The 1,050,076-nt window shown below is 41.4% G+C and overlaps 11 protein-coding genes, 7 long non-coding RNA genes, 1 other non-coding gene and 4 pseudogenes across 36 annotated transcripts; 14 read left to right on the top strand and 9 right to left on the bottom strand.

The window, feature by feature from the left end:
• The first annotated feature begins 7,756 nt into the window (after positions 1 to 7,756).
• On the top strand, positions 7,757 to 55,639 carry RHBDL3 (rhomboid like 3). The gene is made up of 8 exons (XM_077165219.1): positions 7,757 to 7,867; positions 23,318 to 23,476; positions 27,699 to 27,923; positions 30,232 to 30,380; positions 32,986 to 33,098; positions 38,367 to 38,467; positions 45,575 to 45,635; positions 50,958 to 55,639. Exons 1-8 carry the CDS (start codon positions 7,757 to 7,759, stop codon positions 51,227 to 51,229), a joined length of 1,191 nt encoding a protein of 396 aa, XP_077021334.1. The 3' UTR covers positions 51,230 to 55,639.
• LOC143686013 (ras-related protein Rab-2B pseudogene) lies at positions 48,063 to 49,190 on the bottom strand (annotated as a pseudogene).
• A 1,284-nt stretch (positions 55,640 to 56,923) lies between the features above and the next one.
• On the bottom strand, positions 56,924 to 68,816 carry C6H17orf75 (chromosome 6 C17orf75 homolog). Its single transcript, XM_077165218.1, has 10 exons — positions 68,611 to 68,816; positions 67,771 to 67,860; positions 64,425 to 64,550; positions 63,565 to 63,708; positions 63,270 to 63,327; positions 61,815 to 61,934; positions 61,134 to 61,198; positions 60,855 to 60,991; positions 59,876 to 59,979; positions 56,924 to 59,128 (listed from the first exon to the last, which is right to left on the bottom strand). The coding sequence occupies exons 1-10, from the start codon at positions 68,748 to 68,750 to the stop codon at positions 58,922 to 58,924; spliced, it is 1,191 nt and encodes a 396-aa protein (XP_077021333.1). The 5' UTR covers positions 68,751 to 68,816; the 3' UTR covers positions 56,924 to 58,921.
• A 5,819-nt stretch (positions 68,817 to 74,635) lies between these two features.
• ZNF207 (zinc finger protein 207) lies at positions 74,636 to 89,201 on the top strand. Of its 6 annotated transcripts, none has more exons than XM_077165212.1 (12): positions 74,636 to 74,825; positions 76,225 to 76,351; positions 80,528 to 80,666; positions 81,316 to 81,483; positions 81,619 to 81,694; positions 82,189 to 82,236; positions 83,309 to 83,379; positions 84,820 to 84,977; positions 86,072 to 86,164; positions 87,246 to 87,488; positions 88,023 to 88,182; positions 88,354 to 89,201. In XM_077165212.1, exons 1-12 carry the CDS (start codon positions 74,785 to 74,787, stop codon positions 88,512 to 88,514), a joined length of 1,485 nt encoding a protein of 494 aa, XP_077021327.1. In that variant the 5' UTR covers positions 74,636 to 74,784; the 3' UTR covers positions 88,515 to 89,201. The 6 variants fall into 6 exon arrangements, with proteins under 6 accessions (XP_077021327.1, XP_077021326.1, XP_077021329.1 ...); XM_077165211.1 differs by having other exon boundaries at positions 81,313 to 81,483; XM_077165214.1 differs by lacking the exon at positions 82,189 to 82,236.
• A 27,328-nt stretch (positions 89,202 to 116,529) lies between these two features.
• Positions 116,530 to 119,409, top strand: LOC143686646 (acyl-coenzyme A diphosphatase NUDT19-like). The gene has a single exon (XM_077163273.1). The coding sequence runs from the start codon at positions 116,530 to 116,532 to the stop codon at positions 117,271 to 117,273; it is 744 nt and encodes a 247-aa protein (XP_077019388.1). The 3' UTR covers positions 117,274 to 119,409.
• Positions 119,410 to 141,633: 22,224 nt separating this feature from the next.
• Positions 141,634 to 160,310, top strand: LOC143686012 (uncharacterized). The gene is made up of 3 exons (XR_013176855.1): positions 141,634 to 141,714; positions 142,502 to 142,614; positions 160,247 to 160,310. It is a non-coding gene; the product is annotated as an uncharacterized LOC143686012 (long non-coding RNA).
• A 417-nt stretch (positions 160,311 to 160,727) lies between these two features.
• Positions 160,728 to 160,842, bottom strand: LOC143689244 (U6 spliceosomal RNA; annotated as a pseudogene).
• Positions 160,843 to 205,160: 44,318 nt separating this feature from the next.
• On the top strand, positions 205,161 to 206,990 carry LOC143686011 (tRNA (guanine(6)-N(2))-methyltransferase THUMP3 pseudogene; annotated as a pseudogene).
• An 18,654-nt stretch (positions 206,991 to 225,644) lies between these two features.
• Positions 225,645 to 260,510, top strand: PSMD11 (proteasome 26S subunit, non-ATPase 11). Its single transcript, XM_077165210.1, has 14 exons — positions 225,645 to 225,781; positions 228,153 to 228,254; positions 232,760 to 232,884; positions 241,371 to 241,442; positions 241,783 to 241,840; positions 246,248 to 246,442; positions 251,715 to 251,859; positions 252,658 to 252,718; positions 255,028 to 255,090; positions 257,472 to 257,597; positions 258,076 to 258,111; positions 258,363 to 258,414; positions 258,683 to 258,825; positions 258,948 to 260,510. The coding sequence occupies exons 1-13, from the start codon at positions 225,691 to 225,693 to the stop codon at positions 258,823 to 258,825; spliced, it is 1,269 nt and encodes a 422-aa protein (XP_077021325.1). The 5' UTR covers positions 225,645 to 225,690; the 3' UTR covers positions 258,948 to 260,510.
• LOC143687846 (uncharacterized) lies at positions 255,760 to 264,026 on the bottom strand. Its single transcript, XR_013177705.1, has 3 exons — positions 263,839 to 264,026; positions 258,657 to 259,153; positions 255,760 to 258,554 (listed from the first exon to the last, which is right to left on the bottom strand). It is a non-coding gene; the product is annotated as an uncharacterized LOC143687846 (long non-coding RNA).
• Positions 264,027 to 264,811: 785 nt separating this feature from the next.
• CDK5R1 (cyclin dependent kinase 5 regulatory subunit 1) lies at positions 264,812 to 268,742 on the top strand. Its single transcript, XM_077165209.1, has one exon. The coding sequence runs from the start codon at positions 265,098 to 265,100 to the stop codon at positions 266,019 to 266,021; it is 924 nt and encodes a 307-aa protein (XP_077021324.1). The 5' UTR covers positions 264,812 to 265,097; the 3' UTR covers positions 266,022 to 268,742.
• Positions 268,743 to 270,083: 1,341 nt separating this feature from the next.
• MYO1D (myosin ID) lies at positions 270,084 to 659,878 on the bottom strand. 3 transcript variants are annotated; one of them, XM_077165206.1, is made up of 22 exons: positions 659,706 to 659,878; positions 563,932 to 564,140; positions 562,143 to 562,236; positions 559,184 to 559,349; positions 557,768 to 557,821; positions 556,057 to 556,152; positions 550,528 to 550,644; positions 548,604 to 548,807; positions 544,542 to 544,687; positions 544,349 to 544,463; positions 539,112 to 539,282; positions 534,465 to 534,535; positions 532,543 to 532,617; positions 526,558 to 526,690; positions 509,420 to 509,586; positions 499,518 to 499,725; positions 447,482 to 447,705; positions 440,248 to 440,392; positions 439,656 to 439,760; positions 420,124 to 420,237; positions 380,496 to 380,650; positions 270,084 to 272,163 (listed from the first exon to the last, which is right to left on the bottom strand). In XM_077165206.1, exons 1-22 carry the CDS (start codon positions 659,798 to 659,800, stop codon positions 272,007 to 272,009), a joined length of 3,021 nt encoding a protein of 1,006 aa, XP_077021321.1. In that variant the 5' UTR covers positions 659,801 to 659,878; the 3' UTR covers positions 270,084 to 272,006. The 3 variants fall into 3 exon arrangements, with proteins under 3 accessions (XP_077021321.1, XP_077021320.1, XP_077021322.1); XM_077165205.1 differs by lacking the exon at positions 659,706 to 659,878 and adding an exon at positions 576,094 to 576,209; XM_077165207.1 differs by lacking the exon at positions 659,706 to 659,878 and adding an exon at positions 566,777 to 566,867.
• Positions 503,292 to 504,997, bottom strand: LOC143687841 (tubulin beta chain pseudogene; annotated as a pseudogene).
• LOC143687843 (uncharacterized) lies at positions 528,280 to 535,003 on the top strand. The gene is made up of 3 exons (XR_013177704.1): positions 528,280 to 528,527; positions 534,740 to 534,802; positions 534,895 to 535,003. It is a non-coding gene; the product is annotated as an uncharacterized LOC143687843 (long non-coding RNA).
• Positions 659,657 to 675,210, top strand: LOC143687842 (uncharacterized). Of its 2 annotated transcripts, none has more exons than XR_013177703.1 (3): positions 659,657 to 659,813; positions 661,551 to 661,628; positions 675,088 to 675,210. It is a non-coding gene; the product is annotated as an uncharacterized LOC143687842 (long non-coding RNA). The 2 variants fall into 2 exon arrangements; XR_013177702.1 differs by lacking the exon at positions 675,088 to 675,210 and adding an exon at positions 663,890 to 663,999.
• On the top strand, positions 669,231 to 672,231 carry H2BN1 (H2B.N variant histone 1; the record flags this gene model as incomplete). Its single annotated transcript, XM_077162965.1, has 3 exons — positions 669,231 to 669,322; positions 669,530 to 669,671; positions 671,849 to 672,231. Coding segments are annotated over 3 exons (414 nt in total), but the record flags the coding sequence as incomplete, so codon positions are not given.
• A 7,338-nt stretch (positions 675,211 to 682,548) lies between the features above and the next one.
• TMEM98 (transmembrane protein 98) lies at positions 682,549 to 698,254 on the top strand. Of its 3 annotated transcripts, none has more exons than XM_077165202.1 (7): positions 682,549 to 682,644; positions 685,026 to 685,233; positions 686,435 to 686,566; positions 687,562 to 687,595; positions 689,505 to 689,620; positions 692,486 to 692,545; positions 693,943 to 698,254. In XM_077165202.1, exons 2-7 carry the CDS (start codon positions 685,103 to 685,105, stop codon positions 694,148 to 694,150), a joined length of 681 nt encoding a protein of 226 aa, XP_077021317.1. In that variant the 5' UTR covers positions 682,549 to 682,644; positions 685,026 to 685,102; the 3' UTR covers positions 694,151 to 698,254. The 3 variants fall into 3 exon arrangements, with proteins under 3 accessions (XP_077021317.1, XP_077021319.1, XP_077021318.1); XM_077165204.1 differs by having other exon boundaries at positions 682,558 to 682,644; positions 685,052 to 685,233; XM_077165203.1 differs by lacking the exon at positions 682,549 to 682,644 and adding an exon at positions 682,826 to 682,905.
• Positions 684,289 to 724,084, bottom strand: LOC143687838 (uncharacterized). 4 transcript variants are annotated; one of them, XR_013177698.1, is made up of 6 exons: positions 723,980 to 724,084; positions 722,976 to 723,204; positions 715,451 to 715,581; positions 702,396 to 702,565; positions 684,961 to 685,285; positions 684,289 to 684,484 (listed from the first exon to the last, which is right to left on the bottom strand). It is a non-coding gene; the product is annotated as an uncharacterized LOC143687838 (long non-coding RNA). The 4 variants fall into 4 exon arrangements; XR_013177699.1 differs by lacking the exon at positions 684,961 to 685,285; XR_013177701.1 differs by lacking the exon at positions 715,451 to 715,581.
• On the top strand, positions 722,273 to 722,460 carry LOC143689328 (U2 spliceosomal RNA). The gene has a single exon (XR_013178769.1). It is a non-coding gene; the product is annotated as a U2 spliceosomal RNA (small nuclear RNA).
• A 4,522-nt stretch (positions 724,085 to 728,606) lies between the features above and the next one.
• Positions 728,607 to 736,571, top strand: SPACA3 (sperm acrosome associated 3). Of its 5 annotated transcripts, none has more exons than XM_077165200.1 (6): positions 728,607 to 728,746; positions 730,315 to 730,355; positions 732,388 to 732,676; positions 733,510 to 733,668; positions 734,109 to 734,187; positions 736,396 to 736,571. In XM_077165200.1, the coding sequence occupies exons 3-6, from the start codon at positions 732,490 to 732,492 to the stop codon at positions 736,460 to 736,462; spliced, it is 492 nt and encodes a 163-aa protein (XP_077021315.1). In that variant the 5' UTR covers positions 728,607 to 728,746; positions 730,315 to 730,355; positions 732,388 to 732,489; the 3' UTR covers positions 736,463 to 736,571. The 5 variants fall into 5 exon arrangements, with proteins under 5 accessions (XP_077021315.1, XP_077021314.1, XP_077021316.1 ...); XM_077165199.1 differs by having other exon boundaries at positions 732,354 to 732,676; XM_077165201.1 differs by having other exon boundaries at positions 730,281 to 730,355; positions 732,354 to 732,676.
• A 16,857-nt stretch (positions 736,572 to 753,428) lies between these two features.
• On the bottom strand, positions 753,429 to 1,022,795 carry LOC143687832 (acid-sensing ion channel 2-like). Its single transcript, XM_077165195.1, has 10 exons — positions 1,022,082 to 1,022,795; positions 852,222 to 852,372; positions 823,047 to 823,174; positions 767,393 to 767,543; positions 765,267 to 765,323; positions 763,557 to 763,710; positions 761,672 to 761,763; positions 757,615 to 757,694; positions 755,924 to 755,992; positions 753,429 to 754,541 (listed from the first exon to the last, which is right to left on the bottom strand). The coding sequence occupies exons 1-10, from the start codon at positions 1,022,793 to 1,022,795 to the stop codon at positions 754,440 to 754,442; spliced, it is 1,698 nt and encodes a 565-aa protein (XP_077021310.1). The 3' UTR covers positions 753,429 to 754,439.
• Positions 985,056 to 985,902, top strand: LOC143686010 (uncharacterized). The gene is made up of 3 exons (XR_013176853.1): positions 985,056 to 985,163; positions 985,613 to 985,700; positions 985,810 to 985,902. It is a non-coding gene; the product is annotated as an uncharacterized LOC143686010 (long non-coding RNA).
• Positions 1,022,796 to 1,043,788: 20,993 nt separating the features above from the next.
• Positions 1,043,789 to 1,048,674, bottom strand: LOC143686009 (uncharacterized). The gene is made up of 3 exons (XR_013176852.1): positions 1,048,574 to 1,048,674; positions 1,047,764 to 1,047,888; positions 1,043,789 to 1,044,084 (listed from the first exon to the last, which is right to left on the bottom strand). It is a non-coding gene; the product is annotated as an uncharacterized LOC143686009 (long non-coding RNA).
• Between the last annotated feature and the right edge of the window lie 1,402 nt (positions 1,048,675 to 1,050,076).

The raw sequence follows: 1,050,076 nt of genomic DNA, 5'->3' as shown, positions 1-1,050,076 counted from the left end.
ACTGGCATGCTCAGGAGAATTGTGAGTTCACCTTCCAACCCAGAAAGACCGATGGCCAAGCCCTCCCCTCCAGCTGCCATCCGAGGGGCAGGTCCCTGGAGACCTTGACTCTTCTAGGCTTTTCTTTCCCTCTCCTGGTGGCACAGCACTTATGTAGGGTGCGTTCTGCATAAATAATAAAGAATGCCTCCCTTCCAGGGAGGGAGGCCGCGTCTGGGCAGGCAGTGTGACAGATGGTATTTACAATGTGCACTGAGTTCTCACACAGCCTCACTTCGGCTGTGTGGAGGGAACAAATCTGAGTGCCCACCGTCTCACTCCTCTGTCTGATGATCCCAGGCAGCTACTGCTGCAGCTCTGTCCAAGGCAGCTCCCCTAGTGCCTCCTGCTACACTAAATATGGAGCTCCGGGATGTCTTGTTCTTGCTCCAGCTTCCTCACCATCAGGGAGCCTGTCCTGGGGAGCCCAACTTATTCTCCAAGGTAACTTCCCTTCACCGGAGTAAGTGCTGAGTTGAATTAATATTCGTCCCCAAAGAAGACTAAAGAGGTCCCATGCGGCCAGGATTCTAGGCAGACTTCCCAGCACTTCTGACCTCTAGGAGGCCTTCCTTAGGTCTGGAAAAAAACATAGCTAGGACAGGGTCATCCATTTGGCAAATATTCTTTATGAACCTTCTGTGTGCCAGGAATCATTCTAGGAGTCATAAAGATTAGAGAGAGCAAAGAAAACCAAGTGCTTGCCCTCATGGAGCCTCCACTCCAGTGTAAAGGTTTACCGCAGGCCTTGTACCAGATTGCGCAATGCCCTCCCCCACTCTCTGTTTCTTTCACTCTGCAGAACTTGCTGAATACCACATGCCTGGCCCCATGCAGTGGTGAAGGAAAGCCGACCATTCCCTTTCCTTCTGGGGACACCGATTGCACAATTAGCTTCAGAGACACAAAACAGATAAACGGACCAATGGGAGCTTCTGATCCAAAGCCAGAGACACCCCCAAAGTTTCTGACTCATACCAGCCTGCAGCTCCACAAGCCCATTTGGGAGCATGGCTTTGGCCCCGCCTGCTCGCCTTGAGACAACAGTTCCTGCAGGCTGGGTCAGGGGCACTCACCACCACCAGGGGCTTTTGTACTTCACCTTTAAAACAGAAATTTGGTGAGAAGAGTAGAGAATCAAACCTCCTCTGGACTCAGGGACTTTAGTGTCCCCATTCGTAAAATGGAGGCGATTGTACCTGTGCTTCCTTCATAGGCTGACTTTTTGTGGATGAAATAAAATGGAACTGCTTTGAAATAAGGACAGAAGGCATACAAGCTTATTATTATTGTGCAGAAGAGTCTTCTCTCTGTGATATAAAATTTGTCTCTTGTTGGGGGTTGAAATTAATCACTATCTAATTAGACTTTGTGTCATAATGGGAGACATGTCACCGTTTTTCACTAAACAGACATTTATCCAGCTCCAATGGTGCACAATATTGTGTATTGTGATGGATAAAAAATTGAATAAGCCATGCTCTCCTTCAAGGAACTTACGTTCTGGAAAAAGGAAGATAAGACTTACAGAATATAATGTAAGGCCAAATGCAAAATGTGACTCAGAGGCATAAGTTGGTTCCATTCGGTCTGGAGAGTTCGGGCAGCTTCATGGAAGAGAGCATTCCATCAGAGAATTATACAAAACTGAATAGACTGTTCACCGAGAGGATAGGACCTACCTGTAGCATAACTGAAGGACATGCAGGAGTGTTGAGGGCCCAAAAAGAATCCAGAAATGGAACCTTAGGGCCCCAAAAGCCCCACGGAGATGGTAGGGAAGGAAGTCAAGCCCTGCAAAGCAGCTGATAGTTTTTCTGAATGTGTGAGTGGCTAAAGCCAGGCATTAGGGAAGTTTCCTCTCTGTCTTTCTGAGCTGAACTTTTGGATGCCTACGCTTCTCTTTGAAAAGGGTTTGGTGTCTGTGAATCTAGACATCTTTCAGTAACGATTTAACTTACTCAGGAAAACGGGGTCCCTGGAGTGAGAAAGGAAGAGACTAAAGGAAAGGGGAAAAAAACTCCGTTTAGCTGTCTTGTTCTATTTGATCTCTCAGACAGTGGGTAATAATGGAAGAATGCTGGAGACGGGGATGCAGGGTGGTTGGATTCCAAGTGGCGGTTCTCCTCCAGCCGCAGGTCTGCTGTTCTGACTTGCAAACTTCAAACATGACCGGGGGATTCCTGAATGACAAAAGAATCCAGGGCCGGGGCTTGGATCTTAGTCAAAAATAACTCACGTCTTCATCTCAGGCAGGCAAACGGCAGCAGCTTGGGGCTGGTTTGGCAGTTTCTCAAAAGATGGGAGTTTCAGGTAGGGAGACAAGGCTGCAAGGGTGGGCTTAGTTTGCTTTAGGGAGAGAAGGGGCCTTGAAGGGTGTGAGCTGGGGAAGATGTCAGGATGGGAAACTTGCGTTGTTGAAAAAGAGGCCCAGTGGGAGAGGTTCTGTTGAAAAAATCATCCCCTTTACCCCCTCTTGGTGCCCCATTTTGCTTTGAGCAGCAATTACAGCCCTCGATGTTTCCTCCCTGGCTTCTTCTCCTTAGCTCAAGTCAGCTCCCCTCACCCCTCCCCTGCCCTCCCCAGTGGCTTCTCTGGGCTTTCCTTTTCCTGATTCACTAATGGCAGCCCTCCTTGTTTGAGTCCACCCCCCTTACCTCACCCCGGTTAACACATCAGATCTTTAAAACAAAAATCCTCTCTTGGTGGATACATCCTAGAGACTCAGGCCCCAGATGCTCTTCCTTCTCCCCTCCTCCTTATCCCCTTATCCCACTGGGCTGTAATTAGAGGATTATCTCATTTTATCCCAAGAGGCCAGAGCCTGGCCTTTATTCCCTTTTGTATTCTCAACACCTCAGCCAAGGTCTAGCAAATAATGGACAGTCACAAGGTGTCAGTTGAATTGTACCCTTGAGCTGCTTCCTAAAATGCTGTTTTGGTTAGAAGCCCATCTCCACTTCCCCAGCACCCACTGGACGAAAGCCAGCCTCCTCGGCCGGCAATTGAGGACTCTTGCGATGCGGTCCTCGCCCAACTGGCCACCCTCTCCTCGTGCTCAACCACTTAGTACTTCCCAACGTGGCCAATGGTTTTCCTATCTCCGCGCCTTTGCTGGAGCAGGTCCCCCCACTCAGAAACCCTTCTACACTTTCTACCCCAAAGCTGCCTCATTTTTCAAGGCTCATCTCAGCGCATGCGTTCCTGCCTCTCAGAACTGAGTTTGAACCTTTGGAGTCTGAACCGCTCTTCCTAGCCACAGCAGTGACTTAGCGTGCCTTCCTAGGAGCAGTGGGTGCGAGAGCACCGATAAAATGAAGAGCAGAATATAAATGTCAATCAACCCTTGTTTGCTGTCATCTCCCACTAGACTCTGGGCTCTCTGAGGGCAGGGCGCATGTACAGTACACCCCAAGGCACCGATGAGTGCTCGGACCCAGTGAAAGTAAGCACCGAGCCCATTCCATCCTCTACCCCCAGTAGGGCACAGAATGCGCCACAGTTTTTAATGCCTTCTTTGGCTCGAGTAGTACAAAAGCTAACAGGTAGCCTGGCCGCTCACACCCCTGTGAGGTTTCTGGGCCTTGTGGGGCGCGGCTCTGCTGACCATTCAGGCCTTGGGCCCTCGGCACCATTTCCCGCTGCCCGCCGGGGATGTGGGTTGTTGCAGATTTGCCTGGAGCTGAGAGGAGGCATGGACTGGCCAGGCTGAGGCAACCCTGAGGATAAAAGCTCAGGGTGCTATTTCCTAATATAACTTATGTAGATAGCTTGGTTGAGCAACATAAGTACATAGAACCTTGGGTAAGACATGAGATTTTGTTAGTTTGTCCAGAGGGATGCCCCAAGGAATCCCAGCGTGATTTGATCAGTGGGCCAAAAGTATTTGCAAAGTCCCCTTTGGGGAATGGTGAGAATGGGGGAAAATTCAACCTCCCCAAGTTGAATTGTTGATATTCTCACAAGCAGTGTGGACAACCAAAGTTATAGGCTGAGCCCCCAGTCTTGGGGTTTGTTCATATGAAACTTAACCCCACAAAGGATAGGTCAAGCCTACTTAAAATGAGGCCTAAGAGTCACCCCCAAGAAAACCTCTTTTGTTGCTCAGATGTGGCCTCTCTCTCCAGCCAACACAACAAGCAAACTCACCACCCTCCCCTTGTCTATGTGGGACATGACTCCCAGGGGTGTGGACCTTCCTGGCAATGTGGGACAGAAATCCGAGAATGAACTCGGACTCAGCAGCAAGGGACTGAGAAAAACCCCAGAATGAGCTGAGAATTAACATCAAGGGATTGAGAAAACCTTCTCGACCAAAAGGGGGAAGAGTGAAATGAGACAAAGTGTCAATGGCTGAGAGATTCCAAACAGAGTCGAGAGGTTATCCTGGAGGTTATTCTTATGCATTAAGTAGATATCACCTTGTTATCCAAGAGGAAATGGAGAGGCTGGAGGGAACTGCCTGAAAATGTAGAGCTGTGTTCCAGTAGCCATGTTTCTTGATGATGATTGTATAATGGTGTAGCTTTCACAGTGTGTCTGTGTGATTGTGAAAACCTTGGGTCTGATGCTCCTTTTATCTACCTTGTCAACAGATGAGTAGAACATATGGAATAAAAATAAATAATAGGGGGAACAAATGTTAAAATAAATTTAGTTTGAAATGCTAGTGATCAATGAAAGGGAGGAGTAAGGGGTATGGTGTATATGGCTTTTTTTTCTATTTTTGTTTTATTTTTCTGTTGTCTTTTTGTTTCTTTTTCTGAATTGATGCAAATATTCTAAGAAATGATCATGACGATGAATCTGCAGCTATGTGATGATATTGTGAATTACTGATTATATATGTAGAATGTAATGATCACATATTGGGAATGTTTGTGTTTCTTTTCTGTAATTTTTTTAAATGAATAAAAAAATTAAAAAAATATATATATACAAAAAAAAAAAAGATCAGGGCACTGGCTAGGGGACCACAGAGGATGTTGGATACCACAACTTGTCCTAATAGTCTCCAAGGCCAAATGGCCATTCTGTTTCCAGCAGGAGACAGGGAGGGGGAAGTGGCCTCTTGAAAGGAGGGTTTTGGATAGAGGTTGGGAATTTTTTTTCCTAGGAAACTTTTGAGAACACTCTCTGCCAAGGTGTGGTGAAATGTTTTCAGGGGCAGAAAGAAGAACAAAATGCCGTTCCGATGCTTCTCAACTGCTGCTGGCCTTGTGACCACCTCCTCAGACAGCACCTCCCACCTTCCTGTGCTCAGGCCAACCTCTCTCCTGTCCATCCTCCTCGCTGCAGCCAGAGGAACTTTTAAAGTATTACTCTCCTGCTTATAATCCTTCAATGGCTCCCACTGCCTCTAGAGTAAAGTTCAAGCTCCTTTCTCATGAAACTCACAGCTCTTCACCACCCTTCTCTCCAGAGTGTGCATCTGACATTGAGTATCATGCTCCAACGTCCAGCCATGCCAAATTGTTTGTAGTTCCCCTTTGCCCATGATGGTCCCTCTGCTTGGAATGCCTCCTTTTCACCTTCCCCACTCTGCCTGGTTAAAGTTTTTATGACTCAGCTCTGTTGTCACATCTGTAGGTAGCCTTCCTGGACCCACAGACCTCCTCTTTTGGGTTTCTATACCCCTGGGCTTACCTTGAACTCAGGACTTAGCCTTGCGTTGAGCACGATTAAAGGCAGGATCTGGGTACTGTCCATCTTTGTATTCCCAAAGCTCTGTTACCAGCACTTAGTCGGTACTCAACAAATATTCACAGAACTGAACTGAGCCTGCTGAGATCCATACCACTTGAGAGGAATTGGATATGACACAACTGGATATGCTGAGATATGTTTTCCCTGGCCTGGGGGAGAGGCAGAAACCAAGGGGCAGCTGGAGTCAGGACCCTGCCTAGGACCCTGCCTAGGGCCGCTGAGTATCTAGGCAGAAGGGTCAACCTCTCTGAACCCTTCTCCCACCAGTTGCCCTGGAGCCAGGCTTAGGTATTAAAGAATAAGCAACCATGTGGGCCATGCAAATGATGGCAAGGGGTGGGGAGGCACAGTGACCCTGTCCTTAGGGCCCCCAGCACCCTCTTGTCTTTCTGGGCTTCTTTCTCCAAAGAATAAGCCTTCTGTCCCCTGAAGGCTGTTGTCAAAATCACACCCTATGTAGACAGTTTTATTTACAAGGAAATCTTGGCAGGATCTTGACTTGTTAGTAGAGTATGGTTGGGGAAGTGGGGTGGTGAGAAACAAAAATAGTCGAAATGATCACACTTTCTGAAACTGAGATGAAAATTGGTGTCTGTAGCAAACTCACTTAATTAGAACGGAGTTAATTTCCTTCTCCGTATTTAAGGGGAAGAGTTATTGCCCAGTGAGATGGTCACAGGTTAGATCCTGGGGCTGGTGGTGTTGTGCTGGCTTTGTGAAGATGAGACCATTAGTGGCAACTTTCACTATTGGAAAAGAGCCTTGGTTTCTGAGAGGGAAGGAGATAGGGAGTGGTGGCTGTGGGAAGAGAAAGGAAAGAAGAGTAGAAGGGGTCAACCTTGGTGTGGGTTGGGGACTAACTGCAGAGATGGCACCAGGCATGAGCCAGTGAGCCTCCTGGGGACACAGGGGTCCCTGTCCCAGCCAGCCACTGGCATGGTTTAGACAAGAGCCTCTGCTTGGGGGAGATGGTCTCTCCTGGGAACTCCTTCCTACATGGAAAGTTACCAATTTTTTTTTCTTCAAAAGAAGGCCTATTCCTTGGCTCTAATTCTTTCCTGTTTGCTTAGTTTCTTTACCTCCCCTCTCCCCTTCAGGTTTACCTTTGTCGACCTCGTTGAATGAAACCAAGGCACTGTCTTTTAGTCCTGAGGGTAGGCAGGGCAAATTTAGGATTTGGGGTCCTACATCCTCCCCATCTGACTTCTCCCATCCCTAAACCATTGGGTCTACCAGGGTCTCCAAATCTGAGAACTGAGTAAATAGAAATGGGAGGGTAGTGGGGGGTATCCCATCCTCACCAAATCCGCCGCCAATTCTCTCTCACTTAACCCCGACTTTGCCAACTGAGTGCAAGCCTCCCCTCGGCACCCGCCGCCTCCAAGTGGTCAGTAACCCGGTAAGTCTTGGGAAGTGGGCACTGCTCCCTCCAGCCGTGTGCGGCAGAGAGTCTGGGCCAGGGGTGGCGGCTGCGGGTGGTGATGGACAGTGCAGTCGCTTCCCCCCTTCCCCGCCGCAGCCCTCCGCCCTCCCCGGGCCGCGCAGCTCTGACCCATTCGGCCCGGGTGGTGGCGCCCGGGGCTGCGGGCGGGGGACGGCGGTCCCCGGGAGCAGCCCCGCCCCCGCCCGCGCGCCGCTCGGGAGGAGTCCGAGGGGGAGGAGGAGACTCGGGCGCAGAGCCGGGGCCGCGGGAGGCGGGAAGGGAGCGCGGGGGAGCGGCGGGGCCGAGGCCGGCCCAAGGGCGCCCTAGCCTGCGACCCGGGCTCGGAAGCCGGCGGGGCCCGGAGCGCGGAGAAGTTTGGCGGCGGCTGGGTCCCCGCGACCCAGGGTCGCCAGGCGGCGGCGACGCGGAGCCGGGGCCATGGGGGCGGGCGCGGACGGCGGGGCTGGCGCGGGGGCGGCGCGGCGCACACCGAGTCCCCCGAGCCGCGTGGCCGCCGCGGCGCAAAGTTAGCCCGGCGCCCCGGGACGAGCCCCGCAGCCGCCGGCCGCCCCGGAGCCCGCCTTGGCCATGGGCGAGCACCCCAGCCCGGGCCCCGCAGTGGCCGCCTGCGCCGAGGCGGAGCGCATCGAGGAGCTGGAACCCGAGGCTGAGGAGCCGCTGCCCGCCGCGCCCGAGGACGTGAGTGCCCCTTCCCCCGCCCGGGCAAACTTTCTGCGGGGGGGCGGGCGGGAGGGGAAGGGCTGCCCCCGTCTCGGCACCCCGCGGGGCAACTTGGAGGTCTCAAGGTGATGCGGGAGCGCCCGGTATTGGCCGGGTCCCCGCGGGCGGGAGGGGGCGGAGGGACGGGGCTCCCCGAAATGCCCGCGCGCGCCACCCCCCACTAGGGCTCCCGCGGCTTCCCTGCGGGACGCAGCTCTGGGACCCGCAGCTCCCGCCGCTGCGCCGGGGACCGGTCGGCCGCCGGGGCTCCCTCCCCGCGGCTGGCGCAGTGCCCGGGACGCGGCGTTTTCCCGCAGAGGCGGCCGCGTCAGAGCCGTGACTCCCCCTCCCCTCCCACTCGCGACCTGCGGGCCCTCGGAGCCCCGGGAGGGGGCGGGCCCCGCAGAGTCCCCGGCCCCCTGCAGCGCAGACCGGTCTAGTGACCCCCAGCTCGGCTCCCGGATTGACTGCCGCCCCGGTACCTGCCCTGTCGCGACGCTGACTGAAATTCAAACTGACCCCTGGCCCTGAACCCGGCCACAGGAGGGGGACTGGGGCGGTTTTGTTCCCAGAGGGTGCTCAGGAGTCTGAGACCTCGTCGTCGGTGCCAGGGATGTCCCCTGGGCAAGTTTAGGCAGCGACTGCCCCAGAGGTCTCCTCTGCCATCTGCCGCCTGGGTCTCCCCCTGGTCCTGAGAACCATCGACTCCACCAACACTGGGGAGTCCTGGGAACTGGAGTTTCCTAAGCGTCTCCCTTCCGGGGTTAACCTGCAAATAGAGGTGAAAAGAAAATGACAGCCGCCCTGCTCTGCCCCATCCCCCCCGTCACGGTGGAGAGAGAAGCCAGCCCCCCCCCCCCCCGCCCCCACCCCACACCCGTACAAAATCGAAGCTGAAAAGTCTGAATGTAGAGGGAAGGGGGACTTAAGATCTTCTCTCCCCTTGCCATTCTATCACTTCCTCTAGCCCCAAACTCCTGGTAGAATCTCACTTCTCACTGCTTAGACACAGCTTTGAAAAAGACTGGGTGGGTTTCTGAAACCTCCCCCAAACTGCAAAAATATTCGTGCTTAATGTAGGAGTCAGTTTTCCTGTTGGGGGTCTCTAGCCCCAGGGCCTCATGGCAATACACGACACTTGCATTCCCAGGGCTGGGTCATAGATGTGGACATATAAGCTGTGGGCAGCAGAAGTTAGTACAACCACTTAGAGTTGGGTGCCTTGTCCTGCTCATCTCTCCACATGCCTGTCCCAGAACTAAGGAGCACCTTCCCGCCCCCACCGTGAGTTCCCTCCTATGCTCAGCGCAGGCTCATTGCAGGGACCTCTTCCCAGGTTTTCCCTGGTCTCTTGTGGTGGGTTCTTGAGTCTGATGGTGTCTCCCTGGCAGCAGCTGGGAGACTATGTCAGAAACATCAGAGGGCTACAGAGGCCTTGCTGATAAGTGTGTTTCTTTCTTTTTCTCCTCTTCTCCTTCTCCTGCATGGCCTCACTCTCTGCCAGCACTGGAAAGTCCTGTTTGATCAGGTATGTGAGCAGTTAAATCCCCCTTTCCTTCCAGCCCTCCCTGCAACCAGTCTCCCTGCTTGCGTGGGCTTCCCTAGCTCTGCACTCCAGAGACGGTGACGTGGGATGGGGGTGTGGCTTAGTGCATCTCGGGCTGAAAGACTCTGCTCTCCACTGCTCTTCAGGTATTGGTAGGCAGTGGGCTCCCCTGAGATTATTCCTCCTTTCCTCCTCCTCCCAAGTCTACATGGTTTATACCAGGTAGAAACTGGATAATGTTTATTGAGTGCCTGAAAAATTCTCCATATGCCAGGGGATTGCAGTAGGGAGGCTGGTGAGTTGGAAGAAAGACTTAGCTCAACATCCCTCTTCCACCATTAGAGGTCCATGACCACCGCTGAGATAACATCTCTGCCATCCTTGGGTGACTCACAATGCATGCTCTTTTGAAGCCTAGTCAATTTCTTTGTTTCTGCAGTAGGGACGGGAAGTATTGGGGGGTTGCAGATGGAAAATAGCTTGTTGTTATTTGCAATGCCTAGAGGCTAACTGTGGGGAGTGGAGCTGAGAGTGCAATGTGTTGGCTTTCACGTTTGGAGACGGACATTGGACCATCAGCAAGGGAATGGCTGTCTTCTTTGCCTGGTACTCATGTTGGGTGCTGTTGTGTCTCCTAAGATTTCCCTGCCTCCCCCTCCCTGAGTGTTTCATAATGCTGATGTATGAGATGTCCCAGTGTGGGGAAATAGTGTGAGCTGTGGTCCTGGGTGAGAGTGATTGTGCCATGAAGTTTGAGCAAGTAAGAGATCAGTGTGGTTGGGCCAGAAAGAGTATGATATGAAGCTGGGTTAGAGTGGGATATGGAGCTGAAAAAGTAGCTTGGAGCAAACTGTATCCTGTATACAAACTTTGAAAGCTTTTAGCAGATTGTTTTGTAATCCATGTTATGCTTTGGAAAGATGTGCGATAGTGGGATAGAGGTAAGAGGGATTGCAGGGATGTGAGAATCCAGCTCCTGAGAGAGCCTACTGCAGTGAATGGAGAGGAATACCTTGGCTTCGAAGATGACAGTGAGTATGGAAAGGAAGAGGAACATGGGGCTTAGAGAATTGGAGGATCTTAATGAATGATATGCATAACCTCAAGATTCTGAACCTGAAAATGAAACATAGGAAAGTTGGCAAAAATGACAACTTTGGTTTCAGACAAGTTCAACTTGAAGAGCCATCTAAGTGCAGATGTTTAAGTGGACTGAAGATACAAAATGCAGCTTAATGGCATGGCAGACCTGGGGTGAGGAGTTGGGGGGGTGTCATCCAATTACCATGGAGGCCTGGCTGTGGTTCGTGGGGCATCCACTGGCTTCTGTTGTGATGGGGTGGAACGTCCTTGCCTTGGCTCCCAAGTGCCACCCACTCTCCCTCTGGCTCGTAAGAGCATGGCAACGGCTGGCCTGATACCCTGAGGCAGAAGGTAACTGGCACTGCTGCCACCACCACCACGACCAGCAAGCTGCCAGCCTTTCACACCTCTGATTTAGAATCAGAACCTAGAACAAAGTGTACCATTTCTTTTTTTCTCTGTCTGTGGCTCTCTTTCTCACTTGGTTAATTTCCTTTGCCAGTCCTTGCCTGTGTTTACATTTTTTAAATGAACCATTTGGGTGAATGGAGGGAAATTTTAGTCAGGGAAATTTGGAACTTGAGGGAGCAGAGAAAATGCATAGCACCTAATATTTGCAGGTTGCTATGAAATCCAATTTCTACAACTGAGTGGTCTGGGTGTCACGAGAGCATCCCCCTGCTTCTGAGAAGGCCCATGCAGAAACCATTTTGGATGGACAAAATTAATTCTAGGAAAGAAACTACTAAAACTTAACTCTAGGAAAGCAGTTTGTCTCACTGTATGTTCTGCCTTAAGTCTGCTGCCATCCCTACTTCCTCCTGCAGAATTAGAAGCCCATTTCTACTTTCTCTCCTTCTCTTGGTGCTTGGTGTTTAAGGAGAACTGCTCATGAGCAGGGCTTTGACCACATGTCCAGCCTCTCTGCGCTCATTTTCCTACTTTGTGAAGCCATAGCTGGACTACTCCCCGATGGGGACAAATGAGCACTATGTATGTAGTGTCACAAAAGGACACCAACCTCAGAAGGATTCCAAATTGTTCAGAAAGCTGAAGTGTTTTACCCTGTCTGCCTCCCCCTCTGGGTCTTGTCCGTGAAGGTAGGGCTTGGCGATTGGTGAGCTTGGTGTGTTTAGGAAAGAAAGTTTGGCTGGGGGTTACAGGCAGCCTCCGTGCTGTTTTATACAGAGATTAACAGCACTCATCCGTCAAACTGTGGCAATGGGACAGTGATTCCCATGATACCTGTCAAATCCTTTCAAACAAATATGGCTAGGGAGTTCACCTGGCAGAGGGCAGTGGGATGGGAGGCCTCAGGGAGGCATGTCCTCCTCCCCTTCTAGGGAGGGGAAAGAACCCTGGATGTGGAATCAAACAGACCTGGGTTCAAGTCTTACCGACTTTTTGGCTGGGGTCAAGTTGCTTTAGCTTTTTTTTTTTTTTTTTTTTTTAAAGAGGGAGGAAGGGAAGGAAAGACAGAGAGAAGGAAGGAAGGAAGGAAGAAAGGGAAACATCTTTAAACATTTTCTTGTTTTTATTGTATTTTGTTTGTTTGTTTGTTTTTTACATGGGCTGGGGCCGGGAATCGAACCGAGGTCCTCCGGCATGGCAGGCAAGCACTTTGCCCGCTGAGCCACCGCGGCCCGCCCCTGCTTTAGCTTTTTGAGCCTCAGTTTCCTCATCTGTAAAATGGGGAGCTATTTAACTTGAGGGGTAACTGTGAGATTAAATAGAAGCAGAAACTCCCTCAGCAATGCCCAATAACCAGTGGATGCTTATAAACAGTGTCTCTTGACTGGGAATCAGAATTTGCTGGGAAGCCGCACAAGGACCACCTCTGAGCTTAGGCCCCCATAGCGGCTCGAAATCGGCTCCTTCCCCTTCTGGCCTCCTGGAAAGAGAGATCAACTTCTGAACCCAGAGGATTTTTCTACTTCCTTTCCCCAAGTGTCTCTCCTCCCCAGACCTCTTCCCCAGCCTGTGGCCTTCTCTTGGCCTGACCCTGTCGCCCATCTCATTTGCAGTCTTCCTGCAAGCTTTCCTAAGGGGGTCCGAGAGCTGAAAAGAGGTTCAGATAAGAGCACTGAATGGGTTAGCAAAGAGCTGCAGAGAAAGCACCTGCCCCACAGACTGCAGCAGCCCCTGGAACACACAATTAACCAACAGAGGATTCCCAGAGAGATGCGATGCCATGGGTTTAACTGGAGCCTCACTAGGACTCTGCACCCCCAGCCCCTATCAGGTTGCCTCCAGTACTCTGGAGGCTGCAGACTTCCCTCCGCCACAAAGCCAAGTTCAGAACCTACCCCTGCCCCAGTGACCCCATCAGCCATGCTGGTGTTAATTGTTTTATCTCTGACCAGTCACAAAAAAATGACAGCACTTGAGCAATAGGGCCAAAGGATCTGAGATAGTGTGTTGCCTGCCTGACACATAATAGATACACGAGTGCTTGAGTGAGCAAGTTGAACTACAGCCCTGCAGGCAGTGACTTGGGTTAAAATACCCTCTCAAAAAAAAAAAAAAAAAAAAAAGAAAACCAAAATCCTCTGAGAGAGTAGCCCCTGACTGTAGAGCTACCTCACCTACTGGGGTTCCCCCTGCCTATGCTGCCAACTTGAAGATTGGTAGAAGCATCTCGTCTGAGCTTCCCATTTTGCAAATGAGGAAACTGAGTCAGTGACCTTCTGTGGCCGCTTGGTGCATTAATGTGAGACCCTGGATAGAACTCAGTTCTTGTTTCCCTCTGACCCATGAACCTGGGCAGGCCTTGCAGACGTCCATCTGCTAACCTGGCGCCCTGGAGGTCCTAAGGTGGGGAGTCCTTTACTGGGGGGACACAGGGGCAGGTCTCGGTCAAGTCCCAGCCGGGCTCCTGCTATCTGTGGGATAAGGGGCAGGCCAGGTAACCTTCCTAAGCCTCATCTTTCTCGTCTGTAATCTGCCTGGAATAATACCTTCCCCGCAGCATGGTCGTGGAGTCTAATGAAATCGTGTGTGTGTAGTACTTGGCATGGGCTGCAGTGAGCTCCTGATAAATATTAATGTTGTTATGTTCCCGGGATTTAAAGAAATAAACACTATTTTCAAAATAAACTCTGACAGTTCATAGATGTGGGTCTTGAGTCAAAGTGGCATGATCCCCAATCTTGGGTTCCTCCCACCCTCTTCCTTGGGCGGAAGCTGGAAGATCACGTTTTCCTCTGAGCATTCCAGGAAGAAAAGAGAGAAGTTTTTGGACAAAAACTGCCTGGGGGAGTGTTGGTAAGGGTTTCCCACCTTGACTCCCTGCATGGTAGGGAAGTGGGATGGGGGAGGAGAGGGGCTGAAGAGTGAGAACAAGGCATCTAGCCGCTGGGTGGGCTGGCACAGGCCTGTCTCTTTCCTGTATTCCAATCTGCCAGTTCCTTCCGGACCTTTGGTTGGTAGTCACTTGGGAGATGGGGACATCAGTCTCATTTCTTGTGTTATAGAAACAAGTCAATACAACTGGAGGTAGCCCCCACTCCCCTTCCTCAAGCTTTTTTGGAGCTGGGTGCAGGTTGGAGTTGGTAAACATTTCTCTGAGGCAGCAAACACTGAGTGTCTACTTCATGCACATATGTCTGTCATCTGGTTTTATTCTCTGTGAGGTGAGTGGTGCTGTCCCCTCTTTGCAGAAGGGGAAACTGAGGCCCCAGGAGGCAGGGCTAGCCCAAAGACACAGAGCAAATGAGGACCCTCTGCAGGGGTCGGGGTGTGTGTTTGTACCCTGAGCTTCTGGATGGCTTCTGAAACAGGGCTTCCCTTGGCCTCCACATCCTTTAGGCTCAGTGCTGTTGGCAGAAGGGCCACAGGAGGCAAAGGAGCATTTGGATGCCCCAGTGTCCTGCCTGCTCTGCTCTATGTGTCAGCATCCTGCCCTCTGCCTCCCCAGGTTCTCTGTGCTTTCTCTCTCTCTCCCCCAGGGGCTTGGAGGGACCCTTTCAAGATTGCCAGGAGATGCAGCAGTAAGAAAGGGGTTGGGGCTCCCTGGGGAGAGATGGAACAGGTGTAAGACCCTCTACCTGCTCATACCCCCCACATACACACCTCCCCATCTCAGGGCTGCTCCCCTGAGACTCCTGGGGGACTGCGGCTCTAACACTACTTGACTTTAGTCCCCAGGAGGCTGTGACAGGCTGGGCCTGGATGAGTCAGCACAGCCATTACCTCTGCTCTTGGGTACCCAAGGGGCCTGCCTCTGAGTCACAGCCCCCTCCCACCTCCTCAGAGTCCAAGGCTGTGGCAAAGGCAAGAGTCTTTCCTGGAACGGAGCCATCGGTGCACCCTGGGGCCTGGGGCAAGGGGAGAAGCAGGGTCTTCCAGGACCGGAAGGAACTGGGTGGGATGGAAAGCAGCAGCCCCCATGCCTCGCTGTCCACCCAGCCCCAGCTTCCTGCATTCCAAGGAAAGTCTGAGGCCTCTTCTCTGTTCTCACTGCCTGGGTGTGCAGAGAGCTGGATGGTTTTCTGGAAACGTGCCGATTGTCCAGTAGCTCAGCCTGGGCGCTGGCCAGGGCATGGGTGGGGAGGGGCAGTGGGGATGTGGGTCTCTCTGCTGAGGTGAGGGTGTTCGTTCTAGCTCCCTAACCAGCCTGCCAGTCCTGGACCCTGGGATTCAGCTGACTTAAGAGGACAGGGTGCTCAGAAGCCTGGCTTCGGAGAAGTCTCTGTGAGAAGGGTGAGCTGCCCGACCCCAGCCCCCTGCAGGGGCAGCTGAAGGAACAGAAAGAACCCACGTGGGCCTCCTGGAATCACTGAAGCTCCCCCAGCGGTCAGAGGTCTGGCCTGGCCAGAATTACGGGGTAGAGCCACAGGGCCTGCCTGCCTCCATCTGTGTTCCCCAGGACAGATGGGTTAGGAACTGGTCTCTCCTTCCCAGGGAGGCCTGAAGTCTTTAAAACTTCAATCCCAGCCCCAGCTTGGAGCAGGCAAGATGGCCCTGTTCCACTCACCCGAGCGCCCCTGGACAGGTTGTTACTTCTCTGAACCTCCGTTTCCTTTTCTGTTAAATGGGACTAATAATACCCACTCTAGGGTTGGTGTGAGAATAAAAATAATAAAATATATGTAAAAATCAGCATTTTAAAGAGTATGGGGGGGTGGGAAGCCTAGGGAAGGGTGTGAGATGGTTTTCTTTCCGAGGTGAATTAGCATCCTCATTTGCAAGGAAGAGGAACTGAAGGAGACCATTCGGACTCCCATAACCTCACCTCTTGACCTCAGCAGCTGCAGGCCTGGACCTAATTTATGGGGCTGTAAATATCCATGAATGGGCCAGAAGCCCCTGGTGGGCTTTGGCTGTTGGGTGGGGAAAGCTCTGCTGAGCCATAACCCCTGGGCCACCTCGTTAATTCTGCTGTGCTCAGAAGCAGGGGGGTGGTGTGCCGTGGTAACCACCCCCCAAGTGGGGAGGGGCAGTGCCCGTACCTCCCGCCCTGCCCTGCCCCAGTGTCTAGGCCCTGTGCTCCTTCCCCAGGGCTCCTTCTGCCCTGGTAGACAGGGAGGAGGAGACAGTGGGGAGGGGTTTGGGGAGCCCTCCCCAGATCCCAGATCCATAACTTCTAGATCCGGGAAGGCTTCCCTGGGATGGCAGCTGGTTCATTTGCCCCAGGTGCAGGCTTTGGGGTCCTTGAAAGTGCCTGTACCCCCTACTGATGCCTCTGTAGATTAAGGATGGCGAGAGGGTCCCCACGGGAGAAGAGAATCAGAAAGGAGCATTCAAGCTCTGGATGCAGGTTCCGAACATGCAGCAGTCCTGGAAATGCGGCTAGTGCAAGTCACACATACATAATAGATACAAGGTAGAAGTGTTTTCTTCTTCCTCCATACTTGGTTGCTGCTGGATAAATCGGGACGCCTCGTTCTAGTTTGCTGGCCTGTGGCAGGGGTGGGGGAGCGTAGAGGTGCTGCCGCTCTGGGTGCTGAGCAGGCAAATCCCAGCCCTGGCGAGGTTTGTTCCCTGAGCGCTCAGACCCTGCGGCCCCATTAGGCCAGTCACTGACTCCTCAGCCTCTCCTGGGACCTGGCGGTCCCAGTCAGCCCTCCTGCTGGGGCCTGGATCCCACACACTCCTTGCTTTGCTGGGAGACTCTGGGCAGTGTCAGCTGCCTTGAGGGCCTGTGGAAGGGAGAGGCTGCTTGGGAGCCATCAACAAAGGGCATGGATTTCACAAAGGGAAAAATGGATTCTATTGTGCACTTATGCATTCTTCCCAAAGAGTGTTCCATGAAGTGTTACTATGAAAAAAAACACTATGATGAAAGATCAAGTAAGTTTTGGAAATGGTGGGCTGGACAAAATCAGATTTCTCTACTGCAAGACTCTCTGGGACCCCCTAATATGGTTCAGTGCCTCATGAAACCATGAAAAGAGGGTTTCTCAAGCTTACTGGACCACAGAACCTCTATTCCATCCCCTGTCTTGGGCCTGGTGTTCCACAAACAGTGCAGGGAGAAATCTTGAGTTAGGAACTGTATTTCGTGCAACTGAACAGGCAGAAAAATGGGGACGGCAAGGCTGGAGCCAGCTAGTGCCAACAGAGGACCCCTGCTCTGCTCCCAGCACTGACTTGCTGGGTGTGGTAGTTCGGTTCTGGTGTTGGTTTGGTGAGGTGATGAGGCCCACTTGTCTGGTCCGGCTAGGCCTGGCCTAACCATTGCTGCAAGGCTATTTCGGGGCTGGTTAGTAAACCAGAAGGCTGGTGTATTAAATCATCAGTCAGAAGGCTGGTGTATTAAATCATCAGTCAGAAGGCTGGTGTATTAAATCATCAGTCAGTTGATTGCAGCTGTGGCTGATTACATCTGTGATCAACTGAAGGGCTGTCTCCCACAAATAAGATAATCCAGTCAGTTGCGGATTTTTTTTTTAAGGAAGAAGAGAGACTTTTCACTGCTTCTTTAGCCAGCGAGCCTCTTGTGTGCAGTGTGTCCAGACCTTTCATTAGAGCTGCCAGCATCACAGCCTGCCCTGTAGATTTTGCACTCTTCCATTCCCACGGTTGTGTGAGACACCTTTGTAAATCTCGTATTTACAGATCTGTCCTGTTGGTTCTGTTTCTCTAGAGAACCCTGACGAAAACACTCTGACTTTGAGTTGGCTTCTTTTGTTCTCTACCTCTCTCTGTCTCCAAGATGAAAGAGTGTGATGCCTGGCACAGTTGATCCTTAATAAATGTCTGTTATGGATGGACAAGAGGATTGGAGAAGGGCTTCTCAAACTCTTTTAGCCTCAGCATCATCTGATGGGAGAGAGTGCGGGCTCTGGGATTCCTGGATGTGAATCCATTGTGCCAATGATCAGCTATTCAAACTTGTGCAAATCAGCTCTCCATGTCTCAGTTTTCTCCCCTGTAAAATGGAACTAATAGTAGTATCTGTCTCATAGGTTGTTGTCAGGTTTAAATAGGGGGACCATATACTTTATCAACTGAACTGAAACACTTTTGAGAATGAAAGGGGCATTATTAGCAGTAAATGTCAGACAATAAACCAGGACTGTCCCAGGCAAACCAGGACATACGGTGACTCCAGGTTTCCATGAGGTGGTGCCCGATGCATAATAAACATTTTACATAGATTAGTTTGCATTGTGTTGCTGTTCAATAGTATGCAGAAGAGCAGTTTATAAAACAGTTCAGAGTGGAGTTGCTCTGGTTGAGGAGAGAGAGGGGCCATTCGGCAATCCCCTCTCTAGCCTCCCTCGGCCTTGGGGATCCTGCAGACCCTAGGAGAGTAGTGTCGAAACCACTGAGGTTGCTTTTAGCTCTCCTGTGCTGATCCATGCTTCCCTGACCTGTTGTCCCTCCATCCGGTGCCACCAGGTCCCTCTGACAGCATAGACCTGAGCAGTCCTAGGCCCCACCTCAGCCTGATCTCGAATTTCCCATCAGCCTCTTGACGACCCAAAGATTCAGAATAGAAGAGCAGCAGTCCCCATGGGCCCTAGGCGTGTGGATTTCCCTTTCCCCAACCCTCCTTTGTATATAGGGATGGACTCCCTTACTCCCTGAGAAGAGAAGGAAGAGTTCCTACACTTGATTGTTGGGGAAACTGAGGCATAGTGGTGAAATGATCTGCCCAGGACGTCACAGCTCCTGGGGTCAGCCTTTTCTTCTGGAACTCTCCCCCCCGACCCTTTGTCCTGGAGCGAGGGAACAGGTGCCAACATTACAGAGAGTATTCGGTGGGTTATGTTCCCAGCCTCAGTTTGTAAGTGCCCCAGGAAGGGATTTGGTGGGATATGGGAGATTCTCCTGAGTGTGTGTGAGGCCCTCGGCTGGGAGCACTGGCGACCTAGAGGATTAAGGGGCCAGAGGGCTGGTCGCTGATGGGATTAAAGTCCGTGTGGAGCCTCTCGCAGCTCTTTTCAAGGCCGAGGCAGGTGGGCAGGAGCTGTGGGAAGGAGCTGTCTTTCCCCTCCCTCTGCTGCTAGCGTCCTCCATTCAGGCTGAATATGGACGTGACTGCCCTCCCCTCCGCAGCCCCAGGCCCTATTCAGGAGGCAGCTGCCAGGAGGATGCTCCCCGGCTCCTGCCCCCCCGCCCTCGCCCCATCGTTCATAGCTCTGGCTGCCCCCGGCCGCCCTTGTCAGGCTGCACTTAGACCCAGACCAGACCTCATCCCCAGAGCGTCCCACTGCCAGCGTGGGCACCTCGAAGGCTGGAAGCATGGTGATGGGGTGGGGTGGGGGGGCTTCGGGACCCTCCACATTATTTACTAGGACATGGCACTGAAAGGGCCTGCTCCCCGAAAGCTCCAAACCACGGTGCGATGTGGCCTCATTCCCATCGCAGACCATGGAGGAGACCCAAAGGGCAGAACAAGTGCCCGGAGCGGGTGAGCCCTAGCTGTGCAGGACTTTGCTCCCTTGGTTAGGGCAGTGAGTGACACCGGTCTCGTGGAGCCCACCCCGGTGACCTGGCAGAGCTGCTCGAGGGGAAGCTGGACTCGCTTTACAGATGAGGCCGTCTGCAGTGACACCCTCAATTAGTGAGATGAGAATGTACTTCTGCCTTGTTCGGTGCTCCAATCACTCTCCGTTTCCTTCTGGCATGATGGGACCTACCCCTCTCCCTCCTTCTGCACACTTTCACTGCAGGCTTGCGCTCTCTTTGTTTCCCCTCTCCCTTTCTTTGCCTCCTCCCTGCCCCATGCCACATGCCCTGGGTCAGCCTCTGTGCTTGCTCCCACCTTACCTCTGGCCTGCCCTTCCTTGTGTTGGGGGCGGTGGTTGGAGTGACCTGTGTACATTTGTGGGGCACAGGCAGCTTGCCCTATCCCTGTCCCTCCCTCACCCTAGTCCTCCCCCATGTCCCTGCCGCCTCATTGTTAGGGTAGCTGTGACCCCTCCTTGTCTGGCCCATCTGGCACTAAAGGTAGAGTTTTGGCAGAGAATGGAGGCTCGGCCTGGTTCCAGCTTGCTCTCCGCGGTATGGAGCCTCCCGTGTGCTTGGGGTGGGGTGGGCAGGCTGTGGTGGGGGCTGGGGGTTCAGGGAGCCACGGACAGCCCTGCCACTGGGAGAGCAGCAGGGGGCCCTGGAGGGGGAGGGGGAGGGGAGCAGGTGGTTCTTTGTCTGGAGCTGGAATGACAGAGAGGGGGCATTACCCCCGCCTCCCACTGCCCTCCTAAGTCTCCAAGACAGGCCCCTGGGAGAGGATTGGCGTCCCTGCTCCCAGCACATGCAGGACCACTCAGCCCCCGCCTCCTGAGCCAAACCCCTCTAGGCCGTGGGGCAGGCCACTGTCCATCCCAGCCTGCTCCCAGCTGCAGAGCTCACCGGGGGTCTTCCCAGGACTCAGGGCTGCATTTCAGCCAGTACCTGGTCCCACGATAGTGAGTTCCTGGGATGGAGCAGGGGTTGCCGGCCTGAGGGGAGTGGGAGCTGGAGACACTCAGGGTGGGATGGGTCTCAAGCACCAAGGAAGGAGACTCCCCCTGCCTGCCATGCCACCTTCCCTCTTGAGGTTTCAGTTTCCTCATCTGAGCAATAAAGCTATCAGAATGACTGACGTTTGGGTGTCTTTCCTGCTTTACAAACGGGTTTGCGTTGGGGCTAGGAAACCCCTAGAGCCTCTGCTTCTCCCGGGTCACTCACTTCTCAGGTCCCTGAATTTTGCCTCTGAGCAGCAGAGCAGTCCCTGGAGGCCAAAGGTCAGCGGTGCCCAGCAGTGGTTTAGAGGCAGGGCCAAGCTGCTGGTGGGAGGCGGGGGGGGGGGGGGGGGGGTGGGGGTGCAAATCCTGGCTCTGCGGCTTGGTTGGACAAGTTACTTAGCCTCTCTGTGCTCACTTTTCCATGCCCCCATTTTCTCATCTGTAATATGGAGATAATAAGAGGACCTATTTCATAAGACTGTTGTGGAAGTTCACAGAACTTAAATGCATAAAGTGCTTAGAACGGTATCTGGCCCCAAGAAAACGATCAGCGAATACTAGATGTCATTATTCTTTCAGACCTTCATGGAACAAGGGGTGGGTGAATTTCCTGAAATACTTGATGATGTGAACTGAGATGCTGTCACGCCTAAAACCTGGTATTTGGGGGAAGAGATATGCATATTTTAAAGCAGACCTCATCAGAGATGTCCTTTCCTGTTAGACATGGGGAGACCTGGAGCTGCCTGGACCTTGTGACTCTTTCTCCTGGATGGTGGAAACGCCACACGCAGAATCGTTTTCCTAAAATAGTCTTCGTCGACCTTATTTATAAAAGGGGGAGACGTGGGCTTGGTCTTCGAACTCCGAGAGAAAACTCAGGGGCACATGAGGTCATTCCCGAGGTCAGGGTTTCATTTTGTTTTTTTAAATTTTTGTGGAGGTGAAATTCACATAACCTAAAATTCCCCATTTGATACTGTATGGTCCCACTGATGTGAACCGACATTAGAGAATAAACTTGGAATATGTCATTGGTAACAGAGACCATCAGGAGTTAGAAACAGGGTAAGATAATGGGTAATTGGAGCTGAAGGGATACAGACTGTGCAACAGGACTAGATACAAAAACTCAAAAATGGACAGCACAGTACTACCTAATTGTAAAGTAATCATGTTAAAACACTGAATGAAGCTGCATCTGAGCTATAGTTTTTTGTTTGTTTTTTTATATATATTTTTTGTATTTTTTCTCTATATTATCATTTTATTTCTTTTTCTGTTGTCTTGCTATTTCTTTTTCTAAATCGATGCAAATGTACTAAGAAATGATGAGCATACATCTATGTGATGATATTAAGAATTACTGATTGCATATGTAGAATGGAATGATTTCTAAATGTTGTGTTAGTTAATTTTTTTTTAAATTAATAAAAAAAATTCCCCATTTGAAAGAATACAATCCCAAGGCACTTGGTGTATCCACAGCGGTGTGCAGCCACCACTTCTGTCTAGTTCTAAAACATTTTCATCAGCCCGAAAGGAGACTCTGTACCCATTTAGCAGCTGCTCCCCGTTCCCTTCCTTCCCAAAGTCTGTTGTCTTTTAAAATCTAAATAAGGATTCATTCAAGCCTTGTGAAAAGGGAAACCCTTGGTGTTCCTGCTTCTGGCACATGCAGGGCCACTGGGCTTCCTACCCCGGGCTGAGGCGGCTACTGATACTTTCCTACAGGGTGTGTGTGAGGGGAGGGGCGCAGGGTGGGCTTGGGGAGGGGCGCTGGGTGGGCTTGGGGAGGGGCGCTGGGTGGGCTTGGGGAGGGGCGCTGGGTGGGCTTGGGGAGGGGCTACGAAGAGGGCTGGAGAGCCACGGTTTGCTCTTGGAAAGATGAGTAAAATCTTGTTATTCTTCACTGTTGAGACTTTCTGTAGGAATCGAGAACCTATCTGTCCCTTGGAACATCCACTCCCTATTCAGCATCCAGCACACCTTCCCCAGGTGCCTGGCTCTGTGTTGAGCTCCAGGGATAAGCCGAGAGGCCAGCCTTCAAGGAGCCCGCAGTCCTGGGAGGAGGCCGAGGGCAACATGGGGACTGGGGACGGAGGAGTGGAGGGGCAGAGGTTTGTTAAAGTGCAGGGGGTCTGCGGGAACTGACCACATCTGAGGGAGCCTGCCCTGAGAAATGACATCCGAGTGATCGGCAGAATGAGGAAGAGTTTCCCAGGGAGGCAGGGAAGGCATGGAGCTCTGGGCACAGGGCGCCGTGTGTGCCGAGCCACAGGGGATCAGAGAGCACGGCGTCTTGGGGGCTGGGGGGCCCTGTACAGTCCATTGTGCATGGGCTGTGTGTGCCAGGCGGGGGTGGCAGAGGGGCCAGCAGCCAGATGCTGAAGGTCTTTCAAGGTTGTTTCCTGCCCCCTGGGACCCTCCAGCATTCCCACTGGCGTCCCTGTGGCCCAGCCTTCCTCTACCTGTCACCCTCGGAGGGCTTTCTGCTGAGACGTCTTTCTCCTCTTTCCGTCCTCTCCCCCTTTTCCAGGTGCCAGAAGCTCCTGCTCTTTCTCCACTCCCATCTTCTTACTCCTGCTTTTCCTTCTGTCCAGGACCAGGCGTAAGGGCTGAGGGGAAGGAATTGATCCTCTCTGAGCACCTCGCTTTCCTCTCCCACACTTTCCTCTCCCAGTTGGATTGGACGATCTCAAAAGTCTCCAGGGTCTTCTGGGATGTTCAGTGGTTATCCAGGGGGGGCTTGAAGACATCCCAGGAACTGCCTGGGTCTCTGTTGGCCCAGGGCTGGGGACAGGAGCTGGGGAGCGGTGGTGGTGGAGATTGGGCACCTACATCTGTGCTGAGAGGAGGGTGGTGCCCCTGCTGACCCTATTGCTGTCTGTGCTTCTCCCCCAGTGTGACCCTGGGAACACGGGCTACATCAGCACAGGCAAGTTCCGGAGCCTCCTGGAGAGCCACAGCTCCAAGCTGGACCCACACAAAAGGGAGGTGCTCCTGGCTCTTGCCGACAGCCATGCAGATGGACAGATCTGCTACCAGGATTTTGTCAACCTGGTGAGTGCTCTGGGCTGAGAGGGGCCTGTATGGGTTTGTAGCTTAATTAAAGATACCTATTGACCCACAGCATTGAAAAAAGTCCAGGCTTCAGCAAGTGAAAGGATGCCAGCAATGGGCCGGGGTTTTTTTTGTCTCTCAGACTTCCTTCTGCAATGTCAGCCTATCCTGAAAGCAGCCTCTGGCAATTCTAGACCCCTTCCCTTGTGGCAGCAAAGTGGCTGCAGCTGTTCCAGCCCTTACACCCTGAGGCTTCTTGCCCACAAGGTCTGGGGTTCCTCCCTCCCATTGGCCTGGATTGGGTCAAGTGGTATGTATTGATTGACTCAAGCCTATGAGTATTGATTGTCTCAAGCCTATTAGTACCCACCACCAGAGCTGGGAGTAGGGTCAGTCCCACCAAACTGAAGGACTGGGATTGGGGAGGATATTGTTGGCAGGAGAATGGGATGGGGAGTGGAGGCTAGGAGGGTAGAGCCAGAAGTCCCTGGAGTGTTGGGGCACGTGGCTGGAGGCCAGAGCTCATCAGATCTGCTGGCACGGCCTGGCTATCAGAGGGGCTGTAGATGGGAGGCCCACAAATCCTACCCAATGGCTTGGTGTCCGAGTGGGGACTTCCTCCTCCTCGGGGATTACTGCCAGCTGTCACAGTGGCTATTGTGGTAGAATTGGAGTGAGATTCAGTGGGGTTAAGGAGGCAGCACTTTACACACCGTGGAGTGGCTGGGATATCAGTAGAAGTAGTATGAATTAAAAAGATGAATACAAGGCCAGTAGTAGTCACTCAGTTTCCCAATTGGTGAAATGGATACAGCTGCCACTCTGAGTATCACAAATGGAGGTGGGGGAGGGAAATGACTTGTGTGAAGTTCCCTAGGCTTTTAGGATTCAAAGGCATCTGTGGTGGGGCAGCCCATACCACTCCTCCTGTATGATGCCATGTGAGATCTCATCTCCCGGTTTTAATATCTTCTTGGCTGGGGTGGGGGGTGCCTTTGCTCAGGGGTTAGCACGATTGCAGGGAGCAGTTATGGAGCTTTTAGGGGCAGAGGATCTGATGCTGGGAGGAGACTTGGTGGGGTACAGGGGTGGGCAGGCCTGGGCCGATGGGCTGAGTTGAGCTGAGTGTTCGGTTGAGGTCACAGGGATGTGTGGGTCGGGCCGTGGAGGTGAGCTCTGTGAGCGGGAGCCTGGCAGTGCCCCCGGGCACTAAGCCGCGGGGTGGAGCCTGCACCGGCCCTTTGGCAGCCCCAGCAGCAGTGTGTGGCTGAAACTAGGTGTCCTTGCTGGTCTCAGGGCAGAGCGAGGGCGTGGCTGTGCCTGTGAGATGCTTCTCTGCAGCCAGGCTCAGTGGGGTGCTCTGTGTGAACACCTGACAGCAGGTTATGTATTACTGAGGGGTGCACTGTTGACATTTCTCTCTTAAAGTTCTGAGATGGGGTAGACAGCCGTGCCTGGGTTTGTGTGAGCCGGGCTGTCCTGGAGACGGGGACCAAGAAGTGGGGAAGCCCTGGGTAGGGTAGAAAGCTCCGAGACTGGTTCTGGTCCCACTCCACCTTTGCCATTTCTGGGCTAAGACCCTCGGAACTGAGGTTTTCCCACTTATAAAATGAGGCTAAAGAATACCCTCTTCAGGGTTGTTGCAAGGATTAAATAAGATGAAGTACTGAAAGTTTTTATTGTCTCTTAATGTTCTTCTACCAGGGACACTCCTCTGCTTCCTTTGTGTGCCCTTCCCTGCCCCAGTCCAGCAATAACAGATCCCCCTTACCCAGCGCCCCTCTTTTAGTGACGCCGCACTGCATTCCAGCTGCATGGCCAGGGGTGTCATGTATGGGTGTGCAGCGTTATTCAGTATAAGGGTGCCTGACTGAGGGATGGGTAGGGAAAAAATCTGACCTGGACTTTGCTTACCCAGGCCTAGTATGGGTACAACCCTGGAAGAAGAGGCACAAAGGAGCCGTGGGGGCCAGCATGGACTCTGGAATCAGGCAGATCTGGATTTGAATTGTGACTCTGATTTACTACGTCAGGGTCCATGGGGAAAATTACTCACCCTCTCCAAATGTCATTCCTCATCTTTATTGGGTGGGGATAATACTACCCACCAAATAAATGCAAGGTGCCTTTCTTTGCTGCTATTTCCCCATCTCTCTCCCCTTGTGAGCTCTGTGAGGCCCGAGACCATGATTGCCACGTGGTTCCTATTGTGCCCCGCACTATCCTAGGCACCTTGGGGACAGGGGGCGAACGGTGAACGTGTGTGTGCACACACCTTTTCTCCCATCTCCTGCTGAGCTGTTCCCCACCACAGGTCTTCGCGGCCTCCCACAGTCCCCACCCCAGCTCCCATGGGAGAGCTCCGATTGGGAGAGCTGTGTCTTTAGGACACCCCTCCATCAGAAGGGGCTAGAGTGTGGCTGTGGAGGGTAGGTAGGAGGTGAAGGGGGCCCGGATGTCTGAAGCCAGCGAGGCAGGCCGACCGCTGGGTGAAGGAGTGGAGCTCTCCTGAGGATGTGTCCGAGCAGCTTCTGGCAGTTGAGGGCAGGGCTGGTCCTCGGGTTCTGCAGATGCCCTGATGGTCCGACCAGTCCCCTGGCGGGCCAGAGGTTTCGGGTTCCGCGAAGGCACCCGGGGGGTGGTGACCTTCCTCAGGCGCTGGCGGCCTCTCACCTGTGGTGCTGGGCACAGGCCTCCCCACTCTGGGTCCCCTTTACCCTTGGAGCCCTAAAAAAACTCTCAACTTTTTTTTTTGAGGAAGTTTGTCCTCAATTTCCAGAGATAAGCGGGAGGCTCGGAAAGCCCTGCTGCAACTCTGCAGCCTCCTGGGAAATGCTGGCTGGGGTGGGGAAGGCACAGAGAGGGAAAGGAGTGGGAAGCTGTCTTTGAACACTTACCCAAATACTTCCCGCCTCCCCTAACTCCTTTCTCCTCCTGAGAGGAGAGTTAGCAGCTTTTATCCCATAAGATGACACAAAAGTCTGGAAACAGAGACAACATCATCTGGCCATGTATGTAAGGCACAGTAAACCATTTACCATTTATTTGTCCATGTTTCACACTTGACGGCCATACTATTGAAGCAGACAGCCCAGGTTCATACTCTGTTAAAATTTAGGTGTCCCCCAGTCCAGGAGTTAGACTCTCCACCTTTGGCCATGACTTCTGGAGCTCCAGCCTCCGAGAGGGGCAGGGGACAAGCCACCGTGGCTCAGTGTGGGTGGTGGAGGGGCCCAGACTCACCGACTGAATTTCCTGGCTCTGGAAAGAGGGGTGTGTGTTTCCTCTGGAGACTCTCCACGGCCCGGACTAAGGCAGGGATGAAGGAGCCGGCCTGCCGGAGCTCCGGGACCTTCGTGACCCGTGAAGCTCAGGGTGTTTGGGGGCACGTGCTGGTTTGTGGCACGAAGCAGGTGAGAATCCTGATTTAAGCTAGAAAGGAGAGTAGAGACCAATCTAGACCAGCGTTTTCAAAGATGAGGGAAACTGAGGCCCAAGGAGATGCATTGCCCAACATCACTTAGTTGTGTAGTAGAAGCCCAGGACTAGACCCCAGATCTCCTGGTCCAATGCTGATTTCTTTTCTTTGCAATCTTGTCCATCTAGCAAAGGATTGCAGCTTAACCAGGGCTGCCCATCTCTTTCCAAGCTAGTGGAGGAGGTCGCTCACTCCTACCCATCCTTTAGTTCTCACTCAGATATCACCTCCTCTGGGAAGCCCTCCCTGATCACTGAGGAATAGGGTTGTTCTTCCTCTGTGCTCCCAGAACAGGCATCATTCTGAACTGTGATTGCTGGAAACGTAACTGTCTTGAGCAATACCATGTCACCTGTGTCTGGCAACGTGCCTAACCCTCAATAAGTTGTGACGGATGGGTGATGGATGGGTGGGTGGAAGAAAAGTATGGTGAATAAGAATACAGGCTCTCGAGCCTTACTGGATTGGAACCTGATGGGTTACTAAAATTCTGTGCCTCCATTTCCTCATTGGGCAGAATGGGGATATTCTTAGCCCGTATCCAATAGGTAGACTAATTGTATCAAATGGGCCAAAACATGGGAAGTGCCTAGAATAACCTCTGACACATAATAAGATCTCAGTGAATGCGCCTTCTTATTATGTATTATAGAAGAAAAAGAAAGGTGGGATTAGGCCTGGCTCAAGCTGCTGCTGGCTGACATCCTGGCTGTGGTTCTCTCCCCCACCCGGTTTCCTGAATAGATGAGCAACAAGCGGTCCAACAGCTTCCGCCAGGCCATCCTGCAGGGGAACCGCAGGCTCTGCAGCAAGGCCCTGCTGGAGGAAAAGGGGCTCAACCTCTCACAGCGACTGATCCGCCACGTGGCCTACGAGACCCTGCCCCGAGAGATTGACCGCAAGTGGTACTACGACAGCTACACCTGCTGCCCCCCGCCCTGGTTCATGATCACGGTCACACTGCTGGAGGCAAGGGCGCGGCAGGGAAGGGGGCTGCGTGGCCTCGGGGGAGGGGCGCATGGGGTGAGGAGCAGAGAGAGTGTCTGCGATTGAAGGGGGGTGGTTCTCTCCACTGATGGGAGTAGGTTGAGGGTCGACTAGCAGTGGCCATCCCAAGGCAGGCCACGGTGAATACATTGTTCTAATCCCTGGACCACAAAGAGATATTCCAGAGATGATTATTACTTCAAACAGTATTCAATGCAGCAAAGTCCCCACCCAAATAGCAGAAACCAAAACAATGTAGTAAGTTTATCGATTTGCAGGATTTAGCCAGGCTAGCGCATTAAAACCTATTTATTTTAGTTCCTCCCTGGGTGGATAACTGTGGACAAGTCACTCGCTCTCCTGGGACCCCAATTTCCCACCTTTAACCGGGAATAACAGACCTGCCCTCCCCTCCCCTATTGAGACTGAGAGAATGGCCGTTGGTGCTTTCTGAACACAAAAGCATCCCACAAACACCTATGAGAGGAGGTATTTAAGTGCTTAATGAACAGGTACATATGAGCTTATATAGTTTAGAGAACAGTCTCCCCTTAGAGAGTCATCTGTGCCTGTTGTTATATAAAAAGTCTCCTGTTTATGCAACCAAATCCAAAGGCACCCCTATCCGAACTGGTGCCTGCACATGATGAGCTCTGAATGCTTTTAGCTGTTCCACCCAAGTGCCTGAAGCCCCAGCACCACTGCCCCAGTGCCCCAACTCCTGAATGGATATTTGACTCTCCTTTGGTGGTTTATAATCTCCTGTTTCTCTTCCAGAGCCACGGGCCTAATTACTGCCTCTGCATATATTCTTATAAAGTTCCTGCCTGATCAAACTACAGGATGGTTAAACTCCATGGTGCCCTTCTTCTTTTTTTAGTTATCAGAATATCTTATCTGTGGGCCAGAGCTCCTCTGTTCGTTGTTATGGCTTCATCCAAGCACATGTTGAAGCTGTGGTTTTCTGAGATATTCTTGGATTCGTCTTAAAGGACTTACTGTGTTGATCTATTTATTAACTTCTATTTGAGAACCAAAATAACAAGATGCTGTGGAAGCTGTGTTTGCTGCCAGGCCACCTGCCTGGTATTGGATGGACAGAACAGCTCCCCAGAGAGCCCAGGGGGTGCGGCCTCCACGGGGCCTAAACCTTTCCCAGGCTTAGCACAGGGAGGTTTTAGACTGCCACTAATTATAGCTGAGCATGTGCTGAGCATGGGGCTGGCTCTTTGTGTACTTTGTCACTTGTAAACCTCATGAAAGCCCTGGAAGTATTGGTATTGGCATCCCCATCTCCAGATGAGGAAACCGAGGGCCAGAGAATTCAAATAATTTGCCCAAAGTTATTCAGAGGAGGCAGCTGTGTCCAGGTGGTCCATTTCCAGAGTGCTTTCAAATTTCTGAAAATCTCAGCAATGTAAACTCAAACCACCCATCTAGAAGAAATGGAAAAATGCTCAAATAGCTGAAATAACTATTTCGAAGCCCTTGTACTAAAGCCCAAGGCTTTTGCCTTGCGTACAAGTTCTGATGACCTGTTTTTTTCATTCCATAATTGTAAATTTAAGTGGCATAGGGCAAGCTACTAGAAGGCACTACCAACATGCAACTAGAAGTTGCAGCTGACAATAAGGGGAAGGAAAAGCAGATCTAAGGGCAGGCCACGGTGGCTCACCAGGCAGAGTTCTCACCTGCCATGCCAGAAACCCGGGTTCGTTTCCTGGTGCCTGCCCGTGCGAAAAAAAAAAAAAAAAAGCAGACCTAAGTCTTTGGGGTCATTTAGTGTAGGAGCAAAACCCCATATACTTTGATTGCTGGAGAGGATCACACTCATAGGCCAGATCAATACAAATACCCTGATTAAGAATATAGGGGCATGCATGATACATGTGAGACAAATGCAAAAAAATAGTTAAAACAAATACTTTTTTATGCCTTAAACAAGTATCTACAGTCATTTGCAAACTCTACTTATATGGAATGCCGTATCCCCCAAGAAGATGAGGGAGTCGTTCCTGCAGAAAGGTGAGGGAGCTGTACCCTCCCAGCTCTTCCTGCCTAGCATCAAGGAAGTGTGCCACAAAAGACCACGTGACCATCGTGAGAATATTTAATAGTGAGCCAGAAATGGGCAGCGGGTGGGTGAAAGCTCAGTTGGGCGCTGCCGTGGGGGCGTCTCTCATTCTCTGGAAAGGACAGATGATGACAGCTTCCTCTAGTAAGCGCAAGAGGTGGTGCCTGGGCAGTGTTACACCTAGTAACACGCCCCCTCTTCTGTACTTTCATCCAGGTTGCGTTTTTCCTCTATAATGGGGTATCCCTGGATCAGTTTGTACTGCAGGTAACCCATCCACGTTACCTGAAGAATTCACTGGTTTACCACCCGCAGCTCCGAGCCCAGGCTTGGCGCTACCTGACATACATTTTCATGCATGCAGGGTGAGTACTTCTTTTTTTTCCTGTGTATCAAGAGCCCCTTTAGAAAAATAAGTGTCCAGATAACACAGGGTGAAATACAGTTTTTTAGTTTATTCGTATCTACTGAGGCACAGGTTTTGATGTGGCTTTTTGAAACTCATGCAGTACCAAAATATACAAATAAATTATTGAGAGCATCTGGGAGAAGGGAAAATATGGGGAGGAAAATGCAGCAAGATTGGTACATACATACACAGCATGTGATTCTTATTAGATGTATGTTGCAAAAATTTGTTCTGAGCTTCCTCGTGACTAAAGCAAAGAGGAAAATGTGTTCAGCTACCAAATTGATTGTGCATAAACTGTGTGGCGAGTGCCCCCAAGAAATAAAGGATCAATTTGTTGAAATGACCTTCCTCCAAGGTGGTTTCCACATATGGTGAGGGTCCTCTGAGGAACTCTAGGAATACTTACAGTTTCTCTTTGCGGAACCTCTTTAGGGGTTGGAACAAGTTCTCACTGGTGTTTCCTACCTCATAACCATTATAAGGATTCACCGGCTGGCCGGGTGATCACCCAGATCCAGTCTCCTTAAAGAGTAGCCCCTTGGCTGGAGACCATTTTTATGTAGTAGAGATGCTGAGTTTGGAAAGCAGTATCCCAGGACACCAGGCCTCCATGGGTCTTCTGCAGCATGTCTAGAGAAGTGAAGGAATTCCCTGTTAGTCTAGTAAATGCCCTGGGGGTGCCTGACCCTGGGGTTGGAAATGGGAAACAGAACTCCAGTGGCTCCAGCATGCCCATTCCTCAGCAGAAGTGTTCATAGTGGCCAAGAGCGAGCCCTACAGTGAGGGTCCCTTCCAGATGAGCCTCCAAAGTTGGCCTAAGAGCCAACCCCAATTGGCTGCATCTGCTGGAGAAGGTGCTTTGGGATGAGGAGACCTCTCTGTGGTTGCCAATGAATGTCTACCATCTGGGCCCAAGGAGACAGTACGGGCTGTTTACCTTGCCTGATGTGTCCCAGGCTTCTCATGGGCCTAAGGAGCAGAGTGGAGGAAGTATGTCACTCTTCGGTCTCCTCATGAACCATGATGCTGGAGGCAGCAGAAACTGGGGGCTTCTCTGCCCCGGCTGCTCAGCACTGTGGCTGTGCCTGGGGTGGGGCTGCCTGCTTTACTTCCAGACTGCCTTTGACCCTTGACCCATCAGGGTGGGAAAGGATGATGCCTAAAGCCTCCTTGCTCCATTCTCTGCCTCCTGGAGCTAAAAGCTGGAGAGTGGATAAGGCGCAGATGGTGACCTTAGTCCTTTCTCTCACAGTTGCTCCTATGGGGCGGTGCCTAACAGGGGGGACCTCGAGGAGATTCTCCAGGTCCGTGGAGTTTGAGGGAGGGGCTCTTGTCTGGTGCAATAAAATGGGCAGGAGGCAGGAGCAGCTGGCCAACATCTAGGGAGGACTGACACAAAAATGTGACCTATTATTCTGAGACACACTCTGGGCCTGGGAATCCAGTAACCACTGTGAGGGGGAAGAGCTCAGAATTGGGAGGTGGGAGCCCTGGGCTCCCCTCACCTGGCCTCCTCTACTCTCAGGTTCTGAGGCTATAAAACAAGCGGATGGGACCAGAAAACCTCTGAGGTCCCTCATAGAATCTGATGCCATCACCCATCTCCTTTCCAGTGAATTTTTCTGACGCTTCTAATAGCCATGGAATCAGAATCATTCAGCTGGCACAGTCGGAGGAGGGTGGAGGATTCTGGGCATGCCGTTTGGCTCTCCCAGAGCACGGCCTGCAAACCAGGGGCAGGGAGGGGTACTGGACCAGCGCCCAGCCCCTTAGTCCCTGTTCTGTTGTCCCACAACTTAAACCAGCTTAGGAAGCCACCCAGCTGTAAGCTCAGTTTAAATGAGATAAAGGATGCTAAAGTGCTTTGTAAACTTGGAGTGTTACCATCTTTTCTGGTGACACTTGCACCCCACGCATTTAGCAAGATCTGCTCACAGGTCTGTAATGATATAAAAAGGAAGGCAGTCACAGGGTAACGAAACTGGGGTCCCATATCCCAGTCCTGAGAATTTGGGGCAGAACAAGCTCTTTCTCACTTCAGGATGGAGAAGTTAAGGGATAACCATGAGTTATGAAGTTACAGAAGACATCTTTAATGTGCTCAAACATCTCTCTAAATACCAGTTGTGTGGCCTGGTGAAAGGAGCAGGCAGGCAGATCGGAGACCTGGCCACTGGCCAACCATAGGACCTGAACTCAGTCATACCCGTCTTGGAGCCTCAGCTTCTCGTGTCGGCTGCTAGAGTTCCTGGGTCTTGACCATGGCTGTCCCCTCTCACTGTGGCAAGTGCTGACTCTGCCACTCACTGCCCAGGCCCTGCCTGTGCATTACTGTCCCAGCTGGCAGAGGAGGTGCGGACAGGAGGCTCTGTCCAAGATCTCCCTCTCCATCGCAGCTGCCTGTTTCTGGGCCCGTGTTCTCCCTCCAGCAGACCGTGAGTTCCTCAAAGACAGGGATGGAGTCTTGTGGCCTGCTAGATCCTCAGCCTGCTTGGCGTACAGTGTCTGTTGAATGAATGGATGACTATAGATGAATGAATGTGGTCTCTCTGTCACAGGGTGGAACACCTGGGACTCAACGTGGTGCTGCAGCTGCTGGTAGGGGTGCCCCTGGAGATGGTGCATGGAGCCACCCGCATCGGGCTTGTCTATGTGGCTGGCGTTGTGGCAGGTGGGCAGCTGGGCCCCATGTCTATAGGGGTAAACCTCCACAGGGCGGGCCGGGAGGCCCCGAGAGATTGGGTAAGCCCTGAGCTTCCTGGGGACGCACAGGACACTTATCCCAAAGGCTTCTGGCTATAAGAGTTGTCCTCAAGGCAATTCGCCCACCTCCCCGGGAGACTGGAAAGGGAGCTGAAACAGGCTGCCACCTAGAAAGGGAAGTAGATGATGGCAAAGGGAAGAGATCCCAGGACTTGGAACATACCCACTAACCAGCATTCAGGTCTCCATGCAGCCACGTTGTAGCTTTGTGAGCTGGGGGAGATTCATTAACCTCTCTTGACCCCATTAAGCTTTAAGAGGGAAATAGTGAGTTGCCGGGATTGCTGGGAGGGTGGAGAAGCGGCCCGCGTGAGTGATGGTGCTGTGTAAACTGCAAGTGGCGCAGTGTGAGCTCCCTAAGGATGTGTGGAGCCAGGCATGCCTCTGGCCGGGGCAGCTCCCCTGTACCCTAAGGGGGGGTCTTGCCTCTGCTCGGGCTGGCCGCTGTTCCCTTGGTGAGTCACCGCAGACAGGAGAGAGTCAGGTGAGCATTGCCCCATCCAGAAGAGCCTGGACCTCCTGCTGATGTGGCACACATGTGGCTCTGGCAGGTGGCCATGCCCTCATGGATGGTGGCCCTGGTGCCCAGTGTGGCTCCAGCAAGCCCCTCTCCAATGGGAGGTGAGGGGGGTGGAACAGAGCAGCTTTCTACAGGAAGAGTCAGCACCAACCGGGCTTCTGAACACAGGGATCACTCGTGTGATGTTTCCAACTTTATTGCTAGCTTTTTTTTTTTTAACAAGGTTTGCCGCCTCAGCTCTTCAGCTTGACAGCTGTGCCCAAGGGAGCTTTGTGTGTATGTTTAAGTAAGATCTTAATCCTTTCTGAGTGGCATTAAAGTTGTCATCGGCAGAGCGGGGCAGCCTCGGCCTTGTAAATAATAGGCAGGCAGGGAGTCACTGAGGTGGCTTCAGCAATTGGAGAGGCGAGGGTCCCACCGGAGAGTGCCACCCCCGCGGGGCTGGCCTGCGGATTCGTGACCCGGGCCCAGGAGATGCACGCACCACTGCCTCTTTGGCTCCTTTGTGTGCTGAGGGTAAAAACTTGAGCCACCTTGGACAGCACCCGCGGGAGCCTCTCCCAGAATCCGGCACCTCCTGTGCCCTTGGAAGGAAGGCCCGCTGCGCATCTCTGTGTGCCCGACTTGCTCATCCGCCCCCACAGCCTCATAATCCTGACATCTGGGGATTTATAGCCACATTTTCCATACCTAGATACCAGAGACCCAGATGTTAAATGGCAAGGAACTGGAAGACGCTCGTAACACTTGCACCTAATATTCAATTAGATGGGATTGCCAATAACCTGGAAGACAGAAATAAAATTCAAAATGAGTCAGGCCTCACCAAAATGAGGTGAAACTCAGTGGGAAGATGGTAGAGGAGGCGCACGTTCCAGTGATACCTGTGCAGGGCGGGGAGGGCCTGTAGGGGCGCAAACAGAGGTGGGGTTCATCAGCTCAGTGTGCATGTCGGGGAGGACTGCCACGTGAACACTGGGCACTGTTCTGTCTGAACCACTGAGCCAGACCCGAGGGCACTCGGGACACAACAGATCATGTCCTTGATCGCCAGGATTGGCGTGATTGATCCGGCCAAACTGTCCACTCACTCTTCCCTCTCCACTCCATGTGTGTCCCTCTTAGAGCAGAGGCCCATTTACAGATGGGCAGACCCTGACTGGACGGCCAGTATTTATCACGCGCCTTCTGTGTGCAGGCTGTGTGAAACCCTCACAACCAGCCTACGAGGCAGATGCTGCTACTCTTACCTGCTATGGGAACAGAAACCATGGCCTAAGAATGAGTAGTTGATAAGTGGTGGTGCTGGGATGTAAACCCAGGCTGTGCTCTGAACCACAGCCATAGTGTTAGGAGAACCAAAAGGTAGGAGGTCTTTTCCTTTGTGCAGATAATTTATTGTCAGAAGCCAACAGTGGTTTTAATAGATATCTGACCCTGTCCAAGAAAAGTGTTCCAAATGTTAAGGACGTTGCACTTAATAAAAACAATAGTTAATCTTTGCTGAGCTCGTATGGTGCTCCAGGCATTTAAGGGCTGGATGTATACCATCTCTGCTGTCCGTCACAACGGTCTTAGGAGGTGAGGGCTGTCACCCCCATTTTACAGCTTGTTCAGAGAGGCTCAGCAACTTTCTCTCTTTGCCCAGCTAAGAAGCAGTAGAATTGGGGTGAAAATGCTTTCCATGTCTACTCCTAAATCCTGAGCTTTTAATCAATGCTGAGGCCAATGAGTAACTCACTTAAGGCTGACAATTGTATGGCTAACAATTCAAGTACTTTAAAAGCTGGTATCTTAAGTGCATCACCAAGAACTTAGATTGCAAGTCACATGTACATCCTCAGAGCAGCCTAGCTCAGAGTCAAATATGTACTGAAAGGCAGTACATATTTGTAGAATAAATTAAAGGATACACAAATAAATAAAGTGACATTGCTTAAAGTTAGATGTTCTGCATATTTTTATATGAATTTTTTTTAACAGACAAGGAAGATGTTGGAGAACACTTGCTTTAAAATTCTCCAGACTAAAATTACCATAGTGTGTGCAATGGCAAAGTCACCAGTTTATTTGTACGCTGGTATGGACTCAGTGTTTTGGGGGGTATGGTAGTGGTGGGATTCATAGCCCTGACTAGAACGGTCCCTTGCCCTACTCTGTACAGAGGAGTGTTCTCTCACTCTCACTTGACATTCTGATGTTCTGTCCCTGTCCTCTGCCCTTGCTACATTCAAGCGTTCACACTGGCCTCATGGAACTGTCTCTTAGGTTCATAACAGCTTGTAAAGAAATCCTGTCTAGTTCATATTTTTTGCCCTGGGATGGCCTCAGGTGGGTCTTTTTATTACTGTATATTTTTAATATACATTCCTGTGTTTGTATTTTATTTCTCTTTCCTCTAGTTGGGGATTAATCTGCAGTAATTTGAGAAAAGTCTTTGCACCACAAAAGGAGGGCAGATGGGTTCAGGTCGTCACCTTTGAGCTTTTAAAATCTAAGCCTTGGAATGTGAATCTTAGGCTGAGACCTAATTTCTAATCTGGAGGGATCCCTTGATGTACTCTCTAGTGGGCAGCAGACTTTGCTCCCCAACCCCAGAATGGCTGCACTGTGCTTTGCTCCACGGGTTGGAAGCTTCCTTTGAAAGAAGCTTTCGCTGCTCAAAAGTTGGAAAGCCTAAGACCTCCTCCTTTCACAGATGTGACAGCTGAAGCCCAAAGAATTCAGGGGCTGTTCCCAAGTCATGTCACTAGCTAGCCACGTCCTCATTCGATACTCCTGCTGCAATCACAAACTGACCCCTGGCCCTGGGGTCAGAACTCTCAACCCCGGGGAGGGTGAGGGAAAGGTCAGCAAGTGCAGGAACCCTTTCCTGCCTGGGGCTGCCCTGCCGCCTCTGCCTTGGCTCCCGGCTCCTGGGGGGAGGACAAGGAAGCAGAATTCGGGCTGCTTTGTAGGGAGTTGTGCCAAGGAAAGAGGCCAGCCCAGGGAGGCTGCAGCTTCTTCTGTCCAAATGGTAATTAATGAGGTGTGGCTTGGGCAGCCAGCCCTTCAGCATGCTGCCCTGCAATGCAGCGTTCTTAGACAGGAGAGCGTGGGAACCCTTTGTCATGCCGGCCCCCCGTGCATGTTTGTTTGCCACCCTGGGATTTTTTTCCTCTGTTATATATGGCTGACCCTGTGGCTAGGGAGTGAAAAAAGAGAAAGTTATCTGACAATAGATCAATACCTAATTAAAGCCAGAGGGAAGGCATGAAAGGGGGGATGGAAGATTTATAGTTGCCCTGGGAGGGGAGGACTTGAGAGTTCTCAGATCATAACAGTTTTGTTTTTTTCTGAAAGACAACGTTCCCCCATGAGACCAAGGGTCCTCGTGGGGTTCTCCTCCTTGCAGGATCTTAGTGAACCTTGAGAGAGGTCAGAGGAGAAGGCACGAGATGGGGGAGGCGGAAGGCTCTCCCGGGCCAGGGCTGTCAGCTGCTCTCATTCGGGGGCTGATGAATCCTCCCAGGTGGTGAATCCTCCACTCCTGTAGAACCTGCAGACTCTGGCCTTCCACTGGTCCCTCCTCTCCCCACCCAGGCAATGACTAATTGGCTCATGAGCCTGCAGGCATTTTCCAGGGTGATTTCTGCACACTCACCCCGGCCAGCCACCTCTCTTCCTCTGAGCCCTGGGCTCTACCTCTGAGTTATTTTTAGTCTCCCATGTCTTTCCCTGGCAGCCAAACCATTGATCACACTTAAATGAGACCAGAACAATAAATTTCCCATCTCCTCTTTGTCCAGCTTCCCTCCCAGGGAAAAAGTTTGCCATCTCCCAGGTGGGGACTCGTCTACCCTTCCTTTCCCCCAGAGGATGTGTCATCATATCTCTCTCTTCCTTGTGACTTTTCAAGGACATTTTTCCTCTAAAGAAGCCCCCACATGGGGGATCCTGTTGGCCTTTTGTAATCTAACTGGACTGAAAGAAGGTTGGGGATGATGCTTCGCAGGTCTCTAGATGCTGTTGAAGAGAGAGATGGCAGAGAATGGAGGCCCCCTCTGTGCCTATTTGGGGGATAGTTGCTTTAGAGGCCAGGACCAAGGGTTTTGTGTCAGGCAACCCTGGACTCATACCCTGGTTTGAGTTCTTCTGGCCAGGTGACTCTGGGGACAGTGTCCTTATCTGTGCAAAGAGGCGACTGGTACCTGCCTTCGAGCCTTGTCTGAAGGATTAAAGGGGATAACTTATGTAAAATGCTTCGTCCAGTGTCTGAACCTCGGCCCCTTTAGTGGCAGGTGTCCCTACAACGCCTGCCGCTGCTGTTGTCACGGCCGCTCCGGGCCCCGCGGTCGCTCGGCGTCCCCACAGGTTGGGTGGAGAGGCGGTGGGGGGGGGGGGGTTCTGGTCCTCGTGCTCCTTTCGCCAAGTCGCTTCCCTTTCGGCTTCTTAGAATCTTCATTTCTCAAATGCAGAATGAGAAGTTCAAATCGAATGGTCCCTTCCGTGCTAAATTAATCCTCCACAAGCTCCAGGATGGGATGGAGGGAGGGACAGTTGGGTTCTCTTGCTTTGGGGTGTCCCCCCTGGGGCTGCGGCGTCCAAGGGCCGGGGCTGGGGTAGGGCAGGCCGACTCCAGCATCGGTGAGACCTCTCGCTCTCTTTCTGTCCCAGGGTCCCTGGTGGTGTCTGTGGCCGACATGACTGCGCCGGTCGTGGGCTCCTCTGGCGGGGTGTATGCGCTTGTCTCTGCCCATCTGGCCAACATCGTGATGGTGAGCACCGCTTGGTCCCAGCATGCCTTCCTTGCGCTCCTTTCACCGTCCCCGGGCCCGGGCCGCCGTCCCCTGGAATGGGTTTGGATCCTGGTCCATGTTCTCTCCCGCGCGGTCCGCGGAGCGCCCGGCAGGCCTGGCTAATTGCAGAGTTTGCAGCCACCCCTCACCGTCCGTAGGCCCAGTTCAGTGAGTCCCTTCCACATCCAATTCCGATTTCCTCCTGTCACGGCACATCCTACAAATCTGCCCGTGTCCCTATTTCCCCCCGTTCTCTGTACAGTGATTTAAAGAAGTGTTAAAACTCTTGTCCACTTTGGCATAGATTATTCAAAGTCAAGGGACCTTAGGGATTTTCTCTTCAAAATTCTCAAATTGGAGGGAAGATCCGAGAAGTTAAATGGTTTGTCCAACATCGCAATCACATTTGTGGCAGAAGCGGAACTTGATCCCCCATCCCCACAGCCACTCAAGTGCTGTCCCCTTAAGCCAGCCTCTCACAGTGGCAGGTCCTACCGTTCCATTCCTCACTGTATCGTGTGGTGGCTAAGAGTCTGGGCTGTGGAGCCGGGTGGCCTGAACCTGAATCCCAGCCACCTCACTGCCTGAAGGGTGGCCTGCAGCAAATCACTAACTTCTTTATGCCTCAGTTTCTGCAACTGTGAAATGGGATGTCCTGAGATTAGGGAGATATATTGAAAAGTAATAACTCGATATAAATGTTCACTTCATTCCCTCCCCCTCACAGAAGTGGCCAGGCTGGGCTCAGAATAGAGACAGAGTCTTCAAGGTGAGCAATCTAAATTAATGTGATGGTCCTAGAGGAGGCCAAAGTCCTTATCTTGGAGGAAGTTTGGAGGCTGGAGGAGGATTCACTGGATGTGCTTAGCTAACCCTGCCTAACTCGCCTCCTGACCTGGCTGCAATCAGGTTTCATTCACCTCTTTTCCCAGTGCCTGGTACAGGGATGGGCACGTGGTGGATGGTGCCCACTAAATCCTGGTGAATGAATGAATGAACGATGTCCAGGAAAGACATAGCATCTTTCTTGGGGATCGTCCTGCTATTACCATTCTCCTCCATCACTCTCTTTACCCACCTGGCAGATGTGAATGCTCAATTATAGAAGTTTTTTGGAGTTCCTGAATTCTTCTTTGTCTTTCTGGTTTTTTATCGTTCCCACTTTCACCTGCCCTGTTTGTTTCTCAACACCATCCCTTTTCTGTTCACCAGAGTCTTCTTCATACACAGAGAGAGAGCATGAGAGGGAAAGATAGGCAGACAGTGTTTAACTATACTTGGTCCTTGCCTGAATTTTGGCAACCTCAAGTGGATGCACAGTTGGTGTCAGAAAGTGCGTGTGAAAGAGAAAGTCTGAGTGCGTGTGTGTTCATACACATGCCGCTCAGTCGGCTGGAAACCTGGGAGCACAGCGCTGCCCACATGGACCACTTTTAAATGGGTCACTCTGTATCAGTGCCACGGCTTTCCCCAGACAGATTTTCCTCTGAATTCTGCCTCCTCCTCTCCCCCCTCCCCCTGCCCCAATTCCTTTCTGTAGGGGAAGAAACACTAATGTCCCACCTCCCGTTTCTTCCCAGATGTGTGCATGTGCGTGTGCACGGTGGGGGGCGGGGGGGGAGAGAAGTGATGAACAAGCAAAACTAAAAGAGAACATGGGAGAGAAGAAACAGACGCGTGTTCATAAGGATGTCCTGTTCCCACCCCTTCCCCACCGCCATGGGAAACAGCCCTGAAGCGCCCCCAGTTCCCATGGTGAGGTCAGACCTCCCCGAGGACTGTGGGGTGGGGAGTGGGGGTCAGGGGTGGGGGTGTGAAAGCAGTTTTGCCCCAGGTCTTCTTCCTGGCAAGGAGCCCAGGGCCCAGTGCTCTTATGGAAGGAAAAGGCTTTCTCTGGCTAACTGGAAGCTCTTCCATCCACAAGGCATGACCTTTTGGTGGCCCTTCTCCACAAAGTTGTCTGGTCCTCATTTAGTGTGGAAAAATGGTCAGTTTCCTTCCATCAGGAGTCCTCCCTTATCTTAGCTCAGAGCTGAACAATTCAGAGGTGCATTGGGTTGAATCATATGAAACTGCCATTTCTGTGGATCAAAACAGCTAAAGATTGGCGATTTCATATGGCTTGACCTAATAGATACATGTTGTTTTTAGTTCCAGAAGGAGATTTGGTGTGTGTGTGCATACAAGCACTTCATCAGACCGGAAAGCAGAAATACCATGGGTTTGACAGTCACGAAATCTAGATTTGAGTTCCAGTGTCACCACTTACTCGTTCTGTTACTTCTAGTGAGTTCCTTAACTTCACAGTACCTCAGATCTCTCACCTGTAATCCCTTCTTCACAAGGGAATTGTGAGGAAGATTTGAAAAAAAAAGGACTTGAAAATGCTTTCCATATGGCGAATCACCTACAGCTGTGAAATCCCACCTGTGTGTCTGTATATATGTGAGTCTCTGTATATATGTCTCTATGTATTTTTATGTGTCTGCAATTTTTTTTGGCGGGGGGGGTGCATGGCCCAGGACTTGAACCCAGGTTTCCTCCATGGAAGGCGAGCATTCTACCCCTGAACCACCCGTGCCCCCGTATCTGTAATTTTTATCTCTATAAATTCTGTACAGATAGCTATCAGAACATGTTCTTTGTGCTTAGATATATAATACAAAATTGATCAACACTTCTGTCCTAAGGTCTGTTTAAATAAGAGATTCTGCCTTAAGTGAAAGTATGTCTTAATTTTTATAAAAGCAACGTTTTGAGTTTCAAAAAGCTTACAGCTCACATCAAAGGAATTAAATTCAGAAACTATTTCAGCGAAAGTCCAGATTATATAAAAGACCTACCATCAAGACTTGTTTTAAATGCTAGAAGTCTAAAGAGAAACATAACTGAATAATTTATCAATTACCTTTTCCTGTGGCCCATGGGTCAAATTTCCATTTTTATACAAGGTGGTTACTTATGTATCTGTGTATATATAACTGTACTTTGCTCCATATGATAAATGTTTCCCTAAAATTTTTTAGATCTAGGTTTTTGCAAATTAAACCATATTGTCAAAGCCCTAGAAAAGATGGTTGTCTAAAAGACACAAAAGGTTTCTGTGTTAAAAGGTTCACTTTCTTAAGTGAAGATCCTTTTGTAGGACAAATAACCACTCCCTAATTTATCCATGTCATGCTCTCATGCTTCCTGTGTTGGGTTTTCTCAGAGTTATTTAACAAGGGACTGTTTCTAGTGGGGATATAAAGCTATGTTGAAACAGAAGTTCCCTTCCAGGGTTTCAGTCTCTGGTCTCTTAACTGGTTGAGGTGAGCTGAGGGACCGGTTAGCCACTTGTTTGCAGTGGGTGAGTTTCTGTCTCACCCCGCAAGGCTGTGGGAGAGAATGAAATTAAAGGGCCTGCAAAAGGTTTGTATGCCCCAGGGGCCCAAGGGCTTTTGAACATTTATAGCAGCAGCAGAGCTGGCTGTGTGTGAGATTTTATTCTTCTCTCCTGTTGTGTCACTGCACTCATTTTATTGGAGGGAATAATGGGTTGGGAAAATGAGGCAGCTGGTGGGAAGCGGTGACTTTCTAGTTTAACCCCTCAGCTGCTGGGAGATGGTCATTTATTGATGTGCGCTCAGCTTTGGGGGCAGCTGGGTCAGACCACAAAGACTGGTGTAGAACGTGCTTCTCTTGGAGGAACGGGTGATGGGGGGGACAGAGCCTGGGACTGGTAACGCCATCCCAGCTCCGCTGTAACTCTGTGCCCTTGGCCTAGCCCTCCTGGAGCCTCAAGGTCTTCTCTAAAATGGGGGCGGGGGGGGGGGGATTTGGAGTGGATGGGGCACAAACTTCAGGGGCCAAGCAGGCATCATGAATGAATGAGGCTTGTCTGCCTGCGCTGTGGCAAAACTGGAGCGCCCCTGGTCTGCTCAAGGTCATTCCAAATCAGAAGGTTTAAAGTTGCTCTGTGGGGCAAACTCATGGCCTTTGGTCTCTGGCCCGCCCGTCCTTGTGCAAGCTCAGGTCTAGACACTTAAATCAGACTGTCCCGGCCTGCGGGACGATCAACCGAAGCTCAAACTCCTGTGAGGGAAGAATGGCATGGGACAAAGAGACGCAAAGAACGGCAGCAAGACAAACATTCTGATCAAGCTGCAAAAGTTTATTGAAAAGGCTAGGTATATATACTCTAGAAGGAGAGGGGGTGGCTAGTAGGGACGGTGGTGATCTGGGATTGGTGGCTGCTGTTGCTAGGGCAGAGGGCAGGTGTAGGTTAGTTCTTTTGGCGCGAACTTTAGGCGCGAACTACAATTACTTCCGTGAAGAAGGCTGATGATAGTTTAGGCTGTTCTTTGTTTCAGCCCTGGCAGCCATGTTGCATGTTTCCGGCATCGCTGAGGGTGGATTTTATATATGCTACCTTAATTGTCCCCAACATCAGACACTCCGTGGTGCTTCCCAGGTGTCAGGGTGTTCTCAGAGCTTTACACACCTTAACTCATTGAATCCTCACAACAACCTGAGGAGGTAGGTACGTGAGACAGGTGCTTTTGTTATCTCAAGTGTACAAATGAGGACACGAGAGGAAAAAGGATTCTGCTCCTAGAGCTGCTTCGGAAAGTAGGGGGCAGGGGGCAATGCTGTCTCCAAGAAGGTGACCAGGAGGCACGGAGAACCGGACTGGCAGTGAGCCACCTGCCAACTGCCCTGACTGCGCTTTCCTAAGCTGGATCCCAGACGGGGCCCAGGGCATGACGGCACGGAGTCGGGCGCTGCAGCTGAAGGAGAGAGCAGCTGATACATTTTTAAACCTAGATCGTTTTCGTCACTGACTGCAGTGAAAAAGATGGTGTCTTCAGGTAAGATTGTCTTCAGACGGTTGTGATGAGGGAAAGGGATTTTAAATGTCCTGTATAACTACTGAAGGAGAATTAAGATCCATGGCTGGTACTGCAAGCTGAATTGTGTCCTGCCAAAAGATGTGTTATGCTGAAGATATAACCCCCTGGTACCTGCGACTGTGACCTTTTTTGGAAATTGAGTTTTTTAGATAAGGTCATATTGGATTAGGATAGACCCTTATCCAGTATGACTGGTGTCCAATAAGAAGAAGGAAATGTGGACAGAGACACAGAGGGAAAATGGCCATGGGAAAACGGAGGTAGAGAGTGGAGTGATGCAGCAACAAGCCAAGGAATGCCTGCAGCTACCAGAAGCTGGAAGAGGCCAGGAAGGGTGGGACCCAGGAGGCTTCAGAGGGAGCCTGGCTCTGCCAGCACCTTGACTTCAAACAGCTAGTTTCCGGAACTGTGAAACAATAGATTTCTGTCATTTTAAGTCACCCGGTTTGTGGCACTTTTGTCATAGCGGCCTTAGGAAACTAAAACAGGTGGACATTACGAGGAGGAACAGCTTGGCCTAACAACAGCTGGGAAAACTTTTTAGTGGTCATAGCCCCTTCATGTGGCTGCCTCAGGAGGACACGAGCTTCCTGTCACTACAACTGTCCAAATAGGGGCTGAAGGACCATTCTGTTGGCTTCTTGGCAGTGTTCCTCTTGGGGATGAGATGGTCCCATCAGATGACTCCCTAGGACCCAGCCTGGAGGGATGCTGAGTGACTGCCCTCCACGGGCTAATTGAGCTGGCTTGGATCAGGTTGCTAAATCCAGTGGAGGGCACCGACCCCGTTTTGTTCCCTGTCCCCTTGCCAGGCTTCTCTGTGGCAGACACCAGCAGGTGACAACGTTGCTGTGCCATCTGCTTCTTAGAACAGAACATGTCAGCAAGCAGAGATTAGACTCCCCACTAAAGAGGGGCCGTGTGACACCATCTTGCCTTTTGTGTAGAAAGGGTTGCTGGTCAGTGAGGGACAATGGGGCAGAGGGGGGAGGTGGGCAAGAAGCCAAATGCCTCAAGGATTTCTCCCCCTTTTTGGCAGCTTCTCTGTGTCCTGCTTGCTCGACTGACACTTTCCTAGACGTTGTACATGCCAGGGTTCGGAGGCTCTGTAAAGTTGGACGTATGTTTCCCCCGATTTCAGAGGAGTGTGAGACATACTCCCCAGCTGGGCCCAGGCCAGCCCACAGGGGCAGATTGGGTGGGTGGGAAGGAATAGAAGTGCCCTGGCTGCTCCCACTGGCGGCGATGGCCGAGGTTGCCCCCAGGCTCGTTTCTGCGTGTGCCTGCCTGTGTAAATGGAATAGCTTGTTGAATGAGAGGCAGGAGAGCCCCTCAAAGGAACCCCCCATGGTGAAGGCTTTTGTAAAGTGAAAAATCCTTTTGTAAGGTGAATAATTGTGCTCTGTTGATCTACTTTGGAGATTCAGGGTTTTCAGAGGTTCTCTGGAGAGGGATTTGTTTGAGGGCCATTTGGCCCACCCCCTGTCCAGTACCCAGTTCTGCTGTAGAGCATCCCCTCCAAGGGGTGGTAAGGCCCCTGTTTGAACTCAGTGTTGGGAAACTCACAACTGCCCAAGATGGATCATTCCATGTCTGGACAGTTCTGTTCATTAGATGAACACGTATCCCAAGCTTAAATACATATAATATACATGTGGAGCCTTAATTCCTTATGTCTCCCACTTGCAGGTTACATTGAATGTGTCCTTTTTTCATGTCGGTCCACTCAGGGCTTAACAGCAGTGGCCCTGACCTCTGAGTCATCTCTTCTTTGGACTGAACAATCCTGGTTTCCTCATAGGCGGGATTTTGAGTTCTTTCAGCATCCTCATTTTTCTGCTTTGACTTGCTTGGTTTGCTGTCCTGCATCCTTTTGCAACTGTAGGGCTGGCAATTAATGCAACTCTCTGGTGTGGTCTGTCTGTGTAGAGGAGAGAGGGACTCTTTTGTGCCAAGATCTAGATTCTGTTCCTCTATATCAGAGCAGCCTGAGAGCTTTCTTGACAGTAGTGAGCTGACCATTGGCTAAAATCTCAAAGCATACTGACACATTCTGCTGCTAAACCACCTCTCTGTCATTCTGGACTTAATAGAGTTGTTTTCTTTTTTTGTTGTTTGTTTTGTGTCAGGTGAGATACACCTTCAGAGGAGTGATCTGCTCTGAAACTAATGGAACTCTCTCCTTTTTCCCTAGAACTGGTCAGGCATGAAGTGCCAATTCAAGCTGCTGCGGATGGCTGTGGCCTTGATCTGCAGTAAGTACTGACAGAGTAGGCTGGGGGGAAGGAAGCTGTGCGGCAGGCCTGGGATACAGAGATGGCACAGTCCCTGCCCATAAGGGCTGGTGGTCAAGGGGAAAAAAATGAGAAATATCAATAAGTACCTGTGACATAGTGAGGCTATGAGAGAACTCTATCCTGTTATGTACCCTTCTTAACTTTTCTTAGGCTTTTCATTGACATGATATACAAACAGAAAACTACACCCAAATCAAGGAAAAGAACTTCTTTATCTTTTGGGTCATGGAGTCGATTGTTTGAGATCCCCTGTTGGAAGCCTGAGACTCTTTCCCCAGAAAGATGGACACATGCACACACGTATACACAAACTTGTAATTTTAGCAGGTTCACAGACAACTAATCCACAAGTCCCTGTGAACAGGGTCCGGTGGGGGTCCTATTGGGAGAGAGCAGTTCTACCTGCACAGCTCATTTTGAGCATTAAAGACAAGCAGATGCCCAGTGGACACAGGGCAAGGGGTGCTGCCAGCAACAGTGCAGCATGAACAGGGACATAATAGGGGAGGAGTCATGGCCAGCAAGTCATTTAGCAAAACTGACATATCAACTGGCAAGAAAACAGATACTGGATTATGAAGGGCTTTAAATGCAAAAAAAAAAAAAAAGGCCACTGTGGGGCTTTAAGCAAGGGAGTTGCTGATGGATTTGAGTTTTAGGAAATCACTTGGGAGGCAGGATAGAGAAGGGGTTATATTAGGGGAAGTTGAGACCACAGGCCAAGAGGCTCATTCTGAGATGGAAAGAGATGGGTCTGAAGTTATGTGGGACAGAAAGAGAGAAGAGGAGACATGTAATCCCTCACTGAGTCCTCAGAGCATGCCTAGGAAGAAGATATTATTAGGCATAATTTACAGGTGGGAAATTCCAGGCTCAAAGAGTTAAGTTCCTTGCCCAAAGTCACCCAGCTCAGAGAGGATAGAACCAGAATTCAAATCCAGCCTGTGTCGTTTCTGAAGCCCTACCCTTTAGCCAAACTGGGCAGTGAGAACCTGGCCCTTCTCTGCCGGGGTCATGCACCTACTAAGGATAAAAGGAAGATCCAGCTCCCAGCTGTAAAATCCTTGGTCTCTGAGCCAGAACTGTAGGGTGCATTGGGGCAGGAGTGGGGAAGAGGGTTGGGATAGTCTAGGAGGTGGGGGATGAGCATAGCTGCTCATAGAGCTTGTCTGCTTTCTAGGAAGGGAACTGAACTTTTATGAGCAGCTTGGACCCATGTATATATTAATAATGAGAATTCATCAACAACAGAAAAATGAAAAAAAAATTCATGAGTCCTCAGTTCTATGGACAAGAATGGAAACCCAGGCAATAAGATATAGCAGTTGACCCAGAAGTACACGGGATGAGTAAGGCGGAGGCAAATTTGGCTAAGATAATATATGCTCTTGAAAAGGAGAATGCCTGAAGTACCCACTTGACTGCTTGGAAGCAGGCAGCCTCACTGTATGCTACGTGGAATGGGGGCAAAGAGCCAGGGATGGGGGGAGAGGAGAGGGAGAAGAGCGGTGTGGAACCCAGGATAAAAATATGGAAGAAATTGAGAGTTACTAAGAAGATGCCTCTAAGGCCTTTTTTAAAAATGGAGATGGAAAAGAATTTTATTATTGAATAAGCATTAAACCAGAATGTGATTATCACAGGTAGTCTGCAAAATAAATAGCAAAGACAGAAAAAGCGCTCACCCTTTTTATGTGGCTGAGCATATACAACTTATATACACAGTCTCAAGATATTTCCTCTCTTTAGGAGGGAGGTCAGTTTATAATTTGGAGCCGGAAAGTTATGCTCATTTCCTCTAAGGCCTTTTGTTTCCTCTGAAGTCTGAAATGAACCTGCTCTAAATCTTGAAGTCAGTCAAATTCAGTGATCACATAATGAGCACCGGACACTGTGAGGAATGGTAGGGGGTGGGGGTGCGTTTACAAAAATAAAGGGGTGACGTGGTTCCTACTCTCAAGGAGCTTACAACCTCTGTAACGACTATAAACATATTTATAAAGCAATATACATACAAATAAATAGAAACAATGTATGAAAGCTAAGGGATACTATGTCAGTAATTGCTTGGAAGTCCCTAGTTGGTCACAGAAGGCCTCCTGGAGTTTGAACTTCAAGTATAATGTTAGTGGTAAGTAGGGCACATGCAGAGGCATGGAAGTAGGAATAAATATGTCACATCCAGGAAGCAGATTAGCTTGTTTAGAGTATACAAAATAAAAAAAGGTCTCGTAAGAAGTGAGAGGTCTATTTTGATAAAAAGGGACTGCAATGTGAGGTCCCTAAAACAAAATGAGCAGGGAAAGAAAGTTTCCTTTTGGTAATGATTATAAGTGACCAGAGGTCCAGGACTAACTCTTCTGGTCTAAAAGCTTTTGGAGTTACTCTAAGAGAAAGAAACTAGCAGTGGGATGGTAGAGAAGTACTTAGCATCCTTGAGCAATTCAAGTAGAAGGAACTGTCTTCTTCAAGAATTCTCAGTAAGTGGCAAGTGGATCCCCAAAGTCAAGGAAGTTAGAGTCAATGAAATTCCTTGGTAGAATATCTGTCACCCAAGGCAAGTTGGATCCCAGCAATCTCAAGGACTCGAGCAGAATGTCTTTGACCCCATTACTCATTCTTGGTGGGGAGCAAATTGTATATGCTTATAAAATATATATTTTTTACTTTGAACTATAGTGACAACAATTTTAATCCTAACATTTAAAAAAGTTAAAATAGGAGGAGGAGAAGAGCCTTCATCTATAAGGAATGCTCACGTCCCTGAAGAAGGACAGGTTAGTAAGGGCCGGATGTTTTCCCTATCTTTAAGTGGATAGGCCAGTCATCACACCCAGAAAGAGGTCGCTCTCAGCGAAAGCAAAGACCTCTTCCTTTAGGCCTGTTGGTCTGAACCTGTTCCAGGAAGAAAAGAAGAGTTCAAGCCAGACATTTAGCAACAGCCGGAGTTGTACCCTAGGTCACCAGAGTTCTGCTGGGAGGTGCAGGGTCCCATTGATGTTGACTCAGCTGTTGGGCTTCAATCTCGATGCCATTTGCCTCATTGTGAACGTCAAGTAAACCCTGCTGGATCTTCCTGTGTATTTCTTTGGCTGTGTTCCTGAAGGACTCTTCAACACTGGAGGCTGTTTCAGCCAAAGTCTCCATGTTTGGGCTGAAGTCGCCATGAATATAAGTCCATGCTCCTGAACAAAGGCCTTTCCTTCTTCTCTCTTTACATCCCTGTGGGACTCTAGGTCCCTCTTATTCCCAGTCAACATAATAACCATATTAGAGCTGGAGAGTTGCCAGACATCCTCTAACCGTGAGGTTGAGTGGTTTGTAATGCTGTTGTACGCCAGCAGTGCTCCAGCTGCTCCCCAGTAGTAGGAATGGGTGATAGGACAGAAGGATTCTTGCCCAGCTGTATCCCAGATGTACAGTTTGATTTGTTTTCCATCAGTGTTGACCATACAGGCTCCAGATTTCACACTGATTGTGAGGTTGAGGACAAGCTGTAACCGCAGAAGACCTGATTTGCCCACACCTGAAAGAGGATGATGCACATTCGAAAAGCTGAATTTAGCTGTTAAATTTAGCTCTAAGCATCATAAAAACTAAAATACTAAGTTTTTGAGTTTGGGACAAATGTCAGACCTCCTTTATCTAATACGAGACCTGCTAAGCAAAGGCAGGAATGAGCTGAGTTGAGTTGGGGTTGGGGGTATGGGGTGGGGTGGGAGGCAGTGTCCATCCCTGGCTGTTCCTTTTCCGCCATCTATCGTCTGTTCTGGGAGTTGCAGGCCCCAGGCAGGAAGGTTGGGCAATCAGTCCCAAGGGGAGTGAGAATCCCTGGAGGTTCTGGTGCCCCAGGGGTGGGTTAGGGTAGAGAGAGAGGCCCATTGGTTAATTAAATGGTAAATGAACAGGTGAAAAGTTAGGTTTTCTTACAAACTGTCAACTTTGTCTTGGTTTCCTCATCTGTAAAACAGGACTAAGAATAGTTGCCCCCTGTGCTCTTTTGGTGCTGGGTAATGAAATGGAACTATTTCCCAGCCCTGTCCTTTCAAGACCGTATGCCTATATAGTTGGCAGGTCCAAGAAGTCCATGCAAGAAGAATGGGTTGGAGAGTGGGAGGGCAGCAATTTGTTGTGGAACTATGTTTGGAGGTGGGATTATTTATCTGCCTTTTTTCTTTGCCTGCTCTCCTTCTCCATCCCTTCCTTCTGATTGCAAGAGCACTGGTTCTCAAGGCTTTCTAAGGGTTTAAAGCGAATGTGTGGAAACACTGTCTAAGGTGTGAAGTGCTAGGCACCTATTGGAGTTGTGATGAACGTTCTAACAGTGTAGCCTGTGGCATAGAGGCTGAAATTTATGCAGGTAAGGATTGAGCACCCAGGACTCATGGCATGACCACGGAGGTGCCGGACCCTCTGGGCTTCTGCACAAGCTGTTCCCTCTGCCTGGAAGGCTCTTCGGGTCTTCCAGTGGCAAGGTCCCTCTTGATATTCAGATCTCCGCTCAAATGTCATCTCTTTATGGAGCTCTTGTTTGACTCCCCAAACTAAAGATTCCCCTTCCCCACTCCAGCAGTGATTTTACAACTCCTATTTTTAAAATTGTGATTTTATATATATATATATATATATATAAAACATAAAAATTGCCATTTTAAGTGTGCAATTCATTGGTATTAATTACTTTTACTATGTTGCACTACCGTCACCACCATCCATTACAAAAATTCTTTCATGATCCCACACAAAAACTCAGTACCCATTAAATCAGAACTCCCCATCGCTCCCCACCTCATAACTGCCAGTCTACTTTCTGTATCTATGAATTTGCCTTTTCTAAATATTTCATATAAGTGAAATCAGAATATTTGTCCTTTTGTGTCTGGCTTGTTTCACTTAGCATGTTTTCAGGGCTCATCTACGTGGTCACATGTATCAGAAGTTCATTCCTTTTTTATGGCTGAATTACACCACCTATTTTTTTCCCTAGATGTATTTCTTACTGAAATTATCTTATGTTTAAGATCGTTTTTGTTGGTTTATTGCCAACCCTGTATGCCCTGTGAAATTAGATATTTGTGTATCTTCTTTGCTACTATATCTGTAATATGTCGAACAGTGTTTGGCCCAATAGATGTTGAACAAATTAATGGAGGGATGGATGGAGAGATGGATAACCGGATGAATAGGTGGATGGATGACCTGCTGGATGGAGTGCAAGGCCCTGCCCCCACTCTGCCCAGTTGCCCTCCTGTGACTTCCCTCTGCTTCTTCCCCTTGCAGTGAGTATGGAGTTTGGACGAGCCGTGTGGCTCCGGTTCCACCCATCAGCCTATCCCCCATGCCCTCATCCAAGCTTCGTGGCACACCTGGGTGGTGTGGCTGTGGGGATCACCCTGGGTGTGGTGGTCTTGAGGAACTATGAGCAGAGGCTGCAGGACCAGTCGCTGTGGTGGATTTTCGTGGCCATGTACACCGTCTTCGTGCTATTTGCCATCTTCTGGAACATCTTTGCCTACACCCTGTTGGACTTGAAGCTGCCACCACCCCCCTAAGAGGGGCTCAAGGACCGGGAGTGGGGTGGGGTGGGGAAGAAGCAGCATCAAGAGGGAGCATCTGCATTCTTTTTTTTTCTCATCAACAGCTCAGGCTGGGAGGAGAGGACAATAGACGCTGGGCTGCTGCACTTTTCACGTTTCAATTTAGACAGCTAGTAGAGGCTCTTTTCTGGAAGGCACCTATCAGAGGAGTTGAAAGTGGCAACCATCATTTTTCTAGACTGCTCTGATGATATTGGGCCAGGGTGTGGGCCTGGGGTGGGGGTAAGAGTGGACCTACCTTTGGGCTGGGCCTGTTCCATGTGTTTAGGGTTCCCCTCTCCCTGCCAAATTGAGTAGCAGCCTTCTCCTCATCCTCTACCCTAGGAGAGTCTACAAGAGGTAAAGAAGGCCCGAGGGGCTTAGCAGCCAGGCAGGCCCCCGTGTAGCCCAGAGACAATTGCAGGCCAGGTAGTGTTCCCTCTACAACAACTGGGTCTGGAACTCTGGAGTGAGACGAGAACCTGGTGATGGAAATGCTGACTCTGGCCCAGGGGAGCCCAGGGTACCCTCCTGTGTCTGTTGGTGGACCCTGGGACATGGCCTCTAGTGCCTGAGGTGAGCAGAGAAGGGAAGCGCTGTACACTCCAGGACTCACACTTGCCTTGGAAGTGCCCAGTGAGGGGGACCTAGGCAGGAGAATGAACTTCGTCCTGAGTTTCACCCTGGGAAGGGTCTAGTACCAGCTTCTGCCTTTTCTCCCAAAATGCTGATACTTCCCAGAGTGCCCCAGCATCTTCCTGCCTTGTTTTTAGGATCCTTTCCTTCTCTTCCACTGCCCTGACTCTAAATTGGTTTGGTTGTCTCCTTTGGTAACAGAGATAGTATTTTGATATGTGTGTGTGTGTGTGTGTGTGTGTGTGTGTGTGTGTGTGTGTGTGTTAGAGAGAGAGACGGAGTTTGGCAGGTAGAAATGTGTGTGTTAGGGAAGACAATTTAAGACAAGCTGGAGACTATAGAGAAAGCATATGAGTGACCATGGGGGTACGTGGAAAAGTCTGTATGTGAGAGGAAAGAAGGTGCTGAAGTATTGAAGGCTGGGTTGGGGGTAGGGTGCAGTGTGGTATGGTGTGGTTGCTAAATATCCTTACTTTTAACAAAGCTTGTCACCTTCTTTCCTATCCCTTCCCCTTCCAGAGTCTCCAGAGAGTCTCTGACCAGGAGGAGGATTGTTTTCAGTGGTGGAAGGAGATTGTAGGCCCTTCCAGGGACTCTTGGGATGCTGAGGTCTTCCTCACCTTTGCCAAGAACTGCTCTGGTTTCCCTCTGGAATGTCCTTCATACGAAAAGATTCTTTTCTGTCTCCCTTAGAAGGGAGAAAGCTTTGAGGTAGAAGAGAGCTGGGACAGGAATATTGAGGCTATGTATCCCTTTGAATTAATTGGTGGATAAGGGACTGCATTAAAAAGAATTCCAATTTTGGCAAAAAAAAAAAATATGCTTCTGGAGAAAGAATTGTTGGGTTTTGGATGAGTGTTAGAGATGAGGGCAATCCATAGACTCCGATGTGTAGATCTGGTGGGAAACTTGGGGATTATCAAATCCATCACCACTCCTAATTCACATATGGGAAAAAAAGAGGCTGAGGGACTAACCCCCTAGCAGGAGCTGGCACTGGTCCTGAGATGAGGTAGTGAAGAGGGCGACTTTTGACAAATTACACATTCTCTTTATACTGCTCTGAAGCTCCCAACCACCGACAGCCCAGAAGGACAAAGAACCCCAATCCTGGGAGACAAGAGGGGTTGGTTTCCTGCAGGAAGGACCACAGGGGTGTGACAGCTGCCATCCACTAGCCTTAGACTCCATCAGAGCACTTATGGGTACTGAGGTCAAGTCAACCAGGCCAGGGATTTGAGGGTCTTGGGCCACTCTAACTCCCTGTCCTCAGTGATTACATGCAAAAAGGTCTTCCTATCAGGGACATGCCGACTCATCCCCATGCCACACCAAGCCCTTTCCTATCTTTGCCCAACACTAAATAGATTGTCCTGGTCCCGACATATGGCTCCTAAGATCACGCTACACTTGTGCCAATGCAGTGCTAAGAACTGCCAGCCTGAGATGGCATGCCCCGATCTTTATCTGAGTTGTATCGGCCCAGGGTATCTTGTCTGTGCTCTGCTGTCCTCTGAGAGGAAGGTTTAGATGGAAGAGTCAGTCTCTTAGGAAAGAAGACTCAGGCATCAAGCTGTGGGCTGAGAAGTCTCAGGTAATGATGGAGAAAGGGCTAGGACTTTTCTGTCCTCACCATGGACTACAGCCACTGCTGAGACTGAGTGATGTTGTCCCTTCCTGAAGGAGCAGAGGCAGCTGGTGCCCTTCCAGAAGGCAGGGCTGACCCTCTAGATTCCTATCCTTGCACCTGGGGGCTCTAAGATGTGGATTGATGGGGCAAAGTGCCACCCCTGCCTTTCTCCGAGGGAGAGCTGGAGAGGGTCTTCCTCTCCCAAGGATGCAAAGGCAGTGAATGAAATGATTCTAGAAAGCCCTCAGAGAAGTGTCCAGCTCCCTCAGGGCTTCAGTTGGAGATTTATTACTGAGGAGGGCTGTCTGAGGTGGAAATCCCATTTCCCATCCTGTTAAGTCTGTCCTTCGATTTCTGGGACACGCTAAGGGGACCTCATGTCCATCTCAGGTCACCAGCCCCAGCAGCTTCCTGTCAGCAAAGTGTCCAAAAGCAACCCAAAAAGTCTTTGATCTGCTTAACAACCCCCTCCCCTGCTTAACAACTCTCTACCCCGCTCAGCGCACACACCCCCTGCCACCATCATTTCCAAGCAGGGCTACATAGTGGTGACTGAAGCGTTATCTCAGAGGACCCATGCCTCCATCCCAGGGCTAGGAGACAGCTGTCTGGTGAAGTTTCACTTTTTGGTCTCTAGCTTTCTCGTCAGCAGGTCCCTTTGTTCCCATCACTCTCCCAAGCCCCCTGCCCCACCTCTTCCCCATTATCAAGGTAGGCAGTGTCTTCGCCTCCCTTTCTCTTCTTACAATATGGTGTCCTGGCCTGTGTGCTGGGAAGCAGAGGGCGGTGTAAATCTTCAGGCTGGTGAAAATGAGTAGGCCCTTAATCCACAGAATACAGAAACTGAAAGCTGGGGAATCCCCAGACAACAGCAACAGATTCACTCGCTCGTTAAATGGAAGAGGTATCAGAAACCGGGGAAAGGAAAACAAACCTTCACAGGAGAAATTTCATTTTAATGGCACCATTAATCACCCATTTTTTAATTAGGGACGCTCCCTAATGAGTCTCTTTTGCCAGCTAATAGTCTACTCTCAATTTCCATGAGAATGCTTATCTTCCCAAGATAAGGAATCATTGCTCACCAAGCCCAGATCTTCCCCCAGTATCCAATTTATTTAGCAAATAATGCAGATTCCTGGGTGCAGTGAAAGCCCTTTCCTGGCATCATTCATGTTGCTTCCGACAATGGGTGGAAAGCATCGATACTCCTCTGCCTTAAAAATCAGTGCTGAACAGTGAACTTACCCTCCGAGGACTTAAGTCAAAAAGAAACACAAGCTGCAATGTTTGTTTCTAAATATTTTTGTATTGTGTACATTCTGTATATTTTGTTGTAACATATTATTTGAGCACAGATTCCATTAAAGATTTTTTTTAAGCCATTGGTTATGCAGGAAGTGAACTGAAGGGCTGGCACTGGAGGCAATTTCATCCGGGTTTGGGTCAGGGTGGTGGGAGAGGGTCAACAACAGTGGTGGTGGAGCTCTGATTTATAAAACACAGGTGAGGCATAGCACTGGGGCATAGCTCACCAGTCCTTTCTAGCTCGATGGTCCTTAACCTTTTGTAACCACTGGACTCTTGAGTGGTTGATGAAAGCTCTCTTCCCATAAAAATGCACATATATAGATAATTTTGCATACAGTTTGGAGGGGTTGTGGATAAGGACACTCATCCATGGCTTCAGGTTAAAAACCCTTGTGTCAATTCTTCTGGTGGCTATCCCACCTTTCCTCTCCTCTCTCTCACTCTACCCCATGAGAGATTAATATTGTGACTATTATTATTGGACAGATAGTCTTTGAAATATCCTGGTACTTCCATCTTCCTTCTTCACCCCAACAGTGCAGCCTGTAGCTCTGTCTAGGGGCTGTCATCACCCTCACCACGAGGAAGGGACAGGAATGTTCTCAGGGCAGAAAGTGGAATCAGTGGGAAAGTTGAGCATGATAAGGCAAATTGTTTCCACCAATTTCTCTAATCAGTGGCACTATGTAGATCTGCCACTAATTACTGTTAAATTTCACTTGCAGATTAATACTACCTTGTTAAATTCAATGGGGGGGGGGGCGGGTAGGGAGTTGTTTTCCATAATGTTCTTTCCCCCTCAGTTTTCTGTGTATTATTTAAAAATATTTCCAAGTGCCTCAGAAACCATCTCAGAACAGCCTTTAGAGTGCATTTCAGGCTACAGGTCAAAGAACCTACTTCTCTTTGGAGCATGGAGCACTTGCTTCCTTAGGAAGAAAAAAAATGGGGCCCTTTTTGAGCAACCATGTTCCTGTGGATCAATTTTAGATTCAACCTCTGAGGCATGTAAAGGCAAGCTCCCTGGAGAGCCAACAGCTATTTAGTTAGCTTTGCATTTGGTCTCCTGTCCCTTCCCTTTTCACTTTTCTGGTTCCTCCCTTCTACCAGAGTATTTCTCCCAAGAACTTAAGATGTTTACTAATAATAAAGTAATTAGAAATGAAGACCATTTTATTGAGCACCTACTATTTGCTAGATACTGGGTTATGCACTTTCAACATATTATTCCTGTTGAATTGTACAACATCCTGGTATGAAATGAGTATAAACATTCCCATATTTACACAAGGGAAGGCTTAGAAAAGTTTAGTCACTGGCTGAAAGGACACGGCATAGCTGGTCCTTGTATGAGACTTCAAAGCATTGAACATGTGGAAGCTTTAGGTTGTTTGTTTAAAGATCCTCTCTCCTTAATTAGCCCTGGGGTCAGCCAGTCACAGTAGTGACCCTTGGAACATTCACTCCATGTTCACTTAATAGGGCCTCCACTTTGTGAGCCCTCCTAGAAGTAGTTTACGAGAAAAACTACAGCTATCAATTTACTATTACTGCCACACACACACACCCACTGATTTCAGAATATCAGCATTTATGCCACCTCAGCGATCTGTCCATATGGTTTAAAGTCTGTGAGGCACATTTAAGAAGTTTAGCTGTCTCTTAAATCTCTTAGATCTTAGTGGAAAGATTTCATTCAAGCCAGTGGGGTTGCCATTAACTGAGAGGACACAGGATTAGAAAAACGTGGTCCTAGTAACTGAATCCTATTTCTTAGAAGCCTCTAGGCTTTCCTGGCATTTGGTATGTGATCCTCTGGTGAAGGAGTGGCATTCTGTCATGGTTAATAATGAATGGGAGTGAAAGGAAGTGACTTGGCTTATTGAATTCTATGGTGTGACTTTAGTAGACGATGAATAAAACATTGTGAAAGAAATTGCTCTTATACCCTGCCTGATGCCTTCTGTAAGATGCAGAAAGGTATATCCCAGCAGGTAATTTAATTTTCTTCAGCAAATGCTTTAGCATAGCAAGTATAATTTTCCTCATAATCTTGTTGGGAATTAATAAAATGTCAGGCTTGAGAATTTAGCTCATTAAACAAAAGTAACTCCCTTGTTGAGAAGTTATTTATTATTATTTCTATTATTATTATTATTACAAATATAACTACAGATAAACTGAGATATTTTTGATACATAACAAGGATACATTTCTTCTGTATGTTTGGCACATAAATAACATATTGAACATAAATTTATTCCAGGCCTGAACTAATCTTTTCTAAAACTGTAATGAAATAGTTTGTGACAGACTTTAAAAATAAGACTGTATTGTGTACAACTGTATAATATATTGAGAGCCTAAATTATAAAATATATATAAACACACATATAGAGAATATATCATTATACCTTGCGTATATCCATAAATGATGTGAAACATTGCTTTTGAATACCATTTAAAACACGTACTCCTGAATGACATGTTAATTTGAAAATGAAAAATAATGTTTTCCAGATTAAAAATTGTGATGTCTTAATGCTGCTTATTAAAAATTTGCAAGTGGCAAACAGTACAATAGAAAGATTCAAGGATAGAATAAAAATGCTGATTTTCTATACTCATTCTGAATTTAATGTTATTTTTTTTAAAAATGCTACTTAGATTTTTTTTCTACACCGATTACATCTAAGGCATTAAAGTTTAAAAACATATGAAAGCCTTTATGAATATCCAGAATTGTATTTCCCATTAAAGAAAAGAAATGGTTCAGTGAGTCTTGTCTCTAGAGCAGAAGGCCATTGTTAGTCATTTTGAAAGGGGATCATAGTTAAAACTCAGCACAATGTGAATTTAGATCTTCGGATCTAAAGATTAAGAGAGGATTCCTTGGATTTGGGGGCTTGTGTCCCATCTGAGCATACTGAGGGTAATAAGAACACAAGACTTCTGATCTTCTAAACAAAAATCATTATAAATGGATTTATTAAGGACTACGCAGAACAAATTGCAATCATATGCAAGTAGCTCCAACTGGCTTCCATGGGAATTATAAATGGCTAGCTGAGGGTACTTTAATTGATTCAAAGTAAAACAATGTGAGGCTTGTAACAAATGTACAAAAAACTAAAATCAATGAATAATTCTGATATGAAGAATCTGTATGCATTCCTTATTGTACAGTTTGCTTGTAAAAAAAATTTATGTACTTTGTTTTTTTTTCTTAACACTGTTTATGAATCCAGCATTTTCATCTAGAAGAAAATACAGGCTCTTGGCAAAGATCTGTGAACACCAAGAATGAAGAGAAGTGGTGATGGGGCCCCTTCTGCAATAGCTCTCCATCAGAGATAATGTTTTATCTTGGAACTAGTGCATCTATTTTAAAAACTAATTTAATTGCTTACACACATGATTTATTTGCATATTGACTTAAAAGCTGGCTTCATCATCACTGCCATTATCAATAAGACAAAAAAAAAATGTGCCAAGCACCCACAGGGTGCATATATCTGTCTTTGGAATGGTTTAATGGTGTTAATCTCTTCTAAGTCTAAGTGTGTATGTATATATATATATATATATATATATATATATATTTTGGTGCTTTGGCTGGGAATTGAACCTGGGTCTCCCGCATGGCAGGTGATAATTATACCACTGAACTACCCATGCACCCCTTAACATTATATACTCCAATCCACTGAGAAAGAAGTATTATAATTTTTCTGAAAGGAAAATTTACTAAATACTTCAGCCAACTCCCGAGATAAGCCACAAAATCATCTCTTAAACAAAAACCCTTAGAAGCCTATAATTTATGGGACCAAAGATATACTAAAATTCCACAACTTTAACACACCTATCTATCTAGGACTCAGTGAAGACATTCCTCAGATTTTTATGTTTAATTAAGTTAAATTTCAAAAGTTAAAAAAGAAAAGAATCTGGAATGAGTTTCAAATAATCTTACATAGCAATCCTATGAATTATTACTGTAACAACTACAATTTTGAACACCAAGGACTAAATATACAACTTCACGATTCAAAAAGAAAAAACTATCTCAAAACACATGATCAAAAACTTTATGCAAGAGCTTCTTTCATGAATTCTTCAAGGACGGCTACCACATTTTTGGCTTCAGGCATTTCTTCGTGTTCCACTTTAACTATTTTCAGAAGGATATCTCCACTACCACAGTTCTTTAGGAACATGTAACATTTAAACAAAGCATAATGATTCATTTCTGCATGTCGAATAAACCGCTTCAAATTATTTGTGTCTTGTATGGCCTAGAAGAAGATTATCCAGTTAAATGTGTTTAGTGAGATAATGATACTTGAAAAATATCCCCTATCCATCTGAGAACTCAACGTATGTTCCTGAGATGTTTGCTTTTTATTTTATATATTTCCATAACTTTTATTGCTAAAATGCTTTGCCCTTGGTAGAACTAAAGCTCTTATATAATGTAAAAATCTATTTTTAAAATCTCCTAAATAAGGTGACTCCCCTCCACCAGTATTTTGAATCCTTAGCTCTGAACCACTTGTGTTTTACAACTAAGATAACTTCATAAATTGTAAGACTTATGTCACTTAATTTTAAGCAATCCAACCAATTAATAGGAAATTAATTTATATAAATGGAGAAGCCACTAAAAAATATAAATTAAAAAATGCCTTCTGAGGATTCCAGTTCTGAAAATGTCCTATTTAATAGACATGGTAGCTACAAAGCAGATTTGTTGCTCTGTCACTGGAACTAATTAAAATTCAGGTAAGGGGGTGCGAGGGTAGTTCAATGGTAGAATTCTCGCCTGCCATGCAGCAGACCCAGGCTCGATTCCCGGCCCATGCACTTTCCAACTAACAAAGAAACCAAGAAAAACAAACAAAAAATTCAACAAATGGTCCTGCAATACAGGACACTTACATGGAAAAAGAATGACATGTGACCCCCGCCATAAGCATACAAAAAAAAGGATAAAATTCAGGTAAAAACTATCTGTTGAACTTGACACATAGTCTATTAATTACCTTTAATTTAAAGTTCTCCAGCACTTGTCGGAAAAGAAAAGGGTTGCCCCCTTCAGCACCATTTAAAAAAGCCTGCATCCAATCCTCACAAAACCGGTTGCTTCCTGCAAAATTATTTTGGAAAAATTAAATAAATAAAAGTGGAACTTTACAAAGCACAAGACATTTTTCTTTCTTATAAAAATTTAAGAGTTATTTAAGATCTTTTTTTTTTTTTTAACATGGGCAGGCAGGCACCAGGAATCGAACCCAGGTCTCTGGCATGGCAGGCGAGAACTGTGCCTGTTGAGCCACCACGGCCCACCCTATTTAAGATTTTTATAATGGTCAAAAATAAAAAATAAAAATACTATCCATGTAGTTGAAACCCCCAGGTACCCCTCCCCAATCTCCTCCTCCTCCTTTCCTATCAGAAAAGATTATCATTCCCATATATTTTCCTATATTTTTTTAACCACATTTAAAAAAACATTTCTTATTGTGAAATATAACATACAGAAAAGCTACCACAAATTTTTATATCTCTAAACACTCTGGTAATATTATACTCCATGTTAAAATTTTATGTATTTTTCTCTAAGAGCTTGTTTCACCAAATAGTACCTTTGTGAGCTATACTGATACATGCAGTTCCATTCATACATTTTCACTGCTATATAGTAGTCCATGGTATGACTATAGCAGTTTATCAATTTTCTTGTTGATGGACATTTAGAAGTTCCTACCAATCTTCTGCTATATCAAACATTGCCTTTATAGACATTTTTGTATGTCTCTCTGAGTACATAAACAAGAGTTTGTATACCTAAGAATGGAACTGCTCAGTAAAATGTTATTTCCATAGTTTTACTGCTATTGTTTTCAGCAAGTTTGGGACAAACATAAGACTGGGCAGGAAGAATAGCTATCATTTGCTCTCAATGCAAAAGCGGAGACTCACAAGTGAACCAATAATTCCACTTTAGAGATTGCAGCTCACCTGCATTGTAGAACTGAGGCTGGGAGCCACTGCAATCAATGATCACAGATTTATTCTGCTCCTCTGTCATGGCCATACACAAAGATGTCATAGTGCCTTCGTGAATAAGTCCTTGAAGGCTGGCCACACTCAGAAACCTGCCACACAAATAAATTTGTTTCCACAAACAATCTTAAAGGATAAAAGGGGAAAAGCAAATCCATTCTGCTCTAGGGGGTTTTAGAAAAAGTCAGGTTCTCTGTGTAAAAGGTTCCTTCTAGCAGAAACCATGTTATTTACCTGTTAATGTCTCTCTTTGTTTTTTCATCTGAGTCTTTAATCTCAACAGGAGTATAACTCAGAGCCTAAGAGAGAAAAATGCCTCATTAATACATGTTTCTCATTTCCTTATTGAACAGCTATTTGTAACTAAACATCTCTTTCCCAAATAACCACCACACCAGACAACACTGGATGGGCACTGCGCACGAGCTCTCCAGAGCCTTATTCAGCCACCCCTCACTAGTGGTCTGAGGTTTAGTTTTACCACTTTGGTTTTATGGGGCCATCTAATCTCAGTTGCATCTACCAACTACATATTTAGATGAAAAATGCTGTCATTTACTCAAGCTTTTTCCATTTTTTATCTGGACTATTTTGTACAGTTAAAATTACTTTGGATTATTGTTTTCCTTCTCAAACTGTTTTGGAAAACACCCTGCTCCCAGATCATTTTAAAATATTTTATCACATTGGGGGAACTACCAGCATTTGAAATTCTACTTTAGTAATGTAACATTCTAGATCTGAGTAAATAATGTGCAGTCTATCTTGAGAGCAAGCATAGTTAGAATGAATATTCAGGGGTGGGGGTAGGGAAAAATATTCAGAGAAAAATAGAATGATGTCTCTAAATGATCCAACTCTGCTGAAGTGATTCACAATCAATTAAAGAAATATTTTGGTTCAAGCCATACTTACAGCATGCAGCAGAAAGGTAAGCTTCTTCTGAAAGAGAAGAACAACCCTTTGGATTGGGCAGACAACGTCCTCAAACCAGCTGCTCAGGTAGGATTGGATGTGGTTCTCGAGGCCCCTTTCCTAGATCAGGATAGAATTTAATTTGATTTAACATAATCCTTCACCTTAGTTGACTTAACATTTTCTCCATGATTTTTTTTTTCACTTTTTTATTTATTTATTTATTTTTGCATGGGCAGGCACTGGGAATCGAACCCGGGTCTCTGGCATGGCAGGCGAGAACTCTACCTACTGAGCCACCATGGCCCGCCGCTCCATGATATTCTTGATAGTAAAAAGAAAGAGGGACGAGGACACCTGCTTTTCTTAAGCTAATACCACCATCTCAAAAAAAGGAATTGTGATATTATAGTTTTCCTGGGGTTGCAGGGCAAAGTGGAGATTAATTCTGTACTGAATTTCTCAAAAAACATGTTAAGAAATGCATCATATTACCTGAATTAATTAGGTTCCATGCTATCTCTTTACTGACAGAAGCTGGGCACTTATATACCTGTCTCCCCCACTAATCTGTGCACTCTTTGGAGATATTCTCTCAATGATCCTGTCTCTCCTGTCTGAAATATCACAGTATAAGCTTATTGGGTGTCAGCTGGATGAATGAAGGAATGTAGACAGCAGAGAGTTCACTCAGACTCAAAAATGCACAAAGGAAAAGGTACAAGTTAACTCACCAAAGCACTCAAGCCTGTTCCAGTTGTCAGTCATGCTGCTTCATAAGCACATCTGGCCATGTTCCTCTCTGGGGGCTAGGGCTAGCATCACGCAGGAATAACTCCAATCTGGGAGAGCAGTTCCCCCAGACTTGTATCCCTAACTTACTCCTAGACTAACCCATCCTCTTCTCCTGAAAGATCTTGGAAGTACACCACAAAAAAAGGAACTAATACCACATGTAATGGGTAGCAAATTTATGAAAGTCATGACTTTAAGAACTGCCACATGGTGAATGTACAGCTTTTAAAAGGTTTGGATAAATTAATCGATAAGGATATACCTAATTCATAAAAGATCAATCTATGAAATGTTTCTAAAAATTGTTAATGTTGAGTTCAAGGACAGCCAAACCATTGCATAGAATGTTTGTGGTGCCAGAAACTGTGGACCACAAGTTCTGACCAAAACACAAATCTTATGTGCTTAGGAACCAAGAGAAGTTTATCTTCTTCCTTATCTGGCATGCTATTAGACACCATCGAATTTAATGGATTGAATTTTTCATGAATATATTACATCAAAACCAGTCTTGAGAAACTTTCAGCATATATAAGACCATGTTCCCTGCTTCCCTTTCTACTTGCCCGCAAATTAGAAAGTTTTTAGAATTTAGGTGTCTTTGTGTCCCACCTGTATGATTTAACAAGTAGAGCAGTCACAGTATGCTAATCATCTTACCTCGCAGTTCATGCTATTTTTCAGCCCTTGAATGTACTTGTCCAATTCAAGCCTGAAAGTATGTTCTTAAGGAAGCAACAAAGGATGAATCAAGACAGTGTTTTCTCTCTCAATAGGAAATACAAAATGTCTCAAATAACACAAAATAGTCAAGACAAAATGGTAGTGTGAAGGTATAAAATTCAAGTAAATACATAAGTGGGTGGAAAAGCTTTTTGAGGGTTGGTAATAGTATTCCTCTACTTGCTTTCCCATGTTTTCCTTCCTGATTCTCAAAAGACTAATGAAAGGATATAGCTCAAGTCCTTTTTCAGATCCGCCTAAAAAACAAATCACATACTCTGAGGGGTTATGTTCAGAGTCCATTGTTGCTGTTTGAGGAAGCAGTTTTTCTTGCTGGAAAAGGCAGTAATAACAACCAACGTGGTAACCTGGAAGACTAGAAATGAAAGAAAAAGATAAATGTATTATTTTGGTTACTCATGCACCTAATTTTGTGGACTACTTTGAACCGAGGTTCATCTTGATCTGGCAAGATGTTAGATTACCCACTCAGATCTTTCCAGACATCTCCTTTGGTTTGCTTATAACAGCAGAGATTAAATAAGCATGTTCTCCCCTCCCCCAAATCTTGACAAATCACTGAAGCTCTGGGCAGATGTGACATGCTTATCCCAGGGTCTTATCCTTGGGCCACGGCCTAATACTCCTGGGGGGACTTACCTGCCAACTTCACAGTCTGAAATGAAATACAATTATAATGGAAAGATTATAAAGGAAAAGGACTGAGGATGCCCATGTCCAAACCTGAACTTTACTGATGTGACCAGCCTTGTGAACTTGGGCATTCTACTAAACTTCACTGAGTTTATTTCCTCATTTGAAAATGGAAATAAGAGTATTTGCTCTGTCTTTATTTAGCTTTAGTAATAACTCTTTTCTTCAAGTATAAAACTAAACAAACTTAGGAGGTGGAATCTTTGCCATTCAATGCATTTCATTTAACAGATGTTTGTGTGAGGCCTAGAGCTCAGGAAACTAGAGACAAAGATGAATTTTGTAGGTCTAGCAGGAGCTGACCTTTTGGAGTTTCTCATCACTTCTCATATTTTGCTCAGTAATAAAAACTCAAGACATAGCACATTTTACACTTACCTCAGCTCCACAGATGCAACATTACCCAGCCCTTCAAAAACTGCTCCCTTGGAAAGACGCTTAGCAATGAAACTGTGCAGCTCTGGCTCCACTTCAGATAGAAGATTAGTGTCTACCAAGAAGAGGCTTGACAAATGAAAGACACACATTTCCTATCAGTGGACTACTTGCACTCACATCCCATAAGTCAGAGAGAATGTTACTGAAAACCAGGGTCTCTTTAAGGACTTAAGAAAGCTGTCTATATGACTCTAGTTGGTGAGGCTTCTAGAGATGTATATCATTATTACGATTCACTTCATCAAACAGTTTAAAATATTCCTATCTTTCTAGCTTATTCTCTCTAGTATTCTGACGCCACTGGGCTCCCCATCCACTGATCCTAACTCTTTTTCATAGACCCTGAAGCCTCTCATCTTCTCATTTCCAGTCTTCTTTACACAGCTTAGATTTCATAGTCAGTCATTAATCACACCCTTGCATGCAGTCTCACTCAACTTCTTTGTTGTTTTCCACCTCACTATACTTGTTTAGCAAAACTTCGACCCTGGTTAATACAGCTCTCCACCTACTCTGTACCTGGACCTATGTAAGTGAATGTGGCTAGACAAAAACATACATCCATGTTGTTTATTCTCATTTTAAGTTGTGATCAGTAACCTCAAGCAGTCCCTTTCAGTTGCTCAGCTATCACTACATTTCCTGATCCATTCACTCTTTTTCTCTCCTAGATCACTATTTCATTCCTTCCCCTCTTTCCTCAATCCTCTATCTACTATACCCATGGATGAACATATCAGCTTAGTTTTCACTTCTGAACTAAAAATCAAAATTATGGTTTGATTAAGATTAGAATATAAAACAGATTAAACCTTCAATATGAAGGTAGAAAAGTTTTTCTATAACCGAACAGAGAATATGAACTCACTATTTTTCTAGATCTTTGTTTTCATTTTTATGATAGAAAATTTCAAACATATACAAAAGTAGAGAGAATGATATAAGCCTGCATGCACCCTTCACTCAGAATTGAACAATGCCCCCACATACCCACCATCCAGTTTCAACAATTATTAGTTCATGGACAACCCTGTTTCATCTGTATCCCCATGCTGACTACCTCCCATTCCCCACTGACTCCCACACTATTGTTTTTTTTTTAACTTTTTAAATTGTATAATATAACATATATACAAAGAAAAGAAAGAAGAAACCAATAGTTTTCAAAGCACTCTTCAACAAGTAATTACAGGTCAGATCCCAAAGTTTGTCATGGGCTACCATACCACCCTCTCACAGTTTTCCTTCTAGTTACTCCAGAATATAGAAGGCTAGAAGGAATAAATATTTTTTTATCATCACAATCAACTTTTTTTCTTTTTTGTGAAAAATAATACATATACAGAAAAAGCAATAAATTTCAAAGCACAGCACAATTAGTTGTAGAACAGATTTCAGAGTTTGGTATGGGTTACAATTCCACAATTTTAGGTTTTTACTTCTAGCTGCTCTAAGATATTGGAGACTAAAAAAAATATCTATCATAATCATTTGTTAATTCAGCAATCACAATCATTTGTTAAAACCTAACTTCTCTGTATAACTCCACCATCACCTTTGATCTCTCTATCCCTCTCTTTGGGTGATTTGGGCTCTGGCCATTCTAACTTTTTCATATTGGAAGGGGATGTCAATAATATGGAGTAGGAGATGGGACTAGTTAATGATCTGGAGAGGCTGGGCCCTATAGCTGAGAGGACTTATCTGGTCCAGGGACCCATCTGGAGGTTGTAGGTTTCTGGAAAGTTACACTAGTAGATGGAACCTTTATAGAATCTTACATATTGCCTAGGTGTTCTCTATAATTGGCTGGAATGGGTTTGGTTGGGGTTTGGCAAGTTACGATAGGAAGCAATGTCTAACTGAAGCTTGCATAAACACAATCTTCAGAGTTGCCTCTTGACTCTATTTGAACTCTTCCAGCCATTGATACTTTATTACACTTCTTTTTCCCCTTTTGGTCACGATGGAATTGTTGTTGATCCCACGGTGCAAGGGCCAGACTCATCCCTGGGACTCATCTCCCATGCCATCAGAGGGACTTTCATCCTTAGATGTCAAGTCCCATGTAGGGGGGAGGGCAATGATTTCACTTGCAGTGTTCGGCTTAGAGAGAATAAAGCCATATGTGAGCAACAAAAGAGGTCCTCCAGAAGTGACTCTTAGGCATATCTATAGATAGGCTAAGCTTCTCCGCTACCTACATAAGCTTCACAAGAGTAGGCTTCCAGATCAAGGGCTTGGCCTATTGATTTTGGTGTCCCTAATGTTTAATACAGTAACAGGGGATTCCCTGATGGCAAAGTTAAATAGTTCCATTATTTTTTCTCCCATCCCTCAAGGGACTTTGCCAATACTTTTTGATTATCTGTTTAATATATTCTAGGATATATCCAGACATTACATTAAGCTATACAGGATTAAAGGCCCTCATTCTTATTCTGGGCTCCCTGTGTTTCAATTGTTCAAATGAGCTATACAGACAGCCTGAATTAGATTATGTGCTATAGAAAATTTAGGTTCTGGTCAAAATAAAACTTTCTTCCTTTGGTCTCAAAGTGTAGGTATGGTTCCCAAATTATTTTGAAGCAAGTTCCTGGTATCATATAATTTCATTCATAAATCTGTCAGTACATATCTCTAAAAGGTGATGACTTTAAATATATATATATATATATATATATAAAATCCCTGAAATTCCATATATATATATATATCCCCTGAAATTCCCTAAATTCATCCATTATCCATGTTGTGAACACATTATTTCTGAATACACCTTATTGCACCAAGTGTTAGATTCAGTGACTCATTCATTCATTCATTTCATAAAAATGTATTAAATGCCTACTCTATGCCAGGAACAACTCAAGGTACTAAGTAGGGAGACATCAACGAACAAAAGAGACAACAATCCTTGCTGTCCTGGAGGTTACAATCTAGTGTGTAGCACAGGAGCCATCAGAGTATTTAAAAGAAAAATAAGAGGGTTTTAAGTATTACATTTTAAATTTCTTGGTAGAAATATGACATTGAATATTTTACTGGGGTTCCAAGCAAGAAATTCAGAATAATTCTCTAAGGCTAATCACCACGGAAACTACCAGTGTTTGGATCCGTCCCAGCCTTGAATGAACAAGCCAATGAGGAAATTAGGATGAAGTTCCTAGGGGATAAATGAACTTGGTGGTCTGACTTAGGGAAAATTCAGTGGAAATGCGGTAACCATTGACTTCTACTGGTCAAAGGTGCACAGAAGATAAAAACACATGGATACTGTTTTTACCTGAAATCGTCACTGCATTTGTGTGAAATCGTTTCTGCATTTGTCCCACTTGGACTTCTTTCCTCACTGTCCCCTCGCTGTTGTGCCAATCTGCAAGCCACAAGAACAAATGTGCTGTCAGTTATGACCTCTAACTCACTCGTGGGCATTACGGAGGGAAGAAAGCAGGGAAAGAGAAAAGTGAGGAGTCAACAAAAATGCTGCAAGGTAGAAGTGCAGGTCCTTCATTGCCTAACCTCACCGCAAGGAAACAGACCAGAAAGCGGGCCTAACAAGAGTTCTTTCTATAGACTAACGTAGGGATGGAGGAAAGGCTAAATATTCAAAAGGAAACTTCGTCTAAGACATCAGACTTTAGAGGGCCAGGAGAACCCCAGGAAAGTCATCCGTGAGGAGAGAAAAGCAGCAGCAAGAAGAAAGGATAATCAACTGGTGGAAGAGGATGGTGGGGCTGTGTGGGGCAGAAATGTGGGGAAAAGGTGAGAATGACAGGAAGGACGGGGGAGGGAGCTGACATTATTGAGCGTGCCAGACACTGTGTTGAACAAAGGGCAGGTGCCAGACACTGCGTTGAACAACGGGCAGGGCGAGAGAAAGCAGCTGAAAAGATGAGAAGGGACAGATGGAGTGTAGAGACTTGGGAGGGCTAGACATAAAGATCCAGGATGGGGTTCGGGAAGGACGGCGTGGGGCAAGGAGGGCCCTTAGGGCCAGAGACTTCGACTGGGAAAGACGACATTTGGGAGCGATCTGGCCGCTGGGCCAGGTTTGGGGTGCAAGGCGGCCGGGTCGGGATGGAGACGCGAGGGCTGGCGGGCAGGCCCGGGGGAGCGCCTCCACCTGCTTCCGCGGTAGCTGTAGAGACAGTAGTGGCTGCTGGGCGACGGCTCCACTCTTCGCTCCTCGTTCGAGCCACCTTCCTCGCTGCTTTCTAGCTCCTTTTCATCCCCATCCAGTGATTCTTGAAAGGAGGGGAGCATCGCGGCGGCCTCCGAGCGGCCTTGTGTCCCCGCCAAACAGCTCCCCCGCTGTCGTAGTCCTCCGCGGCGGGGCTCGTCCGACTTCTAGTCCTCACACACCTGCGTTCCGCTCATTTTCCCAGGTTCTCCTGCAAAAAACTGTCTTGGAGGAGTTTTTCTCTCCGCAGAGTCTGGCGGTCATACTAAGTGCACCTTTACTCAAAAACGTTAGCCATTTCCCTTTTAACTCATTGCTCTCCTCTGTCAACCGGGTAAGATGTTTAGGAGATTTAATATGTGATAGAGGTGGTGCAACCATGTAGCCATCTGGAAGAGAATAAAGCTTTCTTGCGCTTACACACCCACGTACACAAACAGTTTGATTAAAGATTTAAGAATGTAAAATGAAGGCCCCCCCAAAATGGTGAAAATACGGAAGAATAAAATTCTTGAAATGAAGAAATCCTTTTTAAACCTAAAACACTCAGAAGACATATAGTAAAAGATTGATAAATTTAACTACATAAAGACTAAACGAGCCAACTTCTCCGACCATGGTCAACACGTAGCATACCTTCATTGCAATCAAGCCAATCAATCAGGTGGGCTTGCAAGGCAGCATAGTGGGCGAGATTACCAAGTGCTTTGAACAGAAGGAATTCTGCCTTGAGGCTATGAAGTTCCTTCCCGCCTCAGAGGAACACCTGAAGCCACCATTATATTGACAACCTGTTCTTCCCAGGGCTGGTGAAGTTACATGAACTCAAGGCCAGTTGTGGCCATGGTCTGGGAGGGACTGAATGTGGTGAAGACAGGTCAAATGATGCTTGGGGAGACCAATCCAGTGAATTCTAAGCCAGGCACCGTTTGTAGGAATTCTACATTCAAGTTGGAACATAATTCACAGCAGTGATTCAGTAGAAAGTGCTGAAAAAGAAATCAGTCTATGGTTTGAGCCTAAAGAGTTGGTTGACTACATATCTTGTATGAATAAGAGATAAACAAAGCAGCAATCACTTCCTTTTCGGCACTGTTTGGTGTGTCCCTGAACACAGCTCTTCATTCCACAGACTTGGAAGCAATAGGATTGATCCTTCTTTCTAAAGCGTATTTGCCAAGAAAGCCTCTGGGAACTGCAGGGGGAAAAGAGACTAAACACTTCTGTGTGGTGCCCGGTCAAAACATAAATGACAAATATTTGCAACATAGATAATAGTTGAATGGCTCTCATCAATAAAACAAAAAATAGAAAATGGGCAGTTCACAGAAAAATAAAAATAAATACATAAATAGCTTAACTTCAAATAAAAATCATATATTGTAGTACTTTTTACTTAGCAGATTAGCAAAGATTAAAAAGTTTGGTAATACACCTTGTTGGGGTGTAAGGAAGAACTGTCCATCACTCTCATAAACAGTTGATAGGGATGAACTTGATGCACATGCTTGAGAAAGACATTAGAAAGTATCTTTCAGTATTTAAATATATATATATTTATATTTATGAAACATAACCACATACAAACACAAACATTCTTACCATATGATCATTCCATTCTTGTTATATAATCAATAACTCATAATATCATCACATAGTTGTATATTCATCATCATGCTTTCTTAGAACATTTGCATCAATTCAGAAAAAGAAATAAAAAGAAAACAGAAAAAAATTCATACATACCATACCCCTTACCCCTCCTTTTCATTGATCACTAGCATTTCAATTTACTAAATTTATTTTAACAGTTGTTCTCCCTATTTAAATGTATGTATGTTTTGACTATCAATAGATACACTCAAAGTGTGAAAATAAATGAATCCAAAGATATTTCTTGCAGCCTGGCTTGTAATAGTGAAAAACCTGAGACAGGTTAAATAAATTATAGTACATGTAGTGGGCAGCAGAATAATGGCCTCCCAAAGATGTCTACAACCTAATCCCCCAAATCTGTGAATACATAACCTAGCATGGCAAAAGGGAACTTTGCAGGTGTGATTAAGTTAAGGATTTTGAGATGGGAAGATCATCTTGGATTATCCAAAAGAGGCTAATATGATCACAGGAGAGGCAAGAGTGGTCAGAGTCAGCGAAAGAGCTGCAATGATGGAAGCAGAGGGTGGAATGATGTGGGACCATGAGCCAAGGAATCTGGGCATCCTCTAGAAGTTCGAAAAGGCGAGAGTCTTCAGAAGAAGCAAAGGCCTGCCTCCCAATTTTAGACTTCTGACCTCCAAAACTGTAAGATAAAAAATTGTGTTGTTTTAAGCCACTAAATTTGTTACAGCAGCAGGTGGAAACAAATATGTATGCATATTGAGACAGCTATGCAGCCATTAAAAAGAATGAATTAGAGCATGCACAGATATAGAAAGACATCCAATGTTTGTCTTTATCCTAAAGTAGCTGACAACATAACTGAGGAAGCAAGGCACACATACTGGAAAGGGCAGAATATGATTAGTGCCAAGGGCATGAAGTCGACAATTAGTGCTATTTCAGGAATCTCCTTACTGGCCTCTTGACCATTTATGAATATAATCTAAGGATGTTATTCTTTGTAAGTTAGCCCTATCAATTGCCAGTGGCAATAATAATAACAATATTAAAATGACATTTATAGATTAATATTTTACATTTATTTTGCAATAACTATGGGTCAGGATCTCTACGTAACCTCTGTAAGAGAGGATTTAACTTCATTTTATAGTTGAAGAAACTGAGGCTTAGCAAATCTGTGACAAGCTATGTCTCTCTGACTCCAAAGACCATGCTCTTAACTCTATTTTATATTATTGTATTTCCTTGCTTGAGTTTTATTCAAAATTTTAAAAATTTTTATTGTATAATATACTATATATACAAAGCAAAGAAAGAAGAAAGCAATCGTTTTCAAAGCACTTTTCAACAAGTAGTCAGGACAGATCCCAGAGTTTGTCATGGGCTACCATACGATCCTCTCAGATTTTTCCCTCTAGCTGCTCCAGAACATTGGAGGCTAGAAGAAATAAATATTATTCTATCATCACAATCGACTTGTTCTGTGTGTGAAAAATAACATATATACAAAGAACCAATAAATTTCAAAGTACATCGCCACACTGGTTGTAGAACAGATTTCAGAGTTTGGTATGGGTTGCAATTCCACAATTTCAGGTTTTTAATTCTAGCTGCGCTAAGACACTGGAGACTAAAAGAAATATCAATATAATGATTCAGTAGTCATACTTGTTTGTCAAACCCTACCTTCTCTGTATAACTCCACCATGACCTTTGATCTTTCTCCCACCCTTGCGTGAGTTTCAAAAATAATTGTCAGCAGAATAAAACTACAGGAACCTGCATAATCTAACCCCTACCTCCCTCTTTGACACATCTTCTACCACCTCCCCCCTTGCTCACTCTAATACTCCAATCTTGTTCCAGTCTGACAGCTTTTTCATTTGCTGTTCTCTCCACCTGGAATGCCCCCCAGATTTTGTATGGCTTTTTCTCTCACTTCATTCAGGGTTCTGCTCAAATGTCACCTCCTCAGGGAGGTCTTCTCTGATGACCCTGTATAAAACATACGCTGCACACACACCTCTAATGCTATCCCCATCAGTCTGAATCCTCTCACACTGCTTAATTCTCCTTCATAGTACCTGTCACTCCTGACAGTATTTGTCTCTCTTCTCAACTAGAATGTCACCTTGCTCACCATATATCCTCTGTACCCAGAACATAGCCTACAGTGCTCAAAACTGGTTGCTGAATTAATTTTAAGACTTTGTAACTCTCAGAAATTTTTTCTTGTAAGTTTCACCCTACATATATAAAAAATATTAAAGCGTACTAATACCCCACATTAAATCTACATCTAACTATAATAGCTAACATTTTTTTGGCATTTATTGTAAGATAGTACCCTTCTAAGTTCTTTACAAATATTAACTTATTTAATTCTCAAAGCCCCATGACATAGATATTATCTCACTTTACAGATGAAAAGTGAGTCAAACGTAAACTCTTAATTTTACACTATTATTATCATCATATTTAAATGTGCTTAGGATATGATGGGATTTTAGAGTCATGTTCTAGTCAGGTGAGAAGAGCAATCCAGGCAACAGGAACCACTTGAGCAAAGGTATGGAGATGGAACAACCTAGGCATATTTGAACATCAAATGAATCACTTTGGTTGTGGTATATAGTTTCTAAAAGAAATATGGAAGAAACAGGGAAAATTTGTTGGCACCAGGTTCGGAAGGCAGGGTATTAAGCTGAAGAGTTCTGAAGCCCCACTGTAGAGACCATCTCTGACTCCTCACGACCTAGCCAAAACAACACTATCTGAACGGTTAATTACTTCGATTTTTAAAAGATGGAGTCCTTAGGATTTTCTCTATACAAGATCATGTCATCTGTGAATAGAGGTAGTTTTACTTCTGCCTTTTCAATTGAATGCCTTTTCTTTTTCTTGCCTAATTACCCTGGCTAGAACCTTCAATACAATGTTGAACAGAAATGTTGAAGAACATTCTTGTCTTCTTCCATCATCTCATTTTTGGCTTTTGTTTCTGCTAGATCACTTGGCACAATCTAACATAATCTTGTCTGTTTCCTTGTTTATTATTTATTTTTGGAAGAATGAATAAATGACGTCCTGCTAACACTATCCTAGTTCAGACTTGCTTCTTAGCCAATTTGCTACTTTATTCTCTATGACTGGCCTCCCTCTAATCCTTCAATCCTCTGTTCACACTGCAGCCCAAGTGATTCTTCTGAAGTCCAAATATAATTTCAGTTCCACACTTAACAACTTTGGGTAAGTTAACTCTCTTAAACTCTTTTTACTCCATTTCTATGAATAGGCTGATTATAATGCAGACCTCCGCCCCGAGTGGGTGGACTTGTGACCACCATCTTGTTGAAACAAGTAAAATAAATTTAGCACAGTGCCTGGTGCACTTTAAATGCTCCCTGGGTTTGCTATTAATTTTCGCCTTCAGTAGTAATCTATAACTTACAATATTAGTTATTAACATACCAGACTCTGTTTCTGTTAAAATGCAGCCAAGCAAAGTTTAAACAGCTTGCCTAAAGTCACTGAGCTAGACAACAGTAGTGAAGGAGTCTGAACTCAAGCATCCTGGACGCTTAGCCACTTAACTTAGTGTAATTCATTAACTGCCCTCGAACTCCTCAGTGGAGATCTAGAGATTTCGACATAAAGTTCAATTCAGAAAGCTTCTCTAAACTCTGCAACTCGCCTTCGCCATCCTCCCCAGGATTATCTCTTACCATGAGCCCTGTCACTTTGAGCTCTAACCCTACTAGTAATACTCGTTTTCAGATGTCCAGCCTCACACACACTTTTTGCTCCCTTTGGCGAAATATCCTCGCTTCCTTCAAGAAACTTTTCGTGACACCTCAATGCCCGATGAGGCTGTGTTAGGGTTCCCCTCCTATGAGGTCTCGGAACACTTCGTATTTTCCCCATCACCGCGCCGACCACACTGCAGTTTGTTTATTCTTCTATGAGTTACACGGCAGGGCGTGACTTCTTTGATTTCGCACGTCGTAGGCACTCAACGAACATTTACTTGCAGAAAGGACTGATCCGGGCAAGTGACCAAAAAAATAGATTAAAAATTGTGCGCTGTTTCAATTATCTCTCATTTGTCGCCTGCCCTTAAGTTGGTAGCCTTTTTGACATTTTTTTTTCAATTCACATGCCTATCGACGTACCAAAGCCGCTGGCACCCTTACAAAGGAAGCCGGCAGGTTATCAGAAAGCACCGACCACAGCGTTGTGCTTAAACCAACAAGATGGTGGTCACAAGTCCACCCACTCGGGGCGGAGGTCTGCGTCACGTGACCTACCCGGCTGGCCCCGCCTCTGGCCGCAGTGCCTGACGGGAGGCGGAGCGGCGAACGAGGCTGTCGGCCATTTTGTGTCTGTTTCCTGTGGGACGCGGTCGTAGCCGTTGGGCCGGAAACGTGAGCGATTTTCGCCTCGGTTTTCTGCTGGTTTTCTTCCCCTTTCTTACCTTGTCGGTAGAACGCAGTTATGGGGCGCAAGAAGAAGAAGCAGCTGAAGCCGTGGTGCTGATATCCTTTGTCGGTTTAAAGTCGAGGTCGAGCGGAGGCGCCGGTTTATGGTGACTGGATCTGGAGGCCTGGATTTTGGCCTATGGCGGGGAGTGTTTGAGATCTAGGCCTGGAGATAGGTGGCTTGGGTACTGGAGTCGGATATGGGAAGACTACTTGGAAGGTGGGGTACCTAGGGCGAGAGGCACTGGAGTTGGTTCGTGGGACTCCGTGACTCAGGAGGATCTTTTGGGGGTGTTGGCCCACTGGGAGGCGGCTTGGGCCCTCCACCGAGGAAAGTGTCTCCTAAGGACTATTCAGCCCTAATCCGTTGTTTTGGTGACGATTCAACAAAGAGATCTTCGAGTAAAATAAGCTGATTGACTCTTTGGAGGGTTGAGGAAGAGCTTATCCGAGCTTCTTATCACCCACTTTTACCGTTTTTTTTTTTTTTTTTTTTTTTTGAGTTGGTTTGGTAAAGGCTTACGTGAAGCAACCCTGATTTGAGCTTTTTTTTTTTTTTTTTTTTCCGGGGGTGAGGAGGAGAGCGCTTCCTAGTCTCACCCAGAGACGCCCTCAAGAAGCGTTCTCTTACGGGGTGGAGTTCCGTGTGTGTTTTTCAGCTTTTAGGACTAAAAAATTATCTAATTGAAAAGAAAAAATCTTAATAAAGTGTAATATTCTTTAATGCCTTTTTGGAAGCATTAACATACTTTCTGTTAAAATTGATTTTATTCCCTCTCTTGTATCCTAAAACGAGTTGTTAAAGAAACGTATTTTGAAATAATTATAAATAGGGTTACGAATTCTTGAATGAGCTTTTACAAAAATCTGAGGAAGAATTCTCAGTTTTGTCCATTGATTTAACTCATCTGTAAGATTAAATACATTTGACAAAAATTCTTACGAAATTGGAAACAACTGGATTGTTGGTATGTAATTGTTATTAGTCAGCTCTGAACTTAGTCTTAGATTCTAAATATTAATAAATTCCTAAAACTTCGATTATCTTTCTCTTGGGCAATTAATTTTGTAGTGACAGAAACTTGGGATTTCTAAACATTGCAAATTTCCTCTCCAAAATTTGTAAATATTGGGATATGGAGCAAAAGAAAGGTTAATTTTGGGTAACATCTCTGATAAACACACCAGATCTGACAACAATATGTTGCTTATTACTGAATTGTGTTTTTTGGGGAAGGTCAAGGGAGAGCATTGGCATCCGGGAAATGAAAATTCGGAGATCAGTGGCAAGTGTAAGCCGTAATTGAATAATAAATAACAAAATCAGAGTATTTTGAGCTATTTTGTAGGTTTTAGCTGTTCCCACAACGTCTGTTACCTCTTTTCTCTCATGTTTATTTTTATTATGGGGGGTGCCTGTATTGTGCTATTTTTATACCTTAACAAATTTGATTAGGTATTGTAATAGAGATTTTGATGATGAGAAGATCCTTATACAGCACCAAAAGGCAAAGCATTTTAAATGCCATATATGTCACAAGAAATTGTACACAGGACCTGGCTTAGCTATTCATTGCATGCAGGTAATGGCTTTTCTTCTGCATTAGGTTTTAGGCCCCTTGTAATTTGGCAACGTTTGAAAAACTAAACTTGAACTTCTCGTTGACAGTTTAATTTTTGTTTATTGCAAAAGATCAGATAAGATGATTAGTCACCTTAAAAATAACTGTTCTATAGCTGTCAAGACGATAACATTGTTCTATATTAAGGAGAGTTTAATTCTGGTGTTTATCTTTAAACTTCTGAAAATATCTTTGTCCAGGTATTATTGAGAATTAAGTTGAGATCATAAAGTATCTTCTGAATGTGAGGTTCAGTGATTGTAAATTCTGTGGAAAGTCTGGCCAGTTCTAATCCCATAGAATGAATACGTAATTAGCTGTCATTACTTGCTGCCGTCGAAGGGTTTGTTTGGTGTAATTTGTTGCTTGGATCTAGACGTATTTCAGCAGTTTATTCTGTGAATCTCTTTTGGAATGGCAATGTTGTATTTCATTTAATAGGTTCTAGATTTCTTGGAAGGGAATTTATAAATATATTAAAGACTAGTAAATATCTTTGGGTCTCCTTCAACGTTATTCTTGCTTTGCCAGTCCCAGAGCTTTCTGCATTTTTGTTGAGTTGGACCCTAGAGAGGTGTGAGATGAGCCAATCCATAGTCATTGGAAACTTACTGGTGAAAGGAAGGGAGGTAAATTAAAACAAGCCTTGCAACTCCAGGTTTAAAAATAAGCTTACAGAGCCTTTTCACTCTTATTTTACTGGTAACAACAATTTAATAACCTCAGAAGTTTTAAGAGCCTGCAACATAGTAGACCCACACTGCCCACTCTGGCAGCCACTAGTCACATGTGGCTATTTAGAATGAAATTTAAATTTAAAATTCGGGTCTTCAGTTATATTATCCGTGTTTTAAGTGTTCATTATCAGCATGTGGCTAGTGGCTGGTTACTGTAGTGATTAGTGCAGATCTCCACTTATGGCAAAATGTTCCTGTTGGATAGCATTGTACTAGACACTGTTAGGCACTTGGTATATAGCAGTGAATAAAATCTGCCATTATGGAGCTTAGATTTATGTTGTGGAGGAATACAACCTATAAATATTTAGTTTGTGTCATGGCTGTAAGTGAGAAAGAGAAAATTAATATTAGGTAGGAGGTATCGGGATAGATGGTGCATGGGTTAGAAGTTGACATTTGAGCAGAGATCTAGGGAAAGGGAGAGCTTCCAGGGAACAGCACATGAAAGGTCACATCAGGAGCATCCACCTTTTGAAGGAAAGGAAATGATCAGCACTTACGTAGAAGGGCTTTTAAGCCAGTGTAGTTCATTTTTTCTTTAATTCTAAATGAAATGATTTGAACAGAACTGTAACATGCCATACTACACTTTTTAAAATACTCATTTTGACTTAAGGATTGAGACTAGACTTGTAGAATACGTTGAGACCAATTAGGAGGTTTGGCAAGAGGTGATGGTGGCTGAGAGCAGAGTTTTGCTAGGCTGTGAGAAGTGAGGTGTTAAGGGTGACCCCAAGGTTTTTGGCCTGAGCAGAGAGATGTGGTAAGCTACAGGAAAAAATAGGTTTAGAGATGAGGATATCAGGATAGTTTATGCTAATTTTTACTTAATGTTAATTTTGAGATCTGTTAAATATATACAGATAAGTAAGTAGTTGAATGTACAAGTCTGGAATTAAACCATGACTTACTTGAGGACTAGTAGAGTGTAGATAAAAGAGATATTAGGTTTCAGCCCTGGGGCACTCTCAACATTTGAACGTCAGAAGTTTGAAAGGAACCATCCAAGGGTACTGAAAAAGAAGGAAACCAAGAGAGTAGTATCCTTAAACCTGGTGAAATTGTGTTTCAGTGTGAGAGTTATTTAACTGACTCACGTGCTAGTTAATAGTAGGTCAAGTGAAAAAGGATAGAGATTGGATTAGTCAAATTGGAGGTCGTTGGTCACATGTCAGGAGTGATTTCCTGAGAGCCTGATGTGAGTGCTTTCAAGAGAAAATGGGAAAAGAAGCAGAGGCATTCTTTTAAGGAGCTGTGCTATAAAGAAGAGATTAGTTGAGAAACTATTAGTAACATCTTTGATTGACTTTTTTTTTTTAATAGCCTCCCCCCCCCAGTGTGGTTCTACAGGTGGTAGGCATTCAGTTGTATCAGACACATCCTTCAATTTTATAGGTGATAAACCTAGGACAAGTAAATTAGATGGCAGTTTCTCAGTGTTTGCCTGAGAAATATGAATGTACCATAATGCTGGGATTTTAAGTTACTTTTCTCTTCCCCACACCTTTAAATTAATGTATTTACCCCTGTGTTTATCATTTAGTAATGTAATGAAGACTAATGTGTTATGTGAATGTTACTGTGTTTCTTCATGAAACATGTATGTTGAATTACTTCGTCTGCTTTTATCAAGAATAGCAAAATAGTTCCCCAGAATTTAGGAAACAGTATGCTAAGTTACTTTTTGAGTAGCTTTAGCTCTTGGATCTCTTATTCACAATAAAAGGAACAGCTGCTCAAGATTAATCAGAAATTAAGATATTTTTAAAATTTGATTTGCATATCCATTTTTCAAGTCTATGTTTAAGTGAATTACATCTGTCAAAAGAAGCACTCAGCTGTCTTTAATTGTTGTTCTGTGAAAGTGGTTTAGGTGAAAAGGAAAATTGAGCATCATTTTGTATTTGTTCAAGTATTTAGCCTAAGCCAGTGATTCTCAAACTTGACATGCAACTAGGTTACCTGAAGGGCTTGTTAAAACAGTTTCCTGCCCCCACCCTAGAGTTTCTGTTCATTAGGTCTTGGGTGAGGCCTGAGAATTTGCCTTATGAGCGGGTGATGCTGATACTGGACATAATACGTTGACTAACCCAAGTGAATGGCCTTAGCTGAAAAGACTCAGGGCAGAAAATAATTTTACCAGAACAGCAAAGATGATCCAGGTTTGATTGGTAAAGTTTGATCTAGCAAAACCATACGGTGAAAAACTTTGTTACATTCCCAGGGTAAACAATAAACATCTTGAGAACTTTTCTCCTCTGTGATATACCAGATAACTGACTGGTGAGATCACTCCTGTCGAAATATTAAGTGCCTCAAATAATTAATTCAGACTTCAAATTTCTCTGCTTTGTATGGGACTACTAGTTCCTTGATAATAATGTGAATAGGCACAGTTTTATGGTAAATTTGAAATAATATTTATTGAGTTCTTAACTCTGTTGTTAGGTGTCTTGACAGGTGCTTTTTATATACACTATTTTATTTCCCTGAAAACAACCCAAGAGGCTTCATCTAGACATTGCTATCATAGTTTACCAAACCCCAACCAAAACCATTCCTGCCAACCCCAAAGAACACCTAGGACTTGATATGAAATTCTAAGAAGGTTCCATGCACTAGGATTACTTTCTAGAAACCTACAGCCTCCGGATGGGTTCATAGGCCAGATAAGTCCTGAAACCCAGAATGGCCAGCCTCTCCAGAACATCAGTTAGTTCATCTCCCTACCCCATATTATTGATAGCCCCTTTCAACATGAAAAAATTAGAATGGGCATAGCCCAAATAACCCTAAAAAGTGGGGAAAAGATCAAAGGAGATAATGGAGTTAATCAGAAAAGGTAGGATTTAACAAATGAGTGTGATTGCTGAATCATATTGATACTTTTAGTCTCCAGTGACTTGGAGCAGCTAGTAGAAAAAAACCTAAATTTGTGAAATCAGTAATCCATAAAACTCTGAAATCTGTTCAACAACTGATTGTTGGGGTGTGCTTTGAAATTTATTGCTTTTTACGTATATATGTTATTTTTCACAAAAAAAGAAAGTCAATTATGATGATACACAGCTATATGATGATACTGTGAACCACAGATTGTACACTTTGGATGATTACATGTTATGTGAATATATATCAGTAAAATTGCATTAAAAAAAATCCAAGAGGGTAGGTACCTAAGTAGATGGAGTATACCAAGGCTTAGAGAGTTCAGATGACTCTGGGTGCCCAGTGTCATTAATGAGTGTCAAAAGTGGGGATTGAATCCAGGTAGTCCAACTATAGATCCCTTTTTTTTTAGATTCAGCCATTTTTTAATTGTTACACCAAGTGTCCTTTAATTTGAAATTAATCTTTAAAGACTTTTTATGAAAGGTTGGTTATTTTTTAATATTAGGTTCATAAGGAGACAATAGATGCCGTACCAAACGCAATACCTGGGAGAACAGACATAGAGTTGGAGATATATGGTATGGAAGGTATTCCAGAAAAAGACATGGATGAAAGACGACGACTTCTTGAACAGAAAACGCAAGGTATAGACTTTAAGATACATGATTTTTTACTTTAGAGAAATTAGTACTTTCAAGTATAAATTTAATGTTAGATACAAAATTTTTTCAGAATTTGAATTTTAAGTTGTTTTTTTACATCCAAGTTAACATTTAATTTTATAAATGCAATGCCATTTTCCTCATTCCAAATATTACAACATTTTTATATTAATAATTGAATTTCACGTGGAATTAACAAATGTTGAGACCTTTAAAAATGAAAGTAGTTTTTTGCTTTGATTTTGTATTCACTAATATTTATAGATTTTTTAGCACTGATATTTGCTTTGAATTTGAAAACATGTATGGTTCAGAGGATAAAGAGCCATTATTATTTACCTATGACATTTTTTGTTTTGAAAAGCTTTACAGAAATTGGAAGAGACTTTTAAATAAAACTGACAAGATAATTATTTTACCTTTTATAGGATAAGAAAAAGATATTAACTGTCTTAATATAGAATGAAAACACATTTAAGAAGTAGAGATGGTATTAACTGAAGTTTTAGAAGAAAAATCGTAGGAGCTACGTACACTGAAATTTTTAAGATGTTGAATGGCATAAACTTAGGGGTATTTTTGTTGTTGTTGTTTACTCTGTTGAAAAAATTAATTAAAACTCCTTCAGCAGAGAGTCAAAAAAAGAAGCAACAAGATGATTCTGATGAATATGATGATGATGACTCAGCAGCTTCAACTTCATTTCAACCGCAACCTGTTCAACCTCAACAAGGTTATATCCCCCCAATGGCACAGCCAGGATTGCCACCAGTTCCAGGAGCCCCAGGGATGCCTCCAGGTAACACAAGGTTTCTTTAAATTTAACGTTGTTAGGATTTTATTGCCTTGATGTAGTAGTACTACTATTACTACTTCTTCCAAATCCTTTAAGAATAATTTGCATTTTTGTTTTTGTTGAAATTCTGCTTTATAGGCATACCTCCATTAATGCCAGGTGTTCCTCCTCTGATGCCAGGAATGCCACCAGTTATGCCAGGCATGCCACCTGGGTAAGAACTTTTAATTGTCTTTTGTAGGCTTGTGCCTAGAAATGGTTTTTTTCAACCTGTGTATTATGTAAATTCAATACTACTTTGCATTTTTTGCTTATAAAAAGTATGGGCTCTGTAAGTCTTAAATTTGCCAAATAAAGGGGTGTACCAATAAATTTAAGGAATATAAATTTGCCTCTGAAGAGAATGGACTTTTTTAAATTTTAGGATGTATGTAGGCAGCCATCTACTTTGATTGAGTTTGTTTTAATCAGAGTAGTTGGTTGTAGATTTGAATTTCCAAGATTCATAACTATCCATGACACTTTGTGTTTATGACAAGAAGCAAACTCTGTAAATGATTTGTTGAAGCATCAAGAATAAGATGAATGAGGGGCCTGTGACCATCACTTTTACTTAAATATTGTTGGATATGAGAGGTATACAATACACTTTCCCACTGTATTTTGAAAATCACAGTTAGATTTTGATTTTGTCATACATTTTCACAGATTGCATCATCAGAGAAAATACACCCAGTCATTTTGCGGTGAAAACATGTAAGCATCTCATTCATAACGTAATCCAGGAGGTATAATCATAATGTCATTTTTTTGTGTGTTTAATGGTATCTATTCACTTGACTTCAGAAATTTTCTAACCTTCCTTACTAAAACTTCTGAAATTTGCAAGCTGAATGACACAGGTCTCTTGAAAGAGGGAAATAAAACATCTCTGAGGAAATAGTAGTAGATTTGTATAAAAAGCGCTTTCTAAATGTGCAGCTGTTTACCCCAAACTATTAAAAGTAATGGAACTTGGTAATAAGGATTGATATTTGAGAAAAAAAATAGATATATTTTGCTAGCGTACATGCTTTACTATTATAGAATGTAAATGAATTGTCTTCTCATGAAATTAGTACGTAGACGTTAATCTTTTAATAAAAGTTCTAAATCAGTAATCGACAGGCTCGTAATTTTTTAAGTGTATTGGACACTGATTTGAAGATTAACTTTTAGGGGAAGAAAATAAATATGGATTGTACATTTAAATCATGATTTAGTGTTGGTAGCTATTCTAAATAATTATTAGACAGTACAAGTTTCCTATGGAGTACCTTTAATTTTGGTGGTAGTTTTTCCTTGCCCTTCAAAAAAAACTTACTCCACAGTGTACATTCAGTATCTTCTTTTTGAAAAATCTGACAATTCTAAAATAGATTTTTTCTCTTTTTATATTCTCTGTGGGTCTTTTCCAAGCGAAACAAAAGGTGATTTGCCTGTTTCTTGATTAGTTGTTTGTTAGTTACATGTATTTTAAATTTGAGTCCTCTTGTATATATTAAGGAGAGTATATTTGTTCCCTGTGACTTTAAGTGTATTAAAATGTTTTGTCCACAAAGACACTTTTTTCCCCTTTTGCTGGTTAACTCAAAGAGTTTGCTGGTTTTAGAGGGTTATTTTGATAGGATTATTGTGTTCTGTGGTATGTTCTTTCAGCTTGATTTGAGTTCAATATTAGAGGTCACATTCCTTATCCATTGTTATTTTGGGCTTTAGCTAAAATGTTTTCTAATAGTATATATCATTAATTAACTTACATTGTTTCTTGACATTTGCTTTTTAATAGAATGATGCCGATGGGTGGAATGATGCCACCTGGACCAGGAATACCACCTCTGATGCCTGGTATGCCACCAGGTAGGAAATGTTAGAAATTTTCATTTTAATATGATTGCTGGATGTTAATCTAAAGTTATTTAGACAGTAGATGTGTGGGCATTGTTGGAATGTAATTCAGAACTTTTTGTAGTTAGTGACTTGCTTTTAAAATCGTGATAAGTGTTGTGGTGAACCTTTTTTAGAGCTTGAGATAGTAAAAATAATAGGCTCCAAAGAAGCCAAATGAGTAACAGAGCCTATGCCCTGAAGCTCATGTGCTTAGAGTGGTTTACCCCTTAGTATTTTAGACTGCAGGTAATAGAGAAATCCAGCAACTGTGTTAAGCAGTGTAATCATCTGTTATCTCACTTGACCAAAAAAGAGGGGGTTCAGTGGCTCACTGATGTCAGAGAGGTGCTTTTTTAATTTTTCATTTTGCTATTGTTAGCTTTTCTCCTCTGGTAATTCAGTGGTTACAAGATGACTCAGACAAGAAAGGGGAGAGGGGCAAGGGTCAACAGCAGGGTGCTGTTCCTTTATTGGGGGGGCAAAATAAGTTTGCCATAATGTCCTTAATGCCTAACATGTCATTGCCCAGAAATAGGTCTTATTGACCCCCTAGCTGCAAGAGACCCTGAATAATGAAGTGTACCATAACTTTTTGGCCTATATAGTGGCAGGCACATTGTGGGGAAAAGGGGATTTGATTAGACAAATTAAGTGTCCTCTGTGAGGTTTTCTTAATCTGTTCCTTTGCATGTTCTACTTGCTTTTATACTTTTTTAGAGTTGTAACTTTAATAAAGAATAATGTGTGCAATCCATGGCGGACTTAGAAGTACTGCCAGTGCAGCCATTAATGTATAGGCAAACAATACTGCCACATACATTATCTGAAGTAGTTATAGGCACTTTTTTTTTCATTTTTCTTTATAGGCACTTTTTTAAAGGAATAAAAGAATAATTGCTATTCAGATGATAATCTGAAGTTAGTACGTGTTTTAAATTATGTTGAGGAAATTTACATTAGTGTTGCATTTTAGGAAAATTTGTTTAAAGTGATTTAAGGAATAACTAGCTTTCTGAAAAAACATTACAGGTCATGATATGATTATTAAAGGTTTTACTGTAATTAGAGTTTGAGTCCAGGGAACATTGAAATAGTTTTCTGGTAGATGATTGAAACAATTCTCAGAAATCTCAAAAATTTTACTAAATCATTAGTATCAGTATTAATTGCTGTTTGGGTCAGTGATAGCTTGCGTTTTCTAAAATTCTGAAGAGAAAGAAGAGAAATGGTATGATAGAAAGTTTGAGCCAGGATTATCACAGAGGACAGTTATTGGGTTATTCAGCAGTCAGTCAACTAACTTTGTTGTATAGGAGCAATTTTAACATTAAAGTTTTGGGAAAATAATTTTTTCTGAACTATGTGTTTCAACATCTCATTCCCTTATCACTCCTCATTTCTCTCTTACAGGTATGCCCCCACCTGTTCCACGTCCTGGGATTCCTCCAATGACTCAAGCACAGGCCGTTTCAGCACCAGGTATTCTTAATAGACCACCTGCACCAACAGCAACAGTTCCTGCTCCACAGCCTCCAGTTACGAAGCCTCTTTTTCCCAGTGCTGGGCAGGTAAGGTAAAATTTCTGAACAGAAATGCACTTAACACATAAAAGTAAAGAGCAGTTGTTTACAGAAATCTTTGAAATTTCATAGGTCTTTTTTAAGAAGTGGTCTGTCCTCTTCCACACATTCATTTTCTCTACTTGTAAAAATTGAATGGAGCCAAAGGTAGCATGTTACTTTTTCGTAGTCATGAACTCTGGTTACTCTTAGCTCTAGTTAGAAATGAAAATTTAATTTCTGGGGACTTAAATACATGATAATGTTTAGAGGTCCGCCTTTACTTTTTGAACCATGAGTGAAATAAAACCAAAGCCAAGGTGAAAATACTTAAAACCTTAGAAAATCATTTGTTGGGCTCTTCCTCTAGTTTAACAAAACAGTGCTGCACTTGTTGCTGCACGGGCATTAGTTAATGGCTTTTGAGGTAGTTAACACTTAAAGAGTTTCTACTGGTCTTGCCTTTTTTCAAGACTCAAGACAAAAATGCTTCCATTGTATATAGTGTGCATTTAATGGTTGAAACTTTTGCTCACCCACCCCTTCCAGTTTCGTTCACAATTAAACATGTATTCACAACATTTGGAAGATCGGATTGTATTTTATTTTTCTTTTTTGAATTATTCCTTATTTTCTTTTTTAAAATTTCTTTTATTTTTTTTGTCTGCTAAATTATAAACATATGCTGTTAAGTGCCCTTTAGCACCATTAAGCTTGTTTTTTGAGGTGGGTGGGAATTTGTTTATTGGAAGATGTTAGAGCAAAAATCTGTAGTCTTTGATACAGAATTGGATTTAAGTGTCAACAGTAAGGCGTCCTTATTCTCAGTTTAAGGTATTTGTGAAATAATACAGAGCACATTACTTTAGAGAAATTGGTTGACTAGGTTTATTGGCTTTTTTTTTTTAATTTTTGAGGCCTATGATTATCACTTTGTTTATTATAAATGCATAAACTGCCTGCCTCTTTAAAACAGATTTGATTGCATTAAGTCTTGCATTTACAAAAATGCAATCTTTAGTTATTAAAAAAGTCTACCACCTGGCTTATTTTCACCCATTTGTTTGGAGACTTTTCATTGTTTCCTTTCTTTTATGCTACAGATGGGGACACCTGTAACAAGCTCAAGTACAGCTTCATCCAATTCAGAAAGTCTGTCTGCATCTTCTAAAGCTCTGTTTCCTAGCACAGCACAAGTACGCAGGAAGTTGCAGTTTAAAATTTTTAAAATGGCTTTATAACTTAACCCTTTGGACCCTTCTTAAAACAAAATCTTTTCCCAAAAATGTATTGTTTAAATTTTTAAAAGTAAAATTAGTGATCTATAAATTGAACAGTATTTGAAATTTTGAATTCATAGTAACAGAAAAGATATATATCCCAAGCTCTTATGGATCTAAAGGGTTAAAAGCATGTAAGCAGTAAATGCGTTAGAGTGGCCAATGGTTAGCCTGATGCATGATTAAGCTATTTTTTATTTAATGCTATTTAATGCATCACGTTTAATGTAAGGAAATGTAGTACTCTTCGTTTGGTTCAAAAGTTGGCCTAGTCTACATGTTACAGATGTTTGGTATTAAGGAAAGTAATACATTTACTGTAATATAGTAGTAATAGTAATTTAGCAATGATTACTGCGTTTAAAAAGTAACACATTTATTTACTTAAAAGCGCCTTCTAAATTAACCCTTTTGTCTGCAGTCATCATCTAGGTTTTGTTAATTTGAAAGCATTACTTTACTATGTAAAGAATACCTCTAAAGGACATATCTTCAGTATATCACCATTGATATTAACCATCATTCACGCCATGCTTAGTAACTAGAGTTTGTTCAAACATCCCGTATTCTGTAGTTTCTAACATTTTTTTAGAGCTATTATTTATTTCAGACAACTGATTTAGAATGGTAAAAATAGAATGCATACTTTTCTGTTCTATGATAATACATTTCATCAAACTGAAATAAATAACGGCTTTTGTATACTAAATTTTTGGTGAGGAGGTGGAAGACATCTAGAAAGTTAAATATGCAGTTTTACTTGTTTGTTGTTTCCATTGCTGTTTTGGATGTGACTTTAACAAGAAATCTTTTGATTTCTCATGAATTATTTTTAATTTTGTGGAAAATTGATCTTGTTTAACTTTGTTTTGATTTCATTTAAAGTTTGAGTTCCTTTGTTCAATGTTGATGTCTTGTTTTTAAGTTAAACTTCTAGTAGATATGCTCAGCAGCTTTGGAACTTGAAGTTTTCTTGATGAAAGATTGTGTTTTACAGGCCCAGGCAGCTGTTCAAGGACCTGTTGGTACAGATTTCAAGCCCTTAAATAGTACCCCTGCAACAACTACAGAACCCCCAAAGCCTACATTCCCTGCTTATACACAGTCTACAGCTTCAACCACTAGTACAACAAATAGCACTGCAGCTAAACCAGTCACTTCAATAACAAGTAAGCCTGCCACACTTACAACAACCAGTGCAACCAGTAAGTTGATCCATCCAGATGAGGATATATCACTGGTAAGTTGTTTTCAGTTTTTTACTAGCAGGGTTTGATTGAAAACCATTTGTAGCAGCCTGTCTGTTGTTGAAAATTGTTAATTTGTACTCAAGATGATCTTATGATCTGCTTTAATGCTTATTGTAAACATTTTGTTTTTGGGAAAAAAACATAATTATAAACAAAGTAGATACTGCGTGTTTTCGTCTTAGATACTTTCCCACAGTCTGTTTCTAAGAGAAGACAGTAAGTTGGATTCTTATTCTCTTAAAAATCACTTTTGTTAGTTATGAATTAGCCTGTGTTAACTGAAGAAATAACTAAGTGTGAGCTGTTATCTGCAGATCCCTTGAAGTCCACATAAGGAAATTTATTCTGACATACAGTTATATTTAGGATTTTGTTAGTAGTAATACCTTCTTCACTATATGGCTTCTTGCTATCGCAATTTAAAATTCTTAGAAAATTGTTATAAATAAGAAAGGTGCTCGCCTTTGTGCCAGTGAAGGTCTTTGTAGTTAGGTGTTTAACATGGTGCTTATTTTTGTTCCTAGGAAGAGAGAAGGGCACAGTTACCTAAATATCAGCGTAATCTTCCTCGACCAGGACAGGCCCCCATCGGTAATCCACCAGTTGGACCAATTGGAGGTATGATGCCACCACAGCCAGGCATCCCACAGCAACAAGGAATGAGACCCCCAATGCCACCTCATGGTATTCTTCTTTTTATGTTTTTTGTATTTAGTGGATTTTTTGAGTATGTACATAAACTATTAGAGTTAATCTCTGCAGAATACATTGCATTTAAAATACAATGCATAGTTTAAAATACAACGCATAGACCAACTCAATCTGTATTTCTTGTGTTTCAAATGTGTTTTTTAGGTCAATATGGTGGTCATCATCAAGGCATGCCAGGTTATCTTCCTGGTGCTATGCCACCGTATGGTCAGGGACCGCCAATGGTGCCCCCTTACCAAGGTGGGCCTCCTCGACCTCCGATGGGAATGAGACCTCCTGTAATGTCGCAAGGTGGCCGTTACTGATCTTACTTCATCCAGTCTAATAGGTTTGGAGATTAAACCTTTTCTCAACTTGTGCTGTTTATATAGCCAAGCTTCCGTCAATTAAGGCTTCATTGTGACTTTAACACAAATTATCTTCCCACATACCAGGAACTATTGGACATTTATTTTACATGGGAAAAATTATTTGGAATAATAAAGCAGGAACTTTTCCTGAAGTTGCAATTTATACTGTATGGCTTCTTTTTCATGTTTCATCTAGGTTTTTAGAAGTGAAGTATAGTAAATATGGTTCGTTAAATTGTGAAGGCGCTGGAATTACATGAACATACCACCTTAATAAAGGCAAGTTTTGTAAGCTTACATTGCTATGTGTAAAGTTATGCCTTCGCAGCATTTCAGATGCTGTTGGACTTCACGTCCCCAACCTAGCTTGGTGAGGGCTGTAACTGTTTCCAAGTACCTGTACATTGGAAGTCTGGATGTGTAACGATATTTAATGTATTTAGAGTTCCTCATGTTGCAGGGTTTAAGAAAACTGACCCACCAAGGTCATGTGACTTTTCTGTACTGTTAAACTTCATTGTAATAAAATGAGAGAAAAATTACGCCTTTTTATTCATAATCCAGCGGTGGACCACTGCCTGAAAGGTTTGTACAGATGCATGCCACAGTAAATGTCCACATAATAAAATTCATAGTTATCAATCCAGTTTTGATACATCATTGGATTCTGTCTTTGAATTGTAGGTTGCTTCTTAGCTGCATGTTATAGAAACTGGACAGTATATGTAGAATTGTATGTCCGTGCTTCAGTTGACAGGGAAACTTAAGATACATATGAGTCATTGCGTAATGAGTATGAAATCTTTATATTGTGTCTCTTCTCCACACCCCTTCCCTCCCATGATGTCAGTACATGTCATATGTTACAGATATTTAAAATGTAAACCTCACTATTCCTTTCTTGCTGATGTTTAGAGCCTAGTGCCAGACCTATTCATTTCCTTCTGATTAATTTTGAGACTACTGTACTGTGTGGACCTCAGAAGCTTTTCAGGTGCATACTTCTAGAAGCTTAGGTGCATGAAGCAATAGCTTCTTATGCTATTAATGGGCTGGCATATATTATCACTGAAATGTTGAGAATCTAAATATGCCTCTGCTAGGATGGTTAACAAATTGATTAGCAATATTTAACATTATATTCCTGGAAGATTACATTATCTTGTTATATAACTATTAAGCCTTAACTTGCTTTACTGTTAAGTCTTTTCATCCATGGAAATTTGAATGTTAACTGTGTGGAGAACTTTTCTATAGAGAGGACCACTATTGCTATGCTATTACTCAGTATTTTGTGTTGCAGGTCTCTTATAATATAGTTCTTGCTGATGTTTTTGCTCTTTTTCTGGTCTTATGGGGTAGTTTCATGATTAAGTATCAAATTACGTATAAAAGTGTAAGTATTGATATAACAAAGTCAAGTTGAGTTTTTTTTTTTGATGTAAAGAATACTAAGAAAGTGCTAACATTCCTTTATTACCTTTATATGAAGGTATAGTTATAAGACACAATCTGAAGTATTGTTTTAAACAAAGGCTTTAATCTTGTAAGAAACTAATTGAAGTATTTCCTAGCCCCGGAAGGGAATTCATATGTAAGCAATGAGTGAAATATCATCCATTTAAATAAAACATTGCAAGTGTTATGTTGAATACATAATACTGTTTTGCTCCAATGGTTTTATAATTCCTGTTTGGTACCATTGAGGTGCAGAAAGTTCCATTGTTTGTAAAGGAAGCTCAGGTATCACCAAGAATGCATTTCTTTTCTTCTGTTAGCAGCCATTTCCCATACTTCTTCACCAGTTGAATGCCTGCCTACCTAAATAGCTTTGGAACTAACTTATGTATCTTCGATTTGGCAGTCGCTTATCATCCTGCCAAAGAAAAACCTGTGTAGAAAATCTTTTAAGGTATTAAAAAAAAAATGCCATGAGTAAATTTAGCATGATTAAATAGGAAATACTCTCCCAAACAAAATGTTTCTCAAGCATTTCATGTTCAGGCTTGCTGACAAATAGCAAAAGTGTTAGTAGACTTAAATTATGCAAGTATTTTATGCATATTACGGATACAGTAAGTTTGTTGCTCTCTGAGATGTGAAGGGAGAAAATACTGAAAAATAGGTGTTGGAATTCTGATTATTAAAAGTTAACTCAATAGACCATTATCTGTATTGTAGCTAGATAGCTCAGGGATAGTGCCCATTTGGTATATCTAATGTGTAATGTGTGCATAATTAAGCTTCTAGAAAATACTTTTTACCTAACTGCTTCTGGGGTCCATAAATATTAAATTGTGGGTAGTATAAATTACATTGAAATAATTAATTCTTACTTTGACTTACGCTTCCTTAAGTAACAGGTGAAGTTAGGTCGAAGTAAATTTCAACTGGTTTTACAGAAGATAACTTTGGGGATATGATATATTTAGTTAGACATTGTAACTCCCATAATTGAGGAAGTTGTAAGATTGATAGGCTTCCAGCTTTGGCTCTACCTTCCATCCACATCCCTTTAGAAGGAAAAAAAAAAACCACGAACATTTTGTCTGGCACTAGCTTCTGTTGTGTCAATTTCACTGCTGTGTGACAGTAACGAGACCAGCAGGTGATGATCAATTTTTGAGTGGCTGCTGTCATTATCACTGGAGTTTGAATACTTAGAATATTTTAGTATCTCACACATTTGCTATTAAGTAGGGGAAAATACTCTCAGGTGTATTCCTATTCCACTGATCAAGTTAAAAAAAATTGCACGTAACCCAGCTTAGTTAGTCTTAGTTATTTGGAGGGGAACCCCCAACAAAATGTAGGGTAGGGGCGCAGAATGGATATTGTGGACAATTGTAAGAAAGAAAAAAAGTGCTAATTTTCCTTTGCTTGCTTGATCATTGGGATTTTTTTTTTTTAATTTTAATGCATGTCTTTTAAATTAATTGGGTAACGTTTTTCTAAAATTAAAATTTTCTTCTTCCTATAGCCCTGCCATAGGACAGGCTGAGGCTGAGTCTCAGTGTTGCCCTGTTCAGTCTGAGGCAAGTGGGATTTATTTTATTCCTTATAGGGGCTTTCACAGCTTTATGGCTGTTGGATATTTATGTCCCCAAACTTGCAGCAAGTTTGGTGAAGGCCCCTAAATTTAATTAAACTTAGGATTTTTATAATCTTTGGCAGAGAAGGCTCTATATTAATATTCACGTTTGACTGTGGTGTTAATGAACATAACTATTTGATAATGTGCAGTTTTATGTAATTTACCTTGTGTTATAATATTTATATTTAACAACCTCAATAAAGCTTGTACCACTATATTGAGCTTGAGCAAGTTGACAAAATTTGACACTCTTGATATGGAGGTATGAAATGATTCCTTCTAATTTTTCACCTTCACTTCTAGGAAAATCTTACTGGTTATTTTCTCCTCAAAGTAACTAAATTTAACGTCAAAGATCAGTTTAAATCATTGGAAATGCCATAGGATACTGAACTCTGCATTCTGAATCCCAAGCTTATGTATTGAACACTAAAGTTGAAAGGCCATCTGGAAATGCTCGTGATTTTTAATATTTTTATACCTCACCACATTAGAGCAAATGTTAATGTAGAGCCCTTTGAAGAGTGGGAAGGGTGGGGTCTGTGTGTGGTGTGTATGGTTACAGACTACACATTTGATTTAGTAAAAGGATAATAAATTTGTTACAAGCCTGTCAGAACAGATAGATAACTAATATTCAGGAAGCTGAACTGAAATTGGGTTATGGGGTAAAATTATTAGTATATTAGATTATCATCTCAGTATGATTCTTTTGAGGTTGTTTTCAGCTTTACTGAACAGTATTTTATGGAATATGAATACATGAAAAGTGTCCCTGTTTGTTCCCAACTAAAGTTTGCTTTTATTTGGCAAGGAAAGTTGCATGTATATGTATGTGACGGAGGGGGTAACACAGAAGGAGAACATTACAGGAGAGGCCAAAACGTGTTTGAAACCACCATTCTATCTAGATAACACTGATCTCTGAACTGTGACAATTAACAAATAGTACATCCTTTAGCAAACCTGGGATTGTATTTCTCTGGTTTTAATTTTCACAAGCATAAAGAATATATAAAAGTGAATTCCAAATTTTAACTTGTTGAATTAAAACATTTGCTATTCACCATGTCTGAATAGTTATTAAAAAATGGATTCTAATATTTAAAAATATTTGTTGCTTCCACAATGGAATATTTCATTGGAATATTTTATAGCATAGTCAGTAATTACTTGCAAGGCTCCTTAATGGTGATCTGTGTTTTATTGCACCCATCATCCCCCAATATATTGAAGGCTCTTGAAGCTGCTTGTCCTAATTCTAATTGTGATAATTGAAATATTATAATTTAAATAAAATTCTGTCTTCTTGGGTATTTGGGGTGGAGTGGGTTTTTCCAAGAATGGCATAATTTGTTGAAGGTAATATGGCTATCTAAATTAAGATGTACTTCCTTTGACATTTTATAGTTCTTTGACTCAAAGAAATAAAATTTTGAGAATTACCTTATCTTCAAGTGTCCATAATGCCCAGTGGTAAACCTAGGTAAACGAAAGAAAATATTGAAGTCACTTTTTTACTGAGATAAAATTTTGTTTGGTTAACTAATAAAAGTAAACATTTTCAATTAAGAATAACACTTGTCTTGGTTAGAGGTATAGAAAAATATTGAACATGTACCCTGAACTTTTGTAGAAATTTGGAATTTTTTTTTGTTATTTAATCAAAGTGACATAAAAGTTTGAAAGTAAATAGAGGAGTTAACATGATTTCTAAAAGACAAATTTTTTTAAAGCATTGTCTAAAACGAGATGGTCAACATACCTCTCAGTGAGTGTATTGGTCTGATAAAACAGAATCTTTGTCATTTAGGCAGATTGCTCAGATGGTTAAAAACCTTTTATAGCTCCTCACTAAGCAAACAAATAATCCACGAAAACATGTCATTTTAACAGAGTGAAAACCAAATTGTTGTTTTGCATGAAGATACATCCGATATGAAAGCTACTAAAAATCTTATAAAACTATAAAATCTTAATCAAACTTAACCACAACTAATAAAATTTCACTTCCACAACCTTCTATATCCATCCGTTTTTTTTGTGCTACACATTCCTGTTTCTCTGAATGTCTTTTTTTAAAGGTGGCATTTACCTACATATTATTGGATAGCCTTTGTAGTTAATTCAGAAATGAAACTACTTTTCTCTTTCTGTAACTTCTAAATGGAGGGTTTGAGTTAAAAGATAGCATGTATTTTTTGTCCTTGGTTTTATAATTATTAGAGATAAATGACTTGAAGGCAGATTTTTGTGAAGAAACACTCCCCCAGTTGTACATCTAACTTCTTAATTGTTTAATAGTAGCCTTTTGTTTTTATAGCTTAGAAATCATAACTTGATGCTTCTTGACAAAATATAGTGTCATGCACATGGTGAATATTCACAATGCTGAATTCTCAAAACTATTAAATATCTTTTAGGTATCCCCTATTGTGGGTCTAATTCATACTAATGCATAGGAAATGAGGAAAGCAGGACTTCAGCTTTAATTCCTAATACTTTGTGTTCCCAACTTTTCCAGGTGTTTAAACCCTAAAACACCCATCTCTAAATGTTCTTACTTTGCATTTTTTGTTGTGAAAGTAGCATTTTTTAAAAAGTAGATTTCTTTAATGAGGCTCAGAAGATAATTGTTTATGTACTATTTTTCCTTCTCTGGGCTGTATATTTTTGCATAACATTTTGGCCTTGAAAGGAAGAGATTTTCATTCTCCCCACTTAACAGAAAAATAATAAGTTTGATACAAAATGGGTTTGATAATCTCCAAATATGTTCAATTAATTTGATATTCTCAGGGGGAATTATCTTTATTTTACTAAGCAGAATGTAAGTCATCTTAAGGCATATATTGGAGATCAAAAAGAGATTTTTACTGAAACAAAACTGTTTGGAACAAATGTATTATAACTCAAGACCTGTTCATTAGTGGAACCTTTCATGCTTAGATTATTTAGGACCCATAATCACCAGCTGCTACATTATGAGAATATATGTGTATGTTTTGATTTTGGTAAAATCAACTACAGAGGAGATTTGTGTGAGTGAACTTGAAACTTGACTACTTGGACCACACCTGTATGTTCTAAATGTTGCAATGGTGTGTAAGGTTGTGATATGGCACAGCTTTATACTTTTGCTTTAGTCAGCGATTTGTATAATGCTATGTTTGTAAAAAAGGTGAAAAAGTCTTTTACTGGCATTCTCTAAGCCCTCTGGTATGGTTACAGTGTCCGGGGTTTTGCCATTATTATGGTAAAACAGTCCTACATTGCTTGTATGCCTTCGTAAACATTGTTTAAATTTAAGGAGAATTTTGAGGAACTGGCAACAAAGTTCACTGACGCTCAACTTCGATAAAAATGAAGAAGTGTGTATGTTTCCCCCAATTTACAGCACAAAGACCTTGAGTATTTAAATTGTTTTGAAACAAATTTATAGGGTGGGCGATGGTGGTGCAGTGGCAGAGTTCTTGCCTGCCATGCTAGAGACCTGGATTAGATTCCTGGTGCCTGCCCATGTGTTAAAAAACAAAAACAAAAAAAAAGGTGGTTTTGCCAAATCTTTTTTTTAGTGTAATTTATTCTTTCCATTTAATCATAACTAGTTAAGCAGTCTTATTAATCAGAGGTCAAAATAAAGATTTTCAGAATCATTTCCCAGTCTCTACTAATAATAAAATGTGGCTACCTGACTACCTAAGTGTAGCAAGGAAAGAGTTATTGAACGTTCCTGTAAAGTTTGAGTTAGAAATACAATGTGGCATCTAGTTATTGAGCAAAGTTTCCCTTTTAGATATTAGCTGGTTAATGTAGTTCCAGGAGAAGAAATGGAGTTTTCTTTTTATTAGTTCATGTTTTACTAAATTGAAAATCTCTCCTATGAGAAAATGTTTTTTTTGAAAATTATATTAAAGGTTATTAAAACTTGCCAGTGTGGGGTTTGCCTTATATGTCCTAAATTTTAAGATTACCATGTGTTTAATAGATGCATGGTCCCCACTCTCCACATCTTTTTTAGAGTAAAACAAAATTTGCATCATGATTCATATATTAGAATACATAATTAAAATTGAGACATGACCAAGAGATACTCAGGGTGATTAATTCATTCTCATAAGGTCACTCTAAATTTAATAGCCACTGTAAGGTAACTTTGTTAGATTTAGGGAAACAATTTTAAATGTATTACTGTCAGGCTCTGAGGAAATTTAATGCAAATTGACTTTTAAACTATGGATTGAACTCCTCAGTTTAATACAATTTGTGTTTTTGTTAACTAGCAGCAGAATTTCAGCATTTGCTACTTACTGGTAGAGAAGAAAAATCCCACAGCCCTGCCAGTACAGGTTAGTTTAATCTGTAAGTACCTGATGTTCCTATTTTTTTTTCAAACATATCCATATAACCACCAAAGGAAGAGAGCTGTGCAGTTACTTAAATGTGAGTATAAATAATAATAAACCCATTGGACACGTCCGAACACTCAGTACTTGGGCCAAAACACCTTTAGATTTGTTGTCTTCAGATACTTATAAAGGTTTACTACTGCTCCTTTAATGTCTGGTAGTGGTTGAACAAAAATAGCCATGTTGTACTTCGAAGTAAAAGAGAATGAAAGTTTGGATTGGCTGTGCCTGTGTTGGTATGTAACACGGAGTTCAGGGCTTTGGGTCCATCTTTTACTTAAGCCACTCCATGATGGTTCAGCTAGTCACTTTTAAATTTTTTACAGTTTGAATTAACCTAAGAAAAAGAGCAAGTTTCCTTACCTCTAGCAAAGATGAAATGGTGTGCAATCAAGCTAGAAAACATTTTTGTACTGCTTATTCTTAAATTTTAGTTGCTCCTGTTCAAAGTGCTAATTTTTTTCAACCTTTTTAATAAAGTATCACTCATTGGTACACCACTGTGGGTTCATTTTTAATAAAGGATAACAAAACTTATTTTTAAATATTCAAGTGAAAGATTACCCATCAAGAAATCGAGGCAAATTTTTCATGTGATGGGGGCTTTATAGGGGTTGTGAACAATGTACAAGAAATTCTGTTCTCATTCTGTCAAAATTCAGTATTATGTTGAACCATCCTTGAGAGATTCCTTTAACTTTTAAATACTGTGTTTCTATGTGGATAAATCTTAAAACAATGAGGGGAGTAGTCAACCATGTAACTTAATTTCTTCAAGCTCAAACCATCCTTTCAATGTATAACATTTGCTGTGATGCATGGCTACCTCCTTTTCACCTTAAGTATAATTGATTTGAGATGATCTCGTCCTAGAACTAGCTGATTTTGATCTCTTGTTAAACTGACACAGTGATTGACCACTAGGAACAAACTATCTTAACATTTTTATAGAAGTCATGTGTTCCGTTAAAAAAATATATAGATTTATCAACTGATAATATATATAAGATATCTAGTTTTTTTTAAACTAGGGCTTAAGTTTCATTGCCTTTCACAGTTTAATCTGTATAAGAAATGACGTAGATACAGCGAAAATGGTTTTCCTTAAAACCATCTCTAAAGCTGCCCTTCTGGTGAGTACTACTTTATGCTTTTATATATCATAATTTTACCTTTAAAATTAACTTAGAATGAGGCACGTATGAAAGTGAAAAATCAGAATTTCTACATCTTGGAGTTTTACTTGGATCTGGCAAGTTAGGAGGAAGGTGATTAGTTTATAGCCTGATATTTTCTCACTAATCACTGGTTTGCTTTTTTTTGGCACATAATAGGCAATAAATAACTGCAAAAGCTTAAGTTATTTTCTTTTGGTGAATTGGGGAAAATGTTCTTTTAACTGTCTACTTTTTTTTTTAAAAAAAGCTTAAGATTTTCTTTTTAGTTGACAGACATGTTTTTTCTCAATGCTTTTGGTGCCCACATTGCATAGTATAGAAATAAAATACCAGAATTTACTTCCTCTGTGTTTTTGTTGAAGCTGTTTCAGTGACTAATGAGCAGTTAAGCTGAGAATTGAGGTAGGACTTACCTAAATTGGTCGTAGAAACCATTTTGCTTACAGGTTTCTCCTGCAGATTGAAATTTTCAATTGGATGTATTAAATCACACTAAACCTGCCTGAAATATTTAGGTTAGAAATACTGGTTTCAGGGACTGTGTACATCAGTATGAATTGGCTTCTGAGTTTATTTGTAATTTTTTTTTAACCTTCCTTAGTGTAATACATAGATTTCTTGTTTCCTGTAGTTCTTAGCAAAATCCTAGCTAAGAACTATATGTATGCTAAGAGTGTTTGCACATTGTATTTCCTGCTGTAATTTTGTGAAACAATAACGAACAGTTGAGATTTTTAGTCTTCTATATAATCTGAAAATCGGTATCTGAGTATGTGACATGGTAATACATTCTCTTAGATAAACACTAAACATAGTATAGACCCTCGATTTATGTCTTAATTTAAAATGAAGTAAATATCTAAGGAACTGTGTCTTTTCCTAGCAGAGATAAACTGAAAAATTGGTAAGTATGTAATTTTAAATGCATGTAATGGTGATGAGAATAAAGAACCAGATTGCCATAGTTTAAGATAAAATTTAGAATTGAGCAGGAATTCTTGAACCTCCTTTGTGACTTGGTGTATGCGTGCCTAGCATTTTTACAAATTTGTGTGCACAATGATTAAATTGAAACGTACCTTACTCCTTTGTCTGGTTTGTTTTCTTTTTATTTTGGTGCTTAAAATACTAATTTTATATTTCAAGCTTTTTTCAGGGTAGAAATAAGTGGCTGTTAAAGAAAATATCTTCAAGAAGAACTATTTAAATGTCCCTTTTTAAAAGCCAGTGATGACTTTCAGTTTAAGCCTTCTGTTTTTCAGCTTCAGTTAAAACTGACAATAGGCAGCTGATCAAAAAATGGAAAAAAGATCTTTGTGCCCTTTCTGTAATATTGTGGAAATCAGTGCATAATAGTAAATGGCATTAAACCAACACTGGATTTGCCTGGGAACAGTTGGTGCTTTTTTAATTAAGGAAGGGGAGAAAGGATAGTGAAATTTAGAGTCAACACCCTGCTTGCTCCCTTTCTCTGGGACATTATATTAATAATAAACATTGGCTAAAAAGATTTAAAAGTATATATAACTGTTTCATTCTACACCAGGAAAGACAGTTTATTTCTAAGAAATATGTCCATTTCTTTATCATGTAGCCTAACCTTATTTTGTGAAGCAGTGCAATATCTCAAAGGGTTGTAGGAAAAAGGGGATTTGTCCCACAACTGTGGTTTCCAGGCTTCACTCCAGCACTGTATTGTCAAGGAGGAAAGTGAACATCAAGTCATGCAAAAGTATGATTCTAAGGAGGACTTGAATAAAGCTAATACTGGAGGATAAATGACTTGTCCATGTTTATGACCAAATGGTCTATCTAAACAATGTAACTAGTAGAATTTTTTCAAGTAAATGACCGCACTAATTTAAAAAGTAATTAAATACTAGCTTTTAAATTTTATCAGCATTAAAACTAGTAATTATTACTTGGACTCTTGTGGGGTTTTATTTTAAAATAAAGTTTTCTTGGAGAAGTAATATACTCTTGCATTTTGTCATTTTGATGTGTCATGTCACATTAAATAACTGAAAGCTAGTATTAAAAAAAAATGGAACCATTGACCATGTTTATAGTATATATATGCTTAATTTTTAGTCTGGTGGGTTGGGGGGTGAGGAATGCTTAATGTATATAGCCATATAATAATTTGGTTAGAACTTTGAATAGGTGCAGATTTTCTTCTCTTTTTAAAGGCGTTGGTCTAGCTTTTAAGAAAGCCAAAACTAGTTTTTAAATGGTATTTTAATTTTTGAAGCACTTTTCAGAAGATTTTTTTGCTTCTGCGTTACAAGAAAGCTTTTTCTATTCCAAGGTGATGGTTGACTATTCATTAATAAAACACTGAGTTCCTGTTATCTACAAAGATGAATAAAATTTTTCATTCATTGTTTATGATACTTGTCTGAGCCCATTTTATTCATTGTATTAAAAGCATTTTATATTGAAAGTGAATTATGATATGCATCAGCTATAAGAACTTATATGGCCAGGTACTGTGTAAGTGCCCATTGAGTGTTTTCTGAATGTGTACCTCAAGGAACTAGCATACTGCACCTTTGGACTAACCTTGTGAGACCAGTGAAAATGGGGGAGGAGCAATTACTGAAAATGTAAAAATTTTATTTAATAAATACATATGAATGCTTGCTATGAACTTCGAAGTGCATTGGACCTGAGGATTTGAAAAGCCAGCCCTTGGGAAAAGTGTTGTTAGTTAACGGTATTCTGGAAAGAAGGAATAGTAGGTACAGAAGCCCTGAGATGGTAAAGCATAGCATCTTGGAAGTACAAAAAACAAGACATGAGGGGTAGCAATGGGAGGGTGAGAGCTGAGTGAAGATTGGAATGGTAGATGAGCCAAATCATGCAGGACTTGGTTTGAATTTTATTCTAGTGAAAGTCATTTAAGAGGTTTTTAAAAACTTGGGGTGCAGTGTAGTGACTAAACGGCAAGTCATAGAAAGTCATTTTAACCTGTTTTGAAACAAGTGAAGAATAACCTATTTGATGAATTGTGACTGGATGATTACTGGAGAAGTTAGATGGACAGTGACTCTAAAGTGAAAAGCATAGAAAGAAAACATGGGAAGTTTAAAAAATTTTGTGCATAGTTTAGTCTCCACACCTGATCTGTAACACTTTGAATTTGCAAATGTTTTCTGAGGATTTAGTAAGAATACAAAAGTGCCGGTTTTATAAGTGTTTCTCCTTAGGTTCTATGAATGCTGTATACATTGATGCTGATACAAAGAAGAAAGTGAAATGTCTCTCTCCCCACCCAAAGTGAAATTTGAAGAATATTCTGCCAGCCTTGTGTCAGGGTATGGTGATATTTGAACTAGATGTAGAGGCTAGTTAGGATTTGGATGAGTTGAAGTAAGTGTTAGGAGAAACTAACTGGAATCAGTGTTGGGGCATGTGAAGAAGAGTTGAGGCAAAGTGTGAAAGTACATGAAGATACCAAGGGATACACATTTTCTCTAGGAATTGCAATGCCTTGGATTTTTTGTTGCATATTCATCATCGTGATCATTTCTTAGAACATGTGCATCAATTCAGAAAAAGAAAAAGACAACAGAAAAGAATTCATGCATACCATACCCTTTACCCCCCCTTTCATTCATCACTAGCATTTCAATCTAAATTTAACATTTGTTCCCCCTATTTATTTTTATTCCGTGTGTTTTACTCATCTGTTGATAAGGTAGATGAAAGGAACATCAGACAAAGTTTTCACTATCATACAGTGACATTGTGAAAGCTCTATCATTATACAATCATCTTCAAGAAACATAGCTGCTGGAACACAGCTCTATGTTTTCAGGCAGTTCCCTCCAGCCTCTCCATTACATCTTGACTAGGAAGGTGATACCTATTGAATGTGCTAGAATAATCTCCAGATAGCCTCTCAACTCTGGAATCTCTCAGCCATTGACACTTTATTTTGTCTCATTTTGCTCTTCCCCCTTTTCATTGAGAAGGTTTTCTCAATCCCTTGATGCTGCGGCAGGAAAGTTCACACCCCTGGGAGTCATGTCTCATGTAGATGGGAAGGGTGGTGAGTTTGCTTGTGTTGGCTGGAGAGAGGTCGCATCTGAGCAACAAAAGAGGTTCTCTTGGCTGTGACTCTTAGGCCTAATTTTAGGTAGGCTTGACCTATTCTTTGTGGGGTTCAATTTCATATGAACAACCCCCAAGATTGGGGGTTTAGCTTATTACTTTGGCTGTTCCCACAATGCCTTGGATTTTGAGCTCAAAAGTAATGTGAGAACTGTGGTTTTGTTCTAGATCTTTTGAGAGGCACCTAGGTTCTCTGCTTCCCAGTTCGCCAGAGACTGCCAATATTTCCAACCCATAAATCAGAGGGATTATCAGCTGTCACTGTTGTCCTGGTGATGCAAAGTAGAATTGACCTAAGAAGCATAATTGGTCCTAACTGCTATTGACTTGGCCAAGTTAAAGCTAGAATTCCTTGTGTTCACCAGGGCTACGATGGAAATCCTTTGTGTATCAATATCTTCATTTTCTAAATTGTCATAGGTTTTTCTGCATTTTCTCCAAATTTTAGGACAGTGCTCCCCTCAAAATCTTTTATACTGTGCCCATAATAGATTCTATTTAGTAGTAGTAACTGAACTCCACTGAATTTGGAATCTGATTTTCTATAATGGTTAGTTTTCTTCAACAATTGTTGAGAAATTGTGCTGTTCATCCAGATTATTTTTATCTGTTTACAAGACAGGACCAGTGAGCTTATTATCTAAAATGAAGATATTAAAAATTTTGCCTCATGATGTCTTTTACTCTTCACTGCTTCTATCTACTTGTCGTTTGAACATTATGTATGTAATAGGTGATCTTTTTTTTTTAGTTTGTTTTGATTAATATTGGTAATGGTGTTTTACTACTGAAGACTTCCACAGCTTTGCAAAAAAAAAATGTCTATAATTATATACTGCTACGTTGTAGATGGATAATGTATAACCATGCACTGTATAATGGAGATATGCTATGTGTAAGCATACATGTCAACCTTTGCTGGGCCCATGATGCAGTCAGGCAATTATAAGATTGTAGTCACCTTTTCCACTCTTGTTCCCTTGGCTGTTTGAGACCTATACTTTTAAAATCTTTGTCCTATACTATCACTGTCTGCCATCACACATACATGCAGCTGATGACTTTGCTTCCTAATTTATAAAGATACTAACAAGCTAATACACTGCACTTCTCTGTAGCATATCTGTAAAATAGCCTATATTTACATCCTTTTATTGCATTGAACTTAGATCCATTGTTTATGACTAACTACTTTTTACTAAGCTTTAGAGTCCCATCAACTGTCTTAATAGTGTTCATCTTTCTTCAGGCTCTTTTTTTTTTTTTTTTTTTTTAATTCTCATAATACTTTCTCTTTACCCTCAGGATGAAATTTGATTGGATATGGGTGAGAACCAGGATTATTTCTCTAGTATTTGACTCACAAGGCATTTTCTGGCCCCTGCTTATCTTTCCACCATCATTTTTTGCCTTTTACCTTTGGTATTTGGCTAAAGCTCTAACTTCTAGCACTTTGCCATTCATATCTTCTCCCCTTACCTCTTTGATTTGGGTAATTTTTGTTTCCCCAACACCACCAAATTTCAGTTAGAAGGTAATCTGTAAATCTCTGAATCCCCAGGGGGACCGTCAAATATTCTTCCAGCACTAGACACCTGACCATCAATCTTCCCTATTTGTACAGGAGTGTCACCTTGAAGGCAGGATTATGTTTTGTTCATTGCGTTCCTAGATCATAATTGCACATGGCACTACACTTGAGGCACCTGATTGCCAGATTAAACTGAATTCCCCATTGTGGGTTAATCAAGTTCATCAAAACAGACTGTAGGTCCAGATGGATGTCTATTTGGACATTGTATGGTTTACATCTGACTTAATTGTGCTTTTTATTTTTAGCAGGATCTTTAGAATAGGTACTTAGTGATTGGCTAAATAACTTTGCAGCAGCAAAGATCTCTTGGACAGAACTCTTGTGAAAATGTTATTTTGGTTTATTCAAGAAGATCAAAAAGGTTTTTGAAAAGCAACTTTTCCTATGGGATTTTTGCCAGAATAAAAAAAGTTCTTGTTTGTAGATGGTGAAAGATTAGCTCTAGTTTAGAATATAAGTAGGCTAGACCAGACACTAAAATGCCTACAAGAACCACACAGGTAATAGAAATGAGTGAGTGAACCAAGCCAAGTGTAGAGTGATAAATTCATGTCATATATCATCTTTAGCTAGAGTTAATCAGGTTTCATTTTTCTAGAGAAAATCTCAGATTTGGCAACAAGGTTATTCAGCTAAAAATCTTAACGGGCCGAAGAAAACAGTTCTGTTTTGTGGATCACCAGTGTGGGGTTTCTTGGGACGTTTCTGGTGATATCTTGCTGATGTCAATAGGAAACCCAGATAGTCCCAGAGAGGAAGTTCTGAAAATGGACAAAAGGCCGCGATGATCGGGAGAACAAGCTGCTGAATGGGTTGTTGAAGTTGACCTAGTAATTGGCCACTGATCTAGCTGCAGGTTATAGGTGCGAAGAAATGTAGGGATTAGTGTTCAGGATTCCACTTTCTATAAGGACCTTTTGGGACAATGCTGTACCTCAAGAGATTTGAGATGACAAAAGTAAAACTTAAGAACAATCAGTGATCTAGTGGTAGGAGAGAAGGGCACATATCTTAAAGTCATAACACGTGATTATGTTTATCACTCGGTTTGGAAAGAGGTAAGTCTTTGGTTCTTAGTGCCTGCTAATGTACCAAGTGTTTGGTACATTGAGTTAGTTCATCTTTATGATGCCATTCTTAAGTCACAGCTGTGGTAATTGTGGGTGAGGATATTGGCAAAGCATATCCTCCCTTTCTCAATCAACAAATAGTGGCAAGATAAAAAGGCAAAGTATTCAACTCCAAGAAAACAATCTTGCCTGTTCCTGGAAATCTACAAAGTTCATATTGATCCTTTTCTAAAATGTGATTTATTTTTAAAATTATTTTAAATTGATAAATTTATATTCTGATCCACGTTATCATCCAGAGTGTACAATCAGTGGTAAATGATTTATTTTTAAAGTATTGTACATCATTAATAAAAGATCTAATATGGACCACGATAAACAGTTCCCTGCTCCATCTTCAATCTCTGTCCCTATAGCGAGAACTACTTGAAACTTGACTTTCTTTTGGCTTCACTTCAGTATTTGTAAATATCAGCTTATACCATTATTATTGATGTGTTGATTTCTGTGATTCTGCATAAGGATTAGCTCACTTTTATCACATCTTCCCTCTTTATGTAATAATTATTTTTGTGTCACTGTTACCTCTGTAGCCTATAGCTTCCTTGTTCCATCTATTAAAGACAGAACTTCAATTCTTTAATAAAGATATCTTTTTCTGTACTTTTTCTGCCTTTCCCTGTCTCCTTTGGGACATTTATATTTTTACAATGTTAAGGTTAGGGCATTTATATTTTGTTTCTTAAACATAGTTAACCTTGTGCTCTGTTTATAGAATAATTTTTAAAAATATTTTTATTGAGAAATATCCACACATGTACTGTCCAACCATATTATACAATCAGTGGCTCTCAACATTACATAGTTGTGTATTCATCATGACAATTTTTAGAACCTTTACATCACTCCAGAAAAAATATAGAATGATTTTTTATTAATTAAAAAAATTGACAAAAACATTAACATATTCCATTCTACATATATAGTCAGTAATTCTTAATATCATCACATAGTTGCATATTCATCATTTCTTAGAACATTTGCATCGATTTAGAAAAAGAAGACAACAGAAAGAAATAAAACGATAAAAAAAATTATACGTACCATACCCTTTACCCCTCGTTTTCATTTATCACTAGCATTTCAAACTAAATTTATTTTAACATTTGTTCCCCCTATTACTTATTTTTATTCCGTATGTTGTATATAGAATGATTTTTAAATCAGAAGTCAACAAAGACCTCATATTATGAATACATTACCGCCAAGACCAAGCAGTGCAATGTGATTACATTTCCTTTCTTCCTGTTCTGTCTCCTTGTCTCTGTACCTACTTTTATTACATCCCTTTAGTTAAAACTTTTCAAGGACAATATCAAAGTCTCTGGAATCCATCTTTTCCCTTTGATTCACTTGTGTGCCTTTTATAAGAAAAATACATCATATGGTGGTGTAGAAATTTGGAAGGTATCTAATCTTGGACAAATTCTGGAAGATGTCTCAGTATTAGGAAATGAGAATTATGGGATGCCATGATCCCAGCCTCCTCAGGTAATTAGGGTACTTCTTGTGGGTAAAAATAACCACATTAAAATCGTCCTTTAGTAGTAAAGAAAATTGCGATTAACCCCAACAGTAATATTAAGTCAGAAAGAAGACATTTGCAATGCATGTGTATATTCAAAAAGTATAAAGCTTTTAATTGGCAAGATAAATATAACGTAGTGGAAAAAATGGTCAGAGTGTCAATGGGCAATTCACAACGGCCAATAAATCACGAAAAGATGATTCACCTTCACTAGTAGTGAGGAAAATGAAAGTTAAAACAGTGAAATACCATTTCAAAAGCCTATCAATTTGGCAAAAATTAGTCTGATTAAAAAATGTTGGCGAAGGTGAAACAACATTCGATTATACACTTCTAATAGGAATGTTTTATTTAGGAAACATTGTATTGTGACAAAGTCCCAACTATGTTACAGTTTAACAAAGTGCAAGTTTATTTTTTTCTGTTGTAGAAGTCCAGGCATAGCGAACATAGGGGTGATATAGTATTTGGAACACAGTTTACTTTTTTTTTTTTTTTTTTTTAAAGAGAGAGGGAGGAAGGGAAGGAAAGACAGAGAAGGAAGGAAGGATAGAAGGAAGGAAGGGAGGAAGAAAGGGAAACATCTTTAAACATTTTCTTGTTTTATTATATTTTGTTTGTTTGTTTGTTTTTTACATGGGCTGGGGCCGGGAATCGAACCGGGGTCCTCCGGCATAGCAGGCAAGCACTCTTGCCCGCTGAGCCACCGCGGCCCGCCCCACAGTTTACTTTTAATAATAGATTTTATTCGCTGGTTTCATGTAGTTACTCCAGCTACCACCATCACAGCCACACTTCAGCCAGCAAGAAAGGATAAGTAGTACATCTCTTCTTTGTAAGCCATGACCTAGAAGTGGCCCAATTCTACTTAGTTGTTCAGAATTTAGGCACCAGAACTTAACACATGGTCATAGGTAGTTGCAGAGAATGATGGGAAATATTTATTCCAGTTGACTATGCACCCATCTGAAATGTGGAGGTTCTGTTACTAAAAGAAGGAGGGGAGAATTCTATTTTGCAACTCTTAGGTTTCCACAAAATGTAAATCAGTTAAGCCACTTTGAAAGCAGTTTGGCAAAAGCAGTTTGGCAAAATTGAGTTAAAGATGTGTATCTGCCTAGACCTACCAATTAAACTTCTAGGTATGTATCTTAGAGGAAATCCAGATATGAGAACAAAGATATAGAAAAATGTTATGTGTATTAACATGGATAAATATCAAATAATAATATTGCTTAAGCAAGTTGCACAAAGTTATGTATAATAACATGGTATTTAAATAATGTTGGAAAACATGCAATACAATAGTTTTTAGATAAGCATATATATGTAATAAAAGTATGAAGACCTGCATGGGAATGATAGAATACTAAATTACCTTTCAGGAGGGGGACAGGGGAACACACTGCTACAACTGTATTTGTCATGTTTTGTTTCTTGAGATGTGTAGCAAATATGGCAAAATGCTAAAGCTAAGTGGTAGGTATGTGGGTATACTATATTTGTTTGAAATATTTCATAATTAAGAAATAACACATGTACCCATACAGTCCACTAGGAAAGAGTGCAACAGTTTTAGCAATGTAAAATGCGCTTTAATAGATGAATGTGCAAAGGATTCTACAAGTAGAAATGGAATACTTCTTACTCTGCCTGCTGGTAGTGCGTTTGGAGAGAGAATACTAGTACAAGTGACACCTGCCTCTTAAAGGATGAATTGGGATTTGCTGGGCAGAATAGGGTGCGGTGGGAGAAAGATACTCCATAGTAGAAAGAATAGCATGTTATTAAGGCCAATATTTTCATGGCAAACACTTATCCTTCAATGTGCAAATGAAAGAAGCAAATGATTTAAGCATTTTGGTCATGCATAACTCTAGGAATTACCCCTACACTGCTGTTGGTGTAAATAGTCCATACAAGTCATCTAGCATGAAAAGTGAACTCAAAGGAAATGCAAAGATTACAGCGGCAAGACTCTCCCTCTTCTAATGAGTGAGGCAAACAATAACCCGAATTGAATGTTAGATACAGATTCCTTTGGGGATTTAGCTTAGAGTATCAAATCTAAGGGTAAAGGATACAGAACTCATTTGATTCTTACCCTACCTGTTCTTGCAAGGATGGAAAATGTGTAAAATGAATGTAGCTAATCCACAAAACTAGAGCTTGGCTTCTAGATATTGCTTCTAGTTATGGGTTTCCTGATTAGAATGCCAGTACACAGCCTAGGACTGTGCATTTTTTATTAGCACCTTGGTTAGAGCTTAACCAGAATAATACATTGTATATTATATAAATATACATTTTGTAAATAACACCATGCATAAATCATATGTGATGAAATATTTTAAAGTAAATTATGCTTCATCATGTCATCTTCAATTCTTTAAAGCATAGAGTACCAAAAATTATGAGGTTTTCTCAGATATCTCTATACTATAAGAACTTTCTGGAGGTTTTCTTTCTTCTGATGGTAGTGAATGAATGGAGTAGTGATATTTATCCCCTTACTCCTCTCGGATCTTATAATTTTCTCAATCATTAAAACTTACCTGAGTTTTTGCTGGAAAGACTCCTTTCTCATGTAGAAATGACGCAGCCTTACTCTGGGTTGATACTCAGAGTCAAATGAAATGGTGATGTGCAGACAGATAGTGAAGCTTTGTTTTGGCACTTAAAATATATTTGAAATTTAATTTTCCATGTACAAACCTATTACAAGAAGTACTTCAAAGCTTGAAAATGAAATGTGTTTTAAGGATTTTAGCAAGGTAATATGGCTCATCAAATTGCTGATATAGAAAGATACTTTCCATGTAATAGGTGCTGTGTATCATTTTATTCATGTACATTTTATAAATATTCATGAGTGTAATTATGCTTTTGAATAAAAGTCAGTACAAAATCTAGACCAATATCTTCTTGGCCAGTTACATTTAGTTCTCATATTACTGAAGTTGTTTTTTTGTTTGTTTGTTTTTTTTTTTAAGATAAATGTGGTGTGAATGATTTTTAGGGATATAGATAAAATTCAGGTTTTCCTTCAAAAATATTTATAACATCCATTACACAGTTAAAACTAAATTTGAGATGTTGTGTTCACACCTAAAGAAACTTAGAAAAAGTGTGCAGGGAGACTTAAATGTGATGAGACCATTAGGAGACTTCATATTTAGAAAATGAAATCTCTGTTAAGGAATTTACTTAGATATTTATCTAGACTGCTTCTGTTTTGCTCTTATCTTCTCTGGTCCTCTTTGCATGTGACCTTTTTGGGTTGCATTTCTGACTCTCTCATTATTTTCTCTCTGGAATTAGGCACTGGTAAGAAATATCATTACCTTTGTGGTAGGAAAACCCTAGTCCTGGGAAACCTGCCACCTGAACTAGTTCTTTCCAATGCACCACCAGGAGATGGAGACAAATTTAGTTAACATTTTGGTTTAACCTAGCAGAGTTAAAAGTTTTACACTTAGCATCACAACTACTGTATCTGGTTTGAAGACAGGAACTTTTTTTTACCCTACTTAAAATTATTGGTTTTGTAGAACTGTAACATATTAAAAGGTTACTTTAAAGAGCATCTAGTCTAACCACATTTTACAGAGATGCAGAAAAATGAACTGCTTGAAGCAGCTGTTTGAAATAGCTGCAGCATAGGGCAAATTAGAATCCAGATTTACAGCAAATTGTTCTTTGTAAATACCACACCCTTTGCTACCATTTTTTTTAAAACAATGTGACAACAAAACCAGTATTATTTTCCTTGATTTGTAAACATATATATGTTTCTGTCTTCTTGGTCTTGTTTACTTGAAAGTCTTTTTAGAGGTGAAGGGGATGGGATTCACCTCATCTTTATATTGGGAATTTGTAATTCAAATTTCTAAAATGTCATCACAACCAAAGAATTAATAAATTCCCATTTCATCTTAGAAGTTTTCCTTAAATTATTGGAACTTTATAAAATATTTCCTACCTTCCTGAAAGTGAACTCTTTTTCAATTATCCTTGTAACCCTCTTTTGCTAATAAATTATTATGTGCAACCGAATGTTATGCTAATAATTTCCTTTCTTCTCTCCATGTAAAGCTTGTTTAGTGCTCTACTTTTTATGTTTTCCTGAAGGTTATGAAGATTTGTAAAGCGTACAAAGTATAGTATTAAAAATCTGTGTGAGCCCAACCAATGCCTTTGCCTTAATTTTATTGCTGACAGACTGCATTTAAATGCAAAAGATAAAAAAGTAATGTATGTCACTGCAGATATTTAAATCACATTGAAAATTGTCACCCTGCCAGTATAACTTGTTCATATCCAGTTTGTCAGTCCTAATTTGCTCATATCCAAGACACTTATAATCCCTGACTCTCCCAAACTGAGGCAGGTGCTTTCTCCTTTGTATTTGCATAGCATTTTGCAATACTTCCATGAGTCGGGATAAATAATCATGAAATTGTTGTGAAGATTCAATTAAACACTACATGTCGTGGTTTTTAATACAGTTCCTAACTCATCAAACTTTAGCTGCTTTTACTTATAGTGCTTCAATCATGAATCACTTATCCCTCATTCGCTGAACGAATATAAATTTATTGAAGACCTATTATGCTAGATACAGGGAATACACTTGTAAGTGAAATAGTTATGGTTAGCTTTAAGTCAGAGACCTAATATCAAAAAAGTTTTTATTTTCAGAATTAATGGTTTCTTAAACATCATTCAGGGTCTCTCACCTCTCTCACCTCTGTCTTTGTGAGAGCGCCCACATGTCCTCTCACATGTGTTCTCAATAAATTTTCTGCCTGCTCACGCTGAAAAAAAAAATCACTCAGATGTATCTAAGGCAAAAGTCTTAAAAGTATACTATTCATATTTGAATGATGGATATGATCAGTTCTAAAGTGAGGTCCAATTATTTTAACTTCCTTTTTTTAAAAAAAAAAGGATATCTGAAACATGTTTGTCACACTTTCAATTTAGAGCTTTATTACACCTATATTTATGTTTAAATGATGTTTTCTAAAATTGAAACCATGCTAAATCATACTTAGATTCATTCATGTTGTTTTGTATAGTTGCAGTGTGTTCATTTCCACTGTTGTATAGTATTCCATTGTCTGAGTATACCAGAATTTATTTATCCATTCTCTTTATGATGGACATTTGGATTTCCAGTCTTTTGCTTTAACCAACAGTGATGCTGTGAACATTGTACCATGTCTCTTGGTGGACATACGAAAAACTTTCTCTAGGAGTAGAAATGCTGGGTAATATAGGATACACAAATATTAAACTTCATAAGAGAATGTCAAATTGTTTTCCAAAGTAGTTGAATCAATTTATACCCTACCAGAAAGCATAAATGTTCCCATTGATCCATATCCTCTCCAATATTTATGGTTTCATATTTAGAAATCTTTGCCAATTAAGTGGCCATAAAATGATATCTTCTTATGGTCCTATCATTCACTTTTTCAACCAAGTTATTCTCTGCTTTTTTATCTTTTCCCAAATGAAAATTGTTTCATTGTTTTTATTTTGTTCTGATTACAAGATTAATGCACACATCTTCTTTGTTTTAACAAATATTTATTATGTACTAAGGTGTTCTTCAAGATGCTAGGGGAATACAGCAGTGAAACAAAACAGACAAGGTCCTTCCCCTCCAGGACCTCCCATTCTAGTGTAGGAGGTTAACAGTAAACAAGTAAATAAATAAGATAACTTTTAATTTCAGATACCCTATAAAGTGCCATGAAGACAATAAAACAGTAAAATAATAGTGATTAGCAGAGGTGGGACTGTTCTAGATTGGAAAGGGAAGACCTTTCTGAGGAGATTCATTACCTGAAAACTATATCTAAGTGGTAAGGAGCCAACTGTGCAGAGAAGGAGTTAGCCATGTAAAGATACAGAAGTGTGTTTCAGGCAATGGGAGCAGTAAATGCAAAGGCCATGAGGTGGGAACAAACTGTTGTGAGAATTAAAGAAAAGGAGGAAACAGAACTCATCCTCAATCCAACCATCCAGAAATTATCTCATTAACATTTGTTGCACATTCTTCAGACATCACTCTAAGTATCTTTGATATTTTTTCTCTACCTTCTGTCATGTTAAATGGTAGACTGTTTTTATTTTTTAGTGGTCCCTATTTTTGTATCTTTAAATAATATTCCTAAATACGTTTGTTGATTCATCAAGAATTGTTTCACCCTACTAAACATGAGGAAATGATCATATTTATTTTTCATCTCAATCTCCTATCTGATCACTCAGATTTTTTCTTTTTTGGAGTTTAAATTTTAATTAAAGTTATTGTGGCCTTATCTCATCAATTCTAGCATATTTTCATTCTGTTTTATAGCCACAGTTACTGTTTAGTTAGCTTTAAAAGGTTAAATATTAACTGCTAGTCCTTTTTGTATAAATTCCAAGCCAAAAATATATTCTCTTTTTCATTTCTTGGGTGGCTGGATGATATTTTCAGGTACAGTTTTAAGAAAGGGTATATAGTTGGTGTTTTCTTGTACCTCTGCATATTTGAGAACATATTTCTGTTGCCTTCAAACAATCGACAAACTGGATCAAGAATTCCCATCAATATTCTGTAAGTTTTGTACCTGCTATAATCCAGTGTTGCTGAGGAGACCAAAGTCAACTTTTCCCCACATAATAAACTGATATGTCTGTATTCTTTTATGGTTTTTTTTATTTTTTATAATTCTGGAAGTTCAATCTCTTAACCAGGAACTGTATTCATGTTTATCAGTTTGTTTTCTTGATATAAGAGTAAAAAATACAAAAGGAAGTTAGAACTCTGATTCCCTTTCTAAACCTTGGAGTACTTTTTAGCTAGTTTGAAAAAATTGGTTCTGGTCCTAAGGCAGGGAGGTGGCAAAGTTCTGATCAATTAGCATGGCCTAGTGGCTTCCTAGAAGTCTGTTAAGAAATATTGTGAGGCCAACAAGGTTCACTGAGAGAGTCTGTGATTGATTAGTGATGTCTGCCTCAGATATAGGATAATTGAGTGGCATCTTATATGCTAGGTATCCCTGTATCCTGAAGACCTATCTTAGATTACCCTCATCAAAATATTAGAGGAATGATCCAAGACCAATGAGTGCCCATCCCTTTAAACCTCGTGATACCAGTAAAGGCAGCAGAAACCCTAAGTCTTCTAAACCTGCAGGGTCCTGAGAAGTGGCCTCGCACCATGTTACTAACTCAGAAGCTATAGATAGCCTCATATGGTCTACAGCATTATGTCCAAACTCTTCCTTAGCCTATGATGGTCTTAATGCTCTCCTTAATATATACTATGATGCACCTACCCTGAACTAATTGTCATTTCCTGTACCGTTTTATAATTTTCTTGGCTTATGTTTACATTGCTGTCATATGTGGAATGCACTTAGAAAATCAGACTCAAAATTGAAAGAAACCTTAGATATCTTGTCAGTGGTTCCCAATCCTGGGTACACATCAGAGTCACTTGGAAATCTTTTAAAAATATTTTTCATTCTCCTGGAGATTTTAATTCAAAAAGTCTAGAGAATGGTTTGAGCATGTTTTAAAAAATTTTTAATTTTATTTCTGTATTAATCCTTTATACACTGTATATAATCTATATAATCCTTTATATAAATATTATATATTTCTGTATATAATCCTTTAGTCTGTCCACTCATACGTATGTTTGTTTTGTTACAGTTTGATAGTTAGTACACATAGTTTTATAATCTATTTTTATGTTTTTCCATGTTGTTACAATCTCCACCATAACTATCTGCCAGAAAGGCTGCATCATAATAATTTTTTTGCATAATAATAATTTGAGATATTTATCTACATCTTGATCCACAACTTACATTGTTTCCTATTTTACTATTATAAATGATCGATCATGCTATGTATATTTTCATGCATATAGCACCCATATTTTTTTAAATGGACCAAACTAGACATTTTACAGAAGAATAAACTGAAGCCTAGAAAGGTGCATGGTTTGCTTTTTGAGGCAGTAAAGAATGGAAGAATAAAGCCTGAGCAGAATCTTCCGACACCAAGTGCAATGTTCTTTCCATCACCTGTGCTTCTTACACCTTCTCTTTAATTTCCTTCAGATCCTATCCATCCTTCAAAAATCAGTGTAAATATCACTTGCTTCACAAAGCCATTCCTCATTTATCCGCTAGGAAGAAATTTCTATCTTCTTGAATATCTTTAATGTTTTATCTATTTCTCTTTTTTCCATTTTTGACCTCATATGATAATAATTCTTACATGTCTTATCTCCCTTACTAGAGGCAGTACGCATAGTGGTTAGGATTTGGGGTCCAGGAATAGTTTGGAGGTCTCATACTAACATTAACATCCTATTTATGTGAAGTTGAGCAAGCTACTCAACCTCTAAGCTTGAATCTTAACATCTTTAAAGTGGGATTAATTGAGATACTAAACGAAAAGCACTTAGTGCAATATCTGGCACACAGCATGCAATTAATTTTTAATTATTTTTTGTTAAGACAACTGGTTTTATTAATAATTCACAGCAAGCTCCTTAACAGTCATTTCTAGTACTTAGTAAAATGTCTGAGTACATAGTATAGGCTCTATAACTATTTGGCAAATAAAATTAATGTTTCAGGTTTCTAATCTCTGCAGATTCTTAGCTTAATGGTTGGCACATAGCATACCCATATCAAAGGATAAATGTTTGATACCCTTTCAGGCAATAATTCAAACTCACCTTGCCGGTAGTTATCCTAATGGTTAACACCTTGCCTATAATGCTTAACCCCTCAGAATCCATCACCTTGGGGTTATGTATATCCTTATTAGGCATTTCTGGTCCAGACATGACCTTTGTGAAGCCAACCTATGAAAGTGGTTTTTTTTAAAAAATTATTTTTAGATTATGGGAAGAAGCATTATCATATATGGATTTGTTTTGTAATTGAGTGGCCAATCTCTTAGTTTTAACTTCATCAAGAAATTTGGAGATTTGACGTAGATTTATTTTGCGCTCTTTGAAAAACTTACTAGGTTGTACCATTGAATCCCAGGGTACGTAGTTTTAGTTTTTAATATTTTAAGGAGTCAACAATGAGGAGAAAAAGGAGTGGTGAACTTTAATAACACCTCAAAATTATATTCATATATCTTTTTATGTACAATTGATTCTTAAGGAGTCAGGCAGGTTTCTATATTAACTGTGATTTAATGTCTGCTTCTAATCAGAAAAAAATACAACTAGAGCATAGCATTAATATATCTGAAGTTTAATTTTTTTATCAGTCTTCACTCATGGTGGTGATAGGGTCTAATACTCTGAATCTATGAACTTGTTTGACTTCCTGTCTGACCTGTGTCTCTAATCTCCATAGCTGGGGCCCCTTAGTCTCAATCACAGACTCAGTTAAACCTTAGGCTCTGATTTTATCTAGCTCCCTCCCACCCTCAGCTACTGAGCACATTTTGATGTTAGTGTAGTTTTAGTATCAGAGCCCACTTATTCCCACCTTCTCTCCCATACCCCAGTTTTTAGAACTGACCCTCTTTCTTGACTTGCCTGATAATCAAATTTGTTAGGATCTACTTTGCTCTCATCAGACCAGCTGATATTTCACCAGTTGCTTCCAGATCTCTTTTATTATGATTCTTAGTGAACTACTAAACTGCCTTATTTTCTATCCATGAAAAAGAACAGAGCAGACTAAAGAGACATAGAGTAAAGCAAATTAAAGTTGATTTTTGTGCACTCCCCCACCCTCCTACCCCCACCCTGCCACAGGTCTGCCCTCAAAGCACCAGCTGCCATTTCATCTGTGATGATGCCCTTCTACCAATATTGCAGTACAATCTTTTCTCACAAGCTTTTTAGATGCAACTGAATATTCTTTCATTTCTTCCCTTCTGGTTCCAGAATAGGCTCTTTCTTCTCTTTGCTCCCCTAACTCCACAATTTGTCTCTGTCATAGTAGATATATAGTAAAAAGAGTAAATGTTAAACATTAAAAAGTTTAATTTTTTTCTGATTCCAAATGCAGTGTCCTGTTAAAAAAAAATTATCTGTGACCTCTGATTGAGATGTTAAGTAAGTTCATGCTTCAACACAATTCCTCTGCCTCAAATACCTAGCAATAACAGGTAAATAATAGAAGATAAAGAAGTAACAGAGGATCAACAACAACAACAACAACAAAAAGAAATATGTGACTAGCAATGGAACAGAAAGCCCTGGTGATGAGTTGGGCTAGTACTGTGGGCTCTCCAACTTTGAGTCTACAATTAGTGGTGGCTAGTACTGTGACCAGTGTTGGTGAAAAAGACCTCCATGAGATCTCCATGAAAGAGGCGGACTCAAGCTAGACATATCGTTTGAAACTGGGACTTGGGATAGGTTTCAGCCTGTGAAAGAAGGCTGATAAAACTATTGACTTTCTACCTGAGACTGCTGTATGTAAGAAATTGTACCTAGTGAAGGGTGAGTGATAAGAATAAGGACTTTTGACCAGAAATGCTAAGTAACTTTTTAGCTCAGTGACTGGCTCTGCCATATAGTATCAGAACATTAGGCCCTAAACAACTACTTACGATTTAGTTCTTTATTGGAGGCTCAGAGGAACGGTTGGAAATAACAACAAACTTCCAGTTAGGATGGAATGAGGAAAAGTAAAGAGGGAGATTTAAAAAGCAAGCAAACAAAACCTTATCCTTGAGTAAAACTTTCATTCAAAGGTACTATGAAACTTAGTGCTAACAAAGATAGCCCCAAAATCCAGAGCATGATTTGTACTAAATGAAAACAGATTTACAGAACAATATGTATTATGCTCAAATGATAAATGAAAGAATAACATTAATTTAAAAGAACAAAAATTATGACATAAAGCAGACAGCAGTAAAATAAATTATGGTTTTAAAAAAGAGCCAGGTGCTGCTGCTGCGGCCTCGCGGCGCCCCGCCGGCCGCCGGGGCCCGGCCGGAGCCCGGACGCGCGCTCGAGCCGCCTCCGGGCCTGGCCGACTGGCGCGCGCGCGTCCGCCGCGACCCTCGCCAGTTCCTGGACCTGTGTACGCACCTGGACTGCACGCCCGACATCTGGGCGCTGCACGACTGGAGCGGCTGGGTCACGCCCTTCCTGCGACCCGGCGGCCGCCGCTTTGACACAGCCTTTTTCCTGTGCTGCCTGCTTGAGGCACCGTCCATCAGCCCGGACAAGACCGAGGTGGTGGACTGCCAGTTATTATCTCCATCAGAGGCAACTGAAAATTTCATATCAAAACAAATTTGGTTGGCACCTCCACAGTTCTATGAAATAAGAAGACTCGAGAACTTTGCCTCTCTCTCTGACTTGCACAAATTTTGTTTGGATCGTGCAGTAGAAGGGAGGGAAAGATGGATGCCAATCATATTGTTAACTGCTGATGGGACACTCAGCCTTTATCCAGGTGATGAGCTATACAGGGAAGATTTAGACTATTTAGAAAAACATTTATCCACTGAAAAAACTACTGAAGAAATCATGAAAGAAGGCGAGAAGTTTCACCGAATAGTCATGCACGATCGCTATCTTTATAGTCTTTTTGTGACTGTTCAGTCAAAGTATAAGCATGTTTATCCTAAGTCATACGTCATAGCCAAGAGCCATATGTAGAGGGCTGCTTGTTTGCAAACTGGCATATTTGAAGTAGTCCTGATTAATAAGGAGGGTTGACCAGACTTGTTTGAAACTGAGGGACCTTAATGCCTATAAAAATTATAGCACAGTCTTTCTTATTTCAAGTGAATTATTGAGATTTCCTGCTTATTTTATACTTTAAACTTCACAGTATCTACCAATATAAAGTATTAATGCTCTTGTTACCAACATGAAAAAAAAATTCAGCAGTTTTCACTTCTATATTGTTTTATTATCTCAAAAGTTCAAATAAGATGTCATACTGTCTCTGTTTTTCTAACTATCCAGTGTATTAGCCTTTCCCTGATGTGCTTAGCAGTTTGATCCATGCATTCTGTAGACTTTCTACTGGAATTAATTTAAGGGTGTCATGACTAGATGGTAAAATAGACTTGAGACAACCTTTAAGTGAGAATGTCATTTTCTTGCTGTTTTAGTTTGCTAGCTGCTGGAATGCAAAATATCATAAATGGAATGGCTTTTAAAAAAGGGAATTTATTAAGTTGCTAATTTGCAGTTCTCAGGCAGAGGAAATGTCCCAATTAAAACAAGTCTATAGAAGTGTCCAATAAGGCATCCAGGGAAAGATACCTAGGTTCAAGAAGGCTAGTGAAGTTCCTTGTTTTTCTCTCAGGTGAGAAAGCACATGACGAACACAACCAGGGTTTCTCTCTCATCTGGAAAAGCACATGGCAAACATGGCATCATGTGTTAGCTTTCTCTCCTGGCTTCCTGTTTCATGAGCTCCCCAGGAAGTGTTTTCCTTCTTCATTTCCAAAGGTTGCTGGCTGGTGGACTCTCTGCTTCTCATGACTGTGTCATTCATTGTCCTTTTCTGCTCTCTCTAAATCTCCTGCTTTATGAGGAAGAACAAAGGAATGTCATTACTGCAGGGTGCTGAAAATAGATGGTAATTAATATTTTAAAATTTTACCTTATATGTGAGACTAAAGCAAAAAATGTTTATTTGGTACAAAATTTATATTTTGATTAGTGCATTTCCTAATGTAACTTATGTAGACAGCTTAATTGAACACCATAAGTACATGGAACCTTGAATAGAAGATGAGATTTTGTTGTTTTGTCCAGAGTGATGCCCAACAAATCCCAGAGTGATTTGAACAGTGAATAAAAAAGTATTTGCAAAGTCCCCTTTGGGGAATGGTGAGAAAGGGGGAAAATTCAACTTCCCCAAGTTGAATTCTTGATATTCTCACAAGCAGTGCAGACAATCAAAGCTACAGGCTAAGCCCCCAATCTTGGGGTTTGTTCATATGACACTTAACCCCACAAAGCATAGGTCAAGCCTACTTAAAATTAGGCCTAAGAGTCACCTCCAAGAGAACCTCTTTTGTTGCTCAGGTGTGGCCTCTCTCTCCAGCCAACACAACAAGCAAACTCACCATCCTCCCCCTCTCTACGTGGGACATGACTCCAGGGGTGTGGACCTTCCTGGCAACATGGGACAGAAATCCTGGAATGAGCTGAGACTCAGCATCAAGGGATTGAGAAAACCTTCTCAACCAAAAGGGAGAAGAGTGAAATGAGACGGCTGAGAGATTCCAACCAGAGTCGAGAGGTTATCCTGGAGGTTATTCTTACGCATTAAATAGATATCACCTTGTTAGTCAAGATGTAGTGGAGAGGCTGGAGAGAACCGCCTGAAAATGTGGAGCTGTGTTCCAGTAGCCACGTTTATTGAAGATTATTATATAATGATATAGCTTTCACAGTGTGACTGTGTGATTGTGAAAACCTTGTGTCTGATGCTCCTTTTATCTACCTTCTCAACAGACGAGTAAAACATATGGAATAAAGATGAATAATAGGGGAAACAAAAGTTAAAATAAATTTAGAGTGAAATGCTGGTGATCGGTGAGGGGGAGGAGGGTGTGGTATTATGAATTTTTTTCTGTTTTCTTTTTATTTCTTTTTCTCAATAGATGCAAATGTGCCAAGAAATGATCATGATGATGAATATGTAACTATGTGATGATATTGTCAGTTACTGATTATATATGTAGAACGGAATGATCAAGTTACGAATGTTTGTGTGTGTTTGGTGTTTTTTTGGTATTTAAAAAAATTTAAAAATTTAAAAATAAATAAATCAATAAAAAAAAAAAAAAAAAAAAAAAAAAAAAAAAAAAAGAGCCAAACAGAAATCTTGGATGTGGAAAATGTAATTATTGAACTAAAACATAGAAACTGTAAAATGGACATGTTATAAAAAGAATCAGTGAATCAGGAGACATTGAAGAATTTATACAGACTATAGCAAAGTGGATAGATAAGATTATGAAATGTTAAGGATTAACCGAGAGACTCCAATTTGTATCTCTTAGGAGTTACAGAGCAGGGTTTCAGTAACTTGATGCTATTGACATGTTGGGCTGGATAATTCCCTGAGGTGGGACCTATATCATGCATTGTAGGATGTTTAGCAGCAAACCTGGCCTCTTTCCACTAAATGCCAGTAACATCCCCTTTCCCCCTGTTGTGACAACTGAAAATGTCTCCAGACATTGCCAAACTGTTCCTGGTTGAGAGCTCACTATTCTAGAGGAAGAGAATGGAGAGAATGGCAGACATTTGAGAAGATAATCATTGAAAATGTCTAGAATTTAAAAAGACATGAGTTTTCACATTAGTTGTGCACCCCAAACACCAGACAAGATAAAAGATAAGTCCGTCGTCAGACATCATTGTGAAACTACAGAACATCAGGGATGAAGCTAACAAGAGAAAAAACTATTTACGAAAGACCACCAAATTAAACTTTCAGTGGACTTCTCATCAGTAACAATAGAGATCAGAACACAAGGTAGTAATGTCTCTAAGTTATCGGGGGAAAATATGTCAACTTAGAACTTTATATACAGCTACACTAACATTAAAGAATGAATGCAAGTTTTAAACATTTTTAACATGGGAGAGTTTAATACAGATACTGACTTAAAAAATATTAAATGATGTACCTCTGCAAAAAGATAAGTGAATCCAGAGGAAGTCAGGAAGCAACGGTAATTTCTATAGTGGGACTGGAGGATGAAACAGAGGCTAAAAAAGAAAAATGTGAATACAGAAATTGATAAGTTAGTACATTGAAATAAACTTTTATAAATAAACACATGTTGTGTCAAAAGGCTGAAAATAAAAAAGCAGTAGTTCTCAAAGGTGTTGGTCTTAGGATCTCTTTATACTCTTAAAAATTACTGGGGCCCCTAAGAGCTTTTGTTTTTGTGGGCTATATCTGTCAATATTTATCTTATTAGAAATTAAAACTAACTGGTTAAAAAATAGCATTTCATTAAAAATAATAAACCCAGTATATAGTAATATAAATAACATTTTAATGAAAAATAGCTATTTTCCAAAACAAAAATAAGAACACCTGCATGGTTTGTACAGTTTTGCAAATCTCTGTAATGTTGGCTGGATTTTCACATATGCAGCTGGATTTTTCATATATGCTTCTGTGGTCAGCCTGTTGCAGTATGTTATTTGGGTTGAAATACATGAAGAAAATCCAGCCTCACACATATATGTAGATGAAAAAAAGGAATAGTTTAATAGCATTTTTGCTTGAAAACTTATTTTTTGTTGTAACAAATACCGTGAGCTTTTTTCCCCTTGAAGTAATAGGCTCACTTCATTTGTTTTTGAGAAAATATTTGCCAAAAACCCATCTGTAGAATTATAATTTGTCTTGTATTTGTTCTTTTAAACAAAAATGGCATTCTATGAAAAAAAGGTAAATTCAGCTCAAATCAGTCATGCAAGTGCTTTTCTATGACACAATCATTGCATTTCTGTGTGCAGCAGAAGTGCTTATGTGTGTTTCCCATTTTGTCACTCAGAATTTAAAAAGATGAGTTTCATGGGTCAAGATTTAATAGAATTAACAATTTTTTATTACTTCATCAAGGGCCTTCTTAAGTGAAACTGGCTTTTTTCCTTTTCTGTGAGTGAATGACAAGAGTACAATAATTACTAAGAGTTTGGTGCCACTGCCTGGATTTATGCTAAAGTACCAGAAGTTTCACCCATCATTGCTTTTGCCCCATCAGTGTACATGTCAATAGAATGAAAAAGATAAGTAACATCGTAGTATAAATAGCTTTAACATTACAGACTCTTGATAGGGTCTCAAGAACTGCTGCTCTACATAGTAATAACAAGAGGGAAAACCAGTTCATAGTATGCTAAGAAACTTTTCATGTTCAGGAGGATCAGTGTAAGTACTAAAAAAACAGACATATCTATAGTTTTCAAACAAGCTGAGCTAACAGAATATAGAAATATTTTTGTCAATTCAATATAAGGTAGGAAAGGAGAAATAATCAGAGAAAAGGGGATAACAGAATATATAGAAAGCACTAAGTAATAGAGGGAAATATGTCCAATTGTATTAGTAATCACTGTAAATGTGAATTGATTTAACTCCTCTGTAAAAGACTAATTTATCATATTGAATTTAAAAAAATCTGTGTATATACTGTTCAAAAAATCCCCAGCTAAAACACAATTTTAAAAAACAACAACTGTTTTAAAATAAAGGAGAAAATAATTCAGGCACTTACTAACCAAAATAAAGCTGTCCTTATTTGCAGATGAGAGATGCACTGAATATTCAATAGAATCTACAAACTATTAAAACTATTACAAAGTTCAGCAAGGTGACAGTTATATAAATATCAGCATTCTTACAAGTGATAATTAATACATATAATAAGAAAAATATCCAGTTTATAATAGCGACCTAACTATAAACGACTTTGAAATTAATCAAAGATATACAAGTTATTTGAAATTTATTGTTTTTGTATATATGTTACATTTCACAATAGATACGGTAAAAAAATCAACATCAACCCCCCAAAAAATCAGTAAATGTCAATTCTCTCCAAATTAATCTATAAATTAAATGGTATGATAAACGATTTTCCCTGAAACTTGACAACTTTGACCCCCCAAAAAAACAAAAGTCCAGAATAGCTAAGACAACTTTAAAAAAGAATATGAGAGACTTAACTCTGGTGGATATTAACACTAATTATAAAGCTATAGTTCCCTAGTGTCTAATATAGTGTCTGACACAGTCATCAATGGGTGTGTGTTTGGGGGACACACAGATGTACAGGGTTACACTGTATCCTACTTGATCTTATAGTCTTGTCTAGAGTTAGGATTAAGTTTGGAACTGTTGTAGCAGAGGGGAAGGCTGAACCTGAACATAAAGGGCACTCAGAACTGCAAGGACCAAGGAAAGGTGCCACCAAAGGACAAAACACAGAGCTGACTCATTTATTTGTCTAAAGATACTTTGATACCCTTAAGCAAAATTCATCTTATGCAATTTGAGTATGGGGATTGCATTTACTTAAAACCTAGCAAGTCTTTAACAGAAATATACTATGCATTAAGTGTCATTTCTGTTTGGCTCAAATATATGAAAACTACTATATTTGGTAGAAAAGAAGTGCATGATTTTTCTTGGGCTATCTATTAGGAAATTGTATTGGGAAGGTCGCTATTGCGTACCTATAGGTCAAAAAGAACTTGATGGGGTGGGCCACGGTGGATCACTGGCAGAATTCTCGCCTGCCATGCCTGAGACCCAGGCTTGATTACTGGTGCCTGCCCATGCGAAAAAAAAAAGGAAAAAGAACTTGAAAACGTTCTACTGTGTCCTTAATCATTATAAGATACATTTTTTGAGTTGTATTGTTACAGATTGCTTGTGTAAAGAGTATTTTTGAAAAAATACATATGACTGCATTTATGATCAGGAAAGACTGGCAAATGTTTATGTCACTTGGTACTTACTGAATTTTGTTTTAGGTTTAATTCTTTTGATTTCATGATTGAAACAATAGCATTTTAAATTGGGACATTTCCATTGTTTGGGAAGGAGGCTGTTTAGAAATGCCAGGTGAAGGGATAAACATTTTCAAGTTTGGCCATATGTGATAACATGAATTAAAGATGCTTTGACTTAAATGTGATGGTAAAATGCCTTATAGAGATATCAGCCAGTAGCAAGGTGCTCTTCTCTCTGCTATCATTCTGGTAATAACACTTGTATGGCACTTTTTGGACTTCAAAGTACTTTTGTATACCTTATTTCATTCGAGTTTCAAAGGTATGTAAAGGAGGCTTATTTCAATTTAGTGATAATTTATAGAGCAGGTTTTGTACTAGATCATGGAGGACCAAAAATAGAACAAGAACCCTGACCTCAAGTAGCATAGAGAGATAACATTAGGATATACAACCAGGTAAGTATGAAAACTTAAGGAGGGAGGATTAAGGAGGGAATCACAGGTAATTGGGAAGTGGTAATAATAGAACTGTCTGTTATACTTTTGATTGTAAGGAAGAACTGATATTTTTATACCAACTTGAAACTACGTTTCACAATTTACAATTATAAATTGTAGCTGATTTGATGTATGTATGAAAATTCCATTTATATTAATGATTTTTTTTCCTCTGAAAAATCTGGGTGGTATGTTGGAACTTTCAACTTAGGCCATCCTTGATATTGTGTTTGTGGGTGGTTGATCTATGTGCATAATTTGGCCACTTTGTTTATTAGAAATTCAAAATACCATTTTGTTTATTAGAAATAGTTTAGATAACTGATGCTTTGTAGGTTTTTGTTATTGTTTTTAGATTTGAAAAAGAAGAGAAATAAAACATGACAGACGTTTAGAGGATGGTACTGCTTGAAGTATGTGAAATAAAGCAAACACATGCAAAAGCGGAAACCACTGAGATGAAGAATAAAAAAATCTGTGATTATCATTATCAATATCATCATAATATAAAATCTGTGATTATGAGATCCAAGATGGCGTCTTAGTAAGGTACATGCGTCTTAGTTCCTCCGACTCCAAATCAACTAATAGGTGAACAGAAACAGTACAGAACAGCTCCCGGGGCTACAGCAGGGAATGGACACACAGCGTAACCCAGTCTGGGCTGGTTAGTCTGACTGCGAAACTCGGCTGCGGTGAGTGAGATCCCTGAGCGGCGGGCGATTTCCCGAGCAGCCGCAGCTGCGGCGGTCCGAGCTAATCCCTCCCTCCTTCCCGGGCTGGCTGAGAGACGCGGAGAGACAAGCTTCCCAGCCAAGGTGGCCAGCGCCACACTTTTGCGGGTGGCTTCGAGTCTCGGCTTCGAGTCCGCGACTACGAGCCTCGGATCAGAGGGCTATCCAAAGTCTGGGCTGGCAAGTCTGACTGCGAGACTTGGCTGCGGCGAGACCCCCGAGCGGCCGCAGCTGCGGCGGTCCGAGCTAATCCCTCCCTCCTTCCCGGGCTGGCTGAGAGACTCGGAGAGACAAGCTTCCCAGCCAAGGCGGCCGGCGCCACACTTTTGCGGGCGGCTTCGAGTCTCTGCTTCGAGTCCGCGGATACGAGTCTCGGATAGGAGGGCTATCCAAGCCGCGGTAGCCCCACCCCCACGGAGGGTTCCTGGTCCGGTGGGGAATCCCCCAGGCCCGCTGCGGCCCGCAACCAGCCACAGGGTCCCCTCAAGCCGCGGCAGCTGACGCCCCCACCACGCGCGGCCCCTGAACCAACGGAGAGAATTGGATCCGAAATCCCCAGGCCACGGAGATCGGTGACTGGGGCAGACCCATTCCAAACACTTGAGACAAACGTGTGCCGCGTGCGCCACGTACTGGGCAAGATAAGAAAAACAGATCCCAGAGATTTCACAGAAAAATCTTACAACCTTGCTGGGTCCAACACCCAGAGAAATCTGAATAAATGCCCAGACGCCAGCAGCAGAAGATAACTGTCCACGCTCAAAAGATTGAGAATATGGCTCAGTCAAAGGAACAAACCAATAGCTCAAATGAGACACAAGAGCTGAGACAACTAATGCTGAATATACGAACAGAAATGGAAAACCTCTTCAAAAATGAAATCGATAAATTGAGGGAGGACATGAAGAGGACATGGGCTGAACATAAAGAAGAAATAGAAAAACTGAAAAAACAAATCGCAGAACTTATGGAAGTGAAGGATAAAGTAGCAAACATAGAAAAAATAATGGATAGCTACAATGATAGATTTAAAGAGACAGAAGATAGAATTAGTGATTTGGAGGATGGAACATCTGAATTACAAAAAGAAACAGAAACTATAGGGAAAAGAATGGAAAAATTTGAACAGGGTATCAGGGAACTCAAGGACAATATGAACCGCACAAATATACGTGTTGTGGGTGTCCCAGAAGGAGAAGAGAAGGGAAAAGGAGGAGAAAAACTAATGGAAGAAATTATCACTGAAAATTTCCCAACTCTTATGAAAGACCTAAAATTACAGATCCAAGAAGTGCAGCGCACCCCAAAGAGATTAGACCCAAATAGGCGTTCTCCAAGACACTTACTAGTTAGAATGTCAGAGGTCAAAGAGAAAGAGAGGATCTTGAAAGCAGCAAGAGAAAAACAATCCATTACATACAAGGGAAACCCAATAAGACTATGTGTAGATTTCTCAGCAGAAACCATGGAAGCTAGAAGACAGTGGGATGATATATTTAAAATACTAAAAGAGAAAAACTGCCAACCAAGACTCCTATATCCAGCAAAATTGTCCTTCAAAAATGAGGGAGAAATTAAAACATTCTCAGACAAAAAGTCACTGAAAGAATTTGTGACCAAGAGACCAGCTCTGCAAGAAATACTAAAGGGAGCACTAGAGTCAGATACAAAAAGACAGAAGAGAGAGATATGGAAAAGAGTGTAGAGAGAAGGAAAATCAGATATGATATATATAATACAAAAGGCAAAATGTTAGAGGAAAATATTATCCAAACAGTAATAACACTAAATGTCAATGGACTGAATTCCCCAATCAAAAGACATAGATTGGCAGAATGGATTAAAAAACAGGATCCTTCTATATGCTGTCTACGGGAAACACATCTTAGACCCAAAGATAAACATAGGTTGAAAGTGAAAGGTTGGGAAAGATATTTCATGCAAATAACAACCAGAAAAGAGCAGGAGTGGCTATACTAATATCCAACAAATTAGACTTCAAATGTAAAACAGTTAAAAGAGACAAAGAAGGACACTATATACTAATAAAAGGAACAATTAAACAAGAAGACATAACAATCATAAATATTTACGCACCGAACCAGAATGCCCCAAAATACGTGAGGAATACACTGCAAACACTGAAAAGGGAAATAGACTCATATACCATAATAGTTGGAGACTTCAACTCACCACTCTCATCAATGGACAGAACATCTAGACAGAGGATCAACAAAGAAATAGAGAATCTGAATATTACTATAAATGAACTAGACTTAATAGACATTTATAGGACATTACATCCCACAACAGCAGGATACACCTTTTTCTCAAGTGCTCATGGATCATTCTCAAAGATAGACCATATGCTGGGTCACAAAGCAAGTCTTAACAAATTTAAAAAGATTGAAATCTTACACAACACTTTCTCGGACCATAAAGGAATGAAGTTGGAAATCAATAATAGGCAGAGTGCCAGAAAATTCACAAATACGTGGAGGCTCAACAACACACTCCTAAACAACGAGTGGGTCAAAGAAGAAATTGCTAGAGAAATTAGCAAATACCTCGAGGTGAATGAAAATGAAAACACAACATATCAAAACTTATGGGACGCAGCAAAGGCAGTGCTAAGAGGGAAATTTATTGCTCTAAATGCCTATATCAGAAAAGAAGAAAAGGCAAAAATTCAGGAATTAACTATCCATTTGGAAGAACTGGAGAAAGAACAGCAAGCTAACCCCAAAGCAAGCAAAAGGAAAGAAATAACAAAGATTAGAGCACAAATAAATGAAATTGAAAACAATAGAGAAAATCAATAAGGCCAGAAGTTGGTTCTATGAGAAAATCAATAAGATTGATGGGCCCTTAGCAAGATTGACAAAAAGAAGGAGAGGATGCAAATAAATAAGATCAGAAATGGAAGAGGAGACATAACTACTGACCTCACAGAAATAAAGGAGGTAATAACAGGATACTATGAACAACTTTACACTAATAAATACAACAATTTAGAGGAAATGGACGGGTTCCTGGAAAGACATGAACAACCAACTTTGACTCAAGAAGACATAGATGACCTCAACAAACCAATCACAAGTAAAGAAATTGAAGCAGTCATTCAAAAGCTTCCTAAAAAGAAAAGTCCAGGACCAGACGGCTTCACATGTGAATTCTATCAAACATTCCAGAAAGAATTAGTACCAACTCTCCTCAAACTCTTCAAAAAAATCGAAGTGGAGGGAAAACTACCTAATTCATTCTATGACGCCAACATTACCCTCATACCAAAACCAGGCAAAGATATTACAAGAAAAGAAAACTACAGGCCGATCTCTCTAATGAATATAGATGCAAAAATCCTCAATAAAATTCTAGCAAATCGTATCCAACAACACATTAAAAGAATTATTCATCATGACCAAGTAGGATTCATCCCAGGTATGCAAGGATGGTTCAACATAAGAAAATCAATTAATGTAATACATCATATCAACAAATCAAAGCAGAAAAATCACATGATCATCTCAATTGATGCAGAGAAGGCATTTGACAAGATTCAACATCCTTTCCTGTTGAAAACACTTCAAAGGATTGGAATACAAGGGAACTTCCTTAAAATGATAGAGGGAATATATGAAAAACCCACAGCTAATATCATCCTTAATGGGGAAAAATTGAAAACGTTCCCCCTAAGATCAGGAACAAGACAAGGATGTCCACTATCACCACTATTATTCAACATTGTGTTGGAGGTTCTAGCCAGAGCAATTAGACAAGAAAAAGAAATACAAGGCATCAAAATTGGAAAGGAAGAAGTAAAACTATCACTGTTTGCAGACGATATGATAATATACGTCGAAAACCCGGAAAAATCCACAACAAAACTACTAGAGCTAATAAATGAGTACAGCAAAGTAGCAGGTTACAAGATCAACATTCAAAAATCTGTAGCATTTCTATACACTAGCAATGAACAAGCGGAGGGGGAAATCAAGAAATGAATCCCATTTACAATTGCAACTAAAAGAATAAAATACCTAGGAATAAATTTAACTAAAGAGACAAAAAACTTATATAAAGAAAACTACAAAAAACTGCTAAAAGAAATCACAGAAAACCTAAACAGATGGAAGGGCATACCGTGTTCATGGATTGGAAGACTAAATATAGTTAAGATGTCAATCCTACCTAAATTGATTTACAGATTCAATGCAATACCAATCAAAATCCCAACAACTTATTTTTCAGAAATAGAAAAACCAATAAGCAAATTTATCTGGAAGGGCAGGGTGCCCCGAATTGCTAAAAACATCTTGAGGAAAAAAAACGAAGCTGGAGGTCTTGCACTGCCTGACTTTAAGGCATATTATGAAGCCACAGTGGTCAAAACAGCATGGTATTGGCATAAAGATAGATATATCGACCAATGGAATCAAATAGAGGGCTCAGATATAGACCCTCTCATCTATGGACATTTGATCTTTGATAAGGCAGTCAAGCCAACTCACCTGGGACAGAACAGTCTCTTCAATAAATGGTGCCTAGAGAACTGGATATCCATATGCAAAAGAATGAAAGAAGACCCATATCTCACACCCTACACAAAAGTTAACTCAAAATGGATCAAAGATCCAAACATTAGGTCTAAGACCATAGAACAGTTAGAGGAAAATGTAGGGAGATATCTTATGAATCTTACAATTGGAGGCGGTTTTATGGACCTTACACCTAAAGCAAGAGCACTGAAGAAGGAAATAAATAAATGGGAACTCCTCAAAATTAAACACTTTTGTGCATCAAAGAACTTCATCAAGAAAGTAGAAAGACAGCCTACACAATGGGAATCAATATTTGGAAACGACATATCAGATAAAGGTCTAGTATCCAGAATTTATAATGAGATTGTTCAACTCAACAACAAAAAGATAGCCAACCCAATTACAAAATGGGAAAAAGACTTGAATAGACACCTCTCAGAGGAGGAAATACAAATGGCCAAAAGACACATGAAGAGATGCTCAATGTCCCTGGCCATTAGAGAAATGCAAATCAAAACCACAATGAGATATCATCTCACACCCACCAGAATGGCCATTATCAACAAAACAGAAAATGACAAGTGCTGGAGAGGATGCGGTGAAAGAGGCACACTTATCCACTGTTGGTGGGAATGTGAAATGGTGCAACCACTGTGGAAAGCAGTTTGGCGGTTCCTCAAAAAGCTGAATATAGAATTGCCATACGACCCAGCAATACCATTGCTGGGAATCTACTCAAAGGAATTAAGGGCAAAAACTCAAACAGACATTTGCACACCAATGTTTATAGCAGCGTTATTTACAATTGCAAAGAGATAGAAACAGCCAAAATGTCCATCAACAGACGAGTGGCTAAACAAACTGTGGTATATACATACGATGGAATATTATGCAGCTTTAAGGCAGGATAAACTTATGAAGCATGTAATAACATGGATGGACCTAGAGAACATTATGCTGAGTGAGTCTAGCCAAAAACTAAAAGACAAATACTGTATGGTCCCAATGATGTGAATCGACACTCGAGAATAAACTTGGAATATGTCATTGGTAACAGAGTACAGCAGGAGTTAGAAACAGGGTAAGATAATGGGTAATTGGAGCTGATGGAATACAGACTGTGCAATAGGACTAGATACAAAAACTCAAAAATGGACAGCACAATAATACCTAATTGTAAAGTAATCATGTTAAAATACTGAACGAAGCTGCATCCGAGCTATAGGTTCTTGTTTTGTTTTGTTTTGTTTGTTTTGTTCTTATTATTATTACTTTTATTTTTTTTTCCTCTATATTAACATTCTATATTTTTTTCTGTTATACTGCTAGTTCTTCTAAACCGATGCAAATGTACTAAGAAACGATGATCATGCATCTATGTGATGATGTTAAGAATTACTGATTGCATATGTAGAATGGTATGATGTCTAAAAAAAAATGGTCAGCACAATACTGCCTAATTGTAATGTAATTATGTTGGAACGCTGAATGAAGCTGCATCTGATCTATAGTTTTTTTTGTTTTTTTTTTCTTTCTCTTATATATTTTTGTACTTTTTATTTTTATTTGTGTTTTCTCTGTGTTATCACTTTATTTCTTTTTCTGTTGTCGTGCTATTTCTTTCTCTAAATCGATGCATATGTACTGAGAAATGATGACCATACACCTATGTGATGATATTAAGAATTACTGATTGCATATGTAGAATGGATTGATTTCTAATGTTGTGTTAGTTAATTTTTTTTAATTAATAAAAAAAAATAATAAAATAAAAAAAAAACTTAGCACAGAAAAAAAAAATCTGTGATTATCATTATTGAAGAGATCGGGGTATCAATAGCATAACTAAGTAGAAATATATGTTTTTTAACTTGACAAACAGAAACCACTGCCATAGAGTATGTCTATTATATTCTTAGAAAAGTTTCCTTTTTATTTCAACTAAGTATTAACAATGAATATAATTACACTGATAATTCTGTATACCAAAGTATCCAGGTTTAGTGCAGATTATTTTGTGGATTGTGTAGAATTACTTCTTTCATATGAAAAGTGACCCTGTAGATGCTCTAACAAAAACATTGTTGAGGGTCGGTTTTCTTTTAGAATGGGGTCTCTTTATTCTGATAATTGATTCTAACAGAAGATCTCTACCAATGCAATAATAGATTTTTTTTGAGTACTATCTAACTAGGTAGGGAAAGCTAGGCTTCAGTGTGATCCCGAGGCTCTGCTGTTTCCCTACCAAGGCTAAATCAAGATTATCCAAGATTGGTCTTTGTTGACAGATTGCTCTATAACAATATCTGGAAGGAGTCATATGTTAAAATTTCTTGTAATCTTTGCTTACTTTGGTGGAATTCAGATGCAGATTATATTAGAGACTAATCTTGATTCCACATGTGGGGACATTGTGAGATAATTGATAATTTGGAGAAAATATCATGTTGATTTGATAATTTGACCTCTTTTGTGCAGGATTTGGGAATAAAAGTGGCATTCTATAGTGGAAAGAAGAGTTTTGGGTTCAAATCCTGACTTTCTGACTAGCTGTGTAACTGGGCAAGAATCTTAACTTCTCCAAATCTCAATCTCTTCATTAGTAAAAAGGAACTAATATTACTTTTTAGGGTCTTGTGAAATTTAAATAAAGTTGTACTGTATTGAGCGTGTTCCAAGTTCAATTATTCTATTATTAGCAATATAAACATCTAGTTCAATATTTGTCACAGAGAGGCACTCATTAAAGATGAGTATCTTCTAATACTAATTTCCCATCAGTTAAAAATAGAGAAATTTCAGCAGAAATATTATTGTACAAGTTATTGAAATTGTTAGCTATTTGATCATTTGGTCACTAGAGGAAAATGTAGACATTATGGCATCCTGTTTCTCAGTTTTTTGCCTCTGTTAGATTTTAAAAATTCAGTTATGCTATATTAAGGTTAAATATATGTATCTGTATTTCTATTGCTTTTAGCTTTTTGTGTGGAAATTGTTATTTAACAGGAATATAAACCAGACCATAATTAAAGGAGTTGCAAAATAAATCTTATCAAATATAAACTAAGACACAAATGAAGCAGAATCCGTAGGATGAGTGGAATCAAAGTCTTGTTGAAAACCTTTATGCTTACGGCCTAATTGGCTATTTTCAAACAATTTTTTAGGTGTCTTAAAAAAGAATTATAAAAGTTTGTTTTTTGATAAGGCTCAGGAAGCACTTGTAGATGGACTGGGGATAATTCTGAAGATAAGCAGGGAATTTTCAGGAAGGGGTTGTAAAGGTATGAAGGATAGTCCCTGTGAATCTACCTCGTGAATTACTTGATGGCTGTATTTTCAGAACATGGTGATACATTATCCATTCTTAAAGGCCTCTTTCGGTTACCACTTCCTCCCAGAGTCTTACCCAGTTCTTCTACTAGATAATAAGAATCCTTTCCTCTTTACACTAGGCAAAACAAAACAAAACAAAAAACTGTGGGTTTTGGGCAGCATTTTGTTTATACTTCTCTTATGAGAAATTATGTTTACAGTTGCTTGTGTTGTAATGTTACGTGAATGTGTCTTTTAAATCATGGTGTAGGAGGAAAAACATGAGTTCTTAGGTTGGAAATATCTGACTTTGAATACTGATTCTGATCTTTTCTAGCAATGTATCTTTTTGTCATATAATATCTAGGATTATTGGGAAGATTAAATGGAATAATATATGTAAAGTTTCTTTTACCACCTGCTGATCTACAAGTCACAGCCTAATGATATAAAATTTTTGTTCTGTGCTCTTTGATAAAAGATTCTAAGAAGATGGTTTGGAAAGGCAAATTTATAAGTATCAGATGGAATCCAAAACCCAAATGTATAAGGAGTCATACTTAAGAATTTTGTCTTTTAATCAGATTGTGTATGAATGAAGGGAAGCTACATGATATCAGGAAAAGCTGTAAGTAGTCACTCAGATTATAAATACATTTACATTATGCCTGATATAATGTAATGTATATAATGTAATTACCATTGGTACCTGTGCTGGTTTGAAAGGATGTATGTCCCCTAGAAAAGCCATGTTTTAATCTAAATCCCATTTCATAAAGGCAGAATAATCCCTATTCAATACTGTATGTTTGAAACTGTAATCAGATCATCTCCCTGGAGATGTGATTTAATCAAGAGTTGTTGTTGAGCTGGATTAGGTAACGACATGTCTCCACCCATTTTGTGGGTCTTGATAAATTTCTGGACTCCTATAAAAAAGGAAACATTTTGGAGAACGAAAGAGATTCACAGAGAGCAGAGAATAATGACATAGTCACGAAGAGCAGAGAGCCCACAAGCCAGCGACCTTTGGAGATGAAGAAGAAAAATGCCTCCCGAGGAGCTTCATGAAACAGGAAGCCAGGAGAGAAAGCTAGCTGATAACGTCATGTTTGCCATGTGCCCTTCCAGATGAGAGAGAAACCCTGTCTGGTTTGCCATGTGCCTTCTCACTTGAGAGAGAGAGACCCTGAACTTCATCGGCCTTCTTGAACCAAGGTATCTTTCCCTGGATGCCTTAGATTGGACATTTCTATAGACTTGCTTTAAATGAGACATTTTCTCAGCCTTAGAACTGTAAACTAGCAATTTTTTAAATTCCCCTTTTTAAAAGTCATTCCATTTCTGGTATATTGCATTCTAGCAGCTAGCAAACTAGAACAGTACCAGAAACAATTTCTACTAGGAAAATTCTTTCTGACAACATGAAACTCTTGTCCAATATTTGGGTGGATATCTGTATTACTGAAATAGTAAAGTGAGAAGAGAAAACTTACAAAAGTGTAGTTTGTCATTTACCTGCCTTAATGCAAACTGCTTTTCTAGTAACCATGTAGTTCTACAAAGATTTTGCACATAATGTCAGAATCAACTATGTAAGGTGCAGCCTGGACTAATGTAAAGTGAACCTGGCCTACAAGTCAGAACTGGATGTAAGTCCTGGTGTTATATGAAAACAGCCCTCTGTTATTTAGGCTTTGTAACTGTGGCAAAGTCTATGATAAAATAGACTGATCAGAAGCACTGTGCATAATGAAATCTTGCAACTCTTATATCAGTGTAGGGAGAAATATGAGTTATCAAATATGGCGAAAACAGACCAAAGCAGTAACCTCTAATCTATAAAAGAGCAGCAGATGCCCTATAATTCCTAAAAATAAATATGGATTTAAGAGACTTATGACATAAACATGGTCCTGAACAGCTCTAAGAATATGCAGGTGACTTTGTATTGCCATATCTTGAAGAAATGCTCATCAGATGCTTGAGAAGCAAAGGTAGGGAAGAGATCCTGCAATTTACTTGCTTCCACCAGACCCTCAGGTAAAGATTAGGTGAATTATTTGGATGAGTAAAAGAAACAGTGAAATTCTTGAGATGAATCCAGGTAAGGTAAAGATCACAAAAAACTGACTTTAGGAAAAATGAACAAGAAGAAATGATGACTTCTGGAGATGATAAAGCTATCAAACACCTATGTATGGAAATGGCTGCCCAAGTATGTAGATGTTGAATGGTGACATTTGGGTAAGTGGATTTGTTTGCTGGGGTTGCAAATTATTATATAGTTCCCAGGTGAGGTAAATTTATATGTCCTCACTCTCCTTGATCTGGATATAATTTCCTGTGCTTTACACAGGAAAATTGACTCACTACTTCATAATTATGTTTTTCTTTTTGCCAAATTCCTTTTTTTCTGTAAGCCAGGCTCAGTGTCCTTATCTGTAAAAGATATTGACAATACATACTATTAAAGGTTGTTTTAAGGATCAAATGAAGGAATATATGTGAAAGTTTCATTATCAGTTACTTGATAAGCTTCCCAGGGAGCTCCTAGGATTGATAAGTGAAGTATAATGTTAGTCTGTTGCTAGCCTCTAGCTACAGCAAATACTTGTGATCGTTCCTATTAATAGTGTGAATTCTATCTAGTACAGGTAGATCAAATGGAGCAATGTTGGGATATCCTGAAGCTTTATAAATGGTTGTGATTCTAATGTCCCAGTTCTTATACAGGAGAGGCTTCCATATAGGTCTCTCTAGTACAGAGTATGATTTCTGAAGCCTAAGAAAAATCCTGAATTTCACCAGGAAGAGGCAGATACATAAACAGTCATCTCTGTTTTATAAAAAAGCAATGATATACTTCACATGCCATGTATTTTACCGATTTAAAGTGTACAATTCAGTGGTTTTTAGTACATCCACTGAGTTGTACAACTATCACCACAGTTTTAGAACATTTTCATCATCCCTTAAAGAAACCCCATATCTTTTAGCATTTACTTCCCATTTCCATCCAACTGCCCCAGGCCTAAGCAACTACTAATCTATTTTCTGTCCCTATGGGTTTGCCTATTCTGGACATTTCATATAAATGGAATCATACAATGTATGATCTTTTGTGACTGGCTTTTTTTCATTTAGCAGAATACTTTCAAGGTTCATTCATGTTGTAGCATGTATCAGTACTTCATTCCTTTTTTACAGCTGAATAATATTCTACTGCATGAATATACCACATTTTATTTATACATTCATAATTTGATGGATATTTGGATCAGCTCCTTCTCTTTTGCATTTATCCTTCACAGAGAGAGAAGGGACTTTTAAAAAAATTTTTATTAATAAAATTAATCAACATGCAATATGATCATTCTTTTTTTTCAACACATAGTTGTATATTCATCATCATGATAATTTCTTAGAACATTTGCATCAATTCAGAAAAAGAAATAAAAAAGAAAACAAAAAAATTCACTTACCCCTTACCCCTCCCTTTCATTAATCCTAGCATTTCAATCTACTAAATTTATCTTAATATTTGTTGCCCCTATTATTTATTTATTTTTAATCCATATGTTTTACTCATCGTCCATAAGGTAGACAAAAGAAGCATCAGACACAAGGTTTTCACAATCACACAGTCACATTGCAAAACTGTATCATTATACAGTCATCTTCAAGAAACATGGTTACTGGAACACAGCTATACATTTTCAGGCAGTTCCCTCCAGTCTCTCTTACGCCTTAACTAAAAAGGTGATATCTATTTAATGAGTAACAATAACCTCCAGGATAACCTCTCGACTCTTTTTGGAATCTCTCAGCCATTGACACTTTATTTTGTCTCATTTCTCTCTTCCCCCTTTCGGTAGAGAAGGTTTGAGAGAAGGGACTTTTCAAAGAATGATTTGATTATACTTTGATTAGAACAATGATTTGCTAGAACTCAGGTATGAAAGCCCTGGTACAGGTTTTCTTATGTGTACAGAATTTAATCTATATCAGTATTACCTAAAACTAAAATATGAAGAATTGAATTATAACTCTTTGACAAGATCAGTACTCCTCAACTCTTCTAGTATATTCAGTGGCACTATTAAGCTATTTGCTGGTTCTTGTGGCTCCCAGCTCTAATTAGTTACTTTTCAAAGTTTTTCTTAAAATTATATGTAAAATACAGGTACACTGATGACATTGGGAAATATAGCTAGACAAAATGAAAAATTGCCTATAATTTCAACAAAGATAATTAACTTTAACATGTTTTTAATGAGTTTATTGATTTGTAAAAATAATACTCATTATAAATTCAGAAAATGTAGAAAAGTACAAAAAAAAGTAAATCACCCTAAATCCCACAACTTTTAATATTAAATTAACATTCTAGATATCTCTCTCTTTTCATATTTATATACAGAGAGAAGGACAGATGGATGAGTAGATGGACAGATAGAAAAATATATAAATAGAATTCATTTTATATATGCTGATTTTTAACAAAAATAATTTATTTGAATTTTACAGAACAGTTTCTCTTCTAAGATGGTGAAAGAGGACATCCTGCAGTTTCCCTCCTATTCTCTAAATTCTAGAAATAGAAAAAAACATATGTTTACTGTATATAGGTATACTCTAAAAAAAGGAAAAATCCTCAGAAATTGTGAGAAATTCACAACTAAAATAGGATGGGATTGAATTAAAGAATTAATGGCTGTCTAATGTGCATGGGGGGGCCCAATATACTGATACAAAAAGGGGTACTCCATTCTTAGAAAGGAGATGGTGGAAACTGGGAGCAGAAAGAAGCCAAGCAGTCAGAGCTGGGGTAGTACAGTGGTAGAATCCAAGCTCCCTGCACCTTATTCCTTCTTCTTTTCTATAGATCATGAAACTGCAACAGCTGCCTCAAGATAGGAACAGCCTCTAAGAGATAAGATGGTGTTTGAAGTGGATGGCAATGCAAGGGAGAAATGAGGAGCACTTAGAGAACTAGAAAACTAGCTGCTTAGGCATCTTTGCTTGTAGCATATTCTATCCATCTTTAATTGAAAACCACATAGAACGTAGCTACCATGGTCAAATTTGAGCCTCTTTTAACTATACCCCTAACTCCCAGGTCCTGAGGATTTATTCTAGCAGAAATCTCAGTAGAAAAAGTGGGTTTATGGTAAAAAAAATTCCTGGATATTTGAGTAGCACCTTGAAATAGAGTAAAAAACAAACAAGCAAACAAAACAACACCAACAACACCAACAAAACCCAGAAGACCCTATCAAAATTCCAGAACCATTTTTTTTTTAAGCTTTGGTGTTTTTTTGTTTTTGTTTTTGTTTTTTTTTTTACATGGGCAGGCACCAGGAATCGAACCTGGGTCCTCGGGCATGGCAGACAAGCATTCTTACCTGCTGAGCCACCGTGGCCCTTTTTTTTTTTTTTTTTTGAAATGGAAAAGCTGATCTCAAATTTATATGAAATCGCAAGGGGCCCCAGAGAGCCAAAACAATCTTGAAAAAGAACAAAGCGGGAGGACTCATACTTCCTGATTTCAAAATTTATTACAAAGCTCAAGTAAATAAAACAGTGTGGTATTGGGCATAAGGATAGACACAGAGACCAATGCAATAGAATTCAGAGTTAAATTCACACATATATGGTCAGTTGATTTCCTACAAGGGAGTCAAGTCCATTCAATGCAGCAAGAACAGGTTCTTTAACAAATGGCTTTGGGACAACTGGAAATCTACATGAAAAGAATGTATGTGAATCTCTACTTCTCATCATATACAAAAATTAACTGAAAATAGGTCAAAGACCTAAATATAAGAGTTAATACTATAAAACTCTAATGCTATAAAAATATCTTCAGGACCTTGTGGTAAGCACTGGATTTTTAGATTTTAACTGAAAAGCAGGAACAACAAAAGAAAAAAGGATAAACTATTTTAAAAATAGATAACAAAATAAAAACTTTGTTGCATCAAGGACATTAGTAAGAGAGTGAAAAAATAACCTACAGAATGGGAGAAAATATTTGGAAACCACATATCTGATAAGGATTTTTTTTTGGGGGGGTGCATGGTCTGGGAATCGAAGCTGGGTCTCCTGCATAGAAGGTGGGCATTCTAACTACTGAACTACCTATGCACCCTCTGATAAGGATTTAATAGCAAAATATATAAAGAACACTTTACAAGTCAAGAACAAAAAGAAAAACAACCCAGTTAAATAATGGGCCAAGGATTTGAATGGAAATTTCTCAAAGATGATGTTCAAATGGTCAATAAGTATATGAAATGATGCTCAACCACTTTAGGCATTAGAGAAATGCAAATTGAAACTACAATGAAATTGTAGTTCACATATTTAAAAAACTGAAAATAACAAATGTTGGTGAGGATATGGAGAAACAGGAATACTTGTACATTGTTGGTGGGAATATGAAATGGTGCTGCTGTTGTGGAATACAGTTTGGCACTTCCTCAAAAAAATTAAACATAGAATTATATGACCCAGCAATTCCATTCCAAGACATATACTCCAAAAGAATTGAAAGCAGGAACTCAAACAGGTATCTGTACATCAGTGTTCATTACAGCATTATTCACAATTGCCAAAAGGTGCAAGCAACCCAAGTAAGTGTCCATCAACAAATGAATGTATAAATAAAATGTGGTATACCCATACCATGGAATAGTATTCAGCTGTAAAGAAAAAAGTGCTGGTACACACACCGTACGGATGAAACCTGAAGACATAAGGTTGAGTAAAATAAGAGAGACACGAAAGGACAAATATTGTATGATTTTGCTTATATAAAATACTTAGAATAAGTAAGTACATAGAGACAGAAAGCAGGATAGTGGTTACCTGGGAGTGGTGGGAGGGAGGAATGAGAAGTTATTGCTAAATGGTGATGAGTTTTGGTTTAGGATGATGAAAATAGTGTGGAAATAGTGGTGAAAGTTACATAGTACTGTCAATGTACTTAATGTCAAAGAATTGCCCACTTAACATGGTTAAAATGATAGTTCAATGGTAGAATTCTCACCTGCCATGTAGGAGACCAGGGTTCGATTCCCAGCCCATGCACTTAAAAAAAAAATTCAACATATGGGGCTGCGATAATGGGCTAGTCATATGGAAAAAGAATGAAATGTGACCCCCACCATACAGCATACAAAAATAAAAAGTTTAAAAATAAATAAATAAAAACAATGTCACTTGAGGAAATAGAGCTAATAGAATTGGATGAAACCTTTAGAATATCATAACACCATCAGAGAGATACAAGGATATTACATCCATGAAATAAAAATAGGCATTATACAAATGAACCAAATTGTAGGTCTCTGCAATAAACATAATTTTAAAAAGGAACCACGCAATAGATAGGTTGAGAGGCAGAATTAGTGAGCTGGAAGACTGGACTGAGAAATTCTCCCACAATGCAGTAGAAGAGGAAAATTAGAAGCATGAAAGAAGATTTAGGTGAGGTGTAGAGTAGATCCAGAAGTGCCAACATCTGTCTAATAGTACTAGGAGAAAATGGAAGATATGACAAATATTTATTACTTCTCCAACTGCCATTCTCTAACCTCTCTTCCTTGCTAGTCAGTCTGTCTCCAACTACAGGGGCTGAAAATGCCCTCCCAAATTGCTTTTCCAACAACCTTACAGCTGGGGCATGGATGTGTGACCTAGTCCTGATCAATGAGACCTGACTGGAATTTGCTAGGAGACCTCTGTGAAAGTTATTTATCCACAGTATAAAGATCTGCACAAGGGAAAACCACTTCCTGTGTTTGGATGCAGTTCTGTACGGATAAATTATTTGGGGCTGCAATGGCAAACTTGCAAGCATATGGGGACAAAACCATGCTGAGAATGGCAGAGCAGAATATATGTAAATTTTAGATATGAATCCCATATTTGTTTTAGCTATTGGCTATATGGATGGAAATAATTCTGATATATCAAGTTATAGATTTTTTCCTCATATGTTTTGCATTTTTGAAATTTTTGTTTTATGAAATTCTTCCTTGACTCTAGGTCATCCTGCATTTTATTCAGTTAACTTTATAATTTTCCTTTCACATTTAGTTCTTTATCTGTTGTTCACCCTTATAGACCATGTTAAATAGTGGTCCAGTTTTATTCTTCTTCATATATATGTCAGTTTTTCCAACCTATCTAATAAATGATCTCTTCTTTCCCCATTGAAATGCAATGCCTTCTTTACTGTATATCAAATTTCCATATATAAATGAGTCTGTCTCAGAGTTCTCTACTTTGTTCCATTGGTCTATCGCACTGATACCTCATCATTATGGCCTTGTTAAATATCTTAATATCTGACTGAGCAACCTTCCTTTTCCCCATTTACTCTTATTTTTTAAGGTTAAATTATTCACGGACTGTTCTCCTTTATAAAAATTTTAGGGTATGTTTATTGATTTTATTTAAAGAAATTAACTTGAATTTTGTGTGGTATTTTTAAAAAAATTTATTTATTTATTAATTAAAAAAAGTTAAGAACAAGCAAACAAATACCTTAACATATCATTCCATTCTACATATATAATCAGTAATTCTCAATATCATCACATAGTTGCATATTCATCATTTCTTAGAACATTTGCATCAATTCAGAAAAAGAAATAAAAGGACAACAGAAAAAAATAAAATGATAACAGAGAAAAAAAAAAAACGATTATACATACCATACCCCTTACCCCTCACTTTCATTTATCACTAGCATTTCAAACTAAATTTATTTTAACATTTGATCCCCCTTGTTCTAGTTTGCTAGCTGCCGGAATGCAACACACCAGAGATGGATTGGCTTTTAATAAAAGGGGATTTATTTTGTTGGTTCTTCAGAGGAAAGGCAGCTAACTTTCCACTGAGGTTCTTTCTTACGTGGAAGGCACAGGATGGTCTCTGCTGGTCTTCTCTCCAGGCCCCTGGGTTCCAACAGCCTTCCCCGGGGTGACTTCTTTCTGCATCTCCAAAGGCCTGGGCTGAGCTGCTAGTGCTGAGATGAGGAATGTTGAGCTGCTAGTGCTGAGATGAGGCATGCTGAGCTGCTTAGCAGTGCTACGTTGCAATCTCTCATTTAAGCACCAGCCAATTAAGTCAAACATCACTCATTGCAGCAGACACGCCTCCTAGCTGACTGCAGATGTAATTGGCAACAGATGAGGTTCACGTACCGTTGGCTTATGTCCGCAGCAACAAGACTAGGTATGCTCACCTGGCCAAGTTGACAACTGAATCTAACTAACACACCCTATTATTAATTTTTATTCCATATGTTCTACTCGTCTTTTGACAAGGTAGATAAAAGCATCAGACACAAGGTTTTCACAATCACACAGTCACATTGTGACAGCTCTATCATTATTCAGTCATCATCAAGAAACATGGCTACTGGAACACAGCTCTACATTTTCAGGCAGTTCCCTCCAGCCTCTCCACTAAATCTTGGATAACAAGGTGATATCTACTTAATGCATAAGAATAACCTCCAGGATAACCTCTCGACTCTGGTTGGAATCTCTCAGCCATTGACACTTTGTCTCATTTCCCTCTTCCCCCTTTTGGTTGAGAAGGTTTTCTCAATCCCTTGATGCTGGGTTTCAGCTCATTCTAGGGTTTTTCTCAATCCCTTGATGCTGAGTCTCAGTTCATTCTGGGATTTCTGTCCCACATTGCCAGGAAGGTCCACACCCCTGGGAGTCATGTCCCACACAGAGAGGGGGAGGGTGGTGAGTTTGCTTGTTGTGTTGGCTGGAGAGAGGGGCCACATCTGAGCAACAAAAGAGGTTCTCTTGGGGGTGACTCTTAGGCCTAAATTTTAAGTAGATTTGACCTATCCTTTGTTTCATATGAACAAACCCCAAGACTGGGGGCTCAGCCTATAGTTTTGGTTGTCCACACTGCTTGTGGGAATATCAAGAATTCAACTTGGGGAAGTTGAATTTCTCCCCGTTCTCACCATTCCCGAAGGGGACTTTGCAAATACTTTTCCACTCACTTTGTGTGGGATTTTTATTAATTTGGAGAAAACTACTGAACAGGATAAATAAGAAAAACCCATGCAATGTCATGTATTAGTGACATTTCAGAGCACTGAAAATAAGAATGTTCTAACAGAGAGAAAAAGCAGATCACTGAGAAAAGGATACAATTAGAATCTGACTTCTCAACAGTAACCTCAGACACAAGAAGACAGTGGGGCATGTGGAAGAAACAGAGCTTCATGGTGTGTTCTTTTTTTCAGAAAACGCTGAGACACCTTTAATTCAACTGTGATGGTAGCAGCTGCAGGGAGAGGAGAAGAATGAACTGCTTTCTCTGCCCAAAAGTTTTACAAAGTTTCTCAATAAATTGGAGGTAAAATAAAAGGAAATGCATAATTAAATAATTGAGATCATTTAAATTTTAACTGCATAATAATAGGCATATTTTCTGGGCCAATATTTCTAACAATTGATTATGTTTCACTTTCATGCAACTCTTTAAACATATTTTATGAGCTTTGGATTAACTCAGGCATTGGGGTGAATGGGGTTTTATTTCACATGTTTGAGAAAGAAGGTTTCCACGTAAAACAATTTGATATCTCAGAGATATTTTCTCTGCCAAGAAGCACAAGAAGGACTATAATATGATAACAGAGCATGTGAAATTTAACTTGGTTCCTCTGCTTTGCTTGATCAAGGCTCTTTAGAATGCTGGGTTGTAAATATTTTGTCTCTTTTCATTATTTATAAGATAATGAATGGCAAGTTGCATTATATGCCCTGGATAAACAAAGCACTTTAGGTCCTCAAAATTGCTTCCTTTAACAAGAAACATACATTATTTGTGTGCCACATTATTTTTCTCTGGGGCAGAATTTTACTTTTCAATTTCACAAACTATGTTTTCAAAGTGCTGAAGGAAATAAAAAAATCTTATAACTGGGAATTCTATTCCAGCCAAGCCACCACTCAATTTCGGGACAAAGTGTAACTATTTAGAGACATGAGGAGCTTACAAAATTTCCCACTTGAGGACTTTGAAAGAACTTGCTAGAAGATGTGTTCTGCAAAAGTAAAAATGAAAACAGGAGAAAACAATGAAGTATAAGAAATAGAAAACAAATTAGTGGAACTTACTGTCTAAATAAATATTAAATGGATTTTAAAAGTTTTAAAATAATCATAAACTAAAATTTCTGTCAAATCAACATGGGACAGGTTATACTGGGGCAGTGGTGCAGTCAGCAAAAAGAAATGCAGGGGCAGAGGTGCCAAGATGGCAGCTTAGCAAGGTGTGGGATTTAGTTTGTCCTCCAGAGCAGCTAATAAATAACGAGGAACAATACAGAACAGCTCCTGGGGCCACATCAGTGACTGGACACACAGCGTACCCCAGTCCGGACCAGCTGGACCGGCTGCGAGACCCCCCAGAGCCGTGAGTTCCCCAAGCTGCAGCGGCCGGCGCCCCTCCCCCACAGGCTGCTTCCCAGAGGGGAAAGGAAAGGGACATTACCAGCAGCAGGGGCTGAGTGCAACTAAGCTTCAAGTGTGGCATTAATTCACAAATTCTGGCTAATAAAAATAGGCCCCCAGCTCAGGTGAACCTGATCAAAGCAGACGTCCCAGATTTTTGCCCTGGCACCAAGGGGGCAGGGCTGATGGAAAAAGAAAAAAATGAAACAGAGGCTTTTGTGGCTGTGTTTCTACAAAGGCTTAATTGCCTTTGGATACAGTGACAGACTTTTCAGGCTGCAACTGCCCCAGGCAAAGGCAGAAACAAGCTTGTTTGAGAGATTGTCTGGAGCCTGTGCCTTGCCCAGGGGAGGGGTGAAACCCAACTCATGTGGAATCCCTCCCTCAAGGAATTCAGACCCCAGGGCTTGGTAATTTGAAGCCATTAAAACCAGCCTACAACCTCTCTTCTGTTTCCACCACCCTCCAGCAGGAAGAGTCTGCCAAAGTTAAAGGTTCCGCATCATCTTATGCTGGTGGTACCTGCAGGCAGACAAGTGCCACAAACTGGGCAGGATAGGAAAAACAGTCCAGAGACCTCACAGGAAAGTCAACCTGCTGGGTCTCACCCTCAGGGAAAACTGATGCAGGTGACTCTTTCCTCCTGACAGGAGGACAGTTTGGTCTGGGAAAATCCGGCTGTGGTCTATAATACCTAACAAGCTCAATCTTAGTAGGCCCTCCTAAGGGTGGGGAGAAAAAGGCACCATACAGGCAGGGCAAGAAACAAGAACTGAAAAATTCTTCTCTGTTAAACATAACCTAAGCTAATGGTCCAGAAAAAGCTGAACTGAATGTCAAAGAACTGACAGACAATAAATTCATCCAGTAAGAAAACCCTAGGTAAAAGAAGTGAAAATACTGTCCAGAATAAACTATTTAAGGTAATTAAATGCCTAGATGCCAGCAAAAAATAACAAATCACACTAGGAAAACTGAAGATACGGCCCTGTCAAAGAAACAAACCAACAATTCAAATGAGAGACAGGAGTAGAAACAATTAATTCAGAATGTACAAACAGACATAGAAAACAAATCAAAAATCAAATCAATGAATTGAGGAAGGATATAAAGAAGGCAAGGAATGAACAAAAAGAAGAAATGGAAAGTCTGAAAAAACACATCACAGAACTTATGGGAATGAAAGGCACAGTAGAAGAGATGAAAAAAACAATGGATATCTACTATGTTAGATTTCAAAAGGCAGAAGATAGGATTAGTGAACTGGAGGATGGAACATCTGAAATCTGACAAGCAAAAGAAAATATAGGGAAAAAATGGGAAACTGTGAGCAGGGATTCAGGGAATTGAATGACTATATGAAGCACACGAATATATGTGCTGTGGCTGTCTCAGAAGGAGAAGAGAAGGGAAAAGGAGGAGAAAAAGTAATGGAGGAAATTAGCACTGAAAATTTCCCAACTTAACTTCAAATTACAGATCCAAGAAGTACAGCATACCCCAAAGAGAACAGATACAAATAGACATACTCCAAGACACTTACTAATCAGAATGTCAGAGGTCAAAGAGAAAGAGAGAATTTTGAAAGCAGCAAGAGAAAAGCAATCCATCACGTACAAGGAAAGATCAATAAGACTATGCGTAAGGGCTGATTTCTCAGCAGACACCATGGAGGCGAGAAGACAGTGGTATGATATATTTAAATGACTAAATGGGAAAACTGCCAACCAAGAATTCTATATCCAGCAAAAATGTCCTTCAAAAATGAGGGAGAAATTAAAACATTTTCAGACAAAAAATCACTGAGAGAATTTGTGACCAAGAGACCGGCTCTGCAAGAAATACTAAAGGGAGCACTAGAGGCAGATACAAAAAGACAGGAGAGAGAGAGGTGTGGAGAAGAGTGTAGAAAGGAAGGCTATCAGTAAAAGTAAAAAAAAGAAAAATTAGATATGACATATAAAATCCAAAAGGCAAAATGGTAGAAGAAAGTACTACCCATACAGTAATAACACGAAATGTTACTGGATTAAATTCCCCAGTCAAAAGACAAAGACTGGCAGAATGGATTAAAAAACAGGACCCATCTATATGCTGTTTACAGGAAACACATCTTAGACCCAAGGATAAACATAGGTTGAAAGTGAAAGGTTGGGAAACCATATTCATGAAAATAACAATCAGAAAAGAGCAGGAGTAGCTATACTAATATCCAACAAATTAGACTCCAAATGTAAAACAGTTAAAAGAGACAAAGAAGGACACTGGGTATTAATAAAAGGAACAATTCAACAAGAAGACATAACAATCATAAATATTTATGCACTGAGCCAGAATGCTCCAAAATACATGAGGCAAACACTGAAAACACTGAAAAGACATCTACCATAATAGTTGGAGACTTCAATTCCACATTCTCATCAATGGACAGAAGAATTTCTAGACAGAGGATCAGTAAAGAAACAGAATTTGAATAATATTATAAATGAGCTAGATTTAACAGACATTTATAGAACATGACACCCCACAACAGCAGGATATACCTTTTTCTCAAGTGCTCATGGATCATTCTCAAGGATAGACCATATACTGGGTCACAAAGCAAGTCTCAATAAATTTAAAAAGATTGAAATCACACAAAATACTTTCTCAGATCATAAAGGAATGAAGTTGGAAATCAATACTAGGCAGAGTGCCAGAAAATTCACAAATATGTGGAGGCTCAACAACACACTCTTAAACAACCAGTGGGTCAAGGAAGAAATTAGAAGAGAAATCAGTAACTATCTCGAGGCAAATGAAAATGAAAACACAACATCAAAACTTGTGGGATGCAGCAAAGGCAGTGCTAAGAGGGAAATTTATTGCCCAAAATGCCTGTGTCAAAAAAGAAGAAAGGGCAAAAATTCAGGAATTAACTGTCCACTTGGAAGAAATGGAGAAAGAACAGAAAACTAACCCCAAAGTAAGCAAAAGGAAAGAAATAATGAAGATTAGAGCAGAAATAAATGAAATTGAGAACATGAAAACAATTGAGAAAATCAATAAAACCAGACTGGGTGTATGAGAAAATCAATAAGATTGATGGGCCCTTAGCAAGACTGACAAAAAGAAGAGAGAGGATGCAAATATATAAGATCAGAAATGGAAGAGGAGACATAACCACTGACCCCACAGAAATAAAGGAAGTAATGACAGGATACTATGAACAACTTTATGCTAATAAGTACGACAATGTAGAGGAAATGGACAACTTTCTAGAAAGGCATGAACAACCAACTTTGACTCAAGAACAAATAGATGACCTCAACAAACCAATCACAAGTAAAGAAAATGAATCAGTCATTAAGAAGCTCCCCCAAAAGAAAAGTCCAGGACCAGATGGTTTCACATGTAAATTCTACCAAACATTCCAGAAAAATTTAGAACCAATCCTGCTCAAACTCTTCAAAAAAATTGAAGAGGAGGGAAAGCTACCTAACTAATTCTACAGAGCCAACATCACTCTCATACGAAAGCCAGACAAAGATATTATAAAAAAAGAAAACTACAGACCAATCTCTCTAATGAATATAGATGAAAAAATCCTCAACAAAATCCTAGCAAATGAAATCCAGCAACACATTAAAAGAATTACACATCATGACCAAGTAGGTTTCATCCCAGGTATACAAGGATGATTCAACATAAGAAAATCAATTAATGTAATACACCATATCAACAAATCAAAGTAGAAAAGCCACATGATCATCTTGATCAATGCAGAGAAGGCATCTGACAAATTCAACATCTTTTACTGTTGAAAACACTTCAAAGGATAGGAATAGAAGGGAACTTCCTCAACATAATAAAGGGAATATATGAAAAACCCACAGCTAACATCATCCTCAATGGGGAAAAAAACTGAAAACTTTCCCCTTAAGATCAGGAACAAGACAAGGATGTCCACTATCACCACTGTTATTCAACATTGTGTTGGAAGTTCTAGCCAGAGCAATTAGACAAGAAAAAGAAATACAAGGCATCAAAATTGGAAAGGAAGAAGTAGAACTCTCACTGTTTGCAGATGATATGATACTATATGTCAAAAACCCTGAAAAATCCACAGCAAAACTACTAGAGCTAATAAACGAGTATAGCAAAGTGGCAGGTTACAAGATCAACATTCAAAAATCTGTAGTGTTTCTATACACTAGTAATGAACAATCTGGGGGAAATCAAGAAATGAATTCCATTGACAATTGCAACTAAAAGAATAAAATACTTTGGAATAAATTTAACTAAAGATACAAAAGACCTATACAAAGAAAACTACAAGAAACTGTTAAAAGAAATCACAGAAGACCTAAGTAGATGGAAGGGCATACTGTGTTCATGGATTGGAAGACTAAATATAGTTAAGATGTCAATTCTACCTAAATTGATTTACAGATTCAATGCAATACCAATTAAAATCCCAACAACTTACTTTTCAGAAAAACCAATAAGCAAATTTATCTGGAAGGGCAGTGTATCCCAAATAGCTAAAAGTATCCTGAGGGAAAAAAATGAAGTTGGAAGTCTCACACTACCTGACTTTAGGGTGTATTATGAAGCTACAGTGGTCAAAACAGCATGGTACTGGCATAAAGATAGATTTACTGACCAATTGAATAGACTAGAGTGTTCACATATACACCCTCTCATCTATGGACAAGTGATTTTGGTAAGGTAGTCAAGCCAATTCAACTGGGACAGAACAGGCTCTTCAATAAATTGTGCCTGGAGAACTGGATATCCATATGCCAAAGAATGAAAGAGGACCCATATTTCACACCCTATACAAAAATTAACTCAAAATGGATCAAAGACCTAAACTTTAGATATAAGACCATAAAACTGTTAGAAGAAAATGTAAGGAAGTATCTTATAAATCTTATACTAGGAGGCGGTATCTAGACCTTACACCAAAAGCAAGAGCATTCAAGAAAGAAATGGGAACTCCTCAAAACTAAACACTTTTCTGCATCAAAAAACTTTGTCAAGAAAGTAAAAAGACAGCCTACATAATGGGAGACAATATTTGAAAGTGATATATCAGATAAACGTCAAGTATCCAATATTTATAAAGAGACTTTAAATTAACAACAAAAAGACAACCAACCCATGTACAAAATGGGCAAAAGACTTGAACAGACACTTCTCAGAAGAGGAAATACAAATGGCCAAGAGGCACACGAAGAGATGCTCAACTTCCCTGGCTGTTAGGGAAATGCAAATCAAAACCACAATGAGATACCATCTCACACCCACCAGAATGGCTATTATCAATAAAACAGAAAACCACAAGTGGCTTTTTCTCCACCGGCCCGCCGCGCGGCGCCCACGCCCCGCAGCAGCCGAGCCGCCCGCCCTCCTTCTCCCCTCTCTTTCTCCGCCGGCCCGCCGCGCGGCGCCCACGCCCCGCAGCAGCCGAGCCGCCCGCCCTCCTTCTCCCCTCTCTTTCTCCACTGGCCCGCCGTGCGGCGCCCACGCCCCGCAGCAGCCGAGCCGCCCGCCCTCCTTCTCCCCTCTCCTCCCCCTCCTGCTCCGGCTGCTCTCCAACCACCACGGTGCCCTCTTCCTCCGCCTTCACCGTGCTCCTCCGCCACCAGCCTCTACAGCCTTGCCGCCCTCACCTTTCCTCCTCCAGAACAGCTACTGGGGGAGTGGAGATAATATAGAGCAGCTCCCGGAGCCACGAGGGAGATCAAAGGGACAGCGTACCCCATCCTGGAACGGCTGACTATCTGGGAGAACCAGCTCCGGTGAGATCACCAAGGGGCACGGGCTTTCCTGGGTGGGACGGCAAGCGACCGGAGTCCCTCCCTTCCACCTTCCCGGGCCAGCTGGTAGAATTGGACAGGCGGTCCCTTTAGGCCGCGGCGGCTGGTGCCCCCACCACACGAGGCCCCCCGGAACAACTGAGATAGTTGGGTCGGAAATCCCCAGACTGCGGAGAACAGTGACCGGGGGATCCCTTCCAAACACGTGACTCCCCCGTCGGCTGGGAACAGTGCACTCTCCCGGGCTGCGACAGCTGGCGCCCTCCCGCCACGCTTGGTGCCCCGGGCCGACTGGCTAATTTGGCCGGACGCTCTCCTGTGCTGCGACGGCCGGCGACCCTCCCCGCGTTTGGAACCCCGGGCCGGCTGGCATTGTTCCAAGACGCTTCGGCTGCCGAATCTCCCCTACGGCGAGAGTTTTCCAGAGTTGAGGGACCCACAGCAACTTTTGCTGGTGGAACCCACAGACAGGCGTGTGCCACGAGCGCCACCTACTGGGCAGGATAGGAAGAACAGAACCCAGAGATTGCACAGAAAAATCTTTCAACCTGTGGGGTCGAACACCCGGGGAAATTTGACTAAATGCCCAGACGCCAGCAGAAGATAACGGATCACGCTCAGAAAATTGAACATATGGCCCAGTCAAACGAAGAAACCAATAGTTCAAATGAGATACAGGAGCTGAAACAACTAATGCTGAATATACGAACAGAAATGGAAAACCTCTTCAAAAACGAAATCGATAAATTGAGGGAGGACATGAAGAAGACATGGGCTGAACAAAAAGAAGAAATAGAAAAACTGAAAAAACAAATCACAGAACTTATGGAAGTGAAAGATAAAGTAGAAAAGATGGAAAAAACAATGGATACCTACAATGACAGATTTAAAGAGACAGAAGATAGAATTAGTGATTTGGAGGATGAAACATCTGAATTCCAAAAAGAAACAGAAACTATCCGGAAAAGAATGGAAAAATTTGAACAAGGTATCAGGGAACTCAAGGACAATGTGAACCGTACAAATATACATGTAGTGGGTATCCCAGAAGGAGAAGAGAAGGGAAAAGGAGGAGAAAAACTAATGGAAGAAATTATCACTGAAAATTTCCCAACTCTTATGAAAGACCTAAAATTACAGATCCAAGAAGTGCAGCGCACCCCAAAGAGATTAGACACAAATAGGCGTTCCCCAAGACACTTACTAGTTAGAATGTCAGAGGTCAAAGAGAAAGAGAGGATCTTGAAGGCAGCGAGAGAAAAACAATCCGTCACATACAAGGGAAACCCAATAAGACTATGTGTAGATTTCTCAGCAGAAACCATGGAAGCTAGAAGACAGTGGGATGATATATTTAAGTTACTAAAAGAGAAAAACTGCCAGCCAAGACTCCTATATCCAGCAAAATTGTCCTTCAAAAATGAGGGAGAAATTAAAACATTGTCAGACAAAAAGTCACTAAGAGAATTTGTGACCAAGAGACCAGCTCTGCAAGAAATACTAAAGGAAGCACTAGAGTCAGATACAAAAAGACAGAAGAGAGAGACATGGAGAAAAGTGTAGAAAGAAGGAAAGTCAGATATGATATATATAATACAAAATGCAAAATGGTAGAGGAAAATATTATCCAAACAGTAATAACACTAAATGTCAATGGACTGAATTCCCCAATCAAAAGACATAGATTGGCAGAATGGATTAAAAAACAGGATCCTTCTATATGCTGTCTACAGGAAACACATCTTAGACCCAAAGATAAATATAGGTTGAAAGTGAAAGGTTGGGAAAAGATATTTCATGCAAACAACAACCAGAAAAGAGCAGGAGTGGCTATACTAATATCCAACAAATTAGACTTCAAATGTAAAACAGTTAAAAGAGACAAAGAAGGACACTATATACTATTAAAAGGAACAATTAAGCAAGAAGACATAACAATCATAAATATTTACGCACCGAACCAGAATGCCCCAAAATACGTGAGGAATACACTGCAAACACTGAAAAGGGAAATAGACTCATATACCATAATAGTTGGAGACTTCAATTCACCACTCTCATCAATGGACAGAACATCTACACAGAGGATCAATAAAGAAATAGAGAATCTGAATATTACTATAAATGAACTTGACTTAACAGACATTTATAGGACATTACATCCCACAACAGCAGGATACACCTTTTTTTCAAGTGCTCATGGATCATTCTCAAAGATAGACCATATGCTGGGTCACAAAGCAAGTCTTAACAAATTTAAAAATATTGAAATCATACACAGCACTTTCTCGGATCATAAAGGAATGAAGTTGGAAATCAATAATAGGCAGAGTGCCAGAAAATTCATAAATACATGGAGGCTCAACAACACACTCTTAAACAACAAGTGGGTCAAGAAGAAATTGCAAGAGAAATTAGTAAATACCTAGAGGCAAATGAAAATGAAGACACAACATATCAAAACTTATGGGACGCAGCAAAGGCAGTGCTAAGAGGGAAATTTATTGCCCTAAATGCCTTTATCAGAAAAGAAGAAAAGGCAAAAATGCAGGAATTAACTGTCCACTTGGAAGAATTGGAGAAAGAACCCAGCAAACTAATCCCAAAGCAAGCAAAAGGAAAGAAATAACAAAGATTAGAGCAGAAATAAATGGAATTGAAAACATGAAAACAATAGAGAAAATCAATAAGACCAGAAGTTGGTTCTATGAGAAAATCAACAAGATTGATGGGCCCTTAGCAAGATTGACAAAAAGAAGAAGAGAGAGGATGCAAATAAATAAGATTAGAAATGAAAGAGGAGACATAACTACTGACCTCACAGAAATAAAGGAGGTAATAACAGGATACTATGAACAACTTTACGCTAATAAATACAACAATTTAGAAGAAATGGACAGGTTCCTGGAAAGACATGAACAACCAACTTTGACTCAAGAAGAAATAGACGACCTCAACAAACCAATCACAAGTAAAGAGATTGAATTAGTTATTCAAAAGCTCCCTAAAAAGAAAAGTCCAGGACCAGACGGCTTCACATGTGAATTCTATCAAACATTCTAGAAAGAATTAGTACCTACTCTCCTCAAACTCTTCAACATAATCGAAGTGGAGGGAAAACTACCTAATTCATTCTATGAAGCCAACATCACCCTCATACCAAAACCAGGCAAAGATATTACAAAAAAAGAAAACTACAGACCAATCTCTCTAATGAATACAGATGCAAAAATCCTCAATAAAATTCTAGCAAATCGTATCCAACAACACATTAAAAGAATTATACATCATGACCAAGTAGGATTCATCCCAGGTATGCAAGGATGGTTCAACATAAGAAAATCAATTAATGTAATACACCATATCAACAAATCAAAGCAGAAAAATCACATGATCATCTCAATTGATGCAGAGAAGGCATTTGACAAGATTCAACATCCTTTCCTGCTGAAAACACTTCAAAAGATAGGAATACAAGGGAACTTCCTTAAAATGATAGAGGGAATATATGAAAAACCCACAGCTAATATCATCCTCAATGGGGAAAAATTGAAAACTTTCCCCCTAAGATCAGGAACAAGACAAGGATGTCCACTATCACCACTATTATTCAACATTGTGTTGGAAGTTCTAGCCAGAGCAATTAGGCAAGAAAAAGAAATACAAGGCATCAAAATTGGAAAGGAAGAAGTAAAACTATCACTGTTTGCAGACGATATGATACTATATGTAGAAAACCCAGAAAAATCCACAACAAAATTACTAGAGCTAATAAATGAGTACAGCAAAGTAGCAGGCTACAAGATCAACATTCAAAAATCTGTAGCTTTTCTATACACTAGTAATGAACAAGCTGAGGCGGAAATCAAGAAACGAATCCCATTTACAATCGCAGCTAAAAGAATAAAATACCTAGGAATAAATTTAACCAAAGAGACAAAAAACCTATATAAAGAAAACTACAAAAAACTGTTAAAAGAAATCACAGAAGACCTAAATAGATGGAAGGGCATACCGTGTTCATGGATTGGAAGACTAAATATAGTTAAGATGTCAATCCTACCTAAATTGATTTACAGATTCAATGCAATACCAATCAAAATCCCAACAACTTATTTTTCAGAAATAGAAAAACCAATAAGCAAATTTATCTGGAAGGGTAGGGTGCCCCGAATTGCTAAAACCATCTTGAGGAAAAAAAACGAAGCTGGAGGTCTCGCGCTGCCTGACTTTAAGGCATATTATGAAGCCACAGTGGTCAAAACAGCATGGTATTGGCATAAAGATAGATATATCGACCAATGGAATCGAATAGAGTGCTCAGATATAGACCCTCTCATCTATGGACATTTGATCTTTGATAAGGCAGTCAAGCCAACTCACCTGGGACAGAACAGTCTCTTCAATAAATGGTGCCTAGAGAACTGGATATCCATATGCAAAAGAATGAAAGAGGACCCGTATCTCACACCCTATACAAAAGTTAACTCAAAATGGATCAAAGATCTAAACATTAGGTCTAAGACCATAAAACAGTTAGAGGAAAATGTTGGGATATATATTATGGATCTTACAACTGGAGGTGGTTTTATGGACCTTAAACCTAAAGCAAGAACCCTGAAGAAGGAAATAAATAAATGGGAGCTCCTCAAAATTAAACACTTTTGTGCATCAGAGAACTTCATCAAGAAAGTAGAAAGACAGCCTACACAATGGGAGACAATATTTGGAAACGACATATCAGATAAAGGTCTAGTATCCAGAATTTATAAAGAGATTATTCAACTCAACAACAAAAAGACAGCCAACCCAATTACAAAATGGGAAAAAGACTTAAACAGACACCTACCAGAAGAAGAAATATGGATGGCCAAGAGGCACATGAAGAGATGCTCAATGTCCCTGGCCATTAGAGAAATGCAAATCAAAACCACAATGAGATATCATCTCACACCCACCAGAATGGCCATTATCAACAAAACAGAAAATGACAAGTGCTGGAGAGGATGCGGAGAAAGAGGCACACTTATCCACTGTTAGTGGGAATGTCAAAGGGTGCAACCACTGTGGAAGGCAGTTTGGTGGTTCCTCAAAAAGCTGAATATAGAATTGCCATACGACCCAGCAATACCATTGCTAGGTATCTACTCAAAGGACTTAAGGGCAAAGACACAAACGGACATTTGCACACCAATGTTTATAGCAGCGTTATTTACAATTGCAAAGAGATGGAAACAGCCAAAATCTCCATCAACAGAAGAGTGGCTAAACAAACTGTGGTATATACATACGATGGAATATTATGCAGTTTTAAGACAAGATAAACTTATGAACCATGTAATAACATGGATGGACCTAGAGAATATTATGCTGAGTGAATCCAGCCAAAAACTAAAGGACAAATACTGTATGGTCCCACTGATGTGAACGGACATTCGAGAATAAACTTGAAATATGTCATTGGTAACAGAGTTCAGCAGGAGTTAGAAACAGGGTAAGACAATGGGTAATTGAAGCTGAAGGGATACAGACTGTGCAACAGGACTAGATACAAAAACTCAAAAATGGACAGCACAATAATACCTAATTGTAAAGTAATCATGTTAAAATACTGAATGAAGCTGCATCTGAGCTATAGGGTTTTTTTTGTTTTTGTTTGCTTGTTGGTTTGTTTGTTGTTGTTGTTTTTTACTATTACTACTACTTTTATTTCTTTTCTTTATATTAACATTTTATATCTTTTTCTGTTGTGTTGCTAGTTCTTCTAAACCGATGCAAATGTACTAAGAAACAATGATCATGCATCTATGTGATGATGTTAAGAATTACTGAGTGCATATGTAGAATGGTATGATTTCTAAATGTTGTGTTAATTTCTTTTTTTTTCTTTCCGTTAATAAAAAAAAATAAATTAAAAAAAAAAAAAACAAACCACAAGTGCTGCAGAGGATGTGGAGAAAGAGGCACACTTATCCACTGTTTGTGGGAATGTCAAATGGTACAACTGCTGTGGAAGGCAGTTTGGTGGTTCCTCAAAAAGCTAAATATAGAATTGCCATATGACCTGGCACTACCATTGGTAGGTATCTACTCAGAGGACATGAGAGCAAGGACACAAACGGACATTTGCACACCAATGTTTATAGCAGCATTATTTACAATTTCAAACAGATGGAAACAGCCAAAATGTCCATCAACAGATGAGTGCCTAAACAAACTGTGGTATATGCATACAATGGAATATTATGCAGCTGTAAGACAGAATAAAGTTATGAAGTATGTAACAACATGGATGGACCTTAAGGACATTATGCTGAGTGAGATAAGCCAGAAACAAAAGGACAAATAGTGTATGGTCTCACTGATATGAACTGATATTAGTGAATAAACTTGGAGAATTTCATTGGTAACAGCGACCATCAGGAGATAGAAATAGGGTAAGATATTGGGTAATTGGAGCTGAAGGGATACAGATTGTGCAACAGGACTGAATGTAGAAATTTAGAAATGGACAACACAATACTACCTAACTGTAATACAATTATGTTAAAACACTGAATGAAGCTGAATGTGAGAATGATAGAGGGAGGAGGACTGGGGGCACAAATGAAATCAGAAAGAAAGACAGACGATAAACACTGAGATGGTATAATCTAGGAATGCCTAGCGTGTATAATGATAGTGACTAAATGTACAAATTTTAAAAATGTTTATGCATGAGAAAGAACAAAGGAATGTCATTACTGCAGGGTGCTGAAAATAGATGGTAATTAATATTTAAAAATTTTAACTTGTGTGTGAGAATAAAGCAAAAAAATGTTTATTTGGTACAAAATTTATATTTTGAGTAGTGCATTTCCTAATATAACTTATGTAGACAGCTTAATTGAACACCATAAGTACATGGAACCTTAAGTAGGATAAGAGATTTTGTTGGTTTGTCCAGAGTGATGCCCCAGTAAATCCCAGAGTGATTTGAACAGTGAATAAAAAAGTATTTGCAAAGTCCCCTTCAGGGAATGGTGAGAAAGGGGAAAATTCAACTTCCCCAAGTTGAATTCTTGATATTCTCACAAGCAGTGCTGACAACCAAAGCTATAGGCTGAGCCCCCAATCTTGGGTTTTGTTCATATGAAACTTAACTCCACAAAGGATAGCTCAAGCCTACTTAAAATTAGTTCTAAGAATCACTCCCAAGAGAGCCTCTTTTATTGCTCAGATGTGGCCTCTCTCTCCAGCCAACACAACAAGCAAACTCACCACCCTCCTCCTCTCTATGTGGGACATGACTCCCAGGGGTGTGGACCTTCCTGGCAATGTGGGACAGAAATCCCAGAATGAACTGAGACTCAGCATCAAGGGATTGAGAAAAACCCTAGAATGAGCTGAGACCCAGCATCAAGGGATTGAGGAAACCTTCTCCACCAAAAGGGGATAGAGGGAAATGAGACAAAGTGTCAATGGCTGAGAGATTCCAAAGAGAGTCGAGAGGTTATCCTGGAGGTTATTCTTATGCATTAAGTAGATATCACCTTCTTATTCAAGATTTAGTGCAGAGGCTGGAGGGAACTGCCTGAAAATGCAGAGCTGTGTTCCAGTAGCCATGTTTCTTGATGACGATTGTATAATGACATAGCTTTCACAATGTGACTGTGTGATTGTAAAAACCTTGTGTCTGATGCTCCTTTTATCTACCTTGTCAGCAAATGAGTAGAACATATGGAATAATAAATAATAGGGGGAACAAATGTTAAAATAAATTTAGTTTGAAATGCTAGTGATCAAGGAAAGGAAGGGGTAAGGAGTATGGTATGTATAATTTTTTTTCCATTTTTGTTTTATTTTTCTGTTGTCTTTTTATTTTTCTGAATTGATGCAAATATTCTAAGAAATGATCATGATGATGAATATGCAACTATGTGATGATATTGTGAATTACTGATTATGTATGTAGAATGGAACGAGCATATGTTAAGAATGTTTGTGTTTCTTTCTTGTAATTTTTTTAAACAAATTTAAAAATTAATTTAAAAAAACCCTATATACCAAGCCTAAAAAAAAAAAAAATAGATATCACCTTGTTAGTCAAGGTATAGTGGAGAGGCTGGAAGGAACTGCCTGAAAATGTAGAGCTGTGTTCTAGCAGCCATGTTTCTTGAAGATGATTGTATAATGATTTAGCTTTCACAATGTGACTGTGTGATTGTGAAGACCTTGTGTCTGATGCTCCTTTTATCTACCTTATCAACAGACAAGTAAAACATATGGAATAAAAATAAATAATAGGGGGAACAAATGTTAAAATAAATTTAGAATGAAATGCTAGTGATCAATGAAAGGGAGGGGTGAGGGGTATAGTGTATATGAATTTTTTTTCTGTTTTCATTTTATTTCTTTTTCTGAATAGATGCAAATGTTCCAAGAAATGATCATGATGATGAATATACAACTATGTGATGATGTTGTGAATTACTGATTATATATGTAGAACAGAGGAAAAAAAAGAAATGCAAACGTGCTAAGGATCTTGGCATCATGTCTTGTTCAAGGGGAAGAGACATATATTGATTAAGTTTAGATATTATTAGAAAAAACAAGTTAAATACATGTGTACCAATATAAAAATAGTCACTAGAAGACTAAAAATTGAATAAAAAGAAATTGAGGAAAGAAATTTGATCAGTCTAGTGGAAAGCATGAAAATGGCAATGAGGAAGATGAAATGGAGAAAATATATAAAATAGAAAACCAAAAATAAAATGGTCAAAATAAATCCAAATATTTAAGAATACCATAAAAGTAAATGGTTTAAGGACAGTGCGATGGTGGCTCAGTGGCAGAGTTCTCGCCTGCCATGCCGGAGACCTGGGTTCGATTCCTGAAGCCTGCCCATGTCAAAAAAAAAAAGAAAAAGTAAATTGATTAAATGAACTTAATCAATTAAAGGCTCAGATTGGGTTAAAAATCATACACATATACCAAAATCCAATTTTATGATATTTATGAGATGCATGCAAAACAACTTAGCCTAAATATTAAGAAACAGAAAAAGATTTATCAGGCATATAGTAACCAAAGACATCTAAATTAACAATTTAATATCAGCCAAAAATGGGATGTGAAAAAAAAATTAAAAAGGAACATTTCATAAAAGGAAGAATCCACCTAAAATATTTAACAATCATATAAATAGTCCCAACAATATTAGTATTAGGGAAACATAAAACAAAAATATACTATTTCACCTAGCTGACTGCCAAAAATGTGAAGTACTGGCATGGATATGGCGTAGATGGTACTCTCACAACTCTTGAGAGAGGGATGGTGTATATTGACTGACACAGAGTCATTTGGAAGAGCAATTTGGCAGTATTGAATAAAATTGAAAATGAGCTATTTTTATAATCCGGGGTGATTGCACTTCTGGGGATATTGAAAAACTTTCACACGTGTAGAAGTATGATCATGGTAACATTGTAGGAACAAAAAACAAAATTCAGGAGTAACCATCGGTGCGTGTTTAAAAGTGCTGTATGCCCCAGAAAAGCCATGCTCTTTAACCCTGATTCAATATTGTACCGTGGAAACTGTTTTAATTAGATTATTTCCACAGGGATGCAATGCTCCCAGTTGTGAGTGTGGCCTTTTGGTTGGATGGAGATGTTACTCCACCCATTCAGGGTGGGTCTTGATTAGTTTACTTGAGTCCTTTAAAAGGAAACATTTTGGAGAGAGCATAGAGCAGATGCAGACGATTGGAGAACAGTTGCTTCAGAGCTGACAGAGTCAACACAGGATCCAGATGTTTGGAGATGCAGGGCCCAGCAGACGTCACCATGTACCTGCACATGAGAAGCTAGGCAAGCCAGAACCCAGAAGTGTGTCCCTGAGGAGCTAAAGTGAAGGCCTACAGACACCAAGTGAGGAATCCCCACAGGAAATAGAGACTGAAAGCAACAGAGCCCAGGAGCAAGGCACCAACAGATGCCAGCCATGTGCTTTCCCAGCTGACAAAGGTGTTCTGGATGGCATCAACCTTCCTTGAGTGAAGGTAACCTCTTGTTGGTGCCTTAGTTTGGACATTTTCTAGAACTATAAACTTGTAACTTATTAAATTCCCTTTTTAAAAGCCATTCCATTTCTGGTATAATGCTTTCCGGTCACATTAGCAAACTAATACACCATCTAAGTGTCTGTTAAAAGTGGAATGAATGAATGGACATGGAACAGTCATACTGTGGAATATATACAGTTAATAAAAATGAACTAACTTTATATACAGTTCATCTAATGTAGAATGAAAAAAGCAAGATATAGAACAATATGTTTGGTATGGTGCTATGATGTAAATAAAAATGATTTTTCACAGAAAGCAATACTATATAAGTTACTGGTGCATATGTATATATTAATATAAAAAATGAGGGCAGCGCAATGGTGGTTCAGTGGCAGAATTCTCGCCTGCCATACCGGAGAGCCAGGTTCGATTCCTGGTAACTGCCCATGCAAAAAAAAAAAAAGAAGGGGTTTTGCTCTGTTTTGGAGAGAAGGGACTGGAAATAGTGGTTTAAAGGAGGACATTAGCTTTCCCTGCAATCTTTTCTTATTTAAAAAGATGAATCAAATTTAACAAACATTTAATAAGTATTAATTCTGACTGGTAGGAATATAGGAGTCTGTTTTATAATTTCTATTACTTTTCTCCATTTAATTTTTTTTCCTTAGAAATTCACAACCGCAAAAAAGGAAATTAAAGTGAAATTGAAGAAAGGGCTAAGCTTCAGTAAGTATATCTTCCTTGGAATAGCTATTATTTCACAGGATAGCTCTCAAAAATTAAGAAATATGAAAAACATAATTCCATATGATTGGTATCATTATATATTTTAACTATATGTTTTAATTTTAGATATTTTTGCTTAAGGTTTTACTATGGAAAGATGAGATTTAAATTAACACTCATAAACTGCCCATCTCCTCTTCTCATCCCATTGTTTTTAATAGTTATTACTTGTCAAGGTTTATAGCATTTACTTCCCATCCTGCTTAGTCTCAGTTCTATGTTTAAATGGAATCATTAGTCACCACCAGCGGTGCTTTTCCATTATTGAGTTCTTCGTTTGAATCCATCACTAAATTATATTTCATCAAGTATTTTTTTTCCAAAATGCTCTTTGTCCTGCATTCCCTGATATTTTTCTTCTTAAAAAATATGGAATGCTTTGCAAATTTGTGTACCATCCTTGTGTAGGGGCCATGTAATCTTCTCTGATTTTTTTTTAATGTTGATAATATTTGTCTGTTCCTTTATATCTGAACAATATCTTTTTTTTCCTGCATTTTCTCCAGCACTCTGAACAATGTCTTGACTGGGTAAAATGTCCTGGGTCACATTTTCTTTCTCTCTGAAATTTATGGCATTATTTCAGATCGAACCTTGCCTTGGAGAGATCTGAGACAAGCCTGATTGCCATACCCACTTCACATCTCTTATGCGGTTGTCCAAGGAATTCTTTAACTTTTATATACATCAGTGTCTACCATTGTTTCAGTTTCTTTTCCCTGAAACATAGGAAAAATACCTGTAACTATTTTCTTCATTTATAAGAAAGAAATTTTAAAAGTATTTCTTTGAATGGTTTTCCTGTTTGTTACATTCTCTACTTTAGGGCATCAGTCATCTTTATGGTAGATGGTTCATTCTTATTTTTTATTAAAGAAGTTGTAGTTTTACAGAAAAATCAAGCATAAAATACAGAGTTCCCAAATACCACCCTATTGTTAGAATCTTAAAGTAGTGTGGTACATTTCTTGCAACTGATGAAAGAACATTTTTATAATTGTACTATTAGCTATAGTCCATGGTTTACTCTAGGGTTTACTGTATTATACAGTCTTATGGATTTTTAAAAATAATTTTATTCTAGTAACATACATAAACCTAAGGTTTCTCCTTTTAACCACATTCAAATATATATTTCAGTGCTGTTAATTACATTCATAATGTTGTACTACCATCACCACCATCCATCACCAAAACTTTCCCATCATCCCAAATAGAAACTCTATACAATTTAAGCATTAGCTTCCCATTCCTGATCCCTACCCAAGCCCCTGGTAACCTATATTCTAGTTGCTGACTTTGTGAATTTGTTTATTCTAAGTATTTCATTTCAGTGAGATCATACAATATTTGTCTTTTTGTGTCTGTCTTATTTCAGTGAACATGATGTCTTCAAGGTTCATTCATAATGTTGCACATATCAGGGCTTCATTCCTTTCTATGACTGGATAATATTCTAATGAATATATATATACACCACACTTTATTTATCCATTGACCAGGTGATGGAAACTTGGGATGCTTCCATTTTTTGGCAATTGTGAAAAATATCACTATGAACATTGGTTTGCAAATATCTGTTCCAGCTCCTGCTTTCAATTCTTTTGGTATCTACCTAGTAATGGGATTTCTGGGTCATATGGTATTTCTGTATTTAACTTTCTGAGAAACTGTCAAGTTATCTTCCACAGTGACTGCGCCATTTTACATTCCTACCAACAGTGAATGAATGTTCGTTTTTCTCCACATCCTCTCCAACACTTGTAATTTTATTTTTTATAGTAGGTATTCTAGTAATTGTGAAATGGTATCTCATTGTGGTTTTGATTTGCCTTTCCCTAATGGTTTATGATGTTGATCATCTTTTCATGTGCTTTTTGGTCATTTGTATATCTTCTTGGGAAAAATGTCTTTTCGAGTCATTTGCCCATTTCTTTATCAGATTTTATCTTTTCGTTGTTGAGTTGTAGGAGTTCTTTATATATTCTGGATATTAAACCCTTATTGGGTATGTGTTTTCTAAATCTACCATTGTGTAGGTTATCCTTTTATTTTCCTGATAAAGTCCTTTGATACACAGAAGGTTTTAATTTTTTTTTTTACATGGGCAGGCACCGGGAATCGAACCCGGGTCCTCAGGCATGGCAGGCAAGCACTCTTACCTGCTGAGCCACCATGGCCCGCCCAGAAGGTTTTAATTTTGATGAGGTCCCATTATCTATTTTTTCTTGTGTAGCCTGTGCTTTGAGTGTAAGATCTAAGAAACCATTGCCTTACACAGTGTCCTGAAAATGCTTCCATAAGTTTTAAGATCAGGAAATGTAAATCCTCCAATTTCATTGTTTTTTTTTCATGATAGCTTTGGCTATTCAGGACCGCTTTCTCTTCCATATAAATGTGATGATTGGCTTCTCCTTTTCTGCAAAGAAGGCTATTGGAACTTTGATTGGGATTGCATTGAATCTGTAAATCGCTTTGGGTAAAACTGACATCTTAATATTTAGCCTCCAACCCACAAACACGAAATGTCCTTTCATTTATTTAGGGCCTCTTTCATTTCTTTTAGCAATATTTTGCATTTTTCTATGTACATGTTCTTTTACATCCTTGGTTAGATTTATTCCTGGATATTTGATTCTTTTGATTCCTACTGTAAATGGAATGTTTTTCTTGACTTCTGCTTCTGATGTTCAATGATGGTGTATAAAAACAGTACTAACTTTTAGGTGTTGACCTTGTACCCCACCACCCTTTTGAATGCATTTATTAGTTACAGTAGCTTGGTGTGGATTTTTCAAGATTTTCTTTACATAAGATAATGTCATCTGCAAATCTTTTCTAATTTGGATGACTTTTCTTTCTTTTTCGTGCCTAATTGTTCTGACTAGAACTTCCTGTACCATGGTGAATAACAGTGTTGAGAGCGGCATCCTTGTCTTGTTCCTGATCTTAAAGGGAAAGCTTTCAGTCTTTCCCCATTAAATATGATGTTAGCTGTGGCTTTTTCATACATGCCTTTTATCATCATGTTGCGGGAGTTTCTATTCCTAGTTTTCCAAGTGTTTTTATCAAGAACATGTGCTGGTTTTTGTCAAGCACCTTTTCTGCATCAATTGAGATGACCATGTATTTTTTCCTTTGTTCTGTTAATGAAGTACATCGAAGTAAATGGTTTTCTTACATTGAAACATTTTTACATACCTGGGATAATCCCACTTGGTCATGGTGTGTAATTCTTTTAATGTGCTGTTGGATTCAGTTTCCTAGTATTTCACTGAGGATTTCTGCATTTATGTTCATAAAATATATTGGTCTGTAATTTTCCTTTCTTGTAGTATCTTTATCTGGCTTTGCTATGAGGGTGATGCTGACATCATAGAATGAGTAAGATAGTGTTCCCTCCTCTTTAAATTTTTGGAAGACTTTGAGAAGGACTGGTGTTAATTCTTGTTGGAATGTTCAGTAAAATTTTCCTGTGGAGCCATATGGTCCTGGACTTTTTTGTTGTTGGTGGTGGTTTCTGATTACTGATTCAATCTCTTTACTAGCTATTGATTTGTTGAAATCTTCTATTTGTGTGTTTGTGTGATTCTAGGAATTTGTATACTCACATAGTCCTTTTTATTTCTGTGGGATCAGTAGAAATGTCTCCCTTTTCATTTCTGATTTTAGTTGTGTCCTCTCTCTATCCTTTGTCAGTTTAGGTAAAGGTTTGTCAATTTTATTGACTTATTCAAAGAACCAACTTTAGGTTTTGTTGTTTTCTCTATTGTTTTTCTATTTTATTTATCTCCACTCTAATCTTTGTTATTTCCTTTTTTGATCATTTGGGTTTGTTTTGAGCTTCTTTTGTAGATTCTCAGTTTTAAGTTTCGGTCTCTGATTTGAGATCTTTCTTCCTTTTTAATCTAAGCATTTGGTGCTACACATTTCTCAGCACTGACTTTGCTGTATACTATAAGTTTTGGTGTGTTGTATTTTCATTTTCATTAGCCTTGAGGCTATTTCCTAATTTACCTTGTGATTTCTTGTTTGACCCATGGTTGTTTTAAGAGTACATTATTTAATTTCAACATTCTTGAGAATTTTCCATCTCTCCCTCTGTTATTTCTAGTTTCATTTCATTGAGCTTGGAGAAGATACATTATATGATTTCCGTATTTTTTAATTTATTGAAACTTTTTTTGTGACCTAACATATGGTGTATCCTGGAGAATGATCCTTGTACACTAGAGAAGAATGTGTATTCTTCTGCTGTTGGGTGATGTATTCTATATATGTCTGTTAGATATAGTTGGTTTAGAGTATTGTTCGAGTCTTCTATCTCCTTATTGATCTTCTATTGAGCTATCTATCAGTTATAGAAAATAATACATTAAATTAATGTAGAGCATTCTATTTCTCCTTTCAAATATGCCAATACTTGCTTCATATATTTTGGGGCTCTGCTGTAAGGTGCATGTTTATAATTTTATGTCTTCTTGTTGAATTAACCCTTTATCAGTATATAATGATTTCTTAGTTCTTGTAACAGTTTTTTTTTAACTGAAAGTCTATTTTATCTGACATTAGTGCAGCTACCCCAGCTCTCTTTTGGTCATTACTTGCATGGGATATTTTTTCATCTTTTTATTTTCAAACTACTATGTCTGAATTTAAGGTGAGTCTCTTGTAAACAGCATATAGCCAGGTCATCCTTTTCATCCATTCTGCCTATCTCAGCCTGGAGACTGACTGGAAAGTTTAATCCATTTAAATTTAAAGTAACTATTAATAATGCAATACATTCTTCTGCCATTTGCTATTTAGTTTTTGCAGGTCTTATACTTTTTTGACCCTCAATTCTTCCATCAATGCCTACTTTTATATTTGATTTTTTTATTGTACCACTTGGGTCCCTTCTAATTTCTTTCTGGATACATTAAAAAAATTTTTATTGTGTAGTACAACATACATACAAAGCAAAGAAATAAAAAAGAAATAGTTTTCAAAACACTCTTCAAAAAATGGTTACAGGATAGATCCCAGAGTTTGTCATGGGCTACCATATGATCCTCTCTTATTTTTCTTTCTACATACTCCAGAATATAGGAGGTTAGACAGCTTTTCTCTAAAAAAATATGTATAGTATAACATATGCAAAGCAAAGAAATAACGAAGCAATAGATTTCAAAGCATTCTTCAACAAGTAGTTACAGAACAGATCCAAAGTTTGTCATGGGTTACCATATGATTCTCTTGGATTTTTTTCCTTCTAGCTGCTCCAGAATATAGGAGACTAGAAAGCTTAAATTTTTTTTTGTCATCATAATCGACTTTTTTTCCTTCTTTTTTTTTGTGAATAATAACATACATACAAACAAGCTATAATTTGCAAAGCACAGTACCACAATTAGTTGTAGAACATATTTCAGACTTTGACATGGCTTACAATTTCATAATTTTAGGTTTTTACTTCTAGCTGCTCTAAAATACTGGAGACTAAAAGGGATATCAATGTAATTATTAGCATTCATATTCATTTGTTAAGTCCTGTCTTATATGTATAATTCCACCATCACCTTTGATCTTTCCATACCTCTCTTTAGGGTTGTTTGGGCTATGGCAATTCTGATATAGGCAACTAGGACAATAAATTTCCCTCTTAGCACTGCCTTTGCTGCATCCCATAAGTTTTGATATGTTGTGTTTTCATTTTCATTTGCCTCGAGATAGTTACTGATTTCTCTTGTAGTTTCTTCCTTGACCCACTGGTTGTTAAAGAGTGTGTTGTTGAGCCTCCACATATTTGTGAATTTTCTGGCACTCTGCCTAGTATTGATTTCCAACTTCATTCCTTTATGATCTGAGAAAGTGTTTTGTATGATTTCAATCTTTTTAAATTTGTTGAGACTTGCTTTGTGACCCAGCATATGGTCTATCCTTGAGAATGATCCATGAGCACTTGAGAAAAAGGTGTATCCTGCTGTTGTGTGGTGTAATGTCCTATAAATGTCTGTTAAGTCTAGCTCATTTATTGTAATATTCAAATTCTCTATTTCTTTATTGATCCTCTGTCTAGATGTTCTGTCCATTGATGAGAGTGGGGAATTGAAGTCTTCAACTATTATGGAAGATGTGTCTATTTCCCTTTTCAGTGTTTGCAGTGTTTGCCTCATGTATTTTGGGGCATTCTTGTTTGGTGCATAAATATTTATGATTGTTATATCTTCATGTTGAATTGTTCCCTTTTATTAGTACATAGTATTTACAATTGCAACTAAAAGAATAAAATACTTAGGAATAAATTTAACTAAAGAGACAAAAGACCTATACAAAGAAACTACAAGAAACTGTTAAAAGAAATCACAGAAGACCTAAACAGATGGAAAGGCATACAGTGTTCATGGATTGGAAGACTAAATATAGTTAAGATGTCAATTCTACCTAAATTGATTTACAGATTCACGCAATACCAATAAAAATCCCAACAAGTTACTTTTCAGAAATAGAAAAACCAATAAGCAAATTTATCTGGAAGGGCAGGGTGCCCCGAATTGCTAAAAATATCTTGAGGAAAAAAAATGAAGCTGGAGGTCTCACGCTGCCTGACTTTAAGGCATATTATGAAGCCACAGTGGTCAAAACAGCATGGTAGTGGCATAAAGATAGATACATTGACCAATGGAATTGAATAGAGTGTTCAGATATAGACCCTCTCATCTATGGATATTTGATTTTTTTTTTTTTTACATGGGCAGGCACTGGGAATTGAACCCGGGTCCTCTGGCATCGCAGTCAAGCATTCCTGCCTGCTTAGCCACTGTGGCCTGCCCTGACATTTGACCTTTGATAAGGCAGTCAAGCCAACTCACCTGGGACAGAACAGTCTCTTCAATAAATGGTGCCTAGAGAACTGGATATCCATATGCAAAAGAATGCAAGAGGACCCGTATCTCACACCATAAACAAAAGTTAACTCAAAATGGATCAAAGATCTAAACATTAGGTCTAAGACCATAAAAAAGTTAGAGGAAAATGTAGGGAAATATCTTATAAATCTTATAATTGGAGGCGGTTTTATAGACCTTACACCCAAAGCAAGAGCACTGAAGAAATAAATAAATAAATGGGAACTCCTCAAAATTAAACACTTGTAACCGTGGTATATACATACAATGGAATATTATGCAGCTCTAAGACAGAATAAACTCATGAAATATGTAACAACATGGATGGACCTAGAGAACATAATGCTGAGTGAGACTAGCCAAAAACTAAAGGACAAATACTGTATGGTCTCACTGATATGAACCAACATTAGTGAATAAACTTGGAATATGTCGTTGGTAACAGAGACCATCAGGAGATAGAAATAGGGTAAGACAGTGGGCAATTGGAGCTGAAGGGATACAGACTGTGCAACAGGACTGGATACAAAAACTCAGAAATGGACAGCACAATACTACCTAACTGTAATGTAATTATGTTAAAACACTGAATGAAGCTGCATGTGAGAATGATAGAGGGAGGAGGGCTAGGGACATAAATCAAATCAGAAAGAAAGATAGATGTTAAAGATCGAGATGGTATAACCTAGGAATGCCTAGCGTGTATGATAATACTGAAATGTACAATGTAAAAATTTTAAAAATGTTTTGGCATGAGGAAGAACAAAGGAATGTCATTATTGCAGGGTGCTGAAAATAGATAATAATTAATACTTTAAAATGTCACCTTATGTGTGAGACTAAAGCAAAAAATGTTTATTTGTTACAAAATTTAGATTTTGACCAGAGCGTTTCCTAATATAACTCATGTAGATAGTTTGATTGAATGTCATAAGTACTTGGAATCTCAGGTAGCACATGAGATTTTGTTGGTTTGTCAAGAGTGATCCTCCGATCAATCCCAGAATGATTTGATCAGTGACTGGAAAAGTATTTGCAAGCCCCCTTCGGGGAATGGTGAGAGTGGGGAGAAATTCAACTTCCCCAAGTTGAATTCTTGATATTCTCACAAGCAGTGTGGACAACCAAAGCTATAGGCAGAGCCCCCAGTCTTGGGGTTTGTTCACATGAAACTTAACCCCGCAAAGGATAGGTCAAGTCTACTTAAAATTTAGGCCTAAGAGTCACCCCCAAGAGAGCCTCTTTTGTTCCTCAGATGTGGCCCCTCTCTCCAACCAACACAACGAGCAGTCTCACCACCCTCCCCCTGCCTATGTGGGACATGACTCCCAGGGGTGTGGACCTTCCTGGCAACATGGGACAGAGACCTTGGAATGAACGGAGACTCAGCAGCAAGGGATTGAGAAAAACCCTAGAATGAGCTGAGACTTAGCATCAAGGGATTGAGAAAACCTTCTCAACCAAAAGGGGGAAGAGGGAAATGAGACTAAGTGTCAATGGCTGAGAGATTCCAAACAGAGTCGAGAGGTTATCCTGGAGGTTATTCTTATGCATTAAGTAGATATCACCTTGTTGTTCAAGATGTAGTGGAGAGGCTGGAGGGAATTGCCTGAAAATGTAGTGCTGTGTTCCAGTAGCCATGTTTCTTGATGATGATTGAACAATGATATAGCTTTCACAATGAGACTCTGTGAATGTGAAAACCTTATTTCTGATGCTACTTTTACCTACTATATCAACAGAAGAATAGAACATATGGAAGAAAAATAAATAATAGGGGGAACAAATGTTAAAATAAATTCAGTTTGAGATACTGGTAAATGAAAGCGAGGGGTAAGGGGTATTGTACATATAGTTTTTTCCCCTCTATTATCATTTTATTTCTTTTTCTGTTGTCCTTTTATTTCTTTTTCTAAATCTATGCAAATGTACTAAGAAATGATGAATATGCAACTATGTGATGATATTAAGAATTACTGATTGTATATGTAGAATGGAATGATATCTAAATGTTTTGTTTAATTTTTTTAATTAATAAAAAAAGTTAAAAAAAATTAAACACTTGTGCGCATCAAAGAACTTCATCAAGAAAGTAAAAGGACAGCCTACATAATGGGAGACAATATTTGGGAATGACATATCAGATAAAGGTCTAGTATCCAGAATTTATAAAGAGATTGTTCAACTCAACAACAAAAAGATAGCCAATCCAATTACAAAATGGGCAAAAGACTTGAACAGACACTTCTCAGAAGAGGAAATACAAATGGCCAAAAGGCACATGAAGAGATGCTCAACGTCCCTGGCCATTAGAGAAATGCAAATCAAAACCACAATGAGATATCATCTCAGACCCACCAGAATGGCCATTATCAACAAAACAGAAAATGACAAGTGCTAGAGAGGATGTGGAGAAAGAGGCACACTTATTCACTGTTGGTGGGAATGTCAAATATCCTTCTTTGTCTCTTTTAACTGTTTTACATTTGAAGTCTAATTTGTAGGATATTAGTATAGCTACTCCTGCTCATTCCTGGTTATTTGCATGAAATATCTTTTCCCAACCGTTCACTTTCAACCTATGTTTATCTTTGGGACTAAGATGTGTTTCCTGTAGACAGCATATAGAAGGATCCTGTTTTTCAATCCATTCTGCCAGTCTATATCTTTTGATTGGGGGGTTCAATCCATTAACATTTAGTGTTATTGATGTACAGGTAGTACTTTCTTCTACCATTTTGTATTTTGTATTTTATATGTCATATATAATTTTCCTTATTTCTATACTCTTCTCCACATCTCTCTCTTCTGTCTTTTCATATCTGTCTCTAGTGCTCCCTTTAGTATTTCTTGCAGAGCTGGTCTCTTGGTCACAAATTCTCTCAGTGATTTTTTGTCTGAAAATGTTTTAATTTCTCCCTCATTTTTGAAGGACAATTTTGCTGGATGTAGAATTCTTGGTTGGAAGTTCTTCTCTTTTAGTAATTTAAATATATCATCCCACTGTCTTCTCCCCTCCATGGTTTCTGCTGAGAAATCTACACATAGTCTTATTGGGTTTCCCTTGTATGTGATGGATTGCTTTTCTCTTGATCCTCTCTTTCTCTTTGACCTCTGACATTCTGACTAGTAAGTGTCTTGGAGAATGTCTATTTGGATCTATTCTCTTTGGGGTATACTGCACTTCTTGGATCTGTAATTTTAGGTCTTTCATAAGAGTTGGGAAATTTTCAGTGATAATTTCTTCCATTAGTTTTTCTCCTCCTTTTCCCTTCTCTTCTTCTGGGACACCCAAAACATGTATATTTGTGTGCTTCATATTATCATTCAATTCTCATTTTTTTCCATATTTTTCCCTATAGTTTCTGTTTCTTGTCGGATTTCAGATGTTCTGTCTTCCAGTTCACTAATCCTAACCTCTGTCTCTAGAAATCTACCATTGTAGGTTTCCATTTTTTTTTTATCTCTTCTACTGTACCTTTCATTCCCATAAGTTCTGTGATTTGTTTTTTTCAGACTTTCCATTTCTTCTTTTTGTTCAGTCCTTGCCTTCTTCATATCCTCCCTCAATTCATTGATTTGGTTTTTGATGAGTTTTTCCATGTCTGTTCGTATATTCTGAATTAATTGTTTCAGCTCTTGTATCTCATTTGAACTATTGGTTTGTTCTTTTGACTGGGCCATATCTTCAATTTTCCTGGTGTGATTTGTTATTTTTTGCTGGCATCTAGACATTTAATTACCTTAATTATTTTATTTTGGAGATTGCTTTCACTTCTCTTACCTAGGGTTTTCTTGCTACATGAATTTGTGGTCTGTCTGTTCTTTGACCTTCAGTTCAGCTTTTTCTGGACCTTTAGCTTAGGTTTTGTTTAACAGAGGATAATTTTTCAGTTCTTGTTTTCTTGTTTCTTGCCCTGCTTGTATGGTGCCTCTTCCCTCCCCACCCTTAGGAGGGTCTACGTAGGTATTATAGACTCCAGCTGGGTTTTCTGGACTAAACTGGCCTCCTATCAGGGGGAAGGAGTCACCTGCATCCGTTTTCCCTGAGGGTGAGACCCAGCAGTTTAAAAGACTCTCCTATGAAGTCTCTGGGCTCTGTTTTTCTTATCCTGCCCAGTATGTGGCATTTGTTTGACTGCTGGTCCCACCAGCAAAAGATGTTGCCGCACCTTTAACTTTGGAAGACTCTCCCTGTTGGGGGCATGGTGGAGACAGAGGAGAGGTTGTAGGCTGGTTTTAATGGCTTCAAATTGCCAAGCCCTGGGGTCTGAATTCCTTGAGGGAGGGATTCCACTTGAGTTGGGCTCCACCCCTCCCCTGGGGAAGGCACAGGTGGGAGACAGCCCTGAAAGCAGTCCATTTCTGCCTATGCCTGGGGCAGTTGCAGCCTGAGAAGTCCCGCCGCTGAATTCAGTGGCATCCAAGCCTCCGTAGAAAGACAGCCACAAAAACCTCCGTTTCCTCCCCTTTCCTCTTTTTCCACTAGCCCAATGGGCGACCTCTGCCTTGTCCAGGTTTAGAGTCTCTTTCCTTTCCCTCTCGGAAGCCTCCGGTGGGGGAGCGGCGCCGGCCACCGGCCACCGCGGCTTGGGGAACTCATGGTGTTCTGGGAAGGCTCGCAGCCGGTCCAGCTGGTTCAGACTGGGGTACACTGTGTGTCCGGTCACTGACATGGCTCTGGGAACTGTTCTGTACTGTTTCTGGTTATTTAGTAGTTGTTCTGGAGGACAAACGAAAACGCACACAATGCTAAGCCACCATCTTGGCCCCTGACTCTTCTCCAACTGGGCTATGGCAATTCTAAATTTTTGCTATTAGAAGGTTCTGCCACTAATATGGGGTAAGGAGATTGAACTATCTGATGTTCTGGAGAGGCTGGGCTAGGTTTCAGGACTTATCTGGACCAGGGACCCATCTGGAAGTTGTAGGTTTCTGGAAAGTACTCTAGTGCCTGAAACCCTTGTGGAATCTTATATATTGCCCTAGGTGTTCTTTAGATAGGCTGGAATGGTCCTGGTTGGGGGTTAGCAGGTTACGATAGGTAGCAAGATCTACCTGAAGCTTGTGTAAGAGTCACCTCCACAGTAGCCTCTTAAGTCTCTTTGAACTCTCTCTGCCACTGATACTTTATTAATTATACTTCTTTTTCCCCTCTTGGTCAGGATATAATTGTTGACCCATGGAGCCAGGTCTGGATTCATACCTGGGAGTACTCTCCCATGTTGCCAGGGACACTTTCACCCCTGGATGTCATGTCCCATGTGGGGCGGGGGCAATGCTTTCACTTGCAGAGTTGGACTTAGAGAGACTGAGGCCAGATCTGAGCAACAACAGAGGTCCTCCAGAAGAAACTCTTAGGCATGCCTATAGGTAGTCCAAGCTTCTCCACTACCTACATAAGCTTCACAAGAGTAAGCCTCATGATTGAGGGCATGGGCTATTGATTTGGGTATCCCTAAGGTTTGACACAGTATCAGGGGATTCCCTGATGGTAAGGTTTAATAGTTCCATAGTCTTTCTCCCCTTCCTCAGGGGACTTTGCCAATACTTTTTGATTGTTTGCTTAATATACTCTAGGATGTTTCAAGGCATTAAAATAATCTATACAGGATTAAAGGACCTTTTTCTTATTCTGTGCTTCCTGTGTTTCACCTGTTCAGATGAGCCATACAGATAGGTTGAATTAGATTATGCATTACAGAAAATTTCAGTTCTAGATCAAATAAACCTTTCTTCCTCTGGCCTCAAAGAGTATGTGTGGTTCTAAAATATAGTCAATGTCTTCCTTACCCCTATGTTCTAAATTACTTAAGCCCAACCTGTTTGGCTTTGTTCTTATGTCTAAATATCAGGTTATATATATAAAATAGCTTCTTTTTTTAAAAAAATTATTTATTAATTAAAAAAATAAAGAAACAAAATAAAACAACATACATAATCAGGAATTCACGATATCATCACTTAGCTGCATATTCATCATTTCTTAGAACATTTGCATTAATTCAGAAAAAGAAATAAAACGACAATAGAAAAAGAAATAAAACAAACACAGGAAAGAAAAAAAAATATTATACCTACCATACCCCTTACCCCCTTGCTTTCATTGATCACTAGCATTTCAAACTAAATTTATTTTAGCATTTATTCCCCCTATTATTTATTTTTATTCCATATGTTCTACTCCTTTGTTGACAAGGTAGATAAAAGGAGTATCAGACACAAGGTTTTCACAATCACACAGTCACATTGTGAAAGCTATATGATCATACAATCATCTTCAAGAAACATGGCTACTGGAACACAGCTCTACATTTTCAGGCAGTTCCCTCCAGCCTCTCCATTACATCTTTTTTTTTAAAATTTATTTATTAATTTAAAAAATTTAACAAACCAAATAAAATATTAACATATATAATCAGTAATTCACAGTTTCATCACTTAGTTGCATATTCATCATTTCTGAGAACATTTGGCTGATTGTCTTTTTTTTTAAACTTTTTTATTAATTAAAAAAATTAACAAACAAAACATTTAGAAATAATTCCATTCTACATATATAATCAGTAATTCTTTTTTTTTATTAATTAACGGAAAAAAAGAAATTAACCCAACATTTAGAAATCATACCATTCTACATATGCAATCAGTAATTCTTAACATCATCACATAGATGCATGATCATCGTTTCTTAGTACATTTGCATTGGTTTAGAAGAACTAGCAACACAACTGAAAAAGATATAGAATGTTAATATAGAGAAAAAAAATAAAAGTAATAATAGTAACAACAAAACAAAACAAAACAAAAACCTATAGCTCGGATGCAGCTTCATTCAGTGTTTTAACATGATTACTTTACAATTAGGTATTATTGTGCTGTCCATTTTTGAGTTTTTGTATCTAGTCCTGTTGCACAGTCTGTATCCCATCAGCTCCAATTACCCATTATCTTACCCTGTTTCTAACTCCTGCTGAACTCTGTTACCAATGACATATTCCAAGTTTATTCTCGAATGTTGATTCACATTATTGGGACCATACAGTGTTTGTCTTTTAGTTTTTGGCTAGACTCACTCAGCATAATGTTCTCTAGGTCCATCCATGTTATTACATGCTTCATAACTTTATCCTGTCTTAAAGCTGCATAATATTCCATCGTATGTATATACCACAGTTTGTTTAGCCACTCGTCTGTTGATGGACATTTTGGCTGTTTCCATCTCTTTGCAATTGTAAATAACGCTGCTATAAACATTGGTGTGCAAATGTCCGTTTGAGTTTTTGCCCTTAATTCCTTTGAGTAGATTCCCAGCAATGGTATTGCTGGGTCGTATGGCAATTCTATATTCAGCTTTTTGAGGAACAGCCAAACTGCCCTCCACAGTGGTTGCACCATTTGACATTCCCACCAACAGTGGATAAGTGTGCCTCTTTCACTGCATCCTCTCCAGCACTTGTCATTTTCTGTTTTGTTGATAATGGCCATTCTGGTGAGTGTGAGATGATATCTCATTGTGGTTTTGATTTGCATTTCTCTAATGGCCAGGGACATTGAGCATCTCTTCATGTGCCTTTTGGCCATTTGTATTTCCTCCTCTGAGAGGTGTCTATTCAAGTCTTTTTCCCATTTTGTAATTGGGTTGGCTGTCTTTTTGTTGTTGAGTTGAACAATCTCTTTATAAATTCTGGATACTAGACCTTTATCTGATATGTCGTTTCCAGATATTGTTTCCCATTGTGTAGGCTGTCTTTCTACTTTCTTGATGAAGTTCTTTGATGCACGAAAGAGTTTAATTTTGAGGAGTTCCCATTTATTTATTTCCTTCTTCAGTGCTCTTGCTTTAGGTTTAAGGTCCATAAAACTGCCTCCAATTGTAAGATTCATAAGATATCTCCCTACATTTTCCTCTAACTGTTTTATGGTCTTAGACCTAATGTTTGGATCTTTGATCCATTCTGAGTTAACTTTTGTGTAGGGTGTGAGATATGGGTCTTCTTTCATTCTTTTGCATATGGATATCCAGTTCTCTAGGCACCATTTATTGAAGAGACTGTTCTGTCCCAGGTGAGTTGGCTTGACTGCCTTATCAAAGATCAAATGTCCATAGATGAGAGGGTCTATATCTGAGCACTCTATTCGAGTCCATTGGTCGATATATCTATCTTTATGCCAATACCATGCTGTTTTGACCACTGTGGCTTCATAATATGCCTTAAAGTCAGGCAGTGCAAGACCTCCAGCTTTGTTTTTTTCCTCAAGATGTTTTTAGCAATTCGGGGCACCCTGCCCTTCCAGATAAATTTGCTTATTGGTTTTTCTATTTCTGAAAAATAAGTTGTTGGGATTTTGATTGGTATTGCATTGAATCTGTAAATCAATTTAGGTAGGATTGACACCTTAACTATATTTAGTATTCCAATCCATGAACACGGTATGCCCTTCCATCTATTTAGGTCTTCTGTGATTTCTTTTAGCAGTTTTTTGTAGTTTTCTTTACATAGGTTTTTTGTCTCTTTAGTTAAATTTATTCCTAGGTATTTTATTCTTTTAGTTGCAATTGTAAATGGGATTCGTTTCTTGATTTCCCCTCCGCTTGTTCATTGCTAGTGTATAGAAATGCTACAGATTTTTGAATGTTGATCTTGTAGCCTGCTACTTTGCTGTACTCATTTATTAGCTCTAGTAGTTTTGTTGTGGATTTTTCCGTGTTTTCGACGTATAGTATCATATCGTCTGCAAACAGTGATAGTTTTACTTCTTCCTTTCCAATTTTGATGCCTTGTATTTCTTTTTCTTGTCTAATTGCTCTGGCTAGAACCTCCAACACAATGTTGAATAATAGTGGTGATAGTGGACATCCTTGTCTTGTTCCTGATCTTAGGGGGAAAGTTTTCAATTTTTCCCCATTGAGGATGATATTAGCTGTGGGTTTTTCATATATTCCCTCTATCATTTTAAGGAAGTTCCCTTGTATTCCTATCCTTTGAAGTGTTTTCAACAGGAAAGGATGTTGAATCTTGTCAAATGCCTTCTCTGCATCAATTGAGATGATCATGTGATTTTTCTGCTTTGATTTGTTGATATGGTGTATTACATTAATTGATTTTCTTATGTTGAACCATCCTTGCATACCTGCGATGAATCCTACTTGGTCATGATGTATAATTCTTTTAATGTGTTGTTGGATACAATTTGCTAGAATTTTATTGAGGATTTTTGCATCTATATTCATTAGAGAGATTGGCCTGTAGTTTTCTTTTTTTGTAATATCTTTGCCTGGTTTTGGTATGAGGGTGATGTTGGCTTCATAGAATGAATTAGGTAGTTTTCCCTCCACTTCGATTTTTTTGAAGAGTTTGAGGAGAGTAGGTACTAATTCTTTCTGGAATGTTTGATAGAATTCACATGTGAAGCCGTCTGGTCCTGGACTTTTCTTTTTAGGAAGCTTTTGAATGACTGATTCAATTTCTTTACTTGTGATTGGTTTGTTGAGGTCATCTATTTCTTCTTGAGTCAAAGTTGGTTGTTCATGTCTTTCCAGGAACCCGTCCATTTCCTCTAAATTGTTGTATTTATTAGCGTAAAGTTGTTCATAGTATCCTGTTATTACCTCCTTTATTTCTTTGAGGTCAGTAGTTATGTCTCCTCTTCCATTTCTGATCTTATTTATTTGCATCCTCTCTCTTCTTCTTTTTGTCAATCTTGCTAAGGGCCCATCAATCTTATTGATTTTCTCATAGAACCAACTTCTGGCCTTATTGATTTTCTCTATTGTTTTCATGTTTTCAATTTCATTTATTTCTGCTCTAATCTTTGTTATTTCTTTCCTTTTGCTTGCTTTGGGAGTAGTTTGCTGTTCTTTCTCCAATTCTTCCAAGTGGACAGTTAATTCCTGCATTTTTGCCTTTTCTTCTTTTCTGATATAGGCATTTAGGGCAATAAATTTCCCTCTTAGCACTGCCTTTGCTGCGTCCCATAAGTTTTGATATGTTGTGTTTTCATTTTCATTCGCCTCGAGGTATTTGCTAATTTCTCTAGCAATTTCTTCTTTGACTCACTCGTTGTTTAGGAGTGTGTTGTTGAGCCTCCACGTATTTGTGAATTTTCTGGTACTCTGCCTATTATTGATTTCCAACTTCATTCCTTTATGATCCGAGAAAGTGTTGTGTAGGATTTCAATCTTTTTAAATTTGTTAAGACTTGCTTTGTGACCGAGCATATGGTCTATCTTTGAGAATGATCCATGAGCACTTGAGAAAAAGGTGTATCCTGCTGTTGTGGGATGTAATGTCCTATAAATGTCTGTTAAGTCTAGCTCATTTATAGTAATATTCAGATTCTCTATTTCTTTATTGATCCTCTGTCTAGATGTTCTGTCCATTGATGAGAGTGGTGAGTTGAAGTCTCCAACTATTATGGTATATGAGTCTGTTTCCCTTTTCAGTGTTTGCAGTGTATTCCTCACGTATTTTGGGGCATTCTGGTTTGGTGCGTAAATATTTATGATTGTTATGTCTTCTTGTTTAATTTTTCCTTTTATTAGTATATAGTGTCCTTCTTTGTCTCTTTTAACTGTTTTACATTTGAAGTCTAATTTGTTGGATATTAGTATAGCTACTCCTGCTCTTTTCTGGTTGTTATTTGCATGAAATATCTTTTCCCAACCTTTCACTTTCAACCTATGTTTATCTTTGGGTCTAAGATGTGTTTCCTGTAGACAGCATATAGAAGGATCCTGTTTTTTAATCCATTCTGCCAATCTATGTCTTTTGATTGGGGAATTCAGTCCATTGACATTTAGTGTTATTACTGTTTGGATAATATTTTCCTCTAACATTTTCCATTTTGTATTATATATATCATATCTGATTTTCCTTCTTTCTACACTCTTCTCCATATCTCTTTCTTCTGTCTTTTTGTATCTGACTCTAGTGCTCCCTTTAGTATTTCTTGCAGAGCTGGTCTCTTGGTCACAAATTCTCTCAGTGACTTTTTGTCTGAGAATGTTTTAATTTCTCCCTCATTTTTGAAGGATAATTTTGCTGGATATAGGAGTCTTGGTTGGCAGTTTTTCTCTTTTAGTCATTTAAATATATCATCCCACTCTTCTAGCTTCCATGGTTTCTGCTGAGAAATCTACACATAGTCTTATTGGGTTTCCCTTGTATGTGATGGATTGTTTTTCTCTTGCTGATTTCAAGATCCTCTCTTTCTCTTTGACCTCTGACATTCTAACTAGTAAGTGTCTTGGAGAATGCCTATTTGGGTCTAATCCCTTTGGGGTGTGCTGCACTTCTTGGATCTGTAATTTTAGGTCTTTCATAAGAGTTGGGAAATTTTCAGTGATAATTTCTTCCATTAGTTTTTCTCCTCCTTTTCCCTTCTCTTCTCCTTCTGGGACACCCACAACACGTATATTTGTGCGGTTCATATTGTCCTTGAGTTCCCTGATACCCTGTTCAAATTTTTCCATTCTTTTCCCTATACTTTCTGTTTCTTTTTGGAATTCAGATGTTCCATCCTCCAAATCACTAATTCTATCTTCTGTCTCTTTAAATCTATCATTGTAGGTATCCATTGTTTTTTCCATCTTTTCTACTTTATCCTTCACTTCCATAAGTTCTATGATTTGTTTTTTCAGTTTTTCTATTTCTTCTTTATGTTCAGCCCATGTCTTCTTCATGTCCTCCCTCAATTTATCGATTTCATTTTTGAAGAGGTTTTCCATTTCTGTTCGTATATTCAGCATTAGTTGTCTCCGCTCTTGTATCTCATTTGAACTATTGGTTTGTTCCTTTGACTGGGCCATATTCTCAATCTTCTGAGCGTGGACCGTTATCTTCTGCTGCTGGCGTCTGGGCATTTAGTGAGATTTCCCTGGGTGTTGGACCCAACAAGGTTGTAAGATTTTTCTGTGAAATCTCTGGGTTCTGTTTTTCTTATCCTGCCCAGTAGGTGGCGCTCGTGGCACACGTTTGTCTCACGTGTTTGGAAGGGATCCCCCCGGTCACTGTTCTCCGCGGCCTGGGGATTTCCGATCCAATTCTCTCCGTTGGTTCGGGGGGCCGCGCGTCGTGGAGGCGTCAGCCGCCGTGGCTTGAGGGGACCCTGTGGCTGGTCGCTGGCTGCAGCAGGCCTGGGGAATTCGCCACTGGACCAGGAAGTCCCCTGCGGTGGAGGGGCGTCGGTCACCAGCTGCCGCGGCCTGGGGAATTCCCCACCGGACCAGGAAGCTGCCTGTGGGGGAGGGCCACCGCGGCTTGGGTAGCCCTCTGATCCGAGACTCGTAGTCGGACCAGGAAGTCGCCCGCAAAAGAGGGGTGCCGGCCGCCTTGGCTTGGGAAACTTGCCTCTCCGAGACTCTCAGGCGGCCCGGGAAGGAGGGAGGGAGGAGCTCCGGCCGCCACAGCTGCCGCTGCTCGGGAAATCGCACGCTGTTCGGGGATCTCACCATAGCCGAGTCTCGCAGTCAGACTAGCCACTTCAGACTGGGGTACGCTGTGTGTCCATTCCCTGCCGTGGCCCCGGGAGCTGTTCTGCACTGTTTCAGTTCACCTAGTAGTTGCTTTGGAGGAGGAACTAAGACACACGTACCTTACTAAGCTGCCATCTTGGCCCCGCCCCTATAATCAGTAATTCTTAATATCACATAGTTGCATATTCATCATTTCTTAGTACATTTGCATCAATTTAGAAAAAGAAATAAAATAATAGAGGAAAAAAAACTATACGTACCATACCCCTTACCCCTCGCTTTCATTTACCACTATTTCAAACTGAATTTATTTTAACATTTGTTCCCCCTATTATTTATTTTTCTTCCATATGTTCTATTCTGTTGATCTAGTAGCTAAAAGTAGCATCAGACATAAGGTTTTCACATTCACAGAGTCTCATTGTGAAAGCTATATCATTGTTCAATCATCATCAAGAAACATGGCTACTGGAACACAGCACTACATTTTCAGGCAATTCCCTCCAGCCTCTCCACTACATCTTGAACAACAAGGTGATATCTATTTAATGCATAAGAATAACCTCCAGGATAACCTCTCGACTCTGTTTGGAATCTCTCAGCCATTGACACTTTGTCTCATTTCCCTCTTCCCCCTTTTGGTTGAGAAGGTTTTCTCAATCCCTTGATGCTAAGTCTCAGCTCATTCTAGGGTTTTTCTCAATCCCTTGATGCTGAGTCTCCATTCATTCCAAGGTCTCTGTCCCATGTTGCCAGGAAGGTCCACACCCCTGGGAGTCATGTCCCACATAGGCAGGGGGAGGGTGGTGAGACTGCTCATTGTGTTGGCTGGAGAGAGGGGCCACATCTGAGCAACAAAAGAGGCTCTCTTGGGGGTGACTCTTAGGCCTAAATTTTAAGTAGACTTGACCTATCCTTTGCGGGGTTAAGTTTCATGTGAACAAACCCCAAGACTGGGGGCTCTGCCTATAGCTTTGGTTGTCCACACGCTTGTGAGAATATCAAGAATTCAACTTGGGGAAGTTTGGCTTCATTCTTATCTCTAAATATCAGGTATATATGTAAAACATCTTCTTAAATTCCAGAAATAATAACCACCACTCTGGACTTAATGTGTATGCTCTAAAAGATTACAATCTAGGCCTCTGTTTTATTATGAGCTTTTTCTAAAGGTGACCATACCATTGTTGTTTTTTTGTACCTGGCTTATTTTGTCTCAACAAATATCCCACATGTTCATTCACATTGTTGCATGCCTCACGACATTGTTCCTTTTTGTAGCAGCACAACCTTCGTTCATAAGTATACACCATCATTTGCCAATCTACTTCTCTGTCAATGCATCCTTCAGCCACCCGCATTCATCGGGCATCATGTAGAGTGCCCAAAGTCCACAGTCCATCAACATTCTCAATTTTAGACAGTTTCATTGCTCCCAAGAGACTGAAAACTAATAAACACATCCTCACCAAATAGGAAATCTAAATCTCTTCTTAACTCTTGTCCCATACCCCACTATTTGCCTCTGCTGTTGCTGTGGTAGTGCTGATGGTTTCCTTTTGAACATAGTTCATAGCATGCAATAGCAGTTTTCCCCCTGTACCCTGGACTTAAACGCTCTTTATACAAGAATCATATCTTTGAAGTAATTCTTACAAGAACTCATTCATATTTCTAGTGTGAGTCAGTGGGACACATAGGTCTAAACAGCCCCTTTGAATCTTGTTCATCTTCCATATGGTAGTATTACTTCTAGACCCACTAGAGAATCACCTTCACTCCTATCTATTCCCTTAGATTGGAGTTCAACATCATTAGCTAATGGTTCACCCATCTCTAGCTTCTATGTATCTCTAAGTCCCCTATATTCTGTATTATAAGCCTGTGATTATACCTTTATGCTGGACATAAAAGTGATATCATACAGTATCTGTGCTTTTACATCTGGCTAATTTTGCTTAGCATTATGTCCTCAAGAGTCATCCATCTTGACATGTGCTTCAGAACATCACTTTGTCTTACTACTTCATAATATTCAATCGCATATATATATATATATATACACACACACACACACACACACACCACATTTTCTTGATCTACTCATCTGCTGATGTGCATTTGGTTTGTTTCCATCTTTTGGCAATTGTGAATAATGCTGCTATGAACTTTGGTGTGCAAATGTCTGTTTGTGTTGTTGCCTTCAGCTCTTCTGGGTATATACCAAGTAGTGCTATTGCTGGGTCATAGGGCAGCTCCATATTTAGTTTCCTAAGGAACTGCCAAACAGTCTTCCAATAGTTGCTGCACCATTATACATTTCCACCAGCAGTGCATAAGTATCCCAGTTTCTCCACATCCTCTCCAACATTTATAATTTCCTGTTTGTTTAATAACAGCCATTCTTATAGGTGTGAAGTGGAATCTCATTGTAGTCTTGATCTGCATTTCCCTTATAGCCAGTGTAAATGAATATCTCTTCATGTGCTTTTGAGCCATCTGTATTTGCTCTTCAGAAAAATGCCTATTCATATCTCAAGCCCATTTTATAATTGGATTGTTTGTTCTTTTGTTGTTGAGTTGTATGATTCCTTTGTATATACAGGAAATCAAACCTTTCTCTGATGTGTGATTTCCAAGTATTTTCCCCCATTGAGTTGGCTGACTCTTCACCTTTTTGACAAAGTTTTTTGAGGTATAGAAGCTGTTCTAGATTGCTAGCTGCCGGAATGCAATATACCGGAAGTGGAATGGCTTTTAAAAAGGGAAATTTAATGTGTTGCTAGTTTACAGTTCTAAGGCTGAGAAAATGTCCCAATTACAACAAGTCTATAGAAATGTCCAATCAAAGGTGACGAGGCAAAGATGCCTTGGTTCAAGAAGGCTGATGAACTTCAGGGTTTCGCTCTTAAGTGGAAGGGCACATGGTGAGCACAGTCAGAGTTTCTCTCTCATTTGGAAAGGCACATGATGAACACGGTCAGGGTTCCTCTCTCATCTGGAAGGACACATGGCAAACACGGTATCATCTGCTAGCTTCTTCACCCTTGGCTTCTGGTTTCATGAAGCTCCCAGTGAGGCATTTTCCTTCTTCCATCTCCAAAGGTCGCTGGCTCATGGACTCTCTGCTTCGTGGTGCTGCAACATTCTCTGCCCTCTCTGAATCTCCCAATCTCCAAAATGTTTCCTCTTTTATAGGACTCCAATAAACCAATCAAGACACACCCAACTGTGTGGAGACATGTCGTTACCTAATCCAGTTTAACAGCCACTCTTGATTAAATCACATCATCCAGGGAGATGATCTGATTACAGTTTCAAACATACAGTATTGAATAGGGACTACTCCACCTTATGAAATGGGATTTTGATCAAAACATGGCTTTTCTAGGGGGCATACTTCCTTTCAAACCAGCACAGAAGCGTTTGATTTTGAGGAGTTCCCATTTGTTTATTTTTTCTTTTGTTTCTTTTGTTGCTTGTGATTTGGGTGTAGTTTAGGAAGCTACCTCCTATTAATAGGACTTGAAGATGCTTCCCTACATTTTCTTATAGAATCTTTATGGTGGTAGTTCTTATATTCAGGCGTCTGATCCACTTTGAGTTAATTTTTGTGTACGGTGAAAGATAGAGGTCCTCTTTCATTCTCTTGGATATTGATCTCCAGTTCTTCCATGCCCAATTATTGAAAAGACTATTTTGTCCCAGGCCCCCAGAGGATTTGGGGACATTGTCAAAACTCAGTTGGCCATAGATTTGGTGGTCTATTTCTGCACTCTTGATTTGATTCCATTGGTCAATGCTTCTGTCTTTGTGCCAGTACCATGCTGTTTTGACCACTGTGGCTTTATAATGGGTTTCAAAGTCAGAGAGTGTTAATCCTCCCACTTCGTTCTTTTTTAGGATGCGTTTACCTATTTGACGTCTCTTTCCCTTCCAGATGAATTTGGTAGTTAGCTTTTCCAAATATTCAAAGTAGGTTGTTGGAATTTTGATTGGTACTGTGTTAAATCTGTAGATCAATTTGGGGAGAATTGACATCTTAACTATACTTAGCCTTCCTGTCAATGAGCAGGGAATGTCTTTCCACCTATTTAGATCTCCTTTGATTTCTTTAGCAATGTTATATAGTTTTCTGTGTATAAGTCCTTTATGTCTAGTTCATTCCTAAGTATTTAATTCTTTTAGTTGCTATTTTGAATGGATTTTTTTCCTTAACTGAATCCTCAGGTAGGTCATTGCTTGTGTATAGAAATGTTACTGATTTTTGCACATTAATTATATATCCCGCCATCTTGCTGAATTTGTTTATTAGCTCAAGTAACTTTGCTGTAGATCTCTCAGGATCTTCCAAGTATAGTATTATATCATCTGCAAATAATGAGACTTTTACTTCTTCCTTTCCAATTTGGATGCCTTTTATTTCTTTGTCCTGCCAGACTGCTCTAGCTAGAACTTGTAGCACAATGTTGAATAATGGTGGGGACAGTGGTTATACTTCTCTTGTACCTGATCTTAGGGGGAAGGCTTTCAGTCTTTCTCCATTGCGTACGATGCTGGCTATCAGTTTTTCACGTACTCCCTTTATCATATTGAGGTAGTTAACTTTGATTCCTATCTTTTGGAGTGTTTTATCAGAAAAAAGATGCTGAATTTTGTCAAATGCTTTTTCGGCATCAATTGAGATGATCATGTGATTTTTCCCTTTCGATCTGTTGATGTCCTGTATTACACTAATGGATTTTCTTATGTTGAACCATCCTTGCATTCCTGGTATAAACACCACTTGGTCATCGTGTATAATTCTTTTAATGTGCTGTTGGATTCAATTTGCTAATATTTTATTGAGAATTTTTGCATCTACGTTCATGAGGTAGATTGGCATGGAGTATTCCTATCTTATAGCATCTTTACCCAGTTTTGGTATTAAAATTAGCTTCATTTCTTGATATACTCACAAGCAGTGTGGACAACTAAAGCTATAAGCTGAGCCCCCATTCTTGGGGTTTGTTCATATGAAACTTAACCCCATAAAGGATAGGTCAAGTCTACTTAAAATTTAGGCCTAAGAGTCACCCCCAGGAGAGCCTCTTTTGTTGCCCAGATGTGGCCTCTCTCTCCAGCCAACACAACAAGCAAACTCACCACCCTCCCCCTGTCTACGTGGGACATGACTCCCAGGGGTGTGGACCTTCCTGGCAACATGGGACAGAAATCCCAGAATGAGCTGAGACTCAGCATCAAGGGATTGAGGAAACCTTCTCAACCAAAAGGGGGAAGAGTGAAATGAGACAAACTGTCCATGGCTGAGAGATTCCAAATAGAGTCGAGAGGTTATCCTAGAGGTTACTCTTATGCATTAAGTAGATATCACCTTGTTATTCAAGATGTAGTGGAGAGGCTGGAGGGAACTGCCTGAGAATGTAGAGCTGTGTTCCAGTAGCCATGTTTCTTGATGATGATTGAATAATGATATAGGTTTCACAGTGTGATGGTGTGATTGTGAAAACCTTGTGTCTGATGCTCCTTTTATCTACCATGTCAACAGATGAGTAGAACATATGGAAATAAAAATAAGGAATAGAGGCAACAATTGTTAAAATAAATTTAGTTTGAAATGCTAGTGATAAATGAAAGTGAGGGGTAAGGGGTATGGTATGTATAGTCTTTTTTTTCTGTTATCCCTTTATTTCTTTTTCTATTGTCTTTTTATTTCTTTTTCTGAATTGATGCAAATGTTCTAAGAAATGATGAACATGCAATTATGTGATGATACGGAGAATTACTGATTATATATGTAGAATGGAATCGTTAATGTTTTTGTTTGAATTTTTTAAATTAATAAATAAATTTTTAAAAATTAGCTTCATAAAATGTTAGGCAGAGTTCCTTTTTTCTTAGTGTTTTGGAAAAAATTGAGCAGGATTGGTGTTAGTTCTTTATGGAATGTTTGATAAAATTCCCCTGTGAAGCCATCTGGCCCTGGGCTTTTCTTGTAGGAAGATTTCTGATGACTGATTGAATCTCTTTACTTGTGATTGGTTTGTTGAGATCTTCTATTTCTTCCTGAGTCAGTGTCACTTGTTTGTTTGTCTCCAAGAATTTGTCAATTTCATCTAAGTTGTCTAGTTTGTTGGCATATAGTTGCTCATAATATCCTCTTATGATTTCTTTTATTTCTTCAGGGTCTGTGGTAATGCACCCCTTCTCATTTCTGATTCTGTTTATTTGCATCCTCTCTCTTTTTTTCTTTATCACTCTTGCTAGTGGCCTGTCAATTTTATTGATTTTTCTCAAAGATTCAACTTTTGGTTTTATTGATTCTTTCTATTGTTCTTTTGTTACCCCATTCATTTATCTCTGCTTTAATCTTTGTTATTTCTCTTCTCCAATTTGCTTTGGGATTAGTTTGCTGTTGCTTCTCAAGTTCCTCCAGGTTTGCTGTTAAGTCCTCGATTTTTGCTCTTTCTTGTTTTTAAATATAGGCAATAAATTTCTCTCTCAGCACAGTCTTTGCCGCATCCCATAAGTTCTGATAAGTTGCATTCTCATTTTCATTCCCCTCCAGATAGCTACTGATTTTTCTAGTAATTTCTTCTTTGACCCAGTGGTTGTTAAAGAGTGTATTATTTAATTTCCATATATTTGCAGATGTTCTCATTTTCTGCTAGTTATTGAGATCCAGCTTCATCCCATTGTGATCAAAGAAAGTGCTTTGAATAATTTCAATATTTTTAAATCTATAAAGACCTGCTTTGTGCCCCAGCATATGATCAATCCTGAACACTCTTCCATGGGCACTAGAGAAGAATGTATAACCTTGTGCTTTGAGGTGCAATGACCTATATATGTCTGTTAGGTCTAATTCATTTATCAAGTTATTTAACTTCTCTATTTCTTGTAGATCTCCTGTCTGGTTGTTCTGTCTATAGAGGAGAGTGGTGATTTGAAGTCTCCTACTACTATTGTTGACACATCTATTGCGCCCTTCAGTTTGGCCAATGTCGGTCTCATATCTATTGGGGCTCCTTGATTGGGAACATAAACATTTATGATTGTTATATCTTCTTGGTGAATTGACCCTTTAATTAGTATATAGTGTCCTTCTTTGTCTCTTATGATGTCTTTACATTTAAAGTCTATTTTGTCCGATATTAGTATAGTACTCCTGCTTTCTTTTGGTTATGTCTTGCGTGGAAGATCTTTTTCCATCCTTGCACTTTCAATCTATTTGTATCCTTGTGTCTAAGATGTGTCTCTTGTAAGCAGCATATAGCTGGATTATGTTTCTTAATCCATTCTGCCAGTCTCTATCTTTTAATTGGTAAGTTTAGTCCATTAACATTCAAAGTTATTACTGAAAAGGTGTTTCTTGAATCCACCAGCTTATCTCTTTAATTTTATTTGTCAGATCTATATATTCTTTTCCCTCTCTCTCTTTGTATTATTTAAATTACCCTTACGGGCACTCTTCAATTCTGTGCCCTCCTCCAAACCTCCCTCTCCTGTCTTTTTTCTTCAACAGGCAGAAGTCCTTTTAGCATTTCTTATAGGACTGGTCTCTTGTTGACACATTCTTTCAGGACTTCTTTGTCTGTGAAAACTTTAATCTCTCCCTCAGTTTTGAAGGACAATTTGGCTGGGTCCAGGATTCTTGGCTGGAATTCTTTCTCTTTCAGGATCTTGAATGTATCATACCACTGCCTTCTCGCCTCCAGGGTGCCAGTTGAGTAGTCTGAACTCAGTCTTATTTGGTTGTCCGGCGCCGTCTCGCTCAGCTTCTGGTCCCCGGCCGGCGGAGGGAACAGGAGGGAGAGAGAGACAGACGCAGACAAACCGACTCAAGTGACAGACACGGGTTCGAGACATGCTGCAGTTGTGAGCACAGACCTTTACTGGAGCTAAGCTTGCAAGCTCTGTTACAAATTCCGCGCGGGACAGAATACCCCGCGGGGGAACAACTTCTATGCGGCCGTCAGGTACGGCTCCCTATGGGTCGTCTCCACCCACCCTGTCCGGGTAACCTCTTATATACTGTGTCCAAACCCAATAGGTTAGTGCCACGTATACAGAGGTGATTGGAAGATAGGGTTGGTGGGCGCGTACGTCATACGCGGAAACAGGATGCGGGCGCCATCTTGACTCACTCGATGGGCGGGGGGAACTCTAGAGCAGGCCGCAGCGTGTCCACTAGGCCAGACCCGGGAGGCGGCTCTCCACATCTCCCCCTTTTTTTATTTATTTTGACCCAGTGTCTCCATTGATGAGTGTGCTCCCGTGGGCCTGAGTGGCCCACTACATGTTTTGGTGCTTTGGGGAGTCTGGACTAGGCTTGCTAGGCACCAACCAGAATGCCACCTCATATAGAGACCGGAGAGCCCGTGAGCTGGAAACCACGTGACTCTCCCTGCAGTGCTTCGCCTCGCAACTGGGTTATGAGGGGGGGCAGGAGAGCGGCAACCAGAATCGAGAGTGTCGCTAGGTGTCTCTGTGCAATGGCTGGAGTCTAGTCTGGCCAGGACTGCGACTTCGCCTAAGAGATCAGCCTACGACCAAAATTATGACTGCTGGTGCCGCCTTTTATACCCGGGACACAGCCATGGGCCTTGCAGCGGGTCTTGCTTTCGAGCGTCCCACCCTGAGTGGCCGGGATGGGTCATACGGTGAAATGGGGGACTGGGCAGCAGGGCGGTCGTTGTCAGGAGCACCAGGGGCGAGTGACATAGCCAACATGGTAGTAACACGCAATTGCTGCTGTGTCTGGAACAAGCGTTCTAACAAGCATTTAACAGTGACTAATCCCACTAATAGTCCCACCGCTACGAGAATCCAAGTAGTCAAATTGGGCCAAGAGAACCAAGAGGTGACTCGGTTCCACAGACTTTGTACAGTCTCGCCCAGTTTGGAAAGGTCGAAGGCAACAGGGGTTAACTTGATCTTCCCAAGCACTTTAAGGTCTGATTCCACCTGTTGGGAGAGCGGGGGGTATTAAAACTGGTCCCCCTTCTAAACAATCGAAGGGTGACCGGCGTTTTCGTTGCCATCTCGTCAGTCGCCGCCGTCATCAGCAGAGTTGGAGGCCTGATCTGATGGTTCAGGTTGAAGGCTTGTTGGTTTTTTGGGCAACAGCTCCTTGGCCTCCTCGGGCGATGTCACGGTTCTCACCAGTCTTTCCGGAACCCACACTGGTTGACGTCCTGGCTCCTGGGGAAAAACACAAACAGAGCCTCTGGCCCAGCTGAGCACTGGGTCAGGGCCTTGCCATTGTCCTGACAGGACATCCTTCCATCGGACTAGACCTCTATGTGGAGGACTCGGAGTGGTGTGTTGAAGGGCAGGTGTCATTCCCTGTGAATTTTCATTTAAAAAATTGTACGTAAACAAGGCTATAGACAGTTGAGCCTTTGGGGACAGGCCGTGACCTATTCCCCCTTTCTGTTTCTTTAGTAAGTCTTTGAGAGACCTGTGAGCTCTCTCAATGACTCCTTGTCCTTGAGGGTTGTAAGGGATGCCATGTTTTAATTGTACTTCCATATTATCACAAAATTTTTGGAAGGTTCTACTGGTGTAAGCAGGTCCATTATCTGTCTTTAATATTTTTGGCTTACCCCACGCTGCCCAAGCGGCAAGGCAGTGTGCAATGACTTGGTGGACTTTTTCTCCTGTCTCAGCAGAGGCAAATAATATCTGAGAACATGTGTCTACTGACACATGCAGGTATTTAATTTTACCATACTCTGAATGATGAGTGACATCCATTTGCCAAATGTCTCCTGGGATGAGGCCCTTAGGGTTAACTCCAACCGAAGGGACTGCTCTTTGTTCTGCACAATCCCTGCAGGCTCGGACTATATCTCTAGCCGCTGCACGCGGAATACTAAACCGCTTAGCTAGGGTACCTGCATTGATATGAAATTTGGCATGGAACTCTCGGGCTTGCTGATATGGTGTCAGCGCGGGGAAGACGTGTGGCTGTCGAGTGGCCACATCTACTATGTGATTTCCTTGTGTCATGGGACCAGGCAGGCCTGTATGGGCCCTAATATGAGTTGTGTAAAAGGGATGTTGTCTAGCACGTATTGTCTCTTGAAGCTTGAGAAAGAATGTGCTCACTGTGGAGGAACATTTTATAATGCCCACAGTTTCTAAAATTTGTAGAGAATTTACGACATAAATGGAATCAGAGATAATATTCAGGGGGCCAGGAAACTCTTTCAGGACTGTAATAATGACTTGCAATTCAACCCACTGAGGTTTTTGTGGTTGAAAAAATACTGTTTTGGGAGTGTCCCCTTCCACACAATACGCCCCTGTACCGGAGCTGGAGCCATCCGTGTACACGGTGAGGGCGCCCACTAGTGGCTTAGGCGAAGTTACTTTAGGAAAAATTACTGGGTGTCGAGTAACAAACTGCAAAAGGGGGGCTTTTGGGAATTGATTGTTAATGCTTCCTAGAAATGTACACCGGAGGATGGCCCATTGATCTATGCACCCAGTGAGTATCTCAAGTTGCTGGGAAGAGTAAGGTACTCTGAGGTTTTCAGGTTGCTGGCCGAAATGTTGTATGGCCCTTTTAATTGATTCTAAGGCCAGATCTGCAACAGCTGTAGGATAGTGCTCTAGGACCTTTTTTGGGGAAACTCCAGGGTGAACCCAGAGTAATGGTCCTTGCTGCCATAGCACTGCCGTGGGTTGTAACTCTGTCGGCAGCACGCAGGCTTCAAAAGGCTCACTGGGGTTTATTCTTTTCAGAGTAGCGCTGCTGAGCGCCTGCTCCACTCGGGGGAGCCCTTGCCTACCATCCACCGGAAGGCGCCGCGTCTCTAGGGGCGCAGCGGTAGGCGCGGGCGGGGCGGAGGGCAGCGGGGGCGAGACCGGGAGCCCCCCCAGATCGATCAGCAGAGGTGCGCCTGCACTCTCGGCCTCGTCACCATCTGACTCTGAGTCAGAGTCGTCTGAACTAGCGCCAGACTCTGGCGGCTTACAAGTGGGCGGCTCACTTTCACAGGAGCCGTCCGCTAAAAGGGTCTTTAAGGGAGCTAACAAAGGTAAACTTCCGGACTGCCCCATGTTTGCAGTCAGCACTGTACTTTAATCACTCGGAGAGCTCTTCCGAGTCCCCGGGGCTACCTGAAAGCCCGCAGGCCTTAACTCTCACGTAATAAGAAGTACTCACCTTCTCGCGGTGATCAGGCACGGGAAATCCGCTGCGAGCTCAGGATGCACGTCCTTCTCAGTTCAAGAAGAGACAGTACGGCTCTCCTTGCAGAAGAGGTGTCGAGAGAGGAGGATTCCCCGTACGGGCCACCACTTGTCCGGCGCCGTCTCGCTCAGCTTCTGGTCCCCGGCCGGCGGAGGGAACAGGAGGGAGAGAGAGACAGACGCAGACAAACCGACTCAAGTGACAGACACGGGTTCGAGACACGCTGCAGTTGTGAGCACAGACCTTTACTGGAGCTAAGCTTGCAAGCTCTGTTACAAATTCCGCGCGGGACAGAATACCCCGCGGGGGAACAACCTCTATGCGGCCGTCAGGTACGGCTCCCTATGGGTCGTCTCCACCCACCCTGTCCGGGTAACCTCTTATATACTGTGCCCAAACCCAATAGGTTAGTGCCACGTATACAGAGGTGATTGGAAGATAGGGTTGGTGGGCGCGTACGTCATACGCGGAAACAGGATGCGGGCGCCATCTTGACTCACTTGATGGGCGGGGGGAACTCTAGAGCAGGCCGCAGCGTGTCCACTAGGCCAGACCCGGGAGGCGGCTCTCCACATCTGGTTTCCCTTGTATGTAGTAGATTGCTTTTCTCTTGCCACTTTCAGGATTTTTTGCTTCTCTTCAACATTTGACAGAAGGATTAGTATGTGCCTTGGTGAGGGCCTATCTGGATTTATTCTGTTTGGAGTTCTTTGGGCTTCTTTGACTTGTATATTTATGTCCTTTATGAGGGTTGGGAAGTTTTCATCCATTATATCCTCAACTACTCTTCCTAGTCCTTTACTTTTTTCTTCTACTTCTAGGACACCAATGATTCTTATATTTGTGCGCTTTGCTTTGTCTATCATTTCTCTGAGTTCCCATTCAATTTTTTTCCATCTTTTTTGCCATTTGATGTTTTGAGTCTTCGAAGTAAACTATCCTGTCCTCTATATCATTTATTCTTTCTTCTGTCTCTTCAAATCTGGTGCTGTGTGCTTCTGGTATGTTTTTTATTTTGTCAACAGAGTCTTTAATCTCTGTGATTTCTGCTATTTTTCTATTTATTCTTTCAAATTCTTGTTTGTGCTCTTCTACTGCCTTCTTGATTTCCTGTATGTCATTTGCTATCCCACTTATTTCATTAAGTAGAGTTGTATGAACATCTTTGATTAGTTGTTCCAATGTCTGTGTCTCATCTGGTGTTTGTTTGGTTCTTTTTCCCTTTGGAATGGGCAGGCACCGGGAACAAAACTTGGGGCTCTGGCATGGCAGGCGAGAGCTCTGCCACTGAGCCACCATTGCTCCCTCCTCAGGTGTTTTAATTTGGTCATTAGGCAGTGCTATATCTGTCTGCATTGTGGTATGCTTAGTGATCTTCTGCTGTCTTTGTCACATGTAAATATCTTGATTGATTTACTTTGGGAGTTGATTTTTTTCAGTGGTCTATAAAGCTTTATGTTTGTGGGATGGTTGTACAGGAGGGAGCAGGGCAAGGGGTGGAGCACTCAGCGTGGTGATTTTTTTCAGGGAAGGTATGGGCACAAGCTGGGGATGTTACGCTGATGCTTGTGAACGTGGGCACCCAGTGGCCAGTGAGGATTTAGCCATGCAAGTGCACCAGTCTGGGGGACGTAACCCTGACGTGCGCTGATCTAGGGCCTAGGGCCCTTGTGTGCATGCATAGAGCTGTGGCAGCAGGTCAGTGTTAGCCTTCGTGGATTGGGGGCAGATGTGACCTGGCTGTACCGGTCAGCATTTTCTCAGAGGTGGGGAGTGAGGCTGAGACCTGTGTGCTTGTGAGGTTCTACGATTGCTGTAAAGTGCAGTTTCCAGAGTTGAATGATGTGTTTGGGGGCCCATGCACATTCATGGGCCTGGTAGTGCCATAAACAGATGCTCTGAGCTTATGCAGGGTAGGGTGAGGCTGTGCAACACTATGGGTGGGAAACAGGGGTAGCCTAGATATGGAGGTTAGTGCCTGCAACCATTATGTGCTTGCAACAGCCTGCAGGGAACAGGGAGGGGAGGTAGTGCTCCAGAGGGGTGCAGGAGAGGTGGGTTGGGCTACACTTGGGGTAGGGTTGTGGGGCAGGTATGTGCACTGGTGGATGGTGGGGTGGAGGTCCCTGGGGTGTAGGGAATGGGAGTGGGTAACAGTGTTCAGGTGCATGGGATATGGGCTGAGTCACCAGTCACAGGGCTGCACTGGTGAGGGTAGCGTGCCCAAGGAATGCGGACTGGCTTACTTCCTAGTCCCATGTTCACATCCACGCACTCCCATAGGCTCCATGGCTCCACGCTTCCACACCAGTTCCAGCTTTCTGCATCTCAGTTCCTTGGCCTCTGCAACCAGGGCTGCCGCATGTGGTGCAGAAGGCTCTCCGAGGTAATTTGCACTCCCCAACTGCCACCTCACTCACCCTCCTGTCCCTTCTCTAACTTTTCCATGAAGTAGGTTAATTTTGAACTACTCTAGTCAGCCATATTCCCGGAAGTCCTCTACTCTCATTCTTAATTGCTAGTTCAAGTGGGTATAAAATTCTTACACTGACACTTATTTTCACTCAGCATTTTAAAGGTGTTAAAAATAACTACTGGGTGCACAGGTGATTCAGTGGTAGAACACTTGCTTTCCATGTGAGAAACCCGGGTTTGATTCCCAGACCATGCACCCCCCCCAAAAAGAAAAAAGAAATAACTACTTTCAGTGTAATTGAAGTTATTTCGTAGGTGATCTGTCTTTTCTCTCTTGATTGCTTTTAAGATCTTCTCTTAGATTTTCCATAATTTAACCATAAAATATTTACATTCTAATCAGGACTCACTGAACATTCTGAAATTGAAGATTCATTCCTTACATTAATCTGGGAAAATTCTCAGCTATTACGTCTTCAAATATTGCCTGTCCCCTAAATCTCTTCTCTCCTGGAAATCCTATTAGATGTAAGTTAGATCTGCACTGTCCAATACTGTAACCCACATGTGGCTATTGAGCACTTGAAGTGTGGCTATTCCAAATGTAGCTGTGCAATAAGTACAAAACACACACTGGATTTAAAAGACTTAGTGCAAAAAAAGAATGTCAAATATATCATTAATAACTTTAAATTACTACATGTTGACATGATCAGGTTTTGGCTGTACTGTATTAACTAAATTATATCATTAAAATTAATTTCTGTAATCTAGGAATACCTAGAGTGTACAATGATAGTGACTAAATGTACAATTAAAAAATGTTTTACATGAGGAAGAACAAAGGAGTGTCAATATTGCAGGGTATTGAAAATAGATGGTCATCCATATTTTAAAACTTCAACTTTTGCAAGAGACTAAAGCAAAAAAGATTTATTTTTACAGAATTTATACTTTTCTAGTGCATTTCCTAATATAACTTATATAGATAGGTTAATTGAATACCATAAAGTACATGGAACCTTGAATAGGGCATAAGATTTTGTAGGTTTGTCCAATGTGATGCCCCAATAAATTCCGGAGTGATTTGAACAATGAATAAAGAAGTATTTGTAGACTTCCGGGCCAAGATGGCAGATTAACAATGTGCACCTTTTAGTTCCTCCACCAGAACAACTAACAGTACAGAACAGCTCCTGGGGCCACGTCAGTGACTGGACACACAGTGTACCCCAGTCTGGACCAGCTGGACCAGCTGCGAGTCCACCCAGAACCATGAGTTCCCCAAGCCGCAGCAGCCGGCGCTCCTCCCCCACACGCTGCTTCCCAGAAGGGGAAGGAAAGAGACTTTACCAGCAGCGGCGGCTGAGCCCAACCAAATGCCAATTGTGGAATAAATTAATGAATTTTGACTACGAAAAATAGGCCCCCAGCTCAGGTGAACCTGGTCAAAGCAGAGCTTGCTCATTTTAACCCTGGCACCAAGGGGGGAGGGCTGATGGAAAAAGAAAAAAAATGAAGGAAACAGAGGTTTTTGCATGGCTGTGTTTCTACAAAGGCTTGACTGCCTTTGGATACAGCACCAAGGCTCCTCAGGCTGCAACTGCCCCAAGCATAGGCGGAAACAGGCTCATTTGAGGGCTTGTCTGGAACCTGTGCCTTCCCCATGGGAGGGGTGAAGCCCAACTCAGGTGGAATCCCTCCCTCAAGGAATTCAGACACCAGGGCTTGGTAATTTGAAGCCATTAAAACCAGCCTACAACCTCTCCTCTGTCTCCACCACACCCCCAGCAGAGAGAGTCTGCCAAAGTTAAAGGTACCGCATCATCTTATGCTGGTGGGACCTGCAGGCAAACAAGCACCACATACTGGGAAGGATAAGAAAAACAGAGCACAGAGACTTCACAGGAAAGTCTTTCAACCTGCTGTGTCTCACCCTCAGGGAAAACTGACGCAGGTGACTCTTTCCTCTTGACAGGAGGACAGTTTGGTCTGGGAAAATCTGGCTGGGGTCTATAATATCTAAGTAGACCCTCCTAAGTGTGTGTGTGGTGAAGACACCATACAAGCAGGGCAAGAAACAAGAAAACAAGAACCAAAAAATTATCCTCTGTTAAACAAAATTTAAGCTAGAGGTCCAGATAAAGCTGAACTGAATGTCAAAGAACTGACAGACAACAAATTCATCCAGCAAGAAAACCCTAGGTAAAAGAAGTGAAAACAATGTCCAGAATAAACTAATTAAGATAATTAAATGCCTAGACACCAGCAAAAATAACAAATCACATGAGGAAAACTGAAGATATGGCCCAGTCAAAGGAACAAACCAACAATTCAAATGAGATACAGGAGCCAAAACAATTAATTCAGAATATACAAACAGACATGGAAAACCTCATCAAAAACCAAATCAATGAATTCAGGGAGGACATGAAGAAGGCAAGGAATGAACAAAAAGAAGAAATGGAAAGTCTGAAAAAACACATCACAGAATTTATGGGAATGAAAGGCACAGAAGAAGAGATGAAAAAAGCAATGGAAACCTACAATGGTAGATTTCAAGGGACAGAACATAGGATTAGTGAACTGGAGGATGGATATCTGAAATCCGGCAAGAAAAAGAAAATATAGGGAAAAAATGGAAAAATATGAGCAGGGACTCAGGGAACTAAAAGACAATATGAAGCACACGAATATACGTATTGTGGGTGTCCCAGAAGGAGAAGAGAAGGAAAAAGGAGAAGAAAACCTAATGGAGGAAATTAGCTCTGAAAATTTCCCAACTCTTGTGAAAGACTTAAAATTACACATCAAAGAAGTACAGCATACCCCAAAGAGAATAGATCCAAATAGACGTACTCCAAGACATTTACTAATCACAATATCAGAGGTCAAAGAAAAACAGAGAGTCTTGAAAGCAGCAAGAGAAAAGCAATCCATCATGTACAAGGGAAGCCCAATAAGACTATGCGTAGATTTCTCAGCAGACACCATGGAGGTGAGAAGACAGTGGGATGATATATTTAAATGACTAAAAGAAAAACTGCCAACCAAGAATTCTATATCCAGCAAAACTGTCCTTCAAAAATAAGGGAGAAATTAAACATTTTCAGACAAAAAGTCACTGAGAGAATTTGTGACCAAGAGACCGGCTCTGCAAGAAATACTAAAGGGAGCACTAGAGACAGATACGAAAAGACAGAAGAGAGAGCTGTGGAGAAGAGTGTAGAAAGGAAGACTATGAGTAAAGGTAAAAAGAAGGAAAATTAGATATGACATATAAAATCCAGAAGGCAAAATAGTAGAAGAAAGTACTGCCCATGCAGTAATAACACTAAATTTTAATGATTAAATTCCCCAATCAAAAGACATAGACTGACAGAATGGATTAAACAACAGGACCTATCTATATGCTGTCTCTACTCAAAGGACAAGAGGGGAAGAACACAAACGGACATCTGCACACTAATGTTTATAGCATCATTATTTTCAATTACCAAGAGATGGAAACAGTCAAAATGTCCATCAACAGACGGGTGGATATACAAACTGTGGCATATACATAAGATGGAATATTATGCAGCTGTAAGATAGAATAAGCTTATGAAGTATGTAACAACATGGATGGACCTTAAGGACATTATACTGAGTGTGATTAGCCAAAAACGAAAGGACAAATACTGTATGGTCTCACTGATATGAACTGATATTAGTGAATAAACTTGGAATATTTCATTGGTAACAGGGACCATCAGGAGATAGAAATAGGGTAAGATATTGGGTAATTGGAGCTGAAGGGATACAGATTGTGCAACAGGAATGAATATAAAAACTCAGAAAGGGACAGCACAATACTACCTAACTGTAATACAATTATATTAAAACACTGAATGAAGCTGAATGTGAGAATGTTAAGAGGGAGGAGCCTGGGGGCATAAATGAAATCACAAAGAAAGATAATAAAGATTGAGATGGTATAATCTAGGAATGCCTAGAGTGTATAATGATAGTGAGTAACTGTACAAATTTAAAAATGTTTTTGCATGATGAAGAACAAAGGAATGCCATTACTGCAGGGTGCTGAAAATAGATGGCAATTAATATTTTAAACTTTCAACTTATAAATTCTGGATACTAGACCCTTATCTGATATGTCATTTCCAAATATTGTCTCCCATTGTGTAGGCTGTCTTTTTACTTTCTTGATGAAGTTCTTAGATGCGCAAAAGTATTTAATTTTGAGGAGTTCCCATTTCTTTCTTTCTTTCTTTCTTCAGTGCTCTTGCTTTGGGTGTAAGTTCTATAAAACCGCCTCCAATTATAAGATTTATAAGATATTTCCCTACATTTTCCTCTAACTGTATTATGGCCTTCTACCTAATGTTTAGATCTTTGATCCATTTTGAGTTAACTTTTGTTTATGGTGTGAGATACAGGTCCTCTTGCATTCTTTTGCATATGGATATCTAGTTCTCTAGGCACCATTTATTGAAAAGACTGTTCTGTCCCAGGTGAGTTGGCTTGACTGCCTTATCAAAGATCAAATGTCCATAGATGTGAGGGTCTATATCTGAACACCCTATTCGATTCCATTGGTCAGTATTTCTATCTTTATGCCAATACCATGCTGTTTTGACCACTGTGGCTTCATAATATGCCTTAAAGTTAGGCAGCATGAGACCTGCAGCTTCGTTTTTTTTCTCAAGATAACTTTTAGCAATTTGGGGTACCTTGCCCTTCCAGATAAATTTGCTTATTGGTTTTTCTATTTCTGAAAAGTAAATAGAAAAATAGAAATAGAAAAATGTTGGGATTTTGATTGGTATTGTGTTGAATCTGTAAATCAACTTAGGTAGAATTGACATCTTAACTATATTTAGTCTTCCAATCCATGAACACGGTATGCCCTTCCATCTATTTAGGTCTTCTGTGATTTTTTTTTAACAGTTTCTTGTAGTTTTCTTTGCATAGGTCTTTTGTCTCTTTAGTTAAATTTATTCCTAAATATTTTATCTTTTTGGTTGCAAATATAAATGGAATTTGTTTTTTGATTTCCCCCAGATTGTTCATTACTAGTGTATAGAAACACTACAGATTTTTGAATGTTGATCTTGTAACCTGCCACTTTGCTATACTCGTTTATTAGCTCTAGTAGTTTTGCTGTGGATTTTTCAGGGTTTTTGACATATAGTATCATATCATCTGCAAACAGTGATAGTTTTACTTCTTCCTTTCCAATTTTGATGCCTTGTATTTCTTTTTCTTGTCTAATTGCTCTGGCTAGAACTTCCAACACAATGTTGAATAACAGTGGTGATAGTGGACATCCTTGTCTTGTTCCTGATCTTAGGGGGAAATTTTTCAGTTTTTTCCCCATTGAGGATGATGTTAGCTGTGGGTTTTTCATATATTCCCTTTATCATGTTGAGGAAGTTCCCTTCTATTCCTATCCTTTGAAGTGTTTTCAGCAGGAAAGGGTGTTTAATTTTGTCAAATGCCTTCTCTGCATCAATCGAGATGATCATGTGATTTTTCTGCTTTGATTTGTTGATATGGTGTATTACATTAATTGATTTTCTTATGTTGAACCATCCTTGCATACCTGGGATGAATCCTACTTGGTCATGATGCATAATTCTTTTAATGTATTGCTGGATTCGATTTGCTAGAATTTTGTTGAGGATTTTTGTATCAATATTCGTTAGAGAGATTGGTCTGTAGTTTTCTTTTTTTGTAATATCTTTGTCTGGCTTTGGTATGAGAGTGATGTTGGCTCTGCAGAATTAGTTAGGTAGCTTTCCCTCCTCTTCAAAATTTTTGAAGAGTTTGAGCAGGATTGGTACTAATTCTTTCTAGAATGTTTGGTAGAATTCACATGTGAAGCCGTCTGGTCCTGGACTTTTCTTTTTGGGAAGATTTTTAATGACTGATTCAATTTCTTTACTTGTGATTGGTTTGTTGAAGTCATCTATTTATTCTTGAGTCAGAGTTGGTTGTTCATGCCTTTCTAGGAAGTTTGTCCATTTCATCTACATTGTTGTATTTATTAGCATAAAGTTGTTCATAGTATCCTGTTATTACCTCCTTTATTTCTGTCAGTGGTTATGTCTCCTCTTCCATTTCTGATCTTATTTATTTGCATCCTCTCTCTTCTTTTTGTCAGTCTTGCTAAGGGCCTGTTCTAGTTTGCTAGCTGCCGGAATGCAATATACCAGAAACGGAATGGCTTTTAACAAGGGGAATTTAATGAGTTGTAGTTTACAGTTCTAAGGCCGAGAAAATGTCCCAATTAAAACAATCTAAAGAAATGTCCAATCAAAGGCATCTAGGGAAAGATACCTTGGTTCAAGAAGGCCGATGAAGTTCAGGGTTTCTCTCTCAAGTGAGAAGGCACATGGCGAACACAGTCAGGGCTTCTCTCTCTCAGCTGGAAGGGCACATGGCCAACACGGTGTCATCTGTTAGCTTTCTCTCCTGGCTTCCTATTTCATGAAGCTCCCCAGGAGGTGTCTTCCTTCTTCATCTCCAAAGGTCGCTGGCTGGTGGACTCTCTGCTTTGTAGTGTTGCTCTCTCTGAATATCTCATTCTCTAAAATGTTTCCTCTTTTATAGGACTTCAGAAACTAATCAAGACCCACTCAAATGGGTGGAGACATGTCATCCCCTAGTCCAGTTTAACAATCATTCTTAACTAAATCACATCAACCAGGGAGATGATCTCATCACAGTTTCAAATATACAGTATTGAATAGAGATTATTCTACCTTTAAGAAATGGGATTTATATTAAAACATGGCTTTTCTTAGGGGGCATACTTCCTTTCAAACCAGCACAGGGCCCATCAATCTTACTGATTTTCTCATAGAACCAGTCTGGTTTTATTGATTTTCTCAATTGTTTTCATGTTCTCAATTTCATTTATTTCTGCTCTAATCTTTGTTATTTCTTTCCTTTTGCTTGCTTTAGGGTTAGTTTGCTGTTCTTTCTCCAGTTCTTCCAAGTGGACGGTTAATTCCTGAATTTTTGCCCTTTCTTCTTTTTTGACACAGGCATTTAGGGCAATAAATTTCCCTCTTAGCACTACCTTTGCTGCATCCCATAAGTTTTGATATGTTGTGTTTTCATTTTCATTTGCCTCGAGATAGTTACTGATTTCTCTTCTAATTTCTTCCTTGACCCACTGGTTGTTTAAGAGTGTGTTGTTGAGCCTCCACATATTTGTGAATTTTCTGGCACTCTGCCTAGTATTGATTTCCAACTTCATTCCTTTATGATCTGAGAAAGTGTTTTGTATGATTTCAATCTTTTTAAATTTGTTAAGACTTGCTTTGTGACCCAGCATATGGTCTATCCTTGAGAATGATCCATGAGCACTTGAGAAAAAGGTGTATCCTGCTGTTGTGGGGTGTAATGTCCTATAAATGTCTGTTAAGTCTAGCTCATTTATTCTAATATTCAAATTCTCTATTTCTTTATTGATCCTCTGTCTAGATGTTCTGTCCATTGATGAGAGTGGGGAATTGAAGTCTCCAACTATTATGGTAGACGTGTCTATTTCCCTTTTCAGTGTTTGCAGTGTTTGCCTCATGTATTTTGGAGCATTCTGGTTCGTTGCATAAATATTTATGATTGTTATATCTTCATGCTGAATTGTTCCTTTTATTAATACATAGTATCCTTCTTTGTCTCTTTTAACTGTTTTACATTTGAAGTCTAATTTGTTGGATGTTAGTATAGTTACTCCTGCTCTTTTCTGGTTGTTATTTGCATGAAATATCTTTTCGCAACCTTTCACTTTCAACCAATGTTTATCCTTGGGTCTAAGATGTGTTTCTTATATAAGGCACATAGATGGGCCCTGTTTTTTTAATCCATTCTGCCAGTCTATGTCTTTTGACTGGGTAGTTTAATCCATTAACATTTAGTGTTATTACTGTATGGGTAGTACTTTCTTCTACCATTTTGCCTTTTGGATTTTATATGTCGTATCTAATTTTTCTTCTTTTTACTTTTATTGATAGTCTTCCTTTCTACACTCTTCTCCACACCTCTCTCTCTCCTGTCTTTTTGTATCTGCCTCTAGTGCTCCCTTTAGTATTTCTTGCAGAGCCGGTCTCTTGGTCACAAATTCTCTCAGTGATTTTTTGTCTGAAAATGTTTTAATTTCTCCCTCATTTTTGAAGGACATTTTTGCTGGATATAGAATTCTTGGTTGGCAGTTTTTCTCTTTTAGTCATTTAAATATATCATACCACTGTCTTCTCACCTCCATGGTGTCTGCTGAGAAATCAGCCCTTACACATAGTCTTATTGATCTTCCCTTGTACGTGATGGATTGCTTTTCTCTTGCTGTTTTCAAAATTCTCTCTTTCTCTTTGACCTCTGACATTCTGATTAGTAAGTGTCTTGGAGTATGTCTATTTGTATCTGTTCTCTTTGGGGTATACTGTACTTCTTGGATCTGTAATTTGAAGTTAAGTTGGGAAATTTTCAGTGCTAATTTCCTCCATTACTTTTTCTCCTCCTTTTCCCTTCTCTTCTCCTTCTGAGACAGCCACAACACATATATTTGTGTGCTTCATATTGTCTTTTAGTTCCCTGAATCCCTGCTCATAGTTTCCCATTTTTTCCCTATATTTTCTTTTGCTTGTCAGATTTCAGATGTTCCATCCTCCAGTTCACTAATCCTATTTTCTGCCTCTTGAAATCTAACATAGTAGATATCCATTGTTTTTTTTCATCTCTTCTACTGTGCCTTTCATTCCCATAAGTTCTGTGATGTGTTTTTCAGACTTTCCATTTCTTCTTTTTGTTCATTCCTTGCCTTCTTTATATCCTTCCTCAATTCATTGATTTGATTTCTGATTTGTTTTCTATGTCTGTTTGTACATTCTGAATTCATTGTTTTCAACTCCCGTCTCTCATTTGAATTGTTGGTTTGTTCCTTTGACAGGGCCATATCTTCAGTTTTCCTAGTGTGATTTGTTGTTTTTTGCTGGCATCTAGGCATTTAATTACCTTAAATAGTTTATTCTGGACAGTATTTTCACTTCTTTTACCTAGGGTTTTCTTACTGGATGAATTTATTGTCTGTCAGTTCTTTGACATTCAGTTCAGCTTTTTCTCGACCACCAGCTTAGGTTATGTTTAACAGAGAAGAATTTTTCAGTTCTTGTTTCTTGCCCTGCCTGTATGGTGCCTTTTTCTCCCCACCCTTAGGAGGGCCTACTAAGATTGAGCTTGTATTACAGACCACAGCCAGATTTTCCCAGACCAAACTGTCCTCCTGTCAGGAGGAAAGAGTCACCTGCATCAGTTTTCCCTGAGGGTGAGACCCAGCAGGTTGACTTTCCTGTGAGGTCTCTGGACTGTTTTTCCTATCCTGCCCAGTTTGTGGCACTTGTCTGCCTGCAGGTACCACCAGCATAAGATGATGCGGAACCTTTAACTTTGGCAGACTCTTCCTGCTGGAGGCGTGGTGGAAACAGAAGAGAGGTTGTAGGCTGGTTTTAATGGCTTCAAATTACCAAGCCCTGGGGTCTGAATTCCTTGAGGGAGGGATTCCACATGAGTTGGGTTTCACCCCTCCCCTGGGCAAGGCACAGGCTCCAGACAATCTCTCAAACAAGCTTGTTTCTGCCTTTGCCTGGGGCAGTTGCAGCCTGAAAAGTCCTGCCACTGTATCCAAAGGCAGTCAAGCCTTTGTAGAAACACAGCCACAAAAACCTCTGTTTCATTTTTTTTCTTTTTCCATCAGCCCTGCCCCCTTGGTGCCAGGGCAAAAATCTGGGACGTCTGCTTTGATCAGGTTCACCTGAGCTGGGGGCCTATTTTTATTAGCCAGAATTTGTGAATTAATTCCACACTTGAAGCTTAGTTGCACTCAGCCCCTGCTGCTGGTAATGTCCCTTTCCTTTCCCCTCTGGGAAGCAGCCTGTGGGGGAGGGGCACTGGCCGCTGTAGCTTGGGGAACTCACGGTTTTGGGGGGGCTCGCAGCTGGTCCAGACTGGGGTATGCTGTGTGTCCGGTCACTGATGCAGCCCCAGGAGCTGTTCTGTACTGTTCCCAGTTATTTATTAGCTGCTCTGGAGGACAAATAAATCCCACGCCTTGCTAAGCCGCCATCTTGGCATCTGCCATTTTCTTACACATGTTTTCTGACTAAGGATATAATCAGTCTGCACAAGCTCAATAATTAGATCATCTGGGGCCACTGAGTTCTTTATCTTAAACCCTGCCCATCTTTTCTCTAATAAAACTATCAGAATTACTGCAGTTAGGCGAGACAGATTTTGGGTTGCTAGGCGATCTGCTTTCCTACGTGCCTAGTAATAAAGTCTTTCTCTCTTTGAAACCCTGGTGTCTCAGAAATTGGTTAGTGAGCATGCCGGGCAAAGAATCTACAGCTTTTGTCTGGTAACAAAGTCTTTGTCTCCTTCCTTGTTAGAGGTTTAAATTCTTAGCCTCAACGTTATTAATGAGTAAATTCCACTCCCTCCTCCAAGCAGAGTTGCTGAAATATCCCGTCAAGTATTTATTACCCTTGTCTTACAATTCCTTCTTTGATTATAAATCCTATAGATTTCTCTCATTATTTTATATACATTCATTTGTCAAACATTTATTGAGCCCCTACTCTTTGCCAGGTACTAGTCTAGGCACTGGGAATTGAGCAGCAAAGCTGAGTCCCTTACCTCTATCTTTTAGTCAATTAACAAGCAAATATATAACATAATGTCAAATACCAATAAATGCTATAAAGAAAAATAAAGTAAGGACCATGAAGGAGAGGGTATTATATTAGATAGAGTTAGCAGAGTAAGACTCAGGAAAGCAACTTTTAAGCAGAGACTTAAATGAAAAGAGAGAGCAAGCCATGTGAAAAACTGAGAAATAAGCATTCTAGAAAGAAAAAGCAGAGGAAAGTTCAAAATGCAGTAAAATGCTTACTGTGTAAGAGTAACTCACTGGAGCTGATTGGGTGAAAGGGAAAATTGTGGGAGATAAGAGCAGAGGATTTCACAAGGACCAATCATGAAAGGACTGTAGCCCATGGTAGGATCTGTGGATTTTATTTTGAATGAGATGGGAAGCCAACGGAAGCTCATGCAGGGGTAAAAATTGGGGAAAAAAAATATTTATTTTAGTTCTAAAATAAGTAAGTTTGCTTTACTACTAATTAATCTATGAATTAACACCGGCTTCAGAAAGAACAGGAGATCTACAATGGAAAGGAATTGTTAGTGAAACCCTCACATATTTGTTCGCTTTGCATTTTGTGAAGACTTACTTCAATTTAAATAAATTGACCTTCACAACGTAGACAACAGGTATTAAAGAAATAAAGACAAATAAGTACAAGAAAAATAGCAGAGAAGACCTTTCAACTTCTAGTGTGAGTTCTTTATCAATCACTATATGAGAAACCACAATGATAATCTTTTTAAGATCTGACAAAAAGTCAGCTAATAATTTTAAATAAGAAAGAAAGCATTTGAAATGTTAATTGCATCCCCTATTATTCACCATGATCTGTTAATAAAGTTAGGTTTAAAATGTTTTTAAGTATTATTTTATCTTTAACTTTTAAATTTCTCAATTTTTATTCATGTTTTATAATATATATAATTTAACACATGGAATACACAAGTATTATTTATAAATAATTATACATATATATACTGGGGAGTATGCACCACCACCCTTTTTCTTTTTTCCTGATAAGGTACACAATTAAAACTTAAAGAGACCACTGCTTTAAAACCTTCACCAGTACCATGACATTCTCAATGCAGGTTTTTTCCTCTTAATCCCATCAAAACATCCTATCTTTGAGTATTTAATAGAATCAGAGACTATATTCACCATATAGATGTGAATGGAGCTATTTCTCACTAGCAGAGATGTAAAGAAGAGGAGCTTACTGCCCTCCGATTAATGAGATTGTATAAATCTATCTACCTGGGAGAGGTCATAATACTTATGGGTTGTGGGTCCAAATCAGAGCAGGAAGAGTAGTTTGTTCATCTTTGAACAAACTCTTAGGACAAGGTTTGGCACATATCAGTATCTTGAATGAGTAGATGGTAGATGGCTAATTCAGGTTTCCAGAGAACTGCATAAGAGAAAATGAATGTTAAAGATATTTTGTTACAGGTATGGTTAAATTTAGATAGAAAGTACAGTATCAAAATTAGAGTTTGGGCAGATGAAGTCAGAGAGAAATTAGGAACATCATACAAAATCAGCAAAGACTGGGGCAAGATATATTTTGACATTTCAGTGGAAAGTTGGGCTCAGGTCCATTGCCTGAAATTAGTTGATAACTCATTTTTGGTTGTTAAAGAATTTAAAGATTACCAGTTCAAAGAAATGAAGGAAGAAGTTCTAAAAGAGTTTGAAGACTTGGCTGGGAAGCTTCCATGGTCTGACATTTTGAAAGTATGGAAAATAAACACCAGTTTCAAGAAAAAAAAAAGCATAAAAAATCATAATTAAAATAAAGGAAAGATTGATAGTGGACAAGGAGACAAAATAGATGAGAGAGATGCTAAAAAGTTCACTAACAGCTCCTCAGGTGCACATATTTTAGACTGTTACCAAAAATCCAGCCATCAAAGAGGAAATATCAACATTAGTAGGTGATGATTTGGCATCTTCCAAAGATGAGACTGATGAAAGTTCAAGAGAAGAAGCTGAGCCTCAAGGGCTGAAGTTTAGAGTCACATGCAACAGGGCAGGAGGGAAACACTGCTTTACCTCAGATGAGGCTGCAAGAGATTTTGGCTGTTCAAGATTATTTTAAGTGGAATGCTGCCATGACCAACTTTCATGTGAAGGTTCTTTTGAATACCCATGATAATGAAATAGTAGTGGGCACGGTACTAACAGAAGACAGTCTCCACCGAAGAAATATCATGCATTTGGACCTAGAACTCTTAGATCTACTCTTGCTCAGGCTCTGTGCTCCTCAACCTACTGATATAATAGTTGATCCAATGTGCAGAACAGAGGCAATACCAGTTGAGGGGGCTACTGAATGGTCTAACTGTTACCATATTGCTGGTGATAATAATCCATTGGCTGTGAACAGAGCAGCAAAAAACATCTCATCTTTATTGACCAAGAACCAAATTAAAGAAAGTAAACCATCCTAGGGATTGCCTATAGATGCTATCCAATGGGATATCTGCAATCTACCATAGAGAACTGACTGTGTGGATATTATTGTAACAGATATACCATTTAGAAAAAGGATGGACTCCAAGAAGAGAAATTGGAACCTTTATCCAGCTTGCCTATGTGAAGTGAGCCACATCTGTAGACCTGGGATAGGTAGGTTGAGCTGAACTACTTACTCAGGACAAGAAATGCTTTACCAAGGCATTATATCAAATGGGACTATGTGGCGAAAGGTGCATAACTGTCTGGGTAAATATAGTGGGTCTTCATGCTGCAATTTATCTTCTGAAATGTACTACCCAGGCTTTTGTTCATCATTCAGAATAAGATGCAGAAAGAGAAAAGACTTGGTAATGAAGATGAAAATGTCTGCATGAAGAACCTGCTTTGAGAAAAAATAAGCAGTTTGCACTGTGTTTAAACTGTCCAAAGTGCTTCACCCTGGCTAACAAAAAGTATAAACGTTAATGTAATGGAATTGAAAAAAGCAAAGCTTTTTGAAAGTGTAGGTGGGCAATTAGTATTTTTTCTTAAAATTCTTTAAAGATGCCTACTAAAATGCTCTAGAATTTGGGTTTAGAACATGTTTTCAGGCTTTCTAATAGTTCCAGTTTTCCACTGTGGCCTAAAACAATGGCAGAGAACAAATCAGAGCACCTTAGGCCTCATCTCTAGTGCCCATGCAGGCTTTGCTTTTCAGTTGCTCAAGTTCTTGTTACCTCATCCTCAAAAAGAAGCGTCAGTACATTTTGTGAAGTGTTTGCTCCACTTAAAAGACCTGTAGAAAAGTTTACCATCCACCTTAAATATTAAAATATGCATATTATGCAGATTAATACTAAATCTGGAACTAAAGTAGAGGATTAGGATTTAATCCTAGGGATTGTAAAAATACTTAACTGATAATAGTAGTACAAACCATTTATATTTGTAAATGGAAGTAAATTTATAGGTTGATAGATGGTGCGGGACCAGTAAGCAAAATTAAAGCAAACTTTTACTTTCAGTTTACAAAAGGTGTGTTACTTTTCAAAGCCAAACAAAAATCTGTCGAAGTAAGATTTTTTATTGGTTTCGTAAAGGGACTAGAGAACAAAAAAATTATCTGAGTGAAAATTTTTACTTTTTAGGTCAGTGTTGAGTTCTATTTATTTTTTCTCTTGGATAACTTTTCACATTTGATTGCTTTTGCAGTTGGAGTACTTCTTGAGATGGTTTTATAGAAAATGAAATAACCTCTATATTTACTCCTTCTGAAAACAGTGCCTCCCTAAGGCAAAGAACAGTTGAAGTTTTATGTGGAATTTTCTTTACAGTAATATAAGTTTATTTTAGAGTTTCTGGCTGCATTCTCTTTAGATTCTCAGTGTCATGTTAGTAATTTTATAGTTATTCCTCATTTTAGTGTCTGATGTCTCACATTTAGAAGGAATAAAGAGTTCACATTAATTAACATAAAAAAAACTAAGAATTTGTCCATGAAACCATACAGAACTAGCACACTTTGGGGAAGGGGTAGTCTTGGGACGATTTTTCACTTTCTTGCCTACTGTCACGACTTATTTCTTTTTGAGTAAATGTTGGCAGTGCCTTTAATTATATTATCATAATTATTAACATAGAATTCTCTTGAGGTCTTAAAATTACTGCTATATCTGATCACATGCATTTTCTCATATAAATATATATTTGCTTATTTGTATTTAATTAGTCTTAACAGAGACTTGTCTTTTCGATATTCTTTATAAAGACTAGATCTTAGATTTAGTCATTAATTTGATTACTTTCTGGTTTTATACAGTAGTTTCTACTTCAACATTTACTGCTTCTCTTTATTTTGTTGTTCATTTTTTAGTTCTTGAGAAAAAAGGTTTAGTCCATTTATTTTCATTCTTTCTGAAAAATAAAAACATCTGACATTTTTTGCAAATCACATCAGCAACATTTAAAAAGAATTATAAACTGAACAATATGCCAGTAGAGAGTTAAGACTTCTTGTGTGAGTTTTGGCACATCAAGAGTGGAAACCTCTCTCATTTTGGCATTGCAGAAGACCTCAGCCTCCCAGTCTATTTCCTTGCCTGTGTATCCATTGCCTACCAGTTGATATGTCCCACTCTAGTAGAAAGAAACTTAAGCCAGCTTTTGCATCCAGGAGTGAGTCAACTGGAGAAAGATATCAACCTACAAGACAGTAGGGGTTTTCCATGCTACATACCTATATTCCTAAATATAAATGGACAACCAAGGATCAACAGATATTTGAAGAAATTATACAGCACAATGTAATAGGCCAAGGTAAACAAACAGAGATAACTTAAAGAATAGAACTACTAAAAAATAGCAATTAGTACCCTCAGAAAGTTTTGAAAAAATATAGGTTCAATATAACAAAATAGCCTACTGTGCAAAATAAACAACCAAAGAACTAGAAAAAGTCTTGGGACAAAAAGGACAGAATTAAAATAAATATAAATACAAATTAAAATTAAAATACTGTTTTTGGCCTACAATTTGAAACCCAATAAACTATCAGTCAGGCATGAGAGAAAATAAAAATATTTTCAGACTTGAAAGAACCAAGCCCATTCTGGAAGAAAGTATAACTCAAGAAATAGAAAATTCCCACAAGTGCTTTGTTTTAAAGAACAATCTTATAAGAATATGAATTCCATGAAACAAAAGCTCAAAGACAACTTGCTATGAAGAGGGAAATTGATAAATAAATAAGATGCTTCTAGGAACCAAATGAACATGTCATAGAGGAAAGGCTAAAGATAATCATAGTGAAAACAGAGAAAAGAGACAAAGTAAAGGAATTAGAAAGAATTATAACAAAAGGAGGAGAGTGAGGGAAGATGTCAGAGTTGGAAGCGCCACTCTTCCACTAGAACTATTAAATAAGCAGGAACTGTCTGAATCAATTATTTTGAAACTCCAGAATATAGCGGAACACTGTGCATCATCCAGGAAAGAGCAGAATGAAGAGGCTGGTAAATTGCTGTAAATACAGGTTAACTGTACTCCTTAGGCAGAAGCTAATATCACCCATTCCCCAGCCTCATGGTAGGCGGCAGTGGTAGTACTCAGCTAGGGTGGGATATAAAGACCTAGCTCCCCAAGATCCTGGGATGTGCAATCTGATAGCTAAACACTACTTTTGATTAGCTACTTCAGATCACTGGTTATCTAGCACTGATGGCAGCCATTGTTCCAAACTGCCCCAGGCAAAAGCAGCAGAGGAGCCTTCCTCAAAACCACAGGAAACAGTGAAAGGGATGCATTTACTGGGCAAGTGCTGAATCACGAAAACACAGCTTCAAAGAGCCATAGGAAAAGCTCCTGGCACCCTTGCCAGCCCCTCCCTTACCCACTTTCCAGGGCAATGTGGAGCCAACTAGTGCGCCCTTTGTGAGTCTCCAAATTCCTTACAACTGGGAAAGACTGACCTGAAAAACTCCTGTGCACCTTGCGGTTCCCTCTCCCCCAAGAATTTGTGCTCCAGGCAAAAGGAATTTGAGACAAAGAAAGTATAAGAAACAATTGAGTCAGGCAGCCAAGGATGAAGGCTTACCTGCTTTAGGTCCTGAAGTGGAGCATCTGGGAGAGGAAGAATGTTTCCTCGGGAGTAGAAGCAGCATTCAAATTCCTGTAAATAGAGCCCAGGATAAGACACAGGGCCAGAGACAAGGAGGACCCTGCACTTTACATCTGCCTTCTTCTGAAAGGATAGGTGAACATTCTCAGAAGGAGAGCACCAGCCAACACAAAGTCAATATGTAGACTATGAAAGGTGTTTTATTTGCATCGGTTTATTTGGTTTATTGGTTCCTGGCACTCAAAGAAAATCTCTGACATATTACTAGCTGGATAGAAACTCAAGAAACAGCTCAAGTCCCAGAGCTAAAATTTTAAAATATTGAAATGTAGAGCGTGCAACAAAAGATTAAAATACAAAGAAACAGGAAATTATGTCACATATTCAAAGGAAGAGGATAAAAATCCAGGAAACATCCACAAAGAAGACCATACCAGACATGCTGGACAAAGACTTTAAAAAATGATCTTCAATATCCTCAGAGAGATGAAGAGAAAATACAGAGAAAGAGCTAAAGAATATCAATAAAACAATAAAGGAACAACATTAGAATCTCAATAAAGAGACAGAAATTTTTAAAAGGAACCAAACAGAACTGCTGGAGTTAAAGAACACAATAACTGAAGTGAAGAATTCCCAGAAGTGTTTCAATAGCAGATTGGAGCTGACAGAAGAAAGAATCAGTGATCTCAAAGATAAAGACAATTGAAATGAGTCAAGCTGAGGGCCATAAAGAAAAAAAAGAATTAGAAAAGGTGAAAATAGCCTAAGAGATGTGTGGGACACTGTGATGGTTTGGAGCATTATACTCCAGAAAAACATGTTCTTAAATCTAATCCATTCCGGGGTGTGAACCCATTGTAAGTAGGAACTTTTTATGAGGTTACTTTAAAGTGTGGCCCACCTCAATCAGAAGGGGTCTTAATTCCTTTACTAGAGTCATTTATAAGAGAATGAAATTTAGACCAAAAAATATATATATTTTAAGTCATAGAAGCAAGATACAAGATACTGAAATTCAATGAAACCTGGAAGAGAATGGGGAGATCAGGAGAGACTGCCATGTGGATTGCCATGTGACACAAGAGCCAAGGGTAAAGGATCACTGGCACCCAGCACTAGAATGTCACAGTCTTTGGGGAGAAAGCATTGCCTTGATGATGCCTTGATTTGGACTTTTTCCTGGCCTCAAAACTTTGAGTTCTCATTGTTTAAACCATCCCTTTGCATGAAATGTGCTTGAGAAGCCCAGGATATTAAAACTGGATTTTAATATTAAAACTGGATTTTAATATTAAAACTGGATTTTATCACGAGTAGATTGAAATACTCTTGATCAATGAAACGGAGTGGTAAGGGGTATAGAAAAAAATTAGGGGAAACAAAGGTTAAAATGCATTGGATGGTGGGCAGGCCACAGTGGCTCAGCAGGCAGGAATGCTTGCCTGTGATGTCAGAGGACCTGGGTTCAATTCCCGGTGCCTGCCCATGTTAAAAAAAAAAAAGTAAAAAAAAAATGTATTGGGTGGAGCGAAATACTGATGGTCAATGAGAGGGAGGGTATGGTACATATGAGTTTTTTCTTTTTTCTTTTTATTTCTTTTTCTGGAGTGATGCAAATGTTCTGAGAAATGATCATGGTGATAAATATGCAACTATGTGATGATACTGTGAGCATTGATTGTATACCAAGTACGGAATGTTCATATGATAAGAATGTTCACGTTTGTATGTTGTTTTGTTTTGTCAATAAAATATATACATATATATAAATACATACATATATATATATAATCCAGCTATATGCTGCTTACAAGAGACTCATCTTAGACACAAGGATACAAATAGATTGAAAGTAAAAGGATAGAAAAAGATGTTCCACACAAGAAATAACCAAAAGAAAGCAGGAGTAGCTATACTAATATCAGGCAAAATAGACTTTAAATGTAAGGACATCATAAGAGACAAAGAAGGACACTATAAATTAATTAAAGGATCAGTTCACCAAGAAGATAGAACAATCATAAATGTCTATGCTCCCAATCAAGGATCACCGAAGTATATGAGACAGATATTGACAAAGCTGAAGGGAGCGATAGATGTCTCAACAATAATAGTAGGAGATTTCAATACACCACTCTCCTCTATAGGCAGAACAGCCAGAGGGAGGATCAGAAAGGAAATAGAGAACTTAAACAATTTGATAAATGAATTAGACCTAACAGATATATATAAGTCATTATACCTCCAAATACAGGATATACATTCTTCTCTAGTGCTCATGGAACATTCTTCAGGACAGATCATATGCTGGGGCACAAAACAGTTCATTATAAATTTAAAAACCTTGAAATTATTCAAAATACTTTCTGATCACAATAAAGTGAAGCTGGAAATCAATAACCACCAAAGAACAAGAACTTTCACAAATAGATGGAAATTAAATAACACTCCTAAACAATGAATGGGTCAAAGAAGAAATTGCTAGAGAAATCAGTAGCTTTCTGGAGATGAATGAAAATGATAATACAACATATCAGAATTTATGGGATGCAGCAAAGGCTGTGCTGAGAGGGAAATTTATTGCCCTAAATGCCTATATTAAAAAAGAAGGAGGAGGGCAGTGCAATGGTGGCTCAGTGGCAGAATTCTCACCTGCCATGCTGGAGATCCAGGTTCAATTCCTGGAGCCTGCCCATGCAAATAAACAAACAAACAAACAAACAAATAAATAAATAAAAAGGAGGAGCAAAAATTGAGGACTTAACTGCTCACCTGCAGGAACTTGAGAAAGAACACCAAACTAATCCCAAAGCAAACAGAAGAAGAGAAATAACAAAGATTAAAGCAGATTTAAATGAATGGGAGAACAAAAGAACAGTAGAAAGAATCAATACAATCAAAAGTTGGTTCTTTGAGAAAATCAATAAAATCGATAGGCTGCTAGCAAGGCTGACAACAAAAAAACAGAGAGGATGCAAATAAACAAAATCAGAAATGGGGGGGGGGGGTCATTACTACATACCCTGAAGAAATTTTTAAAAATCATAAGAGGATACTATGAACAACCATATGCCAACAAACTTGACAACACAGATGAAATGGACAAATTCCTGGAAATACACAAACTACACTGACTCAAGAAGGAATAGAAAATATCAACAAACCAATCACACGTAAAGAGATTCAAACAGTCATCAAAAATCTTCCTACAAAAGAAAAGCCCAGGACCAGATGGCTTCACAGGGGAATTTTATCAAACAAAAAGAACTAACACTAATCCTGCTCAAACTTTTCCAAAAAATTGAGGAAAAAGGAACACAACCTAACTCATTTTATGAAGCTAACATCACTTTAATACCAAAACCAGTTAAAGATGCTACAAGAAAGGAAAACTACAGACCAATCTCCCTAATGAACATAGATGCAAATATTCTCAACAAAATATTAACAAATAGAATCCAATAGCACATAAAAAGGAATTATACACCACAACCAAATAGGGTTTATACCAGGAATGCAAGGATGTTTCAACAAAAGAAAATCAGTTAATGTAATACAGCACATTAACAAATTGAAAGGAAAAAATCTTATGATCATCTCAATTGATACTGAAAATCCATTCAACAAAATTCAACATCCTTTTCTGACAAAAACACTTCAAAAGGTAGGAATCACAGGTAACTTCCTCAACATGATAAATGGCATATTGAAAAATCCATAGGCAGCATCATACACAGTTGTGAGAGCTGAAAGCTTTCTCCCTAAGATCAGTGTTCTAGTTTGCTAGCTGCCAGAATGCAATATACCAGAAATGGAATGGTTTTTTAAAAATGGTATTTAATAAGTTGCTGGTTTACAGTTGTAAGGCCGAGAAAATGTCCCAATTAAAACAAGTCTATAGAAATGTCCAATTTAAGGCATCCAGGAAAAGATACCTTGGTTCTAGAAGGCCGATGAAGTTCAGGGTTTCTCTCTTAAGTGGAAGGCACATGGCAAAAGCAGTCACAGTTTCTCTCTTGGCTGGAAGGGCACATGGTGAGCAAGGCATCATCTGCTAGCTTTCTCTCCTGGCTTCCTATTTCATGAAGCTCCCTGGGAGGTGTTTTCCTTTTTCATCTCCAAAGGTTGCTGGCTTGTGGGCTCTTGTGGCTATGTTGTTCTTCTCTGGCTCTCTCTGAATCTCTTGCATTCTCCAAAATGTTTCCTTTTTTATAGGAGTCCAGAAACTTATCAAGACCCACCCAAATGGGTAGAGACATATTGTCACTTAATCCAGCTTAACAACAACTCTTGATTAAATCACATCTCCAGGGAGATGATCTGATTGCAGTTTCAAACATACAGTATTGAATAGGGATTATTCTGACTTTACAAAATGGGATTTAGATTAAAACATGGCTTTTCTAGGGGACATACATCCTTTCAAGCCAGCACACTCGGGAATGAGACAAGGATGCCCTCTATCACCACTATTATTCAACATTGTACTAGAAGTTCCAGTGAGAGCAATTAGGCAGGAAAAAGAAATAAAAAGTATCCAAACTGGAAAGGAAGAAGTAAAACTTTCATTATTTGCAAATGACATGATACTATAGTTGGAAAATCCTGAAAAATCTACAACAAAGTTACTTGAGCTAATAAATTCAGCAAGGTGGCAGGTTATAAAATTGATGTGCAAGCATCAGTAATGTTTCTATACACAAGCAATGACCTAAACTAGGAGTCAATTAAGGAAAAAAATCCATTCAATTAGCAAGTAAAAGAATCAAGTATCTAGGAATGAACTTAATTAGGTACTTGTACACAGAGAACTATATAACACTGGTAAAAGAAATCAAAGAAAATCTAAATAGATGGAAAGACATCCCATGCTCATGGATAGGAAGGGTAAATGTAGTTCAGATGTCAATTCTACCCAAATGGATCTAAAGAATCAACACAGTAACAATCAAAATTGCAACAACCTATTTTGAAGACTTGGAAAAGCTAGTTACCAAATTCATCTGGAAGGGAAAGAGACCCCCCAAATAGCTAAAAACATCCTAAAAAAGAATGAAGTGGGAGGATTAATACTCCCTGATTATAAAGCCACAATGGTCAAAACAGCATGGTACTGGCACAAAGATAGAAGCATTGACCAATGGAATCGAATGAGTGCAGAAATTGACCACCAAATCTATGGTCAACTGATCTTTGACAGGCCCCCAAATCCACTGAACAAAATAGTCTTTTCAATAAATGGGCATGGGAAAACTGGATATCAATAGCCAAAAGAAGGGAAGAGGACCCTTACCTTACACCCTATACAAAAATTAACTCAAAGTGGATCAAACACCTAAATACAAGAACCAGTACCATAAAGCTCCTAGAAGAAAATGTAGGGCACATCTTCAAGACCTAGTAAAGGAGGTAGCTTCCTAAACTTTACACCCAAATCACAAGCAACAAAAGAAAAAATAGATAAATGGGAACTCTTCAAAATCAAATGCTTTTATGCCTCAAAAGACTATGTCAAAACGGTGAAGAAGCAGCCAACTCAGTGGGAGAAATATTTGATAATCACACATTGGATTAAGGTTTGATATCCTGTATACATGAAGAAATCATACAACTCAACAAAAAAAGAACAAGCACCCAAATTATAAAGTGGGCTAAAGATATGAACAGACATTTTCTGAAGAGCAAATACAGATGGCTAAAAAGCACATGAAGAGGGCAGTGTGACAGTGGCTCAGTGGCAGAATTCTCACCTTCCATGCTGGAGACCCAGGTTCAATTCCCAGTGCCTGCCCATGTAAAAAAAAAAAACAAAAAAGCACATGAAGAGATGCTCGTTTTCATTAGCTATAAGGGATCTGCAGATCAAGACTTCAATGAGCTACTACCTCATACCTATAAAAATAGCTGTTATTAAACAAACAGTAAACTATAAATGTTGAAGAGGCTGTGGAGAAATTGGGACACTTATGCACTGCTGGTGGGAATGTATAATGGTACAGCCGCTATAGGACACAGTCTGTCATTTCGTCAGAAAACTAAATATCAAGTTTTAGCCCTATGACCCAGCAATACCACTACTTGGTATATGCCCATAAGAGTTGAAAGTAGTGACATAAACAGAGATTTGTACACTGATATTCATAGCACTACTATTCACAATTGCCAAAAGATGGAAATAATCCAAGTTCCCATCAACTATATGCTCTAACTTAGAAAATAGTTAGAAGAAAACTGGGACCTACATTGTAAGCTCTTATAGCAGTCACATTTACTCCAGAGTGGTAATTATTATTTGTGGATTTTGAGGGACTGTTTTATATATGTATAACCAGGTATCTAGAAATAAGAATAAAAACAATCGGGTCAGGATTAAGGTAATTCAGGATAAGGGGTAAGGAAGACATTGCCTGTATTTTACAACTTCACTTACTCTTTGAAAGCAAAGGAAGAAAGTTTTATTATGTCCAGAACATAAATTTTCTGTATTATAAAATCTAATTCAAACTGTCTGAATAGATCATTTAAACAATCCAAACACAGGGAGCCCAGAATAAGAATGAGAGCATTTAATCTAGTATAGCTTATTGTATTGCCTGGATACATCTCGGAATATATTAAGCAGATAATCAAAAAGTATTGGCAGATTCCAGGAAGATGGCTGACTAGAGTAGCTCAAAATAGGCCTGCTCCACAGAAAAGTTAGAGAAGGAACAGGAGGGTGACTGAGGCGGCAATTCAGGTATGTGGCTGACCTGGGAGAGCCTTCTGCACCACATGCAGCAACCCTGGTTGTAAAGGCTGAAGAACTGTGAGACAGAAAGCTGGAGCCTGCCATGGAGGTGCGACACCCCAGAGCCCACAGGAGTGCACGGATGGGAACACAGGACTAGGAAGTAAACCAGGCTGCGTTCCTTGGGCACGCCACCCTCACCAGTGCAGCCCCTTGACCCCCACACCACACACACCTGAACCCTGTCACCCGTACCCATTCCCAATGCTCCAGGTACTACCCCACCAGCCCCCAGTGCACATACCTGCCCCACAACCCCAAGTGTAGCCCAACCCACCTCTTCTGCATCCCTCCTGAGCACTACCTCCCTCTCCCTGTTCCCTGCATTCTGCTGCCAACGCACAAAGTTTCTGGGCATTAACCTTCATACCTAGGCTACCCCTGTTCCCACCCATAGTATCGCACAGCCTTACCCTGCCCTCCCTAAGATCAGCACACCTGTTCATGGCACTACCAGGCCTACGCATGCGCACAGGCCCTCAAACGTGTCATTCAGCTCTGGGAGCCATACTTTACAGCAATCCTAGAACCTCACAAGCACACAGGTCTTAGCCTCACTCCCCACCTCTGAGAAAATGCTGACCTGTGTGGCCAGGTCACATCTGCCCCCAATCCACAAAGGCTAACACTGACCTGCTGCCACAGCTCTATGCATGTGCACAAAGGGCCCCAGGCCCTAGACCAGCACACATCGGGGTTACGCCCCCCCCAGACCGGTGCACCTACATGACTAAATCCTCGCTGGCCACTGGGTGCCCACGTTCACAAGCATCAGCGTAACATCCCCAGCTTGTGCCCATACCTTCCCTGAAAAAAATCACCACGCTGAGTGCTCCACCCCTTGCCCTGCTCCCTCCTGTACAACCATCCCACAAACATAAAGCTTTATAGACCACTGAAAAAAATCAACTCCCAAAGTAAATCAATCAAGATATTTACATGTGACAAAGACAGCAGAAGATCACTAAGCATACCACAATGCAGACAGATATAGCACTGCCTAATGACCAAATTAAAACACCTGAGGAGGGAGCAATGGTGGCTCAGTGGCAGAGCTCTCGCCTGCCATGCCAGAGCCCCAAGTTTTGTTCCCGGTGCCTGCCCATTCCAAAGGGAAAAAGAACCAAACAAACACCAGATGAGACACAGACATTGGAACAACTAATCAAAGATGTTCATACAACTCTACTTAATGAAATAAGTGGGATAGCAAATGACATACAGGAAATCAAGAAGGCAGTAGAAGAGCACAAACAAGAATTTGAAAGAATAAATAGAAAAATAGCAGAAATCACAGAGATTAAAGACTCTGTTGACAAAATAAAAAACATACCAGAAGCACACAGCACCAGATTTGAAGAGACAGAAGAAAGAATAAATGATATAGAGGACAGGATAGTTTACTTCGAAGACTCAAAACATCAAATGGCAAAAAAGATGGAAAAAAATTGAATGGGAACTCAGAGAAATGATAGACAAAGCAAAGCGCACAAATATAAGAATCATTGGTGTCCTAGAAGTAGAAGAAAAAAGTAAAGGACTAGGAAGAGTAGTTGAGGATATAATGGATGAAAACTTCCCAACCCTCATAAAGGACATAAATATACAAGTCAAAGAAGCCCAAAGAACTCCAAACAGAATAAATCCAGATAGGCCCTCACCAAGGCACATACTAATCCTTCTGTCAAATGTTGAAGAGAAGCAAAAAATCCTGAAAGTGGCAAGAGAAAAGCAATCTACTACATACAAGGGAAACCAAATAAGACTGAGTTCAGACTACTCAACTGGCACCCTGGAGGCGAGAAGGCAGTGGTATGATACATTCAAGATCCTGAAAGAGAAAGAATTCCAGCCAAGAATCCTGGACCCAGCCAAATTGTCCTTCAAAACTGAGGGAGAGATTAAAGTTTTCACAGACAAAGAAGTCCTGAAAGAATGTGTCAACAAGAGACCAGTCCTATAAGAAATGCTAAAAGGACTTCTGCCTGTTGAAGAAAAAAGACAGGAGAGGGAGGTTTGGAGGAGGGCACAGAATTGAAGAGTGCCCGTAAGGGTAATTTAAATAATACAAAGAGAGAGAGGGAAAAGAATATATAGATCTGACAAATAAAATTAAAGAGATAAGCTGGTGGATTCAAGAAACACCTTTTCAGTAATAACTTTGAATGTTAATGGACTAAACTTACCAATTAAAAGATAGAGACTGGCAGAATGGATTAAGAAACATAATCCAGCTATATGCTGCTTACAAGAGACACATCTTAGACACAAGGATACAAATAGATTGAAAGTGCAAGGATGGAAAAAGATCTTCCACGCAAGACATAACCAAAAGAAAGCAGGAGTACTATACTAATATCGGACAAAATAGACTTTAAATGTAAAGACATCATAAGAGACAAAGAAGGACACTATATACTAATTAAAGGGTCAATTCACCAAGAAGATATAACAATCATAAATGTTTATGTTCCCAATCAAGGAGCCCCAATAGATATGAGACCGACATTGGCCAAACTGAAGGGCGCAATAGATGTGTCAACAATAGTAGTAGGAGACTTCAAATCACCACTCTCCTCTATAGACAGAACAACCAGACAGGAGATCTACAAGAAATAGAGAAGTTAAATAACTTGATAAATGAATTAGACCTAACAGACATATATAGGTCATTGCACCTCAAAGCACAAGGTTATACATTCTTCTCTAGTGCCCATGGAACAGTGTCCAGGGTTGATCATATGCTGGGGCACAAAGCAGGTCTTTATAGATTTAAAAATACTGAAATTATTCAAAGCACTTTCTTTGATCACAATGGAATGAAGCTGGATCTCAATAACTACCAGAAAATGAGAACATCTACAAATATATGGAGATTAAATAAATTATCAACAACTTTATAATTTTAATAGATACATTTATTGAGCTATAATATTACTGACTCGATAAATGTACCTATTTAATGTGTCAGTCAGAAAGTGTTCTAATTTCTTTAAAAATTTAATCTTTGAACAATTATGAGAGGTAGATTTTAAAAATAGGCTCAGAGAGTTTAAATAATTTGCCTAAAACCACACCATTACGTGGTGGCAGGGTGAAGATTTGAGTTCCATGTTTGTCTGACTTCAAATTCCATTCTCTTTGTTCTACAGCATATAGTGCCTTTGCCAGAAGTAGCTTGAAATTCATCTTTAAGAACTGTAAATCTTAAATTCCTCTAGAGTAGGAATCTGAAGAACTTGTTGGTCTTCCAATCAGAAAGGTGATTTTGAAATAAGAAGGATATTGGGAGGTGAATGGTTGGCTACCCAGTTACGCTAAGACCAGGATTTGGTTTTCTGGACCATACAAGTTTTGCTTGTTATACATTATCCTGACTTTTGTCATACCTACATACCATATATATTGTTATTTAAGTTGTTTTTTCAATGTAACTTTATCTTACTATTTTCAATAGAAAACCACTGATCACTTGTCATAACTGGAATGTAACCATTAAAATAAATACAAAGAAACCTAAACTCTATCTAAATACTTCATGCCTCCTCTCACTTTTTTTTTTTTTTTTTAAAGGAAAGACAGAGAGAAGGAAGGAAGGAAGGAAGAAAGGGAAACATTTTTAAACATTTTCTTGTTTTATTGTATTCTGTTTCTCCGTTTTTGTTACATGGGCTGGGGCCGGGAATCGAACCGAGGTCCTCCGGCATAGCAGGCAAGCACTTTGCCCGCTGAGCCACCGCGGCCCGCCCCCTCCTCTCACTTTTAAGAAGAGAATATTAGAGAGTCATTAAAGACAGACTTTCATCAAACTGTACTTTTCTTCTTGACAGAATAAGAAGGGTTGGAAGATATTTGGAAAGGGAACATTTTATAGTGAGTGTTCCAAGAATGGGGACTGTGGGATGGCTGGACGTCATAAGAAGTGGAAGTGGAGACTACAAAGTTATTAGGAACTGAGGCAGCTTTCTCTGGAAGTCTTTGGATTCACTCCCATGATATTCCTGCTTTCCCCCATATATCTACTGAGTTTTCTCTTTAACAACTTGGCTGTGGCTTGTTCCAAGTGACAGATTTTGATTCCAGTTCCCTTGGCTAACTGGCTCAGTCTCTTTCCCAATCCCTGAGAGAAGCATTAGATGGGCCCAGCTAATATTTCCAGGCTAGGCCCTCTAAGTCCTAGGTCACTGGCTAACCTCTATCAGGTGCTTCAGCCCCTCCATTCCAATCCACAATGGCTAAGGTAAACAGAATTACACGGAAGTGTCATGTGTAAGCCACTGTTCTAGGGACTGGGACTATAACTGAACAAGACAGGCAAGGTCCCTGCATCTTTGTGGAAGGAGATAAACTTAAAATAAGTGAAAAAAATAAGAGACTGTTTTAAGTGCCAGGAAAGAAATAAACAGGTAGATGTAATTGTTGCTAGACTGAAGGCAAGATTACTTTTAATGAGATGGCATAGGAGGCCTCTTTATGGAAGTCACCTTTGAGCAGAAACCTGAGGGGGGAAAGCAGAAGCTTTCAGGAGGGAAAGAACTTGGCATGTTTGGGGAAGAAAAAAGGGGTGCAGCTGAACAGAGCAAGAGGCAAAGTGATAAGAGCTGTGGCTGGAAATGTGAGCAGGGGCCAATTTATGAAACACTTTGTGGGCCATGATAAGGGATATGCTAACAGGTCCTCACAAGGCCTAGAACATTAGATACATGCAAAGAAGGTATGAAGAGGCTTGAAGTGGAGAAGAATGGCAAGATAACTGCAAGAAGGTAAGTGGTAGTCTTTGGTGATATTGGAAATGTCACAAGTCTTAGAATGACTTACATTTATATTACTACTTAAGTTTAGGGACATTGGTTACTGTTCTAGTTTGCTAGCTGCTGGAATGCAACTAGCTTTTAATAGTTGGATTGGCTTTTAATAAAAGGGGATTTATTTTGTTAATTCTTCAGAGGAAAGGCAGCTAACTTTCCACTGAGGTTCTTTCTTACGTGGGAAGGCACAGGATGGTCTCTGCTGGCCTTCTCTCCAGGCCCGTGGGTTCCAACCACTTTCCCCGGGGTGACTTCTTTCTGCATCTCCAAAGGCCTGGGCTGAGCTGTGAGTGCTGAGATGAGGAATGCTGAGCTGCTTAGGCTGTGCTACGTTGAGGTCTCTCACTTAAGCACCAGCCAATTAAGTCAAACGTCCTTCACTGCAGCAGGCACGCCTCCTAGCTGACTGCAGATGTAAATCAGCAACAGATGAGGTTCACATACCATTGGCTCATGTCCGCAGCAACAAAACTAGGTACGCTCACCTGGCCAAGTTGACAACTGAATCTAACTACCACAGTTACCTATCAATGCAGTCAGTGACAGGCAACTACTAATCAGTAGCCAGTGATTTCCTACCGATATGTTACCTTTCAATCAGTGTTAGGTAATGAAAATGCAGTAGGCAAGAAAATAATATTTATTTGATAGGTCCCCAAATTATCTCCTATCCTTACAACAACCTCCTTAGATAAGTTTTATTATCCTAGTTTCCTACATGAAAAAAAAACAAGGATCAGAGAAATTAAGAAGCAAGTTAAAGTCAACAACTACTTAGTGGCTGGCCTGGAATTTGTTTTTTATTTTTACTTTTTATTATTGTAAAATATAACACATATACAAAGCAAAGAAATGGCCTGGAATTTGAAGGCAGGTCTGTACTTCAAAATCTGCATTTTCTGCTTTATGATACAGTTTAAAGCTTAAGGAAAAGGTACAAATTACATTTAGGGATCACTCTCTTGGACATGATGCAAAAAATGGCAATCAACAAATGATTAGAATAATTAAGCAGTTCTGTATGTCCCTTGATTCTCCCAGGAGATCTCTGTGTAGCTCCAAAAGAGTAGGAGCAGCAGGAGCTCATATGTATAGCATAATCATTCACTCATAATCTTACAAAATATTAAGGAAAGGAAGTGGAACTAGTGACTCTAAGGAACGTTTTCAGGGAAAAACTAGCAGGTAATAATTAGCTGGGTTGGTAATGGTTGGAGAAAATAGAGGAATCAGCAGTTTAGGTACCTGGGAAACGCAACAGATGATGGTACTGTAATGGATACGTTAAATGACTTGACGGTACAGATAGGAAAGAGCTTTGCTCTTAAAACTGCCTACATTCATGCTTTTTTTCATTTCCCTTCACTTCTCTTGCATAATAACTTGGGAAAATCTCCTAATTTTCAGGTCATTTCGAATGATAACTGAGTCTAGCCTAAATTGAAGCTTGAATTTCATATAGAACTCAAAGCTTTTTTGCTCTACCTCTCAGGCAGTTGATAATCTGAGTTGAGTCAAACTTTTACTTTTTCTCCCCCCCCCCATTCTGTTGCACCTGGTTTCCTCCAGGATGGGGGGTTTGAAGGAAAAATAGATAAATAATAGGGATTATAAGAAAAGGGGTAGAGGTTTCTTATATGACCAATGCCATCAGAGGCAGGGACCTAAGCGCTGGGTCTATTGTTGGGAGCATTTCTGGATTCTTTGGAGGCTTTTACTTGTGGACCTCTTAGTATCCAGTATCCCCCTTCACTGAACTGCCTCCTGAGGTCCACTCTTATAGCCTGTTATTATTGCAGTCTCCTCACTTTGGCAGGTGACACTATTGAGTAGGGTTCCATCAAGACAATCCTGGATAATCTACTTTTGCATCATCCACTTGGCCGGCAAAGATCTTGTTAAACTCAGGTAGTAGAGGCTGCCCCAGTGCTGCCCTTTTGCTTTGTTCTGCTGTTGTGGGGGTGTGCCATCCGGTTTCCCTCATTCAGAATTCTGTAGGCCAGAAGTGGGTACCCATCTCTTCGTGTATGAATGCCCTCAAACTCCTGGAGGCAGATCTTGTTCACCTCAAAACTCTCCCTGGTGGTTCCATAGAAATGGGCTCATGAGTTTCTGCAGTCAGCAAGCCTCACCAGTGTGGGAGAAAGATCTGTGAGACACCTCCAGACTTTTGTAGTATCCTTTCTCTACAGTGAGGTGAGCATATCCTCTCTACTCCTATGAGTTTCTTCTAATGAATTCCTTTTGAATTTTTGTATCCTTTATTAAGGTTGGAGGTGGATTAAGGTTATAGGACTGATCTAGTCACTTTTTAGTGAGGGGATGCAACTAGAAGAAGCTCTTTGTATAGCCTGTTCTCAGCTTTGGGGTTTTATAGCCCATTAACATTGCAGTTCAACATCATTAATTGCACACCAGGTTGAGAAAGGAGGGATGATTTTTTGAGCAAAGAAAGGCTCGATATTACACTGAGAACCATGGAATCTCAGAGTTGGAAGAAATTGAGAAGCCATTTATCCAACTTCCCATCAAAACCCGGTATCCTATTGATATATGACTTGAGAAGTTATCCAGTTTCCACTGAACACACCCAGAAACTAGGAGCACATTCCTTCACCTTTAGATGTCTGTCAATTACTATACGAACATCACCAAAACACTTAAGTTCGCCTCAGTTTCCTCATCTATCTAATAATATCTTCTTTACAGAACACTGTTGGGAGGATTAAGAGGTAGATATTTAAATTGCCTTATCCAGTTAGAGTGCAATATTGGTTCTCTTTTCAAGTCCTGTTATGGGGCAGCATATTCCAGTTTTGGATTGTTGTCATTCAGAGAAAGGTCTTTCATATTGAACTGCCTCTGTACATTTTTTAGCAGTTCCCTTAGGTCAGCCCTTAGTGGTCACATGGAATATCGTTTTTTCCTCCAGCCTTTCAGACATGTGACTTTAGTCCAACTGGAGATATTGGGAAGAAAACTCTGTTTTTTCTTTCTCGGGCTGGGGAGTTGCCATAGCTGTTAGACTTCCGCATGACCTCCAAGAATTATTTATTGAGTGAATGGGTGAAAGATGATATTTCACTTTCTAACATCCAGCATTGTGCCAAGATTGAATAAGCTGCATGGGAAAGATAGAGCTTTCTCTGACACTGATAAGTTTGAGCATAGGCTGGCTGGTATACTGTAGGATTCGAGCCTGGAAAAAGTGTATGTGTGTGTGTGTGTGTGTGTGTGTGTGTGCGCGTGTTACAAGTGTTGTTAGATATGAATGCATTTTGAATGGATCTATTTGTTACATAAAGTGCCTGTTATGAAGGTTATAGGACTGGTCTAGTCACTTTTTAGTGAGGAGGTGCAACTAGAAGAATCTCTTTGTATGCCCTGTTCTCAGCTTTGGGATTTTAAAGCCCATTAACATTCCAGTACAGTGTCATTAATTGCACACCAGGTTGAGAAAGGAGGGATGCTTTTTTGAGCAAAGAAAGGCTCAATATTACACTGAGAACCATGAAATCTCAGAGTTGGAAAAATGGAGAAGCCATTTATTGCTCGTTTATTGCACTGAGTGAATGGTTAAACGTGGAAGCTACAAAGAAAGCCAAAAAGCTTTCAGTGAATACCTAGGCAAGTGCTCAAAAACTTCTCTTTCAGAGTTGAGTTAGAGTTAAGAGGCCTACCTTGGGGACTAGCCTTGGGCTCCAAACTTCTTAGGCACCGCTCTTTTTCCTCGCGTGCCGGCCGCTAGGCGGTGTGGAGAGTTTGATGCCCACCAGCGAGGCACCCCAGCCCTTACCCACGCCCTTCGCCCTCACAGCGGGCCGAGAGACTACAACTCCCGTGGTTCTCTGGGAACGGAGGAGGGGGTGGGTACGGGGGAGGGACACGAGGGCGGGCCTTCCGGGTGCGTGTTTCCGGCGTCGGAGGCCGCGGCCGGGGACAGTGTGAGAGCGGTAAGATGGCGGCGGCGGCGGTGGTGGAGTTCCAGAGAGCCCAGTCTCTACTCAGCACCGACCGGGAGGCCTCCATTGACATCCTTCACTCCATCGGTAATGGCCGCCGCGCCCCCTGTCTGCCCCCTCTGGTGTAGCTCGGTTTGTGCCGGTCGGCGTCGGTGGAGCGGGGCCGGCTAGCCGGCTCTGGTGCTGCTGACTCACTGTGTGTGTTGTGTGTGTGTGTGTGTGTGTGTGTGTGTGTGTGAGGGGGCCGGGCTGGGGGCACAGGCCGCTCGGGGCTACAAGGAACCCCCCTGAGTCTATTCCGGTGAGAAGCCCCGAGGCAGCCCCTGCGTTCACTCTGCGGCTGCTGACTCACAGTGGGCTCAGTGTGGGGTGGGATAGTGGCCGGGTCGGGTCCCCCACCCCTCCCCTCCCCAGCGTGGTTCCCCTCTCTAGCCCGCGTGGGCTGGCGCGGGATAGGGAGCAGTGCCGGCCCACAGGCTTGTTGCAAACTTGTCTGAGAGCCCCGAGTTTTTAAGGGCCTTGGGGAAACCTGCTCAGGACTGGCATTTCCCGCCGTTGTTATCAGCACAGCTTGCCCGGGGTGGGAGCGCGAGTTCTTGTTTTCCTCTTGGAGTTTCCTTTCCATGGGACACTGGTAACTGCTACTCTCCACAGTCTCACATCAGAAGGCACAGTAAAGGGAGACCACTTTCTGAATGTGGGAAATACCGAGGGGGCACGCGCTTGGATTGGCATTTGATTTGAGGAGGTGGTTGAGACGTTCATTTGTCTCCGTGTAGGGCGTAAGAGCGAGGTGTTGGGGTGGGACGCCGGCTAGAGAGGTGACTAATCGTCCCAATCTCCCTTGTGGAGGTTGGAATTGAGTTCAGGGAGTTAGCTGTCAGCAGGGAAGTTCAGAGAACTCTTTGGGACAGGCAGACTGTAAATTGCTGGAGAAAATTAAAGAAAAATTCCTGTCTTGCACTTGCACACAATAGGAAAACTGAAATGGGAGCCCCAGCCAGTTGCTTCTGAGAGCTTTCCACTGGGATTCTGGTGTGAACAAATAAAAGTTTATGATGATACAGAAGGCTTAAAATGTCCGCTCATAAAGGGTTCAGTTAGGGTATGGGCTAGCTCTGCACTGCACATGTAGTGAAGTGATTTTTTAAATAATGTGGATTGAGAAGATTGGAAATGGATCGACAAGTAGTAGTGAGAATGCACTTGTATGTGGGGTTTATGATGTTGGCATTTATGTTTACTTTTATTAGTTTATTGAATTTTGGTACTCCTGACTTGCATGGAACAAGAACGACGACAAGATCTTGATGCCTTAATCTGGAGAAAAAAGGAGACGGGGGTGAAGATGTATCTGTGAATGGATGATATTGATATAGAGTGTTTATTTGGAAGTACTTCTCTTAACTTGAATCAGTTACAATTAACTGATCATGTAACATTTGCACTTTTATTCCGTGAATGCACACTAATTAGAACTAATGTGAGAAGCATGAACTTTTTTTGGTGCCCTAGTGCTTAATACTCTGTCATTTACATGTTAGAAGTTATAGTAAACATTGTAATTAATGTATTCTTGCTTGCCCACTGTATTAGGAGAGTTCCCTAGAAGCTTCCCTGTTAGAGTAATCTTGAGTCATGGTGGTTGACAGCCTCCCCCCCCCATCATGGAGTATCCAAAATCTTGGTTTTTGTCAAGTCATGATGCTTTGCAAGAAAAGTGATAACTAGTTAGAATGATCACTAAAATTATCACTGTAAACTTGGAGAGGCCATTTGATGTTGGAGTGACAGAACAGTTAACAGCAATTGAAAGTGAGACAGATAGCACAATGGTATTTTATCAGTACCTAAATCCTTTCTTAAGTGTAATTGTTCAGGACCACAATGGAGCTTTGATACTTTGTTTTCCTGAATGACTTTTTAGAACTCTTTATCCCTAACACACCCATTAGCTGAGGCATTTCACAGGCCTGTGCTTTATTTAAAGACTTTTGACTTTACAGTCTTTAGTAACTTGATCATTTGAGTTTAGTTTGTTGCAGGTTAATGTTCAGACATATTTAATATTTTCACATAACGTAGTACCTTGAATGTGGCTTGACGCTACAAGTATGAAGGACCTGTTTTGTTTTAATCTTGTTTTAACTAAGTGACTGCAATAGAAATCTCAAGTGTTTATGGGTAAGGGAAATTCTACTTGACAGAATGAGAAGGCACATTTAAAATCAAAGAGAGGAAAATGTACTTTCATGGGACATGTCCTACATATACATGATCATTTTGTTCTTAATTGTTTAGTTTATGTGTGTGTGTGTGTGTGTGTGTATTAAGTACTCTAGAATTTGTGTTTGGTAGCTGTATTTGGGCTTACAGTGGGTCTTGTGAGGGTGGAGTTTCCCTCAGTCTTAATTTTTTTGGTTAGAATTTTAAGAGGGTCTGCATTTTCCCCCCGCAGTGAAGCGTGACATACAGGAGAATGATGAGGAAGCAGTGCAGGTCAAAGAGCAGAGCATCCTGGAACTGGGGTCTCTCCTGGCAAAGACTGGGCAAGCTGCAGGTAAGAGCTTCAAATGGTTTGTTTTCTCTTTTACCTGAAATGCTGGGTGAAGTTTCAGGGTTGTTGTTTTTTGTTGTTGTTGTTGTTGTTAAGAGTAAAGGAATATATATCCACACACTCAGTTGGTGATATAATTCAGTTTTATTTTCTTGGCAACTTGTTGATTTTCAGTGTATTAAGAGGAAATTAAATGACCTTTAAACTCAGTTCTTTCATGGAAGAATTTTGTTCTGCAGGTGATGGAAAATCTTGTTTCTTTTGGGATATACAGTCTACTGATTTCACTGAACGGCTCTGATGCACTTAAGATACAGTGATTTTAGATCCCTGACTTAGAAATGACTAGTGGTTTTGCATCTGAGTGACTTGTTTTTCCTGGTACAGAATAAGTAAAACATTAAATGGACAGAGCCTTCCCAAGATTTCTTCACTGGAACCTAGAGCTTTGTGCATATCATTGCCCAAACATACTAGTTGCAATTGAACCATTGACTGGCTAGGTTTGAGATGATATTCTGATAATGGGTAATGTCCTTGGGTTGAGGAGAAAGTCCTGTTGACCAGGTTAGGCCTTTGGCCATTAAAGTGGTAATAATATTTGGAGGGAAGTGTGCTTAAAGTTAAAATATGATTTTTGTCAACTCTAAAGGAAATATAGAGCTTATCTGATTAGAATGGGTTATGGTTTAGGAGATGATCTCATGAATTGCTTTCCCAAAGAAAGTACATCTCTTAACATCCCAGAGAATAATGAGTGTAAGTTAGCAAAAGTTTTTGAGCTTGAGGACTAAGATCTTTCCCAATGAAGCATAAGTAATGTATTAGTTATTAGGCATAATCAGTAAAGTTGAGTAAAGATTTATGAAATTGGCAGGATGTATTTACATGGATCCATCTTATTTAGACTATCATTCTTAAAATATTTACTAAGAAACATTTTGATGAATATAGATGTATAATAAAAACCCTAGGGATATCTTGGAGCTTACATTCATTTACCTATCTACACTGTTAATAATTGATAGGTTTATATTGTTTACTTCTGTTGAATTTTTGAACTTCCTGAGAATGGAGAATATTTTGATTTCATTAATTTTCTATTTTGTTTTATTGTGCATTTAATAAGTGCTGAGCACTGTGCTGAATATTCTGCTCAAAAAGCTTGATATATTTCCTTACTAACAACAATCATTTGTGAATTAAGTGAATAAAATAATGTCTGATGAGTATTAGTGATTGAAATTAGGCTGTCATCAGGCTTGATTCCTAAGCTCAGGATCTGCAGATTTTATAGCCTGAGTCTCTTACAAGGAATATGTGGAGTTTTGCTAAGTTCTGAAAAGGAAATTTTGCTCGTATAATTGCAGATAATAGGAAGAAGACTCATTTTGTGGGTATTATATATCAGTAGCATATGGGAATTAAAAAAATTACTCAATACATATGGAAATGGAAAGAAATGGAATATAACCAAGACATGTCTTGAAAACAGTAGTAGACTGAAATGGAAAATGAACTCTGTCTTTTGAAAAATGGCAACTAAAAGATCATTTGTTTTCTGTTGGGGTAAGAAGATTAAGACTTAGTTCTTGGGAAAAATATTGTAATGTTAACAGGTGCTGGAGAGAAAGGCAGAATGGCTTAGCTTATGTTTCGCTTCTGCCTTATCCAGGAAGGAAAATGATTTTCAAACTGAAATGATAGAAATAACATCAGAAAGAGAATTAAAGCCAAGGTACGCGAGAGAAAAGAGAACAGGTAGTCTCTTTAAATAAGTTCAAGTGTCCAGGCTCTAACAACTCTGTCTTTTAGTATCTGACCAAAGAATAGTTCTAACAGATATACTTATAGAGCCACTATTATTATTCTGAGAAAAGTCACGGAGGGTGGAGAGGTATAAAGAAACTGAGGATGGGCAAACACAGTTTCACTTTTCAAACAGGTAGTGAAAAGGTTAGATTCCAGGTACTACTAAACTGGTAAAATTCTGGGACAGATTATTTGATAAGGAGATTTTAATCACGTAAAGCAGTGGGGTTATTAAAAAGATTATTCCACATTCACCTAGGTTCATTCTTTTTGGTTAGCCTTATCAGACAGGTAGATTTGCAGGGGCCCACAGACTGTGGTCTGCCACTTGTTTTTTGTTGTTGTTGCCACCTGTTTTTGTAAATAAGGATTTATGTGAATATTTATTTTGTTAAAAATGATATTTATTTAAGTGGCTTCATCAAGTAGCTGTGATAGGTACCATATAACCACAACCCCCCAAATATTTATTATCTGGTCCTACATAGGAAAAGTTTGCCATCTCCTGAATTAGAGGAATGATATAGACTGCATCTCTGATGTAAGCAGAGTATTTGAACATTTGTCATAATATTAATATGACAGATACAGGTTATGGATTTCCAGTGGTCTCACTAACTGTTTCCAAAACATATTAATAAATGGAACATATGTTGACTTAGAAGGAAGCTGTAGTGTCCTGTCATGGGGATCTGTCTTTGTTCTCAGCATTTTAATTGGCATCATGGCTTAAGCCACTTCAGAAGCATGCTTACTTTTATAGATGACTCAGGACAGTAGAGGACAGAAGTAAGATTCAGAGCTAAAGTAAGATTCAGAGCTAAAGCTAGCAAGATTAAATTTAGTTGTGATAAGTATAAAGTTAAATAGTTAAACTATTTATCAAACAGAGGAAGAGGAAGAAGACCCTGTCTTGACAGTAGTTTATGCAAAAAATACCTTAATGGACTCACTCTGAGAAAAGTACTATTAGAAAAAGCTGAGTGTGCCATCTTGTATTACATAAGGTGGCCATATCAAGAGAATTAAGCATCATATTCTGGTCAGATGCTACTTGGAGCATTGTTTTCAGTTCCAAGTACCACATTTAAGTGGTGTGTTTGCAAAGTAGAGTTTGTTCAGAGGAAGGCAACTGAGATGATAAAGAATCTAGAAACAAGGACTTTGGAGTAAGAGTTGAAATGGGTTGGAGAAAGAGAAAATTATTTGAAACCATGTGGAAAGAGGGTATAAATTTGCATTTCAAAAAAGAGTGGTTTGGTTTGATGAGCAATGAAAAGATTGCTTTCCTAGCATTGCTGTTACTAGAAATTGTTCAAGCTAGTGGGAAAAGGGACATTGCCTAGACTACTTTTTAAAAGCTCTGATGATTTAATATTTAAATTTGCATGAATTCAAAAGGAATTTGAGGGAGAGAAATCACTGTAGACTGGATTAGTATGGAAAACTCAATAGGACTTTAGCTGGACCTAAAAGGATATCTAAGATTTACATAGGTTAAGAAGATGGGAAACAATTTCAAATGGGATTGCTTATAAGTAAGGCGTGAAAGTAGGAGTGTGTGTAATCTTTGCAGGAATAATGGAATGGCAGAATGAGAAAAGGTCTTAGTGAGAATCAAAGGTCAGTACTGGAAGTAAAGGGAGATGAAATTTTTCCATTCTGTGTGAAGTTTCTTTAGTACCTGACACAGTCACATGCATCCTATGACTTTTCATTTGGATGAGGATTTTAGGACTCCGAATTAGTTAGTGTTCTTAGTGGGTGAGGTGTGCGTGCCCTGAATTAGAGTTCCCGGGAGGGTGAGTCTACAATTGGAGAATATTAAAGAGGCAGTGGCACTAAGGTAATTTTAACCTACATTCCAAAGATACTTCCTTACTTGTTTAGTTGAAACATTTTCTAAGTTTTACTCTCTGACAGGCACAGCTCTAGTTTAACTTTGTTTCTACAGACTCTCCTTTTGAGATCCTGTACCACTCTGTTTTCTTCTGCTGGGGGTGGAGAAAGCTCTGCCTTGGACTTTTTGTTTTAATCATTTTTTAAGACTTGGGGTTTGCAGATATATGAGGACTTTTAAAAGGGTATAGTAGAAATTTAAGAATAAAACACTGTAACTTCTATGTGGTAAGTTTATCCAGAAGAGTGCCAGGGAGGTGGTATTACTAAAAGGCTAAACTTGGAAATACTCTGGGAAGGAAGGGAAAAGGGGACCTGGAATTAAAAACTTCTGTCTGTTTAAGGGAAACTGCTAAGGCACATGTGGAAATTAAAAACAAAAAATTGCTGTTATAGCCTGCCTATATTTGTTGGTTTTGGAAAAGTGATTTTGTCCATGATGGGTGTAAGGGCACAGCATATTTGATGTTCCTGAAAATTGGTCTCTGAGAACATTTTATATTGCATCAAGATGGATAAATAAGTCAGAAAGATGAATTTTTCCCCAGGGCCCACATAATAATCTAGTGGCTGACTGGGAGATAGAATATAAATTTGGTATATAATATTGACTTATTTTTGCTACTCTGTTACCTGCTGGGAATGCTTTAAGTTCCTCTGGTTCCATCTTAAAGATGCGTTTAAACTGATTCCAGTGGTGTAGGTATTGATGTTATGATCTTGTTCATCTTCTTAAATTGTGTATCTTGTCCCTAATAGTAATCTACTTTTTCCTTTTTGAATTGTGTTCCACACAGAGCTTGGAGGACTCCTGAAGTATGTGCGACCCTTCTTGAATTCCATCAGCAAGGCTAAAGCAGCTCGTCTGGTCCGATCTCTTCTTGATCTGTTTCTTGATATGGAAGCGGCTACAGGGCAGGAGGTAAATTACCTTAATAACAGAAGGTGGACAATATGGAAATAGTCTTTTAGTGAAAGAAATACCTGCTGGATTCTGGTACTAATGTGGAAGGAATAGCTGGGAGGACACCTCAGGACTTATCATGTCAGTTTCTCTTTGTTACAGGGCATTTGATACTTTGGGTCTGTTCCATGCTTTGCTTTGTAAGTGGAGATTGTCAGTGGTCCCTGGAATCCTCATTACATCAGGGTCACAAACTGATTCTTGTCTTCGAGAATTGTATTGCCATACCTTTGTAATGTTTTTCTGTGTCTGTGGTACCTTTCATCTTGTGTCACAAAGTTCCTTGTTAGTATTAATTAAATCTTGCGGTGTCCCTTCTTGGCATGTTTTATACTGCATATATGCCTTTATGGAGAGGTGAGCATCCATCTGTTTGTGTCTCATGTGTGCAGGAATGGTGTTCTGTTCATGCCCTCTACAAGTTCAGGCTAGATGTTAAGTTGTATTGAAGAGCATTTGCGGTTTTGTTGAGCCTCTTACTACCTTTTCAAAGAAAAGTTGTATTTTCTGCAATTTGTGAGAAGGAAACACATACCAGTGTTAAAAATCATTCTGCAAAAAGCGGCAGATTGAAACAGTATATTGTGGTTGCTTGAATCTCTTTGTTGGAAGAGTATGGTTGTCTTTCCTGTGGATACATTGAATGCCTGGTATGTGTTAGACTCTGTTTTAGGTTCTGGGAATACAGTTGTTAAATTACACAAAGTAATTGCCCTCATGAAGATTATATTTTAATGGGGAAGGTAGGCAATAACCAAGTACATGACATGTCAGGTAGACAAAGGGCAGGTGTTGGAATTGTTTGTTGAGTACATATCTAGTTGTTTGCTGTTTCCTCTGTGTGTATACACATAAAAGGTATGAAAGGCCATAGTAACTTATTGAGTAAATGGTTAGGAATTTCAGGAACGTAGGACACATGGTTTTTATAAAATCCGGTTTCTGAATAGATGGTAATTAATATTTTAAAACTTTATGTGTGAGAGTAAAGCAAAAAATGTTTATGTGGTATAAAATTTGTATTTTGACTAGTGCATTTCCTAATATAACTTATGTGGACAACTTAATTGAACATCATAAGTATATGGAACCTTGAGTAGGGCATGAGAATTTGTAGGTTTGTCCAGAGTGATGCCTCGATAAATCCCAGAAGGATTTGAACAGTGAATAAAAAAGTGTTTGCAAAGTCCCCTTGGGGGAATGGTGAGAAAGAGGAGAAATTCACCTTCCCCAAGTAGAGAATTCTTTATATTCTCACAAGCAGTGGGGGCAACCAAAGCAATAGGTTGGGCCCCCAAACTTGGGATTTGTTCATATGAAACTTAACCCTGTAAAGGATAGGCTAAGTCTACTTAAAATTAGGCCTAAGAGTCACCCCCAAAAGAACCTCTTTTGTTGCAGAGATGTGGCCTCTCTCTCAGCCAACATGACAAGCAAACTCACTGCCCTCTCCGTGTCTACGTGGGACATGACTCCCAGGGGTGTGGACCTTCCTGGCAACGTGGGACAGAAATCCTAGAATGAGCTGGGACTCAGCACCAAGAGTTTGAGAAAACTTCTCGACCAAAAGGGGGAAGAGAGAAATGAGACAAAATAAAGTGTCAGTGGCTGAGAGATTCCAAACAGAGTCGAGAGGTTATCCTGGAGGTTATTCTTACGCATTAAATAGATACCATCTTTTTAGTTATGGTGTAACAGAGAGGCTGGAGGGAACTGCTTGAAAATGTAGAGCTATGTTCCAGTAGCCGTGTTTCTTGAAGATGATTGTATAATGATACAGCTTTCACAATGTGACTGTGTGATTGTGAAAACCTTGTGTCTAATGCTTCTTTTATCTACCTTATGGACAGATGAGTAAAACATATGGATTAAAAATGAATAAATAGGGGAACAGATATTAAAACAAATTTAATTTATTTTAAATTAAATATAGATTGAAATTTAGATTGAAATGTTAGTGATCAATGAAAGGGAGGGAGGGGTGAGGGGTATAGTATGTGTGAATTTTTCTTCTATTTTCTTTTTCTGAATTGATGTAAATGTTCTAAGAAATGCTCATGATGATGAATATACAACTATGTGATGAAAAAAAAACCCATACACTAACAGAAAATTCATTAGTAAAGCAGTGTTCAAATTTGTTTCTGGCAGAGCTGTATTTCATGTTAGTAGATTAAAAGTAGATACGGCTGCCTTTTGAACCAAAGCATTAGAATTATTTTTATGAATAATTTAAAAGAAAAAGTGGCTTTTATTAGGGTTGTCTTATCTAACCTAACTTTTTTTCCCTTGTACTTTGTTTTCATGAGAGTGGAGGTAGCATTTGTTTGAAAAGGGTACCCTAAGAGTGGACTGACAAATAAATGTTAGTTTGAAACAGGCAAATAAGTGTTACTTTGGACTTTTTAGGCCCCCCAAAATAATTATCCAAGCTACTCTTTTGCATACTGAAGAATTTGAAACTTGTGCTTTCCCACAGTATAGAGCTGACTCAGTGGATGGATGGAACTGCATCTGTTTAATGACCAGTTCTGTTCTGGTGCCTTTGTAGAAGTCTATCCTAATCATAATTTAGTGCTGTCCTATAATTTGGCTAGTAGAATTAACTGGCTTTTATTACGTGGCTTCAGGTTTGGCTAGGCCCTCCCTTAATTGTGTTTGCATATTGCCATTGTTCATTGTACATTACATTTTTGTCATGTAGTGACCTTCTTTTCTTATGGTGAAAGGAAACATTATCATTTTTTTATCAGTGTCATTTTTTTAATGTAAAGGCTGTTATTTTTGATGATTAACTATTTTAGCTTTTAGCAAGAACCACAGTTGTAGTCTACATAGCAGTACTTCTTTTAGTTAATGTATATGAATTAAAGATTATTTGTTTGTTTTGGAACGATTATTAGTCATCTCACCTGCACTTCAAACTCAACATCCAACTGTTTGCTAAATTCTGTCAAGCCAACTTTCTTCAGCGTCTGCTTCCCTACCTCTTTGGTATTTTTCTGTCTCTATTGCTACCATCTAGTCTGAGTCCTAATTATTCTTACTTGGACTACTGCAAAAGTCTCATTCTACCCTGTGTATCACTGTTGTCCTATATTTAACCAAGTAGATCTCTCATCATTTTATTCCTCTCTTCTCCCTCAATTTGAGCCTCCAGTGGCTTTCCATTGCTTACAGGCTTAGGTAGCTCATGGTTTTCTACAGTTCAGTCTACCCCAGCAGCCTGATTTCCCAGTATTTTTCTGAACATACCAGATAAGTCAGCCATATTTGATGTCTGACTGCCCAACAAGCTTTGTACGCTCCTATCTTTGTTCACTTTTTCATGCTGTACCTTTTCCTTTGTAGTCCCATTTTAAGTTCCACCACCTCTGAAATCTTCCTTTGTTGATTTTGATGTGATCTTGACTTTCAAGGACTCACATTGTAGGTATTGTAAGATATTTCTTATTAGTCTACTTTATATGAAAGTTATTCATACATTTGCCTTATATTCTTTACTGTAATTTAACTTTGTTTGGATGAAGTGCTATATAGCTTGCAGAATCACAGTGCCTTCCTCATACCCAATACGACTCTCTCTCTGACCTCATCCACTACGCTATTTTCCCTTTTACTTGCCTTACTCCTATAATACTGCCTTTTGCTATAATGCTTTAAACTGTTCTGGTCTTGGGGCATTTGTATACATCTGGATTACTTCTCCATTGATCTTATTATGACTTTTTTCTTCATATCATATCATCTTTTCTCATTCTTACTTCCTTGAAACCTTCCTTAATCACTGTTCTAGTTTGCTAGCTGCCAGAATGCAATATACCAGAAACAGAAAGACTTTAAAAAGGGGGAATTTAATAAGTTGCTAGTTCACAGTTCTAAGGCTGAAAAAATTTCCCAATTAGAACAAGTCAATAGAAATGTCCAATCAGAGGTATCCAGGGAAATATACCTTGGTTCAGGAAGGCTGATAAAGTTCAGGGTCTCTCTCTCAAGTGAGATGGCACAAGGTAAACACAGTCACAGTGTCTCTCTCAGCTGGAAGGGCACATGGTGAATACATTGTCATCTGCTAACTTTCCCTCCTGGCTTCTGCTTTCATGAAGCTCCCCTGGAGGTGTTTTCCTTCTTCATCTCCAAAGGTTGCTGGCTGTGGACTCTGCTTCGTGGTGCTGCAGCATTCTCTGCTCTCTCTGAATCTCTTTCATTCCCAAAACTGTTTCCTCTTTTATAAGACTCCAGAAATTTACCAAGACCCACCCAAATGGGTGGAGACATGTCATCACCTAATCCAGTTTAACAACTTTTGATTAAATCACATCTTCAGGGAGATGATCTGATTACAGTTCCAAATATATAGTATTGAATAGGGATTATTCTGCCTTTATGAAATGGAATTTAGATTAAAACATGGCTTTTCTAGGGGACATACATCCTTTCAAACCAGCACAATCACTGTATCTAAAATGCCTTATTAAAAGGCTTTACTTTTTTCTTCATATATATTTGTTTATTTGTTTAACATGTAATATATCTTCCTTAGCTATAAGTTCCATGAGGATAGCTACTGTGTCCTATTCTTGGCTGTATCTCTGGTACTTAGAGAGGTTTCACTCAAAGGAGCTGCAATATTTGTCAAAGGAATGAATGGATTAATTTATATATGGATTATGCCTCCCCCATGGTAGATGCTTAGGAATACTTTGTTGAATTAAGATGTAAGCATGGGGCTTTGTAATTGTATTTGTCTAGGTGACTTAAGGTCTCTGACTTAGAAAGATCTAGGTTCTTTTAAAATTCTTCAAATAGGTGAAGAGAAAGGACTAAGGAGGGAGTTATAGGTGGTCTGAGGCAAAATTAGAAGTTTTAGAACTTTAAGAGAGGCAGGAGTTTTGTGTTAAGTTTTTCCACCAGCAGTGTAAAGGATAGGATTTTCCTTGCCTTTTTTTTTTTTTTTCAATTTTATTTAGTAATATTCACATACCATACGTACCATCTGAAGTATACAATCACTGGCTCAGAGTATCATCATATTTTCCTTGCCTTTTTATATTTAAGGACTGACTATAAGCCAGATGTGTCTACAGAACAGTCTTCAGCTTGGTGTATTCCCAAAGTTGATATGATTCAGGTTAGGATCAGGCTGATTCCAGTATTAAGGTTTGGAGCCTAGAAAGTGAGGGTATATGTGTAGGGGAGTAGGTGGGGTAGGGGTGGAGAGTGAGGATGGGGTGCTTGGGTACTTGATAAGAGGAAGGGAGTGGAGAAGTGGGCTAAGGGGAAAGGAGAAAGGAGATTGCCAAACAGTGAAGTGAACTTCAGAATTAAATTTACTTTTATCTTTTTCTTTTGGCATGGAAAGGCTCTGGGAATTGAACCTGGGTCTCAGGCATGGCAGGCAAGAATTCTGCCACTGAGCCACCATTGCACTGCCCCAGAATTAAATTTACTTTTTAAAGATCTCGAGGGAGTTGCCTGTGGGAAGCCATTTTTTGGTATATGTCCAAACTCTAATGTAATAGCACATTTCTAAGAAATCTCACATCAGAATTCATGTTATCAAAAACAGTAGTTTCAGTAGAAAAAGGGATTTGTGTTAAAGAATTTCACTTTGGAGTAAGAGTTTCATTTTTTTTCCCCATAGAATTTAGATAATAAAGGTGTTTTTTTTTTCTTATGTTAAGTGTACTGATTTAAATAAATATCTAATTCTGACCATATCAGGCTTTTATACCCAAGAGCCTTCCTCCAGAAGCATGAGCTTCTTGTATTTCGTTCCTTTATCAGTCACTGTTACCATTAACAAAGCACAAACCACTCAGACAAAATAACTGTGTATAGTAAAAGTGTGGACTTTTAAAATTTTTACCTAGAACTGAAGTACTGGTTTCACCAATTAAAACTTTACATCACTAAGTGTGCTGGGTTTGAAAGGAAGTATGCCACCTAGAAAAGCCATATTTTAATCAAAATCTGATTTCATAAAGGTAGAATAATCCCTATTCAATACTGTATGTTTGAAACTGTAATCAGATTATCTCCCTGGATGATGTGATTTAGTCAAGAGTGGTTGTTAAATTGGATTAGGTGACGACATGTCTCCACCCATTTGGGTGTGTCTTGATTGGTTTATTGGAGTCCTATAAAAGAGGAAACATTTTGGAGAATGGGAGATTCAGAGAGAACAGAGAATGCTGTAGCACCATGAAGCAGAGAGTCCACCAGCAAGCGACCTTTGGAGATGAAGAAGAAAAACCCCTCCCGCGGAATTTCATGAAAGCCGAAGCCAGGAGAGAAAGTTAGCAGATGACACTGTGTTCGCCATGTGTCCTTTCAGCTGAGTGAGAAGCCCTGACTGAGTTTACCATGTGCCTTCTCACTTGAGAAACCCTGAACTTCATCGGCCTTCCTGAACCAAGGTTTCTTTCCCTGGATGGATGCATTTGATTAGACATTTTTATAGACTTGTTCTAATTGGGACATTTTCTTGGCCTTAGAACTGTAAACTAGCAACTCATTAAATTCCCCCTTTTGAAAGCCATTCCGTTTCTGGTAAATTGCATTCTGGCAGCTAGCAAACTAGAACACTAAGTAATGCAAATCATGTTCCATGTAATTGGTAATTGATCTCTAGTTCATGCTGTAAGAAGTCCTTGATAAGGAAAAATGTTTGTACTGACCTGAATTAAGGCTGGTTGAGGTAGAAAGAGCACTGGTGAAAGGGACAAGTTCTGATCCCAGCATCTGGTATGTAACTTTGGGCAAGTAACTTAACATCTAGACTATAGGGAAATGGGATGGCTGAGGCGTTGGTTTCTTAACTAGTGATGGACATCAGAACTGCCAAGCTCTATTTCAGACTACTGAATCAGAAGCCCAGGCATTCTTTTTTTTTTTTTTTTTTTTTAATGTTCATAGCACCTTCACTCACAATATTCCAAAGCTGGAAACATTGTCCATACAATGAATAGATAAATTGTGGTGTGTCCATACAATGAAATACCACTCAGCAATAGAGAAGAATGAAATACTAATCCACAAGCATTCATTTTTGTTTAGTTTAAAAAGCTCCCTGGGTGACTGTGATGATGGGCATTTTGTAGCTGGCCATACATGTGGGGCTCTTAAAGACTTCTATTTTCTTTGCTAAAATTATTCAGTGAAATATATTTGGTTCCATTCATTTCAAGAACAAAAATCTTACTTGATCTTGGCTTTTCAGAACATAACTCAAACTCTGAAATTGCAATTGATTTGCTTTTATTTTTTGATATGGTCTGAGGTGTTAGTTTTTTGTAGAATATCTATTATGTCTTTTGAGTTTAGATTCGGAGGTTAGGTAAGCCATCAGGGGACTCTGATGGAATTATAAAGGTTTCATTGAATCTCTTACAGGTGAATTCTCCAAATACCACCTTGTATTTGCCATACATTTATTTATTATGGATTTAGCATCACAAGGCAAAAGATACTACAAATTTGGGTTATGTCCCTTTTGTTTTCCCTCCCTTTGGTATCTCCAAAGACAACTTTAGATTTACATAAAAACCTGTTTTATTACCAATTAGTTCTCTGGCAAGCACATTTTCTCATTTCATTTCTTTTTGTTTTATGCTCTGGTTAGGAATCTTAATACAAAAATTGAGGTAACAAAAGTAATAGAAGATCTGTAGTACTTAACATGTATTCTGTCAAAACTAATATGTCAGGATCCTTGGTGCATACTAGACTAATAGGCAAAAAATTCAGCCTTAAATTAGTTGCTTTGCATATCACTGCTTGAATGGCAGATACAACTGGGGGTTTTAAAGTGCCTTTAAATAAAGCTTAAAACCTGTTTTAAGTTTTAGGCTTGTTCTAATTTCTCTTTACTCTTTAGTACAAGTTAAGTTTGCCATATCTGTAAGAGTGATGATGAGTAGTTAGTTGCAGTTCTTAGAATCTTAAAGGAAAACAGCCAGCTAGTTGAGTCTTGTAAGCAACTATTGTGATCAAGGCATTTGTATGTAGGCTGAGAATTTCTCCCCTTTACCAATATGTTCACATTACCACATACCATTATTATTGAGACTATTCAGGGAAAATTTTCTGCTTTAATAATTCCTAAGCTATTTTTAAAATCTTCATTTTAGGGCTGCATATATTGTGGGAAGTTCTGGGTCTCTCCTGGGAAGGTAGAAGAGTCGTCTCAAAGATGAATCTCCTTTTTTCAGAAGAACACAGTCTAAGCACAAAAATATGTGTGTAAAAAGCCAAGTTGATTTTCCATCACAATGTAACCATTATACATTGAGATACTGTGGATCAAAATGTGTGTTCTGAGATATTTTATATTGCAGCATGGCTAATATATATAAGGAGGAAATTAGATCTTTTCTTCAAAGCTAGGTTTCTGGGAAAATTTGAGCACATAGTATTGCATGTAATGTCTCTCCCTTCTGCAGGTCGAGTTGTGTTTAGAGTGCATCGAGTGGGCCAAATCAGAGAAAAGAACTTTCCTACGTCAAGCTTTAGAGGTATGTGCTTAAATTAGTACTAATTTGAAGTCTCTAGAGATTAGACACCATAGTGATCAAAAGTATTTTCAGCAGCTTTGTAATACTCAAGCATCTAAAGATTATTCATAGATGTCCCACTAATGAGAATTACCCTGGTTGAAGTTTTGAGACAGACCTGCTGTTTGGCTCAGAGAAATAAACAACAACATGGTAAGGTTAACAGTCACTGGCCAATATAGGAGACAATACCATGGCCTAGCTCAGTGTTACAGCAGTAACAGTTCTGTGACTGTCAATCTTTGATTTCTTTCTTTGGCTTTTTTTCACTTCTCATCAATCAATGCCTTTTCTTTTCTAGGCGAGACTGGTGTCTTTGTACTTTGATACCAAGAGGTACCAGGAAGCATTGCATTTGGGTAAGCGGGTAGGAATTAAAAAGACATTTTAGCTGGCTGAATGTATTCTGAATCTGACTACTGTTATTAGTTACCTATTAATAATATATATTCTGAATATAAATTATTATATTAAGCTTAAGAAGGCTCACATTTACTTAGTCTATCATGAAAAAATGCTGTTTTGGATGTTAAAGAAACTGACTAAAGCTAATCTGTCTTATTGAAAGAGTAAATGGGTCAGTTTTTAAGCTCACTTCTTTAAGGCAGTAAAATCTATTCCATTATGATACTAAATTTTTTTCAATGTGCTTTTTGCATATAGCGCCCTTCTAAATTTCAGAATTAGTTCAAGTTGCAAATGTTTTTACTGGCTGTCACATTTATAATATGTTGTTACTTAATTTTTAGGTTTTTAAAGCATTTTATAAGTTTTAAGTAAAACTTGTACTATTTTTAAAGTCTAGAAATTAATTGGGTACAGACATATGGAAGCAGGTGTGGATTTTCTCCTTTGAGGCCTTTTTAAAAAAAATTTTATCAATAAAACCAGTCAACATACAACATGAACATTCATAACGTATGAACATTCTATAGTTGGTGTGTAATTGATGGCTTATAGTATCATCACATAGTTGTATATTTATCACCATGATGATTTCTTAGAACACTTACATTGCTCCAGAAAAAGAAATAAAAAGAAAAAAGAAGAAACTCATACATACCATACTTCTTATCCCTCCCTCTCATTGACCACTAATATTTCCTTCAACCCAATTTATTTTAACATTTGTTCCCCCATTATTTATTTATTTTTAATCCATATTTTTTGCTCATCTGTCTGTACCGTAGATAAAAGGAACATCAATCAGAACAAGGTTTTCACAGTCACACAGTCACTTTGCAAAAGCTGTATCATCTTAAAGAAACATAGTTACTAGTTACTGGAGACTTTGAGAAATCTTCACACATCCATCCATCCTTCCACAGTATACAATCAGTGGCTCACAATATCATCACATAGTTGTGTATTCACTATGATCATTTTTAGAATATTTGCATCATTCCAGAAAAAGAAATAAAGAGAAAAAACTCATATATCCTGTAGCCCTTATCCCTCCCTGTCATTGCTCACTAGTATATCAATCTACCCAATTTTTATTTTACCCATTATCTGTCCTATTATTTATTTATTTATTTTTCCTTATGTTTTTACTCATCTGTCCATACCCTGGATAAAAGGGGCATCAAACACAAGGTTTTCTCAATCCCATGGTCACACTGTAAAAGCTATATAGTTATACAATCATCTTTAAGAATCAAGGCTACTGAAACATAGTTCAGTAGTTTCAGGTATATTTCTCTAGCCACTCCAATACACCATAACCTAAAAAGGAATATCTATATAATGTGTAAGAATAACCTCCAGGATAACCTATGTTTGAAATCTCTCAGCCACTGAAAATTTGTTTTGTTTCATTTCTCTCCTCCCTCTTTTGGTCAAGAAGGCTTTCTCAATCCCATGATGCCAGGTCCCTGCACATCCCAGGAGTCCTGCCCTACATTGCCAGGGATATTTACACCCCTAGGAGTCATGTCCTGCATAGAGAGGAGGGCAGTACCTTCGTGGCCTTTTAAACATCTTCCCTTCTGCTTGTTTTTTATTAATGGATAGATATTGACTAATTTCCCCAGATGGAAGAACATGACATTCATGGTATTAAATTGAAAAAAATTACCAATATTTGATTTTTATCCTGAAAAAATGGCAATTTCATATAGTCCAACCTGATACTAGCATTTTCAATAAAATAACACCTTTGTTAAGATGTAATTCACAGACCAAAAAAATTCGTCCTTTAAAAGCTAGAGTCACATATGTCCCAGAAGGAAAGCTAGAGGATAAAAGCTGATGCTGTATAAGTTAGCAAAACCTCGAGTGAATGGTGAGGGTGTTTAATTGTACAAATATATCTTAATATTGCAAAGTGTTAATAGAGTGGTATATGGGAAAAAATACAATTAATGTAAACTAAGGCCTATAATTCACAGTAACAGTTTAATATTCTTGCATTAATGGTAACAAAGGCACTATATCAAAGCTAAATGTAAATAATAGAGGGATATAGGGGGTATGGGATTTTTTTTCCCCCTTTGGAAGAAATGAGAATGTCCTCATTAACTGTAAGTGGTGAATACATAACTATGTGATTATACCAAGATTCATTGATTGTACACTTAGGATGGATTGTATGGTGTGTGAATAAAACTTTAAAAAAATAATAGGGGAGGATAAGAGGCATGGGATGTTTTGGGTGTTCTTTTTTATTATTTCTTTTGAGCAATGAAAATGTCCTAAAATTGATTGTGGTGATGGATGCACAATTATGTGATGATACTGTTGGGCATGTATTGCATGGTGTAAATATATCTCAATATAATTAAATTAGTAAATAAATTAATTAAAAAGTAAATGTATACATATAATTTAAAAACTCATCGCTTTAAAGTATACATTTGAGTGGTTTTAGTATATTTGGAGTTGTGCAGCCATGTCACTTAATGTCAGAACATTTTCATCATCCTAGAAAAATGCTGTCTACCCATTAGCAGTCACTCCCCAATAATTCCCCATGCTTTCCAGCCCTAGGCAAACACTGATCTACTCTTTGTAGATTTGTGTATTCTGTACATTTCATATAAATGGGGTCATACACTTTGTGGTCTTTTGCGACTGACTTCTTTCACTAGCGTAATGTTTTCAAGATTCATCCATGTTGTAGCATATTTCAGTTCTTCATTCCTTTTTTATTGCTAAATAATATTCGATTGTATAGAAGTACCACATTTTAATTATTCTTCAGTTGATGAATATTTGTGTTGTTTCCACTTTTTGGCTTTTTTGAAGATTAATGCTGTGAATAGGTTTCATGAACATAATTTTCAAGTCTCTTGGTTATATACTTAGGAGTAGAATTGCTCGGTTACATGGTAACTCTGTTTAACTTTTTGACGTGTTGTCAAACCGTTTTCCAAAGCAGCCGCACCATTTTATAATCCAACTAGTTATGTATGAGGATTCCAGTTTCTCCACATCCTCACCAACACTAGTTATTGTGTTTCTTTTTAATTTTAACTATTCAAGTGGGTATGAAGTGGCAGTGGCATCTCATGGTGGTTTTGATTTGCATTTCCCTGATGGCCATGATTTTGAACATTTTTTCATGTACTTACTAGCCATTTGTATATCTTCTTTGGAGAAATGCCTGTTTAAATCCTTTGCTTTGTTTTTAATTTTTTTTTATTATTGTTTTTCTGGATAAAGTCCTCAAGCAAATAAATGATTTGCAATTTTTTTTTCTCATTTTATAAGGTTGTTTTTTCATTTCTTGTAGGTATCCTTTGAAGCACATTTTATTTTTTTATTTTGAATCACTTTTAATTTTGATGAAGTCCCATTTATTTTTTTTTTCCTTTTGTTGCTTTCCTCTCAGTGTCATATTTAAGAAACCATTTCTTAATCCAAGGTCACAAAGATTATTCCTGTTTTCTTCTAAAAGTTTTAACATCTTAGCTCTTATATTAGGTCTTTGATCTATTTTGAGTTAATTTTTATATATGGCATGAGTCTGTCTGGATTTGATACCCTCATCTGAGGTGGGGGGAAAAGATGTATTTGGAGAACGTTAGCACACCTAGCACCTCTTTCCTTCCCTCACCAGCTCTGAGGCCCACTGTTTCTTTCTTTTTTTATTATTATTAATTCTTAAATTTTTTTTAAATGCCAAAAAAACACCAAACAAATGTAAACATTCATAACTTTTGATCATTCCGTTCTACATATATAATCAGTAATTCACAAGATCATCACATAGTTGCATATTCATCATCATGATCATTTCTTGGAACATTTGCATCTATTCAGAAAAAGAAATGAAAACAGAAAAAAAATCATATATACCATACCCCTCACCCCTTCACTGTTTCTTATAAAGTCCTTTGTTTGTCAGGAAGAGAATGAGAGTAAAACTGGTTGACCTTTCTGAACTGGAGAATAATAGTTCCAGCATTTTTTGTGCATAGAGTCTTACTATATTTAAATCTTAGGAGTAAGTTTATAGGACTGTTCATTCCAATGATGTAGCGCTTAGATTGAAGAAAGCTTTAAAGAGATCCTTGTTTCTCTTTTGGAAGATAGCACATTAGTGAGGAATTTAATTCTTGCTTGGAATCTCATAGGTATCCTGTTTTTTAATTCAGCCACATTTCTTTATCCTGAGTGTTCTCATGAGGGTGGGAGAGTCAGATGTTATTAAGATGTTAAGATTATAGGGGTAATCTTAACATCTTATAAGATGTTATAAAATATAAGATTATAGGGGTAATCTAGGTAAGGCTAATAGGGGTGTGTATCTTTTTCTTCTCCAGGTTCTCAGTTGCTGCGGGAGTTGAAAAAGATGGATGACAAAGCCCTTCTGGTGGAAGTACAGCTTTTAGAAAGCAAAACATACCATGCCCTGAGCAACCTGCCGAAAGCACGAGCTGCCTTAACCTCTGCTCGTACCACAGCAAATGCTATCTACTGCCCCCCTAAATTGCAGGCCACCTTGGACATGCAGTCAGGTAACTAATACCTGTAGCTACTCACAGGATATGTTTTCTCAGCACTTGTCTTATTTCACCATGGAAGGAAGATGGGGCTGGTGTTGGAGAATAAAACCAACTGACTAGGCTCAAGCTTCTGATGTGTCCTCAGAGAATTGGTTTGAAGCCTACCTTTATTTTACTTATCCTAGCTAGGCCATCTAGTTTTTAGAGTTGAGACCCTAGTGAGGTTTCACTTGGATTTAAACAGCTTTCTTAACTTCTTAGTTGCTTACGCAGGATAGTAGCACTTTCTCTACGACTGGGCTAACCCAAGTCTTTTGCCACTTGGAGACCTTTGTAAAAGGCCCCTCAGGGCTGAAGAATGACACCCTAATTTCAGCAGATGTGGTGGTTAGCTTTCTGATGGAGTGCATGAATGTTGGGGCCAGGAGTCCGTGGGTTAGCAAGTGGAATGCTTTTCTTGTATTAAGCAGCTTTTTTACTAGAGTAATCCTTATTGAAGGAACACTGGAATTGAAGGCAGAAGACCACAGTGTAAGCCCTTGGTTTTACCTCTGTGATCTTTGTTTCTTCATCTGTAAAATATAATACCTACTATATTTGTCTCTCAGGGGGTGTTGTGAGGATCAAATAAGTTTTGTAAGTTGTAAAATCCCATACAAAGAAATTGGTAGAACACTAAAGCTATTTTGGTGGTGGTGGTGGTGGGGTGGGGGTAAACTTTTTTTTACAGAAGCCAGCACATGAAACAAAATGTTCAGATCTTAAATTCTACAGCTAAATGCTATGTAATCATCACCTCAATCCAGTTTTAAATATTCCCATCACCCCCAAAAGTTTCCTCATTCCTGTCAGTCCTACCTCGACTCTTAGCCCCAAACACTGATTTGCTTTCTGTTGCAGTATTTTTTATTTCTCAAAAAAAAAATCTGGCTTGAACCACAATGCGAAGACAGTAATCCCCAGGTTATCTTCTTGTAGCTTTCTCTTCCTGAAGGAAGACCCAGCAGAATTTCACTCCAGAGTAAGGTGTTGCCTGAGCCTGTGGCTCCACCTCTCAACAGTGAACAGAATAAGACATCATAGACATGGCTTTGCCCAAGAGGGAATTCATCAAGGTCGCATGAGAGTATTTCATAAGCCCCTAATTCGATTGAAGTCCTCAGGGTATTAGTTTTGTTTTAGTAGAAACCATACACTGGGTCTGTAGCTGTGAAGTGAAGTTATTCAGTAGTATACATATTTTTCCTGATGTTTGTATTTCATTTTTGATGTTGTATGATTTTTCAGCTTCATTTGGACTCTAGTGCTGCTTAGTTATGTTTTCCCTAGTTTGTTCCCTTTGTCATTCTGTTGTATAATTTAGATGTCAAGAGCAGAAGCTCTAGAATCAGACTTTCCTAGGTTGAAGTTTCTAGGAAACTAGCTGTGTGATAGCTGTTTACTATAACTTCAGCTTTAATTTCCTCATCTATAAAATGGTGTTGATAATTGTTCTTCATAGAATTATGGTGGTGATTAAATGAAAAGCTCTTATTGCAATACTTACTTTTAATCAAATATTTTTGCTTTCTTTAAGCCCCTACTCTAATAAGTCCTTTTTTTTCCTTCCTGGACAAGAGATGAACTGCATTCTACTTTTCAGAGGAAGTAGAAGCCATCCTAACATGTACCATTGCTATTTCTCTTTCTTCTCTTGAATTGGTATCAAAACATAAGACTAATTTTTCCACTTGTCATTTTGTTCCATTCTAAGTTTTTAGTTTTTTCTCTCCTCTTGGATCCTTCCTGTTAGACTTTGAATTGTTTCAGCTGAAAAACCACAGCCCTTTCTCCTTTTAAGAATGCTGTCTTTCTCTTTGTCAAGCTTCTTGAAGATGTTGAAGGAGTAGCCTTACATTGATGTCTCTATTGAATCCTTGAGAGAAGTAGTCGATAACTACTTGTATTTCTGATTTTGGGGTGGAATTTGACTCTGTTGAACACCCTAGGCTTCTTTGACAGTACTGGGTCTTGTTTCCTCCCTCTTGAACTAGTTATTGATTATACTTGTTGTTTCCTCTTCTGACTACCTCTTAAATGTGGATGTTCCTCAGTTCTACTTTCTTAAATCTTTTCTTTTCCTGGCCTTCCTTACTTCCTGTCTAATCATACCCTCCTGTGGCTTTAGCTGCCACATTATTAGTAGTTCTCTTCTCTCTGAAGTTCCAGGTCCAGATTTCTTGCTAAATAGACTTATACCTAAATATCCTATAGTTATCTCATTCTCAGCATTTATAACCCTTCCCCCAACTGTTCTTTTTTGTCCTATTTTAGTTAATGGTATCGTTACTGGCTTAGTTACTGAAGCTATTGTTTTTGAAATAGTTTGACCTTCTTCTCCTTTACCGCACATATCCATTTATTTATCAGATCCTGTTGAGTCTGTTTCCAAATCTGCCCTTTGTTTTCCATTTCTACATTCACTACTATAATTAAGGGCTAGATCACCAGAGTATTCTTTCATTGGTCAAATTGTCCCTTGTCACTTTTCCTGATTCATCCTTTTAACAAGCCCCAAAATCGTTTTTCTGAAACAGATCTGATCATTTAACTACCTTGTTTAAAATTCTCCAATTGTTCCCCATTGTTCCCAGACTAAATTTTACTTTAACATGGCATTCAAAAGGAAAGTGCAGGGGGTGCAAGGGTAGTTCAGTGGTGGATTCTTGCCTGCCATGTGGGGACACCTGGGTTTGATTCCCAGCCCAAGCATTTCCCCAAAACAACAGCAACGAAAACAGCAACAACAACAAAAATTCAACAAATGGTGCTGCAAAAACAAGACAGTCACATGGAAAAAAGAATGAAATGTGACCCCTACCATACAGCTATAAAAAAAAGGAAAAAAAGGGGGGGCAACCTTTCTCTTTCATCCTCATCTTTGGTTTTCAGTCCTAGTCACCAAGTGATTTCCTGTTCTCTAGATCTTCTATGCTATCTTCTGCTTCTTTCCATTTGTATATTTTGTCTCCTTTACTTGGAATTTTCCTTCTCACTTTGTCCCCTTGGCAAACTCATCATCCTTTCAGATCCAGCTTGGATCTTTCCTTTGTAAACTCTCTCTGCACCTTCTTTGCTTTCACTTCCTACCAAAGGTATATTCTTTTGTACATATTATGGTAATAATTTCTTTATGTTTCTGTTTTGGTAACCATTTTGCCATAAGACTGTAAGCTCCCTGGAGCCTTTGTCATGTTCTTTATTATTATTAAATGTCTTTTTTTTTTTTAATACCTATTATGCTGTGTATTCATAGGGAATAGGTTCCAGCACCTCAGGCTTCTTTTTATTTGTTCTCACAGTATGCTTCTTTGGGCGGAGTAGGCTAGCATTTTATCAGTTGAACCCAGGTACCTTTCTGTCTGGCTTCCTTCTTTTTCTGATCATTTTCCTTCATGCATATGAGGGAGCTGCCTTGGTTCATGTAGTGCTTCATATGCTCAATAAATGCATTAATTCTCTTGGTAAGACTCTTGTTTGTTTACAACAATGCCAACAGCATGCTGGGTAACACTGCAGATTCTTCCAGTTCTGCCATGGTAACATTCGTGGGGCTTTCCTTTCTGAACTGTGGCCACATGTATGTGGCCAAAGGAACAACTCCATGTTTTCTAAAAGGCCTAAAAGAACCTTCCTCACCTCTTTACCTTTGTAATCAGTATTTTGGGGAATTACTGCAAGATGGTGATTCTAGTTGTAGGGCCTCATTCATATTTATTTCCTTTATTTTTAGCTATTTGGTACTTGGCACATGGCAGATCCTCCTTAATGTTTGTGTTAGATGAGTGATGGTCCTTTTTTTAAAATAACAAACCTCATATGCCAGCCATGATGCTAGTAGCCCTAATGTGGTACCTGTTTAGTAATTTGTTTGGGAAGTTCTGTGCCAGTTCTTGGGCCTTATTTTTCTTTCTTTTTATTTTTTACTGGATTTATTTTGGGTCTAGCTTATTGTCTCCTAGCTCTGAACTGGGGGGTAATTTGTCTCATTTACTTTAATAGAGTTAATAGCTTACTGGATATTCTTGAGGGGAGCTCTCCTTGGCTGTAGGGAACAGCAGGTTTCCTCTAGCCCTCTATAGTTATAAGCAGTAATAGAAAAAGGATCTCATTCCTCTAGCCTGATAATGGGAGGCTTGTTTTGGTAGGGTAAAATGTCTGGAGGATAGCACATACCACTCAATAAATGTTTTTTAAGTCAGAAATTCCCAGCTGGAATGCCAGGCACACAGGTATGCTACAGATGGGCTAATGGCATGCTGAAACATTGATCCTTTGGAGTCACATGTAAACAGCTTCATCCTTTTTCTTCAGTGTATTAAATATTATCTTGTGTACCTTGATGTGAAAAATGTTGGGAAGCACTGTGGTAAACAAATGGATGGGGTCAAAGTCTGTAATTATAAGGGACTGGGGCATAGTTAGAACTGATATACAATAGTGTAGTATCTTTGAGCTTAGATACCTCCCAAGGTGGGAAGAACTAATTTTTAATTAGTGATAGCCTAAGTTGGAAGAAAAAGCAAGTTTAATCAAAATTAAGATCATTGGGAGCAACCCAACAGAGGATTATTAGATGAAGTATGGTGTATCAGCCTAAAGAAACACTGCTTAACCATATAAAATTAAGTTTGTGGATTTGGCTTTATGTGAAATCTGCGCCCTGATTGCCTCTAGGCAAAAATACATTCATAAATGACGAACATCTGAAATGAAGATATAAGAGGTTGCATTTTTTTCCTCTGGGGAAACTTCTCATGTATGAAAATGGCAAACTTAGAAAAGCTATCTTAAAGTAATTGTTGATATTATTAAAACAGGTCATTCAGATAGTTTAGGGATGTTTGAGTCAACTCGCTGACCCATACAGGTAACAGCCTAAAGGGATGAAGGTGGCCTTTTTTTTTTTCAGTATCTCCAAAAGCTAGCAGATTTAATTGTGGTTAGAAGCATGAAGCAAGATATTTCATTATATGTTTTTAGGATCCCCTTGGAGTTGTCTCTAACTTCTTTGGGAATTTATATTGGCAACATGACAGTATAACATGGAGCTGGGAGGTAAGACTTAAGTCTAGTCCCAACTCTGTCATTAGCTGGCCGTGACTTTGGGCAGATCGTTTATTTTCTTCTGTCCTCAACTATAAATTTCTAGGTTTGGACTAGATTTCTGAGGCTCTTCCCAGCTCTGATCTTTTATGATTCTGTTATTTTATGTAGTTCTTATTCCTTTCTTTTCAATGCCCAGGTATTATCCATGCAGCAGAGGAGAAGGACTGGAAAACTGCGTACTCATATTTCTATGAGGCATTTGAGGGTTATGACTCCATCGATAGCCCCAAGGCCATCACATCTCTGAAGTACATGTTGCTGTGCAAAATCATGCTCAACACGTAGGTGCATGTTAATTCTGGGATATAAGAACTCAAGTCCTTCAACTAAATCTTCCTGCCATGACAGAGATGGATGGCTTGGGTAGAGGTTTTGGCCAATTTTGGCAGTGACAACAGCAGCCTCTGAGACTGGTTGGGATAGAGTGGATAGATCAAAGATGTTCCAGAGCATTTTCGCTAGTCTTCAGAATTGGAAAGACAACTGCTCTTGGAGAGTTTCTTCAATATATTCTGTCTAAATAGTTTGTGCTGACTGTAGGACAGAGAGTCCGGAAATAGCTAACATGTAGACTATTGCCAGTCACTGGGTCTACCGAGAATGGGGAGGGTAAGGTTAAGTAGAAGTTTGATAAAGTGGACAAGAGAAAGTATAACAGTTAGATCCTTTTATAAAGATTTTTGCAGAATTATCCAAATACTTTTTGGAATAAATGAGGCATCGACTAGGATTGTCTTTGGACCTTTGGATTACATGGGAATTATGTTTTAATAAGATCTATTATACTAAGATCAGTCTTATACTTAGCATTCTGCCTATTGGGTATATTTATTTTGGTAGGTTCAGTGCAGCTTTCTCTTTACTGTTGGAATTTTTTATTCTTCAGTGCTGAGCTTTGACCCAGAATGAAGAAAGCCTAGCCTGTACAGTGTGATAGGCATATGGGATTAGGGGTTGGAGCTGATTATATTGGGTAGATTCTTTTCCAGTGGAATTTTGGGAAGAAGAAATTCACCTACGACCTGTACTTAGAAGTATATCATCCTGGAGCATTTGACCAAGTATGTCTTTTTTTCTAGTCCAGAAGATGTCCAGGCTTTGGTGAGCGGGAAACTTGCACTTCGCTATGCGGGCAGGCAGGTAGGGAATACCTTGGCTGCAGTTCTGATTTCTACTCATTCTTGAGACCATTGTGTTGTCAGAGTCGTGATGTTGGTGAGACCTTGATGTGACCAGTACTGTTCAGGTCTCCACTGTACTCTTTCCTTCCCCCCACTGCCCTTCCTCCCTTTAAGCCCATTAAGTGTGCTTCCTATATTATTAAATTCTTGGCCTGGAAAGTCAGTGTTTGATGTTCTTATGGACATGCCTTAGATCTATCAGGTGGTTTTAGGGAGTTATAGAACTGAACTGTGGCATTTACAGTGAGTTAGATTGCATTTAGCGTTTCTTTTTTATTTAATTTTTATTGTGATAACATATTTAACAGAAGATTTCCCCTTAAAATTATTTTTAATAATAATTTTATTTTATTTTAATAAAATTATTTTTAATTTTAATTGTGCAACTTGGTAGTATGCATTGCATTTACAATGTTGTACTATCATCACCACTATCTATTACAAAAGCTTTCATCACCCCAAACAGAAACCCTTTACCCATTAAGCAATAATTTCCTATTTCCCTCTTTCCCCAGCCCCAACCTCTGGTAATGTTAATCTACTTTCTGTCTGTGAATTTGCCTCTTCTAAATATTTCATATAAGTGAAATCATTTTGTCCTTTTCTGTCTGGCTTATTTTACTCCACATAATGAGTTCGAAGTTCATCCAAGTTGTAACATATATCAACTTTATTGCTTTTTTTTTTAAGCAGTTTTATTCACACACTATACAGTCCATTCAACATGTGCAATCAATGGCTTCATTGCTTTTTATGGCTGAATAAGGTTGCATTTAGCTTTGATCAGAAAATGTATCTACCATGTGTCTGACTTGAGAATTTACTGTGTGCAGAATATGAAATCTTGGGTTCTTCAAGGGTCAGTAGCTGGTAAGGTCTAGTGAACAAGTGCTTTAGTGAGGTCGGTCAGATTGCTTTGTGCAGAAACTAGCTTTGAATGACCTACTGGAGTGCTTCTTTATCGTTACCTTTCTGTGCATGCCTTGAGTTTTGGGTATGGTACAAAAAGAGTCCCTTGATGTTCAATGACCCTTTTTGTGGTCCCTCGATGACTGAATAGGTGTGAGTGTGACTTTTGAGAGTGAAGAGATGTGACCTGTGTAAAGATAATATCTCAAATGTCTGGACCATCACCTCTTTGTATTTTGCTTTATTATTACTAGTAAAGTAAAAAGTAATCTTACAGATTGGCTATTTCATTCCATGAAAGAATGGCTGTAAAAGATGATTTTCCTCCTCATCTACAAGTGGCTTTAATTGGCTTTTCATCAGCAAAACAGTTTCATATCAGCTTTTAGTTTTGGCCATAAAAATACTGGCTATTACTACAATAAAAGACTCACTACAAAAGAGTTGAGGAGACAACTCAGAGACATCAGGAGTCCAGGTCAACATCAGGTAACTATTAAATAATGGAGCCAGACTTTGAACCTGGGTTCCATAGAAGTTGCAAGATAGTACAGAATGATCCCATGTATCTCTAAGTTCCAGGCTTTTCTTATGACATTTGATCTGTCTATAGGACAAATGCTGGAGATAAACTACACCAGTGATTAGTCTTAACACCATATAGTGTGCTGGACAAGACACATATCAGTATATAGCTGATATAAGAGGAATTCCTTCTGGTCCTTTGTGCCTTGATGACAGTATTCAAGTAAGAGTCAGGCTGAATTCCGAGGAACATGAGTGCCATAGATTTTATGCTGACTGGAGACTTGGTAGCTTGGGCCTTTTATAAGTTAGAAGTTACCATCAACTATTGATTGTATCTTCATCACTTTGTGGAGTTTTAACATTCAGTCTAATATGTAGAATTTTGATGTTTCAGTCCTAGTGAAAGTAGACCTTATTGAATGCCTTGTGCCAGGCCTAGCAGAATGAATCTTGATAAAGCACAGGTAAAATCAGATCTAAGGATGGGAAGTAGTGTGGGTTTGGAGATAAGGAGTCCTGGAGGAGGGGAAGGAAATCACAGTTCTATGGTCACTTTTCATTTGTTATCTTAGAATAATGTGGTATCATGGTCTATTTTTTGGAAAACCTTCTTTTTCCTAGTATTTTTAAAGTCCTTTCAGATTTTACAGGGAAATTGATTGGCACAAAGAAATAGTCTTCTGGCTTTTCTTCCCAGGCCTCTGAAGGAGACCAGTGGGGGATCAGGTTCTTGAACCAGAAGTATTATGGATGTAACCTCCTGCTTATGAGTGTTGTTTGGTGGAATATGAGTATGTAGATCACTTTAACTATTTTTCTTTTTATTTTCAGACAGAAGCATTAAAATGTGTGGCTCAGGCTAGCAAGAACAGATCACTGGCAGATTTTGAAAAGGTGAGCATGGTACAGGATTGGTAGCAACAGGGGAGGAGAGGGGTTGGAATATGTTTCTGTATTGGTGAGCATTTAAGCACTTAAAAAAAACCTTTCTGTTTTGAAATAAGTTCCATAGAAGTTGCAAAGATAGTACAGAATGATTCCATGCACCCATCACCTGATTTTCTCCAATGGCTATACCTTTTTTGTTTTTCAGTGTTTTTTTTTTTAATTGTGAAATACATATAAAAAAGCAATAAATTTCCAAGTACATTTTAACAAGTAATTATAGAACAGGTTTTAAAGATTGTTATGGGTTACAGTGTCATGATTTTTTGTTTTTTCTTCTAGCTGCTCCAAGACACTGGAGACCAAAAGAAATATCAATATCATTATTCAGCATACATACTCATTTGTTAAATCCTGTCTTCTGTGTTATACTCTTCCTTCTCTTTTTTTAAATGAAAAGTAACATACAAAAAGCTTTGCAACAATTAGTTTTAGAACAGATTTCAGAGTTTGGTATGGGTTATAGTTCTACAATTTAGGTTTTTATTTATTCCTGCTCTAAGGTGCTGGAGACTAAAAGAAATAACAGTATGATTCAGCACTCATATTCCTTTGTTAAACTGACCTTTGTATAACTCCACCATCACCTTTGATCTTTCTCCACTCTTTAGGGGTATTTGGGCTTTGCCCATTGTAACTTTTTCTTGTTGGAAGAGGCTGTCGATAATATGGGCTAGGGAGATTGAATTAGTTGATGTTCTGGAAAGGCTGGCCCTTTTGCATTTCATGACTTATCTGGTCCAGGGACCTATCTGGGAGGTTTTGGTTTCTGGAAAGTTACCCTAGTGCATGTAACCTCTGTAGAATATTATATAATGCCCTAGGTGTTCTTTAGAATTAGCAGGAATGGTTTTGGTTGGGGGTTGGCAAGTTTTGATAGTAGCAGTGTCAAACTGAACCTTCCATAAGAGTGACAACTAGAGTAGCTTCTCGACTCTGTTTAAACTCTCTCAGCCACTGATACCTTATTTGTTATACTTCTTTTCCCCCTTTTTGTCAGAATGGCATTGTTGATCCCATGGTGCCAGGGCCAGGCTCATTCTTGGGAGTCATCTCCCACGTCCAAGGGCTGTATCTTACATAGGCAGGAATATAAGGACTTTTACTACAAGGAAACTGATGTTTTCCGTTGTAATAACTCATTGTGTGTGTATTTATATATTAGTAACTTATAGTATTATATATATTAGTCCTTTTCAGTTTTAAAAAAGTTGTCATCCTTTTTTTTCTTTCCCCACAACAAACCTATTATCTGCATTTTACAGTTGAGGGAACTGGGATTCAGAGAGGATGTCCAAAATCATACAATACGGGTCAGGGTTTGTTCTTCAGGACACACACTCTTAGATGTTCTTTCAGCTCTGAACTGCTTCATCTCTGTGAAGTCTTTCTGTGTACATATGGGCAGAAAGAAACTTTCTCAGGATGATGTTGTAACCCTTCTTGGACTTGGGAAGTTTTGCAAAGGTAGAAAAATTTGTCTCAGCATTAGAGTGAGACTTGTATATTCCTTCAAGAACCTTTCTCCTCACAGTCTAATAACTAATTAAATAAAAAGAAAGCCTAGATCCAGAGGAAAAATTTAGTATGGACAGAAACTAGACCATGTGGCTCTCACTGTCCCCAATATTCATCTTCTTCCTGAGGTTTCTTGCCAGTACTTGTTCGCCTTTACTTGGCATAATTTGCATGCTTCCCTTTATACCTTTTAGCTTAGCAGACATAAGGCTGGGATATTGAGACTATTACTAAAGGTAAATAATCGACATATATGAATTGTCATTCTATCTCAAAGTATGTTTCATAGAACTCTTCTGTTAATGGAGATTGCTTGGACAAAGTGCCGTGTGGTCATGTATTTGGGAAACATTAGGGCTTAACAGAATTAGAAAGGTGTTTTTTCTCAGGTAACTGCAGAATCATACTATGCTGATGCTCTTGTAAAACTCAAGAACTGTGGAATTCAGCATTTTTCATTATTTAACCACAGATTTTTTTTTTTCTCATAGAGACCCTGTTTATTCTGTGGAATACATGTTGAGAAATGGTTGTATAGTTAATTAATATGGCTTGCAAGCTGAGCTGCTTTTGGTACTTACACAGTTTGAGCTGTTGAAGTTAGGCTTTTGGGAGAAGAGATGGTACCTAGGGTAATTCTTGGTGTTCCTTTTCTTCTGCCATTTGTCATGGGCTTTATTTCATCTTCCCAAAACCCCCAGTACTTCAGTCAACTATGTAGTTAGGGGAGTCAGTTGTCTATTTAGAAGCCAGGAGTAGCATGACTTTAGAGTGCTTCTTATACCACTCTCTACAACCATCTCTTTTGGCAGGCCCTCACAGATTACCGGGCAGAACTCCGGGACGACCCAATCATCAGCACACACTTGGCCAAGTTATACGATAATTTACTGGAACAGAATCTGATCCGAGTCATTGAGCCTTTTTCCCGAGTACAGGTAAGAACCCATAGCCCTTCTCTGGCAGGAGAGGAGATTCTGGTTAGGCATTCTCACTGTAGCCTCCTCCCTTCCCACAACTGTCCAAAATAAGAACTTACTTATAAGGGTGTGCCTAATGGGCAAGAACTGGAGAAAGAATGCTTTGGAATAACATCTTGTGAGATTTCCCCCATATTGTGTTCTGAGCATTATCTCCTCCTTGCTTTTGTAATCACTGCTCATGTGGTAAACTTTTTCTATATTGGGTAAATGTGGGACAAGAGTATGGTTTTTTGTATGTGGTGATGAACGACAGGTTGATGGGCAGATTGTAAGAATCCTAAGTATGGCCAAGGAGAATCTGGCCCCATAGAGACAATATAGAGCTAGATTTTGAGAGAAAGAACAGTTGTCATCCCTCCCCACTCTCTTATGCCCTGTATTAGAGACAGAAGTAAAACTTTCAGTATTGGTGTCTCTTTGCCTTTCCTTTTAGATTGAACATATATCTAGCCTCATCAAACTCTCTAAGGTAAGGAGTCCTGAGACCGTCTTGGGGATAAGGAAGGGGAAAGGGTGTCATGTGGGGGCTGGCATTTGCATCTGGTGGGCCTTATTGGAAACATCAGTGGGGAATGTGGAGCTTGGACTCAGAGCTGGAGTTACATTTTTGCTGTTTTATTTTTAATCTTTTTACCCTAAGACCCTTTTTACAAGGTCCTCATAGCAGTGTGATCTCTGACTACTAGATACTTGCCCTTTAATCATGGACTTTGATTTTAGGCCGACGTGGAAAGGAAATTATCACAGATGATTCTTGACAAGAAATTTCATGGTGAGTGACAGTTATATAGGCGAGGGGGCAGGTGGGGGTGATGTGATGGTTGAAGAAGTATCATGCATTTGTTTATCTTTTGAGTACATGTTCTGTTAACTTCTCCTGGTGGTTCCCTGGTATCCTTGCTCCTTTCAGCCCTGTGAGGAGAGTATATAATAAATACAAGTAAATGAAACAGGGAGAGGAGTTCTCTTTCCCTAAAGCTTCACAAATGCTTTGGCATCTAATACTTTCTTTACCTGGGATGCCCTTTTGTTTTTTGCAGGGATCTTGGACCAGGGGGAGGGTGTCCTGATTATTTTTGATGAACCCCCAGTAGATAAAACCTATGAAGCCGCTCTGGAAACAATTCAGAACATGAGTAAAGTAGTGGATTCCCTCTACAACAAAGCCAAGAAGTTGACATAGGTGAGTGCTGGCTCCAGGGCCTAAGGCCAGGGCAGCGCTGTCTTCTGCCTGTCGAGACTGAAAGCCTCCTCATTATGTCCTCACAGCTTCCTCGATTGACACTGCTCTGTCTTCTTTTGCAGAGTTGGATCTGTAGCGGTCCTTTGGAGAGTGTGTGTGGCGGGAGAGTGAAACCTTTGGGGAAAATGCTAGGAGATTTTTTTTCTTTCTGTTCTACTTTTCGCTCGGAAAGTTTTTAAATCCTCATTTGGTGCATCTGTATTCCAGCCGATAGGTGTGCCAGTTTTCATGTAATCTTTACTGGCCCAACTTGGGAGTGGGGAAATTGCTTAAAAAAAGAAAAGAAAAAGGATAAAAAAAAAAAAAAAAGGTTATTCTAAATAAAAGGAAAAAGGCTTACACTACCTAAAGCTGTGCTCTCTGCCTCCTGGGAGAGGGTCACCAAGTCAGGTACCCCCCCCAACCACTGGGGTACTAATCCACCTGCTGGGCGTCACCTCTCCTCTTCTTCAGAATTGGGTATTTGCTGACCATCAAAAGCAATGACTTTTTATTCTGTTTGTACTGAACCAAAACAAACAACTGTGTATAGACTGCTATTATCTTTTTTATTTGAAATGAGGCGTTTCGGTGTTCTTTCCCCGTCATATGGCCTGTCCACCTGCCCCTCCCTATGACATTGGCTCCAGCAGACTGGCCAGAAAGTCTCGCCATCGCCGCAGCCGCCACAGCAGCAGCAGCAGCAGCAGCAGCAGCACCTGCATGGCTCCACTCTGACCTGTGAAGGAATGGAGACGAGGCCAGGAGCTAGTGTTCACCCATGGCCACACAGGGAGCAGTGTGGGCCCTCCGCCCCCAGGGGCCTACTGTGCATGTGGCTTTTCTTTTTACCCAGTAATCTAGATTAGACACCAGTGTTTTAATTGCCCCTCTCCTCTGCTCTTCTCTCCCTTCTCTTTCCCTTCTCTCAACCAGGAGACCACCACATGTGTTCCCCCTCCCTGCCCAGGAGCAGGCTGTTTGAAATTCATCAGCTTTTCTCCTTGTCCCACTCCTCTCCTGCTGACAGATGGATTTATTCCTTTTTTTAAACAGTGAACATCGGAAATGAGACTGTGGGGTGTGGGTTGTTTTTTGTTTTTTTTCTTGGATTTCAAACAACCTCATGTCCCCCTCCCAGGGAGCTTCTTTATTTACCTCTTGAAATCCAACAGATGGGAGGTAGAGCACTGTATAACAGCATGCCTTGTTGTATGATGAAATTACATAGCAAGGCTTTAATGCCATTTGGGCAGGTAAGCTTCTGCACCTTTATTGTGCTCAACTATATTTTCTTCTTCCGCTCATCTCTTTTTCTTCTCTTTTTTTTTCCACTCCCCTTCCTCTTGCCACCTTCCTGCTGGCCTCCTTTTCTCTTTCTTTCCTTTTCTCAGATTATCCTTTCAGGTTTTCTTAAATTTATATTTTGTAAAACAATTTTGTTGTACAAGGTTTTGCATCCTTATTGAATCTGACTGGCTTTTATTTTCCTCTCCAAAATCAGGTTTTTGTTCTCAACATCATGTCCAGTCACTGTTTTTGTTTTGGCACCATCAATATCAAATGTACAAACGGTTCTTGCTAACCAACACCAGGTATATCTGATGTTCAGATGAGTTCCAATAAAAATAATTTTTTTTTCAAAAGGTGTCCTTTCTTGAGTGCAGAAGGGCTTCTGAGCAAGTTCAGACAGCTCTGTGGCCCAGCAATAGCCTAGCCCTGGCCTAAGTTCTATCTCATTCATCTCATGAGACTTTTAGTCAAATCTGGGATTAAGTGGAGAACTTTGTGCAAGAAAGTCAGTCTGTGAGACCTAAAATCTCAGATGGTCTCCAGGCATGTTTCTTTTTTTCCAAGGTAACATGATCCAGTGAGGAAATGTGGGATTTGGGCTTTAATAACCTTTGAGCCTGTTTCCTCATCTATACATGAGAATGATGCTTTCTTTGTAGGAAATTGTGATGTGAGAACCATATGAGGTAATGAAAGTGCAGGTGCTTGGAGAATATTGACATTCAGTTGTGGTTTAGTTTCCTTTTGGTAACCAAAGTGGTAGTTTTCATACTACCCTTCAGATTCGAAAACTACCCTTCAGATTCTGGGAATAGTTCTTCTGAGGGTCTCTGAGATTAGGTTAATAAGGGTGGGTAAGCTACAGTCCCTGGACTCCACTCCAGTGTGAGCAGTTCTATTATTTGTTTTCAGTATTGTGTCTCTGTATGCAATTTCTTTTGCAGAAAGTATTTTGTTTCTAAGGACTTTAAAACATATTCCAGAGATCCTGAGCTAGAAAAAAGGAGAGAGGATTTCCCAAGCCAAAGGCACCCCTTTTCTCTGTTCCCTCTGTGGGTCTTAGTTTAATGACTTCCTCTAGATTTGTGCTGTCCAATATATAGCCACTAGCCACATGTGGCTATTGAGCCCTTTTAAAGGCTTAGTTTAAATTGTGATGCGCTGTAGGTGTAAATATGAACCAGATTTTGAAGACTTAATATGAAAAAAAAGAATATAAAATATCTTAACTTTTTAATGTGTTGAATTATTTTGCATATATTGGGTTCAATAAAATGTTATTAAATTAATCTGTTTCGTTTAATTTTTTTAATATGACAACTAGAAGATATTACATATGTGGCTTGCTGTTTGTGGCTCATGTTATATTTTTATTGGACAGCGCTGCTCTAGACATCCCCAGCAGTTGTGCCACTGCTTCCCCTGCCAAACCTCAAATAAGCTGAGTCTAAGATGCTGCTGAGGCCCTTGGGCTGGACTGATTCTGGGCTCTCTAACCTCAGGACCTTTCTGGTACCAGCCTTCTTGGTGTCAGGGCTTTTTGGTGTGTTGGTGAGATGCTCCTGGTGTTGGGAGCAGAGGCTGAGGTGTTTTTCTGTGGTGCCTGGTTGTGTATTAGAGTTAAACAGTCTGTGCTGCCCAGAAGGGCCACTAGATGCTGCTCTGTGATCCCTGAAAGAACAAAGCATGATTTCTTCAAGAGCTCAGCCGTACTGTATTTGGAACCCTTTCTGGAAGGGGTAGCTGGCCAGGGCTTGGCCTCCCTTCCTTGGGGGTGGGGAGGTATGGGAAGTGGAGCATGCAGAGGAGGGGGTTGTCCTGCAATGTTGGGCCACTCCAGCCCAGCAGGGAAGAGAATGAATAGGCTAGCCTTCAGGTAGCTAGTGATGGGCAATAAAGTAAGTATAGCCTGATGAATGGGGGTAGTACTTGGAGATCTTCTCCACAGTTCTCTGATGAAGATGACTAGGAAAAAACAGCTCTGTATCATTCAGCTGAGCCTACCTTCAGAGTCCTTGATTCTACCATTTCTGGCAGATTATATTTTGCTCTGCCTTGCTTCCCATTTGGAGCTGGAAGGAGTCAGGAGGGCAGTGGTGCCTTGAAATAGGTGTAGCCAGCATGGCATGGTGGGTAGGGATTCCCAGCAGCCCCTTCCCTTAGTCACAGCAGCAAATGTGCTAGTACCACCATACCATTCACTCTGTTACAAACATGTAATCTGCATTTGACATACATAAGGAAGTTGGGGTTCTTTCTGAAGGTGATAGGGAAGAGCTGTCTGGACAAAGGTAGGAGAGGACACCAGTATGTAGCCAGGCTGAAAAAGGCCCATTCATATGCACCTTTCCTTGGTTTGGGAATCTTGGGGTGGGGTGAGGAGAAAGGTTGGTACTGTTTCCCACCAGTATTAGAATTAGGACAGCTTGAGTTGAAATTTGCAGGTATAGGTAAGAGTGGGCCCAGATTTTTGTAAGTGATGGATCACAGGCTTAGAATCTGGAAATTTTGGGAAATGGGAAGCATTTAACCTTTGCTCAACACCAGAATCTGAAGGGGGCTTAGAGACAGAAAAGGCTGAGTAAACAAAGCCCATTTAGGAGCTGGGCAGAAGAAGCCGGGGTTCAGCCTTGCATAAGAGAGGAAGTGAGGAGTTGGTCCAGGGACCTGGAGGCTCTGAGAATTAAAGTATTGAAGACAGCTCCACTTGAGAAGAGCAGGCAGGTATTGTGCACTAAGGAACATTCAGAAGGAGGGGGTGGCTCATAGAGCTAAGGGCCTGCCTTCATCTTCTAAGTTATGATAAACTGTTGTGGATGTTTCTGAAGGGCTGTGAAAGAAACAGCCTCTGGGTACAGAGCAGTGCACTTTATAAAGGCCCTTTAAGTTCAGCTTCAGGCACTATATGGCCACCTAGGGTCCCTAAAGCTTTCAACTGCCACTATTGACAGAAATCTCTGGGTGGTTCATCAGCAAATTACAGCACCTTCTGAGTTGATAGGATTGTTCTAGTGATACCAGATTCCTTTTTTGTTCTGCTTGGGGCAACTGGGAGAACTGGCATAATTGGTGCAGGTTGGCAAGTCTAGTGTGCTGGGGTCTAAATGGTTTGGGGATCAGAGGATTGGGTGTTACCCAGGTTTGCCAGCCCTAAAAGCCTTTTCTCTGGATTACCACTTGCTTATATCTAAGTCCAAATACGATCATTTGGATTATGTTGATTTGAGCCCCCTACTCCCGGGTTTGCAGTCAAATAGAATCAGAATCTTGAGGACCAAAAATGAAGAATGATCTTTGTGAAGGATCTGGATTTTTGTTTGTGAGAGGAACATTTCGTATTAGAACAGAGCTGTTTTGCATCTTTGCTAGCACTACATCTTCAAATTATAACTGTTTACCATGTATAATTTACGAGGCTCACATCTGAGGTGGGCTCTGGATTGACCCATCCCTGGGGCACCTGCCTCGAGCTAGGACCCTTTGGCCCTGTACCATGTTTTGTGTGGGAAAGCCAGCTGCTGTTTAGAGCTGCTTTCTGAGACCCACCCTGGCCGCGGACATTTATCTGGGATGGGGGAAAGAAGGTTCCAGTGAGACCATCCACTCGGGACGCGTTACACTCAGGCAGCCTCAGGAAAGGCTTCGCCTCTCTCTCCTCTCGGGGCCTTCCTCGCTGCCTACCTTCTTTCCCGGGGGAGGAGGTGTTATTTGGGATGAGGGCGCGCTCGGGGCTCTGATCTCTGTGGATGGCTTATCGCGCGGCCCCGGAGGCAGGCTCAGCGTGAGCCGCCCCTGTGTTGCCATGGTGGGGACTAGGCCGAGACCGCCCCCGCGGCCCGCAGCCGCCGGCACCGCGGAGGGAACAAAGGCAGCACGTGGCTGGGCGGGGTCGGTCTTCGGCGCGGCCCCGCCCCGCCCCACCTCTGGCTCTGCCCTCCGGTCGGAACCGCCGTTCGCAGGCTGCCTGGGTCTTTCCCAAGGCCCGACTGCTGCTGGCACAGCGGTGGCGCTGGGCGGGCGCCTAGCTGTGCGGGAGGGGGCGGCACCCGAGGGGCGGGGGCGGGGCCGCGCCGCGTGTACCCGCCGCCGCCGCCGCCGCCGCCTGGCCCGGGCCCTAGGAGGAGCGGGTCGAGTAGGGGCGTCTCCTGCTCGCGTCCGCGTCCCTACCCTCACCGTGCGCGGCTCGGGTTGAGGACGGCGGCGGCAACGGCTACCCGGCGAGACCAGGTCCGGGCGCGCGGCCTCGAGAGGGAAGCCGCTGAGGTGCGCGCCGGAGGCCGGAGCGGGAGCGCGAGCGCCGCGGCGGCGAAGGCGGCCGAGCGGGGGGCGGGGCCGTTGCGCTTGCAGAACCTTGGACAGAAGCTCCGGAGCCGCCGCCGCAGCCCAGCGCGAGCCCCGCCGAGCGCCGCTGTGCGCTGTGACCGCGGCGGCCGAGCCGCGGCGCGCATTGCGGAGGGCGCGGAGCGCAGGAGCCGCCGCCTGCCGGGTAAGCCTGCGCTTCGCGGCCGCCCAATGCCTCCGGCGGCTCAGGGCCGGACGGGGTCGCGCGGGGTCTCTAGACGGGGCTCCCCAGCAGTCTCTGCCGGCGCCTGGGCCCCTCCCGGCTGCGCAGCCGGGCCGCAGCGGCAAGGGGGGCAGTTGCTGCAGTAGAGGGCGGCGGGGCTGCGGCGCGGAAACCGGGCAGACATTAGCTCGGATTTGGGGGCTAGGTCTTTGGGGGCCGTCGAGGCGAGAGGGCTGATGAGCGCGGCCGCGGAGCTCCGCCTGGTGCTGAGAACCATCTTGTTTTCCACGCAGATCCGAAGGGCAGCCCCCGCTTTCCCGGGAGCGCCTCCGTCTCCTCCCCGGGGCCGCTGCGGGCTCACTGAGCCGCTTCCACCCTCCCGCGGGCAGGCTGGGCGCGCAGGGGCGCGGGGCTCCGCCCGGCGCGCAACGGCACCATGGGCACGGTGCTGTCCCTGTCCCCCAGCTACCGGAAGGCCACGCTTTTTGAGGATGGCGCGGCCACAGTGGGCCACTACACGGCCGTGCAGAACAGCAAGAACGCCAAGGACAAGAACCTGAAGCGGCACTCCATCATCTCCGTGCTGCCGTGGAAGAGGATCGTGGCCGTTTCGGCCAAGAAGAAGAACTCGAAAAAGGTGCAACCCAACAGCAGCTACCAGAACAACATTACGCACCTCAACAATGAAAACCTGAAGAAGTCGCTGTCGTGCGCCAACCTGTCCACCTTCGCCCAGCCCCCACCGGCCCAGCCGCCTGCAGCCCCTACCAGCCAGCTCTCGGGCTCCCAAACCGGGGTTTCCTCCTCTGTCAAGAAGGCTCCGCATCCTGCTGTCACCTCCGCAGGGACACCCAAACGGGTCATCGTCCAGGCGTCCACCAGCGAGCTGCTGCGCTGCCTGGGTGAGTTTCTCTGCCGCCGGTGCTACCGCCTCAAGCACCTGTCCCCCACGGACCCTGTGCTCTGGCTGCGCAGTGTGGACCGCTCGCTGCTTCTGCAGGGCTGGCAGGACCAGGGCTTCATCACGCCGGCCAACGTGGTCTTCCTCTACATGCTCTGCAGGGATGTTATCTCCTCCGAGGTGGGCTCAGACCACGAGCTCCAGGCTGTCCTGCTGACCTGCCTGTACCTCTCCTACTCCTACATGGGCAATGAAATCTCCTACCCACTCAAGCCCTTCTTGGTGGAGAGCTGCAAGGAGGCCTTTTGGGACCGGTGCCTCTCGGTCATCAACCTCATGAGCTCCAAGATGCTGCAGATCAACGCCGACCCGCACTACTTCACACAGGTGTTCTCCGACCTGAAGAATGAGAGTGGCCAGGAGGACAAGAAGCGGCTCCTCCTGGGGCTAGATCGGTGAGCCTGGAAGCCTTTCATGGCTCAAGGATTCAATTAATTTTTTAAAAATTATTATTAAATCAAAGTTTTGTGTACAGTAAGTGTCTAGCAAAGCCACCAAGGGCCTCCTCCTTCCCACTTTCTCTCCTTGGAGTTTTTTTTTCAGCCCTGACAAGAACTCTGGGCACTCTTGGCCTTGTGAACTTGTGTAAAACTCAGAAGATGTGTTCAGAGCCACTGAGGCCACTGACCTCTTACTTTGGGGAAATCAAAGGATTGGCCTGCTTCTGCTGCCTGGGCCCTTGCTGGATTCAGGGTGGGCGAGGCTGCTTGCTGCTCCCTGGATGTCAGCTGGAGAGGGGCCTCAGGCCAGTTGGCCCAGGGAGGAATGGGGTTTTCCATTGGAGGCCCTCTCCTGGCTCCTGTTTTGGGTTGTTCTCTCTCCCAGAGGCTCCTGGAGCTGGCTGGCCTGACTGAGCCATGGTGGGATTGTGAGGCAAGGTCTCTGCTGTCCTGGAGCAGCACCTTCCACTGAGGAGGCGGCCAGTGGGGTGCAAAAGTTGTGTTTGGCGTTTGACCATGCACAACCCTGGTTTGCTCTTTTGCCTTTTTTTAGGGAGAAGGGCTTTACTTTAGTGGAGAAATGGAAACTGCCCCTCTGCCCCAGTTGTCCACTGCTCCCAGGGCTGTTGGTAGTGTTGGCCAATGAGCTGGTTTGACTGGGTCCCAGCTTAAAGGGGTGGGGTGAAGTTGGAGACAGCTCCTTTCCTGGGTAAATTATTCATTGGAATAAAGCAGCTTAGTCATTCTGTGGAGAATGCCAGGACAGCTGTAGGTGCCCATTAGCAACAGCCTGCCTTCTGGGCAGGTGGGGGTGCCATGCCTGAGACCCAGCCAATGCCCACCTGAGGGTGAGGCCACCTGCGGTACACATGGCAGTGTTCCTGCAGAACTGGGGGTGGGAGGTAATGTCAGGGATTGGGGTGATGTGGCAGTGACATGCCCCTACCCGACCCCTGTTCATTGAAAGCTGTTTCCAAACAGTTCAGATTTCTCTGAAGATGAAGCCTTGCCTGCCCAGTGAGACTTCTGCCCTTTGGAGACAGTTACAAGATGGGAGTGTGACTCCTGATGGCTTCTGAAGCCTGCTGATTGTCTAGCTGGTCATTTGCAGCTGCTTGATTTGTTTTCCACCTTACCCTAGTGGCTGCAAAAACACATGATGTTATTTTACAGATTTTCTTTCTAATTCTCCCAGATTGGTTGGCCTGGGACTTGGGGGAGGACTGAGAGAAGGGACCAAATATTCCTCCCTGGCCTATCACTCTGGCTTCGGGGAACAAAGACCAGGGTGAAGATGCTACAGAGAATTCTCTTGCAGTCCCAATCCCCCGGGTGGGGTGTGGCTGGTAAGAGTGTTTAGGTTCTAGGTTCTAGGCTGCCAATTTCAACACAAGCACTACTGAAACTCATGTAAAAAAGGAAGAGCAAGATGTGAAATTGAGGTCCCGGCTTATGAGGTCTGGAGCAAGAACTGAGCTTGTTACCAGAGAGGGGAAGAGGCCTGCCTGGGCCCAAGAGCGTCTGCCCCAGCTTCGCCGCGAGGCCTATGCTGAGCCATTCCCGGGACTGTAAAATAATCTGGGTCCAGACCTGGAAGGAATCTGCGGCTGCTGCACAGATTTAACTGCAGAGACCCTTCTCTGCTTGAGTTTTCACACCACCTGTCTGTTCAGATCCTGCTGCCACGTGTGACCTGAGGTGGGAGGCCCTTGGGGGCATGGAAAAGGGAGGTGGGGGGAGGCATGCTTCTAGTGTCACCTTCAGCTGGCTGACCCTGGCCTCAGACTGTGTGGTTAAGTTGCCTCCGCAGGATTCCATTTTGTGTCTGTTTTCTTCTCTTTCTCTGTATTTTTTTAGTTTTTGGAGGAGGTGTAAATTTCAGGAGTGGTTGGGGATTAAAGAAAACAACTCTCTAGTTCCAGCAATGTGAAGCCTGTCGTGTTCTCCTCTCTCCCCTTGCACTGGTCATCAGTATTGTGTAAAGGAACAACTGATACTTGAGTGTGCAAGCAATGAACCCATTCGACATGCTGCTATGAAGACTACTTTTAGAACAACAATAAAAAAGAAAAAAAAAAAGAAAAAACTAACCAATAAAAATACCTTCTTTATTCTTTAATTGTTGCTTTTGCAGTGATATTGTGCATGCAATCCAGGAGCATTTTGTGTCTTAAGAAAAATAATCTTAGAACAGATGGCTGTGAAAATTACACCCATGCACAGAACAAGTCACAGGAATAATAGTTCCAGATTTGGTTTTTCCTCTTTTTCTTGTAAACCTGAAGGGTTGATATATTCTTTCCATGCAGATATTAGAATTTAGTTTTGTTCCAGCAGTTGTTAAACTTGGAATGAAAAGAAAATGTGCCATTTTTTTTCACTTGGAATTATTCATAGCTGTATATTTGAAACTGCTAATTACACATGTGCGACGTATGTTGTTTTTTTAGTGCAATTTCATCTGTAGCTCTTCTTTGACCAAACTGTGGGTATTGTTAATATTAATTTATATTTGTCTCATTTTGTATGTATGTGTAGTGTGTTTGTAAGTATGTGTGGTTTATAATCTGACAAAGTCATGAAACTCAGTTTGGCTGTAATTTAATTCCCCTTCCCTTATTTTTATTTATTTTTGTACTGTGCTGATTAAATAAAATGCACTGACCATCCATTACATAGACCTTTTTTTGTGGGCACATCATTTACTAGCAGGTGGGGGGACCCCTTTAATAAACAGTTCCTGCACTGAGAACATAATTGGATTTGTGTTATGGGGTGGGTGGGTGGGGAGGGTTGAGGAAAGAGCTTAACACATTGAGGTGATTAAGAAAGAAGCATAGTTTAAGTCAGCTCTGGTTTAGCTGCTCAAGGGTGGGGTGGGGCCAGGAGTTGCTTTGTAGAATCCTCCTCTAGTTTGGCTGAGCTGGTTGAAACCTTCCAGCCATAGAGGGTCAGGCACAAGCGCGGCCTGTAGGGGGTTGGCTGCACGGGCCCTGAAGTGCACCAGGCTTTAGACCCTTGTATGTTGAGGCTGGCTCTGAAAGCTGCTGTCCTCATGTGTCCCCAGGGCTGGCTCTGCCCACCATTCACTGCCCAGCTGGTGTGGTCTGGTGTCCATGTGGTCCAATCCTGCCAGTTGAGCTCCATGCAGGTTTCCAAGAGAAGCACATCCAGGCCTGGGGCTCTCTAGTGGGCAGCCTCCCCAGCACCAGTGGCTGTGGCCAGGCGGGGGCCTCCTCCTGGGCTGTGTCCCAGTGGTCTGTGCAGAGACCCTTCACGCAGCAGAGCCAGGAGGGAGTTTCTGCCAGTGATCTGGACCACTTGCTTTTACCCAGGCAACACCCTCAGTCTGGGTCACAGAAGTTGTCACTGGACATTCTTCCCCACTGGTGGTCGATGACCTAGATGGCATCCTGCCCTCCTGGGGCTGAGGATGCCCGGTTGCCCTCACAGGGATTTGCCTGCCCACTCCCATCCTTGCCTGAGAGCACGTTTCCTAATTTCTCTTTTTCACTTGCCTCCCCACACACCCCCAACCAACCACCTTGGGGAGATGCTGACCTCTTCCCCCAAGATGCTGCCCAGGCATCTGAGCCTTTCCTTTATATATACATGACTTTGTTTCATTAAAATGTCCCCTCAGACCAAATAATGAGTTTCTAGAGTCTAGAGAACAGGTCTCAAAATGGTGGAAGAAAGTGTTTGGATTTCACTGCACTGCCTTCCTTCTCCCCTCATTCGTTTTTCCCTCAGCTTCCTGCTTGCTCACTAATATGTTTGTTCAAAAGCCTCAGGCAAATTATCTTCTATTTTACATTACTTGTGCTTAATTCTACCTTTTCTCTTTTGGGATAAAAGCTGACTTTAAGCTAAAATTTCACAATTATAGGGATATTTTTCAATTACAGATAAGCAGTACACCTTTAAAAATAAGATTTAATGCTTTATTGCTCTTGATAGTAAATCAAAATATGCTTTAGAAATAAAGTTAGTTTAATGGAAAATAGGAATATCTGCACCAAACCATAAAAATGCATTTAATTAAATCAAGAGAAACACTTCATTGCGTACAATCACCGAGTCCTCTTCCTTTCTCCTGTACACCCCGGATGCATTAACTTGATCACACCCTAAATTCCTGATCCTTCTTCAGTTGCCACATACCGTGACTTCTTATAAAAAGTGCTTGTGGTCAGCCCAGACCTCTGACCTTCCCTGGGAGGTCCGGTGCTGTGGGGCCAGAGGCCAACACCACGAGGCGGGGATGGGGGACTTAGAACCCAAAGTCTTCCTCCCCAGCCTCAGAAAAGGCAACTCATTTGGCATGTTCTGCTTTGGTGTGCTTAAAACGTACATTTGCATGTGTCTAATGTAAAGCGACGAGTTTGGGAAACTAAGTGGAAATCAGAGGAATTAGATGGTTCTATTGCTATGTGCAGGTAATTGGCAGAACTATGAGATGGGTCAACAGGCTGACCGCAGCTCAGTGCTGTGTAGGCCGCTGACTAGGCTTGGAAAATGGGAGGAAGAACGGGTTCCCAAGGACAGGATGCCAGTGGGATTCTTTGTTGCAATTTGCACACAGTGCAAATGTTTGCAAGCCCTGGGAAATCCGGTGTGGGTGTGGGGGAGGGTATGAAGCCAGCTGCTGGGGACCACCTCAGGGTCGGCCAGGTGACATGTCAGGTACTGGGGAGGCACAGGCACTCAGAGTGTTTTGCTGAGTCAGGGAGGCAGGCGAGGAGCATCAGTGGAAGGTAGGGGGTGGGGGGCAGGGGGCAGAGTGGGTGGCAGCCTGGCCTGGCCTGCAGTGCCAGGACCGCACACTGGTTTTCCGTCACACTATTCTGCGCTATTCCCATGTGCTATGATCCTCCTGCCCTAGTCACAGTTCTCAAAATGAGTACTGAGACACAGTTAGAGGTATTAAAAAAAGGACCGTTTTGAAACCCCTGAGCACTCCTCCCTTTTGCCTCTGCATCTCTATTTTCTTATGAGTACTCCTGACATGAGTGTGGTTACAGCAGAGACTAGCAAAGTGCAAAGATAAGTATGAGACATGCAAGACACAGGCCATGTAGTTAGGTGACCCTGGAAGCATCTGCACACATGTGACCTCCAACCCCACCCCAACCAGAGGTGGTCGGGAGGCCCAGGCAGGGACAGGCCCTGGGTGGTCCAGGATTCCCAGCTGGGCAGGGCTGTCCTGCCGACCCCCCCACTCCCTGGGCTGAGGAGCTGGGCTCCATAGGTGAACTTGCTCACCTGGTGGCTTTGGCTGGCTGCTGCGGGCAGGGTCTGCTGAGGAGCTCTGAGAGCCTCTCTGAGGTCACAGGGCTGCTACAGCTTGGTGGAAGGACGGTGGCAAGACCATGCTCGCAGAAGACAGCAGTGCTACACTGTGCTGTCTTCATCAAATCACCCCCAAGTCCCCATAGGGGAGCAGGGTAAATGCATCCTGGGCTCCTTCCACCCTCAGCTCTTCAACAGGGGCTGGTCATGGTTCTAGACTGGACTTGGCCATTCAAGGGAGACCTTCCCAGACTAAGGCATCAGCAAACTCCTTCTGAGGTGAGATGTGCTTGAGACGTCAGGCCAGGGCTTTGGGGACACGGCACCAGGGTCTTTAGTTTCTAGAGTGGGGACAATGGAAAGTTGGATCCTGGAAGAGGGAGACCAAGTGAGAAAGCCAGGAAGAAACTTCACAGAGGGTAGAGCCTTACAGAAGGCAGAAGAGGGGTTCCTCCCCAAGCAAGGGCTCTCAGGAGAACTGATTCCTAGCGGGGCATTAGCAGGGGATTCGGCAGATTAGAATGGAACCTACAATGCCGAGTGAGACCCAGGCGGCTCCTGGGAGCAGGTGATGGCCCCTGCCCCTGGTGGGCTGGGCTCTCTGGCTCTGCCACCCTCCCACTGGGGCAAGGCCTGCAGCCTAGTGGCAGGGTCAGTTCCCAGGCACGCTGAGGATGAAGCCTGAGCGGTTCTTGGTGAAGTCGGGCTTTGGCTGGTTGAGCCGCGTCTCCACAGAGACAGTGCACTTCTTCCCGTGCAGGCTGCACTGCACAGGGTTGGTGACGTTGACTTGAAGATGGCGCTTCTCACTGGAAGAACCAAAAAGAAAAAGAGACAGGTAGGCGGTCAGCGGGTGGGTTTGGAATGCGGTGCATCTCCCTGGTAACCCTGTGACTCCACCATTTGTCAAGCTGCTTTGGGTCTTTGGGTTCTGGGTGCAATGTTCTTTCTTTTCAGGTGTCCCAGGTGATGTGCACACAGATGGCCTCAGAGAAGCACTTGAAGGAACCCAGAGAAAGGGTGAGGGTAGGAAAGATTGCTGAGGCTGCAGCCTCAAACCCAAACTATCACTTTGGGTTTTATCAGCAAGCAAGAGGGGCTGAAATTCTTGCGTTTGGCTAACTGTTGAGCTTCAGAGCACATCTGTTGACTGGCCCAGAGGTGGGAGATGTGGTCTGAACCATAAACCTCCAGGGCTCTGGCTGACGCTGAGACTTAAGGTGCTCAGGACTGAGAGGTCAGCAGTGGCTTGTCACTGGGGACGGGTACTGGTTTGTGACCGGGTATTTAGCACATGCTCTCCGCCCATGGGCAAATGGAGCCTCTTTCCCACCACACGTACATGCCCTCATAGAAGCGTCCGTGATTCCTGCTTGCCGCTGGTCCGGCCATTAGAACTGGGCCTGACTCCAATTTTCCCAAGGCCCTGTGAAGGCCCCTCTCGAGCTCTCATCTAGGGCAGAGGCTGTGACTTCACATGCCACAGAACCCCAAGGCCACTCTGCCAATTTGCCCCACTGCCTTGACAGCTGTGGAATGGGGAAGGGTCCGAGGTGCTTCCATTTTTGTATCCCCTTTAAGCTCTGTGCAAGAGGAACTGACATTCTTCTCGGCCCGGGAGTCATATGTCTCCTGCTGGCCGGAGGGAGGGTGGGACGTGTGGCTCTGAGAGGGGGAGGCTGGGAGCAGGGGAGAGCGCGGCTGTGCGCTACCTGCTCGGCTTATAAAGAGAGCCCCGTCCCTCCAGCTCCTCACACCCACACTGAATATGCTTAAGAAGATGCTTATTATTGTAAAAGCTGAGAAACTTGTCGGAATAGGCTGGCACCTCACATTTGCTCACACATGCCAGCACAGTTCCACGCTGCATCCTGGTTTATGCCTCATCAGCTTTCTCTGAGACGGGAGGGCAAGGGTGAAGGACAAAGGCTTGCTGGCCTGGAGCCTCCAGCCAGAACGGGCTGACTCGGCTCCGCACACCTGAAGCCTGTGAGCCCCACCTTTCCCGGCAGGGCGGCAGCTCGGTGTGGACAGGCTGGGTCCCTTCCTGGGGGACGGCGCCTGCGGGGGTGAACAGCTAGTGCCCCAGTGGTGTGCCCGCTGCCAGTGAGCAGGCCGGGGCGGGACATGGCCCGAGGTAGGTGTGAGTTGCTCTCTGAGCGCTGGCTGGCCTGGGAGGTTCCAGCCACTCAGACCCTTTTCCCCCGGCCATGAGCCTCCTCCTGGCCACCAGAGGGTCACAGGGGAGCAGCCTGAGCGTGGGGCTGGGCTGAGAACAATGTCAGTGTCGCTACGGCAACCAGCCCAGGACAAGCTTTCCAAGGATGCTCCGTGGTACGTCCCACAATAGGCCCCTAAGTTTGGAAAGTAATTTGAAGTGTTCTTTGGGGGCTCTTCTCATAGCCATCTCCTTTATGCTTTCTCATGATGCATTTGGTAGAGGCAGAAAATGGATAAAGGAAAAGACCTAGGGTTATCACTCATGGGCATTAGGTATCTAATACTTACCGTCTTGTCAGCTGCAGCTAAAACACTGGCTTAGACAACTATTTTTAACCAGACTTGGACATAAAAATAGCAGAGCCCATCCGAGGCAGTGACTCAGGCTCTTCCCACTTGCTGCAGCCAGCTTTGTGGGGCACATGGGGTGTCCGAGATGGGGAGGGGGGTGCCTGTGGGTGGGAAGCCTCAGTCTCACCTGCTCACATGCCTGTGGCTGGAAATACCTGCAGGACACACTCCTGGCCTGGTTCCAAGCTGGGGCAGCCCCTGCCTCCCCTCGGGTCAACCGGGCACTGCCTTGGGGCCCTCCTGCTGGGCTTGTGTCTTGCAAAGCCTCTGTGGATGAAGCCCCTCCTGACGCCAACAGAGGCCTCCCCTGGCCCTCTCCCCTTGGCAGGTGTGTCCTTAGTCTACTCCTAGAGGTCAGGGCTCTGCCTTCAACCTCCGGATATGCCCCTGCCCTTCCCCTGTACAGCCTGGTCCTGCAGCGCACAGGGGTTACTTCAAATCACTTCAGACTCAAAGTATTATAGAGAGGGCTCGAAAATAGTCATATTCCAAGTCAGCTTGAAAAACTGAGAGGGGGAGAATGAATGAATGAATCCATTGCCCCACACTTCTGGGACATGCTCCTTTCAAGAGGGTCCTTGTGACTTGAGACCCCTTCTTAGCTACTAAGTCTCCCCTCAGCATGTCCCAGGATTCAGCCCATTCATTGCCCCCAAATGTTGGCCCTGACTTGGCCTTCTCTCCTTCCTTTGGGCTCTGTGTGTCTCCAGTATCTGCTCTACAGTACTGATGCAGGGGTGGGAAAATGACGAGGAGCAAGTATCTATTATAACACAGCACCCCAGGAGCCCCTGGGCTTGCAGAGGACCACTGCTGCAGAGGCTTCTCCCCACAATGGCTGGGCTAAAACGCACACTTCCTACCCTTGCTTTCCTTCCCAGGCAGTAAGCACCATGGAGAAAACAGTAGCTGGGGGAGGAGGTAAGGAGCAGAGGAGAGACCAGGAGGAGGGACAGCTCCCCTTCTCAGTGGAGGAGAAAGAAGAACCATGTTTCTGGAAGATCCAAGAAGCATACACACGTGTAATTACCATTTAGACTGAGGCCCACTGCTCTATGAAAGGAGAGGCTCTCTGGGTGACAAGCAGGTGGCAAGGGGGCAGCAGAGGAGCTGGATTCTTCCGCTCCTCCGTGGATGGGGATGAGCTCTGGGCCTCTTCCCTCTTTTCCTAGCACAGCGGCATGGTTGTCCTCCCCTTCCTGCGGGCAATGCAGGCTCTCGAAGGCCCAGCACGAGCCCAGCGCACGGAGGACTGTGGGGACGAGCACGTCCTACCAGTGCTCCTTTGGGGTTTGAGGAGCCCCAGCTCAGCAGGAGAGCAGGGAGAGATGCCAGAGAGAAGGGCCAGTGTGCAAATGCCTCTCTGGCGCCTCCACCCCCTCTCTTAGCCAGCTTTCACAGTCTTCCCTCTCTCCTGGATCCCAGACACTGGCCTGTGGCCAAGAACATCTAATTCTACTCCCTAAACCATGCCTCACAACCAAATGGGAATTAGACATACATTAGGAAGGAAAGGTGATGTTTAGTGGTGGTCCCCATGCTTGCCCCAGGATTTCTGCTCAACCTTTTTAAACCCATTTGAGATCTCTCATGATTGTTTTGAGTTCTTACTATGAGAGCATGGACGGCCCTTAGGGTTGAAAGGTCTAGATTCCATGTACAAGCCATTTAAACCTCCTTGATTTTGCCTTTTCGACTGTCAAATGGGCATAATATCTTCTTTACCTACTTTATAGGGAAAGGCAAATGGAGTGAATAATTCCATCCATTCATCAATCCAGCCATCCCCCATTGCTAAGTACTTATTGGGAGTTCCTCCATGTCAGCCTTTGTGTTTGGCATTGGAAATACAGAAAATGAAGCTGTTTCCAGATACAGGGTCTTTTCCAGAGCCTTGGCAAGCTGGCTGCCCTCAGGGGCTTCTGCCCATTGGATGATGTACACAGGCCCTCTGGAAACTGAGGCACTGTGTGTGTGTTTGTGTGTGTGTGTACAGGACACACTGTTACTTTGCTTTATAGAAGGATGTTTCACTCCTTTCTCAGTACAGTGCTAAAAGCCTTCAAAAGAGACTGTTCAGGAGGGCTACTGTTACTCAATCAGGTTACATTCTTGACACACTTTAGCAGTTATAAAAACCAAACCAGTGTTCCTGCTTTGAATATTCGCTTCCTGAATGTTAGATCCCTGGGAGGTCGGTCCTAACCCTGTATTCAAATTCTAAAAATTTAATAGGGCATTCACTCTGTATGTGCTGGTCTTGCTTCTAGAAAGAAAGTTCCTGGAAGGCAGAAAGGGTCTTGTGGGGAGTTCACACACAGCACCTCCCAAGTCTCCATCTCCAGCCTCTGCACCTTTAGCCAAACCCCTCATTCTGAGCGTGCTGGCTCTGCTGCATGTGCAGGTACCAATTCACTTGCTCTGCAGATTGCTTCCTCCTGGAAACATAACTTCCTTTACACCTGTCATCAACTAGAAGTATTCACTGCAGCCTCAAAAAATGAGAAGGCAACAGCATGATGGCCAAGATTCTGTTCGACCTGGAACATGCCCAGCCCGTGAAGCTCCTTTCACAGGGTAGGTAGGCGGACGGCCCGTAAAATGGGAGGGCCCCTCCCATCGGTGAATACATGCCTACTTGCCTGCCCCTTAGTGACACAGCCCTGAGTGACCCTGCCCTAACTCCTAGCCTGTCTGGATGGAGCTGCTGTGGGGTTTGGACAGAAAGAGGGGGTGGAGTGGCGTCATGTGCGGAGTTTAGAACAGGACAGTGAGGGCAGGAGAAGAGCAGTCTTCTGGTCTAAAGCAGCATCCCAGCTGGTGCCATCTACACTTTGCCACTGACAGACAACAAAGTCAGAAAACCTGGACTGAGTATGGTGGGTCCTCAAAAAGTTAAACGTGGGATTACTACATGACTCAGTCGTTCTCCTCCTAGATGGATACCTGAGAGAACTGAACACAACCAAATGCCTGTCAACAGATGAACGGAGAAACAAGGTGTGGTAGATCTAGACAAAGGAACATTGCCCAGCCATGAAAGGAATGAAGTTCTGATACATGCTACCAGGTGGATGAACCTTGAAGACATCACGCTGAGCGAAAGAAGCCAGACACAAAGGGACGCTTAGTGTATGATTCCATTTACATGAAACGTCCAGAACAGACAAATCCAGAGAGACAGAAATTAGAGTACTGTTTGCCAGGGGCTGGCAGAACTGGGAAATGCGGAATGATTGACTAATCGGTACAGGGTTTGATTTTGGAGTGATGAAAATGTTCTGGAATTAGACCGTGGTGATGCTTGCCCAGCAGTGTGAATGGCAAATTTCATGTGTATTTTACAACAATTAAAAAACACAAAACACAACACCAAAACACGTGGCTTGATCTGAAGGAAAAGTAAGGACTTCTACCCAGCCCATGTGTTCTCTCCCCATTTCTAATTCAACCCCGAATGATTCTCTGACCAGCAAGGGGTTTCTCGCCTATTCTGGAGCCAGAGCAGTGCCACGGCCCGGGGCGGACAGAAAGCGGGCACTCCGGGGGGTAAGTGACGCGTCTTGTTTGAGCTTCATCACACTTGGACAATCTTTTTAGAGCAAGAGTTATTTTCTCATTTTTCCAAGGAAAAAAAACCCAGACTGTATAGGTGGAGGTGGGGTGTCTCCCTGTGCTGGTGTGCCAAGCAAATGACAGCTGCTGACGGAGGCTGGCTGCAAAGAGGAGGGTTTTTCCCTCCCCATCTTCTGTTACAGGATTTAATGGCTCAACAAACTGTGGAATCTGGGACTTTCATCTTGCTTCATCTGTTCCAAACCATCATTGCAGGCAAATGGCCTTTATCAAATTACTTTCCTTCATTTTTCATTTAGATTTCTGTCTTAGAGAAACCTGTGGGTAAATGCAAGACTTGATGGATGTGAGGAACCAATGCGTTCCTTGTGCCATCTGAGCACATTCAGACCCCGCATGTGGTGAGAAACACGGAGTTTTTCCTGGAGTTGAGTCAGTCCAGAAGATGTCCCCCCCTGCTCAGACTCCTGGTCAGCTGGGCAGTGCAGGACTCCGGACTGAAGTCAACCACGAAGCCGTGTCCTGGGAGGTCCGAGGCAGCCTGGGCTCAGCTGGGATTAGCAGACTTGGATCCACTGACCTGCCCTAAATAAGTCAGGTAGAGACTCAAGGAAATGGAATAAGCCATTTTCTTTTCTCAATGGCATTCCAAGGGCAATCCCTGTTGGAATGGGGTGATGCCGGTTCCTATAAATAACACTTTAAGTGGAAACAGAATGTTAGCGACGTGAAGCACAGGAGGAAACCAAGACAGACTTGCAGCATGGTGACAGTATCTTGGGGGTGTGGCAGGGAGTTCCTGAAAATATGTGAGGCTTATGTAATGCTCTCTCATGCTGGGTCACAGGAAGTGGCGGAAGGAACCTTGCCTTGCACTAAGGACAGGCAGGTAGTAAATAAGGCAGTTCCAAAGGATGGTGAATGTATTAAGTGTTTCACGATAGAGCCTAGAGTTGCCAAGACAGACCATGAGCTTTTTCCCACGTGCATGTCACCAAAACACACGGTCTTGGAGACAGCGGCTGCTGGTGGCGCGCCTGGAGCCCGCGCCTGCAGCTGGGGGCCACGCCCGTCACTTCCTTCCAGAAGCGAGGCCCTCTGCTCATGTCAAACCACAGCGGGCATCTCTTTCAAAACACCGCTTTGGGAAATACCACTTCTGTTTTTGTCAGGGTCGAGGGGACACTTTTACCACGGTCTCTTCTAAGCCAGACTGAGACCCCAGCGCCCACACAATCCTGACAGCAGGGGACTGTACCCCCTTCTTTGGGTTCTTCTTTGGGTTTGCAGATGGTGAGGGATGGGGGAGAAGCCATTTTTATTTAGAAAATAAAACGTCTTTATCTTGTCTTTGGGACAGCCAGGTCACGTTCAGGTGCTTCCATCAGCCACCAGCCCTGGGGCCCCACCGCAGCCACCCAGCTGCCTCTGTCACCAGGTCCCAGGAACAAGAGTCAGCACTTACCCTCTTGCAGCGCCTGACACTGCTCCAGCCCTCTGTGCCCGAGATGCCCTCGCCCACAGCGGGCCTCCTGCTGTGCCACTGTCACCCACTTCTCTCTGCTGGTGACGAGCACCTCTCTCTACTGATGGGACAGGCGTCGTCTAGGCAAAGAGGACACAGGCTCTGAGCCTGAGGCCTGTTCTAGATGGGGAGGCGGCAGATGCCTCACTGCGGTGGGCACCGCAGGCACGGCAGGCACCTGGGCATGGGTGGCGCGGGCGGGCGTCCCAGAGGTGCTGACCTCCAGACTGGCACCTTGGGAATGAGGAAAAAAACTGCAGGAATGTTTTTTCATTTTGCCACTCTTTAAATCCTGTTTTATCTTCCATCTTTTTTACTTTATTTGTTATCCCGCAGGGGTGTAACCTAGCCTGTGGTTTCCATGAAGGGCAATTAGCCAATCAGTGTCTCCTAGCCTGGCACGAGGCTCAAACACATTTTCAGCCACCTCCCAGAACAATCTCCTGAACGTGCCATAGACGGCTGACACACACCCCACACTAAGCTCACCTTTGGGGTGCCCTCCCCTCGAACTGCTCCCCTCCCCTCGAACTGCTCCCGTCCCTTGGCCACTTCGGAGAGTGGTGTCATCATCTACCCAGTCACAAAAGCCACAAAGCCAGATTCAGCCCAGATCTTATCTTCTCACTACACTGCCCACATCGGATCGCCAAGTTAAACTGCCAAGTTAACTGCTTCCCTCTCTGCACAGCTCTCCACTGCCTCCGCCACAGCCCAAACCTCTCCCCTTGGTCCTGGTTACTGCAGTTGCCCTCCTACCTGATTTCACTGCCTCAGGCCTGTCCCATACCCAGCTTCAGACATATCCTCCCCACTGTCATCAGAGAGATCCTTCAAAGTCACAAAGTCACCATGTCATTCTGCAGTTAAAATTCCTTTAGTCATTCCTCAGAATGTTCGAGAAGCACCCTCCAGCCCCACACCCACGCCGGGCGAGGTGTTCACCTGTGTTCCTCGCTTCCCTTGCAGGCCTGAGCATGGAGCTCTAGCATGGTGGTTCCCACAGCGCGCACAGGGCTGCAGGGCTCCCTGTCTGCTCATAAGCATTTGAACGTGTTGACTGCATCTATCAGAAGGACTGTTTGGAATCACAGAGGAAGCTGGAGAGAAGAAAGGACGATTTCTGGGTTTCAGGAGGTAGAGGGTCTGTGGAGTAGGCACAGGAAGGTCTAGCTGCTGCCATGAAGGCTCAGGAGTCATGCCTGGGTCTCATGTGCAGAAACTAGGACTCAAGCCCTGTAGAGAGCTGGGCCCTCCTCATGCTACCCACGTGGCAGGGGCACCAGAAGCAGTCTGCCTTGCAGCCCGGCAATATGATAAGGAACCTCGGGGTAGGAGGAAAACAAGTAAGCAAACAGCTTTTCAGTAAAAAACTAAAATTCCAAGCTTTCCTGTCTCTTGGCCTTTTGAAAAGCAAATCAACTACAGCCACCACAGGCAAAGAGAAAACCTTAAGTGCAATCAGAGAGAAAAGACACAACATTTGCAAAGGAACAGTAGGCCTTCTCATAAAAGGTGAGAAACTAATGAAAAAGAGTCTGTACTCTTCAAAGGGTTGAAGGAAAATTACTGTCAATTCTATACCCAACTTGCCATCTGAGTGTGGACAAAATAAAGACTTTCTTGGACAGTTAGGGCTGGGAGAGTTGGCCAAGCTCAGCTCTCATGCAGAAGTTACCAAAAAGCATCTCATCAGGAAAGATACTGAGTCCAGAAGAAAAGAGTAGAGCATGAGATGTAATGGGAAGCAGATAAACAGGCAAACATAGAGGTAAATCTAAATAAGCATTAACTATTAAATACAACAATAATAAAAATAACTAGCTTGGGGAGTTTAAAACAATGTTGAATAAAAATCCTGGATAACAAAAATATGAACGATGAAATGATAGTAAAGCATTCAAAGGTCCTTATTGCATTTGAGAGGATGCTAGAGAGACTGGGTGAACTTACGACAAGCACAGATGTGAAAAAAATTCAGAGTAAAGTAGAATACTAGACCATAAAGTGCAACTTTTAAAGTAATAGAAGGAAGAGGGGAAAAAATGCGTGATCCATCTAAGGGGAAGGTAGGAAGGGAGAACAAAAGCAAAGATGAAACATAGAAATACTTATACTATGTAAAGTTATATATGGAAATACATATGAAATATATATATAAAATAAGGACAGAAGTATTTGCAAAGAGGAGTGAGAAGCCCACAATCGCAGTAAAAGATCTTAACATACCTCTCAAAAATTTATAGTTCAACAGATAAATATTAAAAAGAACACAAGATTTGAACTCAATTAATAAACTTGATCTAATGTGTGTGTATGTGTGTATGCTGTGTGTGTGTGTGTGTGTGTGTGTATAATACCTGATACCTCAGTAAATACCTAAGAATTGGCATCATTCAGAAACCATCTTCTCTGACAACACTACAATAAAAATAGGATAGAATGAAATTATAACAGAAAAGCATACAGTACTTAGTGCTTTACAAATCTTGAATCATGAATTCCTTAAAACAGCACGAGGTAGGTACCATTTTCAGAAGAGGAAACCAGGCCCAAAGAAGATGAGACTGCCAAGGCCAGACGGCAGAGTCAGGCAGACCCAGGCAGTCTGGGCCAGGGCCCCAGTCTCTACATCCTGTTACTAAAGCTGTCACTGGAATACACTGGTCAACTGTGCTCCCTGTTTCCTAGGTGCTTCTGGACACACTGGTGAGCTGAACAGCTTTCATTTCTCTATCAAGAGCTCCTACTGCAGTATCAGATACAAAAATAGGAGTTCCATAAATGTCTATAGAAAGAATGAATGGAAAAATAAACAGTCGCCATGATTAAGAAAGTTGCTTGGGGCTAACTTCAACACAAGATACTAACCAGAAGACCAGCATCAACCATCTTCAAAGCAGGGTTAATCGGAAGTGGGGCAGAGGCCATCAGTGAGCCGTGGCTGGACCCAAAGGAGGTCAGGTGGGTGCATGCGCCCTCCTGGTACCTTGTCTGTGGTCAGCCCTGTTTATGTGTGGAGTGTAACTGGCACATACGGAGAGGCACGAGGTGGGTTCACTATCTAAGGAGTGCCTTTTGGGAACTGAAGAATCCATTTGCATTACTGTGCTTTGTAAGGCAAACTTTCATATATTAGGGCTTCTTCCCTTTGCTAATGAAGTTCTTTGAGAAATAAAAACCTTTGGTAGAAAAACAAATATTTGGATCGATGGATTTTGGAAACATATATGAAAGGTTAGAGAAGTTCCAAGAATTTTATCAATGAACAAAAACACATTGTCATTTTTGTGTTCTAAGGCTTATTTATCCAATGGACAGACATTTGCAATGACCGCTTAGCTGTTCGCTGGCTAGGGCTGGTGCTATTTAGCATCTTCAATCCTGTGTTGTAAAGGGGCATTGAATTGGGGGTGGGGTTTAAACATTATCATCGTTTATTGACAACTCACCATGTACTAGGTTAGGTATCAGCTTATTAAATCCTCCCTAAAACCTTATGAGATACTGTTATTATGCCCACTTTATAGATAAGAAAAGAAAAGGTTTTCATAATCACACACATTGTGAAAGCTATATCATTATACAGTCATCTTCAAGAAACATGGCTACTGGAACACAGCTCTACAGTTTCAGGCACTTCCTTCTAGCCTAATACACGTTAACTTAAAAAGGGGATATCTATATAATGTGTAAGAATAACCTCCAGGATAACCTGTCAACCCTGTTTGAAATCTCTCAGCCACTGACACTTTATTTTGTCTCATTTCTCTCTTCCCCCTTTTGGTCGAGAAGGCTTTCTCTTGAGTGACATTTTTATCACGATTCCATACAGTCCCACACTGACATGCTTTTTGAACTCTGGTGTGGGGCACGGCCCTGGCAGCATGGAATTCTTTAATATTTATTGCTAAAGAGTTGAGGCGAAAAAGACACGACGAATGTAAGGATGCTAAGATCTGAACATTCTGACCTCCAACAACGAGCCCCATTCTGGAGTTAAGTATGTCCACTTTACATGCACTCTCACTACTTGCGTATTTTCTCTTCCTGGGCATTTGCTCCTTTCATTCCTTGATTTTCATCTGGTTGGAAGAAGACGCGGATGTTTCAGGGCAAGGATGCTTCCAGGCTTTCAAAGAAAAAGGTGCTCACCTTGTGTACTTTTTGGACTATTTTCCAGCACAAATTGCTGTCTCAGCTTTCCAGATGGAGTCCCCAGGGACTTCTGTGGTTCCACGGAGACTCTTGTTTCTGTTCCTTTTGTTGTTGTTGTTGACCTAAAGGTTCCTATTCTCGGTGTCTCAGGAGCCCCCCCTCCCCGGCCAGGTCGGCCAGGTCTCAGCCCTTGGTGTGCTGCAGGTGGCCCGGCTGGGCTCACCCTGCGGGCTCAGTGACTGCCACATGGCCTCCACCACCTCAGGGACAGAGACGGTGAGAACGCTCCATTGTGTGGTATATATTTGGAATCTGGACTTTTTAAAGCCTACATTCTATCCCTCCCAAAATATCCAAATTAATACTTTACAAAGCCAGGGATAATGAAACCTTTCAAAACCAAACCAAAAGAACAAAACTATATCCACAACTCTCTCAGAAATACGGAAAAAGCAAGAAAAAACAGAAGCAACAAAAGAAAACACCACCAAACCAAACAAAAACCCTACCACGGAACACAAATGAGACAAGGGCTGTGAACACAACAGCTTCAGGGCGCAGGGGCTGTTTTTGTCTCTCCAGTGAGGTGGGGGTGGGGGGGTATGCACCAGGTGCTTTCAGTTCTCTGACACCTGGGAGAGACTCTTCCTTTCTTCCCTTTTCTCTCTCCCTTCAACTTGATGCTTTTTGCTCTACTGTCTTTGGAGTTTTATTTGATCAAATATCAGTTTGAGAGATATTTTTTTCTTTGCTGTGTTAAGCTCTTTTTAATCTCTTTGCTGTTTCCTGCTTACATTTTTACTTCTTTCTTGGCACTTCTCTTAACAGCACCTCCAAAGTTAGCACCATCTGTGAACATGGGTGTTTACTTTCTATTCACATCATTAATGAAGGTGCTAAATAAGACTGCATCTAACTTGAACTAGGACCTACACCTTACTTTGAACAGATGATTCTTAGTGGCTTTTTGAGAACATCATCATGTATTTGTTTATTCAACTCACCATTATCAAGAAGCATTGGAGCTTATACTTGTTTGCGGCCATGGGTCACAATCACTGCCATTCAAGAATTGAACTTTTCAAGTGGCTAACACATCAACACAGGTCACATATATAACAAGAAAAAGTCATCAAAAGAATGCATAGATAGGATGAATTATTTCTACTGGATTCAGGGTTCTAGAATGGCATTTTTTTTTTTTAACATGGGCAGGCACCAGGAATCGAACCCAGGTCCTTGGGCATGGCAGGCAAGCATTCTTACCTGCTGAGCCACCGTGGCCCTAGAACAGCATTTTTTGAACGAAGAACTTAGTTGGGAGCTAAGAAGTTTCGCCACAAGCTCAGGAATTCCTAGGAATTGTCTTCAAACATGTTCTACATCAATCATCTGAGTCTGAGGCTCTGGGATGCAAAGATAAATAATAAAACAGCCTCTGTTCTCAAGAAACTCACAGTGCGGCGAGGGAGGCTGACTTGTCAGCAAATAGCTGCTACATAAGGTGCAACATATCAGCACCATTAAAGGTCTAAATAGCGTGAGGAAGCCCAGAGTGGAGGGAGGTGCCCACTGCCCTGAAGATGGGGAGAACTTCTAGCTGCTGTCTGCAAGGGCGCAGCTCTTGGCCGGTGCTGCCCGTGGCTCTGATATGCAGAAACATCTGAACATGCTCCGGCTCTGGGAACCCAGTTCCAGAACACAGCCTGATTTCTCTCGCCCACGCCACACCCTGTAGACGTGGACAAAGACAGCGGCGTGGAGCAGGGTGCTGGGCTGAGGGAGCCCAGGGCCTGTGCTCATGGGGGTTCACCTGGCTTGGCCAGTTCGCCTCCTCCTTTAAGGTCCATCAAGCTCTAAGTGTTCCTCCTCTCCAAAGCCTACCTGGATTTCCCCAGCTGACAGGCATCCTCAATACCCTACAGACGAGGAGGCAATGAACTGCCCCCTGAAGGATGAGGAGGGCTTGGGCAAAGAGAGATGAGGAAGGGCCGCATTTCAGGTGATTTGAAGCTTGACCTAAATGTGCAATTTAGGGAACGTGCAGGAAATGGCCAGCGTGGGGCTGGAGTTCAGGATTCGAGTGTGTTTGGGAGGTTATGGTGAGAGATGAGGCTAACCACATAGACCATCGTTAAATGACAGGCAGGGAGTTTGGAATTAACTTTGTTGGCAATAGGGAAGAAGTCCTTAGAGACTCTTAAGTCGAGAAGACAGGCAACACAACACTGTTTTGCCTTCAGTGCACTTACCACTCTCTAAAATGACCTTGTTTGATTCTCGACCTGTCTGTCTTCCTAGGCTCCCGCCCTTCCCCAAAGGGGAGCCCCGTGCCAGCAGGGACCTCGTCTGAACCCCTGTGCTTGGAAGTGTCTGGCATCCAGCAGGTCCTTAATGAAAGAACAAATTCATGAAACTGAAAGAAATGGTTCAGGTGATAAGGAAGATAGACTGATGAGGGGCATTTTGAGGCAGGAAAACCAGTAAGGGAAACTAAGTCAAGGAAGAAAGGGCTGTGGTCATGAAGTGGGCAAGGACAGTCATTTCTGAGAGATGTTTCAGAGGCAAAACTGAGAACCTGGTGACTGGCTGATAAAGGGGGACAATCTCACCATGTTTCCAGATTTTTGGCTTGGGTGTTGGAGGAGAGGCTGGGGAGAGGGGAGTAGGGATAACACTGGGTCTGACTTCCTCTGGAAAATGATTCAAAGGGTTTCACCATCCTTTACAGACTCAGGAGCACATGGAACTCAGGGTTGTCCCTCCCTTGAAGGTATACATGTGACCCAGTGAGTCACCATGGGTCTAAATTGTTTCACAAAACCTATTTTATAAGCAAATTCTATCATAAAATCGGTGTTTACTGATTTTATGAAGTTGCACTTTTGTAAGTATTAGCCAATAAAAAAGCTGGAATTTGAAAGTTTAGTGTCACGATGGCAAATACAGCAGCCTACCTCACTACACTGTGTTTTTAGCCATCTGCCTGGCATTCCCATCCATCCTAAACTCCTCGGCATCTCTAACTTCTGATTCAGTGTTATCCTTTTTTTTTTTTTTTTACACTTTTCCCATCTTTTTTTTTTTTTTTCCCAGCAACCCTTATCTGATAACAGCCACACTCTTTTAACAATATTCCTAGGACAGACTGAAAATTATAAAGGGCAGAAAAAAGAAAGGTCGGATCTTGTTTAGCACAGAGGGCCTCATTTTCTAAACTGTGGTGACCTATGATCATCAGCAAATTAGCTCACTGCAGCTTTTGTCAAGGTAATGGCTTGCTGAACAGTTTATGCAAGTCATCATTTAGGGACTGTTAGCACATCAAACTGCTCGGCGAACCTGGAAAAAGTGTTTTCTCTTGGATGTAACCAGTCTTTTGGAACTTGAGTTCTAACACATTTGGGAGTCAGACATCCCAGCTGGCAGCAGCAGCAGGGAAAAATGGGGCAGGGGACTTCCAGGTTCTGCCTGTTTCTAGGAATGCTGCTGAGAGAGAAAGAGGAGACAATGAGGGGCAGTGGAAAGAACTGGAGGACTGGAATCCGTTTGTCTAGGGTTCAAATCTCGCAGTATGGCTCTGGGCAATTACTTCCCTTTTAAGATCAATTCTCCTAACTGGCCTAATTAACAATAATAATGTTCTCTCTTTCAAAGGATTTTGGTGAGAGTTAAGGGAGAAAATGTATGCACAGCGACCAGTTCCATGCCTGGTGCAGAGAAGTGCTCCATAAACATTTGCTAATCGAGAAAAGAGATTTAATGAAGGAGGCTCTCATGCTAGGATGCTGGTTAGACAAGTGACCCCAGGGCTGAAAGGATCCTTGCCTTCGAGTCTCCAGGCCTCTTTCCCTGGCCATGGAGAGCCCCTGAGAAATAACGAGGGCCCGTCCTAAGGCTGTTCCGGCAGAAAGAATTGTAGATGCCAGGAGGCCCTTTTGATTTGTTCTTGGGTATTTTTAAATCCCATTTAATCTGACACAAGATGATGTTTCTTACTTGTGGGCCGATGACACAGTTATTTTTACACATTTCCTACCTCACTCTCACTAAACCGTGCTGCTCACCCAGACAACTGGAGCCCACAGCGAAGACTATTTGATGGGTAAAAAACTGGGGATTTTTTGTTCTGAGGGGAATTCAAAGAGGTTAAAACAGAAGCAACCAACTCATAAACCGACCCCAGAACTGAGATGAAAAGAAACAAATTGCCCACTTTCTACCACCTGTTTGAGAACAGAAGGATTCACACTCAGTGATGTCAGCTAAACAACGTACCCTCGTCTCATTGTGGGAAAGAACCCTTTACCACACGAAGAATGCTTTTGATGGAAAATTCCCCCCTACTCTGATGCATACTTTCATGCTGGCAATAACAGAGCAAAGCAGACCTTCCTATCAATATGTTCTGCACACTTCCTAGCTGCTCTGCTTTTTCTATTCTGCATTTGCTATTTTGAGAGAGTACATAATGCATCAATTTGCAGGCTCTGCCTCAGTGCCACTGCTACAGAACTGAGAACTCAGTAATCTCATCAGGCAGAGCAGAACAATATTCCAACAGATGAAACATTCCATACAGCCTTGTGTCCCTTTTCCTGGGATGGGGCATCTATTTCTGGCCCTATAATGAGAGAAGCAGCACTGGCTGTGGTCCAGTTCTCTCCTTGTGTGGGAATCCCACATCACAGAAGCCACTCGCCACGCTGCTGCAGGCGGACACTTCAAAGTCCCTGCGGGCTCTCAAGTCTGTTGACTGCTCTCTTATTTTTTTTTTTTATTTTAAGTTCTCAGAAATGGGTTGTTTGGATCCAGGCTGGAGCCTGCTGGTTGGAAAGAAGACTGTGGGCTCTCTCCGGCCACACCTGCGCCTCTCCTGCCTTCTGTGAAGAATTCCAGCTCCCTTCACGATCACTAACTTGATTCATGAGCCCAAGAGTAACGGGCCTTTCCCTGACCCCAGTCTCTTGGGAGATCTCAATGTGAAGTGTCCCCAAGTGGCAGTTTGCCAAATTTGACTTCACCTTGAGTGCAGCCACACTTCCAGTAGAAGGCCAAGTGCATCTGATATCTCGGTGGGCAGTTTAGGCCTATGTCCCTGCTGTGTGTGTTTACAGCTTCGTGGCTGGTAATAGAGGCCTTATTTACTGCCTGCGGGGTAACCTCAGAGAGCAGAGCAATCTGCCGCTACACCCGTTGGCTCATAAATGAGTTAGTCACATTTTCCAAAGGCTTACTCTTTATACCTAGACTCAAGGACCCGGGCCTCTTCCACCAACCCCTCTAGTTCCTGCTTCTTTTATCTGATGTCAATTCAAAACGGCATAAAAACGCCCCAGTATTTAGACTGAGCGGGTGCATAAGTGATTCTATAGAACAGCACATAATTCAATAAAAACTCTACATCAGTGGGTTCTGTTTTAAGAACTACTTCATAGCATCGAATGATTCAGCCAGCTCAACGGGGACCTTGAATTACTGGCCCAACTACATTAGCATGAAAACAATCAGACCAAATGCACTCATCCTCTGGGGCTGCTAAGTCAGACGGCCTGAGTAATATTAAGGTCACTGCTGTCTGGGCAAGTCTGAAAAATGGTCTGTCCCCTGGATTAGACAGTTACATATTTGCTTTAAGAGACTGTCATAAGAGGGGACCCAGTGGTTTGTTAAGGCAAAGAGAGGTTCTATAGGCAGTGCTGAAAAAATCTGAAGTAGGTCAAAGCAAATAACCTCTCTGCCCAGCCAAAAGTGCATCAGCATTAGCTTGACAGCCAAAATCTAGTCTGTGGGTTTGATGAGTATGTGTCTCCACTTCTGGAATCCCATGGCACAATAATTTTCAACCTTGACTGCACATTAGAATTACTTGAGCAGCTTTTAAAAAATGCTGACAGGCGCCACCGCCAGAGATCCTGATTCAACTGGTGCGCAGTGTGGACCCCTCGACTTGGTAGTTGTAAATGCTCCTCAGGTGATTTTCATGTGCAGCCAGCACCTTGCACCGTGGCCAGAGCGTCCGAGCCCGGGACAGACTGAGAGATGAGCCAGCTCTTCCCTGCCTCTGCTACATGCTCAAATCTGCTACCAGGGAACTGGTTTAGCAAACGGCAGGGCTCCATTTATATCCAGTTTAACTGATCAACCAGACTTTTTATTATGACAAATTCCAAGCATATACCAGAGAGAACAGTTACACAAAAATCATTTGGAGCAACTTTTTAGAGGTGCTTTGTACAGGAAGGTTTGAGGCCCAGGTCGCTGAGCTTGGAGGAGGTCTGCGGACCCTCCGGACAGCACCCCAGCCCCTGTCACCCTGCCATCACCCTTCTACCTGTCCACTTCTCACCTTTTATTCAGAACACACTGACCAAGTTCCTACCATGTGCCAGCCCCTGTGGACACAGTGGTGAATAAAGCAGCACCTGCTCCCGCCACCATGGAACTTATGGCCCAGTGTGGGAAACCGATATAAACAGTAATTACATACTCATCACTGTTCATCCATAATTTGGCTAAGAGTTCCGAAGGTAAAAAGTACAGAATGTTATGTAATCACATGATGAGGAAGCTAAACTAGATTTCGGGGAATCAGGAAACATTTCTTCAACGAAATCATAATTAAAAACATTATTTTGGTTATTAACTTTATTTATATGCGCTCCATATCCATCAAACATACCCTCTCCCCCACCTCCCCTTGTAACCTCTAATCTACTTTCTGTCTCTGTGGATTTGCTATTTCTAGACATCTCTTATAAGTGATAGCATACAATATTTGTCCTTTTGGTCTTGCTTATTCCACTGAGCATAACGTTTCCAGGATTCTTCCATCTTGCAGGCTGACTCAAAATTTCATTCTTTCTTATGGCCAAATAATATTCCATCGTGTGTGTGCGCCACATTTTATTTATCCATTCATCTGTGATGGACATTTGGGTTGCTACCACTTTTTGGCTATTGTGAATAACTCTCCTGCTCTATATACTGGTGTACATGTATCTGTTCAAGATCCTGGCTTTACTTCCTTTGGACATATACCTAGAAGTGGAATGCCAGATCATATTCTATATTTAACTTTTTGAGGAACCACCATATTGCTTTGTAGAGTGACTGGACTATTTTACATTTCCACCAACCATGAAATTAAATTCGCAAAGAGTCAAAACATGGAAGAGGATGCTCAAATATATACTGTTAAACCAAATAGCTAATGGTGTCTTGGATATAGCTGATGTAAGAAAAACACTGAATTAGATTACGGTATTTCCCTCTTATGGACAATCTAATAGGGCACCATAAACCTATTTTCTTTCTTTCTTTTTTTAAGAAAAGGGCATCAGTTACAATATGAACCCATCTGACATTTTAAGCCCCGGTCATTAGAGCTTCTATGCTGCTCCAGGACAAAGATGATCAACAGAAGGGTTACCAGCTGGGGTCATTACTGTGGCCAAATCCCCCAGCACCTTTATCATCACGTGTCCAGGAATGCTAAGGGCAACGCAGATTTGCTTAAACCTCCCCTCTCCCAACCCCACCTGACTTTCATTTCTGATTTGGAGGGGGTGGAAATCTCCTCCAGGTGAAGAACTCCTAGAGTTGATGAGTTCTCTGAGGCCAGGACGAGGTACATGACTTACCCCAAGAAAGGGCCCAGCAAGCAGGGCGAGGATGGGGTTGCCTGCCCGGCTCCCCTGCTCTGCCAGGAAAAGAACCTCTGTTCCAATTCTCTCTGTGTGACATGAGCTCCCCTTCAAAGGAAAGAAAGAGGGGGAAAAACCTGCAGGAAATCTTTTCAGGCCTTTTAATAGGTTTTTTAAAGGATGACTTTTAGCTCAGCTTCACTCTGCAGGGGAGGGCCAGCAGTGGGCCAGATGGGCAGCACAGGACAGGACGGGGCAGGGACCTCTGCGCATCCTTTCCGGCCACTGTAACCCCAGCGGGGAACAGGGATGAGACGGACAATCAGCCAAGGGGCGGACGTCCAGGTGAGGGAGGGAGAGTTCCTGTTTGGCGTATTCAACTCTTAATCCTCTAAATTAAAGACTGGTTTTAAGTGAGAGAGACATTAACCCTCCCATAAATCAAATGGCCTCGGGCCTCCTTCTGTCCGCCCGGGGAGGAGGGGGGATCGTGTCCCCAGCCCACGGTGGACGCAGGGCCTCGCCATCGAGCCCGTGGGCGCCGGTCCCGCCCGGCCCAGCCTCCTCGCATCCGCCGGGGCCGTCGCGCTGCGCCCCCCACCCCGCCCGCCCCCTCCCCATCTCCCCTCCCCTCCCCTCCCCCTTCTCAATTCCACCCCCCGTTCCCGGCACCTGCAGCGGGAGCAGAGGCCCAGGGGTCCACAAAGGAAAGGAAAGGAAAGGAGGGAGGAGAGATGCCGGGAGGGAGAGGGAGCGAGGACGCGGAGACCGAGCGAGACAAAGGGAATCTGCACCCGCGGAGGGAGGGCTGCGCGGGGGAGGCGGCGCCCGGGCAGAAGCTGCCGCTTTTAGCTCCCGTCGTCGCCATGACAACGCGGGCATTAGCGATTCCATCTGACATTAAAATGCGGCGGCCGCCGCCGCCGGCCGGGGGCGGGGGCGCTTTGGAGTGGGTGGAAAATGTGTGCTCAGACACACGCACGCCCACCGAGGAGACCAGGCAACGGCTGGCTCATTTTAGACTGTAGTTTTATGCATCATTTATAGTATCCCCCCATCCGCCCTCCCTCCTTCCGGCTGTTTTTGTTTGTTTGTCTTTCTAGAGAAGGTGATGATTTGGGGCTTAGATCATCTGCTGGCATATTGATGCGTTCACTGGGCTGCTGAAAGGGTAAGGGGATATGGATTCGGGTCAGCTAAGGGTATGTGACCGGTTTAAAGCAAAAACATCGAGACATGGAATATTTGGGCAAACAGCAATTTGTTTTTTTTTTCTTCGTCAGAAAGATATAGTAGCTATAGATTGCTAAAAGGCAGGAAAGGGAGGGGAAAGCACACCCCCACCCCACAACACACACACATTTGAAACTGGTTTAGTGGAAGCCCTGAAGACTTAAGGCACATGGGAACAATCCTGCAGCATTTTGTGCACATGACACAGCTTTCCTGCTCAGATTCCTACTCCAGAACAAGAAAATCAATGTTTATTTTGGTGGGTGTAGTCTGAGCCCAACTGCATGGTACAATCTCTCAATCTCGATTTCAGCACGAACTATATTATGAGGGAAAGGCTCATAACACTGTACTCTTTAAGGACAGAAACTGGTTTTAATAATCTGTAACCGCTGAGCCCATGACAGGGCGTGCCACATACTAGGTACAGGCGGTGGGCCCTGCGACTGTACACAAATGAAGTCCAGGGAGAACTTCCCCACGGTCAGCGTCCTGAATGCAGTAGGGGCTGCTCCCAGAAACATCCTTTAGCGGGAATACCTTGCTATGAAGTCAAACAAAGAACCAAGGGTGTGGTTGGGGAATTTTTGAAAACTCAGTGAATACTAAAACGTGGGTAGGAACATATGACTTTTTTTCTCCACCAGAAAGACTCCCCTTTATGACACATCTTGCCTGGGTCTGGAGCATCTTTGTAAGATAATAACGAGGCATGGTGATGAATGACAGGCGGGTGACAGATTGGTGTGGGCTGGCAGGGAGCTGGCTCTGGCTGCTCTCCTCTCAGCTGTTTTGTGAACTGTGGGATTTCTAGGCATAAGAGGCCTCCAGGTTTGACTGGAATGCCATTTCCTAACCAACAGACCCTCTAAGCACCTCTTGGGAGTTCTTGGCCTATAGATGCTGTGTCCATTCCAAGAGTTCAAAATGCTCCCTGATTATTCTGGAAGCCAATCTGGTATCCCAGAGTGGGGAAGGGTTCTTTTCAACTGGGTCTTGCCAGGGACAGAAAAACTACAGGTAGAATAAATGTGAACCACTGTTATTATTTCAGTATCCCAGAATTTTAACCTGACCATATTCAAAGATGACTGACAAAGTTTATCTTCCTTGCAGATGCTATTTGGAATGAATAAGGAAGGGATGGACTTACTGAGAACATGGAGAAAGGGATTAACCTCTTTGTTCAGCAAAGCCTAAAGCCTACAGATTATCTTTGAATGGATTTACCTAAAAGACCAAACCTTACTTCTGGAAGCTTAGAGTTCTAGAACTGGGCCTTGAGAGGCGATCTAACCTTTAGTTTTGCTTTAAGCAGGGAAACATCTAAAACATCCTGGCCAGAAGGCTATTTATTTCGTAAAGACCCCTCCCTTAGGGACAGATGGCCCATGCCTCCCTCCCTGCCCACTCTAGTATTCTTGCTTCCTGACAGTGAAGAAGTTCTTTGCAAACCATGACAACCAACCTACTCCTTAGAGACACTTCTAAAATAGGGATGCAAAGCCCCAAGCACTGCATACTGTACAACCTGTAAAGGAGAACTCTGGGGAAGTTAAGAGAATTTTCAAGTCATGTAAGATACTCCAATGTTTGGTAGCGAGAGCTTTAGGAAATATTTACATACAGATCCCAGTGACACTAATGACCAATACTTTAATATGACTTGAGAAAGCACTGGCTAGTCACAGTGAAAGAATTATGTTCCAAATTACACTAATTTCTTGAAGGCCTTCTTAAGCTTTACGTACAGACTTAAAATGGATTAAATCATTATAGTGCTGGGAAGGGATACTTGGTGAATAGTTTAACAAAATGAGACTCACTGGTTCCTAAATAGACAGCAGAGCCCTGAAAGAAATGAATGCAGGGCAAGTACGAGTTGATGCCAAGATGGAGAGAGGTAAGGTTGGGATGATCTGGTAGGAAGCGGAAGAGTTATGAAGTTAAGGGTCAGAATGAGGTCATCAGTGACAGGGAGAAGGAAAAACAAGAGCCAGGGTGGAGAGGTATCAAAGACAAGACTGACTTATGCCACTCTTTTGCTACCCTTTTGAGGAGGGCCAGCTCCATCTGTTCACCCCACTGAACGATGTCGCACTCCTGGTCAATCTCCTTACTATTTTAGTGTCCCTGAGAAAATGGGAATCTCAAGCTCTTAGACAATGGTGCAACCCGTAACACCACTTCCTCTGCCTGCCTACCACAAGAGAGAAAACACACTGGTGACCAAGGGGATCGGGAGGGCCTGGGGGCATGCACGTAGCCAGGATGAGAAGGAAGGGAAAAGAGATGGGAGGGAAGTAAGGGAGAGAGAAATGAGAAAGGGGGGTCTTTAGCACAGGAGGAAACCTGGTGATTACTAGGTTATCATTTAACATCATTTTACAGATAGGAACTAAGCCCAAAGAAGCTAAGAACTGTCCAAGATCATAGCTAGTTCGTGGCAGAAGTGAAACTGCCATCTAGAACTTCAGATTTCTGACTTAGTGTCCATTCAGTTAGTTTATGAGAGGAAGGAAAAGGTAGAAGTGCCAGATGCCACCAATACCAAAAGAGCATAATGCTGAGGAAGAACAGAAATGTTCTCCACAGGAAATTTAGAAGACTGAGAAGAAAAAAAGCATTCCATTCAGTGTTTGGGACAAAACCATAGAGCCTGAGGCAGTTTGGCATTCAGAGTGCCTGTCCTGGACTCAGAGTGGTTGGGGCAAATCCTGACACCCGCAGGTATGAGTAGTAAGCCCTGGGGCAAGCTTCTTAACCTCACCGAGCCTCAGCTCCTCACCCAGGAAATGGGAATAACAGTATCAACTTCACACAGATCTTGTCATGATCAAAAGCAACAACCCATGGTAAAGAGCTTTTCTGAGTGCAGGGCCCGGCACACAGCACAGGGCTCAACAAGTGTTTGCTGTTACTCTTATGATTACTACACAGCTACTATAACAAGGGGTAAATTAATTTTTCTAATTAGAAAAATTCAAATTCAAATATTCAGTAGTGCTTTTCTATGCATGGGAAATCATATCTATTTTCTTTGAGGCTAAATGAGTGTATCTATCTTTTTTTAAATTTCCCATGAAGAAAATTGCTTTTGTTCAGTGGAGCATGCTTCCTTCTGAGCTCAACTTACTTTTTCCTCTATTGGTGAGAAAGTCCCAGTCTCAGTTTCGTAACAAAAAAAAAAAAAGGTGTTGCTTCTTAGCAGAGTGCCATGAACTCTCTCCACAGTTATGGGTTCAGGCATATGTTGGAAACATTTGTAGAAGTTACTTATTTCCACATTTCATTACTTTGGTTTTCCTTAGCAAGTAATCGAGACTTGGATTATAACTGAGATGAAGAATTCTGAGTATGAAAGCGTTCAGGGACCGACATGCTCTCTTCACCGTCTTTAGTGGGATCTCTGAGGTTCAACCAATTAACCCTGAGCAGGGAACTGCAGGTTCTTGGTAGTTCTTTGGCCTCTCAGGTGATATTCTTTGGGCCACTGATCCAATGAACCAGAGGCAATTCTCCCCTCTCTCCTTCTTCCCCACATGGGTTCCTGTGGACTTCTCATTTAGAGACTTGACTTCTTACAAGTTTTACATTCATGGTTATTTTTAGATTCACTAACTGTTCAAAGCAGGTTGCCATATGGCATGCAGCTGTGGAAAGCAGCTGCTGTGGCTTGATTTTTAGTAGTATTACTTGACATTTTTTGTCAAGCAACATCTAAAATTCCTGTGTCTTTTCAGGTGCTCTCAAGAACTTAAAAATGTCTAAGGCTATAAGGCTTGACATCAGAGCTCTTATTGGAAAACCTGCTCCAGATTGAGGACAAATCCAGAACCCTGCTAGGAAGAAAGATTTATTTGAATGAATAGGTCTCTGGGCAGAACCTCTGCCGTGGGTTCTGGTCCAGACAGCTCCCTCAAGGGCTTCCCTCCATTTTCTAATTTGAGCCCAAAGTGAGTCGATGTCCTTCTGGAGTCTCAGATGCCACAGAAAAAAGCAGAGGAGATGAGGCAGCTTGCTGGCCTGCCTGGAGTGTGCCTTCAGTGACAATAGCTAAAATGTCTGAGAGGCTGGGTCCCTCCGCTGGGAAAGAAGAGGAAAATGCAGGCTTTACACCTGGACAAGACCTCGTGCTTCTTTCCTTTCTCCTGTCCATGTTATCTCCTGTACACACAGTCACCTGCCTGTCTCTAGATCACTCAGCCATTAGTAGTCTATTGATTCCCACACATATATCCATCTGCCGTGATAAGGCCTTTTGCATAAGCTCTTCCCTGTCTGGAAGACTCTTGGCCCTTTTCCTGATCAAATTTTAGTTGTCATTTGGTTCTAAATAGCGACATCATTTTGGGGAGCCTTCTCTGATTCCCCAGGACAGGGCTGGCTGTCACTTCAGCGTATGCCCCTGTTGCTGCACTTAACACACGGGGTTGTAATTGCCCTTTTACTCATCTGGTGTCCTCCACTGTAAACTCCTTCAGGACCTGTGGCTTGTGTGCTGTCGTATCCTCACTTCCTGGCCCAGCACATAGTGGGTGCGCAGTAAATACTTGTTGAATACTGTTCCAGGCTCATCAACCGCATTCTCCTTTTTAATATTTTTTTCCTTAGACTGTACCAAGTTATTTGCTCTTCAAATGAACTCCCTAAACTTCTGTTTTATTATATCACTATATCTGTTCAAACCAAGTCCTTTGCCAATTTTGGGTTTAAAGACATCTTCAACAGTGCACATATATGTGAAAATGTGACACTGTAGATTCTTGGGTAGTGTCTTTTTAAGATAAATACATAAATGAACAGTCATCATCTTAGCTGGATAACTGAAAGGGCTAGAAACTTTTCACTTGGATCCTTTTATCCTGCCTTCATGAAGGCTGGTAACATGCTTTTTTGTGGGCTGGTAAATTTGGACCCATATTTTCAAGGTATAGTTATTCTCGGCAAAGCAGCAGCCTAGGTTTTCAACAAAGAAAAATCTTCTAATAACCATCTGGAACTGTTTTTCTTTTCCTTTCAAAAGAATTCTTCTTACAGTAGAAAGGAAGTTTTCAGTTAAATACAATCCCCAGTAACGTTCCTCCTTCTCCCTACCTCCAGCCTTCTGCTGTAAGCAGATAGGACCCAATCCAAGAGCAGCAATTATCAGCAGTTCACACAGCACAGCGGCTGGTTTCTCTAAAACTATTTTCATAAGGCCACAATGGGTTTCTTTCCCCAGCATCATCACTCCCCAGCAAGTGGTATTTTAAAGCAGTAGTATACATGGTGTGTAGGTGCACTTCTCTCTTAACAGCAAGACAGTTATTTGATATAGGATTTGACTTTTTGCTTTAAAAATGGCGCCATGAATCAGGTCTCCATCCATACATGGGGGCTTCAGAAGAATGCCAATGCTATCCAAAGATGTGTCTTGTGTGGCCAAATTCACTGCTAGATCTGTTGGGGTGACAGCCTGTGGCTCGCTGAGGCAGGGAGGGACCCATGTGGCTCTCCTTGGAATGTCATGTCCACAAGGAGACTGGCTAATTGAATGAGTGGTCCTTTAGTTTGCTAAAGATGCTGAAATGCAATGTACCAGAAATGGGCTTTTATTTATTTAAAAATAATTTTTAAAATTTAATTATTTTGTATTATCAAACCAAAATAACATACAAACATGAACATTCTTAACATGCAGACATTCCGTGCATGGTGTATAATCAGTGGCTCGCAATATCATCACATAGTTGTATATTCCTCACCCTGACCATTTTTTTTGACATTTGCATTACTCTAGAAAAAGAAATAAAAAGTAAAAAAGAAAAAATTCATACATACTATATATATACCACTTACCCCTCCCTCTCATTGACCATTTGTATTTTCATCTACTCAATAGATTTTAACCTTTGCTCCCCCTATTTTTTGTCTATACCCCTTACCACTCCCTTTCATTGTCCACTAGTATTTCAATCTACTCAATTTATTTTAACATTTGTTCCCCCTATTATTTATTTATTTTTTAATCCATATTTTTACTCATCTGTCAATACTGTAGATAAAAGGAAGATGAGACACAAAGTTTTCACAATCACAGTCACATTGCGAAGCTATATCATTATGCATTCATCTTCAAGAGACTTGGCTACTGGAACACAGCTCTACAGTTTCAGGCACTTCCCTCTAGCCTCTCTAATACATCTTAAACTAAAAAGGGGATATCTATAAAATGCGTAAGAATAACCTCCAGGATAACCTCTTGACTGGGAGTCCTGTCCCATGTAGAGAGGGGGAGGGCAGTGAATTTGCTTGCTGTGTTGGCTGAGAGAGAGAGGCCACATCTGAGCAACAAAAGAGGTTCTTTGGGGGTGCCTCTTAAGCCTAATTTTAAGTAGGCTTAGTCTATCCTTTGCAGGGATAAGTTTCATATGAACAAACCCCAAGATTGGGGGCTCAGCCTATTGCCCTGGTTGTCCCTACTGCTTAACGGGCTGGTTAACCATGGGATTTATTAGCTTACAAGCTTACAGTTCTGAAGACATGAAAATGTCCAAATCAAGACATCATCAAGATGATACCTTCTTCCTGAAGACAGACAGGCTGCTGGAGATACGGGACACCTCTGTTACATGGCAAGGCATATGGCAGCATCTGTTGGTTTCTCTCTTCTCTTCTGGGTTTTGTTGCTTTCAACTTCTGGCTTCCCTAGCTTTCTCTCTGCTTCTGTGTCTTTCTTCTCAGCATCTGTGTCCTTTTCTCTGAGTTTCATTCTCTTATAAACGACTCCAGTAAGAGGATTAGGATCTACCATGAATGAGCTGGCTCACCTCTGAATGAGCTGGCTCACCTCTGTAAGTAGGCTCACCTCCTACTTCCAGTGGGCCCACACCCTACAGGAATGGATTAGCTTTGAGAACATACTTTTCTAGGGTCCATAAAGCCACCAAACCATCACAAGTGGTAACCAAGTGACTAATCTGTCCAAGACACTGTGCCAGGCACTACCGACCATAAGTCAAAAACCTGTTTTGTGTCCTCACTGACTTTATACTCTAGAGATATCCTGACAGAAAGACAGAGGCAAGAGATTTCAGCACTAGCCAAAGCTAAGCAAAGGAACTTGATTTTATGGCAACAAAAACTGACCCATTTGACTAAGTTAAATCAGAAAACGGGTAAGGAGGACACTGTCTGTATTTTAGAACTTCACCTACTCTATGAGTCCAAAGGGAGACACATCTATTTTGTCAAAAACCTAAATTTTCTGTAGCACATAATCTAGCTCAACCTGTCTGGATAGACCATTTATACAACCCAAACAGAATGGGAATGAAGGCTTGTAATTCTGTATAGCTTAATGTAATACCTGGATACATCCCAGAGTATGCTGAGCAGATAATTAAAAAGTACTGGCAAAGTCCCTTGCGGGATGGGAGAAAAAAATATGGAACTATAAAACTTTACCACTGGGAACCCCATGATACTGTCTCATACATCAGGGACTCCCAAGTCATCGATCTTAAAACTAGCTCTTATGAAGCTTATTTATGTAGCAGAGAAGCTAAGCCTACCTAAGAGTTACTTCGGGAGGACCTCTTTTGTTGCTCAGATGTGACCTCGCTCGCTCTAAGCCCAAGTCTGCAAGTGAAATCATTACCTTCCCCCCTACGTGGGACATGACATTCAGGGGTGAAAGACTCCCTGGTGACGTGGGATATGACTCCCAGGGATGAGACTGGCTCTTGCACCATGGGATCAACAATGCCTTCCTGAACAAAAGGGGGAAAAGAATTGCAGTAAAATAAGGTATCAGTGGCTGAGAGAGTTCAAATAGAGTCGAGAGGCTAAGCTTCTCTTTTGCAAGCTTTAGCTAGATATTGCTATTTGCCATGGTTTGTCAAACCCCAACCAAAACCATTCCTGCCAACCCTAAAGAATACCTAGGGCTCTATCTGAGATTCTACAAAGGTTCCATGCACTAGGATTACTTTCCAGACATCTAGAACCTCCAGATGTGTTCCTAGGCCAGATATGTCCTGAAATCCAGAGGGGCCAACCTTTCTAAGAACTAATTCCAACCCCCTATCCAATATTATCAACAGCCCTTTCCAACATGAAAAAGTTAGAATGGACAGAGTCCAAACACCCCTAAAGACTGGGAGAAAGATCAGAGGAGAAGGTGGAGTTATAACAGATAGGATTTAACAAATGAGTATGACTGATGATTCATTATATTGATATTTATTTTAGTCTCCAGTGTCTTGGAGCAGCAGGAAGAAAACCCTGAAACTGTGGAACTTTAACCCATACCAAACTCTGAAATCTGTTCTATAACTAATTGTTGTGATGTGCTTTGAAATTTATTGCTTTTTGTATTTGTTATTTTTCACGATTAAAAAAAGGCAAAAATTATGATGTCATAACAATAAATAGGTCTACAATATCCCTGGTGATTTTTCAAAGCCACATGCACAAGATTTCCCAAATTATCTTTTCTATCTGCTGGGTTCAAATAAATGCACTTTTGCGTGGAGAAAAAAAAAGAAGAAAATTGGAATAAAATCTTTCCCATAGACAAAACAAACAACCAAAAGCAAAAAACGAAACAAACAAAAAAACAACCCCCCCCCCCCCCCCCCACAAAACTGGCCCATTCAAAATTTACCCCACTTTAGGCTCGTATCCCTCCTGCTCCACTGGGCAGGGGTTAGCCTGACTGGAAGAAGTGTTTAATCTCCTCTGCCCTCTGGACAGCTGGTAGCAAGGCACCAGTGACCCTATTACCACTGTAGGTGGGAGGAAATAAGGGTGGAAAGCACAGGTGCAGTGCTAGGAAGCTTGTCTCCTCTGATTCAGGAAGCCCAGAGAGAGAGGACCCTAATTACGTGCATATGGGAATTCTAAGGAGAGGGAATGGAGTAGGCTGGAAAAAAAAAAGCTCTCCAAAAGGAATGCATCTCCTAATGTTTGGAACCTGTCAAACGTACCCTCTATGGAAAAACAAACAAACAAAACAAACCAAAAACCAAACAACTCTTTAGATGTGATTAAACTAAGGATTCTGAGGTAATGAAATTATCCTGGATTTTCCAGATGGACACTAAATGCAATAAGAAGTGTGCTTACGAGGCAGTGGGAGATTTGACACAGAAGAGGGAAAGGCATCAGAGACTGTATCCTCTGATGAGACTGCTAATTTAGTTCCAACAACCACTGCATAGCAGGACTAACAGGTGAGAAGAGCAAGCATTGTATATTAGTAGGTTTCATATGTAGAGCAAGTATCAAAAGTCCGGACACATATTACACACACATACACCGGACACAAGACACACACACGTCTCCCTTGGGTTTGAATCAACTGTTCTTATCGAGCTTTCCTGTGCTTAGGTGTACTCTGAGAGCAACTCATGGTAAATTGGAGCAAGTAGCTGTAAACTGAGAAGAATCATGAAACACATCACCCAGCTTATTCAGGGAATAAGATTCATGAAATAAGCCGCCCGAGCTTACTCAGGGGTCCCAGAAGGCATCATGGACACACAACAGAGACAAGAGTAGAAAACAGAAGAATAAGGAAAACGGAGGGGAAGGAAGCAAACCCAACAAGAAAAGGAAAAAGGGTAGGACCTATTCTGCAGCTCTGAGAAGAATAAAGAGTCTATAGGGCTGCCTGGCCCTTTTTCTGTTCCATCCTAAAACTCTGTCTTCTTGGGAGGGGTGATTTGTTTTAAGTAAGAGGAGTCTAGGGGCACCACAGTGCTGGAGGTTTAGAGAAAGAGGTATCCATCACACACTTGGTGGACGCGGCCAGGGCAGGGGTGCCTTTTGGGTCGGTGGGACTCTTTGGATTTGTATGGCATTTTTTGGTGGGACAGGTGCCTTATGCTTGAGGAATGGCTTTAGGCGCAGGATGTTAAAGTGTTTCTATGAGCTCTCCGGAGGGAGACAGAACAGTGGCCCAGGAGGAGAGAAATTTCCAAAATAAGAGATGAACCCTCCTGCCCAGAGTGTTGGCAGCACTTCCAGAGGCTCTCCAGAGACAAGGCTGCTCACTGCGGAAGGGTCCCTGTGCTGCCTCCCAACATGTAAACAAACACGGGGGAACCAAACCATCTTCTTACTGTAAGCTGGCTCACAGCTTCAAAGGCTGGATCTACCTGTACACAATGGGACCTTAAACTCTCGGCTCATTACCAGTCGGTCAGCATTGCCCACTGAGCAGTCACAGGATCTGCAGCCCTAGAGCAGGGACTGTAGGAGCTTGCAAGTAACTCTCCTGGGGCAGCCAGACAAACACAAATAAAAAGCCACAAGTGACAGATATCTAAGGCATATGATACCAAGGAGAACTGGCAAAGGAGCCAGAAGATTTGTGTTAAACAGGTATCCCCGTAGCACCACTACTTGTGGTCTTGGGTAAGTCACAGCACCTTTCTAAATATTTTTGACAATATGTAAAATATATTTAATAAAATAACGAATGGCTCAGATGGTTGTAAGAATTAAATGAGATAATATATATGAAAGGATTTTTAAGACTATAATAATTTTATCTCAACACAAGATATAAAGTACAGCATAAGGGAATTAAAAAAACACACACTGGGTAGGAGCAGAAAAACATACAGACCAAGTGTTAGTCTAATTCCAAGAATATAATAATTCCATTGTAACTCATCAGGACACTCTGGGACAGTAATGAAAGATATCATTCAAGAGAAAAGAACATCTTGATATTGAGTGTAGCTGACATCTGTTTTTGTCTGCCCCCTTCTTTTCGTTGCCACCTTCACTTCCTGTGGAGAACCGTCCCCCCCCCCCCCCCCTCCACTCCCCAGCCTCAGAGACAGGCATGTGATCTGGGCCCACCAGCCGCGGGATGTCACCCCTGGTCTCAGTGTGTGTGAGCAGAGGCCATGCGATCCTAACTGCGCCAATCAGAGACTTTCCTTGGGATCTATATATTTTGAAGCGAGAATGGAGTTGCTAAACAGCCAAAATGCAGGTCTGGAACTGCAGATATCCCCTGTTATAGAATGAGCCTATAGTAGGACAAAATGAGGCCAACACAGAGATTCGGTAGGGGAGGGGTGGGAAACAAGGGAGAGAGAGGCAGAGGGGAAACAGAGATGGTGATACGTCCTTGGTTCTAGTGTTTAAAGTCCCCAGGGCTACAACTCTGTGATTTACTCCAATTCTTTCTACTCCATTTAATTTTGAGTTTAAACTGGTCCTTTTATCTGAAAGAATTCTGATCTATATGCTGAGCTTACTCAACAGTATAGAATAAAACCTGGTGGAGGACACAAGAATGTTGTTAGAAAAAGATTCTACAAAGGTCATTGCTTTGAAAAAATGGCATCAGCTCTGCACTTAGAGATATTAATCTCTAATTTTCTAAACCTGATTCAAGGCATTAACAATCTTTTCTATAGAACATTTTATTGTATAATATGTTATATATACAAAACAAAGGAATAAAAAAGTAATAGTTTCCAAAGGACCCCTCAACAAGAGTTACAGGACAGATCCCAGAGTCTGTCATGGGCTACCATACGATCCCCTCAGATTATTCCTTCTAGCTGCTCCAGAAATAGGAGGCTAGAAGGAATAAATATTTTTTTATCATCACAATAGATTTTTTTGTGAAAAATAACATATATACAAAACAGCAATACATTTCAAAGCACAGCATCACAATTAGTTGTAGAACATATTTCAGAGGTTGACATGGGTTATAATTCCACAATTTTAGGTTTTTACTTCTAGCTGCCCTAAGATACTGGAGACGAAAAGAGATATCGATTTAATGATTCAGCATTCATATTCATTTGTTAAATCCTATCTTCTCTGCATAATTCCACCATCACCTTTGATCTTTCTATCCCTCTCTTTAGGGATATTTGGGCTACCACCATTCTAACTTTTTCATGTTGGAAGGATCTGTCAATAATATGGGGTAGGGAGATAGAAATATCTGATGTTCGGGAGAGGCTGGACCCTCTAAGTTTCAGGACTTCTTTGGTCCAGGGACCCATCTAGAGGTTATAGATTTCTGGATAGTTACACTAGTGCATGGAACCCTTGTGGAATCTTATATACTGCTCTCGGTGTTCTTTAGGATGGGCTGGAATGGTCCTGGTTGGGGTTTGACAGTTTATGATCGGTGGCAATGCCTAACTAAAGTTTGCGTAAGAGCAACCTTCAGAGTAGCCTCTCGACTCTATGTGAACTCTGCCTGCCATTGATACTTCTTTTCCCCCTTTTGGTCAGTATGGAATTGTTGATCCCACAGTGTCAGGGCCAAATTCATCCCTGGGAGTCATTTCCCACGTCACCAGGGAGACTTTCACCCCTGGATGTCATGTCCCATGTAGGGGGAAGGGCAATGCTTTCACTTGCAGAGTTGGGCTTAGAGAGACTGAGGCCACATCTGAGCAACAGAAGAGGCCCTCTGGAAGTAACTCTTAGGCATACTATAGGTAGTCTAAGCTTCTCCACTACCTACATAAGCTTTACAAGAGTGAGCCTCAGAATCAAGGGCTTGGCCTATTGATTTGGGTGTCCCAAAAGTTGACACAGTATCAGGAAATTCCCTGATGGTAAAGTTTAATAGTTGCATATTTTTTTTCCCATCCCTCAAGGGACTTTGCCAATACTTTTTGATTATTTGCTTAATATATGCTAAGATCTATCCAGGCATTACATTAATCTATACAGGATTAAAGGGCCTCTTTCTTATTCTGGGCTCCCTGTGTTTCAGTTGTTCAAATGAGCTATACAGATAGGCTGAGTTAAATTATGTGCTACAGGAAATTTCAGTTCCAGATCAAATGAACCTTTCTTCCTTTGGTCTCAAAGTGTACGTGTGGTTCTAAAATATACACAATGTCCTCCTTACCCCTGTGTTCTGAATTACCCAAACCGCAACCTGATTGACTTCATTCTTATCTCTAAATATCTCGAGATACATATATATCAAACAGCCTCTTGGAATCCAGAAATAATAATTACCTCTCTGGACTTAATGTGTCTACTATATAATCTTACAATCTAGGCCCCTGTTTTCTTATAAGCATTTTCTAAAGGAGACAATACCATTGTTGTTCTTTTGTTTCTGGCTTATTTTGCCTCACCAAATGTCCTACGTGTTCATTCACATCATTGCATGCCTCATCACTTCATTCCTTTTTGTAGCAGCACAACCTTCGTTCATAAGTATACACCATCATTCACCAATCTACTTCTTTTTTTTATTAGAGAAGTTGTAGGCTTACAGAAAATCATGCATAAAATACAGGTCTCTATATACCATTCTATTATTTACTTCTTGCATGGTAATTTTGTTGCAATCGAAAAGACGTTTTTATAATTGTATTATTAACTATGGTTCATGGTTTATATTAGGGCTTACTGTGTTGTACAGTTCTATGTTATATTTAAAAATTTTTATTCTGGTAGCATATATACAATGTAAGATTTTTCCCCTTTAACCACAATCAAATATATAATACAGTGCTGATAATTCCATTCACAATGTTGTGCTACTATCACCACCATCCATCATCAAAACTTTTCCATCAACTCAATTAGAAACTCTGTACAATTTAAGCATTACTTCCCCATTCCCATCCCAGACCCTCGTAACCTATATTCTAGTTTCTGACTCTATGGATTTGCTTATTCTAATTATTTTATATCAATGAGACTATATAATTTTGTCCCTGTGTGGCTGGCTTATTTCACTCAACATGATATCTTCAAGGTTCATCCATGTTGTTACAAGTATCAGAACTTCATTTCATTTTATGGTGGAATAATACTCCATTCTATGGATATATGACATTCTATTTAGCCACTAATTGGTTGATGGACATCAGCTGATGGGTTGAAGCAACCTAATGTGGCTTTACATTTTTGGCAAGAATAATGCCTACTATGAATGCTGGTGTGCAAAATATCTGTTTGCATCCCTCTCTCAATTCTTTTGTGTATATATCTTATAGTGAGATTGCTAGGTCATATGATACTTCTATACTCAACATTCTGAGGAACCACCAACTGTCTTCCAAAGTGGCTGCACCATTTTACATTCCCACCACCAATGAATGAGTGTTTCTATTTCTCCACATCTTTGCCAATACTTGTAATTTTCCATTTTTTCAATAGTAGCTATTCTAGTAGTTGTAAATTGTATCTGGTGGTTTTGAGTTGCATTTCTCTAATGACCAGTGATGTTGAGCATCTCTTAATATGCTTTTGGCTATCTGTATATCTTCTTTGAAGAAATGTCTATTCAAATCTTTTGCCCATTTTTAAAATTGGGTTGTCTGTTTGTTGTTGAATTCTAACACCCTTCTATATTAATCAAATAAAAATGACCAAGTACATACATAATGATACATGCTAGGAGCAGCCTTCAGGGAAGGTTTGGATAGGCTATTCTAATACTTGACAAACATGATCAGGATGGGGAGATAAATTCAAAATGTACATAGGCAATAATGTGGAAATATGCAGAAAAGTGATTGGGATAACACTTAAGCTTCTAGAGTATGAAGCATCAATTGTTATTTTTAAGACTGATTGCTTAGTGAACAGGAAAAATTCATGTCTTAACAGTAGCATCTTGAATTACAAAATGGCACAATCTCAGAGGTCAGGGTACTTGAATTTTAAACTTATTCTTAATAACCACATCATGTCTGGCTGCAAATCAGCATTACCAAGTAGCCAATCTGTTGTGAAGTGGTATCCAATCCATTAAGCTCTCACAGGATAAGGATACTCTCAAAATCCTGCACTGTGCTATCCCTGTTTCAATACAGTAACTGAGAAGTCCAACAACAACTTCTAATTTAAGCAGTGAGAAGGTAGTTCTTGGAAACAAGTAACAAAGTCAAAGGAATGGTAAAAATTTCCCTTCTATAAATTCTTTTATGATCTCCATTTTTCTTTCATCCCCCAACCATATATGAATTGCCTTCTTCTGAACCTCTACACAATCTTATACCTGCTACTAAGGGGGCCTATTCAATGATACCAGCTCAAAAACGAAGAGATTGTTTACAGCAGCTTATACAGTGAAATGCAACATCTTAGGGGGACCCATGACCTTACAAGAAGCGCGCGTAGTGGGGTATTTGGGTTAATATAAGAAGCACAAATATGGAAGTATTAAAAATAGAAGAGAGCCAGCAATAGGTAAACAGTCCACACTACAAATTTTATGGAGGTTTTAAGAGTGCATTTTACCACAAAAGAACTGAGGCCCTCAGTCCCCAGCTAACTCCATTTAACTTGATTTAAACTAAGGTTATTTTGTTTGGTGGTGTTTTACAAAATGAATGAGAGTCTATCTTTACGAAGACGCTCATCATTTCACCTTGCTTCCCTGAGTTTTCCAAAACACTGAATTCAGTCAGTAGTTTATTTTCTGCCTTTATTCCTGTTCCTTGACCTTCCTGAAGCCTTAGAATACTCTTTTTACTTGGCTTGCTCTTGTTCTCATTTTCCTATGCTTTTTTTTTTTTTTTAAAGGATTGTGAGGTCAAAGAGTTGAAGATTTTTAAGGATCTAGGTCCATATTATCAAATTGTGTCCCCAAAATGTGTAACTATACACTCCCATCAGCAAGGTCTTTGAGGGTTCGTTCCCTGGCATCCTCTCCCAACCCGGTTATTACAACTTTATTAAGAAAGTCAGTGGTCAATATGATAGGCAAAAAAATAAGAAAGGGCTCTTTTCATTGTAATTTACATTTCTTTGTTTCAGTGTATTTTAGAAGGATTTTTATTCAGACTAGTTAAAATTTTGTCTTCCTCCTCTTGAACCACTTTCTGTCTACCCCTCTTCCCTCCTCCTCCATTCACATGGCTTCCAGTAGTCTCTCTATATTGAAAAATGCCAAATTTGCATCCCTAGCCCAGAGCTTTAATTTGAATTCCAAATGCTATATCCAGCTGCCTCCTGGGCACCTCCACTTGGATGGGAGGTCATTGGATTTACTGTCCAACTTACATGCTCAACTGCTCAAGCCAGAAGCCTGCAGATACCCCTCGACTCCACCTTCTCTCTCATGCCCACAGCAATCCATCACCAGTGGATGATTTTTACCTACTAAATCTCTTCCAAATCCATCTTCCCTGCTTTCATTTCTACTGCCTCCTTATTATTGACATGTTCATCATATCTCACCTAAATCGCTTCCTCTCTGGTCTTCCTGCCTCTCATTCGCTCTTCAAGCTGCAACCAGAATGATTTTACTAAATTGAAAATTTATAAAGTACAAATCTGATCTCTTTCTTGAAACCCTCATTGCCCTCAGGAACATGTCCAAACTCTTTCCAGTGTCTTTGCAACCCACTTGCTGCTTCAGTTCCTCGGCTTCCCACTCCCTGCCAAGCTTCCTGAGCCCCAGCCTTACCCAGCTGCTTTCAGACCCTCCATGCACAGTGTTCTCCGCCTCATCCTGGCTTTCACATTTGCCTTTCCAATTGTCTAGCACATTTTTTCCTCTTCACCCTTTCCCTATTCAACATTTATCCAAAGGAAACAATCTGAAATGTAACAAATATATAGCACTGGGATACTCATTACAGCATAAGTTATAATTAAAAATCTGAAAACTATCAAAATGCCCAACAAACACAACTTTTCAGTGACTTTGCGTCGCATTTTACGTTAATGGGAAATTATTCATAGTTTATTAAATGACAAATTCAACTTATGAAACTTACTTTCCCTCACAACTTCATGAATGCCAAAATATGAAGAGTAGTTATTTCTGGATGGCAAAGTTATAGATGATTTATGTATTTTTTTCTTTTGACTTTTCTATGTTTTCCAAAATTTCTCCAGGAACATTCACTAATACTTTTATAATTAGGGGGGAAAAAAAACCCAATAACTTTTTTAAAAGAAGAATGTCCCTGAGCAAGTTAATATGAAGGCCAAAGTAGACAAACAGCAAGGACTCTATTTTTTAGGGAGAACACTTTGTATTGGAAGGCTTAAATCCTTAAAGGGCTTTATAGCATGATAAAAGGGCATGCTAGCTAGAAGCTTATCAGTGATTCCTGTACTAATTTGTAGCAAAGTAGGAGGGAAGAACCAACAAAACAAAACAAAAAACAGCTGAAGAGGGTGGGGGAAGTTTCTGCTGATGCTCCACTGACAAATGCTAGGGCTAATATTACCTCCTCATTTTGGGATGAGTTTCCATTACTAAACAGATCCCTCCTCCTTTCTCTCCTTTTCATCCCCCCCGTTGATATGGGCACATACTTTGGTATTGTTGAACCAGAGGGAAGGTCATGAGAAGAGATGGAATTAAGTGAGCAAATATGGTTAAATTTCAAAACCCCCAGCTGCTGTGCCTCAGTCAGCGGGGGACAACAGGTGTCATTTTAGTCAATCTGCGCGCCCATTTGCAAATAGAGAGTGGGAAGTTAAAACACAGGAGTAATGTTCTTCTCCAGAAAAATGAAAATCATTTGGTTAAGTCCAATCAGCTGTATGCAGAGCTGAGCCATTTAGTGTGGTCCTGAGAGTGTTACTCATGAGGGGAGTTTCCGACCAAATCAAGCATTAAAGGTTCTTTTCAGTGCTAATTAAACTCAGAATTTAATCCATAAGCAGTGTTGGAAGTGAACGGTATACTTTTGGGAAAATGAGACCAAATTTTTAGTTTATACAAAAATGTCATTTTTGTATAAATATTATATTTATACAAATAAATTTACAAAATAAATATTTATTCAAAATAAATAAAATAAATAAAAATTTATACAAGATAAATATTATAAATATATTTCAATATAAAAATGTCATTTCATTATATTGAAAATATAGTCTTTTTTCACTTAAATATAATTACTGCAAAGCAAACCAAGTAAATAATTAAAAACCAACTTTTTGAAACAAAGATTTCAATTTCTTTGGCAAGAAAAACAATACATTGCACTTACATAATGTTTATGTAAAACTCAATAACATTTAGATATCTTTGTGGATATCAGAGTGTTTTCCCTGCAGAGATAAGACTGTAATAACTAGAGGGAGAAGGACAAATTTCTTTTTTTTATGTTAAACCCAATCCCTGTTGGAGATGGTGCCTACTCAAAGCACAGGCTGGAGAGGGGAGGAGAGAAGAGCTATGGGGCTCCCAGGCTATAGCTTCTGATTCTGGTATTTTCTGGGTTTGGAAAGAAGGAAACTTGCATGAAATTACAAGAAATATCTTGATGGTAAAAATAAAGGAAGATCCTATTGTGTCAGGTCATTTTAAACTCCAAACTGTTTCTTTTATTATTCCATCTGGGTAAAGTGAGTGGTTTCTTATTTGGCTTAGATGCTAAAATGAAGCATAAATATGGCCTTCTGGGTTATGTGACTGTTGAATCTAATGTGCTGGCTTAATTTTTCAGATTTTCAAATGGATAATTCCAAAGGCAATACCCATTGATTAGTTTTTCAAAATTAGATTTGATTTGGAAAAAAATGATAGTGTGAATAAGAAAATACTTTTATGTAGTGTATATTTCATTTTAAAGTTTGAACTATTTTTTAGAACCTGATCTGTGTCATTATCTGCAGAATTTTCCATCTGACATCCTTAAACATTGGCAATAGTCCAACAATTATTACTGACTCCTTTTAAGCTTCATTACCCAGGGTTTTCAACTTGGTGGTTTGAAAAAAGTTCCCATGAATTGCATCCTTTCACAGTTGGAAAGCCAAGTGTTCACACTTCTTGTCAGCAGGAAGTGGAGGTTGGGAAGAATTCTATTTTTGGAGTTGAAAGGCCACCTTTGACCCAGAAATGTGTGGTTGGATGAGAGATATTTCTCTGTTCTGTCTTACTTGATTTACCCAAGGACTGGAGAGATGCATAAGAGTACAACTTCTGTAGACTTGTTTCCTCCTAGGGTTCTAAGGCAGGTCACATTAACCATGTGCCAAGAATTTTAGATTTTCAGGTGTCTGTTTTGGTTTTGTGTGACCCATGTCACGGTCACTTAAATTTAGGTAGAAATTCTGACAGTATTCCCAAATATGAGGGTTAGAATTTATTCCTATAGTTCACGGACTGGGGAACTAAAGCCCGTGGGCCAAATCTGGTTGACTGCCTTTTCTTGTAAATAAAGTTTGATTAGAACAGCCATGCCCATGCCTTTCCTTATTGGCTATGGCTACTTTTGTGCTGGGACGGCAGAGTGGAGTACTTGCTACAGAGACCGTGTGGCCTGCAAAGCATAACGTATTTACTTTTGGCTCTACACAGACAATGTTTGCCATGTCCTGGTCTAGATGACAAACTGATGAATTAAAGAGAGGGCCTATAAAAGTAGTGCTGTTAAAGAGAAGGAGCTATAAATACCAGTATGAATGTTTAGTTTTTAAGGTTTAATTGCTTTTTATAAATGGCATGAGATGTATCAATGACAAATAATGTATTAAGAATCCAATTATGAAATGAATAATTTGAGCTGAAGGTTGACTATTAAATAGCACATGGCTCCATAGAGAAGGAAATGAATCCATAAACAAAGAAATGTAATCCCAGCACACTACTTTGCTCTCAAGGAGCAAAATATAGTAATATAAATGCTGGTTATCAGGCTTCAGTTCTAGAATCAACCAAAGTATAAAACAATGAAAATTTAAATACCACAGTGTAAAAGTAGAGGTATAGCTGCCAACAGTGCAGAGAGGGAAGGGGGCAGTGGAGGGAAAAGCAGGGGCACTAATATCTTCAACACAGCAGTGAGTCAGGAGGCAGTGCCTGAAGTTGGTGCACATGAAAGAGATTCTTGTATATTATGGCATTTCACTGGTTCAGAGGACCACATGGTTTTCAACCTTTAATCTTTCTGAAACTGGGTGATCCTTATTCTTGATGATGCCATAAAAGTATGATTGGCATCGTGTTTTTTTTGTGTGTGTGGTTTTTTTCGTTCTTTAGTGGAATATAAAGCAAGGTGCATCTTATAATTGTTGGTGTCTTAGAATCGACTATAGTGTAATCTGAATTGTAAAAGTATCTAATAATTGATAATAATAAAAGTTACAAAAATTGGGAGGGGTAGCCAAAGGCAGATAAATAAACCATCATCTTTTCTAGCAAGGGTCAACAGATAATGTCTATTATGACAAATTAAAAAATAGCAGCATAAACATATTATTCATTTATCTTTTCATTTTAAACCCTTCCACTATTTGACTTTAAAAATCCATGTTGTATTAGTTTCTGGTGGCTGCTATAACAAATTACCACAAACTTGGGGGCTTAAAAAACAGAAATTTATTCTCTCTAGGTGTCAAAAATCTGAAATCAAAGTGTTGGCAGGGCCAGACTTCTTCAGGAGGCTCTAGGGGAGAAGTCATCCTTGCCTCTTCCAGCTTCTGGTGGCTGCCAGCATTCCTTGGCTTGTGGGCACATCACTCCAGTCTCTCCCTTCATCTTCACATCACCCTCTCCTCTGTGTGTGCGTGTATGTATCTAATCTTCCTCTGACTTGCTCTTATAAGACACTTGTGATAGCATTTAAGGCCTACCTGAATAATCCAGGATAATCTCATCTCAAGAGCCTTAATTTAATTACATCTGCAAAGACTCTTCCCAAGTAAGGTCATATGCACAGGTTCTGGGGATTATGACATGAACATATCTTTGGAAGCCTTTATAAGCCTATCACACAGGTAGATGCATTACTTTGATTTGTTTTAAGACAAAGTTTAGTCACTCTATAGCTTAAAATTCTTCAGTGGCTTCACACAACTTCCAGGAAGTTCAAATAATATATTGTTAAAAAGCACAAGCCACCCCAGCTCCAGGAGAATGTGCAGAGGGTTAAAAGAGGAAATTCGTGCAAAGCCTTCGCAGTGCCCAGCACCCAGGAGATTTGCTGTTATTAACTGCCCAGAATGTGAAGCTTTAAATGACTTGGCTTAGCCTTTTTACCATTCTAATCCCCCTCTAGGGCAGTCCTCACACCTCCTCCTGCTCCCATGCCCAGTCACACTCATGAGTTTCCTGAACATGGTACATTTCAGCCAGCTTCTACTAGAGTATGCTCTCTTCCTCCCCCACCTTCACCTGGCTAATTCCTCTTTTCTTCTCTGCCTGTGTTTCTCAGCTGTACCCTTCCCTAAATTTTCCGGAAGGCTCGGAAGCCTGCCCTGCCCCTTCTACGGGATTAGCTCTTCCTCCTATATGCGCCCACAGCTCCAGTATACATAGAACTAGCAGAGCATTTAGTGATCTAATGGTACTTGTCTTTAGATTTGTCTGTCTGCCTCATGTCTTATTCATCTTTATGTGCTCAGTGTCAAGCACAATGGCAAAGAGTAAGAAAGTGGATGTGCTGAACAATCACTGGGCCTAACAAGAGTTATCATGGCACCAGCAGTAGAGCAAAATCTCTTCTAGGGAAGGAAAGGAAACAAAACATTTATTTCCCTCACTACCCAGACAAAAGAGTTTCTCTGGGGCTGAGGAGCCTGGCACTACTGCTATTGTTCCTTCTCTAAAATGCATACATGTGTAGACCTGCCCCACTGGCTGCTTCCTACCACGAGACAGGGAGGGGAAGCACACTGCCTCTCTTGTGACACTGGTGAGGCCCTATTTCAGCTGTGGCCTGGGAAGTTTATTAACACTTTATGATTCACAAGTCCAGACATGTGTCCTTGATGGGAGGGGACATTTAAAGAGGAAAAACTGTGATGTTTACAACCTCACAGCATATGGAAAATGCATTTGCAAACCCTGCAGGAGGTAATGCTTGGAGAAAAGCCAGCAGTTTTGTGGCAAGAAGAAATCACTACTTTTCTAAATATTCCCTTATTTCATTCATGAATAGTCCCCAAACCCACAGTAACGAGTTCTCTAACCCCAGAGTATCCAAGCAAGAGTGGATGACCACTTGGGGAGAACCGTATACAGAGGAAACTGGATGAAGTGAGCTTTAGCTTACCCCAGGCTGAGCCTGCATAATTATGTTACTTATTTGCTTATCTGGTGAGAGTTATTTTAAATAAGAGGGCAGCCATGCTGCATAACTCCAGGGGTATCCTTCCTCTATAGTGGTTTAGGTGAGAGGCACCCTGTGGAGCGGTACATTGTACAGACTGTAGCTGTAAGAGTAGCCCTGTTAAATCTTTACTTGATAATCTGACATTTATTAAAGCAATAAGGGACTGTTGGTTTGCTAAAGCTGCTGGAATACAATATATCAGAAATGGAATGGCTTTTATAAAGAGAATTTATTATAAGTTTACAGTCCTAAGGCCAGAAAAATGTCCAAACTAAGGTTTCCAGGAAAAAGATACCTTAATTCAAGAAAGGCTGTTGTCTAACGTGGGAAGGCATGTGGCTGGCATCTGCTGGTCTTTGTTCCTGGTTCCATTACTTCCAGCTTCTGATGACAGTGGTTTCCTCTCTAAGCATCTGTGGCCTTTCACTTAGCTCCCCAGGACACAACTCTGGGTTCTGGCTTGCTTAGTATCTCATGGGAAGGCACATGGCGATGTCTGCTGGGCTCTGCCCATGTCCAGGCATCTGCTCTCTCTGTCAGGACACCAAGCATCTCCAGACATCTGTGTTTGTCAGCTCTGAAGAAACTGATCTCCAAGCATCTGCATCTGAGGGTATGTTTCCCCTTCTGAAGGACTCTAGTAAACTAATCAAGACCTACTCAAATGGGTGGACTCCCATCGCCATCTAATCAAAAGGCCACATCCACAACTGTGTGTGTCACATTTTCATAGAGACAATCCAATCAAAGTTTCCCACCCTAAACAATAGGTCTGGCCCCACGAGACCGATCAGGAATAAAACATGGCTTTTCTGGGGGTACATAACAGTTTTACACTGGCACAAAGGGCTTGCTTATTTTTATATGAGACAGCATTTTCTTGGTAAACAACACTGTCCAAATTGTACGCACAACTTAATGAAACGGCGATATATTCTAAAGGAATCACCAAACATGGGAAGAGCTGGGTTGGCAAAAATTTCATTGTTGGCCATGTTGTAGGACGGAACCCTTAGCAATACTAGCAACCTTCTCCAGTGCCTAGCATATTTTATTGGTGAGGTTAAAAAGTAAAGATAGACCAGTAATACTTAGGGATCCCAGGAAGATATACCAGATGTCATTTATGAAAATCAGATTATTCACATGCAGGCAAAGGGAGGCTCAACTAGATGGTCTTCATAAGCGTCACGTCAGTCAGGCAATTGCTTCTGTGAATATTCATTAAAACAGAAAAGGATCAACACTGGCATGCACAAACACACCATGCTTTATCTTCTATGGTATTCGAAGCATAATAAACATATAAAACGTCAAATTTGTCAAATTTCCCATCTTATTAGTTGATGATAAAATGAATATTTTTAGTCCTCTAAGTTTTCTCTGTTCCTCGTAATGGAGCATCTGGCCAGCTAGCCCTTGCTACCGATGCAGTCACTGCTGAGCATGGAAGGAGGGAGGGGAAGTAGAGTATATCCACCTTCCAAAGCCCCATCAGATACCTTCAGCCTTCTGACCCCTCCCCCAGAATGCCCACGGCCCTGTGTCTGGGCCTCCCTTGAGGAGGAGTGGGTAAGAATGCAGGCCGAGCAGTCAGGCAACTGAGGGGAAATCCTGACTCTGCGCTTCACAGCCATGTGTACTCGGCCTCTCCAGGTCTGTTTCTTCATCTGAAAAGTGGGAGTAACATCCTTTTCATGGGGTTATTAGAAGGTTAAATGAGAAAATGTAATGTGAGGCATGTAATTCCATGGTAGAACCTAGTAAGCAGACAATAAATGGTAGCATATTAGTTCCTTTATATGGTCCCTCTGAATTTATTTTATCCCCATTGTTAAATTGAAAACACTGAGGAATCAAATATTCATTCAACTGCACTGGGAATGGAAGATGAGAGGAATGGAACATCGTTCCATTTCCTAATAAGTCACTCCTGGGGAATCACGAACACTCTCTCACGTCTGCCCTTCTCTGACCCCTAGTTAGTTGATCAGACTAAGGCTATTTTCTTCTACCAGTCAGGTGGTGGATTTTCATTAGTGAAAGCAGCAGGTATGAAAAGTTGCGATATATTCTTATTGTGATGCATTACCCGTCAGCTTAAATATTACATGCAATTGACTATATACATGACACCCTCAATTTGTGAAGGTATCCAGATGATTTTGTTTGTTGGTTTCCGTCTAACAGTCTCTCTATACTACACTGAAGAATGGAAGTAGGCTGACACCTCTTCCCCTTTCCTCCTGTTTGTACACTGTCAGTCTGTTTCTCTTTTCTCGGCTGATTTTCAAAGGCCATGAGATACTGGAGATGTGCATTTGAAGCACTGGGCTAGAGTCTTGCGATCAATCATTTAATTGCTTTTGAGCCAGGACAAGTTTATAATAGAGACTCATGATTTTTTCACACTACCAGGATAACAGCCACTGAACCCTTCCCAGACCATGTGGCTGCAGATTCACAGTCACGGATTCCCTCCTCTTGGCGTACCCCCCTTGGAAGAGCCAGGCTGCCCCTGTAACACAGCCTCCCAGCGTATTAGCCATTCTGATGCGGCACTTGGTAGAAATGGTTCTCCCACTATGAGGGCTGAACAATAGCTCATCCACTTTCCCGTTTTCTTTTGGAATTCAGTAATGAACTCGTTAAATCACCAACTTGTTGTGACAGGAAGTCATTCAGATGCTGATGCTATTGCCATGGAAACCATCCCTCTGCTGGGAGCGCTGTCTGTCTCTGCTGAGGAGCTCGCCTGCTGCATAATTACTGTCACCCCCAAATAACACAGAGCCATCACGGCTGTGAGCAAGTCCAGAAGCAGGGACATTCAGGGACTCGACTCTGTTTTCAGATGATGAATCCTTTTTGGCTTTCATATTTTTAGCACATACTGTTGCTCTGTACCAGTTGTCTTTTTAATTCCTACTTGCTGGCCCCTTTCCAGCACCTTTCCTAGAGAAGGAAACAAAGAATTTTTCTTTTTCTTGAGGACAGCTGTCAGGGATACTCATTTAAAGAGAACCTACTGTTTCCCCAAAATCTTTGTGCTTCCAAATATGGAAAAGTGAATTCCTCTGCCTTTTAGGGGAGACCCCAAGAAAGAAATCCCAAGTTCCATTAGTTCATAGCTCTGAAAAACCTAAAGATAGTGTGGATGAATCAGTAATACCCAAGTGCAATTTCAAAAGATACAACACTAAGTACAAGGTGATGTTTGTTTTATTATGCTTGGCTCATCCAAGCAATCGTTGAGCTCCATTTTTGAAAGCTGACCAAGTTACAAAGGGAGGAATTCATTTTTATCCAAAGCAGGGATGAATTCTTTTTTAAAAATATATTTTAGAACATGTAATATACTGTGAATTTTTAAAAATAACCACCATTTATGGAGCACCTGACAGATACTGTATCAGGTATTTTACATTATGTTTCATGATTTAAATTAATCTGCATGAACACTCTCACAAGAGGCAGGTATTTTTATCCCAATTTTACTGCTAAGGAATGTGAAGCTCAACACAATTAGGTAAATTAAATAAATGCCATGCCTTGCCAGATTGCATAGTCTTTAACTATCACACCTTCTGTGTGCACAGGCATAAAGTTGACTTCTGCTGCTTCAAAATCAGAGTAGGAAAGGTCTTTCATGATTATTTTATCCAACCAGCAACCTACAACATCTCAAGTGATTGACTGGTCTCAGCTTGAGCGTCTTCAGTGAAGGAGAATTTACTAGGAAGAAAGAGCAGTTCATACTGGGACGGTCCAATTAGAAAGCTCCTCTAAGGTTTGTTCCCAGCAAAAACAGAGTAATCACCTTTGGAGCTACTGCCGAGTCCTATATCCCTTCTCTCTGGGCTCATCACCTACCAAAACTTTGTCCTCTATAATATCTAGGTATGGCAGGGGGAGGAGGGAAATGGGAAACGAGCCAAACGAGAAGGGGTTAGATTTAGGTTAGGACCGTCTGACCTCAACAAGAGGATCTCAGCAGATCACTGACTCCACAATTGTTTGACCCTCAGAAAAGAAACCCTTTAACTAGTGCCAGTGGGAAGACACTATTGTGGATGAGATTCCAATGAGGACATGTCTAACATTTTATTTGGTATCACCTACTTTTTATTTTATGTATATACGTTACCCATTTACTTTCAATTTTAGAAATATACATTATACCTGTGTATATATGGAAAGCACACACGTATACACACACTATATATAATCTCCACAAAACGCGTAACCATTGCTACAAATATAAACATTGAAATATGGAAATGGGCAGTAAGCAGAGATCCCTGGGCCACCTTCTGAAAATGTTAGCAAGGTTGCAGGAGGGGCACATTACTGAACTTTCAATTTATGATGTTCTATTTTTAGTGGTGTTAACGTGAGATCTTTCTGCTTATGTGAATTATAGTTTTAAATACACATAATGAGAGCTAGCATTTGAAGATGCCTACCATGAGTCAGATGCTGTGCTAGGAGATTTACTCTCATAAATGGTCATTTGCCTCTGCCTTTAAACCATGAATTCTTTGGTGGCAAGGTCTGTGAAATAAGCAATGACTCTGGACAATTCCTCAATCTGGTACTTTTCCTCATTGGTTAAATGAAGGACATGTTAATTGCATTATCTACTTTATGGGATTATTGCAAAGTTAAAATGCAATGTGTCAAAGCCCTATCAGGAGTGTAAATTCTGTGAAAGGTGTCTAATTCAGTATTCTAAGATAATGCATACTTGAATGTAAACAATCTAATGAAAATTTTTTTGTTATTGGTTTGCTATAATGAGAATTTTAATATTAATAATATTGGTTAGGTCAAATCTCTTTATAATGAATATTTTTGTGAAAACAAACTGATCTTCTAGCTTTAGGCAAAACAAAATGATTTTTAAGCTTTGTTTATTTCAAGCAATATTCAATACAAAAAAACTTCAATACTACAGAGTTGTAGGGTGCTTTTTTTTGGTGCTCACTGTCTCATGATCTAAGCTGTTGCAAAGATTAAAGTAAAATTTTCCATACTTAATCACAGAGGATTAGTAAGGCCTCTATAACACTGCATTATTAAGAACAAGCAAATCATAGATCCAGAGTCCAAAGTCTTTACTTTTTGTAAATTTGTTTTCTAGGTAATTTAAAAAGGTACTTGTGAAATACTCTGTCTACTTCTAAGAAGTTTTTGGAGACAGCCTCCAATAAAAGGAGTAGAAACAATAAAGGTGAACTAATTTAAAACTAATCTTTAAATTTTGTTCACAGCCATTTCTTCTTAATGTTATCTATGAAACCGAGTCAATCTAGAGTTACAAATAAGGTCTATAGTTTCTGAGAGTGAAAGTATTTTGTTCACTGTAACTAAACATGGAGCTACTGATATCTAGTAATGATTTTAGAAGAGAGGGGGAAAGTTGTGAAATGGTCCCAAATTATAGAACTCAAAGAGAATGGACATTAATAAAATTATCAAGTAGATTAAATATGCAGCACGTGTCCAGATCACATAGTTTGTTCCCTTTTAGATGTGACAATCAGTTGTATGCACAGTATGCTCAGAAAAGCATGTAAAAGGAAAATGAGTCACTTACAAGAGACTAGAAAGGCTTAGGCTAGCTGGCTAGGGAGACTCAACCACGCCTTATTCTGTTCCGGTTTCACGTCTATATACTGAAAGCATTACCTTGTCTAAATCATAGGAGAGAAATGTTTTTTGGCAACTATGTAATGGACACATTCAGCCTGTTTTACTCTTTCTCCATGCCCTTTATACACACATATACATACCCAATATGTGGGTTTCAACCCTAAATTACTGTACCTACATCCATGGAAGGGAAAAAAGCATATCCTCATCAATTGAAAATCCAAAATCATATCCAGGAGGCTTTGGAATGTGTGTGACATTTTTCTTTAGTAGTCTTACCTCTATAATTGTTTGACCTAGACTAACATTTCAATATTTTGCTCTTCCTGAAAAAGCATCAATCAGCATGAGGTTCTATTTTCTCTTGCATGATAGCCCATTATCGTCTCTGTCTCCTATATTTTCCACTAGAATGACAGCTCCACAGTGTACCTGGCACATTGTTGGTACTCAATAAATATTTCTTGAGTGAACTGAATAAATATTTTCAGTCTTTCCCTTACTGGCTATCTGCTTTTCCTCAGGCTGCAAGCATGTTCACGAATCTCCATTAAATAAAAGGCAAAAAAAACCTACCTGCCTTTTTGTCTCACCCCAAATGTCCCCAAATTAAATGAACCATCCCTAAAGCCAATGCTCTTCTAAAGCAGCTGCTTTCTCTCTCATCACACCTTAGAGTGAAGCTTCCTGAGATGGTAGTTTATATATACTGTCTTTAGTTCTCTACTGCTGCTTCTTTAACCTTTGATCATTGACCTTCACCCCTCAAACTAAATTGAACCTGGTCTCAATACAGTTACTAACGACTCCTGATTAAGGTCTTATCTTACTTAATATTTATCTATCTCTTCATCCATCCATCCATGCCATCTCTGTCTCCCTCCTGTCCATCTGTTCATTCATTTATGTGCCCTTTACCTTTCTCTCTTCCTTCTATCCATTCGTTCATTCCTCCATCATCCTCCTTCTCCCTTCTGTGCTTCTGTAAATATATTTCAATGCCTGCTGTATCCTAGGTATTGCGCTAGGCACTGGGGAATATAACATTGAAGAAGACATAATCTCTCCAGGTAAATGCTCTTGATCTGGTAGAAGATACATCTATGTAAATTGAAGTTTTTTAAACTGGGGTACAAGTTCCCTTGGATGACCAGCAGTGTACTGGAATAAATGAAGCCAAAGAAAAAACTAGAAGCAGTTTTAATCCATGTAAGTGAATGGAGACACTGAACACAAATTAAAACCACCATATGAGGTGAAATGAAAAAAAAATAGCATTAAATTTTAAAACGAACTATAGAATTAAAAGAAAACTCTGTGCTCGTTATAGGCTGTTTTGGTGTACGGCCGCAGTAAGTGTTGAGTTCTCTGACCCTAGGGGAACTAGAAGAATCTGAAAAGCACTGATAAGCAGGAAACGACCACACAAGGTGACACATGAGCACAGAGGCAGGGTCTGGAGTGTTGAGGGAGCTCCAAAAATGAGTGTCGCAATTTTGGGGGGAAAGAATGATGGGATCACCTTTACAGAGCAGGTGACATCTGAGGTAGCTCCTGAAAGGTGAGCGGCTTACCTCACCAGATGTTATCTTACTAAAGTAAGGGAGGTTGGAGGGAGCAGGATGTGCAATTATAAGGCAAGAGATAGCTGAAAAGGAGTTAGATTTTGACTATAAAGGGAAGGGCCCAGGTGTCATGTAGAAAGTTCCAGTGCTGGAGATCATTCCCTATCCTTTTTCTCTTGGCAACAGTGTCTTCAGGATCTCTTACTTTGACAATTCCTTAGTGTCCTTTGCTTATTTCTCCTCTATGCCCCTTGAATTATAGTGTTCTCCAGGGTTCCTTCTCAGTCTTGTCTTCCTTAGTCTTCACACGACTTGTTTTATTCACATCTATCGCTTCAACTTCTTTCAAGCAATTGGTTCCTAAATCTACATTCCCTAGCACAGATCTCTGTGCTCTAAATTCTAATTTCTCATTGTGGATATCTTAACTTGAGTTGTCCTACATCCTTTAAAAACGGACATATCCTAAGCTGTCTGTATCATCTTCCATGCTCCTCCCCTTCCTTCGAGGACGGTGTCAGCCCCAGTCTTCACAGTCTAGGTTAATGGAACAATGACTCATCCAGTGACCCAAGTAGAAAGTTTCACTACTCATCACCTACAGCCAAGCAGTTGCTGGCCTTGCCAGCACCTCTCTTAAACCTCTTTAACTCTCCACTGCTACTGCAGGGGCTTAGACCATGGATTCTCAATAGAGCTGTGAGTTCCTTCCTTCCCCTCTGTTGAGAATCATTAGGTGTGATGAGAGATATTACTGATGGGCATATGCTGTGCAATTCAACTGTTTGGAGGCAGAAAAAGGATAGAGAATCACTGGAGGCCATATATCTCTTGGCCAATTGCAAAAACTTTCCCGTACTCTTTTAAAACATCCCTCACAATTCTGCTGGTATCTTTTAAAATAGAAGCCTGAGTAAAGATAACGAATTATTTAAATTTATAAAACAAAACCACTGAGGTCCAAGAAGGAAATTAAGTGAGTATTTACCTTACCTTTGAGTAGGTATGACTTTTTAAAGCATTAATGCAAAGGCTGAAGTAAAGACAGATTTGACCATATAAAAATGTAAAACTTCTGTAGAAAAATAATGCAATTTAAAAAGATAAACTGGGAAAATATTTGCAACATACATAAGTGTTAACGGTCTTAATATATAAAGAGTTCTTATAAAGTAGTAACCAAATGAATATACCAAAAGAAAAAAAAGAGGCAAAGGATATGAATATGCAATTTACAAAACAAGTACAGATGACAAGTATATTCATGGAGAAAATGATTTCATTTAAGAAATGTAGACTAAAACAATGGATATATAAAGTTTTTTCTTAGTCAAACCGAAAAATTAAATCTGGTATTGACAGCGTACTTGGTACATAAGGTACTTGCACTTGGGTGGTGGGAGTATAAAATGGTACAAGCTTGTTGGAAGCCAATCTAGAAATATGTACCAAAAGCCTTGTAAATATACACCCTTTGACCCTGGAAATTCCATCTGTAGGAACTCTAGGAAACAATCACAGATATAAACAAATATATCCTCCTAGGAATAATGATCACAGCATTGTTTATGATGCTGAAAATTGGAAAGATCCTAAATGCTTAACAATAGGGATTAGTTAAATAAATTTTAGTTCATTTTTAGCATGAAATACTGCAGGTATTAAAAACTGTACTGGGAAAGAACACTTAGTGACACAGGAAGACATTTTCAGAATTTTTGCTCTTTGCTGTCAAGTGGAAAACAGCAATTATAAAATAGTATATATAGAAAACTTCCATTTTTTAGAAAAAAATACACTCTATACCAAGAAGATAGAAAAATGTTAACAATGGTTTGAATGTGTGCTTATAGATTATTTTCCCTTTAAATGAGCTTGTCTGCATTTTCTAAAATTTCTTCAGATACAGTTATTTTTGTTATTAGAAAAAAATATTCTTAACGAGACACATAAATTCCCCCTTGGTTTTGGCTCCCTATTGTCTACTGGATAAAACCCAAATCCCGTTGCCTGGCACACTGGGGCTGTCACAATCTGTCTCCTCCTCTGCTTTCCAGCATGGAAAGTTCTTCCTGACTCAAACCCTGTATTTGTGGCCTATCGAGACGTGCAGATCCATGCACAAGTTGTGTTGCTCCACACCCCTGCAGGTGCTTGCCATGCCCCTCCTCAAGCCTCTCCTGCTCTGCCACACGCCCAGGCATGATTAATTCCTCATTCTTCTAAGTAGTGCAACTCTCCAACCCCTGTCTTCCTCCAGTTTCTCAAGCACATCAAGCTCTTTGGGCCTTTGCACCAACCATTCCTTCTGCCTGGATTGATCTCCACAAGCTCCTTTTCACCTTTCAAGCCTTAGCATAAATGTCACCTCCTCACTGAACCTTTTCCAATCATTCTATCCAAAATTAGGTCACCTTCTTTTAATTCTCTATCTCAATACCCTGTTTATTTCTTCTTAGCACTTGCTGCAATATACAATTATTTCAATTCATTTCTTTACTTGGTCTTTATATGTTTGCCCCACTGGAAAACAAACTCCAGGAGAACAAGCATTGTAATCTAATCCAGGGCTGCAGACATGGTAGGCACACATAGCTATTTATGGAATGCACAAATGATTGAAAGATCAAATGTTCTGTAAAGACTTCCTCTGTGTTTCCCAGGGAACTTGGGACATTCATCTCTACCAACCTCTCTCTATGTTTTTCTGCCTATATTGCAATTATTAGTTTACAGCTGTCCCCTTAATAGACCTTGGGTGCTCTGAGGCAGAGACTGGGTTCTGCAGCCAAGGCCCAGTGTATTACAGGTGTGCTCTAGAGGAATGTATGAGTCGGTGCCTGAGTGCTTCCAATCGGGTGGAGGAAACCTTTTTGGGATTGAGCAGTTGCTACAGTCATGACTACATGCTGCCTACAGTTCAGCTTTATCTCATATACACCCATTATAAGCTAGGGCAGACACAGGGTTTGTGGCTAGAAAAAACCTTTTTTTCTTTTCTTTTTTTTTACATGGGCAGGCACTGGGAAGCGAACCCAGGTCTCCGGCATGGCAGGCGAGAACTCTACCACGGAGCCACCATGGCCCACCTGCTACAAAAAACTTAACTATGTTTTTAAACCAATTTATGCCCTTGGCAATGAATTCTTGATTAATTCCTGGGCTTCAAATAAAAATGGACCACAGCAAATTAACATTAAGACCACAGAATTCAAAGAATGAAAAATATGAATACGATAGTGTTTTGGGGTCTGTCTGAAAGGCCAACGGTGCTCAATTCCTTAAGCTAAGGAACGTATTTTGGACAAATAATAAAGGGAAATCATCCCAATTAAGCCAGCTTAAAAATGAAAGGGTTCAATTTAATTATGCTGAATGTAGAAAATGGTTAGTGACTTGTGGGAGAAAATGTCAATTCTGATTTCAGCCCTGTCACTATTACTCAGGGGAATGATGTGAGTCTCTGTGGTCTTAGTCATGTTTTGGGAAGGGTGACCAAACTGGATTGAGCCTGAGCTGTTCTGTTGGTCAACAAACTTTTTCTTTAAAGGGCCAGACAGTAAGTATTTCAGCTTTATGGGTCACACAAAATCTGTCACAACCACTCAGTTGGGCTATTGCAGCATGAAAGCTGCTATAGACTACATGTAAATGAATAAACATGACTGTGTTCCAATAAAACTTTACTTATGGACACTAGATTTGGATATTACAGAATTTTCAGGTGTCAAGAAAAATTCCTCTTCTTTGTATTTCTTCCCAATCATTTAAAAATGCAAACCTATTCTTGATTCATGAACTATAAAAAAAACAGGTGGTGGGCTGTATTTGGCCTGGGGGCCACAGTTTACCAAACCCCAGTCAAGTTTAACATAGTTTATCTGTAGAGACAGTTTGTGGGTCAGTGGAAGGAAACACTCTGAGAGGCAGGCCCCGATCTTAAAAGATAAGTTCCAGCATTTGAATGCATAGGCACAATAGACACAGTATATTCTGAGCACGACCAGACTACAAAATAACTATGGGCACTAGACAGTTAATTAATTTTAGATGGATCAGCAAGGGAAAAAGACTTCGTTCTCAGAAGAGCATTCTTTGAAGCTTGATTAAAAGTGTTTTACTTCACACTTTATGGAAGCACATTATATTAGTCCTTTTTCACTGCGGGATAAACAGAAAATAAATAATGCACTGCTATCATTACATGCTCACACCTGTGGTTTGCAGACAGCAAATGAACCACTCTTCATTCAAGGGCTCACTGTCAGATAACACAACCACTGACAATAAAAGAATTCAGAAATGTCCTTTCTTTTCAAGAGAAAAAGATTTCTTCCACAATCTCACTCGTTTTGCTACAGTATGAATTCCCAGGGAGACGGGAGGAAATAGAGGTCATTTATGAGGTCCGTCTCTTCTGCCCTCTCATCTTCTATTTTAAAATGTGTTTCCGTTCTAAATATTTCACTCCATCTGCTTTGAATAATACCAGTACTTTACATCTGAGAGGCAGTGCTGTTTAGGGGTTAAGACTATAGGTGTTGGAGCCAGATGGCCTGGGTTTTTGTCCATAACTAATCAGTTGTGGCCTTGAGCAAGTTCCTTAATCTTTCTGGGCCTGAGTGTCTTCCTATGAGATCTATAACCACAGGCCCACCTCTTAGAGTTCTTGTGAGGCTTATGTGAATTAACATATGTACAGTGCTTTCAATAGAACTTAGCACACAGTAAGTACTAGGTAAATGTTAACACTTAAAAAAGTTTTTATTTGCATGTTTACCAAGTATCTCAGTAAATGTGTACGCAGTTTTGTTTCTTAGACTGATCAAGTTTTATTTCCTTTTTATTGATGAAAGAACTGAGGTTTAGTGGTTTAAGGCCATGCATCTAGGAAGCCAGGATTGAAGCTGATTCTTCTAATGCTAAGTTAAATCTTTGTCTTTGTGTATGCACCAAATCAAGGGCTTCTAAATCTAAATTACTGAAAGAATCTTGACTTTCCCACTCTTTGCCGGCTGGGGAAGTTCCTTAAAGAAAAGATTGTATAAAAAAGGTACAAAAAACCCCACACACTTGCAATCCATGTACAGTAGGGATCTTAATTGTTTATCTGAAGTCTTCTATTTTTCTCGTAAGCTTTATTACCATTATCTTTTTTTTTTTTTTTTTTTTTTTTACCACATCCCATTATTTCCATTCCTGGCACTCTTTATTATGGTCTTAACTTCTTTTTCTCCTGATATCACTTATCATTGATTTCTCTTTAAAAAACATATTTTTATTAAGAACTCTTCACACACATACAGTCCATCCACAGTATACAATGGTTTACAATATCATCACATAGTTGCGTATTCATCACCGTGATCATTTTTAGAACATTTGCATCACAACAGAAAAAGAAAAGAAAAAAAAAACTCAAACACCCCTTACCCCTTTACCTTCTCTCTCACTGACCTCTAGTATTTCAAACTAACCAATTATTTTTATCCCTTATCCCCCCTTGGGACATGACTCCCAGGGGTGTAAAACTCCCTGGCAATGTGGGACAGAATTCCTAGGAATAAGCAGGACCTAGCATCATGGGAATGAAAATGCCTTCTTGACCAAAAGGGGGAAGAGAGAAATGAGACCAAATAAAGTCTCAGTGGCTGAGAGATTTCAAACATAGTTGGGAGGTCATCCTGGAGGTTATCTTAGCATTATATATTTTTTCCCCCAGTTTCTCCCTTTAAGAATCCTAAATATATCATACCACTGCCTTCTTGCTTCCATGGTCTCTGCTGAGAAATCCATACAGTGTTACTGCGCTTTTCCCTTGTATGTGATGGACTGCTTTTTCTCTTGCTGCTTTCAAAATTCTTCTTTGTTTTTGATGTTTGACAATTTTATTATTAAGTGTCTTAGAGTAGGTCTATTTGGATCTGTTTGGGGTATGCTGCACTTTTTGGATCTGTAATTTTATGTCTTTCATAAGAGATGGGAAATTTTCAGTGATTATTTCCTCCATTAGCCTTTCTGCTCCTTTTCCCTTCTCTTCTCCTTCTGGGAAACCCATATCATGTGTATTTGAGTACTTCATATTGTCATTCAATTTCCTGAGAACTTGCACATATTTTTGCCTTCTTTTCCCCATATTTTCTTTTGTGTGTTGGATTTCAGATGTCCTGTGCTTTATTTCACTAATCCTTTCTGCTGCCTCTTCAAATCTATTGTAGGTTGCCATTGTTTTTTTCATCTCTTCTATTGTGCCTTTCATTCTCATAAGTTCTGTGATTTGTTTCTTCAAATTTTTGAATTCTTTATTTTACCTAGTGTCTTCTTTATATCCTCCTTCAACTCCTTGATTTTTCTTGAGATTTTGCATGTCTGTTTGAACATCTTGAATGTTTCAAATCCTGTTTCTTATTTGGTTTGTTCCTTTGGGCCCTAAGTTTGATTTTCCTAGTATGACTTATTTTTTGTTGGTGTCTAGGCATTTGATTTCCTTAATTAGTTTATTCTGAGGTTGTTTTCATTCTATTACCTAGGGTTTTATTGTTTTATGGCTTTGTCCTCTATCTGTTCTTTAGCATTCAGTTCAAGTTATTCTAGACTTCTAGCACAGGTTCTGTCTAACTGATCAGAATTTTTCAGCTTTGTTTTTCTGTTTCTTGCCCTGCTTATTTGGACCCCTTTTTTAAAGGAGGATCTCTTCAGATATTATTGATCCCAATTAGATTTTCCCAGACCAGACAGGCCCACATCTCAGGAGGAGAGAGTAGTCCGTATCAAGTTTCCTTGATGGTGAGACCCAGCAGGTTGTCAGACTTCCCTATAATTCCTCTGGACTCTGTGTTTTTCCCACCCTGCCCAGCTTGTGGCATTTGTTTGCCTGCAGCTTCCCACCAGTGTAAAGTGATTGGGTACCTTTAACTTGCACATATTTTTGCATTCTTTTCCCCATATTTTCTTTTGTGTATTGGATTTCAGATGTCCTGTTCTTTATTTCACTAATCCTTTCTGCTGCCTCTTCAAATCTATTTTAATTCTGTTCTTGCCTGAGGCAGTACTGGAGCCTGAGTGTTCTCCAAGTTCTATCTAATGAGCTGGTAAGAAGTTAAAAAAAAAAAAAAAAGCCTTTTCAGAGTGGGACCCTGCTCCCACTTTGCCAGTCAAGAGCTGGAGTTTGTACATGGCTCTGTGTGTCCTCCTCAGGCTCTATGTGCCCCCTTTTCTTGTGGTTTGGCCCTTTTTCCAGTACTTTGTACTGTCCAACTCAAAAACTCTCTGGTTTCTTTTCTTTTTCTTTTTTTTTTTTTTTCCCATTAGCCTTACCCTCTCTCTGTGGGGCAAAAATTCCTGTTTTTTTAGTGCTTATTCCCTGTTTACTTGTGCTCAGGGCCTCTTTTCAGTAGTCAGAATTTTTTAATTAATTCCACAATTGGACCTTGGTTGAGCAAACTCCTTGCTATTATTAAAGTTTGCTCCTTTCCCCTTATGGAACCAACCTGCAATGCCCATGGGGGAGGGGTGCCAGCCTCCTTGGCTTGGGAGACTTACAGTGCTGTGTGGGGTCTCAGCTGTCCTACTTGTTCCAGACTGGTGTATACTGTGTGTCCAGTCACTGATGTCCGCCCAGCAATTGTTCTGTATAGTTCCTAGCTATTTACTAACTTCTCTGGAGGAAGAACTAAATTCCACACCTCATTATGCCACCATCTTGCCCAGATCTATCACTGATGTTTTGAAATTTAAATATATTATATCGATTTTCAGTCATGGAATTTCAAATGAAATATTTTGGGTTCTTCAGTGTCACCTTCTATATTTATCAATGTTATGCTGTTATTAATGCAGTGACAAAGTAGTTACCCTATAGCACCTATTAGAAGTTGAATTGTGCCCTTAATTGTAGATGGAAATGACCAAAAGATACATTGACTAAGAAACAGAAGGGTGAACTGAGGTGTATACACATGATGGAATACTGTGGCTTGAACAAAGCTGGGAGGCATGACTCAAAGCGAATAAACTTTGGGGGCATTATGTTGTGCAAAATAAGCCAGAAACAAAGAAAAAATATTGTATGGTTTTTTTAGGAAATGTTGATAAGAAAACTGTAACCTCTTTTGTAGTCATTTTTAGTCTTAAGTTGTAAATGTATTTCTAGATTCTGAGAGGCTATGTTATATGTGTATAACCTGGTATTTTCCTGGAACTTTGGGTACCTATGTGACACCTAAAACTCAGAGCTGAATTCTGCACCTCTGAAAATCAGCATTGCTATATACAGCAACTGTTAAAGAAACCGAAAAAGAGATCAGGCTTCAATTAGAGATAAGAATGAAACTGACCTGGTTGGGACTAAGGTAAATGGAATATAGGGCAAAGGATGGTATTGTCCGTATTCTAAAACTTCACTTACTGGATGAGACCAAGGTTTATTTTGTTCAAAATATAAATTTTCTGTAACACACAATCTAAATCAACCTGCCTACACAGTTCATTTAAATAACCCAAATGCATGGAGGTCAGAATGGGAAGGGGGGCTTGTAATTCTGTAAAGTTTAATGTAAGACCCAGATACATCCCAGAGTATGTTGGGCAGATAATTAAAAAGTATTGGCAAAGTTCCTTGAGGGAATGGAGAAAAAATATGGAACTGTCAAACTTTACCACCTGGGAACCCCTTGCTACTCTCTCAAACACTAGGGGCTCCCAAGTTAAAGGCCAAGCCGCTGATCTTGAGGCTTGTTCTTATGAAACTTATTTCTGTAGTAGAGAAGCTAAGCCTACCTAGAGTTACGCCTGAGAGTTACTTACAGAAAACCTCTTTTGTTGCTCAGATGTGGCCCCTCTCTCTTTAAACCCAATTCTGCAAGGAAAATCATTATCTTCCCCCCTATTTTGGATATGACATTCAGAGGTGAAAGTCTTCCTGGCAACGTGGGATAAGACTCCCAGGCACAGCCTGGCCCTGGCACCATAGCATCAACAATGCCTTACTGACCAAAAGAGAGAAAAAGAAATGTAACAAAATAAGGTATCAGTGGTTAAGAGAGTTCAAATAGAATAGAGAAGCTATTTTGGAGGATACTCTTACACAAGCTTCAGCTAGATATTGCCAATTGCCATGATTTGCCAAACCCCAACTGATACCATTCTGGCTAACCTAAAGAACACCTAGGTCTCTATCTGGCATTTCACAAAAGTTTCCTGCACTAGGTTTACTTTCCAGAAACCTATTACCTCCAGATGGTTCCTAGGCCAGAAAAGTCCTGAAACCCAAAGGGACCAGCTTCTCCAAGAACATCAACTGATTCCATCCCCTTTTGTCAACATCCCTTTTCAACATGAAAAGGTAAAATGGGCAGAGCCCAAATTCCCCTAGTGACTGGGAGAAGGATCAAAGGAGAAGGAGGATTTCTAACAGAGAAAACAGGATTTAACAAATGAGTATGACTGCTGAATCATTATATTGATGTTTGTTTTAGTCTCCAGCATCTTGGGACAGCCAGAAGGAAAAACAAGAAATTGTGGAACTGTAACCCATACCAAACTCTATAACTACTTGTTACAACGTACTTTAAAATTTATTGTTTTATATATATGTTATGTTTCACCATAAAAAAACTTTTTTTTTTTTAAGATATGTTGAAGTCCTAACCCCTGGTATCTGTGAATGTGACCTTATTTGGAATTAGATGCGGTTATACTGAGTTATAGTGAGCCTTACTGCAATATCAGTGTTTTCCTTATATGAAGAGAACAGATGCATATAAACACACAGGGGAGAATGCCATATAAAGATGGAGGCAGAGATTGGAGTGATGCATCTATAAGCCAAGGAACTCCAAGGACTGCTGGAAAACTTCAGAGCTGGAAAAGACAAGGAAGAGTCCTCCCCTACAGAAGAGGGAGCACGCCCCTGCCAACCTCTTGATTTTGGACTTCCAGCCTCCAGAATTATCAGAGGGTAAAGTTACATTATTTAAAGCCATCTAATTTGTGGTACTTCATTATGGTAGCTCTAGAAAGCTAGTGCAGTATTCCTCATTTGATTGCAAGAAAGCGTTTGTAACAAACTGAATATGCCTATATTAAAATTAAGCTATTTTTGGAGAATAACCGAGTCCCTTCTTTTTGCATAAACATGTTCACTGAATGAAATGGCCATGGAAGATCATCAGAGATACAATTTCTAGAATTTATAAGTGCTGCTAAGACAAAGCCAAATTATACAGTAGTAAAGTTACTACAAGAAAGAAATGTATGTAATGGAGATTTTTGAATTAAAAAAATTTCAATACTCAGAGACAACTAACGTAAATGATCCATGATTCTAAACTTTCATACCTAAAGTTAAAATCCTGACTCATATATCATAAGCACTTTCTTCTGATATCATAAAGTTTGTAAACAATTTTTAATGGATGCAAAAAAATTTCATCATATGTCTATACCATTATTAACTTAGATATTTCTATAATGTTTAGATTGTTCCCAGTTTTTCACTATTTATAAATAAATGTTACTGCATCTTAGTTTGGCGATTCCTCAAAAAGCTGAATATAGAATTGCCATACGACCCAGCAATACCATTGCTAGGTATCTACTCAGAGGATTTAAGGGCAAAGACACAAACGGATATTTGCACACCAATGTTTATAGCAGCATTATTTACAATTGCAAAGAGATGGAAACAGCCAAAATGTCCATCAACAGACGAGTGGCTAAACAAACTGTGGTATATACATACGATGGAATATTATGCAGCTTTAAGACAGAATAAACTTATGAAGCATGTAATAACATGGATGGACCTAGAGAACATTATGCTGAGTGAGACTAGCCAAAAACTAAAGGACAAATACTGTATGGTCCCACTGATGTGAACTGACATTAGAGAATAAACTTGGAATATGTCATTGGTAACAGAGACCATCAGGAGTTAGAAATAAGGTAAGATAATGGGTAATTGGAGCTGAAGGGATACAGACTGTGCAACAGGACTGGATATAAAAACTCAAAAATGGACAGCACAATACTACCTAATTGTAATGTAATTATGTTAAAACACTGAATGAAGCTGCATCTGAGCTATGGTTTTTTCTTTTTTTTTTTTTTTTGTATTTTTTATTTTTATTTTTTCTCTATATTATCATTTTATTTCTTTTTCTGTTGTCTTGCTATTTCTTTTTCTAAATTGATGCAAATGTACTAAGAAATGATGATCATACATCTATGTGATGATATTAAGAATTACTGATTGCATATGTAGAATGTAATGATTTCTAAATGTTGTGTTAATTTTTTTAATTAATAAAAAAATGTTACTGCATCTCTATATATAAATTTTTGTCCATGTTTCTGATTATTTTCTTGGGATATATTATCAAAAGGAAATTGTTAGGGCAAAGGATATGAATATTAAAAAGTTAGTAATATTTATTTTTCCCTCTGACTCTAAATGTACATCATAATCCTTGAAAAAAATTACTACTAATATTTCATTGCATTTCCTTTCAGTCTTTTTAATGGTAGGAACATTTTGAAGGCTTTTGATTCATATTTTCAAATGGTTTTCCAGATTTATATGAATTACCTCTCAGCAGCAATGTATCAGTTCAGAATCTTACTACATTCTCACCAATGCAGAATGTCACCATTGGAAAAAAACAGAAAAAATACTATTTTACTGTTTTCTTAACATCCTTGATCATTAGTTAAATTGAACATTTTTTCAAATGTTTTACTTAGCATTTGTAAATCTTTTTTTTGCCACAACTGGTATTTCTAAATATATAAATAATGGATTAGTAGAGGATAAGTTTAATGTAAAGCTCATATGCACGTGCCTTGGCACAGGCAGTTGAATACCAGTTAGAACCTTTCAAACTGAGTAATGAACAACACAGTGAAGTTCTGCTTTACCGGGAAGGAGTTAATAAATCACCCAAGTGCCTCCTCTTGTCCTCTCCCTTTTCCCTCCACTCCTCACATCACATTCAGTCACACCTTACACTGCTATGTGGTTCAAGATCAATTACCAAATATTTGATTTAATGTATTTTTTGCATGGGCAGGTACCAGGAATCGAACCCGGGTCTCCGGCATGGAAGGTGAGAACTCTGCCTGCTGAGCCACCATGGTCTGCCCAATGTATTTGTTTTTTTTAACCTCTTTTCTGAGTAAGTATGATGGATATTTTGGCTTACTATGATTCCTGCTGGGCTAAAGGCTACATGGGACTATATGAAGTAGTAAGAGATAGTGAGACACACAAACAATTGATTCAAATCTGCTTTGCTTAACTTTCTCTGGAAAACTCTGGAAGCAGTTTGCTGCCTACAACCTGCCCATTGATAATTTGTACAAATACTTCCCATCCTACATTACTGGGGGGAGGAATGGGGGGAGGAGATCAATAAGTATAAATCTGTTAAAATTTGATAAACTTGCATAAACCAAGTGTGGTAGTTAGATTTAGTTGTCAACTTGGCCAGGTGAAGGCACCCAGTTCTATTGCTGTGGACATGAGCCAATAGTACGTGAACCTCATCTGTTGCTGGCTGGTTACATCTGCAGTTGGCTAGGAGGCATGCCTGCTGCAATGAATGATGTTTGATTTAATTGGCTGGTGCTTAAATGAGAGAGTGCAACGTAGCACAGCCCAAGCAGCTCGGTGTACCTCATCTCAGCACTCACAGCTCAGCCCAGGCCTTTGGAGATGCAGAAAGGAATAATCCCCGGGAAAGTTGTTGGAACCCAGAGGCCTGGAAAGAAGGCCAGCAGAGATTACCCTGAGCCTTCCCACGTAAGAAAGAACCTCAGATGAAAGTTAGTTGCCTTTCCTCTGAAAAACTAACAAAATAAATCGCCTTTTATTAAAAGCCAATCCATCTCTGGTGTGTTGCATTCCAGGAGCTAGCAAACTGGAACACCAAGTAAACAGATAAGATAGAAAGTAATAATTCCACAAGAGATAACAAGTAAAGAGCCATGGAATCTATGTAGTCCTGCTTTTGGCCCTTTATCTAAGAACTCATCTAAGAGTCACAGCCATGTGGTGTTTACAGGAGAGAGTAAGAAATGATTCTTCAACAATGCTTGCCTAGTGTTTTGCTGTTACTGTTGCAAAGGGCAATAGGTGGAAACTCCAGAAATTTCGTGATTATATAAAACAGTCCATCATCCTTGATGACAACTCTTCAATTTCATAATGTGTACATCTAGAAATATTTTCATTATCTAGAAATTACTGTCACATGCTAAATCTGTTCCTTAAAGAGAAGCATCCTTGTGTAACAGAAGGCATCTTGTCAGGATCCACTTTTGCAATGCTGCTCCTACCTCTGACCCTCCCAAATCTTACCTGCTGGGCTCTGGGGATGTGGCCATATGAGAGTGGCAGCTCAGATTCTGGAATATGTTCAACTCTTAATCTCCATCCCCTGGTTTGCCACCTCTGCCCCCAAGAGTAGCTATTTCTTATCTGGCCAGTGGTTAAAATGTGGTCATCCAGTGAATAAAGAAGTATTTGGAAAGTCCCCTTGGGGGAATGGGGAGAAAGGGGGAAATATTCAACTTCCCCATTTGGAGAATTTGATATTCTTGCAAGCAGTGGGGACATCCAAATCAATAGGCTGAGCCCTCAATCTTGGGATTTACCCCTCTGAAACTTATTTCTGCAAAGGATAGGCTAAGCCTACTTAAAATTAGGCCTAAGAGTCACCCTCAGAGAACCTCTTTTGTTGCTCAGATGGGGCCTCTCTCTCTAAGCCAACACAGTAAGTGAATTCACTGCCCTCTACCCCTATATGGGACATGACTTCCAGGGGTGTAAATCTCCCTGGCAACATGGGACAGAAATCCTGGGATGAGCTGGGACCCAGCATCAAGGGATTGAGAAAACCTTCTCGACCAAAAGGGGGAAGAGCAAAACGAGACAAAACAAAGTGTCAATGGCTGAGAGATTCCAAACAGAGTCGAGAGGTTATCCTGGAGGTTATTCTTACACATTAAATAGATATCATCTTTTTAGTTAAGGTATAACAGAGAGGCTGGAGGGAGCTGCCTGAAAATGTAGAGCTGTATTCCAGTAGCCATGTCTCTTAAAGATGATTGTATAATGATATAGCTTTCACAATGTGACTGTATGATTGTGAAAACCTTGTGTCTGATGCTCCCTTTATCCACCTTATTGACAGTTGAGTAAAACATATGGATTAAAAATAAATAAATAATAGGGGGAACAAATGTTAAAATAAATTTAGTAGATTGAAATGCTAGTGATCAATGAAAGGGAGGGGTAAGGGGTATGTTATATATGAATTTTTTTTCTGTTTTCTTTTTATTTCTTTTTCTAAATTGATGCAAATGTCCTAATAAATGATCATGATGATGAATATGCAACTATGTGACGATATTGTGAGTTATTGATTACATATGAAGAATGGAATGATCATATGGTAAGAATATGTGTGTTTGTATGTTGTTATGTTTAATTAATAAAAAAAAGTCAGTGAAAAAAAAGTAAAAAAAAAAATAAAAGTGGTCATCAGTAAACACTATCAAGTAATGACTTTTTGCCAGGGCCATGTGAACAGGAGTCCAGAATCCAAAGTTGATCCCATGCACGTGTTTCACTGTGTGATTCTAATCAGGACAGAATACATTCAGTGATAAGAAATTCATTGTCAGCTTCCCAAATGGATACTCATTCAAAACACAGTGACTGACTGAATGAAGCTGCATCTGAGCTATAGTTTTTTTGTTTGTTTGTGTTTTTTGTTTTTTCTTTTTCCTTTTTTCTTTTTATTATTATTTTTATTTTTTTCTCTATATTATCATTCTATATCTTTTTCTGTTGTTTTGCTAGTTCTTCTCCTAAATTGACGCAAATGTACTAAGAAATGATGATCATACATCTATGTGATGATATTAAGAATTACTGATTGCATATGAAGAATGGAATGATTTCTAAATGTTGTGTTAGTTAATTTCTTTTTTTAATTAATAAAAAAACAAACAAACAAAAACCACAGTGACTGAGCCTCTAGCCTGGGGATAGAAAGGTAGAGGAAAGACGCAGCCCTCTTCTCAAGTAGCTCACAACCTGCTGGAAATGAGACATGACAGGTAAGAAATCACACAAAAATTAATTACAACTGTGGTGTTATGAGGATAAAACACAGGACACTATGAGATGTCAATAATATGAGGACTTAGACTTATTTGGGAAAGGCTTCTTTGGGGAAGTAGTATTTGTGCTGAAATCTGAGAGATGCATGGAAGTTAGAGGACCAGGTAATGAAGAGTTCCTCATAGAGGGCAGAGTACCCAAGAAGTCTCAGAGGTAGGTAGTGAGGGGCATGGCTTGTTTGAGGAAGTAAAGGGAAGCTGGTGTGGCCATGGAGAATGCAGAGTGAGGAGAGGATTGAGTGGAGGTGGGGCCTCAGCATGTAGTCATAGGAATGATTTCAGATTTTAGGTTAAGAAGCCATTGAAGTAGGGGAGTGATGTGATTTGAAATTCAGCTGAGCTCAACCAAACCTGGGAAAATCTTTTTGTCCCATTTAATTGGAAACCAAATGGAGGCAGTTCAAAGTAGTTAGAGGGGGCTACTTATGGTTGCTGTGTTAATCACAGGGACAATTTTAACAACAATTTAGTTAGTTACCTATTGGGAGCCTCAAATACAAACTTTCGAAAAGTGCTTTAAAGAACTATTTTCAAACCTTCACTCTTCCCCCTTTTAAACTTCTTTTAAACCAAATCAGTTAAGCACTGTACCCATCCCCTAATACACATTTGTCTGATTTTTCCAACAACCCAGACAAGGAACCTGAGACTCAGCGTCCAAGGGAGGAGGTAATGGAGCAGGGCTTTGAGGGCAGGACTGTTGAGTCAAAGCCTGTGCTCTGTCAGCTTCCCCAGGGGAAATAGCAAACCTCAAACAGGAGGAAATGTCAAATGAGCAGAAGATAGAGTTCTGGCCTTTATGGGACGCTGGCCGGGTAAGACCACTGAGGGAACAGTAGTTTTGGTACGAAGGTAACGGCACACTGGGAAAGGGTAACAAATTGAGAAAGGGGGGGGGCAGTTAGTATAAACTGAAAAGAAAATAAAGACAGAAGATCTCAATTAGGGTGTTTGTCTAAGCACCCCAGGACAGGAACCTTGTTTATCTTGTTCATGATAGTGTTCCTGGTGTAGAGGACGTGGCTTAGCAAGTAATACATGCTCAAATAAATCTACGTTGAATGAATGAATAAATGTACTGGGAAGAAAACTATCCTGTAATGCTCATGATGAGAGCAATAATGAAATTAGCCACTATCAATGGAGCGCCTATTGTGTGTCCCCCTTTCTGCTAGGTGCTTGGATACATTATCCCAATCCAGCAACAATGTAAAGCAGGTTTTCATCCTCACTTCAATGATGAAATAAGGTGTACAAAGCTTCAGTAAAACATCCATGGCCACACATCCAGTTAGTGGCAGAGACAGACCTGATCGCAGGCTGGCACCCCTCCGGGGCTTGTGCTCTCTGCCATGCCAGCCTTCTTGTCAAGCCTGAAATGGTAGTTACTTGGGCTCGAGCCTTGGCCAGGTCCTTCAGGCTTACCTGGCCACTGTGGCGTCTCATTCTGTCATCATGTCAATGCACATAGGAAGGAGCATACATGCATTAGAGGTGGGTGGTCTTAGAAGTCCACCGACAAGGTGTATTTTCCTGAAAGTGCCTTGTGTAATGAGGTGGTGGCTGGTTAGTGCAGTGGTGTTAATGAAGCCACTGTTACAGGTTCGGTCTCCATGGCCAATTAACTCAGCTCCTGGCCTGGAGACTACACCCCAGTCGAAGTCATCCGTCTCAGATATGCATTCATTAGTTTCAGAAAAGAGGGCTGAGACATGTGGGTGGTTTGGTAAAACCTGTTTACAAGAACAGGAAAACAATTCAAAAGGCATGTCATAATGGTCGGTAGAGCTTCCTCCAAAAAGGAACTTGGGTGACAGAGCTATTCTCTATTGCTAAGACCTTTCCCCCAGAAATAGTGTCAAGATTTTTCCCTGCAAGTATTTCTCAGATTCCTCTATATACCTCTTGATATGCTCTTTTTTTTTTTTTTTTTAAAAAAAGCAGGTTGGCAGATAGTATTACTTTTGAAAATTACTAAGAACTTAAAAAGACCGAGACACATTCATAGCATTTATACCACTTTCATGCAGTTAAAAAAAATTTTAATTAGAGACAGAGGCATTCCAATAAATTACACCGAGACAAGTTAATGTTCAGAATATGGTTAGTTATCAAGGCAAGTGATATCTAATTCTAGTTCTCTCTATATGGGGAGATTTGCTCTGCTTCTAGTCTCTTCTTTCTGCAAATTGTCTTCCTCATAGTTGCTGGAGTTATCTTTCAAAAATAAAAATCAGATTTAGTTCACTCACTTTATGTACTCTACCAAACTTCTTTGCATAGTGTATAAGTAAGATGATCGTGTGATTTACCCACCTGTGTAACACTCCTGAGAGTAAAAGGTGGCAGCTCTGTTAATTATCATGTTGGGGCAACAGGCATAACCAGACTATTCCTGGAAACCAGGACCTATGGTCACCCTCATAGAAGGAGCTTGACAATCTGAACTGAACCCAAATTTCTGACCCTTCCCCAGGCAGATCAACCACTGAGAATTACCTGCCCTTCCCTGATTGCACTATATGCTTTCAGGCACTGAACCAAATATTCATTCTTCTAAACAAGCTCAAAAAGCAGTTTTGTTTATTTTCCAAAGAGAATCGGGGGGCCCTGCCTCTGTGCTCCCAAGCATCTTTAATTCAACTGCAGCATTTATTGGGTTGTTATTATTTGTTTTTATTTATTGCCCTCTGTAGTCTGTGAGCTTTACAACGTCAGGGGATTTAAATCATCCTTGTGGTAACCCTTTGTGGCTGCAACGTGTTTAGCATGCCATATGTGCTCAATAAATGTTAGTTGATATTGAATAAATAAATTCCATGATTAGATAATCTGGTACCTTTTAAATAGATACATCATGATCTGTATTGCAGATAAATGTTTATGATCAAAATGGGTTTTATTTCAGTGCCACTGACTGTCCTGGTATCATAGAAAGTTCAGTTGATTACCATGTGAGTGAGTATACAGTAAAGGTAATATCATATGAGCAATCTGCTTTCTTCGTGGTGAAGACAGTAACCACCATGTTTCACTCCCATTGTTCCTTGGTGACAGTATTGCTCTAGGCGAAAACACGAACCCTGCTAAGCAGTGACTAAACTCGGAGGTGGTCTGAGTTGCACTGGGCCCACGGTGGCGAAGCCACCTAGACTCGAACTTATCTGTGGGGCTCTGAGAACCGCATGACAAATTCTTAGTGTCTGCTACAGACAAGATTCTGTGTGAAATTCTCGTGCGGCTCTTCCCTGTCTAACCTAGTTCACGATGGTGAACACCCAAAGGAAGTGAAAGGAAATCCCCCACCTGATACTGAAAAACAATGCCACCTCCCTTTGGGTGAGCAATGGAGTACACGCCCAGCAGCATGACTTCCCTGTCTCAGTAATGTTTTCCCTCTCCCAAAGCATTCACCTTGGAGTGATGAGCAATGATTGGTAAACTCTTATATCTAGCTGTATCTGAATTTCTAGTTACTCTGTAAAGTCAGGAAGTAATAGTCATCCTCCTACAAAAGCTTTCAACTGCTGTTGATCTTTAGCTCATATAATTTGAAGTTTTAAAGAGTTGGAAAATAAGATCCATGAATAAAGGAGAGCTAAAAGGTTAGAGGATGAGTATGTGAAGATATCACAGGGTGAGTGGCTGGATGGCGAGAGCTGCTTCCCACAGCCACTGAGAGCTAGAAGAAACTTCAGCAGAGGGAATTTTGACGAGAAATAGGACTAAATTTCCTGAGTGGAATGTTTAAGATCATTAAATAAATCACCAAGGGAGCTTGTGGAATATATTCCCCTGAAGGCCTTTAGAAACAGAGCAGTTATTAATTAGTCAGAGGGAGCTCTGTTTAACCATTGCCTGGAACGGCTGGTGTCCTTATGTCTTTATGCTCCTCCTAGTCCTACCGTGCTCTGCTTTTACCTAACGCCAGTGAAAGAGGAGAACCCAGAGCCACAGGGGCCTCAAGACACTATCTGATCTGCCCCCTATCAACGGTACTACTATTTTCATGCACTGCTAAGATGAAAAGCAGCAATATCTGGAGTCTTCTATCATCTCATCAGTTTCTGACAGTCAAAACTTGTTCTTATATTTAATCAAACTTCCCTAGTACAATTTAAAAGCAGTGGAGATAGGGAAAAGATAGCTTCCCCACGTACAGTTAGCTAACCTAAGGTCATCATACTTTTAAGGCTTTTCTGACACTTTTCATATTTTTAGAGCTACTGTTGTAAAGTCCAAGAGAATTAAAAAAACTGGGTGAGATCCTAGTATGACATAATCTGTGTGCAGATTCTATATGGCAACATTTGGTGTCTTCAGAATTAAGCTAAATATTGAGGACTTACAACGGAACCTGGATGGATTCTTGACACGATATTTCTGTTTTTAATATATATATTCTAAACGCGTCAAGTAATGCTTTAAATAATCTTCCATGAACTCGTGTAAACTACCCAGTGCACATATCTGTGATTGGAGAGTAGAAGGTAAGAGAAAGAAGTAAGATTATCTTCAGTTCTAAGCTAGAGGAAGGACTGGTTTCAGCATGGAAAGAACCTGGGATGGAGATGGTTGGGGAGAAGTCATAGCAGCAAACAGGCTTAGAAGGGTGGAAGGAAAAGTAAACAGAAACATACAGAAGAGGACTTCTCCTGGCTGAAAGTAAGTTAAAACAGGGCTAGGATAGGAGGACTTAAAAGGGTCTCTAATCATCCATGAGTGAGTAGGTGAGTTAATGAGAGAACACACATGCAGGGTGCAGGGCTGGAGAGAGAAAGTGAAGGCAACAAGGAGGGTATGTGAAGGCAGGTATGTAGATGAAGGAAATTCTGTTAGTAGGTAAGTGGTCAGTGAATTGACCACAAGTTTCTGGTTATATATATATATAAAATACACACATATATATTTCCAATCTGCCACATGGCTCTGCCCTCAGCTGTAACTGTCTGGGTCTGTTCTCATTTCCAGGTTGTTTCCATTCTACTGCTTCCTTGGATTGTTTCCTGTAACATGCCTTCCTTTCCTGGAACTCCTGATCCCATTACATTTGCTGAATGGCCTAGAAAAATGGAAAATTCTGGTGGAGATTAGAATAGTAATTCCTTGTCCTCTAGAAGGTAGTAGAGAGAACAGGGAATAGGTTAAATTAGAGTTGTTGAAACTTAAATGAAAGGAAATGACAGCTAACCTTTCCTTTTGACACTTGGTAGCAAACCACCAGCACCATCTAAGATATTTTAAAATGGAAATTTCTTGGCATTGTTTTGAAGAAATAAAGTTTTATCCCTTTCCCCCTCCTATGCTCAATTCATTTTGGGAAATAAAAAAGCACTTCCATTCCATGTCCAGGACATCCGATTTTATGGAGGCAATTAAAAACATTAGACTTTTATTTTTTGTCAAGTAACCCAAGCAGAGGACTGAAAAAATTAAAAGCAACAGTCCCTTCACTTGGCACTCTCTTCTTCCATGCTGGTTTAAATGGTTTCTTTTTTTTTTAGTTCTTTTGATGGTTAACCTCAATCATTAAATAATATGCTAATACTGTTCTTTCTTAATTTATCAATTTTAGACATTATCTACTAAACTTCTTTTTATGGCTACTCTGGACATGCCCCCTCTTCCCTCTATATCTATAACAATAACAATATACTTATATCACTTTTGATTATCTTTTTTACACTAAATAATATATGTATCCTTTATTTCTGTTCCATTGACAAGAAATTATATTGCTTTACCCCTCACTTTATAGGTAGGATATATCACATCTCTACTTTTCTTTTAGCACTTCTACTTTCTTTCCAGCTCCCAACTTCTGTCAGTTGTACTGTATATTGTTAACGTTGGGAATACTGCTTTTGTAACATCTCCAACACTCAACTCTTGAGTTTAGCTCCAAAAGCTAAATTCCTTTCCCAAGAATCCCACTTTCAGTTGATGCTGCCCCTATTGACTCAGGAACTATACTTTCTTTCCCTTCCACCCAACCTCCAATTTACTATTAAGTCCTGTCATCTCTACCTTGAAGATATATTCTTACCATCTCCATTGCTAAAATGCTAGTGCAAGCCACCACCATCTTAGGGTCAGCTATACTCTAGTCCTCTACAGTCTAACTTCCACTAAGTGGCAAGAGTGATTTTTCTGAAATAAAAATATTCTGAAGTATAAATCAGGTCCTATTACTCCATGTGATGGTTAGATTCTGGGGTCAACTTGGCCAAATGATGCCCAGTTATTTGGTCAGGCAAGCACTGGTCTGACCATTGCTGCAAGGATATTTCATCGCTGGTTGATTAAATCATCAGTCAGCAGACTGTATCTGTGGCTGATTACATCTGCAATCAGCTGAGACATTCCTCCCACAATAAGATAATCCAATCAGCCTAAGGCTTTTAAGGAAGACGAGAGACTCCTTTATTGCTTCTTCAGCCAGTGAGCCTCTCCTTAGGAGTTTATCCAGACCCTTCATCGGAGCTGCCAGCCTCACAGTCTGCCCTAAGGATTTGGACTCTTCCATTCCCATGGCTGCATGAGACACCTTATAAATCTCATATTTACAGATCTCTCCTATTGATTCAGCGGAAGTGGTTCTTGAGAAACAGAATCTTAAAAATGGGTTTTAGAATTGGTTTCCTACTCTGACTAGACTCATAAGCACTAATGACGGTTTCCAATAATTAAGATGGTACTAACAGTCCAGGGGGTGAGTTGGCAAAAGAGATACTCAAAGTATCACCACTAGAGTCTGGCTAATCGTATGCTTATACGAGGCAAGGCTCTGGGTGATAATGTTTTCGACACCTTTACGGAGTTTTGTGGCTGGTTGTTAGATACGCTGGGTACAGTGATGAGGTAAAGGGATGAGCTCAAGACTTCAAATTAAAAACTTTAGTGCTATATGAATGGTGTAAAAGTTTTCATTTGTGCCCTGAAAGAAAATCTTATATCCTTGGTCATAGACTTGAGATCACTGTAAACCAGACACAAAACCTCATTGCATGAGTAGAAGATCTACAATGTAAATTAAAATCTCAACCTTGCAGGGTGTCTGCTGTTAAGGTAAGGGCTTTGACTGGAAAAGAATGGGCTCCTGAAATGTGGGATAGTGATATATGGCTTGTTAACAATGGTCATGGGGAGACAGGATCCCTGGAATCTGCTGAGCCTTGCTAGATAGATCTGTAATGGACTGCCCTGAGGAAAGAGCTTCTGACCTCCAGCCTGTCTTGAGTAAACAGCTTCCCGGCCTCTAGTCTCCTCAGATGAGTCTGCCATCCAACCTCCACCTAATGAGATTAACCTTTCACTGCATGCTAACCCTGTAACTACCTCCCCTGGGGAAACAGCCCTCACTCCTCTGCTTGGAATGACTAATCCTGTTTCACCAGATGAAACCCTGAGGTAATTGGCTTGAAAGACACTTCTATCTCTTTTCATGACCCATATCCACCACCCCTCTTTTCTTCAAGACCTGTAGCTCGACTGAGGTCCCAAGAGACCCCACAAAGTGAGGTACAAAGTATGACCTATGAGGAGGTATGATATACTCCAAAAGAACTGCATGAGTTTTCCAATATATATAGACAGAATTCAGGGGAATATGTGTGGGAATAGATATTAAGTGTGTGGGATATTGGTGGAAGGAATATAAGGTTGGATCAAACTGAATTTATTGATACAGGCCCCACTAAGCAGAGATTCTGCATTCAATGTTGTAGCTCGAGGTGAGAAAGGGCATTAACAGTTTGTTTGGATGGTTTGCTGAATCATGGATCAAAAGGTGGCCAACATTACCTGAGGTCAAAATGCTAGAACTGCCCTGTTATAATGTAGATGAGGGGATCCAGAGGCTTTAAGAGATAGGAATGTTAGAGTGGAATTATAACGGAAGACATGCTTATACATTCCAGGAGTGTCCAGAGGACCCATCTTTCACCAGAAACTTTAGAAATAAATTCATGAGACTAGCTCCATTATCTCTGAAGAGCTCTGTAGTCACTCTTCTCTGTAGGTCCAAAACTACTGTGGGAACTGCTGTTACTGAGCTGGAATCCTTAAACACAATGGGGATGATTGGATCCTAAGTTGGCAGCAGCCATGTGGCAATAGTTAATTACTATAGACAAGGTGGGTGTGACCACCATAATGGCCAGCAGACTCAAAGCACCAGTTAAAATAATCTGACATGCAGAGACTTGTGTTGTTGGCTAGTAGATCATGGGATACCTAGAAGCAAAATAGATGGGCAGTCTAAGAAATTCTTATTTGAGTTGTATAAGCAGAAGAATTCTAGGTCTAGTGAATAGACGTCTAACTTGAATTACAAAAACAGAGAATCATGGCCCCTTAATCAATTCACGGACTTGAGACAGTTTACAGACTCAGAATACCTCAAATGAGGGGAAGGCCAGGTATCCTTAGAGAAGGACCCTCTTACACTGCCCAAAATTTATACTGTTAACCTTCCTTCCAGCCTTCTCCAAGAGACCTATGGCCTTTTACCAGGGTGGCTGTATACTGGGGAAAAGGACATGATCAAATACTTGGGGGATTATTAGACATTGGCTCAGAAGTGACACTAATTCCAGGAGATCAAAAACGTCACTCTGGTTCACCAACTGGAGTTGGGGCTTATGGAGGTCAGGTGATCAATGGAGTTTTAGCTCAGGTCCATCTCATAGTGGGTCCAGTGGATCCCTGGACCCATTCTATGGTCATTTCTCCAGTTTCAGAATATATAATATAATCAACATACTCAGTAACTGGCAGAATTCTCACTTTGGTTCTCTGACTCAGGGAGTGAGAGCTATTATGGTAGGAAAGGCCAAATGGAAGCCACTAGAACTGCCCCTACCTAGCAAAAGAGTGAATCAGAAGCAATATCATAGTCCTGGAGGGATTACAGAAATTAATGTCACTCTTAAGGACTTGAAGGATGCAGAGGTGGTGATTCCTACCACATTCCAATTCAACTCTCCTATTTGGCCCATGCAGAAAACAGATGGGTCTTGGAGGATGACAGTGGATGACTGTAAACTTAACCAGGTTGTGACTCCAATTGCAGCTGCTCTTCCAATATGATATCATTGCTTGATCAAATTAACACATAAATTGGTACCTGATATGTAGCTATTGATCAGGCAAATGTTTTTTCCTCAATAGTGTTCATTAAGGACCACCAGAAACAGTTTGCATTCAGCTGGCAAGGCCAGCAATACACCTTTACTGTACTGCCTCAGGGGTATATCAACTCTCCAGTCCTATGTCACAATCCTAACAGGGACCTTGATCATTTCTCCCTCTACAAGACATCACTCTGGTTCATTATATTGATGATATCATGCTGACTGGACCTAGTAGCAAGAAGTAGTAACTACTCTAGACTTACTGGTAAGGCATTTGTGGGTCAGGGGATGGGAGATAAATTCAACAAAAATACAGGGGCCTTCCACCTTGGTGAAACTTCAAGGTGTCCAGTAGTGTGGAGAATGTTGAGATAGCCCTTCTAAGGTGAAGGATAAGCTGTTGCATCTGGCCCCTCCTATAATTAAAAAGAGGCACAATGTCTAGTTGGCCTCTTTGGATTTTGGGGAAAACATATTCCTCATTTGGGTGTGCTACTCTGCCCCATTTACTGAGTGACCACAAAAGCTGCTACTTTTGAGTGGGGACTAGAACAAGAGGAGGCTCTGCAACAAGTCCAGGCTGCTGTGCAAGCTATTCTGCCACTTGGGCCATATGATCCAGCAGATTCAATGGGTGCTGGAAGTGTTGATGGCAAATAGGGATACTGTCTGGAGCCTTTGGCAGGCCCCTCTAAGAGAATCACAATGCAGCCCCCCTTAGGACTTTGGAACAAAGCCTTACAATCCATTGCAGATAACTACTCTCCTTTTGAGAAACAGCTTTTAGCCTGCTACTGGGCCTTAGCAGAGACTGAACGCTTAACCATGGGCCACCAAGTTACCATGAGACCCAAGTTGCCTATCATGAGCTGGGTGTTGTCTGACCCACCAAGCAATAAAGTTGGGTATGTTCAGCAGTACTCAATCATCAAATGGAAATGGTATATTAGGGATAGGGCTTGAGCAGGTCCTGAAGGCACAAGTAAGTTATGTGAGGAAGTGGCCTAAATGTCTCTGGCCCCAACTCCTATCACATTACCTTCTCTTTCCCAGACTGGAGCTATGGCCTCTTGGGGAGTTCCTTACAGTCAGTTGACTGAGGAAGAGAAAACTCGGGCATGATTTACAGATGGTTCTGCACAATATGCAGGGACCACCTGGAAGTGGACATCTGTAGTGCTACAACACCATTTTGGGATGTCCTTAAAGGACAGCGGTGAGGGGAAATCCACCCAGTGGGCAGAACTTAGAGCAGTGTACCTGGTCATTCATTTTGCTTGGAAGGAGAACTGGCCAGAGGTGCATTTGTATACTGACTCAGGGGCTGTTGCTAATGATTTGATTGGATGGTCAAGGTGGTGACAAAGAGGTCTGGGGAAAAGTTATGTGGATAGACCTTACTGAGTGGGCAAGGAACATAAAGATATTTGTGCCCCATGTGAATACTCACCAGAGGGTGACTTCAGCAGAGGAAGGTTTTAATAATCAAGTGGATAAGAGGTCCTGTCCTGTGGATGCAAGTCATCCTCTTTCCTCAGCCACACCTGTCATTGTCCAATGGGCTCATGAACAAAGTGGGAATGGTGGTAGGGATGGAGGTAATGCATGGGTCCAGCAACATCGACTTCCACTTACCAAGGCCAACCTGGCTACGGCCACTGCTGAATGCCCAATCTGTTAGCAGCGGAGGCCTATACACTCAGTCCCTGATATGACACCATTCCCCAAAGTGATCAGTCTGCTACCTGGTGGCAGGTTGATTACATTGGACCACTTCCATTATGGAAGGGGAAATGATTTATTCTACCTGGAACAGACACATACCCCAGATATGGATTTGCATTCCCTGCCAGCAATTCTTTTGCAAAACTACCATACATGGACTTACAGAATGCCTTATCCACTGTAATAGTATGGAATACAGCACTGTTTCTGACTAAGGAAACACTTCACAGAAAATGAAGTGTGGGAATGGGCACATGCTCATGGAATTCTCTGGCTTTACTATGTTCCCCATTGTCCAGAATCAGCTGAGTTGATAGAACAGTGGAATGGCCTTCTATAGACCCAATTATGGTGTCAACTAGGTGGCAATACCTTGCAGGCAATACCTTGCAGGGCTGAGGCAATGTTCTCCAGGAGGCTGTATATGCTCTGAATCAGCATCCACTCTATGGTGCTGTTTTTCTCATACCCAAGATTCACGGGTACAGGAATCAAGGGGTAGAAATGGGAGTGGCACCCCCATTTCCCATCACCTGAAGTGCTTCACTAGAAAAATTATTGCTTCCTGTCCCTGAAACCTTAAACTCTGCTGGTCTATAGGTCTTAGTTCCAAAAGGAGGAGTGCTCCTTCCAGGAGACAGAACAATGATTCCACTGAGCTGGAAATTAAGACTGCCACCTGGCAACTTTGGGCTTCTCATGCCACTGAATCTCAGGCATGGAAGGGGATTACTGTTCTGTCTGGGGTGGTTGATCTTGACTATCAAGTGGAAATAGGACTGCAACTACAAAATGGAGGTAAAGAAGAGTTCTCCCGGAATACAGGAGATCCCCTTGTGTGTCTCTTAGTGCTACCATGCCCTGTGATTACAGTCAATGCAAAACTGTGACAACCCAATCCAGGCAGGACTACCAATGGCCCAGAAACTTCAGGAATGAAGGTATGAGTCACTCACTCAGCAAAGAATCATGACAAGCTGAAGTGCTTGCTGAGGGTAAAGGGAACATGGAATGGGTAGTAGAAGGAGGTAGTGATAAATATGAGCTATGACCATGTGATCAGTTACAGAAATGAGGACTGTGATTGTATGAATATTTCCTCCTTGTTTTGTTATGAGTACTATGCATTTGCAAATAAGCAAACATCTTGTTTTCTTCTTATCATATGATATAAATTGTATTGTTCATTTTAGAGTATTCAGGTCATAGGGTATGAAGTTTAAGTATGAATGTTACCTAAGGATTTGCACCCTATTCTGTAGAGATGCAGTGCATTTCCAGGTGTAGACTGGAGAGCTGAATATTGTTAGGCAAAACTCTGTTATTGTATTCTATTTGGAAATCAAGCATGTTTCAAGGTGATGTGTATAGCTGCTGAACTGACAAAGGGTAGACTGTGATGGCTGTCAACTTGGCCAAATGATTATGCCCAGTTGTCTGGTCAGGCAAGCACTGGCCTGACTGTTGCTTCAACGATATTTAGTTGATCAAATCATTAGTTAGCGGATTGCAGCTGTGATCTGTGGCTGGTTACATCTGAGATCAGTGCCTCCCACAATGAGATAATCTAATTAGTTGAAGGCTTTTAAGGAAGAACAGACTTTTTCACTGCTTCTTCAGCCAGTGAGCCTTTCCTGTGGTGTTCGCTCAGACCCTTCATAGGAGCCGCCAGCCTCACAGCCTGCCCTACAGATTTTCGACTCTTCCATTTCCACAGTTACATGAGATATCTTTATATATTTCATATTTACAGATCTCTCCTATTGGTTCTGTTTTCCTAGAAAACCCTAACACATACACTTGCTGGAAAATGGTCTCCCACTGCAACCCCCTTCCATTGCCCGGAAGGCTGTAAATGATCTTATCCAGCCTACCTTTAACGTCTCTTCTCCCATACTCCCCCTCATTTACTCTGCTCCAGCTAGACCAGCCCTTGTCCTTTGACTGTCACAAACTAATTTCTGTTTTAGGGCCTTGGCTCTTCCACTAGTAGCACCCTAGATCTTTTCTCTCTTGTCTTTCAATCTCAGCTACGATGTCAGTCCCTCCACGAGGTCTTACATATTAGAAACATCAACCTCCTATCTCTAGTTATGCTCTATCATGTTATCCTATTTTATCTTCATATCACTCAAGACATTATCTTACTTATTTTTATGTGTTTATTGTTCATCTCTCCTTTTAGAATGTGAGCTTTTTGAAAGCTATTTGTTTACTGCCCATATTCCCATCACCCAGAACTTTGCCCTAGGCACAGTGTTAATAAAGGCCTTAAAAAATGTTGACTATTATCAATTTGATGTTCTGTAACCATAAATAAGGCTTCTGTGCTTTGGCTAAGTTATTATTATTATTTATTTGTTTTTGCATGGGCAGGCACCAGGAATCAAACCCAGGTCTCTGGCATGGCAGGTGAGAACTCTGCCTGCTGAGCCACCATGACCCACCCAAGATTATTTTTGAAAGTTGGAAATTAAGCAGTGTCATATTACTTTGACTATGTAATTATTATTCACTATTTAAATAACATCCCCAAATACGTTCTCTTGAATGTTTACTTTTCTTGGAAACTTACAATTGCTCCTTTTCTTACACGTCAGCTCTTTAAGGATAGGATAAATCCCCTGGATCCCTCTCCTACACACCATCTCCTTCACAGGTAGGATTCACTGGAGTCCTCTATCTTCTTGCTGCAGTGTGAACTGATCGCTCTCTAAGTCTATGGCAGAGCTGCCATTCTAGGACTTTAATCCTCTCTTGATTTGGATCAATTACATCCTGGATCTCATGTCTTTCTCTTATTTAGTTTCTTAGTTTACTGGAGCATTACATCCTCAGGAAACTTCCTAAGGGTGTATGATAAGTTTCTGCTTGTTTTTTCCCCTTGTTTGCTTGTTTTAGATTCTTGACTTTACACTTGATTGATAATTTGGCTGGGTATAGAATTCTAGGCTGAAATAATATCTCTCAGTACTTGAAAGACAATTTCCCACTGTCTTTTTAGCAGCCAGCATAAATGAAGAAAATTCACATATGTATACATATTTAGGTATACTTTCAATTCCAACTAAGACTTCTTATAAAAGATGTTTATAGTAGACAAAGGAAGCACTATTGTGTAAGTATTGACAAAGACTACTCAGATTGATGCATACATGATGAAATTTTGTGTAACTAGTTAATTCAAATGAACTGAATTAATTTCTATTATATTATGTTCAGTAAAGAAATTCAATTTTATTTCTTTCATATATAGATTGTCCACAAATTCTTCTGTTTATCAGACTAATACTTTCCTGCAGTCTCTTTTTATAGTAATTTTATTAGCAAACCTATTATTCACAGGATTTTAAGGAATCTTAAGGATTCCTGTTTCTTTTTTTTTTTTTAGAGTTTGCCTAGAACTTACTCGTCAGTGAAATGACAGCTAGATTGGGGGGGGGGGGGTCAGGAATAAATTCATCAGACAGACTCCAGAATTTCCAGGATAATTCTCTGTCAACTATCTCTAGTGACAATTAATCCAGTGTTCACCATACCCATAATAATAGGAAAGAAAATAGGAATTTTTAAAAGGTAAGTTGTCTATTATAATTATCTTGAGGGGAACATCTTTTTGTTTTAGTTTGCAGCTTCTCAATGCCCTCATCTGAGAGATGTGACAATAGTAGAGGTGCAGAAACAAGGCAGATGGCAATCTCAAAACCACAACAGCCTTACATTTGACTCCTTTCACCTACTAAAGGGAATCTACTATAGTATCTGAGAAAGAAATTTGCAATAAATTTAGTTTATTGTTAAGTAGATTGGAGGTAAGTCAGGGAGAAGGAAGAGGAAGCATGCCAAAAATCTATTTCCCAAATGTATAATAGAAAGAACACTGCAGAACTGGCAAGTTCACTACACTGGCCTATTTGCTATTTAGGTTCCAAGTACTATAACTGATTGCAAGTTTTTAAACCCCAAGGTTTTGTATTTAAAGGGACCTGGGTCTCCTGACCTTCTTAATCTTCTATCCAGGATAGAAGCAACAAAGGACAGCACTTTTAGGAATCTGCATTAGGAGCACCTGGAAAGGCTTTCTGAAAACAGTTCTGACTTTTACATTTTAGTTTTTTATAAAAAGGAAGGTAAAAAAGTTTTCTAAACAGTACAAAACTCTAAAGATAATTCTGTAATACTTGTCAACAGAGCATCTCTCACACTGTTCAAGTTATCTAAATTGCACTGAAAGATATGATGGTAATCCATGTTGACTAAGAAATGTGCTTTTGTGAGTTAATATTCATATTTTCTCAAGTTAATATCAACTTTGACTTACTACTGCTTTTCTCTTAAAAAAGATAAGTGGTGAAGGGCAGAGATAATATATAGTATCTAATAATGAATCAATGTTTGTCAGATGCCCAGTTGCTTAATAATATTAACCTTTCCTTTTTTTGAAGGTATACTTTCATGTATGGGTTTTGCTCTTCTGGATAAATGGCTATCATTTAACTAAAAACAATCCTGAATTTATTGACCATGGACTCATATTATTGCCACAAAATTAAGAATATAATTTAGCTTCAACTAGTGACAGTTGAAAAAGGGCCTAAATAAGAAACCAACAGAGTTCCAATATTCAGAAACAAGCTTCAAAGAGACTTTAGAGTTGGCTATTATAACAGTTGGGTTTATAAAACATAAGTAATGGCTGGCAGAAATTTTATACAAGGAGGTGGCAGAATATGGCTTAGAAACATTATATACATAAAATAAGTTACTTGGTGAAAATATTTCCCTTTGTTAGAAGTTCTAAGTTTTTTTTCACTCTAAACATACGAGAGGTCCAATCAACTGCCATCAAACAATACTGGTTCACATGGGCAGTGAGTCTCAAGGGACAGTAGGTATCACATTCCCTGGATATAAGGTATGAAAACTGTACCTGTGTCCTCTCAGGAACACCCATGATCCACCTACCCCCCACTCTGGCCACTTCAGAATTACCGCTTCCTCTGAAGAGTAGAAAAACAGCTTCAGAACCAGGCTCATTGGGAATCTGCATTAACTGGCCAAATTTAGAATATCTACAACTGGATTTGCAGGTTTTCACTCACAAAGCAGGTTTTCTTGAATTTGTACAGTATGAAAAATTAAACTTATGGATTTGGAATCAGGGAATTTAGAACAGAAAGAGATAAACAAATATTTTAAAGCTCAGAATATATTTCCAATCAATCTTAATTTCTCTGCAATGTGGTTTTCAGTGTCTACACTTTATTAAAGGCACTAAATGTACTCTCAGAGGGTATCAAGTCAAATGGACTTTAGCCAGATCTAAATCTCCTTGTACTCTGGGGGATATGACCATGCTGTCCTCCTCATCCTTTGGAGAAACTACTTCCCCACAATACCTTCCTATCCATTAAACACAGGAATTGCCTAGGGTTCCCTCCTGGTCCCTCTTTTCATTCTGCATATTCTCCTTGAGGCAGGGAGCTGGGTTCAACTCCCACGGCTTCAACTACTACTTACCACAACAAACCAAACTTCTTGCCTGCATGAGCTGGCTCCTATCTTTCCAAATCATTTCCTGCCTCTCCTGCCTTCCCCCCACCCCCGCCTCCCAGCTCACTCTCCTCTAGGTATGCTAACCTTCTTTTTCCTCCGTGAACATCTGAAGCTCGTCAACAGTTCAAGCTCACCAAGGACCCCTACCCTTGATGTGTTCCCTCTTTTGGAAACTCTCTTCCCCCAGACTTACGTGACTCACTATCAAGTTTTATTTGAATTTCTGCTCAAATGTCATCTCCTTAAAGGGATTTCCTTGATATTTAAGACAGCCCTTCCCAATGCCTTGCCACTCTATCCCTTTACCCAACTTTATTTGTATTTGAAACACCAATTCCTGCTACCAGACAGCATATTTATATTCATTTATAGTCTGTCTCCATGAGGACAGGGATATTGACCATCTTGTTCATAGCTTTATCACCCAGTACCTAGAACAATGTTTCAATGTATAATTGTTGAATGAATAAATGGCGCTTTTTCCTGAGCTCCTAATATGTACTTCTTACTCCTTACTAGAAATCATCTCAATAATGAACCATGAGCTACTCAATTTCAACATGTTCAAAATGGAATTCATTAATTTTCCTCTACCGAATTTACTTTTCTTTTGGGTTCTCCATCTTGGTTGACTGTACTCCTTAAACTAGTCAGAAAGGAAGTCAGAGAACTAAAAATTATTTCCTCTCTCTTCCTTGTCACTGGCATTCCCTTAAGACCCTCTTTGTTCTAAATATCTCCTAACGTGGCTTCTGCTCTCCATTCTTGAGGCAAGGGTATTTATTGCTCTCTGAATACCCACAGGCTCCTTTGCCCTTCCCAGCAATTTCCCCATGGGTAGAGCTATGTAATGAGTTCTGGTTAATGGCCAGTGAGAGGAAGACATGCTTCACTTCTTGGATGGCGTAGTGAAAAGTCCCTGTGTGATTCTTCACATTCTCTCTTCCTCTGTCATGGTGACATATGGTGCAGCTACAAGGCAGTGGAGTCTCCTTTAGCCAGGGTTTCTGAGTAGCAATGTGGACTTGCATTGGACTTGTAGCGCGAGCAAGAAAAAAAGTTTTTACGCATTTAACCACTGAGTTGGAGTTGCTTCTTAACTTCAGTATAGCATAGTCTAGCTGACTAATATAATTCCCTTATAATCTCTTACCTGGCCTCATCCTGATATTCTCTTAATTCATTGCTCTACCTCTTGTTTTACCTTGTTCTAAGTTTTATCCTGTACTGAATCCAACTTCTTGTTTATGCATATATGCATTTGTTAATTTTATTACCTCAACTATTTATTAGTTTCTCATGCTTGGTTTGGAGCATTACCACATTAAAAAATATTGACAGCCATTGCCTTCATGTAACTTATTATTAGAAGGCATTTTTCAAATAATCACAAAAAAACATGAAAAGTTACATTTATAAACAAATTATATTTCTAAGCCAAAATTGTGATCCTATCTCACTGCAGCTTACAAAACTTTGCTGACTTCTTCCTACTTCGGCATAAATTCAAATTCACTTACAGTGCCTTGAATTCCCAGATAATCTAGTTATATTAAAATAACTTTCTAGTATTTCTTGCCACTCCATTCCACACAACCTGTGCCCTTCCCACACCTCTCACTGTCCCCAGAACAGTGCCATACATTTTCAACTATTTCCTTTATGTCTTTGTTCATTTTGTGATCTTCTATCCAAAAGGCACTGTCCTTACCTCATTCTGAACATCCTTTCTATACCCCAATCTCCAGCTGCTTTTATTAACAGCTTTAGTGAGGTATAATAGACATACAATAAATGGCCATATTTAAAATATACAGTTTGACAAGTTTTGATATATGCATGTATCTGTGAAACTATTAACCCACTACAAATAATGAACATATTCATCACCTTCAAAAGTTTCCTAATTCCCCTTTGTAATACCATCTTTCTGCCCTTCCTTACCCATTCTCCCATCCCCAATCACCGATCTGCTCCCTATCACTACAAATTAGTTATTTTCTAGAATTTTATATAAGCAGAATCATACATATATACATCTTTCAGGTCCGCTTCTTTCACCAAAAAAATTATTTTCAAATTCATCCATGTTATAATGTGTATAAATATTGCATCCCTTTTTATTGCTGAGTAGTAGTTCACTGTATGGATACACCACAGTTTGCCTATCCATTCACCTGTTAATGGACATTTGGGTTGTTTCAATTTTTTGTATTACAAGTAAAGCTGCCATGAATATTTTCATACAAGTCTTTATATGTATAAATGTTTTCATTTCCCTTGAATAAATTACTAGGAGTGGCATGGTTGGAATATATGTCAGTATATAGTCTTTTTCTTTTTAAATTAATTTATTTAAACTTTTATAAGTAGATTTTTTTCCCTTCATTACAGAAGTTGTGGGTTTATAGAACAATTATTCACAAAATACAGGATTTCCATATACCACCACCCCAACATTTTGCATTGGTGTGGAATGTTCACTATAATTAATGATAGTATATTTTTATAATTGTATTAATTACGGTCCGTGGCTTAATTTAGGGTTCACTGTTTGTGTGGTGTGGTTCCATGGATTACATTTTTTTTTATTCTGCTACCATGTATACAATCTAATATTTCTCCTTTTAAATCACTTTCAGAGATATACTTCAGTGCTGTTAATTGCCTTCCTATTGTTGTGCTACCCTCACTGCCATCCATTACCAAAACATTTCCATCACTCCACACAGGAACCCTGTACATTTTAAGCCTTAAATTCCCCTTCCCTTTCCCGCCTGCAAGCCTTCTATATTAGTCAGGGTTCTCTAGAGAAACAGAATGAACAGTAGATTTCTGTAAGTTTGAGATTTATCAAGGTGCCTCATGCAACTGTGGGAATGCAAGAGTCCAAAATCCATAGGACAGGCTGTGTGGGACGCTGGCAGCTCCGATGAAGGGTCTGGATGAAATCCACAGGAGAGGCTGAAGAAGCAATGAAAAAGTCTTTCTTATTTAAAAGTCTTCAACTAATGGGATTATCTCATGGTTGGGAGACATGCCTTAGTTGATCTCACATGTAATCAGCCACAGATGTAATCAACAGCCTGACGATTTACTACACCAGCCTTCTGGTTTATCCACCAGCCATGTGATATCCTTGCAGCGACAGTCAGGCCAGTGTTTGCCTGACCCGACAACTGGGTATCATCACTTGGCCAAGGTGACAATTTAATGTTGTTGAGCATTTTTTCATGTGCTTTCTGGCCATTTGTGTATCTTTTTTGGAGAGATGTTTGTTTAACTCTTTTGCCCATTTTTAAATTGGGTAATTTGATGTTAAGTTGAAGGATTTCTTTATACATACTGGGTATTACTCCCTTATCAGATATGTGGTTTCCAAATAGTTTCTCCCATTGTATGTTGTGTTTTTACTTTCATGATAAAGTCCTTTGATGAACAAAAGCTTTTGATTTGGATAGAGTCCCATTTATCTATTTTTTTTTCCTTGTGCTTTGAGTGTAAAGTCTAAGAAACCACTGCCTGACACAAAGTCCTGAAGATGCTTCCCTATGTTTTCTTATAGGAGTTTGATAGTTCTAGGTCATATACTTAGGTCTCTGATCCTTTTTGGATTGATTTTTGTATACGATAGGAGGTAGCGGTCCTCCTTTTTTTTCCTGCAAAGTGAGAAGATCCAGTTTTCCCAGCACCATTTGCTGAAAGATTATTCTTTCCCAGTTAAGTCTTTGCCACCTTGTCAAAAATCAGTTGGCCATAAATGTGAGGGCTGATTTCTGAGTTCTTAGCTCTATTCTTTTGGTCTATATGTCTACCCCTGTGCCAGTACCATGCTGTTTTGAATACTTTAGCTTCCTAGTAAGTTTTGAAATTGAGCAGTATGAAGACTCCAACTTCATTCTTCTCTTTCAAGATGGCTTTAGGTATTCAGGGCTCCTTTCCCTTCCATATAAATTTGATGACTAGCTTTTCCATTTCTGTAAAGAAGGTTGCTGGTATTTTTATTGGGATTTCATTGAATCTACAAACTGCTTGGGTAATATTGACATCTTAATGATATTTACTCTTCCAATCCAGGAACACAGAATATCCTCTCATTTCTTTAGGTCTTCTTTTATTTCTTTTAGTAATGCTTTGTACTTTTCTCTTTATAAGTCCTTACATCCTTGGTTAGATTTATTCCTAGGTATGTGATTCTTGTAGCTGATATTATGAACAGAAGGGCACCACCAACTTCTCTGACAGCTCCCCAAAGCTGAGGTTTCCTGAACTGCCCAGCAAATGCAGTCCTTCAGCTAACTTTCTCCCACAGTCTTGCGGAAGTCCTGGATCTTTAAAGCCTCCACCCCTGTCCAGGGAGGGTTAAAACAGTGACGGATGCTACCTTTGTCTTGGCAGTTTGAAATAGCAGCCCTTAAAGCTGGGACCCAACAATCTGAATTCACTAACCAAAAGCCATGATCAGTGATTGGCAGTGTACCCCTTGTTCTTGGGAAAGAAGAATTTTATGCCCCTTTCTGCTAGCAGCAGCTAGCCAGGGGCTCCTCGACTCTGAAGCAGCCTGCCATAAGAGTGGGGGATGGGTACCAGTAGCTGCCATGCAGAGTAAGTAGTTTATATTTCTTTATATAATTATCAGTCTCTTTCTCCTGTTCTTCCCTGGATGTTGTACAGTGTTCTTCTGACCTCTGGGCGTTCAAAATAGTTGTATCAGAAGTACCTGCCTGTTTAATAGTTGTTTCAGTAGGTGGACTGTGTCCTAGGGCCCCTTATTCTGCCATCTTCCCCAGAAGTGTATTTTTTTTTATATATATATATTTTAGTTCCTCCCAAGAAGTGCAAAATTTTAACTAAAAAAAAAAAAAAACAAACCTGCTAAACTGTTTTCCATATTGGTAATACAAAGCAACAACACAAAAAAATTATTTAGCCCAGTCAATAGTGATTAATCCTATCTTTGGGAGAAAGGATTCAGTCTTTCACTATTAAGTAAGATGTTAGCTGTAGATTTTTCAGAGCTGCCTTTCATCAGGTTGAGGAAGTTCACTTCTATTCCTAGTCCACTGAGAGTTTTTAGCAGAAATGGCTGTTGGATTTTTATCAAGTGCTTTTTCTGCATCTACTGAGATGATCATATGGTTTTTCTTTTCTTTTTAGTTTGTTTATAAGGTAAACTACATATTTTGAATGTTAAACCAACCTTGCATGCCTAGGATAAATCCCATTTGATCACAATGTATTATCCTTTTTATATACTGTTGGGTTTAATGATCTCTTCTTTATACCTGCTGATTGGATATGCTAAATTTTGTTTAGAGATTTTACATCTATGCTCTCAATGGAAATGGTCTTTAGTTTTCTTTTCTTGTAATATCTTTGTTTGGTTTTGATTCAGGGTAAGGCTGGCCTAACAGAAAAGGTTGGAAGGTATTTCCTCTTTTTCAATTTTCTAAAAGAGTTTGTGTAGAATTGGTATTATTTCTGCCTTAAATATATGGTGGAATTAACAGTGAAGCCATCTGGGCCTGGAGTTTCTTTATGGGATGTTTTTAAACTACTAATTCAATTTCTTTAATAGACATAGGTTATTTTTAATAGATATCAGGTTATTTTTCTTGTGTGAACTCTGGTAATTTGCGTCATTCAAGGATTTATCCAATTTATCTAAACTGTCAACCTTATTGGCACAAAGTTAACAATATTCTTGTTACAATTTTAATATCTATAGAATATGTATTGACATAATCTCTTTCATTCCTGATACTGTTAATTTGTATCCTTCTTTTATTTTAGCTCATCAGTCTGACTGGATGCTTATCAATTTTATTAATAATCTCAGAGAACCAGCTATTGGTCAATAATATTTGCTATTGTTGTTTTCTATTTCATTGACTTCTGCTTTGATATTTACTGTTTCCCTTCTTCTGTGTACTTTAACTTAATTTGCTCTTATTTTTCTAGTTTCCTTAAGTGGCAGGTGAGGTCATTGATGTGAGACTGGGTCTATCCTGAGACTGATCCCTGTGCACTGGAGAAGAACGTGTATTCTATTTTCGTAGGGTGCAGGGTTCCACATATATCTGTTAGTTCTAGTTGGTTTAGTATATCATTCAAGTTCTGTGCTTTCTTACTGATCTTCTGTCTAGATGTTTTATTCATTATTAAAAGTGGTATGTTGAAGTCTCCTGCCATTATTGTACTAGCCATCAATTTTTCCCTTCAAATCTGTCAGTATTTGCCTCATATATTTTGGGGCTCTGCTGTTAGGTATGTATATATTTATAATTGTTACATTTTCCTGTTATATACTTATAGGCATTTAATGCTATAATTTTCCATCTAAGCATCACTTTAGCAGCATTACACAACTTTTGATACGTTGTATTTTCATCTTCATTCAGATCAAAATTCTTCCTAATTTCCCTTTTAAGTTCTTCTTTGGCCCATGGGTTATTTTGAAGTGTGTCATTTAGCTTCCCAATATTTAGAGATTCACTGTAGATCTCTTTGATATTGATTTCTAATGTCATTTCATTATGGTCAGAGATCTTGCATCATTTTATATTTATTGTGACTTGTGTCTTGGCCAGGATATGGTCTATCTTGGCAGATGTGCACTTGAAAAGAATGTATATTCTGATGTTGTGAGGTAGAATATACCATATATGTTAATTAAGTCCAGTGAATTGATAGTGTTGTCCAGGTCTTCTACATGCTTTTTTATTTTATATCAACTTGTTCTATCAATATTGAGAGAGGGGTAATGGAATTTCCAACTCTTGTTGTGGTGTTGTCCATTTTGCCTTGTAGTTCTAATAGTTTTGTTCCATATTTTGAAATTCTCTTATTAGGGGACTAAACATTAGGTTTGTTATGTTCTTGGGATGTACGGATCCTTTTCTTAAATTGTGAAATAATTTTATCGTGTAATATTTTTCACTCTGTAATCTATTTTGTTTGATGTTAATATAGCTTATACGGTTTTCTACTGCTCAGTGTTAGCAATTGATTGTTTATATTTTAAGTGTATTTCTAGCAGACAGTATAAAGTGCATTTCTAGTAGGCAGATTTTAATCTCATTTGACAATCTCCATCTTTTAATTTGGGGCATTTAGGCCATTTACATTTAGTGTTATTATTGATATGGTTAAGTTTGAATCTATCCTCTTGATATTTGATTTTTATTTGTTCCACCTGTTCTTTGTTCCCTTACCCTCCTTTTCTGCCTTCTTTTGGACTGTTTTCATTTTTCTCCCTTGTTGACTTCTTAGCTATAACTCTTTGCTTTGTTACTTTAGGGTTTATAGTTTACATTTTTAATTTGTTTCAGTTCAAGTGATATATATACCATTTCCCATAGAGCTAAATAATCTTACAACAGCAGACTGCCATTTCTCTCCTTTCAACTTTTAAGCTATTGTTGTGTACATTTTGCTTTCATTTAAGTTATAAACTTTACATTACATTGTTATTATAATTTTTAAAACATGCAATATTTTTAAAAGATTTTAAAGAGCAAGGAAAAAAAACTTATGTATTTACCTATGTGGCTGTTATTTCTAGTGCTGTTGATTCATTTGTGGAGACTCATATTTTCATCTAGTATCATTTTTATTCTGCCTGAAGAACTTCCTAGAATATTTCTTATACTGCAAGTCTACTGGTAGTGATTTATTTCAGCTTTTGTATGTCTGAAAAAGTTCTTAACTAAACTTTGTTTCTATTGTTATTGTTAACCTTCATTTTTGAAAGCTATTTTTGTTCCAGAATTCTAGGTTGACGGTTTTTTGCTTTCAGATGTTGCTCCACTGTTTTCTCACTTACATTGTTCCTGACGCGAAATCTGCATCATTCTTATTTTTGTTCCTCTGTATATAGTATATCTTTTCCCTCTGGCTGCTTTTAAGATTATATCTTTTATCATTGGTTTTGAGCAATTTGATTGTAACGTGTCTTGGTTTAGTTTCCTTCATTATTTTTTCTTTCTTGAGCTTGGGGTTCATTAAGCTTCTTAGGACTGTTGATTTATAAAGTTTTCATCAGATTTGGAAAACTTTTGGTCACTATTTCTTCAAATATTTTTCCTGTCTTCCTCCATTCTTTAGGGACTACATTTACATGAATTTTAGGTCATTCGAATGTTAGGTCACTTGAATTTTAGATCACAGTTCACTGATGATCAGTTTACTTAAAAAATTTCTCTTTCTGTGTATCATTTTGGATGGTTTCTATTGCTGTATTTTCAAGGTCACTAATCTTTACTTCTCTAATGTTTAATTCTATTAAAGACATCCAGCATATTTTCATGTTAGACATTGTAGCTTTCATTTCTAAAAGTTTGATTTGGGCCTTTTAAAATTTTACAGGTCTAACTTTTAATTTAATTTTTCTTTTGGAGGCACACATGGTCCAGGAATTGAACTCAGGTCTCCTGCATGGAAGGCAAGCGTTCTACCACTGAATTAACTTTTTTTTTTTTTTTTAACTTTTCTATTGTATAGTGTAACATATATACAAAGCAAAGAAATAAAAAAGCAATAGTTTTCAAAGCACTCTTCAACAAATAGTTACTTGTTGAACTAACTTTTAATTTTAATGTCTTTGTTGGCTGTTTCTAATATCTGTGGCAGTTCTGGGTTGCTTTTGATTTTGCTCCTCATAATGGGTTAGATTTTCCTGCTTCTTTACATGCCTTCTAATTCTGACTGGATACCAGACACTGAATTTTACCTCCTTGGGCAATAGATAATTTTGTATCCCTATAAAAATGATTGAGTTTTTTTTTTTTTTAGGATATAGTTAAGCTGCCTGGAAATAATTTGATCCTTTAGGGTCGTGATTTTAAGATTTGTTAGGGGAGACCAGGGCAGTGCTCAGTTTAGGGCCAATTATTTCCAACCACTGAAGCAAGATGCTCCTGTGTACCTTACTCAGTGTGTGATAAATTATGAGATTTTCCAATCTGGCTGCTAGAACAGGCACAATTCCTCATTCTTTTTGGATGTTCTTTCCTCATTTTCAGATGGTTTATTTATACACATGTGCTGATCAGTATTCAGTTGATTAGTCAAGGGGGTATTGCAGAGCTCCAGAGTTTTCTGTTTATGCAGCTCTCTCCTGTTATTCTGTCCTAATAAATCTAGCTGTCCTGGTCTCCAAAGCCTTTCAAGCTCTGCCATGGTTGCCTCCAACCCCACCTCCACCCCCGGCCTGTGCCATGGACTGGATTCCCTCTCAAGACAGTAAGTTGAGGCAAATATAGACTTGGATAATTTGTTTCCTGTCTCTCAGGAATCACTGACCTTCAATACTTGATATTCAGTGTCTTAAAAACTGTTGTTACATATATTTTGTCTGGTTTTTTGTTGGATCAGGTGGGAGGAGAAATCCCATTCTTGCTATTCCATCCTGGATGGAAGTGGAAGTCTCCCACTTTTAAAACTTAGAGATCTCTATTAAAACTCAGAACATAGATTGGCAAAACGATGGTATACACATATGATCACACACTGTACTGCTACAAAAAGGAATGCAGTTGTGAGGCATGCAACATTGTGAATGAACCTGTGGGACATTTGGTGAGGCAAAACAAGCCAGAAACAAAAGAACAATTATTCTGTGGTCTCATTTAGAAAATACTTATAAGAAAACAGGGTCCTAGATTGTAAACTCTTACAGCAGTCACATTTAGTCCAGAGTGGTAATTATTATTTCTGGATTTTGAAAGACTGTTATATATATGTATAACTTTGTATTTAGAGATAAGAATGAAGCTGATCAGGTCAGGATAAAAGTAATTCAGAATACAGGGATAAGGAAGACATCGTCTACATTTTAGAACCTCATCTACTCTGAGACCAAAGGAAGAAAGGTTTATTTTGTCCAGAACCTAAATTTTCTGTAGCACATAATCTAATTCAAACTATCTGGATGGATCATTTAAATAATCTAAACACAAGGAACCCAGAATAATAATGAGGGCCTTTAATCCTTTAGAGATTAATGTAATGCCTGGATATATCCCAGAGTATATTAAGCAGATCATCAAAAAGTACTGGCAAACTCCCTTGAGGGGCAGGTGAAAAATATATGGAACTATTAAACTTTACCACTGGGGAAATCCCTGATACTGTGTCAAACATTAGGGACACCCAAATCTAAGGCCAAGCCCTTGATCTTGAGGCTTGCTTTTGTGAAGCTTATGTATGTAGCAGAGATGCTTAGCCTATCTATAGGCATGCCTAAGAGTTACTTCTGGAGGACCTCTTTTGTTACTCAGATGCGGCCTCTCTCTCTTTAAGCCCAATTCTGCAAGTGAAACCATTGCCTTCCCCCCTATGTGGGACATGACATCCAGGGGTGAAAGTTTCCCTCGTGGCATGGGAGATAACTCTAGGAATGAGTCTGGCCCTGGTACTGTGGTATCAACAATACCATCCTGACCAAAAGGTGACAAATAAAGTATCAGTGGCTGAGAGAGTTCTAATAGATTCGAGAGGCTACTCTGGAAGTCACTCTTATGCAAGGTTCAGTTAGACATTGCTAACTACCATAATTTGTCAAACCCCAACCGAATCCACTGCAAACAATTCTAAAGGGCACCTAAGGTGATATATAAGATCTACAAAGGTTCCATGCACTAGGGTAACTTTCCAGAAAACTACAATCTCCAGATGGCTCCCTATACCAGATAAGTCCTGAAATGCGGAGGGCCAACCTCTCCAGAATATCAGCTAGTTCCATCCCCCATCATGAAAAAGTTAAAATGGGCATAGTCCAAATACTCTTAAAGAGTGGGAGAAAGATCAAAGGTGATGGTGGAGTTACGTAGAGAAGGTAGGGTTTAACAAATGAGTATGACTGTTGAATCATTATATTGATACTTTTTTTAGTCTCCAGTATCTTAAAGCAGCTAGAAGTAAAAACGTAAAATTGTGGAAGTGTAACCCATACCAAACTCTGAAATCTGTTCTATAACTAATTCTTGGGCTGTGCTTTGACATTTATTGCTTTGTGTGTGTGTGTGCATTTATAATAAAAATTATATATATATATAATTTTTCACAAAAAAGAAAAAACAAAAGTTGATTGTGATGATTTAAAAAAAAAGCCTTCTAGTCTCCAAATGTTCTGGAGAAGCTAGAAGGAAAAATCTAAGATGATGGAATAGTTGCTCATGACAAACTCTGGGATCTTTTTCTGTAACTACTTGTTGAAAAGTATTTTGAAAATTATTGCTTTTCTCTTTCTCTGCTTTGTATATATGTTATATCATACAATTTAAAAAGTTAAAAAAAAACCTAGAACAAATATTACCTCACTTTGATGAGGTTTTCTTAGAACATCTTCCCCATCTATTACTCCCATCTAAAGATGTACTCTGACATCTGTGCTTTTAAGCCACTTTGTTTATACTTATACAAACTTTATATGTTATGCATTTGTCTCCCTTGATAGACCACAAGCTTCTGATGGCAAGAGCTGAGTCTCTGTATTCCCATGCTTAAGAAATATCTGATATGTGATTGAGTCTCAAGAAATATGTTTTAAACAAAAATATTGTGCAGCCTTTTACTCTTACAGATAAACTATAGAACAAAATATGTTGATCTGTTCAAGGGCTAACAGTTAACTGATGGCAGAGTTAGGACCAGAAGCCACGTTGTCTGCTTTCTGTCAAATACTCATTTCTACCAGGCCTGTTAATTCAATGCATATACCAAGCAGAAAAGGCCAAGAATTACCATGCATCAAAGCCTCAGATGTGGAAAGCCAGAAGTTACTAATTCTGAATGTCATAATTTAGCTAGGCTGGGCTTAGTTGGCAAGCAATAGAGTATTCTTTAACAAATTGTTTCCTGATTTTTTTTTTTCTGACAAGAAGTTTTTTAAGTCATTTGGAATTGTACAGGCTTCTCTCCTCTCCCATTTTACACCTACGTTTCTATTCTCCTTAATACCGTCAGCCAGATTATCTTCATTTTTTATATTTCTTTTCCTGGTATCATTTCCCCTAAAACCAGGGAATAAATCTCCACTTCATTTAGTAATGATTCTGTCTTTTGAGGGTGGTTGCATGCATCAAGCTGATTTTTTTTTTTACATGGGCAGGCACTGGGAATCGAACCCGGGTCCTCTAGCATGGCAGGCAAGCATTCTTGCCTGCTGAGCCACCGTGGCCCACCCATCAAGCTGATTTTTTTCAGTATGAAAATTTTATTTGAATTTACTGGTTACTAGTTGCTTTGTTTCTGGGAGAAAATATATTCTAAAATAAATTCTCATAACTTTTCCTGGATATAAAAAATACATGATAATTATAGAAAACTTCCCTTATTTTTTTAAAAGAAAACCAAAAAATAAGAAACACTAAATGCAAAGCCATTTTTAAAAATAATAAATATCATGTTAGCTATTTCATTTGGTCTTAAATATGAAGAAAATGAGACTTGGAACAACAACTCTGTTTGTTCAAGAAGCTAAAGGAAGTAATTGCTGCTACCCTTTTAACAAAAGCCAGATGATGGGCTTCAAATTCAACAAAACAAATCTCTCTCCTTTACAGAGAGAAGACTGGGATTGGCAGAGGGTCTTGCCGGGAACATATGCTGTGGGGAAACAAGTGAGCAAACCATAAGCATTTGCTTTCTAAGGATCTTTCAATGTCTGAATTCTAGAATTAACTACGTCTCTCACTTCCTGGAAATCCAGGGGAGAAAAAGTTCGGATTAATCTGAAAGAATAATATCTTACCTTCTTTGGCGGTAAGTTTGTCATTTGAAGCCCAGCACTGCATGTGACTGAGAGAATCACAGATACCTAGAGTCTTAGGGACAGAACAGCCTGAGAAACCTTCCTACTCTACATACAGGCAAATGTCACCGTGAGCCCAGAGGCAGAACTTTACACTTATTTCATTTTGTGGTTTCTTATTATTGTAGCTTGCGACATTTTGAATCCTGATCCTGTCATGTGAATTATAATAATGCTTTCCAGGTTTGTGTCATTTGCAAATTTGTTAAATATGCTTTCTATGTCTTCATCTAAGTCACTGTTCAAAGAAGATCATGTGAGCTCTACCCAACAGCGTTTCTCCTAAGATATCTATTGAAATTGCTCTGTAGTCTTACTGGAGTCTCTTTAGCAGATTCAAATATCTCAAACCCGTAAATCTCTTCCCTTTAGGTATTTCAGATCTTCCTTTATAAATGGATATTTTGAAGTTGTATTTCATCCAACGTAATTCTGCTGATAGTATAACTGAGCTTTTAAAATAAGCTTCAGGATCTGCCAGTTGTGGGTTGTTATTTCCCTTGTCTCTTGTATTAAAATAGAAGAATTAGTGACTTGTAAGTTTTCACCATAAGAAATTACTATACTTGTGCTTATATGGCCATATAATTCCATTTTTCTCCTCTATATTCTTGTGTCTGTATTTTAAATTCTTCTTCCCAACATTATTTTAATTCTTCCTCAGTGGTGAAATAAAAAAATTTCCTTTAGGAATTTTATCTCCCCCCCACATGGTTGTAGAATGGTGTAAAGTTTCTTCAGCTTCTTCCTTCCTTGTGGCCCCAGAAAGCAGGAATCTTGGCCCTTCTCATTTCTAGGATTTTTATTGCTAATAACTATAAGGATAGCCAATACAATAAACACCAAGGAAGTTCCAAAGACTAAGGAATTTTGTTATACTTCATATCCCTTTGAAGACATTTGATTTCTGGTTTTATAGCTAAGGCTTGCACCTTCCTTTCTATCCTTTACCTTTTTAGTGCTTTCACCATTAAATACATCCTTCATAGCATGAAGGACCACAGATGTATTACATATTGACGAGTGTTCCTCAAGTTTCCACTTTCCCTAAGGGGACACTTACTTTGTGTTCCCAATGATCTCCCTGTTAGAAGTTATCATGAAGTTTTGTCTCATTGGGGAGTTTTTGTTTTTAATACTTATCGTTTCCACATTGCCTATATGATAGAGTTCAGATTCTCTGGTGTGGGGCTTTAAGTGCCTACATATTCTCCTGTCTCATTTCTTGCTACCATCCCTTTCATTCCCTGCAGTCATTTAGGTCTCCAAGCTACTTCTCTCCACCAAGCTTTGCACATGCTGCTCCCTTCTCTGGGGAAAATCTTGCCCTTTTCTCTACCTGATAAGTTCCAGCTCATCCTTAAACATCCAGCTCAAGGACCACCTGCTCTCCCCAGGCTTTCCTGACTTTCACATGCAAAGGCAGCCAATTCATCCCCTGAGCTCCGTAGCACATTGTTCACAGTGCTATTATTGTATGTACCGAGCATTATTTCTACACGTTGTCCTCTCTATGAGATTAAGGGCTGTTTAAGGGAAAGGACCTAATGGTCCATATTTGTATCGCTCCTCCCACTCCGGGCTTGACTTGTGGTGGGGACCTAGTGCTCCCTGATGGTCTGAAAACAGATCAAATACTTAGTTAAGTATATTATGCTTGTATAAAAATCCTTATTCCTATACAGTTGACACTTCAAATACAAACATAAAGAAAGCTTTCCCAAAGTCCATTAAGTAAAAACAGTTTTGGAAATAGACAGTGACGATGACTGCACAACACTGTGAGTGTAATTAATTCCACTGAATTATATGCTTAAAAGGTTTAAATGGAAAATTTTGTTATATTTATTTTATAACAATTTAAAAAATATTTTTAAAAAGCCCATTAAGTTAAAGAGTTGGATCTGACACTCAATTTAGAAAATAATTCCAAGAGACAACACAAGCCAGGGTATTATTCGCTTATCGTTTGGTGAATCTATGAAAACCTCACAGGATGATCTCCATTTTTAACACATACTAAAAGTTTCATAACCTGGTATCTCTCTGGAGCTTTGGGGACCTGTGTGATACCTAGGACATAGTTAAATAAATTACGGTATTTCCATACAATGAAATAGCATGTAACCATGAAAAAATAATTATAGTTTTTCTATATCAGGGTACCTAAAAGTGTGGGCTGCAGCTGCATGAGAATCACATGGGGGTGATTCTTTGGCTAACATGACTGCCATCGAGGTAAACATCATACCGCGCTGCGCTGATCCCAGCGCTGATCACTATGGCCAGAGCTATTGGCTCAGCCAGAACACTTCTCCAGGATTTTTGAACAACAGACAAAAGAACCTGACCCTTAGTCCCTTGCCAATGGAAAAGCTGAAGAAAGAGACCCTGGGAGCTAGCAGACATCTCTAACCTCGTGGAAGAAGCCATTGCAGGAGAGTGCAGAAGAGAGCGGGAGACTGTGACAGCATTTGACTCCCTGATCTTAGCTGGTCCTCTTCCCAAGAACCCCAGCAGCAGACTTTCTGAGGCTTGCTTATTAAACACACATGCCAGCTTGGTTGGGCATACAGTTCTTGAGCTATAATTTTTTCCCTCAAAAGACTAAAGAGTTGCTCCGCTGGATTCTGGCATTTAATATTGCTGAAGAGAAGACTGAGGCAAATCTAATTTCTGTTATTTTGTAAGGGAATCTTCTTTCCAACCCTAGTCTGAATGCTTAAAATATCTATTTTAGTTAATCCTTAAAATTAAAAATAGATTACTATGGTAACAAGGTGGGCACTCTAGATCTCCAGAGAAGATGCTTTCAGCATAAGAAAGATTTCTTTCTAGTATGTTTTAAACTACCTTATTTTATTGAATGTAAGATGTACCACTGTTTTACGTATTACTAAGAAAGATAAAAAGTTGCCCATTCAACTGTAAGAACCCATCAGTTATAAGTCACATCCCATTTTCAAAAACGTTAAAACTTGAAAATAATGTACTACTTAGAATTGATGAAATATAGTATTACTTTGGCTCAGTTTGTTCTTCATTTTTCATGTATACCTATTATTTGAAGGTAAACTTTTTGTTTCCTCTCCTCTATATATGTCAACTTCTTTGTGACTGTCTTCTTCGGTATACTGAGAGCTCGTCTCAATCTTGTCCTTATATCAGTCATTCTATTCCCTGCACTACCAACTACGCTATTTTCAGATTTTAATCTTGATTTAGGTAATACCTTTTCTTACCTCATTCATATAAGTGAATGTTTTATCTGTTTCTCTGCCAACGCTCTGTTTGTCTCAGTCTGCCAGTTCATCTTTGGTCTGCTTATATGGACTCTTATGCTTTGTTGTATTTTATTCCAAGAATAAGCAGATAGTTTCTAGGATATAAATTTTTTACTATAAATCCTTTTTAGAAATATGCTTTTCTTTCAACTCTCATGGTCTACACCTTTCATGTTGTTAATATCTTTCTTCAGAGGCCTCATGAATAAGGACACATATATCCAATCCTGATGGTCTCCCATAAAAGAGGTAAATGGATTATCTGGATTCTGTCTTCCAGTCCACCTGTTTGTAGTTAAATCCATTTCTCAGCTTTAAGTTGGAGCGCTGGCTTATGTATATTGTCTCTCTAGTTGTGGTTTAGAAGTCTCTTACTTACTATAAAACTCATGATCTCAGCAAGAGTCCCTACATCTGCTGATGTAGAGTCTGAAATTACTTCTTTCATCATTAAAGAGAAAGTAAACGAAAAGCTGCAACACTCAGCATACAACATACCCGTGGGTCTTCCAGCTCACACCTTTTTAGCATTACATTGCTTACAGTTGCAATTCTGGAATCAGTGCAAGAACAGAGGTGTTTGTAAAGGGAAGGAAAGCGTAGAAGGGTTCTTCCTTTTTTTCATACAGAAGGAGGACTGAGTTACCTACTTCGGGTGGGCAAGACACACACCAGTGAGAAAGGCTGAGAAGTGTCCTGCTGTCTCCTTCCCCAGTGGACCTCCTCAGTTAGCCTCAGTATTCACCAAGTGTCAGCTACTGTTCTGAACACTAGTGACACTGCAGTGAATAACAGAAAAAAAGTCCCTCCTTTCATGGGACTTACATTCGAGTTGGAAAGCAAGACACTAAATAAATAGACAAGTAAATATGTCAGATGGCGATGAGAGTCATAGAGAAAATAAAGCAGGGTAGGGGGGACAGGCAGTGCTGGAATGGGATGAACTGATCAGGGAAAGCGTCTCTGATGAGCTGACATCTGAGCAGAGATGAAGGACAGCCCTCTCAGTGTGCCAATGGTTGAGTAATATTTCTAGTTTCCGGTGCTGTTGGAAGTTGGCTTCTCTTTCTTTGTTTTCACGCATTTCTATCAGAAGGCAGAGGACGGTGCCTATTACCATCAACCAGATGTTTTCAATAATTATAACTTAAATGGTCCAAATACTTCATTAAGAAGACAGACCATCATTTATGGCTCATTCCTCTGTAGGTGGCTACCCAGAGTATTTCCAATTATCTTTATTTGCTTATGAATTTTTAGTTGGAATATAGTTACTATGATTACTAGTCAGGCACTCCAGGAAAACAGTTTGGAAATACAGATCAAGGGCCACGAAAATATGGATTTGGGCTCGGGGTCAGAGCACTAGAGACATATAATGGGAGCAGGTGAACATGTAGTCCAGGGAGTGCCAAGAGCAGAAGGCTTTGGGAGGTGGCCTCAGTCCTCTGTGCCCATCACCTCTTGTCAGGAGGCCTCATCCTCCCTGCCCCCTCACCTGTACCCCCCCAGCCACAACAGCACTGTGCAACTGCCAACCAGTGGCCTCATATTAGTCTCAGTTTACCCAGGTTTTAAGTGTGACTTAAAAAGAACACGGGCAAGCTACAACAGCAAAGCAGGTCAAATGTTCAGTTAAATTCAGCAGCAGTGCTCCTTTAATTAAACAGATATTAAAGACATTGCTTATGAAAAACAAGAAGCAGATGGCATTGACTTCTGGCTTTCACCCATAGAAATAAAAAGGAGAAATAAGAAATTCCTATGCCTGAGGCTGGGGTTATACTGAGGTTTCTAGTATCCAGTCAAGGCAAATGCCTAGACAGCTGCTTAGGACAGATGGGGCTGTTGACAGCCTAATATTGCAGAGTTTCTGGTGACGCTGTAGTTAGGGCAGCCGACACGAGACCATCTGTTTAGTGGTGGGCAGAAAGGCTCCCGACCAGCAGGTAGACACTGCCGAGAATGAGATACATACCAGAATCAAATAAGCCATTTTCATAACCTCTGTGAAGAAAATCAGTCTTGCAAACCACTGGTGCTACAACCACAGAGAAAGAACCTCACCTTGGGTTCATGGGACATATACAATAAAACCATACAGAACGATAATGTCTCAAGAGTTTTTTTTTTTGCACGGGCAGGCTCCAGAAATCGAACCCAGGTCCCTGGCATGGCGGACGAGAGTTTTTCTACTGAGCCACCGTTGCACCGCGCTCGAGAGGTTTTAAGATATTCAAATGCCACGAGATAGTTCATACACTTAGAAAGCTCTCTTTTGCTCTTTTCTACTTTTTTAAATAATAAAGGAAAATAATCATAAAATAAAAATATTACATCAGTATCATACGTATTTGTTGCAAAAGGTTTATTGTGAAAAATAAATCTCCCTCCTATCTCTTTTCTGGTACTGCACCTCCCTTTCCCGACTTTTAAACACAAACAGTGGTATACTGTACTTGCCATTCCGTTCCTTGTCTTTTTTTTCCCTATGTGAGAATATATTTTGGGGATGGTTTTGATATTAGTATAGCTAGAATCCCCTTGCCCTTGTAATGGCTGCACTTAAAGTGAACAAAGGCACATTAAAGGCTCTGAGAAATACTGCACTAAAGAAACCTATTTAACCTCATGAGCATATCCTAAACTTATTGACTTCCCTCCCCCTTTGGTGGAATTTTTGATCTGTGGAATACTGCCAGGACTAACTAGTATGGCTGTATCAGATATTTATACATGGCATCTGTTCTGATTGGCCTGTGCTTGAGCCATATTTGTTGTTAAATATTCTGAATGTCACCTTTTGGAAGATATTTTGTTAAAGACTATCCTGAAATGTTTTAGGAAATGTGAAATGCATGAGTGAGTACCTGGGAAAGAAGAAACAGTGAGCCCAGGTTGAGTAAAGACTCCAGGAGATGAAAGAAAAAATGCTGATTTATGCTTAGTTAGATTTAGTTTCAGGATTAGTATGCAAGGAAGTGGTAGGTGAGGGCTGCTGTCAGCTTATGAGAGAAGACAGTGATAGGGAGAAACCGATAGTATAGAAACAGCAGTATACTTTGTCTTTTTTGTTCTTTAAATATGAGACGTTCTTTAAATATGAGACATATCAAATACACAAAAAAGTAGAGAGATGAAATAGACGTTCATTAACCAAGTTTAACATACGCTATCAGAGTCATCCTGAGCAATGGACTTTGCATTCAGAAGACTAGGCTGAAAATATTCTACCACTTATTCTGTTGGCAGTCATTTAATCTCAGGGGCGTGCATGTGCGTGCCTGTGTGTGTGTGTGTGTTTGTGTGTGTCTCCCTTCTTTCCTCAAATATTTACCTTAAGTTCCTGTCATACTTTTTGACTTCAAGGAGCTTATACTTTGTAGAGAAAAGAGATACATGAATTAATGGGTTTAATAAACAAATCACTACAGGATGATTTCAGAGCATAAAACACATATCATTCAATCCATTTTATGAAGTAGGCATCTAATGATCAAATCTGCCAGAGAAACTAGACACAGAAAAACATAGACACATATAACTTTAGATTCAAAACATTTTCTAAAAGGTGGCATGGGAAATCTGGCAGTATATTAAAAGAATAAAATACCATGTTTAGAGATGCAAAGTTGGTTTAATAATAATAATCAATAATGAATTGGGTCAAATCACATCATGAGGTCAAAGAAGGAAATCACACAATCATTTTAAAAGTTGCTGAAAAGTAAATACTAGTGGCATTCTCCTTAAAGTTTGGAAACAGATGCCTATCATGACCACTACTGTTCAACAATATCCTAAATATTTTTGCCAAGGAACGAAGACAAGAAAAATAAATAAAATGTAAATAGAAAAAGAGGAAACAAAATTATTATTGTTCAGAGATGATTTTTTTGTGTTCTAAGAGAAAAATCAATCAACTAAAATTGTTCAAGACTAAAAATTTAATATATTATATGCCCAGTTATATAAAATGAATACCCAAGAGTCAATAGCTTTTCTAAATACCAGTAATAATTGGAAAAGAAAAAAAACAAAATGCAAAAAAACACCTCTACCAACAAAATTATTTTACTAAAAGAAGAGCTACATAAATGAAATGGCATACCTAATTCCTTTTTCTATAAATCATACCATATTATATGTATTGTGGGCAACTTGATTTTGTTTACTTAATAGATCTTGGAGATTATTTAAGTACAAAAATCTAATTCTATTTCTATTTAACACTTGTATAGAGTATTTTATGCTATGATGTGCTAGAGTTTATTTCTTCACTTGACTGCTGAAGAAATTCAAGTTGTTTCCAAATGTTGCTATAGCAACCAATGTCATAATGAAAAACCTTGTCCCTGCCTCTTATGTACTTGCACAAGCTTGAAACTCTGATTTTCTGCCTTTTAGGATAGAGACTAAGAAATGATACTGCAGAGAAAAATTTAAATTTTTAATAGGTATTGTCTACTTGCTCTTCAAAGGGAGTTTGTCAATTTGTAACTGGAATATCAAACATAGATGAGAATAACTTTTCTCCCCAAACCACTAATCTTACATATTATTTAGTAATTTAAAAAAAAACGTATCTATATGTTTGCTATTCATTTACCTCTTATTCTATGTAATGCCTTTTTCTATTCTTCTCCCAATTTTCTACTGAATGTTCCTCATGACCTATGGGTAGCTAATAATCTCAATGCCATCAAATGAACAGGCCGCCTGTCCTTCACTTATTTTAAATGCAATTTAAATGGTCCACTAAAGTCCTCTGTGTATACAGGCCTCTACGTGATTCACTGATCTTCTTTCATTTCTAAGCCAATACCATGTGTTTGGATATCTTAATAATGACAGAATAGTATTTTAAAACAGTTTCGTTGAGTTGTGACTGACATATTTAAAGTGTAGTATTTGATGTTCAGACATATGTATGTACCCATGAAATCATCACCACTGTCAAGATGATGAATATTTCCATCATCCACAACAGTTTCCCTGTGCCCCTTTATAGTTCTTCTTTCTACCCTACCCTGTCACTATAGATTAGCTTTCATTTTCTGGAGCTTTATGTACATGAAATTAAATGGTATATATCCTTTTTTTTTGTTGTCTGTTTTCTTTCACCTAGCATAATAATTTAGAGATTCATCTATATTGGGTATTTATCAATATTTTATTCCTTTTTATTGCTGAGTAGTATTCCGTTGTATGGATATCACACAATTTTTTTGTTCACCTTCTGATGGACATTTGGGCTGTTTGTTGTATTTTGGATATAACAGATAAAGCTGCTATGGACATTTGTTTATAAGTCTTTGTATGGGCAAATGTTTTCTCCTGGAGAATGGCTGGATCACATGGTAGGTGTATGCTTAACTTAAGTGACTGCCAAACTATTTTCCAAAGTTGTATCATCTTACTTCTCTCACCAGCAATACATGAGAGCTCCTCCACATTCATACCAACACTTGGCATGGCCAGTCTTTTACATTTTAGCCATTCTAACAGGTTTATAGTAGTATTTCATTGTAGTTTTAATTTGCATTTACTCAGTGACTAATGATGTTGACCTTCTTTTCATGTGCTTGTTTGCAATCAATATCTCTTCTTCAGTGAAAAGTCTGTTCAAATGTTTTGCCCACTTTTTATTTGAATTCTTGTATTTTTATAATTGCATTTTGAGGGCTCCTTACGTATTCTGGATATAAGTTCTTTATCAGATAGATGTTTGGCAAATATTTTTTCCTAGGCTTGTTCTTCTAACAGTGTCTTTCAAAGAACAGAAGTTTTAAATTTTGATGACATCCTATTTATCAATTTCCTATTTTATGAATTATACTTTCGGTGTTATATCTAAGAAATCTCTGCTTAATCTAAGGTCAGAAAGATTTTGTCCTATATTTGTTTCTATAAGTTTTATAGTTTGGTTTTAATTTTAGGTCTATGCTCATTTTGATTAAATTTTTGTATATGGTACAAGTTGTAGATCAAGGTTCTTTTTTTTTTATTTGAACACCCAATGATTCTAGCACCATTTGCTGAAAAGACTATCCTTTGTCACTGAATTAATTGCCTTTGCATCTTTATAAAAAACCAGCTGTTATTTTGGCTATTCCAGGTCCTTTGCATTTCATACACATTTTAGAATCAGCTTATCAATTTCTACACAGAAGCCTGCTGAGGTTTTGAGTTCAATTTAGGGAGAACTGACATTTTAACAATATTGAGTCTTCCTACCTTGATTTATTTAGTTCTTTTTAATTTCTCTCAGCAATGTTTTGCCATTAATTCAATCAGTATATTTTTCATCTCAGACAGTACAGTTTTCATTACTAGAAGTTTGATTTGGGTCTTTAAAAAATATCTTCCATGTCTCTAACTTTTTTAATATCTAGAATTTAATTATAATAACTGTTTTAATGTCCATGTCTGCTAGCTCTAATATCTTTGCCAGTTCTAGATTTGTTTCAATTGGTAATATTTCCTTCAACAATGGGCTACACCATGTTTCTTGAGGATGATTGTATAATGATATAGCTTTCACAATGTGACTGTGTGATTGTGAAAACCTTGTGTCTGATGCTCCTTTTATCTACCTTGTCAACAAAGGAGTAGAACATATGGAATAAAAATAAATACTGGGGGAACAAATGCTAAAATAAATTTAGTTTGAAATGCTAGTGATCAATGAAAGTGAGGGGTAAGGGGTATGGTAGGTATAATCGTTTTTTTTTTTTCTTTCCTGTGTTCGTTTTATTTCTTTTTCTATTGTCTTTTTATTTCTTTTTCTGAATTAATGCAAATGTTCTAAGAAATGATGAATATGCAACTAAGTGATGATATTGTGAATTACTGATTATGTATGTTGTTTTATTTTATTTCTTTTAATTAATAAATAAATTAAAGAAACAACAACAACAATGGGCTACATTTTGCTGCTATATGCATGCTAGGTAATCTTTGCTTGGATGCCAGACATTGCAAATTTTATCTCATTGGGTGTATCATATTTTTGTATACCTATAAATATTTATGACCTTTTTTCTAGGATGTAATTAAATTACTTAGAAATAGTTTGATCTTTTTGTGTCTTGCTCTTAAGCATTTTTAGGTAGGGCTACAGCATCATTTATTCTAGGACCAATTATTCCCCACTACTAAGGCAAAATCAGGAGAACTCTACCCAGTGCCTTGTGAATTATGAAGTTTTCTAGTCTGACTTGCCTGAACAGAAACCATTCTTGGTCTGTGTGAGTGCTGGGTACTGTTTCTTCTGGTCTTCTCAGACGGTTCTTTCCCCAGCTTTGGGTAGTTCTCTCTCCCTCATGCGCTGATCAGTACTCTGATGAATATTTGAGGGGTAGCCTACACAGGTCTCCGCACTTCTGTCCCTGTGCACCTCTTGCTTCTTTGGAAGTCTGTCCTGAAACCCGCAGCTACCTTGGTCTCCTGGCCTCTCTTCTCAGTCACCTCAACGCAGGGTCTCCTGTGCTGCACCTAGGACCCCCCTGCGTGCACCATGGCCTCACAACTCTCTTAAGGCAGTAAGGTGGGACCATCATAGGGCTCACCTTGTTTTTCATTTCTTAAGGATCACTGTCTTTGTTGTCTGATGTCCAGGGTCTTATAAATGGTTGTTTTATGCATTCTGTCATTTTGTTCTTGTTTCAGGCAGGAGCTTAAATCTAGACCTTGTTACTCCAACTTGGGCCTCTCTCTCTCTCTCTCTCTGTTTTTTTTTTTTTTTAAATAAAAATTGTTCCTGTTTTTAATTTTTGTTCACCTGCCTTTGCTTATTCACCTTGATCCTTATTTCTATATTGTCTATGTATAGTCTCCTTCTGGCTTGTCCTTTTCTTTGAATGGAGGTAGCTATTTGACGAACTGTAGTGTTTGAAGAGACGAGGTCTGCAAGCTAGGATTGTCCTACAGTTTCAACTCAAGTTGTGGCCTCAGATCATTCTCTCTCTAAACTGTCATATCCTCTACCTCAGGTTATTTCACCTCCCAGTTCATACATAAACTTTCTCTTTACTCTACATGTTGGGTCAGCAGAACTTGGAAAGTTCCTTAGGCTATAGGCACTCTGGGTGGTAACACGTTAACTAATGACTTTTGTTGGTAGTTGCAAATTTGTTTTTTTCCAAGTTAAGAAAGTTTTTTCCTCCCTTATTTACTGAATATCTATTCATTTTTGCATGCTTGTTTATTAGGAATAGGTGTTGAATTTTATTAAACAGGATTTTTTTTTCTATTACGAAAGATCATACTCCTAGGGGGTGTAAATCTCCCTGGCAATGTAGGACAGGACTCCCAGGATAAACTGGGACTCGGCATCAAGGAATTGAGAAAGCCTTCTTGAGCAAAATGAGGACGTGAGAAATGAGACAAAATAAAGTGTCAGTGGCTGAGAGATTTCAAACAGAGTTGAGAGGTTATCCTGGAGGTTACTCTTATGCATTATATAGATAGCCCCCTTTTAGTTTATGGTATATTGGAGTGGCTGGAGGGAAGTACCTGAAACTATTGAGCTATGTTCCAGTAGCCTTGATTCTTGAAAACGATTGCATAACTATATAGCTTTTGCAGTGTGACAGTGCGACTGTGAAAACCTTGTGTCTGACGCTCCTTTTATCCAGGGTATGGATAGACATATACAAAAACAAGGACAAATAAATAAATAAATAATAGGAGTGGGGGATAAGGGATAAAAAAAATTGGGTAGACTGAAATACTAGTGGTCAATGAGAGGGAGGGGTAAGGGTTATGGGATGTATAAGTTTTTTTCTTTTTATTTCTTTTTTTGGAGTGATACAAATGTTCTAAAAATAATCATGATGATGAATACACAACCACGTGATGATACTGTGAGCCACTGATTGTATACTTTGGATGAACTGTATGTGTGTGAAGATATCTCAATAAAAAGAAAAAAGAAAGATCATATGCTGTTTTCTCCTCTAATCTAGTGAATAGATAAGTAGAATTTTCTAATGGATAACCATCTCCTATTCTTAGGGTACATTTTCATTGCTCATGATACATTATTCTTTTAATAAACTTTTAGATCCAATTTGTGGACATTTTATTTAGAAGTTTTAAAAAAATATGTATGCTAAAGCGGGATGGGATTATAATGGTCTTTGTTGTGCTATCCTCATTTGTTTTGAATATTAGTTATGCTAGCCTAATACATGCGATCCTTTCTTTTTAAAGTTTTCACTTCTTCATCTTCTCTTTGAAACCTGGTTAGAATTTTGCTTATGGATGATAAGTCCTAATTGTCTTTATAATTTTTTTTATGACAATGACTTCTGCTCAAATATAGTCTATCCATGGTATAATTTGCTTTTTCAAGCCCTTTTCTCCTAAGTTCTAACTACAGAATTTCTCAGAATGTACTTGAGGAAATTATATAGAAGATAAAGGATGGGCCTGGTCTGGAGTTAAATCCCTCTCACCTTTGGATTCCCATAGTTAAAACCCAGGGACAAATAAGATTACGTGCCACATCATTATGCTTGTAAAACACAATATGAATTTCAAAGTCACACCAATGATATACTTGACCATAAAGGAAAACAGCTAAAAAAAATAAAAGTAACCTTTTCTCAAGAAGTCAATGTCAAATAGATGACTATAACTCTAAGTCAACATTTCAAGCCTGAATCTTCTCAGGACCAGCATTTTACTTCTCATTTTTACTTGACCTCCTAATTCATAGCATAGGAACATCATGAATAAATTAAAAAAAACTCTAGCATCTTGACAGTCTTCTTTCCCTCCTTCCATTAAAAAATAATTCTTATTCTGCAGAATCAAAACTATAACAGCATTTATAAATTTTGAAGAAATTTTAAATTCTTACATATATTAAAGATAGGAGTCATGCAAATGGAAATGTATCAGAATGCATATGCTAGGAAAAGAAAGCAATTAACGGACCCTGGGACCATACTCACATATTTTTGCTTTTTGTTGAAGGCATTTAACAGCGGTTGGAATTTGCTAAACAAGGACCTAAACTGAAACAAAATATTTCAATCTTCCCAGGCAAAAACTATTGTATTTACTAGGATAGGCATCCAAATTAAAGATAACTCATTGAAATTCCTTTCATTGTTCCCCTTTGCTGTGACTGACTATTAGGAGGAAAATAAGCCTGCTTACTTAAGTTACATTTGTTGTAGAGATGCCTTCTCTATGTGTTTCCCATCTATTCTAAACCCTTTAGTACTTCTCTCGTACACTTCATAATGATTGGCAGATGGAAGGGAATTTTCAAAGGCCTATATTGTTATTATTTTCTTTTGGTAGTTCCTTAGTTAGAGTCTTATTTTTTCACCACCACATGACTATGAAGCATTTTTCTTATAGCTTCAAAAAGCATTTAATTATATAAATATTTAAAGATCCATTTTGATCTAGAACACAAAGTTTAATAACAAAGTTCTGTGCAATTCATCTCTAAAATTGTACTTTATATATTTATCAGCAAAAAATGAATAAAGGTAATTAGACATATAAACATCTGATTTTAAGCATGCTTTTGCTTAAAGAAAGAAAAAGCCATGTATAAACTTTTTTTTTTTTTTAATGATAGTAATAAGGAATATTCAATTACTTTTGGCAACTTAGGAAATGCCATTTAGGAAAAAAAAGCACTGGGCGCTGAGGTCTCATTTCTCAGTCCCTGAGTTTTGAGGAGTCATCTCGTTCCATCATCAGGGAAGTGGGGAGGAGGGATAGTATGTCACAGTGGGAAGAACATTTGACTTTGGAATTGAGAGACAACCTGCTCCCCTTCCTCAAATGCTCCATTACCACCACAAGAAAGAAAATCTCATCTGTAAAACAACTCTAATAAATAACCAGACAAAATCACTGCCCTGCTTAAAATGATCCATTTACTGGTCCCCACTGCCCTTAGAATCTGCTGTTTATATTTCTCACCTTACTGCTCACTACACACATACAACAGACGTCTTCCAGTCTTTCTACGAAGTTTTCAGAATATGTCATGTTCCATTAGGACTCCAGATTTTTGCATATGATATTGCCTCTCTCAGGACTTCACTCTAGTCCTTTAGTATTCACTGATCATACCATCCTAAATATACCTTCTAATTTGATTATATTCATAGTAGATACACGAACAGATTGTATTGGGGGTAAACAAAAACCTGTGACAATAAGAAGTAGTTTTTCTATCAGCTGGATTTAATTACATTGGATTAGCAGTGAAGAGATCACCAGAAGGGAAATCTCTCATTGTTGGTTCAGCTGAAGGCTAGAAAAGGAGAGGATCATTCCTAATCTTGAAACTAAACCTGGATGCTAATTTCATCTTCTGTGAAACAGATTTAAGTTGCCCTTCTGAAGAAAAACAATTCACTACATTAAAATGGGCACAAAAACAATTTGAATTATAATTAAAGGATTCATATATACTTCTAAATGGCCTTCTATAAAAATCAAAGTTTACCTCTTGAAATGGTTCACCATGACTCCAACAAGTTCTCCAATCCGACTCTCTTGGGTTGGTTGTTTGCTGAAGAGGCAGACAACGAGGTCTTTGCTGTCTTTTGTATGGAACACTACAAGTTGGTCCTTTCCATTGGAGACGCTCAGGCCGGTCAACTGCAAAGAGACAACACATAGAAAACTACTAGGATGGCTCTTAAAAAAAAAAAAAGAATTAAATATATACCTTGCAATGGTTTTGCTCAGCAACTCTGATCTTTTATCTTTATCTGAACTTGAATCTTTATCAAGTTTCATTGAACAATGGTTCGTAGAGAAGGGGGTCTAAGAGTCATAAACAGGCTTCAAGGAATGTAGAAACTCCCATATTGTATGCAAAATAGATTAGGTGAGGCTGGGCATTTTTCTGGGTTGAGGGGCCATAATTTATATGGAGTTTTTAAAAAAGTCTGTGAAAGTGAAAATAATTAACTGGGATAGCAGAGTAAAATAAAGTAAAAACAACTGAAATAATGGAGTGCTATTATTTTTCTAAGGCTATATTAAGGTATCTGTCTTAAACCTCACAATAGGTTATCTCATTTGTACCATACACCTGCAGCACCTCTCATCTCCAATCTCACTTTCAATAGAGGCAAGAAACAAAACGAAGTTAGGACATTTGGTCATATAACATGATATATATTTCCCATTATATTCAGCATCTGCCAGAATTCTGTTGAAATATGGTCAATTCTATGTCCTCATATTTGAATAATTTTACCTTCTCACCCTGGTTTATTTTTCTTTATAACATTTAGCACCATATAAATATCTGTTTATTGTCTGCTTCCCCCTCTGTCTATCCCTGCCAAAATGCAAGCTCCACAGGAGCTGGGATTTTATTTATTTTGTGGATAGTTAAAGTTCCAGAGCTCAGAAGACAGTAGATACTTAACAGATATTTGTTGAATGAACAGATTAATTCTATTCATTTTTATAGTGTCTGTTTCTCATTGTTTAAATCATCTTTATTATCCCATTTTCAGTCTTTCTCAGTGTCTTTAAATTCACTCACTCCTTCTTAGGTCTCATTTTAGGTAGGCTTAGCCTATCCTTTTTGGGGATAAGTTTCATATGAACAAACCCCAAGATTGAGGGCTCAGCCTATTATTTGATTGTCCCCACTGCTTGTGAGAATATCACGAATACTCCAAATGCAGAAGTTGAATATTCCCCCTTTCTCGCCATTTCCCCAAGGGGACTTTTGCAAACACTTTTTTAATTTTTTTTATTTTTAACTTTTTTTATTGTATAGTATAACATATATATAAATAAAATATATATTTATATATATTTTAAAGCAAAGAAACAAAAAAAACAATAGTTTTCAAAGCACTCTTCAACAAGTAGTTATAGGACAGATTCCAGAGTTTGTCAGGGGCTACCATATGATCCTCTCATATTTTACCTTCTAGCTGCTCCAGAATATAAGAGACTAGAGGGCTTAGATATTTTTCTTATCATCATAATAGACTTTTTTTTTCTTTTTTTGTGAAAAATAACACATATACAAAAAAGCTATAAATTCCAAAGCACAGTACCACAATTAGTTGTAGAACATATTTCAGAGTTTGACATGGGTTACAATTTCACAATTTTAGGTTTTTACTTCTACCTGCTCTAAAATACTAGAGGCTAAAAGAGATATCAATTTAATGATTCAGCATTCATATTCATTTGTTAAATTCTATCTTCTCTGTATAACTCCACATTACCTTTGATCTTTCCATCCCTCTCTTTAGGGGTGTGTGGGCTATGGTAATTCTAAATTTTTCATATTGGAAGGGTCTGTCACTAATATGGGGTAGGAAGATGAAACTATCTGATGTTCTGGAGAGGCTGGGCTAGGTTTCAGGACTTATTTGGACCAGGGATCCATCTGGAGGTTGTAGGTTTCTGGAAAGTTACTCTAGTGCATGGAACACTTGTGGAGTCTTATATATTGCCCTAGGTGTTCTTTAGAATTGATTGGAATGGTCCTGGTTGGGGGTTGGCAGGTTATCATAGGAAGGTCTATCTGAAGCTTGCGTAAGAGCAGCCTCCAGAGTGGCCTCTTGACTCTATCTGAACTCTCGCTGCCACTGACGCTTTATTAATTACACTTCTTTTCCCCCTTTTGGTCAGGATGGAATTGTTGATCTCACTGTGTCAGATCTGGATTCATTCCTGGGAGTCATCTTCCATGTCGCCAGGGAGACTTTCACTCCTGGACGTCATGTCCCATGTAGGGGGGAGGGCAATGATTTCACTTGCAGAGTTGGGCTTAGAGAGACTGAGGCCACATCTGAGCAACAAAAGAGGTCTTCCAGAAGCAACTCTTAGGCATGCCTACAGGTAGTCTAAGCTTCTCTGCTACTTACATAAGCTTCACAAGAGTAAGCTTCAGGATCGAGGGCATGGCCTATTGATTTGGGTGTCCTTAAAGTTTGACACAGTATCAGGGGATTCCCAGATGGTAAGGTTTTATAGTTCCATATTCTTTCTCCTCTCCTTCAGGGGACTTTGCCAATACTTTTTTATTATCTGCTTAATATACTCTAGGATGTTTCCAGGCATTACAATAATCTATACAGGATGAAAAGATCTCTTTCTTATTCTGTGCTCCCCGTGTTTCAATTATTCAAATGAGCTATACAGAAGGGTTGAATTAGATTATGCATTACAGAAAATTTCAGTTCCAGACCAAATAAACCTTTCTTCCTGCAAATACTTTTTAATTCACTGTTTAAATCACTCTGGGATTTACTGGGGCTCCCCTCTGGACAAACCTACAAAATCCCATGCCCTATTCAAGGTTTCATGTACTTATGATGTTCAATTAAACTGTCCATATAAGTTATATTAGGAAATGCACTAGTCAAAATATCAATTTTGTACCAAATAGACAGTTTTTGCTTTAATCTCACACAGAAGTTAGTTTTAAAATATGAATTACCATCTATTTTCAACACCCTGCAACACTGACATTCCTTTGTTCTTCCTCATGCAAAAACATTTTTTAATTTGTACATTTAGTCACTATCATTGTATATTCTAGGCATTTCTAGATTATACCATCTCAGTTTTTATTGCCTATTTTTCCTTCTGGTTTCATTTGTGGTCCCAGCCCCCCTCCCTCTATCATTCTCACATTCAGCTTCATTTGGTGTACTACCTTTATTGTGCTACAATTAGGAAGTATTGTGCTATCCATTTCTGAATTTTTACAATCAGTCCTGTTGTACAATCTCTATCCATTTAGCTCCAATTACCCGGTATCTACCATATTTTTATGTCCTAATGGCCTCTGTTCTTAACTGAAATTCTCCAAGTTCATTCTTAATGTTAGTTCCTTTATTACTGTGCTACTGAGACCACACAGTTTATGTCCTTTATTTCTAACTAATCTCATTCAGCACAACGTCCTCAAGGTCCATCCATGTTGTTACACGCTTCATAACTTTATTCCGTCTTACAGCTGTGTAATATTCTATTTAATATATATACCACAGCTTGTTGAGCCACTCATCTGTCGATGGACATTTGAGCTGATTCCACCTCTTGGCAATTGTAAATAATGCTGCTATAAACACTGGTGTGCAAATGTCCATTTGTGTTCCTGCCCTCATGTCCTCTGAATAGATACCTAGCAATGGTATTACCGGATCATACGGCAATTCTATATTTAGCTTTCTGAGGAACCACCAAACTGTCTTCCACAGTGGTTGTACCATTTGACATTCCCAGGAACAGTGGAAAAATGTGCCTCTTTCTCCATATCCTCTGCAGCACTTGTCGTTTTCTGTTTAATCGATAATGGCCATTCTGGTGGGTGTGAGATGATATCTCATTGTGGTTTTGATTTGCATATCCCTAATAGCCAGGGAAGTTGAGCATCTTTTCATGTGTCTTTTAGCCATTTGTATTTCCTCTTCTGAGAAGTGTCTGTTCATGTGTTTTGCCCATTTTGTAATTGGATTATTTGTCTTTTTTTCGTTGAGTTCAACAATCTCTTTATATATTCTGGATACTAGACCCTTAACTGACATATTGTTTCCAAATATTGACTCCCATTGTGCAGGCTGTCTTTTTACTTTCTTCACAAAGATCTTTGATGCACAGAAGTGTTTAATTTTGAGGAGTTCCCATTTATCTATTTCTTTCTTCAATTCTTGTGCTTTGGGTGTAAGATCTAGGAAACCGCCTCTTATTATAAGATTTAAAAGATATTTCTCTTCATTTTCTTCTAAAAGTTTTATGGTCTTAGATCTAATGTTTAGGTCTTCGATCCATTTGGAGTTAATTTTTGTATAGGGTGTGAGATATGGATCCTCTTTCATTCTTTTGCATACGGATATCCAGTTCTCCAAGCACCATTTATTAAAGAGACTGTTCTGTCCCAGGTGAGTTGGCTTGATTGTCTTATCAAAGATCAATTGTCCATACATGAGATGGTCTATATCTGAAGACTTTATTCAATTCCATTGGTCAGCATATCTATCTTTATGCTAGTACCATGTTGTTTCGACCACTGTAGCTTCGTAATATAAGTTTTTTTTTTTTTTAAATCAAGTTAAACATACCTCTACCATATGATTCAGAAATCTCACTCCTAGGAATTTATCCTAGAGAAATAAAAACTTATGTTTGCATAAAAACTTAGACATGAATCTTTATAGCAACTCTACTCATAATCGCCAAAAACTGGGAACAAGCTGAATATTAGAGGTGGATGGATAAACCAAGTATGATATATCTATGAACTGGAATGTTATTCCACAATAAAAAGGAATGAAACAATGTTACAAATTATTGATATGCAACAACAAAGGTAAATCTTAAAGGTATTACGCTGAGTGAAAACAGCCAGTCTCAAAAGATTAGATACTATTATGATTCCATTTTATGGCATTCTCAAGAAGAAAAAAACATAAGGTTGGAGAATAGATCAGTGGTTGTCACGGGTTGAAGTTGGAGGAAGTCTGATACAAGGGGGTCTTTTGGGGTGAAGGAAATACTTGGTATTCTAACTGTGGCAGTAGTTACACAAATGCATTTAAGACTTTCAGCTCTGTACATCAGCACCAACAGTAAAAGTAATTTTATTTATTAAGTGTAAATTAAAAAATATGGCTCATTGGTTGTTTGCATCCACAAATATTCTACTTTGGTCAAGAAAGCAGAAGCCCAAGTGATCTCTCATTCTGCTTTGTTTTTCTATTGCAGAAAATACCAAAGTGCCACCTCCTGGCCACCACAGGTGCTGTCAGTTGTCAGGCAATCAGCATTGACAGAGTATCTACCGGGGGCAAAGCAGAATGCTAGGCAGTCTGGGATGGGGATGAATACCAGAGATGCCGAAGACAGAACCTCTATTCTTGGGGTATTCATAATTCAGATACATGAGTGGGACAGATAAATATCAAACTAAAGACCGCCTTAACAATTCAGAGATCTGGAAGGCCATTTGGGTCAGTGCTCACATTTTATAGATAAGGAAATCGAGGCTCAAAGAGATTGGGCGATTTGCAGACCTGGGAACTAGAACACAGGTTTACAGAGTGACGCAATCCTGTGTCCTTTTTATCACACCATGCTTTTTCAAATATGAACATGTACAAATGAACCTAAGCTGTGTAAATATTCCTAAATGTCAGCTGAATATATTTTCATAGGAGGTGAGTTCTTAGGTTGATTTTAAAGAATGCTTAATGGAAATGAGGAAAAATATGCAAGGAGATAGAAATTATTTCTTAAATATATGTAGATCATGGGTTTTCTGAGGCCACTGGTAAGAGAATATATCAGCTTCTCTGCCACTTAGATGTACCATATCCAGATAATTCTTATATGATAAAATTGAAATACCATTTTCATTTAAAAAACAAAACATTCCATGCCTATGATACGTCACTCTCATTTGATCTGATGCAAATTTGAAAATTGGATTTAATGCAGCATTTCACAGAAGAGTTTGATTAAATCCTAATAAAATAAGAATTCTAACAGCAGTAACTGCCAGTGCATCCTAGGAGTATTTGCTGCAGGGATTCAGGGAAAAAAGACAGACACAACAACCAAGGCAGAAAGCTATCGAGATGCTGCTGGGCCGGAAGTGAGGAGCCTATAAATACTTTTCTCAGAATAGGGGTATCTCTTCCTCCTTTCTCTATTCCACCCTGTCTGGGTGACTTCACCCTGCTGTGGGCTGGAATTCTTCATGAGTATGCTCAGGCCTGTGAGATTGCCAGAAGCCCAGAAGAAACATCACCTAACTTGCTATGCTACAAATCATGAAAGATTAACTCCCGGTTGTTACAAAGCCAGCACAAACAGTTAACGTCAAAATTCCTTAGTTTGTTCTGGGAGACAGGGTGGTGTAGAAGAGAAAAGCAGTGGACTTAAACGATGACCTGTGTGCTAAATGCAACTCTGCCATGTCATCTTGAGCAAACTAACTTCTTGGGGCATCTGCTTCCTTTCTTCAAAATATGGACGATACTTGTTTACCTCATGGGATTGTTGTAAGGATCAATAGTAGCGTCTCTGAGGTATAAAAAGATAAATAAGCAAAATCCTTCTGTCTTCAAGGGATTTAGACTCTAAGTTAACATATGACAGGAATAAACAGGTAAGTATTTGGGAAAACCTTAAACGGAAGGGGATAGTTCAGTTAGGGAACGGGTCACTGTCTCGGTTTTCCACAGGCAGCCACACATGTAAATAAGTTTCTCTGAACAACAGTGAAAACTCCTTATCAAGACTCATCCCTGTTAGTTGCCTTATTTCTCATAATCTACTTTCTCCCAGTCTGTGGCTAGTCTTTTCATTCTCCTAACAGTGTCTTTAGAAGAACAGAAGTTTTAAAGCGTAAGGAAGATTGAAAAATAAGAAATGCAAAACTCAGCTTATTAACAGGTCACATTTATGTATCTGTTGTGTTTTTTTAACTAGAATTATCTCCTTGCAGTCAGGCTCAATGGCTTTCACTTTTTCAAAGGCAAATACAAAATTATGCCTTTGTATTGTATTTTGTTTAACTTTTAAAAATTGTATAATATAACATATATATAAAGCAAAGAAAGAAAAAAGCAGTATTTTTCAAAGCACTCTTCAACAAGTAGTTACAGGACATGTCCCAGAGCTTGTCATGAGCTCCCTTATCATCATCTCAGATTTTTCCTTCTAGCTGCTCCAAGAACATAGGAGGCTAGAAGGAGTAAATATTTCTTTATCATCACAATAGATTTTTTCTTTTGTGTGAAAAAATAACATATATGCAAAAAAGCAATAAATTTCAAAGCACAGCACAACAACTAGTTGCAGAACAGATTTCAGAGTTTGGAATGGGATACAATTCCACAATATTAGATTTTTACTTCTAGTTGCTCTAAGATACTGGAGACTGAAAAATATCAGTATAATTATTCAGCAATCGTATTCATTTGTTACACCCTACCTTCTCTGTATAACTCCACCATCACCTTTGATCTTTCTATCCCACTACTAGGGGTATTTGGGCTACGGCCATTCTAACTTTTCTCATTGACAGCTGGAATGTGCTGTCAATAATATGGGGTAGGGAGATGGAACTAACTCATGTTCTGGAGAGGCTGGGCCTCTAGGTTTCAGGACTTATCTGGTCCAGGGACGTATCTGGAGGTTGTAGTTTTCTCAAAAGTTACGCTAGAATATGGAACCTTTGTAGAATCTTATATCATGCCCTAGGTATTCTTTAGGATTGGCTGGAATGGTTTTGGTTGGGGTTTGGCAAGTTATGACAGGTAGTAATGTCTGACTGAAGCTTGCATTCGAGTGACATCCAGAGCAGCCTCTTGACTCTATTTGAAGCATTTGCATTGTTTCTCTTCTACAATACCACAAATATCTGAAGCAATATTCATTTCTAAGTAAGCAGGTATATACTCAAATGTATATAATTTCATCACTATAATACTGCTTTTAATTTTTTTTTAACCACCCAATAATCTTTAGCAGCAAAGCATTCTGGATAAAGGAGAGAACAGACTTCCTTCACTTTATAAACATATCATAAGACTTAAAGAAAACACCATGGGTGATCATGGAGACTTTTGTCTGGATCTTTTAATGAAATTTTTAAATGACAGAGAATACGTACGGTAATGGATACCTTCTGGCTCTTTTTATTTTTGCAAACAGCAGTTAAAAAAAGAACTAACTGGAAACTAAAGAATGCAACCCTCCTTCCACCAAAAATCTCATTGTTAGGTGCAACCTAACCCATCAGTCAAATAGGATTTTTAAAAATTTAGGTATAATTTATGTACAGTAAAATTCACATATTTTAAGCGTATGGGTGGGTGAGTTTTGACACCCAAATCAAGATACAGAACATTTTCAACATGCCAGAGAGTTCCCTCTGATTGTTCTTTTTAAATCTTAATTTTATATCTACATGTCAAATTCACTTAAAAACTTTTGAGAGCTAACGAGATTAGACCATTACTTAGATAAGTCTGGAAACACTTGTAGGGTCCACCTGTATGTAGTAAGGACAAATTCACAAAATAACAAATTTTTCCCTATTCTTTCTGTTTTCATGGGTTATGCCAATTACGATTATGAGCATTTTACAAAAAAGACATTTAATCTTTGAAGGTGACATATTACTCAACCACCATAATGGTGATCTTAAAAGGACTATTTAAATTCTCACAGTAATAGAATATAGGTTTATTTAAAATTGCTTGAACTATATGGGTTGGAACTTAAAATATTTTTGTTGTGTACATAGTTTTTTTATATCCCTGTGATAGAATTTAACATCATTTGATTTCTCTTACTGGACAGAAAATTCATGGTTCTCATTTCTAGTTTTCAATAATTAAAAAAAAATGTTAGTGTTATAAAACTAGAGTTGTTTTAAAAATATATTTTTATTGAGAAATATCCACACACATATTATACAATCAGTGGCTCACAATATCATCACAGTTGTGTATTCTTCATCATGATCATTTTTAGAACATTTGTATCACTCCAAAAAAAGAAATAAAAAGAACAAAAAAGAACTGATACAACCCATACCCCATACCCCGCCCTCTCATTGACCTACAGTATTTCAATCTACCCAATTTTCACCCTTTATCTCCCCCTATTATTTATTTATTTACTCATCTGTCCATACCCCAGATAAAAGGAGCATCACATACAAGGCTTTCACAATCTCACATTGTAAAAACTACACAGTTCTACAGTCTTCTTCAAGAATCAAGGCTACTGGAACACAGTTCAACAGTTTCAGGCACTTCTGTTTAGCCACTCCAATACACAATAAAGGGGTTATCTATATAATGTGTAAGAATAACCTCTCGGAGAACCTCTCGACTCTGTTTGAAATCTCTCAGCCACTGAGATTTAATTTTTGTCTTCTTTCTCTCTTTCCCTTTTTGGTCAAGAAGGTTTTGCAGTCCCTTGATGCTGGGTCCCAGCTCACACCCGGGAGTCATAGACCTATGGTTGTTGAATCAGATTCACTCTCATTTCATTTCACTTACACTGTAGGGCAAGAACTAGCACCAACTATATGTCTAGATTTGCAAACTGTATCTTCAGCTATACTACCATAAGGTCAGAGGATGGGGTTAATGCTCCACCAAAGTCCAGTGTAACTATTTGTCATTTTGCTTATCATTTTTGCTTCATATTGTTCTCCCCCCCCCCCCCCCGTTCCTGTATCTTTATGTCTTGGAGTGCTTGCATGCATACTTGGTCAATGAAAACTGTGGTGCCTATAAGTGCAAAATCCCAAACAATAGATCAAGAAGCTACAGATTTCTGGAAATGTGTGAATCTCAGGAAAAGGATCAGGCATTTTACGACAGAAGACTCTAATGATCTAGTAGGCCATGAGCTCTTTGTTACTTTAAAAGAGTTAATCTTTTAAAATGACATTCAACTCCTTTAAAACCATCAAGGACCAACTAGGGAGGAGAATCTATGTCTTTTTTCATATCTAGTTTTCACTCTGGGGCCTCTTCATTCCAGATTACTTCTAGTAAATAGCAACCCGATAGTCTTCTTGAATGGGAGAAGTTTTCTTCCCATCGTTGGTCATTGCTCTCCATATTTACCTCTAAAGACTTTATTAATGCAGTTCCCCTCATCACTACTCCCCACCAAAGATTTGCTTAATGACCTAAAAGCATTCATGGAATTGTGACCACTTCATTTCTTCAGGTATCTGCTTGTATTTTGATATACCCACTTGGCTTTTGGGATTTACTATCCTGTACTTCTCTGATTTGACTGTAGAGTTATAATATTTATACTCTTCTGATCTCAATTAAAAAACTGATTTGGCTGCTCAGCGATGGAGCACATTCTATTTTGTTTTCCACCCAGAAACTTGGAAGACAGATGCTGTAGCTTTTTGCAGGATGCCTGGTGACTGAATTTACTTCTCACTTTGTCTTTGTCCTTTCTCCACGTCAGTCCCCCCCACTCCCCTTGTTCTCTTTCTCTTGTTCCAACTCGCTGTAAGTCAGAAATCTTAACAGTGCAGATTCACCATGGAAATAATGTATGGTGTGGGATAATCGAGAGTTTATCCCTTTATAAACCATCACCTGAAAGCAACAAAGTGCTTGCACCACTATGTAAAAAGGTTGATTAACCTGAGGTAGCTAGGCTGTGAAGAAGCCAAGCCTCTCACGGAGGCCCTGTCCTCCAGCCCCGATGCTAGACATGTAAGTGTATAAGACTTCAGGTTATTTCAATCCTTAGCTGTTGGGGCACCACCCAGCCTTTGAGTATTCCCAACTGAGGCCCAGACATTGTCGAGTAGAAGCAAACTGCCTGCCCTCCCATGCCTGTTTTAAATTCCTGACATACTGAATCCATGAGTATAATAAAATGGTTGTTGTTTTACCCTACTAACTGTGGGGCTACTTGTTATGTAGCAATAGTAGCCAGAATAAAAATTTGGAATGAGGAGTTGGGTGCTGCTGTAATAAAAATCCTAAAACAACCAGCACTGCTTTGGTAAGTGGGTGGAAGCTGAAAGGGCCTTGAAGAGACGCTTAGTGAGATCATCACAGGCCTCAAGGAGGCTGTCAGTGAGGGACTGGAGGAAAGTAAGGAAATAGCATTTCAAGCTGGAGGAGGGAGGACCTGGGTTATGAAGTGGCAGGAAATTTGACAGCACTGTTGCCTCTAAAAAGGTAGAAAATAGAGAATGTACCGAATAGACCCGATGATCTACATAAACGATTTCCAGACGGAATACTGAAAGCGTCAACTGCTTCTTCTTGCTGACTGGGATAAGATGTGAGAGAAGAGATCTTAATAAAGAACAGTTCAACTTTCATGCAAAATTTAGAGGAAATATAAAGGAGACAGTATTGCCTGGGTTTGAAAATAAAACTGTTTCTTATTCCCAGCTTCTTTGTGGCAAATGATTCTCAAATTAAGAAATGATCAAATCCAGAGTGGGGTGGTAAAATCCTTGGTTAAAACTTCAGAAAGATCTAAGGCAGGGCTTCACAGAATCTTTCTGACAGACTAAAGGCTCTCTATTAGATACCTTGCAAATTCTAACAAACAGTAGGGTTTCTAGGACCCTTAAAGACCTGGTCCCACATTCACAGAGAGCATGAGGTAGAGGAAGGCTTATCTTGCAGAGATTTTTGGATGTGCTTTTGTCTAATGGAGTACATTATACACTGATGCATAGTAAGTCCACCAAGATTTTAAAGGAATTGTATCAGAGTTGGCTGAAAAGGTAATAGCATTTATAAAACAAAAACAGACGTTTGGACTTCCAATCTCTGCAGCCAGGAAGCAGGCTAACAAGGCTGTTTAGTTGCAAACACAGGTGGCCAGTGACTTGTCTATTTAGTTCACAGGTCTTCAGGTTAAAGGAGTTCTACCTGAGGAATTACACCTGGACTGATTCAGATGATGAGATTCTGGACCTCAAGAAACTTTGGGGGCATCTTGGGAGGGGGTGAGTGTATTTTGATGCCAGAATAATGTAAATAACTTTTTTGTGTACCCATTTTTTTTAAAATTTACCTAGTTTTCTATAACAAACATTACTTAATATGTAAAAAAGGCTGATGTTCCTTAAAATATTCAAATAACACAGAAACATTTAAAGTAAAAACAGAACGCTACTGTTTTAGTTTCCTAGGCTCCTGAAAAAAAAGATACCATGAAATGGGTTGGCTTAACAATGGGAATTTATTAGCTTACAGTTTTGAAGTCAAGAAAATATCCAAGTCAAGGCATCACCAAGGCAATGCTATCTTCCTGAAGGCTGATCCTAGGCTCCTCTGCCACGTGGCACGGCACATGGCAGTGTCTGCTGGTTTCTCCCTTTTCTCCTGGGTTTCATTGCTTTGAGCTTTTTTTTTTAAATTTTTATTAATAAAACCAATCAACATACAATATGAACATTATTTTTTCATCACTAGTTATATATTCATCATCATGATCATTTCTTGGAACATTTGTATCATTTCAGAAAAAGAAATAAAAAGAAAACAGAAGGAAAAATTCATACATACCATACTCCTTACCCTCCCTTGCATTGATCACTAGCATTTCAATCTGCTAAATTTATTTTAACATTTGTTCCCCTTATTATTCATTTATTTTTAATCCATATGTTTTACTCATCTGTCCATCAGGTAGATAAAAGAAGCATCAGACACAAGGTTTTCACAATCACACAGTCACATTGCGAAAACTCTATCATTATACAATCATCGTTAGTGAACATGGCTACTGGAACACAGCTCTACATTTTCAGGCAGTTCCCTCCAGTCTCTCTGTTATGCCTTAACTAAAAAGGTGATATCTGTTTCATGCATAAGAATAACCTCCAGGATAACCTCTTGATTCTGTTTGGAATCTCTCAGCCATTGACACTTTATTTTGTCTCATTTCTCTCTTCCCCCTTTCAGTCAAGGTTTTCTCAATCCCTTGATGCTGAGTCCCAGCTCATTCTAGGATTTCTGTCCCACGTTGCCAGGAAGGTCCATACCCCTGGGAGTCATGTCCCACATAGAGAGGGGCAGGGCAGTGAGTTTGTTTGTTGTGTTGGCTGAGAGAGAGAGGTCACATCTGAACAAAAGAAGAGGTTCTCTTGGGGGTGACTCTTAGGCCTAATTTTAAGTAGGTTTAGCCCATCCTTTGCGGGGTTAAGTTTCATATGAACAAACCCCAAGGTTGGGGGCTTAGCCTATTGCTTTGGTTGTAATAGGTTGCTTGCGAGGATATCAAGAGTTCTCCACTTGGGGCAGTTGAATTTTCCCCCTTTCTCACCATTCCCCCAAGGGGATTTTGCAAAGGGGACTTTTTTACTCACTGTTCAAATCCTTCTGGGATTAACTGAGGCATCACTCTGGACAAACCTACAAAATTTCATGCTCTACTCAAGGTTCCATGTACTTACTTACGGTGTTCAATTAAGCTGTCTACTTAAGTTATATTAGGAACTGCACTAGTCAAAATATAAATTTTGTACCAAAAAAACATTTTTTGTTTTAGTCTCACACATAACTTTAAGTTTTAAAATATTAATTACCATCTATTTCAACACCCTGCATTATTGACATTCCTTCGTTCTTCCTCATGCAAAACATTTTTAAATTTGTACATTTAGTCACTATCATTACACACTCTAGGCACTACAAGATTATACCATCTCAGTCTTTATCATATCTTTCCTTCTGATTTCATTTGTGTCCCCAGGCCTCCTCCCTCTATCATTCTCACATTCAGCTTCATTCAGTATTCGAACACTATTGTATCACAGTTACGTAGTATTGTGCTACTAATTTCTGAATTTTTATAATCAGTCCCGTTGCACAATCTGTATCCCTTCAGTTCCATGTAAATAACTTTTGACCAGAGCGTAGACTGTGACAGTTTTAAAACATGTTCATAAATTGTTTGATACACTTCCCATTGATAAATAGGGGTCTATGTCCCCTCCCCTTCAATGCATGCTGGCCAAAGTATTTGCTTTTTTTTTTTAACATGGGCAGGTACCGGAACTCAAACCCAGGTCTCTGGCATAGCAGGCAAGAACTTTGTCACTGTACCATCACTGCCCGCCCAAGAGTATTTGCTTTTAATGAAATAATGCAACAGAAGTGATACTGCTTGACTTCCAAGGCTAGATAATAAAAGGTGATGCAGCTTCTACCTTGCTCCGTGGGACACTCAAGCATTGAGCCCTAGGCTACCTTATAAGAAGTCTCACTACCCCGAGGCCACCATGCTGTGAGAAAGCTTCTCCAAAAGGCCTCAGATGGTGCTCCCTTCAGCAGCACATACACAAAAGGCCTCAGATGGCTCTCCAGTCGGCAATTCTAGCCTTCAAGTCCTCCCAGCCCATGTAAATGATTCTAATCCCAGTACCTGAGTCATCTCCAACCTTTGAGTGTTCCTAGCTGAGACCTCAGATACTGGAGAGTAGAGACAAGCTATTTGTTTTGCCCTTTCTGAATTCTTGACCTAAAGAATCCATGACTATAACATAGCTGTGTTTGTAACTTTGGGTTGTTTGCTATGTAGCAGTAGTGACCAGAACATAAAGAAATCTTAATTTTGTAGATTCATCATAGAAAGAATGCATAACCTGGGATAACTAAGAGTTCAGAAACATACGTCACTCACAACAAATTTTTTTTTTTATTTTAACATGTTGAATGAGCCTTTTTAAAAACAACTACATTTTAGAACTGATTTCCACCTTCATTAAACAGAATGAAATTATTCTTTTACTTTCTTAAGGATTCAGAGTGATTATAGTGAACAGTAACTTGTAAATTAAATGCTTTAAATAGAAGCATCTTCAGTGCCACTGGAGTCCATTTGACCGTACCCCTGGACCACATGCTCCAAAAATCACACTGGTATGTGTGAGCCACAGAATGTGTCAATGATGAAATAAAACCTATTGTACAAAATACGAACTTTTAGAAATAAGATAAAAATAGTCTTAAATCTAGTATAATTGACTTTATTTATACACAAGCACCCGGTTATAAGCCTCGAACTATTCATCTTTATTATTCAGGTCAATAAAGATAATTGTAATCAACTGATTAAAAGGGCTAAGTTTACACCATTGATTGAAAAGGGCTTTCAACCCTACATTTTAACAGTATGATGAAAGCAACTCAGTAAAATTCAATAAGTTTCCAACACTAATCTACCTAGTTGCACTGAATAAATGACATCTCTGTATTCAACTTCAATTTCCTCCAAGTTCTCCACATCCTGATGCGGATCAAAGGCACCATCAAGAAGAAAATTTATAACCTAGATAATGTCCTCATAGCAAATGAATTTTGTCCTTCACGATATTAATATAAATTCCTCTAGAGAGTGGCCCACAGGCGGGAGGCCCTGCCACAATCTCCTCTGTTAATTTAAATGTCGAACCATTTTTGCTTTTAGTTGCAAGTGGCAACTAAATTGGACTTTTTCATACTTATACTAAATTTATCACATTCTTTACTAGAAGGTGGTTACAACCTACTACTTCATGGGTGTCAGTCAAATGGGTTATTGTTTTCTTTAGCAAAAAATCTCAGTCAGGTCTGCAGTCAGGCCTGCTGGAGACCCCTCTCCTAGTAAACTGGCAGTTCAAGTTATGAGGTTGCCTTGCAGCTTGGAATTCAGTGGCTTCATAAAAAATTGAATTTTAATTCCAAAAAGACTATTCTAAGGAAATAGCTCCCAGAAATTTCTTAAACAAGTTTTTAAATACCAAGCTACCTGGGGGATTAACCTAAATCTCTTCTGAGTCTTTCCATACTTTCAGTTTTCATATATTACAACTATCAGCATGCTTGCCGGTAAGAGACCAACTCCCTTTTGCTTGCTTGTTTGTTTTTTGGGAAGTGCATGGACTAGGAATCGAACCCAGGTCTCCCACTTGGCAGGTGAGAATTCTACCAGAGAACCACACTTGCATCCCTGCACCACTCCCTTTTAAGTACTGCTTCAGATTTATTGCCGTGGACGTGGAAACCAGATAGCAATCAAATTTGTCACAAGTGTACATGAAGCATGAGAAATGGGCTAGAAGATGCTCCTTTAGAAAGAGCATGCAAAGATTATTCCACTAACTTTGTGACATCTACTTTTACTATTCAGATGATGCAAAAATCTGCCCCTCTCACTTCTACCCTAATGTCCCCTATGGTTCCTTAAGGCCAATGGCTCTCAACTGTGGCTGCATATTCGAATTGTTGTGGATACTCTGATTTCTTTGGTCTGGGATTTGACAGGGCATCTACAGTTTTTAAAAGTTACACAAGTGATTATGATTGCATACAGCCACTGATTTAGGTAAAACTATTAAACAAGTAGGGTCTAGATAATTCAATTATTATTTTACAAAGCTAATGGTTTTACTAATTGAGTCAGGTTTTATATTATCTATTTCAAATGTATTTATTTTTCTCAAAATACCAACCAAGTTGCTTTCCTTACTAGGCTCTGAATTTTTTTAAAAAGATTTTTTATTGTGAAATATAACATATATACAAAAAAAAAAAGAAAGCGATCAGCTGATTCGCTGTATCGTGGAATATCAGAACAAGGGCCGGGCGAACGAGTGCGTTCATTTCTTCTCCAGGACACCTACTAGGGGAGTAGAAACGATACAGAAAGCGCCCAAAGCCACAACAGAGATAAAAAAGACAGCGTACCCCATCCTGGAACGGCTGGCTGGCTGAGAGAAGCAGCTCGGGTGAGATCGCCGAGGCGCGCGGGCCTTACCGGGCGGGGTGGCAAGCGGCCGGAGTTACTCCCTTCCCCCTTCCCGGGCCGGCTGGGAGAATTGGAGAGGCGGTCCCCAGAAACCAAGGCGACTGGCGCCCACACCACGCGCAGCCCCCGGACCAACTGAGAGAATTGGATCGGAAACCCCCAGGCCGCGGAGAACGGTGACGGGTGGGGGAGGCCCCTTCCAAACCCGTGACTCCCGGGGAACGTGCACTCTCTCGGGTGGGCCGCTGCCGCTGGCGCCCTCCCGCCACGCTTGTTGCCCAGGGCCGACTAGGAAATTCGGACGGGCTCTTTCCCTGGCTGCGGCGACCAGCAACCCTCCCTGCGTTCGGACCCCGGGCCGGCTCAAGCCGTTTCGGCTAGCGAACCCCCAGGACGGCGAGAGTTTTCCAAAGTTTAAGGTCCCACAGCACCTTTTACTGGTGGGACCCGCAGACAAACGGGTGCCACGAGCGCCACCTACTGGGCAGGATAAGAAAAACAGAACCCAGAGATTTCACAGAAAAATATTACAACCTTGCTGGGTCCAACACCAAGAGAAATCTGAATAAATGCCCAGACGCCAGCAGCAGAAGATAACTGTCCACGCTCAGAAGATTGAGAATATGGCTCAGTCAAAGGAACAAACCAATAGCTCAAATGAGACACAAGAGCTGAGACAACTAATCCTGAATATACGAACAGAAATGGAAAACCTCTTCAAAAATGAAATCGATAAATTGAGGGAGGACATGAAGAGGACATGGGCTGAACATAAAGAAGAAATAGAAAAACTAAAAAAACAAATCACAGAACTTATGGAAGTGAAGGATAAAGTAGCAAACATAGAAAAAATAATGGATAGCTACAACGATAGATTTAAAGAGACAGAAGATAGAATTAGTGATTTGGAGGATGGAACATCTGAATTCCAAAAAGAAACAGAAACTATCGGGAAAAGAATGGAAAAATTTGAACAGGGTATCAGGGAACTCAAGGACAATATGAACCGCACAAATATACGTGTTGTGGGTGTCCCAGAAGGAGAAGAGAAGGGAAAAGGAGGAGAAAAACTAATGGAAGAAATTTTCACTGAAAATTTCCCAACTCTTATGAAAGACCTAAAATTACAGATCCAAGAAGTGCAGCGCACCCCAAAGAGATTAGACCCAAATAGGCGTTCTCCAAGACACTTACTAGTTAGAATGTCAGAGGTCAAAGAGAAAGAGAAGATCTTGAAAGCAGCAAGAGAAAAATAATCCATTACATACAAGGGAAACCCAATAAGACTTTGTGTAGATTTCTCAGCAGAAACCATGGAAGCTAGAAGACAGTGGGATGATATATTTAAAATACTAAAAGAGAAAAACTGCCAACCAAGACTCCTATATCCAGCAAAATTATCCTTCAAAAATGAGGGAGAAATTAAAACATTCTCAGACAAAAAGTCACTGAAAGAATTTGTGACCAAGAGACCAGCTCTGCAAGAAATACTAAAGGGAGCACTAGAGTCAGATACAAAAAGACAGAAGAGAGAGATATGGAAAAGAGTGTAGAAAGAAGGAAAATCAGATATGATATATATAATACAAAAGGCAAAATGTTAGAGGAAAATATTATCCAAACAGTAATAACATTAAATGTCAATGGACTGAATTCCCCAATCAAAAGACATAGATTGGCAGAATGGATTAAAAAACAGGATCCTTCTATATGCTGTCTACAGGAAACACATCTTAGACCCAAAGATAAACATAGGTTGAAAGTGAAAGGTTGGGAAAAGATATTTCATGCAAATAACAACCAGAAAAGAGCAGAAGTGGCTACACTAATATCCAACAAATTAGACTTCAAATGTAAAGAAGTTAAAAGAGACAAAGAAGGACACTATATACTAATAAAAGGAACAATTAAACAAGAAGACATAACAATCATAAATATCTACGCACCGAACCAGAATGCCCCAAAATACGTGAGGAATACACTGCAAACACTGAAAAGGGAAATAGACTCATATACCATAATAGTTGGAGACTTCAATTCACCACTCTCATCAATGGACAGAACATCTAGACAGAGGATCAATAAAGAAATAGAGAATCTGAATATTACTATAAATGAGCTAGACTTAACAGACATTTATAGGACATTACATCCCACAACAGCAGGATACACCTTTTTCTCAAGTGCTCATGGATCATTCTCAAAGATAGACCATATGCTGGGTCACAAAGCAAGTCTTAACAAATTTAAAAAGATTGAAATCATACACAACACTTTCTCGGATCATAAAGGAATGAAGTTGGAAATCAATAATAGGCGGAGTGCCAGAAAATTCACAAACACATGGAGGCTCAACAATACACTCCTAAACAACGAGTGGGTCAAAGAAGAAATTGCAAGAGAAATTAGCAAATACTTCGAGGTGAATGAAAATGAAAACACAACATATCAAAACTTATGGGATGCAGCAAAGGCAGTGCTAAGAGGGAAATTTATTGCCCTAAATGCCTTTATCAGAAAAGAAGAAAAGGCAAAAATTCAGGAATTATCTATCCATTTGGAAGAACTGGAGAAAGAACAGCAAACTAATCCCAAAGCAAGCAAAAGGAAAGAAATAACAAAAATTAGAGCACAAATAAATGAAATTGAAAACATGAAAACAATAGAGAAAATCAATAAGGCCAGAAGTTGGTTCTATGAGAAAATCAATAAGGCCAGAAGTTGGTTCTATGAGAAAATCAATAAGATTGATGGGCCCTTAGCAAGATTGACAAAAAGAAGAAGAGAGAGGATGCAAATAAATAAGATCAGAAATGGAAGAGGAGACATAACTACTGACCTCACAGAAATAAAGGAGGTAATAACAGGATACTATGAACAACTTTACGCTAATAAATACAACAATTTAGAGGAAATGGACGGGTTCCTGGAAAGACATGAACAACCAACTTTGACTCAAGAAGACATAGATGACCTCAACAAACCAATCACAAGTAAAGAAATTGAATTAGTCATTCAAAAGCTTCCTAAAAAGAAAAGTCCAGGACCAGATGGCTTCACATGTGAATTCTACCAAACATTCCAGAAAGAATTAGTACCAATTCTCTTCAAACTCTTCAAAAAAATCGAAGTGGAGGGAAAACTACCTAATTCATTCTATGAAGCCAACATCACCCTCATACCAAAACCAGGCAAAGATATTACAAAAAAAGAAAACTACAGACCAATCTCTCTAATGAATACAGATGCAAAAATCCTCAATAAAATTCTAGCAAATTGTATCCAACAACACATTAAAAGAATTATACATCATGACCAAGTAGGATTCATCCCAGGTATGCAAGGATGGTTCAACATAAGAAAATCAATTAATGTAATACACCATATCAACAAATCAAAGCAGAAAAATCACATGATCATCTCAATTGATGCAGAGAAGGCATTCGACAAGATTCAACATCCTTTCCTGTTGAAAACACTTCAAAAGATAGGAATACAAGGGAACTTCCTTAAAATGATAGAGGGAATATATGAAAAACCCACAGCTAATATCATCCTCAATGGGGAAAAATTGAAAACTTTCCCCCTAAGATCAGGAACAAGACAAGGATGTCCACTATCACCACTATTATTCAACATTGTGTTGGAGGTTCTAGCCAGAGCAATTAGACAAGAAAAAGAAATACAAGGCATCAAAATTGGAAAGGAAGAAGTAAAACTATCACTGTTTGCAGACGATATGATACTATACGTCGAAAACACGGAAAAATCCACAACAAAACTACTAGAGCTAATAAATGAGTACAGCAAAGTAGCAGGCTACAAGATCAACATTCAAAAATCTGTAGCATTTCTATACACTAGCAATGAACAAGCGGAGGGGAAATCAAGAAACGAATCCCATTTACAATTGCAACTAAAAGAATAAAATACCTAGGAATAAATTTAACTAAAGAGACAAAAAACCTATGTAAAGAAAACTACAAAAAACTGCTAAAAGAAATCACAGAAGACCTAAATAGATGGAAGGGCATACCGTGTTCATGGATTGGAATACTAAATATAGTTAAGGTGTCAATCCTACCTAAATTGATTTACAGATTCAATGCAATACCAATCAAAATCCCAACAACTTATTTTTCAGAAATAGAAAAACCAATAAGCAAATTTATCTGGAAGGGCAGGGTACCCCGAATTGCTAAAAACATCTTGAGGAAAAAAAACGAAGCTGGAGGTCTCGCGCTGCCTGACTTTAAGGCATATTATGAAGCCACAGTGGTCAAAACAGCATGGTATTGGCATAAAGATAGATATATCGACCAATGGAATCGAATAGACTGCTCAGATATAGACCCTCTCATCTATGGACATTTGATCTTTGATAAGGCAGTCAAGCCAACTCACCTGGGACAGAGCAGTCTCTTCAATAAATGGTGCCTAGAGAACTGGATATCCATATGCAAAAGAATGAAAGAAGACCCATCTCTCACACCCTATACAAAAGTTAACTCAAAATGGATCAAAGATCTAAACATTAGGTCTAAGACCATAAAACAGTTAGAGGAAAATGTAGGGAGATATCTTATGGATCTTACAACTGGAGGCGGTTTTATGGACCTTAAACCTAAAGCAAGAGCACTGAAGAAGGAAATAAATAAATGGGAACTCCTCAAAATTAAACACTTTTGTGCATCAAAGAACTTCATCAAGAAAGTAGAAAGACAGCCTTCACAATGGGAGACAATATTTGGAAATGATATATCAGATAAAGGTCTAGTATCCAGAATTTATAAAGAGATTGTTCATCTCAACAACAAAAAGACAGCCAACCCAATTACAAAATGGGAAAAAGACTTGAACAGACACCTCTCAGAAGAGGAAATACGGATGGCCAAGAGGCACATGAAGAGATGCTCAATGTCCCTGGCCATTAGAGAAATGCAAATCAAAACCACAACGAGATATCATCTCACACCCACCAGAATGGTCATTATCAACAAAACAGAAAATGACAAGTGCTGGAGAGGATGCGGAGAAAGAGGCACACTTATCCACTGTTGGTGGGAATGTCAAAGGGTGCAACCACTGTGGAAGGCAGTTTGGCGGTTCCTCAAAAAGCTGAATATAGAACTGCCATACGACCCAGCAATACCATTGCTAGGTATCTACTCAAAGGACTTAAGGGCAAAGACACAAACGGACATTTGCACACCAATGTTTATAGCAGCATTATTTACAATTGCAAAGAGATGGAAACAGCCAAAATGTCCATCAACAGAAGAGTGGCTAAACAAACTGTGGTATATACATACGATGGAATATTATGCAGCTTTAAGACAAGATAAACTTATGAACCATGTAATAACATGGATGGACCTAGAGAATATTATGCTGAGTGAATCCAGCCAAAAACTAAAGGACAAATACTGTATGGTCCCACTGATGTGAACGGACATTCGAGAATAAACTTGAAATATGTCATTGGTAACAGAGTTCAGCAGGAGTTAGAAACAGGGTAAGACAATGGGTAATTGAAGCTGAAGGGATACAGACTGTGCAACAGGACTAGATACAAAAACTCAAAAATGGACAGCACAATAATACCTAATTGTAAAGTAATCATGTTAAAACACTGAATGAAGCTGCATCTGAGCTATAGGTTTTTGTTTTGTTTTGTGTTGTTTTGTTTTGATTTTACTATTATTACTTTTATTTTTTTCTCTATATTAACATTCTATATCTTTTTCGGTTATGTTGCTAGTTCTTCTAAACCAATGCAAATGTACTAAGAAATGATGATCATGCATCTATGTGATGATGTTAAGAATTAATGATTGCATGTGTAGAATGGTATGATCTCTAAATGTTGGGTTAATTTCTTTTTTTCCGTTAATTAAAAAAAAAAAAAAAAGAGAAGGGATAATTGGAGATGAAGGGATACAGACTGTACAACGGGACTGGATATAAAAACTCAGAAATGGACAGCACAATACTACCCAATTGTAATGCAATTATGTTAAAACACTGAATGAAGCTGCATGTGAGGTATAGGTTTTTTGTTTTTGTTTTTTTTCTTTCTATTATTGTTTTAATTCTTATTCTGTTGTCTTTTTATTTCTTTTTCTAAATCGATGCAAATGTACTAAGAAATGATGAATATGCAACTATGTGATGTTATTAAGAATTACTGATTGTACATGTAGATTGGAATGATTTCTAATTGTTTTGTTAATTCTTTTTTTAATTAATAAAAAAAAAAAAAGAAAAAAAAAAAAAAAAAAAAACCACAATGAGATATCATCTCACACCCACCAGAATGGCCATTATCAACAAAACAGAAAATGACAAGTGCTGGAGAGGATGCGGAGAAAGAGGCACACTTATCCACTGTTGGTGGGAATGTCAAAGGGTGCAACCACTGTGGAAGGCAGTTTGGCGGTTCCTCAAAAAGCTGAATATAGAATTGCCATACGACCCAGCAATACCATTGCTAGGTATCTACTCAAAGGACTTAAGGGCAAAGACACAAACGGACATTTGCACACCAATGTTTATAGCAGCGTTATTTACAATTGCAAAGAGATGGAAACAGCCAAAATCTCCATCAACAGAAGAGTGGCTAAACAAACTGTGGTATATACATACGATGGAATATTATGCAGCTTTAAGACAAGATAAACTTATGAACCATGTAATAACATGGATGGACCTAGAGAATATTATGCTGAGTGAATCCAGCCAAAAACTAAAGGACAAATACTGTATGGTCCCACTGATGTGAACGGACATTCGAGAATAAACTTGAAATATGTCATTGGTAACAGAGTTCAGCAGGAGTTAGAAACAGGGTAAGACAATGGGTAATTGAAGCTGAAGGGATACAGACTGTGCAACAGGACTAGATATAAAAACTCAAAAATGGACAGCACAATAATACCTAATTGTAAAGTAATCATGTTAAAACACTGAATGAAGCTGCATCTGAGCTATAGGTTTTTGTTTTGTTTTGTGTTGTTTTGTTTTGATTTTACTATTATTACTTTTATTTTTTCTCTACATTAACATTCTATATCTTTTTCGGTTATGTTGCTAGTTCTTCTAAACCAATGCAAATGTACTAAGAAATGATGATCATGCAGCTATGTGATGATGTTAAGAATTAATGATTGCATGTGTAGAATGGTATGATCTCTAAATGTTGGGTTAATTTCTTTTTTTCCGTTAATTAAAAAAAAAAAAAAAAGAGAAGGGATAATTGGAGATGAAGGGATACAGACTGTACAACGGGACTGGATATAAAAACTCAGAAATGGACAGCACAATACTACCCAATTGTAATGCAATTATGTTAAAACACTGAATGAAGCTGCATGTGAGGTATAGGTTTATTGTTTTTGTTTTTTTTTTCTTTCTATTATTGTTTTAATTCTTATTCTGTTGTCTTTTTATTTCTTTTTCTAAATCGATGCAAATGTACTAAGAATGATGAATATGCAACTATGTGATGTTATTAAGAATTACTGATTGTACATGTAGATTGAAATGATTTCTAATTGTTTTGTTAATTCTTTTTTTAATTAATAAAAAAAATTGAAAAAAAAAAAAAAAAGAAAGCAATAATTTTCAAAGTACACTTCAACAAGTAGTTACAGAACAGATTTCAGATTTTGTTATGAGTTACCATTCCATTTATTCAGACTTTTTCCTTCAGCTGCTCCCAAACACTGGAGGTTAGAACAAATATCAATATAGTGATTTAGCAGCCATACTTGTTTGTTAAATTCTATTTTCTCTGTTATAACTTCTTTTTCTCATTTCATCCTTCTCCCAATCTATAGAGATCTTTAGGCAATGTCTATTTTGACTTTTTCATGTTGAGAAGGGGTGTTAACACTAAAGGATAGGGGAGCGTAATTAGTTGATAATCTTGGAGAGGCTGGTCCCTCTGGGTTTCAGGACTTATCTGGCCTAGGAACCCTTTGGAAATTATAGGTTCCAGGAAAGCAAACTTAGTGCATGAAACCTTTATAGAGTCTCGTTCAAGCCCTAGGTGTTCTTAAGAGTTAACAGAAGTGATGTTGGTTGGGGTTTAGCAAACCATGGCAATTAGCACTATCAAACTGAAGTTTGCCTAAGAGTGGCCTCCAGAATAGCCTCTTGACTCTATTTGATCTCTCTTAGCCACTGATGCTTTATTTTATCACACATCTTTTCCCCTTTTTAGTCTGGAAGGTGGTGTCCATCCCATGGTGCCAGGACCAGACTCATCCCTGGGAGTCATGCCCCATGTTGTTCGGGAGACTTTCACCCCTGAATATCATATCCCAGGTATGGGGGATGGTAATGATTTTCCTTGCAGAGATGGGCTGAGAGAGAGAGAAGTCACATATGAGCAACAAAAGAGGTTTTCTGGAAGCAACTCTTGGGCCTTGTTAGCTTCTCTACTACAGAAATACATTTCATAAGGGCAAGCATCAAAATCAAGGGATTTGAAAACTATTGCTTCTTTCTTTCATTGCTTTGTATAATGTTATATTACACAATAAAAAAGTTAAAAAAAAAATCAAGGGCTCGGCCTATGGGCTTTTAATTTTTTTACTTTACAAATTGATGGGCCACTCATTGCAAAAATGGTTATATTTCAGCTTATTTTTCTTTATCTGAAGTTTGTCAACAAATTTAATCTGGTATACCCGTGCAACTCGCTAAGTAGGATGAGAGATTTTTTATTATGTTCTGGACATTTTGGGTATTATGTCAGAAGACTCTGGATCTCATTTAAATCTGTTTTAGCAGTCCTTCTCTGAAAATAGGCCTGCAGGAGAAGGGGGCTTCAATGATTTACTGCTGGATGGGAATGCAAGTGCAGGGTCCCCACTCAGCCTCTGCTGACACAACCTTTGGGAGTGGGTAGAAGTCTAGGCTCCCCACTTAGCCTCCTCTGACACTGCCCAGGTGGGGAGGGGCCTGTCTGGCACCATCCTGGAGGAGAGAAGCCTCCGTGACACCCCTCAGAAGGGAGGAGGGAGACCTCTACCACCATGTAAGGGCAGAAGTATAAGCTTCCTACGAGGCCTTGCCTGAAAGAAGTGGGGATAGCGGGGCTTTTTACCCCTTGGTGCTTTGCTGTTGAGAATTTATTATCAAAATGTTTCTCAGTTGCTAGGCTGCCCCTTTCCTAGTTTTCGAGAAGAGAAAGCAGGCTTTTATTGCCTGTGCCTATTGCTTGTTTCTGGTTGTTGACTCAGTGTAGGACATACAGGCGGCAAAAAGAAAACCCGGGTACTCAGTGTCATGCTGTCTCTTGAGTCCTGGGGTATCTCGCTAGTCCACCTTCTTCTCTTCACCTTTCAGAATTCTTCTTATGTTTGCTTTACAATACAATGTTGAGGGTTTTTAGCCACAGCAGGAGGGACAGGGAGAAATGCATCTACTCCATCTTGTCCAGAACCAGAACTCCCAACTCTATTCTACATTATGCATGCAAGTAAATTAGAATACAGTTTTCTCCTTAGGATATGTGCAATGCAGTTGGTACACATCACCCGGTGGACAGAGAAGGGGCTATACGTTTCCTCAAAAATACTTCGGATGTCAAGCCTAGACCTTTCTCTGTAACACCAGAAGGATATTTCCACCTGTCTGGGGCCCATGGGCACCACATATTTGACCTGACCAAAGTGAAACCATTATGTTGTCCTAAACTGCTCCTCCTTTTCAGGCCCCTATTTCAGTTAAGTGCCACCTGTCACATCATTTTCCAAAAGAGGAGTGCTCCTCACTTGTCCCACTCAGCCTTTCTTAACTGGGAGGCAGCACAGAAGAGAGAAAGAGTTTAGGCTCTGGAGTCACACTGCCTGGGCTGTGCCGAGTTCTGTCCCCAACTCTTACTAGATTTATATCCATGGGTAAGCTTTATCAGTGCTCTGTGTCTCAGATTCCTCACCCTAAAACTGAGTTATAGTATTACCTGTCTCATATGGAGATTGTTATATAAATTAAGACGTGTGGAACAATTAAAACAGGGCCTGGCACAAAGTAAATATTCAAACAATGTTAGTTGTATTTAAGAATAATTGAGAAACCTCTCAAATCTGGTCTCTCTTCTCTATCCATGGTGCCACAGTATCCATTGAGATTATTCTGAAATCCTATCTTCCTATCTAAGTCCACACTTTGCAATGCTGTCAAAATTAGCTTCTTAAAAAGCAAACCACTTAGAATCTGTTACCTCTGTATTGCCAAAAACCATGGATCACATACTCCTCTATAGAATATGAAAAAAATTTATAAGTGCCCAGTGTAGAAAAGTGCATAGGCGTTTTGCACATACTATGAACCCCTGAAACTTTTTCTTGTCTGAGAAGCCATTTCCACCTCTGCGTCTTCTCTTAGCACATCATGCTCACAAACATCTTTGTTTTAGTTCATAAGTTGTACTGTGATTTCTCTCTTTATTTACCTCAATTACTAAACAATAAGCAGAGGCTGTATATTTCTCATTTAAGTTTCCTTAGTACCTAGCATAGTATCTGGTAGATAGTAGATGATCAAAATTTACTGAAATGTGTGGGAGTCAATGAAAGTAAAATTCATGAGTTCAAAGGGTTCTCTTTGCTCAGGAAACTCTGATGGTTCCCATGTATTTCTCTTTATCAACCAACGCCAAGCCCTTAATCACAGCCTAAAAAGCCCTATTCTGATTGTCACCTTACAGTTAATTTCCCCCTTTTCTCCTCTTACCCTTCCTGGATGATCTCATCTACGTCCTAGGATTTCAGCCACCAAGTGTTAATAGCCTCTAATTCTGTCTCCATTCTAGATTGTTCTTCAGACAGTGGTCTGCTGGGCCTCTCCATCTGTATGTTCCTCAGGTACCTCTAATGAAATCCATTTCAAACTAAACTTATTTCCACACTTTCCTACACCCCCCATCCCTGCTCCTTTTCTTACATTTCCAATTTTTGGAGTAAGCAGCACCACCATCTACCCACTTGTCCAAGAAAGAAACCTGTGAGTTTTCTTTCTCCTCAATGCCCAAGACTTCCTGTTTCTATCACTTAACTATGTCTTGAATCTAGTCCCTTCCCCATCCATCTTTACTGTCCTGGCTTGCATTCAGACCCTTGAAATTTTTTAACAGGATTACTACAGCAACCTCTTAGCTGCTTTTCCTGTCTGCAACCTTCTCCTCCTCCAACTCATTTATCAAAACCCATTAATTGTGCACCTATTGTATGACAGGCATCTTCTGGGAACAAGAGTTCATAACCCTTTTTCATGGACCCTGTTCATAATGGAGAATATGGGGTAGCCAGGCAGTAAATGACTGTATAATGTAACAGGTGGTAACAAGGTCTGTGAAGAAGAAAGTATAAAGACATAGAGAGGCATGGGGTAGAGTGGGGGTGGGGGCATCTTTTGCAGTAACTCCTCTGAGGTGACATTTGAGCAGAGACCTGAATGAAGTGAGGGAGGGAGCCATGGAGATATTTGGAGGAAGAACATTTCTGGCAGAATGAAAAGCTGGAGGAAAGAATAAACATTGAGGACAGTGAGGGCTGACTTCCTCCTACTCCTCGGGTTCCTACAGGTTCTGATTGCCAGTTTGCAGGGGGATTAAGAGCAGCTAATAGTCAGTGAACATTTTACTATATAAGAAGAACTGTGCTAAGCAAGATATGTGCATTATTTCAGGTTTATTTACATGCATCTCAAGCCAGCCTTCAGTAGTACATTGAGGAAGGTACTATTGTTAAAATGGGGCATGAATTCAACAACCACTCATATGCTGCTACATATCCTAACCTCTGCATTTGCCAGACTCCACTGGGATGGGATATATCTTTTGTCCTTTACCATCTGTAGTGCAATGATCTTTAAAAGTGTTATAAGGTACCTTTACTATTCAACAAGCTTTGCAAAAGGTGGGGGAAAGAAGAACAAGGGAGTAAGGAAAGTCATTGGAGATGGTTTCCTGGTGAACGGAAGGGTGTTCCATCCACAGAAGCCAAATAAGTAATTTAGCAAAGTCAGGAGAAAGGATCTTGAATTTGTCAACAGAATTTGCCGCAGCTAGATGTATTCCATCCCCAACACACTGTAAGAAGATCTCTCTTCAGATATATTCCCAATAAAATGAAATCCTTTTCATGCCTGTTATATCAGAGTATAGGATTTCTTCTGTGGGCATTGGAACTTCATTATAACAACTCAGCATAAAGAAAGTTTGTTCTGTACTCCAACTAGATAGCAACAACAAAAAACTAATTTATGTAATGCCTAGAGATCAGGACCAGTGCAGGCTGCCTCTCAGTGATTTGAGGAGGGTCAAGTGAGACAATGTACGTGGACTGTAAGGGATGAATGCCATCAAATTGAAGGTGATATCATTATCTTATACTGCTCTTATTTAAGGAAAATCTTCCTATTAGATTGTCCTCAAACATGAAACCATGATCAGAACCTTAAAGAGGACTTAATTTTTCATACAGATAAGACTTTCTGCAAACATTCTCTCTTTCTCTCTTTCACACACACACACACACACACACACACACACACACACACTGAAGAAAAATTCCAATGGCACATCTGAATTTGAAGGCAAGTCCAGCTTTCAATAAATGCTTTCAAGAACTAGCCAAAACAAAAGTGAATACATTTGGGCGGTGTGATGGTGGCTCAGCAGGCAGAATTCTTGCCTGCCATGCTGGAGACCTGGGTTTGATTCCTGGTGCCTGCCCATGCTGAAAAAAAAAAAGTGAATACATTTGAGAAACCGAATAGTTAGATTAGTGATTCTCATCCTTGACTGCACATTGCAGTCACCTGGGGAGCATTAAAACATGCTGATGCCTAGGTTGTGGCCTGGGCATCAGAATTTTAAAAAGTACCCAAGCTATCCCAATAGGCAGCCATGGTTGAGAACCCCTGAGTTAGAAGCTATCAACATTTTAAATTTGATTTTTTTTTTAACATGGGCAGGCACCAGGAACCAAATCCGGGTCTCTGGCGCGGCAGGCAAGAAGTCTGCCTTCTGAGCCACTGTGACCTGCCCTAAATTTGCTTTTAAAAGTGGAAATTAGGAGACGATTATGAGAAGATGCAAGAATAGGAAGCTTCTGGAATCAGTCCCTTCATCAAAACAACTATTGAACTAGAAGAAACTGTTTGAAACAATTATTTTGAAACTCTGGAGCCTAGTGGAACGCTATGCAGCATCCAAGGAAGAGCTGGAGGAAAAGACTGTTAAATTGTGGTAAATACCAGTGAATTTCACCCTCTATGCAGTGATGACCATTCCCCAGCCACACGGCAGTGAGCAGTGGAGACTGCAGCCTGGGCTGCTGGTACAACTTGCTGGTACCAAGTAGATGATAAGGACCTTGTCCTCCCAAAGTTTTGAGTGCTTGGCGATCACTGATTGATAACTAGTTACTTCAGGTAACTGGGGGACAGCTCTGAGGGCAGTTATTGTTCCAATACTCCTGAGGCAAAAGTGGTGAAGGAATCTTAAAGAGGCAGTAATTATTTTTTTCTATTTTCTCTTTCCATTCCCCATTTGGGAACAAGAGTAGCTTGGAAAAGCTATAAATTGTTGACTCCAGCCAACAAAAACAACAAAACAATCTAGCAACGCCAGAGGAAGGGAAGAATGAAATTTCTAAAGTTATAACAACATAGTAATCAGAATATTCAGTCCTCAACAAAAAAATTACAAAATCACAGAGTTACAGGAAAATGTGGCCCATTCACAGGAAAAAGAGAATCTGCCAGAAACCATCCCTGAACAAGCTCATTCACTGAAACTATTAGTAAAAGACTTTAAACCCAGTGTCTTAAATACATTCAATGGGCTAAAGGAATCCAAATATAAAGAACCAAAGGAAATTAGGAAAACATCTGACCAAAATAAAACAATAGAACTTACAAAAAAGGAACAGAAATTTTGGAGCTGCAAAATACAGTAACTGAAATAGAAAACTCATTAGTCAGATGCAACAGCAGATTTGAACATGAAGAAGAAAAGTCAGTGAATCTGATGACAAAAAAATTGGAATTATCCAATGTGAGGAGAGAAAGAAAAATAAAGAGTCTGAGGGGTATGTCGGACCCTATCAAGTGTACCAATATATGCTACACTTATATTAAGAGGATGAGACAGAGAGAAAGGGACAGAAAAAAGTATTTGAAGAAATAATAGTTGAAAAATTCTCTGTTTGATGAAAGACATGGATATACATATTCAGGAGGCTCAACAAACTCCAAGAAGGATTGACTAAAAAATCTACACCAAAACACATTACAGTGGAATTTTCAAATCCAAAGGCAAACAGAAGGGACTTGTCAAATAAATGGGATCCCCAGTAAGATTAACAGTGGATTTCTCATCAGAAAAACATGGAGGCAACAAGATAATGGGATGGCATATTTAAAGTCCTTAAAGAAAAAAAATCTGCCAACCAATAATTTCTATATCTGGCAAAATTATCTCTCAAATATGAAAAGAACTACTTCAGGCTAAAATAAAAGGACACTATACAGTAACTCAAAGGCATATGAAGAGATAAAAAAAATATTGGTAAAGGTAACTACACAGGTAAATATAAAATCCTGTACCATTGTACTTTTGGTTTGTAACTACTTTTACCCCCATATGACTCAACAGGCAACTGTTGTAGAATAACATTATATATCTATGTTAATATGCATACAATGCCTAAAGATGTAATCTAAGACTAACAATAAAAATGGGGAGGGGCAGAGGTATATAGGAGTAGAGAGTTTGTATACTGCTGAAACTAGATTAGCATTAGTCAAATTAGGTTGTTATTAGTTTAAGATGTTCATTGTAATTATAAAGGTAACCAATAAGAAATTAACTAAAAAATATAGAGAAAAGAAAAGAAAGGAATTAAATGGTACATTACAAAAAAGCAACTAAATAAAAAAAAGCAGTAATGGAGTAATTGAGGAACAAAAAACATATAAGACATATAGAAAACACAGCTAAATGGCAGAAGTAAATCCTTCTCAGTTATTACCTTAACTGTCAATTGATTAAACTCTCCTATTAAAAGGCAGAAATTGTCAGGCTGGATGAAAAGGTATGATCCATCTGTAAGCTGTATACAAGAGACTCACTTTAGGTACAAAGATAGAAGGACGTTGAAAGTAAGAGAGTAAGAGAAGATAGTTCATGCAAACAGCAATTGAAACAGAGACAAATGGCTAAATATTGTCAGACAAAATAGAGTTAAATAAAAAAAAGACAACGTGAGACAAAGAAGGATATTATATATTGATAAAAGGTTCAACATTGCAAGAAGATATAATTATAAACACATATGTACCTCATGACAGAGAACCAAAATAGTTGAAGCAAAAATGGACAGAATTGTAGGGAGAAGTAAATAGTCCTACAATCATTAGAGACTTTACCACACCACTTTCAATAATTGATAGACCATGCAAACAGTAAACCAATAAAGAAATAGAGAATTGAATAACACTATTAATCAATTAGACCAACAGATACACATAGAACATTCCACTCAACAATAGCAGAATACACATTCTTCTCAAATGCACACGGAACATTTTCCATGATAATCCATAGGGTAGTTAGGCCATAAATAAAATCCTAATCAATTTTAAAGTACTAAAAGTTATCTTCTCAAACCACAATAGAATAAAGTTAGAAATAAATAACAGAATAAAAATTTCAAAATTCACAAATACATGGAAATTAAATAACACTACAAAGAACCAATGGGTTGAAGAAGAAATTACTGAGGAAACTAGGAAATAACTTGAAATAAATGAAAATGAAAACATAACACATCAAAAGTTTTGGGACACAACAAAGGCAGTACTCGGGGGAAATTTATAGCTCTAAATACCTACAATAAAAAGAAGAAACATCGCAAATCAATAACTAACTTCACATCTAAAGAAACTAAACAAATAGAGCAAGCTAAACCTAAGGCTAGTAGAAAAAAGAGCTAGTAAAGATTAGGGCAGAGATGAATGAAATAGAAAATAGAAAAACAATAGAGAGTATCAATGATCTTTGGAAAGATCAATAAAATCAACAAACCTTTAGTCATATTGACAAGGAGAGTAAGAAAGAGGACATACTAAAATCAGGAGTGGCAGTGGAGACATTAGTACTCACTTCATAGAAAATAAAGAGGATTATAAGACAGTACTATGAAAAACTATATGCCATCAAGTTAGAAAACCTGTATCAAATGGAGAAATTCCTTGAAACATACAAATTACCTCATTTGATGCCAGAAGAAATGGAAAATCTCAACAGACTTATAATAAGTAAAGAAATTGAATCAGTAATTAAAAACCTTCCCCAAAAGAAAGTCCAGGATCAGACAGTATCAATCTGAATTCTACTAAACATTAAAAGATTTAATACAATCCTCCTCAAACTTTTCCAAGAAATAGAAGGTGAAGGATTATTTCCTAACTCATTTTATGAGGTCAGTATTACCCTGATACCATATACAAAGACAGTACAAGAAAAGAAAATCACAGACCAATGTGCCTTATGAATATAGATACAAAATCTTCAACAAAATACTGATAAGCCCAAAAGTAACTTAAAAGGACTATGTACCATAATCAAGTGGGATTTATTTCAGGAATGCCAGGATGGTTCAATATAAGAAAATTAATGTAATACAACATCATATTAATAGATCAAGGGAAAAATCACATTATCATCTCAATTGCACAAAAGACACCTGACAAAATCTAGCATCCTTTCATGATAAAAACACTCAGAAAACTAGGAATACAAGGGAACTTTTTAACATGAAAAAGAGCATTTATGAAAAACCCACAGCAAATATCATACTCCATGATAAAAAGACTGAAAGCTTCCCCGCTAATATCAGGAACAAGACAAAGATGTCCATTGTTACCACTATTATTCAACATTGTACTGGAAGTTCTAGCCAGAACAATAAAATCAGAGAAAAAAACAAAATGCATCCAAATTAGAAAAGAAGAAGTAAAACTTTCCCTATTTGAAGATGACATGATTCTATATACAGAAAATTCTGAAAAAAATTTATAACAGTGCTCTGGGCATTGATAAATGAAATTTAGGAAAGTTACAAGATAGGGATGAGCATATATAAGACAGTTAGGTTCCTATACACAATGATGAACAAACTGAAAAGGAAATCAAGAAAACAACTGCATTTACAATAGCATCTAGAATAATAAAATAATAGGAATACATTTAACCAAGGAGGTGAAAGACTTGTACATTGAAAGCTATAAAATACTGCCAAAAGAAAGTAGAGAAGGCCTAAATAAATAGAAAGATATCTGTGTTCACAGACTGGAAGACTTAATACTATTAAGATGTCAACATTGCCTTAAGTATTCTACAAATTCAATGTAATCCTATCAAAATTCTAGGAGTCTTTTTTTTTTTTCTGTTATGGAGAAGCTGATCCTGTAGAAGTACAAGGAGTCTTAAATAGCCAAAACAATCTTGAAAAGGAAAAACAAAGTTTTTGGAGGACACACATTTACTGACTTTAAAACTTACTACAAAGCTACAGTGATTATAACCGCACTCTCAGGATAAGGACAGACACAGACCAATGCAAGAGAATTTAGAGTCCAAATATAAACCCACCCATGGCCAGTTGATTTCTGACAAGAGAGCCAAGCCCATTCTATTGGAAAAAATTGTCTCTTCAACAAATGGTGCTAGGACAAATGGAAATTCACATGTAAAAGAATGAATATGGACCCCTACCTCCTACCATCTATAATAGTTCATTCAAAATGAATCAAAGACCTAAATATGAGAGTAAATAATATAAAATTCTTAAAAGAAAACATAGGGAAATGACTTCAGGACCTTTTAGTAGGCAACGGATTTTAGAATTTACACCAAAATCATACGCAACAAAAGAAAAAAAATGGGTAAAATTCAAGCCAACAACAAAAAGACAACCCAATTAAAAAATGGGCCAAGGATTTGAATAGATATTTCTTCAAAGAAGATTTTCAAATGACAAGTAAGTATATGAAAACATACCCAAGACCATTAGTCATTAGAGAAATGCAAATCAAAACTACAGAGATAGCACTTCTTACCCACTAGGATGCTTATTATTTAAAAAAAACTGAAAATAACAAGTGTTGGTGACGATGCAGAGAAATGGAAACCCTTGTACACGGTGGTAGGAATGTAAAATGGTACAGCTACAGTGGAAAATGGTTTGATGGTTCCTCAGAAAGATAAACATAAAATTACCATATGATAAAGCAATTCCAATACTAGGAATATAACCAAAAGAACTGAAAACAGAGACTTAGACAGATCTCAGACACATCGACTGATAAATGGATAAATAAAATGTAGTATATAAAAAAAGTTCACCCATAAAAAGAGAAGTGCTGGTACGTGTTACAACACAGATGAACCCTAAAGACATAATGAGTACTTTAGTCATCACATTTCTTAGAAAATATTTTGAAACCACGTGGTTCACTCAAATTCAATAATAAAATCATGAGAGTGCTAAAAAAATTCTGAGGGGAAAGACTGTCTTATTGCCAACGTCATCAGAGCAAGAAAAAAAATTTTAATTAAACTGAAACCTTAACATCTGTATTTTTCTAAATTTTCTCTTTAGAAGATATAATATAGAAATCACTTTTTTTTTAAAAAAAAGAAGGTTTCTAAATATCAAATATTGCTAAGCAACTGTCTTTGTTATATCAGGCAAAAAATAGAAACATTTATACATGATGTTCATAATAATAAAGTCTTCCAGGAACTGCTGGTAATTAATTAGGAAGGTAAATTTATTACCTAAATAAATAAATAAACCTGAGTGCCACTCAGGGTCTGACAAGGGATTATATACTTTCCATTACAGAGGACTAATAAATATAGTGAAAGGCTTGAGGAAGGGGATAGGGAGGGGAGGAGATGGCTAGCAAGCACTAGCTCCGGCAGTGCCAGACATCAGCTGACTACCTCCATTGAGATTACCATGGAAACACCTTCCCTTGGGACACTGCCATGATGGAAGGGTGCTTTAGAAATGGTGATGGTGAGCAGAGCTGCAGGCGGCTGGGTTTCAGCAGGCTTCACCCCTGTACACATTACAAGGACGATCCATCTCCCACACGAAAAGATATCTTTCTAAGCAAGTCACATCAAATAGAGTAATAAAGCATGAAGCCTGGCATAATTACAATCCATTTACCCTATAAAACAGTCACATCAGTTCAGATAATTGTCTCTTTTCTCTCCCCTTGCTTGCTTTGCATTCTCCACAGAACTAAAAGAGGTATTTGTGTAATTAATTGGCTTCTTCCTCAGCCATCAAGCACATACTGATAAAAAGGGACTATATCAAACAACATTAAAGGGCAGATTCAAACATCCTTCAAATAAATCCATCAAGCAAAACAATTGACCAATAAAAGAAGAGTAAAAGGAATTCCAGTTGAGGTCAGGTTTTATGTTTCTGTTTATGTAGTCTCACTAGAAACCAGTGAACAGATTTTATGTTTACGCCAATTAAATTTAATCTCGACAACCTGCTCCCTGGGCACTGGGACCAATATCCACAAGAAATCAAAGGGCAGCGAAGGGAAGCAGTCTTTTCCACCAATTTATAGCAATCTCCAGGATGAGTCTCAGAGTTGAAGAGGTTGTTTGAACCCAACATTACTAATTACATAGGTGAATTCTTAGCCTTTGTTCTCCGTAGCAAGCCACAGCAAGCATGAATTTCCTAGCTTTGCAAAATATTCAAATTCTGAACCTACCGCCACCTGAAAAACTTTATGCTTTCTTGACTACTGTTAGAATCAATGCTTTAATTTGACATTATAACTTAAAATTTCATGTAAAGAGGGAATGTTGCTAATTTGACAACATAGATTTCAATGGACTGAAAGCCTGAGTATGCAGCACTTGTACATAGAAAGTCACTTTGTGGCTATTAAAGGGGTCACCTGAAACTTAAATGTTTCTTTCTCAGATTGCTGTTAACAATTATTTGACCATGCCATTGTAGAAACATTACCACTTTTTTATTTTTTTTTCCGCATGGGCAGGCACCAGGAATAGAACCTGGGTCTCTGGCATGGCAGGTGAGAATTCTGCCTGCTGAGCCACCATCGATTACCACTCTTTTAAATATGGAATTTACATGCACCTGTCAGTTCTTTCTGCTGATATGTTTTACATACATATAATTGCTGGTTGTGTGATCTCTGATCTACACCCATTGTCACTGACTATCTCCATGGGGGAGTTTGGGGAAATAATTTCAGTTCAATCAGTTGTTTAAGCATTGATTGAATTTATATCATGGACCTGACTGATCACCTTTTAACAGAAAGTAAGGGAAAGAAATAAAATTCATATCAAAATTTAGTTTGTCTACATTTCATTGGATTTTGACAGACTATGACCTTCTCTCTCATCTTCCTTCATCTCCTACCATTTGATTTCAGAATTACTAGGCTTAAACTGTGACTGACATATAAGATTATAAGTCTTTGCTAAGAGGATATATACATCAGGAATGTCTTAGATACCATTGTCTTGTTAGGTGTAGCCCATTAGCTTTTCTGTTGAACAGGAGAAAGGTGCACACGTGTGTGTGGGGCAGGCATGGGTAGTGGAGACAAACCTCAGCCCCACGATGGGGGCAATAAGCCCGCAGAGATGTTCTAGATCATCTGGCAAATGATCTTGATTGAGGCAGGAACAGTCTGCCTTCTTCGTACCTCAAAGCCATTAGGACCCCTGATTTAACAAAATAAAACTACGAGGCAAGATAAATTTTTCTTATTCCCTTTTGTAAAGACCTAATGGATTTAAAATAATCTCTAAACAATATTCTCCACCGAGTCCAGTCCTGGATTAACACAGACTCTCCTCTTTAAGAACTAGCAGACAGAAAATCACCTGGCACACGAAAGAGGACTCAAAAGTCCAGTAAAAGATCTTCATGAAGAATCAGAGCATACTTGTAAAAAAGACTACATAAAACAGAGAAAAGGAGGGGAAAACTTTAAAAATCTCATACTGAGATACAAGGAGAGTCAATTAATTTCAGATTTCAGGTAAGAAATGATTACTGAAATTTAAAAAAACCCTATGGAGATAGTGAGCAGCAGAATGGGTTTAGATCAGAGATCACACAACCAGTAATTTTATGTGTGTAAACTATATAGGTGGAAAGGATTTATGGATGTACCAAAAATTTTACATTAAAAGAGTGGTAATGTTTTCATAAAGTAATTCCCTACTACTTTTCCACCTGATTTCATTTCCATATGAAAATAAACCTTATGAAAATAAACAAGAAAAATACATTTCATGCCACCACATTTAAGCAGTGACTAGGATTAAGAATAGACTAAGGTCATTGTGCTGGTTTGAAACTGTTGTGTTCCCCAGAAAAGTCATGTTTTTTTAATCCTCATTCAGTATTGCTGGGTGGGATCTTTTTGATTATTTCCATGGAGATGTGATCTACCCAATTGTGGGTGGTAACTTTTAAAAATTTTTTTATTAATTAAAAAAAATTAACAACAAACAAAACATTAAGATATCATTCCATTCTACATATACAATCAGTAATTCTTAATATCATCACGTAGCTGCATATTCATCATTTCTTAGAACATTTGCATCGATTTAGAAAAAGAAATAAAAAGACAACACAAAAAGAAATAAAACGATAACAGAGAAAAAAAAGATTATACATACCATACCCCTTACCCCTCGCTTTCATTTACCACTAGCATTTCAAACTAAATTTATTTTAACATTTGTTCCCCCATTATTTACTTTTATTCCATATGTTCTACACTTCTGTTGATATAGTAGATAAAAGGAGCATCAGACACAAGGTTTTCACATTTAGAGTCTCATTGTGAAAGCTATATCATTGTTCAATCATCCAGAGAAACATGGCTACTGGAACACAGCTCTACATTTTCAGGCAGTTCCCTCCAGTCTCTCCGCTACGTCTTGAACAACAAGGTGGTATCTACTTAATGCATAAGAATAACCTCCAGGATAACCTCTTGACTCTGTTTGGAATCTCTCAGCCATTGACACTTAGCCTCATTTCACTCTTCCCCCTTTGGTTGAGGTGGGTGGTAACTTTTGATTAGATGGTTTCCACGGAGATGTGTCTCCACCCATTCAAGGTGGGGTTGCGTACTGGAGACCTTTAAGAGGGAACCATTTTAGGAAAAGTTTCAGAGCCAACACAGCCTGCACAGCCAGAGACTTTTGGAGATAAAGAAGGAAAACGCCCCTGGAGGAGCTTCATGAAACAAGAAGCCAGGAGACAAAGCTAGCAGACGTCACCATGTGCCTTCCCAGCTAAGAGAGAAAGCTGAACATCATCGGCCCTTTCTTTGGAGTTGAGGTATCTTTCTCTGGTTGCTTTAATTTGGACATTGTTGTGGCCTTAGAACTGTAAACCTGCAATTTAATACATTCCCTTTTTAAAAGCTGTTCTGTTTCTGGTATATTGCATTCTGGCAGCTTTAACAAACTAAAACAGCAGTGTAGATTGTATTTAAACAAACAAACACAAAAAGCCTTAGTTAATCTGTTAGAAACTTTGGATCCTTTTTGTAAAAAATTGTACATTTATAAAAGACACAGGACTGGAAAATCATTTCAGGAATTCATGGACCCCCTAAAGCCGCAAAGGTTCTAGGGGCCATTCTATAGACCCACTTGTGGTCCATGAACACCAGGTTAAAAACCCTTTGTTCAGAGAGAAGCAGAGAGCACTTACATTGTAGAGGGGGATGGTTTTCATCACTTTGTACTGTTTCATGGGATCCATCTTGTAGAGGTGACGATCAGTGACAAAAATTGCTCGGTCTTCTACCTTACTAAACCGATTCACCTGTGACAAAAAAACCACAACAACCAATAAATCATAGTATCTTATCAAGAAAGATAAAATCAAGTTATCTTTCTGGGAAACATCTAGGGATAGAGGTGGTTGGTTGTGGAGGGCTCATGAAGTCTTTGGATGTCTCTCCCAAATATGGGCCAATACAATAAAGGCTAAGAAGGAGTAGCAGTTTCCAGACTTGTGGAATTCTACAATTTAACAGAGAAAACAGGAAAATCATAGAAGAATTAAAGGACTAAAAGCATGTAAACCTGGACACCATCAAGAAAGTGAAAAGACAATCAATAGGATGGGAGAAAATTTTTGCACACCATATATCTGATAAAGCACTTGTAACCAGACCTAATACAATTCAATATGAAAAAGACAACACTTAATTTGGTTAAAAAGGTTTAAGTAAATGAAACTGGGTTTAATTAAATTAAAAAGTGGGCAAAGGATGTGAATGGACATTTCTCCAGAGAAGATAAATAAATGGTCAAATAAACAAATAAAGGATGTTCAACACTGACTAACAATCATGGTAATGCAAATCAAATCCACACTGGATACCAGTTGACACCCACTAGGATAGCTGCAATCAAAAAGGCAGATAATGACAAATATTCCAATTTCTCTAAAGGTAGAGAAATTGGAACCCTCATACATTGCTGGTGGAATTGTAAAATGGTACTGCCACTATGGAAGAATGTGGCAGATGTTAAGCAGAGTTACTTAGAAATTCCACTGCTAGGTATATAGTTAAGATAAATGAAAACATATATCCATGCAAAAACTTGTACATGAATGCTCAAAGCAGCATTATTCATAACAGCCACAAAGTAGAAATAACCAATATGTCCATCAAGTGATGAATGGATAAACAAAATGTGGTATTTCTATACAACTGCAATAAAGAGTTGTAGTATTGATACATGAATGAACAAACAACATAGATGATCCTTAAAAAACAGTATGCTAAGAAACCAGTTACATAGGACTATATATTGTATGACTTCATTTATACGAAAAGTCCAGAAGAGGCAAATCTACAGAGATAGAAAGTAGACTCGTGGTGGCCTAGGGTGGGGGTGGGGGTGGGGTAGGGGGATTAAGGGATAACAGTTAAGGGTATGGGGTTTCTTTTTGTGGTAAAGAACATGTTCTAAAATTGCAGTGATGGATGCACAACTCATGAATATACTAAAGGTCTTTAATTGTACATTTTAAGCAAGTGAATTGCATAGTATGTGAATTATATCTAAATAAATCTGTTAACAAATTGTGCTGGTTTGAATCTGTAGTGTACCCCAGAAAAGCTATGTCCTTTAATCCTCATACAATATTGTGGGTGGAAGTTATTATTTTTTTAATAATTATTTTTGTTGTCAAGCTTTAACAAATAAACTTACAAACATTCTTGATGTACAAACATCCTATACATGATGTACAATCAATGGTTCACAATATTATCAGATAGTTGTGTATTCATCACCATGATCATTTTTTTGAACATTTGCATCTCTCCAGTAAAAGAAACAAAAAAGAATAAAGAAAAAAATGTATACATTCCATACCCCTTACCTCTCCTTCTCATTGACTAGTATTTCAATCTACTCAATTTAATTTAACCTTTGTTCCCCCTATTATTTGTTTATTTTTATCCATATTTTTTACTTATCTGTCCATACCCTAGATAAAAGGAGCATCAGACACAAAGTTTTCACAATCACACAGTCACACTGTAAAAGCTATATCATTATACAATCATCTTCAAGAAACACGGCTACTGGAACACAGCTCTATAGTTTCAGATACTTCCCTCTAGCCACTCCAATACATCATAAACATATAGAGGAGATATCTATATAATGCATAAGAGTAACCTCCAGGATAAACTCTTGACTCTGTTTGAAATTTCTCTACCACTAATGCTTTATTTTAAATGTCTCATTTCCTTACTCCCCCTTTTGGTCGAGAAGGTTTTCTTAATCCCTTGATCCTTGAGTCCCAGCTCATCCCAGGATTTCTGTCCCACATTGCCAAGGAGATTTACACCCCTGGGAGTCAGGTCCCATGTAGAGGAGGAGGGCAGTAAGTTCACTTGCCATGTTGGCTTAGAGAAAGAGAGGCCACATCTAAGCAACAGAAGAGGTTCTCTGGGGGTAACTCTTAGGAATAATTTTAACCAGGCTTAGCCTATTCTTTGCAGGGATAAGTTGGTAGGAGTTTTTTATTGTTTCCATGGAGATGTGACCTACCCACTCAAGGTGGGGTTGCTTACTGGAGCCCTTTAAGAGGGAACCATTTTGGAAAGAGCCAGGAGAACCCATGCAACCAGAGACCTTTGGAGATGAAGAAGGAAAACACCACCAGGAGAGCTTCATGAAACAAGAAGCCTGGAGAGAAAACTAGCAGACGTTGCCATGTTTGCCATGTGCCTTTCCAGTTGAAAGAGAAACGCTGAACTTCATCGGCTTGAACCAAGGTATCTTTCCCTGGATGCCTTAGATTGGATATTTTCATAGCCTTGCTATAATTTGGACATTTTCACAGCCTTAGAACCATAAACTTGCAACTTAATAAATTCCCCTTTTTAAAAGCCACTCCATTTCTGGTATATTTCATTCCAGCAGCTTGCAAACTAGAACACAAACCAAGAAATTTGTAACCTCTATTTGAAACAACACACTCTGTCTCTTTCTTAACACACTAGGTAGGTGGAATTCAGATTAAATTCCCTAAAATATAATAATGGTATGTCATTAAATCTATAGGTTCAAAAATAGACAGTGCCTCTCATTGCCTAAGGATCAATAACTGTTTCATAATCATTACTGTCCATAAAAGGAATGGGCCACGTGAGGAGACAGTAAGTGCCTTACATAGAAAGGATTCAAGCAGAAGCTAAGAAGACATCTGATATGGGTGTGGTAGAGGGGATTTGTGCTTTGACTAGGAAGACCAGGAACCCATAAGCTCCTGTACCACTCACATTCTCTGATTCCTTTACCTGACTTCTAATCTGCCATTATCCTATTTATTTATTTCTTCAAGGGCTCTGCTCCTGTCAGACAGGTCTTCTCAAGTCAAGCTTTCTCATATACTTGTGATACTCCTTCCTTTTACTCTTTATGTATACTTCACGACACTGTTCAAGTTCTCACTCCATTATAAAACCTCCCCAATTCCCTAAAAGAATAAAAAGGAAATCCATGGAACTATACTACATGAACAGTGAACCCTAAGTTAAACAAACCATGGACTTTCATTAATAGTACAATTAAAAAAAGGTGCTATCATCAATTGTAACAAATGTTCCACATGAAGGCAAGGGTGTTGGTGGTGGGTTGGTGTATGGGGAACCTGTATTTTATGCATGATTGTTCGGTAAACCCACAGTTTATGCAATAAAGAAAAAAAATTGCAAAACAAGAAACACCTCCTCAATTAAAAACGACCACTCTTTCTTCCAAACTTCTATTGCATGGTTGAAGAACTAATATAGAGAATTAATATATGTATAATTAAGGCTAAAACAAAAAATTAAGGCTGATTATTCAACTGACATAAAAGGTTTTCTCTTAAAATTGGAAATGTATCAAAAAGCTGCTCTCTTTGTAAAACGGTTAAAAATAAGTGACTCTAACAAATTCACCTCAGAAAAAAGTAAAATCCCACACAAAACTGTATAATTCCTTTTTTATAAGGTTCAAGAACTGCATAACTAATTTACAGAGAAAAAATCAAAACAGTGGTTGGCTCTGGTGGTGTGGGTACTGACTGGGAAGGGGCTTAAGGGAGCTTTCTAGCATGATGGAAATGTACTATATACTTGATAGGGCTGTGATTTACATGGCTGTACATATTACTCAACATTTACTGAACTGTACACTTCAGATTTGTGCATTTCCCTGTATGTAAATGATACTTCAAAATATATGCATAAACAAAACAAAAACAATATATAATCTCAAATAAACCCATGCCAGATTTTAATTTATTGCCTTAATTCATGAATAGTAATTCTGTTTTCTAGCAGGCTGGAAGCTCCCTGAGGACAGTGACCACTTGCTGCCTTTTCCCCCCACACCGTGCAGCCCCCAGTACAGAACTGGACATCTGCAGCATTCACTACTTGCTTGCTGATCAACTTGTTTTGAGAATACTTTTAATTTCACAAATAGAATAAACTCAGAAGTCTTCTCTACACAAGCCACTCAGTGTTGCTTATAGGAACTGCTAGAACTGGAAAACAGACAGAAGGTGGCAGCACACTGGAGAGCTTGTTTCAATCTACTCAATTTAATTTAACCTTTGTTCCCCCTATTATTTGTTTATTTTTATCCATATTTTTTACTTATCTGTCCATACCCTAGATAAAAGGAGCATCAGACACAAAGTTTTTACAATCACACAGTCACATTGTAAAAGCTATATCATACAATCATCTTCAAGAAACACGGCTACTGGAACACAGCTCTATAGTTTCAGATACTTCCCTCTAGCCACTCCAATACATCATAAACATATAGAGGAGATATCTGAAAACAAACAAAAACGTCAAAGCAGCAATTTTACTGAAGCTCTGTTTAGAAATATTACATTCTTTTTATTGCATGCAAAACTGTAATTTCTAAAGAGAACAAGTCACAAATCTTTACCTTCTGTTCTAGCATCTTCAATCATCCTAAAACCACGAGTCAAATACATGGCAAGGGTATCGTATAACAAAGAAAGTTTTAAGTTGCACAACTTAGCTGAGCTAAGTCGAAGTCACAAAAATATACAGCAAACATATGTAAATATATATTAAATACATATAATTTATTTTTATAATTAAAATAATTACAGTATAGACTATATTAAAATAATTATAGTATAGAGACATTAACTTCCTTCCACTTAAATTCACAAAGTAATAGAAAAACTGGGTCATAGACTCAGTGTTAGATAAGATCTCATCTTTTTTCTTACTCAAAGTTAAAAATCCTCAACCAAAGGAAAAAAATCCCTACCATCTTCCTGAACATTAAAAGTGTTCAGGCAGGTAGCCTGATCTATTTATAGGTTTAGTCAGTACCATAGGAGGCCAGAGATGAAGCTGCCCTAGAAAGTTAGACCAGGAGAAAACACATAATAGGTATGACTAGCTATTTGCAGAAGTCTTCCAGTCTAAGGGATATTTTATAACTGTGGTTAATAGAAAGTGGATGTTTTAAAAAGAACCAAAATACAAAGAAGGCTTTACTGCAATTGTATTGAGTTTGCTTTGGTATATCCTTGGGATTGAAAGGTTTCTAAAGAAGATATCATCTAAGCTGCAGCATGAAGAAAGATTGCTTGTACTTTGAACTTAGAAATACAGTAGCAAGAATAAGAATTTTTTTCAGCTTCTATCCAGCAGGACCCCGGGAGAAACACACTGTCCGTCGGACATAAAGACTGCCATGACTAGAAAGACAGACTCAGACACAGCAGGCTTTTCCATAGCAGATGACATAATTCTCACCACCATCTAACTCTCTTTGGTGCTGATTACTAATTCGACTTCCCAAATATCTCGATACTAAAGAGGAGGTATCTATACAGGGAAATGATAATTCACTGAAATGGTACATTCCTCTGTATATTCACAAATTGCCATTACAGCTTATACTTTTTTGCACGAGCATGTAAATTTGGTTAGAAAAAGTCATTTCCTAAATGTCTGGTCAACTCTTGATATACTTATAAAATAGAATTTTATAAGAGCTCAGAACTAGACTCTAGACTCTGGTGACTACCTCCAATTACTGCCTGCAAGATTTCCTTGAGAACATTTTTTTCATTCTAACTTTAAAACAGGCTGCTCTCTATTTTGCTAACAAGTCTGTATGACATTGAGTTGAACTTTTCTTCCTTATAATAATCAAACACTTACGTTTTCTGAAACCTACATGGATAAAGTTAAATGTCTCTTCTCTATGATAATATTTGATCAGTTTAATTAACAAATAACCTATCAATTTTGTTGATCCAACTTTAGGTTTCATTGATTTTCTCTATGTTGTTTTCTATTCTCCCTGTCATAAATTCCTGCTGTAAATCTTTATTATTTCTTATCCTTGTTAGGCTCTTCTTTTGCCAGTTTTAACATGGAAGATAATTTCACTCTTCTTTTTTAATGTAGGTGTTAAGTTTCCTCAAGTATTGCTTTTGCTGTATTCCATAAGTGTGTTTTGTTGTGTCTTCATTTTCATATGCTCCAAATAACTTCCTATTCTTTGTGATTTCTCCTTTGACCTACTGGTTACTTAGGAGTGTGATATTTAATTTTCAAATATTTGTAAATTCCATACATTTCTATTATTGATTTCTAATTTCACTCCAGTATAGTCAGAGAGCATACTTTGATTTCAATTCTTCCAAGCTTATTATGGCCTGTTTTATAGCCTGCATATGGTCCACTCTGAGAATATTCTATGTGCACTCAAGAATAATATATATTCTACTACTATTTGGTGGAGGTTTATAGCATTGTTCAAATCTTCTATCTCTTTATTGACCTTCAGTCTTGTTGATTCATTATTGAAAGTGGGGTATCAAAGTCTCCAGTTATTATTGCTGAATTATCTATTTCTCCCTTCAATTCTGCCAGTTTTTGCTTGTCATACTTTGAGGCTCTGTTGTTAGGTGCATATATCTTTATATTGTTGTAACTTTTTGATGAATTGACACTTTCTATCATTATAAGATGTCTATCTTTAGTAACATTTTTTGTTTTAAAGTCTATTTTGTTTGGTACTAGTATAGTCACTCCAGCTTTCTTATGATTGTGGTTTCTATGATGTATCTTTTTCTGTTCTTTCACTTTCAAACCATTTGTATCTTTGAATTGTATATCTCCTTTAGAGAGCATATAATTGCCTCACTTTTTAATTAAGTCTGAAAATTCATTTGTTGATTGGATTGTTTAATCCATTATCAATGTAGTTGAATTTATGTTTGCCATTTTACTTTTGTTTTCTATATGTCTCATGCCTTTTTTGTTCCCTTATTCCTCCCTTACTGCTTTATTTTGCACTAAGGGGATATTTTTCCAGCTTACTATTTTAATTTCTTTAATGATTTCTTGACAATATTATTTGGAGTTATTTCTTAGTGGTTGTTCTAGAGCTTATCATATGTAACTTATCAGAATCTACCTCATACTTATATAAACTAAATTCCAGGAAGATATAGAAATGTTAATTCTATATACCTCTATCCTTCTTCCCCATTTTTTGGTGATATTACTGTTATACATATTATATCTACATATGTAACAAGTTCAATACCACTTTGCTACAATCATTATTTTATGCCTATTAAAGATATTGACGAAAGCAGGTAAGCAAGTATATATTTATAGAGATTATTTTAGTAAAATTATTTATCATTTCTGGTACTCTTCACCTGTTACTGTTGCTTTGAGTTACCCTCTGGTGTGATTTCCCCACTTCAATACAACTTTGGTCCCACCCACCTCTTTTATGCTGTTATTATGGTAATATTTAAAGTCCATACTTCTATCCTTAGGTCAACCCTCTCTTATCCATGTTAAAAAGTCTCTCTTCTCTCTTTTGTTTTTTAAGTTTGTTTCTAGACCCTCCTTGATGCCAACTTCCATATATTTATTATCTGGTAAATAACTTTTTTAACTTCATCATATTTCAATTCTATTTCATTTAGTGCAAATTAAAAAAAATCCTAACATTTTAATCTGTCACTAATTGTTTAGTAGCAAATACACTGATATAATTTTTGCCTTGATTAACAAAAACATCAAACATTTATAAGTTTCTAAGAAGTGGCTTCAAACTGTGAACCATACAGTGAAAAAATGCTAGATTTTAAATGTACTGCTTCAATATTTATTAATAGGTGTTAGGAAAGAATATGTTCCCTATTCCTGATTTTTTCTTTCATATAATCATACTGTTATAAGAAGAGCCAGTCACCAAACTACAGGGCATTTTGTTACAGGTTCTGGCTGCCAGGCCATGTTTGTTTCTTATCTAAGTGATAGCCCTGGGTGGAAGTAAGTTCTAGCTTTAAACCTCCTTTCAGAGGTGGGATGGAGACTCATATGATTCCTTGTTGAAAGTGGTACCTTTGCTCTGGCATTCACCTTATGTGGGGCATTTTTGTTCCCAAGTTTTACAGCAGCACAAATTCCGAGCCACCTCTGCAGCTTTAGCCCCATTTGCTATTTTGCTTTTGTGTCATCTCTGGTCCATGGAAATATTTTTCCTCCCAGCAAGGCTATATATTTTGAATTTACTCTTTTTATGCTTTACATTACTGATATTTTGAAATCATTTTTAGGCACCACTACATTTCATATTATCGATAAGTATTTGAATTAGAGAGGGAGGACTTCAAAGCTTGAACCTTGTCATGGTCAGCTTCATGTGTCAACTCGGCCAGACGGTGGTAACTGTTTGTCTGGTTGGGCAAGTACTGGCCTGTCTGTTGCAATGAGGACATTTCATAGAATTAGATCATGATCATGTCAGCTGCATCCACAGCTGATTCCATTTGTAATCAGCCAGGGGGCGTGTCTTCTGCAATGAGTGATGCTCAGTCTAATCACTGGAAGCCTTTTAAGGAGGATTCAGAAGAGACAGGCTCTCTTCCTGCGTCAGCCAGTGAGTCTCTCCTGTGGAGTTCGTCCACACCCTCCATCGGGATCGTCGGCTTCACAGCCTGCTCTGCGGATTTTGGATTCTGCATTCCCACGGTCACATGAGACACTTTTATAAATTTTATATTTGCTGTTGATTCTGTTTCTCTAGAGAACCCTAACTAATACAAACCTCAACTACTGAATGGACCAAAAGAGCCCCACAAGAAGAAACTGATGAAGAAATCAATGATTTTTCCAAGTTCACAGAATTAACAGTAGCAGCATGTGTCAAGAGCACTAGGTCTCCTGACACTAAATTCAGGTGTCCCTCCATCACACCACATCCTCCTCCTGTTACAGTCTTCTCGCTCTTCTATCTCTTTCTGGTGCAGTAAAATGATAAATGCTGACAATTTTTCTCCTACCAGAATATCCCTTTTTAAACATCCCCGAAGGTAAACCCAAATCTGGGCCTCAATTGTCTTGAAATTAAACTAAAAATAAAAAATCTTTTTAAATAATTCCAGTTTTCAAGTTTATAGGATTTCTGATTCTTAATGATCCTTCTCAAAATAAAAAAAAATTTTTTTAAGTATCAATTAATCATTTAACTGCTCTTTTTGGAAATCTACAGATTTTATCTCTTAATAAAATCATCCTTTAGTAAATCCCAAATCCCAGGTATCTATTGTCTATTAATACATTATGTTTTTAATCATAAAAGCAATATATGCTGATAGTAAAAAGTCAAATAATTCCACAGGTAACTTTTATTATGCTAATCATAGAGTTTTAGTTATCTTTAAAAATTTTTCTATATAAAACAAAATACATTTTCATATAAGATGGCAGAATATGCATGTAACGTAGAAAGAGGGAATTCATAAAATGCATACTATTCTTCAACTTGTTTTATAATTAAAACTACATAATTTTTTGTACATTTTTAACAGTTTTATTTTTTTACATGGAATAGTTTATTTTTCTAGTGTCATTTATATATTAATCATGATGCAGGTTTATAACCTAATTTTTTTTTTTATTTTAACATTTGCTCCCCCTATTATTTATTTTTATTCCATATGTTCTACTCGTCTTTTGACAAGGTAGATAAAAGAAGCATCAGACACAAGGTTTTCACAATCACACAGTCACACTGTGAAAGCTGTATCATTATACAATCATCTTCAAGAAACATGGCTACTGGAACACAAGCTCTACATTTTCAGGCAGTTCCCTCCAGCCTCTCCATTACATCTTGAATAACAAGGTGATATCTACTTAATGCGTAAGAATAACCTCCAGGATAACCTCTCGACTCTGTTTGGAATCTCTCAGCCATTGACATTTTGTCTCATTTCACTCTTCCCCCTTTTGGTCGAGAAGGTTTTCTCAATCCCTGGATGCTGAGACTCAGCTCATTCTAGGGTTTTCCTCAATCCCTTGATGATGAGCCTCAGCTCATTCTAGGATTTCTGTCCACGTTGCCAGGAAGATCCACACCCCTGGGAGTCATGTACCACGTTGATGGGGGAGAGTAGTGAGTTTGCCTGTTGTGTTGGCTGAGAGAGGCCACATCTGAGCAACAAAAGAGGCTCTCTTGGGGGTGACTCTTAGACCTAATTTTAAGTAGGCTTGACCTATCCTTTGTGGGGTTAAGTTTCATATGAACAAACCCCAAGACTGGGGGCTCAGCCTATAGCTTTGGTTGTCCACACTGTTTGTGAGAATATCAAGAATTCAACTTGGGGAAGTTGAATTTTCCCCCGTTCTCACCATTCAAAGTGCAAGTATTTGGACTTTGCAAATATTTTTTTATTCACTGTTCAAATCACTCTGGGATATATCGGGGCATCACTCTGGACAAACCAACAAAATCTCATGTCCTACTCAAGGTTCCATGTACTTATGGTGTTCAATTAAGCTGTCTACATAAGTTATATTAGGAAATGCACTAGTCAAAATATAAATTTTGTACCAAATAAACATTTTTTGCTTTAGTCTCACACGTAAGTTGAAATTTTAAAATATTAATTATCATCTATTTTCAGCACCCTGCAGTAATGACATTCCTTTGTTCTTCCTCATGCAAAAACATTTTTAAAATTTAACAGCTTTATTGAGGTATAGTGGACATACCAAAAATTGCAACTATCTAAAGTGTACATTTTGATAAGTTTTCACATAAGTAATGTTTGTGAAATAATCAGTACAATCAGGATGGTGAACATATCCATCACCACCAAAAGATTCCTCATGCTTCTCTCTAACCATTCCTTCTGCCCACCCCCTCCTTTACAGGCAACCACTGAGTGCTTTCTTCACTATATATTATGTTGGCATTTTCTAGCACTATATAGAAATAGAATTACATGGGATGTAACCACCTTTTTTTTTCATCTTGCTTCTTTCACTGAGCTTAATAATTTAGAGACTTATCCATTTTGTTGCTTGTATTAGTAGATCATTCCTTTTTATTGCCACATAGTATTCTAGTGTATGAATGTTTGGGTTCTTTCCCATTTTTTGGCTATTACAAATAAAGCTGCTATGGACTTCATGGGTAAGTGTTTGTATGGACAAATGTTTTCTTTTTTCTTGGAAAAATTCCTAGGACTAGAATTGTAGGACAACATAGTAGGTGTGGGTATAATTTAAGAAACTGCCAAACTGTTTTCCAAAGTTGTATCACCTGACATTCCCACCAGCAAATATATTAGATTTCCAGTTCCTTCACAACATCACCAACAATTGCAATGGTCTGTCTTTAATTTTAGCCATTATAATAGGTATATAGTAGTATTTTGTGGTTTTAATTTGAATTACCTAGTTATAATGATATCAATACACTTTCATGTGCCTATTTTTAATTTACCAGGAAAATAATGACCCACATATCCTCCTTCAGACAAGCAAATATATTCATAGCATATAACTTCATTTTTCCTCATCTCCAAATCTCACTGTTCTTCTCATCTTTTCCACACTATATTCTTTCTGCTATTTTTTTTTTTAAATTTTTAAAACATTTTTTATTGTGAAATATAACATATATTCAAAAAAGCAATAAATTTTGAAGTACATTGTAAAGAGTATTTCAGAGTTTGGTACCAGTTACAGTTCCATGATTTCAGGTTTTTTATTCTAGCTGCTCCAAGACACTGGAGACTAAAATAAATATCAATATAATGATTCAGCAGTCATACTCACTTGTTAAGTCCCATCTTCTCTGTTATAAATCCTCCTTCTCCTTTTATTCTATGCCCAATCTTTAGGGGTATTCTGGCTATGCCTATTCTAGCGATTTCATTTTGGAAAGGGGTGTCAACAATATGGTATAGGGAGACAGAACTAGTTGATGTTCTGGAGGGGCTGGCCCCTCTGAGTTTCAGGGCTTATCTGGCATAGGAACCATCTGGAGGTTGTAGGTTTCTAGACGGTAATCTTAGTGTGGGAAACTTTTGTAGACTCTCAGATAGCGCCCTCGGTATTTGTTAGGGTTAAGAGGAACAGTGTTGGCAATTAGCACTATCTAACTGAAGCTTGCCAAAGAGTAGTCTCCAGAATAGCCTCTTGACTTTTTTTGAACTCTCTTAGCCACAGACACCTCATTCTTTTGTATCTAGTATGATTTTTTTCTTATCATTTACAAACTTCATTTTATACTTATTGAAAATCTAGTTGAGACTTAAAATTTCTTTTCTTTATTAGAGACGAAGTGGGTTTATACAACAAACATGAATAAAATACAGGATTCCTATATACCACCCCAGCACCACCAACACTTACATTGGTGTGGAACATTTGTTACAACTGATGATGGTACATTTTTATAATTGTATTTTTAATTAAAGTCCATGGTTTGATTTAGGGTTCACTTTTGTGTAGTGTAGTTAAATGGATTTTTAAAAATTTATTCTGTTACTATATATCCAACATAACATTTCCCCTTTTAATCATGTTCAGATATATATATATATATATATCAGTGCTGTTAATTGAATTTACAATGTTCTGCTACCATTACCACCAATCATTACCATCATGTCCAAATAGGAACACTGTACCTTTTTTTAAAATATTTTATTATTTTTTTTTTTTACCATTTTGTATAAGGATATTCTTTTTTTTTTTCACTTTTTTTTATTAATTAAAAAAAGAATTAACAAAACAATTAGAAATCATTCCAATCTACATGTACAATCAGTAATTCTTAATAACATCACATAGTTGCATATTCATCATTTCTTAGTACATTTGCATCGATTTAGAAAAAGAAATAAAAAGACAACAGAATAAGAATTAAAACAATAATAGAAAGAAAAAAAACAAAAAAAACAAAAACAAAAAACCTATACCTCACATGCAGCTTCATTCAGTGTTTTAACATAATTGCATTACAATTGGGTAGTATTGTGCTGTCCATTTCTGAGTTTTTATATCCAGTCCCGTTGTACAGTCTGTATCCCTTCATCTCCAATTATCCCTTCTCTTTTTTTTTTTTTTTTAATTAACGGAAAAAAAGAAATTAACCCAACATTTAGAGATCATACCATTCTACACATGCAATCATTAATTCTTAACATCATCACATAGATGCATGATCATCATTTCTTAGTACATTTGCATTGGTTTAGAAGAACTAGCAACATAACCGAAAAAGATATAGAATGTTAATATAGAGAAAAAAATAAAAGTAATAATAGTAAAATCAAAACAAAACAAAACAAAACAAAACAAAAACCTATAGCTCAGATGCAGCTTCATTCAGTGTTTTAACATGATTACTTTACAATTAGGTATTATTGTGCTGTCCATTTTTGAGTTTTTGTATCTAGTCCTGTTGCACAGTCTGTATCCCTTCAGCTTCAATTACCCATTGTCTTACCCTGTTTCTAACTCCTGCTGAACTCTGTTACCAATGACATATTTCAAGTTTATTCTCGAATGTCCGTTCACATCAGTGGGACCATACAGTATTTGTCCTTTAGTTTTTGGCTGGATTCACTCAGCATAATATTCTCTAGGTCCATCCATGTTATTACATGGTTCATAAGTTTATCTTGTCTTAAAGCTGCATAATATTCCATCGTATGTATATATCACAGTTTGTTTAGCCACTCTTCTGTAGATGGAGATTTTGGCTGTTTCCATCTCTTTGCAATTGTAAATAATGCTGCTATAAACATTGGTGTGCAAATGTCCGTTTGTGTCTTTGCCCTTAAGTCCTTTGAGTAGATACCTAGCAATGGTATTGCTGGGTCGTATGGCAATTCTATATTCAGCTTTTTGAGGAACCGCCAAACTGCCTTCCACAGTGGTTGCACCCTTTGACATTCCCACCAACAGTGGATAAGTGTGCCTCTTTCTCCGCATCCTCTCCAGCACTTGTCATTTTCTGTTTTGTTGATAATGGCCATTCTGGTGGGTGTGAGATGATATCTCATTGTGGTTTTGATTTGCATTTCTCTAATGGCCAGGGACATTGAGCATCTCTTCATGTGCCTCTTGGCCATCCGTATTTCCTCTTCTGAGAGGTGTCTGTTCAAGTCTTTTTCCCATTTTGTAATTGGGTTGGCTGTCTTTTTGTTGTTGAGATGAACAATCTCTTTATAAATTCTGGATACTAGACCTTTATCTGATATATCATTTCCAAATATTGTCTCCCATTGTGAAGGCTGTCTTTCTACTTTCTTGATGAAGTTCTTTGATGCACAAAAGTGTTTAATTTTGAGGAGTTCCCATTTATTTATTTCCTTCTTCAGTGCTCTTGCTTTAGGTTTAAGGTCCATAAAACCGCCTCCAGTTGTAAGATCCATAAGATATCTCCAAACATTTTCCTCTAACTGTTTTATGGTCTTAGACCTAATGTTTAGATCTTTGATCCATTTTGAGTTAACTTTTGTATAGGGTGTGAGAGATGGGTCTTCTTTCATTCTTTTGCATATGGATATCCAGTTCTCTAGGCACCATTTATTGAAGAGACTGCTCTGTCCCAGGTGAGTTGGCTTGACTGCCTTATCAAAGATCAAATGTCCATAGATGAGAGGGTCTATATCTGAGCACTCTATTCGATTCCATTGGTCGATATATCTATCTTTATGCCAATACCATGCTGTTTTGACCACTGTGGCTTCATAATATGCCTTAAAGTCAGGCAGCGCGAGACCTCCAGCTTCGTTTTTTTTTCCTCAAGATGTTTTTAGCAATTCGGGGCACCCTGCCCTTCCAGATAAATTTGTTTATTGGTTTTTCTATTTCTGAAAAATAAGTTCTTGGGATTTTGATTGGTATTGCATTGAATCTGTAAATCAATTTAGGTAGGATTGACATCTTAACTATATTTAGTCTTCCAATCCATGAACACGGTATGCCCTTCCATCTATTTAGGTCTTCTGTGATTTCTTTTAGCAGTTTTTTGTAGTTTTCTTTATATAGGTTTTTTGTCTCTTTAGTTAAATTTATTCCTAGGTATTTTATTCTTTTAGTTGCAATTGTAAATGGGATTCGTTTCTTGATTTCCCCCTCAGCTTGTTCATTACTAGTGTATAGAAATGCTACAGATTTTTGAATGTTGATCTTGTAACCTGCTACTTTGCTCTACTCATTTATTAGCTCTAGTAGTTTTGTTGTGGATTTTTCCGGGTTTTCGACGTATAGTATCATATCGTCTGCAAACAGTGATAGTTTTACTTCTTCCTTTCCAATTTTGATGCCTTGTATTTCTTTTTCTTGTCTAATTGCTCTGGCTAGAACCTCCAACACAATGTTGAATAATAGTGGTGAGAGTGGACATCCTTGTCTTGTTCCTGATCTTAGGGGGAAAGTTTTCAATTTTTCCCCATTGAGGATGATATTAGCTGTGGGTTTTTCATATATTCCCTCTATCATTTTAAGGAAGTTCCCTTGTATTCCTATCTTTTGAAGTGTTTTCAACAGGAAAGGATGTTGAATCTTGTCGAATGCCTTCTCTGCATCAATTGAGATGATCATGTGATTTTTCTGCTTTGATTTGTTGATATGGTGTATTACATTAATTGATTTTCTTATGTTGAACCATCCTTGCATACCTGGGATGAATCCTACTTGGTCATGATGTATAATTCTTTTAATGTGTTGTTGGATACGATTTGCTAGAATTTTATTGAGGATTTTTGCATCTGTATTCATTAGAGAGATTGGTCTGTAGTTTTCTTTTTTTGTAATATCTTTGCCTGGTTTTGGTATGAGGGTGATGTTGGCTTCATAGAATGAATTAGGTAGTTTTCCCTCCACTTCGATTTTTTTGAAGAGTTTGAAGAGAATTGGTACTAATTCTTTCTGGAACGTTTGGTAGAATTCACATGTGAAGCCATCTGGTCCTGGACTTTTCTTTTTAGGAAGCTTTTGAATGACTAATTCAATTTCTTTACTTGTGATTGGTTTGTTGAGGTCATCTATGTCTTCTTGAGTCAAAGTTGGTTGTTCATGTCTTTCCAGGAACCCGTCCATTTCCTCTAAATTGTTGTATTTATTAGCGTAAAGTTGTTCATAGTATCCTGTTATTACCTCCTTTATTTCTGTGAGGTCAGTAGTTATGTCTCCTCTTCCATTTTTGATCTTATTTATTTGCATCCTCTCTCTTCTTCTTTTTGTCAATCTTGCTAAGGGCCCATCAATCTTATTGATTTTCTCATAGAACCAACTTCTGGCCTTATTGATTTTCTCTATTGTTTTCATGTTTTCAATTTCATTTATTTGTGCTCTGATCTTTGTTATTTCTTTCCTTTTGCTTGCTTTGGGGTTAGCTTGCTGTTCTTTCTCCAGTTCTACCAAATGGATAGTTAATTCCTGAATTTTTGCCTTTTCTTCTTTTCTGATATAGGCATTTAGAGCAATAAATTTCCCTCTTAGCACTGCCTTTGCTGCGTCCCATAAGTTTTGATATGTTGTGTTTTCATTTTCATTCGCCTCGAGGTATTTGCTAATTTCTCTTGCAATTTCTTCTTTGACCCAGTCGTTGTTTAGGAGTGTGTTGTTGAGCCTCCACATATTTGTGAATTTTCTGGCACTCTGCCTATTATTGATTTCCAACATCATTCCTTTATGGTCCGAGAAAGTGTTGTGTAAGATTTCAATCTTTTTAAATTTGTTGAGACTTGCTTTGTGACCCAGCATATGGTCTATCTTTGAGAATGATCCATGAGCACTTGAGAAAAAGGTGTATCCTGCTGTTGTGGGATGTAATGTCCTATAAATGTCTATTAAGTCTAGTTCATTTATAGTAATATTCAGATTCTCTATTTCTTTGTTGATCCTCTGTCTAGATGTTCTGTCCCTTGATGAGAGTGGTGAGTTGAAGTCTCCAACTATTATGGTATATGAGTCTATTTCCCTTTTCAGTGTTTGCAGTATATTCCTCACGTATTTTGGGGCATTCTGATTCGGTGCGTAAATATTTATGATTGTTATGTCTTCTTGTTTAATTGTTCCTTTTATTAGTATATAGTGTCCTTCTTTGTCTCTTTTAACTTCTTTACATTTGAAGTCTAATTTGTTGGATATTAGTATAGCCACTCCTGCTCTTTTCTGGTTGTTATTTGCATGAAATATCTTTTCCCAACCTTTCACTTTCAACCTATGTTTATCTTTGGGTCTAAGATGTGTTTCCTGTAGACAGCATATAGAAGGATCCTGTTTTTTAATCCATTCTGCCAATCTATGTCTTTTGATTGGGGAATTCAGTCCATTGACATTTAGTGTTATTACTGTTTGGATAATATTTTCCTCTAACATTTTGCCTTTTGTATTATATATATCATACCTGATTTTCCTTCTTTCTACACTCTTTTCCATATCTCTCTCTTCTGTCTTTTTGTATCTGACTCTAGTGCTCCCTTTAGTATTTCTTGCAGAGCTGGTCTCTTGGTCACAAATTCTTTCAGTGACTTTTTGTCTGAGAATGTTTTAATTTCTCCCTCATTTTTGAAGGATAATTTTGCTGGATATAGGAGTCTTGGTTGGCAGTTTTTCTCTTTTAGTATTTTAAATATATCATCCCACTGTCTTCTAGCTTCCATGGTTTCTGCTGAGAAATCTACACAAAGTCTTATTGGGTTTCCCTTGTATGTAATGGATTGTTTTTCTCTTGCTGCTTTCAAGATCTTCTCTTTCTCTTTGACCTCTGACATTCTAACTAGTAAGTGTCTTGGAGAACGCCTATTTGGGTCTAATCTCTTTGGGGTGCGCTGCACTTCTTGGATCTGTAATTTTAGGTCTTTCATAAGAGTTGGGAAATTTTCAGTGATAATTTCTTCCATTAGTTTTTCTCCTCCTTTTCCCTTCTCTTCTCCTTCTGGGACACCCACAACACGTATATTTGTGCGGTTCATATTGTCCTTGAGTTCCCTGATACCCTGTTCAAATTTTTCCATTCTTTTCCCTATAGTTTCTGTTTCTTTTTGGAATTCAGATGTTCCATCCTCCAAATCACTAATTCTATCTTCTGTCTCTTTAAATCTATCATTGTAGCTATCCATTATTTTTTCTATGTTTGCTACTTTATCCTTCACTTCCATAAGTTCTGCGATTTGTTTTTTCAGTTTTTCTATTTCTTCTTTATGTTCAGCCCATGTCCTCTTCATGTCCTCCCTCAATTTATCGATTTCATTTTTGAAGAGGTTTTCCATTTCTGTTCGTATATTCAGCATTAGTTGTCTCAGCTCTTGTGTCTCATTTGAGCTATTGGTTTGTTCCTTTGACTGGGCCATATTCTCAATCTTTTGAGCGTGGACAGTTATCTTCTGCTGCTGGCGTCTGGGCATTTATTCAGATTTCTCTTGGTGTTGGACCCAGCAAGGTTGTAATATTTTTCTGTGAAATCTCTGGGTTCTGTTTTTCTTATCCTGCCCAGTAGGTGGCGCTCGTGGCACACGTTTGTCTGCGGGTCCCACCAGTAAAAGGTGCTGTGGGACCTTAAACTTTGGAAAACTCTCGCCGTCCTGGGGGTTCGCTAGCCGAAGCGGCTTGAGCCGGCCCGGGGTCCGAACGCAGGGAGGGTTGCTGGTCGCCGCAGCCAGGGAAAGAGCCTGTCCGAATTTCCTAGTCGGCCCTGGGCAACACGCGTGGCGGGAGGGCGCCAGCAGCAGCGGCCCGCCCGAGAGAGTGCACGTTCCCCGGGAGTCACGGGGTCACCGTTCTCCGCGGCCTGGGGGTTTCCGATCCAATTCTCTCAGTTGGTCCGGGGGCTGCGCGTGGTGTGGGCGCCAGTCGCCTTGGTTTCAGGGGACCAGCTCTCCAATTCTCCCAGCCGGCCCGGGAAGGGGGAAGGGAGTAACTCCGGCCGCTTGCCACCCCGCCCGGTAAGGCCCGCGCGCCTCGGCGATCTCACCCGAGCTGCTTCTCTCAGCCAGCCAGCCGTTCCAGGATGGGGTACGCTGTCTTTTTTATCTCTGTTGTGGCTTTGGGCGCTTTCTGTATCATTTCTACTCCCCTAGTAGGTGTCCTGGAGAAGAAACTAAGATCCGCGCGTCTTACTAAGCCGCCATCTTCCAGGAAGTCTCTTCTTTCTGCTATTTTAAAAAGAAATGGCTCCCCCCAAAATTCACTTCCTTTAAGAAGGCTTTTTAACCTAACTCTAACCCTTCAGCCTTTCTAATAATGTCTCATTACAGGGAGGACAGCTCACTGATAATGTAGCCAGTTTTGCATCTACTGCAATGCTTTATTGCAAGTGTTACTGAGTTTCCCCTGAATTTGTATTTTCTTTCCAGGGTGGTTTGTTTCGTGTTTGCCTTACCTTGCGGACATGACAGGAAAAGAGGACGTTCATGTATTTGTCCTTCCGTTTCAGTTCATTAGCAACAGGGACAAAAGTGCCTGAGGTCTGAGGTGTATCAGGCTTCTGAAAGAAAAAGGAAAAATGATAAAATGAATATGCTTGGTATTTTACATGAAAAAGCAACCTTTTGATATACTGCTTTATAACTATATTCATAGAGTTTGATACATGTACTTTTCATCTCTCCATCCCAGATGGTACTATAACACCAAAAATCCTACATTTTAAAAAAATAGGGAATGGGGGAGAGGATGAAATGTGGCCTTAGGAATAATTCACATAAAAGTGGTAATTAAAATGTTCCTTTTATGCAAGGGACAGTTTAAGCAGGCAAGGGTCAGCTCATGGGGTGTACTTATTACATACAGATACAACACAGAGAACCCTTTTAGGGAAAGAGATGTTGAGGAAAAAATCAAATATACACTCAGAAGCAATAAATCCTTTTCATTTAGTTTTATTTACGGAAATTCTTTAGTTTCTGAAGGTTTTGTTTTTTTCTTTCTACAAATTCACAGGGGCTGACTCTACTCTGTTCCCCTGGACTTACCGAAGCAAGATAGTTGCCTTCCCAGGCCCTCTGGAGCCCGAGGTCAGCCCTCTGACCCTTCAACATTTCCATGGCTGCAACTTTTGCCCTGACCTGGGGCAGGTCTGCAGTGGGTATGCTCTTGATGAGCTGAGATGCTCTCCATCTAAAAGTATAAATACACAGAATGGATTAGACATTAGATTCCCATTCATTCTTTTTTTCTTTTTTTAACATTTGTTCCCCCTATTATTTATTTTTATTCCACATATTTTACTCATCTGTTGACAAGGTAGATAAAAGGAGCATCAGACACAAGGTTTTCACAATCACACAGTCACATCGTGAAAGCTATATCATTGTTCAATCATCATCAAGAAACATGGCTACTGGAACACAGTTTTACATTTTCAGGCAGTTCCCTCCAGCTTCTCCACTACATCTTGAATAACAAGATGATATCTACCTGAAGCATAAGAATAACCTCCAGGATAACCTCCCGATTGTGCTTGGAATCTCTCAGCCATTGACACTTTGTCTCATTTTCCTCTTCCCCCTTTTGGTTGAGAAGGTTTTCTCAATCCCTTGATGCTAAGTCTCAGCTCATTCTAAGGTTTTTCTCAATCCCTTGATGCTGAGTCTCTGCTCATTCCAAGATCTCTGTCCCATGTTGCCAGGAAGGTCCACACCCCTGGGAGTCATGTCCCACGTAGAGAGGGGTAGAGTGGTGAGACTGCTTGTTGTGCTGGCTGGAGAGAGGGGCCACATCTGAGCAACAAAAGAGGCTCTCTTGGGGGTGACTGTTAGGCCTAAATTTTAAGTAGACTTGACCTATCCTTTGGCGGGGTTAAGTTTCATATGAACAAACCCCAAGACTGGGGTCTCTGCCTATAGCTTTGGTTGTCCACACTGTTTGTGAGAATATCAAGCATTCAACTTGGGGAAGTCGAATTTTTCCCCGTTCTCACCACTCCCCGAAGGGGGCTTTGCAGGTACTTTTCCACTCACTGATCGAATCACTCTGGGATTCATCGGGGTATCATTCTGGACAAACCAACAAAATTTCATGTCCTACCCCATTCATTCTTGACAACACCTGAAGCTGCCATGAAGTAGAAGTAAAACAAAGTCCTTGCATACCTACTCTAAAATAAAGTAAAAGATCTCCCAAATATACACAGAGCTTATTAAAATACACATAGTTTTATATGGTTAGATTTTTTTTTGTAAATTGTGCTTTGTTGTTTGTTGGTTGTGTGATTTGAAAACAACTAGAACTTGGTGACGCATGGACTTTGATAATATTTTAAATTAGGGCACAGAAACTTTGGATCCATCATTCGCTTATTCAACGAATGTTTTCTGAGCACCTAATAAACCCCAAGTACTGTTCCATGCAGTGAGCAAAATGAAGGTCTTTTCTGTTTGGAGCTTATGTTCCAGAGGAGAGATGACAATAAACAAGTAAATGAGCAGTTATACAGTATGTACAATGGTGACAAGTGCCATGGAGGAAAATAAGGCAAGGAAAGATGGACAAGTAGTACAAAAGAGGGAAGGAATAGGAAGTGGGTGTTATTTATATTGGGTGGTCTTGGAAGGCACCACTGACCAGGGGATATACAAGCAGAGACCTAGAGAAAGTTAACGAGTCAGTCATGTGGACATTTGCAAAAGAGTGTTCCAGGAGAGAACACAGCAAGGGTAAGGGCCCTAAGCTGTAAGCTTGTTAGAGGACCAGCAAGGAGTTCTGTGAAACTGAAACAGAATAAGCACAAGGGAGAGTAGCAGGAAGAAGAGGTCAGAGGGCAAGCCAGGGCCAGAATCCATGGAGCCATGCAGGCCATTATTAGAACTTTGGCCTTTACTCTAAATGAGATGAAAAGCTCCTGGAAGGTTCTGAACAATGAAGGGGCATGATCTGACATGTTTTAAAAGGCTCATTTTGGTTGCTGAGTGAAGAATAGGCTGAAATGATGCTGGGCTGGCTGGACACAGAGAGACACACTGGGCAGCTATTTCTGTAATGCACATGGTAGAGGATGATGGCTTGTACCAGGGAAGGAGAGGTGTGGTGTGGTGGGCATATGTGTTGGTTTTAGATGTGTTTTGAAAGAAGAGCCAATAGGATTTGCTGATGGATTAGATGCGGGAGCGAGAGTATACGAGGGGATTTAGGAAAGACTCCAAGACCTTTGGGGTTAAGCAATTAGAAGCATAAATGAAAATAACCTCTGCCTGATTGAGAAAAACAGACATAAGTTCTTGTATGTTCCTAGCAGCCTCCTAGCCCTATCTAATACTTACGCCCTCCCTCTTTTCTGCCGCAGGAGCTTGGAGCAGGGATGTTAGGTCAGATGAGATAATTAAGGTCAGTGGCTCTTAAACTGCTCCTATAAAACAGTGGAGTAAGATTCAACTCTCAAAATTGAAAGTGCTGATTTTTCACAATTCATATACACAAAAGTTAAGAGAGAATTTTCTCATTTGAGATTTTCCTGAGATGTAGTCTTGTTGCACTTGAGCCTAAACATTTCCTTTTCTCTCCCCCACATTCCAACTGAAATAATCAAGTAAGTATAAAACTAAGGAAAAATCCATAACAACACTAGAAAGGAAAGGATATCATCAACAAACAAGAAGGTATGAAGACTTTCTGGACGATATGAAGCAGATGGGACTGGGCTGCTGGGAAGCAGGCTAGGGCTGCACCATCTGTCTAAGAGTAGGAGAGGAACCCCTTAGGCAAATGGGGGTGTTAAGTCCAGAGAGTCCTTAAGCCAGAAGAAGCAGGGGCAGGAGATGAAGGATTTCCGTGTGGGAACAGTACCAGCTCCTTGCACATGAAATGGCTGCTATGGCCTGTTCCCTACAGTGAGACAGGAACATTTGTTATGGTATATAGAGTCAGAGCAAGTGCGCTGCCAAAACAACATTGGAAAAGTAAAGGCTCAACTGAACAGTGAAATCCTCTTCCCTATGTTCTCTGGGCAAAAGGCACCCCAGTGCGATAGACTGTTCTGGAAAAGTGACGGTGGGGAGCAGCTGGTGGCTAAAGTCAAGGACACCAGTAACAAGCAGGCCCCCACAATACTTAGTGGTTTTTTAACAAGTGCCCCACTTAGCTCTTGAGCCCTAAGTTTCATTTTTGGGGGTTTGAGGTCTTGCTCTGTCTGCTGATCTGTTCTTGCCCTGTGTACCTGGTCAGCTGTCCCTGTTTCCAGTTCTCAGTGGCTCAGGACAAGGCCCACACCTACACAATCATGGACAGTCACACAGTCTTCTCACGCTGAGCAAACCACCACCTATAAACGTGTAGCTGACAACAACAGCTGCGGCCATAAAAATCCCCAGCTCCAACAACTCAGAAGGGGGACAAAGCTGGGCATAAAGAAGGTTCCAAGTGAAAAAGATTTGCTGTGAGGAATAGGACAGAGCTTGAATATGGTTAGACACACATTGAGATTTTAGCAAAACAAAAACAAAAAACCACAATCACACTGGAATACTTAAACACACTTCTCAGTATTCCACAGATCAAAACTGTAAGAATAAATTAAATAGGACACAGGCACAAGATCAGGGTAAACTATAGTCTGCACCAAAACTGGTCCATGGCCTGCTTTTGTATTGCCCGCAAGCTAAAAATGTTTTTTTCATCTTATATTTTTAGAGGGTAGCAAAAAAGCAAATGAAACCCAAAGGAAAACAAAAGAAAAATAAGTGACAGAGACCACATGTAGCCCACAAAGCCTAAAATATTTATTATCTGGCCCTTTTCAGAGATGGTTTGTCAATTTCTGAAGATTCCTTCAGTGTGTGTGTGTGTGTGTGTGTGTGTGTGTGCGTGTGTGTAATCAAACAGAGCAGATGTGTTATTTTCAAATGCTCAGTGACTATAAGCTTTGGAAAGGACAGGGCTGTCTTTAGCACCCTTCTCATTTGCCATGTATCCCTGGCACCTAGGTCACTGCGACACAGGAGGTGTTCAGTAAATGTTTACTGAATGAATGGAATTCCACAAAAAGAAATCAATTCTAGGCCATAAGTAAAAACTTCAAAATATAAAAAGAAAACTGGTTGGTCACAGGGCAATATAAGAGAAATGAGTAGCTTTCCTTTGCCACAATTAAAACAATAATATATAGATCTTGATTGTCAGGGCAAGCCTTCAAGACTTATCTTTAAGTAAAGCTCTATAAGCATACCTACCCATCTTGCATGTGTAAAAGAGAAAGAAAAGCCCAAATGCTACGTATGTGTGCATACCGACTCATAACATGAACAAGCATTTCCATAGTGCTCACTATGTGTTGGGTACTGTCTGAGATGCTTTATGTATGTATTTATTCATCATCCATTTAACAGCCCTATGAGGCAAGTAATATTACTATGGCCCTTTTATAGATAAGGAACGTGAAGCACATGGAGGCTAACTAATTGGCCAAAAGTTACATAGCAAGTCAGGGGCAGAGCTGGGGTATGAAACCCAGGCTACAGGACCTGAGTTTTTAACCATTATACCGTATTACCTCCTATGTGTGTGTGTGTATTCCTAACTGCATAAAAAAGGTTTAGAAGGATACAAAGTAATTGCTAATGAGTAGTTATCTCAGGGGAAGGAAATAAAATAAGGAGGGTCAAGGAGGTATGGAGGAGTTCAAATTATATCCTACATATTTTCATTTAATTTCACCTTTTTAAAAACGAAAAACATATTTTCATATATAGCATAATTATCTTTTAAATTCTATCCAATAAATGCAGGTTACAGACAATACCATTCATGAAAAAAAAATTACATTGAATATTTAAATGTCTGCCAGGATTAAGTGAAATCATTGCCCTCTTACTACGTGGGACATGACATCCAGGGTGAAAGTCTTCCTGGCGGTGTGGGAGGTAACTCCCAGGGATGAGTCTTACTCCAGCACTGTGGGATCAACAATTCCATTCTGACCAAAAGGGGGAAAAGAAGTGTAACTAATAAAGTATCAGTGCCTGAGAGAGTTAAATAGAGTTGAGAGGCTACTCTGCAGGTCATTCTTACACAAGCTACAGTTAGACACTGTTAGCTATCATAACTTGCTAAACCCCAACCAAAACCATTCCACCCAATCCTAAAGAACACCTAGGGCAATGTATAAGATTCTACAAAGTTTCCATGCATGAGGGTAACTTTCCAGAAACCCACAACCTCCAGATGGGTCCTTTGACCAGATAAGTCCTGAAACCTAGAAGGCCCAGCCTCTCCAGAACATCAGATAGTTCCATCTCTCTACCTGTTATTACTGACAGCCCTTCCAACATGAAAAAGTTAGACTAGGCATAGTCCAAATACCCCTAAAGAGTGGCATAGAAAGATCAAAGGTGATAGTGGAGTTATACAGAAAAGGTAGGGTTTAAAAAACAAGTATGACTGCTAAATCATTATATTGATATCTATTTTAGTCTCCAGTATCTTAGAGCACCTAGAAGTAAAAACCTAAAATTACTGAATTGTAACCCAAACCAAACTCTGAAATCTGTTCTACAACTAATTGTGATGCTGTGCTTTGAAATGCATTGCTTTTTTGTATATATGTTATTTTTTGCAAAAAAGTTGATTGTGATGAAAAAAAACATTCATTCTTTCTAGCCTCCTATATTCTGGAGCAACTAGAAGGAAAAATCTGAGAGGATCATATGGTAGCCCATGACAGACTGTGGGAGCAGTCCTCTAACTACTTGTTGAAGAGTGCTTTGAAAACTATTGCTTTTCTCTTTCTTTGCTTAATATATATGTTATATTATACAATAAAAAAAGTTTAAAAAAAAGTCTGCCGGGATTTACAACTGATATTTACAATACTGTACCTGAGAGTGGGAAGTGAGCCTCTTTCACTTTCTGTAACCTCTATTGTAAGATTTTTTTCTTTTTACAATCAATCATCTCTTATTTTTAAAAAAACAAATACATATTAGAGTTTTCTTCCATGTACTTTTCTTAATGTTTTCATATCTGCCACCAACTACATAAAGCAGAATCTAATGAAAGATAAAATTTGATTTAGCACAGAATTATAAGCTGGTTCTTTCACATATATCAATTATATCATGGTATTCCACAAAATCGATCACACTTGAGCACCACTAGCTTAGTTTATGTGACTAGATGGCTGTATCTAAGATAGAGCTACGTAAATTTGTACATACTGGGAACAAATAGGCTATAAAAAAACAGGAGAAGAAAGGACTTGTGAATAACTACAAATTCAGATTCAGGGTAGGTTGTGAAAAAAATGATCAGCCAGAAAGGTACCCAATTTTACAGTGGTATTTGCTTATTTTAAAAATGGTTTGCTCTAAGGTGGTTATTTCCACCCTTGGCTATACTTTAAAATTACCTGGCAACTTTCAAAAATACCTCTTTCTGGGCCCCACCCCAGCTCAACGAAATAGGAATCTCTGGGAGGTGGGAACTGGCTATCAGTGTGTTTTATAGATTCCTCAAGGTTCTAAGGGGCAAATAGGATTGAGAATTTCTGCTCTGAAAGAATTAATTCATTTTCTAGTTTCAAGTGTGGCAATTTCAATAAATGGTTATTGTTCATTAGTAAAAGAAGGTAGGGATAGCATGCTAGCTGTTTATCTTAACCATAGCTTGGATCCAGAGGTCATGGCCTACTGCAGCCCAACTGCTGCAGGAAAAATAAACAGAGTTTACCTCTCAGTTATTTTGAGAGGTAAGGAGATGCCATGTAAAAGTGAGATCTACAAGCTTTCACAATGTGACTGCGTGATCGTGAAAACCTTGTGTCTGATACTCCTTTTATCTACCTTATCAACAGAAGAGTAAAACATATGGAATAAAAATAAATAATAGGGGAACAAATGTTAAAGTAAATTTAGATTGAAATGCTAGTGACAATGAAAGGGAGGGGTAAGAGGTATGGTATGTATGAATTTGTATCTATTTTCTTTTTATTTCTTTTTCTGAATTGATGCAAATGTACCAAGAAATGATCATGATGATGAATATGCAACTATGTGATGATATTGTGAATTACTGATTATATATGTAGAACCTAATGATCAGAAGTTAAGAATGTTTGAGGTTGGTGTTTTGGGGTATTTAAAAAAATAAAAAAATTAATAAAAAACAAAAAGTGAGATCTACAAAACTGAAGACATGAGGTAGCTGAACCAATATCATGGATTCAGATTTGTTGTTTTATATATTAAATGGATGCAGCACATACCAACAGGTGCCTACCTATTAAAAATGGCCTGTAGGGCCTCCTCGAAACTGCGGAGAACTTTAGGCGGGGTTGGCCATTTCACGTGCTTCCCGTGGTCTCTCATGGTCTTGACGCCGTGGAAGCGTCTGGCCACCTCGTGGATGTACGACTTCACCTTGTAGCGACGGTAGTACCGGATGATGGTCAGAGCCGCCTTGGTCCTCTTGTAGCGCATGCGCGCCAGGGTGTTCCGCCACACCTGCGCAACAGAGTCAGAAAAGGGGAAATGTTGCTGGCTGAGAAGATGACTTGGAAATTATAGTGTCTCCCCTATTTAGGAACTCAACGGGGGACCTCGTGTGAGAACAAAATCTGTTCAAGCCACCATACAGCGTGTCAATTTTACCTGCCGCCAACAGATGGCTCCAGGAGTCTCGTCAGTCACTTTTTCTTGCTGGTTTTTTGGGTGTACGGTCTGGGAATCGAACCTAGGTCTCCAGTATGGAAGGCGAGCATTCTACCACTGAGCCACCCGTGCACCCAGGTCAGTCATTTTTGTTTCAGCTTTCTAGATGTTTATTATTCTACAAGGGAGTGTGCACCGAATTTGACGCAGACTCCTGCTGTAATTTTACTATGATGAAAATAGAAAGACAAGATACAAGTAGCTTTGGATAAATATTTTAAGAGAGTTGAAAGGAAGCAAGATGAGTCAGAACCAAATGCCATTGGCATCTACAATTCTCTTGTGAAATCTAACTTTACATAGATTATACACACTGGCCACTACTCTAATGTTACTTTGGATTTACAAACTGATTCACACAGCCTGTGAGCCGGCCCCTTCCTCACCCACCCCCTGCCATGTAAGCTCCCAAATATTTAGATTTATTCCTGGAGAAAGGGTAAAACAGGTTACTAAATCATATGAGTCTCTGTTAACTATTTTTAAAAATTTCAGTGCCCAGAAATCAATCAGACAATAAATGATTGTTTCAATGCCAGCGTCATCCAGCATGGTGATTGATATATGCCACCCATGGTGATGGATATATATTTTTCAGGATCCTCTGTACAAGTATTTGTATTTCTCAACCTCTCAAGAAAAAACAAATTTGGTGTAATTTTTAATCTTTCACTGACATTTCCCCTGTATATCCTCTTTATCATCAAATTTATTCTTTCTTCCACAATATTTCCAGTAGAAACCCCTTTCTTTTACCAGTCTCCAAGACCTCAAACTATTCTAATTTGATAACTTCCATGTACCCAGCCCCATCATGCTTCAGTTGAGATTTGATGCTGCTACTTGGTGACCTTTTCAGTTCCCAGGCTGATCCTATCGCTTCCCTCCCTTGGCGCTGGTCTTCCAGGACCAAGATTTTCAAGTTCAAAGCCCACAGTATGGTTCTCCATACTCCCTCAGGTTTCTTTTATTTCTTCTTAAATCTCAATCGTGCCCACCAATTTCTCCCAGAAAAACTTGTGCCACACCCCTTTTATTCAGTCACTTTACAACTGCCTTCAGTCAGATTCCTAAACTTGCGTCATGTGCTGTACTGATCTCCCTTTGCAGCCTGCTGCACAATGAAGATAGATTTGTTTGCATCCTAGGTGTCAGGAGCTCATCAAAGGTTCCCAAAAAGGAACTAATGGGTCAAGAGAAAATGTAATATGTAAGGGACATGTGGCGTCAGAGCCATTTGTGATAGAAATCTAGAGATTGTACGTAAACAGAATATATAAAGGCAACAAGGCAATGAATGTTAACTTGTTATTTTATGTGGCATCAGCACAACAAGCATTCTGAGTCAAAACGGCTTTCTTCCTTGTAGCCTGAGCTATGGTACAGATGGCTTTGTCACGCCTCCACTCAAATGCTAAAATAAAGGTCTCTCCTTTAGTGTCTCAAAAAACCAAAAGAATACAATTATAGGGTGGAAGTATGTGATTCAATTTTTTTAAAACACAATTTTAAAGTTCCATAGTGCTTTTGGCCTTTTTTTTTTTTTTAGGAGGAAGGGAATTAAGACTCCTTGGAGCCACTTCTAAATAGGAAATCAGTGTTTAATTTTCAAAAGGGTTTATAAGACTTATTAAAACATTCTTTAATAATTTGGTTAGTTTGGGTTAGATTCTTTAATAATTGAAAAAAAGTACTTTTTGAGGGGTGGTTCTTTGACAACCTTTAAAATTTGTTTTCTGTTGTGGGTTTATTTAGGTTTTGTAGAGCTGTAAAGTCAAGCAATATGGAAAGGCTTACAGCAAAAAACAGTGGCCCTTTCCCTGGCCCACCTCTACTCACCTCTCAATCTCATTTCTCAAAGGCAAACCATTTTAGCTGCTTTTTCTGGTATTTCCTTCATACTTATAAATAATACACATATACATCTATTTTTTATTTATCCTTTTAGACATTATCCAAATTACAGAAGTTGAAGATTTAGCTTTCTCACTACCACTCTTACTTCTCCTCTGTCATGCCCACAATAGTTACATCAACCATTTTTTTCAAGTCTATAGTGTTTACGTTATTATGACCATGTAAAGATAGTTCATTGTTGTGCTAAGGGGTATAACATAACTACCCTTCCTTTAGTTTGTCATGTAAATTCTTTTTTTTTGCATGGGCAGGCACTGGGAATCGAAGCCAGGTCTCCAGCATGGCAGGTGAGAACTCTGCCTGCTGAGCCACCGTGGCGCGCCCTAAATTTTGTTTTTACTTAGAGTTAATAACTCTCTCATTTTAAAATTCGTTTTGCTTTCATATGTTTTGTTAATTTTTCTATTTCTTTCTATATGTATTGATAATTTGTCAAATACTCTAACAGACCTGTAGTGGCTATGTACCCCAGAAAAATGTCTGTAAACATAGTCCATTCTTGTGGGCATGAACTCTTGTAAACAGGACTTTTGATGAGGTTACTTCAGTTCAGGAGTGGCCCAGATGAATCAGGATGGTCTCATTTTACTGAAGGTCTTAGAGGGTGGGTCACAGAGAGAGGGAAAGAGGTACTTGGAACAGCCAGCAGCTAGAAATGAACTGAACTGAGAGGCCAGGGGAGACCACAATGTGTATTGGCAGGAGGTAGAAAAGCCAAGGACCAAGAATTGCTGGTAGTGAAAATGCCAGTCTTGTGGGAGAAAGCATTGCTTTGACGATGCCTTGATTTTGGCTTTCTCCTAGCCTCAAAACTGTGAGCCAATAAATTCCTGTTTAAGACAATCTATTACATGGCATTCGATTTAGCAGCCAGGAAACTAAAATAAGATCCATTAAATGATCAGCGGTTTTTTCAATTGTCAAGCACATCAACTGGCTCTTTTTCTTTGATATTCCTTGTGTGTTCATGCTCCAACCTTGGTCAGTTGTCCTTAGGTAGGTTCCCATCCTAGGACTTTTTTCACCACTCTTCTGAGTTTGGATTCCTGATTCCTGAGCTTATGTCCATCTTTTGCTGGATTTTCTTCCCTTCGTAGCTTCTAAGAAAGGGGGCATGGCCAGTAAATGTCTATTCTTTCACTGAGGTTGTGAAGCAGTTGTTTGTTTTTCTGGTGTACAAGACGAAAGTATTGGAGCAGGTTATGGAAATCACACTGCCTCTTATCAGATCCTGACTCCACTCTTACAAACTGGGTGTATTTGTTAATGCTTCTGGAATGCAATATACCAGAAATGGAACGGCACTTAAAAAGGGAATTTATTAAGTTACAAGTTTACAGTTCTAAGACCAGAAAAATGTCCAAACTAAGGCATCTAGATAAAGATACCTTGACTCAAAAAAAGCCTATGGGCATTTATGGGACACTTGAGACTCAGAGTTAGATCTCTGAAGCCCTGAAAGTCAGCACTATCCCATACAGGAACTGCTTAAAAAGGAGAAAAAGGGATCATACTTCGACTGAGATACGAATGAATCTGACCTGGATAGGACTAAAGTAGATCAGAATACAAGATAAAAGATGATATCATCCATATTTTAAAATTTCAACTTCTATGTGAGACCAAAGGGAGGGATGTTTATTTGGTGCAAAATTTATATTTTGGGTACCATATTACCTAATTTAACTTGTATAGTCAGTTTAGTTAGATACCATAAGTACACGGAATTTGAACACGGTGTGAGATCTTGTTAGTTTGTGCAGGCTAGTGTGATGCCCCAGCATATCCCAAAGTAATTTGGGCAGTGAATAAAGTAGTATATGAAAAATCCCCTTGGGGGACTGCGGAGAAAGGAGGAAATACTCAGCTTCCCCATTTGGAGAAGTCCTGATATTCTTGAAAGCAGTGGGGACAACCAAATATAGACTGAGCCATTGATCTTGGGGTTCGCCCCTATGAAACTTACTCCTGCAAAAGAAAGGCTAACCCAACTTATAATAATGTCTAAGAGTTATCTCCAGAGAGCCTCTTTTGTTGCTCAGATATGGCCTCTCTCTCTAAGCCAACTCAGCAGGTGAACTCACTGCCCTCCCCCCTAAGTGGGACATGATTCCCAGGGGTGTAAATCTCCCTGGCAACATGGGATAGAACTCCCAGGATGAGCCAGTACCTGGCATCATAGGATTGAGAAAGCCTTCTTGACCAAAAGGGGGAAGAGAGAAATGAGACAAAATAAAGTTTCAGTGGCTGAGAGATTTCAAACAGAGTTGAGAGGTTAACCTGGAGGTTATTCTTATGCATTATATAGATAATCCTTTTTAGTTTATGGTATATTGGAGTGGGTAGAGGGAAGTTCCTGAAACTGTTGAGCTGTGTTCTAGTAGCCTTGATTCTGGAAGATGACTGTAGAACAATATAGCTTTTACAATGTGACCGTGTGATTTTGAAAACCTTGTGTCTGATGCTCCTTTTATCCAGGGTATGGACAGATGAGTAAAAACATATGGATAAAAAATAAATAATAGAGGGGATAAAGGGGAAAACAAATTGGGTAGATTGAAATGAGAGGGAGGGGTAAAGGGTATGAGATGCATGAGTTTTTTCTTTTTATTTATTTTTCCGGAGTAATGCAAATGTTCTCAAAATGATCATGATGAAGAATAAAGAACTATATGATATGTGAGCCACTGATTGTACACCATGTATGGACTGTATATGTGTGAAGTTTTGTCAATAAAAATATTAAAAAAAAAATAGTACTTAAAAAAAAAAGGCCAATGGATCCAGAACACTTCTGTCAGCTGGGAAGGCATGTGGCTGGCATCTACTAGTCCTTTGGCTTCTGGTTTCAAACAGCCTCTCTGGGGGCATTTTCTTTCTGCATCTCCAAACACCTGGGCCTCATGTTGGCTCTGAGCTTTCTCCAAAGTGTTTCCCCTTTTAAAGGGCCCCAGTAAACTAATCAAGGCCTACCTTGAACGGGCTGAGTCACATCTCTATCTAATCAAAGGCCACACCCACAACTAGATGTGTCATATCTCCATTGAAGTACTCTAATCAAAAGATCATACCCACAACTGGGTGTGTCACATCTCCATGGAAACAATCCAGTCAGTTCCCACTCTAAATAATAGGTCCGGTCCCACAAGATTGGATCAAGATTAAAATATGGCTTTTCTTTGGTACCTAATAGTTTGAAATTGACACACTGGGTAAACCTGGCAAGCTTCTTAACTTCTCTGTGCCTTAGTTTTCTTATCTGTAAAATGGGAATGTTAAGAGAACTTCTCCTGTAGGCTTGTTATGAGGATTAAATGAAACACTTAAAATAGTACCTATTGGGTGGTTAGTGCTCAAGAGGCATTCATCTGATTATTTGCAAGTCTGTTCTTATTTGTCATTATTAGGATGTTCTAATCTCCTTTTCAAATGTGCACATTTTTGCCTCAGCCACATGTCAGTGTATCCAGAAACTGTTATGAATGTGAGCTATTCTTTCATGGCCTGCCATTTGCCTCCAAATAATGTTTGATTGGGAACTATTTTATTCTTCAACCTACACTAAGGATTGGATGCCTATGGCTTATATGCCTTATCTAGTCTTTCAGCTGCCCAAGAGGAGCAGTGAGGGAACTGGGGCTTTGTGTCGCAGCCATTGGGTTACTTTCCTAACTCTAATGAAATAATGCATCAAAAGTTTGTTTCACTGGCTCTGGGGTGTATCATGAAGGGCTTTGGGTTTGGGATGGGGCCAAACACACTTTTCCTGTGTTTTATGGAGCCTTTTCTTGGTTTGGCTAAAATAATTACCCTGGCAGATGCTTCTCCCATCCATTGCTCACTATTGGATATATCAGATGTAGTAAATATGGTGAATCTGGAGACCCTTACTTGGGGAAAGAAGTGTTCTTAATGAAAGAAAGGGTCCCAAGTTATCCCTCTGGTGTGCCTTTATACTTCGGGACAACACCTTCAAAAGCAGTGACTTTTAAGAATTCCCTTCTTAGACTTCTCCGTGTTTCACTCTTCTCTTTGAAGAATATATTGATTTTTTAGTACCTTCTTTTAATTTGGTCCAATTTTCCTTTTTTCTGCATGCTACTTCAAGTTTATGGAATGGAGCTGGAATCCATTCCTGTCTTCAGAGTTGATGGCATGTTTTTATTTCTACATTTTTGTTAATTTCAGACAATTGGGGAGGGGGAGACACTTTGTGAGCCTGCAGTTATACACCAAGTTTATCAGCTGTCTTTCAAGTTTTATTTTTTTTTACATCAGAGGAAAAAGTCATATTGAAGAACCAGAGGGAAATGATTCTATGGGAGAAGGATTCATGTATTTTTCCTTATAAATCAAAGTAGACTTGGTTTTTACAGATATAGTTCCATAAAAGTTCGTGTATGGATATATGTGCATGTGTGTGGTGGCTGTTAATTTTTCCCACTCAAAGTCTGCAAGTTGGAATTTAAGATTGGAGGCAGATTTTTCCATTTTTCTCTCTTCATTTAAAGAAGCTGAAACTGTCGGGGTTTTCAGGATCCACACAAAGCTTACCTCTGTAGAGGACTTTGATGACGGAGCTTCAGAAAGCAGAAAATTAAATGTTATATTCAATAAACAAACGCTTAATGCTTAATTGCATATGCCTACAGAGATTAAACAAAGAACAAGGGAGCCAAAATGGCCCATAGTTAAAACCACATTAACACTAAAAATGGCACTAACCAGACATTATGTGCCTTAGGATATGATGTGGTAGGAGTGGAAGCTGGAAGCTGAAGGAGACATAATGGGACCTGAGAGATGATGTTAAGAAGAGGATCTAAAGTACAGAACACAAACGGAGGACAGGGTGCAGAAGCCATTTCTCAGTTAGAAAAGCAGCTACAGACAAACAGAGAGAACTGAGTTACAAACAGGTAACATTAGCAGGACGGTCAGATATGCTCGCTAAGTTTTATATCCAATTCCTCTCTTCAATACCCTTGCCTCCTACAGTATATTCTCAACACAGCAGCTAGAGTGATACCTTTAAGACCAAATCATTCCTTGGCTTAAAACTGCAACAGCTCCCCATTTCCCTGAGAGTGAAAGTCAAATCCTTCTAGAGGCCTAAATCCTCTGTTACCTCCCCACCCTCATCTCCCACTATTCTCTCCCTTGCTCCCTCCAGACACACTGGCTTCCTGCTGTCCCCACACAGGATACAGGGCCTTTGCATAGCCATCACCTCTGCCTGGTATGATCTTCCCTCAGATATCAACATGGTTAACTTCCTCACCTCCTCTGAGTCTTTGTTCAACTTCAGCTTTTCAATGAGACTAGCATTGGCCATTCTAGGTGCCTCCACCCTCCCTCCTGGGAGTCTTGATTCTCCCTACCTTGCTGTATTTTTTTTCTCTTTCCCCCTAGCACCTACCATCTTCCAACACATAATGTAATTTACACATTGTGGTATTTTTTATGCTTTCTCCCACTAGAATTTAAGGTCGCTAGCGGTGACGTATCTTTGTCTCTGTTGCTCACTAACATATATCCACTGGCCAGAATAATACCTAGCACGCAGCAGCCAGTCAATACGGTGTGTTGAGTGAAAATGAATGTTCTCAAATTCACCTTCCAAGCATGATATTGGATCTTTTATTTCAGCTATCATGTTTCCAATATTCAAGAGCCTGTCCTTGTTCTTGTAATATTCCTTTTTCAGGTGTTGCTCTTGTTTTACAGATGCAGCATCTCATCCTTTCTCGCTGAAGGCTCGAATCATGTTTTTACTTTTTAAACTGCTCCCTACATTGCAACTGTTAATCTTTTAATTGCCTCTTCTCGCTTTTGCTTTGGTCTCACTCCCTTGTACTAGAGGTCTTCCTCAAATATCCGGGGACCCTTTGCTGTCCATTCACATTTAAGAGCAAAAAGCTAGTAGGAAGTTAGCATATGTGCTTTATTGACAGTGGACTTCACCAAACGGTGATCAGGTGGGGGCCAAACATTTGTTGGGGGACCCCAGGTGGTCGGTATCTTAAAATGTTTTCTCCTTGTGTCAGAATTCTCAGAGTGAAGAGGAATGAGGGTGTTCTAGTTTGCTAGCTGCCAGAATGCAATATACCAGAATCAGAATAGCTTTTAAAAAGGGGGATTTAATAAGTTGCTAGTTTACAGGTCTAAAGTCAAGAAATTGTCCCAATTAAAACAAGCCTACAGAAATGTCCAATCTAAGACATCTATTCAGGGAAAGATACCTTGGTTCAAGAAGGCCGATGAAGTTCAGGGTTTCTCTCTCAAATGAGAAGGCACATGGTGAACACAGTCAGGGCTTCTCTCTCAGCTGGAAGGGCACATGGTGAACACGGCATCATCTGCTAGCTTTCTCTCCTGGCTTCCGGTTTCATGAAGCTCCCTGGGAGGCGTTTTCCTTCTTCATCTCCAAAGGTCTCTGGCTGGTGGACTGTGCTTTGTGGTGCTGCAGCATTCTCTGCTCTCTCTGAATCTCCTATTATCCAAAATGTTTCCTCTTTTATAGGACTCCAATAAACCAATCAAGACCCACCCAAATGGGTGGAGACATGTCATCATCTAATCCAGCTTAACAACCACTCTGACTAAATCACATCATCAGGGAGATGATCTGATTACAGTTTCAGACATACAGTACTGAATAGGAATTATTCTACCTTTATGAAATGGGATTTTGATTAAAACATGGCTTTTCTAGGGGGCATACTTCCTTTCAAACCAGCACAGAGGGTTTCCACTTTTCAGTATCTAGACTTTTACTTAATTTCCTTGGTTTCCAGGTGGTGCCTGACCCCTGTTCTCCACTGTGCCTGGTGTCCCCAAACCCAGAGCTTCTCTGATTCACTTCTTCAGAGCGTAGGCAAAATGTCTTCTGTTAGAATGAGATTGAGACTGAGGTAGTTACCGGCTTTGTGAGGCATGGGAAGGAACCTGAGATTGAACTGCTCTTTATACAGACTTTTTTTTTTTTTAAGTAATTTAGGATTTATTCTTATAAAAGCAGATTGACAAATACTAAAATATTATACATGCAATTTAAACATTATAATATAAATTTAAACAGAAAACATCCAATGTGAAAAACTGATCTCTCATGTCTGACTTGGATTTAGATGTTATACTTTATTGAAATGACTTTCAAAATTTTGTCAATGCTTATACGATGTACAAATATTTCTCACTAAAACCTCCAGGAAACCCAAAAAGCTGGTATTAAAAGCATTTTTCTTCTTGAACATTCTAAAACATGCCAGTTTGAATTAGCCTTCAGATTTTCAGGGGATAAAAGATATGCAAATAGGAATACTCAGAATATGTTTTAACACATTTATGATAAATTTATAGTATGACATAAATATCTGCAACTTTCAGAGACTGTAGTAAACAAAACAAAACCCCTAAGTAAACATAATAGAAGTAACTTGACTGGTCAAGTTACTTCTTAGTAAAAATGCTCATACAGACTTTTCACCAGCCTTTCCATTTCTGCTCTATCCTAGTCCCTACCTTTAGGAGTGCTGTTGTGCTGGTTTGAAAGGATGGTTGTCCCCTAGAAAAGTCATGTTTTAATCTAAAAACCATTTTGTAAAGGCAGAATAATTCCTATTCAATACTGTATGTTTGAAACTGTAATCAGATCATCTCCCTGGAGATGTGATTTAGTTAAGAGTGGTTGTTAAGCTGGATTAGGTGACATGTCTCCACCTACTTGGGTGGGTCTTGATAAATTTCTGGAGTCCTATAAAAGAGGAAACATTTTGGAGAAAGAAAGCAATTCAGAGAGAGCAGAGGATGCTGCAGCACCATGAAGTAGAGAGTCCGCCAGCCAGTGCTTTGGAGATGAAGAGGGAAAATACCTCCCGGGGAGCTTCATGAAACAGGAAGCCAGGAGCAAATGCTAGTAGATGATGCTGTGTTCACCATGTGCCCTTCTAGCTGAGAGAGAAACTGTGACTGTGTTCACCACGTGCTTTCTCACTTGAAAGAGAGACCCTGAACTTCACTGGCCTTCTTTTTTTTTATAATTACTTAATTATTATTATTTTTTATTAATTAAAAAAATTAACAAAACATTTAAATATCATTCCATTCTACATATACAATCAGTAATTCTTAATGTCATCACATAGTTGCATATTCATCATTTCTTAGTACATTTGCATCGATTTAGAAAAAGAAATAAAAAGACAACAGAAAAAGAAATAAAACGATAACAGAAAAAAAAGATTATAATACCATACCCCTTACTGCTCGCTTTCATTTATCACTAGCATTTCAAACTAAATTTATTTTAACATTTGTTCCCCCTATTATTTATTTTTATTCCGTATGCTCTACTCGTCTGTTGATATGGTAGACAAAAGGAGCATTGGACATAAGGTTTTCACATTCACAGAGTCTCATTGTGAAAGCTATATCATTGTTCAATCATCCTCAAGAAACAAGGCTACTGGAACACAGCTCTACATTTTCAGGCAGTTCCCTCCAGCCTCTCCACTACATCTTAAACAACAAGGTGATATCTACTTAATGTGTAAGAATAACCTCCAGGATAACCTCTCAACTCTGTTTGGAATCTCTCAGCCATTGACACTTAGTCTCATTTCACTCTTCCCCCTTTGGTCAAGAAGGTTCTCTCAATCCCTTGATGTTAATTCTCAGCTCATTCTAGGGTTTTTCTCAGTAAATTACCCTTTTTAAACGCCATTCTGTTTCTGGTATATTGCATTCTGGCAGCTGGCAAACTAGAACACATATCAACCAACTCCTGAATCTTTCCTCAGTCCCATAGGGATGAACCTGCTTGCTCGTTTGCTTTCTTTTCTGTAGGAACTTGGATTTCAGTGTTCTCGACCTTCTAGGGGGAGTTACCACTCGTTCATTTATTTCCAAAATTATGCTAATATCTCTTGTCTGCTGTTATTTTCACTATGGTTCTATCTGACCTTGTGGATTTATCCAATTTTTATTCTTTTAATGCAGTTTTAGGGATTCTGAGAGGGAGTGGAGACAAACACAATCTGTCGTGTTTAACCACATGTTTTTATAATGCCATCCTAATTCCACCCTTTTTTCCCTGGGTATACTTCTGGCAGTCATTAAAGTACAAAATATGTTTGTAAAAGATGTAGGAGTTTAGGTTACACTCCATTAAGAAGTAAGTCAATTACATAGCCTCAGTTTGGTCTCAGAATAAAAAACAGGGCAGCTTTCCTTTTATTCCTAGTTCCCCTGTTTTGTTTTTAAGATTTTTATTGTAGTAACATACACACAACTTGAAATTTCCCATTCAAACCACTTTCAAGTGTACAATTCAGTGATATGAATTACATTCACAACATTGTGCTACCATTGCCAACATCATTTCCCAAACAGAAATTCTGCATCTATTAAGCAAAAACTCCCCATTACCCCCACCCCCTGGCCCCTGACAACCTATAACCTACTGTTTCTATTCTCTTATTCTAGGTATTTCAGGATCATACAATATTTGTCTTTATGTGTCTGGCTTACTTCACTCAACATGCATCTTCAAGGTTCATCCATGTTGGAGCATGTATCAACTTCATCTTTTTATAGCTTAGAAGAGTATTTCACTGCATGTATGTATCACATTTTGCTTGTCCAATTCATCTGCTGAAGGACACTTATGCTGCTTCTACCTTTTGGCTATTGTCAGTAATGCTATGACACTGGTGAACAAATACCTACTCAAGTCCATGTTTTCAGTTCTTTTGGGTATATACCAAGAAGTGGGATGCCAGGTCACATGGTAATCCTATGTTCAACTTTCAGAGGAACTGTCAAACTCATTTCCACAGTGGCTACACCATTTTACAAACCCATCAGCAATGTAAAAGGGCTCCAATTTCTCTGTATCCCTTGCCAACACTTCTTTTCCTCTTTTTTCAAAATAGCAATCATATTGGGTACGAAATGGTATCTCTTTGTGGATTTGATTTGCATTTTGCTGATGACCAAAGTTGGTAAGCATCTTTTCATGAGCTTATTGGCCATTTGCATATTTTCTTTGGGGAAATGCCTACTCAAATATTTTGCTTACTTTTAAATGGTTGTTTGTCTTTTTCTTGTTGAGTTGTAGCAGTTCTTTATATTATCTTGATATCAAACCCTTATCAGATACATGGTAAGCAAGTATTTTCTCCCATTCTGTAGACTGTCTTTTACTTTCTTGATAATGTCCTTTGATGTACAAAAGTTTTTAATGTTGATGAAGTCTATTTTATCTCTTTTGTTGCTTGTGCTTTTGGTGTCATATCTAAGAAATCACAGCCAAATCCAAGATATAGGTTTTCCCGTATGTTTTCTCCTAAGAGTTTTATGGTTTTAACTCTTATGTTTAGGTCTTTGATCCATTTAGAGTTAATTTTTCTATACAATGTTAAGGTATGAGTCCAACTTCATTCTTTTGCATATGAATATCCATTTTTCCCAGCACCATTTGCTTAAGAGAGTGTCCTTTCCCCTGTTAATTTACTTGATATCCTTGTTGAAAACCAGTTGGCTACAGATGTGTTTATTTCTGAACTCTCAAGTCTATTCCATTGGTCTATATGTCTATCTTTGTGCCAGTACTACACTGTTTTGATTACAGTGATTCCCCTGTTTTGTTTTTCTTTTCTAGTCATTTTAGGTATTGGCCCTTTCTATCTTGTTCTTTACATATCCAGTTCTCAATACAAATCCCTGCTTCATGCTCCTGGGTCCTCTGAACTAGATGTCTTCTTGGTTTCCGCAACCAGAATCTTTCAAAATATCAGTTTTCCATGAGACAGAAATCCTAGAATGAGCTGGGACTCAGCATCAAGAGATTGAGAAAACCTTCTCAACCAAAATGGGGAAGAGCGAAATGAGACAAAATAAAGTGTCAATGGCTGAGAGATTCCAAACAGAGTCAAGAGGTTATCCTGGAGGTTATTCTTACACATTATACAGATATCACCTTGTTAGTTAAGGTGTAATGGAGAGGCTGGAGGGAAGTGCCTGAAAATGTAGAGCTGTGTTCCAGTAGCCATGTTTCTTGATGATGACTGTATAATGATACAGCTTTCACAATGTGACTGTGTGATGGTGAAAACCTTGCGTCTGATGCTTCTTTTATCTACCTTATCAACAGATGAGTAAAACACGTGGATTAAAAATAAATAAATAATAGGGGGAACAAATGTTAAAATAAATTTAGTAGCTTGAAATGCCAGTGATCGGTGATGGGGAGGGGGTATGGTATGTACGAATTTTTTTCTTTTTTCTTTTTATTTCTTTTTCTGGATTGATGCATATGTTCTGAGAGGTGATCATGGTGATGAATATACAACTATGTGATGATATTATGAGTTATTGTTTATATACCAAGAAATGGAATGATCATACGATAAAAATTTTGTGTTTGTATGTTGTTATGTTTAAAAACAATTAAAAAATTTCAGTTTCCCAGGCCCTCAAGGCCTATGGACCATTTTTAGGAAGAAGTATCTTTCTTGTATTCCTACTCTTAAGTTCCCCAAATAGTTATTTTGGAAGAGTTTTGACCATTAATAGTTGTTAAGGAGTTATGGTAGACAAGAATTTTTAAAGGTACTAGGTTGAACTCTGAGTAAATTGTAAAATGCATAAAATTTATCTTTAGTATCTATATACCTCATAACATTGAGAATATGATATATTTATCCTATTTAGGATATTTTGTGATTGACTAATGAAGTCTTGAGCCATTTCAGAAGTAATTTTAAAAGAGAACTCTGAGACAGAAAAATCTTCCTGAGTTATTCCTCTTCTTCCCAAATATCTTTAAAGACCTGATATGCTGTTTTTAAAAATTAAAATATTCTGTTTTTACCAGAATAGCAGGTTTACATACACCAAGAATAAAAGGGCAAAACCTAGGACAAAGGGTGAGGATAAGGATAAGTTATAATTTGTAGGTGCTTACCACAATGCCTGGCAGAAAATTCCTTAGTTTTATAGATAAATTAATAGCATTTTGAGATAACCTAAAGGGAATGTTAACAAGTAACAAGTAATAAAACAACCAAATCTTCAGTTAATAAACCAATGTAAAACAATCAAAACAAAAAGATAGACACATTATATAAGATTCTAGAAATATTCCATGCACTAGGGTAACTTTCCAGAACCTATAACCCCAGATGGGTCCCTGGACTAGATAAATCCTAAAATGCAGAGGAGCCAGCCTCTCCAGAACATCAACTAGTTCCATCCCCCTATTCCATATAATTGACAGCCCTTTCCAACATGAAAAAGTTAGAATGGGCAGAACCCAAATACCCCTAAAGAGTGGGAGAAAGATCAAAGGTGATGGTGGAATTATACAGAGAAGGTCAGGTTTAACAAATGAGTATGAGTGCTGAATCATTATGCTGATATTTCTTTTACCCTCCAGTACCTTAGAGCAGCTAGAAATAAAAACCTAAAATTGCAGATTTGTAACCCATAGGAAATGCTTAAATCTGTTCTACAACTAATTGCTGTGATACACTTCGAAATTTATTGCTTTTATGTATATATGTTATTTAAAGAGAAGGGGGAGTATAACACAGTAGACAGGATTTAACAAATGAGTATGACTGCTGGATCAGTATATTGATACCTCTGTTGGTCTCTGGTGTCTTGGAGCAAGTAAAGAAAAAACCAAAAAATCATGGAACAGCAATCCATACCAAACTTTAAAATCTGTTCTATAACTACTTGTTAAACTGTACTTGGAAATTTATCGTTTTTTTTGTATATATGTTATATTTCACAATTAAAAAGTTAAAAAAAAATAGAAAATTAACAATTAAAAAAAAAGATAGGCAAGGGCAAATATGAATTTAATTATAAATTGTCCTGATGAACTTAAGTATGGGAGAGCAGTGCTGCCTGATGGGCTGTATTTTGTTAGAAATGACCACCTCTGAACTGGTTTACCTTGGTCTGCTAAATGAACTTGTCAAACAAGTTAGCTGATTCATGAACCTTTATTTAGGACTGGTACATTTTATATATGGCCTTGTCCAGATTCATTAGCTTAGCAAGTCTTTAGTGCATCCAACTGCTGTCTATTAATGATGTATTTACTATGATGATGACATGTTCTGATAACCTCCTTACAACTGTACCTTCAAGAAGCGACTGAACTTTTTAATCAAGTACTAACAGAGGAATAGCGCAACATTAACTTTATCAAAACCCAATTGCAATTATTTCACAGACATTCTTTAAAAATCCAATAAATGGGGTGGGCCATGATGGCTCAGCAGGCAGAGTTCTCGCCTGTCATGCCAGAGACCCGGGTTTGATTCCCGGTGCGTGCCCATATGAAAAAAAAAAAACAAAACCAACACATGAAAACAAAATTATTTTCACTGATAGAGTAAGTCAGTCTGATGAGCCTTTCAAGATGTAATCTTGTTAAAAACTAAATACTTCAATTGTACTGAAGTAATTATTTTGTTTGGTTTTGTTTTTCTAAAAGAAAATTGATGACTCCAAAATCTCTCAGATCAAGATTATCTCTACACTGCTTTTTGATATAGAATGATAAGATCTTGGTCAAGTGTTTGAGCATTTGAACAGACCCAAGGAGGCATTTGGGGATGTTTTGGCCTTGTTTGGAGACTCCTCCAACCTTCTCTACCCAATATCACCTCTGCCTGATATTGAAATGGTTCACTGCCTGGTCAAAAGTTCAGGTCAAGCTTTGACTTAGTGTAACAAATGTTCTGATTTTTCTTCCTTTATGTCTAGCATCTCAAACATGCAGAGCTCCTTTGAGAAATAAACCCAAGACACTGCTGCTTCACATACTTGCAAATGACCTCAATTTTGAATGGCTCTCTAGATCACTCAAAAACTCAAAATAACTGATATTTAAAAGACTTAGTAAAAAAATTCATCTTAACATTCATTTCTATAGACTTCCAAAGTGAATTCTGGAACATTAAGGCCTCTGGAATGCTCTCTAAAGAAAGAGTTCCACTTTCAACAAAGTTGTACAACTGTAATTCCCTTTTGAAGATTCATTATGCATATTAGAAAAGCTCTAAAAAGTTCTCCATAAATATACCTATTTCAACTTTAACAAAGAAATTCTAAAAATATATTTGACTACAGAATCTTTTGTATACATATTACTTTTTCATTTCCACATAGAACTTTTTTTTGGGAAATAATAAATTAGAATAAAATAAAAGAACTAGTCATGTAAGAAAACAAAGTAATTATTTAACAAAATCTAGACTACGGAAAGCTATTATAATTATGTACAAAACGTACTCTGAACTTGCTAGAAATCAAAGCTAAATCATGTACTGCAAATCAAATACTGCAAAAAATTTAGCTTAACTCATAGTTACAAGGGGAAAAGTTCTCTTTATTGGGTGAGTAAAGCTTATATGACTTTATTCATTAAAATGAGGAACATTTGATGGATAAAAGTCTTCATTAACTTCTGGGTGACTATTGTGAAGGATTATATAAACATACTAAAGGGTGCGTACTTTTAAATGAGAGCGTAAAGCTAGCATTGTTCAGGAAACTTCTGATGGAAGAAAACATATGATTTAAAATATTTACAGTACCACAAAATCAAAATTGATAGTAGCTGAGCTAAGTTTATTTAGTATTAAAAAAGGATTCATAAAAAATTCATGATAAACAAGGTTTTGCAAACAGTTTGTAATACTTTAAAAAGTAATAATCTCAGTCATTTGCACATAGGTCAATGACACATTAAATGCTCATTAACAATAATTCCTAATTCCTTTTTGGACAACTGGATTTCCATCCAGTTATAGTTATGTTTGTGTTAATGTCCTTATGTTTTGAAAACATCCCTATGTCTTGAAAAAATATTGGCATTTGGATTATTTTCTTGTAATTTTTCTTGATTTTTGAGGTATTACTGCAATGATTACGGAGGTGCCTAGAGTTCAGTGTTCATTAAGCATTAGCTGAATGCCTATTGCGTGTATGGTTTTCATAGGGAGACATCTCTGATAGTCTAGAAAAATGAGATATCCCTATGACATAACTGGAAAACAAATAAAAATAAACCCTTAAAAGTAAGCTCTGTTCAAATGCCACAGTAAAGTAAACCTCCGTGTAACAAAGCTTGAATTCCTCAGCCCTAGAGAGTGGGGCTGTTTCAGGGATGCCCAGCACGGCCCAGGGACAGCTTCCAGAACGGTACTTGGGGATGGAGTGGAAAGAAGGCTGCCCTGGAGGGAGAGGCCTGCATTTCGCCATGGACTGCTGGGGGAATCTGGCAACTCAAACCCTCTAGTGTTCATAAATTGTTAACCTGAAAAATAAGGGAGTTAAACTAGATGATATCTAAGAGTTATATGCTATTATCTTTATCACAACAGCAACTCTTATGTAAAAAATTAAAAATGTTATCTCAAAGTTTCCTTCTGATCTTTCTTCCTTGTAACTATGAGTTAAGTGCACATGGAACTGATGAATACTTTCTTTGATTTTCATTTAATAACTGTTGTGATCCTTAAGGAAAGGGAAAAACAACATCATTTCACTATTCTGTGCCAGGCCCTATGTTAGACAATTGAGAAACATTAAAAAATAGGTATAATACACATGGGACTTCCGGAGAAGATGGCGGCTTAGTAAGACGCGCGGATCTTAATTTCTCCTCCAGAACAGCTACTAGGGAAGTAGAAACGATACAGAACAGCTCCCAAAGCCACGACAGAGATGAAAAAGACAGCATACCCCATCCTGGAACGGCTGGCTGGCTGAGAGAACGCGCTCTGGTGAGATCACTGAGGGGCGCGGACTTCACTGGGCGGGGCGGCAAGCGGTCAGAGTCACTCCCTTCCCCCTTCCCGGGCCGGCTGGGAGAATTGGACAGGCGGTCCCCTTAAACCGCGGCGGCTGGCGCCCACACCACGCGCGGCCCCCCGGACCAACTGAGAGAATTGGATCGGAAATCCCCAGGCCGCGGAGAACGGCGATGGGGGGTGGGGGGCCCTTCCAAACCCATGACTCCCTGGGAACGTGCACTCTCCCGGGCGGGCCGCTGCGGCTGGCGCCCTCCCACCACCGGGCCGACTAGGAAATTCAGACGGGCGCTTTCCCAGGCTGCGGCGGCCAGCGATCCTCCCCGCGTTTGGACCCTGGGCCGGTTGGCACTCTTCCAAGCCGCTTCGGCTAGCGAACCTCCCGGACGGCGAGAGTTTTCCAAAGTTAAAGGACCCACAGCACCTTTTACTGGTGGGACCCGCAGACAAACGTGTGCCACGAGCGCCACCTACTGGGCAGGATAAGAAAAACAGAACCCAGAGATTTCACAGAAAAATCTTACAACCTTGTTGGGTTCGACACCCAGGGAAATCTGACTAAATGCCCAGACGCCAGCAGCAGAAGATAACTGTCCACGCTCAGAAGCTTGAGAATATGGCCCAGTCAAAGGAACAAACCAATAGTTTAAATGAGATACAAGAGCTGAGACAACTAATGCTGAATATACGAACAGAAATGGAAAACCTCTTCAAAAATGAAATCGATAAATTGAGGGAGGACATGAAGAAGACATGGGCTGAACATAAAGAAGAAATAGAAAAACTGAAAAAACAAATCACAGAACTTATGGAAGTGAAGGATAAAGTAGAAAAGATGGAAAAAACAATGGATACCTACAATGATAGATTTAAAGAGACAGAAGATAGAATTAGTGATTTGGAGGATGGAACACCTGAATTCCAAAAAGAAACAGAAACTATCGGGAAAAGAATGGAAAAATTTGAACAGGGTATCAGGGAACTCAAGGACAATATGAACCGCACAAATATACGTGTTGTGGGTGTCCCAGAAGGAGAAGAGAAGGGAAAAGGAGGAGAAAAACTAATGGAAGAAATTATCACTGAAAATTTCCCAACTCTTATGAAAGACCTAAAATTACAGATCCAAGAAGTGCAGCGCACCCCAAAGAGATTAGACCCAAATAGGCGTTCTCCAAGACACTTACTAGTTAGAATGTCAGAGGTCAAAGAGAAAGAGAGGATCTTGAAAGCAGCAAGAGAGAAGCAATCCATCACATACAAGGGAAACCCAATAAGACTATGTGTAGATTTCTCAGCAGAAACCATGGAAGCTAGAAGACAGTGGGATGAAATATTTAAATTACTAAAAGAGAAAAACTGCCAACCAAGACTCCTATATCCAGCAAAATTATCCTTCAAAAATGAGGGAGAAATTAAAACATTCTCAGACAAAAAGTCACTGAGAGAATTTGTGACCAAGAGACCAGCTCTGCAAGAAATACTAAAGGGAGCACTAGAGTCAGATACAAAAAGAGAGAAGAGAGAGGTATGGAGAAGAGTGTAGAAAGAAGGAAAATCAGATATGATATATATAATACAAAAGGCAAAATGTTAGAGGAAAATATTATCCAAACAGTAATAACATTAAATGTCAATGGACTGAATTCCCCAATCAAAAGACATAGATTGGCAGAATGGATTAAAAAACAGGATCCTTCTATATGCTGTCTACAGGAAACACATCTTAGACCCAAAGATAAACATAGGTTGAAAGTGAAAGGTTGGGAAAAGATATTTCATGCAAATAACAACCAGAAAATGGCAGGAGTGGCTATACTAATATCCAACAAGTTAGACTTCAAATGTAAAACAGTTAAAAGAGACAAAGAAGGACACTATATACTAATAAAAGGAACAATTAAACAAGAAGACATAACAATCATAAATATCTACGCACCGAACCAGAATGCCCCAAAATACGTGAGGAATACACTGCAAACACTGAAAAGGGAAATAGACTCATATACCATAATAGTTGGAGACTTCAATTCACCACTCTCATCGATGGACAGAACATCTAGACAGAGGATCAATAAAGAAATAGAGAATCTGAATATTACTATAAATGAGCTAGACTTAACAGACATTTATAGGACATTACATCCCACAACAGCAGAATATACCTTTTTCTCAAGTGCTCATGGATCATTCTCAAAGATAGACCATATGCTGGGTCACAAAGCAAGTCTTAACAAATTTAAAAAGATTGAAATCATACACAACACTTTCTCGGATCATAAAGGAATGAAGTTGGAAATCAATAATAGGCGGAGTGCCAGAAAATTCACAAACACATGAAGGCTCAACAATACACTCCTAAACAACGAGTGGGTCAAAGAAGAAATTGCAAGAGAAATTAGCAAATACCTCGAGGCGAATGAAAATGAAAACACAACATATCAAAACTTATGGGACGCAGCAAAGGCAGTGCTAAGAGGGAAATTTATTGCCCTAAATGCCTATATCAGAAAAGAAGAAAAGGCAAAAATTCAGGAATTATCTATCCATTTGGAAGAACTGGAGAAAGAACAGCAAACTAATCCCAAAGCAAGCAAAAGGAAAGAAATAACAAAGATTAGAGCACAAATAAATGAAATTGAAAACATGAAAACAATAGAGAAAATCAATAAGGCCAGAAGTTGGTTCTATGAGAAAATCAATAAGATTGATGGGCCCTTAGCAAGATTGACAAAAAGAAGAAGAGAGAGGATGCAAATAAATAGGATCAGAAATGGAAGAGGAGACATAACTACTGACCTCACAGAAATAAAGGAGGTAATAACAGGATACTATGAACAACTTTACGCTAATAAATACAACAATTTAGAGGAAATGGACGGGTTCCTGGAAAGACATGAACAACCAACTTTGACTCAAGAAGACATAGATGACCTCAACAAACCAATCACAAGTAAAGAAATTGAATCAGTCATTCAAAAGCTTCCTAAAAAGAAAAGTCCAGGACCAGACGGCTTCACATGTGAATTCTATCAAACATTCCAGAAAGAATTAGTACCAACTCTCCTCAAACTCTTCAAAAAAATCAAAGCGGAGGGAAAACTACCTAATTCATTCTATGAAGCCAACATCACCCTCATACCAAAACCAGGCAAAGATATTACAAAAAAAGAAAACTACAGACCAATCTCTCTAATGAATATAGATGCAAAAATCCTCAATAAAATTCTAGCAAATCATATCCAACAACACATTAAAAGAATTATACATCATGACCAAGTAGGATTCATCCCAGGTATGCAAGGATGGTTCAACATAAGAAAATCAATTAATGTAATACACCATATCAACAAATCAAAGCAGAAAAATCACATGATCATCTCAATTGATGCAGAGAAGGCATCTGACAAGATTCAACATCCTTTCCTGTTGAAAACACTTCAAAGGATAGGAATACAAGGGAACTTCCTTAAAATGATAGAGGAAATATATGAAAAACCCACAGCTAATATCATCCTCAATGGGGAAAAATTGAAAACTTTCCCCCTAAGATCAGGAACAAGACAAGGATGTCCACTATCACCACTATTATTCAACATTGTGTTGGAGGTTCTAGCCAGAGCAATTAAACAAGAAAAAGAAATACAAGGCATCAAAATAGGAAAGGAAGAAGTAAAACTATCACTGTTTGCAGACGATATGATACTATATGTCGAAAATCCGGAAAAATCCACAACAAAACTACTACAGCTAATAAATGAGTACAGCAAAGTAGCAGGTTACAAGATCAACATTCAAAAATCTGTAGCATTTCTATACACTAGCAATGAACAAGCGGAGGGGGAATCAAGAAACGAATCCCATTTACAATTGCAACTAAAAGAATAAAATACCTAGGAATAAATTTAACTAAAGAGACAAAAAACCTATATAAAGAAAACTACAAAAAACTGTTCAAAGAAATCACAGAAGACCTAAATAGATGGAAGGGCATACCGTGTTCATGGATTGGAAGACTAAATATAGTTAAGATGTCAATCCTACCTAAATTGATTTACAGATTCAATGCAATACCAATCAAAATCCCAACAACTTATTTTTCAGAAATAGAAAAACCAATAAGCAAATTTATCCGGAAGGGCAGGGTGCCCCGAATTGCTAAAAACATCTTGAGGAAAAAAAACGAAGCTGGAGGTCTCACGCTGCCTGACTTTAAGGCATATTATGAAGCCACAGTGGTCAAAACAGCATGGTATTGGCATAAAGATAGATATATCAACCAATGGAATCGAATAGAGTGCTCAGATATAGACCCTCTCAACTATGGACATTTGATCTTTGATAAGGCAGTCAAGCCAACTCACCTGGGACAGAACAGTCTCTTCAATAAATGGTGCCTAGAGAACTGGCTATCCATATGCAAAAGAATGAAAGAAGACCCATCTCTCACACCCTATACAAAAGTTAACTCAAAATGGATCAAAGATCTAAACATTAGGTCTAAGACCATAAAACAGTTAGAGGAAAATGTAGGGAGATATCTTATGAATCTTACAATTGGAGGTGGTTTTATGGACCTTAATCCTAAAGCAAGAGCACTGAAGAAGGAAATAAATAAATGGGAGCTCCTCAAAATTAAACACTTTTGTGCATCAAAGAACTTCAACAAGAAAGTAGAAAGACAGCCTACACAATGGGAGACAATATTTGGAAACGACATATCAGATAAAGGTCTAGTATCCAGAATTTATAAAGAGATTGTTCAACTCAACAACAAAAAGACAGCCAACCCAATTACAAAATGGGAAAAAGACTTGAACAGACACCTATCAGAAGAGGAAATACAAATGGCCAAAAGGCACATGAAGAGATGCTCAATGTCCCTGGCCATTAGAGAAATGCAAATCAAAACCACAATGAGATATCATCTCACACCCACCGGAATGGCCATTATCAACAAAACAGAAAATGACAAGTGCTGGAGAGGATGTGGAGAAAGAGGCACACTTATCCACTGTTGGTGGGAATGTCAAATGGTGCAACCACTGTGGAAGGCAGTTTGGCGGTTCCTCAAAAAGCTGAATATAGAATTGCCATACGACCCAGCAATACCATTGCTGGGAATCTACTCAAAGGACTTAAGGGCAAAGACACAAATGGACATTTGCACACCAATGTTTATAGCAGCGTTATTTACAATTGCAAAGAGATGGAAACAGCCAAAATCTCCATCAACAGAAGAGTGGCTAAACAAACTGTGGTATATACATACGATGGAATATTATGCAGCTTTAAGACAAGATAAACTTATGAACCATGTAATAACATGGATGGACCTAGAGAATATTATGCTGAGTGAGTCCAGCCAAAAACTAAAGAACAAATACTGTATGGTCCCACTGATGTGAACGGACATTCAAGAATAAATTTGGAATATGTCATTGGTAACAGAGTCCAGCAGGAGGTAGAAACAGGGTAAGATGATGGGCAATTGGAGCTGAAGGGATACAGACTGTGCAACAGGACTAGATACAAAAACTCAAAAATGGACAGCACAATAATACCTAATTGTAAAGTAATCATGTTAAAACACTGAATGAAGCTGCATCTGAGCTATAGGTTTTTGTTTTGTTTTGTTTTGTTTTGTTTTTACTATTATTACTTTTATTTTTTTCTCTATATTAACATTCTATATCTTTTTTGGTTGTGTTGCTAGTTCTTCGAAATCGATGCAAATGTACTAAGAAACGATGATCATGCATCTATGTGATGATGTTAAGAATTACTGATTGCATATGTAGAATGGTATGATTTCTAAATGTTGGGTTAATTTCATTTTTTCCGTTAATTAAAAAAAAAAAAAGAGAAGAGGTAATTGGAGCTGAAGGGATACAGACTGTGCAACAGGACTGGATATAAAAACTCAGAAATGGACAGCACAATACTACCTAATTGTAATGCAATTATGTTAAAACATTGAATGAAGCTGCATGTGAGGTATAGGTTTTTTTTTCTCTCTATTATCGTTTTAATTCTTATTCTGTTGTCTTTTTATTTCTTTTTCTAAATCGATGCAAATGTACTAAGAAATGATGAATATGCAACTATGTGATGATATTAAGAATTACTGATTGTACATGTAGAATGGAATGATTTCTAAATGTTTTGTTAATTTTTTTTTAATTAATAAAAAAAAACAGAAAAGAAAAAAAAATAGGTATTTAAAAATCACCTGTTCTTTTAAAATATCCTTGGCTATTTTTTTTCTATTTTTTTCTCCCAAATAAAACTTTTTGCACCCCAAGAAAATGTTTTAGGCAGAAAACAAAAGACTTAAAATCACTTTGTCTGATCAAAGGTGATGGTGGAGTTACACAGAGAAGGTCGGGTTTTAACAAATGAGTATGAGTGCTGAATCATACTGATATTTCTTTTAGTCTCCAGTATCTTAGTGCAGCTAGAAATAAAAACCTAAAATCGTGGAACTGTAACCCATACCAAACTTTAAAATCTGTTCTATAACTACTTGTTAAAATGTACTTGGAAATTTATTCATTTTTTGTATATATGTTTTATTTCACAATTAAAAAAAATTTTTTTTAATCACTTATTCCTGATTTTTTTGGTGCCATTATGCTTCTCTTACTAATAATTCTCCATAAAAGTAATGGAATACATTTGACATAAGGTTTTCTTTGAGTCATACATTAATATACTTTTGCAGGCAAATGCATGGCTCTGGGAAACAATCATTTTTCATACCCATCAACTCTGCTTTCATAGAGAAGTGCAATTAATGTTCCTGGCTCTTGCTAGTAGCTTGGCTCTCGTCATGGGCAAAGGAAGATTGTACCAGAAGGTTGCTGTTTAGACCAATGATTCTCAAGGTGTCCCTGTGCCCTCCTTCCCCTGCTTCCACAACACACCTGAGTGATCTGACATGCTTCTATCAGCTAACAGTGCTGGTGGGGGATTTCAGAATCTAGAGAAAAGAGAATCTAGAGAAAAGGGAGAAATCTAGAAAAGACCCCTGGATTACTTAGGTTAACACTGAATATGCTTCCTCCTTTCGTTTTCCTCATGTAGACTGTAAATGATGTAAGGGAGAATAGCAGGATAAGAAAATGAACACCCCTTAAGGACAGATACTTTATCAATAGTGCAAATTCACATAATAAAAGGAGAACATAACATGGTTAAGTTACACTGAGGACTACTGCTGGTCTGAACTCAGTTACAAAAGGGGGAGGTGCATGGTTTATCATAATAGTAGGTGAAAACATTCTTATCAGAATAATAAGTAGCCTATGTTAGAAATGGTGTTATGTGCTCTAGAAAGAAATGCACTACTCTAGAGGAAAATCTAGATAAAGTCAAATGTTGGATTCACTTGGTGACATTTAGATTTTACAGATGCACACACAGCTGCAACTACCTCTATTATTGAAAAATCTTACAACCTAACTATTTCTTTCCAAAGAAATGTTTTATGATACATCAAAAACTGAAGTTTCTTAGTAACATAACAATCAAGTATGAACAGATGTTAAGTGTATGTCAGCAGGAATATAATCATTTTTTCAACCAACTTCTTTGGAATTTACTATTTTAAAAAGGAACTTGTATTTTTTATCTGTCATTCGTAATTTCTTTTGTAAACTGCCTATTTCTATCTTTTACACATTTTATTCAGGCTGTCTTTTTTATAGATTTGTCTTACCTGCTTAATTAATTTATTATTATTATTATTATTATTTTGCATGGGCAGGTACCGGGAAATGGACCAAAGTCTCCGGCATGGGAGGTGAGAATTCTGCCACTGCGCCACCACTGCTTGCCTGTATTACCTGTTTAATTTAAACCAGCTCTTTGTTGTCAGAGTTTCTAATATTTTTTCTAGTTATGGCAATGATCTTTTGATATTGTTTATGATATATTGCCATGCAGAAGTTGTTTTAAAAAATATTTTTATGTAATCAAATGTATTCAACTTTCTTTTATTTCTACATACATTTTATACAAAACTGGGATCATAATAATTGTGAAATGCTCTGTAATGTTTTTTATTTGATATATCAGAAACATTTTCCCACGTGATTACAGATCCTTCTATAATGATTCTGAATAGCCTCAGAGTACAGAGATACAAATAATTTAGCTAACCAATTCCCTACTGTAAGACAATTTTGGTGCTTTCTATTATTTTTGCAATTATATATAACATTTTGGTGTATCCTTATACTTTAAATTTATGCACACAAATAATATATGTTAAAGTTTTAGAACTAGAATTGCTGTTGTGACCAGTTTATATTTTGAACTGCCACATATTAAATAGTTAAAAATAATTTACTAAAAAGAATTTAAATAACGATTTTACACAGTAAAACTAAATTAACAGGATAAATTGGTATATAGTTGTTATAATTAATTGCTCTGATTATTACTGTTATTCAACTTTTTAAACATTCACTAGCTATCTGAATTTCTTTTGTGGATTGTATCCACTGTCTATTCTTTCCTTTTTCTGTTCATCAGATGCTCCTCATCATTTTACATATTGATTTGTAAGGGCTCTTTGTATATTAAATAAGGTAACTTTTCAATCACATTTAAAGATTTCTTAGTATTTTGCCTTTTGGTATCTCCCAGTCATGGTTATTGATTTGGGCCAATGAAACATGAAAAGAGTTTTGTAAGGTGCTTCTGAGAAACAAGAGTTCTCATTTTCTGAGAGAATGTTCCGGAACTTCTAGAGGGGTTTTCTCCTTGAATGTGGAGGAAGCATGTGGCAGTGAAGTTGGTAGAGGCACACTGCAACCACCAGGGTGAGCCAAACTTAGACGATGCTGTAAGAGGAGACAGACATCCTGTCTTTTCTTTTCTACAACTTTCCTGTTATATGAAGAAAATCCCCATTATTCTCTATATAAATTTGAACTGCATTTTCTTTTTCTGAAACTGAACATGTTCTGATACAATGGTGGTTTTTTGAGAAACAGAAGTTTTAAGTATTTATGTAGGGATATTAATCTTTAGTTTTATGAAGTATTCCTTTGCTGCTGTTACACTTAGAAAAGGCTTCTCTATTTTAAAATCAAATGTGAGTTCATAAAATGAATTTGTTTTGTTAAAGTGAAAGCTTAATGGAAGAGGGCTGCTCCATTACAAGTAGGGAGAGAGTCTTTATTTTTAATCACTCCAGGAATGGCAGGTGACTGTACCCATTCCACTAGATTATTCATAATTAAAGATGTGTAAAATGCCCATTAAAGCTCTTGGTTCTTTGTAATACAAACAAACTATCAACTACATGTAATGAATATGACAGGAGAAATGCTCTGTTAGGATCAAATCCATGTGAGTGGACCGAATCTGCATCAGCTCCTACTTCGCCAGGCACTAAGAGAGATTAATGTTGGAAATCTTTATGAGGATGTATGCCACAATGGTGTAAAAAGCCATTAGGGGGTGGGCCGCGGTGGCTCAGCGGGCAAAGTGCTTGCCTGCTATGCCGGAGGACCTCGGTTCGATTCCCGGCCCCAGCCCATGTAACAAAAACGGAGAAACAGAATACAATAAAACAAGAAAATGTTTCCCTTTCTTCCTTCCTTCCTTCCTTCTATCCTTCCTTCCTTCTCTCTGTCTTTCCTTTAAAAAAAAAAAAAAAAAAAAAAAAAAAAAAAAAGCCATTAGGAAGCAATCCAGAGATATGTATATGTATGTATGTGTGTGTGTGTGTGTGTGTGTGTGTGTGTGTGTGTGTGTGTGTGTGTATACTATATATAATATTTTACTTGATTGTAAAAGACAAGCTATAAGAAAAGGGCATATATAATAGTTTAATGCATCAGTCATCATAAATCAGCGATTTCATGCAAAGTCAGCGCAAGACTATCTTGAAATTAGAAAACAAATCAGACGACTTTTCAAATGAACAGCAACACTGGACTGCCTAAACAGTTTTTTCTGTAAGTGAACCTTGGAAATATTTTAACCACCCTCCGTTTTAGTCTTCCTTTAGTTATCTCAACTCGCTTGTGATCAACATTTCATGGAACTCTTCTATATTTGCCCTTTAGGTATATTTCCAGAAAGCCAAAACCCAAATTCCAGCTGAAAACGTACACAGACATAAATACTGATATACTGAATTTTGAAGAAATGGATGTGCAACAGAATAAAACAGTGACAGAAGCACAGGCACTGTAGTGATACTACTTAAAGTGCCTTCCAAATATTCAAGCTCTTTCTTGCTGCAGCAACCCACTGCTTGAATGTTCTCTCTCTGGACTTTTCCTAGAGTTGATCCTCCTTAATCTTTAGGTCTCAGCTTCATGTCTGAGAATACATTTCCCTTATCTCTTGAACGATTCCCCCAACTCAATTCTTTGTTTCCTTCTGTCACACAATTTGTAATGTGTCATTTTTATTCATTTGTCAACTTGTTTTACATTTCAGTCAATCTAAATACATGCTCCGTGAGGACAAGGACTATTCTATTTTAGCCATTACTGTATTTCCATTGAGTGTCTAGCAATAAACATATGTTGAATGAGTGATTATTGATTCATAAATAAAATATCTTAAATATCAGTTTAAAAGAAGACCTGCATATCTGTGAAAAGGCACTATGGAGGATTTTTATATCCAAGAGGGCCCAGTAATCCTAGGATATAAATGCTCACTTGAAAGAAATATATAGCTCATCCTGTTACATGGCTATGAAGATAAACCAAATATATTATGAAACATTCAAGGAAGAGGAAAAGCCACACCATTCCCATATTGTAATGAAATTTCAAAATCAGCATCTATGATTCTAGAGCAGTTCAGCATGAATAAACAAAAACCTGAAAGCCTTGCCAATTGCCAATGAATGATCTAATGCATGAAAAAAGACTTTCAGTGAATATTCCTCTTAAAATCTCAACAAAAAAGTATAATCTTCAACTTAAATAAGCTGGCTTTGTTACAGGTATGAAAATATGGACTTTCTAAATTAAGTTCCTATTTCCCAGTTCATTCCAGTTTTACAGGATTTTTCATGACAACTTCCCCTCCAGCTTTATGTTTGCTGACAAAAATCAACACCTCAGTGGTACCACATTTTGTGACCAAGGAAAATGTGACATGGTATATTCTTATACTTGCTTTTGAAATCAAGGATATTCAGAAAGAAACTGTAAGCTCTACTGTGTCGTTCCTTTTTCACTGGGCCTGTGACAATGGTATAATTCCTTTATTATTTGACTGAGAGAAAAGGAAAAAAAAAATAGACAGGGACATTCTATCAAAAACTCAAACAAATACTATATGCTAGTTCTCAAATTAATTAAAACAAGTTCAGACTCTAGTTAATGTATAAGGAACCAACTTCTTGGTTAAATTACTTGGATAAAATAGTTTTTCAAGTCCATAGGTGAAAGATACTATTAGAGAATACAGACTTAATGCAGCTTTGGCGTTAATGCAGCAGCTTTCTGATGGTTATTCTCCAATTCACATCTCTTCTTGAGAAGCTATCCACAGATATACTGTTCTTCCAAAGGGGTAGATAACCCCCGCTTCTTTTCATGCCTTTATGAAATTCACCAAGTCACTATGTTTCAGCAATAGGAACCAGGCAGCCCAAAGGAATCTCAGGGTACCATCTCTGTAGAGGTTTATCCCTTAAATAAAATATAATGTAATAGGCATTCTAGGATCATTCCATTCAGGAATGTTCGGGAATGTGTTTACTTGTCCACAATAGACAGAGCTCCTTAATCATTAAATAAGAACTATGGAAAGCTGTCCTATTTCTAGATAACTTTGCTTTTAATTCTGGAATTTCTTTTTTCCACCAAGTGAGTACGCAGCTACCTAATCTTTAAGTTATTATCATCTATAGAGAAACTTATAGGTTAGATTATTGTCCAGCAAATATTCACTCTCTCCCCCTTGCTTCCCATTAATAGGTTCTGCTTTGGTCAATAGGATATTACTGGATGTGACCTGAATGGCTTGAAATGTGCTTGTGTGGTTGTGTTTCTCTTCTTAGGTTTCTGCCATTATTTCAAGAAGAACATGTCCCAGGTACTTGACTGGTCTCATTAAAATGAGCAACATGGGAAGTCAACCTGTTCTTAGTCCATGGCCTAAGCTGGACTCAGCCAAGACTGACCTAGAAGTATGAGCGAGAAATCAGTTCTGGTGTATGCCACTACTTTTTAGGGTGGTTTGTGGCATCATTGTCACAACAGTTAACTGACACAAACCCAAATAGATAATAATATTAGTAGTATTAATGGTATTATTATTACTAATAGCAAACCCATACTGCTTACCATGTGCCAGGCACTCTTTAAAGTATGATGCATGTATTAACTCATTTAGTACAACCGCATATCATTTTACTGATGACGAACATGAGGCACAGAGAGGCTAAGTAACATCCCAAAGTATCATACAGCAAGTATTAGAGCTGGGATTGGAATCTAAATAGCTTATGGTTGACATTAGCCAAGAGCTATTTGCTGATGAGGCAGTAGCAGAGTCTAGAAAATATATAGAAATTAGTGATTTTTCAACTCTGGTAGAAGGGTTAGAACTTTAAGACTTCTTTCCCAGTTGGGAATAACTTTTGTACCTACCAATTACTGTATTTGCTTGGTATTAGTAGAATATCTCATTTACATGCCCATGAATAGCTCTTAGGTACTACTAATATCCTTGCTTTTATAGAAAACATAGCTAACGAGAAACTTCATAAATCCAGAAGCAAATTGTTCTGGTTTGCTGGAATGCAATATACCAGAAATGGGTTGGCTTTTACAATGGGGATTTATTAGTTGACAAATTTACAGGTTTAAGGCCATGAAACTGTCGCAATTAAGATATCAACAGGATGATACCTTCTCTGAAAAATGCTATTGGCATCCAGGGTTCCTGTCAGATGTCAAGGGACATGACCAGCATCTGCTGGTCCTTTGCTCCTGGGTTTCATTGCTTTTAGTCTCCTGGTTGCAGTTGCTTCCTTTCTGAACCTCTGTGGGACCTCTCTTAGCATCTGTGGGGCTTTTCTCTCTAAACCCTCTCTGCTTTTTCTGTCTTTTATCCCATAAAAGACTCCAATAAATGGATTAAGACCCACCTTCTTGGTGGGAATGTCAAAGGGTGCAACCACTGTGGAAGGCAGTTTGGCGGTTCCTCAAAAAGCTGAATATAGAATTGCCATACGACCCAGCAATACCATTGCTAGGTATCTACTCAAAGGACTTAAGGGCAAAGACACAAACGGACATTTGCACACCAATGTTTATAGCAGCGTTATTTACAATTGCAAAGAGATGGAAACAGCCAAAATCTCCATCAACAGAAGAGTGGCTAAACAAACTGTGGTATATACATACGATGGAATATTATGCAGCGTTAAGACAAGATAAACTTATGAACCATGTAATAACATGGATGGACCTAGAGAATATTATGCTGAGTGAATCCAGCCAAAAACTAAAGGACAAATACTGTATGGTCCCACTGATGTGAACGGACATTCGAGAATAAACTTGAAATATGTCATTGGTAACAGAGTTCAGCAGGAGTTAGAAACATGGTAAGACAATGGGTAATTGAAGCTGAAGGGATACAGACTGTGCAACAGGACTAGATACAAAAACTCAAAAATGGACAGCACAATAATACCTAATTGTAAAGTAATCATGTTAAAATACTGAATGAAGCTGCATCTGAGCTATAGGGTTTTTTTTTGTTTTTGTTTGCTTGTTGGTTTGTTTGTTGTTGTTGTTTTTTACTATTACTACTACTTTTATTTCTTTTCTTTATATTAACATTTTATATCTTTTTCTGTTGTGTTGCTAGTTCCTCTAAACCGATGCAAATGTACTAAGAAACAATGATCATGCATCTATGTGATGATGTTAAGAATTACTGAGTGCATATGTAGAATGGTATGATTTCTAAATGTTGTGTTAATTTCTTTTTTTTTTCTTTCCGTTAATAAAAAAATTAAAAAAAAAAAAAAAAGACCCACCTTCAATAGACCGGGTCACATCTCAATTGAAATAACCTAACCAAAAGGGCCTACCCACAACAGATCTGTATCCACAGCAATGGATTAAAAGAACATGGTCCAGGGGTGCATGGGTGTTCAGTGGTAGAATACTCACCTTCCATGCAGGAGACCCAGGTTTGATTCCTGAAGGATGCACCCCTCCCCCACAAAAAAAAAGAACATGACCTTTTCTGGGGTACATACCAGCTCCAAACTACTATAGAAATTATTGCCTGGTGTTGAGGCATGCTAATATAAGTTAATTATATTATCAAGAAAATGTCAGCTAGGGCCACTATGCACAGGACATTGTGCTGGAGGCCCTGTGTGGACCACACAGTATATGGATGCTGCTTTCCTCAACAACTTGAGAAGATAGTAGAAATGTGCAAAACTAATAGACGATATAATGGTCATCCATATTTTGGGACTTCAACTTCTGTGTGGGACTAAGGTGGGAGATGTTGATTTGGTGCAAAATTTATATTTTAACTAGTACATTTCCTAGTTTAACTTTTATGGTCGGTTTGGTTGAACACCATGAGTGCATGGAGCCTTGAGTGGGGCATGAGATCTTGTTGGTTTGTCCAGTTTGGTGTGGTGCCCTGATGAATCCTAGAGCGATCTGAACAGAGAATGGAGAAGTGTGTTCGGGGTCCCCTTGGGGGAATGGGGAGAAGGGGGGAGGGATTCGACTTCCCCATTTGGAGAGTTCCTGGTGTTCTTGTGAGCAGTGGGGACAACCAAGTCGGTGGGCCAGGCCCTTGATCTTGGGGTTCACCCTAGTGGGGCTTGTTCCTGCGAAGGATAGGCTAAGCCTGCTTGGAGTTGGGCCTGGGAGTCACCCCGGGAAAACCTCTTTGCTCATTGCTCAGATATGGCCTCTCTCTCTCAAAGCCGACATGGCAGGCAGACTCACTGCCCTCCCCGCTCTGCATGGGGCATGGCTCCCAGGGGTGTGGACCTCCCTGATAGGGTGAGATGGATATCCTAGGATGAGCAGGGACTCAGCATCAGGGGACTGAGGGGACCTTCTCGTGACTGGAGGGGGGAAGAGAGAAATGGGATAAGGTGAAGTGTGATGGCTGAGAGATTTTGGGCCGGAGTTGAAAGGTTATACTGGAGGTTGTTCTTGTTTGTATGTCAAGAATGTTTGTATGTTTGTTTGCTAAGGTTTAGAGTGGGGATAATAATTTAAAAAGATTACTGCTTACTTAAACATGTTCAATCATTTTTTGTATAATTTTATTTTTATTTCAATGCTATAAGCACATAAATAATGGCACACTTTTTAAATAAGAGTATTATACAATACATATACTCCTGAAAAATTTTTTCCACTCAACATTTGTAACTTTCACTGTTAGCATATTTAACTCTAAGTCATTCATTTCACCAGCTGTATAGTACCCTCATAGAAATACACCACATTGTATCCACATGTATTGATTAACATTTACAGTGTTTCAAAATTTCCCTAAACACTGCTGCAATGATCTAGTCTCCTGCTGAACTATTTTAATTCCTCCCGGGTATATAACTAGAAACTGAATAGCTGTGTCACAGCAGATATGTACTTCAACTTAGTTAACCAGATACTGCTAAGTAACTATCCCAAGTGCTTATACCAACTTATAATTACACCAGTAGTTATCCCATCACCTACCCCAAACTTAGCATTGTCAGGTTTTTATATTTTGCCCATTTGATGAATGTGTAATGGTACTTCATTGTGTTTTTTATTTGTATTTTCCAGATTACTAGTGGGGCTGAGTATCATTCAACAGGTTTTATTGATCATTCAAATGTTTTCTTACTGTGAACTGCCTGTTTGTACTCTTTACTCTTTTTCCTGCTGGCCTGTCTTTCTCTTACTGGTTTTGTAAGAGTTCTATATATTTTCCATATATAGATTTTTTTGTTTTGCTAAACATGCTTTGTTTATGCTAACATTACATTTTTATTTTCTTAAAAAAAAAAAGGTGACCTAAGACTTAGAGACTACTGAAGTTACAACATTCAATTGGGACTTTTGAGCTGCAGACCTCTTATAGATCACCTAACCAAGGGTTCTCAGACTTGACTTTTCCATGGCAGACCAGATGAAGGAGGCTCACATGTGCAACACACTCCCAGGGGTTGGGTACCATCCACGATGCGTATCTTCATCTCTCACTCAAGAAAGCAATTATCAATTTTATAGAGATAACCTTAAATCAGAATCTACTTATAAATCATTTAGTCCATAATCTTCAATATCTTATTAGTAGTAAAAAATTACCCATAAGCCACCTCATGCCTGACTGGGATAGAGGTATTTGTATCCAATTCTATCATTTTATGGCAAAAAGAAGCCATCTGCTTACAGAGCAGCTAACAGTAGGCATATGGTTTCTGATTCCTTTTGAAATGATTGTCTCGTAGAGCTACATACAATTGATAAATGGGTTCTGGAGAAGGAAGAAAAGATTACTTTATTTAGACTGCTATGGGCAAGGGGGCTTTAGTGAGAATATAGAATCCAATTTGGAGAACACTCAAGGCAAAGCAAATGTGTAAAAGTATACAAGTAAAAAGGCAGATACATTTGGGGGTTCGGTAAAAAAAAAAAATGACAGCATATAGTGGTATAATGGGAAATAGAGTTGTTTGGAGTTAGACACCAGATAAGTTTGGTCTTAATTTTGTAGTTAAGGGTTTTTGAACAGAGGAACGACATCACTGAAACGAACACTGTGATGCTGTGTAGAGCAGTGACAAGGAGGGAAGCCCAGAGCATGGAAGATCACATAACAGCGGCTTAGCAGCACCACAATGGTTCTGTTGATTTTCATAATGGAATATTCCTTACAGGGCACACAATATGACTTTGATTTTAAAAACCGAATGAGAGAGTAGTGGGAGAGGGAGAGTGTGTATGAGAGAGAGAAAGAGGGAGAAAGCACCAAGACTGGAATGATACACTCAAAATATTAACAGTTGGTCTTTTGTTGGTGAAATGATACGTGATGTTATTTCCTTCTTTTACTTTTTTAATATTTCATAATGACCATGTGTTACTTTATAATTGAAACTGTTACTTTAAATTTTAGGCTGAAATAATGTGAATACAGTTATATTTTGTGCCTATTTATAATCCATTTAAAGTATACACTTGCGAATAAGTATTTTGTCTCTAAATTTTTGTTTAAATATAAGTGCTTGACTGTAGTTTTAGTTTGCTGAGGATGTTTGACAAAAACATATTTTCTATCAGTGTTTGGTTTCTTATACATTACAAATACAATTAAACCAATTCAGGGTAGCTGACTTACTTTGAAAATAAATTTTCTTAAAAATATGGATCCTTATTGTAGTGCTAACTTTGAATAGAGATGTTTGGAAACACTAAGATTTTCTGGCAAAAACCACTGAATAAAAATAGCCTTAAATTTTCCTTATGAATAAAGCCTCCCCCAAAAGAGTGGCTCATCTGCTCCTCTAATAATGGCTAAGATGTGCGTAAATATTTCTAGAATTAACCCTGTTAAAAGGAATCATACTGAACATCCTGTGGTATAACATATATTTTCATTTAACATTTATCCTGACCACTTTTGATGTTATTAAATATTTGTTTATATCATCCTCATTAATGGCTGCATACTTTTCCATTGCATGGATGTATCATAATTTATATAACAAGTCTCATGACATTCAAGATTCCCCATTATTTTCCACCTTCATGAGCAATGTTGCAAAGAAAATATCAACAAGTATATTTGGGGTTTTTTTGTTTGTTTTTTTGTTTTTGCATGGGCAGGCACCAGGAATCGGACGGGAATTGTACCTGGGTCTCCGGTATGGCAGGCGAGAATTCTGCCACTTAGCCGCCATCACACCACCCTACATTTTTATATAAATATTGATGTATTTTCTTAGTCTAAATTTTCAGAAGTATAATTGCTGGACTAGAGGCAAACCCAACATTTAGACTGCTGAAACATTACCAGACTGCCTCCAGAAAGTTTTTACTAATTTACTCTTTTGCCAGTAGTATTCATATCTTCAACACTATTATGCGTGATAAAAAAGAAAACAACAAAATTAAATATTTGATAGTTGAAAATACAGTTGCTGGCCATTTTCCTTTTATCATGGAATGATTGTTCATATTTTTGCTCAATATTCTAATGAGGTATTTATCGCATTTCTTTAGAAGTATCTCTTAGATGTAAAAGCTATTCATATTCTACACTTGCTAAAATAATAAAAAAAAGAACATAAAGCCACTATAGTCTTTCCACTAAGAGAAACTGAATGCTATAAGTATCTGCAGGACATAATGATATACTTCCAAGAACACCTTGGGTATTTCATAAACTATGTATTTTTGTTAGCAAAACTTGCCAGTCCAAGCAGAATGTGATCAAAGAATAGGATAATGAATATGAGCAATTTATGAACACTTAGATCTCTTAGCTGTTATAGTAAAAAAGAGAATAAAATCAATCTCAACACTGTAGTCCTCACACTTAAGTCATATAAATACATTCCATTATACACATAATTTGGTAAACAGGGCATATTTTCAACCTGTTTTTGTCAATCACAGCGTTTCCAATCTTAGTGAAACATGTGGCAAAATTTGTACTTTTAAAAAAGCCTTTCCTTTATAGAGAGTCAGCTGTAAAATTATCTTTGCGAGGTGATAGTTTACACTGAACATCAGCATTGTCACTAAGGAGTGAATGACCATTATAATAAAATGTCTTCATTGCTGCTTTTAATATTTGTTATTCAGTTTTTTTTTCCAAAAGAATCAGAGGGAACTTACAACTGAATCACCAAAGTCAGGATAAAAGGTGAACCAGGCAAAAGGGGAAAGGGTGTAGGTGGGAAGAGAGATGCATTCAAAATCCCAAACTAAGGCTGGTTCTTGGATCTGTGTATAAATCTTAGCTTCCTGGCAGGTACAGCAAATGGGATACTTACATGGATTTCATTATTTAATAAATACTATGTAATAAGGTTGGTAATTAAAATAAATATACTCTGCACTCAAATTATGTCTTTTTAAATTTTTAAACAATTTTTGTAGGGTAGGAAAAAAATTCAATGCTCAGCAGTTATTCAACGATATTTTGTTTGGCTTGACTGCACATTTTTAGCTACTTGTATAATACAGTTTCCTTCTAGATAAGCTTTTTTGTGCATATCCCATTTAGAAAATCTTTCATTTGGGTCTGGTATAGCAATCATCACTGAATTGTTCAGATGTCTTATAATTTAATGTAAACATCTATTCACTGAATCACTTCCCTTCACTAATTAATTCCTTACAAAGAGTCAATCTCTTGAGCTTCCAGCAATTAAAAAAGAAATGTGAAATAAAAATGCAGCCATGGGAGTTTTCTTCCCTTTTTTCCCTAACACCACCTATAGGGACCAGAAACTGTTGTCATGGAGACAATGGCTGCTGGGTTATGAGTGACAGGTCTCAAGAGAGAAGTGCCTTGGAAAGGGAGCATCTCAAGTAGAAGAAAAAAAGAAGTGGTGAGGGAGAAACCAATACGAGCTATTTATTAAGCATAGTGGAAAGCTCAAATAAAAGGTGTATATAAGCTAGCAAAGAATAAAAGCAAAAATTTCTGCTTTCGTTCATCTAACATAGGAAATGTTTTCCTTCCAAAGGAGAGCAGATTTCTTTTTAAGCAAATCTCAAGCACATGACCATATCTTGGCATAATTACATTTTCAAAATTGGGATTCACACTGATGCACCAAATTGGTTGCCTTAGTAATGAGATATCACCAGGGCAACGGATTTGCTGCTCTTTCAGGAGAGCAAATCATCTGCTTTCAATTTACGGGGGAGTGGGCTGGGGAAGGGGTGGCAGTGGTTTCTTATTGGCAGTATCTGAGAGGAGATAAATAGGAAACAGATTATTTTTGACATGTTGCCATTATTTTCCAAATATGCTTTTATCTTTTTTTATTTCCGAACTAGTTGGGAGGAGGAAAAGGGAAGGCCTATGGGTGTGGAGAATGGGTGGGGTGGGGGGAGGGGAGTATGTTCTGTCTTTCCAATGCTAAATTTTTGCTGAAGCATTTTTATTGTTCTAAAAGAGCTTTGCACAAATCAGTATGTAAATTCTGAACAGCATTAGCTATTGGCTCAAATTATAAATCAACAGAAAATTTCCTTAACATAGTAAAAGCAATGCCTTGTACAGTAATGTTACTCTAATAGCAGTGCTTAGTAATGCAGTATGGGTAAAACTCCAATTTTCAGTAATCAACACTTACTAAATGCTCTAATAAGATAAACACTCCTTGGTTTCTTCATTAAGAACACATATCCTTTCCTTATATTTATTTTCTTTTACCATGATTTACCGATAAATGTTCCAAATACTTTCCTGTTGATGGATTTTGTTATTTGGTTTGGTTTTCTTCCCTTTCTATACTCTCTTATCCTGAACAACTTTAATATTATGCTGGTTATTAATAAACCAATGACTACATATTTGCCAAATTAAGTGGGCACTTTACAGTTATTTTGTTGGATGTTTCTACTACATTTAATACTGTTGAAAATTCCTTATTTGAAATTTGCTATTTCTTTTGCTTCCTTAACTCATGTATCCTACTGTCTGCTGGCCATGTTAAACACACCATGTCCGACATTACTGATTTCCTCCAAACATGCTCCTGCACCCTCTCCGTTGCTGGTGTACCAGCTGATACAGGAACCTACACTGAAACCTGGAAATCACCGACTCCCGCCTTTTGTCAGTCTCCCATCCAAACAACTATCATGGTCTGCTAATTTTACTGCCTAAATATTTCTCATGGTTCTCCCCAACTCTTTATCTCAACTACGACTGCCATGATCCAGGCCCTTGTTAGCTATCCCCGAGATGACAGCAACAGGTTCTTCATTGATCATTCTGCCTCCAGCTTTGTTGACTAGTTTCTTTTCCACACTGTTATATTTAAAAATCATAAACTGACCATATCACTTCTCTCAAACCTTTCAATGACACTTCCACCGATTATAGTAGGAATGTGGCAGGGCAATCTGATGTATCTGCTGCTGAAAAATGTAACAAATACTTCTATGTATGATTAAGCTTGCGAGAAAGAAAATGACATACTAAGGAATCAACAACACCAAACTGTTGGTAACGATGTGGAGTGAAAAAACTCTTACACATTTCTGAATAAGTGTACATTGGTACAATTATTTTGGAAAGCAATCTGGCAATCTTTAGTAAAGATGAAAATATATAGACTCTACAACCTACCATTTGCACTGTGGGGCATATACCCTAGAGCATGAGTTCTCAAAGCATGGTTTAGGGAACCCTGACCATTGCAGAAACCTTCTCAGGGAGTCCATCAGATCAAAACTAATTCCATAAAGTTATTTGACTTTTTAATTCTCATTCTCTCATGAATTTACAGCAGATTTTCCAAGAGGCTATATCACATGTGATAATATCATCACTCTGACAGCTAAAGGAATATGTGCTTGTAGTATTGTAGTCTCTGGAATTATCTAAGGTAAGCTCTTTGGGGTCTTCAAAATGTGAGAACAATTGCCCAACAGAGATTTATTCACCTGTAGGCAATGAGACATAAATGAAAATGTTCACTACAACATTAATTAGTATGACAAAAAATTGAAAAACTATATGATTTATCAGGAAAAGAAATAAATTTAATAAAATAGCATAAAGCAATAAAAATAAATGAGCTACAGTACGGACCTAGTGAAATTTCAAAAACAATGCTGAGTGGAAAAATCAAGTTGCAGGAGACTATGTACAATACTGTATGGAAAGAGAATATTATAAGCCTTGGTCTAAAAAATATAATTAAATCAGAGGCTACCAGCCTCAACTAGCAGCTATTTTGAGGGCTCTTGAAAAAATGGGAGTTTTTTCCTATAGGTGCTTTGCAATGACGAGTCCTAAGCTAGCCCTTACATCTTTTTAGACAGATAAGGAAAAGGTTAGTAAATATTTATATATCCGTATAAAATTCAAGTTAAGTCTAAATTTAATTCTGTCATCATAAGTTGCACTGCTGCTATGTATGTTTGCTTACAATTGTACAAATGGCTATTTGCTAAGAAGGGCAAAGAACGTTCCTGTAACATTGATTTTTTTTTTTGTGTAGAGAACTATTTGTTCACTGTACTTGCCATAGGAAGTTTATTTATCCACTAACTTTGGTGACAGTCAGCCCACGATGGTGTCAGTGGTCTACCTCTAATGAACTTGACCTGCATAAATGGCTTATGAGATACGGACTAGTATCTGCCTTCCCTGTAAATGCCGTTCTCACGCCTGTGGCATCAGTTCTTCTTCCCCAAGACCTTCCCCTTCCCCGAGCTTGGCTGGTAGGCAGGGCCCACCCCAAGCACCGCAGCCCCTCCGCCTTGCTGGTCTGTGCTCAGCCGCTAACACAGCTCCTCCTAACTGGGTCGTCAGTTTCTTCTGGCCGGACCCTTGTCTTACCCTCCTTTGTGTTCCTGTTCAGTAAAGAACGAATAAATCTATGATTACTTATTTAAAGGTGCAGATGAGCTCCCTTCTCCCACACAGCCACACACCACAGTGCTGAAAGGACACCTGCTACCTGTTTCTTCTCAAAGCAAACTGAAAAGACAAGTACCCAGTTGCCAGCTTTTGATCCAAGGCACAATTTTCTCTCTCTTTTTTTTTCCCCCAACACTCAGTCAAGATCAAGAAGCTTATTTTTGGCTATAGACATTCCCTGTGACTAAGGCAATGAAAGGACTGGTGCTGGGGAAACCTCTCTTCTTGCCCAGCAATGCCTCCCTTCCTGTACAGACAGCATATGCTTTGTTGGTAGTTCCAAATGCATCTTTCCCAACCTGCTCGTGGCCCCAAAGCCACCTTTACCAAAACAATTTCATTTTCTGAAGTACAGAGTCTCAGTAAAAAAGTCATTGACTACTTTTCATTACTGTACATACATTAAGAGAATTAAGATTCATACTTTTAAACATCAGTGTTTTCTTCCAATGATAATAAAATACATATCTTAGTTTGTACCCTCAACAGTTTACATTCTCAGTATATATAAATGATTTGGATATTGCTAGATGTCTACCAAGGTCATTTAATAAAGAACTTTTGCCAGACCTCATGCTGCTTTCTTTGAGTATGATGCCATCATTGCCTTTGTGGCTGGTTTTACCAATTTTTCTAAAGTAACGTGAGTCACACTTGGTTTTCTATGAGGAATACATTCTGGATGCTGCCACTGGGGTTTAAGTGTGGAGCAGATGGAAGGACGTGGGCAGAGGCCACACTTCCTGGTTCCAATCGCAGTGCCTGCACTCACATCAGTGTGACCTCCAGCAGGTTACTTAACAGGCAGTGGTGCTAGTTCCCTTATCTATCAACTGAAAATAGTAACAGACACTCATCCAGGGCTGTCTGAAAAGACTCGGTTAATATCTGTAAAGTCCCTAGAACAGTGCCTACCATCATTTAATAAATATTAGTGACTATATTTGTTACTTGTATTTTTTGTTTCCTTTAAGGGCAAAAGTAATAGATTTTATATGAGAAAAAAATTACCTTGCTTTTAACCTGAGAAATAAAACAGTTGATTGGTTTCACAAAGAAGTTGGTGGGCTTTGTTTGAAAGTAATATGAAAGGGTCCATGGCTTTGTGACACTACTTGGCAAAATTTCATAACAAACTGTACTTTAGGGAATAGGAACAAATGAATTACTAGGTCAATAAAATCCAATTTTCAGGTAATGATCCTATTCACATCTTTTTTTTTTTTTGCCGATTAAAAAATTATTATACTCAGGTCTATATTCACTTTTGAGAATACTTACAATTAACTGTTATGACATGATTCTAATTTTCAGAATTCACTGTTTTCATTAGATGGTTATGCTTTAATGAGTCACTTTTAATCCTTCACAAGATCCTTATTCTTATTGGGGGTATAATATAAACCACATGATAAGAATGTAAAATGTGAATTTAACGAATATACACAAGAACATACAAATAAAATTAAATTATTAACTAGGACAAACCAATCAAGGCATTTCTGGTGATGCATGAGCCACCTTTAAAAATATACATTAAGAATGAAAGAATCAGGGATGAACCTGGCCCTGACACTGCTGGATCAACAGTGTCATCCTGACCAAAAGGGGGAAAAGAAGTGTAACAAATAAGGTATCAGTGGCTGAGAGGGTTCAAATAGAGTCAAGAAGCTATCTGGAGGTCATTCTTAGACAAACTTCAGTTAGACACTTGCTACCTATCATAACGTGCCAACTCCTAACCACAACCATTCTGGTCAATCCTAAAGAACACCTAGGGCATCATATAAGATTCTACAAAACTTCCATGCATTTGGGTAACTTTCAGGAAACCTACAACCTCCAGATGGGTCCCTGGACCAGATAAATCCTAAAATGCAGAGGGGCCAGCCTCGCCAGAACATCAGCTAGTTCCATCCCCTATCCCATATTTTCAACAGCCCCTTCCAACATGAAAAAGTTAGAATGGGCATAGCCCAAATACCCCTAAAGAGTGGGAGAAAGATCAAAGGTGATGGTGGAGTTATATAGAGAAGGCAGGGTTTAACAAATAAGTATGGGTGCTGAATCATTATATTGATATTTCTTTTAGTTTCCAGTATCTTAGAGCAGTGAGAAAAGTAAAAAAACCTAAAATTCTGGAACTGTAACTCATATCAAACTCTGAAATCTGTTTTACAACTAACTGCTGCTATGTGCTTTGAAATTTATTACTTTTTGGTATATATGTTATTTTTCACAAAAAAGAAAAAAAAAGTCAATTGTGACAAATGCACAGCTCCATGATGATATTGTGAATCACTGATTGAACACTTGGATCATTACATGGTATATGAATATATAACATATATCAATAAAAATTTTTAAAATGTAGAAGCAAAAAAAAATAATGAAAGGATATGTCACTCAAAATCATAATTCATCTTGCATCAAATCTCTGAAATTACAGTTAAACCCCAAACTGGCTGAGAGATATTTGACAGACTTCCAGGAAACCTTGGTGTTTAGACTGCACTTTGATGAAGACCAGTGTATTCCATTCTCAACTGTTCCTCAGCAACACAGATGATTAATTTTACCCCTAATCATCTGTAAAAAGACGTGTTTTAGTCAACTGGTGAACAATGAACACAGACTATGTATCAGATAATGTAAGGGAAATATTATTAATTTTATATGGCATGATAATAGTACACTGAAGTCCTCATCTGTAGAGTCTTTTTATGTAGAGATATTATTGGTATTTAGGAGTGAAATAATAAGACACCTGGGATTTCCTTTAAAAAAATCTCCAACCAAACCAAAACAGGGCAAACACACAAAAGCATGAATTGAGGAGTAGATAAAATAAAAATGAAAAATGCTGATAAATGTTGAAGCTGGGTAATGGGAACATGGGGCTTTATTATCTTATTCTTCCTACTTTTGTGAATATTTGAAATTTTCAATAATACAAAAATAAACAGAAAATACATCTTCTTTGAAGTAAGAGTCATAAAACTGACCTTATATGGGTCCCAAAGTAAATCTCAAAAAATTCCAGAAAGTATAAATAGTTCAACTGGCATTCAGGGACTCATAATACAACAAAACTAAAAAATAAGAAAACTAGAAAATAAGGTGAAACATAACCACAAAATTTTTATCACCTAGAGATTTTTTTTTTAATTAAACAGCTTTTAGGGAAAGAGGAAACCTAAAGTTAAAATAAATGATAATGTATCTGATCCTACAGATACAACAAAATCAGTTCTCAGAACAAATTCCTTAGACCACTACTAATAAATGTAAAGGAAGAAAATGGATGAAGCACCCACTTCAGAAGCTGGAGAAAGATAATCTGTTTGCTTCTGCTCTTTATATTCAAGAAAAAAGAGAAGAAATTGATGAAGATAAGCAAAATTAATAAATAAGAAACAAGAAAATGGTACAGTGAGTAAATAAATCAGAGAGCTAGTTCTTTGAGAAAAAATAAAATACACATTAACTAAACTTAATAAAGAAAAAAGTGAGCACAAATCAAATACACAAAATAAGAGGGAATCACTGTAGAGACAAAGGAAATGAAAAGAATTTAAATTTCTTTGTTCAACTCTATTCAATGAAATTTGAGAACCTGGACTATTTTCTAGGAAAATACAAATTAACAACAATGATCCTAGAAAGACAGAAAACAAAAACAGACCAATTATCATAAAGAATTTGAGAAAGTTGTTGAAGGATTATGCTCCAACAGATCAATGCCCCCCTCCAGGTGGCTTCACAGGGTAATTCAACCTGATCAGATCAACTCCAGTGACACTTAGACTGTTCCGAAGTATAGAAAAAGGAAAAGCTTCCACATTATTTTGCTGAAGCAAACACAATATTGATATTAAATTGATAGAATTCTCCATATTGTCAACACAAGAAGGAAAACAATGACATGAGCGTCTGCAAATCTGCTAAGAAGTAATTCAGTACAATTCAAGATCTATTTTTGATTTTTAAAGTACTCTTGCTGCAATTGGATTAGACAGATACTTTTTTTAACATGCTAAAATATATCTCTCTCAGCCAGTATCAAGCTGAAACAGACATCACTGGAAGCATTCCCATTAAATTCAGGAACAACTCAAGGATGCCCAACAGTGCCACTTGAGGGAATTTCCCAGTGAGGCTTTGCAGCAGTGGGACAACCTCCCCACAACTATACGACCCCCAGTTTGAGGGCAGGTGGCTCAAGAGGAGCACAGCTATTCTTGGCATAAAAACATAAAGAAATTCTCCCATGAGCCATCACAAAAAAGGATGTTAGATCTTATGTGGGCCTATTATTTCCTTTATAACATATCACACACGGGTGCTTAAAATAACTGGTTTATTGAAAAAAATCAAGTAGCCCTATTTTTGTATAATCTCATAGCATCAGTTTCCCAGTGGAATGCCAAATCACCATCATTTCGAATTAAAAAAGAAAAGATCCTTAACTACTCTACAATTCCATCTTGAACTTCACATCAAATTAGAAACGACAATTACATATAATTTTAGTTTACATCTTGAATATATTGTGTTTCACTAGCTTGAAATCTTTTCCCTTCTCCTTCTACCACACTTTGTTTTCTCTTCCAAACGTCCTCCACAGACTTTTTTCATCACTCACTCCCCGTACTCCACCTGCTTTTAGAATTGCACTAACTTTGCTATGACCATCAATCACGCCACTACCATCCTTTAAGCAGGAAGCTGGAGGACAAACAAAAATAAAATTCTAGGAGTCAAATGATCCTAGGAGGCTAATGGATCTGGACATTTATAACGTGAGGGTTCTATTACTTCCTTTATAAACAGGTCCGTAGTTTCATGTAACTACAGTGGAAGACTGCCAACTGACTTTAGATTTAAGCTTGACTGTGAATCCCAGAGCTCTCACCATAGCATAGGTTCTGTGAGCCATATTTAGGATTGAAATAAACAGTCAGTACCACAGCCTGGTCCACAAGCTGGAAAACTTATGGCATGAAGCTTGGAGCGGGTTAGGGCCTGGCTTGATTTAAAATTTCAAAGAGTTTACAGCTCTTGCTGCCATGGAAATCATGAGCTATGCTTAGGAATCTGTTTCTATAACTGTGATCCCAAAGTACCCACAAATTACTTGGAGGAAAACGATTAGAGTCTTAAGATATTACTATTTCAATAAAAAATTTCAATGTTTAGCAGTTCCCAGTATGTCACAGGAAGGGCCTTGTGGTAGTTATATTCAGTTGTCAACTTGGCCAGGTGAAGGCACCTAGTTCTGTTGCTGTGGACATGAGCCAATGGTAGGTGAATCTCATCTGTTGCTAATTACATCTGCAGTCAGCTAGGAGGCGTGTCTGCTGCAATGAGTGACGTTTGACTTAATTGGCTTGTGCTTAAATGAGAGAATGCAATGTAGCATAGTTTAAGCAGCTCGGCATTCCTCATCTCAGCACTCGCAGCTCAGCCCAGGCCCTTGGAGATGCAGAAAGAAGTCACCCCGGGGAAAGTGGTTGGAACCCAGGGGCCTGGAGAGAAGACCGGCAGAGACCATCCTGTGCCTTCCATGTAAGAAAGAACCTCAGTGGAAAGTTAGCTGCCTTTCCTCTGAAAAACCAACAAAAATAAATCCCCTTTTATTAAAAGCCAGTCTGTCTCTGGTGTATTGCATTCCGGCAGCTAGCAAACTAGAACAGGCCTTGACTACTTAAATATATCGTGGCACAACAGAAAGGAAAATTCCATCCCTAGAACTAGAATCAAAGCGATATGACTGGATGGTCCAAATACATGATATGTTGACCAATTAGGTCTCTGTTTATAACAAATTATAGATGTGCTTTAAGCAAGGGCTAATCCACCCCCCGCCCCACAAATAAAGTCAATTCACAAATTTGTCTTATAAGTGCGTCAAGAAATCCATTCTTCAAAGCCAGCAACCCATCCAAAATTCGCTGTTAATGGCCAGACAAAAGATACATTTCTCCAGTACTTTTCCATTTTTTTGAGGGTCGATTCTTAATATCATCCTATAAGACAATTTTCCTCCTATTCCTTACTATTTCCTAGAATGAGAACATAAATTTTAAAGCCACATATGTACATGAAAAATAAGAAAATTTTTTTTTGAGGATTTCCACACTCTCTTTTAAGACAACAAAATATTTTAGATCTAAGAGCACAAAATAGTAGAGGATCTTGATTATTTGTAATACATTTTCATTTAGAATTGGTCAACTAAAACCTAAAGTCTTCTTTCAGGATTTCCCCTACCATGTGACAAATAAGTGTCCTATCTGCCGGGAATTAATGATTAATCCGGGAATTAATGATTATTGATACAAAGAGGATGAATGATAAGATCTAAAACCAGAAAGGTTCAGGTTGAAGAAGAAAAAAGCTAAAACAACACAATCAAGTTGAACAAATTTACTTCACAACACAATTATTATACGCTTCAACTCAGCCACAGTATTTGCTGCTGAACTGGCATATACTTTACTAATCTTTCAGCACCTCCTGGCTTAAAAAACTGTAATTTTGAAAACTAATTTTTCCAGCATCATCTGAAAGTACCATTTAGTGATTTTTCATTTGAATGTGATGTAAAGAACACATACAAATTCAAATGTAGAGGGTACATGGGTAAGCAAATCAATTGGCACCATGAAAGGAAGAAAAGAGTAACCTTTTAAAAAATCACCTTGGCTACACTGCCTCATTTCTTTTACTTTAGTGTTGCGAACATGGATATATTACAACCAGTGTTTAATACGTGAGGAATACACTGCAAACACTGAAAAGGGAAATAGACACATATAACATAATAGTTGGAGACTTCAATTCACCACTCTCATCAACGGACAGAACATCTAAACAGAGGATCAATAAAGAAATAGAGAATCTGAATATTACTATAAATGAGCTAGACTTAACAGACATTTATAGGACATTACATCCCACAACAGCAGGATACACCTTTTTCTCAAGTGCTCATGGATCATTCTCAAAGATAGACCATATGCTGGGTCACAAAGCAAGTCTTAACAAATTTAAACAGATTGAAAAATGCAATTTTGACACTCAGGCAAAACATTAAAATTTTAGGTCATTCAGAAAGCACTCAAAAGAGTGCTTAAAAGAATGAAAACATTCAGTGCTTCATGGAGATAAGCTCTTTCACACACTAGTTGGCAGTAGTATAAATTGTTACAATCTTTCTAGAGGCTATTTGACAATGGTCATAGAAAACTTTTAATGGTACATATCTTTTAACCAACAATTTTATAAGAAATGATGCTCACCAAAATGTTAATGCTGTTACCTCTGAAAGGTAGGATTTCAGGTGATTTTCATATTTTCCCTTATACTTTTTTGCACGGTTTTAATTTGCTTTTGCAACAAACGTGTTTCATTTATATAATCAGAAAAGATAAATATTTCTATTTAAAAAAATTAAAAAAATCAGTTGTTGGAAATTCTTGTGTAAAATAGCAGCTCCTGATGGTGCCTCTCTCAACTTCTTACAAAATTCTTATAAGTACACAGACAAAGTGAAAACACACATCACCTTGAAAGTAGGCGACTAATGACCTATTCCTATTCTCTCCCAGCTGAGAGAAACTTGCATTAATTCTATATGGAACTGGCCTAAAAAGCATTACCAGGATATCACACATTGGTCATACCCTAGGTATGCCTGCCTGAGAAATAGGGAGGGAGACCCTTATTCCCTACCCCACTACCTAATGGTTAAGAATAGCAGCTTTGTATCAGAGAGGACTGGACAGCTTTCCCTCCACTGGATGGGTGATGTTTTTTTAAAGCAGCCATCCCTTCTCTTTTACAATCTCTCTTTTCTAGGTAGAGATTCGTGATTTCTCATCAGAAAAGCAATGGAGACTGATAATGGCACATTGCATTTCTAGAAGAAAAATGCTGTTAGTGGGGACTAAAGTAAGGAAAAGCCCGATAAACTGTATATACCTGGAGTTATAATATTTTATGTCTGAGCTGACCCATGGGGGCTGGATAGCAGTTATAACAGACTAAAGTTTGTTGGACACCGAAAATTGTGAAAGAGTGAACATCAAATTGCCGCTGCGGATTTCAGAAGAGGATTCTACCAGCCACAAAGTGGACAGAAAGTGAACACAGGGTAAGGTGACTATATAACTTATTTTTGAGAGTGAAAGGGGGTACTACTAATAATTATACCAGGCAACATTCATAAACCAGGATTGTGCCAAGCAACTGAGAGGTATGGTCACCTTGGTTCTAGGCTAAATTCTGAAAAAGGAATAAAATAAAACCACAGATAAGTACCAAACATCCAGGGAAAGGAACCTGAAGACAAAGAAAGACAAATAAATTAAAATGATTAACTATGGCAGAGAGGAAACAAAGATCCAACATACAAATTTACAAGCATTCTTGAGAAAGAAAACAGAACTGAACAAAAGCAATTAATAAACACTCAATGTAAGGAAACTTTTTAAAGATGAGACAGAATTTCATATTTCAATCCAAAGTTTTTCTGAGTTCCAAGAAAAATAAATGAAAAGAGCCTTGTACTTAGAAACATCTTTGCAATAGGAAAGAAAAACTTCCATTAGTTGCACGTGATATAATCATTTATTCAAATAAACTAATAGCATCAATAAATATGAATCAAGAAAAGTTTCCTTCCACATACAGATAAGGCAAAAGTCAGTATTATTTTTCTTTCTGAACACCACCATGTAGAAAAGTAATAAAAATTCACAGCAGGGCGGGCCGCGGTGGCTCAGCGGGCAAAGTGCTTGCCTGCTATGCCGGAGGACCTCGGTTCGATTCCCGGCCCCAGCCCATGTAACAAAAACGGAGAAACAGAATACAATAAAACAAGAAAATGTTTAAAAATGTTTCCCTTTCTTCCTTCCTTCCTTCCTTCTATCCTTCCTTCCTTCTCTCTGTCTTTCCTTTAAAAAAAAAAAAAAAAAAAAAAAAAAAAAAAAATTCACAGCAACAACAATAAAATATCCAGGAATTAATCAAGAATTCACAAAGCCTCTCCCAAGAAAACTTTAAGTCTAAAGATCAGTGAAAATGATTTTAATAAAAACTACCCTATGCTCCTAATAATTGATTTAAAATTGTAAAAATGTTAATTCTCTCAAAATAATCTATTAATTCAATGCAATCTTAATCAAAATTACTGTTGAATTTAATGAACTTAATAAAAGTAATTAAAATGTATATTGCAGAATAAAGGTCTATGTATAGGTTAACCAACCTTAACAAAGAAGAATAAAGAAGATAGACTTATATTATCATATAGTAAGAAATACTACAATAAAAATTATGTGGCATTAATGTAAAAAATAGGCAAATAGAAAAAGGGAACATAACAGAGCTCTCAGAATATGACAATATCAAAATTAAAGGTTCTGTTCAACTAAGGATATTGTGGACACAGTTAATTAGAATGACTTTGGAATTAAAAAAATATGTTCATAATATCTAAGGCTGATAAGATATTATGTCTAAAATATTCAAGGAATTCTTGCTAATCATCAAGAAAAAGATACCAACTTCAGTAGAAAAACAAAGGGTATAACAGGCAATATATAGAAAAATCCAAAAAGCCATCTATAATCTAACAAGATGCTCAAATTCAATGGTAGTCAGAGAAATACAAAATAAAACAACAAGATACCAGTACACTGATTAATTTGGCAAAATTTAGGTAGCTGGATACTACTGGTGGGGATGCAGGCACACAGTAACTCTCATGTTCAGCTGGAGTGGTTCAACCTGCAGAGTCATTCCAGAGAGGAACCTGAAAGTACTTATACCAATTAAGTAACATATATACCATAAGTCCCAGCAATTTTTTGCCTGGGTATATAGCCAAAAGACATTCTTACCAAGTGTGCTGGTTTGAAAGGATGTATGTCCCCTACAAAAGCCATGTTTCAATCTAAATCCCATTTCATAAAGGCAGAATAATCACTATTCAATACTGTATGTATGAAACTGTAATCAGATCATCTCCCTGGAGATGTGATTTAATCAAGGGTGGTTGTTAAGCTGCATTAGGTGACGACATGTCTCCACCCATTTGGGTGGATCTTGATAAGTTTCTGGAATCCTATAAAAGAGGAAACATTTTGGAGAATGAAAGAGATTTAGAGAGAGCAGAGAATGCTGCAGCACCATGAAGTAGAGAGTCCACGAGCCAGCGATCTTTGGAGATGAAGGTAAATGCCTCCCCCAGGAAGCTTCATGAAACCGGAAGCCAGGAGAGAAGAACCTAGCAGATGACACCATGTTCGCCATGCGTCCTTCCAGATGAGAGAGGAACCCTGACCACGTTCACCATGTGTCTTTCCAGATGAGAGAGAAATTCTGTGTTCGCCACGTGCCCTTCCACTTGAGAGAGAAACCCTGAACTTCATTGGCCTTCTTGAACCAAGGTATCTTTCCCTGGATGCCTTAGATTGGACATTTCTATAGACCTGTTTTAACTGAGACATTTTCTTGGCCTTAGAACTGTAAACTAGCAACTTATTAAATTCTCCTTTTAAAAGCCATTCTGTTTCTGGTATATTGCATTCCAGCAGCTAGCAAACTAGAACACTGAGTTACATACTTTTTATATACATATATTATTTATTTACACTAAATGGCTCTTACGGAAGGTATGAGAGAAAAAAAGAAATACATGAATGAGTGAATGAAATGAGAGGAGCCTTGCACAGATCAATGAAGATATGTTCCATGAACTAATGAGCACTCAGTCAACATTCCACACCTGAGATCAAGTGGCGGTGGTAATGATGGACGAGGGAGGCGGATCCAAATATTTGGAAAAATTTTTAAATTACAAGATAAACAAAAAATCCTTTAAGCATTTAAGCTGAGGGGAAAACACACAGCTGACCACAAGAGACAAAAATTAGGCTGGCTCAGATATCTTTTCAACTTGAAATACCAGAAGACAAAAGAGCAATGTCTTCAGTGTTAGTTTTGAGGATAAAATAATTTTGAAGTCAGGCAGCCCCAGTACGTTTTTCATGTGTTGAAAGCAACAGAAAACATTCTAAGATATGCATGGATCAAAAAAAAAAAGCCACGTCCATTAATATTTCTCAAATAAAAGAAAGCATTCAATTTTTTTTAAAACAGAAAAGCATGACCTTATCTTTGTACATAAAATATAGTTACCTTTTGTAGAAAGAGGATAATCCTTATGAGCATCCGGGCACGGCATTCTTCCAAGGTAAACAATGTTTGGGGGTTTCGAATGAAAATTTTGGTCTTCCCATAAGCTACATCATCCTGAAATCCACAATGTTCGATCAGCTTCGTGACAGCCTCTTTGTCTGAAGGGAGATCGTGATTGGGCCAGGTGAATTCAGAGATCATCTTGTACCTGGGGAAGGAAAGAACAGTGCAGAAATCAAGGGAGAAAACCCATATGGTCATCTCAGTAGATCCAGAAAACTGTTCAACAAAATCCAAGATGTTCCATAAAACAACAACACTAACAAGCCAAAACTTTCTCAGCGAAGTAGTAAAAGTGAATTCCATTAGCCTAATAAAAGATGCAGAAAAAGCCTTCAATAAAATGAGACACCCACTCATGATAATGACTGTAAACTAGGAATAGAAAGGTACTTCCTTAATGTCATAAAAATTGACAGCAAACATCATTGTTAAAGAGGCAACCTTAGAAGTATTCTCTTTATAGACAGAATCAAGACAAGGCTGTCACCATCACGGGTTCTACTCAATACTGTTCTAGAAGTCTAGCCAGCAGAGTGAGGACAAGAAATAAATAAATAGGTAAATGATGAGGGAAAGAACAAAACTGACATACTTATGAGTAGTGTGCTCCTCTTCAGAGCAAAGCAAGCAGATCCTCAAACTACTATGACTAAAAGAAAATTAAGGAGCGTTGCTACGTATAAGATTGATACACAGAAATTGGGCTTCCCCCGACAAGCAGCCCCGTGGACCCCTCACGCGGCAGCGCATGACATGCCAGCTCGCTTCACGAGAGCAAGCGAGAGGACAAGAGGCTTAAGAATGAGCAAGATAAGAATCACAGAGGCACAGTCTTTTGCAGCCTAATATCAAAAGTGACATCCTATCACTTTTGCCATATTCTGTTTGTTAGAAGCAAATCACTAGGTCCAGCCCCCACGCGAAGGGATTATTTATACAGGGTGTGAATACCAGGAAGGGGGTGGTGGTGGAAATCACTGGGGCACCCCTGGGAGGCTCTCTACCACAGTGGGTGGGGTTTTCTTGGTTTCGTTTTATCATGCAAAGTTGTTTAATACAGTCAAACCAACCTTTTCCTATATTGCACCTGAGTTTTAAGTGACAGGGAGAAAGACTTTCCTCGCAGTCTAGTTACAGAGTAATTCACCTGTGTTTTCGTCTAGTACTTATCTTTTTCATTTTTTACATTTAGATCTCTGATCCATTTGGATTTTGGTGTATGGGGTGAGGTATGAATCCAATTTTTTTTTTGACAAATAGCTGTTCAGTTGTTCCAACACTATTTATTAAAACATTCATCTTTCCCTGTGACACAAGATGCCACCTTTATCACATATTAAATTTTAATATGTACTTTAGTTTATTTCTGGAATTCCTGGTCTGTTTCACTGCTCTGTGTGCTCTTCTGTGCATCAGTGCCGCACGGTTTTAGAGAAGCTAGAAGTATATTTTAATATTTGCTAGTGTCTCCTCTTTCTTTTTTTTTTTTTATAAGGCCTTCCTAGCTATTCCTGCATGTTTATCTTTTCATATAAACTTTAGAATCAATCTGTATAGTTTCAGGAAAAAATCAAGCAGACAAACAAAAAAATGTCAGTATTTTTATTGGGTTCACATACACATTGAATTTATTAAATTTATATATGATATTGAGCTTTTCTAGCCTACAACTGGGGATGTCATTTCATTTGTTGAAGTCTATTTTTGTGTCCTTAAAAGTTTTCCTCATTGGGTTTCTACATTTCTTAAGATAATAGTTACATACACAGCATTCTTCCTTCTTGACATCTCTCTCTTTCTTAGCTCCCATTACAGCACAGTCTCCCAGATTTCCTTTTGTCCCCTTCGCACACTCATTTTTGGGCTATTCCTCTACTACTGGACCCTTAAATATTGGGGTGACCCAGGGTTCAGGTCAGGCCTTCTTCTATGTTCACTCTCCCCACATCACATCATCTACACCAGTTTCTTTAAATAATACCTGCTTTTCAGTTCACGAATGCTTCTCCCGCGCCCAGCCCTCAGATTCATATATCCAATGTCTATGTAGGTCTCTATTGCTTTTTACCCTGTTTTCTCTTGAATAGACTGAGTTTAAAAATTTTTTTTTTATTTCCGCCTTGATTTGAAAGCCATACATTTGATTGTGAGGCAATTTACTACCTAAGATTGTATGCTTGGTAGTCAACCTCCTGATTTTAATCTAGTTCCACCACTTATTAGCTGTGTGACCTGGGCAAGTTATCTAAACTTTCCATTCCTCAGTTTCCTGCCTGGCGTAAAATGGGGGATGACGTACTCTCCTCAGATGTTTGTGACTTAAAACATGTAGGGATCGACCTTCAAATCCTGCTTAACCTTCTTTAATACTTTCCATCTATTTTTCTGTTATAAAATCTGGAAGAAGTAAATTTGTTTATTCTCTGTTTAACAGATAACTACACTTTAGTGGTGTTTAGTCAAATATAAAATTAAATTTCAACTTTCTGGGCTCGTTTGTTTTATTTATTCCCAGAATTCCCATTTAGTAAGTTTTAAAAACACTTGGACACTTTCATAATTTTCATATTGCAATCTCTTTCACTTCTGCACACAAATGGCTGAACAGTGGTGGAGAAAAACAATCAACAATGCTGGGTGATCTCACCTTATACTTAAAACCTAAATTTCAACCTGGTACTCAGCTCTTCCTGGAAATCCTATACTACTCAGCGTGGTTTTCCTGCTCTTCAAGATAAGCGTTCTTCTTTTTCCTCCAATCTATTACTCCTCCTATCTCAACTCTCACTTTCAGCTCATGGCCATATCTCATACTTCACTGAGAAAACAGAAGCCAACTGACAGGAACATCCTCACATTTGCCACCAGAAAATCTCCAAGCCTCGCCGTATCTGTTCTCAAATTCTCTGCCTTTTGGTCTATTGCTATGGGCAAAGTGTTCCTTCCTGTTCTCATCTAAAACTGACAAACCTTCCACTTGTGCTTTGGGATTCCCTCCCTTCTCAAGGATGCTTATTGTAACTATCTGCCTCTCTCTCCTGCATCATTGATTTTTCTCTCAGTCTGAATCATCTTGACCTGAATACAAACATTTTCTAGTATCTGTTGACCTCACATCCCACTCCAGCTACTACTTTCATTTTTTTCTGACCTCATTAGTTCTTTTTTTTCCTCAATTCCTGTTTATTTTTGGCTCTTGAGGCAATGCCATCTTTTCAATATGAAAAAAAGGCAGCAATTTCAACACAAAAAAGAAATTTGAAGTGTAGAATATGAAGAAAACTAAGGATGGGCAGGGAGGGGGAAGGCAGTAGCAAAAGTGATGTCACAAAAAGATGGAGGGTACCTATTTCCTCTTCTGGAAAATTATTCAAACACTTAAGGAGTAGCAAGCGCTTTTCCATGTCTGGGCTGCAATTCCTTCTTTGGGGTAAGAGAATGTGGGGATAATGGGGATGAGCATTCTGGAGGTTTAGGTCAAGGTTAATCTCTTCCCTTTTGGTGGACCAGGTATAGGAAGGAATCCAATGTGAGGGAGGGAGGGAGGGAAGGATCCCACTGACAGAGTAGGGCAGACCTTTTCTAAGGGAATTGAGAGCTTAGGACAGAGCTTGGAAGGAAACTGAAAGTGGGGATAACACTATAACAGCTTCCCTGCAGCTGAGACCTGGAAATCATGACATAATCATTAAAGAACCTGGATTCCCCTCCTCAAAATTGCTCTAGAATGTAAAATCCCACCCCTTTTCCTTATTCTAAATGGGATCTGCATGAGATCCAGCATTTTGGAGAAATGCTTTAAGAGCAGAGGGAGGATTATTAACCAGACAGATGGGAGGAGTGGGTACCAGAAAGAAATACCAGGATGGCAGAAATGTAGGTTTCCCAGAGTGGAAAGAGAGATGAGACATTCAACAAACAGTAAATTATTTATTGAGTGCCTACTATATTCCAAGCACTGTTCAAGAACCAGCCCCCTGCAAAAGGGGGCGGGGGGGTGCGGAGAACAGGCAGAAAATGCATATTCTGAGGGAGAGGAAAGGGACAGAAGGGGAAGAAGGCTGAGGAAACTAAGAAGCCTGAGGTGATGGGGTTCTGCCTTATGCCTCTTCTTCAGACTCTTCACTGAAATCTTCCTCCCCTTCTGCAGTGGCATCTTGGTACTGCTGGTACCGTTCATGTTGCTCTCAGCCTCAGGAACTCATCTCTTCTATGCCTTCACCCATGTACCAGTGGAGGATGGCCTTTTGGTAGAACATGGCAGTGAACTGCTCTGAGATGCGCTTGAAGAGCTCCTGGATGGCAGCGCTATTGCCAATGAAAATGACCGCCATCTTGAGGCCACCCATGGGCTATCACAGATGGCCATCTTGACGTTGTTGGGGATCCATTCCACAAAGTAGCAGCTATTCTTGCTCTGCACATTGAGCATCTGCTTGTCCACTTCTTTCATGGACATTTGCCCATGGAAGACAGCAGCCAAGGTGAGGTACTGGCCATGGCAGAGGTCAAAGGCAGCCATCATGTTCTTGGCATCAAAGATCTGTTGGGTGAGTTCAGGCACCGTGAGGGCCCAGTATTGTTGGCCACCGTGGCTGGTAAGAGGGGTGACGCCAGGCATGAAAAAATGAAGATGTGGAAAGGGCACCATGTTAACTGCCAGCCTATCAAGGTCAGCACTGAGCTGGCCAGGGAAGTGGAGGCAAGTGGTGACACCACTCATGGTGGCTGAAATGAGGTGGTTCAGGTCTCCGTAGGTTGGTGTGGTCAAATTGAGGGTGCAGAAGCAGATGTCCTAGAGGGCTTCATTGTCAATGCAGTAGGTCTCATCTGTGTTCTGTACCAACTGATGGACCGAGAGTGGCACTGCAGGGCTCAACCACAGTGTCAGACACTTTGGGTGAGGGAATCACACCGAAGGTGTTTGTGATGTGGTCAGGATACTCCTCACGATCTTGCTGATGAGCAAGGTGCCCATTCCAGACCTGTGCTCCCGCCCAGTGAGTAGGTCAGCTGGAAGCCTTGCAGGCAGTCACAGTTCTTGGCCTTCTTATACACCATGTCCAGGACTGAGTCAACCAGCTTGGCCTCCTCTGTATAGTGGCCCTTGGCCCAACTGTTGCCTGCCCTAGAATGACCAACAACAAAGTTGTCTGGTCTGAAGATCTGGCCAAAAGGACCTAAGCGAACAAAGTGCATAGTCCCAGGTTCTAGATCTACCAAGACAGCACGAGGAACATTTTGCCACTTGTGGCTTCATTGTAGTACACTGAGGAGATGCAATCCAACTGTAGGTCGCTGTTCCTATACTAAGTGCCCGTAGGGTCAATGCTGCATTCATTGCTGATGACCTTCCAGAACTTGGCACTGATCTGGTTACCACACTGACCAGCCTAGATGAGCATGATTTCCCTCATGGTTAAATTTTATTTTAACTTTTTGCTCACCTCAAAGTGTGTGTGGGCAAATGCCCTCGATCCTGAGGCTTACTCTTGTGAAGCTTATGTAGGTAGCAGAGCTTACACTACCTATAGGCATGTCTAAGAGTTACTTCTGGAGGACCTCTTTTGTTGTTCTGATGTGGCCTCACTCACTCTAAGCTCAACTTTGCAAGTGAAATCATTGCCCTCCCCCCAATATGGGACATGACATCCAGGAGTGAAAGTCTCCCTGGCAACGTGGGAGATGACTCCCAGGGATGAATCCGGCCTGGCACTGTGCAATCAACAATTCCATCCTGACCAAAAGGAGGAAAAGAAGTATAGCTAATAAAGTATTAGTGGCAGAGAGCGTTCAAATAGAGTTGAGAGGCTACTCTGGAGGTTGCTCTTATGGAAGCTTCAGTTAGCTATTGTTACCTATCATAACCTGCCAACCCCCAACCAGGACCATTCCAGCCAATCCTAAAGAACACCTAGGGCAATATATAAGATTCCACAAGGGTTCCATGCACTAATGTAACTGTCCAGAAACCTACAACTCCAGATGGATCCCTTGTCCAGATAAGTCCTGAAATCCAGAGGGCCCAGCCTCTTCAGAACATCAGCTAACTCATTTCCCTACCCCATATTAGTGACAGACCTTTCCAATATGAAAAATTTAGAATGGTCACAGCCTAAACACCCTTAAAGAGAGGGATGGAAAGATCAAAGGTAATGGTGGAGTTATACAGAGAAGATAGGATTTAACAAATGAATATGAATGCTGAATCATTAAATTAATATCTCTTTCAGTCTCCAGCTAGAAAAACCTAAAATTGGGAAATTGTAACTGATATCAAACTCTGAAATATAGTCTACAATTAACTGTGGTGCTATGCTTTGAAGTCTATTGCTTTTTTGTATACATGTTATTTTTCACAAAAAAAGAAGGAAAAAAATGTCGGTTGTGATAATAAAAAAATATTTAAGCCTTCTAGCCTCTTATATTCTAGAGTAGCTAGAAGGAAAATAAAACTGAGAGGATCATATGGTACTCCATGACAAACTCTGGGATCTGATCTGTAACTACTTGTTGAAGAGTGCTTTGAAAACCTTTACTTTTTCATTTCATTGCTTTGTATATATGTTATTCTATCCAACAAAAAAAGCCAAAAAAAAAAGAAAAAGTACATGTTGGGCAAAAGAATGATATGGAATCTTTCTCTCTGACGGTCACAAGCTGGCAGGATGGCTTGTGGCCCAGCAGCTGGAGAAGCCCTCATTAGTTCTTGAGTTGCCTATAGGTATCCAACTCCTCACTTCATTTTTCCATCCTGCTCCAATCAGGCTCTGCCCTACCCTCTGTCCTTTGGCAGAGGACAATGGTTAGGCTTCTAATGGTTAAGCTTCTGCTTCTATCTTACTTGATCTTACAGCAACATGTGATGTGATGAGCATACTTTTCTTCCTGAAATGCCATCTTCTCTTGGCTTCTGTGCCATAACCCTCTTCTGTGTTTTCATCTATCTCATTGGTTATTTCTTCTCCTACTTGGGGGTGGGATGAGGGCATGGTCCAGGAATTGAACCCAGGTTTCCTGCATGGAAGGTGAGCATTCTATCACTGAACCACCGTGCACCATATTCCTTCTCTTTTTTCTTTGCTGATTCATTCATGTCAGACCACAAATCTAAATGTTTACCTGAGCTGCTGCTTCTTCTCTATCCAGCCCAAGGTTTTATAGATAATCTATAAATTAATGACTCCAAAATATCTAAACCTTTCGTCTCAGAACTCCAGATATAAATATCTAATAGCTTTCTTAAAATCCAATCTGTAAACAGGTCTTGTCAATTATTTCCCCAAAACATCCCAAATCTGTCCACTACATATGGACTCTTACATGTGTCATATATTTCCTTGTTCAAGACAATATCACAAACCAACTCTCTTGGACTCCCGTGATAGCAACCTAAACATCTCCTTGCTTCCTCTCCACACAGCAGCCACAGTATTCTCTTTAAAACATCCATAAGATCATATCACTCCCTGATTAAAACCCTCCAATAGGTTTTTTTTTTTTTTTTTTTTTTTTTTATTAACGGAAAGAAAAAAAAAGAAATTAACACAACATTTAGAAATCATACCATTCTACATATGCACTCAGTAATTCTTAACATCATCACATAGATGCATGATCATTGTTTCTTAGTACATTTGCATCAGTTTAGAGGAACTAGCAACACAACAGAAAAAGATATAAAATGTCAATATAAAGAAAAGAAATAAAAGTAGTAGTAATAGTAAAAAACAACAACAACAAACAAACCAACAAGCAAACAAAAACAAAAAAAAAACCCTATAGCTCAGATGCAGCTTCATTCAGTATTTTAACATGATTACTTTACAATTAGGTATTATTGTGCTGTCCATTTTTGAGTTTTTGTATCTAGTCCTGTTGCACAATCTGTATCCCTTCAGCTTCAATTACCCATTGTCTTACCCTGTTTCTAACTCCTGCTGAACTCTGTTACCAATGACATATTTCAAGTTTATTCTCGAATGTCCGTTCACAACAGTGGGACCATACAGTATTTGTCCTTTAGTTTTTGGCTGGATTCACTCAGCATAATATTCTCTAGGTCCATCCATGTAAAAACCCTCCAATAGGTTTTTATCCCACTTAGCCAAAGTCTAAACTAACCTAATTAGATTACAAAATTTGAAATGATTTGGCTTCTGTTCATCTCTCTGATGTCATCTCATATCACTTCCCCATCACTCACTATCCTCCAACAAAACTGCACTATTTTTGGAACCTAAAATGTCACAAATATTACTGCAACAGAATCTTTTCCTTAGCTGTTTCCTCTGCCCCATGTGTTGTTTTTCCTTGTCTTTGTATGGCTAGCTCTTTCCTTTCATTGCTATTTCCTCAGAGACTCTTTTCTGATCAACCAGTCTAACGCATTATAACTTTCTGTATTTTTCTGGTTTATATTTTATGTATTTGTTCATTTTTTGTGGATTTGTTCATTTTCCTATCTTCTACAGAATCTAGAAGATAGGAAAGTTTCACTAAATACTTTTTAATAAGTGAATAAATGGCATTTAAAACATTACATTCTAATTCCCAGTTGTTAACTATTATCATTTCTAGTAATTAACAGTAGCAATGTGTGTACTGTTTATTGAGTGCTTACCATATGCCAGCTATTCCAAGTGCTTTATACATATCATTTCACTTAATCCTCCAGTAACCCTATGAGGCAGTTACTATTATTATTCCCATTTTAAACATGAAGAAACTGAGTCATGGAAAGATGATGTGATTTGCCCAAGATCATGTAGCTAAGAAATGGCAAAGCCAGGATTCAATCCAGGTAGACAAATTCCAGAGCCTCCATACTTAACTACTGTTCTAGTATGCCAAAGGCGCCAGAATGCAACACACCAGAGATGGATTGGCTTTTAATAAAAGGGGATTTATTTAGTTAAAAACATATAATTCTTCAGAGGAAAGGCAGCTAACTTTCATCTGAGGTTCTCTCTTACATGGGTACGCACAGGGTGATCTCTGCTGGCCTTCTTTCCAGGCTTCTAGGTTCCAACAACTTTCCCCGGGGTGATTCCTTTCTGCATCTCCAAGGTCTGGGCTGAGCTGTGAGTGCTGAGATGAGGTATGCTGAGCTGCCTGGGCTGTGCTGCGTTGAGCTCTCTCCTTTAAGCTCCTCATGAATTAAATTAAATATCACTCATCGAGGAAGGCATTCCTCTTAGAGACTGCAGATGTAATCAGCCATAGATGAGTTTCACAAGCTAATGACCCAAATCCACAGCAACAGAATTAGGCACCACCTCATGGCCAAGTTGACACCTGAACCTAACTACCACAACTATGTAATATTTTATTATTATTATAATTACTAATAGCAATAATGATAAGCAGCATAAAACAAATGTCTATTAAGAGCCAGGCACCTAGGCTTTTTACTTAAGTTCATTTAATCCTCATAACAGCCCTATGAGGTAGGTATTATTATATTCACTTTACAGCTACAGACAAAGGGTTAAAAAAGTTAAATTTCTGGACTAAAATCACATAGCAAATGAGTGGCACAGTCAAGATTCCAACTTAGATGACACTTCAAACCCATGTTCCTTCTACTATATGGTACACACATTTCCCCCCAAAATAATTAACATCAATATGTTATGGGTTCAGAAACCATGAACTCAGGGTTTCCATCTGTTAGTTCTTTGGAAAGTCTTTCATATTGTCAATGTCCTCAACACTTTTACTCAACAAAAAATATTTACAGTTTAAATTTCATAACCTGTGCTGGTGCATTGTTGCTTACAGGGAGGACTATGTAATCCTCAGCATACTTCCAGTTTCCCTGCTTAGTAGGTTCTCACCTGTGAAGAAACTTCTCGTATGTCTGGCGGTAGGCAAATCCGGCCCGACGCACCCTCACATTTTCTAGTAGTCCAAGATACTCCACTTGATGCCGGCAACGCTCATCATCAAATATCTGTGGGGATTTCTTCTCATTGGGCTTAATGCAACGTACATAATACGGTTCCTAAAGAAGTAATCATCAAATAAGCTTCATTGGGGAAAAAAAACTCAGCCCAAGACATGTACACATAATTGGTGCTAATTGTGCCAAATTAAGTTCTGTGCCTTTTATTTCTCAACACATACTTGAGGATTAAGAAGTCATTCTTCCTTTCTCCCTCATTCAAGGCTAGAAGTTCTCATACATTCAGCTAAAATTTTGATAAATTATATTTTAGGATTCACTCAGAATGGTAATAAGTGGATAAAACTAGGGAGTAAATTAATTTATGTGTGTAAATATTGTTTTCTGTGTGTTTATGGAAATAATTAAAAATAACTGAAGGAGTAATTTAATAGAAAGAGGCAGCTGCTGTGGTAAAGAACAAACAAGATGAAGAATGTAAAATATTAAATACATCACTGGTACATAATAAGAGCTCAGTAAGTGTCAGCCAATATTAATTTTATTGTTGTTATTGTTTAAATTTGTATTCTTGAAAAAGAGATTAAAGTTTATATGGCTTAGTAACGAAGCTGCAAAACCACCTGGAGGCATTAGTGACTCTACAAAAGAGTTGAGCTAGAACTACTTCCCTCTGTGTCAATTAAGTTTTGTACCATGCATCAGATCATAACTCCTTCTAAATATAAAACCATGCTTGGCTTAGATCCTGGCACATGGACAATAATTAATAAATTATCTCTTAATGAATCAATGAAGTGAAATCTATTCTACACATCTGTGTAAAGAGTTTTCTCTTCTCTGAATCTATTACCAATTGGACATGAAGATATCTTTTAATTAACAGAATATCTTCCGTAGTTAAATTAGGCAGCTTTGAGCTCCACTGAGGTCTAGAGGTAGAAAAGGGTAGTAAATAGTTTAAGATGTAGAAGGGATTTGAAGAATATGAATTTACTTTCCTTTTGAATGAAATAATTTTCAAAATCTAAACAGGAAACTCCTAGAGTACATTTATCATGCTGTCCTACAAGATGAAAAGTAATATGGATGTCTTTCTAAACTCTATATTGCTGCACAGCACAGATTACCTACTATTGCTATAACAGATTACCACAAATCTGGTGGCTTAAAATAACACAAGTTTATTATCTTACAGCTCTGGTGATCAGGAGTCTGAAATGGGTCTCATTGGGCTAAATTCAGTATGTCAGGAGAGCTATTCTTTTCTGGAAGCTCTAGGGAACAATCTCCCCTTTTCCAGCTTCTGGTGACTTCAAATTAATATTAACATGAGACAAAAATGCATCTGGGTGGCCCTTAATCCAATATGACTGGAGTTCTTAGAGCAGAGGAGTGGGAGACAGTAGGACACGGAAGGAGACAGATGGCCATGTGACAGAGGCAGAGGCCGATTTATGAACTGCTCGCAAGCCACCACCAGAACACTACAGACTTCGGAGACAGCATAATCCTGCCAACAATGTGACTCTGGGCTTTCAAACTGTGAGATAATAAATTCCTGTTTTTTAAGCCAACTAGTTCGTGGTGCTTTGTTATAGGAGCCCTGGCAAACTAAGCCAACCACCCAGCCCCGGCTGACTGCACTGCCTTGGTAACCAGGTGAGACTGGAAGAACTTACCCGTCAGTCCTTAGAATTATTAAAAATAATAAATTGATGTTGTTTTAAGCATGACATTTTAGAGTGATCTCTTATGTATTAAAAGATAACTGATACTTCTCTGTTCCAGAACACCAACATTTGGCTTTGATGTTAAATCTTGGCATATTTAAGCAAAAGATCAATATTATTACAAAGCACAAGTAGAAGTCCACTTGAGAAAAAAAGTGATGGGTGATCAAGTGGTCACTCAATCTATAATGGTCTTCAAATGGAGCATTTATATGAGTGCTTGCAGCTTACTTTATAAAAGGGGTTCATAGTAAATTTAAAACAACAACCTGAAGCATTTAGGCAAGCAGTGGTGGCGAGTGGTACTATTTACTTGAGGATTTCCTGTGAGTTTCCTGGCATGTAGGATTTTCACTCCAAGGTGAGAAACTAAGAGTGGCACTGAACACAGTAAATGCCAAAATGGTACAAGATCTAGCTGCATGCTTTGGAACTGGTATAATAGAATATGTATTACACAGAATCAGGATATTTGAGTCATAGTTGTCTACTCTTAATGTGCTATGATAAGGCCTCTCTGGCCCTAGGTACCTAATTTATGAAATGAAGATATTAGGGCTTCCACTAGACTAGACAGTTTGAGCCACATTCTCATGCTGGGAACGACTAGAATAGGTAGACAAAATATACAAAGCATTTTCTTAAAGATATTGGTGAATGAACAAGGCAGTGAAGAATTACTGGGACAGAATCCAAGAGAGGAAAGAAGGCCTGGAGGTGGGGCTAGATTGGGACTACCTTTTTCCTGGGGGAGTATGCCAATTCCCAAGGGGGCAGATGGGATCCGAGTAGTGGTTCTGACAGCCTCATGGGGCCAGTAGGACAGAGATAAGAGACTAAGATCTGCAAAGGGTGAGGATCTTAGCTGAACCTCTCCAACTTTGGGTTGGGACCCTAAGAGGCTGTACATTAGGAATAAGGGTGAATCTGAAGTAGCCAGACCTTCCCAGTGACCACAGTTCAGTTTTGAACCACCAAAGTTCTTGAAAGTGGAATAGCTGACTTGGAATGCTAGTGCTCCTTGATGCTTGAAAAAAGCAAATGTAAATCTGCCCTGAATAAAGTTGATCTCACCTTTAGCCTCCAATAACTGCTAATATAATGTCTGGGACAGAATAAAAATTAACCAGATATATAAGGAGCCAAGATAATATGAAAGAGGAACAGCAAAACAACATATAAAAGAAATAGATTACCAGGTTACAGTTATCAGACAGAGTTGCTTACCATGTTTAAGATGACAAAAAACAATATTGAGAATTTTTCACAGAACATGAAACTATAAAAAGAATCAAACCAAATTGAAAAACCGAGGACTGAAAAATACAATAACAATACTTGTGGATCAGTAGAAGAGAAGATTAGAAATAGACGAAGAAAAAGAGTGAACCAGAAAGTAGATAAGTATAGAGCAAAAAAAGGAAAATGAAGAGATCTTAAGAGGCACAGAAGATATAGTGAAATGCTCTAAGTGACTGAATTCCAGAAGGAGAGGCGAGAGAACAAGGTAGAAGTTACATTTGAAGGGATAATAACCCAAACTTTCCAAAACTGATTAAATAAATCAAGCTACAATTGAGGAAGTCCTACAAACTCCAAGGAGAATCTGAAAAGAATATCCACTTCTAGGTACATTATAGTAAAACTTAAGAAAACAGCCAGAAGAAAAGAAGACAGAATACCTTAAGGAGCAACAAATAGACTGACGGCCAATTTATCAAAATAAACACTAGAATCCAGAAGACAAAAGAATGGTATCTTTTTTTTTCACATGGGCAGGCACCAGGAGCCACATCAGGGGTTAAGGGGGTAACTTCTTACTCAAACATTCTGACTCAAAGGACTCTCAGGCCACACTTGGCACCCAGTCTACTCAGGAGGAAAAGAATACAGCTTGCCAGTAGGCAATTTCAGGGATCCTTCAGCAGTCCAGTTCAGGGTAAGAGTCTCGAACATGGCAGCTGCTGAGCCACCAAGAATGATGTCTTTGAAGTGTAAAAGAAACTGCCAATGTAGAATTTACACTCAGCAAAAAATATTCTTTAAGAATGAAAACAGAATAAAAATATTTTCAGATAAACAAAACCTGAGAGAATTTTTCAGCATTAGATCTCCAAAAAAAAGGGTGAACTTTGGGCAGAAGAAAGCAGTCCCAGATGGAAAGTCAGTGATGCAGGGAAAAAAAAATTTGAATAAATGAATCCAAATGAGTAGCGGCTATATAAAATAATATTAATAATGATAACATCTTACTGGTTTAAAAATACGTATTTGGGGGAGAGGTAAAATAAATAAAATGTTTTATGGATCTTACATTGCCAAGGAAAAGGGTAGAAGCACCAAATAATATTAGATTTTGATAATTGGGAATTACTTGTAATAACCCAAGTACCCACCAAAAGAATAGTGAGTATAAAGTTTCCAAAATAATAAGGGGAGAAATGGAATAGAAATTAACTGCCACATCAGGGGTTAAGGGGGTACCTTCTTAGGTTCAACTAAACATTCTGACTCAAAAGACTCATAGGCCACACTTGGCATCCAGTCTACTCAGGATGAAAAGAACACAGCTTGCTGGTAGGCAGTTTCAGGGATCCTTCAGCAGTCCAGTTCAGGGTAAGGCGATGAGATTCCTATAAGGAGAGTACAGGAGGTAGCCTTGGCTTAAGCCTCATGCCCCCTAGGAGCCAACGTCTCATAACAACTCTATAGGCATACCTTCCAGAGTTCCACAAGGGAAATGTCTAACATGAAAGTTGCTGCACTCAGGAAGGCCTATAGTATGGCATCCCTACCCGACATGTTCTTCCAGTATAGATGCAATTTAACCACTTAGGGTAATGGTAAGTAATGCTGTCTAGTAATATACTTGATATCTAGAAGTTAACTCAGGTTAAATTCTCATGTAGAAGAAAAAGAGTATTGTTAATCTTTTACCCACATTAATCAATCTAAAAGAAGATAGCAAGGAAAGAAAAAGAAATGTGGAAGAAGCAAATCAAATAGAAAGCATAAATGAGATGGCTGGTTTAAAAAGCAACATACCATAATTATATTAAAAGTAAATGAACTTTAGATAAATAGATAAATTAACAGACTGATGGAAAGATAGGTTAGAATGGTAAGGCAAATGTGGCAAAATGATAGAATCAGTGGTTCTGGGTATCTGTGGAGATGGGAGGAGGTATATTGGAGTTCTAGGCATGAATTTTGTATTATTTTTGCAACTGCCCTGTAACTTTTGAAGTATTTCAAAATGGAAAGCTTAAGAAAAAAAAGTAAACAAACTAAATGATTTATTCAAAAGACAAAGACGGTCAGAATGGATAAAAACAAAACTAACTATAGGCTATTTAAAAGAGACAGAATGATACAGACAGATTGCAAGTAAAAGGCTGGAAAAATGTACCATGCAAACCTTACTAAAATTCAGTAAGGATAAAGAAAAGTTGAACAACAATAGGATTAGCAAACTTGACTTAATGAACTTGTATAGAACACTGAATGCTAATTATTTTTATGTAGAAACAAAACATACGCATAATGAAATTCGACAAATTTTAGGGTATGAGAATATGAGATTAAATAGAAATCAAGGTAAAAAAATTATTAAAAATCTCTATGTGTTTGGAAATTATGAGCTATACTTCTAAATGGGTCAAAAGAGAAAAGTACAATGGGAATTAGAAAATATTTTGAACTTGATAATTCATAAACTCATGCTATCAATGCACTCAGTGTGTGGCATTATTTAAACAGTACACGTAATTTTATTAAACAGAAACCACTTGAATGGAATTTTACCAGTATTGACTGATTATACACAGGATGTGAGAACACAGGATTAGATATTAATGATCAACTAAGGGGCAGGGGAAGCCTTTTCATCCTGTTTAGTAATACAAAATTCTTCAAATAAGGAATCTAGTAGAAATACTTTCTCTATATTTAATCAGCATTTTGGCTCAATTTATAAATGCCGCCTCCTCTCTCATTTATAAATATCCAGACTGACTCAGTCCAAGAAATCTAAGTTTGACAAATTCTAAGTGTCTTATAAAGGTTAACTCAAAAAGTTAATAGTGATCTTATTCTCTTATACTTTTAAACCTGCTTCTCCCTGTATTTTATGTGAAAAACATCCTTTGTGTGCATGTATTAGTTAGAAGATTTATTTAGATATAAATCTATCAATTGAACTGAAAATAGGGTCAAATTCAATTTCATTTAATAATTTATCAACCATTTATTTAGAGTACTTTAATAGGTACCAAGAGATATATAAAACTAATAGAACACATTCTTAAACTAGGTGGGGATACAAGACATACACTTAAAACATTACATGGATTCTCAAAGAGTCTGGTAATGGAGGACTACGTAATTAATATCAACCTTTTTGTCGAAGTTACCAAAAAAAAAAAAAAAGTGCTAGGCAAAATATGGGGGAAAAATCTTAAATGCCTCAAAGAGCTAACAAAACAGTGAAGAAATAACAGTGTCTTAGAGTCTTCTTTCGATCTGAAAGAGGCAGTCATGAGGCTGAGCATAGCTTCTGACAGCCATATGGTATTAGGGGGATAAAAGTCAAAATTCTGGGCCCAACTTAGATGAAGACTATACTTTGATCTGGAATTCTGAAGAGGTAAACGTGATGTTAAAGGTGAGTGGAAAACAACTCAGACTTGCAGGAACAGCAGCCTATCCCTGAGTCACTATAGGTCTTGAATTGGAATTAAGGTGATCCTAGAATGTGATAATGTGTCTGATGTATATTCTTAAACTTTTACTTGCAACATTTCTATTTCCTTGTATTCAGTTGTTGCTTATAACAGTATATATCTGGATTCTTTTTCTTTAATCTGGTTTGACAATTTTTATCTATCTACATTCAATGAAATTACTAATATATTTGGATTTATTGTTACTATCTTATTTTGTGTTTTCTGTTTATTCCAACCTTTCTAAGTTTTTTTGTCCCTTCTTTCCTAAGTTTTTAAGATTGTTTTTCTCAGTCTCCCCACCCCTACTAGCTTGGAAATTATAGATTCTATTCTATTCTTTTAGTGGTTACCCCAGTAATTTTACATGTATATGTACTCATCAGATTCGAAAGTTAAGCAATATTTTATCTTCTTCTAGAGCAAATAAGAACTTTGAACACTTGAATTACAATCACCAATCCTTCTGATTTATATGCTGTTGTTGTGATCCTTTTTAATTCTATTTTAGTTCCACAAACTATTATTTATTTATACTCAGTCTACATATTTACTAATTTTTTTTGTGTGTGCTTTTCTTTCCTTTTTGCTTCTCAGAATTTAATTTGGTCTTCCCTTCCTCCTGCCTGATATACATCCTTTAGCATTCCCTATAGTGAGGCTCTTATGTTGTTAAAATCTCAGTTTATGTTTTTTGAAAAGATTCTTTACTGTGTCCTTATTCTTGAAAACTATATTCTTAGTGCATGGAATTTGGGTTTATAGTTATAGTCTCTCCACTTAGTTGTTATTCTTTTGAAGGTAATCTGTTTTTCCTCTGGCTGCTTTTAAGGTATCTTCTTTGTCTTTGAAATTCTGGAGTTTTGCTAGGTTCCAGATGTAGAGTTCTTCTAATTTTTAAATTTTGCATAAACTAGGCTTTCTGACTCTGTGCATTGGTCTCTTTTATAGTTTTTGAAATTCTCAGCAATATTTCTTAAAAGATTGCTTCTGCTTCATTCATTCCTTTATTTCTATAACTGTGATAGATACACGTTAGACCTTTTATTTTATCTTTGATGTCTCTTAATGTTTCATATTTTTCATTTTTTGGTCTTTTTGGGTGGAATTCTGGATAATTTTCATAGTCCTTTCTTTCATTTCACTAATTTCCTCTTCAGCTTTGTCTAAATTGACACTAAAGTTGTCCACTGAATTTTTTCAAAACTTTTTTTAATTGTAAAATATAATATAGATATAAAGCAAAGAAAGAAAAAAGGAACTCTTTTCAAAGCACACTTCAACAAGTAGTTACAGAACAGATCCCAGAGTTTGTCACGGGTTACCATTCCACATTTTCAGATTTTTTCTTCTAGCTACTCCAAAACACTGGAGGTTAGAAAGAGTATTAATATAGTGATTCAGCAACCATAATCGTTTGTTAAATCCCATTTCCTCTGTTATACCTCCTCCTTCTCCTTGAATCCTTTTTCATGTTGAGAAGACATGTCCACACTAAAGGATGGGGGATGAAATTAGTTGATAAGCTTGGAGAGGCTGGTCCATCTGAGTTTCAGGATTTATCTGACTGAGGAATCCTCTGGGCAGTATATGTTCCAGAAAGGCAGACTAGTACATGAAACCTTTACTGAGTCTCAGTTCGAGTCCTAGGTGTTCTTAAGAGTCAACAGGAGTGATTTTAATTGGGGTTTAGCAAACCATGGCAATTAGTATTATCTAACTGAAACTTGCATAAGAGTAGCTTCCATAATAGCCTGTTGACTTTATTTGATCTCTCTTTGACACTGATGCCTTATTTTATTACACTTCTTTCCTCCCTTTGGTGAGGAAGGCTTTGTTGATCCCATGGTGCCAGAGACAGACTCATCTCTGGAAGCTACACCCCACATTGTCAGGGAGAGTTTTCACTCCTGAATGGCTTGTACAATGTAGTGGGTAGAGCAATGACTTTTTCTCGTAGAGTTGGGCTTAGAGAGAGAAAGTCCACATCTGAGCAACAAAGAGGCTACCTGGAAGCAACTCTTAAGTCTCACTATGGGTAGTCTTAGCTTCTTGTCCATTGAGTTTTTAATTTTAATTATTTAGTTTTTATTTCTTTTTTATTCCCATGCTACAGTGGGGATAAGGAACATACGGTGGGCCCCCACTCCCATTTTTACACCCATCATTGAAAAGCCTGAGCAAGACCTTGTTCGCTGCAGAAAAAAAAAGTAATGAGGGTTGATGATGTTCGAGGTACTGTGACAGGCTACGGAGGCAGAGAGGTGACTAGGCTAAGACCCCTTTTTCCTACCGAGAATCCCCCAGACACACCCCAATTCACTGCAATCCCCACCACTCTCCTTGGTCCTCAGCTTGCCTCATTCATTTCTTACTCCCATGACCCCTGTGAGCTCTTGAGGTTTTGATTTATTGCAGAAACTGTTATGGAGAATGGAGCAGGTTCTAAGCAGGAAAGTGACAGCATCCTTTTTGTTATTTATAGTAGAGACAGAAAGGTAACTGCAATTCCAGTACAGCTAGAGAAGTGATATGACTTAATTCACTAAGTATTTGTTGAGCACCTTCTATGAGTACCCTGTTTTGTACTGGACTCTGTGTTTGGGTTAGGTTCCAGGTGCTTTGAGGGTGATAGAGCAGGGTGCCTTGAGACTGTAAAAGAAGGGCCCTTTAGTCAGTTTGAGGATTCAGAGGGGGCTTCCTGATGGAAAGTGGTGACTGACCAGGAACCAAAGAATCTACAAAAGATCAGCATTCCTGGTAGAAGGAATAGAGTGCAAAGTTTTGGAGGAGTTTGCTGAACTGTGAACAGTTCAGGATAGAGTGTGTGCGCATGTGGGGTAACAAAAGTGTAGAATCTGGAGGGGCGAGTCGGGGCTGAGGCTCCAAACTGATTGAGGGACCAGATGCAATCTGTAAATGTACAAGATTTTGGTTTGAAACATGATGTTTATAAATCTATTTTTGGATTTGCCACAGTTCCTGCTCATCCCTGTTGTCCTACACCTGTCCTGCTTCACTCATTTATAATTCCTGCCTGGTGTCTTCTCACATTTGTCACTCTGATACCTGTTATTGGGATGGGGGCCAACAGAGACCAAGGGGGGTTGGTCTTTATCTTTTTATATATAAACAATGAGCAGACGTACAAACATTCTTGACATGGTTATAATCAGTGGCTTACAATATCATCACATAGTTGTGTATTCATCCCCATGATCATTTTTTTTTTTAATATTTGCATCTCTCCAGCAACAGAAAGAAAAAAGAAAAAACTCATACATGCCATACCCCTTACCATTCCCTTTTATTGACCACTAGTATTTTGATCTACTCAATTTATTTTAACCTTTGTTCCCTCTATTATTTATTTTTTTATCCATACTTTTGACTCATTTGTCCATACTGTAGATAAAAGGAGCATCAAACACAAGGTTTTCACAATCACACAGTCACGTTGCAAAAGTTATATTGTTATACAATCATCTTCAAGAAACATGGCTACTGGAACACAGCTCTACAATTTCAGGCATTTCCCTTTAGCCACTCAAATACATCATATACTTAAAAGGGTATATCTCCAGGATAACCTCTTCATTCTGTTTGAAATCTCTCAGCCACTGACACTTTATTTTGTCCAATTTCTCTCCTCCCCCTTCAGGTCGAGAAGGTTTTCTCAATCCCTTGATGCTGAGTCCAAGCTCATTTCTAGGATTTCTAGGATTCTAGTTGCCAGGGAGGTTTACACCCTTGGGAGTCATGTCCCACGTAGAGAGGAGGAGGGCAGTGAGTTCACCTGCCATGTTGGCTGAGAGATAGGCCACACTGATCAACAAAAGAGGTTCTCTGGGGGTGACTCTTAGGCCTAATTTTAAGTAGGTTTAGCCTGTCCTTTGTGGGAATAACTTTCATAGGAACAAACCCCAAGATTGAAGGCTCGGCCTATTGATTTGATTGTCCCCACTTCTTGTGAGAATATCAGCAATTCTCCAAATGGGGAAGTTGAATTTTCCCCCTTTCTCCCCATTTCCCCAAGGGGACTTTGCAAATACTGTTCAAATCACTGTTTGATTCACTCTTTATTTGTTGTTCAAATCACTCTGGGATTCATCAGGGCATCACATTAACCTTGACAAACCAACAAAATCTCATGCCCTGTTCAAGGCTCCATGTACTCATGATGTTCAATTAATCTGTCCATATAAGTTAAATTAGGAAATACACTAGTCAAAATATAAATTTCATACCAAATAAACATTTCTTGCTTTAGTCTCACATAGATGTTGAAGTTTTAAAATATGAATGACCATAGATTTTCAATACCCCGCAATACTGACATTCCTTTGATCCTCCTCTTGCAAAAACTTCTTTAAATTTCTACATTTAGCTACTATCACTGTATACTTCAGGCATTCCTAGATTATACCATCTCACTCTTTAACATCTATCTTTCCTTCTGGTTTCATATGTGCCCCCAGCCCTCCTCTCTCTATCATTCTCACATTCAACCTCATTCAGTGTACTTACATCATTGTGCTACAATTGGTAGTATTGTGCTATCCACTTCTGAATTTTCACAATCAGTCCTGTTGCACAATCTGTATCCCTTCAGCTCCAGTTACCCAGTCACTACCCTCTTTCTATCTCCTGATAGCCTCTGTTCTTAAATGAAATTCTCTAAGTTCACTCATTAATGTTAAACCATACAGTATATGTCCTTTTGTTTCTGGCTAATCTCACTCAGCATAATGTCCTCAAGGTCCATCACACTGTTACATGCTTCATGACTTTCTTCTGTCTTACAGCTGAGTAATATTCCATTGTATGTATAAACCACAGCTTGTTCAATATTCCATTGTATGTACAAACCACAGCTTGTTCAGCCACTCATCTGTTGATGGACATTTCGGCTGTTTCCATCTCGTGGCAACTGTAAATAATGCTGCTATAAACTTTGGTTCATTTGTGTCCTTGCCCTCGTGTCCTCTGAGTAGATAACTAGCAATGGTATTGCTGGATCATAATGCAATTCTATACATAACTTCCTGAGGAACTGCCAAACTGCCTTCCACAGTGGTTGTACCATTTGATATTTCCACCAACAGTGGATAAGCGTAGTCTTTCTCCACATCCTGTCCAGCACTTGTTGTTTTCTGTTTTTATTGATAATGGCCATTCTGGTGGGTGTGAGATGATATCTCATTGTGCTTTTTTTTTTCTTCCTAGTTTTTAAAAAATTTTTTTATTTTTTAAATTTTTTATTAATTAAAAAAAATACATGAAAGAAACACAAACATTCCCCACACATGCTCATTCTGCTCTACACATACACTCAGCAATTCACAATATCATCAATAGTTGCATATTCATCATCATAATCATTTCCCAGAACATTTGCATCAATTCAGAAAAAGAAATAAAAAGACAACAGAAAAATAAAACGAAAACAGAAAAAACAAAAAAATCATTGTGGTTTTGATTTGCATTTCCCTAATAGCCAGGGAAGTTCAGCATCTTTTCATGTGCCTTTTAGACATTTGCATTCCCTCTTCTGAGAAGTGTCTATTCATGTCTTTTGTCCATTTTTTAATTGTGTTGTCATTTTGTTGTTGAGTTGAACAATCTTTTTATATATTCTGGATACTAGACCCTTATCTGATATGTCATTTCCACATATTGTCTCCCATTGTGTTGGCTGCCTTTTTACTTTCTTGACAAAGTTGTTTGATGCACAAAAGTGTTTAATTTTGAGGAGTTCCCATTTATCTATTTCTTTTTCCAATGCTTGCGCATTGGGTGTAAGATCTAGGAAACTGCCTCCTATTACAAGTTTTATAAGATATTTCCCTACATTTTCTTCTAAAGGTTTTATGGTCTTAGCTCTAATGTTTAGGTCTTTGATCCATTTTGAGTTAATTTTTATATAAGGTGTGAAATATGGATCCTCTAGTTTTTATTTCTATTAAATGTATGGTTCCTTGCTCTTTGTCAATTTTCGGGCCCTTCATTTCTTGAATAATTCTTATTTTATAAACTGTTTTTGGTAATTTCAATGTTAGAAATTCTCATGAGTCTGAATCCTCTATTTGTTGTTTAGTTTGATTCTTTCATATAGTACCTTGCTTCTTTATGTGTTTAGTGATCATTTAATGTGAACTCATTTTTCCTAGAACTTTGTGGAAATTCTTTAATATCTGGTCTGAAGGTGGTTCCCTCAGGAAATAATTTGTGCTTGCTTCTACCAGATGTCTGGGGGGGGAATACCAATGCCAAACTACTTTAAACTGAACTGTTGGCTTTTCAGGCCACCCAAGTAGTGTGAAGTTGGGCTGGTTTACGATTACAAATTCTCAAGGGATAATCCCAATCCCCACCTTTGGTTTAGTGTCAAGATCTAAAATAGACAGCTTTTCTTACAGATAATAGGGTATTACTTCTAAGTCAGCCTTATGTTAAGAATGCAGCCCTTTGGAACCTGGCTGTTGTGGGAGTGTGCGGGTATGGAATCTCCTATTAGATACCTTATTTTGGGCTGGCTCTGGCCTTTAGTCAAGAGCCCAGCCTTGAAAAACTATTCTAAATAATCTGTTTCAACATATTTCCATTGCTGAAGCTAAAAACAGCTTTAGCTCTCTGTTTATTTCTCCCTTCATTCATTTAACTTTTACCTTCACTCAATCTCTGGCCTGCATGTTTCTTAGTTCCTTGTTAGTTTGTGGCTACAGTCAAGAAATTGATTTATATATTCTACCTAATGGTTTGGTTGTTTTCAGTTGGCTTTAGTGGACATCTAGTCACAATGTTGTCAGAAAATGCATTACTCGTGTATTTTTAAGGTCTTTACATCTGTGTTCTTAAGTAAAATCAATCTCTAATTTACCATTCTTGTATTGAACTTGTATTAAATATTAATCTCATAAAGGAAGTTCGGTAATGGCTTTTTCTCATCTTCCAAATGAGATGGCAGGGATAATTAGCAGAGATTATTGTAAATGACAGGGATTTACAAGCTCCTTGAAGATTTTATAAAACTTGCCTGTAAACCCTGATATACTTTGCTCAAGTTTGGGAAGCGCAGATTTCTGGTTAGTGATCCAAGTCTTTAAAGTTATTGATTTATTCAAGTTTTCTAATTCTTCTTGAGTTAATTTGATGATTATGTTTCTGGAAAACTATTTGTCTAAATTTTCCACTTCTTTGGCATATGGTTGTTCATTATAGTCTGATGTGTTTTAATTCTCCATAATATCTGAAGTTATATCCCTGTTTTCATTAATAATATTGTTTCTTTTTTCTTGGTCAGGTTTATTAGGTTTGTCTATTTGATTAACTTTTTGATCTTTTTATTATTTCAAATTTTTGATATTTAAAAATTATTTTCTTTTTTGTTTAGGTTTTCTTTGGGGTTCCTTTTCTAGCTTCTTGAGTTGATCTTAATTCATTTACTTTCATTCAGTCTCCCTTTTTTTTAAACAAAGGCATAGCAAATACATCACGAGGAAGATCACACAGCACTGATAAATTCTTTGTTGTGCAGTTCCAAATATTTTGTGATTTCCTCTTCAACCTAAGACTACAGCATTTTCAAAGTTCCCAAGAGCATTTTAAAACCTTTTCAATGTTGGTCTTTATTTTACCTTCACTGAAGATGGAGATGTGTTATTCTTTCAAAATGGCTGAGACTGCTTTGTGATTACGTGGTCAATTCTTGTAAATGGTCCATATAAACTTGAAAGGAATGTATATTTCTATTTCCTGGGCACAGGTCTTTTGATCTGTGAGACAAAGTTTAAATTTGGTTTTCAAAGCTTCTGTGTTCTTACTAATATTCTTGCCTGCTTGATCTATCAGTTTTTAGTACACCTGGGTAAAAAATTTCCCACTATGATTGTGGACTTGCCAGCTTTTTAATTTACTTCAAAATTCTTTTTTGCTTTATGGAATTCATATATAATCATGGCTACTGTTGGGTACTAGTTCAAAATGGTTTTATTTCCTTGAATATTTTTCGTTTATGATATATTTATCTGTATTAATACTTTTTATCTTAATTTCTATTTTCTTCAAATTAATATTGTTTTAATCTTTTTTGGGGGGGGTAGGTTGGCATATCATTTTTTACCTCTTTGCTTTTCATTTTTCTGCATACTGTTATTTAGGTGTGTCTCCTATAAGCAGCACATGGTTGGATTTCCCCCCATCTAATCTGTAATCCATTCACATTTGTCATAAATACCAATTATTTAGACTTATTTCTACCATACTAGTCTTATTCTTTATATATAACTTTGGGGTGGCAGTGGTGGTTCATGGTCCAGGAATCAAATCCAGATCCCCACATGTAAGGCGAGCATTCTACCACTAAACTCCCCGTGCACCCTATATATAACATTTTTTCTTTGCTTCTCTTCCCACCCACCCCTCTTCCTGACTTCTATTGGGCTGATACAGCTTTCTATATTTTCCCTCCTTGTTCTTCTGTATCCCCTCCACCCTTCTTTTGTGCGCTTCCTCCCACCCCACACATCCGTGGGCAGCTATAGCAGAGTCTGCTGTAGGCTAGGTGCCAGCCCCATAACCAGTATCTTTTCCTACTTTGAAACCGAATCCTTATTTCTAGCTAGGTATACTCCTGGCCGGAATAAAAATGTACTTCCCTGTTTCCCTGGTAACTAGGTGTAGCTGAAGTGCTGTGTGAGACTTCCAGGAAGTCTCTCTTTTTTTTTTTTTGAGTTAGACATGAATTTTATTGGGACTTAGAAGATTCTTCCCAATGGTGGCCAGTTGGTAAAGGGGAGTTAATTCTCCACAAAGCAGGGTGGGAGAATGTAAAGGCTTGTAATGGTTTAGGACAAGGATGTGAGAACAGTTTCAGCAGGGTGTTGTGATACAGGAGTTTGGAGGTTTATTATCAACAGTGATCAATGGAATGGAGTTTTTTTTAAATTTTAACTTTTTTTTATTAATTAAACAAATTAACAAAACATTAAGATATCATTCCATTCTACATATACAATCAGTAATTCTTAATATCATCACATAGTTGCATATTCATCATTTCTTAGAACATTTGCATCGATTTAGAAAAAGAAATAAAAAGACAACAGAAAAAGAAATAAAGTGATAATAGAGAAAAAAAAGATTATACATACCATACCCCTTACCCCTCACTTTCATTTACCACTAGCATTTCAAACTAAATTTATTTTAACATTTGTTAAAAAATGTTATGCTTAACATTTAAAAAGGAAGATGCTCCAGCTGTGATTCTGGACTAGGAGAATGGATGCCAATCAAAGGATGGCAGAGCAGAAAGACAGAAGGAACCTTGGTCTTTGATAACCTTGGGGCTGCTATACCAGCTTTTGGATACCTTCATCCATATACTTCTTTTACAGGATAGAGAAATGAACTTCCCGTTTAAGTAATTCAATTAGGGTCTTTAATAGCTGTACGCAATACCTGATACAGAAACCATAGATAGTTCTAGAATTTTAATTTTTTAAAAGGCACACTTAATCAATTTTCAAAACAACAAAATGATTATTTTCCAGCTAATTAAATAAGTCTACATTTTATAAATAAATATATTTTATATAATTCAATTTTGACTCTTGTGCCTCATACTTTCCTTCTAAGTCCACTTTTCTTCCTGTTGAATGAAACAGATTGAAGCTAACATGCAGAAAGAAGCCAAAACTAGGGTAAGAATTCTAATGGTATTCCAGTATTTAGTGTCCTTACCCCTGCCCTTCTGGAGATCTGATTATACAAACCAACAAATTCCACTTATTTGATGTCACTTGAGGCCAAACAATAAAAGAAATAGAAATAGAAATCTAATGAAGAGATTAGTTCTTGTGGCATTTGCCTAATTTATACACTGTGAAGGAATCAGAAACATAGAATAGATTTAAATTCTTAGAGAGGAAGTTGATTAAAAAAAAGTTAAGAAAATACACAGTGAAAACACCAGAAGAGAAAGATAAAAATGAACAAACTAAAAATAAGCAGTCCCAGAATGCTGCGTAATTTATCAAACTTGTCAACAGCAGCAGTTAAGAGTAGGGAGCTGTTCTTTAGGGGGAAAAAACAGACTTAAGTCACCAAACAGATAGTATTAGACTCCAAAGGAACAATAAGAAGCAGAAATAATTGTCAATAATACACTTTACATTCTATTTAAAACAGCCTGAGGACAATACTTAAATACTAAAGTTCCTCTTGAAACTTCCTCTGCCTTTGATCAATTTGCATTTGAATATAATATTTAGATGGTACATCACAATTAAACTCAATGATGTTTTTTTCGCCAGGTTCTGTCTTCAAAAGAGGGCTATACTTCATTATATGTATATTAAAAGCTCACTAAACCTCTCCCCTTGACCATTACACAACAGAAAATCCAAACAAAGGCATTCATCTAGGATACAATTATTTCGCCTAGCAAGTGGGAAAAAAAAAAAGGACAAAAGATTCTATTATAATATCCACTTCAAATATATATTCGTTGATTTGATTATCAATATCAAAAAGTAAATCATACATTCATTTTACATAACATTTCAAAAGGGAATCTATGAATTAAAGTGGTATTTATAAGAGAAAGTGGTTACCTTTGAGGCAAGGTTGTCTACCAGAGCAATCATAGAATTCTTAAACAAGGTGGCGGCAGTCAGAGGGCGTTTGGTCACCTCTGTAATGCTCAGTTTGCCTTCAGGCCACATATTCTTCAGCACCGGATTTGAACTGAGAACCACAGAAAAAGCAACTCAAATGTGACATTCAAATAAACCAAACGAGATTTGCTAAGCAATTCTGCTGACCTGTATTGTGGGAATCACAACAGTATTACTGACTAAACTCCCCATGCCTAACTGGAAAAACGATTCCAACCAGAAAATCATACTGAAAATATAATGACAGATACTGTACCACAGGTTTAGAAGATTTGCCCAAATTATATAGTACATTTAAAAAATTCCTTAAGAGCGGTGTAACGGTGGCTCAGTGGCAGAATTCTCACCTGCCATGTCAGAGACATAGGTTTGATTTCTGGAGCCTGCCCATACCAAGAAAAAAAAATTTTCTTTTGAGTGTCATCTATAGTATTATTACCTAGAACTCTCAAATGATTAACAGGACACAGTATACATGTAAAACAAATTTTTTGTGTATGGTGGTTATAGAAGGAGAACAAATCATTAGTAGAAAAATGATCCTCAATATCATGGCAGAAACCATAAAAGTGAAAGTTTCCTCTAATTGAAACAAATGATCATACAGAAAAGTAGCAAAAACCTAGTTCTTTCTAAAAATACAGATAGGGATACATAACAGCCATTTTTACATTGTCTTCTGGTAAATCCCCTTACTGCAGCTGAATTTATAAACACCTATATATATAGCATTGTAGAATATCTCATTCATATGACACTAAGACTGTAGCAGCCCAATTCTTAAAATGTATTTCAGGCTAATTTTCATGCTAAAAATTAATTATTTGGCTTTTGGAGATATTTTTAAAAAACATGTGGTGATCTCTCAACTATGATTTTCTTCCTGTTTCATTTTGGGAGCTTTTGATTTCAGAGTAATTGGAATTTAAAATATTGCTTTCTTCCTGGAAACTTTTCCCTTGCTGGAAAGTTATTTTTAAAAATAGGGTTGAAGAGAAAAAAGAGTTAACACAGACACTCTTTGATAATTATGCTTAGTACCGCCATCATTTTGTCCACTTTTCTTTCCCTGATTACATCAGAAAATGAGCTGGTTCCCAAAGCACCAGGCAGGGTTTTATATCTAGGTGTTCAAAATGATAACTGTGAAAGGAAAGAACAGATGACAAAAGGGTGAAGAAAATAAATAGTGACATGAGGATAGGCTGGGTCTGTGAATGAAGCCACAGCAATACTCATAACTTTTAAAAAAAATTTTTTTTACTCGTAACTCTTACTATCACCAGCAAGCAGGGCCAACTACCATCAAAAAGTGGCTATAAAACAATGCAGTTATCTGCGGTTTATGAAATCAGTTTTATTACTTTATAGTCTTATTCCATAATTTTACAGTTATGTATATTGTTTTTCCTTAACTTTTTCCATTCTTGTATTTAGCAGAGAATAATTTAAGGCAATGATTCTCAACTTTTAGTGCACACGATGCCTAGGACTTTTAATCTTTTTACCCTCTTGGGAAGACTATCCCTATTATGAAATGGATTTGTCTGCGCCTGATGTCATTAATCGTTGGATTTATCTAAGTTCCTTTGTTCTGATTCTGAGCTTAAAAGCAAAAAAAAGCATTCTGAATTCTACGGGTAATGTATTTCATTGTCAGTTAATAAGCTGGAATTCTCACTGCTATTTGACTTCCCAAGCAGATTTTCCTTCCTTAAGAAAAAATAGGCTATGTCATGCCAACATAAGTATTCCACTCCACGTGACTGTTAAATTTTCCACTGGAAATAAGTTCACAGGCTGCTTTGTTTCCGCACTGGTCCCACGAAGTTAGGTTACATGAGTCCACCACTAAAGATGGAGCTGCTCTCAGTGTTGAACCTCTGGGCCATGATAAATTCACGAAGGTAATGAATGTCACCTTGTGCAGCCTCTTGGTACATAGCCAGGCTTCCTTCCCCTGGCAGCAAAAGCTGACACTGTCACTGGCCAAGAGAGGCCTTTTTCCAGTTTGGGTTTTAACATTTTTTATACAGAGAAGCAATGCTAAATACTGTTATTTAGCCCTCAAAATGGGTGCATCTTATCTGATAAATCAAGCATAGGAATTCTTTTCCAAAAGTCTCTCTTCTCCATGGCCAATGCTCTTACAGTGATCTCTTCTCCCATTCCTATGTTTCTGTAACGTTCTGTTGATACCCTTCATCCTCACTCTTGGCGGCTTTGACATCCACACAGAAAAAACATTTTGTAGCAAACTTTTTTGAAATAATTGTTTAAGCACAATTTCTCCACATTCTCACCTTCCATATTCTCTTGTGCCCACTTCAGCCAGACTTTGTCCCCACCACTACACTGAAACCAATGTTGTCCAAGGGTCCAATTGACCTTCATGCTACCAAATTCAACGGTCAGTTTTGGTCCTCACATAACTCCTGCTTTTGACAGTGTTTGACATAGTTTCTCCTTAAAGGATTTTTTTTTTTCTTGAAAGAACACCAGGTTCTTGGTTTTCCCATTTCACTAGCACATTCAGTCTTCTTTGCTAGTTCTTCCTCTTTTTTCTTGACCTTTAAAACTGGAGTATCTCAGGGATTAGTTCTTGGATTTCTATTTTTTAATTTATGCTCAATTCCTAGATAACATTATCTAGTTTTATGACTTTAAATCCTGTCAATAATGAATTTATACCTCCAATACTCCTTTCCCCTGAATTCCAGATTCATAAAAACAATTACCTGTTTGATATTTCAACTGGATGTCTAATTGATACTTTCAATTGGATGTCCAATAAGTACCTTGGACATAACGTATCCAAAACTATCAATTTCCCCATCAAATTAGCTCCTCCTCTTGTCTTCCCCACATTGGCCATGACTTCTGCATTGCTCAGGAATTTTTTATTTCTGTCTTTCTCTCATGTAGCACATCTTATCCAACAGCAAATCTTGTTGGCTCTACCTGCAAAATATAACTCAATCTGACTATGTTTCATTTTCTCGATCACTCCAGCCACCAGAGTCTTGCCTAGATTACTGAACTTGTCTCCTTCTAACTGGTCCCCTATTTCAATTCTTGCCCTTTATAGAATGTGTTTTATAGAGCAGCACTGGTGATCTTTAGGCTCTGTTCATTTTCTTTATTCATTTTTCTTTCTGCTTCTTAAACTGGATAATCTAAATTGATTTATCTTTAAGTCTGCTGATTCTTCTATCTGCTCAGAAAAGCTGTAATGCCTCTAGTGATTTATTCATTTCTGTTAATCTTAACTTTCACCTAGAGAATTTCTATCTCTTTATTGATATTTTCTATTTGTTGAGACATTGTTTACCTGATTTTCTTTAGTTCTTTCTCCATTGTTTCCTTTAGTTCTTTAAGCATATTTAAAGCAGTTAATTTAAGGTCTTTGTCTAGTAAGTTCAAGGTGTGGGCTTTCTCAGTAGAAGTTTCTGTTAATTTCTTTTTTTTAACATTTTTAAAATTTGTACATTTAGTCACTATCATTATACACTCTAGGCATTCCTAGATTATACCATCTCAGTCTTCATCGTCTATCTTTCTTTCTGATTTCATTTGTGCTCCCAGCCCTCCTCCCTCTATCATTCTCACATTCAGCTTCTTTTTTTCTTATAAATGGGCTAAACTTTCTTGTTTCTTTGCATTCCTTGACTTTTTTTTTCGGTTGAAAATTAGACATTTTGAATATTATAATGTGCAACTCTGGAAATAAGATTCCTTCCTCCCCACCTCTAATGCCTATTACCGCTGGAAGACATCATCTGTTTGTTTAGTGACTTTTCTAAACTGATTTTGCAAAGTCTATATTTTTTGACATGTGTGGCCACTGAAGCTGCAGTTCTATTAGCATAGTGATCAGCTTGTGATTTGATAGAGATTTTCTTAAATTCCTAGACCAAAAACAAACATACAAAATCCCCCTCTCTCCCAGTCTTTCCAATTGGGCTTTGTGTGTGTGTTAAGCATACCTTTCACACTCAGCCAGGAAGTTTACAACTCTACTTTAGTCTTCACTTTCTGCTTGTGCAGAGTCTGAAGGTCAGCCAGAAGTAAGGGCTTAGGGCCTTCCCCAATCTTTTCTGAGCATGTGCCCAACTCTGGGCACACACATGGACTTCTAGATTCCCAGGAATATGAAGACGCTTTTCAAAGTATTTATTCCCCAAAGCATCTCATTCCCCAGCCTTTCCTTCCAAGCTTTTTGATGAGGCTATTGTTTGCCCCACCTGTTATCTCTTGCCCCAGATGGTAGCAAATATTACATTTGCGTTTAAATGTTTTTGACAAATGTCACCCTCCTCCCCAGATAGTCACTTCAGCTTTGGAGGAGTTCTGAATTAGGCAAAATAAGGGCAAACCCTTTGAGCCAATCCTTTGGGAGCCAGTAGACAAACAACCAGAATTCTTTGAGGAAAAGATCCATTCTTCTCCCTCCAGTATTAGGTATCTGTACTAAAAATGCAGGCTTTGTCTTCAAGGCCACCACTGAAGTGGGGAGCAGGGGATGGGACCTGGTTAAGTGAAAATCCACAAAGCTCTCTTACCAAGATTCAGCTGTTTTCTTGACTAAGAATTTCCTTGGTTTATGTAAGATTTTGATTAGTTTCCAGAGTTTCAAAAACATTGATTCTGACAATTTTTTAACTCTTTATTTTGAATTACAGATCCATAACTAGGAAATTGAAATTGGTATAATACACAGAGCTTATTCAGATTTTACCAGTTTTATATGTACTCACTTATGTGTGTATATGTGAATAATTTTATTCAGTTTTATTACACGTATATTGATACATTCACCAACATAATCAAAACACATAACTGTTCTACCATCACTGGGCTTTATTGTGTTATCTCTTTAAAACACCCCTACCCTCATCCCCCTACCTCTAACCCATGGAAACCACTAATCTGTCATCCATAACTATAATTTTGTTATTTAAAGAATATTATTTAAACAGAATCAAACAATATACGATGTTTTGAGATTGGCCTTTATCACTCAGTATAATTTCTTTGAGAGCCATCGAAGTTGTTACATGTATCAACAGCTCATTCATTTTTATTGCTTAGTTTTCCATGGTATCAGCTGAGTACAGTTTAACCATTCATCTACTGAGGGATACTAGGGTTGCTTCAGTTTTGGGTGATTACAAATAGAGCTGCTCTGAGATAAACAACCAAGTATGCAATTATTTGTTGCTTTTGTGGAGGAACAGACTTTTGGAGTTTTCTATTCCACCATGGTCACTGATGTCAGCACTCAATAACTTTGTGATGACCAATGAACTGGTTGAAGAGACTAAATAAGTAAGTGAATACAGTCTCTAATCTATAAGAAGAAGCTGGCCAAGATTACTCTTTCTTCCTCATGGACCTTTTCCCAAAGCATTACATATTGGGTTTAAATTTGCTAGCATTTGCTTATTTGTATTTGCATTTCGTATTTGGGTTTCTGAAAAGATTCCATCTGCAGTCAGGATTTATCATCACTGTCACTTGATACCACTTTGATATCAAAGTGCTCTCTTAGTTGGGGGCAATGACACTATCGTGAGTCTGTAAGGCTTTCAGCTATGCCAGCATTCATGGGACACCATTTCCCATCTCCACTAGCCTGGTTTGGGGACTGCTAAGTATACTGGTAGGGAGGTCAGATGAGTGACAGAAGTGAACAGAGAAACTGAGACAATCCAAGGGAAATAAAGAAAAAACATATCAGTAGCAGTAAGTTTATAGACTATATAATCATAAAGTTATATACTATTTCATTTATTAAGTTATTCAAACAGAACTAAAAAATTTGCCAGAAGCTTACACTGTCATAAAAATTATGTGTAAATATATTATGCAACAATGTCAGATAATTTAATGTAAAATTAATTAACAAAATTTCAATTTTACCTGTTGTACATGAGGCGCTTGAAATCCTGAAATAAGGTGTCTTTGTTTTTGTCAATAAAACCAATGACAGAATAGCTGATAGGAAAAAAAGAAAACATGCATTATTCACCAAACAAAAGCTACACTGAAGCTTTTCTAGGAATCTATAAGCATTTTCAGGATTAATTTTGCAATTAATAATCTATAAAGCTTATATTGTCCTCCTTGTTCTGTTAGAGGATACTAAATTTACCTACTAAATAAGATGACTCTGTTTCTATTACTCTGAAGGAGAAAACATCAGTACCATCATCATGAAGAAGAATCACCATTTTCTAGTGTTTCATTGCTTAACACTAGAGGAGGGTAGTTAACCTTGTGTGAGGAGTGTAGAGGAGTCTTGCCTGAGGAAATAATGCCCAAGTTAAGTCTTAAAATTTAAAAGAAAAAAAAAAAGAGGTTAGTCAGGTGGAACAAACAAACAAAGTATGTTTGTTCCAGGCCAAAGAAGGTGACTTTTAAAAAGTTAGGAATACTGGACGTTAAATACAGCTAAGATTAAAAACAAAACAGAACCGTACAGAAACCATCTGTAGGGGGTCAAGTGACTTGTCTAAGATTCACTCAGTGTGCTCAGTGTGGGTTAAAAGAAACCAGGAGAAACGGCAAGGGATAGAAGATCTGCATAAGCAGAGAAGAGAGGAGGGCAGAACCCACAAGGTAAGGGACTGAAGGAAGGGGCTGAAGTAGGCATACACATGGTGCTTTCAGGGGAAAGTGAGGGGGCCAGAATTCCTGGCTTACAGGAAGGGAAATAAGTGTAGTCGTGAAAGCCCAGCTAAGACCGCAGGTGCTGAGAAAGGTGGGTTACAGGAACCGCACTGCTGCAGGGCCGGGCACGGCTGAGGGAGCTATGGCACAGACACACAGACGAGGACGAGGCAGTGTGACCGTGCAGGATGCAGTCGCAAGCCTGGAGTCATCAGGAGCTGGGAAAGGCCAGGCAGGTTCTCATCGAGAGGCTCCAGAGGGGCTGCGGCCTTATTGACACCTTGCTTTCAAACTTCCCAACTCCAGAATGCGAAGAAACAAATTTCTGTTCTTTCAAGCCACCAGGTCATGGTAATTGTTACAGCAGGCCTAGGAAACTAAGACTCTCAGGTAATTCTAATTTTTTGGCTGTATTTTCTTAGCAATTTTCTAGTTTCACTGTACTATAGTCATAAAACACGGCTTGTAAGAATTTTACTTTTTCACTTGAAAAATAATATCATAAAACTGTTTTTTGCTTATGCAGTTACTCCACTACTTGTAGCTCATCACGTACAGCAGTGATCGCTCACCTCTGGGCCCTTGTGCTGCTGTCTCTGCTGCTCAGAATGCCTAATTCCTTCACCTGACTGACCTTTTTTTTTTCTTCTTTTAACTTTTAAGACTCAACTTGGGCATCATTTCCTCAGGCAAGACTCCCCTATACTCCTCACACAGGGTTAACTACCCCTCCTCAGTACTCTCATACTGCCTTGCGCATTTCTGGTTTAACCCTTTCTACTCTCCAGTATAATAACTTTTGATGAATCTGCCTGTATCCCCCACTAAATTGTTAGTTTCTTCAGGGTAAGATCCATCTTATTCCTCTTTCTATCCTACTTCTTAACATACTTTCATGACTTATTTATCCAGCAATCAATTTTTATTGAGTACCCATGTGCCAGGAACTGTGCCTGGGAACATTGTGTGTGCTCAGGAAGTATTTGAAAAAGAAGCTGTGCCTACTGAAAAAAAAAAAACAAAACACCACCAAAGAGATTAAAATATATTGACGTGCAAAATGACTGAAAAAAATGCACATGTATGGGAAAGCAACATATTTGCTCTACTGATATTTTCTGAAGTAAGGTTTACGCACATCATCATATTAGGCACCCAATTAAGATACTCACACCACATCACCCGCATAATGTCGAATTCGAAAATCTCGATCAAATTCCAGGATTTTGTCTGAGGCACAGAGCTGAGAAACCAAGGAGATTATTTCAGAAACAGATATTTTAGCTTTTCTAAAAATATATTCCAACTCAAAATAAGATGATAATGTCAGAAGCAATGATATCATTATGAATGACATCATATTTATGGATTTATGGGCTTGATTTTCATATGTCTTCTGTGGTAAAGACGGTGCGCTTCCAGCAGAAATCTGTTTCTCTCCTTCCAGGGCGCACAGCTAGACTGCATTTTCCAGCCACCCATGCAGCTGGATACGGTCAAGGGACCTCTGGTGAGCAAAAGTGAAGTATGTTTGTTCCAGGCCAAAGCTCAGAAGCAATTGGTGACCCCCCCCCCCCACGCTCTCCTTTTCCCTCCCAACAGCTGGATACAGAGAACAGACGCTAAGGGATGGAAGAGTCAGAAGATAGAGGCCCAGGTACCTGAGAGAGACACAGACTCCTATTGTCTTTTAACATTAAATCTTGGTTGCTGATTTTTTTTTTTCTTAACCTTTTATTTGAAATAATTTCAAGCTTACAGGATGGTTGCAAAAATTATACAAAACCCATACAGGGAACTGTAACATACCCTCACTCAGAGCAAAGATCGCCTGATTTTAACATTTTGCCATCTTATTCTATCTATCCATTTATTGATCTATTTATCTGATTGCCCATCCCTCCATTTTCTGAATTGGTTGCTATCTTAATGCAGCACAGCCTACTCTGATTAATATGGTTTATTTCCTCTTATTATTCCTCCTTTTAAGGTGGACCATAATTATTCTAATTGAATACCTTCCATTTCATTCAATCCTCACACCTGATATTTATGGTAAGTTTTGTAATCTCTCTCTTACACACATTGGACCTAAAACTCAAAGGTCAGGCAACTGGCCCAAGATAACACGGGTAGTCAGTGGGAACTCTAAGAACAATTCTTGGGACTGACTGCAATATCTGTGATTCCTCGGACAGTGGGCACCCAGCTCAAGTCTATCATTGCATGGGCCAATATTCTGCAACTCTTTGTCACTAAAGGGGGATACGTTATGAAAAGATGATTTGTATGGTCCTGGTGGTCTACAAAACTTTCTGAAATTTTTCTTGACATAGTAAAATTGCAGTAAGTTTGCCTGTAACCTTGTCACAGGTGAACTCTGGAAAGGATCACTTGATAAGCTATAGGTTCTAAAGCTAACATCTAAAGATCCACAAAACACCAAGTGCAGATACATACAAAAACCAATCAGGGTAGTAGAATGCTCGCCTTTCATGCGGGAAACCCAGGTTCAATTCCCAGACCATGCACCCCACCCCCCACCCCCCAAAAAAAAGCAATTAAAAAAAGCCAATTAGGAGTATCAGTGGCAGGGAGAGTTGTAATACAGTCGAGAGGCTACTCTGGAGGTTGCTCTTATGCAAGCTTCAGTCAGATATTGCTACATATCATAACCTCTCAAACCCCAACCAAGACCATTCCAGCCAATCCTAAAGAACACCTAGGGCAATATATAAGATTCCACAAGGATACCATGCACTAGAGCAACTTTCCAGAAACCTACAACCTCCAGATGGGTCCCCTGTCCATATAAGTCCTGAAACCAAGAGGGCTCAGCCTCTCCAGAACATCAGATAGTTTCATCTCCCTACTTAATATTACTGACAGACACTTCCAATGCAAGAAGTTAGAATGACCATAGTCCAACCACCTCTAAAGAGCAGAATAAAAAGATCAAAGGTGACGGTGGAGTTATACAGAGAAGACAGGATTTAACAAATGAGTATGATTGCTGAATCATTAAATTGTTATCTCTTTTAATTTCCAGTATCCTAGAGGAGCTAGAAGTAAAAACCTAAAATTGTGGAACTGTAGCCCATGTCAAACTCTGGAATCTGCTCTACAGTTAATTTTGGTTCTATGCTTTGAAATTTATTGCTGCTTTGTATATATGCTATTTTTCACACACAAAAAGTCAATTGTAATGATAAAAAAAGTATTTATGCCTTCTAACCTCCTATGTTCTGGAGCAGCTAGAAGGAAAAATCTGAGAGGATTGTATGGTAGCCCATGACAAACTCTGGGATCCGTCTTGTAACTACTTTTTGAAGAGTGCTTTGAAAATTATTGCTTTTTTATTTCTTTGCTTTGTATATATGTTATATTGTACAATAAAAAAGCTGTTAAAAAAACCAATTAGGTTTTACTGTTAGATAACAAATAGACCTAATAGGATAGTGGGTTCTACACAGGTAAATAGATTCTCAATGGAATAATTAGTCTCCTAATTCAACAAGTGATAATTATGGGAAACTAGAATTAGCCTTTGGAAGTTCAAATCTTGGCTCTACTATTTATCTTCTCTCTCTGTCTCCTTTAATGATTACTCATCTTGAAGAGTTGTTTTGAGGATTAAATGAACTATGTAGGTCAAAGCTTCTAACATAAAGAGGAGGCTCCAAAATATTTAATTTCTTTTCTTTCTTTCTCTTGTATTAAACAATTTCACAAAAACTGTGCATTTAAAAAAACCTCTCAAGGGAAAGACCCAAGAGACATTTCACACTAAGTGAATATTCTTATGTTTAGATACTGCAGTCTCAGCTGATCTGAACATGAAAGGTTTTAGATTTTTCTTTACTTTTCTTTTTTACCAACTTTTATGTTAATGTTTTAAATAGTAATTTCATGGTTTATTGGATCATTTGCATGCCTCTCCACGATAGCTTGAATGCAAAACAGTTTAGCCCCTAAATGATATTACTATTATGAGCCAGAAATCTCTTTTTTTACCGTATTAATAACTCTAGTTAATCAGTTAACAGTAATAAATGAGGGTACCTGGCTCAACATACAGAAAAAAAAGCACTGTTTAACAGAAAACTTCACAGAAATTAAAATACTCTAATAGCTTGGTTATCTCATTTTTTTCCTTTATTAGACAAACAGTCTGGTGAGGGATCAGGGGAAACACACTTTAAAATTCCCATTTCTAAAGATAAATAACTGTTTAGCACTTCCTACCAAATCAACAGCAACTACTTAAAAGTACTATGCATAGTTGCTACCTTAAGAAGCTTTCAAAATATTTGAAAGAAGTTAATTCAGGTCTATGAATGACCAAGGTGAAAGGTATCAAAATGAGATGAATTTGGTGTTTCATGTGGGACTCACAGTTATTTATATACATGAAGTAGAGCCTTGCATGTGTTAGTTTAAAATTCAATATCCTGTGAGGTTTGTTTGATATGATCTTGACGAATTCAATTCAAAAAACACTGATTGAGTGCCTACCATGTGAGGCACTAGGTGAGTTTCTAACACCTGAACTGCGTTTATAAAAAACATTCATAAACTATCCTATCAAAGGCAGGACATTTGGCCAAATAATAATATCATTCTTCATAATTTAAGTTGCTTCTGATTTCACCCATTGCTCTGTCCCTAGCACCTAAAGACCGTACCTGGTAAATAAGAGGCACACGTTAAGAATTTGTGGTATAAATGAGAAAGAACTGCAAGAATACCTCTACCTGGAGCTCTAATGTCAAGATCAGATCTAGTACTCTAAAATCAACTTGTAGCAGGGCTACAAGTCAATCTTCAGTAACAGACTGATGAGAACAGTTCATAAATGAACTGACCTAAAATAAATATCAACCAGTAATCTATCTCTTGGTCGTCTGTGCTTTATCTAGCTTATTGTGGAAATCTCCCTATTCTCATTATATAATTTCAAAGGAGATAGTGTTAGAAAATAGATTTATTCATGCTAAAAGTGGCAGTGGATCACAGATTCGTACAAGAAGCAGTGATGTCCATCACTTTACTGAAGTGAAGGAGGAAGGGGCCTGTTTCTCTTTCAGCTTGTGGCCTGTATTTGTAGGGAAGACTCGGGGTGATGAAGATGTGTCCCTTCTCTTACACACAGACTCCTTTAACAAACACTGATGGCAAACATCTGTACACAAGGCACAGCACAAAGGTCTGAGCTGAAAACCACAACTGCCACCAATTATAGAAGTGTAATCTCTTCATGGCATTCGTTTTTGGAATGTGGGGAAAAAAAAGGAGTAAAAAGGACACCCATTCATTTAGGGAATGAGTTTCACTGTATGGCAAAAGGACAATGATTTCTGGCTTTAGGAAGGTCGCATAGTCTGTAGAACTCTGGCAGAGCACACACCACATTTTGTAACAAGTTAGGATGAACAGGAAAAATTCAAGGACAAAAGCTCTTTTCAATGCAGGAGTTATCAGATGCAGAAGTAAATTTCTAGCACATTAACAAGGACTCTGTACCTATTGGTTATAAATGACATCATGCTTTCTAAAGAATCCTTCATTTTTTCCTATTTCTCACAAATTGAATAGTCTGGAGCTCCCTCTCCTGGATATTTTGATTTTAACAATCTCGTCATCCCCTAAGTTAGAGAGACAGAGTTTATCCACAGCAGTAGACCATTTAATGGATGTTTAGGGCCTTCTTTCTTAACCGAGCAGGCGTTCTTTTAACTCAACATATAGTCATTTGACTCTGTGAAACAACGAGGAAAATGTTTCAAATCAAAATGAGAGAAAATTCTCAAACACACTACCTTTCGGCTGGAGAAATGACCATGTTTGCCCAGTTTGCTGTTAAGTGCTTCGAGGAACATCTCATCGGTGACCTTGCCGACATTCACGCAGGCGTCGTCCAGCACCGCGATGATGCCCCGGTGCTGCTGCTCCACCAGCTCCACGATGACCTGGTTGTTGAAGTAATCAATCTGCAGGACATGCGCAATGGAGCAATTTCAGAAAGAACAGAGGCCAGGGCAGGTCAAACACCAACGCCTCCATCTGCAGCTGGAGTTTAGGTGGACTTGATGTCAAATACGCTAATTACGCTAATGAGATATAACATTAAAACGTGCACTCAGTCTCACGGAAGTTTATTTTTTCATTTCTTTGTTGACTTAATATCACGGAACACTTGTTCTTAGAGGAGTGTAACCCAAAGCAAAAATAAAAGGAAGACAAGGTGTCTTCTATCACTAACTCCTGCTTCCAGACCCCACACCTGGCCTACTCCTTCATACCTTCAATCTATCTGCTATTAACCACAAAATGCAGCTTCAACTAAATAGCAACAGATAATCTTAAGGTGTTTTTTTCTATATTATTTGAAAATGAGGTTAAGGTGTTATACAGAATTTGCATTTTAGTTATGCGACTTTGGATTACTAAAAAACAAAGGAGTTTCTCTAGTGTCTTCGAAGTTAAAGAGCATATATACCTCTAAGAGTTTTGACATTTTCTGTATATAACAATTTAATTCTGAGATATAAATATGCATAAACAATAAGAATAAACTTTTCATTTACTTCCAATGGCTGAAAGCAGTTATAAACAGCTTCTTGCTTTTTAGCAATTTTAATGCGTAAGAGGTACGTGCAGAAATCCTCTTCTACCTTTATTTATTCTAATAGCCTGTAGTATCGCTGTCACCATACACAGAGCACACATAATCCTAAGGCAAGCTGTATGTTATTTGAAGATGGATAGCTTAGAGAGCATACATTAAGCCTTTTATGTTCATGTGTTTCATCTCATTTAGGAGGTATCTAAACTGAGAGCTGGCTCCAATACCTTCTGTTAGATCACGTACTCCTGTTTCAAGCTATTTAAATGCCAAGGAGCTATGCATTTATTTGTCTTGGCTTTTAGCTCCATTCCTAATCTTCCATGTCCTCTTCTGTATTACATGCACTGAAAGCCTGCAAACTCGGTGACTTTTACTTTCTTTCTGGTTTGCCTAAATAGGTGGTTCTCAACTGGGGGTGATTTCCCCATCCCCAGGGAACATTTGGCAATATCTGAAGATATTTTTTATTGTCATTACTAGAGGAGTGCTAATGGTATCCAGTGGGTGAGGCCAAGGATGCACTAAACATTCTACAATGCACAAGAAAAACTCCCAATCAACACATTACTGGTTCAAAGTGTTACTAATCCTGAGATTGAAAAATCCTGCTCTGAACGCTAACTTTTATTGTGGGCACTTGTTACATTTCTAATCAGACATAAAATGTATTTCCATCTTTGGAAACAATATCCTTAAAATATTCAAAAGGCAGGCATGCTATGATTAATTAACAGCTAACATCTTAGATGTTGGGAGTATGGGGTGAGGAATAAAAGACAAAGGCTTTTGTCCTAGAGACAAAGGAATTAAGTTCCCTTTAAAATTCCAATTGGTCATTGATGACAATTTCAGTAACTTTTTAGTTTATAAGTTTAATTCTGCTGCAAACTTTGCTTAAAGCAGTGGTCTTTACACTCTGTTCTCTAGCAACCTGGCATTCCCTAGAGGTATCTTAGAGCATAGAGAGGGGAAAGGAAAGATGTAACTGGATGGAACGGGGGATAAGGCTCTGGGATTCCCATTTCCACTCTAAATAGAGCAGTGCTTGAGAATCAAGTTCTTAAGAGCTAAAAATGGTCTGTAAACTAGAACATCAAAAGCCTTTAAAATGGAATAAATGAGAGATAACTGGACACTACGAACCTCCTGGTGGTCATTCACATACCACCTATGAAAGAGAATGACAGAAAAACAATGAAACTGAACCCAGCTGAGACTCTACCTCTAGCAACCAATACATTGGAAATACAAGGGAAAGAGAAATATATTAGATGATGCTTTCCACACTGTTGGAGACTCTACTGAATAAATGACTCATTCCCTTCCATAAAAGATTGCAAGGAGAAAAAAGGGGGGTGGAGGAGGGAAGGATGGAGGGGGAAATCTACAGATAAACTAGAGACCTATCAACCAATCATAGTGTACAAACCTTATTTGGATCCCAATTCAAACAAACTGTAAAACAAAACAAAACAAAAAACCAACTACAAGACAGTGAAGAAATGTGAACACTTAATGGCTATATGATGATATTAATTATATAATATATAATTAATTAATATATAATTATTGATTATTTTTAGGTGTGATAATAGTATTGTGGTTACAGTTTTTGTAAAAGTCTTTACTGAAATGTTTACAGTTGAATTAAAGTGATATCTTAGATTTGCTTAAAATTATCTAGAGGCAGGTAGATAATGTGCAGATGACATGACTTGCCATTCACTGATAACTGTTAAAGCTGAGTGATGGGCATATGGGGTCTATTATAATATGTTTTCTGCTTCTCTCTATGTTTGAAATTTTCCATAATAAAAAACTGAAAGAAATTAATTATTATAGTCAGAATTCTGGGGTTTTTAAAGGAATGCTTGCCCAGGATAGAGACTATAATTTTGAGGAGACTTGGCATTGTAGTTAATAACCTTTCTCTTGGGGTTAGCATTCTGTTCCTTCTAGGATACTTTCTGTTAATTTATTTAGCTGAGAGTTTTACATTTTTAGAGCTGTTCATCTTTTTTCAGATATTTGAAATAGTTTACTGCAATTGCTGACTTTTCTCTTCATCAACTATGCCTGTAGAATTTAATACTCTAATTGTTAAAGGATATTTTTCATCAGTACCCCTGAATCACATATGAATAACAAGTTTTTTTTTTTTTTTTTTTTTTTACATGGGCAGGCACCGGGAATCGAACCCGGGTCTCTGGCATGGCAGGCAAGCATTCTTGCCTACTGAGCCACTGTGGCCCGCCCAAGTAACAAGTTTTAAGATTAAATTTGCTATCAAAATCTAAGCTTCAGCAATAGCTGTTTATGACATTATATCACAAAATATTCAAGAAAGCTGCATATAAACTTAATTGAATTGAATCACCTTTTTAAAGTGCTATGAGAGTTCATTATTTAAATCAAAACTGTAAGTAATCTTATTATAAAGTAAATGACAACCTTCCGGTTTACTTATAAATAGGTAAAAATTTTACTGATATACAAAATTTTATTTAACACATGATGGAAAGCAAAGATGGAATTTGAGGCAGAAAAGCTATGCATCATTTCATTGCCTCCTTTTTCTGAATGAGAAAAGATTAAAAAGTAGGAAGGCAAGAAAATATAAAAGAAACAAATAGAGCATTTCAAATAACTTCTTACTACTGAAGAATAATTTATGTGGAATATTAAAAAGTAAATATTAATTTCAATTATTTTTATTGCCTGTACTACTTGACAAGAAGACAGTTTTATAAACACAGAAACTTAAACATATTTGCATTTTTCAGTTAGTTCTCAAAAGTGTTTAAAAACACAAATTTAAAAGAAAAATTACTAGTTCTCATTTCTATTATAAGCGGGTCTAATTGTAGGGAAGGAGAAAGCCAGATGAGTCATCCTTTTTAGCTATGCTCTCTGGGGTGTGTACCCTGGACCAGTCATACTTTCTGGCTAAATCTTACCAGACTAGTTTGACTCTGAAAAGTAAAAAGTTGATAAAAAGCCATGAGAAGAGAAGTGATAACTGACATGTGATACAAAGGAAAGTAAATAGAGAGGAATATTAATACGGGTGTTTTAATGTGTGGGTCTAAATGAATAGGAACAGCACTAACTAAAGACAATAAAATGTGATTTAATTTAAAAAGTAGATGAGGAAGAAAAGAATGAAAAATGTGTTGGGGGTACATGGGTAGTTCAGTGGTTAGAATGCCTGCCTTCTATGTGGGAGACCCGGGCTCATTTCCTGGTCCATGCACCCACCCCCCCAAAAAAGAATGTGGTAGTTTGGCGGTTGTATGTACCCCCAAAAGGATCATGTTCTTTTTACATATTCCTGTGGGTGGTGACCTATTGTAGCAGGGACCTTCTGAGTCAGTCATTTCAATTGAGACGAAAGCCGCCTCATTCACAATGGGTCTTAATCCTTTACTGGAGTCCTTTTTAAGAGGATAAAGGACACACAGAAGTCCCAAAGAAGCTCATGGAAGCTACAAGGACACCCCCCCAAAAACTGTGAGAGACAGCCACTGAAGCCAGAAGCTGGAAGCAACAAAATCTGGGAGAAAAGGACCAGCAGACATTGCCATGTGCCTTGCAGAGGAGCCCAAGCTTGCTGGTAATGGGTCTTCAGAGAAGGTATCGTCTTGTTGATGCCTTAATTTGGGCATTTTCTATCAACTTGTAAGATGATAAAATCCTATTACAAAATGGACTGGATAAAAGCCAGCCCATTTCTGGTATACTGCATTTCATCAGCTTTAGCAAACCAGAGCAAGGAAGGAGAAGAAACTAAATCTGGAAGCAAAATTTAGTCAATTTAAGGCAAAAATTCTCCTGAATATTTTATACATGACCTTAAATTCTAATGGATAGATACAAACCAGAAAACCCATGTGGTATCCCCCAGGAAATGAAAATGTTAAGTTTACTAGTTACAATACAGCATTTACAAGGCATGAAAGAAAGGGACTCTATCCAAAGAAAACAGTGATGGTATGAAATTCCACTTACCAACTGTGAAAATGAATTATGTTTACATATCCATATAGGAAAACTAAAGTTCAGATGTTTCAAGTACCCAAGAATATCAAGAAACACTTAAAATAGTGGTTTTTATTGAAACCTGGTCTTTATTGAAATTTAAAAATGTTTTTCCTAGAAAAGAAAAAGATGACTAGGAGATACTGATAAAATACCATTACAGGTCAGAAAGTCCAGAGATCTATGTATGTAACTTAGTAAAATGAGCATGAAATACCCTACTGGTGCTAAGTAGTGGTAGCACAGACATTTTTCTATCTAGAAAATCCCCTTGTAAATTGGTTCATATTACTTGATTGCACTCTCTTTTTGGAGTTTGACGTGATAAGAGTTGACATTATCAATAATATGTGAAACAAATGAAGACGTTTTCCATGAGAGTCCACTCACGTGCTTCCAAGGGATCCCTTCCCGCTGGTACTCCTCTTGTTCTTGCTTCAGAACCAGCTGAATAAATAGCTGCTGCAGTTTCTCATTACAGTAATTGATGCAGAATTGTTCAAAGCTGCAACAAAAGCAATAAATGAACTTTAAATAAATAAAAAAATAAACAACAGGAGTCTAAGTATCTTATTCAATTTACCTGTTGTTGTCAAATATTTCAAAGCCATAGATATCCAAGACACCAATAACAGTGTTTTTCCCATGGATTGTGGTGTCGTAATTCTTGACCTCAATAACATCATTGATGCGAGTAACAATCCAACAGAAAAGGCGCTCATATATTGCCTGCGAGGAAATAACACTGTAAATTCTTGCCCATTTGGGAATGAGTCCTTTACTTGGATTTGTGATGTTTCAAATTCCTGTCCACTGTCTCCTTACTGTTTAGCAGAGCCATTATTACCCAAAGCAGAACAATTAGAAATACAGAATATCTGTTTCAAACATGCATGCAAGATTAAAGTGTAAATACTTTTGGATATTCAAACAGTTTGAATATTTAAAAGAGCATTATTTGTCACTACATATATTGTATTCCAACAACATTTGCCAAGCATGTTTTAATGCCTAGCATAATAAATTTGTTTAAATCTTTGCATAAGTCACTTTGTTGCTTTACTGTAATTTCATCATCTACAAAACATGGGGAACCAATGAGTTAATATCTGTGCTCTACTAAGGCTCTATGAATTCTAAAAATATAAATATTGATTTTTAATGCTAAATAAAGATCTGACCAGAAAGGTCACAGTATGAAAATCCTTGAGAATTAAAACATACAGCCATTGCACAAAGATAAACCAAGACAGACACACATGAACAGAGCACCACATGCTAACACACGCTCATATACTGATACTCCCTCCCTAACATGCAGTGTGTTCCAACACCTCTCCTGAGAGGTCCCAATGCAGACCTCTCCTCTGAACTCCAGATTCACACGCCTGATGTCCACCTGCAATGACCATGTGATGCCTCACAGGCATCTCAAACTTAGGTCCTGTGAGTATGCCTGGTCTTTCCACACCCAAAAACTGTCCCTACCCTATTGCTTTTTTTTTTTTTAATTTTTTAAATTGTATAATATAACATAGATACAAAGCAAAGAAAGAAAAAAGCAATAGTATTCAAAGCTCTCTTTAACAAGTAGTTACAGGACAGATCCCAGAGTTTGTCATGGGCTATCATACCAGCATCTCAGATTTTTCCTCGTAGCTGCTCCAGAATATAGGAGGCTAGAAGGAATAAATATTTTTTTATCATCACAATCAACTTTTCTTTTCTTCTTTGTGGAAAATAACATATATACAAAAAAAGCAATAAATCTGAAAGCACAGCACAACAATTAGTTATAGAACAGATTTCAGAGTTTGGTATGGGTTACAATTCCACAATTTTAGGTTTTTACTTCTAGCTGCTCTAAGATACTGGAGTCTAAAAGAAATATTAATATAATGATTCAGCAATCATATTCGTTTGCTAAACCCTATCTTCTTTGTATAATTCCACCATCATCTTTGATCTTTTTCCCACTCTTTAGGGGTATTTGCACTCCGTCCATTCTAACTTTTTCATGTTGGAAGGGGCTGTCAATAATAAGGGATAAGGAGATGGAACTAGTTGATGTTCTGGAGAGGCTGGGCCATCTAGGTTTCAGGACTTATTTGGTCCAGGGACCCATCTGTAGGTTTCTGGAAGGTTACCCTAGTACATGGAACCTTTGTAGACTCTTGTATCACGCCCTAGGCGTTCTTTAGGATTGGCTGGAATGGTTTTGGTTGTGCCCTTACTCTATTTTTAACAATGAATAGATGGCACCAGAAACTCAGGAATTTATTCATTCATTCAACAAATATTTGCTGAGCACTTATGTCTGTGTACTTTGTTAGCGAGAAAGTGCTAAGCAAACAGAAACATGGGATCAGCTTCCAAGGAGCTTAAAGTAAGTTGAAGGAAACAATCATTCACATACAAACATACACACACAATCATTCATATACACACATATGCACACATTACAAAGCAAAGGAGAGTGCATGGAATCTGACAGGAATTTCACCTACTTAGCATTCAGGCAGTCAAGAGAGTGCTTCTCTGAGAAAGTGATGCTTGGGTTGAGATCAGAAGGATGAGTAGGAGTTAAGTAGGCAAGAGGGGAGGGAACAGCAATCCAGGCAGAAGAAATAGCATATGCAGAGGCCCTGTGGCTGGAAGGAGAAAGGGATAAAGATAACTTAAAAGGCCGAGATAAGATTAATGTGGCTAGAGTGAAGAAAGAAGTCTGCAATATGGTATGAAATGAAGCAGGAGAGACAGATTGGAGGCAGGTCAATTTTAGAAATTATTCTTGATTTCTTCATCCCCTACCACAGGCCCTGTTTCCCAAGTACAGTCTATCTCAAATTACTCTTTTCCCCATTTCTACTCTCACCATCCTGGTTGAAGCTGTCATTATCTCTCTCCTGGACTACTGAAACATCTACTTAATTTTCTCTTTGTTTCCACTCTTGTCTTGCCCTTACCCCCTTAAAATTCTCCATTTTAAGGCCAGAGTTATTGTTTTAAAAATTCAAACTTATTAAAAATCCTTCATGAGCTCTCAACTGCACTTAGAATAAAATTCAAATTTCTTCTAATACTAAAAATCAAGCCCAAGATTTACAAGAGTAAAAACGGAACACATAAGAACCTAATCAAGCAGCAAAAACAAAGGGAAAATGGTAGACTTGGCAGGGGGAACCACTTGACACCCAGAAAAAAGACAAAGGTTAAGGTTTATGATATACAAAGAGCTCTAACCGACAATAGAAGGATAATCCCAGAGAAAAATGTAAAGCATTTTTCTTTACAGAAAGAAATTGTCAGAAAAATATACTTTAAAAATAGCTTATAAAACGTGAAAAGATGCTGAAACACACAAATAATGAAAATTAAAGTAACGATATATTACTCTATACCCATAAAATCAGGAAATTTAAAGTTTAAAATCAGAATATCCTTTGACCTAGCAAGCTGACTCCTGGGAATCCTGGATGTACAAGCATTCCCAGCTTGTTTATGGTGGCAAAAAATGGAAACAAAGTGAACAACTTAAAAGGATAGTTAAACAAATTATGGTGCCAATGTTACAGACTGGTACACAGCATTAAAAAGAATGAATCAGAGCTTACTCAGTTGACTTGAAGGGGACTTCCACAAAGCAATTACTGAGTAAGAAAAGCAAAATGGAAAAAAGAATTTTAATTTTTTTTGAAAACAATAACAAAAATCTCCTCTGTGTGTGTGTGTGGGGGGTGTTTATATAAACTATGAATGGCTATAAAATTAGGCTGCTAGCATATGTCAGAAAGACGGGATTAAAGAATAGAATGCTGATTTGCAATTACTGAGGTAAACAAAACTTTTAAAAATGTAAAGGTTGGGCAATTTTGCCCCAAGACTCCTCAGCCCTCACAAATAGTCTTCTGTCCTCTGCTCTTAAAAATCCTTCAGTGGGAAAGCATGACAAACACTGCAATCTAGGAAGAAGGGAAATTCCCCACCATACTTAGACCCTTAATTCTCCATCCCAGCCCCTTCATTCTCACCCAAGTACCTGGGATTTTTCACAAGTTATTCAACTATTTGTATCACTTTGCTGTAACGTTAATTACATCAATGATTCAATTAGAAAAAGTTTCAAACTTTGAGCTCATAAGAGAGGACAACCAAATGGTGGCTACTGTTTTATGAAAGGCCTAAGAAGTAAAAAATTCCAGTGAGTGACAATGCAATTATCCTTTACTTTTCTACAGAAAAGTAAAAAAATTCCAGTGATTACAATGCAATTATCCTTTACTTGTCACAGAATCTTTTTAAGAAAATAAAATCATTATATGAGGAGTGACTATTAAGAGTCAGAGACAGCATTTAAGAATACCAATGTCTGAACAAAATTAGGGCAGTGGAAGGGTCGCATGCAAGCAGGGGGCCCTGAACCGTAAGCATCATTAGTTTCACACCATCAGATTCCACTTTTCTCAAAGTGTTTTCTGGCAATAACGCTCACAGCAAGGGGGTTTTATCGGGACTGTGATGGGCAAAAGTATCACTCTAAAGGCTTCAACCTACTTCCAAGGAGCCTCTGAAAACATCCTCAGAGCTGCCCTAAAGCGACAACTGAGACCAACAGCAGGCCAACGGCACAAAATCACCACCTCACCTTAGCAAAGGCATCTCTGCCGTAGCTGGCCTCTTGCTCCGTGTGTTGCTTGTCAATGACATCACGGCCTGTGGCCACGGTCCGGTAAAGGAGAGCTTTCTCAACCATGTCCGTCTTAGCGGAGAGCAACTCTGCTATGATAGAGACGACCTTGCCATTTTCAATGAGAGGCGTGTCACCATCTACGGCAAATTTCAAATTTCCCTATATCAAAAGTGAAAAAAAAAACCAAACAAGATATGCCATTTCTAATGAGATTCTGAAACATTATGTCAGGGATAAATCTGCTAATTTAAAATTCAATTCAGGTGACCTTGTCTGCAGCACCCATCTTTCCAAGCATAGGACATATCTCTTCATAAAAACTGAGTGCTTCATCCGTCTTTCTTCTCTTTTACAGATTCTTTTTCATCTGTCTTCAATTTTTATGCTATGTTTTGGAGGTACAGAAGTCTTATATTTTTATGTAGTCAAATCTATGAATTACTTGAGGGTTTCCCTTTTCTTCTGTGCCAGATCTGGACCATTCCTAATCCAAAGGTCGTATGAATATTAAATATTTTCATCTAGCACTTTTATGCTTTTTTTCTGACTTTGAAACTTTTAATCCACTTAGAATTTATTTTGGTATATGCTGTGAGATAAGAATCCAATTTCATTTTTTCACATCATTAGTTAGTTGTTTCCGCACCATTTATTGAAAAATCTAGCATTTCCTCCTGATTTGAAATATCATCTTTATTACATATTAAATTCCCCCAAGTCTATTTATATATTCGTATTCCACAGGAAATAAATATTAATTTAACCATCTACCAAGGGTCCAGTACACCAATTGATCTGTTGATGAATCTGGTATACATGTGCAACAGCTTTTAAAGTAGCTTTTACTTTCAGTTTAAATCTGGGAGTAGTCCTGTCTCCTCTGCTCCCTTCCCCTACCTTACTGCCCTTCTTCTAAAAATTTTATTTACTTTTCCTACATGTTTATTGTTTCAGATAAATTCCAAAATCTTTACATCAAGTTAAAAACAAAATAAAATTCCTGTTTGGATTGTGAGAGGGAATATTGCACTATAATTATACTAATTCAAGAAGAGGAGACAATTTATATTATTAAAATCTGCCTGCTCAGGGACATTTATTTAAGGTAATTTTTAAGGTAATATTTAAGATATTAAGTCATATTTACATATTACTGCTATGTAATAATTTTCATAGAGGTCCTGCCCATTCATGATTCATTTAGCTAAATTTGCCTACACTAAAGTGAAAGCTAATTTTTATTCTAGAATGAATTCACATTGTCGCTCATTAACAGGAGGTTACATGCTCATTATATCTTAAACCTCTCTAATTATATAAACAGTAAAGACAGAAATCTGACACATGGTTTTTCACTTCTTTGAAGTCTGGTGTGATGCTATGGAGAGCAACAGGACAACCCGACTGCCAACCTGGGCCAGTGCAGGCTTTGCAATGAGCTAGGTAACTTTGAGTCAGTCATATCATCCCTTTAGTTCACATTTCCCCACCTGAAAAATGAGGATCAAAATTCCAGTTCTCATAATCTATGACTGTATGTTTCAAAGGTATTAGAAATTTATTCTGCTCAAAGGATTTCAGCTTATGTCAAAGATAATCACATCATTGTTGAATTATTTTCTCCTTGAAATTTACCTGTTTTAGGTTTGGCGATACCAGAGAGACAGATCAACTAAAGCTGTCGTCTCAAAACCCACAGAGGCGTGGAAAATACCTCATAACATTATAAAGTGATGGAGAGAACCCCAGATAGTAATTCCTTCAAAAATTTTCTCTAAAAAATTTCTTTTTAAATCTACAGAGAAAAACCCAAAATCTTTTGCAAGAACACACCGTTTCTACAGGGAGGCAATATATTTTAAGAGATGTTCCTACTCACCAAGTGAAGAATAGCAGCCAAAATTTTATACATTGTTTGAACCTCCTCAGGCTTGAAGCCAATTACTTTCATGGCATCTGCTACGACTTTGAATTCTGCAGCATCATTGATTGAAGACTGGGAATGGAAATGGAAAACTTGAGTCACAGACGTCTTATATGAGGATTAAAAGCCAACAACTATGAAACTAAACCCAAGTTTGGCCAAGGTCTTAATGCCTTTGTAGTAAAACATTTGAGGGGTTGATGAGTATCAGGAGAAAATAAAAATGATTTCAGGGATGGAAACTTCATCCAGCGCCCATCATGCCCACTTCAGTGTGTTGCCATCACCTAAAATAAGCCCCACACGCTTTTCTGGAGGCTTCAGCAAGGGAGTAAGCCCTGAGCTGGCTCGGATGGCTGAGTGCCGCCTCCTGATTAGCAAAAGCAATGGCATGGAATGTGGGATCACAAATAGAAATGCTGAATGTGGACCCCTCCAAGACATACGCTTGGCTATTGGTGTCTGTGGCTCTTTGTGCCACAAACTGACACAAGCTGGCCACAACACTCCTACATGTGTATAGGCAGGCTTTTATTTTATAGATGAGGAAAAGGCAGTTGCACCAAAAGCCTCTTTAAGCTGCCTCATTCAGTAAGTTAGGAATGAGCAGGGAACTATAACTTCATGTTTTCACTTATTCAGTACATAAGGCCTTCTAACTGGTACAGAGGGGTTCAAAGATGAATCAGATAGAGCCCTCGAGGAGCTATAGCCATTAAGTTGGAAACACCCAAGTACATACACAGAAATTCCCAATAAAGTAGGAACTGCCTCTCTTAGAATTTTCCCCAAAGCAGCAGCTCTGGAGAGCCTGACTAACCCTTTCCTTGGTGAGTTTCTCCCCTGTCTGGACCTGGAGACCTAACCTAATGCTCCCTTGTTGAGGAAGGGCATAGCAGGAAGGGTCCCTTTTTGGCCATGTGATCACATGCTCCTCTTCTATCCAGGAGACAGCCAAGTAAGTGCCTCGACTTGCAAGTTCTAGGATCTCGGGCAAGATACTTAACCTCGTTGAGTCTCAATTTCCTCATGGATAAAACGGGGTATAATAATACATTTTTATAGGATTGTTGTGAGAACCAAATGAGAATTAATATAGAGCAGTTCCCAGTTCTTGGCACATAAAAAGCACTCAACAAATATCAGGTATTACTAACAGTATAAACTGCAACTGTGTTTGAGCTGCAAAGAAACTGGTAAAATAAAAACCTCAAACATCCTACTATGGGGAACCTAACAGCCATTCCCCACTCCCGTTTCTTTCTTGCTACAAGAACCTGGTTTGTTCACCTCTCTCCAAGTGTACATGCCCTTCAAGACTGACTTTCCCCCATCCTCAGGGGGTAAATCTTGATTAGTCAAAACTAATCATAGTGCTTTTATTCCCCTTGCAAAGTGACTGGTTTAGCCATGCATATGTGATGCCACTCTAAGCAACAGCACAGGAAGGAAACTTTTCTGAGGGGTGGGAAAGGTTTCACTTGCTCCTTTAAAAAAAAAAAAAAAAATATATATATATATATATATATCCAATTTATTAACACTAACAAACCCATGCCATGTTAACAGATTATAAACATATTCTTGAAATTTATTGTGGCAAAATATATGTTAACAAAAAATTTGCCATCTTAAACATTTTCACAAAATTTGCCATTTTAAATATTTTAAGTGTACAATTCAGTGACATTAATTACATTTACAATATTTTGCAACCGTCACCACCATCTATTCCCAAAAACTTCTTTATCATCCCAAACAGAAATTCCATTCCACTTAAGCAATAACTCCCCATTCTCCCTGCCCCCTGGTCCCTGGTAGTCTACAATCAGTTTCTATGATTTGCCTATTCTAGATATTTCATATTAAGTGAAATCATACACTATGCATCCTTCTATGGCCAGCTTATTTCACTTAGCATAATGTTTTCAAGGTTCATCTATGTTGTAGCAGATATCAGAACTTCATTCCTTTTTATGGTTGAATGGGATACACACCCATTGTGTGGATATAATGTCTTGTTTTCCATCCACCTGTTGATGGGTACACTGGTTGTTTACCCCTTTTGGCTACTGTGAAAAGTGCTGCTATGAACATAGGTGTACAAGTATCTGTTTGAGTCCTTGCTTTCAATTATTTGATATATATATATAACCAAGAGAAGAACTGCCAGGCCATATGGCAATACTATGTTTAGTTTTTTGAGGAACTGCCAAACTGTTTTCCATAATCCTCTCGTTTTATACTACTACCAGCAAAGCACGAAGGTCCCCATTTTCCCACATTCTCTCACACACTTACTTTCTTTTTCAAAAAAAACTAATAGCCATCTCAGTGGGTGGGAGGTGGTATCTCATTGTGGTTTTGATTTACATTTGCCTAATGGCTAAGCACATCTTTTCATGTGCTTATTTGCCATTTGTATATCTTCTCTGGAGAAATTTCTATTTGAGTTCTTTGCCCATTTATTAATTGTTTGTTTGTTTTTGGGGTGTTGTGTTGGAGGAGTTGTTTATATATTCTGGATATTAATTTCTTATCAGATACACGATTTGCAAACATTTTCTCCCATTCTGTAGGTGATCTTTTTACTTTCTTGATCATGTCATTTGATACACAAAAGTTTTAAATTTTGATGAAGTCCAACTTATCTATTTTTAAATTTCATTGCTTGGTATACTTTGGGTGTCATGTCTAAGAATTTGTTGCCTAAAATAAGGTCATGAAGATTTACCTCTGTGTTTTCTTCTAGAATACTATGGTTTTAGCTCTTATATTTAGGTCCTTGAAGGATTTGACTTGATTTTCATGTATGCATCTTGAGGTATGGGTCCAACTTTGTTCTTTTGCATGTGGAAATCCAGTGTCCCAGTATCATTCATTGAAGAGATTATTTTTCCCCTCATTCAATGGACTTGGCACCTTTGTCAAAATCAATTGGAGTAGGCTTATACCTGGGCTGTAAATTTTGTTCCATTCATCTGTATGTCTATACTTAAGCCAGTAGCACACTGTTTTGATTACTGTAGCTTTAATTTCTGAATATGGGAAGTGTGAGTCTTCCAAATTTGTTGTTCTTTTTCAGGACTGTTTTGGCTATTTGGGGCTCCTTGTAATTCCATATGAATTTGAGAACTGGCTTTTCTATTTCTACAAAAAGAAAAGGCTGTCGAAATTTTGACAGGAGTTGCATTGAATCTGTAGATTGCTTTGGAGAGGACTGACTCCGAATCCATGAACATGGAATACTTTTCCATGTACTTCAGTCTTTAATTTTTTTCAACAATGTTTTAGTAGTGTACAAATCTTTCACATCCTTGGTTAGATTTATCTCTAGCTATTTTATTCTCTTACATACTACTGTAAATGGAATTGTTTTCTTAATTTCCTTTTTTTGGACTGTTCATTGCTGTTATACAGAAACACAACTGATTTTTGTGGGTTGATTTTGTACCCTGCAACTTTGCTGAATTCATTTATTAGCTCTAGTAGCTTTTCCCTAGTTCTTACAGGGAAATAACTCCAGAATGGTCCCTCTGCCTATGACTCCTGAACTGTGGCTACCATCTAGGGGCCATGAGAAAAGTCAATTTACTGAGTATTGCAGAGTAATGTGGTGGTGAAATAATAAAATAACAACCTGAATCCCTAATAACACTGCTGAGGCATTGACTTAATCAACTCGAGAAGTGTCCCATCTCAGGGCTTCTTATTATGTGAGATAATTAAGTTCCTTACTGTTTTGGTGACTTTTATATTGGGTCTTCTCTTACTTGCAACCAATCTTAATCATACAACAGTCCTATATTTTAATACTGTTTAGGCAAATCAAGGTACATACAATACCAAAACATTATGTCCTTAATAATTATTCTACTAATTTACATTTGTTTACATGGGAAGATATTATCAAGCATACTATAATACAATACAAGCAAGTTTAATCAGGATATTTTGTATGGTTCTATTTATACACACATACAAATTGTTATCAATAATTGTCTCTGGATAGTAAGAGTCAGGGTAATTTTTTTCCTTTCGGTTCATCTTTATTTTAGGTTTTAACTATGATCATGTACTATTTGTTGCAGTTTTAAAAGAAGTTGGGGGGGGGGATAGGAATGGAAAACTTCTGATAAAAAAGGAACCTAGGCTAAATTTAGCTTAGAGGAAAGGCTAAATATTAATTTAATGCTTACTTTTTACACGGGCTCCACATGACCTGATCAAAGGAATCTGGCCAAGAAGACAATGTGAGTGAAAAGAAATATTCCCTGTCATTGGCTATTTAAGCTTAATTTATGATCCTTACGCATCTTTAAGTACCCCTGGACTATTTTTCAGAGAGCTGGAGTACTGCCTTCTTGTTTTGTTTTAAATGAATTTTCAGCCAATTATTTCTGTTCACAAAAGGGTAAAAAGTTGGTGCAATCTAAATCTCAAACAATGGAAAATTAATTGCAACAATTTAACATCATTTATTTCTATGCACAGCAATAAAAATACAGCTAAAACCCAAATGTAGATATAATTAGCTCAAAGAGAATAAGACAAATTAAAAGGGGAAAACACCTCCCACATTTTACAGTCTAGATCCTTTTCTTTTATTTCTTTCATTTTTTTACCTGGATGACAAAAGCAATACATTTTCATTATAGAAAAATTTAAAAATATGGAAAAGCAGAATATAAACACCCATAATCTCACTCAACCAAGAATAAATGATTAAAACCTTGGTATATCCCTTCCATATCCTACTCTCTGCACTTAAATACACTTAGCCCGCCTCTAAAAAAGATAATGCTTTAATTATTGTTTTATAACCTACTATCAGTAAACTATTGTATTAGGATTAGCTGTAAAAGGACTAGCAGAAAACTAATTAGAAATAAAAGAGTAAAATATGTCTTTCAGTGTGTGTGTGTGTGTGTGTGTGCAAGTGCTCACTCATGAGGGAAGAAGAGAAATGGAAAAATTTGAAAACTGAACAGAAATGCCTTAAGAGCTACAAAAGTATTTCTAGGGTATAACAAAATCAATATTTGAAAACACAGTGAATGAAGTTATCTGATATTTATTTTCAGCCAAGGTGGATTTTGTATTTTCTTCTGTCTTACCAACTTGTCTTTGGCCAGACCATATGGTGTCTTCTTAAAGCGTAGATTTCCTAATCATACCAATATCTTCATAATATCAAAATCAAAGGAGTAGGAATAGATTAAAAATTAAAATATTTCAGACATAAGAAACTTCTTTCCTAGTAGAGGTTGATAAAATATAGTAGTTATACCTTATTAAGCAAAGTTGTTGATTCAATAATGTATTGAATCTCTGTCCCTGAAAATTTTAAGAACAGAAGAGATACTATCTACTGAGACATTCATTTGTCTATAGCAGGCTGGATCAGATAATTACCTAATGTTGCCTTCTGATTCTTTGGTTCTCTGATTCTATATATGAACAGTCTCAAAACGAAACTCTCACCTTTAATTGAGCTCCTGTATGAATATAGTTGTAGGATGAAAGAGATTTCTGGAGATGTAGAGAGCGTAGGACCTGTTCTGAACCACCTTGGAGTAGCTGAAAAGTATTAAAGAAAAATAAATTGGCAAAAATATAATACTGAGTCAAATATATCAAATATTCTAACTTAGTGGTTATCTAATTTGTCCTCATTTCTTGGGCTCAATTTATTGAGTTTAGTTTCTCCTATTCATAGTTTTGAAGAATTTTTTTTTAATTGACAGTAAATGACTTCAATATCATCAGTTATGGAGACTGTTATGCAATCATGGAGGAAATTACCTAAATAGCCTCAGCTCATTCACAATATAACTCGTACAGAAGGTTCTTATTTTTAATGTGGTCATTTGTAAAACAGGATCCTATGCTCTATGGTGGCTACTCACTTAGCAGCCTCACTCCCAGATGAATATAGTTGTGTTTCAGAATTTAGAACAAATCAACATTGCCACAGAAATAAAAGGCATCAGCAGTCATATGCTGAATGACACTGGGAACACATGTCGTTTCCTCATCAATTTATATATCTCAGGAAAGGAGAACAACTGGGTATCCATGACTAGTGTTAAATTTAACACTTCTATCCAAGTGGGAGTTGTTGAAAAAAGCAGAGTCCTTATATGTAACGGATAACAGTAAGATAAAATAGTGAGAGAAAAATAGTTTATTCAAAACATGGGTAATTGCCAACAAAAACATAACTGCAATACTGCTAACCCTTCTATAGAAGGCATCATGTTTAAATTCTCTATATTAAACTGCATACTTGGCTTTATTTGTAAGGTGTGACTATTATAAGTTGATTTTTAACCACATATGCCAGAACCTGTATATACAAATTAGTACTATCTGCTAAAGTAGCTACTTAGAAGTAACTGGAAGCAACTGAAATTATACTAAAATGGTACTGTCACTATTTAGACACTTTAAACTCCTCTTTTAGAATCAACTTCAGAGATAGTTGAAAATCAGTCTCATTAAGTTCTAGTTTTACTTTTTGAAAACTGAATGAGTTTTGTTTAGTTGGATCATCCACCTTATTTACTAGACTTGGTTTATTTTCCTTCAGGCTTTAAAAATTTTTCACAACATATCATGCTTGCTAACAGGAGGGCTTATTTAAAAGATTGTGCCTTAGACTTTGAAAAGCATCCCCAAACGAAGTATTCAAATTTTTTCTAAGCAATCACACCTTTGACGGGATAAATATCTGTCATTTAAATTCATAAATCCTGCATTAAAAAAAAAAGCAATCGCATTGCTTTATAATCTCCACTAGCAAAACAAACTAAACTTGTAATTCTATCTCTAGAAAAGGGGACAAAGGTTCAATACAAAATATAACACAATTAACTTTACACATCCAGAATTTACCCTATTAAAAGCTTTTACAGTCATTAAACCATTTTCTACAATGCAAGGTAATGTAGGGGATGCTTAACTGAGGCACTTATCAGGTTGGCTAAACACCTGCCAGCTCTTTGTAACAGTTCGGCTCTTCTAATCTGAAGAAGCATGTGGGGTGGAGAGTACGTGTGTCCACGCATGCATTTGCAAAGAGCTGTGGGGCCGATGGAAGTAGGAGAGGAAGAAGACAGGGGAGAGCCCAATATGAAAATATTCATTTCCTCTACAACTGAATAACTGATCTACTTAACAGGAGATTACTAACCTGATAGAAAGAGTGAAAGCTTCTTTCTCCTGGCTGTTGCACAATCACCCGAGACTAAGAAAAAAAATATTACAATTATTAATATGAGAATGTTCACCTATAATAAAATAGAAGCCACTGTCTGAGGGAATCCTATATCTATGACACACTGAAATATCCCAAAGGTCCTATGGATAGTATCCATTTAAGACTAGGTCTCCACTCTGTGGGATTTTTTGTTTAGTTTTTTTTTTAGTAATCTTGCATACTGCTTAAAACAGAGGTCCCCAGACTTTTTGAAGAATGAAGTTATTTTGATTTTTTTTTAACCTAGAGCCTAAAGATGGAATTTTGGGGGGTCGGAAGGGAGTAGGAAGTGGGAAAATTTGAAGGAAATGTGTAGGGAGGAATATTCAGAATATTCTCTTCCCCATCCCAAAGAGCAATGCCTTATATCCTGTAATAAAATCAGTTGAACAAGATCAGTCCTTAGGGACTCCTATTTCAGATGGGTCTACAAAGATTGCTATTAAGGAAGGGCTTAAAATGTGTGTTAATTTAAAAAGATCCTTTTGACTGTATATGTATATAAGATGAAGTCATGAAACATTTGGAAAATGACTGATAAAATCTGGCATTTCCTGTCTTTTTTAAACTGATTCTGATAAAACATCTATGCTCCCAACAGCATGGATATGACTGAAACAAAAACAAGGCGTATACCATAAAGGATGCACTGGTGTGTTTGGGGTGGGAAGGTCTATTAGCTAAGAAGGTATGTGGGGTGAGTTCCTAGTACAATACAAGGTAGAGACAACCCGTGAATCACAATCTTAACTGTAAAATATGTGAACAAGTTCTGTGAATTCTTTGAGTCAGGTCCACTGACAACCAAGATTAGTTAGGGCAGTCCCAGGAGGAAAGTTTTAATTGGAAACTTCTAGAAATGTGGCCTAATATTTACTTAGGCAAATAAAAACATATTCTAAATTTTCACTAACTAAATGGGGCATGCTTCACAATTAGACTGCATGACCACGAAACACATCTATATTAATATAAGTAAGTAGCAAGCAAAGAGAAGCTAGAAGAAAATGAGAATTCAAATTAAGTAAAATAAAAACATACAGGAAATGGCAATGTGAAAAAGTTAGAACTGATTAGTCTTAGATTGGTTTTTGGTTAAACCTCACCCAGGATTTGGCACATGTTCATATACCATCTCTACAACACCACAAAAGTCTTTTATCTACAAAGTCCGTTAACTTTTCCCAAAATGATATTGCAAGTGTCAATAAGATAATACACAGGAAGGGAGAAAAAAATAGGATTATAAGCTGCTTTGAAGCAATAAAAGATATTCCATAAATATAATTAGGTATTGTTCCAACATTCAGCACATAAAAACATTACTCCCAGAAATGAAGCACATTTTACCTTCTCCAACAAGTAGTTATTTATGTGTCCGCCAATAGGGTCCCCCTTGAAATCAAAGTTGATATCCATGTATTTTCCAAACCTGCTTGAGTTGTCATTACGGTTGGTTTTGGCATTTCCAAAAGCTTCTAAGACACAGTTGGACTTGAGCAACATATTCTTCACTCTTTAACAAATGAAAGTCATCATAAAAAGTTTTAGAGATGAGGCCTTTTAAGAAAAACTGTATTTAGTTAAAACACATGCACATATTGTACAAAGATGCCAAATGAGCATTGTTTGTAATATAAAAAATTTACAAATAACCTAAATGTCCCACAATAGGAATAGAAAAAAAATAATTTTTGGTTTTCAAACCAATGAAAGTGCTACAAAGAACAAAGTACATTAATATGCTCTGGCATGGAAAAATGTCAAGGATAATGAATGAAAAACCAAGTTGCAAAATAATATATATGTATGGCAGGATCCTTGTGTGTGCGTGCATGTATGTGTGAAGGTGTGCATGTGCGCACATGTGTTAGCAGCTGCTGGGAAAAGTACACCTCACTGTTATTATCTAATCAGAAGGTTGCTGGGATAGGCAGGTTGGGATTTCAGGGGACTTTCACCTTCAACATAATTCTCTATATATTTTAAATGAACATGTTTTAATTTACACAAAGAAAAAATTTTAAAGGATCAGTTTTGAAAAGAAAAAAGAATGGGTGATACGGAAAATATTTTTTTTAAAGCATTTGCTTATAAAGGCTGGAATAATAAAATAATTTTATTGCACTTAGTTATAGACCATAAATTTGGACCTTACTAGTAAATTTAGAAATTGCTCATTATTTTGTCAGAAGCCAAATGGAATCTTTCTTTTGTGCTGGTTATTTTTTTTCCCAAACATATTTTTATTGAGATATCATACACATATAGTTCATCCAAAGCATACAATCAATGGCTTACAATATCATCACATAGTTGTGTATTCATCCCCATGATCATTTTTAGAACATTTGCATCACTCCAGAGAAAGAAATAAAAAGGAAACACTCATACATCCCATACTCCTTACCCTTTCCTCTCATTGACCACTAGTATTTCAATCTAGCCAATTTTCTTTTACTCCTTATCTGCCCCCCCATTATTTATTTATATTTTGCCCTTATTTTGCACTCCTCTATCCATACCCTAGATAAAAGGAGCATCAGACACAAGGTCTCCACAATTACATGGTCACATTGTAAAAGCTATGTTGTCATACAGTCCTCTTCAGGAATCAACGTGCCAGTTATTTAATGCATTATTTTAGGTAAGGGATACTAACTTTCTACAGAGCAGTCTCTCCGAAAGGATACGTTTTAATTTCAAGCTAGTCCTTATATTCTTATTTTTGTTTCATGAATATAACCCCTCTTCTATAGCATAATGGCAGAAATAATTTTGCCTTGTGAAATAGCTTGATGTAGCAGATCCACGGTTCTCCTAGCACTACTGCGAGCGACCTACAACCTTATCTCCTCAGAGATGAAGACATACTTTTAAAATGTGAGGACAATTTGCTTTCGTATGTGAAAGGAGGACAACATATGGTAAGTAAAGGAAATTATCTATGAAACTATAAGATCTGCTTTTGAAAGACTAATAAATTCACACATGTATTATACTCTACTATGCTAAATGGATTTAGAAATAATATTAATTCAGTTTTCAGCAGCTTGTTATTCTCCTGGGGCTCCTAAAGAAATGAAAACAACTTACTGATATCCTTGCCCTTGTTAAATCAGATAGCAAAGTCAGAATCAGAAGAGTGGCCACGTCACAGATAAATGTGTAGATATGTTACAATTAAGAAAAATGCCTCTTTTGCCCTGACAATCCAACCCAATTATGATGACAAGAAGAAAGTCCACCTAGGGTAGTCTAGTCTAAATTCTCATTCTTTCACATCAATCCAGTATGCTTTGCATTCTATTTATAAAATTGAAGATTGTAATGTGTAAATGAACTGTGACTCTTCATTAATATAATATATACATATATTTTAAACATCCACATACCAGAATTATTATCTGAAAATGAATATTAATCTTTGAGGTAGCCACTTTGGAAAACTCTATGCTTTTCTCTTCAAAACATCCATACCAAACAGAAAGTCAAATCGTTTTACTCTATAACCACACTTTTTAAAATCCATACATTTGTTCCTTATATATTTATTAGCAAATATTACATGCCAGACACTGTGCTGTACGTTGGGTCTCAGACGAACTTCTCTACTCATCTAATTACAGCAGCAGCATGGCATAGCAGGAAACCCTTTTAAAATGAAATCTCATGTAGAACTTCTGTCATCAGTGGGGTCTGGCTGCATCAACGACTGGAAGGCATGGCTCTATCTCCGAGAGCTTCCCTTCGCTCTCAAGAACCCAGGGACTCCTCAGAACACAGTTTAAAATAAAAACAAAAAAATCACTGGTGTGGCAGAAAGAGCAAGGAACATGTGATGGCTTGAACAATAAACCCACCAGTGTAAACTACATCTTTGCTGGTCACAGTTAAGGCAACAGTTACAAACTAGAATGGAAACACTTTCATTTGTTTCAGGTTCATCGTGTGTGTGTGTGTGTGTGTGTGTGTGTGTGTGTGTTCTGTTGTTGCTGTTGTTTTTATAATCGGGTAAAGCTTACACAGTAATGTTTTTCTATTAAAAACAAATGCAGAAATTGATGTAAGTAAAAGTACAAAGACAGTATGTAACAAGAAAATCAAAGTAATTTACATCAGCATTTAGGCAACAGTTACAAACTAGAATGGAAACACTTTCATTTGTTTCAGGTTCATCGTGTGTGTGTGTGTGTGTGTGTGTGTGTGTGTGTGTGTGTGTGTGTATGTGTGTGTGTGTGTGTGGGGGGCATGTCTGTGAAGAAAGGGAAGCTCCGGTCCTAACCGCCCCCATTCTGACCGCCCTTACCTTTCAACCTCTGCTCTCTGACTGGGGTTGGTGATGGCAGCAATGTACTGCATAATGTATTTACTGGCTTCGGTTTTACCAGCTCCACTTTCCCCTGGAGGGAAAAAATCATGCAGGCTTAAGATTATAGTTTAAACCAAGAACAAATGATTTTTAATAATAGAATAATTAAAAATTTTGATCTTAGGTATTCATTTAAAATCCCTTTTGTTGCATTGGTTCATCTTTTGCTTTTTCCAATTATTTTATCTTGTCTTGATTCTAACAGATTGGAACATGTTGAAGGAAATGGAACTTTCATAGAGTAAAATAATGACTAGACTACAAATTAAGATTGACACAGTAAAAAGATCCAGAGATAAAATGTGATAAACTAATTCCTCAGTACTTAGCAGAGACTAAAAAACCAAAAACTAAAAACTAACATAAGCAAATTATCATCATCTCCAAATATTTTAGCATATTTCTATTGACTATGCTGCTTGTTAGAGTCAAACGAGACCTGGGTTCGATTCCTGACACCTGCCCATGTAAGAAAAAAAAGAAAAAGCCCATCAATAGGGGATTAGGTAAAAAACTATGATTCAACTATTCAATGGAATACTGCACAATCATTAAAAACAGCACACTAGTCCTATAGGTACTCTAATGCAAAGATGTACACTATATAATATTAAATGGAAAAACAAGTTATACATAGTAGATGCAATATAACTCTATAATATAACTATGTAGTTTAAATATAATTATATAAACATTTGTGACTATATGTATTTGCATATGCAGAGAAAATATACAAAAGGATAAATACTAAACTGTAACAGCTGCTACTGCTGGAATTTTGAGGGGAGTGAGGTACTCAAGGGGAAGAGATGCTTTGATTTTACTTTATACACTTATGTAATTGTTTTTTTTTAAACAACCAGGCAATACTGCTTTTGTGATTTTAAAACGAAATGTGATCTTAGAATAAAATTCTTTATCTACAACATTAAGTTAATTTACTTGAAAATCTCTGACCACTGAATTTGTCATCTACAAAGTAGGAAAACAACTGCTCTACTTACCACTCTAGTTGTTTTGGTAACCAAGATGGGATAATGATCATAAAAGTGTTTTCAAAAGTATAAATGACTAATGCACATGTGAGATATTATTAGCACCAAAGGAAATTCCCATAGTTTGGGGGAGGCCATTCTGGGACAGTGGGTGGAATTTTTCTAGTCCCCATTTTACTACATGAGTTTCCTTGAAGGGCTCAACTTTATGCAGATCATTAGGTCTGTTCTTGGGCACATGGAGTCCATGGCCTGTGTTTCTCCTTACCAAGAGAAACTCCAATCCCCAGTTCTGAAAGCCTATTTCTGCCCCCTCAACTCTAACTCCCATCCACAAATCTGACTTTGAGTTCATTGATTTTTGGCACCTCAGTATTTCATTTTCTTGGTTCCCCAAAAAAATACTATTTAGAATAGTTTGTTACTTATATTTGTACTTCCATGTGTTTGACGTGGAAGAAGCATGTTCCATGTCAGCTCTGTCTACAAAGTTGGCCAATAGTCCATCCAAGGGCAATATGTATTTGTAAATGAACCAACACTAGAAGGAGATCAGAAATGATATAGATAACTTGGTATCTAATGTTCATTGCATTTTTTGTCCTACAAGATTGCTTAAGTTTCAAACTGGAAAAAAAAAATAAAAGCCTTAGACAATTGTTCGGATTCTTGAGAACCAAGTAAGTTAAATATATTATGACCTTGTGAGCACAGGGGACCCCTTCAAATACCTGATATCACAATACAGGTGTCTTTTGATCGCCTCTTCATAGCCTTGTAAGCAGCATCAGCAATAGCAAAGAGATGAGGAGGTCTCTCATACAACTCACGTCCTTTATACTGCTCGATTGTGTCTCTCCCATAGATGTTCATTGACTTGTAAGGATTCACAGAAACAACGACTTCTCCGATGAATGTATAGATGCGCCCCTTTTCAAATCTGTATAGAAGCAAAAGCAAAATAAAAACTAGCTGTGGCTATATAGAATGTTCTTTCTTTCCTGTGATTCTCTTATTTCCAGGCATATTCAAATACCCTAGGAACAGTTTCTAAACTGATGTTTTATAGGCGCTGAGTTTAAGCCAATGCTTGAGGGTGTGTTCCTTCAGATACTTCTGAAAGAAAAGACCAGTAGGAGTCAAAAGCCAGGAAAGAAGGAAGGTTACAAATGGTGGGAAGCTGGGAATTTCCTGTTTCCAAAACAGAGTACAGTGAGGGGTAGGGGAGCAGCAGTGTAAGACAATCTAGGACCTCTAGGAAGAAAAGAAATAGAAGTTAAAGGAGGTCTGGATATCTACTTATCCAGATTTTTTATTATAAAGAGGATTGCCCAAATACATGTATTTCCTCTCCTTCTTGAAACCCCACTAGAATGTCAGTAAACTTAAAACAGTACAAATCCAAAACAGAAAGAATGAGAGAGTTGATACTTCTGGTATAGATAAAATTCATTTTTAAAAAATGACTGTCTAATTTCATGGTGCATAATTCATTGAATCATTCCCCTTCTATTATGCTTCTATGAACAATACTGCAAAAAACATGCTTGACACATAATCTTATATATCATAGCTTTTATTTGGTGGGATAAATTCCCAGGAGTAGGTCAGCTAGCTGAAAGGTATGTGTATTTTTGTAAAGTATATATAGTATGATCCCATTTTTTCCCCTTAAAACAAAGGCTAAAAACCACCCTACATATGTACGTTCATATATAACTGTATACAGATATATTTTATAAATGATTACAAAAACATGGAGAAATAGGGATGAATACATGCTATTTTTTGTACAACACTTTATAACTAAGATAAAATGATGTGCATGGAGGGAAATGAGGAGGGAGGTATTATATGGGTGGTTAGAAAGAGGACCACAGAAACAAAGAGAGAAAAAAGAGTAAAAAAATCCCGGCACACATGATATGACTGTACATCTAAAAAATTACATATACACACACACACACACACACACACACACACATATTTATAAAGAAAAAACAAATATAAAAATTTCAAAATCTAGACATATTCACTATTTACATAGTAACCCATACATATAAACACGTGAAGCAGAGGTAGCCTGAAACCCAAATGAATGTTTCTACACAAGCAGTGGTCAGCGGAGAGGCATGGATGGACATATGCTGCACCTTTAAGTGCAGACTGCAGACAGGACAAAGACGGAGGCAAATGCTGCTCCTGGTCAGCTGCCATGTACCTAAGCACACCTGCTGTCGAGCCAGTGGGGCAGGGGAAACAACGAAACATTTGGGACCAAAAGACAAGAAGCTTAAGCTTCCTTTAAGCTGGAATGAAGCTGTCTGCTATAATTAGGAGTGGAAACAAACAGATGTCGATGTCAACAATAAGTTAAAATCATGATTTTTATCTAGTAGTTAGTCTATTTAAGTAAGAGTTATTAACCACTTTAAAGTTTTCTCGTGTTTTTCTAATGTTGTTTTCCTATGCATCTTCCATATTGTTAGAATTAAATGACAATTCAAAGCACCGACTTTTGAGCTGGGTCTGAATGCTGAGGCTGCAAACTTAATAGCAGTGAGACCTTCTGAAAGCTACTTAACCTTCCTGTGTTTCAGCCCCTTCATCTGTAAAATGGTGACAATTACACCCGTCTAAACCTCTGGCATTGACGAAGTACTAGAAAAAAAATGGCAATTAATCTTATGCTTCCAATTATGTTACGTGTGCAGATTTTTAAGAAATGCTTTTATTTTATTAACACTGCTATTTGAATCACAGCAATATCTACACAAGGAATTAATTCAATGATCATAATCCAGCTCCCTGCCTTAGCTGTCAGTCAACTATGAGTCACAAGCAAAATGTTCATATAAGTCATTTTCAAAGACCCACAAAAATAATAAAAAGCTGATTCACCACCTAAGCCTTTCTGGCTTAACTTGCAAATTTTGCAGGAGATGCTCAATAGATATCTTCAAGGATAAGAATAAAAGGTCAAGATTCTTTCGTTCTTCAAAATAATAAGTATTCAAATTAGAAAAAGAAAAAGAAAATTACCTCACGAGTCTGGAGCTCTGTGACTGACTTACAGAAAACAGTAAATAACTTGTGAGGTTAGAACAACATTTCCCACCCACTCTCAGATTCCAGGGCTGTCCCATCATGTGCTTCCATCTTACTGGACAGTGTCTAGAGTCACTAATAGATTATTCCTCTCTGATATTCTATTTCAAATAAAACATTTTGTTTATCAAATTCTCTAGGCATCATGTTTGTAAAACAACTAAAATACATATAAAAGATAATAAAATGCATAACTACTAACCTGAATAGACAGCGATAAAGATTCAACAAAATATGATATTAAATATTATTGCTTTAGCAATTTACAGAACATTAGAAGCTGATCTCATTTGAAACTCTACAAGTTTGGTTATTAAGTATGAAACTTCCAATTTGGTTAAGTCTTAAAAATACCACTAGATGGCACCAGAATATAATTTAACACCAACCCAATAGTCCACCCCTCCCCCCCAAAATTTGCCTTGGAAACCCTTAGGATATGAAGTAAACACAAGGTAATGAAGTCACCTGCTTGGTTTGCTTTCAGGAAGAACTGCGGTAATTATCCTAGATGACAGATGGGGCAATACCATCTCTCACAAGAGAACTAAAGGAAAGTGGTTCTGCAGCTTCTGTGGATGAACATTTTACGGTAAACTTTTAGAATTCATTCTTCAAATATTTATTCAACATCTACCTTGGGCCAGACACTGGGCCTGACCCTAAGAATTTAAAAATGAATAAAGAACAGGTAAGTATTCAAAGAAATAATACCGTACGAGAGGTAATGCAATCAAAGTACATACTGTGGTGGCAAGGAGTATCACAGTGCACCCCCCTTCCAATGAGGAACACTAAATAATGATATGCAAGTTCCATAACAGGGCATACAGGGACTCTCGTTTCTGACTCCCACATTTCTCTTTACTTCAGTGCTCTATAAGTATGCACTACACCTTGCACCCCAAAACACACACACACAAACACACACAACACACATGTTCCCTCTCACGTTCAAGAGCTATTTACAGTTCCCCAGGGCACCATGCCTCCGTGGCTTTGCCCCTGGGATGCATTCTGCCCAGCATAGTCTTTCCCCAGTTCTTCTTCTGCCACTGCTTGATCAGAATGCGATTCTCACTCGTTCTTTAAAAGCCCATGCACAGCTCCGCTCTGGAGTCTTTACTTTGGGGGAGGGGGGGAATGCACGGTCCAGGAATCGAACCCAGGTCTCCTGCATGGAAGGCGAGCATTCTACCACTGAACCATCCTGTGCACCCCATGAAGTCATTCTTGATACTCTCTCTCCAACACGAGTATTATCTTTGCTCTGTTCAGAATTGTTTTTCCTCTGGAATTTCCTAAATGGTTAAAGCAGCTTAAAAGCAACTGATTTTTAAAAACTTAATTTCTTTAAGAAGTTCAAAAACATTTATTGAAAGGGCCAGATATTTTTGTAGGCTTCTGAATGAAATCAAGACGTTCTAAAATTTTTTAAATTTATGGGTAGTAATGGAGAAAATATAAAGATAATGACTTTGAAGTGCAGTAGCCCTTTGTACATGAATTCCAAAACGTTCATTTATTATTATTATTATTTTTTAAAAACTTTGCCTCATTCATTTGTATATTACTTATATAAAAGGCCATCTATAATGGGAAGTCAAAATGTAAGCAGCTCTTTCGGCAGCTCCATGCACACACCTACAGAGAGGTGTACGACACTGGTGGGGTAGGAGGAGAGACACGGCCAACACCTGTGACATGATACCAAAGACGAACATGCGCATAAAAATGAGGGCAGAACCATGTGGAAAGAGCAGAAGAACAAGAAGGCAAAAGCTGTGTGAGGGAACGTCAGGGAACAGCTGCAGAAGTAGGATGGAGCCAGATTTGATCAGATGTGACAGGAGTTGAGAGCCAGGCTAAGGAGGTTTAAACTTGATTGATGGTGAATTGAAACAAGGAACCAGTGAAGACTTCTCTAGTTGAGCAGATCAATACGGCCCTTACTGAGTCAGAAAGGAGGGGAAGGGGCATTAGACTTATTTCAAAGAGAAACTAGGGAAAATCTGAAAACTGACTAAACGTGAGGGATGAAAATATATTTGACTTTGAGCTGGGCAGTAGAGTAAAAGGAAACTATTTCAGATTATGAGATTCCAAAATGTACTCTTGAGGCTTCTGTTAGGTTCATCCACTAAGAGAATTCAGGGCTATCCTTAGCTGACTTCTTGACATAGATGGAATCATTTATAATTAGGAGGAAATTCTCTGTGAATGGTTGACCACATATTTTAAAGAATCATTATTCCTGAATAAATATTACACATTTATTTAATGAGTAACATATACTTTCTGAATAGGTGCTGCTTAATTTCATCGATTTGTCCTGTTTTCCTCTACTTTCAATGCAAATGATCATAAGTTGTTATGAACCTCTGTATTTCTCAGGAGAAGTGTTCATTTACGCATGTTACTGCCATTTGTTTTGCTTTTATTATCTCCTCAATGAACTCCAATCTGGGTTCCACTTCTGCATCTCATTACTGAGATTTACATCCTGGTTAAACTTCCCAAAGTAAGCTCCCAATGAAATTGCTAAATTCATTGGTTAATTTCCTGTCCACATTTTACTTAGCTTCTCAGCAGCATTAGACCTGTAAAAAAAATTTTAATGCAATCTTATTGATATATATTACATATTCACATACCATGTAATCATTGAAAGTGTACAATCAATGGTTCACAGTATCATCATATAGCTGTGCATTTATCATCACAACAGACTTTTTTCTTGCTTGTGAAAAATAATGTATATATCAAAAAGCAATAAATTTCAAAGCACAGTGCAACAATTAGTTGTAGAACAGATTTCAGAGTTTGACATGGGTTATAACTCCACAATTTTAGGTTTTAACTACTGGCTGCACCAAGACACTGGAGACTAAAAGAAATATCAATATAATGATTCAGGACTCATACTCATTTGTTAAATCCTACCTTCTCTGTATAACTCCATCATGTGCTTTGATCTTTCTCCCATTCTTTACGGGTATTTGGGCTCTGCCCATTCTAACTGGTTCATGTTAGAACAAGGGGCTGTTGATAATATGGGATAGAGGGATGGAACTATTTCATGCTCTGGAGAGGCTGGCCCCTCTGGGTTTCAGGACTTACCTGGTCTAGGAACCCATGTGGAGGTTGTAGGTTTCTGGAAAGTAATCCTAGTGTATGGAACCTTTGTAGAATCTCATATAATGCCCGAGGTGTTCTTTAGGGCTGGCAAGAATGGTTTTAGTTAGCAGCATTTGACTTTTAACTTCCATTTCCATTTCCTTCGTATACTCTTCTCTAGGCTTCTGTGAGGCCACATGCTCCACTCTTCCTTCTACTTCTTTGGTTTTTCTTCTTTGTTTTCTTTGCAGACTCCTCATTTTATACTGACCTCTAAATATCCAAGTTCTCCAGGGGAGGGTCCAAGACCAACTTCAATTACCATCCAAAGGACTACCATTTAAGAAGGATAGAGTAATGATACTTTGGCCCTCTTCTACTCTCAGAAAAATCAACAATGAGAACCACCACCACCAAAACTCCAAAACAAAAGAGAAAACATCACCTATTATGAAACAACAAACTAGCCACAACTCTGAACCACCATCTCTGAAGAAAGATTACCAAGTGCTATGAAAACTAAACCTAGTTGAGGAAGTTTACTAAGGTGTACCCCACCGCATATCTCAGGCAACGGAACCGAGTTTTCTAAAAGTAGGCTGCAGTTCCTGAGTGGTTGAACTAGCAACTTTTTGCTAAATGGCAGGGTATCATAATATAGAATGCAGTCCCATTTGATACTTCTGAGTAGCTGAAAGGTGGGGCTAAATAAGAAATGAGTAAAAATTACATTTTTACAAAAACTGGGCTGTCAGAGCGGAAAGGTGAAAGAGAAGTTGAGGCAATTGCTTAGCAGCAGAGAACTTTGGTAACTAAAAAGAGGTAATGCTAAATTCAGAATGTTGTGAGACTTCTGGGACCTTCCTTGCTAGTCAGGCAAACTTACTGCTAATTTGAGGCAGAATGCTGGCAAGAAAAGGTTTAGAAACTACCGATCTCCAGCGTGGTGGTCTACTGGTCCTTTCACACACATCTTTCTACCGCTAACTCAGAATGAACCACACCTATTCAAAGATAACAATAATCTGAAGCAAATCAGAATGGGGGGCAAGATAATATGCTACAATAAAAAAGCAGGCAAGGAACACAACAGGCAAAAGGCAGATTGAGAATACCCACCAAAAAAAGAAAAGTATCTCCATGAGGTAGAAAGAATACATAGCCCTCTGAAACAAGAGATTAAAGAAGATATGGTTAAAAAAGAGAAATCATTTTAAAAATGTATCTTTTCAAATTGGTCGATTATAGATGTAGGTTTTCTAATAGAAAGCACAAGGTAACTACAAAGAAAGCATATAAAAAATACACAGAAACAGAAATGAGAAAATGATCAGTCAGATACGTAACAAGAAACAACTACACAGAAAAGGAGGTTGTAATAAAAAAAGAGAGGCAAAATATATACATATGACATATAAAGACCAAAGGACAAAATGGGTGAAGTAACTACTGCCTTTATAGTAATACAACTGGATATTAGTGGATTAAACTCCCAAGTCAAAAGAAACAAGTTGACAAAATGGATCAAAAAGCATGATCCAACTGTATGTTGTTTAAAGAGACTCACCTTAGATCCAAAAGCACAGTTTTGAAATTGAAAGTTTGGGAAAAGATATTCCACAAAAATTTTAACCAAAAAGACCTGAGGTAGCAATACTAATACCAGACAAAATAGACTTTAGGTCAAAAGCTGTTTATAAGAGACAAAAAGGATACTTTGTTAATAAAAGGGGTTATCTACCAAGGAGAAATAACAATCATAATTATTTATGCACTTAACTATGGTGCCCAAAAATATATGAGACAAACAATGGCAAACCTGAATAGAGAGTTAGAAACCTCTACAATGATAGAGAATTCTCTCTCTTTTTTTTTTTTTAACATGGGCAGGCACCGGGAATAGAACCTGGGTCCTCTGGCATGGCAGGCGCACATTCTTGCCTGCTGAGTACCGTGGCCCGCCCGAGAATTCTAACTCTCATCAGTAGATAGAATATCTAGATGGAAATATCAATAAGGAAACATAGAACCTGAATAAGACGACGAGTGAACTAGACCTAACATACACTTAGGAGATATTTCAGAACTTTATACCCCCAAACAGCAGGATACACATTTTTCTCAAGTGCACATGAATGGTTCTCCAGGATAAACCATTCATTGGAACATAAAACAAGTCTCAATAATTTAGAAAGATTGAAATCATGCAAAGCACCTTCTCTGGTCATAATGGAATAAAACTGGAAGTCAATAACAGGCAGAGAACTGGAAAATCCACAAATGTATGGAAGTTAAATAACACTCTCTTAAACAATCAGTGGGTCAAAGAAGAAATTGTAAAGGAAATCAATAAATATCTTCAGACGAATGAAAATGAGAATAAACATATCAAAACTTATGGGATGCAGTGAAGTCAGTGCTGAAAGGGAAATTTATAGCCATAACTGCTTACATTAAAAAAGAAAAAGATAAAGTGAAAGACCTAATTGCATTCCTGGAGCAACTAGAAAAAAGAACAGCAAATTAATTCCAATGTCAAGCAGAAGGAAAGAAATAAAGATTAGAGCAGAGTTAAATGAAATCAAGAATAAAAAAAAATAGAGAGAATTAACAGAGTAAAAAGTTGGCTCTTTGAAAAGATCAATAAAATTGACAAAAAAGAAATAAAATCAGAAATGAGAAAAAAAATGTATTAATGGCCTGTAATTCATGGAATAAAATAAGAATCTATGAGTTCATATGGGTATAAATAGGTAAATAAAGAAGAGCTCTTCTTTCAAGTAGAATGCCAATTAAATATAGAAAGAATGAATTAGAAAATTAACAGTGGATGCAAGATTAATACTTGAAAGTGAAATAAGAAACAAAATATTTACATAGCCTCAAAGTATCTTATCCCACTAGTTATTTATTTATGACAAAGGGAAAAATAATAAACTTCACAGTGGAGAACGTGGTGAACACCTAAACCAAGTGATTAAAGTTAGTATCACCAATATTGGATCAAACTGACATAACAGGCATTAGTAGAAAGGACACTCTACAAAATACCTGGAAAATACGGCTAAAAAAAATCAAAGAAAGGTTGAGGAATATTGCAGATTACAGGAAATTAAAGAGACATGAAAATTAAATACAAGGTATGATACTAGTTTGAATCCTGGACTAGGGGAAAAATAGCTATTAGGATACTATTTGGGCAACTGATGAAATCTGGTCATGATTTGTGAATTAAAGATTCTAAACTTGTGTCAAAATTACATTTCCCGATTTTGATAACTGTATTGTGGTTGTATAAGAGAATGCCCTTGCTCTTAGGAAACAAGCCTGAATGATTTAGTGGTAAAGTGGCACAATGTGTACAACTTTTTTTTTTTTTTTAAAAAAAGAATTACAAACATGCACTTATAAAAATATATATAAAGAAAAATATATATATATAAAGGGTAACTGATAAATGGAGTAAAAAGAATATAAGGGAGTTTCTTGTAGTAGTATTCTTGCAACTTGTCTATATATTTGGAATTATGTAAAAGTTGCCAATAAAAATGTCCAATTTCACTGAATGAAGCTGCATGTGAGGTATAGGTTTTTTGTTTTTGTTTTTTTTGTTTTTTTTTCTTTCTATTATTGTTTTAATTCTTATTCTGTTGTCTTTTTATTTCTTTTTCTAAATCGATGCAAATGTACTAAGAAATGATGAATATGCAACTATGTGATGTTATTAAGAATTACTGATTGTACATGTAGATTGCAATGATTTCTAATTGTTTTGTTAATTCTTTTTTTAATTAATAAAAAAAAATGTCCAATTTATAAGCCTCTATGTAGTGAGTTAAAAATGTTCAATTAATTTATTAATTTTGCACAAGTTTACAGACAGTAAAAAATTCATCAATGAATAAATAATGAAAAGTGTTTCTCATCTTTCCCAGTTACTCTCCTTAGAGGCAACAACTACTACCATTTTTCTGTGAATGCTTTTAGAAAGAGTTTATGCATACACAAACATATGCATACATATAGGTTTTTACATGATCAGCAATTTTTTTCTTAAACTAAAATATGTATCTTGGTAATAGAATCTCATAAGTATGAAGAGAAATACTTCATTTTTATGTCTGCATAGTGTTTCACTTTGTAGGTGAATATACAATAATATATTTAATCAGGTTCCTACTGAGTATTTATGGTGCACCAATCTATCTTTTGTTATCATGAGCAAAGCAACAATAAATATAACTGCATATATTTCTTTGTTCATATGTGTATGTATATCTGTAGAACATATTTCTAGAATTAGAATTGCTGGTTCAAATCACAAATGCAATTTAAATTTATAGATTACTGACAAATTATTCTCCAAAGAGGTTGTACCAACCAATGCTTCCACCGACAATGCATGAGAATTTCTATTTCCTGAGTATGGGTTGTTTTAACTGATATCAGTCTATTTTGAACAGGCAGTCTATGCTGCAGAGCTTTATTTTCAAAATACATAAAACTTTGAACCCTTTCTTCATTGATGAGCCAAACTTATTCAATGTCATCACCTAACTGCCAACTTTCAATAGGTTCAGTTCACCTTTCCCAGTTTTTACGTGAGGATTTTTCCCAAAGGTTAGAGCTTCTCTTGCTTTTTTTCGGTAAAATAAGGTCCCCATGTGATGGAGTAAATTCACTAGATCCCTTTGTTAGACTGTCAGTTCCTGAGATGGGCAGGGCAATGTATTGGAAAGATTATGAGATTTAGAGTCACACAATGCTGGAGCCCTGGATTTGAATCTTGGCCCTGCGAGTTACTGATCATGTGAGTTCATAAACACTCAAATAACTAACGAGTGCACACATGCCAGGCACAATCACAAGCCAAGCGCTTGAATAGAGAAGAATAAAAAAAGTGCTCTGTACTTGAGGATCAGAGCAACAGACAATGCCACACAGAAAGTGCATGATAGACGGCTTTTAAATTATATATATATTTGCATGCTGTATGGCGGGGTCACATTTCATTATTTTTCCATGTGAGTATCCCGTTGTTAGAGCATCATTTGTTGAATTTTTGTTTAGTTGGTTAGTTTTTGTTTGTTTGGCTGTTTTTTTGGGGGGGGGAAGTGCATGGACCGGGAATTGAACCTGAGTCTCCAGCATGGCAGGAGAGAATTCTACCACTGAATTACCCTTGTACCCCCTAAATTATATACATTTTATTTATAATTCTGTACTGCCCCCAAACCCCTCCCTCTCTACCCACCCCTCCACACCATCACGCTGTTCCAGAAAAGATTTAAGGCAATAACAAAGATTCAAAGGATGCTGCTATGAAAGCTCAGAGAATGATACCAGCCTTAGGAGTGGGAGCGTTCAAGGACTTCCTAAAAACTACGCTGTTTGACATCTGAATTATTTATGTGATTATACAGCCTTGATATAGGCAGTTAGTTCTAGGTGCTTCTTGGTTTATATTGCCTTAAGATCATTTGCCTTATTTTGACCTTTTTAAAAATATTCTAAAGCCTAGAATTTACTACTTGGAAGAAGATACTTGAGAAACCCCATGGTAGCCCATCGGTGTGGTGTATGGGTATCACTAGGCCCATAAATAGTAGAGGACACAGTATATTGAATAAGAAAAAGTGGGCTCTGGAATCAGACTGTGGTTTAGCACCTATCAGCTGAATGATTATGTGCAAGTTTCCAAAACTCTTTGTGTCTTACTCTGAAAAGTGGGATAATAGGACTGTTATAAGAAATAAAATTAACTCCATATAAAGGGCTAGGCATACTACTGGCACATTGTAAAAGCACAATAATATTAAGTCCTATTTTTATTATCAGCAATACTGTACATCATCAGAATGGCAGGAAACATCTTTTCCTTCACTCATGTCCCATTGTGTCTCATTCTGTGTTTGTGTTTATCCTCACAGCAAGGGTTACTTTCGTTAGGGAATCAGTTTAGCATCATGCCTGGAAAGCATTCTTCTAATAGTTCATGGGAACCCTCTAAAGCCAGAAAACCTCAATAAAAGTATTCAGGCTTTCCACAGGACACGGGAAACTGGTTAAAGCCAGTGGTGGGGTTTTATTATCTTACTGAGCTCATTTCTTGGTTTCCATCACCTGCAGCAATTTCTTCACTTGAGCTGCACAAAAAGTGGTTAAGCAGAAGGAGTTATCAAGAGATGCCTAGGTGAATTATTTCTCATTTTTTTGCAATGCAAAAAATTTTGTTTTTCATGTATACATTTTTTGGTAATGTCTGCTCTTTCAAAACACATTTCCAGTACATACTAAGGCATATTTTGTGGAGAAATATTAAGTTTAAACATTCTTATTGCTGTCTTTAATTTTATTTGTATTCATTTGCTTATCTACTCAATAAATATTTATTAGCACCAATGTTCCCCAGACTTTGCTGGGAGCTCAGATAGAGGAATATACAGGCAGATTCCATCTGCACCCTAACGCAAGTTAACGAGAAGGTCAGACACTAGACAGGGGCTCCAGGAAAAGACAACATAATCTACAAAGGTTTGAGGAACCTGGAGGAGACCACTGTGACCAGAGCAGAAAGAGGGGAGAGCAGGGGTGGGGGTGGGGAGGGGGGTCAGTGGAGGGTCAGAGCACGCAAGGTCTTGCTGGCGGCTGAAGGGTTTGGGACTTACCTCAAGGGTAATTTGAGGTATTGATCACGTTGCCTTTCTGAAGATACCTCTGGCTGCGAAGTGGGAGGAATTAGAGTGGCTGATGATAGAAACCAGCTAGGAGGCCATAACCCTTGTCTAGGGAAAGGACGACTGCGGGGAAAGAGCATGGAGAGAGAAGTAGGCAGATTTTAAGCGCAGAAGTAGAACTGACTCAATAACTTACTGGACTTGAGAAATGAGAAAGAGGGAGGGGTCCAGGCTTCTCACATGAGAACTGTGCATACCACAGTGCTGTGTGCTCACGTGAATAGGGGTGGGGGTGGGGAGGGCACCATTTTGGTGGGTGATCGTATTTCAGACTGGCTACATTGAGTTTGAGATACCTGAGCGCTCTCTAAGTGAAGATGTTTCTCACTCTTTTTACTCTTGTATTCTAATTAAACCAGGTCCCTTGGGCACAAAGTGAACCACACAGGGGAGAACACAGAGCAGCAAGAGCACAGGGAGGCAGCCAGAAATCCTTATCTGCTACCTGCGGACAAATGCTGCAAAGAGGCAACACTCTCCACTGTCCAAGTTAAAAGCAAGACAATGATTTTAAAGAGATAGGCAATACCAGGGTCCTATTTCAAATTCTTTTACTAATGTACTTGATCATGTCAAGTTACTGTACTAGGAATGCAAGGGTAGTTCAGTGGTAGAATTCTCGCCTGCCGTGCAGGAGACCTGGGTTTGATTCCCAGCCCGTGCCCTCCTCAAAACAAACAACAAGCAAACAAACAAACAAACAACTCAAACAAACAAAAATTCAACAAATGGTGCTACGATAAGGAGATACTCACAAGGAAAAAAATAAACTGGGACCCCTGTCAAAAGCATACAAAAAAAAGGCTATCTACTAAGGTCTCAGGTCATTTGATTAAAAAAAATTATACAGATTATGAAGATACATATTTTAGAATGTCGGCACATGAATAATCACTACAGCATTAGCTAGCTACGAAATGGAGTGTATGTGAATAATGTCAGGCATGGAGATCTAGACCAAAACATAAGAATGAAATTTTCCTGTTATTAATATACTATATTTTCTCTTCTAATCAACAACTATAATCTCTCCAACATAAGGCTCTACTTTTTTTTTTTTATTAATTAAAAAAATTAACTAACATAACAATAGAAATCAATCCATTCTACATATGCAATCAGTAATTCTTAATATCATCACATAGGTGTATGGTCATCATTTCTCAGTACATATGCATCGATTTAGAGAAAGAAATAGCACTACAACAGAAAAAGAAATAAAGTGATAACACAGAGAGAAAACACAAATAAAAATAAAAAGTACAAAAATATATAAGAGAAAAAAAAACAAAACAAACAAACAAAAAAAAACTATAGATCAGATGCAGCTTCATTCAGCGTTCCAAGATAATTACATTAAAATTAGGCAGTATTGTGCTGACCATTTTTTTTTTTTTTTAGACATCATACCATTCTACATATGCAATCAGTAATTCTTAACATCATCACATAGATGCATGATCATCGTTTCTTAGTACATTTGCATCGGTTTAGAAGAACTAGCATTATAACAGAAAAAGATATAGAATGTTAATATAGAGAAAAAAAATAAAAGTAATAATAATAAGAACAAAACAAACAAAACAAAACAAAACAAAAACCTATAGCTCGGATGCAGCTTCGTTCAGTATTTTAACATGATTACTTTACAATTAGGTATTATTGTACTGTCCATTTTTGAGTTTTTGTATCTAGTCCTATTGCACCGTCTGTATTCCATCAGCTCCGATTACCCATTATCTTACCCTGTTTCTAACTCCTGCTGAACTCTGTTACCAATGACATATTCCAAGTTTATTCTCGAGTGTCGATTCACATCATTGGGACCATACAGTATTTGTCTTTTAGCTTTTGGCTAGACTCACTCAGCATAATGTTTTCTAGGTCCATCCATGTTATTACATGCTTCATAAGTTTATCCTGTCTTATAGCTGCATAATATTCCATCGTACGTATATACCACAGTTTGTTTAGCCACTCGTCTGTTGATGGACATTTTGGCTGTTTCCATCTCTTTGCAATTGTAAATAACGCTGCTATAAACATTGGTGTGCAAATGTCTGTTTGAGTTTTTGCCCTTAATTCCTTTGAGTAGATTCCCAGCAATGGTATTGCTGGATCGTATGGCAATTCTATATTCAGCTTTTTGAGGAACCGCCAAACTGCTTTCCACAGTGGTTGCACCATTTGACATTCCCACCAACAGTGGATAAGTGTGCCTCTTTCTCCGCATCCTCTCCAGCACTTGTCATTTTCTGTTTTGTTGATAATGGCCATTCTGGTGGGTGTGAGATGATATCTCATTGTGGTTTTGATTTGCATTTCTCTAATGGCCAGGGACATTGAGCATCTCTTCATGTGTCTTTTGGCCATTTGTATTTCCTCCTCTGAGAGGTGTCTATGCAAGTCTTTTTCCCATTTTGTAACTGGGTTGGCTATCTTTTTGTTGTTGAGTTGAACAATCTCATTATAAATTCTGGATACTAGACCTTTATCTGATATGTCGTTTCCAAATATTGATTCCCATTGTGTAGGCTGTCTTTCTACTTTCTTGTTGAAGTTCTTTGATGCACAAAAGTGTTTAATTTTGAGGAGTTCCCATTTATTTATTTCCTTCTTCAGTGCTCTTGCTTTAGGTGTAAGGTCCATAAAACCGCCTCCAATTGTAAGATTCATAAGATATCTCCCTACATTTTCCTCTAACTGTTCTATGGTCTTAGACCTAATGTTTAGATCTTTGATCCATTTTGAGTTAACTTTTGTATAGGGTGTGAGATATGGGTCTTCTTTCATTCTTTTGCATATGGATATCCAGTTCTCTAGGCACCATTTATTGAAGAGACTGTTCTGTCCCAGGTGAGTTGGCTTGACTCCCTTATCAAAGATCAAATGACCATAGATGAGAGGGTCTATATCTGAGCACTCTATTCGATTCCATTGGTCGATATATCTATCTTTATGCCAATACCATGCTGTTTTGACCACTGTGGCTTCATAATATGCCTTAAAGTCTGGCAGCGCAAGACCTCCAGCTTCGTTTTTTTTCCTCAAGATGTTTTTAGCAATTCGGGGCACCCTGCCCTTCCAGATAAATTTGCTTATTGGTTTTTCTATTTCTGAAAAATAAGTTGTTGGGATTTTGATTGGTATTGCATTGAATCTGTAAATCAATTTAGGTAGGATTGACATCTTAACTATATTTAGTCTTCCAATCCATGAACACGGTATGCCCTTCCATCTGTTTAGGTCTTCTGTGATTTCTTTTAACAGTTTTTTGTAGTTTTCTTTGTATAGGTCTTTTGTCTCTTTAGTTAAATTTATTCCTAGGTATTTTATTCTTTTAGTTGCAATTGTAAATGGGATTCGTTTCTTGATTTCCCCCTCCACTTGTTCATTGCTAGTGTATAGAAATGCTACAGATTTTTGAATGTTGATCTTGTAACCTGCTACTTTGCTGTACTCATTTATTAGCTCTAGTAGTTTTGTTGTGGATTTTTCCGGGTTTTCGACGTATAGTATCATATCGTCTGCAAACAGTGATAGTTTTACTTCTTCCTTTCCAATTTTGATGCCTTGTATTTCTTTTTCTTGTCTAATTGCTCTGGCTAGAACCTCCAACACAATGTTGAATAATAGTGGTGATAGTGGACATCCTTGTCTTGTTCCTGATCTTAGGGGGAACGTTTTCAATTTTTCCCCATTAAGGATGATATTAGCTGTGGGTTTTTCATATATTCCCTCTATCATTTTAAGGAAGTTCCCTTGTATTCCTATCCTTTGAAGTGTTTTCAACAGGAAAGGATGTTGAATCTTGTCAAATGCCTTCTCTGCATCAATTGAGATGATCATGTGATTTTTCTGCTTTGATTTGTTGATATGGTGTATTACATTAATTGATTTTCTTATGTTGAACCATCCTTGCATACCTGGGATGAATCCTACTTGGTCATGATGAATAATTCTTTTAATGTGTTGTTGGATACGATTTGCTAGAATTTTATTGAGGATTTTTGCATCAATATTCATTAGAGAGATCGGCCTGTAGTTTTCTTTTCTTGTAATATCTTTGCCTGGTTTTGGTATGAGGGTAATGTTGGCTTCATAGAATGAGTTAGGTAGTTTTCCCTCCACTTCGATTTTTTTGAAGAGTTTGAGGAGAGTTGGTACTAATTCTTTCTGGAATGTTTGATAGAATTCACATGTGAAGCCGTCTGGTCCTGGACTTTTCTTTTTAGGAAGCTTTTGAATGACTGCTTCGATTTCTTTACTTGTGATTGGTTTGTTGAGATCATCTATCTCTTCTTGAGTCAAAGTTGGTTGTTCATGTCTTTCCAGGAACCCGTCCATTTCCTCTAAATTGTTGTATTTATTAGCGTAAAGTTGTTCATAGTATCCTGTTATTACCTCCTTTATTTCTGTGAGGTCAGTAGTTATGTCTCCTCTTCCATTTCTGATCTTATTTATTTGCATCCTCTCTCTTCTTCTTTTTGTCAATCTTGCTAAGGGCCCATCAATCTTATTGATTTTCTCATAGAACCAACTTCTGGCCTTATTGATTTTCTCTATTGTTTTCATGTTTTCAATTTCATTTATTTGTGCTCTAATCTTTGTTATTTCTTTCCTTTTGCTTGCTTTGGGGTTAGCTTGCTGTTCTTTCTCCAGTTCTTCCAAATGGATAGTTAATTCCTGAATTTTTGCCTTTTCTTCTTTTCTGATATAGGCATTTAGAGCAATAAATTTCCCTCTTAGCACTGCCTTTGCTGCGTCCCATAAGTTTTGATATGTTGTGTTTTCATTTTCATTCGCCTCGAGGTATTTGCTAATTTCTCTAGCAATTTCTTCTTTGACCCACTCGTTGTTTAGGAGTGTGTTGTTGAGCCTCCACGTATTTGCGAATTTTCTGGCACTCTGCCTATTATTGATTTCCAACATCATTCCTTTATGGTCCGAGAAAGTGTTGTGTATGATTTCAATCTTTTTAAATTTGTTAAGACTTGCTTTGTGACCCAGCATATGGTCTATTTTTGAGAATGATCCATGAGCACTTGAGAAAAAGGTGTATCCTGCTGTTGTGGGATGTAATGTCCTATAAATGTCTATTAAGTCTAGTTCATTTATAGTAATATTCAGATTCTCTATTTCTTTGTTGATCTTCTGTCTAGATGTTCTGTCCCTTGATGAGAGTGGTGAGTTGAAGTCTCCAACTATTATAGTATATGAGTCTATTTCCCTTTTCAGTGTTTGCAGTGTATTCCTCACGTATTTTGGGGCATTCTGGTTCGGTGCGTAAATATTTATGATTGTTATGTCTTCTTGTTTAATTGTTCCTTTTATTAGTATATAGTGTCCTTCTTTGTCTCTTTTAACTGCTTTACATTTGAAGTCTAATTTGTTGGATATTAGTATAGCCACTCCTGCTCTTTTCTGGTTGTTATTTGCATGAAATATCTTTTCCCAACCTTTCACTTTCAACCTATGTTTATCTTTGGGTCTAAGATGTGTTTCCTGTAGACAGCATATAGAAGGATCCTGTTTTTTAATCCATTCTGCCAATCTATTTCTTTTGATTGGGGAATTCAGTCCATTGACATTTAGTGTTATTACTGTTTGGATAATATTTTCCTCTAACATTTTGCCTTTTGTATTATATATATCATATCTGATTTTCCTTCTTTCTACACTCTTTTCCATATCTCTCTCTTCTGTCTTTTTGTATCTGACTCTAATGCTCCCTTTAGTATTTCTTGCAGAGCTGGTCTCTTGGTCACGAATTCTTTCAGTGACTTTTTGTCTGAGAATGTTTTAATTTCTCCCTCATTTTTGAATGATAATTTTGCTGGATATAGGAGTCTTGGTTGGCAGTTTTTCTCTTTTAGTATTTTAAATATATCATCCCACTGTCTTCTAGCTTCCATGGTTTCTGCTGAGAAATCTACACATAGTCTTATTGGGTTTCCCTTGTATGTGATAGATTGTTTTTCTCTTGCTGCTTTCAAGATCCTCTCTTTCTCATTGACCTCTGACATTCTAACTAGTAAGTGTCTTGGAGAACGCCTATTTGGGTCTAATCTCTTTGGGGTGCGCTGCACTTCTTGGATCTGTAATTTTAGGTCTTTCATAAGAGTTGGGAAATTGTCAGTGAAAATTTCTTCCATTAGTTTTTCTCCTCCTTTTCCCTTCTCTTCTCCTTCTGGGACACCCACAACATGTATATTTGTGCGGTTCATATTGTCCTTGAGTTCCCTGATACCCTGTTCAAATTTCTCCATTCTTTTCCCTATAGTTTCTGTTTCTTTTTGGAATTCAGATGTTCCATCCTCCAAATCACTAATTCTATCTTCTGTCTCTTTAAATCTATCATTGTAACTATCCATTATTTTTTCTATGTTTGCTACTTTATCCTTCACTTCCATAAGTTCTGCGATTTGTTTTTTCAGTTTTTCTATTTCTTCTTTATGTTCAGCCCATGTCCTCTTCATGTCCTCCCTCAATTTATCAATTTCATTTTTGAAGAGGTTTTCCATTTCTGTTCGTATATTCAGGATTAGTTGTCTCAGCTCTTGTGTCTCATTTGAGCTATTGGTTTGTTCCTTTGACTGGGCCATATTCTCAATCTTTTGAGCGTGGACAGTTATCTTCTCCTGCTGGCGTCTGGGCATTTATTCAGATTTCTCTGGGTGTTGGACCCAGCAAGGTTGTAAGATTTTTCTGTGAAATCTCTGGGATCTGTTTTTCTTATCTTGCCCAGTACGTGGCGCACGTGGCACACGTTTGTCTCAAGTGTTTGGAATGGGTCTCCCCCAGTCACCGATCTCCGTGGCCTGGGGCTTTCGGATCCAAATCTCTCCGTTGGTTCAGGGGCCGCGCGTGGTGGGGGCGTCCGCTGCCGCGGCTTGAGGGGACCCTGTGGCTGGTTGCGGGCCGCAGCGGGCCTGGGGGATTCCCCACCGGACCAGGAAGCCTCCCATGGGGGGGGGGGCTTCCGCGGCTTCCATAGCCCTCCTATCTGAGACTCATATCCGCGGACTCGAAGCAGAGACTCGAAGCCGCCCGCAAAAGAGGGGTGCCACCTGCCTCGGCTTGGGAGACTTGCTTCTCCAATACTCTCAGCCGGCCCGGAAAGGGGGGAGGGAGTAGCTCGGACCACCGCAGCTGCCGCTGATCGGGAGATCGCACACCGCTCAGGGGTCTCACTGCAGCCGAGTCTCGCAGTCAGTCTAGCCAGCCCAGACTTTGGATAGCCCTCTGATCCGAGACTTGTAGTCGCGGACTTGAAGCCGCGGACTTAACGCCGAGACTCGAAGCTGCCCGCAAAAGAAGGGCGCCGCCTGCCTCGGCTTGGGGAACTTACTTCTCCGATACTCTCAGCCGGCCCGGGAAGGAGGGAGGGATTAGCTCGGACCGCCGCAGCTGCGGCCGCTCGGGGGTCTCGCCGCAGCCAAGTCTCGCAATCAGACTTGCCAGCCCAGACTTTGGATAGCCCTCTGATCCGAGACTTGTAGTCGCGGACTCGAAGTCGCCCGCAAAAGTGTGGCGCCGGCCGCCTTGGCTGGGAAGCTTGTCTCTCCGAGTCCCTCAGCCAGCCCTGGAAGGAGGGAGGGATTAGCTCGCACCGCCGCAGCTGCGGCCGCTCGGGGGTCTCGCCGCAGCCAAGACTCGGAATCAGACTTGCCAGCCCAGACTTTGGATAGCCCTCTGATCCGAGACTTGTAGTCGCGGACTCGAAGCCGCCCGCAAAAGTGTGGCGCCGGCCGCCTTGGCTGGGAAACTTGTCTCTCCGAGTCTCTCAGTCAGCCCCGGAAGGAGGGAGGGATTAGCTCGGACCGCCGCAGCTGCGGCTGCTCGGGAAATCGCCCGCCGCTCGGGGATCTCACTCACCGCAGCTGAGTTTCGCAGTCAGACTAGCCAGCCCAGACTTGGTTACGCTGTGTGTCCATTCCCTGCTGTAGCCCCGGGAGTTGTTTTGTACTGTTTCTGTTCACCTATTAGTTGATTTGGAGTCGGAGGAACTAAGACGCATGTACCTTACTAAGACGCCATCTTGGATCTCAAGGCTCTACTTTTATATACGTATTTCTTTTTATCCATTCTACCTAAAAATGATTTTCAATTACAGGAATCATTTGGTTACCTGGAATGCTTCGGGAAGTGGTTAACTGCCTTTTGCCTTAACTGAAGAGTTAGCCGATTTATAAATGAACATTGCTCAGGAAAATGAAGGCTAGCTGGACCTGAGGCTGAAACACCTTGGTAGGAATGCACAAGTATATGAATTGATAATAATTATGCATTTAAAAAATACTATAAACTACTTGCACTACAGTATCAAATACATCTAAAAACAAATAAATAAATCTCACAAATATCTGAGGACTTTAAACAGGATAAACTTAGTTTTCTTTTCCCACCCAACCCTCAAAATTATGCAGGTAGGAAGCCTCTCTACCTTTGCCTGTACTTAGATATTATACTTGTGGGGCTCTTAGGATGATAAGAAACCAAACCAGTATACCTGTCATTTTTAATAACAATATCTAATTTGGGAAATGTACAGAAAATCTAATCAGCATACCTCATCACTTTCTTAGTTTTCAAAGCACTCTTTAAGAAGTAGTTACAGGACAGACCCCAGAGTTTGTCATGGGCTACCATCACTTCCTCACTTTTTAAAAGCTGTAGTTTTTCTCCTAAATTTCATGACATTTGAGCACTCTCATGTATTGAAATCAAGGTCTTCCCAAGTGTTATTGCTAGACTTCAGTAGCCAGATAGGCAGATTTGAGTACAGGCTGGGTAGTAGCTGTGGCAAGAGACACTAAAGAGAAATTAATGGTTAAGTAGTCGAGCGAATGAATTATTTCCATTTCAGTTTACTGTCAAAATACTTAAGTCCAAAAAACAAATTCACACTAAACAAACATTTATTGCACACCTACTCTGTGCCAAGAACTATGTTAGGTGTCTTCATGTAAGTTGGCAATAGAGTTTATTAAATATTAATATAAAATCTTCCAAAACCTTCATTTGTTGACATCATGTGTTTAGTTACAGGTAAGAATGAAATTAACAAACATTTAAACTGATCCCTTAAACCATCATCTCAGCTTGGGGAAATCTGAACTGCAGAGCAAAAATTTCATTGACTTGGGAGAGAGATCAGATTCTACTATAGAATGGATAGTATCAGAGTAGAAAAACTGGAAAGCTTCTCAGTGCTCCTGAGTTACATGTTTAGCTGTCGTTTCTGTTGGGGTGAACTAATAGCCACCATGGAACTGGGAAGAGAATTTTGAAACCAGTAAAAATATTTACTGACTGAGTGGATGAATGAATGGCCAGAGGCTGTCTCTGTCAACTCTCTCTGGCTTTCCCTGTCAGAAGTCCATAACATACTCAAGGTCACATATCCTCATGTAAAGCTTTCAATGCTTCTTATATTTTGTACTTCCTTTTCATATCTTATATTTGGCATTTTCTTTTGGCTTGCATTTTTCTTTTGAACAACACTCCTGTGTCTAAGATACGGTGAGGAATTAATCTCCTTTCCTCTATCAGGGTTTTAGGATTTATGTCAAAGCCTTGCTTTTTGACTGTGGACAGGTGCCTCGGGAGAATGAAGGAGGGTAAATTGGCAAGTTTATTTCAATGTTGGGAGTGTTTAAGGGAATGTGGAACTTTTACAGTGTTAATCTGGTAATACTGTAAGTTCTCTGATGCCAAGAACCCCTTAAAGGGAAGCAAGTTAGGAACGTCACCAGTGAAATAGCAAAAGCTGCTCTCTGCCTTTTTTGTTGCTCAGATGTGGCTCTCTCTCTAAGCCAACTCTGCAAATAAACTCACTTCCCTACCCCCTATGTGGGACATGTATCTCAAGGGTATAAGTTTCCCTGGCAACTCCCTAAGACTCCCAGGGATGAGCCTAGCCATGGCATCGTGGGATTGATAATGCCTTCTTGACCAAAAGGGGGAAAAGAAATGAAACAAAAAAAAAGTTTCAGTGGCTAAGAGATTTCAAATAGAGTTGAGAGGTCATTCTGGAGGTTTCTCTTATGTAAGCTTCAGCCGAATATTACAAATTGCTATGGTATGCCAAGGCCAAACCAAGAGTATTCCTGAAAACCCTAGAGAATACCCTGAGCTCTAGCCAACACTGCATACAGATTTTTCTTAGTAAGTTTATTTTTTTCAGAAACTTAAGCCCCCAGATTGCTCCTATGCCAGATAAGCCCTGAAACCCAGAGGTACCAATCCCTATAAGAACATCAGCCATTTTTACTCCTCTACCCAAAAAGGTCAACACCCCTTCCCAGCATGAGGAAGTTAAAATGGCCACTGCGCAGATATCCCTGAAGATTGAGAGAATGATCAAATCTGAGTGCCTAGGTTTGCTAAAGCTGCTGAGATGAAATATACCAGAAATGGATTGGCTTTTACAAAGGGGATTTATTAGGTTACATATTTACAGTTGTTAGGCCATGAAAATGTCCAAATTAAGACATCAACAGGATGATACTTGATTTTGAAGAAAAGCCACCAGCATCTGGGATACCTCTGTCACCTGGGAAGGCACGTAAGTGGCTAGCATCTGCTGGTTATTGTTACCAGTTCCACTGCTTTCAGATTCTGACTCCAGTGGCATTCTCTGTGTCCTGTGGGTCTTCTCTTAGCATCTCTTGGCTCTCTCAAGTTCAGGCTCTTTCAGTTTCTGTGGGTCCTTGCTTAGCTTCTCCCAGGACATTTCTGTTTCCACGTGTCTGTGCTTTCTCCAAAATGCTTCCCTCTTAAAAGACTCCAGTAAGTAGATTAAGACCCACCTTGAATGGCCAGGGTCACATCTCCATGGAAACAACGTAATCAAAGGGTTCCACCCAACAAGAGGTCTGCCCCACAAGACTGGATTAAAAGAACATGGCTCTTCTGGGGTACACAACAGATTCAAACCAGTACAGAGAGAGAGGAGATGTAATTGAGAAATTAGGTTCTAACAAATGGTCATGACTACTGACTATTATGTAGATATTTCTTTTTAGTTTCTAGTGTATTAGAATAGCTAGAAGGAAATACCTGAAATTGTTAAGCTGTAATCCATACCCTTGATCTTTGATAGTGATTGTATAACCATATAGCTTTTAACATGTACTTATAAAAACCTTGTCACTGACTGTCCCTTTGTCCAGTGTATGTGTAGGTGAGTAATAAAATGAAGACAAAAAAATATAATAATATAATGGGGGGGTGGAATAAGGGGCATGGGATAATTTGGTTGCTCTCATTTATTTATTCATTTATTTATGTATTTTTGGAGTAATAAAAATGTTCTAAAATTGACTGTGATGAATGTACAACTATATGATATTACAGTGAGCCACTGGTTATATACTTTGGATGGATTATACAGTGTGTGACTATCTCAATAAATTTGTATTATTAAAAATAAAAGCCTCTAATGGTGAAGAAGCCAAGCAAAGAACTTGCTACCTGATTTCACCTGCAGTACCTTTAAATTTAGATGAGTTCCTCATTTCTTAAGGACACCCAAATATCATAATAGTTTTGGGCTTGCCAGATAGTGATCATCCTTACTCACCTGTAAGGCTAGGAATACTAGGAATGCTGTCAGCCCTGTACCAGACCCATTTTTCTAAGAGGGTATTGTGAGCACAGGCTCCATTAAAAAAAAAAAAAAAAAAAAAAGCAGCTCCTTGGGACCCCTCAATATTGGCTGTTCACTCCAGGATAAGAGTTAGTACAGTAAGGAGAAAGAAAGCTGAATTTAAGGATTTAAAGAAGATGTAAAAGGCCAAAGATGTCAACTGTTACCATTCCACAAAGGCTTTTCATCATTAAATGGTATTTATGTCAGATTTGACAGCTTTATTCGCATATTATAAAAGTTTCCTAATGAACTATGAGCCAGATTTGTAAAAAATTATTTTTACTTATTCCTAGTATATTGCCATGGGACCGAAGAATTTCTATTAAAGGAGGAGGAATCGTTAACAAATTCATTGTTAAAATCTCAACGTTTAAATGGGCCCACATTCAGATTATAAAAATCAACATGTTTCAAAGATAAATATGATTTAGAGAATCTACTACCCTGCTTTATCCAGCCAGTCTTCTCTACTTATGAAAATAACCAACTGCTGTCTATACTCAGGGATACCAGACATCAGGAAGTGAACTAAGAGAATAAGAATGTGGTGGCAAGGAAAAGAGTCAAACTAAAAACAGATCATACCCATCAGGAAATGGAAAAAAAAAAAACCAAATAATTTCCCTATTTTTTCCTTAGTTCCTAAAGCAGAAACTGTCTCTTTTTTTTTTTTTTTGCTAGATCAAACTGTGAAAGGTGGGCGGGCCGCGGTGGCTCAGCGGGCAAAGTGCTTGCCTGCTATGCCGGAGGACCTCGGTTCGATTCCCGGCCCCAGCCCATGTAACGAAAAACGGAGAAACAAAATACAATAAAACAAGAAAATGTTTAAAAGATGTTTCCCTTTCTTCCTCTCTTCCTTCCTTCTATCCTTCCTTCCTTCTCTCTGTCTTTCCTTTAAAAAAAAAAAAAAAAAAAAAAAAAAAAAAAAAAAAAATGTGAAAGGTATTTATGTAAGTGTCAATTTGATACAAATACTATACTATTTATTTTCTGTTCAAGTGTCACTCCCCTCCATGACTATACATTCTGAGCTTCACAGGCCAATAAAGAAAACCTTAGCTGTCCTCAGAAAGTCGCTGTCCTCTAACTCAACTTTGCTCTTTCACCAGTTAACAGCTTCTCTAAACGTCTGATAATATTACATTTTGAAAAAGTAAAAGAAAATTTAAGCCTACTTATTAATAGCATTATTTCCAAATCCTTACTTAGATACATTTTATCATTCTCTGTAAATAAGAACTGAAACTAAACTATTTGAACAACTAAAAATTAAATATTCTTATTTCATAATTTTAGGAAGCACTCTGTCTCAAGTTTTTAGTCTAAGTTTTAAAAAGCCAAGGGTTTGGCTAGCATGGCCAGTGTACTTGGCAGACAGGGCTGAGGCTTCTGCTGGCTTAGCTGGTTTGTGCAATAGGGCCAAGTTAAGAATTCAACTGGTATGGCTGGGATGCCAGCAGGATAGGGGTTGAGGAAGTGGCTTGCATGGTGGGGAAATGTGTTAGATCCCAGAGGACTGATCAGATAAGTAAATACGTTGAAGATAAAGAGAGACGGGTTTCTCACTACTGCAGAAGGTAGTTACAAATACGAAAAGAGGGAAGGCTAAAAGAAATCCCATGATGCTGGCTTATAGTGGAAGATATCAGTATATACTCATGATTTTTAATACAGACAGATATAGAAATATAGACGTGTGCGTGTGTATGTGTGTGTGTGCGCGTGCGCGCACATGTGTATTTTCCCCTCAAGCTCTGTTTGCTGAGAAAATCTAAAAACAGTGGTTCACCAGTAGCAACAACCACACCTAGTATTCAGATCATGGTCTCTTAGCACCATTTTTCACTGAAAGGAACCAAGCCTTCTCGGAAAAATGCCTGATGGGGAAAGCACGAGATAAGCCTTGACTGTTTTGTTATGTCAGAAAGTAACTGCTCCAAGAATGACAGGGACGTGTAAAAAAGACATTGGATTCAGCTGAAAGGAGTTTCTATTGCCCAAATCGGGGCCATTTGAGCATCAAAATAAATAGTAATGCATTAGAATACATTGAATAAAGTAAAAACCCAGGATTTCATACAGATATCAATAAATAAATGAACAAAACAGAAATAGAGAAGGAAAAGCCATTCTTTACATATATTAATGGCAATTAATAAATTTAAAAGGAGTGATGGAATAGAAAAGCACTATTTAGCAGCAATTGTAATAACAACTGACTTAGACAAGAACCATCAATGAATGTTAAAATCAGTAGATGAAAGTTTGAACAGGATATTTACCTTGTCTCAAAGTATCTGCCCATAAAATACTTATTAACCTTACAGTGGAAACACATGGTAGACAGCATCTTAACTAAGTGACGAAAATTAACATCAACAGTAACAGGATAAACTGATGCTGTGTGCTTCCTAATATGATACAATGAGAAGAACCAAGCAGCTCTTTTATGGTATTCCTGCCCAAAAAAAAGTATCACTTCAATCCAACCAGAAAGAAACATCAAACAAACTCAAATGAGGCACATTTTAAACCCAACTGGCCTATACTTCTCAGAAATGTCAAGATCATGCAAGACAAGGAAAGAAGAAGGAGTTGTTCCATATTGATGGAGAGTAAAAGGGAAATGACAACTCAAGGCAATGTATAACTTGGACTGGATCCTAGACTTTTAAAGAACATTACTGGGACAACTGGCAGAATTTGAATGGGATTTGTGGATTAACTGGAAATACTGTACCAATGTTTATTTCCTAATTTTGATAGGTATTACTGTGGTTATAGGTGTCATATCTGTAATTTACTCCCAGTGGATGAGAAATAATTATTGTCTGTATAAAAAGTAGATAAAATTTTTAAAGTAGATAAATTATATGTATGTTAGGGTGTGTATATACATATTTGTGTGTGTATGCACATACACACACAGAATAACACAAATATGAAAACATGTTAACATTTGGGGAATCTGAGTCAAGGTGATGCTTGGGAATTTTTTACTCTTTATAACTTTTAAGCTTGAAATTATTTCAATATGAAAAATATTTTCAAAGCCCAAGTTAACTTTCAACCACAAACTTTCAGCAGTAAGAAATACTTTTTATTTTCTAAGTGATTAATCTTTGAGTCAGAATTTGAGGTAAAGGAAATTTAAGGCCAATCTAATTGATACCATGTCTTCCCAGAAGTTATTTCCCAGAAAAAAATATCTTCCTCAAGTTGACGTTAAGAACAAAACTTAGAAAAATATTCTTTGTCTTTATTAGCAACCCAAACAATTTGTCTCTGCATCTAATTGCAGGGTAATAGTACCCTGACATCATAAAGCACTTGAGGCATAAACAAATACATTGATTCTCTCTCCGAATCCAATGAAGAACATTAGGAGCAAAGTATGTACATGTATGCTGATGTGTAGTAGGTACCCATATACCAGCCACTTTAAATAAGCGACCATACTGTCAACAGGCACAGATTTGAGCTGTGTGTTCATTTGTGGTGATGCATTTATGCCAGCCCATTCCCACACTTTGGTCTAATCTCCCTGACAGTCACGGCAACTGTCTCCTAGAAGGCCAGTTGGGATAAGAGCTGTGGACCACACAGCCACGACAGAGGGCTGATGTAAACATTCAACAATGGAATTCATTCTCGTTATTTTCCCTAATGAACTGAAATACTTGCTTGGAAATAGAACTGACTGATTTGAACCACAGAATTCATTATTATCTTGTTCTTTAAATGATACATGATTCAAGTCAGGAAAGGTGACTGATGGCGCCTGAAAAGCTGAAGATTTTGTTTTGACTTGGTTTCTGATTTAGTGGGGGAAATTGTGTTCTTACACACTAGTCCAGTAATCTCAAACTAATGGACTAATAGAAGGCGTCAATGGAAGCTAGCCAGCAAATCAGATAAGGGAAGCAGACAGGAAGTAAACAATAGGGCAGGGTGGGGACTGTGACAAAGTGTGTCCTGTATAAAGTGAGCAGCTGTTGCTCTATCCCACAGATGGTTCCCATTCTGAAATGCGGACCAAGTTGAGGCAGAACTTTGATTTTTCAAGAGAAGCTAGAAATATGCATTTTGAGGAATAATTGTCTTATTTTTAAATGGAATTAACTAATGTTTAAAAAATTATAAAATTGGTTTAGGAAAAAAAAGGCTTCTATAACTTGTATACAGCCTACCAGGCTAACAGTTGTTAGATGCAATAATAATTCCCATTCAATTTTTGGTTATGACTTCTCAGAGAATTCTAACCCATAAATAGGTAATACACATTGTGCAATGAAAAATGACCCTACCCTAGGATTCTGCAGTCAATTTCCTTTCAGAGGAAGTGATGTAATATATGCTATGTGCCATATAAATAAAAAAGGAAGATTGTACTAGCAAGAATTGATACCATATTACAAAACAACATCTGCAAAACAGAGCTTTTTAAAGGACCTTACTGAGTGTCCCATTTAAAAAGAATTTAAACACAGTAATTACCAAGAAATTAGTAATGATTCAAAAAAACAAAGACTTTTGTTCAAAAAAATTTTAATTTAATATTTTTAAAAAGAATACAAATGTTCATTTGAATTAAGATTTATGTGGTAAAATCAATATTCCTATATTACTAACAGCTATACTAATGTCAAGTTTACTTTGGAGCTTACAGAACAATTTATCAATTGTCAAAGATGCTAAGTTATTCATAAGGTAAAACTGATCCAATTTGTATTTTTAAACATCTTATCATCCTTTAAGAGATTTTTCAAATCCCATCGTCTCTATAAAGCTTTCCCTGGCAACTCTAGCCTGAAGTCCTCTCTCCTCTTTCACCAAACTTTTGGAACAATTACTGTCTCTACCATTTATTTGTCAATTAATCGTGTGCTGCACTGAGACATCTCTTCTATCATTCTTTTAAATTATTAAATGTTTTATTGCTACTTAATGTTTCTGCTGCTTCTATATTTCTTTATGCTCTCCAACAGAACAGTATTACTGCAAATATTTCAATCTGCAAATTGTTTGTTGCTGGTCTGTGATAAGTATGGAAATAGAAAGCAAGTGTTCAGAAACTTTTACAGCAATTTGACATTAGAGTGACAGCCAAGAGCAAGACCAGTGAACTCATCCTGTTGAACAAAGTATGGACCAGTTGTGATGCTGTCAAACTTGCACGGTCAGGTTGTGCATGATATAAACTGGATACTAGCCACACACAGTGGGACCATGTTACCATACTTAATATTTAAGAGAGCATACCAACTATGACTCAAAAGTATATAAAACCTGGGAAAATGTAAGCATTTACTTATTTTGTTACTTGTTATGCTTAAACTCATTTGAATTTTTAATAAAGCCTGTTTAAAAATTTCTAATTTAGTATAAGTAGCTAACTTAAGGAATTACATAGTTAAAAACTATTATACAGTTTTTAAAAACATTTTTTTAATTGTAAAATATAACATGTACAAAACAAAGAAAGAAAAAAGCAATAATTTTCAAAAAGCAGACCTCCACAAGTAGTTACAGAACAGATCCCAGAGTTTGTCATGGGCTACCATTCCACCATCTCAGATGTTTCCTTCTAGTTGGTCCAAAATACTGGAGGCTAGAAGGAATACTAATTTAGTGATTCGACAGCCACACTCATTTGTTAAATCCCGTTTTCTCTGTATTACTTTCCCCTTCTCCTTTAACCCTTCTCCCAATCTGTAGGGATCTTTGGGCAATGCCCGTTCTGACTTTTTCATTGAGAAGGGGTGTCCACGCTAAAGGATAGGGGGATGTAATTAATTGATAATCCTGGAGAGGCTGATCCCTCCGTGTTTCAGGATTTAACTGGCCAAAGAACCCTCCTGTATAGTTTTAATTCTAATTTATGGGTAAAAGAAGCATTACAGACTTTGTCAGGAAAAGATACATCGTCTCTGAATGTAGCAGTGGTAGTGAACCAAATTATGACAATGGAAGCAATTTCCAGAGAAAGGAAGATCAAAAGAGCATTTATACTCATTTTATTCAGAAATAATACCTCATCTACTGAGTCTGGTTTTGCAGCCAAAACCAATGGTGAATTGCCTTATTTGCAGAGATGATTAACTAATAAAGCAATAAAAGCCATCAAAATTAGGCAGTATTCACATATAAAACACAAAAAAGCAACTTCAAAACTACGAAAGTTCTTTGAAAGAAAAAGCTGTCGTTTACAAGATAGTCAGATTCAGGCCAGTGTAGCCCATCAAAGCATCAGGTTCAGAGCTGAGCTGATCCAAAGAAGCACTGATACTGGACCTTACTTCCAGAAGAACTGGGTGCTTTTTTCTAGGGTTTCAGAAACTCTCCCTAATAGATATAATGAGCTCAAACCATATTTTCAGGGCCTTTCATCATCTTTCTTTTTAGGCTGCTTGCAATTCAGGGATTGTGCTGGTATGAAAGGATTTATGTACCTTAGAAAAGCCATGTTTTAATCCTAATCAATCTTGTGGGAACAGTGGTTTCTTTCAATCCCCATTCAGTACTATAGGCTGGAAAGTCAATTAGGTTATCTCCATGGAGATGTGACTCAATCAATTATGGGTATTAAACTTGATTAGATGGAGATGTGTCTCCACCCATTCTACATGGGTCTTGATTAGTTTATTGGAATCCTTTAAAAGAGGAAGCATTTTGGAGAAAGCTTCAGAACAATGTAGCCACAAAAAACAGAGTCCACCAGCCAGTGACCTTTGGAGCTGAAGAAGGAAAACGCCTCCTGGGGAGCTTCATGAAACAAGAGGCCTGGAGAGAAAGCTAGCAGAGACCGCCATGTTCGCCATGTGCCCTTCCAGATGAGAAAGAAACCCTGACCGTGTTCACCATGTGCCTTTGCACTTCAGAGAGAAACCCTGAACTTCATCAGCCTTCTTGAATCAGGGTACCTTTACCCAGATGCCTTAGATTGGACTTTCTATAGATATGCCTTAATTGGGACATTTTCATGGCCTTTGAACAGTAAACTAGCAACTTAGTGGAAGCCATTCCACTACTGGTATATTGCATTCTGGCAGCTAGCAAACTAGAACAGGGATTAAACTACTTCTAAGGGCATGATGAGTGGTCGAAGTTCAGGATTATTAAAGTAGCATTATCCCACAATACCTAAGGTTTTATGCTGCTTTTTTCAAACTAGGCTTTAAATTTATTTTTTAAATGTGTATTTAATATATATCCCGTTTGCAAATTAGACTGTCTGGGTCTATGGAAAGAGGACATTAACCATTAACCTATAAAAGTGAACCTCCCTCTTTTGAATGCTTAAGCAGATTAATATACGCTTTAAATATTTCTCTTTGGAGTAAGGATTATATCATCTATTACTATATTTTGATAGCTCATGGGTGTTTGGCTTTCCAAGGTGATGTTAGTCAGTTCCTTGCTTGTTCACTGTGAATGAATTACTTATTTCTTTGCCTACCCTTTTTTTTAGTGCCAGCATATTCAGGAAAGGAGTGGTACAGAGTAAATGGTGAATGGCATTTCCTATTTTATAAAACTGGCAATATATAAGGTTTAGCTAAATAACGCAGGGAAGTACAAATATAGGTGGATTTTCCCACCTCCTCCACTCCATACATATTATTTACACATATACAAAGCCCCATAGTAAAGCTATAAATTAATTTTATTCAAGCTAAATTTACAGTTGTACAACTCAGATTTCTCAAAATCACCTATTTCTTTTTCACAAAGGACTCCATGGAATTAATATAAACTAGACTGAAGAATTCTCCTGTCTTAAATATATATGAGTAAATGGTAAAGACCACACTGTCGTGTTTAAGGCAGTTTAAGTATGTTACTTATTATTTTGGAAATATAACAAATAATAGTAAAATATTCAAATAGAGTAACCCTAGTCCCGTTCTCTAAGAGGTTCCTTTCTTACTGTTAACTTCTTACATATCCTTCCAGAAAATTTCACATGCATATGTTCTGAGGATGTATATTTATTTATAAATATGTGTGATGCCTTGATAAATCCCAGAGTGACGTGAACAGTGAATAATGAAGTATTTCCTTGCAGAAATGGGGAGAAGGGAGAAAATTCAACTTCCCCATTGGAGAATTCCTGATAATCCTGCAAGCAGTGGGGACAACCAAATCAAAAGGCTGAGATCTCAATCTTGGGGTTTGTTCATATGAAACTTATCTCCACAAAGGTTAGGTTAAATTAGGCCTAAGAGTCACCTCCAAAGAAGCTCTTTTTTGCTCAGATGTGGCCCCTCTCTCTCTCAGCCAACACGGCAAGTAAACTCACTGCCTTCCCCTCTCTACGTGGGACATGATTCCCAAGGGTGTGAATCTCCCTGGCAATGTGGGACAGAAATCCTAGAACTAGCTGGGACTCAGCATCAAGGGATTGAGAAAACTTCTTGACTGAAAGGGGGAAGAGCAAAATGAGACAAAATAAAGTGTCAGTGGCTGAGAGATTTCAAACAGAGTCGAGAGGTTATTCTTATGCATTTTATAGATATTCCCTTTTTAGTTTATGGTGTATTAGATAGGCTAGAGGGAAGTACTTGAAACTGTAGAGCTGTGTTCCAGTAGTCATGTTTCTTGAAGATGACTGTATAATGATAATAGCTTTTGCAATGTTACTGTGTGTTTGTGTAAACCCGTGTCTGATGCTTCTTTTATCTAGGGTATGGACAGATAAGTAAAAAATATGGATAAAAAATAAACAAATAATAAGGGAAACAAAGGTTAAAATAAATTCAGTAGACTGAAATAATAGTGGTCAATGAAAGGGAGTGGTAAGGGGTATGGCATGTATGAGCTTTTTCTTTTTTCTTTCTTTTGCTGGAAAGATGCAAATGTTTAAAAAAATAATCATGGTGATGAATACACAACTATGTGATGATTTTGTGAGTTACTGATTGTACGCCATGTCAAGAATGTATGTCAAGAATGTATTTATGTTTGTTGTTTACAATAAAAACCAAAAAAAAAAAACAAAAAAATAAAAATAAAATGAGAGTACCAGATACCCTGATATAAACTTCGCTTTTTTCACTTAATATACCTTTAATTATGGCAAAGATATGGGTGTACCCCAAACACTCAATCTGATCTCTTACATCTCTAAGCCCTCCTTGCAGTTAGGCAGGGCCACGTTATTAGTTTTAGCCAACAGGCTGTAGGACACACATACTTCTGGGCCGAAGGATGGAAAAGCTGGAGTGTGTACTGCTTTGGTGAGTGAGGAGGCTCTGTGTTTGAGATGGTAGAGCCACAATCTCAAAGGGGCTAGGCTATTCAGCAGCTGCAGGGAAATTCTCCTGCACCCATAGAATGCGTGAGTGAGAAATAAACTTTTGTTGTTTTAAGCCATGAGAATTGGGGATTGTTTGTTACTGCAGTATAAACTAACCTATCTTAACAATCTTTCCATGTTAGTATATTTGCATACCTCATTTTTAAAAACTATACAGATATATTATCACTGAAGTACCAGTCCCTACCAGAGGACTTGCAGATTCCTTCTAGGTTTTTAAATTGTTGTTGCTGATACTATAAACAATGCTATCATTAACACAATTTAACACACATTTTTATTTATGCTTATAAAATATGTGTGAGAGATAAATTCCTAGAAGTAGAATTGCTGGGTCACAGGACAGTATATTAAAAAAAATTTTTTTTAAAATAAGTAATACGTTGATTTGATTCAAAATTCAAAAGGTACAGAAGGCAGTGAATCTCCCTCACACCCTACCACACAACTTCACACACACACAAATATATATATGTGTGTATATATGTATACGCGTTTTCATATGCATATAAGTATACACATACACGTACGTGGATATAAGGTGGATTTCATGCGATAGTTTTAAGTTGTCTCTCAAAGAGGCAGCATTCATGTATACTCCTACTATTGTGAGAGTGTCTAATTCCCCATACCCTCTTAGGAACTATTTTTAAAATGAGAAGCATTTTTGCTGTGTACAGGTACTTAGCGATAATAACAACTTCTAATATTTGGGCAGACTTTTACATCATCTTAATAGGAGAAATTCAACTATAATTGTCAGGTGAGCTAACTATGTAGCATTTGCAAAAAATTTAAAATGATCAAACTGCCCCAAGACAGGCCAAAGCTAGTTAAAGTCTCCTCCATACCTAAAAGAGGTGGAAATGGGTTAAGCAAAGGACGTAGGTAATGCACTATAGGCAGGAAAAAGCCAGGGCAATGGCGTGCAGCGGTGTGCAGGCGAGTGTGAGGTCTGAATAGGAAACAGTGAGCAGACTAATATGGCTGAGAAATGCATGTAAACACTGAAGGGATGTGAGTGAAAAGGGGAAAGAAAATAAAAATAGACAGTGTCAGGAAGAAAAGTGACAATGCACTGTGTATGAAGGGCGAGGAAGCTGATGAGAAGAGTGCCCAGACAGCACACAGGGAGGGCTGTGAAGCTTTTGGGAAGAGAAATAAAAGATACAAAGAGTTGATAAGGACAACTTCAGAGTTTCCAGACTTAAGGAAGGAAACATGGAGATGACTGGGTGTCTCACCTAAGAAAATAAAGTGATTGGGGATTTAGGGAAACTTGAAAATCATCCTGCATCAGAAATCCGCACAAATGTACTGGGCAATGTCCCCAGGCAAATGGGTTTAAAGAGGCAAGTGACTGAATGTGAGTATTTCTGATCACTGTTTTTCATGTTTATAATTTTAGGTAACCATAGGGTAAATCTGTATTTTTAATATGTCATTAAATAATTCTGTCTACCTATCACAATGCCCTGGGCTTGGGAATATTTTGGTTTGGGGGTTGTTTTTGTTTTTTGTAATTAAAAACTTGCAGGGAACTTTTAAAATCAACTAAATTATTTGGCTTTTTAAGTTCCGAATTAATGTTAATGGACAATGGTTCCTTGACTCACACCATTACCTGAAATTTTTGCATGGGGAAGACTGAAGCAATTGGTTTAACCAGTTCATGAAGAGAGGGAAGAAGCTGTAGCCTGGGGGCTTATTGAACTGAGAGATAATAAAGGAAGACAAAGGCTTCTTGAAGGAGGCTGGCAAATAGGGCAAAGTGGTAATTTTTTTTTTTTTTTTTACAAGGGCAGGTACCGGAAATCGAACCTGGGTCTCCAGTATGGCAGGTGACAACTCTGCCACTGAGCCACCGTGGCCCACCAAACATTTTAAAATCTACATTTCTATTTCAGACCTTTCCTCCAGTGCCTATGGAATATTTCTACTAGGATGTCTCACAGGAAACTCAAACTCAATCTGTTTACAACTTAACTCGGTTAAATCCTTATCAGTGGAACCCACTCATACTGTTGTCTTCCTCGTCTCCATGAATGGCCATCCACTGGAAGCCACATGAGGCTTTTCCCCTTGCCCCAGTCCAGTCGCCAGGATGCCACAGCTGTCCCTCAAACCCATCTCCTTCACTCCAGACCCACTCCTTGGTCTCACCTGATTTTCTACAATATCATGTGCCTAGTTTTCCTGACTTCAAAGTGATTAATAATTCTTCAGTTTTAGATTTTTTCTTTAAATATGAAAAATTTCAAACCCTGTAGCAGTAACTGTGCATATCTACCCAAATTCTTCCCTAGTCCTTCTCTCCCAGCAGAATAATTGGATCTTAATTAGTCTATGTCAAAATTGAGAATTCCAAACCACAGAAAATATAATTTCATGTTGACATTTTAATTTCACTCCTTCTCTATTTCCTATTTCTAAATGTTTGGATACGGAAAGCTTTCTTGATGAGGGAAAACACTTGTTTCCTTTCTACAGATTGCCGTATGCACATGTTGCCTGAACTTCCATCCTGGGGTGAGAGGAACTGCCTAAAATGACAAGTCAAAATGCTGAAGGAAAATGGAAAGGACCCGGATACTTGAGGATATCATTGAGCAACCAAATTACCAACCTGTATTCACCCCACCTCATGGCTTCTTCTTGTAAGAGATTTGTAGGAGATAAATAACTTCTCTTATCGTTTAAACCACTTTTATTTGGGGTTTCTGTTATGTGTAGCCAAAGCATCCTGATACAAAAAAAGAGAAGGCCTTGGCTTAAGAGAAAAGTTGATAAGCTTAATTTAGAATCCTGAGTTTTGAGCTTACTGTGGGAAAGTCAAGCAGACAAGATCAAAGTCTGGGTGAGAGGAGAAGAGTACAAACAGAGACCCAGAAATTGGTAGAGAAGTGATATTTAGAGTTACCTAACAAAGACTGAGGTTACCAAGTATGATTATAACTAATTAGGGCCAAAAATTATTTAGTGGTTTTTTTGGTGCTATGTACCATTCCAAATGTATTAAAGTATTATCTCTTTTATCCTCACAACTTTAAGACTGTCCATCCCTACTTTACATATGACAAAAAAAAAAAGGACTGAAAAGGTTTAGCAATTTGCCAAAGGTCACAAAGGTAGGAGGTAGAAGGGTCAAGATTCACACCCAGCAGTCTGAGAGCAGAGTAAACATCAGGCCACTATGCTGTGATACCTATGCTTCAATCAGCAGAGAAAACAGTTGAGTCATAGATAGCAGTAGTCAGAGAAGTAGGAAAGGAGATAAATCAATATACTGTCAAGAAAGCACAAAATTTCTGAGATGAAATAATAAGGGAGCAGCTTCAATTGGAGAGAATGAGGCACGAAAGTGAAGATGCTGGAGAGAGAATTAAAGTAGGAGGTCAGGGGAAATGGGTCCTGAAGCTGAGATGCCTGCAGAAATTCCGTGTGTGGGGAAAGGGAAAGGACTGCCAAGTGCAGGCAGAGACTGAACACCAACTTTACCTGCTGCACAATTTCATTTAGGAATCGCATGTTATAACCCATTCAGCTTTTTTTCCTTTAACAAAATACAAGTCACTTACAAACTGGAAAACAATCTTTATTGAGCACCTACAAAATGCCAAGCACTAGACTAAGCAAGAACTTTATATGTATATTATCTCATTTAATCCTCACAATAACTTTAACCATAATTGTGATATTATCTTTTCATGAACAATTTTCACCAGCCCAATATAATTTATAATCATGGAGTAGTTGCCAGATTCAGCTTCCAGGTTCGTGGCTGTACCATGAGAAATAATTTAAGCAAGTAGGTAGAAAATTTACTGAGTACACATGCAAAGAGGGAGCATGAGGGTACTCTTGTAAGATGATAGAGACAAAAAGGCCCCCAACATTGGGACCATCTGTTTTTATTGCCTTGCTTTATTTACTGCCCTCCCCCTTCCTTGTTCCATGTCCTTCTACCTACCCTCCCTTCTCTCCAGGGCAATGCCTGGTAGATAGTGCATTTGGTTGGGTCAGTTGGCTCCACCCTTCGCCATAGATGACTCACTCAGGTGGGGATCAATTGGCTCCAGGTGGGTCAGCTGCCACCAGGTGATTCCAGTAAGTGGGCAGCCCCCGGGCAGGGTATCCGTGCAGGACCTGGGCCCTCCTGATCTTAACTCGGTATCTTAAAGATACCAAGGGCTTGTTCATGGTATCTTCTTTCCTCTCTCCTCAGGTTCAGACTCTGCCTCAGAGTCATTCATACCCATCATCCAATCCACTGCAAATCTTATTCATTCTATCCTTAAAATACATCCACAATTGAGTAATTTCTGTAAATGGCACTGAGCTTTCCCCAACATGTGGACTCAAACGACACTCACTTCAGTCTCCCTAAGCACATCCTCAAACATCATTCCATTGACAAATCTGAAAAGACTGAGTTCTTACACATCTTATTCATTTATCCAACAAATATTCATGGTGTCAGTCAACGTGCTAAGGGCTTAGATGAAATGGTGAGTGGTCTAGATGTGGTCTGCGATGAGCACCTACAAGCCAGGGGGGATGCACACAAGCACACAGGAAAACACAGCAGAGAGCTGTTATAACAGAAGACATTCCGCTGAATCAGAGTACAAAAGACCGCAGCTACCCCAGACCTCAAGGACCTGGGAAAGCACTCCCAGAAGAAATAACACTTACACTGAGAACTAAAGGATGAGTAAGAAGTATCGAGGTGATGGGGTAAAGAGGGGTGGTGGAAAAGAATACTGTTCCACAGGGAGGTCACAGCAAGAACAGAGGCTAAGAGGCCTAAGAGAGTAAGGTATGCTTAAAGAAACCTGGAGCACAGACCACAGAAACGACAGTGGAGATAACAGGAAGGAAAGATAATGAGAGGGAAGTTAGGAGAACTGATCTTGATGATACCGTCATATTAAGGAGTTTAGGCCTTATCTCATGAAAGCCACTGAAGGATTTCAAAGGAGAGGCAGGAGGTACTGAGTTTTGCATTTTAGAAAGCTAATGTTGGTTACAGCATGGAGGGAAAAGCTAGGGAGAAATATTCAAAAGATACTTAGGAGACTGAATTGACCTCAGCTGGGAGTGACTAGATGGGAGTGGAGATGGCGAAGGGAGAGACAAATCAAGAGACAAATCAAGATCAACTAGATTTCTGGTGTGGGCCTTCGGTATACGGTGGAACAGAGTAGCTTTTACATGCTAGTAAATTTCTCAAAGCAGCAACACTTTTCAGAAACTGCCAGAATCCGGGTCAACCACATAAAAAGTACTTTCATGTTGACATTTTAAATTTATCCCTTCTCTTTTTCCTACAGCACTTAAAAATAAATTCTCTCTGGATTTGTAAACACAGAAATGTGACCTTATAAAAGGATACAGAAGGAAGCAGGATAAACAATGGACCTATTTAATCAGAGTAACCATTCAATGGCTGGAAAAGCCAAGCAGTTTGGAATAAGGAAAGTTAAGAAGCAGAATAGTTTAAATGAAACTGTTTCTTTTAAGTGGTACACATTATAAATTAAGACATAAGTTTTCGTAGTTCTTGAAAATTCAAATATTTACTCTGGAGTTGTTATAGTACCTATTAAAAGTTGTCTTGATTAAGGTAATCCTAGTTACTATAACAAATAACCCAAACTTCCAGCGGCTTAATAAAAGAAGTTTATTAGCTACTCACACATCAGTCCAATACAAATGTCTCTAGTGGGAAGGGGCAGGCATTCGCTGCGGGCACTCTTTTAGCTAGCAGTCTGACAGAACGCTACTATCTTCAACACGTGACTTCAAGGTCACCCTGGGCAATAACAAGTCAGCAGAAGGAGGCCGAGGATGGACATCCTCACAAGAGAGGTTTTTATGAGCTAGACCTACAAGAGGCTAGACCTCAAACATTTAGTTGGTTAGCACTGAGACACACAGCATATACAAGTGCAATGGAGAGTGTGCACACGAAGAAGAGGAAATGGGTTTTGGGAAGCAATTAGCAGTCTCTGTTATAAATGATAACATTATAAGGACAAGATAGGCGACTTGTTCATCTTTGCAGAGGGTAAGGACCCAGAGCCTGACCTGGGCCCCATCCTCCTCCATTTGAGAGTAAGTCACACGGCACCGCACATACATGACCAGGGACAGACATTAAAGGTCAAAGAATGCACACCCCCTCCCCCTCCTGTAACCAAATCTCACCAGAGTCTGCCCTAAGCAAACTCATGGGTAAAATTCTGTCTAGTGTGTGCTTTGGTTGTGCTGGGCTGGAACACAGAGTCTAACAGTATTTTGAATAAAATAGGCATTTAAGTACTCAAATACAATTCTATTGAAAACCTAAACAGTTCTTTTTTTTTTTTTTTTTGTATGGGCAGGCACCAGGAATCAAACCCGGGTCTCCAGCATGGCAGGCAAGAAATCTGCCTGCTGAGCCACCGTGACCCTAAGCAGTTCATTTTTAAAATTATCTTATAGGAGATAATATTGCTAAAAGATTAATCATGGGGGGGTGATTAAAAAGTTTGGGAAACAGATAAGTAGTGATGGTTGCACAACACTGTGAATGTAATTAATATCTCTACTCAACTGAACACTTACAGTGGTTAAAATGGCAAAATTTTAAAAATTTTTTAAAATACCAAAAACACCAAATGCAAACATTCCTAATTTCTGATCATTCAGTTCTACATATATAATCAGTAATTCACAATATCATTACATAGTTGCATATTCATCATCATGATCATTTCTTGGAACATTTGCATCTATTCAGAAAAATAAATAAAAAGAAAACAGACACAAGTTCATACATACCATACCTCTCACCCCTCCCTTTCATTGATCGCTAGCATTTCAATCTAAATTAATTTCAACATTTGTTCCCCTATTATTTATTTTTATTCCATATGTTTTACTCGTTTGTTGATAAGGTAGATAAAAGGAGCATCAGACACAAGGTTTTCACAATCACATGGTCACACTATGAAAGCTATATCATTACACAATCATCTTCAAGAAACACAGCTACTGGAACACAGCTCTACATGCAATGGCAAATTTTGTTACATATTTCCATCAAAATAAAACAGTAAAAACAACTAAAACTAAAAAAAAAAAAAGAAGAAAGAGATCAAGTAAATGTAACCAAATCTTGATAACTGCTGAACTCGAATACAGGTATGTGGCAGTTTATTGCATTATTCTCTTTACTACTGTATATGTTGAAAATATTCCAAATATTCCAAAAAAGATTAATTGCGGAATATATAAGCTGAAGGAATATAGAAAAAGAGAATATTCTGAGATCTTGAAATATAATAGTTCATTTCAACCTGGATTTTCCTTATTCACCACAAAGATACTATTATAAACTTGTGTTTTAAGTAAGAATCACAAACACTATTTTTAAACCACTGTAAACTCCTAATTAGAAGATACTAATAACTTCAATGTTTTAAATGTTCATTTGTTGGTTTCCATTTTCATAATTTTTATATAAATCATGGTTATTATTTTAGGTAGTCTAAGCTCAGGGAAACAAAACAGCTCCACATGCAGAGGTTTTTCCCAGGAAACAGCCTCTATGTTTGTAATCTGATTCGCTGAATGGAAACCTATAAACCAAGAGAAAATTTCCTATTTTGTTAATCAGAATAATATGAAGTTTTGCTCTAGTAACAATAACAAATAAACCTCTGAAATCTCAGTGGCAGATACAATAGAGGTTTATTTCTTGCCCAAGTAAGTCCAGTTCTGGTCAGGCAACCCTCCTCCATCTTGCAGATTTGCCAGCTAGAACATGTGACTTACATAACGACATGGCCAAGGCAACAAAATGAAGAAGGCACTTGGCTCTTAACTACTTTGGCCCTTTGGTCACACAGCACTTTTGCTCCGAGTTCACTGGACAATACTAGTCACATGGTCCCAACCTCACAGTACGTGAGACTAGGAAATGTAGTGAACAGGGTTATTTAGTGAGTCTTGACTCGGCCACACTTGTACACACTATTAAGCCCCAGTTCTAAGGTGCATTTCCTACTGTAAATGTAAAACTTTAAATGTTGGCATACAAAATGGTATCTTGTTACTGGTACCAATAAACCTGATAATGAAAATGATAAAATTAAATTTCTGGTTTGTTTAAAACCTAAACAAATTCTTTACCCATGGTGACTTAGTAGCAACTAATGTGATCTGAAACCCTACCTGAAGTAGCCAGGTGATTCCTCTCAACAAAGGAATCACAGCTACATCATTCTAAACAAAGAATTCTAAAGAGAATTCATTCATTCATGCAAGGGTCAATAAATATTTATTGTGAACTTATGCGTCTAGCATGATACCAGAAACTAAGGACACAGTAGTGAAAAAAAGCATTTGGTTCCTACTTTGACAGAACTTACAGTCAAGTGAGGGATACAGTTCTCAGAAAAAAATCACCAATAGTCATATCATTAAATTCCAGATAAATGAGTGATATGAAGAAGGAAAGCAGAGTGCCAGTTTAGGGCAGGTGTCTGTGAGAAAACAGCAGCGCCCTGAAGGGAAAGTAAGGGTTGGACAGGTAAAAAGGGAGGGTTGGGAATGCTTCAGATCAAGGCAACAGCATGGGCTGTGATGGGACCAATTGGAACTAAATCTAGTATTTATCACTTTTGATGTTGAACTTTAAAACAGTTTTGATAATTCCTTTGGTTTCTCCCCCAAATGATTTAAAAAGTGGTCTAAGTCTAATATATGGAGATACTTCATTCAATTGTAGATATTATGGAAAATTCCTGGATGTACCATTATTTTAAAGTATGACTAAAATTGAATCTCAAAACCCCAATCCATCTTTGTCAAAAAAGAGCATTTAGTAGTTTCTTCAAATAGAATATAGTCCCTTTAAAAAAGTATATTTTCAAATGAAGACAGGGAAGTCTATGTAATTTAGGCAAATAATTATTTGTGCCTCAATTTTCAATTTAAATAACTATTTGTCCAGAATGATTTCTAAGATCTCATCTAGCTCTAATCTACTATGGTTCTAAATGTAGATGATATTTTTCTTTTGTCCTCTCAAATGCCAGTCTAACAGAATTTATGCATGCCCCTGATCAAAATAATCACCAAATAATAATTTGTACACTGGTACATATTCTATAACAATTGGTAGACCGTTGCGCAAACCAAGGTTTTCATTGTGCATGGAGACTTTCAGAAGGCATGAAAAATCAATATGGCCCTAGCGCAAATCACATACAAGGAGAACAAAAATATTTGAAAATTATTCATCTGGCTAGTGAACTAGTAGAGAACTTTTAGTTGTTGTTTAAGGTTCAACACTGATCTATTGTTATTGATAAAATAAAAACAGTATTTATCTGCTAGCTACTTTACAGTAATGTTATAAGAACACATAAAAAAAATCTATAAATTTTTTGCAGTCTTAATAGATGTAGGGACTGAGCCTTCTTTATCCTGCTAAGAAAGAAAAACTGCCATATCACTTAATGGTTTAGCAACAAAACAACAAGGAGTAAGAACATAGCTTTACCTCTTTTCATTACAGTCATAAAATACATATGCGTGTTATGCATTTTGAAACTAACATTTTACACTCATAAAGCACTGCAGTTTTAAAAATTGGTTTTGTCAGATAAACCTGGGTGTCACCATTTCCAAATAACCCTTTTCAAGGAAAGTAATCCTTTCCAGCTATAAAATCCTATAAAGTTACAACTCGTTTTCAGTTCTAAAACTTTAATAACTAAAATAAAAAGGAATTCTTATAGAGAAGTTGATATTACCTCAATTTTGTTGTTTTTCCCCTGGACCCATCATCCAATAGCATAATAGCCAACATTTATTGGTCATTTACCATACCAAGCACTGTGGTTTATATCATTATCACATTTAACCCTTACAACAACCTACAGTGTAGGCACTTCTGTTTTCTTCAAACTCTGCTATTACAGCTTTTACAAAAACTATGGCTTTGAGAGGTGAAGGTACTTACTTGCCCAAAGTATCTTCTGTATTAAACAGAAGAGCTGGGATTTACCCAACCAGATTACTTTTAGAGCCAGCACACTTGGTCATTCCTCTCACCTACAAATATTTTGTAAGCAAATATCCATTATGCTAATGTTCAAACTGTGAGGCCCCAGCAGTCTCTGGCCATCCTCCCCAGCAGCACCAAGATGTGACTCCATGTAAAGAGCTCTGTATGGAAGGAGGTTTGCCAAATATCCGACAGTAGTTCCAGCTCAGTTGGTCAAGACTACACTGCTGTGGAGGCAAAGATGAGACGGTTGCATTCAAGATCCTTCTAGCTCAATGATTAAAAAGAGGGGCTTAAAAGTTTCCAGCCTATTTTTCTAGAAAAGACGTAGAAACAAGTACCAATAAGGAAAAGCCCCACTCTTCTCTAGCCTGAGTTTTAGAGCCCATGGAGGGATTATAGAACATGCTTTGTAGTCAGAAAGACGAGTTCAAATCCTAGGTTCACCACTTGCTGGCAATTTGATCCTAGGCAAGAAGTTCACCTTTTTAAGCCCGTTTTCTCTTCTAGAAGTGGGGTATGGTCCTACATAAGGTTGTGGTGAGTATTAAATGAGAAAGGCCATGCAATAGGATGTTAGGGTACGGTATACTTTATTGCTGAATGAGGTGGTAGGACTAGAAGGTCTTTAAAATCCTCTCCAGGTGCAAAATCCTATAAAGTTGTGACTAATTCTCAGTTCAAAAACTTTAAATAATTAACCAAAATAAAAAAGGGAATTCTATTACAGAGCATGATGCTACCTCTTCCTTGCTTTTTTCCTTAAACTGTAATATTAAAAAGTAGGACCTGTCTGGCAAATGTTCAACCTACAAAAAGGAAGTTAGCAGCCATTGAAAAGAAACTGCAGCTGGTTATTCACTTTATTTTGAAAGCTTCTGCTGTTGATATAATCACACCACAGAAAAACTTCATAATGCTGGCTAAAAGCAATCTGAAATGATAAAGCAATAATTTTTCATCACGTAAAAGTCAGCTTCACCATTGTTTTCATACGGCTAATTTGCGTGCAAGGAGTGAGAGCTATGTTGGCTGGGTTATATCCACGGAAGTTCACTGTGAGGAGGCAGGTGGGGATCTCAGAGAAAGGACTGGACTTGGAACTGGAGGGTTCTCTCATAGTTTCTGTTTCTCTTTTTTTATTCAATCCATTCTCCTTCCTCTGCTTTGATGACTGTTTCTGCTCTTTCATAAACCTGACATTATATATGGCTATACTTGCCACAGCCCATCCCATTGTTTTCTCCATGAAGTGCTTTTAAAGTTGATTCTGCATGTGTTTATGTACATATATGCACTTTTCTGCAGGGAATGCCCATACTTCTATCAGATTCCCCAAGAGGACAATGACCCCCCAAAAGAATGAGAACCACTGCTCTATGCTATTGCCAGAATAATTAACACTTCTGTATGGTGTGTGAATGTGATGGAGGGGGAAGTTTAGAGTCATGTATGTCACCAGAAGGAAAGCGGGAGGTTAAAACACAGGAATGTATTATACAGTGACTCTTGTGTCACTGTATAATGTCTGCGATTATCTGTACATAAAAAGTTCTTTCATGAACTAGAACAAACGTACAATGCTATTACAAGGAGTTAATAATAGAGGGGTATATGGGGAAAATGTACCTATTACAAACTATAGACTACAGTTAACAGTAATATTATAATATTATTTCATCAACGGTAGCAAATGTACCACACCAATACTGTGGGTCTTTAATTGGAGGGGGGCGGGAGGGAATAAAGGGTAGGGGAGGATTTGAGTTTTCTTTTTTCTTTTTATTTCTCTTCTGGAGTAATGAAAGCATTCTAAAATTGATCATGGGAATGTATGTGCAACTTCGTGATGATACTATGAGCCAGTGATTATAAAACTTCAGATGGCTCCTACGGTGTGTAATACAGCTCAATAAAATTGCATTAAAAAAAAAAAAAAGCAACCATTGTTCTATTCCATATACTCTATCTTTAGTATTTACTGTTTTAGTCCTTCAGTTTCCTAGTTCCAACTTCCTAATATAATAACAACAACAACAACAATAATGTTACCATTTATGGAGCTTTGTATTGTTTTAAACCACTGAAGATTTGGTAATTTGTTACAGGAAGTATAGACACTATGAAACAAGAGCTTAAAATGGAGATAAAACAGTTGAGGAAAAGAAAAGAAAAAACAATATGATGACTGAAGGTTAAAAAAAATTAACTAGCAGAGCTCAGAAAGGAAAGGAAGACTAAAATACAGTCATCACAGAAATAAAGGTCACATTGGAAGGAGAAAAAGGAGTCAAGGCTTTCTTGAAAACATACCTGGGGACTTGGGAGATAAGTTTGAGAAAAGTGAGAAAATGGAAAACAAAAGGCTGAGAGGGAAAATAATAGCTATAGGGAGACAATGGGGTTCAACAAATTTCTGATTGGTGTCTCTGAAATAAAGAACATATGGGGATGAAAACATATCATAGAATATAATCAAGAAATTTAAGATGTCGTCTAAAATGTTGATATTGAATGGAAAGGTACATCAAGTTATATTAAAAGAGATTAATCAACAGCAAAGAAAAAATCCTAGTGAAGTTAATGGGCTTGAAAGTTTTAAAAAAAGCAACTGATTCCACAGGCATTAAGAAGAAAGAAAAATCAAGCCAGCTATAAGAGTAAAATCTGGTTAGCCTCAGTTTTTTCAGTAACATGTAACTGTGTAAAACAATGAGTACAAAGGAAAGAAGGTGCAACCAGAAATTTTATAACCAAACTATCACTTTAGCATAAAATTCACATGAGTCCATTCTGAAGAAACTAACAAATGAATAACATCAACCAAGAGATGAATGGAGAAACTGGAACAGAAGAACTGAAGGCAAATATTGGATCCATTAAAGACCAAAATAAAAATGATATACAAAAGTGACAATGTATGTTAGAAATATTAACATAAAGCAGCAAAAGTCACGAGGAGAAAAAAAGTAGGTTATTTAAATATGTTAACTTCCATAATGAGGGTTATAGATATTATTTAAAGGTACAAAAATAAGCTTGTGCCTAATGTATATAACTGCCTACCCAATATACTTTTAAATCTTTTCCTTATTAACAGGAGCCCAACTTGATTTAGGAAGGTAATGTGTCTGGCTAAAAATACTCAACTTCCCAGCGGCAGCAAGAGGTGGCTGCGTGACATAGTTCTGGTCAATGAGATATAAGATTACGGTTTCTAGGAAAGTTTTGCTTTTTTAATATAGGCAGCTCTTTTCCCTTTCCTTTTTTTTTCTCTGCCTAGAATATAGACAAGAGGCTGGAGGTAGAGTGACCATCATATGACCTAAGACAAGTTTGAGCACCAAAGTTACAAGCCAAGAGCAGCCGAGTGGGAATGCAGCAAGACCCAGGGCTGGAAGTGCAGCTACAAGACCAGTTTGACTGCTGACCTCTGCACCGTGCAGTTTATGAGAATAAATTCAAACATGGGGTTAAGCCACTGACATTGAAGTTTTGTTCCATAAAAGCAAACACAATCCTGAGATGCTACCAGGAAAACTTGCAAAAGTAACATAACCATCAAAAAAAAAAAAAAGAGTGATGAAGGGGATAAGGACACATAAAGTCTAAAAACTAATTGTAAATGTTCAAATTATCAGAAAGAAAACACACCCAAAATAAAGCAACTGAGTATAAAAAATACTTAAGAAGTATTGAAAACAAACAAAAATTACATAAAGTAAGACTGAACTAATACCAAACTTATTTGTCAAATCAATAAGTTGTCTTATAAAACCACTAAAAGCAAGGCTCAGAATGATCATAAAGTAACATCAAACAGATAAGAGATTCACTTGGAACAGAGTAACTCTGAAAGTTGATATTAATTTTCATAAACTTGAACTTAATGCAATTATACCTGAAATTCTAGTGAACTTTCTTTTGGGAATTTGAAAAGTTAAACTTAAAAAGTAAAGGGCAGTAAAGAGATGTCTGTCCTTTTACATTACAAAACAAGCCATTAAGGGTAGGCCTTATGTAGTTATACTAATAGTTTACTAATTATATTAATAACTTACTCTTCATCAAGTGCTTGTCACTGCCATGTGTTACCTAAGTAATTTGTCAACCCACCACTCTTATTTTACAGAGGCAAAATGGAGATTTAATTGTCCGAGGTCACAGCTAGTGTGTGCGGCTTTGGTTGGACACAGGGCCTTTTCCTTCAGAGCTGGTGCTCTAGCCTACCTCATTACACAAACTACCTCCCAGCAAGATAAATGACCCAGTGGAAGAGAAAGTCATTTCAGGGGCTCCCATTCATATGGAAAGCATGTGATCAAGATAATGTTTCTAAATAGTGATGAAAGGATAGAATATTCAATAAATGGCTTTGGAACAATTGAATCTCTACACTGAAAAAAATAAAATTAGATCCCTTATACCTTATATAAAAATAAATTCTGGGCGGGCCGCGGTGGCTCAGCGGGCAAAGTGCTTGCCTGCTATGCCGGAGGACCTCGGTTCGATTCCCGGCCCCAGCCCATGTAACAAAAACGGAGAAACAGAATACAATAAAACAAGAAAATGTTTAAAGATGTTTCCCTTTCTTCCTTCCTTCCTTCCTTCTATCCTTCCTTCCTTCTCTCTGTCTTTCCTTTAAAAAAAAAATAAATAAATAAATAAATAAATAAATAAATAAATTCTAAATGCACTCACAATTTGGGCATAATAAATAAAAATACAGAAATAAAAGAAGAAAATACACAGGTGAATATTTTCATAAACTTGGATTTGGAAGGGACTTTATATATATGATGCCAAACCCACAGGCCATAGGGGGAAAAGTTGACAAAACTACATATATATAAATTTTAATAAAAATTAGAAATCGAAAAAAAATTAGAAACCTATTTGACAAGTCACTATACACAAAATAAAAAGTAATAAAATGAAACATTTATAGTAGAAAGGGGCAATATATACAAAGAGTTATTAAAAATCAATAAAAATATGAAAAATAGTCCATTAAAAATATGCTAAGAAGAGGCAATCCGGAAAATATAAATATCTAAATACATCTAGAAAAAAGATATCTAACCTTACTAACAATCCAGGAATGTACCAATAAAACCATTACAACACTTTCACCCAATTTCAGTAAAAACTGTTAAAAATTGCAAAATCTAGTGTCAAAGGGAAGAGATTTTTGGTAAATTGGTACAAGCTTTTGAGAGAGAAATTTAGTAAAATGTATCAAAGGGCCTTAATATGATTATGTGCACATGCAAAATGTTCAGCAGTCACATTTTTAGGCATCTACATAGAGAGATACTAGCCCACGTGTGCAAAGATATATATGCAAGCATATGCACTACAGCAAGTGTGTAATACCAAAAAAGAGTCAGAAACAGCAGCAATATTTGTGAATAGGAGAACAATCACAACCAAACAATGAAATATTGTGCAGCCATTAGAAAAAGTGATTGCATTGTATATTAAATGCAATATACGGACTGGAAAGAAGATAAAGACACTGTATTAAATGAATAAAAATACTACAGAACATTATTAGTATATAGGTCCTTTTATTTTTAAGTTTGACTCTCCTTGCTTCCTTCCTCTCCACTCCCTTTCCCCTCCTTATATATATATGACTAGTTAGTTGTCCGAAGGCTTATATGCATCTGGAAAGAGATGCACCAAACAATCTGTTTTCACTTTGGGGCAGTAGGATTGGTAAAAGAAAGGGTAGGGAGCATATTTCACATTTTACTTCATCCATTTCTGATTGTTTTAATACATAAGCATGCCTTTTTTTAAGCTTTTTAAGACAGCTTCCTTGATATATAATTTACACACAGAATACTCTTATATTTAAAGGGTATAATCTGCTAAGTTTTAACACAGGCATATACTCCTTAAACTATTACCACAATCAAGATAGGGAATGCAATTCATCACTCCCCCAAATTCCTTGCCCCCTCAGCCCTCCCTGTACAACCCAATATTGTCCCCAGGCAACCACTGGTCTGCTTTGTTATCATAGATTGGTTCACATTTTGTAGAGTTGTATATAAATGGAATTCTACAACATGTATCTTTTTTTAAACTTTTTTTGTCTGTCTTCTTTCACTCATGGTGGGATAATTATTTTGAGCCCACCATGCTGTTGCCTGTGTGAGTAGTTCACTTCTTTTTATTGTGGAGTAGTGTTCCACTGTATGGGAATACCATAATTTTATCTATTCTGTATTGATGGGTTGTTTTCATTTTTTGACAATTACAAATAAAGCTGCTATGAACATTTATGGACAAGTCTTTGCATGGACATCTGCTTTCTTTCCTTTTCTAGAAAATACTAGAAACAGAATGGCTGCATCATGTAGTAACACATGTTTAACTTTTTAAAGGAGCTGCAAAAGCTTTTCCAAAGTGGGTATACCATGTTACATTATCACCAGCAGGGTGTGCATTCCAGTTCCTCTACATTCTTGCCAACACTTGATATTGTCAGTTGTGCTGGTTTGAAAGAATGTATGACCCCTAGAAAAGCCATGTTTTAATTAAAATCCCATGTTGTAAAGGCAGAATAATCCTTATTCAATACTGCATGTAATTAGATCATCTCCCTGGAGATGTAGCCAAATCAAGAGTGGTTGTTAAACTGGATTAGGTGACGACATGTCTCCAAACACTTGAGTGGGTCTTGATTAGTCTCTTAAGTCTTATAAAAGAGGAAACATTTTGGAGAATAAGAGATTCAGAGAGAGCAGAGAATGCTTCAGCACCACGAAGCACAGTCCCCTAGCCAGTGACCTTTGGAGATGAAGAAGGAAAATGCCTCCTGGGGAGCTTCATGAAACCAGAAACCAAGAGAAGAAGCTAACAGATGATGCCATGTTCGCTATGTGCCCTTCCAGATGAGAGAGGAACCCTGACTGTGTTCACCATGTGCCTTTCCAGATGAGAGGGAAACTGTGATCATATTCTCCATGTGCCTTCTCAGTTGAGAGAGAAACCCTGAACTTCATTGGCCTTCTTGAACCAGGTATCTTTCCCTGGATGCCTTTGATTGGATATTTCTATAGACTTGTTGTAATTGGGACATTTTCTCAGCCTTAGAACTGTAAACTAGCAACTTATTAAATTCTTCTTCTTAAAAGCCATTCTGTTTCTGGTATATTGCATTCTGGCAGCTAGCAAACTAGAACATCAGTCTCTTAAATTTTAGACATTTTAACAGGTGTGTAGTGGTATCTGATTGTGGTTTTAACTTGCATTTTCCTGATGACTGATGATGCTGAGCATCATTTCATGTGCTTATTTATCATGTTTTACATCTTTGGTGTAGAAGTTAGGTTCAGTTGTCCACTTGGCCAGTCATAGTGCCCAGGTGTTCTGTTGCTGTGGACTTAAATCATCAGTATAAGTATGTTTTTCTTTAGTAATTAAAAAAATGATTAAAAAGTAAACAAAATTAAAAGTAATGAAAAATAAATAAATAGATAAAAAAGAAAAAAGTAATGAAAATATAAAAAAATTAATTAGAATAGAACATTTATTCAAAGAATACCATATCTTTATCTCAGCTGTGGCGTATTTGAAAATTGTGGTATTAGAAATAGTTTTGGAGCTTGTTCAGTTTGTGTGGAACATTTTCACACCTAACTAAGTACTATTAAAACAAAATTTTCCATTATACATTAGTTTATAACACAGGATTTTTAAATTTCAGGATCAATTTTCTCTAAGTTAGGTAACATACTCACATACACAGGGTTTTGAAACTGTTGGACTTTTTAATTGTCTGGGCATGATGGAAGTTGTTGTTTCTTTACCTTTTCTATATTCATTTCACAATGAAAGATTAATATTAAAGTGCTAGGAAAACGTGTTTTACTTTATGCTTAGAGTTGAGCACCCAAGGGAGAATACATGTCCTGAAGGATTCTGAGGCATTTTAGGGCCTTGATAATGCATTCTGACCTCCTGCCCAAGTCTTCATTTTTAAAAAAATTTTTTAAATTAAGTTTAAAATAAAAAATATATATATATGACAAGAAACACAAACATTCTTAACATATGATTATTCCATTCTACATATATAATCAGTAATTCACAATATCATCACATAGCTGCATATTCATCATCAATATCATTTCTTAGAACATTTGCATCAATTCAGAAAAAGAAATAAAAAGACAACAGAAAAAGAAATAAAACGAAAACAGAAAAAAAAATTATACATACCATACCCCTTACCCCTCCCTTTCATTGATCATTAGCATTTCAAACTAAATTTATTTTAACATTTGTTCCCCCTATTATTTATTTTTATTCCGTATGCTCTACTCGTCTGCTGACAAGGTAGATAAAAGGAGCATCAGACACAAGGTTTTCACAATCACACAGTCACACTGCGAAAGCTGTATCATTATTCAATCATCCTCAAGAAACATGGCTACAGGAACACAGCTCTATATTTTCAGGCAGTTCCCTCCAGCCTCTCCATTACATCTTGAATAACAAGGTGATATCTACTTAATGCATAAGAATAACCTCCAGGATAACCTCTCAACTCTGTTTGGAATCTCTCAGCCATTGACACTTTGTCTCATTTCACTCTTCCCCCTTTTGGTCGAGAAGGTTCTTTCAATCCCTTGATGCTGAACCTCAGCTCATTCTAGGGTTTTTCTCAATCCCTTGATGCTGAGTCTCAGCTCATTCTAGGATTTCTGCCTCACGTTGCCAGGAAGGCCCACAACCCTGGGAGTCAAGTCCTACATAGACAGGGGGAGGGTGGTGAGTTTGCTTGCTGTGTTGCCTGTCCGAGTCTTGATTAAAATACTCCCTCCCATGTACTCCCAGAGCAGCCTGTGCTTCCTCTTTCGCAGAACATTCTACACTGTATTACTTGTCTGCAATCAACACTCCCAATCCTACCCACGTAGTATAGAGCCTGGTATACCTGAAATCAATAAAAATGTATTGACATGATAAATAAATGCTTACTAAAAGTAAAAGGGATATTATACTTAATGTGCCTAGCTTACTACCATAAAAAGAATAGGAACTTAAATATCTAGTAGTAAATGAACAAATGTATGATTTGAAAAGTTATATTAGAAAAAAAATGTGCATCTCCCTAGACATTTCTATTTGCAATTATTGTGCAAACAAAATAATTTGCAATTATTAAAATCTGAATTCTAACTAACCTTGATAATTAATAAAACTGAAGGGAAAGCATTCTATATAGATGACACAATCCATGAAAAGACCTGTCTTGATTTAGAACATAATAGACATTTGATCCTCTACACTTTTATGATAGTAAGAAAATTTCTATTTGAACAAAACACAAGTAGTACTAATAGCAAACTAACATGACGCACCTAAAATGCTCTTGAGAAAACAAGAATACAGTGCTGTTTTATTATGCATTTCTCATGTTGCTTCCTGATTTCCTATTAAATTATACAGTTGGAAATGTATATATTTATTTATGAAACTCTATTTAAAAATTTCTCCAAACAAAGTAAGAAGCATTCATTATTTAAAAAAACGGGAGTTTTTACTTCTCTATACTTCAAATTTTCAATCTATTTAACCAACATGTATCAAAAACAGGAAAAGAGTAGTAAAAGAGAGGCATCATTAAGTCCAAAGACCAACTCTAGAATCTACAGCCCACAAAACAGATGGTCAGTGACTATGCATGCAAGGAATTGTCTTTCATGCCAAAGTGCTCAGGAAGGAGTGAACTTAAAAAAAAAAAATCTCTCTTTGAAGTTGACAAATATTTTCAGAAATGTGGTTTATAAAGTAAAACGTGATGCCTCTCCTATTAACCACATTTTCACTAAGGAAAAAGGGCTAACATTGTAAAGCATCAAGAAACGATCATTTCTCTCACCAAGTCAGAATCACGTCACTGGAGAAAGCACACGCTCTCTAACCGTAAATACTGGGTAAAGGACAAGCGCTGGGAGCACAGGAGAGGCTGAGCGCACACTGAAAAACACTTCAAGTTAGGGCCTGGGAGGACGATACTCACGCGAAAGCCAGTAATACAAACGGCAGGCATTACTCTCCAGAAAGTCCAGGAAGTAGTTGGTGCATGTAAGTTAATCAGATGTTGTTTTTATTCTTATGTGTTATTAGGAAAAGACAGGAAATAGGTGTGTATGTGGACGAGGGACCCAGACACTGAGTAGGCTCTTGGCAGTGCTATGTTATGTTCCAACGTTCTCTTTAATTCTGCATCTCAAACATGATGGGGGTGGCAGCGTAAGGCAGTGGAAAAAGACTCCTAAAGGTCAGTCAATTACATCATATTGTTTAAACGGGTAAAAGTGATGGAAGAGCTAACTTATTTCAAGTTCCTGCTTCGCACTAAGAGGCAAGCTGCCACTCTACGTGCATTTTTCTCATTTAACCTCACAGTATCCCTGTGGGGTTGATTCTGTATTATTAGACCCCTTACAGCTATGGAAACAGAGGTACATAGGTGGATAAACTTGCCTAGAGTCACTAGTAAATGGAGTCGGATGCAGACATAGGGCCTTACCCTAGTGCTCAGGGCTCAATCTCTGGGTTACCCTGCCTCAATTCCACACTATCAGGGTAAAATAAGCGAGGAACAAAAATGGAAAAGACAGAAAGAAAATATGTATCAACAGATGCCAAAATAAATTACAAAACATTTACTCTAAACAGATGAGATCCTGAAATAGTAGCAAAAAAGAGTCGACTAACAGGGAGGAGTTGAACAGTCATTAAAACATGGAAACTAAATTTATTAAGGGCATTCTTGAGCAAGGTCTTCCCAGGGCACTTTTATTCCTTTTCTTTGCACATATTTTTCAGAATATTAGATACACCCATATTAAAATAGACGGATAAGATCATGTGCCCAAATCAAAACTTATTTTTCCACTCTGAATTATAGATACTTCTGTCCGAATCCTGGAATGTGGGTTTTGCAATCATTGTAAGGTTGTACCCCAGAGCTATCATTTGCTAGGAGTGGGACCTTGAGAGAGACAGAGTCAGACAGACAATGGAATACATGCCTCCTGGAATTTTTATGAAGCATATCTGAGAAGGGACTAGAGGAAGGCCTATTATAAAAAAGCTCTCTCCACCCTTTTTACCATTAATCAAATAAACAGGAATTTCTTCTAAGAAGAAAAGAATGGACTTATTACTTTAATTAGCATATTACAGGATTTTCCAAGTATTAATACTTAGCCCTAGGAGCATGTCTAAAGTAAAAAGGGGGAGAAAAGAACTTTAAGTGAAGGACTAATGCACTTTCCTGTGCATAAAATGAACTGATTACAGCACCTATTCTGGGTCGTATGGAAATTTTTTCTCAGCTGGGATAAATAGAGAAAGTGATAACATTTAAATCAAGATATTCTTCTAAAGGTGTACAAAGTTATCATTAAGCCAAAAGTCTCCATCAAAAAGAAATTTATCATGCAGAAAAAAAATATGCAGGACACTTGAAATGGCATTTATCGCAACATAATTATCATTCGATACAAGAAAATACTAAAAATGTATGATAGCCTAGTAGGTGAGGAGCTGCTATCATTGGATTAAAGTGGGGATGACTGAAGGCAGGGCATAAAGCCAATAAAGTAATGCCCGGAAACATCATCTATGATACAAAAAGATGTTAAAGATACAGGAAATGAAAGATACAGTTTTTGCCTTTTTATACTATGAATCCATTTTTATTTTATTTTTTAAATCACATAGGCATTTATCTTACATACATATGCATATATACTCATGGAAAAAAGTCTATATAAATATAAATATTAAAAATGATTATTCCTAAGTGGAAGAATTACAGATATTTTTCTTGTCCTTAAAACTCATATTTATATTCATTCTACAATAAAAAGAGCTTAAAAGATAATGAGTAAAAACTGGAAAAGATGAGAAAGTATTAATAAATACATTACTGACATGATAAATAGATAAACAGAAGAAATGGTATCATGGATTAATAAGAAAAAAGAATTCAGCATAGTACTAAGCAACAATTTGGCAGAGTGATAATCTAACCAGAAAATGCCAGTATAATGGCATTCAAAATTCAAAATTCTACTGAGAAAGAAAATAATATTTTTTCTAAGCATCCAATAGTCACTTGAAGGAGAAAACAGCTTTTTTATATTTTTGCTATTTTACATCATGCTGAGTTTTGACTGTAGAAACCTATGAAAAGTATCCTCTAAAATGACAGTTAAGTCCTCACAGATGGAATTTATTTCATTTTTATTCTTACTAATTTGTGAACATTGCTTAGTAGAACCCACACTGATACAGCATTAAGTGCTTTCAGATAATGAAATACTTAGTAATCCCATTAAAATGCCTGTTTTAAAAAGGAATGTAATCATTTGCTCCCACTAATTAGTTTTTAAAATGAAGGCTTAGGATCAATTACAAAGTAACATATGATCAAATTTAAATAAACAAGGTAAAAACAATGTAATTATTGATGCAACACAAAGTAATAACTGGAATCGTGTGCTATGAAAATACTATATTGCATTTATTAACCCAATTTGTGCCCTCAGAGAATTTGATTACTTTTCTACACACTTAAAAATAATTCACGTTGGGGTGTTTGTACTCAGGGTTACATATTATTCTTAAGTAAATATTTAGATAATTTCATAATGTCCCGCTGCTTTCATTTCTTGGAATTTGAATTGCCTACTTAGGTAACCAGGAATGCCACTGGCATTACACATAAGTGAAAGCATCTTTCACCATCTGTAATCTTTTCTAGGTGAGACAATGCAGTGGCAGAGCCGTTGGAATCAGACAGACTTGGGCCGTTGCCTCGGATCAGTCATTTACCAGTTGTGTGATTCTCGATAATTGCCTTCCAAGTCTCCATGGCCAAATGCCTTCCATGACATACATACTTCATAACTGTGAATTAATCATGCATGTAAGGCTAACTATGAAAAGAACAAGAAAAGATTCCAATAACTAGTAAACCCCCCATTTTATACTAGCACATCAAAATGACTATTTTCTATAAATTCTTTATTAAAGTAAATGATATTTAGAGTCTTCAAAGTAATAGTATATTAAGCAGTATATTGATGGTTATATATTATGAAGTGTTAGCTATAGAAATACTTAAATATGACTTAGAGTTCTCAATCTTCTTAGAGTTATTATTCTAGGATTCAGAGATTAAATCTGTTGTAATCTGTCCTTAGATAATTTCATAATGACCTGCTGCTTTCTTTTTCTGGCACTTGAATTGCCTGGTCAACCAATAATACCAGTCTCATTAAACATAAGTTTGTTAAAATTAACCTGTAGCCTAAACATACATTAAAATGAGAAGGGCACAGCAAATTAAGAAAAAAATGGATGTTCAGAATAAAGGTTACATGAAAAATGGTTAATTTCACAAATTCTACTCATATGAGAAATCAGCATATTTTAATTGTGAAGTAAAACTAAAAAAGTAGATGGAAAGAATAGAGATTATATACTCTTTAATAATCCACTGTTCTTTTAAATACAGATAACTTAACTTGGACAAATTAGCAACTTAATTTATCTGAACCTATGACCTATAAAATGCTTTTGTGCCTAAAAGATACAGCCTGTAGTTTCCCCAAGGGACCCTTCTATGATTCTGAAGTAGAGCTGTGTGGGGCACTCCTTAATTCTTCCAACTAGCATCCTGCCACCAGTCTCTCCTAAGACAAATATTATTTCCTTTTGTAAATGTCTTCAATAGCTTCCCATTACCTACAGAAAGACATATATGGTCCTTTATAATCTGGTCCCGAAAACCCCTTGATAGTTCATGAAGCACACTAAGGTCTTTCACCGTTCTATTTTCTTGCCCTAAATTCCATTCCCTGTCTGGCTACTTGGCAGATATTTCTTAATCCATCATTCAATACTGGACTAAAACATTACCTCCTCTGCTAAGCTCTCTCCAACTCCCTACAGAAAAGGATGCTTCCTCCTCTGTGCTCTGATAACATTCTGTTCATATTTCTGTTATAGCATTTATTGTTTGCATAGCTTCCCTCATTACTATACAGGCTCTCTGAAGGGACCATGCCTTATTTTCTGATACCTTACCTTTAGTAGGTATAACATAAGTACTCATACGTGTTTTGAATAAGTGAATGAATAGCATTGCCACAAACAGATTTCTTCTACAGTTCTAAAATCAGTTCCCCAGAATAGCTTCCAACTACTGAGACCAGCAGAGAACAAAATAAATTCTTTATCACATGAAAGTCTAATTTGAAAACAGCCATTAGGTCCCTCGGGACATTTTTTCCTCTAAGGGAACCAAAACCAGTTCCTTCAGCCTTCTTTCACTTGTTACAACCTCATGTCTCTTGACCATCCTACTTACTCTTCTTCTCAACATATTTTTAGTTATATTTCTTTAGAACACCTAAAACCAAATGACTACCACTCCTTCTATTGTAGTTATTGCTCTCTGATTAATACAGCTGTGGTGGTATGGAACTCTCTTGGTACAGTAAATCATGTTCTTAAAGCTAATCCATTACTGGATCTTTTGATAGGGCCACTTGAGTTAAGATGTGACCTATCTCATTCAGAGGGAGTCTTTATCTTCTTACTGAGGTCCTTTATAAACAGGATGAAGACAGAAAGAGAAAGCCACAGAGGCAAGGAGCTGAAAGCAATGAAACTCAGAAGAGAGTGACCAGCAGATGCTGCCATATGCCTTGTCATATGACAGAGGAGTCCAGGATCACCAGCAGTCAGTTTTCAGGCAGAAAGCATCATCTTGATGATGCCTTGATTGGGACATTTTCACAGCCTCAAAACTATAAGCCTGTAAGCTAATAAATTCCCCTCATTGAAAGCCAACCCATTTTATGGTATCTGCTTTGAGCAGTTTAGCTAACTAAACATCAACCTAAAAGAGGATTAATATTTGGGGGTTTACACAATTGTTGTTCATATTGAGTTACTATTACTGAAAACTATTTTTAACTGCTTAAAATATGATTAAGTTGTTTCTATTATAAGTAATGCATGATTATTAAACATTTTTGTAAATTAAAAAAATAGAAGAAAAAATAAATTCCACTAAGAATATCTAATCCACTGCATGTGTTTTGGGAAATTTCTTCTTTTTTTTTTAATGTATAAGGTAATTTTGATTTACATTTGTCTAATCATATTAGATATTCAAGTTGTATATTTTCCACATATCATAAACATTTTTAGGTATTTCTGGTTGATAATAACTGCCACTTATTGCATATTGACCATAAGCTCGTTTATCAACAAACTTGCAAGTTCAATATGGTCATGATTTACAGATAAGAATACTGAAAAGGAAATTAAGTGATTTGCCCAAGGCCACATGTAATTTCTTTCCCAATGTTTTCTGACCAGTGAGGAATGCATAAGAGAGCATAATCTGAAGAGTAGAGTTTGTTGAACTGGGACATATGTATAGACCTATGCAATCCCAGCAAGATCAATATACGAACATTTTCATCACTCCACAGGGTTCCTGTGGGATCATTCCCAGTCACATCTCTCACCAGGGGTACCCACTATTCTCACTTTTATCAGTTAGCCTGTTCCTGCGTCACACAAATGGAATCAATTAGTATGTACTTTTTATGTCTGACTTCTTCTGTTCTACACAATCACCAGTGAGATTCATTCATGTCGTTTGTGCCTTTGTTATTGCTGTATAGCATTCCATATAGGAATATACTACAATTTATTAATCCATTCTCCTGTTAATGAGTATTCGGATTCAGTAGTTTTGGGCTAATTTGAATTAAGCATTTTGAAAAACCTTGTTCATATCTTTTGGTAGACATAGGAACTCATTTTTCCTGACTTAGAGTAGAATTCCTAGATCAAAGGATAGTTGCATATTTAGCCCAAGGAAATACTTCCAAACAGCTTTCCATACTGATTGGATTAATCTGAATTAATTTGTTCTACTTGTTTCATATCCACAACAACATTTGAATTTTTGTCAGTCTTTTAAATTTTAGCCATTCTGGTAAATACATAATGGGATCTTCTTGTGGTTTTAGCTTGTATTTCCCTAATAGGTAACAATATTGAAGACTTTTCATATGCTTATTGATTATTTGAATCTTTTTAATAAATGTCTGCCCTTTGCTTTTTTTATTTGAACTATTTCTCCCCCACCCGCTTCCCCTGGGGTTTTTATATACTGTGGATATGAGTCCTTTGTCAGATACATGCATTGCGAAAATCTTTCCCCAGGCTATGGCTCATACATCTTTTTTTTTTAAACAGTTTTATTTACACACAGTACAATCCATCCTAAGTGCACAATCAATGGCTCTTAGTATAATCACATAGTTATGCATTTACCCCTACCGTTAATAGAGAACATTCTCATTTCATCTTAAGAAAAAAATCCCATACTCCTTATATTCCCCTATTATTGACATTTAGCTTTGGAATAGTGGTTTTGTTATCATTAATGCAAGAATATTACAGTGCTACTGTTAACTATAGACCTTAGTTTACAGAAGTTGAATTTTTCCAATATACCAACTAATATCAACACCTTTACTAGTGATGTACATTTATTCTAGTTTTCTCATATTTATACAATTAACCACCATCACTGCCCACTCTCATGCTCAGCTTTGTTAATTACATTTACAGCATTGTGCTACCATGACACAGTATTTGCTATCCATTTCCAAACCTTTACAATCCATCTTATTGATCATTCTGTATTCCTTAAACATTGAATCCCCATTCTCTGCCTTCTTTCTACCTCCTGATAACCTGTGCTTTTGACTTTAACTCTGAGTTTGCTTATTATAGTTAGTTAATATTAATAAGACCATACAATATCTGTCCTTTTGTTTCTGGCTTATTTCACTCAACGTAATGTCCTTAAGATTCATTCACATTGTTGTATGCCCCACAACTTCATTCCTTTCTGCAGCTGCACAATGTTCCATTGCAGGTATACACTACAGTTCGCCCTTCTGCTTATCAGTCGCTAGGCCCTTGGGCTGCCTCCAACCATTGGTAATACTGAATAATGCCACCATACACATGGTGTGCAATGTGTATTTATGTCCCTGCTTTCAGTTCTTCCAAGTATATGCCCAGTAACGTGATTGCTAGGTAGTATGGCAATTCTATACTTAGCTTCCTGAGGAACCGCCATATATCCTCCAGAGGGGCTGCACAGTTCTACTTTCCTACCAACAGTGAATAGGTATACCTCTTTCTCCATAACTCCTGCAGCACATGGAGGTTTCTGTTTATTTTTTTAAATATTTTTATACACACACCATACAATCCATCCTAAGTGTACAATCAATGGCTCCTGATAAAATCACATAGTTATGCCTTCACCACCACATTCTATATGAGAACATTCCACTTTTTCATGTCATTTTTAATGGCTATATATTATTCTATCAACTAGAGATACCAGTGTTTACTTCACTACACTGGAATTTTAGACCATTTCTAATTTCTGCTGCTATTAAGCTCTTTGATGACCAACTTTTATAGCTTTATTTGTATCTAAAAATTTTCCTTAATACAGAATTGCAGAGTAGAATTACTGAATCAATGTATATGACCATTTGATGTTGCTATACACACAACCAAACTGCGTTAGAAAATAATTCTATCAATTGCTATTCCTGCCCAATAATGCAAGACTATACCCATATACAATGTTCTCACTGACTGCAGTTCTTTTTTAAAAATTCTCCATCAGTTCAATAAGGAGAAAAATCAGTATTTCATTTTTTAATGTTTAATTCTTTGGGTACTAGTAAAACTAAAAATATTTTTGTTTAACCATTTATATTTCCACTTTTGCTGCAAGTCTGTTAATTTCTTTTGTACATTTATTTTAGAGTTTTTCCCACTGATTCAGAGTACTGAGTTTTTATTTTATTTTTATACAGTATTTTATTACATTTTAATTTAATTTTATTTACTGCAATCATTTCCTAAGATTTAATGTGCTTATGCTTTTAAAAGCTTTATGTAGTCAAAGCTGTGAATGTCTTTTTCCTACAATATTTCCTATAAAAATATTGCCTATAAATATGAATATTTTGTTATAAATATTCACATCCTTTTTCCTATAGCTTTTTAAATATTTAACTCTTTAACACACTAGCAATCTCTTTATAGAGAAGAAAATCATCTCTAACTCTTATCTTTTTCTAAACTGGTAATCAGCCACAGCAATACCAATCCTCTCCTCTTCGGGTTTTTATGTATACTTTATCACTCATGAAATTTTTATGTATGTAATAGTCTATTTCTGGGATGTCTTTTTAGTTCCATTGACTTGCCGGACTATTCTTACAATGTCATCATAATGTTTCCATTATTGTAGACTTATAATTCTTTCATTTGTCCAATATTTACTGAGTACTTGCATTGTGTTAGATTCTAGGAATAAAACAGTGAACAGACACCCCTGTCCCTGTCCTTGCAGGGCTAACAGGCTAGTGGGACAATAGAAACAAATGAACATACAGTGAAAAATAGTATGATAAATATGATAGGAGAAGTATGGGGAGCTAACCTGGACTTGGGAAATGAGGAAAAATTTCCTGAGGGTGTGAGATCTTATGGGTGAACAGAAAAAAAACAGCATGTTGACAGATCAGGGAAGTGAAGGAAAAAGGAACACTGGAAGAATCTAAGAGCATTTTATTCTGACTAGAGCTCAGAGTCCAAAAGAGGCACTGCAAGAGCTGTTAAAAGTATAAAGAGCAAGATCATACAGAATCTTTAAGACCTTAAAAATGAGTTTCTACTTTATCCTGAGGGCAAGGTAAACCACTGAGGAGTTTAATCATGGAACAAAGTGTTCAGATATACATTACAGAAATATTACTCTAGCTACACAATCAAGAATAATTTACTAGAGCCAAGACCACTGCCAAGGAGCCTACCTAGGGGACTACTATGTAAGATTAAGTCCTAACTCAATGCTCTCCTTTTTCAAACTTTCTACGCTATTACCACATATTTATTTTTCCAGGTTAACTCTAAAGTCATTTAGTCAAGTTCTCTCCTACACACCCTCCTCCACTCAAATTCAAGTATGTTTTTATCTGGAATTACATTAAACATTTTAACTAACTTAGGAGGAATACAATTTGATTATACATAATTTTCCCTAAGGTTTTAAACAATTGCTGCTAAGCCATACCTTCCTTAGTCGTATATTTTTGCAAAGATAATGTATGGTTGTCAGCAAAACAAACACAGAACAGAAAAAAGGCAAGATAAGAGAGTCTTAAGAGCTTGACCAGAAAATGTTGAAAAGAAAAGGAAAAGGGCATCTAAGGTCTAAGCCAAGAAGGTAGAAAAAACTGTTGGAGAGTACCATATGAACACTTCTTTTTAACTCAGTGCTAAAAAGAGGTGTACTGGGGTAATCCACAGAGGTGGGGCATAAGAACCAAAAAGGAACAACAAAAGACCCTGGAAGAGACTTCAGCACTTTAAAACTGTACCAATCAAAGTAAGTAGGTTGTTGTGTGGTTTCACTTAATTAGTTATAATTTGGATTCTCTCTCACAATTGTGAAGTGAAACTGTGATCCCAGAAATTCCATGAGCCAGAATACAGAAAAAAAAAATGGGAATAAAGGGATTAACTCCAGAGAAAAAAAGAAAAGGAAGGCAAGCCTGGGGAAAAAGGGCAGCCCAATAAGAAATTAATTCTCCGTGTATTCTTTAGTGTTGATAAACAAGAATGGACACATTTCTGACAGTGGACAAAAAGAAAAACTGTCCAGAGTCTGGTGTTATATCTATATTTATTCTCAGGATTTTGTAATGCATTTTATTTCACAGAAGATTTGTTTCTCTAAAAATGGTTTGAATCTTATTTTCCAATATGAATAACAATATATACAATTCAAGTCAAAATATAAGAAACTGAAGGACTTGATGGTCTGACAAAAAATACTAGACAGATAATGCAAAAAGATATAGTTCTCATATACTTTTCTTTCCAGTACTCCCATTTGAAGTTGTCTACTTCAGAAAGAGAGAAAATTTGCAATAAGAACTTGTTCCAGTTATAATTCTCTTGTTAAACTTTTTATGTGGGCAGAGCATAATTCCTTCATTCAGGAGTTGTTTACCACACTTGAGGCACTGCGATATAATAATGAAAAGACAGGTGTGCTTCCTAACCTCCTGGGGCTCAGAGGACAACAGGGTATCCAGACAAATAATTAGATAGTTACAGTACAAGGCCCAAGGTGTTACCAGAGCACAGAGGAGAGGTATCTGGGGAGTTCCAGAAGGTAGCCTGGAGGAACTGACACCTATGGGAAGGACATATGGGTCTCTCCCAGGACCCAAGAGCTGGAACTCAAACTAAGAACTGGAAACAAATACCAAACAGAGCTAACCCACCTGGTCTGTGCTACAGGTGTGCTCTCTTAGAACACTGGTGTTCAGATTACAGGTGTGCCTCCCAGCCATTAGCAGCCATGTCCATTTTCCTCCAATAACAATACTAATGTTACCATTTTCTATGTGGGCCATGACATGAAAAAGGCTAGGAATCACTGCTTAAAAAGAACTCAGGAAATGCTATTTTTGCCTCTGTACTATAACTCATTCATTCTCTCCCCCCCCCCGCCACACCTCTCTCCTATCCATATTCTTCTCTCACTATATTTTTCTAATCTTCAATCTTCATGCAGAATTTGTCTCCCAACAGTTCCAACACAGACACTTTCTGAATTTCAGCCAACATAAGAAAGAGAAAGGTGATTCCATTCCAAATATAAAATCCTGTGAAGAATAATGATTGGTCTAGCTTGAGTCAGGTGCCTACCCCAGGATCAGTCAACAGTGGTCAAGAGGGAGGACTACCCTGCGTTTAAATTGTGGCTCTTCTAGTTACCATTTGGCTACATTGGAGGGAGGGATGCTAGTGAGGGAAAACCACAGGTATCTACCATAAGAAATGGATGCTAAAAAGAAACAGCCAGGAGAAAAGGCAAGGATGAAGATTCAAAAGAGCAAAAGGAGGACTGAAAGAGCAATGTACCAGAGAGGTTGGGAAGAAACAGGATCCACAGTAGGGTAGCGGCATTAGCCTAATACCGGAATATAAGTACGCCTTCTACTGCGACAGGAAGAAGGAACAAATAGGTGAAGACGTGATGTTTAGATGCGCCTGCAGGAAATGGGAGACCAGGTTTGAAAACTTCCAACGTATTTCTCTGAAATGGAGGAGAAGGCTATGGAAGAGAGTTTGATGGAGGAGAAATGGGACAGCATAAAAATGTGATATTAGGGGAAAGAATATGAAATTGCTGCTATGTAAAATAAGAGAGAGAACTGACAGGGAACCACAAGAGGAATGCCTGGCAGTTTTAAGACGCAATTGAAATTAGCAACCAGGAATTTATTGATCTCCATTTATATACATGTGTAAATTTCTTCAGCAAGTCTCAGCTTCAATCTTTTCTATCTGTAGAGGCAGACAGAAAAAGAACACTTTATAGAACTTGGGTTTTGCTATTTTGAGGGCCCCAGAAAGACAGTGGGCAATGAAAAACGGAATGCAATGGATATCTGGTCAGAAGGAAGGAGTACAAAGCTGTATGAGAACAAGAAGACAGATGACTGGAGGGGTAACAACATTTGGGGGGTTAACAGGAGATGTGAAGCCTAAGTTTAGGTGGTTGCAAGGACTTTGAGACAGTTAATCCCAGCAGTGTCCCAGTAGACAGGGGTCACTGAGGCTGGTAATGGATTGATGGGTTTTCTGACATTTTTCTTGCTCAGGAATATTCAATTATTCTCCATGTCTTTATAGCTATGCATTTTATATACTTTAAGAGGTACGCATCTCATCCTCTCTTTTCTTGCTCTTTCTCTATAAACTAACTGCATCATTTCTCAGCTCAGGTGATCTACCCTGTTTCAGTTTGTTAATGCTGCCAGAAATGCATTCATGGATTGACTTTTATAAAGGGAATTTGTTAAGTCACAAGTTTATAGTTCTAAGGCCATAAAAATGTCCAAACAAGGCATACAGAGAAAGACACCTTGACTCAAGTAAGGCCGATTTGGGAAGGCATGTGGCTGGCATCTATCAGTCCTTTGGCTCCTGGTTTCAAACAGCTTCCCTGGAACATATTCTTTCTGCATCTCCAAATGTCTTTGTGTGGCTCTGCAGCTTTCTCCAAAATGAATCCCTCTTAAAGCACTATAGTAAGTGACCCACCTTGAAGGGGTAGAGACACATCTCCACGGAAAAAAAGTTAATCAAAAAGACCTCATCCAACAATATTGAATCAAGATTAAAGAACATGGCTTTTCTGGAATACATAATAGTTTAAAAACGGACAAAGCCGCATGCCATTTCCTAGATAAAGTTTGCATACAAATTTCTACCCCTAATGTCTTACATGCCATTTCCCCACTCTCATTTAGAACATGCTTCCCCATTTTATGTGCCAGACTTCAAAACCTCACTAACTTCCAAATCCAGGTAAATACCTAATTTCTTCTAGGAAGCTCTCTACAATTTGACCTAACCCAAATTGCTATTTCTTTCAATACATAGGCATTTTATTCCAGAATTATAATGCCATTTGTCTTATTTCTATTTTTCTTTAACAACAAGAATTCTTTAATTCAATTTTTGAAGCCAAAGTGTGTATGTGTGTGTGAGCATGTATATATGTGTAGTTGGAACCTTTGAAATACTCTCAATTTAAAGTGTGTGACCAGCCAAGGAAGTAGATAACCAACTTTTTAATCTAAAGCACTTAAACTTTACTGAGTATCTATAAAAAACAAATCCTGTGACTAAGAAGAAAACAGAGAAGTATGTTTATATAAAATGTATTCAAAACTGCACAATAACGTGCCAACTTAGTAATGGAATGTTGAATGAATCAAATGGAATGCTTAATACTGACTACTAGACTTATGTTTTTTAGTCACTAAATCATGTTTTTATGTGGTATGCCAAGGAAATTCAAAGTCACCAAGTTTTCTGTTCCTCTACCTTTTAGGGGAAAAAAATAAGTGGAAATAAGGGAAGAAGATGTGCTTTACTGAATCAGGACTGAAGGAAAGGCAGTGGATTTCATCAAAGTATTATAAATGTGGGATCTACAATTCCTTAAAACATATACACACAAACAGATCTAGCTAAGTTCCCATCTAGAATTAACATGAAGAAAATCCATTAACAATGGTAAAGCTATTCTCTTCCCCGTTCCCTACCCCCCAACGAATACAGCAATATCCAGTTCTGAGAAACTCTCAAGCTCTCTTAAATTAATGAAACTTTTCTATAAGGCAATCTAGCAATAAAAAGCAAAATGTTAAATGTACATACACTTTGATCCCATATTCTACTTCAAGGAATAGAAAGAAAAAAAACCCACAAAGCTGTATGTACAAGATAAGCCTGTACACTTTTATAAACATGATGATTTCTTTTTTTTTTTTCCTGAATGCATTTTAATCTGGAAGAAAGAGTCAAAAACTCAAAGATTTAGGGAAACAGAACTTAATTGAACTCTCATATTTGTAAAATGAGGCTTATATTAGTTCCAAACTCATAGCTCTTTTTCAAATAACTTTTTAAAAATCATATAACATATAGACAAAGCAAAGAAAGAAAAAAGCAATAGTTTTCAAAGTACTCTTTAACAAGTAGTTACAGAACAGATGCCAAAGTTTGTCAAGGGCTATCATATCATTATCTCAGATTTTTCCTTCTAGTTGCTCCAAAATATAGGAAGCTAGAAGGAATAAATATCTTTTTATCAGCATAATCAACTTTTTTTGTGTGAAAAATAACATATATGCAAAAAAGCAATAAATTTCAAAGCACAGTACCACAATTAGTTGTAGAATAGATCTCAGAGTTTGGTATGGGTTACAATTCCACAATTTTAGGTACTTACTTCCAGGTGCTCTAAGATACTGGAGACTAAAAGAAATTGCAATTTAATGATTCAGCAATCATATATGTTTGTTAAACCCTACCTTCTCTGTTTAATTCCACCATCACCTTTCTATGCCACTCTTTAGGGGTATTTGGGCTATGGCCATTCTAACTTTTTCATGTTGAAAGGGGCTGTCAATAATGTGGGGTAGGGAGATGGAACCAACTGATGTTCTGGAGAGGCTGGCTCTCTAGGTTTGAGGACTTATCTGGTCCAGGGACCCATCTGGAGGTTGCAGGTTTCTGGAAAGTTACCCTAGTACATGGAACCTTTGTAGAATTTTATATATTGCCCTAGGTGTTCTTTAGGATTGATTGGAATGGTTCTGGTTGGGGCTTGGCAGGTTATGATAGGTAGTAATGTCTAACTGCTGCTTGTGTAAGAGTGACTTTAAGAGTAGCCTCTCAACTCTATTTGAACTGTCTCAGCCACTGAAACTTTATTAGTTACACTTCTTTTCCCCATTCTGGTCAGTACGGAATTGTTGATTCCATGTTGTCAGGGCTGGATTCATTCCTGGGAGTCATTTCTCACATCGCCAGGGAGACTTTCACCCCTGGATGTCATGTAAGGCTCATGATCAAGGGCTTGGCCTATTGATTTGAGTATCCCTTATGTGTGACACAGTATCAGGGGATTCCCTGATGGTAGTTTAATAGTTCCATATTTTTCTCCCATCCCTCAAGGGACTTTGCCATTTCTTTTTTATTATCTGCTTAATATAGTCTAGGATGTACACGATGATATCTTTATTAGCAAAAAACTGAAATCAGCTAACCACTAGATTGGTTAAATATTCTATTTTATGAAATGAATAATATATAAAATAAACATATAAATGTATATTTTATAAGTATATATAAGATAAATACATATATCAAACATGTTGCTAAATAAAAAACCAAGTTTCAGAACAGTATGTATGGTATGATCTGGCTTTCACAAAAACACATTTTAAAGTAATGTTATTATGTGTATATATATATGTGTGTATAAAGACAGGAGAAATATGTATCAAACAATAACATCAGAGCGGGTGCGGATTCTGGGATAACGTTCTCTTTTTTATATATTTATGTGTGCTTAAAATTTGAATTTTGCATAACTTTGTATTATGTTTGTAATTAGAAATCTATAGATATTAAGTAGATATGTATCTATTGACACATAAAAATGTCAATATATTTTAATTTTAAAAATATAGGTTAAAAGCAGCATAATTCCATATTTATGTTTTTAAAAGAAGTTACAGGGGGTGCAATGGTAGTTCAGTGGTAGAATTCTCAGGGTTCGATTTCCAGCCCATGCACGTCAAAAAAAAAAAAAATAGTTCTGCAATATCTGGATAGTCACATGGAAAAAGATGAAATGTGACCCCCACCAAACAGCATACCAAAAAAAAAAGTTTGGAAGGATACACCAAAATGTTGACAATGACTGTATCTACTGGGGAGAATTGCGTGATTTTCAACTTTGTAGTTTTCTGTCTTGACTCCATTTTTAAAAATAAGTACATGTTTATTTTTATAAGTAAAGCTTTCATTTAAAAACAAATCTGTCTTCACTGTTCACTTTCAAAGCTTTTTAAGAGCGAATAAGGTTCAATAATGATAGGTTATTTTAAATTTGCTTCCTTTCCCTATTTACTCAAAATAGCAGCAGTGGAACAGGAGAAATAATAGGGCTGAGATAATCAACAAAAAATGGTGCTTCCAACTTGCTATGAAAAAAGAAAAAACAGGGGTGTCAAAATATTGATAATGCTATTTTACATCTTCAATTCGATTTTTAAAGAGCTTTTTTTATTTGCAACCTTATTCAGTCCTCAAGTCTATAAAGAAGACAGGGGATACAGAATCCTCGTTTTCAAGATGCATAACCAAGACTAGGAGTGGTGCAATAGCCTGTTGTAAATTCAGGATCGTAGACTGGTAAGTGATAGTGTTAGCCTGTAGTCTCTGTGGTAACCACTAGCCATATGTGGCAACTTACATTAAATTAAGTCAAAGAAAATAAAATTTACAATTCAGTTTCTCAGCTGCACTAGCCACCTTTCAAGGGCCTGAGAGCCACATGTGACTAGTGGCTACCACACTGGACAGTGCAGATATCGATATTCCTATTATCACAGAATACCGTGGGATTCCAACAGTATTTTCCACTTGTGTGGTAGTCTGCTACGTCCTTTCTTTACCCTCTTGAAAGAGAGCAAAATATTCTTTGATGATCTTTATAAGATATGAGTTTCTAAAGTATCGTAGGAAGAAAAACAAACTGTGCTCAATTAGGGCAACTGAAAGGTGGCTGGTATAGCAAAACTAGTGTATAGGGGGGTCAAGAAGAGCCTGAAGGGTGGAGTAGTTAACACCGAGGGATGCCTTCCAGTACCTATTCATCCTCTCCCTCCTTTGTAACAGAACTAAGATTTGGTTCTAGTATCTACCCTTTCCCCACACAGTCTTTATGATCAGAGTTCCAGGAGCAGGCCTCATCGGGCTGAGGGGAACCCCAATCTTCCTGAGAGTGGCTGCTTCACGGACGGGCCTGTTGTGCAATTAGGGCTGAATGAAACAAGAAGAGAAGACTACTGATAGGTAACATCGTTATGTGGTTTTGGTCTTGGCCTCTGAAAGGCCAAATAGCACAATACTTATTTCCATATCATCTTTGGTATTTCCCCAAAAATGTATGCGTATCACATGATCACATGCATTACTAATAGAGCTATATCTGATCAGCATAACAGAGTCAGCAATACGGACAAAGCATGTCATTCAGATTTACTATTGCAGGTTATCTGAAAATTTTCTTTTGTGTTTTATGTGCTGAAATTCTAGCATCGAAATAGAAACATAAGTAAAGTAAATTACAATAATTAGTGATAGCCATGAAAACTGTTAGTTTTATGTACAAAAACAACTATCAAAAACTTTCACATCATTAATAAACAGGGAAACAGACTGACAATCTAAATATTAAGAAAGCACATTAGCTAGATAAATTTTGGGAAGAATATTATATCCTTTTGCAGCCAAACATTTATAAAAATTTAAATATTCAAGACAGGATACAAAGAGTAGATGATGGCATAGTTCTCACTCTGCAGAATTTGTAGAATCATAACATTAAGCAAAATAAAGCTTTAAAGCTGTACTGAATTTATTAGTTATTTGACTCCATTTAAGCCATGAGTCTTTTAAGTAAAATCTCTACTCAGAAATTCATATCTTCTGAGAATGAATTAGAAGCAGAGTGCTAACTCTGCCAAACTTTTATAGAATGAAACATAAATACAGAAAACTGTCATGCAATTTACAATGGAACAAACATTGTAAAGGTTATGAGTGATTTGGAATCATAGAAGTACGCTGCTTTGTTCACATACTTCAAAGAATAATTATAGCTTGGTAAAAAGAAACGGAATTGCCAACCTTAAGTAAAAAGATGGTGGCCACTTGTCATTTTTCTTCAATAAAAGATAAGCTGTAGACATATAAGAGACTTTGGAAGTGTCGCATCAGGAACTTACACAAAATGTTTCAACAGGACGAAATAGTCGAAATTACACATTAAAAAGACAGCTTGAACAAAAGAAAGCTTAATACTGTACGTAGGACACAACAATATCTACAGCAAGAGTTGGTAAGACCTAATGGTTCCTTGCAGAGAAAGTAATTCATCTGCTGCAAAAAGTACTAACTGATGAGCCCTGAAGGTCAAGTATTTTTTATTTAATACTGTCTAGATAGGTCTTCTGTCATTTGCCTTCAGAGAAGGTGCTGAAATGGGTATACTTGCGATGTAGGCAATGAAAGATATCTCCTCAATTTTACTTAAAGCAGTTAATTCATAACAGATTAAAGGAGATTAAAGAGACATGATATGAATCTTGAACCTGAAAAAAAATTAGCTACTAAAAATATCATTGGGGACAACTGGCAGAGTTTAAATATGGGTTTTGATACAAGGCTATTACTTAATCTAACATAAAAATTTCTAATTTTAATAACTGAATCATTATGCAAGAGACTTTCCTTGTTCTTTATAAATACACCTTGAAGTATTAAGGATAAAGGGGCATGATGTCTGCAGTATACTGTCAAATGTTGGTGGGGGAGGGGATGACAAAGTAAACGGCAAAAAATCAGTGAATCTGGGTGAGAAATTTATAGGCATTCTTGTAACTTGTCTGAAATTCTTAATTATATCAAAGTTAAAAATTACAAAAAAGGTAAATTAATCTCTATTTTCATTTCCATTAAAAATCAAGTAGTTCCTTGGGAGGTTCAAGTCTAAGAGCGGTCAATTAGACTGGCTGCTTTAGATTCTGTATCTGCCTTTATTTTGCTTGAGGAGCCACCATCATCTGTTGTTAGTTCTCCAAGAGTGAGGCGGGATCTGCAACTGATTCCCTCATTATCCTGGAACACGCTCTATTTAGTGTGGCATCAATCAGTGACTACTTCTAGCTAGAACCATTTGGGAAGTAACCATTTAACCACATTCTTCTGTACCATTAACGTTGCTAGGTTCATTCAAAACAGCAGTCCTTTATCTCCTACTTGTTTATTAAGGTATATGCTTTTAGAGAATAAGCCTTGTAGTTAAAGAGGATCCTGGATGACCATTTCAAAGACAATGCTAAGCTCATTCCTATGTACCAATGCAAAGTTATATGGATACATATGATGAAGTAAGAGAAAACAGAAGTTTTTGGAAACAAACATTATGTATTAAGACATATAGACGTAGAAACAGCAGTCCCTTAAAAATCAAGTGTGCTCATCTTACAGTTATAAAAAAAACATGGAGTTTCAAGTACTTTCTACCATTTAAAACAAACACAGAAGAAAATACACTTTACTATCAGGACATGTCATCCACAAATTATATGTCTAACCCTTGAGCTTATTTTAGAAACTCTCCTCACTAATTTGCCTGTGTTTCTGAATAGCAAGTAATATGTTTTCAATCATGAAAGGTTAGAGGGAAATTTTTGTGGTAAAAACTGGCCTTCCACTGGCATAAAAATCATCTGTCTTACTGAAATCTTTTGGGAAATAACATTTTTTTCATCATTGTCGAGCAGTTTTCAGAACAATTTAATAGCTACTGTTCCAGAGAACGGTTGTTTACATCCAGTGAAAATCGATGTCATTCAAAAATATGAAAGAGGAAAAAAAGGATAAGTTTGATAAAGGTTATTTCTTCACAATATTTTAAGAAGAGAATCAAACTATGTGAACTCTTCCCATTAAAATAATAAAAATCATCCATTAATGTTTAAATGAACAATTGCCCACTTTTGGGCACATTATAAAAATGGGCCCTAAACTATCACTTTTACCATCTATACAGTAATACTATCAAGTAATACAGTCATTTTACTTTGAGATGAATTAATATTTGATGTTAATCTTTTTTTAAAAAAAGTATAACTAAGTAAAAATGCCTGGGCAGCACAAAAACTAAATGACTTGTGAGTACTCTGTTTGCCTTCTCTCATTTTTCTCTACCTTTTCCACTGGTCATACAATTACTCGACTTCCAATCACATTCAGTAATTCTGCTTGGGAATAACATAATAATGTTGCTTTTCCTTTCCTTTCCCCCAACTCAGTCTTATGTACCCTGATTTTTGCTTTTTCATTTAATGTTATAAAAGTATATACAAACTTTTTAAAAATTTAAATGCAACTACCAGTGAATCTGAGGGCCTGGACGGGGCTCGACCACCGCTCATCATGAGAGTCAATCTCTGTTTCTTTTTTCTCTTTTATGAGAGAATAAATCTCCATGTACCTATCTTAAACTAAATTCGTTTTTTTTCTTCAGGTGACCAACTGGTTACTTTGCTTCTCCCCTTTACCTGGGTTGCTAAGTACTGTCATAAAAATCTCCCAAATTGACAGGACAGAAACACCATAAATTCATGGTTTTCAACCTCAGAAGAATCGTCAAGAGTGCTTGACCATGACACTTGACTACAGAGATTAGTTCGGCCCTGGCATCGTGCAACTGACAATGCCTTCTTGACCAAAAGCAGGAAAAGAAATGAAACAAAATAAAGTTTCAGTGGTTAAGAGATTTCAAATAGAGTTGAGAGGTCATTCTGGAGGCTACTCTTATGTAAGCATCAGTCAGATATTGCAAATTGCCACAGTACGCCAAGTGCCAATCAACAGTATTCCCGAAAACCCTAAAGAATACTCTAGGCCATATCTAAGTTTCTATGAAAGTTTTTCGTAGTAAGTTTATTTTTTCAGAAACTTAGGGCCTCCAGATTGTTCCTATGGCAGATAAGCCCTGAAACCCAGAGGTACCAGTCTCTCCAAGGACATCAACCAGTTGCATTGCCCTACCTCAAATGGTCAACACCTCTTTCCAGCATGAAGAAGCTAAAATGGCCACTGCCCAGAAATCCCTGAAGATTGAGAGAATGACCAAATGAGAGGGAATAGGTGTAACTGAGAAACTAGGATTTAATAAATGATTATGACTACTGACTCATTATATAGATATTTCTCTTTATTTCTAGTGTATTAGAATAGCCAGAAGGAAATACCTGAAATTGTTGAACTGGAATCCAGTAGTCTTGATCTCTGATAATGACTGTTTAACTATCTAGTTTTTATCCTGTGACTGTGTGAGTATAAAAACCTTGTGACTGATTGATAAATAAAAACAAAAAATAATAATATGAAGGAATAAGAGGTATGAGATGTTTTGGGTTTTCTTTTTTCTTTTTATTTCTTTTTTTTTTTTTGGAGTAGTGAAAATGTTCTAAAAAACTCAGGTGATGAATGCACAACTATATGATGATACTGTAAGCCACTGGCTGTATACTTTGGATGGATTATATGGTGTGTGAATATTTCTCAATGAAACTGCATTAAAAAAAAAAAGAGTTCTTGGCATTTCTGATGCTTTCCCTTAAACAGTTCCCTTGGCCTTGCCCACATCATAAAGTAAGCCTGCTCTCACTCACTTCATGCTGATGTTTCTACCACTCCTCTCATTCTCAGCTGGTGCCTGGCCCTCTATTTCATAGAGAAAAATGAAATCTATTAGACAGAAACTCCTCCAACTTCCTGCCTTCTTACCTACATTCACTGCCATCATTTCCCCCTGTGTCCCAGAGGACGAGTGACCATAGGATCCCATCCTTTCTCACATCCTCAGGCATCTTATTCTATTAATTATTAACTCCAATTTCCACGACCATGCTTAAGTTTCACCCATCTTTTAAAGCAAATGACACATTACCATTGATTCTGCAGCCCCTCCTCCTAATAACCCTCCTTTTCCTACCTTTAATGGCTAACATTCTGTAATAAACCATCTAACACTTGATCTACTCCTCAGCTCACTAGAATGTGGCTTATGCTGCATCACTGTATCAGCACCTCCCATCACCAAACCCAATGGATTTGTCCATCTTTTGCTTATTTGCTCTTTCTGTAGCATTTGACCGCTGCTCATACTTCCTTTTTGAAATTCTCACTTCCATTAGTTTCTCTCATACCATTATTTTCTGATTCATCTACTTTCTAAATGACTCTTCTAATAAATGCTTTAATTTCAGAACTATATCAATGGGAGAAGAAACTGTAGCACCATTTTGAAAAGCAATTGAAAAAATGTAAAGCTTTACATTTGTTCCTATCTTTTAACTAAATTATTCTACTTCTAGAAATCCATACTAAGAAAACACTTAGTAGTAATCTTAAATACTGTGAAAGGAGAAATAATCCTTGCACAGAAATATTAAATGCAATTTTATTTTTAATTTTAATAAGGTAAGACTATTCTTGAATTGATGTTAGCTAAAAATATATGATATAAAATTATCTATGTAGTATTGTTTCAATTGTGTGGCAAATATAAGCATTGGAGAAAGTATGGAAGGAAATATTGCAAATGTTAATAGTAATTTTTGTTTGGGGGGAGAATGAAAATTCAATTATGAGTGATTTTAATATCTTTATATATTTCTGTCCTTTCCAAATTTTCCACAAGGATTATGTATTAAAATTATATAATGAGGGGAAAATTTTGCAAGAATCAATTCAATAAGAGGGCTAAAACTCTTTTTTTTTTTTTTGAAAGGTCACATTCACCTTCACTTCTTATTTTACATGCTCTAAATGGTAATCTCATGCACTCGAGAAGCATCAAATGCCCCATCATTCACAGATGATTCTGATACCTATGTCTCTAGCACATGTCTATCCTCTAAGCTGCAGAAATGTATTTCTATTTGCTTATTAGACCATTCCATGTGATATCCATAGGAACCACAGCTTCAACCTGTAAGAAACTAAACCCCATTATCTCACCTTCCAACCCACACTGCAAACCTCTTTTCCTCTTGCATTCCTAACAAACCTCCTTTCCTCTTGTATTCCTAAACTTCTACCATCCTACCATCCCCAAATTCCTACTTTGTAAGACTGAGTCAGTCAGATTATTGTTCCATAAACATCTAGTCAAATACTAATGCCAGTCAATTCTACCTTTTCAGTACATAAGAAAACTATGCCTTCTCCTCTCTTCCTATTTCCTCATTGTGTCTCCACTGAACTAAAAAATTTCCTAACTGGCCTCCTCCTTAATTCCTACTTCAGCTACATGGTTACATTAACTAAATAACAGGTTCAACATTATGAAACGTGGTAGCTACTCTACCTCAAATTCACACAGCTATCTTGATGTTTAAAGTATGCAAGATTTGACTCCAATACATAAAAATCTACCCCAATGCTTTCTGCTCCTTCTGAAGCACACATTTGAAAGTCACATTTCATAGTTACTGATTTTAAATATATGTAAAAATTATCTTAGTTTCCTAAAAATAGGAAAAAGTCACTCTTTTTTACTAAAATGTCAACAACTTCACCATCTTGAAATCAATGTCAACAACTTCACCATCTTGAAATCAATCCAAACTAAAGAAAAATAAAATCTTCTTTCCCTCATTGTAGCTTTATTTTCTTTACTCAAAATACATGCTGCAGATAACCCTTGGAATTTTAATTAATTAATTAGAATATCATAAAGTTAAAACTCATAAGGGGTTATGAAAGAATAAAAATGGATCCTGGCAGTAGTACAGACTAGTGAACATTTATGAAACTCTGAAAAACAGATCTCTTCCTTACTTAACTATGCAAAATTCCTCATAAGTGAGTCACCCTCCTTCAAGGAAAGCAAAGTTCCACCTGAAATAAACCTGAATATAAAGAAGCTTGAACATCTAAAGAAATCAACTTCAGTTCTTCTGTGCTAAAGGGAAATCACTGATGAAGCCAAAAACAAATAATCCAAATAATTCTGGCTTCATGTGGAGGTATATATTTTATGCAGCTTTAATTTTATTTGATAAACTAATATTAGAATTAGTTTTCACTTCCTGTACACAAATCAGCTGAGCCAGTTAAACAGAGTTTGAGATTAAAAACATCCCACAAATGTGCAATTCTTGAAAGGCATCCAAAACTCAAAATAACATCATAAGTGATATGAGGAGAAGTAACAAACAAAAGGGGTAAATGTTGAATAGAACTCTAGCTACAAAATAAACGAATTAGAGGTAGGGAGTTAGAATATTTCCTTGGATACAAGCACAGCCTTTATTGAATATGGTTTGTACTATTATCTCTATGGAGACACAAACATGTGATATACAAATATGCATGTGTACCTGTGTAAATGTAGGCACGCGCACACACACACACACACACACACACACACACATATCCCATTTAGGCAATTACTTCTACCAACTGCAAATTCATTGAAATTGTGACATACCTTCTACTAGTTTTAATACAATTGTTGGTTAATCTTCATTGGCTGAAATAAAGTTTATGATGGCATTTATAAGGTCAAAGGACATCTACCAACCCTCAACTGCTTGCCAATTTTTATATTGTTTCCTCAGCCATTTCCTCGAAGCTCCTCCCTTTTTTAAAAAGCACATTTTAACTGAAGTATAATATGCATCTATAAAAGTACACAAATCACCAGTTGTATAACTTGATGGATTATCTGAGTGAACACACCTCCTGCGTAAAGTAGACCATTGAGCCTCCTCTTACTGTCCCCTCTCTTCTCTTCAAAAATAACCATCATCCTAACTTCTAACACCATAGATCAGTGTTTCTCATTTTTAAATTTTATACTAACATAAGCACAGAGTAGATATTATTGTTTGTTTGCTTCTTTTGCTCATGTTATGATTGTGATATTAATTCATGCTGAGGCATGTAGCTGTAGTTTATTCATTTTTAGTGTTATCTAGTATTCTATTATATAAACACAATTTATTTATCCATCCCACTGTTGATGGATACTTGTATTCTTTCCAGGTTTGGGGTCTTACTCCTTACTGCATTATAATGTCTCACATAATACTTTTCCTTTGTCTTTAAACAGCAGGTCTGGCACTATTTTACGCATGCCTCATATCACTTTCGTTCATTCAAAAAATATCTTTGTCAACTATTATAAACCAAAACCATTCTTCAGAACTCAAGCGAAATAGCAGAAAAAGAGGCCTGGACAAAGTAAACAACACATGTTGCAAAACATACTCAATTCTGAAAAGTGTGACATACAGTTCTTTGGAGGAAGCTAACACTCATTGGCACACTCAGGCACTAACACTCTCATTGGCCTTTGCTATTTGGCAGTCTGTAGGGCCAGTCTTCATTGGCTGAGAATATATTCATTCTCATTCTCTCACACTCCTGTCCTCTCCATTTTTAAGGAAGATATTTCATAAACAAATAACATTATAATGACAGTTGCATTGAACAGGTTTAAGCAGAATATATTTTAATCGCCATTGTTCAGAATATGCAGGGGCATGCTATTACTGGATGGTTTTTGTTTTTTTGAGATGGTATAGCCACATAGCAGCTATACTATGGTCAGTGAAGTCACTCTCCATTGGTACATGGAGACTTTTTGCAGGGCAGGTTGGGGAAGATAAAGGCAAATTAGACAACAATCTTGGGAATTTCTATTCCTACCTATCCTGCCCATTACTGCTGCTCTGGATTCCAGCCCTTCTGTCTCCTCAGGGATCTCACTCTTTGCATTAGCTCCTCTCTCTTCTGTCAGACTTCTCTCTCTCTACTGGCTTCTTTCCATCATCATTTACTCACTCAATTCTCCTTAAAGAAAAAAAAAATAACATAACAAAAACCCATCCAGAATCTCCTCTAGTCATGGCCTTCTTGATCTTTCCCCTTCATAGCAAATATCCTGAAAGCCATATCATCACTCACTGTTTCCAGCTCTTCATCCCCAACTCTGTGTTCAAAATGCACTAAAAATGGTTTTCTACCTCTACTGCTCAACTGAAACCACTCTCATGAGAGTCACCAATGCCCTCACCGGTGCTGCTGTATCTAACAGACCCTTCCTCAGAAGTGAACTTTCCTGACCACTCTTCTCTTTCCTTAGCTGCTGTGATCTCATACTCTCCTGTTTTCCTCCAACCCCCAAGGACCCTCCTCTTAGAGTGCTTCTTCTGACTGTCCCTTCAACATGAATGTTTCTCAGGGTCAGTCCTTGGTCCCTTTCTCAGACTTGATGCTCTTTTTTAATCATCTAAATCACACCAGCATGTCCCATGGGCATCTCAATCTCAACAAGAGAGGAGGTGCTAAGTGACATTCTCCTTTCCCCAGTACTCCTCTATACATATATGTTGCTCTCTATTTGTTCCATCGGTAAGATGCGGCAGAAGGAGGAATTAAAAGGTCATGGCTTGAAGTCATTCCAATCTGATTTCAAATTCAAATTCTAACTTTTAATTAGCTATGTGACTTTGAGCAAGCCATTTTCTCTCTGCAAACATCCATTTCCACATCTGTAAAATTCATATAACACTAATTTTATAGGATTGTATTTATTAAAAGAGATAAATGAATTAATTAAATTAATTGAAAGGCTCTTAACACAGTGTCTGATGCCTGGTAGCTGCCCCAACAATGACTTTTCTTCCCTTCTATGCAAGCTAGTCCTGTCTCTCTCCCCAGCAAGACTGATTTGGACAGTACTAGCCTCCAAACCTGTCAGACTAGTATTCTTACTGGCCTTGAACACATTATACCCACTCATAAAGACATTTGTGCATGAAATGTTTTCCCCTATGGTTCCAACTTCATGCATACCTATGTCTTATCCATGTCCCCAACATCTAGCCCACGCTTCCATGGGGCCTTCCCTAACCACCGAAACTCACAGAAACATTCTCCTTGTGAGAACTATAGAACACATTGTTAACAATCAGGGGCACACAAAGACTTTTGCAGGGCAGGGTGGTGGAGATAAAGGCAAATTAGACCACAAGCATGGGAAACTCTCCCACACAGCTTCAGGAAAAGTGAACTCTACTTTCAACTCTTGCCTATTCTAAATCAGTTATGATAATCGCATTCTTCTTACCGGTGGTGGGAATACGACCAAGTTCTGACCAATGAAATAGGTGAGGAACTCTGCTGGTGGCTTCTAGGGACAATTTCCTCCTCCTAAGAAAGGGACATATGACAAGTAGGACGGTTCCCTCTCCTTCCTGTGGAGGCTGTTGTGTTTAGATGTGATACATAGAACTGTTGCAACTACCTTCTACCACTGTGAGGATGAAACCAGCACAACAAGAAGGACAGGACTCAGAGAATCACCGAGGAGTGGAGTCAGAGTCCTTACGGGGCTTGGAGACTCTCAACGCTAGGCTTCTTGTGTTAGAATGTGCTTTCTTTCTGTTTAAGCCAATTTCAATCAGGTTTGCTGTTACCTGTAGCCAACAACATTCTAACTGATACCGAGTAGTACTGGGAACTGCATACCCCTCCAGGAAGGATCTGACCAACCAGAGTAGAACTTTCAGGTCTCTGTATTTCTTCTGATACAGCCCAGGTCAGCGGTGACACACAACAAGAGTACTAAAACCCTCATTTTCTTATCACTACAATGCTAAACCATACCTCCTTTACTTTGTATATGTATTGCTAAACTGTTGCCCTTGAGTAGGGAACCAAGAGCATTTATATTGTTATGGTTTTTCCATTGTTGCAACTTGTTCAGATATTTTTAAGTAGCTTGGTTTAAAGGGGGGAATGATAAAGGAAGTTGAATTGCTTTTTGATGGAAAAACAATAAAGCTATAAAGAAAGGAAAAATCGAATAATAAATAAGCTAAGAGGCAAGAGGTTTTTGCCATCAGATTAGTAGTACATTTGCCATCAGATTAGCTAAGAATCTTGAACAAATCATGTGGTTTCTACATTTCTAACTTCATTCACCTCTATAATGGGGAAGGGTCCCTTCTGGTACTGAAACTCAACGACTCAGAGACTTCACATATGACTCAGAATTCTTCTCTTGCTTGAAATATAAAATTAGAAAAAGAAGTCCAAAAGAGTCACTTGCGGCATTTTAGCCATCACTGAGATTTCCTTATTTCAGATGAACAAATTGTGCTATCAACTCTAAGAGATTTGTTATGCTACAGATCAGATAGGACCGTATTTGCATTTGCTGTTGCTGAAGGACAAGTGTAGGAAGTAATTGCTAATTCTCAGTCTGTTCACTAACTTGACAAAAACAAACAGTAAGAGTAGCCATCAAATAAATAAATAAATAAATAAAAGAGTAGTATCAAAAAATATAAAGATAAAAAATAAATAAGAGGGGGAGAGAAAGGGTAAATATTGGGTAGATTGAAATACTGTAGGTCAGTGAGAGGGAGGGGTAAGGGATATGGGACGTATGAGGTTTTTTTTTCCTTTTATTTCTTTTTCTGGAATGATGGAAATGTTCTAAATATGATCATGGTGAAGAATACACAACTATGCGATGATATTGTGAGCCACTGATTGTATAATATGGCTGAACTTTACATTTGTGGCTATTTCTCAACTAAAAAAAAAAAAAAAAGAATAGCTATCAGACCTGAGGATTCTGGCAGCTTAGCTAAAGGGAGCCCAAGTACTAGAAAATACCCCATCACCCTGAAGGAACTACATGTGTAAAGCCCTTCAGTTGTTTCCCAGTGTATCTCAAGCCTGAATCCTTCACTTCCCAAAGTCCCTACTCAGCTCTCCATCACCGCCTGTCTCCACTCCTCCGGGATTTTAGTTTCAGTGGATGCCTTTCAGTTTGTGAAACATCTCTATCTCTGCCTCTCTCTTATCTTTGCACACGTGACTCATTCTGCCTGGACTGTGCATTCTGCCTGGTCCCTCTCTGCCTCCATTGACTCCTTAGCCTTCTGCCCTTACTTAAACACCTTCTCTGTGGTATTTACACAGAGTTGCACACACGCCACTGCCATTTCCTCTCTGGGGGAAACCTGCCCCTTCCCCCCATAGCTCTTACTTTTATTTATAATTATTCTTTTCTTTGTTCACTAGCTTAGTGTATTGCATTCACACACACAAACACAAACACACACATACACACTCACACACGCTGGTTTCTTCACTCTCTGAGAGCAAGAACCATGTCTCTCTGGGTTGTCCCGGCATAGCCAGTTGCCATGTTGCCAGAACACAGGAATTGCCTCCTAAATATTTAAACTGAATAAATGAAGACATGGTAGCCATCCTACCTTCAACAGCAACTTAATGACATGCAGAGATGCTTAAGATATGTGTCATGTGGGAAAGCAGTTTATAAAATTACACAATGTATAAACAGGATGATGTCAAAATTTTAAATAAATGCATATAAAGATAATGAGGAAATAGATCAAAGTCTTTGTTAATAAAGATGGTAGGATTATACCTTTCTCTATGGAGACTCAAGTGACAGAAAGAAAAGTAATACTTAGTATGCTAAAAGTGGACAACTATAAGGTGAAAGATCAGAAAGCTAGCTGTAAGGATGAAGAATTAAGTATAACTAACAAATAATTAAATTGATTCAGTAACTGAAATAGAACTAAGAACACTGATTATTTGGATAAGTGAGGATATATTTATTAATACACCAGTCACCTTACACTATGGGCGCACCCCATTCAGCTTCAATAGCACATAACTGCAGTGTGAAACCTTAGCCTAGGACAGTGGTTCCTAAACCTGGCTGCATGGCACAATCACTGGGGCATTAGCTCAGGCTTAAAGGCTCAGAATCTCCAGAAGGTGGAGTCCAGGGAATCTGTGTATTTAAAAAGCTCCCTGGGTAACTCCAACCTGAAGCTGGATTTAGGAACCAACTGCCGAGGATAAATCAAGAAGTTAAAGAAGTTCCTTTTCAGCAAAAGTTTCAGATAAAACGGGAACCTAAGAGGCAGAGATGCAAACAGTAATAGATTCTGCCAATAGCATCTGCCTACCACAAATCAATAAGCATTCACAGAGTGAATGGTGTAGAAAAAAATCACTGATCATGCTTTGGTTTGTTCAACCACACCAATAATTTGAATACCAATGGCAGCAATAAATATGAAAGTTGCTTACCTACTTAGAACACAGCTTTGATGTACTTGCCTTTCCAGCTAAACATACCAAGACAATTAAAAAAACACATCTGAGTAGGAAAGATAAAAAACAGATGTCTCAAAGTTTGTGCTCTCTGACCCATTCTCTTGAGACAACCTTTCAGTCTTCATTAGACTCTATTAACTCCTTTATATATCCTTATCTTGAGTTCAGCCGACTGACTGCCAAATCCAAAGCAGATTAGATTTGTAAATTAAAGTCAGAGAATATTTCACAGGGAGGCACACTGAAAGAAGCTGTAGAAACTGACCTATATACTAAAAAAAGTTAAACTGTTTAGATCAATTCTGTGTAGAACATTATGCATATTGCAATTAATCTCAGGGCATGAAAATAATTGTTCATAATGATGGTCATGATGAGCCGAGTCATTAAGAAAAAAAAGTTGAATTACATTCTGTTTAAGGAAGCAAAAAGCAGCATTAACATTTGAGTACCCTCTGTGTTAAGAATAATTAATGAGGGTGGGCCACTGTGGCTCAGTAGGCAGAGTTCTCACCTGCCATGCCTGAATCCGGGTTCGATTTCCGGTGCCTGCCCATGCAAAAAACAAAGAAACAACAACAAAAAAACAATTAACGACTCACCTATTATCTCACTTGAGACAATGATCTTGAAATGTAGGGATTGGTTCCATTTTAAAGTCTGGGCAGGGAAGGCTCAGAGATCTGTAGTAAATTCTTAAAGTCATACTGTATATGGCACAGCCATATTTAAGTCCAGACAACTAAGATATTTCCTTTACTCATTATTTTATATCACAATGCCACTTTTAAAATAATTTTGTTTGGAAATCTCTCTCTCTCTTTTTCTCTTTCTTTCATGTTTGAAAGGATAAAAGCCATCTGGAAGACAGTCATCCTGAACAATGGTTTCCAAACAGTTTTTTTCAATGTGATAGCATTTCTTTTCCCAAACAAAAAATTTATTGGAACTGCAGTATGTAGAATCAGAGCTGGCCTGTTGAAAGCAGTAGAGAGGAAGAGCCTGAAGCCCTGTTCCACCCTACTTCAGTGGCCAAGACAACTCCCCAAGCACCTCGGTGGCTCAAAGGCTCTCCAGTACAGACCTAAAAGTTCTGGGTCTAAATGAGTATAGTATAGAGTTTGCAATACAAAAACATGAACATTCACGACGTTCAGCAAATGATACAAAGATATACGAAGGCAACCCAATGCTGCGAAAGGTTTGGGAGCATGGTAAAAATGTAGTCAACTTGCTAAGGTAAGCAACAGCCAAGACTGCTCAAGATTACAGAACCAAAGTACATTTCCCCCTTTAGGTTTCACATATTAATTTCCATGTCTTTTAAACAACAAAAAAAAGTGTCTACTATTTCACAAAGACCCCAAATATATTTTAGTGTTCTTGTTTGGTTTTGTTTGAAAGAATAATGGTGGTTTCATTTCCTATCTTCTCAAACACTGGAGTTACAATAAAGAATCAAATTATATATATGCATAGCTTAGCTAGGAATCAAAGATGCAGAAATAGCATGCATTCATTTATTCATTCATCCATATAGGCAAAATGCTAATGCCTGGAAATGAACCTTCAAAGAAAAATAAGACATCACCTTGTTCTCAGAATTAGAGATCAAAGAAAGGTGGGATACAAATACAAACTGATAATAAAGGTTAGGTGCAAGAAAAATGCCTTGTACTTGCATTCACTGACATTTAACTTCTCTAGAGATTTGATCCTTTTAGTTTTTAAAAAAGATTTTCTTCTTAATTACAAGGAATATACGATAGGATGTCAGAAACAGGCTAACCCAACCTCATTACCAAGGACTATTCTTAAAATGGCCTAGATGTCTAGAAAAGCCAAAACTGAAACATGACAAACTTTATCTAAACTAAATAGGAGGCATATTTAATGGGGTTTGACCTTTTTTTAATTGACTATAAAATTTTTCTTGACTTTATATTGAGCACAGAGCAGTGGTTTGAGAGAGAACCCTTTGGGCTCATCCTGCTACAGATGCTCCTCTATTGTACAAGTTACTCAAAGCCGACTTTGTAGTCAGAGGAAAAAAAAATGTTTGAGTTTTGTTTCATGTTTGCTTCATTGTTTCGGATGAATCAATTTTTTCGCTGATTCATTTGATTCTATCTTTTATGTGAAGCTTATATATATAAAAGGCAATTTGTTTTTTTCAAGTTTTAGTAATAGGACTGCAGGAGATATACAGAGAGGAGAAATGAGAAGAAAGTTGTTTGTTCCTTGGTAGATTTTTCCATGTGTTCCAGAATTTTTTAGACGCCGGAATTGGCCTGTGGCTTTTTTAGAAAAGGCTATGCTTAGCTGTAATAGTCTTTTTTATTAAAGCAAAATAGTTGTACTAGAGTTAATGTTTGAATCTCATTAAAATGAAAACTATTTCTGAATTGCGCACGAAGGAGCAAAAATGTGAGGGAAATGAAGGTTGTCCCTGTTCAGTCATAACACTAACTAGCCCAATGTGAGCAGCTGGGATATAAATTGGGCTATCTTCAGGGGTGAGGCCAGGACAACGAAGAGACTGGAAGGTGGGCAAAGTATCAAGAAGGAACTAGTTGATGCTCTCAATTCTCTTCTCCATGAATTCAAGCCATTTATTGGAACCCTTCACTTAAAAATGGTCTCCTTTCCAAAAGTGTTTCACAAAGAAATGTAGAAGCCATGATTAGATTCACAGGCTTGCTCACCAGTGTCTCTAACCACAATGTAATGACCAGCGTATTCGCCATGCCGTCTGGGCTCTGACTCTCAGGAGTTCTGTAATCGGGCAGAAGATAAAGGTGGAATTTAAAAAAATCCTTTTCATCTTTCTCTTCTAGGTCCAAAGATAGGGCACAGGCTTTTTTTCTAATTGAGCAGAGTTCTCCTCTGCATTCCTCCTTCTCTGTCATCAGGACCTGCCGCCCCAAGAATTACCTGAGCTCACAGGTACTGCCTATCTCTTCCCATTAGACTCCAGTTCTCTATCCCAGGTCTGCCTCTCCTTAGATAGTTATATGCTGCAAAATTATTTTTCAAATATGAAACCCTAATTCCTTCATTCTAACTGATCTCTCTAGGTATGAGAAATAAAATAACTGGGTTGAGGAAATCTGCACTAATGTGCCTGCACTGCACTAGAAGTATCTGGCTTTTTAAAGAAAATTTAAATCAACCTAACTCAAGCCCCAATTAGCAGATTTTGGGATGGCGTAAGAATGAAAAACATGCAGATAAAATGGGGGAAAACACTTTTGAGCAGTGGAAGCTGCTTATCCGCAAGGTCAGCTCACAGGTGCTAAATAGATGGAGAGAAGAAAAGAAGCCTAAGATGGTACAGCCACTGCATGGCAGGGGCATGTAAACAGCTGTCACCAGCTGAGAGAATACCTCTATTTCCAACAAGAATCTGCTCATATTCTACTTCTCCCACAAAGCTCTCTTTTCTGTTTCTTTCTGAACTTTCTCAGAACCCTAGTTCATAACACATTATAGCTTTTAATTTATTCTGTTCTCCAGTTCTTTTTTTAAAATATGGTATGCTCATTTCTTCTGTCTAGGAATACCTTAAAACAACTGACTGTCTACACTATTCATTTTTGCTCAATCATATTCTGTTGACCCATTTATTAAAGTGTCTTTTACTCCCTATCTTAGTTTGCTAAATGTTGCCAGAACGCAATATACCAGAAATGGAATGGGTTTTAAAAGAGAGATTTATTAAGTTACACATTTACAGTGCTAAGGCCATAAAAATATCCAAACTAAGCCATCCAGAGAAAGATATCTTGACTCAACAAAAGCCGATGTCTGTCACATGGACAGCCACATGAAAGGTACATGTGTGGTCTCTGCTGACTCATGTAACCAGTTCCGTTGTTTCTTGCCAGTGATTTCCTCTCTAAGCATCTGGGCCTTCATTTAGCTCCTCCAGGACACAATTATGGGTTCTGGCTTACTTCACATCTCATGGGAAGGCACATGGTGACATCTGCTGGGCTCTGCATCTCCAAACATCCCTATCTCAGCATCTATCCTCTCTGTTGGCACTCCAAGCATCTCCAAATGTCTGCATTTCTGTTGGCTCTGTGCTTTCTCCAAAATGTTTCTACTTTTAAAAGATTCCAGTAAACTAATCAAGACCCACTCGAATGGGGGGAGTCATAGATCCATCTAATCAAAAGGTTCCACCCTGTAATACTGAATCAGGATTAGAAAACACAGCTCTTCTGGGGTATACAACAGTTACAACCTAGTACACTCCCAATTAAGCTCTTTCTCAAGGGGTGACTTTTTATAAAAGAAAAAAATAACTCTCACCTAAGTACCTAACAGTGCTAAACACAGCAAGAATTCAAGTAGTTGCTACCTTTAAAGCGAGGAGATTATATTAAACATACTAGGGTCTCTCATTTAACAAAGTAATCCATTATCAATTAAAAAAAAAAAGACTCTATACCTGAAGTTTATCACCTGGTTATAGTGCCTACATTTCAGGACCAGTACCCTCAGCCTTCATAAAAGGAAGGAAGAGTGACATGTAGAATAAAATATCCTACAAGTTATTAATATGAATAGATTTCGTTTTCCAAAGAATTAAAAACAGTTGTCAGAAATTAAAAGTGGTTCCCCTGGAGGGAGCACGATCACATGTATGTTTAGCTGACAGTTGTGAAGGAAACTGGGAATAGGCACGGGCACTTGGTTGCAGGGCTGGACCAGCCACTGAGAAGAAACAGTTACATAAGGAGCACCTTGCAGGCACTACATTTGGAGCTTTACAGTGCTATAATTTAATCTCCACAGTAACACATCATCTTTATAGATGAGCAAATGGAGACTCATGGAGGCTAAGTAACTTGCCACACAGGTGATAGTAAGGGGAGATTCAGGCCCAGGTTTATCTTTAATGTTCTTGCTCTATTCTAGGTAATCCTAACTCTTACAGGATATTTCTTATTCTTGCCCCTCAAAATGAAATCAAAACAAGACAAGAAATTTATCTTAGTAGGGAAAAAAGAAATGAAAAGGAAGAGGTGAAAATAGCTGGCTCTCCAGCAGTTACAGAGGTAAGCGCAGGGAGGTGAGGCCGTTTGGGAGAATTCAAGGAAGGAACTGGGTATTATGTACTAAGTACTGATCAGGCACCTTCAACACATCAAGTGATTACATCCAAGTAATCCTCAAAAAGTGCTTGGGAATTCACTTGCTCTGTGTTCTAGTTTGCTAGCTGCTGGAATGAGATGTACCAAAAACAGAACAGCTTTTAAAAGGGGGAATTTATTAAGTTGCAAGTCCATAGTTGTAAGACCATGAAAACATCTCAACTAAAGCAAGGCTATAGAAGTGTCCAATTTAAGGCATCCAGGGAAAGATACCTCGGTTCAAGAAGGCCAATGAAGTTCAGGGTTTCTTTCTCAACTGGAAAGGCACATGGTGAACTGCTAGCTTTCTCTCCTGGCTTCTTGTTTCATGAAACTCCCCTAGAAGCGTTTTCCTTCTTCATCTCCAAAAGGTTGCAGGCTCTGTAGCTCTTTCCAAAATGGTTCCCTTTTTTTCAAAACGTTTTTTATTATATACTATAACATATAATCAAAGCAAAAAGGAAAAAAGCAATAGTTTTCAAAGCACTCTTCAACAAGTAGTTAAAGGACAGATCCCAGAGTTTGTCACGGGCTACCATATACAATTCTCCCAGGTTTTTCCTTCTAGCTGTGCCAGAACATAGGAGGCTAGAAGAAATAAATATTTATCATCACCATTGACTTCTTTTCCTTTTTTGTGAAAAATAACATATATACAAAAAAGCAATAAATTTCAAAGCCAGCACCACAATTATTGTAGAACAGATTTCAGAGTTTGGCATGGGTTACAATTCCAAAATTTTAGGTTTTTACTTCTAGCTGCTCTAAGACACTAAAGACTAAAAGAGATATCAGTTTAATAATTCAGCAATCATACTCATTTGTTAAATCCTATCTTCTCATGATAACTCCACCATCACAAAATGGTTCCCTCTTAAAGGGCTCCAGTAAACAACCCTACCTTGAATGGGTGGAGACACCTTGAATGGGTGGAAATCATCTGATCAAAAGTTACCGCCCACAAGAGGGTGAATCACATCTCCATGGATAATTTAAAAACTCCCACCCAGCAATACTGAATGAAGACTGAAGGACATGGCTTTTCTGGGGTTCACAAATTCAAACCAGCACACTCTGTCACATGCTGTAGGAGTACAACTGAAGCTGAGATTTGAAGTCAGCCGGGCCTCAAAGCCTGCCCTCTCCACTCTTCCTTGCTGCAAGCAAGCTTTCCCTTTTCTTCTTTCCAAAAATGCTAAAAACTAAAGTTTGGGAAACACTGTTCTATTCAAGAGACCTAACCAATAATTACAGAGCAGTTGAACTAAATGGAGACTGCTTCCCACAGGAAATAAAACTGTCATCATTCAACCAAGGGACTTAATATATAAGAAGAGAGAGACTTATGATGTGTATTAAAAAGGCTGTTACCCTCTGAACTCACTTATGAATATAGTTGATATTTTTATAGGCCATGTCAGTGAGGTGTATTATCAATAGATTATCTACCCAACGGGACTGAAGCCAGTACTGACGGCAGAGTTTCCCACCAAGACTTGGCAGTAGCTGGACAATGACACAACTAAGAGTTCTCATAAAAATGGACCTTGAGATAAGGTCCATTACGCTGAGCTGGGTCAGGCTTAGGTGACAGTATCAATGAATCGCTCTGCCTATAAGAATAACTCATAATGCGGATAATTTCCACATAGATTATTAAATAAACACATGTCTATCTATACCAAATTCACCATTTTGTCTCAAAGTTAAGCAAAAGGCCAAGCAGGTCCCTTTGGAACCTCCAAAGAAAGAAACCAGTAGCAATTCTAAATGCTTGATTCCACCCACATCTGGCTCTATTTGGGACTAAATTCAGCAGAAATCTTCAGGGTCAACAAATGACCCTTGAATAAAAATAGTCTTGGAAATCTGGTGTGCAGAAGGAAGGGAAACAAGAAGGCAGGGTGATTCACTCCAAATGGCAGCTCCAAAACCAAAATTCCCCCCCCCCCTTTTTTTGTACCAACATGAAGCCAATGTGCAAAACAGGCACAGAGCAAACTGCCCTTTTCCAAAAGCCTCCAAAAAGATTGCCAAAGAATTTCATACAGAAGCCAAAAAGATTTAGTGTGCCATTCACCTCCGCTATAAATCTAACTAAAGTTACATTTAACTAATCACAGATTTACACTTGCTTGAAGACCACCCAGTATATCTAAGACTTTCCTCCTGGCAAGCAAGAGGGACACTTCGATCCACCAAATTTTCCAAATGACTATGAGCTGCAGAGAAAGGGTACAGAAGCAGTGTGGTGAGTGTGTGTGTCTGTTCACTACCTTTCTACTAATTCTACAACTCACTCTCCCCTCCACTTTCCCCACCACACATAAACACACACACACACTCATACTCACAATTCAGTTGTATTTTTAAGACTACCTATTTTTTAAATTGTATACTTGGTTAAAATTAAGAATTTCACTGGTCAAAGGACAATCTAAGCCAATATTTGACTGAGTTAACTCACTTTAATGTATACTGAGCATATAGGTTCCAAATTCTGTACCATGATAGAGAACACAAAAGACCAGAGGCGGATTTAGCTTCATGGCCACTCGCACCATTCTCTTTCAAAGTCCAGTATCTAATTTTGCATTCACAATTTATATTCTTTTCCTTAAAAAATACCCCCATTCCCAACCTACCAATTGTAATGGGCTTCAAAACTCCACAAAACCTGGATCCACTCCCAGAAAGGCTATGTGTGTTTGAGGATCTCACAGCTTGGTGGTAAGAAAGGCATACAGATAACAACAGTATAATATGATCAAGTCTCCAACAGTTATGGCCTGTGTCTACATATCCTAGAAGCAGAGGCCAGGGGGTAATTAGCCTTGTACTGGAGGACTGGGAAAGACTTCTCAGATCTGATTTTGAAAGATAAGTAAGAGTGACAGAGAATGAGGGCAGGAGGACAACATTCCAGGGAATGAGAAAGGAGGATGGCATTCCAGAGAATAAGAATAGCCTAGGCCAGTGGTTCTCAATAGGGACTATTTGTACCCCAGGGAACATCTGACAATGTCTGGAGATATTTTTGGTTGTTATAACTTGACATAACTTGGGGGGAAGTACTGGCCTCTGGTAGGTAGATGCCAGGGATGCTGCTACGCATGCTCTACTACTGTACAGGAAACTCCCCCACAACACAGGATTATCCAGCTCAAAATGCCAATTGTGCCACGGTTGAGAAACCCCACTCAATCTAGGTAAAGGTATAAAGACATGTTGTGTTAGGTTAAAAGTGAGAATCTGTATGCAGCTCTGGCAAACACAGTGCTTCAAATGACTGCCTTATGGGAGAGAAAATCCAGTAACAAAAAAGGGGTGGGAAAATTAAATTTCCAGAGACCCAAGTTACAAGGCTGAGCAGATGCTTTATTCTCAAAACGAGAACCAATAACAAAGTTAGGAAACTGGACCTCCAGAATCCTAAGGTATATTTCACTGTCCTTTGAAAATGAAAAGCATGTCTCTCAGGGTCCTAGGCTGGAGCTCACTCCCAAGCTGTAGCTGGACTCTTCTGCGTACGCCAATGGCTGAGTGAGGAACCAGGAGCACAGGGAGGACCAAATGTTCCATGTAGGTCGCTCTGGCAGGGCTCTCAAGAAAAGTGAGGGTGCAAAGCTGATGCTAATGTTGGAAGAACTCAAGTACAAGAACAGCCCAAGCAAAGAGAAGGGGAACCAAAGGGCTCCAAGTCCAAAAATGAAAGCAGCTATGAAGAAAGCAAAACATGGTGAGGATGCTGCAATCTGGGCTTCGACTGCTCATTAGGGTTGTGTGGCAGTAATCACACCTGATCACGAAGGCAGGCGGTGCTTGGGCAGGAATCCTACCCCTTGGCACAGACCCTTGAAAAATAGGAAGAGGAGCTTACCACCACCGCCTTCACCTCCACCAAAAAAGGGAAAACAAACAAATAAATAATTTCCTGCAGTAAGAGAACTTTTGGGAAGGAAAGGAGGCAGCCCCCAAAACACTAGCAGTTTTCATTACAAGGTCAAGAAATACAAATCGAAACTCCCTCTCAGATATACTAACTCACACAGGATCATGTCATCCTTCATCCTGCCTCATCCAGACCCATGTCTACAGACACACCTAAATCAATTTTTAAAAATAACAATAGTCAGGGGAAGTTACATCAGTTGTGTCAGATGTCTAAAGTCAAGCTTTACCTTCAAAAAGGGAAAAGGCCAGAATAGTAGCAAAATCCTAAGATAATTTTAAACAATGTCACAAAAGCCTCAAAACAAACAAACAAACAAAAAAACCAAACCAACAAACAAAATGTGAAACTTTTCTTTTTTCTCTCTCTACCAAAAAACTATTTGTCACAAAGGAACCTACAGATGCCTAACATTACGCTAGTTGCTATTATCAGGAAAATGATAATTGAGTTTGGGAGATACAGACCCCTGAAGAAACTGCAGCCTTAAGTGCTTAACGATTTGCTACACATCATAAATGATGGAAGCCGGCCTTGCTGAACATACAGGGGAAAAACAGAGGACAGGAATTCCAGACTGGGGAGCAAGAGGAGCCGCAGTATGGAGAAGGCAGGAATAATCAGGCACATGTGTGAACTTCACTTATATGTCTACTTTCATTAATAGATGGAATACACCAAATTTCACATATATACAACCACATATATACGACCACATACATACACCTGTGTGGCCCAACCACCAATGTTCCAGGAGATGAAAGCATTTCAATACCACTTAACAGTATCTGGCTCTGCAGCACTGGGTTTCTGATCATTTTTTGCAGAGTGAAACAAATATCCAGGGGCCATATCAGCCTGAACCCAGAAGCTCATATTGCTAAATGCTAAAACAGTCTGGAGAGACACAAGGATTTTAAGAAATTCCAACTATCAGAGAGAAGACTGTTTTCAATCTGGGTCAGGATTTAGAGCTGGACAGGAGGGTAAAGTGCTACCCTTTGCTGGGACTGTGTGGTCAGCTTCAGGGAATAAATTTCTTCAACTTAGTAAGTATATCATGAACAATCACTGAGCTGTACAATAAGTATTGTGGCCGATTCTCAAAGCCACCGTACACCCATAGAAGAGATACATACAGATAGATACACACATCTGAACATCCAGGATCTTGACTGACTCAGAGACTGGGTGTAAAGGCAGACCTAGAAACCTGGGCATTTGCCAAGGGTGTGCTAATGAGAGGTGGTGATTCCTCCCACAGCCCCCAAACGCAACTCCTTCCCCTCTAGATAGCTTTCATGCCTCCACCACTCTGTTCACGCCACTTTATCCACCTGGAATGTTCTCCACCCACAGGTCCTAAACAAATCCTACCTATCCCTTGCAACTCGGCTCACTCCTCCTCTCCTTCTCTATACAGTATTTCTGAGACAGCCTTAGGACCTCTTTCCCTCCTCTGTACTTCCAAAACAATTAGTTTGTACAATTACCTTGGAAAATAATCATCTAAGCTCCACAAGGCTTCTCTCTTCTGCTGTTTTCTTGTACTGTATTTAAATCAATAGAAATTTTCACCTGTCTTCCTGCTTTCATTGACATGCCAATGCTTTGAGAGGTAAGGAACACATCTTATAGTTCTTTGAACTCCCTCACCTTGCCTCCTAGAGGAAACGTGCACAAAGTAGAACTAAATTGGAAAGTACTCCTCTGTGCACATATGGAGTTGCTAGGCTCACATTAAAAAACAATCTCTCTTAAATTTCAAAGCTCACACTTAAAATATTTTGCAGCCAATGATATGCAAAAGCCTAAAAATCATCTCTAAGTGCACCCTCCCTGCAAACTGATATATAAAAAAAAAACCCATGAGATGTAATTCCAGTGCAGAGGAGCTGTCCTACACAAGTAATGTAGCCCAGGTAGTCTCTAAGCCTCCAGTTTCAACTTCTGATAAATCTGCAAAGCGCTGCTGAAGCTGTATATTTACTGGAGGTGACAGATGGAGGCTAAAATTAATCACTTCATATTCGACTATTACTACGGTGTCTTGTATGCAGTATGCACTTAATTAATGTTTGATAAACTGAAATGATTATAAGCTGAGACTGACTAAATTATAAAGGCATTTCTCAAAGCACACAGCTTCTTTCCTGAGGGTAGGGATAAGGTTTCTTAAATAATTTCTAACCATCTAAATCTATAAAATTGCTATTTAATTTACCCCCTTTATTTGCTTTATGTGCACGTGGGAAAACTACTTTTAACACTGTAATAATCACTAATATGTATTTACCAGGCACTAATCTTTGCAAGTTACATATATTAACTCATTTAACCCTCAGGACAATGCCAATTTTACAGATAAGACTGAGGCACAGAGGTCAAGCACTCTGCCCCAGGGCCACAGCTAGAATGTGGTAGAACTAGAATATGAATCTCTACAGTCTGACTTTTAATCACTATAGTAATGGTTACCGGCTTCAGCAATAACATAGGTATGTCCTTTTAATTGATAATATGGTTTTTGAGGGCATTTCTATAAAACCTGGACATCCAAACTTTGGCCAATAATGCAACGTCCTATCATAAAGCTGTGTATGTAAAAATCTGATTACACTTCTTCAATTTGCAATACTCTATCCAGAAAGATGCCATGCAAGTTTGAGACAGCCTGAGCCGAGAAAACAGAATCAGAGAATGTGAACACTGAAAGGAATCTTGAAATCCTTATTATTTTACAAATTAGGAAACTCAGTCATACTGATTAGCTCAAGGCCAGTTAGTTTGTGATAGGCAGATAGAGAATTCAGGTCTGTGCCCCTGCTTGCTGTTCTGGGACATAATGAAGTTCTTGAATTTCGCAGTTTCAAAGAATAAACCAGTTTCTAAATTCTTAAACTAATGTTAACAGGAGTAATTAGTACTAAGAGGTAAGGTCAGTTAAGCATCCAAACCTAGATTATGATTTTCACTTTATAAGCTACAAATTTTATAAACCGAGTTCTGACATGCGTCTGTTTTCTGGAGCTTTTGGCTCAATTTCTTGTCAGCTACTTTAAAGCTCTGCTTACATATTGCTCTATCAAGAGTTAAATAATTGCACCTGGAAGACTTCCTAAAACAAATTCCTCTTGGAAGCCCATTTTGGGGCACTGGATTGTGACTCCATTTTCAAGGACGTCAGTAACACAAGGGCTCTATCTGTAACTCCTTGAAAAAAACTGACGACATGAACGCCTTGTCAAATTCAGACAGTTTATCTTGGCACTGCAAGTGCAGCAGTTTCTTCAACGTCTGGAAACGTGTGTAATTACGTTTAGAGTAACCAAAAAAAATAGCCAGTGTCCCAGAACAGACAACTCCGGGATCACTCCAGAGCATCCTCAATAACTTCGTGGCACCACGCCAGGAAAAAAAGGAGACAGAGAAAGAGAAAAGAAGTAAGTGTGAAGCCGGGATGACTCGCTAGCCTCTCTCTGAACAACCTCGTCTTCCCAGGGCCTTCGCGGACGCCACGACTCTCCCTAGTTTTTATTTTCCTTTCCTTTGGTTTCCATTAGGTCACCCGTCCCGCCCACATCATCTACCTGGGGCCGAACAAGCTGGTGCGCGGCCCCAGGCGCTCCCTCCGGCTCCGCATGCCCTTACAATCCCTATCCGGACAGCACCCCAGGGTCACCCCTCTCACGAAAGCGCGGCTCTCGAGCTCCGCACACCCCCGGACACCCCCAATCAGACCACACCCTAGGGGCGCCCACTCTCGGGAAAGCGCTGCCCTCGAGCCCCGCGCGTCCTCGATACCCCCAATCCAGCTGCACCGCAGGGGCGCCCCCTCTCGGAGAAGCGCAGCCTCGCGCCTCGGCTCGGGGCCGCTCCGCCCTCACCTGAGCTTGAGGTTGGCCATGAACTCGGGCATGGAGACGGTGTCCATCAGCACGAAGTCCGCCTTCCCGAACTCTAGGCTCTCCTGCTCCGCCATGGCGCCGGCTCAGGTGGGCGCGGATGGGCTCAGGTGGGCACGCGAGGGCCGCGGGGGCCGGTCCGGGGGTCCGCGGCGAGCTCGGGCGGGGCCGGGGCAGGGTCGGGTCGCGGGACTTCGCGGCCGGGGGTGCCGCTCGGCGGGTCCAGCCCGGACCGAGGCCGCGCTGCAGCTCCTCGGCGCGCTCCCGGCCGGCTCAGCTCCAAACGGGGCACGCCCGGCAGTTTCCGCTTCTCCCGCGGCTGCGGCCGGGCGCTGTGGGGGACGGGACACCGAGACGGAGACGGCGGCGGCTGGTCCCGCCCCCGGCTCTCGTCTCCGCGGGGGCCCAGCAGCCTCCCGCCCCGGCCAGCCCGGGCCCGCCCCGGCCTCTCCGGCCCCGCCCCGCCGGGGCCCAGGCCTCCTCCTCCTCACCTGAGGGGCGCGCACGCGCGGGGCGGACGACGGGGGCGCGCCCTTATTGGGGCCTTGGCGGCTGGGCAGCAGCGCCCTCTGGGGACGGGCGCTGGAACATCCGGGGAGCCGAGGAGCTGCGGACCTAGGCGTGGGGATGGAAAAGGGTTTCCAGCATTGCCGCCTCCTGTCCGGGCTTGGTAGGTGACAACACAACAAAAGTAATTTGTGGAGCTTTTCGCGAAAACAGTTCACTATAATTCTGTCACCCTATCGCGAAGCTCATTCTTACTCCTCTACTCACGTCCTGCCCAACTTTGAATCGGTGGTTCACTCGTATAATAAAAGAGAATAATAATAGCGAACATTTTGGGGGCGCCAAAAATACCGCACCCTGTGGTAAGCGCGTTAGAGGACTTAAGTAACTTGTCACACAACTATGAAGTGGGAAAGCTGCCCTATCATCCAGGTCGTTTGACTTATGAGCCCTTTAGCCACAGGGCAGCCTGCCTCCCTTTGAGATGGTCCTTGATCCATATTTCTCTTCCAGTCAGGTACGTTTGCCATCAAACATTATTTGTATTGTTATTTAAGCATTTAGTAAACGTAGGTCTCATCTCCCGGAATGCTTTAGGCTTCTTGAACAGGGGACGATATCCTAAACTTCTTGGTATTCCCCATGACACCCAAGTAGCTATCATTTTACCCTACACGTTTTAGATATGGAATTCATAGTGGTTCAATGGAATTGAATGAGTTACAAGTAGCTCCAACTTATGGATAGATTGGTTAAGCTTTGAAAATCCTTTTGGAACTCAAAATGCATTTCCCCAATGAAAATATGTTATAAATGGCTTTCTAAATTAGTGGTATCTCTTCAGTCACAGACCTCCTTTAGGACCATCTTCTGTTGCAATATCTAGTAGGAAATCTACAGGTTCCCTAAGACCTGGATGGGCTTCCACTCTATGGCTGAATTTTAGATGAATACATCAGGTTGAAGGACCCTGCTCAAGGCCTTCTTCAGCCGCCAAGAACCCGCCCTGGCCAGGAGAGAGAGGGAAAGGTGGCCTCATCACTCTGGCAGCAGCACCTCAACTATCAGGAAACTGCCCCAACCCCTGGCGCATGCAGGAATGGGTTGCTGCAGAGTTTTTGGCTGCCATGAAGGGCTCTCTTTTATAGAAGATACTTTCTGGGTCTTACTGTTCTCATCTGTGGGATGAGCTCTGGGTTAGCCACTTTCTAAGATAAGACTGTCCTATGCTTTGGTAAAGCACGCAGCATAGAGGACGGCTGCATTCCTAAAACATTTATATTGGTACATTTTAACATTTTTTTTAAAACTGAATTTCAGAAAGAAAATTTAAAGAGCTCAATTTTTGTGAACTTTGATGCGGTGAGGACACACTCAACAACCCATTGGTAAATGGAGGTATGTGTATTCCCCTGAGCCCTGGGGTTGATAGAAATGACAGCTAAATCCCAGGGCACAAGGAAAGAACCAGCAAGACCTGCAAATGATGAGAAGGTTGCAGAGACTGTGTGGTGGGTAGGAGCAGTATCGATACCCAAGTGTGGGTTTCAGATAGCCAAAGCAAGAGAACTCTTATTTTAACCACTATCTTACACAGGAGTCTATCACATAAAATGTGTGCACAACAAACTCAAGAGTATCTTATAATTTATCTTCTAAATTGAAACTAGTATAAAATTAGGCACGAGACCAATAAGGCTCTTTTGACGAACCCAAATCGATCCAACAGGGCTCACCTTAATCTGATTTACTTTTGTATGTCATTTTGATTGTACAGTTTCTAGATAATTCTGATTCACACAGCTAAGCAGTAATTTGTTACTGGTCCAGTTTTACATTCAGCATTTTTTTTTAAGACTAATGCACAGATACAAACTTATTAAGACACATTTGTAAGAAGTTCAGATATATGCAGAGGTGACAGTAGAAACTAAACCCTGAGGTCTGCATTTAAACAAGAAAATCTAGAGCAGCTTAGCTCGTTATTAATCTCCTTTGTGATAAAATTTGAATATGAGTATATTTGGATAAGTATGTTTGTGCTGCAGTTTAAAATATACTAAAATCCAAAAAAAGGTGACATCACTAATAATGAGACACACTGACCCTGTAAGCTGACTGATGTGATCTCCCAAAAAAGCCACAATGTGACTTATCTGCTAAAAATGCATAACCTAAATCTAATTCTGAGGAAACATCACACAAATGCAATTTAAGGAGTATTCTGCAAAACAACTGAACTGTACTCTAAAAAATATCAGTGGCATGAAAGACAAAGCCTGAGCCACTGGTTTAGATTAAAGACAACCAAAGAGACATTATAGCTAAAGGCAACGTGTCATCTTGGACTAGATCTTGAACCAGGAAAATAACATTGTTATAAAGAACGTTATTGGGTCAATTGGTGAAATTCATATATTGAATAGTAGCATTGAACCAGTGTAAGATTTCCTGAATTTGGTAATGTACTATGGCTCTATAAGAGAATATCCTTGTACATAGGAGATCACCTGCTGTCATATTTAGGAGTAAAGAGGCATGAGGTCTCAAACTGTTGGGCACTAACAGTAATAAAAATAAGTGTGTGCATAAATATAAATAGGTAGAGATAAATGGGCAAAACAAATATAGCAAAATGTCAACGACTGGTTAATCTAGGTAAAGGAAAGATGGAAAATTTGTTCATTATTTTTGCAGCTTTACTGTAAGTTTGACATTATTTCAAAATATAAAGTTAAAAATAAAATAAAATTGTTCTAAGTTTTTTTAAAAAACATCAAATAAAAACTAAAGGACAAATACTGTATGGTCCCACTGATGTGAACCAACATTAGAGAATAAACTTGGAATATGTCATTGGTAACAGAGACCATCAGGAGATAGAAATAGGGTAAGATAATGGGTAATTGGAGCTGAAGGGATACAGACTGTGCAACAAGACTGGATACAAAAACTCAGAAATGGACAGCACAATACTACCTAATTGTAATGTAATTAGGTTAAAACACTGAATGAAGCTGCATCTGAGTTATGTTTTTTTTCTTCTTTTTATTTTTTCTCTCTATTATCGTTTTATTTCTTTTTCTGTTGTCTTTCTATTTTTTTTCTAAATCGATGCAAATGTACTAAGAAACGATGAATATGCATCTATGTGATGATATTAAGAATTACTGATTGTATATGTAGAATGGAATGATTTCTAAATGTTGTGTTAGTTAATTTTTTTAATTAAAAAAAAAAGCTTTTAGAGGCCACCCATAGTATCCTCATTATAGGAACCCGAACTTTAGTCTCTCCATTAGCTCATCTTTGGAAAAGGGGTAACAACTATAAGCTATGCAGGAGTGGGGACCATGCCTGTTTTATTTACCATTATGGACTTAGCACCTAATAGAACTACCACAGACTAAAGGCTTAATAAACGTTTGTTGGATGAGTAAAAAAAAAAAAAAACATCAAATAACAGAGATGGAAGCCACATCAGAATTTGTAGACCTCCCAGGACTGAATGAGCACACAGTTTTAAAACCCTGGTATAGGGTATCTGTCAGCTCTGGTTAGCCTAGATGTACTAGAGATTTTAAACATTAAGCAGACTATTCTAAAATAAAAAATAACTTAATATTTACCTTGTTATTGAATATAACCCTGTGCCTCAGGGATGACAGAAGGAGCACCCGTACATCCTGTTCTCTGCCTGAAGTTCTCTTCCCTGCTGGCCCGTCCCTTACCCCTCATTGCCTGGCTAACTTCTGCTCGTCCCTCAGCTTTCAGCCTCAACATCACTTCCTCCATGAAGTCTTCCATGGTCTTCTAGATAGGACTTGGCCACTCTTCTTCTGTGCCCTCATAGCATCCTGGGAATGCTATCCCCCTTACAGCGCTAAGCACACTTGAACCTGTTTTCTCGTCTGTTTCTCTCATTAGATGTGAGAAGGGCTGGTTGCTGTGTCTGAACTTTCTAGGTTTTAACTCTGGTATTTTGAGGCGCAATGCCCAGCCTGCTGAAGCTCTTAATAAATGCTTGCTTGATAAATGAATATACAGTGGTTGGTGAATCTCTGGGTTGTCATATAAAAGTGTAAATCCATTCCTTTGGTAAATTTTCTGCATTAAAATTGATCTTTGGGCAGCATTGGTTCCTTTTTATCTCCTGTCCCTGGAAATAGGTCTCAGGTCTGTGTTTACTGCTCCCCTGGGGCCAGGCCTACACACTGTATGTTCACATTGAACAAACCTGTTGTTCTGAAAAACTCTTCCACAGTTAACAGCTGCTGCTCCCTGGGTTATCCCTGAAAAGCAACTCTGAATTTTCCACAGTGAATATTTATTCCCATTCTACTTTCCCAGAATGCTTCTGGGCCGCCCCACCCTAACTCCCTTTACCAGGTGTCGTGCATTCAAGGAAGACAAACATTTCGGCATTAGCCAAGCAAAACAAAAGTAGTAAGGCTAGGGAAAAACAGTCACACAATGTATTCAAAGGGCATTTTATAAATTCTTTTTTTTCCTTCATTTTTTCATTTTATAAATTCATTTTTATAAGCTCAGTCATCATAAAGGAGAAGTAGAAATTTGTATTGTAAAATAATTTCATATGTACCCACATTCGTATATAGATGATTTGGGACTCTCTGCCTTAGAAATTGTCCGAGCCACCGTCCCTCTTCTTTCATGCGAAAGGCTTACTTTGAACTGAGAATGAGACATCAAAGTCAAAGATGGGATATATGCTTCCTGTGATTTTTTGAAGCCTTTTCTCTTTTTTAAAGACAGACAGACCTGACAGCTCTCTGGTGTCATTGAGGACTTTTACCTCCCTTTGGAACCCTCCCTCTCCTGCTCCTTTCACCCTGACACCCTATAGACATCTCAGAGGACAAAGAAAATGGAGTTTTCATAGCAGAAGTCACTATCACAAGCCACCCTGAAAACCCAGAAAGTAACTTAAAAAGTTTATCTTCTCACCTCTAGAGTTGGCTCTGGGTTTGGAGAATTTCTGTCCCTACTCCCCTGTGGTCCAGCTGTGCCTGCCTGTGACCAGGTTGATGGGGATGTGTCTCTCTTTGCTCTTTGGAATGACTGTGATATTGCAAATATAGCTGCTTTTAGTATAATCGTATTAAGCACAGAGAATGTTTGAAGAGGTCAGCTGAAGAGGAAGAGCAAAAAATAAGAGAGGAAAATGAGTAGGAAGGGACCACCACTGCAAGGGGCTCAGAGCGATAGATGGACAGTTCTCGATTTGTTAGTTTTCATCCCCCTTTGAAGAAAATGTGTGGACTTTCTCTCCCTGGACAAATGTATTAAGCACATACACAGCCTGTACCTGGAATCCCCCGAGGGAAGCTATCAATGATTCCCAAGTGTTCTAGTTTGCTAGCTGCCGAAATGCAACACACCAGAGACAGACTGGCTTTTAATAGAAGGGGATTTATTTTGTTAGTTCTTTCTGAGGTTCTTTCTTACGTGGAAAGGCTGAGGGTAATCTCTGCTGGCCTTCTCTCCAGGCCTCTGGGTTCCAACAGCTTTCCCCGGGGTGATTCCTTTCTGCATCTCCAAAGGCCTGGGCTGAGCTGCGAGTGCTGAGATGAGGTATGCCGAGCTGCTTGGGCTGTGCTATGTTGCGCTCTCTCATTTAAGCACCAGCCAGTTAAGTCAAACGTCATTCATTGCAGCAAGCTCGCCTCCTAGCCGACTGCAGATGTAATGAGCAACAGATGATGGTCACGTATCATTGGATCATGTCCGCAGCGACAGAACTAGGTGCCTTCACCTGGCCAAGTTGACGAATGAATCTAACTACCACACCAAGTTACAACCCCTGAGCTAAAGGGAGGATCACACCATGGATCCTGACCATTGTGGAAGGGAGAAAAATGTGAGCAACCATCACCTTCTATATCCTGCGAGCTGCCAGTCAGGGACTGTCCCCAAAGCCCATCCCAGCTGGCGAGTGGCAGCAGTATGTATCTCCTAGAGACAAGTCATGAAATAAGATGAAGTTAAAATGCACAGTGCACAACTCTTCCAATCAAGTGGATTAATTCTTGAGATGATCCAGTGGTAGAAATAACATGAGCAGTACTTGCATCCAAATGCTGACCACCTGAACCCTGAAGAAATGATACAGGAAAAAGTTTCAAGGATTTAAAACTAGAATCAACAAAACCTAGCAGACCTCTGAGGTCATGTAATCCAATATCTCATCTAATGCCCGAATCCCTTCTATAATATGCTACAATACCTAAATCTTCTTGAGCCCCTTTACTTATCAGGCCTCCCTCATGCCCTGCAGAAACAGGGCCAACACCCGTACACTCAGTTTTAGTCCTGAGTCATTTGCCCAGATTCACTGCACGTTTTGTATCCTAACCAGCTCCCAACCCTCTCCTCTTCTGATGTTGTAACTCATTATCTGTTTTTATGAGCTTGCTTTATCCTTTGGATCTGAGACTCAACTGAGATAGGACCAAGTTGAAGTGAACTGTAACCAAGGAGGGGAGCCAAGATCATCTCCAGGTCAGGAGGAGCCTCCTATCTTTCTTGAGTTGACCTCCCCTTTAGAGTTTTTATCCATAGAATCCTAGCCCTGTTTTTGCTGATCTTTTGAAGTCTGCCTTCTTGAAGTCTAAAGTCTATGTCTGACTGTGCTTAGCTCTTAGCAATATCTTGGTCACTTTCTTCTAGGATTCCCATCCTTTCCATGTCTCTAATTTGGTCTTCCTTATGGAATAGGATTCGGTTCAGAGTAGTATTTCCCTCACCCTTGAGAGGCACTGGTGGAGCAGTGGTACCTAACTTAAGGTACTGATACCAGAGGTTTAGGATGAGGCTTGGGAATCTGTATTTTAATAAGTACTCCAGAAATTCTTCTGCAGGTGTGCAGGGGCCTTGCTTGGAGAAATACTCATGTGAACTTTAATGTCAGACATACCCAAGTTCAATTCCTAGCTCTGCAACTTACTAACTATGTAATCTTGAGTAAATTAGTTCATCTTGGTAAGTCTCCGTTTCCTCATCTTTAATGAAGAGATGATAAACCCATCTCTGAGTGTTAAGACCATGGAATGAGATGATGTATTTGAAGCGTTTCGCATAATTCAAGGCAGGTTGTAAATTTTCAATAAAAACTAGGCAACATTGCCTAGTTTATGTTAATTGCTTATTTTATGTTAATTGCTTCCTTTATTTTCAGAAAAGGGACGTTATGAGCAGGTAAGGATTTACTGCACATCATTTTTAGCAGACTGAGATTTCCAAAAGATTCCTATGAGTCTCTGATTATCATTATGATTTTCCTATGAGCTATTTAAAAATTCATATTCATTACCATTTCCATGCATAACTATGGGCCTTGTGCTTAGTAGGGAACTAAAATTTGCTGAATATTTTTGAATGAGTGGAATACCATTTGGCTGGGCCTTCTGTGCTGCCCTCCCATTGCAACATTCCATATATTCTCCTTTCCCCCGCGCCACCCCCAAAATGCTCCAGCATCCTTTTAGCACTGGTTCAATTCCTTCAATTCCCTCCTGGCCAGTCCCTTCCCACTGACCCAGTCCAGTGAAGGGTGCCATCCAAGGAGCTTTGGTGGTACCGACAAATTTGCATTCACTTCTTCACGTTAAAACTTCAAATTCCTGTCGTAACACATTCTTTGTGCATTTATTATTATTTTTAAAGAGACGAATAATGAGATAAAGCTGGTGAAGTGAGAGTAGGACTCGGATGGTGAGTGGGGCACGACTTTGCCAACCAGGCCTGTTTGGATATAATAAGCAATAGTGAGTCACATTTTCCTATCATACAGGTGTTCAGTTTAGGTTTCTTGATGTTATTGCTGTTGTTTTAAACTCAGGCCCTATTTATCTTTTCTTTTAATTCAGGACTTTGTATAGTGTATCAAAGGATGAATTCAGAAGAATGGTACCTGCATTACAGATAAGTTATATTCAAGTTCTCCATCTGGAAATAAATACGTGAAGCCACTGCACAGGTCGCAAAGGGTCTGGGGCTGCTTTTGCCACTTATATACTATATGTGATCCTGAGCCAATCATTTAAGCCCTCTGAGCCTCAGCTTCTTCCTCTGTGAAATAAGAACCCCGAGAAGATGACAAGACTGACATGAACCAGCAGACAAAGTATTACAGATAATACGTATTAGGGAATAGATGCTTCCCACTCGAAAATCTGTAACCACTTTACAAAGGTTTTTTTTTTTTTTCGCATGGGCAGGCACTGGAAATCGAATCCAGATCTCCAGCATGGCAGGCAAGAACTCTGCCTGCTGAGCCACTGTGGCCCGCCTCACAAAGGTTTTTAATAATAGTATCTTACCTCATAGGGTTGCTATTATAATTAAAGCACCTAGCCTGGGGTTTGATCATAGTTAAGGCCTAATAAATGTAAACTGATAGTACTATTTCCACTACTATTTAATTTTCACCTGCCCCATTCCTAACCCATCCGAGCTTTGACACAGTGCATATCCAGTGGGGTAGAAAGAGAGTGTACATTCTCGTCTAGTTTTTCTTTTTTTTAACACCCTGGTTCTCTGGTGTCCTCTTATCTGCTAGTTCATGTCAGACTGGTCACTTCCTGTTGCTGAACGGATATACTAATTACAGGGAGTTCACAGCCTCTTTATCTATAATTTCCCAAAGTTCAGTCTTGAAGGCACAATGATTTTCTGTCTCTCCTATGCATACTTTGTCACCTGAGTTCCTGACTGCTATTGCATAAGCAGGCACATGCTTGACTTCCAGGAGATATATTTCTCTCCCAATGCAAATTCAAAGATACAAGGTATAACCAAATCTCCTGAAGCTGCTTTACGAAGGTTTAGATTCACCTGGGATACTTCTGATTGAAAAAAAATACAGCTTCCAGGGTCCCACTCCCAGTCTTTTTGAGTTGAAATCTATACTAAAAACACATGGCATTAGGCATATAGAAGAATAACTTCTGAGATGAATGTTGCCTAGTAAACTGATTGTCATTACATCACAGCGGCTGCTTTCTTTTTCACCTGAGAAAGAGCAAAAGAACACTTGGAATTGAGTTGCCTTGTGCTCCTTTCAAACCTGCGTAAGTGAGCTTTAGACTTCACGCCTAATATCTCTTAAGGGTTCTGAGCACCTTCGTATCCTGCAGGTGCGGTCACTGATTTTATTAGGAAAGGCTGTTGTGCGACCCTCCCTATAAAACTTCTTTGGGGACCTGGGCGTGCTTGTACCGATGTTCTGAGCCAGAGGTGTAAGGATTGCGCCCTCAACGTGTAATTTATTTCGATAGTCTAAGACTCCTTAAGAAGACTCAAATGTATAACCCAGCGAAAAGGAAGTACGAGTCGGTCAGCTCAGCCCTTGGGAGGAGGAAGTGGAGGAGGAGGAAAAAGGAGGCCTATTTTAAGTATATGCAGAAAATGCTAAAACAAGTGAGTTGGGGCTGTTGGTGGAAGTTCAGAACGGCCAAGAGAAGTATGGCGTTAGTGGGTCCTGGGTATGTTCTTGCCTTCAACTTATTCTGATACAGGAGCCCTTCTTCACACATTGTGTTCTTGATAAGTTAGACACAAACAGTTTCTGTGAACTGGATCTGCTGTCGGCTGCTTGGCCTTCTATTGGCAGCAACTCTGAACACCTGAGCTCTTAGTGTCTGTTTCTTGTACCTGTTGACAGGTAAACTGTAAACCGATTCTTAAAGACCTTCTAGCTTTCTTGTAGAGGGAGGCTCCCTTCCTTGTCTATTCTGTGGCTTTGCAGTATTGCATGTGTAAGGTTTTCATGAAATGATGCTCTATATTTAGAATGGGTCATATGTGGGTAGGCACTCTTATTCCTTCTCCCTGCCCACCCAGCCTCACCCAGTGACATATACATGCATAAAACAAAATCAAGAAGGTGTTTGCTTTTCTTCAAGAGAAGCTATTGACAATAAAGGAGATTATATGAAAAAAAATGTTGTAGGGCTTGACTTGGAATATAATTTCTTCGTGATGATGAAGCAAGGGTGAATGTTCCTATTGTAACTGTACCAAAGCACCCTATATTCCAGTAGTCATTTGGAAATTATTGCCCATCCTAGAAGAAGATGGGGAAATGATTTCAAGGGAGGGGGGCATTTCTCAATCTTGACACTATTGACATTTTGGGCTGGGGATGCAGCCTCCCAGGCTTCCCTGTACATTGTAGGGTATTTAGCAGCATCCCTGGCCTCTACCCATTAGATGTCAATATCATCCTCCCCCGCTCCAAGTTGGGACAACCCAAAATGTCTCCAGACATTGCCAAATGTTCCCTGCAGGGCAAAATCGCCCTGGATAAGAAGCCCTGACGTAGAGTCAACAGGTGGAAAGGGGGGTGGGGGGTGGTGCTCTGGTTAATCAGCTAATACCTTTAAAATATACCTTTATTAAGAAATATCACTAGTTATTTCCTAGACATTTCCCCTTTAACCAAGTCTTTTCATCAGCTGCTCTGCTTCCGTAGGCCCCTGGAAGCTTAGATCTGTGCCTTGGGCCAGTGTCTCAGGGCACTGTGAAATAAATTGGTTGGGTTAAATGTAGTGTGTCTAAATGCAAGCTGGTTCTGCTAGGGGAGCTCAGATGAAAACCAAGTGGTCTCAGTCATAAAGGGGCTCACGATGCAGGCATTGAGGAAACAGTTCTAATTCATGAGAACCAGAAGTTTTTCTGAGTTCATTCCATGTCTTTTTCATAAAAAGGAAACTGAGACTGAACAAGAAAATATGACGAACTGATATGACGTCTCTGTTCAGGCAGAGTTAAGATAAGCACCCTGGGTAGATGGTTCTCAGGCCAAGTTTGTGTGTTTGTTGTAACTGCAGTTGCCTCTCTAACTTTAGACAAAGACAGAAATGGCATAAGGCAGTGTGAATCAGGCCCTGAGGGCACAAAATGCCATCGTCCTCAGATGGAGGAGGGTCTCAATAAGGTTGTGTGGTGTGCAGATAAGCAGGAGTGACACTAGGGGAGGAGCCTTTGTGGATGGATAGGATTTGAAAGGTGGAGAGGGACACAGACATGCTAGGTGGAGGTGACCAAAAAACAGTGGCATGGAGGCTGGAAAACAGGGACACAGTTAAAGAAGAGTAAGTTGCCAGTTAGGCTGGTGATTATGTTGGTACAAATGAAGTAATAGAAAGTAAGGCTCGTCGTTAGGAAATATCTGCAAATAAAGCTACTAATATAAAATATAGGATGTGAAAGTAATTCAAAACTACAATGATATTGGATATTGATGCTACTTCTATTTGAAAAAACTGAGGCACAAAAATTAAAGTAACCAAAGTTAGTCTGGTCTGTATTATCCAGATAAGGGTTGTCTTTCAACTACTGCTTTCTCCACTTATCTTTCTCACCAGCTACGAATTCCCCTCCCTCCTTTCTCTTCCCAAGAGCCTGTCGATCGGTGAGATGGCCTAATTTCTTTCATCTCATCCCATAGTTGCCCCTTTCGGTGGTATGTGGGGGTCCATGTATTCATGAATCCATGCAAGCTGTGGGTACTAGGTGATGGGTCAGACTATACATTGCTCACAGTGGGGAGCCGTCACTTCCCTGCCTTCACTTCTGTGCTGTTTCTCTCTCAGGTACATGCAGACTTTAGCAGGTGCCTGTGGGTCTTGGATGCACTGGGCTCTCTGGATGATTGGCAACTGGAATGGGTTAGTCTTGAGGCAGTTAGATTGTCCTTCTACAACCACGGAAGAGCTGTCACCAGCAGAGAGATCCTTGAAGCTGTCAAGCAGAAGTCTTGGAAGAGCCTTTGAACAAATGAAGTGGTTCTGAATGGCTCTGCTGTTGAAATGACTGTACTTGTTGAAAAAAAAAATCAGATATGCCAGAGGGCTGATTTGAAGACAACGTGTCTGAGAAGCACCTGTAACACTGGAGTCTTTGTGCAACACTCCTAGTGTAGGGATCCCTTGTTTTAGCTTTCTACTTGATGAGACTAAATAAAAGGTAAAAATTCTCCTGTGTGTGTGCTTTTGTATATTTTATGCTTGCCTGTCATTAAAAAATTTTTTTTATTCATCTTTCTCCTGTATTCTGAGCTCACCCATGCAGCTCTCCCCCACGCCAGGCTCAGGGTGGAGGCTTCTGTGCTAGAATAATCTAAGATCTTGGTGAGATATGAATTGGAAATGAGGTGCCTTGAAAGCAAACAGCATGGCCAAAATTTGCAGTGTGAGACTTGCCATTGGTCTCTGGCTTTCTCTCTCTCTTTTTCTTTTCTTTTTAGACATACTTTCCCCCCTTTATCTCACTTAGGCAGATTACTATGACTCCTGCCAGTTTCTATAGAGATACTGTTTGATTTTCTGTGGGGAATGGATGATTTACCTTGATTTATAGGAACTAAAAAATCAAGTGCTAAGGGATCTGCCTGCTCTTTGAGTCCAGGACTCACAACCTTGGTCAGCTGTGGAGCACTTACTTATCATATACATGCTATGATGCTATCTGTCAAATATATAAGCTGGTCCCAACAGTGGGGGAAAACAAAACAATTACAACAGTACCATAAAAAGACAATTTTGGAGCAGAAAGAATAAGTGGAATGACATGTTCTAGGTATGGGGGTCTGGGAAAGGCTGAGTAAGTAACATGAAGGAGAAGGTGTTATGCATGGTGGAAGGGTTCTGGGCTAAGGGAACTCAAAGTTTTTGAGACAGGAAGACTCTTGGTCTGTTAGAGAAACTACATGAAAGCTATGGCAGCTGAGTTCTAGTAAACAAGGGATGAGTGTAATAGGAAATGAAGTTAGAGCAAAAGGCCAGGGCCACATGACGCAATATTTGGTTTTCATTTTAAATAGAGCAAGAAGCCACTGAATAAATGTTCTAAGAAATTATCATGAAGATGAACATACAACTATGTGATGATATTGTCAGTTATTGATTATATATCAAGAATGGAATGATCATATGGTAAGAATGTTTGTGTTTGTATGTTATGGTGAATAAAAAGAATTAGAAAAAAAAAAGATTGCATGGACTGTCACCCTCTACATGGGACATGACTCCCAGGGGTATAAACCTCCCTGGCAACGTGGGATAGAAATCCTAGAATGAGCTGGGACTCAGCATCAAGGGATTGAGAAAACCTTCTCTACCAAAAGAGGGAAGAGAGAAATGAGACAAAACAATGGGTCAGTGGCTGAGAGATTTCAAAGGAGTTGAGAGGTTATCCTGGAGGTTATTCTTATACATTATATGGATATCCCCTTCTAGTTTATGATGTGTTCGAGAGGCTAGAGGGAAGTACCTGAAACTTTAGAACTATGTTCCAGAGCCATGTTTCTTGAAGATATAGCTTTTGCAATATGACTGTGTGATTTGTGAAAACCTTGTGTCTGATGCTCCTTTTATCTAGGCTACGGACAAATGAGTAAAAAACATAGATAAAAAGAAACAAATAATAGGGGGGGACAAAGGTTAAAATAAATTGAGTAGATTGAAATACTGGTGGTAATAAGAGGGAGGAGTAAGGGGTATGGCATATATGAGTTTTTTCTTTATTTCTTTTGCTAGAGAGATGCAAATGTTCAAAAAACTGATCATGGTGATGAATACACAACTATGTGATGATATTGTGATTGTACACCACGTATAGACTGTATATCAAGAATGTATGTTTTTGTTGTGTACAATAAAAATATTAAAAAACAAAAAATAAAGAAACTGCTGAATGATTTTAACCAGAAAATTGATATCTGATTTAGGTTTTCTGTTTGGGACATTTTAGGTGAAGCATAACCTCCAGTGAAGTGTACAACTCTTAAATGCATCTCAAAGTTTTCCACATGTACACCCAGATTAAGATACAGAAATTTCCATCATTGACTTAATCTATAAGACCATTGTTACTGTTATGTCAAGAATAGATCGAAGAGAGTGGGACTGGGATGATTTGTTCCAATATGTTGCATCAGTTTAGTAGAGAGATGGTGGCCTGAATGATATGAACAGCAGTGAAGACGGAGAGAAGTGAAGAGATGTGAAGTAAATTTTAGAGATGGAATCAATAGGATTTGCTAATGGAATGGATAAGAAGAATACAAGAAATAGTAATCATTCCTAGTTTTTTGGTTTGAGTGGTGAAGTGACCGTTGGCACCATTTACAGAGATGGAAAAGACTAAAGAAAAGAGGACAGGCATTTTGGGAGGGGAAAGTATAAATTGAGAATTTCATTTTGGAGATATTAATTTTTAAATATGAAACATCCAAAGGAAGATGTCAAAAGACAGGACTTGACTGCAGATATAAATTTTGGAGTTATGAGCGTTACAAGGTGATAAATAAATCAGCAGGAATGGGTGAGATTACATAGGAAGATAGGATAGAGAGGAAAAAAGAAAACAATCCTGAGTTGAGACCAAAGAAATTATAATATTTAGAATCAACTAACTGAGAAGTCAACAAAGGAAACCAAGGAGAAACTACATGAAAGATGAGGGTGATCTGTGAAGTCATGGGAAGGTGGTGTCATGGAAGCCGAGAGGACAGAGAGAATCTGCTGTGCACAGTTCTGGGGATGGTGTTAAAGGCATTAGGTCCATTGCATTTGTTGACATGGCGATCATGATGACTTTGAGGAGTCAACTCAGTGGAGTGGGGTGGACATCAATGAGATTTGGGCATGTTGAAGAGTGGATGAGAGGCAGTGAGTGCAAATAGCTTTTTTTTTTAATATGGAGACAAAAGTAGAAATTTAGCTATGAAAGAGAACAGAAACAGTGGCTGGAGAATCATTTGGTATAAGCAGGGAGACTTTTAAGATGGGAGATTCAAGAGCTTAATTCTTTGATCATTGGAATTCTCCAGGATAGAGGGAGCTATCAATCCAGAAGAAAGTAGAGTGAACCAAAGATCCAGGAGCTTGAGAAATTGAGAAGGGAGTGACATTCAGAGTGGAAGTGAAAGAGGAGAGGACGATGTTTACAAATGTTGGTAAGTGTGGTGGTTTGAAACTGTATGTACCCCAGAAAAACATGTTCTTAAATGTAATCCATTCCTGTGGATGGAAACCCATTGTAAACCTTTTGATGAGGCTCCTTCAACTTAAGGTGTGAGCCTCCTCATTCTGGATGGGTCTTAATCCTCTTACTGGCATCCTTTATAAGTAGAATGAATACAGAGACAGAGAGAAAGCCACAGAAGCAAGAAGCTGAAATAGACGGAACCCAAAAGAGAAGGGAGGTGACTAGTAGACCCATATGTGCCTTGCCATGTGGCAGAGGAGCCAAGGATTGCCAGTTGCTGGTTTTGGGGAAGAAAGCATCACCTTGATGATGCTTGATTTGGACAATCTCATGTCCTCAAACTATAAGCTAATAAATCCCCATTCTTTAAAGCCAACCCATTTCATGGTATCTGCTTTGGGCAGCTGAGGAAACTAAAACAGTAAGGTTACAGGTTTGGTGGTGAAAAGGTGAGGAAGTTAGTACCAAGTTCACTTTTTTCGGCAATGCAAGTGAAGAATGTGGGAGGTTTGAAGGTAAGATATGAAGTAGTTGTGCAAGGGAGTGAGAGGATGACACTTGGAGCCAAATGAACAGATGGCTGACCATCCCAGCTGAGGTTTGTGTTCATGAATCCAAAGCGAAGCTAATCTTGTCAGTTGTAGGACTTTCCCTGGCTGCATGTGTCTGCTCCTGTGGAGCATGAAGAATGCAGGGTTTGGGTTCTCATGAGTGAATTAGAGAGGAAAGAGGGGCATGGACCAACTCCATGATGGACCATGCAAACCAGGTCAGCCAGGAGGGACAGAGAAGGAGAGGGAGTGAGAACATCATGGAATTCACAGAAGGCACAGAACTCTTTTGTCTCCTCAAATCAAGTCTAAAAGAAGGAATTTTCTCTCTCCAGTGCACTTTAGCATTAGCTAACTGATCGGGCACTTGCCTAGGAAACAGCAGTGACACCCAGGGACTAGTCCTTGAAATGCACCCTTGGTCTGGGGTTATCAGCAGAATCTGAAGCAATCCTGGATAAAATAATCTGTGGATGTTCTGCTACACTTGGGAGGCACTAAAGCCCTCTCAACTCTTTCCATAGTTATTTCTCTTGGGATTCTGCACTAATGGCCCTGAGTTCTCTAAGAGGATGGAGAGTGTGCATCCCAGGTAGGTAACTAGAAGTGGAGTGCCGACGACTGAAACAAACAGGGGGACTGTTACCCTAGAGCCCAGACCAGGGCTTCTCTTGCTAGGTCCCTGCTTTTCTGGGATATATCCTGCATCTTGGGATGGCTGTGGGAGTTCCCAAATTCCTACTAAGGTTTAGACAAACGCCAGGAGTGACACGGTTGTCCAGCCCACAGTCGTCCTGGAGATCTGCCTTCTCAGCTGCCTTAAGAGCTGAGAGAGGACCACACCACTCACTACCACCTCCTGAGAACTGACTGTCTTCTGGGTTCTGAGAAGATCCTAGGATCTGAGTCTCCGCTAGGCATCTCCTCATCTGAGCACGAGGAGCTGGCTTAGTCTAGAGGGAAAATTGGGCTCCTCCTTGAACCTCTCACCCAACATAGGTAATTCTGGGCCAAAGAGTAGGTGTCCCTTAGTTAGAGGCTGTTCTGCTTACGGGAGATACAAAGAGGGCCATGATAGGACACCTGGCCCCTTTTGCAGTGACCTAAGTTACTTTTACTTTCTGACTACCTTTTTACCAGGACCTGATTTTATCTTCCCTTTTAAGAAGTTAGAAAATCAGGTTTTAAGCCCAAGTACAGTAGGGTGAAATTAGGGTTGCATCACTGAGATAAACCCCGGGGTGGGGCAGATGAGGGAAGTGGTTTCTAAAATGGTCAAGAAATGAAGGAAGACTGAGTCTCCTTCACCTGCAATCCTTTTCCCAATCTCGCTCTCTCTTTATCTTTCTTTCTTTTTTTCTTTTTTTTTTTTTTGGTATGCTGTATGGTGGGGTCACATTTCATTATTTTTCCATGTGAGTATCCCATTATTGCAGCATTATTTGTTGAATTTTTGTTTGTTTATTGTATTTTGTTTTTGAGGAAGTGCATGGTCTGGGACTCGAACCTAGGTCTCTTGCATGGCAGGCGAGAATTCTACCACTGAACTTGCACACCACCCCCACTTTCCAATCTCTCATTTCACAATCCCTAGTTTGAATTTGACTTTGAATTTAAGGACAACCTGGTGTAGTGAAAAGAGCATGAACTGAACTTGTAGTCAGGTGATTACTCAACCACATGTGTAAAATGGTAATCATAATATCCACAATGCAGGGGTTCTGGCAAAGGTCAAATTAAATAACGTACAAGGCAGAGTTTCTTCCATTGAAACGGTGCTTTGTTTTAAGGCATTATTATGAGAAGGCAGTTTTTATAAATTTTAAGGAACGCAGTAGGCACTTAAAACAAGCATGTACTCAGAGTCAAATCCGGCATTTGAGATTGAGGCCCTTTAATTCAGGTCAACCCTTCTTCTCTTTCCAGTGCTGGAACTTGACCCACTTTGAGTGTTTCCCACATGCTTAAGCCTCTTGCCTCCCACCCCAGTGGGCCACTGGGTGCTGGGTGTAGGTATAGAGTCCCTGTTCCCACTGTAGAATGACAGTGCTAACAGCTAACCATTAAGTTTCACTCCTTCTGCAGGTGTTGACTGAGCACCTACTAAGTGCCAGGCCCTCTTCTAGATACTAGTGGTCAACTGGAAACAAAGCAGCAGAGTCCCTGTCCTCATGGAGCTTATATTCTGAAAGGGGAGGAGCAATAAACAAACATATATATCCGGTAGTGGATAAGTGCCACACAAAAAATCAAGGCCAGTGAGTGTGAAAGATGTTATTTTAGACTGGATGACCAGGGAAGGCTTCTTCGGAGAGGTCACTCTTGAGCAGAGGCCTGAGCAAAGTGAGGGGAGCAAGCCATGCAAACAGCGGGGGAAAGGATTCCAGGCAGAGGGAAAAACCTTGAGGTAGACTGAGCTTGGTACATTTGAGGACCATCAAGGAGATCCCCATTTTTTTTCTTGGTCATATGTGATGAGGACTTTAAATGTATTGTTTAATCCTCTAAATAGTCATGGTTCATAGATTTTACTATTCTCATTCTATAGATGAGAAAACCAAGGTCCAGAGAGGTGAGTGAATGGTCCAAGATCACACAGAGAGTAAATGGAGGAGGCAGACCTAGAGGTACAGTTTTTCTGGTTCAGGTTCATGCTTATAACTGCCTACCTGCTGGGGGTGAAGAAGGTCATTCTGCTGCCCCCTGACAGCCTGGAGGCAGGTCAGGAGGGTTTAGCGAAGTTACAGGCAATGGGAAAAGCATTTCTGATTGAGGCAGAAGGGGTTTGAATGCACCTGATGGTTCTGTCTGTCTGGAAGGACGGGGCTCCTGCCTAGAGATGTGGGTTGGGAGTGGGGACGAGAGGTGACTGCACGTCTGTCTGCCACACCCTTTTTCCACCTCTGTCTTCTGAGCTGTCTGTCTTTCAGAGGACACTCAGCTGACCTGAGTGGGTGACCCTGGGCATACTAAGTGCTTGGTTTCTAGACAGCCAAGCAGCACTATCCCACCTATGTAATATTAGTATATAACAGTGCATTAGATGCTGCAAAAGGAATTACCTGGTGAGCTACACAACAGAGATGCAGCAATGCAGCAGGCATCAGATGGAAAAAACAAAGGGATATCAAGATAGGAATAGGCAGAGAAGTACAAGACCTGGGTCATATCCAGGATGAGAGTAAGTGTGTTTTCAAGGATGGGTTGTGTACCAAATTGAGATAGAGTAGCTCTATTTGTTGTAGCCAGGGCCATGGCAACCTGCCTCTGTTCCAGATACCAGGTAGCTGAAAGAGCAATTTATTTCCTGGTTTGGGTGGCCTGGGCTTTGGCATCAGGGAGTCTTGAGTTCCACTCACTGCCCTACCACTTATAAGCTGAAGAGCATGGGTAAGTTATCTTACCCCTCGAGTCTGTTTTCCCCACTTACAAAAGAATTTAATCATGTTGACTTTTCAAGATTGGTGAGAGTATCAGACGAGATCAAGTATTTATCAGCGCCTAATCAGTGACCCGTACAGAGTAGGAACTCAATAAGTGTTCACTCTTTGCCTCAACAGAGCTGAGCTTGCACCCACTGGCTAGCACCCATGCCGCTTCCCTCCTTACCATAGTCAGCACCATTTCTGACCTCTTGGCTTCTCCTCTCTAATCATTGAGACCAGCCCTCAGTCTGGGGATGCTTGCTATACATTTGATCGAAAGACTGAGTGAGAAGAGGCCATATGTGAGAGTACGTGAGTTTTGGGGAGCAGCCCAGCAACCATCGGGGGAAAACATGCAGATACATTAGAAGGCAGGACACTGCCTGTGCCCCACATCTTAAGGTGAAAACAAGTGAGGTGGGGTCCTACCTAGGCCTTTAAGTCTTGAATGGGGGATAAATTTGAAGGTAGGTTCAGAATCATTTTAGGGCAGTAGCACCCAGCCATGCAGGGCAGCTTCCTGGCCCCTAGACCCCTACGGTACCTGCTCACTTCCTAGTCTGGGTTACCAATCTCTCAACGATTCCATGGGCACTCCGTGTCCTTTTTTTTTGCCCTGAAAAAGCTTTTATCTCTCTTTTACATTAAAAAAAATATTTTTTATTGTTAAATATAACATATATACAAAGAAAAGGAGAAAAAAAGCAGTGATTTTTCAGAGTACACTTCAAAAAGTAGATACAGGACGGGCCATGGTGGCTCAGCAGGCAGAGTTCTCAACTGCTATGCCGGACACCCAGGTTCAATTCCCGGTGCTTGCTCACGCAAAAAAAAAAAAAGTAGATACAGAACAGATTTCAGAGTTTGTCATGGGTTACCATTCCGCTATTTCAGATTTTTCTTTCTAGCTGCTCTAAAACACTGGAAGCTAGAAGAAAGATATATTTTTCTCTTTTGTGTGTAAAAGATAACACATGTACCAAAAAGCAATAAACTTCAAAGCACACCCCAACAATTAGTTGTAGAACAGATTTCAGAGTTTGGTATGGGTTACAATTCCACAATTTTAGATTTTTACTTCTAGCTGCTCCAAGACACTGGAGACTAAAAGAAATATCATTATAATGATTCCGCAATCACACTCACTTGTTAAACCCTACCTTCTCTGTATAACTCTACCACTACCTTTGATCTTTCTCCCACTCTTTAGGGGTATTTGGGCTATCCCCATTCTAACTTTTTCATGTTGGAAGGGGCTATTGATAATCCCATGTCCTTTAATAACTCCCCTTTCCAGTTTCTGTGGCTTACATGCAAGAACAGTGAATCACACACAAGATCTACTCAAATCAATCCAGAGAGATGCCAGGGGCACGTGGAACGTCAGGAATTGCTAGAACGAGGGGAAGCATGTGACCGGGCTACAACCCTGCCCTCCTGGCAGCTGGCTAGTGGGTGCTTAATTGAGCATTTATACTTCCAGCCTCAGGCAGTAGCTGGGCTATTTTTGCTTGTCTATATATTTTTTATGAGTTGTGTATGTGCCCTTTGTACTCAAGTTATGAACTCTTCAAGGTTAAAGCTTTCTTTTATTTCTCTTCTGCAGAGTCATAGGACCCCAGTCTTAGAAGATGCCATGAGAGATCACATGGTTTAGTTCTTACCTCAAGGCCACGAAATGTCTAAACCACCCAAGACAAATAGTGCTCTGTCCTTCTCAGAGACTCTCCAAGAAATGGAGAGTCTTATTGTCCCCAATCACCCATTCCAATGTTTGCTGCTTGCTGCAGCCCATTTTCCTTACGCAGATTGTAATGCTTAGTAGTTTCATCATGAAAATACATCAGAGGGTAATAAAATCATGCCTCAGCCTTCTCCCCAAAGTAGGAAAACTCAGTTGCCCACAGGGCTGGGCGGTTAAAGAAAAGGGTGAGATGTGAGTGAGTACATGTGGCTATGTTGTGCAAACCAGTGCAGACGGTGGTGGACTAGGAGTGTGAATTGGGGGACAGCAGCTGCTCATATCCCATTGACTGCTGTCACACATGGAATGAGGTCTTAAGAATTTTCCAGAGGAGCTGGAAATCTAGATTCTAAGTGAAATTCCTGATTTTTAAAAAATGTTAGCAACTAATTTGATTTTTTAGAAAAACCGTGGGCCAAGTAAACCCTTCTGTGGGCTGGATGTGGCCTCTGGGCTACCAGTTTGCAACCCCTGCTTTAAGCTGCCTAGGACCAGTCTGCATCCTTTGGTACTTGCCACCAGTGCTGCCTTAGAGCTGGGCAGCTGAGCCCCCAGCCCAGGGCCCCATACTTTAGTCGGGCCCCATTCTGGCTTTGCCTCTTCCCCATGGGACAAGAAGTTAAAGGGCCAAGGGATATGACCATCAGGAGCCCATGTCCCCTTCTAGACTACATTCCTGGTACCTTGGCCTCTGGCTATCCCTGTCCAAACAATCCTGAGCCTGCTTCCAGGGCCATGGGGAACTTCATCCTCTCAAGGGCAGATAGTTCTGCTTGGTGTGGGCATCTCTAGGTCAAGGGGTGGCCAAGAGATGGCTGTCCGTAGGTGGGTGCCCTGTCTTCATGAATGCATGTGAGCCCTCTTTGGTATGGAATGGCAGAGGGTAGAGCAGGGGCAGGGCTCTGAGCCAGGTGCTGCATTTGTGCTTTTGGCCCTAACTCCTCAATTGTCAGGGGTGGGCCTGCTTGCTACCGTCCTCCACCCGTCAGGCTGAAATTAGAGTTGCCGTTTACCCTGTGCCAGGTACTCTTCCAAATGCATTACATGGACCATGGAATTCCACCCTGAGACTAACTCTGAGGATGCTCACAAGTATTATGCCCACTTCACAAATGAAAGAACCTAAGTACAGAGGAGTAAAGTTGTCCACGGCTAGCGAGTGGCAGAGTCTGGATTTAAAAGTCTGTATCAGAAAAGACTGGCTCTATGGGCAGTCACACTGAAAACTGAGCTCTTGTCTCTTCCCACCCCGCATCGGGTGACCATCCCCAGGACCCTGCATGCTTCCCCCCACCCGCTTTGCGTGCCCGGGCCTGGCTCTCCGCGGGGGCTCGAAGAAAGTTCAGAGGATCTCGCCGAGCGTCTGCTTCCCAGCTGCCGGGACCTCGCGTGGCCCCAGCCCCGGGTCTGGAGCTGCCTCGGAGGGCCTGGCGGTGACGGCGGCGCCTGGCAGCGGGGGGATTGGGATGCTCTGGGCGGCGTCTCCCCCTCCCGCGTCCACCTCCGGGGGTTTGGCCGAGCCGGGGGAGTTTATCTTGATTCCTTCCGACAGCCCAGCTTGGTTCCCGGCATGCCCCGCTCGCAGTCGCCGCCCGCGAGGCCCGCGCCCGGGACTTTGCCATCCGCGGGGGCCGGTTCGCGGGGCGCGGCCCGGGGTGCGAGCGGCGCCGGAGCCTGAGGTGGGTGAGCCGACCTAGGGGGGCCCCGGGCTCCGCGCGCCCCGGGGCTGGCGGGAAGGGGGCTCCGGGCGAGCCTTCAGGGGCCCCGCACCTTTGGAGCAGGGCGCGCCGAGAGGGCGGCCCCGCGGGAGGGGGTGGGGGGTGAGGGCGCGGGCTCGGCCCTCTGCCTTGGGGGAGGGGAGGCCGGGCCCGCCCGCCCCTTTGTTCCAGCGCTTTGTCCCGCGCGGGCGCAGCGCGCACCCCCGGGCCAAGTCTGAGAGAGTAAGTTCGAGGCGCGCGAGGTTCTGCACCGACGCCTCCGCGGTGCGCCATCCGAGCCCCGGGCGCCGCGCTCGGAGATGGGATTAGGGGCTCCGCTTCCCCGTTGCCTCCTGAGTCCTGGGTGATCGGGTGGGTGTTCTGGGGGGTAGGACAGGGGGAAGGAAGTTGAATCTTTCTTCTCTTTTATGCTTGCAGATTTAGAATCAGCCAGGGGAGAAAGGAAGGGACAGAAAGAAACCCACACAAGCTCGTTCAGAGACAGAGAAAGAAACACACAGAGAACACATAAATGAAAATAAACACACAAAGAAGCCCCTATACAGACAAATTACAGATACAGCGAAAACTCAGAGAAAGCTTACGGATACACTCGGAGCACACACATACACAACACATAGGAGTGAAAACAAAGCAGGTGGTCTTGGAGGCCAGGGGCAGGGGTAGGGGAGAGGAGGTCAGAAGGAGAAGCACAGAGAAGGGGAAGAGACTGAAGGGGAGGGGGAAAAAGACGCATGGAGAGGAAATGGGGAGAGAGACAGCCCAAGAGACAGATACAGAGTCAGGCAGGAATGAGAGAAGGGGAAAGAGAAGGAAGAAAAACGGAGGAAGGGGAAGAAAGATGAGATAGGGATAATGGCCCAGAAGATGTGGATAGGGAGGGACAGGGAATCTTACAGAGACATACACATCTAGAGAAACTGAGTCAGACCTGGATAGTTCCCACTCAACACCCACACATATACACACACACAGACTCAGAGATACGGTGATGAAAGAGACAGACTTCAGCCTTCTTGCCTTTATAGCTAGTGAGCACCAGGTAGGAGAGTGGCCCGGTGAGACCTCAGAGAGAGGCCTGCTTGACACCTCAGCCAGCCAAGTCCCCAACTTGTCTATCTGCCAAACTCCTACTCATCCTTCAAAACCCAGCTCAAGCTTCACTAACCCTGTTGAAGGAGGTGTTCCCCTAAAGTGTCATGCAAACACAGTCACTCTCCTTTTGGTATACTTCTGTCGGTATCACAGGTCTCTGTTGTACATGGAGTAGAAATGATCCATCTCCCTCACCAGCTCTTTTAGGTTGGGGCACTTGCCATGCTATTCTCCAGTGACCAGAAACCAGCCTAGTGCTTGGCTAATGATAGGTAATCAGCAGATACTTACTGAATGATATCTGGAGCACTTGGATCCTCCAAGACATAGAGCACAGAATTAAATACAGAGAGAGGCAGTGCACCAACATGGGGTTATAGAGACTCTTAGGTCAAAGTGCCTTTTTTATGTAGTTGAGAAATTAAACCTCAGAGAAAGGAGGAGACTTGCTCAAAAGAACCCAAGAAGGAGGCCTGCAATGAAATAACACTTGCATACATACCCCTTTGTAATAGCTTTGGTCTTTTATTTATAAGTTGAAATCCTGGTAGAAGAACCTTCCTGGGCAGCTGGCATTGAATACTTTGACATCAGTTTTAAGTTTCCAACTCTGACTCTAACAACAAAGACTCTTTACAGAGTTTTACAATCTTCTTTTTTTCCTTAGAAAGGAAAAGGAAAATGAAGGTCTGAATCTTCTTTTCTCCTTATAAAGGAAAAAGAAAATGAATATATGCTTTAGTTTAAATGGATCGGCTCTGGGGGTTGAAATCTAGCTCAACTACTTCCTGACTACATAAATTTGGGCAAATTACTTAGCTTTCCTGAACCTCAGTTTTCTGAACTGTAAAATTTGGATACAAATACCTGCTTCACAGGATTGTTATTAGGTTGCAATAGTTATATGCAAAGTGCCTGGCATGGAGTAGACCCTCATTAAATGCAATTCCACCCTTCTTTTCTGTGAGTGTTCTTTCATGCATACTGGTTAAGTTATGAAAGCACAGTCCTAGTTATAATGTTTCCTTTTGTCTCAGGTTTGAAAGGACATCCTGGTCCAACTGGGGATCAAACCAGTAAAAGAAAAGGCAAATTTGGGGCATGACTTATAAAATGCGCCTTGATTCTGTTCAGACCCTCAGGTCTTTGCAGGTGACCTGGGGAAACCTGACTACCCCCTACCCTTCATTTGCTCCTTCCAGTAGGTAAGACCGACTGTCCCGCTCTCTTTCATGCTTTTTTGTCAGGCTTCTTGTACTGTGTGTCTCTCAAGCTGTAGCCCTTGTGGGAGATGTGACCAGGACGGAGGGAGCCCCCCAGAAGGATGGAGACCGTGGTGATCGTTGCCATAGGCGTACTGGCCACCATCTTCCTGGCTTCGTTTGCAGCCTTGGTGGTGGTTTGCAGGCAGCGCTACTGCCGGCCCCGAGACCTGCTGCAGCGCTATGATTCCAAGTGAGTGGTTCCAGGGAGGGGAAGGAGGAGAGATGGGACCTGCCCTCAGGCGCTAACAAATGAAAAAGGAAGAGAAGTTCAGTGCTGCACACTCCAGCTCAGCTTTTTGTTCCTAAAATGGTACCTGCTAAAGACAGAGCTTTAGAATGGTTTTTAAGCCTCCCAACATCCTGAGCCACCTCTGATTCTGTTGCCTGAGCCAAAGAAAAAGTTACTAACATGTGCACCTGGGATGAAGGCATGCCCATCCATCCAAGATGTAAACCCTTGGACAATCCAAAACCCTTTCTAAGCAACTCCATAGAAACAGAAATCAGGCAAGAACTTCAGCCATACATTCAGGCAACAGACATTCAGTTCAGGGAATTTCTAGCACAGAACTGTGTCTGTCTTTGCACAGCAGATGTCTTCATGAGGCATTTTATATGAACTTCTGTTTGTAAACAAGATTCTAATTTCAGTTTAGGGATGTCTTAACTGACAGATCCTTGAGGGGCTGCAGCAGCCTACCCTTAGTTTCTCTTGCCCCTCTATCTCTTTTCCTACAGCATCTCTGTTGCACAGGTAATAATTTATAAATGCCCATTTATATGACCCAGGAAGGTTTTGCTCTTGAAAAGTATCACACCTCATTTTTTAAAGAACCCTGTTAAAAATTAGGAGGTATTTTCACTTCTCCCACCTCTCTAGTGTATACTAGGAGGGGTTGTGGCTAAAGGGATAGGCTAGGTGGTCCTCAAGAGTGATTCTGCAGACCAGGTAGGGGGCACAGGAAGGTTTGGGTAAAATGTACTTCAGTTTCTCCTTTAAAGGTAGGCTTGAGAGGAAAACAAGTCACAGAAGGATAGTATTTTGTCCTTAAGGAGTAACCTGTCTAATACATCTTGGTAATCATGACTATAGCCCTCTTCTTTCTCTGAGTGACTTAGCTCATTCTGTTCCACTTTTGTTTTGGCATCCCCCACATCCCCCACATCCCGCAGGCTGTCTCCTTGACTCACTTTCTGGCCATGCACCCTGCCCGCAACTGCAGTCCTCATTAGGGTTGGGTTTGGATCCAGGACAAGTGGTCCCTGCTGTTATGTATCTATTTCTTTCATCTTTGGAGGTGGGGGTGTGTGTGGTTTGTGGACCTCAGTGAGGAGGGAGTCAGCAGCAGTCACCCATTACAAAACCACTTAACGACATCCTTTCTTTCCAGGCCCATTGTGGACCTCATCGGCGCCATGGAGACCCAGTCTGAGCCCTCTGAGTTAGAGCTGGATGATGTGGTCATCACCAACCCTCACATCGAGGCCATTCTGGAGAACGAAGATTGGATTGAAGATGCCTCGTAAGTTCATGGGGATTGTGTGCTTTCTTATAGATCATTTTGCAGCCGCCAGGGGATGGCAGATGCGAGCGTCTGGCTGTCTTTCTGTGGCTTCCTTTGCCAGAGCACTCAACAGGGCATCCAGCAGCACTGTGTCACTCCCTGCTCTTTCCTCTGCCCTCAACATGGAAGACAAAGAAAGTGGCATGACTGTGTTTCTCCTCATCTCCCATTTTGTAGACCTGAACTCTTATACTTGTAGATGTATGGCAAAGGTCATTTCAGGTCACCCTGATGTGCTTGGATTATCCTTGAAAGGGGCCAAGAATTTAATACTGAGGGATGAAAACCTTTGTCTTCTGTATCCCTCAGAGATCCTTGTACCCAGCAGGAGCCTTGGCATTTTGAGCAGTGCATGCTGCTTCATTACCTTCTTCATTTAGTCATTCATTCACTTGGGAAATGTTTGTAAACATTCATGCAGGGCACTGACCCAGGCACTGTGGTTATTAAAACAGAGTTCTATCTAAAAGTCTAAATGCAGTATCATAGAAACTATGGGTGATTTCATAGGCACACGGAGGAGGCAATGCCTAGATTTGTCTCCTAGCAGGAGGTGGAGGTGGATCCTTCATGAAGAATATGACAAAGTAGGTACCTTGTGACTTGAGTGTTGAAAGATGAGAAGACATTCACCAGGTGGAACTGGAGGGGAAGGACACTCTGAGCAGAGGAAACAGTCCATTAGAAGCTCAGTTATTAGAAAAGCATGGCTCATCAGTGGGGAGTAGAGTTAGCTGGAAGAGCAGTTGGGTATGGGGAGCAGGTAGGGGAGGGAAAGGCGGTGCTTCCTCATTTGGCTTATGGACCTGCTCATTTTAACACTGAGGCATTACAACTCTCGGGGGGGTCTCCAGTTGTGCCCGTTGCCCAGAGATACCTGAGGAGCAGTAGGGTGGCTGAAGGGAGGTGGGCCTCTCTAGGTAAGAATTGACAAATTCTTCTTGTCTCCCCAGGGGTCTCATGTCCCACTGCATTGCCATCTTGAAGGTAATACTCTTTGATTTCTGAATGGGGAAATGGGGAACACTTATGCATACACTTTCAGAATTGGAAGGGACTTTAGGAATGGCACAGAACCTAACTTCTTACCCCTCACAAGATGCTTTCCTTTAACATTCCTGACACTTCCACCTGGGCAATTGGTTCTACTTTAGGATTCTTAAGACCTTTTCAAAGATTTTTTGTCATTTGGGCCTCAGTAAAACATTGGCCTTTGGGAAAGGCAGCATAGATAGGCATTAGCCACATTTTCACTGACCATGGAAAGAACTGTTTGCCCGAGACCAGTTAGCTGTTAAGGGAAACAGGGTTTTCCAGTTTCTCCCTAAGTACTTTCTTTCGTTAATAGAGAGCTCAGGAATTTATAGCAAGTTCTGTATTTAGGCTTCTCCAATTATTAGAAAGTCTTTTTGTTTATACTTTTTGGCTATGACACTATATAGCTATGCTAAAAAAATCTAAGCCATGATTACTTTAACTTGAAGTCCAATTTTTCATTTTTAAATGCTTGAATCTTTGGAAACTTATATTCAGTTAACATTTTGGGTAATTTTTATAGTTTCAGCATTTGTTTTTCAAATGCTTCCCTATCTAATGAAATCTTTTTTCTTTTAATAATAATATTGAAATATTAGTTCAATTCCAAATATCATCCATTTTTTTTACTTCAGTAACCTGGGAAACTATACATTTATATCTTTGTCTAGTAGTTTTTCAAGATTTTTAAAAGGGCAGCTTTACCTTTTCTTCAGTTCATTTAGTACAAGATAGGAAAACTCCTCCTCTTCCTCAGCTCTCTGTCTTGGGGTATGAAAAAATTCCCCAAGTTCAGGCTTATTTAATTCCAGGAAGCTCTTTGGGTATATAGATGTGGTTACAGATATAGACAGGTATAATGACTTCAGCAGTAATGTCATATTACGTCTCCCCTCTTCCAACCAGGGTTTTGCCCCCATCCCCCACCTGCTATAGGGGAAGATAAATGTCTCCTGCAATGGGGGATGAATTGGTTGGAAGAAGTCCTATTGGATTAGAACCAGTGGTCCCTACTGGGGATCTCAGCTAGATCAAAGGAGAGGGTTTCTCATCCTCCTCTTGGGATTTCAGGCCCTTTTGCTTGGCCACCTGCCCTTGAGTCCCTGTGGTAGAGAGTGGGGGAAGGGGACTGGGTTCATGTCCCGTGGGTTGGTTCTTGGGCTTCTTTCTGCCCTCTGTTTTCCAGCCCTGAGTATAGGACAGGTAATGGAGCCTTTTTGCCAAGGACAGATGTGTATTCAGGTTCTCAAAAGAGGAGAGGTGCAGGAGGGGAAACAAGCTTTGGGGGTGGCCAGCTCTGTTGGTTGATAATGAGAAGGGCCATGTGTCACAGTCCTGCCTTTTCCATTTTTGCTGAAGTCTTTTCACTATCATCTTGGCAAACATCATGCTCATATATTACCCTAGAAAATTGTGGAGCTAAGTGCCCCTTTTGAAGAATGTACTTAAAGGGAACAATTGCCCTTTGTCCAGCATGTTTCTGAGGGTGCCGCGCTGGAGATATTTATCCTGGTAGAGGGCTAAACCATGAGGTAAAGCAATAGAAAGAGAAAGTAGGTTTTCCCCCTAAGGAAGACGGTGAAATTAGAGCACATGAATTTTTTTGGACAGATTATATCAGCTTAGAATTCTCCACGCCAAAGCCCTGACCCTGATTGCAGGTTCCTACTCCTCCCTCCCCACCCAGCCATGTTCTCAGCTTTGTCTTCTTCTTACCCCATTTCTTCTAATCTCTGTGCACTTTTCACTTCAATACTTCCAGCAGGTTAGGGGGGCAGCTGTGTGTGGCAGGGGGTGGGGAGCAGAAGCCCTTGGGGAACCAGGTCACCCTGTCTCCCCTCTCTCCTCCCTGCTGCATTAGATTTGTCACATGCTGACAGAAAAACTTGTTGCCATGACAATGGGCTCAGGGGCCAAGATGAAGAATTCAGCCAGTGTCAGCGACATCATCGTGGTGGCCAAGCGGATCAGCCCCAGGTGAGCCATCTGGGGCCTGGAGGCCCTACATCCCCGGGGAAGACAGGCTGGAAGCTGAGGTGCCAGCAGAGCCAGGCTCTTCTGAGAAACAGTACACAGGCAGTTTCCATGATGCGTGGCCTAGACATTCGCAGAGCATTCACGAAGATTTAGATATTGAGAGACTTTCAAGCTAAGGTGGTATTTGGGTTGCTAAAGATGTGGAATGTGATATACCAGAAATGGGTAGGCTTTTTCAATGGGGATTTATTAGTTTACAAATCTACTATTCTAAGGCCATGGAAATGTCCAAATTAAGGCATCAGGAGGAAGATAACCTCCTCTGTGGAAAGGCTGCTGGCATCCGGTGTCCCTCTGTTACATGGGAAGGCATGTGGCGATGTCTGCTGGTCCCTCTCTCTTAGATTTCTCTCAGCTCCTGTAGGTCCTTCCTTGTTTCTCCCAGGGCATGTCTCACTAAGCATTCTGGGCTTTTATTGTCTTTTATCCTCTTCACAAAGGACTCCTGTAAAGGATGAAGACCCACCTTCAGTGGGCAGGGCCACATCCCAACTGGAATAGCCTAACCAGAAGGTCCCACGCACAACAGGTCTGCCCACACGAGAATGGATTAAAAGAACATGGTCCTTTCTGGGGTACATAACAGATTCAAACCAGCACGGGTGGTCTCACATAATTCTCCCACCTTTAGCATGCCTCACCCGAATAGGCTTTTTAGGAAGTTTCAGCATCGTGACTAATCCTGACGAATCTGTTCTGCAGATTCCATTGTGGCAGCTCCCTTTTTCTCAGTCCCACTCCTTCCTTCCAGTCTCCAAGCTCCAGCTAGCAAGCACATTTCTCACTGGTGCACGCACCGCTATCTCTCAGTGGCCTCTGGCCATGCCCTTGTGCCCAGCCTGTATCTGTACTGGAAACTGTTTTGGGGGACTCAGTCTTTGCAGTCACCCCTGCCCCATCCTGGCCCAGCCAGCAGCCTCCAGGACTGGGTGGGAAGTGAAGGCATACAGGATGGAGACCTCCCACATTCCAGGCTGTTTGCAGGATCCCGTGTGGGAGGCAGCCAGCAGAATTGCAATCAACAGCTACACCCCCTCATTTGGGCTCGATTGTATGAAGAAAAATAAAGCCCTTTTCTTAGAGAGGGCTGTGTGAAATTGTGCTGCCATCTGGTGGCTGGTATGTGGTGGTGCCTGAGCCCGGAGGAATACAAGTCCAGCAGCTGTCTCCACGCAGTGCTTCCGTTTCCCTGACGGGAATGGTGGCACCTGTGTGAGCCTTGGGGGGAAGCGGGGCTCGTTTTCCTTTTTGCCATGCCCTCAAGTAAGTCACAGGGACCAGCCTTTTCCCTACCTTAAGGCTAACGAAATAAACCTGACCAGTTTCCTGTGAGTTGAAGTCCTCTAAGGGCATATGAGAGACTTGGTGCACTTGAACTCTGTCCCGAAAGAGTTCAGGGAGTTGAGAAAGTGAGAGGGAAATAATCCAGGGGAGTGACTCAGTTCAGGAAGGTTCTTGGCCTTCTCCGGAGCTTCCCCCCTCAGGTGGTAGTCACTAATAGACTGAAACCAGCCTGGGTCTGCCCCTTGCCTTAGGACCCCCCAACCCTGCTCTGGGCAAGAACCAGCCATTCCTTTTGACTACCCATGTGCTTTTTAGGTACTCTGTATTGCTCTTTTCTGCTGGGCCCTTCTTCATGTGTTTTGTCATTTCTGAGAGCTACCCCAGAGGGCCAGACCGATGCTTGTGCCATCAGGTTATGTGGCAGCACTTTCAGCACGGACTCATGGGGAAGAAGGAGAGTGAGATTTCAGTGAGCAGGGTTAGCAGCATGCTGGGATGAGGTTATGGCATTGCTCAGAGGGTGGACCTGACCTGGTACTCACTGGCCCATGCTCTAGAGCAGCTCCAGAACATTCCAGAATGTTCTCTGTCCTGTATTTCAATCAGTGATTCTTGCTCTGTCTTCTTTGCTCTCAGTCACATTTCTTTTTCCTTCTAGGCATTTTTTATCGCCATGTTTTTTTGTTGTTGTTGCTCCATTTATTTCACATAGTGTGTTGATGGCAAATTAGAGGGCATCTTTCTTCTAGTGCTTTTAGAAATCAAGCAGCACGTCTTTCTTTTTCCTTCCTGACTATCAAACAGTCCAGGAGCAAGAATGTGGGACAAAGCCTTGCCTAGCAAATCAGAATGAAAAGTACTTCCCTTCTGAACTTGAGGGGAAAAAAAAATTAACCATGAACTACCAGGTGTTAAGAGAAATCCCGTGCATCAGTTTGAACTCAGATAAACTTGTGCCTTGTTTAGTGTTCATGTTCCTTTAGACAGGCCATTTAAAGGAATATTTATCCCAAAAGGAATGGATGCTTTATAGAAATTAGAACAAAAGTAATGAATGCTTAGAGAAATTAAAAGATTATCTGGAAAGTGAAAGTATCCCCTAATTTCAATCCTTCCCAACTCCAGGAGGGAATCAGAGTTCACGGAGTGAATATTCCTCTTTACTCCCCCTCCCCACCGCCCCACATTCCATAGTTTTGTTTCTTTTTATACAGATAGGATCAGTCGTATTTTATGTAGTTTTTTCATGTAGTAGTATATCTTGAGCATCTTTCCATATGTGTGAACGTGCACTTTTGAAACCATTGGGACTAAAACGAACCCAGAAGGTAAAAATTCACTAAACTGAACCTGAAGTTTTTCTGTGTAAGTCTCTGTTCAAGAATCTAGAAGCAGTTAGAGAAAAGAAGGATGGATCTTGAATACCAAAGGGAAGAACGGGAATAAAGAAAAGTTGAAAGAAAGAAAGGAAAAAAGGGGATAAGGAAAGTGAAATATTGAAAACCCTTTGCCTCCTCTCAGAGTGGATGATGTGGTGAAGTCAATGTACCCTCCACTGGACCCGAAACTCCTGGATGCGCGGTGAGTATGTCTTTGGGGCGGGGGAGGTGCTCATTTTTCAAGCTATAGGTTCATCATTTTATATAATCCGTTAGACAGTAGGCTGGTCGATTGGGTTGCTAAGAAGAGGGCTGATTCACTGGGTTCCTGAGGCTGCCTTAGCTCTACCCAAATCTTAGGGCATGGGATGGGATTGAGGTCTTCTTTTTGCTCCTTGGGCTTTGGGTACCATTCATTTCAGTGTGGTTGAAACCCTGTCATGTCAGCCAACCAGTGAGCCAAGCCTGGCTGGGAGGCTAAGAGGCCATTCTTCTTCCTGTACCCCTGGAAAAATAGAACCAGTCTTAGATTTTAAATTTTTATAATTAAACATCAGGCTTTTCTAGGTCCTCACTGTATCATCTCTTCTTTCCATTTCCCCCATGGTGCCCTTTCAGCTCTGTAGACCCCACAAGCAGACCCGCCTTAGCCATAAGTGCTGCCCAGGGCAGGAGAGGGTAGGTGGCCAACAGAGCACAGAGAATGGAGGTGCAAGTCAGCCCTGTCTGACTTTACCCAAAAGCTGTGCCCACCTTCCACAGGATACTCCAGGCACCCTTCTCTATGACGCTCCCCTAATAGCGTTATTGAATTGTATATTCCTATACAGGATGCAAACCCATTTCACAAAACCAGATTCTTCTGTCTCTCTGATTTATATGACCGTTTTATAGATAGCAATTGCCAGATGGGCAGTGAGTCATGGTACTTCAGCTTTAGTGTCTCTGACCCTACTCCTTTTGTTGCCCAGATTTGTCCAGGGGTTCATAAACTAGAATATGTTCCAAACTGCACCGTGGACACTCACTATATAAAAGGTGTTCTACAGTGAACCTTCAAGACTGAAAACAGCTCTCTCCAAATTTGGTTTTTAGTTAATATTTTTTTTTGAGTGGAGGTAAACCAGCCTTGGGCCTTATTGATTCGTGATCAATATGGGATGCCCAGGGTGGAAATATTTATAGCCTGTCTTTAAGTGGGTATCAGGTGGATGTACATATCCGATTGTCTAGTTCCAAACTGTGTTCCAAAACATTGTTTTGGGAGTTGTTAATAGATGTGCTGCAGAAAATGAGTTCCACAGTCCTAAATAAGTTTGTGAAGCAGAGCATATTTTATTCTCATCTTGGACCTTTATCATGGCTCTGAGAAGTGCTGCAGTAAAAAAAAAAAAGCCTGTTAACCCTTGTTTTACCCACCAACCCTTGTTTTACCCACCCATTCCCAAATTTATTGGAGCATGAAATCATCTTTAAGTTATATACCCACCAACCTGCTGGGGAAGGGACTCCAGTTTGGGAATTAGAGTCTACCCATGTGGGCTCTTGATGTGACGTTCCTCACTTCCTAGGGAATCTAATCCTGCTGTTTTTTTCTAGGACAACTGCCCTGCTTCTGTCTGTCAGTCATCTGGTACTGGTGACCAGGAATGCCTGCCACCTGACGGGGGGCCTGGATTGGATTGACCAGTCACTGTCAGCTGCTGAGGAGCACTTGGAAGTCCTTCGAGAAGCAGCCTTGGCTTCTGAGCCAGATAAAGGACTTCCAGGCCCCGAAGGCTTCTTGCAGGAGCAGTCGGCCATTTAATGCCTGCTGGCCCAGCAGCCAGCCCCAAGGGCCAGGCCTCTCCAACCTTTGGTGGCTGAGCTGAGCTCCTACTTTTTCCTGTAGAATTAGTTGTTCTCCATGGCCCTGGATTATAGCTGTGAGCGTGTTGGAAAGGAGGGGCGCCCGGCCAGTGGATGCCTCTGTTGCAATTGCAAGCGGTAGTTGTTGAGTGGCAGTCTAATACCGCAGTTCAGAGAGTGATATTCACCATCTCGCAGAGCATTGAAAACTGATGGACAGTAAGCTTTATTTGGCTTACCTAGTGTTTTCAAAAAAATTGGGCCTATATCTAAAAATCAGGAGCCTTCCCATTAAAATCACAACTTCTGCATTCTCTTGAATAATCAAGGGGGTGGCAATTCTGACCTGTATTCTTAAAAGGGGACAATCGAAGTAAGTAGAAGCTGGCTATGTGATGAGGCTTATACTCTCTCACCTAGCTTATTTCATTTATTTTTATTATCTGCCTAGTCTTAAGGCATCTGAGTCTTTCCTTCTCTTTATAGGATTGAGTTTGAAGGTGAGTGTTGCGGTTATTTCTCTGTAATCACTATGCCTGCAATTTGGCCTAGCTACCACTAGGTGGATAGTAAAACTGTATCTAGGTTTTAAATCTTGGGTGCGTGGTTATTGAATCAAATTCAAATGCATGGTGTACAGTGGAACATATTTTTCTGAGAACTGAGAATGAAGGAGAGGGCCTAAGAATCCTGAGGATGGCTGTATGCAGGTTTCAAAATGAGATGCTTAAAAGCCTCTTGGAGTTCAGGCAGAGGTGAAGATACCACCGCCAAGTAGCTTCCACATTAGCAATGATATTGATGAAAGATGTGTCCTCTTTTCTTTTGAGCGCTCTTTGCTTTGCAGATATTGAAAGATGAGGGGGCCCTTTTGGAATCTGAGATCTTTGGGGGACCCAGGATTGCAATTACAGATTCTTGAGGCCTTGTTTTTCATAAGCATATGGGAAAGTCTGAAGAGCTTTGCTTCTTCCCAGGTTCTCAGAGCCTCCCTCGTGGGAGAGAGCTCTGGTTTGTGGCTTTCCTGGTTCGTATCCTATGCTGTTAAGCATGTTTTGCTCTGTGTTTCTGTTCCCATTTCATTTTCTCTGCCCTCACTCAAGTCAGCAAATCCTTCAGCCTGATTCTAAGGAACCAGAAACCTATATTCCCAAATCCAAGATTGGGGCATTACTTATCTGTCCATTGGACACATTTTATTCTCTCCCAGTAAACAGGCTGATTCTAATCTGCACAATGTACACCAAACCAGGAAGTCAGAAGAGGGAAGCTGGGGCTCAACTTACATAGACGGAAGGATGGATTTCTGATTGTAGGGGTCGCCTTATTAGATGGTCCACTCCCACTGGCCCTGAGCACTTGTTATTAAGTAATTTTCCCATCCTGGTGAGCCATGAACAAGAAGTGTCCACAATGTTACTTTGGCATTTCCATTCACTCCCTCTTTATCCACATTAGACATCTGGTGTCCTCTTGTTTTTGTCTTTTTAATCTCAGTTTCAAAACTTACTTTCACGTCTTGATGGGAACCTGATTCATGCTAAGGTTTGAGTGACAGCCATGGCTGTGAATGTCCCTTCCATTTTAACTTAGACTTGAGTCCTAGGCCAAAGAGAAGCAGCTCTGAATTAGCATCTTAAACACTATTCTTCAGGTGTGGGGGTTGGGGGTGAACAGGTTTCCCTGCACTCCTGAAATGATGCACATCATCCTTTACCTTCTCTGAGTCTTGCTGAAGGGCTTCCTGAAGCCCAGACATGACATCCTTTCAGTTGCGAGGAGAGAGTCTTGAAGAATTGGGAAGTGCCTGATAGATTGCAGGGTCTCTAATGAGTCTCCCCTCTGTCTAGTTTTTCTTTCTTCTCTGGTGCTAGACAAATAAGAAGTGTCTGAATGCAGCTGGTGGCTGATGGCTTTGAAGATGGAAGAAATCATACTCCTCCAGGCTCTGTGGGATTGAATGAAGTTACTTCCTCCCTCTGGAGGGGCTGGTTGGTGAGCATTGGGAGATCCCAAGACTCTCTCTTGTGCCAGGTGTGGTTTCCTAGGAAATGGACACATCCCAAGTATCTAATTCCCTTATCACTGGTGTCTAAGTATTTGGTGGTGGATCCTTTCCTCCATGCCTTTACCCGCTCCTGCCTGGAGGTACGGGCATCAGACTAAAATTCTGAATGAAGAAAGAATTACCCAGGAATAGGAATTGAGTGTGAATAGAGCAAGATCATCAAAGACAGATTAGGTTCAAATTTGAGTTTAGTCATTTACTGTGTGAGCTTGGGCAAGTTATTTAATTTCTCTGATCCTTAGTTTTCTCATCTGTAAAAATGAGGCTACTACCCTATTGGGTTGGTATGTCAATCAGAGGAAATGGCATATGTGAAATGCCCAGTCATATGCCTAGTGCTAATTAAGTAATGCTAATTCTTCTCTCCCCCGGGCTCCTCATGCCCTGACGCAGCTGGCCCAGAGGGCATCATCTCAGTTACCATGGCTCTGTCCAGGCAGCAGCTTCTTTCTGTTGGTGGGCTCTGGAACAGAGTGACTAAAAATCTGGAGTTACTGCAGTAGGGAGAGTGGCCCAGCCTTGTCCCCGACTTACCCCAAGTGTGTTCATGACAGGAAGAAATTCGAAGTTCTTAGTCTCTTATTAGAGTTCAGGGGGTTGATTGCTCAAATGCACATTCCTCCAGAGAACTTCCTCCAGCTTGTGAAATCTCTGAGACGAAGCACATGTTCCTGGCACTCAGCTTACTCTGGTGCTTACCCTGACCTGCCTCATTCCAGGAGTTCCTTTGCTTCCGAGACTCTTACTGTGTGTCCACACGAACCCGGTCTTTAGAACATGGCTTACAGTTCAAAGCCACTGAGTTGCTTTATGACCTTGGAAATATTGGGAAAGTGTCAAATGAAGAATTTCCATCCATTTCCTCCTTCCCTTCCCTGAATGTGTACTGAGTGTTTGTTCTGTGGGAGTTGTGCAAGGTGCTGGGGCTATGGAATGAAAGGCACAATCCCTTCCCTTCAGGAGCAAAAAGAGACAAGTAAACAATTGGTTAAGTATGGCTGTGGCCAGCGCTGTGATGGAGGGACCCACAGGAGGAGGCCAGGGGAGTGCCGAGCAGGGACGGTGGTGGGCAGTGGGGATGGAGTGAGACAATGAGGGCAGAAACCCAGGAGGAGGAGCTGAGGTCTGAGTTGAGACGTGAAGACGGTCAGAAGGGTGCTCTGGGCAGACGGACAACATGGGCTGGGCCCTGGGCTGAGAAAGCATGGCTCTTTGGGGAAATGCAGAGATCAGGAAGGGCTGGAGCATCAGGTGTGCAGGGCTGGGGTGGGATGGGTTGGCATAGTGCCAAATCACAGGGGACTTAAACAGACCGCATCAGGGAACAGGCACTTTATTCTGAGCTTAATGGAACCATAGGTAGGTTTTAAGCAGGGGAGTGATTTGGTCAGATAGGCAATTTCAGAAGAGAATTGTTTACTTCCTATCTTGTGACTTTAGACTCGAGGATCCATAATTTTGCTTGCTGCCACTGAGTAACAATCACTACTACTTCCCCCCCTCCCCCATATCTACAAGTCTGTGAGGCTAATGGGTGAATTACAATAAAAGGCAGGTTGGAAAACTGGTTAGGAGGAAGGTGCCAGGTGTTGGAATAGGAAACACTGGGGGGAAGTGATGTGTTTGTCCTGGATCTCATTCTGGTAGGTGCTTATAGTGTCTCTGACAAAAATACTGATGAGTACAAGTTTTATGAATTTGAGACATAACTGGGTCCTTCTGTTATATGTTATTTGTATTTATATCAGCTCCAGTTTACAGATGAGGAAACTGAAGCCTAGAATGATGAGTAATATCCCCAGAAGCTCATAGCTACTAAAGAATCAGAGCAGGAGCTTCAGCTTTCTGATTTGTGCCCTTAACCACTGTCCCTTCTTGCCTGGACCTGGGTGAGGGAATCCATAATGGAAAGGAAAAAACTGTTACGAGAGACATTATTCTCTTCTGTTTCTAATATTTTTCATTAAAAAATGGGGATAGTGACCCATAAATTAATTTCATGGCTCACTAATCAGTTACATCCCACAGGATGTTAGAATATGGGCACTAAAATGAGTGTTGCAGCATGGGTGAGGTATTTTCTCTCCATCCAAAATGACTTAATTTTACCCATTTTAAGCAAAGCCTGCATTTACCAGAATAGTGGTGAAAATTTATGGGGCAAAATGGAATAATTAATTTATGACATGATTGATTCATTCAAGAGTCATCTATTGAGCATCTACTCTGCGTCAGACACTTGATTAAGCCTTAGAATACAGGAATGAATAAAAATATAATGCTTCTTTTGAGGCTCATATAATCTAAGGTGGAAAGAACCCCATAAAACGTCATTTTTATGTAATGTGGTAAGTACTAAATAGAGGAATGTGTGTGTGTAATGAGCACCCAGCAGAGGTGCCAAACCCAGCTCATGAGAATTTCCTGACGGTGGTGATGTCTCAGTAGAATTGTCAAGGAGAAGCAGGAATTAGCCAGGAGAAAAGGCTGGGTGGGGTAGGGGAAGGTGGAGGTAGAGGAGGACAGAGGAGCCAGGAAGGAAGTCTGTGCATACATGACATTCCACATTGTGCTTAGGCAGCTCAAAACTGCTGAAGTGTCAGATGGGAGGTGGGTGTGGTGGGAGATGAGATGGGAGGGGAGGGCGTTGGCCAGACCTGGGGAGCTCTCTTTGGCCTTGACGAGGCCTTTGGACTTTTTCCTCTGGGTGGTAGGGACTATTGAAAGTTTTTTTGTTTAAAGCCCAGTTTTATTTTTTTCTTGGAAAAATATCAAATTATCTGTACCCTCACCAACTTTAATATTATCCTCATTATGGAGATGAACAATGGTTTAGTGTTATTTTAATTTTCGTCTCCCTGACTGCCAGTGAAATTAAACATTTTTCATGTATTTATTAGCTATTTGTGCTTATTCATACTCTCTGCCCAATTTTCTACTAGGGGTTTAGTGTTTTGGGTTTTTTTTTTTAATCAATTTATATGAACTCTTTATATATTAAGAATAACAACCCTTTGTAATATTTATTGCATATGTTTTCCTGGCCTTGCCATCTGCCTTTTAATTTTGTTCAGAATGGTTTGTGACGTCCAGAAGTTTTAAATTTGGTGTAGTCAGATGTATTGATTTTCTTTCCCTTAGTGATTTCTTCCATTAGAACATCCTTTCTCATCCAAAGATCAAATAAACATTGTTGAAATGTTTGATATAGTGAACTACTGTGGGTGGATGGTTAATAATAATGTTCACAGGTTAGATATAGTGGCAGGAATAAAAACAGCAGAGAAGAAATCAAACCTTACTTTATCCACCTGAACCCCAGCCCAAGCTTAAGGGTGGAAACAGTCAAGGATCATAGAGATGGGCAAGGGAGATGTAGAGAGGCAGAAAAAATCTGAATGGCTAATAGGATGTGGTATGGCTGAGGAGGTGGGAGTGGGGGGAGCACGGAGAAGAAGTTACATGTCCCACGGAAAGGTATGAAGGAGCACAGAATGTTTGGCAAGAATCTAAAAAAGTAGCCACTAGGAGAGACAGTTGGAGAGAAAGTCAAGGGAGGTCAAGGAGGGCCATGTCAAGATGTTAGGACTTTATTTTGAGAACAGTGGAGAGCCATTGAAGGTATAACCCAAGTAACTTTTGGAGCCTCATGGAGCCAATCTCCGCACAGAGTTTCATTCAAGGATGCAGAGTCCAGCAATCAGAAGAAACAAGAAAGGAACTCTGGTGACAAAATTCCACTGACAACGGCAGAGAAATGAGTAAGAAGTTTAGCAGTCTTACCTGCCTGCTGGCAGAAACATGTAGTCCATTTCCAATACCTAAAAGAGATTTGCTAGCTCAAACCCAGAAAGAAAAATGTCGAGAGGGAGGCTGCCTTCTGGGTTAGACTTCTGTTGGGACTGGCTGGAGGAACCCTGCCTCTGAGGGGCCTCAGGGCCAGCCCCAGGTTTCACCTTTTGTGTCTCCCAAGGAAACACAAAGGCTAACTGTCAACTTTTTTTTTTTTTTAATCTGTGACAAATACAACAGCCTTATTGTAGCGCTACAGGGACTAAGCTTCTTTTCGGCTGGTGACATACTTTACCAAGAAGCTCACAAAATCCTTGGGAACCTGATGCGAATGTGTATCCTCCACTCTTATGTCCAAAGCAATGTCTTCTATAATTGACTTGGGGGTCCAGTGAAAATGGGAGCTCCTTAGTCTATAAGTCAGTCATAGTCTCTGTTCTGGGGTATCCTTCAGTCTGGTGAAAGAGACACACCTAAACCTGATGTGGAGAGGACCTGGTGGAGAAGACCTAGGCTTTCCTGGGGGTGGTGGTGGAGGTGGGGGGTCAGTTTCCGGTAAGTTAAGAAGACCAAGCCTTAATCTCAGGAGTCCCTCATTGTGTGGGTGAGTTAGGACAATTAGTTCTTTTTGTGTGTGCAATTTTACTGAGATATATCCGCATACTATATAATCATCCAAAGTATATAATCAATGGTTCACAGTATCATACAGCTGTGGATTCATCACCAATTCTTGAACATTTTCATTGCTCTAAATACATACATACATGCATACATGCATGCATACATACATAGAAAACCCAGAGCATCCCATGCCCCTTATCCTCCACTATTACTTATTTTTTGTCTTTATTTTCTTACTCATCTGTCCATACACTTGATAAAGGGATTGTCAGTCACAAGGTTTTCACAATCACATGGTTACACTGTAAAAGCTATATAGTTATACAGTCATCTTCAAGAATCAAGGCTATCAGATTACAGTTCAACAGTTTCAGGTATTTGAAATGAAAGATGTACATTTTTCATTGTAACATAGAAATTGTAAATAACTGATTAAAGTGCTGCATTTTGATGAGTTTTTTTCTAGCCATTTTTAAAGAGAAAACTAGGAATTGAGTATTTTGTGTACAGTATGTTTCCATCCTCCTTCCCCTTCCTCTTTCCTCCCCTCCCTATTTAATTTTCATTTGTCATGAGGTTTGGATTTGCCAATGATCTTTTGGAGAACATGCCCCACATCATAGAGAATAAAGTTGATGATTGTACCAGTCTTAAATTATTCATAATTCAATAAAATTAATGCTTATTTAAAAAAACAAACAAAGAAACAAAAAAAACCCCTAGCTATTCTAATACATGAAAAACTAAAAAGGGATATCTATATAATGCATAAGAATAACCTCTTGACTCTATTTGAAATCTCTCAGCCATTGAAACTTTTTGTTTCATTTCTCTTCCCTATTTTGGTCAAGAAGCTTTTCTCAAACCTATGATACTGGGTCCAGGCTCAATCCCAGGAGTCATGTCCCTCATTGCTAGGGAGATTTACATCCCTGGGGGTCATGTCCCATGTAGGGGGAGAGCAGTGAATTCACCTGCTGAGTTGGCTTAGAGAGAGAGGCCACATCTGAGCAACAAAAGAGGTTCTCTGGGGGGGTCACTCTTGGGCATACTTATAAGTAGGCTTATCTTCTCTTTTGCAGGAGTAGGTTTCAAAGGGCAAGTCCCAAGATCGAGGGCTGAGCCTATTAAATATGTAGTCCCCAATGCTTGCAAGAATATCAGGAATTCCCCAGGTGGGTAAGTTCATTTCCACATTTTCCCCCATTCCTTCAAGTGGACTTTGAAAATGCTTTTTTATTCTCTGCCCAAATTACTCTGGGATGTATCAGGGCATCATATAATCAACAAGCTCTCACTTTATTCAAGGTTCATGTAATTATGGTGTTGGAATAAACTTAACAAGTTAGATGGTATGATACAGAAAATATAAACTTTACACCAAATAAAGTACTTCTTATCTTGCAAGGAGAATTCTAATCCTCAGATTGCACCCCCTTATGGTGGTGGGAGAGTACCTCCACCTTGAGCAGTGAGGCCATGGGAAGTGGAAGGAATTTCCCAAGCCATTTATAAAGGGACCTTAAGGACGCCCATAGGAGGTCTCCTGTGGCTTGGGGAAGATGCCATTTCCTCATGAGACCAGACATTTTCCCAGATATTCTGAGGCAAGTCCTGCAGCTTTCTTGAAGCTGAGTCAGTCCTTAGTTCCTTGATTAGTGGGTTCTTGATTACAATAGGACCCTGTGAGCCAGGCTCTGGGCATCCCAACGAGGCTTACCTCTCCAGGCATCAAGATAGGAAATTCCTAGAGGCTCTTCGCTGCTTCTCTGGTGGAGTCAGGTCTGTACTTCCTTAGAGAAGAGCCTCTTCATCTGGACCAGATGGTGGGAAGAGAATATCCTCTCTCACCCTTTCGTTTTCCTTTATTCCTTCAGGTTGGGAATAAGCCTAGGTGTTGGATGTAGACAGATTGGGATTTAGATCCTGACTCTACTACTCCCTAGCCATCTCCTTTCCCACTTGCCTGCCCCCCACCCCTTACTTCTACAAATGCGCTCCACATTGTCAAAGTGCTGAGGATTCAGGGCAGAGGAAAATCACACAATTTCTTCCCTCATGGGCTTGTAGACTAGTGGGGTAAGACAGACGTTAAGCAATGATCACTTAAACAAATATAAGTATTTTTTAGGTACTTGAGAGAGAGAATAGAATCTTAAGGAAAATTACCAGGGAAATTTATCCTTAGAGATGTCAAGGAAGACGACCCTTAGGAAGGAGTCTTTGATTTGCTATCTGGAGGATAAGAAGGAGTTCAGAAGGTGGAGGAGTGGGGACACAAGCAGAGGTCCTTCAGCAGGAAGACAGTGGCTGACTGCCAGCCTGTGTGACTGGGAAGTAGACAGGGAGCAAGACAAAGTTGAAAATGAGTCTGGAGAAGCATCTAAGGGCCAAACCATGCTAGACTTTGTAAGCCATGTGAAGGATTTTGGTCTTTATCTGAAAAGCAATGAGAATCCATTCAAGTAATTTTTCCAAAGGTTTTGAGTAGGATGGAGGTGGAGACACATCAGAATTGTATTTTGAAGAGGTCCTTTGGCTGCTATGTAGAGGACCATTTAAAGAGACCAGAGTTCATAGGGGAGACTCCTTGCTATCAGCAGTCTGGGCAAGAGCTGATAATTACTGGGCCAGGCAGGGAGAAGGAGATGGAAAGTTAGAGGAATAGATAAATTTGAGAGAGATTAAGGAAGTAAAATGAATGGAACTTGGAGGTGATTAGAAATGACACAGTGGCATAAAATAATGGATGTCAAGAAAGAATTCTAGGTTTCAGGTTTGCACCCCTCTGTAGTGGTGACAGTTCTGGGATAGGGATCACCAGCACAGGAAATAGCAATAAGGGATCAGAAGAGGTTGGGGGATAGGCTAAAGTTTGTTTTGAACTTGGTAAGTTTGAGGTGCATTTCATATATCTGATTTGTAGTTAGATATAATGATTTGCAGCTCAGAGAAGACTGGGCTGGAGACTTTTCCTGGGTCATTAATATTAGAGTCCTGGTGATGGGCCTGGCTCTAGGGAAAGAGTAGGGGGTGGAAATAGAAGGTGGCCTTCAGGAATTCCAACATCTGATATGATGTTGGGCCAGTCCAAGGCTCTTGTAGAAGTGCTTTGATGGTTAAATGAAATACCATATGCCCTGTGTCTGGCAGGTAGTGGGCACTCAACCAGTGCTAGATACATCTCCCTTCTCTCCTTTTAATTACTCTGTCCCATTAATTTTATTCTATCTCTCTTTTTTGGCTCTATGTATTACAACCAAAGTTCCAGAGTTAAGTCTTCCAACTTGGGATACTCCCTGGGATATCTGGTACATAATCAAGGCAAATACTGTTCTCCTCCAAGATCCATCCTTGGAGAGCCTTTCTTCTAAAAGTTATCTGAAACTGAACTAAGGCAACTTTGAGTCTTTGTTCAGCTAGATGATGACCAACATTCAGAGATCCAATTTTCCTAGCATAAACAGCATCAACCTTAGAATAACAGCCATGCCACCTTACAGTTCTAGAACAGTTTGTATTCTTTTGAGATAATTTTTACAACAATTATCTCAGTGGTTCATCACCACATTTTTCATTATGGAGTGCATTTGCATACTTTGTTTTCCTATAGTCCCTTTCCCTTGCTGAGACAATAGCATTTTAACAAACAAGCATATGGATGGCTTATAAATTCACTTCACTCTTAATCTCAAGTTTTCCGTTCTCTTGTTTTCCCATTTTATTTTTGAATGGTAAGTTTTATCTGCTTGGCCTTCTTCTTTCACATGTTTTAATTATTTCTGAAATCATGATTCTGTTTTTTCTCTCCCTTTTTGGCACTTGCCCTCTTCATCTCCTCTTACCAATATCAAGGATTCTGGCTTCTGAAGCTCACTTGTTCCAGCACATTCAGAGACTCACATTTTTGGCTTTTCTTCCCTCCACCCTTGTTTTAGGCAGGTAGTGTTTACTCTGCACTTCACTTTAGCTTGAACTGAGAACTCTTATGCAAGACAATCTCATGATCATGCCACCTCATCCAGATTCTTCCTTTGCCCCTGGCATCTTAAAGATTCTTTTCTGCTTCTCAGTCTCTAATTATACCATTTTTTTCCTATGTAATACTTCCCTGATTTTCCTTTGTGTAGTTTTGATCTTTATCTTCTGCTATCTTTATTCATCCTCTCATTAAACACATGGCAAGCATCTACTATTGACCAGGCTCTATCCTGGGCTCTGGGGATTCCAAGGCATGGTCTGGCCCTTGACCTTGAGGAGCTCACAGTCTGCATCAGTGGGTTTCAACCCTGATGGCACATTTCAGTCATCATCTGATGAGCTTTAAAAAAATAAAAATACCAAAGTCCTACCCCTGAAGATGCTGCTTTAATTGGTCTTAAGTGGGAGGCAGGCATTGGTATTTTTTTTTAAAGGGATGCTAACGTGCAGCTAGGGACATAACTACTTGCTGATCTGGATAAAACAGATGTGTAAACAGATTATTTTAATACAGTGTTAAGATGGTGGTAAACACAGGGAACTGGGGGAGAGCAGAAGAGAGTGTCCTTGTTCAGCCTGGGAAGGGAGAAAGCAAGACTGATTAGGTAAGAGTAGGTTGCTGTTGGTGCCTCATCCTATTCAAGAAAACCTTTTCACCAAGCCCTTCTTCCTGTCAATTTTCCGGTAGGATAGGAGAAATGTAAACCTTTCCTAATGTAGAGCTACCTTCTTTCCTCTTAAGGAATATAATAATGATTCGGAGCATGGGCTTGGGAGTCAAACTGAACTGCATTCACATCTCAGATCTGCCACTTACTAGCTATGTGGCTTTGGGCAAGCCACATAACCAATCTTGATCCTCACTGCTCTTATCAGTTGAATGTTTGTGTGAGAGAGCGCGAGAAAAGAAGAGAGAGAGAGAGAGAGAGGGAGAGAGAGAGGAGAGAGAAATGAGGGAGATAATGCCTGCAATGTATCTATACTTCTGCCTTGTGGAAGGCATTCAGAAAAATGGTAGCTCTGGCCACTTGGAAGGACCACACATGCACTGACCAGGCCCAGTGTTTCTTCCTCTGACAGCAAATACTCAATGACCTTCTGGGTTGCCCTGTCTCGGGGATGACACTTCTTTTGCCCACCTTCATGCAGATGTCAAACGCGAGTGTCTGAACCTCACCCCCTCGCCTTCCCAAGTTCTTTCTTTTCACTTCCTCAATTGTTTTGCATCTTTTGCACCTCCAGAGTTCCCACCAACATTCCTCCCTGACTCCTTGTCTATTCCAAAGCTGACGGCTGATCTGAATGTGGTAACTCTCTCACAACTTCCTGTCAGCCTAGCTAGGCTTTCTTTTATGACGTTTAAGTGGTTCCCTGCCACCCATCAAGGCACCTACAGCCTGTGTGCAGGGTGCACCCCTTGTCATGCCAGTATTGGCATGAGAGCCTTGTTGGTGCTTGTGATGGAAGTTTGGCCATATCACTGGACTCCAGCTTGTCATAACTGACTTTCTAAATGTATTATTATTTCATTGGTTAGCCCACTCCTTTTCTTGGAAAAGTTCAAAGTTGCTTGGTCTAGAGGCAGCTTAAAGAACTTGAAACGTAGATCCTAACAATCTTGGGGCACTTTCTCCATTTTATACTTTGTTGATTCTGGACTTACGTTAGCTGGGAAACCATATGTTTTTTTTCTCCACAGTCTGCATCCCACTGCAAGACTTTCCTTGCTCCTGAAAGACAGCACAGAAGCTGCACTGCTATTCATACTTTCTTCCACATTGGGTACCACCTTTATCTGTCGAGTCTTCTCTTTCAGCTTCACTGCAGACCTCTGATCTCCTTAGGTTCTTGAAGAATGTCTCTGTGCCTGGGTCCTATACTCCTGCACTACTCTTTCTCTCTCCTAATTACCAGGATTCTGTTTATTCAGATTTCTCTCTGGTTCTTTGATTTTCTAAAAAAGGATTTTCTCCTTCAACTCATCATCTTTACCATTTCTCTCCCTGCTCTTCACTATTTGCTTCTGCAAATGGAATGATCTATTTTGTATCTTAAAACTTTTGGTGACTTCTGGGAAGATGGTCGACTACAGTAGCTTGAGATTAGTCCTGCTCCATGGAAAAGTTACAGAAGGGACAGGAGGGTGACTGAGGCAGCAATTGGGGAAAGTGGCTGACCTCGGAGAGCCTTCTGTACCACATGTGGCAGCCCTGGTTGCAGAGCCTGAGGAATTGAGAGGCAGAAAGCTGGAGCCTGGCATGGAGCCATGGAGTCCGTGGGAGGGCACAGATGGGAACGTGAGACTAGGAACCCTCAGCCTCACTTCCCGGCTCTGAGAAAGTGCCAACCTGTGCAGCTAGGTCACAGCTACCACCAATCCACGAAGGCATAACGCCGACCTGCTGCCACAGCTCTACGCATGTGCACAAAGAGCCCCATGCCTTAGACCAGCACATACCAGGGTTATGCCCCTTTGACTGGTGCATCCACTGGGCACTCACGTTCACAAGTATCAGGGTAACATCCCCAACCTATGCCCACACCTGCCCTGAAATAAATCACAGTACTGAGTGCTCCACCCGTGCCCTGCTCCCTGCCATACAACCATCCCACAAACACAAGGCCTTAGACTATTGAAAGAAATCAACTCCCAAAGTAAATCAATCAAGATATGTACATGCGACAAAGACAGCAGAAGATCACTAAACATATCAGAATGCAGACAGATCTAGCCCTGCCTAATGACCAAATTAAAACACCAGATGAGACACAGATGTTGGAACAACTAATCAAAGATTTTCATACAATGCTACTTAATATAATAAGTGGGATAGCAAATGACATAAAGGAGATCAAGAAGACAGTAGAAGAGCACAAAGAGGAATTTGAAAGAATAAATAGAAAAATAGTGGAAATCATAGAGATTAAAGATTTTGTTGACTAAATAAAAAACGTACTAGAGGCACACAATACCAGATTTGAAGAGACAGAAGAAAGAATAAGAAGTGATATAGAGGACAGGATAATTGACTTCAAAGACTCAAAACAGTGAATGGAATGGCAAAAAAAAAAAAAAGATGGAAAATTGAATGGGAACTCAGGGAAATGACAGACAAAACAAAGCACACAAATATAAGAATCATTGGTGTCCCAGAAGGAGAAGAGAGGAGTAAAGGGCTAGAAAGAGTAGTTGAGGATATAATGGGGGAAACTTCCAAACTTTCATAAAGGACATAATAAATCAAAGAAGCCCAATGAACTCCAAACAGAATAAGTGCAAATAGGCCTTCCCCAAGGCACATACTAATCAATCTGTCAAATGTTGAAGAGAAGCAGAAAATCCTGAAAGCAGCAAGAGAAAACAATCGACTACATACAAGGGAGATCAAATAAGACTGAGTTCAGACTACTCAACTAGCAACCTGAAGGTGAGAAGGCAGTGATATGCTATATTCAGGATCCTGAAAGAGAAAGACTTCCAACCAAGAATTCTGCACCCAGCCAAACTGTCCTTCAAAACTGAGGGAGAGATTAAAGTTTTCACAGACAAAAAAGTCCTGAAAGATTTTGTCAACAAGAGACCGGCCCTATAAGAAATAATAAAAGGAGTGCTGGTGGCTGAAAAAAAGACAAGAGAGGTAGGTCTGGAGGATGGCATAGAATTGAAGAGTACCACTAAGGGTAATTTAAATAGTACAAAGAGAAAGAGGGAAAAGAATATATAGATCTGACAAATAAAATAAAAAAGATAAGATGGTGGTATCAAGAAACAATGTAATCAAGTAATGACTTTGAATGTTAATGGACTAAACTTACCAATTAAAAGATACAGATTGGCAGAATGGATTAAGAAACATTATCCAGCTATATGCTGCTTACAAGAGACTCATCTTAGACACAAGGATACAAATAGATTGAAAGTGAAAGGATGGAAAAAGATTTTCCACACAAGTTGTGACCAAAAGAAAGCAGGAGTACCTATACTAATATCGGACAAAATAGGCTTTAAATGTAAAGACATCATAAGAGACAAAGAAGGACACTATATGCTAGTTAAAGGGTCAATTCACCAAGGAGATATAACAATCAAAAATGTTTATGCTCCCAATCAAGGAGCTCCAAAGTACATGAGATAGACATTGGCAAAACTGACGGGAGCAACAGGTGTGTCAGCAATAATAGTAGGAGACTTCAATACACCACTCTCCTCTATAGATAGAACAACCAGACAGAAGATCAACAAGGAAATAGAGACGTTAAATAACTTGATAAATGAATTAGACCTAACAAACATATATAGGTTATTGCACCTCAAAGCACAAGGTTATACATTCTTCTCTAGTGCTCATGGAATAGCCTCCAGGATACAGCATACACTGGGGCACAAAATAGATTTTACACATTTAAAAATATTGAAATTATTCAAAACACTTTCTCTGATCACAATGGGATGAAGCTGGATCTCAATAACCACCAGAAAACAAGAACATTCGCAAATATATGGATATTAAATAACACACTTTTAAACAACCAGTGGGTCAAAGAAGAAATTGCTGGAAAAATCAGTAGCTATTTGGAGAGGAATGAAAATGAGAATACATCTTATCAAAACTTATGGGATGTGGCAAAGGTTATGCTGAGAGGGAAATTTATTGCCTATATTAAAAAACAAGAAAGAGCAACAATCGAGGACTTAACAGCAAACCTGGAGGAACTTGAGAAAGATCAGCAAACTAACCCCAAAGCATATAGGAGAAGAGAAATAACAAAGATTAAAGCAGAGATAAATGAATGGGAGAACAAAAGAGCAACAGAAAGAATCAATAAAACCAAAAGTTGGATCTTTGAGAAAATCAATAAAATTGATGGACCACTAGCAAGACTGACAAAGAAAAAAAAGAGAGTGGATGCAAATAAACAAAATCAGAAATGAGAAGGGATGCATTACCACAGACCCTGAAGAAATAAAAGAAATCATAAGAGGATACTATGAACAACTATACACCAACAAACTAGACAACTTAGGTGAAACGGACAAATTCCTAGAGACACACAAACAAGCTACCTGACTCAGGAAGAAATAGAAGATCTCAACAAACCAATCACAAGTAAAGAGATTCAATCAGTCATCAAAAATCTTCCTATAAAGAAAAGCCCAGGGCCAGATGATGTCACAGGGGAATTTTATCAAGCATTCCATAAAGAACTAACACCAATCCTGCTCAAATTTTTCCAAAACATTGAGGAAAAAGGAACTCTACCTAACTCATTTTATGAAGCTAATTTTAATACCAAAACCAGGTAAAGATGCTATAAGAAAGGAAAACTACAGGCCAATCTCCCTAATGAACATAGATGCAAAATTTCTCAATAAGATATTAGCAAATCAAATCCAACAGCACATTAAAAGAATTATACACCATAACCAGGTAGGGTTTATACCAGGAATGCAAGGATGGTTCAAGACAAGAAAATCAATTAATGTAATACAGTACATTAACAAATCAAAAGAGAAAAATCACATGATAATCTTGAGTGATACTGGAAAAGCATTTGACAAAATTCAGCATCCTTTTCTGATAAAAAGCTCTCCAAAAGATAGGAATCAAAGGTAACTACCTCAATATGAAAACTGATAGCCAGCATCATACTCAATGGAGAGAGACTTAAAGCCTTCCCCCTAGATCAGGTACAAGACAAGGATGTCCACCGTCACCACTATTTTTCAACATTGTGCTACAAGTTCTAGCTAGAGCAATCAGGCAGGACAAAGAAATAAAAGGCATCCAAATTGGAAAGGAAGAAGTAAAACTCTCGTTATTTGCAGATGATATGCAGATGATATTTGGAAGATCCTGAGAAATCTACAGCAGAATTACTTGAGCTAATAAATTCAGCAAGGTGGTGGGATATAAAATTAATGTGCAAAAATCAGTAACATTTCTATACACAAGCAATGACCTAGCTGAGGAATCAGTTAAGGAAAAAAATCCCATTTAAAATAGGAACTAAAAGAATCAAGTACTTAGGAATGAACTTAACTAGGGACATAAAGAACTTGTACACAGAAAACTGCATAACATTGCTAAAAGAAATCAAAGGAGATCTAAATAGGTGGACAGTCATTCCCTGCTCATGGATAGGAAGGCTAAATATGGTTAAGATGTCAATTCTCCCCAAATTGATCTACAGATTCAACACAGTACCAATCAAAATTCCAACAACCTACTTTGAAGATTTGGAAATGCTAACTACCAAATTCATCTGGAAGGAAAAGAGACCCTGAATAGCTAAAAGCATCCTAAAAAAAGAAGAACAAAGTGGGAGGATTGACACTCCCTGTCTTCAAAACCTATTATAAAGCCACAGTGATCAAAACAGCAAGGTACAGGCACAAAGACAGAAGCTTTGACCAATGGAATCAAATCAAATATACCACCAAATCTACAGTCAACTGATTTTTGACAAGCCCCCAAATCCTCCGAACTGGGACAAAATAGTCTTTTCAATAACTGGGCATGGAAGAACCGGATATCAATAGCTAAGAGAATGAAAGAGGACCCCATCTTATGCCCTACACAAAAATTAACTCAGAGTGGATCAAACACCTAAATATAAGAACTAGCACCATAAAGCTTCTAGAAGAAAATGTAGGGAAATATCTTCAAGACCTAGTAATAGGAGGTAGCTTCCTAAACTTTACACCCAAAGCACAAGCAACAGAAGAAAAAATAGATAAATGGGAACTCCTCAAAATCTAATGCTTCTGCACCTCAAAAGACTGTCAAAAATGTGGAGAGGCAGCCAACTTAATGGGAGAAAATATTTGGAAATCACGTATCAGACAAAGGTTTGATTTCCTTGTATATACAAAGAAATCATACAACTCAATAACAAAAGAACAAAGAACCCAAGTATAAAATGGGCTAAGATATGAATAGGCATTTTTCTGAAGAGCAAATACAGGTGGCCCAAAAGCACATGAAGAGATGCTCATTTTCAGTGGCTACAAGGGAAATGTAGATCAGGACTACAATGAGACACCACCTCACACCTATAAGAATGGCTGCTATTAAACAAACGGGAAATTATAAATTTTGGAGAGGATGTGGAGAAACTGGGACACTTAGGCACTGCTTGTGGGAATGCATAATGGTGCAGCCACTATGGAAGACTGTTTGGCGATTCCTTAGGAAACTAAATAGCAAGTTGCTCTATGACCGAGAAATAACACTACTTGGTATATACCCAGAAAGTCTGAAAGCAACTACACAGACAGACATTTGCACACCGATGTTCGTAGCAGCATTATTCACAATCACGAAAAGATGGAAACAAACCAAATGCCCATCAACAGCCGAGTGGATCAACAAAATTTGGTATATACATATGATGGAATATTATGCAGCAGTAAGACAAAATGACGTCCTGAAGCACATGACAAGATGGATGAGCCTTGAGGACATAATGCTGAGCGAAATTAGCCACACACAAAAGGATAGATACTGCCTGATTCCACTTATATGACCAGCATAAAGGATTCAACTCAGGATCACACAAACCTCCTAGTCTCTTCTGTACTGTAACAGTCCAAAAGTATTTATTGTTGCCTTTACATGTCTGAAGAATACTGGTCAGTTATTTTGTCCAAAGACCATCAATTTCAGTTTGATAATTATGTCCCATTTTTAGTGTCACATGACAGGAACTCTATGATGCCTATATATCTTGCTGCTGTTATAAACATTGATCACTTGCTTAAGGTGGTCTCTGCAAGATTTTCCCACTGTAAATGTGTTGCTTCTCCCTTTGGAATGAAGAAATATCGTGTGGGAGATACTTTGGAACTTTGTAAGTACCATGTTTGTTCCTCCGTAGATCTGGCCTTTCATCACTATTGCTATGATGTTCTCATGATGATTTTTGATTTAACTCATTATTTCTGTATTTATTAAATGCAATTACTTTGCAAAGAAAAAAAACTTTTGGCTTTATTCTTTCCTCTGAAAGACTTTCTTATATTGTGCTTTCAGATGACCCAGCCCCATTTGGTTTATGAAAGATGAACAAGACATCCTCAGCTGGCTGTTGTTGGACTGAATTTCCTCCAGACCTGACAGGACTTTGTGTGACTTTGTATATCCGTCACAAGCCCATCTTCTTGGGAGATGCACCCCACACTCACTTTGCTGGAGCCAATGGACTCTTTAAAACATGCCCGGCATATCTCTATGGATAGCGATTACTGCCCCTGTTTTATAAATTAGGAAAATGAGATTTATGAAGGAGGAAACTGAAGTCTGGGGAGGGGGATCAACTCTCCACGCTCATAGGGCTAGTAAGGGAAGAACTGGGAAGAGAGAGCATACCTTGGAATTGCAATCCACTGCTGGCCCAGGGCGCCACACTGGAAGTGACAACTGGGCAGTCAGTGCAGGGGTGAGCTCTGCATCCTGCTCTCAGGAAGTTCTTTTATAATCCCTATTGGTGTGTGCCTACTGGTCTGCTAGGGTAATGTTTCGGAATGGCAGGTGAACCACCGTATTTCCATTTATTTCTTGGATGACAGCCACAAGAACTCTGAGAACAAGATTCAGAAACATCTTTCCTTATATATAGGATGTCTTTCCAATGATTTTCTGGTTTAGATGTACCTTTAAACTTTGTATTCCATTTGTCTGAGAAGTTCTAGCTATCAGAACAGACTCCATCACCCCACTCAACTTCCACCTTTGTGCTTCCTGCAGAGGTGGGATCGGGTGATGTGTGTGTTGTGTGTGCATGCACACGTGTGCTCAAGGGTCGAGGTTCAGTCTTGCTTAAGCTAAGACTAAACTGGGAAGATCTCTACTGTTGGACAAGAGGCAACATTTCTTCTCTCCTCACCTTTCCATAGAAATTTCACTCAAAATTTTCTTCCTATGATGGAGGGATGGAAGAGTGTTCGAGTAGGTGTGGTATTTTCTCCTCCCCAGGAAGAGAGTGCCTGGATGGTTGGGGAGAGCCTGACGGTCACTGAATCACCTTTTAATAGTGGGCAGGGCTGCTGCGCCTGAATCAGGAACCAGGTCAGGGGCTTCCTCTCTGACTTCCCTCCCTCAGGCTCAGTGTGAAGCACATTTGGTCCAGATTCCTTTTAGCTGGCTTGCATCCTCTTCTCTATAACTGAGCTTTCAATGTAGGCCTAGGTCACATCTCCTCAGGAAAGCTTTTGGTGGGAGAGTATGTTCTCATATCGAGATTTGAGGTGGAAGTTAGGAAGTTCTAAGTATATTCCATGCCTAATCTGGATTCACCAACACCAGTTATATAAAGACTTGTGGTATGAGGATTAGAGCATGTCTGAGTAGATGAATAAAATTGGTATTTATTTCCCATTTGGCTTGTGATCCTTATGTGTCTATGCCATTGATCTGAGCTTGCAGAAAAGGAGCCTAGCATGTACCAGGGGCCCCAAACATCTATCATCATGTAGAAGGTGTGATAAAAAGCCATAAAAGCATAAGCAGAGTGAAAAAGTTCAAAGGTAAACTCACTAAGTTCAGGAACACAAGGTAGGCTTAAAATAAACATATATATGTCTTTCTATCTGGAATTCATTATCACTAACACGGTTGAGTGCTAAAGCTGAGAGAAACCTGAATAGACAATGGGCCTTGCATGGAACCAGCTCCTACTCTATGCTGAGAGCTTTTTTAAACACCTTACATGCATGTTGCCAATTAATCTTCACGACAAATGAAAAACCTTACAAAACAAGTATGATTATTCCCGCTGATGTGTGGCTCCGAGATGGCGAAGCTTTTTTGCCCAAGGGCACCTAATGGCTTAATAGCAGAGCCCAGATCTCCCAAGTCCCAGTTTCGGGTGCTTTCCTTCATATCCTGGTTTGCCCAGTTGGACGAAGGACAGATCTGCACCAGGGCCCTGAGGGAGTACCATACGCCTCCCTGGGAGGGGTTGGTTTTGAGGACAACCACCCTGTCCCTCATGCTCCTACTGGCTGCAGTAACCTGGCAAGATGGGACTGTGGGTGTGACTCTGTATAGCTGTCCCCTTCCTAAGTACACAGGGGAGAAAGTTTTCCTGCTTGGGGATAAAGTACAAAGAACAGCCTTGTCCAGGAGGTAGGACTGGGTGTTACAGTTTTCTGGCCAGCTGCCAGCTGTGAATAACTAACCAGAACACCTGGAATATGGCATGATAAGGGCTAAGACAGAGCAAGGACCCAGGTTCACATACCTTTTCTCGACATTAGACTGCACATCTTTTGTGCCCCTGGCACAATGGAGAGGGTGCACTGGGAATTAGGATGCGTTACTCTTCCCTTCCTTCCAGATGGGGTTTGAGGTTCATGTCTCATAAGCCTTCATTCTTAGGTTTCCTGAGATCTATTCAAATCAAATATGCGCCTAAGGAGAACCTCTGCCAGGCTGAGCTGGGAAGACTCTGACTAACTTCTGCTCATCCTTTAAGACTTGACTTAGATGTTACCTCCTGCCATCTGTGCATTGGGCTGTTCCCTCTGCCTGGAACACCCTTCTGTTCCTCAGCTCTTCCCCAAGGTAGATCTCAAATGCTGCCTTATATGGTAATAGCTAATACCTACACACTCGTCCTCACACCCTTATCTACATGCCAGGCACAGTCCCGAGGATTTTATGTGTGTTCATCCATTTAATCCTTTCAACAACTCTACAATGCAGTACCATTATTTCCAAATGAGGAAACTGATGCACAGAGGGTAACTTTCCAAGGGTTACACTGTTAGTAAATGGCAGACCTGGAACTTACCCCCAGGACTATTTCCAAATACAGAAGTTGTTGCAGTAACATGTTGTTGGGTTCAAATTCTGGTCCCACCACTTAAAGCTGTGTGAGCTTGGGAGGTGACTTAGCCTTTTGGTACCTCAGTTTTATCATCTCTAAAAGGGATAATAAATCTAACATTATATAGCTGTTTATGAGGTTTAAAAGAAATAAGCAATAGAAATGTTAATCATTTGTGAATAAGTAGTAAATACTAGTTACTCTCACTTCTCCACTCCCAACTTTGGAATCAATGGGTTATATAAATAGAAGACTAGGACACAATAGGAAGTCAGAGCTGGAAAGGACCTTAGAAATGACCTAGACCAATGTATTGGCTGAAGGGCAAGGAAGTCAAGGTCACACAGTAACATCATGACTGTGACTGAGATTGTGTTTCCTCTTCTAATCTCTCCTCTACTTTCTTAGTAACAGAACCCCTGGTTTTTAGCTGGACTCAAGGCTTCCCTCCCTTCCCCTCACCAATGACACTTCCCAGCTTTTCCTAGAGCTGAGTGTGGCCACTTGACTATGTTCTGGCTACTGAGACATCAGTGAAAAAGTCATGTGATATTTTCAGAGGGTTTCCTTCAAAGGGAGGAAGTCAGTCCTTCTTCTCCCTTTATTTCATATTTCTGCTTGAAACACAGTTCTGGTAACAAGAATGCTGGCTGTCCTCTTGAACATGAGCATAAGTCACACCCTGGGAATGATGGAAACTTCACACTACCCTGAGTTATCTACCTCCAGATTTATTTCACATGAGACAGAAATAACCTTGTCTTGTTCAAGTCATTGTTATTTTGGGCTTTGGCTGCTTGTATGACAACCTAATTCTAACCGACGACATTAAATATGGACTAGAACCAAGGTCAATAAATGTTTGTTGAATTGATCGTGGACTTCCTAGAGAAGCCTGGCCTGTCTTTTTCTCCCTCTGCAGGTATTGGTGAAAGAATCTGAAGTTTTCACAATGAAACATCTTGAAGAACTAAAATGAAATCTCATGTTTTACGGGTGTGGGCAGGCTCAGATTGGAAAGCTGAGTTATATGGGTGGAGGATGGTTCTCAGGTGTGGGTGGTTCTGAGCTCTGTCAGTCTCCTCCCCCCAGCAGATCTGTGGGCAGAGCCATCTTTTGGCTGTAAACCAGGTCTCTAAGCCGTGGGCTGAAGGAGCCTGAGAAATTCCAGAAGGGTCAATGATGTGAATGGATTACTTTCTACCTATTCTTACTACACTACTGAACTGGTTGAAATTGATGGGTTCCTTTATGTTTTTTCTTTAAAAATGTGTTCCTATCTTTGCTTTTTTCCCTTTACTTTTTTGAATTAATTTTTTTATTGTGACAGATTTCAGAGATCAGACAAGAATAGAAAAGAGCATAATGATTACCTAGTTACCCACCATTAAGCTTTATCAAATCTTAACGTTATGCCATTTAGAGAAATAAACATTACATATATAAATATAAACCCTCTCTGTGCTCCCCTCCCATTCCCTCCTCTCCCTCCTCCTCAGAGGTAACTAATACCATGAATCCAGTGCTTATCATTCCTATGCATGATTTTACACTTTCCCTGTGTATTTATGTATCCATTAAGACAATATAGTATTATCCAGTAGGGTTTAAAATTATGTATGTAAATTGTAGCATACTCTACTTATCATTGAGTATTCCGTTATATAAATATACCACAATGCCTCTATCCAATTTCCTGTTGATGAACATTTAGGTTATTTCTTTTTCTTCTTTTAAAGAACCCAGACAATGCTATGAGGAGCTCCTTGTACATATCTCCTGGAGTACAGGGCCTTCTTTAGGGAAAGATCATCTTGAATCTGGCTGCCACCTGATAGAGGGCCATGAATTAAGATTTTTTTTAGCATTTCTGTTAGGTTCTTTTTTTTTTTTTTTACATTTTTAGGGATTAAAAAATAATACAGTGAAGAATATTTAACAACACATGAACATAATATGAAATTCAAGTTTCAACCTCCATAAAAAGTTTTATTGGAACACAGCCACAGACATTCATTTAAGTATTATCTCTGACTGCTTTCACACTCAAACAGCAGAGGTTGAATAGTTCCAGTGGAGTCCATATGACTTGAAAAACCTAAAATATTTACTGTTTGGTCTTTTACAGAAAAAATTTGTCAACGATTGCCGTGAAATATTTACTCACCTAAAGGTGGAATTGTTGGATGGTAAGGTAGGTGCATCTTCAGCTCTGCTAGATATTGTCAAATTGCTCTCCAAGGGGGTAGAACAAAGTAGTGCTTGAATTTTTTATGAACGTTTTTTTTTTTTAAGCAGCCAGACTCTTTCTTTAAATGAAGACTTCTAATTGTGTAGTCATTTATGTTGCGGCATAGCACACAACTTTGAAATTTCAATGACTCACAACCAGCATTTCTTTGGGGCGAGGGTTTGGCTGATACACACTAGGCTCAGCCTGACCTGGTCCGAGCCGCTGGCTGGGTCCCAGGTCTACTGCACATGTTTCTCACCCTCCTTGGACTTATGCGAGGCAACGTTTTTTTCATGGAAAAAGGCAGGAGCACAGAAGGTTGGCTCAATGGCACAAGCACGTTTTAAGGCTTTGCTAGTGTCATGTCTGCACAGAACCTGTTGATCAAGGTAAGTTCCATGATTAAGCTTATAGTCAGGGGCCGGGGAAATAGGCTCTGTCCACCATGAGTCCATGTTAAGAGTGTTGATGTAACACTACCGCAGAGGAGTGAAGAATTGGGTCCAATAGTTCTATCTATGTTTGGCATCAACCATTTATTTTTAACATTAGAACCTTTTCTTCAAACGAAACCTCAGGTGGGATTTTTAATATATAAAGCAGAGAGAGTGAAGGTGCCGTGATTGAAATGGGGGTGATGGTGGTGGGCAGAATCCTGCCTGCTCAACTTCCCTCTACTTCCTTGCTGTGCCTCCTGGGATGTCTCTGAAGAGTTCCCCAGCTTCATGGGGCATAGTTTGGCATCCATTCCTCTGAGTTCTTTACTTTCCCACCAGATGTCTAAGTGCTTTCCCTTCTGCAGGAACCCAGGTCCCTGGGTGTGAGGGACCTGAAGCCAGGTGTAAGCAGGAGCAGCCCTTCCCTGATGGTTGGATCTCAGCACACGGTCCGTAAGGGTGCCCCCTAGAGGCCAGGTTGTTGCCCATTCTCATTGTAAAGAGGGTACCTCAAGCTACACCTGAGTATGGGCAAAGTTAGACTGCAGGACAATAAACAAATCTGGTTTGTTCCCTGTCTCAGCTCCAATGGCTGGATTGCTGCTACTTCAATGCCTTTTCTGCTTCTGACTTAGGCGAGGGAGATCCCATTGGAACACCTGGCTCTCAGGTCATGAGTGTTCTATCATGGGGGCTCGTTGACTTCCCACCATGGTCACTGCCCGGCCTTCTGGGCAGGCAGCTTGGCTGCTGTTCCCAGGCCTGAACCACAGGAAGCCCCATCCCAGATGGCCTCATCTGCTTCTTCACTCACCCACAGGCAGTATGAGAAGCTCCCCCAGGGATACCGGGATACTCAGAGTTAAGGGGAGCCCCACACCACGCTGCAGGCTGGTGGGGTTGCTCTATTTGGATTTCAGTTCCCTGCATCTGGCCAGGCCAGGAAGCAAGATCCATTCTCCTCTGCCTCTCTCCATGCGGCAGCAGGGAGGAGCCCCACTCGCTCTGGCAGCAACCAGTTTTACCCTTCCCAGGCACTGCCCTAGAGCCGACTGGAATCAGCAGTTCCATCTCGATTTTATGATTCCCATTAGATTTCTGCTATAATATTCTTGTCCTTTCTAACTTGACAGTGTCTGTACTTTTGTTCTTGGCACTTAATAAAAATTGATGATTTAATAAAAACTACTCTGGGAAGTCCCGAGAAAGGCAGTGGCATCCTCTTTCATTCCTAAGGGGCAGGACGGTAGAAGCAAGTAGGAGGTGGGCAGAATTGGTGTCTATATGGGTTTTGTCTTTCATTCATTCATTTTACAAATATTTATTACATACCTATTTTGTAAAGCGTCTGGGTTAGGCACGGAGATGACGGTGACAAATAAGAAAATAGGGACAGTTATCTGTCCTCTTGCCTACCCACTTGCTGGTGGGGACTTGCCCGATAGGGACAAATTTTGTGGGGTTGATTTCCTTCCCTTGCATGCTCGGCTTGGTCTGGCTTAGACCGCCTGCTGCCATGTGCTCATCCCAGCCACATTACCTTTACTGACATCTGCCAACTGCACCCTTGAGCTTATTTCACCTTTTATCCTTGGCACCTTGAATCTCTAAGGCTGCCTTCTGCAGGAGTCAACCTCGGAGCTGAAATTCTCTCTCTACCCAATCCTGTCCTGAGCTCTCACCCTGGACTCAAAAGGAGTGAGTGTTTCTTCAGGCCAAGTGTTGGATTTTTCTAATAATATGATTAGATAAAAGCTTCTGGAATACCTCCATTGTCTTTGCATAAACTGGCTTCCTTTGATGAGGAAGCTGAGTATTAACCAACACTACCTTCTCTAGAGAAACGAAGGACTAACCAGGAGAAAAGCAAACGTCCACCTCTTGTTTAGAATTTTTAAGGACCCAGAGCTGGGTAGCTACTGCTTACCACTCTTTCTCACAAGGTTGCCTCTGTGCCCTTCTGCCTTCTTTGTCTTTCTGTCCATCTCTTCTGCCAAGCCTATCTCTCAATACTCCCAGCAGCAGGAAGAAAGGAAAAGCCCACTCTCTTTTAAGCAGTGTTGGTTCAGAAGCTGGTTTTCAGCCCTCACTGGTGGGAGCAGTGCCTTGGCCAGACTGCTTGTCCAGTGGATTGGTTGAGGCTCTGATTATTCCTCCAGGGCTTGCATCTCTTTGCAATTTCCATGATCTGCCTTTAGCCTGATGCCTTGACATTTCAGCATTTTTTAGATATCTCTGCATGGTATAACTTATCTATATTCTTGTTGACCTTTCATCAGTAAGAGATGGCCTTGGCTTAACCACTGAGCTGCTTCTGTTTTACAGGATTGCCTTCTTTACAGAGGCTCAGAGAGTGGGTGCCACTCCTACCCTTGAGGTGGTTCAAGAGCAGAGTCTCCTTAACCTCCTTTGATTGGCATGTTCTTGGGAGTCGGGTGGAAGGAGGGAGAAGATACTGATGTTTAAACACACAAATTTATATCCCCCATCCTGCAGATCCTAATCTTGGCCAAGCATGCAATGTCGGTTTCTCCGTATGTGACACGGGACATGAGTGTGTGTGTGGGGTGTGGAGGTGTATGTGGGAGAGGGACACAGGGTACCGAGCATCTTTCTCACGGAACCGTAAGGGGGTTGAAAATGTTTTGTGATTTCTCATGGAAATTTTAAATAAAAATGCAGTTGCGCCTAAGTAGATGTTAAATTGACTTGAGACCCATCTGTGGCTCTTATTAAAACGATACCCAACATTTATTCAATATCTACTGGATGCTTCATCTCACAATCACAGGACTCCTAATTGATTGGCATTATTATCATCATCTCCATCCACACGAGAAATGGAGGCTTTGAACAATGAGGTTATGCAGTCATGGGTAGCCGGGGAGGAATTCGAACTCAGGGCAGTCTTGGTATCAAAGTTCTGTAACCTCCACTCCACATTGACTGGGGCTGTTGAAAATGATTTTTTCCACTGGAACCTTGCTTTTTTTTCTTTATGACAGAAACATTTCTCCTTAGGTTGGATCAGAGGACTAAAAGCAAGCCTCTGGATCCCCAAAGCCGAATTTCTTTTCATTTCACTACGGCTGCCTACAAAGCCCCCAAATCATAGTTGCCTCTTGGAGGGCTCAGGTGAAAATATAGTGCTCGTAGCCCAAATGCCCCTCTGCCCTTGCGATTTCTGAATGATGAAACTTTTCAATAAATCATTCCTTTCGATATTTTTTCCCTTGTAGATCCAATACGATGGTTTTTAAAAAAATACAAACGTTTACTTAGCACTCACCACGTGTAAGGCAATTTCACTCACATTGTTCATTTTCCTTCTTACATCAATGCTGTGAAGTAGGAATAATTATTCCCATTTATAGTTGAAGAAGGGGAGGCTGGGATCCTTTCCTCTTTGCTTATGGAGACTTGAAACACCATAAGCAAAATGAGCACGCGGTGACTAGGAGGTACAACTAGAGGACGACGGTGTTCAAGGGGGTCACACACACCATCCAACCAAGCCGGCGTTTTACAGTCAGGAAACGGCACGTGGCCTCGACAGCTGAGACGGCTCAATCGAGGCTCACGTGGAAAGTAGGAACCTAGATGGCTCTATGCTGTATATCAGGGTGTCTCAACCTCAGCACTGCTGACATCTTGGCCTGAATAGTTCTTCCTCGTGGGGAGCCGTCCTGCGCATTGTAGGGTATTTAGCTGCATCCCCGTCCCCTACCCACCGAGTGCCAGTAGCATTCTCCTTTTGGTTGTGAACAACCCAAAATGTCTTCAGGCATCACCAGCTGCCCCTGAGCGGCAGAACTGCCCCCAGTGGAGACCCACTACTGTTTACGATAGCGCTTCAGTCCCGCCGACCGGCATGAACCTGGAGCCCATCAATTCCTGTGCAGTTGGGAGGGAACTCACCTTTGAGTGCTGTGGGGAGAAAACATTCTTCTCCATTCAGCCCCCGCCAGCACCTTGGGAGAAGCTCTGCTGGGACCCCAATCTCGGCTGGGGGAGAGCAGCTCTTTGAGAGGCGCCGGCAGAGGGCGAGGGTGAAAGCCAGGGCTTCTGAGAGGTAGACACCCTCACCCCATTTCACAGGTGAAGAAATAGAAGTTCATCGCTTCTCGGCCTTTTGGCTAAGATCAAGTGTAGTATCTGTTCTTATCAGCTTATTATCTGATATGTCCTTTATCTGAGGATGGTAGAAGTTGATTTTTGGAAGAGGGGGTTGGAAAAGGAGCTTGCTCCATCCGCTTCATGCATCATCCTGATATTGCAGTACTTCCAGCAATGGTGCCCATCCCTTTTTGGGATATTAAAAAAAAAAAAAAAAAAAGTTCAGAGGCTCCCAGACACCCACAGAGCCAAATGTGGTTTTTCTCCACCCCTCTCAGGGGGCCTGCGGAGCACCCAGGCTCACTCCCTCTCAAGGTGCACTGGAGCCCAGTAACATGAGAGGGTTTCTCTTTTGTGCTCATTATCAATCACAAGAGAAGTGGCTTAGTCTGGTCCCAGGGCTGATTCTCACCAGTTCAGAGCCTGGAACAATGTGCTTTCCCTTGGGTGACCTTTGTCCTTACATTCATAAAACGAAGCTGGGCTTCACCAGCCACGAGCCTCCTGTCCCAGTGAACCTCCCCTTCCCCCGCCTTGAGGCCCAAACAGGGCATATAAGGATATTTACAGATCCTAAGGATTTTACGGAGCGCTATGGAGAAAATTTTGTATTCTTAAAACTCTGATGAGTTCGTTATATCGACTGGAAGAATGGTGATAAGAAAACACTACTTTTAAGCCTCTAAAATGTTAATAACTGGACCTTTTTGAGGAGCAGCAACCTGGATGCAGGTTTCGAATCCTGTGCAGTCCCATTGCGAGCCCCCGGGCACAGAGATGGGCGGCAGTTTCAGCATCACGGGGCGTGGTCTCAGGCGGTCTCAGGGCTGATTACGTTTTTGTGTGCGAGGAGGGCGCCCCCTGGTGGCCAAGTTTCAAACTTCCCCAACGCTGAACGGCGTCTCTTGTCTTCATCGGAAAAGGTGGAGGGGCTTTGGGACAAAACCAAAATGGGTTTATTTAGAGAATAACCAGAGAATACCATTTTTTGGACCCTTCCAAGAGGTTGCAATCGATCGTGCTCTTTGCAGCGGAAGAACTTGGGTTTTGGAGTCAGATTTGGTTTCAAATTACTGCTTCTAGTTTGTGTGTGCATGGATCAGTATCTTAACTTCTTTCCGCCCCACTTTGTTTATCTGTGAAATGGAGATGGTAATACCCACCGCTTAGGTTTTAGGAGTAAATGAAGGAAGTGGGCGTTGGGAGAGGGACTGAAGCTGGAAGGATAGGGTCTGATCCTGAGGGCTTATTTATGATGCTAAAGAGTGAACTTGATTTCAAGAGCAGTGGGGACCCAGGGAAAGGCAGGATGTGACATGATGGGACTTGTGGTTCAGGAAGATAGTTCCGGTGGCAGTGTGGAAAGTGAATCAGTGGGACCTGAGACTTTGCTGGTGGCAGTGGAGCTAGAGTAGCGGGGAAAATGTTTTGGAAATAGAATTGACAGAAAGTGGTGGGTAATGAGATTTAAGGGGGAAGGAGAGTCATCAAAAAATGGCAACTGACATTTGTACAGCTGTTAAAATGCTTTCCCATAAGAATGCCTTACCTGATGTTCATAATCATTTATTATCATTCTCATTTTATGTATCGGGAAACTGATGGTCAGGGAGATTAAGCCAAAGAATATACAGTTTGTATGTGGCAAAATCCGAACTTTACACATGGGCCATTGTTTCCGTTTCTGGCTCTCTCTTATCACACTACCTTTCAACAGTCAGTGCGCAGCCTCCTCAGGAGTAAAGGGCAGTCTGGTTCCAGGGTTGGGTGGCTGCTGGGCCCCCAGTTTGCCTAGTCTCTCTGGTTGCTAGGAGTCTCTGATAATTAGAGTCCCCAGGTTGCTAGGAGACTCTAGTTGCTAAGAGTCTCAGTTTATTATAGGTCTTGGGTTGTTAGAAGCCCTGGGTTATTCGATTTTTAAGTCTATTAAAGGCTTCATAGTTCTCCAAAGCCCCAAGTGATCAGCGACCTCAGTTATCAGGGTCCCCAGGTTCTTAGGGCTCTAGGTTGTTAGCCCAACCTGGTTGCTAGAAATTTCAAGAGTTTGGAGAGAACTTAGGCTTTGGATGGTGTCAGCTTCCCAGAAGCCTCATTTGTAGCAGCTTCTGATTATTAGGGGTCCCAAATTGCTAAAGACCTAGACTCAGAGTTTTGGGTCCCATGGTTTCCCAGAGTCAACCGTCAGGCGTGCAGTTCCTTCCCTGGAACTCAGATTCGTTCTCTGTGGTCAGAGAGTGTAACTTAAGCTGTATGTTTTCTCTCGTGTTTCATAGGTGATCACATTCAATCCCCACAACTGCCCCAACCGAATCATTCTAATCAGGGCTCTAACTACTTAGGCAAGGGTTCGAAGGTCTTTAGGGCAGAAATTTGTTACAATTCTAAACAAATCAGACATTAAAGCAGACTTGGCTTGCGATTGTTTTGAAAATTCATCCTCTAGCCAATTGATTTTAAATAAGCATAATTTAGACAGTGAAAAATTAAAGAATCGACCATCCTTCACTTCCATTGATTTGATTGGATTAGTCAGGGCACGAAAACAAGTTTTTTATCCTTTTAAAAAATCAATGATAATTAGTAATTAACTATATAATTATAGATGTGCAGAATGTTACAAAGAGAGTAAAGAGATGTCCCATACACCCTTCATCCCGTTTTCCCCAAGTTTATATTTTACGTAACTCTAGTATAATACACGAATCAGGAACTTGACATTGCTACAGTGTGTATGTGTAGTTTTATGCCGTTTTATTACATGTGTAGCGTTGTTTAATCATCACCTCTAGGAGTTAGGGTCAGGTGTCAACTTGGCCAGGTGTTGGTGCCCAGTTGTTCTGGTACTGTGGACTTAAATTATCAGCATGTGAAATTCATCTACACCTGATTACCTATGCGTTAGGCTAAGGCGAGTGCCTTCAGCGATGAGGACTTTTAATTAGCTGGAGGCTTAAAAGAGAGAGGTTAGAAACAGCTCAGCAGCTCAGACCCAGATGTTTGGAGATGTAGAAAGGAACTGCCCTGGAGAAAAGCCGTTTGAGCCCAGAAGCTGGGAGAGAAGGCCAGCAGCTGTCATCACGTAGCTTCCCATGTGGCTGAGAAACCCAGATGAAAGCCAGCTGCCTTTCCTCCGAAGAACTGTAAATTTGTAACTAAATAAATCTTCTTTAGAAAAGCCAGTCCGTTTCTGGTGTACTGCATTCAAGCAGCCTTAGGAAACTAAAACACCACCTCAATCTCGAAAGGACTCTTTCATCCCTGCAAAAGTCTCCCTTGGGCTGCTTCTCTATTGCCACGTTCATCTCCCTCCCTTCCCAACCCGTGCGGTTTAAAATGCATTTATTCAGTGCCTTCTGCATGCCTCATACATTCATAGGTCAAGGAAATACAGAGTTACGTATAATACACTCCTTGCTCTGGAAGAGTTCACATGTAGACAGGACACCATAAATTACAGTGTAATGTGGTATTTTTTTGTTAAACTCGGGGTCCAGGGGCAAGAAAATAGGTTGGAGGGTTCAGGAGGTAGAGAGTGTTGGATTGATACTTTCTGCAAAATTTACAATGCTAGGCTGATTTTGAAAGCAGAAATGGAGTTATCTAGTACAGAATGAGTTATCTGGCACCCATTTCAGGCAGATAGGTTTGCGGGAAGAGTTGGCAGTTCAGAACTGCCCCAGCCCAGGGCGGTGGGAAAGGGGTGGGATCGGGGAAGAAGTGACCGGAGAAGTGCAGAGAGGATAGACCACTGGGTGTCTGGGCTGCCAAATTATGTTGAATGAACGAGTTCTGCAAGTGATGGGGGGGGGGGCACTGAAAGGTTTAAAAACGGGGACGCATTCAGCTCTGTTATTAGAAAGATCCCTTTGGTTGAGAGACTAGTTAGGAAATGTTTGCAGTTCCAGATAAGATCTGAAGAGGGCATCAACCAGAGTCGGGGAAGGGGAGGAGCCCTAGACATGGAAGGATCATTTTTGACAGTAAAGGAGGTCAGAATGGGGTGTGGAGAACATGACACGGATGAACAGGCATTTTTCCCCCCAGGATTGATGTTGTTTATTTTTCTTTAGGCTGTATCAATTTCTCTGAGAGTATATCCCTAGGATATACGCCAAAGACGATGAATGCTAGGAGAGTAATTCCCTGCTTATCCAGAGATCTTGCGACTTCAGTTAGGGCCTATCAGTACAAACTTGGATGTAGAAAAGGCCTCTGGTCATCAAAAACAAGGTCATGCCATTATTTTGAAATATCCTTGACAATTCAAGTGCAGCTCTCAAAAATATGGTTTCTTGGTTTTTCTATCCCACAGAATAACAGCAATTAAAAGCCCACTTTTATTGCATGGCTACTGGGTGCGAGGTACTGGGTAAGATGCTCTGCATGTTGTATCATTCATCACCCAACAATGCCTGAGCTGGTGGCTCTTTTCATTTTACTGGAGAAGATACTGAAACTCCACAAAGCTAGCCTGGCAGGGACACAGAGCTAGGAGGTTTTGTGAAATTGATTTCAGCCCTGGTCTGTCAGTTGTCAAAACATGTGCTCTCAGTTTGGTTGGTTAGAACAGTGGTTCTCAGCCTTGGTGGCACTTTAGAATCATCTGGAAATGTAAAAAAATAAATGCTGATGCCTCGGCTCCATGTCTAGGGATTTTGGTAAGATTGACTTAGGTGGGGCCCAGGCAATATGTATAATGTATATTATAATATATATATTAATATATATATATATTAATGAACCCACAATAATTCTAAATTGCCACTAAGGGCTGAGAACCAGGAATCTAAGAGCTGCTGCTGGAGAACTTAAACCTGAAGGGACCTGGTGCAGGATCTCTGCTAGAGCATGGTGAAAAATCTGGGCTCTCTGGGGGAAAAAGGAAAGACTTGTGCAGAGCTCAGCAGAGAAATAAAGACCTGCTGATCCCCAATGGGGCTTGTCTGTACCTTTTGAACAGCTCTTTCTTACTCCCCATTTAAAAGCGAAAGTCAACAACAAAACATACAATAAAATAAACTGAAAGATTACTCAATAAAAGGAAGCAATAAAATAGTAAAAGCAGGCAGATGCAGTAAAAACACAAAAACTCAATTGGACAGAATCACCACCAAGGGCCAGGCAATAAAATCAATAGCTAAAATGTACCAATCCAAGTGGTAAGTACCTTATGCAGTAAGACAGCCAAGCCTTACTATAGCATATGGAGGAACATATGATTATTATTTCCATTTTACAGGTGAGGAAAATGAGGTTTGGGGAGATTAGGTCCGGGCTCAAGGTTACAGTGGGTGAGCAGAGCAATTGCCCCATTTTACAGATGAAAATAGAGGCCAACTTGTTAAGAGCCAATGGTTGGTCAAGGGCAGAGCCAAAAATTGAGCTCAGGTTTTCTGACTTAAGTTCAGACAGTGCTGTTTCCCCCTAAATAAAGATTTGTGACCTGGCAACACATTGCAATCACTGGGTGAGCTTTAAAGAAATACCTGTGTCGGGCCACTCCGCAGAATTCTAACGTGGTGGGTCTGGTCTGGGGCCCAGGTATAGACTCGAACAAGCAGACAGGGAGAACGTCTGGTCCTCTGGGCATCTTATGGCTCTGCACACAGCTACTATTTTTTGAGCACCCTCATGCTAAGCACTTAATGCATGTGCCAGGGAGCCCTCCTAATACCTGACGAGGAAGCATTACAGTTATTTCCACTTCGGAGTTGAGGAAACAGAGAGATTAAGTCACTTTCTCTGGGTTACACAGCTGGTCGTTCCCAGTGCCTGCATTCACTCTCAGCTCAGCCTGACTCCAAGTCCCACAGTCTGACTGCTGTGCAACACGGCCTCCAAGCAGGGACTTCCGTGGAACGTGGACATTAATTGGTATCACATTGATTGGTTCCACATCTCTGCCCCAAAAGCTTTAGAGTCAACAGCATCACCTCTGTCCTGGGCCTGCCTGCACTGAACGGTTACCATCCGAAAGGAAACACAAGGTGGTTTGTGACTCATCCTTAAGGAAGAACTTTCTACCAGGCCAAAGGAGTTGCCAGATTGGCTGCCCGGGGAGGCAGTGGGCGCCTCTAGTCGTCCTGGGGTAGTCATGTGGAGAAGCTGTTTGGAGAAGGGTCATTCTTCAAAGTGTGTGTGTGTGTGTGTGTGTGTGTGTGTGTGTGTGTGTGTGTGTGTGTGTGTGTGTGTGTGAGTGTGGAGATGGGCAAGAGGGGTTGGAATGAGATGCTTCTAAGCTGTCTCCAGACCTCCAGAAATGAGGTTCTCAGAAGGGTTGCTAAAAGCTCAATGGGTTGACCTTATTCTAGACGATGAGCTCACAGAGGCAGGGAGTTCCAGAAGGTTCTTGGATAGTCTAGAGTCTGCCCTCCCCCACCCTACTGGACACCTAGGGTCCCAGTAGGAGCGTGGGGGGGCATTGACTGCTCCTGCTATCAGCAACCGTGTCAGCTCTGGAGGGAAGGACGCCTGGTCAGTGAGCACCTTCGCCCTCCTGTGACGCTGTTAGCCAGGCTGGGGCTGGTCTGGCTACAAAGGGGCATGGGAAAAAGCAAGATGGTGGGCAGAGGTGTGGACCCTGGCCTGGGAGGAGTTCCCTATAAAGAGTGAGGAGTTGAGAGAGAGAGAGAGAGAGAGAGAGACCCATGCTGGCAGGTCCTTGGTCTCAGAATCACCAGACCTGACTTCTTAAAACTTTGGAACTGCTGTGAAATGCTTAAGATGAAATTACTTTTGAGTCACTCTACTACAAAAATCAAAAACAGTCGCTATATAGCAGTCAACTTGGCTTCCTCATCTATACCCACTGCATCTGAGTGATTCTACTTGACACTCAGGATATGAAGATAAAAAGACCCAGCCACTATTTTTTGGAAGTTCACTCTGTGGTGGGAGAGAGGAGCGGGCTCTATAATCTGGTGTGAGAGCGGAATTGGAGATAGATGCACAGGGTGGTGTGGGAGTATGGAGGGCGACGGCTGTCGAAAGTGCCTCACTGGGGAGCTTAGCCCTGGGGTGACCTTTGAGGTGTGAGTAAGAGTTAACCACATAGAGGAAAGGAGGAGAGGGTTAATGCTGTGGACAGTGGGATCATCACAAGTGAAGAGAGTGGCATTACTGGACCTTACAGTGTGAGTGAGGGAGAGGTCAGTAAGGTGGGTTACGGAGGGCCTTGAGGTTCATATGTGGAGCAGTGGTGAAGGGGGCCATCACGGGTGTCACACAGGCAGGCATTTTTCTTTTACTCTGGGGTATGTGTGGGAAATAGTTTGGAAGAGGGGCGATGGCTGAATACAAGGAGACCACCAGGCAAGCCAGGGTGAAGGTCTTAATTACGGGAAAGATGGTGCTCTTGGCAGGAAGGTAGAATCAACAGGACTTTGTGATTCACTGGTTGGGGATGGGTGAGGGATGTAATGATGGTAATGAGGGAGAGGAAGAAATGGAGAACGACACCCATGTTTCTAGTCTGGACAAATGAGTAGACCATAATGTTTTTTTTCTTTTTCTTTTCTTTTTTTTTTTACATGGGCAGGCACCGGGAATTGAACCTGGGTCCTCCGGCATGGCAGGCAAGCACTCTTACCTGCTGAGCCACCATGGCCCGCCCACCCTAATGTTTTAAACTAGAAAAGGAAAGACAAGGAAGAGCAGGCTTTGGTGTGAAGATGAGTTCTGTTGTAGATTAGTGCTTAGTTTGAAGACATATCCAAGTGGAGATGTCCGGAGACAGTTGCATATATGGTTTGCAGCTCAGACAGAAGATGCAATATAAAGGTGACTAGTTTATAGTAGGGTGACTCATAGAGAGTACGCAGCAGTGGAAGAGAAAAGGGACTAAAGTAGAAATGCCTGGAAAGCATATCAGCCTTTAAGGCCTGGGCAGAAGTGAATTCCACAAAGGAGAATGGGAATAAATGACCAGAGAGGGAGGAGGGAACCTGGGAAAGTGTAGCATAGAAAACTAAGAAAGGCAAGGATTTTAACAACGGGGGGTCATCAACAGGGTGAAATGCAGCCGAGTTTGTCCTATTACACAGGGACTTCCCAGGGTTCATTGGATCCAGCAGAGCAGTTTCAGGTGAGTAGTAGCGGCAGGGAAGGAAATTTCCCAGTGTGGAAAAGCAAATGGGAAGTGAGAAAGTTGCAAGAGTCTCCCAGAAGTTTAGATGAGAAGGAGAGGGAGAGAGACAGGGCAGTGTAGATAAAGACAAGAATCAAAGGAGGGTATTTTAGAAACTGGAGACCTAAGCATATCTATAAATGCAGAGGAAAGAGCCAGTAACGACGGGATAACGATGACGCTGATAAGGGATGACTAATGAAGCAAGACCCAGAGATGGGAAAGGATGAAATCTAAAGCTCAGAATAAGGACAGACCTTATTCTGAGAATAAGGGAGAAGGGTAGAAGCACCTTGTCCTTGGACTAGACAGGGAGGAGCTCAGAGTGGGTGAGTCTACCGATGAGTTTGTAAGTAGGATGGCACTAAAGACAGAAGATGAAGTAAATGCCACATGAGACCACCTTGCTTTTCTCAGTGACTCAGGAGGATAAACCATCTTCTGGAAAGGAAAGGGTGGGACAGTGCAGGGAGAGTCTAAGGAACAGTAAAGAGGGTTTTGAATGCCCTTTGATGGGAACGGGAGAGAGAAAGATGATCAGAGACAAGCATTAGTACTAGTATGGTGACAGTTCATACTAGAAATAACAACTGATCTATTTTTAGTGCAAAGAGCAAAGTGTTTGTATCCCTTTTCTCATTTATTCTTTCAACACTCTTTATGGGGCAGGTGTTATTAATTTCCTCATTTGAAAGATGAAAAAAATGCAGCTTGAAAATTGTCTAAAATCAGGGATGAAGTAAGGAGCAGTGTTGGGTTTCAAACCCGTTTTACTGCAAAGCCATGCCTTTGACTGACTTGTCCTCCTCGACGGCTTTGATGGCCCAGTGGGAGGTTGGAGACCACACTTTTGCAGGGTCACCAATTGGCAAGATTGTGACTTCTTTATTTTTTGGTGCCATGAAGGAAGAGAGCGGAGGTGGTGGGGGTAAAGGTCATGAGAGAAGTGGAAAGATATGTCAGAGAGACATCAGAATAGAAGGTTGCCCAGGTGGGAAAACGTGGGGTGATGACAAGTTTTTTTGTTTTAATAATTTAAGATTACTGTATTTCCTTAGAAGAGGAATGTTCCAATAAATTTCACAGTTGTCAGTCAACCCTCATTCAAATTGGGCATACATCAAATCTAGGATGATAGGAGTTTTATTTATTTGGATGTGAACTTTTAACTATCAAGCAATGGGAGCGGGTGGCAGAGACAGAGTAGAAATGTAGGTTGTTTCGAAAGGAGGTCAAAGGAGGTGAAGGTCCCATAGTGCTAAGGGACCCAGGTGCTAGTTAATGTCCTCTATGATGGGCAGAGGGCAAGCCAAACAGGATGGGGCAAGTTTCCAGGGAAAAGGGGTTCTTGCAAGTTTATGGTTTAGAAGGGATGGTGGGGATGAAACAGAGTTTCCATACTGCCTCTGTTGAGTATGGAAGACAGCACAATCTCCACTTGAGAGGGCTGCAGGCAGGCAATATTTTGATGTGTGTAAAACTAGGGAGAGATCCTGTTTCAGATAAGGCCAGGAGATGGAGGCTTAGGGCTAGAAGGACAATCCCTTGGCAATTGGGTTTAGGGGACTGATTTACACAGGTGCCACTTCTCAGCCCATCTCCTCTGGAAACATCTACTCATGTCCATACCCCAGTGAGTCTTTGGAGTCACGTAAACTTCAGCCTCAGTCCTACCTTTGCCCCTTCCGATCATGAAATCTTGGACTTGAGGATTAAATAATGCCTGACATTTAGTATGACGCTTAATATATGTCAGTTTTCTTCCATACTCGCCCTCCCTTTCCTTTAGCTGCTGGGCCAGGGTGGCCAATAGCCTGATTGGAAGGGAGAGTAGGTGCTTTTGGGGAACCCTCTCCAGGGTCTTGAGCATGGCTGATGCCTCATCAGGGCTGCAAGGAAGCTGATTTGTGGTGTTGGAGCCTTACCTCCCACTCGCCTCTTCTTCCCATTTCCCAGGGGTACACTCAAGCCCTGTCTCCCTTCTTTCAAGGAGGAGGCACCTGTGAGTGGACGACCCGGGCTGGTGAGCTGCCTGCCATTTCAAAGCCCAGGGCCCAGCCAGAGTGGCGGGGGCTCGGCCTCTGCTGCCTGAATGGAAGCAAGGAGCTGGGTCCCCAGGAGGTGGCTGCACCCACCAGGAGTCAGGGCGCTGGCCTTCGTCGCTCTGCTCAGCTGCCTGCTCCCCTCCAGCGAGGCCAAGGTCTTCAGTCGCTGTGAGCTGGCCCGTGCCCTGCAGGAATTCGGGCTGGAAGGATACCGGGGATACAACTTGGCTGACTGTGAGAACCCCTCTCATCAGGAGGCCCCATGGTCCCTTCCGCAGCCATTCACTCTCTCTTTTTTACTCCCCCTCCCTCCCTCCTTCTCACTCAAGGGGTATGGCCTTGGAGCTTTCTGAGCCTCAGCTTTCTCAGCTGTAAAATAGGAGAGGACACCCAGCACTGAGCCAGCACATAGTAGGCCAGCAATAGATAGCCAAATTGAAACCGCCTCTTTGTTTTCCATTGCTGGTCAAGTAGGAGCCAAAGGATCAGAACAACATAGCACCGGCCATTAAGATCCATTTAGACATTCCTAGTGAAATTTAGAAAAGGCCAACTGAGCCAGCCAGGAATACCAAACTTTTCAAGTTGGTAGCAATTTAGGGAAGACTTTTGTGAAGGACAATCACTTTTGGTCTCAATTTTTCTCTGGTCCCAGCCACCTGTATAGATCCCACCTGTTTCTTCCTGGTCTCACCTCTGAAGATTTAGCTCCTGCTCATTCACTCAACAAACTCTTCTCAGACCCTGCTATCTGCTGGACAATGAAACAGTGGGAAGATTGCTGGGCTAGGAGTCAGGAGGCCTGGGGGCCCATCCTGGCTCCTGCTACCCGGTAGCTGTATGTAGCCTTGGGCAAGTCACTTGGCTCCTCTGGGTCTCATGACTTCATCTGCAAAGCAGGTGGGAGGGAGTCTGTGTTGACCACTGTGAGGCAGGAGGTGAGGCTCGGTGGAGATAAAGTGTGGGGACTGCAGTGTGAGCGCCTGGGTCTAGGATGGTCCCCAGGCCTGGCTGCCTCTCTTCCCTGGGGCGTCTGACCCATAAGCCTGTGTCTCTGTCCTGCACAGGGATCTGCCTTGCTTACTTCACAAGTGGCTTCAACACGGCTGCCGTGGACCACGAGGCAGATGGAAGCACCAACAATGGCATCTTCCAGATCAGTAGCCGGAAGTGGTGCAACAACCTTGACCCACAGGGCCCCAACTTGTGCCGGATGTATTGCACCGGTAGGCAGGCCTGTGTTTCAGCTTGGCTGGGACCAGGCTCCTGCACCAGCCTTTGCTTCTTTCCATGTTTTGCTTCTTGCTCCTGCCTTTATCCCTGAAAACCTGCTGGGCCTACTGAGGAAAGAAGAATGGGGCAGGTGATAAGGGTGGGCCCTCCATGAATTTGATTTGGAGGTCCCAGATAGGAGGCTATTCTTAGCCATAGGAATGGAGCGGAGATGCTGCTGATGGAGGGTGACTGATACCTGTGCTTCTGGAGCGGTAACAGGGCAGAGCTGAGTTTAGGATGAAGGAGGATGTGAGTGTGTATGTGTGTGTGTGTGTGTGTAAGACAGAGACAAATTGAGAGAGAGAGAGGGAGGGGAGAGCTGGACTCTGAATGCTGAATGCTCAGCCCTCCCTCCTGCTCCTTCACTGTGCTTCTCTGCCTCCCACCCCAGATTTATTGAAGCCGAACCTCAAGGATACAGTTATCTGTGCCATGAAGATAGCCCAAGGGCCCCTGGGTCTGCGCAGCTGGTAAGTAACTTGGGCTGGAGACGCTCCTAAGGTGGTGTGGCCAGGACGGGGGAACAGAACCTTTTCTGAGTACCCTCCTTGCTCCAGTGGCCATGGCATGACTTTGTGATCTAATTCTTACAACTACCGGAGGCTGGTATTACCATCATCAAAGACTTACAGAGACATACTGAGTTTCAGGGAGGATAAGCAAGTTCATTGGAGGTCACACATCTGCAAGTGTCACAGATGTGCCCATACTGGGATGATGTCTGCCTACAGCTCCTCTAGACTTGGGTTAGGAAACTTTTTTAAAAAGCTGTGGAATCTTTGTCCAAACTAAATCTTATATAAAAGGCCCAAATGTACAGCAGGTCAAAGAAGAGATGCTTTGCATGAAGTATGGAGTGGAGCTTCTGGGGCTTCCCCTTTACAGCCTTCTTGCTTCCCACCTCCTTCCCACCAGACGGCCTTAGAAGCCACCCTCTCAGTCAGGGAGTTGGATGCATATCAGATGGAGAACTGGACTAGGTCACGGCTCACACAGGTGCCCCTGAAGTAGCTGCCGTATAGCTTCCCAGCCTCTTTTGAGGGGAGTTTGCTCCTTGGAGTCTCCATTCTCCGTTTTATGCACATTTCTGGATGAGGAACCAGCAAGGGGCAGAATCCAGGGAAGGGAAAATATTCCGGGTACATAGAGGACCAGGCCCATAGAAAGATGTGGGAGGCAATAAGGCTGGGAAGGTAGCTTGGAAGGCGTTGAATACCAGCCGAAGAGTGGAAGTGGGAGAGACTAGAAGCAAGAGTTACCAGTTTGGAAGGCCGTGCGGGAGTCTAGGTGAGAGCTATAGGCTCTGGCCTGGGGCAGCTGCACTGGAGAGGGACAGGAGAGGGACAGGAGAAGGGGTTGGGCCTGAGGGACCATGGAGGAGGAATAGGATAGGTGAGATGTAGTGAGGAATGGAGGGGGAGGTGAGAATGAGTATACCCTAGAGCAGGTCCAGAGGCGGGCCATGAAAACACCACACCTTTGGAGATGTATTGGTCTGAGAACAGCTGAAGCCCTAGGAAGTGAGTCTGGATGGAGGTAAGCTCGGCAGGACATAATGCACTACTGTAAAATCAGGAAGGATGAATGCAGGCTCAGGCACTGACCCAAGGGATGGAAAAAGCAGGTTCTTCTGGGTGAAACCAAAGAGCACTAGGAATAAATTTGTGCCGTGTATAGCTTCTGAGAGGTGACTGAGGTTAATAAAAGGAAGTAGATCCAGAAGGTGGAAAGGGTGCTTTTTATTCATTTTTCACACATGCATTGAGAATTCATTCTCTGCTAGGCCCCGTGCTGGGCTTCAGAGACGGCTGAGACCCAGGTCTTGACCTCCAAGGATTTCACCATCTGGTGGGTTAGACAAACAAGCCAGTTGACCACACTGGATGGTAGATCTGTGGAGATCCCTTAGGGGCACCTGGGCTCTTTGACACGGATGTCATAGAGGACGCTAGTTATCAGAGCCTTGGGACACTGGGGACTCCGGGACCCCAAGACCTTGCTTACCTTTCTTAAGATGTCAGCTCCTAGGACGATGGTGAAGCTGGATCAGGGTCCTGGTCCTGAAAGAGCCTGTGAGTATAAAACTAGAGACAAATGAAGACCCAGATCGGCAGCCGAGGAGGACTGAGTGTGGATGCTGTTCTCTCATATGCTAGCCATGAACCTTGGGCAAGTCACTTAGCACCTCAGCCTCTGTTTCACTTGGAAAATGGAGAGCATGATGTCTGCCTGATCTACCTCGTAGGGCAAATGGGGGAGGGTATGACAGTGCTGTGTAAACCATAAAGGACAATACACACATAACAGGGTGTCATTATCACCAGAAGCAGCATGGCGTGGGGGAAGGGCACTGGACTGGGCCTCTGGACTCCAGGGCTGTAGGTCTTTGCCACTGACTTCTGGGAGAACATGAGAACATGAGCCATTTACTCTGCATGTCTCTGTTGGTCAAATGAGGAGGCTGGGAAAATGCCTTTTTGAGGGTCACTTTCTTCCTTTTTTTTTTTTTTTACCTCCTGGGAACTCCTTGCTAGTTATTTCGTTTGCTTCTTTTTCTTCCTTTTGCCAGTCCCTTTCCTTGCCTCACATCTAGTTTAGAGACCCTGCCTCCTTCCTGCTCTTCTCGGAGCAGTGTCTGGGAGCTGCAGCTGGTATCTCTCTCCCTCACCATTCCCCAGGGAAGCCTGGAGGCATCACTGCCAGGGCAAGGACCTCCGCGATTGGGTGGATGGCTGCGACTTCTAGGAGCCTCTTGGATGGACCAGGCCACGCACAGCATGCCAGGACACGTGGTCTGGTTTCTGACCCAGGCTTGGTGAGACAAGCCAACTAATAAAGTGTAGTTTAACATAAATGTGGTTGTCAGCTCTCATGTTTCCAGGAAGCTCAGTTCAGTGTTTCTTCACCTGCCCACCTTGGCTGGACTTCACGTGGACTCCAAAAAGCCCACCATGAAGACATCTCCATCCTCGTGGCCTGGGGTCAATACCTCCCTTTCCCAAACCTGGCAGAGTTTCCTAGACCCTTTACCTGGGTCAAAAGCTGCCAAATTTAGAGAAACAAACCCAAAGCAAGCAAGCAAGCAACCATCCAAATGACACCACTAATAACAACAAGGCAGTATGCCCTGGGTAAACTTGAATCTCGAATACATAATAGATAAGTTTTTAGTATAGGCATGGCCCAATTATTTCATGGGCTCTATTGATACTAAACATTTATTTGTTGTAGGTCTGAAAAATCCAAATTTAACGGAATGTCCTGTTTTTAACTGGCAACCCTATACTTGGGTCTGGTATTGTGGACTGCAGGCTGTGTGGAGGGCCCTTGGGACACGTATTTTCTGAGGTTCTGGTGGCAGTGGCTTTGGTGTCCTCCGTCAGAGGGCATCCATGGTGCCCAGGTCCTCCAGCAGGTGATTGCGCTGCCGTGTTGGTGCAGTGTGACTAGAGGTTACCAGCCCGAGGTGCAGGGAGGATTTCACTGTGCTCTCTCCTACCCTCGAGTGGCAGGAGATTCCAGTGCGGTTGGCGGTGATGGTGGCCGTCACCTCTGTTGAAGAAGCCACCATGCTTACAGCAGCACGGCCAGTGCAGTTCTCTGCCTTCGTCAACATGCTGGAGCTCAGAAGAAGGCAGCCCTGTCCCCCATGAACTCAGCGCTCAGTGTGTCGGGTCTCCTGTGTCAAGACGAAGGAGCAGTCTCAGGGCCACAGCAAGAGTGCTGATGATGGGGTGATGTGGGAGAGGACTCAACCTTAAGTTCTGATTGCAGTTTCTTTTGGAAAGGCTTTAGAGAGCCCTGGAAGCACTGAACCGTGCTGATACCACCCCACCCTGCCCCCCAGCCATCTCTGAATGCTGCTGGGTCAGCAACACTAGGAGGGACAGCTGAGCAGCTATGGTTGGTGAGACTCCCGTTTCCTTCTGCAGTTTCCTTTCTGCAGCTGGTCCGGGGTTGGCCATTCTCAACACCGTGGGATTAGCTGGCCCTGCCTTGCATGTGACCCTGGCTTTTGGTCCTGCATCCCAAGTCAGGTGATGAGAAACTCGAGGGCTGACCCTTACACAGGTGGACAGTGTGAAGGACCACTTCTTGCTGGGAGGGGGGCAGGTGTCAACAACTAATGGATCTATTTTCATTAAGTCATATGTAGGGAGAGCCACACTCTTTTTATTTTTTAAGTTTATTTTAACATTTGTTCCCCCATTATTTATTTTTATTCTACGTGTTCTACTCATCTGTTGACAAGGTAGATGAAGCATCAGACACAAGGTTTTCACAATCACACAGTCACACCATGAAAGCTGTATCATTATACAATCATCATCAAGAAACATGGCTACTGGAACACAGCTCTACATTTTCAGGCTGTTAAAGAGCCACACTCTTTTTTTTTTTTTTTAATTAATTAAAAAAAGAATTAACAAAACAATTAGAAATCATTCCAATCTACATGTACAATCAGTAATTCTTAATAACATCACATAGTTGCATATTCATCATTTCTTAGTACATTTGCATCGATTTAGAAAAAGAAATAAAAAGACAACAGAATAAGAATTAAAACAATAATAGAAAGAAAAAAAAACAAAAAAAACAAAAACAAAAAACCTATACCTCACATGCAGCTTCATTCAGTGTTTTAACATAATTGCATTACAATTGGGTAGTATTGTGCTGTCCATTTCTGAGTTTTTATATCCAGTCCCGTTGTACAGTCTGTATCCCTTCATCTCCAATTATCCCTTCTCTTTTTCTTTTTTTTTTTTTAATTAACGGAAAAAAAGAAATTAACCCAACATTTAGAGATCATACCATTCTACACATGCAATCATTAATTCTTAACATCATCACATAGATGCTGATCATCATTTCTTAGTACATTTGCATTGGTTTAGAAGAACTAGCAACATAACCGAAAAAGATATAGAATGTTAATATAGAGAAAAAAATAAAAGTAATAATAGTAAAATCAAAACAAAACAAAACAAAAACCTATAGCTCAGATGTGGCTTCATTCAGTGTTTTAACATGATTACTTTACAATTAGGTATTATTGTGCTGTCCATTTTTGAGTTTTTGTATCTAGTCCTGTTGCACAGTCTGTATCCCTTCAGCTTCAATTACCCATTGTCTTACCCTGTTTCTAACTCCTGCTGAACTCTGTTACCAATGACATATTTCAAGTTTATTCTCGAATGACCGTTCACATCAGTGGGACCATACAGTATTTGTCCTTTAGTTTTTGGCTGGATTCACTCAGCATAATATTCTCTAGGTCCATCCATGTTATTACATGGTTCATAAGTTTATCTTGTCTTAAAGCTGCATAATATTCCATCGTATGTATATACCACAGTTTGTTTAGCCACTCTTCTGTTGATGGAGATTTTGGCTGTTTCCATCTCTTTGCAATTGTAAATAATGCTGCTATAAACATTGGTGTGCAAATGTCCGTTTGTGTCTTTGCCCTTAAGTCCTTTGAGTAGATACCTAGCAATGGTGTTGCTGGGTCGTATGGCAATTCTATATTCAGCTTTTTGAGGAACCGCCAAACTGCCTTCCACAGTGGTTGCACCCTTTGACATTCCCACCAACAGTGGATAAGTGTGCCTCTTTCTCCGCATCCTCTCCAGCACTTGTCATTTTCTGTTTTGTTGATAATGGCCATTCTGGTGGGTGTGAGATGATATCTCATTGTGGTTTTGATTTGCATTTCTCTAATGGCCAGGGACATTGAGCATCTCTTCATGTGCCTCTTGGCCATCCAAGAGGCCATCTCTTCTGAGAGGTGTCTGTTCAAGTCTTTTTCCCATTTTGTAATTGGGTTGGCTGTCTTTTTGTTGTTGAGATGAACAATCTCTTTATAAATTCTGGATACTAGACCTTTATCTGATATATCATTTCCAAATATTGTCTCCCATTGTGAAGGCTGTCTTTCTACTTTCTTGATGAAGTTCTTTGATGCACAAAAGTGTTTAATTTTGAGGAGTTCCCATTTATTTATTTCCTTCTTCAGTGCTCTTGCTTTAGGTTTAAGGTCCATAAAACCGCCTCCAGTTGTAAGATCCATAAGATATCTCCCTACATTTTCCTCTAACTGTTTTATGGTCTTAGACCTAATGTTTAGATCTTTGATCCATTTTGAGTTAACTTTTGTATAGGGTGTGAGAGATGGGTCTTCTTTCATTCTTTTGCATATGGATATCCAGTTCTCTAGGCACCATTTATTGAAGAGACTGCTCTGTCCCAGGTGAGTTGGCTTGACTGCCTTATCAAAGATCAAATGTCCATAGATGAGAGGGTCTATATCTGAGCACTCTATTCGATTCCATTGGTCGATATATCTATCTTTATGCCAATACCATGCTGTTTTGACCACTGTGGCTTCATAATATGCCTTAAAGTCAGGCAGCGCGAGACCTCCAGCTTCGTTTTTTTTCCTCAAGATGTTTTTAGCAATTCGGGGCACCCTGCCCTTCCAGATAAATTTGCTTATTGGTTTTTCTATTTCTGAAAAATAAGTTGTTGGGATTTTGATTGGTATTGCATTGAATCTGTAAATCAATTTAGGTAGGATTGACATCTTAACTATATTTAGTCTTCCAATCCATGAACACGGTATGCCCTTCCATCTATTTAGGTCTTCTGTGATTTCTTTTAGCAGTTTTTTGTAGTTTTCTTTATATAGGTTTTTTGTCTCTTTAGTTAAATTTATTCCTAGGTATTTTATTCTTTTAGTTGCAATTGTAAATGGGATTCGTTTCTTGATTTCCCCCTCAGCTTGTTCATTACTAGTGTATAGAAATGCTACAGATTTTTGAATGTTGATCTTGTAACCTGCTACTTTGCTGTACTCATTTATTAGCTCTAGTAGTTTTGTTGTGGATTTTTCCGGGTTTTCGACGTATAGTATCATATCGTCTGCAAACAGTGATAGTTTTACTTCTTCCTTTCCAATTTTGATGCCTTGTATTTCTTTTTCTTGTCTAATTGCTCTGGCTAGAACCTCCAACACAATGTTGAATAATAGTGGTGATAGTGGACATCCTTGTCTTGTTCCTGATCTTAGGGGAAAGTTTTCAATTTTTCCCCATTGAGGATGATATTAGCTGTGGGTTTTTCATATATTCCCTCTATCATTTTAAGGAAGTTCCCTTGTATTCCTATCTTTTGAGTGTTTTCAACAGGAAAGGATGTTAAATCTTGTCAAATGCCTTCTCTGCATCAATTGAGATGATCATGTGATTTTTCTGCTTTGATTTGTTGATATGGTGTATTACATTAATTGATTTTCTTATGTTGAACCATCCTTGCATACCTGGGATGAATCCTACTTGGTCATGATGTATAATTCTTTTAATGTGTTGTTGGATACGATTTGCTAGAATTTTATTGAGGATTTTTGCATCTGTATTCATTAGAGAGATTGGTCTGTAGTTTTCTTTTTTTGTAATATCTTTGCCTGGTTTTGGTATGAGGGTGATGTTGGCTTCATAGAATGAATTAGGTAGTTTTCCCTCCACTTCGATTTTTTTGAAGAGTTTGAAGAGAATTGGTACTAATTCTTTCTGGAACGTTTGATAGAATTCACATGTGAAGCCATCTGGTCCTGGACTTTTCTTTTTAGGAAGCTTTTGAATGACTAATTCAATTTCTTTACTTGTGATTGGTTTGTTGAGGTCATCTATGTCTTCTTGAGTCAAAGTTGGTTGTTCATGTCTTTCCAGGAACCCGTCCATTTCCTCTAAATTGTTGTATTTATTAGTGTAAAGTCGTTCATAGTATCCTGTTATTACCTCCTTTATTTCTGTGAGGTCAGTGTTTATGTCTCCTCTTCCATTTCTGATCTTATTTATTTGCATCCTCTCTCTTCTTCTTTTTGTCAATCTTGCTAAGGGCCCATCAATCTTATTGATTTTCTCATAGAACCAACTTCTGGCCTTATTGATTTTCTCTATTGTTTTCATGTTTTCAATTTCATTTATTTGTGCTCTAATCTTTGTTATTTCTTTCCTTTTGCTTGCTTTGGGGTTAGCTTGCTGTTCTTTCTCCAGTTCTTCCAAATGGATAGTTAATTCCTGAATTTTTGCCTTTTCTTCTTTTCTGATATAGGCATTTAGAGCAATAAATTTCCCTCTTAGCACTGCCTTTGCTGCGTCCCATAAGTTTTGATATGTTGTGTTTTCATTTTCATTCGCCTCGAGGTATTTGCTAATTTCTCTTGCAATTTCTTCTTTGACCCAGTCGTTGTTTAGGAGTGTGTTGTTGAGCCTCCACGTATTTGTGAATTTTCTGGCACTCTGCCTATTATTGATTTCCAACATCATTCCTTTATGGTCCGAGAAAGTGTTGTGTAAGATTTCAATCTTTTTAAATTTGTTAAGACTTGCTTTGTGACCCAGCATATGGTCTATCTTTGAGAATGATCCATGAGCACTTGAGAAAAAGGTGTATCCTGCTGTTGTGGGATGTAATGTCCTATAAATGTCTATTAAGTCTAGTTCATTTATAGTAATATTCAGATTCTCTATTTCTTTGTTGATCCTCTGTCTAGATGTTCTGTCCCTTGATGAGAGTGGTGAGTTGAAGTCTCCAACTATTATGGTATATGAGTCTATTTCCCTTTTCAGTGTTTGCAGTATATTCCTCACGTATTTTGGGGCATTCTGATTCGGTGCGTAAATATTTATGATTGTTATGTCTTCTTGTTTAATTGTTCCTTTTATTAGTATATAGTGTCCTTCTTTGTCTCTTTTAACTGTTTTACATTTGAAGTCTAATTTGTTGGATATTAGTATAGCCACTCCTGCTCTTTTCTGGTTGTTATTTGCATGAAATATCTTTTCCCAACCTTTCACTTTCAACCTATGTTTATCTTTGGGTCTAAGATGTGTTTCCTGTAGACAGCATATAGAAGGATCCTGTTTTTTAATCCATTCTGCCAATCTATGTCTTTTGATTGGGGAATTCAGTCCATTGACATTTAGTGTTATTACTGTTTGGATAATATTTTCCTCTAACATTTTGCCTTTTGTATTATATATATCATATCTGATTTTCCTTCTTTCTACACTCTTTTCCATATCTCTCTCTTCTGTCTTTTTGTATCTGACTCTAGTGCTCCCTTTAGTATTTCTTGCAGAGCTGGTCTCTTGGTCACAAATTCTTTCAGTGACTTTTTGTCTGAGAATGTTTTAATTTCTCCCTCATTTTTGAAGGATAATTTTGCTGGATATAGGAGTCTTGGTTGGCAGTTTTTCTCTTTTAGTATTTTAAATATATCATCCCACTGTCTTCTAGCTTCCATGGTTTCTGCTGAGAAATCTACACAAAGTCTTATTGGGTTTCCCTTGTATGTAATGGATTGTTTTTCTCTTGCTGCTTTCAAGATCTTCTCTTTCTCTTTGACCTCTGACATTCTAACTAGTAAGTGTCTTGGAGAACGCCTATTTGGGTCTAATCTCTTTGGGGTGCGCTGCACTTCTTGGATCTGTAATTTTAGGTCTTTCATAAGAGTTGGGAAATTTTCAGTGAAAATTTCTTCCATTAGTTTTTCTCCTCCTTTTCCCTTCTCTTCTCCTTCTGGGACACCCACAACACGTATATTTGTGCGGTTCATATTGTCCTTGAGTTCCCTGATACCCTGTTCAAATTTTTCCATTCTTTTCCCGATAGTTTCTGTTTCTTTTTGGAATTCAGATGTTCCATCCTCCAAATCACTAATTCTATCTTCTGTCTCTTTAAATCTATCATTGTAGCTATCCATTATTTTTCTATGTTTGCTACTTTATCCTTCACTTCCATAAGTTCTGCGATTTGTTTTTTCAGTTTTTCTATTTCTTCTTTATGTTCAGCCCATGTCCTCTTCATGTCCTCCCTCAATTTATCGATTTCATTTTTGAAGAGGTTTTCCATTTCTGTTCGTATATTCAGCATTAGTTGTCTCAGCTCTTGTGTCTCATTTGAGCTATTGGTTTGTTCCTTTGACTGGGCCATATTCTCAATCTTTTGAGCGTGGACAGTTATCTTCTGCTGCTGGCGTCTGGGCATTTATTCAGATTTCTCTTGGTGTTGGACCCAGCAAGGTTGTAATATTTTTCTGTGAAATCTCTGGGTTCTGTTTTTCTTATCCTGCCCAGTAGGTGCGCTCGTGGCACACGTTTGTCTGCGGGTCCCACCAGTAAAAGGTGCTGTGGGACCTTAAACTTTGGAAAACTCTCGCCGTCCTGGGGGTTCGCTAGCCGAAGCGGCTTGAGCCGGCCGGGGTCCGAACGCAGGGAGGGTTGCTGGTCGCCGCAGCCAGGGAAAGAGCCCGTCCGAATTTCCTAGTCGGCCCTGGGCAACAAGCGTGGCGGGAGGGCGCCAGCGGCAGCAGCCAGCCCGGGAGAGTGCACGTTCCCGGGAGTCACGGGTTTGGAAGGGGCCTCCCCACCCGTCACCGTTCTCCGCGGCCTGGGGGTTTCCGATCCAATTCTCTTAGTTGGTCCGGGGGCTGCGCGTGGTGTGGGCGCCAGTCGCCTTGGTTTCAGGGGACCACCTCTCCAATTCTCCCAGCCGGCCCGGGAAGGGGGAAGGGAATAACTCCGGCCGCTTGCCACCCCGCCCGGTAAGGCCCCGCGCCTCGGCGATCTCACCCGAGCTGCTTCTCTCAGCCAGCCAGCCGTTCCAGGATGGGGTACGCTGTCTTTTTTATCTCTGTTGTGGCTTTGGGCGCTTTCTGTATCGTTTCTACTCCCCTAGTAGGTGTCCTGGAGAAGAAACTAAGATCCGCGCGTCTTACTAAGCCGCCATCTTCCCGACACTAAAGAGCCACACTCTTAATATTAAAGCACATGTTGTGTGCTTCGCTTGTTCCGTGCAGCAGCTAATTTGGACCCTAGGGCGGTAACTATACTGCTAAGGTGCCATTGTTATCCCCATTCTATAGGTAAGGAAACAGACTCTGAGAAGTTAGATTCAAACCGGGCGACTCCATGAGTGTTCTTTGTCTCTGTCCTTTGCCGAGGGGTGGTGGTTCTGTGTCATTTGCAGTCTCCTCTCCCCTCACCTGGCCAGATCCCACGACCCACCCAGCTTTGGATGATTTGTACTGACCCCTCTAGCTTCACTTCAGCTTCCGGTTGCCTGCATTGCCTGATTGCTCCACTGGGTGCCATTCCGCTCATCTGGGAAGAGAGCCCAGGAGTAGGTGGAGTGAGGCTCTTGAAAGCAAAGGGAAAGCTTCTAAAAGAACCCAGAGGCTCTGGACAGGCAGTTCGGCCTCAGGGCCCCTGGAGTTGCGGCTGGTGGGGGTGGTGGGGGGCAGGGAGGAGTCAGGCCTGGACAAGGGATCCTGAGGACAGCCTCCTCAGGGCTGGGTGGTTGACCAGGAGCAGGTGGAGGCAGAGAAGGGGTTTCCAGGGGAAAGTGCCTGGGCCAGAGCCAGGGAGGCCTCAGCTGTGGGTGAGGACTGAGGTGTGCATAGGTCCACCTGGAAGTGGAAGCCAGAGGCGCTCTAGGCTCAGAGCCCAATTCCTGCATGAATACTCAGGTTGGCTAAAGGAAAAGGCTGCCTGTGTCCTTTCTCTGGGACAGCTGTAATAGCCTTCCAAGGGCGTCCCTGCCTTGTTCCTTGCCGTCTGACCTCTTCCCTCAGAGTGAGCTCTCTGCCATGATACTCCATCACATTCCGGCCCCAGCGGCATTTCTCACTTTCAGATTAAAGTCCAAGTTCCTCGGCTTGGTACATAAGGCTGCTTGGCTCCAACTCAGCTGACCTCTGCAGCTTCATGTCTAAACAGTTGAGAAATGTTTTGCTCTAGCTGCTTTGGATCCCTGGCCAAAGTAGCATGCTGCTTCCTGCCTTTTACTGTCACAATCATTCTTTCCCTTATCCATTATACTTCAGCTAATACACCGATTCCTTTGAATGCAATCAGCCATTTCCACCACAGGGCCTTGGCACCTATCATAGTTTTGCTGCTGTGGGTATTTGCGTGCATATCTCTTCTCCACCTGGCCTGCCAGCCGATTGAAGGTAGAGAGCGTGTCGCCGGGCACACAGTGAGGACACAGAATACGCGTGTGGAGTGACTGAGTCTGGGCAATGATCCCAGCCTGGTGTTGGGAGGTCTTCTTCCCGTTCATTTCGACCCCTCTCCCCTCCAAGGTCGTTTAGGCTGGGTATGTTTTGGTGCCTACCAATCACTTTGTATAGGACTTATCTTACCTTGGATATAAACCCTTTTGAAAAGAAGCCACAAAAAATGGGAGTTACACTAAGGAAAATGACCCGTAACAGTGATACGTCAGCTAAGCAAGCACTTCCTCTAGAGTCAGTGTAGAGAGTAGCTTCCGGGAGGCGAGAATCCTTCTCCCAAAGCATTACTCACAGTCTTTATCAGAGGGTTTTAAAAACAAAATAAAACACACCATTCGAACTCTGCCCAGACTAATGAGATGTCAACTGCGGTGCATGTTTGGGGCTCGGTGGCTGCTGGAGAGCATCACGTGTGCATTTCTTGGATGCTCTGGGCACAGAAGTCATGTTCCTTATGAACCAGGCCACAGGGATATTTGCAAAGCAGATGCTATAGTTACTTTATATGTATGCAGGTCTGCTCATCCCTCAAAATCTCCGCATACGTGAAATAATTTTCTAAAATCATATTTGCAAGTTTTTCTGTTCATTTTCACTTTCTGCTCATTCGTTCATTTTGCCATCTGTGCAGACGCATTACTAGACAATTGGCAGCAGGTGCTAAAAGTTTTAAAATGTTGGAGAAAAAACTTGAACTTGATGAAGTCCCATCCTTTTTGTTTTTTCTCCTACAAATTGAGAAATGACTATCATTATCTTGTTTGAGAAGGAATCTTGGCTGCACCGTGGTTGTCTTTTGGAGGTCAGTGTAGCACTTTACAGACTAGGGGCTCTTTGCTTAGGATCAGGGGCTCCCTAGAGGACCACACATGGGATTTGGGGTCTCATTACCCCCATGAAATTATAGGCAAAGTGCTGTACATGTTGATGCACCCATGTTCTTTTTTTTTTTCCTTCCCCTGGAGAGAGAGAGAGTTCTTAGCTTTTGCCTTATTTTTGAGGGAGTCATTGATCCAAACAAACTGCAGAATCAGTGTTCTAGAGGAAAAAAAAAGGACAGAAATGTTTTTGCACATTTTGCTCATTTAATCCTCATAATGACTTTGAAAACTGGGCATCATCATCTCCATTTTATAGATTGGGAACCTGAGTTTCTGAGCTTGGTGGGTACCAAGGAAATATTTAATTTACCTAGATGCCTGACATCTATTTGCAGTTTAGACTCAGACTGTTAGGGATGGGAAGCACCATCCCCTCCTCTTCTCTTTTTAAGGGGAGGAAACTGAGGCCTAGGAAGTGAAATGAGCTGTCCAAGGTCATGGGTCCAGTTTACAGCAGAACCAGGCTAGAAATTCAGCTTTTTGACTCTTTACCTAGAGAGTCTTTGCCAACAAGTTGCTTTGTTCTTGAAAAGCAAATGAGCATATATTTCATCGAATGTTACATTGAATTAGAAAGAGACTCTCCTTCTCCCACTGGTCCTCAGGCTGGGTCTGTTCCCACTCCTTGCTTTGTTGTCCCTGGAGGTCTCAAGGCCCAAAACACATTCAACTTATTAGGCTTAGGAATGCACAGACAAATGCATGCCCAAAAAGACTCTGTTCTAGTTTGCTAGCTGCTGGAATGCAATATACCAGAAACGGAATGGCTTTTAAAAAGGGGAATTTAATAAGTTGCAAGTTTACAGTTCTAAGGCCGAGAAAATGTCCCAATTAAAACAAGTCTATAGAAATGTCCAATCAAAGGCATCCAGGGAAAGATACCTTGGTTCAAGAAGGCCGATGAAGTTCAGGGTTTCTTTCTCAAGTGAGATGGCACATGGCGAACACAGTCAGGGTTTCTCTCTCAGCTGGAAGGGCACATGGCGAATACGGTATCATCTGCTAGCTTTCTCTCCTGGCTTCCTATTTCATGAAGCTCCCCGGGAGGCATTTTCCTTCTTCATCTCCAAAGGTTGCTGGCTCGTAGACTCTCTGCATCTCATGGCTTCATCATTCTGCTCTCTCTGAATCTCTCTCTCCAAAATGTTTCCTCTTTTATAGGACTCCAATAAACCAATCAAGACCCACTCAAATGGGTGGAGACATGTCATCCCCTAATCCAGTTAAACAACCATTCTTGACTAAATCACATCAACCAGGGAGATGATCTCATTACAGTTTCAAATATACAGTATTGAATAGGGATTATTCTACCTTTATGAAATGGGATTTATATTAAAACATGGCTTTTCTTAGGGGGCATATATCCTTTCAAACCAGCACAGACTCCATGTGCTAAAATGCTTAAAATCCCAAATGAGTAGAGAGAAAAGTACTTCCCTAAATGAATAAGTTCTTGGCTTGGGCGATGTCTACATTTGGAAACAGGAGAAGGAACTTAAAGGACTCTAGGCACGACCCTACCTTCCCACCCCCACTCCCCCTCCCCCCTCCCCCCACCTCCGCGGTCACCAGGCTCTTTATTGTTTGGCATCAGCCTACCTCCTTGTGGTCATATCAGACACTTTTCCTTTTCTTTTCACTCTTTCGCCAGGGTCCTCTGGACCTATAGGCAGTCCCCTAAACTGTGCCCTGTCTATCTTTTCAGCCTTTGCTTAGGCTACTCTCTCCCTTTCAAATGGATACTCATCTTTCTCCCTGATCAGATTATAAATTCCTTGAGGCAATGGCCCAGTACACAACAGGCAGTCTATGAATAGGTTGCATTCATGCATCTTTCCCTTCTTTCATTCTTTTGCGCATTTCCTAACCAAGCCAGGAAGCTTGTTTTATGCTAGAGAAGGCCTGACCTGGTTTGTGGACTCTGTTTGCGTGGGGCTGGCTGCTCACCCCTCTTTCCCCAGCAGAAGCACATTTCTTGCCCTCTTTGGGCCTCCCTTTCTTTTCTGTAACAAGGAGAGCTCATTTGCTGCAGCCTCTGAGTTTGGTTCTGAAATCTCTGAGCTTGTGGAGGAAGAGGTAGCCAGGCTTCTCCTTAGGTATCTGGGCCTAGGTATTCATCATCCACCAAGATCACACCTGGGGGGCAGGAATGGCTTCTGGCTTCCAGCTAGTTCCAGCTCATCAAGAACCTTTTTCCAGAGACCATCTGTGCTGGTTTGAATCTGCTTTGTACCCCGGAAAACCTATGTACTTTTAATCCAACCTTGTAAGGGCAGATCTGTTGTTGGGTCGGACCCTTGGTTAGGTTGTTTCCATGGAGCTGTGATCCTGTCCATTCACAGTGGGTCTTAATCCACTTGCTGGAGTCCTTTAAGGGAGAGACACTTTGGAGAGTTCAAAGCCGAGAGAGTGGAGAGAAGCTAAGTTGCAGAAACGCCCCGGGGTGAAGCTAAGAGAGAAAGGAATGCCCAGAGACATTTTGGAGCCAGCAATTAGAAGCAGAATCAGGAGAGAAGAGCCAGTAGGCATCACCATGTGCTTTCCCATGGGACAGAGGAACCCCGGATGCCAGCGGCCTTCCCTCAGAGAAGGTGTCTTACTCTTGATGCCTTAATTTGGACATTTTCATGGCCTTCGAACTGTAAATTAGTGACTAATAAATTCCCATTGAAAAAGCCGACCTATTTCTGCTATACTGCATTCCAGTAGCTTTAACAAACTGAAACAACCATCTATGGACTCCGTGGCTCCACAAACATCTCACTTGGTTAAATAGTTAAAACTCTCACAAAAATAGCTTCAAGCTGGAAAAAATAAAATAAAATAACTCTAGCTTCTCTGCCAAGACAACAAAGCAAAATTATGTAAGCAGCCAGCTCGGTGCCTGGCACAGCCACTCATGGAAATGCTCATTCCTTTCACTCTCCAGCTGTAGCAAACCTCACGGTTTCTGAGGTCATATGCTCTGCTATTATTAACATTATCCCACTCATTCATTTTTTCTGATCCTCTTAGTTGACTGAGAATTTAACCTTGTCATTTGGAGTTGTGATTATCCCAAACTCCTGGCCTTTCTGCCATCATTTTGATCCCTCCTGAAAATGTGACCCATCCCTGAGCTTCTGCATCCACCACTCCTGTCCATAAGGAAATGCGTGCACACATCTGCTTGTTCAAATAATAACAATTTAAACAATCTACAGCTCACTAGAATTCAGGCATGAACCGTGTCTTTTGTCAACAACCAACTAATAGTCAATAGCTGGTTATTGATTTGCTCTCTGGGATTCATTGTCTTTCCTTCTTTAAACAGGTTAAGTATGCAGACCTGGTTCAAGCTGAACCAAGCCAGGGTCCCCAAATCAGAAGGGGCACCTACATATGTGAGCCTGGAAACAATTCAAATTCTTTAAAATATTCTTTGCTCCATCACAAATTGATCTAAAGTTTTTGTTTTTGTTTTTTTTCTGAAAAGGAACCCAGAAATCCAATGAAGCAGTTCAAATTGTAACCTAACTATAGATTTTTAAAAATTCCTGAAACTTTAAGCTGGAAGAAGGCAGAAGCATCAGATAGACTCCTGACTAACTGAGCAGACATTTCATTTGGTTCCTGTCCCCCGTGTGAGCAGCTGGAGGACACCCCGCAGTGCCCTGTCCTCCTGCGTCCAGCTGTCCAGGCACCAGCATAACATTTCCTAGCTTGATGCACAGAGGTGTCTGTTTGTCTCAGGAGAGGAACTTCAACATCCTGGCAAAGCCTGGAAAAAGGATTACTCTTATTCCTTCCCGCATTAAGTGAATAAGCCTGGGGGGTTTAATAGTGGATGGAGGGTCCCAGAACCTGGGGGAACAGCTGTGTCACTGCTGCTAACTCACTGGATTGCTCTAACAGATCCTCTCCTGGGTTTGCTCATTTGGCTCAAGCGGGACATTTGACTATCTGGTCCAAAGAGCCTGTGGTAGGCAGAATAATGGTCCCCCAAAGATGCCTACATCCTAATCCCTGGAAACGAAAAATATTTCCTTCCATGGTAAAAGGGACATTGCAGGTATGATTAAATTAATAACATTGAGATGGGTAGAGTATTCTGGATTATTGGGTGGGCCCAATCTAAGCACAAGGGTCCTTATGAATGTAAGAGGGAGGTGGAAGAGCCAGAGTTAGAGAGAGACCTTAACCCTCGAGGAAGCTTGGAGAGATGTGATCTGAGCAAGATTAGACCCTCCAGGTGTGGCTTTGAGGATGGAGGAAGGGGGGGGCCTGAGCCCAGGAACGCAGCCCTGGCGACACCTTGGTTTAGCCCAGTGAGACCGTTGGTGGACTTCTGACCTTCAAAACTGTAAGATAATAAATTTGTGTTCTTATAAGCTACTTAATTTGTGGTATCCTTCAATGGCAGCAACAGTAAACGAATGCAGCTACTTTGCACTCTAAAACCCAGCTTTGCCAACAGCCTCGGATGACCCAGCTGAGAGAATTCTGGGGAGGGGGCATCGTAGGAACACCCAGTCCCAGCCACCTAGGGGCCCGGTTACTGCCAGTTTCTGACCAGTGCTTGTGCAGGAGAGTGACTGACCTGACTTACCCCACTGGGCCGGGAGGTAGCACCGTCACAGCACCTCTAGTCTGAGGGGGCCCCATCTGGCCCTGCTTCTTCCCGTCCTACAGGTAAGGTGCCAACTTCATCCTAAAATTGAGGGAACTAAGGCCTAGAGAGGTGCAGGGCCTCATCCACTGTCACACAACTACCAAGAGAAGATGGCCATGGGGTTGACATCCTGCCTCCGCTGCGGTGCTCTTTTCAACTTGTCGCACTGGGCAAATACCTTTTGCTCGTGCACATGGGTGGGCAGGAAAGCTCCAGCAAACTCCACTGGGCAGGGCTCCACCAGGGGGCAAGACTGAGGTGCGGACAGTTACCCAGGAGTTGTGGCCCTTGAATGTTGGTGATGTCCTCATCATTTAGGGAAAAGTGCCTTAAAGCAGCCTAGGGTAATGGGAGGTACTTTATCCTAGTAGGAGAATCGGGCAATGGAGTCAGACAGCTGAGTTCAAGGCCTGGCTCTGCCAATCCCCGGCTGCCTGAGCGAGGGTAAGTGATTTAGTTTTGCTGAGCCTCACTTTGTGTATCTGTAAAATGGACATAATGAAAGCTATTTAACAGAATTATTGTGAGGATTAAGTGAGCAAAAGACTGCAAGCATCTAGCTTTTATTAGATGCTCGTGCATTTGTTGTTCTGGCTAGAGGGGCAGAGATGCTGAGTTGCTGGTAGGGACACTCAGGGGTAAAGGACTGATGAGGTCACACCACTCATGATGTGGACACCCACTGTGGGCTCTGACTTGGGAGTGCCTGCTCCGGGCCAGGTCCACTGAGACTTTTCTTAATCCATGGGTCTTTCCCTCATCGACAACTCACCTGCCCCTTATCCCAAGCCTTCTGAGCTCCTGGGGCCCAGGAACCTGTGTGGACCTTCTGGCATTTAAGCCATTTATTTGGGAAGGGTCGGGAAACAAAGCTTCCTGCAGAGCCCAGGCCCCTCGGACCCAGCTCTCTCAAGATGCTGCACTCCTGTCCCATGGTCAGCTGCTGTGATCCCCAGAACCCACCCAGCTTCCTTATGCAAAATGTCTGGGCCGTAGGAGGCCCATCCACCGACCGATGGAGCATGGTGCCACAGAACCACCAGGGCCCAGAGGCGGGTGTGATGCTGCTTTCACCTGTGGTCATCCAGGTTGCAGACCCCGTGGACTCCAGGCCTGAGGCCTCAGTCACTGCCAATGGCATTCTTGGGGTTTTGCACACTCCCTGGGGTATAGACAGCAAGGCTGCTCTCCAAGTTGCTAGAAAGCAGGCGCATGGGCCCTTGCTCAGTGAAAATGTCCAAGTAGCACAATGGCAACCTTCTAGGACACAGTTCCTTCTCCCTGATTAAGGCTCTGTGCAGAGGACGCGTACGCCGCTGGCTTGTTCTGAATGGGGAGGGAGGAACTACTCCTCCCAGAAAGTCAGAAGGAGGCAGCAGAAACCAGGCAGTGGGAGAAGGGGCTGGGTGACCATGACCGTGGTCGTTGGGTCCTGCCCCGGTAGGTCACCCTCCCCCTCGCCTGTGCACAGAGTTTTGCTGCCCACCCTTTTGCATCTGACCCCCTCCATGATCTCGCATTCCCATTTCACAGATGAGGGAAGGGGTGGGGTTGGGGAGAGTCAATGGCAGAGCAGGCACTGGAGCTCGAGTCCTGGTGCTTTGGGTGGAGAGAGGTGGGGCTAGGAGAAGTAAATGGCTAGACTGAGAGATGCGCCCCGCCCCCCCGCCCGGGAATTAGCCTGATGCCTCGAGGACAAGCATTGTGCCTCAACAGGAAGTTCTTTCTTGCCAAAGGGGGCCCTCCCAAGCTGCTTTCCGGCTGGACATTCTCCCAGGAGCCATGGGAAAGGGGCTGAAAGCACATGTGGCCTTTGGACGGAGCATGTCGGTCTGGGTGGGTGGTGGAGTGGGGAGGTGGGGTGGAGGGAGGCCACGTGGGGCTGCGCCAGCCTGAGCTCACTGAGGGGCTTGGGGGGGAGCCGGGAACGAAGCTGGAAGGGCAGGAGGGCGTGAATGTCTCCTTCGTGATTTTCAGGCCTGTCCAGTGCCAAGTACAAGGTTGTGGCCAACAGTCTTTTAACATTAGAATAGAATAAAGTACAGAGCGTACACGTTTTGTAAAGATAAGTATTTTTCCATGAAACTCCTTTCATACGAACTCATAGATATACGGGTTGTTTTTGATCCAGCAGGCCCGGCCCTCTCCTAAAGCTCTCAGGGAGAGAGCCGTGGGTCTGGAGAAAAGGCAGGAGAGACTCAGCCATTTCCACAAGACCAGCTTTTAATATGACCGTGATTTGAAGCACGAATAAATAAACACCAAGGAGAATGGAGAAGCAAAATGAAACAAAACTTCAGAACATCAGAACCAAAAATCGGAAAACGAAATGAAAATTCTCCAACAGACAAACAGAAAAAGCCCCCCTAATGAAAAAAAAAAAAAAAATCAGACCGTACAAGCTGTGTCACAGGGAGCGGGAAACGACGCGGGGTCCCGGCCGCTGGGCCGCAGTCCCGGGCCCGGGGACGGTGGGGAGCGCGGGGCGGGAGGCAGGTGCCGGCCCCTTCCGCTGCGGTGCCGACACCCGCCGGGCCCGCTCCGGGGAAAGGGGGTTTGTGGGCAGGGGCATGGCCACGCCACGCCCTCCCGATTAAGACCCATCACACACGACACGGGGACAGAAACGTGGTAGAGAGGGCTAGCGGCTTCCCTCGTTTGTGCAGTTTTGGATTCCAGCTTGGCCTCGTGGTGGCTTCGGGGCTGGACTCGGCTCCCCCTGCACACGCCGCAGAGCGCAAGCTGGAAACCGCAAGGAGGAATGCCATGTACTAAGACAGACGTGGAGGAGGTGGCGCCGTAAGAAGTCTGAGCATGCAAGTGCTTTATACATCTGGCAGTGAGATGTGATGGCAGGTAGGTTCTTGGACAGTTCCAGAGTGTGACTCATCTCTCCGAAGAAGGACGCGCGGCGGGGCCCGAGGACGCATCAAATCGGACGGACGTGGCTCTAGCGAGGTTTGGCAGATAGTTTGCTATGTGTGCATAGGGGGCGCTTGCTTCATTCCGCCGTCAGGGGCCATCCCACCTGAGCGTGCTGCCCCCTGGCCTGGGTCTTGGGCCTCGAGGTCTGTTTGGGGGTGCTGGGTGGTCCGAGGGGTGTCAGCAGGCAATTTCCTCTAAGGTCCCCAGAGCCGTCTGCAGGGGCACGTTCACAGTGTGGCTGATGGTTTCAGAGTGGTTTGGCATTGTGTCGCAAGTGCTCTGGAGGGAAGGGGAAGGAGGGGGATGTTATCATTCCGTGCTCCCTCCTTGGGCTCCCCTGGGCACGCTGTTTCTGTCCCAGCATCTCAGACACCAGTTTTCCGTCTTGGGGCACAAGGCTACCATGGCCTCACTGCCTTCAGAATCCTCACCTCTGCCCACCTGGTGTCCCCCGGGCAGGGAGAGGGCCCACTGGTGATGGGGGTTAGCAGCTGGTGTGACCTCCTCTCCTATAGGGGCCCCTGAGGCGCCACCTGGCCCCACGTCTGAGTGGTCTTGAGCCTTGGGGCTGGTGGACCCCAAGTCCTGTCCCCTTCTTGGGGACCTCCCTCAGGCTAGGGCCACGCTGGAAGGATGCAGGTCCCTCACAGCTGGTGGGAGCAGCTCAAAGAGCCCTTAGGATTAGGCTGTCCCTAGGGGAACTAGGCTGTGATGGCTGTGAAGCTTCAGGGTTGTTCCCAGGCTGCCTTTGGCAAGAAGGATGGGAGGGGTGGGTGAGAGAAGATGGAGCCAGGAGGCTGTGCCAGGCATTGGAGGGTGGGAGGTGGATGGAGGGGAGGCTGTGGCTCTGAGACATTTTGAAGGAAGAAGGGAAGGTGGGTGGAGAAGGGAGCCACCATTGTTGAGTGCTTGCTACAAGCCAGGTGCTGTGCCCGCAGCTTCACAAGCAGGCTCTCAGTTATCTCAAGTGCACAGCAGGGAAGCAGTGATCTGGGATTTGAGGCAGGACAGCTGAGTCCAGAGCTCCTGCTCCTTCCACACTGCCTTGCTCAGCAACAGACAGACTGGCTGGAGGGGCTGAGAGAATCAGAGTGGGAGTTTTAGCCTAGGAGAGAGAGAATCCAACTGGGAGGGCAGGGGTGGGGATCCATTTAGGATTTGTTGACTTTAAGGGGAAAGTGGCCACTCAACTGGCATGATTCTTCCAAGGGCCACTGATGGGCAGGGAAAGCTAAGATATCTTGCACCAGCCTGCCAAGAGCTGAGCCCAGGAATAGACTGAGTTTGGGAAGAAGAGCGGATACCCAAACTGCCTCTGTTTGCATTTTGCCACCCTGGGAGGCTGAGAGGGTGGACCTACATAGAGCCTCTCCTGTCTTCTCAAGGCCATGGGATGAGGGGAGTAGCCCTCTGGCCTGGGAGAAGCTGCTTGGGCCAGGCAGGAATGACCCTTGGAAGCATCTCTTTGGTATGAGCTGCATCCATGGCCTTTGGGATTGGTCTCGGAGAGACACTCAGGGCTCAGAACACCCTTGGGTGGGGACACTGATTAGATATTGCAAGCCACGGAAAGATCTGCAGCAAGGCCTACTCTCATTTCATATTGCCTGTATGTAAGGAGCCAAGGGAGCAGACCCACCAGCACAGGGAGTCACTCTTACCACATTCTCATCGTGGCTCCCTTCATCCTCCTCTTTGCCAAGCAGGTCTAATAGCTTCTCTTTGATCAGCTGCAAGAAAAGCAGGAAGGCGAGGGTCAGACAAGGAGAATGGTGCAAAGGTACAGGGGACTTCCTTCCACCTGGTGTGACTGGGGGACTACAGAGGCAGTGACTGCCTGGGCTGTGGGCTGGACAAGCCTGTACCAGAAGCCCGTCTGTACCAATCTTTTGGCTGAATGGGATTTTGTTGCAGGTAACATGGCTTTGAAAGGGGAATGGGAGGACCTGCGCTCACAGTTTAGACTGCCTTTTCTGTGGTTGAAGAGTACAGATAAGCATTATGTGCTTATATGGCTGGCTCCCAGCTGATCTCAGGAGCAGCCTGGCACCAGTTTGTGAGGCCGCCTGATTCAGGGATGCACAGTAGGAGGTAGGGGAGGGAGAGAAGCGCTTCACTCATCTCGCCGCCAGGAGTGAACACGTGTCAGGACAGAGCCGGGAACAGCCCCATCCACAGGTTTGCACTTCTTGGGGGCCATTTAGCCCTCTAGGCTCAGCACTGGTCATTGGGTGGCTGGCTTGGTCCGCAGCTCACTCCCATCCCAGGTCTGGGGTTGGGCTGGGGGGTAGATGAGAGATACAGGCTGTTGAGCATCGAGCATCGGGAACTCTCAAAACCAGAAACCATTGTCTGTTGTTAGAAGAACTTTCAGAGGTTTTGTTCCAGCTGCCTCTTGAGGGAGACATTTCCCTGGACTGTTGGCAGCTAGGAGTGGCCAGCATACCCTTGTGGTCTTATTGCCTAGGATTAGTGAGGATTGTCCAGAAATGCTCTTTCTCTAAGCTCGGTTGGGCCATGGAAGATACTACCCACGTGAAGGGCCACACAGAGGGCAGGTGTGTGCACGCCAGTGTGTGTGCATGGTTTGTGTGTGTGTGCATGCATGTGGTGTGTGTGCATGTGGTATGCATGTGCATGCGATGTGTATATGTGCTGTATATGTGGCATGTGTGTATATACATGTGGTATGTGTGGTGTGTGTGGTGTGGGTATGTGTGTGCATGGTGTGTGCATCCATGCATGCTGTGGGTGTGCATGGTGTGTGTGTGTGCATGTGGTATGCATGTGCATGTGATGTGTATATGTGGTGTATATGTGTGTTGTATATGTGACATGTGTGTATATGCATGTGGTATGTGTGGTGTGTGTGGTGCGGGTATGTGTGCTGGCATGTGGTATGTGTGTGCATGGTGTGTGCATCCATGCATGCTGTGGGTGTGTGTGCATGGTGTGTGTATGCATGTGGTGTGTGTGCATTGCATGTGTGTGCACAGTGTGTGTGTGTGTGTGTGTGCAGGCACATCCATGTATGAAGCCACCACATCCCACCTAGCTGCAGAAGGGGCTCAGAGCTTGCTCTCCCCCCTCTGCCGCCCTCATTGCCAGTGTGGACAGGCCCACTGGTCTTCCAGCTCCCGGAGGACAGGACGATGGCTTCTGTTTCTCTTGCATCCACCTGCTGGCCTGGGCCTGAGTGACCCTGTGATAAATGATATCAGTGGGCAGGAAAGAGAAAGCAGGCTGTGGGCAGACAGAGGCCATTGCTCCTGCCTGCGTTGGCTCTGAGGATCAGGGCAGGGTGAGGGCACCAGCATATGGTCATTTGCCTGTGGGCAATCCCAGATCTTACCTCATAAATATAATCAAAGAGCTCTAGTATTGTAAGGATACTAGCACCAATAAACAATCCCATCTGACCACCAATATCACCTGGAGAGAGAGGGAAAGACCAAAGATTTGGTTTTACTCACACAGCATCCAGCAAGGGGTGCCCAAACTAAGACCTTGAAAACCAGGCCTTCTGAATGACCCCCTTCCCTTGGGGAGCCTGAGCCCTGTAACTGGGAAGCGAGGCCTCCAGACACCCCTTCCTCATTTCAGAGGTCTGAGAGCAGAGTGTTTTCCAGCTGGGGTGGGGACTCATCCGACTGCTGGCAGTGGGGCTCAGGACAGACCTCATGGCTGATGGTGGTTCAAGGACATCCAGAGGACCCGACTGGGCCCCTGCTTTGGGCCAGGCTCTGGGTGGGGACTAGGGGGACAAGAGTCATGGGTGGTCCTTGCCTGAGTGAGGGCATGGGATAGCCCGGACACAGGAGCCCTCTGGAGGTCTTGGGAGCAGGGGCCAGGGGACCCTTCCACCCCCGCTGATCATTGCATGGCTTTCAGGGCCCCATGGGGCACTGTCCAAGCTTGGGATGAGGTCAGAGCAGGCATCCGCTTATCTCCCCTACCCAAAGGTAAATTTTCAATGTGGTTTCTTTCTAGAGTAGAGGTTCTCCATCCCTGTGGCCAACGGTTCTCTGGATGGGCTTTCAGATCCCCAGGAGGCTTTAATCAATGTAGATGCCTGGACCCACCTTAGCCCTATAGAATCAGAATCTCTGGGGAAATCAGAATTTTGAAGTCCCCAGGTGGTTCTCAGGCCCACCAGAGTTTGAGAATCATTCTCTTGGGAGGTTGTGGAAGGGGTTCAGATGGTTGGAGATCCACTGAAATTGAAGGCAAAAAGCGATGTGGGTGCACCTGGATATTTGTAGTAAGAGGGTCCATAGCAATTAGGAGAGTGCCAAAGGAGTCTTAATCTCCCACAAGCTTAAGATGCCTTGCCCCGGAGGCAGCATGTGAGAGCAGGTGGCGCTGATGCCCTGGGTCAGAATGCATGGCTTTGATGAGCCCTGACCTGCTCAGTAACTTCGCCTTCAGAGAAGATTTGGTGGTGATGGCGGTGGTGGTGGGTGGGGCCGGATTGGAGGGGATGGGCTGTGAAGTCCTTTCTGGCTCAACCTCTGGTCTGGGCGGGAAGAGGTGTGAGGAAGAGGAGGCTTTTGGGTGGGTGCACAGCCTGGCTGGAGAGTCCATGCTGGCCTCTTTGAGGACTTCCTGAGGTGTAGACCTGCCCCACTCTTCCCCCGATGAGGGCTGGGGGTACACACAGCCCAGGTCAGCAGGTGGAGATGGCAGGAGGAGGCGCTTCCTGATGGGACTTGGTACTGGGCTCCAATGGCTCCTTCCACCCACCCCTCCCCCACTACTCTCTCTAATGCCCTTAATGGAGGCTTACTGTGTATTTATATGTGTTTGCATCAGATATGAGGTGTATGTATGCACTGGGACTATATGTGCAATGGTGTGCGTGGACATATGTCATGACGCCATGTGTATGTGCAGGCATGTATGTAGAAGCAGGCTGTATGTCTGGCTGTTGATGTGGGTGGGGTTTTGTTTACATGGGCGACCATGTCTGGGTTAGGTACACGAAGTGTGTCTAAGTGTGCATGTGTGCAGGTTTGTGGAGATAGATATAGTGTGCCTGAGGATGTAGGACATGTGTGAGCACAGGTGTGTGTGCGTGTGCATTTCTGTGTGTATGTGGATATGTGTTTGGGTTGGTGTATGTCCTGAGCATGTGAATGTGTAGGTGTGCAGTGTGTACAGTTTTGTGTGTGCATATATATGTCTCCCTTGCTGCATCGTGTGCATGTGGGTCCGTGTTGTTGTGCATTGTGTGGGTGGCTCAGTATCTCCAGGGGTACATGTCCCTGCAGGTGTGGTGTGTTTATGTACAGGTAGGGGTGGGCGTGCCTGCATGTGGCCTGGGTGCACGTGTAGTGTGCATGTGTTGATGCTGGGAGGTGAGGGGGGTCTGGGTGGCTGTGGGAGAAGGGCCTGATTGGGCCTGATGGCTGAGGGTCTGCAAGTGGCAGCTCGCATCACAGTAGGTGCAGATGGCAGCATTATTTTCTCAGCGGGCTATTCTGGGTGGGAACAAGATTCTGGGAACAAGCTCATCCTCATATCTGATGCAGAGTTGAGCTATCCGTCTTGACAGATTCAGAGCTCAAGCCCTCCTCGCTCTGTGTGTGTGTGTGTGTGTGTGTGTGTGTGTGCGCATGTGTGCATGTGTGTGTGTGACTGTGAGCCTCTGCTGGGGTAGGGGAGGGTGGGAGGCATGTCCCCGAGTCCTCCAGGAAATAAAAGGCCAGAGCCCACAGGCCACAGGTGGCATGGCTGGGGTGAGGATCTACAGCTCCTGTGCATGGTTTCAGGGCATGAGGCTCCTGACTCAGCCCCTTTGGTGATAAGACCTTCAAGTCTTGAGTGACAACCACATTAGTCCTGCTGGGACCAAACTGTGGCCCAGTCCCCAGCCTCCTGGGAGAGGCCCAGAACTGCTCCTGGAAGCACCAGCTGAACCCCTGCAAGGTGACTGTCCAAGGTGTCAGAAGCTGCTATTTATAGACCTCTGGGCTAGGGGCATTATCCCATGTAACCCTCACAGCAAATTCATAAAGTGGGTTTTATTAAACCCATCTTACAGATGAGGTAACTGAGGTTCAGTGAGGTGAAGCCACTTGTCCACATTCTCATAGCAGGTGTGCAGCAGCCCTTGGATTTAAAACCCTGTCTTTCCTCTATGCCTCCAGATGGAAGGCCCCTGCCCTACCAAGGACGCCTCTCTCACCTCCTTGGTAGGTTGTCTACCAGCTCGTGGAGACAACAACGGCTATTTCTTCCTCTAGTAAACAGGCCTAATATCCTTTTCTGAGAGTGAGTGGGAGTTGGGAAAAGGGCTGGAGAGGTAGGCTGGAAAGCCAGTTTGAGCCCAGTAGCAAATCCCATCAGGGAGAGAGCCCCAACCCCCAGCACCTCTGCTTGTTTAGTGGGGGCACATGGGGTTGGACCCCACCCGGCCACCATCAGGGTAGACGTCCGCGGGCCATCAGGCTGACATGGACCCTCCAGTAGGACCATGCGCCCGTCCCAACAATCCCCTTGGTGGTCTCGTGAGTTCTGGGTGAGACTGGGGCTGGGCTGCCTCCATTGTGTGTCGGGGCCAGGGGAGATGGTGTGGACTTGGGTGGGGCGGCAGGCCTGGCACTGGTTGGGTGCGGCCAATCACCAGTGGGAGCTCGTGGGGAGAAGCTTTTGAAAGCTCTCTGAGATGGAAACCTTCATTCCTCCCTCCTTTTTCTGGTCCTAAATGGTCACAAACTGGTTGTTGCAATGAGCCTGAGCCCTGGGGGAGGGGAGAGGTGCGGCCGGGTGCAGCTGGTGTCCCTGTCCGGCCTGTAGACCCCTAGAAGCCTGAGCCTATTGGAAACAGCACCAGAGGTTTGTGGACATCTGGAGAAGAATGGTCCTTCGTTTGATAAAGGACTCTCAGCCCAGGGGTGACACCTGGCCTTCCGGTGCAGCAACGCTGCTTGCCAGGTGGGGGCTCTGTCGGGGGCCTCTGCCTGCTGACCACCCTGAGTTCAGTCTTGACACCGTCTGACAGCTCCTCTCCCCTCCGTGGCCCCAGGGCTCTGACTCCAACCTGGGGTCAGAGGATCATGGAATTCAAGAGGGCCGTGCTGGAAGGGCCCTGAGAGACCTTTTAGCTCATCCTTCATTGTACAGATGGGTAAACTGAGGCCTAAGATTAGGGAAACAATGGGGCCGAGAAACCAAGTTTCCTGATATAGGGCCAAATTCTCCGTCTGCTCTGCCAGGTTAGTTTTCCCCATTTGGGGCAGGAGTAGTGCAAGGAAAGAGGGAGTAACTAGTAAATTAAAAGGCTAGACTTGTCAGGAGGTTTACATATACATCCGTCTGTCTGCTTGGCCACCTCCCCACCCAACCTCCCTTCTTCCCCCCCCCCCCCCATGAGGTGTGGAAATTTGTGCACAGACACTCCGATTTACCAAGTAAGGCGGCAACCTCGTATGCCTTCTTCTGTTCAATTGTCTCGTAATTGAGAGCTTCAAAAAATATATCCAGAACAAGGATGTTCTCTCTGCAGAGGGGACATTCAGTACCATAAACTGTTAGAACCATCAGAATCTGGAGGGATCTTCCAATACAGCTTTCCCACAAGCAGAGAGGGAAACTGATTCCCTACTGGGATCTATAACAGGTGTCTCCTAGTGGGGTCCCTGCCCTGGCATTGCCGAGTCAATTGCCAGAGTCAGGGAGGGTTTTTAGGGAGCACATCCATCACTGGCTGGGGGGGGGGGGATGGTGTTTCTGGCAAAAGCACCCCAGCTTCCTTTTGCTTCTCTAGACAGGTGTGTTGATGAGACACCTTTTGGCAGTAAAATTCATCCCTACCTGCAGAATGTCTGCTAAGCAGGAGGGTCGGCCCCACCTCCTTCATTACTCCCCGCCACACTCCCAAGCCACTTTGGTCCCAACCTGTTGAGCAAAAGCTGCCCCAGGCTGGGGTTTGGAGAGTGTGTTGGCAGGAGGGAGGGGCGGGGAGAGAGGAGCAAACCCTCCTTCCTCCACCCAGAGCTCACCGAGGCGCCATTCACACCGTCACCCTCTCCTGGCTGGTTTATTGCCACTGCCTCCTAACAGGCCCCCACTCTCCTATTTGGCTTCCCGTCCTTCCTCCATACCACAGCCTGAAGGAGCTTTCTAAAGCTGCAAAATTAACGCAAATTAAACAGAATTAAAATTCAATCCCTCAGTTACGCTAGCTACATTTCAAGGGCTCAGTAGCCAACCATGTCCAGTGGCTACCGTATCGGACAGAGCAGATACAGAACATTTCCATCATCACAGAAGGTTCTATCGGAAAGCATTCGTCTAAAATGCAAATTTGAGCCTGCCACTTGCTTGCAGAAGCTTTTCCATCTTTTATTCTCTTGGGATAAAGCCCACTCCCTGCATCCCCTCCTCACCTCCATTCAGCGAAGCCTACAAGACTCTCTTGCTTTGACATGTGTAAACCTAGCCCAGCTTCCCCTGTTAGTAGTTTTCTTACCTGCCCTGTGCTGGCTCATTCAACCATGCATCTGTCCAGGACACTCCTTTCTCCCATGTCTTTCATTCACTTATTCTCTCAAAAGATATTTTTTTGAGCACGAACTCTGTCCCAGACACTCAGCTAGTATTGCATAGAAGCAGCAGAGAACAAAAAAAGAGAAATGTTCCTGCCCTCAAGAAGCTTCCAGCCTAGTAGGATAGGCAATTAATAAACTCACGCATGCACACACACACACACGGACATATAATTGCACATGGAGTTTGTTGTTATAAAAGAAAACTGTACTACTTTGAGAGAAAATAACAGGAGGGAGCATAATGTAGCCCTCCAAGGAGGTGACCTTTAAGCGTATATGTGAGCAATGAGGAACAGATTAGGTGAAAAGTGGGAGGAAAAGCATTCCAGGCAGGGGGAACAGAATATGCAAAATTTGTCTGGAAAACTCCTATAAATCCTTTAAAAAACTTCTGCAGTTTTTCCTCCCTCACCCCCATGCAATCCATCGCTCTCACACTGCCTGCATACCTCTCTAATTGCCTGCATCACCCTGTATAGTGTTCACTTGTACACTTGTCTCCCTACAAGACTGAAGCTCTTGAAGACGGTGTCTTCTTCATCTTTGTCTTTACATTCTGAGTGCTGAGCACAGAGCTTGGCACACAGCCGGTGCTCAATTAGTATCTGCTAAATTGAACCAATGCTTACCTTTGTCCTCCTCCCCAATCCTCATTAGTACTGCCACACTCTCCCGCCATGCTCTAGGGGTCTCTAATCCATTCCCATCTCCCCCCCCCGCCCACCATGCCCCCTCAGCTTACGAGATGTATTTTTCTGATTTGTTAAATTTCTTCTCGAGATACTTGGCTGATGTCTTGCTAGGGATCTTCACCATGGAGAGCTCTTTGTTGTAGCGGGTCAGGTTGCAGGGCGTCCGGCAGACACAGTAGTTACTGTCCTTTTCGGCCAGCAGACCTGGAAGGGAGAGGGAGGCAGGGCTTAGGAGGATGTGGGAACTGGGACCTCTGGGCCCAGAGTACTGGATTCTAGCAGCAAGGAAGTGAGGGAGCAGAGGACGCAGGTCCAGGGTAAGCCATGGGTGGGGGGTCCAGGGTAAGCCATGGGTATGGGACTGGGGAGGGGAGGGGTGCCAGGCTTTTGCTGCTGGTTGATGAGGGTGTGAGCTCGTTAGAAAGTGCTCACTCTATCTGTTACACTTGGTCTACTTCCTTTACTGTCATACCACCCTTTAAAATTGTTGAAAAGCTCCACTTCCGGAGAATGGGCTCTAAGGAAGCTTTCCCCGCTGCCTCAACTTTCCAGGGCCTTCTTTCCTGTCCCAAGCTTCAGTGTGGGCCAACCCCCGAGACAAACATAGGAGACTATTTTGCCCCAATCCCTGTGAGGCTCCCACATAGTCAATGCTCGCCTCCTCTGCCCCGTTGGGCTAGGACATTGGCAAAGATTCTCGATTCCTTTCCCCAGAGGCAACCTTCTCCATCTGGAAATGTCTCTCCCTCTCCTCTCTTCTTCCGATTAGGATGAGGTAGCTAGAGACATTGTTTTCCTTCCTCCATGCCTCTTTCCTCTAACCATCTCAGTGGTTTGGGCTACCCTTGGGTTTGTTGCGTCTTCATTCCAGAGAGACTGAGCCTTCACGGACACTGGAGTTGTGCCCTCTCCTCTCGTCAAGGCCCTTCCTCCCTGGTCCTCCTAGAGGCATCTGGGCATGAGCCCAGACCTGTCCCCACCAGCTCCAGCAAGCGCAGCTGCTGAACTTGAGTCTGGAGTGTTTAAAAATTCTCTCTGCTTGTCATGTTTATAAACCATTTCACGGTTCTGGAGAGAGGCTGGGATGTGAAGTGGATCCAGCTTTGGGGTTGCAACTTGCTCATGCAATCTCCCTCCCATGGTTTTCCAGGGGTGGGACCAGCAGAGTGATCCCAACCTGCGAACCCTCCCCAGGCTGGCGTGGGGACTGCGGGCTGCACTGTGTCTTCCATTTGCACCCATGGAACACAAACCAACTTTACCTTCCTGGGGTAAAACAGACTCTGCAAGACAGGGCTGCTACTAAATAACCATGGCCTCCCCTTCTGAGCACCAGTGTGTGTGTATGTGTTTGTGTGTGTGTGTGTGTGTGTAGGGATCACCAGGCTCCTGGTGCCCACTCCATGCCCCACTGGCCATCCTCTCTCCATCTCTGAGCTCTCCCCTCCATCCTTAGCACCCTCCATCCCCCCTAAAGTCTACTCCACTGTCTCGATGTCTATACCCCATTTCTCTCCTGCAGTCTCTTTCTCAGCCATCAGCCACTCTCATCATTTTGCTCTCCCATCATCCATTTTCCATCCTCTTCATCTCCCCCTCTTGCCCCTGCAGAGCCTCCAGCCTGTCCAGCCTCTTCTCCCCACCTCCCCTCCACCCCTCTGCTGCCTGATCTCTCTCCCCACCCTCAGGGGGTCTTGGTGGTCTCAGTCTCAGGCTCCCCTCCCCACATTATTAGTCCATCTCTGTCCTCCAATACTGACCAAGTGCGGGCTCTGCACACTCCTTGTGTTGCTCAGGGGTACAGAAAGGGGCATCCCCTGCAAAGAGAAACAAGGAAGAGTTACTCAGGCAGAATCACACATGCCAGCAACACCTCCCGCCCCTGGACTTGGGGAAGTGAGCACATCTGTTACCTGGGAGGGGCAGCAGTCCGCCAGTGGACACCTCCAAAGGGAGCCATTGACCAGAGCTGCCTAGGGGGCACCAGAGAGGACAGGCGAGCAGGACCCAGGGTGACTTACTTGCTCTGTGACCCTGGGCAGTCTCATTCCCCTCCCCGAGCAGGAGGCAATAGGACCTGTCTGGCTAACTTCTCCCAGATTGGTGTGAAGGTCTAACAAGCTCATGCAGGTGAAGTTGCCCTGACAGCTGAAGGTGGGGGGGTGGTAAACATCATCTCCTTTAACCCGCACACGTATCTTTGAGGGAGAAAATACCATTTCATTTGATCCGTGAGATTCTTGGGACTTAGGCTTCTTGCCTTACCAGGATGTCAGGGCTAGTAAGCTGAGCTGTGAATCCAGGACAGCCTGACTCGAAGGCTGGGGCTCCTTCCACCACTCCACACTGCTAACGTGAGCCAGGACGGCTTTGTCAGTCTCCTCATCGCTTTACCCGCAATTCCACATTAGTAACTGAGATGCCGGTTACAGAAATGTCAGGCCAGGCACATTTATTTGCTGGTTGACGGACTTTTGCTTCGTTTTAAAGAGGGCTGAGACCTCTACTCTCACCTTTGGCTCAGGCTCTGAGGCGAAAACCTCATTAGCTGGTGGCTGAGTCCATGTGTCCGGTGAGAATACTTGCCAGTGCTGGATTCTCCTCTCTGGAATTTCTTTGCAGAAGTTCAAGATCAAGTTCAAGTGCAGAAGTGCGAGTCCGCCACAAGGTCTGTTCTTGATTTCCCCCCAAAGGTTTTCAGAACCAAAGAATTGATATGTTCCTTCTTTTCCAGTAATAACAACTTAACTCATATGATTCCAGGAAGCTCAGGGGCAATTTAAAAGAACTATAATTGTAATTTTAGATTACTAAGGAAATTAGTGATTACTAATGAAATAATTCAGAATTTATCTATGAGACTATTCACTACAGCATTGGTTATAATAGCAAAAAAATGTTAATGAACTACATGTCCACCATAAGGCTTTAGTTAAAGTTTAGCCAAAAAAGGTGTGATTTAACTGTGAAGTACAATGACGACCATTAAATGTTTGTATTCTATGGATGGACTGTACGTGTATGCAGATTTCTCAATAAAAAATTCAAAAATAAAGAATACCAAAGTTCCTGGCACGTAGTAGGCCTTCATTCAACATGCTTTCGAGCCCCGCTCCCAGGTGCTAACAAAGCAACCTCTGACTTTTGCATTTTACAAACTTTTTAACATCTCAACCTAATTTTATCCTCATAACAACAAATGATAATGAAGCTGAGAACAGAGAAGTTTAGTGACTTGTGCCAGGTAACAGAATAAGTGAGCAGAGAAACCTGAATTAGAAAGTCAAGTTCCCTGCCTCCAGCCCAGCTCTCCTTCCAGGCTGCAACACCAAACTGTTTCTGCCCAAATCAGCGCCACACTCTGCATTTCTGCCTCTGAAATGCTGAGCACCTCTAATAGGGATGGCTGCGTGACTCATTAACCTGACGATAGAAATGTCAGTCCAGGCACATTTATTTGCTGGTTGATGGACTTTTGCTTCGTTTTAAAGAGGGCTAGACATTTAGAAGCAAGAAGGGTGAACATCTGGATGTTTGGATGCGTACCACACCAGGAATGTGGTCATTGCAAACATCCAGATATCTGGGCACTAAAACCAGGAGGTAAGAGCAGCAGACATTTGGCAAACACTGAACATAAGGATGAGCATTCTCCAAACATCTGGTTGTTCTTGGACACCAAGAAGCCTCCTTGGTTGCTGGCCTGGATGTTTCTATCCGCCCTCTAAATGGTTAGGAACCAAGTAACAGTCTTCCCAGAACAACAACCCTTTGGATCCCAGTGGGCCATGTGAAGTGTTTCCATTAGGGTGAGAGACGCAAAGGGCCAGGGTGGTCCCAGGAGATCCAGGTGGGGTCCTGCAGCTGCCCCTCCCTTGGCACTGACCTGGCATGTGGACCATGCGGCAGTTGCAATTCTCCACGATGTAGCGGGTCTCACAGTCAATCCTACAGGCGGTGATACTGTAAACAGGAAAGAAGTCGAGTCCCATCTCTGAGGATCGGCACTCGCCCCACGGTGGGGGCAGGTATGTGAGCTGCAAGAGAGGAAGGAAGAGGCAGCAGTCAGCCCTGGAGGATGCTGCTTGTTCAGCCTCAACACACTCGGTGGCTTGTTCATGGACTTCTTCAAGCAACACAAAATTATTGAGCATCTACTAAAGGACTATCTAAATCCCATTGCCTGACCCTACAGATTCATCAACATCTGGCTCCAATATTTTTCCTACCTTATCTTTGATAACCTTCCCGTAAATGCTGAGCCCCCCGCCCCAGAGTCTTTTATACACACCATGTGTCTTCCCACTTCCACACGTTGTCATGTTGCATCTCTTGGAATGACTCAACTAAATTCTTGTCTTAGGACATTGGGACCCTGACAGAGACCTAGAGAACAAAATCTAGGATGAAATGGCTTTAGGCATAATCAATATCATTTATGTCTTCTGACCCCGAGTAGACATTTGGGTGGACATGTGGATGTCTGAACGTGTACCACACTAGGATGTGATAACTGCAACATCCAGCTGTCCGGACACCACCCATTCTCTAGGTGCAGCTCTCTGGGTGTCATGCTATGGATGACAACATTTACCAGGAAAACGAGACTGTTATGCTCAGAGATCCAATGTCCTCTTCTAACAAATGCTCTCCTCCTACCCATGTACTTGCCTGATGGAGATAGGAAGAGAGAAGGAGCAGGAACTAATGGTTGTTGAGTGCTTACTCTGTGTTAAGCCCCATTACACCTATCTTGCTTTTTAAATTGAAGAGTACTTTACCTACAATAAAACGTAGACATTTTAAGGGTACAGTTCAGCACCCACAAATGTATGCACCTGTGTAACCACCACTAATCAAGATAAGAATGTTTTTGTCACCCCAGAAAGTTCTTTCCTGTCCCTTTCTGTTTAATGCCCCACATGCCCAATCACTGCTGTGATTTCTGTCTCCATAGGTTGGCTCTGTCTGTTATCATGCTTCATATCAATGAAAGCTTACACTATGCTCTCCCTCTCTTTTTTTAATAGACTTTATTTTTAGAGCACTTCCAAGTTGAAAAAAAGGTCTTGCAGAATGTACAGAGTTCCCATATTATCCCCCCTCTATTTTCCCTATTAACATTTTGCATTAGTTTGATATATGTGTTACAGTTGAACCGTTATCATTCAAATTATACTATTAACTAAAGACCATAGTTTACACCCTTTGTGTTGTACAGTTGGTCATCATTATTTTTTTTCCCAAAGAACTTAATTTTATAATTTTTATGTTACTAATGCCTAAGAAAATATTTTATTTACACTATTTTTGCCATATAATTACTATGCTCTCTTTTGTGTCTGGCTTCCGTCACTTAAGGTATTGTTTTTAAGATTCATCCAGGTTATTGTGTGCATCAGTAGTTCATTCCTTTTAATGGCTGAGTGGTTTTCCAGTGTATGGGGATACTACAATTTGTTTATCCAGTCACCTCAAGGTAGACATATGTGTAAGTTATAGTTTTTGGTAATCCTGAAAAAACTCCTATGAGCATTCATTTATAAGTTTTTTTATGGATATACATTTACTTTCTCTTGGATAAATAGCTGTAAGTAGAATAGTTGGTATATAAGATCAGGTACATGTTTAAGAAGTTGCCAAATTGTTGCCTGAAATGTTTGTACTATTTTATCTTCCCACCAGTAAAGTATGAGAGTTCTTGTTGCTTCGCATCCTTGCCAAATCTTGATTTTTGTCCATCCTTTAAATTTTGCCAATCTTGAAGATGGTAGTATTGTATCTCGTTGGTGTTTCTATTTGCATTTCCTTGAGGATTAGTGATTTTAAGCCCCACTATGTGCTTATTGGCCATTTGTACATTATCATTTGTAAAGTGTTTGTTCAAGTCTTTTGCCCATTTAAATAGCTGGTTTATTTTTAATTCTTGTTAACCAAGTTGTAGGAGCTCTTCATATATTTTGGATACAAGTCCTCTGTTAGATAGATGTACTGTGAGTATTTTCTCCTAGTCTGTGACTTACCTTTTCATCTCCTTAATGGTATCTTTTTTTCTACTACTTTTAAAGTAACCTTCATGAAGGTATAATTAACATGGAATAAGATTTTAATGTACAATTCAGTAAACTTTTCAAATGTTTATACCCTTGTAGCCACCACTCTAATAAAAATATAGAGCATTTCCATTATAACAGCCCCCTCCCCCGCAATTTCCCTGCTTGCCTCCCACCTTCACCTTGTTATAGGGGTCATATATAGGTCATATGAATAGAATCATACAGCGTATACCTTTTGTGTGTGACTTCTTGCTCTCAGCATAATGTTTTTCACATGCATTCTGTTGTTGCATGTATTAGTAATTCATTTCTTCTTCCTGCTAAGTTTTATTCTTCCATTGTATTTTCTGTTCTTCATATTTCTTTTTCTTGCCTCACTTCACAGAATGTTGAAAAAAAAATAAATGGAGAGAAAGAACATCCTTATCTTGTTCTTGAACTTAGGAAGAAAATGTTCATTATTTCACCATTCAATTTGTTAGGTGTAGATTTTACTTAGATGCCTTTGTCAGAATGTAGAGGTTCTCCTCTTTATATATGGCTGTATTTGATTAGCTAATAATTTGTGGAAGGTTTTTGCATCTATGTTTATGAGGGACAGAGTATATAATTTCCTTTTCTTATAATATCCTCCTGGCTTTGGACATTGCCAAGCTTTGGTATTGGGATTATGCTGACCTCATAAAAAGAGCTGTGAAATGTTTATTCTTTTTCTATTTTCTGAAAGCATTTGCGTAGACTTGATATCATTCATTCTTTAAACGTTTGCTAGGATTCACTAGAGAAGCCATCTAGACCTGATGATATTGTATATGTAAATGTGAAGATTTTAAATGATGAATTCAATTCCTTTAATAGAAATGGAGATATTCAAATTTCTTATAATTTCTTGTGCTAGGTTTGTTAAGTCATGTTTTTTTTTTATTACCATTAAGTTATATAAATCATTCCTGTAGCATTCTTTTAAGGTCTGTAGAGTCTGTAGTGATGTCCTCTCTTTCATTCCTGATCCTGGTAATTTGTGCTGTCTCTCTCTTTCCTTATTATTATTAATTTTTAATTCAATCGTGCTTTGGTCAGAGAGCATGTTCCCCATGGTGTCATTACTTTACAATTTACTGAGATTTGTTTTATATTATTATTTTTAGTTGTTTCTCTAGGATATATGGTGTGTAACCCTAACTTATACAGTTTACCTTGAATTAATATTATGCAACTTCACTTATAATTCTATTTACATGCCTTCCTGTCATGTATGTTTTTTTTCATATATTTTACTTCTACAGGTCATAAGCACCATAATACACTATTATTGTTTTTGTCTTAACCAGTCCATTGACTTTTAAAAAATTAAGTTAAGAAAGAAAACTTATATTTACTCATATATTTCCAGGACTTATCATTCTTTCCTATAGATCTCAATTTCCATTTCCCTTTAAGTTGAAGAATTTCTTTGAACATTTCTTATGGCATGGGTTTATAGTGGCAAATTTCCTCAGTTTTCATTTATCTATACAATGTTCCAATTTTTTTTTGAAAGATATTTTGGCTGTATATAGATTGATAAGATTTTTCCTTTCAGCCTTATAAAGATGCTGTTCACTTCGTTGTGGTTTTAATTTGCATCTCTGTAATGGCTAATGATGTGGCTTATCTTTTCACATGCTTATTGATCAACTGTATATATACTTTGAGAGATGTCTATTCAAAATTTTGGTCTGTTTTTAAGTTATGTTGTTTATCTTTTTGTTGTTGAGTGGTAGGATTTCTTTGTATATTCTGTGATTTTAAAACCCTTATTGGATATATGGTTTCCAAATATTTTTTCTTATTTTGTAGGTTGTCTTTTAATTTTCTTGCTAATGATAATCTTCAACAAAATGCTGACAAACGGGACCCAAAAATATTAAAAAGATTATACACCATGATCAAGCGGGATTTATTCGAGGAATTTACAGATGGTTTAACATAAGAAAATCAATCCATGTAAATATGCCGGAGGAAAAAACATATGATAATCTCAATTGATGCTGAAAAGGCATTTGACAAAATCCAACATCCTTTTATGATAAAAACACTCAAAACTAGGAATAGAAGGAAAATTTCTCAACATAAGAAAGGGCATTTATGAAAAACTTACAGTAAACATCATACTTAATGGTGAAAGACTGAAAACTTTATCTATTTGTTTTTCAAAAATTTTTCCATAACTTGCCTAAAAGTCTCTCATTATTTTCATTTTCCTGCAATTACTTTACATGTTTATAGTTGTTATTTTAAAGTTGTCATTTTCTAATTCCATCATTGGGATTATATGTGGGTCTATTTCTATTGATTATTTTCCTTTTCATAATTTCCCTATCTTTTCATGTGTCTAGGAATTTTTTATTGAATACTGTACCTAATTATCTTCCAGTTGTTTTCTAGCCTCCACTTTTCCTCATGATAAGTCAGTTGTAATTCTTTTATTGTTCCCCTGTTGGTATAAATGCCTTTTTTCTCTGGCTGCTTTTAAGATTTTCTCTTTAACATTGGTTTTCAGGAATTTAACTAAGCCATACCTAGGTATGGTTTTATTGGGATTTATCCTTCTTGGTTGTCACTGACCTTCCTGCATCCATGGAATTACGCTTTTGAACAAATTTGGAAAAATTCAGCCAATATTTCTTAAAATAATTTTCTGTTCCGTTCTCTCTCATCACTATTTTGGATTCCAATTATATGTATGTTGGACTGCTTGTTACTATTCCACAAGTCATTAAATCTCTGTTCACAATTTTATCAGTCTTTTGTCTTTGCATCTCATTTGGATAATTCCTATTAACCTATCTTCTGATTCAGTGTTCATTTATTTCTTGTATTTCCTCTTCTGTTAATCCCATCTAACAGTTTTTTTCAAAAGTTTTTGAAAAAGTTTTGTTCAATTCTAGGACTTCTATTTTTAAAATAAATGATCTATCTTTAGTTGTTAAATGTTGCAATCATTTTAACCATTTTTAAGTGCACATTTTTTTAATAGTAAGTAAACCGACAATAATGAATAACTCTCACCACTATTTCCTGGCGATTTTCACCATCCCAAACCAAAACTCAAACTCATTTAGTGATAACCCCTATTCCTACCCTCCCCATAACCACTAATCTTTTTGTCTCTATAAATTTGCTTATTTTTGAATATTTCATATATTTGCCCTTTTGTGTCTGGCTTATTTCACTCAACATAATGTTTTCAAGTTCACTCATGTTGTAGCATGTACTTTTCTTTTCTTTTCATGGCTGAATAATATTCCATTGTATGGCCAAACCGCAATTTGTTCATCTATCTGTTGATGGACACTTTGGTTGATTCCACCTTTGGGCTATTGTGAATTATGCTGCAATGAATATCGGTGTACAAACATCTGAGTCCTTGTTTTCGGTGTTTTTGGGTATATACTTGGAATGGAATGCTGGGTTAGATGGCAATTTATTTTCTGATTTTCTGAGGAGCCACCAAATTCTTTCCACAGCATCTGCACATTTTACATTTCCACCAACAATGTAATGATTCCTATTTCTCCACATCCTTACCAACACTTATATATTTTTAAATAACACCTCCTTGGAATCCCTCCCCTTCATATACAGTTCAAGGATCCGTCTAGGGGAGCTTTATATAAAACTGTTGGGGCTTCCTCCTTTCTAAGATATCCCTCCCAATTTTCAACCTTTCTGGCAACCATGAACTCTGACTTCTGACTCCTTAGCCAGTCAGGTAAATAAATGTATATTTGATGCATTATCATTCCTTTCCTTCAAGGGCTGTACACCCTCCAGTTTCTGCCTGCTTTTGGTCTCTTTCCAGTGCCTTCCAATGATAATTTTAAAACGTTTGTCCAGAGTTTATAATTGCTATTTCCAGGAGAGTTAGTCTGATATAAATTCCACCCTGTACCCCATTCCTGGGAGTCACAAGTCTCTATATTCATTTCGTTGAATATTCACAGGACTGAAATGAGGTAGGTGTTGCTATTCTCATTTTATTTATGAGGAAACCAAGTACCATAAAGGTTAAATAGCCTGTCTGAGCTCGCAACCTAAGAAGTGGCAGAGCCAGTATATGAATATAAAGGTTTCTAACTTCAAACGTGTACTTGTCACAATATACTACCTTACTCCAAAGGCCAGGAAATTGGTGAATGGGCGAGCTATGGGGAACATTACATTCAATTTAGAAGATAAAGAGAGAGAACATTCCAAGGAGGACTTTTCAGAGCTTTTATCTTTTTTTTTTTTTTTAAAGTCCAACTGCCTCTTTTTGCTTCCTTCTCAGGAAAATTTTGCTTTACTCTCTCATCTTTCTTCTCTGGAATTTATGAACTGACTGGGCTTTCTCATAAATTTCCTTATTGTTGAATAAATCACTGCTTCCCTCTGGACCTTAGTTTTCCCATCTGTAAATAGGGAGGGTCATGGTAGATTAAGTACAAAGCCCATTAGAGTGCTGATGTTCTGTGGTTTAGAATAGAATGGGTCCTCAGTGTTGCACACTATTGGATACAACTACACAGAACCCAGATTTGGGAAGGTGCGATAGTGCCTTCTGGCAGGGGTAGGGGGTCTAAAATGATGTAAATTAACTTTGGAGGAGGGGCTCTTTTTTTTTCCAACTAAAAAGGGGTCCCATGGTGGGTAGATCATGAATTTTGGCTCCTGAAGCTTTGGTGATGGGCTAAGGTTTGTTCGAAGTCAGCGCGCCCTCTCTTTTTTTTTTTTTGCAGAGGCCGTGTTTCAGCTGCCCGGCTGTCCTGCTGTGGCTGCCTCATCATTTGCTCCATCAGCTGCTTGGAAGCCTCGGACACAATAGCAGCTGGGAGATCACAGCGTGCAGTCTCAACTCTTGCTTACCAATGAGTGTCTGGAAGTGGGTGGGAGTATTTGTTTATCATGGGCAAGTGAGGCCTCGGGGGACCCTGAAACACAGCCTTGAAAGATCTGAAGGGCTGTCTCAGGGAAGAAGAATTATATTTGTTTTCTGGCATCCCAAGAGAAAGAGAGACACAGGAATATTTGTAATAAGAGAAGTAGGGATGCTGATAACATTTGTTGATATTGCAGTCACATTATGTGCATTAGCTTATTTAATACTAAGAAAGGATAAATCATGGTTCAACACAGGGAGAGCTTTTAACCCACTAGTATGATTCACTAGTAAAATGACTGCCTTCAAAGCGAGGGCCCCATCATCAAGGGGATTTAAGATGAATGGGAGGCGAGAGATTCAGGCATCAGGTGTGCAGTTGGATGAGATGACTTCTAAGGCCCCTCAGACTTCCGACGCATCTATGATTTTAATTTGATAATTAGAGACAGTGGAAAGAACCAGACATAACCTTGAACCCCATTGTTCCCCGAGCTAGCTGTGTGACTTTAGGTAAGCCACACCGCCCTCCTCCCTAACCCTTCCAGCCTTCGGTCTCCTCGTATGATTAAATGAAGGATCAGTTCAGTGCCCAGCAGCCAGTGGATGCTCACCATACCTTAGTTCCCGTCCTCTTCTCTTATAAACTCCTCGGTGCTTTTCCAACCTGTCGTTCATTCAACAAATAGCCCAGCTCCAGCTCTTCTCTCTTTATAATTTGGTTCTATGGACAAGCAAACCTCCACCCCTTTTTGCCTTGTTATTTTAAGGTGTTTGATAAAACTTCTGCTGCCCAAATCCAGATGTCCAAGCCAAGGTGTCCACTGGGCATCTGGATCTATGGGGAGAAGTCTGGGCTGCAGATGAAATGTGGGGGTCCTTGATTATAATGAAGCTATGGGGTGGGCGTCCAGGGACAGAGAGGAGAGACCTGGGACCCAGGCTTGAGGCGTCCCTGCACCTACATGACAGCTCATACCCCCTCACTTTTTTCTTCATTGCCATTGAAAATTGGTGGCTTTGGAGAGCTGCTTAAATTTATGAACTGATCAAAGAACTCAGAGCTTTTGTTTCATTGCTCCGCTGCCATGAGGCTGCTCTCAGCAATCACTTGACTTCATAGCAAGAAGCTTATGTTTGCTCATACTCTACCTTGGGACATCCTTGTGTTCTTCCTTAATCCTGATCTTCCCAGCCTCACCTGGTTCAACGATCCCCAGGACTGCCAGCAGATGGTGCTGCAATTAGCACTGCTGCTCTGTAGTTCTCTCCGCCCGGAGGGGGTCAGGCTGATCTCCTGGGCCCTTGCCAAGCTCCCTCGGGTCTTCCCCTCATGGTGTCTGCAGCCCATGCTCACAGGCCTTGGCTGAGTTGCTGTGGTGAGTGGATGGTGAGCTGATACCCACCTGGCTATATAGCTATGCCAGCCATGGTGTCTCCTGCTTAAGGAACTGGGTATGGCACTTGCAGACCAAATCCCATCAACCTCAGGGATGGCCCTCTGATTCCTTCCCAGAGATAGGTCAGGGTTGCTAGCCTTGTCCTGGCCTGTTCTGGCTTCCCTCTCTTCCTCTTGCCCCCTGTGGCTGAGATCCTGGCTTGCATGGGTGTCCATGTTCAGTCACGTGCTTTGAGTTCAGACTGAACCTTGTTTGCATCTTGACTCTGCCCCTTATTTAGGTGAGGGGACTTGAGCTACTTTGATCTTCTCCTTCTGCAGAAAAATCAGCTCTGAGATATTAATTCCTTCAGAAGGATACTGTGAGTTTGGAATAAGATAAGGTGTGTATAAACCAGATGTCACCTGCAGCTGACATATTCCCGTCTCTGTTCTGTGTCACATGAACTCAACATAAAACTCAACCATTGAGTTCCACAGTAAGCATTAGAGCTTTAGATCTGAGCATTAGAACAGGTAAATATCACTGACATTGTCAGAGCGGTGGAGGAGGGGGTCTGCATCGAAGGAAAGCAAAAACTTCAGCTGGAGAAGAGGAGACTGCTGTTCCTTCACTTTGTCTAGTCCTAGCCCCCTCTACCTTTTTTTCTCTCTTTCTCTCTCCTCATGGGCTTTCTTACACTCCAGGAGCAGAAACTGCATATTCTTATGCAGTTGCACCATCCTCTGAAGTCTTGGTGTATGCCAACGCTCCTTCCCACAGAGTTCTGACCTTATCACAATATTTCCCCAGAGAAAGGCAGTTTTCTGCCTAAGAGGAATTCTAAAACTGGATGTTAAAATATGTTTTTTCTACCTTGTTATATAACAAGATGAAACACCTACATGAGTGTCTGAGGCATAATAGGTGCTGGATACACTGCAGCCAAGGACCCGCAGTGAGCTGTTCCTATTCTCCTACCTCCCCAACTCAGTGGCAGTGCATGGTGTCGATTGAGCCGTGAGCAGAGCCCACTATCCTGCGCCTTTTCATCAATGACACAGAAACACTGCCTGCTGACCCGAGACACGCATTTGTGTTTTGTTATTTCTGAAGTCTTCTCTGAGATCCTTATCTGCTGTGTGCTGGGCTGAGAAGCTCGCATTCAGCTGTTTTTGCCACTTCTCCGGTGCAGGGGTGAATGCCAAGGAGAGTGTTGTGAGTCGGAAGGACACTGTTCAGGGCTTCTAAGAGGAAGGGAAGTCACGTCTGTGGGGTGCTTATCTTGAGCAGGCATTGCTTAGTCATTGACTTGAATGAGCTCTTTTCATCTTCTCAATGAATGGGCAAGGTTGGCATTGCTACCCCCATTTTACAGATGAGGAAACTGAGGCTCATTTGGTGTTCCATTTGCTAAAGCTGCCAGAATGCAATATACCAGAAATGGATTGGCCTTTACAAAGGAGATTTACTAGGTTATAAATGTACAGTTCTAAGGCCATGAAAATGTCCAAATTAAGGCATCCAGAGACAGATACCTTGACTCTGAAGAAAGGCCGATGGCATCTGTGGTTCCTCTGTCACATGGGAAGGCACATGGCGACATCTGCTGGCCCTCCTTTCCAAAATGTCTCTGGGCTTCTGTGTGTTCTTGCTTGTTCCTTCCCGGGCATTTCTGTCTCTCTAGCTTTTCTTCATTCTGAGCTCTCTCCAAGGACTCCAGCAATTGAATTAAGACCCACCTTGAATGGGCAGAATCACCTCTCCTTGGAAACAACCTAATCAAAAGGCCCCACCCAACAATAGGTTTGCTGGTACAAGATTGAGTTAAAAGAATATAGGCTTTTCTAGGGCCCCTAACATCCAAACCAGCACAGTCAGTGTAGGTACATTTCCCTGGGTCTCAAATAACATTGTTTCCAGGTCCCCCAAATTCCAAAACCACTACTTCTTAAAGTGATTTGCAAACTTTCAAAAGTGGTGGGACATTTTTTACTTCCTTCCAAATCAAATACGATACTGAAGTCAATATAACAAATATGGAAAAGCAGAGTTGCTCTCGGTTTAGGTAGGGCATGGGGAGCCCAGAGTTTTCTACTTAATCCTTTTCTGAGCCCTGAGAGCCACCCTCCCCCCCCCCCCCCCACGTATCTCTCAGGAACCCCTAAGGCTTTCAGTGGAAAGTTTGAACATCAGGTACCAGTGACTTGCTATAGTTCTTTGGACAGGAATTATAAACTTACTAAGCCTTACTTATTTACTCCAGAAAATAAGGGGTCTGGAGTGGATGGTTACTAAAGTCCTTCAGAGTCTTCAAATTCTTTGAGTCCCTGTGTCACACTTACAAAGAGGGGGGTGAGCTCTTCATGGATGACTTGTCTGGTCTAGCTGTTTGGGTCAGAATTTATTTTCTTCCTTTTCTCTGGAGAAACTGATGGTGACGAGGCCAGTGTGACCCTGGCAAAGAGCCAGCAAGAAGCTGAGAAAAAACAATCCCCTTTGTAATCTGCTTTTCAGAGAAATAGTCATAAGAGTGTTCAGCTTGCCTGGCACCACTGCCACCGATGGGGAAGCGCTTGGTCCAGGGAGGGAGACTCTGGGGTGCAGGGAATGTGTGGGGCTGTTGCTTTGTTGGGGTCTCACAAGGGTTTGGGTTGGCATGGCCAGCCCAGGGTCAAGCCCTGTTTAACAAATTCTTTTTTTTTTTAAATTTATTAATTAATTAAAAAAAATTTAACAAACAAAATAAAATAGTAACATATGTAATCAGTAATTCACAATATCATCACTTAGTTGCATATTCATTAGTTCTTAGAACATTTGCATCAATTTAGAAAAAGAAAACGAAAACAGAAAAAAAGATTATACCTACCATACCCCTTACCCCTCGCTTTCATTGATCACTAGCATTTCAAACTAAATTTAGTCTAACATTTGTTCCCCCTATTATTTATTTTTATTCCATATGTTCTACTCGCTTGTTGACAAGGTAGATAAAAGGAGCATCAGACACAAGGTTTTCACAATCACACAGTCACATTGTTAAGGATGAATAATATTATTATTCAATCATCCTCAAGAAACATGGCTACTGGAACACAGCTCTACATTTTCAGGCAGTTCCCTCCAGCCTCTTCACTACATCTTGAATAACAAGGTGATATTTACTTAATGCGTAAGAATATCCTCCAGGATAACCTCTCGACTCTGTTTGGAATCTCTCAGCCATTGACACTTTGTCTCATTTCACTCTTCCCCCTTTTGGTCGGGAAGGTTTTCTCAATCCCTTGATGCTGAGTCTCAGCTCATTCTAGGATTTCTGTCCCAAGTTGCCAAGAAGGTCCACACCCCTGGGAGTCATGTCCCACGCAGACAGGGGGAGGGTGGTGAGATTGCTTGTTTTGTTGGTTGGAGAGAGAGGCCAAACTTGAGCACCAAAAGAGGCTCTCTTGGGGGTGACTCTTAGGCCTAAATTTTAAGTAGACTTGACCTATCCTTTGTGGGGTTAACTTTCATATGAACAAACCCCAAGACTGGGGGCTCAGCCTACAGCTTTGGTTGTCCACACTGCTTGTGAGAATATCAAGAATTCAACTTGGGGAAGTTGAATTTCTCCCCGTTCTCACCATTCCCCGAAGGGGACTTTGCAAATACGTTTCCACTCACTGATCGAATCACTCTGAGATTCATTGGGGCATCACTCTGTACAAACCAACAAAATCTCATGTCCTACCTGAGATTCCAAGTACTTATGGTGTGCAATCAAACTATCTATGCAAGTTATATTAGGAAATGCTCTAGTCAAAATATAAATTTTGTACCAAATAAACATTTTTTGCTTTAGTCTCACACATAAGGTGACATTTTAAAATATTAATTACCTTCTATTTTCAGCACCCTGCAGTAATGACATTCCTTTGTTCTTCCTCATGCAAAAACATTTTTAAAATTTGTACATTTAGTCACTATTCTTATACACTCTAGGCATTCCTAGATTATACCATCTCAATCTTTAACGTCTATCTTTCTTTCTGATTTCATTTATGCCCCCAGCCCTCCTCCCTCTATCATTCTCACATTCAGCTTCATTCAGTGTTTTAACATAATTGTATTACAGTTAGGTAATATTGTGCTGTCCATTTCTGAGTTTTTGTGTTCAGTCCTGTTGCACAGTCTGTATCCCTTCAGCTCCAATTACCCAATATCTTACCCTATTTCTATCTCCTGATGGTCTCTGTTACCAACGAAACATTCCAAGTTTGTTCACTAATGTCAGTTCATATCAGTGGGACCATACAGTATTTGCCCTTTTGTTTTTGGCTTGTCTCACTCAGCATAATGTTCTCAAGGTCCATCCATGTTGTTACATACTTCATAACTTTATTCTGCCTTAAAACTGCATAATATTCCATTGTATGTATATACCACAGTTTGTTTAGCCCCTCCTCTGTTGATGGACATTTTAGCTGTTTCCATCTCTTTGCAATTGTAAATAATACTGCTATAAACATTGGTGTGCAAATGTCCGTTTTTGTCTTTGCCTTTATGTCCTTTGAGTAGATACCTAGCAATGGTATTGCTGGGTCATATGGCAATTCTATATTCAGCTTTTTTTTTTTTTTATTACATGGGCAGGCACCGGGAATCGAACCCGGGTCCTCGGGCATGGCAGGCAAGCATACTTACCTGCTGAGCCACCGTGGCCCGCCCAATATTCAGCTTTTTGAGGAAACGCCAAACTGCCTTCCACAGTGGTTGCACCATTTGACATTCCCACCAACAGTGGATAAGTGTGCCTCTTTCTCCACATCTTCTCCAGCACTTGTCATTTTTTGTTTTGTTGATAATGGCCATTCTGGTGGGTGTGAGATGATGTCTCATTGTGGTTTTGATTTGCATTTCTCTAATGGCCAGGGACATCGAGCATCTCTTCATGTGCCTTTTGGCCATTTGTATTTCCTCTTCTGAGAGGTGTCTGCTCAAGTCTTTTTCCCATTTTGTAATTGGGTTGGCTGTCTTTTTGTTGTTGAGTTGGACAATCTCTTTATAAATTCTGGATACTAGACCTTTATCTGATATGTCGTTTCCAAATATTGTCTCCCATTGTGTAGGCTGTCTTTCTACTTTCTTGATGAAGTTCTTTGATGCACAAAAGTGTTTAATTTTGAGGAGTTCCCATTTCTTTCTTTCTTCAGTGCTCTTGCTTTGGGTGTAAGGTCTATAAAACCGCTTCCAATTATAAGATTTATAAGATATTTCCCTACATTTTCCTCTAACTGTTTTATGGTCTTAGACCTAATGTTTAGGTCTTTGATCCATTTTGAGTTAACTTTTGTATAGGGTGTGAGATATGGGTCCTCTTTCATTCGTTTGCATTTGGATATCCAGTTCTCTAGGCACCATTTATTGAAGAGACTGTTCTGTTCCAGGTGAGTTGGCTTGACTGCCTTTTAAAAGATCAAATGTTCATAGATGAGAGGGTCTATATCTGAACACTATTCAATTCCATTGGTCAATATATCTATCTTTATGCCAGTACCATGCTGTTTTGACTACTTTAACTTCATAATATGCCTTAAAGTCAGGCAGCGTGAGACCTCCAGCTTCGTTTTTTTTTTCCTCATGATACTTTTAGCAATTTGGGGCACACTGCCCTTCCAGATAAATTTGCTTATTGGTTTTTCTATTTCTGAAAAGTAAGTTGTTGGGATTTTGATTGGTATTGCATTGAATCTATAAATCAGTTTAGGTAGAATTGACATCTTAACTATGTTTAGTCTTCCAATCCATGAACACGGTATGCCCTTCCATCTATTTAGGTCTTCTGTGATTTCTTTTAACAATTTCTTGTAGTTTTCTTTGTATAGGTCATTTGTCTCTTTAGTTAAATTTATTCCTAAATATTTTATTCTTTTGGTTGCAATTGTAAATGGAATTTGTTTCTTGATTTCCCCCTCAGATTGTTCATTACTAGTGTATAGAAACACTACAGATTTTTGATGTTGATCTTGTAACCTGCCACTTTGCTGTACTCGTTTATTAGCTCTAGTAGTTTTGCTGTGGATTTTTCGGGGTTTTCGACATACAGTATCATATCCTCTGCAAACAGTGAGAGTTTTACTTCTTCCTTTCCAATCTTGATGCCTTGTATTTCTTTTTCTTGTCTAATTGTTCTGGCTAGAACTTCCAACACAATGTTGAATGACAATGGTGATAGTGGACATCCTTGTCTTGTTCTTGATCTTAGGGGTAAAGTTTTCAGTTTTTCCCCATTGAGGATGATATTAGCTGTGGGTTTTTCATATATTCCCTTTATCATTTTAAGGAAGTTCCCTTGTATTCCTATCCTTTGAAGTGTTTTCAACAGGAAAGGATGTTGAATTTTGTCAGATGCCTTCTCTGCATCAATAGAAATGATCATGTGATTTTTCTGCTTTGATTTGTTGATATGGTGTATTACATTAATTGATTTTCTTATGTTGAACCATCCTTGCATACCTGGGATGAATCCTACTTGGTCATGATGTATAATTCTTTTAATGTGTTGCTGGATTCGATTTGCTAGAATTTTGTTGAGGATTTTTGCATCTATATTCATTAGAGAGATAGGTCTGTAGTTTTCTTTTTTTTGTAATATCTTTGTCTGGTTTTGGTATGAGGGTGATGTTGACTTCGTAGAATGAGTTAGGTAGCTTTCCCTCTTCTTCAATTTTTTTGAAGAGTTTGAGCAGGACTGGTACTAATTCCTTCTGGAATGTTTGGTAGAATTCACATGTGAAGCCATCTGGTCCCGGACTTTTCTTTTTGGGAAGCTTCTTAATGACTGATTCAATTTCTTTACTTGTGATTGCTTTGTTGATGTCGTCTATTTCTTCTCGAGTCAAAGTTGGTTGTTCGTGCCTTTCTAGGAAGTTGTCCATTTCATCTACATTGTTGTATTTATTAGCATAAAGTGTTTAACAAGTTCTTAATGAACTCCTGGGGCTAGAGAGGTGAGCACAACGTGGTCCCTGCTCTCAAGGGGCTCTTGTTTCCCTGAGCCCTCTCCTGGCACCACCTGAAGTCTTTTCCCAGATCCCTGGAGTCTTTTCTTTCTCTTCCCCTGGCCTGTGCAGTTGAGGAGTAGTGGAAAGAACCCTGGATTTGGAATTGGAAGACCTGGTGGCACCATGGACAGGCTGTGCGGCTTTGACCAAGTTATCTAAATACTCTGTGCCTTGTTGCCTTATCTCCAAAACAGAGAGAATAACCGGCAATTCACAGGGCTTCTGCGAGGGTTCGCTAAGACAATACCTGTGGGACCACCTTGCACAGTGTTTACACGTGTTTGTTGAACCCGGGTCTTTGAGTCAGGGAAGTGCCCATGGAAGTCCCTCACTTGAGGGTTGAGTCTGGGGGCCGGTCCCGTCCTCCTTGTGGCCACATGCATATCTCCTCCTGCGCACTGGATCTCGCGTCTCGGGCACAGGCTCTGGCACACATTAGGTGCTTGATAGCTGTTTGTTGAGTGAATGGATGTTCCATCTTGCTTTTTCCATGTCCAAGTCCAGAGGGCAAGAGCAAGGGGTGGTCCCTCCAGCCCAGTGGTCCTTCCAGCCCAGGCAGTGGCATGGGGTCCGCTGCGTTGGTCCCCGTGAGCTCTGCATTGAGGCAGACGGACACTGAAACCACATCTGCGGCCAGGAAAGCTGGTGGCCAGGCTTTCCTGTATGACCTTGGGGATGCCACTCAACCTCTTCGGTCCTTTTCTGTAAGGGGTGAGGCCATAAGGGCACTGTGGCCTAGGATCAGGACAGCCAGCAAGGCCTCCTTCCTTATAGCCGTGTCCCGTGAGCCCCTCTTCATGTTTCTATCATGCAACACAATTGCAAACTTCTGTCCTGCCCACCCAGATGGAGAGGAAACCAGAGCCTGCTTTTTGGGCCATACTTTTCAGCCTGATGTTTTTATTGCCTCCTGCCGAGTGATGTAAGTGTGTTCACAAATTACTTTATTGTGCTGCTTTTAAACAATACTAAAATCAAATCAAATCCTAAAATGAAATCCACCACTCAGTCAGTGACAGAGGTGACAATGGGGTCCCATGGGAGGAATGTCTGTGTAAGCAGCACAGAGTCAGTGAGGTAATGGCCCGGCCCGGGCTCTGGTGTGAGTTCAACCCCCAAGGTCAAAGCAGAAGGAATGACATCAGGAGTAAGCAAGAGTCACCGAGAACAGAAGCACTGTAACCCCCAGCAGCTGGAGGACACCCACTGTGTGCCGACCCCATGGCAAGCATTTCTTTTTTTTTAAAACTTTTTTTTATTGTATACTATAACATATACAAAGCAAAGCAAAGAAAAAAGCAGTAGTTTTCAAAGCACTCTTTAACAAGTAGTTACAGGACAGATCCCAGAGTTGGTCATGGGCTACCATATGATCCTCTCAGATTTTTCCTTCTAGCTGCTCCAGAATACAGGAAGCTAGAAGGAACATTTTTTTTTATCATCACAATTGACTGTTTTTTCTCTTTTTGTGAAAAATAACGTATATAGAAAAGAATAAATTTCAAAGCACAGCACAACAATTTGTCGTGAAACAGATTTCAGAATTTGGTATGGGTTACAATTCCACGATTTTAGTTTTTTACTTCTAGCTTGCTCTAAGACACCATGGCAGGCATTTTTAAGAATATCGCCTTTTAAAAAATCCTTTACAGCGATCCTGTGAGATTAGGTATTAATTGCTGGAAAGCCTGGCCGTAGTTGATGTCCAGATCCAGTTGATGCTTATTGAGCCCTTACTGTGTGTCAGGCACTGCTCTAAGTATTTTAGTTGTAACCCTTGTAATAATATCAGGGGTTCATACTTTTTAATATCTCCTTTCTATATCTGGGGAGATTAGAGTGCAAAGAGGCTAAGTGACCGGGACCCCAGGGGTAGGAGGTGGCAGAACTGGCCCTGGGACCCAGAGGCCTCCACCTGGAGGAGAGTATGCCACAGCAGTGTGCAGAGGGGCCACAGGAAGCAGAGGGGATAATTCCCAGGTGGATGGATGGAGGCTGCACAGAGGTTTGAGAGATGGGGCCATGCGTTCTGCAGACTGTTATATGGGAACACTTGCATAGATTCATTCAACAGTTTAGCTCTTCCCAAACCCCTGCCATTTAAATATCATCCTCATTTTACAGGTGAGCAAACTTCAGTAACTTGTCCAATGCCACACAGCTGATAAGTGGTAGAGGCAGGATTCTAACCCAGGTAGACCTGACGGCAAGCCTCCCGATGGGGAGTCAGGAGACATCCGGACCTGGCCCTGCTGTTAACCCGCTGTTCTGTTGAGGGGACTCAGTTTTCTCATCTGCAGTGTCTGGATTCCGAGCAGATGACTGTGGGAGGTGGCGCTCGATAAGCAAAGCCAGGTGATGGCTCTCCTCCCCTACCTGGGCATGGCAGATATCACCAATGCATCACAGAGATGGTCTTAGAGCCGATATAAGCACTGTCATTTGAATGAAATTGGAACTGAGGCGAAATGTATTTTGGGAGGCTTCATCTGTAAAAATCATTAAACTGTACATTGCTAAATATTCACATAGATCAGATAAAGCTTATTATGTTCTATATGAAATACAGACTGTGCTTATATAAATTATAGAATGTGCTTGACATGACTTCCTTGCAAAAACACTTGTTATGAAAGAAGGTCCCTAAAAAGATTGGTGTTTGGGTGCAGACCACAGGGGGAGTCACCCAGCAGAATTCACTGCACCTCATTCAGGTAAACTCGCAGAGACAGAGGAGGTCACGCTGGTCAGTTGGTGGGCGCTGGTCAGCTGGTGCCCTCTTGGTCACCCTGAGAGCTTTCATATTCAGCCAGACCACAGTCAATGACATCTTTGTGGCTCTCCTGGCCTATCTACTGCCTCCTAGGGAAGACACGGCCTTTGCCATTGGACCTAGGAACCCATGTCTTAGAAATGTGGGGCTACCCAAGTCCAGCATCCTTCCTTTCTACTGGTGAAATGGCATCTGGACCTCCTTTTCCAGAGACAGTTCTGGCTGAAATCAGCCCACAATTCTAGACAGTTCAGACCGAGCTCTCTTCCTGCTCCCCAGTCCTGGCAGTGCTGAGGATGATGGGAGGACGTATTGCATCACAGAAGGAACTCCCTGCTTCCCAACTCTCAACTTCCCCATTCCCAGAACCCATGGGTGAAGAGGGTCAGGAAGCCTCAAAAGAAAGGATCCAATCTGACATCTCTTTGGAAAAAGACTGTGGGCACAGCAGCCTGTCCTGAGTAGAGGCTGTGTTCATTTCCCCGGGTATCAGGGTCTGGCTCTAGTCCATCAGTAGCTGCAGCCAACAGCGGCTTCCTCTGGAATCTGGTAGCTTTTGAAGGTAGCTCTGGAATCATACAAGTGAGTGGTGACGGGTAGGTTCAAGCCCCATCTGCTTCCTGCTCACCACAGCAAGCGTGGTAGACCTTTTCCCAGAGCTAGCTGACATGTCCCAGGCCTTTCAGAGTCCCACCATCTCTCTTTTCCAAAACTGATGGTCCAGGCTGGGCATCCTTCTCCTCCTCCAAACCTAGGACGTCACCGAATCTAATGTTTGCTAATAGTGCCAGCCCATCTCTCTGTAGCCAGGGGTCGTGCTGCCATGCTCTAAGTATTCCTTCTCCATTATCTTTTCCCGTGGGGGATCTCCTTTTTTCCCCCAAATTCCATACGGACCCCTCTTTCCACAGTGCCAGGAGAAAGCTGGGACCTTTCAGGCCCTCATGTGGGCGGGGCTGGTCACCATCAAAGTGAACTTCTGATATCTTTTTTAGGGGTGGCTTCTCTTCCCCTCCTCTACCCAGCCACCCCCAGTGGGATGCTTCAGAGAAAGAGCAGTTGTCATTGGCAGGCAGGAGGCAATGTGAGTCCCATCATTCAGCCTAGAAGTTTCTTTTCCAGCCTGGGTCTTGTCTGCTGTATCATCACTATCTCCTGTATTGCTTCTTCACCCCCCACCCTGTTTCTCTGTGTAGATCAATGGCTGTCATTGACATAATTGGGTTGGGGTGCTAGAACCCCTCTCATCAGCCTTCAGCACCACCTGTGCCCCTGGGTTGCTGCCCCAGGCAGGCGAAGAGTACACTGTTCTCCCCTCCATTCTCCCATCCTGGCCACCTTGGCCTCTCAGCTGTCTCCCTCACTTTAGCCAATCCCAGGCACCAAATCAGACTTCCCCATCGGGAACACTCAGTGTTTCCTGGGCCCCTCCTGCCCGGAGCCTCTGTTCTGGGGGTGAGAGAGACCTTCCCTCACTCAGGGAAGTGTCTTACTCAGGGCATCCGACCTGAGAAGCAGAGGTTGGCCGGCGGTGACCCGGGCTCTGCTCAGGCTCCAGACAGGATGGGCCGCCTTTCCTCACGTGCCCCCTCGGTGCCCGTCCTCTCAGCCCCTGAGCCAGATCCCTCCTGCTGCTTTCCCTCAGCCCCCTGCCTAGAACCAGGTCTGCCCGCGCCCACTCCAGGCAGGGTTAGCAGATGGCGTAGATGGGAGGGCTGCCCAGCCACTGCCTGCTGCATTTCGGGGGTGAGGGACAGCCGGGGGTTGTAGGTAGGTACCTTGGCCTAACCTCAGGAGCGCCCTCAACATCCCCTCCTGCCCTCCCCATTAGGGCATTTGTTCCTTTTCTCCTTGTGCACACCTGGGACAGGGAGGGTCGTTGATAAAAGGGGACTCGCGTTGCTGAGAAAAAAAAAAAAAGGAAAAAAGACTTTATGGTAGGAATGGTCACCTTTCAGCGAAGTCCAGAATGAATGTGTGATTCATTAGGCAGCTCAGGAATGGGGCGGGTGTTCTAGGCAGAAGTATAAAAGGACCTGGTGGGGGGAGGGCTCAGCCGTACAGTAAGCTGGAATAGGGGGTGCATATGGAAATGGGGTGCAGTGCTGAGCGCCCAGGGGACAGCCTTGACATTGCGCCAACTGAGTGATGGAAAAATTCTCCATAATCCTTAATGTGAATCCTGCAAATGCAGCAAATATACATAACTACTAGGTAGCAGACTCTGCTCAATTCATGCCCTCCTATTCACATCCTAGAGTAAACGCTTCCTCAGGAAGAGGAGCATTTTCAGTGTGTCTGTGCACGCCTGACACACCATTATAATCACATCTTCATCCAAACACAATTTCTTTGGCAAGTGCTATCGGCTCTGATGGTGTGTTCTCAGCAAATTGCCTCTGGGTGTGATTTGTTGGTTGGAACAGAGAGAGGAAGTGTCTGGGGAATGCAGGAAGGGAGGTGGCATCACCCAGAGGAATGATCTTGGGCTTTGGAGTTGCACAGGCCTGGCCTGGCCGCTTCCCCGCAGGCTGGCCTTAGGCCAGGTGCTTTACCTTTCAGGGCCTCAGGTTTTCTGAAATCCCTCCAGCCCTGGGCCTGGCTATTGACTTCATAGTGCCCCTTTGTCCTGTCTCAGCCAGGACCCAGGACTTCATTCTCTCCACCTCTTCCTTCTTTTCTCTTTCAGGTTGCATTTCCATCTTTCTAAGAATATCCCTCCATCCAGCTTCCAAGTTCCAGTATCATAAACTGAAGAAGCTAGGATAGGCCAGCTGGAGTGGCAGCTCTCTCTATGTCAAACTGAACCATCTCAGAACTGCAGTGTACAGCTGTGCAGGGCATGGACTGTTCAAACCTAGGAGTTCCACCCCGATGGAGTAAGGTGGATGACACCCACGGAGAGTGCAGTGGGGCAGCCCTGAGCAGCCTCTTTCCCTTAGTTGCAGTCCCATCTAGGGCTTCACCCTGCTCCTTGGCAAATCATTCATCTTCAGTCCCTATAATCCCGGTGTTTCCCCTTAAAATGCATTATGCTGAGATTACAGCGCAGACTTTCCTGTGCAGACAGCTGGGGCTGGGGCTGGGAGGGCATCTGTGAGCAAGATTGGCCTAGGGTCACAATCTCGTTTGGAATAGGGTGTTTTATGACCTTGCCTTATTCAGTGGATCTGTTTGAAACAGAAGTTGGGTCCAGGTTGGAATGTTCACTTGATGGGTTTTCTTAAGAAGGACATATCTCAATGCATTGGCTACATTTTTGCCTTTTAGCTCCATTCATAATCCACTTTCATACCCCTGAGCAGGGCGTTCCATCAACCCAGGATGGCTTCTGCTCCAGCTGGGGCTGTGATTGTGAGGCAACTGGGTGTGGGGCTTGAGCACAGGGGAAAGACTCTTTGTCAGCCTGCCCAGCTCGGACCTCTGTGGCCCTCCTGTCCTCACTGGGGGCCACTTCCCTTACCCCTGCCTCTTCCCACCCTGAGCCCCTCCACAGGCCTGAGGAAGAGTCTGAGCTAGGCAGGAGGGATCTCAGCAGATTCAGAACCAAGTTTCGGGTCTTAGTCCTGAATAAAGAAGGAAAGCCCCTATGTGTGCCAGCAAAGTGTCAGGGCCTCTGCACAGGCTGCTTCCCGCAATCCTCACAGCCATTCTCTGAGGTCGGGTTGGCCTGCTCCCCTGAGCGGCAGCTGCAGCACTTTTTCAGGACGCCCTCCACACCTGACCCTCCACCAGCGAGGCAGGGCTGCGGAGGAGAGATCAATATACCACCTGCCCCTCGGCTTAAAAGTCACCCGTACGGAGAGCCTCCACATGGACAGGTGATTTAGGATTGTGAACCAATGAGATCCCAGTTCCCAGAAACCCCGTGGCTTCCTGATCATTGCTAAGTAGGGCTTTTTCTCCCCAGAGGCCGACCATCAGAGTGAGTCACAGTCACCTTCTTGCACTAGGAGACCCCCCCACCCCCACCCCCGCTGCACCCGGAAGCCGGAAGCCGGTAGCCGGGAGTCTGCAGAGCGGAACCAGCCCTGGGGCTCTGAAGCCCACTTTCGGGGAATCTGGATGAATGACCTCCCTGGGCTTGGGATGCTCCACATTTAAGGCACCGCCCTAGCGCTCGGAGCCTGAGATGGCCCTGCAGGGAGGTGCTGTGTGCGCCACACATCTGCCTTGAAACTCATCTTTTATTGTTGTCTTCTGTAGCTCTTTGGTGGGGCAATGGTGGAGGTTTACAGGTGTAAAATGAGTGTGGAGTGGGGAATCTGTGAAGGGGAGATGCGGAATTTAAAGTTTATGCTCTTGAGCCACTTAACTCTCAATGGTGAGGGCCAGTTCTCAGGTCTGCTCTTTCTAGCTCAGTACTGCACCAGCTTGTCTCATATTTAATTAAATCTTACAAAATTTTCCAAAAAAGAAGTATCTACTTTGGGTATTTATGCATCACACTATATTCCATAATATCCCAAATAATTAATATATTAATTACTAAAACTAGTCAGAGGCTGATTATGATTTTTAAAGTCCATCTATCACTGTCTTTCAGTGTCCTTTAAACTATGGGCTTCTCTGCTACTATCAATGGCACACCGAGCCACATTTCGTAGACCAGCCAGGGCTATTTTAGACCCTTAAAAAACTTACCTCTTCCACTAAATGATTCCAAGTTTGCATGGCTGGGCTGGTGGTCCTGTACGGTTCCTCTGAACAAGGAAACACCCATAAAACACCTTGGAGGGAATTGGGTGGGTTGGCTAAGTTGCCCTTTCATGTATGTATCCTTGAATTCTTTGACTATTAGGAAGGACTTCAGTGGAAAGGTCAGTATACCACCTGCCTCAGGGGTTCAAAGTCCTTTGTACCTATAGCTTCCCACACAGACAGGTGCACTGCAATTTGTGGACCAATAAAGACCCAGTTGCCAGAACCCCCATGGCTTCTTGATCACTGCTTACCAGGGCCCCCGAAGCTCACACTTTAGAGGCCTCGATCTATCCAGTGCTCCTACATTTGAATGCATCATCTGGGCCAACCTGGGGCCAGGAGGAATTTTGAGAATATAAGTCAGTTAAGGGGCATAATTTTTGGGTGGTCCTCCTGTGTCCTACTTGAAATGTCCTATCAGTTATGGTTGCTCCTTTCACTTTACAGAGGAGGAAATTGAGTCAAGAGGGGTCATATTCGTTGCTACAGATTATGTATGTAGTAGAGTCTACTCCCTGAAATATGCCCCAGGTCTGGAGTTCTGGTTTGTAAAAACCTCACTAGTGCACCTTTCTCCCTGAACAGGGATCCTGCCGGTCCTGTTTGTCTCTCCCCAGGACCTGGAGTCCTGGGCTGGGTGAGGTTTTCTGCCCAAGGTACCTGGCCTGCCTGCTAGTCTGGACTATGGGGTGTGGCTGCAGAGAGCAGACTGCCTGTCAGCTTCACCTGAGAGGGTGGGTCCAGCCCCACGTAGGATCTTCTTCCCGGTGGCCCCACCTTCCTGGCTGGGTCCTGAGAAGGATGGTCACCCCATCCTTCCTTGTGAGAGTCCAATGAACAGCATCAGAGCTACACAGGACACCACATGGCCCCCTGGACAGGGTCACTTGGGTATTTCAGAGGCAGGAAGGTGCAGGTGGTATACCCCATGATACTGGGAAAAGAGCATGAACTTTGGAGTTGAGCAAACCTGCACTCTAACTCAGCTCTCTGTTTTTCATTTGTAAAAGGGGGGGGGGGGGGCGCCAGTACTACTCCACGGAGTTGTTGTGGAGACTGAGTGAGACGGCTTACAGGGAGGTCAGCACAGTAGAACACACTGGCACTTAGTAAATGTTTGGGGGGCAGCGTTTGTGTGGCCAAGAGCCTGAGTTCTGGACCCAGGTCTGTCTGCCTTTGGGCCCTAGCTCTGCCACTTGTTGGCTCAGTTTCCCCATCTGTAAATTAGAAATAACAGTATGTATCTCATTGTTGTGGGAACTCCTATATTTCATCAGTTCTATGATGTACATTTTCCCACATCCTGATGTCTCTAACACTTTGCAATCAATGGCCTCTTAGCATTGTGTTATAGCTGAACTGATAGTGTATTTCTTTCATACTGACATATAAACCTTATTTGTCTGAGATCTTATGAAATATAGGAAATGAGCTCATGCTTGTAAAGGGCTCAGCACAGTAATTTCTCCGAAAATGGCAGCTGTTATTATTAGTTCCTAAGGAACATTGGAAAATTTTAAACTACCTTTGAGCCTTGATTTTCCTCATCTGCACAATGTGGATAATTATTTCTACTTCATAGGGTTAGAGAGAAGGTTAAATGAGATATCATAGAGACCGAGGCACCTACCACAGCATTTGGTATGTAATAGGAGCTCCATGATGTCCTCCTCCCTGGGAGTGCACCGAGGGGAAACCTCCCATTGGTTCGTTTTGGAAAGGTGCTGTGGGCCGGAGGTTCCTTACACCTGAGCTCTGGCTCTGCTGGACCATCTGGCTCCTGCTCACTACTGCCCCCTAGTGGTCTAGAGGCTCAGGGCTCAGCTTCTTGAACAACACGGGAAGGTGAGGGAGGAAAATGGTCGCAGGCAACTCTGCTCAGCTTGAACATGACCTCAACTGAAAACCTGAAGCCCACCCTGGGGGGCTGGAACTGAGAAGATGTAAAAGACCTGTCGAGCTCCCTGCTGCAGTTCTCTCTATATCTGAAAATGGCTTCTGGGAAGATTGCCCAGAAGATCACAGATCTAACCCGAGAGGCTAACCCAGTGCCCCCCCAGTGCCTTTTAGAAGACATTCTTACCACGCTGATGGAGACTGGCCTTTGGCTGGCAAAATGGATTGGCGGCATCCTTTCTCCTGTGTGCCCAGGAGATGGCCATCTGGATCGGGGTCAACCGAATCTAGTGTCAAATCCTGGCTTTGGTGGATGACATGGGCATGTGCCATCCCCTCTGCAGGTCTCACTGTCCTCATCCGTAAAGTTAATGTGTGCATGGGGCCTGTCACATAGTTAGTGCTAAAAAATGTTAGGCTGCTTACTCCACTTCCCTCCTTCCCAACTCAGCCGTTCAGAAGAAGTTGGAAGAAATTGTATAAGCAACGTTGACCTTACAAAATGCCCTGATGCCTTCCTTACTTCTCTGATAAGGTGGTCTTTGAAGCGAGCCCTCCCCGGCATGTCTGTAACATCACATGTGAGCAGATGCAAACTTTCAGACCACGAGGAGATCATCTGCGCTTGCCTTCCAAAAAGAGATAAGTAACCTCTGTTGAAGCTCTCTGCCTGGCTCCTTGGGGTTGGTCATGGACCGTGGCTCCCTTGTTTGGGGCGGTGCCTGGCATAGGGCTAGACCACAACAGGGGGTGGGAGGAGTTTGGGGGAAGCCGAGTCCAACACCTGCTGGTTCAGGCACTTTGCACAGATTGGGCATGAATTAGGGACTCCTGTTATCCTTGTTTTACAAATGAGGAAACTGAGGCACGGAGACATGAAGGGATTTGCCCACTATTTCACTGCTGGTAAATGGTAGAGTCAGGATTCAGATTTGAACAGTTTGTTGCTGAAGCCCTGCACCACTGCCTGATACTTCCCTCTGTGTTTGATCTCCAGGTGATGGCCACTGTCCCCGAAAAGAAGACGTTCTCTATCCGAGACCCACTTGCTCAGAGGTACCTGCAAGTCTCAGGATGCCCCACTGAAAGTCTCCTCTTTCCCTCTCAGTGTAGGTCTGCATAGCAAAGATGAGAAGACTGAGGCTCAGAGAGGCAAAGTGATTTGCTTGAGATTATATAGAAAATTGGGAGTAGGATTTGGGTAAAAACCCAAGTCTTTTGACTCCTGGTTCTGCCACAAACTCAGCCAGCTGTCTCCTCCCACATCCTGTCCAGCTTCCTTTCCAGGTTGCTGCCCAGCCCCTTTTGTGAGGAGGGCAACAATCCCCTCCACGCGTGCTGAGCTGCTGAGCACAATGTCACACTGGCTACAGTCCTGTGGATTCAGGTTTTGTCCTTACCTGATGAGCTTTCTTTAAAATACTAATAAATTGGCTTCTCTCTGGTGCCTTCCAGAAAATCCCATAGGCAGAATCCCATATGCTTGGGAATTGTTTTGAGAACAGGAAAAGTTTAAAGTTTGGAGTCAGACAATCTGAACTTGAAACTCAGCTTCACCACCTGCTAGCTATGCCGCGGGGGTAAGTAATCGAACCTCCTTGAGTATATGTTCCCTCTGTGAGAAATGGGACTATTGTTCTCCATCTTGGAGGGTTTTTATGTGACAAGTTGTGAACAGAATCTAGCATACTGTCCATATGACAAATAGTAGATCCTCAATATAGCAGAGACCCTGTCCTTCCTTATTCATTAGCAGTAGAGGCCAGAATAACTCTGTTTGCCTTAAGAAAATCTAAGTCTGCAAAATTCACCCCACCTTGGGTCAGGGCAGAGATTATTTTAATTATTTGAGGATCCTTGAAGTTTTTGACAAAGGGCTTGGCCAGGGTCCTTTAAATGTCAGCTGCGAGCATGCTGCCATGCCTGCTTACAAATCATTAGCTACTTGGCAGTGACGTTAGTGGGGAGAGAAAGTACAGAGCCTGCATTATCGAAAGCCAGTGTTAGGAGCCATTGCCTGCTAGAAATCAAACGGGATTGGAGGGAAAAAAATGACCTGGAAGAGTAATCCGAGAAGATTTTATTTATAAATATCTAAACTTGCCTTCCTTCCTCGGAACACATCACTTCAGTTGTTCAAAGCAAGATATCAATGAACAGAGTCAGGCAGCGCCAAACGTCTCCCCCTAGACTTGAAAAGTCCCTTGACAGATGATTGGAATGAGCCTTCACAATGCAAGATGCCAAGTTTGTAATTCTTAATTCTTCTGGCTGTAATTTATCCCGCTATCCCCTTGGGTAGCTGAACAGCTCTGATCACCACTTGCCCAATCGGCTTATAAGTCTTCTTGATGAATCATTCTCATTCTCTCATTCTTTTCTCTTTGGCTGTGGTAATTCTTGACAACTGCCTTAGAGCCTTTGTCCCCTGTGGATGCGTAAGGGAAGAGCCATCTATTAGGAGGCACACGTGGAGTGCAGAAAGCTCCCGGCACTGGGGAAGTTGGCAGGTGGAAAGCAAAGCCCTCTCCTCAGGATGGATAATGGTACAGGGTGACGGGTGTACTCTGCGCCCATAACCTCCAGGGCAGGAGGCACCCCTGCCGGTCTGGGGTCTTTGGACCAGGGACGGCTGGGAAAATCCTGCCCACTGAGCTCCAGGAAGGGTCCAGAACATCTTTATTAAAGAAAATGCATTGTGCTAAATTGTGAATCCACTGCACAGGTAAACGAGGTCCGCATGGCAGAGACTGTGAGGGCTCCAGTATCAGAGTTCACATCTTCCGCCTGTCTGGTTGCCTTTTCCAGCCCCCCTTGCATCTGGGGGAGGCATGAGATTAGTTCTCCCCAATGAGGTGTGGGTGGAAGTGATGTAGAGACTCCTTGGCTAGGCGATTAAGAACAGATGTGCTCTCTCTTTCCCAAGCTGATGTTGAAGAGTGAGGAGACCTCGAGGAGGGGAGAGCCACAAGATGGGGAAAGCCTGGATCCCTAAATGACTCCATGGAGCACAGCCCTGCTGCCAATTCATATTGGACATTAATATCAACGAGGAATAAGCTTTCATTGTGTTGAACTACCCAGATTTAAGCGTTGATTGTTATAGCAGTTAGCCTCCCCTAGTCTGCATAGGGAATAATTATTGAAAGAACTTGAAACCTCAAGCTTAAGGAAATCTTAGGTGACAGTCTGTCTTGAGTTATCATGTGGTTTCTACTAGCCAGGTAGTATGTGGTAATTTCCCCATGATAGCTGATGTGTAGAAATTCAACTTATAACCTGAGAAGCATTGATTATATGGAAATCTTGATTTTTAGAACTGTTAAATATCCCTATTGGGGGAGGGGACATGGAAAGGAGGAAATATATACCCTTTTTGTAAAAGAACCTTGACCGTTCCTCCATGTTCCTTAGCCTCCACTGGAAATGTGAGCTAGTCCTACAGATTGCATATCTCTAAGCCAGTGGACGCATCCCCTCCTCTACCAATTGAGGTCTTCACTATCTCTCTTTTGGACTATTTCAGCTGTGTCCTAGCTGACCCCTTGCCTCCTGTGTACTCCCTCCCAATCTAAGCCCTATGCTATTCCTGCTGCATATGCACTTCCTAACATGAGGACCCCATCTTGTCATCCCCCTCCTGGATAAAATCCAAACTCCTTTTATTCAGAAGACCTTTTATTCAGGCACTCTCTGCCTGCCTGTCTCTCCTTCCATCTTCCCCCCAAACCACCAGGCTCTTGTAGTTCTCTCCTGTGCTTGGTTGCCTCCTGCCTGGATGATTCCTGGCAGCCTGCAACTGGTTACCAGCTTTCAAGTGTCTGTCTGCTAAGAAACCTTCTCCATCTATTCCTTCTGCCTTGGTTTTTATCCTAGCACCAGCGTCGCCTCCTTGAACTTATTGGCTGACATATCTACCTCCTACCAGCCTTCGAGCTTTTGGGGAGTGGGGTGGGGCGGGGAGCCATGTCTGACTGCTCTTCTCCAGGTAGGGCTCGCTTAAACCAGGGCTCAGCTGATTAAACTGTGCTCTGTCACTGCAAGTTAGTTACTAAAGTAACCCTCCATCCCTGAGTCTCAGTTTCCCCACATGTAAACTTGGGAAATTGCTTAGCAAGGGTTCGTCCTTGATGGTCTCTAAGGGTTTTCCCAACCTCAGCATTCCAGGGGTATTTAATGATTTTACCACTAACGCAGCACAGTCGTGTGAGGGAAATCAATACTCAGAGTTTTTCCTGAGCTGTGTCTCTAGACGCCACAATTCTTCAGAAGGCTGTTCTCGGGCGTGCCTGTGGCTTTCAGCTTTGCCTGACACCAGAGAGAATTTATCATTACAGAAAAGCTTATGGTGCAGGTTTAGCAAATGTGGCCATCTCAGGCATTCTGTCGCTTCATTTATCAAGTAAACATGGCTTCGTTATTTAGACTTCAGGCACTCGGCTCATAAACCATCACTCAGATATGAAAACTGGGGTAAGATGTCCTCTTTAATTGACCCCAATGAGAAATGGGTCTGATCAATTATGCCGAACATGGGAAGAAAGGCCATTTGCAGGTTGCCACTTGTTACATGGCCGCTGAGCTTCTCTCACGTTTCAGGTTGTGCAGTTGGGTATGGGCAGGGGGGATTCTCATCATGCTTCATGCCGCACCCTTAGCAGGCTCAGGCCCCTCCACCTCCACAGGCTGTGGGGCCTTGGGCAAGTCTCTGCCCTTCCACCCAGCCTGCGCTCCCGGGTCAGGACTTTCCTATATGCATTTCCCAGGGAAGTGGGTGATTAGCCACTCTTCCAGTTCTCCCTCCCTGCCAGATGCCTGGCTGTGGACACATGGGGTCTGGCCGCTGGTGACTCCAGGTGCTGGGAGTCTCTGGGCATTCCAGTGTGGTCCTGGCCCACCTGATTCACTCTGACTCTACTGAAGCCCCTCATCTGATAGCTTAGGAGCTACATTTCCCTCTCCCACTCCAGGACTATTCATTCCCAAGAGTAACGTCTGGTTTCTCAAGGGCCTCTCTGGTCAGCCTGCCTTCTGGGAATTTCTCCTCTCCAATGTGATTTGCACATCCCTGTATTATGACTGATGTTTATATTTTCAGCTCAAGTCCTGCCTCCTCCAGGAAGCTTTCCAGGCTCATCATTCCACTTTCCCTTTTCTTGAGTCCTGTAGCATTTAATGTCTGATTACTGGGGACCGTTTTTTTTTTTTTTTTTTATCTTTCCATGATATGTAATCTTATCATCTCTCCCAAAGGCTGCAGTGTATTTGGGAGCAGAGCTTGCCTGGTGGTTCTTTTCTTTTTCCTCCCATTTTTCATCCAGTTAATGCCCGCCCGTCCCGGCAGACCAGTTTAGACAGCACCTCCTCCAAACAGCCCTCCTTGAGCCTCTAAATTGGAAGGAGGACCCCTCCTTTGGACCCCAGTAGCACCGTGTGCTTCTCCTCTCTTAGCACTTGCCACAAGGTATTACTAACAGTGGCTCACCTGGCAGCCTCCCCCAGACTGCAGGCCTCCCAAGGCGGGGCCATGTGTTAAGTATCTGTGTTGGTTTATAACTGTTATATACCCCTAGAAAAGCCACGTTCTTCTAATCAAATCTTGTGGAGGCAGACCTGTTGTTGGGTGGGGTCTTTTGATTAGGGCGTTTCCATGGAGATGTGACCCCACCCATTCAAGGTGGGTCTCAATCCTCCTACTGGAGTCCTTTAAGAGAGGGATGTTTTGGAGAGGACACAGATGTTTGGAGATGCAGAAGGTAATGCCCCAGGAGACACCAGAAGCTGAGAGAGCCATTTGAAACCAGAAGCTGGGAAAAAGGGACAACAGACATCACCATGAGTGATATAATAAATATATTAAAATATATAGACCTGTACTGACATTTCTGTTGGTCTCTAGTGTCTTTGAGCAGCTGGAAGAAAAAAAATGAAAAATCATGGAGCTGTAACGCATACCAAACTTTAAAATCTGTTCTATAGCTACTAGTTAAAATGTACCTGGAAATTTGTGCTTTGTTGTATATATAGCTCACAATAAAAAAAAAGTTAAAAAAAAATAGATCTGACAAATGAAAACCAAGGGATAAGATGGCAGATTCAAGAGCTGCCTTTATGGTAATAACTTTGAATGTTAATGTACTAAACTCCCCTATTAAAAGATTGACGGAATGGATTAAAAATTATGATTCAGGGGTGCAAGGATAGTTCAGTGGCAGAATTTTCTCGCCTGCCATGCGGGAGACCCGGGTTTGATTCCTGGCCCATGCACTACCCCCACCCCTCAAAAGAAACTCACCAAATGGTGCTGCAATAATGATATAGTCAAATGGAGAAAGAATGAAATGTGACCCTCACCATATAGCATACAAAAACAACAACAACAACAACTGTGATCCGTCTAGATGCTGTTTACAAAAGACTCATCTTAGACCCAAGAATACAAATAGATTGAAAGTGAAAGGATGGAAAAAGACGTTCCACGATGCAGCAGGAAGAAGAAATGAGGTTCTGCAGCACGTGACAACATGGGTGAATCTTGAGAACATAATGCTAAGTGAAATAAGCCAGACACATAGACATGGTATGATTTCATTAATATGAACCCCCGAGAAAATGTCAACTCAGAGTCTTAAAATGTAGAATTAGAGACCTAGAGATAGATGGAAGCTAGAGAAGGGGGAGACGTTACCTAATACGTACAGACTTTTTAATGAAGATAAACTTAGATGTAAGGGAATGCATAGAGATGATGGTATTTCGTTAGTGGGATTATAAGTAATGGTGCCCTGTAGATGGTGACTGTGATTGAAAGAGGTTACTTAGAGCCATGTATCTCATTGGTTAGCACTAAAAATATAAATAAGTCCTTGCAAGAACTACTTCAAAGGTACAACACTTGTACAAAGAGTTAATAATTAAGGGGTATATGGGAAAAACTAAATCTTGCATGCTATGGTCTATTAACAGGAATACCTCACTAGCACACAACAATATTAGGGGTAAATAATTGGAAAGGGGGGGAATAAGAGGTAAGGGGAGTTTTGGATTTCCTCGTTGGTGTGGGTGTGTCTGTTATCTTTTTATCTGGAGCAATGAAAATTGTTTAAAATTGTTGGTGATGGTTATACAACTAAGTGAGGCTACTGTATTGATTGTTTATATTGGATAGAATATATACTATATGAATATATCTCAACAAAATCTGAAGATGCAAATAAGTAAATAAACAGGAAGATTCAAGTGCTAGAGAAAACGTGGAGAGAGAGGTGCCACTATTCTGTGTTGGTAGGGTGGACAAATGGTGCGGCCCCTCCAGAGAGTAGCATAGTCGTTCCATGGGAGGCTAAATACAGGTTTGCCATATGATTAGACAATCCCGTTACTAGGAATGTAACTCAGAAGAACTGAAAGCAGGGACTCAAATAGACATTTTCACACTGATGTTTATGGCAGTGTTGTACACATAGCCAATGGATGGAGGTGATGAAAGGCACGCTGACCGAGGAGCAGATGGGGGAACTGTGGTGTCTATACATGATGGAATACTGTGCAGCCGAAGAAAGGAATGAAGTCATGAGGCATGCAACGAGGTGAATGATCCTGGAGGACATTATGTTGAACAAAATAAGCCAGAAACAAAAAGGCAAATATTGTATGGTCTCACGCAGAAAGTACTTATAAGAAAATTAGGGCCTAGATTGTAAGCTCTTACAGCAGTTTCACTTATTCATGAGTTTTAAGTGCTACTACTAGATTCTGAGATGTTGTGCCCAATGTGTATAACTGGCATTTCCCTGGAACTTTGGGTACCTGTGTGACGCCTAAGATTCAGAGTTAGAATTCTGCAGCTCTTAATGTCAGCATTACCACATAACAGCAAAGAAGCTGAAAAAGACATCAGCCTTCAATTAGAGAAACAAATGAAGCTCATCTGGTTGGGATTAAGGTAAATCAGAATACGGTATAAGAGATGATACTGTCTATATTCTAAAACTTTACCTTCTGTGCGAGACCAAAGGAAGAGATGCTTATTTGTCCAGTTTTCTGTACCACACAATCTAACTTAACGTCTCTGGCCAGATCATTTAAACAACCTGAACACATGGAGGCTAGAATAGAGAATGAGCTCTTGATTCTGTATAGCTTAATGTAATAACCTGATATATTCCAGAATGTGTTGAGCAGATAATAAAAAAGTATTTGCAAAGTTCCTTGAGTTCTGGAGAAAAATATGGATCTATTAAACTCCCCCACCTGGAAAACTCTTGATATTCTCTCAAGCATTAGAGACACCCAAATTAATAGGCCAAATCCTCGATCCTGAGGCTTGCTCTCATGAAGCTTACCTCTGTAACAGGGAAGCTAAGCCTACGTATAATTATGCTTGAGTCACTTCCAGAGAACCGATGTTGTTGCTTAGATGTGTTCTCTCTCTTTCTAATCCCACTCTGCAAATAAACTCTTAACCCTCTCCTGTTACTGGCACATGACTTCCAGGGACAACATGAAACTTGACTCCCAGGGATGAGCCCAGCCCTGGCATTGTGGGACTGACAATGCTTTCTTGACCAAAAGGGTGAAAAAAAATGCAACCAAATTAGGTCTCAGTGGCTAAGTGATTTCTAACAGAGTTGAGAGGCTATTCTGCAGGTTACTCTGATACAAGCTTCAGCTAGATATCGCAAAATGCCACGGTATGACAAGCCCCTACTAACAGTATTCCTGAAAACCCTAAAGAATACCCAGGGCTCTATCTGAGACTCTATAATAAAGTTTCACTCATATGAGTCTATTTTTCAGAAGCCTGGTTGTTTCTATGCCAGATAAGCTCTGAAACCCAGAGGCACCAGTCTCTCCAAGAACATCAACCATTTGCATCCCTCTACTCCATAATGTCAACACACCTTTTCAACATGAAGAAGTTAGACTGGTCATTGGCCAAATATCCCTAAAGGTTGGGAGAAGGACCAGAAGAGAAGGAGTTGTATCAGAGAAGATAGAATTTAAGAACTGAGTATGACTATTGGATCATTATATTGATATTTCTTTTTAGTCTCCAGTGTCTGAAAGTAGCTACAAGGGAATACCTGAAATTGTGGAACAGTAACCCACACCATACTTTGAAATTTGTTCTGTAACTACTTGTTAAAATGTGCTTTGAAATTTATTGCTTTTTTCATTTATGTTATATTTCACAACAAAAAATGTAAAAAAAAAAAAAGGCCAATCCATTCCTGGTATATTGCATTCCAGCAGCATTAGCAAATTGAGACAGCATGTATAGGTTTCCAGGATGTACAATTACTCAGTAAATACTTGGTAAATTAATGGATGGTTAGATGGCTGGAATGGAGGATGGATGAATGGATGGATGGATGAGAGGATGGATGGATGATGGTCCCTAGGGAGTCCTGTCTGAGCTGGAAAGAAGGAAAGACACAAGGAAAATGGAAAACCCAGAAATGAAGTTGAGTTCCAGGTGCAGAGATGAAAGCCAGAACATGGAATGGGGGTGGTAATTTCTCCAGGTGAGAGTCAGGGATGACCATGGGTTCCAAAGGTGAGACCTGGGAAGCAGGGGACACAGAGAGGGAGGTGAACCCTGATTATTAAGGGAAGAAAGGGAGGTGATACTGGAGAGGCTTGCCTAGGCCACCCCATCTAAGAGGGTGTGGCTGCAGCCGCCCAAATCCATCTACCCCACATCTGGTTCAAAGGAGCAGTATGTTGTCTCCATTCTCATGGGGTCATCCTATTTCAGGCTTGAAACAAACTATGCACGTATGAAAGTTCTTATTTTGGCAAAAGCTCTGGCTGAGTGATTCCTGCAAGCAGATCTGTGTGCCTGCCTGGGTGTGGGGAGTGGGGGACTGTGAACAATGATGGTGCTTCTTAAACTTTAACATGCCTAGACTCACGGGGGATCTTCTCAAAATGCATGTTCTCATTTAGTAAGTCTAATGAGGCCTGAGACTTTGCATTCCAGCAAATTCCCAGGTGCTGCCGCCGCCGCTCAGGATAACACCGAGGAGCAACCAATTAGTAAAATCAGTGCCTCTCACAGGGCTAGACAGATGTGATCTTTGAAGATAAAGATGGTCCAGACTGAAAGTCCACAGGATCATGGAATCATGGACATTTTAGAATGCTTGAATTGGAAGGAACTAGAAATAGTACCATATTTCATCAAATTTAAGACACCAACAATTGTAAGACATACCATTATTTTCATACTGCTGGGGGAAAAAATATCCTGCCAATTAATTGTGAGAGGCCATCAAGTGTAAGACACATTAATTTCAAGTAATTTAAATATGTGACTTATAATTGGTGAAATAAATGGAACATCTGGTTTACCTTCTGGCCTTCCCTACTATACAGAGGAAGATATAAACTACAGAGAGAGGGGACTCATCTGGGGCTGCATGGCTGGCAAATGGCTGAGCTGGGATTTGCTGCAGTTTCATTTCCTGTGAAGCCTAAAAAGGTGCTTGGAGAGCTTCCTCAGGCCCAAGGTGAAGGAGGGAGGTTTCTCTGCAATCATCGGACTACTGGGGATCCTCCAAACTTCCCAGGTCAATCCTGCACTCTACAAAGAAGAATCTCTTCTTGTTCCTCGGCAGCACATTTCTGCTAAGAAAGTTCGAGCCCAGGATTCTGGGCTGTTTATGTGCCTGATTTTATATTCAGGACATCCTCTTCTTTTTTATTCAGGAAATTCTTAAGTTAAATTGGATCCCAGATGGCACAGTTTGAGCCTTTCTGCCCTCACCTTCTCTCCATGGGAATCAGAAGAAAGCAGCTACTACATCTTCCCTGGGTCTGGTTTCCTCCATGATAGAGGGTAGAATTAATTGACTAGCAGGACTGGATCACCCAGGGCAGTGGATGTCGACCAGCACTGTGCATGGAATTACCTCGAGGCATTTTTATAAACCAAAGACTCCCTGGGCTTAACCCAAAGGTTAGGATTTGTTGTTCTGCTGCAGGGCCTAGGTATTAGTAATCTTGAAAAGCTCCCCAGAAAATGCTAAATCTGGAGCCAGACCGAGAACCATTCATCTGGTCAACCTCTTAGACAGCTGGAGAAACTTAGGTCCAGAAAGTCCCAGTGATTTACCTGTGGTCACACAGCTGGTTGCAGTGGTGGGGCTGGACTTTAGGTCTCTGGATTATCCCTGAATTCCTCATTCAAAGCTCTCATTGGCCCACCCCACTGAGCTTTTTTTGTAGGTACAGGTGGACACACCAACGGACCTCACAGACACACAGCTGTCATGTGCATGTGACAATCTCTCTGTGCTAGAAAAGCAGGCAGAAATTAAACTTAGAGCTTGGAAGGGAAATGAAGGTCGAGGAAAAGAACCTCTAGTTAAAAATGGACATGTTCCATGCTATTTGCCAAATCTTTGCTCCTGACACTGTCTTCCCTGCCCCACCCTAGCTGGCATTTAGCCTCCTAATGGGAATGGGCACATTGTCAGGGCTCACAGTATTTCCCAGCCCTCAAGCTATCTTAGGGACTGTCCTTGGCCCCTCTTGAAAATCCCTATGCTCTGATTATCAGAGAGCCTGGTGTCCCTACCATGATGCGCTGCAAGTTCAGGGGTAGGCGGCCTGGGCTGCCCTATAAAGTTTACTGGCCAGTGATTGACTCATCAGGAATCAATGGAGTTCCCATCTGGGATTGCCCTTGGGAAGAAATTAATGAGTAGAATAGGCTATTAAATTACGTAGGAATGAAATACCCTATTGAGCTGGTGTCTTCAAGCAGGTGAGCTGCTGTCACTGGAAGTAGCTGAGTGTGTTCTTGGCCCTTCTCCAGTTTCCCAGGATTTCCTTCTGAAGCTGGAGGGGATTCATGTGTGCTGTCACTTACTCACCTCCCAGAGCCACTGGCTATCTGTCGAGAGGCCCAGGCCACATTGTATTTCTATCTGCCTGGATTTTGAACTTGCTTACTCACTTACTCCCACAGTGTCAATGAGCCCATTGTGAATGTGTGTGTGTGTGTGTGTGTGTGTGGAAGGAGTGAGGAGAGAGTGGAAGCAGCAAACAGGTGCTAAATTAGGGTTGCCTACTCCGTAAAACAGTTTTAGCATTGAATGGCCAGTGGACCTTCTAATTCTGCTTAACATTCAGTAGCTTTCCAACTTCAAGTACATTTGCATTCCTGGGAGGCTTGCTCAAAAGGCAGATTCCTCGGTACCACTCTCAGGGAATGTGGCATGAGGGCCCAGGAATATGCTTTCTAGGTGCTTTTGACACACAGAGAACAACTAGCTTAGGAAAACAACGTACTAGATATTGGGGTGATGGGGGTCAGTGTGACATCATCTCTCTGGACCTCAACCCCTCATCTGTAAATCAGGGGGTCAGAACTAGGTGACCTTTAGATACTCTCCAGCGTTACGTACCTGTCATTTCCCTGCCTGTCCGGGGGTGGACATGAGGAGGACACCCGGGGAGCCATGGGGGAGGCTGTGAGAATTTAAAATGCTGAACGATGTGTCCCCTCCCAGGGCAGGCTTCACTGTAATGTAAAACCAGAGCCTTCTAAGGTGTTGCTAGGTGGAGGAACCAAGCATGCTTCTGAAGTAGCTTCTGGGAGGGTGGCAGGAAGATCGCTTCCAAGCAGGAGCCCAGTGGCTCTTGGTTGAACTGAACGAAGTGGCCCGAATAGTGGCTAAGGTCTCTCCTCCAGGGCCCTCAGGCTGGGGGGTGGGGGTGGGGGCTGTGGCAGAGGCCCTCGTGCCTAGGTCAGCTCAGTCTGGTAGAAGAGGGCCAACCCGACCTGGGGAGCGTCTCAGTCGGCACCACTTTGTCTGGCATGGCAGGTGGGGGGCATCTGGAAGGGCACAGAGTGGGGAGGCTGCACATGCCCAGATTCAGAATGGAGAGGCGGCGTGTGCCTTGATTTACAAAATCTGTGTTTCCTGGTAAAGCTAAGTATACATCGCTTTTATAAACTGATGTGAGCTGATTTCAAAGGAAGTATACAAAGTTTACTAACATATCAAAACATTTCAGGAAACTAGCTGGGATGTCCTGAGTGTATTCCTCAAGATCTCTGTACCTTGAGTGATAATTAAAAGGAAATTAATTTTTGACCAGCAAATCATATAAGTGATGGACACTTTACAAAGGATTTTCATTTAGGCAAACTTGTTTATGCTCAGAATAACCCGTGGGAGGTAGGTAAAGCGAGGTAATCCAAAACACACACAGAGGCTCAGCAAACATAGCCGTTCAACTCAGGCTTCCTTCTCGAAGCTCAGAGGTGTGGCAGCCTGGATAGGGCTGGGAGATTTGTTTGGTAAGAGTAGATTTCTAGATGTTGAATTATTTTTTAGTGTGCATACCTGTTGTGCTCCTAGAGTGACTGAAAATACCTTTATTTCATTAATCCACCATGTGGTGTTTAGATCTGTTCATACCCCATCTCCACCCCCGAGAAGCAGGAAAACATCTTTTTGCTTCTTGCTATCACTTCTCTTTGACACAGTCCAGCCTTTGATAAAGTTTTATTGTTCACAGGCCCTGATTTTTCTTATCTGCTGCTGTCAGCTATCCAGGAACTATTTATCTTCCTTTAGTTCTCTATTCTGTCTTTTCTTTAAAACATGAGCATCTTTGGGAAAATGCATTTGACAATATGTTTTTCAAGAGCCTTAAAAATGCCCATTTTCCTTTGCCCAGTAATTCGATCCTTCTAGAACCTAGCTTAAGGAAAGAATTAAAAGTAACCTAAGAAGATAATCTCAAAGCTCTGGGCACAAAGATGTTTCAACAGTTTTATTTACAACAGCAGAAACAGGTAAAGCAATTCAAGTGGTCAGCGCAAGAGAGATGAAAAGTAAATTATGATATGTCACTTGGTAGGAATATCTTGCAGCCATTCCTATGACGGCTGTGAAAAGTATGTAAGAACAAAGAAAAATGCTTACAACATAATATTAAATGAAGATACACACCTGCTTGGGGTTCTACAAAACCAACAGCAAAGCAAACAAAAAAGACACCAACCCCCCTCCAAAAATAAATAAATAAATAAATAAAACAAACAAACCCCAAAATCTATATACAGAGATCTGAAAAAATATTCCACAATATTAAACCCAGAATGCCTTTTGGTTGCTACGATTTTGTCGTTTAAGTTTCTCAGTGTTTTCCAAGTCTACAGTGGTGCCCATGTATATACTGTGAAGTGGAAAGATGTGAATTCTTTGCAGGGTACCAAGGTGGGGGGTGATTAAAAATACGGACGGAGAGGCAGGTGGGCTGGGAGCAAGGCCTAGTCACAAAGTGTGTGGCGTTGGGCAGATTGCCGAGTCCTCTCTGTGTCCGTTTTCTTGGCTGGAAAATGGGGATTAAATTAATTTACTGAAGTTCCTGGTCCACAGTAGGGGCCCTATATATGTTGAACAAGATTGAATGACTTATTATTAATTAAAAGAGGAAGGGGGGAAACTTCCAGGTGTGGAAAGATATTTATTCATTCATTGATGGGGGATGGTTTCTGTGTCATTGACATCACCCTCATGAGACATAACAAGCTGAGCAGAGAGAACAGGAAATCGAAGAAAAATCAGGCAGCATAATTGAGAGAACAAAAAATAAGTAAAATGAAAAGTATTCTTCAGATCAGAGTTTTAAAGTTTTTATTCTATCTCTTCCTAACAACAACCCTTTGAAATTGGAATTATTGTCATTCCAGTTTGAAAGAGGAGGCCTGAGAGGTTAAGGTCTTTGTTCAAGACCCCACAGTGGCTAAAAGCAGACCTGGTATTCCATCTCAGGTTGGGGGGAGCCTATATTCACGCATCAAGCGACCTCCCAACCTACAACAGAAGAGCTCTCTTCACCATTCCCTTCCCCACCCTGGCAGGACCCGGGCCACCTTTCCAATCAGAGTTTCCTCTGGAGTGTGTGAGCCCACCTGCTGCTAGCCTTTTCACTGCGGGACCGATGTCCTTCTCTCTTGGGAAGACAGTGGCTTTATTGCTCAGGGGAGGTAGAGCACCTCGGGAATTGGGGGCTAATAGTGAGCCGTGAGAGTTAGAGAGCAACTTGGAAGGCATCCAGGTTAAAACTTTCAAAAACAGGGGAACCTGGGGGAAGAATGGCTGTCCCTAACAGCTGCCACTTGCTCTGGCATGTAAGATGTGTGGATTCTCACTCTGCTCCCAGTGTTGGACCTAAGTGGTCCGAAGAGTATTTATCAGGTGTTTGCTAGGGCGGGAGGGTGAAGGCTGCTCTCACAGTCAGCTTGAAGAGACGAGACACGTAATCATTGCAGATTTTCAGACTAAATTGTAACTCAGTGCCATGGAACAAGGATAAAAAAAGTAGAGCCTGTAAAGGCCCTCCATTTCCTCAAATCCAGCTTATTCATTAATGGATGAACAAACTGAAGCCCCAGAGAGAGAAAGATGTGGTTAATCAGGACAGGTTCTTGGAGGTGATGAGCAGCCTGCTACATAAGGAAACCATGACTTAGAGCTTTGAAGCATAATCATTCATTCAACTAACATTTGCAGGGTGCCTCCTGGAGGCCAGGTCCTCTGCTGGGCATTTGGAATATAAAGAAGAGGGACATGGACTTGTGCCTTCAAAGTGCTCCCACTTAAGAGGAGGGACAGAGATGCAAAGAGACAGGGATGGTGAGTGTTCTCTGTCAACAGGTGGGAATACAGAGAAAAGGGCCTGTAGGTTTGCCCGGGGAGTCTGAGAGGTAGACTTGGATTGTAAAGTGATGGATGAGTTCTCAAGCAGACTGGAGGAAAGGTATTGCAGGCAGTGCGAACAGCATGGGCAAAAGCCGGGAATCTTAAATGAACATGGCTCTTTGGGGGAGTGACAAACTATTTAGAAGAGCAGAAATATAGAGTTCTTGGTCTAAATGATGGAGCCTACTTTTGGAGGGCTAGGGGTGGGAAGATGGGGATTCTGTCCTCAGGGAAGGATTAAAGTCTATCTGTGCATGACTCACTTTAGTGCACAACAAAAAGTGCCAAGAGCCACAGACAAGGTGGATTCAGAGCAAAGGACTTCATTTTCAGCAGTGGGCATCTGGAGGGCTTCCTGGAGGAGGTGGCATTTGGCCTGAGCTCGGAAAGAAGTGTTGGATTTGCACATGAGGAGCAGGAATAGAGGGAATTCTGAGAAATGGAAATAGACCAGGCTAAGGTTCAGAGCCAGGAAACTGCAGGGAGCAGTGAGCTGCATTATTTGACAGAGCCTAGCATGATGTTTAAACCTGGATCAGTGGAGACCTTGAACTTTGGTATTATGAGCCCACACTTTATTCTTTAGATGGCAGGTAGCCAGTAGGGGTTTCTGAGTAAGAGTGGGACAGGTTCAGGGTTGGTTATGGACTCTGACTTTCCAGAGTGTCTCAGTTGTCCCAAATAGGTGTGGAATTCCCATCGGGGCAGAGAGAGGCAGGTGTGTTAAAAAGTTTATAAAGAAGAGAAGTGAACCCTCATTCTCAGTGGACAGTGAGGGGATGGAAGTGGGCCAGGACGAAGCCACTTCCAGCCCTGGAAGTTGGGAGTCACTTCTCTAATGCCTTATAAGCAGCCTTTTCTGAGAATCAGGGAACCCCTGTAGAGTACCAGGGCCCAAGGCAAGGGGCTGGCTAATTAGGTGCATTTGCTGCGTGGGCACAGGACTCAGAAGGTCCATGCAAGACATCGCCTCTGACTGGCCAGTGTGAGCCAGCACCACAAGGTCAAACAAAAACTGCGCCCCCTCAAATGGCCCTGAGAGTACAAGTGGGGGAGGGGTGGGGTGGTGGGCATTGAGAGAGAGCCTCCTCTGGTGGTGGAAGGGGGAATTACAAGGGGAATGCAGGCCCAGGGTGACCAACTGCTCGAGTCTCAGCACACAAAGTCCCTCACCCCAAGACACCACTTAGTCCCAGGCCAAATGGGATGGACCCAGCGCCAGAGGCCACAGAATGTAAGTGGTGGTGGATTTGAGCACCTGCTCAGATAGTGCCGGGTCCTATTCTGAGCCCTTTAATACCTATAGGGCTACTCAGGTTATCTACTTCTTCAGTGAGCTTTTGTACTTTGTGTCTTTCAAGAAATTGTCCATTTCATTGAAGCTGTTGAACATATTGACAGATGGATATTAATAATATTCTCTTATTACCCTTTTATATCTGTAAAGGTATGTAAGGATATCACCTCTCTCATTCCTATGTATTGGTAATTTGTGGTTTTTCTCTTTTTTTTTTCCTGATCATTTTGGCTAGAGGTTTATAAATTTTATTAATCTCAAAGAACCATCTTTTGGCTTCGTTGTTTTTCTCTAATGTTTTTTTCTGTTCTCTATTTCATTAATTTCCACCTCAAGCTCAATTATTTCCTACACTGTGACTGCTTTGAGTTTAACTTGTGCTTTTATGGCCCCCTAGTTTGTTAAAATGAAAGCCGAGGTCACTGATTGAAGAACTTTCTTAATCTTCTAATATAGGTGCTTTATCCTATAAATTTCCCTCTTAGTATTGCTCTAGTGACAGCCCCCACATTTTGATATGTTTTCATTTTTAACCAGTTCAAACTGGGTTTTAAAACACTTATAATTTCCCTTTTGAGTTCTTTCAGCCGTGGATTATTCAGAAGTGTGTTATTTAGCTTCTTAGATATTTGGGGATTTTCCAGGTATCTTTCTATTGCTGATTTCTAATTTAATTCTACTGTGATTAGAGAAGATACTTCGAATGACTTGAATCATTTTAAATTTATTGAGACTTGTTTCATGGCCCAGAATGCGGCCTATTATGGCAAATGATCTGTGTGCCCTTGAAAAGAACGTGTGCTCTGCTGTAGTTGTGGAGAATGCCATCTAAATGTCTGTTAGGTCAAATTGGTTGACATGTTCGTCAAGCCTGCTTACCCCTGCTGGTTTTCTATCTACTTGTTCTATCAATTAGTGAGAGAGGGGTTTTGACATCCCTTACTATAATTCTATAGTATACAATTGAGTAATAGACTATAACTTATCTACTTTTCTTTGTAGTTCGAACATTTTTGTTCAATGTATTTTTAAGCTCTGCTAGTAGGTGCATCAATGTTTAGGATTGTTATGTCCTCTTGATAACTTGACCCCCTTCATCATTATGAAATAACCTCCTTTACTCCTGTTGATATTCTTTGCTCTGAAATTGACTTTGTCTGGTAGTAGTATAGCCATTCCAACTTTCTTTTGATTAGTGAAAGCATGATATAGCTTTTCCGTCCTTTTCAACTGTTTGTACCTTTATATTTAAAATAATTTTTTTGTTTTGTAACCAGCATCTACTATGGTCTTGCTTTTTAATTCAATCTGACAATCTACCTTTTAATTGGCATGCTTAAACCATTTATATTTAAGGAATTACTGACATGGATAGATTTTAGGCTATCATTTTGCTGAATGTGTTCTGTTGGCCCCATCTGCCCTTTTTTCCCCTTTCCCTCATTTTTTGCCTTCTGTTGGACTAATTGAGTACTTTTAAAAATCCATTTTATGTCCTTTGTTGACTTATAAGCTATAACTCCTTGGTTTACTATTTAAGTAGTTGGTTTCGGGTTTAAGTGTATACCTTTAACTTGTCCCACTCTACCTCCAAGTGATATTATAACACCTTCCATATAATATAAAAAACCTACAATGGTATTCTTTCATTTCTCCCCTCCTTCTGACCTTTAGACTATGGCTGTCATTCATTTTATTTATACATATGTCATAGACCTCATGGTACATTGTTATTATTTAAGTAGCCAATTAGCTTTTTAATTTTTATTTCTTTTTAAAAAATTCTGTTTGTGTTTATTGAAATCAATTATCTTTTAAAGAAATCTAAGTAATAACAAAAATATCACATATTTACTAGGGCAGTTACCATTGTCTGGTGTTCGTCATTCCTTGTGTGAATATCCATAATCCCATCTGCTATCATTTTTCTCCTACCCCACCCTTTAATCTTACTAAAGATTAAAGGACTCCCTTTAATCTTTCTTGGAATACAGATCTGCTGGTGATTTGTTTCAGCTTTTATATACATGAAAAAATCTTTGTTTTGCTTCCATTTTTGAAAGATATTTTCACCAGGTATAGAATTCTAGAGTAATAGCTTTTTTTTTTATTATTTAGTTTTAGTACTTGAAATATATTGCCCCACTGTCTTTTCACTAGCATTGCTACCAAGGAGAGATTTAATGTCATGTTTTCTCCATAGGTAATGAATCATTTTTTCTGGCTTCTTTTAAGATGTTTTTCTTTTCACTGATTTCAAACAATGTGATGATGGTGTTTCTTGGTGTAAGTTTCTTCCAGTTTACTACGTCATTGAGCATTTTGGATCTGTGGGTTTACAGCTCTCATCAAATTAGGAAAGTTTTGGGGTGGGCCACAGTGGCTCAGCAGGCAAGAATGCTTGCCTGCCATGCTAGAGGACCTGGGTTCGATTCCCAGTGTCTGCCCATGTTAAAAAAAAAAAATTAGGAAAGTTTCGGGCCATTATTTCATCAAATATTTTTTTTTAGAGACTCCAAATTCACATATGTTAGGCCAATGTGAATTTGTCCCATGGTTCATTGATACTCTCTTCATTTTTCTTTTACTAGAACAAATAAATGAGTTTATTAGCAAGGTTCTAGATATAAGATCAACATACTAAAACCAGTTGAATTTTTGTACACAAGCAATAAACAATCTGAAAATGAAATTAAGAAAAGAATCCATTTCCAACAGTATAAAAAAAGAATAAAAGTCATAGGAATAAATTTAACAAAAGAGGTACAAGATTTGCACCCTGCAAATTCCAAAATGTTGCTAAGATCAATCCTTTAAGTAAAGAAATGCTCTCTTCATTTTTGAGAATATATTTTGTTCTCTCTGTGTTTTGGGCAGGAGTGGGTGGTCCTGGACGCAGACACGGAACGAGCGATGGCCAGCAGCAGGCGCACGTTGCCTTTATGTGGGTGCAAGGAGACACAGCTTCCTAGACTGAGAGTGGAGGGGTCCTCCTGACACAGCCCAGAAAGCAAGGGCACAGAGGTAGGGAAGAGGACAGGGTGACTGAGGAGCTAGGGGAAGGCTCAGGACAGCTATCAGCCTAATCCAACCCAACCCAATCTAGTCCACTCTCAGCCGAGGAATTCAGTTGATTAAATCCATCCCACTAGCACCGAAGGCAGACCCGGCGCAGGCACCGTGCTAGCCCCATGCCCTCTTCAATTATCTTTCTCAACCGCAGATTCTGGTCCCAGACCTGGGCCACTTATTATTATTATTATTATTAATCATTTAACTAACTTAAAAAATAGAAAGAAATCTTTACAAAAGTTGCTGTTCCAGCAGGGGAAGAGACCTCAAAGCTGCAGGCTTCTCCCTATGGCGTCTCCAGGTGCTGGGAGCAGAAGCAGAGGCCAGCGGAGGCTGTGCACCAAGGAAGCCATGGCGGGACCTGACCAGAGAGGAGGCTGCCCTGGCTGGAGGGAGCAGGTCACCCTCCCTCGCCACCCCCTTTGTGTGAACCTCTCTGTTAGATGTCTGCGCCAGACCATAAAACAGGTTCGTAAATAGCTGCATTATGCACGTCCTTAAAAAATTGCACAATTAATACATGAATATACAAATGTATTCTTGTTATAAATATTCCAGTAATAAAAAAAAAGTGATAAATCTTCATGTATATTCAATTCAGCACTCTCCCCAGAGCAGTTATCGGTATGGTATGCCTCTCCAAAAATTTTTCTGGGCACCAATATGCATATATGTGCATTCATAAATATATACTTTAGTGTGCGGGTATTTGTAATACAAATGGGATCACCCTATATGTATTGTTCTATGATTTGCTGTTTTCACTTACCAGTTTATCTTGGAGATATTACTCAGAAGAGGCCTTCAGATCTTCCTTATTCTATTTAACTGCTGTGTACTGGGGGGCAGGGACTGTATATGCATTTATCTTCCTTAATCTAATCATCCACCTATTGATGAACATTTCAGTTGTGTCTACATTTTTGTTCATACAAACAGTGCATAGATCTTCATCCATACTTGTTGGTGTATATGTGTATTTCTTCAGGACAGATTCCAAGAAGTGGGACTTCTAGGTTGAAGGGAAGGCATGCTTTTTATTTTAATGGGTCCTACCAAGTCCCCACTACCTACCATTCCTGGCCCAGATGTCCTACCGATTTATACTGCCCTCAGACATGTACTTTCTGCCCTCTCCAGAGGAAGGCTGGCTTCTTCGCTGGGGCCCGGCTCCCTTCCACCTGGTTTTCCTTCAGTCCTCTTGACTCTCCTACAGACCTTGGCCCAACACCGTCTTCTCATTCCTTGTCCCCCACTTGTGTCAGAGGCCCCATTTTAAGGACCCTGAATGTTCATCTCAACACATAAAGCCAATAAACCGGGGAGTGATGATTCTCCTTTCAGAGTGATCTTCCCTTCCACGAAAGGATTTGGAGCAATCCATTAACCTATGTTGATTAGGTCTGCGAACCATTCATCAGTCTCTGCGCTAGATGCTGTGGAGCTCCTGTCTTCAACACACCTCCTCTTGGATGCCGCAAGATGTGCCCAAAACTTGTGTTATTAGGTAAATGTATATTAATAGCCAGCTGACTACTGTTTAAAATGTTTTAAATGTCCCCCAAAAAGAGCCATCTCCCTAGGTGAGGGACCAGAGACCTTTGGGGATAGCCCAGTCCTTGAGGTAAGCTCTGGGATTGGCTAGTGCATGGTGAGAATGATGACTGGGCTGTCCAGCCTGTTGGGAGGAATGTCAACAAATGAAGGCAGTGATTTCTGGATCTCTAATGGCCGGGCAATGGCAGCTGTCAAGGGTAAAGGAAGAGGGGAGAAACAGGAAAGAGAAGTCTTTCTCAGAGCCTCCCTGCCTGCTCTCTACTCCTGCCAAGGGAGTATGACCATCGGCAGTACAGCTCATATTCATTCATTCATCATGCTTTCTTTCATTATGGTGGAAATTTCTGAAAGATTTGTTTATGATTAGTTAACCTTTCCACTTGAAAAGGAAAAGATGAAATGACTTTCAGTCTATGTATGAAATAGTCCTCAGATTTGTTTTTTTTTTTTTTTTTTGGTCCCTGATGAAAAAAAGTCAGAAACCAAGACCAGAGTTCAGAGAGTGAGCTGCTCATGAATCCGAAGATAACATGGTACGGGGCAGCCGGACCCCACCAAAGAACGTCTTGATTTATTAACTTGTCTCTCATGTAAGATAAAGTAGGCGAGTCAGTAGACGTTAGGCCTCCTCTCCTCTGCCTGGGACTGAGGAGGAAATAAGCTATTGAGAGATAAACACCTGGATTTTGCTGTAGAGCCTGTGGGAGGGGTCCACGAGGAGCTGGTTCTGCCCTGACGGGCGCTAGTGAGAATGGCCCTACAGAAGGGTCTAGACTTTGGACCCAGACTGGGGTTCCATGCAGTCAGTGCCATTTCTAGTTTATCCCTTTTTGCCCTGTGCTCAGTAAAGGGTTATATATTTTTTCTCTTTAGGTCCTGGTGTTAAAGAGTGTTTAATTCAGTTGCATCACACTGAAGGCTAAGCAGAACTTAAATGGCCTGTAAATTATTGACTTCAGGCCTTAGAGATCATTCTATAAAATCCATCCTCCCCTCCAAGAATTATAGGACCTACTCTTTTCTTTTAAGAAGTTTACAATATAATGGAGCACATTGGACATACAAACATAGCTCTTAATCTGTGATTGGCTGGTTGATTGATTGATTGTCTCCCTCTCCAACTAGATTCTGAAAAGAACCAGGTCAGTTTTGCTCACTGCTGTATTCCTCAGGCCTCGCAGTGCCTGGCAGAGAGTAGATGTTCAATGAATGAATGAATGACAGCATGAAATGGTGGGGTGGAGTAGGAAGGCTCAAGGCCTGTGTGTGCATGTGGGGGGTGGGCAGTGGGCACATCAGAGGGTGGGTGATAGAGAGTGGAGGAAAACAACCACTGGGAAAGGGGAAAGCTGGAATCAGGGTGTGGAATTTGGGCTTTATTCTACAGGCTGGGAAGGGCATGGAAGGGTAGCAAGCAGGCGAGTGACACAAAACAGGGGTCTCTGTCTCATTTATTTATTTATTCATTCATTCTATTCAGTAAAATTTATCGAGAACCTACCATATATAAGGCACCCTATTAAATGTTGGGGATATGATGGGATAGAATCATATTTCCAAAGAACTCCCAACCCAGCAAGGGAGATAGAAAAGTAAACAGATTATTTTAATGTGTAAATTTTATGCTAGAGAGTTATACAGAATACTCTAGGATAGCCAAGGATTGCCTTCTGGGGAGGTAATATCTGAGCTGAATCTCAAATGACAAATAGGAGTTAGGTAAAGAAAAAGTGGGCAGGGTGTTGGTGGCAGAGGGAAGGAGGAGAGAGCTCTTATGATGCCTGGGAATAACTGTTTGCAGCATTACGTAGCCAGAGCTAAGAACCATGTCTAACAAATGGGGATTTTTACTCAGGTAGTTTACAAGGTTGGGGAATCTAGGTGCAATCTGAGGTGCAATTTGGAGGTGCAGCTGGGGGTGTAAGGGAAGAGGGCAAGTTCAGTTTAAACAGCTGTGTTGAGATACCCGTGGGACCCCAAGGTGGGAGGGGAGGGGGGTTAGTAGTTCCTGGACCACTGCATCTGGAGTTCAGAAGAGAGGTCTGGGCTGCGAGTCATAAGAAAAGGTGAGCTCCTTCAAGGAAACTGTAGAATGGGTGAGGTGAAAAATCGTATTCTAGAGTGTTCAATTTTTAAGGGGTGAGCAGAGAAAGAACTGCATATGAAGATGACCAAGAGGGCAGAGGGGTGAGGTGAAAAACAGATAAGAGTGGGGAAGAATGTTTCAGGTTGGGCGTGGCCAATACTCCATATGCTGCTGAACAGCCAGGAGCTGAGGGCTGCCCCCTGGATTTAGCCACAAAGGTTTCATGGGTGACTTGGATGAATAAGTTTTGCTGGAGTGTGAGGGATGGAATCCAGACCGAAGAGGGCTGGGAAGTGAAAGGGAGGTGAGGCAGTAGAGACAAGCAAGGCTAGAGAACTCTTTGGAGACTCTGGATTAGGAAGGGAAGGAAAGGAAGAGGCTGCTAAATAGAGGGAGATGGAGGATAAAGAGTGTTTTTTTATCCCCTCTGTGCTGATTTGAAATGATGTATGGACCCTAGAAAAACCATGTTTTAATCCTAATCCCATTTTGTAAAGGCAGCCGTTTCTTTTAATTCCTATTCAGTATTGTACGTTTGAAACTGTAATCAGATCATCTCCCTGGAGATGTGATTTAATTAAGAGTGGTTGTTAAACTGGATTATGTAAAGGTGTGTCTCCACCCATTTGGGTGGGTCTTGATTAGTTTCTGAAGTCCTATAAAAGAGGAAACATTTTGGAGAATGAGAGACTCAGAGAGAGCAGAGCAGAACGACATAGCCACGAGAAGCAGAGTCCACCAGCCAGCGACCTTTGGAGATGAAGAGGGAAAATGCCTCCCAGGAAGCCTCATGAAACAGGAAGCCAGGAGAGAAAGCTAGCAGACGACACCTTGCTTGCCATGTGCCTTTTCAGCCAAAAGAGAAACTGTGACTGTGTTCACCATGCACCATCTCACTTGAGAGAGAGACCCTGAACTTCATCAGCCTTCTTGAACCAAGGTATCTTTCCCTGGATGCCTGTGATTGGACATTTCTATAGACTTATAAGTGGGACATTTTATCGGCCTTAAAACTGTGAACTAGCAACTTGTTAAATTCCCCCTTTAAAAGCCATTCCATTTCTGGTATATTGCATTCTGGCAGCTGGCAAACTAGAACACCCTCTTAAGACGAGCATGTTTTTTATGTGGACTCATTGTGAATTCCCGCACCAGAGCCTAGCATGGTGCCTACATGATCCCGGGTAATCAACGAGCCTTGTTAGAGCTCTTCTCATTTCTCCTCCCTCCCCACTGCCACCACCTCCACTTTGGGAAAACAAGCTCTTATTGTGTAGGATAAAATGGTGAGAGCCTGATTATTGGCAAAACCATCTGGAGATGGAAGATATTTCTACTTTAGAGGCCGACAGGCAACAAGTGATTAAGTAGCTAAGCTAGGAGGTGCTTAATTGATTATTATTTTCAGTCTACTTACAGGAAACAATGCGCTCTGTTAATTATGATGGGAATGGCCACACAGGAGACTGTTTGGCATTCTGGTGCCACCCCAATGCTCCAGTGGAATGGTATTGGTTGCTGCCATATTTATGTGGCTCCAGCTTTGGCTGTTTGGAAATTGCTGAATTCATGTACAATAAATTCCCTCCCCTGCCTTGGAAAAAACAACTGGGCAAGCCTCCATTTCTAATGCAGCCTGTAAAACACAGATATTAAAGACTATGGATCTGGCTGTCAGATTGACAAATGAGTCTTTTCTTTGGAAAGGGACTTAGGAAGTTGTATTTGTAAGCTTGAAAGGAGCTGTCGAAAGTAGGCAGGGGGCATTCCAACCACTAGCTGGGCCTTTGTATTTGCAGGGTGAGTGGGGGTTATGGTTTCTTGTTGTAAGCCACTGTGGGATTCCCTCCAAATGTTGGAAATATGGCCAAGCTATGCCAAAGGCAAAGGCTTAGGCTTCTGAATGAGCCAATTGGTGCCAGACATCCTGCCAGTGCCTTATTTGGGGCTGACAGGGCCTGAATTTTCATGTTTTCTTTTGTTTACATCACCAAGCAGGCTAGTGGGCAGCGGCTAGATGCAAGGTGTGGTATGAATCTGAGCATTCTTGTGGCACTCTGGATGTTGCTAATGTGGGGGAAGCAAAGCTGTAGAATGGCTCAAACTGGCATACTAAGGGGTTCTCGGTAAAAATAGAACACATCTGGCTCTCCAAGGCATTTCTGAGACCCTCAAATCTAAGCATATGACCGTGTTTTCTAGAGAATTTTCTGAACAATGAGACTGGTACCAACTGACCACCAGAATCTCTCTACTCATTTTCAGGCCCCTAAAGAAGTACAGGCAAGGTGGTTGAGTATTGATGAGTGCATGCATAAACAACCAGGAAACAAGAATCACCACTGGGCTTCTTGGGGATGGGATGGGATTTGATGCAAGCCTCTGATATCAAATCATGCCTAGGGGTCCCACCAGGATTAGCAATCACCTTAAAAAGGGGCAAAATGTGACTGGTGATGCCCAAGTTGGAGACTCTTTGGTGTCATAATCTGAACACATGGACAGCCAGCTTTACACTTTCACAAAGAATCACTCACCCTTTTGATTCTCCCAGCACTTCAGAGTCTGCCCTGTCCCTCTCATCTCTTCCATCTATTCTATTCTTCACAGATGACTTACAGAACTTTATCTGTAGCTCCGACCTCTTTCATGAGCTTTTTCATTTGATCAGGGTTTTTGAGTTTGGGTCCCGAAATCCACAGTATATGGATCTCATGATCCTTCACAGCTGGACTCAGCAGCCTCAGGGAGAAGGAAGGTCCTCAGGGCAGATATTAGTGGGGGTTTGGGCAGGGGTGGGATTTTAGGCAGAGGGAACAGTGGGTGCATGTTCAGAGACAGGCAGCAAAGAGCATGGAGTGTTTGGGCAATGGCTCGCCGTCACTGGAATGTAGGGTACATGTTGGCCAGTTACAGTCAGGAGATGAAGCTGGAGGGGGCAGAGCCCAGGGGCCTTGAAAACCATTCTACGGGGTCTGGACTTTTGCAAATCAGAGGAAGCTCCAGAATTTAAAGATTTTAAGAAGGGTAGAAATGTCTCTCTATGTATGCGGGGTGAGGAAGTGTCCCAGAGCCTCTCTTATTTCTCATGTTTTAGGGCTGTTATCTGTCCCACTAGCAGGACACCAGTTTCTGCCTCTTAGGGCTGGGGGTGGGTGAGTTTATCTCACACATCCTTGTCATAATATTCCATGACAGCATCCCAAGCCAGCCGGCGTGCAGGAAGGAATCAGCAGCTGGTGGAGCAGGGAGCAGGTGAAAAACCATGGTGGGGCCAAACTTCCAGGTGATACCTTGAGTGAACACAGGCTGGACTCCCAGGCTGTTAATGCTGGAGGCCCTCTGGGGCCATCTTGCCAGTCCTTTCATTCTCCAGTTGGGAAAATCGAGGCCCAGTGAGGGGAGCTACCTGTCCAAAGTTCCATGGCACAGTCAGGATCAGACCTCTGGGCTCCCAGCCTGTTTTCTTTCTACAACAGTCAGGCTTGTTTCTTTGGATTTATGGCAGGAAAAGGAAATGTCCACCGGCCGATCCCTCCCTGGATTGGCTTGCAGTGTACTTTCCCCAGAGAGCTTCCCTGAATTGTAACCAGGCAGTGTGGTGGAGTAGAAAGAACATGGGCTTAGGAACCTGGTGGATTTGGGTTCATAACTGAGCCCTGCTACTCCTCTAGCTATGCAACCTTGAGTAAGTTACTTAACTGTGCGGTTTTATCATCTGGAAAGAGGAGATAGCAACATGTCCCTTGCCAGGTTGTTGTGGCGATTAAATGAAAATAATGCAAGTTAAGATATTTGCCACAGCACAGTGCCTGGCTCAATTAGTGGTCCCTGTTCTTACTGTTTTAACCCTCCAGGGTTTTATTTCTGCTTCCTGAGCATTACCCCTCTGCTTGTCTCTGATGGCCGTGGTCCTGAGATGGTACAGGGGCACCTGGGGCATTTCTCAGGTTGTCCAGGAAGACAGGGACATACCTTGGCTCAAATGGGTTTTAGGGCAAATGCGGAGTATAAAAAAAATCTCTCCTTGGTCTGGGTTACAGCCCACTATGATGTTCTTAAGGCTTTCAAAATAAAAATTAGAAAATATGTTAAACGAAGTGTATGCCTTGATTTCTACAATGCAGAAAGGACTGCCCAATTTACAAAGGATTCCTCTGAGTCACTAGTTCTACTTAGGGCTCTTACTAAGGAACCAATTTTTTTAGTGTGAGTCACACCAACTTTCTAGGAAAGGACCTTCTGCTCCCCGTGGTCTTGTCACCCTGACCTCCTGGTAAGGTTTCCTTGAGCTTTGAGCTGAAGCAGCAGAGTCCTGGAGCGAGCACAATGTAGCCATGAGGTTCCACTGATAGCCACTGATTGAAGATGCACTGTGATTTTATTTACCACCAAGGAAGATTGTAAGTTGTCATTGACTGTAAATCAAATCCGGATTTTAGAAATTTGAAAAGGTGAAAAAAAAATGCATCTTATAATCAATGAAGTGTTGGAGGACCAGGGTCAGGCTGATGGATTAGCACTAATTGCAGATCGATAGCACACATATGGGGTCAATCCCCAAATTATGTTTGATTTAACATTATTTACTTCTTTGTTAAAGAAACCACTAATCTATAGACCCTATAAGGGCAGAAACTGGGTATGCTTTGTTTACCACTGTATTTTTTTATACATTTATTTATTTTTATTTATTTTTTTTATAGTAGGTGTTCAATAATATTTGCTGAATGAATAAATAAAACAAAGCCACATTCTCAAACATGTGGAAAACCCAGAAAAAAAGTCATTTATGATTCCCTCACTGTGGATATTTGGGTTATTCCCAACCTAATATTTCTAAGAACATGCTCTTTTATATACAGTGAACATAATGTCTTATTAGATTTCGCTCTGGGATGCGTTTTTGTATTTCCTCATTAACATGCATGAAATGATGAAATGAGATGATGTGGAGATGCTTTGAAGACTGTAAGATGTTTAACAAATATCTTATTTGTTATAATAACCACAGTAATATTGGTATGATGAGGATGATTTTTCTGAGAATAGACTTCAAAGCAAACAACAAATTTGTTTTTAGACACTGGGAATATATTCTGTTCTGGCACTCTGCTCGCCAGGGCAGTCCCTGGGTTTCATAGTGGGAAGAGAAGGAGAGATGTAAGGGTTCTTGGAAGTCATCTGCTCTGGCACCCCATCCAGCCCCAAAATTCAGTATCACAGAAGGAGGGTGAGTGGGGCTGGATAAGCCTATCTCTCATAGCTGTATGTAAACTTTTTATAAACCTACACAGAACTTCTTTCTCTCTACCCTCTGCTAGTGGTGAAAAGTTATGCTTTGGGTTTCAATGACCAGTGTTCACTTTGCATGCTAACAGCAATGCAGACACACACAGAGAGATGCTGACGCAGATAAGCAATTCATATAGTGGTCATAGGTGCATTCAACAAACCACAGTGTTAGATTTGCCTTGGACAACTAGCAATATGTCATCTTTAGGTAGTCAATGAATTCACGTGCATGCTATTAGTCCGACCTGTGCCTGGCCTTTGAAAGGAAGGGGGTTTACACACACAGCACCCAGCACCCAGCACCCAGCACATAGCACGCAGAAGGGAGTACACAGAAGACTAATAGCCTGGGCTCTGGGCTCACCCCAGTTGCCCATCGTCTTCCTGTTTTGATCCGCTGGTCCGTGTTCTCACTCCTCCCAGCTCAAAGTTTTAACCTTGAACTTTGCCTCCTTCCTTGTCTGCTTCATCCCTCTTTCTTTGTTCTATAAGGTGCATTTTTCTGGATGCACCACTTGCTTCTCACCTTGCATACCAGTGGGCACCACATTTCAGCTCCCACCACCTACCTCGGGCTCTGGGGTCCCCATCCGCTGCTGCTGCAGTTTGAGGCTGATCTTTGCTTTTTAGTGGTGACCCGGGCACTACAGGTGCAAGGCCCGGGTCATGAGATCTGCACCATCATGCTTTCCCAGAGATTCAAAACTGCAGCTCTCTTACAGATTTGTAACCAGTCTTTAAGGCAGGATATCACTTTTATAAAATGGCTGAACAACTGTGGCTACGACTGGATTAAAGATAACACGCAAGCCAGACTCTAAAGACAAGCTGAGCTCATAAATTACGTGTGTCATTTTCCTGATACTTCTTCAGGGTTTTCCCAGAGTCTCCCTTTCTTACCCTAGAGCAGTGCCTCCTATACTCCTTGAATTAATTCTTCATCTGAAGCCACCCAGAACCAACTACGATGGGTTTAGGACTGCTTCAAAGTCCTATGCTTTCCAGCTTGGATTCCAAGCAAAAGCCTTCTCATGTTCTCAAACCAGAAGACAAATATGCAGCAAACAACAGAAAGAAACAGTAGTCTGTGTGTCCCTCTACAGTTCTGCTTTGAGGCGTTCTGCCTTTTGAAATGTAGCACCCATGTGCGCGAGGTAAGGCTGCACCCATTCTCATTCCTCGGCTAGCAGAGCTGACTGCAGCCGTCCTGGCTGGCTGGCTGGGGTCCCTTCCCCTGGGTGTACTAAATCAAAGAGGGTGTCCAGAAACCCATCCAAGGGCATTCTCACCGCTTAAAATCTATTATGGTAGAGTGACACCCCTCCCTTGTCTCTGAGCAGGCTGCTTCAGACTATTTCAGACAAATAATGTTTGAAACACATCAGGCATTAGTTAGCAGTTTCCCTTAGCATTCTCCCCTGCCCTCCCCTTTGAAGGAATCAAATTGTATAGAAAGGCTACTGCAACACGTATTCTGGAAAAAAAAAATACCCTTCAGTGTAAAAGAAAATAAGCTAGCTTTCTCTTACACCAATTTTAAGAACTGAGAGGTGGAACAGGAGAACTGGGTTATGGAGGTTAGCTGACTTTGTTTTCCAATTTGAGAGTAAGCCTTTTTACCAAGCCCAGCCCTGCTCCAGCCTCCTGGGAGAACACGGAGCCTGCTGGGAGGGAGAGCCCAGCTTCTTCTCACGCCTGCAGGCGGCTGGGCATGCTGAGGACCACTCAGTGAGGAAGCCCAGGGAACTTACCCTCTGCTCCTGTGTGGCCACAAAGGTCTGGAACCCAGGAGCTACCCCAAAGCCCAGCTCCTGGATGAAAGGTGGCTCCGACTGACTGTGAATCTGAACTTTTACTCCTGCTTCAAATGTTGTTTCCTCTGCAAGAACAAAGATAGACAGAGTCATGGGTCAGCAACAAAGTATGCTCAAGGAGTCCTGGCATTGAAAAGCTCACAGGGACCCTAGAGAGGTCATGTCATAGGCAGGCAGACTGCCCCACCCCATAGGTGTCCACGACCTTGTCCCTGGCACCTGTGATTACCTTCCCTGGCAAAAGGGACTTTGCAGATGTGATTAAGTTAAAGATCGTGAAATGGTAAGATTACCCTATCGTTTTTGGATGGGCCTAACATAATCGCAGGAGTCCTTATAAGAGGGAGGGAGAGGGTTAGGATCAGAGAAAGGGTGGAAGATGCTATGCTGCTGCAGAAGGGAAATGGGCCAAGGACTGTGGATGGCTTCTAGAAGCTGGGAAAGGCAAGAGAAAGGATTTTCCCCCAAAGCCTCCAGAAAGGAACACAGCCCTGCTGACACTGAATTCAGCCTGTAAAACCCATTTGGGACTCTGAAATCCCAGAACTATAAGATAATACATTTTGTGTTGTTTTAAGCTACTAAGCTTGTAGTAACCTGTTACAGCAGCATTAGGACACTAATCGAGCTCAGTTAGGCCAACTCCCTGCCTCACTCTTCAGATCTACAGAATGAGATTAAGAGGTCAAATGCCTTTATTTTATCTACTAGCTGCTCTCCTGGGCTATACACTGAGGGTGAGGATGTCAGGGGAGGAAAACACGATGGTGCAGCAGTGGAAACAGCAATAGAGGGCTTGCCTGTAGGCCAGGCTGCCAGCCTCCCAGAGGTGCAGGAGGTGAGCCGGTAGATGAGACACTTTCCCCCTTGTTCCCTTTGGCAGGGAAATGGCCCTCAGCAGGGGGAGGTGGTGGGGGAATGGGGTGGTGGGATGGCAGACCCTGGCTCATCCTATATGCTCGTGCTCAAAATTGTTCGAGAATCTACCCCAGGCATTGCATCAGCGTTTACTAGGTCTCCCTTTCTGACTCACTTTTAGAGCAGGGAGGCGGACTGCAGGAGAGGGAGGGAGAACTGATAGAAGAGGGGGTTGAGTAGACAGCTTTCGGCAGCCATGCTTTCTAAAGCTTTCCCAAGAGAGAGGTTGAGGAGAGAATAAGGAGCCAAAGAACAGGCTTGGATGGGGAAATAGAGCGAATGTGGAGTGATACTGGGATTATAGAGCTGTCCTGTGCCTGGATGAACTGAAAGTGTGTTCCCTGGACTGTGGAAGGGAACGGGGGAGATGCCAAAATTTGTTTTCTAGAGCTCGTTGAAACTGCTATATAACTGAGCTTAAGAAAATGTATAGCCAGTAACACACGGAGAAATGAAAAATGAAGCCTTTTTGGCAGAAATGGTGTGAGTAATGGGCAAAGAAGACTGACCAGGTGCTCCTAGATTAGTGGGAACTGCTCAAGGCCAGACTAATCAGATGGGATTGTAAAATGAGGGCTCCTGGGAGCCACTGCAGAAATTCTGATTTGGTCACTTTGGGGTAGAGCCCAGGCATCTGCCTTTCCTGAGATTCTGATATAGATGATCTAAGGCTGACCACATTTGGGCAAATAGCCATCTAGTCCAGGGAGAGGGGTGACTTGCCCAAGACCACACAGCAAATCAAGAACAAGGCAGTGGAAAAAAGGCTGCTGGGGGGGCCAAGATGGCAGCTTAGTAAGGTACGTGCGTCTTAGTTCTTCCTCCAAAGCAACTACTAGGTGAACTGAAACAGTGCAGAACAGCTCCCAGGGCCACGGCAGGGAATGGACACACAGCGTACCCCAGTCTGGACTGGCTAGTCTGACTGCGAGACTCGGCTGCGGTGAGATCCCTGAGCGGGGCGCGATTTCCCGAGCAGCGGCAGCTGTGGTGGCCAGAGCTCCTCCCTCCCTCCTTCCCGGGCCGGCTGAGAGTCTCAGAGAGGCAAGTTTCCCAAGCCGAGGCGGCCGGCGCCCCTCTTTTGCGGGCGGCTTCCTGGTCCGGCTACGAGTCTCGGATCAGAGGGCTACCCAAGCCGCGGTGGCCCTACCCCGCGGGCGGCTTCCTGGTCCGGTGGCTAATTCCCCGGGCCCGCTGTGGCCGGCAACCAGCCACAGGGTCCCCTCAAGCCGCGGCGGCTGACGCCCCCACCACACGCGGCCCCCTGAACCAACGGAGAGAATTGGATCGGAAATCCCCAGGCCGTGGAGATCGGTGACCGGGGGGATCCCTTCCAAACACGTGAGACAAACGTATGCCACGAGCGCCACCTACTGGGCAGGATAAGAAAAACAGAACCCAGAGATATCACAGAAAAATCTTACAACCTTGTTGGGTCCGACACCCAGGGAAATCTGACTAAATGCCCAGACGCCAGCAGCAGAAGATAACGGTCCACGCTCAGAAGATTGAGAATATGGCCCAGTCAAAGGAACAAACCAATAGTTCAAATGAGATACAAGAGCGGAGACAACTAATGCTGAATATACGAACAGAAATGGAAAACCTCTTCAAAAATGAAAGCGATAAATTGAGGAAGGACATGAAGAAGACATGGGCTGAACATAAAAAAGAAATAGAAAAACGGAAAAAACAAATCACAGAACTTATGGAAGTGAAGGATAAAGTAGAAAAGATGGAAAAAACAATGGATACCTACAATGATAGATTTAAAGAGACAGAAGATAGAATTAGTGATTTGGAGGACGGAACATCTGAATTCCAAAAAGAAACAGAAACTATCGGGAAAAGAATGGAAAAATTTGAACAGGGTATCAGGGAACTCAAGGACAATATGAACCGCACAAATACACGTGTTGTGGGTGTCCCAGAAGGAGAAGAGAAGGGAAAAGGAGGAGAAAAACTAATGGAAGAAATTATCACTGAAAATTTCCCAACTCTTAAGAAAGACCTAAAATTACAGATCCAAGAAGTGCAGTGCACCCCAAAGAGATTAGACACAAATAGGCGTTCTCCAAGACACTTACTAGTTAGAATGTCAGAGGTCAAAGAGAAAGAGAGGATCTTGAAAGCAGCAAGAGAGAAGCAATCCATCACATACAAGGGAAATCCAATAAGACTATGTGTAGATTTCTCAGCAGAAACCATGGAAGCTAGAAGACAGTGGGATGATATATTTAAATTACTAAAAGAGAAAAACTGCCAACCAAGACTCCTATATCCAGCAAAATTATCCTTCAAAAATGAGGGAGAAATTAAAACATTCTCAGACAAAAAGTCACTGAGAGAATTTGTGACCAAGAGACCAGCTCTGCAAGAAATACTAAAGGGAGCACTAGAGTCAGATACAAAAAGACAGAACAGAGAGGTATGGAGAAGAGTGTAGAAAGAAGGAAAATCAGATATGATATATATAATACAAAAGGCAAAATCTTAGAGGAAAATATTATCCAAACAGTAATAACACTAAATGTTAATGGACTGAATTCCCCAATCAAAAGACATAGATTGGCAGAATGGATTAAAAAACAGGATCCTTCTATATGCTGTCTACAGGAAACACATCTTAGACCCAAAGATAAACATAGGTTGAAAGCGAAAGGTTGGGAAAAGATATTTCATGCAAATAACAACCAGAAAATAGCAGGAGTGGCTATACTAATATCCAACAAATTAGACTTCAAATGTAAAACAGTTAAAAGAGACAAAGAAGGACACTATATACTAATAAAAGGAACAATTAAACAAGAAGACATAACAATCATAAATATTTACGCAACGAACCAGAATGCCCCAAAATACATGAGGGATACACTGCAAACACTGAAAAGGGAAATAGACTCATATACCATAATAGTTGGAGACTTCAATTCACCACTCTCATCAATGGACAGAACATCTAGACAGAGGATCAATAAAGAAATAGAGAATCTGAATATTACTATAAATGAGCTAGACTTAACAGACATTTATAGGACATTACATCCCACAACAGCAGGATACACCTTTTTCTCAAGTGCTCATGGATCATTCTCAAAGATAGACCATATGCTGGGTCACAAAGCAAGTCTTAACAAATTTAAAAAGATTGAAATCATACACAACACTTTCTCGGATCATAAAGGAATGAAGTTGGAAATCAATAATAGGCGGAGTGCCAGAAAATTCACAAATACTTGGAGGCTCAACAACACACTCCTAAACAACGAGTGGGTCAAAGAAGAAATTGCTAGAGAAATTAGCAAATACCTCGAGGCGAATGAAAATGAAAACACAACATATCAAAACTTATGGGACGCAGCAAAGGCAGTGCTGAGGGAAATTTATTGCCCTAAATGCCTATATCAGAAAAGAAGAAAAGGCAAAAATGCAGGAATTAACTGTCCACTTGGAAGAACTGGAGAAAGAACAGCAAACTAATCCCAAAGCAAGCAAAAGGAAAGAAATAACAAAGATTAGAGCAGAAATAAATGAAATTGAAAACATGAAAACAATAGAGAAAATCAATAAGGCCAGAAGTTGGTTCTATGAGAAAATCAATAAGATTGTTGGGCCCTTATCAAGATTGACAAAAAGAAGAAGAGAGAGGATGCAAATAAATAAGATCAGAAATGGAAGAGGAGACATAAACACTGACCTCACAGAAATAAAGGAGGTAATAACAGGATACTATGAACAACTTTACGCTAATAAGTACAACAATTTAGAGGAAATGGACGGGTTCCTGGAAAGACATGAACAACCAACTTTGACTCAAGAAGACATAGATGACCTCAACAAACCAATCACAAGTAAAGAAATTGAATTAGTCATTCAAAAGCTTCCTAAAAAGAAAAGTCCAGGACCAGACGGCTTCACATGTGAATTCTATCAAACATTCCAGAAAGAATTAGTACCAACTCTCCTCAAACGCTTCAAAAAAAATCGAAGTGGAGGGAAAACTACCTAATTCATTCTATGAAGCCAACATCACCCTCATACCAAAACCAGGCAAAGATATTACAAAAAAAGAAAACTACAGACCAATCTCTCTAATGAATATAGATGCAAAAATCCTCAATAAAATTCTAGCAAATCGTATCCAACAACACATTAAAAGAATTATACATCATGACCAAGTAGGATTCATCCCAGGTATGCAAGGATGGTTCAACATAAGAAAATCAATTAATGTAACACACCATATCAACAAATCAAAGCAGAAAAATCACATGATCATCTCAATTGATGCAGAGAAGGCATTTGACAAGATTCAATATCCTTTCCTGTTGAAAACACTTCAAAGGATAGGAATACAAGGGAACTTCCCTAAAATGATAGAGGGAATATATGAAAAACCCACAGTTAACATCATCCTCAATGGGGAAAAATAGAAAACTTTCCCCCTAAGATCAGGAACAAGACAAGGATGTCCACTATCACCACCATTATTCAACATTGTGTTGGAGGTTCTAGCCAGAGCAATTAGACAAGAAAAAGAAATACAAGGCATCAAAATTGGAAAGGAAGAAGTAAAACTATCACTGTTTGCAGACGATATGATACTATACGTTGAAAACCCGGAAAAATCCACAACAAAACTACTAGAGCTAATAAATGAGCATAATAAACAGCAAAGTAGCAGGTTACAAGATCAACATTCAAAAATCTGTAGCATTTCTATACACTAGCAATGAACAAGCGGAGGGGGAAATCAAGAAACGAATCCCATTTACAATTGCAACTAAAAGAATAAAATACCTAGGAATAAATTTAACTAAAGAGACAAAAAACCTATATAAAGAAAACTACAAAAAACTGCTAAAAGAAATCACAGAAGACCTAAATAGATGGAAGGGCATACTGTGTTCATGGATTGGAAGACTAAATATAGTTAAGATGTCAATCCTACCTAAATTGATTTACAGATTCAATGCAATACCAATCAAAATCCCAACAACTTATTTTTCAGAAATAGAAAAACCAACAAGCAAATTTATCTGGAAGGGCAGGGTGCCCCGAATTGCTAAAAACATCTTGAGGAAAAAAAACGAAGCTGGAGGTCTTGTACTGCCTGACTTTAAGGCATATTATGAAGCCACAGTGGTCAAAACAGCATGGTATTGGCATAAAGATAGATATATCGACCAATGGAATCGAATAGAGTGCGCAGATATAGACCCTCTCATCTATGGACATTTGATCTTTGATAAGGCAGTCAAGCCAACTCACCTGGGACAGAACAGTCTCTTCAATAAATGGTGCCTAGAGAACTGGATATCCATATGCAAAAGAATGAAAGAAGACCCATATCTCACACCCTACACAAAAGTTAACTCAAAATGGATCAAAGATCTAAACATTAGGTCTAAGACCATAAAACAGTTAGAGGAAAATGTAGGGAGATATCTTATGAATCTTACAATTGGAGGCAGTTTTATGGACCTTAAACCTAAAGCAAGAGCACTGAAGAAGGAAATAAATAAATGGGAACTCCTCAAAATTAAACACTTTTGTGCATTAAAGAACTTCATCAAGAAAGTAGAAAGACAGCCTACATAATGGGAAACAATATTTGGAAACGACATATCAGATAAAGGTCTAGTGTCCAGAATTTATAAAGAGATTGTTCAACTCAACAACAAAAAGACAGCCAACCCAATTACAAAATGGGAAAAAGACTTGAATAGACACCTCTCAGAGGAGGAAATACAAATGGCCAAAAGTCACATGAAGAGATGCTCAATGTCCCTGGCCATTAGAGAAATGCAAATCAAAACCACAATGAGATATCATCTCACACCCACCAGAATGGCCATTATCAACAAAACAGAAAATGACAAGTGCTGGAGAGGATGCGGAGAAAGAGGCACACTTATTCACTGTTGGTGGGAATGTCAAATGGTGCAACCACTGTGGAAGGCAGTTTGGCGGTTCCTCAAAAAGCTGAATATAGAATTGCCATACGACCCAGCAATACCATTGCTGGGAATCTACTCAAAGGAATTAAGGGCAAAAACTCAAACGGACATTTGCACACCAATGTTTATAGTAGCGTTATTTACAATTGCAAAGAGATGGAAACAGCCAAAATGTCCATCAACAGACGAGTGGCTAAACAAACTGTGGTATATACATACGATGGAATATTATGCAGCTTTAAGACAGGATAAACTTATGAAGCATGTAACAACATGGATGGACCTAGAGAACATTATGCTGAGTGAGTCTAGCCAAAAACTAAAAGACAAATACTGTATGGTCCCAATGATGTGAATCGACATTCGAGAATAAACTTGGAATATGTCATTGGTAACAGAGTTCAGCAGGAGTTAGAAACAGGGTAAGATAATGGGTAATTGGAGCTGATGGGATACAGACTGTGCAACAGGACTAGATACAAAAACTCAAAAATGGACAGCACAATAATACCTAATTGTAAAGTAATCATGTTAAAACACTGAATGAAGCTGCATCCAAGCTATAGTTTTTTGTTTTGTTTTGTTTTGTTTTGTTTTGTTCTTACTATTATTACTTTTATTTTTTTTCTCTATACTAACATTCTATATCTTTTTCGGTTGTGTTGCTAGTTCTTCTAAACCGATGCAAATGTACTAAGAAACAATGATCATGCATGCATCTATGTGATGATGTTAAGAATTACTGATTGCATATGTAGAATGGTATGATTTCTAAATGTTGGGTTAATTTCTTTTTTTCCGTTAATTAATAAAAAAATAAAAAATAAAAAATAAAAAAAAATAAAAAAAGAACAAGGCAGTGGGCGAGAAGCCAGGTCTCCTGACATTTGGCCTGGCTCTCTGTCTGCCCCACTAGGCGAGTGGCTTATTTGGTGTGAGCAGACGCGCTGGTTCATGGCGCCTGGGGTTCCGAATGGGGGCTGGGGGAAGGGAATGCCTTTTCATTTTCCCATCTCCAAAAGCCCCTAGCCCAGGGCCTGGAGGAGAGCAGAGCTCAATAAGGATTTGGTGAATGAAGGAAACGGGTACAGGAGGGTTCTCTGCTTGGGTCTGCTGTTCTCTGCCATATGACCAGCTGTGAGTGTGTCCAGATTCTGGCTGGACACTGGGAAACACAGCTTTTCTCTCTGATTGCAGGATCTGTCCTTATTTAGACAGGCTGAGGTCTCATCTGCTGAGAGGCAAATGGGCTGCACATACAATAATAGGCCCCAGCAGAAACAGTAGGATAACTGTGGGTCCCCAGTGCAAAATGAAAATTTAAGGTCACTTGTTAAAAAACGATTAAGATGGGAACGTAAAATGATGCAGCCACTGTGGAAAGCAGTATGGCAGGGCCAAAAAGTTAAATATAGAAATATCATATGACCTGGCTTTTCCACTCTAAAGTATATGCCAAAAGAAATTGAAATTTGGACTCAAAATTCTTGTAAACCAATGTTCATAGCACTGTAATTCACAGCAGCCCAAAGCTAGAAGCAACCCAAGTATCCATCAACGGATGAATGGATAAACACAATGTAGTACGCACATTTAATGGAATATTATTTGGCCATTAAAAATGAATGAAGGGCGAGCCATGGTGGCTCAGTGGGCAGAGTTCTTGCCTGCCATGCCAGAGACCTGGGACCCAGGTTCGATTCATGGTGCCTGCCTATGCAAAAAACAAAAAAAAGAAAAGAAAAAAATTTGGCAGAAAAATGAATGAAGTTGGGTGGGCCATGGTGGCTCAGCAGGCAGAGTTCTTACTGCCATGCTGGAGACCCAGGTTCATTTCCCGGTGCCTGCCCATGTGAAAAAAAAGGAGAATGAAGTTCTGAGATATGCTGTGGCATGGATGAACCTTGAAAATATTATGCTAAAGGAAATGAGAAAGGCATGAGGACAAATACCGCATGATTTCACTTCTATGAAATATCTAGAAATACGAATTTGTAGTGACAGGAAGATTAGAGATTACCAGGGGATGGAGGTGGGGAGAAAGAAGAATTTGGTGCTTGTGGATATAGAGTGTTTCAATGTATTAGAAATTTTAAGATAAAATTGATATTAAAAAATTATTAAGAATGTCAATACAGCACCAGCCGAACATTAAACCAAGTGTGGGGTCTTCTGAGTTCGGGGCCCTCGATGGCTGCACTGGCCTCGCACCCAGGAAGCCGGTCCTGACAATAACCCAGACTGGTGGTGGACAGAGCTGTTCACATCCTCTTATTCTCAGCATCCAACGATTCCACCTGGAGTTCCTTCAGTGAGCGTGGGCCCCTAGTGAAGTAAGGGATTTGTGTGTACATACAACGTCAACACCAGATTCAAAGCGAGCGAGTGCGCGCGCGAGAGAGACACAGAGAGAGGGAGAAACAGAAAGAGAGAGAGAGAGAGAGAAAGGGAGAGAGAATGCACAAAGAAAGGGGAAGATACTACATACACTATGTTAGGAGCCCTTGTTAAAGGGGCCAAGCTGAAACCCAGGCAGTTTAACATGAAAAGACCACGTGGAATCTGTGGCAAAGCAGAGTTCAACCTGCAGAAGCCTGAATCTCACAGAACTTTTCAGGAGCATGGCTATGGCATAAGATGAGGTTTACCTATGGGCGTTTTCTACATGAGCAGAAAGGACTTGGGAGCTCTGTGGAAGGAGATGGGGAGCTGTGGATAGCATGCATCATAGGGCAGGGAAAGTACATTGCAATAAAAGAAGCTTATGTCTTTTAATCTTTGCAAATGATGGGAGGCATGCCAAGGAAATAACATTGGAGAGAAGTAGAACGGGAAGCTTCTCTGAAAAGCCAGAGGAATTTTCTAGGCTAAGGCAGGGGATGTGCTGGTACAGAACAATCTTGTGTTGGACAAAAACTGGTTTTCTAGCAGTGGCTAGGTTAGGGGGTCCAACAGATAGTTTGAGGAGAGGGTGGTTGGCCGCTTAGGGGGGTGGGTCTCAGTGCAGAAGGGCTCTGTGCACAACAGCTTCTGTTTGCAACCCCCCACCCCACCATCCTTCTCTCCACTTCCTGCCCTTTGACTTGTATAGACTGTGTTGATGAGCTCCTTTGCCCTCTGGGTTCTGGCTGGTTCTGCCAATGGTAGTCACAGGCAGGAAACTGGAGGAAGAGAGGAGAGCCAGTCTGGGTATTTGGCTTCTCAAATCTATTTGCTGGGTCACTGTAAGTTAGCTGCAGGTCACTTTGGAAGGTTACAGCTCCTGGGTTGGGAGTGGGGAGAGCTCTCCCTACTGTTCTCTCTCTGGCTTCTGATATCAGCTCCTTCCCCTGGTCCTGGTGGGCAGGTGGGTGGTGGCTCTCCTTGTTCCCAGCCGGGGACACTGCACCATCCTCTACTACTTTTCCTAAACCCTGACCAGTTTTGTAACTAGTCCTTCATTAATCATTTCTCACACTACCCAGTCTAAGGTCCCATTGATTTCCTGCTGGGATCCTGACTGGTAGAACCTCTAATCCCTGCCACCTCTGCCCCGAGGTGAGATGCCTAACCTCTGAGAGATGGCAGGAGTCCCCTCTGTGGCACCATCCGGTGAGGGACAGCCAGTCTGTTTGAGCACTCTCAGAGATGGAGGTCTCACTACCTGAAGGGCAGCCTGCTGTTTTCAAAATTTATCCTTTTACTGGGTTGAAGACTGCCTGCTTGTGGATTTTCCCTGCTGGTCCTAGCTCCACCCCTTCTTCCACTTGATGCCTCTTCAGAGATCTGAAGATGGGTACTGTCACCCAGCAGAATCTCTTCTTTTCTGTGCTAAACTTACCCAGTAGAGCGGACCACACTGTGTAACTTGGTTTCTGGAGGTCTTGCTAGTGGAGGGAGGAGCTCAGCCAGGCTGAGGCTTCTGCGGGGAAGGCCCAAGAGCCCTTTCCATCTCATCCATGGCAGCCAATTGTCTGTCCAGCTCATGGAACATTTGAGGGCCATCTCCTACACTGGGGTGGGCCAGGGTAGGTAGGGTCTGTTTCGTAGAGACAAAACACCTCCTCCACCCCAAAGGAGTGAGTCAGGCATTCAGAGGTGGAAATAGATGCCTCTTCTATCTGGTGAGTCAAAGACCCAGAGAAGGCCGGGAGAGAGGGTTAAATGCTTGGGCTCTGTGGTCAGGCAGAATCATCTCTGCAACCTTGGTGAGTTATTGAATCTCTTTGAGCTTCATTTTTCTTGTCCTCAAAATGGGTATGAACATAATAATGAGTCTTTCTTCATAGAGTGGTGACCATAGAAAGTCCTCAGCACAATAATTTGCAGTGCTAACGTCATCATAATCATTGTCATTGATTCAGTATTTCAGGCTTTCTGCAAAATCGAACTGGATCAGCCTTGTTGCTGCTTCCACATCTCTCTTTGTTTTCGCTATTTCTTCCCTAGACCGTCACGTCCACTCATCTTCCACTTGATTAATCCCTACCTATCCTTCAAGACCCATCCTCATTTTTACCACATCCTAGAAGCCTTCCTTTCATTATGTATCCCCAATATCTGGTACTTAAAATGTTCACACTTGAATACCCTGTTTTACAGATGAAGACACAAAGGGTCTGAGAGGTTACCTTGCCCTGGATACACAAAGCAAATCCAGATTTCCAACCCTCATCCATCTGGCTCTAGAGCCCCTGCACCTTGCTCTTGAGCACATGGCCTTGCTCAAATACTTGGTGCTTACTAGTGTCACTGGTCACATTCTACAGTGGGTTGTAGTCCTTTGGGTCTTCCTCATTAACACTCTTTCAGCACTCAGGCCAGGACTTCAAGCCACTCAGCTTTGAAACCCTTATCGAACATGGCGACCACAATATTGATGCATGTACAGTAGCTCTGAGGTGTTCACAGACTTTCTCTCACTAGAGCCTCCCAGCCATCAACATCACTGGATCCTCCAAGTGTCAATATTCCATTTTAACCTATTTCATTAAACTTTTTTTTTTACACTTAGCCCATTTTACAAGCGAACTTACTAAAGCTTAGAGAAAGTGAAGGGTGGGGCTAAAGTCCATGATCCATGGCCGTACAGGCCAGAGAGAGGAGGAGAGTGGTCGATAATTTACAGCACGTGGGAGCAGGGCAGAGCCCAGGATCAAGAGTTCTGGACTCCTTGTCCTCCCCTGCCCTTTGCTAGTCTGATAGACACTTCTGGTGTTATCACCAGAAGTTTGCATTAGTTCCAGATGATCAGCCTATAAGATTCCAAGATGGAAAGGGAAGGAGGGCAGAGTAGCTTAATTTCCAAAGGATTTGTCGGCGCCCAGTCTCTTCATCTTAGAGGTCAGTGGGGAGCTCATGAGTATGTGACAACGACTGGGCCCAAGACCCCAGCCCAAGACCTGAAGAATGCTGTTTGGATCCACTAGAGACACCATCTGGATCCCTCACACTCCCCTGGCTTGCATCAGAGAAACCCACGTCACAAACCCAAGGAAGCCCACGGCCGGCCCTGGGAAGAGAGGCAGGGAACTGTATCAAGAAAACCACGGGCTTTGAAGATAGGGAGATATGGCTCAGACTCCCAGCCTCGCTGCTTCCTAGCCGTGTGACCTTGGGCAAGTTAGGTAGCCTCTTTGAGCCTTACTTTCCTGTTTGGTAAAATGAAGGGTGCTGGTATCGTGTACCACTTTTAGCTCTAAAACTGCGTAGACTAGAATGGTGGTGGTGGTGGTATGAGATACTTACGGGTAAACAATCAATATAGTGTTGGTGATATTTGAAGGCAATAGTAGGAGGGAAATAGGACGTTGGTGCCAATGCCTGAGTTGGTTATTACTATTAAAATAATGCACTGAAAAATTCCACGGACTATATACTATACACAAGTGTTTTACCCTCACTGCATCTCATTTTAATCTTTTTCAAAGTGGATTAAAAAAAAATAGATGTGGCTATTCAGCCACTCACATCAAGTCGACAGAAGCTGCCTTTTTTTTCCCTCAAGACAGCGCAAAGAATACATGAGCTGCTCTCTAGTTAAAATTGGACAATGCATGACTTGTTCTCCCTCTCTGCCCCTCCCTTTACAGACAAGCCCGATAAAGCTGGCATCAATAGGTAAGAAAATCCAAACCCAGCATGGAAAAAGGCATGCTCATGCTTGATTGCTCACAGGTGACATTTTTAGACTCAGTGAGCTTTTGGAGGAAGAAAAATCAACACTTGTGTCCCCATGGTAGATGGGCTGCAATTATGTCTGTTCAGAACAGCAGCTTGATGTAGCACAATGTTCTCATGAATAGCTCGTGATCCAGGAGATTTTGAGTGTGCCATGAAGGAAAAAAAAAACAAAATAGTGGCTGCAAATTTGGTGCAGGCTGCAAGCTCCAGCCCCTTCCTTCAAAGCCACAAAGCACCTTCAGACTTTCAGGGCCCCCAGCAGCAAAAATATGTTAGGTTTTGTTTAACTGGGTGTTACCCAAGGGCATCTCTTTTTTCACTTTTTTTTTCTTTCATATTTAGGAATACTATTCTTGGTGAAAAGAGTGAAAGACAAACTCAACCCAGAAGATTCTAGACACAAGTCCTACTTCCAATACTTCTTAGCCATGAGATTATAGGAATGTCACGTGATGTCTTAGGGACTTGCTAACCACATCTGTTAAAAAGGAGTAATTAGATCCTATGCCACAGGTTGTACGAGAAATCAGAGCATGAGAGGTAGATGAAAGCACTTTGTACACTGTAGAGTTCTGTGCTCAAGTAGGGAAAGTGACATTTAATGTAAGGTCCTGACTGTGCAACAAAGAAGTGTGATTATACGTATTGCATTCCTGCTAAACAGGATATTTAACAAAACACATATTAGTGACGGCACCATGTGTGGAGCTGATCTAGTGGCGTTACAAAAGGATTTATCCCAGGGAGTCTTTAAAGAACGAGTTCCCCAATGCATTCGGGCTGAGGGATTATTAATTACCTGATAAAAAGGCTGAGGAGTCTGGGTGGGCGACAGGCATGCAGGAGACGCTACCCTTGAAAAGCTGTCAGGAAATGCCATGTCTCAGAAATCATAAAGGGAATTGGTGGATGATTAAGATTCTATTTATAAAAAACTGTTTACACACACCGATGAGGTAGTTAGGTACAACCAGACTGCTGAATGGATCATGTATTTCAATTGTGATGCGATTGTAGAATGCAAAATTATTCAAAGAATTGCTGAATTCATGGCAGCTTTTACTTATGGACTATTTTCTCAATCAAGACATATAAAAAACATGGTAGCTTTCATATCGCATGATGTCTGCGAAACATCTTGATATTCAGAAGGCACCCTCCTTTCTCCAAAAGGTTGAGAAGCCGTGGTCCAGCTCAGAGCTGCACCCGGATGTGTGTGGGAATCGCTCAGAGATCCTGGGATTCTGGGTGGGGACTGAGAGTCTGCATTTCTCACGAACTCTCAGGTGATGCCGATGCTGCTAATCAGAAGACCACGCTTTGAGTGGCAGGGCTCCCAGGGGAACAGCCGTGCTCTTTAGCAGAGCTCACCAGGCCCTTGGTGACCCGGCCCCTGCCGACCCCTCCAGCCGCAAGTCTCATCCTGAGATGCAGCCACCCCAGGCCACCCTGGGCTGCCCTTGCTGCCTCTCCCCACCCCCGTGTCTGGGCTCACCACCTACCAGCCACGCATACCCTCGTCTGCCTCCCACACCCTGCTCAGCAACCTGGCACACACGGAGACTCTGACCTTCCCGGAAGCCCCCGCTAAGATACTGTCCTCCTCCCTTTCAGAACCAACCACCTCCTCCCCTGTGCTCCATCTCCCCCTCTGTCCTGGCGCTTGAAGACACCTAACTGTTTACATGTCCCTCGTCTAGACTGACAGTATCTGCATGAAGTAGGCACTTTATGTAAAAGTTGTTCAATGAATGAATTTCCATCTATATAAAAGGAGCCCCCGAGATATCCCCTAGATGGTGAACTCTTGAAAACCTGGAAGGAGCATTTTATCTGTATCACTGAGTGCCTGGCACTTAGTAGGTGCTCAATCTAGATTTTCCGAAATAGAAGGACATGCGCTCTGACGGTGGGTCTGCATCATCCACTTCCCAGATGTTCCAATCAGACCACATCTGCTGATCTGCTGGTGGCCTGGAAGTATCAACTTGAGCGTGTACATCTTCTGCACAGCACTTGGCTTAGAGTAGGTCTTCCCAGAATGATAAAAGTTAGACTGCTTCCAGCTGCTCAATGGATGCCTGCTTCCAAGGTGCTTCTGATTGATGGCCTCATTTCTCCAGACTCCTCTCATTTTGGGGAGGTCCTCAGAGCCTGGCACAATGGCAGGAGTTTTTCCTGGGTGCAGAGATGTTGAAGAAACCATAGCAACCACTGGCATCCGCTCTTGCTTGCATCCCATTTGTGATGGGGGATAGAAAACATGTCACCCTTGATTGCTGCTCAGGCCTGCCAGCTACGGTGAAAAGTTATGAACACTTTTAATTTAATTATTATTTTCATCAAAGCGATATATGTACATAAATTTAAAAATCCGAACGGTACCGCAAGGCTTCTAATGAAAAACAGCAGTTTCCTGCTTCACCTCTCCCCACCTTCCATGTCCCACTCCTCAGGGGCAACTGTGCTCAACTGTTTTAGCTGTTTCTTTTGGTATTTATGTTCATGCTCCCATAGACATCAAATGCTTGCCAGTTATTTCTTGATTTTTAAACATTTTAGACATTATCTATTGGATTCCTACCAGGGAAGAAGATGTAGGCTTCTCATCCAAAGTCTCCCATCACATTTCCATCCCTTTCATCCTGCAAATATAGTTATATGACATTTGGGTAAATTGGTGCAGAGCTTTTACATAATTATGATGATGCAAATATTGTTGGCGTCCCAACTTTGTAATATATAATGATTTTGATCTCCGGTTTGTGAAATGTTTTTGCTTTTTCCTGTTTTTAAATTTGGTTTCATTTTGCCTTGCTTTTTGTTTATTTGGCTTTCTGTGTACCTATCACTTGAATTCCTAGTCTACGGCAGAGCTGTAAGCTGCCTCTCCTTGCTGAGAGCCACGTCCCTTAGTCTGTTGCTTCTGGCACCTCCATTCTCCTGCTCCATCTGGATTGTTCTCTGGGCCTCCTCTCAACTGTTGTCCTGGCTTTTCCCTTCAGCCTCGCTGGGGAATTCTCTTTAGGACAGATCCCCTGTTTCTTGAATCTTATGCTGTTCCCTCTTTAAGTTTACTCTCTCGTCCTCCAGTAGCTTCCTGAGAAAGTGTGTTTAGGAGATACTTTTTGTGAAACCAGATCCTATCCTCACGCTCGGTTTGTGCCTTGCTGGGTATTGAATTCTGTCTTAGAAATTTTTCCTCCAAACGTTTGAAGGCATTGTGCCCCGGTCCTCTCTCTGACTTCTACCACTTCTGGTCAAAGCCCAGGACATTCCGATTCTAGATCTTAGGCTCATCGCTGTTCTTTTTCTTTCTAGCAGCTTTCAATTTTTCTCTTGAACTTTAATAGTCTGAATTTCACAAAGACGTGTCTTGTGCCTTTCGCAAGGTCCATCTGTTTCGTCATTTATTGTAGACAGGATTTGGCGAACTGTTTCAATTTGGAAAATCATGAGCTTACATTGAGAGTATTTCTTTGACAATGTCCTCTTCTCCATTCTCTCTGTTATTCTAACACTCCTATAGTACGATATTGGACTTCCTGGATTGATGCTTTAATTTTCATATTTTTGTCTTTCCCATTTTCTGTCTGTTTATCTTTTTATTTTGTCTTTTTTTGAGGGGAGGGGGGAAGTTTCCCCAGATTTTTCTGTAGAATTTTTATTATCTGAGAGTTTTTTCTTCCCTAAATGTTCCTTTTTTAATAGCATTCTGAGCTTGTGTTTGTGGATGCAGTATTATCTCTTTATCTCTTTGGAGAATTTTAACTATAGCATTTTGATGTTTCCTTTTGCTTCTTGTATTTATCGAACTCTGATATAGTGCCTGCAATATCCAGACATTCTTCCATGTGCTTCACAATATTTATGCATTTCAATCTTTCTAACACCCCGATGGAGTAGATAATATTATTACTCTCATTTTGTTTTCTTTCTTTCTCTTTTATTATTATTACTCCCATTTTACAGAGAAGTTAAGGTCACACAGCTGGTAAGTGGTAAAGCTGGGATTTAAACCCAGGCTGACTGGCTCTATTGCTTGCACTGCTAACCATTGTATCTGTTTCCTCAAAGCCCATTTCACATTGGTTTCTGGTTTTGGATCCTTCCCCATTGACGGCCTCCCTCAAATGGCTGGCTCTTTGGCTGTCCATTCATAGATAAGAGGGACTTAGAAACTGTACAGCTTTTCTGTGGGTGGGAGGAATTATCAGTCAATGGGCTTCACTCTAGGGTGCTCTAACCAGGTGGTTGTGTTTTGGGGTCTCCCTAACTGGCATTATTCATGGGTTATTTTCTCCAAGAAGGGAGTCTCCAAACTTCTGCCTGGGGGGCGGGGTTGGGGGGTGGGGAGGAGTGCAGTAAGTGGGGTAGATAAGCCTGGCTGAGTGGTTTCACTACTCAGTGGCAGCATTTCCCTCCTCTCTCTGCTTTCTGTACAGCAGCCCTGCACCCTCAGCTATGCCTGGAATCCCCAAGTCCCGAGCCTGTCTGCCACAACCTTGCTGGAAAGCAAATTTTTTATCATCTGCTGGGGGAGGGAGAGCTATGTGTCTGGCTGTTTTGGGCTATGGGAGGATATCGGGGTAGAGGGGCATCTAATGGCTCTAGACTTTCAAGCAAACCTCCTAGTTTTTTGTCCCCCTGTTACTCCTGTCTTCAGTGGTATCTGATGTCTCTCATTGTCTGATACTTTCTGGGGGTTCTATGATCACAATGGTTTTGACTTTAATTGACCTCTCCACAGCAGGCCCTTATCTTTCAGCCTTAGCTGGTCAGTAGCCACTTACCCATATGCATTTCACCTTCCAGAAGTTTGCTGATACCTCCTCTCTCCCATCATCTTTGCTCTTGTGGGTTTATATTTAAAAGAAAAACTCCTTGATTGCCATCGTATACATTTTCCTCCCTCCATCTCAGGAGAGAGATGCTCTTGGTGGGTCTCTGGGTTGCACATAGCCACAACCCTTTTCTCATCCCTATAACACCAGCCTTCTTTCCAATGGTTTTCAAACTGTGTTCCACAGAGCACTAGGGTTCCTCAGGGATGCTCCAGGGGTGGGCAGGGGGAGCAAGGGAGAGAGCAAGCCAGGTTTGCTTGCCCTTGGGAAGCTTACTCAACCTCTCTGGGCCTCGGTTTCTTTATTTGCCAATGTGGATTATAACATCTTCTTAGCAGGGTAATTGAAAAGACTCTTGGGATAAAATGTTTGGAGCAAACAGCTACTACTCATAATGTTCATTTCTCTCTCACCTTGGTCCTGTCATTGTGCACAATTCCAGCATAGATTTTTTTTTTCTTTTGACAAATACTTCAACAAATATTTATTGCTCTGGTATAAATCAGTAAGTCAAATAGTTCAAGATCCCTGTCTTCTTGGACTTTATGCTTTAGAGGAAGGGGACAAAGAACAACAAAAAATGTGAGCATATAAAATAAATAAATTATATGATATATATGAAGGTGATACGTGTTATGGAAAAAAAGGAAAAATGAAGCAGGATAAAGAAGGTTGAGGAGTGAGGTGTAGGGGTTGCAGTTTTAAATGGGACAGCAGGGTCCTCACTGAGGAAGCGATATTTAACACAGACTTGATGGAAGTGAGGCAAACAGCCATGCAGATATCTGAGCAAAGAGAATTCCAGGCAGGGGGTCAGGGAACGCAGTCACCCTAAAGGAAGAGTGCTCCTGGAGTATTCTAGAAGCAGCAGGGAAGACAGCGTAGCTAGAGCCAAGCGAACAAGGGGACATTAGGGGTGATGAGGCAAGAGATAATGGGGTCAACACTAGGATTTGAGTAAATCAGGGTAGATTTTATTTGATGAAAAAAGTGTAGTTTGCATCAGAGGAGTGAGCAACAGAGGGAGGTGAAGGGGGGAACTTGTTGATAGTCCTTCCAGCCTTTGAACCTGTCCATTTAGAATTTGAGTTGATTAGAAAGTTCTCTGTACACAGATTCTGGTTTCCTTGATGTAAACTGCCCCGAACCCTTCCCCACACCCCCATTTCCCCCAGCCATGACACTTCACGGACAACCTGTCTAGCCCACAGGAATTCTCTGGGAACTCCTTCCTCACTAGCCATCCACCCAGCTTCCGTAGGTTCCCTCACGTCCTAACGTGAACTCACTCCTCTGCCACTGCTGAAGGGTCCAGGGGTGGATACCCACTTAAGCTGGGCCAATGATTTCCTTCCTTGTTTGTTTTTGTTTTTGTTTTTTGTTAGACTGTCCTGACAGTCTCTTGCCGGTGGTAGGATTTGTAAAATAACAAATCTATTTTAAACTCAGGATCTATTGGAGCCATGTCTGGAAAATTATATATGTGTGGGAGATGCCCATCTCCAGTGAGAGAAAACAAAAGTGATTCAAAGAGAGGAGACATGAGGGAAAGGGTGAGAGAACCGAGGGTGTACGAGCTGTTCTTTCCAGTTGCTTCTGATGTCGCATCCTTAGCCTTCTTGCTGTTTGGTTGTTGAAGCTTGCCTTGGATTCTGGGGGCAACATAATTCCTCTTACGCTTAAGCTTGTTCAACTTGGGTTTCTTTCATGTGCAACCTAGATAAACCACTGCCTATTTTTAACTTTTCATTTTGAAATAATTTCAAACTTTACTGGACAATTACAAAAACAATACAAACCCCATATAGAAAATTCTAACAAACCCCTACTCCATTCCCCAGAAACCTAGATCTACCAATTCCAACATTTTGCCTCATTTGCTATATCATTCCATCCATCCATCATCTATCTATCTATCTATCTATCTATCTATCTATCTATCTATCTATCTATCTATCTATCTATCTATCTATCTATCTATCCATCTATCCATCCATCCATCCATCCATCCATCCATCCATCCATCCATCCATCCATCCATCCATCCATCCATCCATCCATCCATCCATCTATCCATCCATCCATCCATCCATCCATCCATCCATCCATCCATTCATCCACTTTCTGAACATCTGACAGCAGGTTACAACATCACACTCCTTGAGCACATAATACTTCCATGCGCATTTCCTATGCATGAGGACACTCACCCGTGCAACAATCACCTTAAGCGCAGTCACCAATTTCAGAAAATTCAAGGTTGGTATAAAGCTGACATTCTATACTCCGATTTCTTTTAGTCCCAATAATGTCCCTTTGAGTCCTTTTTTCTCCCTTTTTATATCTGATCCATTATTATGTATTGCATTTAACTGTCTATCTCTTATTTTCCCTTTCTTTCTCTCGCTTTTTAAACCTTGGAAACATATGCAGCATGCATATTTCCATCCCAGACTTTCCCAAGCATACCATAGCGGGATGAATCACATTCACACTGTTGCAATACCCTGCAGTCTATTACTATAACTTTCCTTCACTCCAAACAGAAACCCTATACTCATTTTGCATTAATTCCCCATTACCCCATGTAGTTCTTGCCACAAATTATATATTTAATCATTAAAATTCCAACCCACTGATTTATCATCATATTTTTTATGCATTTGCCTTTTAGACCCTGTAGGAAATAAAAAGTAGAGTTACAAATCAAAATTATTATATCAATAATATTGGTATTTATATTTACGCATGCCATTATCTTGACTGGAGATCCTTATTTTTTCATGTGGCTTCTGTCAATTACCTAGTGCCCTTTCCTTTCAACCTATAGAACTCTCTTTAGCATACCTTATAGGGCTGGTTTAGTGGTGACAAAGTCCCTCAGCTTTTATTTATCTGGGAACGTCTTAATTCTTCCTTCATTTTTGAAGGACAGTTTTGGTGGATACAGAATTCTTAGCTGCAATTCTTTGCTTTTGGCACTTTATATCTTCCTGCTGTCTTCTTGCCTCCAAGGTGTCTGATGAGAGATCAGCACTCACTCTTATTGAAGCTCCCTGGGATGTGTGACATATTGCTTTTCTCTTTCGGTTTTCAGACTTCTTTCTTTCTTTCTTTCTTTTAAATATATTTATTGTTAACAACAAATGAACATACAACATTCTTGACATACAAGCATTCTTGACATGGTTATGATCAATGGCTCACAATATCATCACACAATTGTGTATTCATCACCACGATCATTTTTTTGAACATTTGCATCTCTCCAGCAAAAGAAATTCCCTCTCATTGACCACTAGTATTTCAATCTACTCAATTTATTTTACCCTTTGTTTCCCCTATTATTTGTTTATTTCTTATCCATATTTTTCACTCATCTGTCCATACTGTAGATAAAAGGAGCATCAGACACAAGGTTTTCACACTCACATGCAGACTTCTGTCTTTATCTTTGGCAGTGAAAAATTTGATTATAACGTGGATCAGTGTGGGTCTATTTGGATTTATTTTGTTTGGAGTTCGTTGAGCATTAGATGTGCATATTCATGTCTTTCATTAAATTTGGGAAGTCTTCAGCATTTATTTCTTTGTATATTCTCTGTCCCTTTCTCCCTTTTTTCTCCTTCTGGAATTCCCACAATGTATATGTTAGTCCACCTGATGGTGTCCCACAGGTTCCTCAAACTTTTCTTGATTCTTTCCTCTTTCTGCTCCTCAGACGGTCTGATTTCAATTGTCTTATCTTAAAGTTCACTAATTCTTTCTTCTGCCAGCTCAAATCTGCTCTTTAATTCCTCTAGGGAATTTTTAATTTCTATTATTGTGGTCTTCAGCTCTGTTTTTATTTCCTTTTCATAATTTCCATTTCTCTATTGATATTCTCTGTGTCCATTTATTGTTTTCCTGATTTCCTTTAGTTATTTGTCCATGTTTTCCTTTACCTCCTTGAGTATATTTAGTACCATTTTTTTTTAGTCTTTGGAATGTCCAGATCTGGTCCTCCTCATCAGTGGTTTTTAATGCTTTAATCTTCTCCTTCGCTTGGCCTATCACTTCCTGTTTCTTTGTATGTTTTGTAATCTTTTGTTGAGACTTAGACATTTTGATATTTTAGTGTATTATCATTGGAATTTAGATTCTGAGGTGTCTGTTCCTTGTGCTTGTATCCAGCTAGTGTTATTACAGAGTTTTCCCATGAATGCCAGGAGCTAACAAAAAAAAAAAAAAAAAAGAAGAAGAAGAAGAATGGAAAAAAGAACACATCTTTCCTAGTCTTTGAAGATTGACCTAAGTGAGTGCTCCCTCCAGTGCTTATCCATGCAATAAGTTTGAAGAAAGCAGATCCTTTCTGCTGCATGTCTCATTGTTTTGGACATGTGGGTATGGCCTTAGGAATTCTCCCATTTGTCCCTTCCATGTTGCAACTTTCTCATAGCGGGGTTTTTTGGGGGGGCTGCATGGTCTGGGAATCGAACCCAGGTCTCCCACATGGGAGGCAGGCATTCTAATCACTGAACTACCTGTGCACTCCCCATAGCGGTTTTGATATATCATCGGTCAGCACGGGAAATTTTACGGAAGCTTCAGACAACACGTGAAGGCCAGCAGAGACGTATCACAGGCTAATAGTTATTAGTAGAGAATTTCAAAGGTTATTTTTAAAAACTTCAACTAGTTGTTAATATCTAGTCTCCAGTTCCTAACTTATTCACTCCTGCAACCATTTAAGTCCAGTTTTTCCTTCCTCAACCCCGAACATCACTCCAGATAAACAGCTTCCAACAGATTTGCAATGGATAAATCCAATCAGCATCATTCAGCCTCACCTCACTTGACTTCTGAGTAGCATTCAACTTTATTGACGATGCCTTCCTTCTTATAATACTTGCCTTTCTTCCATCGTCCACCCTCCTGCATTTTTCTTCTGACCTTCCTTTTCAAATCCTTACGAGACTTCCATATTATCTCGTTCTCCTGTTTTGTTCTTCTTTTACTGCAACTTCTCTATAGGCTACTTTTCAAACAGGTCATTAAACTTCAGGGTTCTCCTGCTTTGACTTCAGGCTCTCTGTTCTTCCTCCATCTACACTTTCTCGGGCAATCTTGTCCACATCCAATATTGCAATTACCACATATAGGCATTATTAACTCTCCTCATTGTCATCTAGATTTCTCAGCAGCACCTTGAAATCAGCATATTAAAATGTACATCATCATTCCATATCCCAAAGTTTGACTACTTTTCATCATTCATCAACTCCGTAACAAGTACTCTTTCATCCATTTGTTCAATGTAAAATTCCAGATGTAACTTTGACATCTATTTCTTCTTCCTTTGCCTACATCCATTACATTTCCAGTCCTATAATTTTATCTCCTAAAGATCTCTTAAATCTTTTCATTCCTTTATATTCCTACTACTTATTATTTTAATCTAAACTATCATCACCTCTTGCCTATAAATAGCAATAGTCTCTGTAAGAGATTGAATAATGGTGCACAATGATAATAGTTTCTAATCCTTGGAACCTGTAAATTTATCTTATTTGAGAAAAGGGTCTTTGCATATGATTTAAGTTAAGGATCTTGAGATGGGGATGTTATTCTGGATTATCCAGGTGAACTCTAAATGCTTCACAAGTACCCTTATAAGAAAGAGGCAGAGGGAGGTCTCACACACACACAGAGGAGAAGTCCAAGAGAAGATGAGCAGAGAGAGATTTGAAGATACTGGCCTTTGATTCTGAAGGGAGGCAGCCACCGGCCAAGGAATGCTGATAGTACCAGAAACTGGAAGAGGCAAGGACCAGATTCTCCCTTAGAGGTTCTGGAGGGAGCACAACCCTCATGAGAAATGATGTCAACACAGTGATGCTGATTTTGAACAGCTGGCTTCCAGAAATGTGAAAGAATAAACTTCTGTGTTTTAAGCCAGCAAGTTTGTGTTAATTTGTTACAACTTAATGCAGTCTCTAAACTGTCTCTTGACACCAATTTTGTCTTCTCCAAACAATTCTCCATATTACAGACTTGTGCCACTAGACATATATGGCTATTGAGCACTTGAAATGTAACCAACACAAATTGAGATGGACTGTAAAGTATAAAATATGTATACCAGTTTTAGAGATTTTGTTATGAGAATATGATGTAAAATATATTTTATATTGGTAACATTTTAAAATGATAATGTTTTCAAAATATTGGGCAATAATAATTGCATTCTTATAATGAATGACCCATGGTTCTCTTTACTTTTCTAGAAAATTTAAAATTAAATATGTGGCTCATAAAAAAAAGTTCTTCAGTAATACATGCAGTATGTTCAGTATTATTCCCCTCGAATTTGTTTCATTAAACAAATTCATATTTATTTTGTGGTTTTAAAATTTCTTTTTCATACAGTACTTTTGCTTAACATTGACCCACATATAGCCTATGACCTAATAGGTAATCCACATTTTACAATAAGGTATTGTAAACATCCCTCAAGTAAAAAGAAAAAAATCAGAGTTCTTCTCTGGTATGAAGGCAGGGTCAAAAATCTTGACGTGGATTTTCCATATCGTGGGGGTGCCACGCCCCAGCCCCCACGAGGTGGAAGGGATAGCTGTATGTGAATATGGGGGTCCCCTCTTCCCTAGGAAATGGCCTCCTCACCGCCCTGGGCACTGCACTTTAGGTCCTACACCAGCAAGCTCTCGCCCCAGGCAGCACAATGTGCCCCCCCACCCCCCGTGCTCTGTAGGGGTGCTGGGTGAGCTGCGCCCCCCCGTGCTCTGTAGGGGTGCTGGGTGAGCTGCCCTCCGCACGCAGGGCGGTTACGGGAACACTGAGTCCCTCAGACAACCGCCGGCCAGACTGGGCCCGACACATGTGCTCCTAGGATGTACATGAGGATTACTCTGCTGCCTCCAGGCCTGGGACCTGGGACCTGGGACCTGGGACCTGTGCCGGACACCGAGGCGGTGAGGGAAGGGTGGGGGGCCAGCCAGGGCGCCGTGGGGTCCTACTGCTTTAACCGGCCTTTTTCTTGATTCAGTGCCCGCTCTGCTACTGCAGTCCTTTCATTATTTCCTGGAGCATTTAGAAAGATGTTTCTGCCAACTCTTGCTGGTTGTTCAGAGCTTCCAGGGGGGGATGGAGCCCTGAAGCCTCTCATTCCTCCAGCTTGATCAGGTCCTTTGAACTGCCTATTTCTTTCCCTGGAATTTACCCAGAGGCATCCAGGCAGAGTTTCGTTTCTTAAGAATCTCCCACCAATCCTTAATTTAATCTCCTCTAAAAAACGCTGGCTATGAAATCTGTACTTCTATAAGCTAGGACAGCTTTTTTGAAAGTATATTTTGTTAGCTCTTCCATTAAAATAAAATTTCAAAAAAAGTTTTCCATGGTCAAAGACATTTGGGTAATAAATGTTGCATGCAATATACCTATCTTGGAGATTTACTAGGTAGCATGTTGAATCCTTGCAATGAACAAATGTGTTTAACTTTGTCTAATGGGGTTTCCAAGATTTTTTTTGGTTTTGACCCAGGATCCTTTTTATTCATGGACCATGTGCTAGTCCAAACACCTGAGGTTCCGTGGGACCCACTTTGAGGGACACTCTCTAGCTCCACATGAGCCTGGAATGGTCTTCCTTGGCACGGCATGTTACCAGGCTCTAATTGTCACTGTGTAAGCTGCCCCTTGCACAGAGAGGTTTGGCCAAGGGCATGCCTGATTTGGAGTGGTGTCACCCAAAAAGAAGGGATGATGATTTGCAGAGAGGTGCCCTCCACTCCCTCAGCATGAGCCCATAGGGCAGGCCCACCCCGAGGTGAAGTTTCTGACTCAGTCGTCATGGCCGTATGGCTGGTGGTGGTGCCGCAGGTAACTGTTACCTCCCCAGGTGGTCCTCTGGGTGGTCAACCTTGTACCAGAGGCGCGGTTCCTGTGCTGCAGCCTTAAACGTCTGAGAGATGAGGCTGCCCATGAGGCAAGGCAAGAAGCTTTGAGCAGAATGGGACCTCGAGATTTTGATGTGCTTCAGGACCCCATCCCAGGGCTGACGTATTGGGATGTCTTCTACTTTGGGGGCAGTTTGACTCTCCTCCTTCTGGCCATCATTATCTTCTCTCCACTGTCTACAGTTGGCTGAGCACGTTTACAGAAGAGTTCTCATTTGACTTCTTTAGAAGTAAAAATTAAAAAAACACTGTAAGGTCTTAGTTCTTCACTAAGAACTAAAAAACCCACTGTAAGGTCTTAGGGTTTTGTTTGTTTCTATTTTATGGATGAAGAAACTGAGGCTCACTCACTTGTCCATAATCACACAGCTAGTAAAGAAAGAGCTGGATCTGATTTTGGTCTGTCAGTGTGGTGGTTAGATTCAGTTGTCAACATGGCCAGGTGAAGGCACCTAGTTCTGTTGCTGTGGACATGAGCCAATGGTACGTGAACCTCATTTGTTGCTCATTACATCTGCAGTTGGCTAGGAGGCGTGCCTGCTGCAATGAATGATGTTTGATTTAATTGGTTGGTGCTTAAATGAGAGAGCACAAACTAGTACAGTCCAAGCAGCTCAGCATACCTCATCTCAGCACTTGCAGCTCAGCCCAGGCATTTGGATTTGCAGAAAGAAATCACCCTGGGGAAAGCTGTTGGAACCCAGAGGTCTGGAGAGAAGGCCAGTAGAAATCACCCTGTGCCTTCCCGCGTAAGAAAGAACTTCAGTTGAAAGTTAGCTGCCTTTCCTCTGAAGAACTAATGAAATAAATCCCCTTTTATTAAAAGCCAATCCGTCTCTGGTGTGTTGTATTCTGGTAGTTAGCAAACTAGAACAGTCGGTCTGACCCTGTGATGGTAATTTCCCCTCCCTAATATAGTGTCCCTGAACTCCATTGTTTGTGGCCACTTCCTCAACAACTATCTATTTTTTTCTTTTCTTCTCCATCATCAGCCTTGTGTCTCAAATATGGGCCTGAGCTTCTTCCTCCAGGGAACTGGGGGGTGGGAATGCCAAGGAAGCAGGGCGGCAGGTCCCTGGTGGCAGTGGCCTCCTTCCCGTGTGAGTCTGTAGGAAAGGACGGTGCCTGGGGGACCACGTGGCTGAGCAGTCAGGAAGGCTGCCTCCCACCCAGCGCCCATGGCAGGAGCAGGCCTGTCTGTGCCCAGCCCTCAGGAACAATGGTGCAGAACAAGATGAAGTTGTGCTGCCTCACTGCCGAGCGTTCTTCGCCTGCCTGAGCCACCTTTTCTCCTTCAGCAGGTGTGTGGCCCTCACCCTCATCCATAGGGCTTGTCCTCTAGGAACGAGCAGCTTTGAGCTGCCAGAGTCTCCAAGAGGCAGCTCATGGCTCAGGGACTTTCAGTGGGAGGAACGTAGCGTGGAGGAAGCCCTGATGGAAAAATCGGGGGGCCCAGGCTGGGTGGGTGGGGAGGTCACCATCCCTCGGCCTCCTTCCCTACCAAATGGGCATAAGAAGCCCTGCCTGCCACTCAGGGTGGGGTGAGGGTGATGCGACATGTGAAGGGGAAGGCCAAAAGTGAGAACAATCTCAATCCCTTTGGAGGGTGAGAGGAATGTGCTAGGATGGCTGCAGAGTCAAACTTCCAAGAAGCCTTGAGTGCAATCTGAAGCAGTTGTGGCCACTAGCCGTTAGCCACCTGTGACTATTTAACTTCAAATTAATCACATTAAATTATATTCACAACTCTGTCCCTTATTTTTACCATCCACAGTTCAAGCACTCAATAGCTACACATGGACAGTGGTTAATATATTAGGCAGTGCAGATAGAGAACATTTCCATCATGGCAGAACGTTCTATGGGTCAGCCCTGATGATAGGAAATAACCAGTTTCACCTGCCCCTGCCCCCTGCTTTAAACCCTTGCTCCTCCATGCAACTGCTTCCCCATCACTCAGCTTCAAAGGAAACCTTTTAGCTGGTCTAGCACCAAAAGATGGCTCAGGCTCCCGGCCGGGATGAGACTGGAATTTTCTTAGGGATTCTGTGTGCAAGTCTTTCTCCTAGTGAGATAACAAGTCCTGGAAGGCAGGGGCTTCGTCTCCTGCCTTCAGCATCCCTGGCCTCGGTGTTAGGCACACAGGAGGTCCTTAATTTCCATTGCGGATTTGTCCTGAATTGGGACAACTCAGGGTCCAGGTGAAGCTTGAGTCAAGTCCTTTGCTCGGTCACAAACGTACTGCCCAAAGTCGCCACTGCGGTGACGTGCGTGGCAGCCGTCTCATGCTTCCGTCCAGGCAGCGGGCGGGCTAACTACAAGGTGAGTGGCCACGCGCGCGGGGGGCGGCGGCGGGGGGGGGCTGGAGTGGGAGAGGGGAGAAGGTTCGGAGTTTGCAGTCATTCGTCCCTGGGTCCTCGCTGTCTCAGGGCCACTCCTCAGAATCTGGGGAACTGGCTCCAGTAATCTCGGGGTGGGGACAGCTAGAGCTGGGGGCTGCATCCTGTCGCCAGAGGGACAGGGGCTGGCTGCTTGGCCTCCGCCCCTCTTCATTTCCAACCTGAGTGCCCCAGGTCTCCCTCCCACTGGCATCTTCTCTCACTCCTCCTCCTCTTCCTCCTCTTCTGGCCCCTCCCAGGTTCATCTCTTGACACTTCCCACCCCACGATGCCCGAGGTAATAAGCATACTTAGTGAATAGTTTGCTTTCACCAAATACATGAATAAATGAATTCATGAAATAAGTTTCAGAGCTTATACACCTGGTCCCCCAGGAACTCACACAGGCTTGTGCCAGGCTCCTGAATACGTGGACTTTAGTTTTCCAACACTCCCTCCACTGTCTGAAGTAGGTGGGACCCTGCTTTCCTTCAGCCGAGCCATCCCAGCTAGGTTGGGGCATTCAAGATGGCTGGGAGAGAAAGGAGCTGGCTCATCCCTTCCTCTTCTCCTGAAATCAAGCCACCCACCTGCCCAATTGTATCTGTTAATCTGTATCTTCCCCAAAGCCTCCTGGACACCCCCCCCCCCCCCCCCCCCAGTATTCCCATCTGCTGCCCTCTCCCACCTGGTGAAATCGAAGGAACCCCAAGGCGTCACAGCCCATGCGGGGGCCCCATTACAATTTACCAGCACGTCACCAGCCCCTCATTAGAAAAGCCCATCCTTCGCAGGGTGGGCAAAGAAAGCCCACCTGGGCCAACCAAAGTCTTCGGGCATTGGTGCTGCAGCCCTCCGCGTTGCCCAGTGCCCCTGGTCCCTGTGCCCAGCTCACCTGTCTCTCCCCAGATGGGCAGGTACTCATCTTGCTGAATGTCCAGCATGATCTCCAGCCCGTTGCCTGTCCCCCCCTTGACCGTGGTGAGCAGAGGTTTGCCATCCTCGCCTGAGTTAAACATGTAACACTTCCCATATTTTGTAAACACCTGAAGGAGAAAAGAGAAAGAGAGAAGCACATGGGTAACTTCAGACTGGGTTGCAGAGATTGATGAGATACTGGACGTCCAACACAGTGTCGGCCAGAGTTCCCACACTGGTCACAGTCACCCCCTTTTGGGGACCACTGGTCCCTTGCCATGGCTGATGGCCTGATTTATACCAAGTGGATTCTGGTATTAAAAAAACAAAACAAAACAATCTGGACTCTCTTTGGGTTTTGTTGTGATGGGCCTTGGTCTCTTATGATTAAATTGTTAAATGCCATCTGTAAACTCCTGGTCCTCTGATCCATTCCTCCAGCCTTGAGCTTTCTCCAGGGCTCTAGATCCACTTCCAGCCCACGGTGCCCGGTGAGCATACCCTCAGGGTGCCCCACGGTTCCCTAACACTCAGCATTCTCTAAAGGGAGCCAATCACCCTCCTACACTTCCCTGGCCCATTGGACAACCATCCTTCCCACCTGCCTCACGGAATAGCATTGCCATCTGCCAAGGTGCTCAAGCAGGAGCCCTTAAAGTCACTGGGGACTCTTCCTCTCCTTCATCCGCTACGTACAATCAAACATCAAGGCCTGCCAGCACTGTCTGGATATTCATTGGATTTTGCCTTTTCTTGTCTATGCCGCCATCGTTTAGGACCCAATCATTTCTTGCCTGGGTTGTTGTACTTTCCTGGCTGGACTTCTTGATTCCAGACAACCTGCTGCAGTCTATCCTCTCAGCTAACCACAGCTTACTCTTTCTGATTATGACTTAAAATCTGTCATATGCTTAAAATCTTTTGGGCTATAGTCTAGACCTCGATGCCTATGTGTCATGATACCCTCTGTCTACTCCTCCTGCTTTCTCTCCTGCCGCTTCCTATCGGAGTCCACAGGAATCCACTAGAAGGGAAACTCCATGGGCTCAGGGACTACATCTGCTTATTCACTGAGTACCCAGCCATTGTTTAGCACAGTGCATGGCGCCAGGGGGTGCTGGGAAAATGCTTGTTTAATGAATGAATGAGTGGAGTCAGACAAAACAACTTGCAGCATTTCGGATGTGCCCTGCTGGTTCACACACTTGTGGCTTTCTACTTGTGCTTTCTGCCATCTGTGACTCTTCTCATTCCTTTCTCTGCTGGGCAACCTCTAGCTGTTTGCTGACATCGACTGATGCATTTCCTCCCCCAAGGAAACCGGTCTGAGGCCCGACCAAGTTGGGTTACCACCTCCTCCCTTTTCCATGTTCCTTCACCTGTCACATGGCACTGAATGGTTGGTCTTGCATCTCTCCTGAACTTGATTCTACTTTTCACTTCTGAATCCCAGCACTTAGTACCTTACCTGGTACAGGATAGGTGCTCAATACACTTTTTTTTTTTTAACATGGGCAGGCACTGGGAATCGAACCCAGGTCTCCAAAATGGCAGATGAGAACTCTGCCTGCTGAGCCACTGAGTCCAAGTGTCGGTGTTAACACTTATTAGTTGTGTGACATTGGGTGAACCAAATAAACTCTCCAAGCCTCAATTTCCTCATCTATAAAATGGGGTTCTAGTCCCACTTCTAGCCTTAACTACAGTTCAAGGTTATTGAGAGGATCAATGAGGTAATACTTTCAAAAGTGCTTTGAAAAATTCTAAAAGCTTTATACAAGTGCTGTGGGTTATTACAATTACATAACTGCTCTGGAATCTTGAGCTTATGCCAAATTATATCAGACAGAATTGGTTGGATGAGAGCCAGGCCAAGTGTGTTGGGTTCCTGTAGCCACCAAGGCTTGGGCCTGGGCCACATCCCTGACAGTGCTCAACTGCATTGTCCCATCCTGCGGGGTGCAGGGAGGCTCACTGCTACCCATCCTACAGTGCCAGGGCAGCTCAGTAGCAGGCCTGGACACTGAAGGCTGACTTTCTTGTGCAGGTCTCAGTGACCAGATGGAAGGAAGGGAGAGGTACCTCTACCATGTGCCAGACATGGTGCTAGACACATGCCTCTTATCTCATTTAATGCCTTCAGCAGTGACATGGGTGGGTTTTGTGGCTCCCATTTTCAGATGAGAAAACCAAGGCCCAGAGTGGTTGTGTGACTTGCCTAAAACCACACAACAAATAAGTAGAGGAGCTGGGATTCTAATCCATGTCTGTCTGATTCTAACACCTGTGCTTTTTCTGGGTGTGCAGGCTTGGAAGGAGCAACATTTGTTGGAGGTGTTGTCATTGGGATGCTTCATACAGCTGCATACACTTTCTCTCTGTCTTGTTTTTCTAATCAATTCATATTCCTTGTCTCTGACTATGTGCAAGGATTATGGGGATTGTAAAGGCACATAGCCCTACTGTCTTGGCCTTCAGGATCTGTTGAAAAGGCCAGGAAAACATCAAATGGATTCCATGTTTTCCTCTACTACTCAAAACCACTCTGACTCCCGGGCCAGATGCAGTTTCAGGGGAGCAAGCCTTACTCTCTCAGCTTCACAGTGGAGGAAGATAGCTGGAATTAATGGAAAGTCAAAAGCAAACACTAGTTTTCCAAGAACTGAATTTTATCATCACTATTGCATATAGCAACTGAACTCGGTTGATGAGCTTGTGCCTGGGAGAGATGCTCTTGGGGGCCCACTGTAGTGAACAGATAAGAACGTTTTATAGTCAGTATGTCTACCGCAAGGAGTTGAACATATCTGGGGTAACTTCTGGGGTGCTCCAATTGAGCTTTCCCTTGTAGACCTGCCGTATCCTCTCTGCCTCCAAACTTGTTGATGATATTAATTTGTTTTAAAAAACAAATAAATTTGTTGATCTAAAATGAGGAGATGTGTAAACAAAAGTGAATTTCAGCTACACACGGGATTATCACAAATCCCAACTCCCTGTTTGGTCCTTGAGCTTTGGACCACGGGGTTGGGGTTAGAATGTGGCCTCTATTGTTGGAGTGTAGAGTGGTTCTAGGCCTGCCACACACATACTGTGTGCACTGATAACGGCGCTCAGATCCCTGAGCTCCCAAGGATGATGAAAAGGGTTTTAGAGATCACCTCCCCCGCCCAGATTACTTTACAGTTAAAGGAAAGGAGATCTGGGAGAAGGCAAGTGACTTGCTCTAGGTTATGCGACAAGGAAGTATTGACCTGGGAGGCTGACTCCTAGATCAGCCTGTCGTCCTTCCTTTGTACCAGCCTTCCTCAGTTTCCCCACTTTCAAGATTAGATGGAGGAACTAGAGGATTGCTGAGGCCCCTTCTAGCTTCATTGACCATTGATGTCTACTGCTCTATGCTGGGCAGCAAGATGGCCTGGAAGCTTCCTCAACTGAAGGATTATTTCCCTAGAGAGGAGGAAGAAGGACAGCCTTTACAGTGGGGGTGAATACAGACTACTGGTTCTCCATCCTGGCAGGCCTGGTTCTCATCCTGGGCCCAGGGGGTGTTATCTGCTGGTGTCCTCAAATACCAGAATGATCTTTCCTGACCTTTCCTCCCAGGGGCAGTTCATAGATCTGCCAGATGTGAGCTGACACAGGTAGGGCTTTGGTCTGGTGTGGGGTAACCATAGAGGCAGGAGCATCAGGGAGGCTGCAGCCATGTCTGAGAGACGGCCACGCGACAATCTGGGATGCCCAAATTCTTTAGCAAATCAAAACCACCTGGAGAAGCCCTAAAACTCTTCTGCGGCTTCCTGTTGCATTTGGGATAAAGTCCCAAATCCTCAGCCAGGCCTTGCAGTCTGCATTCCCTCTCTCTCTCTCTCTCTCTCTCTCTCTCTCTCTCCCTCTCCCCCCACTCCCTCAACTGCTTCAAATGTGCAGGGCCTTTCTGCATGTCATTTCTTCTGCCTGGCATGTTCTCCCCACATCCTTTGCCTGGCCAACTCCCGATCATCCTTCAGGCCTCAGCTTAAATGTTACTTCCTGAGAGAGCCCTTTTAATTTCCATTCCTACCCTGCTTCCCAGCCTCCATCAGAATCAGGGCTTCTTGTTTTCCAACCTCACACCCTTCTCTATTTTTCCTTTATAGGGTGTACCAAAGACTGTAACTATATGTTGATTTATGTGATTATTGTTGAACATGTCCTCCACCAGGCTGCAAGCTTCATAAAGTCCAGGACTCTGTCTATTGGTCAAATGAATGAACGGATGAATGAATGGGTTCAAGGTGCTGCTGCCCCAACTCCCCTTGCCCACCTCTGGGAGGCATCCCTGTGTCACTCTAATACCCGTGGTGTATGCTGTTAGCCATGCCTCGTTCTGGCCGGAGCTCGTGTGGACACTTTGTCTGGCTTTCCTTCCCTGCCTCTGTTATGGCCTTCTCAGCTTTCCACTTAATTGTGCCCAAGCATTTTTGCTCACTTCTTCATGAAGGTATTAGAGGAAATAATCCTTTTAGGAACTAAGATGACTGGGGACAGTTTTCCTTCGTGGAGGGCAGAAGGGGTTCAGAGAAAGCAAAGCACAAGCTGGCTCTGTGGCTGTGTGAGCCTCCTCCCTGGGCTGCTGAGCCCGCTGCCCCTGCCTGGTTCTTCTGAGATTATTCTCTGCTCAATGTAAAAGGCTTGAGAACTGTTTAGACACAATGCAATTTTGCTACAAATTTGGGTCAAGATGCGGCTCTGCTTCTCCATTTCAGGGCATAATAACACGTAAGTGCAACACACGCTTCAAATGTACGCCTTATCGCCCCCAGCAGAAAATACAATTTATTTAAGTCCTGGCTGTCAGGCCAAGCTCTCTGCTTCTTCAGACTTGCCATTTTCCCAGGCATTTCTCTGCTTTCCTGACAGCCCCATGGCAGATGGGGTAGGAGGGCTGGATCTGCAGGGTTGCTTAGTGTCTAGAATTGTATTTAGTTGGGTTGGTTTGTTAGACTTAAAGGTATACATTTCAAACCTGTGTTTGCAAAATGGGACTAAAAATGGGGAGAGAGTCTAAACCTTCCAGTAGCCCTTTTTGTGAAGTCACGGACTAGGAAACCCTTCCTGGCATGCCGTCACTTCAGATCTGCTGTCACTGGTTTGTCACTGGCTGTAGGAGAGAGGGGATTCCTGAGATAAAATGGGGCTCAGGATTCTCAGTCTTCATCGCTAGCGTTTGCACAGTGGACTACAGATTAGAGCCTGTGTCCACATATGTTCTTAACGACCCAAGGGAGAGGGACAGGAGGAAACTAACAATCCTTGAGGTTCTCCTCTGGGTCGTCCTAGTTATGGTCCCAACCACCCTGCTGGGGAGGCATCTTCTGATCACTGTCCCCCTTTTACACTGGAGGAAACTGAGGCTGCTGAAGGCACAGAGCCTAGAGATGGCAGAGCTGGGGCTCATGGGAATATTCCACCACCAAGGAAGGTGAAAGGAAGATCAGTGGCACCAGCTAAACCTGATGGGATCCAGGCAGCTCATAAGTCATCAAGTCTGTGTCCTTGAACCAGCCATTTCCTGTTCCAAGTCTAGTTTCCCCATCTGCACAATGGGAAGATGAGCTTGCCATATGATTGTAGGGAACAAAGGAGAGATGGCAAGTGGATTTGTTTGGAAGAATACATAATAGACAACTTTATTATTAGTTATGAATCCATATTAGCAGAAAGGTACTATATCTCTCCTTTTCATTAGAAGCGAGAGAATATATTTGGGTCACAGAGAGGGGGATAAGAGATGAATCGAAGAATGGGGGGTTGGGGGCTCCTATCCCATCTGCTTATGTCCACACAATACCAAGCTCATCTTCAAGTAATTAGAGAAAAAACAAAATAGCCATCTGCCACTGCTTACTTATTCCCTTGTGATGTTAAGCCTGTTGCTAGAAGCACAGGGCAGCCAGTGAGATCACTGGGGCCATGGAGAAAGGCAGCTTTGATGCAGGCAAACCACTTTGAAAATTTACATGTGAATTCCAAGAACTGAATTGTAACCAGGTATAACAGACATCACCAATCTGAGGTTGGCACATTTCTAAATCAAAGAAACCTGGATGTATCGATGGGGAGAGAGTCTAAACCTTCCAGTAGCCCTTTTTGTGGAGTCACAGAGTGTGAAGGCCTTCCTGGCATGCGGTCACTTCAGATCTGCTGTCACTGGTTTGTGCAACAGGCCTGTGAGGTTGGTATTTTTATCCCCATTTTGCAAATAGGGACTGAGGCCCAGAGAGGCTGAGCCTGGTGGCAGAGCTGATAAGTGGAGAAGGCAGGGTGAAAACCCATCTTTGCCTAATTCTGAAGCCAGTGCTCTATGCCCTCTGCCCCCCATAACCACAGTTCACCCCTATACCCCTCTCCCAATAGCTGCTCTGTTCCCACCAGTTTTTGCTGACTTTAGGGCCTTACAACCTGGAAGAGGGACAGGTACATCTCAGAGGCAGAGGGATCCTAGAAAAGTGCCAGATACCAAAAGTCTTCTTGTCTATGCTTCTCATTTTGCACTCAGGGAGTCTGAGGCCCAGAGTAGTGAAGTGATCTGCCCCAGGCCACACAGTTGAGTTTGGGGGCAGAGCTGGGATCTGACCAGGGCTTGGAGGCTTGGGCCTGCGTTTTTCCTCTAGAGCCTTCTCTTTGTATGTGTCATGGGCTGGAGATAATGGCAGGGATGCCCTTCCTGGGGTATTACAGCCAGAGACAAGGGTGAGAGGAGCAAATTCTCCTGGCCAAGGTGCCATCATAAGTGCCCAGTGTACCCTGTTGGGGTTCCGTGTCTTTTCAGAGTCCAGGAAAGCAAAGCAGAGCCCTTGTTTGGAAAGGTTAGGGACAGCTGATATTCACGAAGACACAGTTTCGGATCCAATTAATAGTGCAAACAACATTTCTCTATAAGGTACCTACTTAAGAAAATAATTTATGTATAAGTCCCCTTAAGGACTGTCGAAATATCCACTCACCCACACACGATGGGGCCTGCAAGCTTCAAACCTTCTAACCCATTTATTAATCCTGACCTTTAGGGCTTCTCCTAGGGAGCCGGTTTCTTGTCTCCTCTTGCTTATTCCACTTGAAGGAAATGAAATTGCACTGCTCCAAAATGCCTTTAAAATTCAGCCTTTTTTTTTCCCCCCTGAGTTAATTCGGCTTTCCTCTCAATAAGCTACTGAAATGTCTCATTAGCCTGTTGTTTTTTGTTTTTACAAAATAACCTGCATGTTAAAGGCAACTATTCAGTTTTGTTTGTTTTGCTTTTCTCTCTCAAATGCCTCAAACACATTTCACACAATTGAAAAGTGCGAAAGTCTGTCAAATGGGTTCCTGGGCTGCCAGCAGACGAAATGAATCTGCCTTTTGTTTTCTGAAGTTGCAATTAACGTGTTTGAAAATTAAATACAGCCGTAGGAATGTGTGGGTAAGGAAGCAGCCTTAGGTGGTTAGTTCTTTGAAGGCAAGGACAGTATCTTAAAAAATTTGCTTGCACATTTATTTGATCCCGCCACAGGCCCTGTTTCCGGCATTGCTACCCAACTGTGCTTTTTCCCACAAATGAGTAAAGCAATGTGCAAGTTGCTTTACTCACTCCCTACCTTTATTATTTTTATTTCTTAAATGTTTATTATTGTTAACATATATACAAAACCCTTTGATGGGGGTGGTATTCTCCCCAGTGAGGAAACTGAGGCTCTGTAAGGCCGAAAATAGCCTGTTCAAGGTCCTGTAGCTGGAAAGCAATTTGCCTGACTTTCCCCTTTATATGTCTGGATTGTAAAAATAATGCTTAGCATGATTTAAATGTAAGACATGGTAATGTGCTCACTCCTGTCCCCACCCCACTCCATACCCCCTATCTGCTGGGATGTGACATTTCCTGTGCTGGTTTCACTAAGGCTCCCACTTGTCTCTTCCCTCCAAGCCCACAGCGCAGCAGGGCCCTTTTTTTTGCTGGGCAACTGTCCAGAGAACTTCAGACCCTGCAGCAAGAGCTGTGTTAGCACCACAGAGAAGAAAAGAGCATCAAGTGACTGCAAATCTGTCGGCTGGGAAAACAGCACTGAGGGGAGCAATGGGTGACTCTGAGTTTTCTCCTTCAATTCAAATATTTTGTGAGCAAATGTTCTCTTGGTGGACAACTCACAGAGCCCAAAGGGCAACTTGAAGGCTCTCCAGTCGTTTACCTGGGAAGTTGTGCGGGATGCCAGACCTCCGCTGCTGCATGCCCACTGACAAGCGTCTGAGAGTCCCAAATTGGGCCTGATTTGGGGTTGCGAAGTGGGGGGTGAGGAGCCAAGGCCTTTCAAGTTGGACGGCAGCGCAGCTGGTCGGGGAGGAGGTAGGTCTGTGGGAGTCCGGGCTAGAAGGACATTTCAAATGGGACACAATGACGACTTGGCTGCTCTTTCTTCTGAGGTCCTTTGCTGTGGAGGGGAGGGGCTGGGCCATTTTCACCCCTGGATTCACAGGGGCTGCCCCAGTGCATGGCAGGCACTTAATGGAAGGTGTGCGTGAAGGTAAAAAGTAAAGCATGGATTTATTTGGGCATCAGGCAGAGCTGATTTCCTATGCTGGCTGTGCCACTGATTTGGGGAAGTCATTTCATCTCTTGGGCATTGATCCCTTTCCTTTATCTTGGAAATACTGTTAAGAGTACCTTCCAAAAGAGTTGTAAAGATCAAAAAGTGGGTCTGAAAGCCCTTAGTAGAAAAAAAAAATACATCCTCAACCCAGGCAGGGAGGGATCCCGTTTGCGGTTTGGATCATGTACGAGCTCTGCAGGAGGCCTGGAAAAAGCGACATTATTTGGCTGCAGAAATTGAATTGGAGATTTTGTTCCAACTGGGACCAGGTTTGTGGTGCATTCATTCATTCACTTAGCGAACACTATAGAACACCTTTTGTATTCCAGGCACTGCACCACGTGCTGGGGACCCAGAGACGAATCAGTCCTTTAGAAACCAACCAGTGAGTGGAGAGGGGAGGGCAGCCTGGAGATTAGCTGCTGGGTAGAGCCAGGTCCACTGTGGGTGTGCATAGAAGGAAGCTGCCTGGAGGACAGTGATGGTGGGCAGGAGCTGTGGCAGTGTTCCCGAGGGACAGTGGTGGTGACACCGTGGTTTTTGGCAGGTTGAGAGAGAGGTGGACGGGCTCCCGGTCTTAGCAGGATTTTGTAGACTGACTCTTAGCAGGGCCCATGGTGCCAGCATTCCAGCTCTCCTCCATTTCCAGAACCTAATGCTCCCAGGGTCCTTGGAGCCACTATGGGCTCTGCTAAGAGGTAGGTGGGGCTTGTGGAAGAGTGCAGACTTTGGAGTCAGATATCCTGGCTTAACCTCTACCGTGGGCCAAGCACTGTGCCACAATGGACAGTGGAGCTTAGATCTTAGCTGTTAGATGGTTATTAAGCCAAAGATGCAGTGACTGAAAGGCAGTCTGTTCATACAAGGAAGCTCGTGTCAGCCTCTAAGCCTTCCCCAGGCTCGGCTTTCTGATCTGCCTACTGCCCACAGATCATAACCAAACCTAGGAACACAGGGCCAAGACAAGTGTGTTAAGTGAAAAAGGGCACATTTCTGGTGGGCTGGAGCTAACCGTGAAGAGCTCACTCTTAGCTGTAAGGGGGAGGAGAGGGCAAGACCCAGAGGGGTTCCCTGCCTTCAAGGAGGGCGGAAGCCCAGAGTTGGGCTTAACTCTCCCCCTATGAGTGTGCTTTATACCTGGCTGGCCACTCCTGGGATAAGACAATTGTCACTACTTGCACCTGCCTCATTACACACCTGCTGGGACTCTCCCTCTTTTTTTTTCAGGTGTGGGGTGGGGGAGGGGAATGGGGCTCAGAAGTGTGCTCTATCGTGTTCCTGGGTAATTTCATACTATTCTACAGGGCTGCATTGAAAGCAATGCATCAGTGAAAACCAAATGATTGTTTATGATGTTTACAGAGAAAAAAAGCAGATGTTCCAATTCATGCCAGGGCAGGAAACAATAAGGCAGGCTGATTCCAAAGCCGATCAAAGAAAGGTCAGGTAGGTAGCTACCCGCACGCTACTGAAATACTCATACCACACCCTCACTCATTTCATATTCTCTCATTTAAAACATAGAGTCACTTTTCCAGGGAACTGCTCAGAGAATATCACTGTCTTCTGGTTCTTTCCCGTGGCTGATCTTAGAGAGGTTGATGAATGAGCCTGGAAGACATCATGTCGAGTGAAATCAGCCAGACACAAAAGGATAAATATTGTCTGAGCTCACTGATATGGAATAATTAGGATAAGCAAATTCAAAGTAGAAATTAGAATACGGATTACCAGGAGCTGGGCTGTGGGTAGGGAATGGGGAATTAATGCTGAATTGGTACAGAATTTCTGTCTGGGGCCATGGAAAGATGGTAGCGATGGTAGCACAGCCTTGTGAATGCAATTAACACCACTGAATTATATGTCTGATGTAATCAAAAGGAGAAATTATAGATCGCATATGTGTTCCTAGAACAAAATTAAAAAAAAAATACCAACTATAGGACTTTACAACACAGTGAACGCTAATGTAAACTATGGGCTATACTTAATAGAACAATTATAATAATATTCGCTCATTGATTGTAACAAAAGTGCGACGCTAATGCAAAATGTTAGTAATGGGATATGGGAATTCTGTGTTTTCTACATGATTTTTCTGCAAACCTGAAATTTCTCTAATAAAAATATATACGTATATGAAGACAACGCCTACTATGAGTGTTCAAGACCTCCCAGATCCATAAATGCAGAAGGTTTTCTGTAGTTTAATCAGATCTCTTTCCTGACACGTGGAGGTAGGTCTGGGTGACAGATACATGGCATAAATGATGCCACACCCTTCTGGGGCCCATGGCAGACATCACTGGTTGAACACCCCCTCTTTTCCTCTGGGTCTCATGGTCTTTATCAGCTCAGCTATCCTGGCTGCCACTACGAGTCTACTGGTGTTGGCAAGTGAGACAAACCCTATTTGCCGTCCTTGTGCCAGAGGAATGTAAGTCCTGCTGGTGGCACCAGTATTTCTGTTGGAAGGGACGATGTCTGAAAGTGGGGGAAAGCTTGGACAGATGCTGCAGGGCAAGATATGGGGTACAACTTGGGGAATTTGGGTAGAAGGGAGTCTGGGTGGGACAGAGGCAGAACCTTGCATACTTAAAAACATATTGTTTCAGGTTGGCCCCTGCACTATGATTGGGGAAAGCATAGGTTTTGGAATCAATCTTGATTCTGCCATTTATCAAGCGTGTAAGCAGGGCTGATATTTACTGAGCATGCCCTTGCCTCACGGTCTCATGTTGGTAGACTAGACTCTTAGTCCAGTGCAGTTTTTACTGTGTCATAATTCCTTGACTTGTAATCTAATTATCAAAGGACCTAAGATGATCAGGGGCTTTTAAAATGAAAGACAAAACATTCTTTAGTTCATTCAACATTGAATGGCCAACTATTACATGTCAAATACTGTGTTAGTTCCTGGGAATACAAAGATGCATAAGACATGGACACTATTCTCCAGTAGTTTTTGAGCTGTCAGGGTAGAAATGGAGATAAAACAGCTGAGGATCATCAAGGAGATAAAGCAGCTATAAGTTCATCATTGATTCATGAACATCATTTTACAGAATGCAACTCTTTAGGAACAATGAAATCCATAAAGCAAGGTCCACCTGGGCTGTATTCGTTCCAGCCCACAGCACCCGTAGACCTGTGTGCATCAGCATGCCCTACAGCCTGCCCTCTCTTCGAATTCTCCTCTCCCATCCCCAGCCCCATTTTTCCATCTTTAGATCTGGACTGATATTGGATGAGGAAAATGCAGTACCTAGGGTTTCACCAGGACGAACTTGAGAGTGGGAACCTCACTTGCCTCACCGTAGTTCAGCTCCTGCTCCAGAGAGTTAGATGAAGATAGAAGTAGAGATGATGTGATAAAAGTGACATGACAACGGTTTGCGTAACAGCCTTGCAAAATAGATGCGTTGTTCCATTTACAGATGAGAAAACTGAGGTTCAGAGAAGGTGAGTTACTTGCGGGGGTATCATGGAATAGTGACATGGAGTAGGACAGATCCAAGTGTGAACTCCCATTCTATCAGTCCTGAGCCACATGGCTTTGGGCTGGCTACTTGTTTTCTCTGACCTTCTGTCTCCTCATCAGAAGAATGGGGATGTAACACCTGGCAGGGTTACATGGGGATGAAGTCCAGGCCTTTCTGGCTTTTGGCTCCATAACTCTTTCTCACTTAACAAGTGGCGCTAGGCACACCTGCCTCACAGAGCTGCCGTGCAGACCAAATGAAATGATAGATGTGCCAACTCTGTGAGTTCTGAGGAGCTCTTTGGAGGATCAAATGTCAGTGCTCTAATAAGCTTTGCTGTGTCTCCAGCCCTGTCAACTGTCTGCTCTTCTCAGGTGTGAGGGTGGTAGACATTTGTTTGTCTGGTGCATGCTTTTGGGGGTTGCTGATAATTGCTGTAGATCCTCCCCAGAGGGATAATTGGGTCTGAATGGCTGCTACACATCTGACACTGTGCCAGGCGCTGTAGGCACATTATCCATTTGAACTTCTCAGCAACCTGCTCTTACCCCTATTGTTAAAGTAGAAGACAGGGAATCCATGAGAGGCTAAACAACTCGCCCAACACCATGCGGCAAGTCAGGGACACAGCCAGGATCTCAGCCCTGGTCTAGCAGATTAAGAAGCCTGGGCTCTGTGCATTCCACTATGAATGGCGACGTGCTAATATTTCTCAGCAATGAAACAAAATCTAAGATTTGCCCCTGGACATGTTCCAATGTGCCTGTATATAAATTAGACTAATTGTAAGCCAGTATGTGAAACCTCTTGAGTGCCAATTACTAGCTAGGTGAAAGGATGGCTTGAGGCTCTCCAAGATAGCCCAGTGGTGGTGCTGATTAACAACATGAGTCTTTGCTTTATCCCCAAAATTCAGCCAGACATCTGCAGTACTGTTCCCCAAAGCCAGAGAATTTGGGGTGGTGGTAGGGGGTGGTGGAGGTAGGTTAGCGGTTTTCTATAGATAAGTCTTATTAATTCTTCCTTCAAAATATTCCTCCAGTTAATTTATTCCCCTCAGCTCCCTTAGTTTCAGCTGTGTACCAGGGTGGGGCTACTCATTTCTTAGTGGTTAACAGCCACCATTCCTTCCCTCCCACATTCACTCTTCACACAGCAGACAGGAAGAGCTTTCTGGAAAGCAAACTCCCCAGCTTCAACCCTACAATGGCTTCAAATTCCTTAGCTGGGCAAACATATGAGGCTGCCCATGACTCGGGCTCCACACAGCTCCTCATAGACTCCTCTCAGCATCCCACGAGACAGTTATGTTCACTTCTGCCTTTCTCCAACATGCTATGCATACATCTATGCTTTTGGACATGCTGATTCCTCCTTCACTGAGATAACTCTTACTCATCTTTCATGCCTCAGCCTGGCATCACCTCCTCCAGAAAGTCTTCCCTGACTATGCTTCCTCCTCTGGGCTTTGATAGCACCCTGTACTCATTTCCATCCCATCACACCAGATAACCTGCTAACTCTGACTTGAACTTCATATCTCATTGGCTTCTCTGAATTAGGGTTAGGGCTGATGAAGGGACCCTTTTTCATGGCACTATATCTCTTTCTTCAAGCCCTGATCACCTGTGTATTTGTGTGATCATTTGATTAATGCCCACCTCTCCTATGTCTGCTCACATCTCACAGACCTGATTGGAGATTGGCATGCAGGGGTATAATTGGACAGTGTTCTCAGGAGCCACACCCATAGATCATGCCTGTAAGGGAGTGAAGGAAGCCCAAGAAGTTGAACTTCCATGCAATTGCAACAGAGGCAGCAGATCCCATGGGGAGCTCTGGAGCTGGGTTGGTCTTTCAGAATTGTCTCAAGTTGAAATAAAGTGTCCATCCTCGTACCCCACTGGATCTGGGCTGCCCCTGGGGAGGGGGAGTAACCTTGGGAGAACTGCCTCTCTTTACCTGAAGGCAATTCCCAGAGATGGAATTTCCAGAATGGAGAGTTGTCAGCTGCCATCCTCCCAGGTGCTGGGGAAATGAATGCCTCAGTCTGCAAGGGGGGGTCTGGGTGGCATAGCACAGCTTTGCTACCTTATTCCCACTATTTGGAATTTGGAACTTAGCAGAAATCAATAAACACTGAATGGATGAATAAATCCATTTACTCAAAGTACTCTATAAAGAGTCTGGCTTAGAACAGGGACTCAATAGAACTTGTTAAATGAATGATTAAATAAAAGAATGAATAAAAGAAATAATACTTGAATTACTTTTATTTGAAAAAGATGAATTTGCACATAACTCAGCTGTTTAAAGATTGCATAATTTGAGTAAACCTGTATGGCCCCACCCCAGTGAGCCAGCATTTTTCAAAGCAGAAACTTGAACAGGTGGGTGAGATAAGATCCCCTATGGTAAACCTCTTCCTATTGCTATGGCGCCAGGTGGACAGGGCTGGGAAGAGATCTGGTCAGGAGGAAAGCATGCATTCTTCAATTTCTTGTCTTCCAAAAAAAAAGAGAGAAAGAAATGGTTGGAAGAACTGGGGTATTTAGAATGGAAAAGAGAAGACTTAGAGCAGATCACAACTGTATCTGTAAATCTTTGAAGGAATATAATTAAAAATAGAGAATGGGCATTCTGTATTGCTTTGGAGAATGGATCTAGGATTTCGGTTAGACATAGGGAAAGAACGTAAACATTAAAACATCCAATAATCTTTCTTGGGAGATGGACATCGTCTGCATCATGTGGGTTATGTGGACACACCCATTTGTCAAAACAGTACAGGTAGGATTTGTGCAAGTGGAGAATGAGTGGGCAGAGGTATAGTGAAAATAAGAGTGGCAAATGTTAACGTTGTTGCATCTGGGTGATGGGAACATGTGGGTTCATTAAGCAATTCTGTGTGTTTTTTAAGTGTTTGACTTTTTAATAATAAAAAGATACATGTTATCATGCATGGGTGGTTCAGTGGTAGAACGCTCGCCTTCCCTGTGGGAGACCTGGGTTCAATTTTCCTGGACCATGCATACCTCCCCCTCCAAAAAGGATACATTTTAAATTATTAATCAAATACGAAGCATTCAAAAACAGAGTCTAACTATCAAATGGGCTGCCTTGAGAGATGGAAAGCACCCTGTCATTAGAAGAATTTATGCAAATATTATGTGCATCTTCCCCCAATACTCCTAGTTCCCATGAATCCGGGATCCTGGGGTTATTGCCATATCCGGGATACTGGGGCTATGGCCATGTCCAGGAGACTGAGCCAGATAACCTTGCTCAGGAGGGAAGGGAAATGGCAGGCCTGCCCCACACTGGCTGAAGGTCTGGGATAGAGACATGTTCTCCGGCACCATGAATTCCAGCCAGGGCTCCTCCCTCTAGACAGTGTGAGATTCTTGGGCTGGGGACAGGGCTGCCACCACGGTGTCTAAGAAGGGCTCTACACCTGAGAGGGTGGGAGCTGAAAGGAAGAGCCAAATCAGGATAAGGAGTCATGGATTTGGAGAGCAGTGTGAGCCAATGACAGCATGAGTTTTGGGGTGCAGCTCCATATGCCACCACTTACTAGCTGTGTGAATTTGAGCATTCTATGAGCCTCGGTTTTCTCCCCTGTAAAGTAGGAGATAGTACCTTTCTCATAAGGTTTTTGGGAACATACAGTGAGCTCGCGTGCTTGGCATAGAGCCAGTCATGGTCATCCTGGTTATTATTCTTTACAAAGGGAAGATGAGCCCAAGCAAACACAAGTGGAGAGAAGGGGACGGGACTTGAAGGTGCGTCTTAAACACTAGCTGCCACTGGACACTCATATAGCAAAGGGAAGGATGTTTGAATGGGTCAGCCTGGCTTAAAAGCCATGAAACAAATCTACAAGGACCCCCTCCATTGGTAAAATCATGTGGTTCTAGAGGGGTTACAAGCAATTTTCAGAAGTGACTGTTGGGCGCCTCCATGCTCAGGACCATTCCCATCTCTCACAGAAGTGCAAGGTGCGGGAGAACTGTCTGTCCGTGTGGCTAGGGAACAGTCTTCCGCTGGCAGCCCCCGAGGTCCCCTGTCCCACTCAGCTGCACCCCTTGGCACATAGGCTTGTGGCCATGCCCTATCCCAGCCAGGCCCTGAGTCACACTTAGTAAACTCCACAAGGCCAGGAAAGACATCTTCATCCCTCAGTCTCCAGCTCTTGGCACACAGTGGTGTCCAGTGAATGTGTTGGACAATCCCACATGTGGATGGGGAAAGGTGCTTCCGCCAGGCCTGCCCTTCTAGGGGTCATGCCCTTGCAGCTCCTATGAAGATGGGAGCTCACTGGATCTGAAGAGACCGCTGGCCATTGGCGTCAGCAGGTGGTGCTGCCGGCAGGGGACGTGGCTCCTCAGTACCCCAAGATGGCGCCTCACCAGCGCGGCCCACCGAACGCGACATCATCTATCAGACGCCCAATGGCGCATTTTAGAACGTTGAGTGGTAACCAGCAAATGGGACCTGGGGAAGAGAATTAGGGCCAGACGCAGCAGGGAGGGAAGAAAAATCAAGAAGCTCCTCAGAGAAAACAGGGCAATTGTCCTGAGACAGGAGAAAGCAGGCCCAAGCGCTTCGACGCCAGGGGGTTGATTTTATTTCAGATTGGCACTCTTTACTGAGAGCTGGACTGGAGCGACCACAGCATTCTGCAATGCTCCATGAGCTCCTCCGGCCACTTATTCAGTCACTCTTTCAACAAGTACTATTGCACACTCACTATGGGGCACAAGGTTATATATATACACCATAGCATTTAAGCTCACAGGTTCCGAGTCAGATTGCCTGGGTTCGAACACTGGCTCTGCCTTCATCCAGAGCAGTTGGCTAATTTGCCCGCCTCAGTTCTCACCCTACAAGCTCATGAGGTGAAAGGAGCTAATATGTGTGAAGAGTTTAGAATAGCAGTGAGTATGTCCCCACAGGGGTCTACCCTCCTGGAGCACACATCCCACCTTCAGAACGAGGGGGGCCGTTTCTAGCTTCCCAGCCTCCAGCCCGGGGACTGCACACAGTGGGCGCTCCGGGATTTTTTGTCTGAGCTGGATGCACACATGCGCACACGCCTCCTACAGCCTCCAGCAGGGACGCTTCCTTGGTAGGTAGGTGGCGTTTTCCAAACCCCTTTCCTGGCGAGGTGGCTATGCCCAGGCATCTCGGTTGCAGGGCTCTCTCATTTCTAGTACCGAGAGGTTTTCTTTCTTTAGAGCTTGGCTCTGTATTTAAAAAAAAATTATCTTTTGTCCTGCATTTCTGTGTGCACAGAGGGGGAGACAGGTTTGTGTTGGTTCAGTCCATTATATTGCAGAATATCATGACTTGAATGTTCACTCTATTTGCTCATGCCCTATCTTGTTTCATGAAGTTTTGGATGTAGTTTAAATACAGAGAGGAACAACAGGTGGTTCCCACCCCCAGGACTCTATAGTCTCTTTTGGGACAGATGTGTAAGCAAATAGCTATGATAAACAGTAGCAGAAGAAAATGTGATAAATAGGAGATTCAGCCAAACAGACACAGGACACCCAGGGCTGGGCTCGGTGACCAGTTCTGATGGGAGGGATCAGAAAGGTTTTGTGGAGGAGGTGGGGTCTACACTGTGGCTGGGTGGAGATTTCAGGACGCTAATGACAGGGAAGGGCAGAGGGAACAGCATGAACAGGGGCACTGAGGCATGAGTGAGCGTGTCAGGTGGTCAGGGAGCAGTGAGAGCACTGCTGGGATGGAAGACATGGCGTGGAGGAAGGAAGCATGGACAAGACAGGAAAGGTGATTGGGGCTGAGTGCAAAGGGTCTGATGCTGGATTAAGGCCAAGCATTGTGTGAGATAGCTTACGTAGCTATGCATTTAATCCTTGAGTGGTTCCACGTGTTTTGATCTCATTTTAAAAGTGGGAAACTTAGACTCTGAGTGGTTACAAGACATTCTCCCATAAGTGAATTATTACCCTCAAACTCAGCCCTTTAAGCACATATGAGGAGACTGGATTCAAACTTAGATCTGCGTGGCCCTTAAGTCCAAATGTCACAACCATGCATTGCGACTGGCTATGAGGCAGTTCAGGACACACAAGGGACTCGGGAAACACAAAGACAGAGCAAGACCTATACTGATAGTCCAGGTTAGGCACTGGAATGAAGATGAAGACCTCCTGTTTCTCAGTCACCACCACTAAAGAGCAAAAAAAAAAAAAAAAAGAACAAAAGAAATGGAGATTAAAAGTAGCGGAGCAGAGAAATAATAAAGCAGGGCCATGAGAAGGCTCCAGGAAGGGACGGGGCTGGTAAAGGAATCAAATCCTCCATTCACAATATAAAAGTCCCAGAATTATCACAATTATGTCTATCAAGCTCTCTTGATGGAAGACAGAGCTGGGGTGCAGAGACAGGGGCCCCAACTTCTGCTGCTGTGCTTCATTCATTAAGCACCCAGTCTCCTTCTCTCTGCCCAGCACTAAGCACGATGAAGGTGCCAAGGAAGGAGGGGAGCACACATTGAACAAATAAAGTGTTAGATATTTCGATGCAATACCTCATTTCTCTCTGCAAGCCACTCATTGTGGGAGGTATTATATCCCTATTTTACACACGAAAGCCAAGGTCAGAAAGAGTAGTCAGTCATCTGAGGTAGAGCTGGGGTTTACACCAAGGTCGGTGTGATTTCTAAGCAGGTTTCTCTCCACTAGTGCACACGGCTTCCTTGCTTTAAGTCCTGCCTTCAAAAAGCTTAATGACTGTGGTGATTATAAAATTTATTGCCCAAAGGAGAACTCCTTTTGTCGAGGGAAAGATGGGGGCATTAGCCATAATTATGCCAGGACAACAGGTATAACCTGGCCTTGTATCAGGCAGCCTGCATGCAGGGTTACCCTGCACTAAAGATGAAGTATTTATCCTGGCAGGGGGCTTTAAAGTTTTTCAAAGCAAGTTCCCACTTTCAGTCATGCCTCCTAGTGAAAGGATAAGGTTTCCCAAATTACTGAAGCTCATCCTTTTCGGCACTAACATTTCAAGAATCTGTATGGTGAGGTTTGCAATGCAGCACGGGCTTTCCCACCTGAGTAAAGCATGCTCAATCCTGAGCTGTCCCTGACCTAGCCTTGCTCTCCCACTCGGCTGGGGAGAGCTCCCCGGGCCTGCAGGTCACACGGGCAGAGCTCTGAGGAGGGCCACCCCCTGTCCCTAATGGAAGGACAGGAACCAGCGGTTGCTCCAGAGGATTCTGGGATTCTAAGATCCCAGTCGGTTCCTGACTGGACTTTCAGTGGTCAATTCCTTTTGAAGATATTCAGCCCAGCATTAATTTAAAGTCAGAGGTGTAGCAGAGTAGAGAAATAGCCACAGGAGGAGGGTGATAAGGCCGTGGGCATGAGCTGGGGTCTCTGAGTTCACTGGTTTCCAACTCTTCATGTTACAGATGAAGACACTGTGATCCAGAAGGAAAGTGACCTGCCAAGTCACACTGCTAATTGGGGGTCAAGGTGGCGTGAGCCACGCTACCTTCAGGAGCGCCCTGATTCTCTCTCCTCCACTCCAGCCACGCGAACCTCTGCCAACTCCCAGAGCACGCCACACCCTTCACCTCCCCATGCCTTTGCACCAGCTGTTCCAACTTCCCAGACTGTCCTTTCCAGGTATTCCCTGCCTGGCAAACTCTTCATGCCTCTTCAAGACGGAGCAGAAGCAGCCCGTCCGGCAGCCTTAACTGAACCGCTGTGTTCTTGATGCCTCCCCTGGGCCGCATTCTGGGGATAAATTTTGGCATCAGTTGTACTGTGGAATGTCTCTGTCTCTCCACTTGAGTCCAGGTTTCCAGAGGCAAAGATTCATTCTTGCTCATCTCTGCATCCCAATGCCCCAAGCAGGGTCTGGCAAGCTCTCAATGTTATTGTATTGAATTGAAATGCCCTTTGCAGGGGGTGGGTGTGTGGAGGGGGAGCTGTTACAAGAGGGGACCACAGGGAAGGGGTAAACGATGAAGGCTGGGTGGGAGGAGAGAGGCCCACCAGCCAACTTCTTCACATCACCTCGGGGCTGAGAGTGGTCCTGTATGGAGACGAGGATAAGGCCTGAGGGTACAGGAGAGAGGCAGAGGGGCCTGGAGGCTCCAGAGACTGCTCGGCCCTGCATCTGCCTGCTGAAATCAGTCTCTGGAAAAGTACCAGTGAATTAAAGCCCAATAAAAAAGTCAATTAAGCCCAAACTCGTTTATGCCCTAAGCTCCCCAAGCCAGTGAGCCGGAATGCAAGCAGGGGCCGATATTTCTCCATTTCCCTCCACGTCTACATTGGTCTCCAGTGAAGCATCCGTGACATTTTATTTCAACTGTAAATAGGGCAGATAGACTGATAGCAAAGCGATGGTTGCCAGGGGGCTTCCTGGATCCCAGCCAAGAGATTCCCATCAGCAGTCATGATGCCTACATCCTGACCTCGGGGCTCTGGATGGGGCATTGGGGATCGTGTGCATGGGTTCCTGTGTATTTGCCTACTTGCATGTGGGGATGTATGTGTATATGTGTATGGCTGTTTGCCATATATAAGTATAGTTTGCACACGTGTGTTGATTCATCTATACATTTCACACATGATTTTGAACTCTTACTATATGCCAGACACTGTGCTTGGTTCTGGGGTTCTAGGGGTGAAAGAGGTGGTCTCACACCATACCTACCCTTGTGAATTATACAGTCCAGGGATCTAGAAGAAAAGTGCAGGGATCTAGCAGGCAACAAAACAAGTAATAGCAGTAAAGTTTATCAAGGGTTGTATAAGTGCAAGTGCACACATGCACGCTTCTGTGCCTGCAGATCTAAGCACATGTGTGCAGGAATAAAGAGGTGTGTGTGTGGTGTATAGGCTAAGTCCCTAACTGACCAGGGATCTGGAGAAATTTCCTTGAAGCAATTACAGGGACCAGCAATGGCTGATGTCACGGTACTTGTGTGTGTGCGAGTGGGGAAAAGAGGAGAAGAGAGAAATACAATGGTGAGAAGCACCTGAATCAGAAGTAGGGACATAACCCATGGGAGTGCACCACCCATGGCCTCTCTGCTTTCCTCTCATTTCCCCTTGAGCGCATATGACCATTGCTCACTCAAGCACCCTCAGGAGGCCCGTGGCTGACCCTCATTGCTGAACCTGGATGGAAAAATCTGGGATTAAGATGATGGGGACCTGGACTTTACTCCCAGTCCTGCCACACATGAGCAAACCCACTGCAAAGGGGGAAGTGCAGTGAGGAGCCCTGAATCTACCGCGTAATAGGTGCCCAGCCTTGCACAAGCCCTGTAGCCTCTCTGAGTTTAGTTTCTTCATTGTCAAAGTGAGGATAACGACGCTGTCTCTATCAGTTTCTCATCATGAGGTTGCTGTGACCGTCCACGCGTTGTAAAGCATTTACACAAACGTGCACTGTAGCTAATATTGCTAGTTATTGTTTCTACCATGGCTGAACCACCTCTCACTGGCAGTTCTAAAGCAGTTATGACTCCACTGGCCTCATAGGCTGCATAGCACTTGACAAAGAGTTTTTTTTCCCAGAGAACACTATTTCCATCAGATGTTTTAGGGAGTAAAAGGGACTCTACAGGGTTAAAGGTGTTTATCTCCTGCAGGACTTCTCAAAACCTTAAATATGCTAATATGGATTGTGACTCTTCAAGAGAGGGGCATAGCTTGCACCATTTCTGTCTTCAGTTGTATCACCCCAGGGGCAGACCGTTTAGGCTAGGATTTGGGGGCAGTGGTATATTCAGGAGGTGACTCCAGGACGCAGTAGCAAGGGAGTTGAGAATGAAAGGGGAAGAGCCAATGTAGGGCGCATTCTGAGCTGGTTCCTGCTGTGATTGGCTTGTCCTGCAGGGGACCTTTGAGAGATGCTGGAAAACACACTGCAGGGTTGTCACCCCGGATTGGGAGGAAGCTGGGGTTCTTACTATCTCCTATTTGCCATTCATACTTGAACACTTGTGGGCTGCCTTGTGTTCAAGCCTAGAACATTCCTGTGGCCAGAGAGTGCTCGCAGGCAGAACGTCGCAGGTGTTTGCCTTGATTTCCTAGCAGCAGGAGAGGTGAGGACTCCCTTACTGCCACCCAACGAGAGCAGAGTCTGAGTCAGAACATACGCTCACTGGTGAGCTCTGTATTTGGATTCCCCAACAAACAGGCTTCCTTCCTGCCAAGAATTTGACCATGGCTCGCAAGTTCCCAGATGAGGGGGGAATATGACACATTTCACCTCCCTGCCTTCAGCTGGTGACACTGAAGCTTTCTCCCTTCCTCTCTACCCTTCATCTTACCTCTACGTATTCCTTGGGGGGCTCCCTGCCATCTCAGGTAGTAATAACATTTTCTATTTTAGACAAGTCAGCAAGTTTTGCCAGGCAATGTGAAGGAGCGTGAATGCTAATGCCACCATCTGGAGACTATGTTAATACACTATCCTGAATTGACATTTTAAAAATTGCAGATTTTAATTGGCCACCTCTTCTGTCTCCAAATCTGGCATCTCATAGTATTTAGTAAGTGGGATGGTGGCAGTGGCTGGAGAGATGGCCGTGGCTGGGGTGGACAGAGCACTGGCCTGGGAGCCAGTCCCAAGGGACGTGACCTCGGCAGATACTTCTCATGTCTCATCCTCAGTTGCCTCATTTGTAAAATGAGGGGTGGGATTGACAGACTCTTGCCTGAGTCTTCCCGTGGCCCTTGTCTCTTCCATCCAGCTTTCCTGGGGGTGCCGGGACCTCCAGCAATTTCATCTCTCTCCTGGCGTTGGTGCTGTCTCTATGCTGGGGACACACACATCTTCCTACTTCAGTCTCACTGTTATGGAGAGAATTGTGCGCCCCCAAATGATATCTTCAAGTCTTAATTACTAGTTCTGTGTATGAGACTCCATTGGAAATAGGATTTTTAAAGATGTTAGTTCAGATGAGATCAAGCTGCATTAGGGTAAGTCTTCATCTGGTATGACTGGTGTCCTTATGAGGGAAGATGCGGATGGACACAGGCAGGTACGGTGACAGCCATGTGACAGAGGCAGGACAGAGTTATGCCAAAGCTGCAGCGTATCCTGGGTTGCTGGCCGCCACGGTCAGAACACAGCAACCTTGAGGGGGGACACGGCCCTGCACCAACTTAACTTGGACTTCTGGCCCCTGGCACTGTGAGACAAGACATTTCTGCTGTTTTAAGCCATTCCGTTTGTGGTGCTTTGTCACAGCAACCTCAGTAAACCAAGACACTCCCCTTCTAGACTTCTCAACTTGAGTCCAACCCCCTTCCCGCCGTGGGGTTAAACGGTCAGGTTGGAGCAGCTTCAATCCCCTTTCCACACCCCTCCTTTCTCTGATCCCAAAGCGAGGTTTCTTGGGGAAATCTTTGAGCCTTTTTTGTCTTTGACTCCGTATGGCCAGTGGATTACTAAATAGGATCCTCTCTTTCTGCTCATCCAATAACTAATTGGTGATTCTTGGCCTGGTGCCTCAATGTGTGAAATACTGACTAGGGCACAGACCCCTACAGTCCTTTCTTTGGTGGGGCTCCTCCCAGTCCCAGGCAGGCCGTCATCATCTCTCACCTGGGCTACTGGGTCACCCTGGGCCCCACCCTGCTCTCCCTGCTTGTCCCTGGTGCTGCCAAAGTCCCCTTCACCCGCTGCTGCAGCCTGACCCCTAGTGGTCCCACACACTGGCCTCTGGTCTCAAGGAGCTCCCGAACACCCCCCATGGGCTTCTGAGCTTCGCCTGGGGAATGCCTGTTCACCTCCCCTCCCGGCTCTCCCCAGGCAAGTTCATGTGCTGCAATAAGAGCAAAATCTGGAGGCAGAAAGTCACCGGCTTCGGCCCTGGCCTCACCACTTCCCTGTAGTGTTCTTATGCTGGTCTCCTTAGTCTATGGAGACTCAGTTGTCCTTACGTGTAAAATGGGACTAAGAAGTCTTGCCCTGCCTACCTGCCAGGATTGCAGCAAGGATCATACGAGATAAGGAAGGTACAGGTGTTGGTAAAGGCGAAAATTCTGTACGTAAGGGAGGAGCTTTTCAGTGTTTCTCTGAATGTCTCCTGGGAGGCTTCAGCATCAGGACTGCAGGGGATGCAGTAGCGTGTACATTCCTGCACTTGGCCCAGAGCCACCCAGCCAGGTTTTCAGGTGGAAGGTCCAGTCGTCCGGGTTTTATATAAGCCTCCCAGGCGATTCTTAGGAGTCTTGGGGTTGGTGGATCACCGGCTTACTTTTGTTTTACCTGTTGCCCCCAGCTCGCAGACTTGCCTCTCCCCTTTAGCTATGCAGGCCCCCTAAGCATACCCTGGGGTGTTGCTTTGTCCCTAGTGCCTGAGCAGTCTCCCTCCCACTCCTCAATCCAGGGTATTTTCTGAGAACCTCAGGGAGGCTCCACGGTGTTGTAGAGAAAGTAGAGGTTTGGAATTAGACCTGTGCTTGAATTCCAGCTCTGCTACTGATGATCTGCCTTGAACGAATTACCCACCTCCCTGAGCCTCCATTGTTCTCTTCTCTATAATGGAATGGTAGTCATTCTTTCAAGGCAGTGGTTAGGATTACTTGAAATAAGACAAAATATGTAAAGGAGCTGCCACATTCTGCGGGCTCACGCAGAGTGACTCCCCTTCGCTCACAGGTTCAGACACCTGCCTTGGTTTGGTTTAAGGTGGGTGTCACTTCCCATAGCGTCTTTGAACTGAGGCCCACTGGGACCTGATTCTGAGAGTATGGCAGCGGCTGCAAGACTTCTGCTGAATTCCCCAGAGCCCAAGCCCTGTCCTGAGTGAGACCCAGTGCTCGCTGGGCAGGGCTATTAAAGTGTCATTAGCTCCTCCAATACATACCCTGTTAAAAGCATGTTGGACAACAGTTGACAGGAAGACATCAACAGTTCCACAGCACTGCCAGGGACAACTAATTGGGGTGGGGGGTGGGGGACAACTGCTAAGGGGTAGTTTTGATTTCATAGTTGGTGATGTTGCATTTCATGATTCTTTGTCACTTTGGACCAATGAAAATTGTCTAAAATTGAGAGTGCTGCTGATGTAGAACTGAGAAAGGATAATGTAAGACATGATTTGTTTATTTTGGACAAATCTATTGATGCTCAGTAGATGAAGGGAGTGAAGGGTACAATGACTGAGAAGCAGAATGGTTAGTGGTGGTAAATTTATATGATGGAATATGGCACAGCTACAAAAAGGAGGGATGTCGAGGGTCCCTCCTTTTTATATTATAGAATATATATTGATTCTATATCAAGACAGAATGATCATATGGTAAGAATGTTTGTGTTTGTATGTTGTTATGTTGAACAATAAAAAAAAATAAAATAAATCCCTCCCCCCAAAAAAAAGCATTGGTAGAGCCCAAATGTGGGGGAGGGGAGTGGAAGATATATATATATATATATATATATATATATATATATATATATATATAATTAAGCTTTTCCATCTGGGATATCTTGGATACCTTCTCAACCATTGGGGACTCCCAAGAAAATAGGCCAATCTCTTGATTTTGAGGCTTGCTCTTATAAAATTTATTTCTGTAGGGGAGAAGCTAAGGCTACCGATAACGAGGCCTAAGGGTTGCTTCCAGGAAGACTCTTTGTTGCTCAGATATGGCCTCTCTCTCTAAGCCCAGCTCTGCAAGGAAAATCGTTGCCCTCCCCCCTATGTGGTACAAGCCATTCAGAGGTGAAAATTCTCCCTGACAACGTGGGGCATAACTCCTGAGGACAGCCATGGCCTTGGTACTATGGGATTGACAATGCTTTCCTGACCAAAAGGGGGAGAAGAAGTGTAATAAAATAAGGCATCAGTGGCCATGATCAAATAGAGTCAAGAGGCCATCCTTGCTCTTTTGCAGGCTTCAGCTAGACAGTGCTAATCACCATGGTTTGCTAAACCCCAATCAACATCACTCCTGTTGACCCTTAAAAACACTTAGGGCTCCAAGTGAAACTCTATAAAGGTTTCATGCACTAGGTTTGCCTTCCTGGAACACATAATTCCTGGAGGGTTCCTATGTCAGATAAATCCTTGTACTCAGAGGGACCAGCCTCTCCAGGATTATCAATTAATTACATCCCCCTCTCCTTTAATGTTGACACCCTTTCTCAACATGAAAAAATCAGAAGGGGCATTGCCCAAAGATCCCTATAAACTGAGAGAAGGGTCAGAAGAGAAGAAGGAGGTATAATAGAGAAAATGGGATTTAACAAATGAGTATGGCTGCTGAATTGCTATGTTAATATTCCTTCTAGCCTCCAGTGTTTTGGAGCAGCTAGAAGGAAAAATCTGAGATGGTGGAATGGTAGCTCATGACAAACTCTGGGATGTGCTCTGCAACTACTTGTTGAAGTGTGCTTTGAAAATTGTTGCGTTTTCTTTCTTTGCTCTGTACATATGTTATTATTTTACAGTAAAAAAAGTTAAAAACAAAAAAACAAAAAAACAGCTGGACTGGCTGCTAATCCTAGCCAGGCTTCCCCCGGTGAACAAGCTCCCCTGGGGCACCTGCCAGACCACAGGCATGTGACTGGAGCAGGAGTGTGGTCTCTTGCAGAGCTTTGTGGCTGCAAGTATCTGTGGTGAGCTTGGCAATGATTCTAAATTGCAATTTTTTATCCGCAAAAAAAAAAAAAAGGCAGCCACTTGTCTCCCTCATTAGACTGGAGGCTCCCCTAGCAAAGAACTGTGCCTCTCCCATCAGACTGAGACTCTCTCTAGGACAGGATGTGTCTCTTCCATCAGACTGGAAGCCCTAGGGCAGAGCTGTGCTTTCCCCCTTAGACTAGGAAGTCTGCTGAGCAGAGATATGTCTCCACCATCAGACTGAGACCCTCACCCCTGAGCACCCACAAAAGTGGAGGCTGCTTGCTGGATTTGTCTCAGAGGCAGTCTAGAATGCCCCTTTTCCCCAGCCCTGGGAAGTCTGCCCTTTGCTTTCTAAGCAGTAAAAAAACCAAGGCAACCAGCTTTCTTTCGCAGGTTGTTGGATTTTAAGTAAAGATAGTTAAAATAATTTATATTCTGCTCAGGGGAAAAAGTGGAGAGAGGAAGGAGGGGTAGGTTTTCCTGGCAAGGAAAAGCAGCATAAAATGTCCTGCTAAATGCTCACTCAGTGGTCTCTATTCCTTCAAATGCAGAGCAAACACATGTGATTTGAGCTAAACTCCAGGGACAGGTTAGTGCTAGAGCTGCGACTACAGATTTGAGCCAAACACTTTGTGGTTGGAATTGAGCTTCCCAGAAGAGATGGGAGGGCTGGCTCCTGGGTGAGAAGAAGGAGGGGTTGGAGAGATGATGGCATCCCCAGCAGACACAATTCCCACTACTTCTGCTTCAATTCTTATTCACTAATTTATAATCTGAGCTCTAGGGCAAGAGCTGAACTATGAGCTAAGGGCCTGAGCTTCTCCCAGCTCTAATCCTAACTATCCATGTTTCCATGGTAAGTCCCTCATCCTCACTAAACCTCACACTTTAATGACTTTGAGGTCTCTTCTAGCATTAATATTCCATAATCCTCAATTTAAATCATGTCTCTCTGCTAACTGCCTTCATAGTCCGGAAACATAGGAGAATATAAATAATGTCAACAAGGACAGCTTCAATTTGTTAAAAAATAAATTAGTATCTCCAGATTTTATTGGCGTATAACTATGTGTGTAAGATACCAATATCAGGATCCCCTATTGGACTGTAAACTCGGCAATAGCAAAGACCAAATGTTTGTTCACTATTGCCTCTTCACTCTGCACAGTACTTGGCACATACTGCAAGTTCCATAAATGTTAATTAAATAGATGGATGAATAAATGAATATCAACCCTTCTCTTGGGAATAGGGAGGGTAATGAGATAAATTGAAAACTCAAAAAGTGGGCTTTAGTAGAAACTGCCTGGATGTTTGGGACACTCAGCTCATTAACTGGGCCCTCCGTGGAATTTGAGGGTAGTCTATCCACCCAGAGGATTTGGTAGTAATAAAAGAGACAAAGAGAACTAAGAGCCAGCATGTAGAGATGAATTCAGTTGGATCACTCAGCGTCTTCTGGATATTTATAGATCCATTATCTGTCTTCAAAGGATAGCTGTATTTTTTCTTAAAGGATTATACTCCTGCCCCAAGGATTTGGACTCATGGCATGCCAACTCAGCTCAAGTCTTCAGAGATGTAGATAATTTTCTCTCTATCCACTCAGGACAAAAAGAGCAGAGCAAACAAAAGAGGCTGGAGGGCATCCCAGGGCCCTCTTGGGGTCATTGTATTTGTTATTTCTCTTGCATGAAATGTCCAACTCCTCCCTAGTCCACTTGGTGTCCATATTTAAGAATTAGTTCAATGGCCGCATCCTCTATTCAGATAGAAACAATTACTTCATCCTTTAGACCTTGCTGGAAGCATAGGTATTATTTTATCACATATTTTAATGCAGCAATAAACCATTTATTATGTATGCATTAATGTTTCAGACTTAGTGACTGTTCTGTATTATGTGCCTTGTAGTAGGTAAATTCCTTGAGCTGCTGGTGTGCCTAGATATTAGTGGCTCCCCTAATACACGGCATGCATGCTGCTCTCCATGGTCCTGAAGGTTCGGGCAGGCTGTCTTCCTGAATTCAGTAATATGGGTGCTTCCCCATCCACTTCCACATAGAAACCAACAAGTTCAATAAGGGATTGGTGGTGGGCTGAGAAGAGAATGCATGGTGTCTGGTGGGACCGGAGGAGGAAGTGATTAGTTCTGCCTGCTCTATGTGACTCCAAACTCTGCCAACATGTTACAAGGTAGCAAGTCAATAATTGAGGGTGCCATGTAGGGGGGTTGTTTAGACCCCTGAGTCTTTTCTAGGTCATTAGTGTGCTAGCTAATTAGGTAAAGCTTTTCTCTTAAATGTCGATATCTCAGGTGGACCACATTAATAACAGCTACTGGTTAGACAGGAGGTATGCTAAGGCTCCTTGCAGTCCATGACCTTATGAATTGCCTGTTTTGAATAGGATGAAAAGTAATATTATAACCTTTAAAACGTTTGAAATAGACTTTAAAAAGAACAATTTGTTGAGCACCTACCATGTGCCAGGCACTATTATGGTTGCTTTTGCTTTTTGTGTATTACCCCCAATCCTCCAAATAACCCAGTTAGGAAAACTACTCTCACCCTCATTTTTGAAGAACAGAGAATGGTCATAATTATCACACAGCCTGCCCAAGGTCACAGAGACAGTTTATAGTTAACTCCAGACTGTTGGTCTCTATGGATAGATGGTCTGTGTCTTTTTACTTGTTGACACTACCTAACCTTTAATCAATTGCTTAGCCACAGAGAAAATAGTTTCCATAGCATAGTAAATTTAGTATTGGAATTAGGATAACCTGATTAAAAAAAAAAACCAGATAAACTTTAAGGAAGCTATTCCATATCTGGGAAGATACATTAAAGGAAATAGTCTTAACTATCAGAAAGCTTTATGCATAAAGAAATCTACTGAAGTATTATTTATCATCTATAAAAAATGTAGCAATGAGGAATGTTCAATAACAGGGGAATGAGTAAATGCAGTGTGTGCACTCTCTCAGTGTAGAACATGTAGTCTGTTGTAATATGGTCCCACTGGATGCCTCGTCCCTCTGTGTTTTATGAATTGGCTATCCTTGGGGGACACTCATTTTATATGATCCTGCTCCCTGGCCATCGTGACTGGTCCAGGGTGGGTGACTGACTCAAGTTGGACCTTTGAACTCCTTTGCTAGAAAGTTTAGAATGGGGTGGGAGTGATCTCAGTTTCTTTTGGGGACAAGGACTGTACTGAACATCAGGCATGGTGGTGGCCTTGCCCTGTCCCTGGTGGAGGGCAGAAGAGGGCATCTATGGTGAGAGAAGAGAGGAGTGATACAGTTAAGAGCAGTAAAACCAAAGTGTGTGTGTGTGTGTGTGGTGCCCGCTTTCTTTACAGCACCCTAGGTCCTGGTTCTGATCATTCTAAGAGCCCAATTGCATATAAACCTTGCAAGATACCCTCACATTCTTCCAATAAACTCCCCCCTTTCCCAAGCCAGTTAGAATTGTCTTTCTGTGATGTGCAACTTAGCCAGTCCTAATTTACACAGCAGGGGTTTAATAATCTGTGCTAGAAAACATGAGGCTGCCTAAGTGAGCCATGTATAATTCCAAAGTGGAAGACATCTGGACTGATGAGAAGAAGCCTGGAGGAGGAAGGAGACATAACCACAAGAAAAGCTGTGCACTGATCCCAGAGCTTTTTATGAAAGAAGCTGGGGAGCTGCTCCCTTCCCCCCAATATAGTCAGAAAGTGGTTGCTATAGGACATGTACCTGGACTCCTACTCTTCCAGAAAACTCACCTTTCTGAAGTTACTACAGAGGAACCAGACAAACAAAGGATGAATCAAATCCAAGGCATTTCCCCTTCATTTGCCTCAGCCAGGACGCTCCTTGAGATCCTGGGTTGTGTCCAGTTCAGCTCTGTACTCCAGAGCTAGTTCAGGGTCTGGCACAGAGCAGGTGACAAGTGAACATCTGCTCTCCTCTGGGAGGCAGACTGAGGTTGTTTCAGCTCCTCCTCTTACTTGATAAATGTGGTTGTTACAGATAGTCCCTCAGCTCCAAACCCACCCTTCTACTTTCTTCTCTGATGCTAGGACTCTGCAAACTACATTCCCTGGATCCCTCTTGCCAGGGGACTGGCAGGTCTGGGTGGTGCTTGTAGGAGTCAGGAGAAGGGGAGAAGGGGGTGTTTATCATCTTCCAGCTCAATTCTGCAGCCCTCCAGCATCAGAAGACATCTATGGCTCTAATCTCCAACTTCATCTGATGCTCCTCACAGTGGTGGAGTGCCAGCCATACTATGTGTCTCATCCGTGGGCTGCCATCTCCTTTGTGGCCTGGGAAACCACTGGGCTGCATGTCATCTTTAGCACCTGTCCAATAGCACATCCCCACTGGTAACCCTGTCTCTTCTCTTTCCTCCTCAGCCCAGGCAGTGGTGACTGCTTTCTGCAGCTACCAATCCCTGGGTTTCTTCAGTATCTCTCCTTTAGTGCCTTCAGTCTCCTAACACATTTACGCAAGGAATTTCCCAGATTAAATGCTGTGTGTTTGAAATTCCTTGCCTATTTCTGTATCCCTGACTATATATAACTTATTTGACCCTTTGAATCTCAACTCTTCATCTATAATAATGGACTAATAATCCTAAACTCATGATGATGTTGAGAAGAGTCAATGATATGACAGTGAAGCAACTGGCCGACAGGCAAAATTGTCATAATTTTGGCAGTTATGACAGAAATAATTGCCTCATGTGTGCCAGGAGGATTTCTCTGCTTGGTGATTTGCTGAGAGTTGGTCTCCTGGAATTATGTCCAAAGTGGTTCAAAGTCATGCACAATTGGAGCTCCCTCATGCTCTGCAACAGTCAACCCAGAAGTCCAGCTCAGGTCTCAGTCACAGCCAATGGATGCATGGCTGGGTAGAGAGGCAAAAATGCTCAGAGCTGTGTTCTCAAAACCTTTCCTCCCCCTAGCATCACCTATCATAGCCTCATGAGCAGTTTCTAATTTGGTCTAAAAAAATATTCTTCAATGGCCCCAGGCAAGTGCCAATTTTCATGACAGAGATGGGAACAGGGAGTTCAACTTACATCCTGCTTCTTCTAGTCAATGACAAATCCCTGGAAGTCACTGGAAAGAGGAAAAGCTACCTTCCATTTGAGAGCTGAATGAATGAATGAGCATCTCGGTATGCTGGGCTCTGCACTTGGCACTTTGAAAGCCTTGACCTTCATTTAATCCTCATGACCACTGGACAGAACAGGAGGGATTATGTCCACTTACAGATGAGGAAATTGACACTCAGGTGGCCTACGTCATATAATCAAAGTGGCACAGAAGGGAGTTAAAGCCTGACCCGACAGGCTGCAGGGCTGCTAGGTGAAGTGAGATGTGTTCTCTGATCCTCCCTGTAGGTACTTGGCTCTGACCTACTGCCTACCATCAAACCTGGGAAACAGGGGTGTCTGGAATCTGAATATGTAGTACTCAGATCATATTTTACAGACACTGAGTTCCTAGTGGCTCAGAGTCAAAAAGCAGGAACTAGGCTAAGACAAGAATGTTCTGTGCAGGTGAGGACGACAAAGGCTGCTGCACCCAGTCCCTGCTTCTGGAGGCTGGAGACGCCATGCTAGCAGAGAAGAGCTGTACACACCTGTGTCTTTACCAGTTGGACCTTGGCTTTGGCTGACTGGATTCCAAAGTGCCACCAAGGTCTAGACTGGGAAAAGGAAAGTGGGATGGAATCATTTGGAAAGACCTAGAAGACTCCATGATACATGCGAGAGTGCTCCTTTGGGGGCAATTGTTTACTTCAGTCACTTTCAGGGAAGAAACCAGCTGACAGCAAACCAAACCTGGGGCACCTTCTCATGCTAATGCCAACCAAGGGGCAAATTAAGTCATTCTAATTTTCACTACTGCTGGGATTTTTGTTCCTTGATGTCACTCAAAAAACTCCTCTTCCCATTCTGAAAAATGTGCTTGCTGACTTGTATCGCACATTCAAATTAAGGGTTTGATAACATCTCAAGTCTGGGTAAGGTTAGGTTAACTGGATGACATTACAAAGATAGGTAGATGAGAATACTGCTATTTTTATGATTGTAGGAAGTTTGTGGCGATTTAAATATTTTAGAACATATAAAGTGACTACTAAAAACTACAAAAAAAAAAAAAAGCAGATTGAAAAACAGGTAAGGGGCAGGTCATGGTGGCTCAGCAGGCAGAATTCTCGTCTGCCATGCTGGAGACTCAGGTTCAGTTCCCCGTGCCTGCCCATCACAAAAAAAAAAAAAAAAAAAAAAATGCAACCTCGCCCCCCCCCCAAAAAAAAACACCCAACAAGTAAGGAGGATTTAACTGAAGCAAACATATGACGTGCATTAGTAACCACACATGAACTGTGAATTCAGTTCTGAATTTCCTGGAAGTGAAGTGCGAAAAGAGAAACAATTTTCATCATTTGATAAAAGGCATCCTACAAGTTTATCTGGTGTTTAAATCTAGCAGGATTGGTGGACTGCTGTTGTTTCACTGAATAGAAGCAATTGCAACTTTGATAACACTAATATACACCTCTGCCTGGGCCAGAGGAAGTGTTTTCTCTTACAAGTTTCAGTTCATTATCTTTTTTTTTTTTTCCATTTAATGAGACACAGCAGGATTGTCCTAGAGAAACTGTGATGTAGGGGCAAAGTCATCTTTCTGTTATTTTCACCATGGGTTTTAATTGAGGAAAGATTTGCTAATGATTCTTCTAATGAACAAAAATGACCCCATACTACAGTGAAATCAAGGGCCAGTACCAACTTTGAGCGGCAGGCAGGGGAAGGAAGGCAATTAATGTTTATTGAGCATGGTACATCCATCTTCACTTTTAAATGCTCCGAAAAAGCTCGTGGATCTGAATCCACCTTTGAGGTGGATTACTTGCCTTGGGCACTGGTTTTCATCATAGATTGGAGAACTGGAGATGTGTAGTTCTTGCATGTTTGCTTGAAATCTTGCAATGTCCAAGTCTGGGAAATTTGGAAGTCATGGAATTTACTTCTCTCTGCTAAACAAGATGTGGAAACTGAGGCCTGCAGAGGAGTAGAGATAAGACTAGATCTTGGCCTTCTACTTAGGTCAGTGAAATGTGCAATAAAAACAATAATTATTTGCAAATGTGAAGTATGGCCATGGTTTACAAGGAGCTTTCACACCTGCTGTGCCATTTCATCTGTCACACTGCTCCATGAAGCTCACAGGGAGATAATTAGACCTTATGTTTGTAGAGAATGCCGTACGGTGCAAAGAAACATTGATGCATGTCACCTACATTCTGCATTAGCCAGAGCAGGAATTTTAAAACCCATTCCACAGATAATTAACGTGGGGCTCAGAGAGAAGCAACTTGCCCAAGGTCACCCAGGATGTGGCAAAGTCAGGACTCCAATCAAGATCACCTGACTTCACAAATAGGTTGTGTGCAATCTTACCATGCTGTCTTCCACTTAAATATTGGGGGTGGACTAGAGGAAGAGCACTTAAATATCAACACCATTTCTAAAGCACACGATGGTTAAGGTCAAATTGCCTGGGTCTAAACTCCAGTTCTGTCCCTTCTAGGGATATGCCACTTACTTAACCACATTGTGCACTATCTGTAAAATGGGGACAATGATGGTATCTTCTTTATTGCTTTATTGTGGCAACGAAACAACCAAGTCAGAAAGCACTCAGCTCAAGCTTAATGTCCAGGTTGGCCCTCAATAAATATTAGCTAATAATATTTTTATTATAAAAGTAATAAATATTTGCCATAGAAAAATGGAAGCTATAGAAACAAAAAGATGAAAATAAAAGTCACGTTAATCCCAACACACGGCAATAATGACAATGCTTTGATATTTTTCTAAGCATGTGCAGAACTATATATATTTATAGCTTTTTGCTGTTTTTAATTTAACATTTTAACATAATTTAGCATGAACATATCCTATGCTATTAAATGGATTTTGAAAAAATAATTTTTAGCCATTGCAAAATCCTGCCACTCTAAATATGAATCACAATTTGCATAACCATTACCTAATGGCTGTATGTAGTTGGCCATTCATTCATTCTTGACTGTAGAGGCTGTGTGTGGTCTGTCACTGCTTTCCTGAGATCAGTACAGTGCCTTGTACATAGCAGTTGTCTAATACATATTTAGGCAAATGAAGACTTTTGTTTTGATAGATTTTCCAGAAAGTTTGTACCAATTTACATTCCTACATTCCTTGTATAAGTGCCTTTCTCATCTCAATCTCACCAGCCTTTGATTTAAAAATTATTTTTAAAATCTTTGCTAATTTGCGAATTAAAATGTGGGATCTCATCATTTGTTTTAATTTTTATTTATTTGATTAACAGTGAGGTTGAAAATTTATTCATTTATTAATTAACCACCTGCATTGTATTTTTCTCTCTGTTCCCTTTCTTCCTTTCTTATTTTTATCTGCCCCACCTTCTTTTGAAGACACCATTTTTGAAGGAACAGGCACCAAAATCCAGCAGTCTCGATACATTTCCCCAGAATCTTGCACGTCTCCAGATAATCCATGAGCTTCTTAATAATGAGTAGAGTGCTTGCTATTTATCTTAAGGTAATTGCATTAATAAGTTCACATACTCATTAACTCTGGAGAACCATGACAGCTCTCAGGTGTCAATGAATGTCTCACTCAAGTTAGGGAGTTGGCAGGTGACACACATCTTTCCTGACATTTCAGCTTCAGATTGCCATTGTGTTTTCCTGTAATGTCATGCACACTTTATTAAAGTTCAGTTATGGGTTTGGGGGAGCCTCCATTTAAGGCATTAGCATCCAGTTAATTACTGAGAAGTGAAGGCTATTGAAGAAAAATGGATTTTATTTTCTATCGTGACAATAGATTCCCTCCCACCCACCTGCTCAGTACAGATGCATATTTCTTCACATATGCCCTACCTGCTGCTTGGAGAATCACAGACAGAATTACAGAACATTCTGGGAATGGAGGGATCAGAAGATCTGACCCCCTTTGCCAGGTGAATGTACAAACCATCTTGGACAGATGTTGTCCATTCTCTTTTTGGAACATCCTTATAATTGCCTTATATCGACTTATAATTGCCAATTCCAGGGTCTCATCACTAAGGAGCAAGAAGTTTGTTTTTATCTTTGATGTGAAATCATCCCTGCTTTAATTTCTGCTACTTACTCGCATGTGACCTTGGAAAGTCCTTTTGTTGTAGTTTTCCCATCTCTCGGATGATGGTCCTAAAGTAACAAATCTGAGCCAACCCATTATTCCAACATTCAGTGTATATATACATTCAGTGTATAAATAAAGTGTTTCACACTTGAGGGTTGTTAAATAAGTTTCCTTTTTATGCAATGCCTGAAGTCTCAACAACGTGTGTAAAAGGGAACCAACGCTAATTGAGGATCTAATGTTGAAAGTCATCTCAGATGGGATTTTCCTTATATCACCTTATTTCGGATTCACAAAAACCTGGTAGAGTGGATGTTATCATTATCTTTATTTCACAGTGGAGGGAGCTGAGGTTCAGAGAGTTGTAGTTCTCTTAAGGTCACAAAGGTCGGGAGGTGCCCTTGCTCTCCCCATTCCTCGGGGACAGTGGGATTATGCACTTTGGGGTTAGTAGAGGGGAGGGACATCAGGAAGCAGGAGCAGCTTACACCCCACTTGAAAGTGAAGATGCGCTCACAAAGATGGTGGGGACGCCAGGTTACAAACGCCAAATGCTGTTTCAGAGGCGGATGAGATCCCTCCAGACTTGAGGTTCTGCAGAAGGGCTTCAAGGAGGAAGCAGGTCTGAGCCTGACCCAGAAGGATGAGATAATACAGATGAACAGAGAATAAAGCAGGAGGAAAGAGTTGATAACGGCAAAGGGCAAGAGCAAGGGGCCTGAGTGAGGAGTCCCTGGAGCAGAGGTTTGCCTGGGGAAGTAGAGGAGAGAACTGCAGGGAGGGAGGTTTCTGATGTCAGGTTAAGGGGACTGGACGTGTTCTTAAGACCTGGGTTTCCCAAAGTAAGCCACTAGGCCCGACCCTCGGGAGATCCTCAAAAGCATGAAACACCGTCTCTTCCTCAGTGAATTATAATGCACATGACACGGTAAAGGGCCAGAGAAGCCCTGCAGAAAAGAAAAGACAAAGAAGGCATTTATTTTCTAACTTTCCGATTGTGGAACTTTTCGATAGCAGAAGGCTTTTGAAAAATAGGACCTTAGAGCCTCACAATGGAAACCTTCCCTTCCCAGGCTGGAGGGCAATTACATCATTCCCCAGAAATCACCTGGCTGAAGCTGGCTGCAGCTGCTTTCTTCCAGCAGACCCTGCCCTAGCCTTCCTTTTGCTCACATTTCCAGGATTTGAGGTCTCATCAGTCCTTTCGACATCGTTACCTCAGTGGGTCTTCACAGCAGCCTTAAGACGGGGTGGCATTGTAGATGTAAGGAAACAGTCAGGCACTGAAGCCCACTGTCCAAGACCGGCTTCCAGGGCCCCCCAGCCCCCCGTCTCCCTGTGCAGGCAGCTCTTTCCACTTTGCCCAGCTCACTGGCTCCTTCTCTGTCCTTTTTCTGGCCCTCCCCCCGCTCCGCAGGCCCACTCTGTGGCTTGACTTATTACAGAGGCAGGAGTGCACGTGGGAAGACAGGGCTAAGTTACTTTCGGACAATGTGATCAGGGCTGATTCCAGTTACACGGAGGAGTGGTGGAAGGCTAGGCAACTAATTGTTTGATTTTTTTTTTTTTTTTTGGAGTGTTTGCTGTGGTCTCTACAATCATGAATTCCAATCTTTGGCCGGGGGGAGGAGGTGTGGATTTCTTGGATGTGATAGTGGTAGGTTTTAACTTTCTATTTTGATGACACATTTTATTTTGTCATCATTTAATTGTATTCGATGAAAATTCTCTATTTCACAGGCTTTATACTTTTGCAGTTTACGTGACGTGTGTTTCCCAGGTGATTTCACGGCAGACACCAATGCCTGGGCTCGTCCCCCTTCAGTGAGAGACTTGTTGCCCGGCTGCTGGCGGGGCTGTGGGCAGAGGCCTCAGGTGTCACAGAGCTGCTCGGACTGAGGTCTGGCCCCTTCCTGGGACCAATCTAGCTCCCATCCAGGGACCAATCCTGTGGTCTGGCCACCCTGGTCCAATTTGAGACAGTTCTCCAAGCCTCCTTGCTCCCCAGCTCCCATGGGGTGCCTGTGCTCCTGCTGGGGCTGCCTGGAGGCTTCTTCTCCCTCGGCCGGGTTCTCCTGCCTGCCCTCCCTCCACAGGCGTGGGTCCCAAAGCCACGCCCTCATACACAACCTGCACCACACACTCCCTCTCAGAGTCTGCCTACCTAGGACCTGGGGCGACCGAGCACCCTGATTTGCCTGAGATCAAAGAGCTTTCTGAGATGGGGGACTTTCACTGCCACAGCCAAGACAGCCCCGGGGAAATCAGTGCAGTTGGCCACTCTGCAGGAAACCCAATGTAAGAATTCTGTACATTCTTATGATTTGCGGTGCTAAGTTATTTTTTTATTTAAGAAAATGGTAAAAGGGTATGTGCTATTTGCCCCTTATGCTTCCTAAACAATCTCATGACAATCTTGGGGAGGCAGGTGTTATCACCGTGGAGAAATTAGGGCTCAGATAAGTTAAGAAACTTTTCCCAGGACACACAGCCAGTATGTAGCCAAGTGACATTCAAACTCAGGCCTGCTGAGCCCAATGCCTGAGCTCTATCCTCTAGGCCTCTTTGGTTTTAAGGCACAGATCTTGCCTGCATGTTCCAATCTCAGCTACAGGTAACTATGGGCACAGAAGGACGTGCTTACAGAATCCCAAACATGCATGGAGCTTTTCAAAGAAGAAAATCATCGTCTTTATTCCATGCCTATGTCTCCTCGCAGGTCTAGTTCTAAGCATCTGAACTCTCTGCTAATTACTGTCACGTTAATTAAAAAATAAATCCCCTTTAACTTCATAACAGGTGGTTTCCGAGGCTGGAAGAGAAGTTGAAACTTGTGTGTAATTATTATGTGGCTTATCTGCATTTCTAATTGCTTTGGAGGACACCGAGGGCCAGACTTCCAGTCTCCCGCATGTCTTTCACCTCCACCCGCTGTTGGCTGCTGCGGCAGCGTCTCTTTTCTCCAAGCACCACCTGTGAGGGCTGCGGCTCCACCTGGAGTCCCAAGACTTCCAATCAACACACACGGCAACAGGGCTGGTGCTTGCGGGTGTGCTGTGGGGCAATGCCTGGAATTCATCAAGAGCCCCAGTGCCCAGCCTGCAGCCTGGCGCCTACCAGTGCTCAGTAAATGTTGGCTGACCACAGGTGATTCCTAAAGTAATCCTCCCCTCATTCATCTGCACCACACACCAGGTGGGCACGGCGGGGGCTGCCAGCGCAGGTCCCTGCTGCAGGGACACCTGGCTTTGCCCAGCAGTTGCGTCTCTAAGCCGTCCGTAAATCAAACTTCTGCCAATTGAATCCGCTCGCCTTCTGACCTTCTCGACCGCTTTGGATCCATGTTGCTTTGTCAGGGACCTCACAACATTTAAGATGGAAGCTTCTTTGACCATTTCTGCCCCACAAGTTTCTCTATAAAGGAGTTAATGAGCCACAGGAGCACACTTAATTGTGTTGTAAGCACTTTCCACTTAGGGACCCACTTTAGTGGGTGGACGCAGCACAGGCTTCGGAGTCAGACCCCTCAGGTCAGAATCCTGCTGCCAATACTCAGAGCGGCCCTGCAGAAAGCACTGAACTGCCTTCAGCGTCAGTTTTTTTTTTTTTAAATCTGTACAATGGACAAAATTATGACTTCATTCGGGGTTTTTCAAACATTAGATTCACCTAGGGAGTTTTGAAAAATTATCAGTGCTTGTGCTGTACTTAGAGCTGACTCAGTCAGAGTCTGAGTGTGGGTAGAAGGGAGAGGGCATGGGCATAAGTTTTAAAAACCACCCCAGGTGACTCTGTTGTGTATCCTGGGTTGGAAGATACCGCCTAAAGCCTCCGGGGTGGGTGCTGCCCGGGTTAGGTGCTGAAGGATTTCTGGTTCCCTCCTCCCCCTTCCCTCCCCCTGGGGAGCCTGACCAAAGCCCCTCTAGGAGGAGCTGGGGGGCCTGACCAAAGCCCCTCCAGGGGGAGCTGGGGGGCCTGACCAAAGCCCCTCCAGGAGGAGCTGGGGGGCCTGGGCAGGTTATTGGGGCTGAGATCCCACCCTCGGAGGGCCAGGTGGGAACCCAGGAACTGCAACTGCTCCATGAGTTAGGGCCTTGTCTCAAGCAAAATGCCAGCAATCCCACCCTCAGCGCCCCTCTCTCTGGCCTTCGGTGGTTTGTCCATCCCCAGGAACCTTCTGGAAATCCAACCAGTCAGAGAGTCAGGGGCTGTGACAAAATGAAGCTCGAAAGTGATATTATTGAGGAAATGCCACCGAACATTATTTTGGGACAGCCTTACAATCCTTACATTCACAACCCTTCAAGACAGACACCACAATGCCCATTTTACAGGTGAATGAACTGAGGCTCCGTAAGGTTAAGTGACTGGTAGTATCCTGTAAGTAGCAGAGCCACAAGTCAAAGCCAGCCTAATTCCAAAACCCTTCACTGTCTCCTACACATGTGGCTTTTCTTCTATCAGTGAATGGCTTATTATAATGCAGGTAAACTCCATTCTTACAGTTTCTCAGGGCGAACACCCTAGTGTTACCTTGACACCTGCCTTTTCCTCACATCCCACATCAAACCCATTGAGGAATCCCATTTGTGCTACCTTTACAATATAGCTAGAATCCAAGCACATCGCCATCTTCCTTGCTCCTGCCTGGTTCAAACCTCCCTCCCCACCGCACCCCCAGTTTTCACCTGGAATAGTGAAGGGTCTCCCTGCCTCTGCCCTAACTCCTATTGTCTAGGGTGACTAATAAACTATTAATGGGCCACATTGCCCTCTGCTCATTGTCCTCCACTGGCTCCCATCTCACTCTGGGTAGAAGCCAACATGCTCACCACCTGCCCTGAGGCTTGGCCTCCTTGTCTCCTTTCTGCCTTCCTTTCCTGCCACTTCTCCCTTTCCTGCCACTTCTCCCTGCTCACACCGCCCTGCCTCCTTGCCTTTCCTCAGGCTTCTGCACTTGCTGTTCCCTCTTCCTGGAATGCCCTTCTCCAGGGGTCCACGTGGCTCTCTCCCTTTCCCTCCATAGGGCTTTGCTCAGATGCCATCCAGTTTAAAACAGAAATGAACCATTGGCACACCCCATTGCTCCCTCCTGCCTTTTTTTTTTTTTTTCATGTTTCCATCCTTGAATCCTTGAGCAATGCCTGGAGCCTGGGAAGTTCTCATTTGTTGAATGAAGTGAATAAATAAATGACTAAATCCAGCCACCACCTCCCTGGGAAGATGTAATGCCCTCTGTATATTTGCTAGTAGAAGGACTAATGGGCAAGGGGGTAAGAGAGGGGTGTTCTCAGTGGCTACTGCATTTCCCTTTGGTGTTGGGTCAAGGGGTACATGTGCATGACGGTGAAGGGTTTGTAGTCCTGCCCTGCAGACCACCTGTGTGCCTAAGGAGTGCAGCAGGATTGCCATCATGTCCTGTCCACTGGGTCTGAACCCCACTCCTTGTTCTATTTACTCAGCTCCTTCAGTTTTACCAATACATTTTTACCTTGCCTGGCCATCACTTTGCTGGATAATCTTCCTCCTCCTCACCAAAGCTAACAGTTTTCAGGCTCTTCCTATGTACCAAACACTGTATAAGCCTGGTATATGCGCTTTTTCATTGAAACCTCACAACCCTCTGGGGTAGGTGTTGTTATCTTAGTCTACATCTGAGGAAACTGAGGCTCATAAAGGTTAAGTAATATGCTCAAGATCACACAGCTAGTGCCTGATGAAGCCAGATCCCAAACCAGGCAATCTGACCCCAGCTCCACCCTCTCCTCTTCATTGTGTTTTCATCTCACATACTTAGAGATAAGAGATGATCCCTTATTTTCTTCTCAGCCTGGAAGCCATCCTTCCATATACTGTCCCCAAGGGCAACTTGGCTTGTCCTGAACCATAGTCTAGGGCAGGGTTTCTCGACTCAGCACTATTCACATTTTGGGCTGGGTAACCCTTTGCAGTGGGGGCTGTCCTGTACCTGCCTGGTGCATGGCCTATGCATGGCCTGGGCACTTTCCCTGGCCTCTATCTACTAGATGCCAGATGTCACAGCATCCTCGAGTTGTGACAAGAATATCTCCAGACATTCCCCTTGGGAGTAAAATCACCTGAGGCTATAAACCAGTGCTTTTGGGTGACTGGGCGAGGGGTTGAATCAGGAGGTTGGTGGAATATGCAGGGCCTTGGTCTGTGGATCATGGTGAGCTAAGGGTCTCCAGGAGGGTTCTGTAAGTCGTGATGGATTGAATTGTGTTCCCTGAAAAGACAGGTTCAAGTTCTAACCCCTGGTTCTGTGACTGTGACTCCACTTGAAAATAGGATCTTAGAAGAGGCAATTCGTTAAAATGAGACCAAATTGGATTGGGGAGAGCTCTTAATCTAATATAACTGTCTTGTGTATAAAAGGAAGCTCGACAGTGATAATATAATAGCGTCTTGTGTATAAAAAGGAAGTTTGGACATGGTCAGTAAAAGCGAGACGGCCATGTGATGGAGGCAGAGATTGAGTTACGCTGCGAGAAATTAAGGAACGTCGTGGGTTGCCAGCCACACACCAGAAGCCAGGGGAGGGGCACTAAGGGATTCTCCCCTTTAACAGGAAGCATGGCCCTGCTGATACCTTGATTTCTGACTTCAACCCTCCAGTCTGTGCTGTGTAAGCCAATATGTCTGGGGCACTTTGTGAGAGCAGCTCTGGCAAACCAAGACACAAGTCCTTTCTTTTTTTTTCTTTTAGGTGAATGACTGGCATTGCAAAGAAGTTCATTTTTACCTACTTCTCAGTGGCCTACTAAACACAGTACAACACAGCGGACTCTGGAGCCAAACTGCTGGGATCCACAACCCAATTCCACCCCTTCTCAGCATATGAACTTGGAAAAGTTGCTTCATCTCTCTGCACCGCATTTGGAAAAGGAAAATAATACTTGTGCCTAGCTCATAGGATTGTGAGGACTTTGTGAGCTGATGCCTACAGAGAGCTTAGTGCAGAGACAAGCACACAGTTAGTGCCCAATTAAGGTCAGCTCTTGTGATTAAGCGAGGTATAAAGAGTTAGCAAACATTGGCATTCACAAGTGAAAATTATGTGTTGCTGGAGTTAACGGAAGACTTAAATTTGGTGTTCTAGCCGCCAAGTCTGGATGCCAGGTAAGCATGGGTGGCACTGCCAGGCTCCCACTGCACCTGAACCCAGCTGAGAATTAGAGACCCTTGCAGGCGGTCTGTGCGGTTATCAGAGAGAATATCAGCAGTATTGTCCAGAGCTGGTGCTGCTTTTCAATTGCCACCATTCTTGCCTTTTAATTATAAATTACCATCAGTTTAGTTCCTCACTATCAATTTAGTTTGTTGTACATTGTTTGCTTAACAACAGTAATTTGGGCTTATGATTTTTCACTGGCTGGGCTTTAAGGCATGTGTACATTGCATTGCAGTTCAAAATGATCTCTCTCCCATTCCTAAAGTAAATCCTTTTATAATCTTTCCACAAATTGTTTGCGCTGTTAGACTCTGATATTATCCCTGAGTTCTTTTTCTGCTAGGGAAATGGGAACAGCTGGGGGAAGTGTCTGTGGGTCCTTTCGTCCTGCATAGGGAAACTATAGTCAAAAGGATGAGACACTGTTCTAGATCAATCATCCCTCTCCCTCCTGATTTTCTGTTCTATAGATGAGGAAACAGGCCCAGAGAGGTGAAAAGTCAGAGGTGATGTATAATTGCTAATATCTAATTCTTTTAGTTACTTGTTCCAGATTTTTCCACTAACCACACTACCTGCCTTGGTCAAGATCTCTTCTCTGTGGAGGGCTTTGAGTTGCCAAAGGGTGGATTGAAATTGTCCATCCTTGAGCTCCTCCTGGGTCTTTTGTGCTGGTGCTAATTTGTGGTAGATACATGGGGTAGATAAGAGTTGGGGCTCTATAGTCAGACAACTTGCTAGCTGTGGGACTTGGACAAGTAACTGTGCCTCAGTTTCCTCAACTGAATAATGAGGATAATGACAGCTTCTGCCTCCTAGGTTTGGAAGACTTCAATCAGACAATTTATGTAGAATGCTTAGGACCAGGCCTGTACATAGAAATTGCTCAATAGATGATGATCACTATTAATATATTTGGATGTTCAGAGCTGATGTCCCTCTCCCACCTGGAGCCTTTTAGGAGAACAATTTTCAACGGTTATATAGTAACTTCACTTGCAGTATCTCATTTGATCCTCAAAACAACCCAGTCCAAGGATTATTTGCCTCATTTTACAGATGAGAAAACTGAGCTTCAGAGATGTAGAGGTACTGAACTCACGTCTTGTGACTTTCTGATCAAGGCCCTTCCATCCCCAACACTGCCTTCAGGGCCCACCTTGGCTTCTATGTACTCAGAGTCCTGCCATGATGTTCTCCTCCCCCTCGCCGGTGCTAACTGTCTAGTCAGACAGCTCAAAGCTGTTCTCTACTCATTTCGGGGACACTTGGAGCTCATTCTTGCCTTGTCCTGCAGCATTAGAACTTCTCTCATAACTGGATTGCAAGGGTGCTGGCAGCAGAGACAGTGTGCTATTTCTTTAAAATGCATCCAAGAAAGGGGGAGAGCAGGTACATCCCTCTGATAGGTCCAACCTGCCTGAGAGGTGGGAAGATGGCTGGGATGGGGTCTGGGATGGGAGGGGTAGACAGACTCCAAACAGACTGCCAGGTGCCCTGTTGACTGGGAGCTACATGGGGCGAAGAGAGACCTGCAGGCATCTCTGAAGTCTCCCCAAGCCCAGCTCAACATTGGCACCTCTGAGTCACTTAACAAATGTGCAGAGAATGAACAAATGAGGCACAAGGCCAGGAAACACCTCCCTCTCTAACTGAAGCTAAGAAAATTGACATCAAGGAGATGAGATGAAGCCATCGTCAGCAGAAAAACCCAGTCCAAGGGATAGCTTAGAGCCCTGTTGCTACAGAGCTGAGGTCATTTACTTAATCTCATCACAAACAATTACCAACATTGGAAACAGTAACCTCCAGTGTTCTCATAATGGATGACAGGAGCCTGCTCTGGAGTGAAAGAATTGGGAGAGACTGTGGGACTCCTGAACTGAGGAAGGGTTGCAGAGCTGGCTGACGTGAGCAGCCCAGCCTTTCCTAATGGAGTGGGGAAGAGGACTGATAGTCACTGAACACCTGCTGTGTGGCAAGCACTGTACCACCCACCTGGCCTTCCTTTAAATGCTTCAGCCGCACTAGCCTTCTTTCCCTCTCAGATCTAACTTGTTCCTACCATAGGGCCTTTGCATGTGCTATTCTTCCTGCTTCTTTTCCCTGCTCTTCAAACCATTCAAGCTTCAGCTCAAATGTTGTCTTTTATAATCCTAGTTAAGCTGTTCCCCAACTCTGCCCCACCATCACTCTCTACTACATCACCCTATTTTATCTTTCTCAATGCAGGTCTCCATACCCATTATTTATGTTTGCTTCCTTACTGTCCACTTTCCCCTACTAGAATGTAAGCTCCTTGAAGATGGGATTCTTGCAGCTTTGTTCACACCTGCATGCCCAGAGTCTAGAACAGGGCCTGGCATATAGTATGTACCGCACAAATATTGGTGACCACCCAAAGGCTGGGTCCTTTTCACACAGCATTTCATGTGACCCTCACAAGGATCCCGGGAGGGTGGTATAACCACCCCCACTCTGCATGTGAAGAAACCAAGAATCAAGGAGGATGAGGACTTGCCCAGCTAATAAGTGGCAGAGATAGGATTAGAATTAGGTATTTTATTTCAAAGCTGCCCTTTTAGATATGCCGCACTGCTTCCCTGGGAGGCAGAAGGGGACTGCGGGCCAGCTAGCTGTTAGCATCACCAATATCCTTTCAGTTCCCATCAAACAATCTTCTGGTCATACCTGGCTTTCTCCTGGGAAATTGCTGAGCAAAGAGTGTGCAAACCACCCAACATGAATCTTTCATGTTGCCTGGCAGTTATCTCTCTCAAAGAAAATTAATTCCTGGACATTCTATTTACTTTGTGAGAGCTTGGTTAATGCGAAGCCGCTCCAGCCTGCTCCACTGAGACCGTTCATTCCTGGGGAGCTGATACATCAGTCCCTGATCATGCACAACTGGGAATCAGGTCCTGTAACCAGTCCAGGAAGGCTGGGGCAGCTGCCACGGAAGCTTCAGGGTGCATGAGGCAAGCTCATATGAAACTTGTTTTAGCACTTTGGGACAAATGACAATGCAACACAAATCTCATTGCATGGAACATTTCCCCTGCCCCAGAGGGGTAGCCCGTGTCTTTCAAGAATTTTCAGATGGAATGAAATTCCTGGACAAGCCAAGGATATGGATGCTGCCTGGAAGTTGACTTTCAAAATTGCCCCTCATGGACCTTTCCTTTCTACAGCTGAAGTCATGGTCTTCCCCAACCTGCAGACTGAGCCCTTGTCCAGTCTTGGAACAAGACTGTCCTCCTCAAGGCCTCTTCTTCTCACGTCCAGCTCTGACTCAATACTGCAGTTCTGGTTATTGAGTAAAATGTCTTAAATCTGGCCTCATCTCGCGACTGAGTCCCAGTTCTAGTGACTCGTGATTCACTTCATAAATTAACTGTTACTTTTGTGGGTAACTAAAGGCAAGTGGAGTGGGTGGCCTCCTGCTTTTCTCCCTTCCAAGTGGCTGTTCCCCAAGGTGGGCAACTTATTTGTGTTATTTTGAGAGCCACCTGGAGATCCAGCCTAGAGGCCCCTCCTCATCTTTGTCAACAATTCTGTAGGCACCAGTTTCCATTTATGAAACCTTTTCATACCTAACATGGCAATGGTTGTTTGCTTTCCTGCAATGCATCCTGGCTGGCACAGTCTACTCTGTGCCTGGTCATGGGCTGAGCTTTGGGGATAAAGGGGCAAATGAGACCCATTCATGCCCCCAAGGAGCTCAGCAGGTGGGAACAGGTCTGGGGTGGAGAACCCATGAGGTCACTGGGTGGGCCTGGGATGGCGGGGCAGCCCAGGGGCTGTGTCTCTCAGACAAGGTGCCCAGCTATTAGAGAAGGCTCCCCTGAACAGTCTCCAAGGGCAAGGAGCAGCTTCCCAGGCAGAGGCCCAGAGATGTGCCATGCTAGGTGAGAGAGATTACATGAAATGTTCTCCCGGAGAACCCGCATTCTTCCTCTTAATTTCCCTCCAAGAGGTGACCTCCCTTCCCGTGACTGACCTCTCAGATCTGCCTCTCCGTGGACCCTGCCTTCTCTGCCTGGCCGCTGGGGTCTGCTCCAGCATCCCAACCCTAATGCGCTGGGCTCTGAAGATTTCTCCGACACCTCTGCTTGAAATTCTTCAGGCTGACCACTTAGCAGACCTCTTCTACCTAGCATCTGTCCCCTGTGAGAGGGTGGAGGGGAGAGAACACTTGCCATGTGCCAGGCATACAATGTCAGGTGATTTCTGTATCTCACTCATTCATTCACTCACTTAAGCATTCATTCAGCAGATATTTATTGAACACGTATTAAGTACTGGGTACTGTTCTATGCATTGGAGGTACTCCATTGAACAAAACAGATGTAAGCCCATGGATTGCACATCCTAGTGGGGGTAGACAGTCCATAAATGAAGAAGTGAGTACCTCAGGGAAAAGCATTCCAGGCAGAGGGAACAGCAAGGGTAAAACCTCAGGTGGGAGGAGACTTGACCTTAAGTTAGAGGTGCAGAGACGAGGTTTCAGAGTGTCTTGCCCCAGGTTGCATAACTGGAATTTGTAGGCATGTTCCCTCTGCCACAAAGCCCTCTGCCACACCTGGCAGCCTTGCATCCTTTCCTGACACTGTGTTCCAAATCCTCCACGAGCCTTGTGCCCTGCCCGTGGCCGGTGCAAGCTGGGTGGCAGGGAGGGGAGGGGGTGTCTGGTCACCACACCCTCTCCCTGCTCCTCCCAGTCCGCCCGTGCCCTGCGCTGTCAGCTGATACAGAGCTCCCTTCACTTTTGGCAGGACAACAGTTTCTATATTTAGGCAACTCATGAATCTTGCTAGGATTCTGATGAATTGCTGTCTTCTTGGGCTTTTGCTGGAGTTGCTTTTCCCTGTGATTCAAATGCCAATGCTCCTGAGGTCTCTCCCGGGGGAATTCCTGCTGGGGGAGGGGGGCTAATTGGACATGACAGAGCTTCCTCCAGCCGCTGACCCAATTCCCTGAGGCCCAAATCTCAGGCTGGAATGGAGGTGGCACTGGAGGGGTGCAAAGCTCACCAGGTTCTCTGGAAATAGCCTCCTCAAAACACACATACACACACACATTTACACATGTACATCTCTTCTGACTGTTTCAGGGGCTTGTTCAAGGTCCAAGAACTTTCTAGCAGCTGTGCCATGTAATCTGGCCCTCCATAATACTAATAATCGTCTGTCCAGAATCCTTGGAGCAGGAAACTGCACTTGAACTGCATGTAGTTGACCTTCCTATAGGGCTTCATGGTGGCCCCTGCCTGCTCCGTCCCTTAATTTCTCTAGCCTCCCTGTCACCATTAGGAGACAGTTACTCAGCAACTGTTTCTCCCTGACACCTTCTTATTCTCAGCATAGTAATTAAGGCCTCATTCTTTCTTCAGCTCCCCCTTCTCCTCAAGCTTACTATGCGCATTTTTTACTTTTTTCACTATCTCCATCACCTGCAATACATTAAAAGACATTTGAGGGGGATGTGAGGGTAGCTCAGTGGTAGAATTCTCGCCGTGTGGGAGACCCGGGTTCGATTCCTGGCCCACGTAGTCCTCAAAACACACAACAAACAAGCAAACAAACAAAAATTCAACAAATGGTGCTGCAATAACAGGATACTCACATGGAAAAAGAATGCGATGTGACCTCTGCCATACAGCATAGTTAAATAAGTAAAGAAATATAAATAAAAACATTTAAAAAAGACATTTGAGATTTCAGGACATCAGTCTAAACAGTCTCCTGGCACAGAACATGGTGGCAGGTCCAGAAGGCAGCATGCAGCCCAGGGACCCTACATGCCTGCTGTTTATCCAGAGTTCTAGGATGGGTGTTTCCTGCATCAGGAGCCAGAGCCAGAGTTTGCCTCCTGACTCGGGTCACCTCTGGCCCGAAGGCCCAATGAGCTTACTCTCTTTTTTTGGTTCTAGGGTCCAGGAATGGGGGAAGTGGGCAAAAAGTCTTGCTGTGCCAAGCCAGGATTCGCAGAGTACTGAATCCGGTAGGGACTCACTCATCTAGTCCAATTGTCTCTTTGCGCATATGGGGAAACTGAGGCCCCAAGATGGACATTCATAGAGTGGCTCAGTCTTGGGTCAGGTTTTTCCACGTGTCAGGCTTCTGAGTGAGGGGGAGAAGTGTGTGCGTGAGAGTGTACGTGCATGTTTGTGAATATGCAAAGGCTGGGGGCCTGTGTAGCTGTGGATGAGGAGCCTGAAGGCATCTGGTTACTCTTTAAGTAGGCTCAGCCTATGCATCAGCCGCAACATGCTTTCTTCCTGTGTTCCTCGGTTCCCAGTGCCACTCAGACCAGGAACCTTCTCACCCACTTCAGATGCTCAGTTCCAGAGAGGCTGACAATGACAACTCTATTTGTTTACTTTGCTCAGATCCTCAGTCTTTTTTTTGTGTGTGTATGCTGTATGGCAGTGTCACATTTTGTGATTTTTCCATGTGAGTATCCCATTATTGCAGTACCATTTGTTGAATATTTGTTTTTTGGGAAGTGCATGGACTGGGAATAAGACCCGGGTCTCCCACACGGCAGGGGAGAACTCTACCACTGAACTACCCTTGCACCCCACTCTGTCACTTTTTTGAGGGGAGAAGCAGGGACAGCACAAGATAGTAGAGGATTTATTCCTTCATGCAAGGACCTGTCTATTGCAGGCGTCCTCTGTAGACCAGTGGTAGAGTTGACTTCCATTCACTCGTTCAGTGAATCAGTCATTTACACAATAATTATTTATTGGAGGCTCACTGAGACATTACAAAAATTGAGACTGTGGATGGGTCGAGGTTGTAAATGAACGAATAAAGGATGTAAACAACAACTTAGTGAGCACCTTTATATTATGTGTGCTGAGTGGATGCTAAATACACAGAGGACTTGGCCACACACGGACAAAGGTGTTCAATGATAATCATAAGTGCTATAATCTATAGAGCACCTGTGCTAAGTATTTGTCCAAGCACCTTTCCTGAATTCACTCAAGTGTTCTAAGCTGCAATTTCCTTTTCTGGAAAATGGAGCCGATAATCCCTTCCTCATCAGTTTGCCATGAAGGTTAAATAAATAAAGAGTCATAAAGTTAGTAGCATGTTGGTTGAAACACAGTAGGTGCTCATTAAATATTACTCCCCTTTCTTTCTTCTCTGTTGTCAAGTAGCTCAGACTCTGGAAAGGAAAATGACATGAGCATTGATAAAGCGCACAGAACTGAGAGTCAAGTTCCAAAGGAGAGTTGTGACCAAGTGCTGTGGGGATCAAGAAGAATAAGGACTTTCCGTGGACTTGGACAATTGGGAAATGCTGAGTCCCATGTTGTTTTTTGGGCTCCTGAATCCTGCTTTTTCTCCCTGGTGGCAGTTGTCACTGAGGTCCTAGCATGCTCCATGCCCCAAGTCCCATGGGTGAAGGCAGAGCCCAATTCCCTCCTGGCCTCATTGTTGAGGTCCCTAAAAGAAGATAAGATGTAGGTAAATGCAGTGAGAGTCGAGGCAGCAGACAGAGCCCAGAGCCTGAGCAACAGAACCCTGCTCCTCCTGCTTTAGAGGAACAGACCAGTTCTGCAGAAAGACTGGCTTTTGCAGAATGCATCTTGACAGCTCATCAGAGAACGCCAAATTCAGCTAAAGCTTTAGAAATGACAGTGATTGGTTTGTTTCCTCTGAAGAGCTCAAGAAAGAGGCAGGGTTTTGATTTGCTCCAGCTAGAAGAGCATCATTCGGCAATAGCCTAGAATCATAGGATTGTAGAATCATAATACATTATGTCTGGAAGGGACGGCAATGCCTACCTCATGGAAGGTCATGAAGATTAAATGAGCCAGCACTTATCAAGGCTTAGACAAGGTCAGGCACATAGTGGGGCAAGCTGACTGATCGTGTGCTCTGACCCCCTTGAGTTAAAGAGGAAGCATCAGTCCAGCACATGAAATTCAACATGTCCCTAACTACATTTGTCATCCGCCACCTCCTTCCTTGCCAGCCTGTACTCTCATCAAATAGTACCTCCTCCTGCATCTGCCATTGCTCTTTGTGACATTAGTCACAAAGCCTCAGAGGCAGCTGGGACTTCTCTTTTGAGCTCTGTCAGGTCACTCGCCAGGTCACATGATGGCTCCTAGTTCTGCTTGTAGCTTCCTGACATTGCCACCTGCACTCCAGCCGAGGTCCTTATAATTTCTCACTTGGACCATTGCCCCACCTCCAAATTGCCCCCCAATTCCTTTCCTCCAGTTTTTGTGTCTCTTCTCTCAAATCATTATGCCTAGAATGCAAACTAAATTTTGCCAAAGACAGCTCGGCTCTTGCCCTTTATTCAAAAACCTTCAATGGCTCCCCACAGCCCACTGCATTGAGTAATTCAAGGCCTTACCCAAGAGTGCCCTGGATTGACCTGCCCAGGCTTCTTGTGGATATCTGCTGCAATTAACCAGATCATCTGTTATTTCCCAAGCATAGACTTTCTGCCCGATTTCCAATCCCTCTCCCCTAGTCCTTAGAGCTTAGACAGTATTTAACTCATGAAATGGAGAAAGACACTTTACCTTACCCTGAGGTCTGATGAGAACATTCAGTTAGAAAAGGCATAAACCACTTAGCTCAGTGCCTTACCTCAAGCTGTTGCTAAAAGTTAGCTATTACGATTACAAATGAGAAAACTGAGGCTCAGAGAGGTTATTATATGATGTACTCAGAATAATATCTAGCAAGCAGAGGAGCTGTACTTTAAACTCAGGGCTGTCTGCCATCAATTCTCCTCTTTCCAAAATACCACCCCAATGTAAACTGGAGAGCCCTGATGTCTCTGGTGGTCTTTGAGCTAATGAAGATGATCCTGGGGTCAGGGAAACCCTGCTGTGTCCCAAATCATTCTCGACACATGCAAATATGACTGGAGAAGAGGTCTATTAGAGGGGGCTTTCTCCCCACTTCTTGGCTCTAAGCCACATTTCTAGCCCTGACTGTTGCCTCTGGTAACTCCAATTTTCGTCTGGAGTCCTCTGTAATAATACCTTTAGAATAATAATTTTTGTGGCCTTGGGTGGGGCTCTCGATGCCCTTTTGTACTACAAAGTACACAGGATTTCCAAGATGAGTTGATGCGCTTCAGGACCCATCTTGTCCTCCACTGGGGAGAGAGGGGAGGAGAGCTTTCTGGAAGCTAATAATGTGGAACCAACAGAGAAGGCTCCATTCCCAGCAGCATTGGAAGCATGCAGTCATTATGTGGGGACGTGGGAGCTCTTCCAAGAGAACCCAGTGTAGCCAAGGCATCCTTCTGGTAAATTCTTCCTCACATTTTATTCACCTGAAAAGCCTCTTTGCAGAAACGCCTGGCAGGGCAAGCTAAATATATCAGGGGTGGGGTGGGGGGTGGGAGGTGGGGGTGGAGGCTGGTGATTCAAATTGTAGGACCCTAATTCAGAAAGATTCAATGTCCGGAGGTCCAGATTTACAAAAATCATCAATGATTACTTATGTTTGAAAAGATTCACCTCTAAATTCCCTTCAAATAGAAAATGGCTTCCCATTGTCATTTTTACATCATTAACTATTTGAGCAGGAGATGGGAGGTGTGTGAGGTCAGACAAAGTTAAAGGCATAAGTAGGGAAAATCTACCCAATGAAGGTCTTTTAAGCGGCTCTAAAATCACAGCCAAGAGTGGAAAGACATTAATTCTCTATGGACTAGATTTTGCAGCATTGTTTTTCCTCTTTGCAGAGGCACTTGTCCAATGTGTTTGTACACCAAGGGCCCCTGTATCTCCTGTACCCCAAAAGACATAAGCATAAGCAAGAGGAGCTAGAAACCAGGCGGGACAGAGCATGAGAATTTCCAACAAGAGGGCCTCAAAGATCTCACAGTCATAAAGGGCAAAAGACCAGGCTGTCCAAACTCTAGTCAGATGCCTTTTCTGCAACCTTCACATAAAGTGTTCTCCCAGTTTTGCTTGTGACAGGGAGCTCTTCCAGAACAGCATATTCCACACTGCAAAGCTCTCTGATCATGTTGAGACCCGTATAGGGTTCTATCCACTCCACCTAGGTGTATCCTTTTCCACTCCACAGCACTTCAGAGGTGTGACATTGCGGGTTCTGACTAAGGTGAATGAAAGTGAAGGCTGGAATTGATTCCTTAGGGTCCAATGCCTCCGTGCCCAGGAAGACTTCAAACCCCTTAATGCACTGGTGAGTTGATGCGTCAGCTCTGTGAGCCTGAGAGATAGCAAGATGGCACCAGGATAAAGTTCTCAACCCTTTTCTGCCATTGGCTCTCTCCATTGCCTCATCCCTCCAACCATCCGGTAAATGCTAAGACTTTTACTGCCTAGAAAAATCTCATCCAAACCTTTGGCGTCAGCTGACTAGCAAATTTCTATCTCCAGTTCAAACTCTTTTTTTTTTCTTTCAAGCTTTGGCTCCCTAAGCTCCACTGCTTATCAAATATCATGGTTTAGTAATTTTCATTATCCTCAAATTCAGCACACCCAAACCTGGTCTTCTTGTGGGGACCCAATCACACTGAATGGTGCCATGAGGCATCCAGTTGTACGAGAGTCACCTTTAGACGTCTTTCAACACCCCCCCATTCAGTCCACTACCAAGTCCTGTTGATTTCACCCTCTAAGCATATCTCAACTCCGCCTGCTGCTCTCCATCTCCACTGCCACTCTGTCTGTGTGTCACCTGGACTCCTGCACTACATCTTAGCAGGTCTTTCTGCATTCACATTGGTCTTCCTCCTATCATTTCCCAGAGCTACGAGTGCTCATGGCAAACACAACTCTGCTCATATCTCCCTGCTTAGAACCATTCAAGGGCTCCCTGATGCCCTTAAGATAGAGACACAACTGTTTAACAGAGGTAACATGACCCCTGTCTCTTCCTGCCATCTCCAAGGCTCCTCTCACATTCAGGCTCCAGTCCCGTGGACCTACTTTTAGTAGTCTCATACTTGTTCTGCTCCCTCCCACCACAAGGTCTTTGCAAATATTGTTCCCTCTGCCTGGAAAGCTCTTCCCTGGAGCCTTGCAGCCTCGCTGAATTTTCATCCTTTGCATTTTAGCTTAATAGTCAATTCCTCTCCCCATAGTATCATTACCCTTTCCCTCGTCACTCTGGTCAGAGCTGCAAAGCTCATGTTCACTTGCGTATTTCTTTGATTAATGTCTGATTTCCCTAATAAGTTTCAAACTGCATGAGGGTAGGAGCAATGAATCCATTTTTGCTCACTGTTCAATATGAACAGCTTCCAGTAGATAAGAACTGTGCAATGTGGAATGTGTAGTTTTGGAAGTAGAGTGCTCCCTGCCACAAGCAGAGCTGGGAGAACACTTATGTGAATGTTGTAGAAAGGCATCTGATGAGAGTCTGGGCCGTCTGGTCTTTTGCCCCTGGAAGTACAAAGAACTCTGGTATATGAACTTTCCCCATAACTAATAGTGGGTTGACTAATGTACCTTGCACACATATGCTACAGCTTAGCTAATGATGCTAAAGTCTGCACTATACAGACATAAATGCCAGGGCCATGATGGGTGCATGGGTGCTGCACAAAAATCCCCATCCCTCACTCTCCTGTGTTGTCACTGGGGCTGGTCACAGATATTCCAGCTCTCCTTCCAGACATACAATAGGATTGCACTCCCCTACAAGCGACCCTGGTTGCGGGAATTGCTTTGCCCAGAGAAAGGTAGCGGGGTGGGTCACTGTAGGGAGTGGCCTTCATTCCCTTCCCTTGCCATGGTGACTTCAAAATTCATGTGAAGATGGAGTGACCTGTCGTCGATCCGTGTTGTACAGGCAACGCAAGCAAGAAATGAATTTATATTTTATTAAGCCCCTGAGATTTGGGTGTCGTTTCTTTCCACAGGATAACTCAGTCCATTCTGATGAAGACAGCCCCCACATGCCATACTGACCCTGGTGTCTTTGCCCTATAGAGTAATTCACCTCCTTGTCTGTCCCCCACACCTGCAAAATGGAGCTTCCTTTATCGAAATTTAAACCCTTAAGCGATTAAGATACTATAAATCGAAGAGTTTTTTCCCAATGTATAAAATTACTCTTATTTCTAATGAATATGAGATGGCTTCCACGAAGCTAAGTACTCTGGTGATTATGAAATAGCCGACACAGAATGTCAACATTTCTTCTTCCATTGCTAAAGTGGCCTATTAGGTTGATACTAATTAGGCATTTTTTCTTCTGCAAAACCTCTCTCCCTGACACTGGTCCTCTGCACAATTTTCAACCCAAAGTCTGACATGACCTCAAATGCTTTTCTCCTCCTGATCCCTTTAAGAGGCATTTCTAGGCACTTCTTCCAAGTAGTTATTAGAGAAAGATATGTCTTATAGACACTGAGTTGTGTCCTCCTTCCCCAGTCCTGAGTTCATGTCATTTTATTCTTAAAAGCACTTCATTCTGATTTATAATCATTTAATTGTTCTGCTTCCACAGGGTTATAGAGATAAAAGAATTCATATATTAAAAAAAATAGTCCTTTTTTTTGTTTGCTTGAGACCAGAAGGTATAGCGTTGTGGAGCTCGTGGCAGATTGAAATGACTTTTGTGTTCCCGTACTCAGAACGATGAACCTCCCCTATTAAAACAGCAACATTTTTCAATTTGTAAATTCTTTCCCATTTATTCAACAAGTACAATTATATATATTTATCTGTAGAATTGTTCACTCCTCTCCACCCCCACTGCTGCCCACTCCACTCAGGCCCCCTTCATTTCTTCCCTGGACTACTCTCATTGTCTCCTAACCAGTCTTGGCACTCTCACTTTGTTTATCCAGCATATCCTCCACCCTACAGCCAAGAGTAACTTTTATAAAATATAAATCGAAATTTGTCATGCGTATGCTCAAAAACCTTCCCCACTGTTTTCTGGAAAAAGCCTACTTGGTGTGTTACTCTGTGACCCAGTCCCTGCTCCCCTCTCCATTCTGTGTCTCTCTCCCTCTCCCTCTGTGTAATGAGCAAGCTGTGGTCCTAAGAAAGACACCATGCTCTTATCTCCTGACCGTTGAACAGGTTGTTTCGTCTTCCTAGAATGTTCTGTGTCTCCCTTTCTCTAGCTAACATTTATTTTTCCATTAAGTCCGCTCCTCCCCTGAAAAGCCCTCATTTTTAATCTGCAAGAATGGGGATGTGGTATGCTGTGGGCACCTCCACACTGCACTGAAACCGACTGTTTGTCTGTCTCCTGCTCTAGAATGTGGGCTCTCTGAAGGCAGTGACTGTGTTTCATTCCCTTTCTACACCCAGAGCCTGGCACATGGTAGGTGCTCAACAAAGATGTATTGAATGAGTGAGTGAACACATTACTTCATTTGATCCTGACAATTCAGGAAGCAAGAATTACCCCCATTTTCACAGACAAGGAAAGTGAGGCTCAGATGTGCAAGACCTGAATGCTGCGTTTCTATGATTTAATGCTGCCCTCCCTGCAAAGCCCTTGTCTGAAAGTCACATCCTCAGAGCACCACAGAGCAGCCACCAAGGGAAGGGTGAGCACGTGTCCCTGCTGGTCCCACTCCAGAGGCACAGGAGGTGGGGACAGAGAGAAGAGAAACGGTGGGTAGATCTGCAATAACATCCATAGCTGTGTATCTGTCTGATTTAGGTAATCCTTGGCGCCACCTGAATCTGAATGTCTTTGTTCCATATCCAAGGCTATGGGTGGCTGGGAATGGCTTGCATTCATTGGTAAAGTGGGATTTCCAGTAATAATCACCTTGTTTTCCCCATTTCTATTCCTGTAGTATAATGATAGAACTGATGTGCAGGTGTGGGAAACTCTTCAATGACTGCCGAGTCCTGGGGGAGGGAAACCTTCAGCCCTTGCAAAGGAGTCACCCGTGTCCCAATGGCCTTTGACCTGCCTGACAAATCAGATTCATTGAAGACCGAGGGGGAGGCTTGGGGGTACATATTATAGAGCATGTGGTCTTCCAGGAACCAGACTTTTCCTATTAAGAGGGGCCCTTAGTGTTACTGTGTATAGAGAGTGGTTGCCATGAACAAAGGAAATAGGTAAGGAGAATTATGATGCTCGATAGGCATAGAGCCTTAGGCAAAGGAAGTAGGGGAAAAAATGCTAGGAAATAGGATTGCCCTCCACTTAAGGAGGCACTACACTCAACAAATCGAAGTTAATGGAAAAAGCCCAAGAGGAGAAGGGGTGAGTTGGAGACAGGTTTCTCCCGGCTACACTCAGGAAAAGGAAGCTGGGATATATGTCCGCGTTCTGCCTCGGGCTCTCTAAGAGGCAGTTTTCTCCCATCAGTTGACATATTGGCATGCCATAAACACAAGTGGGCTGTCTGCTCACGTGTTCATTTGTGAAATGTCAAAATCCCTCAGGCTTAGGGGGTGGGGCAGGCTGTTACTAGAGGAATCAGTGTCTCAGAGTCTAGTAATGATGGAAATCCAGGCCAAGACTTAGGATCATTCACTCATTGAACATGCTTTGAGCATCTACTGTGTGCCAGGCATTGTGCCAGGCAGGGCCCCTGGCCTCAAAGAGGGCATGGTGTCATCCTCCCGAAGCTGCTTTAGTTCCGAACCTGGTCCCCGTCGTAGCCTCTGTGAGAGCCTGATGAAAGCTGCAGATGATCTTGCCAGAAAAAAGGCCTCAGGCACGAGCACATTTAAGTTCTGTGTACAACTCAGGGGGCTCCTGGGTTTCCCTAAAGCTTATCCATGCACCCTATGTTAAGAATCCCTAGGGAAAATACACATGAACAACTGTGTGATATAAATGTATAAAACATAAAGGTATGAAATTACTAGTAAAGCCACACCCTTTAGGTGAGATGGGAGTTAGAGAAGACTTGGTTTGTTAGGCAGTCAACAAACATAACTTGAGCACCTACTATGTATCAGGCACTGTGCTAGGCACCAGGGAAAGAACAATGAATAAGACCATATCATCACTATCCTTTGGATCTCACAGTCCAATTGACAAGGACAGTGACATCTGAACAGGGTCTTAAGGTCAGGAAAGAAGATGCATGAGGGCGATCCAGGCATGGAACGGCTGGTGATGGGGCAGTGTGGTTTGACTTATAGGGGAACTGGTGGTGCCTTAAGGAGAAATCATTTCCCACTCTCCTCCTCTCTACCTATTGGGTAAGATGGGTTTCCAATGCTCTTTTTTGTATGCTATATGGCAGGGTCACATTTCATTATTTTTCCATGTAAGTATTGCAGCCCCATTTGTTGAATTTCTGTTTGTTTTTTGGGGGTGGTGGTGGTGTGAAATGCGTGGACCGGGAATTGAACCCGGGTCTCCCGCATAGCAGGAGAGAATTCTCCCACTGAACTACCCTTGCATCCTCCATCTCCCACCAATGCCTATTTTTGAACAAGGAAGATAGCCCAGCTGAGGAGGGGGCCCACATAGAGGGAAGAAGCTCTGTCTGTGTACACATGTGCTTGTGCAAGTACATAAATAGGAACAAGCCAAAGGCTCACTGACAAGTGGGACCCTGTTTTCCCTCCAGCCTCGCAGCAGCAGGGCTCAGAGGGATTGCCTGAGTTTTCCATGCCCGAGGCACCATCAAGGTTTCCCATGAGCTTGGCTTCCCCTATCCCAGCTCCGAACCCATCCCAGGAGAGAAAGGGCCTTCTCTGTTTTCTTTCCCCACATTGGCAAGAATATCAAGTGCATGAGAAATGGAAGCTTAATTGAGGCCTGGATGCTAAAGGGGCCCTAGTGCCCAATGCAATCCAGCACAGCTTCAGTGCTTTTAGGCACAGTCATTAAGGGGATGGGTTGGGGAGTGGGAAAGCAGGCATGTGGCTCTGAACTCAGCTACCTCCTCTTTCGGCTCAACTATTTTCCCACCATCAATACTATGCTCCATTTTGATGGATGGAAACCAGTTCCTCCCTTCCTTTCAGTGTCTTGGCATATTTAATGCCCACTGTGATATTTTTGGTGACTTCATTGCTGGCAGGAAGAGGGCGTTTTGTAACTACCACAAAACAACTGCTAATTACAAAAAATGAAAAGAGATCCAGGAAAAGAATACAGACACGTTGGGCTTTGTAAAATTACTGTCAGTCAGTGGGCATATGGGTTCCTGAAAAGTTGGGCATAAATCACAATATTGTCAAAAGCATCCCTGAAATGCATCCTGCTCACCTGGCAAGCTCTTATTCATCCTTTAGACCCTGTTTAAATGCTCCCTTCTTTATAAAGCCTTTGCCAGAGCCCCTCCAGTGGAAGGAAGTAGATATTTATTGTTTCTGTACCATGTACCAGGGACTGGATTATGTGACATATTATCCCAAATGACCCTCCCTCCAACCCCATGGGTGGAGAGGTAACACCATTTTACAGATGATAAAACCAAGATTGCTAAATTCAGAGGCTTGTACCCGGTTCCACAGTTCGTAGGTGATGAGGCCAGAAGATGAAACCAGTTCTGGCAGACACTAAAGCCCATGCTCTCATCATAACGTTTTAAAAAATCACTTCATTCGATATATAGGTGCTGGGGATGCAACAGTGGAAAGAAGAAAAGAAACATATCTGTAAGTGGAGCAACAAGGAGGTGAGTATGACTGAAGCGGAGTGAGTGGGGGGTCTGGAGCAGGAGCTGGGGTGGTTAAATACTTTGGTATTTAATCCGAGCAAGATGGGAAATGAATAAAGGGTACTGAGCAGAGCGGTGGCTTGACCTGCTTTGTGTTTTGAAAGGACTCCAGTGTGACTACTGTGTTGAGAATTGACTGTTGCAGGTCAAAGGCATAACCAGGGAGACAGGTAAGAGGTTATTTTGATAATCCAGGCATTAAATGATGAGAGCTTGGCACAGGGCAGCGGTGGTGGTAAAGAGGTCAGACTCTGCATATTTTGAAAGAAGAGCTAACAGAAGTTGTTGGCAGGTTGGATGTTGGGTAGGTAAGAAAAAGGAATCAACGATGATGCCAAGATTTTTGACCTGAGCACCTGCAAAGCTGGAATTGCCACTTACTCCCTTGGCTTAACTCGCAGGGCTCTAACAGGAAATCAAATGAGATAAGTGGGAAAGCGCTGTGTGAACCCTGAAGCTTAGCCGAATGCCATTTGTTGCTGTTATGATGATTGTGATCTGAAACTTTCTCCAGCTCTAGGGGGCCAAGGGATGCCAGACTAGGTTGAACCACTGTCAGGAAAATCAGTGTCTCGATTATGAAAGGATATAATTAGACATAATTAGCTGATTATAATTTTAGTTTGTTCTTTTTTAGTACCCAACTTTCTTCCCTGCCTGTGTTGAGTACGTATTTAAAATTCAAGAAGCTTTTCTCTCTATCACAACGGGCAAGGCAATATCAATGTAGCCAGCAACACAGGAAACCGTGGTCATTTCAATATTATCTCCTCAAGACCCTTGGCATTGTTTTTCCTGAGCCACTGGATTTGATTGAAGGGGATGCAGCCTCCTTGGTCCATGCAGTGTGAAGTTTACAGTGGCAGCTGCCCTTCTAGAAGCTATAAATTCATTTCCTTCCAAGCTCATGCAGGTCTCTAGCAGAATCCTTATTGGTATGACAGTTTCCTGTTGGTTTTTCTTAAAGAAGAGTAATATTCCATATCGTACTCACGAGTATACTGATGAATTTTCATTACTTCTTCAGTTCATTCATTCAAGCATTTTACAACTTTTATTACCATAAGGTAGCTATTATTCTCATCACCCCCATTTTATAATAAAGAAACTGAAGTTCAGAGAGCTAAAACTAACATGCTCAAGGCCATACAGTGAGTAAGAAGCAAAGGTAGAATTTGAAGCCTATCTGCCTAAATCCACTCTATCGTGGGTTTTCAAAGTGACTGGTTTTATGGAAACTAGCCTTTATTTCTCCCCCTTTGCAAAACAGTTTTCATTAACCTTAGTGAAAAGTTGGAATCATAGAGTGATTTTAATAAGAAACAGTTTTATTACTTTCAAATGCTACATACATTATCAACTGAGATATAATAGAATGCAAACAATGAATACGAAGGGAGTTAATGAAAAAAATGACAATTCATAACAAGCTTGCAGCATGCAAGGTGTATCATAAACATAAAAGAACTTTAACATTATAATAATTAATTGCTGGTCTCAGAAGTTGCTGATGCATGAAAGGGGCGCTTAATTTGTGGGCCCTTAATTTTAGAAAAGGGTTACTCATTTTAAATGGATTTTCCCTTACTTGCTGAGCTCCCCAGAGGTTTCAGCAGCAGAGGTTATTTCAAACTCTTTACTCAGTAGGGATCACAGACACTGTGTTAGTTAGATTCAGTTGTCAACTTGGCCAGGTGAGCATACCTAATCTTGTTGCTGTGGACATAAGCCAACGGTACGTGAACCTCATCTGTTGCCAATTACATCTGCAGTCGGCTAGGAGGCGTGTCTGCTGCAATGAGTGATGTTTGACTTAATTGGCTGGTGCTTAAATGAGAGATTGCAAAGTAGCACTGCTAAGCAGCTCAGCATTCCTCATCTCAGCGCTAGCAGCTCAGCCCAGGCCTTTGGAGATGCAGAAAGAAAGTTACCCCGGGGAAAGTTGTTGGAACCCAGGGACCTGGAGAGAAGACCAGCAGAGACCATCTTGTGCCTTCCACGTAAGAAAGAACCTCAGTGGAAAGTTAGCTGCCTTTCCTCTGAAGAACCAACAAAATAAATCCCCTTTTATTAAAAGCCAATCCGTCTCTGGTGTGTTGCATTCGGCAGCTAGCAAACTAGAACAGACACTGTCTGTCTTTATATGAAAACCTGAATGAGCAGGGGTCGACTGCAAGAGCACACACTGCCCTGGGACAGCGCTCCATCAGCGGCTCTTGAGCAAGCACGATTGGGGCAGCAACGGAAGGAGCTATGCCGCCCACAGCCCTCTGGCCTGCTTTCCTGTGGCTTATATCAGACTTCAAGGTTTGCATCCCAACAACATATGGTATTACTTTGCAAATAATAAAAATAATAATAAAGCAGTTGTTCCAAGGTACCATGGAGCCTACAGAGCCAAAGAGTCAGAGACCCGTCACGGAGTCCTGGCTCTGCCGCCTCCTAGATCTGCAAATTTGGGCTCAACCCTTAATCTGTCTGTGTTTCGGTTTCCTCACCAGATAAAATAACATAATTTTGATAACAACCACTTTATAGGACTATTTTGAGAATTAGCATTATATGGAAAATATCTAGTGACTGGCGCATTAAATAAGGCTAACTTAAGGAGCGTATTATTGTGACGGAGCCAGATGGCCGAATCCCCGCATTTTCGAGAGGAGGAACTATTGTTTCACGGGGTTAAAGTCCACCTGGGTAGCTAGTGACCCGCGTGGTAGAAAAGCAGACTCAGGGTGTCCTGCCTGCAAGCGCGATGAGTAGCTCATCAGCCGCTGTGTTAACACTGCAGAACACCTCCTCTGTAGCCACCATCAAAACTCCCCATCCGGAACCCATCAGTCAGGAAATGAGCTGCCTGAGAGAGGACATGCTGCGAATGGGCCGAGTCAGGGAGGCCCTGAGAATTTCCTTAAAAAAATGCTCCTGTCTGAGCCTTAGGGAGAGGAGGGCCAGACCCCAGATCTATGTCTTTAAGTGGAAATCTCTCCGTGACACGTGGTCAGCCCCCAGGCGCACCACACTCTTGGATCTCCCAAGTCTTTCAGGATCCACGCCCCAGATGTGGCTATCCAATCTGTTCCCGATCGTCCTGATCTTTGACCTTGTGTCCTATGTGCGCTGACTCCTCCTTATCGAAAGACTGAACATGTCCCATGGCCTTGCCCACAAATCCTGCTGGCCTTTCCCTGGTAAACGCCCAGCCCCACCAGCCGGACCCCCTGACTCCACCTGGTGCTGGCCCACATGGCCCATGGCCCTGCAGGGATTGCTCTACTTCCACAGTAAGTTTTGGGCGATGAAAGGGAGTCCTATTTCACAGCAAGGGTACTAGGCTTCCAGAACATATTATCCCCAACAGGTAGTAGGGATTTCTGTGGAATTTAGCACCTGTATAATATAAGCAAATGTGCTCAATTCATTAATTGGACATCATCAGTCCTAAACCCTCTCCTAAATGTCTCAGGAGCAATCCTCTCCCACCACTGCTTTTACAGGGTTAATGCAAGAGGGGAATTTTCCCCAAAGATTTAGTCAGTTATAGCACTCTGGCACCTTCTCTGGGATCTCCCATCTTGTCTGTGGCACTATCCATTGGCATTTGCAAAACTGGACTCCAGTATTTTGAAATAACCCTTCCTATGGTGGTGACAGTGGTTTACTATTTTTAATTCAAACCATAAAGAATTCAATAGCTCATATAAGATGAAGCCTAGGACAGTTTTTAGACACTGGACAACTGACGGGACAGGACAGGACAGTGGTCCCTGAGAGACAGGAAACAAGGTGAACGCTGTGATGGCACCATGTACTGCCAGAAGAGAGTGCCTAGGCAGAACCCAAACCCAAACCAGCCAGTGTTCCTGAGTTGAGGAGACAGACCTGGACATTGAGGAAGGCCAAACAGCTAGAAATCATGTGGTAGAGTACCTGAGAGGAAAAGACTATACAGAAGGAAAGAGCACTCCAGAAATCCGTGGAAAGTCTCTCTTGGGTCTTCAGTTGATTATCAATCAGTGCCTGTGTGTGAGGAAGCTACTAAGGATGGGAAAAATGGATTTCAGAGCCAAGAATATTACCAGGGACAAAGAGGATCGTTTCATAATGATGAAGGGATCATTTTATCTAGAGGACATAATCGTCATAAACATTTATGTACCTAACTGCAGAGCTGCAAAGTATATGAAGCAAACACTGATAGAACTGAAAAGAAAAATCAACAAATCCATAATTATACTTAGAGATATCAACTCCCTTTCACAATAGTGCACTGATTCTGTAAAGAGGATATCAATGAGAATATAGAAGACTTGAATATTTCTTAATGGGGAAAGAAGGACAAGGCAAGAATGTCTGCTCTTACCACTTCTATGCAGCATTCTAGTAGAGATCATAGCCAATGCAGTATGGCAAGAAAAACAAAAGGCATATAGACCAGAAAGGAAGAAGTAAAACTGGCTTTATTCACAGAGGACAATCATCACTGAGGAAAACTTTAAAGAATCCCCAAAAAACTTCTTGAACTAATAAATATGTTTGGCAAGGTTGCAGGATAAAGATCAGTTTATGAAATTCATTCGTGTTCCCAAACACTGATAACAAATAACTGGAAATTCAAATTTAAAAGCAATATCATTTATGATAGCATTAAATATATATGAGATACCTAGGGATAAATTTGACAAAATATGTGTAAGACCTGTACAGTGAAAAATACAAAACATTGCTGAGAACAATTAAAGAAGACCTAAATGCAGAAATTTAATATTTTTATGGATAGGAAGACTGCTGTGTTAAAGGTCAATTCTTCCCAAATTGATCTATAGTTAAATGCAATCTCTATCAAAATTCCAGCTGCCTCTTTTTTAAATATATAAACTGACAAGCTGATTCTAAGAGTTATGTGGAAATGCAAAGGACCTAGGCTAGTCAAAACAATTTTTAAAAAGGTTTTAATACTACCTGATTCAAACTTGTTATAAAGCAACATTAAGCAAGACAGTGTGGTATTGGCACAAATATGAATATATAGATCAATAGATCAGAGTGTCCAGAATTGAAACTCACAATTTGCTTAACTGATATTTGACAAAAGTGCCAAGGCAATTCAATGGAAAAAGATGATCTTTTCAACAAATTGTACTAGAAAAACTGGAAAACCATATGGAAAAAAAATATTCCTGACCCTAGTATCCCTGCATACCGGACAGAAAAATGAACTCAAAATGAATGTAATATCCAGGGGTGAAAGTCTCCCTGGTGGCATGGGAGATGATTTCCAGGGATGAGCCTGGCCCTGTTTCCATGGGATCAACAATGCCATCCTGACCAAAGGGGGAAAAGAAGTGTAACAAATGAAGTATCAGAGGCTGAGAATGTTCAAATACAGTCGAAAGGCTACTCTGGAGGTTATGCTTATGCAAAGTTCAGTTAGACATTGCTACCTATTATAACTTGCCAACCCCCAACCGAATCCATTTCTGCTAATCCTAAAGAATACTTAGGGCATTTATATAAGATTCTACAAAGGTTCCATGCACTAGGGTAACTTTCCATGAACCTACAACCTCCAGATGGGTCCCTGAGTCAGATAAGTCCTGAAATGGACAGGGGCCAGCTTCTCCAGGACATCAGATAGTTCCACCCCTTATCCCATATTATCAATAGCCCTTTGCAACATGAAAAAGTTAGAATGGGCATAGCTGAAATACCCCTGAAGAATGGGAGAAAGATCAAAGATCAAACTTCTCTGAGTTATACAGAGAAGACAGGGTTTAACAAATGAGCATGATTGCTGAATCATTATATTGATATTTCTTTTAGTCTCCAATATCTTAAAGCAGCTAGAAGTAAAAACCTAAAATTGTGGAATTGTAACCCACACCAAACTCTGAAATCTGTTCTACAACTAATTGTTGTGATGTGCTTTGAAATTTATTGCTTTTATATATATGTTATTTTTCACAAAAAAAGAAGAAAAGTCGATTGTGATGGTAAATTTATGGAAAATAAAAAGACTACAAAAAATGGATATAATGTGAGAGTGGAAATGATAAAACTTTTAGAAGAAAATACAGATTGTGCTGGTTTGAAAGGATGTATGGACGCTAGAAAAGCCATGTTTTAATCAAAATTCCATTTTGTAAGGGCAGAATAATCCTTATTCAATACTGTATGTTTGAAACTGTTATCAGATCATCTCCCTGGAGATGTGATTTAATCAAGAGTGGTTGTTCAACTGGATTAGATAACGACATGTCTCCACCCATTTGGGTGGGTCTTGAGAAGTTTCTGGAGTCCCACAAAAGAGGAAACATTTTGGAGAGTGAAAGAGATTCAGAGAGAGCAGAGCAGAATGACATAGCCATGAGAAGCAGAGTCCACCAGCCAGTGACCTTTGGAGATGAAGAAGGAACATGCCTCCCGGGGAGCTTCATGAAACAGGAAACCAGGAGAAGAAGCTAGCAGGTGACACCGTGCTTGCCATCTACCCATCCCTGACCATGTTCACCATGTACCTTTCCAGGAGAGAGAGAAACTCTGACTGTGTTCGCCATGTGCCTTCTCACTTGAGAGAGAAACCCTGAACTTCACTGGCCTTCTTGAACCAAGATATCTTTCCCTGGATGCCTTTGATTGGACATTTCTATTGACTTGTTTTAATTGGGATGTTTCTCCAGCCTTGGAACTGTAAACTAGCAAATTATTAAATTCCTCTTTTTAAAAGCCATTCCATTTCTGGTATATTGCATTCCAGCAGCTAGCAAACTAGAACACAGATGATAATCTTAGTATCCTTGCATTAGAGAAACGTTTTTTAAACAGGACACACAGAAAGCACAAAATATAAGAGAAAGAGTTGATAAATTGCACATCAAAATAAAAATGTTCATTCTTTAAAAGATTCTGTTAAGAAAATAAAAAGGAAGCTATAGTCTGGGAGAAAATATTTGCAAACTAAGGACTTTATCCAGAATATATACAGGACTCTTACAACTTTTAAGGCAACGATAAGGAGATAAACAATCTTTTTTTTTTTTAAGGCAAAATATCTGAACAGACATTTCCGCAAAGATGATATAAGATGGCGAATAAGCATATGAAAATGTGCTCAATGTCTTTAGTCATTAGGGAAATGGAAATTAAAATCACAATGAGATACCACTACACACCCACCAGAATGACTAAGATTAGAAAGATTGACCTTCTCGGATATTAGTAAGGATGTGAAGTATCCAGAACCCACACACATGTCTCTTGGGATATAAAATAATCAAGTTTGGAGAACAGTTTGATAGGTTTTTTTAAAGGTAAGCATACATATACCATGGGACCTAGCCATATCCCTCCCGAGAGAAAGAAAACAGAAGTCCACTCAAAGATTTGTGAACAGATCCTCAGAGCAACTTTGTTTGTAACAAGCTGTAAACTACCCACAATGGAGAGAAAAACTGAAGTATTCTCATATAATGGAATACTACTTAGCAATCAAAAAGAAATGAACCATTGCTGCATGCAACCACATGGAGACGTCTCACAATTATTAGAAGCCAGACACCCATTCCCCCCAAAAAGATTTCATTCTGTATGTTTTCATTTGCATAAAATCTAGAAACTAATCTATGGTGACAGCAGATCAGAGATAACTTGGGATGGAGATGGGTGGAGAGGGATTACAAAGACAAAGTTTTGGGGGCGATGGACATGTTCATTTTGTTGATTGTGTTAATGGATTCATGGGTGTATACACATATCAAAATTCATCAAATTGAAGACTTTAAATATGTGTACTTTTTTTGTAGTCATCATACCTAAAAGTTGTAAAGAATGTTAAAGGGGAGGAGTAAAAGAGGGAGAAGGGGAGAGAGAGAAGCTGCCGAGAGCTAGTGTGGGCAACTTCATCAAGGACTCTCTTCACTCTGCAGTCCACTCTGCAAGTCTTGATTTTCTCCTAAAACTGTTTCCCCACATGGTTGAAGGGTGGCTGCTCATGACAGTCAGCGTTACAAACTTCCTTGTTCACAAAGCTCCCTCTTAAGACAGGAGGCACCTCCCCAGAACCCTCCAGCAAACATCTCTTCATGTCTCTCTGGCCAGAATTGTACCCTATGCCCTTTCCTGAACCAGTCGCTGGAAAGGGATGGACAATCTTGGATTAATCAGCTCTTCCCATTATTCAGTAGAAGAGGGGGCTTGGATGTTGGGGAATTAATTCCATTGTTCACGACAATGATCTTACTTTAAGGAGCTATTTTCATTTCTTCATGAAAAACAGTTATTTCTTTTTGCTTGTTTTTGTTTAATAAAGAGATATTTAGGCAGAAGGTACACTTTAATTCATGGATTCAAAAAAGTGTCTGGACACAATTGAGAAAGGTGGAGCTGAGAGTGGAGATAAGAAGACGGGGTTAACAGAGCTATTAATGATGACATTCAATGAGGGCATTCTATGGTGCATCCCGGTGGAGTCTGTTGGCAGAGAGCAGAGAGATGTGGCTGCCCCTAGGACCCTCACTTCCTGGCTTCAGGAGTTCACCAATTCACGTCATGTGATGAATCAACCATGATCAGGTAGAATCAGACTTCTCTATGGTATAGCACATTCACATTGCATAGGTAGTATAGAAGCTTAGATTATCTATAGGCATGCCTAAGAGTCACTCCTGGAGGAACTCTGCTATTGCTCAGATGTGGCCTCAGTCTCTCTAAGCCCAACTCTACAAGTGAGATCATTGCCCTCCCCCCTACGTGGGACACGACATCCAGGGGGGAAAGTCTCCCTGGCGATGTGGGAGAGGACTCCCAGGGATGATCCAGACCTGGCACTGCGGATCAACAATTCCATCCTGACCAAATGGGGAAAAGAAGTGTAACTAATAAAGTATCAGTGGCAGGGAGCGTTCAAATAGAGTCGAGAGGCTACTCTGGAGGTTGCTCTTATGTAAGCTTCAGGTAGACCTTGCTACCCATCATAAACTGCCAACCCCCAACCAGGACCATTCCAGCCAATCCTGAAAAACATCTAGGGCAATTTATAAGATTCCACAAGGGTTCCAGGCACTAGAATAACTTGCCAGAAACCTACAACCTCCAGATGGGTCCCTGGTCCAGATAAATCCTGAAACCTAGCCCAGCCTCTCCAGAACATCAGATAGTTCCATCTCCCTACCCCTTATTAGTGATAGACCCTTCCAATATCAAAAATTTGGAATTGCCATGGCCCGAACAACCCCAAAGAGGGGTATGGAAAGATCAAAGGTGATGGTGGAACTATACATAAAAGATAGGACTTAACAAATGAATATGAATGCTAAATCATTAAATTGATATCTCTTTTAGTCTCCAGTGTTTTAGAGCAGATAAAACTAAAAACCTAAAATTGGGAAATTGTAACCCATGTCAAAGTCTGAAATATGTTCTACAACTAACTGTGGTCTGTGCTTTAGAATTTATATATTTTTTGTATATATGTTATTGTTACAAAAAAAAGAAGGAAAAAAATGTCGATCGTGATGATAAAGTATTTAAGCCCTAGAGGGCTCCTATATTCCTATATTCTGGAGCAGCTAGAAGGAAAAATATGAGAGGATAGTATGGTAGCCCATGACAAACTCTGGGATCTATCCTGTAATCGCTTTTTGCTGTGAAAACTATTGCTTTTTTATTTCTTTGCTTTGTATATATGCTATACAATAAAAAAAAGTTAAAAAAAATTCACATTGCATCCAGTTCCAGGATATGATCTGTAGTTTGATTTCAAGACGAAATATTAGAAAGTTATCTCTTCGTTGCTATTTCTCTTAAATGCTCAGATATTAACACTGAGGCTAAAAAGCAGTGCCAATTTTTCTAATTGACATTTTCCTAGACAATAAAGTAGATAAAATAGGCTTTAAGAATATGCACCACTCTCTCTCTCGGTTCCTCTCTCTCTCTCTCTCTCTTTCTCTTTGCCATGGGATTCATATAGCTGTTTTAGGATTGAGTGAGGAAAATAAATGCCCATAAATATTTCTGTTTTTCCTGAATTGGCCCTTGCTCAAAAAGGATTGCTCACCACAACAAATAGTGTAGGGGGCAGAAGTCTGCTTTGCAACTGAATAGCTAGCCCTGGGTTTCAGGGCAATGTTTAACCTCCTTGATAGAAGGAACAAATTTTAAAGCCCTTTAATGGTATCCATTTGCATGGTAATGTTCAAATTACAAAGACATTTTATCTGTTCATTTAAAGAGGGGAAATCCTACTTGACTCTACTTGGAATCCTTTGCTAACACCTGATAAGCGTCTAGAAGTAATAAAACTTTCCCCACAATGATCTGAATTTCACTTCCTGGAGATGAGTGACTTAGCTTGCAGTCGCATCCTTTCTCTAGCCCTCTCACTGCCCTCTCTCCAGCTGACCGCCTGAGAAATTTGTGTCCACAGAGGACACTTGGGCAGGAGCCGCTGCTATGCAGGGCTGCCTGGTGAGCAGACCTTTTACTTTTTTCCTGCATTTGGGCAACACTTGCACCTCTTTGTCAGAGGGCTGCCCTCTGCCTGCCTGAATCTGCACCTACCAAGTGGAAGGAAGGCAGGGGGTGCCCGGGATTTTACATCCTCTTGGAGCTGCCCTTGGCCAACTGTGTGTAAATATTGCACACAGTTGGCCAAGGGCAACTCTTGGGCCACTCTGAGGTGCGATCCAGGCCAGTGCTTCTCAAAATGCAATGCTCGTCCAATCACCTGGGTTTCTGGTTACACTGTGGATTCTGATTCAGTCCGGGCCGGGGGTTTTGATGGTGCATTCCTGACAAGCTCCCCGATGCTGCCAAGACTGCAGCTCCAAGGCCCTGTTCAGAGTCCCAGGGGTCTACACTGTCCCCAGAACTCCCCTGTGGGACTGAACAAAGCTTCCAGCAATGAGATTTTGCTTGGTCTCCTTCCTCAGCATGGCCTCCTTCTAGATTCCAGTTCCTTGATGTTTTTTTCCTGGGGACACATTCTAATAAATCGCTTTCACACGAATCCTTTTCTCAGGGTCTGTTTCTGGGGAATCCACCAGACATTGGTGAGTCAAGCGCACGGTGACTCGGTGCGGCCCCCACATCCACACTCATCTGCCACTGCCCCTCCTCTCACCACCTCAGATCCCAGGTGCACCAGAAACTTTCCAAGCCTCCTGACTCCTACCTATGCTGTCATAAATCTATAATTCCTGTTTCCATTTCTCTGCACCCTGAAAACCTCTGTATTTTTCAAGACTCATTTTTTAAAAAAATTTTATTCACGTACTATATAATCATCCAAATTGTACGATCAATGGTTCACAATATCATGATACGGCTGTGCATTTATCATCACAGTCGACTTTTTTGTCAAAAACAGCATATATACAAACAAGCAATAAATTTCAGAGCACATAGCAACAATTAGTTGTAGAACAAATCGCAGAGTTTGGTATGGGTTACAATTCCACAATTTTAGGCTTTTACGTCTAGCTGCTGTAAGGTACTGGAGACTAAAAGAAATGTCAATATAATGATTCAGCAATCATACTCATTTGTTAAACTCTTCCTTCTCTGAATAACTCCACCATCAGCTCTGATCTTTCTTCCACCCTTTAGGGGTGCTTGGGCTGTGCCCATTCTAACTTTTTCATGCCACAAGGGGCTGTCGATAGTATGGAATAGGGGCTGGAACTAGTTGATGTTCTGGAGAGGCTGATCTCTGTGCATTTTAGGATTTATCTGGTCCAATGATCCATCTGGAGGTTGTAGTTTCCTGGAAAGTTACCTAGTGCATGGAAGCTTTCTGAAACCTTTTATAACACCCTAGGTGTTCTTAGGATTGGCAGGAATGGTTTTGGTTGGGGGTTGGTAAGTTATGATATGTAGCAGTGTCTAACTGAGGCTTGCATACTAGAGACTTCCAGAGTAGCCTCTTGACTTTATTTGAACTCTCTCAGCTGCTGATACCTTATTAGTTATCTTTCTTTTCCCCCTTTTGGTCAGGATGGCATTGTTGATCCCACGGTGCCAGGGTCAGGCGCATCTCTGAGAGTCATATTCCATACTGCCAGGGAGACTTTCTCCTCTGGATGTCATGTCCCATGTAGTGGGGAAGGCAGTGATTTCACTTGCAGAGTTGGGTCAAGACTCCTTTTTGATGCCATCCTCACCAAGCTATTCCTGATCTCCACAGTCAGAATCAGCAAATGCTCATGCCTTGGTTTTCTCACCGGGACAATGGGTATACTGGTACTGGCCATTGTCAGTCTCATAGAGTTGTGCTGATAAAACAAAGGGGTCAATGTGAAGTTGCTCACTAAGCTGAAAAGGCTTATACAAATGCCTGCTGTTATGATGATGGCTATTATGGGGGAATAATATAGCTCTCATGAACTCTCATATGTAGAACTCTCCTAAAATAAGTTTTTAAAAAGAAGATCTATACATGAACTCTTGGATTTATAGTAGTAAAAAAGGAGGGAACGTATTTATTAGGTACTACTCTCTGCCTTTAATTTTCCAAATTTGGGCAGGAATATCTAATTTGGGAGCTCCTGATGCTGATCATAATGCTGCATCCAACCCTATCACACCTGCAAAATCTTTTTTACACCTTTGACCAGTGTCAAAGGGGGCCAACTCCTCGGGGCAGCATGCAGGGTGAAAGCCAGATTCCGGGGTGTCTCGGTGGGGTCCTTGGGGCCACCAGCTCTTTGTTCCCACCGTGCCAAGCCACAAATCCTATCACAATAGGCTCAACGGAAAACTTTGGGGAAAGACAAAAAGTTCAATATTTGCCACTTCTCGGGAGTTGATGACAGCATCCAGGCAGAAATATCTGAGCTCAGCAGGATGTGAGAAGACTGGCTTGAGAAAGTGAGGCAGGAGGTAGGAAGAAGAGTGTGAGAACAAGCTAAGCTGAGCTCCAGGCTTGACAGATTATTATTCAGCTGGCTTGCCTGAATTGTGATATATTATTTATTAAAATGGAAAGAAAAAATTAAAAGTGAGAAGTCAGCCCCAACCCCAACCTTTTTGAGCATAGGGAGTTGGCACAAAGCAGCCAGCCCCCGCACAGCTGAAAAAACCCTAAATGACAGCGGTGTGGGGAAGTCAAGAGCCTATTTAGAATCCTATAGACTCAGGGGTAGGTCCTGGATCCATCACTCAAAATCTGTGTGCCCCTGAGGACATTCCTCTGCCCCATCTAAACCACAGCGCGCTTACTGTAAAATATCTTTATTTTCTCTGCATAGAAGAGAGGGTCGTTACGCGGACTCAGGGACTACGGAAGGGAAAGCACTGCCAATAACCCCAGATGATTAGTAGCAGTCTTGTCGTGACTAATCGTGACAGTAGCTGGGTTGGTGTTGTTTAACGTGTTTTCCATCCCACATAGCAAACTGCTATTGGTCATCAACTTTTTTATGTTAAGAAAATGACCCCGGTCCCCTGGAAATTGGAAGGCTATCAGCACAGAATGACTCATAACCTAGTAATTTAAAAAATATTATTTCAGGCTAGACAACACACGTGATCATCCCCATCGTACAGACAGGGATGTTGAGGCTCTGAAGGACAAGTTACTTGTCCCAGGTTGCTCAGCTAAGGAGGGTTGTAGCTCTAGCCTGGTTTTCTAGCCCTCCACCTGCCCCTCGAGATGACTGCCTTCGCTCCCCATCCTCCTGGGGTGTGAGGAGGGAACGCTGAGATCGATGGTTCTTGGTCCTTGCATTTAAATACACCTGATAACCTGGGAGAGAAAGCATCAGCGTGTTGGAGAGGAGAAGTCCTAGCATCATTTTGGGCATTGAGGGAGAGAGAAAAGCCAGCTTGGCAGGGACTCTCCACTGCCCAGTCTGAGCCTCCCAAGGAGAGGGAGCACGGTTCACACTGTCTCCCACCCATCCACTCATCAACTGCACTGCTTTTCTCGGGCGGTGAGGATGAATGGACTGACCCCTGAAACTGCGGACAGGCCCCTAGGGTGGGTCCAGGCACCGCTGCTCACCTGCTGGGTATTTAGGCCATCAGGAAATCCCGCTGAGCCTCGGTTTCCTCCTTTGTGAAAGCCTGGCCCAAAGCACAGGCCCTGTCCCACCGCGTGGATGCACACCTACTGTGTGCCAGGTACCCTGCCCGGCACTTCACAGACATTAACGGGATTAAGGCGGCAATGCCACCACAGGTCAGCTGCACGGCCCGGCACAGAGCAGGTGCGCAGGAGAAGGCATGAGTGGGCACAGAGACTCATTTCACCTAGACTGAACCCCATCATCACTCCCAGTTTACAGACGGGGCAACCCTTCACCTGGGGAGGTGAAGTAACTGAATCGAGGGAACATACCTATGAAGAGGTAGAGCTGGGATACAAAGCCTGACTTTAAGACCGTGCTCGTTTCGCCACACAACACTGCCTATAAATTAGAAGTGCACGAGATGATAATTATGGTGATGAAGATGATGGCTTGTGGAAGAAGAATGCCAACGTAACTTGCAGCAAAAGATGCTCCAGCCTCCTCCAGCTACCGGATGCCAAGAAGGGTAAAAAGCACGCGGGGCTGCCTGTGAGGTGTCCCTGCGCCTCTCTGCTGGGTGCCTCCCCAAAGCCCAAGCTAGAGTGTGGAGCCCACTGAAGACTAAAAATAGAATTGCAAATGACCTCTGTTGGTGGAAGCAACACGCCACTGTCAGAGGCAATAAGCTCCAAGTGCAGGAGCCTCGGAGCCCGGGGTCACGGCACAATTCATCCCACTTAGCTCTGATGGGGACACGGTGACGGCGCCTGAGGTCATACGTAGCTCAAGTGACAAGAGTGCTCCCCTGGGCTTGAGATGGCAAAGGACTGTGGAAGAGGCTAAAATTCAATTCTAGCAGGTGGGAAGTGGTTGGATATAAATATTTTAAGACAACAAATATGATTCAGGAGGCTAATTGGAATGCACTGACACCACCCAGGGCTCCTGGCGGCGTGACACAGGTGGGAGTAGGAATCTCCGCCTGGCCATTAGAACACATACTGTAAATTGCAGAGAGAGAGCTGTCCCCTGCAGAGACACACACATTCCAGTCCTTGCCAGAAAGCTGGCATGTGGGGTAGGGAGAGACAGGGTGGAGCAGGAGAGAGGGAACCAAACAGGCAGCCTAGCTTATTTTTTTGTATGCTGTTTGGCAGGGTCACAGTTCATTATTTTTCCATGTGAGTATCTTGCTATTGCAGCACCATTTGTTGAAGTTTCTTGTTTGTTTAGTTGTTTTTTTCTTTGTTTGTTTTGCTTGTTTGCTGTGTTTTTTTGGGAAGTGCACGGACTGGGAATCAAACCCGGGTCTCCTGTGTGGCAGGTGAGAATTCCACCCCTGAACTACCCTTGCACCCCTTAGCCTGGCTTTTTGTCTTGAGTCCTTTTACCTGCTTGAGTAAGTCACTTAGCTTCTCTGAGCCTCAGTCTTCTTATCTATGAAGTGGTTGGAGAGTGAGGGGGAGCAGGGGTCAGACTAGATGATCCTTAAAATTGCCAGCTTGTTCCAACACTGTGGGAATCCTGGAATCTAAACTTAATGCTTAGATTTTATGTTTGCTTATTGAGAGAGAAATAGCGTAGGGGTTCAGTGCCTGGGCTCTGGAGCCAGACGGCCTGGGTTCAAACATCAGCTTTGTCACATACTATGTGATTCTGGAACTCCTACCCTTAGGCATGGGCAAGAGGGACCCCCCTGCTCTGGGCCCTGCACTTTAGAAGGTATCAGGCCCTCTTCTGTCTGTGCCCTTCCCTACTGGGACCCAAGGGACATGCCCACCTGGGACCCATGTTTCTCATTCTAGGTGACATTCCTGGAACTTTCTGCCCAAATGGTCCCAAGCCACCTTCCAGGGTCCAGGTGACTGATGTTTGGGCCATCCTCCCTAGTGTTGGCATGCATTCTCCCTACATCTAAGGGGTGGCCATTTGCAGTGGAGGGTCCAGAGCTTGGATATGTGGTCTGGGGTGTGTAAATGCATGATGAAAAGTCCCTCACCATCTAAGACAGAGCTAGGGATAGGAAGAGAATAGGGCTGAGCTGAGGATCAAGGACCCCCCTCTCCAGTTCTGCTGCGGATCTCTAAAGAGTGTAAGAATTACGAATTCACACTGGACCTTTCAGTCATTACAAAGGTATATGGTCAAATAGGATGATAGAACATATTTTATTTAACAGTTTGTTAACTGGAGTCACAATTTGCAAATATTTAGATACGTGGTGTGTGGGCCTCCCTTGGGACTCTCGCCCCGGGCCCTGCAGATGCTACAGGTGGGCCTGGAGCCTGGGAATGTTGCTTGACCTCTTGGTCCTGGACTTCCTCATCTGTAAAATGGGAATGATATTAGCTCTAACCTCACAGAGCTGTTGTGGGCCAGTGAGCTGACATAAGCAAACCAGTCCTGTGCCCAATTTACAGTGCACATTCAGTAAAATGTTCGCTGTAGATAGAATTTAAATACTGTTGTCCTTGCTCTGCCATGCAGACCCCAGATTATACCACCGGGTTTCCTGCAGACTTATGGTCCCGCATTGCTGTGACTTCTCTTGTCACTCCTGCCTTTCCACCTGGCACATGGTGACTGATCCAGTGGCCTGACTGCAGCATCACCTGGCATATTGTTAGCTCTTGTGACCACCTGAGACTGTGCAGCCAGCCCCTGCCAGACTAGCAAAACCTCCTCTGCCTGGGGACAAAAGGCCCGTTGTCCACACAGCTTAAGCCAAGTAACAAGACGTGCATCAAGCTCTTTCGGACAAAACTGAAATGGGCAAATAAAGGCCTCTTTAAATGAAACCATCTCAGCAAGGGAAAGATGGTTGGGGAGGTAAAATGTATAATCCCTCTTTTGGATAGCAAATAAATGAGCTGGGAGTCAGGCTTCAGCCACGTCACTGATTGCCTTACCTGAAGACCTGGCTCATGGTAACAGCTGGTGGGAAGGACTGCTCTTTCAATTTAACTTTGTTATTATTAAAAAGCCTTTGTAGTTCCTTCAATATGCTTGTTTTGTTTTTCTGGCATCATGACAGTTAAAAATAGAACAAGTGATAAATCTGTTAATGATACCCCAGTTAATTTTATGGCAGAGAGAGCAGAGGAGGGAGTGGTTGGGACTGTCCCTGCACTGAAAGCTCATAACCATTTCGGACATCAAACATTTATTTAGGGACCAATAACAAAAAGCTCCCATGATAGTGTAATGGCCCACTCTAAATACTTCCCACTAATAAAATGAGCATTCACTTGAAAGACAATATTTACCACAGTATGTCAAGGAAAGGACAACTGCATCTGAGACATGAGAACCATTTAGCCAACTTTTTAAATCATCAGATGCCCTGCAAATTGTGTGCTCTTGGCGGGGGGGGGGGGGGGAAACATTAGTTAAAAATTGCTTCATTAGGAGAGGCACCATGGTTTACATTCTGCCGTCCTGCCTTTGGCCTTGGTGACTTTAGACTTGATACATAAAGTTCCTGAGCCTTCACTATCTCCTCTATGGAACACAGATATCCATGCCTCTCTCCAGGGTGGTTTGGGGAGTTAAAGGGATGATGCACATAAACTGATGTAGCAGCACAGATGCATTCTAAATTCCTTTCCCTCTTCCCTTGAGCCTGAACATGTCCTTGCTCTGGGTAAACACATTCCTAGATTCAGGACGTTTACTATGCTGTGAAACAAAAAAAAAACAAAACTTGAAAATGGATGGGGTCCTCTCCTTTGTAAAGAACTGCTTCTCAGGAAATACTCTTCCCACCATCGCCACCCTAGATGCATGTCTCATATTCTGGACGGCAACTGTTAGTGAACCTGACCGTGACATTTTCATGGTCGGCTTTCAACGGCTCTTCCCTGTCTACCTGGGGACAAAGTCCAAGCTCCCTAGATTGCACCTGAGACCTGTCTCCCACCTACCTGCCTCCCCCAGCCTTACCACCCATATCCCTCTTCACAGATGCTTCCTGTTCTAGCCCCCTGCTTGCTCTGACTTCCTGCCTTTGCACTTTCTGTTCCCTCTTCTTGGAGTTCCTCGCAACCATCTCTGACTAAATAACTCCTTGTAACCCGGGGAGCCGTGGTTGTCCTCCTGTTCAGAAGGCCTTCCCTGACATCCCCACCCCATTCAGGGTCAGCCCTCCCTCTGTCCCCTGAGCTTTCTTCTACTGTAGCAATGATTGTATTGCAGCAACCTTGCTTTTTCTTCTCCTTCTCTCTTGAACCTGAAGGCAAGTCGCACTTCTGTATTGTCAAGCAGCTATCACAGCTTGTCATAGAGTCAATGATTTATAAGAGTTTGCTGAATAAGTTTTCATTCTCTAAGTAATCTTGTTAAGTCTCAGCGATTTAAAAGCTATCTGTGTGCTGAGGATTTGCAAATAAATCTGGCCCAGCCTGCTCCCTTGACCTCTACATTCACATGCCCAACTGCCCATTAACACGTCTCGCTTGAGTGTCCAAGCCGGTACAGATCTGAGCTCCTGAATGTCCTTCACAAACTGGCCCCTCCTCCTGTGCTTCCCTTTTTGGCAAATGGCAACCCCATCTGCTAAGCTCTGGGGTCATCCCTGACCCCTTCCATTTCTCTTACATCACACGTCTGGACCGACTATGCTTCTTTTGACTCTGTTTTCAAAATAAATTCAGAATCTGACCATGTCTCACCACCTCACCATCATCATCCAAGCCACTATGTTCTCACCTGCATTACTGCAATAGCTGCATAAGGGATTTCCCTGTTTGTTTCCACCTTGTAGGCTCTCAATTTATTCTCAGCACTGTAGCGAAGTGATCCGTTGAGTCATAAATCAGACCATGCAGCAACTCGGCACAAGACCCTTCCATGGTTCCCCATCACATTCGGAGTAAACATGAAGTCCTTGCTGTGATTATTAGACCCCTATAATCTGGTCCATTAAAAAAAATTATTTTCATTGAAAAAACTTTACACACAAACACACACATTCTTGTCATACAAACATGATGTGCAATCATTGGCTCACCATAGCATCATGTAGCTGTGTATTCATAACCATGATCATTTTTTTTTTGCAATTTGGCCCATTGTTTTTTGGATAACCCTGGCACAATCCCTCTTCAGGGCCTTTGCACTTGCCGTTCCCTCTGGCTGGAAACCTCCTTCCCCAGATCCACAGGGCTCACTTCCTTACTTCCTTCAGGGCTCTCTCAGGGAGGCCTTCTCTTGACACCTTAGCTAAAATTTCAAGCACTCCTCCCAACACCTCATATTCCCTTTCTCTGATTTATTTTTTCATCTTAGCACTTATTATCCATCATACTATATATATGTGTTTATCTTTTCTGTTTTCTGTCTCCTCCAAGCAGTAAGAGCATGGATTTTGGTCTGCTTTGCTAATTGCTGCTGGGTTCTCTGTGCTTACAACCGTGCCTGGCACATAATGGGTGTCCATTAACGTTAGTCAGATGAATGAGTAAACGAATGAATGAATGAAGGCTGTGCTCCAGCGGAAGCCTTCCCGGCTTGCCCTCCCGCGCCACGTGATGTGAGCGGTTCCAGGCCGAGGGCTGAGCGGTCTCTGTCTGCCGTAACCGGTTACTGGCTGACTTCCCACAGGGACATTTGCCGGGGGTATTTGTTCTGTGCCGTGGGCTCCGGAGGGGGAGCACGGGCTGTTAGGGGCCACTGGGCTGCTAGAAGCAAGAACAGAATGTCCTGGAAGAGGATTTCAGGGCAAGAGGAAATTAAGCAAGGGATGGGGTGACCACAGCCCCCTCTCCCACCATCAGAGACTGTTTTTCCCAGCAGGTCGGCGCCGCCTCTGGGGGCCCACTAGGGGGCACACGGGAGCTCCCGCTGGATATTGGCACAAAATGTCAAGCAAAATATGTAGAGTCCTATTCCTCTGTTGATCTATATATTTTCAAAAATTTAGATACGCATTTCCATGAAAGAAAATGTGACTTTAAGATATAATTGCTATTTCATTATCTTCTTAAATAAGGCAGTTATTGAAATTGCTCCTTCTTAGTTTATTCAGCTCAATCCTTTCGTTTGGGATTTACTCCTTGAGTCCTTCCCAGAAGTAGCACTTCCAAAGTCAGAGAGAAAATGAGCAAAACAATAGTCCTTCGATTCACTGAGAAAGGTCGGTGCATGGCCCCTGCTCTGGTGAGCGCAGAGCTTGCACAGATGCAAGCTAAGAGAACACATTGGTTTCTTTTGGCTAAAGAAAGAGGAAAGACAGCTGTTCCAGAAAGCAGGGGCCAGAGGGCTTAGAGGGGTGCTTTCAGACAGCTGCAGCAGCTTTTCACTAATGCTACCGAGTCTGGCTGGGACAGACAGTGGGGCAGTCCTCAGGCCCAGCTGAGAAAACAGGAGAGAAGGCTCGGGCAGCTGCTGAGTCAGAGGTGTGGTGTTGGGCCTCTGTGCCTGGGAAACGTGAGACTTAGCTCCTTTTTGAGATCTTCTCTGACATGATCATGGAGACAAAGGTCACTCTCTGTCTGTGCACTTACAGCCCCGTCCTCACGCACAGTCCCGTCAGTGCGTCTTCCAGGCTGGGTTAGAATCAGTGGGTGCAGGTCTGTGTTCTGATCTAGGCTGAAAGCAACATGAAGGCATGGACCACACCCAATGTATTTGTATAACCTCAAAGTCTAGGCTAGTGTCTGGCATGTAGTAAGTGATAAACACACATATATGTACATGTACGTATGTACATGTATGGATATGTACATATATGCACTCCACATCCACATGCCTTTTCAAATCCTAATGGCTTACTTGCTCTGGGTAGTGATCACTCCGATCCAGTCAGTCCCTGGGGCCCATCCAAACTGGGTCCAGCCCACACAGCCAGAGGGTTTACTGGAGCCCACATGAGAAGATAGAGGACTTCCTTCTCTCCCTATGTTCCCACCTCCACCCATAATAGAGGAGGGAACTTCCACCAAGATGTCTGCCCTCTGGGGAAAGTGCGGCCTCCCTGTCCCCCTTTATTTGACGTAATTGGGAGGGCAGCTGATCTGGCTGTGGGGAGCCTGACCTTCACTGCCTCCCTTCACTATGGCGGTTGGTAATGTGCTTCGGGGGTGGGCAACAGGGCTCTGCTCTGCTCTTTTTCTTCAATTGCCTATGTCATGGACATGTAATATGGCCCTGTTCCCTGCTCCAGGGTGGAACACTCTGGGGTGGGGTCCAGACTGGGGTAGCCTGACGCTCCTTCCCTCTAGGTCTGGCTGAGTGAGGGTCTGCTGTACTGCATCAGGCAGGTTTCAGGGTCTGAGTAGTAACGAGGGCTACCAGCCCCTATTTCAGCCTCCTGCAAGCCCTATTTTCCAGATTTGCTCCAGAAAGCCTGCATTTTTTTTTTTTTGCATGCTGTATGGAGGGCAGTCACATTCCATTCTTTTTCCATGTGAGTATCCTCTTATTACAGCCTCATTTGCTGAATTTTCATTTATTCTGATTTGTTCGTTTGCTTGTTTGGGAAGCATATGGGCTGGGAATCGAACCCGGGTCTCCTTTACGGCAGACAAGAAGTCTGCCTGTTGAGCCATCGTGGCCCGCCCAAGATCTGCATTTTAAAAGGCATTATGCATGTACGTGGCCTCTCATCAAGTTGGTATTTGGTTGGCATTTGGCTCACCTCTGAGGGCTGGGCTTTCCGCCCAATTTGAAACATCAGTATCCTCCAGAAGAACTTAGTCTGATTAGGCCCCACCCCGTTCCCTCCCTTGTCCAACTCTGGTCACTATCTTGTTACTTGCAGGCTCAGCCCTTGTCTAGTCCCCAAGTCAGTGAGAGACCAGCTGGTGGAGTATGAGATGCCCTCCATGCCATCTGGGCAGGCTGGGAAGATAAGCTGCTGCCACCCCTGCAGTTCAGGTGGGAAGACAGACTTCATGGACATTTGCTGTGTCTCTTGCCCGACATCCATTAGTAACTAACCCCCAGTTTCCCTCTTGGAGAATCACCCTCCCCGCCTAGCCCATGTGCTCCATTCAGATGAAGTGAACTATACCCGGACGCCAAGGGTGGTGTCCATGATTGAGGCCAAGCCAGCTGGTACATCTCATCCCCCAGCACAATTCAAATCAGGCCAATCGCGGTCAGTGAAAGTCAGTTCTAGCATGTGTGTATCTGTGTGCATGTGTGTACACGTGTGTGTCTGCATGCATGCTATTGAGGACACGAGTGTTCCTTTCCATGGCGTGTGACCTGGAAGGATGAAGAATTGGAAACTTCTAGCGGCTATCATGAAGAGATAGACGGCTGTGAATAAAGCCAGCACTATGGAAGAAGAGCCAAAAATAGAGAGAGAGACCTTAACGCTCATGGCAGCATGCGATCCCTGAACTGAGCTATGCCCGAAAGCTGAATAGACCTGAATGGAATGTTCAGTTACATGACCCAAAAAGATTCCTACTTTACTTAAGCAAATTTGACTTGTTTCGCTCACTTGCAACCAAAAGGGCCCTCACTGAGCCACAGCCTTCTGTTTTCAGCTGCTCATCGTGCCGGGACCTTTCCTTTCACTGTGGGGCCTGCAGAACGATTGTTTTATTTTCTCCACCTCAGTTAGCAGTTATTAACTAGAGTCCCTATTGGATACGGAACCTGGCACTGCAGATCAGCCACTCACCTAGCCCCAGCTCCCATGACTAGCTCCTCTCAGCCTTCCCTTGATGCCCAGTCCTGTGTCCAATGTCCTTCATATTCCCTGATTCTGAGAATAGCACAGCCTACAAGTTGATGAAAATACTGCCAGCATGAACTAGCAATTCCCAAATAATATTCAAAGGAATGCTATTTCCTTGGATACTCTTTTGGGCGAATAAAACAAAAGGGAGGGGGGGTTGGTAGTTTTAAAAGTTTACAAAGCCCTGTATTTTATATTCCCTCTAGGAGACCCACACACACATTTGCTAATTAAAGCTTCAATAAGTACTGAGAAGAAGAGAAGCATGTGACATAACCATAATTTAGCACTTGCCAAACATATCTCACCACCAAATACATATATATATATATTTTTTTGGGGGGGTGGGGTATGGATATACCATCTATAATAACCTGAACATTCATTGGGAAACGCTTGTCCAGAATTTGCAGAAGTCCCTTGGACTTGGCAATTTGTTCAACTGGCCCCTTTCTGGAGGAGGCCGGTTATCTGGTGCTGGTTTGGTTCTGGCATCTCCCTCCTGGCCTGGTGATCCCGATGCCATTTCTTCCCACCAGAGCTCCTGGTGCGCCACAGGCCCGGGGACGTGCAGCCTGTGCTGTCACTCCACACGCTTTTCCCACGATGATGGGGGCAGGAGAGAATTAGATTGGACAGACAACATTCATTCTTTTTGGGGCTGTATGGACACCCTGACACCCCATTCTGAGTTCTCAGTTCAGATTTGGCTATAAGAGTCTATGCACTACGTGTAAACGGGGAGCTCAACACTGAACTGTGATTGATGCTTCAAATCAAACACTCCCAGGGTCAGAATGGTAGATGAGTTTCCAGGAAACAGGGCCTGTAATGAAACTTACCAGAGTCATAAAAACGCAGGATGGCTATGGGAGGCCTCCTGGAGGCTCAAACCCAGATGACAGGAAGAGAGCAAAATATTAATATTTCTTGCTCTCAAAACGGCAGCGTCGTACTTCCCAAGAAACGGAAATGTTCACTTGCTATTGCCTCATAAATCCTCAGGACTCATCCAGTGAGCCGGAGGCAGAAGCCTGGCTATTTCTGCAATTGTAGAGGGTAAGGGGAAGAGGAGGTACCATTTATTAAAAACCTACTACGTGGCAGCCCCCACACTACATGCTCTGCAATCACGGTCCCATTTCATCTTCATATGACCCGTGGAGGCAAATGGTGCTTGTATTATCCTGGGGAGGAAATTAAATCCTGAAGGATGAAGCCTCTTGCATGAGATCACAGATCAGTAAACAGAGGCATTGAGACTGAACCAGACTTGTGCCCAGGAAAGGATTTCTACTGGCACACTATGAGTATAGAAGCTTCTCCCACTTGGTTGGTTCCATCCTTGGCCCTTCTTGGGTGGGGCTGTCATCTCCTTGTACCCCTTGACAATTCCTCAGTAATGTGTCCTAACCTATCCTTTCATGGTCTTGGAATCTCTGAGAATGGAGGTAAGGATTTGAGAGGACATAAATAACTGGATCCAGGGTGAAATTCAAAGGTTATCTGATACCTCCAGATTGAAGAAGCTGTTTTCAGACTGACCCTGGATGAATTATTGGAGACCAATATTATCAGAGAGTCATCAACCTGGTTTGCCCCAAGAAAATGCAAAATCTCAACTTATTTTTTTTAGTATCCTGTCATTCCGAGAGGTAGTCGTGGAGAGCACACAGGATTGGGGCCAAGTAATAAGGGGTACAAGTCCTGGCTGTGCTCCTCCCTCACACATGACTGGTCCCACCATTTCGGAGCCTCACTTTCCTCATCTGTAAGTTGGGCTTAATAATTAAGTTGGGTTTAATAATCCCTGCTCTGCCCACTTCACAGTGACAACAGATGTGGCGTTTGATTCAATTCAACCAGGATTCATGGAGTGCTAACTAAAGGCTGGGCGCCCTACCAGGTCTGAGGAGAGGGGCTGTCACAGGTGAAACACACATGATCCCTGAGCTCAAGTGATTCATTTATTGTAAAGAGGATGGTTCACATTGGTGAATGATGGTTTACATTTTAATAAAAGTCTTCTGGCATGTTTTCATTCATTGTTTCAGTTAAAGCATATGATGGCTGTCTTAAGTAGGGAGAGCAAATATTCTTATTCTCATTTGACAGATGGAGAAAACTAAGGTTCTAGAAAGTAAAGTGACTCACTGAGCAATAATAATGGCATCTACAGCCTGTCTGTACCTACAATTCATTTGCCCAGGGTTTTCATATGCGTTATGTCATCAAATCTTCAAGCCATCCTTATGTGATAGGACTTACTACTATTAAACCTATATGACAGATGAGAGAGGAGATAGGGCCAGATTGTCAGCTCCTAGAGAGGAAGGTCATCTTCATCTATGTGTCTTCAGCACCAAGCCTGGTGTCTGGCAAATAAAAGGGTTTTTAACAGATGGTCTTTGTCCCCTAGCCACATCCCCTTGGTCTTAACCATTTTAGTGCATGCTGACCCAATTTTCCACTCCCAGCACCTGCATGTGTTTGCCCGAGGGCTTTCTCTTAAAGCAAGAGGCCTCTTTGCCCATGAATAGGATAGGCCAGAAGTGCCAGAAAGTTAATGCTCCTTAGGAGCCGTCCTCAATCAAAGACTGCCAAGAATTGGTGCATACATTTTCCCACTCCCTCATACCCCAGGTGGGGTACCTCCAAGGGGCTTGTTCTACCCTGGCTCCCAGAATTCCCTATGGGAATAAGCTCCGATCACCCATGGTGCTGACTTGTTTAATAACACACTCGTTTATGGCTACTTTCCTTCCCTCTTTCACATCTCTACTTCCCCATCATTTTTCCTGAGATGATCTCCCACATAAACCACTTGTCCTGAATCCTTGTCACAGAGTCCATTTCTAAAGAGTCAGACCAAGACCTAGATCAATAATAGTCTGGGAGTGAGTGAATGAATGAATGAATGAATGGACAAATGAAAGAATGTGTCCCATCCTTGACTCCCTGACAGCAAGGTGGAGGGAAGGGGGTCAGTAATGGTGAGCTTAGATGTTTTTATCTTGTGGATGCTGAGGTGGGCTTGGGAAGGAACTGCATCTTACAATCTTCCTCTACTTCCTTGTCTTAGTGTAAGAAAGTAGAAGAAAAATGCTAGAAATCTTGTGCTGGAGTGGTTACTGAGGTTAAGGTCAGAAGGTAGTACTGAGATGGGTAGTCAGTGTATGATGAGCACAGGTTCCTTAGATTCTATCCCTCTCGAGACTGCCCAATTCTCTTACAATAAAATCCAAACTCTTTATGTAAGCCTTGCGACTCTCTCTAACCCATCCCAGACCCCCTTCTCCTTGCTCCAGGGTCCAGCCTTACATCTTTCGTGGGCCTCCCTTGGGCCTTTACTCTTGCTGGCTCTTTACCTGGACTCCTCTTCCCCCATACCTGTGTCTGGATCAGTTTTTCTTCTTCCTTTGGGTTTTAGCATAAAAGCTACTCCCTTGGGAGTACAAGGGCGGTTCTTTGGTAGAATTCTCACCTGTCATGCAGGAGACCCAGGTTCGATTCCCGGTCCATGCATTTCCCCCCAAACAAGCAAATAAGCAAAATCAAACAAACAAAAACCAAACAAACAATAAAAAAATGTCAACAAATGGTGCTACAATAATGGAATACTCACGTGGAAAAATAATGAAATGCGACGCTGCCATACAGCATCCAAAAAAATAAAATAAAATAAAGTCACCCCTTCAAAGAAGCCTTTACTGATCACCTAATCTGGTAATTTCCATGTCACATCACCTTCTTCTATTTCTATCGTGACATTTATATCTGCTGAATGTTTGTTTTTGTTATTAATAGGAAAATTGATATTACTATTAATTTGTTCTTGCTTTAAAATGCAGACCCTATGAGAGGAGAATCCTTGTTTTTCTCATCCACTGATAACCACCTCAGCACCCAGCTCTCAGAACAGGGCATGGCGCATAGTTGGTGCTCAATACCTGTTAAATGAATTAATGAAATAATGAATGATAAGCTAAGAAGAAGTAGGCAGTGGGCAGAGCCTTGGAGGAATTCTGGGGTGTGTGAGCTAGTGCCTTTGACTACCTTTAAAGTCCTTGTTGAGTACTTACTAGACCAGCTGAGTGTTTCTCTAAAGGGACTTTATGAGTTAGAAGGAGGTTACGTGATGGCGCAAGTTCACTCAATTAGGGATTCTAACCTCAAAGTTCATGCTTTTGGCCGACACCCTACACTGCATCCTCTGAGGTTCATTGAACATGCTTGAAATGAGACCTCCTGGCCATTTAGCCTGGTCTTCTACCATGTCACATAGCTATAGGACATTGTTGTAGTCTGATCTTTGAAATTCTCTTTAGAAACTGTCCCAGTTTTCTTTTTTGTCAGCTAATGTGCAAATGTGTAATCAACCTTACAATAATTTGCTCTTGCAAAACATGTCACTTAAAAAGGAATGCCCCATCCTAAAGCCTCTAGACCAGATTGTTTTCGGGACTCTCCTGCACATTTTAGGAGGTTTGCAGCATCTTTGATCTCTACCTACTAGATGCCAGTAGCATCCCCCCCAGTTGTGATGGCCAAAAACATCTCCAGACATTGCCAAATGTTCTCTGGGGGCCAATCTCCCCCATTTGAGAACTGCTGCCCTGAGCTATGGTAGGGCAGGTACTATGTCCGCCTTGCTTATGATAGGGTCCCCAATGCCTGCCCCAAGTTAAGCGCCCCATAATAATTTATTGGATGAAAGGATGAACAAATGAATCAGTGAATGCATGCATGCATGCATGCATGAATACAGCCAGTGTCTTTGGACTGAACTGCCTGAATTGTTCAACCTCAGGGGCTTCTCTTTCTTCTGTTTTCTTGACACCCCAATGGCTGCCAAACTCACTTACAATTCAGAGCCAGTCTTTGGAATACTTGTTTCTTCTGGTTTCCCATTAACTATCCCCAAATAGGCAGAAGCTCCTAATTTAGTCAGAAACTTCTAACCTTAACCTTATGTGAAACAGGGAAAAGAGGCAGAATACGGGAGGGTCCGCAACAAATGCCCCCACCCCCATCATTCACACCCTTTGGAGCTCAATCCAAGGTGCTGCAGCAATGAAAGTTTCCATGCTGCCACTTTCCCACCCCATCCCCCATATTTCTCCACCTCCTAGAACTCAGCAGAGCAAGCATCTATCAGAGGACATCACACTGTATAATCAAGCAACTGCTCTCAAATCCCAAATAAGAAAATGGGAGGCTTCTATTAGACTTTAAGCTGCTCAAGTTCACTCAGCCTCACCTAATGAAAATATGAGCGGCATCTGGGGCTGAGCCTGCTCTCTCACGTGTCCTGGTAAATATCGTAATATCTTGAGATTCCTTTCTGCCTTCTAAATTGTGTGCATCACTTCTGACATTTACGAGTTAGCTGTGATGCCTGCAAGATTAAGCCACCATGAAAATTCTCCATCTGCACTCTTATTTCCATTTACAACACACCACCCCACCCCACTCCAGTTGCGCTAGAATCTCTTAGACTGTTTAAGCTCATCCCATATGGGTGAGATCTGAGGTCAGATGCAGACCTTTAAGAACATAGTTCTCTTCTTATTTCTATTTGCATTGCACACGTTGGGGCATTTCATTTCATTTCAACAAATCCTGACTAAGTGAGCACCTTCTAGATCCAGGAATCTGGAAGTGGACAATGAGGAATGGGACTTGGACCTGCCCTCCAGGGAAAGCTCTTTAGAGCACCTACTGTGTGCCAGCTTTGCTTGTACTTCACAGTAACTCCCCAAAGGAACATGAGGAGTGAGTTGGTACCCTCATTTCACAATTTAGGAATGAATGCCCGTCAAGTCTCTTAGCTACCTGGGGGATTCAACAAAGGTCTGTCTCTGTCCAAAGCCAATGGGGAAGACACACATTTAACAGCTCGGCTGCATACAACAAGGTAGCCACAAAGACACGCTGAATAGAGGGTTAAGCAACATCCTGTGTATCTGTGGGTGAGGTGGGGGGGCAGAGAAGACAGGACTAATGCACATGAAGGATTTAATGAGTCCAAGTTTAAAGAACAAATAAGGTTTAGTTGGGTGGAAAATGGGAAGTTCCCAGGGCCAGCCCTTCTGTAGACCCCAAGGTGCCTGAGGAGTGTGGAGGGAGTGGCTAGCAGAGGGATGAGGTGAGGTGGTGCAGGGGTGGGGTGGAGCCCGCCTGCACCAGCCCAGAAGTGCCGACTGTGCTCGTCTGTTCCCAACTCAGGGCTCAGTGATGCTATGTTGGTAGCTTGAAACCGGCCCTCTGTGAGGACATTTACGCCATGGAAATGGGCAATCAGGACATATTTTTCCAGAAAGCTGGTGGCTAAACCTTTATTTACTAGCACGCACTGAGGATGAGGGGGACATTACCTGTAAGGTGACTCCAGGAACCCAAGTCTCAGAAACAGCAGGTTGGGAATGCTGCTGCTGAAGATGAGGGCCCTGGGGGGTTGAGGCTGGTGGTTTGGTTATTCAGACCTGGAGTTTGGGAAACCAGAATTTCCCCCCCCCCTTTCTTTTTTCTCCCAGCGAAAGTGGAGATACTGCATCTAAAGAGAAATAAACATCCCTTTAAATGAAAAATAGAAAAAAGTGAGGTTCTGATCTGCTGGAGTTTCTTAACAGGGAAGCAGGCAGAGCTCACAGCTCCTTTCATCTATTACCAATATTACATTATTCCAAACGTGCTTATTCAGAAGCCTCTTACCATAGATCAGTGCTTCGCCTCTTCCATTACCAGCTAATCCAAATGGACCTGGTGCTAACTTAATTTCGGGGATAATAGAGGCCCGATCTGTTTGCACAATCGGCTCTTGCATCCTGATAGCATTTGCTGATGCCTTAAATCAGTGAGACTGCACCAGAACAACAGATACCCCTTCCAAGAGTGAAGAGGCAGTCGATGTCAAGTACCTACAGTGCATTAGCTACTATGCTGGGTGCTTGATGCAAATCATGCCTGGTGCTCCCCACAGCACAGAAAGGTAGATATTGTGACCTGCATTTTACCCAAGAAGAAACAGAAGAGGCTTGCAGCTAGCAAGTGCAGAGTTTGGATATGAGCCCTATCTGTCTCTAAGGTTTATACTCCATTCTTCGAAACTGAAATCACAAGTGTGCCAGGAATTTACGGAGTGATTGCAGTTTAGCTTGTTATTATCCTTCAGACCACTTTGGATATGACACCGATATCTTTCCAAAATCCATTAATGTACATATGACATTTCTAGTCCCTAAAGACATATCAAAGACCACAATGAACTAGAAACATAGAGATAAGAGTTGGTCTTGCCACCCAAAATAAGTCATCTCTTTTCACCAATTGTCTGGACTTTTCTAACTTCAAAGAATGTAGTGTTCTTAATTCCAGGTCTAAGGCTCATACTCTTTTTAAACTATATCTTGTTATTTCCTGCAGTAGGTGGAATAATAGTCAACCAAAGATGTCTGAATTCTAATCCCTAAAACCTGTGAATGATATTTATATGGCAAAAAGGACTTTGTAGGTGTGATTAAGCTAAAGTTCTTGGAAAGATTATGCTGGATTATCTGGATGTGCCTTAAATGTAATCACAAGTGTCCTTATCAGAGGACACTTGTCAGAAGAGGATAAACAGAGATTGGAGAGAGGCTGCCACAAACCAATGCATGCTGGAAGCCAAGAGGCTGGAAGAGGCAAGGAACAGATTCTCCTTTGGGGCCACCATAAGGAACTAGTCCTGCCGATACCTTAATTTTAGCCCCTCAAGAAGCATTTTGGATTCTTGGCTTCCAGAACTTTAAGAGAATAGACTTCATTGTTTTAAGCCAAGAAGGTTGCAGTGACTTGATATAACAGCAGTTTTTGGGAAACCGGTAGGAGGAAGAGGGATGGAGTTGAGATGTCAACATAAGAAAGGAATCAGGATGAGGTTGGAACTACAGGTGTCCTTGGCTTTCTCCAAGCAGTGGAGGTCTGAGAAGGAGCACCTTGCTCCCTCTCCTTCCTGTCATCCCATTTCTTAGCCACACTGACATCAAATTCAAAACAATGCAATCTGTAATTAGGACGAGCATTTCTTTGCCCACCGAAAGGGAAGGGAGGAAGGTAACTGAGTGACAGAGGAAAGCTCATGGGGCTGGAGACTTTGTGTGCCATATCCCAGCTCTGCTACCCACTTGCTATGTGATCTTGGACAAAGCACTTTACTTCTCTGAACCCTCTAAGATCCTGCTTTAAGATTTTTATACAAATGTGCTAAGCAAAAGAATACTATAAGCTCAGTTTGGATAGAATGCCAAGTCCACTAGAGAAGTATACAGAATGTAGTTTGCCCAGAGTTTTCTTTCCCATCGCTTAGGCAGACAGTTTCCTGAAGCTCCTTGGGAAGCTCTCCCTGAGCCACAGGCTGGTAGCTATCCCCTGGGGAGAAGCGCTGTGCACATTGATTTGGGAGCATTTCTGAACTGGGAGTGGAAAAAACAAACTGACTTGGAAAGACAAGAAAACAGTCTTGGAAGCCGGCAAAATTAAAGTCTCTGAAGATAAGCCTATAGGAACCAGAGGGAGTGGCGGTTTGAGTGGTGGGGAGGGACAGATGATGGGTTCAGGAGCTGGTGTGCTAAGCTGTGTGAGTGGCAGAGAGCTCTCAGTTATTCTTTTAGCCATTGGAGGCCTGAGCGTGGCAACAGTGGCGCGGGTAGAAGAGGGAACAGAGCTTGGAGGCCCATAGCATGGCTTAACCGAAAGCCTGCAGACCTAGGATTCCGAAGGCCTAAGCCTCCTTTTCCACTCCCATTGCCATCATCTCTGTGACTTTGAGCAAGTGACTTAAACGCTCTCAACCTCAGCATCCTGATCTGTCAAGTGGGTGAGTGATGAAAGATCACTGGAGATGGACAGCCTCTGCTGCACCATGGGTGGGCTGGCTCTCCTGGCTGCCAATCTCTCAGACCTTTGTTTACTCACTGGAAAATGGGGTTGACGGACGATTCAATGAGATAAGATAAGTAAAGATGGAAGATTCAATGAGTTAAGATAAGTAAAGTGGTGCAAGCTCTTGGAATGCTGATTCTCTCCCCTGCCCTGCCAGCTTTCCCACAAGTTAAGAAAATAAAAAGACATAAGAGGGTAACAGATGTGAGTGTGCTGTTAATTCCCTCTGGGGAGGAGATGGTGCTGGGTCCATGTGGCAGAGTGACCACAGAATGGGACCCACGTATGCACGCCTGTCCCCACCCAGCTGCTGTCCTGCCACATTTGGAGCAGCTTTCCTGTCCCTCATCCCCAGAGTGACTCCGATGGATGCCATGGCTGAGAACTTAATGCAAAAGGTTGGCTCTCCAAGGACAGAAGCATCTCTGGCTCCCATCGAGGTCTTCTGCCAGCAGATCCAGCCACCCAGTGACAAATCAGAATATCGACATGATACAGGGTCAGATTGTTACACCCTGCTGGGTCTACGGTCTGTGCCCCACACCCCTAGTCCACTCCTCCCAGCCATGTGCCCTAGTCTCAGGCCAAGGTATAACACTGAGCTACTGGCCGAGGGCTGGCTTCCCAGCAACCATGCAGGCCCTAAGAATCATCCTGAGATGATGGCAGGAATTCCAGGGCTCAGGAAGAGGGAAAGGGGGAAGGAAAATGCATGTCTGCCATGTGCGGGGAGCAGTGCTAGATGGGTGAAGTTGTCACTTTTTAAATCCTCATGACGAACTTTCAAGGTAGGGATTAGGAACCTACCATCACAGAGGAGGAGACAGAAGCTGGGGAGCTCCAGACAGGCACCTGGAGTCACACGGCTGGCAAAGAGAGGCAGGGATTCAGGGAAAGTGTCCGGCTCTTGCTCTCAATCTATACTAAGATGCTTCCCTATAAGTGAAGATTAGGCACTGTCACTTCACAAATGAGCAAGTAAATATATGGAAAATGCTTGGTCTCATTCTTAATCCAAAAAAATACAAAACAAAACAGCATGAAATGATTTCTCACCAGTCAAGATGGAGTAGATATTTTACAATAATAATTGCATGTGGGCAAAGGTGCGGTAAAGTGAGGATTTTCATTCACTTCTGGGGAGAGTGTAAATTGGGGAAACTGACTGTCAAGCAGGTAGCAAGAGCCTTAAAAATGTTCATAGCCTTTGACTCAGCAATTCTGTTTCTGGGAATATGTCCTAATGAAAGCCTTGAAGTATGCATATAATAGCATTATTCAGGATAAGGAAATAGTAGAAACAGTTTAAACATCTAACAGTAGAGGAATGAGATGTAATCTATGGAACATCCACTCAGTGGAGTTTTATGCTGCCATTAAATAATGTGGGTGCAATGCCATGAAAATGCTAATGCTATAAGAGGAAAAAGTGGTTTGCAAAATGATATGTGGAGAACAATCTCAAGTTGATATTAAAAAAGAAACCTTAAACCTACACACTGAAAGGAATTAACCCAACTTGCTGGTGGCTGGGTTTGGGTGGTGGGACTATGGCTGATTTTTAACGTATTTTCCAAAATGTCTTTAATGTACATGCGACTTCTATAATGATTTTTTTTTTTTTTTTTTTTTTTTAAAGGAAAGACAGAGAGAAGGAAGGAAGGATAGAAGGAAGGAAGGAAGGAAGGAAGGAAGAAAGGGAAACATTTTTAAACATTTTCTTGTTTTATTGTATTTTGTTTCTTTGTTTTTTGTTACATGGGCTGGGGCCGGGAATCGAACCGAGGTCCTCCGGCATAGCAGGCAAGCACTTTGCCCGCTGAGCCACCGCGGCCCACCCTATAATGATTTTTTAATGTCCTTTCAAATGAGAATAGGTCTGTTGCACTTAATACAAAAAGGGCATTCCTGAAAAGTCAAATGTACACTAAATTTTTATAAATTATTCCTTATTTTTGACTCACATGATACTTTTAGAGACAAGCCATCTTCACTTCTGAATGATCATTGGTCAGCGGTAGCTTCAGTTTCTCTGTCCTCATCTTTTATGTTTAAATATGTCATTGTAACTAAGCAAACATTCTAAAGCCTCACCGAAACCGTATGAGTAATCACTCATTCATTCATTCAACAGACTGTGCTATATGTATGCTGGTGAAAGACAGTTTGCAAGTGAGCTATAGTCTGGGGGAGAGAGAAGTAAATCAATTCCTAGAGTCTAGAGTGGTAAGAACTTCAGGGCTGATCAGCGCAGTTGTGGTGGAGAGTATTAGACGGGACCCCTTCTGCATGAGATGGACTCAAGCACACAGAGGTGGTGGGCAAGGAAGGGACAGGAAGCCCCCCCAGGCAATGTTTGCAAAGACCTAGAGGGGAGAAGCTGAGGACATGGTGGGTTCAGGGAACCATCTCTAATTGTGGCCTGGCTCACTGGTGGTGTGCTTGGGGAGGGAAGGGACGAGTTGGGAATGGCTGATATCACCATAGGCTGTTGATGCCCCGCTGAGGGGTTTGGATTTTATTTGGAAAGTGATGAGGCACCCCAGGAGGGTTGTAAACAGGAGAACATGACCGGATTGGAAATTAATGGCAATCACTCTGGAGATGAGATGTAGGGTGGAGGCAATGGGAACCATCAGGAAGTTGTTTTATTAATCCAGATAAATGATGAGAGGGGTGGCAGTGGGTCTGGAAAAGCTGGACAGATATGAGGGGGATTTAGATGTTAAATCAGTAGCTAAATGTCTTGCAAATTAAGGACAAGTGGAGGGTTAGGTAGAGAGAGGAATTCCTGGGTTTGTGGCTTCGCTAATGGGATTGACCATTAGAAACATTGTAATTGCTAATTTTTGTATTTTTGCAAGCTCAAATTTCATTGTAAATTAAAACATAATTTGATTGAACAAAATACAATTTAGACACAACTACCCAGGAATATATATATCTTGAAAATGTAGGTGCATCTGCAGACCCAATGCTGATATCTCATCTAAGAGCCATTGTAGGTTAGAGGCCAGCTCCTTTCTGGTGCTTCCGGAAGGCCCGTGACCAGCACTTAGATGCTTTGTGTTGAGGAAGCAATGTCGAGATGTCGACTCAGCTTGATGAAAGCTCCTGCTCTTGGACAACAAAAGGCACTGTTTCATGGATGCATTTCCTTTTGACTGAAGGCTACCGAAAATGGAAGAGGGATACAGAGGGTGGAAAGTGAGAGGGTGACAATTGTGCAATGTGTTCTGGAACCGCTTCTGTTTTCAGATGACCTCTCCTAGCAAAGCCGAAAGGAATCCTGATGCTTTATAGCTGTGAAATTGGGTGCTCTTTTATCTGCTCCTGAAATCCATCCTTAAGTAGGCAAGGCCCGAATGATGCACACTCTCACACACATGTACTCACGCACACATTTACACACCTATACATACGAGCACACACACATGCACTAGTATGCACACACTTATGCACACATGTGCACGTGCACATACATTTTTGATGAGGATCAAGGTTATCCAACAGTATATTTCACATCACAATGCTTGTCATAGCCTAGCCAGACCAGAGTCTGGGGTTTGGGTTCCTCAGTGTTTGTGCTTTCCCACACGCTGTGCTGAACATGTTTACACAGACTGTGACCACGCTCCCTTCAGTGGGAAGAGAGCCCAGACTCTAACTCCGGAAAGAGTTGGGTCTGAATCTGGGTTCTTGTTCTTCCTGTGTGACCTTGGCTTGTCACCTTTGAACCTCTGGTTTCTCTTCTGTGAAACCGGGATAATTGTCACCTTACAGGCTTGTTGTAAGATAGTGCAGGTGAAGGTACCAGCACATAATAAGTACTCGATGCCTGTTACTTCCTTTCTCTCCCCCTGGAGGCTTCTAGAGCTGCAAGGGACATGCTCTATCCCACAGGCTTGTGGAGCAGCAGCTTCCCCTCTGGGACTCGGGGAAGAGGACTAAGGTCTGGTGACGCACGCTGTGCACAGAGGGGACACAGGTAACCCAGTGTACCTTTTGTAACCAGACTTGGGGTAACCCAGTCCTGTGATACTCCTGTCCAGTATGGTAATTTCTGCAGCAAAATCTCCCGTAATGACAAAAGACAATGTCCTTGCTACACAGTGCAATTCATGCTTTTAAATGTTTTTATTTAAAATAAATTAGCTGTGTCATTGACTCTGGTGGAGAAGCACAGACCGTGCTCATTGCACCCCACTGCACCATATCAGTGTCCATTTCTGGGGTGGACACAGGTCCTACTGTCCCATTGGTGGCTTGGGAAAGTCACCTCCACTCCACTGTGAGCCCCTAGGAAACCCTGTGCCCTATTGTTCTGTGCATTTGCAGCATCCAGCACAGGAGCCCCGGCAGTAAGGACTCAACATCTGTTGAATGGGGGAATAAATATCTTGGTTTCGGTCCCATAAAAACTGGATGATGATTCCTACTTTGAAGAGTTGTATTATAGGTACAGAATAGAAAGCACCAAGCACTGTGCCTGCCGCATAGGAGGTGCTTAAGAGGGGATGGTTTGCATTGTGATTCTTTTTGGATTACTAATAGTTGAGGATTGCCTCTGGGGTAACTCCATGGTGCCTGGAGGCATGGGTCACACACAGTCAGTACCATGGGTTGAATGAACTTTTGTGTCCCCACAAAAGATATATTGAAGTCCTAATCCCAGGACTTCATTACAAGGTGGAATCAGGTAGGTTAAAATGAGGTCACCCTGGAGTAGGGTGGATCTTAATCTGATATGACTGGCACCCTTATAAGAAGGGCCAGGGGAGACGGCCAGGGACCACTAAGGCAGGGAGTAGAATGCTAAGGAGAGAGGCATGGAAGGGCTTCTCCCCTACAGACTTCAGAGAGAGCGTGGCTCTGCCGACACCTTAACTTCAGACTTCTCACCTCCCGGACTATGAGGCAATTCACTTTTGTTTTTTAGCCACCCAGTTCCTGGTACTTAGTTACTGCAGTTCTAGCAAACTGCTGAGTTTGAGTATCATCCTATCCAGCGATAGTGGACTTTGAAAATCTATTTTCCCATTTGCGGTGTGGACTGTGGGTCTGATTGGGTCGCTCGGGGGGTCCATCTCCATCTCTCCCTCCACCCCCCTTCCCTCTGCTCCTCCCCTCTTCAGGGCACAAGGCAGTAAATGGGAGCTACTGTATTTGATGACTCAGGATCTGCCATGCATGTTTTCCAACCACACTCGTGCAACGAAGAGCTAAACTGGGCACAGGAAATTATTTTCAGTATTTTCTCCAGCTATTCTCATCTTTAACATTTTGCAGTGGGTGGTTAGAACTGATGATTTTCCTTTCTTTTGTGCAAACGAGACCAGAATAAACAGCACAGGGTGAGTCACTCGGTGTCTTAGCACTTCAATTACTTAAAAACTCAAGGGCCTGACGAAGCTTAGATGTCACCTTCTTCAGAACAGCCATAAGCAGATGGGAAATGCTCCATATTCTAAGTGGCTGATGGCTTCCCAGCATAGGAAATCTGCTACTAGCTAGCTACTAGCACCCAGCCCAGAGAGCAAAGGCAGGAAAGCAAGCCAGCATTTAGAAAACGTCTCCTGAATGCCGACGACTTTGTACACATTATTTCCTACCTTACTTCACTTCCTCTTTACAATGACCTCATGGGGTAATACATTTCACGCTGATGAGGTCATGAATAACAGCCCATATATCTGTTCCCAGCCCGTGCAGTGTTGGGACACGCTCAGCATTTCACATCCATCATCTCATGGGATCCTCACACCATCCTGTGCTATAATGATTGTCATCTTCATTTCATAGATGGGAAACCTGAAGCTCAGAGCTGTGAAGGGGGGAAATAAGATTTGAACCCGGCTCTTCCTGTCAATAAAATCTGTGCTCTTTACCCCTGCCAACATCTCCCAAACAGCATCCTGAGAAACTGTGGGGTCTCCTGAGATGCTGGTCGATATTATGGGGTGGGGTAGAGCGATAAAGAAGGTTTTGTGGTCCCAAAAACTTGGGAACTTTTACCTGGGCTCTCCCTGCTCAGGAGTCATTGCACATGTTACTTACTAAAGGCTTGAGAGATCTTGCAGTGAAGAAATCTGTTCACTCTTTTTTAGCTGTGACATTTCTCTAACTGACTTGATCATGCAGCCATTCTTTTGTGTCATTTGTTCATTCTTTCATTCATTCCCAGATTCCATCATCATCTTATGGGACTCTGGTTCTGTGGGGCGGGGTCAAAGACCTACTGCATTATTCTCTGCTGGAGGATTCACAGAACCCTGCAAATTTACTCCCGTGCTCCCACCGGGGTCTGTTTTCCAGAGATAAATGCCCCTCAAGAAGAATCAACATTTAAAAAATTGCTGTCATGGAATAAACAAAAAGGCTGCCATTCTCTTGAGTGCCAGTGTGACAGTCCTGGTAAAGCCTCATCAGAACTTTCAGTTGAAGAGGCACTAACAGGGTCTCTAGCTTAACCCTACAGGAGAGCCCAGAGCTTTTGCCCCACCTCTGGCCTCCTTTCACATAACTCCTGTAACAGGGAGCTTACTACCTCATAAAGCAACCAGTTCCACATAGAAAGTAGGTTGTTAGCAAACGCTCCCTTGTACTGATGTAAGATGTGTTTCCCAGCAGATCTTATGCGGTGGTCCCACTTGCCTCTGAGAGTTCTAAGAAAGTGTGACGGTCCCTATCTTTTGCCCCAAATCTTCTGTTTTCCAGGCTAAGCCTCTGTACTTCCCACTGAGACAGTGGCCATTCCCTTGGGGAAGCAGAAAAATGGGAAAGGATGTGGGCTGTGGAGATCTGGGTTCAAATCCTGGATGTGCTGCTAGTAGCTGTGTGACCTTGGACAATTGATTTAATTTCTTCAAGCCTCAGTTTCTTTATCTATGGGAAATCATGTTTACCAGGTAGAATTCTTTTGAGGATTAAATGAGATAAAGTGTGCAAAGCACTCAGCGCAGTTCTGTGCCCAGGTAGGCGATCAGTGGATATGTTTGATCTTACCCTCCACCTGTCCGCCTTCTGCATCTTCCTAGGCCCTCTTCTCTGCCACATGATATGCTCTGCTGTTTGTTGTCCCCTTGGCATGCTTCAAGGACTCCAGTAACCCAGCTCTGGAGTAGACAGTAACACCAGTTCTCTCATTCCAGAGGCTGAGTCTAGTCCTGGTTCTGCTGTGAACCCAAATGTGATCTTGGTTCGGTGGCTTCCCTTCTTGGGGTCTGTTGTCACATCTGAGACCCAGCTCTGCGGTTCTGAGGGGTTTGTCAATGTTAAAACACTCTGAAGTTTTACATAAAAAGCCAGTCAAAAATTTAGCTTTTAGAAAAATTGGCAAGACACATTTTTATTCCAAATAAAAGGGACAGAGTCTTTAAGAAACCAGTATAATTATTCTGTTTTTTTCTTATTAGCTTGACTATCTGAGTTCTCAAAATAGTGAGAAATTTGGCTGATTATTTTGGGTGAAGAGTCTAGGCTTCTGGGTTATGTTCCTACATGGCACTGAAAAAAACAAGGTTGTACAAGATGCTTCGACGAGGCCCAAATAAATGAAACCATTCCTTTTAACTCTACATTTGTAAAATAACTGCAATGTGCATTATGAAGAATTTACTAACTGTTGTTTTTGGTCTGGGCCAAAACAAAATCTTTCTTGTTCACGATTTGAAATCCAGTCATTGTACAGGAAGTTATTATTTTTGAAGGTTTATCTTAGAGATAATCATTTAGAATTTAGAGTTCACTTCCCAAGAAGACAGGTTCCCAGGATAGCCCCATATTTGCTTATTTATTCCATCCAAAGTTCCAAACCTGGAAACTACAGGATAGCAGCCTTCTCGGTCATAGAGTAAAGAGAGAATATGGTGACTTGAAGGCACTTAGGTAATAAAGGGACATGGTGACTAGGGGGAGCCTTGTGTCTCTAGCCACAAATTTATGGCTTACTGTACACTCTGGCAAGAAACCAGGAAATCGAAGAAACTGATGAATGTCTATTTTGTGGTACATCCATGCAAGGAAGTATTATTTGGCAATAAAAGAAGTTAAGTACTGATACATGTTAGCACATGGATGAACTGTAAAAAAAAATAAATGCTAAGTGAAAGAAACCAGTCACAAAATATGACATATTGCAGAATTCCATTTATAAGAAGTATTTAGAGGGCAGTGCAATGGTGGCTCAGCAGGCAGAATTCTCGCCTGCTGTGCCAGAGACCTGGGTTAGATTCCCGGACACTGCTCATGCAAAAAGAAAAAAAGGAAGTACTTAGAATAGGCAAATCTACAGGATAGATAGTAGATTTGGGGCTGTGTGGCTGGGGGACAAAGGAGAGTGGCAGCTAATGGGCTCGGGGATTTGGGGGGGAAGACAAAAGTGTTCTAAAATTAGATTTGATGGATGGCTGCACAACCCTGTGAATATACTAAAAAAATATTAAATTGTGTGCTATGAGCAGGTGAAATGGATGGCATTTGAATTATATCTCAATAGAACTGCTTAAAAAACTAATTAAGCAAAACGAAACAATTGAGGGAATATTTTTCTTTCCCATACTCCAAAGAGAGTTCTTTTTACTCCCTTGGCTTGGCGCTGGCCAGCTGTTCACAAATACACAGAGATGTTTGTAATGTGGGAATTTGTAATTTAATTTAGGTAATATTTCTATAAGTCTCTTTAGCTAGAGCATCATCTATCACAAAATACTATCCAATAAAACTATAGTCTACCAGTATGCATGTATACATTCATTCGTTCACTCCTATAATAAACATTTACTGAGCACCTGCTCTGTGACAGGCAGAAAGCAAGATAGCTCACAGAGTGTAATTCTGCTGGGGAAGGTACGATTAAACAAGTAATTAGTGTGAAGGGTGAGGAAAGGGGGAGTAAGAGCGTATAGCATGGGCCCTTTGGCTTTCCTGAGGAAGTGATGTTGAACTGAGATCCGAAGATTGACTGGAAATGATCCAGGTGCAAAGGGAACTGGTGCAGGGGTGAAGAAAATGCCTGACTAAGGTTCCAGCATGTGTAAAGGTGGGGAGGTAAAATAATGGTAAACTAAGGAAATAAAGAAATTCAGTACGAGTGCAGCTTTAAGGGTCCAGGCAACCTATCCAAGGATGAGGTTAGAAAGGGAGGAAGGGACCTGACTTTCAGCTCTTATTTTAAGGGCAGTAGGAGGCCTTTGAAGGAGCAGGATCCCTAAAAGGAAAAGAAAACATCAGAGCCAGATTCACCCTAGGGATCTAAGTTTCTACCAGTGAGGCAGGTTATTATTAGAGAGACAGATACTCATGGGGGTTAAATTTACACCAGAGACAGACTCACACCTGGTCTCACCAGTTCACACCAGGGAGTGAGGTTCTCATGACAGAGCTAGGATCACACCAGGGAGGCTGGTTCACATCAGGGAGTCAGGTGTACACCAGGAGCCCAGAGTTACACCTGTGTGCCAAGTTCTCCCCAGGGAGTCAGGCTCTTACTAGGGAGTCAGGTTCACCCCAGGGAACCAGGGTCACACCCAGGACCCAGGATCACACCAGGAAGCCAAGTTCACATCAGGGAGTCAAGTTTACATCAGGGATTAGGCTCATATCAGGAAGCCAGGTTCTCACCAGGGAGCCAAGATCACACTAGGGAGTGTGGTTCACTTCAAGGTGTCAGGTTTATACCAGGGAGTCAGGATCACACGCAGGAGCCAGGTTCTCACCAGGTAGCCAGGTTCTCACCAGGCTCTCACCAGGGGATGAGGTTCTCATTGGGGAGTCAGGCTCACACTAGAGAGCCTGGTTCACATCTGGGAGCTGAATACCTACCAGAACACCATGAGAAAAACACTTTGATGTTCTAAAAGCACCAGTTAATCTTATTTCAGGCCCCTATCTGCATCTCATAGAACTTCACCAAGACACATTAGTAAATATTCAAGCTATTTCATCCTGTTTTCAGTTTTCAACTGTCCTTTGGCAGCAGCTTCTTCCATTTTTTTTTAAATGGGACAAAAGAAAACAAACATTCAAACATTTGTGACTATAAACTAAATCTATTAATGTACTTTATGGGATGATCTCAAGCATGGCTTCAAAGAGGGAATCTGCCTCATGTATTTAAAGGTTTGTCTTCAGAATATTTTGCATCAGACAGGAGAGCGTTAAGACAAAGAAGCTACAACTGAGGTGTTCAAGACAATTACCCACCAGGAGTCTCTCAGACACAGGGCCCGTGTTAGAAGATAATGTCAGTAAAATGCAGTGCCATAAATCTTACACTGTGGGCTTCTCAGTGCTAGGGCCCAGTGGGGCTGCTGTCACAGAGGGAAACAGACCCTGCCTCGGAGGGGTGGAGTTTGCTGGGAGAGAAGATAAGTCAAGGGGAAAAGAAGATTCTGGTCACAGACATCTGAATTTTCTACACAGGACTTTAAGCCAGGTGAGAACCTGGCTACCTGGTGAGAACCTGGCCACCTGGTAAGAGCCTGGTAAGAACCTGGCTACCTGGTGAGAGCCTGGTGAGAACCTGGTACCTGGTGAGAACCTGGCTACCTGGTGAGAGCCTGGTGAGAACCTGGCTACCTGGTGAGAGCCTGGTGAGAACCTGGCTACCTGGTGAGAGCCTGGTGAGAACCTGGCTACCTGGTGAGAGCCTGGTGAGAACCTGGCTACCTGATGAGAGCCTGGTGAGAGCCTGGTGAGAACCTGGCTACCTGGTGAGAGCCTGGTGAGACCCTGGCTACCAGGTGAGAACCTGGCTACCTGGTGAGAGCCTGGTGAGAACCTGGCTACCTGATGAGAGCCTGGTGAGAGCCTGGTGAGAACCTGGCTACCTGGTGAGAACCTGGCCACCTGGTAAGAGCCTGGTAAGAACCTGGCTACCTGGTGAGAGCCTGGTGAGAACCCGGTACCTGGTGAGAACCTGGCTACCTGGTGAGAGCCTTGTGAGAACCTGGCTACCTGGTGAGAGCCTTGTGAGAACCTGGTTACCTGGTGAGAACCTGGCTACCTGGTGAGAGCCTGGTGAGACCCTGGCTACCTGGTGAGAACCTGGCTCCTGCGTGTGATCCTGACTCCCTGGTATAAACCTGACACCCTGAAGTGAACCACGCTCCCTGGTGTGATCTTGGCTCCCTGGTAAGAACCTGGCTTCCAGATATGAGCCTAATCCCTCCCTGATGTAAACCTGACTCCCTGATGTAAACTTGACTCCCTGATGGGAACTGGCTTCCTGGTGTGATCCTGGGTCCTGGGTGTGATCTTGGGTCCCCAGGGTAAGCCTGACTCCTTAGTAAGAATCTCTGTTCATTTCTTTTCAAGGATTTTACTAATCGGTTTCTGGGGAAAAGCTCCTGTCGTGGACTATACGGGGCTCCGGCCACATTATTGCAATATAGAAAGCAACTTCAAATGCGAGCCAGGAACATGGAGTTAGGAGTTGTGCATTTACTCTTGGCACTATCCTATCATCAAACCAACAGGGCTGTGTTGGACTGGAGTTCCCCCTCTGCTTCATGTTAATTAGCATGCACTTGCTTTCTGGGCCTTGAAGTATTCATGAGGCCAGATATAAAATATGATGATAATCAGTAATCTCCAGCTGTGGCACCTGAATGTGTAGGGATGCTGCATCTGGCTCCAGGAAGCCTACACTGAACTCCTAGGTCTCAGGACTTAGGGGAGAGAGAGGTTTGAGAAGTGAGGCCAACAGGAGAAAGGGAAGGTGATGTTGCTCTCAGAGAAGGTGGAAGTGAGGTGAGCAATGAGTGGGCTAAAATGTGGGAAGCAAGACAACAGACCCAACTAGAAGAAAATGCTGGATAAATGCTAAGTGAATGAACGAATGCTCAAACATGCACCCTTGAGGGGTAGGAGGGGAGGAAACTGGCATTTCTTGGATACCACCTTTGAGTCGTTTTGTTTAATTATCATGCATCTTATTCCATTTAATCCTCATGACCCTATGAATAGGTGTTCATGCTTCTGCTTTCCAGTGGTGCAGGGGTGGGGGGTAGCTGGGCCAAGAGGTCTGCAGTGGGGACTTGGGGTCACAGCGGTTGAATCCAGCACCATCACATCCTGTGACACTCTGCAGCCGGGATGGGAGCTGGAAACTGGACAAATGACCATTGGAGGATTCCAGGTGCAAGAGGAAGAGCCAGGCTCTGATGGCCCATGGAGGTTTGGCTCTTGCCAATACTGTCTTGCAGCCCCACACCCACTGGCCAGATGCTGATTTGGGGGCTAGGTGGGAAAGCTGTGAGCTTCAGGTATTGTTGGGAGAGGCCATCAAAGCCTTCCCTCCCAGAGAGGAGGGCTGGTCCTGAGGGAAGTCCTCCCAGACAGAAAGACTGGCCCATGTGCCAGAGTCTGGAAGGGAAAGGGCCTCCTCTTCTGATCTTCTCTTCCTACCAGGGCCTCTTGGAGGAACCTGGCGGAGAAAAGGCACCACCTGAGTGCAAACCGGGACAGCCTTTTTGGAAGGCAACTTGGTACTCTCCATCAAAATGAAAAATGTGTTAACACCTTTGGCTCAGCAATCCTAGGGAAACACTTGCCTATGTAGAAAAAGAAACATGTACTGTGGTAACGACTGTGACAGGAAGAAATAAAAAAACAACCCATGTGTGTGTCAACAGAGGGGTGATTAAATACAATTCTCTGAACGGGGGGGGGGGGGCAGTGGTTAGGAGTCAGGAACTCAGGAGCTGCAGCCAGACTGCCAGGATATTGATCCCAGCTGCCACTTACCGGTTGTGTGGCTTTTGGCAAGTTATTAACCTTTCTGTGCCTCAGTTTTCACATCTGTAAAAGGGTGATAATATACTACTACCTTCCTCATAGGGTCGTTACAAGATAACAAGAGCTAATACATGTAAAATGCTTAGGACACTTATTGGAATATAGTTAGTAGTAAATAAGTGTTGGTAATTAGCATTGCACCATAAATGTGAAGTCATTGATAAGACTCCTCCCCAACTCTGAGCCCAGCGCTCCAGGATGCAGGCCTTTCCCTGCATTTTGGAGAGCTATTTCTACTTCCAAGGCCTAGCTGACCCCATGGAACTCAGAGGCTGGGGCTGTGCCCCAATCCTCCAAACTCAGAAAGTAAAATGAATTGCCAAAGCAATGCAGCTCTGAGCAGCCAGCCAAGGCTCTGGTGGGAGCTGGGCGACGTGGCTGGTCCACTTTGACTCCAGGGGCTGAAGTGGCACTGGCCACAATCGGGTCTCAGCTAGCAGCAGCCAGGAAAGGTGAGATGGTATTGGAATTTGTGCTCCCCAGCACTACAGGGGACCCGGGGAAAAAGAATTTCCTTAGACCAGGCAATGATGTGGGTACCTGACAACCTTCCTGCTAGCTCACGTCAGACTTTTTCCTTCTTCTCTCAGTTTTTCATTCATTTATCAATAATTGATAGAGCTCCCACCATGTGTCAGTCAAGAATTCTGGACAAAGAAGACTCTTCTTATCTTTTGAGAAGCTTGTGGTCCAATAGGGGAGAGAGACAAGTAAACAAATAATTACAGGGCAATTGTGAGCTCCAAACAACAAGGACTTCATCTACTCTGTTTATAGTTGATCCCCAGCTTCTGGAACTGCATAGTACATAGGAAGTGTCATCCTAATATTTGTGGAAGAGAAATGCACAATTAACATAATCTGCAAAAGGCTTAGAAGAAGTACAGACCAGCTCTATTGTGGGGGCAAGAAAGTCTTAAGGTGGAAAGTGCCATATGAATTGGGTTTTAGAGGATGAATAAGAGCTTGCTATATTGACAAAGCATGCAGTTTAAGGCCTCCTCTACATAGCTGCAAGTATAAATTTATAAATTTTGATGTCACCGAAAATCAGTATAACGTATTTTCAAATCAATGAAGGCAAGAAAAAATGGGGCAAGGAGGTTATAAATAGCTTTCCTTCCCTTAACCCCAGTCACTCTTTATCCATCACCTAGTCATTTCGTTATAATCTTGGTCATAATTATACATAATCCATTTGTTGATGTGTTGTCCGGTCCCCCCACCCCTCCCTGAGGGCAGGGAATTTCTGCGTCTGGCTCTCTGTGCCTCCTAGAACACTTCCAGGTCATGCTTAGTGTTCAGTAAATGTTTATGAATAAATGAACCAATAAGGGGAATGGAAGAGGGGGAAGGAGCACGGACCCTGGGCACCCATGGCCAGTGGACTTGCTCCCTGCCTGGGTAAGCTCAGGGCTGTGATGTGCAACAGAAATATAAAGTCAGCTTCGGGCATAATTTAAATTTTTCTAGTAGCCATGTTTTTAAAAGTAAGCAGAAACAGATGAAATTAATTAAGTAATTACATTAATTAATTAAATTGATGCTTCATTTATTTAATCTATTTTATCCAAAATAGCATCACTTCAATGTGTCAATCCATATAAAAATTTTTAATGAGATAATCTGTTTTTCCAATGAGCCCTTTGAAATTCTGTGAGCACAATTTAAGTGCTCAGCCACACCAGGTGGTGCGTGGCTGCTGAATGGGACAGCGAGGTCTGAGGTCTCTGCTACCCGTTGGACACTGTCAGTGGGGCAGACCTGGGCCTGGCACTTCACTTGTCACCCTGGCCAGAGTGTGCTGAGATCAGGTCTGAGGAAGGGAGAACAACAAGTTTCTAAATCATGTAGTTTATGCTTTTGCTCCCTCTCAGTGTTGGCACCTGGAATGCCCCCGCCTGGTCCCCGGTAAACGGGGCTGGCCACCCTCCCGGGTGCCTCCCTTGCCCCTCCTGCCAGTGGCTCCAGCCCTTCCCTTTCTCTTCTGGGCCCTGCCCTCCAGCTCCAAGGAGAGTTTAGCATTTTTCAAGTGTATTTGCATTGACCAAGTGTGACAGCAATTTCCTGTTCTCACAGCCGTTTTAAATACCTGGACAAAGGGGAGCAGGCAGTGAAGATTTAGACACCTGGATGCTCTTGGATCCATTCAACCAACCTTTTCAAAGCTCCCTGAGCCCCAGGCCCTGAGGTAACCCCCTGGGGGCTCCCAAGGTGAAGCGACACAGGCCCTGATGCTTACAGAGCACCCACGCGTAGGTGGGAAGCCTACAGTGGGCACCACCACCCCGGCTTTACCTGCATTAACATGTGGAAGCCACACCACGACAGAATTCATTTATTAATTTTACTTTCGAGATAAAGAAATTGAAGCACAAGAGCATTAGGTATTTTGCCTGAGGTTTCACAGCTAAGAGGCCAACCCAGAATTTGAGTCCAGGTTTTCTTTTTCCAGAATCTGTGCCCTAAACTGCTGTGTTCTTTAGGGAACTAAGAGGAGATAGATTGCTTGTCATTGGTGGGGTGAGAGATGGAGAGAAGCCTAGCAAGCAGGTGGCTTTTGAATGAGGACTTGAAGGATTGACAGGGGGAGCCTACAGAGATGATGGGGAAGTATTTCCCACATGGGGTTCTTGCTTTTCTCCCTCTGAGCCACTCTTGGTGTTCTCACCACTTACAGAGACCCAGGAGGTTGCCTTACTGCAACATTAACTGGTTATTGTTTAAAAAGCCAGGAAAGATGTGACTTTCTGGAGGAGGAAGGGTGAGAGAGAAGCCTGTGAGAAGATGAGTCTCCTGGAGTTGTAGATGCTCCCTAATCACCTCTGATTAGGCAGACACCTCCATGCCATTTTTGTAGCATTCCCATGTGTGTGCGACGTTCACGAGAGCCTGTGACACCCACGTGAGTGTGTGACATCCATGTGATATTTGTACCATTCCCAGAACTGTGTGGCATCCCATCCCAATGAGGGGTCAGATCTGCCTGAGAATCTCTAACCGGTGAACATGAGTGTGCATGACGCAGGTGACACATGCAAATGAGTTGGTTCAAGAAATGTTTATCCCAGCCTCCTGCCAGGTACAACTGCATCAACTCCTCCTCCTTCTGCTGGAGCTGACATCTGTCTGTCAGATCCCCAAGACCAGCTCGTCTACATCCCCTTGTACCACCAAACTTACAGGAGAAAACAACAAGCAAAGAGATACACCTGAGTCTGACCTGCCTTTTTATTCTCTGGGAGGTGGATGTCGGATATAACCATGTAGAATCCAAGGGATTTGCATGGCAATCCCAATCTGAGGTCAGGAAGAGGCAGGATCCTAGGATGCGCTCAGCAAATCAGGTGGGACGTGGTGAGGTTCGTCAGGAAAAGAAACCACTCAGGAAGTGGGCTCAGGGAGCCAGGAAATTTCCTTGAAGTTGGAAACAGTATCAAAAGCTGTTGATTTGGGCAAATCACCTTGCTTCTCAGAGATGGCATGAGTCATACCAAGCAAAAGGAAAGCTGTGTTGGGGAAGGAGTTTGAAAGGAGGGGAGAAAAGGGAAACAGAAATGAAACAAAGTCAATAAGGATGTATGGTAATTACAAGGAGTTTCTGGTATATCTGGTGTTGATTCATTCAGTGATTCATTAGTTTGTTTATTCAACAAGCACCCACTGTGGGCATCCATGAGTAACCCGGTCCCTGCTCTCGAGGGTTCATGGAGAGTCGGGAATGGGACATGTAGGGACACAGGTAGATTCTCCTGTATGTGTGTCCAGAGCCACGTTTGCACAGGCTACCCTCAGGGCATAGAAGAGGAGGAGCATGTCTAACTGGGGGAGGCAGGTCACAGGAAAGACTTTATGGAAGAGAAAACGTCTTCGTTGGGTCTTGAAAGGCAGGTGGGAGGGGGACATATGGTGTGAAGGGCATTATGGGAGGTGATGCCCTTTGCCCTTCTCTCCCTCTAGGTCAGCAGGGCTAGCAAAAAAAAAAAAAAAAAAAAGGAAAATGGAGACACGAAATGGCCTGGCTCATTCTGGGAATTGAAATATGGCTGGAGCATAAGGATGTGAGGGAGGCAGTAAATTGTCATCTCTTTGTTACTGGCCTAGCTGGGTGACCTTAGAGCAAGCTGCTTTTCTGGTTTTGGAAATGTCTCCATCTGTACAACGAGGAGATTAAACCAGATGTTCCTCAGGGGATTTTTCCTTCCTGGCTGTTCCTGGAGCGAGTGAGTCCCCATCACCCGAGATAGACAAGCACTGAGAAGGCGACCACTGGGTAGGATTCTGACCTCTGATGCTCATTGGACCAGATGAACTCGAAGGCCCTTTCCAGTCCTGAGGTGCCCTAATTCTGGGATTCTGGGGGCCCAGATGGGCTTGTGAACGCTGTGGCAGGCAGCCAAGAATGGTCATGCAGGACAGCTGTCCCCTTCCCTGCGTCCCAGGTGGGACCCAAGCTGTTTTCCTGAAAGTCAGATGCACACACGTGGCCTGGCCATCAAATGGCTCGTTTTCAGGGGTGATACCCTCCACTCTGCCTAATAAATGGCCAAAGCCTCCATAGGGCTGAAAGCTGGCAGCAGGCCACTCTAAAATGACAGCAGCCAGCTGTGGGCTCTGGCTTCTGCTCTATTAACTCAATATGTATCAGAGCCTCTGTTCTCTGGCTTTAGAAGCCATTCTGGCAAGATCATCCCCTTGGCGGAGGTCAATGCCCAGTAACAGGTTATCCTGTCCACTGGACCTGATGGTGTGGCCGGGGGAACATCTACTGTCTCTTTTATCTCATCGCTGCTGCTCACTCTGGCAGCATGACCAGGAACCAGTGGCATGGCAGTGTTTAGCAGGGGTATGAACTCAGGGGGCTTGGCTTTCAGCCTGGTGGTCACATCAGAGGAAGTCACGGCCTTTTCATAAGCCTCTGTTTTCTTTGCTGCACAAGGGAGACAATCATATTTGAGAGATGGATGGAGGTCAATAAAATAATGGAGGTGGTGGTAGGAAGATTGTGTAAGCACATACTCTGTGGGGTTAATGCCAATGTCCCCACTTCTAGATGATGGGGCAAAGTGAATATGTTCAAAAGAGATGGCGGTGGTTTCAATTTAAGATAGGATTCTGTTTAGAAAATCAAGTCAATGATTTGTGAATCTTCAGGACTCTATCTCTTACCTAACCCACAGAAGAGAACCTGAGCCAGGTTCTGGGCTAATTCATCCGTTTCTTACATAGCTATATTTTAGACACCGCCCTCCTCTCTGCTTAGGGCAATGACAAGAGCACAGAGATTAGTCTTGGGGAAAAGCCAGCAGATAGCTGTGGGTAATTCCTTGGAAGCCCAGCAATGTTCCTTTCAGAGCCAGTTACAGAAGCAAGGGCAGGTAGGCACTGGCTTTGGAGTCAGGTAGGATTGTGACCTCCATTGAAGCTCTGTCACTTACTTGCTGTGTGTCTCTGATTTTGGAGACTCACCTCTCTGAGCCATAATTCTCTCAACTGTAAAATGGATAAGAATGTCACCAACCCCATGGTGTTGTAAGGATTAGCAATAACAATGTCAAGTTTTTAGAACACACAGAGGGCCTGCCACAGAGTAGATACTCTGTAAAGGAGGTAATCTAGTGCCTTAGATCTTCAGTGAGCTATTACAGAGATCAGCCAAGGCACATGGGCAAAGGAAAGGTATTTTCTAATAATTAATACCAGCGAAAGACTGACCTAATGCCTGCCATAAGCTTGGGATGTGTCAGGTGCCTTGGAGGAGACAGACAGACAGAAGACCGCCTCTGTTAAACAAAGGGGAGAACTAAAGAGCCTGGTCCTCAGGTTGTTGGGCATCTCAATGGAAAACGCCAGCAGGTGAGTCAGCTCAAGGCCAGAGGCCACCTATGCGCCAACTGCACTGCTCAGCGGGAAGGGAGAAAAATGTCATCCTGTGCTTTCTTGATAGGCACTCGTCTTTCCTGCTCGCAGGAGAAAACTCAGCCCCAGGCCTCCCCAGGCCTAAGCGCTAACATTTGTGGGACTTGGAGCCCTTTGGGTAGGGAATTCCGGGTGTCGGGTACTTGGAGTGTGGAATGGGGAGGAGGGAGCCCCAGGTGGGCATGGTCCCATGGTCCACGGACTCGCTCCATAGGAGACTCACGGCTGGACGAGGACCAGTGTGGAGTCTCTAAAGCACGTGGCCAGGATCCAAGGGGTATCATCGCTCCTAACCTGTGCCAGCTCTGTGCCCTCGGTGGCTGGATCGATTGTCCTGTCCTCACAGGACAGAGCCCTTTCAGAGCCCTTTCAGACTCCACTGAGTGTGTCACAAGCCCCAGATGTGAGCCTCGGATCCTGATTGTGATTCCATTGGATCCAGGCTGGAAGGACCCCCTGGGTGCTGTGATGTGGGTCCTGGACCTGGTGTTTCTCAGGCCTATAAACCCTGCTTCCCAGCCTGGGTCTCTAATTAGGGGCACATCTCACTTTCTCAACAATGGAAGCTTTGTTTCTGCTTTGCTGCCCCAATAGTCAGGTTTGCCAAAAAACGAGAAGATGCGCAATAGGAAGTTGGGGGCAGAAGCAGGCGGGAAGCTCTGGGTGGAATTAAGAGAACTGGTGCGACCCAACTCCGCTACTTATTTTTTGTAGACAAATTAAGAGCCCACTGAAGCCTCGGTCATCTCGTTCCCTTTTTACCTGCCCGCTGTATCTCAAATCTTGGGCTGAAAATTTAGTTCACCGAATTTATGTACAAAGACCATCCTGTAATCTAAATGGCAAAATCAATCCTCAATGTCAAACCAATCAGTGAAATAGACTTACTCTCAGTCCAAAAAGTCTGACACTTTTCAACTCATGGAAACCTATTAATATGCATCTCATTGAACATCAACTTACTTCTGAAAGCCAAGAGAGGTGATAGGGGGATGACTGGGGGATGGATGAAGGCAAGGAGGGGTGCCTTGAGTTTGACACTCTCTTCTGTATTTCTTACGGAACTTCCTTTGCTTCTCTCTCTGAAATGTAACTGTGCATTCTCGATTTGTCCCTTTGGTATCAGGAAGGGCAAGGCTTTCCTATCATTTGCAAGGTGGGAGAAGGTAGAGCAATGAAAGGGGAGGTGAGAAGGGCCATCTTGGCAGACTCTGGGCGCTTCAAACCTAAGAAACAAGTGTATATGGAAGTTAAGGATCTGGAAATTGATCCTTGTACAATTTTTGTGTCTGCGGCTTCCTGGAAACTCTATGTGTACTCTCAGGGATTGTAGTAGCCTATTCTGAAGTGATTCCCAAGGGTCCCTTCCAAGCCTAACATCCTAGGATTTTATGTTTTGGGTCAAAACCTATATTAGGCTTAAATCCAAAATTCTTCTTGTATTAGTCAGGGATCTCTACAGAAACAGAGCCAACAGGAGAGATCTGTAAATATGAGATTTATAAAGGTGTCTCACACCACCATGAAGGGTCTAATGAAGGGTCCGGATGAACTCCACAGGAGGGGCTCACTGCTGAAGAAGCAGTGAAAGCATCTCTCTTCTTCCTTTAGTCCTCAACTGGTTGGATTATCTCATTTGCGGGAGACATGCCTTAGATGATCACAGATGTAATCAGCCACAAATGCAATCAACTGACCGATGATTTAATAAACCAGCCTTCTGGTTTATTAACCAGCCACGAAATATCCTTGCAGCAGAGGTCAGGCCAGTGCTTCTCTGACCAGACAACTGGGCATCATCACTAGGCCAAGTTGACACCAGGACCTAACCATCACACTTCTCTTGCCAGCCCCTCTACATCCAAGCTTCTCTGACAGTGCCCTGGGCAGAGAGCGACCCTTGCCCCATTTTCTTAGGAGCTTTTCACTCTCGAAACAGAAGATGCATATACCATTCCAGCAAGCGCGGATATTCTTCTGAGTTGAATTCTAGTACTTGACCCAGTTCACATACACATGAACTATTTCCAGAATTTCAAAATTGAAATGGCATTCTAAGTCACTGCATTGGAAAGGAAAACTAATGCATGCATGCCCACGCATACACACACACACAGGACCAGAGAAGGCTGCAACTCGAGCAGCATAAGCGGCCGCTTGGGCATGCTCTGGGCAAAAGTCTACACCATCCTTTCAACTTGTTTCTTTCTGAACGGAATCAGCCTGGGTGGATGTAGGCCACACACGCCACGTGGGCAGACTTTGTTTCAGACAACTATTAGAAGATCGGGTAACTTGAATCCCAATGTCAAATGACTCGAGGAGCTTGCTTCTTTCAAAAGCACCCTTCCCCCACTGAAATAGATACACACACGCTTATTTTATTTTTTGGTAAAGCAGATTGTCAAAAGACACCCCCGCACATATGCTCACCCAGTTTGGCTCTGTACTCTGGATTTTCTTGGAGCAGGGCAACCCTGCCGAGTGCTGGGTACTGTACTGAAAAAAGGAAAGTAGGCCATGACCACAGGCTGGCAGTTCTCAGCATAAATCAGTTGCAGAAAAATAAAACCCGTCACCCACAAGGAGGCAGGCACACGGGCACCCGCACGCATGGCCACTCAGCCTCCTCCTCCCAGGCTGGAACAGAGCCCACGCTCCTGGGGAATGCATTTTATGACAATCACCAAAATGCCTGGACTTTTTTTTTTCTCCCTTTGAAGTCAGTGGCTTTTTAAAGGGAAGTTCGTAAAAAGCCACGGATGTGATACAATTACACCATCCACTTTTTACGAGGTTTGAGACAGGCCGAGTGCCTCCCTGGCCAGAGAAGCTGCCAGCCTTTACTAGGTTTCTCTTCGCCTCTGCAAAGGCCGTGGCTGTGCTCCCCTGGCCTCCGGGGCAGCCGGCTGGCCGAGAGGTGGGCGCGGTGCCCTACGGGTAGGCTGCTGAGCTATAGTAACGGGTCCTGGAGTGGGAGGAAGGATCAATTCTTGCTGCTCCTCATGCTGCTGGAATCCCCCGTGGGGTCATGCGGAGGCCAGATACAAAGCTGAGACCACGTCCTTTCCAGCCCCTTCCTGCTCCCTTCACTCTGTTTCTCCTGGTGACAGGGGGTCTGGTCCCATTTACTTTCCCTAATACTGCCTTTGCCTTACTCAGTCTTCTGTTCGTGGGAAGCAGGGTCGTGCTGGATCACGGGGCAGGAGATGTAAGACAGACACAGCCAGGCCGGCAGCCATGGCTGGCCCAGATCTGTCTTCATTGACAGGAACAGCCAAATAGACAGGACAACCACTCTGGCCCAATGCTCCTGCCCCTTCCTCCATCCCAGGGTCCTGTTGGGAACCATGGGGAGCTTGCCAGCCTGCCTCCCCTGCTGACATGGGAAGGGCTTCCCTCTCCTGGCAGTGTTCAGTCACAGGTCAGAGCATGGCCGGGCCGGGATGACTCCAGCATGGAATGAGAACCAGTCCCTTCCAGCCTGAGAGTCCCTAGTCTATTTCTACAGCAAATCTTTTTGGAATGAGCCAGGGCATAAGGACAAATTCTGTCAATGCATGTGGTAACGGAAGGCATGCATTGGGGGTTAGGAAAGCCCAATGGGTGGCCCTAGCTCAGCTTGCTCTGGACACAGGCAAGCCCAAGGCTTCTTCACTCTTGCTGGGAGGAGTGCTCTGTCCACCCCCTGGCTTCTGAGCTCCAGCATGGCTCTGCTGGGGAAAGGAACTTGATGGATCTTCATGTAGCCAGCATGCCCTGAGTTCCTCTTTGGTGCCAGGCCCATGCTAGGTACAGGAAAATGAACATGAAGGACATGATCCCACTGGGAAGCATCCACAGACAGTGAAGCCAACAAGTCCTAGATCTGTGCAGGCAGCAGAGCACCGTCAGAGAGAGTTGCTGAAGGGCTTCCAAGAAACCCACATGGCGGCTGGTGAGTCATGTTAGGGGAAGCTGAACACTAGCCAGCACTCGACCTGGGGTGCCATCCAATTGGGGCCAAGCTGGGTTTGGGGTGAGGGAGGCATCAAAGAAGATGTTGGGCTCTGGAATGAGGCAGACCTGACATTGTCATTTAGTGGATGTTTGACCTTGACCATCCTGGGCCTCAGTGTTCATATCTGTAAAATGAATGTAATTTTATCTACCTTGTAGGGTTGACAGAGGACTAAGCATGGTATGTGCTTGGCACATGGTGGGTAACTCACTGTTAGTCCCAAGCCCATCTTTGTGCCCTAGGATAAGTCACCTTGCTCTGAAGAGTTTCAACCTCTCCTCCTCCACTAGCCATCACCATTGTGACTTCTCCTACTGACCACTGTGGGGCACTTGTGTGTGCCTTGCACTACGCCGAGAACTTTCCAAACTGGCCGGGCATATAATAGGTGCTCAGAGGAGGTTTGTTGGATGAACTTATAACCCAGGAGCTAAAAAAGCTTTCCAAATGGACATATCCTTAGATTTTTGCTCTGGATGGTGCGTCTGTCTCTGCCATGCCTTGGGGTCTGCAGAGTGAGGGATGCCCAACTGTCTTGGTAGAGCACAGATGACTACCAAAAAAACCCTTCTCTTCCACTCCCCTCTCAAAATAGAGAGCTTACTGAAATGTCCCAGAGTAATTTGGGCAGAGAATAAAAAAGTATTTGCAAAGTCCCCTTGGGGGACTGGGAAAAAAGGAGGAAATATTAAATTTCCCTGTTTAGGGAATTCCTGATATTCTCACAAGCAGTGGGGACAGCCAAATCAATAGGCTGAGCCCTTGATCTTGGAGTTCACCCCTATGAAATTTATTCCTGCAAAGGATAGGCTAAGCCTACTTATAATTATGCCTAAGAATCACTCCCAGAGAACCTCTTTTGTTACTCAGATGTGGCCTCTCTCTCTAAGGCAACTGAGCAGGTGAACGCACTGCCCTCCCCTCTACATGGGACCTGACTCCCAGGAGTGTAAATCTCCCTGGCGATGTGGGACAGGACTCCTGGGATAAACCTGGACCCAGCATCATCTGATTGAGAAAACCTTTTTGACCAAAAAGGGGAAGAGAGGAATGAGACAAAATAAAGTCTCAGTGGCTAAGAAATTTCAAACAGAGAGGTTATCCTGGAGGTTATTCTTATGTATTATATAGGTATCCCTTTTTAGTTTATGGTGTATTGGAGTGGCTGGAGGGAAATATCTGAAACTGTTGAGTTGTGTTCCAGTAGCCTTGATTCCCGAAGACTACTGTATAAAGATAAAACTTTTACAATGTGAAATCCCTGTGTCTGATGCTCCTTATATCAAATATGGAAAATGAGTAAAAAAAATGGATAAAAAATAAGTAAACAGTAGGAGGGATAAGGGGTGAAATAAATTGGATAGATGGAAATACTAGTGGTCAATGAGAAGGAGGGATATAAGGCGTATGAGATTTATGACTTTTTTCTTTTTTCTTTCTTTTTCTGGAGTGATGCAAATGTTCTAAAAACGATCATGGTGATGAACATACAGCTATGTGATGATATTGTGAGCCACTGATTGTACATCATATATGAACTGTATGTGTGTGAAGATTTCTCAATAAAAATATTTTTAAAAAAATAGAGGGTTTAGTCCAGTGCAGCTTCACCCATAAGGTCTGGGGTCCTGCAAGTTTTACTCTGGACCCCACCTCATTCGCGACAATTTATTTCAGTCCCGCTGTTGCTGGGCCCCTCCTTCCAAGTCATCATCCTGTGTGGCGGCTGGAAGGAGAAAAGTCTCTCCCAGAAAGCAGGCTGCCAGGAAGAGGGGAGATGTTTGGTGCTAGGCAACTGGTCAGGAAGCAAATCCCTCCGGAGGCTGCACCGGCGCTGCGCAGCTCAGGCCTGGAATTCTTCATCTGGATGTGAGTTTGCCGTTTAATTAGATCCCCCATCTGATCTGTGTTGTGGGAACCCAGAGGCAACCCGAGGTCATCAGTCCCTGGACTGCCGGGGGTGGGAAGCAGCTGCGGCACGGGAGGTGGGCTGTGTGTGTGGGGGTTTCCCATCTCCCATCCCTGTGGGGCCCTTGTCCTGAGTGCTCTTGTTCTCCCCACACCGCCCTCCCTCCATAACCAAGACGCACACACGACCACCTTCTCTGTCTTCGTCATGGCCAGCCTTCCCAAGGGGGGAAACATGTAGAAAACAGGACTTTGGCACTCTGGTATGTGGGGCGCTAGCCTGTTAGATATAGCACGAGCCACCATTTATGGAGCATCTACTCCACCCCGCTGGTGAGCCGTGGCGCACACGTCGTCTCATTTATCCCCCAGGGCAGCCCGGAGACAGAGGAAACATGATCTTTTATAGACCAGGAAGCCTAAAGGAGCAATTCGAAGTCACACGGCCGCTGAGTGGCAGAGCCATAGCTAACTCCAGCTTTCCCTGACTCCACTAAAACCACGCTGTGTCTCTCAGTGCCGCCCATTTTCCGAACAGATTAACTGCAGTACTGGACGCTCACTTAATAAGATTTAAGGACGTTGGTTCTTGGATAAAGTTAGAATCAGGAAAACAACACCCAAAGCGCCCTTTCTAGTTCAAGTGCGGCTGCGGCTCCCCTCTCCCATTTCCTCTCACATGCTGGGAGGGTCGTCCGTGTCACATTCAACTCTTCTCCATAAACCCCACTCCTCCCTTGTCCTTCTCTGCTATCTTACCCCAAAGGAAGGCCTGTCTCCATCCTGGGACACCTGTAACTGTGGGGAAAGCCTATGCAATTCTAGCATTTTCAGGGTGGAAGGGTCCTTTTACCACAGACAAGAGCCATCCTCATTTAGATCTTATAGTCCTACCAGTAACATGCTGGCCTCTGTCTTGTTTATTCTTTCTTAACTGGTTTGTAACCCGGGCAGGGAAGGAGCTTGCATTCATTGGACCTTAACAATCCCGTGATCTAATTCCATTTGATTTGATCCAGGGCACAGGCTCTGCAAACTGACCATGCGCACAGATAGTGGCAGCCACACGAGTTATCTAAAGAAGCAGAAGGCGCATTCCTGGGCTTTGCAACCAGGCTGGGGAGAGCTGGGAGGCACACCCAGCAGTTCTGAGCTGCCCCGACCATCGGGGACTGACCCCTTTCAATCCATATTCTAGTTGACAGTGGCCATATCCAAATGGAAATCTCAAAATATTGAAATATAATAATAAACACTCTCCACTTTAACTCTGAACTTAAACAAAATTGAATTTATTTTTCCTTCAATGAATCAGAAAGTCCTTCATGATCTTTCAGGAATTTAAGGAAATCACAGCTACCTTGGGTTGTATAGCCCAGTCCTCTCTTAATTACTTGTCAATGTAACACTGGAAGGGGGTATTATTATCTCCATTTCACTGCTTAAGAAAACTAGTTTTAGAGGATTTATGTAACTGCTCAAGAGTAAAACCAGTCCGTGTGGCTCCAAAGCCAAGTCCATCCTAGAGCACCTTGCTACCTCCATTCACGCTAAATCCTTGAGACTTTCCTGAGAGTAATCCTGTGACCTCTGAGACTCCCTATTTACAAATTCCACTTTAGCGTATAATCGCTCTCATCGACATCTATTGTCTAGCAAAGATCCAGTCTTTCATGGTTCTGTTATGTTCCCCCCACTAAAGAAACACAGTACCAGTCACAGCCTGGGGCTACTGTGCAGAAGAGGCAGGGCAGAGAACAGGAGAGCTCTTGACGAGGCGAATGCTGCAGGGTCTGCCTGCTCCCCTCCCAGCCGTACTCCCAGCCACACACCAGCCCAGCTTCCCAGAGCACCTGGTGGAACTTGCAAGAATGTGACGTCTGTCGCAGTGGTCAGATGGATTTGTTCCACTGCTCAGAGCTCTCACACATGCATGCACACACTCACCCCACACTCACACACACTTCTGCCTCCTAGGCAGAGATGACAAGCAGGAGCAGAAGAAAAGGGAAGCAGGGCTGTTCCCAGGAGACACACAGCCGATGACAGATTTTCTCAAAGCACAGCCTAAGCTGAGATTTTAAGTTGTACATTGATGGGCATCTTCTATTTAAATAGCTATGCATTTTATAATGACAGAATAAATGTAACTAGTACATCAAATCCTGATTTCATAGGTAATGTGGATGGTTTTCCATCGATAGCAATGCCTTATAGCTTTTCTGCAAACATATTGAAGTAAACAAAGTGAGTTGGCTCAAAGAAAAAGATTAAGTAAGTAATAGTACTGCGATACTTGGCAATGGTAAAGCACCTGAAGGTGGGCTGTAGGTGAACGAAACTGGGGGTCTCCTGGCTGTGAAGGTACAGTATGGGAAGGGCACTGGAGAAGACGGGTGAGGAGAAGCCTGAGGCCAGCTCCTCGGGGGCTCAGGGCTTCGAAGACAGAATGGCTTGCAGTCTGGTAGACTGAACCAAGAAAGAGAGACAGAGAGAGAGAAACTCTGCTTCACCGTGAGCAATTACGTGTGGAACAGACTTGTGTTACGTTGAGGGAATTCAAAGTACTGGAAAGATCCCTTGGGAAGAATTAAACAAATTGCCTTTGAAGAGGTGTAAGAGGTGTATATAAAAGCAGGACCCACTCCTGCTTTTATCAGATGCTTTTCTAGGGTTTAACAAAAACTTTTTTGACCTTTTAGCGCGGAAATTTTGAAACAAGCAAAAGTAGAGAGACTGGTATAAAGAATTCCATATACCCAACCCCAGCTTCTCCTTGATCATTTTTTTTTTTTTTTTTTTTTTTTTTTAAAGGAAAGACAGAGAGAAGGAAGGAAGGATAGAAGGAAGGAAGGAAGGAAGAAAGGGAAACATTTTTAAACATTTTCTTGTTTTATTGTATTCTGTTTCTCCGTTTTTGTTACATGGGCTGGGGCCGGGAATCGAACCGAGGTCCTCCGGCATAGCAGGCAAGCACTTTGCCCGCTGAGCCACCGCGGCCCGCCCTCCTTGATCATTTTTAACCCTCTAAAGAAAAGATCACTTAACTGGAGATGGGAAAACTGAGTGCTAGTCATTCTTTTACAGATAGACTGTGTGACCTTGGATAAGCTACTTAACATCTCTGAGCCTCTGTTTCCTCTTATGTAACATGAAGGGGATGGGCCAGATATTCTCTAAAGAGCCTCCTTGTCATTCATGAAAAAGCCATAAATGCATGCATCGTGCTAGGCTAGAAGTGGTACTGAGAAAATTAAGCTACTTAGGTTCTTCTACTCTTATTCCTCATATAAACTTCCCCATGGAGAAAGCCTAAAGAAGTATGGGGATATGCTAAATTATCTAGTTGGGACTGACACTCATACCAGGTTAAATACATTAAAATATCCCCTCATCTGGAATGATGAAAAAAACGGAACAAAGTCATTTTGTTGAGAAAGCTATGGCTTTGCTTTGGCAATATTTGAGGAAACTGCTTAATTGTTTTCAATTTACACTGGAAAGGTAGGTAAGGTGACGATCCCATGGACTTGAGAAAACCATGTGCACAGCCAGACAGGAAAATGAGACCCCTGGGGAGCCCCTGAAATCCTGATTTACATGATCGGGTTGTCTTTGCCGGTCAAATTAATTAGATCATTGTTTACATGAGCTAATGTGCATGTTAAGTGCTGAACACAGAGCCTGACGTGATATATATTACACATGATTTTTCTGATTTCTATTTTCCACGCAGATGTTTAACTAAAAGATTTCAGTACATACCTGCAAAACTCAGACACAATCAGCTTTGGTTACAAAGGAGCAAACAAGAGCACTATAATCTCCTTTGTGGGAATAATCCATCCTAGTGAGCAGCACCCAGGGAGGACTCGACAGCACCTCAGCACTCACGCGGGTTTTGCAAGCGGGGTCTTGCTCCATGCACGGCCCTAAGCCTTGATGAAAAGCAGTGGTCCCGCCGCTGCCTTCGTCCTCCTCACCGGTTCAGCACCCCTGCTGGGGCGAGAGTGCCACAGAAAGGAACAAGGTGCTGCACGGCGGTGGCAAGAAGGAGCAGAAAGAAAACAGGGTAGGGAGTGGCTGTGCCGAGTTCTGGTCTTGACTTTGTACCGTGGAGTCCTGGGCAAATCCCTTTTCCCAGTGCTCTTGGCCTCATCCATATAACAAAAGGGCTGCATCGGGTTATATGGGGACATTTTTCTCATTAGCATTGTCTATTGTACAATATTTGTCACCTACTATATTGATAGAGATTATCATATCATAACTATAACATATACATACTTAAAATCCCATACATTTTTTTTTAAGTTACATCGGGGCGTTTTTTTTTTTTTTCTTTGTTAGAGAAGCTGTGGGTTACAGACCAATCACACATGAAATACAGGATTCCCATTTACCACCTGTGCTGGTTTGAAATGATGTATGTACCCTAGAAAAGCCATGTTTTAATCCTAATCCCATTTTGTAAAGTCAGCCATTTCTTCTAATCCCTATTCAGCATCGTATGCGTGAAACTGTGATTAGATCATCCCCCGGAGATGTGATTTAATCAAGAGTGGTTGTTAAACTGGATTAGGTGGAGGCATTTCTCCATCCATTTGGGTGGGTCATGATTACTTTACTGGAATCCTATAAAAGAGGAAACATTTTGGAGAATGAGAGAGATTCAGAGAGAGCAGAACGACATAGCCATGAGAAGCAGAGAGTCCATCAGCTAGCGACCTTTGGAAATGAAGAAGGAAAACGCCTCCTGGGAAGCTTCGCCAAGGGAAGCCAGGAGAGAAAGCTAGCAGATGATGCTGTGTTAGCTACGTGCCTTTCCAGATGAGAGAGAAACCCTAACCTTGTTCACCATGTGCCTTCTCACTTGAGAGAGAAACTCTGAACTTCATTTGCCTTCTTGAACCAAGGTATCTTTCCCCGGATGCCTTTGACTGGACATTTCTATAGACTTGTTTTCATTGGGACACTTTCTCAGCCTTAGAACTGTAAACTAACAATTTATTAAATTCCCCTTTTAAAAAGCCACTCCGTTCCTGGTATATTGCATTACAGCAGCTAGCAAACTAGAACACCATCGATTATTAACACTTAGCATTGGTAAGGAACATCTGTTGCAATTGCTGATAGCACATTTTTATGATACCTATAGTCCATGGTTCAACTTAGGGCTCAGTGTCTGTGCAGTGCAATTCAACACTGGGTTTTTAGTCTTGAGATTATCACTCAGTAATTGCATCCTCTTGAAGAACTGAGTTTGCTGTGACAGAGTTTTTCTCATGCATCTCAATTCCTCCCCCCACAAAGCTGCTCCAGAGAAGAGAAATACTGCCACACAAGAGGGGTCAAGTCCTATGAACAAAATACCTGTTCCAGGAGTCATTTGCATTAGTCCCCACCTGATCTAAAACTCAGGTTAGAGAGAAAGAGGATGATGCTAAAATAGTAGCCTCTAAGGTGAGACTGAGTCTGACAAACCCAAGTTAAAATTCCAGCTCTACCGTGGATCACTTGCAAGACCACAGGCAGCTCCCAGCAGTCATCTGAGGAAGAAAATAAATGGGCAGTGGGAGGAAGAAAAGGCCTTTGTGAAGGATTTAGGGCTAGCACACAGCAACTTCCCCAAACCCTTAGTTTCCTTTCTCGTCTGACTCTGCTAAAGCTAACAAAACTATTCTCTCAATGAAGTTGCAAACTTCTGTAGAAGACAGATCATGGAAAATGGCTCTTTTCTAAGTATCTCAGTAAGAACTTTACTCTTTAAACATGAATCTGTAGTGCCTTGCAAAATAAATTACAGTTAGAGCCACGTAAACGTTTGTTTTAATAAACAAAGCATTTTCGTGGCTTAGATTTTAAATCACATACAGAGAAGGAAAACATCTAGGCTCAGAGGCATTAACAGTGAAGTTACTATAGCTGGAACGAATGCATGCCCCACACAAGTTTTATACGTAAAGATAGAATAGACACATGACTCTCTAGACTAGATTACAAGAGCTAGAGAAGAGTGGAAGTTTGGGGGAAGTTTATGCAGCCACCAACCAATTCCTGCACTTTCATGCTGCAGAATGAACTGAGAGTTGCATTGCCTTTTCTTCTTTTTTTTTTTTTTAACTTTTTTTATTGTATAGTATAACATATATATAAAGCAAAGAAATAAAAAAGCAATAGTTTCCAAAGCACTCTTCAAAAAGTGGTTACAGGACAGATCCCAGAGTTTGTCATGGGCTATCATACTACCCTCTCAGATTTTTCCTTCTATCTGCTCCAGAAAATAGGATGCTAGAGGGTTTAATACTTTTTAGCATCACAATCAACTTTTTTTCCTTCTTTTTTGTGAACAATAACGTATATACAAAAAAGCTAAAAATTTTAAAGCATAGCACCACAGTTAGTGGTAGAACATAATCAGTCTTTGACATGGGTCACAATTTCACAATTTTGGGTTTTAATGCTAGCTGCTCTAGAATACTGGAGACTAAAAGAGATATCAATTTAATGATTCAGCATTCATATTCATTTGTTAAGTCCTATCTTCTATATATAATTCCACCATCATCTTTGATCTTTCCATACCTCTCTTTGGGGTTGTTTGGGCTACGGCAATTCTAAATTTTTTATATTGGAAGGGTCTCTCACTAATATGGGGTGGGGAGATGGAACTATCTGATGTTCTGGAGAGGCTGGGCTAGGTTTCAGGACTTATCTGGACCAGGGACCCATCTGGAGGTTGTAGGTTTCTGTCAAGTTACTCTAGGGCATGGAACCCTTGTGGAATCTTATCTATTACCCTAGGCGTTCTTTAGGATTGGCTGGAATGGTCTTGGTTGGGGGTTGGCAGGTTATGATAGGTAGCAAGGTCTACCTGAAGCTTGTGTAAGGGCAACCTCCAGAGTAGCCTCTCTGGAGGCTCTATTTGAACTCTTTCTGTCACTGATGCTTTATTAATTACACTTCTTTCCCCTCTTTTGGTAAAGATGTAATTGTCGATCCCACGGTACCAGGTCTGGATTCATCCCTGGGAGTACTCTCCCATGTGACCAGGGAGACTTTCACCCCTGGATGTCATGTCCCACGTAGAGGGAGGGCAATGATTTCACTTGCAGAATTGGGCTTAGAGATACTGAGGCCACAACTGAGCAACAACAGAGGTCCTCCAGAAGTAACTCTTAGGCATGCCTATAGGTAGTCTAAGCTTCTCTGCTACCTAAATAATCTTCACAAGAGTAAGCCTCATGATCAAGGTCATGGCCTATTGATTTGGGTATCCCTAAAGTTTGAAACAGTATCAGGGGATTCCCTGATGCTAAGGTTTAATAGTTCTGTAGTCTTTCTCCCCTCCCTCAGGGGACTTGGCCAATACTTTTTGATTATCTGTTTAAAATACTCTAGGATGTTTCCAGGCATTACAATAATCTATATGGGATTAAAGGACCTCTTTCTTATTCTGTACTGTGTTTCAGTTGTTCAAATGAGCTATACAGATAGGTTGAATTAGATTATGCACTAAGGAAAATTTCAGTTCCAGATCAAATAAACCTGTCTTCCATTGGTCTCAAAAAGTATGTGTGGTTCTAAAATATAGACACTGTCTTCCTTAACCCCTATGTTCTGAACTACTTTAACTCCAACCTGTTCAGTTTCATTCTTATCTCTAAATATCAGGTTATATACATAAAACAGCCTCTCAAAATTCAGAAATAATAATCACCACTCTGTACCTAATGTGTCTGCTCTAAAAGCTTACAATCTAGGCTGCTGTTTTCTTATAAGCATTTTCCAAAGGTGACCACACCATTGTTGCTTTTTTGTTCCTGGCTTATTTTGTCTCATCAAATGTCCCACATGTTCATTCACATCGTTGCATGCCTCATGACATTGTTCCTTTTTGTAGCAGCACAGCCTTTGTTCATAGGTATACACCATCGTTCACCAATCTACTTCTCCGACAGTGCATCCTTCAGCCACCGGTATTTACCGGGCATCGTGCAAAGGGTCCAAAGTCCACAGTACATGAACATTCTCAATTTTAGATAATTTCATTGTTCCCAGGAGGCAGAAAACCAATAAACACACCCTCACCAAATAGAAAATCTAAACCTCCTCTTAACTCTTGTCCCTTACCCCATTATTTATCTCTGCTGTTGCTGTGGTATTGCTGATGATTTTCTTTTGAACATAGCTCATAGCATGCAACAGCAGTTTCCCCCCTGTACCCTGGACTTAAACACTCTTTATACAAGAATCATATCTTTGAAGTAATTCTTATGAGAACTCATTCATATTTCTAGAGTGAGTCAGTGGAACACGTAGGTCTATACAACTCCTTCAATCTTGTTCATCTTCAATATGGTAATATTACTTCTAGGCCCACTAGAGAATTACCTTCACTCCTACCTATTCCCTTTCATTGGAGTTCAACCTCATTAGCTAATGGTCCACTCATCTCTAGCTTCTATGTATCTCTAAGTCCCCTATATTCTGTATTATATGCCTATGATTATACTTTTATGCTGGTCATAAAAGTGGAATCATACAGTATCTGTGTTTTTGTGTCTGGCTAATTTCGCTCAGCATTATGTCCTCACAGCTCATCCATCTTGGCAAGTGCTTCAGGATGTTGTTTTGCCTTATTGCTGCAGTATATACCATATTTTGTTGATTCACTTGTCTGTTGATGGGCATTTGGTTTGTTTACATCTTTTGGCAATTGTGAATAATGCTGCTATGAACATCAGTGTGCAAATGTCTGTTTGTGTCATTGCTTTCAGCTCTTCTGAGTATATACCAAATAGTGCTATTGCTGGGTCAAAGGGCAACTCGATATTTAGTTTCCTAAGGAACCGCCAAACAGTCTTCCATAGTGGCTGCACCGTTATCCATTCTCACCAACAGTGCATAAATGTCCCAGTTTCTCCACATCCTCTCCAATATTTATGGTTTCCTGTTTGTTTAATAGCAACATTCTTATAGGTGTGAGGTGATATCTCATTGTAGTCTTGATCTGCATTTCCCTTATGGCCAAGGAAAGTAAACATCTCTTCATGTGCTTTGTGCCATCTGCATTTGCTCTTCAGAAAAATGCCTTGTTCATTCTTGAAGATGAACAAGATTGAAAGGAGTTGTATAGACCCTACGTGTCCCACTCACTCACACTAGAAATACGAAGGGGTTCTCATAAGAATTACTTTAGCCCATTATATAACTGGATTGTTTGTTCTTTTGTTGTTGAGTTGTACGATTTCTTTGTGTATACAGGAAATCAAACCTTTATCTGATAGGTGATTTCCAAATATTTTCTCCCATTGACTTGGCTGTCTCTTCACCTTTTTGACAGTCTTTTGAGATGCAGAAGCATTTGATTTTGAGGAGTTCCCATTTATCTATTTTTTCTTTTGTTGCTTGTGCTTTGGGTGTAAATTTTAGGAATCTACCTCCTATTACTAAGTCTTGAAGATGTTTCCCTACATTTTCTTCTAGAAGCTTCATGGTGCTAGTTCTTATATTTAGGTGTTTGATTCACTTTGAGTTAATTTTTGCGTAGGGTGTAAGATAGGGGTCCTCTTTCATTCTCTTGGCTACTGATATCCAGTTCTTCCATGCCCAATTATTGAAAAGACTATTTTGTCCCAGTTCAGAGGGAGAATTGTATTATTTTCAAATGAACTAGAGGTAGGGTCCTGATCATTTTAAGTGAAACTTTTCCAACTGTTAACAATTAGGCTAAGCACATTCACGACAGAAGGATATTCCACTGATACGTGCATAACAATATTAGAACAGCAAAGAGGAGGTTACATAGATAATCTTGGTTCTTCAAATATTCAGAAACGTCCATATCATAGCAGCAGAGGAGTGGAATGAATTCCACCTCCCAAAGGCTTAGTCCAGAAACCTCCTGTTGGCATCTGCACCAAACAAGGCTCCCCGTACTTCTGGCATCATCTGCTGGGCTATGAGACCCAGCCGGCTTTCTAGGGTGTGAGAAAGCTTTATTTTATGATCTTCGTTACAGATTTCACACCACCAGCTATATCCTCAGGCAAGTAAGTCTCCTGATCAATTTCGATGTCAACATCTTTTTTGGTCGCAATTTTGTACATAGGAATTGATTTTTGGGCCACAGCCTTAATTAGAGGGAAATCCTGCTTCCTGCACCGAATAATCATTTGGGGCTCCCTCCAGGGGCTCCAGGAGAGAATCCATTTCTTGCCTCTTCCAGCTTCTGGTGGCTGCCAGCACTCCCTGGCTGTGGCCACGTTCCTCCATTCCCTCCCTCTATTGCCCTCCCCTCTGCGTGGGAGTCAAATCTCCCTCTGCCTCTCATAAGGAGACTTATAAGATTCTTTAACTTAATCACATCTGCAAAGACCCTTTTTCCAGATAAGGTAATGCTTACAGGTTCCCGAGTCTGGAACCTGATATCTTTGGGGGTCATGATTCTATCTACCACAGGGTTAGAAGAAGAGCCTCTTGAAGGGTTTTTGGAGCAAGAGGGGTTGATGGTTTAGATCCGATGGTGAGAAGTAGTTGGATTCTTGGTATATTTTGAAGGTAGAGACACCAAGATTTCCTGAAAGATTGGAGGCAGGATGTGAGAGAAAGAGAGAGGCCAAGACTGACTGCAAGGTTTTTCAGTTGGACAAGTGGTGGGAGGAAGGGGTCTTACTGAGATACAGGAGATTGTGGGTGGAGGAGGATTCCAGGGGTAAGAACAGGAGTTCAGTTTTAGAAAAGTCAGGTGTTAGATGTCCTAAATGTCTCCAGAGTGGTGTTGAGCAGGTTGTTGGGTAGAAGAGACTGGTAAGTGGGGGAGAGGTTTGGGCTGGAGGTCATAGACTTAGATGAGGTCAGCAAGGGAAGAGGCAGAAAGAGCGAGGAGGATAAGGACTGAGACCCCAGGTCCTCCAACACTGGGCAGAGAGAAGGGAGCAGAGGAGACATGGTGAAGGAGGCTGAGGAGTGTCAAAAGAAGGATGAAGACAGGGTCTTGTCCTGGAACCCAAGTGAAGAAAGTACATCAAAGGTACAGTTCATATCTACATGGAATCTTGAATAGGGAGTGAGATCTTGTTGGCTTGTTAGGGTTAGTGTATGCCCCGACACATGCCAGAGTAATTTGGGCAGAGAATATAAAAGTATTTGCAAAACTCCCTGGAGGGACTAGGGAGAAAGGAAGAAATATTAAACTTCCCCACCTGGGGAATTCCTGATATTCTCTCAAGCATTGGGAACCACCAATTTGATGGGACAGACCCTCGATCTTGGGGTTTGCCCTTATGAGACGTATTCCTGCAAAGGAGAAGATAAGCTTACTTATAATTATGCCTAAGAGTCATCCCAAGAGAACCTCTTGTGTTGCTCAGATGTGGCCTCTCTCTCTAAGCCAACTCGGCAGGTGAACTCACTGCCTTCCCCTCTACATGGGACATGACTTCCAGGGGCACAAATCTCCCTGGCAACATGGAACATAACTCCTAGGGATACACTGGGACCTGGCATCATGGGACCGAGAAAGCCTTCTTGACTAAAAGGGGGAAGAGAAAAATGAGACAAAATAAAATTTCAGTGGCTGAGAGATTTCAAACAGATTTGAGAGGTTATCTTGGAGGTTATTGTGATGCATTACATAAATATCTCTTTTTAGTTTTTGGTGTATTGGAGTGGCTAGATGGAAATACCTGAAATTATGGAATTGTATTTCAGTAGCCTCAATTCTTGAGGCTGACTATATAACTATAGAGCTTTTACAGTGTGACTGTGTGATTATGAAAACCTTATGTCTGATACTCCTTTTATCCAGGGCATGGACAGATAAGCAAAAAAATAAGGACAAAAAAGAAGTAACAAGAGGGGTGAGAATAAGGGATAAAAAATTGTGTAGATTGCAATGCTAGAGGTCAATGAGAGGGAGGTGCAAGCGGTATGATGTATATATTTTTTCTTTTTCATTTTTCTGGAGTGATACAAATGTCCTAAAAATGATCATAGTGATGAAAACACAGCTATGTAATGATATTGTGAGCCACTCATTGTACACTTTGGATGGACTGTATGGTGCATGATGATATCTAAATAAAAACATTTTTTAAAAACAACCTATCCTCAGCTACACTCCGAATAGGCCCCCAAACCAGTTCCACCCTCAGCCTTCCCATCTGGCAGCTGAAGGGGAATCTGTCCTTCCAGTTATCAGGATAAAAATCTTGGAGTCACTCCTCTCATTCTCTCAGGTCTCACATCTAACTCAACAAACCCATCAGGAAATACAGTTAAAACATACCCCAGAATCCTGTTGATGACACTAAGTTCTTTCTTAGACACAAAATTCTATTATGCTTGGAATTTGCTTCAAAATAATGAGGAACTCCTACATATATATCCAAGAGAAGTGAAAACACACATTCACATACAAATGCTGATAGTGGCATTACTTTTAATGGCCAAAGAGTAGAAACAACCCATATGACCCTCAAATGACCAATGGATAAACAAAATCAGTACATCCAGACAATGGACTATTATTCAGTCATAAAAAAGGATTGAAGTACTGATACATGCAACGCATCAGAGAACTTGAAAAAGTTACACTAAGTGAGAGAGGCCAGATGCAAAAGACCACAGGCTGTACGATTCCATTTATGTGAGATATTCATAATAGGCAAATATATAGGTGCAGAAAGGAAATCAGTAGTGTCCAGGGGCAGGGGGGAAGGAGGTAAAAATTGAGGAATGATGATGAAAGGTTATGGGACTTCTTTTTTTGGAGACATGAAAACATTCTGGAATTAGATAGTGGTAGTGGTTATACAATTCTGTGAAAGAACTAAAACCCATAAAATTGTACACTTTAAATGGGTGAAACATGTGGTATGTGAATTATATCTCAGCAAAGCTGCTTTTAAAAATAATAGCGGGAGGAAGTTGGGTGGAGGATTATAAAGTAAACAAGTTTGGCCACAAGTGGGTGACTGTTGAAGCTGGGTGATAGGTGCATGGACTTCCTAACTATTCTCTTTACTGTTGTACATCTGTGCAATTTTTCATAACAAAATGCTCAAGGCAAAAAAAAAAGGGGGGGGGTGGGGAGTATAATAACGCCTCTAAATGAAGATAAAAATCTTAGCAGAGGCTGAGGCTTCTGCCTTCTACCCTGCATTCCTCCCTTAGTCCACTCTCGCTCCAGTGGGAACATCTGGAGTAGGTGGCTTCTCTCTCAGGACACAGCTGCCCAGGCCCCTTGCAACCCCCAATGCAAAACACTGGCTGCATCAACTTAAATTCTGCGAAAGGCAAGGTAGGCTGTGACACTATTTCCTCTGCATCAGCCAATATAGGGAAGCACCTGAACAGCCCAGCCTGTCTGAACATGATTAATGGGCCATAGGCTGACCTACTGGCCTGCCAGCCCTAGCTGAGGAGGTGGGGTAATTGCAAGACTAGATGGTGATCTCAGAAAACAGTGAGTGAGGTCGACCGGAAATGGAGGAGGGGTCTGAGTGAGCAGTCCAGGAGACTAGGAAACCAAAAGGCCATTGGGAATCAGGGCTTCTTGGAGTCAGACACCCCTAGGAAACCATCCTGCGTTGACACTTGCTAGCTGTATGATCTTAGGCAAACTACCTATCCTTTCTGAGCCTCAGTTTCCTTAGTTGTGTAACGGCGATACGGCTATTGACTGCCCAGAGCTGTGGTGGGAAAGAGACAAGTTACTGTGTTTAAGCTGCTAGGTACCTTCTAGGTGCTTAAAGAATTTCAGTGTTCTTCCTCTGGCCTCAACTTGAAAGTCCTCGAGGTGGTCCGGACATCACACTCACCCAAAGCCATTTCGAGGAGCCAGGGGGTGCAGGCAACCAGGCAGTCCATGGAGTTGGAAGCCAGAGACAGGGGTGTTCTTCAAGTTTGGCCGGTGGGCTCCTTGTCGGAATTCCAAAGCCCAGCCAGGTGCTGCCCGGCCATCTGACCGATGCACGTCCAGCAGGGCCACGTGAGGTCGTGTCGATGGGTCACAGCAAACACTGCCTCTAGGCCCAAAGATCATTCTCGGTAGTCTTGGAAGAGGCCAGGGCCACTAGTCTTGGCTGCTAGTCCCATCGCGCTTGGCACATTTGCTGGCTATTCTCAGGCAGATCACTGCTCTTCTTTAAGATTCATATTTTTGATTTGGAAGGTGAGGGGGTTTGAACTACCTGTTAATTTTCACATTTTTGTTTTATAGCAGCAGAACGTTTTTATTTCAAAAAAAACCTTGTATGGTATCCTGAGATTTAAACCAGATGAACAATGCCCTGGTAAAATGGGGGTGGGAGACCTAAGTCCCGCTGGGCTCTGAAGCCTCCTTGCCCCTCACAAGGACCCCAGGGCACCTCCATGGAATCCTACAGCTCCAAAGAACACACTTGGAAAAATTCTGTCTAAAGGCAAAAATGGCTAGTGCCTCTGAGCTTAACACCCTACGTAACTGGAGTTAGATGAATTGATGCTGATGACTATGTTTTTCAAATGGTTATGTATATTTGTGTGTATACTTTATTCCCATTTTTAACCTGCAGAGAGCAAGCCGAATTCTTAATGTTTCATGCCTCCTTTTATTTTCCTGATGTCAAATTTGCTGCGCAGTTAAATTTTAAAAAAAGAATTGACTTAGTATTGGTCATAGATTAAAAATGCTTTGACTATGAGAGAGAAAAAGATCAGATTCTGGATTCTCACAGATGGCTTTTTCTCATGGTCAACGTACAATTTTAAAAAGCAGGTTCTGAGTTTCCCCCCAGTTAGGGCAAATGCTGTTTTTCAATAATCCGGGGAGGAAGAAAGTTCAACCAGTTTTAATTGAGCACCTACTATGCGCCATGTGCTATTTTACATCTGACTTTAGTTAATTCTTAGATCAATGCTATGAGGGTGCAAGTGTCATTGTTCCTACTTTACATGTGGAGAAACTGAGGCTCAGAGAGGTGAAATTAGTTACCTAACGTTACACAGCTACTGCGTCATAGACTCAAGATTCAAACTGAGATATGTTTGCAAAGACTGTTCCTGCCCACCCATGTTTTTTCTAAGAGCAAAATGTACCTCCACATTTAGTGGGGAGGTACTAAATTGTATTTGAAGCAATCCCTTTTATGGATCGGCAAGTTCTTGGTTTGGCATCAGCTTCCCTATGTTACCAACATGCATTCACATGAACCCTGTGAGGTAAAAAGGCCAGCTACTATCTAGCCCATTTTTCAGATAGGAAAACTGAGGCTTGGAAAGAGGACGTGACTTGTCTGGGGTCACACGGAACCTGGGAAGAACTGGGGCTCTGCTATTCACTTCTGAACCTCTTCCCAATCAAGAGCCATGAACCATGGGGTTGGCTGACCTGGGGAGTTCACGCCCCCTTCTTTAGCAGAGCTCATTTTGTTTCCAAACTGCACCAAATTCTTTCATCATTGCAGGCTTTTCATTTATTAGGCATTCAATTTCTCTTCCGTTCATCGTTTATTTGCTCCTGCTCTTCATTTTTTAGGAGGTGAAGGAAATGTAAATTAGCAAGTGAATGTCATGCATAACACAGCTGGCCCTGCTACCCACAGCCTTTGTTAGCGTCTGCTCTGTGCCAGGACAAAGCGGCCTGACGGTTACGGATCTGTGATACCTATAATACACCTGGCCAGGTGTGTCGATGCAGAGCAAGCCTGGAGACCACAGTTCCTGCCAATGGCTGCTGGGAAAGGACAAAGTGTGCTTTGGTTTGGACTGCCAGCCCCGGGCTAGTAGGCTGGCTACGGGCTTCAGCGTTGTTTGCCCTGAACCAGGGCAGAGTCCCGCCATGGCAGCACGGATATTCCAGTGCCATCCAAACAGAGTAGCCCAGTGGGGCCCCTCTTCCTGGGCCTTAGCTTCTGAACTGCCTCATCTAGTGCGCCCCTTACCCTTGACTCGGTTTCTTGGCTCTCCTAGCTGGAGCTTTGCTGCTCTCTCTTCTCTTTTGCCTTTTTGCCCGTGATCTTTGGTTGGTTACTTGTTCTCTTTCCTTCATCTAAGAACTTGATCCTTTTTTGGCTCCACATCTTTCCCCCATTTTAACAACACACACTCATGCCTGCCTTGATCTACTGAGGACCGCCCCACCTATCGATGGTCTGCCTCTACTAGGGCGGGCTTGTTCTCGTGGGGGGTCCAGATCTATCTGAGGGTGAAATGTAAGCACACATTCCCACGCTGAGCTCCAGGAGAAATAACAGTCGCCATTCGTTGCATGTCAGATGCTATGGAAAGTACTTTTGTTTGCTAATTGTTATCTCATTTAGCACTCACAATCCTATGACATAGTTATATCTCATATCATATATATATTCCAATTTTACAGTTGAGGAAACGGGAATTTAGAAAGTCTAATTAAATAGTAAACTGTGTAGTTCCCAAGACTACACAGTTCATGAGAGACAGAACTGGGATTCAAACACAGATCCACATGGTTTTAAGTACACACAATATTGTCCCCCAATCAGTATAATTAGCTTCAAGAACTCAAAACTAAACCAATATATGACTGTGGGTTTTAGCTGGAATTTAATCATGAGTTTTACCTAGACACAGGTATGTATGGGACACACACACACACACCCCCCCACACACACAAAGAGACACCACCCCTCATTTGTATCTTTGGGAGTTATATGAAATAGACCAGAGATGAAAATGAAATATTACCATCAGGGCAGAATTATGAATGCCTCATTCCACTTCTAAACAGTTAGGGTTGATGGATTTCTTGCATTTCTCTTTCTTTTCTGTTTTCATTCATTACCATAGATATTTACAAGGAGGAAAAAGAACTTTTCTGCCCCTGCAGTATCAGTTGGCATTTGCTGGCAAACACAGTCCTCTCTGGATGGCCCCACCAGCCAGGCAGCTTCAGGATGAGGTGAGGTGCAGCTGGGGGAAGATGTGGGGGACCAGGTGGCCACTGACCCCTGAGACTTTGGTTTTCAATGAAGTGAGGAACGTGAGCATCTAACTAAAAAGAAGATATTTTAAATAAATGAGATGTCTAGGCCCTTCTGCTTGCAGAGCCTTGGGTTCCCCAGCTACAGAACAGGGAGGTGGACCTGACCTCTGCGGGCGCCCAGCCCTGGGATGACCAGCAGGATGGAGATAATTAGTGAGGACGGGTCCTCAAACTCCCCTATGGTCCGTACGGTTAAACCACCTGTTGGGTTCCATTGTTATGTGAGTTCCTAGACTTCTGTTTCCTCTGAATTTAGGTTTTCCAAGCTATAGGTCATGGAGAGTAGCATAGGAGAGAGGAACAGATTCCTCGGTGTGAGTTTTCCAAAACCATTTCCATCACATTGTTAATGGTTCTGCTCACAGGTGTGCTGGGGCTTGGAGGCAACATCCGTCAGCTGAGGACATCACAAGTGCCAAAAAGACTCGGCAACTGTTCCAGAAGTACCACTAGGTAGCGGGTGAGGGAGGGCCTGGTGGGTTTTTAGGACATGAGCTTAAAGTGGTTGCAGACCATTGGTCCAGGAATTTCTGTCGACCCTATGCCTCCTCTCTGCCTACAGCTGCACCTCCCCCAGCCCTGCCTCCACATTGTCACCTGGAGATCATCCTAAAATGCAAATCTGAAACATGAGCATGCCATCTTCTCTTTCCTTCCTGTATTAAAATCCTTTAAGCCATCTCCTTTGTCTTCAGGATAAAAATGCAAGTCCCTTAATCTGGCTGAAATCTTTCCATGAGCTGGCTCTTGTCCACCTTTCTCGATCCAGCTATGTTCCAGCATCATCCAATGCGAGCTTTGAATGCACCTTGTGCTATCTTCTCTACCTAGTACACCTATTTTCCCCTTCTGCTCTACCTAGTTAACTTCTACTCATCCTTCAGGGCTTTATCACTTCCTTCAGGAAGCCTTCTCTGATTGTCCCTCCCACATCAGAGACATGACAAACCTAACTGAACTTAATTTTTAACGTTTATTTTAAGCTTCCTGTTTGAAAAGAATATTTAATACATGGGGATAATGCTTGTATTATAACAATAAGTCAGAAGACCAGGATACAAGAAAGCACACAAAATGACATTATTTTTGTTAACTAACCCTGGCACAGACACACACACTGACATGTGCATGGGTACACAACAAACAGATTGCAAGGAGATGTACTAGAGGAGGTACCATTGGTGAGGGATAATGGTTGGCTTTATTTCCTTTTTCTATATTTATAAATTTTCTGCATTTTATATAACAAGTTGGGTTATTTTAATAATTTACACAAAATGCTATCTAGAAAAGAAACAGGTTTACTAAACATTATGCGTGGTTGTAAAGGAATAAGAAGGGAGGATTTCCATGACATGTGATAAAGTAAAAAGAGCAAGCTTTAGACTAATGTGTAGTTTTTGGCTAAAAACACACGAACCACATCCCCTATAGAGAGAATATATGCTTATATATGATGTGTCCACAAGGAGTGAGCCATGGAAGGATTCACGTAGGGCTGACAACATTGATCATCGCAGTTTTAAAGGGGGTTGGTGGGGCTGGCAGGTAATTCACTTTGCCTTTATTGATCTTTGTAGTGTTTAGTTTCACTTCATGCCATAAGCATGTAACACTATTGTAATTTAAAAAAATCGAATAGAGAACAAAAGATTCTAAATACCAGGGTGGACTAAGGTGCTTAAAATTAATAAGATTTTAGGCAAGTTGCAGTGTTATCTCCAAACTTGATTTTCTGGATACTTTAATAGGGAAATGTGTTTATACTACTAGTTTGGAAATCATTTCAAACTTTAAAAAAAGACCTCAAGCATATTACAAACAGCACCTGTAAGCCCTTTACTCTATTGAGAATATTTTGCCCCATTTGCTTTATCATTTGTGCCCCATTAGAGTAATGGTTAACTCATATTAGGAAAAAAAGTAAGTCTTACAGGTATCTATATCACTACTTATCTTCAGACTAATTGCCATGGTTTTGAGTAGTGACTTAAAATGCATATTAATTTTTAGGCTATCAATATGCTGAATGTGTATAAAAATGCATATAGGTGAGTTTTTTCTTCACAGCATTTCTTGTAGCAGAAAAAAAATTGGAAACCACCAAAAAGTGTGATCACAGGGAGTGAGCAAATAAATTACAGTAAATCCATATCAGGCTTACATTTAGAAAAACAAGATGGATTTGAATGAGATGATTTTAAAATGTGCTTAAACCGTGTTAAGTAAAAAATGCAGAACAAAGTGTCCGGTATCTGTGCCTAGTCTGTAAAGAAGAAAGTAAAGAGACGTAAGAAAAGAGACTTGTGGAAAAAGACGCGAGAAACCACTGATTTACATTTAGGGACAGAGATGGAGTCTCTTTATTATACTTCCTAATACATATGTTTTTATGTTATTTGCCTTTTTCTTTTATCATGTGCATATACATAACTTTCATAATAATAAAAAAATAAACTGACATGAAAGGATATTTAATGTAAGAGAAAAACTCTCTCCCAGTGCCTCGTAGAACATTGCCCTTGGTTTAGAATGGGGGGGGGGGGGGTGGTGGATATTCTCAGGCCCCTGCAGGTCTGCTGGGTGGTGGGGACGGGCAGGCTCAGACCTCCAGGTAATCTCCTTGCCAGCAGCTCTTCCCTGGAGCAGTTGCAGTTTCAGAAATGGTGAGTGGTCAGGCCCCTGGCCTAATCCAGCCCCCAGATGTGCTTCCTACTGGTACAGAGTGCTTTAAAAACTGTGTCAACATTTTTTTTTTTTAATGGAGAGATTTCACATTAAAAATGCAGATTTCTGGCCCATCTGGAGAAGTCAGGCAAAACTCGGGCCGGGCCGCATTTGTGAGTTTAACAATGGGCAAGAGCCAGGTACCGGTTGCCTCCAGCAGGCTGTGCACCCTCCTCCCAGCGAGGTCCCCTCCTCTACAAGGCTGGTCTAGTTTGGTAGCTGCCAGAATGCAACAGACCAGGAACGGAATGGCTTTTTAAAAGGGGAATTTAATAAGTTGCTAGTTTACAATTCTAAGGCTGAGAAAATGTCCCAATTAAAACAAGTCTATAGAAATATCCAGTCTAAGGCATCCAGGTAAAGATACCTTGGTTCAAGAAGGCTGATGAAGTTCAGGGTTTCTCTCTCAAATGAGAAGGCACATGGCGAACAGGGTTTCTCTCTCACCTGGAAAGGCACGTGGTGAATAGGCATCATCTGCTAGCTTTCTCTCCTGACTTCCCTACACAAAGCTCCCCGGGAGGTGTTTTCCTTCTTTATTACCAAAGGTTGCTGGCTGATGGACTCTCTGCTTCTTGTGGCTATGTCGTTCTGCTCTCTCTGAATCTCCTGGCTTCCTCTCTTGTCTTCTCTTTTATAGGATTCCAATAAACTAATCAAGACCCACCTGAATGGGTGGAGACACATCTGCACCTAATCCAGTTTAACAACCGCTCTTGATTGTGTTACATCTCCAGGGAGATGATCTAATTACAGTTTCAAACACACAATACTGAATGGGGATTAGAAAAATGGCTGCCTTTACAAAATAGGATTAGGATTAAAACATGGCTTTTCTAGGGTACATTCATCCTTTCAAACCAGCACAAAGGCCCACTGGCTTCTGGGGCCAGAAGATATTTGTGACCCCTGCTCTGACTTTTCACAGGGGAAGGCCCTGTCCCCTGAGGAGTGGGGATCTTACATCTCACCACGTCAGCCCCTCAGTCCAAAACTACTCTGTACTGGAGCCCAGGCAAGCATGCATTAAGACATTCCACAGCAGGAGGAGGGCCATTATCTCACACTGGTGAAGAGGTCACGCTTCAGAGAGGTGAGGTAACTTGTGCAGGGTCACACAGCAAGTTAGGAACAGAAGGAGCCCAAGAATCCAGTGCACAAAACTCTCACCCTTATGTAGGTTCTGTGGTGCTGTGCTGCCTCTCACAGAGCAGCTCCCAGAAGGAATGATGGCTGAGACTCAAGGCACTGGGCTCCTTGCTCAGACACCACTCCTGAATGAATCTAGGGGCCAGCATGAAAGGGTGTGGCAGCCACCAGGGTCCCCAGTATGCAAAGGAAACAGGCCAGCTAATGATGACAACTACAGCTGCATTCGCAACTCCCTCATCCCGAGAGGCAGCTCAGTGCTGGGTTTCAGGGCACAGCTCTGACTAGCTGGGAGCCTTGGGCAAGTCTCGCTGTCCCTCTCTTTCCTCCTTTGTTAAGTGGAGATGATGATAATAGCAACCTAACAGATAGGATGTTTTGAAGATTAAATTAATGATGGTGTGTAAAGTGCCTATACCACGCCTGGCACAGGGTAAGAGCTCAGTATACACACGTGGCTATTATCACTATATGGGAGAGACCATGCCAGGTGCTTTGCATGCCTCATCTCAGTAATCTGCCCACTGGGATCAGGTAGGTGTCATTGATTCATTCATAGCATTCATTCAGTCACCAGCTACTTATTGCCTAGTCATACAAGGTGGCTTTCTTAGTGCAGGGGATATAGCAGTAGACAGACAAAGACCCTACCTTCACGAAGCTTACCACGTTCTACTGCAGGGGCAGGGTGACAGATAATCAACACATCTATTAATCAACAGTCAGGGGTGATCATGCTAGGGAGGAAAATAGTACAAAGTAAGAGACAGAGAGAGAGGATGGCTGGGTGGTGAGGGAAGCACGTGAGCAGAGACCTGAAGGAAGTGAAGCGGAGACATGAATGAAGTGAAGTAGCCACTAGACAAACAGAGGGAGAGTGTTTCCGGCAGAAGGAAAGGCAATATGGCGGCCCTGAGGCAGGAGCACAAGGCCGGATGCTTGGAATATGTTTGAGTAGCTGCTAGGAGACCTCAAGGCCTGGAGTGAGGGAGGCAGGGATCAAGTTATATAAGATGCTCCCTGTTTTGCAGGAGAAGATACTAAAGCTTAGAAAACTGCAATAACTTTCCCAAGGAGGCCTTGATGGTAAATAGTAGGAACCAGGATTTGAACCCAGGACAGTCTGGGCTTCAAAACACGTGCTCCTAATCACAGGGATATATATCTGCTATGAATAACTGGCACTTAGTACTGATATCTGGACAACAACTCATCATCTATTCTTGTTGATCTTGCTCCAAACAGTCTTCTGGGAAATTAGGCACAGTGTAAGGGATGGTGGAGGAGTGATGTGCGTGCGTGCGTGTGTGTGTGTGTGTGTGTAGGGAGGGGGAAGCTGAGCAGAAAAGAAGGGGTTCCCCTGTTCTCCTGGCACACTCAGAGTCACCTGCCAACCTGGGTAATGGTAAAGGTGCAGGGTTTATACGAAAAATGGCATTTGCCCAAAACCTGTCAGTTCTTGGGGATTCTCAAAATCGACAGTTTTTAAAACACAAAGACACTCAAAAAAATGAAAATATATTTCTAAGTGCGACATCCCCTTTGGTAATGATATATTAGGCTTCCAGCGCTGGTGGCATTATCTTGTGCAGCGATATATTGCACTGTTACAATTCACAGCATCAGTCTGCAAAACCAGGGTCATAAAATCCTGTAATTTATAACAGAATCTAGCAAACCTATGTATTATACATGTGTTGATGTCATTGCCCTGCATTCCCTATGCAGCAACCACTCGGATTAGCAGTCAAGCACAAGGCAACTCACTCCACCCATTCTCCCCAATCCAAGGCTCCCAGCACAAGACAAGGCATGAATATCACTGCCAGACCACCCTTGCTGGGCAGTAAATTAAGCAACATGCTGTGACTCGGTGGTGGAGAAATGATGATACCCAGGCACAAGACTTGGTGGAAAGCATAGAGGACGACAGGTGACAGTTGGGAGACCCACACGTGAGTCTGAGCCTGACTATTTAACAGGCACTCATTAAAAAAACATTCCTGGGTCCCTACTAGGTGCCACGCAGTGATCTGGGGGAGGGGTGGAAGTAAGAGGCACTCCTCCTGCTAGGACAGTGCTTCTCAAACCTTGATGCATATGCAGATTACCTGGGGTCTTCTTAGCACACAGGTGCTGGCTCCATCCCCAGAGTTTCCGACTCTGCAGGTCAGGGCTGGGAATCTGTGTGTCTAACAAGCGCCCCTGGCAATGCTGATACTGCTGGTGCTGGGGTCCCACTTTGAGTCAACCTGTTCCAGGTAACTTTGGGCAAGGTTTGGGTTCTCTCTGGCTTTAGTTTCTCATCTTTAATTTGAGAGTTTGGAAAACGAAAGCTCTAAGGTACCTTCCGGATATAACCTTCTATGATTCTGGGGGAAGAAGAGGCTTTGCTGAGGGTGAAATGATCGGCTCAAGTACGGCAGCAAGACAGGGGTGGATCCGTGGACAGAACCTGGTGCCCTGCATTCCAAGGACTCTGCCCTTCCCTGGGGCCATGCTGCCCATCTCCTGAACTTGTCCCCAAGCTTCATGCAACCACAGTGGCAGCGGCAGTTAGGGGAGGCCACGAGGATGAAAACCAGAGGGCTCACAGCAGAACCTGCCCGCATGTTAACTCTGCGGGGCAGCTGGAGTATTGGCAGAGGCCACTCTGAGCTTCCCAGGGCTCCACTGAAGGTCAGATGGAATCACTTAATGGCTTCTTGAAGGGAAAATGATGGTCTGATGTTTTCTTCCTGCTGAACCTCATCACCTCTAACAGCCCCACAGTAGATCTCTGCCACCAGGGGCCTGTGCTGCACTGCAAGGCAGAACACTTTTTCATGAAGCCGAGAATGACTTACAGGATCAAGGTAGCAGGAGGGGATGTTATGCTGAGCTGAGCCCTGCAAGGTCAGAGACCAGCAGTGCCCCCCACGCTCCATCTCAGGGCTAAGTCTCCACCTGCTTCCTCCCTGGGTCTTTCCCAGAAGTGACCTTCTTCCCACCACCCCTCGCCAGCTCTTTGCAGAGCTGGGTCCCTGCCCCTTCAGTGTCTGCAGGAGCCTGGGACAGACCCAATGCTGGCCCCCCACTGTCTTCTAGCATGATTGCAATGATGCTTTATTGCCAGTAGATTGCTCTTTGATGGGAGCCACCTCTTCAGAACCCTTTTAAGCCTTTCAGACAAACATTTTCTTTCCATTCCTCATTGCTCCTGATTTGATTGTCCATCCTCACATTCCTGACTGTACTGCAGCCTTAGAAATAAATATCCAAGTGTGTTTGCCCTACTCAAAGTACCACTTATAAGAAGGAAAAAAAAATTCCATTTGGACCCAAATAATGGAATCCCTTCCTATTTTCAAATATATGGTTTCCAGCATTGCCTATTCTGCAAACTAGCTCTTCTTCCATTATTTTGTAGCTCAGTGTTTAGAATTATCACCCACCCTCTCGAGCAAGGTGGGATACCCACTGAGCTGCCACTATGTGCCCCAAATTGTGCTGCATGCCAGATCCTTGTCTCCGTGGACCTTTCAGGGTGATGGGACCAGGAAACTGGAACTAGGCTTTGTCATGGATCCCCTGGGGACCTGGAGAAAGTCAGCTGACTTTTGCTGAGTGGGCAAGGCCTGGTCCCTGCCCTCGAGGATTCACAGACGAGTGGGAAGAGGGTCATGCATCCAAATCATTGTAATAATAATAACAGCCAAGATGCATGTAGCACTGATCATGGTCAAACACTTCATACATGTCAGCTCATTTAATACTCATAACCATACTAGGACGTGAACACTATTATATATTATCCACATCTTACAGATGAGAAACCTGAGGCACTGACAAACTCAGTGATTTTTTTAAGATCACAGAGCTAGGAAGCAGCAGAGCCAGGATTTGAACCTCTGCCTGCCTCCAGAGCCCAAGCTTCAGTGCTGCAATCAGAGTCGTGATGCAGAGAGTTTCCTCATCTGTAGAATGTGGGAGCCAGAGGCAGCCTTCTCTCCTGAAGTGTGTCCAATTCCAGGGGAAGCCAGGAAGGCTGCCCAGGGCCTCTCGGCATCAATCCAGGGCCAATCTCTGCCACTGAAGTGTGACTATGAGGGTGAGTGGCGGCACTGCCTGGCCAAGGGATCCTCTCCAAGGCAGCGTCTGAAGACAGGAGCAATGGAAGGGAACTGGAGCGTGACCAGGCTGTCAGGCTGGGGACTGAAGGGCACTCCGTCCGAGCACTCTGTATTGCAAACCAGCCTGTGGGTCCGTGTGGGTGCCACCGAGCGTGGAAATGTCTCATCCTCCTAATCCTTTCTGCAAAAGACCACCGGATTGAGTGCCCAGCCTCGGGGACAGGTTTACCAAAACTCACCTGTTTGCTTCCTCTTTCTTTTTCATTTTCCTATCTTCCTGTGAGTGAGCTGGGGGAAGTGGGAGTGAGAAGGAGGAAAGAAGGAAGGAAAGTAGGAGGTGATGAAAAGGCTATCGCTGCTCCATTGTCTCTGGAACAACTCTCTAAGCTTTCATTCAGGGCTCCACATACTCTGGGCCGCAATGCCCCTTTTCCAAATGTACCTACCACAGTCTCTGAAAGGGTTATTCATTCAATTAAAAATAACCTATACGTCCAATATGGGACAGAGAGTCTGCTAGACTCTGGCTATACAATGCTGAGCTCAATAAATGGGTCTCTGTCCTCATGGGACCGAAAGACATTAAACAAATTAATAAAGAAATAAATACATAATTACACATTGTGCTAAGAGTTAAAAGGGAAAAGAATAAGGTACTGTGAGAGCACAAGACACCATACGCATGGGAAGAGCATTCCAGAGCAGTAGAAGTAGAGAAAGCTTTTTCAAGGTGCAGGAGAGAAGGAATCAGGTGTGAGGTTTTAAGGCTGACTGATGTGTGATTAGGGACATATTCACCATGTCTCAGCCAGGCAGGTGGTGGCAGATGCTAATGCAAAAGGGCTCCGGAGAACTCTGAAGAAATTCATGGATGTTTGCTCTGTAAATGAGCTATTAAGGGAAGGTTACACATGCTTCTTTGTTCATTAACTGGACTGTGAGCTCCCTGAGGGAAGGGCATCTGTTATTCAGCTGGGCATTTCCTGCCCCAGCTGAGTGCTTTATATTTATTTATTCATACATACACCACCGGGATTCCAAAGGATCTGGCTGGGAGAGGTGAGCCCATGATCTCTACAACAGCAGGTGTTTGGGGAAGCGCGTTTTAATCTCCATGCTCTCCCTCGGAGCTGGGAAGATGCTGGCCAGGAAGGGCGGCCGTCCTACCCACTCTTAAGACGCACTGTGGGTTGGGGCTCACATCCAGAGGCCGGCCTTCTCCGCCCAGCGCCACTTCAGTTTACTGGGTCACTTTGAAAAATGGTAGGCTTTTGTTTTTGGCTAGTAAAGTGTTTTTCTCCAAAGAAAATCTTGGGTGTAAATCCACGATGTGAAACGGGTTGGAGCTCAGTCGTGTGGAGGGGAGGGGCTGGAATCTGCAGATCACACAGGCTGGAGCCCCGCCCTGTAAGCAGGAGAGAGCCCCGCCCTCTAGACGGGACAGAGCCCCGCCCTGTACACGGGACAGAGCTCCACCCTCTACACAGGACAGAGCCCCGCCCTCTACACAGGACAGAGCCGCGCCCTCTAGACAGGACAGAGCCCCGCCCTCTACATGGGACAGAGCCCCGCCCACATCCTCCATGAGGCACTTCTGGGTACCCTGGGGCAGGCTTAGATATTCTCTGGGCGTGGGGTCTCTCCTCTTTGGCTCCCGGAATCCCAGGCTGCTTCCGGCTTCCCGGGCTGTGGCCTTAGTGAAGGACCGGTTCAGAGTCGTTTTGCAGCAGGAGCAAACACTCCTTCATTCGGTGCCCGGGATGAGTTTGTGTGCGGCAGATCCGGTTATTTGAAAGTGGGACCACCCTCCCCTGTTTTACTTCCAAGAGGAATTCATAAACACACTGTAGGTTTCTCTTTATGCTCAACCTCCTCGGGGCAAAGGAAAGGGCTGATGCAAACAGAGGATTGGCAGTCAGGCTGGGGGCTGGTGAGTGGCAAGTGACACCAGCTAGGTTTCCACGGGATCCCCTACATGACAGGCAGGGAGTGAGCCAGGGGACAGGTAAGAGGTGGGGAGAGTGGAGAGAAGGGCAGGAGCTTTGGCTAGAATCCCGGCTCTGCCTGCAACCTGCTGTGTGAGACTGGGCAAGTCACTGAACCTCCCTGGGCCTCTCTTTCATCCTCTATAAAGCCCACTCCACAATGCTATTTTGATGGTTGAATGAAATTATATGAGTGGAATAAATCAGTAAAAGGCACAAGGCACATGCAGGCAGCGTGACAATGTTTGTAAAGCACTAACTTCACAAGCTGTAATGTCACCATTGCCAGAGATACGGAAAGCCCCGGGCGTGGTGCCTGGCGCTCTGTGGGCGCTTAAAAGGCTGCACTTACTGGCCTGGAGACTAACTCCAGGGTACGATGTAACGAGGACTTATGTGCAAGACCTGGTTCTAAGTGCTGTGCATGTATCACCTCATTTAACCCTATGAAACGAGCATGATTATTCTCAAACTGAGACACAAAGAGGTGATGCAACTTTCCCAGAGCCACACAGCCAATAAGTAATGGAAGTGGGAATTTAGTGAAAGCTGTTTGACCTTGAACCCATGCTCTTAAACCCTTTACTGCCGTCCCTGCCTTCTAGGCCAAATGCTTCTTTCATAAGGTACAGTAGGGGCGACCGAGCAGGAAATGGCTATTTCCCCAGTACTTCCCCACTCTTGACAAAGTAGCTCTTTCCTGGAACTGTGACAGATCAGGGGTCAAGAAATCAGCATTTTGGTTCCAGTGTTTCGGCCTGAAAGCTCTGTGACTTTGATGAACTTATTTCACTTCTCTGGGCCTCAGTTTCCCCAACTATTAAATTATCAGAAGGGGTAATGGTGTTGGTGAACCAGAATGTCCAGGATGAATTCTGCCAGGTCACAGCACCCCGCTTACCTCAGAACGGCCTGGGACATCCTATCCAGCCCGGTGCTCTGACCACCTGACCTCACCTAACTTCACTAGAGGTAGGTGGTAAGGAAGGGTGTAAAGATTGGGAACTACACGCAGTGGGATTGTCTCTGAGTTTCTTAACCTCTTTGCCTCATGTGGCTCCAGTCCCACAGACCAACTCCCAGATCTGCCATTTTCTTTCAGGGTTCCTCTGCCCAGGCTTTCACTGCCTGGAATGTTCTCTTTCCACCGTTTTCTGTCTGGTCAACCCCTTCTCATCTGTCAAGCTGCAGCCTGGGTGCCAGCTCTTCTAGACTGCCTTCCTGACCCCAGTCCCAGCCCCTCCTGGATTAGATTCCTCTCCTCTGGTTCCCAGAGCCTTGGGTCTACCTCTGTCCCAGGATGTATGACACTACCTGGCGATTGCCTGTTCATTTGTCTGTCCCACCAACAAGGCAGGGGGCTGCTGGAGGGCAGGTGTACTCTCGTACATGGCATCTTTCTCAGGATCTAGCACCCAGTCAGGCATGGAAAGGGAACACAGAGTCCAGAGAACTAAGGTGTGGTTTCTCCTCTTTAATGTGAGGTCTTTGTATTCAAATCATATCATTCTTATGCTTAGCTCGGTGTGAGCTTCTCCTTACACTGAGACCAAAATGCAGTCTCTCAACCCTGCCCAGGGAAGTCCCCCTGAGATGGCCTTGTCTGCCCCTCACCTGGCCTCACTCTCCCCTTGCCTTTTGCCTCATGATCAGAGTGGCTCCTCTCCCTTCTGCAATGTAAGCCCCATAGGAGCAGACACTCTGTCTGTCTGGCCCTTCACCACGTCCACACCACGGAGAACAATGCCTGATTCAGAGCAGGTGGTTAGCAAATATTTGCCTTATAAGAGAATGCAAACGAAGTTCCTTCTGGCACAAACTCTTTGTGATTAATGAGAAACAACAAACTCAGTTTTTCATTTGGATGGAAAAGAAAGCCTGCTCCTGCATTTAGTTCAGAGAAACAAAAGAGAGAAGGAACAGTCTGGGTTTTTTTGTGAGGGGCACTGCAGCTGCCTTCCCAGTGCCTGGTGGCCTCGGTTCCCATCTAGATTTGGGCTGGCCCCCATCTGCACAAACACTGCTGCCTCCTTAAACGTGCTTCCCCGACTCTCTGGAACCAGACACTCAGTGGATGATCGCTATGATTAAACTGCCTTTTAATTATTCAATGAGATGTCAATGGCGTGCACCATTGTGACATTATAATGGACTCCGACTCCCTCGCAAATGCCAAGAAAGGCAGGGGACCATTACCTTGTCAAAATGTTCGTTCCCTGTGACTGTGTTTCCAGTATACCAACTAATTTTTCAAGTAGCATGGCACCGCGGAGCGAGGAGGGGTACCTGACAAGGGAGCCCGCTCAGAGTGATTTCGGAGACACAAAAGATATGGTTGATTCTGTACCTACTCAACAAAACGGCTGCTTTTTGAAAATTCATTGACTTTCAAAAGAAGTGACATTTTAGGGGTAATCAATCAACATTTCTTTGCTGATCATTGGGCAAAGGGCTTTAACATGGACAGAAATTTGGGGGAGGATAAGGCAGGAACAGGAAAAAGAACACATTGTGTAATACTGTCTGGTCTTTGTTTAATTAATTAAACAATCCCTGACTGAGGATTTATTATGCCAAACATGGTACCAGGTCAGAGTCTAGCTAGAATCTGGACTCAGGTACACACACACACACACATACACACACACACACACACACACGCACACACACACTGAGGTAGCAAGGAGTGTTGTGTTGGAAGGGCATAATAAGGGCTCGGTTCCAGGTCTAGATTTATCTTTATCTAGCTGTATGATTTTAAATAATTTCACTCTCTGGGTCCTTGATGATTCAAATCCCAAGTGGGTATTTCTAAGGTCTAGTAATACAGGTGATGACTCTGTGCCACATACCTCATTGATAATAAATCGGCATGCATTCGTTGGGTGCTAACTCTCAATCCAACATGGTACTATGACAGTGGGGTCATAAGCCAAGTTTGACAAGACTTCTGCCCTCAAGAAACTTATAGAAAAGGCCATACCCTGAAGGTAGAGCAGCAAACAGGCTGCACTTAAGGGTGATTCTAGTGCTGTGCCTATGGCAAAGGCAACTGGAGTTTGGGGAAAAGAGCAATCAGCGTGGGCTTGAGAAGCTACAAAGGCTTCTTGAAGGAGGTTGGAAATGACTGTGCCTTGAGGAGGGGCAGGATGCCCAGATGTGGGGGTGGGGTGTGAGAGGGCAGGACTGGTAGGGGGAGAACAAAGTGGGAGAGAGACATGAGGGAGGATGAGTGGATCAGCAAGGGGCAGGTGAAGACACAAGTCACTGTGCTGTCTCAAGGGGACTGAGAACTCATTCATTCTCTGTTGAGGGTGTTGGCTGGGTACTGAGCCCCCAGAATTCATTCTCTCTTCTTTTGGCCACAGCATCTTAATTTCCTCTTAGGAAATTTCCTGTGCTTCACTCTGCATGCTTAGAAGGCTTAGGTATCAAGAGGCATGTGACCCAAGCCAACTGAATTCTGCTTCCCAGGACTTTGACCCTTGAATGCAGTTAGGCCTGGAAGGGAAAAATTCCTGGTGTTCATTCATTCCAGGGACAAGGCCCTGACCTGACAGAGTGATTATTGCTGCTGATATCCCTGTAGCTCCTAAGTTCCTACCTTTTCTCAGCCTGACTTTCCAGCCTTACTCCTGATTCAGGGAGCTTCCTGATAGCCTTTCAATACAACCCTTTTTGCTTAATTTAGCCAAGATCAGCTTCTGTTGCTTACAACCAACAACCGCGTAACTGCCATCTATCCATCCATTCAACTTTCCACTCATCCACCCATCCATCCATTCAAACATATATCCGCCGTCTTCCATCCATTCAGTCATTCATCCACCTAATCACTCATCCAGCCATCTATTCCAGTCTGTTGTTGGAGTGGTGAGGGCCAGTGGGAAATAAGCTATGACAAACAAAGAGTAAAAATTTAAAGGGAAACCCAAAAGTTAGCAAAAAGAGCTAAAAAAAAAAATAATTCTGTAACAACAAGCAATTTAGTGTGAAGTAATAGAACACAGATGGTCCACTAGATAAAGAATCTGCTATAGCCAGTAGGGGCTTACTGGGAGAGCTTTCTGGAAAGGTTTTTTTTTAAAAGGAAACCAATACATATAGAGCATCTAGCGCTATTGCAAGCACTTTCCCCAAACAGGTATCATTTTATTTTCCAACTACCCTATGAAATAGGTGTTAAAACCCCAACTTTGTGGATGGGGAAACTGAGGTTAAGAAAGTTTATGCAACTTTATTAAGGATACAGCTATTATGCATAACCAACATTCAAACTCAGGCCTTACCACCTCTAACACTGTTTCACTTTGTTAATGCTGCTGGAAAGGCAATATACCAGAAATGGAATAGCCTTTATTTTTTTAGTTATTTATTTTTAATGATATATATTATATGTTCACATACCATGTAATCATCCAAAGTGTCCAATCAGTGGTTCACAATATCATTATATAGCTGTGGAAGGGCTTTTAAAAAGGAAATATACTAAATTACAGTTCTAAGGTTATAAAGATGCCCAAACTAAGGCATCCAGAGACAGATACCTTGACTCAAGGAAGGCTGATGTCTGTCACATAGGAAGGCAGGTGGCTGCATCTGCTGGTCCTTGTTCCCAGTTCTGTTGCTTCCAGCTTCTGATGCCAGCAGTTTCCTCTCTAAGCATCTATGGGCTTTCACTTAGCTCCTCCGGGACACAACTCTGGGTTCTGCCTTGCTTTAGCATCTCATGGGAAGGCACATAGCAATGTCTGCTGGGCTCTGCTTGTGTCTAGGCATCTGCTCTCTCTATAGGCACTCCAAATATCTCCAAATGCCTGTGTCTCTGTCAGTTCTGAAGCAACTGTTCTTCAAGCATTTCATTCAGCTCTGTTGGTTCTGACCTCTCTCCAAAATGTTTCCTCTTTCAAAGAACTCCAGTACACTAATCAAGACCCACCTTGAATGGGTGAAGTCATATCTTCATCTAACCAAAAGATCATACCCACAATTGGGTGTGTCACATCTCCATGGAAACAATCCAATCAAAGTTTCCACCCCACAATATTAAATCAGGATTAAAGAACATGGCTTTTCTGAGAACACAACACCCATGCTCCTTCCACTACCCACACTGTCCAACACTAACAGGCTGTGTGACCTTGGGCAGGGGCATGGACCTCCCTGGGGCTTAGTTTCCACCTCTTCAGAGGGAGGAGATTGGACAAGACAGGTCCATTCTAGTACTCCATTTAGACAGCATATGGGCAGTGGTGACAATGCTGATTTACTACATGTCCCGCGCTGTGAGTAGTGTCCCCCAAAGAGCCATTGCGGCTGCCCACATCTCTGCGGCCCAGTGCTTCACTGCACCCAGATAATTTCCATGCTGATTTTTTGACTTGCAAATCTTGCACAATGTGCGTAGTATAAATCCAATATCTTGTGGAACCTATTTCTTGCAGAAGATTCAGTACCACCACCAATCTGGAACCCTTAGCAGACCCCTAGCTTCTTTGTGCTTCTGGATGGAGTTTTCTGCTCTTCCTTCAATTGAAAGGACAGCCTTTAGGGGTACTTTTTGCAGGGACCCTATGTCAGGTCTCTCTTGGGTTATAACCACCCTCCTGCCCTCACCTCCCCACCCCCAGTCTTGAGGCTTGGCTTCTACGGCCTGGTCCCAGAGGTCCCCGGGAAGGCAGTTGTCCAATTGCCTTCCTGGTTCAAGGTACATCTTTATTTCTGAAACCCGAGAATTTCCCTACCTTTCTTTCAGGCTTGGCTATATATTTTAAAAATTTGAGATACTGGTAAAAATATTTTAAGTTTTGAGCAGGGGGAGAGTCAGAGTCAGCAAAGTCCAACCATTTGCTCATCCTGTAGAAAGAACAGAGGGTGCTTTTGGATCTGTGCCCACTCACTCCGGCCAGCCGCCCGGTCCTCGCTGACTCCATGGTTCAGGCCAGACCCTCCTCCTCTCCAGCCATGTGAAATCTTCTCTCCTGCCTAATACGGGAAGCCCCTGGGAACCCCTCACTTACTTTCTACTCTAAACAGACACTCATCTCATCTACAACTTTTACTGTCTGCAGCAAGTGATTCTTTGAATCAATAAACTAATTTATTGCAAAATCAATTGTTTAAAAATTATACCACCACCACCACAACCAAAAATAAATAAAATTAAAATAATAAAAAAAGAAAACAGAAACAAAAATAAATAAAGCAAAAATTATACCTTACCTTTTCCTCCAACCACTGACCTGAATCCCTAGGTTGGCAAGTTACTTTCATTAAAAGGAAAAAACAAATACACAAACCCTAAACTCTTTAATCATATAATCATCTTTACATTTTGAAATGATAAGCCTATATACTGATTATAGAGCTAATTATGGTATAATGAGTCCATTTCCCCATCCCAGTTCCCTCTCACCTGAGTGAAGAGTTTCCTGGCTTCCTAGCCTGCCCCCATCCTCTCCATCCCCTCTCAGCCTTGCTTTCCAAGTGACGTTTCTGAAATGTAAGTCTGAGCATGTTGATCCCACACATTCTGTTTAGACTTCTTCTCTGGTCCACCATCACCTAATAGGGGTCTCAAGCCCATGTGGGCAATACTGGGTCTATGCGTGGGTTTTGTTTGTTCTGCCTGGTACTTTATACATCTCAAACTAGGATGTTCTAAGCAGGATGTGCATGCTCCAGTTGGCCAGTGGCCTTGTTGTCCCTATTTGCTTCCACCTGCCACTCCTTACATTTATGTTACCTGCCTGACATTTTTATTTTTGAATCCTGAATGAAGGCTGGGTTGCCCAAATCAAACCTTTTCTTTGTAACTCGGGCCCCTCTACAGCACCCCTGACTGACAAGCTCTACCCAACTGAACAGTTTCAGGAAGCATAAAAATAGCTCCTGTTTACTGAGAACCTACTATATGCCAGACCCAGTGCTAAGTGCTTCGCATAGGTTATCTCATTTAAACTGCACACTAATGCCACGCAGAGGAGGAAACTAAGGATCAAGAAGGTTAGGGCTTGCCCAAGGCCATTAAGCAAAAATGACAACATCAGGACCTGGACTCAAGTGCACCTGCTTCCAAAGCCTCCTCTTATCACCTCTACATTGTACAGCCTCCCGCCTCCAAGTGGGAGAAAGGCCTGTTGGCAGCTCATTGGAGTGCAGAGCTGATCACACCTCCCTTTGTACTGCACGCCCATAGGCTTCTGGGTTGGTGGCCTCTTGGTTTCCTCCTCCTTCTCTAAGCATTCCTCCTTACTCTCTTTTGCAGGCTCTCTGCTTGCTGACCCCTGCATGTTGGTGTGCCCAGGGCTCGGAGCTCAGCCGCTGCTCTTCCCTATCCTACTTCAGTGACCTCATCCAGTCCCATGACCCTAAATCCAACCATTCCATCAATGACTTCCAAATCACCATCTCCTGTCCTGACCTCTCCTCGAGTGCCAAGCTTATAGGTCCAGCTGCTTACTAGGACACCCAGTAGTAATTTTAACTGAATGTGTCCAAAACGGACCTCTATAAAGTTCTACCCTTCCCATACTGACCCTCAAATCTACTCTCCTCCCAGTCTTCCCCTTCTCAGCCCATGTTACCGCCATCAGCCCAGTGGCTCAGGCCCACATGTTGGGGGTTTATTCTTGAGTTCTTCTTTTATTACATTCTATACCTAATCCAACACCAAGTCTCATTAGATCCACCTCCAACATATGCCAAATTGGACCACTCTCACCACCTCCACCATCAAAACCCTAGCCCAGACTGCTTCCCATATCTCAGCTCAAGATTGCATCTGCTCCCTAACTAGTCTTCCTGCCTCCACTTCAGGCAATCTTTCCCCCTGAAGTCAGTTGTGAGCCTCTCAGAGGGTATATTAATTCAGGGCACTCACTGCCCTGGGAGTAATATCAGAATTCACCCCAGCGCACAAGTCTCTCATGATTTGGTCTGTGCCTACTCCAATGTCAGATCATACCACACTCTCCCTCTTCCTTTCTGCTCAAGACACTCAGAACAAGCCAAACTCCCTCCCATCTCAGAGCCTTTGCATTGTGTCCCTTCTGCCTGAGGCACTCTGCCCCTTGGACTTCCCCTAGCTGGGCACCTCCATCATTTAGGTCTCTGCTCAAATGTCGCCTGTTTTTCCTGGCTACCACATTTAAAGGCATCTTGCCAACACCCTTCTCCATCATTCTATATCCTTCCCTATTTTCTTTTCTTCAGAGCCCTTATCACCATCCAACATTGTTCTTTGTGTATATATTTACCACCTATTTCCATCACCCCACCATCTTCCAGAGAATGCTCCCCATGAGGGCAAGGACTGTCCGTGTGGTCCTGTGCTGACAGGGCCTGGCACCTGGGATGCACTCAATTGACACTTGCTGAATGAATGACTGTAAACTACAGAAAGTAGACTGAGTTCGGAAATATGAATTTAACTTTAGGTGAACGATTTTTTCCTGGGCACCTCTTTCGGGCACAGAGATAAATATAAGGCTCTGAGGAAATTCCTTTTCCAGGGACCTCCCCTGTACATGGCTGTATCATCATCATCATCATCATCATCATCATCATCATTGATATCGTCAGTAACAGTAACAGTAATCCCCAACAATGTTTATAGTGCTTTAGGTTGTACAAAACAATTTTATATACTTTATCTCTGGATCTCAAAACATCCCAGCAGGGTAGCTCAGTTGAACAGTTGGAATACAGGAAGCTAATAATAAGAATGAGGGCCCTTAATCCTGTATAGCTTAATGTGATGCCTGGATACATCCTAGAATATATTAAGCAGATAATCAAAAAGTATTGGTAGGGCCATGGTGGCTCAGCAGGCAGCGTTCTTGCTTGCCATGCTGGAGAATCAAGTTCGTTTCTGGTACCTGCCCATGTCAAAAAAAAAATCTATTGGCAAAGTCCCCTGAGGGATGGGAGAAAAAATATGGAACTATTAAACTTTACCATTAGGTAATCCCATGATACTGTGTCAAACACTGGGGACACCCAAATCAATAGCCCAAGCCCTTGATCTTGAGGCATGCTCTTGTGAAGCTTATGCCTACCTATAGGTATGCCTAAGAGTTACTTCTGGAGGACCTCTTTTGTTGCTCAGATGTGGCCTCAGTCTCTCTAAGCCCAACTCTGTAAGTGAAATCATTGCCCTCCTCCCTACATGGGACATGATATCCAGATGTGAAAGTCTCCCTGGTGGCATAGGAGATGACTTCCAAGGATGAGCTTGGCCCTGGCACCATGGGATCAACAATTCCATCCTGACCAAAATGGGGAAAAGAAATGTAACTAAATAAAGTGTCAGTGACTGAGAGAGTTCAAATAGAGTTGAGAGGCTACTCTGGAGGTCACTCTTACACAAGCTTCAGTTAGACCTTGCTACCTATCATAACCTACCAACCTCCAACCAAAACCATTCCAGCCAATCCTAAAAAACACTTAGGGCAATATATAAGACTCCACAAAGGTTCCACGCACTAGGGTAACTTTCCAGAAACCTATAACCTCTATATGGGTCCCTGGACCAGATTAAGTCCTGAAACATAGAGGGCCCAGCCTCTCCAGAACATCAGCTAGTTCCATCTCCCTACCCCATATTGATGACAGACCTTCCAACATGAAAAAGTTAGAATGCATATAGCCCAAATACCCCTAAACAGTGGGATAGAAAGATCAAAGGTGATGGTAGAGTTATACAGAAAAGGTAGGGTTTAACAAACTAATATGATTGCTGAATCATTAAATTGATATTTTTTTTAGTCTTCAGTATCTTAGAGCAGCTAGAAGTAAAACCAAAAATTGCGGAATTGTAACCCATACCAAACTCTAAAATCTGTTCTCCAACTAATTGTGGTGCTGTGCTTTGAAATGTATTGTTTTTTATATATATATGCTATTTTTCACACACAAAAAAGGTCAATTGTGATTATAAAAAAAAATTTATTCCTTCTAGCCTCCTATATTCTGGAGCAGCTAGAAGGAAAAATCTGAGATGATGGTATGGTAGCCCGTGACAGACTCTATGATCGTCCTGTAATTACTTGCTGAAGAGTGCTTTTTTATTTCTCTGCTTTATATATATATATATGTTATACAATTAAAAAAAAGTAAAAAACAAAAAGCATCCCAGTGGAGGAGGGCAGTCACAGAATTTTGTCCATGTTTATAAACAAGGAAATGAGCCTCTGAGAGGAAGTCACTCGCTTGATATCACTCAGCCCCACGTTGAAAGAGAAGGGACTCAAACCCAGAGTGGGACAGCGCACACACAGCCCTTTCCCTCCACGCCAGCTTCCCCTGCCCACCTGCAGAGAACCAAGGATCCACTCCTGTTTTAACAATACCTAGTTAAGAAATTGCCCCTGAGTCCGCATGTTTTCATTCCAGCAATGTAAAGTGGGGATATCTTTCATATCGTAATCTGTGGTCACATTTTATGAACGCGAAGGGGGAAAAAAAAGCTTCAGGTGAGTTTAGGAGGACTTTTTGGTTGGATAAAGAAAAAAATTACGAAATTAAAAGAGTGGAAAAAAATAAATTGCTGGTGACTGCTTTTACTGCATGAGCTTACAAGCTGGAGTAGAGAATTAAAAAGTTATATAGCTGTGGCTTCTAACCATGACTTATTGCAGATGAATCCTCCATATTTAAAGCTTTTTCCTTTTTTTCCAACTGAAGATAGTAAGCAATCCCCTAATAACGGGTTGCTGCTCTCTTGCCTGGCAACCCTGGGGGTTGTTTGGGCTCAGCAGAGCTGTCAGGCCTGCGAACACGGGCAGGACTTGTGAGGTGTGTTTGTTTACTGTCCCACTGCCTGGGGGTCACTCTCTGGTGGTGGCCGGTGGGAGGGACACTCCCTGCCCAGGCCCAGAGAGAAGAAGGCAGGCCTGAAAGAAACAGAACAGTAATAGCCAACACTCTCTACCAGAGCTGACCTCAGTGCTTTGTATCTCTCAGCACATTCAGTCCTCACAACCGCAAATACCACCATTTCACAGATGGGGAAATTGAGGCACGGGGAGATTAAACAACTCGCTCAAGGTCACACACAGTCAATAGCCTCTCAAGGTTCCAGTCCCTGAAGAGTTCAAAAACTAGCAGGGGGAAAGGAAGGAATAAAGGGAGAATGCAGAAATAAACTAAAAGGGGGAGGAAAGGAGGCAGGGAGTATAAATCGAGCATCCTCTGTGTGCCAGGCTCCACGGGGTTTGGACTTCCTGCATGTGAGAGAACAGCAGTAGTTTTGTGCATTTTATAAATAAGAAAACTGAGGCTCAGAAAAAGTAATAAACGAGTCAAAATTAGTTTGGAAGCAGTTTCTCTAGGATTTTAAATGATATCTGGCTGGCTCCATTTCTTACTCACTGGATGACCTGGGTGAGTTACCTGGCCACGGTGAGCCTGTTTCCGCATCTAAGAGCGCTTCGTGGATTAAACGGCAGCTTAAACTCTGGTCCCAAACTCTGGCTGCAGGCAGGCAGAGTCCAACTGATTCCTCATTTTCTAAGGTATTGGAAATTACGGCGAGGGATCCCAAATGACTTACCTCCAACCACAGAGCTAATGCTTTTTCAGACTAGAACCTGAGTCCCCTGCCTCCTAGAGTGGTTCTCCAACATTCACTAATAAGAGGGGACTTCACTGGGGAAAGGATAAGATGTAAGCAGGTACAAATTGCTGACAGCAAAAACTAAACCTGGAAACAAGGTCATTGACTTGCTGCTCTTACTGACAACACAGAATCCTAGAATATCCATCCTAAGAAAGGATGCAAAGATCAGTTAGTCCAGGGACCCTCAACTCTGGCTGCACACTAAAATCACATGGGGAGTTTTTAAAAAATACCCACATCCAGGTCCTACCCCAAGCCAATGAAATCAGAATCTCTGGGGGTTGAGTAGAGATCTTTAGTCATTTTTAAAAAAAGTCCTCCATGTGATTCAGCATTGAGAAGCACTGATTTACAATCTCTTTTATTTTCTAGAATGAGAACCAAAGGCCCAGAGAGGAATAGCTAAGGGCTCAGAGTCACCCAGCACTTGGTGGCAGAATGGACCCTCTGGTCTCCCGGTTCCCAGCTTGGGACTCTTCCCCTACTGCCTTCACTCTGCAGTATGGTCAAAGAGACCAGATTCTCCTGGGGCTCCCTGGTAGCTGAGAGATGCAGCCATCCACCCCCAACCTCCAGCAGCTCATGTGTCCTCAGAGAGACACCGAGGCATCTGGGTGGCCTGACTCAGGCCCTAAAAGTCTGCTCCTCAGCTGGTCTACACACTGCAGAATGAAATGGGGAACTGAGGCAATTATCTAATGTATTAGCCAGCTTGTCCCTGCGGCACTCCTGCGAGCCAAAGTAATAAATACAGAATGGTAATTTCTCTCTGGAAGCCTGGCTCCTGCCTCCCACATGATTCTCCTCCTACCCAGAAGTCATATACCAATGCCTGGTTGTCCTCTCCTGGATATAGCAGCAGTCACTTGGAGTCATTTGAATGTTTCAGGCAAAACCCACTTTTAAAAATCTGAATCATCACACAATAAACAACCTCAGTTCTCCTTTGAATAGCTGACTTGTTTGGCCAGAGCAGCTTCTTTTAGCCTTTAGTGGAAAATAAAAAACGCCTACAGGTATTAATCAATGACTCTCAGTAGCTAACATTTCTGTGTATGTGGTGGACCAGCCCTGGAAAGGGAGTGAAAAGGGCTGAGTTGTAGCTGTGACCTTGAGCACATCACACCACTGTCTGGGATTGACAACCTCTACTACGCTTTCCAGAGTTGTGCAAATCCAAATGGAGAATACTTGCATAGAGCCAGTAAAGTCTTCCCAAGGTCAAGCAGCTTGCAAATGGGAACCTCAAAACCAGTACCCAGAGCATTCAGAGTCTCTCGGTGCCACCAGTGCCTATTTGCAGCATGGAGGAGGGAGGGTCCAAATCTTCCTAGTATCGAGGCCTGGGGAAAGGGAGCAGAATGCAAAGCTGAGTCTTGAAGGGTGAGGAAGAGTTTTCCAGAAGGTCAAGGAAGTTGCAGGATATTTCAGGCCATGGAGAGATGGGAAGGCGTGTAAGAATGTGCAGCTTCAGGAGCCCCAGGTGGAATGCATGATGTGCGGCGGGATGAGAGCTTGGAGTTTGCCTGGGCACTTGGCCTCCTCTTGTAGGCAATAGGGAACCATGTGATGACTTTAAGCAGGACAGATTCTTCCACTAAAGATAACAAATGGCTGCTCCTGTTTTTCAGCACTCAACTGGAAAGGCCATTGATGGTCCAGCCTGTTGCCTGGTTACAAGCTACTACCAGGAGAGGAGATTGAATCTGATGGCTAGAGATGGATTCACCTTGACATGCTTAGAGCTCCATATAGTGCCTGGAAGGCACTCAATAAATGCATGAATGAGTAAATGAATCTGTGAATCAATGAATGAATAAAAGAACAAGCAAAGGAATAAATGACTGAAAAAACAAACAAACAAGGGTATCAATGGGAAATGAATGGTCCAAGCGTGGTTTGGAATTCTATTGCTGTGCAGCAATAAAAGCATGGGCATCTAACTGCATTACCTATAAAAGCCATTATTGGACTGGTTTCCTCAAATTGAAGGCTTTCCCCCCTCAGCTACACAAAGACAAAGGCTGATTACTGTGAAATCAGAGGCTCTCCCTCCAGGGTTCACACCTCTAACTGCCACGTCCACCGATATCCACAAAATCAGAAAAAGGAGCAGAAATATCGAGCAACAGCTCATTCTCTTAGGGAACTCATTTTGGAGATATGTAACTCTGTTGCCATTTCTCCTTCACACCATCCTTCTTAATGACTTGTTATTTTACTATCATATAAAGAGAAAGGAAAGGGCCAGCCCTAATAGAGACTTACCAGTCACTGTACCGTCTGCATTTCTAAGCAGTAGCAGCAGCCAGAAGGTGGAGGTTGGAAGAAGCAGCTTTGCTTCTCAGGGCAGGATTTAGGTAAGGAGGGCCCACCTGGGACTCTGGCCAAGAGGGATGTTTGGCTGTGAAGCAAAATCAAGGGCCCAGGTTGATAAGACCCCAGGTCGATCCAGGCCAGAGGCCATTTTCTCTTTCTCTTGCTTACACTAACTTCTCCTGTCTTACAGATCCTGGCCTGTGCCCCAGGAGCATTAGTAATATCTGGGAACTTGTCAGAAATGTAGAATCTCAGGCTCAAAACTGCTGAACCAGAATCTTCATTTCCAAGATCCCCAGGTGCTTTCTGCACACAATAGAGTTATTAGGTTTGAGGGACTGTATCTGTAGATGACCCAGACACCACTGTGGGTCCCCCAAGGCAAGGATTCAACTCCCTGACCAGGTTTCACAATGACTTCCAGTGGGAATCAAGAAGCACTTGTCCCAGGAGGGGACAGATTTTGTCTCTAAGTAGCAATTCACCATAATAGGCAAGGGGAAGTACCATGGAGGCAGCAGGAGAGAGAACTGATCTTTTCTGGCAGTAGCTGGGTGACCTTAGGTAAGTCAATTACCCTCTCTGAATCTTAGTTGCCCCATTTATAAAGAACAATGCGGCTTGCTTTTCTTATGTCACATGGTTCTTGTGAAAATGAGAGGAGGTAAGAGATCTGTAAGCTCTCTGTGAAATGCAAAGCTAGGGGGAACCACCTGCTATTTTCACAGGTGGGCAACCAGCTATCCTGACCTAACATTTTAGAGGCCAAATAAGGAAAATCCCTCTGAACACCAAAAAGGTGGAGACCTTGCCTTTAAGATGATTGATGAGCAGAGAAACGTGGTGCTAATTAACCATGATGGAGCACTCCACGGAAAGGGCCTGGCCACGTCTGCCCTCAGACAGGGAGTGGCATAGGGATCCTTGAACCTGCGTTTTTCTCCCCGCTCATTTTAGTTATTTTTTAAAGGAGAGATCAGCCTGAGGACCTAAGGCTGCAATACATTAGCATTCTGAAGGTCAATATTTTCAGAACTGCTGGAATCATGTTGTTCTCTCATGCTGTGTGGGTGAGAGAGGCAGCTACATTTTGGAAGGAGCCAGATGTACCCACAGTACAAAGACCAGAGGAATTGAGGGACTGAAGCTGAATTTTCCTGTGCTGGAAGAAGGAGGCAGTTCTTCCCCACCTTTGGCCTCAGGCTTGCTATTCCTTCTGTTTGAAATGCTTTTCCCCACATTCCAGAGTGGCTCCCCTTCTTCTCTTTCACGTCTCAGCAGAGATGTCACTGCACTCCAAGGAGGAATCCCTCCCTTCTCCCTGCCTTCACGTAGCCCCCAGCCATTCTCTATCACATCCTCTCATTTTATTGCCTTCAAGGCATTTATTAATATTTGAAACGAGCCTGTTCATTTACTGATTTACTTGTATATGACCTGTCCTCCCTTCCACCACCACACACAGTTTCTCCTAAAATTCTCCATCACTCAGGCGTCTTGTTAAAGATGCAGATTGCTGAGCCTCTGCCCTATAAATTCTGATTCAGTCATTCTGGTCCTTTTTAACAAGCCCCCCCAGTGAGTCCCATGTCTGCTGGGAGCTCTGCAAGAGAAGGGCTGTTCCCTTTCCCCTCCTTGTCCTGTATCTAGGATTAATGTCTGGCACACGAACATTCTTGATAACTCTTTACAAATGAATTAATGAAAATTGAACAGGTCCACATGTATTTTGGTGGATCCAGTCCTTTCTCCTTCTTTGACAACTTACTATTACGACAGAGCACTTGTCACGTACAAGGCATGGTGCCAGGAACAGAGTAGCCACAAAATGGTCCCTGTCTGCAAGGAGATGCTCATCTGATTAAGGGAACACTGAGTATATGTATAAACATATGTGTATGTATACGTGTACATATACGATTGCAATAAAAGAAAGAAAAGGGTCGTAAGAGGGGCATAGACAAAGTGAGTTTTATGTGGTTTAAAGAATGGAGAGCATCGCTTTATTGGGACTTTATAGGGTGACTCATACGGAGGACCAGCCTCAGAAGAGATGAGATTTTTCAAACAGTATTTTAATTTTATTTTATATGTTTGTTTGTTATAAGCTAAACATACACATGATTTTTCAAAATTCGAACCATTATAAAGGGGCAGATTAAGAACCCACACTCCCTCCCACCTGCTTTGCCTCGCTTCCTCGTCTCTTCTTCCAAGGCAGCCCCTTATCAGATCGTCACATATCCTCCCTGGCATGGTCTGTGCACAGCTGAGCACACAGCGGTAGAGAACAGACAGGGTTTAAGAGGCAGAATGGCAGATCAAGGCATTAGGGTTATGGAACAGGTTGAGAAATGGCACGGAAGTTGGAAAATTCCCTTGAGAAAGGATACATCGCAGCTCACAAGCGACTTGGCTGGGTGACTCGGGGCTGTGAACCCATGACTTCAGGATGGTGCAAAGAGGGAGGTCAGACAAGGTAACAGGTATTTCCAACCTCACTGGCTGGCTAAGATTCTTGTAACGAGGAGCAGGGTAGGGAAGGAGGAGGAAGGGAGCAGCAAGGAGTGAAAATACATTAAGTATTCAAATGCAGTCTTCTAAGAGCAAGATCTGCAGGCCCTCAACAACCCTTGCCCCAGTAGCCTTCCGAGCCTCAGTTTCCTCATCTGTAAGAGGAGTACAATAGTGCTTGACCCCAAAGTGCTGTCCTGAGGATTAAAGAAAATAACGTGAGTGGAGCACAGTGCCTGGTGCATGGTAGGTCTTCCTCTACCTGGGCCTCTGATGATCAACGTCCATTTCATTTCCTCCCTCCCCAGCCCCACCTCTGGGCATCCACCTATCCCACCCAAGAGGCCAGAATTGCCTCCAAAGATCCCTTAGCTGACCCAACCCCACCATTTATTAGCAAGCCCACATCCACCTCTCTGAGCCTTCGTTTCCTCATCGCTGCTTTCGTGGTGCCACAGTAAGGACAGCTATAATGAAATGCTAAGTCCCAGGCATCACTCCCGGTGCACAGGGGTGCTTAGCTGGCCCGTCTCATTTCCTTTTTTCTCCAGCATCATAGCCCACCTCTCAGCAACTCAGCCAAAGCCAAGGCGATGTGGCTCCTTGCCTTTCCAAAGACATGATAAAGGAAGATTGGCACCCACGATACCCAGTCTGGGCCAGAATTTAAAAAACAAAACTACTCGGATGTGAAGGATGCAGTCATGTTTCCCTGGCTGGTTAAAATATTTGATGCGCGTCGAATACATGCAACAAAAAGGCACTCACTCCATGTACCATCAAAAATGTAATGTAATTATAGCAATGTTAAATATCCCCAGCTGTTCTGAGATATTGGAATCTTAAATCAAGCCTGCCGGTACACATCCCGGGATTGCAGCTGGAGATCCGTGCCAAGCACCATACCAGTGCAGAGCTGGGGAAGTTCAAGCAAGAACTTTGCACTAGAGTCTTCAAGCCTGTTTGTCCTAGGCTGGTCTTTACCCCCAACTCTGGAATGAGGATCCCCCCAAACCTGGCTGTTGGCAATTCTCCTCAATGGGGCTCTGCAATCTGGCAGGTCGTAAGCATCTATCCAAATAGTCTTTCAAATCCATGGGCAGGGAGCATAAAGAGAGAGTGTAAAATAAATGGTAATAAAGTGAATAAACACACGTCACACTCCAGAGCCTTTGAGGTGCTCCTATAAATCAAATTCTGTCCATAATTTGCTCTGTGAGACTGTGTTGAGAAGCAGAATCAAACCTCATCTGCTTTCCTGAGCAGTAGGCTCAGATTTATGGACGTGAGTTCACAGTGGATGCCCGTGCCATTTCAAAGTGGGAAAGTAATTTTCGTTGGGAGGGGATCCAAGGGAGATTAAACCCTTCACTTTCAGAGATCAGAGAATCAACAACTTTCAGATCAGATATCCATTGGAAACGGAAGAGGCTGGCCAGAATACATATTTCGGAAAACGAGAAAGTTCATAGGGGAAGAAACAGATGCTGGGGCGATATGAGAGTATCGTCTGTAGGATTAAGCACAAATATCCTCAAGGTCTATTTCAAGCTTTCCAGTGACTTGCAGTGTGACCTGGAGCAATTCAATCTCCCTCTCTGATTTTTTTTATTTCTATCAGGCTACTAGTAGGGAAGGAACACTCAAAGGCTCTGACTTAGCCATAGAGGTGTAATATGAAAAGTACATAATGGTTCCTGGTTAGAACTGCAACAACATACAGAAAGTCATCGTTAAAATACACTATTTTCTCAGGGCCTAGAAGTCTTTCCTGGAAGAATTGAGGGGTGTCACCCATTAATAAGGATGATGATGATAACAGTGATAGTTTAAGTATATCTAGAGTCAACACATCTGTGCTGTACTTTTATATTCATGGGAGTAGGGACACTTTCTGTATTTATACTCAACTTTCACCTGCCCAAACTAGCACATACCAGCTCTCAACAAATAAGTTGTTCAATAAGTTAATATATTATCTTCAAGTTTCACAACAACCCTGCAAGGAAGGTATGATCCCTGTTTTACAAACAAGGGGACAATCTTGAAGGTAACTTCCCACTGGTCACCCAGCTAAGAGCTGGGATTTCAACCTGAGTCCATCAGACTCCCAAGATCACCTTCTTTCTATTCCCTCCGTCTCTTTACTTCTAAGTTTCTGGAGTCCAAATCCCCAATCTGTCATGAACGTAAGTGTGGTGACAATCCTCTTTCATTGACTATTTTTGAACTTCAATGCATGTTTGTTACTGATTCTTTTATTTTGGGGGGTTTTAGACAGACCTTAATCCAAACCCACCCAGCTTGGTTCACCATATAGATTTGGGATCTGTAGCAGAAAGAACTTTGAGGCCTGTATGAGTTTCCTGTTGCTGCTGTAACAAATTACCATAAATTTAGTGACTTAAAACCATACACATTTATATATTGTACACTTCTGGAAGCCAGAAGTCCCAAATAAATGTGTCTTACAGGCTAAAATCAAGGAGACAGCAGGACTGTGCTCCCTGTGGAGGTTCTAGGGAAGAATCTGTTTCCTTACCTTTTCCAGCTTCTAGAGGTCACCTTCATTTCCTGACTCATGCCCCTTTCTTCCATCGTCAAAGCCAGCAGTGTAGCATCTTTAAATCTCTCTCTGACCTCTGCTTCTCTCATCACATCTCCTTCCCTCACTCTGACCCTCCTGCTCTCCTGTTCCCATAGGAACTCTTGGGAAAATTACTGAACCACTCTGAACCTCAGTCTCCTTATCTATGACAAAGAAAAAACAATACTCTCCTCTGTCAGGATGAAATGAAATAACAAATGTAGAAGTGCCTGGCAGAAAGCAGGGGCTCAATAAATGTGTGTGGAATCAGAGGAAACAATTTACTAAGCAAATTAATAGAATAAACAATGGTGTCAGGGGAGATATTTGACATGCTCAGGAGAACAAACTTCCCGTGTACCGTTAGCAGCCTCTATTTGTTTTACCAACAATTCATGTTCCAATTTCAAGTGAGTCATCTATTTGTCAGCATAGGCCTGAACAGGATCTCAAATTGGCAGCATTTTCTTAGTCAGGACTTCAAGTTATCAGTGTCCTTGAAAGTACGAAAATGGTAATCTAGTTCAGATCATGGCATAATTAAATTTTTCACATCTCCTAGACTTCCCTCCATAAATCGACTTTCATCAAGCTGCTTGGCCGATTGGGTGGGTGGATGCAAGTTCTTCAATGACCCAGTACTCTTAGGAATGGTCTTTCCTTCTCAAAGTTCCAGGCCTTCGAATCCAGGCTGATTTCAGGGCTTACGCTGACTTACAGGGCAAGAAGCTTTGAGTTAAATCTTGAAAGACTGTGAGTGTCTCCCTCTCTGGAAGGGTTTCTTCTCACCAGGGTTTGTGAGCATTGGCACAATGGTATAATAGATTAGAACATCAGCTTCCAGGCTGGACCGACCTTGGTTGAATCCTGACTCTCCTGCCTCCTAGTTGTATCATCTACACCACCCTGAACCTTGGTTTCCTCCTCTGTAGAATGGACTCAGCTAACACTCAGCCCCACTCTCCGTAGGGGGGGGGGGGGCTCCTCTTAGACCCAGTCACTGCAAGGAAGCACATTCACTTTTGCACAAAGGCCTATTTGCAAGAAACAGATTGGATTTATGAGTTATCTTTGTGGGCCCAGGACACAGTGGGCATTCAAAAGAATTGGCTGATTGAATCTCTGAGTGGCTGATCCAAGCAAATTACCTAAGAGAATCAAAATGACAGACATTCAGAGGGAGCAGTCTAGTAATTCCTCCAGCGCTTCTGATCACCGAATTGAGTCATCTAGGCAGAAATCTGACTGATGCCTTCATGACTGGCCATAGTGGCCCCCAAATAGCCACTATCTGAATCAGTTGGACGTTGGTCAATTTGGGTATCTGCAGACCAGAGCAGAGTTTATATTTGATTCCCTAAACTAATTTCCCCGAAGTCAAATAACCAGTGAAGGTCTTTTCATGTTCCTTGTATAAATGTCTATTTAATCACCTTCGTGTCTCTAGCACTTCAATAACCTGTACGTATTCCCCTTAATCACCATTTCAGCTCTGCAAAGAAAAGCAATGGTTGGCTGAAAAGCTCAAGCCGTCTGTGGTATTTAAGTGCTCTTTTCCCCTGATTGCTCACTTAGACATAGGACTTTTCAGCTAAGTCCCAGCGGTCATTTGGTTTATGCCCTCATTTTACAAAGGAGGATATTGAAGCCAAAGTCACACTCCTGGTCAGGACAGGGTTGAGGCTGGAATGGACTTCCTATCACATTCCCCTGCCCCCATTGATGCTGCTCCTCCCTCATCTAGCACCTTTGGAGCCAGGAGGACTTGGGTTCAAATCCCAGAGTTGTTATCTTCTGGCTGTGTGACTTTAGGTCCATCACAGATCCTCCCTGAGCTGCAGTTTCCCCCTTTGTAAAATACAGATTATAATACAACTTTTTAGGGTTATTTTTGTGAGAATTGAGATGATACAAATATGCCCAGCCCTGGTCTGGCACATCCCAGCTGCCCAATGCTACCGGCCCTTGTCCTTCACTCAAAATGCTTGCTACAAGTAACGATAATGGAAAACAGTCAACGTTTCGTAAATGCTTATGTGGTGTGAGAAACGGTTCTAAATATTTGACGTGGGTTAGCTCATTTATTCCTGTTTCACTAAAAGCAAAATTAACTTTCTTGCCCCTCTGAATCCACGCACCCATCCCCAAACTACTGGACTGCGTGGCCTAGCAGCATTTCAACAGCATTTGTCCATTTTAAATAATATGTTGCTGAAATGATTTCTTGTTTACTGTTGCTGGCTCATAACAGCCAGCCTGCTTGATGTGACAAAGTGTGATGAAACCTAAAACTGTTTCCTTAGCTTTCAGTAAATCTGACTAGGCCAAAATCAGGACTCAAGGTTGAAGCCTGTGAATAGGAGTGGAAAATGGTGAAGGGTACAGAGCAGAGGGTCCCCCATGGACTCAGGAATGGGGTGACACTTGGAGGTCAGGACACAGATGGGGTCTCCTTCCACAATCTAATAGCCAATAACGAAAGAAGCCAGAACTTTGGCAGCAAAGTTCAAAACCTTTAGTATGACCCCCCAGGTACCCATTTCACATCACATGATCACTTCACCCCCAACTCTTAAGCCATATCCAGCCCCTCAAATGACTCTCAGGCCTAGAAAGCACGTGCTCAATGACATCATTACATGCCTCTATATTCTCTCATTAGCACATGCTCTCACCACTCCCTGAAATCCCCTCTGTCTCCTTCTCTACTTAGTAACTCCTACTTATCCTTCAAGACTCATCTCAGGTGGCTCTTCCTCCGGAAAGCCATTGGAGACCCCCAGTCTGAGCCAGACAGTGCTCTGTTGGGAACTGAATCAGGTCCCCCGCAAAAGGCATGTTCAGGTCCCAATTTCTGGTCCCGTGGGTGTGAACCCATTAGTAAACAGGACCTCTGAAGATGTTATTAGTTAAAGTGTGCCCAAACTGAATGACGGTGGGCCTCAATCAAATATAGCTGAAATCCTTATAAGCAAAGGAAACTAGACACAGAAAGAGAAGTCATGGGAGCAAGCAAAAGCTGGAAGCCAACGAAACCTGGAAGAGAAAGGAGAAGATGCCACCATGTGCACTGCCATGTGATAGGAAAGCCAATAAACCCCAAAGACTGAAGGCCATGCCAGAAGATACTGACCCTGGGAATAAGCAAGACCTTTAGTCTTTGAATACATGAGCCAATACATTCCTGTTATTAAACCAACCTATTGGATGGTGTTTGTTTTAGCAGCCAAGAAACTAAAACAAGTTCTATGCTCAAATAGCAGCTCTTCATGCCCCTGGCATCTGTTCACAAATCCCTTTCCTTTTCTTACCCTGAGGAATCAAGCTCTTAGAGGACAAATACCAAGCCCTTATTTAGCTTTTACCCCAGCAACTAGCTCAGCATGGCATACAGTTGACACTCAGTAGACCCTGGTTGAATGCATGAACCAGGGAGTGGGCATATCTCCACTCAGGTAAGTGGGGATGATAAGACAGGATAATTATATTGATAATAATTAATAGCTGTTACCACTAGATGCAAAGACACAATGCTGAGCCCTTTATCTACATTATAACAACATCTCCCAAATACAGAGCGCTATAGCTGTCCAGGTGTGATAGTCACTGCACATATGTTATCTTCATCCCAGCTCCCAAAAGCAGGAATTATTACTTGAGACTCAGAGAGCAAAGCACAGGCCCAAGGCACACAGTTAGCAAGGAGCATAGCCAAAGACCTAAGCTGAGGGCCAACTGACTGCCCTGGGCCGTACTGCCTCCCAGAGGGCGTCACTGCTCCTTATCCTTGCAGTGCACCATGGGCTGGCCGCTGTCAGCTCCTGTGTCCACCCCCTTGGTCCCTCTTTCAAGGCTCCAGGACCCAGATGGCTTGGCCCCACCGTTTTCCATCTCTCGACAAGCTGCTCTCCTCTGCACCAGAAGAGCCAGAGTATGCAGAGTCAGAGGTCTGCTGCTGATGCCAGGGAAACCACACAGGCAGGCAGATGCCCAAGCCACTTTATCTGACTGCCTAGTGATTAACCCTTGCACGGCTGCAATAAACACAGGCACTGCAAATAACGCATCCTGAATGGATCTGAAGAATGAGATCCAATAGTTATCCCTTAACAACCCACTTCCCCTGCCCTGCTGGATTCATTTCCAGACCACTTACTAAATGGATGGAATGGGACTTTGGTGACTGCTGGTAGATCCTCCCCACCCCCACTTCGCCCCACCAAAGAATTCCTCTGAAGCCTCACTTCACACTAGTTGCACTGGTTCCCTTTCGGGCTTGCTATCTGGGGAGTGCCTGGCATCCTGTTCCCCACTCCCCACCCTTATCCCAAAATGAATAAATGCCCAGAAATTACCTGGTTTTTATGGAAAAAGTACTTCACTGGTGTTCTCAGGATACATTAAGTGAAAAGACTAAGAGAGAGTGACCCGGGACAACAAGGAAGTCTTGTTGGTACCTGGCAAAGGCGTTCATTCCCCAAACCTTGCCTAATACCTACTGTGCTGGTGCCAGAGACACCAGGGAGAATCCAGTAGGACTCCTGCCCTGGTCCAGACTTGGAGACAGACGTAGACCAACAGGTGCGATGCCACGTACACGTGTGAGGACTGACATCTACATAGGGTAGGAGAGGAGCAAGGAGGAGGGGGCATCGGCGCTTCTTTGGTGTCGGGGCTGGGGGTGTTTAGCAAAGCCTCCAAAGCAGAAGAAACCCCAGAGCTGCGTTTTGCAGAATGAGTAAGAGTTCCCCAGGCAGACGAAGCAGCAGGAAAGGGCACCGAAAGAGGAAATGGCAAGAGCAAAGCACAGAGGCTTGAGGAGCAGTGGGTTCAGCTGTTTCAAGCCCTTCTGTGGAGCTTGAGAATATGCATGAGGGAGCATGTGGCAAGAGATAAGGGAGGGAGCAGGTGGGGGGCCTGAGGTGAGCCACTGGAGGGTTTTAAGAAGGGGGTTGATATGCTTCCAGTGGCATTTTAGAAAGACTACTCTGGCTACAGTGCAAAGGATGGAAGGCAGAGGGGAGGGGGCACAGAGCCAGGGCCAAAAGACCAGATAAGAGGCAGACAACGTTTAAAGGCAGCATTAATACAGTACCCAGCACAGTTTTAATGTTCCCTATCCCCTCTCTCTCCCTCCTTCCCTCCCTGTCTGTCTGTCTCTCTCTATATGCCTATGTAGTGTACGTGTGTATATTTAACATTTATGACAACTAATATAACCCATATATTAATTTCCATTAGATGGATTAGAACTAATGAACAGAGAGGCTAAATCTCTTGCCCAAGGACACACAGTAAATGATGAACTGAGATTTGAGCCCGCCAGCCCAGCTTGAGAGTTTATGCTTTTAGCCACCACACTGAAGTGCCATCCCATCCAAGAGGATGGAGTCTAGTGACAGGGCAGTATGGTTAGAGAAAAATATTCTTGATGGGCCTGCTTTGTATTTGAGGCTACCCTGAAATAGCTCTGGCTCCCACAGATGGTGGGGGCAGCCTCTAATTCTGAGGGTCTTGGAGAAAATCTACCATGTGCAGTATCAAGGGCCGGAAACTCCCAGGAGACAACTATGATAAGAAGCCACTAGGGGTCACTTTGAGTCCCCAGGAACACGCACCTTTGGGAACAGAGGTACTACTTCGGCTTGGGTGAAAGGTGTGTCTGTGAACCCTTCAGATGCGGGAGCCCAGGGGGCTCGTCATAGAAGGGTGTGCCCCAACGGAATGCGGGTGTGAGCAGAGAGGGAAATCAGAGGAATGGGTTTTGCCTTACAGATCTCCCCAAAAGTAACAAACCCACATCCTAGACCTGACTGTGTTCTCCTCAACTCTTTAAGTATTAATCCATGCAACTATGGATTAATGGCAGCTATGCCTGCCAGGGAGCACCTTCAGGGCTCTGGAAGGTGCTGTGCCCGATGGTCACGGAGCAGTTTAGACCCCGGTAACATGTGACTAAGGATCTGACCACCTGAACAAGCTGGGGGCAGCTCCACTTCCATCTCTCCCAGCTACGCTTCCAGGATGAAAGGACTGAGAGGGGGTGCGGAGAGCAGAGACCTACCCAGCCAGGGGTCTTCTGAGAGAAGAGAGGTCCAGAGTCCAAGCAGAAAGTTTCATGTGGCTTCTGTGTAATGCCTTTTGGTGGGCTACAAAGCTGGGCTTTGGACCAACTTTCCAGAGCCTTGTATTCCTCATCCTTAAACTGGGGATAATAATGGCTATTAGAAAGCAATCATCAGATGCTCACAATTCTATTTGGTGTGCTGTGTTGTACAACCTGGAGCTGAAGTCAGGGGCTACTGGCACTTGGATGCAGCATTCAATTTGAAAACTAAGTCTGGGGGCTGCTAATTAGAGATCAGCCAAAGAATGATGAACAACAGGGCTCACTACCTTCCTCTCTTCATCTTTTGGATCTCAGAAATGTGCCTGATGTTCTCAAAGAAGCCTCTTGAAAAGCATATGTTAACTGGATCTCCTTTTTGCCAGAGGGAGCCATCAGGTACTATTTAGAGGGAAGCTAAAAAATCCAGAAAACAAGGGAATGTTTGGGTGGAAAACTCAGGGTTACTCTACATACTGGCTTGAAGCAAAGCCAGGAGGGTAAGATCAAAGCAAGCTTCACCATCCTAGACAAGGAATAATCCAATCAGCCAATCAGAGATCCAGCCTGACTGGCATCCATGCTAACACCTGTTGGAATGGTGATATCTCTTCAGCATCCCAGAAAAAGCTTTGTTAGAGACGAGGCTGTCAGGAGTGATGAATAAGGGCTAGAGAAATCACCACCAAAACATTACAAATAAATACACACACACACACCAACCTGTCCTGCTCTTGTGCAAAAGCTCAAACCCATCTAAGGGCCATTTACACACAAATGGTTGGACAAGCTTGCAACCCGCTGAGGCCTGGCACCACAACTCCCCCTAGGCAGGCTGCACAAGGCAGATACCTTCTGTCCGACAGCTGCGTTATCCAGGCCCACAGCATGGGGGAACCAGCACAGCAAATGGTTTACAAACCCTGAGCACAGCTTCTTCCGGTCCCGACTGTTCACAACATCTCTGCCATGCTGCTTGCCCCACTGGAGGACATTCCTCCAGAACCAGAAACCCACTCAACTCCTTTGTTGGAGAAGAAGGACAGGTGACAGACCAGCCCTGCCTGGAACGCCCCCGGTTTAGTTCTCCTGTTCCGTCAAAGCTCATCCCGGGGAGCTGCTACCTCCCCTGCCAAACCGGCTACAGCTCCAGTCTTGGTTAACAGACTGGGCGCAGCCCCCTCAAGTCCACCTAGATTCTAAGCGTTTTGGAACTCTGCGTGATTCTCGTGGTTTCGGTTTTCTGATAAGCTCCCTATCGGTTTTCCTATCGGTTTTCCCGAACACAACAAGCCCATATGTGAAGCACACTTCCCTCTAGTCCCATCCCTTCCCCCAGTCACAGGGCAGTTACTTGGAGTCCTCCAGACGTGGGAGTAAGTTGGGCACAAGGGGGACTAGGATTCTCCAAGGGGACCATGAGGAGCAGAGTTGAAAGATTTAGGGGCTGGCATTCAAAGGAAAAGGGCTGAGGACAGGGGAGACTGGCCTTGGGTGAGGTGACTCCTCCACCCGTTGTACCCAACTTCCTACAACCTGGAGAAGACTCACAGGATGTCCCACAAGAGTGGGCTCTGCCTTGGCATCAGGGACGCCTGAGTGGCTGAGGCCACGGGGAGCCTGGCGTCTGGCCCAGAGGGGGTGACTAGCCGGTCTGGCTCCAAGGAGTGGGGGCGGGTGACAGGGGGAGCGGGGTCGAACCCAGGGCAACTCACAGAGGAGAAGTTGTGCGGGCCGCAGAGCTCGCCGCGGTACTTGCAGGACAGCAGCATGTCCTCCAGCTGATGGCCGAGGCGGTCCATGAAGGCGGCGCTGATGCCCTCGAAGTGGCGCGGCGGGAGGAAGAGGCGGAAGTCGGCCAGCTTGCGGAACCACTGGCGGCGCGGCTCGTCGCCCCGCAGCAGCTCGCTGACCAGCGGGCGCGCGGTGCGGTTGGGCAGCAGCAGCCCCAGCCAGTGACCGGCGTAGTACAGGTCCCCCTTGGAGAGGCGCGGGAAGCGCAGCGGGTTGTTGTTGCACACGGTGACGGCGGGGAAGGGCAGCTGGCGGCTCCACTCGCGGTGCACTCGCGTGTGCGACGGGAAGCTGAGCCAGTAGAGCAGGCGGTTCGAGGACCAGGACAGCAGCAAGCCGAGGGACGTGCAGAAGGCCAGTACCCACAGCGCCCGCCGCTGGAAGGAGCTTCCCCCCGCCGGGCGTCCGCCACAAATGTGCCGCAGCCCGTGCAGTTTAGCTCGGCTCAGCGACGGCCGCCCCCTGCGGGCGACCCTTGGCCCATGCAGCGCCCGCTCGCGCTCGCCGCCCCTGCCGCTTCCGGGCTGCCCGGCCGCCGCCACCGCCGCGGGCGCCGGCTCCTCGCGGGCCATGCGGAAGCGTCCCAGGCCGGTGAGCGCGGCCGCGGGCAGCCGGGCTCCGCCGCTCCGGCTCATTCATTCAGCCCGCGGCTGGCGACAGCCGCGGCGGTCCCGGCCGGGCGGAGCCGCCATGGAAGTCCGTAGCAGCAATGGAAGCAGCAGCAGCAGCCGCGCGCAGCCCGGGCCAGGGAAGCGTACGCCCGAAAGGAGCTCCGGTGGCGCGGCATGCCAACCCGGCGCCGCCACCGCCGCCGCAGCGGGCGCCCGGCCCGGGACTTAGCGCCGCCTGGGCCGGCTGCACTTGGCGCTGGCCTCTCCCGAGCGCCTCCCGGGCTCTCTTGGGCCCTAGTCTCCCTGGAGGATGCCCGACGCCGGGCACTACCTCTAGAGGGGCCCCACTGGGCGCCGCCTCTACGGTCCCTGGGCTCTGCGCCCGCCTCCCTTCCTCCTGGACCTCGGGGGACCCTGAGCTGAGTCCCCCCTGCCCCGCCTAACCCCAGCTTTTACGCAGGTCCTGGGAGAGGGGGCTCTCGGCCACCATGCCTGATTTGAACATCCCCAAGGACCCCACCAGCCCGGACCGTAGCCCCAGCGGTGCTGGGACAGGAGAGAAGGCGCCGTGGAACGAGCGCCCCCAGAGGCACACCGCTGCTCCTGGCTCGGCGGGTGGGGTGGGTGTGTACTGGGCTGGGTGGTAGCCCTGCCTCCTGCTGCCCTCTTTCCCTTCCCTCCAGGACCCTCTCCACTGTGTCTCGGGCGACTATCGGCCGAGGCGCTAAGGTTCCTCCAAGTCCCGAGCCCGAGTCTTGCGATGCACCCTCTCTCGCCTGGGGCTGGGGGCTTCTCAGGGCGTCCTGTAGGAAGCTGCTCGCTGCCGGGCCCCTTAAGGCTGGCGGCCCGAGGGAAGTGCTGCTTCTCTCTGGTGCTCTCCGGATTGCCTCGCGTCCCCAGAAAAGCCCGGCTTCGCTGTCCCCTGCCTCGTCTTCTTCCTGACACGGCGGCTCCTGGAGCTGGGGACTGCGGAGCCCCGGCTACACCTCCAGAGGGGTGCCGGAGACTCACTGCTCCGCTCGCCCTTCTCCTCTCGAGACTACAAGTCCCCGGTGGCGGCGGCAGCAGCTGCGCTCCCCTCACGGTTGCCCAGCCCTTCTCGGGCCCCGGGCGAACTTGGGCAGTGGCCGCGCGAGGCTGGCGCGGCTGGGCTCCGAGGACCTGCTCCTCCGCTCGGTGGCCCCGCGGCTCCGGGCGGGTGGGGCGGTGGCGGCAAGCTCTGTGCGCTCCTGGAGACGCGGTGCTGACGCGCCCGGCTCCTCCTCGCTGCATTTTAATTCCTAGCCACTGTGGCCGCTGCACACCGAGCGGGAAGCCTCTTGCTGGAGCCGACCGGGCGAGAGACACGCTGCACAGATGTGCCGGGGTGCGCGCGCTTGTGCGCGAAATGGGGAGTAGTAGAAACTGTGTTTACACTCGGACATGAGCGTGTAAGCGTGCGAGGGCTTCCGAGTGTGCCAGAAATGCTATAGAGGGAGTAAATCTGGGAATGTGCAGATGTGTGAGCCAGTGTGTGAATGTAGTGTCATGCTTTGTGGGTAGAATGTGTGTTTTGTGGGTATGTGTGAAGAGGCATTTCTTTGTATCTCCTGAAGGTGAACATGTTTGCCGGTGATGTGTTGTGGGTATGAGTGTGTGCGGTATATATGGAGGATACTGCTTATGATGGTGTGTGTGTTCTAAGGGTGCGTGTACATTTAGTGAGTGGTGGATACACATGAGGGTACCAATGTGTGAATATCAGGTTTTCTGAATGTGGCATATGGTTGGTGTCTTGTGTGTGTGTATGTGTGTGTGGTTGTGTAGATTAGTATGTGTATTGAAATGCTGGGCACGGTTGCTGAGCCTCTGGCAGGTGGACGCCTGTTTCTTAGACTCCCGCTCCCTGGTAGGATGTTCCGCTCAGCCCTGGCCGAGTGGGCTCACAGTGAGAGCCGAGTGCGGAGGGAGGAGAGGAACTCCCGCCGACTGGAGGCAAGGCTTCCTTCCAAACACTCCATCTTCCCATTCCCGAATCTGGGGATCCTGCAGCCCTTGGACTGATGATGTCACTGTTCCTTCCTAGTCCAGCCCAGAGTCTTCCACTCACCCCTGGGCATTCTGGACCACCATCATTTAGCCTTTTAAAATTCTGCCTTGACTTGTTAGGGAGTATAGATGCTCATATAGTGTACTGCTAGCCTCATGTCATAGGGGAGAGTTGGAGGCTAAGTTCTTACACAAGGTCACAGATCCCTAAGTGATGGGACCAGGACTCAGCACCCAGCTCCCCAAAGCCCTGCTCTTTCTATTGCACCACGGGGACTTAGAGTTTACGTTCTCTGGGCTAGGTGCCTTGAGGGTGGAGCTGGAGCCTTGCTCCTTTGACTGCCTGGCAGTGGGGGCACACAGCAGGGCTCTACCCGTATTTCCCAAATAATTGACTCACTGAGGCCTCAACCCAGAGAGGACAAATAGCTCTCTGGGTAAAAGGAGTTTTCCAGTTATTTTCCAGAGGCTAGACTTGGATGGGGGGATAGAGACAGCGCAAAAGGCTCCTAAAGGGAGGGAGGCATTCAAATGGAGTCCGGAGACGAAGAGATTTGGGCCTGGAGAGGAATTTCACCCTTTGCGAAGTCGAATTGGGAGTGCTCCAGCAGACAGACACATATAAACACACATAAACACACACATACACACCTCACATACACATACACAAACATAAACACAAAGTTTGGGAGGTTAGATGCTCAAATAGTGTACTATATAGACATACGCAAACACACACAAGCACACACACGACATGTAAACATACACAAACATGCACATATGCACATGTCACACACATACATACACACAGAAATCACACATATGCACCAACACATACACATAAGCATGCACACACACTCACCTTCAGCATGACACACATGCACGGGCAAACATGTGCACACAGTTCACACACAAACACACACACACCTGAGCCTTCTAATTCACCCGGGGAAGAAGCCATTTAAGTTGGGCTTTGATGAAATTCTTCTTTGGATTCCGTCCCTTGAAGATATCTGTAGCTGGATTGCAGCCGATAGCATTCTGAATTTCCCAGCTTTCCTGGGGTCCCTCAGAAAGGCTCACACTCAGCACTCCCAGCCTGCCCCAGGGGTTCTGGGGATGCCACAGAGACCCATAAGGACTTTGAGACCTCAGTGCAGGTACTGAGTCAACAGCCAGGAAAAGAACATGCTGTCTTCCAGCATCATAATCCTGGGTAGCATGAGGATCTATTTTGTAAAAAAAAAAAAAGCTTAAAAACATTTTATGTCTCTGATCTGTTTAGCCATTGTGGTTTTTTCTTTCTTGGCAGGCTTCCTCTTGAAATGTACACATGTTTTTTTTTTTTTTTGGTCGACAAAGTGTCTTCTCTGCCATTGTGTTTTGTTATTAATTCCCCAGATGGGGAGCTCCTTCAGGGAGGGGATGTGTGTCCTGCTTAGGTCCTGAGGGTTCTTGGCACAGAAATCCAGAGACAGACACAGGGGTGACCCCAGGCCATGATCAATGGCTCTCTTATGATACACGTACACACTTTCTACACTGCCTGAAATACTCCAGCCCCTTCCCCAACCGGTACTTTGACCAGCCCTGCAAAGTTCTCCCCATTCTTCAAACCCCAGCTTACGAATGCCTCCTAGGTAAAGACTTTCTTGATTCTCCCAAACCTTGACCCTTCTTTCCCTTTGCTTCTCCTGACACATCTTGGGTTGATATCTCTATAGTACTTATATCACCTGGTCACTATTTGTGTCCAGGCCATTCGTGTCTACGTCCCTACATCACGACACAGTGCCCTGGAGCACTGAGGAAGCACACCAATGCCAGGGCAGAGGGGGAAGGAACTAATATTTCTTGAACATTTACTGTATGCTGGGCACTGAACTAGAATCTACATTCTTTTACTTAATTTCTTCTCTAACTCTGCAGGGGAGATAGCTTTGCCCTCTTTTTACAGTTGATGAGCCGAAGGCTCAGAAATCAGGATTTGAACCCAGCTCCACTGCATTCCAAAGTTCAAGGTTTTCCCCCATCATGATGTTTCTTTCAAATGTATTAGCATAAATAATAGTATAATATTATAATAATTATATCACTTGCTAAGTGCTAAACTAAATTCTGCTCCAAGTGTTTTGCACGAAAAACGAGTATCATAAGTACCCTCATTTAATCCTCAAGATAATCTTATGAGATTCAAACTGTGATTTTGTCCACTTCACTAAAGAGGAACCCTTCGCACAGAAAGGTTAAGTTACTCCCCCAAAGCCATTCAGCTACTAAACAGAAGAGCAGGCGTTGGATCCAGGCTCCATCGCTGTGCTCTCAAACTCTATGATCTACCATCTCAGCCATCAGAGCTACGCTGAGGTGGTGGCTCATATGAATTAGCTTTCTCATCCTGTCTGCCCCACTTGGACAGAAAAACAAATTTACGAGGCAGGGCACAAACTGACCCATATAACCTCTCCACCAATAAATTAGAATTTAGCATTGTGATTTCCCATTAATAAGCTTCAAAGAAAATTTCCCTTTTCTTGTTTATCTCTAAAACATCTGTTGGTTCACACCTGGCAGTCTGTGTGCTGTCTGTGTGCAGTGGCAGGAAGGGCTGCCAGCCAGCCCGCCCATGTTCCTGGTGCATGACCCCTGCCACAAATTATAAGCTCTTTCTCCCGTGAACTGAATTCATTGGGATGAGGAGGTCAATTCAAGCCAATGTAATTTTCTGGTTTTAGAATACAAGGTTCAGAGTTGACACTTTTGTTGGTTTGATCTGGCTTCACTTGAGCCCTTACCCTTCTGCTTTACTCCTGATCCTAACTGTTCAAGGAAGCAGCACTAGATAGGACCCGAGACATTGTCTAACCCTCCTCCCTACCTGCTGTAGGAATCAAGTGACAGTGCACATATAATTGAGTCAATTCTGGAACATCTTGTAGTGTTTAAATCTTCTTCCTTTTGGCAAAATGAAATCTGTCTCCTTGTGAAATTCTCCTAATTTATCCCTGGGGATCCACACCAAATAAGTTTGATCTTTCTCATGAGAACCCTCCAGTTACATTGGAAATCAGAATACTTCAATGCTGAAAGGGGGCCAAGCAGTTTACCTGTCTAGCAAAGACTTCGACTTGCTCTTTTCTCCATGCTAAATGTCATCAGCACCTTCAATGATTTTCCCCCTAGTGTCTGTTTTGGGAATGGGATTTTGAATGCAGACATCCTTAAAAGATGACCACAATGCTTGGGGCCAGGACCCTCCTGCTCTAGGGAGAGTGAGTCCACCAATCCTTTCAGCTGGAGCTGGTCCTTCCAGCCCCTGCTCTTTCTCAGGTTATTTGTCCTCTTACCTGTGGGACTCAGCAATGGTGGTGGATTCAGGGAGGGGCAATAACGAAGAGTTCTTGGTGCCTCTGCTTCAAACGCTGAGTGTACTTTCCTTTAGGTCTATGCTGCCAATGGTGATTAGTTACTACTACTTTTAATATTACAATGGATTGATATTATGGGGTAGATGGGTTTTTGTGGGTCTGCTTATGAACCTAAATCTCTCTCTTTTTTCTCTCTCCTCTTTCTTTGTCTCATTTTTTCTCTGTGTTACCATCCTTGACTCTCTGTCACTATTCCTCCCTCCCTTTCCCTCTTCCCTTCTTTCCCTCCCCTTTCTCCTCTCCCAGCCTCTGCTTGAAGCCTAGTGGTCTTCTTGGACACCTCCTTTGGCTGAGCAAATGCCCAGTAGTCATGATGGGGCTTTCTGCACTGGCGGAAAGAGACTGTTTCACTGGGGTGTTAGCTCATGGCACGTTCTCAGTTTTTCACAGCCCTCCCCCCTTTTCACTGCGGGCTGGCGCTGGAGCTGCTGTCCCATCCTACCTTGCACGTGCTTCGGCATCTCCACTGCTCTTTTCTCTCACTTCAAGGTCTTCTTGTATTACGCTTGGCCTCTCCTAATTCTCTCTTCCTCTGAATTTTTTCTTAGACTCACCAGGGTTAAGAGGGCAAACAAGCGACCGAGACCACCAGAAGAGAAATCAGGGGCCGGAGGGAAGGACCAGGTCTGGAGCATAAGAGCTGGCCAGCTCACCCTGTGTAGGGCTGGGGGGACCCCAGCTAAAGCATCAGGATTGATGTTTTACAGAGCACTTTAAAAGGTAGCAGCTTGCTATGAAATCTAATTCAGCCTACTTACTTTCTGGGGAGGAAATCAAGGTTCAGAGAGGGGATAAACTTATTAGGAGACACATAGATTGATACTGATGAAGGTAGGACCAGAACCCAGGTTCTAACTTCTGGTTCAGCTCTCTGGTCACCCACTGAGATGCAGTTTTAAAAATCCATTTTGTAATAAGTAATATAGTCTCATAGTTTAAAAAGGACAAAAACTTGTGTAGCCCCCAGCCCCCAGCTTCTTCTATTTTTTCTTCCTGGAACCAACCAATGTTGTCAGTTTCTTGTGTTCTCTTATAGAGATAATTTATGAATATATATATGTGTTATAGTGTTAGTGTATCTCCCTTTTTACACAAATGGTAGCATTTTTTGAATACCATTTACTACAGTAATTGCATTTCTTGCTCTTCACACCTTTTTTTTTCTTTCTTTCTTCTTCTTCTTTTTTTTTTTTTTTTGTTCTTCTGTTATTTTCAGTAATTTAATGATTGCCTTCCTCTGGCACCCCATTCCAACTTCTGTTATCTTTCTCAATTTCTCATTTCACATTGTGCTTCTCTCCCATCCAAAAAAGGACAGTTGCTCCTGTGACAAGGTGGTACATGGAGCTTGCCATTTAATCAGAATTTTCATTAACTCTCAAATGTTCTTGTGCGTATACTCTCAAAAACAGGTAATGCAAAGATATTTCCGTTTGCCTCTGAAGTGCATTACATGATGTATTTGCATAGAATTTAATTTAATTTGGCTTGCTATAAATTACACAAATACACACACACATGCACACAGTCGAGTGACCTGAGCACGTAACTCTCATTGTTCTAGGAAGGTGACCCAGACATGCGTGGGTTGAGAAATACAATTTGGGATTCAGAAGTTTCTGTGACTCACAGATAGAATGAATAAAATATACCCCAGAGAGAACCATGTGGTGTCAGTGCCCAAAAAGACCTTACCGAGCATGTAGTTGTATGCAGAAGAGGAAATTAAAGACCAGATTTAATGACGTATCCCTGGTTACTGGGAAGTTGATGTGACAATGATGACAGTGAACAAGACAGAGGAGGAGGAAGAGGAGGAGGAGGAGAAATTAGCCAATCTTGATTGAGCTCTGTGTGCCAGGCACACAGAATATGCATTAATTCATTTAAGCCTCAGAGCAACCTATGAGGCATGTCCCACCATTGTACCTCTTTGATACAGTAGGAAACTAAAGCAGAGATTTGATAAATAACTTATCTAATCAGTGGCTGGAATTCAAACCCGAGTAGTTTGGCTCTTGAGTACGTGGTCTTAATTAAGTTGGTCATTATTAGCTGAAAGTAATATGTATGGTGGGAATTTATTGAGCACCTAAAGTATGCCAGGTACTACCCTTGACACTGAAAATACAACTTTGTCTGAGCATTCAGTCTAGTGAGGGGCATGGGTAAGAAAAGAGATCATTTTAATAAAGCTTGGTAAATGCTATGCTGGAGATGAACATGGAATGTTGAGAAGATCCAGAGGAGGGGGTCTCCCCTTGAGTGGTCTAAGAGCTATAACCCTATATATTCCCTCATCTTCCACTCAGTTTCTCCGTTCATTTTCTCACCCCAACTCAGGGAGAATTGTGCAACCTCTGGCCACAAGGGTTATGCCATGCACAAGATCTGAGAAAGTGCAAGGCAGTACCAGCATTGCCCTGCATCGAAGATACTCAGGTCCCTTGTCCACACTGCTCCTCTTTAGGTGGACTTTGTGCTCCTGATGATGTCTTGTTGACCTGATGATGTCTCCCTCGGAGTCTCTTGCTTATCATTGATTTATTATGGGCTTAGGTTTGAATAACTAGGTCTTGGTTGCATTTTTAGCTGTGGTCATAAGGTAGTAGAGAAAAGGAGCCTAGCACACTTTTCTCCCCAATTTCCTCTCCTATACATGTGTACTGGTATGAAACTGTTGTGTACCCCAGAAAAGCCAAATTCTTCAAATCCAATCTTGTGGGGGCAGACCTACTATTGGGTGGGACCTTTTGATTAGGTTGATTACATGGAGATGTGGCCCCACCCATTCAAGGTAGGTCTTAATCTGCTTACTGGAGTCCTTTGGGAGAGGGACGCTTTGGAGAGGCCACAGACATTTGGAGATATAGAAGGAAATGCCCCAGGACACTCCAGAAGCTGAGAGAGCCTTTTGAAACCAGAAGCCAGGAGAGGACAGCAGATGTCATCACGTGACTTCCCATGTGATAGAGAAACCCCAGATGGGATCAGCTTTTCTTGATTGAAGATATCCTCTTGCTGATACCTTAATTTGGACATTTTCATGGTCTTAGAACTGTAAATTTGTATCCTAATAAATGCCCTTGGCAGACGCTATTCCATTTCTGATATATTGCATTCTAGCAGCTTTAGCAAAGCAAAATAACATGTAACAGAACCCTTGTTAAAATAGTTAAGCATAACAACGCTCTCCAGTATGAACTATCCATTCATATTTTACAAGATCAAGCAGTTAAAATAAGATTTAATAAAATGTAAAATCCCATGTACAATTAGAAATTTTATTCACATTTCTTTGACTGTCCCTTAACTGTTTTTAGTCATGACTTCATCTTATCTGCTTTGGGGAGCACCAACTAACCAGCCCTGAATCTGTCTCACAGACAGACCCTCTGCATGGCTCAGAGATGGAAGGCCAGCATGATTTGTCAAAAGCCTCCATGGAGGCTGCTTTTCTTCCTAGCTGCAACATTCCTCTGTCACAGCCACCAGCTTTCTGTTAATCTCTTTCCCTTACAAATGGCCCGACCAAACCACTACCTCAGGTTTCTCCACACCTAGTTTATCTTGCCTGTCTTCCCACAGGAGGAGCAAAAAGGAAAAGATTTAGCACATTCCTCTGCAGTGGGATGGACCTGTGGGATTAGTCAAACAGAAGACAGTAAAAGAAGGGAGGAAAGGGAAGGGGAAAGAAGAAAAGCAATGCTTGTGGAGTACCAACCAGGTATCCACCAGGTTCTGTTATGTGCATCGCCCAGTGATTTTTCACACCACCTCTTCCAGGCGTGTAGAGTATCCCCATTTTCCAGATGAGAATGTGGAAACTCAGAAAGATGAACCAACTTCTCTTTACCTTTCTAATTTTATTCTCTCTGTTGCTGGCTTAAGACCAGTTAAACCATAATAACAGGCATAATCACATATGCTATCAGTTACTGAGCACTTATTAGATGTCAGGGTCTGTCATCTAATACATGAGCGAGTAAAGATTACCATGGACAGAGTCACAAGGTTCTGGAAACAAAAGTGATCTTCTTGAGCATATAGTTGATCTTAGAGGAGGAAAATGAAGTCCAGAGTGTAGTGACTTCCAGGTGGAGAAAATGAGGCTCAGAGATGTGAAGTCACCTGCCTGGGGTCACACAGTTAGTAAATGGCAGAGTCAGGATTCCAACCAAGGTCTGACTCCAACGTGTTGGCAATTATTAGAGAAGCAGAAAATTGTGGGGCTAGAAAGAGAAAAGATGTTAAAGTGGGTAGAAAGCATAATTCAGGGTTTTGTAAAAACCCTTGGGGGAGATGACGGAAGTGAAAGAAGATTCACTGGAACTTGCAGCCACTTTTTTAGTATCTGCTGTGGATCTGGGAGCTATGTTCTTCCCAGCTTTGGCATTATGTCATCATGGGCAGAGTTAAAACTCTTCATCACTGCAAATGCCACGCTGGGCTGAGTAAGTTAGAGAAGGTCACACAGAGCATTTCCTCTTTCAGTATCTAGATGACCTTATGTACTAAGAGCCACCACCTGGCCGCTACAGTAGGAACTCATCTTTGCAAACCATAGGTTTACAACAACCTCTTCTGGCTCCCTCCCTCCTCCCTTCTCTTTCTTCCTTTCTTCCTTCTTTCTTTTCTCCTCTCCTCCCTTTTTTGACTCCCTTTTTCCCTTCCTTCCTCTCTTGCTCCCTCCCTTCCTGCCTCCCTTCCTTCTTTTCTTCCTTTCTTTCTTCCAGACCTCAGCCTTGCTTTCTCCTTTCTAATCAACACTTCTGTAGCCCAACAGTGCTTAAATTTACTGATTTGATATTTCTTAGTAGCCTACAGCACTAACATAAAATCAGATTCCAAATTGTTTTCTGAAAGTGACATTACAAAGGCAAATTCATAAATTTGATGTGTATTCAAAGGCATGAAACAGTTCATACACTTTGAACCCTAGAAAGGATTCCTTGAAGAAATAACACAGAGCAAAGTACAAAGGCATTTATGGTGGAGCTTTTCATAATAGGAAAAATATATATATAACAGGTTAAAAACAGCCCACATGCTCACCAATAGGAGATTGGTCAAGTAAATAATGGCAATACTAGGGCATTGGAAAACGATGTCATTTTGAGAAAAGAGCTTTACAAGGTTGCCAATGTTTCTGAATTAGAAAGGAAATAGTGCTAAGTAAGAAGATCTGAGCACAAAGAGCATCTCCATCCTGGTCCCAACTTTAGAGAAACATCTCTTTGTACATAAAGAATGATCAGAAGAAAATTAGGAGGCACAGGGTTTATGAACAAATAGGTTATTATGGTAAAGTAATTTAGATTTTAGTTAAGCAAACAAAACCCAAACACATTTACCAGGACCAGGCTTGGAAAGGCACGTTGGAACCAGAAGGTCTTTCTGCCTCTATAAAGTGGAACACTGGAATATGGACCACTGAATTCCTGGACCTTCTGGGCAGACTCATCCCCTCCCACCCCCATGGCCCACCGACCAACAAAAGGACAGACACAGATGCCACCCTCATGAGGCTGTCTTTAAACTGCCCTGACCTGTGTTCAGTCCAGTATGTTCCCTCCTGGCTCTCGCCTCCTGTACTTACCCTGCATTTTCAGCCTCCACCAGAATTCCCATCTTAGTTTCCATCCTTTTTGAACACAAACCCAAGCCATGATCCACATGACAGAGCCACTGTGATCAAATAGGAATCCCCAATAAAACCAGAGTTGGGTGCTCAACTGTCCCCCGACAAGGGAAGGGGTGCTTGGAGGAGGACTGCCGCCCGAGACGTTGTTTTCCTCGTGTCCCTTTCTGCTCACAGTGTCTCTTTCATCGCCTGTCCCCAGTCTCTGCCTGGGACTGAGTGGTGAGTAACCCTTGCTCTGTATGACTTGGTTTGGTGTGGTTGCCCCTGGCAGAACTTCAAGTCTGTGAAGGACCTTCACATTTTCCCGCCAAAACCCTGCTCCCATCTCTAATCATGACTCGAATTCTATTCTGTCCTGGCACCCATAATGCACTTCTTTCCAGTTCAGAGACAGGGACAAGGAGTTAAGGGAAAATTCCTTTTGAACAGTTAGAATGCATGACACAAAACTAATCATAAAACTAAGACTAAGACTAGCTTTAATTTTTTTGAGGACAGTAATTGTCAGGTACTGTACTAGGCACTTCCATGTCTTAGCTCATTTAATCACTAGGCATCCCTGTTAAAGTAGGTATTGTTATTATTTCTACTTGTTATAAGCAAGAATCTGAAAGCTGGGAGTTAGCAAGTATATTATTTAAGGTCAAGCTTGTTTTTTTCTAATGTCAAATCCTGTCCTCCTCTCACCCCCATTACATGACACTGCCTTCCAGGCAGTAAAGATAATATAGCATGAGGAAGCCCTCATCTTTTCAAGGAACCTCCTTTCCCTCACTTTATGTACAGTCCTGCTACTATGCTTGGCTATTTTATTTTCCAGGACTTCAACAGAATAGAAATCATATACACTATGAAATGAAAAAGGTAGGCTTAAGATTCAAGGGTACTGATAGTCAGAATGTATAGCCAAAAGCCTAACATCAAAGAAGAAGACAAAACAACAATAAAAACAGATAAAAGGATTAAGAAATGATGCAATTTCATGTTGGGGCAAACTCGACACACTTCAGATAGTCCTGTCTTTCTGCCCGAAACAATACCTGGAACTTATAATGATGACTTTGAGCCTTTTTGGTTTTTTTTCTATATAATCTGCATAAGAATAGAGGAAAGGTTAGGATATATTTCAGGAGAAATTTTAGCCAAATCATTAATTAGAATTTTTGCGGTGCTTAAAAGAATAAGTAAATCCTTAACTTCTTGTGTGGTGGTTAGATTCAGGTGTCAACTTGGCCAGCTGAAGGTGCCTAGATCTATTGCTGAGGACATGAGCCAATGGTACATGAACCTCATCTGTTGCTGATTACATCTGCAGTTGGCTAGGAGGCGTGCCTGCTGTAATGAATGATGTTTGACTTAATTGGCTGGTGCGTAAATGAGAGAGCTCAATGTAGCACAGCCCAAGCAGCTCAGCATACTTCATCTCAGCACTCGCAGCTCACCCCAGGCCTTTGGAGATACAGAAAGAAATCACCCTGGGAAAAGTTGTTGGAACCCAGAGACCTGGAGAGAAGGCCAGCAGAGATCGCCCAGTGTCTTCCCACGTAAGAAAGAACCTCAGTTGAAAGTTAGCTGCCTTTCCTCTGAAGAGCTAATGAAATAAATCCCCTTTTATTAAAAGCCAATCTGTCTCTGGTGTGTTGCATTACAGTAGCTAGCAAACTAGAATACCTTGTAAAAACATTAGCTACTCAGAAAAATGACTATGGAAGGGGGGATTTGAACCACAAAGGTTTTGCTCCCCATGAGTCTTTTGTTCCAACAACCATGGACAAACCTTTCCCTGCAGTCATTTTGTTTGATGGCCATGCAGTAATTCAGAATGTGTACATGGCAGAACATTCATGATCAGTTGCATTGCTGCCGGTTGGATTATGCCGTGGGTGTTTAGTTCTATAAAAGGGAGTTTCGTGGTATTTAAATATTTCTATCTTTTTTGTGTTTCTTAAACTAAAAACAACAAAAGCTGGATTTTTTATCACATTTTTTTCCCCTGCAGGAAGAAACAATAAAGGAGAAATGGAATTCTATTTGAGAAAAACCACTCAAACATTCTATCTCTATCAGAAACATTTTAGGGTTCTGTTCTGTAGGACTTGGTGAATCTTATGCAGTAGGTGACAGCAGAATTCTGACTTATTTGAGGTGTCAGAATGTCTCAGCTAATGTTGCTTGTCTGTTAGCTTTCTGGATGCAAACTTCCCTTGGAGGTTTTGATTTTTTTTTTGTCTGTTTTCCCTTTTACATACTCACTCATTGATTTTGATTGATACAGGGGAATATGAAATGTCTGTACTGCTTTGTGGAGTATTGACTGTATATCATTTAAATTTGGAACTGGAATTTACCCCTGGGAAGAAACATTTCAGTTATTAATTCTAAGTCGTTTTATCTACAAACCTTGGAATTATCCTCAACTAAGCCCTCACCCCATCCCATAGCAGCCATAACCCAGACTGCTGATGCTACTTCCCATATCACTCTCAAACCCCTGGTCTGTGATCCATTCTCACTCCCTTGGTTTAGACCCTCATTGTTAGAGCTTAGCAGTTTACACTCTTCTGATAGTGCTTAACTGAGTACCTGGCCTCTGGCTTCCTCCCTCTCCAATCCATTCTCCACTCTCCCAGTCTCATTAAGTCATTTCTCTATTAAAATCCTTCAAAGTCTCCCAATTGCTTACCGTAGAGCTTTGCAAGCCGTGGGTGGTATCATACAATGGGTTGCAGGGAGGGTGGTATTGATCTCTTCAGTTTGTTGGACAGAGGGCAGGGTAGGAGTGGCAGGAGCCCCAGGCTTTGCTCACAGGGGTTGCTCACTTTGTCCATTTGTTCCAGTGATGAGCTGATGAGCTGTGTGTGTGTGTGTATACACATACTATATATATACACACACACTATCTATTTTCTTCTTGAAAAAGTTTCCAGAAAGCCTAGCTTATAAAACCCTTCTCATTACCTTACCCTGTTTCTAACTCCTGCTGGACTCTGTTACCAATGACATATTTCAAGTTTATTCTCAAATGATGATGTTAAGAATTACCGAGTGCATATGTAGAACGGTATGATTTCTAAATGTTGTGTTAATTTCTTTTTTTTTCTTTCCGTTAATAAAACAAACAAACAAACAAACAAACAAAAACCTTCTCACCTAGCTCCATCTACCCCACTACCTCTCTCACTGTTTCCTATCTCTACGCACCCTTTGTCCCAGCCCTCTAAGCCTCTTGCTTTTTCCAGCCTTAAATCCACATCACTTTTTTTCAACTTCATGACTTCAAACTTGAGGTCTGGATGGTACCCACCTCCCATCCCCACCCCACAACATCCTGCCTTCTTTGCTTGGTGAACTCCTATTCCTCTTCAAGAACCTGCTCAAAAATTTCCTTTCTCTCTTTCATGTTTCTACAAGCAGGATTAGACTCTCTCTCTGCTTTGTTATATCACACCCTGGCCGTGTGACGCTGGACAAGTTACTAAAGCTCTCTGAGTCTTAATTTTCTCAGTTGAAAAATGGAGACAATAATATCTGCCTCACAGGGTTAGCATAAGAATTAAATAGAATAACATATGTACACCATTTAGCACAGAACTTGGCATATAGTAAGCACTCAGTAAATATTTTTGCATGATAATTTGCTATTATTAAATACCAAACTTTTTGCCCATGTATTTATCCTCTAATTGTTAACTCTCCTGTTAAGTTCAGAAGGGATTTACTATTCATATCAGTGCAATTCTGTGTTTTGAATTAATGAAAAGATTCTGCTCTGCTAGGATGTCAGCTCCATGAGGGAAGGGGGCTCGAGTTTGCCCACTGCTGTATCCCATACACCCTGAACATGGCTTGGCACATATTAAGCTCTGATAATTGTTGATTGCTTGCTTTCCTTATTTGGCTCTTTTACGGGTCAAATGTGATGATGTACATGAAATACTTTAAAAAATATAAACATCATGCTAATATCATGTGAATCCAGGCACTGACCTTTTATTTACATATTTATTCTCAAGGTTGATGCTTTAGAAATGCCCCCTAATTTGCCATCAAGGAGACCTGCTTGAAAGACTCATGTTTCCTGATGTGGCACATAGATTCTAGGGAATTCTAATGTCCACATAAACTGCTAGCACTTTTACTTATTGAACAGAAGTACCCAAGGCAGACTTTCTAACCCATGAAGGAAGGAGAAGTCATCTTTGGCTGGGAGCAGGTGGGTGAGGGAAACTTTAGTGTAACCTTCAGTTTAAGTGAGAGCTGGAAGGCTCCTTAGAGATCAGATGTTCCAAGCTCCTTGCTTAGGAGGTAAGGAAATTGATGCTCAGGAGAGTCAGTGACTTGTCCAAGACTGTAAGCCAACTCTGGAATTCCCAATTTAATATTTCTTCCTTCCATTTTACTGTAGTGTCTACAACAGAGAGAGGAGAAGAAGGCATTCCAGGCAGAGGAAATAATACCTGAAAAATATTGACAATGTAAAGTCTAAAGGCTCCATTCATATGTGTTTAGAATCTCAGTCTATGAACAAAGGCAGAGAAGAGAAAATGCTCTGCATGAAACCACAAGAGTGGTTGGAGGCCTGATTGGTGTGTGTGTGTATGTGTGTGTGTGTGTGTGTGTGTGTGTGTGTGTAGACTTTATTATTTAGGAAAGGAAAACATTTTATTTTATTTTTCTCTCATTTGCAAGAAATTTGGGTGGGAGAATAAAAGTAATGTGATACTTTTAGAAAGTTAATTTTTCAACAGGGACTAGAATGGATTGGAAGTAGGAAAAAGAAGAGACAGGACAATTGCAATCTTCTCAGCTTGGATTGATGAGGGCCTGGCCATGGCTAGTGATGGTGGGGATGGAAAGGAAGGGATATGCGTGAGAGACATAGGGAAGGAAGAATCAACTTTAGATACCTGAATGGAGACGTGGTAACAGTTAATCAGGTGCCAAAGTGATGAAATGAAAATCAGGCAGAGTAAACAAGGCTGTTGGAAATATCCCTCAAGAATGCTAAAAAGGCCAAAAAGGCTGGAAATTATATTTAAATGAACAGACTTTAGGTTTTATAAGAAGGATTACTTGCTGTAGGTAGAGAACCAAGCTAATTAGGGATGGTATGACTCAGTGCCTTTTAATATGTTCTTTAAGAAACCTCTAAATTTCTGTTTTGTTTTGTTTTGTTTTTCCATAAAGTTTCACTCAAATCCCAGGCCATGCAGGGATCCTTCCAGCTGCCACGCCTGCCTCCTTCCTCACCTCCAAGGTCAGGCAGCTCTTTCCAGCCATTGCAGGTTCCTACATTGGACGTGGTTCATCCTACTTAAGACTTACTGCTTTATGCTTCTTGCTCTTCCTTCCCTGTCTTCTCTCACCTTAACCCAGCCGTTTGGACTTGATTCCTGAGCCTCAGCTGGCTGTCTTATCTAAACCCCTCTGCTGCCATTACCTACAGCCAGCCCAGCCCACCCTATGATCACGAACCAACCCTAGTTGTGAAGTCTTACCCAGTGCCTGGCATACTGTAGATCTTCAATATTTTTTTGATTGTTGAATCAATAAATGAATGGATGAAAGAAAAGGAAGGAAGGTAGGATAATAAAAAATAAATAAATAGAAGAAGGGTGCTTGGGTGGCTCGGTGGTAGAAAGTTCGCTTTCCATGCAGGAGACCTGGCTATCATTTCCGAGACCGTGCACTAAGCCCCACCACCCCACCAAAAAAAAAAAAAAAAAAGAAAAAAAAGAAAGAAAATAAAAGACAGTTTTATTTCACTGATAGGTTTAGCCTATATGATACCGTAAAACTTGATTGAGCTGGTTTATTTCTGGCAAAAGGCAATATTGTCTACATATCACTAACATTCTGAATGACTTAATAGTTAGCTTCAGTGACCTGGCCAGTCCATTCAGTGATAGCTACCCATCTCCTTGTTGTTGAAAGGATCCAACTGATTCAGGTTGATCAATTCTCATCACACTGCAAACAGGGATAATGAAGTGGTGACTGGCTAGTCCTTTTGATTGACTGTTTTACTGCCAACTTTTCCTGATTCTACTGCTATATTTCATCTCTCTTCTCAGCTGTCTTCTCTGCCATTGCCTCCTTTTTCTTCTTCATCCTCCCTTCTGCTTATAGTGTAGAAATTGACTTTCAAAGCTTTTGATTATTTTTTAAACAATGGGCTACAGCTAATTGTACAATTATAGAAAGGTTCCTTTGTGAGTTGTAACAAACTTACACACTAATGCATGGTGTTAAAATAGGGTGGTGTATGGGAACCCTGTATTTTATGCATGATTTTTCTGTGAACCTATAGCTTTTCTAATAAAAAGCAGAAAAAAACTCTTCAGATTAAACATGGCGGATTGTCTGTAGACTTTGATCTCTTTTGCTTCCATAAACCTCATCCAAATGATAGTAAAAGAAGAAAAGGGAAAGGATACTTTCAAAGACAAAGAGGAAACATCACTGCATTTGATATTTCAACACATTTTGAGAGAACAGAAGTAAACAGTGGAATTCCCTTGGCAGGAAAGAGGAGCACTGAGCATGACAGCCTGCCAAGGGGGTTCCCAGAGAAGTGGACCTGGGCCAGTTCAGCCAGCAGAATCCCTGTGCTGAGATGCTGCGTGAATGTAACGTGCCCCAAAGTGAAATAATTACCTTCCTTATTTTCCTTGTCTACCATCACCAGCACCTTCACCATAGACACCATCACTCTCTCTCCTCTTCTCCCCTCTCTTCCTATAGTCTTTACCCCAAAGAATGACACCATCGTCCATAAAAACTTAAGTCCACCCTCCAGGTCCATCACTCAAAACCTACTGTACTGACTTCTCTTGTGGCACAAACTATTGACGTGTCATTGTGTGCTCATGCATCAATTGTCCCTGAGATCTTTAAGCTGACATCATTAATGAAATGCAGGTAAGCTCAATGTTGAGCACAGTGCTTAGCACATGGATGGGATTAAATAAAGATTTATTTAATCACTGGGTGAGTTTTCAAACCTAGAAGACCAACACTCTTTCTCCCCACCCCAGGGAGTCAAGCAGGATGTGGCCTTTATTACTCAGAAGTGCTTTCAAAATGGAATAGTAGAAGAACATTACTACAGTTTTATACTATACCATTCTAGTGTTTTATATTACTCTAATATTAATGCTCTAATATTATTATAATACTTTCTGCTTGATATCTATTCATTGAAGCTTGGGTGTTATGATCACAGTGTCATCTCTTAGATTCTTTGATACCCATTTGCATGCCCAACCGGTGGTGGTAAGACCTGGCATTTTTGCTCAGGAGAGGAAAGGTGATATTTGAAGTGACAAGTGGCCCGGCAGTCAGGATCCTTGGGTTCATGTCCCAGCTCTGTAGTAACTTACCCTGCAACCTAAGGATAGCCACTGTCCTTCTCTTGGAACAGGTCTTTCATCTTTAAAACAACATGAGCGGGACTAGCTAATCCCTTAGGATTTATGTTTCTCTGAGCTGATTACTAACCTCAGACTAGAGCAGCCCTGGTCTTATCCTCAGAGAGCTCCTGAGTGCCACGATTCCCTTCTTAATTCAGGTGGTGAATGTGCATCAACAAGGACACAGGTTAGGGAGGTCGTGCTGATCTGAGGGCTCAGAACCCAGGTAAAAAATGCATCTAAAGCAGCTGGGCCCTGGCTGTGCATGAGTTTGATCTTTACCTTGTATCTGCTGTTGTTGTCTCTTATTTATAATTTCTAGAGGAAGAAAATTACCTGAAGCCCAGCAGACAGAGTATTCTCTTGGAACTTGAACCTGCTGATTTCAATGATGTTTATTGTATGTGAGATTGCTTGGGGGCTGGGAAGAACATTCTTTGATCTCTTTATATATATAAAAGGGAGAGTTACCTTTTTGTCTTAGCCTCACTGATCTGATCCAAGGACTAGAGCTTTCTTGGGAATTAAGGAGCTTGTTGTTCCAGCCTCTGGTTAAAGAGACAGACTTAGATAAACACAGACCTGCCAGAGTCCTTTAGTGTTCTAATAGCATGGAAGGGGTGATGGGAAGCTCAGAATCTTTGTGTGCCTCTGGGTTCATCCCAGACAGGGAGAGCAAGAGGAGGCAGGCAACACTTCTTTAGTTGGGCACCTGCTGTGTGCAAGTACTTCCCTGGGTACTTTGCATCTTACCTGATCTTTTAAACCATGCCTCTAGGACTCTAGATATGATTAGCCTATTTTACTATACAGGAAATGACACCTGGAGAGTTGAAATAACTTGCTCAAGATTCCATCTTGGACCTTGCAGGAAATTACTGATTCATCATGTATACATTTGCCTGCTAGGAGCAGAAATCTAGGAGTTTGGAAGATGGACAGAGAATATTTTCTCATCTGTGCTTGGCAGCTCAATGCCATCAGCACTTTTAGAGTGGGTAGAGTGAGATGGTAGTTAGGTCTGAGTGTAGGAGAAAAGCTGGAGATTTTCTACTCATTTGAAGACAGAAGAGCCTTCTTTGCCATCAGCCACATCTCTAGGCTTCCCTCTTCATCCTTCTTCTTATTCTCTATGCTTTTTTTTTTTTTTTTGAGACTCATTTACTTCCCTAGTATCAACTATCGTGGATGAAGTAATAACTTCTAAATCTACAACTTCTGCCAAATCTTGCTTCTGAGTTCCAGGCCTGTATTTGCAATTTTTTTTGTACACCTTATCAAAGTTTCTTCAGATGCCTGAAATTCAACATGACCAAGGTTGATTTTCTCATATTTTTCTCTAATGTACCCTGCCCTTGGATTTCTAATCTCAGTGAATGGCTCTGCCATCACCTGGCAGTAGCCAAGGTGTCCATCTTGACCTCTCCCTCTGCTTATCCCCAAATCCTCTGCATTCAAATTCACCCCACTTTCCCATCTCCACTATCATCAAGGTGGTCAAGACTCGTGTCAGCTCATTCCTCTCACCTCTGATCTCCACTCCCATCCATGCCTGTCTTTCTCCGGTGCTGTTGCCAAGTCCAAATAGGTTACCATCCCTCTTTAGACTCTTTGGAGCTTGCCTTGGCCTTCAGAATAAAGTCCAGATCTCTCTGAGGACAAATGCAGAGGGTGGTAAAGGATGGTGTGTGAGGTCCTGGATCTAAATACCAACCCCATGACTTGTCACACAAATGGCCTTGGGCGAACCACATGAGCTGAGTCTCCATTTTCTTATCTTTCAAGTGGAGATAATAGTATGGATGTCATCAATTGTTGTGAAAATGGAATCAAATGAAATTAGTATATGTAGCCTGCTAACCCAGTGCCTGGAGTGTAGTAAACAAGCTTTAAATGGTAGCCAATCTTAAATGGCAATGTTCTAAAATGTATTGTTAGTGGGACTTTTAATGGTTTTACACAAGAAGTGTCATAGTGTCCAGGTTTCTACATAATGGGGGTTTCCATTTCATATTGGGTTACAAGAAGGAAGTGACTTTTCTACCCAAAGAAGTTTGTAGTGCTTTTCCCAATGCACAGTAGGAAAAAAAAAAGAAACATGATGGAACCCACTCATGGAACTAACACTGCAGACGTCAGAGAAGATAGTCAGCGCTATCAAGAGTGGCAAAACCACACAGCAATCCTAGTAACATGAAGAGCAGCAAGCAGCAAGGGACTGCACATACTTAGCATTTTGGAGAAAAGCCAATATACCCATAAAGATCATTGAGAAAAAACTAGTCTTTAACATTATCCTGTGAATGAGTGTGCAGGCAAAAACTCAGATTTTCCATTGTTAGGAACAGGGACAAAGATCAAAGTCGAAAAGGGGATCTCTTAGCATCAGCAGTGTGACCAAAGGACAGCCCAGCACCTGTGAAATAATTCTGACTTAAGTGCAGTGGTTGATAGTTATTCTCATTCTGTAAGGTTATCACTTACTCTAAAATACGGTATCATAGTCCACAGTATGGTTTATTGTATAGCTTTATGTTCAATAAATGTATCTCTTTTTCATCCCAGAATGTGGACATCTTCATTCTCTACAAATCCCTACATTTTCTTCCAGGGTTTAGCCCAGAGCTAAAAACCCTTGTAGTTATTGTGACATGTGGATGCTGGAATGGAGGACCTCTGCATGACATTTGTTAAAATCTCTTCTCGGAGAAGCTGATTCAATTACTACTCTAATATTTTCTTCCTTGCATTTGCACATTACATATGCTATTTGAAGTCTTCCAATTGTTTCCTGGATGAATCTAGGGAGAAAGGAACTAATGTAAGGGGAGGGAGGTGTGATGGTGGCTCAGTGGCAGAATTCTCCCCTGCCATGCTGGAGACCTGGGTTCGATTTCCGGTGCCTGCCCATGCAAAAAAAAAGTAAAATAGCATAAGGGGAGAGATCTTTCTGAGAAGCCACAAGGGAGGGTGGCTGAGATTGCTCTGGCCAAGAGTGTCTCTGGAGGAATTGCTGGCGGACCATGGGCCAATAGAGGTGGGAAAGGTCATCAAGGAGAAGGAACAGACAGCTGCCATGGTGACCCCGTCCAGCATGGAATGCTGTCACAGAGAATGAGTTATTTGTTGTGGATCATCCAGGGCTTTGCTTTATCTGTGGTTATGTGAGGGTGGCAATGTTGTCTAGAGGAAAAGTGACAGGGTCTGTAGCTAGAAAGACATGGGTTTGTCTTTGCCACCCACTCTATGTTAGCTGTCATGACCTTGGACAAATCACATTGGTTTTCTCACTGAAAAGCCTCAGTTTTCTCACTGAAACCTTGTTGAAGGACTGAGGAGGAAGGGGCTAGTATCTAAGGATCTCAGCCCTGTTTTTGACACTGTAGATCCCCAGAAGGGTTAATTTCCTTCCTCTTGCTTTTCTTTTCCTTCCATCCAAGACCAAGAAGAGGGAAATCTCTTCTGGGGGTTCCCAAGGACACAATTGTTTCTTGACTGAGCACATATATTTCTGGGAATTTGGACCATCTGTGATGTGCATTCCAGCATGAGAACCCATGGTTTTAGACCCAGCTGGAAAGGGAGAAAATAACATGCCCATTACTGTAGAGGAGAATTTTTAATACTTCAGTTCTGAAATGTTATTACTAAAACCTTCCCTTCTGGAGAGGAATGGGAAGGTGGGGTGTATTATGTAACATGGATTTGATGTTATGATTTGCACTTTGGGTTTTCATTACCAGACCTCCTAAAAAACAGAAAAGCTCAGTGTAAAAGGCTTAAAAAATTTTATTTTTACAAAGATAGACAAGTCAGGGGGTCTGACACATTCTTCACTCTGTGGTTCTTAAGGACAAGGATAAATGGAAAAAGATTCTATTTTTATGCTTTAAAAGCACTTGCTTTAGCTCAGGAAAACAGCCAGTCCAATGTTTAGCCTTGTCAATACAGCTAGACAAGACTTTTCATTTTTTTTTTGGATTAATTGGGGAGATGACAGGGTAGGAAGATGGGAGGTCACATGAGATAAAGAATCATGCCTGGCCATGGAGGAATTAAGGAAACTCTGCTTCATGGGGCATAGGGAAAAGTAAACAGTCTTTGGTATCAGAGAGACCTCAATTCAAATTTCATTTCCACTACTTACCGTCTATGTAACCCTGGGCTAGTCACTTAACTGATTTGAGCCTCAGTTTTCTCATCTGCGAAATGGAGATAACAGCAATGACCTTGCACATTGGAGCAATTAACTGTGCTAAGACACATAGCAACACGCTGTATGGTACCCAGTGCTAGTCAGTGCATAAGAATACAAACAGGTGGAGCACATGCCATACAGAGTGCCACGGTGCAGAGTGCCATGGTGCAGAGTACCATGGTGTGGAGTACTATGATGTGGAGTACCAGGGTGTGGAGTACCATGAAACAGAGTACCATGACTCAGCATACCATGGTGCAGAGTGCCATGGTGCAGAGTACCATGATGTGACATACCATGTTGCAGAGCACCATCATGCAGAGTACCATGGTGCAGAGTACCAAGATGCAGAATGCCAGAGTGTAGAGTACCATGGTATAGAGTACAAAGATGAAGATTACCATGATGCAGAGTACCATTATGTGGAGTACCATGGTGCAGAATACCCTGATGCAGAGCACCATGGTGCAGAGTACCCTGATGCAGAGTACCACGGTGCAGAGTATCTTGGTACAGAGTACCTAGTTGAAGAGTACCAGGATGCAGAGTACTATGATGTGGAATACCATGATCTGGAGTACTGCGTGTGGAATACCATGATGCAGAGTACCAGAATGCAGGGTACCATGGTGCAGAGCAATGCTGATGTCTGAGAGTGCTTCTCAGGTGGAACCCAGGGAAGAGGGACAGCAGGCCTGCTCACTACAGCAATCATTCTGAGATTTATTCAGAATAAAGACTAAAAGAAGAAGTTATGTAGAAAGACGTTTTTTATTGTTATTCTCATAAATTCTTGATCAGTATACCAAAAAGCTTTGTGGTATCTTAAAATAAAATATATGAACACATTAAAATAGAAATCCCAAAAGCCATGCAAAAGATAGGAGGCATATATTGTAATTTCTTTCTAACATTGGACTCTAAGGTGAAAATCCAGCAAATAAAAATCATCTTTGATAATCTCTTAGGAAAGTATCCCATAAAAAAGTACCATTTCTCAAAAAATCCAATCCAGTCAACGTGTAGTCTCTTCTGTACTGGATAACTTGCTGTGTCTTTAATGGTTTACACTAAAGAGTAAATAGTTGGCATGTGTTTAAGGGCCACACTGCATCAAAAATATGTGCCATTAAACCCAAATCAGATTGGAGATCCAGAGGGAGACCCTTTGGGCAGGCAGTTAATGAAGGCATGGCCTGGTGGATGCGGGATGGGTAGAGACTGAGTCTTCTGGGTGCAGGCAGTTAGAAAAAGCTCAAGCTGAGTCAAGGTAGGCACAAAGATCAATGCAAACACCAAGATGGAATCCAAGAAGGAAGACAGAAATGTGTTGGATGTCCAGGAATCAATGCAGAGATGAGATGGGTCCCAAGACCCATGGAGAAGCTGAGAAGGGGTTGCATGGTTTAGGGACATGTTCCAAAAGCAGAAGCCAAGGAGACAGAGGAAAGGTTTGGGTTCCACAAGATGCTCTGAGTAAATGAAAAGAATGCTCTAAGGTCATAGGCTTGCAAAGCTGCAGTCCCCTGCACCCATTGGCTCCCCAGACACTGCTCTTTTTGGTGCAATGCACTATGCTTGTTCATGGAGTGGTGGTTTTCAAATTTTAATAAAAGTCTCAGTTGCAAAAGTAACACTTCCTGTTATAAACTTCAAACTTCCATGTTGAAGAGTACAAATCAAAATGGAGAGTCTCCCTCACCTCCCTATTGTCTCCAGCCCTACTCCCCAAGTGTAACAGTTTAGTATACATACTTCCATAAATATACTGAACACACATATCCAAACACACACAAACACACACACGGTGTTTTAACATTTTTTCTTATAAAATTCATTGTCACCTATATCTTGTTATGTGTCTTTCACACTCAGTAATATATCATAATATTGCATCCCTAGTTTTTGCACCTGGAATTTCTAAAAGCAAAGAAAGTCCATTTAAGTATTAGATGAAGGGAGACTAAGATATAATCTTCATATTCTAAGAAAACTTTTCTTCTACTCAGTTTGTTAGCCCCAGTGAACTAGAAATTAAAGATTTACATTGCTAATTATTACTTTAAAAATAAAATTTTAAGGGCAAAGCCTTGCTGGAAATACACACTGTAATTGTGTTTACTGGTTGTCACTACTCTCAAACAGCAATTCATGGTATAAAATTCAAGTAATTAAAACAATAAGCCCAGGTTAATTAAAATACTTGGTAACATTTGGGCAAGAATAAAATCTACTTTGGAGATTTTCCAGGCACACATTCATTTTGTAGATACTTAATTTACCCTGGGAGCTGGTGCTGACAAGGTAAGATGCTCAGTGCTAATCATTGCTGGTCCGTCTTAAATCACACCTTGCATATTTCTCTTCCCTGGCTCCAGGACCAGCTTCAGAGAACTGGGTCCAGCTGCTGGGAGAACAGTATTACAGCTGTTTAGCTTACAATGTAGAGGGTAGACAAAATATATCTAAGACGTGGATCTCATAAGAGAAGATCAAAGAGACAATGGGCTCTCAAAGCAAAGGATGCCACTGGCTAGGGGGACCCAAAAGGCTTCATGGAAGAGGTGGCATTTCAGCTGGGCTTTTGATTTTTATGAAACAGCTATGTAGAGACACACTTGGGTGTGTATGTAGGATGTGTCTATGTATTAGCTTGCAGATAGGGCAAAAAGAAGAGATGCTCCCAGGTGAGAAAGCTTCCAGCATAAGAATGGCACTATCTATAGAAGAGAGCCACCAGTGTCATTTGTGTAGTGTCTTGTGTTCTTTGCAGAGATAACACATTGCTGAGGCAGGAGTTGGCAGCTTCCAGGAAGTGCCCTGAGTGGTGGGTCTTGGCAACACCGTGGTGGGTGAACTTGGGATTCAGCTTCCCATGGTTGCCTCCTCTTCGCCTTCTAGGAGCACCCCGCCCTCCCCTTCCTTCCCTGTTCCAGACATACTCTTTGGGTTTCCAGGGCCTTCCTGCTACGTCTTCCCTGATGAAACCCATCCTCAGGAAGAGACCTGATATTCTGCATTCACATGGGAGTTGGGGTCCCAGGCTGTTATCACCGCTTAGTCTGCCTTAGCACACAACTGATTTCACGTACTGCAGGGCTGGAGGGAAGATTTGGTGCCAAAATAAGATCCTTATCGGTGCGCAGCTTTCTTCCATGCCTATGAACTGATGAGGGGAAGTGGATTCTCCTCCCTGCTGCCCTGCCTTGTTTGGGCCATACATCACAATGGCAAACCCCAGCGATTTCCTAGGGGATAAGTTCCCCTCGGCACCTTCCCACCCAGAACGGGTTTTCATTTCTTACTACTTTAATTAACAGAGTGAGTAAATATTGAAGGATGCGTTGCTGAAGAATTAACTTGCTTTTTAACTTCTTTCTCTGCTCTAGTGAAGGTCCCATCAATAGGAAAGCAAGTCACATTTGAGGCCCTGGAGGGGGTCCTTTGGGAGCCATGTATATAAGGCACTCTAGAGAGAAATAGGAGAGCTTACCATCTCTTAGGAAGGTGGGAGGATGGCTATATTTAGCAGGAAAGGGAGTATTATAAGACTTCTCTTTTTTTGAACTTGGGAAGGGCAACAAAAGGTGTTCAATTTCTGGAGGGAGCTGATTCTCAGGAAGGAAAGTAACTATAGGTCTTTAAGGAGAGGTCACAGGCCAAAATCCCAGGGCAACAAGAAATTTGGACAGTCAGTGGGAAGAACTGAAATTTCTAAACAAGAGGAACAATTCTGGGCATCCGGTGGGGTAGTTCGGATGAACTCAGCCCCGAAGGAGTGGCTGGCCATTCTTCAAATGCTACAGGGCCCCATACTGGGATATGGGCAAGCTGCTGACCAGGATTCTCCATTGGGCTGCAAAGGACCAGCTGTTCGCTGGGGTCCAAACTGTCCCCTCTCTCGGTCTGTATAAAACCTAGGATTTGGGAAAAATTCTATGGGGGAGAAGTTAAAACAATCAAACAGATAAGGACCCTCCATCTGACCTAAGATGAGTACCTGAACACAAGAGGGGCTTTAATAAGCAGCTCATGAAATTCTAGAAAGTGGGAGTTAGTTGAGACAGAGGTAGACTCAGTGCATCATGGCACCCAAATGAGCTTCTACATTTGTGAAAACATCTTGATAAAATCAGAAGTCGAATATCATCCAAGCAGATATTTCTACCTTCTAAGATGGATTCTCCTATAAAATTCTCTAATAAATTTTGAGTCTTTTTTTTTTTAAGGAGGGCCTTCATGGCTGTACTCTTTATAGCTGTGCTTGAGTTTGTTGAGGAATTCATTATTTCGTGGATTCAATGCAATCTGAGACTTTCAAACTCTAAAGGATCTCATTATTTCTTGAGATAGCTCTCAGTAAGTGTAAGTAATCATCATAGGCCCAGGTTAGTAAATCCCTAGATTAGTATGGGGCTTTCAAGACCATCTCAGCCCACCCTCTCATTTTACAGATGGAGAAACTGAGCTCTAGAGAGAGTAGTGGAATTGCTCAAAGTTGGAGGCAGAGTTGGAGCCAGCGTGGGTCAGTATGGAATCGAGAAGGACAGTACTCTCTTTTGAGGGTATTTTTGTTGTTATTTTTGGTTGCACAC

This window comes from Tamandua tetradactyla, chromosome 6 (genome assembly GCF_023851605.1).
Source record: "Tamandua tetradactyla isolate mTamTet1 chromosome 6, mTamTet1.pri, whole genome shotgun sequence".
Classification (NCBI taxonomy): Eukaryota; Metazoa; Chordata; class Mammalia; order Pilosa; family Myrmecophagidae; genus Tamandua; species Tamandua tetradactyla.
This window is presented reverse-complemented; position numbering and strand designations above follow the sequence as displayed.

Excerpts from the sequence above, each read along its gene's own strand:
- C6H17orf75 (XM_077165218.1), bottom strand. The coding sequence starts at position 68,750 with ATGCTCCCCTCCTTTCAAGAATCACTGGATGGGGATGAAAAGGAGCTA. Across the intron at positions 63,709-64,424 it reads GTTGCATCTGTGGAGCTGAG|TCTTCCAGGTTACCACGTTG; the intron begins GTAAGTGTAAAA and ends TTTCATTTCTAG. Across the intron at positions 59,129-59,875 it reads TGGAGAACTTTAAATTAAAG|GCCATACAAGACACAAATAA; the intron begins GTAATTAATAGA and ends ATCTTCTTCTAG.
- ZNF207 (XM_077165211.1), top strand. The coding sequence starts at position 74,785 with ATGGGGCGCAAGAAGAAGAAGCAGCTGAAGCCGTGGTGCTG. Across the intron at positions 76,352-80,527 it reads TAGCTATTCATTGCATGCAG|GTTCATAAGGAGACAATAGA; the intron begins GTAATGGCTTTT and ends TTTTAATATTAG. Across the intron at positions 88,183-88,353 it reads ACCCCCAATGCCACCTCATG|GTCAATATGGTGGTCATCAT; the intron begins GTATTCTTCTTT and ends TGTGTTTTTTAG.
- PSMD11 (XM_077165210.1), top strand. The coding sequence starts at position 225,691 with ATGGCGGCGGCGGCGGTGGTGGAGTTCCAGAGAGCCCAGTCTCTACTC. Across the intron at positions 228,255-232,759 it reads AAAGACTGGGCAAGCTGCAG|AGCTTGGAGGACTCCTGAAG; the intron begins GTAAGAGCTTCA and ends TGTTCCACACAG. Across the intron at positions 241,841-246,247 it reads CCAGGAAGCATTGCATTTGG|GTTCTCAGTTGCTGCGGGAG; the intron begins GTAAGCGGGTAG and ends TTTCTTCTCCAG.
- MYO1D (XM_077165206.1), bottom strand. The coding sequence starts at position 659,800 with ATGGCGGAGCAGGAGAGCCTAGAGTTCGGGAAGGCGGACTTCGTGCTG. Across the intron at positions 420,238-439,655 it reads TTTCCTGTCATGTCCGCAAG|GTGAATCGGTTTAGTAAGGT; the intron begins GTAAGGCAAACA and ends TTTTTGTCACAG. Across the intron at positions 380,651-420,123 it reads AAACCATCCCCCTCTACAAT|TTGACCGGCCTGAGCGTCTC; the intron begins GTAAGTGCTCTC and ends GTCTCTTTGCAG.
- RHBDL3 (XM_077165219.1), top strand. The coding sequence starts at position 7,757 with ATGGGCGAGCACCCCAGCCCGGGCCCCGCAGTGGCCGCCTGCGCCGAG. Across the intron at positions 27,924-30,231 it reads TCACGGTCACACTGCTGGAG|GTTGCGTTTTTCCTCTATAA; the intron begins GCAAGGGCGCGG and ends ACTTTCATCCAG. Across the intron at positions 33,099-38,366 it reads TGTGGCTGGCGTTGTGGCAG|GGTCCCTGGTGGTGTCTGTG; the intron begins GTGGGCAGCTGG and ends TTTCTGTCCCAG.
- LOC143686646 (XM_077163273.1), top strand. The coding sequence starts at position 116,530 with ATGGTTTTAAAAAAGAGCCAGGTGCTGCTGCTGCGGCCTCGCGGCGCC.
- CDK5R1 (XM_077165209.1), top strand. The coding sequence starts at position 265,098 with ATGGGCACGGTGCTGTCCCTGTCCCCCAGCTACCGGAAGGCCACGCTT.
- SPACA3 (XM_077165198.1), top strand. The coding sequence starts at position 732,490 with ATGGAAGCAAGGAGCTGGGTCCCCAGGAGGTGGCTGCACCCACCAGGA. Across the intron at positions 732,677-733,509 it reads GGGATACAACTTGGCTGACT|GGATCTGCCTTGCTTACTTC; the intron begins GTGAGAACCCCT and ends TGTCCTGCACAG. Across the intron at positions 734,188-736,395 it reads CCCCTGGGTCTGCGCAGCTG|GGAAGCCTGGAGGCATCACT; the intron begins GTAAGTAACTTG and ends ACCATTCCCCAG.
- TMEM98 (XM_077165202.1), top strand. The coding sequence starts at position 685,103 with ATGGAGACCGTGGTGATCGTTGCCATAGGCGTACTGGCCACCATCTTC. Across the intron at positions 687,596-689,504 it reads ACTGCATTGCCATCTTGAAG|ATTTGTCACATGCTGACAGA; the intron begins GTAATACTCTTT and ends CTGCTGCATTAG. Across the intron at positions 692,546-693,942 it reads CCGAAACTCCTGGATGCGCG|GACAACTGCCCTGCTTCTGT; the intron begins GTGAGTATGTCT and ends GTTTTTTTCTAG.
- LOC143687832 (XM_077165195.1), bottom strand. The coding sequence starts at position 1,022,795 with ATGAGCCGGAGCGGCGGAGCCCGGCTGCCCGCGGCCGCGCTCACCGGC. Across the intron at positions 763,711-765,266 it reads GTGTGCAGAGCCCGCACTTG|GTCTGCTGGCCGAAAAGGAC; the intron begins GTCAGTATTGGA and ends TCTCCCTTCCAG. Across the intron at positions 757,695-761,671 it reads CGAGGTTGCCGCCTTACTTG|GTGATATTGGTGGTCAGATG; the intron begins GTAAATCGGAGT and ends CTCTCTCTCCAG.